Genomic DNA, 1,153,433 nt, shown 5'->3' with positions numbered 1-1,153,433 from the left:
TCTGTTGTCACATGTACATCAAGCTCAAATGGGTGTTCCTGGTCAATCATTTATAGGGCCTCTGCTTGCTGAATAGCCCACTTGGATGCCAGAAATCTTGTCTCAGTTTCATTGTCCCAATACCAAGTAGCCCCGTTTTCTGTCAACTAATACAACAGTTTTGTCATTTGAGCCAAATGGGCAAAATGCCCACCAATACTCCAGGAGGCCCACAAAGGTCTGCAACTGCCTGACTGTGGTGGGCCAGGGATATGATTCTTAAGAATTTGGCAGACAATCCAGGTTCTGGGACCCTGGAATTGTTGACCGCCCAACCACATGTGGTCAAAGATTGTTACCAGAGGGGCGTCACTCCTTCTAACTCTGCAAGAAAATCAGACCTTAACAATATTGTCAACTTAATGGAACAGGTAGACCCCATTTGGACATTTCCAGGTGGCTAAATCTGTGGTAACAAGACCATGACATATGGTGGCACTTGCCTTGTCTCAGATAAGACTTTAGACTGTGAACTTTTGGGTTAATGCTGAAATGAGTTAAGACTTTGTGGCCGGGCATGGTGGCTTGCACCTGTTATCCCAGCACTTTGGGAGGCTGAGGCGGGTGGATCATGTGGTCAAGAGATCGAGAACATCCTGATCAACATGGTGAAACCCCGTCTCTACTAAAAATACAAAAAAAAAAAAAAATCAGCTGGGCATGGTGGCACGTGCCTGTAATCCCAGCTACTCAGGAGGCTGAGACAGGAGAATTGCCTGAACCCAGGAGGCGGAGGTTGCGGTGAGTTGAGATCGCGCCATTGCACTCCAGCCTGGGGGCAACAAGAGCAAAATTCCATCTAAAAAAAAAAAAAGACTTTGTGGGACTGTTGGGAAGACATGATTGGTTTTGAAATGTGAGGACATGAAATTTGGAGGAGCCAGGGGAGCCATGATATGGGTTAGCTGTGTCTCCACCCAAATCTCAACTTGAATTATATCTCCCAAAATTCCCACATGTTGTGGAAGTGACCCAGGGGGAAGAAATGGAATCATGGGGGCCAGCCTTTCCCATGCTATTCTCATAATAGTGAATAAGTCCCATGAGATCTGATGGGTTTATCAGGTGTTTCTGCTTTTGCTTCTTCCTCATGTTCTCTTACTGCTGACATATATATATATATAAGAAGAGCCTTTTGCCTCCTGCCATGATTCTGGGGCCTCATGTGGCCATGTGGAACTGTAAGACCAATTAAATATTTTTCTGTTCCCAGTTTTGGGGATGTCTTTATCAGCAGCATGTAAATGAAATAATACAGAGATCCTCTAGTACACAAATAATCCTTGCATGCTAGCCTGGATTAATTGGTCGTTTTCACACAGACTTCAAATATAGGGAGTATATAAACAGTCATGCATAACTTAATTATGGGGACATGCTCTGAGAAATGTGTCATTAAGAAATTTTGTCATTGTAAGAGTATCGTAAGAGTGTACTTAAATAAACCTTGAGGAAATAACCTACTACATACCTAGGCTACATGGTAGAGCTTATTGCTTCTAGGTTACAACTTGTACAGTGTTGTTGTGCTGAATTCTGTAGACAACTGTAACATAATGGTATTTGTCTATTTAAACATAGAAAAAGTACAGTACAAATGTTATATTATAATCTATAGAGCCACCATATATAGTCGATCATTGACCAAAACGTCATTATGAGGTGCATGGCTGTATACATACTTCTGAAACCATACTAAAGGTTTGCATGAGAGAGTGCTGGAATCCATTCATTATGCCATAAATGGTCCAGGACAGGAGAGAGATATCAGACAAGCCATATATTTGCTGTTTCTTCATCCTAGGCAACCTAATTTTTAAGAAGGTGATTCAAATTGACAGGGATAAAATGACACTACCAAGACTCCATGGTTAGTTATTGTGTGACTTATTTTTCCTAAGTCTTACTAGCCTGTCCATTACAATTATTTAGTGATGTACTATGTAAAAAAAAATCTTTATATTATTTCATATTTTTCTATTCTGGCCTTCTCATCAAGGGCTAGTCCCACACATCCTTAAATTGGAGCTTTTTATTAGTGCTGCCAGTTCTATTAATGCCTTTATTGAAATTACTGCTTTCCCTCTGCAAAGCTGCCAGATGCTCTAGTGTTTTCTCTAACTTTGCTGTGTCAGGACCACAGTGGTTTCTTATCTCTTCCTAGTATTTGTGTACCAAATTACCACCCTCCTGCCCCTGTTCTCTCTACAACAACAAGAACAACAAGAAAAAGCCTGGAATCGCCATCACTAAAAATCTTCCAAAAAACCATCCCCAAATTCTTAGGCAATCAATTATTGTTAATATCACCTGAGTGGTAGAGAGATGTCACAGTAGACCATCCCAAGCCAATTTTGTACTGAAGGATCAGCTGAGACCACCTTGGCTACATTAGCACAGATAAGAAATACAATCATGCCTTCTGTGCCACTGTATCATATATTTAATAAAAAGTCATGTGACTGAGCATGTAACTATGGATGTCAAAAGAATAAATTAGCCAAAAAAGATTTAAACATTTTTTCAAAATGGAAACAAAGTGGCTGGTCAGTATATTGGAATATTGAATTTTCAGTACCCCTACATTTTCAGACTCTCTGTCTCTCTCTCTCTCTTTCTCTCTCTCTCTCTCTCCCCTCTCCCCTCTCATTTTCAGAAACCTTTTTGTTGAGAGAAAACTGATTCTCAGAATTAAATGTCTTCCTGTTTTTTAATATGTTATCAACATCATTATTAAATATTTTGACAACTAGCTTAAAATCATTTTCAAAGAGATATTGACTGTTGTTTGTGCTTTTGTGTTAGCTTGGAGAGATGGCTTAGCATAGAGTTATATAACTGAGTGTCTCTTTACCAATGACAAAGACAAAGCAATAAAAAGTATGTTTATTATGTTTCAAAATTATTTGGCTGATACCTGACTCCTCTAAAGCAACAAGGTTTAGGGTTTGGTTATCCTTGTCTGATCTGTTCAGTCTTGCAAAGCTGAAGGACAATCTGAGTATTCTTTCTCAAAGATCTTTCTCAACATGCTGGGTTATATGGATTTAGCTTTACCTCAATCTGCTTTTTGTCAGTAACTTACAGAATGTAGGAAAACTCTATGATCTTGTTCTGTTGGCCATTTATTTTCCAGAGTCTGAGACTCCTCTCAGCAGGAGAGCAATATAGTTCCAAGATCAAAGATACTTCACTTCAGCTTCCTTTCTTTCTCTCAAGACTGAACCATAAAAAGTATCTACTAAACTCTGTTTTTTCATTTCTTCTCTTTGCAACACCAATTTGCTGCTTTACAATTGCTCATCCAAAGTTTTAAAGTTAGGAGATAATCAAGCCCTAAAATAAAGCATCAAATTTCAAAATCTCAGTAATACTTTGAAAAAAAGAATGGCTTCATGAAAACTGAGTAAAATGGATTTGGAACGAGAATAAAGATAAAAGTTTTTTTAAAGCAATTAACAGAAAAAATATGAAAATAAACTGTTTTACTTAAAAATCAGGTAATATGCGGGATTATTTTTCAAATATACTAAAAATAACTAATTATCTTCAAATATTCAATTGTGTAGCTGCCTGCTAAAATTATAAAGGAACACAATAATATCTGGGAATAGAAGATTGAAAATTATATAGTTAAATAATTTAAACTATATTCTATTAGGTAGAATTTTTCTCTACTATTTGATACTGTCCTTGTCTAGAGAGTTAAATTTTAATCTCAAAATTTATATAAGAGACATTCTCACAGGAAAAAAGAAAGAAGTGGAATTGTTTCTGTTTACTGATGATATGATCTTATATATAGAAAATCCTGGGGACTCCACACACACACACACCAAAAAACCTGCTAGAACTAATGAAGAATCCAGTAAAGTTGTAGACTACAGTATCAACATACAAAAATTAGCAGTGCTTTAACAATTAACAAACTATCTGAAATAGAAATCAAGAAACTATCTTCTTAACAATAGCTACAAAAAATACTTAGAAATAAATTTAACTAAGATAGTGAAAAATATTTTTCCTCAAAACTATAAAACATGGGCCAGGTGCGGTGGCTCACGCCTGTAATCCCAGCACTTTGGGAGGCCGAGGCGGGTGGATCACGAGGTCAAGAGATCGAGACCATCCTGGTCAACATGGTGAAACCCTGTCTCTACTAAAAATACTAAAAATTAGCTGGGCGTGATGGCGCATGCCTGTAATCCCAGGTACTCAGGAGGCTGAGGCAGGAGAATTGCCTGAACCCAGGAGGCGGAGGTTGCGGTGAGCCGAGATCGCGCCATTGCACTCCAGCCTGGGTAACAAGAGCGAAACTCCGTCTCAAAAAAACAAAACAAAACAAAAACAAAAACAAAAAAAACTATAAAACATTTATTAAAGAAATTGAAGAAGACAGAAGTGAAGGAGAAGACATGTCATGCACTTTACTTTCTAATGTAAGCTCATTTTTATAGCCAATTTGATGCTCTGCTCATAAATCTTGCCTTTTTGCCCTCTTCAGGAATCCTACATCCTGAACTACTCCTCTGATTATTTTCACTTAACCAGTTGCTGATCACTCCTCTAGAGGTCTCTCAGTTTGATAGTGAACTTCTGTTTTCATGCTTAAATAGGAAAAAAGAAGTAAATCCATATGATTTAAATAGCTCTGAAGTAAAACCATTCTGTTTTTTTAACAAATGTTGCCTAAAATTAAATAATGTAAAATTGTGTCAAGTTTGCTTCCTGAAACCAATTTCAGTATACTACTAAAAACCTGAGATAATGGGATTTTATCTTTTGGAAAAAAAACTATGCATGTATAACAATGAAGACAATGACACTAGAGTCAAAGCATAAATAAGACTTGTGCCTGGATAATCTTGTTTTCTCCTTGATTTGTACTCACTCGCAACATCTCAGAAGCACAAAAGGTGGTCATTCCAAATAAGAAATATGAAAAGACTGATCATGGAAACAGGATTTGGACTAGTGCAAAGAAATGGAGAAGGATGCTGAAACTGGGATATTGACATAATGAGCATGCTTGTGTGCTTTTTTTTTTTTTTTTGGTCAGAAAGAATGAATTGGAGAACGTAAATATTTTGATCACATTAAGAAAGAAGCTTTGCTTTGCATGTATTTCTCTGCTGGCTCCTTATCCTACAATGGACTGACCCCAAATCAAAAGGTAATCAGATATAATTTGATTTATGCTTCAAATCAAATCAGATACCTGGAAGGAAAAGTACTATTTGAAGACTTGCTTGATTTTTTAAACTAAGCAACATGACTGTGAATGCTTTGTCACTTAGCGAGAAACAAAATACTATTGAAACCCAATATTTGCATATCTTGAGGATAAATACATTCTACTGTAAAAAATACACTCAAGCCAAGATACTGTAAATACACACAAATCGACACAATATTCTCATGGAATCTTCGTAGATTTGAATTTACCTACCCTTCAGATTGTAGAAATATTAGGCTCATTAAATTTAGAAAACCCAAGAACAAACATCTCATGCACTTTACTTTCTAATGTAAGCTCATTTTTATAGCCAATTTGATGCTCTGCTCATAAATCTTGCCTTTTTGCCCTCTTCAGGAATCCTACATCCTGAACTACTCCTCTGATTATTTTCACTTAACCAGTTGCTGCTCACTCCTCTAGATATAGCTAAAAATATTATCTTTCCCCAACCTGTCTATCATATATTCACTTCTGTTTTTTAAGTTATTTTCTGCAGCCTTAATTCTCTGTACTACTTATCAAACACTTATATTTTTAGTGTACAGTATTCAATACAATTATCTCATTGTAAATTTAACTACCCAAAACTCAGCTCAGTGATTCTGATTCTGAAATCTACTGAATGATAAAAATGTTATTTGAAGGGAATAGAAAGTTTTAAATTATTGGAACCACCATGTCAAATTTTAGATGCTTCTTCAATTTCTCAGGATTGAGCAGACTACAAAAAAATAAGATTGCCCTGTTTGCAGAAATGATGTAAAGCAAAAATTTTGTTTCACATTGCTTGTAAAATATGTCCATACTCCTCAGCATGCAACATGGCATTCAAGGACCAGAAAAAAATCCAATGTCTATGGAGCAGGGTAAATAGGGAAAGTCCAGGAAAGAATGAGTCCAAAGAGTCAGCGTAAGACTAGGTTGTGGGGGCTTTGTAGGCTAACTAAAGCATGTTGCAATTTTCTAAATGGGATAAGCCAACATTGGAGCAACTACAAATATAAAGCAAATGTTACTAGAACTGAAAGGGTTGATAATAGTAGAGGACTTCAAAAACCCATTTTAATTAGTAGATACATCGTCCAGAGAGAATATCAACAACGAAACATCAAACTACACTTAAGACTGAATGGACCTAACATTCCATCCAGCAGCTGCAGTATATATATTCTTCTCAATTATTCATGGAACATGCTCCAGGAGAGATGAGATGTTACACCACAAAACAAGTCTTAACAAATTTAATGAGGTTGAAATTTTATCAAGTACCTTCTGACCACAATGGTATCAAACTAGAAATCAATAATAAAAGACACCTTAGAAATTTGACAAACATTTGGAAAATAAACAGTAAACTATTAAACAACCACTGAATCAATAAAGAGATTAAAAGGGGAATTAAAATTATCTTGAGGCAAATGAAAATAGAAACACACCATTCTTAAGGGATAAAGCAAGAGCAGTGCTAAAAGGGAACTTTATAGCAATAAACACTAACATCCAAAAAAAAAGAAAAAAATACTTCCTTTTCAGAAACTGAAAAAAAAAAAACTACTAGGATTGTTAAAATTTCCATGCTACACAAAGTGATCTAAAAATTTAATGTAATTACGATCAAACTGTCAATGATGTTTGTCAAAGAAATATAAAAATACATTCTAAAATTCTTATGGAACCAGAAAGACTTTGAATAACTAAAGTAACCTTGAGCAAAAAGAATAAATACGCATGTGTCACACTACCTGACTTCAAAATATACTACAAAGCTATCATAACCAGAATATCATGTACTGGCATCAAAACTGAAACACAGATCAAGAAAACAAAACGATTAGTCCACAAATTTACAGCCAACTGGTTTTCAGCAGTGGTGCCAAGATTACAAAATGGAGAAAGAAGAGTCTCTTTAATAAATGGAGGTGTAAAAAACCAGGTATCTAGATGTAGACGAATAAAAACAGACCTTATCTCACACCACATACAAAAATCGACTCATGTTAGATTATACAATTAAATGTAAGACCTGAAAGTATAAAACTAGTACAAGAGAAAAATAGGGGAAAAGATCTGTGGCACTGGTCTGGCAATACTCTTTTGGATATGACACCGAATGCACTGGCAACAAATGCAAAACTAGACAAGAGGGACTACATCAAATAGAAAGCTCCTACACAGAAAAATCAATCAGTTGAGTAAAAAGACAACCTATGAAATGGGATAATTTTTGTAAAACCATTAATCTGATAGTTAATATCCAAATTAAGGAACTCTCAGAGAACAGTAGACAAAAAAATGGAAATAAGGCAATTTTCAAAATGAGCAAATGGAATGAATAAAATTAATAAACTCTTCTCCAAAGAAGACATACAAATAAATGGCCACTAGGTGAAGAAAAAAATATGCTCAACATAACTAATTATCAGCAAAATTAAAATTAAACCTGTAAGATCATTACATCACACGTTAGGATGGCTATTATGTTTAAAAAATAACAGAAGATAGTAAGCATAGACAAGGATGTGGAAAAAAGGTAACTCTTCACACTTTTAGTGGAAATGTAGATTAGTACAGCTAATATAGAAAACGGTTTGGAGATTCCTCACCAAATTAAAAATAGAACAATCATGTGAGTCTGTAATCTCACTACTGTATTTAAATCCAAAGGAAATGAATCATTATTTTAAAGACATATCTTCATTACCATGTTTATTGCAGCATTAATCACAGTTGTCAGTATATGAAATCAATATAAGTAGCTATCAGTGGATGAATGGATAAAGAAAATGTGGCATATATGTACAAGGAAATACTATTCTGCTAAAAGAGGAGGAATTTCTCTCATTTGTGATAATATGTGTGAACCTAAAGGATATTATTTGTAGTGAAATATGTCAGGCACATGAAGGCAAATACTGGATAATCTCACGCTTATGTGAAATCTAAAACAGCTGATCCAATATAGGTAGAGAGTAGCTGGGGCTTACTAGAGGCTGAGACAGTTGGGGGAAGGGGCTGGAATGATGTTGGTAAAAGATATAAAATTTCAGTTAATTAGGAACAATAAATTCAAGCAATCTGTTGTACAATATGATGACTATGGTTAATAACAACACATTGTATTCTTGAAAATGCTAAAAGAATGGAGAAAGGGGTGGAGCAAGATGACAGAAGAAAGACTTCACATCCCCCCAGCAAGGACACCAATTTAGCAACTATCTACAAACATAAAGAAAACCTTCATATAGACCAAAAATCAGCTGAGCACTCACAGTGCCTGGTCTTACCTGTATATCTCCAAAAGAGGCATTGAAAAGGTGGAAAATCAGCCTTGAATCACCAGCACCACTCCTCCTCAGCTTCTGGCAGCAGGGCCATTGTTCAGAGACAGTTCCTGTGCACTGGTGAGGGGAAGAGACAAAAATTGTGAGGCATTGAACTTGGTGTTGTCCAGCTATAGAAGAAGGGGAAACTAGACAAAATTCAGCTAACACCTGGCCCAGTAGGAGTATTTAAACCCATCTGCCCAAGACAGACAGGAATTTCTGATCCCAGTCGTCAGAATTTGTGGTCCTACAAGCCCTACCACCTCTGGATAAAGTGCTGTAGGGCCACAATAAACTTAGAGGCAATCTAGGCCACAAAGACTGAAACGAATGATGAGGTCATAGTGATGAACTGGGCCCAGAGTCAGTGGAATGTGGGAGACTGGTGAACTACTGAGACACTAGCTGGCACAGCTAAAGGAATGCTAGCATCAACCCTCCCCTAACCCAAGCTGCACAGCTCACGGCTCCAAAAGGGACCCCTTCCTTTCACTTGAGAAAAGTAGAGAGAAGAGTGAAGAGGACTTTGTCTTGCATCTTGGATACTAGCTCTGCACAGTAGAAGAGAGTACCAGGCAGAGTTGTGCATTCTGCTTTCCAGGACCTAGCTCATGAACACTGCAGACATATGATGAGTCAGCAAAGAATGTGCTGCTTTGAAAAGAAGGATCCAGTTCTGGTAGTATTCATCACCTGCTAACTCAAAAGCCCTTGGGTCCGGAATAACCATCAGCAACACTCAGGCACATCCTCGAGTGCCTTGGGTGAGACTCTGCAACTTGCTGACTTCAGGTAAGACTCAGCACATTCCCATCTGTGGAGGCTATAAGGTGAGAATCCTTCTTCTTAAGAAAAGCAGAGGAAAAAGTAAAGGAGACTTTGTATTCCATCTTAGGTACTAGCTCAGCAACAGAGGGTACAGCACCAAGCAGACCACTGGGGTCTCTGATTCCAGGGACTTGGCCCTTAGATGGAATTTCTAGACCTGTTTTGGGCCAGGAGAAAGCCAACTGCCCTGGAGCATGAGTTCTAGACTAGGCAGCATTTACCACACCTGACTGAAGAGCCCATGGGCCTTAAGGGTCATTGGCAGTAATCTGGCAGTACTCTCACATGCCTGTAGTGGTGGTGGCCATGGAGAGAGGCTCTCTGTCTTCAGAAAGAAGAGAGGGGACTGGGAAGGATTGTATTTTGAGTGTCACCTCAGCTGCAGTACGATAGAACACCAATTAAACTTTTAAGGTTTTGTAACTCTAGTCCCTGGCTCCTGGATGGCACCCCTGGACCTGCCTGTACCTGGGTTAACTTACCACCCAGATCCTCAAATTCTGCAACCTCAAATTCTGACCACAATAATCAGAGAATCCTCTCCAGCTTGGGCAGGTGGGTTTAAGGACACAAGCCTGGCTGGCATTGCCCCCTGCTGAATTTAGAGCCCCAAGGCCTAGAGTGAACGTAGGCAGTAGACAGGGAATGGCTACAGCAGGCCTTGGGCAAGACCCAGTGCTGTGCTAGCTTCAGGTCTGACCCAGCACAGTCCTAGTGGCAGTGGCCATAGAGGGTTTATGTCACTCGACCCCAGGTTTAGGTGGTTAAGAATACATACAAAGAGAAAGAAACTGTTTATTTGGGAGAAAGTAAGGAAGGCAAACAAGAGCCTTTGCCTGGTAAGCCAAAGAATTATTCCAGGTCTTGTCCAAGACTATTAAGGAGGTACCTCTATAAGACTGCAAGAACCACAGCATTAATGAGCTTGGGATGCTTCCTAAAGCAGACACACTAAAGTTCTTTTGAATATTTGGAAAGCCTTTCCTGCAGAGTCAGTGCAATCTCTGTTAAAATAGTGATGATAGTCTTCATAGAAATAGAAAAAAAACCTCCTAAAACTTTTATGGAAACCACAAAGACCCAGAATAGCCAAAGGTATCCTAAGCAAAAAGAAAACAAACAAACAAACAAACAGAAAAAAAAAAAAAAAAAAAAAACTGGATAAATCACATTACCTGACTTCAGCTCAGAGATGTAGTGACCAAAACCAAAACAGAAAAACAGAATGGTACTGGCATAAAAACAGACACATAAACCAATGGGACAGTACAGAAAACCGAGAAACAAATCCACACATCTACAGTGAACTCATTTTTGACAAAGGTGCCACTGGAAAAAAGACAGTCTCTTTAATAAATGGTGTTGGGAAAACTGGAGATCCATATGCAGAAAAATAAACCTAGACCTCTGTCTCCCACCATACACAAAAATCAAATCAAAATAGGAGAACTTAAATCTAAGACCTCAAACTATGAAACTACTATAAGAAAACATTGGAGAGACTCTCCAGGACATTGGGCTGGACAAGCATTTTTTAAGTAATACCCTGCAAACACAGGCACCCAAAGCAAAAGAGGACAAATGAGTCACACAGTTAAAAAGCTTCTGCAGAGCGAAGGATACAGTCCACAAAGTGAAGAGACAACCCACAAGATGGAAGAAACTATTTGCAATCTACCCATCTGACAAGGTATTAAAAACCAGAATATACCAGGAGCTCAAACAACTCTACATGAAATATAATAATAATACAATTAAAAAGTAGGTAAAATATTTGAATAGACATTTCTCAAAAGAAGACATACAAGTGACAATCATGTATATGAAAAGGTGCTCAGCATCATTGCTCTTCAGATAAATGCAAATCAAAACTACAATGAGCTATTTTCTCCCCAAGTTAAAATGGCTTATATCCAACAGCCAGACCCTAACAAATGCTGCCAAGGACGTGAAGAAAAGGGAACCCTTATACACCATTGGTGGAAATGTAAATTAGTATAAACTATAAAGAACAGTTTGGAAGTTCTTCCAAAAACTAAATATAGAGCTATCATATGATCCAGCACACACCACCATGCCCAGCTAATTTTTTTTCCTTTTTTTTTTTTTTAAATACAGATAGGATGGATCTTGCTGTCTTGCCTAGGCTGGCCTTGAAAGCCTGATCCTCAGGTTCTGGAGTAGATACTGTGCCTGGCTATACATACTAAAATTTGTAAGGAAGGAAAGAATGTGTGAAACTCTTGAAGAAATATTGTGTCTAGCTGCAGAGGGCTGGGGCTATTTTGTTGGAGATTTCAGAGTCCCACTCGGAGGCAGAACAATGAGGATATACCTGTGGTTATGCAAATGAGTGATTAACCTCCTCCAGTCTCCATCGCGTAACCTTGAGAAAATCTCTCAACCTCTTTAATATACAATTTCCTTACTGTGAGATAGGTTAGTTCCTAGCTATAGGGTGGTTGTGAAAATACATTGAGACAACACATATAAACTACTTACTACAACACATAACATCTATCAATTATTATGATTATAAATATCTACCCTGCAAAATTGTATTATTTTTAAGGAAAGACGTCCTATTTCAATCATCTTGCTTTACCCTTACCCATGTAGCATAATGCTAGGTATTAGAAATGTTTGTTCAATTGAATTTATATGACTCACTAATATTCGAATTCAATCTGTATATTTTAGAAAATAGAAGTAAATGAGAAATTTAAAAATATACCTTAGCTCCTAGGACACTCATCAGTACTCAACAGCAGGTCAGTAAATGCCTCGTTAGTTGGCTGAAAATACTAAACTTCACCTATGTTTTGGAGTTGCTGCTAAATGAGGATAATGACACAGTACACATGTGCAGAAGTTTGGAGTCTGTAGATGAATGCAGTCCTAGAATTAAATTGTTGCCAAATTTATGCTATATTCTGTTTAATTCAAGATGCATCAGGAATTAGGATTTTTCTGTTTAAGCCCAAAGCTAGCTAATAATTTTAACTCTAGAACAGATATTTTAGCCAAGGCATTTTATATTTTGAGTTCAGAATTGTGTCTTTTATTGTAATATTTTTAATTTGTCAGTGGTTTATAGTAAAGTGTCTCAGAAATAAGTCATTTGAGGCTGCAAATATGACTTGAAAATGGATTAAAACTTTCATTTCCAACTGGATCAATTCCCTTGCTGTTTTTACATTAAACAATCCATAATTGACTTTTGAAATATGAAAATTGATTTTGGCCAATGTCCCATTCACCTATTGCTAAGATCAGACCTCTCTAGGTAATCTAGGTAGGGATGGATCAGAGATGAAAGGGAGTTTATAATTGTCATGGCAGCATATGTCAAACTTACTGATTGCTTGCTGTATGCTATTCTTTACTTCATTGTTTAAACATTTAGCTCTCACAGAAGCCCTAATAATAACTGATACCATTATTAGTCACATTATACAGATGGGACAACTTAAGTAGAGGGAGATTACTTCATCTGTGCAAATATTACAGGTAGTTAGATTGGTATGAGTGGGGCAGGAGAGGGCTCTTCTTCCCCCACTCACTAAGAATGCCAGGTGATGGTTTGACAATTATCACACTGACTCTCTAAAAATAATAATTTGGCAGCCAGTGCCAGGGCGTCAGGGAGAAGACAATCTCCTGATGATCCACAGCTATCAACCTAAAAAGTGTTAATTGAATGCAGATGCCAGGGAGAAGAAACTTCCTGGGAATGTGTGTTAAGAGATGAAATGGCAAAGACAGACCTTCCAGGTGCATTTCCCTGGAGAAGAGAAGAAAGCTTCAGTTGCGTATGCATGCAACTTCCTAAAGACACTCAGTATGCTCACTTCCCATGGGTAAGGAGGGCACTGTGCATGTGGGAAGCCCACACTATGGGAAGAATCATGGGAAAGAGCCAAGCCTACAAAGCCCTAGGACCGAGGTCAAACACTCTCTTTGATCTTCAGGAACCCACTTGGATCTCTTAAGTCAACTTTCTTTCTTGTTCTAAAGCCTTTAAAAATAAACTTCCACTCCTGCCCTGAAACTTTCTTCAGTGTCTTGTTGTCTTTTTCTGCCTTATATCCCTCAGTCTAGTTATTTCTTCTGAGGAGGCCAGAACTGAAGTTGCTGCAGATCCGTGGATGTGCCACCGGTAACTCGGCGTAACTTGGGTACCTTCCACCGGTAACACAGAATCATCCAGAAAATAAGCAGAGAGCCAAGAGTCAAATGCAAGTAGTATAGATTTGTGGTATAATTCAAGTGGCTATATTTAAATCACCACCTGAATGCTTTGACATTATCCACTACCACTTCTTGGATATAGGAATGGCCTCCACCCTCTTCCTAGGTGACAGTCATCTTTCAGTATTTAGCACCTCTGATTTGTTTATTTCAAAAAGGCCATGGACATATCAGAACATGTTTATTTTTATAATGGCTTTACTTTACTTCTGAGGAGACATTTTATACGCTTGGAAAGCATAAGACCACCTCATGCCTACTTAAATTAAAAAGCAATTAATCAGAGCTTAACATCTCTGACAGTGTCTTACATCTTCTAACTGGTTGGTTAATTATTTCTTTCTAGTAGAGTTGTTGAATGATTAAAGCTAAAACCTTGATGGAGTAATTTCTTAAGGGTGGTTGTGATGAAATAGCATTAAATATAAGCAGCATTTTGCTTTATGGAGATGTAATATTTGTCATTATGACATAAGTAATCTGAGAGAAGAAATACCTACATCACAAAAGTCAGCAATTGTTTCAGGGTAACGCAAAACATGATATATCCAAATTCCAGGATTAAATGCTTCCCTATTTTATTAATTTATTTCAAAAATGATTAAAAGAAAACTAAAAATAAAATTTCATTTTAGGGGCCAGTGGAAATAAGGTTGCTGATACAATGGAACGAACACTCAATTAGAAACCCCAAAATGTTCCTCCAAATTCTTGCTTTGCCTGTGATTAGCTAATGCTCTTGGGGCGCTGTCTTTTCTCTTATGAAATAAGACATTTTAGCTAGATGCTCCACTGTTCTTTCAAACACCCATTCTAATATTTCCTTTGTGCTAATACTCAAGGTGCAATAAACATATCTATTGCTCTCTCACTTTCTTCCCATTTTTTTAAAATCTCATATGTCTGTCAATCTTTCAAGAGTAAATGAGAATTTTAGTTTCCAGATGGTTTCCTATAATGGTTTTTGAAGAACGTACATCTGAAAATTAGGACTTTGTATATGGAAGGAAGTGAACCATACAATAGTCTTACCTCCATATGGAACCCATCATTTGTCATAACCATTTAATACTTCATCCATGAACTACTTTAACTTCTATTTTCATAACTTTATTAAATTAAGAGAGTAAATGATTGGCCTATGCCTAAATGTTCTTCTTTTTTAAAACTGGAATTATGATACTTTTGAAATAATCTCTGCTTTGAAACACACTTTATTATAGTGTCATAAACCCATTATTCATTAGCAAACATATTTAAATAAAAAAGATGATTTTAAAGCCTTCAAAAGACATTACCAAAGTTTATGTCCTTGTACAACATTCTTTCAAAACCTTTTTTTCATGGTTTCCTCTGATGATCAATTAGACTAACAGAGAACCATAGCTAAATGCATGAGGCTTATGGTTATTTTGGAAAATTATTCCAAAGTGTTTTCCAAAATGACTGAACTTACCCATCCAGAACAAATTTCTAGTAAAGTGTCAGTGAAACTAAAATAGATATGAAGCTTATTTCTCACTGTTATGGCAGAATGGACAATGTAAGTGGACAATTATTGATTTCCTGTCTTAACTGATTGACATTAATTTTAATAAGCTGAGACCTTTCTCCCTTATTTCATGCTGTTGTTCATGAGTTCAAGACTTTATTCCTGCATTACGTCTAATAGAATGTGTTGTTGACTTTTTCTGAATTCTTTCCATCATCAGAGAAATAAGTTATTATGAAAGCCCAGAAGCTGAACTGTAATTTTATAAAGAAGGTTTTAGTCTGTTAATGTTTGACTTTTTCTTTCATTGCTTTCTAGATAATTAAAATGTTCTTCTTCCAATCCCTAATGTGAACTAAAGAACCTCTGAGAATTTTACCGTAACTAACGTGGATCATTGTTATTTATAAGATTGTATTTACTGGTGCCACGTAACAATAACTGGCAACTGAGCAAATTAACTAGAGGCAAACTAAGTCTGAAAGCTGTACTGGAAGAATGCAGCTTGCATTGTGACACCTGACTTGATAAGAAAATATAGATATATGACAAATGATGCACTTTAAAGCCATACCTCTAACCTCAACATGACAGTTTTTGAAAACATCTTTGGAAGCAAAAATAGGATGGTAAATTGAAACTCCAATACAGATAGCAGCTAATCAGTTAGTTTAATTATTCTGCTTCTCCTCACTACCACTTATGCTCCTTATTTTAAACACTGAACAATGAACCCAAAATTAGCATGAGGGGTCTATTGCAAATGGTAGCATCAACAATTAATATCAATAAGCTTGATATTGAGGAGATAAACCTCTATAATAAAAGAATAAATAATTAGGGACATACTGGGTTTTTTTGTGTGTGCGTGTGCCCTTGTAGGAATCTAGCATTTAAATGAGATGATTACATTTGATAGTATATATCTTTTTTGCTTACTTCTGAAAGGAGAGCATAATAGCTAATGTATTTCTCCACATATGGTTAGCAATGAAGATGTCCATTTTAATTTTATTTTTGCAATGAAACATACTTTGCCAAGTGCTCACACCTGCAAATATGTTTTCTAACTCTTCATTTTCTTCTCTAATTACTCCTTGATTGTAGGGTTAATTCTCCAAGCTGTAGTGAAAAGCAAATCATTGTCATTTTATCACCTCCCTGGGAAATTCATTACACTTGTTTACTGATGTATATGGCTGACTGAATAAAGTGATTCCTAATTAGCATATATGAAATAATCATTGGTCTATCTGGAGTCCTAATTAACATATTAGGAAGAATTTATTCAGTGTCAAAAATAGATATTAGAATAAATTAGCTTATCTTATCTGTGTTGAAACGCAGAGGATACCTTAGATAGAATGTTTATTAAAACAGCGTAATAACAATACAGCAATTAGCTAAGATCATTAGTGTGCATCATTGAGAATATAAATTTTTGCATCTAATCTCCCTTCTACATAACATACCACAGAAATAAAAATCTAACTTGATATCTTAGTAAATGTCAAACTTAATGTTTGAAGAAAGGAAACATTCACTTGTTTTTCCAGTGTTCTTTAATAATTACTATCTTTACTCAGTATTTTCCTGGGCTTGGGAAAAACTCACCTACTGTAAGAATTTTGTAATTGAATGCAACTTTTAGACTGCTTTAGGCATGTTTTATTTCTGGATAGGAATAGTTAAGATTTGAAGCTAAAAACACAGAAGAGTGGAGGGTTTCAAGGGAAAAGCCAGCTAGCTGTCCTTGTCTTAGAGAATTTGAGGTCTGTAGGCTGGCCTTCAGTCTCACTAGCTCAAAGACTGGTTAGCATATTAAGCATATAACTGGTTAGCATATTAAGAAGTGCACTTTTGAATTCTCACAAATCAAGCTTAGGATGAGTGATGTAAAAAGCAGAACCTATCTTATTGATTTACAATGAGAAGTATAACTGTCAAAAGGCTGACTACATTTGCATCAATATGACCAGTTCATTCTCCCACTAAGCAAATCTTCATGGGAAGCCAAATTACGACCTAAATTTGCTTGCTGAGCATGGAAATAGGTCAGTCAGTAGGTTGTCAGTGTGTTGAGTACCACCAGGCCTAATCTCTGATGTCTCAATAAGGCAGTTTACACAGAATAAAGAAGTTGGCCACAGGGACTGGGATAATAAGGATTTGTATGAGGACTCCCCTTCATGCTGGGAGAATAAATACAGACAGCACTGGCATCTCTAGCTCCTCCTTTCTGCAATTCCTGGCTAATGAGCTGCTTCCTAATGAGCACATTCCTCTATAGAGAAGTTTATCCTTTGGGTCAAGCACTTTGAGTTTTCTTTCTGTCTCTTTAAGATGTTTGTGCATATTGTGGATCTTTGGCATTGTACCTTCATTCTATATTTTAATTTTGAGTCAAAATTTTTTACAAGTTCTTGTAGAGGAATCTTACCATTGACCTTTGTCAAATGTCTTCATATACAAATCTAAAAGGAAACATTCTCATGAGAGTCTCATTTGTATAATTGTTTGAACTGAAAAGTCTAAGATACCTTTACCAAGAATCCATAGTCATAGCTCATACTGATGTGTTCTATTAAGAGGATATGACATTGGCCTTCCATACACCCCCACTCTGCCGTTTCTACATTCTTTCTCATGGCTGTTCAGTCACTCTCTTTTATCCCCGTTTCTCCATCCACATTTACCCTCATTCCAGCCCTCACACATACACATCACATCCCTCCCCAGTGGGCATGCAGTCCCTCATCTGCATGTGTATATTTATTTTCAAAAGTGTTTAATATAGAGAAAGAGGCAGACTAGAGATGATCATTGGAAAATATCCCAACACTCTTCCATTAACTTTTATGTGGCTTTGGGATAACTCTACCTTTCTCTTTGCCTCATACCAAATGTTGGGGATTTTTACATGATCTGTATATTTCTTGAGTTTTTATTCCTTAAGTACATGAGAATTTGTTCTTACAAAGCATTAGACTTAGGGTAGAATATATTTCCATTAAATTAATCTGATAATTGCCTCAATAACTCAGTCAGGTGCATACCTTTAAAAATGTGTGTGTACATGTATTTAGTATTAGTACGATGTTAGGCATTGGTTTATGTGTATACATATGGAGATAGAGAGAGAATAGATAATAAATTGTAGACCAATTTTTTTTAAAAAGTAACCATCAAATAGGGGGAGATCTAAGTTAATCAACTTTGGAAATCTGGGTTCAAAACAATAAATACAGTTCTTTAATTGCAGGAAATCTCAGAGCTTGTAATAAGGTAGTATGTTTGTGAGAGAGTTACAGAGTTTTCAAATTTTATTTGATTATGAAAACTTTTTAATAAAAAATCAGTTCTTAGAACTTTATGTTTTATAGAGTATACATTTGCAAATTTAGTTGTAAGAGGCTTATTTTCTAAAGTCCATTATTAATTACCACTTTTAATCCAGTTACAGAGAATTACTCTGTAAATGCTATCAATAGAGACAAATTGTTTTGGTGCTCAGATTATCAGTTGGCTGTTAGTTAATAAAAAAAAAATGATGTGAACAAAAAATGTCATTCAAAGTAAACAAATAACTAAGTAAACAAATTACAGTACATTTACTAAATGGAATACCACTCAGCATTAAGAAGAAATGGAATACTGAAACTTAGAAGAGGGTAAGTGAATCTTCAAAATATTATTCTTTTTTCTTTTTTTTTTTTTTTTGAGACAGAGTTTCACTCTTGTTACCCAGGCTGGAGTGCAATGGCGCGATCTCAGCTCACCGCAATCTCCGCCTCCTGGGTTCAAGCAATTCTCCTGCCTCAGCCTCCCGAGTAGCTGGGACTACAGGCACGCGCCACCACGCCCAGCTAATTTTTTGTATTTTTAGTAGAGACGGGGTTTCACCATGTTGACCAGGATGGTCTCGATCCCTTGACCTCGTGATCTACCCGCCTCGGCCTCCCAAAGTGCTGGGATTACAGGCTTGAGCCACCTTCAAAATATTATTCTAAGAGAAAGAAGCCAGATATAAAATGCTACAATTTAGTTATATAAAATTCAAGGGCTGACAAAATTAGTGTATGGTTATATAACTCATAAGAGTGGTTTCCTCTGGAAGTGAAATGATTGACAAGAAAGAGTCAGGACACTTTTCAGGATGATAAATATATTCTATATCTTGATTAGGGTGATGATAATTCAGAAAATTATATTTGTTAAAGCTCATCAAACACGATTGTTTAAATTCTCTTAAACAATTATGATTTGAGCATTTATGTTATTGTACATATAATAATACTTCAATAAAGAAAGATTTTTTTAAAGAAATGCTGTATAAAGTTTGAGATTATAATACTCTGTTTACAATAGTTTTTGTTAACTGGAGTAGAAAGATACTAATGAGAAAAATAAAGAGATAAATCTACAACTGCATTGCATTCTATAAATACAAGAGGCTGTCATTACTACTTTTCTCATCAGTATCAGGGTCAGGAAGGAATTTATTTTAACCCTGATTCCCAGGAAAACATAGCCTGTTGCAATAGTTATATGCCAATGCTCATATGGGATGTACAATCCTAGGACATCAAAAGTGAAGGAAAAGGGAAATAAGGCAGAGAAGGGTAAGAAGCAATGTATTGTTATACTGGTATTGTATCATGATTTGAGCGAGGGCAAGACACTTAGTTCACATAGTCAGTGCACTGGCTTAGGTTCCTAGGATATTTCCAGACAGGATGAATAGACAGAACTGTAATTGAAGGGAGAAAAAAAAAAATGACTGACTAGTAACTTTCTCCTATCCTCTTATGCACAGCGCTCAAAGTTTACCCCACGAGGAAGCCACATACTTTGTACTTCTGGTTTACATCACTTGACTCATTTGGTAATCACCTTGGAAGCAAGGGCCTATACCTTGTGGTATGGCGCTTCAACTGAATCCAAAGTCTTGTGGAGCATATAGCTGATCAGCTTCAGGTAACAGAACCATGAGAGCCTGGACAGAATTAGCCCTGGTGGCAGGTGAGATGGAGCAAATATGATGATTCAAGACACAGTCTGGATGCTGAGAGAACTGAAAAGCTATCTGATGCTTCCAATAGATGGTCAGGCTAGTATAATAACAACTACTATGTGGATTGCTGTGAAACTTGTTGTTAGAATTAAGGAAGTTAATACATATGAAATTCTTGTAATGGTGCCCAGCTCATAGCAAGTGCTGGATAAAGCTTATATTTTATTATATTCTTAACACTTCACAACATGTTTTTCTAAACATATGTTAGGAAGTGTTAAGAATATAATAAAATGTCAGATTCTCATAACATTCTTTTGAAGCTATGTTTTTGTCATCTTACTTGAAATATTTTGAATATGAAGCTTACAGAAATTAAATGTAGTAGCAACTTAATAGCAAGTCTTTTCATGTGTTCAGGCCATAGAACTGAAGACTAAGCTTTACATGACTTGCCCAGCATCATGCAGCTGTTGAGGAACTATTGCACTACTGGAATACAGAATATGTGCCTCTTGGTCAAGAATCTGCCATATCACACAATGCTGCCCTTTCCCAATTATATGTAAAACTACAAATATTTTAATGATATAAATATTTTATTAATAAATTTAAGTATACTGCTTTCCTTTTTAAACTTCTAAGAAATATGAAAAATAAAGTGTTACAATAGGTCATAAAAATTTCTTTCTAAAGTCCAGAATTTGCTTAGGCCTCTATGGGCATAAGCATAGCAAACATTTCTGGGAACAAAATGGAAACCATCTTATTGGCACATAAATGTTTTAGCGATTCATGAATGTTTTGTCATCTTTATAATTATATTGACCAAGTGGTTCAGACCCTCTCCTCCTGCTCAAGTTCATCTCTGTTCATGCATTAATGACTCTGTCTATGCCCCAAAGAGCAGGTAGTTTACAGGGAGAGAAAGATAAGTGTACAGTTATAAAACAATGTGATAAATGCTAAAATGAGTGTAATTGTGAGTGCTTTGATGCTCAAAAAAGTTTGTTATAAGACATTAGTAATGAATACCCCATTTTATAGTGATAAGAATTTTATTGATTTTAAAGCATCCCTTTATAATATAAATCTGGCTCTGGATAATTTGTAGAGTATATTTTTTCATTGAAAATTGTCTAGTGGTGACAGAGTATTAACTAAAGAAAGTTCCTCCCAGGTAGGGAGAGCAAATAGAATCCATTTCATGGATTCACCTCCTGTAAATAATAATAACCTCATCCCAGGTAGGAAGAATCCATTCCACGGATTTTTAAAGTTTTAATGAATTGATTTTGAAAACGTTTTAAATTTTAAAACTTTTAAAACAATGACTTTACAATGAACTTAATCTCTTTGGAAAATTTAAATTCCAAATACATTATCAGAGCTATTTTCTATTGCTCACGTTTATTTGTTTTCCTCACTTGCCTCTTTTCCAAGGCGGTGTCCATATAAAAGTTACCTCTCCAGAATGTGGTCATAGCCACAAAGGGAGGCATATTTGGGAAAGTTCCTCCCAGGTAGGAAGAACAAGTAGTATTCATTCCATGGATTTTTAAAGTTTAATTGAATTGATTTTTAAATTTTAAAGTTTTAAATGTTTCCATCTACATTGCTAAAGTAGAAGGATTATTCAGAAGGGATGAATCCATGGAGAGAATACTACATGAGTTACCAAAAGGAATCCACAATGTCCAACACTCTAAGTATTGATGAAAGTCGAAATTGAAGTGATAAAACTCCTTGAAAGGAAAGGGAAAAATCTAAGAATAGATAGTCTGCTGCTCCTGACACATGCAGCAAGGCTTAGGAGAAGTAGAGAAGCAAGGGCAGAGGAAAAGGTCTAGAAAAATGTACTCAGGGCCACTCCCTCTTTGGCCATGGTCAACATGCCATGTGCGGTAGCCCCAGGAGTCCTGTGTGCCCTGCCAGCAGGATACAGAGCTGCTGAGACGGCTGCCTGTGGGACTCATCAGAAGACTTGGAGAAGCATGGGTTGGCCACAGAGTAGGGTCCATGGCAGGAATTTTGGCAGTGGTTGTCAACTTCAAAAATGTGGAATTAACCATTCCTTGGCAAATACCAACAGGAATTCTCCAGGGATGAGATTGCACCTCTCCATATTAGGGTAAACCAGAGCATTCCCAAATATGCCTCCCTTTGTGACTATGACCACATTCTCGAGAGGTAACTTTTATATAGACACCACCTTGGAAAAGAGGCAAGTGAGAAAAACAAATAAACCTGAGCAATAGAAAATAGCTCTGACAATGCATTTGGAGTTCAAATTTTCTAAAGAGATTAAGTTCATTGGAAAGTCATTGTTTTAAAAGTAGAAGAAAATGAGAAATTTATTTCCCATACCCACTTTACTCACCTATTCAAAGCTGGGTAAAATCAGATCTAGAATACAAAGAAAATTTCCAAGTTTGTACATCCAATTGATTAATTACACTGGTTTTATGTTCTCAATTATTAAGGTAAATAGCATGTTCATTCATTTGTCTGTGTAATATAAGAACAAAAAAGAAAGGTAACAGGAAAAAATATATAAAACAACTCACTTTTGGAAAAACATAAATTAATAAATTACACTTTTAGATATGCTTTTTCTTATATCACATTTCTTTTTTTTCTTTTTTTTCTTTATTTTTTTATTGCATTTTAGGTTTGGGGGTACATGTGAAGAACATGCAAGATTGTTGCATAGGTACACACATGGCAGTGTGGTTTGCATTTCTTTCACATCTGATTTAGAACACACATTCTAATCATAAGGAAATTTTGAAGAATTTTTGATACTGAAGTGTTACAACTATAGCAGTGGACTTTTTTACAGTAACTAAACAAGGATCATTTCTCTACAAATATTATATCACTGCCTTCTCATTTTCATTGTTTCTGTAGCTGTCACATGAAAATGAGAAGGCAGTAATATAATATATTAAAGGAATGATCAGTCTTACTGTCACCCCTTTGAAAGTTAAGTGTCTGTTTCATGGATACCTTTATAATTCCCTCTTAAATTTGTGTATTTGTTTATTTACTTTTTATTTTAAAAACTCAGTAATATTTTTATAATGTGCTTAGAGTTGGTTTTCTAAGAACTTCCTAAATCTGTGGCTTAATATTCTTAATGATGAATACAGGTTGATTAGTGGGTGCAAATACACAGTTGCAGAAGATAAATGAGACCTCTTATTTAATACATCAATAGATAGTTCAGTAGATCAATAGGGTGACTGTGGTTTACAATAATCTACTGTATACAGCTAGGAGAAAATCATTCAAATGTTTCTAACAAAGAAAAGACAACTATTTAAGGCAAAAGATATGCCAGTTACCATGATTTGGCCTTTAAATATAGTATAAATGGATTAGATTACCCATGCACATAAAAATATGTACATTTATTGTTTCAATAAAAATTCTATTAAAAATAAAAGAATGTTCTTTCTGATGTACTTTATAATCAAACTATGCAGAGTCAAAGACAAAGAATTCTAAAAATAGCAAAAGAAAAGTTTCAAGACACATACAATGGAGTCACTGCTAGAAAAATAGCAGATTAGCCAGGCGCGGTGGCTCAAGCCTGTAATCCCAGCACTTTGGGAGGCCGAGGCGGGTGGATCACGAGGTCAAAAGATCGAGACCATCCTGGACAACATGGTGAAACCCCGTCTCTACTAAAAATACAAAAAATTAGCTGGGCATGGTGGCGCGTGCCTGTAATCCCAGCTACTCAGGAGGCTGAGGCAGGAGAATTGCCTGAACCCGGGAGGCGGAGGTTGCGGTGAGCCAAGATCGCGCCATTGCACTCCAGCCTGGGTAACAAGAGTGAAACTCCGTCTCAAAAAAAAAAAAAAAAAAAAGAAAAGAAAAATAGCAGATTTATTAACAGAAAACTTAAAGTCCAGGAAGGAATGGGATGATACATTCAAAGGGCTGAAAGAAAATAGCTGGCAACCAAGAATGTCATCCTCAGACTAGCTATCCTTCAGAAATGAGAGAGAATAGTCTTTCCCAGGTAAACAAAACTTGATATAATTTATAACCACTGGACTGGTGAAACAGTGTAAATTTCCCAATTAAAACATATAAACTGGTTACATGGATAAAAGAGACCCAATTATATGTTGTCAGGAAAAAAATGCTCATATCACTTGTAAAAACACACATAAACTGGAAGGGAAGAGGTCAGAAAAAAAGTCCATCCATTAAATGGAAAGCAAATATGCAGGAGGTATTATATGAGACAAAGTAGACTTTATGTTAGAAAACATAAAAAGATACGAAGAAGTTCATTACATAGTGGTAAGCTATGTAATAATTGTAGACATATATGCACCCAACATTGAAGTACCCAGATATACTAAGGAAATATTATTAGAGATAAAGAGAGGTATAACTCCTATAAAATAATAGCTGGTGATGCCAACACCCCACTCACAGCATTAAACAGTGTAAATAGACAGAAAATCAAGAAGAAACATGAGACTTAATCTGCAATATACCAAAATGGACCTAACAGATATTTAGAGAACATTTTATCTAACAATTGTGGAATATGCATTATTCTCATCAGTACATGGAGCATTCTCCAGGATATGTTAGTCCACAAAACAAGTCTCAACAAATGTTAAAAAATCAAAAACATGACATATCTTCACAGATTACATTAGAATACAGTTAATAACTGATAACAAGAGGAACTTTCAAAACCATACAAATACATGGAAATTTAAAAACATGCCCCTGAACTAGGAAATGAAAAAATTAGGAAAAAAATAAAATAATTTCTTGAAAAAGTGAACATAAAAATGTAACTTACAAAATTTATGAGGCACAACAAAAGTGGTAATAAGAGGGAATTTTATAGCAATAAATGGCTACACTAATAAAGCAGAGTTATTTTGAATAAACAACCTAAAAGTACAGCTCAAGGAATGCAAAAAGCAAAACACCAAACCCAAATTAGCAGAAAGAAAGATATAATAAAGATTAGAGCAGAAATAAATAAGACAGAAGCAAACAAAAAAGTACAAAGGATCAATGGCATGAAAATTTATTCTTGGAAAATTGACAATTATCAAATTTGACCATTATCTCACAGAAATAAGAAAAAAGAAGGAACACCCAAATGAATAAAATCAGAAATAAAAATGAATATAATTACAACTAACCACAGAAATTCGAAAGATCATTTGACGTTTTTTGAACAACCATACAATATGGAAAACCTAGGGGAATTAGATACATTTCTGAAGATGTATAACATCTAAGATGAAACCAGAAAGAAATAGACAACATGAACAGACAAATAATGAGTCATAAGATTGAATCATTAATAAAATATCTCTGAACAAAGAAAAGTCCAGGACCAATGGCTTCACCACCGAATTCTACTAAACTTTCAAAAAAGACCTAATACAAATTCTTATCAAATTATTCCAAAAAATTTAAGAGTAGGGACTTAACACATTCTGCAAGGCCAATATTACCCTGATATTAAAACCAGATAATAACACAGCAAAAGGAGTAAACTACAGTACAATTTCCTTCACAAACATAGATGCAAAAATCATTAACAAAATTAGCAAACTGAGTCACAAACAACACATCAAAAAATACATCATTATTTCAGGGATACAGGAACGATTTAACAAACACAAGGTAATATGTGTAATACATATCATCAACAGAATGAAGGACAACAACCATGCTGTCATCTCAATAGACATAGAAAAAGGATTTTATAAAATTGAACATCACTTCAGGACAAATACTCTCAACAATTACCTATGGAAGGAACATACCTCTACACAGTAAAGATCGCATAGGACAAACCAACTGCTAACTGTACTCTGAACAGAGAAGAATTAAAAGCCTTTCCTCTAAGAACTGGAACAAGACAAGAATGCCCACTTTCTCAGCTCTTACTCGTCATAGTACTGGAAGTCCTAGCTAGAGCAATTAGGCAAGATAAAGAAATAAGGCCATACAAATAGGAAAAGGCAAGATTATATTTTTTCTCTTTGTAGATGACATGATCTTAGATAAGGAAAAACCTAAAGACTTCACCAAAAGCCTCTTAGAACTGGTGAATAAGTTCAGTAAGACTGCAGTATACAAAATCAATACATAAAACTCAATAGCATTTCTATACAGTAATAATAAACTAACTGAAAAATAAATCAATGAAACAATTCCTCTTACAATTACTACCCCCCAAAATCTCTAGAAATAAATTTACCAAGGAGATTGAAGATCTCTACAATGAAAACTACAAAACACTAATGAAAAAATATTAGAGGCCACAAAATATATAAAAAAAATTGATGCTCCTAGATTGAAAAAATTAATATTGTTAAAATGACCATACTACTCAACCTACATAATCAAAATACCAATTACATTATTCAAAGAAATAGAAAAAAAAAGAATCCTAAACTTCATGATAAACCACAAAAATCCTGAGTAGTTAAAGCAGTACTGGACAAAAAAAAAAAAAAAAAAAAAAAAAAAAAAAGTTATAAGAACCAAAACAACATAGTATTATTATTAAAAAAAGATGGATAAATCAATGGAATGGCACACAGAACCCATAAATAATCCATGTATTTACAGACAACTGATTTTCAGCAAAGACACCAAGAATACACATTGGGGAAAGAACACTCTCTTCGATAATTTGTGCTGGGCAAACAGGATATTCATTTGCAGAAGAGTAAAATTAGATCCCCTTCTCTCATTGTATATGAAATAAACTAAAAATGGATTAAATACTTTAATGTTTGACCTGAAATTATAAAACTGCTAGGAGGAAGCATAGGGAAAATGTTTCAGGAAATTCATCTAGGCAAAGATTTGATGAATAAGACTTAAAAAGCACAAGTGATTATTACAAAAACAGACAAATAGAAATCTATCAAACTACAAAGCTTCTACCCAGAAAATGAAACAATCAACAGAAGGAAGACAACTTGTAGGATGGGAGAAAATATTTCCAAGCTATTCACCTGACAAGGGACTAATATTCAGAATATAAAAGGAACTCAAGCAATTCAGCATAAATAACAAATAATCTGATTAAAAAGTGGACAAAGTCAAAAGAAGCCATACAGGTGACCAAGAAGTACATGAAAAACAATATTGAACATCACAAACCGTAAGAGAAAAGCAAATCAAAATCACAATGGCATATCATCTCATCCTAGTTATGATGGCTATTACAAGAGACAAAAAGTAACAAGTCCTCACTAGGATGCAGACAAAAGGAAATTCTTATACATTGTTGGTGAGAATGTAAATTAATACAGTCTCTATGGAAAACAGTATAGAAATTTCTTAAAAAACATCAACTAGAACTGCATGATCCAGTCATTTCACTACTGGGTAGTTATCCAAAGGAAATCAGTATATTTAAGAGATGCCTGCACTCCATGTTTATTGCAGCACTGTTCACAATAGCCTAGATATACAATCAACTTAAATGTCCATCACCAGCTGAATGAATATAGAAAATGTGTTGTATATACACAATAGAATACTACTGAGCCATAAAAATATGAAACCCTATCAATTCACAGCAACATGAATGAGCCTGGAGGACATTATGTTAAGTGAAATAAGTCAGGCATGGAAAGACAAATACCACCCACTTTCACATATATGTGAAAGCTAAAAAATTGAGTTTATACAAGTAGAGGATAGAATTGTGGTTATTAGAGGCTGTGAGGTAGCGGGGAAGGAAAAATAGGAAGAGATTGATTAATGGACACAAAATTACAGTTAAATAAAAAGAGTACGTTCTAGTGTCATATTACTGAAGAATAAATGTGATTCATAATAATTTATTATGTATTTTCAATAGCTAGAATAAAGGATTTTGAATGTTCACAACAAAAAGAAATGATAAATATTGTGTTGACAGATATTCTAATTACCCTGCTATTATCATTATTCATTGTGTACATGTATAGAAATATCACTGTGTCTCCGACAAACATGTGCAATTATTACATGTCAATGAAAAAGAAAAGAAAAAATGTATACCTATTTTTTGAGGAATTACACTTTCAAGTTCTGAGATAATATTTTTCCATGTACTGTATCTTTTAAAATTTATAATAATCCTGGAAGGTAGTTAGAATCATTATCCCCGCTGTGTAGATAAGAAGGCTAAGTTATCATTAAAATGTTATTTGCCCATGTTCCTTTAAATACCAGGTATCTATTTGAAACCCAAAAAATCAATTCTAATACCCATTATTTTGGCCACATTGTCATGCCTGCTCCCATTCTTCATTACTCTACATTGAGGCAATTTTCAGAAAGAGGAAAAAAGACATGACTCACCTAAGTATTCAGTGCCCAGTTTTTTCCATGAATGGGTTGCTCACAATCAATGTCTGTGGAACCTGCAAAACTTCTCAGTTAAGCAAAAACTTAACTGAGTGGCTGCTGGGCAACTCAAGCCAGCTGCTGGGAAAATGTGCCCTTGTTCACAGAATCAAGTCTCTTTTCTATTCCTGTCAACAGTTTTGGGGATTTCTATATTCTAACTTGATTCTGCATTTAATGTATAATTGCAATACAGGATTGAAAATACTGTTTACAATGTAATTCTAAAGTAGTTTATACTCTTGCATTATTGAAATGGCTTGCTTGAAACAGCTCACTATATCCAGAAAAGCCTTCTTAGCTTAGGAGGACTTCCAAGTCCATTCTTCACAAAATGCAACAACCAGATGAAGTATTTCCTGTTGCTGGGCTGGCTGATTTTTTCTAAACTATATAAATGTATTTCTAAAATAAAAATACATTTATTTTAAAGTTTTCCAATTTAAGGCAATCATTACTTCTTGTTCATTGGCATAATATTGTGGGAGTGCATTCATAATTTTGTTAATAAAAATCATTCTTTGATTGAAGACAATGGTAGAGGTAAAAGTATGTTATAAATTAGAAAGTTTTCCAAATGCAAGTTTTTATTATCATTCTTCAAAGACAACAACACTAGCTGGTACTGTTAAAATAATATTTATGATCTTTGCTGGAATTAATTCCCCAACTTTGAGATACACCTTATGAAAATGAATGACATGACTATTCTGTAGTCTTTCTAGTTTTCTTTCTCCTTAAGATTAATTTCTATGAAAGAACATAGTTTTAGCCTTCAAACTTCATCCAACATTTCTTGGTAACCTAGGGTTTATAGGACATCATGCTAAGCACTCAAAGAAAAAAAAAACCCTGAAAAGTTATAAAACATGATCCCTTCCCTTTAGATCACTAATGTATGTCTGGGAAGATTATTTGATGTATTTGAAAGAAGTAGAAAGAGTTTAGTTCCAGCTCTAGTACTAGTGATATGACTTTCAACATGTTATTTAACCTGAACCTCAGTTTATTAATCAATTAAGTGAGGCCCATCATATTTGTTTTGAAAATTTTTTGAGACTTTTATGAGATAACTTATGTAAAAGCCAGCACAATATCGAACAGAGTAGTGCTTATACATGCTAGGAATGTTTATGAGGGTGAATAAATACACACATACCCAAAATGAAAAGTGAATACCATACATGTTCAATGGCTATGTCAAAATAAAAGCTAATTTCAGGTTTCAGTATTTAAATATATTTAGGCTTAAAAAATATTAACCATAAGCTTTGATATGTTTAACTTGCCAAGAAAACAATAATATTCCTGAATAAAAAATCTGGCTTGGGTGTAAATCAATGCCTCCAACTTTAATTTACTCAATTAACCAGAAATTAATCTGATTGCATACCTGAGAGCTTGAGAAATAAAAATGGAAAAGAGTGGGGCAGATCTTTTGCTATTCACCAAGATGGAAAAATCATAGGAAGAGGTAAAGAATAGCCATAGAAAAGAGATTTGGTTTCAGAGAGCCTCCAACTTGAATTTTGACTCTGATTATTTTTAGCTGTGTGATGAGCAAATAATGAAATTTCTTTTTTCCTTAGTTTTTTCATCTAAAAAGGGTATATTGTATATGAAATGCCTATCATATAACCTGAAAGAGAGTGATTGCCCAAGAAAAAATGAGGTTATTATTCTTTTAGCTATTTTTTAAGGTATGACTTAAATTAGGATTTGGTTTGCATTTTTGACCATGAAGCATCAGTACAAGAAACTGTTGGATCTACTATGTTCAGGAGCTCAGGTCACTGATAGACTGATATAGAAAGCTAGATAAGTTTCTGAAAAGGATGCTGTCATGAAATTACCCACAAAAGTAGCTAGGGGAGATTCCACACTGGAAAGAAGCTGCAGTTAAGTTTCACACTGGGTTTCACGTCACTATAAAAATCACAAGAATTACCCATGGTCACTGTAAAAGGCTAATAATAAGTTCCAAGACTATCCAGCAGTAAAGGGAGCACAGATTTTCTATTGAATAATGCTACCCAGCTTCAGGAAGAGCTAAAGAAAAAGCCCATGTTTACTCTCAGATTCCCCAAGGTAGGCCAGTATGTGGAAGGTTGAAGCTTCTTAATTGAAACAGTAATTTCACAGTGTTATCTGTTCATATTGCGTTGTGCCTTTTTGAGGTAAATTTTGATTGACCTAGAAGATTCTATCCAGAAATATGTTTATTGCATACATATATATGCATACTTACACACAGAAAAATATAAATACATAAAAATTATATATTAAACATTATATATAATAATATATAAATATCTCAGATATTTATAAGATTAGTAATATTATACAGTATTACTGTTATAAATAGTATATTAATAATATAATATTATTCATATCTCAGATATTAAATTACAAACCCAACTATTTAATTTTTAAACTCATGGTAGGCAGAATTCTAAAATGACCCACGATGATAATCTCCTCCCAATGAGTGCGGGTGGGACCTGTGAATATGATTATTTAGCCCTCCCATTATTATTTCACTTTATATGGCAGAAAGATTTTTCAGTTATAGTCAAGTTTCCCAGTCAGTTGAGTTAACTGAAAGGAAGATTATTTAGGTAAGCCTGACATAATCACATGAGCCCTTTGAATCTGAGTCTAGAGTCAAACAGAGAGGATCAGAGACTCAGAGCAGCAGAGACATTCTCTTGCTTGCTTTGAGGGAGTAACTTCCATGTTATGGGGTGGGCCACATGGCAAGGAATGGCAACAGCTTCTAGGAACTAAGAATAACCCCTGACCAGAGGTTAAGAATTCTGCCAAGAACCTAAATAAAATTGGACTGGGACCCTACGCCTCAAACAAAATAGTGACCCTAGCCAGCACCTGATTTCAACCATGCAGGTCCTGAGCAGAGAAGCTGGTAACACTGTGGCAGACTTAATTTGCAGAAAATGTGAGATAATAATTTTGTATTGTTTTGAGCCACCAAGATTTTAATAATATGTTATGCAGCAATAGAAAATTAAAACAAAGCCTAAGACAAAGAACTGCAGGTATCTTGAACTTCATGTTTAAAGACATTAATAGGTTCAAATGTACCACAACTGAGCATTTTTTTTACACAATGTAAGTTTTAAATTAGAACATAATGAATCTCTTGTGCAGTTAATAAGCCAAGGCCTCAAAAATATGCATAAATGTGAAACAAGCTTAGCTGCTTCCCTGAAAAAAGCTAACGTTTTAATGGGTAGGAGAGACATGTTCATGAATTTAACAATACAAGGAGTGAACAATGAAGATAGGGCCCAAAAAGAGCTAAGTATGTGCTAAGGATGTGGAGTTCCATTTTCTCAGCTATTATTTGAAACATCGGCTTTACAGTATAGAAGAGAGGCTTTAAAATTCTAACCTACAGACATCAGGACTATTAGAAGCTCCTCTTCTGGACTTTACTTTGATTTCAGCAGAAACCAGTTATACCACATTTAAATTTAGAAAAAGTACAATTGGGTTCCAAGTTTTGGGATTTTACCCAGTAAATTTAATATTGGTTTGAAATGTGAAAAGTAACTGATTGTTTCCCTCACCTTTGGGATCACACTGACAGCTCAAAGGCAGCAGAATCTGATGCAAGATATAGATAGATAGATAGATAGATAGATAGATAGATAGATAGATAGATAGATAGATACAGATATATAGATATATATATATGTATATGCTATCGAAAAAGCTCTGCCACAAAAAAATAACTAAATGATATAAGGAGTAATATGCAGAGGATGCTGCTCTAATGCCTGAAATTCCTTTTTTAACTCTCCTTATTTGCAGCGAACTCTAATTATGATGCGTAAGAATGACAGGAATTCTTGAAAGAAGGGTAGAAAGTGGCAATAAAAAGCCAATCCTGCATTAACGGAAGCAATGCATATTTAACCTTCTCCCCAACAACATTAATTCCCAAAATTTCAGTAACTTATGGTTAATTACTCTGTAGTTAAATGCTGCTTTTGGCTGAATAGTCCTCCTGATTTCACTTATCAGGGTAAAAATAGAAAGATGCCTAACAACCTGCTTGAGAGTGTGCATTTAATGAGAATAAATTAAATTTTCATGCTAAGAAAGGAAACTAACAACAGTTCATTTGGAAATTCCAATTTCTAAGTAAGCTATGATTTGGAAGAGGCAAATCTTTTTTTTTTTTTTAACCTGTTTGTAAAGACAGGGTCAAGAAGCCACCTCATTAATTAATTAATAATTTTGTAGCTCCATCCCTTTATACATAGAACATCTGCTGAAGACCAACTATGTTTGAGAACATAGATATGGCTAATATATGTTTCCCGTCATAAAGATTTCTCAATTAAGAAGAACATAATTCTGTGCCCAAATTACTTAGGCCCAAAATGACAGGTGCTATTAGAGATTTGTGGCCATAGGAGACTTATACTTGATTCAGGCTGGGAATAGAAATGATGGCTATTTTGTGTAGAAAATGTTAAATAGTGCTTTCTACTATTTAGTAACCTAGAAAACCCAGATACAATTGTTAACATTGAAAGATTATCAAAATATTCTACAAAGATTTCAAATATTTTGGAGTTTATTTATTACAAATTAATGTGCTAAACTGTGCATCTTTCTAGTCTAGTCCTAAAGCAGGACTTCTTGACTAGTCATCCTTTTAATCAAATAGTTTATATAACTTGAAGCAAAAGAATTATTTAAAATCATTCTTCAGTCTCCTTTTGTAACTTTGCTAGGGAAGACATTTTTCAAATTATTATTCAATATGTCTTACCCTGAAATGTATAAAGAAACTCTTTTATTTTAGTGCTACTAATGTGTTTACCAACAGATTAAGAGAGAAACTTCTCACTGTCAGGCACAGAGAAAAATATTACCCTTTTTCCTTGGTTACCCTGAAGCTTAAAAATACACTTTTATTAAAACTCAACTTGTTCTCATTACACCTAGCATAATAACCTCACCATGACATAATTGCTTTTAATGGCACCAGACATCTATTTTGTGTTAATTGCTTCAAATTTTCTGATGTAGCCAGGGCCTAATAACAAAAAATTGTATGTATATTCTCTTTAAATATCTATTATGCATTACCTACCTTTATATATCTATATATTATATAAATATAAAGTCAGCTCTCCACATCCTCATGTTTGGAATTTGTGGTTTCAACCAACCACATATTAATATTTTAAAAATAATAATACAACTATAAAAAATAAATTAATTAATAAATATGGAATAACAACTATTTATACAGCATTTACATTGTACTAAGTATTGTAAGAAATCTGCAGATGAATGTATATGGGAGGATGAATATACATTATATGCAAATACTACATCATTTTATATAACTGAATTGAGCATCCTCAAATTTTGGTATTTACAGGGATCCTGGAACCAGTCCTTCACGTATACTGTGAAACAACTGTATGTATATGTATGCGTTTATATATGTGTGGAATTATAAGTAAAGTTACATGTGAAATTATTTATATGAATTTTAAATTATATAAATACATAAATACATGTGTATGTGCCTGTATGTATATACATATGTGTATATATATGTATATATGTATACATATATATATATATATATACATATATATATATATATATTAATTATTCAAATTAATACAATTTGGCTTAAATACTCTAAAAGGTTTTAAGCCTTATCCCAAGACTGATTTTGCAAAATATTAGAAGTTTTTATCAAATAGTTTTCACTTACATTCTCAAAAATATTCTTGTACCCATGTTTCTACTAATCTGCACAGCAAAGCCAAAGGATTCAAGATTTTCCGCTTAATGGATAGATAAGCTGATACATGGATGGATGGAATGATTGACTAATTGTTTTATTCACTTAGTAATTAATATAACAAATATTGAATGTTTATTTCTACATTTGGAAAAAGTAAAAATAATAGAACCTCTGCCTGGCCGTTAAAGAGCTCCCTATGTGGTGGAACAGGTAGAGGTAGAAAGAGATAAAATGTAATTAACTATGTTAAATGCAAAATGGACAATATGCAATATGAGCATAGAAGAGGAAATGTTAATAGCTATCAATTGATTCACTACTAGATGCCATAATAATAGTTATGATTTGATGTACTTTTACTATTAATCAAGTTTAAATGCTTTACTTGAATTAATCTCTTATAAACTATACAACAATCTATGGAATTAGCTAAATAAATTAAATTTACCTTTTTTATTATTAATATTGTTGACATAAATTTATTTTTAATTTTGTCAATTTTGTTTACTTCATTTAGAATTTTTTGGAAGAACTAATATAATATTTGGTTGTATGGTCTTCTGCCGTGTTTTTCTTTGTCTTTTAAATTCTACTTTTCGTTCATTGTCTTTTTCTTCTATTTATTTCATCTTAATATGCTGTTCTTGTCCCTTTTTGGCTTAAAAGATTAGTGACTTGTTTTCTAATGTCTTAATTTAAGATTATACGCTTTTCTTATAAATATTGCTTTGGTTGCATTCTAAAGTTTTTGTACAAAATGCATTTACTATTTTAATGATCTAAATTTTTTAGAATTTTTATATTTTGGTGACTATGAATTTAGAAGTGTACGTGACATTTTTCTCTTCATTTCTAAACATTTTTTTTCTAATTGATTTTTACTGGAATAGCACTTTTGTCACAGCACTTAGTTCATAATAATATTGACTTTTTTAGTTTGTCTTAAGACTTGCTTTTAGCCCAACTACTAGGCTTTAATACATGATGAATTTTGCAAATGTTCTATGTGCACTTGAAAAGTGTTTGTATAGATGACAATGTTCATGAGAAAGAGCTTTTTTTTATTAACAACCATAAAGTGCCTGACATACACAAGGTTTTTATAATATACATAAGTCTAATAAATTCACTAATTGCTGCATATATAAATTCACTATGATATCTCTAAAAAGAATAAAGTTCATTAATTTTTTTTCCTCCTGTCCTAAAAATATAAACACTAAAGGCTTTACTTTTATTTTCCTGCATTCATTTTATAGTTGCCTAGTACTTCAGTGCAACTTTATTTTTACTTTATATTTTTATTTATGTGTATATTTAACTTTCACTCTTATATTAAAACCCAAGGCTCCAATTTTTGTTTTATGCCTATTTGATTCTCATCAGAAAATTGTACATAAATGTAAATCAATATATAACTGCAGGGTGAGGTTTATTTTGTTTTCACTATATAGTTTGTAGATTTATTTCATGACTATATGTGAATAAATCAAGTTTATAAGCTAAATTTATGGACTTTTATTTTTATCCATTTTTAAATCAACTTTTATTTTTCTTAGAGTAATCCATGCAGATGGTTTAAAAAGTTAAATACACATAAGCTTATAAAAAATATAACTGTTCCTCTCACCCTCCTACTCTCACCTTTGGAAATTCTCCTCCATTTCTTCTCTTGTTTACCTGTAACATGTGAGTGTACACACACACACACACACACACACACACACACATTCATCTTTTAAATATTTAAATGTATTAACACAGTACTATAATATGAAAGGTAAAAATCTTTTACCTTTCTTATACTTTCACTCCTCTTCCTTATCCTTTTTAATATGATTAAACCATAATTATTAATTTAATAATTATTAAATAGATACTGTGTTTAAGTATTATGGCTATAAATATTTTTGCTGATAAACCGATTTCCCTTTTTTAAATGTCATTGATTCAGCATTAATAACATTTAACTTTCTTATACCTCTTGACAAATACCTTTATATTTTCCAATGGTTCAGTAAAACATTTTTAATGCTATATTTTAATGCTATATGGTGTCAAAGTTATTAGAAAAGATAGTTGCTCAGATAAGAAAAAAATTCCTCAATTACTCAATTTGCCTGCTACAAAAGTGACCTTTTCTACCTTTATAATTAAAGGATATATTGGCTGGGGATTTGGATTCTAGATTGAAAAATACTTGTTTATCCAAATTGTTAATATACACCTATATTATCTTTAATTAGATGAATCATTGCATTAAGAATTCAAACATGGGCAAGTGTGGTGGCTCATACCTGTAATCCCAGCACTTTGGGAAGCCAAGGTGAGTGGATCACTTAAGATCAGGGGTCCAAGACCAGCCTGGCCAACATGGTAAAATGCTGTCTCTACCAAAAAATGCAAAAATTAGCCAGGCATGGTGGCACATGCCTGTAATCTCAGCTACTCAGGAGGCTGAGGTGAGAAAATTGCTTGAACCCAAGATACAGAGGTTACAGTGAGTGGAGATCATGTCTTTGCACTCCAGCCTGGGTGACAAAGTGAAACCCTGTCTTAAAAAAAAAAAAAAAAATGAGAAAAAAATAAGAATGTAGACATCATTCTTCTTTTTTGGTGGGGGTGCAGTCCTATGAATCTATAAAACATTCTTCTGCTAATACAAATTTGTATTTTCTTTTATTCTTAATCATCTTTGGTACGTCAATGGAGGTGAAGAGGTTATAGAAACATTTTAGTTAACTAAAATGGAAATAAACCCTGAGATAAACAATAGGGTAGAAAAAATATCACTTTAATTACTGATAAAGTAGAAATAGGAAATCGTGGCTTAGGTGTATGTGTGGCAACAATCAATTTCATAATATTAGACTTAATAATTAAACATATCTACATGCCTGGTCATAGACTGTGCTGGAAAACTGATGCAGCCACACACATCCATACTTGACAACTTTTAACATAGAGGAACAGATCAAAAGACAGAATTCTTGGTGACAGCTAATTCCCACAGAAAAAGGAAAAAGGAAGAGGTGATACCATTGATGCCTGGATACTTCTCCCAATTATACGTTTAGAATTTACTCTCCTTCCCTGAAAAGACCAGTAATGAGAAAGAAGAGAAAAGCCTGAATGTCACATTAAATTTTGGCCTTCAATATGCGTATCAGCTTCCTAGGGCTGCTGCAACAGATTATCACAAAAAGTGGTGGTTTAAAACAAGAGAAGTTTATTTTCTCACAGTTCTGGAGGCCAGAAGTCTGAAGTTGATGTGTTGGTAGGGCTACATTCCCTCTGGCAGGGTTTGAAGATGTCCTCCAAAGTTCATGTCTTAAAAATATGATCCCCAATGTATCAGGATTAAGAAGTCAGACATTTAAGAAATGATTAGGGCAAAGGTTTCTGCTGTCATTAACAGAGTAATATTCTCATCACAGAATGAGGTTATCACAAGAAAGGACAATTTTGTAATCCCCTCCCCCTTCTCCTTGTCTTTTTCTTCCTCTCACTTTCTTAATTTCTCTCTCTCTAGCCATTCTGCCTTCCACCATAGGATGACACAGCAAGAAGGTTCTTACAGGATGCCAGTACCCCAATCTTAGAATTCTCAGCCTCCAGAATCATGATCCAATAAATTTTTGTTCATTATAAGTTTTCCAGTCTTAGGTATTCTAGGTTGGTTGCAGTGGCTCATGTCTGTAATTCCAGCACTTTGGTGAGCCAAGACAGACAGATCGTTTGAGATTAGGAGTTCAAAACCAACCTGGCCAATATGGTGAAATCCCATCTTTAATAAAAATCCAAAAATTAGCTGAGTATGGTGACACATACCTGTAATCCCAGCTACTCAGGAGGCTGAGGCAGGAGAATTGCTTGAACCCAGAAGACAAAGTTGCAATGAACCAAGATCCATTGCACTCCAGCCTGGGTGACAGAGCAAGACTCCATCTAAAAAAAAAAAAAAAGAAGAAAAGCAAAGAAAAACTCCTTTTCTAGGAAGAAATTCAAGCCTGCTGCAAAAATTTTCATAAGTAACAAGGAGCCAAATGTTAATTACCAAGACAAAGGGGAAAAAGTCTCCAAGTCATATCAGAGACCTTTGTGGCAGTCCTTCCCATCACAGACCCAGAGGTGTAGGAGGAAAAAAATTGTTTCATGGGCCAGGGCCAGGGCCACTCTGCTGTGTGCAGCCCAGGGACTTGGTGCCCTTTATCCCAATTGCTCTAGCAATGGCTAAAAGGTACCAAGGTACAGTTCACACTGGGCCTTAAGAAGGTCCAAGCCTCAAGTCTGGGCAGCTTCCACACGATATTGAGCCTGCAGGTGCACAGCAGTCAAGAATCAAGGTTTGGGAACCTCCATGTAGATTTCAAGAGGATATATGGATGCTCAGACAGAAGTTTGCTGCAGAGGTTGGTCCCTCATGAAGAACTTCTGCTAGGACACTGTGGAAGGGAAATGTGGGATTGGATTCCTCACACAGAATCCCCATGGGACACTGCCTAATGGAGCTGTGATAAGAGGGGCACCATCTTCCAAACCCCAGAATAATAGATCCACTAACACTGCCCTGTGTACCTGAAAAAGCCACAGACACTTAACATCAGCAATAAAAGCACCTGGGAGAGAAGCTGTACCCTTCAAAGCCACAGGGCAGAGCTGCCCAGGGCCATGGGAGAACCACCTCTTGCAACAGTGTGCCCTGGATGTGAGACACAGAGTCAAAGGAGATTATTTCAGAATTTTAAAGTTTAATGACTGCTCTTTCAGATTTCTGACTTGCATGAGGCCTGTTGCCCCTTCACTTTGGCCAATTTCTCCCAGTTGGAATGGGTGTATTTACCCAAATGCCTGTATATCCATTGTATCTAGGAAGTAATTAACTTGGTTTTGATTTTATAGGCTCATAGGCAAAAGGGTCTTGCCTTGTCTCAGATGAGACTTTGGACTTGGACTTTTGAGTTAAGGCTAGTGTGAGTTAACACTTTGGGAGACTGTTAAAAGGACATTATTGTGTTTTGAATTATGAGGATATGAGATTTGTGAGGGGTCAGGGGCAGAATAATATGGTTTCGGTGTGTGCTCACCCAAATCTTATCTTGAACTGTTAGCTCCCATAAGCCCCATGTGTTGTGGGAGGGACATGTAGGGGGTAATTGAATTATGGGGGTGGTTACCTCAATGCTGTTCTCATGATATTAAGTGAGTCCTCACAAGAGCTGATTTTTATAAAAGGTGCTTATGTTTTATAGTGGGTATGTTCCCCACTTTGCTCTGCATTTCCCCTTGCTGCTGCCATGTGATGAAGGACATGTTTGTTTCCCCTTTCAACACAATTGTAAATTTCCTAAGGCCTTCCCATCCATGCTGAACTGTGAGTCAATTAAAGCATTTTCCTCGATAAATTACCCAGTTTCCCATATGTCTGACCTGAGTGTACCCTTATCTGCTAGCCTCTTACAGAGTTTCTGCCTAGCCACATCTGCTTACAGCACAGACTCAGATGGCCAGATAGGGTACATCTCAGCAGACACTGCCAGCAGCCCACATCTTACCATCAAAGAACTTTTACAAAGGGGCCTCTGCCAGTGTCAACTACCCACAGCATCCTTTTATTACTTTGCTGGCAGGCACACATGCTGCAGACCCCACCATGCCACTGCCCCACCACCAACCCATCACTGCCAGCAAGAACACACACATGAGGACCCAGCTGTCTTTGGTGCCACAGTTACATGTGAGTGACTGTGGACCTTAATACCACTGGCCCAGTGAAGCAAGTTTTCTGGCACTCCCCATCAGGGTGTTTTTGCCAGTGGACCAGGAATACCTTAGGCCTTCCAGTATAGCAGCTGCTTAACCTTAAAGGGACAGAGAACAAACCTGTGAACCTGGTCCCAGCCACCCAGGGATAGAGTATATAGCCCAGAAGTGCTAAGCTGAGCCTTGACCTCTGAAATCATCCAGAAAATAAGCCAGTCAACTAAATCTAACTTATACCACAGCCAAACACTCAAGAGCATTAAAAAATACAAAAGCAAAAAGTCCTATCCAAAGGATAGCAACTTCAAAGATTAATGGAACAATAACCCACACAGAATAAGAAAGAAACAGCATAAAAACTCTGGCAACTCTAAAAGCCAGAGTGTCTTCTTACCTCCAAATGACAGCACTAGGTACTCAACAATGATTCTTAATCAGGGTGAAATGTCTGAAATGACAGTTATAGAATTCAAATCTTGATGCTAATGAAGATCATTGAGATTCAGAGAAAGTTTAAACCCAATCCAATGAATCTAAGGAATTCTAAGGAATCCATGAAAATGATTCAAGAGCTGAAAGACAAACTAGGTATTTTAAGAAAGAGAATCAAGAAGATTTGATACAGTTGAAAAACTCACTACAAGAAACAATCAGAAGTATTAACAGCAGAACAGACAAAGCTGAGGAAAGAATCTCAGAGCTTGAAGACTCGTTTTTCAAATAAACTCAGAACAGTAATAGATAAAGAATTTTAAAAAATAAACAAAACCTCACAGAAATACAAAATTATGCCAAGAGATCATACCTATGACTTATTGGCATCTGTGAAAGAAAGGGAGAGATAGGAAGCAACTTGGAAAACATGCTTGAGGATATTGTCCACCCAACCTTACTAGAGAGGTTGAGATTCAAATTCAAGAAATGCAGAGAACTCCTGTGAGACACTAGAAAAGACGACAATCCCAAATCATAGCCATCAAGTTTTCTGAGGTTAATGTGAAAACTTATACAAAGGGAACTCCATAAGACTGATTGACAGCAGAGCTTTCAGCAGCCAAACTCTACAAGCCACAAAAGACTGGGAGCATAAAAATAAAGCATTCTTAAATAAAGAAATTCCAAGAATTTTATATGTAGCCAAACTAAGCTTTATAAACAAAGAAGAAATAAAACCAATTTTAGACAAGCCGTTGCTAAAGGAATTTTTTACCACCCCACCTGTTTTACAAGAGGACCATAAGGGAGTGCAAAACATGAAAGTGAAACACAGTTATTGGACTCCACAAAAACACACTTAAATATGTAAATTATTGACACGTTAATGCAACTACATAATTAAGTCTAGATAATAATTGGTAAACAATATAATGACAGGATCAAATCATGTCTGTCTATCTACCTACCTATATTTCTATCTATATATAAATCCATCTATTGAGACAGGGTCTCACTGTCACACAGTCTGGAGTGCAGCAATTTTGGCTCACTGCAACCTCTACCTCCTGGGTTCAAAAGATTCTCATGCTTCAGCCTCATGAGTAGGTAGGATCGTAAACGTGTGTCACCATGCCTGGTTAAATTTTGTATTTTTTGCAAAGGCGGGATTTTGCCATATTGGTCAGGCTGGTCTTGAACTCCTGGCCTGAAGTGATTCACCTACATTGGCTTGTAAAGTACTAGGATTACAGGCATAAGCCATCACTTCCAGCCTCACACAAATCAATATTAATCTTGAATGTAAACAGGATAAATGCCCTCACGTAAAAGGTTCAAAGTGACAAGTTGGATAAAGATGCAAGATCCAGTTGTAGGCTGTCTTTAAGGGACCCATCTCACATGCAGTGATGTGCCATGGGCTCAAAGTAAAGGGATGAAGAAAGAACTATGAAGCAAATAGAAAACAAAAAGAGCAGGGATTGCTATTCTCATTTCAGACAAAACAGACCTTAAAGCAACAATAATCAAAAAAGGACAAAGAAGGGCATTAGAGAATGATAAAGAGTTCAATAAGAAAATCTATATTCACCCATCACTAGAGCAGCCAGATTTATAAATCAAGTTCCTAGAGACTTACAAATAAATTCAGATAATCACACAATAATAGTGAGAGACATCAATATCCCCTAACTGCATTAGACAGATTATTGAGCTAGGAAACTAAAAAGATATTCAAGATCTGAACTTGACACATGGCCAAGTGGACCAAACAGACATCTGTAGAACGCTCCACCCAATAAGAACAGAATATACATTCTTCTTATCTGCATATGGCACATACTTCAATATTAACTACACACTCAACCATAAAACAATTCTGACCAACATCCCTGATGAACATTCATGCAAAAACCCTCAACAAAATACTAGCAAATCAAATTGAGCAAGACATCAAAAAGCTAATTCACCTGACTGATGTAGTTTGGCTATATCCCCACCCAAATCTTATCTTAAATTGTAGCTTCCATAATCCCCACATGTCATGGGAGGGACCCAGTTTGAGGTAATTGATTCATGGGGGTGGGTTTTTCCCATTCTGTTCTCATGATAGTAAGTCTCATGAGATCATATAGTTTTATAAAAGGCAGTTCTCCTGCACACACTCTCTTGCCCCTATGTAAGCAAAGGCCTCAAAGACAGGCCTTTGCTCCTCCTTCACCTTCTACCACAATTGTGAGGCCTCCCCAGCCACATGGAACTGTGAGTCCTTAAACTTCTTTTTCTTTATAAATTATACAGTCTCAGGTATGTCTTTATTAGCAGTGAGAGAACAGACTTAATACAATGATCAAGTAAGCTTTATTCCTGGAATGCATGGTTGGTCTAACATACACAGATCAACAAATATGATTCATGACATAAACACAATTAAAAAGAAAACACATAATCATCTCAACAGATACAGAAAAGTATTTCCATAAAATTCAACATTCTCTCATGTTAAAAACCCTCAAGAAACATGGCATAGGAGAAACATTGCCAAAATACGAGCCATCTGTGAAAAACTCACATCCAACATCATACTGAACAAACAAAACCTGAAAGCATTTCCCTTGAGAATCAGAACAAGACAAGGATAAGGATGCCCACACTCAGCATTCCTATTCAACATTGTTCTGGAAGTCCTAGCCAAAGCAATCAAACAAGAGGAAGAAACAAAAGGCACCCAAATAGAAAGAGTTAGTTAAGCTATCTCTCTTTGCAGATGTGATTCTATACCTAGAAAACACCATAGTCTCTGCCCAAAGGCTCCTAGATCTGATAAACTTCAGCAAATTTCAGGATACTAAACCAATGTACAAAAATTAGTGTTATTTCTACATACCAATAATGTCCAAGCTAAGACTCAAATAAAAAATGCATTACATTCACAATAGCCACACACACACACACACACACACACACACACACACCCCCACCATAGGAATTCAGCTAACTAGGGAGGTAAAAGGTATTGACGACAAGAATTTAAAAACACAGGTGAAAGAAATCACAGATGATACAAACAAATGGAAAAAAATATTCCATATTCTTCTTTAGAAAGAATCAATATTATTAAAATACCCATAATGCCCAAAGCAATTTACAGTTTGAATGGCGGTTCTATCAAACTACCAATATAGTCTTTCACAGCTACAGACACCTATTCTAAAATTCATATGGAACCAAAAAGGAGGTGAATAGCCAAAGCAATCCTAAGCAAAAAGAACAAATCCAGAGGCATCACATGATCTAACATCAAACTAGACTACAAGGCTATGATAACAAAAACCACATGATACTGGTACAAATACATAAAAGTAGACCAATAAAACAGATTAGAGAACCCAAAAATAAAGCTACACATTTACAACCATTTGATCTTCAACAAAGTCAACAATAATAAGTAATGGTGAAAGAACTCTTTGTTCAATAAAGGATGCTGGGATAACTGGCTAGCCATATGCGGAAGATTGAAACTGGACTCTTACCTTTCACCACAGACAAAAATCAACTTACAATGAATTAAAGACTTAAATGTAAGACCTAAAATTACAAAATCCCTGGAAGAAAACCTAGAAAATACCATTCTGAACATAGGTACAGGCAAAGATTACATGATGAAAACTCCAACAGCAATTTCAACAAAAACAAAAATTCCTAATTAAACAAAGGAGCTTCTCCATAGCAAAACAAACTATCGACTGAGTAAACAGACAACCTACAGAATGGGAGAAGATATTCGTGAACTATACATTCAAGAGGTCTAATATCCAAAATCTGTAAGGAAATTAAACAATCAACAAGCAGAAAACAAACAACACCATTACAAAATGCACAAAGGATATGAACAAATGCTTCTCAAAAGAAGACATACACAGTGCTCAGCAAGGATAGAAAAAAGTGCTCAATGTCACTAGTCATTAGAAAAATGCAAATCAAAAGCACAATGAGATACCATCTCACACCAGTCAGAATAACTGTTATTAAAAAGTCAAAAAATAACAGATGCTGGTAAGGTTGCAGAGATAGGGAATGCTGATACACTGCTGGTGGGAACACAAATTAGTTCAGCCATTGTGGAAAGCAGTTTGGAGATTTCTCAAAGAATTTAAAACAGAACTACCAGTTGACCCAACTATTCCATTACTGGATATATACCCAAAGGAATATAAATAATTCTACTTTAAGGACACATGTACTCATATATTCATTGAAGCACTATTCACAATAGAAAAAACATGGAATCAATCTAGATGCCCATCAGTGATGGCCTGGATAAAGAAAATGCAGTGCATATATACCATGGAATACCATGTAGCCATTAAAAAAGAATGAAATAATGTCTTTGCAGCAACATGGATGGAGCTGGAGGCCATTTATTTTAAGCAAATTAGCACAGAAACAGGAAAATGAACACCACATGTTCTCACTTATAAGTGAGAGCTAAACATTGAGTACATAGAGACACAAACAAAAAAAAAAGAGACACTGGAGCGTACTTGAGGGTGGGGCCTAAGACAAGATTGAAGATCAAAAAACTACCTGTCAGGTACTATGTTCACTACTGAGACAACAAAGTAATTTGTACACCAAACTCCAATGACACATAATTCACCCATGTAATAAACCTGCGCAAGTCCCCTCGAACTTAACATAAAAATTGAAAGAGAAACAAATACAAGGAGGTGGTAAGTCATAGTTCCAGAGGAGCACTGGTCAAAATCAGAGGTTATTCATGCAGATGCAAGAACCACAGATTTATCTATCTATCAATGAAACTTATGCCTAAAAGAAGGAGCACAAAGGTTTAATTTGACAATTCTTGTCAACATAAATGGAATATGTTACTGAACTTTCAGTTTCGTACAAGGGTAAAATGAAAGTTGTTTAAGTCAATTTAACACCCAGCGTTCATCTTTTTTGCAAGAATCTTTCCAATAACTTAAAATCTCTCTTGTATCTCTTTAAAAATTCATCTCTTCTCTATGAACCCACTATCCATTTTTCTGTCTGTATGTGATAATAGAGAAATCTGCTTAACATTGTTACCATTATATTTCTATGAACACCAAAAGCAAATACACCTTCAACACTCCCGGTAATACTGGCCAGCCTAATTTTTTCTCATTGAAATAAATTTTTTGAATGCTCTCTTCTCAAACCTTTGCCTTTCCCAAGTTGTTGCCCTCCTCAGATGTACTTACCTGCTTCATGAAGAAAATAAAAGTCATCAGATAAGAGCTCCTTCTATTTCTTGTTATCACAAACTTCAGTTCAGCTACTTCCAAACCCAGTATTTTTTTAGTATCTGCTGTTAAGGCCTATCCTCTTTCTTCCCCTTTCTTCCTTTCTTGGGAGTCTGTCTCCTCTTACATTTTAGGAATATCTTCTGTATCAGTTACCCCTCATTATGGAAAAAATACCATGCGAAATGGGTTGATGTATGTGGGTTGAAGTGTTGACAATTTGGAAATAGCAAACACAGGCAACTTTTGGCTCTCACATGGAACACAGACAAAGAGACTATAAGGAAAGCATGCTTGCTTCTTCACCACTTCAACAGCGAGTTACACACATCACTTTTGTTTATATTTCTTGTCAAAAACATCATGCATGGGGTTGGAATTCCTTAGTAAAATAATTATATTATGGAAAGATAAAGTAAAAAATGTTGGTGGGCAGTTGGCTGGCCATTTCTCCCATGTCTAGTCACTTTCAAAAGACTTTGAAAATCACATTCGATACCCCCTCACCCTTATCTCTCACATCAAATTCTTTGCTATTTCCCTCGGTTTTACCTCTTACACATACACTCATATACTCCCAATCTTGATTTTGGACCTAGGTAATGTGCCTTTCCATGAGCGATATTCCAATAGACTCCTAAACAGTCTAGCCATATTCCCTCTGTGGCCCCAGTCCATTTACCATTTGCAACCAGAGGGATCTTTAAAAAATGCAAGTCTTTACTGTGTTTCTTCTCATTGATCTGACTTTTACAGTCTAACGCTGACTTTCTCAAAACTTTTGTCGGCTATTGGGATAAAACTCAACATGTGTAACATCATCTATAAGAATTTGCATGATCTGCAACTGGACTACTTTTACAGTCTCATCTCTTTCATTCTCTCATCCTGTGTTATAGGTACAATAAACTTTTTTTTCAATTCCTTGGGCTAGTGATGCTGAAAAAGTCTCTACTCCTTTTAATTAATGAACTATTTCCCCGACAGATCACACTTCAAGTTCCCAGAGTTGAGGTCGGGGGGCATCTTCAAAACTTCTGATCATCTAAAACCCTTCAAATTTGTACTTTCATTGTAGCACATAACTTTCCTTCATTTTTTAATATCTTAGTTTTAGGTTAAATGTATCTTGGTTCAATTTTTCTGTTAAGGCTTGTCTCCTCACACTAAACCTAAGCTTCATATGGACAAGAACTGTCATTGTATTTGTTCACCCTTTGTATCATCAACGCCTAGAAAAATGCCAAACATATAGAGAGGTGCTAAAAATCATTGCTGAAAAGTTATAACTAGTCTTAGTTTCAACAAAAATTTCATTTTATGCCACAATTGAGGGTCTAATTTGGTTTATCATTTCTCCATTGACAGTGTAGTTTGAGCACCTAATGTATAAAAAAAAAATGAGCTACTGGTGGCAATACAGGTTTTAAGAATCATGGAAAATATTGTAAACTGGCCTCCATCCCATTCAAATATTTTAATTTTGGAGGAATTTGCCTTTTACTCACAAAAAATTAATTAATTAATTAATTAATTTACTCATTTGAAATGTATTGTAATTGTAAAACATCTTGCAAGGCACTAAATTAAATTTGTCTGTGCATTCCAGATGGAGTATCTCTGGTGATTTAATTTTGCAAAGAGATTCTACCATCACCTTTGTTACACATTTCACAGGGCCTGCCTTAAACCTGTACATTAAATGTTCATTTCATGCTTGCCTCACAGAAGCCTAGATAAACATTTGGAATTGCAATGGTGTAATTATCTTTGATTAGTGACTGAACTAACTAACACCCCTCCATGCCCGCCCTTTATTTTAAACAACAGAAAAAGAAGAAGTAGATGTTGATTACTAGGCACTAATGTAGAGCATTCATGCATAACTATAATTCTACTCATGAATATGCATAGTTAGATGTCATTTGTTATTCTCAACAGTGTGGAATGTACCTCAACCAGTGCTACACTCATTTAGGATTAGAAAGCAGACTGGATAAGGAAAGCTAGTCTGGGGAAAATACTGGGTAAGAGCCAAGCACTCTTGCTTGTGCTTCATATGAAACTGGTCCCTAGGTCTTTCATCACACACATTGGGGCTGGTTATAAGATTCCAACAGAGGAGCTATAGCAATTGTTAGTAGCAGCTTGGAATAATGCTGATGTTTGGATTATAAAGCAGCGACATTTGGAAGCAACACAGTTCAGTGGGAAAGGTTCTGGTTTCAGGTAGCCCTGTGTTTAAATTCTGCTTCTGTTGCTTTCTAGCTGTGTTAACTTAGATAATTACCCTATTTGAGTTTTAACACCTTTAACTACAAAGCAGTAATAACAGTGTCATTTCTTATAATGTTTATCTAACTTAAAATAATAAATATGTGTTTTTAAAATGCTATTAAGTAGACAGGTTGTGTTTTTGAAATAAAATTGGCGTCAATCACATTGATGACATTTTCTCTTTTCAGTCCATCTAGTAAAGTATTTAAAAAATATATAGGTCATTTAAAAACTTCACTTTGCTGAAATTATTTTAGTTATCTCTAAGTCAACTTGCTAAATTTTACCTGTTATCTGAATGGTAATACATTCTGGTCTCTTATCTTCCATGAGAACCAAATTATTCCCTCTTGTTTACAGATTATTCTAAGTACATATTAAGCTCATATCACTCTTCCTATGAAACACTGATCACCCAATTAATTACCTAGTGAAGTACAACACCTTCCGTTGCAACATATGCCATCTTCCCACCCACACCTATAAGAAGTGACAATACAGTACAGAAACAATACAGGACCGTTAAATTTGAATTTTATGTAAGAAATGTATATTTTTACTGTAAGTATATCCCAAATTTTCCATAGGATATACATATACTTATTTGCAATATCTCTCAAGTCCAACCTAACATAAAATGGAACAGTCAGATTTTCTTATGAAATTAGGACATAAAGCCTCATGACACAAGTTTACCTTTGTAACAAACCTTCACTTTTACCCCTGAACTTAAAAGTTAAAACAAACAAACAAAAAACAACTCTAGTTAGGCCACAATGAATGCTGGAACTGGTGGATCACATAGATCAGCCTTTGTTCAATCAGATATAGACAAAGCTGGTCTGCAAACAGAAAGAATGACACAGACTTCAGAGGTTTAGAAATGAGAGACCACATGGCCACAGAGAGATGGTGAGAGTAACTCCAGTTTGTAACCTACTATTCTCTTGATTCCCTTCATTCTGAATACAGACTATACATTTTCTACTATTGCTTTTTATGTAATCCCTCTGTATACAATAATTTTTTTGTTAAGCTAGTGTGAATATAATTTTGGGTCTTGCAAGAATGTTTCTCTCATGAAAGCATCAGTTTTCACTCACCAACTATATTTCACTTCACCATATCCATTACGGTTCTGAAGACCCAGTATCAGAAACTGTTTATAATTGAGCATAAAGATTGCTCACCTGTAGGTTCATTCACTTACCTGTGTATAGCAAATAGAATTAAATTTATGATTGTTCAGAATTAATAAAATCCTATATATTCCAATTTAAATGTTTTTAAATATTTTGGAGTTTGAGAGAAAAAGCAAAAAAAAAAAAAAAGACATTATTTGGGGAGAATTGACATCTGGTTTTCTTTATAAAGCATTTGACTATAGGGTTACGATTTTTCCTGAGTTTTATTATCAGATAAGTGCATTTAAATATCAGTGAGAAACTCATTAGATTTCAGCCAAACTAGCCTTGCAGTTTTTCAGCAAAGTGCTTTTGAGTTCAGTTCAGTTCCTAGATCTTTCCTACTTTGGGTCTTTATAATGGCTGTTCTGCTTTGTGTTGGATCTTTCTAAAAAACAATGATCAAATCTGAAAACTTTAGCTGTTGCTAGTTTAAGCAATAGTTACTGTCCATGCTCTTCTGTATTTTCTTCCCCATATTGCATCATATTTTGCTCTAATTGTTTCCCTATTTCAAGAAATTGAGATTATTTGTACTTATATCAATACAGAGAATATTCATAAGATAGAAAGATCTATTGTGACTTATATTTTTTATTTTGAATACAAATCTAAACATTTGTTAAGTGCAGATAGATTGAGTGGGAATAAGGGATGATGATCATTTACTTTTGAAATGCCAATGATAACCTTATCTTTTATTTTATTTATATATTCACTTTAAACATGTTACTTCGAATACTTTAAATAATTTAAATATATTATTTGCTAGGCATATACTTTTTTGTTAAAAGTTAAAAAGTCACACATAAGAAACTTTCTGTGTTAAAATAGCAGATGGTCTAGCAATGCAAACAAGCAAGTAAATGCATAATTTAGGGTTGGCTAAGAAAGAAATAATGGAAAGTGTAATTCTTCAGCTGCCAATACAAATGAAAAGAGTAAACAGATAAGGAAGGGAATAAGAAAGCATATTCCAAGCAGAGAAAACAGTGGTTTCAAATTCTTGGAAGTATGAGAGAATATTGAAGAGTTTAGAAACTTAAAAGAGGTTGATATATTAAGATGAAAATATTCATTGATTTATTCATTCAACAACATATCTTAGGAGAGAGGGAAGAAGGCCACAGTGGAAGCAGAAGTCCAGATCAAAAGCAGCTTTATATACCATGATAAGAAGTTTGAAATATGTTCTTTAGGGAAAACATTTTTAGTAGGAGAGCTATGATCAGAGTTACATTCAGATAGGATCACTCAGGTAGCGGATGAGAGAGTTATTAAGAAGGAAGAGACTTGTAGGGAATATGTTTCAGTGAAACGGGCAAAGGTAATGTCTGCCTAAAATAAAACAATGATGAGAGTTAGCAGTTGTGTGTATGCTGAAGGGTAGATTTGAGTATTTAGGAAACAGTATGAAGTCTTAGTGATTTATTATTAGCAGCTGAAAAGAGGGAGAATAGAAAAAACGCAGTCTTTCATAACTCCCAAAGTTCTGACTTAGATGACTAGATGGGTGTTGAGGCACCTCACTTTCTCTCTTTCTCTCTCTCTCTCTGCTTCTCACTCTCTGTCTCTCTTTTTATCTCTAATGAAAGAGATCATAACTCTGGGGTACTGTATAAGTACATTTCAGATAATGCATAATCAGTGTATTATCTAAAGAGTATAAAGGACTGGCTATTAACTACGCTCTTATTTTATCCTTTTTGTCCCCTTCTCTCTGTTTTTCTTTATTTCTTATAAATTTTCCAACCTCCCTTACTTCTTTTCTTTTTTCTTTCCCTTCTGTAGACAACATTATCAAGCTGTTTACAGCATCCACTCTTCCAAACAATGACTGATTTGAATAATTTGAGAGAGCGAATATTATCTGTGCCTGTAAACCCCAAGCTGATTCAGTGTGATCTCCTTTCCTTTCGGTTCCACGTAAAGGAGATGACATATGCTTTAGTGAAGTACAGAGAAAAGAGGAGAGAAGAGGAATGTTCACATTCTCAGTTTAATGAGAATGAATCTTTTGCTTCCCCGGCATCTCTGAGGATGGATCCCACCTCACTAATTTAAAGCTGAGACAAGACTATGATAGTAGTAAAAATATCACTGTGCCTTACTGACATGATATTATCCTTTAAAGGAATATGTTCAAAATACTTAAAATCTGCTAATTCTGAAAGAGTAGACCATAGAAACTTGAACTTACTTTTCCCTTCTTTTCTCCTTGTTCAGGGCCCCTAGCTATTGTGGAAAAACTATATCACATTCAAAAGTCTCTTTTAACTATAAAAAGAATACTCCAGAGAATCTACTCTCAAAACATTTCTTCCAGGGGCTTCATGAAATCAAAGGTAACTTTTAGCTCATGAGTGGACAAACAAAACTTTGAAATTCTTATGTCCTTTTCCAATAGGTTGGTTGGGGAAATTTATGATTTTCCTGCCCTTGGGATAATCCTAGGCCTGAAAACATTCTGTATCATAGTGGAGAAGGTAAAGAAAGAAAATAATAGTGAAAGGGATCCACAGGTTGTTAACATCCTTTGTGGGTCATGCCCTCTTGTGCTTTCACTTTTAAAAACATCCTGTCATGAAATCTTCATGCTTACACTGCCATGTAGGTTATACCAGCTCTGGTTTAAAATGGAGTAATCTGAGTGTTTGAGAGTCAAATTTACTCATCGATGGTTAACTCAGCTTGTTAATGACAGGGCCAAAATTCAAAGCTACCTGTGGATGGTTCTCAAATGTGTTGACTGCCCATGTTTCTGTGTTGAACAGCTCCTATCTAAAGAAAACATAATCTCAAGTAAGTGGATCTGTGATACTCACAGCAAATCTCATTTGAAGGAACTACTGAAAATAGGGGGGAAAACATGCAAAAAATCTGTTTTTCTATTTAGCTCATGAGACAATATTTTTGGGGAAGACTTAAGCTGTTAGCAACAGGGCAAAGGCTTGTTGAACAGCAAAAATTACAAACTTCTTTACTTTCTTTTGTCAAAAATGTTTATAACTTTGGTGTTAGAGGATTTAAGAATGTTCTGGAATTACCTAATTCAGACCAGAAGATTTGACTTTCTCTGTGGCCAGCAGCTAAATATTTTTACTCCTATAGAAAGTTAACTACTGTAAAAACCATTGAAAATGAATCAGTCAGTGATGTGCTGGTAAATGTTTAACAATAAACTCTATAGGGGAAATTTTTTTAAAAAAGAGAATCCTGATTTGTAGCACTTACCCATTCCATGGTTAAAATATGGTCACCATGGCTAAGTTCAACCTAACAACATACTATTCATACACATGGAGATGCAAAGGGATGCATTATTTCTATATTACTTCCACATAAATAATCAAAAGAGTATAGCTACTAAGATGTGTAAATACTTAGGAGGTGATAAATTCTGAGTATTTATTAACCTTGTTTTTAATGTAATTTTTATGTTATATAATTTAATTTTTAATAATGGCCATACTTACAAACTTGCTTTCAAAACTTCTGAAAACTTAACAATTGGCTCTCACAAGCTGGCTCAAAATTTCTCCAGCACCCTGCTCTGATGCCTTAATTTTACTCTTGGCTTCTCTGAGTTCATTTCCTCTCAGTTTGTTTGCATCAGTACCACATGTTGACTTGTCTGCTTTGAGTGTATCAAGATTGATTTGGACAGTGTCCCACTCGTTCATTGTCCTGAGTGATAGGTAAGTTTGAAAATTTTCTAATAGGCTAACTATACTAAAGACATTTACATGTTTACATTCAAAAGAATAATTTTTTAATTAAAATTAATAGAAGGCTAGTGATAGAAATTTCAGGGACCATAGCAGCACAGTAGGTAAATATTTCAGACCGATGCCAATTTCTTAGTGACCTGAAAACTACAATGACCACTTGGTTACCAAGGCATACTACAAGTCCTGAATCCAGATATCCTAATGCTATTGTCATATGATAGTCAAGTCATCCAAATTTTTCTTCTGACATAAAACCAGATCTGAATTTATACTAGACCAAACTCAATACTTATGATAATCTTTCTGGGATTTCTTAAAAAGCAGGATTTTAATAGATAGATTATTGCTTTGATTGAACTGATATACCGAAAATGTCATCAAGGCTTTAAACATATAAAAGGCCTAATCTTAGATCTAGAAGGGATGTTGTCAGATTATTGAGGTGAGTTGAGTTGAGATCTGTCTTTGAAAAGGACTGTGCTTCTCTCATTACAGACATAGGAGGATATCTTTCTTTAAAGTTGTCCAGAGGAAGATATTTAACAACTTCTCTTGTTCAAGTTCAGGCAGTTAAGATTTTTAAACTTTAGAAATCTACTACTATTATTATAATTATTATTATTATTATTATACCTTAGTCTGTCCTGCTACATCTTACATTTCATACTCTTCTGTCACTGGCAGAATTGACAACCACCGGACACCATCATCAATGGTCCTAAAGCAAAACCATTTCTTGAAGATTAATTAAGCTGTTCCCTACCCTTCCATTTTCATGTTTAAACAAATTAAATCACTTTAACTTTTCCACAGAAATTTTATTTTCAGTTTTCCCTCTGTGTTAACATTTCAATCTCTTTCCAACTAATTACATGGTAGTGGTGTGGTTTTATCAACCACCTCCACTCATCTACCCGTATTGATTCATTTTGATGGCTGCAGTAGCATTTTACACTTGGGATTTCGTGACTGGTATTTGGCAACCTGCTGCCATGAAAAAATCTAAATCACCCCCTGAAGTGATTTATTACTGCATCTTCTCTTTGCTGACTTTGAAACATGAAAAGGAAACCTGAATTCTTAATGTTAGGATGCATCTGTCAGTAAAACAATAAGACAAAGAAGATTACTGGCAGTAAAGCCCAAAAGAATCTGCAGATTCCCTTACAATAATGGTAGTGATAGTAATATCACCCCAGAAATGTTGTAATCCTATTGTTATTATTAATAATGATGTCATTTAATAAAGCAAGCTCTTAACTGAGCTTAGTCATTTATTAGCAGCATATTTAATAGAACGAGTCCTCTGTTACAGTTCAGATTTGGTTTAATCTTTGTTCTATCTTGATTGATAACTTGAACAACTCAATTCCATAAATGTTATTGAGCAACACATTAGGCAGAACAATATGTGTGTACTACCAATAAAAAAGAAGTATCTCCTGCCTTAGATATATTTGTGATGCAGTAGGGCAACTCAGTTAACCTCATTTCTAAGGTTTGTAAAATGGGACTAAGACTTTAGATTGCATGACCTCCTAAGGTTACTTTAAGCTTTACATTACAAGTATTCAAGTTGCATAATCTTGAATATCACTTATTCAATTTAATTTTATTATTATTTGTTTGCAAAGCATTATAGATATGCATAAGTTTCTTTCACCAGCAATCTCATAACTGATAAGCCTGTGTGAAATTAAAATTTTTTCTAACCCTCAAGATCCTCCTGTCCCTCATTAGCAAAGTCAGAAAAGTAATATCTACTTGTCAGATATGTAAAGACCAGTGGAAATAATTTAGGCAAGCCCTGGCACATAGGAAAAACAAAATGAACAAATAAACAAATAAAACAAAATAAAGCAAGCCAATCTTCTCAGAAGAATGAAATGAGATAATTTATATAAACTACTTAGTAGCGTGTTTGATGCATAGAAAGCTCTCAAATACAGGAGCTAAAGTTAAATTATTATTGTTTTTGTTATTTTAAACCACACACATTATCTCATTTTCATGCATTATATTCACTGAAATTCATGGGGTAGAATTTTAATATATACTAAGTATTAGACTCCTAGAGGGTAAGCTACATTTTCAAGATCATACAAATTATTTCCTAAGTAAGCCTAAAATATAAGACGACAAAGGAAAATATCAGGTTTAGAAAGAATTTGACACTCTAATTATTGAGATGCAAAATCATCTTGCTAATTAACCTCCAGACTCTAGACAACAAGAGTTTCATATGTAGTTGCAGGCATGTGAGAATTATTATCTTCAGTCCTTAAACAAATTCTTGAACAGTAGCATGGACCATGTATTCTGCTGCTGGGGGAGATACAGTTAGCAATAATAAATCTATTTTCTACCTCCATTAAGCCAAAAGTCTGGTGAAGGAGAAATTTATTTGCCAAATAATTACATCCAAATTACAATTGGGCTCCAAGAAAAGGTGTGTTAACAAAAGCAAGGGGGATCTAGCCAGCAGATGAAGGAATTTTCCCATGAGAAGTGATGATTGGGACATCAAATTCAGTAAAATAAATAGGAGCTGTTTTGATGGAGGGAGTTGCAGAGTTGGTTATGGCTAAGCTGAGAGGAGGACATAATAGGAGGGACCATTATGTGTCCTAGCAGAAGGAAAATATGACTAGAGCAAGAAGGCAGAGGGCAAAATGATGCAAAAAGAAACAGAGAATGTAAAGGGCCTGAGGGAATTCAGAATACAAAGTAAAATGCCTCTTGTTAAATACCAGGCTTTGACATAAAAGCAACGAGAAACCACCTCCTATGACCGAATTGTGTATCCTCAGCTCATATACTGAAGCCCTACACCTTACTGTGATTGTATTTATGACCTTTAGGAGGTAGAGATAGATGTGGTCATGAATGTGAGACTCTGATATGGTTTAGATCTGTATTCCCATTAAATCTCACGTTGAGATGTAATCTCCATTTTTGGAGGCAGGGCCAGCCTGGTGGGAGGTGATTGGATCATGGAGGTAGATTTCTCATGAATGGCTTAGCACCATTTCCTTAGTATTTTTCTCATAATTGTGAGTGAGTTCTCATGAGATTTGGTTGTTTAAAAGTATGTAGCACCACCCTCAATGATCTCACTTACTCCTTACTCCTGATCCGGGCATGTAAAGTATCTGCTCCCTTTTCCTTCTGCCATGATTGTAAATTTTTTGAGGCCTCCCCAGAAGCAGAGCATATGCCAGCATAATGCTTCCTCTATGGCCTGCAGAACCATAAACCAATTAAACTTATTTTCTTTATAAATTATCCAGGCTCAGGTATTTATTTATAGTAATATGAGAATAAACTATTTTAATGCAGAAAATTGGTATCAACCAGTGGGGCATTGCTATAAAGATACCTGAAAATGTGGAAGAAGTTTTGGAACGAGGTAATGGACAGAGATTGAAAGCATTTGGACAGTTCAAAAGAAGACAGGACGATGAGGGAAAGTCTGGAACTTCATAGAGACTGGTTGAATGGTTGTGACCAAAATGCTAATAGTATATTGACCGTGAAAGCCAAGCTTACTAGGTCTCAAATGGAAATGAGAAACTTATTGGGAACTGCAGCAAACTTCAGTTTTGTTAACAAAGAACTTGGCTGCATGAGCCCCTGCCATAGGAATCTCTGGTACTTTCAAATGGAAAATAATAATTTAGACTATCTGGTGGAAATTTTTTTCTTTTTTGATATGGCGTCTCACTCTGTCACCAGGCTGGAGAGCAGTGGCATGATCTCAGCTCACTGCAGCCTCTGCCTCCCAGGTTCAAGCAATTCTCCTGCCTGAGTCTCCTGAGTAGCTGGGACTAGAGGTGCATGCCACCATGCTCAGCTAATTTTTCTATTTTTAGTAGAGATGGGATTTCACCATGTTGGCCAGGATGGTCTTGATCTCCAGACCTTGTGAGCCACCCACCTTGGCCTCCCAAAGTCCTGGCATTACAGGTATGAGCCACTGCATGGGATGAAATTTTCTAAACAACAAAGCATTCAAGGATTACCCTGGCTGCTTCTAACAACCAATGCTCATATGCATAAGGAAAGAAATGATCTAAAGTTGGAACTTATATTTAAAGGAGAAGCAGGGCATAAAAGTTTGAAAAATGTGCAGCCCAGCCATGTGGTAAAAAGGAAAAGTCCATTTTCAGGAGAAGAACTCAAGTCAGCTGCTAAGCAATCACTTGCTAGATAAATTTGCATAACTGAAGGGGAGGAAAGTATTGATAGTCAAAAAACTGGGCAAAAAAGCTTGAAGGCATTTAGAGACATTCCTGGTAGCCCCTCCCATCACAGACCCAGCAGCCTAGTGGGGAAGAATGGTTTCTTGGGCTAGGGCCAGGCCCATGGCTTCAATGCCCTGTGCAAACTCAGGATATGGCTCCTTGTATCCCAGATTCTCCAGCTCTAGCCATGGCTCAAATGTTCCCAGGTACAGCTTGGATTGCTGCTCCAGAGGGTGCACGCTGTAAGCTTTGGCAGCTTCTACATGATGTTAAGCTTGTGAGTACACAGAGTATAAAAGGTGAAGCTTGGTAGCCACTGCTTAGATTTCAGAGGATGTATGGAAAAGCCTGGATGCCCAGAAAGAAGCCTACTGCAAGGGCAGAGCCTTCACACAAACCTCTACCAGGTTGTGAGGAGAAATGCAGGTAATATAGTTTGGCTCTGTGTCCCCACCCAAATCTCCTGTTACATTGTAATTACCAATGTTTGGGGAGGGACTTGGTATGAAGTGACTGGATCATGGGGGCAGATTTCTCCTTTACTGTTCTCATAATAATTAGTGAGTTCTCATAAGATCTGATAGTTCAAGCCTCATGGCATTTCCCCCTTCCTCCTTTGCTGTCCATCTCTCTCTCTTCTGCCACCATGTAAACATATGCTATCTTCCCCTTCACACTTCCACCATAATTGTAAGTTTCCTGAGACCTCCCAGCCATGTTTCCTGTATAGCCTTCAGAACTGTGAGTCAATTAATCCTCTTTTCTTCATAAATTACCCAGTCTCAGTTAGTTCTTTACAACAGTGTGAAAGGAGACTAATACAATGGGGTTAGAGTCCCTACACGGAGTCCCCACTGGGGCACTGCCTAGTGGAGCTATGAGAAGAGGCCACCATCCTCTAGACCCCAGAATGGTAAATCCATTGACAACTTGCACCATACACCTGGAAAAGCTGCAGGAACTTAACATCAGTCCATGAGAGTAGCTATGAGGGCTAAACCCTATAAAACCATAGGGGCGGAGCTTCCCAAGGCCTTGGAAGCCCACCTCTTGCATCAGTGTGCCCTGGATGCAGGACATGGAATCAAAAGAGATTATTTTGGAACTTTGTAAGATTTAATGACTGCTCTGATGGGATTCAGGCTTGCATCTTGCATGGGACCTGTAGCCCTTTTCTTTTGGCTAATTTCTCCCTTTTGGAATGGGAATGTTTACCCTATGCACAGAGCCCTATTGTATCCTGTAAGTAATTTTTTTTCAAAAATTTTCAGGCTCATAGGTGAAAAAGACTAGCATTATCTCAGATGATATTTTTTACTTTGGACTTTTAAGTTAATACTGAAATGATTTAAGCTTTGAGGGGATTATTGGGAAAGCAAGATAAAGTTTTGCAATGTGAAAAGGACATGAAATTTGGGAGCGGTCAAGGGTGGAATGATATGGTTTGGATCTGCTTCGCCACCAAATGTCATGTCAAATTATAATCCCCAGTGTTGGAGGTGGGGCCCAGTGGGAGGTGATTGGATGTTGTAAGTGGTTTGTATAAGTGGTTTATCACTATTCCCTTAGTGCTGTTCTCCTAATAGTGAATGAGTTCTCATGAGACCTGGTTATTTAAGAGTGTGTAGCACCTCCTCCTTCACTCCCTTTCCTGCTCCTGCTCCAGCCATGTGAAATGTCTGCTCCCCATTCACCTTTTGCCATAAATGTGAGTGTCTTGAGGCCTCTCCAGATGCCAGATGCCAGCACCGTGCTACCTGTACAGCCTGTGGAATCATAAGCCAATTAAGCCTCTTTTGTTTTTAAATTACCCAGTCTCTGATATTTCTTTATAGCAATGCAGGAGTGAACAAATATTAGACCCTAATGATGAGTTTATATGCTTTATAAGAAAATGAAAAGAGAGAGAAATTGCTCTCCTTCTGTATTGGATGCAGCAAGAAGGTGTCTATCTGCAAACCAGGAAGAAGATTATTACCAACAACTGAACTGATTGGTATCTTGATCTTGGACTTTCCAGCCTGAAGAATTAAGAGAAATAAATGTCTATTGTTTATACCATAAAGTCTATGGTATTTTATTACAGCAGCACAAGCAGTATACTATAAGACCAAAGATTTATATTGCTGTATATAAAAGGGATATGATCAACTTCGTATTTTGCAAGGTTCATATAGGCTAGAAAGGGAAGAACAAGCTGGCATTTTTAACTGTATCGTTCAAGGGAATCACTCCAAATACTATATTTGACCTTGTAAGTGATAGCATTGAAACTTATAAATGAAGACATTACTGGTGTCAATATTATTCTCCCATCATTAGAGCCTCTTATGATCCTAGTAATATAAAGAAAATAAAGATCTTTATATTTTGTTAATTGTTTTATTAACCTGTTGTATGGTAGGATTTTATCAAATTGGCTTCAAGGAAGATTTCAATGCCATAATAGCTTTCCAAATAGTCTTGCAGTTCTCTTTCTCTACTGCCATCACCATCATTCATTCATTCATTCATTCATCTAGCAAATGTATATTGAGAATCTTTTATATGCACAATGTTCTAGGTGATAAGAATTTATTAGTAAATAAGAGATCAAATCTCTTCCTTCAATAAGATTAAATTTTCATGAGAGAAAGGAGGCAATAAACAAAGAAAATAAGGTGAATCTCAAATTATAAATCTGTTAGATTATGGATGGTACTGTGAATAAAAATAGAGGAGTGCCAGAGAGAAAGTATGCCAGAGAAGCTTCACTAAGAAAATGATATTTAAGCAAAGGCCTGATGGAGGATATCATGAGAGAGTATATTTTAGGGAAAAGGAAAAACAATTAGAAAGGCGCCAGGTTGGGAAAATGTCAGAGGAGGCTAGGGTGACTGAAACAGAGTGAGTAAAACTTAGAATATAGAAGATGAGATCAGAGAGGTAATGTAGGATGGGGAACAGATTGTACAGATCTTAGAAACCACCCTTGAAGCTTCACATTTTATACGCAAAGGCATGGAAGATTTTTGAGTAAATGTCTAGCATCAAGATTGGAATTTAATGTCATAACAATTACTCTGGCTGCCAGATAAAGCAAAGAATGGGCTGGGTGCAGTGACTCATGACTGTAATCACAAAACTTTGGGAGGCTAATGTGGAAGAATCACTTGAGCTCAGGAGTTCAAAACCAGAAAGGGCAGCATAGTGAGACCCTGTCTCCACAAAACATAAAAATGTAGCTGAGCATGCTGGTACATGCCTATAGTCTCAGCTGCTTGGGAGGCTGAGAGTGGGTGGATCATTTGATCTCAGGGGAGCAAGACTGCAGTGAGCCATAACTGCACACTGCACTCCAGCTTGGGTGACAGAGTGAGATCCTGTCTCAAAAAAAAAAAAAAATTTGTAAATGAAGCAAAGAATGGAAGAAGGGCAATTACTTAGAAGGTAATTGCTATAACCCAGGTAAGAGAAAATGGTTACCTACATTAGAGTGGGAGCAGTGGAATGAAAAGAATATTAAGATTTGGATAAACTTTGACCATAGAGCGAACAGGACGTGCTGAGATTAAAAATAGAAGTTGAGATTTTAAAAATAAAGATAAATCTAAGGTTTTTGACTTGAGCAACTAAAAAATTGGTGCTTCTATAAAGAAATGGAGAAGAGGTTGGAAGAATGCATGCTACATGGGAAAGCTGAAGTTTGGTTTTGGCCATATTAAGCCTGTGTGATAAAAGTGGTGATTTTGAGTAGACTGATGGGATATTAAACCTGGAGTTCAGAGAAGAAACTCAGGTCAGAAATAAGAATTTGGGGATCCTCAACTTTGTAACTAACTGAGATTAGCAAGGATGTGGGTGCAAACAAAGGAGAGGCTCTAAACCTGAATTCTACATCACTCTGCGTTTCGTAAATTGAGAGATGATAAAGAATAAACAAAGAGTGTGGATGGGTTACCATTGTTTTGGGAGAATAATTAGGGAAATGTTTTGCATTAAATTCAAATGAGGAGTTTTCATCAAACAGCAAAGAGTAACCAACTCTGTTAAAAATGCTTTGTCAAAAAAAAAAAAAAAATGGGGTAGAGCATTGGCTTACCATACCTTGCAGTGAATCATAGAGAAAAGGCTTTAGAAATTTGTTCCTCAGGGAATTTGTTTATTTCTAGTGTTGTGACCCTAGTCATTCCAGAAATCCAGTAACCCTCACAGGAATAATTGTGTCCTAATGCATATGTTTCCAGAGTCCAACAATTAAACTTTAAAAATGCCAGTGGTAGAACAAATGCACTATTTGCCTTTATCTTATCTACACTACTAATTAAAATGGGTTATAACTATTTTTCAACAAGAATATATTCAGACACTCTACTTGAGATAAGGATTCTCCATTATGCATTTTTCTTAACTTAGAGTGAAGAAGATACGATAAAAAAATATTGAGTTTTAAGGGGAAATGTCAGATTTATAATTATATTACCCAGAAAGAGTAGAGAGGCAATGTTAGAAATCTTGTACTACTTAAGCTCAAAATCCAGGAAAGTTACCCTAATTGTGTTTGAAGATTCTTCTTTCAAAATAAACTAAACACAGAGAACTCCAACAAAATGAGTTTTAAAAGATGCTTGCTTTTTTGCTCTCAAGTGAGACGATATCTTCATTACCTAAATGGAAGAGGTCAAGGATCTACTCTATGAGCAGAAGTGCAGAGTTACTGCATTTGCAGTGGAATGCCTTCTCTTTGCTCCTTTAAGAGTTGGTTGCCTTTTAATTGTGGAATTAAGGTGCTTGATCCATATCTCTGACTAGGCCATGTTCTAACTCTAAAATGTTGAGCATTATTTCTTAAACAACATGCACTCTAGTTTCCTTATGAATAAAAGGAGGAAAATATAATATCTATATTATCAGCATTTTATGAGGATCAAATACATGCAAAGCATGTAGAGCAATGCTTGGCCTAAAAAGTGGCTCACTGGAAGAGGACCCCAGAAAAACAAAAATAACCGATGCTTAAGTTTTACACTGGCACTCATGATACCAACCTCTCTTCAGTTGTGGTGCACTGGGCCTGGCTTGGTGCTCACTAGGACAGGGCAGTTACTGGCAATGCTCAGTAAGATACTGCTACTAACTAGAAAAGCTCATTATCAAATGATAGTGTTCAAGGGTAATAACAATCCTAACTTGTATGATAGTCAAAAACTGGGAATCTGAGAAAACAAGGGGCCTCAAAAGGTGAGCAAAAAGCAGTACTAAGCAATAGAACAAGATTTATTTGAAAGACTATGAAGACAGATTGTTTTAATGTGTTGTAAGTCTCAGCTGCAGGATTTTGGTTTACAGGTATCACTGAAGCTCCTAAATGGTGGCTGAAGAAGAGCAAGGCAGGGCTTTAAAATCTCTAAGCATCAAGGCCTTTTCTTCATTTCTCAAATAGTTCTGGGTATACAATATTTAGCTTAAAAGACCCATCTTCCTTTTCTAAGCTACCATTGCTCTATTGGCAACCTGGGTAACTTCAAATAACATAGAAGTGGCTCCGTTTATTTTGTTTATTTGTACCCACATAGTGTTTAGTATAAAATATGCCATGCATGTACCTATGCAACAATTGTGCATGATCTGCATATGTACCCCAGAACCTAAAGCACAATAAATATATTCAAATAAGACCACTGGAAGAAAATCTTGAGAAAGGACTAAGGGCAAACAAAACACAACCATCTGAAATAAGATACTGTTTATGGGTTTCAGGCAAGAAAAACTCAGAAATCCAAAAGGCACAGAGGTATTACCTCCCAAGAATGGTCTAACACAAACATGATAGTGAATACACAGAATACACTGCTGAAGCTGGTAGTAACTAACTCAACTGAGACTAAGTGTACAGTTAAGAAAAACATGGTTCTGCTGAAAGGTAAACTAAATCTTCAGAAGGTAAGTGGAAAATAATCATGTCTTTGGTGTGAATGTGACATTTTTTAATCCACTATTTCAGGAAAAGATATGTATTTTCTTAAAACAATTTAATAATGTTTAAATATTTTTTATTTTTAGGCATTTTTAATTATACATAAATACCTATTTATCTGCATAATAACCTATATATCCTGCTAAAAATTTAAAATAGTATCAGTAAGCTTTCCCAAGCAAATCATTATATAGGTATAATAGGACTATATCTCTACTTCACAGATGGTAAAAAAAATATATATAGTAGTAATAGTTTTATATTAATCTAGAGTCTTTTAACTGGTTTAAATATGTCATACAAATTAACTCATTAAATCTGTACTATGCCTTCAAATAAGGAAGCCAAGATTTTTGTCACTTTTCTGCAGCTGGAGTTAGAAAGAGGTCAAATGCATCATTCAAGGTCATATAATAGAATAAAACAGATTCCAGCTTTGTAGAATCTTTCAATTAAGGTTACAAGAGATGGTGTTACTAATATTTAACAAGATTTATTCTTTTCTTCTTCTTTCCAAATGATTACTTTTGGGGGGAATGATTTATTTTTCTTTATTATTCCAACAATCATGGCATGGCTGTTGCTTCATAGATATTTTCTAAAAGTCCCAGTGTGTGTGTGTGTGTGTGTGTGTGTGTGTGTGTGTGCATGTCTGTGTGTGTGTGTGTGTAAAAGGAGAAGGAGGACGGAGAAACACATTATAAAAATGAAACCAAAAAATATCATCTCTTTGTTATGCATCTGTACTATCTTCATGAAGTTCTCACAAGTTATTTTCAGCAATGAGGAATAAGAACATTAACCCAACTAGATACTTTATCTGCCAAGATAAGAGAACTGGTTTATTGGCATCAATGATAGTGTCCATTGGATAAAACTTTTTAAAGTACTGTATTGTAAACATATAAGGAAATAAATAATTTTAAAATAAGACTAAATACATGAGATTTAATATCTAAAAATATTATAAAACTAGAATAATCAAGAGCATGTAATCAAGTATAGTTATCAGAATATAATTGTGCTCTTAAAATTTTGAAAGGTTAAATTCTGGGCAATCCAGGATAAAAGAGAAAAGTTATTAAGTCACAGCTTCATCAAGTGATACAGGGATATTTAAGATCATCTCAGGCATCATGTATAGTATTAACACATCTTTTTTCCCTTGCTGAATTTTTGGTAGCCGAGATATTTATTCTACTTTCTCACATTTCTACATACAGAGGGTTTAGTTTAAATGTCTCATCCTCCTTTACTAAGTTGCCTTGTTTCTATCAACTTCCTTGAAACACTTCAAAAAATATAGTAGGTGATTTCAGAGCCACACACTGTTTTTTAAAAAATGAGAATCTGATAGCATACATATCCAAGATCATATCAAAGAGATACAATCCATAATAATGTTTCATTGATTTCCCAAATCTCCAATCAATTTTTGCACTTTCTGTGGAAAAGTGGGTAGAGTTTCAGGTTTTGTGTATTCAATCCCCTTGTGTGATCACAATCACATTACCAACACAAAATCTATTATTATGGTAGTGCTGAAAGATACAATATATTAATAAATTACCTTGTGACTGGAGTGGTACAAAGCATTTTCATCAAATATGTGATTTAATCCTTTCTAATAATTTGAATGCATATATTATTGCTACCATTTAACAGCTAAGCAAACGGAAGCTTTGAGAAATTAGGTAACATGTCCAAGTTTATACACTATAATAGCCAACACTTAGACATGACCCATGCTGTTCCTATGTGTCATGCTCTATCCTAAGCACTTCATACATATTAACTGTTTTAATTCTCCCTTATTATATGGAAAGATGAATCTAATGGTATTACAATAATAGAAATAACACATTGATTTTAATAAACTAATAGTAATAGTATTCAGGCTATCTATTCCCAGAGTCCATGTTCAGTTACGAATATTAATCATCATTGAATAGGTCATTGTTGTAATAGGTCATTGTTGTAGATACACTGTGGGTTTTATGCCAAGTTAATTAGAGTTGACACCCAATGGAGTAACAAACTTATAGAAGAGGAGCCCTTGGTTATGCATAATTCAGATTCCAGTGCATATCAAGAAGAACATCCTTTCGGGAATAACTTTGCTTCTGACACAGAGGAATATCAAGGAGTCCAGGCACCAAGCACCACAGAAAAGAGCCTTTATATTCCATGGATCTTATAAGGAATATAACACAAAATTTAAAAACATAACAGGACTCTAGTGCTAGAGTCATTGTGTTTTCATTTCTTCCCCTGGAAAAGAAAGATAATATTGATATCTATCTTACAGGGTTATTGAGTTCTTACAACAGTGCTTGATTCGTAGTAAGCATTATATATAAACATTAGTAATTTTAATTATACTGAACTTGGCCAATCCCCAGGCCACAGATAGGTAGGAGTCTGTGGCCTGTTAGGAACTGGGTTGTACAGCAGGAGGCGAGCAGCAGGCCAGGGAGACTTACCACCTGAGCTCCACATCCTATCAGATTAATGGCAACCTTAGATTCTCATAGGAGTGCGAACCTCTTGTGAACAGTGCATGTACGGAATCTAGGTAGCATGGTCTTTATGAGAATCTAGTGCCTGATGATCTGAGATAGAACACTTTCATCCCAAAACCATTCCCCAAGTTCTTATCCATGGAAAGATTGTTTTCCACAAAACTGGTCCCTGGTGCCAAAAAGGTTGGGAACCACTACTTTAGATTATATCATCATGCCATTAAACATATAATTCTCATCAGCATACAACAGATGGTAGGCACTGTCAATAACTTTATTCTAATTTGAGAATGGATACAACTTAACACATGAATTTCCACAGAATGTATAGTAGCTATCATTACAGAAAGTATGTGGCCTCAACTGTCATCAGTGGGAAAAATCTTTGTGAGGCTTACTATAACTACAGTTAACAGGCATGGTAGAAGGATATAGGAGATACACTACTCCCATACCATATGTTACCATCTCTTCTTTAAATCCCAATATGGCCCAAATCACTAATTTTTCAAATCTCCGCACATGGTTGGTGCCATTTTACTCTATATACTCTGTCTCAAAGGAGTAGTTTCATGGACCTCTTAAAGCTTTCATCATTCTAGTTCAAAGAAATTTCCTCACAAACAGAAACCTTCCCACTGTTTGAAATTTCCGTACTTTTTATTCCTGTTTCTGGCCTAAGAAACATAACTCAAATTTCCAGATTTGAGATGACTGAATCATTAGACTATGAGCCTGGTTAGGTGATTTCCTGTAATCACTCAAATAAGCTCCTGACTCTCATTTCATCTCCTCATGGCCACCACAGCTGGGCTTGGAAGCTGACCCAAGAACTGTAAGAAACAGTCTCTTGTGCTACTACTAGATTTATTAGGTTATCAATGTAAAAACCTCTCTTGTATTGGCAATATGTGTATGTTGCATAGTACATAAGCCTTAATGTCAAAAACAGTTGGATACATAGATGAAAGACAGAATCAATAAGGAATCATAGGACTAGAGTAGATGCAGCATAGAAGCATAGAAGGTTTAGGAAAGAATCAATATGGAATACTTTTCATATCCAAAGTACATCCTCTAGATTCTTTATACAACCTATTCAGTGCTCACAGTAATGCTGTGAAGCCAGGAGTCAAGAGCCTGGTCTGAAGCCAAACTGCTTGGGCTTGAATCATACCACCAATACTTACTAGTGCTGTGACTTTAAGCACATTAACTAACCTTTTCATTTCTTCTCCTGGAAAATAAAGATAATAGTGATATCTACCTCACAGGGTTATTGAGTACTTACAATAGTGCCTGGTTCACAGTAAGCATTATATATAAACATTAGTAATTTTAATTATATTGAACTTAGCCAGTAATCACATAGAAAATTGTGATAACTGCATGTTCTCACTCACAGGCAGGTGTTGAACAATGAGAACGCATGGACACAGGGAGGGAAGCGTCATACACTGGGGTCTGTAGGGGGGAACTAGGGGAGGGACAGTGGGGGTGGGGAATTGGGGAGGGATAACATGGGGGGAAATGCCAAATATATGTGATGGGGAGGAAGGCAGTAAACCACACTGCCATGTGCGTACCTATGCAACAATCTTGCATGTTCCTCACATGTACCCCAAAACCCAAAACACAATAAAATATATATTTAAATAAAAGAAAAAGAAAATGGTGATAAATCCTACCTAATTCCAAAGGACTAAGTCCATAATGATTCAAAAACATTTTCAAATTTAAGAATTTACATTATTTTACCTTATGCTATTCACTGAATGTTTATTCAACAAATATCAATGAGCACCTATTATGTGCTAGGACCTGGAGATATATCAGTTTAAAAAGGGAGACAAATATCCCTGACCTTTTGAAGGTGATATTCTAGCCAGTGTCCTCATAAAGGCAAACAATAATCATAATAAATAAATTAATTACATATTATATTGAACAGTGTGATAATTATAGAAAAGAAAAAAACTAGAACTCTGACTTGTGCTGTGTTCTGTGCTGCACAAGGGTTCAAAGACTTAAGAGGGAACGATGAGGGATAAAGAAAGACACAGACACAGACATAGAGAAAGCTGGGCCAGGTGGTCCGAGAGATGATGATGTCAGTCTCTTCAGCCTGGACCTGCCTCAGTGTACTTTATTTGTTCACAAAGCACATAACAGAGGGAGGGCACAGTTACTTAGAACAGCCTGTGGTTATTATTCTCATACTTTAGCTAAAAACTACCTTGCAGCAATGTCAGTGAAAGCTGGCTATCTCTCCCTAAGCCAGTCTGTTCTACTCTGAGATATACACATCTTCCTATTTTGTCAAAGGCCCATCGATGATAGACTGGACAGGGAAAATGTGGCACATATACAACCATGGAATACTATGCAGCCATCAAAAACGATGAGTCCGTGTCCTTTGTAGGGACATGGATGAACCTGAAAACCATCATTCTTAGCAAACTGACACAAGAACAGAAAATCAAACACCCCATGTTCTCACTCATAGGCGGGTGTTGAACAATGAGAACACATGGACACAGGGAGGGGAGCATCACACACTGGGGTCTGTCAGGGGAAAATAGCGGAGGGACAGCAGCGGGTGGGAAGTTGGGGAGAGATAGCATGGGAAGAAACGCCAGATACATGTGATGGGGAGGAAGGCAGCAAATCACACTGCCATGTGTGTACCTATGCAGCAATCTTGCATGTTCTTCACATGTACTCCAAAACCTAAAATGAAATTTAAAAAAAAAAAAGAAAAGGTGTCTAACATCACAAATCATCAGAGAAATTCAGATCAGTGTGTCAGTGAGATATAACCTCACACCTGTAAACATGGCCACTCCTAGAAAGACAAGCTTTGCTAAAAGAATAGATCTTAAGCGTCCTCACCAAACACACACACACATGTACACACACACACATACACACATACACACAACTATATCAGGTGAGGGTTGTGTTGATTAACTTGATTGTGGCAGACATGTAAATATTTCACAATGTATACTTATGTAAAAATCACTAAATTTTACACCTTGCATATATATAACTTTTGCTAATTATATCTCAATAAAGCTGGCTGGGACAAATACACACACACACGCACACACACACGCACACACACACGCACACACACACATTCAATGCTGAATAAAAGTACTGTGATAAAGATAATTTTTTTCAATGACACTTATTTTTTATTCACACTTCAGCGTGGCAAATAATAAGAGCTCCAATTAATGATGTTATCTAAAATTTGAAGAAGTAAAGATATCTGTCTGCCCGTTACAGTAATTGAGAACTAAATGATTCTGAATTGAGTGCTAGCTTCAGAACTGCTATAGTGTGAGGCCTTCGGAAGTCTTTGAACCTCAGTTCTTTCATCCATAAAGGGAGATAGTAACATCTACAATGAGGGGTTGCTAAGAGAATTAAATGAGATAATTTACGTGAAGTGATTTTCTCAGTGTTCATTAAGTGCTTTCTCACTGGCTACCCTTAAGGATACCTGGTGTAGGATGCTTAAAATGGTGTATTTTAGGATCTATAAATTTAGGGAATTTAGGGTTTATTATTTAAAGTCCAGCGTCTCATGAATGAGGGTATTACTTTCCTTTACACATGAATGAAAAGAAAAGATATATCTACATCGGGACATAGGATTAGTGTCTGAAATCCAGGTTAATGCTCTTGCATAAAGAACATGTTATGACACTTACTCCGTCCCCAAGAGCCTGACACTTAGCAGCATAAACTCAAGGGTAGGAATCCATGAGCTGAGCCCTTCTTATAAGCCATGCATTGGTGTATCCTTTGCACACATATTTGCATTTCTAAATTCAGGCTTTGTTTTAATGTAAAGCCCATTCTATAGGGGACTAGTTTTATCATGGCCACGATTTACAGTAATTTACACCATGTCTGACATTTTCCTTTGGCAAAAGTACAACTTAGATTCTATAGAGAACAACAGAGAAAATGAAGTTTGCTTATACAAAGTCTGAAACATACGCCTTGTGTGCTCACTGTGTGGGGAGATTGGGTACTAATGGTTTTCTTTTAAAAGCCCTCTAATAAAAATATAGTCCTTTACTCACCTAGGCATACAAACCACAGCTAATAAATGGAATTGGATTCATTTGACTACTCTACTCAAGACAGAGGGGAGTGACGGTCTTCAAATAACTCTACATTGTACTCTTCATTATCTAAATTACACACCAGTTAACTCCCAAATGAAACAATATTTGTTGTAAGGTGTTCAGATCCTATTTGCCCACCAAGTTTTTATTTTGGTTTAGATTTTAATTAGATTTCTTAGGAATATCTATTTTACCATAGACATTTTAATCACAGTACTTTTTCCCTCTTCATTTATTTGTAATAGGTCTTCAGTGTTTTCTCACAAGAAATAATTATCATAGAATGGCCACAGATAGTGAACATGCAATGTACCTGACAAATTGCTACTCTGAAAATCCAGCAGGACATCTTCACTATAAGTCATGTGTTAGTTTCCTCAGTGTAAGAGAGATATTTGTACTTTATGTTGTCATGTACAATTAAAGATTATGTATCACAGGAGGGTGGCAGGCTTGGTAAAGAGGCAAAATATTACATTTGTGAAGCAGCCATTATGCTTGTCACTTTATAAATATTTATATAAATATAAATACACTTCAATATTGTGAGGTAAATAGCATGAGCCTAATGTCAAATTAAGAGGTTAAACATTTACAGAGAGCAACAAATTACTTATCCTGAGTTTTGAACTAGTTAGTTCAAAACTAGTTATTTGCTCTGATAAATTCTTCCTGTACTGCACAACTCTACAACTCTGATTTCTGTTTATATTTTTATTTTTTTAGTCAAAATATTGAACTGTGATAGAGTTAACTTTTTTTTAGTCTTTTAAAGATATAAGTTTATCATGTGTTCAGGAGTTAGGTAGACTACACATTATGTAAGTGCACATACGCACATTCTTTTTTTTTAGGGATCCTATGGCAACAGCCTGCCACTCACACAATGGTAAGTCCCATCGTTTGTTTGTTTTAAATTCTCATTAATTGTATATCACACCATTAATAATACACTTTTAAAAATCACTTCTACCTCATGTTTTATTGAGGTAAAATATGCACAATATAAAATTTATTATTTTAACCATTTAGTTTTTAATTCGATACTATGTACATTCATGATATTGTGCAACCATCACCACTGTCTGGTTCCAGAACTTCTTCATTTCCCCAAAAAGAAATCCCACATCCATTAAGTGGTCAGTCCCGATTTTCCTCTCTCCTCAGCTCCTGGAAACCACTAATCTACTTTCTGTTTCTGTGGATTTGCCTACCCTGGATATTTCATAGAAATGAAATCATAAAAAATGTGGCTTTTGTGGCTGGCTTCTTTCACTTGGTATAATGTTTTCAAGAATTATCCATGTTGCACCATGTATTGGTATTTCATTCCTTTTTATAGGTGAAGAGTATTCTATTTGTATTAGTAATCTTTTGATGCTATAAAGAAGTATCTAAGGATGAGTGATTTATAAAGAAAGAATGTTTATTTGGCTAACAGTTCTGTAGGCTGTACAAGCGGCATGGTGCCAGCATCTTTTTGGTGAAGGCCTTCAGAAACTTACACTGATGTTGGAAAGCAAAGTGAGAGCTGGCATAGTACGTGGCAAGAGAGGAGGCAAGAACAGAGGAGGGGTGCCAGATTCCCTCTAAACAATCACCTCTTGCAGAACATAATCATCACCAAGAGGATGATGCTGAGCCATTCATGAGGGACCAGGCCCCATGAACCAGCACCTCCCACCAGGCCACACCCCAACACGAGGGATCATATTTCAACATGCTATTTGGAGGGGAAGCACTTCAAACATGATCATCATTGTATAGATATACCATTTTATTTATTTATTTATTGTTTGATGTGTATTTAAATAGGAAAATATGAAAGCTATACATTAAATTTATGTATTAACTGAAAGATTCATCCACCTCTTCAAAAGGATAAAATATGGAAAAACATAAAAACATGGCTAAAATATAATAGAATTGAAGAATTGGGGTCATTTACTGAAAACATTCTATTTGATCTTTGTCTTTCTGTATGTTATTTTACAGGATTGAATCAGAAACTAACCTTAGTGGCTCCTCTAATAAGTTTTAGGTTTTTGGTTAAACAGTGGCTCCATTAATAAGTTTTTGTATTTGTGTAAAAAAAAAAAACTTTAGGAAAAAATTAGCAAATAAAATGAGATAATTTTCTGCTTGCTTGTTGTCTCTAACAAGATTTTAATAATTATAGGAAAGACAAAGACTTACGTCTTCATTCTAGATATCAGAAAAATGCTGATTTGGTCTGCATTCCTGATATGAATATAATGTATGTAAAATTACATCCTGCTTATACATGAATGCTCATAGCAGCATTCTTCATAATAGCCCAGTCTGTAAACTACCCAAGTATTCATCAACAGGGGAATGGGTAAACAAATTGTGGTATGTCCATACAATATACTACTCAGCAATAAGAACGACCAAGCTCTTGAGACATGCACCAGCATGGATGGATCTCAGAATAATTATGCTGAATAAAAGTAGTCAGATAAGTGCACACTATATAATTCCATTTATATGTAACTTTGGAAAATATAAGGTAATCTATAGTAACTCAAAGTAGATCAATCGTTGTTTGTTAAGGGAGCAGGAGAAACAAAGGGAAGGATAACTTTTGGGAGAGATGACTATTTTCTATTCTGATTGTGGTAATAGTTTCACAGAAATATAAATACATCAAAATTTAAAAATAAATATAATTTATACAGTTCATCATATCTCAATACCTCAATAAAGCTATTTTTAATGCATGCTACTAAATAAATGCATAAATTAATAAGTGTAAGTACCAAATGCATGTCTGCTAATGACTTTCAGGAAGAAAAAAATTAAAATAAGGTATTACTATTAGCAATAAAAGAGGTCAGGATGGCTAGCATTTAGTATTTTTAAAACTAGGCACTAGGGCTCCCTCCTACTGGCTATGCTGAGAGAAATAGCTTCAGTTATACACAATCAAGTAATAGGATAATCCAGTAATGACTAAGATTCTATGTTTTGGCCTACGGATTTTAATCACAAGCTTACCAAAAACGTACACATACTTGGTTCTTCCACAGGGATATAAAAAAATGACAAAACAGATAGGTATACATTAAGATCATAGCAGATTAAAGCTAGCAAGCACACCGAATCTGAAAGTAGTCCTATTGTTATGCTGTTAAACATGTCATATACTTGGCTAAGTCATGTGTGGGTACTAACAACTCAGTTAATGCCAATTCTTTATGAACAGGCTGACCAGGATGAAAATGCATAATCTATTTACATATCTATAGTGACTGCAAAGTGATCAGCAAAACAAATTAACACTAAACATAGGCCTAAAATTTTCTGGTTTTTTCTCTGCTAAGCCATAGAATATTGAATATAATAGTCAAGTATGCAGATAATATAGATAACTAAAAGGTTTCCTTATTACGTGACTTTTGGAAGAACACATTTAAAAGCATGTACTCAAGGTGAAGACGTTCTGTTTAGAATCATATTTAGAATCCTGTATACTTAGAATCATATTCTATTTAGAATCATATTTAGAATCATATGTACTTAGAATTAGTGTTTAGGGACAGAGCCTCAGACAACCAGCTTATGCCATAGTTTATGCCTTCCTACCTTAATTTTCATTTCTTTATCAAACAGAAAAGTGGATCATTAACATTCATAGCAAAGAATATAAGTCTGACCGTTATAAAATAATGTTTGATATCCCATTCATTTGGATATCCTGGCACCCAGTTCCTTCTATGATGTCTGCTTAGACATTAGAACCTCTAGTATGGTAATTTGTTTTTGGTCATTTTCTGTTAATTTATAGGATTACTATGTCCTGTTAGAGCACTATTTCTTCATCTTGAGTATTTTAAAGTCATGCTGCCTTCCATGCCTTCATTCTCCTTCAAGATTATCATTACCTTCACATTCTATGATCTCTCACCTCAGTTTCCTCTGTGCGCTTACACACACACACACACACATATAACTTCATAGTGAATATTCACTTTTTTCTTCAAGTCTTCATGCAAATCCATTGCCTATTGGACAGAAATATGGAAGCGCTGGTGCATAATACCTGTTTATACAACTTTATTTACTGTTCCCCAGGCAATAATACCTCAGGGAATTTCTGCTTAATCACTTCACACCTAAGATTATGTGAATTTTTCAAGGCTGAGCAGAAATATTCGCTACATAGTAGAGGGGTAAGGATGCTGAATGTGCTCATATGCTTCCAGAGAGTAATTTTCTCAGTGCTGAATCCCACTCTTCTAATTGTGTCTCACTGATAGAAAGTGTGCTTCTTCCTATGTGTTCCAAAGGGAATTTTTAAAACCGATGTCAACCAAAAGGCATAATGAATGGAAAAGATTATTTGGGTTTCCAATGCTATTGTCTTTTGATTTTCATTTGCTTTGGTAATTGGAAGGTGGAACAGATGGTGTCAATCTCATTGAATATGCTGTGCCCATTATCATAACCCATTCTGCCAAGCAATTCTTCATGAGCAAAGGATGCATTATAAGGGACTGTTGCTTTCAGAAACTGATGATGAGCTCAGCAGGATGGACAATTGCGTAGTGGGTAGAGTGGGTGGTTTATGGCCCTTACATGCAGCTGTTTTGTAAAATTCATGACACCTGTTGCAATTCACAGAGGAGGAAAATAGAGACATAAAAGTGGGTGGCTGGATTTGACTAGGTTGTTAGCACCAACTCGAGCATGAAAACGTTCTCAGCGGCTTCCTCAATGAGGCTAACCTTTCCCAAAATAATGCCCTATTTCTGGCCCTGCCTGAAGCCCAAGAAGAACAATTCCAAACTATGTATATGCCTCATATTTTGAAAGGACATGAGGAACAAGTTCAACTGTAGGCAGTATCTGTACAAAACATAAATGGAAGTAGTTTTGTTCTGAATAATGAGATCACTTTCAGAATCAGAAACAAGTAGTTGCTGAAACAAGCTCTCATATCTACAGCTTTCTACATCTACTAACTCATTGTAAAAATCCACTGCAATTATTTTAGCAAAGACAATGACTCAGATGAAATTGATAGAATACTGAAAATGCCACAGATAAATAAAAATCAAGGTGCACGTAAATACTATGTCTCTGTACAATTTCCAGTTTGTTGGTAGTCTTATAGAAACTTAATTAAGTACTCAGGTTCTACTCAGTTATGTGGCATTCATTATCAATTTATGGTTTTGATTTTCAAGACAGGCAATCAAGAAGCTATTTATTACCTTCTGGATGTTTTGCACATTAATTGGAATAAGAAAAAAAAAGAGAGAAGTCAAAACAGAACTCTGCTGGTGTGTGTAAAAGAAACAAGATCTTTTAAGAAAATACTATTCAAATGCTAAGAAAACAACAAAATAACAAAATTCTCTCTACTTCCCATGAAATATTTGCTTGAAACTTATTTGTATTGTTTAGATGTTTCCATTAAATGTAAGCTGTGATTCTCAGAATCTTTTTCATCCTGTCTTTTCTTAAGGAAACCATCTTTTTTTTTCCATTACATATCCAAGCTTATAAGAAATTTCTCTTTTTAAATGGAACTGAACGCATACTTAATTTTTATTTATTTTTATTATACAAATAGTGCATGCTTACTAAATAAACATAAGACCACAAAGAAAAAGAAAACACAGACAGGCAGGAATTTATGGAAATCTGTCCATGTTAAATATTTTGTTGTAGCTTTCCAGCTTTAAAATTACAACAGAGATACAACTCTGAATGCTTTATTTTGTAATTAATTGGTAGCACGCACTTTGTAAATGAATTTTTCAAATGGTTGGATATTTTATTGATTACAAAAATTTTTTAAATGTTTATTATACTTTTGAACATTCAAGTTGTTTCTAGATGTTTTGATACTACAAATAAGATTCTGATAGAGAATTTTCTAAGACGGTTTATAGTACAATTATTTAGAAAAAATTTCAAATGTAGACTCTATAATAATAAGCAAGGTTTTATTTTATACTCTATTAGCAGTTTAGGAAAACTGTTATGGGTATTATAAGGTTTTGAAAATGCTCATTAATTTGATAGGCAAAATTAGTATCTCATTTAATTTACATTTCTTTGATTACAATGAGATGGAGTACTTTTTCATTTATTTGTAATGTACTTGTATTTTCTCTTTTATGAATTGTTCTGGCCTTTTGTATATTTATTTATTAGAGATTTTCATTTCCATTCCTTTAATGAGTCTTCTCTACAGTGGAAATGGACTGTCATATTTTATGTATTTTTTATTCCTAACTTATTGTCTTCTTTTTAATTTTGTTTATTATTTTCTGAGAAAAGCTTTTACCTCCATGTACATAAATGTTAGTCTTTTCTTTTGCCACTTATTCCATGGCTATAAAGCTTAGGAAGTCTTTGCTAGTGCCCATATTCAGAAGCTTGATAGTCGTTAAAAAGATCATATGGATTTTTTTCATGTATTTAATGCTTTAATTCATTCAAAATTTATATTTTGTGATAAGCTATGGAAACCAAAATTCATTAATTTTCCCGTAAGTTTTAACCAACTGTTCTATCACAGTTTATTGAATAACTTTTTTATTTGTCACTGACTGGAAATGCTTCCATTAAAAAATATGCAAACATACACACACACACATAAAACATGCACATACACACATGCATTACGAAGGTAATTTGTTTATGTTTCCTCAATGCCGTGAGAATTGTTCCAAAAGATTTATGTTATTGTACCTTCAGGTATTACCAGAGCTGAGACTACTGTCAGAATGCTGTATCCACTTAGCCCTGCTCAATATCACCTAAGTGAATTTTATCAGAGGTCATCACTTCCTTTTAGGCCCTACATGTTAGAACTGCTCACAGTCTAACCCACTTGAGTCAGAATCTTAGTCCCACCCAGGTTATATGTGGTCTCAGCTAGCTCCTATCAATTTTCAGCAATATTTGTCTCCGAAATAGCAGCACACCTTCCAAATGAGTCCCCCAAAACAACATACAGACTCAATGACTTAGAAACACAAATTCCTGCAATTACCCGTCTGACAAGACTTACATCCAAAATCTACAAAGAACTAAAACAAATTTACAAGAAAAAAACAAACAAACCCATTCAAAAGTGGGCAAGAAATATGGACAGACACTTTTCAAAAGAAGACATGTATGAGGCCAACAAACACATGAAAAAATGCTCATCATCACTGGTCACTAGATAAATGCAAATCAAAACCACATTGAGATACTATCTCACACCAGTTAGAATGGCAATCATTAAAAAATCTGGAGACAACAGATGCTGGAGAGGATGTGGAAAAATAGGAACACTTTTACACTGTTGGTGGGAGTGTAAATTAGTTCAACCATTGTGGAAGACAGTGTGACAATTCCTCAAGAACATAGAAATAGAAATTCCATTTGACCCAGCAATCCCATTACTGGGTAAATATCCAAAGGATTATAAATTGTACTACTATAAGGACACATGCACACGAATGTTCATTGCAGCACTGTTTACAATAGCAAAGACTTGGAACCAACCCAAATGCCCATCAATAACAGACTGGACAGGGAAAATGTGGCACATATACACCATAGAATACTATGCAGCCATAAAAAGGATGAGTTTGTGTCCTTCATAGGGAAATGGATGAACCTGGAAACCATCATTCTCAGCAAACTGACACAAAAACAGAAAATCAAACACTACGTGTTCTCACTCATAGGCAGGTGTGGAACAATGAGAACACATGGACACAGGGAGGGGAGCATCACACACTGAGTTCTGTTGGGGGAGAAGTTGGCTAAGGAGTTGGGAAGAGATAAAAAAAAATCCCAAGGCTATTTATTTTCCCCTTCATCCATCAAAATGTGTATCTACTTTTTATTCCCTTCTAGCAAGAGTTTACTTTCTACTTGCCCAATTACCTGCTACTATAACAAACCAAACTGCTTCAAGGCTGACACTGCATATGCTATAAGAGGCTGCTATATTTGGCACGTTATTTTTCAATTGCTGTTTGCACAAATTTCAACAAACTATAGGCTTAGTGACCTAAAACACAATTAATTTATTTTCTCACAATTCTGGAAGACAGACTTCTGAACTGGGTTTCACTAGTCTAAAATCAAGGTGTTAAAAATGGCTGCTTTCCTTTGAGGCTCTAGGAAAAAAAAAATCATTTTCTTTCCTTTCCCAGCTTTGATGACTACTTGGTTCCTTGATTCACATTATCTTGCATCATGTTCAAAGGCAGCTCTATAGCATCTTCAAATCTCTCTCTGATTCTTCTGCCCCTTTCTTTTATTTATAAGGATCCTGTGAATCAATTGGACCTACCTGGATAGCACAAAATACTCTCCCTACCTCAGTATCTTAAATATCCCTTTTTCATGCAAAATATCATATTCTCAGGTTTCAGGGTATATTCATCTGTTCTTACACTGCTATAAAGAAATACCTGAGATTATTTCATTTACAAATAAAAGAGGTTTAATCAGTTCACAGTTCCACAGGTTATGCAGGAAGCATGATGCTGGCCTCTGCTCAGCTTCTGGGGAGGCTTCAGGAAACTTACAATCATGGTAGAAGATGAAAGATGGGCAAGGTACCTTATATGACTGAAGCAAGAGCAAGAAAGTGATGGGAAAGGTGCCACAGACTTTTAAACAACCAGGTCTTATGAGAAACACTCAATATCATGAGGATAGTACTAAAAAAGGGTGATACTAAACCATTCATGAGAAATTTGTCCCCATGATCCAATCACCTCCCACCAGGCTGAAATTGTTTGGCTCTGTGTCCCTACCCAAATCTCATCTTGAATTGTACTCCCATGATTCCCACCTGTTGTGGGAGAGACATGGTGGGAGACAATTTGAATCATGAGGGTGGTTACCCCCATACGGTTCTTGTGGCAGTGAATAAGTCTCATGAGATTTGATGGTTTTATTCACTTTTGCATCTTCTTCATTTTTCTCTTGCTACCACCATGTAAGAAGTGCCTTTCACCTCCTGCCATGATTCTGAGGCCTCTCCAGCCATGTGGAACTGTAAGTCCAATTAAACTTCTTTTTGTTCCCAGTTTTGGGAACAAAATAGTGAAAGTATATATGCTGGGACACTTATTTCAGAATAATAAAAGATAGTCTGGGCAAACAAGATTTAATCTGTGTAAAATATTATAAGAACTATTTCAAAGTATCCAGATGAAGTCTTTCATTCTATGAATGAAGAGATTGAGAACTAGGTTTATTTAAGACCACAGCTGTTAGAATAAGAATCAGGAATCAAATTCTGATTACATGACACATGATAAGAACTCTTTGGGAAAGATTTGAACCTTACATTTTAACAACTTTTCTTCCCTTCTTTCCATTTGAGAGCTATATAATACATACTTCTGATGCAACTTTATTTATCAGCTAAGAATAATCACTTTTATGATGGCCTAATGAGGAATTCCATTCTTTCAATATTGAAAGTTTTTGTCTTATAACTTAATGTCCAATAATAATTAATGGGTGTGCATGTTCAAAGAATGAAATATTCTTTCATTAACGTCTCAAAAGAGACTGTGGGGTGAGTATTATCAACATTTTATTATAAATTTTATTTATGATAATATTTTATCAAGAAATATTTTTAAGAAAAAACAGACTTAAAACAATTAAATAACTTGTTCAGAATTATACTACTAGTAACTAGGGGAGCCAGAATTTGAACACACTGGCTTGTTTGAAGCACTGTCATCTTACTACTTTTGGTCTTATTTTTTAACTTCACATCTTTCCAATGTTTACTTGGGCTTTGGCAATAAGAAAACCACCAACTAAACTTTCTTGATTCTGTGAAAAAGTGGCCACACTTTCCAGCAATTTCCAAGACAGGAACACTCTTCAGATAGAATTTAAGTCATGTGAGAGATGGAGGAAAACAATGACTATCATACTCTTCATTTGAAGATATAATCAGTATCTTCCTACCAGTCTGCGGTCTAGAAAGATACAGTTGGAGAAACCTGGGGCACACTGGCCAGGAAAAGCCTCCATGGAGCAAGAGCCATGTCATCAGCCATCTCCAACAGCTTTACAAACAGGTTCACCTTTGAGAACTAACTGAAGTTTTATCTGGGGTGGTGGGGTGGGAGTACAAAAATCTTTCTAGATTTGCTGATGATAATTTTTAAGGCAGAATTATTGTTAAAGATTTTCAGTGGAATTTAATTATTACTTTTCCTGAACACCTCAATAATACTGCCCCCTAAAAGTCACAAATAGCAATATTACTTCACATTAATTCATTGTATTTCTTTCTGTAATTAACTCTGTTTTTCCCAAATCACTTTTTATGCTCTCTCAATTTGATCTAGAAAAATAACTAAGAATAGTGGTAAAATTTCTGTATTTGTCATAACTTTTCTTCTTAGAGCAGGTACATTCTAAATTATTATGTCTGTATATGTTAGCCTATTTATCATTACAGTCAGGAAAAGACCAAAGAGGAGTGTGATTGCTGCCTTTCAATATTTGAAGGTCTGTCATATGAATAGGAAACATATACCAGTTCTTAAACTGGTAGCAAAGCAGGTGGAAGAATAGGACCTTGAAAGAGGTTAAGCAGTGAGGCTATGCAATGTGGAGGCAGATTTGAGGTCAAGTGAAGAAAGTGCTTTCTTTTTTTTTTTTTTTTTTGAGACGGAGTTTCGCTCTTGTTACCCAGGCTGGAGTGCAATGGCGCGATCTCGGCTCACCGCAACCTCCGCCTCCTGGGTTCAGGCAATTCTCCTGCCTCAGCCTCCTGAGTAGCTGGGATTACAGACACACGCCACCATGCCCAGCTAATTTTTTTTGTATTTTTAGTAGAGACGCGGTTTCACCATGTTGACCAGGATGGTCTCGATCTCTTGACCTCGTAATCCACCCGCCTCAGCCTCCCAAAGTGCTGGGATTACAGGCTTGAGCCACCGCGCCCGGCTAGAAAGTGCTTTCTGATGAGAAACATTAATCTAAAACAAAATGGACTTCTTCATAAGGTAGGCAATAAGCCTTTCTTCATAAGATGTGTGCAGAGGAGGAAAGGTTGCTTTTTGGGAATGATACAGAGGGTATTCCTACCTTGATAAGAGATTAGAACAAATGACATTTAGAGCTCTTTCTGCTCTGGGATTATGAGTCTATGTGATAAAATATTTATAGTAAGAACATATTGGTATCTAAACTGTAACTAGCAAGTACAAAATATGGATGACAATATATAGATGGTAAGTTGCTGAATTAAGTATTTGCTAATTAAGGAATAAATGGACAATTGATAATTTCTTATATGATGCTTTAAATAATATAGGCATAAATGAACAGCTTTGAAAAAAGTGATTTTCATTTTTCCTCCTTTTCTAAGTAATAAAGCAAGGCAATGTGTTGAGAGACTTTTTTGTTTTTATTTTTAAATCCCTTTGTTCCTGGAAGCTCCCTTGGAAACAGCAAAAAGGAAGAAGACAAATCTAACTAGTCACTGAATTTACCATACCAAGTTTCTGTGTTGCTACCAGCCAGTTATTAATACTAAAACAATTTAGAAAAAATTTAGAGTTGGAAACCAGGCCCTCTTTACCGCTCTTCATAACACACAATAAGTTATCTATTGCTGTATAGTAATACACCCCAAAACTTCATGGCTTAAAAAATAGGCTTCTTTAACTCACAGTACAATTTGAATTGGACTTAGTTATTTTATATTAGACTCTCTCACTAAGGTCAGCTGACAATCAGCTAACTTTTTATGAAAATTGGCTGGCTGTCAACTTGTCATGGGAGCAATAGGCCATGTGCTTCTCATTATCCAGCAGGCTAGTCCAAGCTTGTTCACGTGGTGGTGATGGCAGATTTCTAAAGGCAGCAAGAGAACAGAGGTTCCAAAGTACATGCACTTTTAAATCCTCTGCTTCATCACATTTGCTATTATCTCATTGGTTAAAGCAAGTTTTGTGAATCGAATTATGTCCCCTCCCCAAAATTCATATGCTGAACTTCTAATGCCTGAGTACGTCAGAATATGACTTTATTTGGAAGTAAGGTCATTGTAGTATAGTTAATTAAGATGAAATCATACTGGAATAGGGTAGGCCCCAATCCAACATGATTAGTGTCCTAATGGAAAGGGGAAATTTGAAGACATATGTGCATACAGAGAGAATACTATGTTAAGATTATAGTTATGCTTCTATGAATCAAGGAACTACCAGAAGCTGTGAGACACGTCTGGGAGAGATCCTTTCCTAGCCTCTTTAGAGACAGCATGGCCCTGCTGAAACCTTGATCTGAAACTTCTAACCCCCAGAATGGTGAGAGAATAAATTTCTGCTGTTTAACCCACTCAGTTTGTGGTACTCTGTTACAACACTCTTAGAAAACCAATGCAGCAAGTCACATATCAAGCCCGGAGTCAGGATGGAAGTTGACTACCTAACGGCATGGATACATTAAAGCATAAGAAAATTGGGGACCAATTCACAATAAAAAAACACATACACAGAGTAAATAGGTAAGACAATAGAAGACCATCCCTAATATATACAACTAAGTACGTACATTTAAACTGCTAGGTTTTAAAATAATTATCAGTAGTTCCTCTGTGTTGCTATGCCATCAATTTGACAAACAGGTTTATTTGTTCATTATCCTTTTGAATTTTAGAGACCACGTTTTAAAAAATTTGTTTCAGAATTATGTAAATTATTTATACTGTCCCAAGTTTAAATATAGGAAACAAAATATATTCATGGAATTTTAACTTTCCTGGCTGTTCCTACTTGGAGGCAGATTTGAGCTATAGATTGCTAACATGCAATAATTCTTTCTTTCTTTATAAAGAAAGAATTGATAATAGCCCATATCACACTGAATTGTAATTTTTTAATGTGTTTATATATCTTTTCTTGTGAGCTCTTCCATATAAGAAATAGTGTCTTATTTTTCTTTCTGTCCTCAGTAGATAGCTCAAATTTTCATTCATTTCATTATTTTTAAGTTAAGAAAATGTTTATTTAGTCCCAGCAATATGCTAGATCCTGGGGACATGATAATAAAAAAGACAGACAATGCTCTGGTACTTACAGAGCCTAAATTCTCACAGGAAAGGCAGACCTTAAAAAGATAACTATGATAAAATGTGATAAATATTACAGAAGGGAACAAATGTGCTCTAGAAATGCTTATTCAAATTAATATCGCTTTGCTGCCAAAATATTGCTTGGATGATTCTCATTATTTTACTTCTGTAAGGCAATTATTTGACCTAGGACTTGAAATTATGAGTCTGGCTGAATTTGTGTGTGCCAAATATCTTAATTTTTTTCCCTTATTGAACTGACTATAACCAATCACACAATTGTGAGAAGCAGAGCAAATTATACTTTCTGCAGTGTTGCTACACAGGTCAATCATACATAAGCAGCAGAAGGAATGTCAGATTAGATGGCAACAAGGAGCAAGAATAATAACCTAGAAATTAACCAGAAAAGCCTGTACCATTCAACTGATTAAGTTTGTTTATTTCATGTAGGAGGAGCCCAATTCCCTTCAGTGACAGGAGTTAACTGGGAGTGAGAGCTAAGCAAGACTCTTCCATTTTTCATGGACACACATCAGTAACAAGCAATTATTGCATTGGGTTATAGGTGTGCAGCTGATACTGAACATGAAACCAGATGTCTTTATAAGAAACTATGCAACATCCAGAAGAAGATAACATCAATGTCTAATTACCAGCCTTTGCATCCAATCTGCATACCCTAGCAGTGTAATCCAGCATTTCTCAATTCTGGCTGCATACCAGGAATGCTTAAAAGAAAATCATGGCCCACCCTTCAAAGACTCTGATATAGTTGACCTGGGGTAGGGCCAGAGCATCATGTTTTTTAAAAGCTCTCAGTTAGACCCTCCCACATGCAACCAAGGAGAAAGTTCAGTGGCCATTTGAGATCATTTTTAGATAAAAACAATGAGTGGAATCTTATTAATATGCATTTAACCTCTTTGTCATTTGTATTACAATGATAGTAAACCAAAAAAATCCCACTGGGGGTCATTGCTGGAGTCAGGACTCATGAGTAGGAACACAACCTTTATAGCTAACTCATTCCACAACTTTGTGGAAGTTATTCTATCTATAAGCCACTTGATTTTCTTGCCTGTAAAAAGAAGTCTTTGGTCTAGATCAGAGAGACAAAAATAAATGTCTGCACAGAGTACAACAGCAAAATACAAAGATTAAGAGTATGGGCTTCAGAGTCAGATGGTCTGTATTCAAGTGCCTGCTTGCTTTGCTACTTACTACCTATATAAGGTTGGTCAGGCGATTTTGTTCCACCTTAGTTTTCACTTTTATAAAATGGAAATATTTATACTACCTCACAGTGTTGTGAAAGTAAATGAGTTGATATACATGAAGCACTCAGAACAGAGCTTAACTAGTGCTGGTTTCATCATTTGCACAGTAGTATATACAGTTATAAGCACGAGCTATGGATAGCAATTTCTGTTGTGTCCAAGCCACGAAGGTTTATGAGGTTTAATTGTTTTATTCGTTCTTTCAACCTAACATACTATCATATATATATATATATATATATATATATATATATATATATATATTTACATATACACACATACACACACACACACACACTTCTCAGCAGATTGTGATAATTAAACAGTGTAGGTAAAGCACTGAGAACACTGGTAAATCTGGTAAATAGCAAAAATTGCTTAATAACTGAGCTTAATAACTCAATAAATAGTACCTATTATATTATTATTAATTGTAAGGCAAAGCAGGTAAAATTAATATTTTGAATGGCAGGAAGATACACAAACTATCTAAAAAGGAGAGCTAATACTCAGCTTTAATTAATTTTTGCCTTACCAGATCTTACAATCTTTTTCCTGAATAAAAAGACTTTTGCTGAAATACCTGGATTTATAATATTGGCAACTAAATAAAAAATTGTAAACTAGTCTTAAACCAACATGTCTAATGTTAGCAGTTTGCAATGTCTGGTCTAAATTGCTTATGGTACCCTTACAGCTGCAGCAACCCTTGATTACAGTTTTTAAATCTTTTCAAATTGCATTCACAGGGATTCTCAAAGTGTGGTCCCTGGGAAAGCATTACCTAAGAACTTGTTAGAAATGTAAATTCCTGGGCTTCATTCCAGAACTTCTGAATCAGAAACTCTGGGGATGGGGCCCAATAATCTCTTTTTAAACAAGCTCTCCAGAAAATTCGGATACTTACTCAACCACTAAATCACTGGTGTAGAAAGAGCATGGACTTTGAAAGAGATTCAAATGCTGTAACACAGCTACATAACTCAGTCGTTATGTAACCTTGGTCAAGTTGAATAAGATAAACTTGAGATCAGCTTTATAATAAACCAAAAAATCATTAGAAATAATAGATATAAATTGATCCTTTCAATTTGGCCTCTGGTTTCTATTTCCATGAAGAAAAGTCTCAGTATTTCCTCCCCTTATTGCTTACTTTGAGGAGAATAATTCTGTCAAATAACATGTTCAACTGTTGCATTGTAGGAGTCCAATTCAATGCAGTCCACACTACATGGACAGAATCTGTCTAAAAAAATAAACTTTATCCTATGATAAATTAGTAGGGATAGTTAGACATCAAATGTATCCTGGAAAACTGTCAAGACTCCAGAGTAGTTAAGTGCTGGTACTTTGACTTGTCTCATTCCAGACTTTTATTTACAGTGAATTTCCCTCTGCGATTGTTAGGCTTCTTATCTGTGGACTCACACAGCACTTTTCCTCTTTTCTCTTCTTACTTTGGGAAAAAAATCTTGTTTTGTTTTATTTTATTTCAAACTCCAAAGCAGTAAACCAGTGAACTCATTCAGCTAGTAATTTAGACCTTTATATTGTCTCATAAAGAAACATAAAGACAAAGAATAATTCTGAAAGCCTAGACCATATAGATGATACCAGTAAAATGGAAGAAATCACACTCATTTTCCCTTTCAGTCCTGACTTCCCTTAGCCTCCTCCTTTTGGAGGAAGATAAACACAATGAATAGAGGGCAACAAAGGAATTAAGAACACAGATATTTAGGGTTGCAAAAGGCTAGGAGTCGTCTAGTCCTATCATTTCCAAATATAAATATACCACCAGAATGAACTGAAAAGAGGTCTATTTTAAAGAAAATACACAGATCTGAGTAACAGTTAAAAACTACAAAATCATAGACTATTAAATTGGGACTTTAGAATCTGAATTTTGTTCTTGAACTGATACAATGGATTCATATTGGAAATCAACAGTCTAGTTTTTCCTGATTACTTAATGCTTGAACTCCACCAAGCAGTTTTCCAATTGTCATTTTAATAGTCTTAAAGAGAGAGAACCAATTACCAAGATAGTAACATGGTCTAGTGTTTATGAATGTTGGTTCTGAGCCAGACTGCCTCCCGTTCTAAATCCTGGCTTTGCCACTGCAGCTGCATTTGTTTATATTTCATTTTAAAATTTTTTGCCTATCTAATATCCAATCATCTTTTAGCATCCGGTGAAATCTGAAGAGGTAGAATTCAGGGCCTCTTACTACTGTGGAAGTTGATGGAAGGCCAGGTAGTCCTGTGAGCAAGGTCATGTGACCTAAGTGTGGGTAATCAGTCAGATATTCCTGCCTAAGATTGCCAATATAAACAAGATAGGGATGGTTAGATATCTGGCATCCTATGGACTTATGGCGAAATCAGTGGTGATGACTCCAGTAGTGAGTTCTAACCACTGATTCAGTGGCCTGACTTTAGCTGTTTCAGACTGACTTTAGCTATTTCATCTGTTGCCCCATTTTCCAAACTCATTCTCTAGTCTTCTCATGTGTTTTTTGTGTTATCTCATGCCTTTTAATGAACTCCTTTACAGCTTAAGTTGGCTAGAATTAGAATGTATGTCATTTGGGGTAGTAAATAAAAATTGTTATTCACAAAGAGAGGAAAAGGAGGGGGCTTTCTGGTTTAATTCCTTCTGTTATCATTCAGAAAGAATTAATTTTTAATGACTATTCCATTAGCAATTGTCCTCCCATTGGGAATTTGCATATATGAAATTTTAGGAAACTCTGTCTAAAACTCCACCAGGAAAAAGGAGACTCAGTTCAAATGGCTCTCTACCAATCCCTTTCACCATTTTTAGAAAGCTTAGTTCTGTAGGACAAGCCTGTTATTCCCACCAAAGATTCTCTATATTAAACTTATAATGCCTCATACTTTGAAATACAAATTTGAGATTGTATGGCTTTGAGCACTGCAGTAAAACTATGTTATGACGCTGCAGTCTATCAGTAAAAATTATAGCCAGTCCACCTTACTGTAGCAAGCCAGGAAAAGTATAAACTGAAACAGCACAGTGCAGCCTCAATGTACAGAGCTTTCATAAGACACAAATGCACGTAGAGGGCCTGATGATGTGGGTGGAATAAAATGGTGACAATAGAAACATGTCAGGCTTCCTAAAATTAACTCATCTATATTCTAGCACTATACTGTGTATGTGAAGAAGTTTAGTATTTGCTCTCTCAGAGTAAGTTATTTATTGAGGTTGGGCTAAAGAGATAATATTTGTCCCCTAAAGGAATAAAGGTTATCATAAAACCATTTCTCATGCAATCCCTAATTTGTCCCTGGTAGTCAATGAAAACGTACGTAGCTGAGTCTACTGCATTTGAATTAACTCCCTTAGTAAATTCAAGGTCATTGCTTGGGTTATGGGAAATATTTATTTTCTTACTGACAATATGGCACAGAATAAGTTCTTCACTAGACGCTGCTTGAACTCTTCAGCAAAAACCTTCACTTTGACATCAGGACTGGGGTGCTGAATCTCATTAAGATAGTCAAGAATTGTTCTGGCAGTTAGGTAACAGTGAGATTCCAAGCATCATGAGGATGGACCCTGCTGTGCAAACAGCAAGTGAGACCAACTCAGCTCTTCTTAAAAGCCTATGGTAAAATTGAAAGTACAAGAGAAGAGCATTCTAACCTTTCAGAGCCAAAGTTCAAATAGGGTTGGAAGTCAAAGAAAGTCAAAGAAAAAAAGCTCATTATAAAAATCTATATCCCTTGGGTGATGCTTTTGCGTACATTCATCAGCTGCATACAGTATTTAATTAAATGTGTTCTCTCACCTCTAGATATTTTTTATACTAAATTAAAACTGCAATAGGCCAGTAAAAACTGTGGAATTAATTTAGGACTCTTATTCAGGAAACTATGTGTTACGTAAGTTAAGTACTGGTAAGACATTCTAATACATAAAGTCTTTCTTGTCATGTGGTGGAACTCATGGGCAGTTCAGAAATCTTTGGGGCACATGGGGCTTCTAGAGATCACAGTCAAGAATATGACAAAAGGATTCAGCCTTAGCGTAAGGACGAACATGAAGAGAGAGGTACAGCCTCATATAATGATGGAAAGGAGTCAATGGGCCTAACTGTTCCTGCATGTATCCCCCTGGGATAATTTCCCTACCTCGCCTGAGCTACGTAATATGCTTTTGCTATGTATCACCTTAGAAAACTGTAATTCCCAGATGCCTCAGATTATTTTTTTATTTTAAAAATTTTATCTCAACTTCCTCTAATGAAGGTAGGGATTATATATCCAGTACTCTGCTCTTGTATTCCTAGTACTTATCACAATTTCTTGCCCTTCGAAGATGCTCAGAAAACTGCTAAAGAAGGGAAAGGCAAAAAGAGGGAAGGGAAGGGAAAGGGAAGGGGAAGGGGAAGGAAAAGGGGAAGAGGAAAATGGAGAGGGGAGGGGAGGGGAGGGTTCAGAACTCATCTAGGTCTGGAGTCAGCATCAAAAAATCCAGAAATCAGCAGGTTTTAAAGAGGCAAAATGAGTAGGTGCATGTAGCAATACATAGAAAGGCAGCCTACAATATTGTGATTTGGTTCCAGAACATGGTCATTGTCTAACTGTAAAAAAGAATATTTTCAGGCCTATCAAGGACAATGAGAAAGAAATTCAATCTTCAAAAGCAAAATGAGTGAGACAATGCCTGCAAGTGACATAAAGAGTAAGATAGAAGAACAAATCTTTGAATAAGAAAGTGGGTGTGGAATGCAGAATAAGCTAAGGATAAAGAATAATGTTTTTATTCCTAAAATATCTTATTTTTCATATCATTGAAATTAACTCACTCCCTCTTTGTTTATTAAGGGATTCCTTACACATAATCAAATTCATAATTGAGAACTTCTGTTCTTCAAGACATTCTCTTAAGAAAATGATAAAATCAGAGAATGATCAGAGGATTTACTTGAGAATCACTTACTTGATAAAGGCCTGGTATTCAGAATATATTTTTCAAAACTTCTAAAATTAAGAAAAAAATACCTAATTAACAATGGTCAAAATTTACACAGACACTCATTCAAAGATATGTGGATAGCAAATGAGCACATGACAAGAGGTCCATCACCATTGAGTCATCATGGAAATGCAAAACAGAAACACAACAAAATACCATTATACACCTACTAGATTGTCTAAAATTAAAAAGATTGACCATACCATGTATTCACCAGGCTGTGGAACAATTAGAACTCCTATACAATACTGGTAGTAATATGATATCTCACAAAAATTTGAAAACCTATTTGGTAATTTTTTAAAAGGTTAAACAGACACTATCATATGACTTAGGCATTCCACCTTTATGTATTTACCTATAAGAGATAAACATCTACATAAATATCCATAGCAACTTTATCTGAAATCCTCAAATGCTGGAAACAAACCAACTCTAACTGGTGAATGAGTATACAAATCATGATAAATCCATTTACAGGATTATGACTGAGGTATAAAAATAAATTATTGATACACAATACAGACTTCAAAATAATTGTGCTCAGTAGAAAAGTTCAGCAAAAATAATATATAATGCATAATTTCATTTGTATGAAGCTCTAGGAAATGCAAAGGAGTCTGGTGATAGAAAGATCAGTATTTGTCTGAAGACGGAGGAAGGGGCAGGAAGAACCAGAGGGATGGATTAAAAAAGGGCAGGAGGGAATCTGGTGGAGGGAAGGGGGAGCGGGGTGGGATACAGTGATGGATATGTTTGTTATCTTGACTGTATTGATGAGTACACATATATATCTCAGACACCAAATTGGACACGAAATATTTGCAGTTTATTTTATATCAGTTATACCTCAATGAAGGTGTTAGAAAATACAAATAACAGGAAAAATATGTTAAGTAATAAATTTGTGATTTACCACTGCTTTTTATGAATAATAAGGGTTTGATCTGTCGTCCCTTTGATGTTCAAAACAGTTGCATTTGCTCAACCTGCATCAATTGTGTCTATTACTACTATAAGGCTATTGCTATTATAACCTCTTATTGACTGAAATGGCAGGTCTCTACTTATTTTAAAATTTTTACAATACTTCTGATTAATTTGTCTTGATATCCCTGTATAAAAATACTAAAATATCTTTGATCATAATCTTAATTATGATTCTTTACAATGTGTTAAAGAAAAAATCAGATTTATTACTCTAGTAAGTATTAATTGATTCTATGTTGTTAAATATGTTATAATTTACTTGCCTTAATAGAGATATACATTCACTTGTCTACAGTAATTAAGAGTAAAAAGAATAGAAATTAACACTAAAGTGTTAGTCCATTTTGTGCTGCTATAACAGAATATCACAGGCTGTTTAATTTACAAAAAATAGAATTTTTTTCTCACAGTTCTGGAGACTGGAAGTCCAAGATCAAGTTACTAGCATCTTATCAAGATCAAGATGCCTTGATCTTGCTGTGTCCCCACATGGTAGAAGGCAGAGGGTCGAAAGGTGTCAAACTCTGTACTCACACAGTAAAAGAACAGAAAAGAAAGAATACATTTCCTCAAACCCCTTTTATAGCCTAATTAATTTATTCTTAAGCACCTCCTATTAAGCTTAGCCTCCTAACACTGTTGCATTGGAGACTGAGTTTCCAACCTATTAATTTTGGGAACACATTCAAACCGCAGCAGTAAGTAACAGATTCTTAGGCTAATAGCATTTAAACAGTAACGATTTGGGGTCTTTAAATAATATTAGAAGGGTGTTAATAATTTCTGATGAATAGCAAAGTTTTTAGTTACAATATTTTGCAAACTGAAAAATATAATGAGATGAAGTTCCAAAGGCAAGACACTTATATTAACTTAAAGCTGAGCTGTAAAACACAGCAGTACAGCTTTTTAATTCTCTCTCTCATTGTCCTGTTTCTCTAACGAAAGCAGAAGCTTGATTGTGGAGTAGGGTGTTTATTTTTTGCTTACTTCAGCGTGTTAACTTTTTGTTGACTCTTGATCCCATCTACGTGCCTACACTGGTGAGAAAAATGCAAATACTTTTAATCTCATTTCTCCAAGAAAAGAATAAATTATGCTAAAGCAAACATAAAATGCTATGGAACTAGATAATCAGATCAGATACAACCACCAAGAGTGAATTGGAGAGCATGACTTAGATCAATTAAATTTGTAGTGGTGAAGAATATGGAATTAAAGATAACTGCCTGGATTTGAATCTCGATATTAATATGTATTAGCAGTTTAAGTTTTGAGAAGTTACTGAGCCTTCTATGCCTTAATTTTCTCATTTTTAAATGATGTTAACATTTCCTACCTTATAAAATTTTTGTGAAAATTAAGTGACATGACCCTATTATTTTATTTAACACTTGTATGTCTATTATGCACTAAAAGGTGTTTTATGCATTTTATGAATATGAACTTATTTCATCCTCATATGGATTATAAAGCACTTACATAGTTCATGACATAAACTGCTTAATAAATAGCATCTTGTATTTTTTTTTTGATTGCACAGTAATTTCAGAAAATACATAAACTTGTAAAGAAGGGCCAAAAGTTCATACATTCATGAAGTCAAAGAAGTTATTGTGCATATTTAGGCATATTTTCTTCATCTTTTCCTTTATTGTTAAAAGAAATTCCGCTCATACATTTCATAAAATTTTATCATGCACTTGATCACTACTTTTTTTAATATTTTCAGTTAATTTTAATATACTTTTTAAAAGCATTTTTAGGTTTACAGAGTAATTGAGCAGATCACACAGACATTTCCCATGTACTCCTTCTCTCACATAGGCACTACCTCCCATATCAGGGGTTTTCATATGTTACAATCTATGAATCTAAATTGACATGTTATTGACCAAAGTCCATAGTTTACATTAGGATTCACTCTTGGTGTTTTACATTATAGGTATTGTGACAAATATATTTTGACACTGATCCACCATTAGAGTATCATATGGAGTAGTTTCAGTGCCTTAAATTGCTATGTGGTATTTCATGGTATGGATACCAGGGTTTGTTTTTGTTTTCTTACCACTCACCTGTGAAGAACATCTGGATTGTTTTCCTTTTGAGACTATGATGAATAAATCTGCTATGCACAATTGTACAAGTTTTGTGTAAATCCAAAATTACATTTATCTGGATAAATGCCCAGAATCACAATCACTGCATTGTATGGGTTATGTATTTCAATTTTTAAGAAACTGCCAAACTGTTTTTCACAGAGTGGTTGTATCATTTTTACATTTCCATTAGGAATATATGAGTTACCCAGTTTCTCTGCATCCTTACCAGCATTTGGTATCATCACCATTCTAAAAAACTTTTTCATCACTCTGATATGTATGTAGTGATATCTTCTTATGTTTTTAATTTACATTTCTCTAATGGTTAATTAAAATAAATGCATGTGTGTATGTGTGTGAATGTGTGTGTGTGTGTGTGTGTGTGTGTGTGTTTCCATCTATAAATGTAAGTCTATGAAATCTTCAAGTTGCTTGCCTGTTTTTTGTTTGTTTGTTTGTTTTGGTTTTTTGAGAAAGTCTCACTCTGTCACCAGGCTGGAGTGCAGTGGTGTGATCTCAGCTGACTGCAACCTCCACCTCCCGGCTTCAGGTGATTCTCCTGCCTCAGCCTCCTGAGTAGCTGGGACTACAGGCGCCTGCCACCACGCCCATCTATTTTTAAAATTTTTTTAATTTCAGTTTTAATTTTTATTTTTGTATTTTAGTAGAGATGGGGTTTTACCATGTTGGCCAAGACGGTCTCAATCTCCTGACCTCGTGATCTGCCCACCTTGGCCTCCCAAAGGGCTAAGATTACAGGAGTGAACCATCACACCTGGACCTCCTTGCCTGGTTTTTACTCTTTGTTTGCTTTTTTTATAGTTGATTCTTGAGTAGTACATATATTCAAGATTCTGGTTTGCTTTCAACTATGTGATTTAGGAATATTTTCTCCTCAACTATGTAGTTTGTATTTTAAAATTGGGTCTTTCATATAGCAAATTTTTTTAATATTGTGGAGTCAAATTTATCCATTTTTGTCTTTTATGGATTGTAATTTTGGTGTTAAGTCTTAGTAATCTTTGCATAAACTTAATTCCTGACGGTTTTCTTCGCTTTTGTTTCTCTTAACAGTTTTACAGTATGTATAACTTAGGTCAAGTTTGAACATATGGTCTTGATTATTACAGCTATATACTAGTTCTTGAAATCACTTAGGCTGATCTCTTCCACTTTATTCTTTATTTTTTCAAAATTAGCATAGCTATTCTAGTTTACTTAATTTTCATATAAATTTTAAAATAATATTTATAGTCACAATCATCTTTTTGGGATTCCAATAGGATTTGAACTGCATCTGTATACCAGTTTGGGGAGATTTGACATCTTGATTTTTTTAAAGCATGATACTATGTTGAGTCTTTAAATCCATGAACATAGTCTACATCTCAATTTTTTAGAACTCATTTTATTTCTCTCATCAGCATTTAGGAGATTTCAATATCAAATTTCTACATATGTTTTGTCAGTTTTATATCTAGGTATTTCTATTTTTTAGCAATTGTATTTTTAACTTTTTTGTTCACATATTCATTGCCAGTACATAGAAATACAATTGATTTTATCTTGTATCCATTGATCTTGGAGAATTAAATTGGCTCTTAGAGATTCTTTGAGATTTTATATGTCAACAACCTCGTCGTCTGCAAATAAGGACAGTTTATTTCCTCCTTTTTAAAATGAATACCTTTTTTTCCTTCTTTTATTACCTGCTTTCAGTGTTTAGAAGTTTCATCACTTTGCAGAATAATAGTGGCTGGAGTGGACATCCTTGCCTTTTCCAGATGTTAGAGAGAAATCATTCAGTCTTTTGCCATTTATTGCAATTTTAGCTTTACTCATTATCACATTGCAGAATTTCCCTGTTTCTAGTTGTCAGATTTTTTTTTAATCATGAATGTGCATTTTCATCTAATGTTTTTACTGCATTGATTGATATAATCATGCCTATTAATATGGTGGATTACACTGATTGATTTTCAAATGTTACCACACTTGTATCTCTGTAATGCACACTCTTCCATCACAATATATATATATTCTTTTACATGTTGATAAATCCATTGTGCTAATAATTTTATAAATTTTGCATCTATATTTCTGAAGAACATTCTTACATATTTTTCTTTCATTTTGTTTTGTTGCACTGCCTCTGTTTTTGGTATCAGGCTAATAATAGCTCATAAAATAGAACTGGAAGAGTGTGTAGAATTTGTGTTTCCCTTTTTTTTTTTTTTTTTTTTTTTTTTTTTTTTTTTTGAGACATGTTCTCACTCTGTTGCCCAGGCTGGAGTGTAATGGTGTGATTCCCAACTCACATCAGCCTCAACTTCCCAGGCTCAAGCCACCCTCCCACCTCAGCCCCCAAATAGCTGGGACTAAGGGCACACATCACCATGCCTGGCTAATTTTTGTATTTTTTCTAGAAATGGGATTTCACATTATTGTCCAGGCTAGTTGAGAACTCCTGGGCTCAGCTATTTACCTACCCCGGACTTCTAAAGTGCTGGGATTATAGGTGCAAGCCACTGCATCCAGCCTGTTATTTCTTGTTTTAAAGTTTGTAAGTGTAACCATCTGGGCTGGGAGAGTTCTCTCTCTTTTTTTTTAAAAGAAAGAAAGAAAACTGTGTTGATTTCAATTTAGTTATGGCAATTTGTGCTTTTCAAAGTTTTGTCAATTTCATCCAAGTTTTCAAACCTATTTTTTATTCTTTTTTGATTCCTGTTATCCTTTAGATCTCTGCAAGGCCTGTAGTAATATGACCTATTTCAGTCCTGATACTGGTAATTTGTATCTTCTCTCTTTTTCTTTTATCAGTCTTGCTAGAGGTTTGCAAATTTTATTGATATTTTCAGATTAACAGCTTCTCATTTCACTTATTTTCTCTACTTTTTTGTTCTAAATTTCATTGAATTCTGCTCTTATTATTATCATTATTCTTTTTTCTATCTGCCTGCTTTGGGTTTACTTTGTTCTTTATTTCTAGGTTCTATAGGTGGAAGTCCTGATTATTTGTTCGAGACTTTTTTTTTTTCTAATGTAAGCCTTGGTGTTATAAATTTTCTTTGTTTTAGACAAACTTTTCACAAATGTCATTTTGTTTGCTTTTGCCACATAAGATTTCATTATTCTATCACTGATTTCAAGATACCTTGTTTGTGGTTAGTTTTCAGAAGTTTGACTTACTATATCCTGGTATAGGTTTCTTTGGCTTATCTAATTTGGATTTATGTCAGTTTTTTAGTATCTAAGCCTTTTAAAATTGTTTTAATTTAGTTTTTTGTTTCTTAAGTTTCTTTTCTTTGTATGATCATATTTTTAAAAAAGTGTTTTATGCTCAGATTTTTTAAAAATATGTTTTCTGTATACTTGTTGAGACTTTCTGTTTTTTCACCAAGCTTTTCTGTCTGTCTTTTGTTTCTTTTCACTTGCTTCAAACATATTTACAAAGCTTATTAAAATATATTTTATGATGGTATATTTAAAACATTTGTCAGATGATTCTAATACCTTGGTGTCAGCATCTATTGATTCTCTTTTTTAAATTCATATTGATATTTTTCTCGTTCTTTGTATAAGAGATTTTTTTAAAATTAAAACATGGGCATTGGGGTATTACATTATGAGGCTTTGTACATTATTTAAACGTTCTGCTTTAGCTGGTCTCTTTTGCCCTGCCTCACCATAGGAATGAAATGGTGCCACTTTGTTACTGTAAGGTAGGGTTAAAGTACAAGTTCCTTATCTGGCCTTTACGCACACCGAAGGAAGGCTGGAGCTCCTCAGCGCTGCTGGGCAGGGATGAGAGCTCCAGATTACCACTATTGACTCTGCTGATACCACCCTGGCTGTGAGAGGCAGAAGCGCCTCATTACTCCTTCCCAAATCTCATCTTCGGACAAAACCTTGGGAGTGACCTTGTTACTGCCAAGCATTGGTGAAAACTTTGATTTTCCATTATACCCTCTTACACCACCCCAGGGGTGCAGGGAGGGTACAGAAGTCCAGCTCCCCACATTGTCTCCACTAATATTCTAGGAAAAAGGCAGTCTCATTGTTGACCATCATGGTTGAAAGTCTGTTCCCACTGGCCTCCCCTGACACCATGCTAGCAGTAGAAAGAGGTCAGTTCATGATCACTTACCAAAGTTGAAAGTCAATACTCTTCACTCAGCTTTTGATCATTGGGCTGAGCGTAGGGCCATAGATTTTGTTCTTTTAAGGGTATGTATTGCTTTTTCATTATTTCTTAAATATAATGGATAAGAATGGTTGAAAATACAATGATTCGTATGCATTATCTTTATAAAGTAATTCATAGTCCCACCATTCATTGACAACATACACTTCCATCATATCTTTTCTGCCTGTTCCTCTTTGTATACATTTGTTTTCACATATTATTAAGAAACTGATGAGATTTTGATAATATTAAAGCAACATTACAGTGCCCCAAATTTTTTTTATTGCATTTTGTTTTGGGGTACATGTGAAAAACATGCAAGATTGTTGCATAGGTACACACATGGCAGTGTGATTTGCTGCCTTCCTCCCCTTCACCGATATCTGACATCTCTCCCCATGCTATCTCTCCCCACCTCCCCATCCCCTCGTCCCTCTCCCATTTCCCCCCAACAGACCCCAGTGTGTAGTGCTCCCCTCCCTGCGTCCATGTGTTCTCATTGTTCAACACCCGCCTATGAGTGAGAATATGCGGTGTTTGATTTTCTGCTCTTGTGTCAGTTTGCTGAGAATGATGGTTTCCAGGTTCATCCATGTCCTTACAAAGGACGTGAACTCATCATTTTTGATAGCTGCATAATACAGTGCCCCAAATATTTAGAGCAACAGAGAGTCACACAATAAGATAACACCCAGCTAACAAGTGTAATCCGATCACTGTCTGAAACTCTGTACTAACACAATTGAAAACTGACATGTGGTGAGAGAAGTAGGAGAAAAGGAAAAGGAGAAAAGGGGATTTGCTTTTTATACAGAAGGAAGCAAATGCCTTCCCATTGTCAGTACCTTGCATATAACTAGAATGATATTATTCATTCAATATCATGTTCTCTTTATTCACATGCCATTACAGCACATATTTTTACACATCAATAAAACTCTATCACATAATTTTAATAGGTACATTATATTTTAGTGTACATTAATTTTTATATATTCTATTAATATAGTTTGTTATGAGGTGTGTATTCTTTATAATACTATAATAAACATTCCTATAACTATATATTTTCCCCAATTTGGAAATATTTTATGATAATTATTTGGAAGTGGAATTACTGGGTCAAAAAGTAGAAATTTGTTATGATTTTTCATGTTTGTCAAATTATATTTCACAAACAGTACATCATTCTATATTCTCACAAATAGCATCTGACAGCATGTTTTAAGCTATACATTTTTACCAAAAATGAATGTTGTATTTTTTTAAAAAACAAACAGCTAATGTGGTAGGCAAAAGGCACATGTGTCTTACCTATGTGGCATTTATTAAATTATAAACAAGATTGTGATCGTGAGAGAATATGATTGCGCGCGCGCGTGTGTGTGTGTGTGTGTGTGTGTCTGTGTGTGTGTGTTCCTTTTAACTTATTTCTACTTCTTTGAGCTGTTCTTTACATATTCTCGTGTTGTAATTCTTTTGTTTGATATATATGGGATCCTTTTCTATTAAATATTAATCTTAAATTTTGGCAAAGAGCATCTCTTATGATTTGTTTTTCAGTGTGACTCAAAACTTTTAAAGACACTTTCTTATTCATGGACATTTCACTTTTGTGTTTTGTAAGACTGAATTTTTTCTTTTGTAGTTTTTCCATTGTCTGTCTGCATGCAGAATTCTCTATATGGAAAAAAAAATCCTTTTTTATTTTTTTCAAGTGTTTAATGATCTTATTTTTTAATGAAAATGTTGAACTAATAAATTTCAAGTATTTTTTTACTAGTATCATTTTTCCCTTTAAAAGTTATTAAGGCGTCAGAGAGCCTCTGTTTATATGAGTTATACCTTGCCAATATTGTATTAGAAATTTAAAGTGATACATTTTACAATTACATTTTAGCAATATTTTTAAAATAATTTTTTGTTCAACTATTTTAAAGTATTGCTAAATAACAACTTACTATGTTAACATAATTGACATATTTGTAAGGAAAAATAGCTACATTTTTAAAACAAACAATTTTTGAGACAGGTAATATTATTTTACCTTTTTGCAAATCTCTTCAATATCTAGCTTAATAGAAAACAGCTGGATTTTTATACTCTGTTTCTGCATTCCATCTGTCATGATAGCTTATTTTGATCAAAGTCAGTGAAACATATCTGGTTTCACAAATATACGTAGTTAAAAAAGTGTGGATTATTTGTATGACCCTTTCAGAAAATATTGGATATTTTTCTTTGATTCTACAGCAAAATTGGCAAGCCTGTTTCTTTTTTTTTTTTTTTTTTTTTTTTTTCCTTTTTCCAAGATTGAGTCTTGCTCGGTCCCAGGCTGGAGTACAGTGGCTTGATTTCAACTTACTACAACTTCCGCCTCCTGGGTTCAAGCAATTCCCTTGCCTCAGCCTCCTGAGTACCTGGGATTGCAGGCGTGCACCACGATGCTTGGCTAATTTTTGTGCTTTTAGTAAAGCTAGGGTTTCACCATGTTGGCCAGACTGGTCTCAAACTCCTGACCTCGTGATCTGCCTGCCTCTGCCTCCCAAAGTTCTGGGATTACAGGCATGAGCCACCTTGCCCAGCCAGAATCTGAAACCGTAACAATTAACTTTCCATATTGTTATATTAAAATCTATTCGTTTTTCTTGCACTTTGAATGAATTCTTTTTTTTTTTTTTTTTTTTTGGAACATTAAGTATTACTTCTTTGGAAAAATAGTGGTCACTTATCTATACAGATCTTCCAAGTTTTGACACAATTAATTACACAATATTAAAAAATCACATTCACTATATTATCATGGATCTCAGAAAAGTCTTTAGGTGTCTGGGCACTATCAGGTTTAGGGTGGTAAATAACAAGTTTTCCAAAATTCTGATTTTCTCTCTAAAGCTCAAATGTTTTTATTGGCAAAACACATGGCCAGTTGTTTTCCTTGAGGTGAAGGCTCACTTTATTCATTAACCATAATTTGGCTGCCAGTTTTTCTTACAAGTAAAAACGATGTTTTGAGGAAAAAAAGCAGCTAGTTCTACCTCCAACTCACTTATGCAATTTTCTTCAAAATCAGCATTATACTTCCATTTGAGCCAGAACGTTTTCTGCATATTTTCCAGTTTGTCACACAGGACATTAAAAAGTTATTAAAAGGTCAAGATTAAAGAAAATGAATAATGTTTATGGTTTGGTCAGGGACATTCGTAGGTAAAGCTAGTTTTATTTTCCTGATGCCTCATGGCATTAGACACAATGAATACTAAAGGAGCACATCAGCAGTTTAGCCTATTGTTGTTTTTGCACCATCAGTACAAATGTCCTCCTAGCGGAAAATTCTACAACAAACTTTATCATTACATTTTTGTTTCTCTCATGAACTCCTCAAAAGAATTTTAGAGAACTCCTGGGTTCAGATAACCACAATTTGAGAACTGTGGCTTTAAACTATTTGAATTTTTTTTCTTCATGGTGAAATCCCATCTCTACTAAAAATACAAAATTTAGCTGGGTATGGTGGTGTGTGCCTATAGTGCCAGCTACTCAGGAGGCTGAGAAAGGAGAATGGCTTAAACCCAGGAGGCAGAGATTGCAGTGAGCCGAGATCGCACCACTGCGCTCCAGCCTGGCAACAGAGTGAGACCTAGTCTTAAAAAAAAAAAAAAAAAATCTACAAGTATAATGCTGTTGTTTTAGAGAAGTTAAAAAGATAATTTTGTCGCTATTTGTTTCATATCTTACTTCACTTTTTTAAACATCTAACAGTCTTAAGTAAAATTGTTATTCTGTGTGATTTTACTGGGAGACCCTCTAGAATTCCATTATTAACTATGAGATTGATAGTTTAAGAAAAAAAAATACTTTATTTCACTATGGAAGTGTCTTCTGCCTAAAAATAGAGATTTATACTGTTTTTAAAAAGAACAAAATATTTTTCTTGATACACCCTGGTTAAATATTTGCACTTTAAAGGTAAAGAATCCCCCAGATATCCAATTAAAAATTGGTTAATGTTAGACGAATCTTACATTTTTTTCAATACAACATAGTCTGATGATAAAGGAGTTCCACTTATAAAGCTATGCAGGAAAATGTATGTGACTCCATAATTCTATACCTAGTTAAGTGACTGTTTGTTCCATTAGCAGTGTCTTCTGAAAATGCAGCACATATTTTCTAAATATCTTCTTTTTAAATTTTTATATTTTATAAAAATTGAATGATATGTCTATTTCAGTGTAACATTATTTCCTTGAAACTTTAGATAAGATTCTTTGAACTGTACACTCTTTTTATGTTTTGAATTTTTTTCCCATTTATATATAGTTACAAATCTCTGGTTGCCTTATAGTGAACTAGAAGCTGAATTGTTTCTTGTATATAAGTCTGCTAAAATCTTTTACCTGCTGGATTCAGGTCAAAAGGGACAGTTAAGTGATTACTAATGTGGAGAACCAACAACTTCAGGAGCAGAATAGCACGAATAATTTTCAAACACTGGCCCCTACTCGGCTTAGAGTGGCTGTTTGTACCAAAAGCAAAGGCAAGTGCTCCTTCATGCCACTGGCAATATCCCAGTGATAATAAGACAAGAAACTTGATATCTAAGAGATGCATGAGATAAAGCAATACCAAAGTTTACTTTCAACTTGACTCCACACCTCTTTATGTAAGTGATGCCACTGAAGATGTCCCATGGCTGCCTACCGTATACATCTTAGAAACATCTCTACCTTGGGAGAGGAATCATGGACTAGTCTCCAGTAGATTTCTTCGTTGTTTTTATTGATACTACATTTAGCAATTTTTTATGTCTGGAATGAGCTCATCCCTGACTCTGAGCAGATTTGGCATAATATTTCTCCCAAGTGCACATATTATATTTATTAGAAATATGATTGGAAAAGAGGTGGTAGAAAAAAAGTCATATTGTCTACAACTTTGTATTTGACTTTTATACTGAAAATATATCTTTCCTATGTTATTTAAATCTCTTTATACATATCATTTCCATGTATCTTTAAAGTTCCTTTACACATGTAACAATAGATGACTAATATTTCAACTTCTTATTTTAAAATTCACCATAAATTAAACAGAAATAGGAGCTATAGAGGAATGACATTACAGTGATGAGTATGTATAGTAAGTTCTCAAAAAGTGACTGATATTGTTTTGATTTAATTTCTTTGTAATTTTTTTTTTGCTTTGCTTTGTTTACTAGTGACATTGAATTCATCTCTGCAACTGTAGGATCTCCAGGGTTAGAGGCCTTGATTTCCAAGTGAATCTTGGGGCACCTGTGTCCTGTTGAATTATGACCTATGGCTTCTGCCTACACACTGTAGCCCCTTGTCTCTACGGACAAGCAGACAAGAATAGTCACTATCATACATACTATTACACAATGGAGATAAAAGTGAATTTGTGAGGAATGCAGATGGTCCACTTGGTTGCTTCTTTGCCCAGTTTTGATTGTAAATGCATTGGCATGGGAGCCCCAGCCTGAGAAGGGCAAGATGATCAGGGGCTCAGAGCACTTGGGAATATAGCAATAAGTGATCATAGTTAGTAGAGCTAGTAGTTGAGAGTGAGGTGCATTCAGACTAGTTGATGGAAAAGATGAAGGTATCAATTGCAGTCTCAAGACCAAGTGCACTTTCTTGGTTTGATGTACTAACCTTCCTCTTCTTAGTTTCCCCTCACTAACAGAGGCTCATGGGAATCCTGGAAGAGCTAACTCCCAAATACATGCAGAAAAACAGATCGAATAGTACAAAGTGTGAATTGTGGGAGACATGTTGGATGTCACCCAGCTCTCTCTTTGAACAAGGACCTGCTGCCAGCCTCAGGAACTATAGACAGCATACAGTCTTTAGCTTTCAGCTCCTCTTCAGCTTCAGAGTGTGATGCACCCCCAAATCACACCTTTCCTGTAGCAGCCTACATCTAGGAACTGATATTACTATCCACCATGAGTCAACTCTGAAAGGCAGGATTTATTCCAGAACTCCATGCTGGGCTGACTAAGATTTATCTGATCTGCATTGCAGTTTATAACTTCCCCTTTGCTCAATTCTAATTCCATCACTTTCCTTTCACAGTTGTGGATTCCTAGTGAACAACTTGCACCTGATTCCATTTCAATATACACTTCTAGAGAACTCAACCTTCAATAGCTTATGCTGCCAAAGCAAAGAGGTTGTCCATTCGTTTTACCTTTGACTACACTAATAGCTCTGTTTTGTGAGATTTGAGGATATTAAAAAGCAATGTTTCGCACAACTGTCATCTTGCCTCCTAGATTACCTGCCTTTGAATCCTTGCTCTTTCACTTGTTTGGGACCACAGAAAAGTTAATTTCTTTTTCTAACGTAAGTGGACATTTAAAAAAAATATGTAAAACACAAGGCCTTTGGATAAACTAAATGAAATTATGCATCTAAAGCACTTAGCTCAATCCTGGTAACTGGTAAACAATCAATCAAAATTATATTAGCAGTAGTAAGATAGCTGCAGTAGCAGAATGAACTTTCTTAGTTTCTATTACTTAACAAGTGTTTTATTTATTTATTTAGAGAGGGGATCTTGCTCAGTTATCCAGGCTGGAATGACATTCTCATAGCTCACTGCAGCCTCTAACTCCTGGATTTAAGCAATCCTCTCCACCTCCGCCTCCTGATTATCTGGAACTACAGATGTGTGCCAACATGCCTAGCCTAACAAGAGCTTTAGATACACTAACTCATTTGTTTTAGAGAATCTTGTAAGACTTCAGATTTGGTTAATTGTCTATGATTATATGTCTCTCTTATAAAGTGGGAAGAATTTGAAATCATGTCTTTTTGAATCTAAGTTTAAGATTTTCTATTATACCAGGAATTGGAAAATGTTCTGTAAAGGGCCAGATATTAAATGTTTTAAGCTTTGTGTGCCAGAATATCTATCTTGTAAATAAGTACTCTACTAGGATTTTAGAGCAGAAAAGTAGTGATAGACAACACATAAATGAAAGAAGATGGCAGTGCTCCCATTAAACTTTATACCAGCAAGCAACAGGCCATATCTGCTTTATATTCTGATTCTCCTATAGATATTCAGTAGTTACCTAAAAGCTTTCAGAATTTCCATAGAAAGCGAATGTCTCCATAAAAAGAGAGCTTATGATCTCTTCAATAAATAAATACATTTATAAGTCACAATAAAATCATATTTAGTGTTGAATAATGGTGGCTCAGTCTAAATGTTGTAGAAGATTTCTGAAATAAGTGACCCATGTAGAATAGTCATCACTGTTGAGGTAGATTAACTGAGTATCAAAAGTTTGAAATAGAGAGAAAACAAAGTATAAAGCAAGAGTTTATTTCTTGGGGAGAGGGAAAGGAAAAAAAAAGAGTTTATATCTAAGATTCAGAGAGACATTAGATTATTTGTTCTTCAACTTGTTAGCTATATAACATTGGATAAGTTAATCAATCTTTTCAATTACCTCATCCATAAAGTTTGTGTAAATGCATTTAGCTCATAGAGTTATAGTAGGAAAGAAAAAATGTATTTCAGTAACTAGCTCATAACAATTTTATTGAAAAATTCCACACATCTTTGCTGAGTGTGCGTAATATGTCATACATTCTTAGTTGTTGGAGATATAGTAGTCAGCAAGACAGAAAAATTCCTTATGAAGTATATATTCTAGGCCCCAGCAAATGATGATATTTATGATCATCCAATTATTCTACTTTTGCACTGAGATATAAAGCTAATGTTTTTAGCTTTATGTATAAGTGCAAGAGAAGAAGTTTAGGATAAACAAACAATATAGAATCAGATATGGAATTGAGTGTTTTTGTAGGAAGTATAAAAATCTGTTGGAATTAGCAGGTTAAATAGCATTACCAAACATATCCATGTACGCTATACAATATAAAAAAAGTTGTTTAGCACAACCGCCCTAGGAATTTGTTGGAAACATTTGGGAGTTAGCATTGCATTATCAGAGAGATGTTAACATAGAAGTCTTGTTAACATCATATGGCCTGGGGAGTTTGAGCAAAAACTGTCAAGAAATCTCAGAGATTGCTGAGCAGGAGAATGGCATGCTGTGAGTATGCCTGTAGCCTTTGTCTGTGTCACAGTATAAGTGGAAAGACTTCAGGCAGAGTGTCTAATACCTCTTTCCAAGCAGACATGCTATTCTGCCATTAGATATTGTTCAGCATTCAACTGCAAGGCACAGTTCTATTTAATCAACAATAGTAGCCATTCCCAGGGACAAGCTGATTCCTGTTCTTATCCCAATCTTTTAAACTCGACATGGAGGCAATTATTATTCAAATGATTATGCAACTAGTGAATACAATCAGAATTAGTATAGTTCTACATAAACTGAGATTATGAATACAACCAACCCTATTCTTTAATTTGCTTTTAACTTTGGAGGGACAGGGTGCGATGGGAGTTGTAAAAGTTGTAGTAATTAATGAACAAGTTAAGAAGTGCTCCTTCATAATATATTTCCATTAGTTGTTTCATCTTGGACCTGAACATTATCAAGTATTCAGGACTAATTTACTATTTATTCATACATTTATTAGGCAGCTGTTTATTAAGAACTTATTATATGCCAGTTGAGTTGTAGAGACTTGGATAAATCAAGGAACAAAATGGACAAAAATCTCCGCTCTTACTGAATTGACATTTCCTTCCTTTCTCCTTTTCTTTATCTTCTTCCTTTTTTTCCATAATTTTCTTATCTTTTCTATTAAAAAGCAATGCAATTACTAAAATGAATAAAAATAATATAGACATAATTAAATAAGTATCTGAATTTAAAAGTCTGCTTTCATTTAGGATATAGAAGGCTAAAGGAGACCATCACTCCTGTGTCAACCACGAAAGTCTTGCAAGAGAGAATACTTCCAAACTCATTCTAAGAAGCTAGAATTGCCTTTAATATTAAAGCCAGGCAAAAACAGTATAAGAAAAGAAACTACAAGCCAGTGTCCCTGATTAACATCATAAACAAAATATTAGCAAATCAAATACAATAGTACATTAAAAGCATCATACACTATGACCAAGTAAGATTTATCCCTAGGATGCAAGGATGTTTCAACATGCACAGATTAGTCAATGTAATAAACCTTATTAACTGAATGAATTATAAAAATCACACGTTCATTTCAATTAATGCAGGAAAAGCATTTAACAACATCAGCAGTCTTTTATTATAAAAACTCTCAGCAAATTATAGAGGAAATCACCTCCACACAGTGAAGTTCATTTATAAAATACCCACAGCTAGCATCATATTCAGTGATTTAAAGCTGAAAGCTTTTTCTCTCAGATCTGGAACAAGGTAAGAGTGCCCACTCTCGCCTTTCCTAGTCAGGATAGTGCTAGAGCTTATAGCTAAATAAATTAGGCAAGAAAAAAAAAAAAAGAAAGAAAGGCATCCAAATAAGAAAGGAAGAGGTAAAACTATCTTTGGTTGTATATGACATACTTTACAAAAATCAAAAGATTTCACACAAAAAAATGAAAACAAAATCTGTTAGAACTAAGAGCTGAATGCAGTAAAGTCATAGAATATGGAATCCAAATAGAGTATTATTTTATTTGTATATATCAACTATTACCTATCCAAAAAGAAAACAAGAAAACCATTCAATTTGTGATAGCATCAAAAGTCTTTGAGAAGACAGATGTCTATTACAAATTGACTCTGAGGCTATAATTGATATGCTGCAAAGCACACAACTAGAAACGATTGAGGGAAGATTTGAACTTAAGTCTGTTTATCTCAAAAGTTTATGTTCTTCCTGCAGTGTCTCTCAGTTCATGTACGATTGAACTCTTTACCAACACACAATCCTGTGAGAAGAGCCAGAGCATTTAATCCTGGCCTTAAACAATGACATCTCTTTCAGATTTTCATCTGCTGCTTATTTTTGTAACAAAAAAGTTTTTTTAATTAAAGGGAAGAACTGGTTTATGAGTATTGGAGTCATTATTTTATTTCAAAGTTATAAGCCCTACTAACTCAACAGAGCCTAGGTATACTGATCATCCAGTCCAAAATGGGACTCAATTAGGACCTTTTTATTTATCCTCATTCTTAAAGATTAAAATGATTTTATTTCTTCAGTGGAGAAAGTAATGTTCATTTCCTAGACACATAATTGGACTGGCATAGTTCACACTAATGAGCTATTATAATCGAAAATTACTTTCTACACAACTGGTATTTCTGATTTTTTTTTCTTAACTTTAACTCAAATGTTGCAAAGCACACTTTGGTATTTTTTAGTAACTAATAAGACCTTATCGAGAATGAGAACAAAAATCTAATTAATCAGTAAGCTAATATCCTTTAATACTGATGCTTGATATCCCAAGCAGATTTTGTTACTAGAAAATATTTCTATTATTGCATTGATAAAACAGAAATATATGCAAAATATTTACACAGAAATTCATCACATGGGTCATTGTGTAATAATTATGCATTAAAGAGCAACTATTACTTTTACTCAAGAGGGTTTGGTATCAGGTATCTCCATATTAGGTAGAGTACAACGTACAAAAGAAGATGGAGCAAACCACTTCACAGATAATCTATGTATTTTATCTACTTTATGCTGTGAATGATGACTAGAAAGAAAAAAAGAGAAGGACTTCAGTAATAAGACATAATTATTTCATAGCTGTACTACGTATATTCCTTTGCATAAGATGTGCAAAGTCTCCAACTGCGGGTTTCCTCATCTGGTAAATGAGTGGGATAAATTATTCCTACTGTGAAGTTGGAGTAAAAGTGATTGTGCATATACAAGTACTTTCTGGACTATAGAAAAAATATTGTGGAATAGAAGCATGTGCTCCTAAAATTTTCTTCTCTCCAATATCATCAGTTTTTCCTGCTCCACCGGATCTTCAGAGAATGGGAAAGGGAGGGAAAAATGGAAGAAAGGAATGAAGGAACAGAGGAAGAAAGGGAGGGAGGGCTGGAGGGAAGGCCCCATATTGACGTCATATTCCTCATCAGCTAAACTCATCACTGGGTACAACAACCTGGCCTATTTAATATTTTGAACACACTGAAGTATGATCTTCTTCTCAAAATGATTGTTCTTAATATCCCATCTTCCTGGATGTTTTTTCTCACTATAATATTCTGGCTGACGTTTCACCTAATTTAGGTCTCTGCTTAATATTACTTCTGTATAGATACCCACCCCAAAAGTCAAATTTTAAAAAGTACAACCCTATCACTCTTTATGTACATACTCTGCTTTATTTTACCTTCATACTTTTATCACCACCAGATATTGCATTATATATTATTATTTGTTTATTTTCTATTTCCTCCATTAGACACTAAGCTCCACAAGGTATGATATTTTTAAAAATTTTGTTTATTATTCTATCTCTTAGTAGCTCAAATAACACTTGGCACATAGTTGGTACTTAATAAGCATTTATTGTTCATAGATCAAATCAATAGAGTTTAAATTCTGTAAGTTTTTTTTAAATCACATTTTAGTTAATGACCTTGATAAAAATGCTGGATATAGTTCAGTGTCAAATTATTTACTTATCTTTTAAAAACTTGATAATGAACACAATGATTGCAGTTTATTTAAAATGCCATATTACAATAACAATTTGACGCTTGCTATGAGGCTGCGTATAAAAATCACACAGTAGGAAAAATCTTTCTCTTTGATTTTCAAAGGTTTTTTGTCAGCTTTTGCATAGTCAACATTTGACTGTCTAGTTTCCCATCCTTCCCTGATTTCCTTAAATAATTAATTGTTTGCTCCATGCCGAAGTGTTAATGCAGCCTGAGGTTAACATCAGCTCTCTTAGGAAACTACCTCTCTTTGGTAATGTTACCTCTCTTAGGTAACTAGCCAGCTAGCTAGGTAACTACCTCTCTTGAGTAACTAGGTAACTAGTTAGTTACCTAAGAGAGGTAAAATTGCAGCACCTTATTTAATGTCCTCAACTATGCTACAAAGTGGAAACATTTAGAAAACTTTATTTTTTTAATTTTCCACACTACACTGTTGTATATCTAGGAAACTAAAAATAAATCTCCATTCCTAGGTTCTACCACATACCAACTAAATCAGAATGTCTGAGTGTGGTAGCCAAATATTACCATGTTTTAAAATCCCAACTGATTCTAAGGTGCAATCAAAGTTTGGGACCACTGTCTTTACCTAAATGAGTGGTAGGTTCCATTACCAAGAATTTCATTATCTGTGTTTCTATTTTCTCCTAGAAATCCCAACTCTTCAACGTATTTATGTTTTTCAAATAGCAGACTTCTTCTGGAAAGCACAGTGTTCACACAGAATATATCCTGTGTTTCACTTAAATATGATTTTATGAGTGCACTCTAGGCTCTTGACTTCAGGTCTTTGTTCCCATTAACTCCTCTGAATCAAGTCTCCTTCTTCAAACCTCCACCTGTTGTTGGCCATCTTTTAAAGCCTTGTACAAATTATACTTCTATGATGTCTTCTTTCTCTATCAGAATTTATCTTACCACATTTGGTGCTGCTATTAATCTTTCTCTCGCCCCTCATTTATCACAATCTGGTACCCATCACTAATTTGAATAGGTCACCTTCCCTGGGCTGTGATTTAATCATGTTTTAAATTAGGGAGTTGAGAGTTGAAGTTGCAAGACCTAAGCTCTCTTCTGGCTCTAAACTGCTATATGCTCTTATATCCTGCACACTCTCCTAGGAAAAGCAGCTTTTGTCATCACCATGTATCTTGATTTGTCATAGCACACCAATTTTCAGCTGATAATTGCTTTTTGGCTTCTGAGCTGTGAAGAGTAGCAACTCCACATATGTTTTATTTTTATTGAAAAATAACAATAGTAATTGTGATATCTAATGTATGTATATAGACATTCCCACATATACTACATGAAAATTCACATGTATACCATGAGACATACACACTATAGATATGGTTATATAGATATAGACATGTATACACACACACACACACACACACACACACAAACACATACACCATATATTTACCATAGATATACACACCACTTGGAAATTCACAAGTGTGTGAAAGTATATGTATATATATCCTGTATAACACAATACAATCCACAAAGTATTTTTACCTGTGTTTGTGTTTTTCCATTCTACCCATCTCAACAACCTACAACATAGGTAAGTAGGTGAACATTACACTGTCTTCCAGAAAAACAAACTAAGATTCAAAAAAATCAAGTGATTCACCCAAGGCCTCATATTAATATGACAAGGCTTTGCCTAGAATGGATGTCATCTGCTTCCTTGGTTGAGGTTTCTTTCTATTCCATCAGAAATGCCTTAGTATTTATAATACTATTAGAGAGTTAATGAGACATCCCCATGTTGTGGTCTACCAGACTTTATATTTTCTGTGGGTTTTCCTCAGAATTGGGAATGTACAACTCAAGGTTTTAGAGCTCTGCCTATGTGTGACCAGTTGGAAAAAACGAAAGTCATTTGCTTTCTATGACCTCCATTTACTGATGAATAACCAAGCTAGGGGAAAGTGTCCTTCAGTTTTCTCTGACATATCAAGCATATCTGACACTAACTATTTTTCTTTGTGAGGCATGTCATAGCCTTCTGTCTCTGGAATACAAACTCTGCCGTTCCTCCACAGTGTCCCAACTGAGCGCTTTGTTTTCAAGTCAGCAGTAACGGAGATGTTTCCTAAAATGATTCTGGGTAGGTACCGCTAATGTGAGGATATGAAACAGAAGGATATTATCCCTTGAACAATCTATTACTCTACTAATGGCTTGTAACACTTATGAACTGATCTTATATTCATTTTTGTCACTCAGTGAAGGAGGAAACTGAGGCCTCAGAGGTTAAATATATACTTATAAAATCAATAATGGTAGAGTTTGGATGATTTGTCATATTTTCTACAATTCAGTTGAAAAAAGAACAGTGGGCTGGGCACAATGGCTCATGCCTATAATCCCAGCACTTTGAGAAGCCAAGGCTAGCTATATGCAGAAAGCTGAAACTGGATCCCTTCCTTACACCTTATTAAAAAAAATCAACTTAAAGATTTAAACGTAAGACCTAACACCATAAAAACCCTAGAAGAAAACCTAGGCAATACCATTCAGGAGATAGGCATGGGCAAGGACTTCATGACTCAAACACCAAAAGCAATGGCAACAAAAGCCAAAATTGACAAATGAGATCTAATTAAACTAAAGAGCTTCTGAACAGCAAAAGAAACCATCATTAGAGTGAACCAGCAACCAACAGAATGGGAAAAAAATTTTGCAATCTACATATCTGACAAAGGGCTAATATCCATAATCTACAAAGAACTAAAACAGATTTGCAAGAACAAAAATAACTCCATCAAAAAGTTAGTGAAGGATATGAACAGACACTTCTCAAAAGAAGACATTTATGCAGCCAAAAAACATATGAAGAAAAGCTCATCATCACTGGTCATTAGAGAAATGCAAATCAAAACCACATTGAGATACCATCTCACGCCAGTTAGAATGACAATCATTAAAAATCTGGAGACAACAGATGCTGGAGAGGATGTGGAGAAATTAAAATGCTTTTACAGTATTGGTGGGAGTGTAAATTAGTTTACCTATTGTGGAAGACAGTGTAACAATTCCTTAAGGATCTAGAAATAGATATACCATTTGACCCAGAAATTCCATTACTGGGTATATACCCAAAGGATTATAAATCATTCTATTACAAAAATACGTACACACATGTTTATTATGGCGCCGTTCACAATAGCAAAGACTTGGAACCAACCCAAATGCCCATCATGATAGACTGGTTAAAGAAAATGTGGCACATATACACCATGAAATACTATGCAGTCATAAAACAGGATGAGTTCAAGTCCTTTGGAGCGACATGGATAAAGCTGGAAATGATCATTCTCAGCAAACTGACACAAGAACAGAAAACCAAACACTGCATGCTCTCACTCATCAGTGGATGCTGAACAATGAGATCACGTGGACACAGGGAGGGGAATATCACCCAAAAGGGTCTGTTGGCAAGTGGGAGGTTAGGGGAGGGATAGCAGGGGATAGGGGAATAGGGAGAGATAACATTAGGAGAAATACCTAAAGTAGATGACAGGGTGATGGATGCAGCAAACCATCATGGCACATGTGTACCTATGTAACAAAGCTGCACGTTCTGCACATGTACCCCAGAACTTAAAGTATAATAAAAAATAAATTAGTTAAAATAATTTGGCAATATCTAGTCAAGTTAAAGATGTAAATACCCTATGATCCCACAATTCCGCATATGTAACAGATAATATACTAATATATTTTACATAAATATATAAATATAACAAACATCTATCAATATCTCTAAATACATTAATAGGTAAACTCCCACATAGGAATCTATGTAGAATTTTATATATAACAAGATTATTCACAACAAAACTGTAGAGAAATAGGAACAATACAAATGACCATTGACTGGAAATTATAAATAAATTGTGGCATGTTTATATAACAGAATCATATACAATAATGAAAATAAATTATAGCTATAAGTATCAACATGAAAAAATATTACAAATATGCCATAGAGGAAAACATGTAAATCACCAAAAATCCTTATAGTATGACCTCATTTAAACATGATACAAAGACATTTAAAGTAAACAATCCATTGCTTAAACATAAAACTGAGCATACTAATTACTTCTGATGGGAGAGAAAATAGTTTAAAATCTGGGAGGAGCAGACAGGAAGTTTCAAGATAAATGTTTTTGTTTTTGTGGGTTTCTTTTTTTTCTTAAAATATGTGACTGGAACATGAGGTTTTTGTTGTTACTTTCAGAATTTACATATATGTTTTATAAATATTCTTTCATATCTACTCTACATTTAATAAAAATATTTGCAGGTTCCTCATCAAATCTGTAATTATGCACAGTTTCTGTTATCAATAAAACAAAAGAAAGCTAAAAAAAATATATTCAAAAATATCTTTGCAGTGAAGCTTTTTGAGAATCCTGTATGTATTTGCTATGCTAACAAACAAAATGCCATTTGATTATCCACTTGTTTCATATTTATTTGGGCAGCTTGAAACTGTGCCACTCAGCATTATAAACTGCAAGTAAAGGCCTTCTGAGAATGGCAACAAATCAGAAATGCAAAATGCCATCCCTGATTAATTTATGAAAACGAAGTTTTCAGCCTACAAGAACCAGGGGCAAAATGAAACAATAACTCACCAGGGGGCGGTGAGCCCTGAAGTGCGGTGCTTGGCCATGTGTAACTCTTTATCACTCCAGGTCTCAAATCTGAGTGGTATCAATCACGCTGCTTGCTAGGGCACTGACTGAATATAAATTGGCCTTTCTGGGCATCAATAGGCCTCCTTCTGCCAAGTAATTTGATAGTTCTTTTATTTTAACACACTTAGGATGGATTATAGAATGAAAGCACACACTTTGGAGCCATTTAGAAAAATCAATTCAAGCCACACTTAACGACAAAGAAAAATCCTTCTGTTCTTTCTGGTGACATATTACTCAATAGAATAGTCCCATGGAGATGCAAACACTTATACAAGGTAAATTTAGACAGCAATGTAATTGTTAATGCCTGTGTCATGACTTAATATTTGTACACGCTGAATGTCCACATTTACTGTAGCAATGCTGAGAATGCTCAAAATGTTTTTGTAACCCCCCAGAAGTAGGTCTTCAAATATTTGACTAAATTTCTAAGGTTTAGAGGTGAATTTTTCTGGTTTTCAGAAAATGCCAAAAGTCTTTTGAATCCAGAGTTCACAGAATTAAGTGAATTTTCAAGGGCAGGAAGTCCTGATTTGGCATACAAGAGACAGCTTTAGAGAATAATCTGTCTTGCCTCTCTGACTAGATCATAAACTGTCACTGATAACCGTTCCTTGTGACAAGGTAGAAAATCTAGACTTCAGATTCACGTTTCTTTGGGAATCAAGACTCCCACTTACTAGCTCCAAAACAACAAAGTTACTGAACTCCTCTAGATCTCAACTAAATCCCCTGAAATAAGGATAGTCACAACTACTTTAAAAGTTTATTACAACAATTTTTTTTTTTTTTTTTTTTTTTTTTTTTTTTTTTTTTTTTTGAGACAGAGTCTCACTTTGTCGCCAGGCACCAGGCTGGAGTGCAGTGGCACAATCTTGGCTCACTGCAACCTCTGCCTCCCGGGTTCAAGCAATTCTCATGCCTCAGCCTCCCGAGTAGCTGGGATTACAGGCACATGCCACCATGCCCAGCTAATTTTTGTATTTTTAGTAGAGACGGGGTTTCACCATGTTGGCCAGGATGGTCTCGATCTCTTGACTTTGTGATCCGCTTGCCTTGGCCTCCCAAAGTGCTAGGATTACAGGCTTGAGCCACCGCGCCCGGCCTATTACAACAATTTTAAAAGATATATAGTTTCTAGTATTTTCAATAAATGGCAAATAAATGTAAAATCAAAACATTAATAGCAAATCTGATTCTGATGTCTTAAATTTAGGTAATACTGAGCAGCAATTAATTACATGAACTATGGAGTCAGATACACCTAGCTAAATCACAGATTTTCTATTTCCTAGATATATATTTCATATCATTTTCAGAAAACTATTTAATATAAAGATTTATCAACTGAAAAATGGAGAAATGATAGTATTTGGTAATGCACTTTACTGATAATCATATAGATGTTTAGTACTAAAATTGAATGAACTCAGGCAACTTACTTAAATTTGCTGTGGGTTTTCTTACCCTGAATGGTTCGTATGGGTGTTGAGGGCCTAAAACTTAAAAAATTTGGAAGGTATCCTTTAAGAAAATGAATACAGGCAGGGCACAGTGGCTCACGCCTGTAATCCCAGTACTTTGGGCGACCAAGGTGGGCGGATCACGAAGTCAGGAGATGGAGACCATCCTGGCCAACATGGTGAAACCCTGTCTCCATTAAAATACAAAAAAATTAGCTGGGCATGGTGGCGAGCACCTGCAGTCCCAGCTCCTCAGGAGGCTGATGCAGGAGAATGACTTGAACCCAGGAGGTGAAGGTTGCAGGGAGCCGAGATTTTGCAGCTGTACTGCAGTCTGGGCGACAGTGAGAGAGACTGTCTCAAAAATTAAAAAAAAAAAAAAAGAAAGAAAGAAAAATGAATACAGAATTACAACTATGAAAATAGGTCTGTGATTCTGACATGTGAGTTTTATTAATTCTAGATTAAATTTGCCTCTGAAATCTTACAGGGTTGTTGAGGAATCAAATATATGTAAATTATTTTTTTGAAAATCTTTTGCTTTAAAGGAAGAAGTGATGCAATTTATTCTTTTATTCCCCTAGCTTTTATTTGGCATAATTGACAAATAAAAATAGCATATTGTTATAATGTACAAGGTGATACTCTGATATATGTATACATCGTGATTCCCACAATAAACCTATTTAATATATGCAGCATATCACCTCACATAGTCATTTGTTTCTGTGTGAGTGTGTGTGTATGTGAGGGTATATGGTGAGAACGTTTATGATGTAATCTTTTAACAAATTTCAAATAAATGATACATTATTATTAACTAGAGTCACCTTACTGTACAATAAATCTCCTGAATTTATTCTAACTGAAACATAGTATACTTTGACCAAGGCGGCCTCAACCTCCCCTTTTCCCAGGCCCTGGCAACCACTATTTTACTTTCTACTTCTATGAGTTGGACTTTTAAATTCCACATGTATGTAAGATGAGAAAATATTTGTCTTTCTGTGCCTGGCTTATTTCACTTAGCATAATTCCCTCCAGGTTTATCCATTTTGTCACAAATGACAGAATTGACGTAAAACGTTTTGAACAGTGCCTGGCACAGTGATCACTGCATAAGTGTTTGTAATTTTTTTCTATCTCAGTTCCAGAGTTACGTATCCTTCATTTCATTAAAAACCTCATAAATAGTAAAGAAGTAGGTCTGTTTTTTCTTTCTTATTTTATAAATTTCAGATTCTCATGGAGTGTTAAACAGCCGACTTAAGTCCAAGATAGTACAAATTATGGCCATATGCTGAAGACATAAAAAAACAAGTGCACCCTAGGATAGGAAAAGATTCAAGAAGATGCCCAGGAAAGTGCCATTATGAAGCGTCCCCCTTTTCCCGCTGTGGTTATGGTGTTCAGTGGGAAGCCTGGGGAGAGTACTGAGTCTCACTCAGACTAGCCTCGTCTATACTGAACACAAAAAAGTGAGTTCACCTTTTCAGTTTCAAACCTCTCTTCACCCCAACTCATCCACAACCTGGCCCCACTCCCATGGTTAATCAGCATACCTAAGGTGTAGATTTGACCAAATAAAGTTGTCTCACAATATTCTGCTTGTCATTAATTTTGTACTTTCTTCTATTAATTGCATTTTATTTACACAGAGGCAACAAGAAGTGATGATTAATACATAAAGAACACTTTGTTGAATATTTAACAACATTAAAAAAGGGCGCAAACTTCTATGTGAAGGCTTTGTAAAACCCTTAGGTCATGTGTTTTATCATTTTTATCTAACTAAAATAACAGTGCCCCTGTCTTGAGGATAAAAAGAAAAAAAATCCAATTTGCCTCTACTAGCTTTCAACTACAAAATCTATAACTGAACATCTATAATTTTTTAGATGTTCCTCAGATTTACCAAAACATTTTGTCTATCAGAACTGACATTCTTCACCAAATATAACTCTAAAGCACAGGATAGATACTGAACCAATTTTCTGAATGGACTTTGTAAGCATGCTTTCCATAGAAGTTCAGTCCTCATTCTGGAATAACGGGATTGTCCTATCTAATTCAATGCAATTTCTCTCAAATGTGACATTTCTGGCATGGTCATGGTTATTAAATTAGATTATCCAATTAAATCATGATGAAAATGAAGATATATATTTTTAAATTGAACCTTTAAAAATAACCACATTATCATGGAAAGTAAAGGTATTTAATAAAGGCCCAGAGAGTTTTGTAGACATAGCCAATCAAAGTGTGCTTTTGTTTTCTACAGAATTATGATTTTAAAATTCTCTTAAAAATTAATTAGCTGAGAATATGCATTACAAGTCCTAATAGAACATTTTTTTTCTGAATTCTGAGGGATCCATTGAAATAAGTTTTAAGGAATTTCACTTGTTAGCACAAATATATTCAGCTATATTGAGGTTCAAAGATAAGTAAAGATGAATGAAAAGGAATTTTCCCTTAGGTCTATCAAACAATAGAACCATACTACACTACAAACCATATATAAAATTAATAATAGAACTATATTTCCTTCATTAGTTTAATTCAGTTCTACAAAATCAATGCCTATTTGTGAAGTCATACTAAAATACTAAATTTAACTCAAAAATACCGAATGAAAAAAAATGTGAAGGTGGAATAGGGTAATCAGAGTTAAAACACTCTTACATCATTTTATTGCTTAGAAGTATAGAAAAGATATTAATTTTAGGCTGTAAAATTAAGTGTAAGCAAAATTTCAGGGATAACTTCTTAAAACAAAAACTAAGATAAACAGTAGGAAGATAAGAAAGAAAAATAAGGCCGGGCGCGGTGGCTCAAGCCTGTAATCCCAACACTTTGGGAGGCTGAGGTGGGTGGATCACGAGGTCAAGAGATAGGGACCATCCTTGGTCAACATGGTGAAACCCCGTCTCTACTAAAAATACAAAAAATTAGCTGGGCATGGTGGTGTGTGCCTGTAATCACAGCTACTCAGGAGGCTGAGGCAGGAGAATTGCCTGAACCCAGGAGGCGGAGGTTGCGGTGAGCCGAGATGGCGCCATTGCACTCCAGCCTGGGTAACCAACGAAACTCCATCTAAAAAAAAAAAAAAGAAAAGAAAAAGAAAGAAAGAAAAATAAATAAAGTTGCCAGGCATGGTGGCTTACACCTGTGATCTTAGCACTTTAGGAGACTGAGGTGGGCAGACCATGAGATCAGGAATTCGAGACCAGCCTGACCAATATGGTGAAATCCCGTCTCTACTAAAAATACAGAAATAAGCTGGGCATGGTGGCGCATGCCTGTAATCCCAGCTACTCAAGAGGCTGAGGCAGCAAATCACTTGAACCTGGGAGGCGGAGGTTGCAGTGAGCCAAGATCGAGCCACTGCACTCCAGCCTGGGTGAGAGAGCCAAACTCCGTCTCAAAAAAGAAAGGAAAAGAAGGAGAGGAGAGAGGAGGAAAGGGGAGGAGAGGGGAGGAGAGGGGAGGAGAGGGGAGGGGAGGGGAGGAGAGGGGAGGAGAGGGGAGGAGAGGGGAGGAGAGGGGAGGAGAGGGGAGGGGAGGGGAGGGGAGGGGAGGGGAGGGGAGGGGAGGGGAGAGGAGTCCTATTAATATAAGACATAGCAAGAAAAAGAAAAAAAAACACACACACACACACAGAAAAGGCAAGGCAAGAAACAGAGTCAGAATGGTATCTATGAATTTGAGGTCAACACATGGGACCACGAATGAGAAGACTTAATGCAAATCTAATCACAGTCATAGAATTAAAAGACAGAGAAAATCATCCAGATATACATATAATGATAATATATAATTGTTCTAACTTAGTGTAGATTGGTAGAACATTTCATCATGTCAGACAGTTTTACTGGACAGCACTGTGTCTAGTCAGACAAATTCGTTGTACCAAGTATCTGTACCAAGAAGTTTATAAAAAATATTTGTAGCAAAGCCATCAAACATACACCAGAAGCAAACAACCTCAAATATCCATCTACAGAAGGGATATATATTGTGGATGATATAAAAAATATAATAGTAAACAATAGTGAAAATGAAAGATAATCAGCTACAAGTATCAGCATGAGAGACTCCCATGATAATATTGAGTTAAAAAGTACATTGCAAATATATACAGTACGACACAATTTATGTAAAGCTAGAACACATATATGACTAACCAGTAAGTACCTAGTTTAGTGATTTATCAAGGGAATAATAAATACAAAACTCATCATAGCTTCTCATAACTTGAGAAAAGCATGATCAAAAAGGGAAATCAAATCAGTAAAGGACACTCAATGTAAATAGTTTTTTATTTTCTTATTCTGTATTGTGTGCACAGTGTTTATCATTCTTTGTACCTTATGTATACATTATGAATAGTTATGTGTAGAATATATTATTATAAAAATGGTCTTTGTTTTAGCCTTTTTTTTTTAGTGACTATGCCTTGAGTATGTCTTGTTTAACTTTGATGTGAGCTTTTTCAGACAGATGTTATAAATAAAATATTTCAGAGTAATTTTCATGCTTCTAACTTTTTAAAAATCAGAACTAGAGTTAAAACTTACCAAATGATTTTTTAATAATCAATTGGCATGTTTATTGAATGACCTATTTTCATGATTTAGATTCCAAAATAGTAAGTCATATTTGCAATTCAGTGGTTAATTCTACTTTTTTTGGTAAGTTATTCTCTTGATGCACTGTTGGATTTCATACACTCGCATTTTATTTTGAATACTCATAAGTCTCTTTGATCCACGGTTTTCTTTTATGTGCCATCTTTATAATGTTGTGAAATTATTTATACTTGCTTTATGAAGTGTATTGAGTGGCTTTACATCCCTCATATTTTCTGGAAAAAGTAGACTTACATAGCATGGAAATTGGCTATCACTTACAAGTCTGAAAGACTTCAAAATAAAAACATCTTACCCCAAAAGGCTTTTAGCAACAATTCTTTGATAACCTTCAAAATATTGTGCATGAGTAGTCAAAGATTCAGTTTTCAATTTGATCCTATTTTGTTAATTTATATTAATAGATTAATGGGAAAAACATTACATAGTTGGGATTTCTTCAATCATAATGCACAGATTAAATAATTTTATCTCCTTTTGATATGTTTTATTCCACCATCAGCTGATTTATTTTTGTGTATTCTTTTTTCTTTTCCTTTTTTGGATTTGCCAGATGTGTACATATTTGAATATTTTTCTCCAAAGAGCCAAATCTCAAATACGTTTAACAGTTCAGCTATGTTAGTGGTTTGTTCTATAATATATAGCTCTCCTTTTGTCTTTATTTCCTTTTATTGGATGTTGGCAAACTACACCGAGATCATACGGATAATGGACCTGAGTAGACTCGTGTTGAACTAGTATTTGTAAAAGAACCAAGATGAAGAAAAAACCTGAGATAGATAGTTTTATCTGGTCAAGTAAAGCCAGTATCCTGAAATAGGTACCACTTCTAGGGTTGCAGGCAGAATCTGGGGAAACCCAGCAGGAGTTTAAGGCAGCAGCTAGTAAGGTGGGTATCCTAAAGCCCTACCTGCAGGACCAAATTCTGATGTGGTATTATGTGGAGAAATTTAGAGTAGAGAGGCTTCTACCCTCTCTCTTCTTTGGGATTCTGAAGGTAGAGAATTTATTTTTCTTTCTGAATATTTGAAGGCAACTGCTTCAGTATAAATACAAAGTCATTAGACACAGAAAGAAACACTATTAATGCTTTGTATTTGCTCTCATGTGGTAGGAATTTTAATGTATGGCTTCTCAGACTTTAACGTATATACATTCACCTTGGCCTCCTGTTAAAATGCAAGTTCTGACTTAGTTGTTCTAGGTAGGTAGCCTCAATTTCTACATTTCGCACAAGTTCCCACATGAATTGAGTGAATCTAGAAGCATGCTTTTTGAGTTGTAAGGGCAACTTACAGGGCATTATCTTAATGTATTTGGCTGCTATAACAAAACGTCTAAGACTATATAATATATAAATAATATAAATTATTTCTCACAGTTCTGGAGACTGAGAAGTCCAAGATGAAGGCATCAGCAAGTTCAGCATCTGGTAAAGGCTCCGTCTCATTTCCAAAATTGTGCTTTGAAAGCTGTGTCCTCACACGGCAAAGAAGGCGGAAGAGCAAAAAATGGACCTGTCGGCTTCCCTTAGTGCCTTTTATAAGGCACTAATCTCAACCATGCAGGTGAAGCTCTTATGACCTAATCACCTCCGAACAGCCCCATCTTTTAAAACCGATGCATTAGGGATTAAGTTTCATCATGGATTTTTGAAGGGACACAAACACTGAAGTCATAGCACACATAAACGTGATTTCAACATTCCAGTACGCCTCACGAAGGAAGTCAAAGACAGCTGAAGGCCAGGATGGGAGAACCTTCCTTCTTGGGGGCCACAGTGAGAATGAAACAAGCCAAGGCTAAGAGCTACCAGGTGTGCCCTTCAAGTTATAAAACCAAATGAGAGTCACCGGCGAACTTCAAGGGTCTCAATTGCCGGTGAATGCTGAGGAGAGGTGAGTCATCAAGGAGAGGTGGTGGAACATCCAAGTAGTGCTTATCCTAGAATGGATATCTAGGATATCATCTTCTAGCTTCAGAAAAACACAACAGTAATAGAATTTCTCAAGAAACGTCTCAAGATGTCAGAGAGAGTAAGGATGGGGAAGGCCCCTTTTGAGATAAATGTTGTCATTGATAGAGTATTTATGAAAGAGATGACCCTGGAAAATGAGGTAAATTGTAGAGTTAAAGTATTCTCACTGCTACTCAGCAGGCTGTGTGTGTGTGTTTGCAGGTGGGAAGGGCTGATAAGAACAATTAGATCAGCTGCAAAGATTAAGAAATTAGGGCTTTGCCGGGCCCGGTGGCTCAAGCCTGTAATCCCAGCACTTTGGGAGGCCGAGGCGGGTGGATCACGAGGTCAAGAGATCGAGACCATCCTGGTCAACATGGTGAAACCCCGTCTCTACTAAAAATACAAAAAATTAGCTGGGCATGGTGGCACGCACCTGTAATCCCAGCTACTCAGGAGGCTGAGGCAGGAGAATTGCCTGGACCCAGGAGGCGGAGCTTGCGGTGAGCCGAGATGGCGCCATTGCACTCCAGCCTGGGTAACAAGAGTGAAACTCCGTCTCAAAAAAAAAAAAAAAGAAAAGAAAGAAAGAAATTAGGGCGTCATTAAGTATCATGGACGTAGTGCCTGGGACCCAGAGGACATTGCATCTCACAAAAATGTTTACTTTTTTAATAATAAGAAAAATTTAACCTATTAGGTCAAAGGTTCCAATTGCCTTATACTAATAAAGTTATAAAATATAATTTTCAATATGGGTTTATGAAAGAAAGGAATAACAAAGGAAAAAGCACCTAGACCATACAAAAGTCATACTGTGGCCCCCAAAGAAGTTACATTGTCTTTATGTGAATAGGTTGTAGTGTGACAAAAAGTGGGGGGTAATGGAGAAATGGTTCATGTCATTCTCACAATTTACAAAGTATCATTTTACTCCTCCATTTTATAAATCATGTCTTGGAAAGGGTCATACATCCAGTAAGTTGTGAAGCTAAGGTTTGGCTCTGATTCTCTACAACTGAGCTTAAATACAGAAGCACAGAGAGAATCCTCTTGTTCCTAAAGAGGCATGTGTCAGGCCTGGGGTAAGGCAATGGACACTAATTATGTGCATCACTCTGAACATCTGCATACAGCTGCCAGCTGCTCCTGACCCTTGTCAAATGCTCCTAAGTGGGACTTAATTAAGTGGCTTTTGTGGTTCTTCTAGCTGAATCTCTATCCTGAACCTGCCACCAACTCACTCCTGAAAGCTGCATTTTGCCTTTTTGTACTTAAGGTTCTGCTTCCAGTTTGGCGTCCCCAATAAGCCATTTATCTCTATATTATTAGGAAATGTTCATTTGATGAATTCATTATTATTTATCGTACCATAGCAAAGAGTTTCTTTTTAACTTTCTGAAGGAAACAAAATGAAACTTTTAGTCTTTCAAGCTATTTGTTGAAGAAAACTGAAGCTCAGAAGAAACGCTGTGATAATTAATCAAACTCACCTATTCCAAACTCTCTCTCTCTACTTACCCAGCCTTTCCACAACCTTCCCCACCAACACATCCTTACTACCAGCTTCCAAGGTTCCAGAGTAACACAAATTAAGAGACAAAGCTTGAGAGACATTTTACTGGTTCCTTTGCTTCCTTGATAGAAGTAAGGTAAAGTGACAAACTAAACTTGTATTGAAGTTTCACAGGGTTTTTAGTAAGCATTAAAATTACAGTGGATTTCAGTATCAAATATTGACAGCTATATAATCAGCCAACTCAAAACCTAGAAACTTATAACTACGGCCAGATATTTGACTTTTAATTCTGCTTGGCAGCTCTGTTGCAGCCAACGACTGAATCTGGGCTTGCTCATGTGACTGTGGTCAGCTTATGGGATACATAGAAGCTGGCTGGTCCCAAATGTCCCCACTCACACAACTGACAGTTGATTTGCTCTCAGCAGAGATGATGGGTGTAACTGGGTCACATATCACATGACTCTCATCATCTCACCAGCTAGCTCATACTTGTTAACATGGTGACGTGAAGCTCAAAGGGCAGCAAGAGGAAAAGCCTAAGTGCTTGCATCTTATTTGCTAAACCTCCGCTTGCATCCTATTTACTATTGTCCCATTGCACTAAACAAGTCACGTGCCCAAACCAGAGCTGGCATACCTGTGAATTCTGTAAGGTCATGGACATTATCAAGCATTAACAAATTAGAGAATGACATACAACAAAGTATGATATTTTCCAAGCAACCGTGCCATTATTGCTCTTATCAGCATAATAGTAACAATCTCAGGGACATGGGGTAGTGACAACATTGTCAAAAGGATTTGCAGTCTTACAATTTAATTTAGCCAATGAGTCTTCCTCATGGCTCCATATATAAAATCAGAAAAATCTAAAATTCTAGAATAAAAATGGTGGAGATATGTGTTCACACTTTCAATTCACCCATGAATGAAAGTTTCAGAAACTTTCATTGAGTTTATGTTTAAATGCATGTCTGTTTAACAGAAATTTTAAATCAATCGTGCTGAGTATGTGTGAGTGACTAGAGAGTAAACACTCTGTCCAGAATAGTCTTATTGTTGGAAACTCAGTGACATAGGAACAATAGCAGATAAAAGGTTTTCTATGCTGTTCATTGCATATAGGATCAACATACATAGATGTAGTGAGTCCGGAATAAGTATCAATCCATAATCTGACATAAGCAAGAGCTGTAGCCCACGGTTTGTGGTTTCAGAAGGCACTAACTTATTGGCACCCAGCCCTGAATGACTATTTCAGCACTATATCTGGATTGATTATCTTAGATCAGTGGTTCTCAAATTTTTTGGTAACTGGACCCCTTGAAATTCTTTTTTTTTTTTTTTTTTTTTTTTTTTTGAGATGGAGTTTCGCTCTTGTTACCCAGGCTGGAGTGCAATGGTGTGATCTTGGCTCACCGCAACCTCCACCTCCCGGGTTCAGGCAATTCTCCTGCCTCAGCCTCCTGAGTAGCTGGGATTACAGGCACACGCCACCATGCCCAGATAATTTTTTGTATTTTTAGTAGAGATGGGGTTTCACCATGTTGACCGGGATGGTCTCAATCTCTTGACCTCGTGATCCACCCACCTCGGCTTCCCAAAGTGCTGGGATTACAGGCTGAGCCACCACGCCCGGCCCTGAAATTCTTTAAAGTTATTAAAAATCATAAAAATAAATGTTTATTACTATGCCAGAAATAGTTTAAAAGAATACTTTTAAACATATTTATTAATTTATTTTAAAATATAGTAAAGGTTTTTACATGTTAGCATAAACAATACCAAACATTTTTACAAAAATTTATTTTCTAAAATTAAAAAAAAATTAGCAAAAAATAGTGGTATTATTTTACATTTTTGCAAATATTTTTAATGTCTCACTTACAGAACACCTACATTCTCATATCTGCCTCTGTATTCCATCTGCCATGTAATATCTGAAAAATTCCACTGTGCACTTGTAAGAGGATGAAAGTAAAAAAGGCAAGTAACATATGAACATTATTATGAAAATAATATTGGTGTTGCAGACTCCTTGAGAAGGTTTGTAGACCCCTAGGTCCAGGACCACACATTCTACTCTATGGATCTGTGGCATGTTTCCAAGGAACTTTGTAGGAGGCTAATTTCTTTTTTACCAGGAAGTCTGCCTGAGACCACTCTTGGACAACTTAATTCTGAATAGAAGAATGGCAAGTGTATTAGTCTGTTTCTGTTCTCAAGCATCTAAAGAAGACATACCTGAGACTGGGTAATTTATAAAGGAATGGCAGTTTAATTGACTCACAGTTCCATATGGCTGAGAGGCCTCACAATGATAGCAAAAGAAGAGCAAGGAGACATCTTACATGGTGGTAGACAAGAGAGCTTGTGTAGGGAAACTCTCCTTTATGAAACCAGAAGATCTTGTAAGATTTGTTCACTGTCACAAGAGCAGCCTGGGAAAGACCCATCCCCATGATTCAATTACCTCCCACTGGGTCCCTCCAACAACACATGGGAATGATAACTGCTACAATTCAAGACGAGATTTGGGTGGGGATACAGCTGAACCATATCATGCTTCCCCTGGCCCCTCTCAAATCCTATTTTCACACATTTCAAAACCAATTATGCCTTCCAAACAAAACCCAAAAGTCTTAACTCATTTTAGAATTAACTCAAAAGTCCACAGTCCAAAGTTTCATCTGAGACAAGGCAAGTCCTTTCTGCCTATGGGACTGTAAAATCAAAAGCAACTTAGTTATTTTCTACGAACAATGAAGGTACAGACATTGGGCAAATAAACCCTTTACAAATGGGAGAAATTGGTCAAAAGAAAGGGGGTACAAGCCCCATGAAAGTCCAAAATCTAGCAGGGCAGTATAATCTTAAAGCTCCAAAATGATCTCCCTTGGCTGTGTGTATCACATGCAGGGCACACTGATGCAAGAGGTGGGTTCTCATGGTCTTGGGTAGCTTGGCCCCTGTGGTTTTGCAGGGTACAGCCATGCTCCTGGCTGCTTTCATGGGCTGGCATTGAGTTTCTGTAGCTTTTCCAGGTGCATGGTGTTGCTATTTGTGGATCTACCATTCTGGGGTCTGTAGGACAGTTGCGTTTTTCTCAGTCACTAGGCAGTACTTCAGTGGAGACTCTGTGTGGGGGCTTGAACACCACATTTTCCTTCCTCACTGCCCTAGCAGAGATTCTCCATGAGGGATCCACTCCTGCAGCACACCTCTGCCTGAACATCCAGGCATTTTCATACATCCTCTAAAATCTGGGCAGAGGTTTCCTAAACATCAATACTTTACTTCTGTGTTGTACCCACAGGCTCAACACCATTTGTAAGCCACCAAGGCTTGGGGTTTTCACCCTCTGAAGCAAAGGTCTGAGTTCTATGTTGGCCATTCCAGCCACAGCTGGAATGCAGGGAACCAAGTCCCAAGTTGGCACAAAGCAGGTCAGGACCTAGGCCTGACCTAAGAAGCCATTACTTCCTCCTAGGCCTTCTGGCTTGTGATGGGAGGGGATGCCATGAAGACCTCTGATATGCCCTAAAGACATTTTCCTCATTGTCTTGGCAATTAACATTTGGCTCTGAATTACTTAGGCAAATTTATAGAGTGGGCTTGAATTTCTTTTTAGAAAATGAGATTTTTTTCTATCACATTGTCAGACTGCAAGTTTTATGAACTTTATGCTTTGCTTCCCTTCTAAATACAAGTTCCAATTCCAAACCATTTCTTTGTGAATACATAAAACTGAATGCTCTTAACAGTACCCGAGTTATCTCTTGAATGCTTTGCTGCTTAGAAATTTATTTTGCCAGATTCCTTAAATCATCTTTTTCAAGTTCAAATTTCCACAAATCTCTAGGGCAGAGGCAAAATACCACCAGTCTCTTTGCTAAAATGTAGGAAGAGTCACCTTTGCTCCAGTTCCTAACAAGTTCCTCATCTCATCCCCATCTGAGACCACCTCAGCCTGAATTTTATTGTCCATATCACTATTGGCATTTTGGTCAAAGTCATTCAACAAGTCCCTGGGAAGTTCCAAACTTTCCCACATCTTTCTTTCTTCTTCTGAGCTCTCCAAACTGGGCCAATATCTGCCTGTTACCCAGTTCCAAAGTCACTTTTATATTTTCATGTATCTTTACAGCAGCACCCAACTCTACTGGTACCAACTTATTATATTAGTCTGTTCTCATGCTGTTAATAAAGACATACCTGAGACTGGGTAATTTATAAAGGAAAGGTGGTATAATTGACTCACAGTTCCACATGGCTGATAGGCCTTACAAGAATGGTGGAAGGCAAAGGAAGAGCAAGAACACATCTTACACAGAGGCAGGCAAAAGAGCTTATGTAGGAGAACTCCCCTTATAAAACCATCAGATCTCATGGGACTTATTCACTATCATCAGAAGAGCATGGAAAAGATCTGCTCTCATGATTCAATTACCTCCCACCAGGTCCCTCCCCCTAGCACATGAGAACTATGGGAGCTACAATTCAAGATTTGGATGGGGATACAGCCAAACCATATTAGATAACCATTATGCAGATGTATGGTTTCTCAATGTCACCCATTCCAAAATAATACAGGTAGAGATAGAGGTGGGAAGATATGGAATATTCGAAGGGTTTATTTTTAATGTTTCATTAGAAATTCTACATAGTGAATAATTTCTATATAATTGTTAATATTTTTTTAAGCAGTAGTTTGATAAGGATTCCACAGTCATTTAGTGGTATGGCCAAAATTAGAACTTAGATTTCATAATTGACTAAGCACTCATTTATTTGTTTTATTTTTCTTTTCTATAAAGAGACTCAAACCACAACAATCATGTTTAGGAGTTTTCCTGAGCCCAATCTTAATTGTCAAATAAATCTGGAGTAATTGCTACTCACGTCTGCTACTACAGCATGTAATGGAAGGGAAACCTTTGGAGATAGAATGGCATAATTTATTAGAGCCTCTCTACTTCTCAGAGGCTCTGTTTTTTCATATTTAAGATGTAGATAATATTAGTAAATGCTTAGGATTGTTGTGAGGAAAGTACTGAGCAACATGGTCATATTCATTGAACCTGCTTTAAAACATTATTTTCTTCCTAGCCCTAAAAATTTAACACCATCATGGCCGAATATTCTGATTCTGTAGCCAAGTTCATTAGTGCAATTACGTATCTAGAATAAATTCCTGTCCATGACAAAATAGAGGCAAGAACAATAAAGAAGGCAAATTCAAAACAGAAATTATCTGAAGAGTTGAAAGGAATTCAGAGAGAAGTCATCTCTGTTCCTGAGTCCCGTGAGTGAGTTATGCTTTGTTTGCAAAATGAGAATTTCTTACATGTAGCCAGAGGAAGGAAGGGTAGGAAGGGTATATGTTCAGTCTATATGGGAGACAATTACTGTGAATCCCCTGCAAATCAGGCTTCCTAAATCTCTATGAGGTTAGAGGAATGACCTCTGCTTATTTCTTAGTTGTGTCTATGCTTATAGAGCATACATTGTTTACACATTTAATTTATAATCATGTTATGTTACAAATCACTGGACTAGCTGGAAAGTTTACTGGATGCAAGCAGAAGCAAAAGATAGTGCGAGAACATCTATCTTCTGCTAGGCACTGTTTTAGAACAGAAGCTACCCAACGAATTTTATTTAGAATTCTGCAAGGTAGATTTTATTTTTGTCAAATTGCAGGTGTGAAACTCAGAGATATTAATTAATTTGCTCAAGGCCCCAGAGACAGTCTATCTGGATTATATTTTTGTGCTTATCCATCTTACCTCTTTGCTTCTGAGCATGATAGATTCTTACAAATCAGTGAAGGTAGTCATGATGAAAGTAGAAATATAAGTAATCTATTGGCCTTAAGGGATGAAAAAGTGAAGCACTCAAGTTTCAACATATTGAGAAAGAGATTTCTGCTCAATATAAGGAAGAACTTCTTATAGACTAGTCAAAAATAGAATGGAATATTTTGAGAGATAAACATGAACCACTAAATAGTCCACTGGTGACAGGGAAATAAATTAACACCTTTTGATAATGATTCAGAAGGGAATAAATGGAAAACTAATACTTTTTTTAAATAAACCTTCTAATTCAGAGATTTTATTTCTAAAAGAAGCTAATTTTTCCATGAAACATTTTTTTAACTCCTTCCACATATATTATCTTAATGTTCTCTCTTTTTTTCTGAATTATTTGGGTAAAACAGGATTCACCCTTAAGAAATGGAAATTGAGGTGTAGTCCCACACTATTGGGGCTGAGCAATGAAGAAGCGGTATTATTTCTGAGGGACAATTGGTCTTAAAATGTAAAGCAAACCAATAATGGTGAAATCTACAGAGTATTACTATTTGTTTCAAATCAGCTAGACTTACCATTTTTAAAATAGCTGCACTGGCATATAATTCACTTACCATACAATTCATCCACTTAAAGGAAATAATTCATTGCCTTTTAGTATATTCACAGAGTTGTTCATCCATCATCACGATCAATTTTAGAACATTTCATTAGCTCAAGAAGAACCCTGCAGCCATTATCCATCGCCCATGAATTCCTTCATCCCAGCAAACCTAAACGATACATAGTCTACTTTTTCTTTACAGATTTGCCTATTCTGTATATTTCATAGAAATGAAATTGTAAAATAGGCAGTCCTTTGTGATTGGCTTTTTTCACTTAGGCTATTCTCTTTAGTTTATCCATGTTATAGCATGCATAAGTGTTTCTTTCTTATTGCTGAGTAAAATTCCATTGTATGGAATTATATGTTATTTATCGATTCATCAATTGACACAATTAAGTTGTTTTCATAATTTGGTTATTATGAATAATGCTACCATAAACATTTGTTCCCAGGTTTTTGTATGGACATGTACTTCCATTTATCTTGTGTATATTTATATGAGTGGATTCACTGGTCATACAGTAACACTATGCTTAACCACCTGAAGATCACCTAGAATTTTCCAAAGAAGCTGCTTCATTTTATGTTACACCAACCATGTCTGAGGATTTCAGTTTCTTCATATTTTTACCAACACATGTTATTATCTATCTTTTTTATTATGGCTGTGCAGTAAGAGGGAACTAGCATCTCATGGTTTGGATCTGTATTTTCCTGATGAATAATAATGTTGAGCTTTTTTTTTTTTTTTTTTTTTTTTGAGATGGTGTCTCACTCTGTCACCCAGGGTGGAGTGCAGTGGCATAATCTCGGCTTACTGTAACCTCCACCTCCCAGGTTCAAGCAATTCTCCTGCCTCAGCCTCCTAAGTAGCTCGGATTACAAATGCCCACCACCACATCTGTCTAATTTTTGTATTTTTAGTAGAGAAGGAGTTTTGTCATATTGGCCAGGCTGGTCTTAAACTACTGACCTCAAGTAATCCTGTTGAGCAAATTTTTATGCACATATATTCACATACATGTTGGCCACCTGTATATCTTCTTTGGAGAAATATCTATTCAAGTTCTTTGTTCATTTTTAATTGGGTTGTTTGTCTTTTGATTATTAAAGTATAATAGTTCTTTATATATTCTAGATCCAAGTCCCTTATAAAATATATGACAACCAATTTCATCCATTCTGTGAATTGTCTTTTTCCTTTATTAATGGTGTCCTTTAAGGCATAGAAGCTTTTAATTTAACCATGTAAAGTTTATCTAATCCTTCTGTTGCTTGTGCTTTTGGTCATATCTAGAAACCTTTGCTTACTCTAGAGTCACAAAGATTTAAACCAATGATGTTTTCTAAGAGTTGTGTAGTTTTAGATACTAAACTTAGGTGTTTGATTCATTTTGAGTTAATTTTTGTATGTGTTGTGGTATATAGATTTAAGTTCATTCTTTTGCAAATAGGCATTGTCCCAGCATCTTTTATTGAAAAGAATGTTCTTTTATCATTACATTTTCTTGGCACCTTTATTAAAAGTTAATTGAGGTCAGGCATTGTGGGTCATGTGCATAATCTCAGCATTTTGGGAGGCTGAGGCAAGAGGATCACTTGAGCTCAAGCATTTAAGACTAGCCTGGTCAATACAGTGAGACCTTATCTCTACTAATAATTTTTTAAAAAATTATCCAGGTGTCATGATGCAAAACTGTTGTCTCAGCTACTCAGGAGCCTCAGGCAGGATCACTTGAGCTGCGGAGATCAAGGCTGCAGTTAGCTATGATCATGACACTGTACTCTAGCCTTGGCAAAACAGTAAGACCTGTCTTAAAAAAACAAAACCAAAAAAAAGAAAAAGAAAACAAAGAAAAAGAAAAAAGAGGGAAAGAAAGAAGGAAAGAAAGGGAGAGAGAGGAAGGAAGGAATGAAAAGAGGGAAGGAAGGAATGAAGGAAGGAGGGAGGGAGGGAAGAAAGGAAGGAAGGAGGAAAGGAAGGAAAGAAGGGAGGGAGGAAGGGAGCGAAGGAGGAAGGGAGGAAGGAAAAAAGGGGAAGGAAAGGAGGGGGACAACATCAATTGATAGTAAACATTAGAGTTTATTTTTTCGTTCTCAATTCTCTGACCTTAGGCACACTGTCTTGATTACTATAGCTTTGTAGTAAGTTCTGAAAACAAAAAGTGTTATACTACATCTTTGTTTCTTCTCTTTCAAGATTGTTTGGCTATTCTGGCTCCCTTGAATTCCCAACATTAATTTTAGAATTAGCCTGAGGATTCCTGCAAAGAAGTCATCTGGGACTTTGACAGAGAGTAAATTAAATCTTTAGATCAATTTTAAGGAGTATTACTGTCTTAACAAGACTGAGTCTTCTAATCTACGTAAAGAGGGTATCTTTCCATTTCTTTAGATCTTCCTTCATTTCTTTCAATAATGTTCACACTTTTTGTTAATCTAATGTGTAAGTATTTTATTCTTTTTGACACTATTCTAAATGGAATTTCTTTTCTTAATTTCAATTCTGGTCTGCTGCTCTTTGCCAATGTATAAAAGTGGAAATGATTTTGTATATTTATCTTTTATCCTGCAATCTTGCTGAACTCATTTATTAGTTCTAAAACTTTTTTCAGTGAAGTTTAATATTTTTCTATGTATAAGATTTGCCATTTAAAAATACAGATAGTTTTATTAATTTCTTTCTAAGCTTGATGCCATTTATTCCATTTTTTTATCTTTCCTGTCTTGAACCTACAATACAATGTCATAGAAATGGTGAGTAGATATCTTTGCCTTGTTCCTGATCTCCAGGAAAAAAACAGCCTTTTATTATTAAATATGTGTTGGCTCTGGTTTTCTTGTAGATACCTTTTATCAGATTGTGGAATCTTTTTTTCTGTTCCAAGATTAAGTGTTTTTATAATGCTAAATTTTGTCAAATACTTGTTCTGTATCATTTGAGATGATCATGTAGTTTTTGCCCTTTATTCTACCAATGTGGTGTGTTGCATTGATTTATTTTGTGATATTACATCAACATTGCCTTCCTAAGATATTACACACATGACCATGGCATATAATCCTTTTTATATATTGCTAGGTTCAATTTTCTGGCATTTTATTGATGGTTTTTGCATCTATATTCATAAGAGTAGACTTACAATAAACATTTTGACACTGAAGAAAATTATAGATATAAAATTATCATATTAATATCTTTGGCATAGGGTCTAAGCTGATTCAGTTTATATAAATGAAATTCAAGTCACTTCATAAAGCTAATCCTCAAGAATGATTTAGAAGGGACTTTGTCTAAGATAATTATCTAAATTACACTCCAGCTCCACGGCCTGTGTTTTAGGATTCTTTAGAATGAGTAACTACTCTGCAAATATATATGGGATATAGCCATCTGGTGATAACAAAGGGAAAAAAAATAATTAAAAGCACAAACTCTTTGACTAAAACATCTAGATTAGAATTCTGGGGTTTACAATTGATGGTTATCTAACACTGGGAAATTTACTCAGCCTTTAAGTATTCAGTTCCCCCACTTGTAATCTGAGGATAATAATTAAAATCAATTCATGATTTTGTTGAAAAGAATTAATGTTTTAAAAACAGTGCCATATATATTAAGAATATAATAACTGCTAGTGCATATTATGACACAAGCCAAACTACATGGATCACTTATGATCTTTTAATCTCAAATAACCGGGGAACTACATTTGGGAGGCTTGGAAATACATGGAAGAATTATGGAATAGGTATCCAGAAAGGGTCTTCGTAGCCAGGCAAATTCAATTCCATTATAATAAATATGGGGAGCCTGAGGGCTTAAAACAGAAAATAATATGCCCCAAATAACACAAGCTTATCACAGATCTAGGGTAAAAATTCAGTCTTTGTATTTTGGGATGCCCCTATTTACTATCATCTTCATATCTGTGGTCTCTAATTGTGTATCTTAAGCCAAACTATCCTTCCTAATTTTAATATACTCATTCACAAATTAAAAGAAATCATAATTACTTAGGTAGTGCTGTTGGAAATTTCTTAGGGTCTTCTGGCTTGAAAAATATTAGGAAAACACATGCTTTCTTATGAAATACATCTAGACAGGAAGCCTGGTTTTGCTACGTAAGAACCGTATGACATTTTAGCAAGTTATCTAGCTTCTCCAATTCCTGATTTCTTCAGCTATAAATTGGTAAACCCTAACATATATGTGTTCCTCAAAAATTTCTTCAGAGGATTAACACATACTAGCATAAATGTTTAAAACAACCAATATGGAAAAAATGCTTTTTGTTTTGTTACTTTTGCTATTTTTAATATATTCTTAGATTTGATATTTTTAATCTATCCTTATTTTTTGTTTTGTTTTGTTTCACAGTCCTTTTTTAACAATCCCAATCTGTCTTTTAGACACAGCGCTTGCTATCAATCTACCCTCTTAATTTCTCAACTTGCCTTCAGGGTAAGTTTTACTTTTTCTGCTGTCTTCACTCTGGTTAATCTTCCGGTCTCCCAGACATAATTCATACCATGAGATAACCAACTGACTGTGCTTTGACTAAGCACTTTCAGCCTTTTATAGAAAAATGGCAATGTCATGAAGAAAGTAAGACACCAATCATAAAATTAAGCACCTTTATTTTTCCTCAACTATGTATATGAAAAGGAAGATAATAATAACATTGGGTGATTTCTATTCATGTTATTAATAAAGTTGGTTCTTCACAATGCTTTTGCTTCCATGGTAATCTTGTAAAATTAAATTGAATTTTACTCCTTTTCTTCAATCAGTGATCGTACAGATGGTCTATTTTATTCCTATTTTTTTTTCCCCAGGGAGATGGTCTGGTTAGATCTCAGCTGTTTCCTATGTTATTAAAAGAACCTCTACCTTTTTCATGCCTCTCTTTTGCATAACTGCCTTGATCATGATCAAGAGTCAGTCTGTCTAACACTGCTGCAACTGCATTGCATTGAGGGGTGATGTAATTCTCGGGCTTATAGATTTGCTTGCTCAGGGCTTCCTTTTTGAGCTGTGGTAATTGAAGCTGGGGTAGCTGGAAATGAATATATATATGTATATATACACACACACATACATATATATTAAAATTTATTTTTTGATTATATACTAAAATTTATTTTCAAATTATATATATACATATATATAATTTTAAAAGAAAACTCAAGTAAAGGGATCTCTAATTCAGAACCAATGACTGCTCCATTCCTAAGTGAACAGATACAGAAAACTTCAAAGATCAGTTGAAGAAGGTGAAAAAAGAAAAAAAAAAAAAAAAAAAAAACCTTCATTTTGCCAGTTCAGGTTTCCCACAAAGTGACTTCCAGACATAAAGTTGTAGAAAGCAAAGAGAAACATTAATGAGCAGGCCTGAAGCCCACATGCTGCTGATTGGGATAACATGCAGTATCAACTTAATTGCACACATCTGGTTTGCTGCCGGATCCCACAAGCCTTTGCAAATTAAATAAAGATGATGAGTTACTTTAATCATAAATAGCTAAATATGTAAATAATTGAGGAAGGATTCTTGATGGTAATGGAAGTAAAATCACCAGAGAAGCAGGAAAGACTTAGTAATAACCAAGAGTTTTAAGATAATTAAAACTTTATCTGGTGAAATTTAAAATTTGACTGAATACACAATTGATTTCCTTCACTGGGAGATAAAATCCACAAAGAAAGGGCAAGAAATGATCAGTTCAAAAGCAAGCACAAAGATATTTACTCTTTGGGAATATTTTGTTCAAAGCTATATCTGACTGTGAATAAGCATCAGTTCACAGCAGCATCTGTGACCTAGGGGAAGGGGTAAGGGATTTGCCGCTGTCACTGCTCTGGCTGTGTGACCACACACAAGTTCCCTGAACCCCCTGAGACTGAGCTGTCTCATGGTTTACCTGGACACAAATAATTCCTAGCTCAAGTGATTATTTTTAAGACCTGCACAATTTAGACAGCAAGTCTTCAATGAATGTTTGCTTCCTCCCTCTTGTCTCACTAACCTCCTTCAAGACCAATCTTCCCCAGAGAAAATGTTTCTATACAGCAACTTCTTCAGGTCAACACAGCATTCTCTCCTTCATTTATGCCCAAGATACTATAAAGGTTCTCACTGAGTGAGGTCCTGTGCTCAGTACTATTTAAACAAATACAATACAATAAAACATATTATGTGTTTAGAAGCACATGTATTGGAGACAGATATCCTGGCAACAAAATTTCATTTAATTTGCCATTCATTTAGTATTTATAGAGTTGCTGCTATATATCAGTCACTTTTCTAAGCATTAAAGATTGAGCAATGAGCAAATAGCCCAACAATACTGCCTTCAAGGAGTTTACATTCTAATTTGGGGACAGACAAAAAATAAAAAACCTAAGTAAATCATATAATATACAGAAAGTGACAAATGCCAGGGGGAAATATAGGCAGGGGAGGAAAATAAGATGCAGTTTTCAAATACTCAAGGAAGGCCACCTGGAAGTGTTGACACTTAAGGAGAATTAAAGGAGGTGGGGAGACAGGTTATGCTGACCTGAGGAGAAGCTTTCCAGGCAGAGATATAAACCTATGTAAGGACGTTGAGTAGAAATGTGCCTGGAGCATTCTAGGAATAGCAGGAGTTCAGTATGGCTGGAGCAGAACAAACTGGGTTACAGGGGAGAATAATAGGAGAAAACACCTGAGCGAGAACTGGGGGCCAGATTCTCTACGGCCTTAAAGACCATTATTGGGGATTCCGCTGCTACTCTGAGTGACATGGTGACCCACTGAGGAATTTTCAGGATAAAAATGTCTGACTTACGTTTGTAATAGTCTCATTCTAGCTGTTGTGTGGCAGACAGGCTATAAATAAACCAGGATGAAAACAGAGAGACCAGCTAGGAGGCTGTTGCGGGAATTCTTGTGGTCACTTAAAAGCATCAGTACAATGACATTGAAAGGCGTGGTCAGATTCCAGATGGAATTAATGTGGAGAGTGAGAGAATCGAGGAAGTATTTGAATGCTTGGGTCTAAGCAACTTTTAAACATGGGATTGTCATTAATTAAAATTGGAAAGATTGTAGGGAAAATTGGCTCAAAATAAAAAAAAGAGGGTGACTGTGATGTCTTTAGTTTTTAACCTGTTAACTAGTGTTTAAAATATATATAATAATATGTATAGGATACATAAGAATGCAAACAAAAAAAGCAAGATTTTACTGAGTGGTTGTCTTAATGAAAGTCATTCTAAATTAAATTCACTCTTAGATTCCATCAAACACATTCTTTTTCTTTCAGAACCCTACGACCTTATATTTAATTCAAGGTCTTCAGCATAAAGCCATCCTATATCTTCTCTTTTTCTAAACTCCTACACAACTGCCCTTTGCTTTGCACTCCTAGAACATATAATCCAAAAATTGATTTAAATCTTCTCTACTAGTATTTATTTTCTTAGACTCTTCCCTAGTAATTTCTTGTATCCAATATTAACTTGTGACCTACAATTTCTTTAGAGCCAGAGCATGTATTTACATCTTTTCCACCTTTTTGGTGTCCCTTGCAGTCCTCTTGTCAATGGTTTTGTTTTATATCAGGCACGTAGCATATATCACGAAGGGAAAGGGAGTCAAATAGGACACAACTTTCTCCTATTCTCTGGCCTTGCCTCATGCTTCTCTCTCTCAGGTCTTGGCTTAGTGTCATGGCTGCCCCTGTGCCTCAGTAGTGGAGGCTGCACACTGGCCATTCTGTTCAGTCATCCCCAGCCAGTAACTGCAGAATAGCATCTCCAGGGGAGCCATCATGCCATACAACAGGGTATAGGATCTGGATGCCACTTACCATCTGGCTGGAATGTAGGACAAATAACTCCCTGGGAGAAGCATTTTGACCAATGGAAGACAGGAGATAGGAGGAATCCAGAAAGATAAACTCTATCTCTTCCCACCTCTAATGATCTGTTTTGAAGCAGTTTCTCAGCACACCGCTCCAGAAATGATTCCAATTGACCTGGATATATGCACTGGCCAAGAAACCAGCTGATTTTCTGAGAGTACTAAAGTATAATACCTGTCAATGCATGACAGGCTCTGAGGAATTTCACCATTATAAGACTTCTTTAATCTTATATAACCCAGAATTTTCCAAACTTATAGGATTACTGGACTCAAAAAGCATTTACACAACATCTAATACTAACCTGAAACACACATTTTGGAAAACGTTGCATTAAATTATTCTTGAGATTCACAGACTAACCATATGAGAGGAATAGTCTGGAGCTTCCATGACACTCCTGGGTCCTAGACTCCCCTTATTCCTTGCTGCCTGACAGCCACTCTGCAGGAGAGAGGAAGCTGGGCAGGAGAAGCATGGCCTGGCCTCAGCAAAGTTGGTTGTAAGTGTTGAAAATTCTCCACTGAAGCAAAGTGCTGCAAGGCAATAAGGTCTGGGAAAAAGAATGAGATTTTAGACCTGATTTACATGGTCCTGAGAGATTGTTTCTGCAGTTGTGTACATCATGCAGGAAGCAGTTTTGAAATTTCAGGGTAAGAGCAGAAATTCTGACAGTTTACTTCAAGAGTTCTGTAATCCACTCCAGGTGCTACAAACAGGTGGATTAGGATGTGACATAATGAGAGCTTCCCCAAGAAAGGTTTATGGCACCTTTTGCCTTGGTCCTGGTTAACAATCAGGTGTGGATCATTTTTCATGCTGCCACCTACCCCAGTTGACAATTTATAGCTCTTACCCTCCACACAGAAATGTGAACACAGAGGAGTTTCAGCCACAAAGAACATAGGAGACACCACTGCATGCTGGACCATAGATTAGCCTGGTGGCCATCAGTATTTTCCACAAGGGCTATGTCTTGTAGAAAAACCACTGACCTTTAGGGAAGCATTTCTAAATTATTCCATCACAACCACTTTTTCTCACCTTTATGGGATTCTACCACTAAACATTTGGTTGCTGATTGAATGTAAATATGTGCTTTCAGGTACCTCTGTGTGTGTATACAAAATTAAATTTTCTTCTTCGGTTTTCCATCAGGCATATGTTTTAAGCCACCATTGGATTTTAATGATATGTTAAGCTTTGTGACTACACCATGATAAAACTGTGCATAATTCATGGCAATGGACAGAGAGCATCTAATAACAGGTTTCATCATGGAATATTTTCAAATAATTAAATAAATAATGCATTTAATGGAGAAAAGCAGAAACATTCTTAAGGCTCTGCTTACCAGAGGCAAGAAAATAGAAATGCAACTCTGTAGGTACCAGGCTGTACTCCTACCCTCTTAAAATTGTTAGAATGTTAGCAGAAACAGTGGTAATAACAAGTTTTGAGATCTTACTCAATGCCAGGCACCCATGTAAAAGCTTTATGAGTATGTTCATACTTATCTCCTAAAGCACTAATAGCAAACATTTACTTGGTGCTTGTTACTGGAATTTTCCTAGGTACTTTTATATAGGAGAACTCATTAAATTCCCATGAGAGTCCCATGAGAGGCTGTATTTACCCTGATATGACAGATTAGAAAACCGAGCGACTGAAATGTTAATGTCTTAACTTCACACTAGGAAGTTGCAGATCCAGGATTCAAATCCAGGTGGTGTGACCAGAGCCTATATCCTTACCCACTATGCCAAATCACCTCTCTGGTAGCTGACAGTAGCTTCTTATGACATGTAAAATGCCTTGATGTTTGACAATTCAGATAATCTTGTAAGATTGGACAAGCTTGCTATTCTCCCCATTTTAAATAGGAGGAACCCAAGGATCAATGTAGTTAAATAATTAGCCCCAAATTCCTAGACTTTGGTCTTTTTATATGAAATTTTATGAATTCCCTGGCAAGTAATTCTGCCCTTTTTTGAAAATAATCCTTCAAATTCTTAAATTTAAACATAGGATTAGTATTACTATGGACCCCAATATTCTCAAGCTCTTTTCCAGGACCATAGACTTTTGTTTAATGCACAGCCAGGAGAGGTGGTGGTGTCCGAGGTGTTTGAACCAGAGCAACTCCATCTTAAATAGGAGCTAGGTAAAATGAGGCTGACACCTACTGGGCCTGCATTCGCTGATGGTTAAGGCGTTCTAAGTCACAGGATGAGATAGGAGGTCAGCACCCGATACAGATCATAAAGACCTTGCTGATAAAACAGGCTGCAGCTAAAACCCATGAAAACTAGGATTTGGCAACAAGAGTGACCTCTGGTCATCCTCACTACTATACTTTGACCAGCACCATGACGGTTTACAAATGCCATGGCGTTTGTAACAGCAGGAAGTTAACCTATATGGTCTAAAAAGGGGAGGCATGAATAATCCACCCCTAGTTTAGCATACAATCAAGAAACAACCATAAAAATGGGCAACCAGCAGCTCTCGAAGTTGCCTTGTCTATGCACATTCTTTTATTCCTTTACTTTCTTAATAAGCTTACTTTCACTTTACTCTGTGTACTCACCCTGAATTCTTTCTTTCGTGAGATTCAAGAACACTCTCTTGTGGTCTGGATCAAGACCTCTTTCCGGTAACAGTTGGAAACCTGTCCCAAATACAGAGAAAAATCTTAAGGAAAAAGACCATATTAAATATATCCCAGGAAGAAATAGGAAAATTTATCTCTACTCAGCAGTAGGGACTTCAAATGATCATTTAACCAAATGTTGTAATGTGGCAGGGAAAATAAAATGCTGCAGATTTTTAAAAAGGAAGGTCCTTAAGAGCAGAGACGGCCAATGATGACTTTAAATGGGAGACACAGAATGGCATATAATGCTCATCCTGGTGGCAACAAAAGGTAGAAGAGATAAGCATTCTACATGAGAGTTTTTATTTCCCATGCTGGGATTCCAGCCGAGATGTCTTCACCATGTATCCTCTCGGAATTGTAATTGGACCACATTTATAGCCACTTACAGAGCTGCCCCAACTTTTGAGGACCAAGGACTGTGAGGGTGATTTGAACGGTAGTGAGTGAGTGGTCCAATTACAAGACTGAGATGAAACAGACAGCATCGTTTTTCAGCAGGTAGAAGCTCCCAATCTGGATCACAGATCATAACCCTCACAATGGTATAATAATTAGTCTCTTGGTGTTTCACTTAAATGGGCCCTTTCTCTTTGTGTGTTAAGCATGATTTCATATTCTATTATCAGTGTCTGTTTGCATTTGGTGCAGTTGTTTCATTATTAACGTAACGGAGCAATTCAGAATTTCATGATTAATTTTAATGTACATCTTCCTTCTGTAAATAATTGATGAGAAAGATGATCAGAGCAGTACCAAGTCAAGAGCTGATATTTTCCTGTCAACTCTTATCTCCTCAGTTGCACTCATTTTCCAATCCCCTCTGAGAACCTTCATTTGGTTGCAGATGTTTTGTATTCCCCAACTTCTTGTCACTTAGTTCTTTGGTTATAAGGCTACAAATCCTATGATTGCTTCATAAAGAAAAGAAAATACTACTTTCTCCATTTTTCTCCAACTATTTATAGGAAGAAAACCTGAGGCAGCAGAAATAAAGTTGTTTCTCTCCTCCTGGGATGCTGAGACCAGTGACAAATGAGTTAGGAGAGATCTAAGAAAGGAAAAACAACTCACTTGTATATAACACATTACACAGTGCTTTTAAAATTAAAAACTAAGATGCCAGATCTCATATCTCAGTAAATTGTAAAACGTATCTTTCACTTTTCCTCTCTTGGCTGTCCCCCATGCTCTGCTGAATTTATAATCACTGGCACATGTTCTTCTTCTGGGGTGTCTAGTATAGGCTCCAGGCATCGTTGCAAAAAGGAAAAAGGAGACTGTCAGCTGCTCAGTGGCACTTGGCATGACACCCTTCAAGTGCATACTTCTAGGTTTCTGATAGAAGAGTGAAGTAGGTTAGGAGTCGGGAGCCACATTCGTGAGGAGCCAGTGATGGGAATGGCCTAAGAGGCCTATAAAAGGCAACTGCAGTATCCTCGCCCAGGCTTCCTGGTACACATTTGTCTCGCTTGCCATTGGATCTTTCAGTTTGGTCTGGGCCTCCTTGGGGCTCCCTTAGTCCTAATCATGGTGATTAGCCCTTCTTGGCTACCCAACTTTCTTGTCCAAATTACAGTAATGCATGATATAATTGTGATTTATCACATATATACATACAACAAATATATATCTGATATATATCAGACGCATATAACAGGAATATATAAATATGATATATATAACAGATACATATGAGATATATGTACGATATATAACAGCAATACATGTGATATGTGATACATATAATAGGAATATATATATCAGATATATATATATGTATATATAGATATATTATATATACAGGTATTGATTGACTTACGACCTGTGCAACTTACGACCATTCAACTTTACGACCACAATCGCTAGCCACGACTGCTCCGCATCTGGCAGCGCAAACGTTGCCCAGCTGGGCCTACAACAGTGTGGACCAGCTTCCGGCAGCATTACCATCTCCATGTGCACCATTTCAACTGTTATCCCAGACTCGGTACAGCAATTTGTGTTTTGTGTCTTGGATATTTTTCATCAAACCCTCCCAAGATGTCTACCAAGAGGAATTGCCAATAAAATGTTTCGTACATGTTTCTATATTTTGATATGTTTTGCAATTGGGAGAATGTTTCCTATGGTATTTTTTACACCTGTATTTTGTGTTTTTGTATGCACCTGTATTTTGTAATTTTGTATGTTTTGCAAATATTAAACCAGTTGTACTGGTAATGCAGTGTTTTACTTAAACCTGACGAATATAAAAATAAGAAACAAAATGGTGTAGAGATGATACAAATGGCATAAAATGAACAAAGAAAATTATGATATATAACAATAATGAAAGAAAATTATAATAAAATATGACTTAAAGATTTTTATAACATCATTTCACAGTACTGTACATATAGCCTACTCAACTTACGCCCAAATTTGTGTTACAACCAGTCTGCTGGAACCAATCATGGTCTAAGTCGAGCACTAGCTGTATGTATATATATACAATTAATTCTCCCTCGGATCTTCATCTTTGCCTCAGCATTCTTCTAGTCCTATTCATATTATCTGTGAGGAGTCCAGCCTCAGGCCAGAATCTTATGTGTTATCCTTCAGGCCTGATCACAGGTGATCACAAAGACTTTGCCTGGCAGGCCTCATGAGGAGAAGCTGCCCTCCCCACACCAAACTCCATATCACACAGCCAGTGCATTTCAGCTTTTTGGAGGGAGTTTCTCAGGCCCCAGGCCAACCCTGCTAGTGTGAATAGCTACATTTCTAACCCAGGCATCTTCATTTTGAGGTATCCTCATTAGGAGTCTTGGCTACCATGCTTCCAAGGCATCTCCACCAAGATCACCTTGTCAGGAGCTTTGACCTGGACATTTTTCTTTACTCTGACTCAGTCCTGCTCCTAGACCTTTACCCTGTCCTTCACCTGGCCTCCCAAGTCTCCAGAAAAACAGAAGCCTTTTGTTTAGTGCCCTTGGCAGTGAGATGAGTCCCTTCCTGCCCACCCCCCACCACACACAACACTGCATGTCCTCTCTTACTCAGTTCCTTTTCATGAGGAAAAATTGAATGCTGAAGAGTCAGTACGTTTTTCTTTGTCTTTTGCCTTTATTCACGCTAATTAAATAAAGGCTTGTCATGTTCAGTTGGCTCCTTGTCCTGATTGACCACCTTCACACCTTGACAAATTAGCACAGTAAGCAAGATGGTAATGGAACATGTCTTCTTTTTTTTTTTTTTTTAAATTATTTCTTAAGAGATGGGATCTTGCTACGTTGCTCAGGCTAGAGTTCAGTGCTTATTCACAGGTGTGATCATGGTTCACTGCAACCTCAAACTCCAGGGCTCAAGCAATCCTCCCACCTCAGCCTCCTGAGTAGCTGGGACTACAGAAGTGCACCACTATGCCTGGTTTCATGACATTTTGAAAGAGAAAAATGCCACAGTGTTCCACAAAACATTTCACCAATGGGTCTTGGGAGTGCTGGTGGATTCCATGGGCACTATGCCAGCCATGCCAGTGGGTCTTGTGGAGTGCTAGAAAATTGTTTACAGACACTTTTCAGTTCAGAGGGGACCACTGGTCCTTCAGTGAGTCAAATTAGAAATCCAACAAAGGGGCTCTAAAGAAACTAGAAAAGCGGATCCATCATCACTGCTCATGGTACTCAGACAGAGACCAGAGACTGTTACTCTGAGTTGTGCACAGTAATTATTGTTAACTCTAAGTCAGTGCCTGTTGCTAACAATGCTCTGCAGCTCAGAAGGTTGCCTTCAGTGGAAAAAAAAAAAAAAAAAAAAAAAAAAAAAAAAAAAAAAAAAAGATAGCTTTAGAATTGTTTTGCTCAGTGCCCCAGAGACCTTGGAAATATGGTTAGTTCACCTATGGAGATATCTTATTAAATTTAGTGAGAGAGAGTGGCACCTTGTGTGCTATGTTTGTACATATCCCCTCCTCAATAGCAGCCACCATCAAGGCAGCAGAATTTGCGCAGCAGCAGCAGCAGCGTCAGTGGCCACGGCAGCACAATCTCTGTGTTGTTCAGCAACTGGAAGGAATCTTGCTGTGCTCACTCAAGCTCCACGGTACCAAAGAAAGGAGGCTCCCATTAAGGGTTCCAGTGCCTTTCTCCTCAAAGATTGACTGGCAGAGAGAGGGAGAGGGAGAGGAAGATTTGAGAGAGAGAGAGGAGAGAGAGATATATACGTAAAAGAGATAACAGGGCTCTCTCTACCCAAACTCCAATTCCACCATAGTGCTAGCAGTGTTAGTAGTTTGGTGCAGCAAATTTGCACTGTCCAGCCACAGGCTCCTGGGTGCCACCACCTCTTGTGGAAGCTGGGGCTGCAACCAGCCCACCTTAAACTACCTGGGAGCAAACAGCTGTCTGCCTCAAGCCTTCTGTTCCTCCTAGTTCTTCATTCGCCCATTCTAGAAAATTAATGGTCAGATACTGGGTCAAATGTGTGTGAGTTCCAGTGGACAGCCATGCTAGAGTCTGCATGGTGATGGCCTCTGTGATTGACACAAATTCTAGTCATTTTGCTCCACCAAATGAGCCTGGAGGTAAGTCAGAGAGGCTGCCAACCTTTAATTTGACCCCTCATCCTCCACAAATAAGACTGGGGGTTAGGCTGAGGTCCCTCTGTCCCCAGATGGGAAAGCAGATGCCCTATGCCAGGGTCAGAGTTAATTGGGGAGATGGAGGAGAATGCACTTCTTTAGCTTTTGGGATACTGTAATAGCCACATCTCCTGGCACTAGGATGAGAGGAAAAGTGTTCTTGGGCGTTGGATCTGAGGTTACCACCACTGGGAACCTTGCCCAGGTCAATTATGCATGGGTTTCTTTGAGCCCCTTTAAACCTCCATTGTGATCCCCTCTGCTGAATGTATTATTGATTCAGATGTATTGTCTATGTGCGTTCTTGTTTACCTTCACCCCTAAGCCCTGATGGAAATGGCTGCAGTTAGAGCCATCTTTCTCAGGCATGTGGAAAACCATGAACCTACCTGACTCATAGTCTGTGGCTAACAGATTGAAAAAATAATAATAATCCTCTCTGTGGGCATAAGACATCTAGATGAAAATGGGCTCAACTCCTAACAGGCTTATTGTTACATATGTGGATGCTCAACATAAAGGTCCCTATGCTGACTAAGGAGTATATAACCACTGAACAGAGTGTGTGTGTCAACAAAGCTTCAAGACAGAATTGTTTTCCATGGCTGAGCAAGCAGATGTGAAAGCAGTTTCCTCCTACATACACAAGATGGCCCATGGAAATACAGACACTGTCCTAAGCTGGACTTACATGAACAGACTATCACTGTCATCAGAAGATGTCAAAACAGCATGGGGAAGCTATCCTATTTGCCTGGCCAAGGTGAAAAATATTGCCCATGGATAGATCCCTTGAGCCAACAGATATCAATACCCTAATATTCAACTCATGTGAGTGTATGAAGGGGTAGCCCATTCATCTCACTTGGGCCATTTCTAAAGTATCAAGATATAGAGATGAAGGCCCTTCAGTCCTCACCATGAACAATACAAAGCTTTGCCCTGGCAGGCCTCATGGGAGAAAGCTGCCTCCTCACACTAGATTTGGTACACACAGCCAATGCATTGCAGATTTCTGGAGGGAGTTGTGATGAAGGACTCATCTCTCCAAGCCAGCTATGTTCATTTGCACATTCACATTCTAGCCTGGGCACTTGGTTTTGGAGGGCTCCTCATCAGAGGCCTTCGGTGAGTCACTTTTCTCGCTCTGACTCAGTACTTTTTCACTTCTACTCCTTCCCCATCTTCCTTCTACCCCCATTCCAGGTCTATGAAGAGACAAGAGCTTTGTTTGGTGCATCTCAATAGTGAGACCATCTCTGTCCCACAGCGGTCTGTGCTTTACATCATCCAACCCTCTCCCAGTGTTGTTCTTTGGGGAAAAAGTGTTCTGAGGAGCAAGCGTTCTTTTTCTTTTGCCTCTCACCTGCACTGTAGATGTGAGTAAAGGCATGATTGTCACTTTCAGTTTGGCTTGCTCTAATTTACCATCACAATACACCTGATCGCAAAACAATTTGTTCCTGGTTTACAGCCCCTATTAGTCAAGATAAGAATATATTTTATTTGAAGGGATAAATGTAAATAAGTTTTTAAAAGTAAACATAAATTTATTGAGCAACTCTAATGGTCCAGACACTGAAAAATACTGGGAATTAATCAGGGACAAATTAGACATTATCAGAGTGATGTAAGACAAAGAAAGAGTCAATTATAACCAGAGCAAATATAATACCATCTGGCAAGAAAAAATAGAGACTCTGCAATGGGATACAAAAATTGACTTGGGGGATAAAAATGCTTCCAGGATAAAGTAATGTCTGCTTAAATCTGAGAGAAGAGGGAGGCAGGGTGCCATAGAGAGAAGATGGTTAGTTTTCTAGGCAGGAAGAAAAGTGGGTGTGAGAAGTGAGACACAAAAGAGAACATGACTTTTTATAGACTAAAATATTGTGTCTCTATTGACTGTATTTATTATAAAATGTCCTGTAATCCCGATGTATATACCTGGAACATAAAATATAGAAAAGAAATCAATGAAAACAGGAAGAACTGAATATGAAGATATAATTGGGGTCTATATGAGGAAACATTAAACGAAGTTCAAGATTTTAGTGTGACTTTTCAATACATACTGTCACAAAGCCACAGAATCAAAGATACTAAATCTTTTAGAATCTCATTTGATTCTCATAATTTCTTTTTAAGAATGATAGTATAGGAAATTGTGTAACACATCTTATACAGACAGAAAAAAAGAAATCCAAGAAAATGCATGAGCCACATGTCCTACCCATAGTCACACAACTTGGAAATATTAGGGCTGGGAATTCAGTCCAAAACTCCATATTTCAAAGCCAGTTATTATCTACTGATCCACATTAGGTTGAGTTCCCAAAGTCTGATACTAGTCTGGGGAGATCCTCTGATTTCTGGGAGAAAAGGACAAGTTTGCTAGATTTCTTTTATGTCACTAATCCCAAAGGGAACACACAATACTATTATTAAAATTGTGGATTGTCATCTGATGAGGGCACATAAGGCACATGCAAAGTCTCAGTTGCCCCATCTATTTCCAGTGCCACAGTTGGTTACATTTGCTGTAGATTTTTGCAAAATCCCAGGAGTTCTCATTGGTCTATTAGGATGGTAGTCATACCAATTAGACCTCATTACCTTAGTACGGCTTACATTTCTTCCCCAATAGCTGGGTTCTCAGCGTGTGAGTACTTAATCTCCCTGTGTCCACAAGAATAGAGTCAAAATTAATAATGTGTTTTCAAAAAGTCATCAGCTATTTGCAAATTCAGTAAGATCTACTTAGAAGGGAGGCAGAATAGTCAAGGGCAGTAACTTTCAAACTTTTGCCTATGATTTATAGTAAGAAAGTTATCATAAATCCAATTGACACACATAATTATAATTCTAGTAGTAATCATAGCAGTAGCAGAAAAATTGGAAAATAGTAATGACAATAATAATTTATACATAGAAAAACATATGAATACATATGAGCCAGGCACCACATTAAGTGCTTTATATACATTAACTCCTTAAATTTTCTCCATAACTTCATGTGGTTGTTTACTATAATTAACTCTAACTTATAGATAATGAACACGAGGCACAGAGAAGTAAAGTAAGTTACAAAAGCACATGCGGTAGGCAAATGGCAGATCCAGCATGAAAACCCATTTAATCTGGCTCCAAAGTTTGTGTTCTCAGCCTTTATATGATGTTGTTACCCACCCTACCTCCTCTACATACACCAGATTTTATAGAAAACCACTCATACTCTGTAATGCATTTGGTATTATCTACTTCGAAATTTTTAATGCAAGTTGAAATACACTAAATTAGTTTTATAATAAATCAGGTTCCCTGTACAATATATGCAAGTGAATGGTGCTCTCTGGAATTGTGCAGGGCACTGCAGTGACGCTGGCACAAATGAGTTGACACTTGAAGTTTGTAACATTCTCGCCTTATATTTCAGAAGTTCAGCTTCAGAATAGTATATATCTCATGTACACTACCAATTTAACCATGTCATAGTTCTATGACCTTAAGACATTCATTGTTAAGTCACACTTTTAAGAGAATTTATCCTATCCATTTAAGATAATTAAATAAAATAATACGGTTAAAGTATGTAGTAGAAAACCTCCGCTATATTAATTCTTTAAAATGGGAGTGGATTTTTATACTCTTTATTACCTTTATGTGGCATGATCTTGAGTTAATTAATTCCAACATGCAATTCTAAGATTAGACAAGGCTAAAGATAGAAGAGGCTACCTTGGGATCTACTTCAACATGTTTTGAAGCACAGATTGTACAGCTAAATGAGGAGCTATTTTTGGTGAATTCAAGCATTGAGTGAGAGTGGATTTGGACTAGAGATTCTGAAGGTATCAGTAAATCAGTGATTCCTGTGACTGGCCCCAGGTCCACTGGCATCCTCAGCCATTAGTGACACTTGATGCAAATTGTACAGTATTCTGTGTCCTCTTATCTTGCTGAATGTTGGACAGCTCTGCTAGCACAAGAATGAACTGGACCCATCAGGCAATGTTAAGAGATGTGAGCTATTTTTAGACTTGATTATGTGATCCAAGTGCAAGCTCAGCCACTACAGTATTTAGTTAGTGAGACTGAGAAAGTCTTTAGCAAATCTCACATTCAGTTTTCTCCTATGTAATATAAGATATGTCAAAACTCCACCGAGCTTTTGTAGGAATTTACAGGTAGTAATTAATAAGAACAAGGAAACTGAGATAGCAAGAGGTTAATTAGTCTTCCAAGATTAGAGAGTTTGTAAAACAATAGTTCTTTAGAAAATATTTATTGAGGCCGGGCGCGGTGGCTCAAGCCTGTAATCCCAGCACTTTGGGAGGCCGAGGCGGGTGGATCACGAGGTCAAGAGATCAACACCATCCTGGTCAACCTGGTGAAACCCCGTCTCTACTAAAGATACAAAAAATTAGCTGGGCATGGTGGCACGTGCCTGTAATCCCAGCTACTCAGGAGGCTGAGGCAGGAGAATTGCCTGAACCCAGGAGGCGGAGGTTGCAGTGAGCCGAGATCGCGCCATTGCACTCCAGCCTGGGTAACAAGAGCGATACTCCGTCTCAAAAAAAAAAAAAAAAAAATTTATTGAATACCTGGTAGGTATCAGCCACTCTGCCTGCCAAATAGTAGCTAGTTAATAAAGTTTTTTCTCCTCCCCTTTATTGGAACAATCCCCTAAATCGCAGCAGGGGTGTGAGGTTTTTAAGTATCTTATGGTTGAAAGACCATATGCAGTGGAAAATCAGTTGGCATATTTTACAACTTCAGGCGCTGGACTGCATTTATATCAGAATATTTCTGGAGTCTTAATTAGAAAGAAAGTTTTTCATTGGTCATTATTACTCTTAGTTAAAAAAACATAGAGGATTGATCTTCAATATGAATTTTATGTAAAATGATCCTATGGAATTTTTCTATAATAATTGTCAGAATTTTTTTAGGTAGATGGCAAAATTTTATAACTTAAGATCCCACTCAGGTTTATTTTTCCCTTTTATAAAACTGTGTATCTCTAAATAGTGATGCAGTGTGTGAAAATTAAGGCTTTCATAACATTTTGTGAAAAGAAATGTTCATCCCATCTGCATTTTTAATGGCAAAACACTGAAATAATTTATAGGTCTAACAATAAAGGATTAATTAAATAATGGAATGTTTTATTATGCTCCCAGTACATTCAATATAATCACTAAATATTCATTAAATAAACATATAAATATTTAAAGATATAGAAAAGTCGCATTTCATGTCTGAATTTTTTTTTCCTTTTGCGGGGAAGGAGTCTTGCTCTGTCTCCCAGGCTGGAGTGCAGTAGCGTGATCTCGGCTCACTGCAACCTCCACCTTCCAAGTTCAAGAGATTCTCCTGCCTCAGCCTCCTAAGTAACTGGGATCACAGGCACCCACTGCCATGCCTGGCTAAATTTTTGTATTTTTAGTGGAGACAAGGTTTCTCCATTTTGACCAGGCTGGTCTCAAACTCCTGACCTCAAGTGATCCGAATACCTTGGCCTCCCAAAGTTCTGGGATTACAGGCTTGGGCCACCATGCCCAGTCTCATGTCTGAATTTTTGAAGAAAAACAGAATTATCTAAAACTGAAATTTATTTTAATCATATATTGTAAAATTTGTGTATATATACACAGGTGTATATGGGTATAGGTTAAATCTTGAATACATAACCAAGTGAAAATAAGTGGGAAAACATTTTGCAACAAAGAGGGCTTCGAAATGTATTACTCGACATAAACAACCATCCCAAGACAGGTATGTCCTTTAGGGGAAAAAATTAAACTTTCTGGACCCCTGACCCATTAATGTTTTATTAAAATTCAATGTGAAGTATCAGGATCAGCCACAAAAGTTCAGAAGGAAAAGAAGAGACAGGCAGCCACGAGGTACCTAGACAGTCCATGTGAGAAGGAATGTGCAAGATTGTCTTCTCAGAGCCAGACTTCCCCACATAGAATAGAGATAAGATCATTAGTTACCCATGCCACCCAGGTTATTTCTGTCCGGTGTTTCCTGAGGTTTCAGACTCAGCAGTGGTGGGATATGTAATTAAACCCTAGTTTCACTTGGCTGAGGATGGCTCCATCAGGTCATGATCATACTGGACACTATAGCCATGAGAGGAAAAGCTCCAAAGCAGGAAGAGCTTTGACTCACCTTGTTTTATCTCTAACACATAGAAGGGTGTCTTGCACAGGGTAGGTTCTATGCAGAGTAGTCAACATTTGTTAAATAAATGGGTGACGAATAAATGAATTATAAGGCTGATACAAAACAACAATGATGGAGAAATTATCAGGCACTATGTTTCTCAGTGAAATGGAACAGTATTCCCAATAGATGTTAATAAAGTATAGCTAGGAGAGAAATGCCAGGTAGGGTGGAGCAGTGCTAACAAAAAGAAACTCAACTTCATGATTCCATGAATTAGCTGGTTGGGGGGAAGTGAAAAACACTGGATTAAATATATTTCAATACATTTTTTTATTGTAGGAAAATTTGAACACCTAAATTATGCTTTACACAGTGTTTTGAAAACTTATTAAATAAACAAACCCTATTTTAAAGAGCAGCATAAAGAGACACTGATCTACAAAACATAACTGCTTATGTTCATGGAATTTTGTCCTCTAAATTAGTGCTTCCCTTGCATAATTTTGTATGTGAATCTACTAGGAGTTTTGCTAAAAATGCAGATTCTGGTTAAGTAGGTCAGGTGTGAGACCTAAAATTCTCCATGTCTAACAACTCCTTAAGTTATGCAAGTGCTATTATGCTCAAAGAGTCAATTAGTCCTCTGAATAGCCCAAGAGGACAGAAAGAGAATCAAGGATCTCTCCCAATTGGGCCAATGTTGATGCTGTTTACCGAGATGGAAAATTCTAATTGAGATACAGGTATGAAGGGAAAAACAGTTTTACTTTAAGCATATTGAGTTTGAGCCATAGAAGCCCATAGGAGACTTCGTGGTAGTGATTAGATATAGGACTTAGTCCAGTGAGACTAAGAGTAGAGGTATATATTCAAAAGTCAATGGCCTTGAGATTATATTAACCACAGTTCTGGATGATATCATTTATGAATAAAGTGTAGATTAAGAAGGAGTTTGAAAATTAACAGCTTAGGAACTCTGAGTTTTATAGGGTGAGGAGAGGAGAAGGTAGCAGCACTGAAGAATAAGAACAGATATATGAGAATGAAGGAAAACTAAGAGATTTGTTGCAGTGTCTTGAAATCTCAGGGCATGGAAGCATTTCAAGTAAGGTGTGATCTACTGTCTCAAATACTGCTGAAGACAAATGATCATTGGATCTGGCAAGACTGAAGATGCTGCTGATCACATTAGTTATTTATTGCTGCCTACGAAGTATCTTAAAAGCTACCTGTCTAAAACTACAAGCATTTATTATTTTGCACAGTTTCTGAGGGTTAGAAACCTGGGAGAAGTTGAATTGGGTGCCTCTGACTCAGCGTCTGCCATAACATTGCAATTTAGTTATTGACTGGAAATGCAGTCATGTGAAGTTTCTCCAAGGAGAATCTGATATCATGCTCACTTATATGGCCATTGAAGCTTTTGTGCCTTGCTGCCTGAGGACCTGAATCTTTAGCTCCTCACTATATGAGTAGCTTTCGTTAGGTTGTCTGAGTGTTATCACAGTGTGATATCTAGGTTCTTTTAGAATGAGAAAATCCCAGAGATAAAGGAAGAACACACATGCCCAGTATGAAAACTGCAGTCTTTATAGTCCAATCTCAGAAGCAGCACGCCATCAATTTCACCATGTGCTGTTAGTCACACAGAACACCCTTGGTACAATTCAGAAGATAACCTGGGGATAGACCATAGCAGGATGTAAGGATCACGAAGGACCATTGTGCAAGCTGCTGGCCACCACAGTGACTTTCCCAGACCTCTTTGGTGTAATATTGAGTACTAAAACCAAACTAGGTTATGATGAATAGAGAATGAGAAGTGAGGCAGGAGAGACAAATAATATGGATATATTTCTTATGAAGTTCTACAGAAGAGGGGAATGGAATAACAGGACAGTAGCTAGAGGAGGATGTGAAATGAAAGGGGATATGTTTTCTCTTTCTTTAGTGTGCCTAGAGTTATTTATCTTTGAAAAAGTTTTGGAGGTTTGAAATTAGATGAATGAATAGTTGTTTCAGAAAGTACTGGATTTGAACATAAAAGTGGTTTTCCAATGTGAGGGAAATTAGCAGCTTTTCATCCATTAGGTTTTATTATTAATCATTTCGAAAGAAAATTTAGTTTTGTCCGTAGACGATGCTTTTCTATGGAAGAGCTACATCTGTCTGTGCAGACGTATCCTTGCCATGATCATCAAGTTTTGGATGAGAACATTAACCATACCTTTAGTAGTATTAATTGCCATAGCACATGGCTTTTTATTTATCTTGCAATACAACCTTTAACTTATATATCTTACAATGTTTTTCATAAGTAAGTTTTAGACATACTATGGCTCAGTTTCCAAAATGTGGCAGAAAGCACAATTTATGATGTGCTAATAAAATGCTATGTAGGTCATCCATTCTCTTCAATCATCGATGGTAACACATTAAACTCATCTGAAAAGCTTTTTAAAAAAATACTGTTGTGGGATTCACCCATAGAGGTTATGATTTAACTTATCTGGGATCCTGTGTGCTCATAAGTATTTTTTTTTAATACCTCAAATCTTCTAATGTTCATTCAGAGCCACAACTGCTGGCCTAAATTATATATTATCTACCTCTGTTCTGAGAGGAATTCTCACAGTCTCATTCTTTTGCTGCATAATAACACTCAACCTCAATTTCTCTTGGATTAAAGCTATGTGTTTTAATACATTTATAACTAGCATGAGGGCTGATAGCCTACATTAATAAGCACTACCTGAAGTGATCCTTTGAAACTTATCCTGTGTTTAAATAGATGCTGCTTTTGTTTTCTGAAAATACAACTGTTGTGTACTAAGCTTAATACCTGGGTAATGTAACAGTATGTACAACGAAACCCCATGACAATGTTTATCTGTGTAACAAACCTTCACATGTACTTCCAAACCTAAAAGAATTAAAAATAAAGAAAAATTAAAACCCCATGGGAGAAATTATGTCTTCTTTTAATATCAGGTAAAAGTTGCTTTCCTGGCCTCAGTGGTTCCTGTTCCATTTCATCCACTGTGAGCCATGTGAGCCAATAATAATGTTTCTTTTTGACCACTACTTGCAAGAAAACTTCAAGCCAACTTTGCTAGCCAACTAATGCAAGTGAGGAGTTAACTATTACTGTATTAAATTCATTTCTGATCCCACCATAATTTTTTGTCTTCCATTTACTTGTTTCATTTAACATTTCTATTTGAAAGTTCCTCCATCCACTAAGTTGCTTGCATTATTTTACTTACATGAGTCCTTTGGGAACAAGATAGGCTATTGCTTGATTATAATTCAAACACATCAATAAATGAACCAAAGGCATATTAATTTAAATACATGATTTTATTTTGGGCATTATGAGTTAGACTATCTGATTTGAACTTCTTTTCATATGAATAAGATCTAACTGGGGGAGGATCAAAGATGGCCAAATAGGAGCAGATCTAGATTGCGGTTCCCCACGAAAATTCAGAGGGTGAGTGATAACCACATTTCTAAACAAGTTTTTACTGCCCACAGACCAGGAGATTCCCAGGTAGAAAAGCACCACGAGTCTCCAGCATGGCTGTTTCAGCTGGCATAGTGCGCCTCCACACAAAAACTCACACAAATCCGGGTGCCCCTTCAACTGGCAACTGGAACACCTGGGAGACAGAGTTGCCCATTCAACTGAAAAAAAGGGGGGCTGAAACAGAGAGCCAGGTGATCTGGCTCGGCAGGTCCCACCCCCACAAAGACCAGCAATCTGAAACACTCTGGACTGAGAGTTTCACAGCAAGCACAGCTGGACCCAGGACAATCCAGCTCTGTGGGGGAAGAGCGCTGACCATTACCAAGGCAGTCCACCATTACCAAGGCAGTCCGCCATTACTGAGGCAATCCGCCATTACCAAGGCAGTCTGCCATTAGAGAGACAGACTGCCATTACTGAGGCAGATGACCATTACTGAAGCAGTTCTAAGTATACCCCTATAAACAAAACTGCAAGGAAGTTCACACAGCATCTGAGCAGAGCCCACAGCAGCTCAGCAACACCTCTGCTGGCAGACTGTGACTAGGCTACCTCCTCAATGGGCAGGGCATCTCTGAAAAAAGGCAGCAGAATGACAGGAACTTATAAATAGAGCCCTAATTTCCCGGGACAGAGCACCTGGGAATAAAAGGCAGTTATGAGTTCCGCTGCAGCAGACTTAAACATACCTGCCCAGCAGCTCTGAACAGAACAAAGGAGCTCACAGCTCAGCACTTGAACTCCAATAAGGGACAGACTGTCTCCTCAAGCAGCTCCTTGACCCCCATATAACCAAAGAGACACCTCATAAAGGAGAACCAGACTGACATACGGTGGGTATCCTTCTGGGATGAAAATAACAGAAGAAAAAACTGGCAGAAACCCTTACTGTTCTGTAGTTGCTGCAGGTGATCCCCAGGAAAGCAGAGTCTGGAGTGGACCTCCAGCAGTCCTACAGTAGGGAAGCCTGACTGTTAGAAGGAAAACTAAGAAAGAGAAGAAATAACTTCTTCAGCAACAAAAAGGATGACCACTCAGAGACCCCATCTGAAAGTCACCAACTACAAAGAACACAGGTAGATAAATCCACAAAGATGGGAAGAAACCAGTGCACAAAGGATGAAAATACCCAAAACCAGAAACAGGATTCAGAAAGTGGGTAACAACAAACTTCTCTAAGCCAAAAGATCATGTTCTAACCCAATGCAAAGAAACTAAGAACCTTGAAAAAAGGTTTGACAAAATGTGAATGAGAATAAACAGCTTAGAGAGGAATACAAATGAGTTGATGGGGCTGAAAAACACAACATGAGAACTTTGTGAAGCATACCCAAGTTTCAATAGCCGAATCAACCAAGCAGAAGAAAGATATCAGAGATTGAAGATCAACTCAATAAAATAAAATGAGAAGGTAACATTAGAGAAAAAAGAGTATAAAGAAACAAAGCCTCCAAGAAAAATGAGATTATGTGAAAAGATCTAATATACTGTTGATAGGTGTACCTGAATGTGACAGAGAGAATGAATCCAAGCTGGAATACAATCTTCAGGATAGTATCCAGGAGAACTTCCCCAACCTAGCAAGGTCAGCCAACATTCAAGTCCAAGAAAAACAGAGAACACCACAAAGATATTCCTCAAGAAGAGCAACCCCAAGGCACATAATCGTCAGATTCGCCAGGGTTGAACTGAAGAAAAAAATGCTAAGAGCATCCAGAGAGAATGGTTGCCTTACCCACAAAGTGAAGCCCAACAGATTCACAGCAGATCTCTCAGCAGAAACCCTACAGGCCAGAAGATAGTAGGGGCCAATATTCAACATCCTTAAAGAAAATAACTTTGAACCTAGAATTTCATATCCAGCCAACTAAGTTTCATAAGTGAAGGAGAAATAAAATCTTTTATGAACAAGCAATTGCTCAGAGATTTCATCACCACCAGACCTGCTTTACAAGAGCTCCTGAAAGAAGAACTAAACATAGAAAGGAACAACTAGTACCAGCCACTCCAAAAATGTACCAAATGGTAAAAAGCATGGACACAATTAAGAAACTGCATCAACTAATGGGCAAAACAACCAGCCAGCACCAAAATGGCAGGATCAAATTCACACATAACAATATTAACCTTAAATGTAAATAGGCTAAATGCCCCAATCAAAAGACACAGACTGGCAAATTGGATAGAAAGTCAAAACCCATCAGTGTGCTGTATCCAGGAAACCCATCTCACATGCAAGGATACCCATAGGCTCAAAATAAAGGGATGGAGGAAGATCTATGAAGCAAATGGAGAGCAAATAAAAGCAAGAGTTGCAATCCTAGTCTGATAAAATAGACTTTAAACCAACAAAGATCAAAAGAGACAAAAAAGGACATTATATAATGGTAAAAGGATCAATGCAACAAGGAGAGCTAATGATCCTAAATATATATGTACCCAATACAGGAGCACCCATATACATAAAGCAAGTTCTTAACGACCTACAAAAAGACTTAGACTCCCACACTTTAATAGTGAGAAACTTTAACACTCCAGTGTCAATATCAGACAGATCAAAGAGACAGAAAATTAACAAGTATATCTAGGATTTGAACTCAGACCTGGACCAAGCAAAGCTAATAGACATCTATAGAACTCTCCACCCCAAATCCACAGAATGTACATTCTTCTCAGCACCATATCACACCCACTCTAAAATTGAACACATAATTGGAAATAAATCACTCCTCAACAAATGCAAAAGAACAGAAATCAGAAGAAACAGTCTCTCAGACCACAGTGCAATCAAATTAGAACTCAGAATTCAGAAACTAACTCAGAACTGCACAGCTTCATGGAAACTGAACAACTGGCTCTTGAATGTTGACTGGATAAACAATGAAATGAAGACAGAAATAAACATGTTCTTCAAAACCCACGAGAATGAAGATACAACGTACCAGAATCTCTAGGACACATTTAAAGTAGTGTCTAGAGGAAACTTTATAACAATAAATGCCGACGTGAGAAGCAAGAAAAGATCTAAAATTGGCACTGTATCCTCAAAATTGAAAGGGCTAGAGAAGCAAGATCAAAAAAACTCAAAAGCTAGCAGAAGAAAACAAATAACTCAGATCAAAGCAGAACTGAAGGAGACAGAGACACAAAAACCTGCAAAAAAATCAACGAATCCAGAATTTGGTTTTTTGAAAAGATCAACAAAATAGACCACTAGCTAGATTAATAAGAAAGAAAATAGAGAAGAATCAAATAGATGCAATAAAAAGCGATAAAGGGGATATTACCACAGATTCCACAGAAATACAAACTACCATCAGAGATTACTACAAACAACTCTATGCACATAAACCAGTAAACCTGGAAGAAATGCATGAATTCCTGGACACTTGCATCCTCCCAAGCCTAAACCAGGAAGAAGTTGAAACTCTGCATATACTGATAACAATGGCTAAAGTTAAGGCAGCAATTAATAGCTTACTAAACAAAAAAGCCCAGGTCCAAATAGGTTCACAGCCCATGTCTCAATTCTACCAGACATACAAAGAGGAGCTTGTACCATTCCTTCTGAAACTATTCCAAACAATACAAAATGAGGGAATCCTTCCCAAATCATTTTATGAGACCAACATCATCCTGATACCAAAACCCGGCAGAGACTCAACAAGAAAAGAAAACTTCAGGCCAATATCCACAATGAACATAGATGAAAAAATCTTCAATAAAATACTGGCAAACCATTACAACAGCACATCGAAAAGCTTATCCATCAAGATCAATTAGGCTTCATCCTGGGGATGCAAGGCTGGTTCAACATAAGTAAGTCTATAAATGTAATTCACCACATTAACAGAACCAAAAACAAAAACCACATGATTACGTCAATAGATACAGAGAAGGCCCTCAACAAAATTCAACAGCACTTTATGCTAAAAACTCTCAATAAACTAGGTTTTGTCAGAACATATCTCAAAATAATAAAAGCTATTTATGACAAACCCACAGTCAATATCATACTGAATTGGCAAAAACTGGAAGTATTCCCTTTGAAATCTGGCACTAGACAAAGATGCCCTCTTTCACCACTCCTACTCAATATAGTATTGAATGTTCTAGCCAGAGCAATCAGGCAAGAAAAAGAAATACAGGGTATTCAATTAGGAAAGGAGGAAGTCAAATTGTCTCTATTTGCAGATGGTATGATTGTATATTTAGAAGACCCTATCATCTCAGCCCAAAGTCTCCTGAAACTGATAAGCAACTTCAGCGAAGTCTCAGGATACAAAATCAATATGCAGAAATCACAAGCATTCCTATTCACCAATAGCAGACTTAAAGAGAGCCAAATCAAGAATGAACTGCCATTCACAATTGCTACAAAGAGAATAAAATACCTTGTAATACAACTAACAAAGGATGTAAAGGATCTCTTCAAGGAGAACTATAAACCACTGCTCAATGAAACAAGAGAGGACACAAACAGATGAAGAAACATTCCATGCTCATGGTTAGAAAGAATCAATATCATGAAAATGGCCATACTGCCCAAAGTAATTTATAGATTGAATGCTATTCCCATCAAGCTACCAATGACCTTCTTCACAGAACTGGAAAAATATACCTTAAACTTTATATGGGACCAAGAGAGAGCCCAGGTAGCCAAGTCAATCCTAAGCAAAAAGAACAAAGCTGGAGGCATCACACTCTCTGACTTCAAACCATACTACACGGCTATCAAAACTGCATGGTACTGGTACCAAAACAGAGATATAGACCAATGGAACAGAACAGAGGCCTCAGAGGCAATGCCACACACCTACAACCATCTGATCTTTGACAAACCTGACAAAAACAAGCAATGGGGAAGGGATTCCCTGTTTAATAAATGATTTTGGGAAAACTGGCTAGCCATGTGTAGAAAGCAGAAACTGGACCCCTTCCTGACACCTTACACTAAAATTAACTCCAGATGGATTCAAGATTTAAACATAAGGCCTAACATCATAAAATTCCTAGAAGAAAACCTAGTTAAAACCATTCAGGACATAGGCATAGGCAAAGACTTTATGACTAAAACACCAAAACCATTGGCAACAAAAGCCACAATAGACAAATGGGATCTAATTAAACTCCAGAGCTTCTGCACAGCAAAAGAAACAATCAGAGTGAACTGGCAACAAACAGAAAGGGAAAAAATTTTTGCAATCTACCCATCTGACAAAGTACTTATACCCAAAATCTACAAACAACTAAAACAGATTTACACGAAAAAAACAAACAAACCCATTCAAAAGTGGTCAAAGGATATGAACACATTTCAAAAGAAGACGTATATGAGCCCAAAAAACATGAAAAAATGCTCATCATCACTGGTCATTAGAGAAATGCAAATCAAAACCGCACTGAGATACCATCTCACAGCAGTTAGAATGGCGATCATTAAAAAATCTGGAGACAATAGATGCTAGAGAGGATGTGGAGAAATAGGAACACTTTTACTCTGTTGGTGGGAGTGTAAATTAGTTCAACCATTGTGGAAGACAATGTAGAGATTCCTCAAGGACCTAGAAACAGAAATTCCATTTGACCCAGCAATCCCATTACTGGGTATATATCCAAAAGATTATAAATTGTTCTGTTCTCACGACACATGCACACGTATGTTCATTGCAGCACTGTTTACAATAGCAAAGACCTGGGACCAACTCAAATGCCTAGTGATGATAGACTGGATAGGGAAAATGCAGCACATATATACCATGGAATACTATGCAGCCATAAAAAATGATGAGTTCATGTCCTTTTTAGGGACATGAATAAACTTGGAAACTATCATTCTCAGCAAACTGACACAAGAACAGAAAATCTAACACCGCATGTTCTCACTCATAGGTGGGTGTTGAACAATGAGAACACATGGGCACAGGGAGGGAAGCATCTCATACTGAGGTCTGTGGTGGAGGGACTAGCGGAGGGACAGTCGGGGGTAGGGAGTTGGGGAGGGATAACATGGGGAGAAATGCCAGATACAGGTGATGGGGATGGAGGCAGCAAACCACATTGCCATGTATGTACCTATGCAACAATCCTGCATGTTCTTCACATGTACCCCAACCTAAAATGCAATTTTATATATATATATGTATTATTTTCTTGTATATATATACACACACACACACACACACACACACACATATATATATACAAGAAAAGAAATGTGAGAGTCTTATCACAATACTGAAAAATATAACCAGGACAATATATTACCTTTATTATATCAAAGGAATTCTCAGCTGTATTTTGAAATATTTATAATTATATTGTAAATATTATTTTAGTATATATTAAACAGATTAGAGTATACAATATAGTTTGGCCATGTCCCCATCTAAATCTTATCTTGAATTTTTCCCATAATCCCCACATGTCAGGGGAGAGACCCAGTGGGAGGTAATTAAATCATGGGGGCGGTTACCCGCATGCTGTTCTTATGATAGTGAGTTCTTGTGAGAGCTGATGTTTTATAACATCTGATGAGCATTTCCCCTTTTGCTTGGTAGTTCTTGCTACCACCATGTGAAGGACACGTTTGCTTCCCCTTCTGCCGTAATTGTATTTTTTGAGGCCTCCTCAGCCATACTAAACTATCAATCAATTAACCCTATTTGCTTTATAAAGTAAAAACAAAAAAAATCGAACCTTTGACCTCAGAAGGAAACTTAGATGACTTAGGTGTCTCTAAATTTTCAAGTCTCTAGTTGCTTTGAAAGCTCAACTATACCAGCATTGCAGAACAAAGAGAAAACATGTGACTTAAAGATAGTCTACTTCAAAATCTTTTATACCCTTATCTTTCCTCTGTGCCATTCCGCGGATGTTTCTACTTTAGAAAATGTATTTTCTGTCTTCAATAGGATGGAATATTGTAAGCAAGTAATAAGCCTAATAGAGATATAAATCTTTTCTATTTTATGGACACTTAATATATCTGCTGTTTTCTTTTGCTCAGGGGAGTTTTCTCTCAGAAGTGAATTTTTTAATCTGATCCTAATCCAATGTAATCAGACTATCTGGAATGAAGACTGATTTAAATCTGTTTCATATGAATGTTTTGAAATCACTGGTTTATCATCAGGTTTCCAGGCAAAGTAGCCAATATGTCTGGAGAACACTGAGTTGCTTTAAATAATTTACTTATAAAAGATAGCAAGTGTGCATGCACATGTAAGTGGGGAGGGGCTGGTGGAGCAGTTAGGCCAGTATTTTTTATGTTCTGTCCCTATGTTAACACAAATCTCTGAAAAAATCTACACTCTCAATGTAAACAAAATGGCATTGTATTCCCAGAAGTTTTAACATCTGTGTTTATATAACATGTCTCTGAGATACGCCTATTTGAATATTACGAGTCATGGGAAAAGCAAGTCACAATCTTATGTCCTAAAAATCTTCCAGAATTGAGGAATGAATTTCTCAGCCTGAATTCCATTCTGGCTTTTTGGCAGACTAGAAGATTGCCTGGCTGAGCAGTTGAGTTTAGTGAATGAGAAGGGAATCTCTTACCATGTATCATCGTACTAGTACCTGCCAAGAAAGTGGTGTTTTCCTTTTCTAATTACCAACCTTTCCTTGTTTCTCCCTGCTTTTGTTGCTTCCAGCTTTCTCCAGCTGTGCCTGTTGCAGCATTCCAAGTGCTCTCAACCATTGTGATATTTGGTGTGTGATGAACATTTATAAAGGCTGCCAAGTACTTATGGAGAATGCTGAGAGCTTCCAGTGGGTGTCAGAAGCTGCCAGAACTATAAAGCAAGGAGATACTCTAACTTAAAAATCATCCTCTATCTTAACCAGGAGTGGACAAATTTCTTCTATTAATATTAAAAGGGCATCCACAAGTTTATCTGCTTTTTCATATTTGTCCTGATATAAAGAGGAGTAGTTAGTTCTCTGCGTTTTTACCATTTTAATGGCTCATTTCAACTTTGCCTATTCAAATGTCTCATTTTTCCATACATTTTATGTGTTTATTAATTACTTATATTTTAGAATTTACTGATTAAATTGTACAATTCTTTCAGAGTTATAACCAATGCTACTTCTACACATTTTATATGCAATTAACATTCCCAATGAGCACAATTCCATTTCAGAAGAATGGCCAGGGCAAAAATCAGTAGATACATGTTAAGTTGGTAATGATCTTATAAGCATGGCTCATCTTGTAATGACTATATAGTAATTTCCTTTCTCTCTCAAGAAGTATTTTCTTTTGGCAAAAAGTAAAGTTAAAGGACACATGTGGAACTAAGTAGTAGAGTTTTGATTACGTAAACGATGATATACTGTTGTACCCTCCCTTGAATATAACTCATTTGAAATAGAATTAATGTTTGTCTATTTATTTTCTCAGTTATTCTGAGTGATATTCAAGTGTCAAGGTGATGACCAAATTTCCCAGATAGACATAGGATTTTTTTGGTCAGGGAAATAGTTTTTACAAAGGCAGCATTTGAGCTACATCCTGAATAATAGAAAGAAGCAAGTCATACAAAATCTGGGTAAAGAGCATTCCCACTGTATGGAACCTTGAAGACAAAGGCCATTAGATTAGTCAGAATGTTCTTCCGGGAGGTATGGGAGGAAGATTGGAGTCTTGCAAATGAGGAGAGATGGGTAGGTGACATTGGAGAGGGACCAGATGCTATGGAGAAGTAAAGGCCATGGGAATGAGTTTGGATTTTATCCTACTAGCCAAGGAAAGCCAGGAAGTTTCAGTTTTCTCTCCAAAAGACCCAAAACATGAACTCCATTATCTAGAGTCCCATAAAAAGACAGAAATATTAAGTATATCATCACCATTTAGCTCAGGTGCAAATTTGGATAATTGTGATGACACTACATGCCAAGCATCACCAGCACCCCATTTTCCAGCTCTACATTCAAATTCAAAAATACTCCCAAACAAATCTGCAAGTCTAGTCTTGTGTTATCTATTTTTTGGTACCAATTTCTATAGCTGTGAGAGGAGTTAGAAATCATACCAGCAATTTTAATGAAAATAATTTACTACAAAGAATTGTTCACTAGTTATAATGTTAATAGATGGCTAAAAGTGTCAATAGTGAATTTTAAGGCAATAACTACAGAAAGAAGCTATCCTGATTGGACTGGGGAATGAAGGCCAAAGGTGGACTTTTTAAAGCCTGGAAGAGGGGTCACTGGGAGCTGAAACTCTGAACTCTGAGGAGGCTCTATTGCATGGCTGGTGCTGGTAGAAGAGTGATTTCAAGAGGGGCTCTGTGGGTTTGAAACCGTGACCTCTGAGGATGGAGGTCCAGATATCCGGTATGGATGTTTTTGCTAAGGTGATTTCTGTGAGTGTTGGAAATACCATAACCTGGTTTCAATGGTCCTATGAGAAACAACTGCTGCTCTGCGGGTGAAGAAGCATTGATGGGGTGATGACCACAAGAATAGAAAGCAGAAAGAAACCCTGTAGGAAACAAATAGACAGGAGCAAATCTATTCTTTTTCCTTCAGCTTTGCAGTATCTCTCCTGCAGAAATGTGGTTTGCAGGGTCTAAGTTCCACAGTCACAAAGCAGAGTACAGAAGATGCTGAATGACAGACATGTATTAACTGCCCCAGGAGGGCAATGCAGAACAAATCAGTGCAGCAGATGAGAGATGTCCACTGTGGTCCTTCACTGCCGAAGCTAAGAGCCTAGATATCTCACCCTGAATTACTTGACTGCTGTCCTTTTAAGGCTCCCCAAGCCCCAGAGGCTTCAGAGTTATGGATTGACCCACCGCAACAATTCATATCCTTTTTCAAAGGCATTTCTACTTAGGCTGAACTTTCTCTCAGCACTGTGGAAACCAGGTCATCCAGACAAAGAAAGCCTGGGCAACGACTGGTCACAGAGTGGCCCTAACACCAAAGAAGGGTCTTCCCTCCTATCTAACAGCTCCCATTATTTTCCATCATCAGTTTATTAGATTAGAGCTGTTGTACTGACTGTTAATCAGAAAATACTTGATTAATCCTGCGGCAATATTTTTCTGTAATTAACTCAGGCACCTAACACCTGATTCCTCTCTACCTTTGAAGACAATCTCATAATATATGTTTTTATCAGAAGGCCTGGTGACTACTGGGAATTTCAGTTCTGACCAAAGCCAATTTGCATGCTTATAGGTGCATGGATTATGATTAGCAAAACCTGCTCTGTCTTTGGTCGACAGTCAACACCGTCACCCATGGATACAGCTGTAAGAGCCCTAACTGTTCTAAACCTAGATTGGCTTTGTCTTAAGGGGCCTAAAGGATTACGTACAATAGTGTCCTTAAGAAATTCCTCAGTGGTCTCTGTGGCATTATAAAATACAAGCCAATTACTGGTTTACAAAACTAGTCTCTCCATATACAGCTTCCTAAGAGGAAGTAAAGAGAGGAGGCAAACATACATAGGGCCCTTACTCTTTATCGGCATATTAGCTGGTTATTTTATATATGTTTTTTATTTTTAAAGAAATTTAGAAATAGGCAATGTTTTCCAAAAGAAAAGCTTAAGTTACTTTACCCTTAGTTTTACCCAGAAAAGAAATGTGGAGTCAGGAATTCAAATCTGACATATCGAAGAATCTCACAGTTTTGTTTTGTTTACAGCATCATGCTACCTACCCTGAATGGTGTGGTGACCATGGGGGTACAAATTGTTAAGAGATATCACACACAGACCGCAACAACATTTTAAGGAAAAAAGAAAAAAAAAAAAATACCTAGCAGACTGGATAAAAGTCCTTGGCTATGTATGAGATGACTCAGTAGTTTACCTATTTTCTTTTTAAATTTTTTAAACTACAACAAAACTTTCACTAAAAGTGATTTTCCTCTATTAGTTATTTAAAGCTGATAATGTTGCTAAATTCTTAATTTACAGAAGGCACAATTGCATTATGAATGCTGGTGTGAGCTGTGGTTGGAGAAATGCCTGGACCAAAAATATGTGTTACTTGCAATGATGCACTAGCTTCAGTTGATTTTCCATGCTGCTCACAGGTAAAGTCTATATTCAATTTGCAAACCTTCTCTCAGCTCTGCACTGATAAGGAAGCCTGTGATTTAATCTAACAGGATAAGCAAAAGGTCTTCATGCCATAGATTAGAAATACAGCTTCTTTAAAGGATTGGGGAACTTGAAAGATAACCACCCTGAAATCTCCCACTGCACAAGGTGCTGAGGCACAAAGAGCAGGAAGCTTTCAGAGGATTTGCAGAGGAAGCCCACAGCCCAAAACTTTCATCAGAATAGGGGTAGATATAGACAGGGTGGGGGTAGGTGGACACAACAAAAAGCTTACCTTTTCAATGTTTTCAAAAGGAAACCACCAAACGTGAGGTGATACAATGACCACAAAGCTTCGTTTTTGTTTGTAGATTATGTTTTGCACACATTTTTCTTGTGCCTCCTTCAAAATCTCCCTGGATTTTGGAAATTATTACAGTTAGAGACTTAAATGTGGAAAACAGGAACCCAAACTACTTTCAAAGGTCGTTTGGGATAACGGGCAAAGCTCAAGCCCACGGATCAGGAGACACAGCTTCTTGTGTTTTCTAAATATCTTAACTATTTTAAAAATAAAGCCTTCAGATATATGATTTCATTTGATCTTCACAAAAATCCTGAGAAGTAGTCAGAGAGTAGATGATTATCCTCATCTATTGATATAAAAAAATACATGAAATTTGCAGGTTATGCCTAGAGCGGATCCATTCAATGGCAAAACTAAATTGAATCCACAACTTCTGACCCATGCCTTTTTCCTTTTGCTAAGCTTCCTGAAGGTGAAAACAATTTAAATTGTCATCAAAAACATTATTACACTAATAGCTACAAGGTGTTTAGAGCTCGCAGGCAAAGGATTATTCAAAGCACTTTCTATAGGGCCTCATTTAAGCTTCACAACAACTGTATATATAGGATTGCTTAGTTACAAGGAACATACACCACAAGAAAACCGGTTAAAACATGGCAATGCAGAGCTGGAACCAGAAAGCCCTTGAAATAGATAGGCTTATTCTTATCACAGAATAGTGGTAAAAGAAAGAGAGTTTGGGTTGGGCACGGCGGCTCACACCTGCAATCTCAGCGGCCAAGGCAGGCGGATCACGAGATCAGGAATTGAAGGCCAATCTAACCAATCTGGTGAAATTCCTCGCTACTGAAAACACGATTAGCCAGGTGTAGTGGTGCGCACCTGTAATCCCAACTACCCAGGAGACTGAGGCAGGAGAATTGCTTGAACCTGGGAGTTGGAGATTGCAGTGAGCCGAGATCACGCCAGTGCACTCCAGCCTGAGCGAAAAAGCAAGACTCGTCTTGCGGGGAAATAAAAGAAATAGAGTTTGGCATCAGACATTGAGGGTTGTGACAATACATATCATCTCTGTTTGAATATGCTTCATATGTTTCCTATGTGCTGTTAATACACACAATCCAAAAGATACCCACAAGAAATATAAATATGTAGCTGACTATTGGGCAGTGGTGTGCCAAAGGTAGGAATGTGGGATTTGGAGAAAGCAGTTTTCTCTGGAGGAAAGGAATATTTTATCACTGTCTTTGAATTGGTTTAGGATGTCTGACATATTGTGATAATAAAAAGTATTTTTAATCAACTTTATTGTCATTTGTAAATGATCTATAGAGAAAGCATCCTGTTACTGCACTGGGGTGCAACCCTCTCCCATCTCCCTGCTATGGTGTACCACTGCAGTCGGGTGTCCCTCAGCTCCTTCTTCAGACATCCATTTTTGGAATTGGTTTTCCCAGTTATCTCAGCTGTGGTCATGATCACATAATATCAATACATATATTTAATAGAGAGGGACTGTTTCTGGGTCTTCAGGAAAAAAGTTTAACTAAACTAAAAATAATCAGCGTCTCTACCCAGCTTTCTGGTGAGAAAAAGACAATTGTCTCAGATAAGTTAACAACTGCCCATCATCAATCAAAGTACTTAAAACAGAATTCAAGTGCAAAGTCTATTACTATGGCCCAAGCTGTATGGTATTCACTAACTACCTGTTGCTTGTAAGCTTCCTCAATTTCCTTAATCTTTCAGGGTCTTAGGTCTAAGCCCATGTAAGGTAATATTATTATTAATACCAAGTGTCTTATATGTCTCACAAAAATTAGAAAAAATAAAGGAAATATGCCAACATAAGGAATGGAATTTTTAATGGCTCTTGACCCGGAGACTTGTTTCTTTAGTTTGTGCATTCTTAGGTCAATGGCTGGATCAATGGAACTGATGGGATAAGCCGGATGTTACCAGTGCCATGGTCATTTGCTATTTCTACATATATTTGCAAATTAATTTTTCAATGTTCTGTATTTTCTGAGCAGGTACATAACACAAAGAAATACTAGATCTCTTTAATTAAAATGACTTTCCAGAAATGTATTCATAAAGCATTAGAAATCTAGAATAAGTATTTTTAAAGCCAATACATATATACCCCTTTATTTCCAGTACTAGGGTACAGATTGGAAATTCACTAATGCTAAGGAGAAGAAACATATTCACATTCAACTTATTTATAAGTGATTTTTAGAAATTTTAGAACTCATTGAGTTTGAAAATAAGGACTCATTTCTAAGTCATTTCCTTTTACTTACTCCACAGAGCCTGCCTGAATAATAACTAAAAACTACCTTTAGAGAGAGAAAGAGAAAGAGAGCACCACTCCAAAAATCAAAAGAAACAAAAGAATACATGTGACTCTGTGTACTCTAGCACACTGGAGATGATTAAGGTTTAAGAATGGACACCACTGAATTATTCCCAAATTCAAGAGGAATATGTAGATTATTTCTCCATTAAGTATGATATCAGCTGTAGGTTTTTACAATAGGTATTCTTTATCTGATTAAAGTACTTCCCATTTAGTCCAAGCTTCTTCAGAGGTTTTTTTGTTTTTTTGTTTTTGTTTTTGTTTTTTAATCACGAATGGGTAACACCCATGAATTTTATGTTTGAAATTTCTTCTGAGTAGACTGAGATGACAATATACTTTTTTCCATACCTTTTTCTATTAAATATGGTAAACTATGCTATTTAAAAATGTTACACTAATCTTACATTCTGGGAATAAACCACCCTTAGCCATTATGTATAAGTCCTTTTACATATTAGAGAATTTCATATGTAATATTTTGTTTAAGATTTTTTCTACATTTTAACCTATTGAGATAAAGAATTATTGATTTCTAAATTTATTCTTCTTTTCTTATATACATGCTTAAGGCTATAAATATCCCAGCAGTACAGGTTTATAATGAAATGTCATATTTTCATCATTGTTTCTTTCAAAATATTTTGCAACTTTTTGTTATTTTCTTCCATTTTGTTATTTCTTGGGCAATTTAAAACGATTTTTTGTTTTAATTTTAAATTTTTGAGACTTTTTTATCTTTCTCACTAATTTCTAGTTTCATTTCATTGTGATCAGAAAACATACTCTTTCATCCTGAAAATTTCTTAAGGGTTTATTTGTCACAACATTTTAGTCTGCTTTAATAAATATTCACTATAATGATTATTGAAACCCTAAATTTATAATGACAAATTTCAAAAGTGATATATGGCTGCTCTCAGAATATTGTGCTCTTCAATTATGTTATTAAGCAGAAAACCAGTAAAACTGTATAGCACTATAAGATACGATTCTTAATACCAAGAGTCTGAGCTGGTCTCTCAATCTGGGATAATTCTTTGTTGTCAGTATCTGTCCTGTGCTTTTAGAGGCATTCTTGGCCTCTACCTATTAAGGGCCAATAGTATCCCCCCGGTCCTAATGTGTAAAACAAAAATGTTTTCAGATATTGGCAAATACTACCTAAGAAATAAAATCACCTCCGTTTGAGAACCTTGAACTACACAAAGAAACATATTCATTTATAAAACTAGTGTACCTATACAGATATTACAGATATGTATTTATTATGAAATAGCTTTGGTTTCATTGTACAAGTATGGTTGAATACTATTTCTGGCTGAAGACATTTACAATAATATTTGTATCATGGGGCAAAGTAACAAACAAAAGAAACATTAAATGAAAACATTTTTTCATCATAAACAAGCTTTATTTAGAATTCAAAATAAAGTAAAAAGTTTTAGAGGAATAGCCAGTGATCTCCAAATAAAAATGAATGCTGTTAAAAAAGGCCCAGAGAGAGAGAAAAAGGACTTTGTTGAAACCAAACATATTCAGAATAAACCTGAATGTGAAGTGCATTTCTCTATTTCAGATTTGCCTGAGGGATTTGGCCCTCTGTAAGCTAAACATTCATAGTAAGTTTATGAACAAATTAAAAGCCTGTTTGTAGTAGCAAATATTGAGTTGCAAGGAATATAAGCAATCTCTGAACTACTAAGTAATGTCTGTATTACTTTGATAATATGTCTTAAGCCTCCTTCTTGTGGTCCAATGTTAAAAAAGAAAGTATATGATTTATATTCAAATGCTGATTAGCTGATTAGATGATATATAACATTTGAAAATGCTCCAATAGCTATGATACTTCAAACAAATGCAAGAATTTCTTGTGTCATGAGTGGGAACCGTGTGATATGTGCTATTCTATATTCTATGCCAGTTCAGATATCACTATTCAATATGGCACTGATTTCTCACTGAACTTAGATGTATCTTCAGAATATTTTTCCATGGAAGAATTCAGGAAGCCACCACCAATAAATCAGAGTAAGAAAATTTGTCTTTCATAAATACCTGCATAAAGCCTTTGGATACTTCTCTTCACATTTTACCTTTAGTCATTTATCCAGTGGTATTTAAGGGGAATCAAGGAGAAAGGATGGGTATCTCTTTTCCTTTTTCAACAACATGGATTCTGCACGTGAGGACACAAAGTGGCCCTCCAGGTTGGTATGACTGTGTTCAGAAACTCTGTTCTGCACATACAGCTACCACAACTGGCAAGTAAACTATACACTCTCTTGGTGAGCTGCTAAAACATTTCCAAAATCCAAAATAATTTTCCTAGCTATTTCAGTTGTGGATGCCAACCGCGGAGACAAACACCTCTTTATCTTGGCACAAGTGGATTGGGTAGTCCAGATCACACAAAATAATCTAGTTTACAAATAGAATCAACAGCAAAATGTACACAGGCTCAGAGCATCTACCAAAGGAAGAAAGAAAAATGCTGTTGGAGGAGTGACTCAGACACACCTAGTGACACTAGGTAGCTTCTCCTGACGGAACACCTACTGCATGAAAGAAAGGAGTGGGAGGAAAATCATAATTAGAGAAGTGAGACGAAGTGAAAACTGAAGTTTTGCTCCAAAATCAGAACTGTCTTTATTTAAGAACAATTTTAAGTAACATACTTGTATCTTGATACTTCTATTATTTTTTCTATGGATAATTTTCCTGTTTCAAGAAATCCAAGTCCAGAGAAGAGCTTATATTTTGTCACTGAAATGACAAATTGTTAAGAACTCCAGAGTAGTCTTCAATGTTGTGAGGTAGAAAACAATTATGCATTATTCCAAAATAACTGCAGCAGCTAAAAATTGAGGAAGCAATACCCAGATGACGGTGGAAAATAAACGGAGAGAATTGCTAACTTTTTAATGTGGAGTTTTTAGCCTGAGCTCAAGTTGTAAATATCAGCAAATGTTCTACCATGCTTCATAGCGTTCCTCTAGTGCAATTTGTTTAGTGCTTCGAGATATGAGACAGCCATATATTTTACTCTCACTGCTAGTAGCCAATTTGCAAGAAAGCAAGTAATATAAAAATGGCTATTTACTCTGTTCCAAGTGGTACAGTCCATTATCACTCTCCACTGATGTCGTTACAAGGATAGCAAATCAATAATCAGTTCTCATTTTCTAACTCGGTAAACCATCTGCTTCCATTATTGTAAACCATGCTCAGTTTGGATGCAACCTTTACTGCCATGCTAGCAGCTGATTCATTTGACAAGACCACAAGCATCACCACAGGAAAGTTATTCCTTAATTACCTTTCTCAAATATTTAAACGGTTAAGTGCTGGGGAATTTCTCTGCAATGGGAGAAACCAAAATTGCAAGACATTGTAAGTGTATCAACAAAGTGAAAGACTTTGTCTAAATTGTTAAATTACAGAGTCCATCTTGCACAGCTTTTTTTGAATTAAGATTGCTCAAGTAAACATTACCTCTATATAGGAAACCACAATTAGATATTTCATCACAGCCTGTAAAACAGTGTTTTCAGAGCGACCATTGAGATCAACTGCAAAATCCTGAAAACTGAGTTGGAAATTGTGGACACATTGCAGGTTAAAAATTCAATGGCCCCAAGCTCAAGTGTATGCAGTATAACTTTCTTTGTTTTATATGTCAGTTTAATTGCTAATTCCAAGCCTCCATTGCACCTGATATAGAAAATGTCAGGCCGGGAGCGGTGGCTCACGCCTGTAATCCCAGCACTTTGGGAGGCGGAGGCGGGTGGATCACGAGGTCGAGAGATTGAGACCATCCTGGTCAACATGGTGAAACCCTGTCTCTACTAAAAATACAGAAAATTAGCCGGGCATGGTGGCACGTGCCTGTAATCCCAGCTACTCAGGAAGCTGAGGCAGGAGAATTGCCTGAACCCCGGAGGCGGAGGTTGCGGTGAGCCGAGATTGCGCCATTGCACTCCAGACTGGGTAACCAGAGCGAAACTCCGCCTCAAAAAAAAAAAAAAAAAAAAAAAAAAAAAAAAAAAAAAAAAAAAAAAAAGAAAATGTCAAATATTAACTTCCAAGTAGATTCACTAAAATTCTGTTTTCTTACTCAATTTACATTTTAAATTCTGTCACTCTCTCTCCCCACGCCCAATCTTCACCCTTTTCTCCCAGCATTGTATGGTAAGTTCTGGAGAGGCTAACACAAATGTTGAAGGATGATGTTTATTACAGTCTTACCTACTTCTGTTTTATGCTAGCATCTTTTGAAGTTTTTACTTGCCCTCATTTTGTTTCAAGTGTATTCCCTTTAAGCAGGCAATGCACAAAGATGAAGATGCAGAGGCGTAGAATGGGCCAACCTTTGTTATTTCTTTCAATGTCTCCTATTTTATTTCAGGTTCTCTTTCTGGTCTGCAGGGTTCCTCTTTTGGGTAACTTCTGTGCCCACTTCTATGGGCAAGGGAAGAATTGGTTGCTATTTTGTGTTGCTTTGGGACTGCAGGTATATCCAGAACAGAGCAAACATTCACACTGTCTTTATCAGCCCTTGCAGCCATCTCTGCTCTATTGCTTTCACATTAGTGTGACACAAGAGACATTGGAAAAGCTTCTGACTGTCAAGTTCCAGACACGACCAGGGAGGCACAGATATTCTTTTTACTAAGATTCACAAGCTATCTTTGGAATATAGGCAGACCAACTAGCACTTGTCTCTTATCCAATTGTTTTTCTATTTCCAGTTCATGGAATCTATTCCTGCTTAAATATGGAGCAGAAAAAAAAGAACAAAACCTAGATTTGTAAGATCATGCGTCTTTCGTAATATTTTCTGATTTATAACTGGCAGAAGGCTTTTTGTCTTGGAAGTCAAGGAGTTGCAATATTTATTTCTAAACTAACAATATTTAGATACTAGGTGCTCTCCTATCTTGTTGCATGAGGCACTGAGTCCATAGGGAATGTGAGAAAGAGAAAGCTATTTGATAGATTCCTGACTCAGACAGAGTTAAGAAATAATTGCTCAGTTCTCTGTGACATTGCAGAACAATAAATAATCCTGTCTTACAGTGTTTATTATAATCAATCAGAACCAATTTTTTTTTAATTTCAGTTTTGTTCCTTATGATATTGTAATTATTTCAATAGCAAAGCCTTTATTTACTTGGGGGGAGGATGAAATATAATCTTTATTTGAAATAAAAATATTCACTGACATCATAGCATAAAAGTGTATAGTTGAATGATTATAGAATATCTTTAATAACCACTACCAAATCGAGAGTAGAATGATGCAATTATCCTAGAGGCCCTAATGTCCCTCTGGGTTCCCTTCCTGAATACAATCACCTCCCTCAAATTATAAGCATATTGGGGTCAGGCAAGGTGGCTAATTCCCGTAATCTAAGGACTTTGGAAGACTGAGGCAGATGGATCACTTGAGCCCAGAAGTTTAAGACTAGCCTAGGCAACATAGGAAGATCTCATCTCTACAAAAAAATATATATAAAAATCAGCCGGGCATGGTGTCCTCTGCCTGTAGTCTCAGCTACTTGGGAAGCTAATGTAGGAGGATCACCTTAGCCCAGGAAGGTCAAGACTGCAGTGAGCCATTATAGCTTATAAGTGCTATAAAATTATAGGCTATAGCCTGAGACCTATAGCCTGTGCAACAGATTGAGACCCTGTTTATATATATATATATAAAGCATCTATATATGATATATATATAATTTATATATATAATATTTAAATGATATGTATAAATTTAATATATGATATATATTAAATTTGTATTTATGTGTATTGATTTTATATATGTGCATTTATATATGGATATTGATTTTAAAGATAGTTTTATTTCCGTACATACACAGTAACTTTAGTTTTGCATATTTTGAACTTTATGTGGATGGAATAATTTTGTATGTTTCATTTTGAGTCTTCCTTCTTTTGTTCAAATTTATGTTCTTAAGAATAATTATGTTGTGTGCAGCTGCATTCATTCATTTTTGTTTCTTTATGAAAATATAACACATTGTTTTTTATCCACTCTAGTCTTGATGGACCTTCACTGCATTTCTAGCAGTGCTACTATTAATATTCCTATACAGATAATTTGGTCTACATAAACACACATTTCTCTACAATAAACACCTAATAGCAAAATGTCTTGATAATTGAATATATAGATTGTGAACACTGCAAGATAATGCCATATGAATTTTATGAAGTTGTAAAAATCTAGACTCCCAACAGGAGTGTATGATTATTTCCATACCCCAAATATCTCTAGATATTTGTCAGATTTTGAAGTTTTGCCAGTCTGGTGGGGCAAAGTTATCATTTTATGTGGCTTTAATCTGAAAATTTCTGATTACTAATGAGGTTGAGTCCCCTTTTATATGTGTAAACTTTCATCATAGGTGAAACCCCTGTTCAGTGATGTTACTTTCTCTTTTGGGTTTTTTCCTTTTTTTAATGGATTATCAAATGTCTATGAATTTTGAGTACAAGCCCTTTTGCTGATTATACATATTACAAAACATACCCATCTTTTCACATTGTTATCCTGTCTTTCAATGAGAAAAATTTAAATTGAATATGGCTATACGTGTTCATTTCTTTTTCTACGGGTAGTGCTTTTTGTAGCTTGTCTCCTAAGATATTAAGATATCCTTGTATACTCACATTTGCTCTTTGATCTATTTGAAATTTGCTTTTGTGTGTTATGTACGGTAGTGGATCAATTTTGGTTTTTTTTTTTTTTTAGTACAAATTCCAATTTCTTCAACATTGTATGTTGAAAGTTCATCTCTGTACTTGTATGTAATGTCATCTTTGTGAAAATTTGGACGCATTTATAAGTGTGTCAATTTCTGGTCTTGCTATTTTCTTCTGTTGGCTTATTTATCATTATCACATTGTCTTTATTACTATTGCTTTATAATAAATAATGGCATCTGAGAAAGCAAATCTCTCATTTTGTTATTATTTTCATTAGCTTTATTATATTTTTGAGTCATATATTTTATTATTATTTTTTGAATCATAAATACTCAACAAAATTTAGAATTATCTTGCCAATATACTAAAGTATTTGCAGAGTCTGAATGGGGTAATGTAGACTTCTTATACCAATGCGGGCAAAAACAGTGACATTAAAGTATTGTCTCTTTATATCCGTGAACATAATACATCTCTAACTTTGGGTCCGTTTTTTCAGTAAAATTGTATTATTACCCCTGGAAAATTTTCACAACTTTTGTTAGACTTATTACTAGTTAATTCATAAGTTTTCATGGTGCAGTATTAGCATTTGGCTCCTCATTACTTATGCCAATTTCTGCAGCAGTCTTGAATTCCTCCCCAGAAAATGAGTTTTCTTTTCTACTGCACTGTCATGCTGAAAATTTTCTAAACTTTTATACTCTGTCACCTCTTGAATGCTTTGCCACTTAGAAATTTTTTCCACCAAATACCACAAATCATCTCTCTCAAGTTCAAAGTTCCACAAATTTCTAGGTTGGAGCAAAATGTCACCAGCCTCTTCACATAGCAAGAATGACCTTTATTCCAGTTCCCAACAAGCTCCTCATCACCATCTGAGACTACCCCAGTCTGGATTTCATTGTTCATATCACTAGCAGCATTTTGGTTAAAGCCATTCAACAAGTCTCTAGGAAGTTCCAAGCTTTCCCACATCTTCCTGTTTTTTGAGCCCTCCATCTCTCTAGGAATTTCCAAACTTTTCTGCATTTTTCTGTCTTCTTCTGTACCCTCCAAACTGTTCCAATGTCTGCCTGTTACCCAGTTCCAAATTTGCTTCCACATTTTCAGTTATCTTTAACAGCAGGACCCCACTACCTGGTACCAATTTACTGTGTTAGTCTGTTTTCACGCTGCCAGTAAAGACATACCCAAGACTGAGTGACTTATTTTTTTTAAAAAGAGGTTTCATGGATTCATAGTTTTACATGGCTGGGGAGGCCTCAAAATCATGGTGGAAAAAAGCTGGAGGACCAAAGGCATGTCTTACATGGCAGCAGGCAAGAGAAACCTTTTGCAAGAGTATGCCCATTTATAAAGCCATCAGATCTCATGAGACTTATTCACTACCATGAGAACAGTATGGGGAAACCACCCCATGATTCAATTATCTCCACCTTGCCCCACCTTTGACACATGGGGATTATTAAAATTCAAGGTAAGATTAGGGTGGTGAAACAGACAATCCATATCACTTGCTAAATTTAGTAGTTGTCCTTCTAATGTATAAATGTGTGATTATAATTTTTTCTCTATTATCATTACTACCTCTGACAAATCTTAAGGTGCCATTTTTTCTTTAAGTTCAAAATACTTTCTAACAATATTTTAATTGATGTGTCATTTAGAAATATTTCTTAATTTACCAATGCATAGGAGTGTCTTATAAATTAATTTTTATCTCAATTACATAATGTTCAAATAAACTACGTATGCACCTAATCTTTTCAAAATCTGTTGTCACTTGATTTATAGATTAGACTATGGTCTATTTTCATAAATACTTTGTGTGTTCTTCAAAAAAATGTGTATTCTGAGGTTTGGAGGTAGATGTTTTGGGGAATGATGTTTTATGCCCTTCCTGTAGGTCATTGTTTTTCTAACCTAAGTCTTTTGTATTTGCTGCTGCATCTACTTTCAACGTTCTTCCTGCATATATTTGCATGACTGACTACCTCACTTTACTCTAGCCGCTCCTTAAAGATGGTCACCTCAGAAAGTTCATCCCTTACCATCCCATCTGAAGATATGTCTCATCTGTCATCTCCCTTTCTCCTGTGTTATTTTCCTTAATACACTTACAGACATTACATTATATATCTGTTTATTCTGTCCATTTTCCTAACTGAAATGTAACCATCTTGAGGTAAGAACTTGTCCTGTTTACTGTGCTATCCACAGTACCTTGAAGAATATCACATATCACTACAGTGCTCAATAAATATCAGTTAAATTATTAAACCAATTATATATTTGCTGAGTTCCCAAAAGGGAAGCCTTACTCTCCTTATTTTCTTCCAATAAATTCAGCAGTGTCCATGTAGGCCCACTGGTAGGCCTAGAGAATGGATAAGAACAAAATAAGAACTGGAAAATAAGACTCCTGTAGAAACCCGCTTAAAGCAGGTATTCAATAAATAGTTACTGTCTGAATTAAACAACATGAGGGAAAAAAATAAGTGTGAAACAAAAAGGAAAGAAAGGGAGAACAACAAGAGAGATTAACTTGTAAATTGAACAAAGGGTGACTCTGATAGGACATCTCTACTCTTTTTTTTTTTTTTTTTTTTTTTTTTTTTTTTTTTTTTTCAGGCCCGGCTCTGTCATTCAGACTGGAGCACAGTGGTACAATCATATTCACTGTACCCTTGAACTCCTGGGCTCCAGGGATCCTCCCACCTCAGCCTCCTGAGTAGCTAGGACCACAGGCATGTTATTTTTATTTTTACTTTTTATTTTTTGGTGGAGGAAACTGGCTTCTTTCTTTCCACTTACCTGCTACCTCCCAAGAAAGAATAAATTACTTGTATCATGAGCCAATACAGAAAAAGTGCTGGATGCTTGCAGAACTCAGCTCCTTCTTTCCTACTTAAATTTTGACATTAGTCTTCCCATGGAGAATGTGCATATTACCCTGCTCCTCTATGTATTACATTTTACAGTGGCAGGCACTACTTCTGTGGGAGAAGACCTGCTATTGTCCAATGCTAGGTGGATACATCCATTTAATTCTGGGGAGCTATTTTAAGTCCATTGTTGCTGCATGCCCAAGTCTCATTCTCTAGATAGCTCTATCTATAATAATATAACTTTTTAAAAATCTCTAGTTCCTTGATTTTTTGCTACCTCTCTATTGCTTCTAAAATGAGGCAGAGAAGAGATAATGTCCAATTATTACAGATACCTATAGCGTAGTTCCACTAATATAAAATGTTTCTTTTAAGCACTAACATAAAATATTTCTTGTGTCTTTACAATGACAGATACTATGGGTTTTTATAGAAAGAAAGGCTGAGGAAACTAAGGGAGAAAAGAAAGTTCATAAATTCATCCAATTTGCCATGTAAACTTTTTGTCATTCCATTATTCAATTATGTCAAATGTCCTCAAGTTTTCCAGACAGGCAAAAAGAAATGCAGAGATAAAGCAATTGCTCAGCAAATTTTTACTGAAAGGGAAAAGGATGTCATGCTAAGGATGTCAGAAGGATTTACTGGAATGAATTACTGCTAAGGCTGGTGCTCAAAGTTGTCTTCAGAGATAGCCTATATTCTTAGGTGAGTGTGATATCCTTCAGAGAAGTTTATGACCAGCCGCATTGGAGAATACCCTAGTGAACTCAGAACCATTAAAGACAGGCTGATCTATAACAGTTTGGATGAACACAACCAGAATTGAAAGGTCCTGAAAGTAAAATGAGAAAGGACAACATCAGGTCATGCTCCTGGGTAATGCAATGTTAATGAGGAAATTTGATAAGAAGTCTACTTCAAGCAGATTTTTTTTTTGAATTGAGACAATTCATGACAATACCAAAAGTGACAATCGAAAGTGTAAAAGTAGCCAAATACTATTTTTTTTTTTATGCAGGGAGAAGATGGGTTCCCTGTACAGAATCTTATCTTAGACCTTCTGGGGTCTTTTAAATACAGCAGAAATGGTTGAAGTGGTAACAAACCCTTTCTCTAAATATATAAGTAAATTGTCAATTGCCCAATAACAGACACTTGTAACCCTTACTGTGTGCCACATTTTTCTCATTAAATATATGCTTAACTTAAATTTTGCATGGATTGTCTTCTTTTCAAAAAGATAATTCTACAATAAATAATGATGCTCTTGGGGAGTCTAGAAGTTATTGAGGGAAAATACATAAAGACTTTATGGACACAAAGTAACTGGTATTGAAACAGAGATTTAACTTCCAACACTAAGTTCTAACAAAGGTACTATCTTTGTCCATTAGAGCTTCTATAACAAAATACCATAAACTGGGTGGCTCATAAAACTCGGACGTGTATTTCTCACAGATTTAGAATCTGGGAAGTCCAAAATCAGGGCACTGGCCAACTCAGTGTCCAGTGAGGGCCTGGTTCCTGGTTCATGGGTGGCACCTTCTTGCTGTGTTCACATTTGGTGGAAGGGGCAAACAGTTCCCTTGGGCTTATTTTATAAGGACTATAGGACACTATCCAATTTATAAGGGCTCTGCTTTCTTGGCCTAATGACCTCCCCAAAAGCCCCACCTTCTAATCCCATCACCTCGAGGGTTAGAGTTTCAAGATATGAATTTTATGGGTATACAAACATTCAGGCCTTAGCAGGTACCATTTCCCTTTTCTCTTTTTAAGTTACATCAGTGCCACATGTTACTGGCTGTTATCAAAGGGACAGGTGATCCTGTCTCTTTCAAGAGTATGCATATCTATATTCTTTGTTGCCAATCAGATCTCCTAAAATAGATGTTTGAATTTTACAAGTTGTGGGCAATATCTGTAGTTTAATTACAAATCAGTCTAAGAGTAGAAAATGAGATTGCAGATCAATGAGTTAGAGAATGAGCTTTTGGAGCAAACTGGCCTATGAGCTATTTGCAAAACCAGCCTTTGCATTTTACAAGAACCCTTTTTCTTCTGGCTTCTAGGAATGTTGAAATAAACGAAGACAATAGTTGAAAATTGAAAAGTAAAGGGAGGGTAGAAATTACTGTCCCTCTGCCTTGAGCAATTTTCTTGTAAACAGTTGTGCTTTCCCTGTAGCTCGAGCTTCCACCTTGCTTCAGCGATGGCCATGACTCTGGTTTCTGTGCTTTGATAACACTACCTCCTTGTCTTCCCTCTCAAGGCTTCCAGCTGCAAGCTCATATCTGGTTTGGCTCCTTCTATTTAGCATCAGCACTCTTGCAACACATTTGTTACTAATCCCCTGTATTAAATTCCCTCTGCTTGATATGTCTAACATTGTTCCCTTTTTTTTTTTTCCTCACTAGACCAAATGCCAAATATTCAGTGATGAGAATAAAAGACAAAAGTGTAGTTGGGTAACTTAGTGAAACCAAAACAAGTGAACAGAAAAAAAAACCCATAATTTTAAAATTATATTCTAATACAAGCAGAGGAAATGCATGATTAGCTCAGTTGGTGAGCTGGAAGTAACTCACCTAGCAGGGTCAAATCCCAGCCTTGCCTCTTAAGAACTATGCAACCGTAGACAAATTGTCAGTACTTAAACCCTCTCTGCTTCAGTTTCCTCATTAGAAGAATGGTGTTAAAAATAGTAACATTGTCATAAGCTTATGCAACACATTAAGGAAATTATAACTATCATTAAGGAAATTATAAGCAATGCCTAGGTCACAAAAAATTATTAATAAGTGTCATAACCCCCTCTAGTTCTTTAGTGTCTTGGTAATACTTAGAATTTTCCTGACTATTCTTGGGTTATTTAAGCTATATACACACTTAGAAGTTATGTTCTAAAGTAAGGAAGTTCTACTGAACGAATACATGAAGCTATGGATAAGCAAATTAAATAATTATGTTAATAAATAGAACAGTGCATAAAAGAATGAATAAAGGAATGCCTAAAACTTACACATTAAAGGAAAAATAAGTAAATGAATTCCCTGTCCACAGGGACTATCTGAAGAGTCCAATTATTTCTTAAAATTCACTCCTTTTCTTGATCCTCAGAAGGGAGAATGGAAAGATTATATCTACCCCATCTACTCACACGGCTTTTTTTCTTTTTGATATTTAAACTTTGTTCTACTTTTTTTTTCAGTTATTCTACTCCCGTAAATTCACTGACACCATTCTGTTGGAGTCCTTATAGCCTTCAATCCCAAAAGCAGCAAGGGCAGGAGGACAGAAGCCAATGGAGACAAAATGTGTTGTAAGAATTGTAACCAGAAAAGTTCTTGGTCAATGTTTTTTTCTGGAATCACCTGTTCTCTGTGCCACCCCTGCCCCACCCCCAATAATGCCGCTATTTCTCCAAGTATGTTTGACTCATGACTCTAGATGTCCTGGCTCCTTTATTCCAAAGGACCTAACACAAAATTCCAGATTTTCTAAAACCTTTGTGGTAGGTGCTAATGGGTCAGGAGTTGTCGACTCTGAAATATTTTTTTCCTATGTTTAACTTTACACTTGGGTTATCAAAATATTTTCCCTGATCATTATTATACCGTTTCATATTTTGCCATATAGGACCCTTTAAAACATGGCCCCAACTCCCTCATCAAACTATTTCTTACTATTTTCCCCTACTTCTTATTTCACCAGGATATCACTATGAAATTACCTACAGGTGTCATACTTACCTTATTACTCGAAGGAGTGATAACTTTCTTAAGCTTTTCTCATCTCCGGTACACTATTTACCATAGTCTTCCCTTAAATATTACTATTTCAACTTATGCCTCCTGAGGGTTTCTCTAACAACTTTTTCCCTTCAAAGTGTGGGTCAGGTGCTTTTCCTTTTTACTTTCTTAGCATCTTATAGTGACCTCTATCACAAATTTTAACACATTGTTCTAAAATTTATAGTGTATAATCCCTTATACATGCTAAGCTCCTCAAGGACAAGGACCAGTATGATTTCATTCTCATTTTTAACTTATTTTAAGTTCAGGGGTACAATTGCAGGTTTGTTACACAAGTAAACTTGTGTCATGGGGGTTGTAGTAAAGATTATTTCATCACCCAGATATTAAGCTTAGTACCCATTAGTTATTTTTCCTGATCCTCTCCCTCCTCTGAAAGGCCCCTGTGTGTGTTGTTCCCATCTATTTGTCCATGTGTTCTCATCATTTAGTTCCTACTTACAAGTGAGAACATGTGGTATTTGGTATTTGGAATTCTGTTTCCTGACTGACACACAGTGGGTACATAAGAAATACTTTTGTCCTCAAATCAGTTCAACATGTATGCCACATAATTTATCCTCAGAGATTCATTCTACAATTTTTTTCTTATAATCTACATAATTTAAGCAACTGTTTTTGATTTTACCCTACATCCGTTTTGGTATAATTGTTTCTGGAAAGGATAATTGCAGCACCTCATGACTGCTGTTTTAATGCCATGATAGTTCCTTCCTCTCCCTGAACATCAAATTATAATATCTATACTTTACCTAATTGGATTCTTGATGTTTCCATTCCCTGGGAATGGACAGAAGAATCATTTGTCTATTCTTGGCCTAAGACAAAGTAAGTGTTAGTATCTGGGCAAGGGAGGATATGGCTCACCTGTTTCAGTCACTCACAGGGACCTCTTTTAGTAAGTCTTCATTCTGAACACCTGGATTTTGGTTTTTAATACTTCTATGAGATATAGTTCAGTCATGGGCAGTCAGTAAATACTGATTGATTTGTCTTGACTGGGCAACTAAAAAAAGACCACTTGACAACTCACATGGTGGCGACCAGTTGTAGGTTTGGGGAAGCCATGCAAGAAGGGGACATGCGAGCCACTCTCCTCAAAGTCTTCTCTATGGTTTGAAAAGTTCTTTTTGTCTGCCTCTCTCATTTAAAGTGAATCTTACTGTGTATATTTGATGTTTACACCATGATATTATGGGATACATTTAGATAGCAAAATGGTTACTATACTGCAGCGGATTAACAAACCTATCGTCTCACACGGTATTTTGGTGACGAAAGCAGCTAAAATCTACTTACCCAACAAAAATTTTTAAGGTAATACGATTTTTTAATGATACTTCTCATGCTGCACACTAGATCTCTAGATACATTGATCCAGCATATCTGCTACTTTGAATCCTTTGACCTACGTCTCCCCATTTCATGCCCACCCCCCCATAACCACTGTTTTATGCTCTTTCTCTGTATATTCGATCTTCTTTAAAACACATTCCACATATAAGTGAGATTATGCAATATACTTATTTCTGTATCTAGCTTATTTCACTAAACATAATGTCTTCTAGGTCCATTCATGTTGTGGCAAATGGCAAGATCTGCTTTTTTTGAGGCTGAATATTTGATTACTGACAAATAATACCTAAATATAAATTTTCTTTATTAGTCTATCAATGGTCACTTAGGTTGTTTCCATATCTTGGCCATTGTAAAAATGCTGCTGTGGTTATGGGAGTGCAGATGCCTTTACAAAATAATGACTTTTTAAAAAAATATCCTTTGGGTATAAATCCAGAAGTAGGACTGCTGGGTCACTTAGTAGTTCTATTTTTAATTGCTTTAAGCAACTGCATATCATTTTCCATAATGGCTCTACCAGTCTACATTGCTACCAACAATATACTAACGTTCCCTTTTCTCCACTCCCTTACCAACATTTGTTCTCTCTTATCTTGCATGTAATAGTCATTCTAATGGGTGTGAGGTGATATTTCAGAATGGTTTTAATTTGTATTTACCTGATGATTAGTAATATCAATCACCTTTTCATATATCTGTTGGCCATTTTAATGTATTCTTTGAAGAAATGTCTGTTCAGGTCCTCTGCCCATTTTTAAATCAAGTTATTTGACTTTTATTATTTTAATAGTGCCACCAAATATATTTTTTATCCAAAAATTCTCTCCATTTCTTAACTCTGCAGGGGAATAGGGTACTCTGAGTGTGCATTTCAAGGTTAAGTGTTTCTTCTCTTGCAAGTTTTCCAAGGGAAACAATACCCAGGATTTTCAACTGACTAATATTTTGTTTATCAGAGAAAATGACTTCAAATTACCTGAGTTGTATTTACCATTAAATTTCAGTCTTTTGGCCAGTAGGTAATCATTACCTACTTGCATGCAACTACATACCTATAATACACTTCTTTTATTATCATTCCACTTGTCTACACAGCCTGACAGCAGAATTCAAGTGCTAAACAATTATACAATTTACCCAGCTGGTTAGAAATTCTTTATCTTTTTAAAACTACCTGCCCTACCCCAAGTACCCTCATATGTTGAAGTTTCTCATTTATCTCCTTGGAGGGGAAAAAAAAAAGCAAAAGGTGTGTTATTTGTTTGATGGCTCATCGATACAGCTATGATATTAAGCTATTTTGGATTCTGAGGAAGAACATAGCCCAATCCTTTGGCAGCTATTTACGTAGTTGCTTTAGGAAATGAGACAACAGGGAGCAGAGCATCTTCAGGGGTAAAAACCTCAAAAAAGACTCCAAATAATAACCTATTAATTTAGCATCTATAAGGCTTATGTACTTAATAAAATATCTCCTTTTTTAAAAAATTCCATTTTTAAAACTGGGGGTACATGTGCAGGTTTTTGATAAAAGTGTATTGCAGGGTGCTGAGATTTAGGCTTTTACTGATCTGCTAACTCAGATGGTGAACGTAGTGCCCAATGGGCAGCTTTCAGCCCTTCCCTCCCTTTCTTCCTCCCTCCCTGCCTTCTTCCCTTCCTCCCTCTCTCCCTTCATTTGTAATCCCTAGTGTCTATTACTGCCATTTCGTAAAATAGCTCTTAATTTTGAAAAAAACCCTCAAGATATGTAGTTTTTCTCCTTTTTTTAATAAACAAAAATTTTGGCACTCAAGTAGGTTAGTAACTTGTTCACAGTTGACTCAACTAAAAGGTAAGGTAACTGCGATTCAAACCCAGGTCGGTTTGGCTCCAAGACTTGTGCTTTTTCCACTTTATTCTGTGTCCTTCAGATTAAGTTTGTTCTCATTCTTCCATTTGCCACTGTATTCTCCAGTCTCTATGCATGGTACAGGTGGCTTTATTCATATGCTGCACTGTGGCATCAAAATGATATCCTGTGACCTCATCCCATGCTCCAAACTCTCCTATTTCACACCTATTACATTGAAACTGTGCAAAACAGCTAACTCAGCACCAAGTAGTCTAAAGCACAACCAATGTCATTTATTCATTTCTGAGATTGAGGACCCCCAACCTCCTACAAACCTACTGACTGCCCCTGACTATGCTGCTAGATCTCCAGGACTGTTGAGCAAGTCTGTTGTTTCCAGTTGCATTGAAACCACAATCAGTCACTGCTCATATGCTGCTTCACAGAGATCCTTCAAAGTAGCTTATAGAGTCTTTGTCCTAAAAAATAGCAACATGAATCTCTAGCCTTCAGAGTTGCTTTTTTGTTTTGTTTTGTTTTGTTTTGTTTGAAATGTGTGTGTGTTTTTTTAAATCAGTGCAATGCTGTGTATTGTATCATTGTATATGGAAAGAATGTCATTCCTCCAAAGGCCTGTAAATTTGTTTTCTGTACCTTGGTGTTCCTAAACAACATTGTCAAAAAGAAATGCTCAGTAAACTAAGTATTCAATGTTTAGCATAAAGACAAGCTCATAAGTTATTGAAGAAATAAGCATCATCCATAGGCAGTTGGTTTATTTACACCGAAGAAAGTTCGTCGACGAAGAAATGCGCAGGGAAGTTCTCAGGACAGTCTTCACAAATGCAACCATCTTTTGTTTTTGTGCTCCAAAGCTTGAGCTAAATACAGGGGTTTGTTTCACTAGCTTAAAGCCAGTACATACTGTCTGTTCTCACCTTTGCTATTTCATATCACATGGGCTGTTCACAAAGGCCAGTAAGGCCTTTTTTCTTGATCCCAGTTCCATAGAGTCACTCCTAAATTTTGTCTTTTTAATAATATATCATTTTTTCATGCTTTAAATTGTGGACATTTTTAGTAGTTTTGTCCATTGCGGAGTCATAGTGATTTCTCATATTTTCTAAGATTGCTACGTAAAGTGATGAGAAAGATAAATCTCCCCATTGAAAAGTAGAGTGATTGAACCATCTAGATCCAGAGTAGACAGGCAGATGATGAACAAGCTTCTGCCAGGCACTGGACAGCTGGATGCATTTCACAGCTCACAGTGCAACCCTACTCCTGAGAACAAATGAAGAGTCACAGGTCTGTGAGAAAGCAGGAGCAGGATGGTTGCAGACAACTGAATATACTGACCCACCTTATCCAGAATGTGAAAGTGAAAATTAACAACTGTTGAATCGTGAACTAAGAGAACCCTTTTAGACATACATGTGCCAGGCACATGCTATTTCATCAAATGCAACATAGCAAAGTCCTATCGAGAATTACAGTAAAAATGGTGGTCCCCTAAGAACCAGAATGTATCTCAGGTCTCCTGCAACCCTGTCCAGACAATTTATCCTGATATAAAGACCTGCTCTAACCTTTACTCATGCTACCTCATTCACTATGCATACTCTCTTTTTTAACCTAGTTCTGTCTTCTTATTTCCAGGAAAGTCTTTCTGTTTGTAGTCTTTCAAGGAGACCTCAAGTCTTCATCTCTAAATCTTTTCTGGCTATTCCATATAGCTTTAGCTTCAGAATCACAAAGCCTCTGCTCGCAGCTGTATAAGGCAACATTTGTCCATTTCCTTGTCAGTAAAAGGTGGACAATTGTCTCCAACTTTTAGAATTGTTTTAAGTATGAAATGATACAACATTTGTGTAATGTTAAGTACAATTTCTGTCAATTAGTAGAGTAGTTCTATATTAGTTTTCTTCCTTCAACTCTAAGAAGACAGAACCTGGGTAAGTTGTCCATTAAAGATTGATTTAATAATTAATTGAAGTGTAGCTGTTAGCCTACAGTCTGTTTCCTGAATACAAAATGACCACATTTCTTCAAAATGCCCAGAGATAAATTCTTTGCAACTATTTTTGCATGAAATAAAGGGTCACGAGTAAATCTAAATGATAAACTATAGTAACAAATCCAATTGTACTACTAAGAGATGACAACTGATCTGGCATAGTACCATCAGATGCTAGGAAAATTCATTCTTATCTTGGTAGGCGAAGGGAGATATTTGCAACACATGCTCAAACACAATGCTAAAAGAGTATCCATCTCAAGCTTTATTTGGAATACTGTTAAGTATGAGGCCAGCCTGAAATTGACTTTCAAAGGCGATTTAATAATGTTTTATGGGTCTCATTGAAATTCCAAATAAATATTTGATTGACTATTTTTCTGTTGTATAGTCAGAATCGGTTTTTTTTATTTGTTTGTTTGTTTGTTTTTCTTTGTGTGTATGTATTGGGGGTGAGGTTTAAGACAGGGTCTCGTTCTGTCACTCAGGCTGGAGCATGTTGGCACAATCACAGCTCACTGTAACCTCTAATTCTTAGTCCCTAGAGATTTTCCTGTCTTAGTCTTCACAGTAGCTGGAGCACAGGTGTGCATCACCACAACCAGTTAATTTATTTTTTAATTTTTTTATTTCTTTGGTAAAGACAAGTTCTCGCTATGTTGCCCAGGGTGGTCTCTACCTCCTGGAGAAGAGTTCTGATAACAAATCAAGAGATCCACCAGTCTCAGCCTCCCAAAATGCTGGGATGATAGATGTAAGCCACCTTGCCCAGCCAGAATTCTCTTTTAAAAAGAGAAGGGAGTATTTAGTCCAACTTTCTACTCTTAAATTTTGTCAGTGGTAGACTGTGAATGGGCACCAAGTGCTGTTGACAAAAATGCCTTATTTGAAATGAAGTGGTAGTGACCTTATTTACTTCTTAATTTTTTATAATTCCTTCCTTAACTCTATCCAGGGCTTTAACCCTTTGAGACCTTAAATTCAATTTTTTCGAGAAAAAAAAATAGATATTTAGAAGTCTTTGTATTTATGTGTTTTGCACACTTTTAATGGAAGGGCATCTTTTCTATATGAGAATGAGAATTATATCGACATGTACCTAGTCTAGTGTATAAGTGAGGCTTATGTTGTAGAGAAAAGAAGAATTAGAATTCTTTAATACATAATGGCATTAAACAAAGAATTTTTAAGCTTTCTTGATCAATCAATGTATAGTCAGCTAAACGATGCCCCCAGCCCCAAATTTATATCTCCATGTCCTAATCCCCAGAACCTGTGAACATTACCTTATATGGAAAAAGTGGCTTTGCAGATATAGCTAAGTTAAGCGTATTGAAATAAGGAGATAATATTAAATTATTTAGTGGGCCCCAAATCCCATAGCAATTGTCCTTAAAGGAGACATGTAAAGGAGACAATGTGACCACAGTGGCAGAAATTAGAGTTGTGGGGCCACAAACCAAGGATTACCTGGAGCCATCCAAAGCTGAAAGACATAAGGAATCATTTTTGCCTAGAGCCTCTGGAGGGATGACAGCCCTGCTGACAGTTTGATTTCAGACTTCTGGACTCCAGAACTGCGAGAGAATAAATCTCTATTATTTTAAGACACTGGGTGTATGATAATATGTTACAGCAGCCACAGTAAACACAAGCTAGTTTTAATTTTGATGCTCTCCACATTACACAGAGGGTCCCTTTTCACTCTCTTTAATTACAAATTCTTTTAGGTCTGCTGTACCTATATTTATTCTCTGCTTTTTTTTATATGCTGAATAACAAAAAGGAATGATTAGCACTCCTTTCTCAGTTGAACTGTAGCTACCAAGATGCTCTATTATTGTTATGAAGAGGGGATTCTGCATTTTCCTTTCTTTACCTCTGCAGGTGATGCTCCAAGAGCCTGCCAGCAGGTCCCATGCTTTCCATTGACTTTTTCTACCTGGTCTTCCCTGGTCTGCTTTGCTTTGTCTGGTTGTGAATCAGAGTGAGGCTGGAACAGGGGAAATCTTGAGTCCAACTGCCTTGCTCTTTCAACAAGCTGCCATAAAATTTAATCATCATTAGTACATCTATGAGAATTAATCTGTATTTGTTGTCTGGACAATGCACAGTTCTGATAATAAATAAGACATTTCAATCTTAAACCTTTTGAATGAGTACATTCTACAAACACATCATTTGTTTCAGAAATGTAAATATTGATGGTGACTGTTGATGCCTTCTAACAGTAAGGTAGAATGCTTATATTCCACTCACTTAAGAAGCAAGTGTTCTCCTTATGGTAGAAATGAACTAATTACTAGAAATATCCACATTCATACTTTGCTGAAAACACACAACACTGAAAGTTAGGTATCAGTTAAGTGCCATATGATTACAGTTAATAGAAATGGGGGAGGAGTGCAGTTAGGGTAAGGAGCAAAGCAATTGATTTATTGACCTATAAAATTTGGAGTGTCAGCTAACTTTTAGACTTTCCAATGGCCCTCAACCAGGTCTGTGACAAATTAATCCTATGGGTCATATCAGTCCAAAGACATGTTTTGTATGGTCTGAATTTATTCTTTCAAACCTGGATGAGAAACGTAAAACTCATAACATCACACATTAAAATTCAAATTTATGGCTTTTTTTTGGCAAAATTGGAAAGTGTGGGAATACTGAGCCCACATTCTCAACTGATTGATAATCAGTGAATAATCAATCAGCGGAGACCTTTGAGGTATGCACTCTTATTGACATTGCAGTTTTCATAATTTCTTTCATTAGGGACTTCTTTAAATCACATTGTTCCTTATAATTTGAGATATTAAAATCTATTCAAAGCCTCTGTAACTCTGATTTCTATTTTAGTTTCCTACTCATTAAATCAGTCATTTTCAAATGTCATATATGAAATTAGGTAAAATATATATATTTCCTGGGAATGCCTTGTTTACATGGAATCATCTCAGCTATTTACAATATTATTGAAGGTGATTTTATTTTGCATTTAAAAGAAACATTATGATTTCCCACACTTATATTCATTTGGCTCATTACATTATTAAAACAACAGTGCTAAAATATTATAAAAGTATGTAAATTTCCCTCTTAACACTGTGCATTTTTTATCATATGAGATTGACATATCAACTGCCAATTAATCTAGATAAATGTTTGTTTCCATGTTTTTAAGTATTTCTGATATTTGGCTTCTTAGTTCCTAAAATGTTGATTTGCTGACTCAAAAATAAAGCTTTTATTTTTAAAATTTTAATAACTTCATGTATTGAAAGGTTGCTGCAAATTATGTAAATATCATCTTGTTTTCTAGTAACCTAAATCATTTCTACCCAAAAGCTTTGCATTATATGGTGGACACCAACTTGGAGAGTTGATTACTACATTCTAGTGCTGTCGTAGTAGTTGTGGTGGTGGTTACTGTTTCTAGATTAAACAGATTCTCTTCTTCCTCTGTGTTTCATTATCCCAGTTTAAAACCATAGTATAAGATGACATCACAGTATTGAACTGGACAACTGATTATGATTGCAAAGGGCAAGAACTAAGAAATCAAATGAGGGAACTGAAGAGGCAGGAAATAAATATAAAGGTTCTATTTTTGGCAAACATTCCTTGAATTTATTTACAGACATGTCATCTTTTTATTGCTTTATAATAACTCAATTTAGATGTTAATTTTTTTTTTTTTTAAAGATGGGGTTTCACTGTGATGGTCAGGCTGGTCTTGAACTCCTGACCTCAGGTGATCCACCCACCTCAGCCTCCCAAAGTGCTAGGATTACAGGCGTGAGCCACAGCGCCCGGAGAGATGTTAAATTTCTAATGAAAAAGATGATGTGATGTGTTTTTATTCTTATACTCTTCCTAGGTACGTAACAGGAATTCTATAATGTTTACTGAATAGTAGTTAAATATGAATTAACTCAAAGGTAAAAGAATAGGTTGTAAAAATATGTAAGTGCCTGAAAGGGTGGCTAAATAAATGTATAATTGTTCAGTAGGTTCCCATTGATCTCAGAATGAACATGGAACTGGCCATCTCTATGAGAGATGCAACATCTGCTCCAGCCTGTTCTTCAGCCTTGTATCATTTGTCCCTTCACTTACTGGCTTCTGGCTCCACTCATGACCTTCAACACATGGCACTTCTTTCCACCTTGCAGTTCTTATTTCTTTTCCCTGGAAAAATATTCCCATATTACTTAGTATGTATGGCTCTTTCCCATTTACCAGGTCTCAGCTTGCCTATTACCCTCTTAGAGAGCTCTTCCTTGATCACCTCACCCTATATATAGTGAGATTATCTAGCTCCTCCTCAATTGATTACTTCACAATTTTTTTCTTCCTAGTATTAATATAGCCAGTAGTTATACTGCTTACTTAATTATTTTCTAGCTTATTGTCAGTCTTTTAGATATGAGGCTGCAAAACCCTTAAAGAGCAATTTTCTCTTATTCATCTCTGAATTTGCAGAGCCTGCCACTCTACCACTGAATTAGTAAAATAATAAAGGGTGAGTGAATAAATAAAATCACAAAACGGGCTCTACCTATTGCCTCTTGATAGATTTTATTGTATTCTGAGGGGTGTGTGTGTGTGTGTGTGTGTGTGCGCACGCCTGTGTGTTTTCTAATCCTAAAAAAAGAAGTAGTTGCCTTTGGAAACTGTTTTTAGTTTCCTCAGTTATTTTTCTATATTGGGTAAAAGGCTCTTTGCTATTATGGGTTTAGATATGCTCTGTGGTCTTCAAAAATGAATGTTTCATATAACTCATTACTGGAATTTTAATAAAAGTAAAATGACAATCAGAGGGACTAGAACAAAGACAATAACAAATACTACACCTCATCCATGATTGTCTTTTAATGTCATCCATACAGAGTTTTAAAAGCTTACTTGAAATATAGAAACACATTTGGCACAGGGAAAAAGGTATGGGTTAGGTGGTAGTTATAGGTCTATAACTAATTAGCTGTTAACTCTGAGCAAGTCACTTAACCACTCTGAATGTTGGTTTCCTTATTTGTAGAAATGAAGGCGAATAATTAGGTCAATGGCTTTCCAGCTGTGCACTGTTGAAAGTTGTGCACTGCAGTGGAGTGTGAGGTGTTCCCATTCCAAAACCCACATCAATCGGAAAAACTCTGTTTTTAGCCAATTTTCACATTGAAGCACTGAATACAATTTGATTATTAAAATGAGTCTCATGCTCAAGAATATTTGAAATCCACCAGAGTGGGTTTCCAATGTCTCATAACTTTTTGATACTATGAAAAATTATGAATTCAATATTTGAAAGATTTAGTTGAAACCCCACTGTACAGAAGACACTATGCTAAGTATTAGTAGATGAAGACTGTACCCAGTTAGTTTAAAATCTAACCTATAGCCTGTAGCCATGTTTGTAACCATAATTCAAAGAAAATGTATTTTTAAAGTTTATACCCAGTACATAAGCACAGATCTATAAAGGTCAGAGTAGGGAAGTTCTGGGAATGTGTGTACGTGTGTGTGTGTGTGTGTGTGTGTGTGTGTGTGTGTGTGTATTTACATATATATGTTACATATGAATAGATTTATACATAAATGCATTGTAGAATATGTGAATATATATTCATATGTAACAAAGATAACAAATATACAATATTATATGCAACAAATATATACACACAACATATTTGTATGTACCCTGGATGTAATAAATGATGAAAAATTGTGTTCACTAGATATGTGTCTAGTTAATGTGTGGAACTTTCATCTTATATTCTACTGAAACACAATGCTTTTATGCTATTAATGAGATTTGACACATGGGATCATAGTGTGCCAATCCCTGACATATTCAGTCACAAATAATTCTTATTAATTAATTCAAAGGTAAAAAACTGTTTTTCCAACAAAAACTGAAAGGTTTTTTTAAATTGTAAATATTACCAAAAATGATATTAAAATTCTCATCTTCAAGGTTTTATTTATGGAATTAAAACAGAAATGTGTTCTAATTTACCATATTATCAGTCTTTGTAAAGTGTAGTATTTAAACTGCTGCTATCATAATTCAATACATGAAATTGATTTTAAGTCATGAACTTCATCCTCACAAAAAATACTGGGTATCATTTCCATTGGACAAATCCCAATGAATAGTTGTCTAAGCATGTACTTTTAAATTAATAATTTGACTAATATTTGATATTTAAATGTTTTTACCATGACTGGCTTAACAAGTTAGGTATATTTTGACATTGGGGAGCGAACGAGAATCCATGAACCAACTTAATTCAGAGTAATGATGAATTCAAGAGCTGTAGGTATCACAAACCACTAAGATGTGATTTACCTGAAGCTACAACCCAAGCTTGAATTCTCAACTCAGATAAAATGTCATTTGCGCATTTTATTCATTTTGTAAAACTTAATAACTGCCAATTCTTAAAAATATGGTATTGGCTCAAGTGGAAACATTCACTGTTATAAAATAACTTCTGAGTGTACAAATCGATTTTCTTAAAGGTGTCTCCTTCATGTATATGAGAGGCAATGTCGTTTTGTGGAAAAAAGTACTGAACAGGAAATAGCAGACTTGATTACCAATCCCAACACACTGTAAATCAACTAGCTCTAAACATATTAGTTGACTGGAACTCCTTAATTCATACTTCTATAATACAGGGACAATACTCCTGACATGTACTATGATTATAACTTTATTAATAACTGTGAAGCTTTGTAAATGATTAAGTACTACATAAATCTGACAGAGAGGTAATTTTGCTTTCAAAGCCAAGAAAGGCTTCAAACATTGATGCTTTTAAATTATGGGTTAAAATTTTTGTTTAATTTTTTTATTTTTGCAAGAGAGACAAGAGTCCTTTTAAAAATAATTATTCCATTATGTTTTTGGTCCTTCCCTTCTTTGTCATAGTTGGCTTCAGCCTGTTTAAGCTGCATGAGTAGTCATTTAAGAAAGTTCAACACTTTGAAATGTAAGTATAATGCAATTGGACTCTATATACATATTTTCATCAAAACATTTTACAGGGGTCTCAGCACTAAGTATGCGGAGATGGGACAAAAATCACAACAGGCAACTTTATTTTAGAATTTGATCCATAAATCAACAAAATAAACAAATAAAAGGAGCTGAGTCTCTATCATGTTAGTACACAAAATAAACCAAAAAAATACATCAACGTTTACCATGAGATCATTTAAATGTATTTGCAAATGACCTGATAAGGAAAACATGATTTACAACACGGGAAACTTCTTTTAACAACCATTGACTTAAACACACTGCACTGCAGGTCACCTAGACAAGGTTAGCAAGAATGAGCAAAGTGGTGGGTCCAAAAGGCAACCTCCAAACACCTTCCTCAGATGAAACTTTGGTAATTGTCTGTGGTTAAAAAAGCAAAACAAACAAACAAAATAAAACAAATCACCAATTCCTATTCTTAATCACGTTGGATGGTCATTTTGTCCATTCTTCTGCGATGAGTCCATTTTAAACACTTCAATTATTTTGAAGACACTCCAAATCCACAGAACAACAGACTCTTCCATTCTGTACATCAAAGAAATGCACGTTAGCCAGCTGAGACACAGGATATAAATTAATTAGCAGTCTGCAATTTTTAGACTCAAAATAACCTTCTGCATTTTGAGACAAACTTCAAGAAGGCTATAAAAAATGACTAGAAAATACTACTAGGAAAAAATATAGAGAAAGAGTAGAAAGGAAGGAAGGACCAATAGATCCTCCAGGGTACTGCTTGGCGGGATTCTGTTAGCAGTGCAGTTTCATGCACCACCTGCTCTCAGTCCCTGCTTGGGACACCTCCCTGGGATTTCACCTCTTCACATGACCTGTTTGCTGTACTTATTCCAAGTGAGATTTTTTTTCCAAAAATAAATCCCTAAAATATAGCAATTTGTAATTTAAGAAGCTATTTGAAAGTACCCCCAGCAATCTGCAGGGAAGTCCAAGATGGGTTCCAGTAAGGTTTGCATAAAGTCTTTCGTGGTGACTATGAAGGGGATAGTGCATAGTTAGGTACATAAATACTTTCACATTCATTAAAATTTAATTTCATATACTAACGTAAATATGCCTTTATAATTCCACTTAATGATCAAATAAAATAAATAACAGAGGTCTCCATGTCTCCTGGTCATTTAGTTCTCTGAGGCTGATGGTACAGATGGGACCATGAACTTTTTTCTGTATGAGGTCTAATATTACCATTTTTCTACTGGGGCTACATCTTAAGATGATACTTTCCAGGAAAAAGAAAAAAAAATCTACATTTATAACAGCATAAAGAAGCAAGTTGGGAACCTTCCACTGATGCTCGATGCTGAGCCAGGGTTTGATGGGACCAAGTAGACTCCTAGTTTTAACATGTTTAATCATGAGAATCTTAAACAGATGTTTTGACAGAGATTTGAAATTAACTAATGATTATTCCAAATCAGCTACCACTCCAGCTCTTCATGAACTTTTAAGGGAGAGAATGGTCAGTTTTTTAATCTCAATGATATATGAGGATGTCTCATGAAAACTCCTCCAAAAAGAAGGGAAATAATCACTGTTAATCAAATGCTATAGCAAGAGCCACAGGTCCCCAACTTAGGCAATCTGATGATTAAAAAAAGCAAACAACTTGAGAGGCGTTTTTTCCCTAACATTCACAATTTAATAAAAGAACTTGGAAACTTTTCCAGGATGAAAGGAAGTTGACTAGTTTCCTTCCTCCCTCCCTCCCTCCCTCCCTTTCTCCACCTTCCCTCTTTTCCTCCTTCCTGTTCTTCCTTCTTTTTCTTTTTCCTTCCCTTCCCTCTTCTTTCCATTTCTTTTTATTTAACATACAGGTGAAAAGAGCCTAAATCAGCCATAATTCAGCCTAGAATCAACTGTCAAAATTCGGTACGTTAAAGGCAGGAGCATTATTTCCTTTCATGATTATTTTTACAGGGTGCAGCTATGATATATTCAGACACATTAAATTCCTATGAGAAGTAAATGTTTTCCAGTTTCCACCATGTCCTATTCCACCATGCATTCAGAAACATCAGGAGTGGACCTCCTGCAAGAGTTCTCTGGCAATTGTTCAAGGCTTCCATATCCTCAGAACATCCGATTACCTTGCATTTACAGGTAGTGCAGGGAGATCCAGCCATCGTCCACACTGAGCCACTAAGCCTTGAAATGCCGTAGCTGTCCAGGCAAGTTTTTCTGATGTCATAGGCGATGTTATCAGCTAGGCAGGGGTCACTGACACAGCGGGGACAACACTCTCCTTCTAAGATGGCTGTGTACTCACAGCTCAAGTTGGGGCAAGTGAGTGGCCAGCAATCTACCTCTCCTTCCTGCAGAGGAAAAGCCAAAAAAAAAAAAAAAGCCTCATTATTGTTCCTATGTATAATTTTATTCTGAAAGTTACAGAAGGGGAAAGAGAGCATAGTAATTCTTATCACTGTATGTTTCTAGTTGACACCATTATGGATATAGTACACTTCCTCCCTGAAGAACTACTGCGGGTCTCACTTCTTTCAGAATGCCTTTGCTGACCAGCTATACTGCAGTACACAGAAAGAGTTAGGTCAGCTTCTTTGTGTGCCAAGCATGGCCTATAATTATTTTAACTTGATACTTATAATCACATCATAATTATCAATACAATTCTATATTAATTTTTGAGCATTCAGGCTTTGGGCTTGTTCCTTTCTCTCCATCATGTTTAGCACAGTTTTGGTCAATAACAGCTAATAAATAAATGAATTACAAGATACTGGCTAGTATATAAAGAGCAATTTCCACGGACACAGGGAGGGGAACATCACACACAACATCTGAATGTCTTTAGGCAGAGAACATGCCCCTTAGCCACAGGCCTCACAGATCTACCTGTATAGTATTATGAAATATGGGAACTGTTTTGGGGTGGGGGCTAGGGGAGGGACATTAGGAGAAATACCTAATGTAGATGACAGGGTGACGGATGCAGCAAACCACCATGGCACGTGTATACCTATGTAATAAACCTGAACATTCTGCATATGTACCCAAGAACTTAAAGTATAATTTAAAAAAGTGATTTATTTACAGTAAGGTCAAAAACAGAACCTGAAGCACTGTAATAGTTCAACCAAATTTAAAGTTAAGATTGAGTCATGTCAGGAGAACCATTTCAGAATGGTTTTGAATGTCGCATGTGATTAGAGATGGCACGTTGGGGGGCCAGGTTTAGATTCTAGGCCTCTATGATTAAATCTGTCATATTTATACTATATTTTGTTACCTCTTATATTGAAATTTTTAAGGGTTATGGCATAAAAAATGAAAGATTTAGCTCTGTCAGGACTACAAGTACTAGTCAAGGTTCTGAAAGCTTCCTTTCTTGCAGAGATTTTTCCTGATCTTGATTTCTTATTAGTAGTAGCTATAAACTGTCATTTTTTGGGACAAATCTGTACTTTTTACTTTGTATAGTGTTTCAAATATAATCTGAATGTCTTTAGGCAGAGAACATGCCCCTTAGCCACAGGCCTCACAGATCTACCTGTATAGTATTATGAAATATGGGAAACTAGATCCCACAGACAACTGAATGCGTAACCTCTTTCAGAGTAAAGAAAAGGCTCAACACCCTATAAAGGAAGCCAACATACCAGGCACCGACACTGCTGACAGCTATGGGTCCAATTGTCTCCACTTCGATACAGCTTGTGACCATTTTGGTCTAAACATTGACTTGTGACCCTGGTGTCACATTCTGGGCAACAGAAAAGGTCAGCATTTGGATTCTGGCAATCACAAGCTGTCCGTCGGCAGAATATCTTGCCATCCTGTTTAGAAATAAAGTAAAGGAGGTTTCATCATTTAGGACATGATGGACAGCTACACTATGAAAACCAAACTTCTTGTCTTAGTCATCCCCGGCCACCTCTCATTCTGTTCAAAATCGAAGCACGCATGTGTGCCCACACAAACAAATCCTTTCTTTCCCTGACTTTGCCTGCAGAGCAGAAAAAATAAAAATAGAAACATTTCTAAGTTTAACAAAAAGTCAAAATGTTTTTTGAAAATATTTTTCAAAAGGGTTCTTAAAAATCATATTTCTGGCCAACAAGGTGGCTCACGCCTGTAATCCCAACACTTTGAGAGGCTAAGGTAGATGGATCATGAAGTCAGGAGATCAAGACCATTCTAGCTAACATGGTGAAACCCTGTCTCTACTAAAAATACAAAAAATTAGTCAGGCGTGATGGCACATGCCTGTAGTCCCAGCTATTCGGGAGGCTGAGGCAAAAGAATCGCTTGAACCCAGGAGGCAGAGCTGCAATGAGCAGAGATAGTGCCACTGCACTCCAGCCTAGGTGACACAGAGAGACTGTCTCAAAAAAAAAATCATATTTCTAAGTAAGAACTATAAGCAAACTAAGCAGCTAAAAATGCATATATGATCAATAAGTCATTTGAGTGGGAAATCATGCTCCTGTATTTCCATGATACCACTTAACATATTGAAATGCATTCGTCTAATTATACTCCTGTCCCAACTGTGAAAGGAAGTCTGATTATACACTTTATACAGAAGAATTAACTTAGACCCAGTAAGGCTAAGCCACTTATCCAAGATGAGATAAGTAGGTAGTGGTTTTCTAAGCAGCACCACCAATTATTATGGTTTCAAAATATTTTTCTTCTGCAAGATCACCTTAAGGTTGTGTATTACAGGGGGTTATAATCAGGTGCCTCCTTCGACCTTATGGAAGTTTTCCATATTGTAAGCACAGTACAGTTTTTGGAGTATTGGCTCTGAGGACTCATAGTTATAAAAAACTGAAAATCAACAGCACTTAAGCAGTAAGACTAAACATTTTGCAGCATGTCTTTGTTTTAATATGTCTATTGCTTATAGCAATTTATTAAACAATGTTCTTCATTGCTGAAAATGTAAGGTAAGAACTGTCATCACCCTTCATGGTCATAACTAATTTGTTGAATAGTTTTAAAAACCATAGAGTCTCAGGGCTGGACGGTACCTTAAAGAACATATAACCAAATCTCCTGACCTACAGTTGAATCCTCTTTATAGCAACCACATACAAAAGTGTTCAAGTATGTGCTTGAGGCTCTTCAGTCTTGAATTCACCACTATGGAGAGAATTCAGTGTGCATCTCTATACATGTCATAATGTAAAACTCAGACTTCTCATGACTTCTATCTATTGATCTGAATTCATACTTTTGGTAATAATAGAACTCCCAACATTTTCTGTCATATTTCAATTCTTAAGTTTTTAGAAGACAGTTCTTAAGTATTCACTGAGATGTTTCATCTCTAGGTAAACATCTCTAATTTCTTAACCATTCCCCATTGTTATAATCCTTTCACTGTCACAGTTGCCTTATCTTTCAAAAGCTTTATTTAACATAATCAACATAATCATCATCCACCATAAATTGAATACTTACATTCTGTTACTCATTGTGCAGAGACATTTATATATATATGATCACATTTAATCCTGATAATTTGTGGAATATCAATGTATATCATTATTTCTCAAATGAGGTAGCTGAGAGTTAGAGAACTAAATATAATTATTCAGTAATGGTCTTTGAAGAAACAGCGATTGAGTCTCACGGTCACTTTGTATTAAGCACTGTATTTTCTTTAATGCAAGCTTTTTTCAATGAAGTCATGTGCCACACAATGAAATTTTGGTCACTGTCATACTACACATACAAAGGTGGTCCTTTAGAATTTTAATGAAGCTGAAAAATTCCTGTCACCTAGTGACATTGCAGCCGTTATGTAGCACAATATATTATTCATGCATGTGTTTGTAATAATGCCTGTGTAACAAGCCTACTGAGCTGCCAGCTGTATAAAAATATAGCACCTACAGTCATTTATAGTACATACTTCTTGGTAATGACAATAAATGGCTGGGTTACTGGTTTATGTATTTAGTATACTATCCTTTTTAATCATTATTTTAAAATACATTCTTTCTGCTTGTAAAAAAAAAAAAAAAAAAAAAAAAAAGGAGAGATAACTAAAATGGCTGCAGGCAGGTCCTCAGGAGGTATTCCAGAAGAAGGCATTGTTATCATACGAGATGACAGCTCTGTGCATGTTATTGTCCCTGAAGACCTTCCAGTGGGATAAGACATGGAGGAAGATATGCAGGTGAAAAACAGTGATAATCATGATCCTGACCCTGTGGAGACTTAGGTTAAGGTGTGTGTTTTTGTCCTGGTTGAAAAAAAAATTAATAAATTTTTAAAAATTAAAAATTGAAAAAGCTTTTAGAATAAGAGTATGAAAATATTGTACAGCTGTGTAATGTGTTTGTGTTTTAAACTGTTATTAGAAAAGAGTCCAAAAGTTACAAAAATTAAAAAGCTTATGAAGTAAAATAGTTATAATAAGCTAAGGCTAATTTGTTATTGGAGAAAAAACTTCTTTTTCTGAATTGAGTGTAGCCCAAGTATACAATGTTCATAAAGTATACAGAAGTGTACAATAATGTCCTAGGCCTTTACATGCATCCAACATTCACTCGCTGACTCATCTACAGCAACTTCTAGTCCTGTAAGTGCCATTCATGGCAAGTCTTCTATACAGGTGTACCTTTTTTGTGTGTGTCTTTCATATGTATTTGTACTGTACCTTTTCTATGTTTAGCTATACAAATATTTACATATTATTTGTTAATATGTAACATATTATTATAAAATGTTATGAATGCCTACAATATTCAGTATAGTATCATGATATACAGGTCTATAGCCTAGAAGCAATAGACTATATCATATAGCCTAGGTGTGTTGTAAGCTATGCCATCTAGGTTTGTTTAAATACACTCTATGATGTTGACACAATGATGAAAAAGCCGAATGACTTATTTCTTTATCCTTGTCATTAAGTGATGCATTACTGTATTTACTTTCTTTAGTTATGCCATAGTGTTGGCTTATACTGAGCTTAATCAAGATGAAAACCTCCTTAAGCCCTATCCCATCTTGTGCAGTTGTCTGTTTAGGGGCAGCAAGTATATAACTTGATGTTTATCTCTGTTGCATTTCACGTTGTTAGATCCATTTCATCTCTTCTGCCTGTCACAATGTTTTGTAAATGCTATTTCTGTCATCTACCATAGATCACCCGCCTTCACAGCTTAGTGACATCTGAAAACTTGATGGACTTGCCCTCAGGGTCTTTATCTACTTCATCCATAACAACGCTGAATAATCAGACAGGGCTTGCTGAGATGCTTAGTGTCTGCTAAAGTGGAAACCTTAAAAGCTTTATATTCTTTAAGAAGAATGGAAAGGAAGCATGCTGGCTACAATATAATAACAGGTTGAAAATGCATTGTGTGCATTGGCTCTTTTACTATAAAAATAACAAGAAATCGTGGTGTTTCAAAAATATCAAGAGATGAAAGCTTACACACACACATGTACATTTACATGTGTAGGCAAACGTGTGTGTATATAGAGAAAGCAAGAGACTAGATTTCAGCAACTGAATGGAATCAGAGAACTCAGCTAATCAGAGCAAGGAAGTGTTCTGATTCTAGGAATTTCCCAACAATTGGCCTTTGGCTTACAGCTCATATACCATTATTTTAACTCACCAATATATTTTGTTTGTGTCGTCATGGCCCCAAATGACTCCCTGAAGACTTATTTTAACCACCAAAAATTAAGCAGAGTAATGATAGCTACAACATGAAACCATTTGATCAGCTCAGCTTCCAATGGCACACTGTCACTCTTCTCAAGCATAGAAGGATCATACCTCGGGAACCAGCATGGCTGTGTCTGTGGCTGGTATCAAACAAAGGGATAAATTCTTACTGCACAAGAGGCTACGACACCCAATAAGAATGTCAGTTTTCTTCCCACGTGCCGATTAAAAGAATGAGTAAGAATAAATGGATAGCCTCCAGGGTTTGTGCAAAATAAAGCAATTTCACAACTCATCAATTATGTGAAAATGCCAAATAGGCCCCTCTTAGCTTCTCACGTGTTTCAGAACAATGGCTATGTTCACTTTGCCTTTGAATTACAGGTGACTGTGAAGAAAATCATTTTTAATAATGAAAATGTCACAGGTGGCTCCATTAATACAATGAGAATGCCATTATAAAACCTCAGCTCACAGAGCACAACCACACTAGAAACTACATTTGGGAAGAGTATGGAGCCCACTGACAACAAGCATCCTTTTTGACATAGATCTTTGAGGCTGTTCCCAGAGCTTGACCTCTATGCCAACCTGGGTGGTTTGAACATTCCCTACTTATATGTCAAAGATATATTTTCCCAATCTGCCACAAAAGCTGTTTATATGCAATTTTATACTACAAGTTCAATGACAAGCAATTAATAACTATTGTAATACTTAATCGCTTCTGAATTTTAAAAAGTGACATAATTTTTTCCTATCAAATAAATAATACATTGTTTCTTATTATGTCATGGAAAATTATAGATGTTTTTGCTATTAATTACAGATTTTAATATGGAATAGTCAACACACTGATATATTTACTCCAGATTATGTAATATCACTCTTGTTTTTTTCTGCCATAGTGTTTTGTAATTTTCAAATAAAAAAAGTGGACATAGGTCAGATTATTTCTATAAATCAAATAGGTCAGATTATTTCTGTAAATCAAATAGTAATATAAACTTTGGGTTGGAAAACTGATGACCACAGTCCAAACTCAACCTGATGCCTGCTTTTGTAAATGAAGTGTTATTAGAACACAAGCTCCCTTGTTCATTTATATTTTGTCTGTGGATTTTTTCACACTGCAATGGCAGAATTTAGTATTTGGGACAGAATCTTTATGGTCTACAAAACACGTAATATTTACAACATGACCCTTTAAAGAAAAAAACCTGCTGATGCCTGATAAAGAATATGAAATTAGGGCTAGTAATCTGGACATGCCTACTCTAATTTCTCACACACAAATTTATTGGGCTGTGATTTTCAGTCTTTTCATAAAGTATTAATTTTTGCCTTCAGATCACAGCCCACTAATTAGTCCTTCAGTCCTCTCTAACACCTGAGGTATAAACACATTTAGCAATCATTTTATCCAGTTATCCCATTTTAATGAAGAAGAAACCAAGCCCAGAGAGAGAAAATGCCTTTTCCACGTAGAAAACGAATAACAAAACAGAAACTTTTCCCTATCCTGAACTTCCGTAACAGTGATTTTCCACTGTGATGCACCTTTGTATCATGAGGAGGCTGGGAAATAGAAATAATTATTTTAGATACAATGATGTAAGAAGGATTCTTGGGGCCAAAGTTTTCAAAGTAGCAGTCCTCACACTAGCAGCATTACCTTCTCCTGGGAACTACTGAGAAATGCAAATTCTTGTACCCCACCTCAGATCTACTGAACCAGAAAATGCTGGGGGTAGAGCCAGTGATCAAAGTTTCACAAGCCCTGAAGGTGATTCTGGTGCAAAGCTTCAAAATCACTGATGGAGAAACATCACCCAGTCAGATGGGGAAGTAGCAAGGTGTAATGTTCAAGCTCCTGCAAGGAAAAAGCAGGGTTTTGAACACTGCTACAGGAAAAAGAGTAGAGGAAATGAAAACAGATGCCCCTGTTCCTTGACAGGACCCCTGGAGTTTTGAGTGTCAAACAAAACCTGCCAATAAGTTCCTTTTTCCAAGAAAAAGAAACACAACCTTAGAGCCTGCACAGCCAACTCCAGTCATCAAAAACACCATAGACAGAAAAAATATTTATAATGCTTCTAGCTGGGTTCAAAGAGCAAGGCAAAGTATTTTTATGAGTAGTTTGCTGGAATTCAGAAAGTTTACCTCTACCCTGGCCCCAGGAACAGACCATATTCATCCCTGGCTTTATCCTGTGAGTGCTATACTTAGGAAGACACGGCCAGTATCCTGACAGCTTCTTGCAGATCAGGTGATCCCTCCTTGCCAGAAAGAGATACGTGAGTGCTTGAGGTGCCCCTGGCATGGCCATCCTCTTCAGTTTCTGGGAATAGGTTTACATAAACCAGATCCGATGGCTATGATTCCAGGCAATCTCATGGCAAAGGTCTTCTTTTTGCTTTCCCTTTCCACAGTAATTTGTCCCTGATTTTATTATAACATGGAAGTTTACTGGTTATTTATAGTATCTCTTTCCCTACTTACCTCTGTAGTCCCCAGAAAAACTTAAGACCTAACACTGCTCAAGTCTTTAGTATTACTTTGTTTTCAAGATGAATGCTACTCACATTTTTTTTAACTGCATGAAAGCATAAAAACAAAATCTGGCCTTCACATTTTGCTCTCTTCCTTCCAATAGATTATCCAGTTACTACTTAAAATAGTATAGGTATAGGTATAAGTGCAGGTGTACATGTAGGTATAGATGTAGTAGCATACAAACCCAGCTTGCAGACCCTCGTTCTTACTCTTATCAGTGGCACCTGAATCCTGTTCACCCAAGAAAATGGGCATTTATGTATCAAACATGTTACTCAGGAGCTTTTTTTTTTTGCTCAGAGAATAGGGAAGATATTACCACAGACACAAAGTCTCTAGCATCATCACTCATCATCATTTTTCACTTCTGCATTTTCTCCCATTAGATCTTTCTATCTATCTTTCAGGCTTTCATCTTTACTCCTCTGAAACTTTACATCCGCCCAAGTGATTTCTTTCTAGTTAGCTTCTATCTGCTCATGCCGTCCATCACGCTGTCACTCAGACCTTGATTGGGCCCTGCCAATTCCAAATGTCAAATCTCTTATGAACATTTGCTACCCACAGGATGAAGTCTAAATTTCATGGCCTAGCTCTGTCTCTAGCCTTTCTCTGCTGGCTCATCATTGACTATACCCTTCTTATACTCTTTTTGCTCCTAATATTCAAGCTCATCATTCACTTCATATTTCCAACACAATATATATTCTTACACTTCTGCATCTTTGCTCTTACGGTTCCCTCTTGTTTGGGATTTACCTTCCTCTATATCTTTATTTGACTAAATTCCTCATCCTTTAAGGTCCTCTTCAAAGATCGCCCCCTCTCTGAAGGCTTTCCCTATTCCCTTCTGCATCTTCGCAGAATATAACATTCAGTCATCCCTCCGTATCTCTGGGGGATTGGTTTGAGGACCTCTGCACAGATACCAGAATGACAGATGCTCAAGTCCGTTACATAAAATGGCATAGTATTTGCATATAACTGCACAGTATTGCAAATAACCTATGCATATTCTCTCATATACTTTAAAACATCTGTAGATTACTAATAATACCTAATAGGATATAAATAAAATATTTATATCATATTATTTTAAATTTGCATTATCTTTACTTTATAAATATTTTTGATCTGGTTGAATTCATGAATGTAGAACCCACAAGTACAGAGGGCTGATTGTGCTTACCCTTTTGTGTTCCCACAGCAAACTGTTCATAGCTCTACCATATATGACAAGTGGTTACTTGTTTTTGTATCCATTTCCCTCTTCATCTCCATGAGCTATAACATAAGCACAACTACTTATAGTAAAATACTACATTTCCTTGAAACTAATAGGCTGAGGATGTCTCTACTTTCCCATGTAGCACAGGCAGAAAATTAAGATGTCTTCCTAAAGTCCTGTATAAATTTATGATAGAAGAGCCACAGATGGGTATCTATGAAAAGAAGTTGGGCTGTAACCAAGATTTAGGGATCAAGCCAAAAGACACAACCATTATTCATCTGGGTTTCTGTGGTCTAAATAATGCTGGAGGAACATGAGTTTTCATCAGTGCAGCAATCTCTCTGTACCTAATTAACTAGGTGGTCTGAAGGTGCACAAAAACATTGTCACTGCCAAGGAAGTACATAGACTCTAACAAAAGCCCAAATCCATTTATGCTAGCCTAGCTTCACCACTGAACTATATTCATCTGTGGACATGTTTCAAGACCTTTTTTTCAATTACCATGAAACAGTGGCACCTAACCTGGTGTACTGACTCTCATAGCACCAGGTAGCCTTTTGAAATAAATTTGACTCTACTTCTTTCAGCGGTAAGCCTTGACCCTTTGTTGGTTTGTGTAATTCTACTGTTACATAGTTTGATGGTATTTAAATTTGAAATGTCAAGGATATGACTGAAAAGACAGTACTTGATACCCCAACCTCAATTTTATTTCTTAGCTTCCAAGATGATGCCACTATAATTGTCCATTTGGATGTATAAGTAAGTATTGGAGATATTTCTTATCAAATTGAAATAGAGCACTTTCAACTTCAAATAATGGAAACAAAAAAGGACGGCCACAAGCAGTTCATTTTATAAGGGTGACTTGCAGAATCTGATTCAGGATTCTTAATTCGGCTCCTAACCCAGGCTTTCCTTCCCCTTCACAACCTCTGGGAAACTGTGCTATAAATAGGCAATGAATACATTTAGAACACACACACACAAAAGATTTATGTACAGAAATTTGCCTAGTACTTTTTTCAGAAATTGGGGTGGTTTGCAGTGAAGGTGCATCATATTAACAAAATTAGACAACAAGAATTGCTCATCCCTTTGGCAATTTCAGTCTAATTCTCATAAGACTTTGGAAACACTTTAGGATTCAAAACAGAATAAATCGATTTAGGCTGCTTGGATTATTAACACAGTTAATTAAAGAAGCTCTGGGAAATTTTCAATGAATAGTAAGTTCCCTGCTTCATTTTGGCTTAAATAAAACAAAAACTGAAAGAGGAATTTCACTCTCATACTAGTCAAGACTCCACTAATATCCCTTGCCTATTCCAGGGACTGGGGACCAAGAAAGCCCAAAAAGGATGAGGGGATATGTAATGTCCATCCTCAAAAGTTTTAAAACACAATGTTTTCTTGAAATGACCTAGTAAAGAATTCATCCCCATTCTGCTGGCTGAATGGGGAACCTAATTGCTATCCTCTTCTAATAAGAAATTAAGGAAATCTTCTAAACCACAGTGAGATTTTTATTCTCTTAAAAATTTTTGCCCTTTGGCCTGGTGCAGTGGCTCATGCCTGTAATCCTAGCACTATAGTTGCCAAGGTGGGCGGATTGCCTGGGCTCAGGGGTTTGAGACCAGCCTGGCAATACAGTGAAACCCTGTCTCTACTAAAATACAAAAAAAAAAAAAAAAAGTCAGGTGTGATGGTGTGTGCCTGTAGTCCCAGCTACTCTGGAGGCTAAGCCAGGACAATTGCTTGAACCCAAGAGGCAGAGGTTGCAGAGAGCTGAGATCGTGCCACTGTACTCCAGCCTGGGCAACAGAGTAAGACTCTGTATCTAAAAAAGAAAAAAAAAATTGCCCTTTGAGTCAGCACCATGTGGTTAAACATTATACTTAATAACTTCAAAACCACTTGAGGGAATGTCTCACCAGTCATTTACATAGTCCTGCATTGAAAGTTTGACCTCAGTCAAGTTAGATTACCAGTTACCTAATTGGTTTCAAATATACCAATAAATATCATCTGTAGAGTGTTATAAGACATCTGACAAGATGGACAAACTATGAACTTTGAGCCAAGCTATTGGAGTTTAAGTCACAGCTTAGACATTTATATCTTTAATATTCAGGACAAGTTACTTTATCCCATAGAAATTCAGTCTTTCAAAGTAGTGCTGTAAGAAGTAAATATGATGCTGTTTTTTGAATTACAGGGTAGTTTAAACATAGCAGGTGCTCCAATATGGGAAAACAAACCTAAATTGTTGTGTAGGAAACAAGGTTTATGTGAAAGGGGGAAAAAACAGGTGTTAGGAGAAAATGATCGAAGCACTTGTTAACGTGGCCCTCCTAACTAGGTGTCCACAGGTCTGTGGAGGTGCGGAGGATGAAGGCAGATGAAGGCAGGTGGGTGATTTCTTAAGGCTTATTTCAGCTCTGTTTCTTGGGAGCACACTGGGAATTTATCAGGAGACTTAGCTCTCTAAGAGTCTGCACTAAGCAAGTAATTTCTCTTGGTTCCCATGCCCATAAAGCCCAAGATTAAATACTCCTATCCCAACAGACACAGACATACAAGGCAAAAGCTACAGTAGAGCAATAACAGAGAAAAATAAATTGGCAAGATCAATAAAAGAAGAAATAAAGCACAAGGAGATCAAACACTTTAATGGACCCATTTTACAAAGCATAAAGCAAAACCAAATGATGACAGAATTTTATTTTCATAAGCATTAAGCTCACTCCCAAACAACTTAATATAAGGAATAGTCCAGCACTGAGAATAACAAAGAAGCCATCAATTTTTAAGAGGCCTCATACTATCATTATCATTTGCTCAAAATGAAAAGTTCACCTGTCTCAGCACGGGATGCAAGTTTGTTGGCCTTGCTTTTCTGGATGATGTCATAAAATGAGCAAGTTCACGCAGGTGGTGATTTTAGGTAAACAGTAGTTTTAATCAGCAAATTTGTGTAAGTGTGGGATGAGGGCTCATTAAAACTCTCACCCAACCAAACTTAAAGACACTGCAGGCTTTCAGTGGAAGAACTATCATTGGCTTTTCTGCCCTGCTTCCTCTTCCCTGCAGTTTCTTCTAGTCCTCACACCTCACTTTCCACTAAGAACACAATCAATTCAAAGTAGGTTTTCCTGCCCTCCAGCATCATCACTAGCTGTAATGTAGATAAGAACAGGAGAAACCTGTTCAAGAACTAAAGTGAATAGCAAGAGGGAGAGAGGTGGGGAGGCAGAAAAGTGAGGGAGGAAAAGAAGGAACAGTGTCAATTTCTGTTGAACCACATTAGCCTCACCTTGCAGGAGCAGACAGAACACCTGTCTTCTTTCAAGGCCCACACCTGGCCATTGCGCTTCATCCCCCCTTCATGAGGGCAGTCACCAGAGCAGGAGGGCCCAGAGGGGCAGAGGCAGTCAAAGCCCCCTGCCAAGTTGATGCAGGCAGAATCATTCCAGCAGGTGTGAGTTCCTAAGGCACATTCATCGATGTCTGCAATATAGGAAGCACAAAGGCTTAGCCAAGGGAACTTGGAGAATAGCCATCATTTACAGCAACACTAACTTACAACATTGACCATTTACCTTGTGGCAGGTATTGTGCCAAGCTATTCACATGCATTATCTCATTTACACTGCAAGTCAGTTCAGCTCTGTGTGAGAGGATTTGTCCTTATTTCTATTCTGCAAATAATGGAGCTGAGGTTTATAGACTTAAATAGCATGACTATCGTCATACAGCTAGTAAGTGGCTGATCTGAAACTCAAACCTACACGTAGCTGCCCAACTCCAATTACTAAAATATCCAGTTGCAGTCAGGAACTGCTTTTAGGATGTTCTTAAGAATGATTTCATCCAGAGGCCATAAACACTGTTAATTCATTAACAGTATTCATACACCCCAGGGAGATCTGGGTCTTTTAGAAAAGATGTGAATATATTAGCCACTGAGTAGGAACAAGTGGGCCATTTGGGCAACCTTGAGACAATTAGACTGCTCCTAGATCCTACAACCAAGGTTGAAGGAAGTGTGTCTTGAGAGGAGCCTTTTATAATCAAAGCCTTACTATCCAAATGGCCAGCAGAATTTTTGTCCATGCATAAAAATAATATCAGAGCTACATGGATGGATGCTGATGAAATATATTGTCCTGCTCTTTATTGACAGCCAAGAATTGAATAAAAACATAAATCCAGTCAGAATATTCTGACATTTAAAGCTTGAGTGACCTTAACAACATCTCAAACACAAACCTGTCCAAACCTGGTTTAAGTACTTCCCCAAAAGGCAATCAATTACCTTAAAAAATACCTGATTCCACCTTTGAATAACTCTTTTGGAAATGTCTCCCTTAAACTGAGATGAAATATATGACCAAGTAACTTCTACTCATTGGTAGAAGTACTGGTACTTAGTGTCTGAGGCCATTCAAGAAGTGTCTGCTAGTCTACCTGGTTTTGGTCTACCTGTTATGCATAAGTTTCTTTGCACATGGTGCAGTACAAAGCAGATGACATTAAGAAATTCTAATAATATTTCTAGAAGCTACTTCTTCCCAAGATCTACTTTTTGTCTTTGTCTTACCAATTTTAGCCTTAGTTAAGACATTTCATTAATGAACAATGACTTCTCCTTTGAAAATTAAAGATTCCAAATTATGATGCCTATATTCCAAGTGAACTAATATCAAGCCTCACTATATCTGCTCACTGTTACTAGTCATGCCCATGACATTCTCAGCGTATCTGAACATATGATGCTCCTTTCTTATGGCCTCTCTTTCCATTCTCTTATTCTTCTCAACTAAAAGGAGCTTTAAAAGTGGGAGACAGGTGACCAGTGTTTGAAAATAAGCTCTTACTTTTTCATTGAGTGTTTACATATATAGTCATTTTACACAAAACTGTATATTCTTTGACATGTTACTTTGCTTTTCTCACATTTATCTTCTATATACCCTCCCAATCTATGGTCTTGCAATAATTTTAAAACCCAGCATAGCATACAAACTCCATCTAACACTTCAATTGCTATCTTTTGTCCCCTCCCTTTTCATTCAGTTAAACAGAAGGAATATATATTCCAGAGACCTACTGTCAAACATGGTGACTACAGTTAATAACAAGGTATTGTATTCTTGAAAATTGCTGAGAACACTTTTGCCAAAAAGAAATGTGTATAAAGTAACACATGTATTACTTAGCTTGATTATGTAACCATTCCAGAATGTATTCCTATTTCAAAACATCATGTTGTATACCATAAATACATATAAATTTTGCCAACTGATCTTTTTTAAAAAAGCAATAGGAGATCCACAAAGAGGCCATATTGTTTCCAATGAAACAACGGTGGCTTAGAACATGCTTTTTCTTATTAAGGGGGTACTCTCTCTCTCTTTCTCTACTTTTTCTTGGCCGATAGGGAATGAGGCGAGGTATAAATTATTCGATAAGCACTTTTCTTGCTGTGCTAATAGGAGTCTTCAAAATTCAGGTTAAGCATCACCATCTCTTACACGGCAAGACAGTCACTATAGACATTTAGCTTTCTCGGTACCTTAAACACAATTCTATCCTTGCATTCATCTCTCAAGAGTTTATGTTTAGTATATCTACCTCCAGAGAGAGTGAGCTCATTGAAGGCAGACACTAAATTTTATTTCTCTTTCTCTTCCCAGTGCAGATTATAACAGAATGCTATGTAGATGTCCAATGTATTTATTCCATTTAACTTTCTTAGGAAATTCACAGACTGAGACTATGATAATGCCTACTTTGTCAAAACTTGTTCTCTAGAGTGTTCAATAAGTATAAGGCATAACCACAACCCTGCCCCTCCCTTCAGGGAACACATTTTGTTGTTGAGTTCACATCTGTGAAGGCCCTTGGGTCTAATTTAAAGTAGAAAAAATACAGCAAATTGGTAACCACATTGAAGTAGGGGCAATGCCCTGCTCCTTCCCCAGGAAAAGGACATTTGATTTTCTGTCAAATGCTTGAGAACAAGGGCAGAGGAAGCCATTAACAAATGGCTCCAGAAATTGTCTGGAGGTATAATTTCAACCCATCCACAGTGGCTACAAAAGGGCCTGTAATTTATGGCTTTCTCTAAAATAATGTCTAAATTGACAACTAATGCCTAGCTACATTATGCTTTTAAAATATTTGGTTATTTTGCATTTATCACATTGCAAATATATTGGTAGTGATTTTCTCTCATAAATTAAGAAGCCTGTGCATAAACATACCTATTGTGCACAATAAAAACAGGGCACAAAACCAGAATTTGCTTTCACTTCTCCAGAATGAAAAAATTTCACAGTTGAATATAGGACCATATTGCCTACAGAGTTCCATGTAATTGCTTTACTTATGACACAGAAATCTAATTCTGCTTCCATGCAATTTAACAGATTTATGGAAAGCCAGATGTTTGCAATTATGGAAACCAACATTATTCATATTCTTAGTAATACAGACCTGTTTGCTCTGCATAAACCCAACTTAATCTATTATACATATCCCAAGGCATCCAACGGGAAGAAGCACCCTATTTACATATTGCAACTGTTGTTCTCTGCTGAGCAAACACAAAGTTATTCACTCATGAGACTTACCCAAATCATCAGACAGGCCTCCCAATGACAAACAGGCAATGAAAGAAAGATTAGATGATGTATTTGAGTATTTTGTACTCAAATCTATTATCATTAGAATATACTTGTTTTTTCTTATTATAAATAATGGCTGGCTGTGATCTCTTTGTGTTTCTTCTTATAAATTCATTATTTAAAATGCTTCATGCTCCAATGAATTTTTTTTCAATAAAATTCCATGGCTAAGTTTGCATTAGAACTAATTTTCTTGCATTAACATTTTCACAGTTTCTGAAAGCTATTATTATTGTACTCAATTTTGCTCTTAAAAAAAAAAAGTCTAGTTGTGCCAAGTCAATCTGCTTTCTTCTTTGATGTAAAGTTCTTAGGTTAACTTGGGCATGTAAGAAAATGTAATTCAGAAATGTTTATATCAGCAGCAATCAAACCAATGCCAACCTAGCTGCAAACAATTTTCCTACCCTTCAAGACAAATGGCTCTGCAGAAGTTTTAATAGCATAACAACTGTACTAGTACTTGCCTCAGGAGCTAATAGTTCTACAGGTTGATTTCAGAGATCAAAGGAAACATTTTACCAATGGTTTGGTAAAAGGTCAAAGGAGTGAACTTTTTAATTACTCCATATTCCTCTTTCTTGAATAATTTTTACAGTACATCTAGTCTTATTTTCAAACTCAAATTGGTGATGTGTCAGAAAACAAAACTTTACCTAGGGTTTAAACATCCAGCTGTGTGTGTGTTCCTATGTGGAAATCATTACCAGACATGAGTGGCTCAGGAATGAGAAGAGAGCTTGGGGGTTTATTAACGACAGACAAGCTACAGCATAGACACCTCTCTGATAGCTAAGGCAGTATTGCTTTTTACAGTGGCAGAGAGAAAATTATGGGGGGAAATACACACATTACACACTAGCAAAATAAGTAAAATAATCAAGTAGCAAAATTTGAAGTCTGATGTAACCTGCGAAATAAAAGGCTAATGAAATTTTAACCTGCACAAGGAATTTCAAATCCAGAATAAGCAGTGGCAGCCATGTTCTATCACGTGCTGGCCATATCACATTTGGATATTGTATTCCCTTTAGCACACAGACTATGAAGAATGAGGTTGTCACACTTAGAACACATCAGAAGAGATCCATTAGCCTGAAGAGGGGCTCAAACTCATCTCACTTTGGCAAAACACAAGATGTTCAGCCTGAAAAGACAAAGACTAAAGGAAGAGATAAGTAAGCAAGAGCTTCATCTATTTGAGATGCTCCTATGCATCTTTTAGGAATAATTTTCAATATGCCTTTAGTATTACCTCTTCATTCCCTGTTCCAGCCCCAAACCCTCCCTGAGTCAGGAAGCAACCCTTTTCTATGCTGTTCCCTTTTTTGGTGTATAATTTTGTTGCTTTGCAATGAATCTTCTCCTTTCTTTTAATTAAGGAGACTCTTTTGGCAAAGGAAAAATAAAACACTGTTTTGGCTCACTATTTCCTTGATCCAGATTTTATTTCCCAGTATCTACAACCAGCAGCTCTCCCCATTTACACATTTTCATTCTCTCCTGAATGTGTGCAAGCTTCCATGGGACCCTCTTCTCAATGGCTAAATCTTGAAGTTTCTCATAACCACTAATTTGCAAAATCATCACCCTTGCTTAAAAAATGCTTGTAACAAATATTGTTATTGATTATTTCAGCCTAAGAGCTCCTCACTCTTTGATGCTTCTGGAATATAATATTGACATCTTTATCCTATTATCTTTTCATTATTTAGTCACTAGTACTCATCAATCAATAAATGAATTTCCTGCATATTTATTGAGCATCTACTCTACGCCAGATACACTGCTAAGTGCTGGGGAAACAATGGACAAAGAACCCAGATGGGGTTCTGCAAGTATTGACTTCATAATTATCTCTCATTTTAAAAAATTATTTGTGTATCCTAAGGTTCCATGTCTGATCCTTGTTTCTCCTTCTCCTTAGTGGAAGCAGTATAGTATACCAATTAAAAGCTGAAGCTTTGTAATCCAGAAACTGTGGACACCATTTTGCCTGGCACTGAGGGAGTTTCCAAGATAGCTGACTTTCAGCACTAAAACTGAGAAAGTTCCAGCCATACAGAGCCAAATGCGTCAACTCTGTCCCAGGCCCATCCCTGCAATTTATTAGTTGTATGACTCAAAATTTACCTAACATCTCTGAATCTTGGTCCCATCACGTGAAAAATTGTAGATAAAAATATACCTCATACAATAATTTGGGCAAGTACATAATAATATGCTTGTCATGTCATGTAATAATTGCTCAAAAATGATTAGTCACAATTATTGCTGGTCTTGTTCTTGTTTCTGTAATTTTTCTCTCATGGATTTAATGTCATTTAATGAATTGCACTCTCCCATCTCTTCAGGACATATACTCAAACATACTCAAATCTGTACAACCAGTCCTGATCTTTTATGATGCAGCCAGCCCAAAGATTCATCGATTTGCCAAGGATTTTCACATGAATTCTGAATTTTCATACAAATACTCATGGTTCTGATTAGCAGAATGGCTAGTCATACCCAGAAATGTTAACATTAAAAGCTTTCTCTGAGCCTTAATCTGTAAATCTAATGTTAAGTGAAACATGTTGAAAAACACAATTTTCTTATGCTCCATAAACTTGCTTTGGTCAGTAATTACATTTTATTTATATGACATACAAATTTAGATGTTTTACTGTAGATGAAGAAGAGTTTCTTCTAAATTAATCAAGTTGGTTTACTTTCTGCTATGAACAAGTCATGCTTCTTTAACTAGTGATTAAATCTGCTTAAAATCAATACAATTCTGACCAGCAGAGAGAATAAATAAAAAATCTATAAATATTGAAATACTTGCTGTTTAAAGAGAATTTTACTGCACAGAGGCTACAGTACTGATGTCAACAACCGAAAATTTATATGTTTTTATATATCTGCTTATGAGTAGGAGGGTTGTTTGTATTATTGCTGCAGTCTACTAAATGACTAATACCTGGCCATACACATTCTATTGTCATAGCCATTATATTGTTTAATGTCTGTAACAAAATTTCATCCTTTGCAGACAAGAATTACCTTTTTTGTATTTTAATTTTATGCTGCCTGTATCTGCTTTATATTTTCTTGTATGCTTAGCTGTAAGCATTCTATCTCTTCTATCTTCCTTACCCATTGAAATTTGTAAGATTCTGGACTTATCTTTGTGTCTCTTTTACAATGTCTTTCACCTTATAAGAAATGCATAAACATTTGCTAAATTTAAATTTGGTGAGCTGTGGTTGAAAAAGAACCCTTGGATGGCCCAGGGTTCTCTTTGGTAAAATGTATGAGTTACAGAAAATGTCTTCTAAGATCTTGTCTATTTCCAGCTTGGTGTGATGACTTTTCACCTCTGTAAGGCTGAGCTTGAAATTCGAGTGTTAGAATACGAGTGGTGACAGAAGAAGAGCAGAATAGGGGTGAAGGAAAGAACTAGCACTGGGACAACAATGCATTTTTCAGAATTAAACAATTCTCTTGGACATTCTATAATTATTGAAATATTTCTGCTTTCCCTTAATGAGTATTTGTCGTATTTGTAAGCAATTGCCAATGAGAGGAAGCAACATAAGGAAGAAGCATGTTTTTCCTGTCTGCATTGAAGCCTTGGCAATGTTATCCTCAGTGACAAATACACACGGGGAATCCAGCCAAGGTGAAAACCAAAACTAACTCTCTATTTTGACAGATCATTCTCTCAAGCAAGTTGTCAGATGTGGAATTATTTCCTCTCTTTTCTATGCCAAGGAAAGGTCTTAGGCACAGGGAGGTTACAAAGTAATTTCATTCACTACAAGAGACATCCTGAAACTTACACAGAAGTCAAAGGTCTAAAAACATTGTCAATGCAGCAATTTTCAAACCAGGTCTGAATGTAAACAACAGGAGGGTCAGATTACAGGAGCTAAGAATTCCACGTCCTTTCATGCATATTATTTATTGTTTCCTTTCACTGCCCTGCCTAATTATAGTTTCTAATTTCTAAGAGTTAGTCAAGCCTTTTCCAAAAACTATGTCCTAGTACAAGAATTAAGTCATTGATCAAGGACAGTAATTTGAACCACCATTCCAAGAAGGGCAGTATCTGCAGAGAAGACAAACAAGCTAATTAATAAATCTTTATTTAGGCCGGGCGCGGTGGCTCAAGCCTGTAATCCCAGCACTTTGGGAGGCCGAGGTGGGTGGATCACGAGGTCAAGAGATCGAGACCATCCTGGTCAATATGGTGAAACCCAGTCTCTACTAAAAATACAAAAAAGTAGCTGGGCATGGTGGCACATGCCTGTAATATGAGCTACTCAGGAGGCTGAGGCAGGAGAATTGCCTGAACCCAGGAGGCGGAGGTTGTGGTGAGCCGAGATCGCGCCATTGCACTCCAGCCTGGGTAACAAGAGCGAAACTCCGTCTCAAATAAATAAATAAATAAATTAATTAATTAATTAAAATAAAATAAATAAATCTTTATTTGATCTCATGGTGTCTTTTCTTGGAAGATTTTATCCCTTTGAATCTTGATCCTCTCTTCATATTTCTTTTTTTAAATGCTAAAAAAAAAAAAAAAAAAACTAGTTTAGTAAAACAGGTGTGGGCTGCTTCGTATTTTGAAAGGAAGACTCAATGAAAAGATCTTGAGACTGCCAACTATTCAGGAAGAAAGGAAAAAAAAGACATTTAAAACTTATGAAGAACAATTAGCGTATAAACTCCAAGATCTTGTATAGAACACTAAAAAGCTTCTCTTCTTGCTTGTTTTCCAAAAAAAATGTGAAGTTCACAGTGAGGAAAGGGCCCTAAAACCATAACCACACTACAAAGCACCTTTTAGGGGACCATATCAATCTTTTCCTTGTGTATTATCCAACTCTTTCTCTTCAAGTCTCAGCTCTCCAATAAAGCCTCTAAGTCCCCAACCCATGTCCTCCTTTTCTCAGAACTCCCGCCAGGCCTGTTCACAGAATACAAAATTGTCATCCAGCACTTGCGAAATCCTGCTTCACAATCCTTTTTATATCCCCAAAATCTAAAATTGCACCTGACTTCTGAGTTCCTGTGGTCTGAGACATCATATAACCAACTCTTAATTACCACAGTGAGAAGGAGAGAAACCTTCAAAATTGCATTTTAAAAAGTAGAGATTAGCTTGACAATGTGGAAAGAAGACAAAATATCTATGTAAGAGAGAAATATGTTTGTGTTTGTCAAAAACATTATGACTGGAAACATTTACCTCAGGGACAAACCTAGAATGTCACTCAATAATCGACAGTTGTTTTTAGTAGTGCACATTTTTAATGACCATATTTTGAAAAAGTAATAGACAAATAAGCACATATTGGAAGGATAGCCTTAGACCAAAGTTAAGATAGTAGTAGAAAAATTCTGACAGTTATAGAGCAAGCAATGTATGCAATCATTTTTTTGCCTCAGAACTGAAAAAAAGAAAACTTATCTGAAACAGCTCATTATTCAATGATGCTGAGTAAATAAGGTTTTCTAGAAATTCCTAGAATAGGCTATATTCACTCCCAAGTTTTCAATTAGTGTATTTTAGAGTAATAGAAACCAAATCCATAAGACGCCCAGGAGAGAAAAGAGTTCTAAGACCAAATAAATGTAGAGCATTCACAATGTAAAATAAAGGCTTTTTGTCCATTAAATGGAGATCATAAATATTTCTACCTAGTAGAGTTGTTTTGAGGATAAAATGAGTAAAGAAATGTCAAGCTCTTAGAAGAGTACATAGAACATAAAGTAATGAATTAATCTTAGATATTAATATTTACTTTTATTATTATACCTATAAAATACCTAAAGCCTTCCAACCTTCAAGTCAAATTAGCCCTAAGTATTCTGGTATGACTGTTCTTTGATCTTCTCTAATCACTTTCTTCCCTAATCACCTATATATTTTATAGTGTTGACCCCACATTTTAAAGTTAATTACAACCTGTATCAGAAGACTATTGGTTGTTTTATGTATGCTGGGGTTTTTTGTCTTCAGTATGGAATTTTAAATTCTCTATGGTATAAATTCTTTGCACTTTACGTACCAGCTAGCTTAGTGCTAAGACCACTAGAGGGTATTTTTTAAGGATATAATACTTACAGTAACATAATAACATCCCAATACCTTTTTTTTTTTTTTTTTTTTTTTTTCGTAACAGAGTCTTGCTCTGTCCAGGCTGGAGTGCATTGGTGAGATCTCAGCTCACTGCAACCTCCACCTCCTGGTTTCAAGCAATTATTGTGCCTCAGCCTCCCAAGGAGCTGGGATTACAGGCACATGCCACCACACCCAGTTACTTTTTTGATTTTTAGTAGAGACGGGGTTTTGCCATGTTGGCCAGGATGGTCTCAATCTCCTGACCCCATGATACACACACCTCGGCCTCCCAAAGTACTGGGATCATGGGGGTGACCCACTGCACCCAGCCACAGTTTTCTAATTTTTCTCCTTTTCATTATTGCCCACGTGATCTTCACCTGAACTAGAACTGCAATTCCCCTGGCTCCCCATATGCTGAGCATTGCCTCATGTCATGGTCCAACGTTGGATTTTTTTGTTTGGGTTTTTATTTTTCTTTATGACTAGTCATAGTTGTCATTAGGAAGGTATTTAAAAGATTGCAGACTGAAAAGATAACAAACAGGTTGGGAATGGCTTACAGAATAGCCTCTACTGCTAGTTGTTAGGTTCTGTTAGACTAACTCCCAGAAATGCTTAGAAACTCCTAAAAAGTACACATAGAAAACAACTTGTAGACTTGCTCTTTCAGCCCAGCTAGGCTGTGGGTAATGAATAAAACTTGGTTTCACTCCTGAGTCTAGTAACGCACTCTATTCTGCTGTTATTTTGTGAAGTGATTATCATTGAAACTGAGGAAGTGCATCTGCCTTCCCAGAGAAGTCTGTAAAATATATCCAAGTTAGCCCACATGCTAAATGGCTCTAGGCTTAAGTGTGTATGGCTAGACTTGAAAAGGAGCAGGCCAGCTTCCAGAGGGTCCGATGGGATTTATTTTTCACCTAATTTATCATCTGCAACTTGTCCACTGTACAGTCCTTTCTAGGGGACCCAGAAGATCTTTTCTGTTAGATGCTGTAAAATGGTCTTAACCTCTCAATTCTGTGTCCTGATAATATACATTGCATACTGAGGTGGTGTCTGGGTCTTGGTCTCTCTGTCCATCTGAAACTTTTAGTGACATGTGGAAATTTTGTGTCATGTAACTGAGGCCCTCTGAGTCCCAAAATCATGCTTGCATTTACTTCATACTGATTCTAGTTAGGTGCACAAAGCTATTTAAACAGTGTCATGGTTAAGCGGCATCTGCTTAAAGGAAGGCTCTTCGATGATAGAGAATTTGGTACTTGATAAAACTGTGTGTAAAGCTCTTTGGAAATAACAGTTTTGAAGTAATGAGACCACACTACACATTATCAAAGAAAAGTGGCAGGTCATTTAACCAAAAATATCTTATGCGTGGGTGAGTCATATTGCTTAGCATAGGGAGAAAATCCATGAGTGTCCTTGGATTAGTGTCTATGCCTTGTCTCTTAAACTTTCTTAGTTCGAAGTACCCAAGTCCACTAAGGTGCTTTTCCACCCTGACATATCTCTTCCCTGGAATAGAGAAAACAGCACATTTGAGACTTCACGGTTATATATGCAACTTCATTTTAAATTAGAATAATTTATATACTCAGTTTCCCATTTTCTCTGACTGCCAAAATATTCATGAACATCTTTGACAACTATCATTGGTTAATACATTTTCCTTGTTTTCAAATATTTTTATTTTAAATAACTCTTGAACATGTAATCTTTGTATATGATATTCTAATTGCTTTTAAAAGGCAGTGTAAAAATAATAAATAAGTACATTGTAAAAATTTGTTTAAAAATCTGCCTACCATCATTTTCTCTTTCTCTTTATTCCGCCACCCTCTCTTTCCTTTTTCTTCTCTGGATTTACAGCACTAGAAATGCAAATAAGGTAATGACATCAGTGGATATCCCAGTAGTATTATTATAAAGGTTGAGGTGTTTTCAGATTAACTGTCAAAAACACGTCACTTAAGTCATCCTGCCCATGGCTCAGGAGGATGGCCCCAGAACACATCCCTTGAGTCCAGTGAATAAAATAAGTCTCTAGTGCTCATGACACAGAGAATATTGTAAATGTCCACCTGGGTCTCACCTGTTTCTCTCATGTTCCCTTTGCCTTGTCTCTTTGATCTCCAACTGCTCTGCCTTACATCTTCTCCACCTATGAGCCCATCACTGGGCTCCTTCCTTCCAGAAAACAGTACAGTGTGAATATATTAAGAGCAGAAGCTTTGGGATCGAACACACCTGGATTATGGCTTCGGTGTGCCATTTATCAGCTGTGGAATCTGGGACAAGTTCTCTTTATCCTTGGGCTCATATTTTCTTCACTTTTACAATGGGGATAATAAGTAGGCTTTCCTTCTCTGACCACTGTGAAATTAAATTAGAAAATACATGAAATTTCCTGGTTCTGTGTCTAGCACATCATGTAGTTGTTCAGTTAATGAAAATGACTAACATATATTGAGTGCTTAAAATCTAAGTGCTGAATACTTCTTTCCTTTGTTAGCTCATTTAATTGTCACGATAACTCCACAGCAACCTAAGAGGTTGAGGCTTTTGTAAATTGCTGAGAGCAGTGTCTGACACAAAGTAAGCTCTCAGTAAATGTTATCTCTTATTAGTATTACTGTTATTGTTTTCCTGTGACAGGTAAGGGAACTGAGGTAGAGGGAGGTTAAATGTTGACAATTACTATATAATACTTGTCCGGAAATGTGCATATAAAAACACATATTAGAAAATGTTCCATTGTAAGTATTATTTTAATTACTGCACACTAAGAAAACTAAGGTTTTGAAAGGTTAAATATCTTTCCAAATGCTGCTAAGCTAGAAAGTGGCCAAGTTGGGATTGAATCCAGGTTTATGTCCTTAAAACCTGCCTGTCCATTACATCACAGTGTTGCCTGCTAAGCCTTCATAACTCCCCCACTTCAGTGAGGTTTGTCACTGAGAGCATTTTTACAGATAGAGCACCTCCAGGTTCTACCCCTTTTTATCTCCGCTCCTATGAAAAACAGGAACTGAGCAGAAGATGTTGAAGCGACATCATTCTTAGACCATTTCAGTTATTCCTGATACATCCACCAGATAAAACGGAAATTTCTTTCCCAAGGGATTTCAGTGGAACCTGTTTGATTCATATTGCTTTGCATGGTGACCATGGTTTCAGCAGCTACTCTGAGAAGTAAATCCTTACTGTGCCATTTGCAGTGGCCTGAAAGCGGGCTCTAGAGTCTGGGAAACTGCTTCACTCAACTAAGTGCTATAAAGGAGATAATAACGGGAGGCCAACAGGTGCTCAGTCCTATAAGAATAGCTGTATCATATGTCATCTTTGAGTGTGTCTCTAGAAAAACATGGGCTTCATTGTGAATGAAACATTTTATTTGATAACAAAAAAAGCACAACCAGTACAATTTAATTCAACATTAATTTGATAAAATGTATCAAAAAAAGACTTCAATTGTTCTGTAGGTGATAAAGCTGTAATTAAGAACACGAGTCTAATCTGATAAATTCTATAAAAGAATAGCAAATAAATGACTATGAAGACAAGTAACGGGAGAAATGATTATTATTATTATAACTCTATGACTGGTTCTCTGACATTGGTGAGATAGTCCTTCTAATAATTACTTATAGTCTTTTTAAAATGACTTCATGAAGTAAGCCAGTGATATTGGTTTGGATTTGTGCCTCTACCCAAAGCTCATGTCCACTTGTAATCTCCAGTGTTGGAGGAGGGTCCTGGTGGGATGTGATTCAATCATGGGAGTGGACTTCCCCCTTGCTGTTCTCATGATAGTGAGTATGTTCTCATGAGATCTGGTTGTTGAAAAGCACATTGCACCTCCCCCCTTCACTTTCTTCCTCCAGCTCCAGTAGGATGTGCCTGGTTCCCCTTTCCTGAGGCCTCTTAAGCTATGCTTCCTGTACAGCCTGTGGAACCATGACACAATTAAACTTATTTTCTTTATAAATTACTCAATCTCAGGTAGTTCTTTATAGCAGTGTGAGAACAGACTTATATAGCCAGTCATAGAAAGGTAAATATTTAATATTCTCACTCGTGTAAGAGCTAAAAAAGTCGATCTGATGGAGGTAGGGAGAATGATCAATAACAGAGACTGGGAAGGGTGTGCAGGCTGGGGAATGGATGTTAAAGACAGGTTGGCCAATGGGTACAAAATACAGTTAGATAGAAGGAATAAGTTACAATGTTTGATAGCAGAGTAGGGTGACTGTAGTTAACAATAGCATACTATATATTTCAAAATAGCTGGAAGAGACGACTCCCATTGTCCCCAACACATAGAAATGATAAATACACAAGGCGGTAGATACCTCAAATACCCTGACTTGATCATTACACATTCTATGGTTGTAACAAAATATCACATGTACCCTATAAATATCCAAAAATATTATGAATTGATAAAAAAATAACAAATTTTAGGAAAGGATGTCAATCTAGGTCCCACACCAGACCAAGTGAATATAAATCTCCAGGATGTATGATGTCCCATCACAGATATTTTTAAAAAGCTACTGATATGGACAGAAAACAGGGAAACACTGGGTAGAAAAGGGCAGTTCCCTGTCAAAGCCTCCACCATCAAGTTTGGAAACCTATGTCCCTAAATGGGAACAGGCATTTCTGTTTCACACTCAAAAGTTGCCTTTTGGCCCACCACACCTCTATATCCTGTACCCATAGAAACTCCCAACCCCAGGCTGCACAAGCAGATGAGCATACAAAAATACATTCTGTTCTGAGCACAACAGCAGCAGAGAAGAAGAGAAGAGGAGTATCTGAATGTCGAAAGGAGTTTGGCTAGGGATACTCAGAGAGGAGATTAGCTGCTGGACAAACTCCAGGGGAAGATCATCTTCCCACTCCATTCCCTTTTCAGCTCCCTGTCTATTCCACTGAAAGCTACCTCCACCACTCAATAAAATCCCACATTCGCCATCCTTCAAGTCCATGTGTGACCTGACTTTCCTGGACATCAGGCAAGAGCTTGAGATACAGAAAGCTGTTACACTGGCCCTCTGGCCTTGCGAAAAGGCTGAGGGTCCACTGAGGTGTTTAACACTTATGCTGCCTGTGGATGGCAAAGCTAACAGAACATACTGGAACACACACCCACTTGGGCTTCAGGAGTTGCAGGCATCCAGTCCTACACGATACTGTGGGGCCGGACCCCAAAAGTGCTTGCCCCAGCTCCTGTACTTGCCCATCTGTGTACTCCCTTTCCTGTAAGGGGTTTGAGAGCACATGGCAGGCAAACAGACAAGCCACATCTTTGTCACAAGTCCTGCAAAGGGGGTCAAGGAACTCTCCCGTTTCACTACTCTGTTGAATCTACTATTACACAGTTCTGAGAATCCCTGCTTTACAGAGTAAGACTTCATCAGGATTTTAACTAATGGAAATGGGACTATGGGGATAGTCAGGGAAAAGCATACAAACAAAGGAGTAGAGGAAAGAGAATGCAGGATTTAGGAAGAGCAGAATAAGGATTTTAGTAGGCTTGAGTACCCATGCAAAGTATAAGAGGGAACAGAGGAAAATAAAGTTTCATTAGTGAGAGCAATAACATGGAAACTGATTGACATTCCAAAGAATCTGAATCTTATTCTTAAAATATGCAAAGTACAGCTGTTTATACATGCCATTGTTAATTATATATTAGTTCTTCTCATTTCTAAATGACCCAGATAACTATGTCTAGATAAAAGAGCAATTACTCACAACTTCTATATTAAAACTGAGAATCACTGACTACTACCACTACATCAAAATGCAGAGTGCACTGTACCTTATAGTTCAAATAAATCACTGCCATCATCTTCTTCTGCAAATGGCAATTTGCAAATTTTTGTATACTATTTTCTCCTGGCATTATAAAGATATATAAGCTAAAGAGAGACAGACAAAAAGAGGGAGAGAGACAGAGGGAGAAGAGACTACCTCTGATAAGCTCTTCAAGAATAGTGATTCTGTCTGCCTCTGCAATACTAGGACTGGTCATTTCTTCAAACATATGTTACACTTTAAGAGAAAAAGGCAAATCTTAAACATTTTTTCTCACAAAGTAAAAACTCTTACAAGCATGCTGCTCTTTATGATACCAATATTATCGAAGGCTTACAGTAATGGATAAGATCAGTGGTGAAGGTGCTATTATCCTCCTCTGAAAAAAAGTGACATAGCATGGCATGAGACTATTCTTCTAAAAGCCTAAACTGATACATTTTAGATAACATATGTCACTGTCTGAAGAAAAAAACATAGCTGAGTACATGTTGAAAACCACTCTTTTAAAAAACACTGTAAAGTTTATTTTAGATGCTGATATTTCTTTTAAATGTAAGCATTAGTGGTTGATGTTATTTAGAGTTTATTCAGATGTGCTCATTTTCAGTGCCATTAAGCTATGTTATTATGATCCAGAGTATGTCAGGTCATTAATCTCTCAAGAAAAGGCATCTTAACTTGTTCATAACCATATTCCCAGAAGGCCCAAGGCAGTGCTTGTATGATGGTTGCTCTCAATAAACATTTTTCTAAATAAAAGACTCACATGCTTTTGTGATATCTAACATCTTATGTCATGCATCACAATCTACACAACTAGATATATCAAACAAAATAGAAAATAAATCTGACCTGAGACAGCTTTGAACATCCATGCCCTCAGTCATTTGACATATATGCATTACATGCCTTCTCTTTGACTACATTATCTTAAGGGTTGGACATACAGAGGTAAAAAGCAAACACAGTCTCTGCCATCAAACAACTTGTATACTTGTGGCAAGAGAATAGTATACACATGTGTATGTGAAAAATAATGCTAAAAAAGGATATAAATGAGTATTATAAGAAAGTGAGTGGGGAAGGATTATGTCAGAGAAAAGTTAGGGAGGGTCTCCATGAAGAAGTGACATTTATCTGAGAACTAAGTAACATGGCAGCCACACAAGAGAGGTGTTGAGTGCTCCAGATAGGGAATACAATAAAGGCAGAGGCCCTAAAACTAGAATGAGCTTTTTGTCATGTTCAAGGCATGAAAAGATCAAAAAGCCTTAAATATATGGGAAATGAGTCCAAGAAGCAGGCAGGAACAATATCATCTAAAACCATGAAAGCCATATAATGTTAGAAATTTATTTTACATTCATTGGGAAGGCATTAGAAGGCCATAATAAGTATCATTATCTGACTGACTTATTTGTTTGTCTAAGAATTATTCTGAACCAACAGATTACTCTCAACTACCACAGAAACACTAAGTGATGGTCAGATTTCCTTTTGAAGGCTCATTTACAAATATTTTCCCAAAAGTGTGGAAATGAAAGGAAATTTAGACTATCAATTACCCAAATTAAAAATGCCACTAATTCAAACAACTCCAACTCCAAGGAGTCCATTTCACTGAGGTTTTCCTGTGCAAAACAGGGATCAGTTTGTAAATGAAGCAAGAGACTCTCTGAGAATGCAGGAATTTCGCCTCCTCCTTCAGGTATGCTACTCAGCATGTTAGAGAGAAATCAGCACCAGGACAGGTGCCAGGGACATTTATGAGGATGGCAGGGCTCTCCAGATAACTTCAAAACAAGAGGCATAAACTGAAACTGTTCCTAGATGCTCCCTTAACCTAGATCTGATCCTCAACTTGTATCCAAACCAGTTATGTGGCTAGGAATGAGGTTTCGCCTTCCTGAGACTGAGTTTCTTCATTAATCACGATATAATTTCATTTTCACATTTGTTAAACAACCATCACCAAATGGTCTCACTGCAGAGACAGAAGAATAAAAACCATTCGCTGCTCAAAGTCTAGTTAGAGAGCAAATAAATTGTACAAGTGAAGCTACTAAAACATATACCAAGCAAAAAGGTCTAGAGTTAGCAGAAGAAAGGAGTGACAAGTCTTAGGAAGACACCAAAGAATACTTCATGGTAACTTGGTGAAACATAAGTTAATTTAGGAAAATTAAATTCATATGTGAATCATCATGTTTCATTCCGGCCAGAGGGGACAGCATATACCAAGGCAGAAAAGTGTGCAATCCCATGGCAGGTGGAGACAGTTATAAAATTGGTTTAACTACATTAAATACACATAGACACAAAGATAGGAACAAAAGATACTGAGGACTGTCTGAGAAGGGAAGAAAGGGGAAGGGTATGGTTTGAAAGGCTACCTATTGTGTACTATGCTCACTACCTTGGTAACAGGATCATCCATATACCAAGTCTCAGCAATGTGCAGATTAACCATGGAAGAAATCTGCACCTGTATCCCTTGAATTTAAAAGCGGAAAAACATAAAATAATGAACAAACAAAATTGGTTTCACTAGCTGGTCTCTAAGATCCTTTGCGTGCTAAAAATCTAAGAGTTTCCCCTTTTAATGATGTCAAACATAATCTGTAAAAATTAAAATTTTCTTTTAGTTACCATGCTTAATCTCATATGTTAATATTCTATCTTCATTGCTCAACAATAGCCACTTGACCTATTCCTGTTCATATAACATCCATGTACAATGAGCTGCATATGTACAGAAGTACCTGGCAATATGTAAAGGAAAAGAAGCGTGAACAGAGTATGGGGTAGAATGCTGAATACACAGTGACATTTAAAATAAGAGCTGACATTTCTTGAACATTTAACAGATATTAATTCAATTAATTATCACAAGACTCATCTCGATAAGATATAAACATTATTTCTATTTCACAGATGAGATAGCTGAAGTACAGACTAGACAAAAACTTGTCCATGGTAAACGACTTAGAAGCAGCAGAGCTGGAATTTGACTGCCAACATCTGGCCCAAAAGTCTATGCTTTTAGTAACTACACTACGTGCCTCTCAACAATAATGTCAAGATTGTAGGAGATAATTCATGCCACATGGCCATAAGTTCATCTTTGATTTAGATCAGCATCAGTAGAGACGTTGAAAAAACACTGACTATATATCTGCAGCAGGTTTTAGAAAAAACTAATACGCCCTAAGCAGAGAAAACAAATTCTCAAAATCAAATTCCCATTTTCTAATTCAGCAAGCTGAACTTTGGGACCTCAAGGTCAGAATGCTTGTTCCCTAGGTTGGTCCAAATCAGCATTAAGAATTCAGCTGAGTCCACACAACATGACCAAATTCGATTGGCTAAGGTTCTCATACAGTTAGGTTTTTGATCAGTTGTTTGGATTTCATGAAAGTTGTAAGGTCTTAAAGGTGAATAACTCCATTTGCTAATTTCCCATGTTCAGCATTTAACAGAACCACAAGCAGAGACCCATAAAAGAGACTTTGCAAGAGATTATGATAGTAGCAATAGCAACAATAATGTTAATGCAACTATATCATATATGTGCATCAATTCAAATCTTGAAATTTTAAAATAGGTGTTATTCTTATTTAATCCTAATAATATATGTATATTGTTATCCCTATTTTTTATATATACACAGAAGAAGGATTAGAGACTATGGTGACCTTTATAGTTTAAGGGCTAAGATTCAAACTAAACTTTCTTATTCTAAACCTAGTGTCCAATATTTTTAATATTTCTTCCTCTCTACAGTTGCCTCTCAAACTATCAAAAACTTCAGAAGACAGCACAGTTTTCCTTAAAAAGAATTAAGAAGACTAAGGTTTTTCTTAGAAAGAGCAAAGCCATAGCATAAAGACCCAGGTTTTGTTTCTCTGTCACAATTTCGGTATAAAAATTCTAGCACCCCACATTGCATGATCCCTGGCCTGATCCCTGAATTGTAGAGGGAGAAAATTAGAAAACTGCTATGTTTAACTAATGAATGGTCATATGTGAACAGAGGGAGCTGAACAGAGTACCAAAGCAAGCTGCACCTCCTGCAAAGGTCTGAGTGGTTGGAGGGCGTGTCTGAAAGCTGCTTACCAATACAGGACTCCCCGGACAGTGAATAGGTCCCATCGTCATGGAAACCGCTTCTGCACTCACAGTGGTACCACCCTGGCAGGTTAACGCAGCGGGAATGGTTGTGGCACTCAATGATTCCCTCTGTACATTCATCAATATCTGCCTCAGAGAAAAACACAAGCCCACCAGGATATTAATTTCTTTTGACACTAACCTTTCAGGAAATGCCTAAAACATGCTCATGTCAACATATCAATTAAAACTGTTTAGTCACCTAAAACGAAAGTCACCGGTAGAACCAGATCCCACATTTTCCAGAATCCAAATAAATTGAAAGCTTCCATCTTGAATGTTTTCTCTCATATTGAACAATGCATGAGAGCTTATGGTCACAAAAAATTCCTAACTCAAGTTGAGGCTATTTGGCACAGTTTCGCTATTGGGTGTATATGACTCTTTTTTTGGATTAAATGTTTCTAAATTGGCAATTCCAGATTTTACTGTATGTCTTTTGAAGATATTTATGAACAAATAAGTTCAGGAAACTTGGATTAAATATTAGTAAATTGATTTTTTAAATGACAGCCCCAGAGACTTGTCATAATTCTATGTCCCGTAAGACTTTGAGATAAGATTGATAAGATGCAAAGTTTCCCAAATATATTTAGATGGTAACTACCTTTTCTTGGGATACCTTTAATATCTTGCAAAACCAGTGCTGTGGGGAACATAGTTTGGGAACTATTTTTCCAGTTCTTTAAAAACTAATGATTAAATTATGCTAGTCCATCAGAGATCCTCACTCTTCACTCATTCTTAAGAAAAGGAAGTCTCCTAGGCTTTTTTTGTTTATTTGTTTGTTTTTCTCTAGGCTCTGGCTTCATATAATTAGCAAATACCTAGGTCATGTATAGATTTTCTAGCACAAAGGCTTGTCTCTGCACTGAAGGAGGTTGATACCACTGCAGAAAAGAGAGTTGCAATTGTTAAATCAGATTCAGTTCATCCTTACAGAATTTCTCCAAGTAATTATTTCTCAGAATGTAGCCACTGCTGTCTGGGAATCTTCTTTGACTTCTCTTGGAAATATCTGAAATATCCGACTCATGTGAATATAAATTTAATTAAAATTGGAATCTAACCCATAATGAATAAAATGTACTTTGGGATTTCTTTTAACAGGGCCCTGCCGGAAGCATCAGTTCAAGGGCAATCAGCTACCTTTGGTTCTATTATCTTGACAAGTCCTGCATTGTGCACTGGGCTGTTAATTTAGTTTGAAATGGTATACTCTCATCTCAAGGCATTGTGGCCAAGTAAAGAGTTCCTCATACTGTGCAACTCCAGCTCAGACAACTACCACCTTCTTCCTCTGTAGTACGTATTGTTCAGCCCAGAAACTCTTTTCACATATGTTATCCTTTAGGCTTCTAAATGCCCTCAGTCCCTAGGACCTAATATTTGTATAGGACCTTCAGATAGTGCAGTCAGACTGTGGGTGTATTTATTATAAATTCTCAGAAAATAACCATGTAGACTGTTATGCCTCAAATTCTACAGGTCCAGGTTCTCTGGGACATATGTTGGGTCACTAAACATTTTAAAATTTCAAGTAGAGAAATAACTGGAGGCTGTGGTTCCTGGAGGGAAAGGGCTTATCCTAAGTAACAGAATCAGCCCACTGCTTTTTGAATACCAGGCAACAAGAGACACACACATAAGCAGAAGGCTAATTACAGAAATGATTCTCCATGTTAGGCTGAAGGATAACTCTCTGTAACAAAGTAGCAACCAATTCAATCTCTGACATTTATTTCCAAAGCTCTCAGAAAAAGCAGTCATGATCATCAGAGACTCTGTTGCTGATAGGCTGCTGACAATATTTTAGGTAATAACCATGGTTAGTGTTTTGGGAAACCAGGAGATACACAAATAAAAGCATCTCAACCAGAGCAATCATATGCCCTGGTTTGCCTGGAAAAGTCCTAGTTTACTTCTGCTGCTCTTTTACTCTCAAAACCACCCAAGTTTGGAGGATAAATTATGATCAAATGGAGTATACGCCCTCAGCTCTAAATTCAACAGAACATTTTTAGGAAGTACGAGAGTAGTGAATGATGCGCAAATACTTTCTCAATTCATAGATATTTCTGTTCCCAAAATGAAATGATAAGTAGTTTCCGTGATTCACCAGGGCGGAAGTTATCTGTATAGCACAGGAATCTTTCACAAGCAGTGAAGACAATCAGACAATTACACATCTACAACTTCCCCAGAGACACTAGGGAATCCCTGGCTTGCATGGGAAATGTGAAAAGCAGTAGAGAAGCTCATTTTGCCTGAAAGCTGTACTTTTCATAGAAGATTCCAGAAACTCACTGGAAATAACCAGGTCACATCACATGCTGGTACCTAGGCTGCACATTTCTGTTCTCTGTGCAGGTCTATAACTAAAGCCAGAAAATTCATTTTTTATGCAAACATATTGTGCTTGAGAGGGGCTCACGTTTTCACTGTGTTTCTAAAACTGGCTTTCTTCTGTGTAGGTAGTCACAGTAGTATATAAAGCAACCACCACAGACCCAAATACAGAAAATACTTGGAGGCTTTTCAGCAACACTTTGGGGAATTTACAAATTACGAATGATGGTTTCTTCCCAAGCTGGGTTGTGGCTGCCTTTGTCCTCAGAGACAAGGATTTGTTTCTCCCAGTCAGTACTCCCATCAGGGAAACAAACAAGACAGATGCTCTGGGAATGGAGTCTCTCTGAGTTCACTATGGAATCAACTATCATTCAAGGAATTCTGATAAATCACAGTGGGCCTGGCTACACTCACAATGTGTCAAACATCCCAAAGGAAACGAACAAACAAAAAGTCACCTTTCCTCCTATAGAAAGTCCTAAGATCTTTAAATCTCAGTTTAATCCAGCACAGAGCTGAAAATGTGAACAAGGAAGCAAAAGAAGCTGGGGCATTGTTAGGTGAGACCCACAGTATTCATTTTTGTATCCTCAGAGCCAAATGTTGACAACACAATAACTAACATTATTGTCCCGGTCACACAGCTTACAAATGGTGAAATGTAGTTCAAAACTAGCTAGAACCAGTATTTGTCACAATTTTATCATATCTTATTGACAAATCAAGAAAGGATTATTTACACAAAGATAATACATTTATTCAATTCTGTAAATATCTGTTGAGCTAAAAATATGTGAAAGGATTCTTTTTGTGTTGTGGTTAACACAAAAGTAAATGAAACATGACTCCAGAAATCCAGGAGCTCATAATCAAAGGGAGGAGCTGTGTGTGTGTGTGTGTGTGTGTGTGTGTGTGTGTGTGTGTGTATACATACTCATCCTTCAAACAACAACCAATCTCACCAGCTCCTTCCCCTGTAGACCTAGTGACTACACATATCTATTTTACTACTTATCTTGTCTAATCACAGTGACTTCCTTTTTGTGTCTATCACTCAAATGCAAATTTACCAAGAAAATGGACAACATTTTATGCTTTACCTTGCTAGTGATACTTAGAAATGGGAGTAGCAAGCAATTTGAAAGTGCCCAACACAAGTCTATGAGAATAAATGTATGAAAAACTAAATGACTAGTAGATTGAATGAAAGAAAAAATTAACAAAGGCTATAATGGAGATTCAAAATACCCCAAGATTTCCTGGTGCTTACAAATCACAAAACTACAAAGGCAATTCATAAAACTAAATAAAAAGTAAATTTAATATTTGTATGTTATTTTCCCCTAAAAGACATCATGCAGGGTCTATTTAATACTTTGCTCCTACCTCTCATCTTTAGATATTTTAAGTGGGCAAAATAGGTAACAAAAAGAAATAATTGCAATGGTGTTATAAGGAGTAATTTTAATTATGATTACAATGATAATAATTATTACAATTGCTATAATTGTTCCAATGAAAAGACCTACCTAGACCATGAATTTTTCATTTACAATGAGAAACAGATGAATACCCAAGGTTTGTTTATGTGTAATGTATCCTAAGCAATACATTTAATCCTATTTGGGGCATATGGTGAATTGTCTATAGAAAGCAAATTGCAAATAAATCCTTCGATTTTTGTAAAATCCATCTCTAGAGATGGGTGGATCTCTTCCTCCATCTAATCTCTTTTCTACTGAATTTGCAATTTGAAATTTATAAAACCAATAAAGGTTTTCTCAAAGCTTATTTTCAAAGAGGTGCTTTCGCATTTCATACTAACAGTTAAAACTTGCAGTAAAGTAGTGGCTCAAGTTGCGGTTGGACTACACCTTTGCTAACAGTTTTTAGGGTGATAGCGAGTCATGAGAAAATCTTTCGTTGTTTTCATTAATTCAACAAAAGTGTATTGAGCATTCCCCATGTGCCAGTACATTTGTCCCATGTACTAAGCACTGTATTATACCGTCTGAGAGAGAAATAGAAAGATAAGATCTCTGTCCTCCAGATATATAGAGTCTATAGGGCAAATAGAATATAAAAGAAAAATAAACTCTGCTTATAAGTATAGGCTTTAGAGATAAACATGACTTCAAATTCCTGCTCAACGATGGACTAATAATTATTTAGATTTCATAAGTCTTTGTTTTCTTATCTGTAGGTTGAGAATGATAAAATCAAACATCATGTGATTGTTAAAAAAAGACCCTTAAGCACAATCTGAATATTAATTTTAGACTAAATGTTACTTCTATAAAACTGCAGACAGAATAAGTGGATTCTGAAAATATACATATATTCACCTTGCAATCAGGAAACTGGTTAGGACTGAGACATTATTTTCGGATCTTTAAAAATATTCATTTGTATTTTGAGACAAGTGTAACCTTGTTATGCATTCACGAATAGAATCTATAATACATGTCTCATAAAGACTTGGATTCTCTTCCTCACCAAAATAATTCACATAAGTTTAAGGAAGTAGAATCAGCAACATAGATTACCACAAGTATATCAAACACAAACCTGCTTGTTTTCTATTATTTGTTGAATGCCAGAATTGTACTGAACATAACATGTAAAGCCCTGTGGTAGAAACAGGTTAGTGCTTCTATCTTTATTTTCTTGGGCTCTTAGGGATGTGCCTGGAGCATGCTTCCTTTGTAAGCATGTAAGGCCATGTGACTGAGCTCTAACTATAGAGTTAGAAGTGATGTAATTTCAATATGGTTCATAAACATGCCTAATATGATCCTCCAGAATATTTCTACCTACTCACTACAGGCCAGTTTCCAGGAAAACCTTGGTAATCATGTATTGAAAATAGTAAAATTTTTTTTGCCTGGCTCCCTGGAAGGCTATGTAGACCAGGTCCCTTCCACAGACCTAAAACTGTCATGGGCTATTTAGGTGAGTAAGAAATGTATTTCTATTTTATTGAGCCATTACTGTTTGTTTGGAGCTGCTTTTTATTGCTAGCCAGCATTTCCTAATTATCATGAGACCCTTTTCCATATTCAGGAAAAAGACTGTGCTCAGGTTAGAACTCATACTGATGCAATATCTAAAAATAAAAATAGAAACAAATAAGAAAAAAACTGCAGCACTAATAACAGATTATGCAGGCAGCTAAAGAAGTGGGAGAAGTTTCTTGCTGAAAGTCAAGAGACAAGACAACACATAACACCAGACAAAGCTTTGTAGTTAGATATATTTGAGTTTGAATTCTGGTTCTGTTACTTCCTAGCTATATGACTTTGAATAAGTTATTTATCTTTTTTGAGCTTCAATTTCCTTGGCTTTTAAGTGAAAACATCACTGTCTTCATCCATTTTGTGTTGCTATAACAGAATACCTGAGATTGAGTAATCTGTAAAGAAAAGAGGTTTTTTTTTTTGCTCATGATTCTAGTCACTGAAAAGTCCAAGATTAGATGGCTGCATTAGGTGGGGGTCTCAGGCTGCTTCAAGTCATAGTGAAAAAACAGAAGGGGGTGGGTATGTGCAAAGAAATCATATGGCAAGAGAAGAAGCAAGAGAGAAAAAGTGACGAACCAGACCCCATAGAAACTAATCAACTCCTATGAGAGAACTCACCCTCACTGGAGGGCATTACTCTGTGCATGAGGGCTATGCCTCCATGACCCAAACACCTCCTACTCAGCCCCACCTCCCAACACTCTACACTAGAGATAAAAATCAACATGAATTTTGGTGGGGACAAACCACATCTAAATCACAGCAATTACTTATCTCATAATGTTGTTTTAAAGACTGAATGAGATCAATCTAAAACTTACAAATTCAAGCACTCATTAGGCACGTGATAGTTCTTGTTTTGTAACTTATTATCCCCACATGCCAAGACAGTCCAAGTCTCCAGGCTTCAATTCCATACAAGCAAAATGAAAGGACTGTGCATTTATAACCTCTATTAGTACAACAGTTAATATTGAGTATCAATTTGATTGGATTGAAGGAGGCAAAGTATTGTTCTTGGGTGTGTCTGTGAGGGTGTTGCCAAAGATTAACATTTGAGTCAACAGATTGGGAGAGGCAGATCCACCCTCAATCAGGATGGGCACCATCTCATCAGCTGCCAGCATGGCCAGAATAAAAGCAGGCAAAGAAACCTGGAAGGACTAGACTGACTGAATCTTCCAGCCTCCGTCTTTCTCTTGTGCTGGATGCTTCCTGCCCTGGAATATCAGATTTCAAATTCTTTATCTTTTGGACTCCTGGACTTACACTAGTGATTTGCCAGGGACTCTCAGAGTTTCAGCCACAGACTGAAGGCTGTACTATCAACTTCCCTACTTTTGAAAAGGTTTTGGGACTTAGACTGACTTCCTGGCTCATCAGCTTGCAGATAGCCTATTTTAGGACTTTACCTTATGATCATGTGAGTCAATTATCCTGACAAACTCCCATTCATATATTCATCTATCCTATTAGTTCTGTCCATTTAGAGAACTCTGACTAATACGGATTTTGGTTCTGAGAGTGAGGTGCTGCTGTGAAGATGCCCCCCAAATGTGGAAACTACTTTGGAACTGGGTACAGGCAGATGTTGCAACACTTTGGAGGGCTCAAAAGAAGACAGGAAAATGTGGGAAAGTTTGGAACTTCCCATAGACTTGAGTACGCAGAAGACAGGAAAATGTTGGAAAGTTTGAAACTTCCTAGAGGCTTACAGAAGGGCTTTGACCAAAATGCTGATAGTGATACGGACAATAAAGTCCAGGCTGAGGTAGTCTCAGATGCAGATTAGGAACTTTTTGGGAAGTGGATTAAATGAACTGGATTAAAGGTCACTCTTACTATATAAGGAGACTGGCAGCATTTTGCCCCTGCCCTAGAAATCTGTGGAACTTCAAACTTGAGAGAGATGATTTAGGGTATCTTGTGGAAGAAATTTCTAAGTAGCAAAGCATTCAAGAAGAAGCAGAGCATAAAAGTTTGAAAAACTGGCAGCCTGATGGTGCAATGGAAAAGAAAATGCCATTTTCTGAAAAGAAATTCAAGCGGGCGGCAGAAATTTGCATAAGTAATGAGGAGTCAAATGCTAATCACCAAAAGAATGATGAAAATGTTTCTGGGCATGTCAGAGACCTTTCCAGCAGCTCCTTCCATCATAGACCTGGAGGCCTAGCAGGAAAAAGTGGTTTCCTGGGCTGAGTCCAGGGCCTCTCTGCTGTGTGCTTCTCATTCACCTTCCACCATGACTGTGATCCCTCCTCAGCCATGTGGAACTGTGAGTCAATTAAAGCTCTTTACTTTATAATTACCCACTCTCAGGTATGTCTTGATTGGAAGCATGAGAACAAACTAATACAGCTAGTTTTAATATTCTAGAATATGTGATATCTTAGCTTTGGGCTCATAGCTTCTTCTGCTGCTAACAAGCTGAATGACTGTTAAAAGGTTTAAATAACCTCTTTGTACCTTGGGTTCTTCATTAGGCAAATGGCAATTTTAAAAACACAAATTTTGTCTGTCTCACAAACATGCTCCAATAAGGTATAAACAATCTCTGCAAAGTCAATTCATTGCCTTGTAAAGTATCGGGTGACATCATTATTGCTGTTTCTTCTTTGTAAGTCTTTATTAGTGACTAGTTTTTGTGTATTAATAGCAGGTATCTTTTGAAAAAGGTACTGCTATTAATAATGATGTCAATGTTATTGGCCATATAGCTCTCTGACTTTTGTATATTTCTTTCTTTAGTGACTTTATACAAAATAATACAATCCATTTCTTCCTGGATATGGCAATCTAATTTTATCTCTGAAGACCTTCTGTCTTTTCTCTAACAAACTGTGCTCAAATTCTTCCTAAAAGAATCCATCTATTAACATTTAAACTCTCACCTTTATTCTGGAGCTCTGATCTGTACCTCTAAGCTGACCGCTAACACAAATTCAGAAATGCGTTTACTATTGCCTATGGATTTGCAAATCTCAGAGATCTCTTCATTACAAATTTATTCTGCCAAAAGCTTTACATGACATATATGTTTCTATGCACCAAATTCATTTTCCTCTCCAGCACTCCTTCCTCACTCTCATCCCTCATAACCAATGAACAAAACTATTAAAGTTTGACTGCTGTTAACATTGAAGATTTTTAAAAGATGGAACTAGATCATATTCACTCCAAGCCTGAAAATCCTATGATTCTGTGACTTTTTAAAATATCCTGCCCCCGTAGTAATTACAAATGATTCTCATTGTAAAAATCTCACACGAGGCACTCAAAGCATAAATAACTGACCTCACTTTAACTACCAATTTGCCTTTATTTCTCAAAATTCTTTATCACAAAACCTTTGCACTGTCTGGGGTTGCTGCTTTAAGTACCACCTATTCTATACTCAGTTGAATTTGAGGCTTCCCATCCTGCAAATGATTGTTTTAAAATTATAATCCAAGCACAAATCTTAGAATCGAATTTTAGAATATTCTATGATTCTTACTACAGTTTCTCTATCATATAGCAAGAATTTTTGAAGTTCCATCTATTAATAATTTACTATGTGTCAGGCTCTCTGACAAGTGCTTTATATTCACAATTCCATTTGATCTTCAGAATGCCTCTGAGATCATTTTGAATTGCTCTAGTTTTACTGAAGATGGAGGCGTACATGTTTAAATAAGATACCCATGGTACAACATCTGGGAAGTGGCAGAGTGGGGATTTAAACCAAGGTCTGCTTGACTCCCAAATATGTATATTTAATCCTTATACTATATAAACTCTTGTACACTTGGGGGAAAGAGGGAATTTCTGTTTTATCATCCCCTAAAACTAACCACTATTCCAGGCCTTAAAGGCTAAGCTGACTTAACCATTACCAAACAGGTTTCTAGGTGAAAGAGTTGAATAGAGATCTCAGCCAATGCTACCACACAGAAGGAAGAAATTAGAATTTGAAATTAGCCAAGTTAATGGCATAATATAAAACAAATAAACATTCATTTTATTTATTTTCTATTAGGCAGTTAACTTGGCTAATATGACCCATGCAAAAGACAAAAAGTAGATAATAGAAATCAACTGTACTGTTACCTAGGCGATGGATTTAATACACATGACTTTGAAGAAACTATTAAAAAGATGTTTAAAAACATAAAGAAAAAAACATACTGAGTTGAATAATGAACAGATTTCTGCTACCAACCAAGGTAGAGTAACAGGGACTGAATTTGTTGTTTCATCTGAAACAAATAGGAGCAAATGCATACATATGAGTTTTCAAGATACTGGAAATTAGGTAACTAAGAAAGTGATCCCTAAGAAACATAAAACAAACAAGAAAAGTGCTACAAATATCCTAGTTTACAACTTAAGAGAGGTCTAGGCCATGGTAAAAGGAAGGGAAAACCACGAAGAGCCTAGCGAACTATTTGTTTGAAGATACAAAGATGGGAATACAGGAAGACCAAGGCAATCAGAGGTTATAAAGCAGAGTGTTGGAGAGGAGAGAGCTGAACAGAGAAGCAATTTTTGAAGTTCTGAAGAGAATACCAGTCAGATAATCAGCAGAGTGCTAACCAGAACATGAATATGATCAAATTATCCAAAGCTGGAGAAAGACCACCAAAATGTATCAGAGGTAACAGAGTCTGGTGCTTACACAAGAAAATAAATAGTACATGCTTCCACAAGCCAGACTGAGGAATCTCATAAGGCATTGGATAATACTGAATCTACGGTATAAAAAATCAAATTTAAAAAACTGCAAAATAATAGACCCAAACACAACCATATCAATATTTATAATAAATGTATATTTATTAAATATTTAAATAAAGGCAAAGGTTATTAGACTAGAAGAAAAGCAATACCCAATTGTTGCTATACAGAAACAATGCATTTTAGATAAAAAAGAGCAAACAGGTTAAAACAGAAGTATGAGGAAAGATATTTCATGTAGACATGAATGATAAGAAAACTAGAAGAGCTACACTGGTTCCAGAAAAAAAAAAAGACGCTTCAAGATAAAGAAAATGTACAAAGATAAAAAAGACATTTTATAAAAAGAATCAGTTATATCCCAGTCCTAAATGTATAGGTGTAAAAATTTTCTTTGTATAAATTTACGGGGTACAAGTATAATTTTGTTACCTGGCTATACTGCATAGTGGTGAAGTCAGGGCCTCTAGTATCTCCATAATGGGATGTACATGTACTCATTAAGTAATTTCTCATCATCCACCTCCCCTCCCACTCTGACACCTTCAGAGTCTCCACTGTCTATCATTTTACATTATATGTTCATGTGTACACATTATTTAGCTCCCACTTATAAGTGATAACGTGGTACTTGTCTTTCAGTGTCTGAGTTGTTTCACTTAGGTTAATGGCCTCCAGTTTCATCTATGTTGCTGCAAAAGACATTACCTCATTTTTTATGGTGGAATAGTATTCCATTTTATATATCTAACACATTTTCTTTGTCTAATCACCTGTGGATGGACAGTTAGGCTGACTCCCTATCTTCATTACTGATAATAGTGCTTAAATAAAAACATGATTGCAGGTATCTTTTTGATATAATGACTTTTTTCCTTTGGGCACAACAGAGTGAATAGACAACCTGCAGAATGGAAGAAAATATTTCCAAGCCAAGGATCTGACAGGAAACTAATACCCAGAATTTACAAGGAACATAAATAACCCAACAACAAATCAAATAATCTCATTAATAAGTAGGTAAAAAATATCAATATACATTTTTCCAAAGTGCTCATGATTACTTATCAGCAGAGAAATTCAAATTAAAACACAAAATATCATTTTACACCAATCAGAATGGCTATTATTAAAAAGACAAAAATTAACAAATGTTGGCAAGGACACAGAGAAAAGGAAATATATTCTGTTGCTGGGACTGTAAATTAAAACAAACGCTATGAAAAACACTAGAACCAAAAACAGAACTATAATTTAATCCAGCAATTAACACATAGTTTTTAATCTCAAAACTTCAAAACACATGAAACAAAAATAAAAGAACCAAAAAGAAAAAGAATATATATCTAGAGATTTAAACCTCTATTTCAGTAATTGATAGACAAAAAAAAAATTCATCAATATAGAAGATGTGAACAATACTAATTGGCATTTCTTGAACATTATACCCAATCACTGCAGCATAAACTTTCTTTACAAGTGCTCATGGAATGTTGACCAAGGTAGAACAAATCCTAGTTCATAAAACAATCCCCCAAAATTCAAAAGCTTGAAATCTTACAGAGTCTGTTTTCTGGCCCCAATAGAATTAAATACATTTCAAATCAAAATTAGATATTTAGAAAAGGTAAAAATCTTTGGAAAATATACCGGTTCCAAAAGCCAATGAATTAAAGAAGAAACCACAAGAAACATTTTGGACTGAATTATATTATTATATAACAGGTTAAAATCTGTGGGACAGTTAAAGCAGTGCCTAGAAACTAATGTGTAGCTGTAATACTTATATTCAAAAGAGAGAAAAGTATAAAGCCAACATTCTAACTTTAGATCTGTAAGAAATCAGTAAAAGACAAGCACATAGATTTTTACCCTACATCTGGTCCTACCCACAGAGCTAGGGTATGTGAGATAGGATTAGTGCCAACATAAGAGTAACCATAGGACTCTATTGAACTAAAAGGAATATTTCTAAATATGCCGTGAGGCAGTATAGCCAGATGCATTAATTTTTGAATTAGAACCAAATGAGAGACCAAAAAATGTTTCTGCACATGGAAACCAAACAAAGGAGTCAAGGACAAATGTTAGAGGAGTGGTCAGGGAATACAGAACTAAGAGAATGGAAAAAGGTCTGCATGGGGTAACATGCAGGTGCATGGGGTAAGGAGCAGGTGCATGGGGAGGGGCTGGGGCAGAGCACTTGAATGGTAAGCGAGTGTTGATGCACCTTTTGACCGTGGGCCCTCTGTTGTAAGTGACACTTTAACTCTGCTTACTTTTCCTCTCCTCAAACAAACATATTAGTTCACAAAATGTACAAGTCCAGGGGCTCTAGACTCTATGAATCCATGCAACTAAGCAATATTATCAGGGTTTAGGCTCCTTCTGTATCTCCACTCTGCTTGTCATCATCTTACTACCCCCCTATTAAGTCAGAACCTCTTTGTGTAATGGCCTCCAGATGTTCTAGGCAAGCATTATTTTAAATCTGTCAAAGGGAGAGATTCTTACCAATAGTATTGGTACAAATATAGGATTTGAGCCTCATTCATCTTGATTTGGTTATATGCTCAGTCCTGAGGTACTTATTGTGGTCACATCTGGTTACCAGCCCACCCCAAGAGCAAGAGGTAAAATCAGTACTACTTAAGATATCTTAAACTGAGAATCTAGAAGGGCTTGTTCCACAGAAAAATATTAAATGTCCTTACTAGAATAGGGACTGAATTCCAGGGAGACAAAATCAACAGATGTCCCTTAGGCCTCTTTTAATGTTACTCCTATGGCATATTGTGAGATGCTAGTATTGGCTGAAGAAATCATGCCACATTGACAGTGCAAAAAGCTCCTCTGTTTAAAGGGCACCTTCCATGCCTTCCACACCTTCTACATCTCTATTCTCATCTCTATTCTCCTACTAGTGCTAGAGCAAAGTTGTTGTTATTGTTGTTTTTCTCAAAGTGATTGATATTGGCATTTACTGTTGTCAAGAAGGTAAATAAAAATGACGTCAATGACACCTGATGAACTATGCATGAAAGATACCTCTTTGAGGATTCTGGGAACATAGCAGAGTAGTCAGCATCAGGAATCTTTCTCCTGACCTAGACTACAATTGCACTGGCAGAATCTGCCTGATGTAACAATTTTAGGACTCTGGAGTCCAGTTGAGGCTTGCAGTTTCCAGGGGAAGGCATCCAGGTACATTTTGGTCAATTTTAGTCGACAGAGTGGTAGTGGCTACTCATTCCCCATCCTCCATCCTGGGGGTAGGCACCATACATATTTTGTCTTTCTCCTCTATCCTGAGTGATACATCCTCCACCTCCCACCCATTCACTTTCAATTAGAAGAACCTCGACTTGCTTGCATAAAGAGTATTGTTCTCTTAATCTAAAAAAGTAGGTCTATCTCCTAGCCCAAATGGTAAATCACTCTTGGTCTTAGTCAGTGGTTCTCAAATAGTGGTCATCAGACTAGGAGCATTAATATCAACAGGAAGCATACTATAAAGGAAAATTATCTCGTCCCACCCAGCATACTAAATTAGAAATTCTGGCTGCATTTAAATACGCTTGCCAGAATCATCTGAGGACTCTACCTTGAGAACAATGTATCTATAATAATAATAGAATCTTCATCCTTTTGCCCAGTGATTTGTCTACATAAGGGCATGTGACCAAGTTCTTACCAATGAGAAGTAAGGGGAAGTCTGCTGGAGATGGAGTGGCAGTGGAGTTGACTTTCATGGTTAAATGACAGAATTCCTAATATGTTCATTCTTATTAGCTAGCTGACTGGAGGACGTGAGGACTAGACAGGTGCAGCCTTCTTTAGTTTACGAAAAAAATTCCATTTAAATCACAGAAACACCAAACTAGGCCTTTGATGTCATTGAGCTGCTGAACCAACCCTGAAGCTACATATTTCCAGATTTCATGTCATGAGAGACAATTAAAGACTTTATTATAAAGTCACAATTACTTGAGTTTTCTATTACTTCCAGACAAATTAAATTAAACCAATAGAATATTCTTATCTGCATTTTACAGATAAAGGAAACAAGTTGGAAAGATATCAAATAATTTCCGTAAGTCAACATATCCAGTTACATGGTACGGTAAGTTTTGGGCTTACTTTTCTCTGAATACAAAACTTCATGAGGCTACTCTACCTCTCAATAGATCACATTGTCACTGCCACCAAACCACAAGCCTGATGATGGCAGGGAACAAAAGGGACTATGTTTTACTTACTTCCCTTATGCCATTATATCTAACCCTGAGTGGCTTTATGGACCAAAGAATTCTTAATTAAGATGGTAGTGAAGACATTCTGAATGATGCTTTATTTTCCTGTTAAAAGGAGGAACACAAGTTGATTTTTAATTTATTCTTCATGATGTTAAACCTATCTCTTTAAAGACAGGTCCACATTTTTTTACTTTGAGTATTTCACTAGCCTGCATTATTCATAGTAGAAGTATTTATGCAGACATGATCAATAAGATAATTCGCCTCCAAATGAAACAAGGAGGCTTCAGCCCTAATGAGAACTGAAGAATGTAAGTCAATCCTTTAGAAAGCTTCGCCATATTTCTGTCATCATCTGATTACACCCAGAGAAAAATTCTTTCATGTTGTGTAAATGGCAGACAAGTAACCATCATAATAAAAAAGTTATTTTAAGGAAAAAAAAGCCTTTGTCAAATTCACAAAGTTTTATAATTGTGCTTCTGAAAGGGGGAAAATTGGCATCTTTTTTTTTTCTTCAGTGAGTTGGAGAAGAAATTAAGATTACAAAATTCAAGAACTCTTAACAGAAGCACTAGGGTTTACGATTCCCAAAGAGTATTTATGCTGCTTTGTCTGCTTGTGGCTCCACAGCATCCTGGATGCACTTGGCTTGAAAATGTCTTTGCAGGACTCATGTCTTTGCTGCTGACCATGGATCCAGAGCCACGGCTGGTCCCATGAACAAGAATCTACAACTTGAACAGGCTGGAGCCAGTACCAAGTAATAAGTAGAAACAAAGGGGCTGAATCATTTTTCATTGACTAAACTTAACTAAACATCTTGAAAAGCCACTTTAGTATCTAGAGAAGAAAGACTGTGGAGAGGGTAAATTCGACGTGGTGGAGGTCACTCAGAAATGACTAAAAAGATAATGTCATTGCCCATGGCCATTTGCTGTATATCTTTTCTCAGTGCCTGTGGAAAAACTAACTCTTTTCAGTTGTGTGAGTTAGGTAGCCATAGTGATACTGGTTATGACTAAGAATGTCTAAATCCCACATGCTTAGAAATCACTGAATCAAAGAGGCACAGAGGAATGACATGTTTGTACGCTACCATATTCAAGATCATACACCCCAAAGATTACAGATTCCAGGCAGGCAATTTAAATGAGTGATGTAGCCCAGGTGTTGGTAAACTAGAGTGAGTGTATGTTCTGCCCAAGGGGAGCAGCTATCATGTAGTTCCAAAAATGTTACCATGCCTTGCTGGAATCCCAGAAAAGATCATTCCTGTGCTCAGTTGAAGGTTTAGTCACTGTCTGTCTAATTCGTTACAAGGTTGGCTTTATTTATTTGTTCGAAAACATCATTTAGAGCAACATTGACCAGGATACATAAAACATAGTTTTCATTGAACTTGAGTTCTCAGTTGCAAATTCTGAGTCCAAAACCACTCTTTTAGATGTGGAAAAGTTGAAGTACCCACAAGAAAGGTGATATGCCTAAGGTTTCCTAGTTAATGAGACAAATACCTAACAGTATATACCAATGCCAGCCGAGCGCAGTGGCTCACACACGTAATCCCAGCACTTTGGGAGGCCAAGGTGGGTGGATCACCTGAGGTCACGAGTTCTAGACCAGCCTGGCCAACATGGTGAAACTCCATCTCTACTAAAAATAAAAAAAATTAGCCTAGCGTGCTGGCAGGTGCCTGTAATCCCAGTGATGCAGGAGGCTGAGGTAGGAGAATAGCTTGACTCAAGGAGGTAGAGGCTGCAGTGACCTGAGATCGTGCCACTGCACTCCAGCCTGGGCAACAGAACGAGACTTTATAAAAAAAAAAAAAAGAATACCAATTCCAAATTGCTAGACACACTTAAAAGAAGTAACTCTGTGTGTGTGTGTGTGTGTGTGTGTGTGTGTGTGTGTATGTGTGTACTTGACAGACCATGTATAAAACAGTGGTCCCATAAGAGTATAATATATTTTTACTGTACCTTTTTTATATTTAGATATACAAATACTTACCATCATATTACAATTGCCTATAGTATTCAGTACAGTAACATGCTGTATAGGTGTGTGGCTTAGGAGCAATAGGCTGCACCACATAGCCTATGTGTGTAGTGGGCTAGACCATCTAGATTTGTGTAAGTGTACTCTCTGACATTTACACAAGGATGAAATGGCCTAATGATGCATTTCTCAAAATGTATCCCTGTTGTTAAGCAACGGGTAACTACACCTACACACACCAAAGATACACACACACACGTGTGTAGGATATCTATAACCCAACATATGCCCACTCAAATATTTTGCTAGATCCTAAAATTATAAATAAGGAAGAGGATGAACAGTTTTTTCAATGCCTATAAAGTACTCAGGTAGTATGTTTTAGTCACCATGGCAACCCTGATAAGTACAACTTACTTTCTCCATTTATAGAATAGACTACTATGATTATATGTCACCTTCCCAAGGCCACAGAATAGTACATGATGGATGTGGGATTCCAGTTCAGGTCTGTCTAATGCCAAATACTCCGTTCCTCTATAAGCAAAGTTGCCCCTTTCTTCCACCTTTTTCTGTGAGACCATAAGTAACCGCACGTGGCTTCTGCCCTCAGGGATCTCACAGTCAGGTGGGAGTCAGATGTAGAAACAAGCGTGTCTCTGGGGAAAACGCAGTGCCAATAACACTTAGAAGCAACAGCACTGCTGAGAAGACATCCAGAGCTGGCTCTGTATGAAGCTACTCGCTCAGCTAATTAGAGCTTCGTTTGCTCTACCTCCCAAACTTGTAGTGAGCAAAGTTCAGCTGCCAATTTCCTCCTTGACAATGCTCTGGCTTCAAAATCAAAGTCAGATCATGGAATCCTTGAGAGAGTCTTTTTGATGTGAAACACTGTGCCTTGGAGGCTTAGCAATAACAACTATCCCTTAGGGCAGGTGCAGTATGGAACCAGAATGGATGTGCTATCACATACAGTATCCACTGATCCTCACATCCCACACTGGAGGATGGAGAAGAAAGTTAGTGGCAGGTAGCAAGAGGAAGGTTCCCCAGAAAGAAACAGTTAAACATGTTGCAGTGGGATTTGATTCTGGTTCATGATATTTGCTCCCTCTTCATCTGCTGAACTTTCACTCTTCCTATGTCTTTTTTCTTTCAGTAATTGCCAATAAGCTACTCCCATCTGTCCCCTCCTAACCTTTTGCCATAGCTTATGCTGAAGACTGAGATTTTCAGAAAGCAGTAGAAACATAACAGCCAGAGAAGTCCACAGACTGTTTCTACTGAGGCCCACATGAAGGTCGGTACTGTAAAAATGATGCACATGGTTACATATAATTAAAAGTAAGTAATAAAAGGGAATTATTAAGTAATTTGTGTCAACACAAGAGTGCCAAGAAAAAGTAAAGTCATTTTTCAGAGACTTTCACCATTTCTTCATCGCTTTACCCTCAATTTTACCACTTACCTACCCTACCTTCAAGCTATAAGAAACCTCTCTAAGAAGGATTCTGTCACCCATTGCCTCACTGTGACCATTAATATCACCTACCCTGCCCTACTTCTGGCTTCTTATTAAATAATGACATTGGCAAAGGAACAAATACATTGGAAACCAGTCCTCAATAAAATAGGACAGGACCGTACACTGTAGAAAGAATAGTTTTCTCAATCCATAAAGCAGGGCTTTCTTGTCACAAAGAAAACTGTCCAAACCCCTGTGCCAGATCTATTCCCACAGCCTTAGCATAGATGACCCCAACAGTCTGCCCTCTGTCCAGAAACAGCCCACACACATTGTGTGATTTTGTTTGGCACACGGAGAGTTATATTGAATCAGATGCCAACGTTAAGAATCTGGATTCCTGGCATCTCTAAAAACAAGAGAGACTAATCTGGCAACCTTCATGTTGCCACCTGGGTACAACTGGCAGAACGCGAGGAGCAACTGCTGCCTCTAGGTGGCGCATGGACCCTCCGCTACAGAGCAGTCCATCCTTGGCTGACTTTACTCATACTTGACAGATTGATAATTCTGAGTTTGTGACACTTGGCCTCATATCAACAAGGGCGACAAAATCTCTACGTTCTTTGGATGGTACACCCCTAACATTATAATTATTTTTAGCATGGAACTCCAACATCTTCATTTTTATATACCAAATATATACAAAGTTTGGAATTAAACGTTATACAGAAAATTATTTAAATCAACAATTTAAATGGACAATGTTAAATTGTTATTTGTTAATTTTACAAAATTATTTTCTTTAATGTGTCATTTTAACATTTGCAAAATGTTAAATATGTTAGATACTGAACATGTTAGATACTGAACATGTTAGATATGTTAGATACTGAACATCTTGCTTTTAATACGTTAGATACTGAACATCTTGCTTTTAATTGTGTAACATTTTCTGTCCTAACTAAATGATGTTGCCAGGCCAATCATTTGCAATCAAGTCATTTCGAATTAAAGATTAACAAAGTTTTATGTTTTTATTTTGATAAGATAAATACTAATTTAAATAGAAATGTTAATATTTCAATACCAGGATTAATATGCTCAGTCCTGGGCACAATGCCTGGAAGCACAGGCAGGAGTGGGTGTCCCGTCATCACTCTAACATACTCACCAGGGGGGTTCAGGCTCAAAGACACATATGTTGCATCAAACTGAACCAAACTCAAGCTCTGGCTCTGTTTCTTGTTGGCTACGAAATCATGTATTTTATATTTCAGCCTCTGTTTTTTTCATCACTAAAATAAGGAAAATAATCGCTGTATCTTCATGATACTTAAATGAGATAATGCCTGGAAGCTGATTATTGGTTTCAGAGTCCATGCTCAATACTTGGCCACTTTTATTATCTAAAATGTTATTTCTTTCATTCTGTTTTAGCTTACTTAACAACACAGCAATCTGAGTGACTCAGAGTTTCAGGCATGTCTTTGAGAAAACTTGTCCTATTTTGTAGTTCCTCCTTTTCAATCTGTATGTAAATATATATATATATGAAAAAGAAAACTTTCAGTTAATAGAATCATAAATAATAGAGTTATAGTCTGGCAAAATAATTTTTTTCTGATAGCAAACCACCAGTGTGTCTCTCTCACATGCACAGATGTACACACACACACATATACACATTCACTGAGGAATGACTTCTGTGCAAAAGAGCAGTTCCATATTATTTTTAGAAAAAAATAAATACACTTATTACAGGAGAACAGTTTGCATTTGGCTTTTCTTCCCATTACTCAAGTATTATTTCACAAGCATTAATTTTTCCTGTGGTGTTGACTATAATTCACTGAGTAAAATGGTGCTGCAGGGTAGTGAATTACAAATCAGAACCTAATCGAACAGCAGGAATAGACTGATTGGCATTGACAAGTACCTCTTCTGTGCAACTTCAGTGGGGCCGCCTGGAGTCCACACCACAGCTGACTCTGGCTTTACTGCTTAAGAATAAACTTGATGTCCAATCACCCTGACTAGTTGCTTTGATTAGGGAAACAGGTGCCATTAACCCCACTTTTTTACTCCCAAATGGTCAAATGTATTTTTCATTTATAACCCATCAATTATCTGCTGAGCATTAGCTACCTTTGGAGGTAATGGGTTTGGTTAGGAGAAATGTAAACAGGCTTTCTTAGTTTATATCAGTTGCATATTTCTTTTTTCTAGTGATGTAGCTTTATTTTCAGACAATTTGGGATAGCATTTTATAGATCTGTTCTTTACTGCCTATGTGGCTTTTCATTCTTCATCTTTGTCTTCTTCATCTTTAAAATAGAGATAATTCATCTTGCCTTATAGACTTTTTGTGACTATTAAACAAGACTTGTTCTACTACTACTTGTAGTAGGTTAATATACAGGTTATTTTTCTTTTCCCTTCTTACTGGGGGCACAAAGTTGAATTAGACCCTTTCCTGCCTCTGAGTAGTACATTTTCCTTGAAGGAAACAAGCACATATATAATTAAAATATATGAAAATATTATAATATCACTACATATAAGTGTAATAAGTATAAAATCAAACCTACATTGTCATCCTCCCAAATCATAAAATATGCAACAAAATCCTTGGATGACATACTCCCTGATAACATGATTTCATTATAATGTGACTTCTGAGTGTCAGTGAGCGCTCATGCTCTGTCTTGTCCTAATTCTCTGGCAGAGGTGAAGTAAGGTGCTTATCTTTGGGGAAGACAGAAAGAGAAGAGAAGGCAAGGCCAGCATTAAACAGGACGCTGGCCTCCTTCGGAATGAGAATGGGCCCCATGTGCTCAATATTCTCTTAGCTCACTCTTCTGGGATCATTTCAACCAAACAGGCACCAACTCACAAGGGTATTTCTGGAACAGCTGCCATGTTACATACAGCTAAGACAGGAACAAGAAGTGTTCTCCATGTGCCATTGAGGCTTGAGAAACATCGCCACCAGGTGGCACCAAATAGGCAGCCAGAATGGGATGGATCTGGGCCTTGGATCTGACTCAAGTAGGCAGGCTCATTCCAATTATGTCCTCTGCTATGAGGTAAGCTTGCATTTCACACAATACAGTATTTTAGGCTTGTATTATCCAATATATAGGTTCTATTGTGTTTAGATTTTAGTAGGAGCTGTGAACAATATTACAATTCCCTATAAGATCTTCTAGACCGTCCTCATGCTTTTCCTTATCCCACACCACTCCCTCCTGAGCTCACTACAGACCAGACATACTGGTCTTTTCAAATCCATCATCTGTCTTGGAGCCTTTGCATGAGCCTTTTCCTCTGCCTGAGTTGTGTTCTTAATATATAATCCTTTTATTTAGCTCTCAGTTCAAATGCGGTAGTCTCAAAAAATCCTCTTTTGACTGTCATTTTTGAAGTAGCTTTATCTTTTCAACCCCCCAATCCATTTCCCTGCTTCCTTTTCTTCCTAGCATTAACCAGTATTTGAGACGATCCAGTATATATCTTTGTTTATTGTCCTTCTTCCTTCTCTGGACTGTAAACCCAGGAGGCTGGGGACCTTCTCTTTCTCATCCAACATCAAGTCTCTATAACGCTCCAGATTGCTGTTGGTGAGAATGGAAGGCTCAGTGGAGGGGCTTCTCTGGAGCATTATTTGCCCCTTGTTGAGGCAAATAAAGTAAGCCAAAAGTAACTTTCTTGAGGAAAAGTAAAAATAAGAAAGTTACAGGAAATGAGGATGGGTCAGAGGGAGAAAACATGAGATTATTACAGTGAATACATTTGTAGAATATATTGGAGCTAACATCTCAGTAATAATATTGTTAACAACAATACCAACAGAGCACCTAGCACACACTCTGCCAAGCAGTCTTCTAAGTGCTTTACAAGAATTTGCTCACTTAATCCTCTCAACACCTGATGAAATACCTGCCATTATTAGCCTTATTTTACAGATGAGGAGACAGTCTCGGAGAAGTTGGAACCTGACCAAAACCACACGGCTGGAAACTGAAAGAGATGAGATACTAACCTTGATCATCTGCCTCCATTATCTTAACTAGAACTACTACTTCAAATTAAATCATTAAAATGACAAACACACATATAAAAGTTGCTCTTTTTAAAAAGAGAGAGAAAGTATATCCAAGGGGGTCTTAGCTAAAAGAGATAGGTACAAGTGAACACTAAAGAAGAGGATGGGTCACATATTATAGAATAAGATCTACTGTTAAAAAAATTAAAAAATAAAAATAAATAGAAGACCATGCACAGAGTGGTCCAAAGGACATCAGGTATAGAGCAGAGGATGGTGGAGGATAAGGAACTCTTAATAGGGTTCAAAAGCTCAATTTGGGGAAAAAAAAGGACCTCAGCCAAGGTGTATCTTTTCATGCTGCAGGAATTTCATACCACAGTGTAAACATACACTGCCAGGCTGAATCATGACATTTTGGCAGATTTGGGTAGGAACAAATACATTACAATTCCCCCCTCTAACAGCCCCTGTGCCATACACACACATTGTATCTAGGTTCAGCTCTCAACAAATGCTTGTGTTTCAGCCCAACCTGAGAATGCATGAGAATGGAAATACGAGTACCAAGAAAAAAGACTAGATTGAATTTTTCTTGGTGCTTCCACAGAATTCAAGTCGTGAACAGAAATGAAAATCTGCCCAGTTCTGCTTGAAGAAAATGCTCCACAAATTCCATAGAGCATATCTAAATGGCATTGGGATTCTGTGCTCCACTCCAGCATGATTATTTATGGTGTTTGCTGAATGCAGCCACTATTCTCTGCCTCTCTGCACATTCATAAATATGATTTCTAAAAGGCATCCATTATGGATTATGATCTATACTTGGAAACAAGATGTGGCTGGCCAGTCGTGCATTCGCCAATATTACAGAAACATGTAAGCCCTCCTCGCCTACCCTACAGGTATGAAGAGATCTTGCCACTCAACTCAAGTGCCAAAGATGTTAATTAGGCCTTAGCTTCAGATATTTTCGTGAGATTTTCAGTTCATGGGTTATCACCATGTACATGCACCTACGGCCTCTCCTAATAGATAAAACTCGAGGATTAAAAATATAAATGGTAATAATTGGAATCATCAGCAGTTTGGGATTAATTTTAATCATCATGAGGGCAATGATAATACTAGTCTTTATTTATTGCTCGCCTACACATACATTTGTCACTTTTATGAAATGTTTAAGTAATCCAAAAATGTGTAAAGGATAATACAATATAAGCAACAGTATCTGTCACCTAGTTAAATAAATTCTTACTAATACAATCGAAGACTCCTTTTCATGTCTATCTGATGACATCTTCCTAGAATTAGACAGTATTTTGACTATAGTTTTATCATTCCTATATACTTCTTTAAGTGTGAGTCCCTAAATAACAAATAATGTAATTTTGTCTTTTAAAATTATATAAATAGCAAAAAGCTGCACACAGAGCAACAGAAAAAGTGTATAGTTTTTCCTTGGGGCATAAAGTGCCTATAATTTATGCCCCAAGGAAAAACTATACCCTTTTTTCTCTTGCTCCATGTTTTGTTAATAGTTGGTTATTGTCAGAAATTTTAATTTTTGCCACTACAGTGGGTGTGAGATGGTATCCCAATATGGTTTTATTCAAATATTTCCAATTATTAGTAAAATATCTTTCGATATATTTATTGATTTTTCTTGTTTCTGTAATTATGTTTGTAATTTCACCCACTTAATTTTCCTTTTTATGTAGATTTTTAAAATTTATTTGAATGTTTTGTATACTCTCTAATTATGTACCTTCTGTTTTCACTTTTGTTGGAAGGCAGCAGATTTCTTTGAGTAACATAAGGTAACTTGTGCTAATGTTGAATAATTTTCATCATTTTAAATTGTATGTGTTTTTTAAAAGATTTAAGATTAAGTCTTTATTTAATTAAATATAATGCTTGATACAGGTGTTTGGTAGAAGTCGTATATCTGTTACTAAGATTGTTTTTAACATAGTGAGTTGATTTTTAAAAAATCTGTTTCTATTTAAGATGATTCTTCATATTTTTGTTCTTAACATAAGAAATTACATTGATACATTAGCTGCTCTTAAACCATTCTAGGAATTCCTTAGAGAAAAGCAACTTGTTTAAGATATATTTTTTTAAATAATCATTGTAGGTTGTTTTGCTAATATTTCTTCAGATAAGTTTTTTAAATAACAGATATTGAACTGTAATTTTCCTATTGACTTTGATTAGTTTGGTAGCTGTTTATATTAACTATATTAAATGAAATTGAGAAATGTTCCCCCTTTTTATTTTCTGGAAAATTTTATAAAGATCAGTATTATATATCTCCTCAGTGTTTCACTGACCTTGCTCATACCTATCTGTGCTTCAGTTTTGAGTAGCTATGTGTGTGGCCAGGTGAATACTAATTTTCAGCTGCCTGAAAATTTTAATTGTTATGTAACTACACAATTTTCTATTTCTTTTTTACTCATTTTTGATAAATTGTATTTTTCTAGTTATTTGTCTATTTCATTTAAATTTTCAAAATGTAATATAAATTGGCCATTTTATTTAAGAAATGTTTGTTGTCGCTGTACTTCAGTTCTCCTTGTTCTAATAATGAAAATTTGTGTCTTATCTCTTTCTCCTCCATTAGTGCCACCAGGATTCTGTTTTATATTATAAATATTTTCAAAGAAATAACTTTTGCTTTTAGTAACTCTCTGGCATATTTTTTATTTCTCATTTTCTCTACTTTCATTATCATCTTTATTTTTTCTTTTTTTTCCAGTTTATTTTGTTCAGTAGTTCTTTTCCTAACTTCATACATTCTATGCTTTGCTCATTAAATAAAGCCTTTCTTCTATGCTCATAAAATATTTAAGACACCTCAAAAAACCAGGTAAGCTATATTCAACAGATTTTGATTTCTGAAATATCTATTTGAATCCAACAATATCATTTTATAAAGCCCTTGGACATGTTACCATCATTTATTATATTTCTAACTTCCATTCACCATATTTAGAAACCTTAAATGAAGGATTGTGTTCCATGGGGTGACATCTGTAGGAACCTGGTGAGACCTGAGTTGGTAAAAGAATAAGCTTTCATTGCTGCCAAATGTCACAAAAGGTTAAAACCTTAAAGTCACTTAAAGTTATTTTTCATATTTAGGTTCTCCCAGATCACAAAAGCAAGGTAAATCCAAAGATTATTTTCTTAATATGATTTTTATTCAAAAGGAAGATATTCAATGAAGAAGAAAAAACTGTAAAATGCACACAAACAGAGTATGTTCAGGATGTCTCAGGCATTGTGATTTGATTGAAGGAGTTCAGCAGTCTTGAATTGAATCCTGACATTCCTTCTTCCAAAGTGTGATTTTGAGCTAGTTTCTAATACTTGTGCTCTGAGCCTGATTATTTGTGTCTAAAAGTATGGCGAATACATTACATGGATAGAGTGATGATTAAATATACAAGTTTGAACCCACAGAGTTCCTTAAAATATGTATATTCAGTATATGATGTAAATAGTGCTGTCTTTATTTTTCCACTTCTTCCTTTGGCAAGATGCAATGACAGACCAGAAAATTAAAGAACTCCTTGATCTCTTCTAGGAGGAAAGGACTGGAAGGTCTATTGTCTCTCTGGCTATGATCCTAAAACTATGGCATTTATTCAACCAATACTTAGTTAATATCTTCTCCATGCTAAGCGACAGAGGTGAGGGTCTTGTGCTCAGACACATTAGAGTGAGCCTAATATCCCTCTAGGGATTGAGAACTTAGTGGAATTAGGCTGGTAGGGATTTTGAGATAATAATAGTAATAATAACTATTATATATGCTTTGCACATATTATTTTACTTATTCTCCCCATAAACCATATACGTTGTTGTTCCCACGTCCCATTTTCAGAACAGGAAACTGAAGCTCCAAGTCACATAGTGAGAACACATCAAAGCTGAATGAAGGCTGTTTTTTCCAGATTCTACTTTGAGATTCTTAAAAGACAGCTCCAACTACAGAGCACAGAGTCATCATACTGTGCTATTTTCTTAAATGCCTTTGGGACCTATTAGCCCATAAAGTTATAACACATCATTGTAACCATGACTGAGCACCATGCCTTGGGGTAGTGGTAAACCTGTAAATTGTTGGGTAGGTCTGGGATATTATTGCACTGAACAGCAGCTGAACTGTTACTCTGCAGGGCTGGATCACCATTATCAGGTTGCTTTAAGTGACTTGAGAATTTCCAAATAAACTCATAAATTCAGAAAATGGTAGTCAAATTTACAATTCTTTAAAGGATAGTAATACAACCCACATTGGATGCCAGCCTTTTAACAATATCATTATTTTCCGATAGAATACTTAATTTGTAAAAATGCATTTTTAACAAACACATTAGCATAATTTTTTAAATCAGTTTTTAGCCTGTTTCATCACATTAGGATATCCATATTACGAGACTCCGACATGCTGGTGGCTCTGAACTAGCCACATGTTTTTGAGTTTTGGTATATGTACCCAGAAGAAAACTCAGAATTCCAACTTCCATTCAGGCATCAATTATTTAGTGAGAGGCTCCTATAAACAGAAACGGGGCATAGAAGATATATGAAGAAAAAGCATGGGCCTATAACTGAGACTTTGTACAGTCTACTGGAGAAAATACAGACAAATAATTACAACAATATTCCAAATGTTATAGCAGAGAGGATGATTAACGTTGCTTTAGAAGAAAAAGGGAGCTAATATTAAATAAAGATGAGAATTAAGGAAATTCCATAGGAAAGTTATCTCAGTGGAGCCTTGAAAGGCGAGTAGAATTTTATCAGACAAAGCTCAAAGAGGACTGTAGGTATAGGAAATACCATATGCAAAAAACCTTGTTGCAGGATAAAATATGGTGTTCAGGAAATGTTGAAGTATTTGGCGCAGCTGTCGCACAGGGCTTACGGAGGAGTAGGGTGAGGAGAGATGAGTTTATAAAGTATGGTGGGAACTCTTAAGGAAAAAATGTAAGATTTAAGCCCTGCTAGAGTTTAGTCACCATCCAGTAGATAATGGGAAATCATCCAATGTTTTTTTCAGAAGCAGTAGGGCATAATTACATTTCTGTTTTGTAAAGATCACTCTGGAGACATGAGTCCATGTGTTCCTCTATTCCCTGTAGTTTCAATAAATTTATAAATTAGTATCTTGATTATATTTAGGTTAACTCTTATAGGTAAGATTACTGCATAGAAATATAATAGTTTCCTGAGGCACTATCTTGGGAACATTCTGAAGCCTAGTCAGGAATTAACAGAAAATAAATGCCAAATTGGATTCATAATTTATTGTGGTAACAGCCAGGCTTGTATGAGATATATAACAGCAGGGCTTGTGTGAGATATATGCCATTCTTGGCTTCACGTGATAATCACAGCAATGAAGAAGTAACCATACTTTTCCAGTGGATGATTTCAAACAAATATTTCTCTTCATTCAAACTAAGCAATAAGAAAAATGGGAAAAAAAATCTTTGGGGTAGTTACTGTATAGAAAGTTTTGCAATGAGCTTTATACATGACTTCTAGCTAGAATACCCTTAACTCTGAATCCACCATATTGACATAATCACAGCAAGAGATACAGAGTGCAGGAGAAGAGGACTTAGAATGGAAACACTAGAATCCAGTGACAGCCTGGGGAAGCGACAAGAGTGAGAATCTGAGCATGCCTTCAAAATCTCTGCTTTGAGCTAGTGAATAGATGAGTTTAAAATAAATAAATTGAAATCAAATTTAGAGTAGTATACATTCTCCCTAGAAGCCAGAGGAAAAGCAGATTAACAAATGTTAAGTAATCAGGAGCAAGACAGGAATGAAGACATGAAGACATTTTAAAAACCAAGTTTCCAAAGCCCATTATAGGTAAATTGTGGTAAGCATCAAGTTAATTAAGACAAAATTACAAAAGCACCCTGTGAGTTTATTCAATTTTGTACAAAAATTGGACTCAGGTCATAAGAGAAGCTGTGTGAGTAGAGGGGAATAAATAGGTCTTGTGATCAAATACTTAAGTTCCAACTCCTACTCCACTGTTTACTAACCTCTCTGAGCTTCCACAACCACATTTAAGAATATAAAATAATAATCTCTGCAGGGTGCTAATGTGAGGATCAAATGAGATAATGAATGTGAATGCATTTGTAAACCACAAACCTCTTGACAAATATAAGGTATTAACATGATGGTATTGTCACAATAAAAGTTAAATGCACTCAGGGAAAAGCACTCTAGCTTCCAATTATTCTCTCAGAATATTTATTAGACACTTATGTGCCAGTCTGTTGAGGTAAGCCCTGGAGAGCAAACAAGGTCCCTGCACTCACAGACGTCTCTCATGGAGCCAGCATTCTCACCACTAGGGAGAGAAAAAGAAAATCAAAACTTATTCCCTAATTCATGTGGTTTAGCAAGAGAAACATCTCTGCTGAGAATCAGCTCAATAGTTCCTGGATTTAGCACTGGACAAGGGATGCAATAGGTTTATACCAGTGATGTCATAGTAGTTAAGAAAACACTGTGGGTGAAGAAGGTGCAAGGATCAATTACTATATATTTTTTTAAAAAGCCAAGTGTTACAGCTATGAAACAGTTCACAATTTGGGACTAGGCTAGGAAAGCAAAGAATAGTCTATGGAGACTGGGATACACTGAAGCATAGTCTGATGCAGCCATTATTTGCAGGATCTAGCTGACTGAGAATAGACTCTAAATGACTATTTAGACCCAGCCACTCAGCTACTCAATCTGGGAAACAATGTAAATAATTTCCTATTACCTAGAGCTGCCTGAAAGACATAGGACAGGTATTATGCTCTGTACTTGATATATGCTATATCATTGTACTTTAATAGTAACCCCAAGAAAAATTATTATTCCCATGTCAAAGATGAGGAAATTGAGACTCGTATAGATAGGAAATCTTGCCCAAGCCAAACACAAAAGTGAGACAGAGCAAGACTCAAACCCAGAATGCTCGGTTATTTTATTTAATGAAAAACACACTTAGCTTATTGAATTTTGTTCTAGTGCATCTTAACTTTGGTATAGTTACATAACTTATATCTTACAACTGGACTGATTGATATGTATAGATTCAATTTACTCTTTGAACAGATGGTATAACACTGAACTTCTCTTCACACCTATGCCTGCCTCCTTCAATTTCCAACTTACTAATCAAGGGTTACTGTGTATGTTTTGTCTCTGAGAACAAAGTATAGAAAGGAAATTATTATTCTATAAACTCTATGACAGCAGTCATCTTTCCACGGATCTGCTTGAGGATAAAAACCATTCACATTTGCTGCATTTGTTTCATCTCCTTGAGTAGTCACAATGATGTATGTACAACCAGAATGGACCACTGTGATCCATCTACTTGCCACATGAATTCTAAAGCAAAAAACTGTCTGAAAAGCAGATCATATGACAACCACAATAACAACTGTGAAGAACAACATACTAAAAGTCTAACAGATAAATCTCTGACACAACTTTTTTCAATATAAAGTTGAATAAAGTTGCAAAACATTCTAATAAAATCAGAAATACCAAGAGTGCTTAGCTTTCTTAGGGCCATATGTAAATGTTGATCATAGTAAGTTGCCTGAGTCATGCAGAGAATGTTCCAAACAATCAGGAGTGTAATAAATGCAAACACCATTTTTTTAAAATAAATTTTTACTTTCTGCAGCATTTTGTAAAGAAAAGATCGTGAGTTTTGGAGCCAGTAAATCTTACTTTAACTCTGTCACTACCTTGTCATGTGGCCTCTCTATCCTTAGTTTTCTCACCTAAGCCAGGGTGAGGCGCTCAACAGAAGTCCCTCAATCAATACTATGTAGTTACTTCTCCAGGTTAGGAGTCTCCTACCCTATACTACTCATTCATTTCTCCATTCTACATGAACTTTAATCATACAATATTTTACCTCCATTATTTATAATACTATCAAGAGAGTGGCACCTGCAGGAAATGAGTCTACCATACATCGTCAGAGGTCACTAGCATCTGCCTTCTAAGCCTCCGGCAAGTTCTGTTCCTGACAATACAGAGGATTTCAAAGCTATAGTAAGCACTTGCCAAGGACAGAAACAGGAGTACAGATGAGCTTTGACCAGGGCTGGTAATAGAACATATTAAATTTTGAGAACTTGGAAGAAAAGTGCAAAATGCCAGAGGAGGGACAAGGCCAGCAAAAGGAACTATAAAACATAAACAAATACATTGGCTCCAAGGTACTTTTTTTAGAAATAACACTTATTCTAGTTACTCCATTTACCCCATCATAAACAGGTGACTCCTGTGAATAGTGAATGGGGCCATATAGAAGAAAAGCATAACCTACTCCACAACATTATCAGCTCTAGAGTAATAAGCTGTAAAGCTTTCTTTGTCATTCATGACATATTTGTAGTAATTAGAACAGATGGGATAAACCAGTTTAAATCCCAATAATGCGCATATTATTGCCCACAGTTGATCACACATTTCTTTGTCCAGTTCATTGTTGATGACTCAAATAATGAGATCTCCTGCTACTTTGCCTCACTGCATAATATGATAAGACATGCAGATGAGCTGGAATAACAGTTGCCACAATGTTCTTCCCATCAATACCAAAAACAAACATGGCTACTGTGAAATCTTAAACACAGTATCCAAGAGTGTGAGCTACGCTTCAGAAGACAAACACTGTCACATGTGAAACACCTGCCCAGCAATTTACCAGTATGAACACACACATCTTCTATTGCTTTTCAGATTGAATAAGAACAACAATGATAGGGTAAGAGAACGAATTTCTATTACCTGTTAAGAAAAGATCAAATATGTCCATCCCATGGTAAAGTTTTTGAGATATCTTTAGCAGTAATAAAGTTCGCTTAATTAACACGGATGTGTGTGCATACACACATATACATTTAAAGACCTGTAGATTATGCATGTTGGCAAAGTCATGCTTACTTTCAGGAACAATTTACATTAAGACATTATTATGTGACAATATTCATAGACAGTAAATATTATAAAACACACTCTCTACCACCATCAGGATAGTCACTGGCAATGGTAGCCCTTTACAATCCATAAAATACCTAAATACTCTGGATATTAGAATGTGGCATGGGGAAAAAACAATTCTGAAATAAAATTTGAAAACTATGAGTTTGAGTATTATACTTAACATCTGAAAGTCTAATGTTGGACCTCAGTTTCCATTCTCTTACAATGGAGAAAACAATGACTTATTTGCAGAGTAGGAATAGGGTTCAAATGAGATAACATATCTGAAAATGCATTGTAAAACAAACTTTACAATCTCTCAACTAAACCTTCCATCAACACTGAAAAGCACAGCATTATGTCGCTGCTAACAATAAGGATAAATTTTAACAGAGACAACCTGGATAAAACTCCATATTAGGTATAAAGCTCTGGGTACTGGAAACAAAAAGTATACAGATCTCAAAGACAAGCAAATTGAATTGTTGGGAACTGTAAATCTAACTGATTATAAATATTGTGGTGCAATAAAATATTAAAGTCATAGAGGACAAATAATAAATCAGATGTTTCTAAATACAAGCTCACATTTTACATGGAGAGCAAACAGCCTAGAGGTACATAAACATTAGATGCTATATACTGATTTACTACTTAAAGATAATTTAGAAGTAATCTAAGGTTATTTATAAAATTCTTTACAGAAAACATTTTTGGGGCCAAACAGTAAAATCCACTGTGGCATAAATAAGAACTCTCATGACAGATGAAATTTCTAATTCTATGAAGTGTTGAAAGTGTTATGTTTTTACTAAGTAGGTACAGATAAACAAGCTAGTGAAATTATCTGGTGGTGAATTAGATGCTACGAAAGGAAGACAAGATTTTTCTGTCATACTGACATGGTAGTTTAAAAAAAAAACCTGATTCACTTAATATTTTTCAGTTGATCAAAGTAATAAATTGTCATTATAGAAAATTTGGAATAGAGAATTCCAGAAAGATAGAGCCTAAACATATTCTTTTTCCTGCCTCTTTCCACTCCAACCCAAGTATTCCTTCTCTTGAGGAAGGCTGGCTATGGCAACTTCACAGGTCCTAGAAGATGTCAGCAAGCTATGCCAATATCTAAAGCCCAAATTTAAATTGTTGACATATTCTCTCTTATCCTGGGTTTAAAGTGTAATAAGACTGGTGTAAGATAGCCCTGGGCTAAGGATGCCAACACAGTGATTACTGGAAACCTTGGCACTCAAAGACTGTTGGACTCAAAGACTGTTGGACTCAAAGACTGTTAGGAAGAGGCCTTTCCTAAACCTGTGCAAATAGCTTGTACGCATTTGCTCTTCCTCTCCCAGAAAGTCATGAGAACACTGGACGGGATCGATTCCTCCCTCCCTAGGGCTAGAAGAATCCTTATCTTTATAGTAGAGTAGACCAGTACAGACAGTCTTTCTCATGGAAAGGAAACTTACAACTTGCCACAACTCTCAATATCTCTGGCTACAGAGGCAGAGACAGCTGGAGATCCCAGTTGCTGAATTCTAATCCTGTGAACGGCCAAAAAGAAACTTACGAGGAAAAATAAGATGGACAATTTTATGAAACACCAAACAATAAAGTTTTTCAAAAATATAGTAAAATAAAATAATGTGTTATTGATGTATGAATAGTGAATAAACTAATGAAGCAATGTGGAAAATCTGAAATATAGACCTAGGCATATATGTGAGTGTGAAAATAACAGATGTGTTATCAGTGGGGTAAAGATGGACTAGTCAAATAGATTAAACAAATGGCTTCTCTGATAGAACAACAAAAATAGATTCTTATTTCATGCAATATATAGGAGTAAAGTCTATAATGTATTAGGGACTTTAATAACGTATGTAAAATTGTATAAAACTCAGGAAAAGAGGTCAAATAATATCTTAATGATGCCATGTAATAAAATATGTCTGAAATATGAAGCATACCAAAAATTAACCAAAAGAGAAAAAAGAATCATTAGTAGTGTAAGTGTAACAAACATGTAACAGACTAAGATATTTGCACAAATGATAAAAAACAGTGAACTAGTATTCAGTGTCAAATTATAAATTCTGTAATTCTGCAGAAAAAATGTTAATAATACAATGTAAATATGGGCAGAAAATATGCACTGAAAGTAAATAGAATGGTCAATAAATAAATGAAAAGATGTTTAACCTCTTTACTAATCAGGGAAACACAAATAAACAGAAAAGAAGAGGCCAGTCCACATAAGCCAGGTAAAACATCAGCCTACACCAAGCAGTAGTGAAAATATGTAGAAAGAAACTCTTCTACAATGTTATAAATGGTGAAATCTTTTCAGAGAATAATTTTTCGATATCTAATAAAATTGAATATAGTCCTATACCATGATGAAATAATTTCACCTCTTGATATATACACTAAAGAAATTCCTGAAAATACAAGGAAACTTCCATAAGAATATTAATTGAGACATTATTTGTATAAAAAATGGAACCAAATATTGACCACTAGAATGGAAATTACATTAATATTGTCTTCTTGAAATAGTACTATACAGTACTCAAAAAATTATCAGAAATATGTATGTATTGATATATGTATGTATAAGAAACATAACTGAGTGAAAAACCAATTGTAGATAAGTATATTATTTATAAAATTTAAATACAAAGAAAATTATATGTGTGTGTGCATATATATATATATATATATATATATATTATGTTTATGGATGTGTAACAAAATAATTAAAATACAGGTGAAACAGATGCATGTCAATTTTTAGATGGTAATTATCACCAGGGAATGTAGAAGGAATAGAGTCAAGAAAGAATATAAAAGAATTTAAATTTTATTCAGTCTACAATATTTTAATTCTTAGTCAAATGAATGTTTATGCAAATGTAGAGAAATACTGAATATTTACTAAAATAATTATAGTGTAAGGGCATCTGTTATATTTTTCTCTGTACTTTTCTGTCTGGCAGTATTATTTCATTAAACTGTGAAATAAGAAAAGTTGAAAATAAAGGGCCAAAGTGTATCAAGCAATGCAAAGTAACTGACAAAGAAGGAGTAGTAATATTAATATTACACCAGTTGCAATTTAAGAAAAGAGACACAAGATATAATAAAATGAAAATAAAATGTCAAGGCTTGAAACAAATATATCACAGATATAATCTTGGATACAATATAAAGCAAAGCAACTAATTACTCTTATGAATTCAAGTAGAATCTGACATAAATTACTGTTAAAAATGTTATACTCCCGACAGAACTGAATAGATCTAAATGTTTAAGTAGAAAAACAATACAAAAACCCAAGTTTATGTATAATATATATTATTTGACCTATACTTAGAACCTATAAACCAAGTATATATTTTCTCTTTGAGGGGTGTTAAACTGATTCTGCCTTTGCCCACAAATAAAGTGTTAAAATATTTTAAAAACAAATGTTTTATAATTTACATTAACATGCAATTAAATAATAACTAATTTCATATTTAATACTAAGTATTCACTTGAAATTAAGAAAAACTTTCTTAACCAAGTTCTAGATCATTAGAGAATCAAACAAAAATCATGTGCTATCCAGAAAACAGTAAAAAGTTGAAGACCTTATAACAAAAATTGTGGGAAATTACCAGAGGAAGAGATCTGCATTGAAATGAAAAAAATTTGGTCTACTTCCTAATAAGTTAAAAACAATTTGAAATGAAACAAGAAAATTAGGGAGAGAATAAATTTGAAAGCTAATATGTATAAAATAGAACTAAAAAGAAAAGAACAAAAATATATTTAAAATGTATCTATTAAAAAAGAAACTCCTATAAGACTAATTAATAACTGCATAGAAGGAGCAAAAATCTATTAAACAAGAAATAGAAAAAGAAAAGCAGACATTAAAAGATTAAAATAATTATATGGGAATGCAATAATAATGTGTGGTAACTGACTTCTAAACCAAAGGGAAATGTATATTTTTTCAAAAAATACAAATTACTGCAATTGTGCATATGAGACATAAAAATTTTCAGGACACATAATCATAAAAGAGATCAAAAAAGTAAAAAACTAACCTACCATTTTCAATGTCTTCAGGGTCACATGAAGTCACTTATAGCCAAGTCTATCTAAATTTTGAAAAGCAATTAATCTTAATATAATTTATACATTTCTATGATAGAGAAAAATAACTTTCTAAATTCGTTTAAAAGCAGACTCACTTGGTATGTATAATAGACAACAAAATTACAGACTAGCTCATACACGATATTTAAAATTCTAACTAAAATATTAATATAGAATGCAGAAACATCAAGAAAAGAGCCAACCTGTTTTTTTAATGTATAGAGACTCCAATAGACATTTCTCCAAAGAAGATACACAAATGGCCAATATGCATATACAAAGATGTTCAACATAATTAGTCATCAGGAAAATGCAAATCAAAACTATAAAGCAATACCACAGTATACCCAGCAGGACAACTAGAATCAAAGAGTGAGATAATAACAAGTAAAGGTGAGGATGTAGAGAAATTTGAACACTCATCCATTGCTGGTGGGAATGTAAAATTATGCAGCTACTGTGCAAAAACAATTTGGTAGTTCCTCAAAAAGTTAACATAGAATTACCATATGATCCATCAGTCTCACTCTTAAGTATACACACCAAAGAGAATTACAAGTATATATTCAAACAAATACTTGTACGGGAATATTAGTAGTGGCTTTACTCATAATAGTCAAAAGTAGAATAAAATAATATTCTATTTTACAGGTACACCACATTTGTTCAACTGATGACAGGTTAAAGAAGTGTGGTATACCTGTAAAACAGAATATTATTCAGCCATTAAAAAGGAATTAGGTACTGATACATGCTATAACATGAGTAAACCTGAAAAACATTATGTTTAGTGAAAGACGTCAGACACCAAAGGCCACAGATTGTATTGTTTCATTAATATAAAATATTCAAAATAGGCAAATCCATGCTGACAGAAACTAGCTTAGTGTTTGCCTGTGGTTAAGAGAAAGAGATTATGTGGAGTAATTGCTTAAGGAGTATGAAGTTTCGTTGGAGGCTGATGAAATGTTTTAAAATTAGGTATTGGCAATGGTTGCAAAAATATTTGAAAAACTGATTTACTATGCTTTATATGGGTTAATTGTATGATGTTTGAATTATATCTCCATAAAGCTGTTCATAAGAGTTTTAAGCAGAATAATATCAAGAGAAAAACCACACTGTAACCAATTAGGATGTTCAAGTGATGAAAACGATGGCTCCATATCACTAATTTTTTTAAAAAAAGAAATATTGATGTATTATGGGAGAAAAGACAATAGGCACACCTTTTATGATTTTTTTTTTCAACGAAAAGAATGTTTATAAGATTCATCTATGTTGTTTGAACTGTTGATTTGCTTATAATACTATAGATTACATTGCATCAATATTTTACAATTTGTTTATTCTTATTTTCAAATTATTGCAGTTATAACAATTATTATTGATACACGTCATACTCATGTCTCCTGGTTTATATATTTATGAATATCTTTTGAGTATATGTTTAGGAGTAGAATAAGTAGCTAAGTCATGCACATATTCATTTTCTAAAATATATAGTGTAATACAATGTTCATAAAGCTCAAAAAACAATAAAATATATTATAACATATTTGTTTAAATATACATATGTGTTTGTGCTAAGATTACATATTTTAATATGTGAAGGAATAACAAATACAAAATTCTGGAAAGATTTTGCATTCAAGGATAAGAGACAAAAGGGGAAGAAATAAGGGAGTAGCACTAAGATAACTTCAATATTGTATTTATTTTATTTAGAAATTGGATTATTTGTTAATGAGTGTTCATTTTTTATGTCTCCTAATATATGTTTATGCATTACAAGTGCTCTTTTGTAAGAATATGTTAAACACTTTTTAAAACAACAGATGTTTACAAGACAATTCTTCCAAACAAAAATTTTACATAAAATAGAAACATTAGACCACTACTTAACATGCCAAGACATATCTAATAAACAATTATTAAATACGTTTGTATTAATAGTATATGTAAATGGCTTTGGTAACAATCAACATCACACACCCGAAAATACATTGCTTAGATATATAAGCATTGGTTAAGCAAAATGTATGTACAATAATGATTACCGGAATATTGTTTGTGCTGAGAATAACAAAAAAAAAAAGTGAATGCCTATTGATGAAGGAAAGAAGTAAACTGTGGTATATCCACACCATGAAATATCAATGTTTTACTGATATGAAATATTTTACATATTTATAGGATATATGTGAGCATTTGTTACATGCATAGAATGTATAATGATCAAGTTAGAATATTTGTAGTATCTATCATCTATACTATTTGTCATTTCTTTACCTTGGTAACATTTTAAGTCCTCTCTTCATGTTTCTTTTAAATACATAATACATTGTTGCTAACTATAGTCACCCTATCTGCTATCAAATATTGAGATTATTTCTTCTACCTAACTATATGTTTGTATTCACTAATCAAATTTTCTTTATCTACTCCCCATCCCACCCATAGACACTTCACAGCCTCTGTATCTATCATTCTATCTATTTCCAGGAGATCAAATTTTTTAGCTCCTACATATAAGTGAGGATATGTGGTATCTAATTTTCTGTGCCTGCCTTATCTCACTTAACATAATGATCGCCAGTTCTATCCGTGTTTCTTCAAATTACATGATCTAATTCTTTTCCATGGATAAACAGTACTTCATGGTGAATATATGCCACATTTTCTTTATCCATTTGTCTGACAGTGGACACTAGGTTGACTCCTTATCTTTGTTATTGTGAATAGTTATGTGATAAACATGCAAACGTAGGTATCTTTTTGATATACTGGTTTCCTCGCTTTTGGACAAACACGCAATAGTGGGATGTCTGGATCATATGATTGTTCTATTTTTAGTTTTTTGAGGAACCTCTGTACTGTTCCCCATAGTGATTTTACTAATTTACATTCCCATCAGCAGTGTATGAGTTCTCTTTTCTCTGCATCCTCACTATCATCTGTTGCTTTCTATCTTTTTAATAATAGTCATTCTAAATAGGGTAGGATGGCACTTTATTGTGATTTTGATTTTCATTTCAAGATGCTTCGTGATACTATTTTTTCATACATCTCTTGGCCATTTGTATGTCTTCCTTCAAGAAATGTCTATTATGTGCTTAGTAAACTTTTTAATGGGACTATTTGTTATTTTATTGTTGAGTTGTGTGAGTTCCATGACTATTCTGAGTGTTAGTCCCTTGAATAGATAGTTTGCAAATAGTTTCTCCCATTCAATAGATCGTCTCTTTACTCTGTTGACTGCTTCTTTTCCTGTGTAGAAGCGTTTTAGTTTAACAAAGTCCCATTTGCTATGTGCGTTATAGTTGTCTATGCTGTTGAGGTCTTAGCCATAAAATATTTTCTTAGACTGACACTTCAATGTGTTTTCCTTATTTTTTTATAGCACTTTTTATAGTTTCAGGTTGTATGTTTAAGTCTTTAATTGGTCTTGAGTTTATTTTTGTATAAGGGGTGAGACAAGTGTCTAGTTTCATTTTTTGGAAGGGGATATCCAATTCTCCCAGCACCATGTATTGAAGAGGGCATCCTTTCCTAAGTTTATATTCTTGGTGCCTTTATTAAAAATCAGTTGGCTGTAAATGCATGGATTTATTTCTGGGCTTTCTATTCTGTTCCATTGGCCTATGTGTCTGTGTTTACAATACCATGCTGTTTTGGTTACTATAGCCTTGTAATATATTCTGAAGTCAGATAATATGATGCCTCTAGCTTTGTTCTTTTTGCTCAAGATTGCTTTGGCTATTCTGTCTTTTTTCTTTTGTTCCATACAAATTTTAGAATTGCTTTTTTGAATTCTTTGCAAAATGATACTGGTATTTTGATAGGGATTGAATTGAATCTGTAGATTTCTTTGGACAATATGGCCAATGTAATAATATTATGATATTAATTCTTCTAATCCATGAACATGAGATGTCCTTCAATTTGTGTCATCTTGAATTTCTTTCATCAGTGTTTTGTAGTTTTCCTTATAGAAATATTTTACATTGGTAAACTCAGTATATATCTTTTGTAGCTATTGCAAATAAAATTGCTTTCTTGATTTTTTCCTCTGCTAGTATAAAAATGCTACTGATTTTACACATTAATTTTGTCTCTTACAACTTTACTGAATATATCAAATGTAGGAGAATTTTTGTGGCATCTTTAGGTTTTCGTAGATTTTAGTTCTTACCATCAGCAGACAGATAGATCTGAATCCTTCTCTTCCAATAGTTTTTTACTTTTTCTTATGTGATTGCTTTGATAAAGGCTCCCAATACAATGTCAAATGGGATTCATGTAAGTTGGCGTCTTTGTCTTTTTCCAAATCTTAGAAGAAAGATTTTCGACTTTTTCCCACTAAGCATGATGTCAGCTGTGGGTTTGTCATATATGGCCATGATTATTTTCAAGTATATTCCTTCTATTTCTAGTTTGTTGAGAGTGTGTATCACAAAGTGATGTTACATTCTTTTTTTATTAAATACTTTTCCTGTATCTATTGAGATGATCATTTGGCTTTTGTCCTTCATTCTGCTGATGTGATGTATCATATTTATTGATTTGCATATGTTAAATCATTCCTGCAGTCCTGGTGTAAATCCCACTTGGTCATGGCATATTTTGTTTTTCATGTACTGTTAGATTAAACTTGCTAGTATTATTTTGTGGAAGATTTTTACATCTAATTACATCAGGGATATTGGTCTATAGTTTTCTTTTTTGGAAGTATCCTTGTCTGGTTTTGCTATCAGGGTAATGTTGGCCTAAGATAACGAATTAGAATTCTCTTTTCTTCAGTTATTTTTATTTTATTTTATTTTTCCTCGTGAATACTTCCAGGAAGATTGGTGTTAGTTCTCTACATATTTGGCAGACTTCAGTTGTGAATCCACCCAGTCCTGGACTTTTCTTTGTTAGGAGACTTTTTATTACTGATTCAATCTCACTACTCATTATTGTCTGTTCAGGTTTTCTATTTCTTCCTCAATCTTGGTAGGTTGTATGTTTCCAGGAATTTATCCATTTGCTCTGTGTTTTGGGGTTTGCTAGTGTATAACTGTTCATAATAGTCTTTGATAATCTTTTGTATCTCTGTGGTATTACCTGTAATGTCTCCTTTTTCATTTCGTATTTTCTTTGGATTTTTCTCTTCTCTTGGTTAGTCTAATGAGTGGTTTGTCAATTTTGTTTCTTTTTAAAGAACCAGCTATTCATTGATTCTTTATATTTAAGTCTGTATTTCATCTAGTTCTCTGATCTTTATTATTTAAATGATCTAATTTCCTTCTGCTAATTTTGTGCTTGGTTTGTTCTTGTTTTTCTAGTTCCATAATGTGCATCATTAGGTTATTATTTGAAATCTTTGTATTTTTTTGATGTGGACATTTATTGCAGCATAATTTTCTCTTAGCACTGCCTTTGCTGTATCACACAGGTTTGGTATGTTATTTTGCCATTGTCATTTTTTAAAGGCATTTTTTTATTTCCAACTTAATTTCTTCATTGACCCAATGGTTGTTTAGGAATATGTTATTTAATTCCCTTGTATTTGTATAGTTTCCAAAGTTCCTCTTGGTATTGATTTCCAGTTTTCTATTTGTCTGAGAAGACACTTGATATTTCATTTTTTAAAAAATTTGTTGAGAGTTGTTTCGTGACCTAACATATGGTCTATCCTGGAGAATGTTCTGTTCGCTGATGAGACAAATGTATACTCTGTAGTTGTTCAATAAAATGTTCTGCAAATGTCTGTCAGGTCCTCTTGGTCTATAGTCCAATTTAAATCCATGATTTCCTTGTCAACTTTCTATCTAGAGAATTTGTCTAATGTTGAGTGTGGGCTGTAAAAGTCCCCCAGTATTACTGAATTGAAGTCACTTTCTCTCTTTAGATCTAGTAATATTTGCTTTATAAATCTGGGTGTTCCATTGTTAAATATATATATATATATATATATATATATATATATATATATAATTGTTTTGTTCTATTTTTGTATTGATTCTTTATCATTAGATAGCAGTATTGTCTTTTTCACATTGTTTCTGATGTAAAGTCTGTTATGTCTGGCAAGTATAGCTACTCCTCCAGGCTGTTAGCTTCTGTTTGAGTGGAATATCTTTTTCAATCCTTTTATTTTCAGTATTCATGTCTTTACAGGTAAAGTACATTTCTAATAATTAGCATATAGTTGGATTACAGTTTTTTTTAAACCCATTTAGTCAATTTATATCTTTTAAGTGCAGAATTTATTCCATTTAAATTCAAGATTATTAATGATCTGTGAGATTTTCTTTTAAATCGCATTGTTCCTTGTTTTCTGGCTGCTTTGTATGTTCTTTGCTCATTTCTCTTTATCTTATTATTTGTCGTTGTGATTTGGTGATTTTCTGTAGTGGTACCACTTGAGCCCTTTCTGTTTCTCATTTCTGTGTATGGTTTACCTGCAGTATTACAATTTTGTGAGTTTTTATGTTGGTTAATATTGTTTTTTACTTCCAGGTGCAGGGCTCCCTTAATCAATTTTAGTAGGGCTTATCTTGTGGTGATGAATTCTCTAAGCATTTGCTTCTCTGGGAAAGACTTTATCCCTCATTTATGAAGGATAATTTCACTGGATATATTATCCTTCACAGACAGTTTTTTCTTTCAGCACGTTGAATATGTCACCTCATTCTCTCCTGGCTTGTAAGGTTTCTGCTGAGAAATCCCCAGTTAGTCTGATAGTGATTCCTTTACAGGTGATTAGATGCTTTTCTCTTGCTGTTTTAGAATCCTCTTTTTCTTTACCTTTAGACAGTTTGACTATAATGTGCTACAGAGAAGACCTTTATGCATTTTTATCTGTTGGGTGATCTTTGAGCTTCCTGTATCTGGATATCTAAATCTTTTGCCTGAATTGTATAACGTGCTGAGAATAGCAAAAAAAGTTAATGCCTATTAATGAAGGAAAGAACTAAATTGTGGCATATCCACACCATGTAATATCAATGTTTTGAAACTGTGCTGAGAATAACAAAAAAAAAAAAAGTGAATGCCTATTAATGAGGGATCCAGTGTTTACATCTAATGTTTACATCCATTATTTCATTAACAGGTTTTGGAACCTTTTCATCATCTCTTTGTCCATGGAGACGTTGATAATAATTTGCTTTATATTGTCCCAAACATTGCAACATCTTTTATCATTCTTTTTTATGCCTTTTTATTTTTGTCTGACTAGATTATTTCAAAAGATTTGTCTTCAACTATTGAGATTCTTTCCTTTGCTTGATCTGGACTAATATTGAAGTTTTTCAAATGTATTTATATCATTAAATTATTTCTTCAGTTCCAAGATTTCTGCTTCTTTTTAAAAATATCCATCCTGCATGGCGGCTCATGCTTATAATCCCAGCACTTTGGGAGGCCGAGGGGGGTGGATCACCTGAGGTTGGGAGTTCAAGACCAGCCTGACCAACACGGAGAAACCCCATCTCTACAGAAAATACAAAATTAGCCAGGCATGGTGGTGCATGCCTGTAATACTAGCTACTTGGGAGGATGAGGCAGGAGAATTGCTTGAACCTGGGAGGCAGAGGTTGTGATGAGCCAAGATTGCACCATTGCACTCCAGCTTGGGAAACAAGAATGAAACTCCGTTTCAAAAAAAAAACCATGTCTTTGGTAATTTTTAAACTCATATCTGGAATTGTTTTTTACATTTCTCTGTATTATTTTTCAGAATTCTCGTGTCACACTGAGTTTTCTTAAAATCAGTATTTTTGAATTCTTTATGCAAAATTTTACGTATTTCTTTCCAAATGGGATACATTGCTGGAGACATACTGTGTCTCTTTGCAAGTGTCATATTTCCTTGCTTTTCCATGTTTTTGGTTTCCTTATGCTGATATCTGCATACCTGGTATAACAGTCACTTCTATATTTTTGAACTTGCTTTCATAGGGTAGGCTTTTTCCTGAAGATGTATATATGTTGTTGGTGGGGCCTACCGGTCTGATTCCAGATTTGCAGAGTAGTCCAGTCTCTGTATGATTTCCTTGCCTATATTTCCTTGCATTGATGATAACTGCAATTTCCTCAGTGGCTTAGGGTATGGTTATTAGTGGAGGCTGTGAGTGGAGGCTGTGGTGAAGTTTTGCTGGGGCCTCATGTACCATGTGGGCCAGACTTTGGGCCTCAGTGGTGGCAGCAGTCAGCTGAGCATGCCTGTCTTCGAGCTCAAGAGGTATATGCTGGCTCTGGTGTTCACAGGTCCAGGTAGGTTCATTCTTGGGCTTCCAGATAACTTGCTTGGACGCTGGTAGTGTCAGGAATGGTCCAGAAATGTAGGTGGGTTTTCAGGCCCCTGGTCCATGGATATTATGTGAACAATGGGAGCGTAGTGGTGAGGCAACCCACCAGAATGCCAGTGGTTCATGGTGATGTCGGCAGTGGCTGTGATGGACTGGTCAGGGCATCTCCGTTGCCTGCAAGCGGCTTGTATAGGTAGGTACTAGCTGTGGCAGTATCAGCAGGTTGGGTTGGCAGAACCTTAAACCCTGGGTAAAGTGTTCAGGTGCCAACCCTTGTGGACTGGGCTGGGCAATCTCCAGGCCCTGGGATGTCATGCTTAAGTATTGTGGGGGTGGAACCAGGACAGCAGGCTTGTCCTCAGGCCCTCTGGTAGGATGTTCTGGCACTGTCTGTGATAGGCAGGGATGGGTGGTCCGCAGATTATTAGCAGAATGATCAGGTGGGTGCAGCAGTGATTTCCCTGCAGGCTGGCCTTCAGGGAGGGTAGGGCCACTCTCAGTGGGAGCAGCTTAAGCAAGCAACTGTGAAACTTGTGGTTTTCTCCCACCTGGGTCCTGCAGCAGCCCACAGCAGAGACGGTAGTATTCGTCCTTGGAGGGTACGACATTGCCTAGTTTCCCCTCTCCCTTCTTGGCCTGGCAGTGGCAACAGGAGTGTTGAACCCAGGGGAGGACACCGTCCTCTGAGGGCTGTGCACTGGGACTGGCTCAGAATTGGAGGCCTGCCACTGAGGAGGGTGGGGGCCACTCTTAGTGGGAACAGAATAGGCAGACAGCTATGGGGCCTGTGATTTCCTCATATCTTGGTCCCACAACAGCCCGCAGCAGCGGAGAGGTGAGATTTGTCTTCAGAGTATGTGAAAGTGCCTGGCTTCCCCTCCTCCTCCTTGGTAGGGCTGAGCTTTCAGAATGGCATTATGTTGCAGCTGCTCAGCGTTTGGAAATCTGCAGGACTCAGAAAAGGAGTGAACTCCTTTTCTGGAGCTCGGCACAATCACTAGGCAGCTGCCCATATTAGTCTCAAGGCTGTGAGGCTTGAGGAGCTTTTCCATGGCTTGGATTATACATGGTAGGTATACGAAGCCCTGACGTCACTCACTCACCCTTTCCTCTCATCCAGGAGCTTCTCCCAGTTCCCAGCCAATCCTTGCCAAGCAGCCTGCCTTATTTCCCTCTCCTTTGCTTTCATTGTTTCTGGTCACTTCTTTGTTATATTCCAGTGTTCTCTCTTAGAAAATCTATTTGAACTGTGAATATTTACTTGGTTTTTTGGTTCCTCTCCATGGAAGAGGTGTGTACTAGCTTCATGTAAGGAGTCATATTTCTGAAATCATTTAATACCTTCAAAGAAAATGAGTCTGTTGATTTGGAGACTATATCCTATGAAATTGAGATGTTTGTAAGTAAAAGCAGTTGAAAACTGATAATTTCATATGGTTTTAATAACTTTATGTATTCATACATACATGTACATATATAATATAGATATGTATATATAACATATATGGATATATGGATATGTATGCATATCATCTACTATACACAAATATACATAGCCATATATATGGACAAATACATAAACACAAACCTACATATATATTCTTTTTTTTTTTTTGAGACAGAGTTTCGCTCTTTTTACCCAGGCTGAAGTGCAATGGTGTGATCTCGGCTCACTGCAACCTCTACCTCCTGGGATCAAGCAATTCTCCTACCTCAGCCTCCTGAGTAGCTGGGACTACAGGCTGTGCCACCATGCCCAGCTAATTTTTGTATTTTTAGTGGAGAAAGGGTTTCACCACTTGACCAGGATGGTCTCGATCTCTTGACCTAGTGATCCACACACCTTGGCCTCCCAAAGTGCTGGGATTACAGGTATGAGCCACCGCACTCAGCCCATATATATTCTTATGAGGGTGCATTTGTAAATTTACATATTAGGTGGTTACATGGGGAGTTGGTTAAATTATATGAAGATGTGAAAGAATAAATGTAAGGAGAGAGGTTAGTAGAAAAAAAAAATTATTGAATAAAGTTGAGTACCATAAAGCAACATAAATGCCTTTATTGTAAAAGTAAATACTATGTGTCTATGTTTAAAAGAAGGTGACGCATATAAGAATGGTCACCAAAATGATGGTGGTTTCCCGGGGCATATGGAGATGAATTTTACTGCTTTTCTTGGGTGTTTATGTTGCTTAAATTCATTGTGTGAGCATTTTTTTTTTTTTTTAGAAAAAAGCAATAGGGGTAATTCATTATAAAACAAAATAAAAACTATGGAAAGCTTGGAAATTTATACAGAAAATATAGCATGGGAAAAAATTATCCTTATACTCCACTACCCAAGACAACCATTATTAATGCTTGTTAAATAATTACAGTATTTTATATAATGAGGTCACATTTGAGATATAAATATATATATAATTTCATTTTTCTTTTGGATGGTTATAAACACACAATATTTCATTATTTGGGTATCCTATTTTACTTAATTATACCTTATGCTAAATACTTGTTTACTTCTATTTATTTACTCTTTTGACTAATTACTAACAGCACAATGCATATTTTATATAAAAATATGTGTTTATATTTTACACTATTTCTAGGAATCCTCTTTAAATTAAGCTTTTACACTGACTTCAAAGGTGCAAGGATTTTTAAAAGTCTTGATACATACTGCAAAACTGTTTTACTAGCAGTTTTAATAGCTAAACAAATAGGATGATTACTGCAAATAACATCATTCTTGAATCAGACAATGTCAGTATTAAAATCATCGGATTTGGAAGATCTCAACCCATATTTAACCCTCTCTAGCAGCTCATTTAGTTAGCTTGTTGAAGATGTACTCTGCAGGAAGCATATATTGACTGGTACTTCAAACAAGAAAATGTATCCTTTTTGGGAAGTATGTGTACGTCTACAGAACACATTAGTTTTATCTGGAAGCAGTTCTGTCTACCACAGTCATGGTAAGGTGATTCAGTCTCTAGGCAGTTAAACAATTGAAGTGCTTAAGCATTAACAAAATGATAATTTTATCTCATGTTCAGACACTTAAAGAATCTGGCCTTGACTTGTACCATTACTACAGAGCAGCTATACTATAGGTACCTGTTGGAACTGCCCAACATACTTAATGTTGGAAAGGCAGTGCCAGACACTCTTATACTATTAAGATTATAGAGGCCTAATGATAAAACGGCAGAGTAAACCACTATTTATCAAATGAGCCCCATAGATCCACAAAATTAATTTCCAGGTGCTTATATGTTCTATAACAATTATTTTGTTTGCCTTCCATTTTTTTTCTTTTTTTATTGCATTTTAGGTTTTGGGGTACATGTGAAGGACATGCAAGATTGTTGCATAGGCACACACATGGCAGTGTGGTTTGCTGCCTTCCTTCCCCTCACCTGGATCTGCCTTCCATTTTAACGATAATCATTTACAAATACCATGTTCCTTGGATTAAAAAAAGGAAAGGCACTGTTGCAGTTCTTTTTTAAGCTCCCTAGGAAATTCTAATGTATAGCCATGGCTGAAGGCCCCTGAGTTCAACCACTGGAGAGTGAGTAATCTGCCCTCAAAGAGTTCAGTGTCTAGTAAACAGAAGTTACCCAGTTCCCACTGGGAAATTTATCCAACTACCATCACCACTACTGTAATTTTTATTAAGATAGCTAGCATTTGTCATCTATGAGTATATGCCATATACATCAGCTCTAGCAGTAGAATATTATGTCTCTTTTGCAAAGGTAAGAGTGAAATGTAGTGGACATATGTAATTCTGGCTGACCAGCATCCATATTTGGGAAAAATCCTATGATAAGTAGCGGTAGGACATGCTAGCAGCCTGTTGGGAACAGATATACCCTCTCTAGTACTATGGCACCTAGATTGTAAGGCACATGACTTAAGAACTAGTCAGATGTTCCTACCCAGAACTGTTGGGGAATGGCATAAAAGCATGGGGTCTGTTGGAGATTACTCAACACTACAGTGGAGTTCATAGTCCATTAGATCAGTAAGTGTTTAATTGCAGTAAAATTGGTGTGATGCCTTATGCAAATAATTCTTTTACCGTGCCTACTCCGGTTTCTGCTACAGCTTAATTTTTCATCTTTCTGCCAATTTTATAAACTATTCATCTCTATTTGTTAATTCATTTTTGCCTAAATTCATCCTAAGTAGATTTCTATTATTTATCAAAATGAACTCTGACTAGTATAAAAAGAACAGGGAGAGGAATTATAACTATGCTCAAGGTCACCCATCTAGTAAGTGGTAGAATGAATTCAAACCTGGTTCTGATTCCTGTAAGAAGGGCCTGTTTTGCCACCAATCATGAAAACTAAGGCAATACTCCTAAAATTCTTACCTCTACCAGTGGGGCTATTGCATAATCTTTGTGTAAATAAGTTCTTTTTTCAGACACTTGTCACACATTCAATGGGAGTTAGTTCTGTTTTGGGCATTGTGGGTCTAGCCCAGATTACCAGGCAATCTTACAGTCACCAGCACATGTTGTGAAATTGCCTAAAGTCCATGAGGCACAGTAATCTCAACAATGTCTAGCCATCAGCCATCCAGATGCTGTCTCTGACAAGTAAACATGCAGGAGTATTTTCTTCTTGACTCCAGCTTTAACGCCTATTCTCATTAGCAATAGGAATGTTTCATTTACTTGTGCTCTTAGGAAGTATCTAGCAGGTCTTGAGAGAATGATAAGGATGTGTTTCCACTTTAATGCAACCCTTACATTACTCTCTGTTACTAACATCAATCATGCTTGAAGACCATTATTAAGTCATGCTGCAATCTTCACCTGTCCAGATTAAAGAATCTATCTCCTCTAACCCGTTCTCAGAGGAATGACCTCATGGAACTTTCATCATTTCACTGCTCTTTTCTGAGCTCTCCACAGTCATTAAGTTTTGTATGAATAGAAATGATGAATAATTTTATGAGCCCTTTATGAAGCTGTCTTTGTAGTCTTGCCCTAAAAGCTCTTTGAATCAGGACATATTTTACCTGTGGGTCATTCACATTAGGGGAGCATTATTTAATATTTAATACAGTCTGATTCTGAGTTAAACATCTTTATTGAGCATTTATTATGTGCTACATAGTATTCTAGGAAACTCACATGTTCTGTCATTAAATATGTACAATGGCCTTTGGAGAAAGGCATTGTAAAGCCTCCATTTTATTGAGAAATAAACTGAGGTTAAGTGAGTGGTAATTCGGTAATTCGGTTAAGTGACTAGTGATTTGGCCAAGACTATAAACATACAGTCATAAACTAGAAAAGAAGTTGTAAGAAAGAGATAAAAGGCAAAACAATAAAAACTAGTTTAGGGGTATTTCCCCAACCATTCAGAACACCCCACTTGGTTGTTTAGGGACATATTAAGGACAAAATTAAAAGAAAGCATTCTGAGGGGAAAAGGATGCCACAACTTTACAACTGCCTGAAAGGCCCCTTTCCTCATCTCTGTTACAAGTGGGTAGGCACATTTACTAACGAGCAGTTTGTGGTACTGAAATGAGCAGTGGCTTTCCCACTGCACACCCAGAGGAGCTTAAGCCAAACATTCGCTGCAGAAAAATCCAGCTAGTTTTCACTATCCAAAGAGGTCTGAAAGCTATTTTAGCTCAAAGCAGAAATTGCTGCCCAGGATTTTTTTGGTCAGATAAGTGACAATTTAGCATGTCTGTGGCCAACATTGTGAAGCTGAATGAACAGCCTAATAGCTTCACTTCAGGTTGTGTGACAGTAGGTTCTTGTCAGACAGAGAAATTGCCCTTCTTCCCTACCTTCTTTGACCAGATCCTGCTGCCATAATTTTTCACTTGGCTGATTTGCATTTCTACCTGAATAAGAACAGAGAGGCAATTTGTGGGATAATCCACCCTTATCCCCATCCTGATAATAGTGAAAACAAAACTAGCCCTAGGGATTACAAGTTAAAGCTTTGCTGATTCCAAAGCCAATAGTAAAAGCATCAGGAAAACTTTTCATTATACTTCAACAGAGAGTTAATCATTAGACACTTCCTGTTTTCCAAAGTTTCCTATTATATCCTAGTTAAATTTGAAAGACATGAAAATAATAGACAATTTTACAAAAGAAGTTTTCAGATCAATTATATTGTTCAAATATAAATTCTGTTTACTTCTGAGCAAGAGAGAGTTTGATAAGAAGACTACTAATCAGGGAAAGGAAAGTAGAAGAGAGTCACAGAAACCGTATCAGATAAGGAAAAGTTGAATGACCTAGAACTGTTTATCTGGAGGAAAACAGACAAGACTGTGGGCACTGGTGATGGTGTAAAAGTGGAAGGAGAATTTGAAGTTTATCACTTTTAATTTTTAATTTTTGTGGGTACATAGTAGGTTTATGTATGATACATGAGATATTTTGATACAGACATACAATGTATAATAATCGCAAAAGAGCAGATGGGGTAATCCATCCCCCAAACATTTCTCCTTTCTTTACTAACAATCCAAATGTACATTTTTAGTTATTTTTAAATGTACTGTTAATTTCTGTTAACTTTCGTCACCCTTCTGTGCTATCAAATTATAGATCTTATTAATTCTATCTAAATATATATTTGTACTAATTAATCATCCCCACTTCCCTCCCACCCACTATCCTTCCCAGCCCCAGTAACCATCCTTCTACCCTTCATCTCTATGTGTTAATTGTTTTAATCTTTAGCTCCACAAAATAAGTGAGAATATGTGAAGTTTGTCTTTCTGTGCCTGGCTTATTTCACTTAACATAACGACCTCTAGTTTTACCCACATTATTACAAATGACAGGATATCACTTTGCTTTATGGCTGAATGCTATTTCATTGTATACAGGTACCATATTTTCCTTATCCATTCATCTGTTGATAAACACTTAGGCTGCTTCCTAATCTTGGCTTTTGTGAATAGTGCACAATAAACATAGGAGTGCAGATGTCTCTTTGATGGATGTATTTCCTTCCTTTTGAGTATATACCCAGAAGTTGGATTGCTAGATCATATGGTAGTTCAATTTTTAGTTTTCTGACCAACTTGCAAACTGTTCTTCATAGTGGTTGTACTAATTTACATTCCCACTAATGGAGTATGAGGGTTCTCTTTTCTCCACATCCTTGCCAGGAGATGTTATAGCCTGCTTTTGGATAAAAGCCATTTTAACTGACATGAGATGATATCTCATTATAGTTTTGATTTGCATTGTTCTGATAATCAACGTTAAGCATCTTTTAACATGTCTGTTTGCTATTTGTAGGTCTTTTTTTGAGAAATACCTATTCAGATCTTTTGGTCATTTTAAAATCAGATTTTTTTCCTTTAGAGTTGTTTGAGCTCCTTATTTATTCTAGTTATTAATCCTTTGTCAGATGGGTAGTTTGCAAACACTTTCTCCAATTCTGTAGGTTGTCTACTCACTTTGTTGATTGTTTCCTTTGCTGTGTAAAAGTATTAAAAAAAAAAAAAAACTTGATGTGATCCCATTTCTCCAATTTTGCTTTGATTGTCTGCTTGTGGGGTATTACTCAAGAAATTCTTGTCCAGACCAAAGTCCTGGAAAGCTTCCCCAATGTTTTCTTTTAGGAGTTTCATAATTTGAGGTCTTAGATTTAAGCCTTTATTCCATGTTGATTTTGTTTTTGTATATGGCAAGAGACAGGGTTCTAGTTTCATTCTTCTGCATATCTGGTTTACCTGGCACCATCTATTTAAGAGACTGTCCTTTCCTCAAAGTTCTTGGCACCTTTCTTGTAAATGACTTCACTGTAGATGTATGGATTTGTTTCTGGGCTTTCTATTCTGTTCCATTTGTCTTTGTGCCTGCTTTTATGTCAATACAATGGGGTTTTAGCCACTATAGCTCTATATTATAACTTGAATTCAGCTAATGTGATTCCTCCAGTTTTGTTCTTTTTGCACAAAATAGCTTTGGGTATTCCAGGGGTCTTTTCTGGTTCCACACAAATTTTAGGATTGCCTTTTCTATTTCTGAGAAGAATGTTATTGGTATTTTGACAGGGATTGCATTGAATCGGTACATTGCTTTGGAGAGTATGAACATTTAACAATATTGTTTCTTTCAATCCCTGAACTTGAAATATCTTTCTATTTTTTTGCGTGTGTCCTCCTCAATTTATTTCATCAATATTATATAGTTTTTAATATAGAGAACTTTCACTTCTTTGGATAATTAATTCCTAGGTATTTCATCATATTTATAGTTATTGTAAATGGAGTACTTTCTTAATTTCTTTTTCAGATTGTTCACTGCTGGCATATAGAAGTGGTACTGATTTTTGTATATTTATTTTATATTTTGCAAAATAAATATACAAAAAACCCTACTGAATTTGTTTATAAGTTCTAATCACTTTCTGGAAGAATGTTTAGGTTTTTGCAAGTATGAGATCATATCAGCTGCAAAAAGCATAATTTGATTTCTTACTTTCTAATTTGGATCCTTCTTTATCCAGTTTTTTGCAGATTCTTTTTAACTTTTATTTTAGGTTCAGGGATACATCTGCAGGTTTGTTATACTGGTAAACTGTATGTCACAGGGGTTTGCTGTAAAGATTATTTCATCACCCAGATAAAAAGCATAGTATCCTATAAGTAGTTTTTTGATCCTCTCACTCCTCCACGCTCTATCCCAAATAAGCTCTGCTGTCTGCTATTCCCTTCTTAGTGTCTGTGTACTCAGTATTTAGTTCTCACTGCTAAGTGAGAGCATGCTATATTTGGTTTTCTGTTAGTGCATTAGTTTGCTTAGATAATGGCTTCCAGCACCATCCATCTTGCTACACAAGACATGATATTATTCTTTTAACGGCTGTGTAGTTTCCCATGGTATGTATGTACCACATTTTCTTCATCTAGTCTACCACTGATGGGCATCTATGCTGACTCCATGTCTCTGCTATTGTGAAGAGTGCTGAAATGAATATATGCATGCATGTGTCTTCATGACAGTGTGATTTCTATTCCTTTGGATATATATTCAATAATGTGATTGCTGTGTCAAGTAATTCTGCTTTGAGTTCTTTGAGGTTTCACACGACTGCTTTCCACAATGGCTGAACTAATTTACATTTTTACCAGCAGTGTATAAGCACTCTGTTTTTTTCTGCAACCTTACAAGCATTTGCTATTTTCTGACTTTTTAATAATGGCTATTCTAACTGGCGTGAGATGGTATCTCATTGTGATTTTGATTGAAATTTCTCTAATGAAAGCATTTTTCATATGCTTGTGGGACACACACATGTCTTCTTTTAAGATGGATCTGTTCATGTCTTTTGCCCAATTTTTAAAGAGATTAGTTGCTTTTTGTTGGTTTTTTATCAGGAGGAGATGTTGAATTTTATCAAATACTTTTTCAACATCAATTCAAATGATCATATGGTATTTCTTCTTCATTTCACTGACATATTACAGATTAATTTACATATGTTAAACAATCCTTGTACCCCTAGGATAAATCCCACTTAGTCATGATGCATGATTTTTTAATGTGTTATTGAATTCGGTTTGCTAGTATTTTGTTGAGAATTTTTGCATCAATGTTCATCAGGGATATTGGCCTGTAGTTTTCTTCTTTTCGATATGTCCTTTGTCAATCAAAGAAAATGATGAGACAAGTCTCAATCATTTTGGAAATTTGCCAAATTTAAGAACACATCCAGGAGACAGGTCTATCCCTTTCTCCAAAGATGATTTTGAGGGCTCCAGGCTTAAAGAGGAAAGGGAAGTATATTGAGAAGCACACAGTTGTCACATAAACAAAAGAGGCAAAGGAAAAATGTGGGGAATCTGTATTTTCCATAACACAGACAAAATGGGTTTGCTGACTTCTTTTATGTTTTCAAAAAAACAATTTTATGTTTTGTTAATCATTTGTATTTTTTGTTTGAATTTCATCTATTTCTGCTGTGATATTTATTCATTTTTTTTCTACTAATTTGGAGGTTTGGTTTGCTCTTGCTTTTCTAGTTCTTTAACATACATCAGCAGGTTTCATTGTTGTTGCTGTGTGGTGAGGTCATGTTTTCCTGGATAGTCTTGATGCCTGTGGATATTAATTGGTTTTGGGCAGAGTTAGGTATTTATTATTTTCTTCATAGTTTAGGCTCATTTGTACCCATCCTTCCAGATATTTGAAGGGACTTGGTGTTGTGGTATAAGTGTCTGGTAGCTGCACCTGTGTTTTCAATGATAGGGACTCTAAACCCAGAAATGCTATGGCTCTTGCAGATTCATAGAGTTACCACCTTGCTTGCCTTGGATAAGATCTAAAAAATTTTCCTGAATTATAAGGCAGAGACTCTTATTCTCTTCCCTTACTCTGTCCCAAATAGATGGTGTCTCTCTTTCTCTGTGTTAAGCTTCTGGGAGCTGGAATGTGGGCATCAGGACTCTGCTTGGTGTCCTATCCTACTGTGGCTGAGCCAGAATCCACATTACAAGACAACGTCCTCTTTGCTTTTCCCTCTCCTTTTCTCAAACAGAGGGAAAGAGTCTCTACTGGAGCTGAGTTGTAGTGCCTGGGGTTGGGGGAGGGAGGTGCAAGGACTCCCTTGGCCAACCAGCTGGTGTCTCACCACATCACATGCCCTCTAGTCCACTTGCTCTGAGCTTAGCAAAGGATGAGAAGTTGCCCAGGAATTGCAGTCCTTGTAGCCTAGATTGCCTTTAAAGTTTATATAGGACCCCAGAGATCTCTAGCCTGTGGTGGGGAGGCTTGAGAGAACTCAGGTTCTGACTGCTGGGATGGACATTTCCCCTCTGGCTAGAGCTGGACCAAGTGCCCCCTCCATAAGCACCAGCTGTGTTCTGTCTAGTGTTGCCTGCTGCTGTGACAGGGCAGCATTGTATTTCAATGTAAAGTTCCACAGTCACTGTGCTCTCCTTTCCCCAAGTACATGACACATGATGTCATGAATGTATCAGGATTTTAAGGTATCATTTGAATAAATTTCATAAATACTTCAGTAATTGACAAGACAGCTCTTTGTGTGTGTGAGTGGAGATGTCTAAGCTGTGGCTTATAGCTGTTTGGTATGATTTTGGGGAGTAACTTCCATACTGGATAGAAGCCAGGATTCAGTGACCACTTATGGATCTTCAACTTTGAGAATTTATGCTGCTTTGCTTTACTTTCTTAGTAATTCTATCACTCAACTTTTGGTATGCTAACAAACAAATCCAACATGTTCAATGTATTACACCACTGACAACAAAACATCTGTCTTGCACATTATTACATGAAGGCTACAAGTAATCTCACTCTCTGCTCCAGATCCACTATAAATCTGCTCCACATGACCCATTCTCAATCTCATGATGAGAGAGCAGCTCCTTTGTACAATGCACTGCTTCTTGAAGCAGGGAGGAACCAAACTCAAAGCTCCTTTTTGGATGGAACCTACATCTTGTTCACTCACAGGAGATTGGCCACAGTAAGTCACATGGCCAGTCCTGCCAATGACACCTACAGGGGGCACTGTAAGTTATGTGACAAGGTATGTGGCTGTTTAATCCTCCTATAGGAGTGAAAAGGAAAACAAGATTTATGAACATTACAATTTACTATGGAACTGTTTATGCTGGGGACGTGTGGTATATAATTAAGATTTTCTCAGCAGGGTGCAACTTCAGACTTCAATACTTCCAATTAAAATGGCACTGAGATAAAGCTCTGTCATGTCTCCACAATAATTAAAAAAGCATAGATAAATAAAAGTGCATTCATGGAAGTTAGGTTATGACAAATGTTAACATAAGGCAAAGGAAAAATTTAGGGCATTAAGTTAGATTTTGCTTTTAGCTTTTTTTTTTCCTTTTGTTTTTCTCATATGCAGGATATAAGGCTGATGGAAATATCAAAAAGAGCATGGAGACTCACTACAGGGATTTATGTGACACTGAAAGGATCCCTTTCTACTCTGGGTCTCTCTAACATGCCTTCCAGTTTTGATATGCAAGATAAGAGATGTAACAAAAGGTTGTTGAATTACTAGGGAGACAGAGACAGACAGAAAGACAGAGAACCATTGCTAGTATTATTTATACCAGTTAAAGTTAGTATATTTTGTGCATTAATTAATGATTATTATGTGTAGCAGACTCTGCAATTAGTCTACAGAAGATGATGACACAGATTAGGTTTTGTTGAAATGAGAGGTGAGAAAAACAAATACCTACTTACAACAGAGACATTGTGGAAAAATGATATTGCTTATAGAAAACTCTCTATAACACAAGGAAAGCATTTACTGCAGCATGCTCTTCAAAGTAATTTTGGTGCAGTGAATGGGACAGGGATGCAAAACCTCAGTTGCTTCAGTTACTAGACCGGCTATCTTGCATAAATTTCCAACCTCTGTTGACTATAACGTGCTCCTCTGTAAAATGGAGATAAAAATATTTTCCTTTATTTTAATGAATATTTATTAGATGCCTACTATGTGCTGGATATTGTTCTTGGCTCTGGGAATTCAGCAGCAAGCAAGATAAAAGTCCCTGTTCTCTTTATTTTTATCTTATAAAATGAACACAGACAATAAATTAAAAAATTAATATATATGATAATATAAGGTGGCATTAAATGGGATGAAGAAAAATAAATTGGAGGGAGAACAGCCAAAATCAGTGGTGGGAAATCTACATTAAAGCAGGTAATAAAGGACTGGTTCTCTGAGTAAACTCCCTATTAAAAAGGAGTGAGAACCACAGGGCTGTCTGGGGGATGAACTCTCCAATCAAAAAATACAGGAAATCGAAAAACTCTGAGGAAGGAATAAAGGGGTTATTTTCAGTGTAGAAAGTTAACATGAGTAAAATAATTTAAGAAATGAGGATAGTCACAGGACAGAGATGATGAAAAAGAGGAAAGCAAGCAGAGGTCAGATCATACAGAATCTCATAGGCCCAGATTGAGATTACATTTTGGTGTCAGTGAGATGATAAACCAGAAGACAGTTTTGTGTAGGAGAAATATCTTAGAAATAGTGCCTGGTACTTAGGAAATATAAAATTTTCCTTCTCTTATTCCTCTCATGGTAAAGTAGCAAATTATTTTAGATTATCTGAACAGATACTTTGAAGTATGAACCTGTTGGAACCTAAAAACTTGTGGAACTTTTAATGGATATTTTGTTCTTTTTAACATAGGAGGTAGTAGAGTTATGTGATTAGCTGATGTGACTCCAATATTGCAATGTACTACAGGGTGTTCCATGTAAGCCTTATAATTTCCTCCTCTATTATTCAGTCAAAAAAAACTGAATTGATTGCATGAAAATTATATTGCCCACAATAACTAGATCCAGCTTAGATTTTACTGTTCCCCATAACATTTCACTAAGGGAATACCAAGTTATCTATGAGAAAGTTATCTCTCTATTCTGAGGGAATGTTTAAAGTACCCCTTCCTTCCCTCAAACAAAAGCAGGTGCCATGATCATTGAAATTGTATGTGCAGAATTAGTGCCACTTCTTAGAAACCTTGTTAAAAATATGAATAAGTAGTCTTAAATAAATGAAATAATATACCAATATTTTTTATGGGGACAAATCAATAGATTGGCCAGCTGTTCACCTAGATGGTGGTTAAGATCTGTTCAATATAGAACAAGTGAGTTTGATTCAGGAAAACAGATGAAAAAAGAATCTGAGGAGGTTGATTCAAGGATTGCTGGCCTACAGATCCAGAGGCTTGTAGAGGAAATAAAGGAACTGACAGAAACCAAAGATTTATCATCCTTATATGCCTCTGCATCCTTCTACTTGGAATGCTGCCCTCAGCCCTCCAACACTCCTACCTTTTTAAAGGTGCAGTTCAGGGCGCGGTGGCTCAAGCCTGTAATCCCAGCACTTTGGGAGGCCGAGGCGGGTGGATGACGAAGTCAAGAGATCGAGACCATCCTGGTCAACATGGTGAAACCCCGTCTCTACTAAAAATACAAAAAATTAGCTGGGCATGGTGGCACGTGCCTGTAATCCCAGCTACTCAGGAGGCTGAGGCAGGAGAATTGCTTGAACCCAGGAGGCGGAGGTTGCGGTGAGCCGAGACCGCGCCATTGCACTCCAGCCTGGGTAACAAGAGCGAAACTCTGTCTCAAAAAAAAAAAGGTGCAGTTCAAATGCTGCCACAGTCATGAAGCTTCCCTGATTCTCCAGCAGGAGGAATATCTTTTCTGCTCTTCTATAGGCTTATCTGTGCATCTTTTATAGCACTGAGCACTTCCCATCTTGGATTTTGGTCCCAACTTTCCTACATTTTCTCTCCCTTAGTATTATAAAAATCGCCTGAGGCAGAGATTAGGTCTCATTAATCGCCATTCTCCAAATAGAGATTAGTGTCTCCATTCTCTAAATCTGGGCACTTTAAATAATGCTTTACCTATGATAGGCATCTAATAACTGGTAATCACATAGATGGCTTAAATAGAAGGAAAGAAGAGGGAGGGAGGGAAGGAGGGAAGGAAGGGAAGGGAAACAGAAGAGGAGAGCAGGGGATGAATGAGTGAATTATTAGGAACATTTCATATCTGATTGTTTCTACCTAGACACGTGTCAATTCAGCAGATATCAACAGCATAGAATTCCAGGATTGCCCAAGATAAAAATAACAATATAGTTTATTTTTCTAGGAACTGCTCCCTGATTAGTATTTTCATACTAAGATACTTGATTTGATTCAAATATTAGACTAATCCTTCTTTCTCCCTCAGTATAATGAGATAATAAGACATGTAACAAGCAGAAAAAATGTTTTATTTTCCAAGAGGCATCATAGAACATGCTCTCAGTAGTTAACTGCAAATCTGACAGTGGGTAAAGGTCAAGGAGTGATTTATGACTCACTAACAATCGAAAGAATAATGTGCTTAGTGGCATGAGTTAAAATAATGTTGTAGGGCTCCAAACCTTTAAAGTTCAACAACTCAGGTTAAGAGAAAGCAAGCTGTACTTGATAAGCAAACAGCATCTCACATATCTAGAAGTACAATCAAACTAATGATGACCTGAGCTGGAGGCAGAGGAGGGTTTGCTGGTTAGAAAAGAAGAATGACTTGAATTTTTCCAGAGACTGGAGGTATTTGCTGAACAGTAAGCCACATTTGCGTAGAGAAGTTTAAAACAAACAAACAAACAAACAAACAAAAAACAGAAAGTGAATCTTGTGTCTTTCTTCTGGGAGCTTAGACAACTCAAAGGTCATCAGGAAAAAAAAATGCCATTTTTGCTCCATATTGACTCTAATACTGAAGTCTTTCCTGACATTGAATTCAATGGAACTTCATGATCTTCAGAAACAGGCTAATATAATGTTTTAAATCTGTTTCTTTTTTATTTGTTGACCAGAGACAATATGTACTATGAAACAAATATTTTCATTTTTATGTACCAATTGCAGCTTTATGCACTCAATTAGAAGCCTAAATACACTGGCTTTTCAAATGTGTGTGCACCCATGTGTGCATATAAGCATATCTGTATATGCCTGTATGTGTTCAGTGAATTGATGAAAAGCGTGAATGCAGGAGTCAACAGAACTTATTTAGTATCTCACATTGGCTTCTTTGTATCTTTTGACCTTGGGCAAGTCCTAAACTCTCTTATGAAGAAAGCCTTACTTTCTTCATTTCTTTAATGGAAATAGAAGCGGCACTACTTCATCACCGAATGGTTATAATTACTAAATGGGATAAGAAATGTAAAGTGCTCATCACAGTAAACAAACAATGGATGTTATATCATTCACTTTATATTCGAAACTATTTTCAGTTATTTAAAGTCTATCATTTAAATAAAATATCATGCTACTGACATTTATTTATAAATATTTCCAACTCACTAGCTAGAAAAGAAGTTTCTTTAGGATAAATCAGAGAAGAACATATTCCTAAATCATTTCATTAAAGTATATTCTAGTGGTCAAGACAGAAAATGTGGCAAGCCTAATAATTTTACCTTGGGCTCAATTTTATTCCCATCATCCAAGCTACTTTCCCTTAACCTCCTATTTCCATGCCTTTTTTTTTTTAATACAGAGAAAGACTACTGAAAAGAGGACAAAAGAGGAAGTAAAAAACAATATGATCCATGTACGGGGTAGTTTTATGACGATAAGGATTGACAAACCCTAGCAAATGGCAAAGAAGTAAATCTGAAAGAATTTCTCTGAAGGCTTTTGTAGCCGTAAACAGACATTCTGTGGTCCTAAAATGTTTGGGTATAATGCCTTCAAACTGTGATAATAAGGATTGATGGTAATATTTGTAAGTGACTACTATACACAAAATAACTTAGATTAACTGTTTTATATTCATTGTTGTGTTTACCCAACAACCATGGTGACGATATCACTATTTTTACCATTTTACAAATGAGAAAGCTGATGCTCAGAAAATTTAAATCCTTTGTCCAGTGGGCATGGCAGTAAGTGCTAGTGCAGGACCTAGGCTCTAGAGCCAAGTTCCTAACTGCTGCACAGTGCATCCTGTGGATCAGGAACTTTCAGCCAGTATGTCCTGAGGTTCTACTCTGCCAGTTGCTGGCAACATCAAGGTGACTAAGGCATGGCTTCTGTGCTTGAGGTGTTCACAGCTTGATAAAGGAGAGAAACACATGAATGTTAGTGCAATGTGGTAAGCTCTGGTTGCAAATATGCACAGACCACCGAGTGAATGTACGGAAGAGGCACCATCAGTGGCTTGGAGCTATCAGGGAATGTTCTAGAAGGGGTGATGAAGCTAAGTTTGCAAAGAGCAGGGAAACAAGTACATATTAGTCATTTAAAATGATGAAGACAAAAATGACAAAAAACATTTTAAAAATGTATATTGGGAAATATGTTTGCATGGTGAAATAGAAATTTAAGGTAAGAGAAGACAGGAAATGATACTAGATAAGAAGTAAGGACCAGATGATAGAGAACCTAAGATGTTACATTAAGGACCTCAGACTTTGGCCTTTGAGTCTAAGCAAAGGGAACCATTGATGCTTTTAACTATAAAAATGATGATTGCATTTGAATTTTAGATAAATTTTCTGAAGAAAGTTTGAGATCTTAGCATGATTACTTTGTACCAATTTTGCAACCTTAATCAAGTTTCTGCATATATCTTTACCTCAATTCTTTATCTATAAACTAAAAATAAAAGAATATCTATACCTCATAAGGTAGTGAGTGGTAAGAATTAAATGAGTTCATAAAGAAAACTACATATATAAGTACCTGGCATAGAGTAACTATCAATTACTATTGAAGGTTGGAAACCATTAATCAAATTTGATTCTTCATTATACTTTTCAGAGAAAGAATCCAAAGAAGGAATGGTAAGTGTCATCAGCAATAACATTTGTGTTTGGTGTGTCCCAAAGTAATTTAACAAGGGGAAAAAGCTGGCAATCTAGAAGTGCACAAATATAGATTTAATCTCTTTCTAAACATGTAGTGCTATTTATACTTTCACAATGCTTTGGATTCAAGAGACTATCACCCACCACCCTCAACTCCCATAGCACCCCTTGCTTATCTCAAACACAACACCCTTCTAATGTTTCATTTGCCTGTACCTTTTCCTGGACTTTGAGCAATCTGAAATCATATCCCTTATCTTTGCCTCCCTAAGCTTAGCAAACTTTGTGGCATATAGACAGTCTTTAATTTCTATTAATTCAGTGAGTTTAATTAAATGCAAGTGAAGGAGAAGGAAAAGGAAGTTCATTTTGCTAGATTATGTCCAAAACTACAAAGAGTTATGGCAAAGATGAATAAAGAAAGCAGAATTGGGTTAGAAAAAATCTCTCTGACTTCCCCTGAAATTATGGAATTCTAGGGCTGGCAGAGAACCCAAGAGCAATTTTCCACTGAGGCTATAGAACTTTCTGTTTAGATGGGGATGGGTACTTCCACAAGACTTTTTCTTGCAACTGGAGATCAGCGCAGTCATATTCACTTCTAGAGCTCATACAAAATCCACCAAAAAAGCAAAGCAAAACAAACAAACAAAAAACCCTCAAAACTAGAATGGTCTTGTAATTATATGGGATTTGGTTTACTAGTCATCCTACTCTACTAATATGTTGTTAATCCTGAAAAACAAATGCATGTGTTTTGATGTAAAGTAGGCAGGCCCCTGAATTTTTCATATTTTAAAAAGTAATCTGATTGATCTTTACTCCTATCTCTATTAGGATAGAGATCCTTGCTATTCCAGGGATGTGTCTGTTCTTCTTGCTCATGGATGAATTGAATCTCAAAAGAAAACCTACACACCCACGCTCGTACACATTTAATGCTTAGAGTGTCTCCACAACTTTTAAACAATGTATGCAAAAATCCGAAAGAAGCCAGAAACCCTCCATTCCTTGTTCCAGCCTCCTGAATCAAGACCAGTACATTTGTTTTGGTGAGCCACCACGTCCGGCCAACCATTTCTTGATGTATTCATGACAAACACTTAAGACGCCACTGTAGGCCAGGTGTGGTGCCTCACCCCTGTAGTCCCAGTATTTTGGGCGGCCAAAGTAGGTGGATCACGAGGTCAGGAGTTCAAGACCATCCTGGCCAACACAGTGAAACCCCATCTCTACTAGAATCTGGCTTTAAAAAAGAAGCCCAGAATTTCTAACAGGAAAGTATCTCAAGTGTCTAAAGGCAGAGTAGCACTGTTTCAGATCCGGCTTGCCTGCTCCCTGTCGTCTTAGGCAGAGTTCCTCAGGAGAACCTCAGCTCATTTGTAAGTGTGGCCTGTCTACGTGTTCTACAAACCTGCTTTCAGATAAAAAGCAATAAAGAACCTGTCTCTGGGTGAACATATGCCATCTTTATCTTACTTACAAGGCATTAACGGCTCCTGGGTCCTCTACACCCTCCCCCACTTCCCAGGTGTAACTTCTGAGCTAAAGAGGGCTCTCACATTTTATTAGTCTTGATCCTTTTAGGTATGATCATGGGTTCTACCTAACCCACTGGATATTTTTTCACTTTATAGTCACAGAATAACTTGTTACTGAAATGACAAACGAAATCCCCAACTGTAGAAGCAAATTAGAGATTGGGTGAGGCAGCTCATACCTTTTTTAAACAGTAGAGGTATAAATAATTCATATTGTAATTGAAATGCAATAATTTTAAAGTTTAAATTTAAATAATTTAAAGTCTTTTTATTGCTAACTTATTGGCTCAAAATAATACTATTAAAAATGAGAATCATTACATAAAGTTAGGCAAAAAAAATCTCACAAGAAACAAACCTGGTATTAATATAACTAAGGATGTATAATTAAGAATTGAAAATAGCAGTAATTAAAAGCCATAACCAACTTAAAACACTTGTAATGTTTGGGTAACAAAGCATCCTTCCTACAAATTCTAAGAATTTTGTCTGTGTCAGCTAAGTTTTTCAATATGGCCAGATCATTGATGGTAGCAAAATACCGTGTGGAATAATAATCTGAATCTTCAATAAACTTGAAGAGATGTGGTGAATTTTATAACTAAAATGCCATATATTAGTAATCCTTAATTAATATTTTAATACAGGAATTGCAAATGGCCTTTAGACTATGCAACTGAGAATATTTCCATTGTTGGTCATTTTATTCTTAGTCTACTAAGAAGCTCACTGAGGGGCTTCAGATATATTTTGAGAATCTCAGTCCCAAAGCCATATTTTCAAACAAGGTTTACTGGAGGCCTAAAGCTTGCAAGGGGGCTTAGAGAAAAACAGAGTAGGATACAGAAAATTCTTGTTTCTTCTCAGCTTTCCCCAGAGCAACTATGATTTCATCACCTATAAATTCAGGAGTTTCAGGTGATTCTCATTCACCTATTGCAGTGGTTCTCCATCTAATCACAGCCCTTGCTCCTGTTACAAGCATTTTGTAATGCTTTCTTTAGCACCCTGAAATGATATTTTAAAAGAATATAAAGTTCCTGTGTACATAATCTTGAAAAATCATCATAAACTAAACCCTAAATATAAAATATATAAGGAAAAGAATTTATATTAAAATAATGCACACTCAGTATGTAAAGTGGTGAGCATGGCTACCTTAATAAAACGTAATAAAGAAGTTAGATTTGTACCCTTTGTAAGTTTAAATTTAAGTAAATAGGACTACATTAAACTGATATATTGCCAACACTTTTTCTTATAGTTGATATTTTTAAAGATATAAATATGCACATCCATGTCTATATTGTAATGACCAGGAATACAGCTCCTGCAACTGCAGGACTATAAACATATAATTGTATTAGAGCCACAAATAACATAAGTAGCACTGTCAGCAGTGTATAATTTTCCAAGGTAAAACATTATTGACTCACTGAGTTCCCATAAAATTTTGAGATAGGTACTGTTACTACCTCCAATTTACAGCTGAGGAATCTAAGACACAGAGTGGTTGCGTACCTTGTCTTAAGTCATACAGGGCTAGTAATTAGGCAGTTCAAAGCCAAGCTGCCTGACTCCAGAATCCTTGCCTTTAACCCTTTTGTTCTCTCTTGGAAAACAACTCCTGATGAAACTCCTAACAACCACCACCAAAGTCCACTCTTCCCTCAATTATTCCAGTTGTTGCATTTTTGGAAAATACAGTGTATATTAAAACTGTGAAATACTCCATGTCACATGTAAAATAGAATTGGGTTTCAGGCTCAGATTTTTATAAATTTCTTTTTCACTGACATGAATGTCTGGGGAGATAGATCCATCATATGAGATACGGGAGAAGTCTTCAACATCTGGGCATCTGGGACCATCCTTCACATTGCAGTATACCTGACATCCCTGGCCTCTGTCCACTAAATGACAATAGTAACCTTACTAGTCACTGTGACAACCAAAACTACAACCATAGCTTTCCAAAACTTCTCCTAGTGGGAGGTTTCTCCTGCTGTCATTAGCATCCAAACTCTGTTGATTGGAGTCTTAGAGAACATTTTATTCTGTACTCAAATTCGACAAGAGGCAGTCTGTTTTCATCCATTTTATGCACTGAGATTTCAGGCAAGATTTTGTCTGGAAAAATAAAAGCTTTTTGCTATTAAAAAAAATGTTTTAAAACTATTGTTCCAAAGTAGGAGTCATTGCTCATCTCTTTCCACTCAGCACAATGGAAATACCTGTTCGCAGTTCCTACCGTCTGCTCCTACCTTGTTTCTCTCTGGGTGAGTCACCTGTCTTGTGAGAGTAGGAGTGACAGACTGCTGGCTTACCCAGAGAACTCAGTTCCTTGTGCTGCTAGCTCTTTCTATGTCCTGACTGTTACACACTGGGCCTGTATGTCCCTCTAGTTCTGTCTACCCTTATGAATTCAGCTAGTTGGGTGTCATGTCTAGTCCCGGACCTCACTGGTTCTCTGCAATGCTAAAAGACTGCTCTGCCACCAGGGTTTCAGGTAGAGGGCAATGCATTGTGCTGGAAGCAAAACTAAGTCAGCTGTTGCTAATAGAGTCTTAAATGTGGAGTCTGGAGACACAGTTCTCTGCCACTAGTTAGCTATGTGGCCTTCAGCAGATTCCTCCCGCTTTTTAGGTTTCAGTGCCTTCATGTATAAAATGAGAAGACTGGATTTCAAGATCTAAGAGTGCTTTGCATCTCTGGCCCTCTCCATGTCTCGAATCCTCACAGCTGACTGCAGTTAGAAAGGTACTGCATATAGCTCCAAGGCAAGGTCAATTGCACAGCTAGCTGAAGATGAACAAGAAATACTTTTCTGGTGCTATTGCTTAGATTCTTTTTAATGTTCAAGTAAGTTACCAGGGTTATTTTGACCTCTTTAAAGCATAAGCAGGAGATGGCAGCTCAAGGGAATGAATGGAATGGTATGAACAATAGCAGAGATAACAATGCTTTAAGGAAAATGTGTTTTAGAACGGGCTTTTGCCTGAATTTTATTGTGTACTTATCCACTACATCCTCCTTGCTCCTTTTTTCTTCAGAAAATAACTTGTCTGTGACGTTGCCTAAGGAACAATAATTTTTTTAAAAAGGTGAATGAATGAGGCTCTGAGAGAAAGAGGAAAAAACTAGGGCAGAAGGAATTTTATAAAGTGATGATTGATATGTCATGTGTTCTTCTCAGAAAGAAAATGAAAATATTATAGTAAATTCTGGACAGATGCCAGGTGCTATTGTCAGGAGATACATTAGAGAACTTCACAGCAAATTAGGGGCCATTCTCCCAGTGAAGTATTATTAGCAGGTTGCATAGTAGAAACAGCCCAAAGCTGAAAGTGAGAAGCTTCCTATTTGAGTTCTAGCTTACTCTTACTAATTGGGTGACTTTGTGCAAATCACATAATTTATTTTTAGCTGCTGATATTTTGCATCAGAATTCCTTTCCCAATTTAAATATTAGTAAGAGTCTAATACCTGAAATAGATAACAGGAGAGCAATTCTAGGGCCCCTGCTCTTTCCTGCCCACTGATCTCTATGATGGCTCCTATATTACCTCTTGAAGAATCTTAGGGATACTTGAGTACCAACAGATTACATCCTTCCTAGGGTCTCTTTCCAAAGTATTCTTCCATGTACTCACCAAACATTTACTGTGAGCCTCATTGTATCACACTCTACCAGGTATTGGGTATACAAGATAACCATGATATCATACCTGCCTTTCAACGTGTTGTGCAATATTTACCAAATGGCTTTCTAATTATTACCTGTTCTTTCAGCAGTGTGATTCCAGAAAATGACCGTGAAGGCCAGTGAATGGCAATATTTCTAAAATGTCATAATTCTTCATATCAATTATTAAACTGGTGTCTGGTTTATACATTAGTCTCCTGATACTAATGTGATCTCCTCACTAAAAGAGTGTGGTGACTGATAATGAATTTCAGATTTTGCAAGTCTATGAAAAACTTAGATCACAGTGAAACCACTGTAGTAGCTAAAGGAACATAGCCAGCCTAACATGGGACTTGACAAGGCCCCAATGCAGGCAGCCTCAACATCCATATTTAATAACCCTCTTTTATAAAGTGGCCCAGTGGTCCCTAATATTTTGTGGTGAATATTTTCAGATACTGAAAAACTCCTATTTTTCTTCTTGTGAAATTTAGTTCTCATAAAATTTAAGTGATCAAGAAAGAAAATGAAACTCAGTAATGTCATTTTGTGTCCAAAGAAAAGAATGACTATAGACTGGTACTCTCCTGAGCCTCCTCAACTGGCTCTGTGATATTACTCTGAAAAAAAAAATTTTGAGCCATGGAGATATTCATAAAATAGTTGTCTAAAGAAAAAGTAGATTGTACTAAAGAAGCAACATATATTTGGAAACATACTGGGATTTATTAAAAAGGTAGTTTCATTACTTTGTGAAATTTGTTACTAAATGTGGCAGTTTAAAAACATAGCCACAGTTTCTTTGATAATTTTCCAAGAAAGAGGTGGAAATATTTTTTTATCTACTATTGAGTCTGGGCAGGCTGTGGTGGCATTGACCTTTTAAGTATGGTTAGAAGTGAGTATATGTGATTTCCAAAGCTAGGTCATAAAAGCCACACAGCTTCCACCTTGTTCACCAGAACGTTTGAATTTGGAGCCCTGCCCACCAGGTATTAATTCAATACCCTTAGGCCACCATGCTTTGAGGAAACTCAAATCCCATGAAGATGCCATGGATATTTGCTCTGGTCCAGAGTGTCAGCTGAGCCCAGCCCTTAAGACATCCCAGCCCAGTTTCCAGATATGTTAGTAAAAGTCTTCAGAGGATTCTAGCTTCAGCCATTCAAGTCACATCTAGGTTAGAGTCTTCCAACTGGCGTCTTTCCAGCTGAGTCCCCAGACATCACAGAATAGAGACAAGCCACCTCTAATTGGCCTTGTCTGAATTCTTTATCTGAAGAGCTGTGAACATAATTGTAGGGTCACTGTCTTATGCCACTAAGTAGTGAGTGGCTTGTTATGCAGCAATAGATAGCAGAACACCAGATGAGGTCTTAATTAGGTATCCTCTCAGTGACAGATGTAGTTCTTATCCTTTAGCTTAGGAACGCAGAAATCTTATTAGGGGACACTCTATCAAACTACAGAGAGAGGACAGATCAGGCTTGGAAACAAGGAACCTTTGCAAAATTGTCCATGAGCTAGAAATTCAGTCCCTGAAGACTAGCAAGCATAACTTTAGGTTTAAACAAGGAGTCTAGAGCTGGGAAACACGGATTCAATGGTCCCACAATCATGTGCACTATTCTCTCACCCTGACTGAGGAGGCAGCTCTTCGAGCTGCAGGATGAACAAGAATTCAAAGAGAAACCTGTACAAGGCCAGTAAACCAGCCCTGAGAAAGATGGGGTGATAGTTTCAACAGCAGCTTGCCCTTACATCCAAATATCCTCTCTAAATCTTACAATTTCCTCTGTTTAATAAAATGTAAACCCACTGCTTTACCATTATATGGTTCCCATATCCCAGTAGGCGATCCTTCATAACCCTAAAGAAAATGTCACATTATAGAGGGAAAAGAACCCAATCCATTTTAACCATCCTACCTTAAACTCCCAAAGCGATACACCTCACTAAAATAGAACATTGTATTTAAAAGCTGTTTGGGCTCAGCTACAGAGCAAGAACTGCCCATTGGTATCCATCATGAAGCAGTCAGTATATCCCTTGACATAAAAGTATTTTAAAATTTCAAACAACATGTAGCAATGTCTGCTGCCTTCCTAGTTATATTTATTTGATCTAGTATGCTCTTCTTTTATTTAATTCTAATTGTATGAGACTACAGTTTGAATAGAGTTCTATGGGCTGATTTAATGAAAATTTCCCATTTAAACCAAGAGGTCTATCCTATTATTGGTCTTTTAAACTCAGCAGGCTTACCTACACACAAGACCATGACTGACAGAAAAAAGCAAGTCACAGACAGCATCCAGCCTCTAGAAAAATGCTTCAGACTTCTCCCAGTTTATTCTCAGATCACTGCTCTTGCATTTGGCTCTGCTCCTCTGGTTTCCTTACTCTATTCCCTGGCTTCCATACTTGCTCCCGTACCTTTGGAATATGCTACTCCATGGGGCCTGCTTTGTAGTTTCTAGGTCTTCACTTTCCACTTGGTATTCATTGAACCATACTAGCTAATTAAACTCCAGAATAGTTAGTGTTGTGATTACAGAAACTGGCTCTGGAGCCAGACCACCTGTCGTTATCTGTTTTTCCACTGCTTCTTAGCCTTGTGAGCTTAGGCAAGATGCTTAAACTCTCTGTGCCTTCGTTTCCTTAACTTAAAAATGGTCTTGATGAGAGTACTAACCTTCAAAGGTTGTTGTAAGAAATAAGGGAGATTTGGCCGGGCGCGGTGGCTCAAGCCTGTAATCCCAGCACTTTGGGAGGCCGAGGTGGGTGGATCATGAGGTCAAGAGATCGAGACCATCCCGGTCAACATGGTGAAACCCCGCCTCTACTAAAAATACAAAAAATTTAGCTGGGCATGGTGGCCCATGCCTGTAATCCCAGCTACTCAGGAGGCTGAGGCAGGAGAATTGCCTGAACCCAGGAGGTGGAGGCTGCGGTGAGCCGAGATCGTGCCATTGCACTCCAGCCCGGGTAACAAGAGCGAAACTCCGTCTCAAAAAAAAAAAAAAAAAAAAAAAAAAAGAAATAAGGGAGATTTTTTCTAAAGCACTCCAATTTCTCAAGGAATTCATAGTTTTTATAGGGGAGAAAGACCTGGCATAAAGCCTGTTAGGAAATGCCATGTTAAAGTCAATCAAACTGATTTCTTAAATCTCAAGCTATTCAGAACCTTTCTTATAAAATAAGTTGTCCTTGTTCCTTGAGGTAGAAACAAAGTAGAAACTGCTAATAAGTCATGGGTCCAAAATGCAAACCCAAGGCTGTTTTCTCTACCCAGTTCTCATTTACTGACTTCTTGTATCACTAAGTGCTTCTTCTAACAATTTGGAGTGTTTTACCATCTGAAATAATTAGTGAGCTATGAGTTGCTTCTCTGTTTCATAAGTGATTGTTATCAATTATCGAATTATTAACACCCCATCCCATCTGCCTCTAATTTTCCAGCTAAGAATGTTAATTAAAACACAAATCCATCCAAGAATTTGGGGAATTTATTACTGAAGATGTTTACCAATGATTCTAGTAAAATAAATTTATTCAGTAAATAATACAGATATTGATTTCACATTTCACTACATGTCAATAATTCTTCCTATAGAAAATTACATTACCCAATGACAATGTGAGAGAGCTAGGGGTGTTTCCTTTCCCCAGTGATTTAACTAACTCACCTATTTGCCTCAGAACTAATATATATTATCATATTTTTATATACATCTCACGGACATACAAGCTAATGAAGAGTGGGTGTACCACCTCAATGGCCTTACCAAGTTGTTGGAGCAGAAAATAGAAATAGGCTAGTTACAGAACTTGAGACTTTAGGATTCTAGCAACCAGATGTCTACCTCTACACCATAAAAGACTAAGAACTGGAGAAAATAGCTAAATTCATCCCCAGTTTATTCTAAAAATCACTGCTCTTGCATTTAAAAGGAGTACTATTTAAGAGTAGTTCCCCCACCACAAGCTGCTTTATTATATCCAATTCATGTCAGAAAAAAACCTGGCACCATACTCAAGCCAATGATTCTTCTGCAAGTGGCAGCTAATCACCTCCAATCACCAAGGCAGAACTAGCTTCAAGACATCATAAAGCCTTTTCCATGTTTTGTCATTTGACTGCTGAGAAAAGGCTGCAGGCTCTTAACATTGCTAGGCTTCTCAGACTACTTAGGGCTTAGTTGGCTCCATCCCAGGGCACCTTAGGATAGTCATTATGAGCCATACTCTCCTGTCTGTCTCATTCATTGGACTGAACACTAGTTCTTCCAGTTAATAAACATCTACCTGACTTATCCATTGATTTTTTTTTCTGTGCATTTTTCCATCATATTCTTTTGTTCATTTCTCATCTTCTTTATAAATACTTTCCATTATATATTTTGCAACCTATGTTCCAAGGTAAACAGCACCTATCCCATCACATCCTCCACCTCTTCACTGAATCCCTCTATCTCTTGCTCTAGCCATATTAATTATATAGTCTTTTGTCTATGAAGATACATAAGTTGGCATTAAGCATTAACTGTGTATCAGACAATGTTCTAAACATGAGAATATAACCTGCTTCTTCTCCAAGAAAATCCTTCTCCCTATACTCCAATGCCATAAAGTCCATGGCCATTCTCCCTGTGCCCTTTGCAGCTGAAGTCATCCCACTTTACCACCTCTCTTCTACCGCACATTGCGTAATTTAGAGATGTTCTAGATGAAGATCTTCATTTTAATCTACTAAGCAATTTGAAACATGCTCACAGTCTTCCTCTGCTGCTGATTTCTGTCATCATAGGAAATATCTGGTCATTCATTTTTTTCACAGAAGTTTAGACAGTTCATCTTACCATCTAATCGTATAACATCAAAGTCCTCAATCTCCTTGGGGACAAATTGTATCAACTTTCCAATTCAGTCCTTCTCAATATGCCCTGGACCCAGCAAGTACTGCAGTTCCTCCCTCTACTCTTCTTTTATCCTTTACTTCACCTCCCTATAAAGCAAAAACCCAGTGTTCCATATTAAACTTAGATTCATTCAGCTTTATTTATTGCCAACACCTTCAAATTTTTCAAATCCTACTTTTTTTTTCTAGTCTGTAACTTTCAATTAATCTAACCCTTTCTCTCTCTTTTTGTTTTTCTCCTGAACCGTGGCAGGTTAATTCATTTATAGCATATAGTTTTGTGAACTGATGGCCCTACAATAAGTAATCTTATAAGACCCTCAGTACCATTCAATCAACTTTTCATCCTGTTTCTGTTCAGGTCCCCACAATGTTCCCACAGCGACTACCCTATACATTCGAAGTCCCTCCTCAATGCTGCTTCACTCCTCTCAGCAGAAGGCTCAGGACTGGACTGTGAACTGGGTATGAATCTCACATCCATCATTTTCTAGAGTATGTAACTATGAGTATGGTTCTTCTTTGCTGTACCTTGGTTTGCTTATATAAAATAGTGTGATTATTAAAAACATGTAATTAAAAAACTGACATAAAATTATCTCTAAATATGTTATCAATATTGTGAGTTCCTGGTGATAATGATCATGGTGGTGATGATGAAGAATTTGCTCTTCACTTAATAGAAAAAAATATCTTGATTCCTTTCCCCATATCTATAAATATCCTTCTATTTCTTCATTTACTTAGGTATAGATAACACTGCACCTAAAACTAACCCTTGGATCATGGTAGTTATCTAGACCTTTTAAGTCAGGGCTGAGGCATTGCTCAATGTTCTAGTGTTCTTTGACTAATTTCTGTATCTTTTCCTTTAATTTTTATGTTTTAGTTTTCAACATTTAGATTATCCTCTGCATTTGGCTTTTTTGTTTCTCATTTTTCACTCAAAAATATATTAAAAGAACATTTTCTCCAATACTTTGGAAGTCTTTGAAATAGCATTTTCAACGGTTGTGACTACTCTGTGAATACACCATAATTTAATTGTGCCTTCTTTGTTCAGCAGAAAGATTGTTTCCTTTTTTGATTATTATAAATGATTCTGTGATCATTATCCTTGTACATAAATCTTTATCTACATCTCTGATTATATCCACAGGGTGGAATTCTATATGTAGAATTACAGGGTCAAACACTGTATTTTTAAGGCTCTTTATACACATTATCAAATTGCTTTTCAGAAAGATTATACCAATTTATACACCTACCAGCTGTGTATGAGATAGTCTTACCACACTGTCATTAAGAGTATTTCCTGATAAATTTTCAGCTTCTCCCTCTCTACTGGCTCTTACAAGAGAGGCTAAAAATATATTTAAGTGTTATACCTGCTAAAAACAGAAATTTTCTCCCAGTGTCTCTCTTTGGATACCATCTTATCCTTTTTCTCTTCACAGCCAGATTTCCCGGGGAGTGATTAGTCTTCCGCCTTGTTCTCTATACCTGATCTTCCGACTGCCATCTCCATTAGGCCCTTACCTTGCCACTTACCAAAATGTTACCTATGACCTTCTAACTACAAAATCCAGCAGATTTTTCTTGTCATTGGCCATACATTACATTTATGTATGTATCATTGTTCAATATTTCTAGAAATTGTCACTTTCCTTGGCTTCTACAACATATTTTCTTCTTGTTTTCCTCATTCCTCTTTATTTTTTCTTAAGGCTACTTAGTATTTTCTCTTTTTTTCCTTCTCATATTTCTTCTGGATTATTTAATCTGCATTGGTGACTTTGGCAACAACCTTTGGCTGAGAAATCTCAAAACTATATTTTAGTACAACTTCTTCCATAAGCCCTAGCGAATATGTCAAATATCCATTCTCTAAGAGGATATTCTCAGGAATTTAAGGCCTAAAAATCTTGAAATTAAATTGAAGTGTCCATTGGATTACATTCAAATGTCCACTGAATTTCTCTAAGTGAATATTGTCACAAATTGAAGGCCTAAATCTTCTGAAATTAAATTTTCTCCCCACCCACCAAGCCTTCTACTCTAGTATTGACAATTTTGGCAAAGAGAACTGCTATCTCTGCCTGTGTTTAAGAAAGAAATCTAGAAGTAATGCATTTACCTCACTGTTCTTAACCAAGAGTCAATGAAATTTCACACAATAAAGTTTAATTCCCCCGAAATAATTCTTGCCAACTTTTCAGTCCTATCTCTAACAACACTTCTCATCTCCATAACACTCTGAGTTCTCTCCATTTAATTTTCCTTATAGATTACAGAGCATGGAAACCTGACTCATGTCTCTATGATTTTCCATTTTGTTTTCCCATAATATATTATCAACACCACATATCTCATCAGTCCACCCAGCCAAGAACTATTAAAATTTTAGAGTTAGAAACATGGACAATATTCTAATCAAGACTTCCTGTTTGCTTAGGTAGAACTCGACATTCCTTATGCTGTGCTTGAAATTCAATATGTATATATCCCTTCCTATTCAGTTCTAGAACATTTCTTTTAAATTTACTTATTTACATGTTTTCCTAGGTGATATTGCCAATGGAAGTATTGTTTCTGGGTGATTTGTGTGTCTGTGTATGTATTTGCAGAGAGTTATTAAGGAATATAGAATTTACCTCAGCTTTCTGAAATCAACATGTCAAGTTAAAAGATTTGTGTCTTAGAAAAAAAATGACCTCATGTATAAACATTTTTGGGGGGTCTGGTTACACCATCTCACAGAAAACAGTTTTTCCATCCAATATTTCCATTCCATCCAAAAAAGAAAATGCATTTTTGCACTGAACAAAAAAATCAAAATCTGCAACCATTTATAAAATGACTCTTTTAGACTATAGAACACAGACAGTGTAAGACAATGATCCCTAAGAGATGAGAAAAGAGGAAGTACATCATGTAATTTTGCCCAGCATCCTGCTCATATTCTCTGCAATAAGAGCAAACCCAAGCAGGAAATTAGACAGTTCAGATGACAGATCAGTGAAAGACACAGCAAGAGAATATGACCATGATGAAGCAAAGAAAGGGAAAATTGAAGTCTCAAAAACATGAAGAATAATATCAAGCAATATAACACAGATAATTTGAGTCCCAAGCAAAAGAAAAAGAGTAAAAGGGCCAGACATGGCAGTTCATGCCTGTAATCCCAGCACTTTTGGAGGCCGAGGCAGGTAGATCACTTGAGACCAGGAGTCCGAGACCAGCCTAGCCAACACAGAAAAACCTGTGTATAAAAAAAAAAAAAATTAGCCAAGCATGGTGGCACGCACCTGTAGTCCCAGCTACTCCCTCAGGAGGCTGAGGCAGGAGAATTGCTTGACCCTGGAAGGCAGAGGTTGCAGGAGCCGAGATCATGCCACTGCATTCCAGCACGACCAACAGAGTGAGACTCCATCTCAAAGTAAAACAAAATTAAACCAAAAAATAACAACAAAAAGAAAAAGTAAAACAGGGTCAAAAAAAGAACTCATTTGACCAAAAAATACCTAAATTACGGCCGGCATCTTTCCAAAATTGAACAAAACCATAGCATTATATGCCTAGGAAACTCAACAAATTCCAAGAAGAAGAACATAAAGAGAACCCTAACAGAGTACATCATAATCAAAATGAATGAAAGCCAGGGATTAACAAAATAATCTCAAAAAGTTTGCTGGACACAGTGATTCTCACTTATAATTCCAAACTTTGGGAGGCCAAGGTGATAGGAATGCTTCAAGCCCAGGAGTTTAAGACCAGCCTGGGAAACATAGCTAGACTCTTGTCTACACAAAAGAATTTTAAAAATTAACCAAGTGTGGTGACATGCAGCTGTAGTCTCAGCTACTTGGGAGGAGGCTGAGGCAGGAGAATCACTTGAGCCCAGGAGTTCAAGGCTGCAATGAGCCATGATCATGCCAATACACTCCAGCTTAGGTGACAGGTAAGGCCCTGTCTCTCTCTCTCTCTCTCTCTCTCTCTCTCTCTCTCTCTCACACACACACACACACACACACACACACATACAAAAGAAAGAAAGAAAGAAAAAGAAAAAAGTTCCAATTTTAAAAATACAAAATTAGTTCAAATTAAATGAAAATAAAGATACAAAATATAAACATCTGTGGAATATTGTGAAGTCTGAGATTAAAGGGTAATTCATAGTACTGAGTGCTAATATAGAAAAAAATTATTTCAGTCAATGATCTAAGCTTCTGCAAAAAGTTTTAAAAAGAAGAAAAATTTATACTCAAAGTACACTGAAGGAAGTAAATAGTAAAGATAAGAATAGCAGTCAAGAATATAGGAAATGTATAACCAATAGAGAAAAATCAATGATTTCAAAATCTGCTTCTTAGAAAATGTCCATAAAATTAATAACCATCTAGACAAAATTATCAGAAGAAAAGAAAGAACACACGGATTAGAACTACAAATTTTAGACATATGAAATGAATAATCAGGGAATATAATAAAAAACTATATATCAATAAATTAAACAACATTGATCAAATGAACAAACTCCTTGAAATAATATAACTACAAAATTCATTCAGGAAAAAATAGAAAACTTCAACTTCTGGCCAAAAACAAGTAATGGGACATGTTTTACCCACCTAACACAAACAAAACACAGGGCAAAATACACAAAAGGATGCTTTTCAAGATATTAGACATCAGACGGTAAATGACAATGAGTTTGTTAGGTTTTGATGTTTTTCATCTTTCAAATAAAGAAATTTCCTACCTGAGAGATATTGTGAGGCACAAAGGAGATTTTATATGTGAAAATCTCTAAGATAACAACAGGTACCACAATCAATGTTTCTTTCCTCTCTCCTCTTTTTCTTTTCTGATAATAATTAATTTTCATATGCCAAACTAACTTAAAGGCACTAAATTATATGTGATACTGTGAAAGTGTTCCCCAGAATAGTTCAGGTCTAAAACTACTACTGAATTAAAATTAATACAATTTTTTTTATTGTGTTGCCTTATTTCTTAAACACACAAACACACATAGCCATTCCAATTTTAATAATGTACTAGACTCCCAGCCCCATTTTTCCATCTCTTCCTCTCTCCCTCTTGGTCTCCCCCTCATGGTTGTCTCACCATGACCAACCCAAGTTGGATTATTAAGGAACTTTTAAAAATGATTTTATTTCATAGGGAAGAAAAGCAATCTTTAAGACCTCCATTGGTTCCAAACATTTTAGCAATTGTCAGATTAAATTAAAATATGTGTCATTCTCTTTCAGTCTATATTTAATCACATTAATCAGTCTACATTTAATAAATATCATTTAATATAAATTCCTGATTCTCTTTCTCAAGAATCTTTTTCATTTTTTTTCTGGTGACTGAACATAAATGAAATTGTTAAATTCATTATCTGAATGCAGCCTCAGGAAAAAAGCCTCCTTACAATCTGGCCCCAGGTATTTTATAAAACACAATACATTTGGATACTTGTCTCTAGGAAAAACCCAGGTTTTGGAATTGTAAATTTCTAAGATTAAATCCAACACTTAATAGTTTTCTGAATAGCTGAACCAATCCCAACCTCAGGTCTATAATCTGTATACAATACATCAGCCTTGCAATATTATTCAAAAAGATTAAATCGGAAGATTCTAATGGAGTGCTTAACACAATGTGTGGCACAAAACCTCTCCTCTGTCTTTGCCCCTCCATTTCTTCCTAACAATATATGTGCAGTTATTTAATAAAATGTGTGCATTTCAGTAGGAAATATATACTCAATAAAAAATCAGAAAAAAATATTATAATATGAATGTTAAGGGACTGTTCAAAATATTTAATTAGCAATAATAGATGTATAATAGATGCAGAAGTGACTCACATTGTGTGCAGTTCACCCTTCCTTTCTTTATGTTCAGATTTTGCTTTCTTCCAGGTTAAGTCAACATATAGCTTTTCTTCCAAATTCATCATGTACATTGGAAATGAATATGGTGATGTTTCAGGAAGAAATTTGTATGTATAATAACTTTGTGTAACAGTATATTTTCTATTTTTAAAGTGTACTTTCAAAGTTGTTAAAATTTCTGAGACATGTCTCCATCATTTCTAATTCTCATCCAGATTGCAATTAGTATCATCATATGGCATATCAATTATACAACGTTATACCTCAGCAGCATAAATCACAGCCCTAGCTACGGCTATAAATATCAATCTTCAAACTGTGTTCACATTTTCAAAATACACTATAGCAGCCTGATACTAGAAGGCTTTTCTTTTAAATTAAATTTTTTGTTCCTGTTTTACGCTTCTTTAAGACTTTGCAGAAAATTTATTGAAAATCTCCCACGCATATTCCCAGAATGATTACAATGAAATTATAATAAAAAACAGAATGACACAGATGGCTCAGTTCTTTTTAAGTCTTGCTATCAGATTAAAAGAGTTTATTTGGGGGGATGAATTTTATTTTGTAAAAATCAATTAACAATAACAAAATGACAATAAATTTCTAATTTTCTACTAATCTTTCAGAAGTAACCAAAACCTGCATCATTACTAGTCATTTTCATTAGTACCAACTGGTCACCAAGTAGTCAAACTAGAAATTTGTTTTGATAACTTTAATAAGAATGAAATAATATTTAAAAAGAAAAATAAAGAAGGAGGGCTAACTCTATCTTATTCCAAGATTATCAAGCTACTATGATACACTCATGTGGTACTAGTTTAAAGATGAACAAACAGACCAACAGAAAATAATAGATAATTCAGAAACAGATTTACTAATATATGGAAAAGTGATGTCTGACAAGGGTGCAAAGGCAGTTCAGTAGAGAAAGGATGGTCTTTTCAACAAATCTTGATAGAACAACGGATAGCCATATGTAACAGAACAATAAAACATTTTTTATCCATATCTTTCCCCATCTGCAAAAATGAACTCAAAATGAATCACAGACCTAAACATTAAACCGAAAACTGAAATTTCTTTTTTACTTGAAATAGAATCTCTGTCTTCCAGGCTGGAGTGCAGTGGCATAATCTCAGCTCACTGCAACCTCTACCTCCTGGGCTTAAGAGATTCTCCTGATCCGCCCACCTCAGCCCCCCGAAGTGCTGGTATAACAGGCATAAGCCACTGCACTGGGCCCCTAAAACTAAACTTTCTAAGCAAAACATTGGAGAAACTCATAATGATTGTGGATAGTCAAACATTTCTTAGCTACAACACGAAAACACAATCCATAAAAGAATAAAAATAACTTTATCAAAATTAAAACTTCTGCTCTTTAAAGAAACTATTAAAAATGAAAAGGCCAGCCACAAAGATATAAAAAAGTCTGCAGATATTTTCATATGTCAAATATCAGAATTTTATCAAACTCTGTAACAACCTCTCAAAAGTCAATAAAAAGAAAATTCAATTTTTATAACAATGAGAAGAGTAGCATAGAAACTTTACAATATTAGACATATGGATGGCAAATAAGCATATGGAAGAATGTCAAACATTATTCACCATTAGAAAAACATAATTTCAGCCACAAAAAAAAAATGAGAACTTACTAGATATCTCTTAGAACAGCTAAAATTACAAAGACTGACTATACCCCAGGTTGACATTGATAAGGAGGAAATGGAACTCACATAGTGCTGGGGGAATGCAAAATAGTGTAATCAATTTGGGCAACAGTTTGGAAACTCCTTTAAGAGTTAAATACCCACCTGCCATATACATGATCTAGCCATTTCACAACTGTGTATTTACCCAAGACAGGGAATAAAAGCACATGTCAGCGTAAACATTTAGTTATTAATACTCATAGCAGATTTATTAATAATGGACAGAAACTGAAAATAACAATGTCTATTTAGAGGTGAATATTTTAACAAATTGTGATATAGCCATACAATGGAATACTATTTGATATTAACAAGTTATAAGCTATTGATAGAAACAAAACATATACAATCTAAAATAATTATTCTAAATAAAAAATGTCTGACAAAATAGGAGTATACATTGCAAGATTCCATTCATATAAAAATAGAAAATACAAACTAATATATGATGAGAAAAAGTACTGTAGTGAGAAAAAGTAGATCAGTGTTTGTAGTTTGGAGGTGACAGAAGAGTGCGCCAGTAAATAATAAAGATCGATGAGGAAACTTTAGGGTTGCTTGATATTTTCATCATCCTGATTGTGCTAATAGTTTCATGGGTGCATCCTATATAAAAACTTATCAAACTGTAAACCTGAAATGGGTCCAGTTTTTCTATGTCAGTTAGACCTAACTAAAGTGCTAAAAATATTATATACATATACCACATGTGTGTTTTCTTAGGTGAACTTTGTACCTGTATTTGATCTATAGTACACAGCACTTAATAATTAAAAATTTTATTAATGAGAAAACTTTTAAGATATATAATCTTAACAGAGTTAGCAAGTTCAAAATATACAGACTCACTGGGTAGACTAAAATGTGAAGAAAACACAAAGAAAATATGAGGAAGAGTAATCAACAGTAGCATAAAAATTTTTAATATCAGTAAGATGTTAGGAGAGGGTTGGAGTAGGATGGCTGAATAGAAGTCTCCACTGATAGTCCTCCCTACAGGAACACCAGATTTGACAACTACCTACACACAAAAAAGCACTTGCATAAGAATTAAAAAGCAGGTGAGAAATCACAGTTCCTGATTTTAACTTAATACTGCTGAAAAAAGATGTACTGAAAAGGTTAGAAAAGACAGTTTTGAATTTCCAGTGCCACCACTCTTCAATTCCCTGGCAGTGTCTACGTGGTGCAGAGAGAGACTGTGTGTTTGGGAGAAGCAGAGAAAGGCTATTGTGCCAACATTGCACAGAACTCAGATGGCACCCATGGAGAGAGCATTTAGATTAGCCCAGCCAAAGGAGAAATGCTCATTCCAGTGGTCAGAACTGGCAAGCATTGCAACTGCAGGCTACAGTGCTCTGCAGTCCTAAATATACTTGATGTGCTCCCTAGGCCACAAGGACGGAAACTCCTAGGCAAGTCTTCATGTTGTAATGGACTCACAGCCAGAGGACTCTGGGGGGTTTGCAACCTAGTGAGACACAAGCCAGGGTGGCTAAGAAATCCTGGATCTTAGACTTCCCAGCCTCCAGAACTGTGAGCTAAATAAATGTCTTTTCTTTGTAAATTAACCAATATGTAGTATTCTATTATAGCAGCAAAACATGGAATAAAACAGGGAATGTAGAATGAATGCAAAAAAAAAAAAAAAAAAAAAAAAAAAAGCAGAGATAGCAAACATTTCCATTCCACTTACAAGGAATAGTAAAGTTAATTGCATCCAATTTTCATCTCAGGGGATTCATATTCATTGTGTTATGATTCAAATTGCTAATGTCATGATTCATATTCATTGTGTTTACACTTTTGGCCTTGTCCCTCGCTTAGGTAAACTCTCTAAAACAGTGCTATATTATTGTCAAGTAGTGCCTCAGCTCCAATCCCAGTCTTCATTAGAGACTGGCTCTTTCATTCCTGTGTTGACAGCATACTTTTACTATATATCTCTGAAAATGTGAGATTCCTCTGCAGAACCTAGCAAAGTTCCATGCACATAATATGTACTCAGTTAGCATAAGCGAAATAATTTAATATGCTGAATATTTTATTGACTATATCTAAATGCCCCCCAAATTTAGTTGAAATACTTAATACAAGTGAACCACCTTCAATAATTGAATTTATTATTTAATTATGGTTAATTTAGTCTGGCTTCCTTCCTGCTGACCTATCCTTCAGATCCACAAGTGTTTGTTGAGTGTCTCTCTGAAAGAGTTGCAGTGCCAGGTGGTGGAAAATTAACAGTGGTTGAGATGAACAGAGACCATTTAACCATAAGCTGTATTCTCTACTGTTACATACAGAAAAATGAGTATTTGGCCAAGATTTAATACAAGGTTCATTCAGAGAATTCCAGGAGCAGGGTATTGAATCACAATCTTAGGCAATTGAAAAAAGCTTACAGTAGATTAAACTAAACTAACACCTGAGGAATAAATAGGCATTAACTGTAAGGAAGGTGATTAGGTAAATGCTGTAAATTATTTAAAACATCAGCCTACTTTATTTCTCTACTGTAGTAAGTAAACAAAAGTAAATCGTTTCCGATGACTTAGGATCAGAGTAAAGAATGCAAGGGGGGACTTATGTCATAGGAACATATAGGTATTTTTATTTTTAGCTATTTTGATTAAATTATTTATCTGCATTTAAAAATATCTATCTGGGGGATGATAAAGGTAACATATCAATACTTTATGGCTAAATATATGTGTCATGAAGTCAGACTCTCGGTAATCAAATTTTCACTTTATCCAAGAAAGAAACAAGGTCAAAATAAATTTGGTGGAGGATTATCAGTTTAGCCAAGGCATTAGTATAACATCTTAGTGAAGATGTACCACCTACGGATGCCAGACCTTATGAACCCAACAATTTATAACGAAAGATAATTAACATTTATAAAGAAATTAAAGTGTCAAACTCTTAACATATAGATTTTTTCAAGTTTTCATTGCCACCCTGAGAAGCAGGTATCTTTATTGCCATTTAATGTTAGAAAACCATAGCTTCAGAATTTTGATTTAAATCTAGATCTGTCTAATGAAAATGTTCAAGTATCATACAGCCTATAATGCTTATGCCTATAATATTAGCAAAGATTACTGGCCGGGCGTGGTGGCTCACGGCTGTAATCCTAGCACTTTGGGAGGCCGAGGCGGGTGTATCACGAGGTCAGGAGCTCGAGACCAGCCTGACCAACATGGTGAAACCTCGTCTCCACTAAAAATACAAAAATTAGCTGGGCGTGGTGGCACACACCTGTGATTGCAGGTACTCAGGAGGCTGAGGCAGGAGAATTGCCTGAACCTGGGAGACGGAGGTTGCAGTGAGCCAAGATTGTGCTACTGCACTACAGCCTGGACGACAGAGAACTCGTCTCAAAAAAAAAAAGATTATTGTGAAAATATTATACAAATAAGTACAAGCCATGATCCCTGCACAAGAGAACTGTGCAATACAGGTGGGAAGATAAAACCTATCAAAACACAGTTCAGAACATACCGTATCACAGAAAACACACAAACACACACACGAGTCACAGCCCCAAAGTAAAGAACATACGGTTGTTCAGAGTTGTCCTGGAAAAAAAAATATAAATAGAAATAATGTTAAAGATTGACACTTTTTAAAAAGGCAAAATATGAAGAACATCTGAGATAGAAGAAATAAAGACAGCCAAAGTTTGGAATGGAGAATCAAACTGTTCTGGAGAACAGCATCAGTTCTGTGTTGGTGTCAGAAATGCTCCCAGTAGTTGAGATGTGGGAGGTAAGATGAAAGAGATTTAATAATAAAGGAGTTTCGAACATTTGCAAAAACACAGCTGGCTCTGTAGAATTTTGAACTAAGTATAAATAACACCTACAATCATTTTCTTTTCAGATAGTTTACAGATCTTCAATAATATACTCAGGTAAATGTAGTTGTTAGAGGTAAAAGTCCTTAACATAATTCTGGCCTATAAGTAATAAGTAAGAGTTGTAGACTTTTCTCAGGAAGGTTGCACTAATGGCAAAAAGTACTCTCACAAATGGAATTAATATCTTTGTTCTTACCCAGTACCAAGAACTTTTATTCCTCCCCATTTACATTGACTATATGGCACTGGGTTCTGATTGTCACTGCCTCCTTCTTAGCACACAAATTCTTCAGCTTCCAAGACAACTCATCAGTGAATTAATAAATGTTTTCATACCCATTCTTTACCAGAAACTAACAACACTCCTTCAGTAGGTACTAAAGCTTCACTACAATGTTATATTAATGCCTTGGCTAAATTGATAATCCTCTACTAAATTTATTTTGACCTTGTTTCTCTCAAAGTGAAAATTTTATTAGCGAGAGCCTGACTTCATAGAACACAAAATTATCCAGAAAATACTGCTTTGTCACTTTTATCAGCCCATAGATACTTTTAAATGCAGAGAAATAATTTAATTAAAACAACTAAAATAAAAATACCTATAGGTTTCTATGACATACGTTCACCTGTGAGTTCTTTACTCTGATCCTAAGTCATCAAAAAAAAAAAAAAATCCTTACTTTTGTTTACTTACTGCAGTAAAGAAAGAAAGTAGACTGATGTTTAAAATAATTTAGAGCACTGACCCAATCATCTTCTTTACTCAGTTAACGCCTATTCATCCCTCAGGTGTTAGTTTAGGTAAATCTACCAGAATAAGCTTTTTTTCAGTTGCCTAAGATTATGATTCAGAGCCGTGATCCTGGAATTCTATGAATCAACTGTGTATTAACCTTGGCCAAATATTGGTTTGTCTGCATGTAATAGTAGATAATACAGCTTATGGTATTCTCCTTTATTTTAGTCATGTCTTTGCTTTGTAGAATAAAAGCTCCTTAAAGGGAGATAACATTTCTCATTATTTTCTTAATCCCCAAGAATGTCTGGCTTTGTGATCTAAATATTATATTAGTATATAGATAGTGAGGCAGCTAAGCAATGTATATAGTAAAAGTTTGGAAAAAATGGGTAGTATCTGGTGCTAGAAATGGCCATGAATTAGTGTTCTTATGGAAAATTCCAGAATGAAGAAAGATGTAGCAAAATTTGTACTTCCTTAAAGAATGAAATATATGAAAACTATATGCAGATCACACTCAATACCTAAAACCCTAAACTTAAAACACAGCATGAAGCTGGGATGCTTATTATTTGGCTGAATACAGGAAGGCACTGTATTAGTAAGAAATGATCTAAAAACAGGAGCCTAGACTCCAAAGTCAGGAATTAATTTTTGCTTTAATCCATTTAACACTGATCAAATCATCACAGTTTGTCCTATTATCCCTCACCATCTAAACCAGTCCATCTGCTTTTGCTCTTACCATCTGACTCCCATCTGTAGACATTGTACCAGTCAGTGATCTGAGATTAATTTGCTTCTGCATAACCAGAAGATTTAAGTAGCTTGTAAGAGCCAACCCACCCAACTCTTGGCCCTTCATTTTCCTTGTCCTCTGGGTATAGACTAGATTAAAATCTGCCTTGTCCTTGTGGCATATACCTTCCCTGTGTTTTATGACATCCAAGATTGGAATTCTACCTGTATAACTGAAGACTTGAAGTTTGGTCAGCATCTTACCACCTGTGTAAATATTCACTGACTTTCTGTTTCTCTGTTCTAGTATTTCCCTGACTCTCAGGTCTAGTTATTTTTAGTGGAATTGTCTACAGACTAGTATTCTGCTTGTGGATTGTTCCTGTGTTCTCAAACACCCATCTTCATTTTTTAAGCCATACCTCTTTCCATTACCTGGAATTTGGTCTGTGTCCTACTTAAACTCTAAGCTTTACGGGATGAGACTACCTCTGAGTTTTAATTTCACCCATTGTGGCTTGCCTCTCATGAGCCAACTTCACAAGCCTATGATATATTTGGACAAAAAATGCTTTTTGCACTACCCTTGAATTCAGTCATTATTATTGATGTTACCAACCAAAAATTGAGTGAAACAAGTAAAAAGAAGCATGAACCAGTCATAACCTCCTCACATAAATGTATTGAGGCACAGAAAGATACAGAAATCCCAGAACTGTAAAATTCAATGACTGAAAATAAAAATACAATTGACAGCTTCACCAGTAGACTAAAATAAGCCAAAGAAAGGACTTCTGAACTTGAGCCAGGAATTTTAAAATAACCCATCAGACAAAAAATAAATATGTAAATGTAAAGGAATGAAGAAAACCTGCATGACATATGTGATATGATCAATTAAAGAAATATTCAAATTTTGAGAGTTCCTGATGGAGAAGAAATGTGAACAGGCATTAAAAAAACTTAAGTAATGAAATAATAGTTGAAAACTTCCCAAGTCCTGGAAGAGATACAGACATCCAGATACAGAAAGCTCAACAATCCCCAAGTAGGTTCAAAACAAAAAGTTCTCTCTGAGGCACATTTCAGTCAAACTGTAACATTCAAAGAAAGAAAAAGAGCAACTGAAGGGCATCAAGTCACATAGAAAGGAATATCTATAAGACTAACAACATCCTTTTCATCAGAAACCAGGAGAGAATGGGACGATATATTCAAAGTGCTGAAAGAAAAAAAAAACCCTGTCACATAAGAATAGTACACCAGTAAAGTTATGCTTCATAAATGAAAAAGAAACTCTTTTCCAGATGAGCAAAACTGAGGGAATTTATTACCAATAGAGCAGACCTACAAAAATAAAATGTCAAAGGAAAATCTACATCTGGAATTGAAAAGATAATATTTTCCATTATAAAACACACAGAAAGTATAAAACTCAATGAAAGAATAGATATACAAATGGGAAAGAGAAAGGAATCAAACATTGTCAATTTTGATAGCTACCCAAATCAGAAAAATAAACAAGAGATAAAGAAAGCAACCAAAGATACGTAAAACACTTCATAAACCAACCAGTGAAAGGACAGAAGTTACTTTTCACCTATCAATGACAACCTTGCATGCAAATAATTTAAATCTTCCAACTAAAGGAACTAGCACCTCAAGGAACTAGAAAAGCAAGAACAAATCTGACCCAAAATAGGTAGAAGAAAAGAAATAATATCAAAGCAGAAATAAACTAAATAGATACTTAAAAATAAATATCAACAAAACAAAAGTTTGTGTTTTTGAAAAGATAAATTTGGCAAATCATTAGCTAAGCTAAAATAAAGAGAGAGGACCCAAATAAATAAAACCAGAAAAGAAATAACAGACATTACAAATGATACTACCGAAAAACAAATGATCATTAGAGACTATTAGGAACAACTATATGTCTACATATTTGAAAACCTATAGAAAATGGATATATACCTGGACATGTTACTGAATAAAATTAAATAAAGAAGAAATAGACAAGCTGAACTTACCAATAATATGTAATGAGATTGAATCAGTAATAAATGTCTCCAAAAAAAGAAATTTCCTAGCACTGATTGCTTTAATATGAAGTCTATTAAAATAAGAAAATTAATTAACACATTATTCTTATACTATTCTAAAATATTGAAGAGAAAAGAATTCCTCCTAATTCATTCTGTAAAGCCAGCATTACCATTATACCAACATCAGACATGGACACACACACACACAAACTACAGAACAATATTTCTGATGAACACACATGCAAAACACACAACAAATTACTAGCAAATAAAATTCAGGAGCACACCAAAATATAATACACTATGATCAAATGGGATTTATCCCAATAATACAAGAAGAGTTTGCCTTATGCAAATTAACAATGTGATACATCACATTAACAGAATGAAAAACAAAAATCATATAATTATCTCAATTAACACAGAAAAAGTATATGATAAAAGCTAACATCTCTTCATGGTAAAAAATAAAAATCTCAACACAGTAGCTCTTGGAGGAATGTGCACAAACACAATAAAAGCTATATATGACAAATCCACAAGTAGTATTATCCCGGGTGTGGAAATGCTGAAAAACCTTTCCTCTAAGAGCTGGAAGAAGACAGGATGCTCACTTTCACCACTCTTATTCAAGAAGTCCTATCCAAAGAAATCAGCCTAAAGAATCAAATACCATGCATACAAACTACAAAAGCAGAATTCCCTCTTCACTGATGATATAATCTTATATATAGAAAACCCTAAAACCCCACAAAAAGCCCTCTTAGAACTAATCAATAAATTCAGTAAAGTTACAGAGTAGAAAATCAACACACAAATCTCAGTAGCATTTATATACACCAATAATGAACTAGCTAAAAAGGTAATTTAAAGAAATTCATTTAAAATACAAAAATAGACAGCTACAAAAATTAAAATAACTAAGAATAAACATAACTGAGGAGGTAAAAGACTTCTGCAATTAAAACTACAAAATGTTGACGAAAGAAATTGAAGAGGGCACACACACACACACACACACACACACACACACAATGGAAAGACTTGCTATACTCATGAATTAGAAGAGTTAATATTACTAAAATAACCATATTCCACGAAGCAATCTACAAATTCAATGCAATTTCTATCAAAATACCAACAACATCATTTACAAAAGCAGAAAAAAACAATCCTAAAATTTGCATGGGACCAAAAAGACCCTAAATAGTCAAAGCAATGCTTAGCAAAAAGAAAGTTGGAGGCATCACACTACCTGATTTCAAAGCATATTTCAAAGCTATAGTAAACAAAACAATGTTGTATTATACAATAGAAATATAGACCAATGAAATAGAATAAAGAACCCAGAAATAAATCCATGTATTAACAACCACCTAATTTTAGACAAAGACACCAAGAATACATATTGTGTAAAGGACACCCTGTCCAATAAACGCAGCAAGAAAAACTGAATATCCATATCCAGAACAATGAAAATAGACCCCCATATCTCACCATATGCAAAAATCAACTCAAAATAAATTAAAGACTTAAATGTAAAACCTGAAACTATAAAACCTACTAGAAGAATATACAGGGAAATGCTTCAGAACATCGGTCTTGGTAAAGATTTTATGGGTAAGATTTTAGAAGTACAGGCAACAAAAACAAAAATAGGCAAATTGAGACTATATCAATAAAAAAAAATCTCCTGTATAGCAAAGGAACAATCACCAGAGTGAAGACACAACCTGTAGAATCTAAGAAAATATTTGAAAACCACTAACTTGGCAAGAGATTAATATCCAGAATATACGGGGATCACAAATGTCTCAACAGCAAAAACCATATAATCCCATTCAAAAATAGGCGAAGGATCTGAGTAAACAGGTTTCAAAATAATATGAATGGTCAACAGGTATACAAAATCATGCTCAACATGTTTTTGTATAATCATCACCGAAATAGAAACACAAACCATAATAAGGCCTCATTGCACTACATTTAGAATGGCTGTTATCAAAAACACAAAAAATAACATACACTGTTGAGGATTCAGAGAAAAGGGAACTCATAGACACTGTTGGTGTGAATGTAAATTAATACAGTCGTTATTTAAAATGGTATGTAAATTTCTCAAAAAAATTCAAAATAAAACTACCTATGACCCAGCATTCCCAATATTGTGTATTTATCCAAAGGAAATAAAATTATTATAACAAAGAAATACCAACAACCCAATGTTTACTGCAGCACTGTTTACAATAGCCAGCATTATACAATAATCCCACATGCCCTTCAGCAGATGAATGGATAAAGAAAATGTGCTATATATACACAATGGAATACTATTTAGCCATAAAAAAAGAATGAAATCCTGTCATTTGTGGCAATATGGATGAGCCCAGAGAATATTATATGAAGTGAAATAAGTCATGCGTAAAAATATAAGTATCAATTGTTCTCACTCATATATGGGAGTTAAAAAATGAGCTCATAGAAGCAGAGAGTAGAATTGTGGTCATTATAGACTGGGAAGGGGAAGAGGGAGGAAAGGATAGGCAGAGGTTGGTTAATGAATGCAAAGTTAAAGCTAGATGGCAGAAATAACTTCTAGTGTTTTGTACCACTGTAGGTTGAATACATTTAACAATCATTTAGTGTATATTTTCAAAAAGCTGGAAGAGAGAATTTTGAATGTCCACTATGCAAAAGATTAATGTTAGAAATCATGGATATGTTAATTACCCTGATTTGATCATTACTCATTGCATACATGTATCAAAATATATCTCTGCATCACATAAATATGTATAATTATGTGTGAACTAAACAAATATTAAGATACTTCATAAATATACCCCTTCCTAATAAAATTACCATATTCAGAATAGATCTCTATTTCCTTCTAATCTTCCCAGGTCACTTAACACAAGACTCAATCCATGACAATTCATACCCCAAACCTTTCTTATCAAAGTACCTACTATTATCAAAAATTTACAATATCCCTTCTTGCAGGAAGTAATAAACTCAACTTCATTTGACTATAAGTATATCCTGGTATCCTTTAGCTAGTGAGCACTAACATTTGTTAGGATCAAGTTTTGTGAGGTTTAGGGTGGAGAATCAATAAATTGATAGCTTGAAGAAACAATGACAAGTATTTTCACTACAGGTTTCACAAAGAAAAGCCAGTATTATAAGAACTAACATCTTAGTGTGTGATATTCATTTGCTTTATATTTTCATAGCTATCTTTAGGGACATCATAAAAACCTTATCTTCCCTGTCATTAAAACAAACCAAACAATATGCTGAAAAGTCAAAAAATCAATCAGTAAATATATATAATATTTGCTATTTTATTCTCTAGAAAATACAGGAAAAAAAGAAGTCCTTGATGGTCCTTACACTAAAGAAATTTATGGTCCACTTTAGCAGAACTAAAATGACTTTCATTTTAATCTTGAGAGTTTGCTATATGCTATACACATAGTAAGTGCCTCATATAAGATCTTATTCATTCATGCATCTCTACACAGAAGATACAAGATTATCTCAGTGTTGTAGATCAGTAAGTTGAGTTGCAGAGCAGTAAAGAATATAGCCCTGAATCACACATGCAGCTAGTCAAAGATGAGTTCAACATAAAAACTCAAGTAGTTTGAATTCAGAGTCCACATTCATTCCTGCTTAACTTTACAATCCTGTTGAGAAACAGCTAACAGCACAAGGCACAACAGAGGTGAGCATAAAAAAATATGTAGAAGCAGGTTAAGCAAAATGGAAAAAGCAGAAAGGAGAAAGAGCAGAACAATCACAGCCACTCAAGGAATGGGATGAACCACCGGGGCCAACACAAACAGAAACTACTTCCAACTCTGTCAAAACTGCAGCAGATCAGAATGGCAGAATATGGATAATCTTATTTTGTGAAAAATAGACCCCTTACTTTCCAATCTTATCATGGAAAACCTACATAAAATGTCAAAATTTTAACTCCTACCTTAGATACAAGAATTAGATCTGACTTTTGAGCATCTTCTATTTATATAGTCAGTGAATATTTATTGAGCTCATGCTAAGTGCTTGACATTCAAGGTACTTGGGAAATATTAGTGAACAAAACAAATTAACAGATCTACCTTAGTGAAATATACATGCTAGCAGCAAGAGAGAATCAATAAATCAATAAATACAATAATTACAATAACTAATTTTATGATATAAACTTTGGAAAGGAAAAGTGTTAAATAAAGTAAGAAGTTCTTCTTCAAAAATTTAGCTTTTTTAAGTTTACTTGTTCTTTGTTTCCCGCTTTCAAGGTCAGACTTCCTTATTCTCTGTGTCTCCCTGCCCTGGTCTTGGTAAACAACTTTCCTGCCAGTCCTTATCTATAGACCCCACATTCTACATCTGCTAATCACTCTGCAAATTACCCCTCTCACTGCAACGGCTCTTTCTGCCGAAACTCCCCTTTCTGCCAGTGTACCTCACACCCCTGCGCTCTTCAAATTAGCCAATCAGTTTTAGTTTAGGTTGTGCAGTCCAGATTCAGCCATTGAAGACAGGACACAGTAGTAGGGACAAATTGCATTAGGAATAAAAACACCTGCTCTCCTTTCTTCAGGGTGCTCTTGTGGTGATCAGCCCTGGGAGCAGCACCCTTCTGCAGAAGTAAATTTGCCTTGCTGAGACATCTTTCATTCGAGTATTTGTTCTCTTTGCAACGCTGAGCTTTTATTTCCAACAACAAGGATTTTTGAAAAAAAGAAAATAAAGAAAAGGTCTTGAAGATTGGGGTTGTCTGGGATGAGGTAGGGGGACAGGTATTAAATACATAGTCAGTACAGGCCTCTTTGAGAAGGTGAAATGGGAGCATAAATAAAGTGAGGGAAGGGAGAAAGTGAGTAAATCAAACTAACAAATTAAAGATTTGGCATAGAGATTTGGCTAAAGCATCTCAGCTTTCCAATTTACCTAAAAAGGATGCTTATAAGATTTCAAAGTATCCCTGTTATTAATAAGATGCTACAAATTTTACTTACATTATACAAGCACATAGAGTCTTTAGCCAAAATAAATAAAACTTAAAATATATTCAAAATGTCAAAACATAGGATAACCAAAGGGATGAGAAAGTGACCAAAAAGGTAGATTTTAAGTTAGCTTTTAATTAGAAAGGTAAGTCAGGTGTTGTCAGATTAACAGACAGAGTAGCTAGACAAGTGTTACATTTATTTGCCATACCAATAGCTTAATATATTTTGCCTTCCATGTACATGCTCATGGATTCACATTATTTGCCAGTAAACCCAAAGGAAGATTAATATCTGTGGAAACGGGTGAAAGAGGTGAACATATAACATTTATCTAAGATGTTTCCAGTTCTATATAGAAATTGTGTTATTTGATCTTCACCACAACCCTCTAAGACAGAGGCTATTCTTATACCATTTTACATATACAAACCAAAGGATTCAGGTAGATAAGTGCTAGGAGGTTTTAGTGTTTCTGGTTAAGATGCTCTCTGAACTCTTGTGAATCCACATCTCAAAGAGACTAAGGTCGTCAATTTATCTTACAGACAAGGGACTTTCCTGCTCATTGCCTCTTTTAACCAGTAAATATGCAAAGGCTTTGTCGTCAATCCAGCTAGGCAAGGGAGAATGCATCATAATATATTTTTCTCCTCAAAAGTGATTTCCAACTCATCTGGCATTTAAATTTCAAAGCTGATGCAGCTCAGAATGTGTGGGTTTGGAATAGAAAACTTGCTTGAAATATCAAGTCATATTTTTGTCATGCACTGCATTGAAGTTGGGGTGTTTACAGTCAAGACAGGAATGAAGTCCCTTTGCCCTGCATAGCTTCTGGGTCTATAATAGACTATATTCCAAATTCACATATTTGAACAAGTCAAAATTTGACCCCTAATGAGTTTAAAAGCTAAAATTGGAAACTCAGGTTCAAGTCTTTCATTGAAAATCAGTTACAACATTTGAATCACATTTCATTCCTCCAACTTGTCAATCTTACTTTAATATTTAAGCCCATGAGCTTTATATGAGTGTCTTTACAATGTTTTAAAACACTTTTGACTTTTCAGTTTAATTTTAAGTGTTTTAAAATTACTATTTCAGTGAACAAAGCAATCAAACTATTAAACCATTTTTACATGAATAAATTAAAAATATTTCCTGTGAATGTAAATGTGAAACTCACATTAGTTCCTTAAAAAATGCTATGTCATTAGGAGTAATAGGATCAGAGAATCAAAGTGAAAAGGTCTATTATCTCAAGCCTCAAGTGCTGGCTATGAATCATACACTGCAATATGGAAGCTTATAATAAAAGGGACTATCAGCCATTACTACCAACAGACAAAATGCCATTAGCAATGCTAAACAGACCCTGCACACCTGGATGTGATAATCCTTAGATTATCCATAGATTATTACAACCAAGAAAGTCACTTGATGTTGCTGCCTTTCACACTTTTCAGAACTCCTAGATCACCTAACAACACATGTACTTTAATAGCTTTGGGACTATATTTTATCATTTGGGAATTAGACATGTTTAATCCTCTGTCTTCCTTCTTAGGCTCTTTTCTCATAATAATCACCAAGCCTCTCCCAAACAGCAGCAAGTCACCTGTGAAAGTGGTCACAATAGTTCCTGCTAAAAAGCAAACAGATTCTAAGTATAAGCTGTAAAAATGAATACCTTCTTGATGTGTTTATTTTGAGTAAAGCAAGACAATTATTTCAAATTAATTGGAAACATTTTATAAAAAAAAATAAATTGGAGAGTTGCAGGGAAGTGGAAGAAATAACTATCCCTGGAATGTGTATCAGTCAATAACTAAATCCAAACTTTTCACTCAAATAAAAATAAACAATAACTTCATCGACACTATCTCAAATAAATTAATGACTTCAAAGTTATGAATGCCCAGAGAACACTTTCATTTTACAACTTTTCCAGAAAATTATTTGTACAAATGATGATTAATTTTATTTTTCATAGATGACCATGCTCTGCTTATTCTGCTTGAGAACTCTAGGAAAATGGAGACCATCAGATGTTAGCCTTGGTGTGTTCCCCCACCACCTCAGAATAAAATTAATAGCTCTCTAGTAACCCTCCCTTCCTTCCCTCTTAAGTAAGCTGCAACTAGAAAATCTGTCCACAGCCAACTGATTGACATATCCTACCTGTTCTCTGAAAAGCCATATTATTTTAGCTCTAGGACAGTTTTCTTTTTTTTAATGTGCCTTTCATCATAGGTACAAACACACTAGCATGGTCTATTCAGCTTCAGCATCAGCTGCTTGAGAGCACAAATCAAGTTAGATTCACCCATGAAACCACCCATCTCCTCACAGAGCACCTCACACAGAGTACTGTGCAAACTAGGTGTTCAGAGCACTATTGGGAAGTTGCAGTGGCTTTTATATTTCTGCAAGGCAGTAGTTTTTGGGTGTGACTGAAATTCTATTGGGTTAGGCATGGCTGAGATCAGTAGTCAGAGGCTGGCCTATTTTACTTCTTGGGTTTCTTTTACCTATAAAATTAAGCCATTCAACAGGAAAAGAAACCAACAGTTTTTTGGTGTGTATGTGTGTGTGTGTGTGTGCACGTGCGCGTGTGCATGTGTGTGTGTGTGTGTGAATAGGGTCTCACTATGTTGCCCAGGCAGTTCTCAAACTCCTGGGCTCAAGCCATCTTCCCACCTCTGCCTCCATAAGTGTTGGAGGATTACAGGTTTGAGCCACCATGCCCAGCCTCAACATTTTTTAGTACTTATGAAATATATCAGAAAAGGTTGAATATCTTCATATATGTTTGTTACAGTCACTTAGAGTAAAATAGTTCTGAGGTTTTCATGATTGAAGTTTAGAGGGAGATAGCAATATACCAAGTTATCAAAGTTGAAATTCACTGTATAAAATCTGGATTATTGTTCCACAAATATACAACAAATATTTTCCCCTTTACCTGTTAGGAGAGTCTCTGTCCTCAACTGTGTTAGATTTTGTTACATCAACTTGATGGAGATTGAGAATTACATAGTCCAGAATCCCCTTTACTTTTAGGTTTTATATTAAAGTTATACCAAAACAAAAGAAAAAATGAAGTTTTGCAAGATTTGGAAGGTAGAGAAATGCAGAACCCTTATTCTTGGAAGGCAGCTGTGATGAGACATAGCGACAAAAAAATGCAGAGATGCCTAACACCCTGTCCTTACTCTCCCCTGTTTCATGTTGATTTTGTTTTCTACCTACTGGCCCTACTTCCCAACAGCATCTCTAGGCCCACCCACCACCAGGTGCCTGGCTGTGGACTCACTGAAGTGGTAATTACATGGGGGCAACAGCTTTCACGGGAACTCTCCAGAGACTTCGCTTTCATAGCCTCACTCCTGAAGCCTTCTGTGCTTGCCATTTCAGATTCTCCCATAATCTCCAAATTATTGGAGCACCCCATGCCAGTGCTCCAGATGGACTATGCCATAATTCTCTTGGGTCTTCTGACACCCCTTTACCAGGTCTTCATTGGCCAAGCCCCTCCCATACTTTTATAAGATCAATTTCCTACAATAAAACCCTTATTACCATAATATTTATAATAGCTTATTTTTTTTCTGACTACACCCTGACTAATACATACCCTATTGATATTTGGCTTGATTATGTTGTTATACTTATGACTGAGACAACCAATTCAGTGATTCAGCTGTAGAATCAACCTACTTAACACAATAGGAAGGATCTTGCTTAAAAGTGTGCATAATTACACAACATACGTTGAAGCTTTTGAAGGTAATAGAATGTATGTGCCTATGCAGAGATACGTAATTTGTCCTAGTATGTCTCCTCAAGAATATTTCAAATACCCACTTTTCATGAAAATCTTTAAAAGAATCTTCATTCTCAAATTAATCTGTGATTTATAATGGTCATAAAAGTCATAACAATGATTATGCATTCATTCATTTTTCAGCCAGAATTTCATTAATCAACCACTATATATTGTGTGTCAAGTATCGTACCAGGTTCTGTGATAAAATGATGAATGAGGCACAGAACAAACCCCAGCAGATTATGGGCCAACTACATGCTACTGAGCATGTACTGTGAATGTAAAGCTAGGGACTAGTGCAAGAAACAAATCATAAGCAGATATTTACATTAATATGTAAGAAGTCCAGTGAAAAACTTACAGACTAGAATCATTTAAAAAAGGAAGAATAAACTCCACCAGTAAACAAAAGGGTTTTCTCCTCTCCAATCTCATTGTTTCTTTTTGTGTATTTCTAATCCTACATAATAGGAAAACAGAGTATAAAAGTGTCAAATTCTTCTACTTCTGACTTCCACTCCCTAAAAGTCAGCATATTTCACTCTTTTAGCTACATTTTCTTGGCATTTACCTCCACAATATAAACAGCTTTCTTATACTGCTCGTTTCTGGATTTTTCTAATTTTTAACATTTTTTATTATTCTTCTTGTTTAAAAAATGAAGATACTTTTTGAAAAATTCTCTGCTACTACTATCTCCCAACATTATCACAAATTTTGTTAATATTTAGTACTTAAATTATAATGAGTAAGTAAGTGTTGTTTATGGTTGACCCAAGTTGCATATTGTGAGGATATATCCCATCCTTTAAAATTTGCTCTTATGTGGATGCCTACTTAACTGAATTACATTTACTGTCTTCCATAGTTTACATCTCCATTTTGAAGGAGCACATCCTTCAGGAGCTTCCTAAGAAAGAAAGCACGAAGGGACTTCAGTGAATTGGCTTCAATTCACAAAGCACTAGCACTGTCTTTATCGTCATAATTGATGAATGATTGGGTGGTTGCAGAACTGTAAACTTTAAATAACTTCCCTCAAAAATATCGTTATCTTTGTATTAGTTTCCTATTTTTGTAGCAAATTTACTACAAACTTAATACAACACAAATCTATCAGTAGGTGAGAATTCTAAAATAGGTTGACAGACCTGTGATACTTCTTGAGTCTCTACAGGACAATTGGTTTCCTTGCTTTTTCCAGCTTCAAAAGGCTGCCTGCATTCTTGGTTCACTATCCTTTCTAGCAAAGGCATCAATCAGACATTTGCTTATGTGTTCACATTTTCTCTGACTGCAAAGCTCTTGTGTTTCACTTATAATGACCCTGTGATTGCATTAGGTCCATCCTGATAAGTCAGGAAAACCAACTCACCTCAAGGTCCTGAACTAAAAAGTTACTTTTGCTAAGGAAGGTAATATAGTTACAGGTTTGAGGGCATTTTGGGAAGAACATCAGTCTGCAACCATTTCATAACTGATTGATACCTAGCTAGGTATGGAACTGTATTCTCTAATATTCCTCAATATTTTTAACATATTCTATTGTCTTCTAACTTCCAGTACCACAGGTAGGAAGTGTAGGCCATTTAGATCTATATCCTTTATATATACTTGTGTTCCCTTCTCTTTCTGGAAGCATCTAGAATCTTCACTTTTCTTCTAGTGGTTAGAAATTTTACAATGATATTATTTTTTTTAAAAAATCATACCAAGTTATGTGAGCTTTTTACATCTAACAGTTTATGACCTTTATTTATAAGAAATTTTATTCATTAAATCTTTAACAATTTTCTTCTCCTAATGTATACTGCCTTCACCTACTGAAACTTTTATTATTCAGAAGAAATTTTCTTCTAATGTTCTTATTTATCTTCTTTTATTTTCCTTTTGTTTCATTCTTTTTGTTTTGAGGGATCTTTTTTCTTCTTTCCTTGGCAATATCCCCAACTTGTCCTTTAAACCAATCTAATGAGTTTTTATTTTTCAATTTATTAATGTAATAAAAAACACACAACATAAACTATGCTATCTTAGCCATTTTTAAGTTTATAAGTCTGTGATATTTAGTCCATTCATATTGTTTGGTGACAGTCACCATCATCCAATTCCAGAATTCATTTCATTTCACAAAACTAAAACTCTATACATTAAGAATAATTTCCCATTTTCCTCTTCTCCTACCCCTAGCAATTACGATTCTACTTTCTGTCTTTAAGATTGTGACCACTATAAGATAGTTCATGTTAGTGGAATCAACAGTATTTGTCTTCATATGTCTGCCTTATTTCACTTAGTATAATTTCTTCAAGGTTCATCTGTGTTGTAGAATATTGCAGAGTTATCTCCCTTTTTAAGGCTAAATAATAGTCTGTTGATGTATATACCACATTTTGCTTATTCATTCATCTTTCCAGGGATTTGGCATACTTCCACATTTTAGCTACAGTGAATAAGGCTGTTATAAATATAGACTTACAATATCTCTTCAATAATCTGCTTTCAATTCTTTTGAGTATATACTTAGATGTGAAATTCCTGGCTTGTATAGATGGTAATTCTATTTTTAATTTTTTTGAAGAACCACCATAGTGTTTTCCACAAGAGCTATACCATTTTACATTCCCACCAACAGTACATAAGGGTTTCAATTTCTCAATAGCCTCACCAACATTTGTTATTTTCTGTTTTGTTTTTTGTTTACTTTGAAAGTAGCTATCCTAACGGGTAGTGAAGTGGCATCTCACTGTGGATTTAATTTGTACTTTTCTAATGATTAGTGATGTTAAGCATCTTTTCATGTGCTTATTGGCTATTTATATATCTTCTTTGGATAAATATCTACTCAAGTTCTTTGCCAACTTTTGAATTAGGTTTTGTTTTTTGTTTTTTGTTTATTTGTTTTGCTGGTGAGTATAGTAATTATCTGTGCATTCTTAATATGAATCCCTTCTCAGAGATGTAATTGGCAAATATTTTTTTCTCATTCAGTAGGTGGCCTTTGAACTTGGTTGATAATGTCCACTGGTGCACAAAGTTTTTTTAATTTTCATGAAGTCCAATTTGTCTATTTTAAATTTTGCTGCCTTTACGTTTAGTATTATATCCAATAAATAACTGCCATTGAATTGCCTTGGTGCCCTTGCCAAAAATCACTTGACCATATATGTGAGAGCCTATCTCTGGACTCAGTATTCTATTCCATTTGTGTATATGTTCATCTTTATGCTAATAAAATACTGCTTTGATTACTTTAGCTTTGTAGTAAGTTTTAAAATTAAAGCGAGTATGTCCAGAAATTTTGTTCTTCTTTTTCTTTTTCATTATAATTTTTTTAACTGTACTTTAGGTTCTGGGGTACATGTGCAGATCATGCAGGATTGTTGCACAGGTACATATATGGCAAGGTGGTTTGCTGCCTTCATCTCCCCATCACCTATATGTGGTTTTTCTTCCCCATGTTATCCTTCCCCACCCTCCCCAAGCCCCCTGTCCTTCCCCTACCCCCCTACCAAACTGACCGCAGTGTGTGATGCTTCCCTCCCTGTGTCCAAATGTTCTCATTGTTCAACACATGCCTATGAGTGAGAACATGAGGTGTTTGGTTTTCTGTTCTTGTGTCAGTTTGCTGAGAATGATGACTTCCAAATTCATCCATGCCCCTATGAAGAACACGAATGCATCCTTTTTTATGGCTGCATAGTATTCCATGGTGTAAATGTGCCACATTTTCTTTTTTTTTTTGAGACGGAGTTTCGCTCTTGTTACCCAGGCTGGAGTGCAATGGCGCGATCTTGGCTCACCGCATCCTCTGCCTCCTGGGTTCAGGCAATTCTTCTGCCTCAGCCTTCTGAGTAGCTGGGATTACAGGCATGCACCACCATGCCCAGCTGATTTTTTTTTTTTTTTTTGTATTTTTAGTAGAGACGGGGTTTCACCATGTTGACCAGGATGGTCTCGATCTCTCGATCTCGTGATCCACCCGCCTCGGCCTCCCAAAGTGCTGGGATTACAGGCTTGAGCCACCATGCCCGACTCTTTATCCAGTCTATTGTTGATGGACACTTGGGTTAGTTCCAGGTCTTTGATACTGTAAACAGTGCTGCAATGAACATACATGTGCATGTAACTTTATAATAGAACAATTAATTCTTTGGATATATACCCAGTAATGGGATTGCTGGGTCAAATGGTATTTCTCTTTCTAGGTTCTTGATGAATTGCCACACTGTCTTCCACAATGGTTGCACTAATGTGCAGTTCCCCCAACAGTGTAAAAGTGTTCCTATTTCTCCACATCCTCTCCAGCATCTGTTGTCTCCTGATTTTTTAATGATCACCATTCTAACTGTTGTGAGATGGTATCTCAATGTGGTTTTGATTTGCATTTCTCTAATGACAAGTGATGATGAGCATTTTTTCATGTTTGCTGGCCTCATAGATGACTTCTTTTGTAAAGTGTCTGTTCGTATCCTTAGCCCACTTTTCAATAGGTTTGTTCATTTTTTTTCTTGTAAATCTGTTTTCGTTCTTTGTAGATTCTGAATATTAGCCCTTTGTCAGATGGGTAGATTGCAAAATTTTTTTCCCATTCTGTTGGTTGCCGGTTCACTCTAATGATTGTTTCCTTTGCTATAAAGAAGCTCTGAAGTTTAATTAGATCCATTTGTCTATTTTGGCTTTTGTTGCCATTGCTTTTGGTGTTTTAGTCATGAAGTCCTTGCCTATGCCTATGTCCTGAACGGTTTTGCCTAGGTTTTCTTCTAGGGTTTTTATGGTGTTAGGTCTTATGTTTAGATCTTTAATCCATCTGGAGTTAACTGTAGCATCAGATGTCAGGAATGGGTCCAGTTTCTGCTTTCTGCACATTGCTAGCCAATTTTCCCAGTACCATTTATTAAACAGAAAATTCTTTTGCCATTGCTTATTTTTCTCAGGTTTGTCAAAGATCAAATGATTGTAGATGTGTGGTATTGCTTCTGAGGCCTCTGTTCTGTTCCACTGGTCTATGTCTCTGTTTTGGTACCAGTACCATGCTGATTTGATTATTGTGGCCTTGTAGTATAGTTTGAAGTCTGGCAGCATGATGTACTTTTTCAAGATGATTTTTGGCTATTCACAAATTCTATGTAAATTTTAGGATAGAGTTTTCTTTCTGGAACAAAATTTATTGAGATTTTATTGAGTCATTGGACTGCTTTGAATCTGTAGATTTAGATTTTATTGAGTCACTGAGTTTGCTTTGAATCTATAGATTTCTTTGGGTAGTATACTTGTATTCCAGGAATAAATCCTATTTGATCATGTTATATAATCCTTTTAATAGGCTTTTGAATTAATTTTGCTGGTATTTTGTTAAGGATGTTTGCATTAACATTCAGAAGTGGTATTGGTTTGGAGTGGTCTTTTAACAGCTTGGTCTAGCTTTGGTGTCAGAGTACTCCTGGCCTCATAGAACAAGTTAAGAAGTTATTTCTTCTTTTCAATGTTTTGGAAAAGCTGTCATGTTATTTCTCTAAATGTTTGGGAAAATTCATCAGAGAAGCCATCAGGTCCAGGACTTTACTTTGTTGGGAGATTTTTTATTACTGATTCAATCTGATTTGTTAGAGGTTTATTCAGATTTTCTAACTCTTCATGATTTAGTCTTTGCAAGTTTTGTGTTTCTAGAAATTTGTCCATTTCGTCCTCATTACCCAATTAGTTGTCACACAGTACTCATTTTTTGTTTTGTTTTGTTTTGAGTTAGACTCTTGCTCTGTCACCCAGATTGGAGTGCAGTGGTGCAGTCTCAGCTCATTGCAACCTCTGTCTCCTAGGTTCAAGCTATTCTGCCCCAGCTTCCAGAGTATCTGGGATTACAGGTGCCTGCCACCACATCTGGCTAATTTTTGTATTTGTAGTAGACATGGGATTTCACCATGTTGGCCAGGCTGGTCTTGAACTTCTGACCTCAAGGGATTCACCCATTTCAGCCTCCCAAAATGCCAGGATAACAATTGTGAGCCACTGCACCCGGCCTGCTGGCATATAGTACTCTCTTATAAGCCTTTTTATTTCTATTAAATTGGTAGTAATATCCCCACTTCCAATTCTTATTTTAGTAATTCGATTAATCTATCTTTCTCTTGGTCAATTTACCAAATGTTTGTCAATTTTGTTGATCTTCTGAAAAATCAAATTTTGATTTTATTGATTTGTTCTACTGTTTTTCTATTCTTTATTTTATTTTGCTCTAATTTTCATTATTTCCCTCCTTTTGCTACCAAAGAGTAACTAAACCAAAGACTAGCAAAAGGAAGGAAATAATGAAGATTAGAGCAAAAATAAACAAAATAAAGAATAGAAAAACAGTAGAACAAATCAGTGAAATCAAAAGTTAGGTTGTTGGCTTGAGATCTTTCACACTTTTCCATGTAACCATTTACAGCTCTAAATTTTCCCCACAGCTTTCACCATATCCTGTAAGTTTGGGTATGTTACACTTTTGTTTTTATTAGTCTCTAAACATTTTCTAAACTCTCTTGTGACATTCTGACCCAGTGATTATTTTAAAATGTCCTGTTTGTCTTCTACGAATTTGTTATTTTTCCAGTTTTCCTTCTGATATTCATTTCCGACTTCATCTTGTTGTGGGTGGGGAAAAATACATTGTATAGTATTTCTCTCTTTAAATTTTGAGACTTAATTTAGGCATAACCTATGGTCTATCCTGGAGAATGTCTCATTTGCACTTGAAAAAATATGCATATTCTTTTGTTGTTAAGTGTCCTATACATGTCTTTTAAGCCTAGTGTGTTTATTGTGTTATTCAAGTCTATCTCCTTACTTATCTTTATTCTGGTTGTATTATTCTTTACTGTGTTAAGTGGGGTATGAAATCATGATTTTAGAAATACCTATTTCTTCTTATAATTCTGTCAATTTTGTTTTAAATATTTTATTACTAGTATCTGTTTATAATTATTATATCTTCATGTCATATTGAAACTTTTATTAATACGTAATGTCTTTCTTTACCTTTCATAAATTTTTACATTTAAAGTCTATCTTTTATATTGGTATAGCAAATCTTGTTCACTTTTTTTTACTATAAGCATGGAATATCTTTTTCCATATTTCCACTTTTAACCTACTTATATTTTTGGATCTATGAGTCTCTTACAGACAATGCATAAATCACGTTTTGTTTAAAAAACCAATTCTGCCTATCTATCTCTTGATAAAAGGGATCAATCCAGTTACATTCAAAATAATTAGTGCTAAGAAGGGACTTATTTCTTTCATTTTCTTACTTGTTTTCTATGTGACTTTCACTTTTTTGTCCCTGATGTTCTGTATCACTGTGTTTTGTTTTTAGTTAATCTTTTTGTAGTTTAGGGTTTTAATTCTCTTCTCATTTCTTTTTGTGTATAAGCTATAACAATTTTGTGGTTACTATAAGTATTACATTTAACATTCTAAACGTTTAGCAGTCTCATTTAAATTTAAACCAGCTTAACTCCAATAACTAAAAAAATTCTTATTTATAGCTTCATCCTCACTTTTTTCATCTTTTGTGTATCATGTGTTAATAAACATACCAGTAATTGTTCTTCTTGAATTCATTATTCTCTTAAATTGTATAAAATAAAATTGTGTATTATATCGAAAACCAAAGTTATATACTATTACCTTTTAGCTTATAAGTTTTTCTTTTATGTAACTAGTCTCTTAAATCATGAAAAATTAAAAAATGGAGTTACAAATTATTGTTACAATAATACTAGCTTTTATAATGGACCATATATTTATCTTTATTGAGATCTTTTTTTTTTTTTTTCTTTTTTTTTTTTGAGACGGAGTTTCGCTCCTGTTACCCAGCCTGGAGTGCAATGGCGCGATCTCGGCTCACCGCAACCTCCGCCTCCTGGGCTCAGGCAATTCTCCTGCCTCAGCCTCCTGAGTAGCTGGGATTACAGGCATGCACCACCATGCCCAGCTAACTTTTTGTATTTTTAGTAGAGACGGGGTTTCACCATGTTGACCAGGATGGTCTCGATCTCTCGACCTTGTGATCCACCCACCTCGGCCTCCCAAAGTGCTGGGATTACAGGCTTGAGCCACCGCGCCTGGCCGAGATCTTTATTTCTTCATAAAGTTTTGCATTACATTCTAGTATCTTTTTATTTATTCATGTCAGACATCCTTTAAGATTCTCTTGAAGGCAGGTCTAGTGGTATTGAACACTCTTTGTCTCTCTCCTCTCTCTCTCTCTCTTTTTCTTTCTCTCTCTTTCTCTCTCTAACTCTCTCTCACATGTGAACACACAGGTGCACACACTTGTGCACGCACACACAAACACACACACGTACATGTAAATGTAAATTTAATTTCCTTCTCACTTTTGAAGGATGGTTTTTATAGACAGTGAATTCTTGGTTGACAGTTATGTTTTTATTCCTTTTAGCACTTTGAATATAACAGGCCCCTGTACACTGGCCCCCAAAGTTTTGGTGAAAAATCTGCTAATAATCTTATTGAGGATTCCTTGCAGGTGACGAGTCACTTATCTCTTGCTGCCTTCCAGACTGTCTTTGTTTTTGGTTTTGACAGTTTGATTATAATGTATCTCACTCTGAGTATGTCAGGTTATCTTAATTAGAGGTCAATAAGCTTCTTGGATATAGTTTTAAGGATGTCTTTTATCAAAATTGGGGAGTTTTCGGCCATCATTTCTTTATATGATCTCTCTTCTCCTTTCTCTCTCTTGTCTGCTTGTGGGACTCCCACAATGCATAAGTTGGTCCAGGTGATGGTGTCTCACAGGTTCCTTCATCTCTGTTCACTTTTCTTCATTCTTTATTCTTTTTGATCCTCAATACTCAATAATTTCATTTGTAAAATCTGATTTTTTCTGCCTCTTTAAATCTGCTTTTTAATCTTTCTAGTAAACTTTTCATTTCAGTTATTATATTTTGGCTCCAGAATTTCTTTGTTTCTTCTCAATTTTCTATCTAACATTTCTATTTTGATTGTAAATTGTTTTCATGACTTTTCCCACAACTTTCTTTAGTTTTTTGAGCATCTTTAATACAGTTACTTCACAAGTTATTGTCTAGTATGTCTGTTACCCTTTCTTTCTCAAGGATAGTTTCTGTTCATTTTCTTTTCCATTAAATGAACAATACTTTCCTTTTTTAAAAGATGCTGTGTGATTGTTTTTGTTGAAAACTGCACATTTAAATGTAATTCTGTGGCAACTACGGAAATTAAGTTCTCCCCTTTCCCCGGGGGTTGCTAAGTTTTATTTTGTTTATCATTGTTACAGTCTGTTTCAATGCCAAGGATTAGCCTAAGATATAAACTTAAGGTCTTCTTAAGGTTTTTTCCAGGTCTTTTCTGAGTCTTTGCCTTTCCCTGGGTAAGTGTGGTAACTTTCTAGTTTCCCCTTATGTGCAGTTGCTTTTGAATATCACAATCTTTAATATGTGGCTTCCAAAAGGGGAATAAGAGAAAGATGAAGGCAGTGGGAAAACTGGTCCTTTAAATTTCCTGGAAATTGTTTTAGTGGGAGGAGGAGTGCCTTATAATAATGGTGTGTGGTTGAGAGGAAGAGCTTATAATAATGGCTTCCTGCCTTGGTGTCTCTATTTGCACAATCAGAAGCAGCAATAGTAATTTGAACCCAGATTTCTGGTATCTGGAGGACAGGCTCTTTATTGCCCAGCATGGCTCCAGCAAGCTGCATCCAAGATGACCCAGGAACACATGCATGTGCCACAGAGTTGAGGTGAGTAGGGGATAGGCTGCTACCTCCAGATAAGAGCTGAAATTGACTAAAATTAAGCCTGGTTTACTGTTTAAGGCTTTCCCTGGATATTTCAAGCCTTGAAATAGACTCTGGAGTCTCAAAATAGTTACATCAGAAAAATTTGGCCAATCATTGTCTAGGTGAACAAGCTGATTCCTGGTGTTACCTATCCCATACTTTAATCATGCTAATGTATATCATCTTTTTCTAATTTTCAAATCTTTTTCTTATTTTTTGAATGTTTCCTTTTATGACATCCTGTTCTTGTTGCATAAATACAATGTCTTTCCATTTCTGCAAATATTATAGTCTTTCCCTTGCCATTTTCTTCTGTCTACATTGTCTTTGTCAGTTTCTTTTATCCATTTTGATTGCTTTGTCTCTTTTATCTTGTAACCTTTACTGATTATTTTCTTAGAGAATATTCAACATTCTAGTATGTAAGGGAAGGGTCTTGTTATTACGGAGTCATCAGTTTCCTCAGGGAGAAATTTTCCAATCATCCTCTTGAAAAGTGCCAGACTTCCAAGTAAAGGAGAGGAATGGGATACTGTCATTTTGAAGACTGCCTTACACTTACTCTTCCTTATATACTCTCACTCTGCTCTTTCTTGCACCTGGTGCTTCCATGTCTGAAGCCACTCTAATACAATTGTTCATAAGAACATAGACTGGACACGGAAAATGTGGCACATATACACCATGGAATATTACGCAGCCATCAAAAACGATGAGTTCGTGTCCTTTGTAGGGACATGGATGAACCTGGAAGAAATCATTCTCAGCAAACTGACACAGGAGCAGAAAATCAAGCACTGCATGTTCTCACTCATAGGCAGGTGTTGAACAATGAGAACACATGCACACAGGGAGGGGAGCATCACACACTGGGGTCTGTTGGAGGGAAAAAGGGGAGAGACAGCAGAGGGTGGGGAGTTGTGGGGGGAAGGCATAGGGAGAAATGCCAGATATAGGTGAGGGGGAGGAAGGGAGCAAATCACACTGCCACGTGTACACCTGTGCAACAATCCTGCATGTTCTTCACATGTACCCAAAAACCTAAAATGCAATAAAAAAAAAAAGAAAGAAAAAAGAACAAACCTCCAGTCTTCTGATGACAGGCAAGATGTAGCTTCTGTCTGAAAGGGGACCTGAGAGTCTAATTACTCTTCAGACAAATTTTCATCCAATCTTCCTTTTTTCATTCCCATACTTGATCTCATCTTTGGAGGTATTTTATGGTGCCAATTCCCAAGTCTTTCCAAATTACTTTGTCAGTAACTCTTCAGATATTTGACTTTTATTTTTCTGTAATTTACTGTCAATTTCCATTTATTGACGTTTTGCATTTTCAGCCACTATCATCTCCTTTCCTCCTCTTTTCATACTCGTATATTTTCATCATTTTTACAATTCCTTTACCATCATTTATATAATTTTTGTTACTTTTCTGGGGACTTAGAAAGCAAATTTAAGTCTACTTGTTTAATCTACCATGTTTAACTTAAGTCTTCTCTCATTCAATATACTATTAAGTGAGTAGCACGATATTGCAAATATACCTTCATTTGTAGAAGACTATGAGACTTAATGACTTGTTAATAAAGTTGAGATATTATTCCTACATTTTCAATTGCATACGTTTTATTCATTTATTCAACATGCACTTGAAGGAACCAAATGTGCCATATGTTCTTGTATCCACTCAAACATGTACACACACACACACACACACACACACACACACTTTTCTAAGTATTGTATTAATATAGCCAGTGTGATATGAGAACACAGAGGCAGATAAGATGAACTCAGCAAGCAAAAAAAAAAAAAAAAAGTAGGCATGTAACAAATTCTCAGGAAGTGTCCACAAACTAAAAATAATTGGAACAGCATGGCAAATGCATGGCAGTGGCAAAGAGCTTTGTATAAGTATCAGGAATAAATACAGAATATTTTTATCATAATGTGATCTGTACTTGAGGAAAGACAAATTTCTCCTAAACTGTATGTATTAATTTCTCTACTATATTTCAAATTTAAATCCTTGACATTTTCTATGTGTACTTTTACTTGAATGTTGCACCTTTCTCTTCATCAAAGTGACAATTGATGCCTTTTCCCTCAAATGGTTAGGAATTTTGAGTAATATTATAAATAGGTGCATTAAGCTAATAGGTACAGTGAAAACTCCTTCTCCTTGGGACCAGCAATAAGAAATATTCAGAGAAGAGTGTCATGTTCCTCAGAGAATTTCAGTACATGCCTTTGATGTCAATAGTAGCTGTAAAGATCTATGAGAAAAGCTGAATTTATGACTGATTGGACTATTTCTGTGAACCTTGAAAGGCCTTCCTATCTACAGCTTAGCAGTTCATTCTTCCTAATGTATAGGCTAGCATTGTTATTCCAAAATATGATGGTTTCCATAATAACTGTTGGGGAAAGAGTTGATGATATTTTTTCCAATTTAATGTGCCAATTTCAGAACTTTCAAAGGTTTCCTAAAGGATAAAAGATCATTTTTGAATTTTTCATCATAGCTACCCACTTCTCTCACTAATTTTTACTTTTACCAGGACTTGATGCCACTGTTTTATGCTTTGGGGTGAAATGCCAGCTGTCAAGTGTAAGACTTGGTTAAAGGTAGTGGATTAGAGTGCAGTGTAAGTAACCAAAGGGACACAGCCTTCCAATTCTCTTCTTCATTCGTCTAGACTTCCTGAAACAGGGAAATGTGAACAAGTGTCATTAAGAGGTAGGGGGAGTGGGGAGCAGTAGAGACCCTCACTCTCTGTTATTGTGATATACATTAATAATTTTAGGCTAGGCATGCTATAGTAATAAACAACCTCAATATCTCTGTTTTTACAATATAATAGTTTGATTCCCATTTAATTTTATAAGATCATGAACACTGGATGCAGGTACACTCTAATCCTCTTCACTCTGAAATCCAGTCATAAGAAATGGGCTGTATTTTTGACATGCTATTCTCAAGGTACAGACCTGTAAAAAGGAGGTACCTAGACTATGCCAATGGCTTTAAAGCTTCTGATCAGAAGTTACACAAGTTGCTTCCACTAACATTTGATTGGTCAAAGCAAGTCATTAGGCAAGCTTGACATTATCAGGGAGGGAAGTATATTTCTTCTATGGGAAAAAACTTAATAAGGAATGGTTTAGAGATCTGAAAAGACCCATAAAAAAGAGAAGGCAAAAATTTTAACAGCAATTAGCACTGTGCTGATTGTGCTCAATACATGTGTGAAGTTTGATGAATAGAACTCTGTACCCCAAATTCCATTTACACCTACACATTCTATTTTGATTTATTTATTTTGACTCATTCCTCAATTGTTATAGTGACTACATAGGCAAAGTGGTAGATACTACTATAGTGACTACTACTAAGATGAAGTAGTAGTATCTACTGATAAGTAGACCATACAGCCACCAAGATCTGAAATTTTGGCTACCTGGTTTCAAAAGCAATTCTTCCAGAGCTCCCTTGGCTTCTATCCATATAACTTACCTAAGATTTAACATATTCATCTGCATGATAGCTTCATGTCCTCTACCACCCTCCCTAGAAGCAGAAATACTATTTTTCTCAGTACTGTATTTCTAGCACCCCATCCCACGGAGTGTAACATAAACCAGTGTTCAATAAACACCTGTTGAATAAGTGAAAGATAACTGACTAAAGCTGAGAAAAGCATTTCTCATATATATATAAATAATAAAGCCTAGTTCATAGGACTATTTTGAGGATTCATTTAGCCACCATAGGTAAAGAGTTAGCAAAGTGCTTGGGACATGGTGAGCCTCTAAATTAATGGTGACTGAAAAGAAAAAAAGTCCCTAGGTGCAGATACCGTTGAGCTGGGTGGAATTTGAAGAAGATAGACTTGTTTTGTTTGGTTTTATTTTGTGTTTTTCAGCGAAAACCCCATGAGTAAAGGATGTGAGGTGGGATTAGTAGAGAGTGAAGTGGCAGGCACCCTAGAAGTGGGACTCATAGGGAGGCCTCATTCTAGTAAAAAATCAAACAAAAGAGGTAGAATAGGGTCAGATAATAGGGATGAGAAGGAAGTTGCTTTTGACAATCATCTACTGCTGAAGATAACTAATCAAGCTTTTCTAATCTATCAACTAATTTCCTGCATTTTAAATGCTGACCATATCAACTTTATGTGGTAAAATCACTCTGATTCATAACATCTCTATTAGGTACATCATAGCTGATTTACTGGTAAAAAGAAAACCAAACTACAGAGTCATGATTGAGAGACAAACAAGCTATCCTTCTCTAAATCTGAAAACTCCTTAAACAATGAATCTGAATTGAAAAAAAATCAGAAACATTTTTGACACATAAATCAGTAAATGCATCAAAAAATATAAACAACTTTGAATAATGAATACAAACATTCCTAGAAACTTCTGAGTAAACACTACCAAAAAGGTAAGAAATGCAGCAACTCGTTAATGGAAACTAGGATATGGTGTACTGCACTATTAAAATAAAAATGACAATAATTATTACTATAACTGGAAGAAGGTAGAAAGAAAAAGGAGAGGAGAAGCGGTAGACAAATAAGAGCAAGAACAAGAAGAACAAGAAGCAGCAATAAACACTCAGATAACACATAATACATTCTAGGTCCTGTGCTAAGTTCTTTATACATGTTCACACATTTAACCATATATATTATACTGTTTAGGTACATGAAGTTGTAGCCATCCTGTCTTGGTTTGTGTCCCCACTGAACTTACCAGCTGTGTACTTTGGGCAAATTATTTAATTTTTGTACTCCTCCAGTTTTCTCATCCATTAAAAGAAATAAACATATTTGTGAGGATTACATGGATTAGATAAGTCGTCATCATGAAATATGAGACAGGATATAAATTAAATAAAATTCACATTACTCAATTGTTGTCCTGAGTCAACTAAACATTGAAGGAAAATAAAGGACCTAGAATGTATTCCACATGTGTCACAGCAAATGAAGATGGGTCAAGCTGCCCACAAGTTGCTTCTAGTGCCATTCCATTAAAATGACTTGTCACCAGCTCTATCATATAAGACATATTATTCTGAAGACCCAATTGCCATCGTAGGTTTTTTTGCATGTGTTTTAGCAGTGGTGGGAAATCCTGTAAAAATCACCACATTAACATCTTCCAGATTAAAAGTAAAAGGGAAGTATGGAAAATAAAAATCTATTTATCTGTCATCTCAACTTACTTCAAAGAATTATAGCCTCATAGAGAAGGCTAGAATTATATAGAATTTGGAAAAGATATTTGCAACCAAAGGCCAACATGTCCCCCTTTCTCTCTCCTCATCTTCCTTAGTTGATGACTAATTAATGCAGGAGGCACAGGCTCAGGAGCTAAATGTCTTTGAAGGGGAAATAAAAGCCCTTCCAGGCCACCATTTATGAAGCCAGTCTCCACACTAATTATGAGGGAGGCAGCCTCACTCAAGGTTACAGCATTAAATTATCCCATACAAGGTAGTATTTATTTTAGCACATCACCATTCTACCAATATCATTTTAAAAACTCTGCCTTTTCTTAAATTACTCCCAAATCTGAGCAAAGTAGATCAATTACAGTCAAGAAGTGGGTGGAAAAACAGACTACAACCTTTTTTCTCAGTATAAAATCAGCAAGCCCTTGGAAACACTTTACATAGAGTTCTATTTTCTCTGTGAAGAGAGATATTTGCTTCCTGGAGTGTTGTAGCAGCAGGGCCTCCAGGAGACCAAAACAATGCATACCTCAATTGTTGAAAGAGACATCATTTATTTGCAGGTAAACAAACACAGCATTCAACGTTGGTTTATCAAGAAGCTTCCCTCTGTCCTCTCCCAGCTCCTCTTGAAGATGGAGAACTTAATGAATTTTAAGGACTATGGCAATACCAGTCTCTGATGTATGGAACCTAATTAGTGACAACTAAAGTATCACTTGGCATACATCCCTCAGTTTCAAACACCTGGTTCCCACTTCTGTTTTCTAGTACCAGTGCCAGTGAATGGAAAACCTTCAGCCCTTCTCCTAAGCCAATGTGGTGTAAATTCTCTCTTGCAAAGTAAGTGATTAAAAACCCCATCTTGGGTACTCAGTTGTCATCAGTAAAAGAGACACCACAGTGACAGAGTCACTACCCAGGAAAATTTTTGTAAAAATATAAAAGATAGGGGGGAAATGAAAGGAAAGGAATAAGCAAAACAAACAAGCACAAGAAACAAAAATCTATAACCTGGCATCATCACTACATTTTTAATTTAGATGCATTCAAATCAACAAGAAGAGAAAGTTGCCAATCAAACTGCCAAAAATGAGATGGTCTGGTGTTATCAAACTCATACTGAGAAATTCAATCATTTTAAGTCTGGGAAAGAGGCACTCACTCCACCCTGCCTAAATCACTAGTTTTCCTCCAAGGCAACTGTCCTCAAGGCAGTCACAGGCTGTGTACCTCTGGACATGGCTGTCAAGGAAAGGCACAATTACCCAGCTTTCTCTGATGGTCCTGGTCTTCCTTCTGTAAGTTGCTAAGTGTAAGGGCAGGGGAAGGTGAAGGAAATGATGCTCAATTTGTGCTTTCAGACATAAGAGTTTCTCAGGCAAGTTCAGCTTCCTCAGTTAAAGCTCCAACTCACTCTAGTTTCAGACAGTTTAACAATCCTGCAGAAGCGAATAGCATAAACTTGGTATGGTTAACTGAGTAATTCAAGAGGTGCTTTGGGGATTATCTTGGCTCTTTGGTTGTCTTCATTTTCTGCTTATGCTTTTTTTGGGAGGGAGGGGGATTGTATCTTCCTATTTTTTATTGCCTCATTCTAATGTTGAACAAAGTAATGGAGAAAGAAATTGCCCTAGTAAATGTGGTTGTCTATTAAAAGCTTGAGGAGGGAAGGTGGGAAGAGGAGAAACCCTGCATTAAAACAGGTTGAAACTATTCCAGAATTATCTGTGGGTTCCCTTTATCCAAAGTAACTGACATTAGGAGACATGATCATCAAATGCTCAGTTCACATAGCCCGATTCCCATTCCCTAAAATATCCTTTGAAATCCAAAGGATGCAGTGAAAATCATAATCAGAAGAAAACATTATACTTTAGAAGTATAATTATGAATGATCTGAACATTTATTAAAAGAAGAAGAACTTAAGAGAAAGGTTTAGCAAGTATAAAAGCCCTCACATGAATACAAGTAGTACACTGGAGAGTCCACTTGCTATGATCTAGGAATGCCCACAAGTCAATGAAGAGATATTCTATGGCCACTAAAATTCCTTTCTGATTCTCAAAATGTACATAATGTGTATGTGTGTGTATATATATATATATATATATATATATATATATATATGTATCTAAATATTGAGGCTATTATTCACAACTTCCGTTAGCTTTCAAAAATGATGTGTGTTTGAATAAAAAAAGAGTAAAAACAAAACACCCTGCATAGCCTATCACCTTGCTATGAGTACCATCACTTCCATCAGTTCCTTCTTTCTTGACTCACCTTCTCCCTCACTCCTCTTCCATAAAAATATTCAAATTACCTTCATTTCCAAGGACCCCTTTCCATGCCCAGCAGCAGAGAACCTCCCCTATATCTTTCACCTGTATCAAGTTCATTAGACATGTAATTAGCCTTTCTGGATAATAATCACAGCAGCTCAAGTTCCTGAATTCATTTCTCCCTAATCTTTAATTCTAGGTGAGTTTGTGTTATAAGGCTTCAGAAAGACCAGCCTGTCATTAAATGAAGAGCTGTAAAGATTTTACTACCATTGTGAGCAACAAAAATCTTGATCATTCTATTATTTCCTCCATATGACGAATATAAACCAAGAGCATTTTACCTCTGGAAGGAATGATTCAAATTGTGACAGGTCATGGGGTGAAACTAATGTTGAGATGTTGCCATAGCCTCAAAAATATTTTTCCACATCAGAGAAATTGTTGTCTACACAGATGACATGCAGGTAAGATTTGAGGGTAATAGGTGAGCAGGCAGTTGGGCCATCTTGGAACAGGTGTGCAAACAGATGCAAGCTAAAATAGGGACATAACCTGAAGCCAGATGTCAGAAGGTCTAGGTTTCGATTTCAGTATTTTTTTTTTTTTTGAGACGGAGTTTTGCTCTTGTTACCCAGGCTGGAGTGCAATGGCGCGATCTCGGCTCACCGCAACTTTCGCCTCCTGGGTTCAAGCAATTCTCCTGCCTCAGCCTCCTGAGTAGCTGGGATTACAGGCACGCACCGCCATGCCCAGCTAATTTTTGTATTTTTTAGTAGAGACGGGGTTTCACCATGTTGACCAGGACGGTCTCGATCTCTCAACCTCGTGATCCACCCGCCTCGGCCTCCCAAAGTGCTGGGATTACAGGCTTGAGCCACCGTGCCCGGCCTCCCGATTTCAGTATTCTTACTAACCCATGTGAAGCCTTAGGCAAGGCACCCAACCTCTGCAGAAATCAGGTTTTGTAAAAAGAAGATGAGGAAACAGGATTTGATTATAGATTTCTTTAAGCTCATCTTTCAAAGCAGCCACACTTTTTTTTTTCAAATTTATATCCAGAACCATGAAAATGAAACCACTAAGACAGATAAGAGTGTAGGTGCTGAAGCCCACATTTACTATATCTCCTCCCCACCCCCAGTACCTTTGAGTGTCATTTTTCCATAATACAGTTTCAAAGCTAACATAACAGGAGGTCCAGATTGCCCATCCAGATTTGACATCCTGGGTTATGGTTTATCTCACATCCCCATCATCCCTCAGAATTCTGGATGGCTCAGCAAGGCTAAACATCTGTTACATTGTGATATGGATACCGAGAACAGTGGCAGTGAGCCACTGCAAGGGTATTGGGCGCCTTATGAACTGGCAATCAAAGTATTTTGTTGTTGCTGTTTAATAACGTTTCTCATGTGCTTTGCTACTGTATGCATTTTCTAATAGCCACAGTGTCAGAATGCCCAGAATACCACATTCCATCCATGTGGTTGAGACTAGAAAGTGTGCCATAATCAGGGGCCAGAATTACTTTCTAGGATGCCTGCAGGACTGGAGGCTTTCTTCAGTTACCCTGGGATATCTCCAGGGCTAAGGGTTGCAATGTGAGGGTTGCAAGTGAGACTCATGAGAGGTTCTGCAGCTCACAAGCTTTCTCTCCGGCCTCTGCCTTACTGGACGACTACCACGTCACCCTCCCTTCCCCAGGCCAGGAATTATACTTAAGGGTTACATTCCATTATAGGAACTTTAATTGTTGAATGCCTACTAAGTGCCAGGCACTGAACCAAGTGTTTTCAGCCCTATTTGCTTCAATACTCAGAATAGCTTCCTAGAATTGGTCATTTTATAGGTAAAAAAAACTGAAACAGAGAGAAATTGAGTTATGCAAAATTACCCAGTCAATAAATGAGCCAAGATTTGAACCAACGTTTTTCTAATCCCGATATCCATGCTTAGTGCATTAAGACCAGAGTTTGGTGTTGTGCATTTGTGCTTTTTGTTTGGAGCAATAGCTCGGTTTATGCAGGTAGGGCAAGTGAGACTCAGGAGAGGTTCTGTAGCTGGCAAGCTTTCTCTCAGGCCTCTGCCTTACCCAACAGCCACCATGTCACCCTCCCTTCCCCAGGCCAGGAGTTATACTTAAGGCATTAGATTCCATCCACTGAGTTTATACAAGGTTATTCTCATTTTTCTATTTCTGGAATTTTCACAGCCCAAAATTTCAAAGGAGGTAAACTTCTCTGAGACTGATATAATTTTTCTTCCTATACTTCACGTTCCATAAACATACTCCCCTCCAGACAAAAAGTACAAATGCTCAACACCTAACTCTGGTTTTAAAGCACTAAGTATGGACATCAGGATTAGAAAAACATGGGTTCAAATATTGGCCCTGTCATTTATTGACAGGGTGATTTTGCATAACTCAGTTTCTCCAAGTTTCAGTTTCTTTACCTACAAAAAGACCAATCCTAGAAACCTCACCTGAGTATTGAAGCAGATAGCGATGAAAAACACTTGGTTCAGTGCCTGACACTTAGTAGGCATTTATAAATTATAGCTCCTAATATTTAATAACAAAATCATTTATGTCTTATCTATAAATTTACTAAATTCACCCCAAACAAAATCATTATCATGTTTCTAAATTCTAGACTGAGTTAAAAACAGGAAAACATATCTCTAACAGAATTTTTTACAACTATAATTTCAGATAAAATAACTAAAGAAGATAATATCCCATTATTTTTCCACCAATTAACCTGTTTTGAAAATAAAGAGTAATATTTTCCTTGAATTCAAGAATGCCTAAATATTTGATACTTTATTGCAAACCTGCCAACATTGTACTTCAAACTATGTCATCATAAATTTACATCTCCCATGATGGCCTGAGGTTAACAGACCTCACACACAAAAATCTAGGGTGCCACATATACTATTTATTGACAAAGCAAAACAATGAAAAAAGTCGCGAGTAGAAACCTCCGAATCATCGAGCAAGGTCTATCAAACTGCTTTTCAGTAAAAATCTCTGAACCAATGCTGAAAGTCCTAACAAGACACTCTCGGACTTACTCTTACCTTCACTGAACTTCATAGCTGTGCCATGATTTAACCTTCTTCACTCAACTCACCTGAATCATACCTCATTTAATCTTGTCTTTAAAAAAAAAGAGTAATAGCTGTTCATAGTAGATATGTTTGCATTTATTTTTCTCTTTTGAAAAATATTGCATTGGAATATCATTTATCTTGATCACCAGTGATTTTTTTTTTTTTGCAAACTTACATTTTATGCCTGAGCTAAGGGCCTCACTCATCTCACTCTAGATTCAGTGCAACTGCAGACCTCAAATAATGTTGTCACACAAACCCCCGTTAAGCATTTTTACTCGTCCAGCCTTTAACTAGGGTTTATCAGTGTTTATTATTTATTATTGTCATTATTGTTATCGATAAGCACATACAAATATAGAGGTGAGAGCACTTAAGCCATTGCATGAAAACAAACATTCCTCCAGGTTGTAGTTTCTTTTTTTTTATTTTTATTTTTTTAATTTATTTTATTTTATTTATTTTTTATTTTTATTTTTTTATTGCATTTTAGGTTTTGGGGTACATGTGAAGAACATGCAGGATTGTTGCATAGGTACACACATGGCAGTGTGATTTGCTGCCTTCCTTCCCCTCACCTTATCTGTCATTTCTCTCCATGCTATCTCTCCGCATCTACCCACCCCCCATCACTCCCCCATTTCCCCCCAACAGACCCCAGTGTGTAGTGCTCCGCTCCCTGTGCCCATGTGTTCTCATTGTTCAACACTCGCCTATGAGTGAGAACATCTGGTGTTTGATTTTCTGTTCTTGTGTTAGTTTACTGAGAATGATGGTTTCCAGGTTCATCCATGTCCCTACAAAGGACATGAACTCATCGTTTCTTATGGCTGTGTAATATTCCATGGTGTATATGTACCACATTTTCCCTGTCCAGTCTATCGGGCATTTGGGGTGGTTCCAGGTCTTTGCTATTGTAAACAGTGCTTCAATGAACATTCGTGTGCATGTGTCCTTATAATAGAATGATTTATAATCCCTTGGATATATACCCAGTAATGGGATTGCTGGGTCAAATGGGATTTCTATTTTTTGGTCATTGAGGAATTGCCACACTGTCTTCCACAATGGTTGAACTAATTTACACTCCCACCAACAGTGTAAAAGTGTTCCTATTTCTCCAAACCCTCTCCAGCATCTGTTGTCTCCAGATTTTTTAATGATCGCCATTCTAACTGGTGTGAGATGTTATCTCAATGTGGTTTTGATTTGCATTTCTCTAATGACCAGTGATGATGAGCATTTTTTCACATGTTTGTTGGCCTTTTATATGTCTTCTTTTATAAAGTGTCTGTTCATATCCTTCGCCCACTTTCGAATGGGCTTGTTTGTTTTTTTCTTGTAGATCTGTTTTAGTTCTTTGTAAATTCTGGATATCAGCGCCTTGTCAGATGGGTAGACTGCAAAAATTTTTCCCATTCTGTTGGTTGCCGATTCACTCTAATGGCTGTTTCTTTTGCCATGCAGAAGCTGTGGAGTTTGATTAGGTCCCATTTGTCTATTTTGGCTTTTGTTGCCAATGCTTTTGGCATTTTGGTCATGAAGTCCTTGCCTATGCCTATGTCCTGAATGGTTTTGCCTAGATTTTCTTCTAGGGTTTTTATGGTGTTAGGTCTTATGTTTAAGTCTTTAATCCATCTGGAGTTAATTTTAGGAAGGGGTCCAGTTTCTGCTTTCTGCACAGATTCCACAGAAATCCAAATCATCATCAGAGATTATTACAAACAACTCTATGCACATAAACTAGTAAACTTGGAAGAAATGGATAAATTCCTGGACACCTGCATCCTCCCAAGCCTAAACCAGGAAGAAGTCGAAACCCTGAGTAGACCAATAACAAGGTCTGAAGTTGAGGCAGCCATTAAGAGCCTACCACCCAAAAAAAGCCCAGGTCCAGATGGGTTCACAGCCGAATTCTACCAGACATACCAAGAGGAGCTGGTACCATTCCTTCTGAAACTGTTCCAGATAATCCAAAAAGAGGGAATCCTTCCCAAATCATTTTATCAGACAAACATCATCCTGATACCAAAACCTGGCAGAGACTCAACAAGAAAAGAAAACTTCAGGCCAATATCCATGATGAACACAGATGCAAAAATCTTCAATAAAATACTGGCAAGCCGACTGCAACAGGTTGTAGTTTCAACACAGGATTCCAGAGAACTGTACAACAAAGTAAAGCCCACAGGCATGTTTGCAGAGCCTCAATGAAACCACAAAGTGGTGTTTTCTCTCAACCTCTTTCCATATATGGCAAGATTCCAACACTTCCTCTTCCTTGAATGCCTACTCTATGATGGACATTACACTAGAGAACTTTATAAGTATCTCATTTAATTTTCTCAACCTTGTAAATTAGATATTACTTCTTTACTTCCAGATCAAGAAAATGAGGATTAAAAGTTCTATATCTCCCTTGAGCTTATGATACTAATTTGTGTAGGTACTTGTGTAATCTGACCCCCAAATTGGTGTTACTTCTATCACATCTGGTATTTTAAGGGAAACAAACTGGCCAGAATATATTCTCTTCAGAAGATGTCACCATATGCATTATTTGTGCAGCAGGAGAGTGGAGGGATAAATTCTGGGTTCATATTAAGTTAATTTCCTTCACAACTAAATTGCTGTTTATCAGCCACCAGCCATAGTGCCTCATTCCACAGAAACCACACACACTGCATGCTCCAGTGCAGGGTGGGCAGTTCACCAGGCACACTACATCACGGAGACTTCATGGCAAGCAACCTTGTATCACATATTCTCTCCACTGACATAAAGAGACGCAAATCATTTTAGTGATCAAACAGCATGAAGCTTTTAAATAGGTAGAGATTACATATTACATCTTACTGCTGAAAATCTCAATAAAGATACCATAAACAGAAATCCACACGTATAACAAATCACACTTAACTGTGGCTGGTATCTGATTTATGTTAGGTTATAAATTATTGAATTGTGTGAATATGGTGCTGGAATGGAGCCCAGTAAAGGAAATGTAAAAAGGAATCAAAAATATAAAAGATGGGGAAAAGCAAGCCTCCCTCTTCCCTACTCTTTTTTATTCTCCTCTCCTCTCCTCTCCTCTCCTTTCCCTACTCACCTTCCTCCTCAGACAGTTTTAAGCAAAACCTGATGGAACTTGAAATTTACTCAGAATGTATTCCCTCAGTTGGCAATTCACTTTCAAAATAACTAAAGGTTTCTCAGTTTACAGTAGAGTGGAAATGAAATGAATGGCACAGGTAGTGAATACTTGATGCACTGTAGACATTAATCATCTTGTTCTCTCAAACAGGTTTCCTTGTGTCTACATGACAGAACAATGAAAAAGGGAAAATAATTTACATTTCCATTGTGTCAGGAAAAACAATGTCCCAATTAAAAAAGAAAGGGGAAAACACTGCAATGTAGAAAATAGTTAAGAACATTGAAAAGGCAAGATTGTTTTGGTTTTAAAATATACTTCCAAAATATGTGATTATTATGAAAATTACTTTTAACATAAATAAAATCTTAATGGAACAATTTTATATCCTTAATTTAAAAATTCAAAACTCTTTTGAGTATTGTCTATTTTCCTGCCTTGCATTAATTATTTCTTGCATTCTTTCATTTTTTTGTTTTCTCATTGTCATGCATATATGTTTGTGTGTGAGAAAGTGGCAAATCTAGTCTTTCAAATGTCAAGCTATGACCTGTAAGAAGGTGACACACTGCAGCTGGACCAGTGCCTGCTCACCTAAGATAGAATCTGACTAGTTATATTGGGAATAAATGTTATGCCAATGTAATAACCTTATAATCTCGAGATGGAAAATCATGTTAAATACTCATGTTAAACCAGGTATAGTAGTCTGAATTTTAGGTTATTTAACAGAATAATTGCAATTTTTAATTATCCAGCATCTGTATCTCTATAAGTAGAGCTTCTAGGAAAACCATAGCAACAGAACTCAAAGCCCTAAAGCATTTAGCCTCCTTTTCTTTTTAATCTAAAGCACTGCCCTGGCCTAAGAAAATGGAGAGTCAGAAGAAAGAAAGACCTCAGCAGAAACGCTGGAACTCTCTCTGCAGCTGTAATGGAAGAGTTATGCTGAGTCCTAAACCAGGTATTTCGTAGAAAGAGTAGGAGTAGTGTAGAAGCTCCTATCAGATAGAAGCTACTATAGTGAGAATGCCAGTTGAGTTTCATTTTGCATGGTAACTTTGATCAGTTGGGAGTAGCTTCCTCGACTGTCAAGCCAGGAAGCATTCTGGGCAAGTAACTGGAGTGTCAAGAAAGAGAGTTATGATTAACTCACACTGCTCTCCATGAGCACAGTAATCATACACGCCAAGCACTTACCGCCCCTCTATGTGCAACTGACAAGTCTCCATATCACAATAAAAGAAAGAGAAGCTCTGTTAGAAATATAAGAAGCATATTAAAGGGGTTCCAAGGAGAAAGACATGCCATTCAACTGGAATAATCAGGAAATACTTTCTGGAGTATAAGACTATTTGAAGTGGACCATAGAAAGTTGACAGGATCTCAGTTGGAAGAGAAAAGTAAAATTTTTTTAGCTAAAGGACACTGTAAAAACAAAAGTATAGAAGCAGCAATGTTTGAGGACTCTTTGAAGATATAATTAGCAACTTTGCTTCATTGGAGGGCAAGGTAAGCGCATGAGAGGAATGAGAGACAAGGTAAAGAAAAGGTAATTTGGAGAGATACTAGACAATGTATTGATGGCTGGTATAAAAACATATTACTGGTCTTGTTATGCAATAGACAGACACTGAAGAATTCTAAGGAGTAGAGTCAGGTAACTAGAGTTGGGCTACGGAACAATAAATTTGGTAAATAATTCATATAATAAATTTGAAGATGTGTTCACAGGCCATAGGGAGACTTGCCATATGACTAGAAACTAGGGGTATTGAGAGGCTGAGTTAACGTTAGAAAGATAATATTTCTTTTTTTGTTTCTTTGTGCTTTGAGACAGGGTCTCACTCTGGTGCCCAGGCTGGTGTGTAGTAGTGCCAATCAAGGCTTACAGAAGCCTCGATCTCTCAGGCTTAAGTGATTCTTCCACCTCAGCCTCCTGAGTAGCTGGGGCTACAGGCAAGTAACATCATGACCAGTTAACGTTTGTATTTTTGGTAGAGACTGGGTTTCACCATGTTGCCCAGGCTGGCCTTGAGCTCCTGGGTGCAAGTGATCTGCCCACTTTGGCTTTTCAAAGTGCTAGGATTAGAAGGATTACAGGTGTGAGTCACCATGCCCTGCCAGAAAGAAAATATTTGAAGGGAGAATTCAGAGAATTTATTGGATACTAACAACGCGAAATAAATAAGTTAAACTACAGCTTCACCCTAGTTCTCACTCATATGTGGAAGCTAAAATATTGATTTAATGAAAGCAGTTATCAGAGGCTAGGAAGGGTAGAAGGACAAAGAGAGGTTGGTTAATGAGTACAGTTAGATAGAAGATAAACATACAGTTAGATAGAAGGAGTAAGTTCTGGTGTTTCATAGCACAGTAGAGTGACTGTAGTTAACAATAATTTTTTTGTGTATTTCGAAATAACTAGAAGATTTGAAATGTTCTCAACATAAATAAAGGATAAATATTTGAGGTAATAAATACCCTAAACACTCTGATTTGATTATTACATACTGTATGCATGTGTCAAAATATCACATATACCCTATAAATCTTTATTATGTGTCAATAAAAATAAAGAAGAAGAGAGATTTAGCTTTTGAGCCTGAATGATAAAAAGCAGCACTAACAGCAGTAGGAGATACATTAGTAAGATGGCTAAATGTCTGATTCTGAGGTTAGACATAGTTCTAAATTACCTTGGACAAGAAGTTTAATTTCTCTTAACTGCATTATCTCATCTATACAAAGGGTGTAATCCTTCTATCATTTTATATTTTGAGATTGAAAGTTAATTAAGGTAAAGCACTAGGTAGTATCATAACTGGGAGAGAGTAATCATTCAGTAATCTACATCTTCTGCTAATTATTATTATTAGGAAATTCAAGAAAAGCAATGCTTCAATTGGGGATAATTTGGTTTTAAAGAAAATACCACTTAAAAATTCAGGAGACAGTATGATGAATCAAAAACACATAGAGAACTTTCAATAAACCCAATGACTTCCCCTTGAATACTATATAAAATCAAATGACTGAAGAACAGCAAGAATAAAATCATTCAGCCCAGTATTGCTCATCTGCCTAGGAACTAAACAATCATCAAGAAATTTACCCTTTTGATCTCTCTTTCATTGTCTTCTCCCTTTTCCTGTTGAAGAGTAGCTTCCTTTACAAAGCTTTTATTTATGTTTCTCTATAAATTTTGTTTGTCTGGAATCAACTCTGTTCTTATCTGTGTATGGACGTACAAATGGAGGGGCCAATACAACCTTATTGGGGCAGCCTGTGAATTGTGTTTTTAAATCCCTGGAAGTCAGAATTCAGTTTCCCTAACATGTGTCCAGTGTCCATTCTAGCCCAGCAAGTATCATCTCAGGAATCAGGGCTAATGTAGTTAAAAGTTCACCATTCCTGGGTGTTGCAAGGGGCAGGCTTGCAAAGAAAGGGGAGGTGGTGGAAAGGAAAATAATGGTCATTTTTAGCAGAAGGAATTAATTTAGGATGAGGAAAGATGATATGTCCATCTTTCACCAGGTCAAGGGTCTTTCAACACATTGAGAAATCAATTTCAAAGCAGCATGTGGAGCTAGTATTTGGAAAGGATTAGTTCCAAGAATATAGACTGGTGAGTCATCTGCTTAGGAGGTGATAATTGATGCTGCAGAGGAGCTAATGGAAATGCTACAGAAGGAAATAGTATGAGAACAGAACTATTTGTTTTAGCCAGCTTTCTTATGGCCCAGAATCTGATTTCTTGTATTATCTTCACAGGAAACATTTCCATTGACCTCAGTTACCTCAGGGCACAGCCGTTTGTATTCTGTTAGCACAGAACACAGTGACAAATCTGAAATAATAAACACATAACAAAAAATTGGAATCCTGTTTCTTTTGACAACAGGTAAAATAAAACTGCAAAATATATGAACCAAAGCCAAAATACGCTTCTATTCTTTACAAAATTGGTAGAGTCGTGCATTTTAGTCATTGCTGGGATGCTGAACGAGTCATCATAGCAATGCACAGTGTCAAAGCTCAGAGTAAAGCAAGAAGCCAAGAAGCAACAGAACTTAGTGCATCCAAGTGGCTTGTGTGATTGAAAAAGAGCTTGAGGGGCCCAGGTAGTCTGCAAGTAGAATCACCCAGCCGTCAGAAGCCATAAACAAAAGTGCCCTTAGAGATCATAAAGCTAGGAATCTTTGTAGAACTTTAATCCTGAATCTTTCTTCAAACACGAGCTGACTTGCCTTGTCTTGAAAAACAGGGCAGCTATGCTGAAGTGGGAGTGGAGGACCTAGAATAGATAATTTGCCCTTGTATCTCACCCCAAGTGAATAGTAAAGGGACTTCGAAGCAGAATTTGAAAACCACTGAGAGGCTGATCCCCTGGGATCACTGAGAAAAGTCCCCAGGACTGACATTCAGGAGACCCACGTACAGAACCTAACAGTAATGGTGGGCTTCAGATAAAGAGCTTCAATTTGCTGTACAAGTAAAAAAAATTTTAATCCCAGTTCTGGACTATATTAGTCACATGTTGAGTGCCTAAAATTTCTAATCTTCATGATTATTATTTCTAGGTTACATGGGATTATGATGATGATGATTTAATAGCAAAAATTATAATTCTACAGTGCCTGGCATCACAGTAAGCACTTTGGAAAGAGGAAGTTACAATTCCTCTTACTCCTTGAGCAAGTCACCATACCTTTGGGCTTTAGTTTTCTTGTATTTTGAGAAATTAGGACTAGGTGAACCCAAATCGAAATCTAGAAATCTATGAAGCAAAACTGGAGAAGGTAAATCAGAAAATTCAATCTTACTTTAATTGCTCCCTTAGGGGTCACATAGTCTAAAGTTCCTGCTAATGCCTTTGAACTATACTATTCTGCCCCCTAAATTCTATATAAAAGCAACTGACTGAGGAACAGCAAGAATAAAATCACTCAGCCAGTTCATTTTGAGTCTGTGACCTACTGTAGGTCAAGTAAAAGAAAAATATAACTATAGGCAAATGTGGTAGGAAAATTAATGTATTGAGATATTGTTTATAATCTTCCTTATATTTTCCCTCTCACTTCTTCTAAAAGCAGCTGAGCTCCTTCTAAAGTGCAGGCCTGACACACAAAGTTGCTTGACAGTCATAAGCGTTTTGTGAGCCCAAAGTTCAACAATGAGATTGAATTTATGAATCTGTGCGGGTTAGGGGAGAAATGTCCAGTGATTTTGATGGCAGAGTGGAGTTCATCAATGAGATAGATCCTTTCTGCCACATTTTATCAAGGGCTAGAGAAGAATGCAGTCCCTGGATTATGGAAGGCTGTAGCTGCTCATTCTTAACATCCCCAAAAACGACAGCTAGAATTGATGGAGATAGCTAGATGGTGTACTTCAGGAAACAGGACTCAGAAATGGGGCTCCCAGCTTTGTAATGACTCCCACTTTCTGTGTCCAGGTAGAGACTGTTGGTGCTGCATGCCTAACATCCATTCTTCATTTTTCGGATAACATTCCTGACTTTCCACTGGAGACTGTTCTCTCCTTCAGTCCCTGTGATTCATACAGAATTATCTACTACTACTATTTAATCCAATTAGTACAGTGAGAGCCAATTAAAGTTGCTTTTTTTTTTTTTTGAAGTGCTACAGAGGTCTTTTATATTTACTAGGAGAGCCAGGATGTGAAGATGGGTGGCTGGGATGGCAGACAGTCAACACGTCACCACGGGGCAAGAGCTTGCTGTTAATGAAACTAATCCAGATATGAAAGATAGGATCATAACATTATTTGAACAGCCTGATCTAGCTGTGTCCTGAGATTAGACTACTACCCAAGACTTTTCAATAATGTGAAAAACAGTTCCTATTTTTGTTTAACATAGGTTGGGTTGGATTTCTGTCACTTGTAAAGCCTTCAGATTTAAGAGTCCCTGCAGGTTTGGTCTATGAGCCTCACAGCACTGATCCAGGTAGACTATATGACATGCTCAATTGCTTTGTGTCCTATGAAACACCAGATATTAATAAAACTCCAGAAAGAACCCCCTTTCAACATGGCAAAGATTGAATTCCCACCAGTCTATAAAATAAAGGCTCTGCACAGGGTTAAAATCTAAGATAATGAAAATAGAGTATGTGGCTTTTCCTGTACCACATCAATTTTGTGCAATGTAACATCCATCTCAGCAGCAAAGAGTGCCCTCCATAGGAGGTCAGCTACCTTTCACTTGATCATGTTGGTGGCCTTCCTACAACTATTGACAAGAGTCACTGCTCAATTCTTCAGGTATTGACCAATATCAATGAGGTCAGCTACCTCTTAGCCACTCTCACCTTTGCAAGGTTACCCAATTAAAAGAGAGTGGCAATATTCAGCTCTGTTTCAGGGCTACTTTAGCAGCAAATGGGAAGTGTTCAGACACTTCAATAGGTTTCATATGCTCCTAATAGAAGATTAAGATCTTTCTTTCTCTTAGGTTAAGGAACTGTACTTCAAACTACCCTTCACATTATGGGAGAAAAAGCTTATTTACACATATAGAATGACAGAGACTAAAGAACCAAGGACTTGTTCTTGAATGAAACGTAAATTTGTTTAAAAAAAAGAAAGAAAGAAAGAAAGAAAAGGATATAGATTTCCACCAAGCATTAGTTAGAATATTCCACAGTTCTAATTTTCCTTCTTAACTCTGTCTTTCTTCTCTTATGATCATACCTGGCAAGCTGGTGATGAAACGATGATGAATGGTCATCTTATAAAAATATCTGGATGCCCAAGCCATGGCTGACACAGCATAAATTTGTGAAACTGCCTGAAATTTCACCATTCAAAAACCAGCATTTCATGCCAAAATTGTCACCTCTAAATTTCCTCTGTAAAACACAAATATTGTGGGTGGGTCTCTTGCTTAAAATCTTCAATGCTTTCCCATAGATGATAATTTCAGCTTACTTTCGTTCCCAAGTGAGAAGAGGGTGAGAAAAAGGGTGTATTCAAAGTGTAGAAAGGGATCAAAATAGAATCATTCTAGAGTGCAGTTGTCAAACTTCATCTGGATAAAAAATTGTAAAGTGGGTTGACGCCAGGAAAGTTAGGCGCAAAACCAAGAGTTACATGGCTGCTTCTTGACAACGGGAAGGACTGACTAGAAGGCAAGTGAATTATCTAAGTCTGCATCTGTTCTTTGAGACTCCAGATATAAATATTTCATGCTGATATCCACATTTGAAGATCCTTTCTAAGACTTAAGTGACAACTTTTTTTCCTGTTTTTAATAAATTAAATCAAAGGAGAGGGATGGAAACTGTATTTAAAAATATTCTTTGTTCAAGGCGCAGTTCTACACCTACATTGTCGCATTTACTCCTCAGTACAACTTTGTAAACTAGAGGTTATTAACTCATTTCATACTTTAGGCTCAGAAAAACCACGATTTTGCAAATATCATAGCCATTGGCAGGCAGAGACAGGATGCATACCCAGGATGCCTGGCTTGAAACTCACATTCCTCGTGCTTCCTCATGTTACCTACTGCAAAGTCAAATGTGCTTTCATATTCCATGAATGGCTTAAGCCAGAAATGCTAATGAGTTGGACTTACTTTTTCTGACCATTAATTTTCAGTGATGTGCATTTCTACCTGCTAGATACAGTCTAACTGATGCTTGGAGCAGATCTGAAATGATGAACCAAACCTGCCTCATTCTTCTTCTTCTTTTTTTTTGGTAAGTTTGCACTTTTTGGCCAGTGTCACTACAGGAAACACGTTACAACTTAACTAAATTGCTATGTTAGTTAAGATGCAGGACAAATACCAAATGCCCTTCACAGTCCTCACCTGGGCTTTGGTTTGTCCAGTAAGCAATTTTCATTTAAGAATTTGGAGAAAAATGCCATTTCATATTTGTCAAAGTAACAAAGTCTTCCAGACTGCTCCTTTTAATTATTGGTTTCTTACAGGGTGCACTGGACAGAGCTTTATGGTTTCCAGATGACTTATATCACCTAAGATATATATTTTTCTTTCCAAGGAACTCAGGCTGAAGATCTTGTATCATAATTCAATAAAAATTTTATGTTTTCATAGAAAAGACACTTTGTATGTTCTATTAAGATTGCTTTATAGTAAGTGGTATTTCAGCTTTAACAGCCAACATTACAGAAAGGGTTATATAATTTAAAGTAGGAAGAAAGGAATAGAGCCAAAATGGGTGCTTCTCTTTGCCATATTCTTTCTATAGCTCTGTGACATTCAAAGACACACTGTGAAATTTGTCTTTGCTGCCATTACTGGTGTCTGAAATGTGTTATATTCTGTGTAACTGACACAGGTCCAATCAGAGTCTCCCCTCATCCCAGGCTTCTCTCTTCCATTCCCTGTCCTCCTTTGCCTTCTAAGCCTAATGCTGTGCCCTAGCACCCTGGCAATGAGCTATGGACAAGGATCACTAACTATGAAACAGGTGAGCATACAGAGGGAGAAGAGCCAAATTCAGTACAATCATACAGGATGAATCATGCCCAAGGGTGACGTATTTGTGAAACTGAAATTCTCTTTTATTTGTGGCACAGACAAGACATAAGCACATGCTGATTTATCTTTCTAATGTAGTCTTACTTGGCCAGAGTAGAAATAAAAGTTTCTCCAGACTCAAAACATGGCTCAAGACATCGAGAGTATCACAAGTTTATCAACTTTCAAGATTACATTAAACAGGTAGGAGAACTATGAATATACAAGATGGTAGAATTATGACCCTGGCAGCCTGGAGTTGTGGGTCAAATTCAAAAGGGGAAGTTAAATGGGAATAAATGTAGTATTCCTCATTTCCTGAGAAGCTGTCACATAGAGTTTCCTAACTGGTTCTAAATGGAGACCTGGACCAATAGCTGAATTATAAAAAGGCAGATTTCATCAGATAATAAGAAATAAGTGTAAACATTTAATAACTTTGGATACCTCTGTGACAGTTAATTCTTTTCATAGAACGAAACAACAATAACAGACTAGAATAAATTGATAAGAAAACAAGCTTTGAGGGAAGAGTGGGGATAGGGTAGGAAATGAATAAGAGAAGATTTGATAATCATCTTCAATTCTGAGATATTGGGAAGGATTCTGTGACACAAACTACAGTTTTGTGAAGGTTGACTTTCTTGAAGTGTGAAAATTAAGGAAAAAACAGACTGAACTGTAAGTTATTTTAAAGTGGTATACAATCGAAATAGATCACCAATAATGTATATAGAAATAATATTTTATATTTGCATAGACATCCCATCTATAGATTCTAAACTAGTTAATAATGCTACATTAAAGTACCTATGAGAAAAAATTGACTTGCCCAGCATAAGGGTGTCAGCAATGTTATTTTCTTGAGTTAACATCAGCATTCTTATCCACTTCCATTATCAGCATCATCATTATCTTCCATCAGGAGCATCACCGCTATTTTCCATCATCAGTATCACAGCTTCCACAAATGAGAGATGTATTGCACAGTGAAAGACAGTAGAGTGCAGGCTCTGCAGCTAGATTGCTTAAATTTAAACCCTGGACCTGCCATAGTCCACCTCTATAAACTTGGGTTAAATTACTTAGTCTCTCTTTGTTTCAGTTCCCTTATCTGTAAAATGAGGAAATTAGTAATGTATATGCTCAAATCAGCAAATACATGTAAAAGCACTTAAATCTGCATATGGTATATAATGTTCAATACATTTTGGCTATTATTATTTAACTTATATTTTAAAAAATCATTTAGCATTTATTTTTTAACTTGACAGGTGAAGAAGCTAAGAACCAAAGAAGTTATGAAAGTTGCCCAGTGATATACACTAATGTTGCAATAAGAATTCAAAGGTGTGCCTATGTCTGGTCCTAAAACTTATGCATTTCTTGGCTACTTAATTTAAGCAAACTAACGGCAATATCTAAATACAAACTGAAGAGACCCTCAACCAGAAACACAAACTGACAAAATGACTAGATATTAACAATGAAGCCAAACACCCAGTTCATTGCTTCCTCCCTACTCATCAGTCACAAAGTTGTATCTACTTGTAGATACACAACTGACCTGAAATTGACAGGCTTCATATTCTATTACCACCCTTCTAATGCTTTATTTTCCTTGGCCCATCACAGCTAATGTCAAGAGAAGTGTTTGGATATACAATGGGTTACATCTGCTGAAGTTGTCTAACATATTTTTTCTTTCTTTAGAAAAGAAATGGCTGTGATTACCACTAAAAGACAAATCTGAAAATTGTAATGACCATTCTGAATACTGTCACTAACTACTACTGAATAACTGGATTACCTGGAAATTGTTAGTTTCAGTTAGTACTATTAAAATCACTGACTAGCTTTAAGTTCACTTAAAATGTAAGGAACTGGAAGCAAAGAGAAATAGAGAAATGTCCCCATGAGACAGGAATGGAATAGAAATAACCTTTTAAACCAGGAAAATATTAAAATGAAGTAAAAACATGAGTAGGTCTTTAAGCATTATATTAATGAACCCAAAATTCAATTCAGTTCAGAAGCCATTAACTGAGCATCTACAAGACATTGTAAGGGTCAGTTGATCATTGGTAAGAACAGAATCTCTGTTCTAATGAAATCTAATGTTCCTTCTATTTGCCCTCCTCACACTCAAGTATCTCTAAGGCCCTACCTGTGCCCTTGCTTTTTTGCCTGGGTAGAGTCTACTTTGATCCTCTTCCCAATTTCATTCTCTCCAAAACCAATTTACACTGTCTCTTCGATCTTTTTTTCCAACCAAGACAAGAGTGTCTACTCTTATAGCTCCAGAAACTTTCTATAAAGCTGAACTCATGCACATTTATGAATCACTCAACAGAAGAGCTGATGGAGTGAATCACACAAGGTTTTCAGATTGCTAGAACAGGGGGAAAAATATGTCTCATATTTTTTAATGAGTATTTAAAGAGACAGAGAGCCTCAGGGGAGACAGTTTGTAGCCATGTTCAGAGAATGATGCTTGAACTATGGTGCCCATCTACAAAGCCACCCCTGGGCATGCAAATGGAGGACACCGACCTCAGGTGAGTAAGCCAAAAAGTTCTTTATGATCACTATTATAAATCTTTCATAATAAGAAATGGTTTATGATTCATTACCAAAGTTTAAAAATACAGGCTGATTCTTGCTAATTACAAACACATATTTTAAATTTTATAGAAAATATATAAACATACTATTTTTAATATGTAGATTTTAGTTCATTTAGGCTGGTATAACAAAATATCATAGACTAGGTAGCTTATTTCTCACAATTCTGGCGACAGAGAAGTCCAAGAACAAGGTCCAAGTAGATTCGTTATCTGGTGAGAGCTTTGTCTTCTCACTCTAACCTCACATGGTGGAAGGAAAAGAAGTCTCCTTTGGGCCTCTAATATAATGGCAGTTGTCACAATTTCAAAGGTCTTTTTATAAAGGCACTAATCCTACCCCAAAAGTGACCTATTCCCTTCCCAGAGGCCTTATCTTCTAGTACTATCCCTTTGGGGGTGAGAATTGCAACATATATATTTTAGGGAAACATAAACATTCAAATCATATCAATGTATAATTTAAATGATTTAAAATGTGGTTCTAGAGCACACATGTCTATAAACCCTATTTGTATATCTATAAAATATTTAACATAGATGTCTATTTGTGATATCAAATTTATGTGTTTTACATGACTTAAAATAATACAATATATATTTTTCATTGACAAACATTTAGAAGTGCATATACATGAAAATGCTAGGTGGAAGAGAATAGAGTAATATACATGTTTCCTCTTTTAGTATAAAGACTATCAGTAATTTCAGTTTTCTTTTTTTGCTTTTCCATATTTTCCCATTTTTATAATAAAAATATAGTACTTTTAAAATCAATTTTTAAATGACAAAAATCAATGGAACCTGTAAGAAGTACCAAAAAAGTGGTGAATTCATTCATGCCTGATGCCCAGTCTTCATGTTATATATTAATATGCTAATTATTTAAAGAACCATAAATCATTTATGTACTTTACACAGCAATAAAAATCCAATATTTAGTATAGTCTTTAGAGCTATATGATTCCTAGGGTGTCTCATAAAATGCTATAGCCCTGGATTAAATGAGAACTTTAGTGATATATCAAAAACTTACTGAAAACATAGTTAAAAAGAAACTTTTGACACCTTATTTCATGATAGAAAGATGACAATGTCCTCAACTTTGCTACTATTTAATATTTTTATCATATAGACTCCTTATAATCATCAAGGAAAAGATAGAAACTCATCCCTCTACATCTGATGTTAATATAAATAAATACAATCCCTACCTAACTTTCAAACCAAATTAGTAAGCTTTACCAGAGCATTCTCTACAATGTCATGCTGCATTTTTTATGGCACTCTCTCTGTCTGGAATGTCACTTCTCCCGTTGGAGACAGATATGTCTAAATCATCCTTAAGGTTCCATACACATGTCTTTCACTCATGATGATTTTCCTGATCCTTTCTCCATTCCTCAGAAGCAGAAGCAACACTTTTTCTAAAATTATACCAAAGTTCTTTACACCTCTCATACAGATTTTATCTCTTTTAAATAATGTATTAATAATTATTTATGTGTTTCTCTTATCTCCCCTAATGCTCCTAATATGCATTTGTTTTGAATTATTTTTCTATGTGGCAAGTACTCAGAAACCATTTATGTGACAAACAAATACATGTGGGTTCTGCAATTCATAAATGGCCCTGTGGCAAGGTTTTGTATGGCTTTGGTCCTTCCTTTATCAATCTTAAGTCTTGCTGACATAAAACCTGGTCTGCTCTTGTGTCTAGCATTCTGAAACCATTTGTTATTTACTAAATTAATCCATAAATTATTTTATATTTTTTGCCACGAGTTTCCTGAGCATCAACATGTTTTTTTATATGTGAATGAATTAAGAAATCCTACAAATGTGGGTGAATTCAGTTGCTGGCAGTGGAAAATTACCTTAGAAAATACTTGCCTTTCAAGCTCCTCTCCTACAAGATTAGTGCCCTATAGATTTTTTACCTTAAGAGAAGGGTAACATGTAAGTGATGAGCAAGTTCACAGGGTAGGGTTTACTCAATTATTGATGCTTTGATGACAAGGTATTGAGACAAAAATTCATTGATGTGATGAAGAAAGTTTCATTGCCAGGTACCTGCAAGTGAAAACTGCCTCAGTCAGAACTTGCAACCACTTGCTTCTGGAATTGAAGAAGGTATTGACATTTAAAGTCTGCATGAATTTCTCCTTAGATTAGATGTCATCTCAGCGAATGTTGATCTTTTTGTTTGTTTGTTTTTGTGTTTTATTTTCTAATCAATAAATTCTCATACTTGGTTGATTTTTTTGGACTGATGTTGCTTTTTTGTTATTTTTTTCAGGCTCCGTCTTTGAGACCCAATCAAGGAGTTATTTTCAGAAAGGCCAATGTAATTTCCACTGATGTCAAAAAGTTGAATTATGCTCTTAATATTTCATGTTTCTCAAGGTTCTACACTGTGTCATAACCTGTGTTATTTCCTGTATACTAGTAAATGATGGAGAAATTACTATTACTAGAATCATAGAGACGATTCCACTGTATCATGAAGAAATTTCTGTATGATTACCAATGCTATTTTAGTGGGTAAAGCGAGCCCTAGAAACTGAGTCATTTAAGTAGAAGTTAGAAAAAAAATATTTCTTAGGTCTTTTGCCCCAGGGACCAAAACAGGACTTTTTTCCATGTGTTTTATTTGGCCAAATATAGATTTAAAAGTTAGAAGAAACTTGTTACCAGTTCTCTAAAATCATTTCATAATCTGCTTGATCTCTCCCAGAAGGGATACTTGACTTTCCTAAATGTGATTAAGTTTCAGTTCAAACCACCTCACTTTATTACAAACACAGAATTCTTCTTAACTCAGGATCTCATTCGGAGAAGCTTGAGAAATTCTGACTGGTTTCAAAGAGAGGGCAGATAAGGTGAAGCTGAAGCTATCAGTCACCTCAGGCAGCTCTTCTCATTATTAATCTTCTAGAGTTCTCCTTCATACCTTGCTCGCTCTCCGGTACAGCTGACCTTTTTAGTCATTTTCCCATTTCTTAATGGTTTTCTGCACACTTTTCATGGGTAATTTGTCCATGATAGTTGTTAACAAATAAAGCTGTGAAATTTACTTTCATTCACTCTAATCCATTTAAGACCTCTTGTATATACCTCTCCAAAATATCCTCATCAGCTCTAAACAATCACATACTGTCTGTTTCCCACTATATTGGTAGGCTATTAGACTATGCATAAGAAACTAGTGATTCTGGCTCCTTCTGGGTAGGATAACTTGCAACTGGTGGACAAATAGAAAGATTTTCAATGTATATCCTTAACTAAGCTTATAGAGTATCTGAATATTCTATAATGTATAAGTGTTGCCAATACACGCCTCCTTTAATTAAGATAATGTTTTCTGTTGGAAACTATAGACAACAAATTCTCATCACATACATACATGTATAAACAAGGACAATTCTGCTAATAAGAGCCTAATATGAAAATGCTTCTGGGTCCAGTCTGTCTAGGACAAGCCCCTAGAACTCTGAAGAATGGAATACACACACACACACACACACACACACACACGCATGCACAAACACATACGGCTATATACACACATACATATAGGGTTACATATACACACACACATATATGTATACATTTATATGTATATATAATATATAATACACATGAGTTCTGTATATATTACTTATGGTAATATTCTGTGAGAGATACTATAATATAGCTGGGGAAAATAAACATATAAATATTGGAAGCAGGCATCCCTGGGTTTAAATCTTAGTGTTCTGTGCTCATTAGCAGTTAAACTTATGTAATTTTCTTAAATTTCCTAGACTTCAGGTTTTTTTTAAGAGCAAATTGGAGATAAGAACAATGTCTAATCCTATAGGATGAGTGTAAGAATGAAAGGAGTAAACTTATGTAGAGTACTTGAAACCATCCTGGCACAGGAAATATACTCAATATATGACTGACCTCTTGCCTATGTATGCCCTTGCATATACCTGATTTTCATTTCTAACGGTTACCATTATAACTTCATCCATTCTGCTCTACTGCCCCCAGGCCTTGGTAGAATTCCATCTATTGATCATGGTTTCAAAATTTAAGAAGCTCTTCCAATTCCCAGACCTGAGAGGACTTCTCATAGGCAATGGTACTTCTGGAAAGGGTATAAAAGTACCTGCCAATCTTCTCAACCACATCACACATTAACACTAACCACCCATATTAAAAAGTGGAAGTCATCTATTTCATAATCAATCATCTTCCAAAAGTTCCCCCCATACTCTACTGCTCTACCTATCATTTCTCCATCTTAATCTCAGGATCTATTATTTTCATGAGTTTCTAATCTATCTATTCTACTAGAATATTTGCACATCTGAGAGTTGGAGCAATGCTTACCTGTCTTTTTAACACTAGCCAAATGCAGGTCACTAAATCCTTGTTTTATGACTATTAGGCACAGAACAAATACATTGTAAAGTACATTTTATTTAAAAATAACTTTATTCCTGTAGTTACAAAGCTTTGCTCTTATCTAAATAAATTGCTCATCAGCCAGAGTTTTTTTTAGCTTTGTTGTTTTCTATTCAGCATTCTTTGCAGTTTAACTCCTTTTTTCACTGAACACAGTGTATTCAATTGTAATTAGCCTTTCCAAATTTAATTTTGCTCTTCCGTGCCCACAGCTATCAAAGCTTTTGACCCCCTGGTCTTTCTATATTATTTCTCAGTTCTCCCTGGCATTTGTAACTTCCACAAAGGACCATCTGCAGATTTAATTAACTTGTTGAATTCTCCTTCCAGATCATTAATGAAGTTGTTAAATAAGACTGATCTCAGAGCTCATCTCTGTGGTATCTTGATGGTCCTTCAGCCCCAATTATGTGCTACATTTGCCTTTACCATTTCCCATTTCCCCTTATTTACATGCCCTTTTCATGTTTTAAACCATTGAAAGGCTCACGTCCAAATCACTTGAAATTATATTTCACATAAAATTTCATGTGAAATAGCTCGCTTAAAAAAAAAATCTGACTTAACTATCCTTACTAGAATGGCAATTTATAGTCCCAATTTCCCATAACATCCTGCAAATTTAAAAGAATAATTCAAACATCTAACATCTTAAATAATGCTCTATTGGTCTTTGAAATTAGACAGGTACTCTACTTCCAAAGGGGGAATGTCTATCTTTGCAGAAAGTCTCTGTTAATAATTCTTTGTAAAGAATAATTGTCATGCACTATTTATCAAATAAAATTGTATTCATTCTATTAATCTTTTTTCTCTGAAAGTGGATGACATTTTATATCATATGACTATCTTCATGGTCAGTTATATTATTATTGTATATAAATTATGACATTGATCAGAGCTTCCTTTGACTTTTTATCTATAGGAAAGAAACAGTTTTGGAACTGAGGGGGCTAGCTTTTGATGAAAGATACTGGCTGCCAGGTGTGGCTGATCATGCCTGTAATCCCAGCACTTTTGGAGGTCGAGGCAGGTGGATCATGAGGTCAAGATATCTACACCATCCTGGTCAACATGGTGAAATTCCGTCTCTACTAAAAATACAAAAAAATTAGTTGGGAATGATGGCACACACCTGCAGTCCTAGCTACTTGGGAGGCTGGGGCAGGAGAATTGCTTGAACCCAGGACAAGGAGGTTACAGTGAGCTGAGATTGCACCACTGCACTCCAGCTTAGCAACAGAGCAAGACTTCGTGTTAAAAAAAAAAAAAAGAAAAAAAAAAGATACTGGCTAAATTAATCAACCCTACTTTTCCCCTCAAACTCTAATAAGATAAAACTAAATAGGTTCTTTCAAGATGGCCGCCTAAGAACAGCTCAGGACTTCAGCTCCCAGTGAAAGTGCAGAGGGTGAGTGGACGCCGCATTTCCAGATGAACTCTTATTGCCCACAGACCAGGAGATACCCAGGCAGAGGGGTCGCCAGCGTCGCAGTCCCAGCCGGTGCGGCTGTTTTGGCCCCCGCGGGGCTGATTCCGCCCGCGCGGCTGCTGTGACCACTCCCTGTTGCTGCGGTTCTCCGTACAAAAGCCACTGGTCTGGGAGCCCTCTTAGCTGGCGAGCAGAGCCCTGAGACGGCAGAATAGCCCATTCATCTGAAATAGCGAGTCAGGGCAGGAGATTCCTAGGCAAAAAATCCGCCAGGAGCCGGCGCCGCGGTTCGAGCCGACTCCGTGAGTCGCAGCACGGGAGATCCCGGCGCCTTTTCAACAAGCGACCGGAACGCGGGGTCCTTCAACTTAAAAGAAAAGACTCTGAGTCAGGGAGCCAGGTGATCAGGCTCGGTTGGTCCCACCCCTCCACCCCCAACAACAACGAAAACAAAAACAGTAATTGGAAACCCTCTGGGTTGAGCCCTTCAAACCAAGCACAGCTGAACCGGGACGGTCCGGCTCCGTGGGGGAGGGGCTTCCGCCATTACTGAGACTCTCCACCGCTAAGGAGGCAGGCTGCCGTTGCCGAGGCAACCCGCCGTTGCCGAGGCAACCTGCCACAACAGAGAGAGTCCGCCATAACAGAGGCGGGGCCACCATTGCCCAGACAGTTCTAACTACGCCCATATAAAAAGGACTACAGGGAAGAGCTCAGGGCAGCTGGGCGGAGCCCACAGCAGCTCAGCAAAGCCCCTGCGGGCAGGCAGAGGCTAGGCGTGCTGCTAGCTGGGCGGGTCAGACCTGAAAAAAAAAAAATCAAAAAAGGCAGTAGTGCAACGGAAACTCATAAAGCTCCAACTCCCTGGGACAGAGACAGACAACAGGTGGATAAACCCACAAAAATGGGTAGAAACCAGCGTAAAAAGGATGAAAACTCCCGAAACCAGAACACCTCTCCTCCTAAAAGTGATCACAACTCCTCACCAGCAAGGGAACCAGACCGGATGGAGAAGGAGGGTGATGAAATGACAGAATCAGACTTCAGAAGATGGGTAGTAAGAAACTACAATGAGCTAAAAGAACATGTTCTAACCCATCGCAAAGAAAATAGGAACCTTGAAAAAAGATTGGACGAACTGCTGACGAGAATGGACAGCATAGAGAGGAGAATAAGTGAATTGATGGAGCTGAAAAACGCAACACGAGAACTTCGTGAAGCATGCACAAGCTTCAACAGCCGAATTGACCAAGCAGAAGAAAGGATATCAGAGGTCGAAGACCAACTCAATGAAATAAAAAGAGAAGGCAAGAACAGAGAAAAAAGCGCAAAAAGGAATGAACAAAATCTTCAAGAAATGTGGGACTATGTGAAAAGACCTAATCTACGTCTGATAGGTGTACCTGAATGTGATGAAGAGAATGAATCCAAGCTGGAAAATACTATTCAGGATATTATCCAGGAAAACTTCCCCAACCTAGCAAGGCAGACCAATATTCAAATCCAGGAAATACAGAGAACACCACAGAGATATTCCTCAAGAAGAGCAACCCCAAGGCACATAATCGTCAGATTCACCAGGGTTGAAATGAAAGAGAAAATGCTAAGGGCAGCCAGAGAGAAAGGTCGGGTTACCCACAAAGGGAAGCCCATTAGACTCACAGCAGATCTCTCAGCAGAAACCCTACAAGCCAGAAGAGACTGGGGGCCAATATTCAACATCCTTAAAGAAAAGAACTTTCAACCCAGAATCTCCTATCCAGCCAAACTCAGCTTCATAAGTGAAGGAAAAATAAAATCCTTTGTGAACAAGCAAGCACTCAGAGATTTCATCACCACCAAACCTGCTCTACAAGAACTCCTGAAAGAGGCTCTACACATATAAAGGAACAACCAGTACCAGCCACTCCAAAAACACAACAAATGGTAAAAAAGCAGCAACACAATCAAGAATCTGCATCAACTAACCAACAAAACAGCCAGGTAGCATCAAAATGACAGCATCAAATTCACACATAACAATACTATCCCTAAATGTCAATGGACTAAATGCCCCAATCAAAAGACACAGACTGGCAAATTGGATAAAAAGCCAAAACCCATCAGTGTGCTGTATCCAGGAAACCCATCTTACATGCAAGGATACACAAAGGCTCAAAATAAAGGGATGGAGGAAGATCTACCAAGCAAATGGAGAGCAAAAAAAGGCAGGAGTTGCAATTCTCATCTCTGATAAAATAGACTTTAAAGCAACAAAGATCAAAAGAGACAAAGAAGGACATTACATAATGGTAAAAGGATCACTGCAACAAGAAGAGCTAACGATCCTAAATATATATGCACCCAATACAGGAGCACCCAGATACATAAGGCAAGTTCTTAATGACTTACAAAGAGACTTAGACTCCCACACAATAATAGTGGGAGACTTTAACACCCCATTGTCAATATTAGACAGATCAACCAGACAGAAAATCAACAAGGATATCCAGGACCTGAACACAGACCTGGAACGAGCAAACCTAATAGACATTTACAGAACTCTCCACCCCAAATCCACAGAATATACATTCTTCTCAGCACCACATCACACCTACTCTAAAATTGACCACATAATTGGCAATAAATCACTCCTCAGCAAATGCAAAAGAACAGAAATCATAACAAACAGTCTCTCAGACCACAGTGCAATCGAGTTAGAACTCAGAATGCAGAAACTAACTCAGAACCGCACAGCTTCATGGAAACTGAACAACTTGCTCTTGAATGTTGACTGGATAAACAATGAAATGAAGGCAGAAATAAAGATGTTCTTCGAAACCAATGAGAACGAAGACACAACATACCAGAATCTCTGGGACACATTTAAAGCAGTCTCTAGAGGAAAATATATAGCAATGAGTGCCCACATGAGAAGAAAGGAGAGATCTAAAATTGACACCCTATCATCAAAATTGAAAGAGCTAGAGGAGCAAGATCAAAAAAACTCAAAACCTAGCAGAAGACAGGAAATAACTAAGATCAGAGCAGAACTGAAGGAAATAGAGACAAAAAAAACTCTTCAAAAAATCAATAAATCCAGGAGCTGGTTTTTTGAAAAGATCAACAAAATAGACAGACCACTAGCCAGATTAATAAAAAAGAAGAGAGAGAATAACCAAATTGATGCAATAAAAAACGATAAAGGGGATATCACCACAGATTCCACAGAAATCCAAACCATCATCAGAGATTATTACAAACAACTCTATGCACATAAACTAGTAAACCTGGAAGAAATGGATAAATTCCTGGACACCTGCAACCTCCCAAGCCTAAACCTGGAAGAAGCCGAAACCCTGAATAGACCAATAACATGGTCTGAAGTCGAGGCAGCAATAAAGAGCCTACCACCCAAAAAAAGCCCAGGTCCAGATGGGTTCACAGCTGAATTCTACCAGACATACAAGGAGGAGCTGATACCATTCCTTCTGAAACTATTCCAGACAATCCAAAAAGAGGGAATCCTTCCCAAATCATTTTACGAGACAAACATCATCCTGATACCAAAACCCGGCAGAGACTCAACAAGAAAAGAAAATTTCAGGCCAATATCCATGATGAACATAGATGCAAAAATCTTCAATAAAATACTGGCAAACCGATTGCAACAGCATATCAAAAAGCTCATCCACCATGATCAAGTAGGATTCATCCCGGGGATGCAAGGCTGGTTCAACATACGCAAGTCCATAAACGTAATTCACCACATAAACAGAACCAAAGACAAAAACCACATGATTATCTCGATTGATGCAGAGAAGGCTTTTGACAAAATTCAACAACCCTTTATGCTAAAAACCCTCAATAAACTAGGTATTGACGGAACGTATCTCAAAACAATAAAAGCTATTTACGACAAACCAACAGCCAATATCATACTGAATGGGCAAAAACTGGAAGCATTCCCTTTGAAATCTGGCACTAGACAAGGATGCCCTCTCTCACCACTCCTATTCAATATAGTACTGGAAGTTCTAGCCAGAGCAATCAGGCAAGAAAAAGAAATAAAGGGTATCCAAATTGGAAAGGAGGAAATCAAATTGTCTCTATTTGCAGATGACATGATTGTATATCTGGAAGACCCCATCATCTCAGCCCAAAATCTCCTGAAACTGATAAACAACTTCAGCAAGGTCTCAGGATACAAAATCAACGTGCAAAAATCACAAGCATTCCTATACACCAGTAATAGACTTCAAGAAAGCCAAATCAAGAACGAACTGCCATTCACAATTGCTACAAAGAGAATAAAGTACCTAGGAATACAACTAACAAGGAACGTAAAGGACCTCTTCAAGGAAAACTACAAGCCATTGCTCAACGAAATAAGAGAGGATACAAACAGATGGAGAAACATTCCATGTTCATGGTTAGGAAGAATCAACATCGTGAAAATGGCCATACTGCCCAAAGTAATTTACAGATTCAACGCTATTCCCATCAAGCTACCAATGACCTTCTTCACAGAACTGGAAAAAAACACCTTAAACTTCATATGGAACCAAAAGAGAGCCCGCATAGCCAAGTCAATTCTAAGCAAAAAGAACAAAGCGGGAGGCATCACACTACCGGACTTCAAACTATACTACAAGGCTACAGTAATCAAAACAGCATGGTACTGGTACCAAAACAGAGATATAGACCAATGGAACAGAACAGAGGCCTCACAGGAAATACAACATACCCACAACCATCTGATCTTCGACAAACCTGACAAAAACAAGCAATGGGGAAAGGACTCCCTGTTTAATAAATGGTGTTGGGAAAACTGGCTAGCCATGTGCAGAAAGCAGAAACAGGACCCCTTCCTGACACCTTACACCAAAATTAACTCCAGATGGATTAAAGACTTAAACATCAGACCTAATACCATAAAAACCTTAGAAGAAAATCTAGGCAAAACCATTCAGGACATAGGTGTAGGCAAGGACTTCATGACCAAAACGCCAAAAGCAATGGCAACAAAAGCCAAAATAGACAAATGGGACCTAATCAAACTCCACAGCTTCTGCACGGCAAAAGAAACAGTCAGTAGAGTGAATCGGCAACCAACAGAATGGGAAAAAATTTTTGCAGTCTACCCATCTGACAAGGGGCTGATATCCAGAATTTACAAAGAACTAAAGCAGATCTACAAGAAAAAAACAAACAAGCCCATTCAAAAATGGGCAAAGGATATGAACAGATACTTTACAAAAGAAGACATACAGGAGGCCAACAAACATATGAAAAAATGCTCATCATCACTGGTCATCAGAGAAATGCAAATCAAAACCTCATTGAGATACCATCTCACACCAGTTAGAATGGCGATCATTAAAAAATCGGGAAACAACAGATGCTGGAGAGGATGTGGAGAAATAGGAACACTTTTACACTGTTGGTGGGAATGTAAATTAATTCAACCATTGTGGAAGACAGTGTGGCGATTCCTCAAGGACCTAAAAATAGAAATCCCATTTGACCCAGCAATCCCATTACTGGGTATATATCCAAAGGATTATAAATCATTCTACTACAAGGACACGTGCACACGAATGTTCATTGCAGCACTGTTTACAATAGCAAAGACCTGGAACCAACCCAAATGCCCAACGATGATAGACTGGATAGGGAAAATGTGGTACATATACACCATGGAATATTATGCAGCCATCAAAAACGATGAGTTCACGTCCTTTATAGGGACATGGATGAACCTGGAAACCATCATTCTCAGCAAACTGACACAAGAGCAGAAAATCAAACACCGTATATTCTCGCTCATAGGCGGGTGTTGAACAATGAGAACACATGGACACAGGGAGGGGAGCACTACACACAGGGCTCTGTTGGGGGGAAATGGGGGAGGGGTGGGGGGGTGGGGAGGTGGGAAGAGATAGCATGGGGAGAAATGACAGATACAGGTGAGGGGACGGAAGGCAGCAAAGCACACTGCCATGTGTGTACCTATGCAACAATCTTGCATGTTCATCACATGTACCCCAAAACCTAAAATGCAATAAAAAAAAAAAGAGGAAAAAAAAAAAAACAAAAAAAAAACTAAATACTAATTATAAAGGACATAAACCCTCTTGGGTAAATCATATAGGAGAGATGATTAAAGTAATATAATTTTGGAATTTAGAAAAGAGGTGGATAAATGACAATTCACTTGGAAGACAGAAGAAAATGACTCATAGCCTGGCGTAGAGAAAGCCAAGAGGCAACTTGATTTATTGCATAGGACCCAGTAATTGGTAGCATCAACTATCTCTGTAACTATGAGCAATAGTGAAGCTAAAATAGGAAAATTAATTGGAAATTAGATTAAAAAGCAGTTTGATCCCTCAGAGCTGTTTCCTTACCACAGCCAGGCCTTTCTTCTACCCTAGCAAACACCAGAGATTTAGTCTCAGCAGAGGGTACCACAAAAATTGGAACATAGTTCAGAGCAGAAATACCATACAAAAACAGGGGTAATAATTAAACATTTACAAACTGAATTTTACAACCTTTGCCTTATTCTCCTGACCTGACTCTCAGAATGTTAGCAACCAAGTTTAATTGATCCATAAATTTAATTAATTTATAGGAATTAATTTCTAGGAAACATAGACTCTTCCCTACAAGATCTGAATGGTTCAAAAGAATGAACCTAAAATCATTTATATCAGCATCCCACATAGGTAAACTGAGTTTTCAACTTTTTATAAGTTGCACTCTTAAAAGTCTGCAGATAACCAAGGACTACTGAATGTTTCAGAAAAGGTGAAGATGAGGAAAAAATGCATGCACCTGTAGTTCCAGCTCCTCAGGAGGCTGAGGTGGGAAGATCATGTGAGCCCAGCTGTGATGAGCCATAATTATGTTACTGCACTCCAGCCTGGGTGGAGTGAGACCTTGTCTCAAAAACATTCAGAAAGCAATAATGAAACTGGTTAGCTAAACTGAATGAATAACTCAATTAATTTTCAAGGTAATGCTGATGAAATGTCTCCTCTATACCCCACAAAAAGAAAAAAACAAAAAAAGAAGAAAAAAATCTATAAAGTAAGACAGAAGTTATAATAAAATTAGAAAACAAATCCGAAAGGTCTGAAACCCAAATAGTAAGAGTTCCAAAAATAATTAACAGAGAAAATGTAAAGGAGTCATGAAAGACATTTTTTTTTAAAACCCAGAAATGAAACCAGAGATTTTTAAATTGAAAGTTTCTTCAAAGTATCCAGCCCATTGATTTAACAGTAGAGGCTCACAAAGGCACACCATCATCAAATTTCCTGAGGACGAAAACACAGGCCACAGTTTCTCAGAGAGAGAAAGGTGGATTTCATATAAATTAACAAGAATAAGACAATATTATGTCTCTCAAAAGTTATACTGAAAAATGTGACAATAAAGTTAATCCTACAATATCCTGAGAAAAAACATTTTATGTAACCTAGAGTTCTATACCCATCCAAACTATCAACTAAGTAGAAAGAAATAATAAAAACATTTTCAGATGTGCAACATTTGAGCAACTTAGGTCCTATATACTCTTCCCGAAGAAGCTAATTAAAAACCTGTTCTATAAAAATAGGGGTATAATCCCAAAAAGGATAAATACAAAGGATTCAGGAACAGGGGATTCAATAACAAAACAGAGATGACGTTGAAAAAAACTCTGATGGTAACAGTTGTGTTTTATACAGAAAGAGTTTCCAGTATAGAATGAAGTGGGGCAGAATGTTTTGAAGAAAATTATTTGATGGAATTAACATAAAATATCAAATGCATGAAAACCTATTGGGAGAATATTATTATTAGCAGAGAATCTGAGGTTGACTCAACATTGAGTGAATGAAAAACTGAACAAAGAGAAATAACAAAATTAGATAACCACTAAACCCAGAGAAAGCAAACATTTGTGTAATAAAGAAGTTATGATAGCCAACTTTATAGCTCACCTATAAATATTGCTTACATAGACATAATAAACACTGAGTACTGACCTAATATGCAGAAGAAATGGGAAGTGTGTGTGGGGTTGTGTGTGTGTGTGTGTGTGTGTGTGTGTGTGTGTTCACCCACATGCACTGTGGATGCATGGTCAAAAAAAGAATTAACTCCCCACTTTCCATGGCTGGAAGTCAATAGGTAACACCTAAAAGCGGAAAAAAATCTAGAAATAGTCATGTAAATATATTATTATTATAGAGATGGGAAGAAATTGATTGACTCTGGAATAGAATAGGAGCAAGGAGTTATAATTAGCGTTATAGAACTATGTGACTTTTTAAACTTTGCACTTTCAAAAAGAACAGGTAGCACAATCAAAAAAAGCACCAAAGACTTAAATAAGTACTTTACAAAATAATATAACCAAATGGTCAATAAGCACGTATGTTCCACTATATAAGTCATTCAGCAAAGTACAAGTTAAAACTGTAATATAATTACCACACTACCAGTATGCCTAAAATGAAAAAGGCAAGTAACAAGTAAGTATTGACAAAGTTATGATGCAATTGGAATTCCTCATTTATTGCTATTAGGAATATAAATGGGTGTAAGAACTTTAGGAACCTGTTTGGGCAGTGTCTACTAAAATTACACCTAAGAATACCCAGCAATTTTTTCCTAGATATATAGACATATAGAAATACAACACATGGTCACCCAAGGACATATACAAGAATATTTATTGTTAGCAAAATAGCCTAAACTGGAAACAACTCACATGTACAACAATAAAATAGATTCATACATTTTGGGATATACACAAAATAAAATACTATTCCACAATAAAAAATAACAAACAAGGCATGGCATGAATAAATCTTACAAATTTATTGTTGAACAAAAGATCTAGACAAAAGAAGCCTTAAAGTCTGATTCTATTTGTGCAATATTTAAAAACAGGAAAACTGACCTGGAGTGTTGGAAGCCAGGACACTGGTTCCTCTTGGTGTGCTTTTCTATATACATATTATATTTCAAAAAAGTTTGCTAACTTTTTGTGAGTTTTCCAGATCTGCTTTACCCTCTTTCTCTACTCTTAAGAATTATTTCATGGCTTGAGAGCAGCCTTAAGGAAAGGAGAGCAGAATGTGACATTTACTAATCCAAATTTTTACTAAATAATAATTCTGCTAAAGGTTATAAGGATTGAAGAAAGAGAGTGACTTAAATTTAAAAGCACAAATTATTTATCAGTAGTACCTTCAACAATGCAGATATTTAAGAACTTAGAAAACCAGAAACTGTCTATCGTGCCAAAGATGGACATCCCCGTCTCAAACCTAACAAACAGCTGTGTGATTTTGTTTGTTACCTAACTATTTCAAGCCTGACTTTCCACACCTGTAAAAGAGAATAATAAGGGTATAGATCCTATAATCCATTTAAGTACTTACAACAGTGGCTGGCACAGAACCATTTCAAAAATACTAGCTATTGACATATTAATAGATTGAAGAGTAGGATAAGGTCCTCTGCTTAGATACCCAGCAATTGGGGGGGTGGGCTATAATTATAAAAAATATACAAATATATGCATAGTGTTCCTGTCATCAGAATGTACTTACTTTTCTTAAAACTAAGTTTTCCTTGAGAAAAAGAAAGATGACAGTGCTCAACCAGGGAAGAATCTACAGGTATATATGAAACTAAATTTAGATGCCTATTCAGAAATTTCCAAATTGTTGGTACAGCAGATAACTGTGAACATCTCTTCAGAATGTTATTTTCCTCTGGCTTTTAAAATTGTATTTCTCTGAGGATGTGTTATGCCATACCTTAACGTGGAAATTTTTTAGGATCATACATAATTATTAATCCCTGTTGAAGAAGGAGGCATCGTTGAGAGGCTCATATTGCTTTTATTCCACTTCAAGTTCAAAACTTGGAGTAGTGGAACTGAATGATTCATATTAGAATGAACTTAAATCAGTATTTAACCTATATGAATAGATTTCTTTGTGGATAATATGGGAATTACTTGACACTGTTTTGTTGAAATGCCTTAAAAAATGTCTTTGAAAATGTCTGACTATAAAGAGCTATATTAATATTAGCTACAATTGATAAAATTGTTCTTAATAACAGAAGCTCCAGAGAACAGTTTATACCCTATGACTCTTTACTACCTACTAATATATATTACCTAATGTTTATTCATTAGACTTTCTCTAGTTTTTGTAACAATGTTGGGAGATACAGATTGAGAAGTCATATAACTTAATCAAGGCCACAAGGTGAGTGACAGAAAATGCCTACCTCGAAAAGGCATACTGTGACCCCACTGCCCTGAGGTAGAAATGCCCTTTGGCTACAGGTATTACAATGTCATCCTCCTGACACTTTCAATATGAAACTTCCATATTCATGATTTGGACCAAGAAAAATGAACAGCTCTGTAGAAGGAAGGTTGAAGGCAGTATGGCTTATCAGAAAAAAAAAAAAAAAAAAAAAAAAAAGCATGGAATTTTAAACACCAGTCAAGAATTTAAGTTCCAGCTGTCCACCTGTTCTTGCTTTACAAACATAAGCAATCTCTTTAACTTCTTAGCCTCCATCTGTATAATCAGGATGATGATAGTAATATAATCCTCATTATACTGTTATAAGATTTTTTTTAAAGGTAACATAGTGCCTGGAAAAAATCCACTAGACACTATGAAGATCTGCACTAATATAAAATATTACTATTATACCAATGCCTTATAAGAAAGAGTGTATTAACTTAAGAATGATGAAGAAAGTCTCTCAGAACATCAATGCAGTGTAAACAGCATATAGGGTGAGCACAGTGACACACTCAGAATCAGAGTTCAACTGAGGAAAAACACAGAAGACACGAGCTCTTGCAGTTGTCAAAACTTTGATATTCAGTCTTGCTTTTTTGAGAAGAATGGCAAAGAGAAGTTTCTGAAAGCCTGAGCTTTGAGGCACAAAGAGGTGTTCAAATCACAGTTCTGACACGTCCTAGTCCTATAATCTTATGCATATTGTCTTACAGTACTTAATCTCAGTTTACCCAATAAATTAGGAAAATCATTGATTCATTCATTCAATAAATATTTCTTGAGAACAAACTGAGTTTCAGGTACTGTTCTGAGAGCTGGACTGTAGCAGTGAACACTAACAAAAAAAAATCTCTGCATTCAGGATGGGTGATCATCCACTGGGAGGAAGAAACAATACACATGATAGATTCATGATACATTTAGTCTCTTTAATGGTGAAAAGTGCAATAGAAAAATGAACAGCAGGGAAATTAGGTACTATTATCTGGGGCAAGCTTCAGTATTGCAATTTTAATGGAATTGTAGAAAAGACTTTACAAATAAGTAGCATTTAAATAGAGACCTAAAAGCAGGTTAAGAAATGAATCCTGAATATATATGGAGGAAAAACATACCAGAAAGAGAGAATACCAGGCACAAATGCCCTGAGGTATGCCGATATGTTTGAAACATGGCCAGGGGAAGGGGTGTAGAAATACACGGTGAAGTTAGACAAGCAATGTGGGGTGGAGGACGTTGGTCGATGCCTGCCTTCTGGATTATGAAGATCAAATGGCACGCATCAATCCTGTAGCACAAAGTCTAGCTTAAATGAAGGTCTAGCCTAAACATCAAATAAAAGCTAAGCAGTTTAAATGGTTCCTTCACCACTATGACTCTACTTTTCAGAGACTAGGGAAGTATTTCTACTATGAAAGACACTGGGAAAAATATATTTACAAAAATAAGTATAAACATCTCCAAAAGGCTAATGCACAAAATTTGTGGAGAATACACAAATAACTGCAGTATTCCCACACAGCTGGGGACTAAGCATCTGAAAAAATTTTAGGCTTACCCTTCAGTGTTAACATCATTTTACTGAATCAGAGTACCATAATAATTTGCTGACAGTAAACTTAAAAGCAGTTAAAAGTACAGTTTACAGTTCTTTTTTTTTTTGGAATGTTTTTTAAAATATATTTAATTGACACATAGTAACTGTATATGTTTATGGGGTACAGTATGATATTTTGATATACGTATACAATGTGTAATAATTAAATAAGGATAACTGGGATTATCATCACTTCAAACACCTATTATTTCTTTGTGCTGGGAACATTCAAAACCATCTCCTCTAGCTATCTGAAAACATGCAATAAATTGTTAAGTGTAGTCACCCTACAGTGCGATAGAATAGTAGAGTTTATTCTTCTTGTCTAGCTACAATTTTGTATCCATTAACCAAGCTCTACCTGTCTCCTCCACCCCTACCCTTCCCAGCCTCTAGTCACCACTATTCTATTCTCTACTTTGAGATCATCTTTTTAGCTTTTTTTGGAACATTTTTATACACTCTTTACTTATACATCTTCATTTCATAAGGGGAATGTGTATTAAAAATAATATATAGTATATAATAAAAAATAAAATTTATTTATTTATTTCTAGAGATGGTTGCTCTGTTGCCCAGCTGGAGTGCAGTGGTGAGATCATGGCTCACTGAAGTCTTGACCTTGTGGGCTTGTGATCTGTCCAACTCAGACTCCAATACCTAGAACTACAGATGCACGGCACCATGTCCAGCTAATTTTTTTATATTGTACTTTGGGCTCTGGGATACATGTGCACATCCTGTATCCTGCAGGATTGTTGCACAGGTACATACATACCATGGTGGTTTGCTGTCTCCATCCCCCCACCCCCTGTCACCTACATCAGGCATTTCTCCCAGTGTTATCCCTCCCCATCCCCGCACTGTTCCTCCCTTCCCCTCCCCTCCACCCCTACACCTATCCCAGTGAGTGTTGTTCTCTTCTCTGTGCCCAAGTGTTCTGATTGTTCATCACCTGCCTATGGGTGAAAACATGTGGTGTTTGGCTTTCTGTTCTTGTGTCAGTTTGCTGAGAATGAAAGTTTCTAGATTCATCCATCATCATTCCAATCAGATGGTCTGCTCCAAAAGAAACTACTGGGCAATTTAGGAACCAAGAAAATACTGTATCTGGCCATGCTTATTTGATCAGGAATGTGCTATGAAAGGCCAGCAGTTTGTCTATAAAAGGAAGGGGGGACTTGCTTATCTTCCTGAAATGAACCATCCAGTTAATGAATATCAAAGTATTTTTAGAACACGTTAATTCTTCTGTCATTCAGAACATGCTATGCAAATCCCACATGTCCTCATTTATGTTTCCTATAATTTACACCTTAGGATGGGAAGAACGACATTAACAGGAAAGGAATAGAAGAAAAGTAGTATTTTGGTTTGGAGACACTCTGGGTTAATAATTACTATACAGATTTACCAATACTTTGAAGGGTTTTTTGGGGCAGGTTATTAGAAGGGAAAGTTAAATGTTGATTGTGCTACAGGAACCAGTGGTGGGAAGAAATGGAAGAGAAAACAAGTAAATATACAATTACATGCAATACATTTTATGAAGAGTAAATCGAGTTGATATGGAGCTCACTGGAAGGGAATCTAATCTTGAGCAACAAATCTGAAAAATATTTTGGAAGAAGAGCTTATGATCAACATGAGAAAACAGGAAAAGATGGGGACTGGATATTATGGGAAGAAGAAGGCAACTAGAGAAAGAAACGCCAGAGTTACAGCTAGAGTAATGTCATGGACAGAGGAAGACTGTTGCCCTGATAAAATCTCAAAATGTTTAGTGCAGGGGATTATTGATTAAAAGTTAAAATGGAAAAGGTGCTCAGAGCGAGTCATTGATGCTACTGTTAAGAAGGTTGGTGTTTATAATGAAAGCACTGGAAACCATTTACTTTTTTTTCAGCAGGGAAAAATTTTAATTTTATTTATGTTTTACATGGATTGCACTGGCTACAATGCAGGAAGAACATTTTTGTGAGGGAGGAGTAAGACTGGGGATTTGAAGACTTGTGTTCTGAAATCATTTCGGGTAAAAAACAAATAGCAGTGGTTTACACCAGGAGGTAGGAAGGAGAAAAAAGATGCACTGTAGTGACTGACTGAATTGAACGTGAGGAAAAAGGAGACATCAAGGATAACTCTGACAACATACGATCCAAAAATATCAGGAATGCAGGCGTGTGATTGACAACAATATCATTTTCATCCTTCCCAAGACATAACAACAGTATTGTGGCTTTGGATACTAATAAAAAACTTAAAAAGTTTCTTCTTGTCAAATTGTCTACTTTTTCAGTAAATGTTCCACTCAGTTCCTATGTATTAGGTACTACCATGGTCTCTGGAAATACAACAGCAAAGACAGAACCCCTGCCCTCGTGGAGTTAATATTCTGGCTGGGCAGTGAAGCCATACGCAAAGTGCTATTGTGTCAGAGAGTGATAAAGGCTCCAAAGAACAATAACAGGGATGGGGAGAAGGAAATGTATTACATTGGATAGGGATAAGAGCCTGTCTGAGGAGATAATGCTTGTGTGGAAACTATTTTCACAAGAGGAAGCTGACAGTGAAAATATCTGAGGGAAGAACATTCCAAGCAAACAAAACAGTAAGGAAAATATGGGATGAGTTGGCTGAAGGTAAATAAATAAAAACTTCAGAATAAAATAATTTTTAAAAAGTTAGAAGAACATAACTGACATGTTCTAGAAAAATAAAGAAGACAGCTATGGCCAGAAAAAGAAGACACAAAGTGAGGGAGAGCACAGCAAATGGGGAGGACAAAGAAATAACAAGTAGGTGGGCCCAGAGTAAGCAGGGCCTTATAAGCCATTGTAAAAATTTCGACTTTCATGGAGTGAAAATGGGGAGCTATGGAGAATGTGAAGCAGAGGAATGACAAGATATAACTTAGGTTTCAATAACGACCCCTTGGCTACTATGTTAAAAAGAAACTATAGGTGGGCTGGGTGCGGTGGTGGCTCATGCCTGTAATCCAAGCACTTCGGGAGGCCGAGGCAGGTAGATCACAAGGTCAAGACATCGAGACCATCCTGGCCAACATGGTGAAACCCCGTCTCTGCGAAAATACAAAAAATTAGCTGGGCGTGGTGGTGCGCACCTGTAGTCCCAGCTACTCAGGAGGCTGAGGCAGATGAACCTGGGAGATGGAGGTTGCAGTGAGCCAAGATTGCGCCACTGCACTCCAGCCTGGCAACAGAGTGAGGCTCAGTCTCAAAGAAAGAGAGAGAGAGAGAGAGAGAGAGAGAGAGAGAGAGAGAGAGAGACTAGAGAAACTATAGGTGCGTAACAGTGGAAGGGAGATGAGTTAGGAGGTTTTTTGTCATCATCTAGATTAGAGATGATGATGTCATATACAAGGGTGGTAGCAGTAGAGATCATATGAAGTTGAAATTTAAGATATATTTGAAGGTTAAGCCAAAGAATTTGAATATGCAGTGTAAAAGAAAGAAATCAAGGATGATTTCAAGACCTCAGCCCAGAGAATGTTAAAGATTATAGTTTGTCATCAACTATAATGGAAGAAGACTTAGAAGAAGTAATGTGAGTCTATGGCAATACCACACTTAACATGCCTGATCTTGCCTGATCTTGAGAAGCCAAGGGTCAGACCTGGTTGGTACTGGTTAGTTAGTAATACTGGGTGTGGTAGGCTTTTAAAAAAGCAATTTGAGGGGGAAATCAGTACTATTCTGGATTGTCAGAAACACTCAATAACTAATTTTATATTATTTTATATTAATACCATACTTATGATCAATATATAAATCTGTATGTAACAGAGAGAGTGTTGAGAGGATTCCAAACAAAAGCACAGAGATTTAAAAAATTAAGGTGCATTTCAGTGACTTGAATTAGTTTAGAATGGCCTGCAGCTTATATTTATGTTAAGGAGAAGTAGGAGATAAAGCTGGAGAGGTAGGAAGAGGCCCGATCATGGAAGACTTTAAATATCATGCTATGGAATTTGGACTTTATCTTCTAAGCACTGAGGAGGTACTGAAGTATTTTTCTTAATAAGATATTCTTTAATAAAACAATCTTTCAGGATCACCACTCGTGGACTCAACCTATTTAGCTAAAATTGCTGCCGCCTATAGATAACTTCAACGTCTCTGTTAAACTGGAAAATGCTTTAAAACCACATTAGCCCAACAAACCAAAAACTGCTTATCTTTTTAGACACTATCATAATAAATGCATAGATCCTGCTGTTTGATCAATCATCATACTTTGTATCTAAGTGAATACTTTCAGGTAGCTATCTTTTCTAATCATTCAGTGAATCCTTCTAGGAGCAAATGATGCAAATTATAAGAGTTATATTCCTTCCAAGTTAGGCTACTGGCTTCAATTAGCCTTTTTACACATGATTTACAGTGCAGTGCATATTCTTGGCTACAAAGATGTATGGCTAGTTACTAGGGAAAAGTTGTAACTTCTGAGCTCCAGTTGCTCATAGTTTCTCAGAAAGCTAGACTTTCCTCCTATTTATCCTTTGTGTTTAAAGTTACAGTGGTGTTTGTATTTCCCAGGTTATAGGATTAAAAATGAGGGTATGAACCAAACTCTTGACTTTCACAGTTCAGTAGTGTGAGTTTGCTTGGTGAGAAGCCAGATCTGCTTGTCATCTAGTCAAAAATTATTTTCTGCATTACTAAATAGACCAGGTAATCCCTAACAGCTTTTATTTACTTGAGAGTGAAACAATCTATTAAAAAGATTGGCTCCCTTCATTAATGGCAAAGGTACAAAGGACTCTATGGAAAAATGGACTGACAAAGCTATTAGAAATAGACACAAATTTCTATTCTATTCTTGTTAATGACATTTCTTTCCCTATTCCTGATATAATATACTTTAACTTAGGTGTCTTTTCAATAAGGTTTGAGTTGGGCTTATTGAGTCAAGTTATTACAACTTGAGATCTATAAAATGAAAAGACTGGATCATGTGAAGTTTAGGGTCCTTGTCTATACTCATTCATTTATTCATTTATCACATGTTTATTGAATTCAAATGTAATGTAATAAGATTAAAAAATCTGATTTTTCCCATGCCAGAGTTTTGATATAGAATAATGTAATAGTTTTTAAGGACTCCTAAGTTTCAAAGTTGAGTGCTAAACTATGTTCACAACACTTGTCAAAATCAGTTGGGCCTGCATTAACCATTAGTTACCTTCCAGATATTTGGGTAACTTCTCCCATTTTACATGGAAAAGCCAAGGTTGTCCCTAGTCACATGGCTGAGGAGTAGTGGAATCTGAGAAAAGAATCCAGGTTTCCTGATACCAAATTGAGAATTAGAATGTTTGTCTTTCTTCAATTGGGAATCAATGAAGCACTAAGAAAATATTTGTAGAAGAATAAGTGGGGAAGCCTTTTTAATGAGATCTGAACATCTCCTATGTACAAAGTCACCTATGCTATCCATAATACAGTGAAAACTTGGTGTTAAATCTTCAATTTTAAATCCAAGAGATGAGAAGTCAACAATAGCCAAAAAAAAAAATTTAAAATTTAAAAATTAAAAAAAAAAAAACCAAACCCTTCCAGGGACCATACCACTATCCCCTGTGCTGAACTAGCTCACTCTTTCCTCAGAGCAGAACTGTTGCACAAATTAATGTGTGTTAGCTTGATAAGATGTTACTTAAAATATTTGTAGGAACAGAGAGAATATGAGCTGGAAATATGATACAAATAAAATCATTCTACACATAAATGGTGCAGTGAGAGGCTGTAAGAACTGACAGAAGGATGAGAGAGACTTCAGTAGCAAAAGATAAACATAAGACATGGTTTTACTGTTTACCTGCTGAGTATCCTTGGTCAAGCAACCTATTATTTCTGAGTCTCAGTTTTATCCATTGATTAATTAAAGTTATCAGTAGCTATAATATCTAGACACTGACTGTGTTCCAGGCTTTCCGCCAGGTGTTTTAAGTATAATATCTCACTTAATCTCACAATAAAATTATGAGGTCAGTAATATTAACATCTCTTTTCCTTTTTAGTGGCAAATTGAAGCTTAGAAACATTAAGTATATCTGATCCATGTTACAGAGCCTGGTAAATAGTGGCAGCTTAACTGAAACTAAGCTAGTGTGACTTCAGAGATTGTGCTTTTCACACCTTTTTTGTTTACTCTTCTCTTGCCTTCGGCACAAAAATTTTGAAAATAATATATAAAACAATGTACATGATCAAATAAGAGATTATGGCTCATTACTCACAGGAAAACATAATTTATTTTACCTCCTGTATAATTTGCTAGGTTTATCTGCCCTTGGACACAGGCAAAATGATCAAGAGATAGCAGATTAAAATGCAAAGTGTAGGAAATTTGGATTCAGTAATACATGGTTTAGAATCCCAACTCCACTACTGACTGGCTGAATGACACTTATACATGTCCTCATATATGTCCAAAAGAATAAAGGTAGGTCCCTTACAGGAAAGAATAAATGCAAAAGTTTGGGGCTCACAATAAATAGTAGATTAATATAAATTTTACTTCACAGAGGCAGATTTAGCATCAAAACTCGGGCCTCTGATCATCAATACAGTACTCTTTTCAGTATACCAGACTGCATCTTTATTTTCTCATCCAAATTCTTGTTTGTGAAAAAAAGGCATTGATCTCTACAGTTAATCGAAATGACTTTAAAATATGCACTTTGTCTGGACAATAAGAATAAAAATGGAAAAATATCTCCATTTTTCCATATGTCTACAACATGGAAAAATGAAAATCCTCGCAGAATCAAGGACAGGTTGTAATGTAGCTCCAAGTGGCTCTAAGAATTGAGCACCCACCTCATTTTTTATCCAAGGGAACTATGCCAGATCTTTAGCAGAGATGTCATTCGAGAAAGAAGAAAAAAGTTGAGTGGGTAGAACTGAAGAGAAAGAGGGGTACTGAACAAGGCAAGACTTCTCAGCTGCTCTAAACATGATCTCATTCTCTCCATCTTAGCAGGTTTAAGCTCCTCTCATCTTCCAGTTCGATGCCTCTCTTTTGTCATCCTTAATTTCTGAAAATATCCAGGGCAGGAAGTTCTTCAAACCAAATTCACATTTATCTGATTTAAGTGGAATTTTAAAAGAACATTTGCAACCCTCCTTTTACTACTGGATTCAACTAGAAGGGCAAAGCAGAGAAACCTCAAATCCTCATATTTCTCCTTTTCAATGGTCCCACATAAGTCCCACTTACTCCTTTCTGGGCATCATCACAAGAAAAGTACTAACACTGATGATAGAAGTTGCCATTTACTGAACAAGTAGCATGAGAAAACTCAAATTGAGAAAAGTTAAACAATCTCCTGTCTGCTATGGATGTAAAGATTTTGCATTCATTCTCCACCCAGATGCCCTTGCCACAATCCTGTGACAACTAAAGAGGAAACAGAAGAAATATTTTATTCTCTGTTATGGGAAGGGAATAAGTGTTCACCTTCTTAAAGATTCTCAAAATCTCCCCCAGTAATAGGGATGGGTAAAGCAATTACCAATAGATGGATACTGATAGGCATCTCTCAAAATACAGGCAAGATTTAAAATATGAAAGAGCACGGAAATCTTTGTTTCTGGTCTTTCTTTTTACCTGGTAAATTGACATTACACTTCAGGCAAACTATTACCCTCTGTCTACATTTCTGCAAGTCCATGGGGCACAGAACAGATAACAGAATAAATTTTTCTGCAAAAAATTTTCCTTTAGAAAAGGTTAAAAAAAATCCAAGTAACTAAGAAACATTTTGATTTTTATGTTCTCTTTATTTTAAACTTTTAAAATTCATTTGTTATGAAAAACATAATTTAAATGTATTCTTTTAAAATTCAAACATTGAAAATCATATAAGCAAAACAGGAAAATAATAACTACTCAAAATTATATTGTGAATGGACAAAGCTATTCAAACTTCTTTTGCTTTTTACTAATATCCCTAAATATTCTTGATCAGATACTTAACGTATTTCAGTAACAGTTGGATAGCATGAGGGGTTCAAAGCTTATGAGAGTTTACTAAATAATAGTTACAGCAAATGAACCTATTTCTGAACAAATGTGGAGGAAAAAGTCAAGGTCTGCTATTTTTATAATATCAACTTACTTTTTCCAATTATTTTATACTAGACTGTGTTCTAGCCTACAGCTTGGCTAGTCCTATTCAGTTCTCACAGTCTGATTCACAAATCACTGGTTATAGATACCTGATATCTACACAAATGTATTTATACACTCTATAATTCATATAATATATAATGGAGAAATGTGGTAAAATTGGCTGGCTTGTCTTTGCCACTACAAATAACTAGCTTGATTTACAGCCCAGTCCAATATCCTACCACAAAAAAAAAATGATTGAATGACTTTGTAATAAAGAAAGCATTTCAGTGCAAATTCTCCTTAAGATGTACAAGTGTCAGCCAGGCGTACTTTGGGAGGCTGAGGTGGGTGGATCCCATTAGGCCAGGAGTTTAAGACCAGCCTGGCCAATATGGTGAAACCCCACCTCTACTAAAAATACAAAAAGTAGCCAGGTGTGGTGAACATCTGTAATCCAAGCTTCTCGGAAGGCTGAGGCACAAGAATTGCTTGAACCCGGGAGGTGGAGGTGGTAGTGAGCCACTGCACTCCACTCAGGATGACAGAGTGAGACTCTGTCTTAAAAAAAAAAAAAAAAAAAAAAAAAAAAGGACAAGTGTTTGTGTCTATGTCTTGCACTTTAAGAGAAATTGTTTCTTATTACATACATTGAAATTTTTCTTCTAATAAAGAGAATAAGTATACTATCTTCCTTCAGGAGAACACAAGGTTTGTAGTCACATGTTCTTTGGGTGGAGCTGCAGCATTACATTTATTCCACCAATGAGAGCAGGTAGACATAAAGCAGTCCAAGTTTCCACACAAGCCTGGTTCCTACGATTTTAAGGAGATGTGCCTCTCATAGCATATGACGGACATCAGCCAGTCTCTGGCTCTTGAATGGTAATTGAGCATTTTCTCTCATGTCATAAGTCTCCCTATTCAATAAACAGTGCTGAGATAACTGGCTAGCCATATGCTCAAGGATAAAACAGGACTCCTACCATTAACCATATACAAAAATTAACTCAAGATGGATTAAAGAATTAAATATAAGACCTCAAACTGTAGAATCCGGTAAAAAAAAAAAAAACCTAGGAAACATCACTATGGACATCAGCCTTGGGAAACAATTTATGGTCAAGTCTTTAAAAGCAACTTCAACAAAAACAAAAATTGACAAGTGGGACCCAATTTAACTAAAGAGCTTCTACAAAGCAAAATAAACCATTGACAGAGTAAGCAGACAACCTACAGAATGGGAGAAAATCTTCACAAACTATGCATCCAACAAGGGTCTAATATTCAGAACCTATAAGGAACAAAAGCAATTCAACAAGCAAAAAACAACCTCATTAAAACATGGGCAAAAGACATGAACAGACACTTCTCAAAAGATTACATACAAGCAGCCAAAAAACATATAAAACAATGCTCAACATTACTAATCACTGGAGAAATAAAAATCAAAACCATGGTGAAACACTATCTCACACCATTCAGAATGGCAATTATTAAAAAGTCAAAAAATAACAGATGCTGGTGGGGCTGCAAAGAAAAGGGAACACTTATACATTGTTAGTGGTATTGTAAATTAGTTTAGCTACTGTATAAAGCAGTTTGGAGACATCTCAAAGAACTTAAAACAGAACTATCATTTGACCCAGCAATCCCATTACTGAATATATATCCAAAATAAAACTAATCTTTCTACCAAAAAGACACATGCACTTACATGGTCATTGCAGCACTATTCACAATAGACATTCTCAAAGATATAGAATCAATCTAAACAATTATCAATGGTGGAGTGGACAAAGAAAATATGGTGCATATCTACCATGGAATACTAAAGAGTCATAAAAAGAATAAAATCATGTCCTTTGCAGAAACATGGATCAAATTGGAAGCCATTATTCTAAGTGAATTAACACAGGAACAGAAAACCAAGTACCTCATGTTCTCACAAATAAGTGGGAGCAAAATAATAGGTAAATATGGACATCAAGATGGCAACAATAGAAACTGAGAACTACTAGAGTGGGAAGGGAGAGGGGGCAAAGGCTGAAAAACTAACTATTGAGTACTGTTCTCAGTACCTAAGTGACAGGATTACTCATACCTCAAACCTCAGCATCGTGCAATATACACAGGTAAGAAACCTGTTCATGTAACTCCTGAATCTGAAAGCTGAAAAAAGGATTAAGAACACACATTAGGATCCACCTACATTCACATCCATAAACTCCTGACTTCCTCCTTCTCTGTTTGGATGTGCAAATCTGCATGTGCACATGCACACCCATGCACCCATGCACACACACACATACAGAGTCAGTTTCTCATGACCTGGTAGCTGAATCCCAGTTTGTGGCTATCCAACATCAGACAAGTAAGCAATATATCTGTTCCATGATCAAGAGTACAAGATGTAGAGAGTCAAAGACTAAAACCAGAAAATTTCAAGGGAAGTTTGAGACACATGGAAAAGGTTCCAAAATAAGAAGTTTAAAATCAGAGCCAAGGTTTGAGAATAGATAACAGGGTTCATGGTGTGGTGGTTTTAAAATATGCCCACAGATACTCTGACAATCCCTTTTTTCAAGAGGTGGAGCCTAATTCTTCTCCCCTTGAGTGTGGTCTGGAGTGAATCTCCACTAAACTATAGAATATGGCCAACGTCCAGGATGGTCTCCATCTCTTGACTTCGTGATCCACCAGCCTCAGCCTCCCAAAGTGCTGAGATTACAGGCATGAGCCACTGTGCCTGGCCTCATCCTGTGAATTAGAATGCCTTAACCATCTGAGAATGCTGCCCAGTAGGTTTCAGCCTCATTTTACTCAGCTACTATTCAAGATGGAGTTGCTCTGGTTCAAACACCTCTGACATTCTTGCTGAGAGCTGTGAGTTCTCTTGCTGGGATTAGATGATATGAGATGGTGGAGGTCACAGGGATGGAATTGTTTCTCTTCAGATATCTTCCTTAGTTTACTTTCCTTCTTCCCTTTGTGAAAGGAAAATAAATCTTGGACCTCAGACTCACTAATCCAAAGGGAAATGTCAAGCTGGAAACTGGGTCATGAAAACCTGCCTCTTGGTTTTCTTCCTCAATGAGATGACTACAAAGATGGAAAGCTACATACCTCCCTCACATTTTGCCCACCTGAGACAAATACATATTCAATTGCATCCTTTGGCATATTATCTACATTAACTTACATAAACATGCAGATTAACTGAGAAAAAGGGATAAATAATTATTTTCCCCTCCCCCACATGAAAACTGTATACTTATTATCCTGCCCTTTCCTCTTTAAATATTGAAATCCTCAAAATCATCTCCTGAGAAAGGTATAGACCTGTCATCCGAACAAATCTTCTTAACATTGGCAAATTAAACCTCCTAAAATGATTGAAAAAATATGTATATATGGCCAACGTGAACAGCACTTGATTGAGTCGCAAAAAGCATTACAGCTTCCTCCCTGCTTTCACTCTCTCTTTCTCATCACTTGATATGGAGGAATCAAGTGGCCATGTCATAAGTCCTCTCATGCAGCCTATGGAGAGGCCCACAAAATGAGAAACTGAGGCTTCCTGCCAATTGCCACATGAGTGAGCCATGTGAGAAGCAGACTCCCCAACCTTCAGACAGTTACTTGCCCAGTCAACATCTTGACTGCAATCTCATAGAAGTCCCTGAGCTAGAACCACTCAGCTAAGCTGCTCTCAAATTTCAAGCATGGAAACTATACGATAATAAATATTTGTTGTTTTAAGCCACTAAAACAATAGAAATACTGATCTAGACATAGCTCCATATTTCATATTTAATCTATCCTTCTTGTTGCTTGCAAATTTGCAAGTAAAAATACCAAGTAGAAAGCTCAGTCACATTTCTGAGATGATGAATTTCTGTTTTATGGCAGTTAACATATATCTGAATTTAGTGTAGCTCTTTGATTTTACATGTGAAAATTCTCTAGGGGAACTTTGTGTTGTTTCACGCTGTTTTGTGGGTGGCTACATTACATCAGTGTGGCATTCGGTCCTTTTAGTTCTGAGCCAGGTTGAGAAGAGAGCATTTACCAGCAGCCCTTTTCCATCCTAAGACTAGAAAACTACTCTTCTTACTGATTCTGCACTCATCTTTCCCTTTACTCAACTCCATGCTAATTGTAAAACCAAATCAAAGCTAAGCACACAGAGAAGAAAGTCAAAGGGCAGGAAAACTAGGATTATATGTTGTTTGGAAACCAAAGGAGGCAAAATATTTGCTTATCTTAAGTGGGGTTATGAAAAGTTTAAGTTTACTAAAATGTCATCAATAGAAAGTAAATGCAGAGTTGTTCATCTATGTGCTACATACCAAACACAAGTGGGATTTTTAACATCAGACAGCAATTTCCTCTAACAATTATTTCAATGATTTTACTAAGTGTACTTGAATTTTGAAAGGCTGCATATTGCAAGCAATGAATAAAACCAATAACTAGGGGGGATAAAAGAACATGCTTAAGACTAAATATAAGTGGATTCTATATAGCTCAAATGGGACCATTTACTTAGTTCTAAAATTAAAACAAATCGAATGAAAGATTTAGTGTAATCATGCCACATGACATTCACAATTCATTTGCATTTTTCCTTTGGCACTATGAGTCTCAAGGCATCTAGCACAACTATTCAAAGGCGAATAGACTTATTTAATGTTTATTGCTAATGATAAACATGACACAATAACTCAGACAAGATAATGGCACAGATTTTCAGTGTTTAGCCTATAATTTATCTAGATCCCTTGCCTACAACTGACTTGAAAAATATGTACCTTATTCTACGAAAAATCACATATAATTTGAATATTGGCCAATATTAAGTGGAATGATTTTGCTACAGAAGAAGCACAGCATTACATGAAGAAAAACCTTGTTTTATTTTATTGTATTTTTCCCTTTATGATGATTGTGCAATAGATCAAGAATATGCAATTCTCCATGTCAACCTTAATATTTACATAGGGACCCATACTTGCCTATCTCTGTTTTACTTTTTCCCTGGTCTTGATTTTCTCCTTTATATTATTCTGACTTCACATTATGAACCAGACTGTAAGCACTGATGCAATCAACCACTTATTGAGAAGAGAAAAGGACAAAGGACAAATCAACAAGGCATGAGACACCATAATCAATTCTTCTTGGGCTGCCACTGATCACAGGCCCTGGTCTAAGGTAACATTTCCCTCCAGTTATTCGCAATGTAAAAAAATAAGAATATTACAATAGTTTCTATGGTTAAATATCCTGAGGTGCTTGGTGAAAATGCAGATTCATGAAACCACCCCTGATATTCTATCTCACCTAGTTTGAAGAAGTGGTCCAAGAATCTGTATTTTAATTAAAAATCCCTGTACCATCTTTGAAAAACTCACACAAGGTTTGATAATACAGGCTTTGTGGGATACAACTGAATTTTATTCTCAGTTCTAATAATTACATAAATTACTTACACTAGCTAAGCTTTAGTTTGATCACATATAAAATAAGAGTAATAATATCTACCTCCTTTGTTTAATATTAAAATAGTCATTTAGAAATCCTAATAATTATTGCATAATAAATGGCATATTGTATACAATGGAAGATGGCCGAATAGGAACAGATCTGGATTGCAATTCCCAGTGTGAACGCAGAGGGTGAGTGATCATCACATTTCCAAATGAATCTTTACTGTCCACAGACCAGGAATTTACAGATGGAAAAGCCCATGAGTCTCCAGCATGGCTGTTTTAGCTGGCACAGTGGGTCGCTGCACAAAAACTCAAACAAATCTGGTCACCATTTCAACTGGCGACTGGAACGCCTAGGAGACAGAGTCGCCCATTGAACTGAAAAAAAGGGGCTGAAACAGGGAGCCAGGTGACCTGGCTTGGCGGGTCCCATCCCCACAAAGACCAGCAATCTGAAATGCTCTGGATGAAGAGTTTCACAACAAGCACAGCTGGACCTGGGATGGTCCAGCTCTGTGGGGGAAAGGACATCCGCCATTACAAAGGCAGTCCACCACTACCAAGGCAGTCTGCAATTACCAAGGCAGTCCACCATTACCGAGGTAATCTGTCATTACCGAGGCAGTCTGCCATTACCAGGGCAGTCCACCACTATCGAGGTGGTCTGCCATTACCAAGGCAGTCCACCATTACCGAGGTAATCAGTCATTACCGAGGCAGTCTGCCATTACCAGGGCAGTCCACCACTACTGAGGCAGTCCACCACTACCGAGGTGGTCTGCCATTACCAAGGCAGTTCACCATTACTGAGGCAGACTGCCATTACCAAGGCAGTTCTAACTATGCCTCTATAAACAAAACCACAAGGAAGTTCATACAGCAGCTGGGCAGAGCCCACGACAGCTCAGCAATGCCTCTGCTGGCAGACTGTGACTAGGCTACCTCCTTGTTGGGCAGAGTATCTCTGAAAAAAGGCAGAAGCATGTGAGGAACCGATAAATAGCCCCACATTCTCAGGACACAGCATCTGGGAAAAAAAGGCGGTTATGAGTTCCACCACAGCAGACTTAAATGTACCTGCCCAGCAGCTCTGAACAGAACATCGAAGCTCACAGCTCAGCACTTGAGCTCCTATAAGGGTTAGACTGTCTCCTCAAGTGGCTCCCCAACCCCCATATATCCAAAGAGACACCTCATACAGGAGAGCTCAGGATGACATCTGGCAGGTATCCTTCTGGGACAAAAATAGCAGAAGAAGAAACTGGCATCAACCCTTACTGTTCTGCAGCCACCACAGGTGATCCCCAGGCAAGCACGGTCTGGAGTGGGCCTCTGGCAGTCCTACAGCAGAGGGGCCTGACTGTTAGAAGGAAAACTAAAAACCAGAAAGAAATAACTTCATCATCAACAAAAAGGACATCCATTCAGAGACCCCATCTGAAAGTCACCAACTACAAAGACCACAGGTAGATAAATACACAAAGATGGGAAGAAACCAGCCAAAAAGTGTGAAAACATCCAAACCCAGAACTCCTCTCCTCCTTCAAGGGATCACAACTCCTGATCAGCAAGGGAACAAGGCTGGATGGAGAATGAGTCTGATTAATTTACAGAAACAGGCTTCAGAAAGTGGATAATAACCTTCTCTGAGCTAAAAGGATATGTTCTAACCCAATGCAAAGAAAATAAGAACCTTGAAGAAAGGTTTGATGAAACGCTAATGAGAATAAACAGCTTAGAGAAGAATATAAACGACCTGATGGAGCTGAAAAACACAACATGAAAACTTTGTGAAGCATATACAAGTTTCAATAGCTGAATTGACCAAGCAGAAGAATGGATATCAGAGATTGAAGATCGACTCAATGAAATAAAAGGAGAAGGCAAGATTAGAGAAAGAAGAGTGAAAAGAAATGAACAAAGCCTCCAAGAAATACGGGATTATGTGAAAAGACCTAAGCTACATTTGATAGGTGCACCTGAATGTGATGGAGAGAATGAATCCAAGCTGGAAAACACTCTTCAGGATATTATCTAGGAGAACTTCCCCCAACCTAGCAAGGCAGGCCAATATTCAAGTCCAAAAAAATACAGAGACCATCACAAAGGTATTCCTCAAGAAGAGCAAATCCAAGGCAGATGATTATGAGATTCACCAGGGTCGAAATGAAGGAAAAAATGCTAAGGGCAACCAGAGAGAAAGGTTGGGTTACCCACAAAGGGAAGCCCATCAGACTCACAGTGATCTCTCAGCAGAAACCCTACAAGCTAGAAGAGAGTGGGGGCCAATATCCAACATCCTTAAAGAAAAGAACTTTCAATGCAGAATTTCATATCCAGATAAACTAAGCTTCATAAGTGAAGGAGAAATAAAATCCTTTATGAACAAGCAATTGCTGAGAGATTTTGTCACCACCAGGCCTGCGTTACAAGAGCTCCTGAAAGAACTAAACATAGAAAGGACAACTAGTATCAGCCTCTCCAAAAACCTACCAAATGGTAAAGAGCATTGACACAATGAAGAAACTGTATCAACTAATGGACAAAATAACAAGCTAGCATCAACATGGTAGGATCAAATTCACACATAAAAATATTATCCTTAAATGCAAATAGGATAAATGCCCCAATCAAAAGACACAGACTGGCAAACTGGATAAACAGTCAAAACCCATCAGTGTGTTGTATCCAGAAAACCCATCTTATGTGCAAGGATACTCATAGGCTCAAAATAAAGGGATGGAAAAAGATTTACCAAGCAAATGGAAAGAGAGAGAAAAAAAAGCAGGAGTTGCAATCCTAGTCTCTGATAAAATAGACTTTAAACCAACTAAGATCAAAAAAGACTAAGGGCATTACATAATAGTAAAATAATCAATGCAACAAGAAGAGCTAACAATACTGAATATATAGGCACCCAATACAGGAGCACCCAGAAACATAAAGCAAGTTCTTAACAAGCTACAAAGAGACTTGGGCCCACACACAATAATAGTGGGAGACTTTAACACTCCACCGTCAATATTAGACAGATCAATGAGTCAGAAAATTAACAGGGATATTGAGACCTGAACTCAGATCTGGACAAAGCAAACCTAATAGACATCTACAGAACTCTTCACCCCAAATTCACAGAATATACATTCTTCTCAGCACCACATCACACCTACTCTAAAACTGACCACATAATTGGAAGTAAATCACTCCTCAGCAAATGCAAAAGAACTGAAATCATAACAAACAGTCTCTCAGACCACAGTGCAATCAAGTTAGAACTCAGAACTCAGAAACTAACTCACAACCACACAACGTCATGGCAATTGAACAACTGGCTCTTGAATGGTGACTAGATAAACAATGAAATGAAGGCAGAAATAAAGATGTTCTTTGAAATCAATGAGAATGAAGATAGAAGTACCAGCATCTCTGGGACACATTTAAGGCAGTGTCTAGAGGAAAATTTATAGCAATAAATGTCCACATGAGAAGCAAGGAGAGATAAAAATAGATACCCTATCATCAAAATTGAAAGAGCTAGAGAAGCAAGATCAAAAATCTCAAAAGCTAGCAGAAGACAAAAAATAACTAAGATCAGAGCAGAACTGAAGGAGATAGACACACAAAAAACCTGCAAAAAATCAACAAATCCAGGAGGTGGTTTTTTGAAAAGATCAACAAAATAGACTACTAGCCAGATTAATAAAAAAGAAAAGAGAGAATAATCAAACAGATGCAATAAAAAACAATAAAGGGGATATCATCACAGATTCCACAGAAACACAAACTACCATCAGAGATGACTACAAACAACTCTATGCACATAAACCAGTAAACCTGGAAGAAATGGATACATTCCTGGACAGTTGCATCCTCCCAAGCCTAAACCAGGAAGAAGTCAAAACCCTGAATAGACCAATAACAAGGGCTAAAGTTGAGGCAGCATTTAATAGCTTATCAACCAAAAAAAGCTCAGGTCCAGATTGGTTCACAGCCAAATTCTACCAGATATACCAAGAGGAGCTTGTACCATGCCTTCTGAACTATTCCAAACAATCCAAAAAATGGGAATCCTTCCCAAATCATTTTAGGAGACCAAAATCATCCTGATACCAAAACCTGGCAGAGATTCAACAAGAAAAGAAAACTTCAGGCCAATATCCATGATGAACATAGATGGAAAAACCTTCAATAAAATACTGGCAAACCAACTACAACAGCATTTCGAAACGCTTATCCATCATGATCAAGTAGGCTTGGTCCCAGGGATGGAAGGCTGGTTCAACATACACAAGTCTATAAATGTAATTCACAACGTAAGCAGAACCAAAGACAAAAACCACATGATTATCTCAATAGATGCAGAGAAGGCCTTTGACAAAATTCAACAGCCCTTTATGCCAAAAACTCTCAATCAACTAGGTATCAATGGAACATATTTGAAAATAAGAAAAGTTATTTACAACAAACCCAGAGCCAATATCATTCTGAATGGGCAAAAACTGGAAGCATTCCCTTTGAAATCTGGCAGAAGGATGCCCTGTCTCACCATTCCTATTCAATATAGTACTGGACATTCTAACCTGAGAAATCAGGCAAGAAAAAGAAATAAAGTGTATTCAGTTAGCAAAGGAGGAAGTCAAATTGTCTCTATTTGCAGACAACATGACTGTATATTTAGAAGACCAAATCATCTCAGCCCAAAATCTCCTTAAACTGATAAGCAACTTCAGCAGTCTCGGGATATAAAATCAATGTGCAGAAATCACAAGCATTCCTATACACCAAGAACAGACTAATAGAGAGTCAAATCAAAAACAAACTGCCATTCACAATTGCTACAAAGAGAATGAAATACCTAGGAATACAACTAACAAGGAACGTAAAGGACCTCTTCAAGGAGAACTACAAACCACTGCTCAAGGAAATAAGAGAGGACACAAACAGATGGAGAAACATTCCATGCACATGGTTAGGAAGAAGCAATATTGTGAAAATTGCCATACTGCCCAAAGTAATTTATAGGTTCAACGCTAAGCCCATCAAGCTACTTATGACCCTTTTCACAGAACTGGAAAAAAATACCTTAAACTTCACATGGAACCAAAAGAGAGGCCACATAGCCAAGTCAATTCTAAGCAAAAAGAACAAAGCCAGAGGAATCATGCTACCTGACTTCAAACTATACTACAAGGCTACAGTAATCAAAACAGCACAGTATTGGTACATAACAGAGATATAGACCAATGGAACAAAATAGAGGCCTTGGGGGCAATGCCACACATCTACAATGATCTGATCTTTGACAAACCTGACCAAAACAAGCACTAGGGAAAGGATTCCATGTTTAATAAATGGTGTTGGGAAAACTGACTAACCATGTGCAGAAAGCAGAAACTGGACCCCTTCCTAACACCTTGAACTAAAATTAACTCCAGATGGATTAAAGACTTAAACATAAGACCTAACACCATAAAAACCTTAGAAGGAAATCTAGGCAAAACCATTTAGGACATAGGCATAGTCAAGGACTTCATGACTAAAACACCAAAAGCATTGTCAACAAAAGCCACAATAGACAAATGGGATCTAATTAAACTCCAGAGCTTCTGTACAGCAAAAGAAACAATCATTAGAGTGAACTGCTAACCAACAGAAAGGGAAAAAATTTTTTCAATCTACCCATCTGACAAAGGGCTAATATCCAGAATCTACAAAGAACTAAAACAGATTTACAAGGAAAAAACAAACAACCCCATTCAAAAGTGGGCTAAGGACATGAATAGACACTTTTCAAAAGAAGACACCTATGAGGCCAACAGACTTATGAAAAAATGCTTATCATCACTCATCATCACTGGTTATTAGAGAAATACAAATCAAAATCACATTGAGATACCATCTCATGCCAGTTAGAATGGCAATCATTAAAAAATCTGGAGACAACAGATGCTAGAGAGGATGTGGAGAAACAGGAACGCTTTTACAGCATTGGTGGGAGTGTAAATTAGTTCAACTATTGTGGAGGACAGCGTGGCAATTCCTCAAGGGCCTAGAAATCGAAATTCTATTTGACCCAGCAATCCCATTACTGGGTATATACCCAAAGGATTATAAATCTTTGTATCATAAAGACACATGCACATGTATGTTCACTGCAGCACTGTTTACAATAGTAAAGACGTGGAACCAACCCAAATGCCCATCGATGATAGACTGGACAGGGAAAATGTGGCACATATACACCATGGAATACTATGAAGCCATAAAAAAGGATGAGCTCATGTCCTTTGTAAGGACATGGATGAACCTCGAAACCATCATTCTCAGCAAACTGATACAAGAACAGAAAATCAAACACTATCTGTTCTCACTCACAGGCAGGTGTGGAACAATGAGAACACATGGACACAGGGAAGGGAGCATCACACATTATGGTCTGTTAGTGGGGACTAGAGGAAGGACAGTGGCGGGTAGGGAGTTGGGGAGAGATAACATGGGGAGAAATGCCACATATAGGTGATAGGGATGGAGGCAGCAAACCACATTGCCATGTATGTACCTATGCAACAATCCTGCATGTTCTTCACATTTACCTCAGAACCTAAAGTGCAATAAAATAAATATAAATATAAATATAAATATAAATAAATATATATAAAAGAATGATAGAATGAACTTTAGGAACTTGGGGAGAGGAACAGCAAGAAGAGGGTGAAGGATAAAAGACCATAAATTAAGAGCAGTGAATACTGCTCAGGTGACGGGCATACAAAAATCTCACAAATCACCACTAAAGAATTTATTCATGTAACCAAATACCACCTGTACTCCAATCACTTCTAGAAATAAAAATAAACAAACAAAAAATAAATAAAAAAGTAAATGGTGGTATATCATTAGTAATAGATTCTGTGATTATTGACATCGTAACTCTCACTATTCTGTCCCTATTAATTCTGTGTATTCAGATTAGAGAAATACAGCATGTTCTACAGAAAGTGGTAAGAATCTTTTAGTTTTGTTTTTCAATTTTAAAAAACCTACTTAAAATTAAATGTAGTACAGTAAAGACATGTGTCCTAAGTTACCCTTAAATTTCTTTGCTTTTAGCAAGAATTCTTCAGCTCTCTATGGTAATTCTCTTGTGCCACTCAAAAGTGTGCATGGGTCTTTCATATATTTTCTTAAGAAAAGATAATTATTATTTTACATATTATTTGTTGATAATGTCACAAAATATAGAAAGAGTGGTACAAATATCATTCATCGATTTCCTTATTGAATAATTTTAGTTACCTATTGACATGTTTTTTAAAGGACTGGGCTTCCTCTAAATATATAGGCAGTGCAATGTAATAGGTTGGTCAGGGAGAGATATAACAAATGGCCACATTAAAAATGTCACCTAAATTCAGAAGTTCTAAACATGAAGGAAAGGAAACAAGAGCTTTGCTCCTATCCCTGGCACCAGATGAAGACACCCCCCACTTCATCTAATACTAAGAATGATAGATACAATATCCTATTCCCATTTTTCTATGCTATGATACAAAAAGCAGTAAGTGTGACATTCCAGAGTCAGAAAAGACACAAAGCAGTGATTTTACCCTAGCGAAATACATGGAAAAACAAACTGAAATATTCCCTTTTAGGTGTCATAAACCCCTTGCTTGCACTGACACATACATTGGGACTGAACATCAAATTTCACTTGTACACAAATAGGAGGACTTCTCCAATCAATAAGAGAGTTGGAGTTCACCAAATAGTGCCAGATGTAAACACAACATTTATTGCAAATAGAAAGTTGCACATAATGTAATCTTATACTAATTGGCTTATATTATCAGGTCTATGAATGATAATGTTCCTAATAAACCAATAATAGAATAAAATCTCAAGCACACCAATAAACCTGCTGCTGGAGTTATTTAATGTCGTTTTAAGCAAGGAGCATGTGCTGCTAATTTAGATTCCGTTGACACAGCAGATTGTTATAATTCTAATAACTGTGTGTGATGCTACCCAGTAGATGATAAGTGAGGCAGGTCAGTTCATCAGGCTTTATCTCTAATTAGCACTAAAAACGCACACTCCAAACTATAGCAGAGAAAAGACTTGACCTTGCTAAACTAAACACGTTGGAGGGAAGGCAAATGAAGCTCTATTTTCAGAGAGAGGCAGCCTTTTAAGCAATGACAGAAAGGTACCCACTTTCGGAGAGCCACATGCCCCATCACAACATAATGTATCAAGTCAACCCACAGTATTATGCCTCAAGAAAGAGCTGTTATTCTTTCTGACTCAATCTTTCTACCTATCTTTCTCCCTATCCCCCATAAAACAGGCTAGATTACCTTTCTCGCAGTGGCTTCCTGTGAATCCAGATGGACAGACACATTTGTTAGGAGCCACACACGTTCCACCGTATCTGCAGCCCTCTTCACAGAAAGCTGTTGCAAGAGAACAAAGTATTTATCTTAGATAAAAGGCAATACATAAAGTCATGGTAAACAGCATGAGCACTGAAACAATTATTTCTTTGTTGCATCGAGAATACACATCTGTACTACTGATGTATTTAAAAATTCCATACACAAAAAGAAATAAATGTAATAATACCTGTTTCACTGTTTAATATGAAATCAACTGCAATAATGAATGCAAAGTGTTGAGCACAGGGCTGGCATGCTAAATGGTAGATAGTGTTAACTGCTGTCACTCTTACTCTTATTTATTTATTTATTTGAAATCAAGTAGAATAAATTGAGTACCTAGGAAGGGGTAGGGTCAGGATGAAGGTAAAGGCCAATGTTCACTATTTTGTAACCTAATCTTTTTCACTAACCATCTTTTATGAAAATAAAAAACTTCCATGTTTTTTAAAAAAGACTTCTGATAGTTGATATGTTTAATACTTATAATATAAATGTAACTAATCTTTTACTTTTGAATATATATGCTGTTTCCAATATTTTGGTAATAAAAACAACGCCTTGTTCTGATAGCCAAAATGATTAGAAAAACCTAAATTATTCCTGTATGAAAAATTCCTCAGTGTAGAAATGTTGGTCCCAAGGGTCTAGATTATTAAGATGATTTTGGATATGCATTGTAAAGCTATTCTTACTCCTTCCCAGTGCTATCCTGGCAGCCTTCCCAGACCAGGTCAGTTCCCCTTAGTGCATACTTGCATAGCATTAAATAGTTCAATGAACCTCTCCATTGCAATAGTAAACACAATTATAAATTTACATATAATTGATTACCATCTCCTGCTTTATCAGTTGAACTGTAAGACCCATATGAATAAGTAGCATAATTGTTTTTACTCACCACTGTATTGTAGCCGCATCATCTATTCACATAGTACATGCTCAAAACAGATTTGTTAAATGAATTAATCTACATTCTACAGGTTGTTATGATAGTAAAAAAAAAACCTCACTCTAACAATTCTGCAATTCTTTCATCCAGTAAATTTAATATCAATCCTTGCTGGATAATCAATAATTTAGTATACAAAACATGCAAAATTTCACATTAATGAAGATGATTGCAACTGTTAATCCTAAATTTATTTTATTCACAAGAGAGATAGGTGAGCAAATGTTTCAAATTTTAATTGTAGTTTGAAAATGTCACCCTAGAAAAATGTCATGGTTATATTTTGCCATGATCACTCATAATTGATATGAGTTTAACTTCAAAAGCCACATGATGTGTTGAGAAAGTTGAATACTATTCCAAATACATAGAACCCCTCACAATATTGCTGTTTTACACATCATTTAATATACTTTGAATGATTTAACATTTCATAGCATTAGCAATTAATTTCAACTTCCTTTGCCTCTGCCAAAGGACAGTGTGTACCTTGGAATTCAAATATCATTTTTTATTTCTAGCACCTCAGTACACTTTACCTATGTCAAAAAAGATTTACACATTATCTTCCATGGTAAGTGAATCACAAAAACCAAAATATATAAAATATACATGTACAGATGTATGCAAAATTTCTTGTCCCAAAACTTACACCTTGTGGGCTCCAGTGACTGACATTTCAAAAAACAGTGAAGTGTTTTTTCAAGCTAAAAATAACAGTTGGAAAGCTCGTAAGAAAATGTTTTAAGTAGCACCAAAAGAAGGCAGGAGCTTAAAACAGAAGACTCAGCTTGGGTTTCTCCAGTGCACAGCTGAAACAGCACTTCATTTAAATTTTGCAGACCTGGTTAGGAGACTTAATGTTTCATGGTAGATATATGCATTTGATTTACTCAATCCTTAAGTAGAAATAATGATACAGTGGAAGGTTTTATGAGAAGAGCATGAGATGTTTCTTATGTTCTAAGGATGTGCAGATATTAGAATAAACAGTAGTGCAATGATTAAATGAGTTAACATTTATAAAGAACTTAAAATGGTGTTTGGCACATAGTGTTATATAAGAGTTCTGTTAAATAAAATTAACTGATAACAGACTTGCTATGACTGTGAAACACAGACCAGGAACAGTCTAATATCCAGACAATATAAACCCAATATTAGAATAGAATCTAATCATCATCATACAAGGTGTTCAGCTTCACCAAGATGGGCTTAAGGCATCCCTTTTTACTTATGCTTGATTTGCTTTTAACAAGGGTAGTTTTCATTCTTATCATAGAGGTGTCTGACAGTTGTATTGCTCTTATTACAGAAAAAGTAAACTTAAGGCTCTGAAATCAAGTGCCCTAAGGCTGCCTAGGTAGAAAGTAGCAGAGACAATATTCAAGTTAAGATATATTTGCCTTCGAAGTTTTACCACTTCCTTATCTGTTATAGTGTGGGTTAATCTACAATCCAGTGTTCACAAAGGCAGGTTAATTTTATTTTTAAAATCATTCCATAAGGGCTAAGGGAACTGACTAAAATTTAAAAGAAAAAAAATGCCCAAATTGCATGTTGCATTAAAGAATGGGGATGAAGAGCTATTCAAGTTCATGTACCTATTATCTAATTTCCGTATTTGCCCAAAACTAATCACATTGTTCCCAATCTAGGCACACATTATTTTTAATGTGATTTATCTGAAATAACCAATAAAACCATTGCCTAGTTGAACCTTAGACAATATGCCAAAGTAATTTCAACACAAAGCAAATAAAGAAGGGATATGTCATCAAAAACATATACTACTTTGTGGAAATTAAGATTAATTCAAGTTTTCTTTGAATATCTAATAAAATAGTAGAATATACTAATGTATTGTAGTTTGAAGATTGTGCATGGATTATTCATATCTGGATAGGCTCTTCTTGATTGACTATGAACTCAGCATTTCAATGAAAAGGACGCTGATATGCAGAGGCCTGGTAATTGTGCAGCATTATTTAGTTGATGGCAGAAGCAAAACAAGCAGCTGGATTACCCCTACGTCGTCTTTCTAGTTTGTGAGGAGACAGGCTGGCAGAAGTTTTATGGTCCTAATTCTTGCTCTATATTTATTAACTGTATGACCTACAGCATATCATTCCACTCCTCTGTGCCTCAGTTTTGTCAAGAACAAAGCAGCTGAGGATAATAATATGATTTCTGCTGGGGGGAATAAATTAAGTTACCAACATAGACCACCCAGCTCAAGGCACGGAAAATGGAATGTGCTCACGAACTGGGTGTGACTGTTTTTATTTATCACCAGGACTCTGCTTTTCCAGATAATGATACAATTATGAACCAGTTTATGTTCTAGATTCTAAAGATACAGTAGTAAGACAGTAAAGATCCCTGTGCCATGGCTCTTATTCTTTAGTGAGGACTCCTCGTCCCTCCTTCCTTAAATTAGTGCCCTTTGTAATATCATGTGGTTTGCAATGAAACTTAGAATCATAGCTACTTTGGAAAACTCAGAGAAACGCAGTTACCATGTATATGTGACTTAATATGTTGGTCCTTCTTCAACTGCTACCCAGATTATGAAGCATGGCAGAAATAGATGGTGTGTGTGTGTGTGTGTGTGTGTGTGTGTGTGTGTGTGTGTAGTAAGATAAACCTGAATCTGTCATTATAGTACCATTTGTTTGTTATTAACTTACTGCCCGGGAGGAGATGTTAGATTGAATCAATTGCAAAATGGCATGTGTCTAATTCTGAAAGAACCCTTTCCATTGTGCAAGAAAATAAAATCACAAAACTCATATTTGAGAAAGGTTCAATCCACAGAAAGAGTACTTTTTTGTATTAAAATATAAAATATTCTCAGCATGTAAAATAAAATGTGGACATTAGGGGAACAAAATGAGAAGGTGGGTTTGCAGATGCCAGGATTGTGGATGCCCAGTACTATCATCATGTGCTCAATTCAACAAAAGCCGTTTCACACTAATAAAAAGTAATAGCCCTTCGCTTTTTAAACACTTCTCATAATCTTCTTAAAGTTTAATGGCATCTATGTAGTTCCTAGGGACACCTGAAATTCTGAAACAGTAAGTAAACATACAAATTTCAACACCATCTGTTAGAAGGTAAACCTTTTCTTCCTTCCAAGTTTACTTGAGGAAGAATTTTCCTTGAGGCAGCATTTTTCCAAAGCTCATTCCTGACCTCTGCCTGTGAACTTTGCTCATTCTACCCTATGGAGGTGGAGGAATTTATTTTGTTGGTAAATTTGGGAAAGATATATATCAGGATGATGGTGCTTAACTGAGAGAGACAGGAAGATAGGCTGGGAAGCTCTGTGTGATTAGAAGTAGACAGTTGTTGCATTTCTAGCTTTATTTAAGGTAGCATGTTAGTAGGTATGAATTACATTATTTAAATTAACTGTTTATTTAAATAGATAAAAGCTGGCCACTACAGACAATGATTATAAGCTGACAGAAACCAAAGATAATAATTAATTTGACTATGTCCACCTAAAATCCAGAATTGAAAGGAAATCATAAAAATCTGATCACGTTCAGCAAAAGAACATGCCTGCCATTCTGCTTTCTTAAGTGCACACTGCCTTCAGAATTACCAGCTTTCCTTACTTCTTTAATAACACTTTCCTCTCTGGAACTCAGTGGATAAGTCAGCCTTCTTCTGTGTTCATTTTGAGCAAGCCAGCTCTGTTTACAGATTGAAATTCATGATCTCCAACCCAGCTCTGTTAATAACAAAAGTGATATAATCACTTCTACATTTGCTTTTTGGTTTCATTCCTCACCTTGTTCAGAGCATATTTATCAAATGCCCCTCAAACATTTTTGGTTGTCACAAGATAGAGGGAGGAACAATGTGGTCCTATTACTTGGTGGGTCGAAATAACGAATGTTCAAACATCCTACAATGCACAGGACATCCCTGTACAAAAAAGAATTATCTGGCCCAAAATGTCAATAGTGGTGAGGCTGGGAAACTCAGCTGTACCTTTTCACAATGTAAGTTTATTAAGTGTCTTCAGGAGCAAAATTTTATTTTTTTAATCCTGTTTTCCACTCTTTCCCCCTCAACTGCTTCCAAAAAACACTTCAAAATATCAAGAAACAATAAGAGTAAAAATCTGTAACATGGCTAGTGTAATGCAAAAACCAAATATCCAGATGGCTACAATTCTTGCTTTTCATATTATCATTCTGTTCTAAAGTACAGAATATATTATAAAATTTAATATTTACTTCAAAAATCACTTTCGTTACTATATATGTTTGTATCAGCAGTTCCAGTAGCCATTTCCGCTCTCCTTTCAATGGTAATCATAACAACAATACTAATGGTAAATTCTATTTGTTGAAAACTTATTAAAATGCCAAGCACTGCAGTAATGCCTGAAATCATAATTCCATTTCATCCTCACAGTGACACTGTCAATTAATTACATTATACTCACTGTCAGATGAGAAGGCTGGCTTAGATAAGCTGAATAAGTTATTGAAGTTTGCACCACTACACAGTGGCATCCTGGGTTTCGAGACCAGAGTCCCAACCACATCACTAAGCATTCTCCATTTAGGGCTCTGCCACCTACTATGTGCAGATAATGTACGGGGGTGTTGGGAAGTCTACAACTAGTCATGAAAATTGTCACCATCCCCAAGAATCTCATAGTGGAGTAGCAGAGAGAAAGGCATATAAAACCAAGCATAATAAAATGTGATAAATGCTACCGCAGTAGCATGAACACAGTGCTGAAAGAACAAAGAGGAGAAAATGATTAACTATGCCTCATGGACTGATGCAAAGCTGCACAACAGAGCTAGCATTTGAGATGGGCCTGGAAGAATGAATGGGCTTTTGCCAGGTGGGGAAGTTCAGGAAAAGGAATATTCATTTCAGGTCAAAGTTTTGTCCTGAACAAAGGCACTGAATACAAGAAAATGAACAGGTGTTTATAACTCACACCAAATTGAGAGGCTGAATATTTAAAAAGAATGCAGTAACCCATTCAGGGAAGCAAGGACATTTTAGAATCTGTGAACCATCCCCCTCACATTCTCATTTCCCCTCTACCTCTTGGATTTCTTAGTCACCTTAAGGCACAATCATTTACCACATAGATATCTGCATATGGACTTTTGCCCTGTCCATTATTTGAGTTAGTTGGTTTAAGACTATGCACTACACACTGGGGTCCGTTAGGGGGAAATGGAGGAGGGACAGGGGGGTGGGGAGGTGGGAAGAGATAGCATGGGGAGAAATGACAGATACAGGCAAGAGGACGGAAGGCAGAAAACCACACTGCCATGTGTGTACCTATGCAACAATCTTGCATGTTCTTCACATGTACCCCAAAACCTAAAATGCAATAAATAAATAAATAATTAATTAATTAAAAAAAGACTATGCATTGCTAACTTTTCTTACTAAAAGAATATGAAATAAGATTTTGATTAAAGACCTTTATATGCACATATAAATAAAGAGAAACATAAAATGTATTCTTAGAATGTATAATGCATTCTGATATTTTCTACTCTATTATACATCATTTATAAAATGCACCTATGATCCAATGACTTGTTTTTGCAATCCACTAAAGCTGAAGTTTAAAAATCACTTGTTGTATAAATATCCTTTTAGTCCATAGCATTTTGCGATAGGATGGGGAAATGAAGTCTTTTACATGACTCCTGAAATGTTCAAATTGAGATTTTGCTCTTAGGTCTAGAAATATTAATATGATAAGAAAATTTCTACAAGAGCTATTTCCCATGAATGTAGGTATAGTAGAGACAATATGGCCTCCACAGATGAAAATATTTATTATCCAGACCTCTGTAGAAAATCTCTACTACAGCAGATAAATTAGATGAGAGAGGCATAGGTTAGAGAGGAGAGAGAGAATTAGAGGAGAGACAGAGTGTATTCTTCTGCCTTTCATTTTCTCACCAGTGTATATGCTTCTCTAACGAGACTGTGAGATTATTGGGGACTAAGGTCACGTTTTTTGCAACTCTGAATTCCTGTATATCATCTTGAGTATGTTTGATAATAAACCTATATTTGTTATTGAAGTAACTTTATTATATCAGAGAAAATAAAAATTTTGAGAGGATAGTCTTATATTAACTATATAATAATATTTGAGATAAACATTTAATAAAGGCAGATCAATCCAGCTCATAAAAATGATTTTGGGGAAGATGATGGAAAGAAGACAAGGCTAACATATAGCTCCTACATGGATGGACAGAACAGCATGGGGCAAAGGAAGCTCCTAGCTGACATATCAGGAAAACTGAAGGAATCCACCTACCCTTTTAAAGAAGTAAATTCTGTGAAACAACAGGTAAAAAGAGAGAATAATTGAGGAAAACTTCCCTGGTCTTGCTAGAGATCTAGGCATCCAAATATGATAAGCTCAAAGACCACCTGGAAAATTCAACTCAAAAAGACCATCACCTAGGCACACAGTCATCAGGTTATCCAATGTCAAGACAAAGAAAATAACCTTAAGAGCTGTGAGACAAAAGTATCAGATAACATATAAAGGAAAACCTATTAGATTAATAACAGATGTCCCAGCAGAAATCTTACAAACCAAAAGGGATTAGGGTCTCATCTTCAGTTTCCTGAAACTAAAAAAATATAAAATATATTGTCATACAAGGAATTTGTATCTAGCAAAACTAAGTTACATAAACGAAGAAGAGATAAAATGTTTTTAAGACAAACACTGAGATAATTCACCACTACTAAGCCAGCATTACAAGAAATGATGAAAGAAGTTCCAAATCTTGAAACAAAAACTCAAAATATACCAAAAGGAAAACTCCTTAAAGAATAAATTTCATAGGGCTTGTAAGAGAATAACAGAGTGGTGGGGAAAAAACAAGGTATAAAGGTATAAAGGCAACAACTAACATGAATAGAACAGTACCTCACATCTCAAAACTAATGTTGAGTGTAAATGGCGTAAATGCCCCACTTAAAAGATACAGAATGGTAGAATGGATAGAAATCCACCAAACAAGTATCTGCTGTCTTCAAGAGACTGACCTAAATCATAAAGACTTAAGGCAAAGGAGAGGAAAAGGGTATTCTGTGTGCAGTGAACACCAAAAGCGAGCAGGAGTAGCTATTTTTATGTCAGACATAACAGACTTTAAAGCAACAACAATTAAAACACATAAACAAGGACATTATATAATGATGAAAGGATCAAACAAGAAAATATCACAATCCTAAATATATATGCACCTAACACTGGAGCTCCCAAATTTACAAAACAATTACTACTAGATCTAAGAAATAAGGTATATGGCAACATAATAATAGTGGAAAACTTCAATACCCCACTAACAGCACTAGGCAGATTATCAAGAGAGAAAGGTAACAAAGAAACAATGGACTTAAACTATACCCTAGAACAAATGGACTTAACAGGTATTTACAGAACATTCTACCCCGAAACTGTATAATATACATTCTTTTCTTCAACACATGGAACATTCTCGAAGATAGACCATATGATAGGTCACAAAATAAGTCTAAATAAATTTTTTAAATTTGAAATTCTATCAAGCATCCTCTCAGACCACAGTGGAATAAAACTGGAAATCAACTCCAAAGGAACCCCAAAACAATATAAATACATGGAATTCTGCTTTTCAATTATCTTTAGATCAACAATGAAATCAAGATGGAAATTTAAAAAATTTTTTGAGCTTAATGATAACAGTGACACAACTTAACAAAACCTCTGGGATACAGCAAAAGAAATGCTAAGAGTATAGTTCATAGCATTTAATACCGACAACAAAAAGTCTGAACAAACACAAACAGATAATCTAAAGTCACACTTCAAGGAACTAGAGAAACAAGTAAAAAAACAAGTGAAACCCAGCAGCAGAAAAAAAAAAAATAACAAAGATCAGAATGAAATGAAACAAACAAATCAACACAAAAGATAAATAAAATAAAACGTTGGTTCTTTGAAAAGATAAACAAAATTGATAGAACATTAGTGATATTAATCAAGAAAAGATGAGAGAATGTCCAAATAAGCTCAATTAGAAATGAAACAGGAAATATCACAATTGATACCACAGAAATACAAAAGATCATTCAAAGCTACTATGAACACATTATGCACACAAACCAGAAAATCTAGAAGGGATGGATAAATTTCTGAAAATATACACCACCTCAGATTAAATCAGGATGAAACAGAACAAATCAATGACAAGTAACAAAACTGAAACAGTATTTTTAAATTGCCAACAAAAAAAGTCCAGGAACAGATGGATTCACAGCTGACTTCTATCAGACATTCAAAGAAGAATTAGTACCAATCTTACGGAAACTATTCCAAAAGACAGAGAAAAAGGAAATCCTCCCTAAATCATTTTATGAAGCCAGCATCACCCAAATTCCAAAACCAGGAAAGGATATAACAAAAAAAGAAAACTGCAGAACAATATCCCTGATGAACACAGATGCAAAAATCCTCAACAAAATACTTGCTAAGTGAATCCAACAGCATATCAAAAAAGATAATACACCATTATCAAGTAGGTTTCATACCAGGGATGCAGGGATGGTTTAACATGCACAAGTCAATAAATGTGATACATCACATAAACAAAATTAATAGCAAAAAAGTCATACAACCATCTCAATACATGCAAAAAAATTATTTGATAAAAATTAAGTATCCCTCTATGATTAAAACTCTTAGCAAAATTTACATAGAAGGAACATACCTCAAGGTAATAAAAGCAATCTATGACAAACCCATAGCCAACATTATGCTGAAGAGGAAAATGTTGAAAGCATTCCTCTTGAGAACTGGAACAAGACAAGAATGCCCAGTCTTACCATTTCTATTCAACATAGTACTAGAAATCCTAGCCAGAGCAATCAGACAAGAAAAAGAAACAAAGGGCATCCTAATCAGTAAAGAGGAAGTCAAACTGTTGCTGTTTGCCAATTATATACCTAGAAAACCTTAAAAACTCATCCAAAAAGCTCCTACATCTGATAAATGAATTCAGTCAAGTTTCAAGATAAAAAAATCAATGTACATGAAAAGGTAGCACTGGTACACACCAACAATGCCCAAGCTGAGAAACAAATCAAGAACTCAATCCCTTTTATAACACCTGCAAAAAAAAAAACAACAACAACTTAGAAATATACCTATCCAAGGAGGTGAAAGACCTCTACAAGAAAAACTGCAAAACATTGCTGAAAAAAATCATAGATGACACAAACAAATGGAAACACATCCTAGGCTCATGGATGAGTAGAATCAATATTGTGAAAATAACATACTGCCAAAAGTAATCTACAGATTCAATGTGATTCCCATCAAAATGCCATCACCGTTCTTCACAGAGCTAGATAAAGCAATCCTAAAATTCATATAGAACCAAAAAAGATCCTGCATAATCAAAGCAATGCAAATCAAAAAGAAAAAATCTGGAGGCATTACATCACCCAACTTCAAACTATACTACAAAGCTACAGTTATCAAAATAGTATGATACTAGTATATAAAAAGGAATGTAGACCAATGAAACAGAATAGAGAAAGCAGAAATAACACCAAATACGTACAGTCCAGTAATCTTTGACAAAGCAAACAAAAACTTGAAGTGATGAAAGGACAACCTATTCAACAAATGATGCTGGGATAACTGGCAGGCCACATGGAGAAGAATAAAACTGGATCATTGTCTCTCATCTTATACAAAAATCAACTCAAGATGGATAAAAGATTTAAAGCTAAGACTTAAAACCATGAAAATTCTACAAGATAACATCGGTAAAACTCTCCTAGATGTTGGCTTAGGCAAAGAGTTTATTATCAATAACCCACAAGCAAATGCAACATAAACAAAAATAAACAGTAGAGACTTAATTAAACTAAGAAGATTCTGCACAACAAAATAAATAATCAGCAGCGTAATCAGACAACCCAAGACAACCCACAGAATAGGAGAAAATATTCACTAACTATGGACAACAAAGGACTAATATCCAGACTCTTCAAGAAACTCAAATAAGTCAACAAGAAAAAAACAAATAATCCTAACAAAAAGTGGGCTAATGACATTAAGAGACAATTCTCCAAAGAAGAAGACACAAAAATGGCCAACAAATGTATGAAAAAATGCTCAACATCACTAATTATCAGGGAAATGCAAACAAAACCACAATGAGATACCATCTCACTCCTGCAAGAATGGCCATAATTAAAAAGTTAAAAATAATAATAGTAATAATAGATGTTGGTATGGATGTGGTGAAAGGGAACACTTTTACACTGCTGGTGAGACTACAAACTATTAAAACCATTATGGAAAACAGCATGGAGATTCCTTAAAGAACTAAAAGTAGAACTACCATTTGACCCAGGAATCCCACTACAGGGTATCTACCTGGAGGAAAAGAAGTCACTTTATGAAAAAGACACTTGCACACACATGTTTAGAGCAGCAAAATTCACAACTGCAAAAACATGGAACCAGTCTAAATGCCCATCAATCAATGAGTGGATAAAGAAAATGTGGTATATATACACCATGGAATACCACTCAGGGATAAAAAGGAATGAAGTAATGGCATTTGCAGCAACCTACATGGAGTTGGAGACCATTCTAAGTGAAGTCACTCAGGAATGGAAAGCGAAATATTGTATGTTCTCACTTATAAGTGGGAGGCAAGCTATGATGACACAAAGGCCTAAAAATAATACAACGGACTTCAGGGATGCAGGAGGAAATAGGGAGGAGATCAATGGATAAGACTACACATTGGATGCAATGTACACTGCTTAGGTGATGGATGCACCAGAATCTCAGTAATTACCACTAAAGATCCATGTAACCAAAAACCAACTGTTCCCCAAAGACTATTTTAATAAACAAATTAATTAATTTAAAAATATTATCATGCATCTATTATGTGTTACAATATTTTTATATGCTCTAGTAATATATGATCCCTGCTTTCCAGGATCTTTGACTCTAAAACAGTGTTTTCACTGAGGACAATGCCCCACACTTGCAGAAAATATTTAGCAAAGTCTGGTGACAGTCTCAGTTGTCCCAGCCGGATGTCACAACTGCTACCCATGGGTCTACTGTTAAGTAGAAACCAGAGATGTTGCTAAATATCTTACAGGTTAGCAGCATTGGATGGCCCCACAACAAGGAATCATCTAGGGAGCTATCTCAACAGTGTCAAAGTTGAAAAAAAGGCAGACTGTCCTTCATTTGGTCATTCAATAAATACTTATTGTGCACTCTCTCTGTACTAGGGATTACTCTGAGATCCAGGGCTCCAGTAGTTAACAGAACAGATAAAAATATTTCAACTTATGGGTTTATATTCTTATGGAGAAGAGACAGAATAGGTAAAATAAATCAGTGACATAGTATATTAGGTGATGGCAAGTGATATGAGAAAAATAAAGCAGACAGAGTATGAGAAGTGTGTCAGTGAGGAAGACTGCAATTAAGTAGGGTGATATATAAGGGTGATCACCGAAAAAAGATCATTTGAGTAAAGACCTAAAGGGGAAAAGAGCGAGCCATGGAATTATCAAAAAATGTTCCAGGCAAAGTTTACAGCAAGTGCAAAGGCCCCAAGGAATGAAGTGTGCAGATTATGTAGTCCCTCAGAGATCCAAGCAATACTGCCTGTACAAGGTCAAGAACAGATGCCAAGAAAGAAAAAAACTTCTGACCAGAAGGTCAAGAATGGCTCCATAGAACTGATGCTGAGTTTGAAAAAGGTTTTATGAATTTAAAATCTCTGGAATGTAGAAATGAAAGAATCGGTAAAAAGGAAGGGCAATTCAAGAACTTAGGAGTAAGGAATATTGAATCCTAACCTTGTGGTGAATCATGGACACATTTTCCAAACAACTCGAATACCTGAGTACTTCTTCCATACAGCTTTCGGCTTAGAAAAAGCATGATTCTGGAAACAGACCTATCTTCTAGTCCCAGTTTCACTCCTCACTTGCTGACTAATTTTGACAAATTGCTCAATCTCTTTAAGTATCACTTTCCTTATCCGTGTAATCAGGTAAATAAGGGAACCTGCATCATACTGGTAAAACTGAAATTAAATGAGATAGTGCATGTAAAGCACTTGGCATACTGCCCACACATAGTGAGTGCTGAAAAAGGTGAGTAGTTTTTAAATACAGCAGCCCCATTTTCTCTAGGTTAATTCATATAATGCAGTGTTTTCTTCTCAAATATCAAAAAGTCTTTGCAGTCTGCCTCCCACTAACTGGTGTACATCTGTGCAAGAGTTTGAGAGCTTGTTGGGCACTGGAATCAACGGCAAGGAAAATGATGGGAGACTAAGACAAAAATGTATGAAGAGGAATAGAATCAAAGATGATGTTCACATTTTAAAACGCAAAATTCAAGAAATTAATTCAGAACTCCCTAGGACATTAAAGCAACATCACATTATATGTTTGCAGTAAAAACTCTGAAGCAATTCAAAATTTGGCATTCAGCATTTTACAGGAGCACTGGGAAATGGGAGCCTGAAAGGGCTATCTGTGAAAAGCAGTTGAATAGAAAGCCCTGAGTAAGAAGGTCAGAAGGTTCCCTACTGCACTGCCATATCAGAGCAAAGGCTTAGATTACCCCTGGAGGTCACAGTCAAGAGACTTTTAAAGAGAGAAATTCCAGCAAACTCTCCCAGGTAAATGCATTCTGCAACTTTATATAACTGCATAAAATTATATGTTAAATCTTGAAAGAAATATGAATCCAAGCTGCACTGATAGTAGCCAGGTAATTTGGGTGGACCAGAGTTCTCAGGAGAGCTTCTTTGTTTCTCACCTGCATCCTGAAACCTGAACAATTTCTCAGATTTGTAAAGCATTTTGTGCTTTTGTTTAAAAAGCACTTCACAATAATCTTAAAAGGTAATTTGTAATAATATCTGCATTCTGGAGTTGGGAAAGCTGAAAGGAGAAAAGTGAGATGGCTAGCCCAGGAAAAAGTTAATTATGAGGCTGAGATTAAATTCCAAGCTCTGGGATTCTAGTCACATCCAGGATTCAGCAGGACATCAGGTGCCTGAGAAGCAATGCAGTTTCACCCAAGTGAGAAAACTGGCTTGAAGTTTTAAAGAAGTGAAGAGAGAAGGAGAGGAGAGTAGAAAGAAGGAGGGTAGGAAAGAGGAAGGAAGACAAAGAATAAATAAATAAATGAAAAATCATCATATCTTGCACCTTAGACATCATATCCTGCAGCCAATACTGTCCCTGCCCTTAACCCATCCCTTGAAATACTTAACACATGCAGAGACTTGGTCTTACAGACAATGGGCTCCTGGACGTGGGGAGCTTTGCACAAATCTCAGATCTGCCATTTTCTAGCTCTGTGACAGTAGGCTCATCTAGAAACCTCTGTAAGCCTTATCTTCTTTTTGACAAAATGAAATGTTAAAACAGCACCTTCTTTATATAATTGCTGTGAGGAATAATGTAACTGCAGGGCCAGTGTTTACTTCTAGCTGCTTCAATGGTACTAATGATTGTTGACATCGTTGGTTTACTAGATATACACATGTGGGGAAAGCCATCTCTGGAAAAATACACTGATATCAGAAATTAAGGAAAATGAAACCCTAATTTACAGGGTTATCAGTCTGTCGTATGTATTTTGTTGAAAATTTACTATTTTTAATTCCATGTTTGAAGAGCTCAAGAAAGGAAGTAAGCATTAAAATTATTAATTATAATTTTTAGGAAATAAAGAATTCAAAAGAGTTCTTTTTGTTGTAGAACTCAAAAATACATATTCGACCTTTCTTTGGCTGCCTTCAAAGTCAAAACCCAGGGTCCTCTTAAGCGAGCATGTCTGATTAATGGCTGCTTTCATGCCGCACACAGCCACTGGCACTGAAGCCGTCACCACTGCCCGGTCATCTGTCTTTCTACATGTTTAGCTATATCTCATCTACAACATGAGCTGCCCTTGTTCTTGTGCTAATGTTACTTTTGAAAGGTTTAAGCTCAAATCCCTCAAAATGTATTTCTAGCTAATAGGCAGCATGGTGGAAGTAAAAGAGCATAGTCCATGGAAACAGACAAATGTGCATTTAATCACCACCTGTGTGATCTTCAGCAGGTTACCTCCTCTGTGTTTCCTCACTTGTGAAATGGGTACCTCTTCTTCAAGTTGGGATGAAGTTCAAATACAAGGGAAATATGAAAGTTAAGTGCCTTATACCTCAGAGATTTTTACCTTGCTACTGTTCACCAGTATCCAGTTCTATAGCCTTGTCCAACCAGGTACAGTTCCTCAATCATGCTGAGTTTGCTTTTTTATCCATCTGTTTAGCCCACATCATACTGGATATGAAGGGATTAAGCAAGATGCCTTGTCTATAACCTGAGGGTGCTATAAAGAAGTTTTCATGATGTTCATCTTTCTGCCTAACTGGGGAGCCATTCCCAACTCAGACTCTGAGCTGGAAGGGAATCTACTCGTGTAAAGAACTTTAAATGTTTCTCTCATATCCACAGTATGCAGAAAATGCTGAATCTGATTAGTGTACTATAATTAAAACAAAGAAAGGACAGGTACAGAGTACTCAGGTAAGAGGGACAGAAAGAAGTGGCATCTCACAGCTTCACCCAGCATTTGCAGAGTACACAAGAGAGAAGCAAAGCTTCCCAGAGAAATCATTTAATAACATTTGGGCCTTGAGGACTACATTCTTTTCTTCTATAAGAGTAATAAGAATTAAGGACAAAGAAGCTCAGGTAAGAAAACCAGTTTCAATAGAAACTAGCCACTGGGGGATAAGAACATCACTGGACAGGATCCAAAATTGATCAAACCTGTTATCAGAGCCACGCCAATCAAGGACTACCTTCAATCGTTTTGTGTATATTTTTCATGAGAAGAAATGTGGAATTCACATCAGTTCCCACTGCAGGCCTTTGCAATCTGTATTCTTTAATATTGCACTTAAAATTTATTGAGTTTTCCCTAACAAAGCATGGACCCAGAAATTCTCATCAAAGTTTTGAACACTTCCATGACTTTCTCAGTTAAAAAAAAAATTCTAAGTATTGTTCATCCATCCATTCAAAAACTATCAATCAAAATCCTACTATGTACCAAGTACTCTCCTAAACACTTAACATTAACAATGATCAGAGCAGATATTGTCCCTGGTCATATGCAATGTATCCTCTAGAGGAGAATAAATCTAAACTAAATAAATATACAATAATCTAAATTATAGTAATATGGAAAAACCTATACCAGAGTAAAGGAGATAAGAAATATTGGTAGAAGGGTTACTATTTATTTAGGATGGTCAAAGAAGGTCTAATAAATTGACATTTGGGCAGAAACATAAAAGAAGACTGAGAAAAGGCCAGGCAGATACTGTGGTGATGAGCACTCTAGACAGAGAGAATACCTTAGCATAAAGGCTTGATGTGGGCTCATACTGAGTATGTTCAGGAATTACAAAAAGGTCAAGTGAGTCAGAGGCTGAGTTGTAGGAGATGGTAACAGAAAATTCATAAAGTGTCAGTTCTCCTAGGGTCATCAGGATGTTTAAAAACTTTATTTTATTGTTCTGAATACAATTAAGAAACACTGGAAGATTTTGTGCTATGGAGTGACATTATGTTACTTAGGTTTCAATAGGAGCTCTCTCTGACTATTGCATCAAGAAAAATAAAACTTAGAGTGGGACAAGGAATGGTGAAAACAGCTAAACTAGTTAAAAGCTATTACAATAATTCAGGGGAGAAATTTATGGTCCCCTCAACCAGTGTGATGAAAGTGGAGATGTGAGAGAAGTCAACAGTCTATGTTCTATAGAGATTCACGGATCAGGTAGAGCATGTAGTAGAGATCAGATCTTTGTCCAGAGTAAACAAAACTGAGTGAGCTGCATGTCTCTTTCCTTCCTCCTACAGAATTAGAAATTAAAGGAGATTCTTTTTTTTTTCCCACTGGAAATAATATGGACTGCATTTAAACTTAGTTTTTTCTGCCTGGAATTCTTTTTCCCATTAGTAAACTGGGTAATGCAAACTTGACCTCCAAATCTCAGCTGAAATGTCCCCTGAACTGTGAGGCCTTGTAACTCTGAGGAACATCTCCAGTCCCAGACCTCCAGTCTAGCTTAAAGACTTGTATTAGCTTCCCAGAGATGCTATATTCAAATTAACACAGACTTGGTGATGTAAAACAACAACAAAAATTATTCACTCAGTTTGAAATCAAGGTGTTGGCTGGATAGGAATGTATTAGAGGATCTGAAGGAAAATCTGTTCCATGTGCTCCATCCTAGCTTCTAGTGGCTGCTGGCAGTTACTGACTTTCTTTAGCTTGTAGCATTATAACTCCAGTCTCTATGTTCATCTTCATGTAGCTTTCCTCTAGATGCTCTTGTCAAATCGCCCTCTCATTTTCCTTATTACTGATATCATTTATACCAATCCAATTATACCAGTAATTGGATTTAAGACTTGTGCTAAATCCAAGATGCTATCATGTTAAGATCTTTAACTTAACTATACCTGTAAAGTTTCTATTTTCCAATAAGGCCACAATGATAAGTAATGATAAATAAGGGATGATACCATCTTAAGATCTTTAACTTAACTACACATGTAAAGTTCCTATTTCCAAATAATATCACATTAATAAATAATGAGGATTAGGACTTGGGCATATTTTTAGGTCCACTATTGAACCTAGTACAGAGTCTATCCTGTATTCCTCCAGGGAATCCTTGTTGCACTAATATAACATTTATCATACTGTCCTATAATTGTCTTCCCTCTGATCTGTTTAGCCTAATAGATTCTTGAGCTTCCAAAGCATATAGATTGTGTCTTTCATCTCTCTATCTCCAGTTCCAAGCACAATTCCTGCACATAATGCATAATAAATCATTCCTTAGTGAATAAATTAATTACAAATTACAGAGTAAACTTACAAAACCAGCAGAGTTAGCTGAGTCTCACCTGGCAGTCTAAACCTGCCAGAAGTGTCACTCAAATGTTTTCATCTAATATTGGCCTCTTACAATTTTTTTTTTTTTTTGAGATGGAGTTTCGCTCTTGTTACCCAGGCTAGAGTGCAATGGCGCGATCTCGGCTCACCGCAACCTCCGCCTCCTGGGATCAGGCAATTCTCCTGCCTCAGCCTCCTGAGTAGCTGGGATCACAGGCACGTGCCACCATGCCCAGCTAATTTTTTGTATTTTTAGTAGAGATGGGGTTTCACCATGTTGACCAGGATGGTCTCGATCTCTTGACCTCGTGATCCACCCGCCTCGGCCTCCCAGAGTACTGAGATTACAAGCTTGAGCCACCGCGCCCGGCCTCTTACAATTGCTTTGGCTTCTATTTTATTCTTCAACGGAATGGAATATACAGGATGAATGAAATTATAAACATATGCTTTGGGCAATTAAGTTTTCCTTTTGGATTCTTAACCATATGGACAATGATGGTTGTTAAATATTAGTGGTTACTAAATAATTTTTAAACAGACTTAAAGAGAGCCAAATCGAAAACAAACTGCCATTCACAATTGCTACAAAGAGAATGAAATACCTAGGAATACAACTAACAAAGGATGTAAGGACCTCTTCAAGGAGAACTACAAATCACTGCTCAAGGAAATACGAGAAGATACAAACAGATGGAAAAACATTCCATGTTCATGGTTAGGAAGAATCAATATTGTAAAAAAACCACCTTAAACTTCACATGGAACCAAAAGAGAGCCTTTATAGCCAAGTCAATTCTAAGCAAAAAGAACAAAACCGGAGGCATCATGCTACCTGACTTCAAACTATACTACAAGGCTACAGTAATCAAAACAGCATGATACTGACACCAAAACAGTTATATAGACCAATGGAACAGAACAGAGGCCTTGGAGGCAACACCAGACATACACAACCATCTGATCTTTGACAAACCCAACAAAAACAAGCAATGAGAAAAGGATTCCCTGTTTAATAAATGGTGTTGGGATAATAATAAATGGTGTTGGCTAGCAATGTGCAGAAAGCAGAAACTGGATCCCTTCCTAACACCTTAGACTAAAATTAACTCCAGATGGATTAAAGACTTAAACATAAGACCTAACATTATAAAAACCCTAGAGGAAAACCTAGGCAAAATCATTCAGGACAAAGCAAAAGCAAGGACTTCATGACTAAAACACCAAAAGCAATGGCAACAAAAGCCAAAATAGACAAATGGATCTAATTAAACTCCAGAGCTTCTGTACAGCAAAAGAAACAATCATTAGAGTGAACTGGCAACCAACAGAATGGGAAAAAAATTTGCAATTTACCCAACTGACAAAGGGCTAATATCCAGAATCTACAAAGAACTAAAACAGATTTACAAGAAAAAAACAAACAAACCCATTCAAAAGTGGGCTAAGGACATGAACAGGCATTTTTTCAAAAGAAGACATATATGAGGCCAACAAAGTTATGAAATAATGCTCATCATCGCTTATCATCACTGGTCATTAGAGAAATGCAAATCAAAACTACATTGAGATACCATCTCACACCAGTTAGAATGGCAATCATTGAAAAAATCAGGAGACAACAGATGCTGGAGAGGATGTGGAGAAATAGGAACAGTTTTACAGTGTTGGTAGTAAAAGTAAATTAGTTCAACCATTGTGGAAGACAGTGTGAGGCTTCCTCAAGAACCTAGAAATAGAAATTCCATTTGACCCAGCAATCCCATTACTGGGTATATACCCAAAGGATTATAAATTGTTCTATTATAAAGACACATGCACATGTACATTCACTGTGGCACTGTTTGCAATAGCAAAGATTTGCAACCAACCCAAATGTCCATCGATGATAGACTGGACAAGGAAAATGTGGCACATATACACCATGGAATACTATGCAGCCATAAAAACGGATGAGCTCATGTCCTTTGTAGGGACATGAATGAATCAGGAAACCATCATTCTCAGTAAACTGACACAAGAACAGAAAATCAAACACTGCATATTCTCACTCATAGATGGGTGTTGAACAATGAGAACACATGGACACAGGGAGGGGAGCATCACACACTGGGGTCTGTTGGAGGGGACTAGGGGAGGAAGATCAGGGGGTAAAGAGTTGGGGAGAGATAACATGGGGAGAAATGCCAGATATAGGTAACAGAGGGATGGAGACAGCAAACCACATTGCCATGTATGTACCAATGCAACAATCCTGCATGTTCTGCACATGTACCCCAGAACCTAAAGTGCAATAATATATATATATATATATATATATATATATATATATATATATATATATGGAGATGAAGTTTCACTCTTGTTACCCAGGCTGGAGTGCAATGGCACAATCTCGGCTCACTGCAACCTCCGCCTCCTAGGTTCAGGCAATTCTCCTGCCTCAGCCTCCTGAGTAGCTGGGATTACAGGCATGAGCCACCATGCCCAGCTAATTTTTTGTATTTTTAGTAGAGACGGGGTTTCACCATGTTGACCAGGTTGGTCTCGATCTCTCGACCTTGTGATCCACCCGCCTCGGCCTCCCAAAGTGCTGGGATTACAGGCTTGAGCCACCACGCCTGGACTAATAAAATATATATTAAATAAATAAATAACAAAATAATTTTTAAAAAGATCCTGCTCAGTAGTTCAATCATTTCTCTCTTCTTTTATTAGCCAATAATAGCGTTATCAGTTTCCATTTGATGAGTCTCCAAATTGGGATCAGGAACTTCCAACATCCAAAATAATACCGTATCTAGTAGTTATACCCAATAATTATTGGCATTAAGAAAGACTATTAAAGCAGTGAGCATGAGAGAAAATATCTAGGTAATCAAATACAGGGAATCAAAATATCAACCAAAAGTGATTTGATTCTATCTCAAATCAGAAAAAAATGGACTTGATGATCACTGGATATAAACATTTGAAACTTGTAAAGTAGTTGACAGGAAAGAAAGGGAAGGAAGAGAGAGAAAAGTTGATCCACAGCAACAGAAACAATGTCAAAGATTAGAAGCAGGGAGGTGAGAGCTTAAGACATATCTGAACATGAAGATGAGAACAGAAGAGCAAATGGAAAAAGAGTATACAAGTGAATACAGTCTTTCAGACTAGGAGTCTCCTGAGCTCATAGTAGCAGCCTCCCTAGCATGACTGCTGAGATATTCTATCATCTATCCGATTTTTAAAACTTGTTGACTATGTTGGGACAGCAAGTAAAAGGTCTAAGTCTTACTTTTTATTTTTGAGATGGAGTTGTGCTCTTGTTGCTCAGGCTGGAGTGCAATGTGCAGTCTCAGCTCACCACAACCTCTGCCTCCCAGGTTCAAGCGATTCTCCTGCCTCAGACTCCCGAGTAGCTGGTATTACAGGCATGGGCCACCACACCTGGCTAACCTTCGTATTCTTAGTAAAGATGGAGTCTCACCATGTTGGCCAGGCTGGTCTCAAACTCCTGACCTCAGATGATCCGCCTGCGTTGGCCTCCCCAAGTGCTGGGATTACAGGTGTGAGCCACCGTGCCCAGCCAAGTCTTACTTAAGAGCTGCATAGTTAATTGAAATGATTACAATCTAGTAGATTGTGAAACATTTAATAAAAGGACAAATCAATTTATGTTCATTCTATTGGCTTCACAGGGCATTACTGTAGTAAAATACAGCCATAGTGAGGACACATGGACGAATCTAGAATCTCAGACTGATGCTTACTACAGTAGGTCACCAAGCTAAACTATAATGCAGCAATGTACTGCAACCTACACTGTAGCATTTACACAAGCAGCAAAGACATAAAGGTTTCTCTATCAACAAAGACAATATAACATACACATTCCCAAACTGGAATGATCAAAATCAGTCTCCTCCTCTTATTTACTGCTTAAAAAAAGGACACTATTTTACTAAGAAAACAAAGTAAGTTCTGTATTTTTTTTTTCAAAATAAAGATCTTACAGAGTGACAGAAAGCATTGCAGATTTAAAATTAAAACCAATAACTATAACACCATGAAATTTCAAAACGATTTTCTGGGGTTTTCAGGAAAGTGTTTTTTGAATGCAGTACATTCCCTGAGCAGTTTTTCATGCTGATAAAACTAAGGTTGATGCTCCCAATACTTGCCAAATAGACTCAGACAGGTGTTTGTGAATTACATTTCTCTGCAACTGTATAGACCATGCATAAGCTAACTATTGATCATACATGTTAGTGCTTTTCCAGCTTCCACACTGGTGAGTGGTACATTTCATCTCCTAAAGTTGTCTAAGGCATCACATATACACCAGCTGCCTTAAAAGCAAGAATTTTTTTCTCTTGTTATTTTCTCTCTCCATTTACCAAAGAGTTGTAGCTCTTAATAAAGGATCATCCTCTATTACTCTACCCATGCATATGTTCATCAAATGCCCTTCTGTCCTTTCCTCTAGGTTCAGACACATATGATTTCCAGTTATTTCACTCCTCTGCATAAAGACCTGTGAAGACTCTTTGCAATTACTACTCAAAGAAGCCTTGCTTGACATGATATATAAAGCCATTCATAATCTGACCACAGCTCAACTTCCCTAAAGTTTATCTCGATGTTTCTCAATATATCTTACCTAATTTTTTGATAAACAAAATTCTCCACCAGAACATTTCCTAGTATTTCACATGACTCTTTACTCTCTAATTCCTTTCCCATTTATCAGTTCAGCCTTCAAGACTTAGTACTCCTATGGGGATTTTTCCAGGCCCAGATAAAAATAAGTCATTTCTTACTCCATGCTACCACAACCCTTTGCTGGTATCATAGCCCTTTAAAAATGCATTTAGTATGTATTAGATGCCAGGTAATGTATTAAGCATTTTAACGCTGTTTTTTCTTATCTTTTCTTTTAATTCTATCCCAAAATGTGATAAGTAGGTGCTATTTTTATCCAAACATTATAAATCAGGAAATAGATGTTTAAATACCTTATCAAATTTATACAGCTCATGAATGGTAAAGCACCTGACACATTTTATTGAAATTATTGGTTTACATGTACTTTATTTTTTTTCTCAGCTTACAAAAGAGCAAGAGCCCTAAAATCCTCATTTCTGTATCTCCCTTAGAGCTCAGCACAGGGTCCAGTACACATAAGAAAATGAACAGCATGTGTTCGATGACTAAAAGAATGACAAATTCAAAGAACATTCTTTGTTCTAATATGTCCTACCATATTTTTGCATTTCATCCTCGACGCAAAGTCTTCACTATACCGAGGAAGTAGAACTAAGTTTTAGGAAATAACCTGAGCATGCCTCTACCTCCTTGTGTTATCTTAATCATTCTATCTAAGAAGCCATATCTTATATTAAATGGAAAAAAAAACTATTCTGGAAGACATTGTGACCCAAGTTGCACAACAGTAATTCACTATGCCTTGGAGTTTCTAGCCACATCAGGTCACAATACTTCCTGTCCAGCCATATCCTTGTTAGCTCAGCCTTTTCAGGTCCAAAGCTTTATCCTTCATTCTCTTTCCAGCTCCTAAGATTGGCAACCTTCTTTTGAAATCCTTACTTTAGGTAAGACATGAGATTTTTTTCTGGACACAATTTAGTCCATTGATTCCATACACTACCAATGCCAATATAAAACACTCGGTGGTTACTTTCCACTAGCTCCCGGGACTTTGCCTGGAAAAACATGCACTTGACTCAGCTCCAAACTTTCAAAAAAGGTGATCAAATGGTTAGAAATTCTCACTAATAACAGTGTCTCAATGTTTAATATTACGTCTATAATTTGTTAAAAGATGAAAATCTTAAGAAAAATGACACCTCTAGTAAACATCCTCTTATGATTTTATTCTTCAAACAAGCTAAGCTCTTTTCCACCTTAGGGCCTTAACACTGTTATTCCCTTTGCCTAGAACAGTTATCTTCGAGTTGTTCACACAGCTCACAGCATCACTTCATTCTCTTGTCCCGTCAAATGTCATCTCCTCAGAAATGTTTTGCATGACCTGGGATTTCTTAAATAGCACCACTGCCACTCCCTGTGCCTTTACCCTGCTTGGTCTTCCTCCCCACACTTGTCTCTCCATGATGTCCAAGTATCAGCAATGGCAGCAGCAGCCGAAGCGGCATTGTTTTATAGAGCACATAACTTTTGCCAAACATTATGCTAAGCACTTTATATGGATCAGGCATAAAATCTCCAAAACTAGCTTAACAGTTGGTTATTCTTATTGTATGCCATTTTGTAATAAGAGGTTATAGAGGTTCAGTAAGTTACCCCAAGATCGTATACATAGTAGATGGCTTTTGCGTAGAGTTAAAAGGTGAAGTAGCAGTTTTACAAGTAAATGAGAGAGCAAGGCGTTTTAGCACAGTGAACATGCCATAGGCATGATAGTGTATGTTGTAAATATTTTGTGATTTTTTTCTGTTACAGCATCTATGCTTCATTAACAGTAACACATTATTTATCACATATATTATATATTTAATTTGATATAAGTTGATATAGCATATAAATAATATATATTTGATCAAATATGTATTATTTATATTATAGATTATCTCAAATATCATATATTGTTATACTTATACATTATATCACATATTATATCAAATATATTGTTTATTATATGTTATATATGATAAATTATATATAATTTAATATATATTACATTATATCTTTATAATTTATTTCAGGAACCCCTCTTACCTCTTTTCTCCATTTATATGGCTTGGGTACAGTTGGCTGCATGACCCAGTTCCAAGAATGGAAGTATATAACTCAACCAATTCAAAGAGAATTTTTTCTTGATGCTATTGTGGGTTGGGGGTGGTGGGAAGTGCTCTTGATTCCATGGAATTGACTAGCTAATATTCTGGAACTACCGGTAGCCATCTTTTCTTCTACTTGTCAGAACCTGCCTGAGAACAAAATCTAATGCAGAAAAATTCAGACAGAAGGAAAGAGGAGAGAGAAAGAGAGATATTTCCTCATACTAATTTGGAAGTCTTGAGTTCAGCTATGCTTGTATTATCGCTGAGTATTTAGTCTCAGGAACCAAAAAAATCCCAGATGTTCTTAAGCCAGTTTGAGTTAGGTTTGCAACAGTTTTCAGAGAAACACATTTTACTAATATGGCACAAAAGCAGGCTATCATGTATTTGGGAACTTCAACTTATAGTATTTGTGGAATCTAAAGTGCTAAGAAAAAGTTTCAGGACCTGAGGTTGGAGGCAGAAGCACACTGTGAATGCAAGCAGGCAAAAGCTGATGTGAAGGTGCCAGTTGTTTCTATTGCTGGTGGTGCAGATCTCATACAGAAGGCTTTAAGTGGTGTGAAAAATTCAAAGCACACAACAGCCATATTGAAGAAACTGCTCTGGAATGTGAAAAAAATCATTTGGGAAAAGATATCTTCTATCTTTAGGAAGATAATTTATTTTACAGCAATCAGCAAAGTCGTGCTACTGCAGAGGTTATGCAGCATTATTATTGCATGTGATAGTAGACAAGGCACAGTCCAATAGCACGAAACATAATGGCTTGGGATGAAACTAGGACCTGTGTTCAGAAGATCTATTTTCATGTCCCCGCGTCTTCCCCTGAGCATACAACCACTAAGTGTCCGTGGAAAAGTCACTTAACACTCATGAAATGGAGAGAATGGCCCCTGCTCTGTCAACTTCACAGCTTTGGAGAGGTCTAAATGAGATATGGATGTGTAAAGCTTTGAGAAAATATTCATTAACGTTACTGTTGTCAGGAGGTGGGGATAGGGTACACTTTAACCCTCATTTTCTGTGTGACATTGAGCAATTCATTAAACTCTTGAGATTTCATTTTTATTTCCTTTTAAAAAGGGATTGGACTCCATCGTGCTGAGTGTTCCTTCAAACTATAACATTATTTTAGTCATTCTCTAAATCTTCCTTTGCCGAAGAGGTAAACGGCCCAAATTAAGAAAGTGACTAAGTGGAATTTTTACAGAAGGCTAAGCCAAGCTACTTATGGGCTAAATCACAGGTAAGTCCCACAGTCAGCAGCACCTACAGCTACAACATGAATCACAGAAGCAAAAATCCCAGTGTTAACTCTATGCCATAAATGGGTTAAATCTGCATAAACTATTCAGTTTAATGAAAGACTTAGTTTATTTTGCATTCTTTGGAAAAGACTTCAATAAAAATTACTAAAATTAAAGTTCTGGCACTTAAAGGATTAAATTACAAGGAAAATTCGCTTAGTGTTGACACAGTTTTCCCTGGAGAAGCAGAATAATTAAGGTGATCATAAAATAACAGCTATCATTGCAGAGCATTTTCACAGCCAAAAATTGCTTTGAAGTTCACAGAAACACTATGATAAGGCAGGCAGGCATAATCCCCATTGTAAAGATAGAAAAAACGAAGTTTTGGCTATCACTTGATTCACAGCGAAAATACGGTTTACTGGTAGAACAGCCAGAATTTGAAGGTTGAGTCTTTTGACTTCCAATTCTCTTTCCATTAGGTTACATTTCCTCTTTATACCCTCTATCCCAGAGTTACAATTAAATAACACTTCTATTCCTTTTATGTTATGTACATAAGGGACACTGCTGAGTTTTTAAACAGAGAAAAAATTCTTACGAGAGGCCTAGAACAGCTGAATATTATTCAGCTGAGTTCAAATGGGTTTGCTGTCCGGGTTTATACAACCAAATACACATCAAACAATACTATAGCTTCTACACCAAATTTCAAGCCCAATGCCCACATGTATGATTGATAGAACTCAATTAGTACTGCTCTCTGCTGCCTGATTTTTTAGTGACACCAAGTTATCTCAGCATGTTATGGCTGTGCTGAAATCTCTCCACCAGCTCCTGCTACAATTGAGTATTGATTGAAAAATTCTATTACTGTACTTAGTTACACAGCTTTCAATAAACAGGTCACAGACAGCACTGGCTGGTTTCAAGGAGAGCTGTAAGACTTCAGGGCAATAGGATACCTGAGAAAATTGGAAGCCTTAGATGCTCAGGCAGAATGCACAGATTTCTGTGTTAGAACGTGACCTGGTAATGTAGTATGTACTGATTTGCTTCTATTCTTCAAATGGGGCATGTCTGCTGGATAAAAAATTAAAAACGTTCAATAGCAACCTGATTATACTTCAAATAAAAACAAGAATCAGCACCTGGCACATGATGATTTGGAGGGGACAGTACACTCCCAGTTCAATTAACATTGATTGAGCCACTCCTTTAACTCAGGCACTGAGCGAGGTGCTACAGAAACAAAGAAAGACGAGATGATTCCCATCCTGAAGAGCCTCAGATCAGGGGTTGGCAACCTACAACTCACTGGACAAATCCAGCCTGCCATCTACTTTTTTGTAAATAAACTTTTATTGGAACCACAGTCGAGCTCAATAATTTACATACTGTCTTTGGCTGTTTTTGTGTTACAATGGCAGAACTGGGTAATTCTGATGAAGACCATATGGCACACAAAGCTAAAATATCTAATAACTGGTTCTTTACAGAAGAAGCTTGCCCACCCATGACTTAGACTGTTGTGGAAGCAACAAGCACTAATGGATAATTTGAAGGCAATGTACTAAATTCCTGATAATCAGAACATGTGGTAATTAAAAATTTTAAGGCAGGGTAACTAAGCTTTCCTAAGGCTGCCAAGAGGAAGTCATGCATGAGCTGTGTCTAGGAGATTGAGCAGAGTCAGCTAGGTGAAGAAAGATAAGGAAGAGAGAGAGAGGCTGCACAGCAGAGGATCCTGCACAAACAAAATTGCAGACTTGTTGAACAATGAGATCAGGAATCACATGTCTGTGAAAATGCATCTTGTGTAGAAGCAGCTTAACTATATGAGCCTTAAGAAGAAGATAAGGGTTTGGACATGAAGAGTCTTATATATCATGCCTGGGAGTCTGGACTTTATTTGTACAGAATGGCAATTACAGTAAACAAAGGAATAACATAGTCAAAAACATATTTTGAATAGAACTTTCTCAGTGCAACAAGCAGTATCTACTGCAAGAGACAAAACCGAAAGTGGTTAGACTTAGGAGGCAATTGAATAGCCCAAGCAACAGATCATGGGTGCCTAGGCTGTGGTTGTGGTGAACTTTCCATTCAACAATATTAAAAGAAGAACAACAAAAAGGAAGATGTGCCTCCTGGAGGAATTTCCTCATAAATGATGCTAACCAAAAACACAACCAACATTTATCCATCTGATATAAGTAGAGAATGGAAAATCATTGTAAGGAATGTTCAGTGGATACTGAATGCAATTTAAAAAATAAGAAGAGAAAGGTAACCAATAGTTGGGTATCTGTTTGGTGCCAGACACAGTGCTAAGTTCTTCACATGCATGCTTTTCTTTCTTTCCTTCTTCCTTCTTCCTTTCTTCCTGCCTTCCTTTCCTTCCTTCCTTTCTTCTGTTTTTCTTTTCTTTTCTTTCTTCCTCTTTCTTCTCTTTCTTTTCTTTAAATTTCCTTCTTTCTTGTCTTTTCTTTTCTAAGACATTCTCTCTATGTCATCCAGGCTGGAGTACAGCAGCATGATCATGGCTCACTGCAGGCTTGACCACGTGGGCTCAAGCAATTCTCCCTCCTTAGTCTCCCAGGTTGCTGGAACTACGGGTACATGCTACCATGCCTGGCTAATTTGTTTATAATTTGTAAAAATATGGTCTTGCTATGTTGCCCAGGCTGGTTTCGAACTCCTGGCCTCAAGTGACCCCCCGCCAAACCTCCCAAAGTGCTGGAATTACAGGCACGAGCCACCATGTCCAGCTGTATTTAATTCTTTCTACTGCCATAAACAAATAAATAAGTAAATGCTATTGTACCATATTAAAGTGAAAAAAGGGATATCCCTTGAGATTATCTGAAGTGCTTAGTAGGGAGCCTGGGACATGACAGGTACTCAAAAAAGTTTTGGTGTCTTTCCTTACAGGAATGTTTTAAAAAATTATCTTTCCTGGATCTAACCAGGAATGAGAGCTTTCTCATTCAACAGTTATTTTTTATATACTTTCTCCCTTTTTGTAGGCTTTTTGTAAGCACACAGTGAAGACAATGGTAACACAGGAGTTACAGTCCCTGGCACTGCTATAAACAACTCATTTAGGGTAATGAAGCTATATTTTGGAAGCAAAAATTGTTTAGAGCGTTTGAGTCAATCCGTATATTAATAATTTATATATATAAACAAGTTTATGTGAACCACTAACTGGAAATATTTAGAAAATCTAAACAAGAAAAATGAAATCTCAATTGACTTATTCTCTAAAAATAATGTATTATTACATATAAATGTTGTTTTAAAGGAACTCTAAAGGCTCGAAGGCTCTAAATTTCAAGTAAAGTTTGTGTGCTCTTTCTTTGAAACCAGTGGAGATTATACACAAGTTAAGAGAGTGAGTTTTAAGACTTGGTTCCACATTTAATATGCTGTGATGTGCAAATAAGCAGTTAATAAATACCTTTTGATAGATGTAATGGCTTGGTCTGGGGAATAGTTTCAGCTACTGGCCATGTGCTCTTCGCTGGAGAAATTATCCTTTTTTACCCTCTGGTATCAATTCACTCCTGATTAATATAATTCATCACGAATACTCCAGACTCCTACAGTCATAAACACTAATTACTTTGTCTGAATTACCAACATGGGGCTTTGTTTACAAATGCCTGAGTTTCCTTTTTGGAATAAGATTCCCCTTTACCTCACACACTCATCTGTAAGAGTTCAAAAATATGTACAGAATAAGCCAAACATGAACTCTTGCTTTTTGGTGGTACGAGGAAAACACAGAGATAGAATAGAATTCCTCACGGTCAGCAGTTTGTTTAGCAGCTCTGGAAGTTTATAGTGTGACTCTTTCTGAACTCTGTCATAATGTAGATGCCAAACCTGTAACAAGCCTTTACTGATTTCTAGTGGTCTTACAAATTAGATTAGTCTTGCTGAAAATTTGTAATTTTTTCAAGAAAAGTACATATCACATTTCTTTTTATCAGTCAGTCAAACATATTTTTAAAATAGGAATAAAAGCTATATTCGCTTATATTTATGAAAAAACAGAGCTGAGAACAATTTTGAATGCTTACTCATTATAGAGGGGCAGAGAGGAAGTTGTCACAATCCAATGACAGCAAGAATAAGAGAATATGAGAAGGATGGTAGAGAAATAGGTGTGTTGATTTACTAGTGCTGCCATAACAAAGTAACACAAACTTGGTGCTCAACAGCATCAATTTACTGTCTCACAGTTCTAGTGGCTAGAAGTCTAAAGTCAAGGTGTCAGTGAGGTTGGTTTCTTCTGAGGCCTGTTAAGGAGAGCCTTTCTTATGCCTCTCTCCCATCTTCACAATTTTTGGCATTCCATAGCTTGTAGAAATGTTACCCCAATATTTGCCTTCATCTTCACATGTAGTGTGTTCTCTCTCTCTCTCTCTCTCATTCTGTGTGTGAGTGTGTGTGTGTGTCCCATTATAAAGGGTTAGGTTCCCACCCTACCCTACTCCACTATGCCCTCATCTTAACTAATTATTTCTGCAATGACCTTATTTCCAAGTAAGGCCCCATTCTGAGACACCAGGGGTTATGAATTCAACTAATAAAAGTAGGTAAAGCAAAAATACTAACATTATGCATGATAAGCTGGCCAAAGCTCACCAAGAAAATAGCGATGGTTTCTTGGCTAAATAGGATAACTCAGGAAAACCACTGTAGAATCTCTATATCTCTGAACAGTGTCTAAAATAGGGAGAAGAGAGAACGATTCATGGTCGGTCTCCTTATGACTCCTGTATTCTCTTACTCAAACTCTGCCTCATGGAGCATTTACTGCCCTCCAACTCCAGCTGATGTTAGCCAGCCCAGGTAGAGCTTTTGGGGAAGCTGGAGCCTCCATGGGTCTGGTCAGGTTGGACTTGGACATGAAAACTGCTGCAGCTTCTGCGAGAGCCAGCATGATGAAGGTGGCCCTAAAGTCCTGCACTTGAGCCCAAAAAGGTGGTAGAATTAGTAAATCCTTATTGGCAGCTACAATTTTATGATTGTGAGAATGGCAAAAGCCATTGTTCAACAGTTCCAGCCAGGAAACAAAGCAAGACACCAAGGAAAAGAGGGCCCAGATTTCCTGAAGAGGTACTTCAACTAGGTCTGGTAAACATGTATTTTAAAAACCAAAGATCATATTTATCAGTATTGGCACTCATTGATGAAAATAAATGTACTAGTTTGGATAGTTAGCTATAGTGAGTGTATGTGTTTCCTTGGGCTACGATAACTAACTTAATAGCTTAAATAACAGAAATTCATTGTCTCACAGTTCTGTAGGCTGAAGTCTGAAATCAAGTTGTTGTCAGCGATGTGTTCCCTTTGAAGGTGCTAAGGGAAGATGTTTCTTAGCCTCTTTCTAGCTTCTAGTGGTGGCAAGCCATCACTATCCTATGGCTTTTAGTTGTGTAACTCCAATCTCTGCCTTTACCTTCACATGGTTGTCTTGCTGTGTGTATCTGCCTTCACAGGGAGAATTCCTCTTCTTATAATGGATTAGGGTCATCTTCATGATTCCATCTGAACTTAATTACATCTGCAATTACATCCCTCTTCCACATAAGGTCACACTCTTAGGTACCAAGTGTTAGGACTGTGACAATATTTTTGAGGGGACACAATTTAGCCCAGAACAGTGCGGATTTGAAGAATAGGGCTTCAGAACTGGATTTAGCACTGATTAATTATCTGATCTATGGTATGTATTTAAATCTATTTAGACTGGATATGTCATCTTTTTAAAATGAGATTAATGGCTCTTAATTGTTTATAGGTGGACCCTCCTCCATAAAAATGCATAGAACTAAATACACACAAATGTTTCAGGGGCTTCACAGGCCTCCTAAAGCCCATCCTGGATCACTGAGACCAATCTCTGCTCCAGTTGATGAAAGCGTCTTGAAACTTCGTCAAGTTACAGTTTTGTCATTTACTTCCATGTTTTATAAACATTTTGCTCAAGTTTTATGAGCCTTTCCGAATCCTGCTGCAGGGATAGCTCTCTTCAGAAATTGAACAAAAAAAGGAAATGTTTGTTTCCTCCCTGCAAGACACCCATGCCAGTAGTTTCAATGGATGAATGATGTTGACTATTTTATGAGAATTCAGAGTGCCTCTGTTCCTATAAGTCTGGGGTAAAGCCTCATGAAACAACAGTAGTCATCATCTGTACCCACCCTGGAAACTCTAGGAGAAATAACCTTTTCAAGAACTTTTATAGATCTGGGCCTTCCCTAGACCAGATAATCTCACAGATTTTAGGCTCTCCAGAGAATCCTATGTCCATCCAGCAAAGTCTGAGAACCTCTGACAAGATACACATACCCATTTAAAGTGTATAAGACAGGTAACCACATGGATTTTCTCCAAGTTTCTCCATTTGTGATTGTCCTCTTTAAAGCAGAAAGATTACACTTCCTTTACCTCTTTAACATGTGCTCAAAGTGCTCTGATTAGCATTTAACAAACACCGTTGAGTGTAGAACAGTATTGAATCAATTCCAAAAGCGCAACACCTGTCAAAATTGCATGACACCAGCATTTTATTATTACATTGTGTTGTCATTATGTCTGCACATCACCTCTCTCTCACAGGACAGTAAGCAACTTGAAGTTAGGAATAATGTTTGACTCTTATATATTGCTCAACTTAGAAACCACCTGTCACAGAATAACAGGACTGGGACAAGGGTATGGCAAGAAAAGTATCCAGGGCACACAATCTAGGAGGAGGCATCTACTCTTAGGGTCATGCAAGTATTCTACAGGATAGATGTATAATTTATAAAATAGTGGCTAAATGAAAAAGAAATACAAAAAAGATTAATAAAGACCAGCACTGAAAGAACTTATGAGAAGAATGAAAAGTGGGAAGGGAAACAGCAGGGTGGTAGCAGAAAGGAGGGTAGAAATAATTAGTGGGTCAGAGACATCATTCACTAAATAACCATTTATTCATTTTGTTTTGTTTTGTTTTTGAGATGGAGTTTCACTCTTGTCACCCAGGCTGGAGTGCAATGGCATGATCCCAGCTCACTGCAACCTCTGTGTCCCAGGTTCAAGCGATTTTCCTGCCTCAGCCTCCTGAGTAGCTGGGATCACAGGCATGCACCACCATACCCGGCTAACTTTGTATTTTTAGCAGAGATGATGTTTTACCATATTGTCCTGGCTGGTCTTAAACTCCTGATCTCAGGTGATCCACCTGCCTCAGCCTCCCATAGTTGTGGGATTACAGACATGAGCCACCACACCTGGCTACCATTTGTTCTTTTGCATAGTTCTTAGTGTCCCTTGTAGCTTGCCTGGGCCCTGTGTCTAATTCTAGCCAATGGGCTATGAGCAAAAGTGGCAGGGGCCATGTAAGAGCTGCTGTATGCTGCCCATCCTTTTTTTCTGCTGTTGCAATGATCTTGGAAGACATATTTTCCATTTGACATAACTATAAAATGGAAGAACATGACCAAAAGCACATCAGACTTTATGTCAGCAAGAAATACACTTTTATAGTATATGCTACTGAGACTGTGTGATTTACCATTAGAACAACATAGTTTTCCTATCCCGATTAATACAAGGAAATAGCAAATGTGATAGATGGAATTATGTGGAATTTTGTTCTTAAGTTATTTTTCATCATAGAAGAAAAATAAAAAAGAACCTAGTTTATTATGATAGTAAATTATATAGACTGACTAGTACACTCCAGGTCCCTCCATTTCAGTTCCATTTTTAGGAAATACTGCACTCTGTACTCTCAAGCTAAGTATCTTGAAAACTACCATTTCATTAAGAAGAGCCTAAACTAGCAGCCTACTTCTACTTGCATGAAGAACTCTTTCCATTTCAGCAATTTATAGAAAAGTTCTTTCTTACAACATCATCTGTTCAAATGATCATATATTGTTTAACTGAGCATAATATTTGCTGAGATTTCACATGCAAAATTGGTCTCAAATTCAACCCAAGTATCTCTTTATTTAAGTATTATCCTCTCAGCATCTCAATAAGATCTTCAAAGGGAATACCTTTTATTTCTTGTGATTTAACTTGTTGTTCTTGCAATAATTCTTCCATGTAGTAACTTCAGTAATTACAATTTTTAAAGGGCCATCTGAGTACGAGTGAAAAACAGACAGTAAACTAAAAAGATAGAAGAGTTCAAATACAAAGCATTTCATTCTGATTTCTATTTGAGTGTATATGTGTGTGTGTGTGTGTATATGTATATAAATGAGAAGCAGTAAGTATCATCCCAAAAGCAACATGTTAGAAGAAAAAGGCCTGAATTCCAGTGTTGCTTTTACCTGTTCAATTAGCTTTACGATCTTGAGCATATGCACTATTTGGTCCTTTTTTTTTTTTTTGTGGGGGCAGAGAATTTTGAGAAAACCAAGTTGGACTGGAAACCAAAGTGGAAACAACCTAGATTCTGAATAGAACAATCCTGGGTAAAAAACCTAACTTCCCCACTTGCTGACTCTGTCTTGGGCAAGCCACAAATTTCTACAAACCTCTAACATTCACTGTTAACAATGGGTATAAATGTATGCAGAGAGTTGTGAGGTTCAATAAGTTACTATATATAAAAAGGCTTAACACAGTGGCTGGCTGACAGTAAACACTGAATATTTGTGTTTCTATAAACGCTACATAGATGCAGAATGTTGTTCTTATTACTCATGTATATATAAAAAGGTTCTAGTTAATGTCCAAAGGCAAGTCTAAGGTCATAGCCTGAGGAAGTTCATGAAAACAGCACTGAGGCTCTGACATTTCCATAACAGTTTTTGTAATAAACTAAGTTCATATCTAAAGAATGTTGATTTATATATATATTGAATAGTGTGCCTTAATTAATGCTATATAAATGCCCATTGTTGATTTTGCATGAAATTAAGACTAAAACAGATTTGTAGTAAACTATAGTAAGGCCTAATATTTACACAGAACTGAAGCAAACTTTGCTTAACAATGGGAGGCTTTAGAGTCCATGGCCTCTGTCTTTTGGGCTGGACTGAACACACAAAGAGAGATGATTTATAAAACACATTAAGACCATCAGTCAATTGGCCCGTTCATCTGTTCAGATGTATTTGGCATTATATGCAAAACATAATGGCCTAACCAAGTTTTTACTTGGTAACTGAATGTTGTGTACAAATGGATTCGAGTTTTTAGAGGGAAAAAAATGGACCAAAAAACGTCATCAGCTTTACTTGACTGTCTTCAGGCAGACAACTTCCCAGATGCCCTGACAGTGGGGATCCATGTGCTTCTGAAAGATCCCCTAGGAAGGGAATGTTTTAATCTCCATTGGCAGATAACAAATAAATGGCATTGGAAATTTCATACCCAGATGAAAGGTGATGCTTAATCCGAAGTGATTTATAGCTTGAGCCACATGATTATTATTGACAATTCCTTGATTAGATCTTTGGCATTTTCCCCAGTCATAGCTTTTTCCGATGCTAAATAAAATAGTATAAGAAAAAGTCAGGTACTGAGACAGGTAAAGGGAAAGTGAGAAAAATAGAGAGAGAAAGATGGGGGAAATAGTTAAAGTTAAATTGATTGCATAAGGATATTTTGTCCTTTTCTAGTTCTTGATGTAACTGTGAAAATATTTAGAAATATCTATAGGAATGTTTGAATTGCTATCTTCAGGATAGAATTAAAACAGAATGAATAAAATTCAGAACACTTTTAAGTGATTCAGGCATTTTAAATGACATTTTAAAACACTCCCACATTTATATTTTGGACTATCTTTCATACTATGAGTTTTAAAAGGTAATAAATGATCTTTTTTTTCTCAATTGAATTTGATTCCACTTTTGAAGCCTTTTGAAATGGTTTAGTGTGTTCAGAGAGGATACTATGCCTCTAATTCTCTTGAGTGCAAAGAGTATTTTTTAACCTGTGAAACAATGGATGACTGAAACAACATGTTTGCTAATCCTGCTCTTGGACAGCTAAGTATTTTATCTGTTCTTTTCTCTTCCTCTGTCTGCTCCTTCAGTACCTGCTTTCAAGCTCCTTCTCCAGCTGCCTCACCAGATACAGCATATTGGCCTACAATATATTGATGGATTAACCCAGCTCCTAGTAAAGCATCTACACAATTGCAGTTACTCAACAACACAGTCACCAGAACCTTGTATGAAAATTAATAAAATGGTTAAAAATTTTTCTCGGAGACAAATAGGTAGCCAAATTAAGATATCAGAAAAATAAAAATATGTATGGAATACCTATACTCATGCCTATACTGAGTACATATAATCATGCCTACAAAAATATAATAGAAAAACAGAAAGAAAGAGAGAGGGACTTAGAGATAGGTAAAACAGAGAGACAGGGACAGATCTCTTACACAGTACTTTAGGAGAATAGTGACCATAGAAATTTTCTGGTAGGGAGTATTATCTTAGCATACTGTATTATGAATACATCATTGGTCTAAGCAGAGGTCAGCAACTGCAGCCTGTGGCCTGTTTTTGTAATGTCCATGTGACTTAATTCTTTAAATTAAAAAATATTTTTAAAACTTATCAAAAGGACATTTTGGTAAAAAGAACCGTTCCATTTTGCCTGTTGGCTCACAGAGACTAAAATATTACTGCCTTTGTCTTTATCTAAATAGTTTCAGAGTCCTGGCCTCCACTATTTACCACCCATAATATGCACACTTCTCCTTTGTATCATTCATTACACCTATGTTCTTACTATGCTCTAAAGTTTGTCTGTTCTATACACAATCCTTGAAGATAGGAACAAGCTCTATGGTTTTTACATGCCAATGTTCTCAGTACCAAACACAGTGCTTAAGACATAGAAATCACTTCATCATGATTTAATTTAAAAATTAATAAATGAGTGAACTCTAATTCACATGCAGAAATTTTTCTGACCCTTAATTGTGTGTTCCAACCCCAAAATGAACATTAAAGAAGAAGGGACCTGCCCCAAGTCTCACGAGTCAGCAGTGGAGAAAAAGGAATTTCAATTCAGTGATACTGACTCCAATTCCAATAAAATTCCACCACAGACTTCCTCTGAGCAAACAAGAAAAGAGCCAATCTTTTGTGACCTTGTTTAAACACATGTCCATGGAGAATAGATAAGCCAGGGAGAGAAGTTACTTACTGGAACAGGAAAAGTGACACAATCACTACTAGTTCTCCTTTTCCTCCTCATCCCTTTCCCCAAACCAGTGCTTCAATGCTTAGTGAATCTCTTTACTAAGTCCAAGAATTGAATATAGATGACAACCCATGGTAACAGTAAATGGAAGCGATGGATCTATGGAAACTATGCGATGAAACTAAATACACACATATTTATATACATATATACATACACAGGGAAGAAAGTTTGAAAGCTCAAAATCCACACTATGCTACTTAATTTATTACAAAGAAAGCAAAGGCTAGATCATAAGGCTTCATCCTTGCCTACTCATATCACTCAAACAGGATCTCCATCTTTTAATCTTTTTATTTCCATTACTAAAATCACAACAATGATGGTGGTCATAATGATGATATGGCGAGAATGGTTTACCTACATTGCTGATTTCACCTTAACCATAGCCTAGAAAGAAAGAAAGTAAATGATAGAGTCAGAATTCAAAACTGGGTGTTTCTGACTGCAAGCCTGGCCATTGCATCCACTGTTTTCAATTGGAAACGCCCACCTTAGCTGCTGCTTTGCCCTTTAGTCTTTACATCCTAGTTCTTACGTCCTCATTTACATTTTTATTGACTTTAAGCAAATTTTATCTTTTAAAAGGGAGCAGATAGTATTATCTGTCTTAATCTTATATCACCCAAGAATGACCTTAAATCCATGACACAAAATTGATATGCATGAATTCCAAAATAATTAATAATGACATTCAACCACTTTCCTGTGATATGCACTTACTGGTTCACTTATACATCTTTTTCTACAAATTGTTTAAAGGAATTTAGAATAAAAGACACATAGAAACATCATGTAACATATACCAAAAAATAATTTCAGTAGACAGAATATTAAATATAAAAAGTCCCCCCCAAAGAAATCCATGAGAAAAATTCTAGGAAAATGTTTTCTAGTTGGAAGAAATTATATTAAAAAAATAATTTTAGTTACATAAAAATTAAAATATGGAAATCATAAAACAATGTAAAATAATATAAAAGTAAATGGCACAAAGGAAAATATTATTAGCTAATATAACAGACAAAAAATAAAATTTTAAATTTTTAAGGAGCTTGGTCAAATAACTAAGAAAAACACAAAGTTATAAAAATCAAAGACAGGACTTCCACTTCTTCCCATGAAGTTTTAGTTTGTATAAGACTATACCTTCTACCATAAACAATCATAATTACGTAAAATATATAAAGCAACTGTTTTCAGACATCAAACAAGGAGTAGCAAAGGATATGATGACACAGAAGGGATACAAATAAGGTAATCCCTAAGAGTGCCTCAGCTTTGTGTCTGAAGTCACATTCTGGAAAAATGACAAAGAATAAGCAACTCTAAACAGGGCATAGTACCCTTGTTGCAATCAGGTGACAATGATTAGAGTTTGAAGAAGCCAGGTGACTGGAATTAAGAGAGCAGACTACCTAAGAGGAGGAAACTGAACAGATAACATTTTGGAAATCTCCACAGGAGCCCTTACGAACCTTTAAACACAAAGCAGTGCATCCTTAGAATAATACACAGAAAAGCCAGTCAAAGAATAACTAACGGGGTATTGTGACAAGAACTTATGGAAGCTTCACAGGTCTGGGAGACATAAAGTTCTGATCAGTTAGAGTTGATAGTCTTGTGGAATACTTGAGTAATTCAATAGAGACTTCAGAAAGACCACCTTTAGAAACAGTTCTAAAACTAATTGAGCCCAAGGGTAAAGGCTATATTAGACTGACTGGAACCAAACTTAGAAAGAAGCCTCAACAGGCCACAAGGAGACAGAGCTCCAAAGCACTTCCCAAAATCACTGATTTTATTTAGAAAGGAGTATGGGGAAGTTCAAGCTTTAGAGCATTATCAAAAACCAGGAAGATTTCAACAAAAAGCAATTAAGAGAAGGCTAATACCTATATAACAGCAATAAACTAAACCACAAGTCAGTTACTTTATCAGAATGAACTGAGAAAGAGACAGTAATAAAGAGACCCTCTGTGGTCAGAATATACTTCAAGACTGACCCCAAAAAACGTCTGCAAAGAGGTCTGAATTTAATTGGATCAGACGGTAGGGTAACTTATTTCCCATAGCATCATCCAAAACAATAAAGTGACTGACTGAAAATCAGCAAAGACTAATATCTGAGTGTACTACTAGTAGAGGCAGGCAGTTTACCAAAAAGATTGAAGAAGGAAAGAGTCAAGGATAGTCTTGAGAAAACTACTGTCTCCCAGGGCGACCGTGAGCATGTCAAAGAATCAGCTAACTTGGAGACAGATGAATGAAGATTATGCAATCTGAGCAACAGAAAAACAATGAAGAAAAATTTAAAAAGTGTCAGAGATATGAAGATCACCATTGATTGTACCAATATATGCTAAATTGGGTTGCTGGAAGAGAAAAAAAAAAGAGAAAGAAACAAAAATGTATGTGTGTGTGTGTGTGTGTGTGTGTGTGTGTGTGTGTGTGTGTGTGAGACAGCGTTTCACTCTGTCACCAGGTGCCAGGCTGGAGTTCAGTGGCACAATCTCGGCTCACTGCAATTAAAGCTTCCTGGGTTCAAGCGATTCTCTTTCCTCAGCCTCCCGAGAAGCTGGGCCTACAAGTGCATGCTACCACACCCAGCTCATTTTTGTATTTTTAGTAGAGAAGGGGTTTCACCATGTTGGCCAGAATGGTCTCAATCTCTTGACCTCGTGATCCGTCTGCCTGAGCCTCCCAAAGTGCTGGGATTATAGGCGTGAACTACTGTGTCCAGCCAAAAATCATGTTTTAAAAACAATGGTTAATATTTTCCAAATTTTATGGAAAAAATTAATTGACACATCCAAAAACCTCAAAAAAAAAACTCCAAATAAGATAAACACAGATATATACCCAGACACATCATTGTAAAATGCTGAAAGTAAAATACAAAGAGAAAATTGGGAAAACAGCAAAGGAAAAATGACTTACTATATACAAAAGAATCCCAAGAAAATTAGCAACTGACATCTCATCAGAAACAATGGAGGCCAGAATGTAGTGAGATGACATGCATATTCAAAGTGCTAAAAGAATAAAACTAACAAATTTCCTTTTTTTTTTTTTTTTTTTTTTTTTTTTGAGACAGACTCTTGCTCTGTCACCCAGGCTGGAGTGCAGTGGTGCGATCTCGGCTCACTGCAACCTTCGCCTCCCTGGTTCAAGCAATTATCCTGCCTCAGCCTCCTGAATAGATGCGAGTACAGGCAGCTGTCACCACACCTGGCTAATTTTTGTATTTTTGGTAGAGACGAAGTTTCACCATTTTGGACAGGCTAGTCTCGAACTCCTGATCTTGTGATCTGCCTGCCTCAGCCTCCCAAAGTGCTGGAATTATAGGTGTGAGCCACTGTGCCTGGCCCAAATTTCTTATTTCCAAAAAAGCTATCTTTAAAAAATGAAGAAAAAATAAAGCCGTTTTCAGAGAACAAAATTGACAGAATTTGTTGCTAGTAAAGGCACTTGCCTTTTAATAACTATTAAAGGCATTTCTTTAGTTTAAAACCAACTGACCCCAAATGCAATTCTATTCCACATGGTGTGGGGGAGAAGCACCAGTAAAGGTAATCATGTAATTTTAAAAGACAGTATAGATGCTTATTCCTTTTCCTTTTTTCTCTTTACATGTTTAAATTGTAATTGCATAATATGATGTGTATGTAATTGTATTGTTAAGCCTATGACATATGTAAATATTTATACTTGACAACATATGTAAATATCTACTGTGCCAGGAACATAAGGTAGTTATGTGCAAAGCTATATTGAAGTAAGGAGATTACATTAGTTGGTTACTGAGATTCACAGGAAAAAAGGAAAAGAACCGACAGTGGTAAATAAGAAGTTTACTATGACAAAATTTACAGACATATAATTGCTTTCTTTTCTTCTCTCAGCTAGTTTAAAAGACATGAAACCAGAAGTAGAAATAATCATTGTTAATTCATTGTTGGGTTTATAACATATATATGTAACATGTACAGTATAAGAATAGTGGCATAAAAAAGAAAAGGGAATACACGTATGTGAGAATAACATTTCTGTAGGTCACAGGTATTAAGATACGATGAATCTGTTGTAGATTCTCATTAGATACATATGGTAAACCCTAGAGCAATGATTTAAAAAAATAACCCAAGACATCTAGTGAAAAAAAATCATTAGAATAATTAAAATATTACACAAAAAAAGCATTTACCTAATGCCAAGGAAAGGATTATACAGTATACTTTTAAAAATAGAGTTTAAAAAGAAGGATAATTTATACTGTATGTAGAATTCATGCTAAGTGAGATTTTAGCTGCAATTACAAGTATGTAAAATGATGAATATGTTTATTTGCTTAATTATAATCACCTTTTCACATCTATAGTGTTTTAGTTTGTTCTCATACTGCTAATAAAGGCATACCCAAGACTATTTATAGAGGAAAGAAGTTTAATTGGCTCACAGTTCATCATGACTAAGGAGGTCTCAGGAAACTTAACAATCATGGCAGAAGGGGAAACAAGCACATCCTTCTTCACATGGCAGCAGCAAGAAGTACTGAGCAAAAGCAGGGAAAGCCTCTCATAAAACCATCATATCTCTTGAGAACTCACTGTTATGAGAACAGCATGAGGGTAACTGCCCCCGTGATTAGATTACCCTCCACTGGGTCCCTCTTATGACACATGGAGATTATGGAGACTACAAGACGAGATTTGGGTGGGGACACAGACAAATCATGTCATTCTGCCCCAGTCCCTCGCAAATCTTACGTCCTCATGTTTTAAAACATAATCATGAACTTCCCAACAGTTTCCCAAAGTCTTAACTTATTTCTGCATTAACCCAAAAGTCCAAGTCCATAGCCTTATCTGATGCAAGGCAAGTCCTTTCTGCCTATAAGCCTGTAAAATCAAAATAAGATATTTACTTCCTAGATACAGTGGAGGTACAGACATTGAGTAAATATACCCATTACAAATGGAAGAAATTGGCCAAAACAAAGAGGCCGCAGGCCCCAGGCAATTTCAAAATCCAATGAGACAGTCATTAAATCTTAAAGTTTCAAAATGATGTCCCTTAACTACATGTGTCACATCCAGGTCATGCTGATGCAAGAGGTGGGCTCCCACAGCCTTAGGCAGCTCTGCCCCTATGGCTTTGCAGAGTATAGCTCTCCTCCTGGCTGCTTTCATAAGCTGGTATTGAGTGTTGGCAGTTTTTCCAGGGGCATGGTGCAAGCTGTTGGTGGACTTACCACTCTGCGGTCAAAAGAATGGTGGCCCTCTTTTCACAGTTCCACCAGGAACTGCCCCAATGGGGACTCTGTGTGGGGGCTCTAACCCCACATTTCTCTTCCACACAGCCTTAGGAGAGGTTCTCCATGTGGGCTCTGCCCCTGCAGCAGACTTCTGCCCGGACTTCCAGGTGTTTTTATATATCCTCTGAAATCTAGGCAGAGGTTCCCAAATCTCAATTCTTGTCTTCTGTGCACCCAAAGGCTCAACACCACACGTAAGCTGCCAAGGTTTGAAGGTCACACACCCTGAAGCAACAGCCTAAGCTGTATGTTGGCCCCTTTTAACCATGGCTACAGCTGAAATATCTGGAACACAGGGAACCATGTCCCAAGGCTACACAGAGGAGTGGGTTGTAGGTCCAGCCCATGAAACAATTTTTTGCTCCTAGGCCTCCAGGAATGTGATGAGAGAGGCTGCACACATTTTCCCCACTGTCTTGGTAATTAACATTTGGCTCCTCATTACTTATGCAAATGTCTGCAGCCAGCTTGAATTTCTCCCCAGAAAATGGGAATTTTTTTCTAACACATCATCATGCTGCAAATCTTCTAAACCTTTATGCTCTGATTCCTCTTAAATGACTTGGTTGCTTAGAAACTTATTCCACTAGATATCCTAAATCATCTCTCTCGAGTTCAAAGTTCCACAGCTCTCTAGGGCAGCTGCAAAATGCCACCAGTCTCTCTTTACAAAGCAAGAGTGACCTTTACTCCAGTTCCCAACAAGTTCCACATTTCCATCTGAGACCACCTCAGTCTGGACTTCATAGTCCATATCATTATTAGCATTTTGGTGAATGCCATTCAACAAGTCTCTAGAAAGTTCCAAGCTTTCCCATATCTTTCCCTCTTCTTCTGAGACCTCCAAACTGATCCAACCTCTGCCTATTACCCAGTTCCACAGTTGCTTCCATATTTTGGGGTATCTTTACAGCAGCGTCCCACTACACAGTGCCAACTTACTGCACTAGTCGGTTTTCATGCTGCTAGTAAAGACATACTGGATGCTAGGTAATTTATAAAGGAAAGAGGTTTAATTGGCTCACAGGTCAGTGTAACTGGGAGGCCTCAGGAAACTTACAATCATTGTGGAAGGGGAAGCAAACACATCCTTCTTCACACAGCAGGAGCAAGGAGAAGTGCCAAGCAAAAGGAGGAAAAGCCTTTTATAAAACCATCAGATCTCATGAGAACTCATTCACTATCACAAGAACAGCATGAGAGTAACTGCCCCTGTGATAAAATACCCTCCCACTGGGTCACTCCCATGACATGTGGGGATTATGGGAACCACAATTCAAGATGAGATTTGTGTGGGGACACAGCCAAACCATGTCATGTAGATAGCCATAATATTATGTCCTATACTTTAATATACACAATGAAACCAATTTGAAAACAAAAGGACACAAGACATAGAAAGCAAAAAGTAAAATGGCAGGCATAAATCTAATCCAACTATTTACATAATATTAAATGCAAATAGATTAACCATCTAATCATAAGACAGATATTTTCAGTCTGGATTTTTTTTTTCAAAGTCAAAAGACAAAGAATGACATGTTTTAAGTACTAAGAAAAAAAAATGTCTTCAATTCTATAATCAGTGAAAATATCACTAAAAAATGTAGGCAAAAGACTGAAGTTTTCAGACAGTAAAAAGCTGAGGGACATTACCACAAGCAAGTTTGTACCCTATTAAATAAAGTTCTTCAGGTAGAAGGAAAATGATATCAGATAGAAACTTGGTTTAAATTAAAAATAAATAAAGATTGCTAGGGATGGTAAATATGTGACCAAATATAGAAGATACTTTTAACATTTAAAAATTTGACCATTTAAATTTTTTAAATAATATATTTCAGAGTTTATAACACATACAAATTTAAAATATATAACAATGAAGACACAGATATTGGATCAGGGAAACTAAAATTTACTCTTTTAAACATTTTAAACATGAATGAAAAATAATAGTATCTGAAATTCACCGTTGATGAGTTTAAGTTGAATATTGCAAACCATATAGCAACCATTGATAAAAAAAAGACATACAGCTAATAAGCCAATAGCGTAGATAAAGTAGAATAGTAAAAAAATATTCTGTTCATTTAAAAAGAAGGCAAAAAAATGCATAACAAAAAAAAAACAAGTGGAACAAATGAAAAAAAATAGCAAAATAGTAGATTTAAAGCCAAAAGAGACTTAGAGTAAGAGTGTTCATTTCAGCTTTACTCAAAATAGCCAAAACAAAAAAAAAATCTAGGAATAACACAAACATCCAGAGTGGATAAACAAATTGTGTTCTATTCATACAATTAAATACTATTCAGCAATAAAATGAGATAAACTATTGATATACCCAACCACGAGAATAAACCTCAAAAACATCTTGAATGAAAGCAACTTGTCAAAAAAAGAGTTATATATTATGGGGTTCCATTTATATAAAGTTTTCGGATAGGAAAAGCTATTGGGAAAGAAATCAGATCAGGGGTTGCCTATGGCTGAGAATTGATATTGGACAATAATTGACTGAGAAGCAGCACAAGGGAATTTTCTGAGATAATGGTAATAATTTATAGTGATAAGACTATACAATTGAATACATGTTTCATAGCTTGTTTAAAAGTACACTTGTGATTTACACATTTCACTGTATGCTAATTTTATCTTAATTAAATAAGCAAATTAAGTTAACATAAAAAAACGCAAAGGACCAATATAGAAATGGGAAAAAAAATCAATCTTACTAGCAATGAAAAGGTTCACCTTAAAACAATGGAATATTATTTTGTACCTCAAAATAGCCACATAAATTTAGAAGATAAGATATTCAACGATGGAAAAAGAGTGGCAAAACAACAATTCTCATGCCACACTAGTAAGAAACTAAACTGGTGTAGCCTTAGTGGAAATCCTTTGGCCTAATTATTCTGTTTCCAATTATCTATTTAGAGGAAATAAATCAGAGATGTTGACAAAGCTTAATGTAAAAAATTCTCTGAAGCATTATTTATAATCAGATAACATCAGAAACAACCTAAATATTTAATAAATTCTAAGGCAAACAAGTCAGAAAACAGAATTATATATTCATTCTGACAAAACGTAAGAAAATAATCAAACTAGAAGGGAATCAACAATAGTACTTTATCTAAGTGATGGTATTATTGGTGCATTTGTACTTTTTTGTATTTTAAAAATTTCCTCTAAGGTGTTTTATTCCAAGAAAAAAAGGAAACCCCTATATAAGACACACAGAAAGACTAATAAGGAGAAAATTAGAAAATCATTCCTCTTTCTTCTGGGTCTCCCCTATTCTCTCTTCCCTCTTTTGTTGCTTGTGGAATGAAGATAGAACAATCATATTTTGAGTGATCTCTCTTCTCTAGCATCTTGGCCAGGAAGTATCAATCGAATATCTCTATTGAACTGTAAGGTGCTTGAAAGCAGACTTTGTGCTTGCTAAATCCTTATTTGTAAGATTCACATCATACTGCCTGGAACCTAGAGGCACTTACAGAACTTCAATGTTGACTGTACAACATTAATCTATTTCAAGGAAGTTGCCACTAGGGTTTATCAAGGAAGCAGGTATTTGTACCAGCATTACAGAATCTGAAGAAAATGTAGAACACACAGTAGAAGAAAATGTAAAATCTCTTGAGGAAAATCAATAGTACACCTTTTATAAGAATCAAGATAAAATCTACTAACTTTATTTTCAATTTTCATCCATAAATTTTGAAACACTTAATAAGATAATTCTCCATGCATGGCCCAAAGGAATATAAATATAAGGGAAAATAAAATAGAGCCAAAAGCTTTTTTGTCTGCATCCTAGCTCTGCCATTTACTAGCTAAATGAATTGGAAAACATTTTTTTAAACTTTTAAGTCTGGGATACTCATCTTCAAAATGGCGTTATAATGACTGTCTCATATAGCTGCAGTGAGGAAAAAATAAAAATAATGCTAGCAAAGTGTCCAGCACCATGACTGGCACATTCCTAAATTAATGAAATCTTAATCATTCCCTTTAGGAGCCTACTATTTGGCAAAAGACACCAACATTTACATAAGAAATGGCCACCCAAATCAGGAAGTTATATAAGAGCAAGTTGTTTGAGAATTAAAGAAAAGTGAGATTATTTTTAGCTTGGACTTGGGGGTGGAGAGTAAACACCTCATATCATTCAACATATTTTTGCTCAACCCTGATTCTGTCAGGCAATGTTCTGCCTTCTGGGGTACAGTAGGGAGCAGATAGAGTCTTTATCTTCAGTGGAACCTGTATGTTACTGGAAGGTATCAGATAATAAAACACAGATAAAAATAAATAAGAAAAATTCAGATGCTAAAAAGTATTGTAAAATAAAAGAGGGTAATATGACAAAAACAGGAAGCTAGTTAGGTAAAGTGCTTCAGAAAAGGCTTTTTTTGAGGTGACATTTTAGTTAAAAGCTAGATGAAGTGGGCAGCCATCTTGGAGATATGTCAGAGGTAAAATGGAAGGTGTGATAAGAAGCAAATAACCCTGGTTAGAGTGGACAAACCAACAGAGCTAAATCTTTTGCTACATTTATAGGAGTTAAAATTTAGTGGTGCCCATCACTAATGGAAACAGAAGAGAACACCAGAAACTAAGTACTCATGTAGATTTGGCTAAATGACCACTTTTTTCTCCCCTGTCCTTGTCATTAGCTTCCCAAACAACAAAATAGAGGTCCTGTGAGGAAGTCCTTCATGAAGAGAACGATCAGTGAACTTTAAACACACTGTTCTGTCTCACAATGTGATGCAGTCACTGTCTGAGATCCCCTAGTGTTTAGAACTGTTAGCCTCAGTTTAAAAATCTGTTACATTACCACAATAATTTCTCCATCAAGCAAAAGAGAGACGAACCTGATAATAATAAAGCCACTTCACAAGCTGCAAGTACTCTATTTCATTGTTTTGTACATACAAATATGGGTGATGAGTTTTACTCTCCAGTTAAATTCCACGCATTAGAGAATTTTAAAGAGCCCTTTGATGACTGAATGAAGCAGTTTTATTCCAGGCTGAATTGGCCGATCACTTCTTTATACAACAATGGCTTACGCTTCCATCCTAAAGGGGCACTTTGAATTCACTTAAAGGATAGCAGAGGGTCTAATGGTATCATGGAGGCAAAGCAGGAAATTGGGAGAAATTGCTTGCCTAGTAAAAGAGGGAGGAAGGAACATCCCAGAGGGCAATGGGGCATTTGCTCAGTAGTCTGAGGAATAAGTATGTATATTTTTGTTAATCTTCTAAAACAGGCAGGAGGCAGACATGGCTTGACCTTGAGAAACTCTCCCTGGCAGCCTGGTTTCATGGAACCAGGCTCACCTAGTGGATTATGAAATGCATATGAAATCAATTTATTGGATCACAGTCAATACTTCTACAAAAATGAAACATCATAGACTAGACCAGACTAGAATGGAATGCCATAGAGTATTTCAGAGTATATCACATAAATAATAGCATTTTTATACCATTTTCTGATGTGTATATATGTGTGTGGCTTGTGTAATGACTCACAATGTAAAATGTATTTCTTATTATTGGTTATAGTCAAAAAAATTAAAATCTACTCTTGTAGGAGATAGCCCATCTTGAAGAGGACAAATGCGTGTATGTCCTAGGATTGGAGGGCATACAAACTGAACTCACAAACTCAGAATCACAGAGTGTCTGAGTTAGAAGGAACCATAGATACCATTTAGTTTTCTCATCTTACAGATGGGGAAATAAGCTAAAGAAGTGAAATTACGTTCCCAAAATGACAAGGGCCCTAAGACATGAAGCAGGGTCTTTGAACTCATAGTCTAGTGCTCTATTTTACACTGTAAAGTCAGGGGTTAAAACTGGAAAGGGATTGTTCTGATCTGTCCATGCATTTTCCTGTCACTGCAAAACAGGACAGTTGTCTTAGACTCTAGGAGCATAGAATCCATCATTCAATGGGATCATCCTTGCCCACACATCTCCCAGAAAGTGAGCACAGTCTAACTTATTTGGAACTCATCTATTTCTTTCAATCTCTCCTGTCTTTCCAAGAGACTTCTTCAAGATGAGACCCCAGGAATTGGTGTTTACAAACAATAGGTTATAAAAGTTAACGGTTCAGATATTACAGTGACATAAATCTGGATTCAAATCCTGCTGGACTACAAACCCCATGAAGCCAGAGCCATGTCCACTCTGTTGACTGCTGTATTCTCAATACCTTATACCATGTGTGGGACTGTGCAGAAGCTTGATGTACGTTTGTTCAAAGAAAGAATGGAGAGAAAAGGAGTTCTGGTTCTGCCACCTATCAGCCATGTGGCCTGGACAAGTGACTTCACATCTCCAGCTAAGTGACTTCACATCTCCAGCTGCAGCTTGCTTATCATAAAATGAAAATAATGGAATACTCATGGAGTTATTTACAGGATCAAGTGAGAGAGCTAGAATTTAGCACAATTTTCAACACATACCAAATATCAGTGTTTGTTATTATAATAAGCTCTCTATTATTCCATATCAGTTATTTTTGACTTTTAACTCAGTAGAACTCTCATTTTTAGGTAACATTTATATGAGATTAAAAGAAAAAAAACTGTCTGGAGTGCTGCTGGTTGACCCCCCACCCCACCTTTAGCAATGCCCCCACTTTAATCACCTTTGAGGAGTCTCAGGGTTGATCAGAATTCTGCATGAAAATCACTCCCCTGGGCCATGACCTTTCCTTCTTCCTGGCAGGATTACTGCAGAGGGTGAGATGGATTGCTGATGCTGGGTAGGAAATGAAGGCCCACAATGAGCACCTGTCAGCATCTTACAAATCTCCTGGGAGACAGCATCCCATTGCTCATGTACAGCACCAAAGGTGCATTTTCAGAGCCAGGGAATTTCCGAGTTGCAGAAAATATCATGTCTTGTGATGGAAGACAATAGATGAAGAAAGAGTTCTAAAACAAACCCTAGAACCTGTGGAAATTAATGTCAAAGTCATGTGCAAATCTACTAAATTTCCAGAATTTACTGATTGTCCCACATGTAACAGCTTCCTCCAGGCACATATTTGCATATGGAAATGTGCAATGCTTTTTATTCATTCTCGTTTCTTTCTTAATGTTAAATTAACTGGGTCAATAAACTGCAGGAAGTATTACTTGAAATTTGACTTCAATCACTATTAACATAAAACATTTAAGTGTGCATGGAAAGCATATTTCAGGGGGCTCATCCTGGACAGCAGCAAGTAGAATAGAAAATCAGAATTCCCTGTCAGGTAAAGGAAATAAAGCTTTTAGAGTTGCTGTCTAGCCGGCAATGAGACCAAGTGGAACCAAATGTGTGGGCTTCCACTGTTTGGAAGAGTCAGAGATTCTAAGAGCCCTGATGGAATAAACAGCAGTTCCAGCCAACCACTTCAGTACAGTGTCTTCATCTGTCAAACAGGAATCACACCATCCACTTTTCAGGGACCTTGTGAGGACAAGATAATGTATAAGAAAGAACATTGAGTTCCTTGCCAGCACAGCACCATATTCACACCAAATATTTTCAATATTTATTCTGATACTTCATCATTATTTCAGTGAAGCTGTTAGTGCCTCTCTATTATGGTAATGTAAATGCACAATGTTACATTTAAAGTATTTTAATAAAAGATAAAGGATTCCACCTCTTCCCATGATCTCTGGTGCAGATTTCTGAAGAGTTTAGCATTTGACTTCCAAAGGATAAACAGAAATAATAATTATTATAATAAACAATACCAATGACACAGGCTCACATTCAAATAGATCTGCTTTGAACAGGACTTGAGCCACTGTTTTGAGCAACCATGTAACTGTTATCCACAGGAGAAGAAGAAAAAGGGATGAACCATCCCACTGAAGCATGGCAGCAAGGCTCTGGCAGGCATAGAAGTAGCTGCAGTGATCTAGAAAGTATGAAGTCCCAACATCTACTGGATAAACACTTTTGCAGGGATTTTGAGGTATATCCCAAACTCCTATACTCTCCCCCATCAGCCTTCATACTCTCCTATACTCTCTGCTTCTTGTTGAATTTCATACACTGGCACAAATAAAAGGTACAATCATAGCTCTCATGGAGCTTAGAGTCCAAAGCAAGTCATAAGGCTGACAGATTTAACAGTTAAGTGTTTTGATGAGCTGAACCTTCCAAATTACCTGTATCAATTATGTTCAGTAAATATTGCTAAGACCTGGCCAGACACAGTGGCTCATGCCTGAATTCCAGCACTTTGGAAGGCTGAAGTAGGCAGGTCACTTGAGGTCAGGAGTTCGAAACGAGCCTGGTCCACATACTGAAAACTTATCTCTAGTAAAAATAAATAAGTAAATTAGCTGGGCACGATGGTGTACTCCTGTAATCTGGCACTTTGGAAGGCCAAGGCACGTGGATCACTTGAGGCCAGGATTTGAGGTCAGCCTGGCCAAATTGGTGAAAACCTGTCTGTACTAAAAAATAAAAAATAAATTAAAATAAAAATTAGCTGGGTGTGGTGGTGCATGCCTGTAATACCAGATGCTTGGGAAGCATACCAGTTGTTAGAACTCAGAAGATGGACATTGCAGTGAGCCGAGATCATGTCACTGCACTCCAGCCTGGGTGACAGAGTGAGACTTTGTCTCAAAAACATAATATAAAATATATATACATATATGTACACACATGTATAGATATACATGCATATAGATACATATGTATATGCACATGTATATACATATATGTGCCTATATACATATATGTATGTACATATATAGGTATACATGTATGTATATGTGTACATATATGTATATGTGTGTACACACACACACACACACACACATATAGCTGAGACCTCACTCTTAGTAGTCAAATAAGGCTCTACTTAGAAGATTCTAATTTGAGGAATTATATTAGCATGCATATAAGTAATAATGAAGAAACAAGTAAAACAATGTTCTAAGGAAGCCTTATAAAGCAATTCCCTTTCCCAGATGAATACACTGAGGCACAAAGATGCTAGCCATTTACCATGGTTAGTCACACAGCTCCAAAGAGCTAGAGTCAGGATTTTAACTCACCTCATTTGGCTCTAGGGCAAGCACTCAACTATTTTGATTTACTCCTAGCAGAAATAAAGCAAAGTAGGAACATAATGGAAAGAAAAAATGTATTAGAAAAATTAACCCATTACTTATTTCTGCATCTATTTAATAAACATTTATTGAATACCTACTATGTGTTGAAAGTTGGGAATGCTAAGATATATTACAAGCATTCTGCTTTGGAGTTTGCATACTATGAAGAGGATAAATAAGTAATTAAATGATAAACTGATTATATTAAAAAATAGAGGTATTATGAGGGTAAGGTCCTTCCTGAAAGAAGAATTGCTGGAGTGGGGCCTGGAAGGATGGGTAAGATATGTATGGTCTCATAGAGCCATAATGACTCTGTTTCAAAGAAGTTACAGAGGAAGTAACTTTGGAAAGATGGACAAGCCCCTAGAAATGATTTTCTGGGAAGAGGTAAACTCTTCTGTGTTCTTCAAACACATAACTTCTGGAAAGGACTGGCTATGGCCCCATCCTAAATCATTGCTTCCCTGACCTTGAAGGGCAGATGGTGTCTACTGGATTAAGAACATGAATTTCACACTGCCCTGTCTCAGTACACCAATGTCTAGTTTGACTCGATTTATGCTTCCCTTAATTTTACAAGAAATTCTCTCTACAGTACAGGGGAAAGAACATTCTATGCTCTAGAATCCAGTCAAGGTCAGGGAAACAAATTAATATCCTTATAGGCTGTAAGAGGGTATCAAGAACTTTGAAATTTTAAATTGCTCACAATTGACATATATCCCCATAAATCTTCCAGGATTAATAGCTATCTTCTGGAAATTATAGCCTTCATCTGAAAGCACATAGAGCCACCACGTCTTATCACATAAGAAATACATATTTTAGAATTCAAGCGACATACAGGGTTTTTCTTTCAATATACAGATAATTTTTATTTAATTTACATGATTATATAATATTAGAATTCCGAGCAAGTTTATAATCAAATAATCTAATCTTTTGGATTTATAATATATCGAGCAAATGCCCAGAGACCATAAATGCCTTGTCCAGGGTCAGAACTCATTGTTACAGGCACAGAACTCACAAACATCTAGAAAAAGTAAACACTGTGCTCAAATACCAAGGGCTTTACTTTTTGACATCTGGTTTTTCTAATGTTTCCTCTGCCCAAAATGCCTTCTTTCCCATACTACTCACTTTCTATGTCCATATTCATCTATATGCCCTCAAATGCCACAAGGAAGTGTCTGGTCCCTTGAGGAACACGTTAAATATCCGCCTTGGCAGCCAGAAGAGTGCCTTCCACATAGTATGCTTAGTGTCTGAGCGCCACAGAGAGAGACAAAATTCCTAAGGCAGAAATTCTCACCAATCCCTGGTGGCAGTATGAATTACAAAAACCTGAAAAGTAAATGGCATTTTAGCAATATATGCCAAATATTTTAGCAATATATGCCACACTTATTTATGGGTACTATTGCCAAAATGCGATTTATAAAAATAGCAAAATTTAAGCTAATAATCCCACCTTGATGCAAATATCCTAAGGAAAAAATCTAAACCACTGAAACAACAATGAAGCTTTATATGCCAGGATAATCACAGCAGCACTATTTATAAGTGGAAGGAGAAATAAACCCAAGAAACAGTCTTTTACTGCAGTAAGAGAAAGATTAAGTAAATTTTAATTTGTGCAATCAATGGAATAGTATATAGCTACTACAATTATATTTACAAAAAGTTTTGGCAATAGTAATATAGTGACTAAGAGGATAAATTCTGGCTCTAGTCTCAGCTTCTCTACTTACTATGTGATTTTGGCCAAGTTACAATAAACACTATATATGTGTTAAATATTATGATTATTATGATTATCAATTATAATATTTAAACTAACCTAGGACAATAAACGTTTATATTAAATGAGCTATGTTAACCAGAATAAAATGTTATGTAGACAAATGATAATTACATTATGATTATAATCATACCTGTATAATACAGAAATTCATTATATCAAGATAATAATGTATGTGTTCCCACCCCAGCCTTTGTGCTATGACTCGTTTTCATTATAGTCTGGGGGCCTACGCCTTTCCCTGCCTCTTCCCCAGCTCTACCTCCAGGAGGAAGCACTATCCACGAGAGACTCTGAGCATCATTCTCTCTGCTGTCAGTGAGGAGCAGCTGCCAGCATTTTTCCTGATAATGACCCAGCAAAAACGCCACTCGCCAGAATCTTAAAAGTTTTCCATTTGCATCTGACCCATTTTTATGGAGACAATTCTCTATTCAGTAATCCAGGATACTCGTGTCCCCAGGATCAGAGGGGGCACTCTGGACACCACAGAAATATGACTGGAGGTGGGGACACCTGACTATGTTGAGACTAGATGAAGCCAGTTGGAGATTTCTTTCCAACACATGGCATGCCACCCCTGTGACTGGAACCCCACCATAACTGTGACATTAAATGTGAAGAGAAGATCGCAAGGAAATATACCAACATGTAAGCAGTGATACGATGCTTAACTGACTACATTTTAATTTTAATAATGAGAGATAAATCAACTTTTTAAATGGGTAAAAACCAAGCCTATTGTCAAGTGTTTTAAAAAAGTTTTGATGGTGTGATGTCAAATAAAAGTCATAACTTGACAGTTTTTTTCACATTAGAAATTTTCTTTAAAAAGTCCCCTGGGTATTATCAGCTTTAAAAATCAGGAATTTAGCCATGGTAAGGGAAAGGATTCAAGCTGTGGATTACACAAAGGGGAGAGAGAGCTGGCATATTGAGGATATTACATAAGTCGACATGTTTTTGACAAATCGATGTTCACAAACTGTCCCAAATATATTCTGAGAAACACTACACCTTTATAGAAGAAGAAGAAAACCTATGGAAAGAATATAAAGTAATAGATAAAAAGTAATATTTGTAACTAAATCTTAGCTTTTAAAACACTCTGTAGCCAAAAACAAAGCAAACACACACATACACACACACACACACACAACAACAACAACAACAACAACAACAACAACAACATCAACAACAATAACACATTCAAATAAAGTCATTCATTTCACTAACTCACTGGCCAACAGTTTTAAAGCTCTGCAATATGTTTGGATGAAAAATAAATCCAGCTCCAAATATGTTGGGGAAAATGCTGTTGATTATATCCTAGTTTGAAAGTGACTAACTGCAGGAGAAACAATCACAAGCTTCTGAATATTCTCCAAAAATGGGGCAATCATTCCAAGAAGATGTACCAAGACCTTAGCAAATCTCCAAGATTTAAGAATACTTAAAAATAATAACTGAGTTCACTAATGCAGTGACTTGAGAAATTTCAGTGACTGTCATCAGACCTTTGTTAAGCATTGCATTTAGCAGAGTGACAGTGAGAGACAGAGCCTGGTTTGTTTTCCATATCCAATCTTTCACCAAGTTCTGTCCATTCTTTAACCTAAACCCACCTGGAATCTGGTACACTGCTCTCCTTGGCCATTGTCTCTATACTATTCCAATCGACCCTTGTGTCTTAACTGGATCATTGAACTAAGCAAGATCATGTGGCTAGGAGCATAGATTCTCGTTCTATTCTCAGTTCACCACTTAATAGTTGTGTGACACATAGTTTAATAAACTATAAAATGTTTCTCTTATCTATTTCTGGCTTTTCCACCTGTGTCTATTTGCACTATATACAAAAGTCAAGGCAGTTTGTTTACTGGTTAAGAGTCGTCAGCCAGGCGCAGTGGCTCACGCCTCTAATCTCACCACTTGGGAGGCTGAAGCAGATGGATCACCTGAGTTAAGGAGTTCAAGAGCAGTCTGGCAACATGGTGAAACCCTGTCTCTACTAAAAATACAAAAATTAGCCAGGCCTCGTGGCAGATGCCTGTAATCTCAGCCTCTGGGGAGGTTAAGGCAGGGGAATCACTTGAACCCAGGAGGCAGAGGTTGCAGTGAGCTGATATTGCACCACTGCACTCCAGCCTCAGGGACAGAGTGAGACTTTCCACCCCCCCCCCACAAAAAAAAGACTTCTTACTGTATCCACTGTACCCTCTTCCAGTCCATCCATCCATCAGCCAGTAATCTTTCTAAATGTGAATCTAAAATCACCTCACCTTCTTAACCACTTTAATGACTTCCTATTGCTCTTAAGTATAAGGCTAAATTTTATGTATTTTTTATATTTATGAATTTTCTATAATATATAAAAATATATATATAATATATAAAAATACGTTTTATATATATTATATACACAAAGTTCCTGTCCTTTGCCCATTAACATACCATAACTTCTTCTACTTTTTGTACTCCAGGCATGCTGAGTATTCTTTCAGATCCTCAAATATTGGTGCATAAGGAGAGGGACCATGTCTAGGTTTGCTTATCATTTTATGTCCAGCATCCTGCTTAAAATGCTGCTATTGCTAATAACACCTAACATTTGTTAAGCCTTTACCGTGTCTCAGATATTATGGTAAAGTGCCTTATTTATACTATCTCATTAAACTCTCAACACAATTCTATGGCATCAATACTATTAGTATTCACAATTTACAAATAGAGAGCAAGAAGTCTAACAAAATCAAGAAACTTGCTCAACACTGCAGTCATTAAAAACTATGGTGTAAATATTTGTCCCCTCTGAAGCTCATTTTGAAACTCAATCCCCAATGTACCAGTATTTGAAGTGGGGTCTTTAAGAGTGATTGGGCCGTGAATGGATCAACCCATTTTTGTTAGGTCATTCTTGCATTGCTATAAAGAAATACCTGACACTGGGTAATTTATAAGAAAAGGGTTTTAACTGGGTCATGGTCCTGCGGTCTGCATATGAAGCACAGCAGCATCTGCTTCTGGGGAGACCTCAGAAAACTATTAATCATGGTGCAGGCAGAGCAAGAGCGGGCACTTCCCACGGTTAAAGCAGGAGAGCAAGCAGTGGGGGTGGGGCAGGGTGTAGGTGCCACACACTTCTAAACAACTAGATCTTGCAAGAAGTTTTTTGGTTGTTTTTTTTTTAATTGCATTTTAGGTTTTGGGGTACATGTGAAGAACATGCAAGATTGTTGCATAGGCACAGACATAGCAGTATGGTTTGCTGCCTTCCTTCCCCTTACCTGTATCTGTCATTTCTCCCCATGCTATCTCTTCCCAAAACCCCACCCCTCTGTCCCTCCCCCATTTACCTCCAACGGACCCCAGTGTGTAGTGCTCCGCTCTCCGTGTCCGTGTGTTCTCATTGTTCAACACCCACCTATGAGTGAGAACATGCAGTGTTTGATTTTCTGCTCTTATGTCAGTTTGCTGAGAATGATGGTTTCCAGGTTCATCCATGTCCCTACATAGGACATGAACTCATCGTTTTAGAAGACATACAGGAGGCCAACAAACATATGAAAAAATGCTCATCATCACTTGTCATTAGAGAAATGCAAATCAAAACCACATTGAGATACCATCTCACACCAGTCAGAATGGCGATCATTAAAAAATCTGGAGACAACAGATGCTGGAGAGGATGTGGAGAAATAGAAACACTTTTACACTGTTGATGGGAGTGTAAATTAGTTCAACCATTGTGGAAGACAGTGTGACAATTCCTCAAGAACATAGAAATAGAAATTCCATTTGACCCAGCAATCCCATTACTGGGTATATATCCAAAGGATTATAAATCATTCTACTATAAGGACACATGCACACGAATGTTCATTGCAGCACTGTTTACAATAGCAAAGACCTGGAACCAACCCAAATGCCCAACGATGATAGACTGGATAGGGAAAATGTGGTACATATACACCATGGAATATTACGCAAGAAGTTACTCACTGTCATAAGAACAGAACCAAGGAGATAGTTCATGAGAAATCTACTCCTATGATCCGATCATGTCCTACCAGGCCCCACCTCCAATACTAGGGATTACAATTAAACATGAGACTTGGATGGGGATATATCCAAACTTTATCACCATCTGAGGGTTAATAAAGTAATAGATTAATGGGTTGTCACAGGAGTGAGTCTTATAAAAGCCAGTTTGGCTGCTTCTTAAAAGCCTCTTACCATGTGATGCCCTGTACTACCTCGGGTCTCTGAAGTGAGCCCCCACCAGCAAGAAGGCCCTCACCAGATGCAGCCCTTTGACCTTGGACTTCCCGGCCTCTAGAACTATAAGAAGTATATTGGTTTTCTTTATAAATTACCTAATCTCAGGTATCCAGTCATAGAAATCGAAAATAGACTAAGACAGTAGGTGACAGTGGGGATTTAAACCTTGGAAGGCAGACGCTGGAGCCTGTGCCTCAGTCACTCGAACAGGTGTCTAGAAGTGGTTGTTGAATGACTAATTGGATAACTCCCTATTTTCAGAGAGCTAATAACTTGATTCTCAAACATAAAAGATTTCAATCAGTGTATCATCAAAACTGATAATTATCCCATGGCAATAGTCTTTGGATTTGCCTAAAAATAGTCAAAGCCAAAAAAGTTAAAGTTGAGGAAACAAAGTATGTATTACAGGAAATCTAAAGCCATCTTGCTGATAGAAGATTCAACAGATCACACTCACTCTAAGCTCTTCTATCTTTCTCAATGAATTTGATGCTTTTTAGGAGAACAGATCATGCCTCATTCACCTCTATGAATCCTAAATGACAGCTGATATGGGATCTGCCCCACAGTAAGTGCTCAGGTACAGGTAGTCAGATTGCCAGGCTCCATTACTGGGGAAGATTTTAAGAATCTGCATTTTAAAAAGGAGACCAAAGAAACCAGCAAGTTCCTGGGAAGAGACTCACAAATAACCTAAGGGGAAAGAATCAAGTAGGTGCAGGTGTATAAATAAATTCAGGTCCATTCATCATGGAGAAGTAGAGTGGCTATGGGAGAAGACTATTGCATGTTTTTATTTTATTTTGAGATGGGGCCTCGCTCTATTACCCATGCTGGAGTGCAGTGGCACAATTTCAGCTCACTGCAACCTCTTCCTCCCGGGTTCAAGCAATTCCTGCACCTCAGCCTCCCTAGTAGCTGCGATTAAAGGTGCTATAAAGGGCTACTTATGCAGAGAAAAGACATCCCCTGATCTTCACCTCCTCTGAGAGGTGAGTAAGAGGAGATGGCTTCATTAAATGCAGTAATATTTAGGTTTCATAAAACTGCAGTGCCATACTTCATATTTTAATAAAATATAAAATATTTCTCTTACCCATTCCTGGCTATTTCACTTATTCCTATTTTCTTTGCATGCAAAGGTATGTGTGGTTGTGGCAATTTTGTGTACTGGGTAAGAACATGTACTTTTGCATTGCTGAGACTTAACCTACAAACTTAACCTTTGCCACTAAAAGGACAGTTTACTTCAATCCTATAATCTTCTGTGCCTTCGTCTGAGAAAAGGGAATACTTATACCTACCTCAAATATTTGAGACTGAAATGAGGAAATGTAAGATAGTGAACCCTGGCAGGTAATCAGGGTATAATTGATGGCAGCTGGTATTTTCCTCCTTCTCATCAATGTTATTATTGTATTATTTTTCTGGATAATATATTTGGGAAGAAATGTGTTAACTTAAAGTTGGAAAAAGTAATAATTACAAAAATAAATAAAGAAAAAACTATCATACAAAAATAATCCTTTCTAAAAGAACCATCATACACTGGAACAGAGCACTTCTGGTGCTCACCAGTCAAACTAGCTGGATTCATACCCAAGCTATAACTCTCATTAGCAGTGTGGATTAAACAAGTTACTTAAACTATGTACACTGCAGTTAACTGATTTCCTTAGTTCATTCACACTGTTATAGCAAAATACCATAAGCAGGGTAACTTATAAACAATAAAAATTAAATTATCTGGAGGCTGGGAAATCCAAAATCAAGGTGCTGGCAGATTCAGTGTCTGGTAAGGGCCCACTGTTTTGGTTCATTGATGGTGCTTTTTTGATGTGTCCTTTCATGGCGGAAAGACCTAACTAGTTCTCTTTTATAAAGGCACTAATCCCACTGATGAAAAGGCACCATGCTTATAACATAAGCACATCCCAAGGATTCTGCCTTCTAATACTATAATACTTGTGATCAGATTTCAACATACTTATTTTGAGAGGAGGCAGGCACAAGCATTCACACAATAGTACTCATGTATAAAGTAAAATAATAATACCTCTGATTCTGAGGGAATTAAATGAGACAATATGTAAAGTGGCTGGCACAAACAGTAGTTGCTCAATAAATGCTAGCTGATATTTTTGTGGGCATTAGAAGAAATTAATTGACCCCTTTTTATGGAAATGTTTAGCATTATGTATTATAAAGGGTATGTTCAACATGCTTTAGAGACAGTCCCAATGTTTGTATTTAAAGTTAATTGAGGCATTAATAGTCACACTTTATTGTAGAGGTTCTTAAAACAGGATCCCCACTACACAGTGGCATGTTATAAATATTTGTGTAAAAAGAGATAAAAAATACATATTTTATTTTATGCAAGTATAAAAAAATCAATTCCCAAAATGCATATGCCTCCAAAGCCCCAAATATGCATATTTAAACAAGAAGGGGAAAATGGGCAAAATAATGCACTTCTTTTCCCAGGCATGTGAAATACACACTTTAGTAAAAAAGTAATTAAACCTGCCTATCAGTACAGAGTAATGAAATAATTTTCTTAAAGAAATATATTCCACATGAATTTATGCTGTCTTTTTGTTCCAATACAATTTTATAACATTTAGTTTACAAAAATTGACTAAAGAGATATTTAGTATATTGCTTTGCAATGCAACATTTAATTTTATAGCATGGGTAATGCATTTCTTTTTACAAATGTATCAGTTTCCTGATAGCATCAATAAGCTGCTTCAGAGTCATTAAACACTATGAGAAGCCAGTAAAGCTACAGATTTTGTTACTGAAACGCACAGATTAATTTTCAGCTCATAAAACTACTACATGGGTTACTTGCTCAGTGTCTGCTGCCCATATACTGAAGTTTGAAATGAAAGCTCAGTCAATTTGAATGACAGATTATATTCAAATTAAAACCTTTCAATGAATTCTTAACACTCATCAGATACAGATGAATATATCTAACGAGCACTCAGGACTCTGCAGGGTCTAACCCACATTACCTCCTCAGACTTCTCCCCTTCCACTCCAACGTACAAGGTTCCTCCCATCTCTGAACCTGCATAGCATCAATAAGCTGATTCCATTCTATACACAGCTGGTAACAACATTCTCTGCTTGGCCAACATCCTTCCAAATTGCATCCTGTGTTCAATTTTTATAATGCAACATCAACCTCACAGATGCTCAAAAGGAATATCAGCAAATTTTGATAGCTTCTTAGTTCAACCTATGATTATTTCCTCATGATAGCCTTCCTTGATCCAGAAGCTAGGTCAAGTTTATAATCATACACTCAGTTTTACTTTACAGTATGTATCACAACTGTCTTATTATGTGAAATGGTATGTCTTCTGACTAGATTACAAATATCAGAAAAAAGAAACCCTGTTCAATTTTACTTTGTTTTCAATTCAGTGACAACCATGATGCTTGGCACATGGTAGTCACTCAGTGAATATTTGCTGAGTGAAGTGTATATTTCTCCTGGCATAGCACTAAATGTCAAGGTAATACTCTACCAATCAGTTTGTCTGGGTGTTAATTACAGTGATAAGTCAATGTTAGCTCTTTATTAGGATAGATGTAATAGAAAGCACACAAGTTTCGGGGCCAGGTAGATCTGGTTTCAAATCTGAGTTCTGCCAAATACTAGTTTTACACAGGCCTAACAAGTAAATAGTTACTTTGAACCTCATTCTTCTCATCTATTAAATAGCAGTTTTCTCATACAGTTCTTTTGATGTTATGTAATATGTTATATAATATATGTTAAATAATGCATATAACATACTTATCAGAACTCCTTATTCTATTAAGTAGAAATGTCTTCATGTTAAGAGTAATAAGTCATATCTGCTATGCCTATCCTATCTAAAATAAACTACATCATTAAGATCATAAGTCATATGGTTTAGCTGTGTGCTCATCCAAATCTCACCTTGAATTATAACTCCCACAATTCCCATGTCGTGGGAGGAAGCTGGTGGGAAGTGATTGAATTAAAGGGATGGGTCTTTCCTGTGCTGTTCTTGTGATACCTCATGAGTCTCACAAGATCTGATGGTTTTAAAACCAGGACTTTTCCTCCACAAGCTCTCTCTCTCTTCGCCTGCCACCATCCATATAAGAAGTGACTTACTCCTCCTTGCCTTACGCGATGATTGTGAAGTCTCCTCAGCCATGTGGATCTGTAAGGCCATTAAACCTCCTTTCCTTCCCAGTCTCAGATATGTCTTTATCAATGGCATAGAAATGGACTAATACAATAAGCACCATTAGAATACCAATTGGAATGAAGAGCAAGTTTGTTTTTTACAGTGAAAGATTAAAAATAACTTACAATTTCTAATTTCACTCATTCAATTTGGAAGTGCTAAGTTAAACTCTTTAAGGAATATTTGTTTTCCCATCATTTATCATGGAAGTAGAGTTGGAATAAAAAAGAGCAGGAGGGTCAAACATTTTAAAAATCATTCAAATAAATGATAGAAAGTTTATCCATATTCAGAAAATAATTATATATGTATTTAAGCTGGGTTTTAATATAGACTTTAAGAGGCATGCATAGAGTAATAAAACCAACTTTGGAGTTTGACCTGAATCAAATTACTTGTTGTGTGGCCTTAATAACATTAATTTTTCTCTGTTCAGCTGATTTTTCAATAAAATAGGAACAATACCCTTAAAACACAAAATGAATGTAAAATTTAAATAAAATCATATGCTAAATGTCTAAAATGATGTCTGGCTCAAATAAGTGTTTCCTAAAATGGTAACTACTTGGCTTTACCTGAAAGTTAACACCACCAGGAACTTTGTTTCTTTTCAAGGCATTTTAGCGCCTCCTTGCTCCTAGACCCTCTTCCTTTAGATGAAATTCCTATAATATAATAGGAACCCCATGGGATGATCAAAAGGAACATGTTTGACATACTGCACATAAATGGTTCAAGGAAGAAATTAAACCCTTTACTGCGTGTATAATTAGAAATAATGTCAGCGGCTTATGATCCTATCACAAGACAATGTAATAAGAAAATGGTTTCCCATAGCTAGATAAACTTCAAAGTAAAGTTAAAGAATTGATAGTGAATTTGGGAAAGAGGGAGAGAAGATGAAAGTAAAATTTTGGAGGAATGAAATTTAAAAAATGAGATCCTGATCATCCCTTAAAAAAAACTTTCTCTCTAGAACAGACAGTAATCCTGGAAATTAAACCATACTATGATAAAATAAAAAGATACTTATTGATCATTCCTCATAGATTATGCTGCTTTTATCACATTTTCATTCCTGTATACTCCTTAAACATATTTGTGTAAATTGAGAACTGAAAACTAATAATTTGATCAAAAATGGATAAAATATTTGAATAGAATTTTCTCAAAAGAAGACATACAAATGACAAATAGGCATATTAAAAGGTACTCAATATCATTGATTAAAGAAATATAAATCCAAACTACGACTGAGAAAGAAATGCAGGCTTTTACAGGCCAGAGGAGTCCCCTCTTATGACCTATTATCCAGCCTCTTCAGAGGGAGTGTAGAGGTTAAATCTTCTCTTGTTCTTAGCAACTTGCTTCCTTGATGTCTTAGCTTAGAAACCAGATTTTCAAATCTAGTGAGTTTTCTTTAATACGGCTTCTATATTTAGCAACATTATCTTTAAAAACTTTCTAGCATGATACACTATAGCCTCCTTTGCATACATGATCTACTTTAAGCTTCACAACAACCCCACAAGATATTTACTATTACTATCCTTATTGATAAAGACATTAGGATTCAGAGCAGTTGAGTAACTTGCTAAAGGTTACCTAGTAGTAAATGGCAATGGCAGCGTTCCAGCCTACAGTTGTGTGATTCCACATGACCCAGGATTTTTCCTGCATGTACTTAATCATACTTAGCATTTTGTTTCATATGACCTATTCAGGTTAGCTTATATTCATGACAAATAGCCCTGAATCTTTCTGTGATGCAATAAAAACAAAGAATCATACTCAACAATTTTTATGGAATTAATTCTGAATACAAAGTTTACATGTTTTTATTACTTGCTAAGTGAAAATTGACCTTGGGTTCATATTGAACTGTGGCTCAATCTGCTTGCTTAAGATAGAGTTCATATTTGTCTCTCTCTGGAAAGAGTATAAATAAATTTTGCCTGTTAGCTTAGAATAAAGCTAGCGGGATGTGTCACCATATTTTGTCAAGGTAAAGACTGTGGAACCAGTTTGTGTCCTGGGTCCATTTTTAAGGATATGGTTAGACCTCAGCTCTACTAGGCAGAATATCCAGAATACCCTTAACATCCTGGATAGTCAGAACAGAATCTAGAAAGAAACCATGCTTGGCTGAGTTTAAAAATAACACATTTATTGTGAGTCACCGCTCTTTTGAGTGTTATTTTCTTGTGTGTGAGTGTACCTGTAAATATGTGTGTGTGTGTGTGTGTGTGTGTGTGTGTGTGTGTGTGTGTGTGTGTGTTAGGAATAGGTGTAGAATAAAGAAAGAAAAAATTATCCTTTCTTTTTTTTACATAAATTTTTACCTTACCAATACACATGTACAAAAACATACACACACACACACACACACACACACACACACACACACACACACATATATATATCCAGGGCTAGCTGCAAGTGGGTTAAATTATTGGACTATTTCATCTATAGTAAATCAGATATAATCTTATTACAACTGCATGAATACTAGCATCCTTTAAATTTTAATTAGCCAAAAAGCCATCAATGTTGACAGCCATGACACCTGCCAGAAGAAAATGGTGTCCCCTGATGCAGGGTCACCAAGGCTCATTACAGCAGAGCAATAATGCAGGCCAGAGTTAACAGTATCTATTTTTAGAGTCAATATCCAGACAAATAAATAAATTACTTAAATGAACAGAAATCATGGGAAAAGGCACACTGTTGACTCAACACCCTAATTCTTCATGGAAAAAAATATATAATTAAAGAATCAAATTTCAATTTATGGCATAGCGTAAGATTGAAATAATTCAGACCCGTTTTATGCCTACTGACCCGAGCTCCTATTGCATCTTAAATGTTATTACATTCTAGTGTCATGATGGCAAAGTTGGGAGACAGCATCCCTGCTAATGAAAAACTTTCACAGACTCAGGTGGAAGAAAATATTCTTCTCTTTCATGTACATTGTAGTAACCTTGCACTCATAACTTTTGATGGTTTTCTTTTATCTAATCTGGCATGAATCCAACTGCAGAATAGAACCTATGATAAATGAGGGAATGAGCGTTCTCATTTATTAGGTGAAATTGTTGAGAGCTTCATCTGAGTAAGGGGCACTGAAAAGAGAGAACTGAGGCCGTTAATTTTAAAGAGATAATTGCTCTCGGAACACCCAACGAGAAAGAAAATAAAAACATTGGCATACTGCAATTAGTGCACAGGCTCCTAGTGTATGTGGAAAACCAGATGTGTCTTGAACTTTTCATCATCAATATTATACTTCAGAGAGAATCAGAAAGGAGTTGCTTGTGAACTCATGAGCAAGTCGTGAACTAGCTTGTGTAGTTTATTCTTTTATTTTCAGCTCTACGTTCTAGCATGATTTATTGGGAGCACTTTTACTCTACCAGATGTTCCATTTAATTGATCCACTCTTATAGATGAAATGACCCATCATGTCACTAGATTGACCAACTGTTGCAATAAATTGATAAACTGTTTCAGTATATCGACAATTTGGCTTCACTGAGACTTGGCTTTTTGCATATGCAGAATTCTGAGTGTGATATCCAAATGAAAAACACGAAGCTCCAAAAGATAAAAGATCCAAAGGTAAAAGTAGGGGTTTCAGAGAAGAGCTAACAACTCGCTAATAAGCATAATCTTAACCTCAGTAATAGTAATCTATAAAAACACTAACAAGTGCCAATTTTAACTAAACTGGCATGCAGGACAGATGCCAAAATAATTTATATCCTTTGATCCAGTAATTTCATTGTGAGTATGGGCTCTCTGGAGAATAATCCTTAATACAGAGAAAAAACAGTCAACTAAGATATTGATTATAGTGGTAATTATTATTATGAAAATTTGAAATCTTACATGTCCAAAAGTGTGTAAAGCCTTTATAGAGTATAGTTTTGTAACTGTTCAAAACAGAATAATGTGCAGCTTTTTTAAAAGGATTGTGAAATGCCTGTAATAACTGTAATACATACATTGAATTTATACTGTCTAGAACATGTAGCGTACACAGTTTGGTACCTCTATTCGTTCACAACATAGCCTTGTAGCATCAGTCTTTTGCCTTGCTATTTATCACATTCTTTCCGTTTGGAAGCACACTTTTGATAAATACACTGCTGCATTTTATTTGCTAGAATGGCAATTATGATTAATTTGGAAGTATTTATGCTTGTCACCATCAGGCATCAAATGATGCTCTAAGTATCCTTAGAATCTATGTGCTTCTCAAGTCTTTTACAGTGTAACAATCCTCTAAATAGCATATTTTTACTGCTAAATTAAATTTAAAATTCAATTACCATAAATAAGGAATAACACATCTGCATCTGCACATTTTTCTCACTGAGCTCAGAGGACAATATCACTTCTTACTTCTTTGATGGCTCCTGTCATTTCCCAAGAAAGATTGACCATACATTTGAGCAGAAAGTTAAATGATACTTTCAAATACAATTAAGCCTCAAGGGTTGTTTCTCAGAATCAACTATTGCAATCCTAGAATTTTGGTTCACTAACAAGTCCTTGAGATAAAACTAGCTTTATATCACTTAACAAAACCAGGACTCTTTCATGTGAAATTGAAGACCCTTTTAATTGTGCACCCTACCCACAGTCCCATCTTCTTTCATTGTTTCCCCATAGAAATAAAACTCATTCTAATACCAATACACCAATGTCTTCTTTCTTCTTACATCTTATTTTCTATCCTCAAATGTCACTTCCTATCTTCTCCCACCCCCATCTTCCTTTAAAAAGTGTGCAATATATTATTTATTAGGGGCCTCCCATGTGCCTGCAAGTTTTGGTGGCACTGGGATGCAACTTGAAACAAAATACACAAAGATTCTTGCCTTCACTGGTATCTGCATCCTACAGCAGGGGAAATGAAAGAAACAACAGAGAATAATTAAGTAGATAATATAGAATATTAGAAGGTGATATATACTGTTTTAAAAAAAATAGAGCAAGGCAAGACAAAATAAGAGGGCAGATGATTTACAATGTAAGCTGTCAGGAAAATGTAACACTAAATTAGCACAGACACGTAAGACTGTAGAATTCTGTGCTTTAAAGGAGAGAATTAAAAAAAAAACCCAGACAAGACAACCTGATTGGGTACAGGATAACATACCAGTTGGTTGAGACCTATGGACTGGAACTCAGGTCTCCTAAACACCATTCCAATCGTTTCCTTTCCCGCTGCGTCACTTCTGTGCCACACAGTGGTAGAGGAAATAGACTTGGGAGTCAAAGGGACCAGGGTTAAAGCCCTGTCTCTGACTCTTGAGAAAGTAACATTACCTAAGACTTTCTTACCTAGGTCATGAATATGATTACAGTACATGTACTAAGTCATCTTAAGAGATAAAAGGAAACGATACATACAAAGCGTTTAGACATTGTGTGGAATAGTCTAAGTACATGTTTAATGATATGGTGTCTTTTCTTTGGCTTTGTATCTCATTGGAATACATTTGTATTGTAACAATGATCAGCAAGTTTTGCTTAGAAATTAAAATTAAATGAGCATGTGATCTTTCAAAATGGTTTGAATGATGGTGTCTTCTCCCAAACTCATCTTACAAATTAAACCCCACTGCAACAGTATTAAGAAGTGTGACCATTGGAAGGTGATTAATTATTCAGGACTCTTCCCCCATGAATGGGATTAGCACACTTATAAAAGGGTTAAAGTTTAAAGAGAGGGCTCTTTGGCCCTTCTACCCTGTGAATATGCAGTGATTATCCCCTCTAGTGGACTCAGCAGTGAGGCACCCCAGCCTCCTAAACTGTAAGAAACATATTTCTGTTTTCTTACAGTTTCAACCTGAGTGATGGATGCTTAGGTTGATTCCACATCTTTGCTATCATGAATAGTGCTGTGCTAAACATACAAGTGCATGTATTTTCTTGGTATACTGATTTCTTTTCCTTTGGGTAGGTACTCAGGAGTGGGATTGCTGAACAGCATGGTAGTTCTAGTTTTAGATCTTTGAGAAATCCCTACACTGTTTTCTATAGAAGCTGTACTAATTTACATTCCCACCAACAGTGTATAAGAGTTCTATTTTTCTCCACATCCACATGGAGAGGGAATAATACATAAGGCTACAGTCAGACGAAAACCCATTGGGCTTCTTGACATTTTAATAATAGAAATGCTGACTAGGATAAGATAATATTTCATTGTGGTTAAAATTTGCATTTCTCTGATGATTAGTGATGTTGATCATTTTTTTCATATACTTGTTAGCCAATCGTACGTCTTCTTTTGAAAAACATCAGTCTTCTAATAAAAACAATTAGCAATATATCTCAAGGTATATAGTCTATCTACAAACATGTATTCATAAGTTTTAGATAACTATCTGGTAGCAAATATTCTACAAAACACTAAGTACCTTGAAGGAACAGCCCATGTTTTATACTGTTATTTATTTCTCCTTATCTATCTATATATGTATGTATGTGTATAAATAGATGATAGATACAAATATAGACATAGACGTAGATACAGATACATAGAGAGAGAGTGCTAGAGAATGATGGGGTCTTACTCTGTTGCTATGTTGGAGTGCAGCAGCATGATCATGGCTTACTCTATTCTCAAACACCAAGGCTCCAGTGATCCTCCAGCTTTGGCCTCTTGAGTTCCTAGGACCACAGACATGCACTTCCATGCCTGGTGAATTTTTTAAAATTTGTTTGTAGAGATGGGGTCTCACTACACTGCCCAGGCTGATCTCAAACTCCTCACTTCAAGTGATCCCACCTAGGCCTTCCAAAATGCTGGGATCACAGGCATGCATCACTGTGCCCAGCCCCTGTTCTACTTTTTGTTTTCCCCCACAGATCCTAGAGCAGTGTTTCACTCATAGTAAAAACCCAACAAATGGGTAACATATTAATTCATGTTAACAAATGAACATGAATTGATAAATATCTGGTGCCTTGGTCTATCTTTAATTACTCAGAAGAAGGCACTGATAGGCCACAAAAGAGGAAACCATTCCCCTACATTTCTGTCTAAAGGTAGAAGCCAAAAAAAAATACTATACGTATTGATTGGTTCCATACATGAGCCTACCTTTCATGTAGATTATTTTTGAAGTTTAATTTTGTAATTAGCCATATGAATTACTCTGAGGTAATAACATCATCAAATATATTTCATGCTGAGCTTGATTTGCACATTGTAACATGGTTTTCTGAAAGCTTTCTTGTTAGAATCCATCTCCCATTCAGTAAGAAATTCTGTCTAACATAATGGTTGCTTAAGAAGTCACATGGGGGAAAACAGACACCCTAGCCAACTAGCACCAACTAATAGCCATGACAGTGAAGCCATCTGGGAAGTCTCAGGATATGATGGGCTTCTATCTGACTGCAACTTCAAATATAATTCCAGTCAACAACCTATGGAACAGAAGAACCACTCAGCTGAACCCAATCAACTGACAAATCATAAGAAATCATAAATTTTTGTTGTTTTAAGCCACAACACTTTGGGTTGGTTTTATATGTAGCAGTAGGTAACTGAAACAGACAAGAAGATGAGAAAGTGAACAGATCAAAGCCTTAAGAGCCAGGCATGGAACCTATAGTGCTTCTGCCACTAGCCAGTTTTGAGATCGCTCCACCCATTACAGAACCTATTAGTATCTCAATTTCTTCATTGATGGAGCAAATAATGACACCTGCCTTACAGAACTGCTGTGAGGATTAAATAAAATAATGCTACATTTAGTAAATATCCCTCAAATCATTAGCTATCATTGTGAGCATTACAAATAATATGGAGTTAATTTGAAAATGTTATTGGTTCCAACCCGAACTGCATTATACCATTATTTCTCACCTCCCTGCAAACGTCTTCCAGATTCACACAGGAGAAAAGTGTTAGAAGAAGAACAAATGGAAAAGCCTTTATTTTGGACTCTTAGAGCCCACTATAGCCTCCTGACTGCCCTCCTCCTAACCTCTACTCTTATTATTCAATGATGGTCCCTCATCCACGCAGCAGCAAGGGTGATCTGTCTAAAGGCACAAACCACTTCTCATCACTCTCCAGCTTATAAAACTACCCATGCCCTGTCTCAGCTATGTGAATAAAACCCAAAGCCCCTTTTCTGGCCTATGAGTCATCTCACTTGTCTCTGTCTTCCTTTTTCATCCTATTACCCTCCTCCTTCACCTGTATAATATTCTCTCAAGCTAGAAAAGTATTCTCACTTCTTCAAACATCCTGAGCTTATCCCTGACTCACGGCTTTGACTTTGCTATTCCTTCAACATTCACATATCTTCCTAGTACCATCTAGAGATCACCTCATATGCGATCTCAGAGAAGTCTTCTTTAAGCAGTTAATGCAGCCCATGCCCTCAGTCCGCTTACCACCAGTGGTTTTCCTTCACAACAGGTATGTTTAGTTTTGTTTTCCTTTCGTCCTAGTATTTAGAATTTGAAATTACATTCATTATTTGTGTGTTTATATGCTCATTATCTAATTTCCCTTCAGGAAAATGAAAGTCACAAAAGATCAGGGTTTCTGTCCTGTTTATTACTTAAGCTGCTTTGCCTAGAGCAGGGGTTCACAAATTATGGTCTGCAGACTTATTTTGTATGGCATGTGAGCTAACAATGGCTCCTATGTTTGTATAGTTAAAAAACAAATTAGAGTATTACATGTTAGATAAAACTATTCAAAATACAAATTAATGTCCATAAATAAAGTCTTCTTGGAGGACAGTCACTTATTAATCTACATATTATCTATGGCTCCTATTGCTTTGAGAAGTCAGAGTTGAATAGCTGCAATGAAGACCATAAGGTCTAGAGAGCATAAAATGTTTACTATCTGACCCTTTACATATGCAGATTGCCAACTGTGACCTAAAACAATGTCTAATTTATTATAGGTGACCAATCTACCAATTTATATGGGTCCAAAAAATAAACACACACACACACACACACACACACACACACACACACATACACATATATATATAAAACAATGAAATGCTGAAATTTCCCAGGGCCCAGACACAGGTAATATCCAATCAGGGCTCCTTTTTCGCATAGAGGGCCAATTAAGTACAAGTTTCTGGCTGAGTGACTGAAGGTCTTCCAGGTTCTTTACTCCCCTCCAAATGTGCTGTGATTCTGGAAGGAGCAGAATGCCATGGAAGGAGCACAATGCAGCATCTGCATTCTTATCAAGTGTTCTAATTGATCCACACACAGAGAAAAGCTAAATGATCAGGACTGAAAATGCTGGAAAAATTAAACACAGATTTCTTAATAAAGCTGAAAATAGCTTAATAAAGCTGAAAATAGTCTCCTGGCATCCCAAGGCGTGTTTATTTCTGTTTAAATAAATGACTTCCCATAGACTGTTATCAACTCAGTGGGGATCCTGGGAGAGAAGTACTTTGCTCCTCCTGTGCATTTTAAGCTTTTTCCGATGAAATCCAGCCAGAGACTGTAAAAAGCGTCTGCCAATCTGGATAAAAACTATAACTATGGTCAAGTAAGGCTAATACCATCAGTTGCCCACTTTTGGACTGCTCTGAACAGACACAAAACAGCTCATAGGAGAAAGAAGGTAGAGAGTAGATTATTTTTTGGGGGGGAAAGGTGACTTACTGGGAAAAGAAGAAGAAAATATCATGTAGAAGAGTGACAGGGTCATTCTCACTGGAAATGTTGCTGCTGCTGCTGCTATTTATTTACCTGAATCTGAGGAGTATGCAAATGTTTCGGTCATTTCCTGATGGCACTGAATGGTCCAGATGGTATACACCCTGCTGCTATAGCAGAAAAGCGGTAACTGCAGTTACCATAGATCCTGGGCAGAAATTGGCCTACTGGTGGCTCCTCAGAGTTATCAGCAGGAGTGTATTATGCCACCAGCTGTAGGAAGGATAACTAAGGAGGGTATTGGATAAGATTTCAACTGAAACTCTTGTCAGCTCCTTGAAAGAAAGCACATCAATTCTCAGAGCTGCTACTTCCAGAAGGAGCAAGAGATCAAAATGGTATCAGAGAGGGGAGTTCACTCTGGAGCTGAGGACCAAAGAAGGGAAGATGAGATCCATTTCACCACTAAGAAGACATCTGAGAAGAGAAGAAGTAGACAAGAAGTGAACTGAACATAACAAATTGATAAAACATAAGCTCAGAGAAACTGACACTGATAGAAACATGGCAAAGAATAGAAAAGGTTTGCAGAGCTACTGATTGTGCTGAGAACTAGCTTAAGAAAAATAAATCCTGATTGCAAGAATTAGAGCTAACCACAGTGAGATTTCTAATCAGATTAATTAATCAATGTAAAGAACATCATTGAAACAAAACATTTCACAGAAAAATCAAATGTTCACCTTAAATCTTGAAAATCTTTCCATATAGATTAAAAACATAATCAGGGCAGACGTTTTTGGGTAAAATGAGTTCAAGAATAATTATCAGGTACAAAACAAAGGGGAAAAGTAAAAGGTTTACATGTCAAGTAATGGGCATCTGATGACAGCCCTCTCAGCCCTGTTTTGCTCTCCTCTTCTCTCTCTCTTTCTCTACTCCCTCCCTCCATCTCTCCCTCCTCCTAAACTTTTTTCAAGATTCATCAGAGACAGGACTTACTCTGGAGAGGTTACTATGATTTCCCTTCCCCGCCTCTGTCCTCTCAGAGATCCTGCTTATACCTCCATTACAATACTTATTATGTTTCATTATAATTGCCTGATTACTGTTGATTCTCTGAGCCCTGTGGGCTCCTACAGAGAAAGCACATCAACTCTTAGAGGTACAATCTCAGTGCTTGCACAGTTTAAGGCTCAAAGCAAGTATTCAATGGAGGACAAAAATCCACTGAAAAACAAGTAAAGGAGTGAAAGAATGAATAGATGAGGTTACTGAATAAACACAGATCTTGCTGTTGGTAAGAATAAAACTGAGATCAAAATAACTTAATTCTATCACAACCTGAATACCTTGCAAAGGATGAATTCCAAAGACTTTTCTTACCTTGAAGAAAACAGGGCATTTTATCATGAAGTTTTTCAACATCTTTTTCTGAAACTTAATCATAAAGTTGACTTGTACACCTTTCACAGAAACTACATGTTTTATAAATTTAAAAGATCAAAGCTAGATGAAGTACAATAGGTATGTTCTAGTATCAGCCTTTTGAAATTCTTTGTCAATGACCATATAACCTTGAATGTAGCCTATCCTGTCTGAATTCCTTTGCATTTCTTTCCACAATGCTATCGATATGTCCAGAAACCCTGACTTCTTCCTTTGCTATTATAGATTTCTTCACAACAACTTCAAAATCTCCATTGTCCCCTTTTCCCACAGAAGGCTGCAGATAGGAGGCAATGTAAATGCCTACATAGAAATCAATCCCAAATATAATTAAGATGATTATTGTTTAATGACAAGATCTAAAGAATGAAAAAAAATTCTAGGCCAACTTGAATAACTTTAAGGAATGTATTAGATATCTTTATATAATATTTGATTTATGGGTTATTATACATAGCTATATTAAATATATCATTTCATAGATAATATTATATATTAATATATATTTTTACTATAAAAACATTAAACTATTTCATTTAATTTATTCCCATGAGTCTTAATCTAAAGGTTTTCCCCAACCCAGAGTCACTTTTCAAGTTCTCTCAGGTTTTCCAAATTCATCATCATTACATCTGCCTAAGTTGTTTGAGGTTAAGCACTTTTTGAATCTGTATTTGATGCCTTTTCCAGCAAAGCCAAAAGAATCCAACTGCATAGTATTAGGGCTCTTCTTTGCCAATTTGACTAAAAGGTATATATTTATGATTTTTGCAATGTGACCAAAAACCGAACTGTGTTATTAAGTGTTTTGTATGGTTATACATATTTATATTTGTATTTTTTTAAGATTTACTGAAGTATAACCGATAATTTTAAATTCCATATATTTAAAGTATACAACTTGATAAATAGATATACATATATAATGCAGAACTGTCACCACAATCAAGCTAATTAAATAATGACATTCAATGTTTGCAACTGTGAGACTACACTCCCAGGAATAATAACTAATTATTTGTTGAGAGGGATTTTTTGCCTATTTTTAAAATTTATTCTCAAAGTAATTTCAATTCAAATCTCAAACCAGCATAGTTAATGTCATTTTTTTCTCCCCAAAATTGTTTCTTGTGTTCAAAATAATAGAACTGGGAAAATACCTGGTAATATTAGAACATTTATAAGTATTTGAATTTAAGGCATTTCCTTTTTATGAGGGATATAAAGGGAAAAAGTATTAACCTTGTGTTTAGACATATACAATATTTTCTCTCTCTTTTGTGGCAACATTTATTCATTTACATCTATTTTTCATGCACTAAATTTGGCATTAACTGTAGCAAACCAGAGGCTTAAGCTGATCAGAGCCCATATGAAAGTCTTCATCAATAGACACCGTTTTTTTACTCAGGCTGAGTTGGTTTTTAAGTATTTGAAAAGTTGGTAACAAGATATTCCAATTTTTTTAATTGCCTTTGTGAAGTTGAGCCATTTTTTCCACTTCAAATATGTCTCTTTTCTCTCTTTCTTGCATTTCCTGGAGCAATCGCAAATGCAGAATATGTAGCTTCTCGTATCAGCGTAAGCAAAATCATTTTGATGTGAAGAACAATTTACCACACTGAGTTCCAATGTTATGCAAGTTGTCAGGGAAACTCCAAGGACCACGTGCCTCCCTTCAAAAAATGTCTAGCTCTTTCAGCAGCTTCCTGCAGAAATCATGCATATTCCCAACTGAGCCTTTAGTGATGTCACCTTTTTGCAACTGCTGTAATGACCCAGAACTGGCTACATTTCTTAAAACTCCTATTCTTACTTGCAAAATTCAGTATGTCTTTGTGTCTACTCTGTATCATTGTTTCAGTAATTCTTTTGTTTCAATACACATCACTCCTGTTCTAAGTGTTCTCCCATTTTGTCTGTCATTACTCTAAGGAAATAAGTTGACTATTTGATTTACCATTTTTGAACTGTCACCTTCCTTCAATATTTGATGCTTGGTTCTGGTACCAAATAATTTAATTCATCTGTATATTATTCCTTTTTAATTTACAAATGTCTAGTTAATTCAACATTTTGAGAGACAGCTCTAGTAGGATGGTTAGACACTGGTTCCCTGGCTGGGTTTTAATCTTGATTCCCTACTGACTATCTGTAATTGACCTTGAGAAAGTCAGTGAATTTGTCTGTGCTTTAGGTTCTTTGTCAATATAATGGGTGAATGTGAAAATTAAATTTATTAATATTTATAAACCATTTAAAACTGTATCTGACCTACAGTAATTATTTTTAAAAGTCAGAAATGACATTTCCTACAGGTCATATCAGGAGATAGCTGTGGAATAACAGAAAGATAACTTCATCTGAAATCAGAAGACTTGGACTCTCATTCCATCTCAGCTATGTAGTAGTCATGAGATTGAGGCAATCACTTCTTCTTCGGCTATAGCTTCAGCAAAACTGAGCTCTCTTTACATTTCTTAAATTCTGAGTCTATAGAATTTTTTTCATGAGGAAATATTGACCTGTCTCTGAAACCTAGTCCACTTCACATAAATGCATAAAAATTCACAATGTACAAATGCTCATGACCATTTAAATACTTTGGTTCTAGGGCCAAACTCCTTGACTTTTAAAGGTCGCTTCACCTCCTGTTAGTTGTATGACCTCAGGTAAATTTCTTAAGATCTTTGTCCCTCAGTTTTCTCAACCATAAAATCAAGATTACAATAATAATCAACAGATTAGGTTGATATAAAACTAAATTTAATAAATAGACTGTAGAATAACATATGATATAATAAACTCAGTAACTAATAATAGCTATCATCACTATTATCTTCAATCCAATTTAGCATGCAATTAATTACTAGATTGTACCAACCATATGTAAGGCATTATGTTGTGTAATACAAGGTCCAGAATGCTGATTGATTATGTTTCCTACTCTCAAGGTATACATGATTTATTAAGGCTAAACTCAAGTAGATGTCCAATTAATATAAGACAAAATGTGAAATAAAGAAGTTCAAACTTGAGACTAGTTCAACAACTTTTTAAATAGTCCTTGAGACAGTACAAGCACAGAAGAAACTAGATAGAACAAAGGGAACCAACACAGGATACAATATTGAGATACAAGTGGCAGCTAGTGAAGCTGGAGAAGATGTATGAGGGAAAGAGTCAACACTGATAACAGCTGCCATTGATTAAACAATGCCCATGTGGCAGGCACTGTGGTATGAGGTTTCTTCTTTTTCCCATTTTTATAAACTTTATTTTATTCATTTTCCATTATACTTTAAATTCCGGCATAAATGTGCAGGACGCGCTGATTTGTTAAATAGGTATACACGTGCCATGGAGGTTTGCTGCACTCATCAACCCATCATCTACCTCAGGTATTTTTCCTATTGCTATCCCTCCCCTAGTCTCCTACCCACTGACAGGAGTGGTGTGTGAGTGCATGATGTTCCCCTCCCTGTGTCCATGTGCTCTCATTGTTCAAATCACACTTAAGAGTGAGAACGTGCAGTGTTTGGTTTTCTGTTCTTGCATTGGTTTGCTGAGAATGATGGTTTGCAGATTCATCCATGTCCCTGCAAAGGACATAAACTCATCCTTTTTCATGGCTGCATAGTATTCCATGGTGTATATGTGCCACATTTTCTCTATCCAGTCTATTCTTGATGGACATTTGGGTTGGTTCCAAGTCTTTGCTATTGTAAACAGTGCTGCAATAAACATATGGGTGAATGTGTCTTTATAGTAGAATGATTTATAATTCTTTGGGTATGTACCCAGTAATGGGATTGCTGGATCAAATGGTATTTCTGGTTCTAGATCCTTGCAGAATCACCACACTGCTTTCCACAATGGTTGAACTAATTTACACTCCCACAAGCAGTGTAAAAGCATTCCTATTTCTCCACATCCTCTCCAGCATCTGTTGTCTCCTGATTTTTTAATGATAGCCATTCTACTGGCATGAGATGGTATCTCATTATAGTTTTGATTTGCATTTCTCTAATGACCAGTGATGATGAGCTGTTTTTCATGTTTGTTGGCCATATAAATGTTTTCTTTTTAGAAGTATCTATTCATATCCGTCAACCACTTTTTGATGGGGCTGTTTTTTACTTGTAAATTTGTTTAAGTTCCTTGAAGATTCTGGATATTAGCCCTTTGTCAGATGGATAGAATGCAAATATGTTCTCCCATTCCATAGGTGGCCTGTTCACTCTGACAATACTTTCCTTTGCTGTGCAGAAGCTCTTTAGTTTAATTAGATTCCATTTGTTTATTTAGGCTTTTGTTGCCATTGCTTTTGCTGTTTTAGCCATAAACTCTTTGCCCATGCCTGTGTCCTAAATGGTATTGCCTAGGTTTTCTCCTAGGATTTTTATGTTTTAGATTTATGTGTAAGTCTTTAATCTATCTTGAGTTAAGCTTTGTATAAGGTGTAAGGAAGGGATCCAGTTTCAGTTTTCTGCATATGGCCAGCCAGTTTTCCGATATCATTTACTAAACAAGGAATCATTTCCCTATTGCTTGTTTTTGTCAGGTTGGTCAAAGATCAGATGGTTGTAGGTGTGTGGCATTATTTATAAGGTCTCTGTTCTGTTCAATTGGTCTATATATCTGTTTTGGTACAAGTACTACACTGCTTTGGTTACTGTAGATTTGTAGTATAGTTTGAGGTCAGGAAGTGTAATGCCTCCAGCTTTGTTCTTTTTGCTTAGAATTGTCTTGACTATGTGGGCTCTTTTTTGGTTCCGTATAAAATTTAAAGTAGTTTGTGTTCTAGTTCTGTGAAGAAAGTCAATGGTAGCACTGAATCTATAAATTACTTTGGGCAGTATGGCCATTTTTGCAATACTGATTCTTGCAATACATGAGGATGGAATGTTTTTCCATTTGTTTATATCTTCTCTTATTTCCTTAAGCAGTGGTTTGCAGTTCTCCTTGAAGAGGTCCTTCACATTCCTTGTAAGTTGTATTTTATTCTCTTTGTAGCACTTGTGAATGGGAGTTCACTCATGCTTTGGCTGTTTGTCTATTATTGGTGTATAGGAATCTTTGTGATTTTTGCACACTGACTTTGTATCCTGAGACTTTGCTGAAGTCGCTTATCAGCTTAAGAAAATTTTTGGCTGAGATTATGGGGTTTTCTAAATATACAGTCATGTCACCTGCAAACACAGAAAATCTGACTTCCTCTCTTCTTATTTAAATACCTTTTATTTCTTACTCTTGCCTAATTACCCTGACCAGAACTTCCAATATTCACCAAGGGAATTCTGTGGATGTCTATTAGGTGTGCTTGATCTAGAGCTGAGGTCAAGTCCTGAATACGCTTGTTAATTTTCTGTCTCATTGATCTAATATTGACAGTGGGGTGTTAAAGTCTCCCACTATTATTGTATGGAAGTCTAAGTCTCTTTGCAGGTCTCTAAGAACTTGCTTTACGAATCTGGGTGCTCCTGTATTGAGTGTATATATATTCAGGATTGTTAGTTCTTCTTGTTGCATTGATCCCTTTACCATTAGGTAATGCCCTTCTTTGTGTTTTTGTTTTTTTTGTTTTTGTTTTTGTTTTTATCTTTGTTGGTTTAAAGTCTGTTTTATTAGAGACTAGAATTGCAACCCCTGCCTTTTTGGGGGGGCTTTCCATTTGCTTGGTAAATATTCCTCCATCCCTTTATTTTGAGCTTATGTGTGTCTTTGCACATGAGATGGGTCTCCTGAATATAGCACACTGATGGGTCTTGACTCTTTATCCAATTTGCCAGTCCATGTCTATTAATTGGGGCATTTAGCCCATTTATATTTAAGGTTAATATTGTTATGTGTGAATCTAATCCTATCCTTGTCATGCTAGCTGGATATTTTGCCTGTTAGTTGATGCAGTTTCTTCATGTTGATGGTCTTTACAATTTGGTATATTTTTGCAGTGACTAGTATCAGTTTTTCCTTTCCATATTTAGTGCTTCCTTCAGGAGCTCTTGGATAGCAGGCCTGGTGGTAACAAAATCTCTCAGGATTTGCTTGTTTGTAAAGAATTTTAGTTCTCCTTCACTTATGAAGTTTAGTTTGGCTGTACATAAAATTCTGGATTGAAAATTCTTTTCTTTAAGAATGTTGAATATAGATGTCCCCTCTTCTGGCTTGTAGGGTTTCTGCAGAGAGATCTGCTGTTAGTCTGACAGCCTTCCCCTTGTGGGTAACCTGACCTTTTTCTCTGGCTGCCCTTGACATTTTTTCCTTCATTTCAACCTTGGTGAATCTGACAATTATGGGTTGCTTTCGGGTTGCTCTTCTCGAGGAGTATCTTTGTGGTGTCTTCTGTATTTCCTGAATTTGAATGTTTGCCTCTCTTGCTACATTGGGAAAATTCTCCTGAATAATATCCCGAAGAGTGTTTTCCAACATGGTTCCATTCTCCCCATCACTTTCTGGCATACCAATTAAATGTAGGTTTGGTCTTTTCACATAGTCTCATATTTCATGGAGGCTTTGTTCATTCTTCCTTTTCATTCTTTTTCTCTTGTCTTCATGATTTATTTTATTAACTTGATAGACTTTCTTCTGCTTGATTAATTTAGCTGTTTTTATGTGTGCATGCTTCATGAAGTTCTCATGCTGTGTTCTTCAGCTGCATCAGGTCATTTACATTCTTCTCTGAACTGGTTATTCGAGATAACAACTTCTCTAACCTTTTTTCAAGGTTCTTAGCTTCCTTGCATTGGGTTAGAACACGCTCCTTTAGCTCAGAGGAGTCTGTTATTACACATCTTCTCAGCTTACTTCTGTCAATTTGTCAAACTCATGCTCCATCCAGTTTTGTTCCCTTAAGGGCAAGGAGTTGTGATCCTTTGGAGGAGAAGAGGCATTGTGTTTTTTGGAATTTTCAGCCTTTTTTGCATTGGTTTTTCCTCATCTTCATGGATTTATCTACCTTGGTCTTTGATGTTGGTGACCTTGGGAGGGGGTTTCTCTGTGGATGTCCTTTCTGTTGATGTTGATGTTATTCTTTTCTGTTTGTTAGTTTTTCTTTTAACAGGCCACTCTGCTGCAGGTCTTCTGGAGTTTGCTGGAGGTCCACTCCATACCGTTTGCCTGGGTATCACCAGAAGAGGCTGCAGAACAGTAAAGATTGTTGCTTGTTCCTTCCTCTGGAAGCTCTGTCCCAGAGGGGCACCCGCCAGATGTTAGCTGGAGCTTTTTGTTTGCTGTGCCTCTCAACCCCTGCTAGGGGGTGTGGGGGGCAGACACGGGAGTCAGGGACCCACCTGAGGAGGCAATCTGTCCCTTAGCAGAGCTGAAGCACTGTGCTGGGAGATCTGCTGCTCTCTTCAGAGCCGGCAGGCAGAAATGTTTTAAGTCTGCTGAAACTGCATCACAACTGCATCACAACTGCATCTTCCCCCAGGTGCTCTGTCCCAGGGAGATAGGAATTTTATCTATAAGCCCCTGACTGGGGCTGTTGCCTTTCTTTCAGAGATGCCCTGCCCAGAGAAGAGGATTCTAGAGAGGCAGTCTGTCTACAGTAGTTTTGCTGAGCTGCAGTGAGTTCCACCCAGTTCAGACCTCCTGGTGGCTTTGTTTACACTATGAGGTGAAAACTGCCTACTAAAGCCTCAGTAATGACAAATGCCCCTCCCCCACCAAGCTCAAGCATCCCAGGTTAACTTCAGACTGCTGTGCTGGCAGCAAGAACTTCAAGCCAGCGGATCTTAGCTTGCTGGGCTCTGTGGGGGTAGAATCTGTTGAGTTCAACCACTTGGCTCCCTGGCTTCAGCCCCCTTTTCAGGGTAGTGAATGAACAGACCTGGTGTTCCGGGTGCCACTGGAGTATGAAAAAAACTCCTGCAGCTAGCTTGGTGTCTGCCCAAATGGCCACTCAGTTTTGTGCTTGAAATTCAGGGCCCTGATGGTGTAGTCACCTGAGGGAACCTCCTGGTTTGTGGGTTGCAAAGTCCGTGGGAAAAGCATAGTATCTGGGCTGAAATGCACTACAGCTAGTGCTCGACTTACAACCACGATTGGTTCCAACAGACTGGTCGCAACACGATTTGGTCGTAAGTTGAGTAGGCTATATGTACAGTACTGTGAAATGATGTTATAAAAATTTTTAAGTCATATTTTATCATAATTTTCTTTCATTATTGTTATATATCATAATTTTCTTTGTTCATTTTATGCCATTTGTATCATCTCTACACCATTTTGTTTCTTAGTTTTATATTCATCAGGTTTAAGTAAAATACTGTATTACCAGTACAACTGGTTTAATATTTGCAAAACATACAAAATTACAAAATACAGGTGTAAAAAATACCATAGGAAACATTTTCCCAATTGCAAAACATATCAAAATATAGATTGCAATTTCTCAATTTCGTAGATGGGCCCGCTTCATTGCTTTGTTATAACTGTTGATCGCATGGGTGCAGAACCTTTCACAGCTTCACGAATTCTTTCTTTATCTTTCAAAATCGTCGACACAGTCGAGTGTGATAACTTCGTATCACGTGCAATCACATTCACTTTCTTTCCTCCTTCATACTGCTTAATTACCTTCATTTTTGTGTCGAGATCAATGGCCTTTCTTTCCTTCTTGGCAGGCTGAGGCATAGACAAAGACAATTTCCTCTTGGTAGAAATCTTGGGAGGGGTTTAATGAAAAATATCCAAGACACAAAACACAAATTGCTGTACTGAGTCTGCGATAACAGTTGAAATGGTGCACACTGAGATGGTAGTGCTGCCGGAAGCTGGTCCATACTGTCGTACGCCCAGCTGGGCAACGTTTGTGCTGCCAGACGCGGAGCAGTTGTGGCTAGCGATTGTGGTCGTAAAGTCGAATGGTTGTAAGATGCATAAGTCGTAAGTCAATCAATACCTGTATTCCTCACAGGACACTCCCTTACAGCTTCCCTTGGCTAAGGGAGGAAGTTCTCCAACCCGTTGCACTTCCCAGGTGAGGCAACACCCCACCCTGCTTGAGCTTGCCCTCTATAGGCTGCATCCTCTGTCTAACCAGTCCCAGTGAGATGAGCCAGGTACCTCCATTGGAAATGTAACAATCACCTGCCTTCTGCATTGAGCTTTCTGGGAACTGCACACTGGAGCTGTTCTTATTAGGCCATCTTGCCCAAGAGTTTAAAATATATTTTCATGGTGGTAGAGCATGTTTCCAAAAATGGCCATATCAATAGTACTCACCCATGTGCCCCTTTGTAATGTGACCTCGTCATTCTCTCATCAAGAGTCAGAATTTATTACCCTTATTTGTAAATCTTGTCTACCCCATTATTGCCTATTTTGATCAATAGAATATAGTAGAAATAGTATTAAGCAACTTTCATGTCTGAGTCTTAAGAGGTCTACAGCCTTGGTCTTTGCTTCTTAGAATACTCCTTCTTAGAACCCAGGTGCCATGCTGTGAGGAGACCAAAATACCACATAGGACAGCCATGTGGAGCAAAATGGAGGTCCCTGACTGACAATCACTAGTAGCAATTGCCAACCATGTGAATGAGGTGATGTTGCAGTTCTTAGCCAACTTACTGCTGATAAGAAGAACCCCCTGGCTAATCTACATAATCGTGACAAATAATCACTGTATTCTAAGTCACTAAGGTTTGGGGTAGTTTCTTTTACAGCAATAGACAAACAAAACCATCTTAATTTTGACAACAATCCCATGAAGGTGCACATTTACCTTTATAGCACAGGTGAGCAACTAGAGATCAGAGAGGTTAAGCAATTTATCCGAAGTCACATTGCTCCTGTATGGCAGAGACGGGATGAATATCAGTTAGCTATGAAGTCTGAGTGACTGAGCAATTTGTAAGACCACTAACCAAAAAAAATATGTAAAGAGATGAAGTAATTTAGAAAAAAATAAGACAACTTGTTGATGCTATTCTTTATAATACCAGAATTGTAAACAAAGCAGGGTAAACTGATAAAGCCTAAGATGAAATTATCCAACAAATGCAGTACAGACATTTTCTCAGGAAACAGGCAGCCTGCCAACCAACTGTTATACTGCCTTGAGGGCTTTAGTCTTCTTTAGAGAGCAGTAATTTTGTAAAACAGTTCATAGACTGAAGTTAGACAAGAGCATTTTGCAATAGATTAGCTCTTTCAGTTCCCCACTCCTAAGGCATTAGGAATAAGCCCTTCTTTCCTTTTTTCCTTCTTTGCTCCTTCCCTTCCCTTCTCCCCTTCCCTTCCCTTATCCCCTTCCCTTCCTTCTTTTCTTCCTCTATCCCTCCTTCCCTACTCTTCTCTTCTTCCCTTCCCTCCCTCTCTTCCTTCCCTTCCCTTCTCTTCTTCCCTTCCCTCCCTTTTCCCTTCCCTTCCTTTCCCTTCCCTCCCTTTCTTTTCTCTTTCCTTTCCTTCCTTCCTCTTTCCTTCCCTTTCTTTCTTCTCCCTTATTTACACCCCTCCTTCTTTCCTTCTTTAAAATGAGCATGAACTAAGAGCCTGTCCCTAACCTAGGCTCTGACGCTATAGTGATGAATGACTGTCACTCCTATTATGAAGGGATGCATTGTACAGTAAGGTTAATGAGGGATGGTGGAAAGAAGGTATGTAATCACTATCAGAGAGATAAATACTAGATAGGGTATACAGACAGCTGTGGCGGGGGGCACTGAGAGTTACCCCCTCAATCTCAGCAAAAGATGGGAAGAGGAGTAAAAAAGATAAGACTCCCCAGAAAAGGTGATGATTAAGTTGAGTCCTTTGGCATGAGGCAAAATTGATCTACTGAAGAAGAATGGAACCATGACTGTGCACAAAGTCCTGACCGAGAGAGAGAGTAGATGGTCTTTTAACAATAAACCCTGTACTCCTGTTGAAGTGCCACATTGCATTGATACTGGAATGAGGGTGGGGGGACAGAAATGGTGAGCCTGATGAAGGGAAAATGAGGCCAGAACATTAGATGGTTTTCTTGCTATGCCCCACTGCTTTTCTTTTACAGGCAAAATAAAGCCTTTGAATAAAGGTTTTAAGTAAGAAAGGGACATGATCTCTTTGCCTTTCAGAAAGTTCATTCTGGTTGCATTGTGAAAACAGATTGAACAGGACTAAGGTATAGGCAAGACGGAAGTTAGGAGGCTATATTTGCAGTACGGGAAATTGAGAAGTTACCAATAATAAGAAAAGCTAATGAGGAAGAAGGTGTTGGTGAAAAAGAAGAGGAGTTGCCAGATTCAGTTAATAAAAAGGAGATAAAATAAGGGGAGTTGATGAATCAGCAGATATGATTGCTCTTTTTTATGAAAGCTGGACACAAACTAAAAATATATAATGAATTAATAAAATTTACTGAGTTCTATTAAGAATTATCTTCTAGAATGGTATATTCTGTATAATAATGAATATAATAATTTCTAAAATACATTAAGCATTTATAGGCACAATGCTATAAGTTTTATGTCAATTTTCTCAACCTTTCCAATAACACTGTGAGACAGATACAGTTATCACACTTTAAAAATAAAAAAGTGCAGCAATATCACCCCAAACATTCATATTTTGGTTGATTTAACAAACATGAATTCCATGTATTATGTACCAGCCATTATGTTACAGACTACGAAGGACAAGGAAGGAAAATACATAGTTCTTACCCTAGAGATATTCCTATCTACGTGAGAACATCTAACAATAGAAATAAAAACTTCTGCTATGGTGTACTAGGTGTCATCACAGCAGTCTCGTCCAAGGACTGTAATGGGATTCTGAAAATGACCATCTTTAACAGACAGAGAAATTTTAACTCAAGTGTATCATAAACCCCCACTGTTAAATAGAAACCAACAACCGGGCCACTGTCTGCTGTTAAGCTGATTGTGCCATGAATAAAACCTCATCATAAGAAAAGAGTGGTATGAGTGGGTAGTATGGGTTAAAGTTATATCAGTGAGTGTAGTATTGGAAGTGCAGAGGGCCATCTGGCCAAAATCTGACCCTTGCTCCACCTGAAAAAACTATGCCTTTGATGTAGGTCTATCTCAGATGTGGACACCATTTGGGCTAGTGGCAGCCCTGGACAGTGACATGTCTAATGGCTAGTAAAGTGACTATTATGGTCATTTTATACATAGACTTTTTCCTGCTTGCCTTATTCTTCAAGAAGCCTTCCAGATAGGGTTGCAGGTAGTCAGTTTCTTCTCAGACTAAATCCTCTCAAACTAGCTCTCAGTTGTCCAAACCCTAGCCCTGACTTTGTACCCAATTAGCAATGGGTAGATTAAGGTAATATGATTAAGCAGAGCCTGCTGGAAACTGTAGGAAACTTTCTATGGTCTAAATGTCTTTAACTTGTGGCTTATTAACTATGCAGAGATCCAAAGGTAAGAGGAAAAACACACACATTTCCACAATATGGAATTCATTATTTTTCTCTGTCTGACTTCTATCTACAGGCCATTCCTGCTGATAAAACTACTGTAAGTTTTTATAATTATTGTGTTTTAAATCCTACTTAACAATTTCCAAGCAATAATAAAGTTATTTTCATTTGTGTCACCAAACTGTGACCTTAAAAAACACTGTAATTAAAATAGAATAAAACGACAGTAAACATTTAGTTAAGTGCTTGACATATATATATATATATATATATATATACACACACACACATATATATATATATATATATACATACACACACACACACACACACACACACTCTTTTTTTTAAATTTTACTTTAAGTACTGGGGTACATGTTCAGATCTTGCAGGACTTTTACATAGGTATATACATGTCATAGTGGTTTGCTGCTTCCATCCCCCCATCACCTACATTAGGTATTTCTCCTAATGTTATCCTTCTTCCATCTTCCCACCCCCTGCTATACCTCCTCTAACCCCCCACCCCTCAACGGATCCCAGTGTGTGATGTTCCCCTCCCTGTGTCCATATGTTCTCATTGTTCAACACACAGTTATGAATGAAAACATGCAGCGTTTAGTTTTCTGTTCTTGTGTCAGTTTGCGTGAGAATGATGGCTTCCAGATTCATCCATTTCCCTGAAAAGGACATGAACTCATCGTGTTTTTATGGCTGCATAGTATTCCATGGTGTATATGTGCCACATTTTCCCTGTCCAGTCTATCCTTGATGGGCATTTGGGTTGGTTCCAAGTCTTTGCTATTGTAAACAGTGCCACAATGAACATACGTGTGCATATGTCTTTATAATAGAACAATTTATAATCCTTTGGGTATATACCCAGTAATGGGATTGCTGATTCAAATGGTATTTCTATTTCCAGATCCTTGAGGAATCACCACACTGTCTTCCACAATGGTTGAACTAATTGACACTCCCACCAACAGTGTAAAAGTGTTCCCAGTTCTCCACATCCTCTCCAGCATCTGTTGTCTCCCGATTTTTTAATGATTGCCATTCTAACTGGTGCAAGATGGTATCTCAATGTGGTTTTGATTTGCATTTCTCTAATGATGAGCATTTTTTTGTGTTTCTTGGCCTCATATATATCTTCTTTTGAAAAGTGTCTGTTCATATCTTATACACATTTTTTTGATGGGGTTGTTTACTTTTTTCTTGTATATCTGTTTTAGTTATGTATAGATTTTGGATATTAGTCCTTTGTCAGATGGGTAGCTTGCAAAAACTTTTTCCCATTCTTTTGGTTGCCAGTTCACTTTAATGATTGTTTCTTTTGCTGTGCAGAAGCTCTTAAGTTTAATTAGATCCCATTTATCTATTTTAGCTTTTGTTGCCATTGCTTTTGGTGTTTTATTCATGAAGTCCTTGCCTAGGCCTATGTCCTAAATGGTTTTGCCTAGGTTTTCTTCTACGGTTTTTATGCTGTTAGGTGTTATGTTTAAATCTTTAATCCATCTGGAGTTAATTTTAGTGTAAGGTTAAGGAAGGGGTCCAGTTACAGCTTTCTGCACATGGCTAGCCAGTTTTCCTGACACCATTTATTAAGCAGGGAATCCTTTCCCCATTGCTTGTTTTTGTCTGATTTGTCAAAGATCAGATGGTTGTAGATGTGTGGCATTACTTCTGAGGCCTGTATTCTGTTCCATTGGTCTATATTTCTGTTTTGGCACCAGTATCATGCTGTTTTTATTATCATAGCCTTGTAGTATAGTTTGAAGTCAGGTAGTATGATGCCTCCAGCTTTGTTCATTTTGCTTAGGATTGTCTTGGCTATACAGTCTCTCTTTTGGTTCTATATGAAGTTTAAGGTGGTTTTTTCCAGTTCTGTGAAGAAGGTCAATGGTAGTTTGATGGGGATAGCATTGAATCTATAAATTACTTCTGGCAGTATGGCCATTCTCATGATATTGATTCTTCCTAACCAGGAGTGAGGAATGATTTTACATCTGTTTGTGTCCCCTCTTATTTCCGTGAGCAGTGGTTTGTAGTTCTGCTTGAATAGGTCCTTCACATCCTTTGTTAGTTGTATTCCTAGGTATTTTATTCTCTTTTAAGCAATTGTGAATGGGAGTTCACTCATGATTTTGCTCTCTGTTTATCTGTTATTGGTGTATTCGATTAGGAATAGAGGAAGTCAAATTGCCTCTATCTGCAGATGCCATGATTGTATATTTAGAAGACCCCATCATCCAGCCCACAATTTCCTTAAGATGATAAGCAACTATACAAAATCAATGTGCAAAACTCACAAGCATTCCTATACAATCTTTCTTTGAAAGAAATATTGAAAGTAAACTATAAAAGACTGTGAAATACTGAGGAAAGAGTTTACAATTGATGGTCCTTTTTGTTTAGAAAAACGTTGTGGGCCTAGTGCCTGTTAACTGTAGTTTTGACCTCTACGCTCTTGAGCCCAACTGGAAGAATTCAAGAATCCCCTTTCCAGAAGAGCTGCAGTGCCCAAAAATGATGATGTGTGAAAAAGAACACTGGAGAAAATTCCTAATATAAAGGTCATAAATAAGACCACGGGAAAGACAGGCTATCTAGGAAGGGGTGGAAGCATTCTATGCCAGCTCTTCAGCATATTACCTTACTTATTAGAAAAGTTACAAACGTATGTTTTGTAGGCAAACTTTATTGCACTAATTAACTCATTAACAACCTCTAGAGAGAAGCCAGCCTTCTATACAGGCTGGTTTGCTGAATTTTAATGACCTAGATAAAGAGAAAATCAGTGTGCCAAGTTCTGGGAAAGCCCCAGGACTCCACAAACAGCTCTGACTTATTCAGTATATCATATCACAGAGAAGTGAGAATTGTGGATTAAAATAGAGAAGAATGTCCTCGATTCATTTAGGTTTGGCTAATTTAAACAAGCAACACTTATGGTATTTCAATTTAATGGGGGAAAAATCAGTTTTGGTTCACATAGCCCCCCACCCTGCCCTGCTTCTGAATTATATCATAAGCTGGTTTATTCTGGAGTGCAGTAGCTAACCTGGATAGGGTTTTTAAAGCAGAGAGAGTGGATGTAACAAGTAGGACAGAACGGACTTTGGGGGATAGCTTAGCCTCCAAGGCACAGAACAATTAATTGACATTTCAGATGTGGTCTATGACGTTTTGAATCATGTCCAATGTGGTACCCTGGCCTCCAAGTGTGGATACTTTTGTTGTCCCAGGATACCCAAACTGTAGTACAAATGTGGGTAGCATAGGAGTGGCGTTTGAGGCAATGCAGCATGATGCAGCTTGGCAGCAGCATGGCAGTAGGGTTTGCCAGATTCGTATTGACTAAATTATCTGATTGCCTTGAAGCTGTCTCAAATAATGCATACATGTGGCCATAGCTGGCTCCAGGCACAAGGCCTGCCCTACCAATCAACCTTGTGTAGACACTGTTGATAATGTTGCCATAAAGATTGGACATTACTATGACATCAAACTATCGGGGCTGGGATACTAGCTGCACTGTGGCATTGTCCGCAATCATGTATTCTAAGGTGAGCTGAGGATAGTGGGATGCCACCTCCCCACAGCACTGGAGGAAGAGACCATCTCCCAGTTTCATGATGTTGACCTTGTGCACAGCTGTCAATTTTTTGCGTCTCATCTTCTGGGCCAACCGGAAGGCATATTCAGCAATGTACAAATACTTGGCCTTACTCATGACCTTTAGGTTCTCTATCACTTCTTTCACACTGTAATGCTTCAGATTGCTATACTCGCCCTCTGAGTTTTCCTGAACAACTAGGATGTCTACGTCCTTGTGCCAGCTCTCCACGTTTGGCAAACTTTTAAAATGAATGGCATTGGCATAGACATCTAGGGTGGTGCTAGACATGTTGTTGAAAGATTTGTATGATGGTCGCAGGGCATAGTCAGATTCAATGCTACCCTTCAAAGCCACATGGTTTTGATGAACTGCCATGATGGCATCGTGAATTTCAATGTTTTCTTGTAGTAGTTTCACAGTTTGAGGTCTTAGAGTTAAGTCTCATTCATTTCTTTTTATTTTTGTATTGATGAGAGATAGGCATCTTCTAGAGGTAGCATCTTAATGGTCTTATATGAGATCCAGAAGAATTATCTGGAATACCATACAGAGACTCTTTTTCTCTTTCTTTACTTTCTCCCAAATAAATGAAATCTCTCTCCTTCTGTCTGTATCTTGGGGTGGAGGGACATAAGTACCCCTATTGCTACCATCACTGGAACTGTGCTGGGTCAGACCTTAAGCCATCAAAGCACTGGGTTTTGCCCAAGGCCTGCTGTAACCACTACCTGGCTACCACTTAGTTCACTCAGGGCCCTAGGTCTACAATTTGCAGGTGGTGAAGACAGTGATGATTGCATCCTTCCCTTCAGAGCAACAAGTTTCCCCATGCCCTGGTTGGGTACAGAGGTGTCATCCAGGAGCCAGAGACTGCAGCCAAAATCCTTAGAAGTCTACCTGGTATTCTATGGTATTGTAGCTGAACTGACAATCAAGTCACAAGATACAGTCCTTCACACCCTTCCCTCCTATTTCCATAGGCAGAGGAGCCTCGCCCCATAGCCACTATCACCATAAGCCTACAGAGAGTACTGCCAGGCTGCCACTGATGTTCACTTAAGGCCCAAGGGCTCTTCAGTCAGCTGTGGTAAATGTTGCCTGGTCTGAGACTCACCTTTCCAGGCAGTGGGCTCCCTTCTGGCCCAGAGCATGTCTAGGAATGTTGCCCAAAGCCTGAAATTGGGGACACCCACTGGAGGAAGAGACCTACCTGGTATTCTACCCTCCTGTGGCCAAGTTAGTACCTAAGGTGCAAGGCAAAGTCCCCATTACTTTTTCCTCCACTTTTCTCATGCAGAAGTAATCTCTCCACATAGCCGCCGCAGCTGGGAATGTGCTGAGGCTCAACTGAAGTCAGTAAGTCTCAGAGGGTCACCCAAGGCCCACAGTGTGCTACCTGGGTATTGTTGCTGGTTATTCAGGAACCAAGGGCTCTTTAGTCAGCAGATGATGGGTCTTTCCAAAGCTGTGTCCTTATCTTCATGGCAGCAAGTTCCCTGCTGGCTCAGGGCGTGTCTAGAAACAATGTTCAGGAGCTAGGGCATGGCAAGGGGGCCTTACGACTCTTGACTGTGGCTGTGGCTGAGCTGGTATCCAAGATGGAACACAAAGTCCTCCTCACTCTTCCCTCTCCTCTCCTCAAGCAGAAGAAAGGAGTCTCTTTGGGAGTTATGAGCAGTACAGCCTGGGGTTGGGGGAGGGGTGGTGCAAGCACTCCCTTAGGTGGTCTGGTGTCTCAATAGGTTGCATGCTGCCCAGGTCCACTGGCTGAGTCCAGCTCAGGACTAGGACATATCTAGGAGCTGTAGACCTGGTGGCCTAGACTGTTTAGAGCCTAGGCTTTGGAAACTTAAATAATGTTTATTACTAACTTAAATTGTTATTTATTAAAATTAAAATTGTGACTTAATTGTAACTTAAATTGTTACTTAAGTTTATTAAACTTAGATAAACATTATTTAAGGCACCAGAGCATTTTAGCCTGCTTTGGTAAGGCTTACAGTAACTCAAGTTCTGACTGCTGGGGTGGGATAGGTGATTATCCTCTGGCTAGGACTGGTTTAAACAGTCTCTCCATGGGCTGGTGTTAGTGAAATTCAGTCTAGTTTTGTTTTCTACTGTGACAAGGCAGAATTGAGTTCAATAGAATATCTCAGAATCACTGTGCTCTCCCTTCCACAAACGCACAGATTCTCTCCTCATGCCACATGACTCCTGCTGAGTAATGGGGGAAAGGTGGCATCGATGATTCAACACTGTCTTTCCTACCCTCTTCAATACCTCTTTCAATGATATGAAGTTAAAGTCAGGTACTGTGAATGCTCACTTGATTTTTGGTTCTTATGAAAGTGTATTTTTGCACAGATAGTTTTTAAATTGTTGTCTATGTAGGTGGTACGATTGGTAGAGGCTTCTATTCAGCCAACTTGCTCTGCTCTTCTCCATTTGTTATAACCAATGAACCAACAATGATGCATCGGCATCAAAGTCCATAATTTATATTAGGTTTCACTCTTGGTATTATATATTGCATGGGTTTGGACCAATGTATATTGATATACATCCACCATATGGTATTACAGAGTAGTTTCACTGCCTTAAAAATTCTCTGTGAGTACCTTTTATCTCTCCCTTCCCCCTAACCTCTGGAATCCCCTGAAGATTTTACTGTCTTCATAGTTTTGTCTTTCACCATGTCATATAATTGAAATCACATGTGACATTTGCAGATTGGCTTCTGTATTGTGCATTCAAGTTTTCAACTCATTTGGATAAATACCAAGAGGCACAATTACTGTATCACATGGTAAGAATATGCTTAGTTTTGTGAGATCTGCTTTTTTTCAAAGTGACTGTAGAGTTCCTGGTGCTTCACATCCTTCTGAGGATTTGGTGCTGTTAGTGTGTCAGATTTTGGCTATTCCAATATATGTGTATTGTATGTCATTGTTGTTTTAGTTTGTAGTCCCCGAATAACATAAAATGTTGAGCATCTTCTCATTGTTTATTAACTCCCTAGAGAAGTGACTGTTAGGTCTTTGCCCATTTTTTATCAGGTTGTGTATTTACTTATATGTTGATTTTTAAAGCATTCTTTGTATATTTTGGACAACAGTCTTTTATCAGATGTGTCTTTTGCAAAAATTTTCTCCCAGTCTATGCATTGTCTTCTCACTCTTATGACAGTGTCTTTTATAGAACATTTATAATTTTAATGAAATTCAGCTTATCATTTCTTTCATAAACTGTTCCCTTGATTGTATATAGAAAGTAATTGTCATACCATAGGTCACTTAGAATTTCTCCTGTTATTTCATTTTCATTTATATTTATGATCCATTTTGATTTAATTTTTACTAAAGCTTTAAGGTCTGTATCTACATATCAGTTTATTTTGGCATGAGGATGTCATTTTTCTAGCATCATTTGTTGAGACAGTGATTTTCCTCCATTATATCATGCTTGCTCCTCTGTCTAAGATCAGTTGACTATATTACTGTAGATGTGCTGAACTATATCCATTCAAATAAGTTTCAAATGTTGAACAAGTCTTGCCTTACCTGGGATAATATACACCACCTGGTTGTGGTATATTTTTTAAGTAACTGTTGGAGTAAATTTGCTAATATTGTGTTGAGAATTTTTGCATCTATGTTCATGAGAAATACTAGTCTATAGTTTTCTTTTCTTGTGATGTTTTTGTCTGGTTTTAGTATTAGAGTAATGGCCTCAAAAACAATTTGGAAGTATTCCCACTGCTTCTGTATTCTGGAAGAGATTGTGGGGAATTTGTAAAATTTCTTTCATAAATGTTTGGTAGAATTTACCAGTGAACCCATCTGGGCTTAGGGTTCCTGTCTGAAAAGGTTATTAATTATTGGTTCAATTTCTGCAATAGATAAAGGCCCATTCAGATAATCTATTTCTTCTTTTGTGAGTTATGGAAGATTATCTTTCAAGAAATTGGTTCATTTTATATAGGTTATCAAATTTGGGGAATACAAAGTTGTTCGTAATATTCCTGTATTACCTTTCCAATGTCCAGGAGAGTATAGTGATGTCCTCCTATTACTGATATTAGTAATTTGTCTTCCTTCTTTTTAGCTTAGCCTGACTAGAGGTTCATCAATTTTGTTGATCCCTTCAATAAACTAGGTTTTATTGTTGTTGATTTTCTCCATTGACTTGCTGTTTTCAATTTCACTGATTTTGTGCTAATTTTTATTATATCTTTTCTCCTTCTTACTTTGGAACTAATTTTCTCTTTTTTTCTAATTTTCTAAGGTGGAAGCTTAGATTATCACTCTCAGATCCTATGCATTCAATGCTAAGCACTGCTTTCCCTGCAAATTTTCAAAAAATTGTATCTTATTTTTATCTAGTTTAAAATATTTTTAATTTCTTCTGAGATTTCTGTTTTGACTCATAGGTTAATTAAAAGTGTGCTGTTTCATCTCCAACAATTTTGGAGTTCTCCAGCTATCTGTTATTGATTTCTGTTTTAATTCTATTGTGGCCTGAACGCAGACATTGTATGATAATTTCTCTTCTTTGAAATTTGCTAAGGCCTGTTTTATGTCCCAGAATGTGGTTTATTTTAGTGAATGTCCCATGTGAGCTTGAGAAGAATGTGTGTTGTGCTGTCACTGAATGATGTAGTTAATAGATGTTAATTATATCCAGTGGATTGGTCTGGTATTATTGCTATGTCCTTATAGATTTTCTGCCAGCAGAATCTGTTTATTTATGAAAGAGGGGTGTCCAATTGTCAAACTATACTAGTGGATTCATCTAGTTCTCTAGTACTGTCAGTTTTTACTCATGCATTTTGATGTTCTCATGTTAGGTATGTACACAAAAAGGATTGTGTACATCTCTTGGAGAATTAACCCTTTTATAATTAAGTAATGCCCTATTTATCTCTGATAATTCTTCTGGCTTTGAAGCCTGTTATGTCAGAAATTAATATGGCTATTCTGATTTTATTTTGGTTAGTATTAGCATGATATACATTTCTTCTTCCATTTGCTTTTTTACATCTATATATTTTTTAATAAAGTGGTGTGTTTTGTAGACAACACATAGTTCCATCTTACCTTTTGATCCACTCTGATATTCTGTATCTTTTAATTGGTATATTTAGACCACTGATTGTTGATACAGGTGAATTAGTATGTACTATGTTTATTACTGCCTTCTTTTCACTGCCTGTGTCTTTGCTTCTATTTCTGTCTTCCAATCTTTTTCTTCTTTTTTTTTTTGAGGATTTCATTAATAATTTTATGAGATTGGATTTTTCTCTTTTTTCTTAGCATATCAATATACTTCTTTTAAAAAGTGATTGCCATAGATTTTGCAATATGAATTTAGAATTAATCCCAGTTCACCCTCAGATAACACGATACTACTTCATAGAGTGCAAGAACCTTATAATAACAAAATAAACCTAATTTTTCTCTCCTATCACTGTATCATTGTTGTCATTCATTTCACTTTTATGTAAGAATATATAATCAAATACATTGTTGCTATTATTTTGAACAAACCCGTTGTTTGTTAGATCAATCAATTATAAGAGAAATGTTTTAATTTTGCTAATTCTTTCTCTGATGCTCTTTCTTTAATGTATATCCAAGATCTGAACGATATGATTTTCCTTGTCTATGAAGACCTTCCACATTTCTTGTAAAGTGGGTCTACTTGGCACAAAGTCCCTCAACTTTGCTGTCTGAAAATAGCTTTATGTCTCCTCTACTTTTGAAGGATAATTTTGCTGGGTGCAGAATTCTAAGCTGCTTTTGTTTTACTCGACATTTACATATTTCACACCTCTCTCTTCTTGTTTGCATGATTTCTGAGAAATCAATGGTAATTCTCTTTGCTCTTCTAGGTAAGATGTTTTTTCTTCTGAATTTCTTCAAGAAATTTTATCTTTGGTTTTCTGCAGTTTGAATATGATATGCCTCTGTGTGTGTGTATGTGTGTGTGTGTGTGTATATGTGTATGTGTGTGTGTGTGGTATTTGGCATTTATCCTGCTTAGTTTTCTCTGAGCATCCTGGATGTATGGTTTGTTGTCTGATAATTTTAGAAAATTCTCAGTCATTACTGCTTCCCCTATTTCTTTTGTTTCTTTCCTTTTTCTTCTTCTGATATTCCCACTATATGCATTTATCTGTTTTACGTTTGTCCCACAGTTTGTTGGCTTTTTGTTTTGTTTTGTTCTGTTTTGTTTCCCAGTTTTCTTTTTCTTTGCTTTTTCATTTTAGAAGTTTCTATTAACATATCTTCAAGCTCAGAGATGTTTTTGTCCTCAGCCATGTCCAGTTTAGTAATTAGCACAAAAAATGCATTGTGCATGTCTGCTACAGATTTTTTTCTTCTGTAGCATTTCTTTCCAATCCTTTCTTAGAATTTCTAAGTTTCTGATTACATTGCCCATCTGTTCTTACATTCTGTCTACTTTACCTATTAGAATCCTTCTCATATTGACCATCTCTGTTTTAAATTTCAGGTCTACTTCCAATATTCCTGCCACATCTGAATCTGGCTTTTATACTTATGCTGTGTTTTAAAACTATATTTTCTTTTTTAGTATGTCTTGCCATTTTTTCTTGATAACCAGACATGACATGTTGTATTATGTAACTGTAATAAACGAACCCTTAGTAATGCCATAGAAAGTTGTTGAGGAGTTAGCATTCTATATGATTAGGTCTCAGTCTTTTATTGAGACTGTGCCTCTGAACTATGAATTTCTCAAGTGCTTCTCAGTCTCCACCCCTAAAACCTCAGGTGGGATAGGATGGTTAGAGTGGGCTAGAGTTGTGAATTTTTCTTCCCCCATGTGGAAGGCTAGAAAGTGGCTGGAGTTGGGTATTTCCTTTCCCCTGCATTGTGTAGGCTATGATAAAACCCCTATAGTCTAGGCTGTGGTGAATAAAATAGTTTTTCTTAAAGGCAGGTTTTACTAAGAACAGAATGCTCTGGTACATGTCCACATGGTTTCTTCTCTCCTCCTCCTGCCTGAAGCATAAGGGAATTTTTCGCTCTTAGAAGCTGGTCAAGCTCTGGGAGGTAAAGCTCACAAAGTGTGAGGGCCTCCCTGTTGCTATGCCCCCACCCTATGGAGTTTTAAACTCTCAGATTTGTCTACTCTATGCCTAAAGCCATTTATCAGTTATATTTCAGGTTCTCTACCCTGGTCCTGGTTCCCACACAAGTTTTAATCTGGAGTTTTTGCTTCCTTATTTGTTTCTTCCTGTCTGTCTTTCCAGTTTCAGGGGCAGTAGTTTTCCCTGTGACCTAACTTCACTAAATTTCCTAACTAAAAGACAAAGGGTGGCTATAGAGATGAAAAACAAGACCTAACTATATACTATCTATGAGAAACTCACTTCATCTATGATGACACACATTTACTGAAAATGAAGGAATGAAAAAAATTATTTCATGCGAAGTTTTTTAGAAGGAGTTTCGCTCTTGTTACCCAGGCTGGAGTGCAATGGCGCGATCTCGGCTCACCTCAACCTCCGCCTCCTGGGTTCAGGCAATTCTCCTGCCTCAGCCTCCTGAGTAGCTGGGATTACAGGCACGTGCCACCATGCCCAGCTAATTTTTTGTATTTTTAGTAGAGATGGGGTTTCACCATGTTGACCAGGATGGTCTCGATCTCCTGACCTTGTGATCCGCCCACCTTGGCCTCCCAAAGTGCTGGGATTACAGGCGTGAGCCACTGCGCCCGGCCATTTCATGCAAATGAAAACCAAAACAGAACAAGAATAGCTACACTTATATCAGATAAAATAAACTTTAAGTCAAAAACTGTAGGACATTCACATAAAGATGGCCAGTAGGTGGCTTACTACATGACCGCAACCCTGGAGAAGTTATCACGGGTGATATTGATTCAAGAATCATCAACATATGGGTAAGAGTTAAACACAAAAGAGTATATAAAATAGCCTAGAGCAAAGGTTTTCAACTTTTCATCTGCTGTGACAGATAATGAATGACATTCACATGAGACACACTCCCAGGAGCATACTCAGACTGTAATGAAAACCAAACATACACAAACAGAAGTAGTTGGCCAGATAAAGCAAAGAACTCCCAAACTGTTTCTATAGGTCATACTCACAAAAGCATTTTACTACCAAAGATCAGTATAATCACATATTTAATTATCTTAAAATGTCATTTCTTTGAGGGAAAAAAATGCATATATGGCTAATCTAACATAAAAACTATGTTGGACTATATTTTGAAGATCAGATTCAAACCCCAACAGGTAATAAAAGAAAACAAGAGTGTATTACTAATAATTTTTAAATTCTTATTTTATCATTAAAAAATATAGCAAGTAGCATTTATATTTATACATAATGTTAGTATAAGTAACATTACTGCACACACTATTTGAATGATCACTTTGTCTTTGATTTGGAGATTATAAAGACAGCCTCATTCTCATTTCTATACTATGAAGATGTGGATGCATACACAGTTTCTTCATCTCTGTTATTAAAAATGTGCCCATGGATACAATCAAGAAGAGAAACATAACTATAAATCCACAGTTTACAGACTATAATATTTCAAAATTGTTATAACTATTAATGACACATCAATAATAATAGTTCATGGATGTTTTCAGCAAATATAAAACAGACTATGAATTACGAGAAATTCACTTACAGCTAACTCTAATTCCATGTTAGAAATTCACTTACAGCTAACTCTAATACACAAGTAGACACACACTATTGAAATATAAATGAGTGTGACATTTTTAAAATGGTAACTTTGAGGTGAGTCTAATTAAAAATCTAAATTTTTGACAAGTACTTATAACAATTTCTATGAGTGAGTAGTTTTGACACGTTATGACTGAATGTGACCCTGTAAAGTGTCATGCTACTAAGGTCAAGAGGACTAGGGCTAGGAAGAGGACTGCAGAAAAAGCGCAGAAAAATGACGATGACAAAACTGGGGACCATCAATATTTAAACTGTCAAGAGAGGACGACAAGATAATTAGCTAGATGTAGGAAAGCAGAGAGAGAAGGGTGTCATAGAAGCCAAGAGAAGTGCAACATTCAAAGAATAAATAGTCAACAGTGTCAAAATCCTGTTGAGAGGTAAGTAAAGTTAGAAGTGGCAAGGATGGAGTTATTAATAACCTTCATGGACCCATGTAGATTTCTGGTTAAAAGCTTGAGCTGCAGAGCCAAATGTCTGCCATGTACAATCTCTGTAGCCTTCGTAAGGTTCCTGATAGCTTTTGGAGCTTATATCCAAGAGGGAGAGAAAATAGCAGAAAGTAAAAATAGGTAGATAGATGATTAATAGACAGATAGATAAGTAAACATTTTAATGTCAAGGAAAAATTGCTATGAAACAAATATAAAACCTACTGCCTTCACAGAGATTACATTCTAAGCAGAGTTAAAAGAACATATTTAAATGGAATGTGAACTGCCAGTTCATGCTAAATGGTTCCTGAGTGATGCAGGTGGGGTGTGGTAGTGGATAGATGAACTGACTGCATATCTGGACTAGGAGGGTTAGGGAATCATCCAATCTTAAGGAAGTGCTAGCAGCAGATAAGTGCAGAGGAAGGGAGAAGAATTTTGACACAGAGGCAAAAGTAAAAGGTCTGTGGGGTACACTCAGCATTTATGTAGCAAAATATTGGCCAAAAAATAGGGAAAGTAAATTGGGGTCAGAGGGTAGAGGGCCTTGAATGAAAAACTAAGAATTTGTAGAATACTCTGAGGGCAGTAAACAGACATTAAAGAATTTCTGAAATAAAAATACAGGGCTCTGAAACATACCACTTTAAAAAGGAAAATATGAACTTCAGAAAAGAGAGAGAGAGACAGTGAAGTTTTAAGGTTCCAAACTATTTTATATCAAAGATTTGCCTTAATGCAAGCAGAAAATTTAAAACATGCACACAGATACACATACTGTTTAAGAAAGCTCGAGATTTATTGGATGTTGTCCTAGAGAACCAATGATTATAAACATTGTTTTATTTACTTATATATATATATATATATATATATATATATATATACACACATAGATACTTAATTTTTTCCATTTTCTCTATTGCACAATTAATGCAATTTCTCACCTGTCATGCCATCACTATTTAATAACCAGAGAAGAGCTGACAAGTGGCAGAAAACTGTGGAGAGCCAGATTTAAAGGATTCTAGAAATGTCCTTGCTGTTTTCCAAAAGAGAATACACATTATATAACATCAAACCCACTGTAGAAGCTGTTGTTTGAGGAAGTGATACCCCTATTTTTACACTAAGAAGAGCCTCCTGAATATCGTTTTCCTCACGTAAAAGGAAAACATCTCTTGCAAAAAAGAAATATTAAGGAGAGGGTAAATAATTCACATTATTCATGCTTTTATCATTATTATTATTATTATTGGTTTTTGGCTGAAACAGACCTTTATAATCTACTCATGAAAGTGATGTTTAAGCCAAAAAAGTTAGCCTTTCTTGAAAAGATGACAGGTGAAGACTCAAGATTACAGGTAAATTGGAAGCAGCTTATCTTTTATCTTCCTTTCTAACTAAACATTACAGCCACATGAATAACTCTATTAAATACTTTTCTATTGCCTAAGGCCTTCACTATGCCACTCTAAATTCCCTTTCTCCCTATCTAGCGGGATTGTGTCCTTTCAAGAACTATTCATAGTTTTATTATTATTTTTCTTCAACTGCTCTCTATTTTGGAGGCTTTCTTTTTAAACAGGATACAGCAAGAGAATGTCTTTGTGCTGATAATGAATGGATAAATAAGTCAATGAAGTGGTCTCTGTTAAAAGTATCTGTTTTGGTTTACCACACACATGCGCACACGTGTGCACACACACACACACACACACACACACACACACACACATTCCACAATTGTTGCACTAGCTTAGGAAGCCATACACTGAGTTTTCCCAAAAAGTCTCTATTTCAGTTAGCCTCAAATTCATAGTCTTGTATAAAGTATACTCCACATTTGTTAAACCATTGTGACCCAATTCCTATAGCAAGGTTATAACCCATGCAAGGTTAACTAAAAGATCTAGAAATTACTGGGGGCTTTCAGAAGCCAGATATTGTAGCCAAGTAGTTTAGCTCTGGTCAATATTACAAAGTAGATATAACTACACAAATTAGACATATCTGAAAATATTCTCAAAAAGATTCCTTTCAGCCTTCCCATCTCCTGCCAGCCAGTGTTCTCCATTCATTCAAGATACAACATGGCCTCCACTGGACACCATATTCAAAGCTTGTGCAGGAAGACCACTTTTATCTCCATTTGCAAAATGCAACTACAAGACAGATGTTATTCTATTCACTTCATAGATTAGGAAAGTAGATGCCAAAAGGATTAGTAACTGAGTCAGCAGAAAATTAAATCTCAGTCGCTTCCTCCTAAGCTCCTGCTCTTTTCCCTACATCATGCAGCTTTTCTTCTCCTGTGCTTTTATACGTCTCTGTGTGCTACCTTCCCCCTTCCACCCTAATTCCTGAGAAGGGAAGGATGAGACACTGAGACACACACACACACACACACACACACACACACACACACACACACACACCACTGTAGACTTTCAGACATCAAATAAACTGATAGTTATGCAAAACAAAACAAAAAAACTCTATAAACAAGTTTCCAATTTAACATGGTCAGCTAAATGCATATAATTTCATCTGCTCCTTCTTGAAATTTCATTAAAGTTAGATTTAAGGTTTTTTTTCCATTTTTTAAGGATTACATACCTATAAAGGCAGTGAGAATTGTTAAGTAGGACAGAAAAATTTTGAAAACTTAGAAACAGATGAACGAGTCATGACTGCTTTCTCAGATCTGAAAAAGCTGAATTCAAACACTCAGTGAGAAAAGCCAAGAAACTATTTGTTTTTGCACCATTGGATTTAAGAGGCTCAGGAATTAACAATACCAGATACTTCTGACAGTGGCAGCTAAATGTGGGATGAAAGTCTCCCTAAAAATTAGGTACACAGACAAGGTTGGGTGACTCATGCCTGTAATCCCAGCACTTTGGGAGGCCAAGGCCGGTGGATCACAAGGTCAGGAGTTGGCGACTAGCCTGACCAACATGGTGAAACCCTGTCTCTGCTAAAGATTCAAAAAATTAGCTGGACATGGTGGAATGCACCTGTAATCCCAGCTATTCAGGAGGCTGAGGCAGGAAAATTGCTTGAACCCAGGAGACAGAGGTTGTAGTGAGCTGAGATTGCGCCACTGCACTCCAGCCTGGGAAACAGGGTGAGACTCCATCTCAAAAAAAAAAAAAAAAAAAAAAAAGAAACTAGGTACACACCTGGTTCCTCTTGCCATTCTGCCCAGTTAGATGACTGCTCTCCACCAGCTTAGAAAAAGATGGGAGCTTAATTTTCTGCACTATGAAACATCAAGTGCAACTGAATGCAGATTCCATATTGAATACAGGAGAAATCAGTGAAAGTTTATATGGCAATCAGAATGCTAAAGACAGGCTCTTATTGCCTGGGCAGGAGTTTCGAAGAATATTTTATAAGGAAACAAACAAACTAAAAATAAAATACTTAAAGAAACTGACAATCAGGTATTTTCTGAGAGAATGTCTCTCAGGAAATGGTTAACTCTACACTGAATTTAATTGTTAACAATCACATCTCCAGTTGCGCAGAGCTTTCCATTAATGTTTTATTGCAGAGCTCCAAAGCGTGGGTGCAAAGCCAGGTTAAACATATGAGAGAAACTCCTAGAATAAAAGACAAAAGCCACAGCAAATCTGTAGAGAAACCCAAGAAGGAAGATATGAGAAATCCATTTAGAGAACACTCCATTATCACTATCCCTTGATTACTCACCATGATTAATATCCTAAGAGTGAAAGGACACCATGCTCATGAAATAAAAAGAGCATGCTATGAAAAAACACAGGGGGAGAAAAAGCAGTCTTGAAATATGAAAGAGGACAACAGAAATGAAAGAGTAACAGGATAAAGTTAACAAAGTCTCCAGATATTAGAAGAAAATGACAAATACATGTAAAATAAGAAAGAAGACATGTATGAACATTCAAGAATCAGGAAGTCCAGCATCAAAATAACAGGAAAGCTAGAAAGAGAAAGAGAAGACCAAAGAAAAAGGTGTAAGAGTACTGGAGAAGTCACCAAAGACATCATGTCAGAACATTTACAGAATGTAAATATTATGAATATCTAGATTGAAAAAGTACACTCAGTGACCAGCAGGATGAAGAAAATTTATACCAGTATCATTATGACATTTAAAACAGTGAATTTCAAAACAAAAGATAAAAAGTCAGAACAGTCTTGGACTGCTTAAATTCCATACTGGAACCTGGGAGACAATGGAACAATGCTTTCAGAATCCTGAGGGAGAAGCAATGATTTACAAACAGGAATACAGTAGCTTTTCAAATTGCCAGTCAAGAGCGAAGGTAACACTATTTTTAAAATATCCATGTTTTGTTTGCCATGTGCCACACAGTTTTCTAAGCAATTTGTAAGTATTAACCCACTTCGTAAGAGAGTTTTCAGAGCAGAAAATTCTCAAGACCTTATCTTCCCTATAGTCTTTCCTATGTAATTAATGGAGAACCAAGCCAGAGTGGTCAGCTAAAAAGAGTAAGTGGCCAGGCACAGTGGACTCACACCTGTAATCCCAGCACTTTGGAGGGCTGAGGTGGGCAGATCACCTGAGGCCAGGATTTCAAGACCAGCCTGGCCAACATGGTGAAACCCTGTCTCTACTAAAAATACAAAAAAAAAAAAAAAATAGCTGGGCATGGTGGCGTGTGCCTGTAGTCCCAGCTACCCAGGAGGCTGAGGCATGAGAATCGCTTAAATTCAGAAGATGGAGGTTGCAGTGAGCCGAAATCACACCACTGCACTCCAGCCTGGGCGACTAAGTCATACTTCATCTCAAAATAAGTAAATGAATAAATAAATAAATTTTAAAAAGAAGAAGAAAAGTAAGCATGGTACACAGGAACAGGGGCTCTCATCCCACAGAGAGGCAAAGAGGACCCCAGAGTCATGACACAAAGATATTCCCAGGACATGAACTACACAGTAAACCTGGAAATCAACCAAACTGTGGGAGAGATTTATTTCAGAGCATAAAAGAGTTAATGTCTCAGAGAGTATTTATACAACTAGGGAGAGTTTGAGGATTAATTATGATAATAACACAGTAAACTAAATAAGATTAATAAAATCGATGATTCTTAATGACAGGAGGAACAAAGAGTTTTGGAAGAAAGAACAAGTATATTACATGATTAGATTATCAATAGCACATGCTCAGTTGTAATAACATAAACAGAATATTTAATATAATGAGAAGATATGTGGAGATGTGCATCAAAAATGAAAACTTAAAAATTTCACAAAGTAGCAAAGAAATGTGCTATTTAAAGATATGAACAAAAACACCAAGTGAATCTGTTAAAAGCATTGAAGGTGGCTGCCCCTAGGGATAGGAAATGGGGAACTGTTTCCCAGGGATTAATCTTCCTTATAAAGCTTTCTGGAACTGTTTAGTTCTTTAAACTACATGTATATAGAGATTGGATAATAACACCAAATAGTTTTTCAGTGTTCATAAACAGATTTTTCCTTCGAGGCAGTAATGCATAAAGGTTAAAAATAAGCTGATTGCTTGGATTTAATCCTGGCTCTTTCATTAATAGCTATTTGACCTTGGGCAAATTCCTTAATCGCTCTCTGCCTCAGTTTCCTCTTGTGTAAATGCAGGTAATAGTATCTTCCTCACAGAGTTTTGTGAGGCCTAAATACATGCAATTCAAAAAGTGCCCAGCTCAGCGTAAAGTTTATGATCATCATTAGTAGTACAAATATAATATTTAAGGGTATTTTAGGTTCATCAAAATAATAAAAGAAATAAAACTAAAATAACAGGTCACATAGAGGGGAACAACATACTGGAGCCCTTCAAAGGGTGGAAAAGGGAAGGAAGGAAATCAGAAAAAATAATTAATGGGTATTAGGCTTAATACCCCGGTGATGACATAATCTGTACAACAAACCATGACACAAGTTTACCTATGCAACAAACCTGCACTTGTACCCCTGATCTTGAAATAAAAGTGAAAAAAAAAGAAGGCCGTTTTATTTTATTTTGACCCAAATTATCTATATTGGCCCAAAATTCTGATTTTAAAAAGTCAAGGAACCATCAGACTAACATTCTCAGTAGCAATGATTTATTAAGTGACCCTTTGATAACTGAATACAGTTGCTATGATCACTTACTGAATTTCTATTCAATAAGGTATAGAAGGTTCTTTAATATTACCTCCACTTAAAGAATAGTTACAACACTTAGTATTCTAATGTTCTTCCACTTAATAATTTGAGAAATTGATGGAAAGTATTAATGTGTCTTCTAGAGGAAAATGAATTAACTTCCATTTATAATTCTCTCCTTACCAAAAAAAATTATTTAAAAAGCTGTCTTCATATTTTGTGAGCACTGGCTAATTTTTTAATATTTGTAAAGCCAGTATGAGTATAAGTTAAAATTTATTCTTCTTAAGTACGCCAAAAAAAAAAAATAGGCTCCTTAATAACCCTCAAATTATAATGTCATTTTCTCTTTTGTGGATGAGGACTCTCTATCTGCTGAATATTTATTAGCCTGCTGGGTCACCAGCTAGAAAATAGACAATTCTCCAGCAACTTCAAACACTCTTCTTCACTGAACTGCAGTTTGGTATGAGACGTCAAAAGATGAGAATGTACATACCCAAGTGATCAACTGAAGATGAATATTCTACATGGCCTTTATCCCATACTTTCCAAAACTGTATTTAAAACTAAATACATCAGGATGCTCTAAGCTACTAAAGAGCCATGTTCACCAGTCACACTATACTGGACTCTCAGGTTTATACAAAGGGACACCTAATGAAGACGTTCTCTTGATATAAAAGCAGCCTCATGGATAGTAATCTTTCTATATCCTTAGGCAGCCACAATACTGCCTGTCAAATATAATTACAAGCAGAAGAACAGAAACCTATCACTTGTCTATTACCTTGTTAACATGTCCAAAATAAGCCAATATGAAATGAAAATAATGGTGTTATTTGTTGGGAAAAACTTGAGAGACATGGTTTATAGTGTTCACCAAGGTCTGAATGTCAGAAAGAATATTATGTGATAAGACTTACTATTTTAAGATGCAAATATAATGGGCCAGGTTTTCTGTTTTGTTTCCTGCTGTATCCACCATGTCTAGAACTGTATTTGCTATTCAATAAATACCTCCTTACTAAATGAATTTAAAACTATGCTGAGTTGTACTTAAAAGGCAATTTATTAATAAAATATTTGATGATAATTTTGATTGTACATAAATTGCATCTCAAATTTATTGCTCACATACGACCCTACTCTAAAACATATGATTAGGACAACGCTATTTAAATTTGACTTAAATCAAATCTGCTAGACAGGGTGAATTGCTTCAGTGATAAAGACTGGGTTCCCAAAAGCTATGCAAGCTAATTCTTGAAAAAAGTCATTTTAAAAACACAGGAAAAAAGAAAAGAAAAGAAAAGAAAAGATTATAGTGGTCTAGAGAAACTCCTACCTAGTATTTTCCAACTTCTTTTTTTTCTCTATAAAACACCAATGTGAGCATGTCACTTTCATGTTTTATAGGGCTTTAAGTCTAACATACTTAGTAGAGCCTTTAAAGCTTCCTGGCTACCAACCCCATCTATCCATTGCACTCTTGCTGGAACTCTTTTCATCTGCTGTCCAGTCAAATTGCAACTAAGTACCATCACATCATATCCTGTTCCCCAAAAGACTGAAAAATTATATTCCATGACTTTACTCATGTTATAATTCCTCTGCCCCAAAAGTTTACCCCTCATATCCATTTGATAAAGTCCCACTTGTCCTTTGAAATTGCCAAGGAAATAAGGCCACTTCTCTAGAGCCTTCTTTGACTTCCCAATTATAGCAAATCACTCCCATTATGCTTTATAATAATGTCTCCCTTAAAGCACAACAGAATTGTAAAGCTATCAAACATTTCCCCATCACAGATTATAACACCCTCAACGGCAGAGACGATGTCTTATTCATCCCTGAATCTCCAAAATCTTGTATAATATTTGTTATATATTGCCCAATACGTGTTTTTAGGTGTTAACTCAGCTATTTTTGCACTGCCCCCCTCCTGCTTCTACAGGAACAATATAAAACACTCTTTGTCAAAGACAAAATTTACCTTAGGTTTATATTCCTCTTGTCTTAGGGACATTCTATTTTTGCTGGTCTGATGACTGGCCTACATTTGACTCTGTGACTATATTGTTCCTGGTTCTCTATTTCCTAAGCTTGGATCCAATTCTTGCTTCTCTGAACACTTCCATTAGTAATAATTATGGCTACCATTTTCTGAACCTCTATCTCTGCCTTTTCTCATTTAATCTCTAAGTAACTCAAGAGATTATAAAAATTGGTTTATATACTATAAGTACGATGGTTAATTTTATGTGTCAGCTTGACTAGGTCATGAGGTACCCAGATATTTGGTAAAACATTCTGGGTGCTTCTCTGAGAGTGTTTTTGGATGAGAATAACATTTTGAATCAGAAGACTGAGTAAAGCAGATTGTCCTCTATTACCTGGGTGGGACATATCTAATCAGTTAAAGGGCTTAATAGGCAAAACGCTAACCTTCCTCCAAATAAGAAAATTCTCCTGTCTGACTGTGTTCAAACTAGGGCAACATCTCTGCAGATTTTGGACTTGCCAGCCTTCTTAATTCCATGAGCCATTTTCTTATTCTATATGATGTAATAAATACATATATATTTTATATATATTCTATTGGTTCTGTTTCTCTGGAGAATCATGATTAATATTTTACCAAGACAACAATGCTAATCAGCTACAGAATTAGAATTTCAATTGAGGTCTGTTTCCACAGTCCATGCTTCAGCAAACACCATTCATAGGATGCAATCAAGAAACAACTTTTCCACTGGCTCTGACACGGCAAAAAAAAGACTTTTTCTTGTCCTCAAATGAAATTTTGGTCTTTAGCAAGTGTCATAACATTTTTTTCTTACTCTCAGATAACAGCAAGTCCTGTGGACAATTGTCCAGCCCCAGATGATAATCCAGACTCTAAACTTGCTTCAACATCTGATTTTAACTTCACTTTGGGGGTCTCCTGTAATTGGGCACTTACAGTGAGAGAAAGAGTCATGGTCCTTTCTCCCTTCCCACCAATGTGTCTCCCTCTTCCCCAAGTTGCTTTTTATTTCTGACAGGATAAGATTGAGGAAAAGAGACTAGAAGAAAGGGATGCATTTTGCTGGTTGTTACACTTGTCACTGAGGGTAGCATGCTCTGGTGGCTGATGAACAGTTGCAGACGCCGTCATGGATAATCCCCTCCTATCGTTAAACTGGCATGGGCCACTGCAGCCACAACTCCTGGTTCTCTTTCAGTCCATTCATATTCTCACTGCACTATTGCTTCTTTTGGGCAAAATTCTTGACAAACAATGTTATCAAGAATGTCCGTTCCAGCATGTTGGCCGTGGGGAAACACCTATGGCTCCTCTAATGGTTTGTCAGGGTGTTCAGGAGCTCACCTTTACTTCCTCTCCAAAGCAGTTCATGAGTGCGCCTCTCTGACATACTAGGTTGTTTCAAGTGGAGCTCAGATTCCAGTTTATTGTGTCACCAAACTTCATATAACATATATGAGGTTATTCAAGGGATCTGACTGAAGAGCTCCCAGGCCTGATCAAAGGGAAGGTACAAGCCTACTTGCAGATGCAAGTGTGAAGCTCACAGGAAAGATTCCTCTAGATAAATTCTTGAGACGGAGTTTCGCTCTTGTTACCCAGGCTGGGGTGCAATGGCGCGATCTCGGCTCACCGCAACCTCTGCCTCCTGGGTTCAGGCAATTCTCCTGCCTCAGCCTCCTGAGTAGCTGGGATTACAGGCACGCACCACCATGCCTAGCTAATTTTTAGTATTTTTAGTAGAGACGGGGTTTCACCATGTTGACCAGGTTGGTCTTGATCTCTCGACCTCGTGATCCACCCGCCTCGGCCTCCCAAAGTGCTGGGATTACAGGCTTGAGCCACCGCGCCCGGCGATAAATTCTTATCATAAAATCCTAACTACATTCTCTTGGCATTTCCAAATCCTTGAAATAGATGAGGAGCTCAACATCACGAAACTAGCCTTAAAATATCTACTTTAGAATGCCCACTTAGTGGTATAGCATCTCACTTTGAAACTGCATATAAATTGTGCATTAGGGTTATGCTGGAGCATAAAGAGTTCTATTCTAACATCTTCTTATAGTTGATACTGCTGGTCCCTTCCCCACATCTCCTCGGGCTTTACCATTCTGACACACATCTGCCAGACTTCCCACTGCCAGCAACTGCAACTCTGCGACTGAGGGGAACCTGCAGGAACAAGTGCTAGGATATTAATTTTCCTTGGGAGCAGCTATGTAGCAATGACATACCCCTTGAGTGAGATAAACTTGGGTGACAGTTTCCCAAAATTTCCCACCAGCATTGGGTTCCTGTTGTGCACAGCTGTAACTCACTTCACTTAAATGAAATACCCAACACTGGATGTCTTACCTTTCCTGTCTCACTTGCCCACTACCCTGCCCCTACCCATGTTTCCTGTGCTCACCTCCCAAATACAATCTATGAGCTCGAATCATTTTCTCAGTCTTCTTTCGGGAAAGACAGACACTCATGCTCCTAATCATTCTTCTGTATTGCCACTGTCCTTGTCTCCAGAGTTGCACCCAGAGCAAGAGACTTTGAAAGACAGACACTGTGAGAGCAGTCAAACACCTACTGTGATGGCAACAGCCTCCACATCTTAACAAAAGTGAGCATTTTTAGGTCACTGGCAATTTGACAACATGAACACACCTGACCCCAGTAAGTCAGGATGAGATCTGCTACATAATTCCAGGTCAAGAAGCATCAAAGCACAGTGATGACCTTAACCTACTTATGACCTGAGGCCAAAGAAAAATGCCAATGCTAGTAGATCCAAGAGCGGATCTGCCTTCCAGATCTCAATTGTTGCCGCTTGATTTGTTTTCTAACTGGCTTCAGACTCAATTCTGACTGTTAACTACACAGTGCAGAAATGAATCCACTAAATGTAGCATTTATGTGCTCAAGTTGTATCAATCTTTATGTCTAACTTTAGTTCTCAGAGAGGGCAACTATAGATTATATAAAGATTGTTCATTAGAGGTAAAAATTACATATCATGTAGATATAAAATGAAAGAACCTTGGAAAAATAAATGTCACAAACATGAATGGTTGTGTTGGACATCCATTCACTGAGTGCTCTTTGTGGACTAGACAGTGTGCAAGGCAATGAAGATAAGAAAGATATTAGATCTGTCCTGAAAAGAATCACAGCCTGGGACAGGAGACAACTACATAAAGAGACAATGTGATATATATACCAAGCGTTAGAATGAAGGTAAGAATTGCCTGCAATGGGAGGAGAAAGGAAGCAACATGTTGGTGCACTAAAGAAATTTAAAAAGAAACAGTTTCTTCAAAAGTTGAAACCTAGAGAAAATTCCAGGCAGAAATACCAGCAAGTAAAAAAGTATGGAAATAGGGAAAGCAAGAGGTGTTCCCCATTAGAAGTGGATGTGAGAAGACTAAAAAGTGAATCTGGACAGGTAGCCACAAGCTAATGGGACCTGAATGAATTGGGTATGTCGTAAACTTTATTTTTTTCTAGCATATTTCTATAATCAGATATAAAAATAGAAGAAATAGTCTGCAATCAGGAAATATAATAATTAAATTGTGTTAGGAAATGGGAAGGAAGAGGAGACACAGGCTGATTACTGTGGAAGTGTATGACATGTAACTTCTTTAGCAGCACATCTTCATTTTTTGTTTTCTAGCTATACTGAGGTTGTTTCTGTCTCCCCCAGATGTTTGCCTGAATGCAATCTTGTCAAATTGCATTCCAGTTCTTCCTTCAAAGCTAGTGCACGCAAGGTATTTTGCCAAGAAACTTCTGAGTTTAGTGGTTAGCTCTGTAGTAAATGATTCAAGCAGAAAAGCCTATTTCCCTTATAATATATCCTGGAGGGTTCGTAAGGAGAGCTCCTCTGTTTTTCAGCCGCTAAAAGAACAATGCAATTACTTTTCTGGGAAACAAATTTAAAGAACACAGGTTATCAACAATCTTAAGAGAGCTGAGATGTCAGATTCAGAAGTCAGCTTCTGTGGACAGGCAAGATAAATGTTAACCTCAGCCCACCTCAGTGGAGGAAAATGTCACCCAAATAGTTCCTTTAAGACCACTCTACCCACGGTTAAGGATATTCTCACTTGGCTCCATTAAAGGCCTCAGGACAGTACATGGGACACTTAGTCTCTTTGTTCCTAATTTGGAGACTGCATTCTACCCTGTAAATTAGCTCATCCTCACCCAGCATGTCTGTCATTTCAGATCATTGCCATTCCCTCTGCTCCCTTTCACGTGACACAAAGGTGAAAGAATATGCTTCCGGAAGGCAATTCAATGAGTGTTTAAAGGCTGTGGGGCTTGCTTAGCTGCTCTCAAATGTCTCTGAATTCCATGCAATCACACTGTATCCCCTCAGTGGCCATCTCAGCACAGCTGGGCTTTTATAGAAATGTCTGTGAAATGTACTGTGAAAAGAGAGAAAAATGCTACTTAATAGCAAATAGGAAGCTCACCAACTGGATCAGTTCAGTTTGTTGGTCTTTTCTTCAATGTTCACTAGTGTATCTGCCACCCTTAACCAAGGACTTACCAATAAACACAAGCCTGGCTGGAGATTGTTGAAAATGGCTTGTAGATAAACAGGAACTTCCAGGCAGTTCAACAGACCTCAGCTCCCTCAGTCATGTGTATGTTAACTCTCCTGCCCTCCAATTTCAAAGCTCCCTTTTTACCCATCCCCTTTTCTCCATGTAGTCCTTTTTTTCATATAAACTGAGCAAATGTTACCTTAACATTAACCTTTCTCATGATACTTAATTTATGCCTTTGTTTGCTGGGCATTGAATTTTTTAAGCCATCTATTAATTCATTCTGATGGTGTAATTTCCATAATGTAATTTCTTTGGTAGAGAGGAAATGGCTTTTTTCTATCATTATATTTTCTTCAGGTACCATTATGAATGTTCTACTTAGTCCTGCAATTAGTCTTATACTTAACATATGCTGACTTCACAGAAACACATTTTTTATTTTCATTGCCTAATGCTATGAAAAGGAATTCTTGGTGTAGGATCAGTAGCCTGTATTTTTTAGGCAATTTTGATAGTCGAATGACCGGCATATGGAGAAGGAGTAAGCTCCATATACATGCTATGCTCTTCCCTGCAACTGGTCCACATTGTTACTTTACAGGGATTATCTTTCTCTTTTTCACCACATTTCCCTCTGCAAACCTCTGACTCAGTTATCAACTTAAAAATAACTTGTTCAAACCTTCCTAGTCCTTCAAATTTAAACTAAGAGGTTGAGGTTCCTCCTTTCTCCATTAGAATATCTCCATTCTACATTGAAATTGCCTCAATTTGCTTGTTTATGGCCCTCAAATATTATAATCTCTTCAATGGCAGAAGCTGCATTTGTCTCATTTTAAACATCACATCCTTGATTTTAGACATCTGATATATTCTTGGCTATATATTACAGAGTGAATTACAGAATGACCACATGCTCTATCCCAGTTTGTCTAATATGGAACTGGCTGTTTGCCAGTGAAACCATTAATAGCTCACTCTCAAAAGTGTCACTAGATTAATATATATGGTTGCCTTTAGGATCAAGACATTTGAAGAAGAATATATTTTGTATTCAAAGAATCTGCATTTGAATCTTAGCTCTAGTATATCTTTGTTGTATGATCTTAAGCAAGTAATTTTCCCTTTTTAGCCCCAGTTTCATCATCTATAAAACAGGGTTGAAGACAGTATTTACCAACACTGGAAAATAACACAGTGGAAATTACTTTGAGAACAGGCAAATTGCTATGCAGATCATAATTATCACACTGTCACTATAGTTTTAGTATATTTAGTAGTACATGGAGACAGATTAAAAAAATAGCCATGAAACTAACAAAATAGTCTAGAAAGACAGCATGGAATAAAGAAAAGATTTTCAACAATTAAAAATCTTGGGTTCTCAGCCTCATTCTTTCATTTAGCAGTTATAGGTTTGTCCTTTCCCCAGAACATCCTGACCTTTAAATAGGAGAGGTGATCCCCAAAGGTCATTCTAGCTCTAAAATGCCTGGTTGTCTACAAATGAGGTGTTTCACACCATTTCTTGATAATCCTTATCCACAGAGACATTTGATTACTTACAACAATGTACATTTTGTAAATTAACTCAAATGTAAACACTTCTAAGTAAAGTGTAGACTAGGCTACTTCACCTGTTAGCAGTTGTATAGTCCAAGACCAAAAATTACTAAGTTGTAAAGTTATTAATCAGAGGTAGATGCTGAGGGGCCACAGAATGAAAAGCCATCTTTAAGTGATAGAAATCTGCCTTCAAAGAGATTAGACTCTAATATTAAGACTTTTTGTGTCATTCTTACTACCTTCTTACTTATTCTGAGTGTTTTCCTTCTTTTGACATCTCTACTAAAAGACTGAACACATCAATGAAAGCAAAGCCTCAACTCCACATGTTTGACCGGGGTATGAGAAGCTTCCATTTTAATTCCATTGCTGATTTGTTTCCAATTACCAATTTATTACAGCAGGAGTTGATTGCTTTTGACTAAATTTAGTAAGGGACATCAAAATATACCTGGCTCATTTTGAGGTTCAAACTGCTGTCCTAAGAACTATAACATGCCATAATTTTTCAGATGAAAATATCTTGCATTAGTTGTGTCAGATTTGAAAGAAATTCAGTGTACAGTCAAATGGAGCATTGGGTACAACTTAGTCCCAAGTCTCTAATCTGTGCCTCTGGACCCTTGATCTAGATCCAATTTTTATTCCATTCCCGTGGAACAAACCTGACCAAAGGCACAGGTACACCTGCCCCCAAAACCAATGTTAGAGTAACAATGTGTGTGTAAACGTCTGACACAGAGTTGTCCATGGAAACACTACACATATGTCCATTAATTTCTGTGGGTGCTTGTGTGCTCTCAACGAACACAACCCTGTTCTTTCTTCAACATTAATCTTCTTGCCCTTGATTTTCCAGTAGTCTGACGCTCTATCCTTGAAGTTGTTCCAGAGCTTCATCCTAGTGTCTGTAATATAACTTACCCACATATAGACCATCTTAAAGCCAAAATTTGCTTGGTTCACTGAATATTTCCAACTCCAAAGTCTTCTTCATGGTGCTCTATTCCATCACCTTAAACCTCCTCCTATCATTGCCAAAGTTTACCTGGACTATGATCATTGATCATTGATTCCCTTGGGCCCTGGGTTTGCCTACCCAAATGAGCATTCCCTGGTGGTAACTCCAGCTTCCTTACTTCCTGATCATTTGTCCCTAAATATTCCTACCTGGTGTACTACTGCTGCCTTGTCCCATGAAAGTAGTCAGTCCTTGCTATTGATAGGGAGTGGAAGTGGCAAGTTGGGAGAGGGTGTAGCACGTTACTGGAACTAAATAGTTTCTAACTTCATGTGATTATATTTGACTAAGAAGGGTTGGGCTAGTTCATGATGTGTAAGACTACGGATTTATAAGCTTGGAGTTGGCTCTAAGCAGCTTCAATTGTGTATTGTGTATTTGCATGATGTGCTATGCAAATATACCCTGACGATTTTTAAAGAGTCTCCTTTTATTTTGGGGGAACAGAGGATCTGAATGCATTCAGCTTAGAAATTCTGTGACTAATCTCTGGGAACTTCCCTCACATTGTCCATTATATACTGTCATACATGTATTTAGATAACGTAGGCATACTGTTTTTAAAAAAAGTGTGCTTAGCAGGAATTAAACAGCTCTAAGTAATACGCTCTTATAGATGCTTTCATGCTTAAAGTCTCAGTATATCCCAAAAACTCCATTTTTCATATCTGATAATGCTTTTGTATAAATGCCTGATAAATGGCATCTGTATTTGAACTAGACCTCAGATTCCTCATTTAAGCATTCAGAACTGAGGACTCAAAAGGAAAGGAGAATGCCCCAAGAACATAGTGGGGCATTTTGGCTGAGCCAGGACCAAAATCCATATGGTTTACAAACCCAGGAGCTTCCCAACAAGAGTGCAAAGAATAGGGTAAGGCAGGCTGAGCTGCTGATCCCCTCCATCCAGCCTGGCCACCTTTAGCAGTGAGAAGCTTCATCTATTTATTCCTATACCTATCAAATATTATAATGTCTATGTGTATCATAATATAAAAAGGCTTGGGATTCACTTTTTTCTCTTTATTCCCAACATTTATAATCTGCAATGTCAAGAGATAGAGTGTTTTGTTCAAGATAATACAATCTGTGGAAAGATCTGAATTAGAATCACTGGTTTAATCTTACCCAAAGGGTAACTCTTTTGAGTTTGTTGGTGTTCTAATTCCTATCAGCCAGAGACAAAACATGACAACTTCTCCTACCTATCTGGGTGATTAGGCTACAGGCCTTCAAATCCAGCTGGCAGCTGATAAGCAATCAAAACACCATTCTGAACAAGAGGAAAAAGATATCTCAACTCCAACAGCCAGGAGCAAGGAAGAGCGCTGCAGGTCTTGAGGAAGATGTGAATGATGCAAAGTGATGGCTGCAAAGCCCTAATCTGAAAGGCCCCTCAAGGCCCCTCAGTAGAGTGGAGAGGAGAAAAGCACCTAAAAAGCTCACATATGCATTCATACACTAAGTAATTCTTTTAGTGAATAAGGAAAAAAAAAAAACCTCATTCAAGACTATATTTGTTGAAACTGATAATAATATGGTCATGCCTGAAGGAAAAATGCGTATGTTTGTAGTCAAACTTACTAATTATTCTTCCATCTAAAACACTGTCTTCCCTTTGGCTTAATAATAATAACCTTGATCACCTGATTTGTATAATCTCTACACCAAGTATATCTTACCCTCATAAAAATACAACGATTTTCTCATTAGGATATGAAGGATTCTTACTGCTTTTCTTCAAAAAGAAGCTGAGTTACCCTACGAGCAGTTAGTGCTTTGTTTAAAAAATGACAGAAACTGATTAAATGGGGTTAAGCAAAACTAGGAGGTGGTCCTGACTTCAGGCAGGGCTGGGTATAGAGGCACCCCCCAGCAACAGTTTTATCAGGATCTGGTTCAACCTTACCCTTCCATGCAGTGCTGTTTGTTGGCTTTATTCTCAGACAGCCTCTTTCCTGTTATCACATTCTTCCAAATTCCTTCCCACAATAGGAAAATGAGACTGGTTGTCCAATAGTACCAGGATAAAAAACAAAAACAAACCTACTTTGATTGGCTTATGTAACTGGACAAATCCTGAACCACACCTTGTGTCCAGGAAAATGCACTGTTATAATGGTCTAAAGAAAACTTACGAGTTTCGATGCTAAGTCTATACGGACTGAAAGTGGGCAAGGGTGGTTCCCAGAAGGAAATCAAGAAATGTTTAACAGCAGGTTAAAAGAATGCTGGAAAGCAAAAAGTAACACATGTCCTATTCTTCACGTTAGCTGTCAGTGTTTCCTCACCAGCTACTTTCTTCTCAATTCTCTTTAATCCAGTTTCTACACCTATCATTCCCCAGACTCTACCCCAGGAACCAACATTTGAAGGTTGAGACTAAACAGTGGCCACCAACCTCCGATTTCTTGCCGTCACCCAAAATGCAGGCTTTCCCTTTATCCATCTCAATTCAAACTCCCAGTCAGACACTGTACTTCCTCTCTCCTGCCGCTCCTTTTTTGTCTTGTTTCTTCTTCTTTTTTTTTTTTTTGAAATGGGGTCTCACTGTCACTCAGGCTGGAGTGCAGTGGCATGATCTCAGCTCACTGCAGCTTCAACCTCCTGCACTCAAGTGATCCTCCCACCTCAGCCTCCTGAGTAGCTGGGACTACAGGGGTGTGCCACCACACCCAGCTACATTTTTGTATTTTAGTAGAGATGAAGTTTTGCCATGTTGCTCTGGTTGGTCTTGAACTCCTGAGCTCAAGCCACCCAACCACCCTGGCCTCACAAAGGGCTGGTATCACAGGCATGAGCCAATGCACCCAGCTTCCTGCTCCTTTTTGTACCAGAGATTTTGGCTATAACTTTTAAAACTTCCACCAATGGGAATAAAATTTCCCTATACCTCCATCTCTTCAGAGAATGCTTCCTCCACCATCTAGTAGTACGGTCCCGCATCCCATAATGACAATTCAATGATGGATTGCATATACAATGGTAGTCCTGTGGTAGCCTAACTTGTGCTAGCCTAACTGACTCCATCTTTGCTGTAAACTCCATTTTAGCCTCTCCCGTCCTGCCATTTCTCCCTTGGGTGCACAGCTGGGTCATGCTGTACTCAGAGCCTTGTAACCGTTGTAACCACATCCCACTTGGCAAGCACACCTGCTACTGTGAATACCTCTCCTTGGACCCCCCCTCCCATGGTGACTGATTGTATGGAAAGGTCTCCCTGCTGCCCTCCTTGATGAGTGTATGGAAACACTCTTAGTAAGCAGCAACTATGGGAACCTCCTGCCTCCTGGTTACCAGCTTCCTCCTACTAACTTGCTTGTTCTGCTTCGGTAAAACTTTGCTTCAGCTAGACTCTCCCTCCCCTCTCTTCTAAGTTAGGTATAAAAGGAAATCACATCCCCCTCTTTGGGGCCAAGAGATTTTGCATGTGAGCTGACTCTTGGTCACTGACAATAAAGGACTCATGATTTGAACTCACAGTATGGCACCTTCCATTCAACTCGCTCGGTTATAACAATCCCATAAGATTATAATGAAGCTGAAAAATTATAATGAAGCTGAAAATTTCCCATTGGTCATAATATCATAGCTTAGTCCATCACTCACATGTTTGTGGCAATGCCAGTGTAAAGAAAGCTGCTGTGCTGCCAATCATGGAACAGAACAGCACATACAATTATATACAGTACATAATAGTTGATAATGATAAATGACTATGTTACGGGTTTATGTCTTTACCACACTATACTTTTTCATCATTATTGTATAGTCCTACTTATATATATTAAAAAGTTAACCATGAAAATCCCCACACAGGTCCTTCAGGAGATATTCCAGAATAAGGCATTGTAACCATTGGAGATGACAGTTCCATGCATGCTGTTGCCCCTGAAGACCCTCAGATGTGACAAGAGGTGGAAGTGGAAGACAGGGATATTGATGATTCTGACCCTGTGTGACTAACCTAATGTGTGTGTGTCTTCATTTTTAACAAAAAAGATTAAAAAGTTAAAAAAAAACTAAAAATACATAAAAGCTTATAGAATAAGGATATAAAGAAAATATTTTCTATAGCTGTACAGTGTGTTTGTTTCTTAAGCTATATGTTATTGCAAACCAGTCAAAAAGATTTTAAAATATAAAGGTTTACAAAGTAAAAAAGGTACAATTAGCTAAGTTTAATGTATTATTGAACAAAGAAAAATATTTTAATAAATTTAGTGTAGCCTAAGTGTACAGTGTATATGCACAGCCTACCGTAGTGTACAGGAATGTCCTAGGCCTTCCCATTCACTCAACCACTTACTCACTGACTCACCCAGGGCCATTTCCAGTCTGGAAAAGTTCCAATCATGGTAAGTGCCTTATACAGGTGGACCACTCTTTATCTTTTATACTACATTTTTACTGTGTTCAGATATTGATATAATTTGGCTGTGTCCCCACCCATATCTCATTTTGAATTGTAGCTCCCATAATTCCTACATGCTGTGGGAGGGACCCAGTCAGAGATAACTGTATGATGGGAGCCATTCCCCCATACTGTTCTCATGGTGGTGCATAAATCTCACAAGAACTGATGATTTTAGAAAGGGTTTCTTCTCTCTGGCCTGCCACCATGTAAGGTGTACCCTTCGCCTTCTGCCATGATTGTGAGGCCTCCCCAGCCACATGGAACTGTGAGTCCACTAAATCGCTTTTTCTGTATAAATTACCCAGTCTCAGATATATCTTTATCAGCAGCATGAAAACAGACTAATGCAGATATGTTAATATTAACAAATATTACCACTGTGTTATAATTGCCTCAAGTATTTAGTACAGTAACATGCTACATAAACTTGTAGCCCAGAAACAATAGGCCATATCAAGAGTCTAGGTATATAGTAAGCTATGCCATCTAGGTTTGTATAAGTATGCTGTATGATGTACACATAACAGCAAAATCGCCGAAGGGTACCTTTCTCAGAACGTATCTCCATCACTGATATATGACTATAATTCTGAGCATAGACATAGAGATCCTTTATAATTCTTTCCATTCCATGGAAAGCTTTGGCATTCTCCAAGCTTGCTAATGCTGATATCTACACAAATGACACTTTCACTGTTACATAAATCCCTTCTTGACACCTAATCTCCACTATGGCCTAAAGTACATAGTTGATTGCCTCAAATATCCTTTCTTTGCCTCAGTTTGCTCACATATAATATGAAGACAATAATTATTCCTTCTTCATAGAAAACTGGTATGACTTAAATGAGATACATGCTTTAAAGTTCTTAGCACAGTGCCTGACTTACAGGTGCTCAATACATATTAGCTGTTATTATTGTCATATGAGTGGGCTTGCAAGTATATGGCCATACTTTTCTCTACTATATTTATATTATTTCAGCATTCTTTGAGTAAAAAGAAAACACAATCTGTATTAAATATAGAATAATTTGCATATAGTGGACCAGATAATTGCTGTCACTATTCTCATGCCCAAAGACATATTCGAATAGGGACCAGATCTAAAGTGCCTATGCTTTCTACACGATCCTTATTTATTGACTCTTAATTTTCTTTCTTTCTTTTTCTTTCTTTTTTTTTGAGACAGAGTCTCACTCTGCCACCCAGGCTGAAGTGCAGTGGTGCTACATCGGCTCACTGCAACCTCTGCCTCCCAGGTTCAAGCGATTTTCCTGCCTCAGCCTTCCAAGTAGCTGGGATTACAGGTGCACACACCATGCCCAGCTAATTTTTGAATTTTCAGTAGAGATGGGGTTTCTCCACATTGGTCAGCTGGTTTTGAACTCCTAACCTCGTGATCCGCCTGCCTCAGCCTCCCAAAGTGTTGGGATTACAGACGTGAGCCACAACACCTGGCGACTCTTAATTTTCTTAGTAAAGCTTAAAACATTGCCCTTCATAACATAAATACCTAAAGATAAGTCTAAGAGAAAGGAAGTTTCTGAGTTCCTACTGTGTGCCAGTCAAGACAGGTAATATCACTTATCATCACAACTATTTTATTGTATGTTTTCCTCAATAAACATTTATTAAAGAACCCACATGTGTTAAGCTTTAGGGCACAAAGATGCCCGCCTGCCCAGGCCAGTGAGGGAAACAGATTAAGGAAATTAACAAATATAGTGCGATGTGAATAAATGCCAGGACAGAGAGTGATATTCAGGACATAGAGTAGAGGTGAAAACAGATTACCTTCAGAGGTAAATTCAGAGGTAAAACTTGAACCTCATTTTAAACAAGGAAAAGCCAAATAAAAATGAGGGAAAACATAGTTCCTTCGATCTGAGGACACAACAGCTAAGAATTTACTGTGTACAAGCACTGTGCCAAGCACTTTATTTATTCCTCATCTCATTCTAATAACCTGAGGACGCAGGTTCATAGAAGCTTGTGTAACTTCCAAGGTCACAGAAACTGCTAGGCGCTAGAGCCCAGCTTTGAATACAGGCAACTGACTCCAAAGCCCATGCATTTAACCACTGAGCTATTTCACAGCAGGGAAGACTTGGAAAACTATGAGTAGTCTTAGTTTGACTAATGTACAGGTTTTGTGTTGGGGGAAAGGAAATGAGGCTACAGAAGCAGGTGAGAACTAAATTAGGAACGGCCTGTGTATCCCACTAAGAAGTGCTAATTCCATCCTCAACATAATGTGTAAGAAGGATGCATGAGGAAATCTTAAGCATGAAGTCATAAGGTAGATAGATAGATACTTAATGACAACAATTTATATGCCAGGATGTGCCCTAAACATGTACACTCCATTTAATCTTAAATACAATCCATGGAGATAGACACAATTTTTATACCCAGATTGTAAAACTGAGGCACAGAGAGGTTAAGTGACTAGCCCAAGATGGTACATAAGCTAAGTAGAAGAGCCAGGCTTCCAACCAAGCAGTCTAGCTGCAGAAACCGTGACCTTCACCACTCAGTCACCTCATCTGCAAGTAGACCACGGACAGTCTCTCTGGCTCCAGCTATGTGCCTGATGAATTTGAGAGCATCCAGCCTGGAAAAGACAGACGACATGGGAAGACAACATTCTTCAGGCAAGAGAGCCAACTCAGAGAAATGAAGAGACTTTGCCCCAGATCAGACAGCATGTGCCAGAGTTGGGATTTGATTCAAAGAGTGTCAGATTCAAAAGACCTTATATTTATAATGTTTGGGGCTGTGTACTGCTAATTCAATTCCTTTAAAATTATTCCAAATTCTAAATTATCTTGGTCTGCATTAATGAGATTTTATTCTCTGTACATTTCACATTCAAGTATGATCCCACTAAGTACTGTGCTTAAGTGTGTCAGAAAATTATCCACAAATTGCCATGTTTCCCTATGCTCAGGAATGCACGGACTCTTCTCTGTCTAACGGCTATAAGAGCCTGCAAAGCATGTCACTATTTAAAGTTAATAAGCATCATCACGGTGAGCAGATCATTATGAAAATCATTATGTCTGCTCTCTTAGGAATTGCTTTTAATATGATATTGATCTTGAAATGCAACAAAATAAATGCTATAGATTTGTTGTGTTCATTTTTCTTCTACTCCCTTATCTTAGTATAATGTGAGGTTTAATGAATGTTACTCATTTTTATTCAATATCTGACTTTATGGTGAAGTTCCATCCAGAGACAGGAAATGTTACACTGTAAAAGGAATGAGGTATTCTCAATACCTGGTCTATGGATTCCAGCTATCTGTCTGCTTAATAAATGCTACAATATTGTATTCCACCAAAAGCCAGACTTAGGCTGTTCATCATAACAAAAAAATAATGTAAAGTACCATTTTATTTTAAGGGTGCCCTGCTGCTGCTCAGGGATCTCCTTTGTGTGCTTAAGGGTATAAAGAGTGTGCCATATTTTTAAATTAATTTAAGCCTACACTAAAAGTTTGAGAGTGGCTGTTTGAGCTATTAATCACAGGTGGCTGCTGAGCACTTGAAATGTGGCTAGTCTGAACTGAGATATGTCAAACCTGTGTCTGTTATCTAAAGAAAAATTCTAAAAAATTTTAAATCACATATGTGGTTCGCATTATCTTTCAATTGAACAGTGCTATTCCAGAGCCTTTACCTCTTATACTAATTTCGGAGCATTCACATGTTATGTACCTGTGTGCATTTTGCTTTGTTTTGGTAAAAACACAGCAAGTCCCCTTCCAAGAAATTTATTACAATTTTCTTTCCTTCTACAAATACAGTCTTCAAAGATACAACTTAAGTGAAGTTACCAAAATTCAGTTTTCTTATCTGTTAAACAAAGAATTTGCCCTCTAGACCCCAAAGATTGTTTCCTAGATTTAACCAGTCTAGTAGACTGAGTCCAAATCACCTTCTGTCTCATCGAGTTACAACTGCAAAAGCAGTCTATATTTCAGAGGGATATAAAAAATTCCTCATCTTCATATGCACTTATTTAAGCAAAGTATTCATTTTATAGAATTTTAATATTCTACCTACAAAAAGTACACCTTAAATTAGTTCATTATTCCTAATAAAAATCTAAAATTATAGTTAAACTGCTGATATGAATAAATATTTAAATTTTTGCCATATCCTTGCCCAGTATCTTTCAGAATAAACCACATTTAAAAACGGCATCATTCTCAAATGAGTAAGGTGATACAAGAACAGAACTTGAGGGAATCCACATATAATCCCTCTGTTGCATGTTTAAAAAAGAACCAGTTCCCAAGTTGGGGAAAAAATGATCACTAACAACAGGAAGGGAACTGTCATATTGAGTGGGAATCAGTTATGTAAGTAATAGAATTACGAGAGGTCCAGGGCTCAAGTTGAGTGTTATTTTATTATGTCACTAGCAGTTCCACTCAAAAGATATTTAATGAGTGAGTTCCTTGCACTATTTTCAAGTGACCCATAAAGCAGTTTCTCAGTTTTCCTTAAAACTGGCAGGATCAGAGGCTTAGATACAAAGCAACTGTGTTTAATTTGATTGAAGCCAGAGAGAAGTGGTGATGACATGGTTGGAAGGGATGAGTTTGCTCAACTAGAGAATTCTTTAAACTCTAGATATTCTCACTCATTTTTATGCGTAGGCCTACAAGTGATCTTTACAGCGTATCAGCCAGAATCCATTTCAGAAATACATAAAAGGTTTATTTTCCACAAACAATGATGCAGGTAATTTTATTCGTGTAGCATTTTATTTACAACAGCAGTGTAGCAGAGGCTGCTAGAACCTACCAATATCCGTGTCCTCCCCTGCTTCCTGGGCACACAGAGCTCTGCTTTATTGTGGGTGCAGCCATGGACTGAGTTCTGGCCAATTCAAGGCAAGCCAAAAGTGATAGGTGCTACTTTCATGATGGTCCATAAAATCTCTTGTGTTTGACCTTTTATTCTTTTCACATGTGCTGATGGAGTGGTAAGGATTCTGAAAACCAACAGAAGGTCAGAGCCACAAGATAGAAAGTGACTGAATCACTGTGTGACACACAACCACACTCATTATCAGCTGTCAATGAGATGACCAGTGAGGTTTGCAGCTTATCTGTTACAGCAGCTGCCATCATTTCCTTACCTTATACAAGCAGTTTCACATGTGTTAATCATTTTACCCTAAACATTTTCTCACTCAGGAGCTGAGGGTGAGAAAAAATTTGAAAATGCCATTGTATTATTAACAGATAAGGAAATGAGTAACAATAGGTCATTTGACTGGTTAATTCTCACAGGACAAGGTGTAACACTCATGTCCTTAGAAGTAAACATCTAGCTGTCAATGAGACAATTAGGCAAAAACAATAGAAACAGACACTGAATTCAGTGGAGCCAGAAGATGGCTATATTTTAAGGATGAAACCGAGCTGAATGAACTTTATCATGAGGATATCTAACTTTATTGCAGAAAGCAAACAGAGTGGCATGCACAGGACTGAAATGAAAAAAAAAAAAAAACGTAGAATTCTGTTTGGGATAGAAATAAGTAGAAATCTGAAAACAGGCAAGTGAGAAACACACACATTCTACTGGTCAGTTACAGTTAAACATTCCACCAATAATATCTCTGACTGAGGAAAGACTACATATATCACTACCCATAAATTATGCTGACACTTACACATTATTTGTAAACATTTTTCAATTTATCCTTTGTTGCCTTAAAACAGACCTGAGTCAAGAGAAGCCTCTTAAAATATGTGGACCAAGCAGATTCAGTAACAGCACTTGGCCTATGCCTAGGCTACTTTACATAGTATAATGGTCATGAAAAGGTAACAGACCTATTTAAGCTAACCTTGCCTTACAATATGGCACCCAACCAGGTGAAATAGTTCTTTGGCTCTACTTAAATACTCTGCCCATAACCTGAGTTGATATTGACATATCAAGTAGAACTGGCTGCCATTTTATAATAGCAGCAGCTGTTAAATACTGTGAATATTTTGCAAATGACTGCTACCCAAAACAGATCATAATCCAGTAGATAACCTACAGATTGACAATGAAATCTTTCAACAATGTTTCCTAAAGTCTCCTGGTCCATTGAGAATTGTTACTAAGAAAAGGAAAACAATCTTATTCTGATTGCTTGAGAGAAAGTCAATGTTTGGTAACTTGTTCTAAAATAAAATTGAATGATATATTTATATGGCTTTGCTAATCTTATGGGTCATTTCAGATGTGACAATTATGGTTAACAAACATCTATGTAACTCAGCAAAGTGCAGCCTGGAGATGCACTCCAAAGAATCAGCACTTGTCTGTGTCAGATTTCCACTCCCTCTGAGATACAAGCTGATCTGGTTTAACATGTTTCCCTTAAGCCTCTAGGGATGTAGTTACTATCTACTGGGCTGCAAACTTTAAAAGAGTAAGCACCGATTTGGTAAGTGATGGAAAATAAGTGTTAAGTGCATTCAAGAGACTCTGTTTTTGCTCACTAGAAAGGCACTTGAAAGAAAGGAATATTAAAGGCCAGGACGAGACTACATCGAGGTCCACCTTGTTCAGCCAAAAGAACACAATCAGTATATTGTATCTCGTGCCACATAAGTTCCTTTGCCTTGGCCCAATCTTGTTAATGCACTATTGCTGGGTTCAAGACTGCAAATACAGCTTCCGTGTCTACCTGCAGTTGTTTATCAAACTGATAAACATAAATGTCTCTAGATAACTTAGATGAGATCATTAGCTTTATTTTCTAGTTTGAGACACATTTTTCAAAGAAAACATGATCAGAACTTTAAGCATAATAACCTTCTCAGGGCCTAAACACTCTTCCTTGTCTTAGAACTAAACAGGTATTATAAAGTTCCCCCTCTCCCTTCAGGATTATAACTAATACTCCCATATCTAAATTTAGTATCAGTGCTTGCTGGTAAGCATTTTTACGACAGAGATTTTGCAAAACAATTTGAAGTTATTTTAACATTGCTTATACGGCAGTTAATAATCATGTTAACAGTACTACCAGTCAAACAGTATGAAGAGTACATCTAAAATGCGTAGCATTTATGGGGGTGGAATAGTGAGGGTGAGAGAAGGTCCTTATCATTTATCTTCTCCAGACTTCAGGAGGGAATGGTAATGGAATGATTACTTTAAATCTATTTGTTTTACTACCCAAGTAATAGCTTTTGACTTTATGGGGAGGAATGTCTATGTGGCAAGTATGACGAAGATTGGTTCATGTTTGCCAGAGACCCTGATTCCAGAAAGGCACTAGCCATTTCTTTACTTGGACCTCCCACATTCAGGTGTAGGGAAATCTCCATTTCTACATCATCAGTAGAGCAAATATCTCACAGTTCTCTGCATCCCCGGTTCCACCTTCTCCTCCTACAACTGAGAAGTGAGAAGAGGCCAGCCCTGCAGTGGGGTCTGATGGTCCCAGAGAACCAAAAACTGCCTATCTTGGTTCACTTGATTCAAAGAGAACCAAGATAGATGTGGGACTGTGATTCCCACGCTGTCCTGTATCTATCACCTACTGAGTCAAATGTGTAGAAGTGGAGAAAAGAGTAATGATACCTCATACCTCCAAAAAGCAGTGGTAGAGTACTATTCCATTTTTCTGGAACAAAGTGATCCTGATTTTATTTATGATTCAGAGTTAAATGACCTACAAAGAAATTTATTCCATGCTGTTTCAGGCTACATATTAGAATACTGACCTGTGTCTCACAAATGTTTCCCACTGGTCACAACTAGGCCAGGACACATATGAAAAGACAATGTCCTATTCAAGAGAACATGCCACACTTGGGTGGGAAGATGTATATGGCAGTATCTTGGATTATAAAGTTTGAGTTATTCATTTTTATTTTTTCCAATAAATATATATTGAGATGATCCATCTCTGTTGTAGGTATGATGGGAAATATAATAATATATACAACATATATGTCAAAAAGGCAGAGCATTAAATAAGGAGAGCAAATTACTATATGTATAAATATGTGTGTAGCATATACATAATGTTTATGAAGTACTACAGAGCAAGAAACACCATAGGTTCTAAGAGAGAAGTAATGATATCAATAAAGATGGTAAGAAGAAAAATTTCAGTGGATTTGTAATTATGCTAACAATAATATTGACAATGGCTAATGTCTACTGAGCAACTACTTTGTTCCAAACACTAAGCTAAATACTATAAATGTATTATCTCATTTAATTTTTAAAGTCACATAAAGTAGTACCCTTAGAGTTCTCCTTTAAAAATAAAGAAATTGAGGTTTAGATATATAAACTTATATGTTGAAATATGTTCTTTTATAGCCACCTTTCATAGGTGAAGATCACATAGCTAGTAAACAGAAGTACCAGAATTTGAACCCAACGTATCTTCCTCCAAAGTCCATGCCCCTAATGGTTATAAAAGAATTCTCTTTTTATCAGCAGCAACTCTTACAACAACCTCTTCAGTCTTCCATCTTAGTTAATAATTGGGTCTTCTGCTGCCCACCTAGGCAGAGGCTATATTTTTCTTTATAATTCTTTGAATCTCAGAAAAAGAGGTGATACTTTTTGTTTTCCATTTTCATTTCGAGACTAGATCCTCTTTCTCCTGCAAAGCCCCTTTCACCTGTGAAGCTCATTTTGCCCCTTCCCTCTACCTGCCCCTCTCCACTACAACCTCTCATTTAAAGTGTTTCTTCTCTGGTCATCCTTATCAGTGATTTCACCATCAATCCTAACCTCATTCTTCAATATATGACTGCATTTTATATTTTATTGAGAAAACAGAAGTTATCATATTATAACCATCTCATCTTTTCACCATCAATTCCACAGCCTCCAAAATTCTACATCCAGCTCTTTTTAGGGCAATATTCCATGGAGAGATGATCATGGGTTAAACTGAGACAAAGTTATGAACACGATAAGAAATAGCTGTATTTGAGATATTGTGAAGGGAGAGACGATAGACTTGTTGATGGGTTGACAACAAATCTGAGAGAGAGAAATCAAGGAAAATGCTTAGATTGCTTTATCTGAGCAACTTGGTGAATAGTAATCCCATTGTCTAAGATAGGAAAGAAATCGAAATTAGAAGTCTGCTATGTGAAGAAAGAACCAAGGATCCTGTTTGGCTATGCTAGGTCTGAGATACCTGTAATGGATCCAAGTGGACATTTCAAGTAGATGACTGATTATGTGACTCTGGAGAAATCAGGGAAGAGGTTGGGGCTGAAGATATAAATTTAGTAGTCATTAGCATATAGATGGTATTTAAAGCCATTATATTTGGACAGAATTAGCTAGACAAGGAAAAAGAGAAAGGAAATGTTGAGCCAGTACAGCCCTTACTGACTACAAAAAAGAATCCATCAAATAATCAAAGGAGGTACCTGAGATCGGAGGAAACCCAGCAGAATATGAGCATCTCTGAAATAAAATGTTTAGAGTAAGGAAGGATTGATGATTTTAAATGCTTCAGAGAGGTTTAGCTCCATTTAGACTATAGCCTGATCATTAGACTACCTTTGTCTTTTTCCAATTAGCTAACCAGAGCCTAGCATAGTGCCTTGTCCATTGTAAGCACACAATAAATATTTGTTCAATAATTTCTACAATGATTGCCTTGATTTATAAATTAATTCCAGCAAGCCAAAAAATTAATGATATTATAGATGGGCACTCTAAGAAGAGAAAAAAGATTGAATTATAAAACTAAAGAGAATAGGTACCTGTAAGATTCATTCAGTTTTGTGGAAAGGGAGTTCTTGAAAATATATCTAGAACCATGTTTAAGAGTTCTACTGTAAAGAGCCTTCAGTATCTCAGAATGTTGATCATCCCAAAGAGATTTAATCAGAAAATTGAGTGCCTGGGGTACTACTAATACAAAACTAAAGTAACAAGGAGAATTACAGAAAATGTGTGTTGTTCTTTCTACCTTGATAATATTATTTCAGATCCCAGAGTCTCAAGGTATAGGGAGTTGCCCAATTTGAATGTTCCGCAGAATGAGCAGGGTGGGTCAGTCACAGTCCTGCGCCTTGCCCTCCTGGGGACTAATTTCAGAATCCCATGGACAAGAAATATATTAACAGCTGAGGGCTGCATCATAACGCATCTCAGGAAAAGGGATAAAAAGCTATAATAAATATTTGGCCAATATATCAGTAAAAATCAGCCCACAGATATTTTACAGATTGGAAGGATGTGAACCGGCCAATCTACAGTCCCGAAGTCACGCTGTAAAACTTTGTTTACACTGGCTTTTCTTTGTTTACACTTGCCTTCTTAAAAGGCAAACTATAGGCAAAAGTATGTTTCTCCCAAGTGGCTGGCAGGCCTTCTTTCATTTCTTAATGTGGGTTCAGTAACTTGTCACGTCTCCCTTGTTGCCTTGGCTGTCCAGTGTATTCAGTACCACCCAGCTCTAAACCTAGATCATAATATAATTGCGGAATAACTGAATGAGTCTAAAAAGGTCAATAAAGAAGATTTTAAAATAGACATTATGCAAAAAGGAAGCTACACTTAGGCTGCTTATTGCCTCTCAAAATACGCCAAAGGATTTCATTATTTCTGATATGATTATATTCAACGTCTACTGGACATTCAATATTTATAGGCATTAAACATAAAATAGAATAAATTTTGTGTATGCAAAAGACAATGTCCTTGAATTTAAATAGCAGGTCCACTGATGATTTTCCAAAACATTTAAATACATATTACACAAGAATTTACTTCACAATTTTAATTTTCCTTTGATTTTTCAGAATAATGGTGTAGATTCCATAGTAATTAATAAATCAAGCTACAAGAGTACAGTTGATTTACATCAAATCAACTGGCCCATTCTCATTTTGCATCTATGTATTTATTGAGCACCCATTATGCACACGGTTTTATGTGGCAAAGGCTAAAATATAAATAGCTAAATTTAACAAGACATGATATATTGAATACTAGAAGCAAAACTGAGAGGACAAACAATTAATTCTGACTCAGAAGATCAAGGAAAAATGGGACTTGAGCTGGACTGTGAGGGATGAATAGGATTTCAATTGGAATAAGAGGAGGATCGAATTAAGCACTCCATATAATAAATGATCCCAAGGAGAGGGAAAGTGGCCAGGAACTCATTCATTGGTCCTAGTCTTTTGGGAGAATGATTAGTTCAATCTCAGATGTGACTGGCAAGGTAATGGGAAAAGATGATACCATAAGAGATGAGGTTCAAACTATCCATACAGAACCACATGTCACAGGGCCTTGAGTGGCTTGCTAATAAGTTTAGACTTTATTCAAAAGAAAATAGATTAAGAGAAAAAATATGTATTTTTTTTCCATCATTCCATACCCATTTAAGCATGACATTAAGGTTCTGTATACCCTTGACAAACGAATTCTTACCACTATATGTTAAAAATGTGTATCCCTGTGTTAAGAGCACTTTGTGATAACTGATGAAATTTAACTAAGAAGGGATTTTTGTCATCCACATTTACATCAGTCTTGTCTTTAGGCTTATTGAGTCAAATCATCTAAATAGTTCTAAAGAAATTTAAAATTCAAATTCCTTATAGTAATATCACCTGGTTCAATTATTTCAATATGACTCTGAAGAGAAGCTTAAACCTTATCAAAGGTACACCTCCCCCGACGTCAACCTCTATAGGTGGGAAATTTTAACTCGCTCTAATTGCAATGAGCATAGTCCACATATGCTGCAAAGATTCTTCTGACTGATTGAGTCTGACCCTAAGTCATCTCTAATCTACCTGCTTTCTGACTTTATAAATCAATCCTATGTGAGGTACAGTCTCAAATCCTTTCTTAAACTGTTATGAAATTGCTCTATAACCAGAAGAGCCCTCTTAGAAATATGCTCACAATCCTTCCTTGGTTTTCAATATGAATGTGTTTTTTACAAATGGGCCTGGCCCTAACTGAGTCAAACCCTCCCCTAATATCAGACAGTCTTGCCTCTCATCATTCTTTCCAATATTTTGTCTAAATAAAGGCACCTAAGGGCAGAATTTTAAATTGGCACCTTCCCGAATTCTTCCTCATTACATTAATCACATTTCAAAACTATGTCTAGAGTGCTGTTAAGTACTTTTGCCAAAGGCTTGCTATTCCTCTTTCTTCTTCCAACTCCCCAAATTTCATCTTCTCTGCTTCACAGCCCAGTAGTTTATAAAGTTTATTATCCTTGGTGATACCTTACTATGACAACTTACCTTTCCATTCTCCGTCTCTCTCTCCCTTTCTCTCATACTGCCTGTGAGCCTCTGGAAAACATCTTTGTACATGTGAGATGTTTAGTTTATTTGACTTATTTAATTCCGGATTGTGTTTACATCTTTAGTAAGAACTGTCACATTAATCTTTCTGTCTATATCAAACCTCTGGCCTTCTGTTTCTGGCTTTCTGTGTTTTCCTTGTACACAGTTTATCACCAGCTCATCAAACAGAAATTTCCAGGAAGCAGCTTGTCTGCACATGCACTCAATGCAAACATACTCATAATGAATGGCCTCAGAGCACTACAGGATTCTAAAGAGCCTTAGAATAAAAATTTCATCTCTATTCCTGGAGTTTCTATGGTGAACTGAATTTTACTGTAGTGATTTTCTTTGAAAGGCAGTTAATATTAAAGTTGGTTAGACGATTTCTTGAGAGAAGGGAAGATACCTGCCTCAACTTCCTTGTCCTAGACCCAATCATAGTGCACGGGTCAGGTAGTGAGAAGCTCCAAAGTGAGTGGGCCACATGAGTATACCAAGTGGCAAGATGGGCCTGAAGCTCCTATAGGGCCAGCATTCACCCCAAAATATCCCCAAGGCTAAGGGAGCAATATTAAATAGCAAATACAAAACTTCATGACGGAGAAGAGTGAGATCATGGGAAAAATTTAAAGCCTTGTATTTTAATATCTTTAATAATTAGCAAGTTTTTCCTGCTTTTTGAACAAGGAGGCTATGCTTGCATTTTTCTCTGGGTTCTACAAATTACATAGCCAGTTTCCCAGTGGATTTCTATTACTTGCAACCAAAGGAATCCTAACTAGTGCATTTGCTTTTCACATAGCTCTGTATTTTCAGTAATTCTTTATAAGCCTCTTTCACATGCGATAATACCATTTTGTAAATATTCTGTTGGTTTGGAAAAATTTGTTAAAATCTTTCTGCAACACTAAATGGTGAAATCCCTGGGGCCTTGTCTTATTTGTTTTTGCTCTTTTGGTACCCAGACACAGAATTCATATTTACTGTAGATTTTATCAGTAATTAAGACAAGAATGCTCTCAAAGATCACCACAACCTATCCACAGCTAATGACAGATAAGAGAGAAGACTTAGTCTATCGGCTACATGTTGACAACTGCCTAGGTAAAGCTCACTTTCTGTTTTGGCATTAATGCAGGACTGGGAAAGCAGATAAACACTCTGCTGCAGATAAGCCTAACCCTCATGTCAGGTAATGCGAATCTGACTTCAAACTCTTTGCAAGTGTTTTGTCCATTTAAACTCAAATGCCAAAATACCAAGCAAAACAAGTTGTATAGTTTCAGAACGACTTTAGTCTATTTATTAAATATGTGAGTAGTTTCTTAAAAAAAAAAATCTAGATTGTCATTGTGCACTCTCCTTCCTTTCTGTTTTCTCTCTAGTTTCTAGTTAGAATATAATGTGTGTGACAGATTAAATGATGAACAGCCAAGGGAGGAAGAAGAAAGAAAAAGGTGGAGGAAAAAGGAGGAAAGAGAGGGAACAAACTAAAAGCAGTTCCAGTAGTTGAGTTAAATCAGATTCAACTGTGTCTTACTCAAAATTTACTTGTGAAATAGAATAATGGCATCAACTTCTCAAGGTTATGGTGGGAACTAAATGAGATAATATATACAAACACATACATCAAGGTGTCTTGCACATACTTAGTGAGAGTTTTTGTAGCTGAACAAGTATTTTCCATCCAAAAGAAGAAAAGATGCCTTACATAGGCATCAACCACCATGGAAGCCCATCTGAGAAAATTCAAACCAGTTAGTATTGTTTTAGAAACTGCTGCCTTGTGTAATGCTTACTAAAAGGCATGTTAACTGTTTACTTCTACCAATATTTAGTCAAGTCTATGAACAAGACCATGTCTATCTAGAAAAGCTTTGCTATATTTAACACTTAAAAAGATTTAGTTCTGCCAAGAGCAATGGCTCATGCTTATAATCCCAAAACTTTGGGAGGCTGAGGCAAGCAAATCACTTGAGGTCAGGAGTTGGAAACCAGCCTGGCCAACATGGTGAAACCCGTCTTTATTAAAAATACAAAAATTAGCTGGGTGTGGTGGTGCACATCTGCAGTCCCAGCTACTCAGGAGGCTGAGGCAGGACAATCGTGAAGCCGAGAGGTGGAGGTTGCAGTGAGCCGATATCAAGCCACTGCACTCCAGTCCAGATGACAGAGCAGAATTCTGTCTCAAAGAAACAAAAAAGTCTTAGTTCAAGTTGTCTGGTTATTCTTGTCCAATTCCCACTGTAAATGTTTCAGTTACAGATGGCAAAGTTAACTATAAAATGTGCACCCTGAAATTGAGACACAAATTTGGGTACTTCAGGCAGAAAGCCATAAACTGCCATCTTCTTCCTGCTTCCATATTATAACACTAATAATAGTCTTTAGTTTGCATAGCATTTAATGGTTTCAAACACTGAATATATATTCCCTTAGTGGTTCTATGCAGTAATACTGTTGGATAAGCAGGAAAAGTGATACTAACCAAATTTTTTTTTTTTTTGAGATGGAGTCTTGCTCTGTCCCATAGGATGGAGTGCAGCGGCATGATCTCAGCTCATTGCAAACTCCCCCTCCTGGGTTCAAGCGATTCTCCTGCCTCAGCCTCTTGAATAGTTAGGATTACAGCCATGTACCACCAGGCCCAGCTAATTTTTGTATTTTCTTTTAATAGAGATGGGGTTTCACCATGTTGGCCAGGCTGGTCTGGAACTCCTGACCTCAGGTGATCCACCTCCCTCGGCCTCCTAAAGTGCTAGGATTATAGGCATGAACCACCACACCTGGCCCTAACCAAATTTTAATATATAAAAATATAAAAGTTACAATTCACCAGTAATGAAAGCAGGTGTAGAGTATCGGTAGTTAAAGCAGGTGTAAAGAGTACAAGCTCTTTGTCCAATTGTTCAGCTCCACCATATTGCCTTCCCATGCCGCCTTTATGAAACACAAGACTTTTCCTTACTGAGGTCAGCATAATTGATTATGAGAACCACTTTAAGAAAATTATTTTCCCTAACTCATAACTTACAAAGCAAGATATGTTTCCCCTCACAGTCTGTGGATACCAGGCACATTATTTGAACTCATATTTTTTCACAGCTGGACTTACAAAATTCCACGAAGGTGAAACCGTCACTTATCACAACGGCAAGAGAGAACTAGGCAAATACAAATTCACTGGACAAGGGCAATTAATATTATTTTATGAGGTAACATAATTCTGAAAAAAGTACATTAAAATCCCTATGTTGGTTCTCAGATTTATAACACCAGCATGCAGGTACCAGCAGTGGGCTTGATAATCCATGGAATTACATTAACGTTTCTGTTTCCTTGTTTTGCTTTGTAAATATCCTCAGATATAAAAAAGCTGAGCACTAGTTTACTCGCTTCATGGTACTTTAGAAAAAATACACACAAATATTCATGTATAAAAGACCACTGGAAGAAATGAACTAATAAGGAATTCATAGCAATAAGTGAATTTTCTTCTTTCACACACCCATAGGTAATAAGTTTGCACGTTTCCAGTCTTTATGCATTTACGTAAATATGTATATAGATATTTATAAATATTAACTTAGATATTTGATGACACTATATCCTATATTGTTCTGAATTTGATTTTTTCTTTTTTCTCAAAAATATGTCTTGGGTATCTTTCAATGCCATGTGTCTGTGTATGTATGCATCTGTGTGTGTGCATGTGTATAAATACAAACATTTAGAGTTTTAAACCACTGCATTCTACTCTACAAAATGCATATGCCAAAATAAATGTAATCATTCCATGACTGATGGCTATTTTGGTTGTTTCCAGTTTTCAGTGAATATAAACAATGCTGCAAAGAAACACTCTACGTACATTTTCCCCTCTTCACGAGCCTGTGCTTTTTAGAATAAATTTCGAGAGGTAAAATTGATGGAATCAATAGAATATCTACTTTGAATGTTGATAAATTTAGTCAAATCGCTGTTAAAAAATAAGAGTTTTACCAATTTTCACTCACGGTCATGTATTAGGCTTTCTGCTTGCCTCATCTTAACCAACACAGAATAAAATCAATGTTTTTAAATTCCTCCCCAATCCAGTCCATAAATATGGTGACTTAATCATTGTAAAGTATTTTTCACTCATTACTAGCATTTCATCCCTGCAGAGGAATACTGATAATGTGTTTACTTGTATTGGGGCAAGTTACTTAACCTCTCTGTATCTCAATCTTATTGCTTCTAAAATGAGGATGATAATAATACCTACTTCATAGGATGTTTTTCGGTTTCTTGTTCCTGTTGCCTATGTTTTTCATTGTGATTGTGCCTTTCCTCTTTGATAATTTGGTGAGTTAACACATAGTAAACAAGCATCTATTGTGTGCAAGGGACCACTCTAAACACCAGAGACAGCAGGGGGACAAGATCAAGCCTTCACTGTCATGAAGCTTACATCCTAGTGGGGAGGCAGATAACACAGAGACAAGCAAACACATAAATGTGTAATGTTCTGTCAGGTTGTGTTTGTGAAGGAAAAAACCAAGCATGGTACGGGCTAAGAGGCACTAAGTTTGCTGTTTTAGATAGGGTGGTCAAAGAAGGTTTCTGTGATGATGGGATATTTGAGTAGAGACATGAAAGACACAAGCACTGAGGCTGAGACAATAGCAATGCTGAAGGAGTCACAGGGACCCAGTAGGCTGAGGTAAAGGGATTGAGGGTGAGAGGAAAGAGAGGTGTCAGCTGTGAGAAGCCAGGGACCAGATGCTGAATGCCCTCATAACCCAGAAGGAGGAATTTTCATTTTATACTAAATGCTAAGGGAAGCCAGAGCACTGGCTTCTGAATTGATAAACTGCTCTCAGACACTGAGAGAGGCTACAACTGTAACTTTCCTACCCAAGCAGATATCTCAAGTGTGAACAGAAACAGGGACTACTTGCCCTCTGAGGAAAGCTCACAGGAAAGAAAAGCCAGTGTCCATAATTGAAGCTTCCCTCCCAAACTCAGGCCAACAGGCAAAGCTAAACAGAGCCATCAAGTTGTGTAACTGTGACCCTGACCCACACCTACACCTTTTTCTTTCAACTCAAAAGCTAAACCTGAAGCATTTTTCTTTTTCTCTGAGGCACAGCACCCTTGCTAAACCAGGAGCAGCAAACTCCGATACATGAGTGCCGAGAGCCCGGGCAGAATGGGGGCTCACAGCTCTCCCCCTAAGGTGGCAAGCCTACCTTTGCAGATGGTCCCGTTCCCCACGTAGCCCGGTTTGCAGGTGCAGCTGTGTCCCTGGATAGTGTTGGTACAGATGGCATTCTCATCACAGTTGTGCTGGCCACTGCCACATTCATCGTGCTCTGTTTCCAGGGTGAGAAAAAAAAAAGAGAAACACCTTTTCATAGGTTGGAATTACCGGTATTGGGAAACTTAGCTGGAATTCACCAAGTAAGAATGACAGCAACTACCACTTGTTAGTACCTTACCATGTGCCTTGCCTGAAAGTTTCTGTTGAAATCTAAACTCTGAACTAAAGATGTTATTATCCCTATGTTGCAGGTAAAGAAACAGTGTCAGAGAAGTCACACAAGTTACACACATCACAGGATTGCTAAGTGCTGCCCTAAGGCCATTGTTTCTCCCACTTTCTAAAAAGCTTTTCACACAGATCCCAAGGTAATGTTTCTCAACAGGGAGAATTTTGCACTGCCTCACCCTACAAACATATAATATGTCAGAGGGTATTTTTGGTTGCCATGATTCAGAAGAGAAAGTGATACTGAAATCTAGGGAATAAAGGCCAGGATGCTGCAAAGCATTGCACAATGTGCAGGAGAGCTCAAAACAACTAGCCAGCTTACAATGTTCGCAATGCTGAAAAATGTCCACAATGGGAAACATTCCATTCAGGTTAAAAAAGAAAAGAAAGAAAGACAAAGGAGGAAAAATAATAACCTATATGAGAGATTCCATGGCTGTAAACTGCAGAGGAAGGCCAGTGAATATAGCCTAGCAAAGGAGAATTTCCCAACAAAATTTTCAAAGGAGTACCACTGGTCACAGGAAAGGCTGGTGAGCACAGGATTGTGCTGAGAATAGGGAAAGGATTTACTCTGAGGCCTCTGTTTAAAGGCCTTCAGCAGTATAACTCTAATTCTCCACGTAGCCTGCTTTCACAGGGTTGAGAATCTAACCTCTGGGTAGCTTTCTGCCATGCAGTGATATGGTTATATATATTCAAATAGCTGTGGCATTCTTAATCCATAAGACCTAGAGGGAACCCCACCTAACCTGACAAAACAGATGAAAAGATTCCAAGTTAGAAACTAAGGTTTCATGATAATTATAATTTCCTCTCATACTCAGTAAGTTTATACAGTTATTCGAATATTCTATAAACAAACAATATGGCAAAGTTTATGCTCTTTATTCCTTTTAACATCTACTAGTATAACTTCTCACAAATTTTCAGAAGAAAAATGCAGTAGGACTACTCAAATCATAAAAAAGTTGTAAAACAAGAATAGAAATTCCAGCTATAAATCTCAAGGAAATAACACTAATTGGAGCAAAACAAAATATTCAATATAGTTTGGTAAGTGAATTGTTCAACCGATGTACTAATCAGCTGAAATATTGTCCATCTTCATTACCTTTTATTTTAATTTCCTAACAAGGGCCCAGTAATGAGAAAGGTTAAATCCTGCAAAATAGAACTGTTTTAATCATGCACACACAATAAAGGTAGGACACACACATGCATCTGATTCTTGATTTAACACGTGGGATATTTTCCAAATAAAATTTTTCTTCAGGCCTTAAAACCAACCCAAACTATCAGTGAGAAATGTGCACAGGTCACAAAGCAGTGAGAAAAGAAGAAAAGATTTATGAGGACATACTTCTAGCCTGTGCTTATGTCATCTCCAGCACACTCCAGAAATAGTAAGCCCCTGTGCATGTCTCCTCGAATTTACAAACCTATCAAGTACCTAGTATGTGCAGGTGCAATACCAGACAATGTTGGAACCATTAAAAAGTCTAAGAATTCAGACTTATACTCCAAGAGTTTTCAGTCCTCTTCCTTAAATTCATTTAATAAATAATTATTATGGTCTGTATGGGGAATACAAAGATGAGTAGATATAGTCTCTGCTACCCTGAATATTTTAATAGAGGTAACTAATTGGAACACAGAAGAGAAGTGATAAGAGTTACAAGTAGTTGACCTTATATTTTATCATACAAATGGAACATGTTTGAGAATGAAAGGGTGCTCTACTAATAATTATACTGGAATAACAAGCATAGCTCAGAATGATCCAGGCAAACTAGCATGTGTGGTCACGCCAGATAAGAGAAATAAAGATAAACTAGACTGAGTTCATTGGAGGGAAGCAATTCCTTCTAACGCAGAGAAGAGAAAAGTCCTCTTGCAAGAGGTAGTATTTGAAATAATCTTTCACGATTGGTCAAGGTTTCTCAATTAGAGTTGCTCGTGCAGGCTCAAGTTTGGAGAAAGGTATGGTTCTGCGCAGCATTCTAAAAGCCTGATCCATCCTTTACCTACTGTGTCCTATCTTCCAATACTCTTGAAGAAAATCTTTTTTTCTAATGAGGTGGAATCATTGCTGTCCTGCACATATATCAGTTTGTTCCTGCCTCTCTAGTTTTTCATGTTGTTTCCTTGACCCACAATACTCTCTCACAACATAGTTGGTTTATCTGCCTTTGCCTGGCCTTAAACACCACTTCAAACCTATACTCTCACCATGATCATGAAGGCTTACACACTTTTTCTCCAGACCAAGAATTTCATCTATCTTAGAACTTTCATAAAATTTACTATCTTTTCCTTTTTGGAGGCAATGATATCATAATATATTGCGATGTTATTTGCAAGTTTTGTCAATGCCGTTATTGACTTTGAGGAGAGGAATTGTAGCATATTTTCCACAATCTTCACTTTATCTATTAATATGTTACATAATGGTATTGAACCTAGAGAATGACAAGCACTGAAGTCAATATTTAATGTATATTATACCATTTAACTCTCGCAGTAATTAAATGAAATAAGTTTGCTCATTTTACAGTGAAGAAACTTAGACAAAAGTACTTTATGTAACTTTCCTAAGATCATAGAACTGGTAAACAGAGAAGTTCAAATTGTGAATGTAGACACTAGATGAACTCATTACTGAGCAGCTGGAAGTTAATTTGGATGTGGCTGAAGCTAAACCATGACATGTGGAAACGACATCATAATGCCAACAACGAACTGTCTTCCTGTATTCTAGCCCCCAGTTCCTACTGAGATCTATACACTTAATGAGAATACATGACCTATTCCCAAAGAACAAAGACTATAGAACTTCCAGATTTCATTTTCTTTACTTATGCCTAAGTTTTCAAAATGACCAGTATCTTCAAAACAGCGTTTAAGAGAGACAGCCAAAGAAAATACAGTTTTCTTCTAGAAATTTCACATTCCTTTCCAGTTGCTAAGGATGCTGAAAAATACATGACAAGTGCTTGTGAAAGATGGACTGGCCTAGAGGTTAAGAGTATGAAGTCCAAAGTCACCAGCCTAGGTTATAAGATCCTGGTTTGCCAATTACTAGCTATTTGAACTTAAGTAAGTTACCCAGCCTCTCTGTCTAAGACTCCTCATTATAAAATGTGGACAATGATAGAACCTATCACTTGGGATTGTTGTGAGAATTAAATTAATTAATATGGTAGATAACTTATTACAGCATGTTACAGCTAGTAAGTGCTCTACAAGTGTTAGCTATTTGATTATCATTGCTGCTGTTGCTCCTGCTCCTGCTCCTACTCCTACTCCTTCTACTAATTCTACTAATACTGGTGCTACAATTACTTGAGAACAAACTTAATCATAGCATGGTGATTACAACTGAATTGAGACAGATGTTATTAAGATGATTAAATAGAGGTGTCCAGCACTCACCTTCCCAAAAAAGGACCAAAAGCAACAGTAGATAACCACAAATCAAACTGAGTATTTAAGTTAGATTATTGGGATTCAGTAGAAAATTTATGAAGACGCTCTAAGGTACAAAAACATAGAAAGGCCTTAAAGAGAGGAAAGCAAATCATCCAGTACCAATTAGTTTCAAGCCAAGTGGGACTCACATTCTGGGAAAAAAGAAAGTGTGAGATGGCCAGTAACCATATTTCCACCATGGACAGCAGCAATTCTAGCTACAGAAGAGCCTCACAGACCTTAAAGATCCTGATCCCAACATAGGGAGCATTTGGAGTCCAAGGATCACCTGAGTCCAGGAGGTCAAGGCTGCAGTGAACCATGTTCATGCCACTATACTCCAGCTTGGGTAATAGAGAGAGGCCTTGTCTCAAATAATAATAATAATAAATTAATAATATTAGCTAAACACTTCCCAATACTTGTGAGAGATATGAACATCCAGATTTAGAAAACTAAGAGCCCCCAAATAAATTTAACCAAGGCACATTACAGTCAGACTTTCAAAAGGCAAAGATAAAGAGGGAATGCTAAACACAGTGAGAGGAAAACATCAAATCACATATAAGGATATTCCATAAGACTAACAGCAGATTTTGCACCAGAGCCCTGCATACCAGGAAAGAATGGGATGATATATTGAAAGTTCCAAAAGAAAAACAAAATGCCACCCAAGAACCCTATACACAGAAAAACTAGCCTTCACAAATGTGGAGAAACAAAGTCTTTCTCAGAGAAGCAGAAACCGAGGAAATGCTTCACCACTAGACCTCACCTACAAGAAAAATTTAACAATGTCCTACATTGAGAAGTGAATGACAATATATACATTTTTAAAATTACTTTTATACTTTCACGAAAATAATATTTATATGTAACTCACTGGTAGAGCAGATAAACAAATACAAAGGGAATGGGATAACATATTACTATTACAGAAAACCACCAAACTACAAAAATAATAAAAGAAGAAGAAAGGAACAAAGGGTATATAAAACAACCTGAAAACAATTAACAAAATAACAGGAGTAAGTCCTCATCTATCAATATCAACCTCAAATATAAATGGTTTCAATTTCCCAAGTAAAAGATATGGACTGGTTGAATGGATTTTTTAAAAGCCCTAACTATATGAAGGTTATAAGAAACAATATCACCTGTAAAAACACACACCATCTAAAAGTAAAGGGATAGAAAAAGATATTCCACAAAACTAGAAAGCAAAAGTGAGCAGAAGTAACTATGTTTATATCAGATAAAATAGATACTGAGTTAAAAAAGAACAAAGAAAGACAAAGAATGTCATTATATCATAATAAGGGAATCAGTTCAGCAAATATATATAACAATTGTAAATACATATGCATCCATCACTGGAGGACCCAAATTCATAAAGCCAATGTTACTAGATCTGAAGAGAGAAAGAGAGAGAGAAGAGACCCCAATACAATAATGATAGGGGGCTTCAACATTCCATTGCCAGCATTAAATAGATCATTTAGACAGAACATCAAAAAAGAAGGATTGGATTTAAACTAGACTTAAGGCCAAATAGACATAAAAGACATTTGCAAAACAACATATCCAATGACAAAGTATAAATTCTTCTCATCAGCATATGGAACATTCTCCAGGATAAAACATATGTTAGGCCACAGAAGTCTGAACAAATTTCTTTTTTTTTAATCTTTTTTTTAATTGCATTTTAGGTTTTGGGGTACATGTGAAGAACATGCAAGATTGTTGCATAGGTACACACATGGCAGTGTGATTTGCTGCCTTCCTCCCAATCACCTATATCTGGCATTTCTCCCCATGCTATCTCTCCCCAACTCGCCAACCCCCACTGTACCTCCCCTATTTCCCCTCTACAGACCTCAGTGTGTGATGCTCCCCTCCCTGTGTCTATATGTTCTCATGGTTCATCACCTAAAAATTAAAATCATATCAAGTTTCTTCGCAGACCACAATGGAATAAAACTAAAAATCAATACCAAGAGGAACTTTGGAAACCATTAAAAAACATGGAAAATAAACATGTTCCTGAATGACCACTGGGTCAATGAAGAAATTAACATAGTAATCATAAAAATTCTTGAAACAAAGAAAAACAGAAATACAACATATCAAAACCACCAGGGCAAAGTAAAACCAGTAATAAAAGGCAAATTTATAGCAATAAAAGCTGAAATAAAAAGAATTGAAAGATTTCAAATTAGCAATCTGATGATGCACCTCAAGAAATTAGAAAAGCAAGAAACAACCAAACCCAAAATTAGTAGAAGGAAAGAAATAATCCAGATCAGAGTAGAACTAAAGTGAATTGAGACTTAAACAATAAAAAAGATCAAAGAAACAAAAAGCTTGTTTTTTGAAAAGATAAACAAAATCAACAAACCTTTGGCTAAACTAAGGCAAAATAAGAAAAGACCGAGATAAACAAAATCAAGAAGCTGAAAATGAGGGACATTACAACTAATACTACAGAACTATAAAGAATCATTCAACTAGGCCAGATACAGTAGTTTTACGTCTGTAATCCCAGTACTTTGAAAAGCTGAGACATGTAGATTGCTTGAGCCCAGGAGTTAGAGGCCAGCCTGAGCAACATGGCAAAACTCTATCTCTACAAAAACTACAAGAATTAGCCAGGCATGGTGGCTCACACCTGTACTTCCAACTACTTCAGAGGCTGAGGTGAGAGGATCACTTGAGTCCAGGAGATTGAGGCTGCAGTAAGCCATGATCATGCCACTTCACTCCAGCCTGGGCAACAGAGCAAGACCTGTCTCAAAAAACAATCATTAGAAACTAATATGACAGCTATATGTCAACAAATTGGAAAAACTAAAGCAAATTGATAAATTTCTGGACACAGGTAACCTACCAATTTTAAATAGGAAATAGGAAAGAAATAGGAACACTGGACAGATCATAACAAGTCAAGAGACTTAAACAGTAGCAAAAAAAATCTCTCAACAAGGAAAACTCTGGGAATGGATGCCTTCACTGCTGAATTCTACACAAATTTAAAAAACTAATTAACTATCAATTCTTCTAAATTATTACAAAAACTGAAGAGGAGATAATTCTTCCTAACTCATTCTACAAGGCCAGTATTACCCTGATACTATATCAGACAAGAATATAAGAAAGAAAGCAAACAACAGTTTGCAGTAGTTTATTAATCCCTGATAAACACAGATGCAAAAATTCTCAACAAATACTAGCAAACTAAATACGACAGCACAACACAGAGATTACATACCATAATCAAGTAGTATTTACCTCGAGATGCAAGGATGCTTCAACATACAGAGACCAATAAATGTGAGATACATCACATCATTGTCCAATCAACAGATGGTCAAAAATCATATTATCATCTCAACGGATGTAGACAAACCATTTGGTAAAAGTCAACATCCCTTCATGATAAAAACTCTCAGTGAATTACAAATAGAATCAATATACCCAGACACAATAAAGACCATATATGAAAGCCCATAGCTAATCATACTGAATCAGGAGAAACCAAATATTTTTTCTCTAAGAACTAGAAAAAGACAAAGATAACAACTTTTAACACTGCTAGTCAACATGGTACTCAAAACTTTAGCCATAGCAATTAGACAAGGAAAATAAAGGGAATCCACATACGAAATGAGGAAGTCAAATTGTCCCTCCCTGCAGATGATGTAATCTTACATACTGAAAAACCCAAAACCTCCACCAAAAAGAACTAATAAACAAATTCAGTACAGCTGTAGGATACAAAATCAACACATAAAAATTGGTATATTTCTATATACCAGCAAACAAACTATCTGAGAAAAGAAATCAAGAATGCAATTGCACTTATAACAGCTACAAAAAAAAATAACTAGGAATAAATTTAATAATATGAATAAATTTAACCATGGAGGTGAGAGATCTCTATAATGAAGATTACAAAACATTGATAAAAGAAACTGAAGAGGACATGCAAAATGTAAAAGTATTTCATGTTCATGAAGTTAAATAATTAACATTGTTAAACAAACCATACTATTCAAAGTGATCTACAGATTCAATGCAATCCCTATCAACATACCAATGACATTCCTCACAGAAACAGAAAAAATCCTAAAATTTGAAGAACCATAAAATCCAAATACCCAAAAAGTAGAACTGAGCTAAAATGGTAAAGCTAGGACATCACACAACCTGACTTCAAAATATATTACAAAGCTATAGCAACCACGACAGCATGATACTGGCATAAAAACAGACACATAAGCCAATTTAACATATATTTGATATATATGATAAACCCAATGATGAATTCCTGTATTTACAGCTGATATGGTTTGGTTTTGTTTCCCTGCCCAAATCTCATGTCAAATTGTAAACCCCAGTGTTGGAGGCAGAACCTGGTAGGACATGACTAGATCATGGGTACAGATTTCCCCCTAGCTGTTCTCATAACAGTGAGTGAGTTCTCATGATATCTGGTTGTCTAAAACTGTGCAGCACCTCCCCTTTGCTCTCTTCCTTCTGTTCCTGCCATGTAAGCCATGCCTCCTTCTCTTCACCTTCCATCATGACTGTAAGTTTCCTGAGGTCTCCCTAATACTTCTTGTACAGCCTGCAGAACTGAGAGACAATTCAACCTCTTTTCTTTAGAAATTACCAGTCTCATGTAGTTCTTTTAGCAATGTAAAAACAGATGAATAAAACAACCAACTGATTTCTGGCAAAAGTGGCAGCAACATACGTTGGAGAAAGGACAACCTCTTCCTTAAATGCTGCATGCTGGGAAAACTGGATATTCATAATGCAGAAAACTAAAATTAGACCCCTATTTCTCACCGTATATAAAAATCAGCTCAAAGTAAATTAAATACTTAGATGTGAGATGTCAATCAATAAAACTACTAGAAGAAAACACAGGGGAAATGCTTTAGAACATTGATATGGGCAGAGATTTTTGAGCAAGACTTCAAAAGCACAGGCAACAAAAGTAAAAATAGATAAGTGGAATTATATTAAACTAATGCTTCTGCACAGCAAAGGAAACAATCCACAGAAGAAAATGGGACAAAATTTTTTGAAGCTATCATGTGACAAAGGATTAATACCCAGAATATACAAAGAACTCAAATAATTTAACAGCACAAAAGCAAATAACCCCAAATAAAAATTGGCTAATAATCTGAATAGTCACTTTTTTTTGAAGGCAGCAATATGAACAAGCATATTTTTAAATGCTCAACATTAATCCTCAATGAAATGAAAATAAAACATACAGTGAGATATTATCTCACCCCAGTTAAAATGGCTAATATTGAAAAGACAAGCAATAACGGATGCCAGTAAGGATGGAGAGAAAGAGAACTCATACAACGTTGGTGGAATATAAGTTAGTACAGCCCTTTTCAAAAACAGTATGGGTGTTTCTTAAACTAAAAATAGAACCATTGTATGATCCAGCAATCTCACTACTGTGTTTGTCTCAAGGAATAAAAATCTGTATATTGAAGAGATATTTGCACCCCCATATTTACTGCAGCACTATTCACAATATCTAACATATGGAATCAACCTAAGAGTCCATCAACAGAAGAATGGATTCAAAATGTGTCATGTATACACAATGGAAGACTACTCAGTATTAAAAAGAATAAAACCCTGTCATTAGTGGCAACATGGATTCGATTTGAACATTATATTATGTCAAGTAAGTCATGCACAGAAAGATGAATACCACGTATTTTCACTCATTCTTGGGACTTTAAAAATTTGAGCTCACAAAAGTAGAGCATAGACTTGTGGTTATGAGAAGCTAGAAAGATAGTAGAGAGAGGAGGATAGAGAGAGGTTGATTAGGAGATAGAAAATTATAGCTAGATAAAAAGATTAAGTTGTAGTGTTCTGTAGCACTACGGGGTAACTATGGTTAGCAGTAACCTATTGCAAATTTTTAAATACTAGAAAATAGGATTTTGAATGTTCCTAACACAAAGAAATGATAAATATTTGAGGCAATGAATATGCTAATTACTCTGATTTGATCATTACCCATTGTTTTTATATATTTAAATGTCATTCTGTACCCTATAAATATGTGCACTTATAACATGTCAGTTTTTTTTAATTTAAAAATTGAGAAATCTTTCTGTTTCCTTTATAGATAATAGTTTAGGCAGAATGGTTGTGAGCAGATAGGCATTTGAAGAAAATTAAATTACAATGCCTCTTTGCAGGTCCAAAGAAATATTTGCTTAGAATCAATTATAGTCCGTAGGAAATAAGACTATAGATTAGAAAGCTGAAAAATGCACATTTAGGATTGCTGATGTATAACCTAAATTCGGCTATCAGATATTTGGAATATCCAACTTATCAGAACAAAAAAATAATGATGGTCGCAGTAAGCTGTTTCTTCACTAATTGTAATAATAATGATCACAACAATACTTATTATTTTGACTAATATCGAAGCACTACTTTAGTCATTATCACATAGTTCCTTTCTCCTTTCTTCTCCTTTCCTGTCCATGGAAAGTCTCAGGAGGGCTCTAATCAATCCAGCCCTGTAACTGTGACTCTGGCATCAGGAGCCATGATCAATTAACACATTGCTTTTCTTAGTAAACCAATCAGCACCCAAACAGCTTCCTGACAGACATTTCAACTGGGGCTACAAATGCCCCACATTTGGGGGTCTGGCTGATTTGTGGCTTTATTTTGTTCAAAGTAACCTTTTATGCATCTTACAACATTGTAACAATGTGTTGTTACAATGTGGATATGACAAGCAGGCTTTATCTATCAGCAACATTTTAGAGATGAAGAAATTAGGTTTTAGAGCATGTAAGCCACTTTTCCTATAAGCACATAAATATCAATAACAAGTTGTACTTCTGATAATCATATGATCACCTCCTTATTCCATCTCCTACATTCTTTCTAAAACTCCACTTTACTATGTCATCTAAAAGAATTGCTACAATGTTGGCCATAGTGTAGTTAATTTTTTAATTAAAAATTTACAGATTCACAGGAAGTTGCAAAAGAATGATGACTCCTTTGTACCCTTCACCCAGCTTCCCCTAAGGTATTAACTCATTCTCATACTGCTAATAAAGACATACCTGAGACTGCATAATTTATAAAGGAAAGGGATTTTATTGACTCGCAGTTAAACATGACTGGGGAGGCCTCAGGAATCTCACAATCATGGCAAAGGGGATGCAAACATGTCCTTCTTTACATAGTGGTAGCAAGAAGTGCAGCATGAAGGAGGTGAGAATAGCCCCTTAAGAAACCATTAAATATCATGAGAACTCATTCACTATCACAGGAACAGCATGGAGGTAACTGCCATTATGACTAAGTTATCTCCCACTGGGTCCCTCCTACAACACATAGGAATTATGGGAACTACAATTCAAGATAAGATTTGAGCGGAGAAACAGCTAAACCATATCATTCTGCCTCTGACCCCTCCCAAATCTCATGGCTTCTCATTTCAGAATACAATCATGCCTTTCCAATAGTCCCCCAAAGTTTGAACTCATTCCAACATTAATCCCAAACCCAAAGTCCAAGGTCTCATCTGAGACAAGACAAGTCCCTTCTGCCTATGAGCCTGTGAAATCAAAAGCAAGTTATTTACTTCTTAGATACAATGGGGGTACAGGCATTGGGCAAATACACCTATCGAAATGGGAGAAATTGGCCAAAACAAAGGGGCTACAGGTCCCATCCAAGTCCAAAATCCAATAGGGCAGTAATGAAAACCTTTAAATTCCAAAATGATTTCCCTTGACTCCATGTCTCATATCCAGGGCACACTGATGCAAGAGATGGGCTGCCATGGCATTGAGTAGCTCTGGCTCTGTGGCTTTGCAGGGTATAGCCCCCCTCCCAGCTGCTTTTTTTGAATTGGCATTGGGTGTCTGCAACTTTTCCAGGCACACAGTGCAAGCTGTCAGTGGATCTACCATTCTGAGATCTGAAGGATGGTGGCCCACTTCTCACAGCTCTCCTAGGTAGTGCGCCAGGGGAAACTCTGCATGGGGGCTCCAACCCCTCATTTCTCATCTGCAATTCTCTAGTAAAGATTCTCCATCCTGACTCATGGACATCCACGCATTTCCATACATCCTGTGAAATCTAGGTGGAGGTTCCCAAACCTCAATTCTTGACTTCTGTGCACCCGCAGGCTCAACACTACATAGAAACTGTCCAGGCTTGGGGCTTGCAGCCTCAGAAGCACTGGGTCAAGCTGTACCCTTGCCTCTTTTAGCCACAGCTGGAGCATCAGGAACAAAGTCCTGAGGCTGCACACAGCAGGGTGACCCTGGACCTGGCCCAGAAAACCATTTTTCCCTTCTAGGTCTCTGGGTCTGTGATAGCAGGGCCTGCAGTGAAAGTCTCTGACATATCCTGGAGACATTTTCCCCACTGTCTTGGTGACAAACAGTCACCTCCTTACTACTTATGCAAAATTCTGCAATGAGCTTAAATATCTCCCAGAAAATAGGTTTTTCTTTTCTTTTGTCAGGTGGCAAATTTTCCAAACTTCCATGCTCTGCTTTCTTTTGAACGCTTTACCACTTAGAAGTTCCCAGTCATCTCTCTCAAGATCAAAGTTCCACAGATCTCTAGGACAGAGGCAAAATGCTGCCAAGTCTCTTTGCTGAAGCATAACAAGAATCACCTTTACTCCAGTTCCCAAGTTCCTTATTTCCATCTGAGACTGCCTCAACCTGGACTTCATTTTCCGTATCACTATCAGCATTCTGGTCAAAGTCATTCAACACGTCTCTAGGAAGTTCTTTTTTTTTTTTAATTTTAAAAACTTTTATTTTTAATTTTAGATTCAGGGCATACATTGTTCAGGTTTTTTACATGGGTATATTGGGTGATGCTGGTGTTTGGGTTTCTAGTGAACCCATCACCCAGTATTGAACATAGTATCTGATAGGTAGTTTTTCTGTCCTTACCCCACTCTCCCACTCTTCTTTTGGAGTCCCCAGTATCTATTATTTCTGTCTTTATGTCTGCTTATACCCATTCTTTAGCTCCCATTTACAAGTGAGAGCATGTGGTATTTAGTTTTCCATTTCTCTTTTAATTCACATGGGATAATGGCCTCGAGCTGCATCCATGTTGCTTCAAAGGACACGATTTCACTCCTTTTTATAGCTGTGTACTATTCCATGTTGTATATGTGCCACATTTTCTTTATCCAGCCCGTCATTGATCAGACACTTAGGTCGATTTTATGGCTTTCCTATTGTGACTAGTCCTGCAATAAAGTACAGGTGTCTTTTTGTTTTCCATAGGATTGATCTAATTTACATTCATACCAACAATGTATAAGCATTCCCCTTTCTCCATATCTTTGCCAACATCCATTATTTTTTGACTTTTTAGTAATAGCCGTTCTGACTGGTGTGAGACAGCATCTCATGGTGATTGTAATTCGCACTTCTCTGACAATTAGTGATGCTGAGCATATTTTCATGTTTCTTGGCCACTTGTATGTCTTCTTTTGATCGTGTCCTTTGCCCACTTTTTTATAGGAGTCTTTTTTTTTCTTCTTGATTTAATTAAGAAGTTTCTTGTAGATTCTGTATTTTAGTCCTTTGTTGGATGCATAGTTTGCAAGTATTTTTTTTTCCCATTCTGTAGATTGTCTGTTTACTCTGTTAATTGTTGCTTTTGCTGTGCAGAGCTCTGTAATTAAGTCCCGTTGTCAATTTTTGGTTTTGTTGCAATTACTTTTGAGGTCATAGTCATAAATTCTTTTCCTAAGCCAGTGTCCAAAAGAGTTTTTCTTAGGTTTTCTCCTAGAGTTTTTATAGTTTGAGTTCTTACATTTCAGTCTTTAATACATCTTGAGTTAATTTTTGTATCTGGTAAGAGGTAGGTGTCCTGTTTTACTTTTCTGCAAATGGCTAGCTAGTTTTCCCAGCACCATTGATTGAATAGAATATCCTTTCTGCATTGTTTATTTTTGTTCCCACATCTTCCTGTCTTCTGAGCCCTCTAAATTTCTAGAAAGTTCCAAACTTTCCCGTATTTTCCTATGTTCTTCTAAGCCCTCCAAAACGTTCCAATCTCTGTCTGTTACCCAGTTCAAAAGTCACTTCCACATTTTCAGGTATCCTTATAGCAGCATCCCACTCTGTGCTACCAATTTACTGTATTAGTTCATTCTCATGCTGCTAATAAAGACATATCTGAGACTGGGTAATTTATAAAGGTAAGAGGTTTAATTTACTCACAGTTCAGCATGACTGAGAAGGCCTCAGTAAACTTATAATCATGGCAGAAGCAGCAGCAAACATGTCCTTCTTTACATGGTAGCCTCAAGGAGAAGTGAGAGCAAAGAGTGGGGGAACAGCCCCTTACAAAATTATCAGATCTTGTGAGAACTCACTATCATGAGGATATGGAGATAACCACCCTCATGATTCAATTACCTCCCACTGGGTCCCTTCCATGACACATGGGGATTACAGGAATTACAATTCAAGATGAGATATGGGTGGGGACACAGCCAAACCATATTAGCGACATCCTATATACCTATAGTACAATATCAACATCAGAAGATTGACATTAGTATGTTACCGTTAACTAGTCTACAAATATAATTTAGTTTTTACCATTTTTAATCTATATTCATTTATGCATGTATGTATTATATATGTCTAGATCTATGCAATATGATCTCATGTAAAATTCACAAAACCACCATCACAATCACGGTATATATCTGTATTTGCACCCACTTGACACTTCCCCTCACCTACCCCACACTAATACAGTCAACCACTAATCTGTTCTCCATATCTACAGTTTGTCATTTAGAGAATGTACAAGTTTTTTATGAACATACGTTTTTACATTTCTGGGATAAATATCCAAATTGTGATTGCAAGGTCATCTGGTAAGAACCTGTTTAGTTTCCAAGAAAACTGCCAAATGATTTTCTAGAATGGCTGTAATTTTATACTCTCATCAGCAATGTATGAGCAATCGTCTCTCCATATCCTAATTGGCACCTGATGTTGTCACTATTTTTCGATTTAGCTATTCTGATGGATGTATAACAATACTGCATTATGTTTTTAATTTACATTTTTCTAATAGCCAATGGTGTTATCTTTTCACTTGCCATCCGTATCTCTTTAATAAAATTTTGTTTATGTATTTTGCCCATTTTATAACTGGATTTTTACTGTTAAATTTTGAGAATTCTTCACATTTTATACATATACGTTGACAATCTTAAATCGGGAAATAGAAAATCTGAATTGCTCCAAAATTCACAACATTTTGAGTGCTGACATGATGGTCAAAGTATGCTCACTGGAGCATTTCAGATTTCATATGCTTGGATTTAAGATGCTCAACTGGTAAGTATAATGCAAATATTCTAAATTCTGAAAAAGTCTGAAACCTGAAACCTCTCTGGTCCAAGAATTTCAGATAAAAGGTACTCAATCTGTATAAGGCCTATATTGTATATGGGATTTGCCAATATTTTCTCACAGTTTGTATTTTCATCCTATCACAGTCTTTCACAATGCAAAAGGTTTTAATTTTCATGACATTGATCATTTTTTATTTTATATATAGTGCTTTTAATGTAATGTCCGAGAACTCTTTCATAATCTTAGGTTCCAGACATTTTCTCCCAGTTTTTCTAATCATTTTATATGTTTACATTTTACATTTAAGCCCATGATGCATTTGAGTTAATTTTTGATAAGGTGTAAGGTTGAGGTTGAGGTTACTTTTTTTGCCTATGCACATCCAATGACTCCAGTGCCATGTGTTCAAAGGGTACTTTTTTCCATTGAATTCTTTTAATACATTTGTCGAAACCAATTTGTTATATTTGTATTGTCTGTTTCTGGGGTCTCTATTTTGTTCTTCTGATCTTTGCGTCTATTCCCCTGCCAACACAACACTATCTTGATTATAGTATCTATATAGAAAACCTTAATATCAAATAGAGAGATTTTCTTTATTCTTTATTTTCAAAATTATTTTAGTTATTCTAGTTCTTTTGCATTTCCACTTAAATTTTAGATTAAGCTTGTTGGAATTTTGATAGGAATTATGTTAACCTTTATAGTTCAACTTACGGAGAATTGACACGTTTACTACACTGAGTCATCTAATCCAGGGATCCAGTACGCCTCTCTTTATTTAAATAGTATTTTATTTTTTCCTTTAGTGTTCTTTTTTAAATGTTAAAGCATACAGATCCTATAAGTGTTTTGTTAGATTTGTAACTAGGTATTTCATTTTACTTTGGAGAAATTATGTATGATAGCAGGTGCTTAATTCCAGTTTCTATATATCAATTACCAGTAAATAGGAATAAAATTAATTTTCTGTGTCGATCGGATAGCTTGAGACTTTGATGAACTCACTTATTAGCTCTACAACATTTTTACTATTTATTGACATTTTCTACATAGAAAAATTATGTCATCTATAAATAGATACAGCTTGATTTGTTCCTATCCAATCTGCATCCTTATTTCTTTTTGTTGCCTTATTGTCTTGGCTAAAATTTCTAGTGCTATGTTGCCCAAGAGTGGTAAGAGCAGACATAAATGCTTTGTTGCCACTTTTAGGAAGAAAGCATTCAGTCTTTCACCATGAAGTATAATGTTAGCCCTACCTCATATCATCCTGTCAATGCTGGCTGGAGGTAGAGCTCCTGTGCACGAACAACAGATGTGGGGGAAAGCGGAGGGCCAAATAGCCTTGCCTTGCACTGCCTTATCGAGTCTCCATGTTGCTGGGTGGAAGCGGTGGCTCAGCTCCCTCCTAAACCCCAGTGACTTTACTTCAGTAGAGGAATCTCAGCACCAATTACTTCTACTAAGCAGTTTTTCTATTGCCACAGGATTATAGTAGGGTTATGTCAGGGGATATTTAGTTTTAAGAGGAACAACCTAGAAGGAATGAGACTCTCTGTTTTGGCTGGAACCAAAAGTCTCCAGAATATGTATTTAATTTTTCAGAAATTCGTCACTTTTTTCCTTTGCTTCTTTTCTAAACAGCAGAAATAATTTGAATTTTTCATAAGTAACATTTATTATGCACATACTATATGAGCCAGATACTGTTAAGGTGCATTATATCATCCAGATCAATTAAGTATTATTGTCATTCCTATTTTCTAAATGAATGAAAGGGAATAGAGTGGTTGTATGTGGCCTAATGTTATATTAATATGTTGGTAAATTCAAACTAGGTAGTCATTATCAAACTATGTCAGAAGAAGCAGAACCATGACTCACACCTGTAATTCCAACACTTTGGGAGGCTGCGATGGGTGGATCACTTGAGGTCAGGAGTTTGAGACCAGCCTGGCCAACATGGTGCAACCCCAGCTCTACTAAAAATACATCTTTATTAAAAAAGTTAGCCAGGTGTAGTGGCACATGCCTGTAAGCTCAGATACTTAGGAGGCTGAGGCAGGAAAATCGTTTGAACCCAGGAGGCAGAGGTTGTAGTAAGCTAGGATCATGCCGCTGTACCCCACCCTAGGCTACAGAAAGAGACTCCATCTCAAAAAAAAAAAAAAAAGCAAGAAGCAGAAACACACAGTTATTGTTGATTCTTGATACCTCCTTCTCCTTTAATCTCTTATAATCAATCCATCACCATGTGTTGCCAATTTTTCTTCCTATCTCTCAAAGTCATTCCCACGTTTCCATTTCCATTGCCACCCCCTTATCCAAGCTACCAATATCTTTCACTTGGGCTAAACCTTCCCAATGCATCTCTTCACATTCCCCATTGCCCACCTGCAGTTTATTTTTCATACCAAGAGCAATCTTTTAGGAATTTGAGTCTTATCATTTTGCCACCCCTGGCCAAAGCTCTCCAGATACTTCCCATTAGTTTTAAAATGCAGACAAACATTATTAACATTACTCCCAGTCCAGTATGGTTTTGTCTTCACCTACCTGCCCAGCATGATTTTGCTCCATTCCCCCCTTCTCGTCTGCTGATCTGCAAGCACACTGGCTTTGTCTCCTGCCTCAAAAGTTCCTTATTCCCTCTCATCATAAGCATTTTCATACGCTCATCCCTCTTTATTCTATGTAATATGTGCTTATCCTTGAAATTGTGACTATGTCTTCACCTTCTCAGAGAAAGAACTTTTAATTTCCTTGAGTGAGGCAATTTCCCCTGTAACATTCTCATATAATATCCAGTATCTTTCCATCATAGGACTAATTACATTTATAATTTATATTTATTAGTAATTATGAAAGACTGTCTCCTCACTAGAGCACAAATCTCTTAATAGGAACCATATTTTTTATCTCCAGCCCACAGCTGAGCTTCTAAAATTTAGTAAATGCATAATACAAATACCCTTTTTGGAAAGAAAGAAAGGAAATAAAAAAGAAATGATGGAAGGGAGAAAAGGAGGAATGACAGAGATAAAAAGAGAGTATGATTGTCTTTGGCATCAAAAGCTGTAGTAAGGTCAAGAAAAACTAAGATCCCCCAAAAAGGTAACTGAATTGTGTATCCGGAGAGAACTCTAAAGAGAAAGGGCTTAAAAATGAAATACAACCAGATAATGATATCTTGATATATTTATTTATCACACTGACTTTGTAGGTAAAGAAAATAATAATGAGGCTTCAGAAGCTTTCACTAAGCCAGGCCATTTCTTTTGCGAAGAACTGCTGAAGACACACAGGGTGAGACAGAACATTTGCAAATCATACATCTGATAAGGGACTTGAATCTAGAACATATAAAGAACATTTAGAATGTAATAATTAAAATGTAACCCAATTAGAAAGGAGGGAAAGTATTTAAACAGTCATTTCTGCAAAGAAGATATAGAAATGGTTAAAAGGCACATGAAAAGATTCTCAACATTAACAATCAGGGAAATACAAAGCAAAGCCACAATGAGATACCACCTCACACCCACTAGAATGCCTATAATAAAACAGATGGATAACAATAAGTTGGCCAAAATATAGAGAAATTTGAGGAGCCCTTGGATATTGCTAGTGGAAGTCTAAAATATTTGTGTCTCTATGGAAATTAGTTTGGCAGTTCCTTGAACAAACGTAGAGTTACCATATTATCCAGAAATTCCACTTTTAGGTATATATAAAAGAGAAGTGAAAAACATACCTCCATACAAAGACTTGCACACAGATTACTCATAGCAGTATTATTCATAATATCCAAAAGATTAAAACAACCTAAATATTCATGAACTAACCAATGGATGAAGAAAATGTGGCATATCCATACAATTGGATACTAGTCACCAATAAAACAAACAGATGCTGCAACAGGTTTCATGGATGAACCTCAAAATCGTTACGCTGAACAAAAGAAACCAGTCAAAAAAGATATAACTATGTAATCCTTTCTATATAAAATGTCCAGAATAAGCATATGTGTAGAAGCAGAATGTAGATTAGTAGTTATCAAGGGCCAAGCTCAGCAGAATGGGTAATGATTATTAATCAGTATCAGTTTTTTCTTTGAGGTGATAGAAATGTTCTAAAACTATATTATGATGATTGCTGTGAAACTCTGAAAATATACTTAAGATCATCAAATTCTACACTTTAAAAGGATGAAACTTTTACTATGTAAATCATACATTAACAACCTGCTAAAAACTATTAAGGAGAAAGTTCTGAAATAAGTTAACACATTCATTCTCTGTCCGTATCTTAAGAAGGGGATGTAAGGACTCATCAGAAGTTATACTTAGATAAAATATTCTTCCAAGAGTGGGAAGTAGAAATGTTACTTTGATAAGAATCCTAGGTATATGCCATATTTCCTTAATTGAAAAACACCATTTATTTCATAGTAATATAGGGGTAATAAGTAATTATGTATAACATATATCTAGGAAGAAGATAGTTCCTAGGTTCTAAAACGTAAAATCTGAAAATCTCTGCTTTAGGCTAAAAGACATATGTTATTTATAATATAACACAGTTCTTGAGTTCAAACAGCATTTTTCTAAGTCAAAATAAATATAAATATAAACTCCTTATGTGCCAGAGTTGATAACTAAATCTCATTCATTATTGGGCTTCTTTGCACCCAGTAGGATCCCACTACAGTTCTGGGGGTATTTAACAAAAGTTTTGGGGAGGTCTATCTAGCCCAGAAAGTTATTGCAGGTCAGAAGCCCTGCTGATTCCCTGCTATGCTCAGGTGCTGTGATCTTTGCCAAGTGCAGAAACTTTAGAATTGGAGACCTGAGTCTTTGGGTACACAGAAAATTCAATTACCATTGGTGGAACAACCCCACTCTGGCTGTAAACCACTTTAAGAGATAACAGATTCTTAAATATTCTTTCGGGCTCTAACTGCTTTAGCTTAGACCACTTTTACAATCCCAGACATCAACCTCTGTAATCCAACTCCCTCTGCATGATTCAGTCTCTTGGAAAGTGTGTATTAACTCTGCCCCAGTAACAGAGGCTTTGATTTTCCAGGACTGGAAGCTCTTCTCGACTCAAAATACTGAATAAGGTTATGGGAAGAAAGAATGTGTCAGCAGAGGTAGAGAGAGGAAAGTGGGGAGGACAGGTAGAAGGGAAATAGCTTCCTCCTTTCTAGTAACTCTACAGTAACAATAAAATACAAAGTAGTAATTCAATCAAGTGCTTTTCTATTTGGATATATATTATTATATATGATATATGGCATATTATATATAATGCATATCCATCACTTAAGTATAATAATTGTTCATAAAGTCTATAAAAATGTATGTTAAACAATTGGCAGTAATTTACACTAGTGTTGAACAGAAGACAAATGGGAGTTATATACTATCTATCCTACTCATTTTGTACTTTTGAATGTTTTATAACTAACATGTATCTTTTTTACTAAAGAATAGAGGGTTATGTTATGTTTTCTTTTAAGAAGAAAGAAAATAAAGTGGTAGATGTAGGTCAGAGGATACCATGTAACAAATAAGTAAGATGAACAAGTCTAGAGATCTAATATACTACCTGAGGACTATAAGTAACAAAACAGGTCCGGGCGCGGTGGCTCACGCCTGTAATCTCAGCACTTTGGGAGGTCGAGGCAGGTGGATCACGAGGTCAAGAGATCAAGTCCATCCTGGTCAACATGGTGAAACCCCGTCTCTACTAAAAATACAAAAAATTAGCTGGGCATAGTGGCGTGTGTCTGTAATCCCAGCTACTCAGGAGGCTGAGGCAGGAAAATTGCCTGAACCCAGGAGGCGGAGGTTGCGGTGAGCCGAGATCGCGCCATTGCACTCCAGCCTGGGTAACAAGAGCGAAACTCCATCTCAAAAATAAAAATAAAAAATGAAATAAAATAAAATTGTACTGTATTTGAGATTCCTACTAAATAAATAGACTTTAGCTGTTCTTGCCACAAAAACAAAAAAGAATGGGTAAGTATGTGAGATGACGGACATATTAAATGCTTCACTATGGTAAACTTTTTATGATCTATGTATATCCCATAACAGTATGTTGTATAATTTAAATATACATAACAAAATTTACTTTTTTTAAAAAAGAAAGACAATGGATTCCAGATGTATCTACGATTGAATGAAAAAGACAAAGCTTTGGAGACAGATAGACCTGGATACAAGTCCCAGCACTGTCTCTTAGGAGAGGTTTGGCAAACTCTTTGTGCTCCAGTTTGTGTGTGTAAGTAAAATACAGACAATGATACCCTGACTAAAGAGTAAAAGCTTAGCTTGGTTGGCTTAGTCTTTTGTTCCTCAGATCTGAACAGATTCTGATACAGTGGAGGTGGAAACTTAGTACAGTATCTAGTTTCATTATTGACACATAAAGTAGCAGGGACTCCAAAAATGGCAGAGGCTGTCTCACTGACACTATTACCATCATTATCATCAGCAGCATCATCACAGTGTGATGTGGGTCTGTTTCTAATGAAGCCATCCTTAAAACTTCCAGGAATGTTTTATTAGATTCATTACTTTCCTCTATGTACCTTAGGAATATAGAATTCATGGCATCCTGCAAAGAGAAAGAATCTCAGTTCAAATCCAGCTTTATCACCTGCTTGCTTTGTGACCTTAGCAAGTATACTTGATGTCTCTGAGCCTCCAAGTTGTCACCTGAAAATGTGAGCAATAAGATCCATCACACAGGGCTGCTGGGAAGATTAACAAAGAGACTATGCAAAAAAGTGTCTAGTAGCACACCAGGCAAGTAATGTAGATTCAGTGAATATTAGTTTTGCTCCAGAGAGATAATTTAGAAACACATCATTAAACTACAAAACTAATGAAGGGCTTACTGTGATCCAATGTTTTAAGGTTTCTTTTAAAACATCTAGTCCAATAGGAATATCCATAACTAGAATAAAAGAATGAAGTGAAGCTGTTTGTTTTAACTTCGGTTTTATGTAATTGTCACCTAGGCATCCCCACGTGTCCCTTTTTCTGAGGCCCTTTGTCTCTCTACTGTGAAAACACTAGCTTGTGATTCTTTTGGTTTCACAACTACCTAGAGGAGATCTGAAGACAAAGGTCTAAAGATGAAACATGACAAGAAAAATAATGCTGGGTTAATGTTTTTCTTTATAACAGAAATTTGCCTTCTCTTTCAGGGAGTCTCAGTATGAACATGTTGTTCTTTCAATTTCTGAAATAAGATGAGGGACCAAAAAAAGCAAAAGGAACTTGAGAGAAAGACTGGTAAAGGGGAAAAATCTCTTTTCCTCCCCCTTCATCAGTGATTGTGGCTCCCTGTCCAGATACTTTGAAGCTCAGTTAACTATGGGATTCCAAAGAAAAGGTGGTGGGGAGGGGTGGGTGGAATCCAAAAGAAACACAGAACTCAGAAAATGTGATATTCCTACTACCCTGCTTCTCAATGCATCTTTACATTCCTATTGAATTCTTCATTCCCTCCACAATTTATATCCACCAAGAACCTCAAAATGTGACCTCATTTGTAAATAGAGTCTCACCAGATATAATTTGTTAAAACGAGGCCACATGGGGTTAGTATAAGCCCAAAAGCCAATGACTGGTGTCTTTGTAAGAAGAAAAGAAGGGACACTGTGATACACGAGGAGAGCAGACCACGTCAGGGCATAGGCAGAGATTGGATGATGCTACCACAAGTTAAGGCACACCAGGAGCCACCAGAAACTGGAAGAGGCAAGGAAGTATTCTCCCTTAGAGCCTCTGGAGAGACTGTGGCCTGTTGACTCCTTAATTTTTGATTCTGATCTCCAAAATTGTGAGAGAAAAAGATTTTGTTGTTTGAAACCACTGAGCATATGACAATTTGTTAGAGAAGCCCTAGGAAAAATTTCTAACCAAATTTTTTTATTATTTTTCACACCATAAAGTGCCAAGAGGACAGTGAGGGCCCAAGTCCTAATGACCTTTACTGTTTTCTAAAACACAGACCCTAAAAGACAGAGGGAAGGGGCCTGGACATGTATATCCATAATGAAATTGTTTAACTATATTTGATGGGTAAGGGGAAAAATAAGGGTGTTAGAGACAGATATATGGCATTTAAATCAGAGTTCCAATATGAGACAGCTGTAAGGCATCAATACATTTCTCACATGTGAGCCCCCATTTCCCCATCTTTAAAGCAGAGAGACTAGTATCTACTTTGTTGAGGAGTTGTATTAAGAAAAATACAGTTTCGTGTGGCGATTCCTCAAGGATCTAGAAATAGAAATACATTTGACCCAGCAAATCCCATTACTCAGTAATATACCCAAAGAATTATAAATCATTCTATTATAAAGACACATGTACATGTATGTTTATTGTGGCACTGTTCACAAAGCAAAGACTTGGAACCCACCCAAATGCCCATCAATGATAGAATGGATAAAGAAAATGTGGCACATATACACCATGAAATACTATGCAGCCATAAAAAAAGGATGAGTTCATATCCTTTACAGGGACATGGATAAAACTGGAAATCATCATTCTCAGCAAACTGGCACAAGAAGAGAAAATCAAACACTACACATTCTCATTCATAAGTGGGTGTTGAACAATGAGAACACATGGACACAGGGAGGGGAATATCATACTGGGTCATGGGGGATGAGGGGGCTAGGAGAGTAATAGCAGGGGGTGGGAGGATTGGGGAGGTACAACATTAGGAAAAATACCTAATGTAGATGATGGGGTGATGGATGCAGCAAACCACCACCATGGCACATGTATACCTATGTAACAAACCTGCATGGTCTGCACATGTACACCAGAACTTAAAGTATAATAACTAAAAAATAATAAAATTTTAAAAAATAAGAGTTTGCAAGGTTTGCATAGTACCCAATGTATCACAGATGCTTCATAATTTATAGCTTTTTTTTAATTAGCCAGACTCAAACTACGAAAGACAGAAAACTCGAAAAGATATGACAAGCCAACTACCAAAGGGAATACCACCCTAGAAATATAAAACTATGTAATTACTGAGACTGCAAGAGTGTTAAAATAATCTGTTTCTGCTTCCTCAACCATCTGATGAGTTTTCCTAGGAATATGTATTAAAAATAAAGTCTCTGGAGCTTAGAGAGGTACTAGGTTTTCCCAGCCACATGGCCTGGAGGGTACTCTTTCTTGGTTGACTACCCTTAAATTATGGCGTTTTTTACTGTTTGCTGCTAACAAGTCTACCTACAGAGCTGTCTGGGAGCCCAGTGGATTTAAGGTAAGTGTGCTAGGAGGTGTCCGTGATGGATTCCTTCCATAAACGAAGAGAAAGAAGAATAAAAAAGAAGAAGAGGAATAGTAAGAAGAACAAGATAAATATATCATGATAATTGTATGGCCCTCTCTCTGCCCCTGGGTTTGCCTATTTTGTTTCCAGACCAGATGGAAAAAGAACAGATGAAAACTGACCTTAACCATGTACTAGTACTAGAAATGCAATGGCAAAGACAGACACTGACCCTGCCTTCCTACATCCTACAATCTAGAGACAAAAATAGGTCATTCTAATGCCAGATAACAAACGCTAGGAAAAGAGGTTGGCAAGGTACATGGTGCCATAATACTACACAGCAGAGGAACACAATCCAGGTGAAGGTTCAAAGGGACTTTATGTGGGAAGTTGCCCTTAATGAAAGGATTGGACAAGAGTTAGCCAAGCAAAATAAGGCAGGGGATATTGAAAATGAATGCTAATTTCAAAATGCCAAAGCATCACCAGATCTCACACAGTGAGTCATTACACTAAGGCGATACATCTATGAAAATTGCTCCAATGAAACCTGAAATGGAAATGCAGGGCAGAGCAAATAACCCCCTGTTTATACACAAAATATGCACACTATGGGCCAATGTTGCTTTGCAAAGAAAATTAAGCTTCCTGACAGCAGTCTGATGCACCTGTCTTTCTGCCAGTGATTGAGCTACTGCTGTTCACAGGTAGTAACACATACCATTTTCTTCTCTGTGTCTGTGGCAGATTTTCCAAAAATGGATATAATGACATCTCCCACTCCCTATGCTGTCTTTCAATATAACCCTTCCCTCCTCCATCAAGTGGTCAAATATAACTGCCCTCATTTTGAACAGGGACTGGCCTTAGAAATGTGTTTGTAACTGGTAGAATGTGGCTGTGTCACTTCCAAGGCTAGGTGAAAAGTCTGGCAGCTTCTGGAATGCTCAATGTCTAGATGCTTCATCTCCGGACACTGCTTCTCAGAACCTAGACTCCACACTGTAAAACAGCCAAGAACACATGGAGAAGCTCCTGGAAGTGCTATAGCTGATAGCCCCAGCTGAGTCCAGCCTTGGAGGAATATCAAGCCAAGCACCAGACATAGGCAGAAAGAAGCCTTCAGCTGATTCCATTTCCCAGCTTTAAATGTCCCCTCAGCACTTGAAGTTTTCCCAGTTGGGGCCCTGATATCAAAGAGAAACAAGCAATCCCTCTGGGTTCTATCTGAATTACTGACCCATGGAATTTATGAGCACAGTAAAATGGTAGATATTTTACACCACTAAGTTTGAGGTAGTCATTATATAGCAATAGATGCAAATGATACAACAAGGATGATATCCCTGGTTCCAAGGCCAGGGCATAATATGAAACAGAAGCTCAATGAGAGTTTGTGGAACTGGGTTGAAATGAAAATTAAAGCACCTAGAAAGACTCTCTGTTTGTTCCTCTGAGACAGTCTCCCATCTTTAAAGTGAGGTGTATTAAAGGATGCCTCACTATTTATCAGTTGCCTCACACTGCCTTTACCAGCAGTCTTTGGTTATCCCATAACAAAGACACTAAAATAAATCCAAAGAAGGGGCAATTTTGATGTATTCAAAATATATTTTCATCAACATCAACTCAGTAATTGCCCTGGGAACTTCAGTGCATCTGTTGATAGCACTGTCAAAAGCTGTCACCAAATTCTACATCCAGTTCCTCTGGCTGAGGCTAACAGCCTATTAACAGAGGAAGTAGAAAATCATACCAAGAGAACTACAGAGTTTTGTTTTTTTAAGTTTCTAGAGAATTTACAGGAACCCAGAAGCATAGAAGACAAGATTATGTTCTCCTCAGAGAAAGTACAGTGATTACAAATCTGAGCTCTGGACATATAATCCTGAGTTAAAAATCTCCGCTCTGCTACTTAATGACTGTGAACTTACTCATGTTTTTATATGTTATCTCTCACATTGTTTCTCCTTTAGTTAAAAAATAAATAAATAAAGGCTGCATAAGAATTAAATATGACCTGCCAGGTGCTGTTTCTCACGCTTGTAATCCCAGCAATTTGGTAGGCCAAGGTGGGCAGATCACAAGGTCAGGAGTTCAAGACCAGCCTGGCCAATATAGTTTATGGTGAAACTCCATCTCTACTAAAAATACAAAAATTAGCCAGGTATGGTAGCTGGTGCCTGTACTCCCAGCTACTCAGGAGGCTGAGGCAGGAGAATCACTTGAACTCAGGAGGTGCAAGTTGCAGTGAGCCAAGATCGTGTCACTGCACTGCAGCCTGGGCAACAGAGTGAGACTCCATCTCAAAAAATAAAAAATATAAAATAAATGTTAAATAAGACCATGAATATGTGAAGTTATTCAAATATTTGTGATGTACCTCCTAAGTGCCTATGCTATTCTAAGTCCAGAAAACAAAACGGTGAACAAATGAAACAAATCTCCTGCTGTGATAGAGCTCACATTCTAGCAGGAGACACAAACAATAAATAAATACGTAAAGTAACATGTAATATGTAATTAAGGGTAGTGATCACTAACCTGGAAAAATAAAGCAGAGTAAGGGAATGGAGTGTGATAAGTAAGGGAATAGATCTCCTAAAGCAGATAGAGAGGTCTGGGAAAGGTTTCCTGAGGACACATAAATGAAGACTTAGATGAAATGCAGAAATAAACCATACAATTATCCTGGGTGTTCCCAGGACTCTACAGAGCAGGTGTGAAGTAAATATGGGAAGGAAGAAAATGGAGGAATAGGAATATCTCTAAGAAGATTTCTGCAATGTTAATTATAGGTGGTAAATGGGATTTATCTTGAAAGTCAGATCTGATTGTCTGATTGCGATTGCCCCAGAGTACCATATTAGAAAGGACTTGAGACCAAACCCTAGTTCAGTGAGGAGACTGCTTTATGATTATAAGATTTAACACTGGACACCAGAGGTGACCATGACAGCCCATATACCATGTATTGCTTATTCTTGTATGGGAATAAAAGTAATAGCAATAATTTCTTAAGCATGCCTTTTTTTTTTTTTACTGGACATGTGCTGAACATTTACTCTTGCTGGACCTTTCTCACTGACACTTTTACTTTTCAAAACCACTTTGAAAGATAACCATTTTTTTCCCAGTAAAAGATGAAGCTCACAGATGTTAGTTTCCTAAACTAATAAAGAAAAGTCCAAGAATTAAACCCAGCACAACATCTCCCTGATGATCACAATCTAGTCATAACGTGCTATGAACAGGCCTTACCTCTCGATAACAGAACTTGTTAGCTGGTATGCTCATTGCTAGCCTGGACCTCTTTAATCTTCTCACTCCCCAGTGGTTGGTGTATGACCTAGTTCTAGACTTGGTTCTGTGCTGAGCCCCTTGTGCATATGATATAGTTGTATCTGTGGAGTGCATCCTAAACAGTTTACCCCACCTTAGAAAGTTCGTCTAAATCAGTGGTTCTCAAACATTGTTATGGAAGACTTAATAAAATGCAGATTACCAGGCTCTACCCCTAAAAAGTTGCTGATTCAGTTTGTCTTGGTTAGGGTCTGAGGATTTGGATTTCTAATAAGTTCCCAAGTGATGCTGATATTGCTGATATAGGAGGCACATTTTGAGAATCCAGAGTCTGAACTAGCTCCCCAATCTTCTTGGCCGCATGTTAAATCATTCGGGGAATATTTTAAAATGAACCAATGCCCAGCCCTAGACAAACCAGATCAACTAAATCAAAATCTCTATGGTGAGGTCCAGATATATGAACATTAAAAATCTCCTCCAGAAAGAAGTGAAGGTTGAGAACCACTCAGCAAACTGGTCCTCCTTTCTAGCTGTTCCAAAAGATAAAACGAAAAAAATAACCAAGCTCATTCCAGTCAGAAGCCAAGCCTTGATTGATTCATTGCGGATGGGCACAACTTCAGGGTTGCGTTAGAACACAGAGGTGAAGGTGTAGATGTCAGCATAGGTGCTAGAGAGTCTGGAAGCCACAGAGTAGCCTCCAGAAGGAAGAGACAGAGTCCCTAGAAATGCCATCTGCTAAGAGAATCCATGAGTCTGTCCTTTAGAGGTATTTTAACAGTAACCAAATGTCAATACGTGCTCGTTCATTGTCATTTCCTTCATAGCTGGAGAATCTTCCAGTGTGAAGGAAACTAACATTATTACCATCATATGGCTCAACAGGAATAAAATTCAGTAGAACAGAGATGATTCACATCTGTAAGACTCCTCAAAGATGAAACCCATTGCAACCAGTATCTAATCCTCTGAAATCTACAAACATAAGAATTTCAAGTATAAACATTGTAAAATATTTTTTCCATAAAAGAAAAACCCTAGGAATCTAAAAATCAGATACTGACTTCTCCCTTTGCAGTGCCAACAATGAAACCAGCAGATAATCTCTAAAACCTTCTTTTTATCCCTATCACTCAAAAAGAAAAATCAAGAACATCAAATAAAATGACTTATCTGTGAAGTTTTTTGGTGTTCGGTAACTTTGCAGAAGCACAAATCAGAACTTCCTAGCATCTCCTAGTCACAAAGTTTCCTAAGCATTTCTACTTTAAATGAACTTACAGAATGAGTTTTTTCCTCTATAAATACACTTTGTCCTCTTTTTCAAAGCTTCTTTATTGCCTGATGGCTATGTGAAGATGCTGACTGGTTCTAATATGCAAATAAATTTTCAAATGTTTATTGATTTTATTTTTCAAGATGCCTATGACAAAATGCCATATATATATATATATATATATATATATATATATATGTATATATATATATATATATATATATATATATATATGTATATATATATATGCTGTTCTCTCTGCATGGTCTGCATTCAGACACAGTCCTTATCCAGTTCTTAAAAAACTACCCAATTTCCACACATTTGCTGTACAATCTCAGGAGATTCTTGAATGCTTTATTTTTGGTTGACCTAATGAATATTGCAAATTTAAAGTTTTCTTGTGTCAGTTTGCTGAGAATGATGGTTTCCAGGTTCATCCATGTCCCTAGGCGGGTGGGGAGTTGGAGAGAGATGGCATGGGGAGAAATGGCAGATATAGGTGAGGGGGAGGAAGGCAGCAAATCACACTGCCATGTGTGTACCTATGCAACTATCTTGCATGTTCTTCAAATGTACCCCAAAACCTAAAATGCAATAAAAAAAAGAAAAAAGAAATAAAGTTTTCTGTCCCATTCCAACCTCCTTGACAGGAACCCCATTCTTAGGCAAAACAGATCAACTATTTGCAGCATTAAAAATTACCCCATTTACCTACTCAATTCATTTTTTGGATTTTTATATATTAGTAGTCAAATAACCAGATTTCCCCCTTCACCTATCCTACAATATCTCACATTTAAAAGAATAGGAGAAATAACAAAAAGTAAACTGTCAAGGTATGGATCAGTGTCACATTCATTTTAACCATTACATTTTGTAAATGGTTTTCACTTCTCAGTGATAAATAGCTTTAAAACAATCATTAAAAGTCCTACAAAAACCCCAGTCGTTAAAGACTCCACAATGTCCATCTTTCTCTTTCTCTTGACACTGTAAAATGGATGAGCATATTTTGTGATAAGTTTTCCCCAGTGGGGAATTGAAACATCTCAAATGCTTAGTCCTACGTAACCTTGATTGCCTAGACTAATTGTATTCCCAGAAAAAAAGTGGACACACTCCTTCCTTTAGCATTCCATTTAAGTTTCTTCTATACCCTGGTGCAGAATTTAAACAAACCTCTACTTCATAAAATTTCCACAGGAAACATCAATTTGACAAATCTGTCACTACAAAATGTGCCCTTTAACCGTGCCCAAGAGTCAACTGAAAAATAAGATGAAAACAATATATCTATTAATATAACAGTATATATTATCATATGTTTATGAAAATGAAAATAGTGATAAGCAATTATAGTAATAGCCTAATGCTAACTTGTCATTGCATAGACATACACTCACTGACCTCAGTAAAGGAATACTTCAAACAGTGAGACAAATAAGTCTTAATTTTATCTGCCTGAATTTACCTGTTGAAATATATAATCAATCAAAATTAATGATAAATATTTGAAATGTTTAATCATTAGCATACAGAACAAAGAAAACTTTGCCATCCCACTTACTAAAAATTAATAGATCATTTAAAACATTCAAAATGTGTTTTAGAGAAGTTATGATAATTATATCCTGGCCAAACATGTGATTCTTCCACTTTATCTTTAGTTCAATTAAATAAATATTATTGTGCTTACGTTTAGACATTATAAGCAAAGGTTGCAATTAAAAGATAACACACATCCCTGCCGTTTGAAATAAAGAACCATAATTATTATCACATAAGTAGGAAATATAAATGCTATAAAAATAGGATATCTTAAAAGCAAGAACTTACTACTCAGTACAAATCACTGGAATTAATATTATCTATTACTCCAACACTATTTTTTATAATCAACTGATGATTCAAGTGTTGAATTTTTATATCTTTCACATATTATCTAATAAGTCCATTTGGAATGTGTAAGCTAAATTATAACAAGAAGTTACATATATAATACTTTAGTTAAAATGTGAAAGTTAAAACGTAATTTTATTTGCTTTTCACAACAACTTTGAAAGAAAGGCAGGAAGTTACTACTGTCCTCATTTTGTCTGAAACCATAATCCAAGTTTCCCGACTTCTTGTTCAAATATCTCGATGTCTTGTCCAAAGACTGAGTCTTACCAAGAGAAAGTCAAGTGCTCTGCATAAAAATGGACATCTTAAAACAATCTCCATAGGAGGAAAGTGCTGTAACAATAGAATCCTTATTTTACAAAATGAGAAAGCATTAAGACATAAAGATCACTATTTTGGCTTCCTTTGCTGCTGTAACAAATTACCGAAACAGTGCCTTAAAGCAACATGAATTTATTCTCTTCTACTTTTGGAGGTCTGAAGTCCAAAACGGGTTTCACTGGGCTAAAGTCAAGGTACTGACAGTGCTGTTTTCTTTTGAGGGACTTCCAGGGAATTATCTATTTTGTTTTATTTTTAACGTCTCCAGTTTCTAAGGCTTCCTGCATTCCTTGGCTTGTGACCTAATATCTGCCTTTTCAAAGTCAGCAACATTGAGCCATGTCCTTCTCATGCTGCTGTCTGCCTGGTTCTCTGTTTCTTGCTTTCGTCTTGTAAGGACTCCTGTGATTACATTGATCTCACCCAGAAATACAAGATAATGTAACTGTCTCAGGGTCAGCTGATTAGCAAACTTAATTCCATCTGCAACTTTAATTCTCTTTTTCTTTTTAACCTAATATATTAACAGGTTTTAGGGATTTATATATATATATATATGTGGAAAGGAGGCATTATTTTGCCCACCACAGCAACACATAGCTAGAAAATGGTACAGCTAAGACTTGAACATGGCCTTGTCTGACTCCAAAGCCCACTCACATCATCAAACCACCCGATTATATTGCCACCTTGCAATGCCCAATATTACATACAAAGTCTTCCCTGCTTTGGAGGCAGAAAGCACCATCTCAGAACTATATGACCTCTCTCACTGTCTACTTGAATTGGTGAGGCTGAGTAAACTGAGACAACGTAACAGATAAGAGTTAACAACTGGGCTATACTCTCTCCAGCTTCTGGGAATGCTTGAGGAAAATCTGACACCCAGTTGCACTTTTTGCAATATCATGTGAGAAAATATAATCTTTAGAGATAAATGAATGTCTTATTAGGGTTGTCGTATACTGATTACATTTCCAAGGCTGTCCCTGAGCATCTTGTATTTAGTTGTCTGAATATCTGATCACTATGCCTGCAGCGACATTTAGGAATGGGAACTGAGCATACTCCTCCTCCTCCACATGCTAAGAAATTCTCAAGGATTTTAACATAAAGCAGCATAGACACTGCAGCTTCCTTGGGCTGATACAACCCAATCTAGGGTCAGTTCCTATCCCTTGGAACCAAAACAAATACCAGACTATGAGGGGATATCAGTGTCTGGGAGACTAAGGCCTCTATGATGCTCCTGGTTGTGAGTGCAGCAGTATTCCAGTATTCCCGCTTTACATTCTTTTCTTTTCTCTTTTTTTTTTTTTTGAGATGGAGTCTCACTTTGCTGCCCAGGCTGGAGTGCTGTAGCATGATCTTGGCTCATTGCATCCTGAGTTCAAGCAATTCTCCTGCCTCAGCCTCCCAGGTAGTTGGAATTAAAGGTGCCCACCACCGTACCCAGTTAATTTTTGTATTTTTAGTAGAGACAGGGATTCACCATATTGGTCAGGATGGTCTCAAACCCCTGACCTCTGATGATCCACCCACCTCGGGCTCCCAAAGTGCTAGGACTACAGGCATGAGCCACTGTGCCTGGCCTACAGCTTTTCTTAAATCTAAGTAAACTTACTGGGTAAAACTTGTGTCATGTGAATTGAACTGATAAAACAAACTAGAAATCAAGACTTGTCTTGTTTACCCAGTGACTGAATGTCCTTCCACAATCCACAGAAGAGCCATTCTTAGGGCTCCAACGTCAATACTGCTAAATGTGATGAGCAAACATCTGTATTAAACTCAGCAACAAAGTATCTTTTTTCTTTCATTTCAATAGTTACATTCTTTGCAGATCAATAATAAAACCAAAGGACTGAGACCTTCACCAAAGCAAACTTATAAAAACTAAAATATATCTGCATCTCAAGTAATATTTAATTCTTATAGTGCCAGAGCATACCAAGTAAAAAAAATGAAGAATAGACAACTAAAATATTTCAAGGTAACTGGCACCCACTAATCTTAAGAAAGGTGATACAAGTAAATTAGTATAGCCCAACAAACTGAGTAGATATTCTCTCTACACTATATGATAATAATTATACATGTGCATGGCTTATCTAAAGTATAGATAACCTTGAGAGCAGATTGCCTTATCTTTTTGATTTTTATATTTAGTACAGTGCATTGTGAAAGATAGCATACAATGTGTCTTAAATGAGCAAAGATATGTAAATGTAGGAGTCTTAATAGTTGCTAAAGCTACTAGGTAATTAGAAAATAAATAAACCAAGGAATAAACAATTTGAACAATAATGTTCCAAACTTTAGAAGCAATATGACAATATCAAGGCAAATTAAAGATGCACATAACAGAAGGAGACTTATGCCAGTACATTAATTCCAGCATTCTCTGTAATTGTAAAAACTAGTCATCAGGAAAAAGGATAAGTAAATTGTGACCTATCCATACAATGGATTATTGTGCTGTAATTAAAATGAAGAGCTACATATGTGAGCATGGATAAGTCTCAAGGATATTGAGTGATAAACGCAAGTGGCAATTGAATATATATATTATGATATAATTTTATAAAATTAAAAGCATTTCAAACAACACTATACACATTGGATATAAGTATAGGGATAAGCAGTAGTAGCATAAAACATGCAAGAAAATGATAAGTATCAAATGCAAGGAAATGAAGAAGGTATATATGGCAACATGTTAAGATTTGATAGGATTCAATGATGGGTACAGGATTGTCACATTATACTTTAAATTCTTCTATAGTTTGTAACAGTTTGTGAATTTTATTAAAAGGAAACTACTTACAGTGTCACAAAGGTTTATACTGGAAAGAATACCAAAAATATTCAAAATGAACGGTCCTAGTTTACACAGCCAGGCATCTCAGAGCAAGTATATGGAAACTCTGAAATTAAAACCGACTTTATCCAATTTGTAACCCAAGTAAAATATTTAATTCTTATAGCGCCAGGGCATGCCAAGTAAAAAAATGAAGAAACAAGAGACAACTAAAATATTTCAAGGTACCTGGCACCCACTAATCAGGTGACAATTTACTTATCCTTTTTCTGATGTGCCTCTGTTCTTTATCCACTGTGACTCACTATATATTTTGCATTGCTTTATTTTTGGTTTTTAGTTAAATAATTTTTTTATTTAGTTAGAGAGAAAAATTCCAGTATAACAATTCCTTAACTTCTGGATAACAGTCTGTGTTGCCTTAAGGGTTGTAAATTTCAAGTCTGTGAGAACAAGTAAAGAAAGGTGAGAGAAGAAAGCCACAGGGCCAACTGAAAGTCTTTACATGTCCGAGCTGGAAGGAATCATTTCACTGGTATTGCCAACACATAAACTTGCTGTGGCAGCCAAACACATTTGCAGAGTTATGGATAAAGGGCTGGGGTGCAGTTATTCTTAATGGAGATGACGGCCATCTGTCTCACCCCTCAAATGGCAGCCTAAATTCCAACCAGAATCATGAGAACTCTCCCAGCCGAGGCACAGTGACTGAGGATAGAAAGCTTGTTCACCTGCTTTTCCAAGATGATACTGACTGTAGGAAAAGAACAGAAGCAAAAAATGTGTTCATTTACCCTTAGATTTCTCTGTGATTTTTACCTTTCCCCTTGATGATCTTCCCTGAAGGGATGATGCAATCCTTTTTTTAGATTCCAGAACCCAAATCAGTTCTAAAAGTAAGGGGAGAGGAACTAACATGTATTGAGCTCTCTTTTCCAGTTTTCAAGAGGCATTTCCTTATTTCAGTTTCACAGCACCCTTTGAAACAGGTATCACCAATTACCTGCCTATTATAAAGAAAAGAAATCGAAGTTCTAAAAGTCAGATAAGATATCCAAGTTTACATCTACTAATGTGCATGATATCTACCTAAAATCCATGTTTGTTTATTTTTGTTAACTACATGCTGCATCTTTGTCAATTCATGTTCTCTTTCAGGTCCTCAGCTTTTTAATCTGAAAAGTGGGTAGAATAGCCTACCTTGAACATTCTATGATTCTCTGAGTAAAGTGACCCTGTAAGGGCAGACACAGAATATCTATTCACATAGACAACTTGTACAGAAAAGATCAGGAGAGCCTGTGACAAACAATAGAGTGACAACAATAAACAAGAGAGTCAGCGCCCTTGCCCAGAGAAAATGCATGAAATTTAAGAATAGGCAAAATTTGAAAGGGAGGTATTAATTGCTTAATAGACCAGACAATGTCTTCTCTGAGAATGACCAGGTCATTATTAATGAACTTATCATTTTAAGTGTTACGTTGATTTTATGCCTCCTGAGAAAACCTCCCAAATCAAGTCTCATCTCCTTAGCAATTACCTTAGCACCATCTTCCATCCTTTTCTAACCAGCTATTCTAATAACCAAAAGGAAAACGAGTTAATCTACCTAACTTCAAACTTTCAGACATCTTGTCTCTCTTCTGTTCATGTTCTCCTGTCTTCTTTCCATGAAGTCATGTCACTTCTGTCAAAGACCAGCATCTGGCTCATTTTTTTGGTTAAAAAATTTTTTTGGTTAAAACCTGGTTACTCAAGTTTTCCCTTGACTAACCCCAGTAGGGTTCAGTGACTTTTAATTATTTCAGATTTGTCTTGTCTCTTTAGTGCAAATGGACCAAAAAAATGACTTTTAAATTGTATTTCTGTCACGTGCCAAATATTCTGCCAAAGCCTTAGTAAATGCAATCATGTGAATCACACTTAATCCTGTCAAGCCAAATATTATTATTTCTATTTCACCAAAGATAAAATGGAGAGTCACCAATATTAAATGACTTCAAAGTCACACATTTAGAAAACTAGAATTGACAACCAAATCAATCTGGATCTAAATCCAAAATGAATGACTTTCTGTACTCAGAGAACAGATTGAGGATGTGTAGAAATACAGCATTTTTTAAAAATTTTTCCCTTTATCCTACATGGTATCAAACAACCCACTACTTATTCAATTCCCTCTATTTCTAAAATTTTATAACTCCCCAGGGCCAGCCAGGTTTGCATTGCTGGATGTCCACTTCCTCCAGAAAATAACATTAATGCTGACCAAGAATATTGGACATAAGACTAAACATATTAACCTTTCCTTGAAACCACTACACTATGTCAAGGCACAAAAGTGTGCAGCTCTGGTTACCACAGCTAAATAAAGGTTTAACAAGCCTTGGAGAGGGTCCAGAGGTGAGCAATTAAAACATCCGAAGAGATGGAAAGAGTTATCTTAGAATAACAAACTAAAATCAATCAAAACCTCTAAGTTTACCAATATAAACACTGAGAACTAACAGATTCTGAGTCTGAGTTAAAACAGGTAGACATAGAGAGTATGAACATACATATACTCACTGTCACTGACATTTGCTATTTTTTGGCCATCCAGCATCCATTTCCTCTTCTAACAGGCATCAGCGTTCCTTATGGGGAAATGCATATCCTTCGCTAGTGTATATACTGTGGTGGAATCCAGAAATTCCCTCCTACCACAGGATCTCAGTGAACAGGGCCCTCCTTTTAACATGTCCAGTAAAATAATGAAGTCGTCATCTGACCCAAGCTCAGCCATCATGTGACCTAGGCTCAGCCAATCAGACTTTACCTCTTGTTAAATTTTGACTCTTTAGAGACAGAGAAATAAGAGGCCAGAGGATGTGGTGGTTAGGTTTAGCCAGCCAACCATTCTCCCTATGAGATCTTTCCTTCCTTTCTGCATCCTGGCCATTAGAAGCCTCCTTGGTTTCAGTCTCTTTCTACACAAGTTTCAGCATCCTGCCAATAAATTCTATGAGCTCCTGATAGCCTTGCAATAAGTCCCTTTTTTTAAAAAATTGGAGTCATTTTCAGATACCTCTTTCCTAATAAACAAGAAATACAAATTAAAGGCCGGACAAAGTGCTAAAAGTGAATCTCTTTTACTAGAACTTAGGAAGCAAGGTGCAGGTTAAAAACTAAAGGAGAGAGAATGTGTGGATGCCAGACATTGCACTAAGAGCTTTATATCCATTATCACATTTAAGTCACAACAACCCTGTGAGCTGGGAAGCAGGATCTCCATTTTGAAGACTAAAACTTGGCTTAGGAAGGCTTAGGAAGATTAAGTAGCTTGCACATGATAAGTGGTTAAAATATAAAAGATACTGAAATGAAATACAGGTATGTTCCTACTCAAACTATAAAAGAATTCAAAATACAAACAAGTGAGATTTGGGCTGTTTATAACATTAGTAACAGACATTAAGAGAGAAAACATTCTTTTACAATATGTTTGAATTATCCTGTCAGCCCTAAGGATGGATGGATAGGTTAATGGATGGATGGATGGATGAATGGGTGGGAAGATGGACAGGTGAAGAGATGGGTGGACAGACAGACTAAAAGATGACATAAAATTGGTTGATCTCAAGGAAGGGCAATTCTTATGCAATTAGCTCTTAAAGCATCAGTAATAATTGGCGCTAACAACAAAATACAACAAAATACTGTATCTTAAGTTGCCATTTGAAAATGTAACCCATATTTATGTTGCATATCGGTTTTTTTCAATATTATATTTAGAAGAATGAGGAAATACACAAGTTGCTTTGCTACTACTAGATGACTTCAAATTCTATTTCAATAATTAGAACCTAAGGCAAAAATCTACATTTTGTCGAAAACACATGATTTCACTTGAATCAAAACTCACTCATTAACAGAACAGAGGGCATTCATTTTAGTATAGTAAAACATTTAATAAATTAAATAATTTTGTAGGAAAACTAGTATTCTTTTAGAGTATAGTATGTGCTTTTCCTCAGAGACACTAACATATTCTTGAAAAATGAGTTTCTTCTCAACTGACTCATTTGAAACACAATTTAGCATGCCTGGTCAGGCATGGGGGTTCATGGCTATATTCCCAGCACTTTGGATACAGAGGCAGGTGGATCACTTGAGGTCAGAAGTTGGAGACCATTCTGGCCAACGTTACGAAACCCCATCTCTACTAAAAGTACAAAAATTAGCCTGCCATGGTGGGCACCTGCCTGTAACCTCAGCTACTCGGGAGGTTAAGGCAGGAGAATTGCTTGAACCCAGGAGGCAGAGGTTGCAGTGAACTGAGATGGTGCCACTGCACTACAGCCTGGGTGACAAAGCGAGACTCCACCTCAAAAAAAAAAAAAAAAATAGCATGCCAAGGAAATAAGAAAAAAGAAGAGGATATAGAATGGGGTGGGGGGGGATGTGGGATATTGATTATAACCAAACACTTCATTTTACAAAAGACAAAACTGAAGGCCAGTGAAGTTAAGTGACTTCTTCAAGCTCACACAGCAGCTGCTAGCCAACCTGGGGTTCCCACTCATATATTCCTGGTTTAGGAATGGTGCTACTCTCTGTATCACATTGCCCTTCACTACACCTACAAAACACACTACGGGCCAACATGTAAGAAAACAGACAAAATTATTGATTCCACCTATGAGCCCCCCAAATAATCATAGTAACAGAAATGCAGATGTTTTTTCTTCTGTTTCAGACTAGTTAAGCTATTTCCCCTTATCCTCCCTTAATCTCACTTGTGCAGAGATGTAACTCATTTTCTAACCCTGTTAAACTCAACACTACAAACCTGATTCCAGTGACATTGTGAAAACAAAATAATGGCTGTTGGGTCAGCATGGTTCCCATTAGCTGTATTCATTATCCGTTGTCAGGTAACATAGGGGATCAGAATGCTGCCATCTAACTGGGAAACATCCTTGAAACAGGAGTGAAAATCTCAACCTGCTTTTTACAGGCCCCTACAGCTCTGCTGATGGGATGCTGTCAAACAGATCGATGTCTGCATTTCCTTAATTAATGATAATCTCGCCAGGGGAGAGGGAGTGGATATTGTTTTAATCTTTGTAAAACTTTTCTGCAAACACTGGAGCTCTCTTGAGCATTCACAGGGATATAGCAAGCCCTGTACTAAATAATATATTCATTCACAAGCTTTAATTTGTTCAGCTGACCCTATGAATAGATATTCTGAAACCTGTAAAATATTTTTAAAAGAAAATCTATATTCAAATGTTTATAATATCACTTCAGCAACAATCATTTATTATGCACCTACTACGTATCTTGCACTGAAGTGGCCCTTGAAAAAGGTTTAAATCAGGGTTTATTTAAGAGTCCATAATTTATTGGGAGAGACAGATCATGTTCGTAAAAAATGTGCAAGATTATACTATACTGAGGTAATAAAATTCTTCAATAGCACTTTTTTTTCCCATAAATCTTGAACATACTGTTTTATTTGGAAATTTTGTTAAAAGTCAATCCCACCTCTGCTTTGTGGTGCTGGGACTAGAGCTATAAACCCCACATCTTTATTTTGCCAGGAGTTCCCTCTGGGTGCAAGAGGAGAGCTGCAAGGCTTCAGAATGAAGTCAGGACCTCACCCTTCTTGTTGTTCCCCTTTAGCTTCCTCCTGTAAGTATCATCCTCTCAATGATTCTTCAGTGCAACAGCAACAGTTTTCTTTCCAGTAGCAGTACTTGGTTCCTATGTGCAGTTTTTCCAACAATTGAAGAACAATTTTTATGGCACCCTCAGATAACAGTATCAGCTGGCCAGCCTCTCCTCACCCTCCTCTGGTAGCCCCCATCCTATTATACCATTTTTCTAAGCTCAGAGACTCTAGCATCTGGGAAGCCACTTTTCTAAGCTTCTAAATATTAATAATACTAACCTCTTCCTCTTGTTTTCCTAGCCCTAGGCAGCTGTTTCCTGAAAAGGCTATTTCTGTGATACCTGAAAAAGCTACTTCTGTGATAACTTAATGCTCTATTTTTTGTTTTATATGGTTAGTTCTTTAATATGTTGTTAAAATTTATGATATTAAATCCTCTATTTTAAAATAATTTGTGTGATTACTGTCTCCTGACTGAACCCTGACTGATTAGAAAGTTCAATGGAGCTCATTTTCTTTCTTTCTTTCTTTTCCTCCCTCCCTCCCTTCCTCCCTCCCTCCCACTGTCACACTCTGTCACCTAGGCTGGAATGCAGTGGTGCAATCTCAGCTCACTGCAACCTCCGCCTCCCAGGTACAAGTAATTCCTCTGCCTCAGCCTCCCTGAGTAGCTGGAATTACAGGCACCTGACACCACGTCCCGCTAATTTTTGTGTTTTTAGTAGAGACGAGGTTTTGCCATGTTGACCAAGCTGGTCTTGAACTCCTGACCTCAAGTGACTCCTGATCTCAAGGCCTGCCTTGGCCTCCCAAAGTGCTGGGATTACAGGCATGAGCCACTGTGCCTGGCTGGAGCTCATTTTCCTAAAAGCACATGCTCTGGCTGGAGTCTGCTAGGATCTGAATCTAAGCTCCACTATCTGGTAGCTGTGATAAAGTTAAAAGGGAAGTTAGCTCACCTCTCTGTATTCATATATATATATATATGTATATGTATTTTATTGTACTTTAGATTCTGGGGTACATGTGCAGATCATGCAGGATTGCTGTATAGGAATATACACGGCAATGTGGTTTGCTGCCTCCATCCCCCTGTCACCTATATCTGGCATTTCTCCCCAAGTTATCTCTCCCCAACCTCCCTACCCCCACTGTCCCTCCCCTAGTTCCCCCCAACAGACCCCAGTGTGTGATGCTCCCCTCCCTGTGTCCATGTGTTCTCATTGTTCAACACCCGCCTATGAGTAAGAACATGCGGTGTTTGATTTTCTGTTCTTGTGTCAGTTTGCTGAGAATGATGTTTTCCAGATTCATCCATGTCTCTGAATTCTTATCTGTTAAACTGAGATAATAACAGTTTTACTTCATTAGATAGTTGTGAGAATTAAATAAGTCAATATATGTGAAGTCTCAGAATAATGCCATATCTATCGAAGCACTACTAAAAATCTGGCTACTATTCTCACAGAGTGAACCATATATATTCAGACACCAGCATGTCTTCTTTAGTACACTAGTAGAACAAAAAATAATGACAATTAACGTATTGTATTTTCTAGCAATTAAATGAAGATTTAAGATTTCTGCCATTTTTCTGCAGTCCATTTCAGAATGTGGAAGAATTTAACCTGCCATAATCGAGAGAAAAGAAAGAAATGTTAACAAAATTAAGTGTGGACATTTCCCATCTCTAATATCATAAAAATTCAAACTTCTTACTGAGTGTATAGTTCAGAAACAGCAAATAAGAGGTATAAGTTCCCAGCTGTTTCCTTAAATTAGTACATATTGCTAATGTGAAATAGTGACATAAGGAAAAGAGGAGCTTTGCAGTTGAAATTGGGTAACCTCAGCCCTGTCATGTCCCACCTCAGAGACTGTGACAAATTACTAACTCTTTAAAGCCACATAGCCCTTATGAAGTAGGCATTCAATTAACAGCAGCTTTTTTTTTTCTCTTTTTAGTAAATATCCCCAGAGTAAATTCACTTGTCTAGTATCACTTTGTACTATAGGTTAATGCAAAAGTAATACCGTTTTTGTCATTAATAGTGACAAAAATTGCAATTACTTTTGCACCAACCTAAACCTAAATATGTATGCTGCTTTCCCCCCATAGATACAATATAAATGTATTACTCAGCCTCACATGTCAGCCAAATGAAAGCCAGGAAAATCTCAATGATGACTGATAAATTAGGTTTCAAAGGTCTAAAACTAGTTCCAACTCCTACTATATTACCTTACAGAGAGAGACAAAGAGTACTCAGTTCGCCAAGGAAATGTGAATTTTAACAGAGAAGTATGGGCACTTACAGCATCCTCATTTTTTAAAAAAAGTCTTTGACATGGTGCTTACTTTACCTACTATATCAATGGTGAGATGGGGAAAAAAGAAGTAGGATTCAGGATTCACCTAGAAAATGTAGTTTTCTAGGCAAAGAGCATTTTTTGGAAACAGGATATTCAATTATTAAGGAAATCCATGGAGAAAGATTTCTTTAAAGGAGTTGAATATTCAGACAAAAGGTTCACCTGGCTGCTTCTACGTGACCTGACCAAACCAGAGATGCCTTAAACCTTGCCCCAGTAAATGAACAGGGCAACTCACCAGAAACAAGGAGAAGGCAGAGCAGAATTCACAGCTAAGGAGCTTCTATGATAAAATTTAGAAAAAGTACTAGGCCAATGTGTTTTCTGCTCAGCTAAGGGAAGAACAAAAATCTCCCTTCGAATTGAACCCTAAATGGCTTCCAGCTGTAAATAAATAGAAATGGATGATTTATTTCTACATTATTTGCCAACTCATTTCTCTTTCACAGAAAGGAAAATTGTCTACTCTTGATCTTAAAGCATTTTCTGATTGTTTGGAATTCACATCAGAGGCGAAAAGAGAATCTCTATGTAAATTCTCTGATAAAAATCATGAGCAGCAGCATGCCAAACAGAATCAGGCAAAAATTAGTAATTTCACATCAGAACACGTTTCAGTCACATAAAAATTTGTTTTCCAATTAACACCCACTGATGTGCACAAGCAAAAGGAAGCATCTACTATAATCATAGCTTTGAAAGCAACAACAGATTTTGTGTTTCTTCCAGATTATAAGATATAAATTAAAGATTATGAAATACTGGTTAATTTAATTATATAAGAACAGCAAAATGACATTGCCTAATGTATATTTATACTGGGTTGTCTCCTAAATAATTTGTCTGCAAGCTATGGCATGGGTCCAAATCCAGATACCCCACCCTGCCCCCTATGAAATTCAGTCCTCTAGCCAGTTAACTCTTTGTGTAAATGAAGTTTTATTGAATTACAGCTAAACCCATTTGTTTACATACATTCTGTGGCTGCTTTCTTGCTGCAATCCACACTTGAATAGTTGCTATCCAGACAGTATGACCTATAAAGCCTAAAATATTTACTTTCTGGCCCTTTACAGAGGAAAAAAAAAAAGTGTGTTGATTCCTGTCCTAAACTGTTGCAAAAATATTCCCTATATTTTGGTTGCAAAGATAAATAGGGTAAACGATTACTAACTCAAACTATGTGCAAAACGCAGCTCCAGGAAGCAAATAAAAGACTATTCTTTATGTCAAGTTTCAGTACGGTCATACTGTGTCTAGAAATTTGGATGGAGTATATTTTTCTTGCTTTTTAATTTTGTTCTTTGCCGACTGACTTGATTTGGCCAATAGATATTAATAGATGTGACATAAGCAACGACTTAAAATGTGTTTATACATATTTTGGAGCTTGCCTTGCACTTTCCTTTGGCATACTAAAAACATGCCTGTGCTCACCTACTATCAAAAGTTGGATGAGAAATACACTAGCCAACTCACATCATGAAGCAGAGCCACCTCTGCCAACCTGCAAGACCTTGAGAATAAATGAGTCTTTTTAAGCCACTGAGTTTTGAGGTATTTTATTACATATGATTATTGTGGCAATAACTAACCAGCACATCATCAAACCACTCTCTCATTGTATTTCAAAACCTTTCAAATATATTATTTCCTCCACCCCAAATTTCTACTATATCACTTGTCTAAAATATCCTTTTTTCACCATTTTCTATTCAAAATATTTTATGTTTTCAGGATCTAGCTCCAGCCCAACTTTTCCATGGAAAAGCTGTCAGCTATTTATCTACTTCTTTAACTGCTGGTAATACTATGCCCCTTTCCTGTTCCCTGTTCAGTCAGAATACAGATTTTCAGCATTCACAAACTTTAGCCATGCATAACATCAAAGTCATTCTTTCCCATCTCTGAGAACCACACAGGTTACCTTCCAGTGTTTGTCTAATCATAAAATCCTCCATTTTCATTTACTCAAAATTATCCTTTAAGTTGAATCTTTTTTTCCTTTTATTTAACTAAATGCATCTAACAGAAAAATGTTTTTTTTTTTAAAGACAAGTTCTCACTCTTTCCCCAAGGCTAGAGCACAGTCGCGTGGTTTCGGCTCACTGCAACCTTGATCTCTTGGGCTCAGGCAATCCTCTCACCTCAGCCTCCTGAGTAGCTGAGGCTAGAGGCACAAGCCATGCCCAGCTAATTTTTAATATTTTTGTAGAGATGGGGTTTTACTATATTGCTCAAGCTGGTCTTGAACTCCAAGGCTCAGGCAATTCTCCAGCATCAGTTTCCTGAAGTGCTGAGATTACAGATGTGAACAACCCTCCCCACAAAGAATTTTATAACTGAAAAAGAAGTAAGTTTCTCATTAAGACTTTTGTAAAACTACTAATTAAATCCCTAGCAAAGTGTCCTTAAAATAATTCAGCACATTACCTGCACTTTTTGGGGAAGGGAAGAGTGTTCTCGGTGATTGTGCAGTTAATTTCAACGGTTCAACTAGATTACAAATTCCTTGAAGATGAGGATCAAATCTCGTTAAATATTTAGTGATTCGTAGCCTCAGGTGAGGCCAAAAAAATACAGAAACAATGTAGAAAAAGATATGAAATCCTTATTAGAAAAATAGGGCCATAAAATCTAGTAGTACTTCCTTTACTAGATCACTAGTTTTAGGTAATTCATATTAGTGTCTAAGAAAGAAATAATTTGCAAAGTAAAGAACACAATGAACAGAGTGAAAAGACAACTCACAGATTGGGAAAAACATATGTACGAAATAGAACATCAGATATAAGACTAATATCAAAAATATATAAGAAACTCAAACTACTCTATAAAAAGAAAACAAATAACCTGACTTTAAAAATGAGCAAAGCACCTGAATAGAAATGTTTCAAAAAAAAAACATACAAATGGCCAACGGATACATTTTTTAAAGTTCAACATCATCAAGCACCAGAGAAATACAAATTAAAATCACAATGAGACTTTACCTCACACCTGTTAGAATGATTATCAGAAAGATGAAATGTAACAAGTATTGGTGAGGATGTGAGGAAAAGCTAATGCATGCACACTGTTGGTAGGAATGTAAATCAGTACAGCCATTCTAAAAGCACAGTGTGGAGGTCCCTCCAAAAATTACCATGTGATTCAGCAATCTCACTACTGAGCATACACCCAAAGGAACTGAAATCATTATGTCAAAGAAATGACTACACTCACATGTTCATTTGGTCTTATTCACAGTTCATTATTTCCAAGCTATGGAAAAACCAGTGTGCCCATCAACAGATGGCTAGATAAAATGTGGTACAAATACAAAATACTATTCAGCCTTAAACAAGAGATTTTGACATTTGCGACAACATGGATGAAGCTAGAAGACATTATGCTAAGTGAAATAAGTCAGATACCTAATGGCAAATACTGCATGATCTCACATCTACGTGGAATCTAAAAAAGTCCAACTCATAGATGTAGAGAGTAGAATGGTGATTACCAGGAGCTGAAAGGTGGCAGGAGGTAGAGAGAAAAAGGGGAGATATTGGTCAAAATGTGCAAAGTTTCAGTTAGACAAAAAAAATCAGTTCTGCTCATCTATTGTATACCATGGTGACTATAGTTAATAATAATTTATATTTCTAAATTGCCCATAAGAGTAGATTTTAAATGCTCTCACCACAAAGAAAGGATATATATGTGAGATGATAGATATGTTAATTTGCCTGATTTGATCATCCCATAATGTATACCTGTACTGAGACATCATTGTAACCCATAAATATAAATAATTATTATTTCTAAATTAAAAATAAAATTTTAAAAACTAAACAACTTGACTTGACCAAACAACATGTTATCATTCCTTAAATTAGGAGTACATTAACGTTCCTTAACATCAGTTTGGGCTGCAATAACAAATAAAAACTACCGTAGACTGAATGGCATAAATAACAGACATTTATTTCTCACAGCTCTGGAGGTTGGGAAGCCCAAGATACCAGCAGATCTGGTTCCTGGCAAGGGCCTTCTTCCAAGCTTGCTGACAGCAGCCTTCTCTCTGTGTCCTCCCATGGCAGAGAGAGAGAAAGAAAAACAGAGAAAGTGAGAGCAAGAGCGAGAGAGCGAGAGGGCGCCAGCACAGGCACATACAAATCTCTCTTCCTCTTGGAAGGTTACTAATCTCGTTATGAGAGCCCCACCTTTACCTAAACCTAATTATCTTCCAAAGGCCCCACCTCCACATACCACCACTATGTGAGTTAGGGATTCAAACTTAAGAATTTTAGGGAGGACACAGCATTCAGTTCTAACATCCCTCTTCAATGGCTTTGGGTGAGCAAAGGTCAGGTTGAAGGAAAAAGAAGGTAAATACACTGCTATTTTACAAAATAATAGAATACCACTGCATACTTTCTGCAACAGAAATGGCATGGGCTTTAGAGTAGGGAGAATTTCTATTTGCATCCAAAGTCTATGGTTCCTTGTTTGGGTGACCTTGGACCAATGGACCACCTCTATGAATTTGTTTTCTGATCTGCAAAACAAGGATAGCAGTATTGATTTCACAGTGCTAAAATGAGGATTAAGTGAATTAAATAAGAAGCATATATAAAATCATTGTACCGGCAATCATTGTACCAACATTATAGCAAATTGTTGTTGGTACAATGATTTTATATGTGACTTTTGTACCATGGTACAAGTTTAATAAATATTCATGGACTTTCCCCTCCATTTCCTTTTTTTTTCTTTTTCTTTTTTTTTTTTTTTTTTTTGCAAAGCCAACACCTGAACAGATCCTGGGGATCACTAGTCAGAAGTTCTCAGATAGCACTTAGGGACCAGGAGGTTAGGCAGTTTGTAAGGGTCAGTGAAGAATTTGAATGAAGGACATCAAATAAGAAATAGATACCTTACTACTTCCCATGACTGCACCAAAGCTGTTGCATAGTTAGTGATACAGTCATTTTGAAAATACTGACATTTTATATCAAAAACACTAGAAGATCCTTAAAGTGAAAGTTCCTGGGCCTTACTTTTGATCCACTAAGTCTAAATCTCTGGGAAGGAGGATCCAGAATCAATATTTGCAACAAATTATCTGGGTGTCATTATCATGCAACTTGAAGTCTGCACATCACTGACAAAATGACCTGTTAATATGACTTCTCGTGAGATCTACAGTGTTTGCTAAAGCACACTGACTACAGGCAATGTCTCTTGGCTTTGAGATAGAAGCAATGTCAGGACATAAAACGAGTCTCTCTTATTATTGCATCTTCTGTCAATAACCCAGATACTAGGATGCCAACATATTTAGGTAATCAGTGACAAGAAAACTGAATTTTGGTTCTACTGTCACTACTAGTTACCTAAACACCTTTAGGCAAATCATATCTCATTCCTACCTAGGAGCTCATTATGCCTAGATTTACTGTCAGACTTCTAAATCCTGGGTATTCCTTATTCCTCTTGCCAATCCTTGTTGGAATTTCTAAACACATACAGCAGCACCAAAGTTTAAGAAGTTTCATCAAGAACTCATATTATCAGAAATTCACATTTGTATCAACACATAAACTTTGACGACAACATAGAGAAGAGAGGACCCATGCTCACTCTCCATCTACTGGATATGATGCAAATGCAGGCAAAGTGCCTGAGGACACCTGGCTCACCTCCTTCTCTTTTGTAAAGAATCTTCAGGTTTTTCCCTCATTTTTGTGAGATAATTTCCAAATTTTAAGGCCTAAAAATGCTACAGTAATTATTCTAATTCAATAGCAATCACTAATTGATTCAAACCTATCAGTATAGCACTTGGTAGGAAACTATCACACAATAAACCTCAGGTGACCAGATTGGGCTCACAGGCAGCTTTCTGTACTCCCCCCATGACTTAGAAATATAACTGACCTTACATTTCAAGAATCCCATGTGAGGAAGACAAGAGGACTCTGGAGATAAATGTCTCCTCAGTCATTACAATCTCACTACCTTGGGAACAGTTTCACTCTCTTTATCGAAGAGATAAATTTTACTTCACTAAGGTAGAATTCAAAACAAAGTGAGGATCTTGGTATTCTGAGCAGGGCGGCTCAGAAAGTTGATAGAGATAGAAAAATTCATGACATCTCCACATAGCACTTTCGACATACCAGGTATTGAACTGTTTTATGTGCCTTGGCTTAATTAATCCTCACAGCAACCCATGAAGAAGCCAAAGAAATCCAGAATCTACTCTCTATCTAGGTCCAGAGTTTGCAGGAAGGAAATAGTAGAGGATTGTAACAGGGGGAAAGCAGGTCTTTAGCAGCAAAGCCCCTGAACTTGGAGTCAACATGGCAGATAAGGTAAAGACTGTTTGCCATGTAGGAAAACAAAGACATCTAGATTAGATAAGCAAGAAGGTTTGGTCAGCTAAAGATCCTTAATGCCCACATTATAAGCCAAAATTAGACTGCACAAAGCCTGAACTTTTTCATAGAGTATGACAGCACTCATCCCAGACAGGAGGTATTTTAAAATTAGGCTCCACCATTTAAATGTGTTACAGACAAAACATCATTGTTTTAAGAAAAAGTGACAGGCCCATCGTCACGATGATCTGAAGCTTCTTCTATACTGTAGCATCGGAGTTGCTAAATATCATTTAATCATTCTGTTTGTGGAGTCATGAAACAGAAAGATATCTATCTAGTAACCCATTTTTCACCTTAAAGATGAGAAATTCATAGATTTAAACCCAGCACTGTCACATATTATTTCAGTGGATTACTCTTGAATTCTAAATTAGACCAATTAAGGATATTTTCCACCTGATTAAAATTCATCATGAATTTGAATAACAACAGGAAATACTAACAGTGATTAGGTATGCTCCGCCAAAAATCCCTTCTCATATTACTTAGTATCAGGATATAACATATGTGCATTCACAATAAAATCAAGCTCTAACACTGACTCTTGAGTTAGAAAAAAGAGAGAGAGAGAGCAAACATGAAATTGAAGAATAGTTAGAATTGAAAATTCAGCCATGCAGAAAGACCCAGAAACTGAACAAACAAGAAGATGCCATCTATTGGTGTTAATGTGGTTACTGGCTCACAAACCCATTCAGAATGCAGAATTGATGGGAAACAGCTAAGTAAATAGGATATTTGTTTTGGAAATGAAAGAAGGCCAGAGTTACACTGCTACTAATTTTAGGCAGCAATTCAGTAAATTTAAGTCTCATTCAAGATATTATATTTTAGCCTGGAGGAGAATTATGTCTACTGAAGACAGATTGTTTGAGGACATGTTTGTCCTGGCCTGCCCTGTTTGTATGGGAGATGAGCAACATGTGATTTGCGACTACTCATACTTACGGTACAGAAATTTAGAGTCATCTACTTATTGAATGTCAATAAGAATGAACTCGAAGTTATCCTGATAATAAAGCCCCTTTCATTCATTGTATTTCAGTTCTGGAGAGGGAATGACAGAAGTGGAATTAGATTATAGGAATTAATTACACAAAACCTGCTGCTTCTTATCTCTTCTGCAGCCATATTATAGCTAAGCTCAGCATTCCCAGAGAATTCATCCATCATGTGAATTATGACACAAAAATGACTAAGAACAGTGGGTCTAAAGCAGTCTTAAACCAGGATGAATTATCATTGCTTCTTCCTCCTTCCCTCCTTCAAAATTTCCCATACTCCCACATGTCCTTCCATAACTGTAGCAGTTTTTCTTTTTCCCTCCATCCTCACTGCTGTCCCTCACTTCTACTGTTTAAGATAGAGACTATACTTAACCAACTACCTTATCATTTGGGATGAAGAATAGTGGTCTAGATCTTCTGATTACTTCAATTTTATATCAAGGTCAATAGCTCCTTTTTATTTACTATGTACCCCACTCACCACTAAAAGTGGTACTAGGTGCTATGGAGAATGGAGGAAAAAAAAAAACTTTAAATGTTAGAAGATAGAGTTTTTGTAAGCTAACACACATATTTTGTGAGAAATATAGAATGTAGTAAGCAGAGAGTGTTTGGTAAGGTTGCCATACATCCCAGTTTGCCTGGGACAGAATCAGTTACTTGTATATTAGTTATCTTAATAGCAGCATCTGTCACTTTCAGAAGTGACTCAGTTTGGATGAAAAATAATATGACCACTCTACACAGTGGTGAAGGTTATGTCTCTTAGATTAAAATCTTTGCTCCAGTTCCTTTTGGCCAGATAACCCTGGACATGTTCCTAAGCCTTTCAAAGCTTCAGTTTCCTTGTCTATAAAGTAGGGAGAACAATAGTATTTAGTTACTCCACTGGAATTGCTATAAGGATAAAATAAATTAAAAGAGTACCTGGCATATAGTAACAGCCATAAATATTATCACTTAAGACAGAGATGGCCAGGCACGGTGGCTCACACCTGTAATCCCAGGGCTTTGGGAGGCCGAGGCAGGTGGAGGTCAAGAGATCGAGTCCATCCTGGTCAACATGGTGAAATCCCATCTCTACTAAAAATACAAAAAATTAGCTGGGCATGGTGGCGCATGCCTGTAATCCCAGCTACTCAGGAGGCTGAGGCAGTAGAATTGCCTGAACCCAGGAGGCAGAGGTTGCAGTGAGCCAAGATCGCGCCATTGCGCTCCATCCTGGGTAACAGGAGCAAAACTCTGTCTCAAAAAAAAAAAAAAAAAAAAGACAGAGATTATATATCATCTAATCTAAGAAATCTCCTGAAATCTGTCCTCAATCCAAACAAAGACCTCCACACTGGGTCAGGTCTTTTATTGCATTCCTATAGCAACATGTGCACACACAGACAGAGACACACACACAGACACACACCCCTCCCACACACACACCTCTACATATCAAGCAATAATCAAGTCAATTCATACTTATGAAATGTCACCACCGTATGTCAGGCATGATGCCAAGTACTGTCCCCATCTGTTCTTGTGCTTGCATCTTCTTCAAGACAGAGATTGTGTCTTGTCATTTCATTTAGTACCTAGTTTGCTCTCAAATATCTGTTGAAATAAACTGAAGGCAAGAAAGCAGGCTGTCACTGCCTTTCCCTGGAGTAGTGAAGGAAGTCTTCATGAAAAAGGTGGATATTGAAGTGTAAGAGTATTTTGATAGGTAAGGAAAAGAAAAATTATCATTCTCCATGTGGCAAAATATATAAGCTGTCAAATTAGAAAAAAGAATGTGAAGGTTCTTTGTAAATCTGAGAGCACTGTACATTCCTAATTATAAGCAAAGCAGAGAACTGGGCGTTAGATTCATATTGCCAGAAAATCTGCCAAAGAGTTAATAATTTGCCTTTTCCCTCACTGGCCTCACAGTCAAGCTTGAAACTTACCCTCTTTGCCTCCTACGGTCACGTAACTCTTTTAAATGAGGATGCTTGGAGCAGTGTGTGTCTTATACCATAGACCTGTTCTGCACATATATTTCTGCGATGCTGTAGGTAAATCAAATTTTAGCAAACCCAATAAAAATTGAAATGCATAGGGGGAGCTAGCTATTTAGGGATATCCCATAGTGTGACCTATCGTAAAGTGAATTCAATATATTAATAGAGCAGCTCAAACTCTTTAATTCCTACTGTTTCTAAACCTAGGTTTTCAGAGATAACATTCTATAAATCAAAGCAGAGTAGCATCACACACACACACACACACACACACACACACACACACACACACACAGACACACACACACACACACACACACCTGCCAAAGAGTCAAGTCTTATAAGCTCTATGAAAGGCCTACATCAAAAAATACCCATTTTCCTCTACTTCTTTACCTAAAGTATTTAGGTTAAGCGAAACTGCATTTAAAAAGGAATTATACAAGAGTTACATCTGAAAATGTGTGCAAAAGGTCTCAGTCCTGAACATGTAAAGAGAGTATTTGGCATAGTGTGTGGCATACAGTAAATACTCCATAAATGGTCTGATTTGTAACAGTATCATTGTTAAATAGAAAAAAAATGATTAAAAATAGACCAAGGGATTAATCCCCCAGAGAAGGTAATGGTATACACTCAGGACTAGACACATAAACAAAACTATTTTGGGGATAATACCTGAAATAATGGCTATTTTCTCAAAGTCAAGAACAGAGAATAGAGAGTGATTTAAAGTTGGGATCAACTGCATGATCATGGAGAAGAAGCACACTACAAACAGAAATGCAGCCCTGTAAAGTCACATTTCACTATACTTTGGGCCTGGCTGGTTAAATGTGGCTTTAACCCCCCAGATCACAGATTGATTAAGTGTGACTTTAAGCCCCCAGCCCACAGACTGATACAGAAAGCCAGAAATCATAGAGAAAACCACTCTGAGCTAACAAGCTTGAGTTAAACTTAGCAATTTCTTGGTCTCCTGATGTGATGTTGTCCTGTGACATTACTAGCAGTTAGAATCTAATAAGAAAGAGTCGGCCGGGCGCGGTGGCTCAAGCCTGTAATCCCAGCACTTTGGGAGGCCAAGGCGGGTGGATCACGAGGTCAAGAGATCGAGACCATCCTGGTCAACATGGTGAAACCCCGTCTCTACTAAAAATACAAAAAATTAGCTGGGCATGGTGGCACGTGCCTGTAATCCCAGCTACTCAGGAGGCTGAGACAGGAGAATTGCCTGAACCCAGGGGGCGGAGGTTGCGGTGAGCCGAGATCGCGCCATTGCACTCCAGCCTGGGTAACAAGAGTGAAACTCCATCTCAAAAAAAAAAAAAAAAAAGAAAGAAAGAGCCTAGAATTTTTTATTTAGAAGGAGGTGAGAAGACATATAGGCCAGATGAGATGTTAATGACCCTGTGGTGTTCAATAGGTAGATCTAAAAAAAATAGCCTTTGGGGTACAGTTTTAAAACAACCTTCTTGGATGTTCACAGTAGCTGATGGTTGAAAACAAATCCGAAACACAATTGTTTGGGCCTTTGAAAACCTGATAATCCTAAAGTACATTTTATCAGATTCAAAGAAAGTTCAGAAACATGCAAATGTAATTTCAATTGCAAAAGTTGTAAGAACAATACTTTATTTTTATTACAATAAAAATATCTTACCAAAAAAAAGATCAGTGCAAATGCAATAATAACAAAGAATTAAGGGCAACTGATTTAATTTGGTTAAAAATTGGAAGAGGAGACTAAGCGAGAAGCATTCGAAATCCAAATTCATGCCTTACAGCCCCAGAAGAGCACAGTAGTATTGAATGTAATATAGGAAACTCCCACTTTGGACCCTAAGAAATACCTTACAGTAATAAAGTGGGTTTCTTGAGAACAAAGTATAGCAGCATCTGTATCCTAATTCAGAAATGCAAAGGAGTCCAAGCCTCAAAGACTTTAGATTTTAAGGCAAAAGTTGGAATAAGAAAACCAGTTGTCTGAGAGTAGTAAGCAACTTATATAAATATCTGAAAATAGAGAAAATCCATATGGTATTAAAATGCTAATAACATATAGAAACACTCCCAGTTTGTTAAATGAAACAGCAATTTACAAAAGGGTCTATCAAGGTTTTGTTAAAAAAATATAAAGATGTGTTTATTTTGTGTATAAACAAGGATAAAAGTATACGGGATTATGGATAAACTTTGCTTTCTTCTTTGTGTATGTGTGTGTATGTGTGTGTGTGTGTGTGTGTGCATATGCGTGTGTGTGTGTATATATATATATATATTACACAAATTCCACAGTAAACTCATTTTTTGAGATAAGAAAAAAAATCTAAAACAATGGGACTAAAATGGTACTCTTTGTTAGAAGTTCTACAGTAACTGATATCAAAGTTTAATGAAATCATTATGTCAGTATATGAGAAAATGTAGAAAATATGATGTTTCAGAACATTAGGAAAACATTCTAGAGGACAGCCATAAGGTCAAAGCTAGATATGTATGTATTCACTGATGAAAAATAAGCTAACCTAAATCTTTATTAATGGGGTGTACCTGCCTATAGGATGGTCTCTAAAAAGCCCCAAACTTGCTATATTTATCATAGGATCAATAATTTATATGAATATATCTATTTTATAATGATCAGATATACAAATAAAAGAAAACATGTTAGTAAGAAGAAAATGTGTAAGTTAATAGAACATAAATCAGGAAGGATTATAGCAGGCCAAGAAAATGGAGTCAAGTGCCATGAAATGAAGTCATATATGGATAAATGTACATTTTTTCACTTGTTTTACAAAAACAATTGTACATATACTTTACATATAGAGAGAGATATATAATACGGTATATATATAATATAGTGTATATGTACTAGAAAGACATATATGTATGTTTACACGGATGGATGAATAGATGAGATAGACAGACATAGATAGATAGATAGATAGATAGATAGATAGATAGATAGATAGAAGATAATGACATTCAGCAAAGTATTTAAGGAAGCTTACAAACTGGCATATAGTTTTTTAAAAGGCAATATTATATATTAGGTAAATGTGACAGAAGACATGCTTAAATTTTTTGGAGGAAAAATAGGAATATATGGTGGTGTAAACTGTGATATGTTAAGTGGATCAGCCTTCAGTCCCAGTTGGATTTTAAATTATGTCTTTTTAAGATGTGTGTGTGTCTATCTTGTCTCTGCTTGCCACTGTTTCTATTTGTACATCAGCCAAATTCTCTCATCACAGCATTACAAACAAGCAATATAAAAGAAACTTACATGAAAGAAAATATGCAGTCTGAGACCCATACCCTTGTAGTTATGAACCAAGAGAACATGAAATTTTCCCAACATGTTCAACAGATAAGTTTGGGGATTATTCTAATTCACCTGTTTAGATCACAACCCAGTCATGTGTTGAAGGAGTTAGACTGGTCACATGACTATGTCTGTGCCAAAAGATGACCAAGGAATTATGATTTACAATATCATTAGGTACACATGGAGTAAGGAAGGGGTCTGCCTAAAGATACTAAGGGAAAGGATATGGGAAAGAGTGTGTGCAAAATAAAACTCCAGTTAGCACAGTTCATCACAAAATAAAAAATTACAAACCAAATTTTGTATTTTAATGTTGAAAGGAAAATATGGGTAGGAGATTAGTCAAGCCAACATTAACATCAGCAACAGCAATGCATACCATACAGTTTGGCATAGGTATTACGTGTGAACCAAAAAACAGATCTAAGCTTCCTAATAGTCAAATAAAAACAAGAAACATGGTTACCAGATACACAACATTATAAAATAAGAACAAGCTGTTCTTTCTAGTGAGCTCCAGCTTTTCTTTACTTTATACTGAAACATGGGGAAAATTTCTCCCTTAGATCTTTAGAATAAAACAGGAGAGTACTCTCTGTGTAACCCTAAACAACATCCATCCTTAAAAATATACCTACAAACAAATTTCACTTGGTTGTTCCCTATCATATCACTCTGTGTTGGTTATTGGTTTAATCCCAAAACACCATGTGATAAAATTAGTCCTATGAGAGAAAAAAAATTATATAGACATTATAGACATTACTCCAGTTACTTGGCAAGATAAAAAGGTATAAATTAAGAGTATTTGGAATAATGGGTAGACTGAATATCATTCAGGCAATCCCAGGTTTCTGGTTAAAAATATGCAATAGTAACATCAAGCTTTTCTCTCTCCTTAGGGTTCATAGAGCAGATATACTGCATCACCAAAACAGAATTGAGTCATATGCACTGACAAATAACTGAGAAGAAGGTAGCAATAAAGTTCTCTCGTAGGACTCGAGAAGTCTAACCCATGCAAATGCCTAAATAGCCACCTGATCTTCTCACAAAATCTTCAGAAAGACAATTCTGTGCCTGTTTCAACAAAGAGAAAGATAAGGCATTAAAAAGCATGCATAATTTTACAAGTTGATGGCCATGCAGCTTAACAGCAGAACCTGGGACAAAAAAGAAAAAAGGGATGAGCTTTAACTGGCCATAGGTTTAACCTGAATCAGTAGCTCAGAGATTTTAGGAGGATTAAGAGAACTACAATATCTAAAATAGAGCAGGATAGGTCCCACCTAATGAACAATGAATGATACTGTATGCATCACTAAACACAACTGAAAACAGATAAACTGGACCATGTTAATAAATGAGTCAATAGGATGGTGAGGAAAGTCAAAATCTCGTTAGATAAAAAAAAAAAACAGATAAAGAAATTAGGGAAATGGAAAGAAAAGAGGACAGAAGAAGAGAGGACGATGTGATAGCTGAACTCAACAACCTGGAAGAAGAGAGGACGATGTGATAGCTGAACTCAACAACCTGGAAGAAGAGAGGACGATGTGATAGCTGAACTCAACAACCTAGAAGAAGAGAGGACGATGTGATAGCTGAACTCAACAACCTGGAAGAAGAGGGGACGATGTGATAGCTGAACTCAACAACCTGAAAGAATGTTATATACAAACTGGATTCCAGTAGACCTAGCATCAACATATCTGAATTACAGTGAGATGATATTTTTTAACTCAATTAAAAAAAAAAAGGAAGAGTATTCTAATGGTCATAGATATTCAAACGTGGAATGGAATGCCTAGAGGAGATAGCAAATTCCATGTCACCTGGGTTGGTAAGGCAGAAATTGGATGTCTATTTATCAGAGATGACCTTTTAATTTCCTTCCAACACAGTGATTTTTATGGCTTTAGGAGACCATTCACTTAATACTTTACAAATACTTACTAAACACCAATTGTTTTCTAGATATTTTTCTATATACTGAAAATCTAGCATGGAATAAGATTTACATGATCTTCTCCCCCAGCCATTCACAAAGCTTAAAATATAATCAGAAAATAGTAAATAAATATGCAAGAAAACGAGCAAACTATTATAGATTCTGTTGAGTACTATAAAGGAAATAAACAGAACAATGAAAGTAACTAAGGTGGGGAAAAGGGTGCATGGAAGCATAATTGGTCTTCTGTAGGTAAGTGGTCAAAAGAAGAGCACATTAAAAAAGGTGATTTTAAGTTGTGATCTAAAGGGTAAGAAAGAGCTTCCCTTCTGGGAAGGCCAGAAAGTTCTCCAAAAGCTGTGGGAAAGGATTATGGCTGAAGGCAGTCTAATCCTCTTACCTTGAGCTAATAGCAAAGAGTAGATAACAAGGGAATGTAGAGGAGTTTATCTAAATAGCTTGTTTCCTCCTGTTGGCCTAAAATCAACCTTTGATCATTCATGTACAGGACTATTCTCTACTTGGGGAGTCAACAATGTTAATTACCCACAAATGGTGTTTTCTCTAGGCCTTTGTCATGTAATCTGTACCAAAGAAATGCAGTGTCTTGGCTCATCAAGGCTGCTGCTGACTCTGGCAGGGGTCCCCTTGCCATGCTGACAGGCATCCCCTAGCCGTGCTGACAGGCAAATCTGTGTCTGCATACTCCATTCATCCCTCACTCAGCCAGAGTCTGTGGGACAGACCCAGCACTCCAGAAAGGTCAGTGGCAGGAAGAGACACCTGGTATTCTTGAGTGCAACTATAATAGGCATTTGTCAGTTGCCAATCTCATGACTGATCCTCATGATGAGGAGGATTAAGAGAACTGCAGGATCTAAAGTAAGGCTAGGAAAGGTCCCTCTTTCTTAACAGTATCTCAAATTTTGCATCATTGGTATTTGGGAAGAATTGATCCAATCCCCATCACAGTGAGTCTTAACTGGATTAAGCCAACTACAATGTTCCATCCCACTGTGTACAGTCATTGCCAAAAAGCACAGGACCCAAGTCAGGTCTATCTAGGCCAAAAACACAATCCTGGCACTGTTGTTTGAATTATTCTAGGATAAGAGTCTCTTTTGTCTCTTAGGACTTAAAACTGAAAACCATGTGGCTTCTCACAGACATTCTCAGACCACAAGGAAGGTTATGCCTCAGACTGGAGCAACACTATATAATTAAAGCCAATAAAAAAGAAAAAGAATTCTGGTCAAAATAATATTGATTCAGTTGGTCAATCCATTCTGAAAATTAGCCTTATGTCTGGACTTTTCAGTTGCTTAAGTCAATGTATTTCCTCCATTGTTCAAGCAACTTAAGTTGTTTCCTGCTACTCAGTATATACAGAACCCTAATTAATACATAGCGTAGGGTCTTTTAACTTAATCCTATGAACAAAGAAAGCTAGTAACGACTTTTAAGCTTGGGAAGAAGTTATCTCACTGGCATTTTTGTTTTTTAAATTACTCTAAATGTCAATGTCTTTTAAGAACAAAATGCCATCTTTTTACATTGAGTGGCTAACTAGCATTTTATTTTTTTCTTCATCTGTACATTTATTATTTGTTTTAGATTGTCACATACTCTTTTTTCCTTTCATTTTCTTTCATTTGATCAAAAGTTTCAGCCTAAGCTTCTACATGGATTATAGTGCTATTTATAGAAATAAGAAATAATAGAGAAAAGACAGTTTACTTTTGCTTCTAAGTATCTTTTTTATAATTTCTTTTTATTTCTGTGGGTACATTGTAGGTACATATATTTATGGGTTACATGAGATATTCTGACATCAACAAGCAATGCGTATGAATCACAGCAGGGTAAATAGAGTATCCATCACCTCAAGCATTTATTTTTTGTGTTTCAAACAATCCAATTGTGCTCTTTTAGTCATTTTTAAAATGTAAACTTAAATTATTTTTTACTACAATCACTCTGTTGTGTAAGCAAATATAATATCTTATTTATTCTAACTACATTTTTGTGCCCATTAATTAACTATCCTCTGTTCCCATCCCACTCCTCCAACTACCCTTCCCAGCCTCTGTTACCCACCCTTCTACTCTCTATCTTCATGGGTTCAATTGTTTTAATTTTTAGCTTCAACAAATTAGTGAGAACATGTCATGTTTATCTTTCTGTGCCTCATTTATTTCACTTAACATAACGACCTCCAGTTCCATCCATGTTGTTGCAAATAACAAGATCTCTGGCCAGGTGTGATAGCTCATGCCTGTAATCCCAGCAATTTGGGAGGTGAAGGTGGGTAGATCACTTGAAGTCAGGATTTCAAGACCAGCCTGACCAATACAGTGAAACCCTGTCTCTACTTAAAAATACGAAAGTTAATTAGGCATGGTGATAAGCACCCGTAATTCCAGCTACTTGGAAGGCTGAGGCAGTAAGATTGCTTGAACCTGGGAGATGGAGGTTACAACAAGCCAAGATCACACCATTGCACTCCAGCTTGGGCAACAGAGCAAGACTCTACCTCGAAAAAGAAGAAATATCTCATTGTTTTTTATGGCTAAAGAGTACTCCCTTGTGTATTTATTCCATATTTTCTTTATTCATTTGTTGGTTGATAGACACTTAAGTCTCTTCCAAATCTTGGCTCTTGTGAATAGTGCTACAATAAACATGAGAGTGCAGATATCTTTTTAATGTAGTGATTTCTTTTCTCTCGGGTATACACCTAGGAATGGGATTGCAGGGACATATAGTAGCTTCATTTTTAGTTTTTTTGAGAACAGAGATTTGAGGGCGAGTCAAGAGTTCATTTATTAAAAAGATAACTCTGGAAGGCTTCTTTGATATTCAGGCAGAATTGTCAAATTGCCTCTTAGATTTAGAAGACTGGATCCTAAGGGGAAGTTCAAGACTAGATACACAAATTTTGAAGTCATCAGCACGTAGAGTATTTAATGATTTGGGTCTAGGGCATAGATGTTTCTATTATTCATCCAAGGAATGCACATATTCCAGGCCATAGCCCTCAGCAGTTTCTAAGGAAGAACAGAAAATGACAGGACCTACCATAGGCAGTCAGAGTGAAGATTGCCATAGGAGAAGGGTCGGCTTCCTTTGAGAATGGCACCTTGAGGCCATTAGCTGGGAAACACTGTAAAGCTTTCTGAATTCGACCTCTAAAGATTAATAATAATAACTCAACATTATAGTTACACATGTTTTATCTACAAAATGCTGTCAATTAAAATAATTTAATGGTAAATCATTTAAAATAAATAATTCTCTATGAGAAGGAATGTCAGTGAGAAAGTAATTGAATTGAATGGAAAGAAAAAGAAAATAAAGAAGATGCTAGTGAAGAATATTTATTAAAAATGTTATCATCCAGAGAAAAACCAAGCAATAAAATGTAGATAAAATTCCACATCTATAGCCTCCCATGAAGTGGCTTCATAAAGGAAACAGAGTCAAGGACTTTCAAATGAGGCACAAACCAGAGAATTTTCATCTTCCTCCAATCTTCTTGACAAGAACGTAACACAGGAGAAGACTCTTGAGTGCTCTCCAGAAGAATTGTACTTTTGTTGACCTTAATTTGTTTTTAAAAGCCAAAACAACTAATGCATTTTATAACACGATGATTTCTTTGAGAAGAGACAGTGGAGCTCTTTGAATAACAGATTAAAGATGTGGTATCTAGTGTGTATAGCACTAAGAGAAGGAGAAAACAGGACTTAGCTAATAAATGTCACTTTGGCTAATTAGATCAATGGAGGAACAAATACCCTACAGTTATCTAAGCACCTTAAGTGACATTTAAAGTCTGAGATTAGCTTGTCGAGGCAGAGTAGAAATGTTATGTACAGAATTCTAAGACTCACACAGTTGTCCTGGAATTCCATTAACTTCTTCTAATTTAGCCATCTTATCCTTTTAAATTTCATAAGGCAATTAAGCAACTTTGTTTCTCAGGCTTCCTAGAAAGTCAAGAGCGTGCAGAGAAAACAATGAAAAAGCCCATATATGAAAACTATGCATAGTTTATACCTATTTGAAATCAGCTACTGTATTAGTCTGCCAGAACAGCCAAACAAATCACCAGACTTAAACAACAGAACTTATATTCCCACAGTTCTATAGGCTAGATGTTCAAGATCAAGGTACCCACAGGTGGTTTCTGAGGCTTCTCTCCCTGACTTGCACACAGCTGCCTTCTCTCTGTGTTCTTACAGGACCTTCTCTCTATGAGAGTACATTCCTGGTCTATCTTCCTTTTCGCATAAACACATCAGTCTTACTGCATTAGGGCCTCACCCTTATGACCTCTGTTATAGATGGCATCTTTACCCACCACCCTCAAAATTCATATATTGAAGCCTCAACCCCCAATGTGATGGTATTTGGTAGTAGGACCTTTAGGAGATAATTAGGTTTAGATGAGGTCAAGAAGGTGAAACTTTCATGATGAAATAAGTACCCTTATAAGAAGAGAAAGAGATAGCAGAACTTCCTCTCTCTACCATCTGAGGATACAGCAAAAAGGCAAGCCAAGAAGAGGATCCTCATCAGGAAACAAATCTGCTGGAAGCTTCCTCTTGGACTTCCCAACCCCTAGAATTCTGAGAAGTAAATTTGTGTTAAGTCATCCAGCCTATGGTATTTTGTTATGACAGTTAAAGGTGACAAATACAACCTCATTCAACCTTAACCACCTCCCTAAAGGCCGTATCTGCAAATATAGTTACATTGGGGATTAGGGATTCAACCTATGGCTTTGGGGTAACACAATTCCACCCACTATAGCCACCAAAAGAGTAGCTGTCAAACCCACCTTAACTACCACTGATTGACTTCTGACAATCATCATCCTTCATCCAGATTATTCTAAAAGCTTTTAAAACAATCTGTCTCTAGATCATCTTTTTGCCATGCTCCATCCATTCTCAGCAAGATTGCCAAAGCATTGTTTTAAACTAAATTCTGCAGGATGAGATCCTAGCACAGTGGTAAACTCCATTATGACCTGAGTCTTCCTGTCTTTTCATCTTCATTTCCTGCCACTCCCTTTTGACAGCTTATACTCCTCTGATACGAATTTACTTGAAATTGCCCTAACATTCTCCATGTAAACCTATGTTTGAATGAACAGTGTTCCCAAATTTCTCAAGCACCTGGTCTTTGTTCAAAACTTAGGCACCTGCTGGGCACAGTGGCTCATGCCTGTAAGCCCAGCACTTTGGGAGGCAGAGGTGGGTGGATCACCTGAGATTGGGAGTTTGAGATCAGCCTGAGCAACATGGAGAAACCAACTCTCTACTAAAAATACAAAAATTATCTGGGTGTGGCGGTGCATGCCTGTAATCCTAGCTACTAGGGAGGCTGAGGCAGGAGAATCAATTGAACCCAGGAGGCAGAGGTTGCAGTGAGCTGAGATTGTGCCATTGCACTCCAGCCTGGGCAACAAGAGCGAAATTCTGTTTTTTTTTTTTTTTAAAAAAAAAAAAGTAGGCACCAGCATCATTAACTTAGTAAAGTCTCATAGTCTCATAGGTTTAATCCCTCCTTTCTCAGTGCAATCATTTAAAATTATACCAATTTTTATTATTATACTTTCACAGTATTATGTCTCCCTTCCTAGACTATAAACATCTTAAGTATATAGCAGTTGTGATTTAAATCTTTATGCACTTCATGTTTCAATTAAATTGTTGAATTATTTAAAACATACAATTAAACAAAGACTGTATATTTAACAAATTCCTAGTCCTAGTATGTAAACTGTGGCAAATACATAAACAGTCTCTGGCTTTATTTTCTGTAAGAGACATCACCCAGCCCCATCACTGCCAATAATTCTGTAAATAGTATCTAACAGGTTGAAGATCTTGAAGGTCATACTCTACCAATTTCATTTAGCAATGAATTCCAAGCCCTATGCATTAATGGGGTCATAGCTTCATCCTTTTTTCTATGACACAGGAATTATCCAGAATGTTAAAACGTGATCATATCTGAAAAAGGATAAATGAACACACATATTATGCCACTCTAAGACAAACTAACCAGTAAAATCCATTTTGCATGGTTGTATCTTCAAGTATATTACGCTAGTTAACTAATCCAGTAGATTTCCTGACTCTTGTTTCTACCACTTATACCAAAAGGCATCTCACTCTGAGTACTTGCTCCACTTAGCTGCATCCTTTCTCCATCCAAATTACATTACAGTAAAATCAAACAACAACAACAACAGAACAAACAAAAATGTTGACTTAAATGTCAACATAATGATATGTTCCCAGAGAAAAGCTTGGAGAGGGAACTTTTACTGTACTATCCAATATGGCAGCCATTAGCTACATGTGAAATTAGTCACGTGAAATGTGGTTAATTCAAATTTAGATGTGCTACAAGTATAAAATACACAACAGCTTTCAGACTTAGTAAAAAATTATGTAAAATATCTTCATAATTCTATATTAATAAAAGGTTGAAATGGTACTTAGGACATAGCAGATTAAATAAAATGTATTATTAAAATTAATTTTAGCTTGTCTTTAAAAAATTTGGTTAATAAAATTTTAAATTTATACATATATAGCTTTCATTATATTTAAACAGTACTATCTTAAGGAACCTGATGGGACAGAGGAAAGAAAAGATGGTAGCAGTTTTATTTGTTTTATTTTTTTATTTTCTCAGACAGTCTTGCTCTGTTACCCAGGCTGGGATGCCGTGGCACAATCTTGGCTCACTGCAACCTCTACCTCGCAGGCTCAAGCAATTCTTGAGCCTCAGCTTCCTGAGTAGCTGGGATTACAGGTATGTGCCATTACACCTGGCTAAGTTTTGTATTTTTAGTAGAAAGTTGGCCAGGCTAGTCTTGAACTCCTGGCCTCACATGATTTACATGTCTCAGCTTCCCAAAGTGCTCGGATTATAGACATGAGCCACTGTGCCCAACTGATGGCAGCAGTTCTAAATGACAGAAAAATAATGAGCAAAAGAAATGATAGCCCAGATGGAAAGGAAGAGATTCATTGATCACAGAGGGTCAGAAAGCAGAGTAGAATATGCTTTGAGATGAGCTTTTCATGCTATTATTCCTTATACATTTTAGTTTTTCTTAAATATTCCTAAATAAATTTTAAGTTAAAAATGCTACTACTAATAATGAATATGTGTGTGTATGTGTGTGCACATGCACGCAAAGGCTAGTAATTGGTTAAAATAACAGTTAAGGTAGCAAGTCCATAAGAATTCTGCATGTTTAAATTAAATTATTAAACATTAAAATTAAAGTTATTTAAAATCAGAATGTTAAGGCTAAAAAGACCTATGTCTTAAAGAGACTGCAGTTTTACAATCAGGGGGGAAAAAAAAGATGACCTTACCATTTGCAGCTGAGCTAAAACAGAACATGAAATAGGTAACAAATACTGTAGAAATAGTAATGTACAAATTTCCTTTGTTTCCATGAAACACATTATTAGCCTAAGTTATTTTACCCTGAAATAGAATATGCATTGCTCAAAACTTGCTGAAATATTCAAAAATAAATTATTTTTTCTGAAAGCTCCATTTGTTTCCTGTAAACAAAAGGAGATTTCAAATGTTATGATTACACACATGCAGATATAAGCACCAGTTGTAGAATATCAGAAAAATACAAAATGCTAATGGATTCCAGAGTCTAATGTAGCTAGGGAAATCTTGTCTCCTTTTAACTATTATGCAGGAACAAAAGGGCACACAATGAAATTAAAACATACCCCACACTGAACAAGGATTTAAAATAAAAACTCCTTTCCATTCTGAATAATTAACCTAGAGAACACCATGTCAGATGGTATCTTTACAAACAGCAGACATTTCAAACAATACCCAGGCATTTTGACAGGGTCTAAAAAAATATTAGCTAAGAAAAATGTCTTCAAATGATGAATAGAAAACAGTCCCCAGTGGAGGACACCTTGTTGTTTCCCACAAAGTACAACGCTGCTGTTTTTGATACTTTAAATTACCCCCTGAAGCTTTCACTTGTCCTCAATTTTAAAAAGACAGGGAGGCAGACCTATATGCCTTCTTTGTACTCTTTGAGTAGCTAAATGTGCTTATCCTTAATAAAATCCAAATGCAGTTTTCTCTAAAAACAAGAAAAGAAATGTACCTGCTCTTTGAGTTAGATGCAGATCAGCTATTGGGACAAGAGGTGCCTGGGGAAACTGCTAAAACCTTTAGGAATCATGAAGGAACATTCTGGTTGTTAGGTTTCGGACCACATCTGGTCCAGAGAGTTGGTCACAACTACTAGAACAGATGAAGAAGGTCTGAATTCTAAAACAGGACATAGGCAGTGGTTCAGCTAAGAGGGATATGGACCCTATTATAAGCAATGAGAGAACAGATAGTTGGTGGTGTGCTCGTCTTTTGTGCTTTAACCATCCCGCCACTACACATCCTTACTATTTGACATTTATCTCAAGATTAGTTGGAAGTATACCTCCACCTTGCATTATAGATTCCAGAGAACAAATATTTCCTCTCCCTACATGCAGATAGGCTAGAACACGGATGTGTGACTTCAGCACACAAAATCAGATGCCTTCTCCCACGATCTTTGGCTCTTGGGAAGTGGTGTGAAGGCATTGGTCAATCAGACATTACCTATTGCAACAGACATCTATATTTGCAACTTTAGTGACATGATGCTGATTTCCCAGAGTTGGCAACTTCAGATGCACAGGGGCAGGTGCTCAAGTGCAGCAGCAGCAGCAGCAGCATTTATGGACTCCTAATCAGATCATTCCTAAGGCAGCATCTTAGATGCACATTTATTTCCTTGTTGCATACTTCCTAACATCTCTACATCCATATCCTCCAATGCGCCTTTTTTCTGCTTAAATTAATCATGATCAGGCATATGAAGCTAACCCCATTGGAGAACTGAGGAGGATGTGTGATTTAAAGATCCACATAGGCAGCTTCACAGAATTTGGTAAACAGGCTGAGATCCAAGACCTAGGTCCAAGTCTAAGATCTAAGTCCTATGATTGACTGGTTAGAATAAGGCAGAAGCTCAGTTCTAGAGAACACAGAGTAATTGATAAGTTATCCATATGGACACTCAGGCAAAGAAAACAGGACCCAGCCCCAGGAAAGGTGAGACTGAGTTAGAATCTTGGTCTCAAGAATAAGAAAGTCACTAGAACTGAAACATGAGATCAGAAGCAGATCAGCAGCATTATTTTCCTGAGTAGCAGGAAAACAGGCCAATCATTACAAGACCTTAGACAAGTCAAGCAACCTCTCAATTCCTCCATTTCTTCGTCTGTCAAAAAGTTCCTATAATGTCTGAATTCAGGAAAAAAAGAGATCATATTAAAAAAAAAAAACACTAAGCTTCTTGAGAAGAGGAAAAAAATGACAGAAAAGTAATACTCTATAATAAATAAGTGAATATGAATTTAATAAAGGCAGCTGAACAAAAAAAACTGCTTGCCCACTCAGAAACTTTGAATGAAATACAGATATGATATGAAGGCTGAAAAATTATTTTCCAAATACAGACAAATGCTATGGCACAGTAGGATGTGTTCCCAAGTAGGAGACTCTAAGGCTTCACAAGATAAGGCAAAGAGTCGAAGGATAAAAATATGGAATGTAAAAGTGGCAAGATCACATCTAACACATTCAAATGATTATGTATTTATGTAAAGCAAAATTAGAAAACAATAATAGATACTATTCAATACAACAGCAAGATACCATTTTAAGTATGAATTTAATCCTTTCATTTAATCCTCACAACTTGTATTAGGATTCTCTAGAGAGACAAGACTAATAGCATAGATGTATATATGAAAGGGAGTTTACTAAGGAGTAGTGACTCACACAATCACAAAGTGAAGTCCCACAATAGGCTGTCTGCAAGCTGAGGAGCAAGGAAGCCAGCCCGAGTCCCAAAACCTCAAAAGTAGGGAAGCCAACAGTGCAGCCTTCAGTCTCTGGCCGAAGGCCCAAGGGCCCTGGCAAACCACTGGTGTAAGTCCAAGAGTCCAAAAGCTGAAGAACTAGAGTTTGACGATCGAGGGAAGGAAGCATCCAGTGCAGGAGAAAGATGGAGGCCAGAAGACTTATCCAGTCTGGTCCTTCCATGATCCTAGTCCTTCCATGTTCCTCTGCCTGCTTTTATCCTAGACGTGCTGGCAGCTGATTAGATGGTGCCCACCCAGATTGAAGGTTGGTCTGCTTCTCCCAGTCCACTGACTCAAATGCTAATTTCCATTGAAAACACCCTCACAGACACACCCAGGAACGATACTTTTCATCCTTCAATCCAATCAAGTTGACACTTAATATTAACCATCACACAACTCATATAAGCTATATTCAATTTTTACAGCTGTGCTGTGTGGGTAGGACTAGTGTTACACTCATTTTACAGATAAGAAAACTGAGCATAGAGAGGTTAAACTAATTACTGAAGGCAGGACGTTGCACGTATGATCTGCACTCTGGTGGCCTGATTCGGAGTTTATGTTCTACACTACTACGTCATATTGCTTCTCAAAGAAGAAAAATATTATTGAAGAGATGCCAGAAATATGAATTCAAAATTGAACAACCAACATAGGTAATCAATTTAAGATTGCAGTTTTCATTCGAGGCAGAGACAATTTGCTTTGTCATGTCTCAGCAAGAACTGTTATACCAAGAATTACAAAGATAACTGCATGTACTGTGTCAATCATTGAGGTATAATTCTCAAAAATGCATAGAAGTTGATGGTACACATTTTAATGCATTCAACAAATATTGAATACTTGCTTTCATACACAATGCTCATTGTAATATGCTTGTATAATTTTCCATTACAAACAAATATATCTAATACTACATGTTCTATTTATGTGAGGAAGAAAATGAAATACTGTAGAGATAATTAGATTGAGTGAGTCAACAAGGACAAGCATAATATCATTCAAAGGCAAATATTTAAACAGACACTGGGATTTTTCATTTCTTTAATTTGGTGCATATGTATATATATGTACATATATAAATGTATATATATGTATGTGTGTATATATATATTGAGACAGAATTTCACTCTGTTGCCCAGGTTAAAGTGCAGTGACACAATCTCAGCTCACTGCAGCCTCCACCTCCTGGGTTGAACCAATTATCATACCTCAGCCTCCCAAGTAGCTGAGATTACAGATGCCTGCCACCACACTCGGCTATTTTTTTTTTTTTTTTGTATTTTTAGAAGAGGTGGGGTTTCACTATGTTGACCAGGCTGGTCTCGAACTCCTAGCCTCAAGTGATCCACTTGCCTCAGCCTCCCAAAGTTCTGGGAGTACAGGTATAAGCCTCCACACCCCGCCTAATTTGGTATATATTAATAGCTGCTCTAATGATTTTACCCTAAACTCTCAGCATTATACTGAATGATGTCAATGTTCCTATAAATGACCTGCTGACCAAGGTACCTTCAAAGTTTTGACCTCTACAAAAATCACAATTTTTACCTCCTTTCTGCTTCATGTCTTCCTCTCATAATAACCTGCTGGACACTGCCATCACTTTGAAGTAATCCACCTCAGGAATCTTCAATCCAGCACCCTGGTCCCTGACCACAATTTTCTCCCCTTCCCGGTCTCTACTCCCTTACTCAAACTATACCTGCTCTTCAAACTATAGACTCCTCTCTCACTTCCTTTTTCCTTGTTTCTGACTACTTAGCCTAGATGAACTCCACAGTCCATCACTTAAACTCTTGTCTCCCTAACCAAAACACCTCCCTTTGCCCAGCTAAACTCCAGTTCTATTGTAAGCCTTCTCTACTCTGGCAGAGGCCAACTGTGCCCTGCTGGAGCAAGATCATTTTCTGAGGCAGACTGGCTTTGCTTAAAATGTATGCTTTCCAATTCCATCTGGATCTTCAAAACTTCTAATTAATTTTTTAAAAAAATTTACTTCCTTCTGGGATGCTCCATTTTCTATATCTTTAGTCACATGTTCACCCTCTTTAAATCTTCCTCCTCTCTCATTTTCAACAGATGCCCTCAGGTTTCAATGGGACCCACTAATAAGTGGCCAGTAGCATAAATGCCATCAGCATCCTGCCCCCTGTCCCAGCTACAAACTTCCATCTCAATGGGAAACCCATCATCTCCTACTTCATTATGACTCGTAGGGTGAACAAGTCCTGTTTTATTCAAGGCCTGTACTCTTCATGTGCGCTAAGTAATCTATAAGCTATTCAAGTCCTTCCTTGGTCTTCAGCCTCTGCACTGTTAATAAAATCTTGTCTTCACCTAAAAGTATTCTCAAATCTCTCCCTTTTTGATCAATCACAACCTCTCCTCCCTCTCCCCTATTCCATATCCTTCCCTTGCTACCATCTATTCCCTCATTTCCTTCCACCCAAGCATTTTGAAGAATTGATTTACATTCACTATCTTCACTTCCTAATCACTCATTCACCATTTAATATACAGCCCTCTGGCATCTGTCCCCTCCTCTCCCCAGTATTTTCTTGGCAAGGGTCACAATGCACTCCTGAATGTCAAATCATTTTACAACACTGTCACTTGATCTCTCAGTTCTACTCTCCCTCTCTCCCTGAAAACTTCATTTAAAGAAAATCCTTTTTCTGTTGTTTTTTTTATGTCTCTTAACTACTTCTCAGTTTCCCTGGCTACATATTCTTTCTTAAATGCTGATTTACCTAGAGTTCTATTCTCTCTTCTCTTCAAAGGTAAATTCATGTATTTCCAAATTTATAAATGACACTTTTATCTTCACAAGACCCAAATATACATCACTACACTCAGTGCCTAGTGTTTCAGACACATCCCCATTAGGATTTCTAAAATTTGGACCCAATCTGTCTAAACTGAACAAATGACCTCCACCACTCCCATGATCACATTCTCCTTTTCTTAGATACCTCTCGGTTAGTAATACCATCATCCACCCAGGCTCCTGAGTTAGAACCTGAAAATAATTTTCTGATGATTTTCACTGATATGCTCCCAAATCCAACAATCTATAGGAACTGCATCCTCTACCTTAGATAAAATCTACTCTCTCTTTCTTCATTGTCTTTAGACCACTGTCTCTTACCTGAAGTAATGCATTCACCTTTCATGTGAATTTTCTACACCTAACCTCACCCATAAAAACCCCTGACCAACTTGCTTACAACCCAGTCCTACAAGTTGTACACCATGCAATACAAGCTCGCTTATGCCATGGCCTATGTTAATTTTTATTACCTATGCACATCACTTCCTTCTTTCACATTTTATATACTAATAACATAGAACTCTACATATTTTCCAAAATTATTTTTTAAAGGCCCACATCATAAATTCCATCTTCACTGCTTGCAATACTGATCTCGTGATTGCCCGGTTTATCTGCTGTCATCCTACATAATCCAGCTTAATATCTCCGCCTTTCAGGAAGTCTTGCTTTGTTCCTTCTTTCTTTCTACATTAATCTCTCCTTCCTCATTACTACTTAAGAAACTCATAGATTTTTATATTTTTGTCCTTATCACCTTAAAAGAAAATCTATAATTTAACATGTATTCCTCACCCACTGTACTTGTTGCTCTTTAAGGGAAAAAAACTGTGGTTTATTCATCTCTAGATTCTCATAACTTAGCATATATCTGGCAGATAATAATCAATCAATAAATCTTTGATGGATTGAATGGATTTGGATTTCACAGTTCAGATTTGCTTTTCAGAGACAGTTACACAGATAGATTTCCCTTGCCATGTCAAGTCAAAACAAATCATCTTTCAACCCAGATTAAATATCACCATCCTCCAGGATAAGAAAATATTCTCTGAGATGTATGCATTCACTTCTGATCATCAAAAATTTCAGTAGAACTATAAATGAGGGTCTTGAAAATAATCTATCCCACTACCACCATTAAGAGAGGTAGCAATTCATTATAGAAACTTCATGAAAGATCATTTTACCCATAATTGCTCTCAGCTCAAACCTTTCAGCACAAGCCACAGAGCCACATGGCCTATTACTTTGGCAGTGTAAGCCTATTTTCACATCTCTTTTCATCCTGTCCATTAAAAGGGAAGAGACAAAAAAACAAACAAACAAAAAATAAAAAATGAGTTTGATCACACATGAGCTCTTTAATGCTGCCTAGTGTATGGTTCTTAATTTTAGTGGGTTTAAAAAAAAAAAAAAAAAAAAAAACCTTGATAAATTCATGGCTGTCTCCAGCGGTGGGGAATAGGATTTCTCATGAGTAAGAACCTGTTCTCCACTTCTAAAGAGAAATAAATAGCACAGTGTGGTAGAAAGGGCATGACATGGAAGTCAGACAATCCTAGATACACTTCTCATTAGCATATAATCTTTCGCAATTGACATTAACCTCTGAGCTTCAATTTCCCTCACTGGTAAAAAGAGCATAACATCTACTTCACTGGCTTCTCGTAAGTGTGAGAAATAAAGAGATATAATGTATTAAATTGAGAGCCTTTCCTTTCCCTTAGTTCCATTTCCTCTGATGATGAGCTCCACAATGGCAGGCATTCTGTGTCTGCTTTATTCACTCTGCATCCCAAGTGCCTAGTACAGTGTCAGTTACACAGCAAGTGCTCAGTAAATAATTTATTTAATGAAATAAATAAATGATTTTTCTTACAACCCTGTTCTACCCACTCTCTCAAATCTTAGTTTATCCCCAGCCACATTGATGCCATCTCACATGCACACATACACACTCACACATGTATGCACATATACAGCATTAACTCAGAAACAAAGCCCCAAACTGAGCTTCTCATTTCTGAAAACCTATTTGCTGACCTCAGATGGACTTAATGAATGGTCCATCTGGTTAAATCAAAAATGTCTATTTAACACACTAGCAATTTTATGATTTATAAAATACCTGATAAAAACACAATTGCATTTTAAATGCCTAGACTAAAATCCATCTACTCTAAGAAGGTTAAGAGGAACATAAAAAGACCCAACCAGCTACATGCCATCTGCATCGACAGGAAGAAAACAGCTCATGAATTCCAGAAGAATAATTTTAAAAGGTCATTCCAAGGTACTAAGAGGTGATGTAAATGAAAATTACAGAAAACAAATCTGGAATAGAATCAGAAATTTTCTGTGAGAAGGTCAATGTAAACGCAGAAAAACAGGAAAACAGTTGAGACCAAATTTTGGAAATCATTCGGGATATAATTAGATAAAAGCCTCTGGAAACAGAGAGCTCAAAAGAAAAGAATACAAAGATGTATCTTCACCCTAAAATATTTCATTGTCTTGATCATTCACAGAGAAAAAAATCTCTATAATTTCCTATATGCATATTTTTGTTTAATTTAAAAGAAACTCATTTGAGGGAATTCTAAAGACCATCTCTACAATTGTCAATTGCAGAGAAAAGAGCTGAGTATGTTAAGATGAAAATGCTAATAACTTGACATCTAACAGTCTGCTGTATTATCAGGATTCATCAAGGTCAACATTATTATAGGCCTCAGCTTTGCCCTTTCCTTCCTCCAATCCACAATACCCACAAAGCCTTTTTGACAAGAAAACAAATGCAGACCGAATCTTTCAAAGACATATTTGAAATGATGTCTTTTGGCCCAAATTGAAGCTGTCTTTGCTGGTTCAACATTTAGTATGCACCTTATTTTGAGCAATGCAGTTGAAACTCTAATCAATGTCAAGCAAAAACATATCACCTGCCAAAATACCACACTGGGAAAGATTGGCAAACATGAGGGTGGCGAGGAGAGAATTGGGATCAGGAAATAGATTAAAAGTACACACTTTTCATACTCAGTCACACTGATGCTACATTGCTAGACAACAAATGCTTCATACAGATAAAAAGCCATCAGCCCCTCCGCACCCTGCATTCCACTGCTGGAAAACATACCGATTGTGACATGGTACAGCTGGGCATTAGAAGTTGATTTGTTCATGTCCTTCAGGAGTAGCCTAAACACTCAAATATTCCAGGACTATTAAATTAAGTACTTCACCTTCAGGGAGGATTAGCGTCCATACTTACCTCCATATTGTCAGTCAGTGTTACAGTCAAGATTGGAAGTGGCAACAAATCTCTATTTGTTTGGAACAAAGAAGTCAGACAGGCCAAATCGATGGAGGAAGATGTTTCAATAAAGTGATACCTGCAGACATATCTTACTTTGTGTAATACTTCAACGTGGAGTGAATGCTTGGGACTGTTCATTTGACTTTTGCCAAAATATTGCGCATTAGTAATAGTTATTGTAATAGTAACAGTAATTCTAAATCAACTGATACAGAAAGCAGAGGTCAGAAAAGTTAAGCAAATTCATCAAGATTTTATCTCCAACCAATAGCTTTTATTGAGAGCTTACTCTGTGCTACGGTATTTTATATGCATTATCCCACTTGATCTTTAAAGCAAGCACATGAGGCAGAAACACTACTAGCATTCCAAATTTCAGATGTGGAAACTGAGACTCACAGAACAGAAGTAATTTAACCAAGGTCATTACATAGGATAAATGGCTGAAGTAGTCTAGAAGATACACTTCAAATTTACACATATCACTACATGCACCATCAAGACAGAGCATGCACACACAAACACACACATCACTCATATCACACACACTCCATACACACACAAGCACACCTATTTGTAGATTGCTATCAGAAGTCCCTGGGATGCCACCTCCATGCTGCTTTATGAAGAGCAAGTGTTTGTAATTTGGTAAAGGATCCTGGTTCTCAAACTAAAGACATGGAGAAGTGTTGCAGGAAAAATAAACAAACAACAAATGAAACAGCAATATATGTTCCTCTAGACCAGTGAAACACCACCTAGTTACACAGCCAGGCCATACGGTATTCAACCTGGGTGCTTTGGAAAAAATATCTGATATGGTTTGGTTCTGTGTCCCCCCCACCCCCCCAAATCTCATGTCAAATTATGATCTTCATTCTTGGAGGAGGGTTCTTTTAGGAGGTGATTGGATCACAGGAATGGATTTCCCCCTTGCTGATTTTGTGACAGTGAGTGAGTTCTCACAAGATCTGGTTGTTTAAAAGTGTGTAGCACTTCCCCCTTGGCTCTCCTGCTTTCCAGCCGCAGGATGTGAAGAAGGTGCTTGTTTTCCCTTTGCCCTTCTGCCATGATTATAAGTTTCCTGAGGCCTTCTCCACCATGCTTCCCATACAGTCTGTGGAAGTGTGAGTCAATTAAACCTCTTTTCTTTGTAAATTGCCCAGTATTAGGTAGTTCTTTATAGCAGTATAAGAATGAACTAATACCTAAGTCTGTGTCTCACTCCAGACAAATTAAATTGGAATATTTGGGTAAGAGAGTAGTGTGTTATGCCTTAGCATTTAAAAAGTTACCCACTCCAGATGATTCAAATATACAGACAAGGTTGAGAACAATGCCATCTGCTTTCTAGGTATACTTTTATCTCAGTGTCCCACTGCCCAGGCCATGAGTGGCATTAACCAACCAGTGTGGCAAAAGTAACAGCCAGGGCTCACCCACCCCCACTGCCTTCACATACCAGTCCCTCACGCCTTTCTGAAAGCTTTTAGCAATTGGAGAGGATTAATGAGAACTTGGCCAAGGGGCACTCTGCATGGTGGCCTCCCAGCATAGCTAAGGCCATAAAACTGAAGCAAACAAGGAATCTATTACAGTCACCGAGTCAGAGCCTGAAGCCCCTCTGGCCCCCTGCCAGTCTGTGAAGCCCTTTTCTTAGCAGCACTTTGAGTAACACATGGTAGATGCTTGACAACTGTGCAGCCATAGCTAGAAGAAAGCAAGGCAAGACCACAGCTTGACTGTGCAGACCCACCTGTGCTGACCACAGGCTGTCCTCCTGTTAGTTCAAGGAACTCCTGTAACATCTCTGTTGCCTAAGCATCCACCATTAGGCCTCACTATGCTTCAGTGAAACACATTCCCACTGCCACAGGACTTTTGCAATTGTTGTTCCCTCTGCTTGAAATACTCTCCTCCCTGGTCTTTGCATGGCTGGTCCTTTCCAGTTCTCCAGGCATCAACTCAAAAGCTACCTACTTCGAAGAGCCTTCCGTAACCAACTAATCTAATATGGCCCGTCCTTAAGCCTAGTTATTTGTCAGCTTCACTGTTTTGTTTCCGTCATAGTGTTTGTCATTAACTGGTACTTTTTAAATTATCACAGTTATTATTCCTAACTGAAATTGCCATATATGCAGTAAACAAGTAAACCTGTTTACCTGTCTCTTTTTGCTACCTAGAATATAAGCTCCATGAGAACAGAAATTCTGTCATCCCATTTATTTATGTCTATTGGGCCAGTGACCTGATACATAGTAGGTGTTCAGTAAATATTTGACTATGTGAAAAAACAAATGAAGATTGTTTAATATGGTTTGGCTGTGTCCCCACCCAAATCTCACCTTGAATTATAATAATCCCCATGTGTCAAGGATGGGACCAGGTGGAGATAATTGAATCATATGGAGTGAGGGAGGGGTTTTCCCATAATCTTCACATGGTAATGAAAAAGTCTCATGAGATCTGATGGTCTTATAAATGGGAGTTCCCCTTCACAAGCACTCTCTTGCCTGCCACCATGTAGAATGTGACTTTGTTGCTCCTTTGCCTTCTGTTATGATTGTGAAGCCTTCCCAGCCACACGGAATTGTGAGACAATTAAGCATCTTTACTTTGTAAATAACCTAGTCTTGGATCTGTTTTTATTAGCAGCATGAGACCAGATTAATACACTGTTCCTTCAGATTTTAGAAAATCCAATAAAGGACATATAAACATACATGAGACAGTTAGAAGGGATGTATGTAATACTAAGATGGAGTTTAAAATTCTTCAGCAGTCAGGCCACCAACAGAGCAGAGTCAAACTCACATCCAAGGGATGGCAAAGCCTGTGCTTTTAACAATTATGTGGTTATATTTTGTGGTTTCCCTTCATAAATAAAACTAAAGTCACAGGCCAAAACTGCAACAAAAAGCCTATAATTTTCCCTGGTACTCTTTTCTGTATGTTGCAACTGATGTCAAAAAGAGAGAAGGTAGGGGAGAAAAAACTCTAGCAAAACACAATAGATAAACCAAGTATCAATGAGCCTTTAGTTATCTGTATGCAGAATTTATGTTTCAGGACCACAGTGTGGTCTCTAAGGTAATGTAATATAATGAATTATGCTATCACAGGGTCTATCATGCATACAAATTATAAAAAGAAAACCTTTCTGCTACAACTCTGAAACTCAAGGTCTTCTCGTTTGGCAAATTCTCAGTAGAAAGAAAATATCTCAAGTAAAATTCTCTCTGGTCCCCAATCCAATTTACTGGCTCCTTACAGATGAATCAGTGTGGAAGGTGTGCGGCGGCGGCGGCGGCGGGGGGGAAGGGGGGGGGTGTTTCCTCTAATTAACTTTCAGTGGGTGAAAAGTACACTAATTGCCCACAGGGAGAAGTTGAGCCCACACTGTTCATCAGCAACTCAAAGAACTGATTGAAGGAAGGCTCATAAACCCCTGTTAACTGAAATTCACCAAAAGCAGAGGCAGCTTGCCTTCAAAAGTAAAACCATCAGAGTCTGGTTCTTTCCTTCCATGAATCTACCACCTGAAGGAACACATGCTTTTCCTGCTATAACCCTGCTATTCCCATTCTTCTGACTAAAATGACAATCTCATCCAATATCCAACCCCCACCTCCCTGCCCACGGCACCTCTCCTGATCTATTAAAATCTCTGTGAAGCCAGGTGAGGTTGTGCAACTTCTGAGAAGGCTTCTTCATTGATATGCACAACCACAACCAAACATTGAATATTCCTTGGTTTTATAATGGGTTTTGGCATTTAATCAAGAGCTATCTGGAATTTGTTTTTCTGAATGGTTTCTGTGTTCCTATCCCTGTCCCTTCACAATATTTCAAGCTCCTTGAAAACAGAGATGCTGTCAAGCTCTTTCTGTATTTCTCTGTGGCATACACACTTAAGATACTCCTCAAATGATACCAGGAATGCTAACATAGCTGGCCTGCCCCAGGGAGGCCCAAGAGGGATAAATCTCTGTCAGTAGAGGCCTTCACTTGAAGACTACTGCTTGCGTAGCTTAGCTTTCCATTAGAGTACCTCTGCAAATGCCAAATTCATCCAAAGCAACTACTTTTCTAAGAGATCTGAAAAATTGAAGGATTTTTTTTTTCTTTTTTGAGATGGAGTTGCGCTCTTGTTGTCCAGGCTGGAGTGCAATGGCATGATCTCGGCTTACTGCAACCTCTGCCTCCAAGGTTCAAGCGATTCTCCTACTTCAGCCTCCTGAGTAGCTGGGATTACAGGCACGCGCCAACACGCCTGGTTAATTTTGTATTTTTAGTAGAGATAGGGTTTCTCCAAGTTGGTCAGGTTGGTCTCAAACTCCTGACCTCAGGTGATGTGCCCGCCTTGGCCTCCCAAACTGCTGGGATAACAGGCGTGAGCCACCATGCCTGGCCCATATCTTATACAAAGATATTTAGCACTAAACGCAGAGCCACTTATGACAGCGGAGGGTTCTGGTTCAGGAAATCTGGGTCCCAGCTTGCATCTTCGAAGCAGAGCAAAGATAGCTATGCATTTCTCTTATGCTATAACCCCAAAACACAATTTCTTCAGTATATTCCCAGGAGTATTTCATGAAATTCTCCAAGAAAACAAATCTGGGGAATGTGGCACATTACATCTCCCACAGAGAGATTCAAAATATTCCTTATTTAGCAAAGGCTCTGAGAAAACTCTCAGCAAATAAATCTATTTAATTCTGTTCAACTCAGCATTTCCCACATTCATCTAAGCATGAAAACTATTTTTCAGATAACAGCTATTAAAGCCCTCATGGAACTACCATTGCTCTCACTAAAAGAGGTTCTAAGAAAATTTCTTCAGTACCACATTTAGAAGCCTACTGCATCAGAATCTCTTAGTGCCATGATGTGAGATGTGATACTTTTCTTTTCTTTTTTTTTTTTTTTTTTTCTTGAGAAGGAGTCTGGCTCTGTCACCCAGGCTGGAGTGCAGTGGTATGGATCTTGGCCCACTGCAACTTCCACCTGCCAGGTTCAAGTAATTCTCCTGTTTTGGCCACCCGAGTCACTGGGAATACAGCCACACACCACTCTACCTGGATAATTTCTGTGTTTTTAGTAGAGACAGGGTTTCACCATATTGGTCAGGTTGGTCTCAAACTCTTGACCTTGGGTGATTCCTCCCCATCCCCCTTCCTCGGCCTCCCTAAGTGTTGGAATTACAGGCGTGAGCCACTGCTCCCAGCTGAAGTGATAGTTTTCTAGATGAAAAGTGAATTGCATTTTCTTCCCCTATTCTGTTTACTGTTTGGTATGGGAACTGGTGGTTCTCCATTTATTTGTCATCCAGCCACCTCACTCTCATAGCTACACCTACCTTCTCTGTCCTGCACTGTATCCCTAGAGGGCTGGCTTCTAGCTAGAGGGCAGGAGGAGAGAGAGGTAGGGGTAATTCTTCCCAGTTTCTTCCCTCCCAGTTTGATGCCACTCCCTCTGACCACAGCTAGGAAGCTATGAAGGCAGCTATAATGACAGCTTCCACCGGGCCACCTCAGCTCTCTCTGGCCTCTGGCACCATTATTCTTTCCTCTTATCCCTTTAGACCTAAAGACGGCAAAGGTTTATTGATGACATTAGCACTGTTTATCTCATCTTCCTCTTTTATATCCTTAAGCCCACTTATGCCTCTGTAAGCGGACCCCCGTCACTGTTAATTTTGTTTTAACTATTCAGGAATAAAATGTTTTTTTCTTCTCAGATTCTGATTGGTAGAGCAGGGAATGGCACTGATATTAGTACTTTCTGTGCACCAGACACTACACAGAAGATTTTCTAAACATGACATAATTTCATCCTCACAACAGCCTTTGATGATAAATATTATTATCCCCAGTTTACCAATGAGTAGGATGAAACTCAGAGGCATGAAATAGCTTGCCTTCACTTATATTGCCCAAGAGAGGCAGAAGCAGATTCAGTCTGAGGGCACACAGTCCCTCAACCAATACTTGTTGCAAATCTACTTTGTTCTAAGGCCCTGGGCTAAACCCTGAAGACAGAGTGAGGGGGAGACATAAAAGAAGCAGGGAAGAAACAGAAGCAGACTGCTGATGTTGTGAAAGAAAATTCCTTCTCCCTTGAAATTTCATGTTGGAATATAAAAAGTAACACACACGCTACTCCTGGTACTTCTAGCCCACCACCCTGATACTGACTTTGCTTCTGAGGACTAAATTAACAGACGGCAAGTTTCACTGCAAAGGTTAAGCACGGGCCCCCATAGGCCAGCTATCTTTTTCTTGGGTGTGTATTACTCAAACATGTCTAAGACATTTGGCCAAGATCAAGCTTATGTAAATTTTCCATTGTATCTTGTACAATTGGATAATGAAGTGATAGCAGCAGCACCATCAGCCTATGAATCCTAAATATAAAAGTTTATTTTGATATTTCCCGTCTGTATCTGACACCAGACCACATCTTTCTACCTCAATTATTTGAATAAACTCTTTCCTTCTACTACATACCAATTCCATTTTAAATTATTATAATAGTAGCTATTTTTTGCCAAGCCATTGGCAAATGTCAGGCACCTAATCAGTTTACATTGCTAAGAACTAGGGGTCCAGATGTGGCCCGTCTATGTTTATATACGAATTCTACCACTTATAAGTTGGATAAAGTATTTAACCTAAGTCTTAATTTCTTCATTTGTAAAATGGGAATAATAATAATACCTATTCACAGAGTTGTTATGACAATGAAATTAGTTATTCTATACAAAACACTGCCTTCTGTGCTTGGCACACAATAAATAATAATAGTAATAATAATAATAATAGACACATACAGCTATACAGCACTTACTATGTACCTGGCATTGTTCCAAGTACTTTACATTGCTAACTCATTTAATCATCACAACAACCCTATGTGGTAGTATTATCATTATTTTTCTTTCGTTTTGTGACTGAGGAAACTGAGGTGCAAAGAAGTTAAAATGATTTGCCCCAAGGTACATGCCAATGTGTGATGATTTGCATCAGATCTGCCTGATGGCAGAGCCTGAGATAAAGAGAGCTATGAAACAGAATTTTAACACTTCCTTGACATGCGAAACCCTACCTCATCTCTGGGTTTCAGTCTGTCAGCATTTCTCTCCCTGGCTCTCCAATTACAGCATATCCTGCTGCTAAAACTACTGTTCATGCTTGGCATTCTATTCAGACCTGTTATTCAGTAACTCCCTCTCAGCCTCTGAAGAAAGTTTAGTTCTTGAAATGTACATTAGTGTCTTCCACCTGCAGGAACTACTACCTTCATTTCCTATGCTTTTGAGACAGTCACGCTAAAAGCAGAAGACTCTAGTGAAAAAAATATCCACTTGTCTTCACTCCCAGGAACCTTTCGCTGGGGATAAGGCCCTAGTGACAGAATAGAAAGAAAAACTACCACATAAAAGATAGGGTGCTCCTGCTAACAAATAGAACCATTATCTCCTCTCTCTTCCTCCTCCTCTTCTTCTCTCTCTTTTTCTCTCTCTCTCTCTTTCTTGCTCTCACTCTGGCTCTTGACAAATTTAAAAACCTAAAGCCTTATATCCATTGTTTTGTAAGAGCTTATTAATGCAGTTTTAGCCTCCAACACAAAATCAGATGCAGATGTAAGCATGCATGCATATTTCACATAACTCAAATTATTTGACTCAGTCAGAACGCAAGTGTCCTTACATATAAATACTTAAGAAAAACAGTGGTTTACTTCTAATTTCCATTCGGCAGGAGTTTGTCCCAAGGTGTTCCCTTTAACTTCCATAGCATCATCCTGTCAGCCCATCACTTGGCCCACCTGAGGTTTCCTGCAGACAATTACACTGCAGAACACTTGTCTTGCTGCTTGCCTTACACAGTCCCCATTTTCTAAACTCGCACCTTCTCCTCAGAAATCTCTCCAGAATCTAATGTTTCACCATCATTCCTTTACTCACTTGTTTACAAGCATTATTATGAGATGTTGTATGTGTTTTTCTTTCCAAATCAGACTTTATACTTAACCCTTACCTATTTTTCTGGATTTGTTCTTCATTTTAGCTTCCCTTCCTTCACCTCTTGTTACTGGTGGCCCCACAGTCCATCTCCTCCAGCTCCCTATTCTTACATTAGTCTTGATACAGACTTATTTTGCCCAGTTAATAAAGCGTGTCTTTTATCTTTCCAAGTCTCATCTTCTGTTCTATGTTGAAACATTGGTGGGTTTCATCTTGTTGGGACTTTAAAATGGAGAATCTGTCTACAGTGAACTCCTTGGAAAGAAAAATAACTGTCACCATGAGATTTCCTGACTTACTACTGCACAACCACAGAAATCCAATGCCCTGTGTAAGATTTACATAAATTCCAGTGATAAAACTTGAATGGATTCATTCAGCCAATGGATAGTTCTACTGTTTAATGAAGTGATATATTTATGTTTGAAGAAGAGGGCCTTACAGCCCCGCTATGCAAACTTAACAAATTGAACATGGGATATCCTTGTTCCTACAAGTCCTTTGGCCACTCCACCAAGGACTTTCCACTGGCTATTTCACCCCATATAATGCCCAGCTTCACATCATCTCCTTGACTATCCTCTCCGTTCCCCTCTCTTTTCTCCTTTTCCATTACCTACAAACTCCGATTTATTTCTATTACAGAGTACTCTATACCTCGATTCTCTCAATTTCATTCATTTGGCTTATTAAATTATTTTCCCAAGCAAAAGTTCCTAAGAAGGATTCTCCTGCAAGCTATTATGATCATAAAAATTTTCATCCTGCTACACACAGTTTAGCCAAAACTGTTGGTAAATTTCAATGAGTTATAGCAAAAGAATCTTTGTCTCTTGCCTTTAATGCGAACACAAACACAAAAAGGCAACTAGCAAAGGTGTAAAACAGGAGCTTGGCCTGGAGACTCTCGTGCATGCAGTCATTCCTTAAATCCTTGCCCAGATGCACTTCTTCCTACATCCCACTTGGATTGCCCTTTTGGGAATATTTGTTCATTAGCATCTATTTCTACCTGATTTTACTTAACATGGAAGTTGGGACCTAGAAGGAGGAGCTACACTCAGCTCCCCCCTGCTTAGAAACAGTCTTAATTGTGCCATACTGTGCTTCATTTTCACAGGGCCTATGTATCAGTTAGGATTAAGGTCAGCAACAAAAAACAGTCATCCTCTTAGTTATCTCATGATTCAAGATTGCTGTTGGGCTTTGATCCCCATGTCCTTTTGCAGATGAGAAGAAGGAGGCAATGAAGAAAGGATGACAAACAGACTCCAGGATGAACTTTCAGGACCAATTCCCCAAACCACACCACAGAATTAGCCTAACAGGGAAAACTCTGCTTCTGCCACCATCAGGAGCCTGCAGAATCATGAAGCTTCCATTACTTCAGAACCATGCCACTTCTGCCATGATCTGGAAGGTGTCAATCCACAAGGCCTGCCAATAAAGCAAGAAGCTGATACCATGCCTCTGCCATGATTTAAGCCAGCAAAACAGAAACCGCTGTCACAACTTATTTTTTATATATAATTCAGTTCCTTGTCAAAGCCACTAAGAATTTATCTATTTAGCAGACCCTAAATCTTGGGACCCAGAGAGCAAGAAAATTTGAGAAATGTAGATCTAGTGTCCCAGACTCTGTAGAATAGGAAGGCATGCCTGCAGGCATTGGAATCAGTATTGAATGGGCCAGTATACCATAACTACCATCCCAGGATAATGCCACAGATATTCCATTACCACACCAAGGCATGTTTCTTGAGAGGAACAGAAAGGCTCATCCTAACAGAAAATTTCAGATGAATCAGCAGACATCCTCAACTGGTAGAATTTGATAGGGATGGAAGAGAAGGACAGGTCTGAACTTTGGTTTCAAAGCATTTGACCTTTGAGTCATGGCTTTATTCAAGACTAATAGGAGAGAGATACAGAAATAAAAAGGAGAGGCCAGGCGTGGTGGCTTACACATATAATCCCAGCACTTTGGGAGGCCGAGGTGGGTGGATCACCTGAGGTCAGGAGTTCAAGACCAGCCTGGCCAATATGACAAAGCACCATCTCTACTAAAAGTACCAAAATTAGCTGACCTTGGTGGCAGACACCTATAATCTCAGCTACTCAGGGGGCTGAGGCAGGAGAATAGCTTGAACCCGAAAGGCAGAGGTTGCAGTGAGTGGCGATCACACAGTGCACTCCAGCCTGGGTGACAGAGCAAGACTCCACCTCAAACAAATAAACAAATAAATAAATAGGAGAGAGAAGGAGGGCATACATTGGTGATACCACTGTTCTCTGCGTTACTAGGTGCTTGAAGTTTGTTCTGTGATTTAAGCTCCTGCTGCTTTTTAATCACTTCTTTTATTTATTTATTCTTGGATTTATAAGGCTCAAACACTATCATCCATTTATCTTCACAGATTTCTTGCTTAAAATCCACTGAAGCATAATTTATCTCGACCAATATCTAGTAGGGATGGGACTACTAGGGTAGGGAGGAACTGGTTTTTATTATCTGAGGCACAGAGAGGTTAACTGGCTCACTCAAGATCAAACAATGAAACAGAAGGATAAAACGCCAATAAGAAAGGCCAATTCATAGTATGTGATTGCCAGAGAAATATTACAGCTCTAGATGCTTAGAGAAAACCTACAGAGGGAAGGTGGCTTGCTTCAGATTGTGTCCTGAAGGAGCAATTAATTGAATATCAAAAACTAAAAGTTTTCTAGTGAGACTCTTAGTGTTCTATTTCTTTTGCACTTGAGATCTCAAATTTGATTTTCAAGACCAGTTAGCTTAATCAAGCAAGATTTCTCTCTGCAAATACATTATGTGTGCAATGGATGTGCATATGGGTACAAGCTGGAATAAAATTGAGTCTCCAATTTCTCAAAACTATAAAATTGACCATTTTTCATCTGTAAAAACTAAATCTTCCAGAGCACTTCATTTCTTGCTATCCTGGGACATAAGTAAACTACTTTGCAGGGTCTATAAAAATAACCATTCTTGTATTTCCTGCAATGTCAATAACCAAGATCATTCTGACACATAATCTGGAAAAAAAAAATCAACCAGAGTCTGATGATCTGGGTTTAAGTCTCAGTTCTGTCACTTACTTCATAATCTTGGAGCAAGTTAACCACGTGGGCTGGTTTTTCATTCATTAAAATAAGGTTGACAGCTAGATGACCATTAATTTCCTTCCTAACTTTAAAACCTCCAACTGAAGAAAGATTTTCTGTAAAGAGCAACCAATATATTAAAAATCAGAATCTAACCAATTTTAATTCCCATCTTTTTTATAATATGACCTAAACAAAAAATTAATAATTGGATAAATTTTTCCATGTCACACCTTAGAAGATAAAACAAATGCCTTAGCATTAATTTGTTACAGACTTGCACAACTGAGACCAAAGCCTTGTCCAAAGCTAGTGATGGTCAAGATAGACGACCTTCAGAACACTCTTCCAAGGCTTCTGCGTATTGAAGTAACAATAAAAGCAATTTTAAAAGCATTTTAAAATGTTAACATTTCCAAAACAACTATGTATGTGATCTCATTAAACCTTCACATTTGTATTACCATCCAATAGCACACAATTCTAATGTACATAATTAATTTCCCTCAGTAGGTATTAGGCTTTGTGAAACGTGATCTTACTGGTTTTAAAGGGTTTTGTCATTCTCTCCCTGCTATCCATTTGCTTTTCATTTTATAAATATCCTGATTTTCACTAGGGTGCCCACACACACAGCCCAGGTGCTTTGGGAGATTTCAAGCCCAACTCAGGTTCTTGGGATGGAGCATGTAACTAAGCGTCAGCTAATCAGTGTATCTGCCAGTCACAGTGTTTGGTTCAGAAGTGAGTGTACAAGTTGGGGGGAGCTCCTAGAAAAGGAGCTTTCTAGCATTTCCAACAGAGTTTCTCAGAGATCATCCTCTGTTTCCACAGATGTGAAAGATAATGTTGTTGTTGACACTCATCTCAAATCCACAGAGGGATCCCAGGAGGCTTAGCATAAAGCTGAATCATAGTGGAAAAAATGGGAACAAAGGAAAGGTCTCAGGTCCTTGATGACATCCTTCTGTTGCAGTGACAACCCAGTCCCCAAACTGTCTGACCTCCAGACTTACGTGCACATGAGCCAATAAAACTTCCTTATTGTTTAGTTTGAGCTGGATTTTTGATTATTTGCAACTGAATATAACTTTACCATCTACACAGTACCCAGTAAATGGAATATTTACTGGTTACCTACAATGTGAACAAATGTTGATCAAGTACCTACTATGGACCAGGTAGCATTCTAGTGTTTAGGATATGCCATTGAAGAAAAGTGATAAAAATTCATGTCCTCACAGAGCTAACAAATTTTCTAGTGGAAGAGACAGATCATGAATAAGGTAAATGAGTAAAGTATATAATGTGGTGGAGAGTGATAAGTTGTAAGCAGGGAAAACTAACAGAGAAAGGAGAAAGGAACTGACAACAGGAACTGAACATTTGGAAAGATGGCCAGGGAAGCTCCACTGAACTGGAGACCTTTGCAAGAGACCTGAAGGAAGTAAGGGAGCCAGCTATGCTGATGTCAGGGAGAAGTGCACACAGGGAAAAGCAAGTGTCCCTGAGTTAGCATAGATGGCTGAAGACTGAATTGATGGTACTAATTTAGGTTTCACCAGTCATGACAGTACATTTAGAAAACAGCAAAGGCAACTGAGAAAATGGGCAGGAAAACAAAAAGACCATGAGACCACACTGTTACTTTCCAAATAAGGTCCTCTTCCCTACTTTAAGACAGCATTTTAGGTGGCAGACGTAAGATAGACCTGTTCTCTTTCATTCTTCACACGTCGTTTCTGCATTACCTAGAGGTTATTACACACCAATCTTCCACTAGAAGCATGACGCCTCTATACTTTCCACTTGTACTATTCTTACAAAAGTACTCCAATGAGGACACTGCATGACAAACTCCATCTTCACTAGTTAAATTAATTAAAATAGAGTCAGAGATTTTACAGACTATGATGAGCTGTATGCTAGATCCATCGTAATCTAGAGCTTTGGCACAAGAGCAGACACAGAGAAACTTCTTACACTAACACTTTGCAAAGAGGAAAGATCCCTCCATGGGTCATGGTTTCAAACAGAAACTATCATAACTTCCTAATTAAAATTCAGACATACTTGACTTGTTATTTGAACAATCAAGTTATTTGATTAAAATAACATTAGTTTTAAAATTTTAATTTAAAAAAATTTAAAACTAAAAATAATTTTTTAAATTGCTGTCACTGATAAATCACACATATTCACAGTTGATTTCATACTTTGTTGACATCTCAAATCCAGCATGACCCAAGAACCCTTCACATCTTGTTTTAAATATTTTTCCCGCAAGGTACAGGGCAGAGTTTGTTTTCAAGAGAAAAATTCACAACAGGCCGTGCACCCAAAACAATAGTTAGGTCAAAACAAAACTATATTCACTTTCTGTTTTCTCGTTAATGTGTCTCTGGGTAATAGATGGTTTGTCTCAGTTTATGCTCTGGCACAGAAAGCATGATATCTCTATAAATGCACAGACTATTGCTGTGGAAATGAACATGAGGTAATAAATATATCATTACGAGTGTCATCATATCTAGTAGGTGGGTAATGATAGAGCTTCACATTTAGAATCTTTCCAGAGATTTATAAAGCATTAACTTAGTAATCCCTGCAATGCCCTAGGGAGGGAAAGTGGGACTTTATACCAGTTTTGCAGATGGGGAGACTGAGAGACCAATTATGAGATTTCCCCAAGAGCACAGAGAATTAAATGCCATCCATGCAGAGCTCTCGAACCCAGATTTAGCTGCACAATAATGCCATCGGGTTCTCTCCACCCTCAGCAAACACCTTTGTACAACAAAGTGCTGAGAATGTGACAGAGCAATAAAGTGTACACTGTATTTCAAAGGTCCCTCCAGGGAGAAACCTTACATTTCTATTTACATAGAGTAGCACTGGTTTTTGTGGTTTCTGAAAGAGAAACAAATTATGTTACAGAAAATAAACTGAATGAAAAGATTAAGCCAGTGCATTCACAGGCATGGATCTCTCCAAATATATTTAACTTTCACAATAGACTCCCTCTACCTGCTTGGACATTTTAACCCTTCCTTCTAGCCTAAGAAAAATGTTTCCTCCTCTTCTACAAAGCCAGATACTCCACCTGTATGCTGCCTGCCTGAAATGATGTCTCCCTCTTAAGCATCTTTAATCTACTTTACTATCTAGCCTTCAAGTATTATTCATCATAACAGTTGGCCTGAGGAGGACAAAATATCTTTCACTAGACCTTGCTGTCTTCATTAGGTTTTTCTCCAATTCTTTCTAATCGTTAGGCTGCCAAAAACCTCCAAATTCTACCTGCTATCCAACTTTCTATCAAAATGTCTCTTTTTAAATCCTGTTATTAGAGACAGCAATGATTCTGCTCTTTGGAATACTGCCAATGACTCTCTTCTTGCCAAATATAACGGAATTTTCAGTGTCTTCACCCTCCTGAGCCAGTATGATCCTCTAGAAGTACCGCCAACCACCAACTCTTTCTGCCTCTTATTTCCATTTTATAATCTCTTAATTGTATTGGTACTGCTTCTGCCACCTCCAGGTCTCTACATGGGGTTTTCTTCAAGGACGCTGGTCATATAACCTTTTCTCTAAACACTTTTTCATCCTTATTATATCAGAATGATTCACATCTTTATTTCAAATATCTAACTCTTACATGTAATCCAGTTCAGCATTTCCATCCACTTATAAGATGAATTCACTGTGAATTCAAAGGAGGGAAGAGGAAATCTTCACTGCTTTCTTTACTGCATGCCTCCTTCTTCTCTCCTCTGTAAGAGGTGCACATACCAATCAGATTGAGTCACCTTTTTTAACAGTAATTGGTCCACGTTAATACAGGTAGAATGACTGCCTTTAAGGATAGGCCTAGCCAACTCACTTTCTCTTCTTTTCTTTACTGGTAAGACTGGGTATTTTGGTCCAAATCCACACAATTTGATTTGACTGGTGAAGAAAATGTCCACTTAAACTTGTGACTAAATTGCTTATTGTAGACCATATTTTACAATAGTCTTGTACTCTAAAAAAATGGACAACAACCAAAATGATGATGATGATGATGATGATGATGATGATGATGATGATGACAGTAACAATGATAGTCTTTTAAAACTGCTCCAAACCACAGGGGACTGTTCCTACGTTTAACTTCTTTTGTACTTAGAGATAGTAGTACAGTGCAGCAAATTATTTGCAAATTACTCCCTTTGCAATAGATTTGTCTCCCCACTTAAATATTAAGTACCTTATGGACAGAGTCATTTCCTGGACCACCTCTTTGAACTCAACAATACCCAACTAGCTTTACTCTACCTTCAACACTTTTGGAAATATAGGAAATGCTATATAAACACAAAGATTATGGAATAGGGTATAACTACTGATGTCACCAATAGTGACCACCCTATCATTGCTATAGTTGAATAAGCTGTTACTCATAATAGCTTATTCATAACATTTAGAATTATCTCTAAACCCCTTACCATGGTCTGCATGGCTGTACATGAACTGGTCTTCCCTTATTACTCCAACCATATTACCCACCCGCCTCACACCAGGTATCACTGCCTTCTGACTTTTTCTCAAACATACCAAGCTCAGTTCTTCTTTAGGAACATAGCATTTGGTGTTCTCTCTGAGTTAAATGTTCTCACAGAACTTTTCAGGCCTCATAGTATTCACTTGTTCAGATTTTCGCTCAAACGGGCTACTGCCTCACTAGATCTTCCCCTTCAACCCTACGTAAATTAGTCCTCTGGATCACACTAATCATTTCCTAATCCTTTACCCTGTTTTGGTTTTCTTTATAGGACTTATAACAACTGAAATAGTAAGTACTTTTGAATAGCTACTTCCCTGTGCAGAATATAAACTCCACAATGGCAGGGACCAAATCCTGGAAGCTCAGGTGTTAGAATCTAGGAACAGTTTCAGATATGAAAGTGAAACACCAAATTCAGGGCCCAAAAGCCAATAAACATTCTCCAAAGAATATTTTTAATATTCTACTTCAAATCTACATAACCATATTAAAATATATAAAGTAACATGAGAGAGAAAAGTGATCTAATATTTATTGAGCAACTACTATGTTACAGATATTGTTAGATATATGGAATCCAGTTATATGTTTTATTTGCTGATTCTGTATGCTATAATTCCATTAAGTATTTTATATTTTTTAGCTCACGTATCCCTCATATTATGTCATTATAAAGGAAAAGCTATTGTTATCATTTCTGTTTCAAATAAGGAAACAGGTTCAGATGGGTTAAAGTGACTTGCTATAGGCCACATGAGTTGTAGAACTAAGATGCAAATTCAAGTCTCTTTTGGTTTCAAAGCTTGGGCTCAACTGCATCATGAACTGCATCCTCCATTTAGTTGGTAAATCTGGTCATATAAACAAAACACCTCCTGAATCATCTCCCTCAGCTTTCTGGATATCTGTGCTACACCAGACAATTACACACTTCTCTGCCTGAGTTCTTCATGAGTTAACATTCACAGGGCATGTCTGTCTTTCCTAAAAAATACAATCATCATCATACCTAAGAGAATATAAAAATAATTTTCTTTCCTTCCTAAAAGGCAAGGAAGTTACAAATGAATGCTTTTATAAAAGCTACAAATAGATTGATTATATAATCTACATGTTCCCAACAACCAAGGAGCTCTGTGGGTTTAAGAGAAAGCAATAAATATGACAGTGATAAAGGACATAGTGTGTTTTTCTTCACCTTTAATACTGTTATTCTATGTTCAACATTAAGTGAAAAACAACTAATAGAAATTATAATAATAGTAACAGTGACTCTAGCAGGTTTTGTACACACATTATATGCTAAGCATTTGGTCTTTTACATTGATTATTTTATTTAATACTTAAAATCACCCTATGTTGTAAATACATTATGCTCATTATACAAATGAGAGATTAAACTTTAGCAAAGTTAAGTAATTCATACACGTGTATTAATCTAGTAAACACAGTTCTGCTGGCTCCCAAATGCTATACAGTCATATCTCCCATACTCCTTAGGAGTACTGATACAGCCTCCTGGGCCCAAAGGATGGAACAAGCCCAGGGGGCCTGAGCATTACTCAGGCAGAAGGCTCTGCCGGCCACAAAGGTTTCCAGCTGGTGAAGCAACACCCCAAGAATCTGATCCAGCTGGTGAAGCAACACCCCAAGAATCCGATGACAATCCCATATTATTTTCCCCAATGCCTTGTGTACATGCATGAGTGCACATGCACACACACCCATACACAACATACAGGCTAATCCTTGAGGAAAGGCACAACTAGAACCTGATATCACTGTACCATGAGCATCTATGTTGCTGCTTTGGCTCTGTGGGCACCACTTTAAAGAAAGAGCACAGTCAATGCTAGAAGGGTGATATTTGCTAACAAGTATTCAAAAGCATGTATGAAAGAGAGCATGACAAGGACTTCAAAGGGGAGACCAGCTGTCCACCCTGTACCTGTGTCTCCAGTTTTCCCTCATAGAACTCTCCTGACATGCAAAGGAAGGTTCTTTGATCACTTGTGTGACAATTCCAAGTCACAAGCCAATAGTTGTTAATAAAACATCATTATGGCCTGTGTCAGTATGCAAAAGTTGCATGAAATATTCAGCAAAACAAACACCACCAAAGAAAGAGTATGTCAGAATGATGTTCACACTATTCTTGTAAAACATCCATTCAAAAGTTTTAAGTATAAAACTAAAACAGATCCTTAAAAGGAAGTTTCATGAATCAAACAAAATTGCAATGCTCCAAATGATTACAGATGTATATTTAAGCCTCCCCCCAAAACAAAACAAAAAAGGAACAAGTAAGTACATATCATTAGAACAGGCATCGCAGATGAAGAGATGAAATGCCATGAACCTTGGCTTCCAAGACGTTAGCACTTAATGGGACTTCTAAAAGTCCATTTATCATCTAAAAATCTCCTGCTGCAGATAATGACCAAGGCCCAGGGAGTTAAAGTGACTTGCCTAAGGCTATGTAAGTTAGTCTGGATTAAAATAAGTCTAATACCCAATACCAAATTCATTCCTCTCTACCCCATTTCCTTGCCAAACATTCAGCATTCATAGCGAACATGGACCCAAATCATTTTCTTAATAGGTGGATAATATCATTGTTTCTAAACACAAATAATCCAAGCAATTATATCCAGAGTCCAGCTTCTTACTTACTGTTATATTATAGATAATATATGTCAAATTATTATTATCCTCATACTACAGATGATTTTCAGAAGTGAACAAACAGGTAGGTAGCATTGCTAGGTGAGCATGCACATCCTGGTTGCAAGAGGCGAAAGTTCCAATATTAGGCATCCTGACATTCCCACCCCACCACATCAGCATGTGTGTTCCCAGATACTCAGTGTGGTAGTCTAGTCCATATCCATTTAGGTTTTTAAATCAATCACATGATGTCATAAGATAGTCTCAGATAACCTTGCCTTCTGAACAAAGCTGCACAGCCCACTAATGCCCACCAGTCTACTAACTGGTGCTCAGCAGCACAATTAGGGATCATGTCAAGATAACACCATTAAGTCTGTGCATTTCATACCTAATCCTCACTTTCCTTCTAGCTACGAAAACAAAGCCAATGGATTGCAAAGCCCCAAGGAACATATTGCCAACTAACAAATACAAAATACTGACCTTCACACAAGAGCCTGTAGGTGTTTGGAGACCAACTGCAAATGTATTTGTCCTCCAAAGGGTCATGGCTCGAACATTCTTTTCTTATCTGAATTATTTATCAACAGCAGGGAAAATGGAATACCATAGATATAAAAATAAAGAAACAAAGCAAGGCTCTTTCAATCCCCTGGTTGCTTAGAGATATTTCTGTTCCGGACTCTAGAGTTGCCACATTCACCCTGTAGAATTATATGTGGAAGCCTTGTTATCAGAAACGGGACATGGGCACTGAATTTCCTAAATGCTGTATGTGAAATGCCCCTCCCGAAACTCTGTTCCTCTTCTAGAAGGGATATTGTCCAGATAATCACTGGGACCATTAAGGCCTTACTTTCCACTTACAGAAAAAATTTAGTAAGACCTTATTGATCCTGTAGCCAGACTCCTATCATCCTCATCTCTTCTGAAGATAGCCATGACCCAGAATCTGTGAAAGGAGTCTCTAAGGCTATAAAACCCATGAACTTTATTCCACAAGAGAATACTAGAGATATTCACAGGATAGAGAAGGGCTGATTGGAGTTTATTGATTTAACAAGCCTCCTTATCTAATCCTAAGCCATTCAGCAGATGACTATTTGAAATTTTATTCCATAAACTTAAAAAAAAATAAAAAGGTAGATACTTAACATTATCTGAAAAACTCACCTCCGTGGATTCTTTCATATGCCTATGGTAGTAAGGAAATTAGACCTACTGCATGTACATAACTCACTAATGGGAAGAGATCTTTCCCTGGTGGCATTTTTTTCCCAATGTTTTAGTTGAAGTAAAATATACACATTATAACATAATGCTTACCATCTTAACCATCTCTCAGTGCACACTTCAGTGGTAGTAAACACATTTATATTGTTGTACAACGATCTCCACCATCCATCTCTGGAATTCTTCTCATCGTGTAAAACTAAAACTCTATACCCATTAACATTAATTTCTCATGTCCCCAGTGCTCTAGTCTATGGCAAACACCATTCTACATTTTGTCTCTATGAATTTGATTACTCCAGGTAAGTGGAATTATGCAGTATTTATGACTGGCTTATTTTACTTAGTATAACGTTCTCTAGTATCATCCACATTATAGCATGTATCAGAATTTCCTACCTTTTTAAAACTGAATAATATTCCATTATATGTCTGTACCACATTTTGCATATCCATTCATCCATTGATGGATACTTGAGTAATTTCCACGCTTTATTGTGAATAATGCTGCCATGAATATGAGTATGCAAAATCTCTTCCAGACCCTACTTTCAGTTCTTTTGGGTATACACCCAGAAGTAAAATTGCCAGATCACATAATTCCATTTTTTATTTTTCTCTATTTTGAATTTTTTCATGAACCACCAAACTGTTTTCCATGGTGGCTGCACCATTTTTACTTGCTTGCCAACAGTGCACAAGGGATCCAGTTCCTCCACATCCTCATCAATACCAGTTATTTTCTGTTTCATGGCATTTTTTAGTCTCTCATTTAGAGCATTATTAGATTCACCCATATATAACAACACACACACACACACACACACACACACACACACACACTAATGAAACAAATGTAAAAGGTAAAGAAAACAAGATTCGAGGAGAAAAGCTGTAATAATGCACCAAAGAGCATAATCAACAGGAAAAGAGAGCAAGAAGGAAAGTTGAAATAAATCTTGTCCAACTAGAGGTTGAATACATTCACAACTCCAGCTGATTTCAGAGGTAAGCATGACAATATGCTAGTGCTACTTTGTAACTTGTCAGTTTTCTAAATCCTAAAAATAGATAGAGGGCACCACTCTCTGGTATCCCTCCTGGGCTTGGCTCAAAAGCTGTGAGCTGCTCCAACTTGTCCTAAAAATAAACAGTTTGCTTGAGGCCAAGAAAAGCATTACAAGGGTAAATCGTGACTTGATCCCCTGCCCTGCACTGTACACCACTCACCCTGGGTGGCCGTGAGGTGTCAGTCATTCAGTACCACACACTCCTGGCTGGGACAATAACTGTTCCCTCATCCCGTTCTCACACTGATATTAAGGGATAATGTCTGCCTCTTTTGATCAATGCCACAATTTTATTATAACCAATTAAATGGACGATCTGCTTGAGGGACACATAGCTCTCCTAATGAGAAAAAATCCTAAAGTTTTTGATAATTCACAAGTAAGATTTCTCCAGGCACATTTCTTCAACAGTTCATCAAAATTCAGAATCAAATGGCTTTAATTTGAAGATATTTCTGATGCCTTATATGTCTCTAACATCTCAGCTATTTGAAACTCCCGATACTTTAATACTTTCCCTACAGTCAGCTTATCAACCAGAATGGGAAAACAAAGGCCAAAAGGGAAAAGAAACGCTAGTTCATCTAGGGAATACTCTTTATATTTTAAAGGACAAATAATTCAATAAGAAAATATAAATATGGAAACCAAAGCTCATAAATGAGGCAAAGACTCACTTTAGAGCACCACTGTCTAGTTACAATGTGCTTTTCTATAAAATAATTAAGACATCAAGTTATTAAGATTACACAGCTCCTATTTTTTCCTAAAATGTGTCTGAATGAAAAACACCAGAGAAACTAAGATGCTCCCCACTATGAGTACCTAAACCTGCATAGTCCCTGTACTGGGCTGGCTGAGTTTTGTTCTGTGACTCACTCTTTGACCTAACTAAGGAAAAATAATGATCATCACCGTAATAGAGAAAGAAAAAAAAAAACTGCATGCATCTGATAAAACCACATGAAGACAGAGAGGCAACTGGATGTTAATACTTCTCTAACGTAGTAAAAACTATGATGATATATCTATATGAGAGAATATTTTCAACCATAAACAAGTATATTTTTCAAATAACTTTACTAATTTGAGCAATGCTTATGAAATAAGTAAAAAGAAAAAACTGAATATTAACCAGTAGTGAAAGTGTGATTTCCAAAATGTAGACTACAAATGCACTGAAAACTGACATAAGATAAATACTCCCAAATGCGAACGTTAATAGAGGTTGTCATCATCGTCCTCCCTTCCCCTCCCTGTCCCCTTCTCCCCTGCTTCTCCCTCTCCCCTACCCCTCCTTCTTCTTTTAATGGTGTACAGAGGCATGATCACAGCTCACTGAATCTTTAAACTACTGGGTTCAAGCAATCCTCCTCCTCAGCTTCCAGAGTAGCTGGGACTACAGGCCCATGCCATAATGCCTGGCTAATTACACCTGGCTAATTTTTAAAATTTTTCTTTTGTAGAGACAGACTGTTGCTGTGACGACCAGGCTGGCTTTGAACTTCTAGCCTCAATGATTCTTCCACTTACACTTCCCAGAGTGCTGAGATTACAGGTGTAAGCCACCATGCCTGGCCTATTTTCTTCTTATTCTTCTAAATTTCATACTGTTACTGTCATACTAATATACTACTTTTATAACCAGAAAAACTCTTTTTATAATTTTATTGAACATGGTATTTTCCTTACATGTCTCTATGTGTTGCAAATTCCCTCTAAGGACATTTTCTGAGTGCCAAAGACTCCATCCTGGTATCCTACCTAGACCAGGATTCTCTTGAAAACAATTTGTCCTATGACCACTCTTAAGGACTAACTAGAGGCCAGCCAGCAGAGCTGATAAATGCCAAAAGTGTTTGCAGTTTAAGGGGCTTCCCTTCTCATGGAACAAAGTTAATTTTTTATTTTATTTTTTTTTTTTGAGACAGTTTTGCTCTTGTTGCCCAGGCTGGAGTGCAATGGCAGAATCTCAGCTTGAAAGTTAAATTTTTAAAAGAAGCTTATACAGCATATTCCAAAGCTCTGTTCTACAGCAACTCACAAACTAATAACTCCAGGAAGGTGATGTTTTTCTTAAAGGAATGCATTTCTTGCTAGTTATAAACTCTCTTATGAAGTCCTCTTTACACTACACAGTCTCCTTCTTAACTCATGAACCTAAAGCATCTGACTCTACGCTCATAGTCCCAGAGAACCTTAACACTGTCTACATAGCCTGGGCTCCTTAAGGCAAGCAGCTTTCCAAATGTGTCTTAAGGTGCCCTGTTGCCCTTTTAAGTGCTTTAAGAGCTACTTGGTAAGGAGAGGGAGAAGAAGGAAATATGGTGAATAGGTCTCAGGGCTTCAATATTGGGTACTACCTAGTACTCAGTTATTGAGCTGGGCTTTCTTTCATATGAATAAACCTTAAAACCCAAGCTTCCAGGTCTTTGCTATTGTAAACAGTGCTGCGATGAACATTCGTGTGCACATGTCCTTATAGTAGAATGATTTATAATCCTTTGGATATATACCCAGTAATGGGACTGCTGGGTCAAATGGAATTTCTATTTCTAGGTCCTTGAGGAATCGCCACACTGTCTTCCACAATGGTTGAACTAATTTACACTCCCACCAACAGTGTAAAAGTGTTCCTATTTCTCCACATCCTCTCCAGCATCTGTTGTCTCCAGATTTTTAAATGATCGCCATTCTAACTGGTGTGAGATGGTATCTCAATGTAGTTTTGATTTGCATTTCTCTAATGACCAGTGATGATAAGCATTTTTTTCATATGTTTGTTGGTTTCATGTGTGTCTTCTTTTGTAAAGTGTCTGTTCATGTCTTTTGCCCACTTTTGAATGGGCTTGTTTGTTTTTCTCTTGTAAATCTGTTTTAGTTAGTTCTTTGTTGATTCTGGATATCAGCCCTTCGTCAAATGGGTAGATTGCAACATTTTTTCCCATTCTGCTGGTTGCTGATTCACTCTAATGACCGTTTCTTTTGCTGTGCAGTTTGATTAGGAGTTCGATTAGGTCCCATTTGTCTATTTTGGCTTTTGTTGCCAATGCTTTTGGTGTTTTGGTCAGGAAGTCCTTGCCTACGCCTATGTCCTGAATGGTTTTTGCCTACATTTTCCTCTAGGGTTTTTATGGTGATAGATCTTATGTTTAAGTCTTTAATCCAACTGGAGTTACTTTTAGTGTAAGGTGTCAGGAAGGGGTCCAGTTTCTGCTTTCTGCACATGGCTAGCCAGTTTTCCCAACACCATTTATTTAACAGGGAATCCTTTCCCCGTTGCTTGCTTTTGTCAGGTTTATCAAAGATCAGATGGTTGGAGATGTGTGGTGTTGCCTCCGAGGCCTCTGTTCTGTTCCATTGGTCTATATCTCTGTTTTGCTACTAGTACCATGCTGTTTTGATTACCGTAGCCTTGTAGTATAGTTTGAAGTCCGGTAGTGTGATGCCTCCAGCTTTGCTTTTTTTGCTTAGAATTGACTTCGCTATGCGGGCTCTCTTTTGGTTCCATATGAAGTTTAAGGTGGTTTTTTCCAGTTCTGTGAAGAAGGTCATTGGTAGCTTGATGGGATAGTGTTGAATCTGTAAATTACTTTGGGCTGTATGGCCATTTTCATGATATTGATTCTTCCTAACCATGAGCATGGAATGTTTCTCCATCTGTTTGTGTCCCCTCTTATTTCATTGAGCAGTGGTTTGTAGTTCTCCTTGAAGAGGTCCTTTGCATCCTTTGTTAGTTGTATTCCCAGGTATTTTATTCTCTTTGTAGCAATTGTAAATGGCAGTTCGTTCTTGATGTGGCTCTCTTTAAGTCTGTTATTGGTGTACAGGAATGCACCACAGCCATCAAAAACAATGAGTTCGTGTCCTTTGTTGGGACATGGATGAAGCTGGAAATCATCATTCTCAGCAAACTGACACAAGAACAGAAAATCAAACACTGCATGTTCTCATAGGTGGGTGTTGAACAATGAGAACACATGGACACAGGGAGGGGAGCATCATACACTAGGGTCTGTAGGAGGGAAATACGGGAGGGACAGCAGCGGGTGGGGAGTTGGGGAGAGATAGCATGGGAAGAAATGCCAGATATAGGTGATGGGGAGGAAGGCAGCACATCACACTGCCATGTGTGTACCTATGCAACAATTTTTCACTTTCTTCATATGTACCCCAAAACCTAAAATGCAATTAAAAAAAAAAGAAAAAAATACCCAAGCTTCTTTCTTGATGTTATAAACTGAGACACGGAGCACTTAAAGAATCTGCCCAAGACTCCAAATCTTGTAAGAGGCAGCCAGATTCGCTTGGTCACAAGCCCTGAGCTATTCCTTTCTAACAATGTCTATTGTTTGCTGAACATATTGCATCAGCTTATTTATTTGTTTATTTTTATTTCAATAGGTTTTTGGAGACCAGGTGGTGTTTGCTTACAAGAATAAGTTCTTTAGTGGTGATTTCTGCGATTTTGGTCTGAATGCACCCAATCTCATTTGCACTAGCATTTTACTCTGTTGCCCAGGCTGGAGTGCAGTGATACGATCTGGGCTCCCTACAACCTCCGCCTCCCAGGTTCCATCCATTCTCGTGCCTCAGCCTCCTGAGTAGCTGGGATTACAGGCATGCACCACCACACCCTGCTAATTTTGTATTTTTAGTAGAGATGGGGTTTCACCATGTTGGTCTAGCTGGTCCTGAACTCCTGACCTTGTGATCCACCCTCCTTGATCTCCCAAAGTGCTGGGATTACAGGCGTGAGCCACCACACCTGGTCTAAAGCCATTTTCAGAAGTGCTCTGATGGAGGTTATATTTGAGCTTCTGGAGTTACAAGGCCTGCTTTCCTATCTTTGAGCCTCTGGAGTTACAAGGTCTGCTTTCCTTTCTCTGCCTCACCACCTTCTACCTACAGCTGTAGAAAAGTTCCTTAACCTCCTGCGTCTCAACATAAATGCCTCATTTGTAGAGGTAGTAAAACGGCTAACATTTAATTGAGCATTTACTCTGTGCTGAGCTCTCTTCCAAGCACTTTGCAAATATTCTCTCATTCATTCCTTGTAAGATTCTAGGAAGATGTGTCCATTTCCCTGAAGATTATTTGAGTTGGTGCTAAGAATAAATGCCCTATTTGGGGCAGAAATTCAGTCCTGCCTGATTCAGAGCCCTGTGTTCTTTCAGTTTCTACACAGGTAACCTCCAGTTCACATTGTAGATCAATAAAAATGGAGATGGATTTATTTCTCAAGCACCAGGCACCCAATTACTTCTCAATGCACTGCTACCTAACATCAAATTCTAACCCTATCAGACACCCCGTGGAAGGGTAGAAAACATTTCCTCTCTACCAATTAGTAATTAATGTCCTTCCTCCCAATACGGATGCTCTTTCCCATAGCATTTAATGCCTGTACCTCACAATTTAGAACTCAGTTATATGCCTGATAAAATTATTCCACTTAAATGTAAATTTTATGTCTCCCAAAGAGACCATAATCTCCTAGAGGTCAGAAACCATCTTACAAAATCACAGAATTAGAAAAGTAATAGCTTGTAAAATTATCTTTTTTTCTTAAGAAGCCGAACTCTCTTCAAAAGAAACATTATTTAGATTCCAAGTTCTTCTGACTGAAAACCACTCAGCTAATTCAACCTTAATCTTTCGAAGTTCAAGAAAAATGTTGACACGGTAACATTCAGTGAGCTGGTGGTAGGGGAAGGCTGGAATGTATGTTCACTGATTCTCATTCAGTGGTTGCTTTCCTTTGGAAATAGTCTTTTCAGTCTCTTCTCAGTATCTCTCTGTCTTGACCCTGATCCAGAAAAATCTGGACCAAATGCCTTGTTTCTGAAAACCTTCATAAAAAGCTTATGAGAGATAGCATGGTAAGGACCCTACTATCAGATCAGCTGCCAGGAAAAAAACAGCATCTACAAATCTACCTGAATATTTTTATTCCCCCAAAACTCATATTAATATCCTAACCCTTAGGGTGATGATGGTATTAGGAAGTGGGGTCTTGGGGTGATTAGGTTATTAGTGCCCTTATAAAGGAGACCCCAGGGAGAGCTCTCATCCCTTTCATCATGTGAGCACACAGTAAGAAAACATCATCTATGAGGAATAAGCCCTCACCAGACACCTACTCTACAGGCACCTGGATCTTGAAATTCTTAACCTCCAGAACTATGAGAAAGAAATTCCTATTGTTTATAAGCCTGAATTAAGACAGCACCATAATTGCAAGTGGCCTTCAGATGTCATATTGGCCATGCAGATTCTCCAGGAACTGAAGCGAAGACATTGCTTTTAATAGCTTCAGGTCAGAACTAAAAGAACTATAATCTGTATCACAAAACATGAAAGAAACTATCCCTACCAAGCCATAAATATATGTATTTTTAATTTAATAAGGTAACATTTAAGAGACTTTGGGAAAAATGAACCTACATACATATTATTATGAGAAAAGTGCTATTAAAATATTTAAAATATATTTTAATATTTTATTATATATTTAATATTTAATATTTTATTATTTTAATAACACTTTTCTCATAATATGTATATAGGTTCATTGCCTTATATTGCTTTCCACAAAAAATTTAGAAAATTTATAGAGTGCAAAGAAAAAGTATCATGTTTAATCATTCACTCAGAGACACCCACTGTTCCCTGTTTATTTGGTGTGTGAGGATATTTCCCCTCTGTGTTTCTATGTGTCTGTGCTTGCATGTGTGTATGCATATGTATTCATACATAATTTTTTATTATTTGAATTGGAAAATAAAATACATACTTGTTTAAATCATATTATACTATATGATGAGACCTTTCCACAGACAAATAATATTCTTTTAAACATTATTTTAATATGTATTATGTTCTGCTATATGGATATATTGTCATTTATTTAATCAAATTTCCACTATTTCATATTTAGGCTGCTTCCAATTTTTTTCTTACAAATAATAAATAAAATAAATGGCCATAATGAAAGTCTTGTTAAGTAAATAATTGTGACTGATTGTTTCCTCATGATAAGTTACTATAAATAAACATTTCTAGGCCTTTGGATACACACTGTCAAATTAGCCTCAATTTATGTTCCCATCAGTGATGTATGAAAGTACCTATGTCCGGAACCATCTCCAGAAAAGGGTGATTGACATATGCATCTGTCTGTCTATATATTTACACACAGATAGTCACATGCTGAAATTTAGTATAACTGCTATCTAATTTTCATTTTAATTTGCATTTCTTTTTATTAATCTTAAGCTTTAAAAATGTTTTCAAAGCTGTTAATATACTCTTAGAATTGTGGATGTACACACACATGCAAACACACACACGTAGTCACACACATCTTTATTGACAAAGGAACCCAGCTTTTATTTAAAGTAAGTTAGCCAAGCACTATAATAGAAGCTGAGATCTGCCCAAGCCTCAGGGGATAAATCTTGATTCCATTTATCTTTCCAAGATATATTTTATGAATAGATAGGTCAAACTATTTTTGTTAATGAGACACAAAAACAAATCTGTTGTGATGAAGTTTTTAATAAAGTTATTCTTATTTTTAAAAAGGGACTGTACAAAGGGAAATCTCTTTTCCCTTCTGACTTTGGGACATGATTAAGTCAGGATTTGATGCTTGGAGTTATTTCACCATTTTAAGACCCTGAGGGGAGCTAGAAAAAATTCCAAAACCATCATACTGAAAACAACACAGTAAAAAGTTAGAAAGAATCTGTTTTAATGAGGATGTCATGGAGCAGCTGAATTAACTATTTCTGAAAATGCTGTCCCCACAGTCATTGTGTTATGTGAGAATTTATCATGTAAGCCAGTTGAGTCATTTGTTACTATTCTGGGTTTTGTTTTGTTTTTTAATTCTTTCAGCTAAACTCACCCAAACTGATATACATGCACTGTGTCACTTTATCCTTTAACCACTCTGTGAGAATGTACAGTAAATACTGATGAAGAAGCTAAGAATTTAAATGGCTTTCCAAATCACAGAGTAAGTGACACAGTCAAAGCTTGCAACTGGTAGAATTAACACAATAGACTTTAACCATGAGAATTTAGACCTTTCATTTTGTTCAAAGAATAGTTAGTACATATTCTGAATTATCTTAGCAAAAGAAAACAAAATCTTAAAACACTGTACTATACTTCTTAAAAGTATGGAAATAATGATAGACAGACAGAGAGACAGACAGACAGATAAGTATGTACCATGTCTTTAAGATAGAAATAAAGAATATAAGATAAACTCTGGTTGTTAGAGAGAAATATCCACTCATTGTATGACCTGAGTGTGGATGAAGTGGATCTATAAGACCAGCCTCAACAACTTTGTAAGTGCTAAAGCATCCTTAATCAAACTCCTTCTTTATGATAAAGCTTAATTGTGATTCTGAATGCACCAATCTAACAATAGAGTGTACAGAAATGTTAACAAGCCTTTTATGATAAATTTGGGTCAAGGGCAACACAGTATTTAATAGATTTGCTCACAAACACCCTGGGGGCAAGCTCCATCATTGATCCTGGTTGTTCTGCAACAGCCAAAGTGGTTCAGGTTCTTTATAACACATGTAGGAATAAAAAGGAACTCCCACTTAAGCCCAGCAAAAAAGTAAAATGCTGGACATATCTTTCAGACTTATTTTCATCATGAAATTTCAAGGTAAATAACCTTTGATATTCTCCCTAAGATACATTTGCTGGACTTAATAAACCCTAACATTACTACTATTACTAAATGAAATAAATATGTAGTGTTTGGCTTTTCCAATACTACATATGGAAAACTAAAATTGGTCTGGAAAAACAAACTTTCCATGAATTTTTATACTATAATCCCTTTTTAAAGAGGCCTCTTAATTTTTTTCTGTTTTCTTCTTCTACTGATTTCACATTTTTGTATATATGATAGGTAGAGAAGTCCAGTCAAAAAGTGTTTGTATAAGTAATGAAAATTTCTATAATTTCTTCAATTCAATTTGAATGGTTTTAAGCTCCTATTCTTCTGAGATAGTGGGGTCAATGAAATGTCTCAATCATTTTAAGTGTCCCCACTTCTATCAGTCTCTATCATGGCTCTAGAGGACTTTAAATAACCAAGGCATTGGCACAGAATAAGCAGCCTAGTACTCAGCCCATGGAACACAAAGGTCACCATGGATATAATCCATTTGTCTTTAGGGCTCTTTCAGGCACTGTGGCAGCAACGTCATAGTTGAAGATTCAACATCTCCCCAGAAGGTCCCATCTGTAGAGATACCTCACAGTGGTTGTCTATCTAACATCTTACACATCTCAGAGTGCAGCTTTGGAAACAGGACCTTCCTCCAGGAACCATCCAAGTCCCTGCTTCATGACTTCCTGAACTCCTCGTTTCTCACCACTAGTTCAAAGGAATCTTTTTCTCATCTACAAAATACAGTGGGCAATTCATCTCCCTTCTCATTTCCTTCCGATATTCTCTCCATATTCCAAGCCTCTCTGTTCTTCTGATGATCTATGCTAAAGCAGTGGCTCTTGACCTTGACTGGACATTAGAATTACTTCTAAACAAGTCCATCAAAGCTGGGTCCCAACACCAGACCAGCCAAAAATCAAAATCTCTAGGGATAGATCCCAGATTCCAAGTGATTCTACCCTAAGGTGAGAATTGCAAATCTCTGCCCTAAAGGATTAGGACTTTGGAATCCTGCTTTTGGTAGAGTAGCATTCCTCCTTTGAAGGTGTAGAGAAGGAGAGTAACGGAGCCAATTATCTATTTAAATGATGGGGAGAAAAAAGAAATTCGAGCCAAACAAATCAAAACAACAGATACACAGTTATCATCAGATGTTCTAGGTTGGTTTTAAAATTTGCAAAAGTAGTAGTACATTCTTTATTTTGACTTTTCTTGTTCAATATATTAATAGTTTCTGATACCTTTAACAAGCAAAAAGTGGCTTTGCATTCTATAAAGCATTTCATATAGCATATTTTTACTACAGTAAAATAGTCTACAGGCCTGTGGCCTGTTTCATTCTTCTAAATGTATCACCTCTTCTGACAGTGAAAGCCAAGCAACTGTCCCGTAACTTGTCCCTTAATGCTGCCAGACACCCAACAGTAAACAAAGACAAGCATTCTGACACAAGCACATGGTACCAGCCTGAAAGATAATGATAATCGGTGGAAAATTTATCATCTTGCACAATCAGGTTGGAGAACGTTCTGTTTTTAGCTCCATTTCATGTGGCTCCACTCAAGGAGAAAATACCAGCTATATCATATTTGAAAATACTCTCTATTTCATCAATATACTTGATCAAAATCATAATCAAAATTTCATCCAAAATATTCACATAGTTCAGCATAGGAGTAAAGCATACTGCAGAGACCTAGCCTGACATTTCTAACAACTAACTATTACTTTTAAGGCATTTAAACTGTTATCTAACCTCTTTTCATTATAGGGTACTTAATTCAAACCATTAAATTAATAGACTATTATATCTAAGTCTTTAACTAAGTTTGCTCTGACTATTTCAAATATATACTTCCTTTAAGCTTTATTCCATGCCAATATCAAGAAAATAAAAATCCTTTTAGCAAGGTAATAGAGATCACATGGGATATTTGTTATCTCACTTGTTCCTTTTATTTCCTACCTTCATGGGAAGCTTTTGGCATAAAAATGAATGCTTACCCATTACTGTCAAGGATCTGTCTTATCGCTGCCTGCTTTTGTTGTAAATCACAAGTATCCTCCTTTAAAACTGCCTGCGTATCTAATGATAATGTCTTATCAAACAGCAAAAACACGGGGAGTTTAGTTGGGGATAAATGAAAGTCAGAGGCCAATAAATCAAGCGGGTTGACTATTCCAAAAACAAAAAGCATATGGAGGAGAGAAAAACCCCTCCCCTCTGTAACACCTCAATTTCAGAAACCTCAAGTTCCAAAATTCATGAAAGACCAAGAACAACTCAGGAATCTCTTATAAGAGACAAAACTATTTCAATTTACACACAAATTCCAAGGCCGAAAGCTCGTCCAACTGTCAGAGGCCAAATGTTTTGGATTTCACCCTTTCAAAGGCCAAGGAAGACTTTTCTATAAAAAAGTACAGAGCTCCATCTATAACACATAGTCATGTCAGGGAAACTTCAGCCCCCAGGGGGTAACGATTAAGTTATAGCACATTTTTAAGTTCTAGATAATTATTCCCCATGTCAAACTCTTGGAGCTTTATTATCTCACAAAATACAACTTTTTTTTTTTTTTTCAATTTTTAGCAAGAAAAATGTTGGGTAAGAGCTAAAGTTTCCTGTTCTGTTTAATGCATTGCCTTTCTCCTCCATCATGCGTAGCATCCATTGTCTCAACTGTAGTCTTCTGTAAGGACTCATGGCTGTCAGCATAGAATTGGGAAAGACTATTTTGGTTTTCCTTCTTTGAAACTTGTCAAGTAATAATAATTACCACAGGGCTGAACATCCAATACTAATCTAAACTCTACTAAGATTTTGAAGCAGGGTTGATTTGGCAAACAATATTTTTGATAGCAGATGAACATTTGAGTTTTCTCATTTGAAGATACTGCCTAATTAAATGACCATGAACTCCCTTACCACAGACATTATTTTTTAAGAATCTTGGTGGCTATCTTTCCTAGCACTTGTGACAGACAAGTATTATTTCATACATATTTCATACATAAGTGAAATAATTTCGTACATAAGTGAAATAATAATTAATCATCCAATAAATCAATGAATCACTGAAGCTGATATATCTTTTTAACTTTAGGATCCCTATTTTTGGTTGAATAGAATTTTTCAGTGTGGCTACTGACTTCTAAAAAGTGAGCAGCAAAGCTAAATGGTATAAAACAGCAAAAGAAAGAAAAAAAAATATGACCTTGACCTGGTTATAAAACCAACTGAACAGTGTCGGAAGGCACTGATTGATTTGAGACTAGAATGGTCTTTGGAAGTATGGAATGTCAATAATGAAAATGCTATATCAGGATCCCAGGTCAAATAAAGCATACCTTTAGGTCTTTCAATTTCTCCCAGCAAATTGTCATCTGGCAACAAAACATCTGAAAAACATTTTACAGTGGTAAATATCTATCACATACCTCATCTATTACATAGACAAATGACCACTTAGGGAAAGCAGTCTTCTTTGCCAATAAAAAATATCAGAGATTATGGGTGGGGATATAATCTATCTTGGAGAGTACAGAGCACATTTGGTCTAATAGGCTTATTTTCAGGGCGCAAAATAAATGTCAGCATTCCAAAGACTCACACTTACTATGAAAGTGTCTAATGAAGGTCCTTGAACCTGGCCTAGAGGCTCTCCTTTCTCCTCTCGCCCATCCATATTCCCCATTGTAAATTCCTAACATAGCATAGTCATTGCATGCTAGCATGCTTCCGTCAATTCCAGTAGCCGCCATGGCTTTCAGAAAATATTTTAACACTCCATCTTGGCAATCAAGGGCCGTTTCTCAGGTATTTTGCTTGCATTTCTATCATAGCACTTAATACAATGTGCCTGATATTGTAATTAATTTTTGAGACTACCTACCTACCTTATGAACTGGTGTTGAAAAAAGGTTATCTAAATCAACAGTTACTTATGTCAAAAGAAATTATATTTGTTGGCAATCTGTTAGTATCACTCACAACAGTAGGCATGGGTACCATATGCCAAATATTTCTGGTTCTCTACCATTCCAGGCATGAGGTAGGACAGTATTTTGTCATCCCTTTGTGGTTGGACGGAACTAGTGACTAGCTCTAATCAATGAGTTTTAAGTAGACACGATTTGTGTAACTTCCTAGTCTGAACATTTAATGGCTAATGGAGAGCCTCCGGGATCTGTTTTCCCTGTCTTGGTGGCCGGCAATGTTCACCTTAGTGACTGTTCCAACAGCTTGCATCCCAAAGTGATTATGATATGCAGAACACCCCTGTTGATCAGGGATAGACAAATAGCATAAGCAGAATAAAACTTATCTTAAGTCACTTATATTCAGGGTTGTTTGTTACTATAGAACACCCTATCCCTACTGATGAAAGTGCTATGATAAATACTTTCACATATATTAGTTAGTATTCACTAAAACCTGTGGGTATGACAGATGTGAGCGATATTTTATAAAGGAGGTTTTCAAAAGTGAAGAATTTTCCCAAAGTCAAGTAGCTTTATGCATTCTTTCATACAACAAATATTTATTGAGCATGGCTTTGCGCCAGTTAATATTCTAAGTAGTCAAGGTATAGTAGAGAACAAAAGGAAAAAGGCTCCTGCTCTCAGAGTTCACATTCTAGTGGAAACAGACAGATAAAAGAATCATTTATAAATAAAAGAATTCCAGATAATAATATGTATCACTCAAAAAATTAAAATCAGGTGGTATGATAGAAAAAAACAGGGTGGCTATTTGTATTGATCATGGAAAGCCTCTCTGAGGCTTAGGCTAAGAGGTACATGACGAGAGAGCTCAATAAACAAATATCAAGAGAAAAAGACTTCCCAAAAAAAAGGGCAATAGTTCATGCAAAGGTCTTAACAAACAGAAGCAAGCTTGTTACACAGAGAAAAATATAAAGGTCAGTGAGGCTATGTCATAATGGACAAGGAAGGAAATGTTCAAGATGGAAGGGAAAGAAGGAAAATCACATAGGGTTGTACATTGAAATAAGAAATAGGGATTTGATTTTCCATGTAATGAGATACTAGATAAAAGTTTTAAGTAGAGGTGTATGATTTCTCTTTTTTAAAAAAATTGCTCTGTCTGCTACATGAAGAATGGGTTATGGTGGAACAAGACTGGAACAGAAAGTCCCATGTGATGGCCATGGCTGAATCCATTAAGATGTTAATAGGGGATGTAGACAGAAGTTGACAGAGTTAGGACAAGAACAAGAAGACAGATGCATGGATTGAAAGTAGAAGGGTGATCAAGTGTAACCCCTGGGGAGAGAAAGGAGTTCTCTCTAAATTTTTAGCTAGAAAAACTTGGTAGACGGTGCTTTTGCTGGAATGGGAGAAATTGGAGAGAAGGAGGTTTGCAGAAGTGGAAGGAAATCAAGTTCTGTCTTACACATATTAAGTATGAAATTCCTACTAAGCATCTATGTGTACATGTTAAGCTGAATATATAATTCAAAAGTTCAGAAAAAAGTTGGAACTGGTGTGATAAATTTATGAGTTGTTGATATAAAGATACTATTAAAGTTCTAAGATTGATGGAGGCAACTAAAAAGAACCTATAGGTAAACAAGGAAAGGGGACCAGGCAGAAACCAAGGATACTCTAACCTTTCAGATGCCAGCAGTAGAAGAATTGCTGGGACATTAGGCAGAAGTGACCAGTGACAAAAAGGAAAGACTAGGAAATAGGATGGCACAAAAGCCAAGGAAAAAATGTGCTTCAATGAGCAAAATGTGGTCAGCCTTGCTGACTGCTGCTGAGACAAAAAGATTGATTTAGCAAAACAGAGTTCATGGAAGACCTTGATAAATGTAACCTCTGTGGAATGGTGACTATGGATGTCTGCCTGGAGAGAGGTGAAGAAGATGTGTGAACTGAGTAAACATAAGGTGAGGACAATAACCACAGACAGTTTTGTTGTGAGGAAAAGCAGAAAAATAGGGCAGCAGGTTGAAAGAAATCTGGGATCAAAGGAAGGCTTTTTAAAGAAAAAAAAATGTTACCTATTTTATGACCTATGAAAGTCCACAGTCCTAACCAAGATTTCTGAAATATCTGAGAGGAGGCAGAGATGATAGAGATGTGTGTGTGTATTAGTAAATGGATGTTGGTGAGGGCAGCAGAAAGAACTGTAGCAATGGTCACTCAGTAATGGTTATCTCTGTGGTCCCCACACCTTTTATGTACTTGGATCCTTTCTGTCGTCCACTATATTAGCTTACATTCTAACGGTGGAGGGAAGGCGGTTCTTATGGGGTATTCAGGGTGGAAAGACTTTATTGAAGATTTGAGGGTAATGAGGAAGACTCACATAGCATACTGTACACCAAAACAATTTTTAAAAACTCACATAAAATATTCCTTCTCTTAAAAATCAGCCATGCAATCACGTAGTTTTCACCAGCCCATTGTCCTCCATAGCACCCAGACTTCTGCTGTCTGACTGGTTTCTCTCCCCTCATTTCTTCCTCTTTTTTGTTCTATCTTCTGTGTTTCCTCTTAGGCACATACACACACAAATAAAAACTGTGTGTGTGTGTGTGTGTGTGTGTGTGTGTGTGTGTGCGCGCGCGCACATGTGTGTGTGATATATAGATTTTTATTGGAGATCTATTTACTCTTTTCTGTGTAGTGGAAAGATGGGCACTTGGGTGCCCACTTATACCTACACCCTTAACTTTTATCCCAAATAACAAAGTTCCCTTTCTAAAAGTAATTCTGGAGCCAGTTCTTAAGATAATACATTTTCCATCTTGTTCCACATATAAACCACCAGACAGAGCACCTATCCTATTAAAGCATTCAACAAGTGCCAGCTCTTGACATTTTTCCTCAGTGAGGAAACCTGAGCAGAGGCAAGCGTTCTGACAGAATTTCAAACAAGGTCTTCCACACAGACTTAATTAATGTTTATTGAGTTGTAAAAGTGGTGCTCTTGGGCTAGAAGAATATTCAATGGCTTCTTCTAAGGGTTAAAAGAAGTTAAGAGCTGTATTCACTATTAAGAATTAAAGATCTAAACATAAGACCTAACACCATAAAAACCCTAGAAGAAAACCTAAGCAAAACCATTCAGGTTTAGGCAAGGCATAGGCAAGGACTTCATAGCTAAAACACCAAAAGCATTGGCAACAAAAGCCAATATAGACAAATGAGATCTAATTAAACTCCAGAGCTTCTGTACAGCAAAGGAAACAATCATTAGGGTGACCCAGCAACCAACAGAACAGGAAAAAAGTTTTGCAATCTACCCAGCTGACAAAGGGCTAATATCCAGAATCGACAAAGAACTAAAACAGATTTACAAGAAAAAAAACAAACAAACAAACCCATCCAAAAGTGGGCAAAGGATATGAACAGACACTTTACAAAAGACATCAATGAGGCCAACAAACATATGAAAAAATGTTCACCATCACTGGTCATTAGAGAAATGCAAATCAAAACTACATTTGAGATACCATCTCATGCCAGTTAGAATGGCAATCATTTAAAAATCTGGAGACAACAGATGCTGGAGAGGATGTGGAGAAATAGAAACACTTTTATACTGTTGGTGGGAGTGTAAATTAGTTCAACCATTGTGGAAGACAGTGTGGCAATTCCTCAAGGACCTAGAAATAGAAATACCATTTGACCCAGCAATTCCATTACTAGGTATATACCCAGAGAATTATAAATTGTTCTGTTATAAAGACACATGCACACTTATGTTCACTGAGGCACTGTTTACAGTAGCAAAGACCTGGAACCAACCCAAATGTCCATTGATGATAGACTGGACAAGGAAAATGTGGCACATATACACCATGGAATACTATGACACAGCCATAGAAAACGATGAGTTCATGTCCTTCATAGGGACATGGATGCATCTGGAAACCATCATTCTCAGCAAACTGATACAAGAACAGAAAACCAAACACCATATGTTATCACTCATAAGGTGGGTGTTGAACAATTAGAACACATGGACACAGGGAGGGGAGCATCATACACTGCGGTCGGTAGGGGGTAGGGGAGGGACAGCAGGGGTGGCGAGGGTGGGGAGGGATAATGAGGGGAGAAAAACCAGATACAGGTGATGGGGGGGGATGAAGATAGCAAACCACCTTGCCATTTATGTACCTATGCAACAATCCTGCATGATCTGCACATCTACCCCAGAACCTAAATTACAATTTAAAAAAAAAAAAAAAAGAACAGAGTAATAGGCCCTGTAACTTCACAGCTTTTTAGAAAGTGTTTATTAGTCCAAAAAGTTTTGATCCTTTAAAACATTAAAATCCTAGCACACTATATTTATGCAGTCTCTCTCTTCTTTTTCTAGAAATATTAATTTTAATATATAAAAGATAGATAAATGAGATTTGACCTTATATGGTTTTCAGAAACCTGCATCAATCTGAACTCTCCAGCCCTTCACCCAAAGAATGGTAACTTATAAATATACTCACTGGCAAAGAAATTTGGACATATAAACATGTGCCCTTAACTTTTGCAACTTTTTGCACATCTGTAAAGGTCATTCAGGAAAAAAAAGTACATTAAAAAATAGCACTATTATATTCTGAGTAAAAAAATCCAGTTTTTATATGTCAGTGTGACTGGAACAAAGAGAAAGATGCAGGCATCAGGAAGATTTACAACATGATTGAAATCTTAGGTTTAAGGGACCCTTCTATTATAATTTGCAGATTTGGTATTTAAACACATTTCATCTAAGAGAAAGAAGACCTGGAATCTTCTACCATCCTTATCCAATTTACTGTTCATATCTGTATGCACATGATTGAAAATATATTTGGAAAGCCAAACCAAATGCCCCATAAAACTAGCACTACTCCGAGACAGTCAGTGACCACTTTAGTGCTAAGGGTTATAGGAAGAAGAGATGGGACACAGACAATAAGCAAATGTTCATTAAATATAGTTTTGACTGGCTCCCGTATACCTCATCTTTGACCACCAAGTACTCCCTGCCACCTCTTTAAATGTAATCCTTGTCTTTCCCAATGGGAACAAAGTACGTTTTCTTATTTACAAAAACATCTCATCACGACGAAATGAAAATAACTGACACTTTCTATTTTTAGAACTAGTATCTCTAATTCCCTCTGTGTTACTATAGGCAACTGGGACTTCAGTTTCAAATCACACACACTTGTACGCAAGTACACACACACAGGCAGAAATATTGGGAGTGGAAATCAATTATGCAGATAATTTTTTTATTATAGCATTTTTTCTCAAAAGGTGAGGTCAAAAGAATAAAAAGAGATAACTATTTAGGTAAAAATAGTACTTTGTGCACTAGAAATTAAATGTAACAACACAGATATAATGCAGAGAATGGATGAATTAGAAAAACAATACGGCTTCTAAGGCTCACCTGTACAAGAGAAGTCATCCACACGAATGTATCCTGGGATACAGTCACAGCGATATAACCCAGGAAGATTGACACACACAGTATTGGCATGACAGTAATGCATCTTAGCTGCACACTCATCAATATCTGAAGGAACAAAAAAAGACACAAGATCATGATTAGTAAAATAATGGAACGAGAGTGTAATCATATTGAAGATAAATTACTAAAGGTGAATGTCCATTGAAGGCAAAAGTTACATGCATTAAACACAAAAGCTTAAGTAAAAATTCATCTGGGTGCATTAGATCCCATCCTGAGCTGAAAGTGTTTTTAGAACAATGCATGGTGGGACACAACAGGTAAGAACCTAAGAAATATGAAGACTGAATTTACAACTGTTAGTTTCTTCCCAAGGAGAATACTCATTTTAAATGCACAAATTCAAGGAGTTCTGTGTCCACTAAGTTGATACTAATGAATATTTATTAGGTGTCCACAGTACATGGTGTAGCTTTTATCAGAGGAATCAAGGGAATCTAGTCCCTCTGCTTGTACATCTTATTAAGACATATTTCAACCCATCTGCTAAAAAATGATGGTGTAGCCAGTTTCTCCCATGTTGTACTATGAAAATAGCCACTGTGGTCTGATACAAATTAATGTTTCTCATCTTTTGACCTGGGGCTCTTCCCCATGTGATAGAACAATGGACTAATTCAACAAAAAATCTTGTTCTCTTTGGGATGGAGTTCAGAGCATCATCTGCTTTCTCACAAAAGTTCATGATGGGGATTAAAATAACCTACAACCTTAAGCACAGAGTTTAGCCGTTTCTGGAGATTGTTTTCAAAAATAGATTTATGTTCCTTTTACTCAGACTGCTTGTGTGTGATAGTTAGAGAGAGAACATGAGTACATTATGGGAATCCAAGATAGAAAATATGAGCTCTAGTTCCGGTTCTGATGGTTAATAGCCTATGACTTGCATTCAACTACTCTGGGTCCCAGTATAGTCATCATTTTGTCCCAAGAGTCAATTCCGAACCCAGTGTTTTGTATCTGTAAAGACATTATCTAATTTAATCCATATGCAATACCATGACCAACATACAAACACTACTCCCATTTTACAGTCAAGAAAATAGAGGTTTAGAGAATGTAAATATCTGGCACAAGTCATCCTGTTAGAACATGCTAGACCTGGGATTTGAATTTAGAAGTTATTTACTATGATTTACTTCATGAAAGCACCTTGCAAACAGTGATTGGTCAAGTACAGTATTTCTATTACGATAATCATTGAAGCTTTAAGTATTATTACTGTACAGAAACTGAGGTTAAAATGGCTACACTGAGTCACTAGGAAACTCATTAATCTACTTATTTTCAAAGAAAAGTCAGTTGATATATTTCCTAATAAAATACATTGAAATAACATCAGATTCTTTTCAGGGTTAAAGATCTGACAGTCTATAAATAAAAGTTATTGTGAGGTCATTTAGGTCTGAGAAGGAGACCCACAGATAGCAAGACTTTCGTAACTATGAAATAAGAACAGAACACCAGAAATTAGTGAAATAAGTCAGGCAATCAACTTCCTGCAGGCCAATCACCATCTCAGAGGTTGCTTCCTGGGGAACTCAACTTGCACCAAGACTCCTGATGAAGGCAAGGAATTATTACAGTCAGACCACTGGAATGCAAGAGATGGAAAACTAAAAGAAGGAGTCATAGAGTACTGTGGTGATATTAAGATTTTAGAAGTAATTTAGTTATTGTTGCTTATAAGGTCTTTGGCAGAACTATGTGGGGGGAATAGATATAGCAAATGAGAGGTTGGGAACAAGAAGAGAAGGCAGGTATTAGAGAGGGCTGCTTGACATCAGTGTGTTGTTCATAAAATATTACCAGTTTTCCTCTCTCTGAGCACACTGTACAATTACATTTCCCCATTCTTTTCAAATTTATGCATGGTTTAAATTAATCTCATGACTGAGCATGAAATCTGAGTGGAAGCTTATCATTTCTAAGTGGAAAGATGAAGAGCCATCATTCAGCTTACCACATTTTCTTGTTTCTGCCTTGTAACTCACGGAAGCAAAGACATGGAGACTCTTTCAGCCTGGGTCCCCAAGTGAGGAGCAAACCATGAGGGAAGCACCACATACATGTCGCATGAGCTAAAAATATGCCTTTTTTGACTTTAGCCACCGTGCCTTCTCTGACAGGTGCAGAGAATGACTATAAAAGTTATCTCAAAAAAGGGTATCATTAAGCTTCATCTTGAAAGATGAACAAGAATTCATTAGGTAGGGAACAAATGTAGGGAAACTATAGAAGCTAAAGTTTTTGTCAAGTTAGAAAGGGAAAGAATTATTTAGTCGTGTACACTCAAAGAACCTTCGTTAGCCTTCTACTAAGCCCAGAGGTGGAGGAGTGATGAACACAATGTCACATTTTGGTAACAAATTCTACCAAGGATGTAAGACCTTTCAACAAGGGGAATTTCACCTACTCTGAGAAAGTCAGAGAAGGATTTTCTATGGTAGCGATGCTTCTTCTGAGACATGAAACAAGTAAAACAGGCCAAGGGAAGAGAAATAACCTACCAGACAGATAAGAACGACTGAGAAGACTGTTAAAAAAAAGGAGCTTTGCCTATTTGAAATGAAACTAGAAAAATAAGCTTGGGCCAGATCCTGTATGGACATTAGTGTGCTGCTCATAAAATATTACCAGTTTTAGATCCTGCCAGGCATTGTAGGCCATGTGAAGGAGCTCAGACTTTCATCAGGATAGTAACACAATTCAGTTTCTCTGTTTTCAAAATATTACTCTGGCTGTAGTGAAGAGAATTGATTAGAGCAGGGCACGCTGAAGGCTAAATCATGCTGGTATTTTACTCACAGATACAGCCACACTGAACTCCATCTCACTCTGCTGGGATGCTCAGCCATCCTTTAAGATGAGAAACTAGTCAGGACTTGCCTTAGAGGCAATTCAATCTTTGGCCCATGGGCCACAGCTGCCAACCAGCCTGCTGACTGCAATGAATGTTTCCTTGTCACAGACCCTTGTCAATACCTCCCAGAGAAACCTCCTAGCTCATTTCCCTTAGGCCATCACCAAGCTGCTGAGAGGCCTCCACCTCATCTAGATTTGAGGGAGTTACTTGGCTATAACAAGCTTATTTTGAATCAAACCAGCCAAGCTATTTCCTTGTTTCATAAGATTCCAAGGCACTGAATAAAAATATTTTCAAAAACCAGACAAGGGATGGTTAGAAAACCCCAGTGAGAAATATTCATGTGGATTCAATCTAATCCTTGCTCTCTACATGTTATCAAGACCCCATGCCCACACATCCCTGCTGCTCTGCTGATGTGTTTGTGAATAGGTTGTTTTCACTTTATACCATTATTAATTTCAGCTCTTGCATATCTAATAATTTCCTGGTACTAGTCCAGAAAAAGCACTGAAATAAAGATGGAAAGTTGACAAATGTACCAGAAAATTAAACTGTCACAATCTTGCCTTTGTTACTTATTCTTCGTCATGTAACCACCAGATATAAAAGCTACCTTGTGGTAAAAATGGTGGAGACAGGAGAGGGAAAGGGAAGTGGAGTAATCCAGCTGAGCCTCTTGAGACAAGAAGATAAAAGAAAGGAAGGAACTGGCAACTCCTATGGTTTTGGGATGGGGACAGGGGATGGAACACGTTTGCCAAAAGATTGCCTCTCCATCCTCAGGGAAACACACAACCCAGAAGACAGTTTCCATAGGATTTTAGGGTGTTTCAAAAGCAAATCTCATTATATGATTATAAACTGAGTCAAAAAAGAATTAACATCTATACAGAGCTGGGTTATCCTGAGATAACAATCTTCAGAAATAGCAAACAATTGAGATTTTATAAATGAGCCTAGGATATAGGCTGCTTTTTGTTCACAGAAAAAAGGCTCTGAAAGGTATTGAATAATTACAAAACAGAAATCATAACTACCTAATGAAAGAATGAACTGACATTTAAAGAGAGAAATTGAGTTGGACCAAAGCAATGAGAATGCTAACCACAGGCTTGAAATGCAGTCTGACCTCTGCCCAGGTGGCGAAAGTGCTCTGCCTGAAGCAGATAATCTTGAGCAATGGCCATATTCATCCAGAAGCCAGGAGACAAGAAGAGGCTAAGCCTGAGGCTAAATCTCAGAGTGGAAGTTGAACACACACAAATCCAGGCTCATGCTAAAAATCCGAATCAGTCCAGAAAGCTTTGCTAGGAAGAACCACTGTTAACCCAACATTTACCAGAAGGATGAATTATTTTAAAAGCACAGTGTTAGACACAGGCTGATACCAATATTCTGAGATGGTACATACCTTATAAAAGAAAACTAAGAACAGCCCCTAGTTACCAATTGGCAATTGGTAAATACCCAATAAATATCTGCTGTCGTTTTAGGTATCAGACACTATGCTAGGTACTTTATATGGAGCATCTCATCATTCCATTTATCTTAACTACTCGTAGGTAGGTATCTCCATGCCATGAAACTGAGGCTCAGTGGTATCAGGTCACTTCAGTTGCCACAGTACAAAATCAGTAAGCATAGAAACCTGGGTCTGAATCCAAACAATATGATGACAAAGTTGTCATTGTTCTCACTGTGCCAGTTTTAGTGCTGAATTACATTTTGATGCTATGATTATGTTAGCTGTATCTGCTGTTTATGACTATGATTATGTCAGATACATCATGATGTGTTTGGAAACAAATGGATCTCTAAGTTCTATATCCGTGTGCAAGGCCATTCATGACATTTGTTCTGGCATTACATTGTCTGTTAAAATGGCACTTCTGCTCCTTGCATCACTGCTTCCTTGGATCTTTTAAATCAAATCCTTATACTTTCACACTTTAGACTCCAGTGACCCAAGGCCCCGAAACTGGCAGGATTTTGCTCCCAACTGGGAACTCACAGGTTGAAACAGCCTCTACTTATATAGCTTGAGACTATGAAATTAGTATTAAAAAGTAGTTTTAAGTTTTTTATTATTAAGTATTGTTAGAGAAACATCTAAAAACCCCAGTACAGCATATATCATCTTGACTATAATGGGGCTTAAATTGCGATTCATTCATATAAATTGCTTGTCGCTTTTGAAATATTAGAGTTCATTTTCTGGTGGTCTTTTGAGGTAATAAAAATACATGATTTATATCCCTCCCCAGGATGGTGAAATAGTTCGTTTTTTGTTTTAAAAGGTATACTTATGGACTTTAAAATGAAACTTGATGTGGCATAATGATTCCTCACATATCACCAGGCTGCATCTGCATAAGGGTTCAGAACAAACACAGACTGAAATCTGGCATCATCATCATTAAATTAGAGTGCAGGGCCTAGATAGTTAATAGAAGCAGATGCAAAGCATTCTCTTAATAAAATGACATGATCTACTCAGACTTGTTCCATAAAGATTTCCTAGAAAAAGAACTCAGAGAGGGATATACCCAGGAGGGAAAAAGGCATGCCCCACTCCCTATGTACATTTAAAAAGGAAAGAAAATTAATACCTCTTGAGAATACGTTTTTGGCTAAAAACTTTGTGGCTCTCATCTCATTACTCCTAACCATCCCATGGACTGACATCAGATGCTATATGTAGAGTATCTAAAATTTTAACCAAGGTTCTTATGACTCCAAAGGGAATACTTGTTCCATGCTAACTATTGAATCAAGAACACTGGATCCACAGTCAAAAATCAAATTCTATTCTTGCTTTTTCATCTAGCTAACTGGGGTGCCAGGCAAGTAACACTTTTCTTCTCAAGACCTTGGTTTTTCCTATCTATAAATTCAGGGAATTGGACAAGAAATAATTTAGGCACCCATTGATTCTAAAGTTCTTGGCACATTCAAGTATTTTGTCCACATCATAAAAGCCTGCTTCTGGAGCAGCTTCTCTTGGGCCACTTCCTCTCTTTGCAAGAGGAGCTTACAGATGTTCCAGATGCCTTTCCCAAGATACAGGTCTTGGAAAATACTACTTAGATGACCTGAGCCCCCACACTGTTTCTTGATAGCTGTGTCAACTGTGTTGACATCTCCCCTGAAAACTAAGAGCAACTAGAATGAGGAAGCAGGTACCACACAGAAGTACAGCTCTTGGCAAGTTCTTCATGGAATGATAAGATAACTTGCAGAGCAATTTTATCAGACTTGAACCTTCTCACTTTGCAGAGATCCATGAGCTATAAAAACACGGTGGCACTGGCCAATTGGTTGGCATATTAGAACTATCATTACTTTCTCTTTGTGTCATACTGAATTTTTTTTTTTAAACTGGGCCTATGTTTCTCTGATTTGAACTTATAAAACTCCAGTGAGGTTTTAGGGCAGTGAAAATACTCTATATGTTATTATAATGGTGGATTCAGGTTATTACATATTTGTCTAAACCCATAAAATATACAACACCAAGAGTGAATCCTAAATATATATTATGGACTTTGTGTAATTATAATATGTCAATGTAGGTTCACCAATTGTAACAAATGTTCCACTCAGGTGAGATATACTGATAATGGATAACAGCAGGTAGTAAATGGGCAATCTCTGTGCTTTCAGTTTTGCTATCAGCCTAGAACTGCTCTAAAAAATCCTTTTAAAATTAAAAAAATAATAAAAACATTGAGGCAGGCAAGATGCAAATTATTCTTCCCTTTTGCAGATGATAAAATAAAGACCCAGAGAAAATTTCCAACTTGCCCAAAGGAACACAGATAATCATTGCACTGAAAACAGAATCAAGGTCTTCTAATTCTGAAATTAGTATTTTATCCAATGTTCCATGTTTTTTCTATAATTATAGTGTCCTCTCTAAATCAAGGGAAGAAAATCAAATGCCTATAGAACCTAGGAAGAGAAATCAAATACCTACAGAAGTCAGATAAAAAATATATATGCAAACCATGTCCCTTCCACATCTTCTTTCTCATTTTCCTACTCCAAGAACAAAGGAATGGATCTCTCTTATAAGGGAAGAAAACACAGTATAAGGCCAATGGCAATAAAAAGTGACACTTAACCCCAGTGGTAGAAAAACAATAGGAAAAGTATAGACTGCAGAAAACTGGAGCTCTAGCCAAACATTGCCAGGAATGTATGATAAGAAACAATAAGTGCAGCCTGTAAAATTGAGCTGCAGACATTGATAAGCAAGCTGGAAGCTTGCACCAGTACCGGCTTGCACCTGGTACATAGTACTTTCTATGTACCCGGCAGTTTTAAGTGCTTTACATAGATTAACTCATTTAATATTTACACTCTATAAGGTGTATATTAGGACCATCCTCATGTTACAGATGAGGAATTAGAGGATAGAAACATGTAGTAAACTGTCTAAGGTAACATAACTAGGACTAGAATGCCAGGATAGGAGTTCAGGCAGCACAACTTCACAGTCTGTATTGCCTCTCAGGAATTGTGGGCTAGGTCTCTGATCTTCTTAGAGAGGTGAAAATCTTAGTATTATTTTTTAAATACTGGCTTCATCTTTTTCTCCAAACATTTTGAACCAAGCAAAACATAGCTATAAAATTTAACTCATGGAGGTCTGTGCCTTAAAGTATGTTATCACAAGGAGCATTAGTGGGCCAAGAGGGGAGAGAAAGAAAGACACAGAGTAAAGAAAGATGAAAGAAAGAAAGAGAGGGAGGAAGCGAAGGAGGGAGGAAAAAGGGAGGGAGGGAGGAAAGAAGGGAGGGAGGGAGGGAAGAAAGAACCAAGCAAAACACAGCTATCTATCAAATTTAACTTAGGGAGGTCTGTACCCTAATGTATGTTATTACAAGGAGCAATAATGGGCCAAGAGGTCGGGGGAGACAGAGAGAGAGAGACAGAGAGACAGGAGAAAGATGAAAGGAATAGAGAGAGGGAGGAAAGGAGGGAAGGAGGGAGGAAGGGAAGGAGGGAGGGAGGGGGGAGGAAAAATGGGAGGAAGCGAGGAAGGGAATGAGGGAAAGAGGAAGGGAAGGAAGGGAAAGAATAAAGAGAACAGGAGAGAAGGGGAGGAGAGGGGAGGGAAGGGAAGGGGAGGGGATAATGATATAGGAGTTAAGAAGAAATTATTTAGGCAGACAGTGGGGGTAAGAAAGTCCTTGGTAGGATTTTCCTTTTAATGAAAAGCAACCCCAAAATTGATTTCTTTTTTAACAAAGAGCAGCCCATAAAACTGAGCTGCAGACACAGATAAGCAAGCTGGAAGCTTGCACGGCTGAATGCAGGCAGCTGTGCCAACAGGAAAAGGCTACCTGGGACCTAGGCAAGTCCATCACAGCGGGCTCCACCTTCCCCTTTCCTTGTCAACCACCAGCACAGTAGGGAGAAGGCAACAGGCCCCGGCCAAGTACGGACCCATTTGCATAATAAAAGATTAGGGTGGGGTGGTCAGCTTCCTTCATTGCTATGTAAACTTCACACCTGGTGCAACCGATCTTTCGGCCCTATGTAAATCAGATACCATCTTCTCAAGCCTGTCTATAAAACCCTGTGCACTTGGCTGTGGGCAGAAAGTTCCACTCCGGTGCCCCTCTCTCTGTCTCTCTCTCTCTGCAGGTGAGAGGGCTATTTCTCTTTTCTCTTTCCTTTGTCTATTAAACCTCTACACTTAACTTCATTCCACATGCGTCTGTATCCTTGATTTCTTTGGCAGGAGGCAACAAACCTCTGGTATTTACCCCAGACAAGGATGTCGCTTCAGTGAGACAATCTAGGGAGATACCTAAATAACTGCAATGAACTGAATTGTGTCCCCCCAAAAAATTCATATGTTGAAGCCCCACCCCACAACATGTTGGTATTTAAAGGTGGTGCCCTTAGGAGATAATTAGGCTTAGATGAGGTCATGAGGGTAGGGCCTTCATGATGAGATTAATGCCCTTATAAGAACAGCCATATATGCACTCTTTCTGAAGACACAAGGAAAAGGCAAGTCAGAAAGAGAGCATTCACTAGATCCTGACCATGCTGGTGCCCAGACTATCAGCCTCCAGAGCCGTGAGAAAGTATTATGTGTTGTGCAAGCCATCTGGTCTATGGTATTTTGTTATGGCAGCCTAAGCTGACTAATAATGATAACATAACGCTTTATGTTTCTCAGGTGCCTGGTGAAATGAATTTTAACATTATCTTCTAACATGTGTGTCAAACAGAGATGTTGATCACCAGATCAAATATTTTCAGATTAAGAATTCAAATGACCGGGTGCAGTGGCTCAAGCCTGTAATCCCAGCACTTTGGGAGGCCGAGGCGGGTGGATCACGAGGTCGAGAGATCGAGACCACCCTGGTCAACAAGGTGAAACCCCGTCTCTACTAAAAATACAAAAAATTAGCTGGGCATGGTGGCACGTGCCTGTAATCCCAGCTACTCAGGAGGCTGAGGCAGGAGAATTGCCTGAACCCAGGAGGCAGAGGTTGCAGTGAGCCGAGATCGCGCCATTGCACTCCAGCCTGGGTAACAAGAGCAAAACTCCGTCTCAAAAAAAAAAAAAAAAAAAAAAAATTCAAATGACCTTTTGGTCATTCCATGTTTGATAAGGAAGTCTTCTTCAACAAGGTTACATACACCATGAAATACAAATTGGATTGTTGAATTGCTGACATTTTTCAAGTATTTTCCACATGTAGCTATGTTAAATACTTGGGAATTAATGCTAAGTAATTTTTATTTTCCCTTGCTGGACTCAATTTTGGAATCAAACACTGTCATAAAATAACACATCTTTTTGTGCCCCTGGGAATCACAGCATACCAATTTCTAGCTGGTACCGGAAAGGCATCATAAGACAACACCCCATGACTTTCTCCCCAGCCTGGTATTTCTGACTTTTGAGAGAGTCCACAAAACTGATGTTAAATATCTACAGGGAAAGAAACACGCTGAGTGAAGGGTGATTAATTCAGTCTTGGCCTCAGGCTGTGCCTCAGCCTACCTGAATCTGTCAGGGCCTGAACTCTGATAATATCAACAAACCCAGTGAGTGCTTCCAAAAAGGTCCAAAGTTTCCTCATGACTTGTGAGTCCACTGGACTAATCAAAGAGCACCCTAGCATTGTAAAAGCTACAATGGTCTTTTGGCTTCCCTGAAACTGGAAAAGGAAATTCAAAAAATAGTGAACAACTACTGAATGCTACAGGCAATAAAGCTTCCAAATGTCAGTGGGATATGGTATCTGCCTTCACAGAACCTGTGCCAATCCAGCAGAGAGGCAGTCACAAGAACATGAACTTTGTACAAACAATGACATTTCTACAAGAGAAAGAAGAGGCTAAGAGGCTAATTCCATTGAAACAGACTGGGGAAGGAATCACCCAGAAAATAATATTTGTTTTGAATCTTGAAAATGCAAGAAAGAAGCCTTCATAAAATATTGATGGTCTTTCCTTATCTCTTTGATTCCATTAGCTAGCTACTCTTTTGTTTTGCAAAGATAAATTCTGTCAAGAGTAAACAGGATATATGAGAGTGCAATACCACTAGCAAAGGGGTCTATGTCTTCTTTATCTCTGGTTATACCTTTTTATATAATAATAGGTACCATTTATTAATCACTACTTTATGCCAAGCATAGTTTTAAGCACTTTGCATGTATCAATTCATTTCATCTTTACAAGTACCACAGAGGTAAATGTTATTAACATTTTTATCTTATGGAGATACAAGAGGTTAACCAGCAGGAAGGGAACTTCAGCCTCTGGCATCTACTCTATGGTTCCCCTCTACAAGGCAAACTTGGCTTTCCCTTTAAAAGTATTCACATTTCTTGATTAGATAGCAATTTCCTACAGTTACTTGGTCAAATTATTCATTCACCTCTCTCCTCAAGCAGTCAAAATAAAGTGAACAGGCTTTAGGCCTTTAAAAATAAATGATTTGGTGCCAGCAGTTTAGATCTGATTCACTACTGCATCAAATTAACCAGTGATTAAACACCAGACTGAATTACACAAACAAACAAGGGCCTATGGACGTATGAGCAGGTAGTTAATGAACACAACATGGGTTCAATAAAACCATTTTGTCTTCCACCACCTGTACGATGAATGATGACCAGCTGAATGTACTCAGGAAGACGATTTACTTATTCATGTATTTCCCCATGTAGAGAGTCCTTAGATGAAATACACTTCTTGAACTGAAATCAACCTTATTCCCAATTCCAAATTCTTATATATCTGACTAAATCTATGACCTTATTATGAAAACCATAAAGTACTCAAGCTGGTTCTTAAAAATTACTAAGTCCAGACTCCTCCGATGCAATGTGATTGTTGAAACAAAACAAAAATAGACAGGGAGAGAAGAGAAAACAATTTTAAATGCTTAATAATGATTCATACTATAACTGAAAACACAATCCAAAGGTGGAATGAAAAACACCAGCCAAAAAGTGGGAAGTAGAAGAGAATCTGGTGCCCATAGTGTCCAGCGGATTTTAAGTCATTTTTAAAATAAAAGAACTCTGTTAAAAATAATAACAGGTAACATTTGTATAACATTTTGCAAGTGCCAGGTGCTGTCCTATATTATTAACTCATCTAATTCTCACAACAACCCTTTGAAGTAGGTATTGTTTTATAGCATCCCAAGTTTACACATAAGAAAATTGAGACATGGAGAGACTAAGTAACTAGTCTAAAGTCACACAGCAGGTAAAGGGAAGAGCCAGACAAAAATCCAGGCAGACCTGGCTCCTAATGTGGTGCTTTTAACATCTATACCATGCACTCTCAATTAGAGTGGAATTACCTCTAGGGGGTGAAAAACTAGGTCTAGAGGTGGTGGTAATGGTGGTGATATTAAATATTATAAAGGTCTGTGATTCCCCAAAGGGCCACAGCTCATAGACAGATAGTGTATCTGTGGTAATAAAATTTCATAAGACAGTGGTAACGTAAAAATGTTTACAAGACTCCTTAGGAAAGCAATAATTTTTTAACAAAAAGGTTAAGAAACATTGTACTTTGGCCAGGCACGGTGGCTCACACCTGTAATCCCAGCACTTTGGGAGGCTGAGGTGGGTGGCTCACCTGAGGTCAAGAGTTCAAGACCAGCCTGGACAACATGGTGAAACCCCTTCTCTACTTAAAATATAAGAATCAGCTGGTTGTGGTGGCAGGTACCTGTAATTCCAGCTACTGAGGAGGCTGAGGCAGGAGAATCGCTTGAACCAGGGGAGGCAGAGGTTGCAGTGAATGGAGATCATGCCACTGCACTCCAGCCTGGGTAACAAGAGCAAAATTTCATCTCAAAAAAGAAAAAAAAAAAAGAATGAAACATTGTACTTTGCTAAACTGTCTCTATTTGGAATAATACCTAACTTGGAAGAACAATACATAAAATAGAATTAAGCAGAGCTGCTGTAGTATAGCAGAGGCCCAAGCCCTCTGTGTGTGGTTGGGATCAGGAAAAGGTAATGCTGCAACATTGGTGTACAAGTATCTGCTCAAGTCCCTGCTTTCAATTCCTTGGAGAATATGTCTACAAACAGAATTGTTGGTTCATATGTTAATTCCATGTTTAGGCTTTTGAGGAACCACTAAACTGTTTTCTATTGTGGCTCCACCATAAAGGTTTCCAGGGGCCAGGAGATTCCAAGAGCTAGAGGGAGAAAAGAATGGACAATCAATGTTTAATGAGCATGGAGTTTCTGTACGTGGTGATGAAAAAGCCTTGAAAACAGCTATGATTGTTGTGCAACATTGTGAATGTAGTTAGTACCACTGAATTGTACACTTAAAATGGCTACAATGGAGGCTGGGCATGGTGGCTCACACCTGTACTTCCAGCCCTTTGAGAGGCCAAGGCAGGAAGATTGCCTGAGCTCAGGAATTCGAGACCAGCCTGGGCAATATGGCAAAGCCCTGTCTCTATTAAAAATACAAAAAATTAGGTGGGTGTGGTGGTGCATGCCTATAATTTTAGTTATTTAGGAGGCGAGGCACAAGAATTCATTGAACCTGGAAAGTGGGGGTTGCAGTGAGCCAAGATCACACCATTCTACGCTAACCTGGCAACAGAGCAAGACTCTGTCTCAAAAAAAAAACAAACAAAAAAAAGGTTAAAATAGCAAATTTTATGTTCTATATATTATAGCACAATTTGTAAAATATTGTAATGTACTGAAACCCATTGATTTGTACCCCTTAAATGGGTAAATTGCCTAGTATGTGAATTACATCACAGTAAAGCTGTTGAAAAATAAAAAGGGTACCAATCCAAGGCCTGTCATTATTTTCACTCAGAGAAGAAAACAGGCATGCCCCTGAGTAGCTGAATGTCACATAGCTGGAAAGAAAAAAAGTGACAAATAGTTCAAATGCCAACTTTTCTACCTATTAGTGTTACTGTGGGAAGTTTCCCTAAGATTTCTAAACTTGGGCTTCCACATCTGAGGAGCACAGGGTTGTTGTGAAGATCCAGTGAGCTGGTGCACATAACACACCTTGCAGAATATCTTAGGACTCAATACATGTCTCAAGCTACTGCCTCTCAGTTTTTTGGTTCAAATGCAGCTATTCTTGACAGGTTACTGGGCATTGCTAGCCAACCCTGGGGACCTACGGGAAAGCCAGCATCTCCTCAAGTTGGTGTTGCTGCCCATCAGTGCTTCTTACCCTGACTCATCCACTGTCCCTTCACAGATGAGATGAGAGAGGCATTCTCCTCCTCCATGCCCCGCTGCTCCTTGCTGACAACCCCAGGGCTGCTGCCTCCTGCTCAGGCAAACTAACTTTTCCTTTTCCCTGCCTGAGCCCAGTTGCTATTCCTCAGACTATGCCATGGGATGACAGCTGATCTGTGTGTGTGTGTGTGTGTGTGTGTGTGTGTGTGTGTGTGTGTGTGTGTGTTGCTTAATACCTTTTTCAAATAAATTGTAAAAGAAATTAAAACTCTTAAGTTTAAAAAAAAACTCAGAATTTATGCCTTTTCAGTAGAAACCTTCTTTAGAAGTGGCAAAATAAAAGTCTTGAATAAATAAAAGACTGATTGTAAGATGAATTGGTCATTCTACATTAGGTAAAGGAACCAAGTTTTTAGAAAAATAAATTTTAAATAACCAAGATATAATAATAATACAATTTTCTGAAGATTAAAAAATGCTGAGATCACTCTTTTTAGATATATGTTGATGTCTAATTCAGAGACTTGCCTGAGATTTACAAACAAAGGTTAGAATTTTAGAATACACCACACTCACATACACACGAGAGAGAGAGAGAAGAGCAGAGGGTAGCGATACCATCGGGGGATATTTATTATCAAATGCTGATCTAAAATGTTTTACTGGGGGAAAGACCTGGAGGAAAAAAAAAAATGAACCAGAGTTCAATCAATGACAGCTTCCTCTTCCACACACCTGTGACCCTGGAGCAAGTGCTTCAACATGAAGACCTTCAACAAAGTGGTACCATCAGGGCTCTCTAAAAAGTCCCACTGGAAATTTACACTGGTCTTTCCAAATATTGCTTTACTGTTTGGGGTGGGGTAGGACAGAGCCAGGTAGGTGTTTTCACTATGAGTTTCTGAGGTTTAGGATGCTTACCTGAGCCTTCGTCAGGCCCTTAGATGTTCACCTGCTTTTAGGAGCTCAGCTGGCCAGGAGCTATGCTGATCGATGAGGTTATAGACACGGGGCAGACTTGGTCATGCCTCTCATCGTTAACAAGAAGAGACAGAAGTAATAACAAAGGACACTGACATATGGAAAACACTTTGTAGGAAATATGCTTGGAACTGTCACAAGAAGGTGATAAGTAATCCTATCTAGGAAAGGTCATGACACAAGCTATCATAAAAGATGAATAAAGGAGAAGGTAAGAAATGGAAAAGAAAAGAATCCCCGGAAAAAATAATTAACCACAGAAAAGACACAGGGCATGAGGGAGCCCCATCCATGAATGTGACTTCACAGAACTGAAAGTTGGTGTTAGGAACCAGAACTCAGGAGGGGCATGAGTTCCAGGCAGACCTTGAATGTCATGCTTAGGAGTATAGACTTCATCCTAAGGACAATGGGGATATATGCTCTACATGAAAATATAAGCTGATGCAGGTAGTATTTTGTTGGAATTGGGAGAAAGATTTTTTTTAATTGTTTTTCTTTCTTAAAAAACCAAATGAGATATGTGCATTTGACAGCAGTGTTTTTTGATGGCTTAATTCATTGTTGTATGTCTCTGAATGAGTGCATAAACTAACATAAAATTATTTACGTTTTTAAGCTAGGAAATGACATGATAACTCATGCATTTTTAACACACCATTCTGAAAGCAGGATGAAGGGTATATCTGATAGCAGAGCATCAGTGACTATGTTAAGAACGGGACAAGTAGAAGGAACCTAGAACTCTGGCTGCAGTGAGTCGATGGGTGGAGTCAGAGTGTGTGAGAACTCTGGGCTGAAAGATTCTACCTGGAGGTTAGTCTGAGTTTCTAATTTTAGGAGTACAGTAGTTAAGCAATGGCAAGGTCAAGAGCATAAAGAAGGCCAGGGGTGGTAGCTCATGCCTGTAATCCCTGCACTTTGGGAGGCCAAGGCAGGAGGATTACTTGAGCCCAGGAGTTGAAGACCAGCCAGGACAACATGGCAAAATACCATCTCTCAAAAAAAAAAAATACAAAAACTTAGCCAGGTGTAGTGGTGAGTGCCTGTATTCCCAGCTACCCGACAGGCTGAGGTGGGAGGATCGCTTATAGGAGGTCAAGGCTATAGAGAGCCATGATTGTGCCACTGGGTGACAAAGTGAAACCTTGTATCAAAAAAAAAAGACAGAAAAACAAACAAAAGAGCATATGGAAGTGGTACGGAGTGAACATGATTATAGTCCCCAAAACAGAAATCTTCAAGGCTGGACTTTTGCCTAGAATGATGGTACAGTTTATTATGGAGATAAAACCTGAGCAAGTAGGTATCAAATACCTCAACAAATGAGGGGGAATGGCCAGGAGATTTGTCACTGACAGCAACTAGAAGGGATAACAGGTGTTATAAGCAGATGGTTGGGCCTTCAAAAGAGAAAGGGTTTTGTAAGAGAAAGGAAGAAAGTACTCTAGATGCAGCAAAGCTGTCTTTGGAAAAGTTGATGCTGCTTCTGGGAGAAAATACAACCTCCACTCAGAGAGCTGTAGGAGAGCTGGATCCCTAGAGGAATTCAAAAAGCCTGAGAGATAGAGGAACAGTCTGTGAAGAGTTCAATGAGGATGTAGGGGATTTTTTTTTTTTTTTAACAATGCAACAAGGTTTCCAAAGAGCACAATGCAGTGGGTGGGAAAAGAATAGGCAGAGAGAAGAATCAGCTCCTAGGACACACAAAAATAGAACTGGGCATTGGGGACAGAAGATGATAAGTCGTAAAAAGGCCTAGTGATCCTGTAGTGGACAAAGGTAGCCAATATGGTTTGGCTATATCCCCACTCAAATCTCATTTTGAATTCTCCCATGTTGTGGGAGGGACAGGTGGGAGGTAATTGAATCATGGGGGCAAGTCTTTCTCATGCTGTTCTTATGACAGTGAATACGTTTCATGAGATCTGATGGTTTTATAAAGAGGAGTTCACCTACACAAGCTCTCTCGCTTTACCTGCTGCCATCCATGTAAGATGTCACTGGCTGGGCATGGTGGCTCATGCCTGTAATCCCAGCACTTTGGGAGGCAGACGGAGGTGGATTACCTGAGGTCAAGAGTTCAAGACTAGCCTGAACAACATGCTGAAACCCTGTTTCTACTAAAAATACAAAAGTAACTGCATGTCGTGGCGTGCGCCTGTAATCCCAGCTATTTAGGAGGCTGAGGCAGAAGAATCACTTGAACCGTGAGGCAGAGGTTCTAGTGAGCTGAGATTGTGTCATTGAACTCCAGCCTGGGCAACAAGAACAAAACTCCATCTCAAAAAGAAAAAAAACAAAAACAAACAAAAAGACGTAACTTACTCCTCATTGCCTTCTGCCACAATTGTGAGGCTTCTCTAGCCACGTGGAAGTGTAAATCCAATTAAACATCTTTCTTTTGTAAATTGCTCAGTCTCAGGTATGTCTTTATCAGCAGCATGAAAACAAACTAATACAGTAAATTGGTACCAGTAGAGTGGGATGCTGCTGAAAAGGTACTCGAAAATGTGGAAATGACTTTGGAACTGGGTAACAGGCAGAGGCTGGAACAATTTGAAGGGCTCAAAAGAAGACAGGAAAATATGGGAAACTTTGGAACTTCCTAGAGGCTTGTTGAATGGCTTTGACAAAAATCCTGATAATAATATGGACAACAGGGTCCAGACTGAGTTGGTCTCAGATGAAGATGAGGAACTTGTTGGGAACTGGAGCAAAGGTGACTCTTGTTATGTTTTAGCAAAGAGACTGGCAGCATTTTGTCCCTGTCCTAGAGATTTGTGGAACTTTGACAGAGATGATTTAGGGTATCCAGCAGAAGAAATTCCTAAGCAGCAAAGCATTCTAGAAGTGACTTGGGTGCTGCTAAAGGTATTCAGTTTTATAAGAGAAGCAGAACATAAAAGTTTGGAAATTTTGCAGCCTGAAAATGTGATAGAAAGAAAAACCCATTTTCTGAGGAGAAGTTCGAGCCTGCTGCAGAAATCTGCATAAGTAATGAGGAGGCAAATGTTAATCTCCAAGACAATGGGGAAAATGTCTCCAAGTCAGAAGTCTTCACAGCAGCCCCTCCCATCACAGGCCTGAAGACCTGGAAGGCCTAGAAGGAAATGGTTTCATGGGCCAGGCCCAGGGTTCTCGTGATGTGTGCTGCCTAGAGACTTGGTGACCTGCATCCTAGCCTGCTCTAGCCATGGCTGAAAGGAGCCAATGTAGAGTTTGGGCCATGGTTTCAGAGGGTAGAAGCCTCAAGCCTTGGCAGCCTCTATGTGGTGCTGAGCTTGCAAGTGCACACAAGACAGGAACTGGGGTTTGGAAAACCCTGCCTAGATTTTAGAAGATGTATGGAAACACCTGCATGCCCATGCAGGTGTTTGCTGCAGGAGTGGAACCCTCATGGAGAACTTCTGCTAGGGCAGTGCAGAGGGAAATATGGGGTTAGAGCCCCCACACAGAGTACCTACTGGCGTACTGCCTAGTGGGTCTGTGAGAAGAGGGGCCACTCTCCTCCAGACCCCGGAATGGTAGATCCACCAATAGCTTGCACCATGTGCCTGAAAAAGACACTCAGTGCCAGCCTATGAAAGCAGCCTGGAGGGAGGCTGTACCCTGCAAAGCCACAGTGGCAGAGCTGCCCAAGATCATGAGAATGCATCTCTTTCATCACTGTGACCTAGATGTGAGACATGGAATCAAAGGAGACCACGTTGGAATTTTAATATTTGACTGTCTTGCTGAATTTTGGACTTCCACAGGGTCTGTAGCCCCTTTGCTTTGGCCAATTTCTCCCATTTGGAATGGCTATATTTGCCCAATGCCTGTACCTCCATTGAATCTAGGATGTAACTAACCTGCTTTTGATTTTACAGGCTCATAGGTGGAATGAACTTGCCTTGTCTGGGATAAGACTTTGGACTGTGGACTTTTGAATTGATGCTGAAATGAGTTAAGACTTTGGGGGACTTTAGGGAAGGCATGACTGGTTTTGAAACATAAGGACATGAGATTTGAGAGGGTACAGGGGAAGAATGATATGGTTTGGCTGTGTCCCTACCTAAATCTCATCTTGAATACCCACATGTTGTGTAAGGGACCCAGCAGGAGGTGACTGAATTATGGGGGCAAGTGTTTCCCATGCTGTTCTCATGGTAGTGAATAAGTCTCACGAAATTTGATGGTTTTAAAAAGAGGAATTCCACTGCACAAGCTCTCTCTTTTTGCCTGCTGCCATCCATGTAAGATGTGACCTGCTCCTCCTTGCCTTTACCATGAATGTGAGGCTTCCCCAGCCACGTGGAACTGTAAGTCCAATTAAATCTCTTCATTTGTAAATTGCCCTGTCTCTGTATGTCTTTATCGGCAGCATGCAAACAAACTAATACAGCAAGGCTGTGTGGCCACAGGAGGCCCAGGGGATGATCTGAGACAATGTGAAAGGCCTGACAATGTATAGTTCAACTGACATGTACGATCTTTGTTGGGGACCAAACTGAATGCTAGAGAGTTGGCCAAAGAAGAGGTATAACTAGTGGCGACTACATCATGATGATATCTAAAAATAAAATAAAATAAAATAAAATAAATCAATAGGACTGTGTCCAAATGGCAAAAGATGTTATTTGTGGTTATCAGGATAACCCCTACAGTTTATTATCTTAAGTCTCAGTCTGGGGCCCTGGCTTCAGTGCTATGCTTCCCCAAGTTCACACAGGTCCATGGGAGCTGACTCTGCACATGTCTTCCCAAATCCACAGTCAGTGATTTCACACTGGCCTCTGGGTTGAAATATTTACACCAGGGAAATGAATAAACTACAAATCAGGCCTTTCCTCCTCCCACCCCTGAATCAGTGATAAACATTCACTAGCTCTCCACTGCCTGCCTTGCCATGTTCCTGTCACTCACAGGAAATAAGACTTGTGTACCAGACTCCAAGCTGATTCTTCTCTGCTCTGATCCTGCCAGACCACCTAGAAGAGAACTATCTGTTCACCTAGACTCCTGCTTTCATTCGCATCTAGATTCTCCTTTATTTTATATGCTATCATCCTAGACCTATCCCTGGGCCTTCCAGGTCTCAAAACCTTCCACCTACTTCTCACCAAGTTCGCTAGCTCTCAGGTCTCTGCATGATAAATATTAACCATAGATGAGTGGGTTTCGATGTAGATTCAGCTTCTGTACCCTGCTACATAATAACATTAGACACATTCATTTTGTCTGTTTCCTTTTCTACAAATGGTGATTTTTTTGGAAACAACCTCACTGGATTTGAGTAAACTGATTAAGTGTGTAAATTTCCTAGAGCTGTACCTAAAATGCAGACAGGTCTCACTTTTTCTCCTCTCTAGGGCGGCAAATATTATCACCACCATCATTATTATTTTAGGAAACACAGTTTCTTCCTGCACATTTCCTATGTGCCAGACACTGTTCTACACTCTTTACATGTATTAATTCATTTAATTATCACTAGAACCTCATGTGGTAATATCTTTATTCATCCCATTTTACAGATGGAAAAAACTAAGGCACAGAATAGTTAAGTAACTTCCTTATGACTGTATAGCCGAGACCTAGTAGAGCCAGGACTAATGCCAGTCAGCAAGCTACAGAGTGCTGACTCTTAACCACTGAACTATTGTCCCTTTAGTTCCTGTTCCCACTCTCCTTCTACTGCCCATGAATATTTTCAGTCTGCCTAACGTGCCCTTCTAATCCAAGCTGCTATTGACCAAAATTCTAAACTACTTACTGAGTCCTATTAACAGATTTGAACCAAGACAATAAAAGAGCCATCCAGTAGATATTATGTGTTTTAAAAAAATCACATCACCTTGAAATAATCAGTGCCATTTCTCATGCTGTTCCTTCCATTTGGTATGCTCTACTCAACTGTACCTTTAGCAAATATATTCTCATCCTTCAAAACACATCTTGAGATTCACTCCACAAAAAAGCTCTGCCTTCCCATCCTCCATCCTTCCACTAGGCCCCGTATGGTACCTTGTATGCATTCTTGACTTAAGATCTGCCCTAAGAGAAAAATCGCCATCTCCTCTCAGTTTCCGTGTAGTTAAAGTCTGTAAAGTTTAATTATATTGTCATTGTATGTGCATATATCTACCTCAATGGCCTGATTTTTTTTTAAACACGGGATGTCTTACAGTTATTTATCTTTAACCCTCAGCACACATAGAATTTAGTATCAAATATGGGCTGAATAACATTTAAACACAAATGACTAAGGACAAATAATTGGATGACTGGATGGATAACTGGATAAACAATAAACACAGCGATGAATAAGACCTATGGTAAATATGTTATATATTAAAATCAAAATCAAAATTAGAAGCATGGTCAGTTAAGAGTAGACCCTAGAATGATCATTTTCCCTATTTGCCTCGTCTGTTAGTTGGAAATGCATTAAAAATTTAAAAATATTTGCCCTCTAAAATTGAAAAAGAATTTTCACTGATTACCCAATTTTATCCATGTTTCCATGCATTTGCTATCAGCTTTAGAAATAACTTTATTCACTGAGTCCCCTTTCTCATATGACTGAGTTATTTAAACCAGAGTTATATGAAGGCCAGTTTTTAATTAGCCTGAGATTCCTCTAGGCATTCTTTATGATGCTCAAATAATGTTCCGAGGTCTTCAACTAAGCTGTTTAAACAGAGAGGGTAAAATCTACTGGGTAATGTTATACATTTCCCAGGTCCAGAAAAGTTCTTTGGAGAAGGGGATATTTATCAATGAGAAGATATTGAGCCAAAAACGGACCTCCTGATGTTACCTGAGGCAAAATCTATGTCATATAAAGATAGCTACAGTTTATTAAACATCTGTTATGTACCAGGAAATGTGTACTCATCATCTTCAATCTACATGATTCTGCAAGACATTTTTCATTTTAAAGAAAAGGAAGCTGAAGTTTGAAAAGTTAAGTTTCCTAGAATCTTATGATTAGCACATGACAGAGCCAGGGTTGAAATCCAAGTCTATTTTGTTCTGAAGCTCCAGGCTCTTTCAATTACATGATACCCATAAAGAGATTATATTTAGTAATAGGACAGTTGATTAAGAAAAATCATGTATGTCCTTATATCTGGGTAAAGTTCTCATTGGCCTCCCAAGGAGTTGGAGGTTTTTGCCTCACCTCAAATCTCACCTAACGAAAAAATCCCCCATCAGACTCGCTCATAAAGGTATTTCTTGAGATCCACATAAAAGTAAATGAAAAGCAAGCAGGTCAAGAAAGCCAAAGTTTAAGCAGAGCTCTCTGCATTTATGGCATTGTTCTCATCCCTCCTAATTTGTTTTGCTCAATGTAACAGGTCTCTCCATGAGCTCAAGGTCACACAGCTGTAAAGTGACAGAGCTGAGCCCAAATCTCCAACTCCCTGACCCCAAGTTCACTGTTGCTTGTCAGAAATATATTGCCATACCATGAACATAAATGCTCTTTTTAATACTGCCAAAATATCACTGTTAGAACTAGAGAAATAAACACTGAACAAGCAAATAGGGAGAACCCCAATGCCGTTTTCTATTATTTATGATCCACATCATGGCTATACTGTATTTTGCTTACTCTCTTAGAGAGGAGTGTTAACCATAATTTTGTAGCTAACACCCTCACCATCAACAACAAACGATGTCATTGTATACTGGAAAGATGAACTAGCCTTTATAAACCCAGCTAAGACCAATGTTTCTGGACCATTTAACACCTATTCTTTGGCCATTCCTCTTCTTTGTGGACTCTATTTATTTTTTGTATTATTGCACATTTCAAACTACAGGAAGTGGCAAAATGGGAACTAAACTCCAATAAGAGATAAAGATAACTCACAAATACACCATGATCCATGGGAAGCCCTGCTTCTCTCCTCCACTACAGCTAGTGAGAAATCGCCGAGAAACTGCCTGCCATAGCAGACCCCCATTTTCAAATAAGGACCATATGACAGTCTGACCACAAAACAAGCACCTGGTCGGCCTATACTTGTTCCAGGAAATGGTCAACCACAGAAAACCCTCCATCCCTAAGACTGAACAATCCTTCCTTTTTTAAAATATCCCTAAATGGTTAGCTTGCTCCCTAGCCATCAACCAAGGACTAACAATGTTCCTAAAGACCGATCAGAAAGTTTCCTCTGCTTCCTAAAGCCGCACTTTATAGAATGATTGCCAATCACAGACTGCCTCAGCCTTTCCTCTTTTAATTCCATATAACTTGCTCTCCTTTCTGATACCTTTGCAGCCTGCAGAAACAAATAATAGCAGGTGGATTACCTTGCCACGAGTTTATGAATAAACAGCAAGCAGCCTTGGTTAATTTTGTCTTGGTCTTTGTTTCTGACAAAATTTATATAGTTAGTTGTATAAATATGTATCCTATTGAGGGGTTTATCACAATATATATCACCCACCATTTCTGGCTGTAAGAGGAAGCCATTATAAGATGAAGACGTGCACCATAGGTGAGAAGATATTCATCCACAATTATTTTTCCCTTCTAGTCTAATTGATAATTTTATGTAATACTATTTAAATGTTTGGATGAATTTAAAGGGATTAGCACTTTGGTTAGTTTTCATAAAAGCTTTTCACTCACCTTGGAGACTGAAAAATGAGACAAATGAATGTAATTAAACCAATTTTCATTTGGCTACTACATGTTTTACTTTTGTAAGCCATTACACCTGATTCCTCTATTGGCTCAGAATAGACACTAAATTATTTTACTGAAAAATAAGTAATTCTTGCCTTAGCCTTGCTTTACTCTAAGCAATTATGTTAAAATAGCACTTAGTATTTTTTTTCTATGTCCCATCTCCCATTCATAAGGGGCCCTAGTAGGGAGGCTTCACTTCTTTTTTATCTCTAATACTTTTATACTGGCTGTGACCTATCTCTGTGCTGTGATATTGACTAGCCTCTCTTCGAATTCACATAGATGCTATCTTCAAGTGATAAATCGTAGCAGGTTACCCATATAATTGATCTTAAATTCCCCATGACCCCAACAACCTTTAGCTGTGACATTTTGAAGGACTTTGTACCTCTTTGAAAAATTAAATGCTGATGAAAATTCTGATGGAGGAATGTCTCATTCTACCTAAAAAAATGTTTCCTATCTCCCAAGGAGTGTGAACATCACCCTCTGTAACCATTTTGGAGATACACTTAAAAAAAATTAGACGTGAGCTATGAATAGCAGTCTGTGGTAAGAAACTAATACTCTCACTTCGCAGCTAAAAAAAAATTCACTTGACCTATACATGCAGCATAAGATTACATGCAGCATAAGATAGTGTGTGAACTTAAGGAAAAATGACTTGTTGCTATCAATACAAATCTGTTGACTTTGTCTGACTTATGTGCACAGTTTACCCAGGAAGAGCCCAAATGTGGTGATAGAAAGGACATATATGGGTTTTGGAGCCAAAGGCAGGTTTGAGTCTGGACTCACTACATTTGTTGTTTTAAGAAAATAACTTCTCAAAGCTTAAGTTCCTTATGTTCCTTATGTGAAACCCTAACTGTACTTTGCAGAGTAGTTACGATAATGAGAAAAAAATAAAACACTTTGAAACACAGATCCAGCAATACAGAGGCACTCTGTCAACATTAGTTTACTTCTATCAAGAGTATTATTTTTCCCAGACTATTGCAATGTATCTTTTGAAGCACATTCTCTCAGTTATGTCCCTGAGGGTATGGCCAGGTACATAAAATCTAGAACAGTAGCCTTTATTGAAGCTACAAAATTTATTCGGTGATAGACACACACACACACACACATACACATGTCACTGGGACTCACAGAAAACAAGCTGTCATCACAGAAGCCTGATAGACAATTTGCTTTGGGGAATTAAGGATGGCAAACTGTAAAATCTGCACTACCACAGGGATTAGCAATTTTCCTATGAAGGGCCAGATAGTAATAACCTTTGTGGAACACATCTCTGACACAACTGTCCATCTATACCATTGCAGCATAAAAACAGCCATAGGTAATGCATAAGCAAGTAAGTGCGGCTATGTTCCAATAAAAACTGATTTACAAAAATAATCAGCTATATAACTAATATGTACCAAGTTTTTAAAAAACAGTCAGCAGGTCAAGTTTGGTGCATGGGCCATAATTTGCTGACCCCTGATCTAAAGGAAAATGATTTGCCTGGATTCAATATCTCATACTCCCTCCTTCCTGCTGCATTTCAGCTGATTCTGGTGTTTAAAGCACTTTACGTCCCAAACAACTTCCCAGGACATCAGGTTTAGAATATTAATAAATGCTATTAGAACAACACAAAGAAGTTCTTACTGGCCTTAAGAAAACAATTTCTCATTCACATATAATAATATTTGTCAGTATGATAATGAAAAAATAGAAAATAAATATCTCATTCCTTAAATTTTGGCATTCTGCTATAATCTGTAATGCTAGTAAGTATTAAGTTATTTTTTTTTCTTTTCAGATCACACCAGCATTAAATTCCTTAGTCAAAACCTAAGGTGACTCAAACAAAAAAAATTTCTGAAAAAATTCCAGGATATGAACTTAAAATTTCCTCTTCCTATCTTGTTCTGCACTTAGTTTGGTTAAAATTTTTATTCTAATTGTTTTACTCTTGGCAATGAAATAAATGGAGCATTTTCATTCTGCTACCTCCAGTGTCAAAGCTAAGTTTTACATTAAACTTAGTAGTTTAAACCATTCCATTAAGACTCAGTAGTCTACTTGTTATTGATTCTTTTTTCTCTTCTGTTCAAGACTTTTTCTATCTGTGTTTCAAATAAGAAGCTCTTTATCTGAAAGTCATGCTGAGTTTTATCTTGAGTTAGAACTTACTTTAGGGTTAAAGTTGATAAAGGATTAATGAATTATTATGAAAGGAAATGAAAGCTTCTAGGATCAATGATGATGAGGTAAGAAGTTCCCACGTGTAACTGGGAACATCAAGCTTTCATTTTAAGTTAATCCAATGACAGAAACCAATAGGTGACAGTTGTTTGTGGTGGGTGGATTCCAGTCTCAGACTCAGGCCAAATTTTATCTCTTATCTGCTATAATGATGACCTAAAAAGGCATCCAATTCCACATAAAGATAACATTTAGTAAATCAAAATACTACTGCTTTTAGTGTTCTGCAAAAACAAAATCTTATTCTAAATAGTTCATGTACCCAAATAGAAAGTAAAACTCAGTTTAATGTTACTACGTTCAAGGCTTAAAAATCTAGAGGCTGAAAAAAAGATACAGAACACTCTTTCTTTCTAAATCCTTTGCCATTTTTATTTCCTTAGAATATTCACTCCAATTATTGAGAACAAAACAGTTAGATCTGGTCAGGTGTTAGGGTATGACACAGCCCCTACCTACAAGAGATGAAGGCAAGACACCTGTCATAAATGGAATTTACAGAGTATCCTGGTTCATTCAACTTATTTCTTCACCCAGTTGGCATTTCCTAAGTGCCTACTGCATTGTGAAAAATGGAGACTGGAGAGACGAGCCCTTAAGAAGCTCATGGGTATGAGAATATAAACTGCAACAGCTTGATGGTGTTCCTGCTTCGACTCGTTCCTCAACGCTCACTCCTCCCACAGCAGCCTGAGCCAGTTTGTAAAAAACGTAAATCAGGTCATATTCCTCTCTTCCTTAAAACCCTCCTTTGCTTGCCAATTACATTTAGAATACAATCTATTTTTTTCTCCTCTGGTTCTTATATGACCTGTCCTGTCTTTCCTATCACCTTGCCTGTCCCCCATTCTACTCTGACAATGCCAAATTTCTATCTGTTCTTTGAGTGTTTCAATTCCTCCTTGCATTGGGACATTTGTTGTTGCCTTTGAGTAGAAAAATCTTTTTTTTTTAAATATACAAGGTCTTACTCAGGCTGCAGTGCAGTAGTGTGATCATGGTTCACTTTAACATTGAACTTCTGGGCTCAAGTGAACTTCCTACCTCAGCCTTCTGAGTAGCTGAAACTACAAACATAGGACACCACACGTTGCTAATTTTTTAAAAATTTTCTGTCTGGGCACAGTGGCTCACAACTGTAATCCCAGCACATTGGGAGGCCAAGGTGGGTGGATCAAGAGTTCAAGATCAGCCTGGTTAGCATGTCGAAACCCCATCTCTATTAAAGATACAAAAAAAAAAATTAGCCAAGCATAGTGGCATGCGCCTGTAATCCCAGCAACGCTACTCGGGAGGCTGAGGTAGGAGAATCACTTGAACCCAGTAGGCAGAGGTTGCAGTCAGTTGAGATCATGCCATTGCACTCCAGCCTGGGCAACAGCCTAAGACTCCATCTAAAAAAAAAAAAAATTCTGCGGAGGTAGGGCTTCATTAGTTGCTCAGGCTGGTCTCAAACTTGTGACCTCAAGTGATCCTCCCAACTTAGCCTCCCAAAGCACTGGTATTACAGGTGTGAAACACTGTGCCCAGCCTAAAATAACTTTGACCAAAGCTAGTCCCTTTTATGTCTCAACTCAAAAGTCACCTCCCTCTTTTACATCATCCTGAAAGTATGAAGCTCATTTATTGACTTTTTTTGTCATCTATTTCTTCCACTAGCATGTGGGTTCCATGAGACTACAGATCTTTTTCCATAACAGTATGGCTCCTTTGTACCCCACTGCCAATACTCAGAATAATGTACATATTATAGGTACTCAATAAATATTTTGAATAAACATAAACACAGAAATAATGGTTAACATCTATTTAACTTTAGGTGCTAGATACTGTTATAAACATATTGTACGAATTATCACCTTTAACTCCCATACCAAGATAAGTATATCTTCCCCCCATTGTATAACTGAGGAAACTATGAATTATGTGGTCAAGTTCTAGTTCAGGGTCACTCCGCTAATAAATGGCAAAGCTAAAATTCAATACCAGGTAGTCTAACTCTGGAGGATGTGCACTTAACTGTTATCACACAGAAAAAAACAACAACATCATTCTGGATAGTGTATTGTTAACATCTCTGGGTCTATGCACAGCTTTCCACTAAGCTCTCCCAACTACAGTATTGTAAGAGGGAGTAGAAACATAAGACAAAAACGTACTGTGGTTGTGTCATCAAGACAAAGGGAACTAAACACAGTAAGATGATTGTCAATTCCACTGCTAATAAACTACAGACTAACAAATGGCACTCCTCTGGAAATACCTCGGTCCCTCTGGTCTCTTGTTATGCCCCTAGAGTTAGCCTTGCAAACCACCATTCCATTCAGGGCCAGAGAAGTCAGTCCTTGATCGTAATGTGGAGAGTGAGACTCTCATCTCTGACCTACTGAGCCCAGAGCCAACTTCATAAATCAATAAACCAAGTGATCACTGTAAGAGTTAACATCTACTGGACGAAATACCATGTTTAAAATGTATTCATTATCTTATTTTATCCTACCAGCAATCTATGCAATAGGTGCTATTATAATCACTCTATTATTAAAGAAACTGCTGGTTGAATGGTATATTGGTCTATTTTCCAACAATTAAACAGCCAGAAAAACTAGAAAAATAGAGATGATGAATACATAAACTCTCTTTGATGTTAACACTGATGCACATATACCCAGGACCTCAGAGTTTGGGAGAAGCTCAGGACACAGCACCATCATCAGATGCAACTGCAATCATGGACAAACAAGAAAAACAAAGCATCTCCTACTCAAGATATTTCAATGTCATCTGCCTGAAAATCACCATAATAACAATACAAATCTACAGTAACTACAATAAGAATGTTCACTGTAGTGTTCCACCACTTCCTGTGGTTGTGCAAAGTGCAACCTATACCATCGTGATCATGTCCCTGCCATGTCACTTCTATTTTATAAAGCTCCTTGAATATTTTTTAAAAGGAAATTCCAAAATACAATTATAAAAATGGTAATCATGTTTGCCTTACATAAATTAACACTTTTAACATAATAGAGGATTTTCATTTTGTCACTGGCAGGACAATCATAAAAGTATTTAATGTGTTTTAATTTATATTATACTACATGCAGAAGGGACAATAATAGGACTGAAGTTTAAGGTATAATGATAGATGCATAATTTGAATACTGTCAGAATGTCTCTGTAGTTCAGGTATCAGCCCACAGGGAGATATATATAGTCTAAACTAAGATACAACCCAGATCTAGTTTATTTTTTATTTTTCATTTATTTCATTTTTTTTTTTTTTTGAGACAGAGTTTTGCTCTGTCACCCAGGCTGGAGTACCGTGACACAATCTCGGCTCACTGCAACCTCCACCTCCCGGGTTCAAGCGATTCTCCTGCCTCAGCCTCCTGAGTAGCTGGGACTACAGATGTGTGCCACCATGTCCGGCTAATTTTTTTGTATTTTTAGTAGAGATGGTGTTTCACCATGTTAGCCAGAATGGTTTCAATCTCCTGACCTCGTGATCCACCAGCCTCAGCCTTCCAAAGTGCTGGGATTACAAGTGTGAGCCACCACGTCTGGCCTAGTTTATTTTTTAAGCTTCATCGTCTTCCCAGTGCCTGACAAGTCAACGCTAGATGTTTTTTTAGCATTCAAGATCTGGGTGAATGGTCTTTCCACTCTCCCTGTGATAGGTCTTGAATCCTATCACAATTCATATGGTAACTGCCAACAAGAAGTGTTCTGAGGACCAGTGTGCAACCTGTTAACACTAGCACCATAAGGGATACAACCAGCTGTGTGATCTCGAGCAAGTTACTTGTTTCTCCAAGCCTCTTTTTCTTCCATAAGGCTCTTATAAAAGGAAATTTGGCAGTAAAGTTTGGAAAGACTGGTCCTTGACTGGGCAAAACATCCCTATACCCTCTGACCTCAGACTATTTGATGCCTATGAGTAACACACACCCACCAATCTGCTACAGGCTATCTTTTGTCTACCATACTTCTAATCTTTTTCCTCCAGTGCCCCCACAGACAATGCTTTGGATATTCTTTTTAACACCAACAGCCCCATAAAAACACATATGGACTTAATTCTTATGTATGAACTTGCTCCTTTCTACTTCAGCCAAGAGCTGGCCACATGCCCATTCTTGTTGGCTAGGCTGGAAATTCTGCAACCTCTATCTGAATATTCATTCTTCAAGCCCCAGGCTCTAGCTGACCAACATAGTTCAGCCATTGCACTCTGCATTCCCATTAATGCAATTTCCTAAACCACTCTTCTATAAAAGTCATGTGATAAGAAAAATAAAGAATAGTAAATAGTCACAATAATCTAATTTCTATGTAGCACTATGCTGTATGTTTTCACACCTTAAATAAGGATTTTTAAATGCAGATAAGGGTAAGGTGAAACATTTTAGTTTGAAGAAGAAAACAAACAAGACTAAGATACAGAGGAATAAAATAGAGCTCATGTAGAGAAAATTAACTGGTGGGGCTTTTTGAGAATATCATGTACACAAATGGAATAGACAGAGATAAGTCTAAGAAAAAATAGCAAGGGAACCAGATCCTAGAGGCTTTCAAATGCTAGAGTAAGATCTGGCCTTTGTTGAACAGAGAAGACTTCAAAGTTTAAATCATGCAGTTCCTGAATTTGGGCTGCATTCTAGAAAGATGAATTTAACGTATAGAGAGGATGGATTGAAGAGAAAAAACTAAAGGTGCTTGTTTTTATGCAGACCTTCATGGGGAAATTGTCATATGACACAGTCTGTCTCTGCATCTTTGATTACTATGATTAACAGATAAGAGACTAATGGGTATTCTACAGTTGCTGAGAAGAGGATGTAAATATGCTATTTCTACAGAATCACCTTGATGCTTTTCTAAATTAAATCTGTACTTTCAGAGAAAAATATTTTTTGCTCTAGTGCAACCCCATCAATAGCATAATAGTGTGCATAAAATCCTGTTGACCTGCATGGAGCCCTCTAGGAGTTCAGGATGAAGCCCCAATAAGTGTGTCCTAATTCAGCTGCCTAAACCAAGACTCCCTTTGACTCTGAGTGCCAGGAAAACAAATGACCACCATTGTAAAGAATTCAGCTATAATTTTCGAGGTCCCCACAGGCAATACAGGTGAAATATTAAGCTTTAACAGTTCAAGTTGCTGTTAGGAAGAAAGTGGTGCGTTTTTGTGAGAGTATTGCCTGGTGTTTCAGAGTATAGACTCTAAAGCCAATCAGCCTCGGTTTAAATCTCAGTTCCCCCATCTGTATCTGTGTGCCTTGAGTAAATTATTTAAATTCTTTAAGTATTATAGTAGTATCTGTCTCATAAGATCATTTGAAAAATAAATGTGATAACCCATGTAAGTCACTGAATACAACGTTAGTACTCATATGATTTAATTTATATTTTTTACAAAGATCACTCTGGCTGCATTAGATTAGATGAATAGAAAGGAGAGACATAGAGAGCAGAAAGGAGGCTATTTAACTAGTTCACAAAACAGATCACAGTGGTTTGAACATGGGTAAAAGTACTTGGATCTGAGATACATTTTCCAGATAAACTAGACAGGAATTGCTACATGAAGTCAAGAATGACTGTCATGCTTTTAGCATTCGAATTGGAGGGGCAGTGCTATAATAAGCTGAGATGATGAAGCCTGCCAGAGATATATTTACAGTAGAAAGTCAGAATTTGAGTTAAAGACACACTATTTTATGAGCTGAAATAGTAATTGGGCATTTGGATACAAATTCAAACCTCAATGAAAATATATGAGCTGAAAATGTTGATCTGTGATCACCTTTGTTTACAGGGGAAAAAAAAGGAAAACAGAAACCAGGTTTGAAGCCTGGAAAACTTCAATGTTTTTAGATTAGATAGAAGAGGAGCCTGCAAAGATGATTAAGAAAGAGTAACTAGAAAGGTGGCAAGGCAAACAATAGAATGTGTTAACACAAAACAGAGAAGGAGGTGTCTCAAGAAGAGGGCTGGTGACTGACTAAGGTCAAATGCTACTGAGATATCAAATAAGTTGACAGCAGTGATATGTCTCCTGGAGCTTTCAACATATAAATCAGAGAAGAGTGATAATGCTGGAAACAGAATTGGAACAGTTTATGGAGTGGATGTGGATAAAGAATTGAAAACAATCTACAGAGCCAATTCTAAGAAATTGGCTTGAAAGGGCTATGTATGGGAGGAGGGTCTCAAGGGGGACATGGACAAAGAAGGAAATTTTGTAAGATGAAAGATAATAATGAGAGTATGATAATATAAATAATTAGGAAAGAGGTGAAACTGATGACACAAAAGAAGAGATGACAAGCAAAGGTGTGAGGTCCCTCAAAATCTCAGAGTAAGTAGGATATAGAGCATAGGAAATGGCTGGCCTTTGATGAGCTAAGAGCATCTGTTTCAGAAGCAGACAGAAGCAGCTGGATATTGACATGGTGAAACCAGGAGTCAGATAATGAGTTAGTTCCATCCTGGAGTTTTCTGTTTTTCTCAGTGACATATGAAGTAAGGTCATAAACTAAGGGTGCAAGTGACAATAAAAGGAGAATAGGTTGAGAGTTTGAGGACTAAGAGAAAGAAAGCAAGCTTACTAGTGAAACATTAGTTATTGCTAAGTCATGTTTAATTCCTAAGTGAAATTTTGTGATCAAAAATGTAAAATGCAATCAGTCCACCTGATTGCATTCCTCTCTCTGGTAGTGTTCTGCTACCTGTTAACAAATGCAGAGAAGGTGGAAATTGGGTTCATCCAAGGCTGGGATAAGAACAATAAGAAAGAAAAGGGTAAGAGCATTGGACGATATTTTCAAGAAAATGATTATAATGATGGACCACGAAATTTAACCAAAAGCAAAGGAAAGACATGAGAAGATCTAAAAATCATGGGAAAAAAAGTGAAAATGATAGATTAAAGGTTTCAATGAGCTGAAATAACTTTTTGCTATGGGAATAGCTGAGCGAGGAAAATGGAGGCATAGAATTTTCGCTTAAAGAATGAAATGTTTGAAGGTTTCAGAAATGTCATTTTTTATGATGACAAAATCTTGGCCAGGGCCAAAGAAGTAATAAGCATAATAATATTGTTTAACCCATGAGAAAAGGTGGATTTAAGAAAAGTGGTTTAAGAAACTCATAATTAGTTCAACCATTATGAAAGACAGTGTGGTGATTCCTCAAGGATCTAGAAAAAGAAATTCCATATGACCCAGCAATCCCATTACTGGGTGTATACCCAAAGGATTATAAATCGTTCTATTATAAGGACACATGCACATGTATGTTTGTTGCGGCACTGTTTACAATAACAAAGACCTGGAATCAACCCAAATGATCATCAATGATAGACCGGACAAAGAAAATTTGGCACATACACACCATGGAATACTATGCAGCCGTAAAAAAATGACGAGTTCGTGTCCTTTGCAGGGACATGGATGAATCTGGAAACCATCATTCTCAGCAAACTGACGCAAGAACAGAAAACCAAACACTGCATGTTCTCACTCATAGGTGGGCAATGAACAATGAGAACACATGGGCACAGGAAGGGAAACACCACACACTCGAGTAGTTGGCAGGTTGGCAGGGATAGAGGGCCAGCGGAGGGGAGGGACAGCAGCAGGGCGGGGAGGTTAGGGAGGGATAGCACTGGAAGAAATGCCTGATGTCGGCAGTGGGGGCAGGGAGACAGCAAACCACCACTGCATTTGTGTACCCATGCAGCAATCCAGCAAGATGTGCACATGTACCCCAGAGCTTAAAGTACAATAAAAAAAGAGTTCATCAAATAGAGATATCAACATATTGGATAGTCTCACCCAAGTAGATGTTCAAGTAATCAAGAATAATGACAGAAATTGGCATGGAGAGAAATACAGTGAACCAGAAGCTTCATGGATAAAGTAGAATAATATCAGATGCAGGAACAGAAATAGGGTGGTGTAGTCAGATGGTATAGATCTCGACAACAAGAGAGATTTTTATAAGAAAGAAAAAATGGTCTAAAATTGTCACTGAAAATCATAAAGAGGCCAGGTGCACTGGTTCATGCCAGTAATCCCAGCACTTTGGGAGGCCAAGGGTAGGAGAAGTGCTTGAGCCCAGGACTTGCAGATCAACCTGGGCAACATAGTAAGATCCCATTTCAACAAAAAAAATTAAAAAATTGTTTGGGTGTGGTGGCAAGTGCTCATGATCTCAGCTACTAGAGGGGCTAAAGTGAGACGATCACTTGAGCCTGGGAGATTGAGGCTGCTGTGTGCCATGATGGTGACACTACACTCCAGCCTAGGTGACAGAACAAAAGAGAAAAGAAAAGAAATAAAAGGAAACAAAAGAAAAAAATAAAAGAACAGAAAATCATAAAGGACACCTACCCTCATGGACATCAGGTATGTGGTATGTCTGACAGCTAGCTTTGTCTTAAGGCAAAAATAATATTTAAGTGTTCAAACATTAGGAGGTAGAATTGTACAGCATCTAAGAATGTAAACATTAGAATTAGATAAATTAGGCTTTGATTGTGTTACCAAATGCCACTGAGCTTTGGTTTCTCATTTTTAAAATGGTAGCAATAACAACGATACCTATTGTTCTGCCAAAAAAAAAAAAGGAAATCGACAAAGCCCAAAAACAAATAGGGAAAAAAAAAGGCAATTCATATGAGAGGAAAGAAGACATTTTCTTATATACATAAAGTTCATATAAATCAGTAAGAAATAAATTTAAAAGGCTAACAGAAAAAGAGATAGTTAAAAAACACACTTCACAGAAAAAGAAATACAAGAAACTTTCAGACACATGAAAAGATGCTCAAGGCTGGGCATGGTGGCTCACGCCTGTAACCCAGCACATCAAGAGGCAGGAGGATCATTTGAACCCATGAGTTTGAGACCAGCCTGACCAACATGGTGAAACCCTGTCTGTAATCAAAACACAAAAATTAGGCAGCTATGGTGGCACATGCCTGTGATCCCAGCTACTCAAGAGGCTAAGGTGGGAGGATCGTTTGAGCCAGGAGGTGGCAGTTGCCGTAAGCTGAGATCATGCCATTGCACTCCAGCCTGGGGAACAGAGGGAGATCCTGTTTAAAAAAAATGCTCAAAGAAGATCAATTTAAAATAAGGTACCATTTTATCTGTGTGTGTGTGTGTGTGTGTAATACATAACAGATTGGTAAAAGTCACATAATCTTATAGTACTTTGTTGTTGAGGAAGTATACTATCATATGCTGCTATTAAAAATGTAAATTGTACATTCTTTGGAAAGCAAGTTGTGAATATCTATCAAAATTTAAAATGCACATACCTTTGATATATTTAGTAATCCACGTACAAGATTTTCTTTCTACAGATAAACACATGCATGCACCATGTGCACAAAGAGATAGGTACAAGTTTATTCACTGAAATGTTCTTTTTAGAAGTAAATCTGGCAAAAAACTAAAATATTCACCAATAGCGGTCTGTTTAAATAAATCATGCCACAGCCACAAAAAGAATACAATATAGGCATATAAAAATATAGTATGATTCTATATGTTGCTCACAAGATGATATCCAACATACTAAGTGAAAAAGGAGGTATTTAACAATATATAATATACCTCTAATTTATAAATAAAAAGGGTTATATGCATAAACATATATGTACATATTTTCCAAATATGCATGCCAGATCATAGAAGGGCATCCAAGAAATAAGAAAAGTAATTCTTTTCTACAAAGGGCTGCTGGTGGTCTGAGAAAGGCAAGAGGTAGATGTATTAATCCATTTAATTCAATAATCTCTTTTACAAGTTAAATTTTTATGAGGTGCTGCATTGCTTATTGCTTTTATTTTTGAGACAGAGTCTTGCTTTGTCTCCCAGACTGGAGTGCAGTGGCACAATCTTGCCTCACTACAACCTCCACCTCCCAGGTCCAAGCAATTCTCCTGCCTTAGCCTCCCAAGTAGCTGGGACTACAGGCACACACCACCATGCCCAGCTAATTTTTATATTTTTAGTAGAGATGGGGTTTCATCATATTGGTCAGGCTGGTCTTGAACTCCTGACCTCATGATCCGCCACCTTGGTCTCCCAAAGGTCTTGGATTACAAGCGTGAGCCACCGCACCTGGCCTTGTATTGCTTTTCAAAAATAAAACCATTATATATCATTGAAATGAAAAAATAAGACTTAGGTATGTACTCACTTTAACGGTATAGGAATATAATGACAATTCACTGAGGTAATACTTGTAAAGCACTTAGTGCCTAGGACATTTCAAGCCCTTAATCAAAATATTTACTGCCATTATAATTATTACCTTGTTATAATGTAGTAACGAATCAGACATCAGTATGTTCAAAACCAAGGTCATCATTTTCTCTACCAATCATCTATTCCCCTCCTCATCCAGAAATCACTTTGAAAAAGTGCCATCCACTCCACTATCTTAGAAACTTTATTATCTTCTACTCTAAGTGGCATTCATAGCACTTTAGCAACTGCCCCTTTCAATTTTCCTTAACTTTATTTCCAGTAACTTACCTTCTGCTCTAGTCAGTACTATAGACTGTACTTCCTAGAATGACAAAAGTATACAAAGATATCAATTTATTTCAAAATACAGTTTTGGCCATGTAGAAGCCTGGCATATACTATTGTGTTTATTTTCACATATTTTAGTAATTCTGAATAATTCACTACTCATGTTTTATTTTTTCTTTGAACAATTTGTTACTTAGGAGATTTACTTTGTGTGTGTGTGTGTGTGTGTACATATTTAGTTTTATTGTAATAAAGCAACTTGTACACTTTTAACATTTAAAACTGAGTATCATATTTCCTTTCTAGTGAAACAAAAAGAAAATTTTAAAATAAACAGGAACAAAATTACAACAGAGAATGTCAATTCCAAATAAGATCCTACAGGTTCTGCTGATTCTGCCATTGAGTGTTAGGGCTCAAGTCATCATTAGGAGAAAATTTATTTTAAAAATGTCATCTTAAACTGCAAAGATGTCCATCAAATGTCACAATTAAACATGCCAAAGGAGAAGCCATGTTGTCAAAATGCCCACTTAACCCACCTGAGCATCTCAAACCCATCCTTTGCTGACCTTCTATAACTCAATTTTTTTAAGTTTTTTTTTCTTTTTTTGAACAAGAGAAAGTAGACAAATACATGTTGGTAAATGCTAACTGTCCATATTCACATAGAGACACAGTATACTCTCTGAGCCCAATATATAGAGAAAGGAGGAAAAAGCTAGAATTCTATGCACTTCTACACAGGGGCCTATGCCCTCCAGCTTCCAGCAGAGGGAAGGAAGCATGTTTTTTTTTTCCCCCCCACAGAACTTGGTGATGTCGATCCCATACAGGTTTTGTTCAGACAGGAAGGGATAAAAATGAATTTCGAACAGAAAGGGGTAGAGACTCTTTTCCCATTGCATTCTGCTCAAAGTATTTCCCCCAAAATAAGTTGAGAACCATGGGATAGAGAAAAGAGGCCTCAAGAACAGCTGACTGAGCACAAGAGGGAAAAGAAACAAAAAACAAAAAGGACTGCAACTTACTCCCAGGTACTGGAGAAATTTTTTAAAAAGGAAGATTGGAATCCATCAGTGTTCTATTAGTCATCTTCTCCTTCATTGTCCTGTCCTTCCTCCCCTTCATCATCTTCATCTTCACCTTCATCCTCATCCCCTTCTTCATCAATATCTTCTAATTCTTCCTCCTCTTCATCATCATGTTCATCATCCATATCGGGAACCAAGTAGTATTGAAATGGGTTTGGCCAAATATCATATTTGATGATCTCTCCCAACTCATCAGCACCTGCATCAGAATGGTCAGTAAACCAGGTAAAGAAACTCTGGTTCCTCACGCTGCCTCTTCCTGCTGGTTTTATTCTGTGTTTGACTTGAACATTTTGTCAAATCCTTTCCAGATTTCCATTTGATTTCGGTGGACTTTGAAGATGGATCACCACTCTCATTCTGATGAAATTCTTTGGAGAGAACTTTATTTCCAAAGTAAGGATTTTCATCAAAATAAAAATCTATTCTGTAACCTGATTTAATATCTTCAAATTCTGTCACTTCAACTCTGGTCAATGCAGTGCCTCTTCGTCCTCCACCCCAAGCAGTACAGAGCAGTGCAGACACTTGTGGACGGTTGACAAATGTTGTTACCCAAAAACTGGGGATATTAGCAATCAATTCTGACCTCTTCTGAAAAATGGTTTGCAGAGTTTGTTATATCTCTGTTCTGCTTTCAAAATCTCCTCACTGGCTTGTTCATTAAGTCTGGCGATTTCATTTTGTACTTCATCAATGTGTTCAATTGCTCCTTGCTGTTATCTCCCTTCTTCAGCAAGCCTGCAGAGGCCGATGCCTCCTTCCATCCCAGAGCAGGAGGTGGTCTTGGTTTCTTCTTTTGAGGCGGGAGTAGAGACTGGCATTTGGGGGCCATGCTGCTGGGGAAGTCTGAGAACCAGAGCAGGAGTCTCCTTGCTTGTCCAAAAGCAGGCAGAACACTCGAGATTTACTTTACCGTATGTTTCTGAGTAGTTGTGGTTTCATGGTTTGTAGAAACTTTTGACATTCTTTCAGAATTTTACTATGCTAGATGTCAAAAAGTATAGCCTGAATAATTCTTGGTTTAGAAACATGACTAGTGTTTTCTGTTATCATTGTTGGTAATATTCCATGAACATCTGAAAAATAGGAATATTCTCTATAGGGTATAAATTTCGAGATATATGTGGTAATTCAACTTTATGAATTATTTAATCCTTAGGCTTGTATTTATTTTCCATGTTGCTTGTTACAAACTGAGAATGGTGTATTAAAATCTGCCACTGCAATTCTGTTTCTGCCAATCTTCCTTGCTTATCTAAGATATTTGCTTTATGTGTTCTCATGTTTTATTAGTGAACACAGATTCATATCTATAATGTCCGTATGATAAACTTTCTCTTTCATCAATATTAAGTGTCTATTCACAATTCTTTTTATGCTTTTTGCCTTGAATTCTATTTTTATAGATATTAATATTACATTCCCTACATTCTTTCTGTTCAGAATTGCTTTACAGTTTGCCAAATTCCGGGATTTTTTTTTTTTTTTTTTTGAGGCAGAGTTTCACTCTTGTTACCCAAGCTGGAGTGCAATGGCGCAATCTCGGCTCACCGCAACCTCCGCCTCCCAGATTCAGGCAATTCTCCTGCCTCAGCCTCCTGAGTAGCTGGGATTACAGGCACGTGCCACCATGCCCAGCTAATTTTTTGTATTTTTAGTAGAGATGGGGTTTCACCATGTTGACCAGGATGGTCTCGATCTCTTGACCTCGTGATCCACCCACCTTGGCCTCCCAAAGTGCTGGGATTACAGGCTTGAGCCACCGCGCCCGGCCGATTTTTTTTTTAAGTTATCAGTCTTATAACTTAATGTTGATTTTAAAAATACAAATGCATAGTTTTTGCCTTATAAGTGGGAAGCTAAACCATTTATATTTAATTATACCATATAGTTAATATTTTGTTATTTTATATTTGACATTCTATACTTTAGGCTGCCCTGCCATTTAAAAAAAAATCTAAATGTTTTATTAAGAGGACTATGATTAGTTTGCTTGTACCTGATGTGGTGATTTGGAAAACTAATGTATCTTTAATTCTACTAGAATTTACTTTTAAGATTTCCAACACCTTAATCTTATCTTCTTCCCCACGATCTCTCATACATTTTATATATATGAGATAATATACACATATACACATGCACATGCAGTACATATGTATATATGTGTGTATCTCTGTGTATGTTTCTATGTGAAGATATAGACATATAGGTGGTTGTAGAACAATATATCACCTTAGACTTACATGTGAAATATAAAATTTCATATGCATTCATTTGCCTTTGTGGTTGCACCACGAACCCCTATTTCCTATGGGACATTTTTCTCTTTAGATTATATTTTCTTTTTAATATGTTCTGCCTTAGCAGTTAATTTATTTAAAACAATTATTTTAGTCCTCTTCTATGAGCAACTGGCTTTGATATTCTTTTCTGTGTCTTTAACAAAGTTATTATTCTTGGGGTCATTATTTTAAATTACCCTCTAGTATGTGGAGTGCCTTATTCAGTGTGTTTTTTGAACTGCTAAACTTTCTATTATCATCATACAGAAAAAAAAATTTGGCTGAAGTATTCATTGAATCACATAATTTTCTCCACCAAAATGTAGTAGCATTTATCTTTTATCTTTTGATTTCTTTTGCAGAGAAAAGCTCTGGGATGTACCAGATTTTTGTTTCTTTGAGGCTATACTTTTCATTCTTATTTCCTCCTCTATAGAATTTTGTATCCTTGAAAACAATTGTTTACCTTTGCAAAAATCATCAGGATGTACTTAGTTGTAATACTCTATTATTGTTAGCCGAAACCCGTGTTCTACAGATGAATGTATGTTTCAGCTTTATAACCTATCATTATATAATTTACTAATCTATATTATTTTAGTATTCTCATTTGAGAAGCACTGCTATGGCTGTATCTTATCTGCTACCTTCAGACTCATCTTTTTTTGTCTTTCCCTAAGCTTCTAAGACAACTTCTTAATTTTGAATTATCTACCATTAGTTATATTTGTAATGTGTTATTTATTTATATTACAGTACGGGAATTTTAATTCTGCTCTTTTTTTATTTTAATCCAAGATAGAGTCTCAGTCTGTTGCCCAGGCTGGAACATGGTGATGTGATCTCGGCTCACTGCAACCTCTGCCTCTCAGGTTCAAGCGATTCCTGTGTTTCAGCCTCCCAAGTAGCTGGGATTACAGGCACATGCCACCATGCCAGGGTAATTTTTGTATTTTTAGTAGAGACAGGGTTTCACCATGTTGACCAGGCTGGTCTCAAACTCCTGACCTCAAGTGATCCACCTGCCTCAGCCTCCCAAAGTGCTGTGATTACAGGCATGAACCACTGTTCCTGGCCCTAATTCTGCTCTTGAATTTTCAATATTCTTGTAGTGGTTTCTTCCTCTCAGTCAAGATGACTATCATCTCAGATTATTGACTTTTTATGGCTTATTGACTTTTTATAGCATTCTGATATCTTCTTGTGATCATATATCTTTATTTCCTATCATAATGAGATAGCATCTAAATTGCCTTTTGTTTCCTGTAAAGCATCATTTACAAGAGTATGCATTTCCTCTGTGTCTTTAGAATAATACTGTCATGTTACTCAGGTGAATTTTAAAATTATCCCATTTATTTTCCTTTTTATGTATCTTTAAAGGAACAGAGAGCAACTAGTGATTACTGAGTGCTATTATTTGCCCTTTCCATATTTAAAATTGGAAGGTGGATTGACAAATCTCTTAGTTCATTGTGTTGCTATAAAGAAATACCTGAGACTAGGTAATTTATAAAGAAAAGAGGTTTATTTGGCTCATGATTCTGCAAGCTATACAGAAGCATAGGCTGGCATCTGCAACTGGTGAGGACCTCACACCGCTCCCACTCGTAGCAGACAGGGAAGGGAGTCAGTGTGTACAGATATCACACAGTAAGAGAGTAGCAAGCAGAGAGAGAGAAAGACAGGGAGGTGTCAGGCTCTTTCTAACAACCTGCTCTCATGAAAACTAATAAAACAGGAACTCGCCCATTACCAACAGGATAGCGCCAAGACATTCATCTGATTATGCCCCACCTCCAACACTGGGAATCAAATTTCAACATAAGATTTCAGGGCACAAGCACTCAAATTATAGCAACATGAATACACCTTTGCCCAGTCATCAAATACAGCTCTGCTGACCAGTGGTGATAGTGTCTTTTCTAACCTCCACTATCTGGTTCTGTGACTCTAAGAAGGATTTTCATCCTAGGAAACAGAGAGTTTGAAGTCCTTCTTTAACCAATTCAACCTATGAAAAGTCATAATTCCTAACACATGTACTATTTCCAGGTCACTTTCTCCATCAGCCCTGCCTCCACAACTGTGTGCGATATAATCACAGATCTCAAAGATGTCCCAAACCTTGTTTACAGTTACAGTCTCTAGTAGGCAAAAGGGCCAGTGAAGAGCAGCTGAGGGGAAAATCTGACTCCCTCCACCTTAGCATGTGATATCCGTGTTACACAGGGTCAGCCCCATTTCTGGTTGATATGGAATCTCATCCATGCTCAACACTAAGGGGTTGGCTTGAGCCTGCTTCCAATCCTTTTCTATTAGCTGTGCCAATCCCATACAGAGAATAAAAGATCATTTCCACAGCTGTGGTTCTCAATCCAACTCATAAGCATTAGTGTCAATAAAACTTCCCCCAGCCTCTGGAAAACTGTTTAGTCATCCTTAGTTAACAGTTAAAGAGTCCAGTTATGTATGTGTTTATAAAAATTTGCTCAGAATCAATAAAATTCCAAGAGATACATAATTAGAGGTTAGAATAGATTCCAACAATTATTCCAATTGTTCTAGGACCAGGATTATCTCCTGACCATGCTTAGTAACGATACTTCTCAAATCTGTACCCCATGTACCATTATAGAAAAAATAAAAGGAGAATATTGCTGGAAATTTACATTCTTATGAATTCAAGAGTGAAGCGAGTTGAAAACACTGTAGAGCTGAGAGCTTGTCAAAGACTGATCTTAGGCGAGGTATGGTGGCTCATGCGTGTAATCTCAGACATTTGGGAGGTTAAGGTGGGAGGATCACTTGAGCACAGGTGTTTGAGAGAAGCCTGAGCAAACATAATGGAACCCCATCTCTATAAAATAAAAATAAAAAAATAAAAATTTTCCAGGCAGAGGTGGGAGAATCACTTGAGCTCAGGAGATCAAGGCAGTAGTAAGCCATCGTTGTACCACTGCACTCCAGCCTGGGTGACAGACTGAGACCCTGTCTCAAAAAACAAAAAAGCAAAGACTGATCTGAGAATGAGCCACTCATGGTTAACTCAAGCATGAAGCTCCTGCCTCTTGCTGGTGATATGATAGTAAAAACAGGCATGTGTAAACAAAGAGTATTCAGAGTGTAGCAATACATGTACTTGTTATCAATCCACCTTTAAGGAAGATATATGGAGGTATGAGGAAGGATCTGTGCAACAGACAATGGATAGATCACAACAGAGATTGTTTTTAATTGCAGATTTAAAAGGTACTAGGTTCCATTATTCAGGGGTTTCTTGGGTATAGTATACCTATTGCTGCTCCTTCCTACCACATTTGTCATATTGAATTTAATAAATAATCTGAAATTCTAAATATTTTACACCTCAAGACATCTCCCTAATCTCTGTATAAAAATGAGCCCTACATAGGAAAGAGAGAAGTGAGTCCACAGGTGTGACTATCCATCCAGTCGGTCAAAGGAAACTGACATAAGCCTAGACTATTGAATTCGTTCTCTGCCCATGCAAAATTAATTTTTAAAACCTGTTAATTCAACCTCAGAGAATTATCTGAATTTTTCCCTACATCTTAGCCTCACACTTACACATATATGTCATTCTCTGACACTACCGAAAACCAGATCTCTTTGTTTCCCAATGGAAGTATAAGATAGGCTCCTGCCGGCCTTTCTCCAGATGTTCTCAAGCTTGGCTGCATGTCAGATCATCTGGAAAGCTTTTTCCAAAAAGTTGCTGTATGGCTGAACTTTGTGTTAGATAAATTATATATCAATAAGTCTGCTTTAAAAAAAAAACACACACACGTGTAAATTCCACCTAAGACTAATTAAATCAGTATCTCTGGAAGACTGACCCTAGCATTACCATTTTTTTAAAAAATTCACAAATAGGCCAGGCACGGTGGCTCACGACTGTAATCCCAGCACTTTGGGAGGCCGAGGTGGGTAGATCACAAGCTCAGGAGTTCAAGATCAGCCTGCCCAAGATGTTGAAACCCCATCTCTACTAAAAATACAAAAATTAGCTGGGTCCGGTGGCACGTGCCTATAATCTCAGCTACTCAGGAGGCTGAGGCAAGAGAATGGCTTAAACCTGGGAGGTGGAGGTTGCAGTGAGCAGAGACTGCATCATTGCACTCTAGTCTGGGTGACAGAGTGAGACTCCATTTCAAAAAAAAAAAAAAATTCACAAATAATGCTAATGAGCAGTTAGAGATAAGAATCACTACTCTAGTCTCATACATCAGCAGCTTCCAAGCCTGGATTACAATTGCCTGTGCAGAGTTTTGAAATATAGAAACATATATAATTGTATTATATTGTATATAATACAATTTATACAACCTCCTCACACCACAGACCCCAACTTCTGATTCATTAGATCTGAAATACTCAAAAGATTTTAATTAAATTTAACAAATGCCACCTAGATGATTCTGCTGATAATCAGCTGTGTACGACTGCATTATAACAAGCTGTCCACCTAAGAATGTTGCTGGTTCTCAAATGTTAAAGTGCATACAAATGACCCAGGAGTCTTGTTAATATGCAGAATCTGATTCAGTAGGTCTGGGAGGGTCCACAGATTATGTCTTTCTAATAGAATCCCAGTTTATGCTGATGTTACTTGTCCCAGAACCACACCTTGAATTTTAAGAACCTTATTCTCTTAGAAATGTAATTTGACACAAAAATTCATCCTCAACTAATAAGGCTTAAACACTCTGCCTTTCCCAGCCTTCCTCTAGTTCTCCAGTACGTATATAATCCCATTTTTTTAAACTCCTGACTATTTTATCTTCAACACCTGTTGGAAGGAGGTATTTTCCCTATACTCTTTAGCTTAGATCTTTTTTCTTTCCTTTGCCTAAAAGAGGCCTCTCTAAAATTACCTCCACTTTCTTTGTACATTTCTAAACAGGTAATTGAAAAAACTTTATTCATTTTCTACTTACAGCACTCGAATTAATTGGTTAAATCTAGAAACAGAAGTAATGTTTAGAAATATATTACTAAAATGTAAAGTAATGAAACAACTCAGCTACTTTTAATGTTTTCACTTTACTTCCTTCAAATCTCATTGCAAATGCTACTTCCTCCAGGAAGCCTTCCCTGACTGTGCTTGTTCATAACAACATTTGGTTCTGTGAGCTTGTATTACCTTCAGAACCCACCAAGTAGTCTTTGATTACATACAGCTATGATTCCATACATGGGCTTTAAGCATCAAGGTCTTGCCCTATCCATGAAAACTTGCAGATTCAAAGGGCTGACATTTCCTTGGCTCAACACTAAGCCATTACACAAGGTCTCAACTTGAAAATCAACTCATTCATTAGATAAGCTGTACTTGCTGACATACATGTATAACTAACCTTAGATTCCCAAAACTGTCAGAACACAGTGGACCCAAAATTGCTGTATATCTGTATTTTTCCTTCTTCCATTCAGCAAACTGACCCAAGCCATCCTGGAATGTGTACCCTCTGATTTTTACTTTAAAATCTCCAGGCACTGAGACTCTAGATGAATTCTAAGTAATCTACTCAAAGAAGACCCACAATGGTTACTAAATATTATTTAAGAAATGCTAGAGCCGATGAAAGCTTGTCATCTGCCTCCAAGGTGATGATATCAAACAGACCCAACATAATTTCCAGGTTTTAAGAGGCTCTACACCAAGATATCATCTACTAAATTGACAACAAGACACCTACAATGTCAGCAACCGAGAAAAAAAGGAGGGAGGTTGTCTAGGAGGAGAAGGTTCAGGGAGTTTGGTATTATAAATGATGAAGAAAGAAAGAGCAAGCTAGATTAAAAGGTCAGGGACGCACTTCTGGGTGTTGTGTATTCAAGCAGGAAGTAGAACCCATGTTAATGAAATGTGGGCTACAGCTATATTGCTGACTAAAATGTACACATATGGCTAATGGCACATATTCTAAATAATCAACGGAAAAAGAAATGTTTTGCTTCTAAGACAACAAAATTAGGGCATGTTATTCCTTACTGATACTGCCTGAGGCAGCCAAGTCTCATTATAGCTTTGAAGCATACGTTCTTCACTCCTTTTTCAGTTCCTCTTTACTGATTTCTCTGGCGTGAACAGTAGTTTTGTTTCTCCATATAAATCTTTGCCAAGCTTTATATGCTGGGTTTTGTTACAACTTAACCACCTATCTTTAGTCTGTCATTTTTTATTTCTCCCATCCCTATAAAGAATTGTTACTGGGCTATATTCCTCATAGAAAATGCCAAGAACTTGCAGTATGAAGAATGCTCTTATACAATGAACTATTGATGTTTAAAATGAAAATGGAATTCAAGTCAAAGGTCTTGCAGCTGGGGAGAAAAAACAACTTGCTTGAGAATTATAAATAAAACCCAGAGATCACCTTATAAAGGACAATAATAGTAAGAGAACTGTGTTGCATGTAGCTTCAGTATTTCAACTTGGATTGTTCTTTCCTTCAAATAGTAATAGAGTAATTTATAAGCACTCCTCAATTCTATTTCAGGCCATTGCACTTGTGCTTAATAATACCCACACTTATTGCTCTGATTATTGTATGCCATTTGGCTATTAGCAACACAAGCTACCCAAAAGTTCACCTGCCACATTCGAAACTCAAATGGCTTGCACAACAAAGCTTAACAAGTTAATAGACCAGGTCTTGATAAATATATGTTAGCTGCTAGTTTTAAATTTATTATCTTCTTCATTGGTGAAAAGGCAAACTAATCCCCATGATAATGAGAAGACTACAGCTTCCAAATTTTTGCTTCTCATGGACTTCTGCTACCAAATTGGGCAGCTTAATGAAAACCTCCAATCATTTTTGTGAGACAAAGTGAGCCATCAGAGATAAAGAAAACCCTATGCAGACATCAAAAACACCAAGCCAGAAGGAAGGTAAATACATTCACTCAAAGATACTCATTATTTAAGGGAAGGAAAAGAAATGCTTCCTGGATTGACCATCTCATTAAGTCACCCATTCAGCAAAAAGGACTCAAAGAACTTTCCATATTCTTCCCTCTCAGAACCCAGCTTTGATTCCTGATGTCTACATCCATGGACCACCTGCTGCTTCCAGGAGTCACTCAACAGTCTGGAAACATGGCTTGAAAGAGAGGGAGATTGGAAGTCCAGTTATCCTTAAGATTTGGCCTATGAAGTAAGAGACGACCAGAGACTGACTTGTCCAAAGCTACAGTGATGATATGAAAAGGTCATTGGATATTAGGAGGCTGCCTTGGGAAATGTCATTTTAAACTTATCCACTCTTCCTTCCAGCTGAAAAATATTCTTTGTAGTTTTTCAAAATTTATTTCAAAAGATGTAGTAACTTAATGCTAATTATACAATAACTCTCATTATTAGTATTGCCATCCTTACTATTTATTGAGAGGACAATATGTGCTAGGCATGTTGCTAACTGCTTAAGATGCAATATCCATTAATTCACTTAAGTATATTTACTGAGTATATGTTATGGGCACTGGAGTTATTGCAATGTTCAAACCAGAGGTGATCACTTCTCCAAAGATAATATACAATTCTGGCTTATTAATTTATTTATCGTCACAACAAACTCACAAGAGAGGTACCATTATTTATATTTTACAAATGATGAAACTGAGGCCCCAAATTTGCCTAAGATTACACAGCAAATGGGGCAGGATTTAAAACCAAGTCACCCTGCAAAACCACACTCTTAACCTCATAGCTATGCTGCTGTTCTGAGATCTGAGGCAAACCTAGACTATATGAAACAGGAAGGTGAAAAACTAAAGTTAGCCCTTAAAATGTTTGGTGTCAGCTGGGTGCAGTGGCTCAGGTCTATAACCGCAGCACTTTGGGAGGCTGAGGCGGGCAGATCATGGGGTCAGGAGTTCGAGACCAGCCTGACCAACATAGTGAAATCCTGTCTCTACTAAAAATACAAAAAATAGCCGGGTGTGATAGTGCATACCTGTAATCCCAGCTACTCAGGAGGCTGAGGCAGGAGAATTGCTTGAACCCAGGAGGTAAAGGTTGCAGTGATCCAAGATTGTGCCACTGCATTACAGCCTGGGTGACCAAAAAAAATGCTTGTGGTCTTTACAATTGGAGAAATGTTTGTCAGTGTTTAAGTAAACATAACAAGTAGAGCTCCCTGTTGTCAGAATAAAGGAAAGAAAAAATATATTTCCTGATATTTTGAAAATAGAAATGAAATAGAAAATAGAAATGTTATGAAAATAGAATTTTCTTCTATTTTGAAAAAATATATTTTCTGATATTCCATCTGGCAAGAGGGATAATTGACCTGGCTAAGGTCACTCCTACTTAAAGATGGTTTTTAAGACATCTTACCTTCATATCTTGGACAATAATTCTCAGATTTTGTGATATGCTAACTTGAATGTCATGGGGTGCTCCACAACTCATCATGAACTACTGAAACGTTATACTCAAATAATATTGTGCTGAATTGTATATGTTCAGCCCACACCAGACTCTGGAAAAGGCAAGAAATAGCAGGTGCCAAAATTAAGAAAAAACATGGAGGCAAACCTAGAAAATAAGCACATTCTGTGTATTAATGTACTCTTTTGCAAATTAGGAAAAAATGTCGTTCAATTTTAGTAGCAGAATCCTCATGGAGCCCCTGGACCAGCAATAATAGACTCGCTGCTCTTGCATCAGCCCTTTTGTCTGACTTTCTAATTCCTTTTGGCTCTAACTTTAGTCTCTGAGAAGCCAAACTTACAATACCATTTGGAGAGTATAAAAACTTTAAAGTTTATCCACGATCCTCAAACACCAAATCTACCAATTTCAAAACCTTCATTTCTTTATCAGGGCAGTTCAACTTCTGAAATTTTCTATCTCTATTAAATGAGAAAACCTCCAAGGAGAAAATATATGTATAGATATTAGTGTATATCCAGCTGCCTTTGAGTTTTCTTCTCATTTAATTTAGTACAATGCTCCATATTGAAATCACTGTCAGCATATGTTCGGCATCAGACTACTTCAAAAAAACAAAAACAGTGTTGGAGTGACTCAGTAAGTAGGTTAGTTGAGGTGTGAAATGAGCAAACCTGTCATTTCAGGCAGGGAAACTGTTTTGTCTCTCCGATATACCTTAGCTCAAGGTTCCTGAGAGCATCATTATTATCTATGAGTGTCTATCTATTTGAAAGAAGGGAAGAAATGAAAATAAGGATTTATAGGGCACTTACTGTGTGTCGAGCATCGTGCCCACATACTTCAACTATTTTAAAGCTTAAAGAAGCTTAGAACGGTTACATGGCTTTTGCAAACAGGGTCACACAGACAGCAAGTGGTGAAACTGAGAAGGCAGCCTGACCTCCTGCCTGAAAAACTCATATTTTTTAGTGTACACTTCTGGCCCTTAATCAATGATTCCCACCCTACAGTATCACAATCATTTTAGTCAAGAAAGATACTAAAATCCTACAAATAATACTTCAAATAAAGAATCAAGTTATTTTTTAAAGTATGTATGCCACACAAATGCTTTGTATGGAAGAGCAGCTTTAATTAGATAACATCAGGTCAAACAACTTCACAGTAAGGGTGGGACTTACTGAAGTAAATGCATAGATTTTACTTCCCACGTTGCTCCCCTCCTTTCCCCCTCCCTCCAGAGTGCCGCTCCCTCCATTAAATCACACGCCAGCCAGCAGTAATATCTAAAGACTCCATTTGTTGATGTCTTTAAGTGGTGTTGACAACCTATAGAAGCTCTCACTGCACATGGATGATACTGTGTTTAACAGTTTTCCACGCAATAAACCATTCAAAAGAGTTGAAGAACAAACACATCTATTTTCTTTCTTTTTAAAAATTATTTCTAACTTTTAAGTTCAGGGGTACATGTGCAGAATGTGCAGGTCTGTGACATAGGTAAATGTGTGCCATGACAGTCTGCTGCACAGACCATCCCATCACCTAGTATCAAGCCCAGCATCCATTAGCCGCTCTTCCTGTGTCCGAATTCTAAGGCCTTCTGTTCTTGCCAAGAGGACACAGTCATTCACTACTTTCAAATCCAAATTGCAAGAGCCAAATGGAGTGTTTCCACAAGAAAAAATTCTGAATGAAAAGCAGTGTCTGGCTGTGTTCTGTAGGATTTCAGTCCAAACAAATGTGTACATTTATGTATATACATGCGTTTAGAAGCTAATCCAGTCCCTTTGCCACCGCCTTAATTTAGGGACTTCCTAGGCCCCCAAAGCCTCATTTATTTAATAAATATTAAGCACTTTCCAAGGTCCTGAAGATTTCCTTCAGGCAAACTCAAGGTATTCAACAAGTAGTTCTGCTCAATTAATTCAGCCCCAAGTATTTATTCAATGCACCTCTAGCTATCCTGCACAGCTATTGAAGGCACTTGGGTTCCTGAATCTAATCGTCAATAGCAGACAATCTGCATTATCAGTGGACTGGCCTTTTTTCTCAACAGCCACACCCCACTGACTGTGCTCATTTATCTCTGCATACAAATGTGTTTTCAAGTATTATGTGTTTCTGCGTGTATATGTGTGTTGAAGGGCAAAGAAAAGTGAGAAGAGAATAAGAGTCAGACCAACATAGCAAGTTCCTATTCAATGTCTACATTTATTCTAGGCCACTCAGTGGATTCTAATCCTTATAGAATTATCTGTTATTTATCTAATGAAGCAGAAAAAGCAGACTTGACTCAGATGGTCCTACTTTAAATTCTGACTCTATTATTTATTAACTTGATGGTCTTGGGCAAATTAGTTAAGCCTTTTATGTTTATGTCTAAAATGGAGAGAATATTTGTTGTGATGATTAAATGAGGTAATATATGTAAAAGACATAAAACTAAACATATCACATGGTACATACTCCAGAAATGTTAGCCATCATTTATATCAATAGGGCCCTTCTTGCACAAAGACTTTCATTCATTCTGGCACAGAGTCTAGGATACACCCAAAGGCCACCAGATACCAAAATGAATATACCTCCACCTATGAGAAAAATTTACTTAAATCAAGAAAAGTGACAAATCTGTTAAGAATACAGTTCTTTCTTTTTCTTTACTTTTCTTTCTTTTTTTTTTTTTTTTTTTTTTTGAGATGGAGTCTCTCTTTGTTGCCCAGGCTGAAGTACAGGGTGGTCTCAAACTCCTGACCTCAAGTGATCCACCCACCTTGGCCTCCCAAAGTGTTGGGATTATAGGCATGAGCTACCATGCCCTGCCTAGAATAGAGTTCTAAACAAAGTGACAAATCTGTTAAAGAACATAGATTATACTGTTAGAAATATATCTTATTCATGGTATATACTAAGCTAATGCTCTCCAAAGGATTTTGCAATTCACCTGCAATTAGTTTCCAGACTCCTTTGTTAACACATTTTTTTCTCCAAGGAAAGAGAACTTCCTCTCTATAAAATTTCTTCATCAATTTTTCCTTTGGTCAAAAACGTTTCTGAAGATGTTCCTCTGAGCACTGTGAGCTGTCTTTCTCCCAATATACAGAAGGTCTCGGAAGAGCAAGCCTTACTCCAATTAGAGACAGTGTTACATCTCAGACTGAGCAGTGAGATTTTTGAACATTACTTTAAAATGCAAGACTTTAAAAAATATCATTTCTGCAAAATTAGAAGGTTTTAACTCTCCAAGGCAGTCAGAATCTAGGACATCTGACTTAATGTGCTGTCCAGAAATTTCTCCTAATCATTTCCTTTTCTTGTGCTTGTTAGGAACTCTTATGTTTAAAAGTTACAACTTCACCACAAATTCCTCTTTCAGATTTGAAAGCCAACCAACAAAAATGAAACAATAAAAATAATAATAATAAATATATTTTTATGAAGCTAATTCCTTACTGTTGAAGGGAGGAAAGGTAAAAGGAAATAGCATTATATTAAGGAACCATTATGTGTCAGATGGTCTCACTTGTTGTCTCATTCACACCTTAATAAAAGGTAACTCCAAGAGGGTAGGAGCTCTATCTATCTATCTATGTATCTATTTAACTATCTATTTGAGATACAGTCTCGCTTGTCGCTCAAGCTGAAATGCAGCGGCATAATCTTGGCTCACTACAACCTCTGCCTCCTGGGTTCAAGTGTCCCTTCTGCCCCAGCCTCCCAAGTAGCTGGGATTACAAGCATGCACTATCACACCCAGCTAATTTTTGCAGTTTTAGTAGAGACCTTGTTTCACCATGTTACTGATAAGACCGGTTTCTAATTTCTGACCTCAAGTGATGTGCCCTCCTCAGCCTCCTACAGTGCTAGGATTGAAGTCACGAGCCACCACGCTGGGCCAGGAACTCTTTCATTCAGGGTTATTATACTCGGTGCCTAGAACACTTCCTGAAAGATAGGCATTCTAATGAATATACACTGAATGAATGTTAACAGCCTTTATTTTACAGATTAGTGAGCTGAAGAACACAGAGAGAAATAAATTAACTTGCCCAAAGTACCCAGAAAAAGGAAGAACTTGTGGATTGAAAAGTCTAAATCAGCTAGCCCATATTTTTTATTATTTCCTTTTGTACTTTTTATGCTATATTTAAAACAAAACAAAAACAAAGGCCAAAAAATCATCCTGCTACCAACTACACTAATACAGTAAGAGAAAAAAGTAAAATACTTATTATAGGCAACTATCCATGTAAAATGTGAGATGATCATGTGAGGAATGCAATTTCAGTGCTGACTGTTAAGATTTTCTATCACAGCAATGAAAGCAGAGTACTAAGAGAATGGGGAGACACAATGTCTTTGTGAAAAGATTGGCAGCTTGAAGTAAGGTAAAGAGGAAAAAGGTGTCATGATTCATCACTCAAATATCCATCTGAAAAGCCTTTTGTTTCATTACTAGCAAGGACTCCAAAGCAAATGGGCACAAAAGAACAATCAAATTTGATGAACCGAATTCATTTAAAAGCGAAACTAAGAATACCACTCAGGAAGAGGCTACAAATCAGATAAATTGTAATATTCAAAATTACAACTGAATTAGGAACATGTAGGGTAGACACGAGTGACTTCTACAAACGAACAAGTATTTATATATGGTTCTAGCAAGTCCATTCTGAAAAACAAGGGGAAAATATTTTATCTGTAAAAATTCTAGTTTGATTTTTCTTAACTATTTTCTCTTTCTTGTACAGCATATACCATATGAGAACATTCAATCACAAAAGCACTTATTCAACTGAATGTGGAATGGACATTTCTTTGCAGATTCATTGCAAAATCTTTTGCCATTTTACAGTAACTGAAAGAGAATTCAGAGTTAAAAGGAGCAGTGTCCCATTCAAATTATTTACTCCACAGTTAACATCTAGTCCTGTATAATATAACTAGGACTAGACTTCTCTTTTAATTCAATGCATGCAATCCAATGCCAGGTTATCAGGAAAATAAAAAGAGAATCCATTATCAAGGGTGGTAAAAACAAAATCAATGTTTTGTGTCTTTTTTTCAGCCTCTTAATAATTCTATAGACGTCCTCATTGAATCAGGGTGGAAAATACTACCACAGTGACATGAACAGACCATATTATAGCAAATCGAGTCAAGGAGCAAAATCATCCACTCATTCTAGCAAGTTCAAGATCAGCAGTACAAGAAACAGCAGGTGACTTCTGAAAAATAAATATAGAAATTATATAACAAATCCTAGGACATGGTAAACACTTGGATTTCTCTAAAATCTTGCCTTTATGAAGCTAGTGAAAACCAGATCCTTTTAAAGGTCCCTCTCAGATAACACAGCTTTCTAACTGTTCTCCTGGTATCCAGAGTCTTTTAATCCATTAGGCTTATGAGCCTATAAGCTTTTTAGGAGCCTATAAAAACATTAGAGACCTGTATAAAAGAAAGTATGTGCTCAAAAATATAAAAAGAAAACGACATAATCAGACATAATCAATATGTGTTGATTTCTCTACAAAATATGCACCATTATATCATTAAATTCCACATTGTTAAAAATCACAAATTGTAAAACAAATATTTACATCTGAAATCAATGTGTAGGTCAGATTTTCTCACTTATCTTAAGTATACATAATGATTGCTGGAGGAATCAAGGTCTTTTGTGAATTAAATGGGTAGCCCAGGCCAAATAATTTCAAAAGCAAAATTATTAAACTGCTTTAAAAATTTTATAGCAAAATTGCTATTTAATAGGAGATATGGGTGCATTTTAATGTTTAATATGAAATGGGATGGGTCCTCTAACATAAGAGCACTTAACACCTACAAGGAGTTGAAAAGCTACCTCTCTGCTCCCCAATCTCCAGTTTTCCCCAGTTTCCCATCCTTCCTCCATAGACCCTCCAGACTGACTTTTTTTTTTTTTTTTTTTTTTTTTTTTGAGACGGAGTTTCGCTCGTTACCCAGGCTGGAGTGCAATGGCGGGATCTCGGCTCACCGCAACCTCCGCCTCCTGGGTTCAGGCAATTCTCCTGCCTCCGCCTCCTGAGTAGCTGGGATTACAGGCTCGTGCCACCATGCCCAGCTAATTTGTTGTATTTTTAGTAGAGACGGGGTTTCACCATGTTGACCAGGATGGTCTCGATCTCTTGACCTCATGATCCACACACCTCGGCCTCCCAAAGTGCTGGGATTACAGGCGTCAGACTGACTTTTATAACACACTAATATAATCAGGCCACTCAGCTTACACTCTTGAGTGGCTTTTCATCAGTCATAGGATAAAATCTGAACTTCTTACCACAGCCTAGAAGAGACTCAATGCCCAGTCTTACCTTAGACTACTCAATCCCTCACTTCAATTTCAGAGGAAATCCTACTGGCTCTAGCCTCAATACATATCCAGAACCTGACCGATTCTCACCCCCTCCTCTCTTAACACCCTGTTCTGAGCTACTATCACCTCCTACCTAGAAAATGACAAAGTCAGTTTCCCTTCTGTTCTTGTTATAGTCCATTTTTACCACAGTAGCCTGTGTAAATTTATTAAAGAGGAAGTTAGTGTCATTCTCCAAACAGAAGAGTTCACTCAGAAAAAAATCCGAAGTCTACACAACGGTCTACCAGGCCCTACACTGTCTGGCCCCTTGCTGCCTCTATTTCTCTCCTCTCCCACTGTCTTCCCTGGCTCTGGTTGCAATGGTGTTCTAGCTGTGTCCTAACTATGACAGAAACCTATCTGCCTTCAGGCCTTTGCATTGGCTGTTTCCTTGAATAAAACTTTCTTCCCCAAGATGGCTGCAAGGCTAACTCCATCACTTCCTTCAAGTCTTTGCTTCAATGCCACTCTCCTACGAGATCTACACTGACCAGTGTATTGTAAATTACAACCCACACCAACACTGACAATCTCTGTTCTAATTTTTGCTTTCTCCCATAGCACCACCTTCCAACAGTTTCTATCATTGATTTATTTACTACTTAGTTTATCGTTGTCTGTCTCACCTGTTAGAATGCAAGGTTCAACAGGAATGTTTGATATTCATGAATATATTTGAAGTGTCTAAAAAAATGCAGCGCAATAAACATTAGTTAACTGGTGACTGTCTCTTCGCTCTTCTCACACAGCACTTTTCAGTTTGTTGTGTTACAAATAATTTGGTCTTTGTTTCAGGTTCCTGGCATAGAGCTTCTAAAATCCTTGAAATTTCTCAAGTAATAGAAGTGTCTTTGTTATTTATGATCCTCCTATATCACACATGTGTTTGTACTGATGAGATAATTTATGGTGGACCCCTAAACAACTTCAGAGTAGGGGCTGGTCACTAGAAAGAAGAATAATATAATTAGAGGGTTGGGATTTTGAAGTAACTCAATCACCAGGGAGAGAAGGGGGACTACAGATTGAGTTCAATCAACTGGTCATGATTCAATCATGTCTGTGTAATAAACCCCAAGAAAACCTCTGGACACTGAAGCTCTGTGGAGCTTTGTGGTTGGTAAACACCTCAGTGTAACAGGAGGTCCCTGATTCCAGGGGAAGAAGCCATGGAAGCTCTGTGCTAGGGCCTCTCCCAGAACTCACCTTCTGTGTCTCATCATTTAACTGTTTCTGATTTGTATTCTTTATAAGTAAACTATAATCAGCTGGGTGCAGCGTCTCATGCCTGTAATCCTAGCACTCTGGGAGGCTGAGGCAGGGGGATTACCTGAGATCGGGAGTTTGAGACCAGCATGGCCAACATGGTGAAACCCCATCTCTACTAAAAATATACACACACAACACACACAACACACAACATACACACAAATTAGCTGGGCCTGGTGGCACATGCCTTTAATCCTAGCTACTTGGGAGGCTGAGGCATGAGAATAGCTTGAATCAAAGGGTACAGTGAGCTGAGATCCTGCCACTACACCCAGCCTGGGTGACAGAGTGAGACTCTGACTCAAAAAACAAAAACAAAAACAAAAACAAAACTCAAAAAACAAAAAAAGAAAACTATGATCTTAACTGTGGAACTTTCCTGAATTCTGTGATTTGTTCTCATGAATTATCAAGCCCAAGGAAGGCCATGAGGACCCCCAGATTTAGTCAGTTGGTTTGCAATGAGGGCATCCATGCTGTGGAATGTGCCCTTTAGATTACAGGGTCAATGCTAATTCCAGGTGGTTAGTGCCAGAACTGAATTGCAGTATACTAATTGATGTTGGAACATAGTCCCTCAAACACTGAAGGCAAGTGACACAAAGTTCACTCTTTCCACCATTTGGTTTATAACTAGTTCATGAAACAGAAAAGAAACCGTAGCCAAAAGCTTTCTAATTTATAGATGTATTAATAACTGATTGACAACTATGGCTTAGATCTAAGGGAGAATGGAAACTTCTAGTCTTCTCATACTTCTAGATCAGCACTACTCAAAAGAAATGTAAGCCTCAAATCTGAACCACCTATGTAATTTTAACTTTTTCAGTAATTACCAGTAACAAATTCAAAAGGGTAAAGTTAATGTTCATTACCTATTTTATGTAATCAACCATGTCTTAGATATTAGCCTAAGTTGTCATCAATACTAAAAAGTTACTAATGATTTATTTTACTTTTATCACATTAATTTATGAAAATGTATTGTGATTTTACGCTTATAACACATCTCAAATTCGACTAACCACATTTCAAGTGCTATCAATAACCACAGTGGTTAGCAGCCACCACATTGGAAGCTTAAATCTAAACATCTGAAACTACCTTAGGGGAAAAAAAAAAAAAAAAAAAAAAAAAACAGTTAGTTACAGTAGACAATCTGGAGAATGTACCGCCTGAGGCAAGTCCTGCCTAACTTACTCCCTTCAAGGAGAGAGAATAGAAAGACTGAGGCTGAATCAGAGAAGAGTGAAAGTTCAGCAAATTCAAAAAAAACAGAGACCATTCCTGCAGAGATTTAGCTCATCTAAGAAAACATGGCTCAGTAAATGTCTCAGACTCTAACCAGTCAAATTGGAGAGGTGAGTAGGAAAGGAGCATAAATGCTCCAACATCCAGTACTCAGGAGGAGAAGCAAAAATAGACTTGTTTCTCTATCATCCACAGCAAAATTGGAAGTATAAGCAAAGACTATCTCCCTTTCTCTCACTCTAAGACTTTTGCAAATGTTAATGCCAGCTCATGTTTCTTGAGCAATGCACCAAATCAAGTAATGCAAGAAATATATTTTAACCTAATCCTTACAGCAAATCTCTTTTTCAGATTGGTAGAAAAAAGTATAATGAAGTTAAATACCTTGTCCAAGGCTAGCTAGTCAAAAGTGGATCTGGCCCCAAAGTCTAACTTCTTAACTAAAACTCTACAGTGGAACAGCTTTCCCTTTCTTTTTTATCTGGCCAACTCCTGTGTACCCTTCAAAGCTCTAAGGAAATATCCCTTCCTCAGTGAACTCTTCCCTGATCTCCTTGCTAAAGCCATTCATACCGCCACTCTACTCCAGTCAATTCTATTTCATTATTCTGGTTGATTTAGTGTTTTATCAAGACTTGAAATCATTTTTCACATACACTCTTTACTTATGTGTGTGCCTACTGTCTGGCTCCACCAGAATAAGCTCCATGTGAACCCACACTTTATCTGTCTTGTTTACTGTTGTATCCCCAGGATTTAAATCTGTGGTTAATGCATAGTAGGAAGAACTAACACATCTACCAGCAGATTTAGGCTGGTTGTTAAGCTTTGCAATATCCAAGTCCATTTAGGCATTAAAAAGAAAGGGTGAGGTATGTCCACAAACACAAGCGCTTTCAGAAATAATGGAGCTAGTCCTAGACAATTCAAAAATTTTCTTCTTTTGTATTCTACTTCTCCCAACACTCTGGTTCATTATTTGGTACATAATGGAATGCTGAAATCAATAATATAACATTTTACCAGACGTCAGCAAGTATAATGAGAACTAGGTTGAAATGTTATATAGAAACATAAACACACACAAAGACCATCCCCCACAATAATGATGGCATAGCTAAGCCACATATTCAAAGAAAGCAAATGACTGAACTTATTAATAACAGCTAGCGTTTTCAAGTGTTTACAGGCTTTTAACATGTATAGTTCGACGTAACTGTCACAACAATCCTATGAAAGAAATAATATTTCCATAATACAAAAGGAGAAATTGAGACTCATAAAGGTTATGTGATTTGCCCAATGTCCCAAAGATAATAAGCAGCAGAGTCAAGATTCAAGACCAGGCTTTGTGAGTTCAGAGCCACAGCTGTGCCAAATGAGGCTATAGCTATAGATATGGCTTATAGAAATGAATGGTGACAGCATGGTCTTCATCTCAGAAGCAGAGAGTAACACCAAGGTCCCATTTACCTAATTAATGTGCCTAATCCCATGTGGTTCATTAGCATAAAGCTGGCTACTATGGCTAGTGTGCTGGGTCCAGGCAAATGGGCTCATAGAAAATGAGAGCTTTTTAATAAATTTGACGAGTTTCTCGTTACTAGACATTGTTTCAAGACTTCCTCTGTTTTAAATAATAGGTAGATAAATATATGACATATTTATATACAACCATAATCACAGATATCATAAGAGAACTGATTTTTTAAATTTAAGGATATAGCTCCAACCTCAGACTTAGCAACAGCCTACTCTACTTAATTTCAGTGGCAGCAATGGAAGAAGCAGTAGTGAAAGGCAGCCAATTTATTCATCCCCCTGCTCTGTTATTTCTGGGGTCTCACAGGGCATAGAAGGTAGACAAATGTCCTACAGAGTAGGGGAAACCAGTCATATTATGTTAATCACTTTCAGATCCTGGTGTACATCAGAAATTAAAAAGTTCTTAATTTCTCCGACTTGGTAAAATATCAATTTTTCTTTGACTTGGTGAAATAAAATATTACACCAGGGTAATTAAGACTTTCTTACTGGGATGCCCTTTGGTATCATCAGGTCTAAAATCCAAGAGAACAGGCAAGATTCTTCTTGGGGAGTAAGGGTGAAGGGAGCATTTCAGAAAGGCTTTCTTAGAATAGTTTTAGAATGAAATATGAAAAGAACTGGAAAAATCCCAAGGTTCCAGTTTGCAAAGGGAGCAAATGTTCATTGAATATTGACTACGAGTTAGGTACATTTTGTATCTGCAGATTAAAATTTGGGGAAAAAAAACAATCCTTCTTCTGTGCCCTCAGGAAACTTGGAAACTCAAAATGTAGATGGAGAGAGGGAGAGTTAAGAAAATGCAACTGACATAAAGGTGAAACATATATAAACCTTTGTTCTACCATAAAGAAAGGTACCATTTGTGCTGAGCCCTGAAGGATGAGCAGGATTTCACAATTCATCCTGTGCCCGGTATAGCATTAAATGTTGAGAATGCAAAGGCCAGTGGTACTCAAACAGAGAAGATCAGAAAAAAGTGATTGGCCAACAAAGGCGGGGCTGGGTCCATATTTAATGCAATTTTATTTTCCCCTTGCAAAGAAATCATAAATCTCATTCTGGAACTTGACACAAAACCAAAAAGATAACAATAAAAAGATGAAAGAAATAAGGTTCTATAAGTCTGTGGAAAGCCCCATAGCTAATCCCTCTAATACTCAATGCAAGACCAAGTGCCCTCATCAAAATTAGATGGAACATTTCTATAAGATTTTCTAGAGCTCTAAGCCCCTGTTTATACAGATAACATATTCTACATCTCAGTTAATTATTTTTCTCCAAAAAACCCATAGAAAATGCACTTGGCACTGTGCAGAAAGAAAAAGTTCATGTTAGATCTAGAAGATCACCCTTCTTTACCAGTACAGGATAAACACAAATATCACTAACATTAGAGTTTTGCCAATCAAGGGTTTAAGTGTCACTACGCAAGCAGGATAAAATGCTACAAAGTCTCCCACCTTATTTCCATAATAAATCTAAACGCACAGTGTGAAACAAAAAATGACATGAGGTGTGCTTATAATAACAGCAAAGGAAAACAATAATTTAATTTAAACAAGTTAAACCAAACATTTGCTTCACTTAAACCTAGGAATATGTCATTTCATTAAATCATGTTTTCATTTCAGAAGACTGTCAGACTCAAACTATTTTATTATAATTGAAGATGGGGGATATAAAGACAATAAGTTTTTAGACTAAGTAACTCAAAATGTATTCTAATTTTTAAAAATTATAATGAAATATGAATCTGTATGCCTAAACCAGGAAGCAATTTTGTACAGATTTGCTCCATATAACTTCCATGGCCCCATACCCATGCAATTGTCTATCCATCAGTCTATCAGTTATGTATTAAAGGAGTTATGCCTACTGATGAGTATTAAAATCTCCTTAGAGAGAGGACTTAGTCTTGTACACAGTAACACTGATTATATTTCTGGGACCTTCTATGGCCTCGATTTCGAGTTCAAACTCAACCTCCTTTTCTGAAAGATGGCAAACAATTGACATAGCAGGTTTTAATCAACAAACTTTGCATATAGGAGAAAGTATAAGAAAAAAATAAGTTTCTTTAAATCATTTAAGTTTGTTTGGAAATACTTCAAGCATTAATTTTTTTCTGGTATGAAAATAATTTATGGTCATTATAGAAAAATTAAAAAACACAGATAGTCAACATTTTAAGAAGCATCCATAATCCATAGTCAGTTTTTATATTTTGGGGATCTATTTTTAAATATTGGCATAATTTTTAAAAATAGAGATTTCATTAAACACACAACTGCAGCTTGTTTTGTACACAGAATATACGAAACATTCATTTCTCTTTCATTTCATATTTTCTACATTATTATTTTAAATATTACTTTTTATTTGTATGGATATAGACTAATACATTTGACCAGTTTCTTGTTACTAAACATTGTTTCAAGATTTTCTCTATTTTAAATAATAGGTAGATAAATACATTGACATATTTACAAATAATATGTCCTAAAGAAAAATTCCTAAGAGCAATATTGCTGGCTCAGAGGATATGTAACATTTTAAGTTTGATGAAACTAACAAATTTCTCTGCTAAAAAAGTAGTTCCCATCCACTTCCCAAAAGAAAAGTGAGAGGGTGTCGTTTTTCTTGCTGGTGTGATCTTTACCTAATCTTGACTTCCTTGATGGACTGAAAAATGCATTTAATCATTTTAATTTGCATAAATTTGATTACGAGAGAATTTAATAGCTTTCAATGGGCCATTTATATGTCTTATAACATGCTTTTTTATGTGTTTTGTTTTGTCCCATTTTTAAAATTTACATTTGTATTTTTTCTTACTGATTTGGCAAAGTTCTTAACAAGTTTGTTATCTATTTTTTATTTTTGGAGCTCTGAAACTGCAAGACTCATAAACCCCTTTTCTTATCCTTTTTTTTTTCCTAGAAATTCCTTCAAATTTTTTGGTTTTTGCTACCCAAATATTTTTACAATGGAAATCACTGTCATAATATAGGCTGTAACTAGAAGTCAAACATGGTTTTCAATCACATTTCTGCCGCTTATTCCCTGTACAATTTCAGGAAGTAATTCAAGATCCTAGAGCTTCAGTTCCCTTACCTGTGCTAGAAAATCTCTGATATACTTTCAAGTTCTAAAATTCAGTGATTCTATGAATTGGCGAATATGGAAGGTTGTTTCATTTGATGTGCATTTATGTTTACAAGAACATTAATTAATTAATTTTTGTGCAACAATACCTCTTTACCATGGGATTCCGACTCTAAACAGTTTGACTTCTAAAAGTTAGCAAATAAGGTATTATATTGTTTGCCAATATCATAATGCCATGGATACTATGATGTCATATTATTCTTGGAAGGGACTTTCATGAGGGGAGTGCCCAGGAAGCAACGCGGCTCAGCCTTTAGGAGCCAGGGCTATTGAACTGCATCCTTGCTCCAGTCTGGCTCTACCCCTACTTTTTTTGCGACCTGGGCAAATTACTGGACCTACCTGACTTCAGCTTTTCTATCCCCAAAATGAAGGTATCCTCATTAACATGTTGTTAAGGTTAAATGCATTAATCCGTGATGAGTGTCTGGCCCAGAGCCTAGACTGCTGATAGTGCTTAGTAACTATTAGCAGTTGGTAATACATTGACCTAGATATTATAATACTCCACAGCATACAGAGTGGAAGTCAGTATTCCCTTCCAGCCCTCCTTTCCCATCCTCATTATTACCAGAAGTAAAAAATAATCATTTGAATAACCAACAAGTATTTTTAAATGATTTTTACTGAGCTTCGATGGCATATTCAACATAATCCTTAACTGCATGAGGAACAGAAAATGAAAGAAACAGTCCATGCTCCAGTTTTTTCCTTTGAGAGGCATCCCTTACCCACCTCTCCCAGCTTGGCCATGTTTAACCAATCCCTCCTGGGTACTCCCTCCATTCAGTATGAAATCAGTCAAAAAATAAAACCATAGATCAATATCCTTCCTAAATAAGACCAACAATCAGTTAGGAAAGATAACAGAACAAAGAAGCTTTCTATTCATATTAGTGAACCAGATGCTCAAAGACACAGTAATAGATTTATTAAAAAATTATGTAAGGCCTATTTTTAAAAAACTTTAACATTGTATTAAGGGATATAGAAGTTGACTTGCAAAAGAGGGAAAATGTGTTATCACTTTCAAAACTATTTATAAATGTAATGCAATTACAATTAAAATGGATATTTGAAATTTGATACAATTATTAGAAATGTCTAGAAAAATGAATAAAAAAGAATGAAACAATTTTAAAGAAAATAAAGAGAAAAACTGAAATTGAAAATAAGCTGAGCTAAAAATATACATCACCTGATATTAAAAACACAATATAAAGCTACTAAAAGTAAAATGCTGACTTAGGTATACAAATTTTTTCCTATGATAAAAGACATTTTAAATTAGCAATAAAATTAGGATTATTTAATAAGTAGTTCTGGTGCATTTGATCAACTATCTGAATAAATTAATAATAACATTAGGCACCTACTTTATACCATGAGGCAAGGTAACCCATAACCAAACAATAATTGCTTAAAATTAAACCATAAAATAGTGTAGTAATTAAAAAAGTCTACCAGTGAGGACTGACTTTCAAATTATAAAAGCAAGGAAAGAAGCAAGATGATAAAGATTTTAAGGGTTTGATGTAAATCAAAAGTTTCTGACAATTCAGGAATACCATTAAAAAATTGAAAGGCAAATCATACACTGAGAAATAACTGAACATCTTTTAAGTCATAAAAATTAAAAAGACAAAAATGAATATACAAATAGAAAAATGAGCAAGAGACATCAATTTGCAGTTCACAGAAGAAATAAAATGCTTTAATATGCACACAAAAAATGTTGAGTATATTAGCAATAAAAATAATGTAAATTAAAACAAAAATGGGCTGTTACTTGTTTACCTACCAAATTAAAGAAGTCAAAAACTGTATTAGTGAAGACAATCTGATAGGGCTAACAGCACTAATCTTTACTATGGAACATAAATGGTTACACACTTTTTGAGGACAAATTAGGTTTAATAGCTGAGATTTAATAAGAACCTTAAAATGATAAATCCAATTTCTTTATTCATTCCACATACCATAAGAAAAATAATAAGTATACTCACAAAAATATATATACAGGGTCATCACAACACCATGTTTAAACAATGTTAAACATTATAGAATTATAGTACATAAAAGACACAATGCAAGAAATCATTAAAAATTATGGTTTTAATATTTAAGACTGAAGAATATATTATTACTATTTGAAAAAGAATGATGGCAAATAGTAACTACACTGTTATCCTAACTTTATAAAAAGAAAAATCTCCCTTACCCTTACAGAAAAAGGGTAAGAGAGATAGAAAAAAAGAGAAGAAAACACATAGGCAGAAATGGAAGAGTTCAAATTAAAATGTTAACTGTGGTTTATCTCTAGGTAATAAGATTACGGATGGTTTTATTTCATTTTTTTGAGATTTTTCTACAAATCAACTTTTCTGCAATGAAAATGTATTGCTTCTGAAATCCGGGAAAGCAATCATGTTTTGAAAGGTACACAGGAAGAACCTACAAAATAGTGAATAAGGAAAAAAACCTCAAGCTTTTTTGTTGCCATTGTTATTCCTACTGTTTAGATTTCATATAGGCAGAAATTGATTTTGACCAAGAATCTGGTTTATCAGAGAGACACATTTGCTCAAGGAAGGCACCCTGCAGCCTAAGGTAGACCTATTGTAAACATGGACACATATACAAAGAAAAGCAATTTTGCCAATTATGTTTTAGGAAAACCTTTCTCCACCTCCATCTGTTTTTGACTGATGGAGACTGGCAGGATGCTCTTGAAAGTGACAGAAAAGACTGAAAAAAAGGCTGATGGTGGTTTTTTTCCTTCATATGTGGAACTCAGGAAGGTTTTCCTACCACCATCTGCTGCTTCTAAGCAAACACTGAGGATGCAGTACTGAGTGTACCCCTTTGTGTTCCCTGGGGAGGGCTCGTGCCCTGAACTCCTCAAGGCTCTTGGAGAAAGCCCAAAGATGTGAGAATGCACTCAAGTTCAAAATGGGTCATCCTAACACAGACCTGTACAAGTTTTACCTACTGCTCACTTTTGGACGGGAACCCTTCTGCATATGGGCTCCAGACAGCTGGCATTCCGCCTCAGTGGGTGGGTCTAATATCAAACACAGAGTGTCTGCTATCTCCCTTCAAGCTAGCTGGTGTCTTTGCCACAAGCCTCAGTGACCCATACTCTCTCCCCTTATCTACAAACCCCCTATCTGATTCGGTCCTGCCTATCATTCTGACTTCATCTTTTATTTCCACCTCTCACTCCCTCAACTCACCCACAGACACTGGACTCCTTGTTTCTTCAAACAGGCCAAGTTTGCACCTGTCTTGGGGCCTTTGCATCTGTATCCCCTCTGCAGTGGATCTGCTCTACTGCAAGGTTTGATAAGGGGGCTTCTCCTCATTCAGGCCTCAGCTACCTCCTCAGTGGCCAAACTAAATGTACCTGTGACTGTTCAGTTCAGACTCTTCTGTGGTCCCAACTTCAACCAAAGCAAAAGAAAAATGTCTTACAACAATAACAATGTGTAAGGTCTCAGAGAGCCTGCTTACCCTGCTCTCTACTTTACACCCTACTCTCCCCCATCTCACCACACTGCAGCCATAACGGTCCCCCGGTTGTTCATTCCTGCCTTGGAGCATTTGTACTGGCTATTTCTTCAGCCTGAAACACACTTCTCCAGATACCCACATAGCTCACTAATTCTATGCAGGTCTGTTTTTGGCTACCTTCTCAGTGAGGATCACCCTATTAAAAATTGTACCCCTTCCACTACCCGCATTTCCCATATGCCTGACTGCTGTATTTTTCTCCTCCACACTTGTCATCTTCTAATTTACTATACAATGCACTTATCTATTATATTTATTTTCTATTTACTCTTTCTAGGATGTAAGCCCCATAAAAGCAGGGATTTTTCTCAGTTTTTGTCACTGTTATAGCCCCCTCCCTGGCCCCTAGAATAATGCCTGATGCATTATAGGTTTTCAATTTTTGTTGAATAAATGAAAGAATGTGCCAGGAGGACAGAGAAAATATTTATTTTGGCAGCACTGGTGCTAGACATGTGGTGAAGATCACTTCCTTATCCCCCACCATTCCTAGCCCTGGAATCTACAAATGAAAAGTGTCATGTGCCATAGAAGGAAGGCCATAGTTACACGGTGCTAATAAAATCCAACCACTGGATTTCTTTAATTATTTTTTCCCAGATTTTTTCCCATTTATTTTTCTCAATAGGTTTTTGGGGAACAGGTGGTATCTGATTACATGAATAAGTTCTTTAGCGGTAGCTTCCGAGATTTTGGTGTACTTTTCACCCAAGCAGTGTGCACTGTATAGTCTTTTATCCTCAGCCCCCTCCCACTATTTCCCCTGAGTCCCCAAAATCCATTTTGTCATTCTTATTCCTTTACATCCTCATAGCTTAGCTCTCACTTACAAGTAAGAACATACAATTTTTGGCTTTCCATTCCTGAGTTACTTCACTTAGAATAATGATCTCCAATTCCACCCAGGTTGCTGCGAATGCTATTATTTCATTCCTTTTTATTGCTGAGTAGTATTCCATAGTGGGTAGGTGAGTGTGTGTTTGTGTGTGTGTGTGTGTGTGTGTGTGTGTATCACATTTGCTTTATCTACTAGTTGACTGATGAGCATTTGGGATGGTTCCATATTTTTGTAATTGTGAATTGTGCTGCTACAAACATGCATGACAAGTATCCTTTGTGTATAAGGACTTTCTTTCCTCTGGGCAGACAACCTACTGGATTTCAAGTATTGGGTGCAGAGTCCAGGAAGTAAGAAAGGCTTCTTTGTAAGGCTGCTGACCCTGGGATCACTTTCCATTGGCAAGACATCAACCTCAGCAGCTAGGACAACCTTTGGGAGCCAGTAAGGTGGTGAGGAATTATAAGCAGTAGCCGCCTGAACCCCAGATCTATAGAGACACAGTCACTTGGCTATCTAAAACAGATCTTAGAATCACAGACTACCAGAATCAAGTGGAATCTCTGTGTTCCCAGAGTACAACACCCTTATTCTACAGAAAACCAAGTCTTAGAGAGTTTAGATGACTATGAGGTGACCCTGGTATTTCTTCTTCCTAGATAAAGAAGACGACAAACATTAAAGGAGAAAACATTTTAAAAAATCATTTATCTTAGGAAGCGGTTCTTACTGACCCTGACCCAAGCCTTGTAGGCTGATCCAGGACATGGATCTGAATATTTATGTGTCACAGAAGATTTAGAAATAATTTCTCTTGTCTGAGTCAGATAACACTGCATATTTTAATTCTTCCAGTCGTTTCAGAGCCTGTGCTATCTAACATTCAAGTGACACCTTATTAAATCAACTTCCTTCAAAAAAAAGCCAATTTAAAATAGATTGTTTCAAAAATTACATTTATATAATTTATGAGTTTTAAGTAATCTCTATTCAGATTGTCACTTCCAGGAATCTGATTAAAATTATTAGTTTACAGAAGAAAGACTGAAGCTGTTTAAAAAAAAAGAGAGATCTTTGCAGGTTTTCTTTTTTCAGTTTATCAGTGGAGACATACCCCTAATATCACAATGCTAAATAAAACCATACATATTATCTCCTGTGCTAAGAAGGCGTGGGACAAGCCAAGTTAATCATACTGCTGAAAAAGGCAGATAATTATAGTCTCTGAAAGCATTTAAGATGCAGCATTAGCCATCACCAGTGATTGACATCTACATCTGTGTTTGCTTGTGGCATCAGCTGTCAAACTAACATTTGATTAACATATATGTGTTTTTCAATTTAACCTTTAAAGCATTGAATTCAGGCCTTCAATAGGGAGTTGCCATGAATTAATGAGCACTATGGGTCCTCAAAAGTTTAGCTTATATGCAGCAACATAAAATAAAGCTGGCATCTTGGTTGGGAATGGATCTGGGTATTCTGAGAACCAACTAGCTGTGCAGAAGACCTTAAAGAGATGTCTCTAAGACAGTACCCAGAGTTAAAGAGTTTTCCCTCTTCCCCCATGGCTTAGCAGGAAAATACTTTCGCAGTATTATATGTATACCGTGACCTAAAATGCGGCTCACAAAGCTTAAATACAACTCACTTGAGTGTAGAAAGAGGATCTATAAACTAAGAGACAAGAAGAGGGCCTTAGAGATGGATCTGTAATGTTGTTCTAGGCCAGCCACATGGTACAACTCCAGGAGGAGACATTCCCACTGTATTCTCTATGAATGATGTTCCCTGGAGTTATTCAGTGGCTCCCTCCTCTCTACCAGTAAACAACCTTCCCCATTTTCTACTGTTTCCCTTTATCAGGGCATGGACATTTTAACCCATGGAGTCATGTCTAAGGAACCAGAGCAAGCGCTTTGTGCTTTACTGTAAAAAATTTTTGCCATCAGTAAGGTTCTTTGTCTCCCCATTCAGTGACCCATCCTACAAACATTCACTGACAGCTTACATTTGCTAGGCTTTGGAATCAGAAAATAAAATTGAGTCAGAGTTTTACACCAAGATAAAGAAACCATATCTAATGTGCTTATGAACCACCTCAGACACCAAAGAGCATGAGGGTGGACCACCAGGTTTCCCACCGACATAAGGAAAATGTGAAGAGAAGGACTCAGGGCTTTATACGTTGGCTTCCACATACTACAATAGGAAACTCTTAACAAAGAAGCAAGAAGTCTGCCCCATTCTCTGAAGAGATGGTCAGTTGTTGGCAAAAAAATTCCCGTAACAATTCCCTTCCCTATATCCATACCTCTGGGTAGTTTTCTACCACACTAACTGTGAACTTGGACATGTGACTGACTTTGGATAGTAGGATAACAGCTACCATCACAAAAGCAGAGACATAAAAAATGTTTGTGTTTTGGGGATTGTTTTCTCTTGCTGCTCTTGGGAACTATAAAAACATTGCTGAGTGACCAAAACCCAAGCTATTTAACTAGAGGATGACAGATGTGTGGCCATTCATCCCACTGTCCCACTTGATACCAAACCAACTTCCAGTCATTTGAGTGGGGCCTTCCTCTACCATCCAGCCCTACCTGGCTTAAAGAACTTGAGAAATTATATACAGCTAGTGCTCGACTTAAGACCACGGTTGGGACCGTAGATCCATCGTAACATGATTTGGTCCTAAGTTGAGTGGGCTATATGTACAGTTGAAATGGTGCATGCGGAGATGGTAGTACTGCCAGAAGCTGGTCCACACTGTTGTACACCTAGCTGGGCAACGTTTGTGCTGCCAGATGCAGAGCAGTTGTGGCTAGCAATTGTGGTCGTAAAGTCGAATTGTTGTAAGTTGCATAGGTCGTAAGTCGATCAATACCTGTACATTTTGATTATATGGTGGTAAGATTGGGGATGCTTTATTATTCAGCAAAAGTTATTGAGTCAGTGGTGGCTCACGCCTGTAATCCCAGAACTTTGGGAGGCCAAGGTGGGTGGATCACCTGAAGTCAGGAGTTCGAGACCAGCCTGACCAATACGGTGAAACATTGTCTCTACTAAAAATACAAAAATTAGTCAGGAGTAGTGGTGTGCACCTATAGTCCCAGCTACTCAGGAGGCTGAGACAGGGGAATCATTTAAACCTGGGAGGCGGAGGTTGCAGGGAGCTGAGATGGCCACAACACTCCAGCCTGGGTGACAGAGCAAGACTCTTTCTCAAAAAAAGAAAAGAAAAAAGTTACTGAGTCAGTATCTCACTCTCAGGCAGCAGACTCTAAAGATACAACCCATGACAGTGGCCCTGGTTAGCAAAGAAGGTGTTTATGTGCAGTTCTATACATTTAATCAAATGCAATCTAGTGCTCATCTTGCTGGCAATTTGCTCTATGTTCCTTAATGACAGACTTTACAAGTCACTAAAGTTTCTGTCATCATCTAGAAGCCAAATCAACTTAAATTGGCTGAAAGATATGTAATTGCTTTGGGAGAGAGAAAAATTTGAAAATTCTTGCAACAGGGGTGGCTGCTCAGGAGAAGTTTCAAAAACAAAATCAAAAGCATGTTCAAAAGGGTAACAGTAAAACTTCCTGTAATAACCTTAGGGGCTTTGTTGCCTAGCTCCCTTCTAAAGGCCTGAAACAGTCATTCCTTTGGATTCTGTGAGTGAGGGTAACTGACACTTTCAGCTGAGTCTCTTTCTGGGAATTTCTCTCAGTGGAGGAGAGCTGCCTTTGCCAGAATTATGTCTCCTTCACAGGGGGCACATCCAAAGTCTAGTGTCTACTGGGTTGATGTGATCCATTTATTTAAATGCAGGACAACTCAGCTGAGCCATCCCAGCATCAGAGCTTCCCATGGAACTTGCTGAGGCTTTTATGATGACTGCATGGCAGTTCTACTTTTCCCTTTTCCTGCTCTGTTTCTTACATTTTTTTTTAAGGTTTCAATCCAGAGGGCACCCCTCAATACATTCCTGCATACTAGTCTCCAAGTCAGAGTGGGCTTTCTGGGGAAGCACATCTTAGACACTATCAGCAGCAATGAACTCTGTCTTGCTGGCTGGAACAATAAAGGGCAGCAAGTACCAAGGGAAGCCATGGCATAACAGGACAATGCCAACAGAGGAAAGTGAGAGAAGCCAGTGGAGGCATGGACATTCCATGTGCGTGGAAAGACAGGGAGGGAAGTGAGAACCTAAGAATCCTAAGGTAACATTGGTAAAAGTGCTAAACATGCTTATGGCTGTCTCCCTGTGGTTTGCATAGCCCCTGAAGGCAATAATCATCTTTGTTTACAACACAAAAAAGGTCAACCCTAAGTCACAGGTGTCAAAAAATTAAAAGAAACCAAGCAGGTTAAATACCCCTCTCCTGTAAAAGGGAGGATGAGAAGCAAGAGAACATGGTTACATTATCCAAGAGAGGATCATAAAAAGCAAGAAGATATCAATAGAGTGAAGGAAACAAAGACACAGATCATCGTAACTGGGAATACAAATGAAGATCTCACAAAAGACCCAAAGTTATGAAAAATGGTTTCACTTTTTTAAATGAAGATGAAAATTCTGAAGAAACAATTTTCTAAGAAACATGGCCATGGATTAATCCAGAAGTATAAAATGTGAGATCAGAAAGTACACAATAAATGAAAAGACATCCAGCAATTATTTTCAAAAAAAAAAAAAAAAAAAAAAAACTCCAGATCTCTTTTCACCAGAAAGTTGTTTCAAACTTCAAAATTATTGATAGCTCCTATGCTCTATACCATCCTGAGTTAAGCGGGGGGAAACGGGTGTTTCCTAGTAAGTCATAACTGGGTCTACTCTAGGCTGGATAAAAGAGTCAGAAACAGAACACAGAAAGTACTACCCAGCAAGAAATCCCTTAGAGGGCAATTCAGTGTGGAATTGCCATCAGCATAAGGGTGTAAAGGCAAAAGACCTCAGCTCTGGGCTTCCCTGACTTGGAGTATTCAACTTTTACATGGTATGCTGGTCGCTCAGATTTTGGCACACTTCTCTGAAGAAACATAGAGACGCTGGGGAGCAATGTCCATTCACCCGCATCCTCAGCTGCTGTACACCCTTTAAACTGCATGTTAGCTGCTTCACTAGACAAAACAAGTAAGAGCAACCTTAATCTAATTGTGAGTTATTTTTGAACCTAAACTAGCCCTCTGAAGTCTGGCTAACCTTTCCCTAGTCCATTTTACATGTTAGCATAACCTTGGTACTAAAACCTAATACAATAACCCAAAATAATCAGAAAGATTACTCAAAGATAAAAGCCAGTTTTGTTGTAAAATACTAGAAAATAGTATTTAAGACATTTAGCAATTTTACATCTGACATGTTAAATAAATTATATACCACTACTAAGTAGGCATTTGTTCAATAATGCAAAATGGCTGGACATTAGAAAATCTATTAGCATATTACATGACATCAAGAAGTCATTTATTAGTAGCCCTTAGATTCATCTAATAAATGCCTAGAATAAAATAAATGTGGTAAAATTTGATACCAATTATAATAAAACAGAGGGGATATTTCCATTAAATTATAAACAAAAAACAGAGGGGATGCATACTATCATTTTCTCAATCATTACCTACCATCAGAAAGTTCTGGCTGACAAATACATATAGCAACTGAAAAGGAAAGAATACAATTGGTAATTTTTTGCAGAAAGCAGATGGTTTGTTTTGTATTATCTAGACTTCCCAAGAACAACACTTCTCATACTTAAATTCATGGAAGCCTAAAAGTTCATGGGCATATCATCAGGGATCCTCCAGTCTTCAATGGTGATTCTATAGTTATATCTTTATTCCTCTGATAATCTGAAAAACAAATATAAGCTTTTAACAAATCTAGAGTAAACAGGCAGGAACTGGGGCTCATGCCTATAATCCTAACACTTTAAGAGGCCAAGATGGGAGTATCACTTAAACCCCAGAATTCAAGACCAGCCTGGGCAACAGAAGGAAACCCCATCTCCAAAAAAAAAAGTTTAAAAAATTAGGCAGGCATGGTGGTACATGCCTATAGTCCCAGCTGCTTGGGAAGCTGAGGTGGGAAAATCCCTTGAGCCTGGGAAGTGAAAGCTGCAGTGAGCTGTATTCACACTACACCACTGCACTCCAGCTTGGGTGGCAGAGAGAGACTTTCCCCACCCAAAAAAAAAAAAAAAAACTAGAGTAAATAAATGGGCAGCAGGCCAAAAATAATTATAGCTCTGAATGTCACTTGATTGGGACAATTGCTCCTATTACTGTTTTAATCTTTGAGTGTTGATAAGAATAAAGTCAGACATAACATACATTTTGCATTTTCACCAAGTGATGACATAAACAAAGGTCTTTCAGTGATGGGAAAAGAGGAAACCAGGGAGAGAACTGAGTCCTCACAGAGCACATTATAGCAGAGGCATGCTAAACCCAATCTAGGCTGAAACAGTCAGTACACAGCCATACCAAAAGCACTTGTTTGAATTCAGCCAAATAATGCTAGCAAGAACATATATGATAAGCACTGTTAATGGGATGTTGATTAGTTTGGTGGTTTATAATTAAGAGCCACCAGAATAAGAAATATACTGTTAATTATAAGTTTTATATTTTAGAAATATTATTCTAATTATCTTCAAAATTTATTTAAATTATTGTAGGTTGCTCAAAATATTGTTTCTCTTTAAAAATTGGTCTATACCTTACAAAGACTTAAAAACGCTGCTTCAGAAAATCAATTAAAATGCCATTAACACTATCAAAAGAATTCAGTAATAAATACAGATATAAAGTAAATATACAGAAATCAATAGCATCCTTAAATGCATGCAATAAAATGGTGCAAAATATAATGGAAAAAGATAATCACCATATTAGCAGCACAACAAACAATAACCAGAAATAACATTAACAAGAAAAATTCAGAGAGGACATATGTGTGTGTTGGGGGGATTATAAAACTTTACCTGGAGACTCAAGAGTACTTGAATAAATGGAAAGGCATTTATGACAAAACTAAAGAATGTTTAAAATGCAGTTATTCTGAAATTTAATTATATGTTTAATTTCAATTAAAATTCATATAGGATTATTACTGAAATGCAGCTATGTTAGTCTGGAAGAATGCAATGGTGAAAATAGCCAAGAAAATTTAGCAAAGGTAAGAATGAGGAGGTGGTCAGGAACAGAAAAGTCGTAGAATAAAATTAACATAAATTAATTAAGTACATTAAATAGGTATCTTTCTAGCAAAGCTTCTTGGGGCCTTCTATATGCTAATATAAACTATTATGCTAATAAAGATTATGAGGAAGAAGGTAATCGAATATTATGCAGTGTTTACCAAGTGTATTTGAACATGAAACTCTTCTCTATAAAACATTTTATATATATATATATATAAAATTTCTGTATGCCACAGAACAGTTTGAAAAACCCTCAGAATACTATGAAAGAGTCTCCCTGGATTCTCAGCTTCTTGACCTTCTCACCTTCAACACTCTCTTCTCTCAAACCACTGCAGTCATTCACACCTTTATTCATGCCCTCGCCTCATCATCATCAGAAACTGTACTAGTTCTAACAGTCTCACCTCAAACCTTTTACAGTTGAAACTACTATCTCTTAGGCTCTCACTTTCATTGATTAGCCTCTGCCACATTTCTCACTCATAGAGGTATCAATCCATTAATCTACTACTTACTTTATCACTATTCATCTGCCTTCCCTGTCTTTACTTGCCCTGGATAATCTTTCCTTTTAATCATTTCCCTAAGCTCAACTCCCTTGGCCATCTGTTTTCTGATGTACTTGTCCAGGCAAAACTCTAAACATTTTTGAACTCAACTCTCCACTTTTCTGTGCCTTCACACAACCATTGAAGCAAGTTCATACAACCAGGCGAATGGAGTGTCAGATGGACATTACTACACATTCCTTTCAGACCTTCTTCCTCATCTCTGAGATTAGTCAAACCTTCTCCTCCTGTCATCAGAGGCCCACATATGTATATTTCACAGCTCTCATCTGATAATCCCACTTCACAAAGAAACCAAACTGTCTAATATAGAAACACTCTCATCCTCCCACCATCAAATCAGCACTCCTACTTGCATCCATCTTTTACTTCTTGTTAAGAAAAAAGGCACGCCCATTACCCTATCAGTGGGCAATTTCCCCAATTGTCACTAAGATGTTAAGCCACTTGCTCCTGAAAGGTCCCCTCCTTCCTACATCAAATATCTCTTCTCTATTGGATCTTTTTCATCCACATATATACATGCTCTGGTATCACTCATCTTAAAACAACAGGCATACACATAACAACCAAACAACAAAAACAAATTTCCATTTATCCCTGATCTGCCCTTTCTGATCCATTTTTCTGTTACTGCACCTAACTTCTCACATGAATTGCCTAACATGCTTTCTCCACATTCTTACTTTTAACTCACTCTTCCTTTCTGGCAGCCCTCTGCCCCCACCACTCCTATGAAAACTGCTCCAACAAGGTCATCAAGAACCGACTTCTTGATAAATAAAATACACTAGGTATCTTTCTGATCTCCTAATGTATCTCAGCAGCATTTGACAAAATTAATCTCTTCATTTTAAAACCCCTCCCTAGGCTGCTGCTTTCTTGCTAAAGTCACCTTCTATATCACCCTGGATACAACTTAGCCATCCTCTTTGTTGGCTTCTCCATCTGTACCCAAACTCTAAACTTCAAGCATCCTCAGGATTTGGTCTGAGCCCATTATCATTATCTCTGCCAATCTCAAGCATTTTTGTGGTTTCAAATGTCATTTATATCTTGATAACTCTCAGGATATATCTCCAGTACAGGCATCTTTGAACTTAAGACTTACATGTTTAGCCTCCTACCGCTTATCTCCACTTCTGTATTTCACAGATAATCTGAAAAAGAACATGGTCCAAATAGAAATCTTGCATTTTCCCTTCTCAAAGTGACTCCGTCATCTGCAGTTACTAAAGCCAGAAACCCCAGAGTGATCCTTGACTCCTCCCTCTCCTTATCCTACTGTATTGAGTGTAGAAACTAGTACCATGCATTTAACTTTAACAAATATGTCTCAAACTCATTCACTTTCCTTCATCTTCACAGCAACCACCCAATCTCCATCCTTTCTCACTGCAGAAGCCTCTCTGGCATTCCTGATTTCGCTACTGCCTCCTCCAATACATTCAGCAAACAGCAGTCGCTGGATCACGTAAAAACCTAAATCACATGTTACACCTCTGCTTAGAATCCTTTAGTAATAAATCCTTACACTTAGAAAAACTGAAGTTTCCTTAACATAACCCACGGACCTTTCATAATATAGACCCTTACGTGGACATCATGATGGAGGCACACCATGACGCGCCTCCATCTCCCTTTCTAAGCAAAAGCCACACTCCCTAGAACACACCACATTCTTTATTTCTAACCTTAAGGCCTTTACATCTAGCATGTATTAAAATCTGTACCCATTTAATTTCTTTTCTCATTTAATATCCATTTCCCACCCATAATATAACTTTCACAAGTTCAGAGCTTTTCAGTCTCTTTACTGTCATATCCCTTGCAATGATCATAGATGCCTGAGCTTGGTCCTAGTAGTTGTCCAATAAATTCTCTTCAAGTTAGTGAACGAATAGAAGTACCCTTGTTGCTCATATCAGCTCTTTCTCCACAAATGGGACCAGTGAATTTTCTTGCACCCATCTTCAGTTGTTTTGAAAAAAATATTTTTTCATAGCCATGCCCCCTTTCACACCACTATGAGTTATTAACAGCACCATGAGCAATTCTCAATGTGCTTATAACAATTCCAAAAAGATGCTTAAATGCACAGATTTGAAACTGCTGTTCATTCTACGTCCTCAATTTATGAAAAGAGATGTTGATTCACTAAAAATGAAAAAAATCGGCATTTCCAATGAAATGAAGCCTCACAAAGCATATTCTGTATCATGCAGCTACTGCCATGGCAATAAGTCAAATATTGTAAAATTCAGTTTCCAACAGAGCTGAAACACATGGCTTGGAATTTATGTTGGCAACAGCTCCCTGATCTCCCATTTACCTCGTGTCAGATGTTTTCAAATGTCATCACCTGCAAGTCCGCAGGTAAGTTTGGCAAAGGACCGGCTCTTGCCACCAAGAGATGACAAAAAAGCACCTACCGTGAGGAAGCCATTATCTCCAGAGTGTGGTTCCCTTTCAGGCACCTGGTGCTGAGACGACTTCTGGCTTCTCATCTGAGGCCCCAGCTTTTGGCTTAGGTGATGGATTGTTTGTCCTAGCACCATAATTGACTCTTTCAATGGATACTGCTCTACAGAAATACTGTGCTCTGTAATACCTGTGAATATTCATTTTCTTAACCCTTGTCCTGTTGCTTCTCATACCTTATCTTCCCTGTGGGCTGCTTGCTCATGAGCACAGGTGTATGGCCCAATGCCCTGAAAATGGTTCCACAGGTCATTAATAATACACAGATGTTTCCTGGATCTGTGAGTCCCATATAACAATACATTTTGACAATAGTCAGTATTTTCATTTCAGCATATTCTGGATTGTTTTAATGAACCTTTATAACTAAAATATTGCCAGGCAATTTTTATGCCCATTTTTGTTTTTTATTTTTTTATTTACAATACCTTATGCTAAAAGGTTATATTTTAAGTATTCTTAGCAAATGAGAAAAAAAGTAGACTTGATTTGTAAATGGTATGTTCAAGCTAAATGAGAGCAAAATGATATTTACAGCATGCTTCTCAAAAGAAGACTTAGCAATGGTTCAAATATAGCAAGAAGAGAAACATGAATCACCATGCCACATGTGGCAGTGCGCACACCAAACCCAAAGAAACTGTATCCTAGAATCCACGCTTCATGCACATTGCCAGTACTGATTTCACTTTAGCAAAACACCATCCTGGGTAGTGTTACATCCATTAATTAGATTATTAGACTGTAGTTTTGTTTACAGTTACCTAGTAAACTTCCTTTGTAGTTGTGTAAGACCTATAATTATTATCACTATACATCTGATTTCGTTTGTACATATCTAAGGACTATTAGAATAAACATAATTAAATCAAAGTCTATGTTTTCCTGTCTATTTTTACCCTTTAAAAGTTTGTGAATAATGATGAAAACTTGGAACTCAAATCCCACTTCTGCAAACAACTAGAACTATGGTCTCATAGAGCAACTTACACATTCTCTTGGAACTGCATTTTCGCTAGAGTGGTTGTGAGCATTATGAAAGGTGATAAGGTAATATATACTAACCACCCAACCTACAGCTATTGAGAAATAAAATTTAGTTACCTTTCACCTGACTCTCTGCCTTTTTACTATAAAAGAGTAGCCTAAAAATTGAACTCAATATCCAGAGAATGTTCATCCATTAATGCCATGATATATTTATATTAACTATTTTTATTTTTATAACATTTAACTATGTTGTGTTAACTCAAAGCAACTATGGAAGGTAAGTAATGAAGGCATTATTAACCCAATCTTGTTGATGTGGAAAATTAGTTTTAAAGCAGTTGAGAGACTTGCTGAGAGTCATGCAGTGATACATGATTGATGGTGGGCTTGGACTACCCACCAAGCCCTCTCAGACAAGTGCCACTGTCCTCTTCACTGTACTACTTCCAAATTATCATCAAAGGAGTCATTCTCTAAATTCTTTCAACACAATCTTACATTGTAGTTTGCTTATAGGTGCAAGAGGAGTCTTTTTTCACAAATAATGTATGTAAGACATTTATGAAATAGAAGAAAGTTCACAAAGGAAAGCTGGAAAGCCATGGCAGGTGACATTGCTTTTAAAGCAAGAACACTGATTACTGACCTTGACAATCTCATTTTTTCCTCCTCTCTCCCTTAATCATTCCTCGCACAACGGTATCCTTTTAGAATTTTAAGGTCTATTACAATTCATGCTACAAAGAGGATGTGTAATAGCTTTATAAATTATATTAGGTCATCGAATAGTTATTTTTTCCAATGGTCCAAGATAATATGAGTAATAAGAGGTTTAAACTTTTGCCATGAAAATATAGTACAATTTTTACTGAAATTGGACAAAGTGCTTACTCTTGTCTTTTTAATGTAAGATTGGCTATAAGGGCCAAAGAAGTCAAAGACTGGCTAATGATACTGATAGATAAAATCCAGTGTCCAAGCAGACATAAAAAATCTCTATTAAGAGTAAACCAGCGGCTGGGTATGTTGGCTCACACCTGTAATTCCAGCACTTTGGGAGGCTGAGGTGGGTGGATCACTAGGTCAGGGGTCCAAGAGCAGCCTGATCAACTTGGTGAAACCCCGTCTCTATTAAAAAGATAAAAATTAGCCAAGTATGGTGGTACATGCCTGCAATCCCAGCTACTCAGATGGCTGAGACAGGAGAATTCCTTGAACCCGGCAGACAAATGTTGCAGTGAGCCGAGATTGTGCCATTGCACTCCAGCCTGGGCAACAGAGCAAGGTTCTGTCTCAAAAAAAAAAAAAAAAGTAAACAAGCTCCTTTCCTGTGCTCATATAAGGAAAAGTCAAAGCCAGCACTACCAACACATCTATGACTTAAAGAGCACAAGATGACAGAGGCAGGAATAAAATGATAGAGGCAGGAATATAGGCACAGGTATTAATATGAGCGAGATACAAGGCTTTGATGCATGATAATACATTTGCATACATCTACTTAATTAACAATTTCCTCAGAATGTATACAAAGATGAGTAAAAAGATGTTTATCAACTCATACATGTAATAAGAAAAAATGTAAAACAAAGTAAATGTTCAAAGAAGTAGAATATTTATATAATTTATTCTCGTTATGATAGGCTACGGTTCAACCATTCAACTGATATTTACAAATAATTCTAATGAAATACAGTTTTTTGACATAACGCCTAGTATTAAACACACACACACACACACACACACACACACACTATATATATATATATATATATATATATATATATATATATATATAGTGTGTGTGTGTGATAGACATATATAGTGTGTGTGTGATTTCAACCTGTAAAAAAAATTATATGAGGGTACATTTTTAAAAAGCTGGAAAAAATAACAATATTAGTGATAATTTTAGGCTGGTGAGATTAGGAGGAATTATTTTTTTATTTATATTTTATCTGTATTTTCCACCATATTCAAAAAAATCATTTTATTGTTATATCAGTAAAAAAGTTAAATTAGGCTGGGCACGGTGGCTCAAGCCTGTAATCCCAGCACTTTGGGAGGCCGAGGCGGGTGGATCACGAGGTTGAGAGATCGAGACCACCCTGGTCAACATGGTGAAACCCCGTCTCTACTAAAAATACAAAAAACTAGCTGGGCATGGTGGCGCATGCCTGTAATCCCAGCTACTCAGGAGGCTGAGGCAGGAGAATTGCCTGAGCCCAGGAGGCGGAGGTTGCGGTGAGCCGAGATCGCGCCATTGCACTCCAGCCTGGGTAACAAGAGCGAAACTCCGTCTCAAAAAAAAAGTTAAATTATACAATTTCTACAAAACTATTAAGATACATTGCATCCATTGCAACAAAATTGAGCTCCTTCAAAAGAGGACTTTGTAACACCAAAAGCTAAAAAGCAAGTTGTGGGTTAACAGAATAAGGGCATTAGAGATCTGTATGAGCTCCAAAATGACCTCAAACTGCCTGTGGGAATTCCTAGCCTCTAATTTTATGTATTTTAGATAAGGATTTTTCTCTCTGTTAGTTCCTAAATGGGGACTCAATAAAGGCAAATCTGCCCTATCATTGCATCGTTTTGTTTTATACAATGAAAACTGTAACAGTTGGCAATAATAATATTGAAGATGTTTACCGGAAACCTTGGTACACATCTTCCCCAGAATACTGAATTTTGCTCCATCCAGAAAATCACTGAGCAGTGGTAACTTTTTCTTTTAGGGGTCTCATCTAAAACTTTTCTATTGCAGAGTAAAAAGAAAATTCCTGGCAGGGTGAGGGAGCTCACACCTGTAATCCCAGCACTTTAGGAAACCGAAGCAGGTGGATCACCTGAGGTCAGGAGTTTGAGACCAGCCTGGCCAACATGGTAAAACGCCATCTCTACTAAAAATACAAACATCAGCCAGGCATAGTGATGCATGCTTGTAATTCCAGCTACTCATGAGGCTGAAGCAGGAGAATCGCTTGAAACCTGGAGGCAGAGATTGCAGTGAGCTGAGATCGCGCCACCATTCTCCAGCCTGAGCAACAGCAGAGCAAGACTTCCTCTTGGAGAAAAAAAAATTCCCGGAGTCATTCTTATCTAGAACTCTTCCCCTTTCCCTTAAACATAGCTCTTTCAAATTCACCTCTGAGCTTCCATTTATCTCCCACCAGTGTCACTTCAACCCCCTTTTATCCCCTTGATCCCTTTGATTCTTCTTTATTCTCTAACCCAATGTTACTCAAAGCGGTTAGTCTGAGTACTTTTGTTACAGCCCAAAAGATAAGGAGTTCACGTCAGAATGTAAGTCAGCACTCACTACTTCCTTCAAAGAGAAAGTCTTGCTACAAAGAACATAATGCAAACAGACAAATGAACAAAAAAAATCATCTGAAATAGACAGCATGCTTAGTAACATAGTTGATTTACAGTCTAGAGTAAGGTCTTTTTTTTGTCATAAACTAGTAACACACTTTTACAGGCCAGCACTGGTCCACAGACCACACTTTGACTTGAGCTAATCTACCCTCTTCTACTATCTCCAAAATTATATCTCAGTGTGTTCAGATCATGATAAGTGCAATGGAGAAAATAAAAGAGGGCCACAGCACAGAGAGAGAAGTAAGGAGCTAGGATGGGAAGGAAAGATTTCTATTGGCAGTGGCATTTGAGTTGGTAAGAAAAATGTAGTCAAGCAAATATCAGAAAATGAGCCAGCAGTGTTAACCCTTCCCTGTTTATCTCAGACCAAATATAGCTCTACACTTCTCTTTCTAGTATAAGCTGCCCTTGGCCGCCTTCTTTTTTTTTCTTTTTTTTTTTTTTTTTTTTTTTTTTTGAGATGGAGTCTCACTCTGTCACCCAGGCTGGAGTGCAGTGGCACAATCTTGGTTCACTGCAACCTCCACCTCCTGGGTTCAAGCAATTCTCTGACTTAGCCTCCTGAGCAGCTGGGATTATAGGTGTGTGCCACCATGCCCAGATAATTTTTGTATTTTTAATAGAGACGAAATTTCACCATCTTGGCCAAGCTGGTCTTGAACTCCTGATCTCATGATCCACCCACCTCAGCCTCCTAAAGTGCTGGGATTACAGGCATGAGCCATCACATCCGGCTGGCCTTCTTTTCCTGTATCATATAGTTGTTTTTCCTGTGTTAGCATCTAATTTATATATGCAGTTTTAAATGAAGAGGCATAGAAAACATATTGACTAGTTATAACCAACAGACTCATTGAACCAAGATTATCTTTCCAAATATAACTAAAAACAAAGCAACAAAAGCATTTATGATCTGTTCCCTTATTGATTGAATCTCATTATTACCTTCCAGGCCTTTTGTACAGTTGCAATAAGGCAATTTGACCTTCACAACATGGACTCGTGGCTCACATATCAATAATCCTGTGTGCCTTGATGCAGCTGGGAGAATGGATGCTTGCAGTCTGCTTATAAGCCAGGTATGTTAAACCCTAACTATAATACATAAACAGCATTCAGTTGCCAATACAAAGTATCATGTTTCATCTATTTTATTCCTGAATTTAATGGCCCATGAAAGGAACTTATTTACATTCCTGTTCTGTTATTTAACAACCAACAAACACCTCTCTTTATGTCCAGCAAGAAAGTCTTCCAGTATCTGTTCACAATAAAGAAATTAATCAGTCAAAAAGAAATGGGGACACTTCCATTTCCAGCAATAAGGCAGAATACATGTCGTGAAAACTGCCTATTACAAAACAGTAATGTTGGATAAAATACAGTAAACCCTTCTTCAAATGATTCTCTGAGCTCATAAGAATCTAAGGGAAGTTTGCAGGGGTCAAAAAAGGAGGGAGGTACTGAAAAAGAGATGTAAATGGTTGCTGCCCAAATAACTGTTTGGAGCTGTTTACCAATCTCTGTAACCAGGTTTCAATGACTGTTTGGGAAAGCAGAGAAGGATTTAGATTTTCTCAAAATGGAAAATAAAATCCTTAAATAAATCTGGGGCTCTATGCATATGCAATGTAGGCATATAAAAAAAACTATGCATACATTGGGGAACATGTGGACTAAAAATTTATCTCCCCACCAGAAAAGGGAGACAGATGAGGAATGTGTCTTCCTTGTATATATAAAAATATCCGCTAGAATTGTATAATCACAGGCCTATACTGACAGTTTCAAGATCAAATTTATTTGTGTAGTGTGAGATAGTCAATTCCAAAAAAATTAACTAGAGTGGCCCAAGGTTAGTAGTTCCCAAATGTACTTAGAAGAAGTCAAAGCAAAGATCTCTAGACCTGCACTATTCAGTAAAGTGGGTAAATTCACATTTTTAATTAATTAAAATTAAATTAAGTTACAAAATCAGCTTCTCACATTAGCCACAGTTTAAGAGCTCAATAATCACAGATGGCTAGTGGCTACTATTAATGAACCCTGAAGATGTAAAACATTTCCATCCCCGTGAAAATATCTATTAAATAATACAAATAATACTGGTCCTTGCAAACACATCCTTGATCCAGGTTTCACAGGATCCTTATAGTTAATTGCCGCTGAAAAAAAGTTCACAATCCAAAATTACTACTAGATGAATAAGAAAATAAGTCACTATAAGTGACAGTAAGTAGAACATGAGCAGACAGTGAAATAAGATTAATAATAATATTAGAGAAAACTATTATCTAATATATATCATAAAAATAAATGTTTTTCCTGTTTTTAAAAAGTTAAGATCGACTAAAAATACAACAAAGGGAAAAGATCCTATCAAAGGAAATCAAAAAACAATTTTAAACTAACAAAATTTCTGTAACTGCGTGTGTGTGTGTGTGGTGTGTGTGGTGTGTGTGTGTGGTGTGTGGTGTGTGTGTGTGTGTGTGTGTGTGTGTGTGATCATTGAAATTACAAATTCAGCAACTAAAGGAAGAATTCATTAACTGGCAGATAGATCTAAATAAATTACCAAGAGTGTAACAGAGGAAAATGAGAAGTGTGGAAATCAATGTTGAGAGACTTAATGCAAAAGCCTACTCAGAGTTTCAAGGATGAGAAAATAGAGAATATGGAAAAGAGATAATACTTGAAGAATACCATGCTTTTTTGGTTACTGAAGCCCTGTAATATAATCTGCAATCAGTCAGTGTGATGCCTCCAGTTTTGTCCCTTTTGCTTAAAATTGCCTTGGGTATTTGGCTTTTTGGTTCCATATAAATGTTAAGATAGTTCTCTACAGCTCTGTGAAGAATGTAATTGGTAGTTTGATAGGAATAGCACTGATTCTATAAACTACTTTGGGCAGTAGGCCATTTTAATGATATTAATTATATTTATAAGCATGAAATGTTTTTCCATTTGTTTATGTCATCTTTGATTTACTTGAGCAGTGTTTTGTAGTTCTCCTTGTAGAGATCTTTCACCTCCCTGGTTAGCTGTATTCCTAGGTATTTTATTTTTTGTGTGGCAATTGTGAACAAGACTGCATTCCTGATTTGTCTGTCAGCTTGCCTGTTGTTGGTGCATAGTAATGTTAATAATTTTTTTTTCCTTTATTTTGTATCCTGAGACTTTGCTGACGTTGTTTATCAGCTTAAGAAGCTTTCAGACTGAGACTACAGGGTTTTCTACGTATAAGATCATGTAGTGTGCAAACAAGGATAATTTTACTTCCTCCCTTCCTATGCGAATGCTCTTTTTTATCTTTCTCTTGCCTGGTCTGGCCAAGACTATGTTGAATAGAAATGGTGAGAGAGAGCATCCTTTGTCATGTGCCGGTTTTCAAGGGCAATGCTTCCAGCTTTTGTCCATTCAGTATGATGTTGGCAATGCATTTGTCGTAGATGGCTCTTATTATTTTGAATTATGCTTCTTCAACACCTAGTTTATTGAGACTTTTTAACATAAGGAGTGTTGAATTTTATTGAAAATTTTTTCTGCATCTATTGAGATAATTGTATGGTTTTTGTCTTTGGTTCTGTTTATGTGATGAATCACATTTATTGATTTACATATGTTAAGCCAAGCTTGCATCCCAGGGATAAAGCCTACTTAATTGTGGTAAATAAGCTTTCTGATGTGCTGGATTCATTTGCCAGTATTTTGTTTTTGTTTTGTTTTGTTTTCTAGGATTTTTTGCATCAATGTTCATCAAGGATATTGGCCTGAAGTTTTACTTTTTGGTGGGTCTCTGCCAGGTTCTGGTATTAAGATGATGCTGGCCTCATAGAATGAGTTAGAGAAGAGGCCTTACTCCTCAATTTTTGAAATAGTTTCAATGGGAATAATACCAGCTTTTCTTTGTATATCTGGTAGAATTTAACTGTGAATCCGTCTGATCCTTGGCTTTTTTTTTTTTTTTCGGTTGGTAGGCTATTTATTACTGACTCAATTTCAGAGCTCTTTACTGGTCTACTCAGTGATTCTATTTCTTCCTGGTTCAGTATTGGGAGGGTGTATATGTCTAGGAATATAGCCAGTTCTAAATTTTCCAGTTTTTGTGCATAGAGGTGTTCATATATTCTCTGATGGTTGTTTGTATTTCTGTGGAGTCAGTGGTATTATCCCTGTATTGTTTCTGATTATATTTATTTGAATCTTATATCTTTTCTTCTTTATTCATCTAGCTAGCAGTCTATCTAGTTTACTAATTTTTTTCAAAGAATCAGTTTCTGGATTCAATGATCTTTTAAAATGTCTGGGTCTCAATATCTTTCAGTACAGCTCTGATCTTGGTTCTTTCTTGTCTTCTGCTAGCTTTGTGATTTGTTTGCTCTTGGTTCTCTGGTTTTGTTAGTTGTGATGTTAGATTGTTAACTTGAGATCTTTCTAGCTTTTAGATGTGGGCATTTAGTGCCATAAATTTCCTTCTTACCCCTGGCTTAGCTGTGTCCCAGAGATTCTGGTATGTTGTAACCTCATTCTCATTAGTTTCAAAGAACTTCTTAACTTTTGTCTTAATTTCATTATTTACCCAAAAGTTATTCAGGAGCAGGTTATTCAATTTCCATGTTATTGTTTGGTTTTGAGTGAATTTTTTAGTACTGATCCCTAATTTGTACTGTCATCCAAGAGACTTGTTTGTTATGATTTCAGGTATTTTGCAATTAGCTGAGGAGTGTTTTGCTTCCAATTATGTGATAAATTTTAGAGCATGTGTCATGTGGCAATGAGAAGAATATAAATTCTGTTATTTTGGATGGAGAGTTCTGTAGATGTCTATCAGGTTGATTTGACCCAGTGCTGAATTTAGGTCCTGAACAGGTTCATAGACCAATGGAACTGAATAGAGAACCCAGAAATAAGGCTGCACATCTATAACTATCTGATCTTTGACAAACTTGACAAAAACAAGCAAAGGAGAAAGGATCCCCTCTTCAACAAATGGTGCTGGGAAGCCAAGGCAGAAGAATGAAACTAGACCCCTCATTACACCATATATAAAAATTAACTCAAGATAAATTAAAGACTTAAATGTAAAACCCAAATCTATAAAAAACCCTGGAAGGCAATGTAGGCTACACCATTCTGGACACAGAAATGGGCAAAGGTTTCATAATGAAGACACTAAAAGCAACTGCAACAAAAGCAAAAATTGACAAATGGGATCTAGTAAAATTGAAGAGCTCAGCATGATTGATCATTAGAGGAATGCAAATCAAAACCACAATGAAATACCATCTCATGTCAGTCAAAATGGCTATCATTAACAAGTCAAAAGAACAACAGGTGCTGGCGAGGTTATGGAGAAAAAGGAATACTTATACATGTTTAGCAGGAGTTAAATTAGTTTAACCATTGCGGAAGACAGTATGGTGATTCCTCAAAAAAAAAAAAAAAAAAAAAAAAAACAGAAATACCATTTGACCCAGCAATTCTACTACTGGGCATATACCCAAAGGAATATAAATTGTTCTGTTTTAAAGACACATGCACATGTATACTCATTGCAGCATTATTTTCAATAGCAAAAGACACAGAATAAACCTAAATGTCCATCAGTGGTAGACTGAATAAATATAATACATATATATGAAGGATATATATATACTATGGAATACTATGCAGCAATAAAAAAGAAAGAGATCATGTCCTTTGCAAGGAGAGGATGCAGCTGGAGGCCATTATCCTTAGCTAACTCACACACGAATAGAAAATCAAATACCATATGTTTCATTTATAAGTAAAAGCTAAATGTTGCAAACAAATGGACACACTGAAGGTAACAACAGACACTGGAACCTACTTGAAGGTAGAGGATGGGAGGAGGGAGAGGATCAGAAAAAATAACTATTAAATACCAGGCTTAGTACTTGGGCAAAAAAAAACCTCTGTATAACAAACCCCCATGACACATGTTTACCTATGTTATCAAACTTGTGCATGTACTCCTGAACTTAAAATATAAGTTAAATTTTTAAAAAAAATACTTCAGAATAGCTGAAAATTTTCCAGATTCTATGACAATCACCAATCCTCAAATTCAAGAAATTATTACCAAGCAGAATAAATATAAAGTAATCCACACTTGGATAAATCGTTATAAAGCGGCAGATCACCAAAGCAAAAGAGATGATTATCCAGGTAACTAGGGTAAAAAGCATCATCTACAAAGGACTATCTATGTCCACATTAGCAGACTATACACCTAGAGAGCCAAAAGACCATGGAATTATGCCTTTAATCCAGAATTAAATATCAAGATAAATTTTTAAAAATAAAAGTGAAATAGTCATTTTCAAACAAACAAAAACAAATGTGGTTTTTTTTTTAGAACTATTTTTTAGAACTATTAGAACACTAATAGTTCTCACTAAAGAAACTTCTCACAGATGTAACAGTTATACCAGAGGAAAGTAAGCCAAGAAGAAAGACGGAGATTAGGAAAGAATGATGAACAAACGCTACGTGGATAAATCACATCAACATTAACTATGCAATATAATAATATAAATGACAATTGATTTGGGTAGTCACAAAATAGAACTAAAAATCTGAAAAAAAGCAACAAGAAAGACAAAGAGATGTTTGGACTCAAAACATTCTATGTAAAGCCCATCTGGAAGGAAGACAAAAATATATTTAAATTTTGTTAAGGTAAGTCTGGATGTTAAAACTCTAAGGCTAGCAACGCACAATAAAGAAATAAAGGACACAACTTCAAAGCCAGTGAAGTTATACAGACATGCTGAGAATGACAAAGACACTGAGAATGATTTCCTGAGGGGAGTGGGGACAATGCTTTGGAACCGAATACAATGCCACAACTAGATTACTAATTAACACATAAAGAGGTATTTCTTAAAATAGATGGTAGCCACACTGAGTTTCTTCAATTTTATTTATTATTATTATTATTATTATTTATTGGAGATGCAGTCTTACTCTGTTACCCAAGCTGGAATGCAGTAGTGCGACCTCCGCTCACTACAACCTCTGCCTCCCAGCTTCAAGCGATTCTCTCACCTCAGCCTCCCAAGTAGCTGGGACTACAGGCATGCACCATAATGCTCAGCTAATTTTTTGTATTTTTAGGGCTTTCACCATGTTAGCCAGGCTGGTTTTGAACCTCTGACCTCAGGTGATCCACCTGCCTTGGCCTCCCAAAGTGCTGGGATTACAGGCATGAGCCACTGCACCCAGCCCAGTTTTATTTTTTATATCTTTCCATCTGTTTAAAATCATTTACAATACATTAAAACAAAAAGTAATATGCTCCACTTGAAAAAATTTCTGCTATACTAAGAAATATTAAGGCAAACTTTACAAGAGTAAAGCATTTTGAAGTTTACAAAGTGCTATTTTTTTCCACTGCCTCACAACCAGAAAAAGAAAGTAAGACAAGTTGCATATTCCTTCTTTTGCAAATGAGGAAGGGAAAACAGGCCAAGTGGTGAACCACCTTCCTTAAAATCACACAACTAAGAAGTATCAGAATGTATTCTCAATCTGTCTTCTAAACTCTGATACAATTTCTTACAGCACACAATGCTGCTCTCTTGCATCTGTCAACAAATCCAAAGAATAAATTACAGAATCAGCAAGTCTCATAGAAATGGCATTTTACCTGAAAAGAATTTAGAATATTAACATAAGAATTACTCAAAGGGAATAGTCAGGGATTTTAACAAGATTTATGTACAAGGATGTTCACTGAAGCATTATTTATAAGAATGAAAATTGAAAATGATCTAAATATCTAACAGTAGGGAAGTACACAGAATGGTCTTTCTGTGTAGTGCAATGTTACACAGTCATTATAAGTAATTTTCTAAAAGAATATGAAATGGCTGAGCAGTATGACAATAGGATATTAAGAAAGAACATTATATTGAAAGTATAATATTCATTTTATTAAAATATAGATGGTAATGTAAAAATTAAGAAAAGCCATGCACAATGGCATAGACCTACAGGTCTCACCTACTTGGGAGGCTGGGGCAGGAGAACTGCTTAAGCTCAGGAGTTAAAATCCAGCCTGGGCAACATAGCAGGACCCTATTCATAAATAAGAAAAACAAAAAACTTTTTCAAAATTAAGAATGTTGATAGAATACATGCATAGTAAAACCCCAGAAGAAAATATGCCAAGTATCAATAGTAATTGTATCTATGATGGAGGGGTTCAAATTATTGGTGATGTTTGTCTTTATTCTCTAAATGAACACATTGCCACTGTAATCTAAACAAAAGAAAATTAACAGATAAGTTTTAGAACATATTTTTTGCAAAAGCATTGCCACCTTTAAATATCTCCCTCCCCTACAAGGTTAAATAAGTAAAACAATTATTAAAAGAGAATAACATAAGAAAATAAATCAAAGATGAAAATAAAACATCTCTGAAATTGAATTATATGTGGCCGTGGCCTAGTTAGTTCTCATTATCACTGAGTCCTAATCAAATAAGTTAACTGGTCTCCAATATGTAACTGAAAACCAAATACAGGCCTCCAGTTGCCCAAGTTTCTGGTTTAATAACATTAGCTGAATATTAAAAAGGCTGCTCAAGAAGGCACCCCAGCCAAGAAATTTCATCTGTAGCAGTTGTCTGTACCACTAAAAGGTCAAATGGCTCTCAAAAAGTGCAAACCACCCAAACACAGAGATACATCAAATCTTCTCAATATGAGAAGGCTTTAACCTGAACCAGGAAGAATCAGGACCATTCCTGGCAATCTACAGTTCCTAAATCCAACATGCAAGGGCAGTAACAATTTTCTTATACAAGATACCTGTTTCACTAAGTCTTTTCTGCTGACTCCTAAAGAAATATCTAATGTAATTTTAAAGTTCAATTCACAAGCTAACATCCAATACTACAGACTGTCACTTTCTCAAACTTGTACCTATCTATCATCTAATATATCCTGATGAGCTTCCGATCACTTCATTTACTTTTGTACTGGAAATCTCTCAAGTACCCATTCAGCATGTTGCTCTAGAGGTCTTGCTGAGGATGGAGAAATTTTAAGATCTTCAATCTTGTTTTCAGGTATAATGCACCTGCCATCAAAATAAAAGTGGTTAATGGTTTTTCCATTTCTTTCCCATTACAGAAGTAGATGGAGAGAGGATTGAAAGCTGGAAGTTAGTATAGTAGGTGATTCTTGTCTTTATTTAAATCAAATGTTCCTCCATGCCCTTTATTCAACCCTTCTCCTGCTCTCTTCTTCTCTTGCTTCTTCTTAGGAATATGAGCCCAAATCCAAGACTTACGGCAGCAAATTAGTCAAGGAAAGAAATGTTTTGGAAAATCAGATTAATCTAGTTGAAGTCATTGAAATGGAGTTTTCAGAGATAACCCTAGCATGTCAGGCCTTTGCATAGGGATCCAGACCTCAACTATGTTTCCATAGTGCCGTTGGGTGACCACAGCGATGGTGATGGTGGTGGGGGATTGTGAGGGAGAGGAGGAAGATGTTGAGAAAGAAATGATGAGTTGGAAGACTCAGCAAACATAAAGCTATGACACACAGCAAAACAAGTGTGTATACACACACCAAACTGACAAAAGAAAAAAATCAAAGGCAGACAGTACAGACATTGTGAAGTTTAAACTCACTTCATAAATTGAACTTTATGATATGAAATTTAAGTTAAGCTTGTTAAAGTGAACTAAATATGGTTTAAGAAGAACTCCACACTTCTGTATATGAATCCTTGTGCCATTTGTTGAAGACAAACCCCTATCTCTTCCCCAGTTTAATGAATACTATTAAAGTATAACAGAACAAGCACATCCTTGCCATCCAAACAAGATGTTTACAAAGAAGAAGGTTTTGTGATTCACTTAATCCCTGTATTTCCAAACACAAGTGGAAAATCTGCGTAATTCTCTGCTTGGTTTCAGAAACATTAAAGTCAACATTTACAAATCTACAATACAGAGAACTGGAAAGGGGCGTTAACTGGTTCAGGTGACTCCAATTTAACTTATGTTGTAACAAACAGCTTAGGCAGGGAATCTGTTTCTATTAGGTTCCATAAATCACCAGAGAAAAAGAGCAGAGTTAGAGGTTATAAACTTTTCAGGGCAATATACAAATACTATAATAATAACTTGAGAGCTTTTTAAATTAAGAGAAATAGAAACTGTCCAGCTAATTTGCTTTTAAAATAAATCACTAGGGATATACAATTCCTCAATAAACACTGCAAACAGCACAAAATAAACCTTATCTCTTACTCTGGCGAAAGGGAGAAACAAGAAAAGGAAAAGAAATCAAAAAAGAAAGGTAACATAAAGAAGAAAGAGGTAGAGAGAGCGTGGATACAAATCATAGGGAAAAGGGGGAGAGAAGTGCAGCAAAGGAGAATGAAATCAGACTGGGACAGCTGCAGTAGATTCTTAGAGAAAATAATTAAACTGGTTTGGCAGCCCTAGCTTTTTATTTCATCATTGGGCATTACCTGTTATCACCGCCCTTTGAAATGACAATTTAGGTCTTTGGCATGAAGTCATTGATTTAATCCCCCTATTTTGGAAATGTTTTCTTAGGTCTGGATGGGTCAGATTTTCTCTGGCCAAAGTGCAGTAGGCCTGCAGAAGGTAATTATGCTCTCCCACCAAGCTCAGAGTTGGCTTAAAGCAGAGGTTCTCAATCCTGGCTGCATGTTAGAATCACGGGGAGAGAATTAAAATAAAATATTGATATGCTATTTTCTCTGGACTAATTAAATTAAAATATACAAGGAACAGCCACAACAAGGGTATATTACGTATTAGGTGGCACACATTCTTATATCCCTTCAGAAATATAGAATGGCTTCTAGAATGTGGGTACATAAGATTTTTACATGGTTACATTTTGGGTTTTTTTCCTCTATTTTCAGCTTGTTCTTCAATGAACAAAGTTTCTGAGAACCGAGTATGGAGACATATTCTTGCTGCAGAATTAAATACACCTAACTTTTTATAAAATGTGTGCATGAGTTAGACTCCAGAAAAAAAACACACTGCAGCAGCAGCAATTCAGCAATGTGCGGAACACACCTCAGCTTCACTCTCTTCCACTGTCAGGGCCACCCAGCAATACTAATTTTTGTAGCACCTTTTAACTGAATAGTTTTGCTCAACAATGAACTGTTCCAGATAGTTAAGGTTTCAGGGAAACTATACTGCATTTTGCTAAAAATCAAAACAGAACAGGAAAAAAAATCCTTCAAGGAACTGTAAACAGAAAAATTCTTTTTAAAACAGCCCTTCCCAGCTGGTCTTATTTGAAGAATCTCAGAACCTAAGAGGTGATTATTGCTGAGATCTGCCAATTCTGAGAGAGCTGAAGCATAATTTGTACATAAACCCATCAACATCCTTGAGAGTTAGCTGCAGTACAGAAAAACAAGCATGAAGATCAGTGTCAACTATGGCCTGATCTGAACATTCACAAAGAGGATCTTTGGGAATGGACTTCAGGTAATTACGGATTTGTTTATTCTGGCAGCTTGGAATCTTATTTCATTTACCTTTGTTAATAATCACTAGTGTATCACTAGCTGGTAATAAAAAACAGGCAGGAACATAAAAACTACATAGAAAACTAGAACTACAGATGAAACAACTAAGTCGGGCTTTTCCTAAATTGAACACAGGTGAGTCCTTTTGATGATCTAAAAGAAGAGGTGCCCTGTGAGACAGACTGGCATGCTCAGACATGGCAGGTTATTGCCTTGCCAGAACTAGAACAATGTGTTTAGCGCTTTTCATGCAAATTTCATTTAAAACGAAATTTTGTCCTAAACCTTCCTTTATCTATTTACTTAAATGCTGAGTGAGAGAAAAATAAATGCTAGCATTGATTCTAGCCCTTCTCCGGAAGAATGCTTGTTAATCCTTCACAGAATGCAAAGAAATGCCATATCATACCCACAGGAAGGAAAAGCCCAGGAAGGCTAAAACTGCCTACGTTTCTAAGAAGGGCTGGGGTGGAAAATCTGGGCTGGCATACAAAACCCAGTGGAATGTAATTGTTTGGAGCAGGAGTTTTTGAAATGAGGCAGACCTATGTCATACTTAGCTGTGTGACCTTGAACAAAATACTTAATCTCTCAAGCTCAGGTTTCTCATCTATAAAGCATGTTCAATAAGATTACTTAACTCAAAGGATCACGGTGAATATTTTACCATTTAATAATGAATGTAGACTGCTCAGCACAATGCCTCACACAAAGTAAACACACAATTTATTCATTCATTCAACAAACACTGAAAGAGTGCATAGAATGTTCCAGGCAATGTTCTATATAGCAACTGGGACAACCAATGCAAGAGGCAAAAATCCCTGCTTTCATATTACTTGCCATCTACTGTTCATAAATTGGATAGTGTTTTGGACAGTGATGACTGCTGTGGAGACTACATAAGCAGAGAAGGGGAACTGGGAATGGGAATCTTATGCAATTTTAAAAGAGTAGCCAGCAAAGACTGTACTGATTAGGTGAAATGTGAGTAAGAAACTGAAGAGGTGAGGGAATGACCCATGCAGAGTAATTGCAAAGGACAAGATGGAGAAGCTTGTCTGTTGTGTTCGAAGGTCAGCACGGAGACCAGTGTGTCAGGAAGAGGTTAAGAATGGGGAGGATCAGGAGGAGATGGGATCAGGGAAGTAAGGACATAGCTCACTAGATAGGGCTTCCAAGTTTTGCTTCAACACTGAGTGAACTGGGAAGCTGCTGAAAAGGTCTAGGAAAAGGAATGACATAATCTGATTTACAATTTAACAGAATCACATTAGGAGTGGTATGCAGAAGAGATTGGGTAGGAACAGAAGAGTTAAGAGACTGCAATAGGTGAAAGATGATGATGGCTTAAACAAGATGGCTACAATAAAAATGGGAAGATGTGACCAAACAGAGTCTGAATGTATTTTGAAGGGAGTCAACAGGATTTACTAATGAATTGAAATTGCAATGAGAGCAACAGAAATTAAGAATGACTCCAGAGGTTTTAGTCTGAGCAACTGGAATAATTGCCCTTAATTGGTAGGAAAGACTAAAGGAGATGCAGGTTTGGGAAAGGTAAATTGTGGGGAATAACTGGTGCTCATTTTGGGACATGTTAAACTTTACATTTGTTTTCAACATCAAATGGAGATATAAAGCAATCAGCAAAATATTAATCTAGGCTGAACTCAGATGTAAACCTGGGCATCACTTCTGCACAGATGCTATTTAATATTACAGAACAGGATAAGCTCACTGAGGGACTGAGTACAAACAGAAAATTCCATGACGAGGGTCCTGGGACATTTCAATGTTTAGAACTCAGGACAGTGAGGAGAAACCAGCAGAGAGAGAATTAGAGGAAATCCAGGGGACATATACATAATCTAAACTTCCTATACATTAAATCTGTTCACCTGATTATGCAGGTAGCCATGCATCTATTCATCTAGTGTAGCAAAATAGTTAAGAAAATGGGCTCTAGAATGAGATTAACCTGAATTCAAATCCAGATTTCCTTACTTACCAGCTCCGAGAGCCTGGAAAGTTATTTAACCTTGCTGTCTCTGCTTTCCTGACTATGAAATAGGGAGAACAGCACCAATTTTACAGAACTGTGAAAATTAAGTGAAACTCTGCATCCAAGGCATAAGGCTTGGTATACCAAAAGCTCAATAATGAATGGCTATGGTTTCTATAATTATTATTCATCAAGTACTTTTTGAGCACATATAATGGATGCACAAATCACCAAGTCAGGAACAAGGAAGCAAATTCTACCTCAGAAAAATAATAATCTAACCAATAATAAAAAATACATGAAAATTTCAAAAACATTATACAGACCATAATCCCCATGACAAGATCTTTGAGGACACTGACATTTTCTGTATGGTTTATACAGTACCCTTAGCAAGTGTGAGAAGGCACAGAGCTGGCTCACAAGTGTTTCATGAATGAATGAATGAGATTGAGATGAAGAAACACTTTGAGTTTGCAGCAGAGAGATTACTGGGAGTTGAAAAGGACAGAGTATACTTCATTCATGAGACACAAAGAAGAGCTTTAGACTTCTTTTCATTCGATGAACCACAATTTACATAAATAGGAAAGGTGGAAGAATAGTCTGAATTATAAAAAACTATATCATTGGAAATTATTGAATAAATCTCAGGAGCTAACCAGATAGGAGGATCATTTTTTCTTCTGTGTTTTGTTTTAGAGTTTATTTTGTTTCATGCTTTTCACTGGCAGAATGCAAGCCTTTTCATGAGAGATAACACAAATAAAAGCTAAATGTCTTTGAGATCTTACTGTGCCAGGCATTCTTGTAAGCAATTTATATTCGGTTACTCCTCGAAACAATCGTATAAGATAGGTATTATTCCCACTTGATAGATGAGGAAATTTAAACAATACAATTGTAACTAATACTTCTAAGTGCTAGAACTGAAATTTATACCTCTGTGAGACCTTAACTATTACAGTGCTTCCTGTGGGGACCATATGAGTCCAGGAACCAAAATACTGACAGATTTTCAAAGACCCTTTTGGGTAAACAAAGCCATAAGACAGAGAATGTAGTCAAATTAATGATAAAAATGATAGTCAATATCACTCCTCTGGCTTACTTGATTTTAAATAAATCAATGTAGGTCTTTTCTAAGTTGGTTTGGTAGTTCAGATATTTGTGAATGAAGTAAATGAATGAATGAAGCCAGTGTATTCCTAAAACTTCCTTAATTTCTGAATGAGCTGGTGTTTCCACATTCTGGAACATCAAAACTTAACTAGGTCTTCTTTTCTTCTCTATAAAGAATAAGAATTGTTATTACTTTTGAGAAGTAAATAGCTATCTTTTTTGTAACAAGGCTTTTGTAAGAAGGTTTGTTACAAAAAGGGATTTTGGAAGAATGATTTCTAAGAAACATTTGCATCTGTTTTGGTAGAATAGTTTCTATGCAACACTGCATTGCCTTAGAGCAATGCTTAATGATTATTAATATATGTAAAAAATGAAAAAATAAAATATGGTGCATGAAAATCCACTGACTCAAATGAACAAAAAGACATACTCATTTGTTTTCCCCAGAATGAAAGATCAGAACAATGACACCACACCAGCTACCTGTGCACACATAGGTGGGGGCTGGAGTCAGTAGATGTCATACATTGTCTTTATTAGCATGTTCCACACGACATTACTCTCAGGTAATGGTCCACAGGCCAAGCAGGGCTGCACGCTGCCTACATTCTAAGTAGGAAAGCATGTAGGAAGTTGTTTTCTAGGTAGGGAGTATTCCCCCACCAGTCTATTAAATTTGCAGTTTCATAGATTAAAAAAATAAGTTAGCAGCATTGAATAGTTCGATTTGAAAAATAATATGCATATTAGAATATTTAGAAAATACAAGTAAACACACACAAAATAAAATAAAAGCCATATTGCCACTACCCAGTGAGAACCCCTTAGAGTCACATAATTTTTAAATCGAAATACAAGTCATTTGGAGAAATAATAGAGTTGTGGTTGGCTGTACTGTTTCTTTTGGTACTCTTTTCACATTACTATAAAGTCATTTTCTGAGTCTTTGTTTTTTAAGGTACTAAGGCTTAGTTACAATTCTTCATTTTACAATGAGAAAACTAAGGTTCAAAGAAGAAGACAGCTGCTTGGCTCTGGACAGAACTTAACCGCTGATAATTTTAACTCCTGAGCTAAACTTCCAAGGCAATATCCCACTGTTCTATCTCTATGCCTTTGGGTCTTTACGGTGTTTACTTTTCAAATTTCCCATAAATTTGAAATACCCTAGTTAAGCTTTTGGTTAGAAAATTTCAGTGAGTATTCATCCCAGATGCAGGCCCCTCGAGGGAAGCACAGAGCCCTAATGAGTACGTTATCACCCAAGCCCTCAGTGCAGCACCACTCATCATGCTGTCCTCCTTTCCTTTCACAGCCCCCAGGGTCCTGCCCGTTTCCCTTTACGCCTTGAACTCTACCAACATCGCTTTCTTTTGGAGTTAGTAATCACCCTATCAGCAATTGAATGACTGCTTAATATTCCTGGTGCCATACTATACATACATAATCTAACCCTTATGATAGCTTTGTGGGCAGTTGATTATCCTATTTTCTAGAGATAGAAATACAGGAGGCACATTCCCAAGATCACAGGAAAGTAAATGCTGAACTCAGACTTGAAACTAGGATTGTCCAACTCTCAACTCTCTCTTCTCCTGTCTTGATACTAAGAATGATGTACTCTTTCAAGTTCTTGCCATCATGGCTGTTTTTGAAATCCTTTTAGTGTCAAAAGTTTTACTGTAGATCACTATGAGGAAATCGAAAAGAAAAAATTAAAGCAATGATAGAACTTTGGACTTATTCCTGTTTTCAAGGTTTAGCAACCCAATTGTGTGTTAGGACCTTTGGCAAATTACTTGAATTTCTGAGCCTAATTTCCTTTTATAGAATTATGAGGTTTTGAGTATCTTCTCCAAAACTAGAGTACCTATCCATACAATTTATCACTGGAATTAGCATAGTTTTACAGTGAAAGGGGGTTCTAATAATAATTTTGGTGGGACAACAGGTGTGAAACAGGAGTTGCCTGAACAAATCAGTACCTACGGTCCTTTAAAGGTGACATCAAAGAACCTGTCACATGGCCCAGCATACATATTTAGAGTCTCAATATTTTAGATCCCTTTCTTTTCCATATACATGAAGCATCAAATAGCACAGTGGTTTTCAACTAGGAAGAATTTTGCCAACCAGGAGAAATTTTGCTTCCCAGAAAATATTTGGTAATATGTGGAGATATTTTTGGTTGTCACAACTGGGGCAGGGGATGTTACTGGCATCTAGAGGGCAGAGGTCGAAGATGCTGCTAAACATCCTACAATGTACAGGACAAGCCCCTACAATAAGAATTATTCATGCCCAATGGCAACAGTGCCAAGGTAGAGATGTGCTGAAATTGTACTCTTCAATGCCAGAGTAGAAGAGAGGGTAGAGAAAGTCTGCTGCAAAGGACACAGGTTCAGTTTGCTTCCCACAGTTTAATTGAGGGTCAGCCCAAACATGAAGCTAATGAAATCAGCCCCTTTGGAATTCAAGAGAAATGGAACAAGATTTTGGTAGTTTAATTACTGTAAACAGATTTGTAAACTGGCCCATTACCACCCCTAAAGCATCATCTCACATCTCAGAGACAACCTGCTATGTAAGGAAACAAGAGGCCAAGTACCATGTACATAATGCAATCTGCATACATTCAAGAACAGCAGTTGGTGTGTAATTAACACAGGTGCTTCTCTAAAGGTATGAAACTATAATTAGCAATAATAAAGCTTTCATCTGACTTCCCTTCCCTAAGATGTGTTCTGATGATGAAAATAAGTTTAGTGTTTTAAGCCCATACCTAAAATAAAGTAACTATTTGGGGGAACTAAAGTTCTTTTTATCCACAACTCTATGGGCCATAATTAATTGATCATTCACTACACTTTCACACTCCCAGATAAGCATGAAACAGATACTGAAGTTTTAAAGCTCTCTTCAAAATCACACCCCACCCCCATCCCCAGCCCCATCAAGCCAAGCTTCAGTATTCAGTGTTGCATTCAGAGTATGCAGCTTGGTTCAGAAGACTAGCTGTAAGACTGAATATGTAAACACATATTTATCTCAACTCTTAAGGCAAATATAGTTCATTAAAATACAGTTACAAGCAAAACATAATCCCTGTTTCTCTGTGGAAGGAACATTTGGTAGTTTCAAAGTCTAAAAACTCCAGTAAATAAATTTGAACTTTTTTTTTTCCTTGGTGGAAGTTTTAAGTTTCTTTCTGCTTTTATCAGCTGGCTGCTCCTTACCAGGAAGGATTTTTTCCTCACCATGATGAGGGTGAACCAGTTCAAATAGTTCCACAGATCACTGCTATTTGGTACAATACTATGTTCATCTGGTCAAGTGCATGAGCTCTTAAGATTAGCATGGGGAGAAATGACAGATACAGGTGAGGGGAAGGAAGGCAGCAAACCACACTGCCATGTGTGTACCTATGCAACAATCTTGCATGTTCTTCACATGTACCCCCAAACCTAAAATGCAAATAAAAAAAAAATTAGTGGTCGTTTATGGGCTTCCTAAGGTGGTGTCTCTTCTAAGCAGGAAAGGGAATGAAAGGCACCTGTTCAAAGCCCCGCCCACACAAAGATTTATTTTTTGACATAAATCTATGTATCACAAGAGAAAAAGCGATGAGAGGCAAGAAGGAGTGATGTCTTCCAGCTACTGCAGATCCAGGAGAGGAATACAAAGTGATCCCAGTCAGCGAGACAGAGCAGCTTAGATGATGTGCAGAAGCTTCAAAAAATAAAACACCTCGGGTTAGGCTAGGAAGTAGTTTCTATTTTCAACCTGGGAAGCCCTTTTCCTGATCTGCTTTGTTATCTTTCAAAAACTAACCTTCCCAAAAATAAAATTAAAAAAAAAACTGAGTAACTATCTTCTCAGATGGTTTCAAATAGAATTAATCATTCCAATCTGGTGCCACCACAGTAGAGCATATATGGCTCTATTACAGTCATTGGACTATACAGTAACAAATTTACTTACTTGCCTATGAGTTCACTTAGAGCACTTTTGATTTCCCACTGCCCAATGCCGTGTCTGACATAAAGCAAGGCATGAAATAAAGCATTGACCAATTAAATTAAAATGATACGAGATTCACATAATAATGCTGTATTGTTATGCTATAGTTTTGGAGTATAGTCAATTACATAATGGTTAACAGCTACCAAACACTGACTAAGTGCCAAGTACCATTCTAGGTGCTTATTAATTGGCATATATTTTTATTTGTGCATATTAACTGACCTATAACCATGTGAGATGGATACTCATACCTCCATTTTATAGTTTAGTTAGCTAAGGCACAGAGAATTGCCTATGGTCACATGGCTAGTAAATGACTGGTAAGGAATCAAAGTAGACATTCTAGCTGCAAAGTCTAAATTCTTAATTATTAGCAAATATTGATACAAGAGACTTCCAAGGAAACAGATGAACAGAGAAGAATCTAATGCTGGTTGATGTTGTAAGGAAGTGCAGGGTTTATTAGGCTGGAAACCTGGAGCAGATTTCAGGAAGGTCTAGAGCTAAGCTAAGCCATTCAGGGTGCTCATCACCTCCTCAGAATTCTCTGCATCCTAATGCAGGTCATCCTGCTCAGCCCTGGAACTCTGAAACAGGGCTAAATAGGATACATCCGTGTTTCTCAACCACAGCAGTACTGGCATTTGGGATCAGATCATTCTTTGTTGTTTGCAGCTTGTCTTGGGCTTGTAGAATGTTTAGCAGCATTGGTGGCCTCTACCCACTAGATCCCAGGAGCACTCCCTCCTTCTCCTGTGGGTGAAACAGGAGAAAACTATCTTCAGACATTTCCATATGTCCCCTGAGAGGTAAAATTGCCACCAGTTGAGAACCACCAAGATACACATAGCCCCTAATTAGACAAGAATGCCTTGCAAAGTGTAGAATGACTCTACTCTTTTCTACCAATGACACTTCTTGGGCCACATGTACTTGCCCATTCTTCCCCAACTAGATGTCAGCAGGATAGGATGTGGTATTAAAGTTCAGCTGTTTTATTCGCTGCTTAGGATTCAGTGTTCCTATGTAGAGGCTCACTCATTTAGAGGAAAAGAAATACTACTTCTAGGTTTGCCCTAGAATCAGAAAACCCTTAATCAGACTAACACACCCTAGGAGGTAAGAAGAGCTATTATAATCGTTTCCATTTAAGAGAGCATGAACATGAGGCTCAGAAAGGTTAAGTGATTTGTTCAAAATCACAAAGGTAGTTGATGTTAGAACTAGAGCTCAAACCCAGACCCTTTTATCTCAAACTTTATTATAGCTCCCTGCCACCCGCAGGGGAATAGAGCTTTCAAAAGACAAATTAAAGGAAAAAGATAGGCGAAAACTTCCCAACTGCATTCTGATAACTAAATCATCTTGAGTAGAGTGGGAGATGTCCAAACATTAGGAATACTTAAAATGAAGTAGAATACAGGGCTGAATAGGAAGCAGCCTCTGCAGATGAGAAATGCATAAGGATCCTGCCACATCGCATCCATCTCTAACTCACACCATTTTGTAAATAGTAGATCTAAGCATTCCTGCAGTAAACCCACCCGCTAAAAATTTCCAAATGCAGATGAACAGTCACTGAAAATACATGTCTTGTCTTGCACCAGCCTGTGGGGTAATAACAGCACATTACCCACTGGCCTCATGTTGACATTGGCACCCAGGACCTCTTTTGCTAGCAGGAGGTCATGATCTAATGTGCCTACCACACTGAAACAGCCAGTGACAATAGCCAGACTGACAGGCAAAAAAAAAAGCTCTCTCTGAAGAATTAGATATTCTCCTAATCGGGATGATCAGACCCAAACATCTGATACTGCTGTAGCCACAACAGCAGGAAGAGTTTGTTCCCAGTCACCATCAGTCTAACAGATCAGTCTTTGTGCCCACCGGCTAAAATGTTGCCTGTAGTTCTGTGTACTCCAGCACAGCTCTTATAGGATGACAGAATCTATAATACCATAGCCTCTAATCCCCATGGCCAAGTGTACTTCTTTGGAAGTTATAGGGCCTATGCTAAAAGTGTTTGATCATTCATTCATTGAGCATGTATTATTGAAATCTATTCTAATCCTTGTTTCTGGGCTAGAAATACCAAGAGAAATAAGAAAGGATTCTTTTCCCAAATATCTTGCATAATTAAAGAAAATACAAGTATACAAATGTATAATTGAATATGTCAGTCAAGCCTGATAAATAAGGCTGAAATGCACCAGGATCAAAGTGGACTCTCCAATGTAACTAATTCTTTCTAGGATCTCAGAGGGGTGGATGAAAGATAGAAAGATCTACCCAGCAGATGGAATAGCAACAGCAAAGACACAGAAGTATGAAATACTAGAGCAAGTTTTGGGTTCCACTTGAAGTTCAGTAGGGCTACAGCAGAGGCTATGAGTAGATAAGTCATCAATCATGGTGGACTTCATTATTTAATTCCAATATACTGATTTATACTTTCCCTTATAGATAAAGATGATAGAAAGATGGGGAGCTCCTTGTGATAAGGAGAAGAGAGACATGTTCAAGTCTGCATTTAGAAACAGTATTTTTCTAATAAAATAAGGAATTGCTATATCATGCAAGCAAGACTGAAAGTAGAAAAGGCTCCCAATGAGGGTGTATAGAATGAAATGGAGCTCATATTCCAGCAGTGGACACAAAATATATAAAATGTTCAAAGAGATTCAGGTATATTTGTTTTTCAGTTAATTCTCTGAGGCCAGTAGCATTATTCTCTACAGTAAACTGATGAGAACATTATACCTTTCAGGGTGTGGCTAGAAAAACAGAAGCCACTCTATGTATTCCAGGTATAGAAAATAGGTAATGAGAGATAATCATAGCATTGGGAAGAACTAGAAGAGCAAAAGCTGGGAAGCAGCCACCAGCAATCCTAGGCTATAGGTAGCAACGAAGTCACTTATTTTAAGAACTCACCAGCAAGCCTCTAAAAGTTTTAAGAATCTCCAGGAAGCTTCTACCACTGTTTGGAGCTATAGCAGCTAACAAATCATTCTCAAGAATTCCCTGGGAAATGACTGTGACTCACATTTGCCAGGTAACTGGCTACAATAGCTTCTAGAGGATGGTGGATCCTCCCCTCCTGCCCCCCAACATTTGTGCCAGTGCCTGTCACTGCTACCTCTAACATGAAATCATACAGTGAAAAAAGGCTGGGAAAGTGTTCCTGTTTCTCCGCAATATGATGCAGAAGGGATCTTTAGAAGGGAATGGTGGTGATGATGCCAAGTGGATAACATGGAGTACAACATAGAAATTGAGGCACAGGAAATTTGGGTGACTATCCCAAGAACACCTAGGAATTGAGACCAGAGAAATCAAATAATTTTCCCAAGGTAACATAGCTCATAAAATGTAGAGCCAGGATGTTGGACCTATGCAGTCATATTACAATGCTTACCAATTTTACCACTATGTTGATACGGGAAGTTAGAGGTTGTTAAGAATAGGTACAATAATGTACCAAGTAGAGATGTGGTCTGAAGGTGAAAATCATCAATATACAAGTGGAGAATGGAGTCACTGGAGGTTTAACAAGGACATGTGGCAGTGTCCTGCATGTAGCATAGGAGTTTATCTGCTGGCAGGTGCCGAGTGGGAGACGATAGTAGGGAAAGGTAATGACGTAGGAGCACATTGCGTATAAAGGCTCCAAGAGGTGATTGGGCATGATTTGTTACAGGAACTGTGAATTCTTCACTATGGCTAGAGCTAAGGGTACGTGTGGGTAAGAATGGAGGAAGGAGACTAGAAAGGTGGTAGAACTAAATCATGGCAAAGCTTGGGAGTTTGGGGAGTTTACTGGCTGTATAAAGCATGATCAGTTCATATTTATAAAAATCACTCAGCCAAATGCTTCTGAGGCCTAAGAAAAAGTAAGCAGTATGTTCACTTATTTGATTTATCCCAAAGCTTCTCTAATTTATCTTCACCTACTGAAAGGGAGAAAGTGAATGAATTAAGCCAAAGCTGATTTGTCATTTAAAACAAAGCATGTTATTACACTCGCCTTGCCCTGAATGATCCTGTCTGTCCTAACACACAAGAGAAGAAGAAAGGTTAGGTTTCTGATGTATTTGTTATCTCGTATCCATCCGTTAGTGTCCAATAATGTCAATAAGCACCACAATGGCAGTCGCTTCTCACTGCAGGACCTGCAGGCACAGTTACTTTCTGCCAATACCAGACGCACAAAAGGCAAATGCTATGAGACCCTCCAGCTAAGCCCTTGGACATAAAAGCTCTACACATTCCATTCACACAAACCAGGACTAAATGGGCATTTATAAAGCAAAACGGTCACCTAGAAATGGTCACATTGCAAGGATGATTAGCAGGTTTGTGGGAACGGAGAACCTACTGTGTTGACAACAGGATATGCCTGGCTTAAGAGGGGAAATGGCATGTTTTACTTAAATGCAGAGTTAACACTTGTAAAGGAGAACCATTTAGAGGGAAAGCACAGATGGGACTCTGGAATTGATTCTTGGTGGGAGGGAAAGGAGAAAGGACTAGAGGAGAGGGAAAAAAATCTTGAATATGGGCCCTACACTCCATTACAAACTAAAGGTGTTTCAGAAGCTGCTGACCTTTTCACGGTGGCATTGATCCAGCCACAGGGGGAAACAAAGCTGCAAAGAAAATAAAGTCACCTCAGCATAATAGGGTAAAGCAAATTGTGAAAAGAAGAAAGAAGTTGATCTTGAAAGGCAAATACGTTGTCAGGCCAACGCCACCTGGACAGGCATTTTTCACCAAGGTCGCTCTAAGGTAGGAACTACTATGACCACAGGGAAAAGGGTACTGATTTACATGAGCCCACATATCAAGTAATCACAGCAGTTATTTCAACAGCAAGGATGAATCTCTGCTCTTCTTTCTTTTCTGGGCTTTTTATTGACAACTTGGCTTCATTCACACTTGGTTCTCCAGAGGCTTGTTCATTCTTTGTACAGGCATCCCAGTAATATATAAAATATATTAATCAAACACCTGATGTTAAAGCTGCAAGAAAATTGAGCAGTACATTCACAGAATAAGGAAAAAAGGAAGAAGAAAGAAAACTGGTAAACAGAAAGAAGGCTTGGCAAAAGACAGTTACCTTAAGAAAAAGAGAATTGACAAGAAAAAACAGAGATCTGAAAAATATGAAAACAGTTTAAGTCAGTGAACAAGTATTTTTGGTGATAGGTGAAAATCAAGAAAAAGAAAATTATCTGATAAATACAATGGGGAAGTTCAGCTAAGGAAAACAACAGCCAAAATCAAGACTATTTTTCTCAGAAGTTTTAAGAGGCTCATCATAATAAGATAACCACACCAAGGACAGGAAGACTATAACTTTCCATGAATATTAATTTCATCATATATGTTGATTATATGGTTTCAAGTTCATCAAATTAGGTAAATGAACTAATTACTTTCCCAATCCAGTGTTCTTCATTTAATCAATCAACATTATTGGGCAGCTAACATAGCACTGTGTTAGACACCAGGTTTACAGATATACAGAAAACATGGTGTCTGCTCTCCAATAATTCACGGTACCCTCAGATTAGAGCAATTTGCAAGCAAATAATGACAGAAATATAAGTGCTCAAACCAGGAGTTAAGCAGGCATTGAGCTATGGGTTTATCACCACCCCCCACCCCCACCGTGAATATAAAACCTATATTCATTTTGTGACCTTGTTTTAGTTAGGAAAAGTTCAGACTCTCTGAGGGACGCCAGCATTACAGGGCTGAGAAAGTGGTACATTCAACTACATTTCTTCATTCATCTGTCTTAGAAAGGATCGTTCCCAGTTAGTGTTCAAACAGAATTTGCAGTGCGAACAGGGAGAAGAGAGAAAGAAAGGTGAACAAGTTTGGCTCTACCCCAAGAATTTATGTTTTAGAACATAGGGAGACCTGCAGGGCACATGGCTTGATGCAATCTGCCAAGTGGAAGCATCGAGTCATAGTCAAAGGCAGTGAGAATGCAGGCCACCCTTGCTCAGGATCCCAGTTGCCTATTACATCAAATCCAACTGAATCATTGAGTTGACTCAACTGAGTCAAACTTAAAACCCTTGTCAGAAGAGTCAACTGAAACAGCTTCCATTTGCCAAAGCTGGAACAATTAGAGGAACAAAATAGAGCAGTATTATATTATGACCCCCAGTATAAAATAAATATCAGTGAGTCTTCCTCCTCAATACACATAGCCCCAGCCTAATTATGAGACAAAAAAAATCAGACAAATCCAAATTGAGGGATATTCTAAAAAAAAAAATACCTGACCAGTCCTCTTCAATATTGTCAAAGTCATCAAAAACAAAGAAACTGTCTCAGCCAAGGAAAGCCTAAGGCAACATAATGATGAAATATAAGTGGTAGCCTCAATGGGATACTGTAACAGATACAGGACATTAGGCAAAAACTAAGGAAATCTGAATAAAGGTATGGACTTCAGTTAAACACAGTGTATTAACATTGGTTCATTAATTGTAACAACATATTAAGCTAATGTAAAATGATAATAGGAATACTGCAAGCTCTTTACACATCTTTACAATTTTTCTGTGAATCTAAAACTGCTCTTAAAAAGCTCATTTAAAAACAGAGAGAGAAGGAGGGAATACATCCTTGGCAGATAATGTAGGACCCATTTATTCCTCCGTAATCCATTTAGGTAGCTGCCATAATTATCCCCATTTTCAGAGGAGAAAGCCGAGACAAACTGGTTAAGTTTTTCAAGGTCGCATATTTGGTAAAGTCAGGATTCAGATCCAAGCCAACAGACTTCAGAGAGCATGCTTTTAGTCATCACACTGTACTGATACCCTATACCACAGAGAAATGTGCCTTCTAATCTGTATCTGCACTTTGTTCACACTCACCCCATCCATGGACAGGACCCAGACCACTGCTGCCCGGCTCACCTAGTACAGACTCTGATATCTTCTCCTGCCTGGTTACTTTCTTGGATGCCTTATCCACAGCCTAGTGCTGCAGCTATCCATTTTCACCATTTGCCTCAAGATTTGGAGCCAAATCAGCCCCTTTTGACCATCTCCCAACATCTCTGATCTTCCTGGGGCTAATATCCTCAGCACCGTCTCCTGTACCCTGTGGCCAGAGTGAGGGCCTGAGTCAAGTGTCTACTCCAACATGGGGCAAAAGCCAGCAGGTCCCAGGTGGTGGCCAAAGTTCCGCTTATGAGGTCATAAAGAGGGCCATGGTGAAATTGCCTTGGCAAAAATTATAACAGTGATAAAACTGTGACAGTGAAAGAGATCTGACCTAACTGACTCAATCTTACCTTTAACCTCCAAGGTGCCCTTGTTCATTCTTGGGCTTAGGCTTAAGTAACTTTGGGAGAAATTTAATTTATAGTTTAACTTTGAAACAAAGATGGTAACAGCCCTTCTCCAAAACAAACCCTCTCCTTTCCTGGAGACCAGATTCCCTTTGTAAAAATAAACAAACAAACAAAAAATAGCCACAAGATTAGAAATTGTGGTTCAGGAGTCATGCGGCCAGAGGGTAAAAGATTACTAGCTTCCTCAGCTGCTCCCATAATAACATCACTACTATCATGTGCCTAAGATTGGTGTTTGAGGTATTTTTCAGATCTTGCATTCTGATAGATCAGCTGGCATCATTCAGACTGGTAAACTGGCTCATCTAGTCTTGAAGCCCCTACCCAGGAACTGACTCTATGCAAGAGAACAGCTTCAACTACCTATGATTTCACACCAGACCCAACCAATCAGCATTCCCCATCCCCAACCTCCCGCCCACCAGACTACCTTTAAAAACTCTAGTGTCCAAATTTTCAGGGAGGTTAATTTGAATAATAATAAAACTCCAGTCTCCTTTGTAGTCAGCTGTATGTGTGTTAAACTCTTTCTCTGTTGCAATTCTCCTGTCTTGATAAATTGGCATATCTGGGCAGTGGGCAACAGAAACTCATCAGGCAGTTACAATGAGAGAGACCAAGGATTATAGCTTGTCCTAATAGATGCCAGCCAAGACTCCCATGCAGGATGGGGGTGAGCAGGCTTCTGATGACCCTAATTTCAAGACAATGGCCCTAACTGGGGAGAAAGGGAGGTCAGGAAAGAGGAAAACTGTGTGGTCTTGAATGGAAGGCTGGCAGGAAGAACAGCTCTGAATGTTGAACACAGGCAATATCTAAGACGTGCTGTCAAGGTTGGAAGAGAGCAAAGCATATGAAGATGTGCAGGGCCAGGATGCTGTAAGAAACAGCATTCTGGATGGAATAGAGCACTCTCCTCACCTTAGTGTGGCAGCAACTGAAAAGGAGAGTGGCTACAGCAGGGCTCAACTTGGGGGTTGGCCTATTAAATGCATGATGTTATTTAATTAAATGCATAATGTTATTCAACACTCAGTTAGACTCTTAATATGGAAGCCAGAGAAAACATAGGTCTTAACCCAAGAAGTGCTCTCAGCATGGTGCCCAGAAGCCCAGTCTCACTAGCAGAGGTAATGTGGTGCACTAGAAAACTATAAGGCTCTGAAATCAGAGCAAGTTGCTCAACATCTCTGATCTGCATCTCGTCAACATACAGTGAGAGCAAGAACCTTTACTTCAGAAAGTGATTGTGAGGATTAAATTAAGTTGTGGATGTAAAGCTCTTAGCACAGTGGTTGGCACCCAAGAGCGGCACAGAAAATAATTTTCTAGACTTCACATTACAGTGATGAATACAGTGGTAGAAATAACTCTAGAAGTTGACCATGAAAATAAACACTGGTTTTATGACTATTTGTGGAATGCTTATTGAATAGTTTATTGGATGTCCATTATGTGCTAAGCAGAGGAGGCAAGAAACAAAATCAGTGAGAGAGAGCTCACAGGCCTATGGAAAAGGTCGACAACAACCAAATAACTATAGACAAGAGTGTGTTCATTAAGAACCTGAAAGAAGTACTCTGCATGTGCAGTAGGCACAAAGATGGAAACTCAAGATCTCCATTCATGGAAGGACTTGCTGCCCAACTGCAGAGAGTGTCATTAGCAGACATTCTCCAGCTGTCAGTTCTTTCAGGGTGCACTTCAGCTGCAAAGAGATGCCTGATCTGAGGACACAATCTGCACAGGGCAGTCAGCATCTGGCAAGGGGAGCTAGATGGAGGTATAAAGGTCTGGTCATTTTGGTCCAACATAGGAAACTCAGGTACAGTATTTGTTCCTGATCTTTGTCATGACAGAATTATAATTTCTTCCTCTTCTCTCTCTACCTAATCCTACTTCCTCCCCTTTCCTTTCATAGGTGTTGATCCCACATAAATATTTTGCACCCCTAATGCCATCTCGACAGTATCTGCTTCCAGAGAACCCAACTTGTTACAGGAAAAAAAGAGACTGGTCAATAAAAATGGATAGCAAAAAAACTCCTGGGTTGACCAGGAGATCCAAAAAGATTTCATCATAGAGGACATTCTTAGGTTGATTTCTGCATTTGATTAGATTTTAAGGAAGCAAAGATAGGGGAAATAAAATTGCCAGCTGGGAATCAAATGCATAAAATCCACATACAATGCATGAGATTAGCCATCTGGGGAAATAAACCTAGAAAATGTCTGTAAATGTGTGACTGAGGAAACCAGGAACATTGAAACCTCCAATCAAGGTGATTTGGGAGTAATTTCAAGGAATGAGAAGTGCAGCGTGATTGTAATTTACTAAGCAGAAGGAAGCCTAATCAATGACTTTATACTCTGTTTGGAGACAGACTGAACAGAAAGGGGGATGGGCAGAACAAGGTAGAACAGTACTTTTACAAGGTGACACAGGGTAAGGCTGGGACGCTAAGGGCGATTTTCTGAGATTTTTTTTTTTTTTTAATTATCTGTGGCAGGGAAATGGAGTATTTTTGCCTGCCTTAAAAATTCCCTAGTAAAAAATATTCCTAGTCAAGCTTTATGGCACCTCACTTTTCAAAGAGCCCCTCAGCTTTATCCCTGTTTAGCCTGTTTTTAAGGTGTATAGTTCTAGGCACTTTAAATATATTATATTTTATTGTTCACTCTCACTTTCTAGACAGCAAGTATTACCACTTTGATTTTGAGAAAGAAGGAACCCAGGGTCCTAAATTGTAAATGACTTGTCTGCAGTCAGCTGTTAGGTCGAAGAATGAAGATTTTGCACATTAGTCTATTATGCCCTAGGCATTGGGGTTTATAACTGCAAAATCATTCCTTTCAAACCTCACCTGAGGTTTCCAGTTGATCCTACCTCTATTGTATTGGAACTTGGAAAGAGAAAGGGACAGGCAGGCAGGGTCGAGCAAGGGATAGTTAGCAAACTGAATCCTCATTTACTATGAGAGAAAGGCAATAGGTAATAAATAAAATTGTATAAAGGATAGCAATACAAGTACATTATTAGAAGAATGGAATTAAACAGTTTAAGAAGAAACTTCGTTAGGGAAGGAGTAGGAAGAAATGAATAGTAGACCGCTGTTTTCATCATAAGCCATGTAACACATATCATATTAATACATGAATCATATGAATTAAACAATGCTCTACTAAGAGAAAAATGTTTGTGTGGGACAGTCTGAAAGAGATGCAGTCAATCCATTCCTATAACTCCTTTACACCTCCATTCCTGGATTAAGCCAGAATAGCAAACAGCCACATCCCACAGCACAGGGAGAGCATTAGCAAGCTGGCAGGGCCCATAACACTGGGGTGGAGTGGGGGAGGGGTGCTAATGCTTGCTCAAAAACCACGACCCCTTGACTGTGTTTGTGGATTGTTACGATGTACTAACCAGCCTACCAGAACCCACTACTATTAAAGCTTCCTCTGAGCACATGCTCATTAAGGAAGCCTCTCTCATCATTTTTTCCTTCCCTTCAAGGTGAGAATATCCTAGTCTGCCTGAGATAAATGTCTGACCTGCCTGACAGTTACTGTAAATTATTGAATTGACATTCTGAGATATCATATATAATCAAGTTCTACGAGCATGTCAAATGTAAGCCTGTCCCTAAGGGATGGAACTCTTCTCAGCAAACTGGCAAAATCAGATTTCTGAGGCAGCAAGACACAGACCCTGGATAGTCGTGATTTTGAGCAGAGGAAATGCCACGTTGCTCGTGATCTCTGTGTAACCAATTATGCACCCTTCTGCTTGTGATACCCTCTGCCTCACTGTGAGCCACAGATGGGTCCTATGAGAACTCACAGGGTCACACTTGGACTTGGGTTTTATTTTATTGCTCTTCTCATCAACAGTGAGCACCATGAACACAGGCAATGTGTCTTTTCATCTTCATATCCTCAGCACTTTGCATGCCATCTAATAAACAGAAGACCTTCAATTATTGTTAGCTGAAGATGAATAAGTGATACTAATTGTGATGTGAAACAATGTAGGAATAGATCAGTGCCAAGGAGAATGCTCAGTCAGGTGAATTAACGTTCCAGGAAGTATGCTGGAGGCAGCCGTGAGTCAGAGATGAGCAACCTTGGGCCCCATGAAAAGTGGTTGTCATGATTACAACAGTAAATTGAGGCAAAACAGTTTCATACATATCAAATAAACACAGGCCCATGGACATAATTATCTCTCCTACCCCGCCCTTCTGTCCATACTCTACTACTTATTTGTTCTTAATACGCATTTCTCATGTACTTACCCATTCATTCACTGACTCAGCAAACAAGTTTTTCAGCACCTACTATGCACCAGGATCTATGACTGTAAAAATTTTTATAAATTGTGTTTATAAACACTCACACTCTACCAGTCAAATTGCCACAGCTGCACTCTCCCTGATGAACCTGGTTGGATCCTGTTGGAGATTCTACCTTACTTGACAAATTGAATGCCCCAGTTGATGGAAACTTGAAAGCAACAGTATTTTAGAAGCTTCTTTTTCCCCTCCATGTTAAATTCTACTTTCCCTCAACTGTTAAATCACTCTTGTTAAATTACTCACTGATAAATCATTATTGCATGTTAAGGAGTTAGTAGAAGAACGTTATCTCTGCCCCAGACCCCATAGGGAACTCTCTGGACTTCACCTGCACCTCATTCTTGCAAGTTGCTCAACATCTCTGATCTGCATCTCGTCAACATACAGTGAGAGCAAGAACCTTTACTTCAGAAAGTGATTGTGAGGATTAAATTAAGCTGTGGATGTAAAGCTCTTAGCACAGTGGTTGGCAACCAAGAGCGGCACAGAAAATAATTTTCTAGACTTCACATTACAGTGATGAATACAGTGGTAGAAATAACTCTAGAAGTTGACCATGAAAATAAACACTGGTTTTATGACTATCTGTGGAATGTTTACTGAATAGTTTATTGGATGTCCATTATGTGCTAAGCAGAGGAGGCAAGAGGCAAAATCAGAGAAAGTGAGTGAGAGAGTGTGAAGATGAGTATAGGTCCCCTAACAAGCTAACCTTTCCCTATAATGATCACTCCTACCTCACACTTCTGTCCACAGATTTTCTCCTTACTAGTTCTTTACACAGATTTTTCATTTACTTATCCATTCATTCACTGACTCAACAAACATGTTTTTTTAGCACCTACTATGCACCAGGCTATATGATTCTAAAAACTACCATAATATAGCCCCTGTCTCAGTTTGGCTAGGTCCCATATATTAGAAAGAAATCTGAAACATTCAGACATTAAGAAAAAATGTCCTAGTATCCCTTTACTTAGAATCATGTAGACCAATACCTGGATATTTCTGTAAATAAATATTTATTGAATCTTTCTACTACATAATTAGCATCAATTTAGCCTTCATGCTAGAAAAGATTTAAGATGTAGCTTGTATTCAGCTACATTTAATATATAGCTGAAAATATGTTAAATATTTTCAGTGAAGTAGGTTAGACAAATCCACACACATGAAACAACAAAAATTAATGTAAGAAGTTCGAAAATGTGTGATTCAGTCTCTAATTATTTGGGGATTCAGAGCTATAATTATTATAAAAGTTGAGATAAGTGAGTGGGAGCAGTTTAGTTAGAGCTGGTGAGTCCAGCCTCGTTTACCAAGTAGCTACAGGCAAGTTACTTCACTTCTCTAGGTACCCATTTTCCCTAGCATGAATTGAGAAGCCTGAATTCAATGATTTATAAAATTACTTTTAGCTCTGAATTCCTTGTATGTCTCTAGGACAAATCACAGAAAGCCTCAGGTTGAGGCACTAACTTCATCTGGGCCTTTGCAAATAAACAAATGTGGATGTTTCTATTCATATTGACATCTTTAGCTATATATCTCAGGTGTTACAAAAATCATCTTATATAAGTGAGCCATACCTTAATTCAAGGATTTCTTGTTTTTAACTGAGCATCTAAATTCTATTATCATTGCCCTTTAACTTGAGAATTGAAGGATAAGTCAAAATTACTCACTTTTATCATATTTGCATAGCACCTACAATTGCAAGTAAGTGTGAATGTACAGGTGTCCCTCCTACACAAACCCAGCACTAAGACACCAAAAGGATGAAATCTGGCTGTCTTGTTTCTAGCAAAAAAATAAAAAAAGACCTATCTTAGAGTGGGAAGAGAATGCCAGCGAGGAAGGCTAACAGGAGTGTAAAACATGCATGCAAAAAGCTCCAAGCAAGGGCTGCAGCAGTTACTGCAGAGAGCAGCCCCAGCCTAACAGTAAATTTCATCCCAATCATTTCTGCAGTTTCTCACTCCACGCCTGATGTGTGTGTGTGTCCATATGTGTGTGTGTCTACACATACACACACATTGGTTGTGAATACCCCAATGCTACCAATGTTATATGTGATTATGTCTTCTGCAGGGGATATATCACTAAAAACTGACATTTGTAACAAGTTTAAAGGTTCTAGTGATTTCAGAAATGCCTACCCCCAACATTGAAAACAAAATGTATAACAAGGCAACAAGAGGATAAGGGGAAAATGCTAGGTGCAGTTGACTGCTTTCTCTTGTCTCCTTACTTAAGAGACAAAACAGAGGATTACGTCTGAAATAGAATCCTTCCTTAAGAGAACAGGCCTATTCTGGTGACTCTGTTCTAATCACAAGAATAAAGCAGGGTCAGCCTACATTTGCCTCTCATGTTGTTATATATAAATGTATCAATATATTACCAGCTACCCCTTCAACAGGTAGATATCCATACAAAGTTAACTTATATCTTAATTTTATGCTTTGCATTCTAAGGTATTCACCATGTTAGAGGTTGCTAGAGATGATGTTTATTTCACTCCAAGGCCAAGGAATGTTTTTTGGCCCAGCCTGCCCACTTCCCTGAGAAATTGTCAGACAACAGTCTTGTAAAGAATAATGCCAAATGGAAAGTAATGTACCACAGTGGCCAAAACTCCAATGCCAAGCTCTCAGATAAACAGGATGTAGCTGAATGTTTCAACCCTGAAAGGAATTGGAGGTCTTATCCCTCATCAACCAGCTGCAAAAAGAGACCATGTCCCTGAAAACTTGAAAGCACCAAGGAGAAAAGAAAAAAAAAAATGGGATTCAAGAGATTGGCTATGCATGCTGCCATTCTGAGACTTAGAGATTCCAGGCAAAGCATTCGATAAAAACATTTTTTGAGTGCCACCAGGATAATAACATACAGAAGAAATCCTGTCTTAATCTGTTTTCTGTTGCTGTAAGAGCATACTAGAGACTGGGTAATTAATAAGAAAAAGAAATTCATTTCTTACAGTTCTAGGGTCTGCAAAGTCCAAGGTTAAGGGGCTATATCGGGGAGGATGGCAAGTAAAACATGGAATCACACATCGCATGGTGAAAGGGCAGTCAGCTCAGGTGCCTCTTCCTCTTCTTATAGAGCCACTAGTCCCAACATGGGGGTCCTCACCCTAATTCTAATACCTTCCAAATGCTCCATCTCTAAATATCATCAACATCTAAATTTGGGAATTAACCTTTCAACACATAAAATTTGGGAGACACATTCAAACCACAGCAGATCCCATCCTGGAACTTCACTAGATACTAAGTATATACATTTTATCTCATTTAATTTCCCCCTGAAATCTACGAAATTACACAATTAAAGAAAATAAAGCGAGTGGCCCAAGGCCACTAATAACTGACACAGGTGGGATTCAAACCCCAGTTGGTCTAAGTCCAAAGCGTATATTATTGCTACTTTGCTATACTAGTGACAGAAGAGATGTTCTTAATATTATGAAAAGGCATTAACCAAGAATAAGTCTACCGTGGTGGCACCCACCACTTTGGTTTGTATTTTTAAAGAATCCATCACAGTTACGTTTGCCACTGCAAATTAAAGTCATTTGAACTGTGATGATTCAAGCAAGGGTGCACAGACAATATTAAAAATGAAATGCCATTGTGAGTTAATGAGACATCAGAAAGCTTTTAACCTCAGGCTGCAAAACTGTGTTGTTAATGCCAATGCTCATAAACACAGTCTTTATCAAGAAGAGAAGAGATTGGAAATACATGCTACTCATTTATAAAGACAAGGGCCAGGAGGTAGCAAAATGCCAGCAATCAAGCAGCAGCACCCCTGTGCTGTGAGCTGGGCTCTAAATGCCACCAGTCTGATGACCCAACAATGTTACTTCCCAGCAAGAACCCTGCCAGAGTCTAGTCTGAACAGCCACTGGGTGGGAAAGCGGCCTGAGATAAACCCACAGTCACTCCACTGCATTAGCTTCTAGGTCAAAGAGTGTGAAATCTGTGATGTTACCTAATTTGTAAACACAGAAACAAAAAATATAATTACCTACAATGCTCTGGACATAATATTAATTTTAAGTGGCTTAAATGAGAAGTAGAAGTAAACCTCACTTTAAACCATATTGTAGAAAATCATCATATCAATGTTTTTAACTACTCATGTCACTAAATATAATAATGAAATACAAGTTGATAAGAATGACATGCCTAGGTTGCTGGCAAGATGGCTACATAGAAACAGCTTCAGTCTACAGCTCCCAGCGAGATCAACACAGAAGGCAGATGATTTCTGCATTTTCAACTAAGGTACCTGGCTCATCTCACTGGGACTGTTTAGACAGTGGATACAGCCCATGGAGGGTGATCAGAAGCAGGGTGGGGCACTGACTAACCTCAGAAGCACAAGGAGTCAGGGAACTCCCTCCCCTAGCCAAGAGAAGCCATGAGGGACTGTGCCATGAGAGACAGTGCTTTCCAGCCCAGATACTAACCTTTTCCCACAGTCTTGCAATATGCAGACCAGGAGATTCCTTCGGGTGACTATACCACCAGGGCCCTGGGTTTCAAGCACAAAACTAAGCGGCCATTTGGGCACACACTGAGCTAGCTGCCAGAGTTGTTGTTTTTGTTTTTGTTTTTCATACCCCATTGGCGCCTAGAATGCCAGTGAGACAGAACCATTCACTCCGCTGGAAAGGGGGCTGAAGCAAGGAGACAAGTGGTCTAGCTTAGCAGATTCCAGTCTCACGGAGCCCAGCAAGCTGAGATCTACTGGATTGAAATTCTCACTGACAGCACAGCAGTCTGAAGTCAACCTGGGACACTTGAGCTGGGCAAGGGGAGGGACGTCCACCATTACTGAGGCTTGAGTAGGCAGTTTACCCCTAACAGTGCAAACAAAGCTGTCCAGAAGTTCAAACTGGTTGGAGACCACCGCAGCTCAGCAAAGCCACTGTAGCCAGACTGTCTCTCTAGACTGCTCATCTCTGGACAGGGCATCTCTGAAAGAAAGGAAGCAACCCCAGTCAGAGGCTTATAGGTAAAACTCCTATCTCCCTGGGACAGAGCCCCTGGGGGAAGGGGCAGCTGTGGGCACAGCTCCAGCAGACTTAAACATTTCTGCCTGGCTGGCTCTAAAGAAAGCAGCAGATCTCCCAGCACAGTGCTTGAGCTCCTCAAGTGAGTCCCTAATTCCCAAGCCTCCTGACTGGGAGACATCTCCCAGTCAGGGGTTGACAGACACCTCATACAGGAGAGTGCCAGCTGACATCTGCCAGGTGCCCCTCTGGGATGAAGCTTCCAGAGGAAGAAACAGGCAGCAAACTTTGCTGTTCTGCAGCTTCCACTGGTGATATCCTGGCAAACAGGGTCTGGAGTGGACCTCCAGCAAACTCCAGTGGATCTGCAGCAGAGGAAACTGACTGTTAGAAGGAAAACTAACAAACAGAAAGGAATAGCATCAACATCAACAAAAAGGACATCCACACAGAAACCTCATCTGATGGTAACCAACATCAAAGACCAAAGGTAGATAAATCCATGAAGTTGAGGAAAAACCAGAGAAAATTGCTGAAAATTCCAAAAACCACAATGCCTCATCTCCTCAAAAGGATTACAACTCCTCACCAGTAAGGAAACAAAACTGGATGGAGAATGAGTTTGACAAATGGACAGAAATTTGGCTTCAGAAGGTGGGTAATAACAAATTCCTCTGAGCTAAAGAAGCATGTTTTAACCCATGCAAGGAAGCTAAGAACCTTGAGAAAAGATTAGATACATTGCTAACTAAAACAATCGGTTTAGAGAAGAACATAAATGACCTGATGGAGCTGAAAAACACAGAAAAGAACTTTGTGAAGCATAAACAAATATCAATAGCCAAAGTATCAAATGGAAGAAAGGATATCAGAGATTGAAAATCAACTTAATAAAATAAATCATGAAGACAAGATTAGAAAAAAAAGAATAGAAAGGAACCAGCAATGCCTCCAAGAAATATGGGGCTATGTGAAAAGAGAAAACCTATGTTTGACTGGGAGAATGGAACTATGTTGGAAAATACTCTTCAAGATGTTATCCAAAAGAACTTCTCCAACCTAGAAAGACAAGCCAATATTCAAATTCAGGAAATACAGAGACCACCACAGAGATACTCGTTGAGAAGAGCTACCCCAAGACACATAATTGTCAGATTCATCAAGGTTGAAATGAAGGAAAAAAATGTTAAGTGCACCCAGAGAGAAAGGTCAGGTTACCCACAAAAAGAAGTCCTTCAGACTAACAGTAGATCTCTCTGCAAAAACCCTACAAGCCCAAAGAGAATGGAAGCCAATATCCAACATTTTAAAGAAAAGAATTTTCAACCCAGAATTGCATATCCAGTCAAACTAAGCTTCATAAGTGAAGGAGAAATAAAATCCTTTTTAGACAAGCAAATGCTGAGAGATTTTGTCACCACCAGGCCTACCTTACAAGAGCTCCTGAAGGAAGCACTAAATATGGAAAGGAAAAATGGATACTAACCACTGCAAAAACATACCAAATTATAAAGACCATCAACACCATGAAGAAACTGCATCAACAGGCAAAATAACCTGCTAGCATCATAATGACAGGATCAAATTCATACTTAACAGTATGAACCTTAAATGTAAACATGTTAAATGTCCCAATTAAAAGACACAGACTGGCAAATTGGACAGAGTCAAGACCCACTGGTGTGCTGTATTCAGGAGACCCATCTCACATGCAAAGAAACACATAGGCTCAAAATAAAGAGATGGAGGAAGATTTACCAAGTAAATGGAATGCAAAAAAAATCAGGGTTGCAATCCTAGTCTCTGATAAAACAGACTTTAAACCAACAAAGATTGAAAAAGACAAAGAAGGGCATTACATAATGGTAAAGGAATAGCTGCATTAAGAAGAGCTAACTATCCTAAATATATATGCACCCAATACAGGAGCACCTAGATTCATAAAGCAAGTTCTTAAGAGACCTACAAAGAGACTTAGACTCCCACACAATAATAGTGGGAGACTTCAATATCCTACTGTCAGTATTATACAGAACGATGAAACAAAAAATTAACAAGGATATCTAGGACTTCAGCTCAGCTCTGGACCAAGCAGACCTAACAGACATCTACAGAACTCTCCACCCCAAACCAACAGAATATACATTCTTCTCAGCACCACATCACACTTATTCTAAAATTGACCACATCACTGGAAGTAAAACACTCCTCAGCAAATGCAAAAGAATGGAAATCATAACGAACAGTCTCTCAGACCACAGTGCAATCAAATTAGAACTCAGGCCTTTGATAAAATTCTACACCCCTTCATGGTAAAAGCTCTCAATAAGCTAGATATTGATGGAATGTATCTCAAAATAGTAAGAGCTATTTATGACAAACCCACAGCCAATACCATACTGAATGGGCAAAAGCTGGAAGCATTTCCTTTGAAAATCAGCACAAAACAAAGATATCCTCTCTCTCACCCCTCCTATTCAACATAGTTCCAGAAGTGCTAGACAGGACAATCAGGCAAGAGAAAGAAATAAAGGAGGAAGTCAAATTGTCTCTGTTTGCAGATGACGTGATTGTATATTTAGAAGACCCCATTGTCTTAGCCTAAAATCTTAAGTTGATAAGCAACTTCAGCAAAGTTTCAGGATACAAAATCACTGTGCAAAAAATCACAAGCATTCCTATACACCAATAAGAGACAAACAGAGCGCCAAATCATGAGTGAACTCCCATTCACAATTGCTACAAAGAGAGTAAAATATCTAGGAATACAACTTACAAGGGATGTGAAGGACCTCTTCAAGAGAACTGCAAACCACTGCTCAAGGAAATAGGATACAAACAAAAGGAAAAACATTCATGCCATGCTCATGGTTAGGAAGAATCAATATCATAAAAATGGCATACTGCCCAAAGTAGTTCATACATTCAATGCTATCCCCATCAAGCTGCCATTGACTTTCTTCACAGAATTAAAAATAACTACTTTAAATTTCACATGGTATCAAAAAAAACCATGTAGCCAAGACAATCCTAAGCAAAAAGAACAAAGCTGGAGACATCATGCTACCTGACTTCAAACTAGACTACAAGGCTACAATAACCTTGTAATATGGTACTGGTACCAAAAATCAGATATGTAAGCCAATGGAACAAAACAGAGGCCCCAGAAATAATGCCACACATCTACAACCATCTGATCTTTGACAAACCTCACAAAAACAAGCAATGGAGAAAGGATTCCCTATTTAATAAATGGTGTTGGGAAAACTGGCTAGCCATATACAGAAAACTAAAACTGGACCCCTTCCTTACACCTTATACAAAAATTAACTCAAGATAGATTAAAGACTAATAATCTTAAGGCCTGAAACCATAAAAACCCTAGATGAAAACTTACGCAATACTATTTAGGACACAGGCATGGGCAAAGATTTCATGACTAAAACACCAAAAGCAATGGTGACAAAAGCCAAAATTGACAAATGTCATCTAATTAAACTAAAGAGCTTCTGCACAGCAAAAGAAACTATCATCAGAGTGAACAGGCAACCTACACAATGGGAGAACATTTCTGCAATCTGTCCATCTGACAACAGCCTAATATGCAGAATCTACAAAGAACTAAAACAAGTTTACAAGAATAAAAGAAACAATCCCTCAAAAAGTGGGTGAAGGAATGAACAGACACTTCTCAAAAGAAGACATTTATGTGGCCACGAAACATATTAAAAAAAGTTCTCATCACTGGTCATTAGAGAAATGCAAATCAAAACCACAATGAGATACTATCTCATGCCAGTTAGAATGGTAATACTTAAAAAGTCAAGAAATAACAGATGCTGGGGAGGATGTGGAGAAATAGGAATGCTTTTACACTGTTGATGGGAGTGTAAGTTAGTTGAACCATTGTGGAAAACAGTATAGCAATTCCTCAAAGATCTAGAATCATAAATACCATTTGAATGAGCAATTCCATTCTGGGTATATACCCAAAAGATTATAAATCATTCTAGTATAAAGACAAATGTACAGGTATGTTTATTGCAGCACTGTTTACAATAGCAAAGACTTGGAACCAACCAAAATGTCCATCAATGATAGACTGGATAAAGAAAATGTGGCACAAATATAGCATGGAATACTATGCAGCCATAAAAAGGACGAGTTCATGCCCTTTGTAGGGACATGGATGAAGCTGGAAATCATGATTCTCAGCAAACTGACACAGGAACAAAAAACCAAACGCCGCATGTTCTCACTCATAAGTGGGAGTTGAACGACATGAACACACGAACACAAGTAGGGGAACATCACACACCGGGGCTTGTTCGGGGGTGGAAGGCTAGGGGAGGGATTAGCATTAGGAGAAATACATAATGTAGATGATAGGTTGATGGATGCAGCAAACCACCATGGTTTGTGTGTACTTATGTAACAAACCGGCACTTTCCGAACATTTATCTTAGAACTTAGAGTATAACAAAACAAAACATAGCAACAACAACAACAACAACAAAAAAAAAAACCGACAGCCTACAGAGTTATTACTTTGAATATGAGCTCTCCCTTTTCAGGACTATAGCTAAAGCAAATATAAGAAATTAAATTTAGTACATTCTTATTCAAGGACAAACCCTAGATGGTTTCTGAATGGATGCTGTCTTAATTAAATTTCTGATATAAGCTTGTTTTTCTCATTATTTGCTCCCAAAAGACAGGTATTAAAAAATTAACCAGTTGAGGTGTTCCACAAAGGTAGCTATGGTTCCTAGGCTTTGAGGTTTAGCAGACTAGTAACACTTCAAAAAGTTATTTTTAGTAACATGTATCTTACAAATTATAGCCAATGTTCCTTTGGACATTTAAGATTTTTTAATATACTATATGCTGCCACCCTCATTTTATTTTGAAAGGTGACATCTTAGCACACACACACACAGTTGGCCCTTCATCTTAACATTATCCTAGCATTATATATTAATATATCTTAGCATTATTTAAAAAGTCATTTTTATTACTCTTATTTAATCATGGACGTATGAAAATTATCCAACTACTAGCAATCCACATGTGGTTTCTGAAAATCTCCTTGTAAAGACCAAGGCATGTGGTTTGAAGCCAGAATGGATAGGAATCTCAATTTCTCATTAAATAACACTAACTATGGCTTCTCTGATTCCGTGTCTTCCTTTAGAAACAGGGATATAGTAACTCCACCATGGGGTTGATATTCGAATCCTAAGTAAGACAATAAACAAAAATACTTTGTAATTTAAAATATTTGTAAAAATGTTTCTTATAACATATAACATGTAAACTAGACTGACTCTAATATTATATTTTATTAGCCATTTCAATTAATGTGTATTGAACATCTACTACGTGCCAGTACACATAATAAGCATTAGGGATATAAAGATAAATATGGCTACTCCCTGCCACTCAAATTCACAGTGCAGTCAGAGAGAGTCATAGAAATAACTAAAATAACTAAATCTTAGTACCACAAGTACTATAAAAGGCAGTAGGAACACAGATGAATCAACCATCAATTCTGCAGGTTGGATCAAAGGGCATTAGTGGTGCATGGATGAATGTTTCCTAGGCAGAGAAGTTGAGGAAGAGATTCAAAGACAAAGGAAATTGCAAGAAAATCTGTATGAGTCCTCTATTTTTCTCACATTCATCACTCCACAATTATCTAGGAGAATATTCATCTGTATATTATATTTAAATAGTTCTCAACTTTGAGAATTTGAATCTACAAAGTTTAGAGGAACTGAACTTTAATTACAGAAAACGCAAAAGTTAATCTAGCATTAGTGCTCACAGTTTGTTTCTTGGAGTCAGAGACCCTCAGGGAGGAGGACCTTGGATCCAACTTATTTTGCAGCTTACAAAGTGGCAAAATCTCCTTCAGCATCCCTGACATAGGTCCAAAGGTCTCTCTTCCAAAAACAGGAGGACAAAGCAGAGTATAGAGAAGGAGCCGGAGTCCTGGCTCTTTCATTTAGGGGCCCCATGACTATAGGCAAGACATTTTTTTTCTCTTTAAGCTTTGGTTTCTGTACTACAAAACAAAGAGTTTGCACTACATGACCTCTAATATTTCTGCAAGCCTAAACTTTTCAGGTTGTCCAAAGCACAAGATTTATGTGACCTAGCCAAAAAAAAAAAATGGCATTTTAGTAACCATTGCATTATTGATACCCTTTGAGTTTGCTCTTTGCATAGTTTATCTTGATTCAGAGGTAGCTGTTCACCAATTATTTCCCCACTCTGTCAAGAAACCAGAGATCTAATCATTAAGCTAAATGGAAAAAACAACACATTTTTTTTTCCCAGAAAGGAAGTTATATGTTTATAGGCATGATTTGCAGGAAAATCTAAAGACTGAGATTCTTGAAGTTGGAGACTATATGTAAATTAGTTTATTCCCAAATTTATTATAGCACATAGCCTGGAACATAGAAAATGCTCAGCAATTCCTTATTCAATAGAAAATGCTTATTCAGTTAATTATCAATTAGATGAGAAGAGAGGACACATTTAAAAATATAAAAAAGAAATCAATTCCACTAACGGATGAAATGTTTAATATTAATTCTATCAGTAGTTAAAAATTATAATCACATTTTTAAGGATTCAGTGCAAAACCCAAGAAGAAGAAGAATTGGGAGAATTAAGATAAATTGTTAGCATTCATGGATACTCCTAGAATAGCCACCGAAGGTTGTTGAAAAGAATTCACTGCAAGTGAAATTGGCAGGAGACAGAGTGTGACAACTGCAGGTGGAAATAGGATTGGCAGAAGAGCAAGTTTAAGGACACTGTGCCTTACCAAGGTGACTTACTGGAGGAGGAAAATTTTCCACTGGCTTAGAGCCACAATACATGAGGCAATTCTCTCAGTAAAGCGGAACCCAGACAAGAGCATCTCTTTCTGCCATACTTTTTGGATGGAGCAGGAGAGACTTGTTGGATGGAATGTAGAGGCAGGTTTAGTGCAGTTCCATGGAGACTTTTCTGCCTGAGAAAGTCCCTAAGTATATATAACCCTTGCTCTGTAGTATCCTATCTATCTTTTCTTGTTCTGATTAAAGTTTTCTAACAAAACAGAAAGTAGTAATCTGTCCAGACAAGCAGAAAGACTCTCCAGTCTCCCATCCACCTACCCAACCCCAACCCCACTAACAGCATTTCCCTGCTATAGGCATAATATTTATCAAAGTCAGAATAGTCAGAATGCCCAAATATCTGCACAGACTTTCCTTTTGTATATTAATCAATGTAGGTAACTATTATAATATATTCTTGCTCAGCTTTCATATTCTTCTAAAGCCTTTTATGGTCCTGATAGATACATACATTCTCCTCTGAAACGCTAGCTGCAGAGATGCTGAAATGGCTGCAAAATATATAGAGAGGCAGTTTGCCATTCCCAGTACCCATAGAGGTGCACTGCTTGAATCTCCCTTCAAGAAAGACCTTGGTACTCAGTAGTGAAAAATATAGTTAGCCAACAGACTTCATCTACATTAGCCCGGGAATTCACTACAGCAGCATCAGAGCTGAGGTTCTTCGACCAATGACTAAGTATCACAGGGGTACTAAAGCTGGGCCATCTGTGCCCAACATGGGACTCTTAACAGACACTCTTCATTCAAATGGCCCCTTAGCCTGCTGCCCATGGCTGCTTCCATCAGCTCTCACTCTTCAGATTGGCAAGTGTTGAGTCAGGCACCAGTGAATGGTCTTCCCCTAGCTCTAGAAAATGCACAATTTCTCTACAGCATCCTTGAGGCTGTTCTCACTAGGCTTAAGAGAAGAGAGAATAATATACCTCTCCCCTTTCCAATGTGGGAGGAAGTGGGAACAACTTAACTTTGTCCAAATAAATGTTTTCTTTAATCCTCAGTTCCCCTCATACCTTTCCAACCACTTAGTAGAATAAAGTGAGAAGTCAAGAGTTCTTATCACAGAATAACAATAATAATAATAATAATAATAATAATAATAATAATGGGGTAGGAGAAAACTTTGGAAGGTGACTGATACATCTATGGCCTTGATGATGGTACTGTTTTCCTGGGTGTATATCATCCCCAAAATACGAACAGTTTTACATTTCAATCACACTTTTAGAAAAGAGTTCTCTGTCAGCCCTGCTTAAGTGGCCCAGAATTTCTAGTTTGGAATGGGGGAGTGGTGGCCACCTGTTATTCTGTTCTAAGCATGTGGGCTTCCACACATGGGGCAGAAAAAGTTCTATTTAACATCCTGCTGCATAAAGAATATTTGACTTCAGAAATAATGTCTATCAAAAGCATCATCTTCTGCTGTAGCTTGCAGAAAAGCAGTTAATTTGATCTATATAAATCCCAGTCAAGCGTCCTTTATTGAGATGAGTTGGTGGTATTGTACCACTCTCTTACATGGAGTCTCCTCACTTCAGGAAAATCATGAGATTTTGAAAGTTACTTAAAGCTGGCTTTGTCTTTCCTAGGTCTTCCTTTTGCTTTTTTAAAAGTGCATTATGTCATCTCCTAACTGCTAGATTGGGAATCTAATTCCGTCAGAGGATTCTGGCTAAAGATCAACAGCCAACAATAGCTCTGGGAGATTTTAACTCTGGGTTCTGAAAAGATTATTTTAATGACAAAGTTCATAAAAGTTCTTTAAGTAGGTAACACACACACATTTTATAATGATCTTGAATCTCACCACCCTTAGTGACACAGTAAACTGGATTAGATTCTTACTCAAGGTCAAACAATAGCTAAGAATGCCAGCTGAATAGAAAAGTTTCCCAAAGCCATATCTACATCTTACACTGTGATTTAGTCAGTCACTGCCAACACCTTTTGTTCAACTCCATTTATTTACCCTTGAGGGATCTGAAGAACATCATACGTCAGTGCTTTAATTGAAACACCCCCATCCAAAGACACACACACACACACACAACCTTCATATGACCTTTCAACTAATCAAATATAATTAGCAAATGTGCTCTAGAGTATAGATGCCCTTCATAGGACAGGTGGGAGATTAGAGCTAAAACTTTGACACCATAAGGAAGAAAAGAACAACAGAAGATACCTTATTTGACTGAAGCTGAGAGATATTTCCAGTTAAAACAGCTGCAACTCAAATGAAGAAAAGTACATGCCATTTAAAGATGGGACTCAAGAAAGAGTCAAGCAAAGTTGGGACTTTTTTTTTTTTTGCAAGGGTTTAAAGGTTTTATAATGAATCTTCTAGGAAACAAGGTCTGAAAGATGGTATGAGGGGAGAGGCTACTAATTTTGAGGGTGAATTCAATGAATGCTCCTCAGCTTCCCTAAAAGACTCATATTCATGTGTTGGAAATAAAAAATAGCACGTAATCAAAGGAAATTCAAACCGGTCACACATTCTTAGTAGGGAAAGTCTAATGAATCAGTTGACTCTCTTAGGTAGGGCCCTGCCCAATGGGTGGAAGCCCACATTCACAGAACAGAACAACAGGTGGCTATCACTATTTAAAATGTCATACCCCAGATAGAGTCCAGCCAGGGTGCTAACAACTAGCATATAGAACAAAAGCAAAGTTATGGACAGACTGAGGTCAGGATGCAAAGGTAGAATCACATGAAAGCTTAATGGAGTTCCAAATCTTAGATAGGAGCCAACAGTGTGGACGATGTGGCAAAGAAGCAGGTTGCAGTAACTCTTTTATGTACAGAATTCTGCCATGACAGGGTTTCTGAGACCCTAACAGGCCTGGCCCATTAACTCCAGCATTTGACATCCCTCATTGACTTAATGTGTGGATGTGGCAAATAATGTAAAACATCACAAACCGCCATATACACCAAACTTGGGCTCTTTGAGTCTTTTCTGCAAACCTGAACTTAGCCAAACGTGTGATAAAACTCTCATTTATTTTGTCCAAGTTGGATTTGCTGCTTTTCATGTAATGGTACAAGTCACCTTTGTCTGATTCCTATTGAAAACGTATATTTCATTTTAAGAAAAGCTGAGTTTACAGAAAGAAGAGCTCCATAAAAGCAATTTTTACATGAATGTAAGAAGACATCCAATTTTCATCATCCCTGGCATTATATAGATTAAATTTAATCCAATCTCATCTTCTACAGAAGCATACACAGGCAGCAATTCTCAAGCTCACTCATTAAACTGAGGAGTTAATAATGCTGACCAGCAGGAAGATGGAAGACAGCTCAAGTTTTCCTACTGGTCAACATTATTGACCAAGCCAAAGCTGTTAAAATAGCTGCTGCTTTAGCTTAATAGCTCTCAAGACGCATTTTGTGTCGAGGTGCTTACACACCTAGGAGAGACAATAAATTTGGGTAACAACAGAACTGGAGGTACATAGAGATGGTACAGGACTATTTGTGAGGTATTTAATGAAAATTGTCATCATCACCACTGCGGAAAAAAAAAAAAAAAAAGATTGTAAACTGAGAGTACAAAAAAGTATCCTTAGCAAAAGAAACCTAAGAAGCAGTAACAAACAAAATTCAGCAGTGGCTAAAACAAAATTTAAAAAGCTTATTTTATCTAAACTAAATGCAAAATACCCTGCATTCTGAGGGAAAATTAATCTATCAGGAATGTTAGAAGATCAACATTTTTCTCTCTCTCTTTTTTAATGTCTGCATGGCTATTTTATAAATAGCTATTTATTGAAAACAGGGCTATAAGTAAAATAATAAAAATATGCATACATATATGTACAAATAAATATGAGTTTTTAATTTCTTAATATTCTTCTAATTATTTAAATATTTGAAAAATCTCAGAAGACAGAAAATGTTAAAAATTGTAAAAAGATTATAGCAAGAAATACAATGGTTTGCTTTTTGCCTGTGGGCTTGTCCACAGGTACAAATAATTTACTTTTTAATTTTTATGTATTATTTTTGTTTGTTTGTTTAGAGATGGGATATTTGTCTATCACCCAGGCTGAAATGCAATGGTGTGATCATAGCTCACTGTAACCTATAACTCCTGGGCTCAATTGATTCTCCTGTCTCAGCCTCCTGAGCAGCTAAGACTACAGATGCACCACTACACCCAGCTAATTTGTTAATTTATTGTAGAGACAGGGTCTTCCTATGTTACCCACGCTGGTCTTGAACCCCTGGCCTCAAGAGATCCTCCCACCTTGACCTCCCAAAATGCTGGGATTACAGGCATAAGCCACTGTGCCCAATCCCAAATAATTCACTTTAAATAAACTTTCTATTTGGGAATAATTTTAGACAAAGTTGAAAAAATAGTACAGAGAGCTCCTAAATACATCTAACTCAGTTTCCCCTAAAGTTAACATCTTCTACACCATGGTGCATTTGTCAAAACTAAGAAACCAACATTGATTGGCACATTACTATTACCTAAACTCCAGATTGTATTCATATTCCACTGATTTTTTTCACTAATGCCCTTATTCTGTTCCACAGTCCCATCAACAATAACATGCTACACTTAGCATCATTCTCTTTTTCACGCTGACTTGGGGAGACATAATCTGATCTCAGTGCTCTTGATTGGCTGTAATGTACAGAAGAACCACTGAGTCACTGTGTCTTGTCCTTTAGCTTTTTGATGATGCCTACTCTTGTTATGTCTTACCCTTACTACTGACTTGGTAACAGGAAACTTGAAATCTTAAATCCAAAGCACTTACCATCTTTCAGTATTCACTGAATTGGAAACCAAAAAGTATTATTGTACCTATCTGGTTATAGTCATACATTTTATTTATTACTAGACAAATTTTGTGAAATATACCTGGATGTATTTTTCCTCTTAATCCTCTAGTTGTTACGGTGTTGGATTTTCTTCCCTTATAGCTTCTCTCATCTGTAGGATAAATTTTTTTTGCCAAAGCAAAATGGATGGTATGCTCACGGGATAGGGAAAAAGAAGAAATATGTTGTAGGTGAAGTTCCTAAAATATAGAAAGAAGTTGAAGCCATTCAATGGAGGCTATGGAGGTGGGGAGATTCAGAGAAGATGTAAGAACAACAAAGGTGTTAAGGACCTAACACCTCCACTCTTCAGTTTTATGGAGGTGGGTAAATCAGGAAGGGAAAAACCCTAGAGAGGGCAGAGGAGGATTAAACAAAGAATTTGCAACTCAATTTGCTGACTAGAAGTCTAGAAGGAGAGTCTCTAAAGATGCACTTCCATGCCCACAGGAAAAGTCTGCAATTTAATTGAAATGGTGATGTGGCATATCCAGGGTCCCTGAACCCCTGATATGGGAAGAAAGGGATCCAGAGTATCTCAGTAACCATGAGAAGGTTACTGAGTATTCAGCTGATGAGGTCACCAGGGAAGAGCCACAGGGTGAGATATAGATGAATCCAAGGTAGACCACCCAGGCAGGTAAGCAAATGGAAGCTGAAAATAGGTCCTGGAGAATCAGTAGCCCCAGTGACAGCAGAGGTGGGAGCACAGTGGTTAAGACAGAAAGGCTTCCTGGCAGCACTCCTCATGGATGGAAAACCATGCTACACTACAGCAAGAACAGATACTACCACCCAAAGACTGGGTAAGAGGAATTACATCAGACACTCCAGTCCTCTGACAGAACATGTAAGTACTATCTTGAGCATAAGGGAAAGAGGAGGTCTCCAACAGCTGTGAGGAAGCTATAAACTTTGAATAAGCTGAATGCTTAACTTATCTAAATGAGCTGAGTCCATCCAAATAATAGTTTTAAATTAAGTGAGATCCAAGGACCTACAATCACACAGGTCCTCCTTCTTTTATCAAGAACAGGGTGTGGGAATGAGATTAGACTGACGAAAATACATTCTTATACACTAAATGGAATGGTAGTAATTTCAACCCTGATACCTGAAGATTAATACATTAAGTAAAAATAAACCCTTATAGAATGAGCATAAAATGTTTCTCTTCTTTTGTCCTTTAATCCTAATGTTCATTCTTCAGCCCTCATCTTCTTCATAAAACTTCCATCTAATTCAGTGCCCAGTAACCTAACTTTTCTCTGAATTCCTCCTTTACTTAAATTCTGTAGCATTCCAGTGAGCCAGATAAGCTCTGAGGAGGTGATTTACCAAAGATAGAGATCATGTCTTACTCTTTTTTGATGTCCCACACTGCCTAGCATGAAACAGGGCAGCCCATAAATATATGTTGATTGACTCATTGATTGATAAACACTAAGACAAAGAAAGCTGGTTGAAGGGATATAACAAAGGGGAAGAACTGAGTTAAGAATTGGAACCACTCTGCTCTTCTGGGATGTGAAAATGTGAAGCTATTTATGGAAGCTGGGTTTCTTTATTGCTTTCTCTGACTCTTAGTTATTTATAGTTACTAAAATTAATAACTATTAATCACAGGAAAAGGATGAGCAAAGTTAATTCCTCTGGACAATTCATACACACTATACCTAACGCTATCAATTTTCTCTGCAGCAATTATGAGTTAAAAAAAAGTTAAGTCTGTTAGATACCTGCCTCCTTTTGGAGGTTGCAATTTTAAAACAAAATAACATCATATAAATGAGGAGTAAAAAGAGAAAAAAAGTTTCCACTAGGGTATCTCTCCTGTTTCCACTTGAAGACTGCAAGGGGAGGGTGGTGAAAATTTGAAAATGGCTAAAATCCATGGCTAATATAGGCTGTTAAAACAAGATCTGATTGTCTCAAGGTGGAATTTGTTAGAAACAATAATTATTTATGACACTTTATTGCAGCACTCATCAAATCATATGGTTACCTTATTAGAAATTAAAATTCATTTTCATATAAATCTCAGCAGGATATTACACTAAAATAACTAGAGTAACAAATAATTCTAGTTTAGCTCTTCTAAGGCCTGGCACTTGTAATATAAAATGTAAACTAATTCACTTGTAAGTACCATGGCATATTTGGAAAATGTAAGCAATCTATCTACTACAAGCATGAGCATAAATATTATTTATTTACCAATTTGGGGATATATGTAATTTACATTTTCCCTACAAATTTCACTCCTTGGTTTTACAGTTTTCAACTTAAAAAAACCTTTTTATTCATTAGCAATGCATTTATTGTTCTTTCTTGTTTTTAATTGTGGATGTCAAAGTATAGCTTTCAGCTGCCTGAATTTCTGCTCTTTCAATCACAGTAAACAATACATCAGATTGTAAAAATAGGCATGCTCTTGTGAGCCAATAGAAGCACTGATGCACCACAGATACTTCTAACTATTGTGTCTAACACAAGTTTCATCAAATTTCTTTTACTGCAGCACTGACTGGCTCAGAGAATCTTCATGTTTTTTCATGACAATACTCAGTGCTTATTTTCAAAACTGGCCTGCTGAGTTTGTATTATGATTGTTTTTGATAGTGTTCCGTATGTGGAAGAAATGGCTGTATGTGCCCTCAAATCCACCATTCAGATCCTAACTAATAATGGCTTAAAAGCTAATATAAGGCCCCAAACCTGTATATGCTACAAAAATAATCAAAACTAAATTAGATTTCTTAAAAGCTATCTTAATTAACCAGAACATTATTTTGTAAGCTAGACAGGGATTACATGATTACCACAGTTTATCTTTGCATTTCTATTTTTGAAGATATAAAGGAATATTAGAATCACATTTGTTATCAAATACTATTGACGATGCATAAAATGGTGATGTCTGGTTTATACTGATTTTTTTTGGCAATAAGACAATGCAGTCAGCTCTTTGTATCCATGGGTTCCTCATCCATGGATTCAACCAACTGCAGGTCAAAAATATTGGGGAACAAATGGATGTTTGTGTCTGTACTGAATATGTACAGACATTTTTATCATTATTCCCAAAACAAAGCAGTATACCAACTATTTACATAGTATTTACATTGTATTAGGTATTATCAGTAATCTAGAGATGACTTAAAGTACACAGGAGTATGTGTATAAGTTATATGCAAATACTATCCATTTTATGTCAAAAACTTGAACACCCATGAATTTTGGTGTCCTTGTGGGGGTCCTGAAACCAATCCCCCACTGATACTGAAGGATGAATGTACATTTAAGTATATTCATTAAGACTCTGTTTACTGACCAAGCTAATGGACACTAGCCCAAATTAGTCCATGGCCATCATGTCTAATTAAGAAGTGATGGGATGCTTCCAACAAAAGCCTTACCATCAAATTTGCCACAGCCCAGAGTTTCTGTGTATGCATGTAGTCAGTCAACAAACAAGTATTGAGCACCAATGATAAACTAGTTATAGTAGCCCCTGGCCTCGAGGAACCCACTGTGGTGAATGATGTGTCACTCAGCAATCATAACATCATGATTATGTTAGGTGGAATTATGATGAGTAGAAGATATAAAATGAAACTTGGTAGAGGAAATAAGTCTGCCTGGGGGAGTCAAGGAAAACTTCATGGAAATAGCTTCTAAATTGAGTCATGAATATCATGGAAGAGTGTGCCAGGCATACAAAGTAAGGATGGCATTCTAGACAGATGGTAACTTACCTCATTAAAAGAGGAAAGTATGGCACAGCAATGATTGCCAGAATCCTCCAAGTACAAAGCTTCTAGGAGGTGGTCAAAAATTCCATTTTTGCCTAGGGAAGTAGCAGTCATTCCAATCCAATGGCAACAGTACTAGACACTGGTTAGAAGACCAAGTTTATGCTCTAGGCAGTACAAATTACTCTTCACCTGACTTAGACCCATTCAAGGCCAGAGAGGGGGAAAGACTCTCCAAAGGCTACAGACTTACAAGTGACAAAAAACTGTGAACAGAACTAGAACCCACATTCTTAACTGCTCTGGATCTCCTTTCCTAATCTATAAAATGGGCAGGTTTGAAATAATTTCCCACAGGCTAAATTTCCAAAGGCTAAAATTGAAAACAGAACCAACAAAAACAAAAAACACCGAAAAACATTCAATCCTCTGGCATACTGCAAATCTTAGGATCCACTGTCCTGGACAGCAATAAAATATGTAAAGAATTCAATTTGAAGGACTGGCAGAAATTAAAAGCATGGATTAAGCAAGAAATCCAGAAACTCAGTCCTATTTGTTAGGTATGCATTCAGTAACTGAGATCACATTTAAACTGAAACAGTTTCCTGGCCTGGACTCCCCATCTTGAAAGCCCTGTTTACAGAGCTGGCCCAGAAACTGTTCTTACTTACATACTCAGCAACCTGTATCTCTCAATTAATAACCTGGCATGTAAATATCTTTGTCTTCATAAAAATGGTATTGATTTAAATAAAAACATTTTCAACTTTTCTTTCTTTTTTTTTTTTTTTGTATTCTACACAAGCTTTGAAACAACCAAAGAAGGAGTGGGGTTGTTATGCCCTTTCTGTACAATACCTGTCACCTTGGGAATGTGATTCTCCTCAAGTACAACACGTCTGGGAGAATGGAGAATAAGAGATGAGTTTAATTTCCTTCTGCCAAATTAACTTCCTCTGCTGCTGCAAGTAACGTGCATAATGATAAGCCTGGAGAACGGCAAGTCACTGTGGACTAGCAAGTATCATTCCCAGAGCAGGTTCCAGTTCAAAAGCAGACACGCCTCAAGGCAGGCTGCATCAGCACCAGGAGATGCTGACCGAGGCATGTGCCAGTTCATACAAACAAATGACCAATCCTAGGCACGTGCTATGCTGGCCTGGTCAGGCATACCTTCTCCGCTGTTGCTTTATTGTTAAGTAAAGGAAAGAGGAATCAAACCAATCTGCATTTTAATTCTAGCCTAATATCTAGCTGAATTGAGTATGCGACGTGCCTATGTCAGGGCCTCCATTTACTCTTTCTTAAAATGGGAATAAGGTCACCTATCGCACATAGTTGGTACAAAAATTAAATGAGAGCATATTATGAATTTTAGAAGGTAGTCAATAAGGGTTAATTTATGTTGTCTTTCCCTTTTTGAAAATCCACCTTAGAAATCTCAGTGGCAGTTAAGTGGTGGACTTGTACAACTCTGCCCAGTACCTGATCTGCTGGAACAAAGACAGCACATTACAACAAAAACCTTAGTTGTCAGAAATGTTGGTGTCAGAGGCAGGAATAATGAGAAAGGGAAATTCATTGCAGGGCATGTGTTCCCTTAGTAGGCAAGACTTTGCTCCCCTCGTGGTGGCACATGGCTCTAGGCTCTCATCAGCCCATGGTGTCCCCTCAGGCTCTCTCTGAATACTTCCTTAGGATAATCCCCTGTCCTAGGAACCAGAGGCCATCTGAAAAAGCTGGATCTGTTGGGCAAACACCAGAGCTGGTTTTCAAGATCAGGACTGGGTCAGGAGAATAGTGACCTGTGGAATCTAGGAGTGGAAACCACCAGAAGATACTTACAGAGCATGGCTAAGGAAGCACCTGGGGTCAAGAGCCAGAGAAGTCAGAATAACTGGATGTTGAAAACGACTTCTCCCCAGAGCCAGAATTAGCATCAAAGCTGAGGATGAAATGAAACCAAGTACTCAAATCCTAAAGAAAGTTAAAACAATTAGGTGCCAGACACCATCTCCAAGTTTTGCTATCTAAATCACTACAACTCCATCCCCTCGCCTACCTATAGAAGCAAAAATACAGCTCAGGGACAAAGGATAATGCAGTACGAGACACTAGCTCACAAGGAATACTCTGACCACTAAAAAAATCGTTCTAAAAGATTGGAGGTGCCAGCAAGAAGGAGAACCTGAGATGCCAACCCTCAACTGGGTATCTATTTATGCAATGAACCTACTGACTGTGTCTGAGCAGGGGGAGAAGAACATCAGAGAAAAACGGCAGAGTAGAAAAAGAGCTCAACAGAAGAATAATCTCTTGATACTGGCATGTCCTGGTACTGTCATGTCAAAAATGCACGTTTTCTATGGTCAAGTGGACACTGTGAAAGGTAACCAGCCTTGAGCCACTTTGCTAGAGCCACATCCAAAAAAAGTTACCAGTTAGTGAGGAGACTTCAGCAGTAAGAGGCCACAGAAGCATGCTACTAAGAAAAGGAGCTAAAGACAAGGAGTGAATAGATACGAGGCCAGGCCAGAATCAATCTGCCTGTTAGAGACATGGGCAAAGGGATGGTCCTACAGGACCTGCCACAGACCTTACTGACCCATAAAAGTGGCCATATTTGCAGGCCCAAGGCAAGGCAAAACTGAAAAACCAGACTCTACTCCCTCCCCACTGCAAGCCCTCAGGCCAAAGCCTGGATAGTGCTAAAAGGAGGAAAAATAAGAGCTTTAAATTGGGTATGAAATTGAAGTCTCCAACTAGACTGGAATTTTTGTAAATAGAAGTCACTAGAAAGCCATGGACTCTGGCTAGGATGTTAAGGAAATAGCTGAGGGCAGTGATTGAAGAAAAAATAAGGCTGCTTCATGCTTTAACCTCAGCTAATTTCAGACTGTTCAACTGATCAGTTATGCCAAATTCTGCTGTCAAGTACTAAATGAGTTCAAGACCTAAAAAAAAGAAAATCAAAGTCAAGAATATAAGGTAATGGAACAAAAGAGTAACAAGAACATTGGAGAAGGAACCAGACAAGTCAAAGTAGTTTCAATACCCAGGCCTTTTATGTATTGATCACCCGTTTTGTACTGAGAACCTTTCTGAGTGAGTAGACAGGCCTGATTGTCCAGTCCAGAATCGGGAAGATGCTAATACCCAGGAATGGAGCCCATCTGCCTTACCCACAGCAAACAAACTGCTGGGAGGGAAGCTCCTATTCAGAGAACCCCAGGCCTCATTTGTTCCACAGGGGCTGAGGACCAGAGATCAAAAACTCTTCCTCTTCAGAAATCGAGGAAAACGAGGAGAGAGGATCTACATCACAAAGACTTGGATTTATACCCAGCTCTGCCACTTGTTGGCTATATGAATGTAGGCAAGTGGCTTAACCTTGCTGTCTTTCACCAATACCACCAAGGCACACTATTGTTACAGATGGGAAAACTGACGTCAAGAGAGGTTAAGCACTTTGCCAGAATTAGCATCAAAGAGTTAGCTAGTGGAGGACTCAAGTGGAGGACTCAAGTGGAGAACTCATGCATGTCCAACTCTAAATCTGTCTTTGGTACCAAGCTGAGAAAATAAAATAACAAACTTCTCTAAAGTGTCCTGAAAACCCAGTAAGAAGAAAATGTTTTCAAATATTATGAGCAGAAGATTGTACAATTATTATCTACAAGCAGAAGATAATAGAACTTGGGAGATTAAATTCACAGTTATTATTCACCATGATATGTCATTCAATTCTGATTCAGATGATGAACTTCTGCCCAGAAGAAGGGCTCTTAATATATGAAGTGCAGTCCATCCCTATGTGATAAAATGCAGAAAAAGCAAAGGGGAATTTATTAAATTAAGGAAACACTATTTCTTTAAACAACATGAAATTACAACTGCCCAAAAGCATATTGAAGATACCCCAACATATTTATGTTCTGAGTAGAAGTTGTAAGTGCAGCATGACTCAGAACGCTGAGCACAGGGATGGTTTAGTCGTTGTAAACACAGGCAAATCCCAATGTTGTGTCTTCGTTTTCTTTTCTATCAACTAGGAATCATATATCATGGTTTTTGGAACCAAAATGTTATTTCCAAGAAGGTAAGAATTTCATTATAATATTAAAATGTGCTAAGTATTGTTCCAATCTCTTTACATATATTAATTAATTTGTTCTCAGAGCAATGGTATGATGTAAGTACTATTGTTATCCCCATTATACTGATAGAAAAAAAAAAGAGGTATAAAGAATTTGAATTGCTGATATGGTTTGGCTATGCCCCTACCCAAATCTCATCTTGAATTGTAGTTCCCATAATTTCCAGGTGTTCTGGGAGAGACCTGGTGGGAGGTAATTGGATCATGGGAGTGGTCACCTCCATGCTGTTCTCATAATAGTGAGTTCTCACAAAATATAATGGTTTTATAAGGGGTTTTCCCACCAGTTCACTCTGCACTTTTCCTCGCTGCCACCATGTAAAGGATGTGTTTGCTTCCCCTTTACCATGATTGTAAGTTTCCTGAGGCCTCCCAAACCCTGCGGAACTGTGAGTCAATTAAAATCTCTTTCCTTTACAAATTACCCAGTCTCAGGTATTTCTTTATAGCAACGTGAGGACAGCTTAATAAAGTTGTCCAACATCCAGAGCTAGTAACTTGTAGAGAAGGGATTTTAATCTGAGCCATATCTCTCCAGAGCCCATGATGCATAGATTTTGATTTGATAAGAATAAGTACATCCAAGGTCAAGCTAAGGAGGATTTCAAAGGGAGAATAAGAAATAAAATAGGATCGGCCGGGCGCGGTGGCTCAACTGTAATCCCAGCACTTTGGGAGGCCGAGGCGGGTGGATCACGAGGTCAAGAGATCGAGACCATCCCAGTCAACATGGTGAAACCCCGTCTCTACTAAAAATACAAAAAATTAGCTGGGCATGGTGGCATGTGCCTGTAATCCCAGCTACTCAGGAGGCTGAGGCAGGAGAATTGCCTGAACCCAGGAGGTGGAGGCTGCGGTGAGCCGAGATCGCGCCATTGCACTCCAGCCTGGGTAACAAGAGCGAAACTCCGTCTCAAAAAAAAAAAAAAAGAAATAAATAAATAAAATAGGATCAGTCTACAGTAAAATCTACCCAAATTAAAATGGATTTAGCCCTTCTCATTAGAATTAGGCAATGTTTCAACCTTATGGGGTTTCCTTCTTATCTATTAAAGCCATTTTGATTATTGTCTCCCATATGCCAGGGGTGCACTAGGCAAAATTGCATTATATATTCTACAGTTTTCTTCTGAATTAATTCTTTAAAATATTTAATTCTTCAACCCAGTTAAATAATAACACATATTATGATTGTTGGAGTTCATTTACATAGAAAATGCTTTCTTACATATTATGTAAGTGAAGATTATAAAATTTGTTGCGGGGCGAGCTCCCTCGTAAGTACTGCATTCTCTAATTTTCTTAAAGAGTGCTATATTTTCTCACCCTTGTAGTTCAAAGCATGTACAAATGTAAAAAATGTCAATAGTAATTTGTTTTATTGATGTGGGGTTAAGAAAAGTAAGAGAAAGAAGGTTCCCAAATGTCTAGAACAGTGATTCTCAAAGCATGTTCCTGACATAAGAAACAAGGGAAGGACACTGCATCATCTGGGAATGTGTTAGAAATGCCAAATTATCAAGCCCTACCAGAGATCTCATGAATCAGAAATTCTAAGGGTAGGGCTCAAGCCCCTCGATCAAAGTGATTTTGATGGACATGGAAGTTTGTGAACCACTAGCATCTGATAAAACTGATCCTCTAGGGCCTTGTGCAAGTGCTAAAGATTTCAGTTGCCAAGGATGCGCAAGGAGAAGGCTAATAAGACAAGCGTCTCCAAACTGGAGGTGAAGATGACAATGGCCAGCTGAAAAATACAACTTTTCCTAATAATGCCTTTCATTCCACATCTGGAACACGGGCAGATCTGTCATGGGAGAGAACGAGACCTGGGATAGAATTGCGAATGTGAAAGGAGGGTCCTGAGACTCTGAAAAGTCCTGATCTAACATATTCTCTTTTGAGACTTGAAGTGTTGCCCGGTCTGCTCTGCTGAAGGCTCCCTGGCTTATAGAGAAGAGGGCTGGGTGTATCACAAAAGGGAAGGGAAAGGAGTTTGGCAAACTGGAGGCCTGCAGACTCTGCTACAGAGGCATCAAATTAAAGTCGCCTGCAAGTCAGAGAAAAAACACCTTCATATTAAGTATAGCCCATAGCATGCCAACTGGAGGCTTCTAATTCTAACTTCTTCATTGTGAAGATAGAAACTGGTCAATGAAGTGAAGTCCATTAGTAAAGCCTCACAAGACAGTGACAGCAGTGGCCTAGCTCTGAATCCAAAAGCTTCCTCTTCCAGGGAAATGTTATAATTTTTGTGTATGGACAATGAGAATCTTACAAATAACCAATGTTGTTCTTCTGCTCCATAAAAAAAAAATGTGCAGCACAATTTCACTAATTATATAAAGCTTGTGGCCAAGAAATTCAGATATAATTCTCCACCCTAACATTTTTGGACTTTTGGCTAGTTTATCTAAACTAGCATGGGTTTATTCTTCAGATAAAAGAAAAGACCCTACCTCCTTCCCCTGCTTCCCAAAATACAGGAAACTGAAAAATTAGAAATTCAAAAGGGCCTCACATTCTCTGAGAGATGCCCTCAGTTCCTCATCCTGTGGCCTCTCATGGCACCACACCCATCTCTGCACATAGCCCTTGCCACACAGCTGTAGGATTCATTTAGTCAGCTGTCAATTCCCCCAAGTTGAGAGCAGCATAGATTTTCCATAACTGTATGTCATTTCTAAAACCCCCCTAGTTCTACTCACCACTCAGCAAAGTTGAATATAGAAAGCTATTCAAAAATAAAAATGATAGCTATCTTTTTTATTGAGTACTTACTATGGGTTAGGGTTTGTGCAGATAAACTAAGAAAACATATGTAAAGTTCTCTTATCTTTCTAGCTTGTTATTATTTCACTGACTACTGGAATTTTAGTGTTAAATTCATTTCTACTATTTTACTCTACCTGCATATTCTTGTAAATACAGTAAAATAGTAGAAATGAATTCTCTACTATTTGAAGAATAGCAACCACTTGAAATTCTATAAAATGAGGCAAGATATATCTAACAAAAGGTAACTTAACTTGACCTAGTTTAACCATTCTGTAAGTTGACCAGATGAATGACATCCAAAAATTTATTTGACATATTTTTCAGCAAACAGAATTGACCCAATCAACCTGAAACCTTTATGGAATCAGTGTCACTGGGAGGAAACTATTAACTTGGTCAGTCCAATGTGGATTTTTAAAACTCATTGAAACTTGGTTTAAATGCAAGAGGGTCCAAGCAGAAATGCTATTTGGGGACTCTAAGAAGAAATTTAATCATCTAGTCTTAGTGACCAAAGCGAGTTAATGTACCTTCAAAATAAGCAAATTACTCCCTTCTCTCTGCAAATGACCCATCATCATAAATGTTGGCCATTAAGGTGCCATGTGATTCTGCACAGACCACCAAGAGGACACAGGATGGTGATGACTCATCACTAATGAACTGAACAGCATCCAGCAGGAGTCATGCAGATGCCCAGCCAGACTAAAGGAGGAGATGGCTGTAAAGACTAGAAAACAATGTCAAGAAAGAGCTTTCCAAAATTTGTGAAACATAACCTATTCAATTCTAAGTGGGAATTGGAAGGATGGGAGGAAAGAAGAAAGGGAATGAATTATATCTGGCAAGCCTATACTAGGTGGTAAAATCCCTACATTATCTCATTCGAGTTCAACCTAAGCAGAATTACTAACCCTTTTTGCAAATCAGAGAACTGAGGATCCAAACAAATCAAGTAATTGACTCAAAGTCAGGTAGCAATTAAGAAGTAAAGCCAAGATATGAACTCAGATCTGTTTGGCTTCAGAGATCTTCCATTTTCATTAAAAGATTAAAATACTTGTTCCTCACATAATACATATATCAAACACTTTATTAGGTGCTAGGGATACAATGTTCCAGGGAAAATGTCCAGAATCATTGAGAAATCCTACAAACAAATATAAAATTAGTGTTGTAAAGGTACAAAAAAGGACAGATATATGATCGTAGGAGAGTGTATATTGGAAATTACATCAGAACTGGGCAGGGAAATCAACTGAGAAGATGGTAACTAACCTGAGATCTGAAAAAAGGATAGATGATAAGTGAAGCTAGTAAGGAGTAGGGGAGGAATGCTGCAGGAACAGGGACTAGCAGATGTGTGCATGAGGGATGGCTATTATGAATGGAGACAAAGAGGGAGCACAGAGCAAAATGAGCCAGAAGGCAGAAAGACCCTGAAGGTTCCTGTGGCCTGTGAAAAGGATGCATCTTGTTTCTTACAGCAATGAGAAACTGTGTACCAAGGCCAAGAGGAAAAAATGCTCAGTTTTGCATTGTTAAATGATCACTCTGTGTGCAACATCCAAAAACCAACTAAAGAGAACTAGAATGAAGGAAGTTAAGAAGCCACTTCCACAGTGGAGATGAGAGACAAGAAAAACTGGGTCTAAAGGGAATCAAAAAATGTGGAGTTGATGATTTGAAAAGACAGATACTCAGTAGATAAAAACAAGTGAGTCTGGTAATCGACTGGACATTGGAGTGAAAGAGAGAAAAGATTAAAGATGTCTCCTAAATATGTGACTATGTAACAGGAGGGTTGGTGCTGACATTCACAGATAGGAGAAACATTGGAAGAAGAGCACATGTTCAGGGCAGAGATGATACATCTTTAAAACATGAAGTTTAGACAGGTGGTCTGAGCTGGGGGTGTAGTATATAACTGTGTTGGTAATCCACCTATCAGAGCTAAAGCACTGGTATACATAGGTTAAGTACAGGGGATAGGGAGTGAGCAGAGGCCAATGTCTGGGATCAAGCCTTAATGAGCTCTATCATCTAATGTCTGAAGAAAGGAGCATGAGCCAAGAGGTAGTGCAAATTCCAGAGTGACATATCACAATAAAGTGTGTTTTAAGAAGGTGCAAGTGGAGTGTGAATCAAGTAGTTCAGAAAGCTACTGAGAATAGCGATACAGAACTATAAACAGTGAAGATCTGCAGGTTCCCAGAGGCTCAATAACTTGCCCATAGTCATAAAACTTAACAGGAACCAAACCGAGATTGGAACCCAAGTCTTTCTGATCCCAAAGCTTGGTCTCTTTCTACTGTATTATGCTGAAAACAATGAAAATCAGATCTCAAAACAACATAATAAACAGATCTGACCATACTCTAAGTAGAAGAGGTATCTGAAAAATATTTACCAAAACAAAGGTACATTTGTTGGAGGTTTTTCACTTAACAAAGATTCCAAATGATTAACCACAGAAATCCTTTAAGTAGTAAGCTCTGTCCTTTTAAGATTATTTGATTAACAAAAATTCCCTATACAAAAAAACTTTTTAGAAACTGAAAATATATTGGTATAATTCTTAAAATCTTTCAGGGTACTTTTACAACTGCTATTAATATTCTGGCTATAATACAAGGAGAGAGGACTTCACTTCTGGTTCTATATTTACCGATTATATCGCCTTGAGCAAGTCACTTGACCTCCTCTACACAATGAAAGGGCTGGATAGCACTAAAGGCATAATATGAATAACATCCTATATCTCACTACCAGCACAGTGGCATCTCACAGAGAATGAGTATCATTACTCCATTAAACAGGTGAGGCAACTAAGGCCCCTGGGGTTTTGATCACATAGCAAGATAGCAGCAAAGAGGGACTTAAATTGGATGTCCTAAATCTCAGTTCAGTGTTTGCTCCACATAATCATTCTCAATCATATCATTTTGCAGGTCCCTCCCACGCAAAATTGAAAGACATCAGAGTAAAAAATAGCTATTGTTTTTTCCTGCCCAGAAACTGTCCCCTCACTTCTAATACAACACCCTCGGTTTCCTTTGAGCAGGCATCTCCGCCCTGCCCTCAGTCACATGATTTGAGTGAAGGTGAATTCTCACCCTCACTTTCCAGGGATGTTTCAGGACCGGCTACTTAGGATGCTACAGATTCTTGGATACTTCAGTTGTTTGGGGCCAAGCCTTGGACCCCCACAGACTAATCAGTTCTGTGAGACTTGCTAGAATTATTGGGATTACTTAGTTAAGAAGACAAGCTTGAAGATGATGGTAGCAGTTGAACCAATCTGCCTGTGAATAAAACCAACGAGAGAGAGAGAGAGAGAGAGAGAGAGAGAGAGAGAGAAAGCATGAGTGCATGTGAGCGCCCTGGTGATACTGTTTGAACCCTGAATCCAGCTTTGCCTGAAGGCCACCCCTGAACTTTCAGTTGCTTGAAGCCATACATTTATCTGCTTAAGCCACTGCTGAGTTTGATTTTCCACCATTCGCATATCAAAGAATCCTCATCAGCACAATCAGCCTGTTTATACACCAACAAGAGTTCCTTATTTTATTGATTTTTTCCGAGAAATGGTTTCTGGCTGACAACTCTGAATCTACCGCACATCTACACTTTCTTAGCTTATTGATACAAGGGAAATCAGAAGGTGGCAAACAGCAAGAGGCCCAAGGCAAATGTTTCTCGCTTAACTGCACTTGTCAAGGATCTAATGATTTTTGCAAACTACTCACAAAATTGAGGAAACAGCCCTAATAGGGCTGTGCTCTGCTCTGAAGATTAGGAGTGCCTAGTGACTACTGTTAATAATCATAGTTAAAGAAAGAACTTTACTTCACTTCATATCCTACCACTGTCCCGCATGTAATTTATGTTCTAGATACAGTCAACTTTTCAACTGTATTTTGCCATTATATCATGCCCTGCTCAGTCTAGAAACTGTTTTCTGTCATACCCACATGCTTTGATGGGCCCTGAGACACCAACAGACTTATGATTCCCACTAAAATTCTTTAGCCAACTTCTACAAAGTCTTCTAAAAGCACTTTTTAAATGAAAAAAAAATTCAGAATTTGATAAATAAAGGTGTCAAAATACATATGCCTTTCCTTCTGGCATCCTTTTTTCTCCCTATTTGTCTGGCAAAATATTTTAAAATTCAGTTTTAAATGCCTTATATGGTGAATTCTACATACAGCTATCACAGTTTAGCAATGATAACAAACAATCCCAATATTTCAGTAGCTTAAAACAACAAAAGTCAATTTAACTCCTGTTACATGACTATTTCAGGTCAGCAGGTGAGCTAAGATTACTGAAGGCATCAGGAACCAGGGCTGACAAAGCAGTCTTTTTCTCAGATTGCTGGTTGGAAGGAATTTTGGAGGTCTCGCTCACTAATTCAGTGTTCTGGCTTGTAAGAAATACACACTGCTTCTGTTCATGACTCCTTGGCCAGAACTACAAGTCTCATGGCAAACATATTAGTACCTAGAAGGGGGTAGAATAAAAAATATTTGATGAACTGCTTAATAGCCGCACATCAGAACCCCAGGGTCCTGGACTCACTGGGTTACTCAATGGTCAGACTATGGGGTAGGGCATTAGGAAAGCAAGGAGTGAGAAAGAGGGGAGATGGACAGCATTTTAGATAAATAGATATACAATATTTTTAAGTTATTATCTTTAAAAATTCAGAACAATATAGGACTTCTTTAGGCTTCTTTCTACATTTTATTTTCAAAAATGTTGAATTACCTATGGGAGAGATACAAACCTTTCAGTGGCTCAGGTATCTTAAAGATTCAACTCTGACTCTGGGTCTGGGAAAGGTCTTAGGGAAGCAAATCTTTGCAGAATTTATCAGGAAACTGCAGCTTGCCACATTCAAGAACCACAAGGACAAAAGAATAGGTATAATGGGCCAATTTAAATTCCAATCTTAATCCTAATTCTTCTGGAATTTATATCCTCATCTTTAAAAATAAAGATTGTAAAACCTACTGTATAGTGCACTGTGACCATTAAATAAAATTATATATGTAAATGCACCCAACACAACGTCTGCTGTGTAAGAGGGATTCAGGAAACGTTAAACTACTTCCTCCTTTGTAGTCCTAGTACCTAGCACAGTAGCTGAGAACAACAGATGCTCAATAAACTCAGAGAAAAAAGGAAAAGGAAGAAAAATTAACTTTTCAAAATGGTAAAAAACTTTAGTGATTAACCTATGTCTACTTTGAGTCATTGAATATTTAGAAAAATGCATTCTGACCAATGTACCATGTATAATACTAAGTGCTGGAGATGCAACAGTGAATAAGATTTCATCTTTGACCTTAAGAAGATCCCATTCTTCCTTTGTTGTGTGACACTTCAGGGAGAAAAGCCAAAATGATAAATGGGGCACAGAAATAACTTCCAAAACTGTGCTCTGGAGCACACACAACTACAGGCAAGAAGCCTCAACCTGGCCATGCACATCTAACACTGTAAATGCAGAGGCTCAGAAGCAATGCCTACGGTTAGCCTGGTGGTCCCGTAAGTATTCTTAGTCTCCAAGCAGAAATTCAACAATGAACACGGCCTGTCACTCTAAGGCCAAAAAGAAGACTCAAGAATTTAAAGATTTCAACAACAAAGGGGGAATTAAAGAGTTCTGAGATTTTCTCCTCAGATCATCAAAAATTCCAATTAGCCAGAATAAGTCATTCTCTTAGCACATCATTAAACGGTTTGAACATGTTTTCCACTATTTCCAACTTTATGATGCCTGGTTTAAAGCAGGTGTTATTTCAGAGCACAGATTATTTCATTCCTTTGGGAACATCACAAAACATGCTATTTACATGGAAGATAGCATGGGTAGGCCCAGTAGCATGATTTATTCTAACATAAAACATGCACCACACACACACACACACACACACACACACACACACACACACACAAAATACAAACACCTTGACACATCTTCCATTCAGGAAGAGTTTAGTTTATAGTTTTTCAAGGTTTTAGCAGTTCAGGTTTCCTTTTATGGTAACATGGTAACCAAACATGGTTTGTTCTTTCATTTCTAAAAGAAAGCCACAGATTTATTATGTTCAGCTCCTTACTAAATGAACTGAAAGGAGATTTATAAAGCAAATACATGGAAAGATTTACAGTTTCTTTTTCACAGCAGCTAAAAATTATGAAAAAACTCTTTGACCTTTCAAGAGAAGAATTTAGTTCAGTCAACCAAAAACTAAGTGCACCTAAGAGCTTTCCAATTAATCCTTTAATTTAAATCCTTTGTCTTTCTCCAGTAAATATGCTGGGGACCTGTGGAATCTCATCCATTTGTTTTCAAGTGTAACTACCTGTGGCCATTGCAAACAGCATGTCCCATCACACTAAGCAGTAAGCATCAGTAATGTTGATAATAATTAGAAAAGGAAGGAATTGGAAGATTAGAAAAAGAGGGGAACTAGAGCAGAAAGTTACGTCAGAGAAGCTGATTTTCTGGGTAACCTGAAAAGAAGGAAAAGAGGCTAAGGCAGAGCACTCCTGCATCTTGAAGGGAGAAGGAAGGGAATGAGAATCCAAAGGTTGCTAAGGACAGGGCCGGGTCAAGTATTCTGCTAAATTCTATCCTGAAGTTCTCCATAGGGAGAAATTTGGAAGGGGATTGAGGAAGCACACCTGAATCTACGCTGATCTAAAATTGTAAAATAAAAGTTGCCCAAACTGTCATCTATCTAAAGTACACAAATTGTGTTCCCTCAGAACCCATAAAAAGAGTAAATATAAATAGGCAAAATACCCATTTAGACTCTGATATTTGGTCTTCACTGTGTTTTGTTGTTTTGTTTTGTTTTGTTTTGTTTTTCATGAAGGCAAATACAATCTTGGATTAGGATTGAAGGCATGCCATTAACAGCATAAACTTGGGTAAATCATTAATCCTTTCTTTTACAGCCATGGTTTATAGGGATAATAGTAATACCTAGCTGCACAGTGACTAGCATAGAATACACGCTGAGGAAATAGTCACTGTCAACAACAGCAGCAACACCATCATCTTTTCTCAACCACCACTCAGTTAGAACAAGAGAAATGAGATGGTTTTCTATAGAAACAGCTGGATTCAGTACAAAATGATAGAAGTTTAAGTACGTATGAGCCTGAATTTCCTCTTACAAAGATGAGAATTAGGATTGTAGATTCAGTGCTCTAACTCCACTACTTAACTCGCTAGGTGACCTCAGGGTGAGTCTCAATTCCCTCTTACAAAGACGATAACTAGGATTGCAGAATCAAAGCTCTAACTCTACTACTTAACTCACTAGGTGACCTCAAGCAAGTCTCTGAACTTTTCTTAGCCTCAGTTTCCTCACATGTAAAATGAGAATAACAATATTTTATTGGAGTATAATATGAAAAACCATGTCAGGTACTTAGAATATAAATATACAAAATGCACTAATAAATATTAGCAGCAACAATAACTAGGATTTATTTATTCATTTATGCACTAACAATTATTTACCAAGCAGCTGCTATGTGTCAGGCTAGGCTGGATATTAGAAAGTCAACAGTGAATGAAGCAGACAAAAATCTCTGACATCTTGGAGCCTGCTCTCCATGCTAATAAGAGCACCTTGTTCACTTAAGTATTTATTTAATAATTTGAGTATCTTTTAAGAGAGAACAGCATGAAGAGTCCTAAACCTGGATTAAGGTTTAATTTGGCTGAGTTTAAGACCTGGCTCTGAATCTTGGGCATGTCACTTTACCTCTCTGAGGCTTAGTTTCCTCATCTATAAAATACTCTATGAAAAAAAAATTCTATTATAAGAGTTGATAGAATGTTAAGGGAACAATATATATTAAAGCACTTTATAAATTAAAATGCCTTATACCAATACTTGTTATTGTTATGTTTATTCTAGCTATATACATGTTTAATGGCCATGTATTCAGGAACATCATATCCAAACTTTATTCACAGAGGGAAAGCAAAATGATGAACCATTCTCTTAACTTATGATTGAAAAATTAAATAAATTTGTGTATAGGTTGCATAAATTATGGAAAAGAAACAACAGGTTTTTGTAGGAGTTTGCATTAAAGAAAACTTAAACTTTTATAACTAAGTATAGTTACCATTTAAAAAACTCCTGGCATTTGTAATATAAACATATAGATGTGTTTAGGACTCTCCAGATTTCTAAATATTACTATAAAGTTTATAATTTATAAATATTACTATAAAGCTTATAATTATGTAGTAAACACCACTAAGGACCATTTTTGAAAATATGTTCCACAGAATTCCAGTTTTATGGAATGGTAATAAGTTTCATGTGTGGATTACAAGGATTCCATGTACAAGTAAGTTAAACAGATGCTAGGTTAAACACAGTTTCCAGTAAGATTCTCAAAACCATTATATGCAAGTTTGATATCTGGTATGTAAAATGTTCTAAACATATTTGAACAAGGAAACATTTTCCCTCTCAGGAAAAATTGAATAACCTTCAAGAAATTTAAGTAAACACAACTGAAACATTTAAGTTACCCCTCTGAATTTTCAACAAGAGGCATTCAATACTTAGCGACAGTGGAGAACCACAAAGCCCAAAACTAGGTTGGGATATAGATATCAAATGGTCTACTTGTTACTCAGTAGCCAGTTAAATTCTGGTTGTGATTTGGCCAATTATTATATGTCATGTGCACTCGTTGTCTATACTAAAATTTATTCCAAATTATGTTCAAAAGTCAAAGTAAAAAATCCAACCTGAACATTACATGTATATATACACATATATGTACATATATATACACATGTATTGCATATATATGTATATATAATATATTGAACATATATCTATATCCATGAAGAATAAGAAATATCCATTTTGAAGCTATATTCGAACTAATCATACAATAAGCAGTGGATTTCAGTTGTATTCTCAGTGAGGGGCAAGCTGTTACCACTGGATTGGGGAAGAAGAATGGATGATATACATTTAGATATGTTTAAGAACATGAAAAGGAAGCCCCAGTCAGGTGTGACAGTTCACGCTTGTAATCCCAGCACTTTGGGAGGCTGAGGAGGGTAGATCACTTGAGGTCAGGAGTTCGAGACCAGCCTGGCCAACATGGTGAAACCCTGTCTCTCCTAAAAATACAAAAATTAGCAGGGAGCCTGGAATCCTAGCTACTCAGGAGGCTGAGGAAGGAAAATTGCTTGAACCTGGGAGGTGGAGGTTGCAGTGAGCTGAGACAATGCCACTGCATTCCGGCATGGGTAACAGAGCAAGACTCTGTCTGGAAAGAAAAATAAAAAGAAAAGCCCCTGATTTTTATCATCTATGGAAATAATGTTAATGAAGAACAGTGAATAATCATTCACTAAAAATGAGTTGCAATTTGTCAAAGTGGATTTAGAAAAAAAATCCACTTTCTGGAAGTAAATTGAGATATCAGGTATATAATAAGTATTAAAACCACTTATCCTTTTAAAAGTTATGCATTTCAAACTTTAAGCAGATTCCCTTTGACTGCCTATATCCCAGACCAATAGAGATACTGAAGCCTTTGGTGTAAGAGAAATCACCCACTCTTCTATAGATTCCCAGAAGAGCAGCCCAGAAGGTAACTAAAGATTTTTGAGGATCCTGAGAATTGCTATGCATCACAGCTTGTCTGCAGTTGTGAAAGGATGCTGCTTACCATCCCTATCAAAAAATGCTGAGTTGGTGATATCAGAAAGACAAATTCAGAGGAAATATTACTTCTGTGGAAAAAAAAAATGCCAAAGTCTAGAACTGGAGAAAATGGACAACTAACAAAATGTATCTTGGCCAAAAAAAAGCGGGGAAGGGGGACAGCAGGAATCAATTGAAGTCGTTTTTCCTCTGAATCATTCTATAGGGCCATGAATTATTTTTGATGTCAGCAGGCCTGAGATTAAATTCCGACTGTTATATACTGTGTGATGAGCCTTGGTTTATTTATTGACCAATTAGAGACAGGATTGAGCAAGATGGCAAGTATTAAGACCTGATTAGCACAATGCCTGACAAAATGTTAGTTTTCTTTTTCACCCAGAAAAGCTTATTAAAGTCCTGGGAGTGTCCCACATCAAACCACCAACTGTTCCTTTATTCAATGGATACTTACTGAGCACCTGCTCTGTTCCAGGAACTGTCCGTGGTGCTAGGAATAAAACAATCAGCATAACAGGCAACAATCCCAGTCTTCATAAGGCTTACATTCTGGCACTTGTAAGAGAATGCTCATTTCCATTCTTTCCTCCCAAACTTAAACAAGTAAACTTATTCCTTTTCAATCAAATGCAACACATGACTTCACACAATGCTGGAACCATCAACACCTGAACTATAATCTATCTGATAAACCAAGTTTTTTTAGCTGGGTTCAGAAAGTTCCCATTAGAGTTTTGAGGAGCCAGGTGTCAGCACCAAAAGACAAAATTCAGCATGCAGCAGCAGCAGGAAAAGTGATAAAGATCCAGAAATGAATGGGAAAAAGTCCCTGAATCTCTGTAGCAGCTCCTTAGAAACTGTTAGCTAGCACTGGACTTTCTGTAAATCCTTTCAATCCTAAAAGGAGGAATGAAAGTTTCTTATAAAGATGTGCAAGCTGTAACTGGAACACATTTCAAGGTGGCTTTTTCCACCTTGAAATTGGAAAGAAATTAACAAGATTTATCTATGAGATGTCAAATGTCTTTTTGAAATACATAGAGCACCAGAAAAAATACATAGAGCACTGAAGTTTATCCATGGGATCACATCCTCCTACCTTCATCTATTCATTGGTTCATTCAGAAAGTAACTAGCATATTCCAGGTGCTAGACTTGGGATATAAAGATGAATCAGAAACAGCTCTGGCCTTTGAATAGCTCTTAACCTAAAAGATGTTAAAAAAGTAATGAAGATACTGTTTGATAGGCATTCTAACAAGGTTTGAATGAAGTGCTACTACAACCCAGAGGAGGGAGGCTCAAAGTCAACCATTAGAGTTTGATGTGATAAAGATGAAATAGTCAAAGAACTGATCTAACGTCACTCTTCATACAATAGCCAATCTAGTCCTCACACCCAAACAATCAATCTTGTGGGTTTCACCTCCTGCTCACTTTTTCCATATCCACCATTGCATCTTGTCTGGACTGCTGCAGTAGACTAACAACTGATGTCCCTGATTGGCTGCTACCTTCTATCCTCCACTGAAGCCAGAATGATTTTTCATAAATACAAACTGGATCTTACCACCTCTTTTAAAATCTCATCAACACCATCTCATTGCCTACCGAATCCAAATTTCACAAGGCCTACAATGCCTCCCAATTCTTTTTCTCTGTGTGCTCACCACTCTCACCATACTGAGCTCCAAACACACTAAATGTTCTTTTCCTTTTTTGGTACCTCCAGGTTTTCAGTCGCACTGCTCCCAATTCTTACATCAATCTCCTCTCACTCTCTCTCTCTAGTTTCTACTTCAATGTTATCCTGTGGTCTCAGTGTGAATTTCCTATACCACCTCACACTTCCCGGTCAAACATTCAGCATTCATCATAGTCACTGTAGTCCTGATCCTTCAAACTGCATACTCCCTGGCTCTTGCATGATGCCTTTACTGCTAACTCCAAGAATTATTCCTTCCCTTCCTCACTACACACTGACACACATTCAGAACTATAAATTTTAGGACTTACTTATATCTTATTGAGCATTTATTATATTCAAATTTAACTAACATTTAATATGATCCTATTGTGTGCTGGATTCTGTCTTAGATCTTTCCATTCCCTAGTTCTTATAGCAATTATTTTTTATTTTATTTTTACTTTTTATTTTACTTTAAGTTCCAGGACATATGTGAAGGATGTGCAGGTTTGTTACATAGGTATACATGTGCCATGGTGGTTTGCTGCACCTATCAACCCATCATCTAGGTTTTAAACTTCACATATTAGGTATCTGTCCTAATGTTCTTCCTCTCCTTCCCCTCCAACCCCCAACAGTCCCCAGTGTATGTTATTCCCCTCCCTGTGTCCATGTATTCTCATTGTTCAACTCCCACTTATGAGTGAGATCACGTGGTGTTTGATTTTCTGTTCTTGTGTTAGTTTGCTGAGAATGATGTCTCCCAGCTTCATCCATGTCCCTGCAAAGAATATATTCTCATTCTTTTGTATGGCTTCATAGTAGTCCATGGTGCATATGTGCCACATTTTCTTTATGGCAATTCTTTAAAAGGACAACTGAGATAAGTATTAGCACACCCATTTTACAAAGAGAAAATGAAGAGAGATGAAGTTCCCTGCTTAACTTCACAAAACAATGATAAGCCAGGATTTCTAAGCCAGGCACCCCAAATTGAAGTCTAAATTTTCACTAGACCTGTACTATTCTTCTCTAATTGTTTACCCAGGCAAGCTTCATCAGGAAGCTGAGTCACAGTAGGCACTAACATACGAGCTGCAATAACAGGAGTGTAATAAAAACTGAGTGAGTTCAATTCTTCTCATTTGTGTCTAGATATTAGGTTTCTTGGAGATAGTTGAAAGGTATTATTTTTAAACAACCCAAAATGTTTAAAGTGACTACATTTCTATTTCTATTTAAAGCTCTAAAACTTGGACTTGTCCCTGATAAGCAGGGATGTTTTTCCTTCTGTTTTTTTTTTTTCTTCTCTTCCTTCTTTTTGCTACATAAAAATGCTAAGTACTATAAATAACATAATTTATACATAATGTCTTTCAAGGAGATATGCTAAAGTCCTAAAATACTATTAAGTGAGCCAAAAAAAGTCTCAGTGTGATTTTTAAGGTGACAGTATCACTAAAAAATAATGTAAGGCCGTACACACAGCCTTGGCCTCTGGGCACCATCCAGCCCCAAGCAGAGTAAGATAGATACCCTGGAAAATGCTGGGTATCTGAATTATCAGAGGGAAGTCATGACTGAGAATCAGATGCAGCACAATTAAGAGTTTGGGGACAGACACCAAGCAAGGCCATGCAAGTTCAACCTGGTGATCTCGACGATGCTTTATCTCCTTCTTACTCACCATAGTTACGTCTGAAAACTCATCAAGACAACAACTATTTCATTAACAGGATGAGATGAAAATAAGCATAAATAAATGTTCTAATTTGTTTCCATAACCCAGTCGATACAGTTTTGCACGCACTGTGATATCAGCATCCTATGTGTATATATACTGGCCTACAAAAAAAAAATTGAACCTTCTTAGCACATTCACAATGCTTTTTACCACCCAACTAACAACTATATCTTTATTCTTATCTCCTACCAAAATCCTCATGGTCCAGCCATGTCGAATTTCCCACTTTGAGCTTTTGTATTTGTTGATCCCCTTACTGAGAATGGCCTTCCTGCATACTTCCTCTTGCAGAACATCTCATTCTTTTTTTTTTTTTTTTTTTTTTTTTGAGACGGAGTTTCGCTCTTGTTACCCAGGCTGGAGTGCAATGGCGCGATCTCGGCTCACCGCAACCTCCGCCTCCTGGGCTCAGGCAATTCTCCTGCCTCAGCCTCCTGAGTAGCTGAGATTACAGGCACGCACCACCATGCCCAGCTAATTTTTTGTATTTTTAGTAGAGACGGGGTTTCACCTTGTTGACCAGGATGGTCTCGATCTCTTGACCTCGTGATCCACCCGCCTCGGCCTCCCAAAGTGCTGGGATTACAGGCTTGAGCCACCGAGCCCAGCAGAACATCTTATTCTTAAGGACTGAGTTTAAATGTCACTTCCTCTGGGCAGCCTGTGCAGACTCCTATTGGCAGAATGCATTGCTCTCACCACTGCACTCCATAACACTATTTAAATCCTAGGATGGAATGAATCCTATTGTAATTTTCATAGCAGACACGGATTCTGTAATCTTCTTGAGGATACAATCTATGGCTTAATCATCTTTGGATTCCTGGAAGCCAATACAAGACCCAGACACAGTAGATGGCTACTTAATTTTCACTTATAAAAGGAGGTAAGACTCTGGGCCTGACCCTTTCCTTTCTGCCTTTGTTAAGGCTGCAGTGTACAACCTTGCAGACTTTATACTGCACAATTCCAGCAGCTCTGCTCACCTAAACTACTACATAAATGATGCGCCATAGAGCTGTACAACACAGAAGCCCTACTTTTTTTTTTGAGACAGAGTTTCACTCTTGTTGCCCAGGTTGGAGTGCAATGGCACGATTTCAGCTCACCGCAACCTCTGTCTCCTGGGTTCAAGTGATTCTCCTGCCTTGGTCTCTCAAATAGCTGGGATTACAGGCATATGCCACCACGCCCAGCTAATTTTGTATTTTTAGTAGAGACGAGGTTTCTTCATGTTGGTCAGGCTGGTCTTGAACTCCTGACCTCAGGTGATCCACCCACCTTGGCCTCCCAAAGTGCTGCAATTACAGTCATAAGCCACCACACCCAGCCCAATTTTATAAAGCCCACAATGGCTCCAAGCAAACTATGGCTCAATATACATGTTGGTAGATATATTTCTATGTTCAGTGGATGGATGGACGGACGGACAGATAGACAGACAGACATATTAGATATTTATATATACCAGGCGTCCCCAAACTTTTTACACAGGGGGCCAGTTCACTGTCCTTCAGACCGTTGGAGGGCCGCCACATACTGTGCTCCTCTCACTGACCACCAGTGAAAGAGGTGCCCCTTCCTGAAGTGCAGTGGGGGGCCGGATAAATGGCCTCGGGGCCGCATGCAGCCGGGGGGCCGTAGTTTGGGGACGCCTGATATATATCATGAAGATCTAAAGACCTGTGTTCCAGTGTTTTAGAACAAACACTGCCAATGATGAAAATAGTATTTATTGTTGGTATAATGATACAAGACAGTATCATTATAATTATAAATGTTACAGTACAAAGCCATGCTGCTTTAGCCTTTGCAAAATGCTTTCACATTCAGTATCTTATTTAACTTTCAAAACCAATTGGAAAAATAAGGCCTTCATCTTGGCCTTGTTGAAAAGTCCCATCTACATCATAAAAGAAACCAAAGCACAGAAGAATTGGGTGACTCTTCAATGTTACCCAGCTGCTAAATGGTAAAGTCAGGATCAGTCAAGATCTTCTTATCCCTATTTCAATGTTTGTTTTGTTTTTTACTACATTACTCCCCTGGGAGTTGTCAGTGGAAAAAATGGAGGGGGGAAAAATGTTAGAAAGCAGAAATATTTGAGGATAGTTGACCACCAAGACAAATTCCCAGGCAGAGAAAATCTGCTTAGTTCTCTTAGCAGTTCTCTCTTCCATGTTCACATTACTCTAATTTTTACTCACTTTTGCTATACTGTTTGGAATTTAACGGTTTGGAGACTTTCCTAATTAGCAAGCATCCTCTTTAAAGAAGACATTTACCTCTGGTAACTTTAGCTGGATATTAATCATTTACAAATGTGTGTAAGCTTGTTCCATGAATTGCTTTCTTTCTAGCATAAAACTCAGAACTATACCAGGTGGGAAATTGAATTTTGCTTGGAAAGAAAGGAGATAGGTCACCTTGGGACACAAGGAATATTGAGGATAGAACAAATCCAAATGAAGTAATACAGTGGAGGCCACAGGGAAGCCTGGAGATAATGCAATAAGAAAGTGAAAGGCGGATGGTTAAGTAGTTAAATCCTATCTGGTTTCCAAGTGAGAAAGCTTCAACACAATCAACTGAAGCCAGAGCTCATTTATGAGAAAAAGGAAATAAACAAAAAGTTAAAAACTTATAATTAATGAGGAAGTTGTTTTTCATTTAATAACTGGAAAAGCTGACAAGATCAGAAAGCCACTCACCAAAACAGATATTTCCCCCCTCTCCTGGGCACACAGCTAGATGACATTTACCAATCTCTCTTGCAGTGAGATATAGCCAGCCTCTGAGTTCTGTCCAGTGAAATGTGATCAGCCCTGGCCCAAAAAAACCTCCCACTGGTAACCTTCCATTCTTTTCTCCTTCCCTGGTGATGCTGGAGGCACGTACTGCACATGCTAGAACCACAGGAGGAAAGAAGCCTGGGTCCCTGAATCACAGTTTTGAGGGGAGCCACATGTTAACCAGGAACATCCTTTTGAAAATCTATAGAAAATCTATTTTCTATAGGCAGCTGATAAAAACAATTTTTTGAAAAAATCACTATTTTTTTAATCAAAATGAAGGGACAGCTACCTTCTTGTCATGCAGTGAAGGAAAGGCATTCTGTAGCAAATAATGGCAGTGATATTTATAAGGAATAACAGGCAGTGTTTCAGCATTACATGAACTGAGTATTAGCAAAAATGAGCAGAAGCAGTCCCTGACCTACAGACTCTGTATTTTAAAAAGCAGCCCTTGAGCAACGCTAGTAAGAAAAACTTGGCATAAGAAGAAAATAGTGTCAGAGAGAGAAAAGGACTTTCTTCCTTCCTTCCTTTCTTTAAGCATATATGTTTGTGTGTCTATAATTACCATGCACTATTTTAGGGGCTAGAGATAGTGAATAAAATAAAATTGCTGCCCTCGTGCAGTTTGTATTCCAATGGGGTTAAGTCAGAGGGTAAGTCTTTAAACATAAAAACACAAGTAAGAAAACAACACAATTTTTAAAAATAAGTGCTATAAAGAAAATAAATTAAAACAAATTCAAATGGTATAGAGAGTAACTGAGGATAGCAGCATAGCTAATTTAGCCAGCATGGTTAGGAGAGATCTTTCTAAAGATGTGACATTTGAACTACATATTAAACAATGCCTAGAAAGCAGATTTGCAAAGATCTGAGTGAAGGGTCTCCCAGGGTGAGGAAAGAACTACTGCACTATTGGAGGGACACAAAGAATTACAGTGTGATGGAAGAAGAGTGAACACTGAAGAGAGCAAAACAAGATGAATCTGGAGAAGCAAACACGTTCCAGTTCACATAGGGCCTGACACAGGACCAAGTTTGGGTATTATTCTAAGAGGCATGGGAGCTACGAGACACATTTCAACAGGAGAGTAGCATAATCTGCTTACACTTTTTAAAAGCTCACTTTAAAGATGTTTCAAGATGTACTGTGGTGGGCAAGTATGAATGCTACTGCGATCACTAGCGAAAAGATAAAGAAGCTTGGACTAGGGTGGTAGTGGTGAAGACAGCAAGACATGAGTGTATTTGTGATTCAGTCTGGAGGTAAAGCTAACAAAACTTCCTGATGTAGCAAATGTTGGGGATCAAGAAAAGAGTGGAATCAAGGATGATGTCTATGTCTTATGACCTGAGCAACTGGGTGGATATACCCTTACCTGAAATTGGGAGAAAAGCACCTGGTTCTCTGTTTTCAAGACCCTGGAACTCAGGAGATCTTTGTAGTACAATAGTTCAATGACATGATGAGTTAACTGGACTACTATGAACTAAGACTGAAAACCTAATCAACGCCTACAACATTTTTGTCCCAAAGAAATGACTAAAAATTCTACATCTTGCAAATGAATTTTTGAAGCATGAAGCATGGTAAAAATTATTAAAATAAAACAAAACAAAAACAAAACAGTGCTATTTTAACTTCCATCATGACCATTGCCCCAGTTGGTGTGACTGGAGCTCATTCCTAAGGACAGAGTTAGGAATGTACTTCTTCTTTTAACCTAAGTGCAATAAACAGAATTTGAATTTGAACTTTATTTTTCTTTGTGTTATAATTTCAAGAAGAAAATCACATGGGGGTGGTGGCAGGAGGCTGGGGGGTGGTGGCAGGAGGCTGGGAGGTGGTGGTTAAGGTTTCAAATGGGTGGGAGAGCAGGAAGAGATGCTTTTGCTAAGTAGCCTAGGAAATAAAGAAGTAGAGGCAGAGAAAAGCCAAGCCCAGAAACAAGGCTCATCAGCATCTGCTGCTGGGAGGAAGGTGACATGTGGGTTGTCCTGAACAAAGCAAAAGCCTGGAATCTCTATGCCTTGGAAAGGGGAGGTGGGAACTGACAGATAACTGGGTACTGGAAGAGCTCTCCATTAGTGAGGCAGGGTAATGAGAAACAGGGAGAAAAAAAAAAAAAAAGATGCCCAAGGTATTCTTATCTCAAGCATTCTGAAGCCCTAGACATAAATGGGAGCAGGAGCTAAGGATTAAGGTTTTGCTGACAATGACTAATCAGAAGAGGCTTTTGATCCCTGCTACGGTTTGAATGTTGGTCCCCTCCAAAATTCATGTTGAAATTTAGTCACCATTGTAATAATACTAAGAAATGGAACCTTTAAGAGGTGATGAGTCTATGATGGCTCTGCCTTCATATTAAAAGGCCAATTCTGGCCCCCTCTTGCCCACTTCTTGCTCTTCAGCCACCCACCTGTAATGATGAATCAAAAGGGCCCTTTCCAGATGCTGGCATCTTGACTTTGGACTTCTTAGCCTCCAGCACTATGAGAAAACAAATGTCCATTCTTCGTAAATTACCCAGCCTCAGCTGTTCTGTTACAGTGGCATGAATGAACTAAAGCAATGCTTTGCTGTCCAAAGCAGAGCTTTAGAAGACTGAAGCCCACGCTTGGGAATAAACTGGGCTACATAGATCATGATATTCACATATTTTATAAAAGGCAAAATATTCAAATGCAAAAAATGCAAGAAAAAAGTTACCTAAATATTGGATAATTAGAAGTATAATTAAGCAAACTAGCCCATTTCTCCTACACAATCTCTTTATTAAGAATTTGCAGGGTCTTGTTTCTATAGAAGTGCATTCACGCTAGTCTCTGTGTCTAATAAATATCTACCCACCTACCTACTGTGTGTGCTGCTTTCTGTTTGAACTCTGATCTCTCTACCACTTTGCCAGCCTCTTACCATTCTCAGGGTCAGACCCTTCACCACCACCTTCAATCATATGAAAGAAGTTATAAATCACCTTGCTAATTAGTTGCTCTGTTTCAGACATGTCAGTTTTGTTACATGAAATTATTAAATTCATACCAATACAGTTCATTTTTTCCCAAAATATTCCTTGAATACAACTCCACTTGTGTTTTTCCAAGGACAGAATGAGCTTGTCCCTATACATTATTATGCTTGATGCCCCACTGCTAACAATATGCTCCTGGAAGAATTCATGAAACCTAGTCCTTTCATCTAAATGTGTTCTCCCCTGCTACCTGCCAATTATCCCAAAAAGTCTGGTCTCTTTCTCAATGTATTGGTCTCAGTGAGCACACATTCCTGCAATTCCAAGAAAGATCCTCATAAAAATCAATAAGTAAATAATAATAGTAATAATAATAGCTGTGATTTATTCAATATTTAGTGAATACCAGACAATTTGCTAAATTTCTGACATGCATTGTTTCATTATCATCTTAATTGGGAAATCAATTTACCATGTGGAATTTGGCATAACAAAACACTAATTTAGACCACTTCTGGTCTGTAAAAAATCTGTTGCTTGGCAGCAGTGGCAGAGAAAACTCCTGATTACTCAACAATTTGTACTTTGGTAACTCTCAATGCTTGCTCTATTAAAAACTGCTTTCAGTGTGACCACTGAACTTTTGTATCCTTCTGAACCCATAAGAGTTGGATCCATTAATTCAGGCAGACCAATCAGTAGGCTCATGCTGTTATCACAGGTAACATAATGTCCCATCCCAAATCTTACAAATGTCAGTGGTATACAAGATTATTTCTCACTCATGCCACATATCAATCACCTGTCAGTTGTCACATGGTTCCATGTCATCTTCATTCTGGGACCTCAGCTAAAGGAGAAGCCCTGACCTGGAACATTACCAGTTTCTGTTTCAGAGAGAAAAGAGAATGATGTGGAATTCTGCAAAACTCCTTGAGCTTCTACTTTGAAACTACATGTCATGTCCACTCACATTTCATTAGCCAAACCTGATGTAAGCAAAATCAGGAGGGCAGCCAACATTTTGAACAAAAACACAGTACTGGAACAGTATGGGTAGAGGAAGGAGAGGGAGCAGCATAAGTTAGGCAGAAAGCTCTGGAGTAGAATTGAGTATGATCTTTTTACTTCATTTCTCTGAGTCCTAGTGTCTGTACTCATAAAACAGAGTTAATGTGGCCAAAACTGCAACTTTCTCACAGATGTAAAGTTCAAAAAGTGTAACATATATAAAATAAGTCTTAACAATTCAAAACACTCTGCAAGGAAAAGGTATTATCATTTAATGTTAATTGTAGTGCTTTCCACACCTGACAGATGGCATGATGTGTATGTTATTACATTGTTCTTTATTCTTCTAAGTAACTTTATATTACAGGAAGAAAAAGTTTATAAAACTCTATCTAGGTAGACTCCAAATTCAAGAAGTAAAATCATAAGTAGGACCCCTATTGCTATACCTTCCTCAGACACTACTTCTAATGCATCAGAAACTACATAAGACCAACCAGTTGAAAATGTAATTACAAAGGGAAAATGCCTCAGCCGGTAAGATTCCTAAAACACTAAAATCCAACCAGAGCAGTTTTGAACATGGGAGATGCTCCTGCTGGAGTCAGAAGAGGCAAAATGAAACAGCCTCCTGTGAATTGTATCATAGCTGACAAAAGGTCTTATTATCTTCTATTGATTGGCCAGGAGTTCAGCTATCTTCTCCATGGCAGTTTCTACGACAATCTCTACAGAGCGAGAGCCCTTAACACACCACCTCTCTGCTACTACCTTAGGAAGTCAAGAAAATTGAAAGCCTTTGTACTTCCTTTTCCACTGAGAGCCAGAATAGGCTTTTCAAGATGGCCTGGACAATGTGTCCAATATTTTGCTTTAATTTTCAAGCCAGCTTGTGCATTGTGGCTTTTATAATATAGGTCATTTTCATTCCATTTACTCAGAGTAAAAATAACTTGCCTCAAACAGCTCGTAAGTATTTACTTCTTCCTAGGCTTTGGAGAGACAATGAATGCAGCCTCGGAGAGTCTCTAGTCCTAAGAGGGCACTTTGCCACCTGTAAGCTTGTCTATCCGGTCACCTAAAAGGGCAATTCTTAGGAGAAAGCTGGGGAAATGGCCTCCATGACCATTTATCTCATTTAACTCATCTAAATGTAACCATAAAAGAATGGTTGCTAAAACCCTATTTTGTTCAGGTAAAGGGCAAAGCTCATTTGGTTTCAAGGAAGACAAACTTCTCTTCCAGCTCCAGGGAATAAACACAATTAGCCCAAACCAGACATGGCCATCTCATTCTCTTCTCTCAAACATTGGTCTAGAAGTGTGTGTGTGGTAAAGAGAGAAGTGGTATAACCCAGGACTGAAAAATGAGACAAGGGAAGTCTTCTGTATGTGGTTATGGTGGTAATATGGGTACAGTGAGGGAATGACTTTCTAGGAAGGACTTTTTTTTTTGGTTTTGTTTTGTTTTTGAGACAGAGTCTCGCTCCATCGCCAGGCGCCAGACTGGAGTGCAGTGGCTCAATCTTGGCTCACTGCAACCTCCGCCTCCTGGGTTCAAGCAATTCTCCTGCCTCAGCCTCCTGAGTGGCTGGGATTACAGGTGCACGCCACCATGCCCAGCTAATTTTTGTATTTTTAGTAGAGATGGGGTTTTACCATGTTGGCCAGGATGGTCTCGATCTCCTGACCTTGTGATCCGCCCGCCTCGTCCTCCCAAAGTGCTGGGATTACAGGCATGAGCCACCGCGCCCGGCCTAGGAAGGACTATTTTTGAGCATAAAAGGATAGAATATCACACAGACAAGGTTTTTTAAGCCCTATCCCTTCTTCTCTTCCTTCCTTAAGATGTTGCTGTGAGGATACCATGCTTAGAGCTATGGAAGTCATCATGCATTCATAGAAACATAAGCCCAAAGATCAAAGTTCAAATGCTGAAGAAGGCAGAAGGAATGAGATAAAGGCATCTGCTCTAAATGTTGGCATTCACTCTACTGGGTTCTCTGTGCCTTCCAACTGGATGCCCAGTATTTAACCCCTGCTTTAAGCCCTGAGCTCGGTTCTTACATGCTAGGAGGGGTCCAATGTTTAGTCATTTCTCTTTAGGTGCTATCCTTCTCTCCAAGAAATGTCCCCCGGAGCTTATGGAACATATCCATGACAACATGGAAACAACCGAAGCCCAAGCACATTGCCATTACCTAATAGCAACAGCACCACAATGCAAACTGGCCTAGGGCCAGGCTTATACATGGAGCTAAACAGGAGCATGTCCAAGAAAACAGTGATTCAGACGTAAAAACCACTCAACATTATCAAGTAAGGCCTCACAGAGAAAAAGCAGGTTGATCTTGCAGATGGCTCCTCATGGAGCCAATCTTTTGTAATAAAAAATTATATCAATGAGAAAGGAATCAAACCATCCCAAACGGCACTAGAACCAGCAGTTTTCACCCACATTCTTACAGGTCTCAGTAGAGAAGTGGGGCCAGGAATGGGGGCTATGCTGATTTCAATGAACAACTAAAAGGTGTGCCAGTCGTGTAAAGAGGACTCACATGGTTTCTGAGGTTCCTTCTATCATTTTTATAACTGTCCAGAGTCTATCCCTACACATAAAAAAAGGTAAGAATGTAAATATTTTCGACCATGATGTGGCTTACACAATTTTTCCATAGTAAATAGTGAGAATATTCACATTTTTAATTTTTAAAACTACTTTATTTTTCTGATAGAAAATAGCATAAGGTAAGATCTAGATATAATATTAATATGAAGTATTGAAGTTGATACTCCCATCATCCAAAATTATCAAATAACTAAGATGACATTAAAGTGTAGATGAAGAGGTTCACAAGCAAAGGGACAGATTCATTCTCCCAAGTGTCTCCTTAAAACTTTAAATCCATAAAACAAGCCAAAAAAGGATGAAAAAGAAGACAAAACTATTAGTTAGAATGCATTGTTAATAAAAAGTATGGTAGTAACAAAGAAAGTCTTCCAGAAGAAATGAAATAAACAGAAGGTTCCTACAAGTACTGGTCTCTAGTAGTAATAACAGACATCCTCTTGACAACTAGAGGTCTTTAGTCAAAGCCAAAAAGTTAAGGAGAGATTAATAATATATAGTCATTCCTCTGTATGTGCAGGCAATTGGTTCTAGGCCCCTGTGTATACCCAAATCTACACATACTCAAATCCCAAAGTAGGCTATGCAGAACCCACTGTATAGGAAAAGGTGGCCTTCCGTGTAGGCAGGTTTTACATCCCATGAATACTGTATTTTTGACTTGTGTTTGCTTGCTAAAAAGCCATGTATAAGTGGACATGTAAAGTTTAAACCCAAGTTATTCAAGAGTCAACTATAAGACAGTAGAAAAGAAAGAAATTTACCATTACTATTATCAGTTAATATTGTCTTTACCTTTAGAACACCTGACCTATTTGAGAACCAAACCACTTAGAGGAAGTGACCAGGATGTTGCAGCATTCATTGAAGACAACTACCTAAATCATCATGGTGCAATACATTATTAATGAAGACAGCAGGAATAATTGGATTGACAGGAACCGGAACAAACAGGCAAACAGCCCAGCTACCACTTTGCTTATTAAGGCTTTTGCAAACTGATGGAAGGGAGCCATGTGGACCCTGGAATGGATGGCTCAGATATTATGGAACTATACATACAGACCAGGTCAAGCTAACTCCCACCCTTCTGGCATGTAAAAGTAACAAGGATGTGCAATGATCACCACTAGCAGGTTGCAATGCTGAGCCTGAAAAGAAAAGGTCCTCACTTAAGACGGAGGAGTTGTTTTCTCTAGAGCAGAAATGTGGGCCACTGATGCTTGAGGCCACCATCCCACTGTAAGGGCATCAGCCCATGTGCCAAAGTTATGAGTCCTTCCATCACTGTGACTTTAGTAGAGACTGGGAATTGGCAATGCATGAATCAATCATTAAAAACCTGATCTTGTCAGGTCAAGGAGATAGCAGCTTAGTATGAGTTAATGCCGAAGTATCATTTGAAAACAGAATCCACCATGTACATTTAATTAAATACAAAGATGACAATCTCATCAAATAAGAAAACAGAATATGATATGCCTATGATTGATCTAGTGATTGTTATATACACAGCAGCAGAACATGGGATTTGATATGTCCCTATTGCCTTTGTTTCTTTGTTGTGTTCCATAATCACTTTCAAAGGTCTTGCTTTCTTATGCTACTAACCAATGTGGATAAACCAGGAGAACAGAGAACCCTCAGCAATAGATACTGATTTCTTGTAGGACTGTATAAGACCAGAGTCAAGTGATAGTTTTCACTCCTTAACCACATCTGCCAGGAATACGTTTCTCAGTCAACCTCTCACAGGTGACTTCATTAAATAGCTTACTTACCTTCACAGTAGGCAGAGTCTCCCTGGACAGAGATATAACCACTCTTGCACTCACAAGTAGCTTTTGTATTCCAGTTTTTGCACTCTGAGTTTTCACCACATTTAGGCCCTTCTGCACAAAAGTTATGACCTAGAAGAAATAAATAAAACTGTACATAAGAAAAGGAGGAAATAAAATAACTTGCCAAAATGAAGTATGTAACATTTTTTATTATATTTCACTGTGCAGGAAAATATACTTTGACAGTATGCAAGGATAAACTGGATAAGGAAGTAACAGAACAGAAATAGGAAACTTTGAGTTGCCCCAGGCTTCAGAGGCTTTCCCCCACCCATACTCAAATTTGCTAAAGTTGTTTCTACCTGAAGGTTTTTATCCATGCTGATCCTGCATCTTCTTCTCACTACATTCTTACATGACTACTCTTTTTATAATTGTTTCCTTGTAAAATGTATAATACATAGAAAATAGTACATAAAATTAATACATATGAATATATAAAATAAAATGAATACAAGCTAATTATCAAAACTCCTTAATTATAGCTCCGCAATGAATCTCCTTCCAAGCCACTAGAGATAACTATCCACAATTTTGAGTTAATCACTCCCTTGCAGCTTTATAGAGTTTTACTACAGATTTGTTTTTATGCCTAAACAATATACTATTTCGTTTTGCCCATTTTAAACTTCACATAAGGGAAATCATATTGTACATATCTTTTATGGTGTGCTTTTAAAAAAATGTTCTACAGCCATAGGTTTTTGGGGAATAGGTGGTATCTGGTTTACATAAGTAAGTTCTTTAGTGGCGATTTGCGAGATTTTGGTACACTCATCGTGTGAGCAGTATACACTGAACTCAATTTGTAATCTTTTATCCCTCACCTCCTTCACCCCCGTTTCCCCTAAATCTCTAAAGTCCATTATGTCATTCTTATGCCTTTGTATCTTCATAGCTTAACTCCCACTTATGAATGCAAACATATGATGCTCGGTTTTCCATTCCTGAGTTACTTTACTTAGAATAATAGTCTCCAATCTCATCCAGGTTGCTGTGAATGCCATTAATCCCTTCCTTTTTATTGCTGAGTACTATTCCATCATACACACACACACACACACACAGACACACACACACACACACACATTTTTGTATCTACTCACTGATTGATGGGTATTTGGGTTGGTTCCACATTTTCACAATTGTAAATTGTGCTGCTATCAACATGCATGTGCAAATATCTTTTTTTGTATAATGACTTCTCTTCCTCTGGGAAGATACCAAGTAGTAGGATTGCTGAATCAAATTCTACTTTTAGTTCTACTTTTAGTTCTTTCAGGAATCTCCCCACTGTTTTCCACAGTGGTTGTACTAGCTTACATTCCCACCAGCAGTGTAGAAGTGCTCCCTGTTCACCCCATCCACACCAACATCTTTTTATTATTATTATTATTATTATAGTACTGTGTGCTTTTCTCTATTCATCCATGTGAATGCCTTTAGCATAAGTTCATCCATTCAACAAAGGATTACGAATATTATATAAACTTAGTTGATAAAGCAGCAGGAGGATCAGCACCAATTTTGAGACATTCTAGGGAGTAAAATGCCATCAGACTGTGCTTTTAAACACACTGCAAAATGAAAATAATTTGTGTGACTCACTTATTGCAATATTCACTTAATGGCCACAGTCTGGAACTGAACTCAAACTATCTCCAGGGTATGCCTATACTACAAATAAAGCTGCTAAAAACATTCTTAAACATGTTTCCTGGGACGTATTTTTAGCCACATGTTCAACATTTTCTTTACTTAACATTCTTTCTTATTCCCTGCCACTTTTTCCAAGAAATTTTTTTCTTCCTAATAGCCTTTAGAAGTTCCTGTGGTATCTTTTGATAGTGATTGTGCTCAATTTCAATTTGTCTAAATGTGTCTTTAGACTATCTTCATACTTAAAAAATAGTTTTACTCAGTACACAATTATTTTACCTCAACATTTTGAAAATGCCATTCCCTGTTTTCTGGCTACTATTATTGCTGCTGAGTCACTTATTAATCTAATAGTCATTCCTTTATATGTGGCAACCCCTTTCTCTGAGGATGATTTTAAGATTCTTTTTTTAATGTGTGTGTTAGGTTGGGTTGTGTTGTTTTAAGACAGTCTCACTCCATTGCCCAGGTTGGTGTGCAGTGGCACAATCATTGTTCTTTGCAGCCTCAACCTCATGGGCTAAAGCAATCCTCCCACCTTAGCCACTGAGTAGCTGGGACTGCCAGTGTATGCCACCAGGTCCAGCTTATTTTTTTTTCTTTTTTTATTTTTTGTTTTTTTGATAGAGATGAGGTCTCACTATATTGCCCAAGCTAGTCTCAAATTCCTGGGCCCAAGTGATTTCCCTAACCCTCAGCCTTCCAAGTGCTGGGATTAAAGACGTGAGCCACCACACAGTCTAGTTGGGGTATCTTGTCTGTTTTGTATTTTTCAGTTTTAATCTGAGATATTTAAGTATGAATTCATTTGTATTTAGGATTTGGGGGGGATGCTTGAATCTGAACAATGATGAAATCTTTCATCAGTCTGGAAATTCTTGGATAGTCTCTCTTCAAACATTCTCTCTCCATGTTTTTCTATTTTGTGTTTGTGGAATTCCAATTAGATAAATGTTCTTTCTTCCCATTCATGTTATTTAGACTTATTTTCATATCTTCTGTTTCTTTTTATTTATGCTGAATTCTGTATCATTTCCAATGTATCTTTCAGTTTATTAATTCTATCTTGAGTTGTCATACTCTCCTTCAGTCATGCATATCATTTTTAATCTCACTTACTGTATTTTTTTTAGAATCCTGATTCTTTTTTAATCTGCTTAGTCAAATTTAATAGTCTCTTATTCTTTTAATTTTAAATTGCCTTTTAAAAATTCTTTAAACATATTACACATGAATGTTTTAAAATGTTGTATACTGATAGTTCTAATATCTTTAGGCTGTGTGCATCTAATTCTGCCATTTGTTGTTTATGCTGAGTAGCATGCATGATGGCTTATTTTCTTGTGTTTTGGGTGATTCGTTTATTTTTAAGCTCATACTTTTTGGAATTTAATCTGTGGTAATTATTTCAGGTTTTGGTTTTAAAACTGCATTTCTTCAGACAGTTTTTGTGTTTCCTTCTGCCAGGTTTCTGAGGGAACTATCAACCCAAGATTACTTTCAACTACATTTTTGTCTTAGGGCTTAAAGATTGAGCTACACAGGTGGAATAAAATCTAGCACTAAGCTTTTAGGAAAGCAAAATTTTCTCCTCTAGACCTCCATCTAGAGTCAAGTCTGACAAGCAAGTCTCCTTGGGCAGAGTGGATTTTTCCTAGTTCATCCACTGAGGGATTCACCCTTTAAGGTCCTTAATTTATGTTTCTCATACTAGCCCCAGGTTGTCTCCTGTCTGCGTACACAGTGTGCATTAGAAGCTAGATTTTATACCACCAGAGACTAGAAATTACACTCAGAGCAAATGCCAATTCCACTGTACTGACTTATTTCAATGGAATCACCCTCTTTCTATATTCTGGTCTCCAGATTTTTTCCCCTTACTACCATCTCCACCAAATGTTCCAGAAAGTTATTTCTATATTGTACAGTATTTTAGGTGAACTAGAAGAAATAGGTAACATCTACTAAAAAATTTGTCAAGTTCAAATATGATAAAGTATATAAAGATGCTTTATCATCTTTAAATCAGTACTTTTAGTAAACAATAATTATGCTATATCACAAATGGTGATCCCATAGAAAACAATGGATCTAGAAGTCAGAGGTCTAATTTACAATGTAGGGTCTTCAGCTAACAAACAGTCTAAATCACTTTGCTTTTCTAGGTATGTATGTGGGAGATGGATGAAATTAGTAATTTTTAAACTGTGTTCCTCAGAGCCTTAGGCACAGATGAGTTGTTACACAGGGTTCAAGTTCTCTACCTCTGATACAAATAGAATAGTTATGCTTTCATATTTTTGACATACTGATTTTTTTTTTGAGAGGAAGTCTCACTCTGTCACCCAAGCTGGAGTGCAGCAGCATGATCTCCGCTCAATGCAACCTCTGCCTCTCGGGTGCAAGCAATTCTCCTGCCTCAGCCTCCAGAGTAGCTGGGACTACAGGTGCGCACGACCATACCTGGCTAATTTTTGTACTTTTAGTAGAGGTGGGGTTTCACTATGTTGGCCAGGCTGGTCTCAAACTCCTGACCTGGTAATCCACCCACCTTGGCCTCCCAAAGTGCTGGCATTACAAGCGTGAGCCACCATACCCAGCCCATATTGATCACGTTAATGACAGTTTCTGGCTTAAAAATATGAAAATCACTCCACTAAAGTCAAGTTAATTTCTTTCCGTGATAACATTCTAGAACTATTTTTCTTTGAAATAAAATTGTAAACCAGCAATATTTGGAGAATTCTTACTCTGAAAGATAATAGTTATTAAATAATAATATAAATTTCATGTACCTATAATAAGCCTGGCATGCTAGATGTTTTAAGTGGGAATAACAATATATACCTTTTAATATGTTGAGAAAGTTAAATGGGCTAATCCATGTAAAGCACTTGAAAGAGTTCCTTATACCTATTAAAGAGGTCAATAAATGGTGGTCACTAATAATGATGATATTTTTAACAATAATGACTAAAGTTCAAAAGAACTTAATGCTGTTATCCTCAACTACAAGATAAAAAGCAGAAACTCACAAACCTCTAGGTAGTTAAGTGGAGATGCCAGGGTTCTAAATCAGGTCTGGCTAACTCGAAAGCCCATATGCTTCTCACTATGTCATACATCCTCTCAGATAGCAAAACCTAGTGATGAAAAGTGAAAGACATAGCCACTCCTTGGGACATTAGAGAGTAGATGCATAGCCCTAATGAGTTACATCCAGCCTCACTACTTAGGACCTGTTAACTGATGATTGCCTCAGTCAAAAATCAGAGCAAGAGTCTAACTTGCTGGAAATCTGAAGCCTCTGACAGTTGAAAATATTTCTGTAAGAGCTTTAGAGCCTTGTAAGAATCATTAAAACTAGCAGTGCTTGATGTTTTTCCTACCAAAGGGGTACTCTTAGGCATCACATGTCTCCCTACCAAAGGAAGAGCCTGGACTTCACTTTCCATATCTCAAAGGACCAATAATTTGATTAAATGGACAGATTCTCCTTCATTAGGCATCCTTTATCATGCATACTCCTTGTCTGTGTTTCTTTTCTCTTTATTTGAGGAGACTTTAACTGTCCTTTTCTTTCCACATGCATCTGACAGCCTGGAACAAAGCCCCTCAAACACTGCTGATTTTCTAATGCATATGTTTCTATCAAGCATGTGCCATGTCAAATCACAATGCCAGGAGTAGAGTAAATTGTATTTCAAAACCATGAAGGGCCAGTGGAACAAACTGACCTTCATGTCAAATCCACTTTGATTATGCCTAACTATTCTTCTCAAAAAATGTGTTTTTTTTAATTAATGGAGGCCTTTATTTAGGCAATATTCATTCTGTGCCCATTTACCTTTCTGCACAAGTGAGTGAATAGTCATTCATTTGGTATTTATGGGGCCTCTACTCTGTGGGCTGCAGCACCACATAATTATCTGGAGACACTTCAAAGATGTTTAAGTTATTCTCTGCCCACAGGAAAATTGCAATCCCTAAGGGGCAATAAACCACATATGGCCTCAATCAAAGCAATCTTTGTTAAGTCACATGTGAGCAGAAAAAAATGTCATAGTGTTTCAGAGAAGTATAAAACACTTGAAGATAATGAGAAACTATGATAAGTACAAACTTGAGAGGAGCAGGACACAGATCCCAGCAGAAGAAATGGAATGCTAACCAACGAAGAAGAGAGAAGAGAGGAAGGGGAGGGTGCGGGTGAAGAAGACGACGAAGGAGGATAGTAGTAAGTTTAGAGAACTCCAAATAATCTACTACAGGTGTAACAACAGCAACAATTAACATTTATTGAACACATACTATGTGCTAGGCACTTGGCTGAGTATTTTACACACATTGTCCCATTTAATCTCATAACAATTCTGTGAAACTGAATTATTATCCCCATTTTACAGGTGTGGCAACTGAAGCTAGAGGAAAGTAATGCACTTGTGGCAGGTACACAGAGCCATAGTCTAACTGAGACCAAAGTTCTTTATCACTGTCCTCTTGCACTGTCCACCTAAGAACAACAAGTTTCTAAGCATTTTATAGTTCAAGGGTTAAAGAGGATATCCTGTTTGCATGTGTATAACAGACTAAAATTTAGCTTTCTTCTCAACTCAAAATATGTATATTTTTCTGCCAGGTAATTCTAAATTTTCTTAACAACAAAAGCCTAACTTTAATCACTTCAGCTTCTTTAAGTCAGGGTCTATGTCTCATCCATTTTTCTCAACCAAACCCTTCCCACACAGAGACAGCTGTATGAATGCATGGCTTATAGATGAATGGACAAATAGACATGCAGAAGTAGAGGTGGGGAAATTAGCAAGTGAATGAAGAGATCAATAAATCCGTAGGAGCATGCAATGTCCCCTCTTAACCAACTGGAAGGCAAATTTGCCTCAATTGCTAGTCACACATTTTTTTCTCTAAATATTTTAAGGTATAATTTACATAACACAAAATTTGCTTATTATAAATATATTTGATGAATTTTTAGTAAATTTACACAGGTGTGCATCCATCACACTAACTCAGTTTTAGAACACTTACATCACCCTACCAGCATTCTTAAAAGCCCACCTCAGCATCTGAGTTGGCTGCTAAGTCATAAATTCTCAAATAATTCTCTACCTTTCAGAATCCTTCTAAAGGCTTTGTCTTTCTTATATGCCTAAATAGCATGACACTTAAGGCACACATTTTCCTTTTGTGTATATTTGTCTTCCATTGCTATCCATAGACTCTCTCTCTCAAGGCCTCCAGCTAAACTTTGCCACAGTTTTTTCTTCAGCTGGTTATCAACACAGTCTGATGCATGAGACTCCTGAAAGTCACTATATTTCTTAACAATTTCTCTTTTTTCAAATTGGAAACTATGACCAGATTGTAGAGCACATGCACACACACATACACAAAATAAGTAAATAAACTGCCTGACATTGAAGTTTTTTACTTGATTATTTTTAACAAGTGACTCTAGAGTCTTGGAACCTATTGTACAATTAGAAGAATAAGGTCACATCTTTTAACTAGCACTGATCCATATATAGAGAACAGCTTAATTATAAAGCTGTAAAGAGCTTCTATACTGCAAAAGAAACTATCATCAGAGTGGACAGGCCACCTAAAGAATGTGAGAAAATTTTTGCAAGCTACCCATCTAACAAAGGTCTAATATCCAAAATCTACAAGGAACTTAAACAAATTTACAAGAAAAAAAAAACCCATCAGAAAAGTGGGCAAAGGATATGAACAGACATTTCTCAAAAGAAGACATTTGTGTGGCCAACGAACATGAAAAAAAGCTCATCTTTACTGGTCATCAGAGAAATCCAAATCAAAACAACACTGAGATACTGTCTCAAGCCAGTTAGAATGGCAATTATTAAAAAGTCAGGAAACAGCAGACGCTGGAGAGGATGTGGAGAAATAGGAACACTTTTACATTGTTGGTGGAAGACTGTGTGATGATTTCTCAAGGACCTAGAACCAGAAATACCATTTAAAGCAGCAATCCCATTACTGGGTACATACCCAAAGGATTATAAATCACTCTACTATAAAGACACATGCACATGTATGTTTATTGCAGTACTATTCACAATAGCAAAGACTTGAAACAAACCCAAATGTCCATCAATGATAGACTGGATTAAGAAAATGTGGCACATATACACTATGGAATACTATGCAGCCATAAAGAATGAGTTCATGTCCTTTGCAGAGACATGGATGAAGCTGGAAGCCATCATTCTCAGCAAACTAACACAGGAACAGAAAACCAAACACTGCACGCACTCACTCGTAAGTAGGAGTTGAAAAATGGGAACACATGGACACAGGGAGGGGAACATCACATATTGGGACCTGTTGGTGGGTGAGGGACAAGGAGAGGTAAAGCATTAGAACAAATATCTAATGTATGCAGGGTTTAAAACCTAGATGGCAGGTTGATAGGTACAGCAAACCACCATGGCTCATGTGTACCTATGTAACAAACCTGCCCATTCTGCACATGTATCCCAGAACTTAAAAGTAAAATTAAAAATATATGTAAATACAAACACAAAAGCTGCTATTTATCAACTTCTTTCAACAAGCCAGGTATACTGCTCAGCATGTTACACAGAGAGATTTGTCACACAATGACCTCATTAAACCCTCATAACAACCTTAAAGATTTTAATATTATTCCCATTTTACAAATTAGGAAAATGTGGTTGGGACTTTACTTACTGAAGGTGACACAGTCAGTAAGTGACAGAGTCATAATTTGACTCTAAAGTTCCTGTTATGACCACTGTGAAAATAATTATTCTGAGTTTTAAATACTTGGATGCATCAACAACTACTAATGCCTAATCTCTAACAGTGTTTGTGGATCAAAACTCTTCTACAACCTATAAAATTTTTAAAATCGATTCATTTAGGACTACCTGCAGGCTCTGCCATTTAGGACTAGCAGAAAAAAAATCTGGGTCAATGTTTATGCCTGAATATTTCTAGCCTCTGGTTAAGAACATCTACCTTTCTGTAAAAGCAATAATGAGGGCTCACAGTCCCCTCTAAGAGCACAGGAAATGCTGACTGCCTGGTATGTCCCACCTCACATATGTTACGTCATTACAGCCAGCAAGCTGCCAACATCCCATTTGGATGTGATCCTCAAAGGCATCTCACAGCTCACCCATCTAGAATGGAACTCTTGATCTTACCTCCCAAATCCATACTCCCCAGGTACTCCATATCCATTCAGAGCACTTTTATTCACAGAAACCAGAAAACTAGGAGTCATCTTTGCCCTCACTCCTCAAATACCAGCTGTTCCCATGTTCTGTTCATTTTATTTCATAAATATCTCTTGAATCTCTTTCTCTTCCACTGCACAGCAGTAAGAAGACCCATCCTACTTCAAAATATTATCATCTCTCAAATAGAAATCACCTCATTTGCCTTCCTGTTATCCCTCTTGCCTGTCTTAATCCATTTTCTACACAAAGGGATTATTTATAACAAAGATTGGATCATGTCACTCTCCTTAAAAACCTTCCAAGGGCTTTCCATCTCAATTAAGAAAAAAATCAAAATCCCTAACTTGAAACAACAAAGATGGCCCCCTTCACACCCTCTAACCTCATCAGCCTTTCTTTTCATTCCTCTACGGTTCCCATCACTTTTCTGATTCAGGGTCTTTGTACTCTTGTTCCATGAACTCATGCCATTATTACATATCCCTTCTAGAATAACTCCTACTCAGTCTTCAGGTCCCAGTCTAAATGTAATCTATTCATGGGAGTGGGGAAAGGGAACTGGAGAAAATAAAAGTCAAAGGGAACAAAGTTCAAGTCAAACAGGATGAATAAATTCTAGAGATGTATTTACAGCATGGTGACCATAGTTAATAATAATATATTCTATGCTGAAAAATAGCTGTGAGAGTAGATATTAAATGTTCTCACCACAAAAAAAGTATCAGGTGATGGATAAGTTAATTAGATTAATTTAACTATTTAACAATGTATAAAATATTACATTCTAGGCTGTAAATACATATAATTTTTATTTGTCAATTAAAACTTCATAAGGCTGGAAAAGAATTATTATTATTATTACTTTTATTGAGATACCGAGTTTCACTCTGTCACTCAGGCTGGAGTGCAGTGGCCCAATATCAGCTCACTGCAATCTCTGCCACCTGGGTTAAATGATTCTCCTGCCTCAACCTCCTACATAGCTGGGATTACAAGCATGTGTCACCATGCCCAGCTAATTGTTTTTTGTATTTTTAGTACAGACGTGGTTGGCTATGTTGGCCAGGCTGGTCTTGAACTCCTGACCTCAAGTGATCCACCTACCTTGGCCTCCCAAACTTCTGGAATTACAGGCCTGAGCCACCACCATGCCCAGCCTGGAAAATAAATTTTAAGAATACATAGGCTGGGCACGGTGGCTCAAGCCTGTAATCCCAGCACTTTGGGAGGCCGAGGCGGGTGGATCACGAGGTCAAGAGATCGAGACCATCCTGGCCAACATGGTGAAACCCCGTCTCTACCAAAAATACAAAAAAGTAGCTGGGCATGGTGGCACATGCCTGTAATCCGAGCTACTCAGGAGGCTGAGGCAGGAGAATTGCCTGAACCCAGGAGGCGGAGGTTGCGGTGAGCCGAGATCGTGCCATTGCACTCCAGCCTGGGTAACAAGAGCGAAACTCCATCTCAAAAAAAAAAAAAAAAAAAAAAAAAAAAAAATATATATATATATATATGTATATATACACACACACATAATCTATTCAGAGAAGCCTTCCTTGTCCCCCAAGTCTAGTTTAATGCACATTATTGTCTCACATACCACCCTAATCTTCCTGTTCATACAGTTAACACAATGACTAATTATAAGTTTATTTCTTTGTTTAAGTGGTGAATATCTATCTACCTACCAGGCACTCACTTCTACAAGGGAAAGAACCATGAAACTTGTTCACCTTGTGCCTAAGACAATATCCAGCACATTACAGACATTCAATATTTATTGAGTTAATGACTAAATCCTCAAAGTCCTTCAAAATTAGAATTAAAAGAGTGTTTTAAGGATAAATAAACTGAGTCTCAAAGAGGTTAACTACTTTTCTTATGGTTACACAGCTGGTAGGTAATGAATGAAATAGAAATAGAAATTCAAATATGTTTGCCAGTCTCCCTCCACCACCCCACACAACTTCCCAGCATTCCTTGAAATTTATTCATCAAGAGAAATTCAAGAAATGCTGACGCTGACCTGAGGATACCAGCATGTCATCAGCCATTCACACTTTCTAGTTCATGAAATGCCTGGAATCTTTCTAAAAAAACAAACCTTATTTCTTGCTCCAGGAAACATTCCACTCTTATTCATTGCTTGGGGACTCGGAGTCATATGAAAAATAACTTGCCACACAATAGAACACCACCCATGTATGTGATACCAAGGTAAGTAAGGCCCAGTTGGTTTGATTCACCTTAAGTGGTTAAAATGAGCAGATGCTGGGAGAAAGACACATAATTTGCTGAAATGAAGCTTCAGATTTTACTCGGACCACCCATTTAATTTTAGTTTCTAGGAGAGGAGCTCTTCATTCATTAAACAAATATTTATTAAGCAGACAATAGGAATATAGCAAAAAATATCATCAACATCTCCTCATTCATAGTACATTCTAGTAGGGGTAACTGACTTTGAGCACTGGGTTACAAAGGGATATTATGATGGAGAGGGGCAAGGTGCTCCAGGAATGTATGCAGAGAAGGAGCCTAACACAATGTATTAAAGAGGAGATTTGAAGGGTGAGTGAAGTTTGCTGGACAAAGAATACGAGTTCCAAATGCTTATAGCAGCATGTACCCATGATATGTACAAATAAATTAATAAAAATATATATATGTTCGCATCACACTTTCTTCTCCGGTTGGAAGCAGCCTAAAATTTGGATGCCACGGTAGTCCTGTATTGAATTCTGTTGCCATGAATGACCAGTAACACTAGTAAAATGATTTACTTTCTTTAAATTCATTAGCCAAATCTGCATATAATAAGCTCTGACTATTACAATGAGGACTTCCTCCACACTGCTACTCTCCAAATCCCATCTATACTCTTTATAATTATCAAGGAGCCATCAATGGTTTTGTGTCATCTCTCAGCTTTGTAGCCAATGATAGACATACACCTTTATGATTCACTCCTGTGACTTCTTCCGCAAGGAACACAGGTTGGGTCACTACCAGTTCTTCAATCTCCTGCCCCTAAAATATCCTCAGCAGGCCAGTCAGGTTACCTTTGAAATTACATATCTGGGCAATCTAAAACTACACTCCAGAGTCCTCTATTTTAAAATCTGAGAAACTCAGTATCTCTCACATTCACTACTGCTCACCCAACCTTGAAATTCATATAAGGAGCAATGGTATAGTGAAGACGGAATATTCCATGTGCCTCAGAGGTACAGAGACAGGTCCACCCATGGACTGGTTAGGAGGGATAAAAGGTCTTTTACAAGAACGAGATGCCTTTATGTGCTCCACAACCAACATACATAACACAGGAGAAGTCTTGGCCCTTGACAGTGAGAGGATTGTTTAAGCTTCTTTGGACAGAAGGTAATGCCATCAGGGCAGACCTAATAGAGACTGAACTCCCAACTCTCACAGGTCTAGCTTAGATAGCAATTGGGTTTCTTCTGCATTAGTCAACATTTCAGCCAACATTTAAGAGTCCTCCCTTAAGGTCTGAGGCAGCCTAGCCTTAGTGTCAGGTTTTCTCTCTGCGAAAATGTGCCTCCTGGAAGCTTCATAGACCTTGAGTCACTGTAGCACTTTCAGGCCATGAAGTCATGTACTCACTGAGACTGTCCTCTGTTTCCAGACCCAACAGTTGAGCATATAGCCCCGTCTTTCCAGTCCATTTTAGCCCATGGTTGCTGGGATTGTGATCCTATCTCATCTATCAATACGCAGAGGATCTGGTCCATCTGTGAACTGCCACTTCCTCTATTTAGGCATTAGTTTACACTCTCATTAAATGCCTTTTTCTCAGGTCTCTTTTCTTCTCAAATTCCCTGAAATCCTCTCTCTAAAACCATTTCAATTATAAATTCACCCAAAACAATGAGGAAGACTGGTTGGGGAGGAAATCATTTGATGCCAAGACTCTTAGGGAGGGTTTAATTGAAGGGCATAAAATCTTAACAGTACAAATAATCTCAACTAATTTCCGTCCAGGCCAGATGACAAGGCAAGAGAGCCTGAATTAAAATTACAGATAAATGCATTTGGAACAGATGTTGGAAAGAACTTTTTCCCAACACTAGAAGTCATAAACATACAGCAAAACCCTTCAACATCATTGGCAACAGTGAAGATAAAATTAGAGCTGATTATGAGGGGAATAAAACCCTGAGGAGCGTGTCAGGAATTTGGGGATGGGTCTAATGATGGGTCTATTTTCCTGGAGTGGTCCTGAGAATGCATGGTCAATATTGTTGCCTTTTTTTTTTCATCCTTTAAGTGAGAGCACCAGAAATTTCTGAGCAATCTTTTTCTGCTGGGTCTACACTGATGCTTTTATTACTGCTTCCCAGGCAGGAGCCCAGATGTTATTCCTGTGCACACTCCCCTTCTCCACCTAATGGCCTCACACTTCGAGTGGGCAGGCTCCTGCTACAGCCATTACCTCAAGGTAAAGAGGAGGGTAAACGAATTTCATGCTGCCAGCACAAACTGTCCTGAAGTATCAGAGAAAAGCTGCAGTGGTGATTAGGCTGTTCTGGGTGGTGCTGCTGTGTGACTGAGACCTTGAGTCCCGCGAACTGCAAAATGGCCTCTCACTGCCAATATCCATCACCTTGATTCCTTTTGCATGTATCTTCCCTAGCCATTCTATAGTTCTCCGCCCACAGGTATCCCAGCTGCTCCAATAGCCCTGTGGATTAAAGCGCCCACTTAGCTGGTTACCTTCATTTTTCTCCTAAAGGACAAGGGAATTAGTTACAGCATTGGACATGACACAAAATTTGAAGTGACAAAGTATCTGAGCCCTAGCTTGGATACAAGTTTGTTGATATAGTGAACACCAAGAGTCAGTCAGAACCTGTCCTTATTAACTTTAAAGTCCTAGGTTTAATTCCAACAAAGAAAAAAAAAATAAATGTAAAGCTGTAGCCTCTATATTTTATCTTGATTAGTCAATAAAGGGCAGGGTGGGGACAGTAACCATGTAAGAAAATTGGGTAAGACTCAATTTTTTAAAAATTAACTTCATAATCAAGCTAGCAAGATATAACTTGAAGAAATAAGTTATAAGTCAGCAAAATGGATTTTAACCTTATTTCATATGTAAAATATATGAAGCCTATCAGCTAGTGCTGAAAATAATGTCATTCAGTTATAAACATGACAATGACAGAAACATTCTATGCCACAGGAATATATTTTCACCCCTTCCTTGTCTCCTATATTTAAATAATCAATTCATAAAATGTGATCATTAAAATAAATGTTATTTTTTAAAAGACTGGAGAGCCCTATGGATGTTATATAATTAGGAAATTGAGATCAGAAGCAAAATTCACCCCCTGGAAGTGTTCTCAAATTCCCAGTCTAAGCCTCCCCAGGTAAGTCGGGATCATCAGAGTCCTAAAGAAAATAACCTTGGAAAACTTCAAATTCTCCAGGCAGGCATGAAAAAGGTTTTGACTTAGACTTCTGAGGAATGATACTGTCATAGCATAATTTTCCTCAGACTAATGACAGGATGGTCACAGTAGGAGAGAGATGATAAATATGCTAATCGAAAGGCCTTCGGTGCAGGTATTGAAAGGCCACAGCTACTTTGGTTTTTGTAATCAATAACATCAGGGTGGCAGAAGCGATGCAGCTATAGCATACCATAGTGCTCATCCCTAAAATATGCACTTCAGCTCATCTCAGTCCCGCCTCTCTGCTTCCTTGCTGCCAGCCAGTCTATGGACAATCAGTCCACAAAGCAAATGATGCAGGCTTTCCATATGCAGGATACAAATTACTTTACATAGAAATTGAGTGTTTCTCACCTTTTCATTACTTTCTGTTTCAGAGAAGGAGAGAAAGGGAGGAGGCAAAAGAACTCAATAATTTGCTTTAGAAGCCCACTGGGATTTCCAGGTCTTGTCAGAATAGTAATTGTCCAACCCGCCTCTTCCTCTTATGACTCCACTTAGAAATGCAGAGGAAAATGCAAAAATCAAATAGAAGATAAAGAAGAAAAGTGTTTCTCACAAAATTGTGAGAGATGATTATGTTACTTCTAAAGATGCTCTTGATACATAAATTGGAATTAAGAGATACGAAGTAAAATTCATGGGGGGCTTAGTTCAAGATGACAGACCTTTGAACTCATCTGTACTGCTTCTTGTTAATTGTCATTTAAATTGTAGGGTTTCATGAAAAAGAGATATCCCACTATCCAGATGAATATGCCTTTCATTTCCTGATTGCCTGATGGGCAGAGCAGGCCCAAGTATGTGGACAAGTGGGCTGGATGTTCTGGGATTCTCTCTGCTATGGGTCAACAAGAAGAAAGAAGGTCATGACAGTAGATGTTTCTGAAAAGGGCCTCAGTCAACAAGGCTGCCTCCTTTACTTCAGAGTCTGATTCTGAGATGGGAGTAGTATTGAAAACATCCAAATGATTAATTCACCTGCCTCCCTCGAAAAGACCCTCTCCATCATCTCTTTTCTGAAGATATGCTCTAGTACCTGTCAAAATGTAGAATAGTCAAAGAGCATAAAATAACTTTCTCATGCACACACACCTCTGAAGAAAACCATTAGCTTCCAAATAAAAGAGCTGGCTGTTTCCTGGATGAGAAGGAACTAGGTATGAAAAAGAAAGCCCTTGATTTCACAGATCGGCCTGCCTAAAATCAAACCTATGGAATCTCCCTCCTGCCTCCCACTCTTCCCTCAAAGCTGAGTTAGGTTTGGTAAATGCCACTGCTTGCTAGCAATGGGAACCCTGTATGTCTGCTTCTTGTCAATGGGATGTCACATCTCTCAGCATCTTCATTGGTAAAGGACACATTCCAGACAAGTGCTAACAGAAGCAGTGGCACCTGTTCTATTGTAAATCGGGTCAAAGCAATGAAATCCCTCCTGAATTTCTGGGGCCTAATCAATAATTCTGCTCTAATGAAACCATAAATCAGAATGGATTTACATAAACAGAGTCTCACTTGGTACCTCGACAAATAGCAAGTGATGGATTTTGCATTAAATTATAAGACCTACCTAACTATTCTGTTGGTTACCAATAAATGCATCGCTCTGAAAATTCCAATCAATCTTTAGATATTTCTAAAGCATATCAGCTGCATATATACTGATAGCCATGAAAGCAGATAAACCAGGGAAGATATTCTGATGTAATAGTTAGCCTATCACTAATTCTAGGGGCCATTTCTGGCTATCGACATACTAAATTTTCCTAAGAATTTTACCAAAGCTCAGAGCTCTCATGACCAATCACAGAAAGCTTAAGCTGAAAACATGCAATGATGAAATATACAACATTTTCATATACCAGAAGGTGCTAAGGGAGGAGCCAACAATTACAGGCTTCCACCTGTTTTTGTAAATAAAGTTTCATTGCAACATAGTCACACCCATTCATATACTTATGATCTGTGTTGCTTTCTTGCTAACTTTCTTCGGTTAGTTATAACAGAAACCCCTTATTGGCAAAGCCCTTTATAAAGAATTTTTGCCACCCCAATGCTACAGAAAAGATAGAAAAAAAGAAAAATATGAGGTTACTTGAGCTAAACTGCTATGCTGCTGGGACCTCCTTAACTCTGGAAGTTTCAAAGCTCAGATAAAAAGATAACACTTACTGGGTATTTGAGAATGTAAACTATTTAGGGTAGGTATATTTTTAAAATAATACCTATGAGTTTAACTGGATTTTTTTTTTTAAAGATTTTGAACAGCCGGGCGCGGTGGCTCAAGCCTGTAATCCCAGCACTTTGGGAGGCCGAGGCGGGTGGATCACGAGGTCAAGAGATCCAGACCATCCTGGTCAACATGGTGAAACCCTGTCTCTACTAAAAATACAAAAAACTAGCTGGGCGTGGTGGCGCATGCCTGTAATCCCAGCTACTTAGGAGGCTAAGGCAGGAGAATTGCCTGAGCCCAGGAGGCGGAGGTTGCGGTGAGCTGAGATCGCGCCATTGTACTCCAGCCTGGGTAACAAGAGCAAAACTCCGTCTCAAAAAAAAAAAAAAAACCCGAATCTTCTCTTTGGCCGGGCGCGGTGGCTCAAGCCTGTAATCCCAGCACTTTGGGAGGCCGAGGCGGGTGGATCACAAGGTCAAGAGATCGAGAACATCCTGGTCAACATGGTGAAACCCCGTCTCTACTAAAAACACTAAAAATTAGCTGGGCATGGTGGCGTGTGCCTATAATCCCAGCTACTCAGGAGGCTGAGGCAGGAGAATTGCCTGAACCCAGGAGGCGGAGGTTGCGGTGAGCCGAGATCGCGCCATTGCACTCCAGCCTGGGCAACAAGAGCGAAACTCCGTCTCAAAAAAAAAAAAAAAGATTTTGAACAAATCCTAGGTTCTCGTAATTCATCTAATTCTGCTTAGGTAAGAAGCTGCAGAGAGAAAGTGATACTTGAGCTGGATGTTAAGAATAAGAATAAATGTAAGAGGCTATGAAGGGAAAGGGGTAGGGAATATAAAGAGAATTTAGTTAATGGGTACAAAAATACAGTTATATAAAAGGAATTTATTGGATACTACAATAGGTAATTAGAGTTAGCAATAAATTATTGTCTTTTTCAAAATAGAAGAATTGTAATGTTCCCAATACAGAGATTAATTTGAGGTGATGGATATCTCAATTATCCTGATTTGATTACTACACATTGCATACATGTTTCAAAAGATCACATGTATACCCAAAATATGCACAACTATTATATAACAATTGAAAAATAAAAATAGGCTGGGCGGTGGCTCATGCCTATACTCCCAACACCTTGGGAAGCCAAAACAGGAGAACTGCTTGAGGCCAGGAGTTCAAGGCCAGCCTGGGCAACATAGCAAGACCCAGTCTCTAATATAATTTATATATATATATACCTATACATACATACACACACACACACACACACACACACACACACACACATATATATATATAAAATTAGTTGGGTGTGATGATGCATGCCTGTAATCCCAGCTACTTGGGAGGCTCAGGCAGGAGGACTGCTTGAGCCCAGGAGTTCAAGGTTACAGTGCGCTATGATCACACCACTGCACTCAGCCTGAGAGACAGAGCAAGACTCTGTCTCTAAACTAATAATGATAATAAATAAAAATTTAAATAAAGAATAAATTTAGGGATGAAGGAAAATCCAGGAAGATTAAGCAAATCCATTTCTTCCCAATAATTAGCAACCAAGTGTTATTTATCTGATGCATCCTTGTAGATAGTAAAAAAGTTGCACATAAATCTAACCTATCAGTAAGGATTCCCCATACACCATTCTCTACCAGAGTATGGGAACTGGTCCAACAGATGGAGCTGAAGAGAACACTTCCCAATCTCACTCATGAGAAAAATGTAATAATTATGATAATGGTTATTATTATAAGAACTATCATTAGCATTATTATAGGAACTATCATTTATTGAACATTGGTCACATGCTAAGCATAATGGTAGGTGCTTATGCATTATCCCATTTAATCTTCACAGCAGTCTTATCAAGTAGATACTATTATTATCCTCATTTTACAATTGAGGAGACTATGAGAGAGGTAAATAGGATATGCAACTTTTTAAGTAGCAGCACAGAGTTTTGGTCCCATGTTATTATCATCACACTATTCATCAAACCCTCATGCCCCCCAAGGCCACCCCCAGCCTCACCCCAAGTATGGCCCACCACCAAGCTTACTTACCTCTACAGACACTGCAGCACTGATTCTCAGGAAGAATATGATCCTTTTCTGAGCAGTTCAAAGGAGGACACACTTCTGTAATTTTTACTAAAACTCCACTCTGGAAGCCAAATATTAAGGAAAGAAAAAGATGTTCACATTTTTAGTCAATGGTACAAATTTATAATGTTCTTTGTTAGTAGCCTGCAGTGGTAACAATATATAATAATTAATACTCCCAGGGGTTCCACTAAAAGCAATAATGTCACAAATTAAATTAATGGGACCCCTGGAATATAAGGTAAATTTTCCTTTATATATCCTAAAAGCCTAAAGTTCAACAGTTTTGAAGTATCTTCTATGAAGCAGAAGGATTCTAACAGTAATGTACTGATAAAGGTTTAACAATTGACTGTTGAGCAGGTGAGGCCTAATTTATAACATTTCCTAATTTCTGTGATGTAAATAGTGATGGCTGATTTTGAGCTATACATTACATCACTGAAAGCAACGTCAGGAAGTTATGTATAATTCAGCTTAAGTGAGCCAGTTCTGGCCCACCCCTGGATAACAGGCATTGTGAACCCAATGATATAGAACATATCTTCCTTACTATTTATGGGTTCTCAGTTTGGATGGAAAGGGAAATAAAGTCTCATAAACTAGAAACCATAATACATAAAGAACAGTAAGTCTAAAAATTGTGCTTGAATAAAGGTACTATAATGTGTCTTAGAATAATAACTAATTCTGCTCAAGTGGGGAGGAATTATAAAGATGCCACATTTGGGGGAACTTGATTAGTGGAATAAAGGAAGACGACACTTTCCTGGCAAAGAGAACAGAGAAGAGCCAAGGTGTGTAGGCAGAAATGAACTGAAAGAGGATGAGTTAGATGAACATGAGATTTCCCCTAGATATAAATAAAACCACTTACAATAACGTGTAAGATATTCACAAGGTGAATCTTTATGACTCTACTTCATCCAAGGTCTTTTTTGTTGACATCACTAACATCTGTATTTTGTTTGATGTCAATTTTTTTTAATATTTTATTAATTACCATTTTTTTAAAAAATAGTGAAAGTCTTATTTTTATCCAAAACATTTACTTTTTCTCTCCCATTTTTAAGGGGATGCTTAAGTCAACCAAGAAGCAAGAGGAAGAAGAGGTGTCTCATTTAAGGCCAAAAGGCAGTTCCCAACATAGGTGGAAGAATAAGGTGGAGGTGTACAATCAAGAAGGGTGCAGGAGACAGTGAATTTTCCATTTTCAAAAGACTGTCATCCCAGTGGTTCCACAGTTCTCTGGTTTGGCAAGAACTCCCACTACATCAGAAATGGGAACAGTAACAATTGTATATGTCAAATATAAATTTCCAACGGCTCATCTTTTGGACTATTTGCACCATGGCTTCCTATCTTTTCTTCGAATTTTGAGTCCAGATAGTCCAGCCTCTGGCATTCTTTGTCTTTTCTTCACCTTTGATCTTTATTTCCAAGGGAATTCTTACTTTTCTTCTTAGAATTGTCCCTAAGATCTAAGAATTGATTCTGCTACTCACTCTCTGCCCCACTTTGCAACTGCACTTCATTTTTACTCCTCAATCCAGATCATGATGGGTGGCCTCGAACCTCAAAAATTAGCTCCAGTCCTAAGGCAAGTGTCCCTACCTCATGTGCCTTACCTTCCACAACAGGAAATCAAACCAGTTATTACAAATCAATGGAAGTTAGTAACCTTACTATTGGCAGCTAAATGTAGAGGAAAACAGAATGCTGAATTACTTACCAATATTGCCTCTAAGTCTATCCCTTCAATATTAATATATTTATTGATAATCTACTGCCTCCTGGCATAAATAAGAGTGGCTGACACTGTTGAATCCCTTTGTCAGTTCTACGTGCACACCACCAGGTTTCTCAATGCTTTGCTGCAACTGGCTCACCTGTCACCCTTAGAGTGCTGTCCTTGGGCACTGGAGCCATTTTGTCCATGCAGAGAGCCAGAAGGTACACGCAGGTTCTACAATTCCCATGCATATGACCCAAAGTCAATGACTGAATGGTGCAGGATATTCTTTACCTCAAGGAAAGACAATCTCTAGGGTAGAATGTATGCGCCAGGGCCCATAGTAGTGGGATCATGGTATGTCTGAACTTTCTTCTAAAATTGCACCTCTGTTCAGTTTCTTCCCCTTCTTCATCTGGCATCCCCCATATCCTCACTGGTTTCTCCTGGGAGAAACTACCTTAATAAAACACTTGTACTGAAATCCTTAGCTCAGAGTCTCCTTCTGGGAGAACCCAAACTAAGACAGTTAAAATAAATTTCACTCTTGCTGTCAAAAATCAAACTGTTAGAAGAGATTATCTCTAGGTGGTGAGATTCTGGAGTGATTCTCATTTTCTTCCTTATATTTTCCCCTTTATATTCCAAATGTGTAAGTATATATTTGTTTTTATAAAAACAAAATGTTTTAAATGCCACAAAAGACTTTTTAAAAATAATCACAAAAGCTTCTCTTTTTGTTAAAAAAAGGCTTGTTTCACTGATTAAACCAGTCAAGAATTCTAATCAACCTTTAACATATTTAATAAGATCATAATCTCAGATATTTAAATTGAGACAAACCTTTTTACATGAATTTGAAAATAATATGAACTGTGATTACTGTTGCATAAGTGCTGCCAAATCCATTTAGTCCAGCTACATAATTAGGCACAAACATGTTATAACTTTATTTTCAAAACTATCTCTAGTAAGAAGTACCTGATAATTAACATTTTTAAATCCTTCTGATTATGGTATGTTATTTTACCACCCCTGGAGTTCTGTGTTGGTGGAAAAATACAATTCCTTTTTTCTTTCTCATTTAGAGTGGCTGTCTCCATGTAATTGGTCAAATATAAACACTTTCAAGTTCTGTTCTAACCATCGTGCAGTAACCTAAATTTCTAGCAACATACAAAACTCACAACTTCAAGTCAAAAATTCTTGCTAGGATAAAGAAATTTTGCAGAAAAGCAATAATTGGGGAAAATTAGTAAGACTGCTAGGAAAGTTTATTCATGTTGATTTTTTTTTAAATTATGTTAACTCCTGGAAATACTTGGTGAAAATATTTGAAATAAGAGCTTGTTTTTTGTCTAATTGGTGTTGCTGAAGCTTTAAAATGATCCCAGAAAAATGAAAATGGATGGATCTCCAGGCATCCTTTTGTCAACTGACAATCTTCATCTGAATGACAGAATTCAAAAATTATTTTATCAATTATTTCCTCAATCCTCCCAAGGATAATATTTTCATAATATTATTTTAGATGCCTAAGAGAAAGCTTAATTTATTGCATACAACAGACTCCATAGAGCATTAGGGCTGAAATCTTGAGAAAAGCTGCCTGGGAGAAACCAGAGGTCCTTTGATCCTATACCTATAACCCTCACTCTCTGCTGACAATACCCATTAAATATGTCCCAAAGCTCTTCCATACCCTTTTATCCATGCTACCTTTATCAGAGGAAACAATGGGCCATAGCCTGACCAATCTGATATTCTCAGATAGACTGAAAAGTACTCAGTCAATCCTTCTCGATCTACCCTTCTAAAATTCAGAAATTAGAATTATTTCTAAGTCAGTCTAACAATGTCAAGAGTGGCAGTAGAAAGGCTAAGAGAGGAGGCTGTAGGGCAAAACCATGCAGGTTCTGATCCCAGCTGGCTCACTCACTACCTATGTGGCTTTGTTCTTCTGTGCCTTGATTTTCATATTGGAGTATTACCTTCTACCCAGAATTATTATGAGATTTAAGTGAGACAAATATGTTTTAAATGCTTTAAATTGTGCCTAGAAAATAAGTGCTCAAGAAATCCTAAAAATTATTGTCAATAATTCTTTCTTGTATACAAAGCATTTAGTAAATAACTATAGAAAGACAATAAATGGAAAAATTAATAACATTTTGCACAGAATAAAATTATTCACATACACTCACATACACGCACACACACATTCACTACTTGTGCAAGAGAATAATCTGTCTTCCCCAATTTCTTTCTAAATTTAAAATAAAAAAAAAACAGTAAAAGGTGAATCCAACTGTGCAGAGCAGCTGCAATGTGCCGTTAACAGTAGTAAATGCTATCTAAAAAAGCTGGCATTCAAATCCATGCCCTACCACCAGAGTAGGCAAAATTGCCTTTAATCATCCCAGATTTTCCTGAGATCAAAGACAGAAGCAAGGATTTTAGAATCCAACCATTTGCCCTTCCTAGAAGTAAAACAATGTTCAGAGAGCATGGTATCTGTCCTAAATTCAAGAAGGACATGCATGGTCATGTGGAATAATAAAAACAGCTCACATTTATTGAGGATAGTCTTTGTGCTAAGCACTGTACTAAGCTGTCCATGTGTTTTATCTCATTTCATCCACACAACATCCCTGTGTCAGAATGTGCCAGCTATAGATTATTGACCACTCCACCTGCTCCCGTACTCCCAGCCCTGGGAGCTTCCTTGTTGATCAAGAGATCATAAAGCCCTTGCTATCACACCATCCCTGCCCCTGCCACTGAGTGGAGAGCCCCTATACCCAGTATCAACTGATGCAGAGAGACCACCACACCTGCACATCCACCAGACTGCCTGGACTCATGAAATCTCTGGCATTCCTAGCAGCAACCAAGAGGGCAAGAATGGGAATCAAAATAGGGAGGTTCAAGGAAGCTAACCTTCAGGGTACAGTCAGGCCAATGAGAGACAGAATATAGGGAATGCCTTTCCTTCCCAGCCCTCCGTAAAGAACAAGATTCAAGCTCTTCTTTTATTAGTATCTCCTTGAGTGCTTCTACAAGTTTCTAAATGCCTTGTTCTTTTCAATCTTTAAGATACATTCCTGTCTTTTCCCCAGGGATGTGATGAAAAGAAAATGAAATAATGTAGGTAAGAGCACTTGTGAAAATGGTCTTTTCTGAGACACAGTGGTTTCTGTCAGCTTCTTAGGAGATGCCTCACAAAGCCAGCTGTGCTTTTGTTGCGGGGTCCTGGTTTTTCTGATATGCACTGTCTTGTACTTGCTCTCCTGCCGTTCCTTCCATACTTTCATCTGTGCCTCACTTATGCATTCCTAGAACTATACCTTTTCCCCTCCTCTATCCACTCCCATCACCACCAAAGAATAAATACATAAAGCTTCAACACAAATGCCTAGGCCTCTGGTTCTATTATCTAGAAACCAGTATCAGATAGGTAAGAAGTGTTACTATTCTGACAGTGTGTTCCAGCTAATGTTACACAGAAAAGAAATGGGTTAGACAGTTCAGCACAAGGCACTAGGCAAAATGTTCCACATTTCTCCAGGGCTAGTGATTTGCCTGTAATTGTCTTTCATTATGTTGCAGTGGGAATGATGAGGAGAGAAAAAAATATGCAGGAGGAAGTAAGAACCTTCACTTTGGCTTCATAATCTAAAGTGATGTTCTCCAACCCAGCTCTTACTAGAACCCAATAAGGGAGAAGAATACAAGGAACCCTGAACTTCACTAACAATTAGGTAAAATTTCAGGATTTAAACCCAAGCCCACCTGACTGCAGATTTTCACCTTTCAACCACAATGCTATATTGTAAAAGTAATTCATCTTACCCTCCTACTCTCCAGAGGAAAGAAGTAAAGCCACTGGATATAAGTTATGGAGGGTAGATTTTCACCCAATTAAAGGAATTCTCTGATTCCTAATGGTTTCCAGCCATGGAAATCCACTAACCTAGTAGGTTAGTAATTTCCCATTATGATATGTTGGAGATGGGTTTTTTATTTTGTTCTGTTTTGTTTTTGTTTTTGTTTTGTTTTGTTTACTATTTTTTTAGATGGAGTCTCATTCTGTCACCCAGGCTGGAGTGCACTGGCACGATATCAGCTCACTGCAACCTCTGCCTCCCAGGTTCAAGTGATTCTCCTGCCTCAGCTTCCCGAGTAGCTGGGATCACAGGCATTCACCACCCTGCCCAGCTTATTTTTGTATTTTTAGTGGACACAGAGTTTCACCATGTTGCTCAGACTGGTCTTGAACTGCTGACCTCAGGAGATCCACCTGCCTCAGCCTCCCAAAGTGCTGGGATTACAGGCATGAGCCATCAAACCTGGCTGGAGGTGGATATTTTCAAGCAGAAAATTATATCACAAAGTTTTACTACAATAGCTGTCTCCAAAGATGCCTGTCTACCTAATGAATCGTGCCTCCTGGTATTCATGCCTTTGTACTGTCTGTCTCTACAATAAATCTGGCCTAGGCCTGTATAACCCTTAGACTGTAGAAGAAATGATGTTCCAGTTTTGAAGACTAGGTTATAAGAAATATTGGCACTTTCACCTTGGTCTTTAGAGAGTTTATTCTGGGAGAAGCTGGCCACCATGTGAGAAATCCCTGAGACCGCCATGGTATAAAGAAGCCCAAGGGGCTGGGCAACGTGACTCACACCTATAATCCTAGTACTTTGGGAGGCTGAGGCTGGCAGATCACAAGGTCAGGAGTTCAAGACCAGCCTGGCCAAAATGGTAAAACCCCATCTCTGCTAAAAATACAAAAATTAGCTGGGCATGGTAGTGTGTGCTGTAATCCCAGCTACTTAGGAGGCTAAGGCAGGAGAATTGCTTGAACCCAGGAGGCAAAGGTTGCAGTGAGCCAAGATTGTGTCACTGCACTCCAGTTTGAAAGACAGAGCAAGACGCTGTCTCAAAAATAAATTTAAAAGCCCAAGGTACCTATGTCTAGAGGCTGCAGAGAACAAGGCATACTCATACTCATACTCATACACACACACACACACACACACACACACACACACACGGAGAGAGAGAGAGAGCACCAGACAGAGACACACAGAGAGAAATCTCCTTCTACTCATCTTTTTTGGGGTACTAGTCACAAAAGCAAAGAAGCCATCTTTGATAGCCAGCCATGCCAAGCCTTCATAGGATTCTAGCTCCAGCAGCCATCAGATTGCAATTGCATGTGAGAACCCAAGTGAAAATCATTAAGCTGAGCCCATTCAATCCATGCAACCATGAGAAAGAGTCATAAAATGTAAGTTTCAGAGAGTTTGTGTAGATAGCCAAAATCCAATCAAACTCAAGATGCCTAAACCTGACCCCATTTGCTCTCCACTCCCTCCTCACCCACAAAGCATGTTCCTCCTCCTGAATGTCCCTCTTCCAGCATCAGTATCTCATCATTACCTAATAAAGAGAGCACTTAACACATTTTGGCTTCTCCTGATCCAGTCTCCCTTCCCATGAGTACCACAGCGTTTTCTTGGGAAATATTTTCTCTATTGTATGCAGTCTTATTGAGGTGGTAATTCCAGGTAACTGGCTCCTTACACAGAGGAAAGGGGTTGAATTCTTCTCCATCCTGAACAATCACAGCTTGGACATGTGATCCAAACTTTGCTAACCATATGTCCTCTCTCTGGACTTTAAATCTAGTGTAAGTGACTCCAGGACAGTAGAAATGGCTGAAAGTCACAGCAGTAATGTGCTTGCCAGGATCCCCGCTGCTAGACCACTGCTATGGTTTCTGTTTCCTAACTTCTGGGACTCCTTAGTCTCCACCTTGTATCAAGCCTGGTCTGGCCCTTTGGGGATTCTGTGAGTCTCCCAATATAATTTTAATAATATCGTCATTTTTACCTACATTAGCCAGGGGAGGTTTTGGCTTCTTGAAGCCAAAAACAGAAACTAGTATTCCCTGCAACTATACCAGAAACCTGGACATCATCTGGACCGTCCCATCATGTTAGCCTTCCCCAAACCCAATCACTTGAGTCCTTTCAATTCCATTTCTTAAACAGCTCTCAAATCTCTTTTCCCCTACATCTTCACTCTCACTACCTTCGATGAAGACCTTAGGTCATTTCTTACAATTATTTAAATTAATCTGGTCCTCCTCTAGTCACTCCCCACATTGCAATGATAGTGACCTTTGAAAATGCACAGCTGCTCATGACACACACACACACACACACACACACACACACGGGGAGCGAGCGAGAGAGAGAGACAGACAGACAGACAGAGAGGGAGAGAGAGAGTGCAAGCACTTCAGTGAACTATCATTTCCATTAAGATCAAGTCCAAACTAGGTTCATTCTCACCTGCTCTATCTGTCCAGGTTCATCTCTCATCGCTCTCCCACATGTGCACTAGAACTTCACCCAAGTAAAATGATTTGCAGTTTCCTAAGTAAAACCTGTCTCTTTATTGCTCTAGGCATTTGTAAGTGCAATTCCATTTGTGTGGAACATGCTTTCTCCCTCATCTATCTAGGAAGCAATTGCTGGTTAAGTGATCACTCACCCAATCAACTGCATGGCTGGATCCCACACCTTACCCAGGGCTTTGTTCCAAAATTACATGTCAGAGAGGTCTTCTCAGTCCACCCATCCCCACCTCAAACCCCTCTATTCCTTCAGCCTACTTCATACTTTTATAAAATTTGGCATATTATATATTTGTTTAATTTCTTACTGTCTGTCTCACTCACTCAACTGTAAGTTCTACAAAGACAGTGACTTTATTTCATTCACTGTTGTATATCCAGAACCCACTATAATGCTGTCATATAGCATTTGCTTAATGCATATCTGTTGAATGATTATTGAATGAGATCTATAATTTTACATGTCTTATTTCCAGTAATACATGGAAGGGGGGCAGGCAGAAGAAAGAGGCATTTTAACAGTATATCAGCCCTCTGGGAGTAGAATTGGTATTATTGCCACTAGCATTACAGATGGATTCCCCTAGCACCAACTCAAAACCCTTTCCCAGGGCCACCCACCAGCCTCCCTAACTCATAGTAGCTGTTAGTTCTTTCTTCTCTCACATTATTCCCTTAGTAGTTTCTTCCAAGGCTCCCTGATCCACAGCTGACCAAGAGCTAAGCACATAAATGACAGTGGCTGAATCCTCCCCATCCTGTACTCTAGCCCACCACAGAGAGTTCTGCCCCTCAAGGACCTATCCAGGCCAATATGCCCCACTCAAGAACCTTATCTAAAGCCCACATATCAATCTATTCATTTTCCAGAAGTGATAGGGACCATAAAATTAAAACTTACTCGGCATTCCCGACAGGTCTTGGTTAAAATCCGCTGGCCTTCTGCAAGAACTTTTCCTCCATATATACATTTTGCTGTAATAAAACATAAAAATGGGTCAGACAGTCATGCTGTGCAACAAAATGACCTCAGAGGTGCCTTCCAACTCCAACAGATTCCACAGAAACCTAGATTCTCTGCTTCTGAGCAATACAAATCTCTTTGTCTAAAGTGAAAGACATGGAATTGTGTGGAGGATAACCCTTAAATCTCCCTGGCAGGCCTCATCATGATGGTGTTTGCCACGCCTTCACAGCCAGGATATACAATTATTTCAATGTTACAGTTGCCAAAGGAACTAGAGAATGAATTGATGTAGTAAGAAGGCAAAATGAGAAAGAATGGTTGCAGGCACTGTGGAGTACAATTAGCAGTAGCTTTGATTCAGACACTCCAGCTAAAACAAACAACTGGGTGAAAGGGGACTCACATATATTCCATTCCTCAGAACCTCAGCCACAATGGAGAAGGACGCCACTTCCTTTTCTTTGTGATCATGGGAGTGGGAGTGAGAAACACACACGCGAAACAAGTGAGAAATGCAAGGAAAGCCAGCCTGTAAGGTGCTAGATCAATGCACTAGAGAGACTGCCTTTGGAAAGGTGAGCTTAAAAGGCTACCAGGAAGGCCGGGGGGACACTTGTAAAACATCTCAAAGAGAAGCATAAATGGAGCTCCTACCACTCAATTTAGATTCCACTGAAACTCATTTCTTGACTTAACTGGCTGACTTACTTTTTTTTTTTTTTTTTTTTTTTTTTTTTTTTTTTAGGCAGAGTCTCACTTTGTCTCCCAGGCTAGAGTACAGTGGCATGATCTCGGCTCACTACAACCTCCACCTCCCAGGTTCAAGCAATTCTCCTGCCTCAGCCTCCTGAGTAGCTGGAATAACAGGTGCGCACCACCACGCCCAGCTAATTTTTTGTATTTTTAGTAGAAAGAGGATTTCACCATGTTGGCCCCAGGCTGGTCTCGAACTCCTGACCTCGTGATTTGCCTGCCTCAGCCTCCCAAAGTGCTGGGTTTACAGGCATGAGCCACAGCACCTGGCCCAGACTCACTTTTAAGCAAGTACAGCATATGCCAATTTGATACCCCAATATAACACCACCAAATTCTCTAGACACTTTAACAGGAAAAAATAACCAAAGATCTGGTCACTCCCTCTTCTGCCCTGATGAGGATCCTTCTAGCTCCAGCTGTAGGAGGAACAGAAGCGACGATATGCACTTTAAGAGATCTCTCCCACTAATTCGGTGTTGGTTGTATAGAACCACCTCACTTTTCAGAGCCACTATATCTGCATCTGTTTTAAAAAGGGTCTGAGCTGGGCACAGTGGCTCAAGCCTGTAATCCCAGCACTTTGGGAGGTCGAGGTGGGTGGATCACGAGGTCAAGAGATCGAGACCATCCTGGCCAACATGGTGAAACCTCGTCTCTATTAAAAATACAAAACATTAGCTGGGCATGGTGGCACATGCCTGTAATCCCAGCTACTCAGGAGGCTGAGGCAGGAGAACTGCCTGAACCCAGGAGGCAGAGGTTGTGGTGAGCCGAGATCGCACCATTGCACTCCAGCCTGGGTAACAAGAGCGAAACTCCATCTCAAAAAAAAAAAAAGAATTATAAAAAGGGGCTGATTAAATTTGATGGTTTTCTGGTTATAAAATCCTCTAATTCTCAAAGGATGTTCAAGTATTCTTCATTCAAATAACATTTCAGTGCTACTAAAGGGAAGGCAACATGCTAATTGTGATATAACTTTGCAAGAAACAACACTCTTTTCTCATGGAGCTTACAATCAGGGAAATAGACAGCAATTACATAATCACATCAGTGAATGTATAATTACTAAGTGTGGCAAATACTATGTTTGCAGATGAAGAACCTAGACCCCTTTAGATGTTGAAGAACAAGAGCTGAAAGACAAAGAGGGTGACCAGGTAAGATATGAAGCTTTCATTCCTGCCTTCCAGCAAAAGAAAAACAACTTAGTAATCATCTAGTCCATTTTAGCCACAGGAAGAGGAAAGTCCAAGAACATGCTTTACTTATCATCATATGCTGTAGTGATGCTGTGCTATTTGGAGATCTCCTTCCATGAGCAAAGGATACATTCTTACAACTGCTGTGACAGTTGGCGACTAACGGCTCTCCCCTGAGTGGAGATCTAAGACTTGCATAGGGCTGTAGAGAGCCACCTTGCCCAAGGGGAAGTTCCCTTGGTTGACAAAGATGGTACACAGTGAGGACAACTCTGAAAGGACATTCCAGCTCCAAAGTTCCCTGTAGGAATGAGTTAGGCATTTGTTGTAACCACTGCAGCTCAACTTCTCCTTCTGCCCAATTCTTCTTCCTTCACCACCTCACTTCTATGCCAGAATTGATCCTAAGAGCACTTCCTAATAAATTACATGCAAATCTCTATTTCAGAGTTCGCATTCCCTCAGAACCTGACCCGTGGCAACCTCACTCCCCGCCCAAATAGGTTCCACTCTAGTATTCTCCTCTCACTGAATGACCATGGCATGTGTATCCATCCCAGCACCCACACTCCAGTGCCTGGCATCCTTCTAACCTCTCCCTCTTACACAACTCCATGTCCAATCAGTGCCCAAATCCTGGTAATGTTCCCTTCTTAAGTTTCTCAAATCAACCTCTTCCTCTCCATTCCTGCCCCCTGACTCTGTCTTTGTTCAGGCTGCCATCATCCCCCTTCTTCAGGACTACCACAACCTCCTTGCTCTTCCATGTCCTAGTCTCAGTCTTCTCCAGTCCTTCCCCATGTAACAGTCAGACACATATTTTTTAAGTCCAAACATGAGGCCCTGCTTAAAATCAGGGTCCCTAAAGCTCTCAGAATAAAGTCCAAAATCCTAAGTTCAGCAAACAAGGCCATTCGTGAGTCTGCTTATCTCCCAATGTTCATAGCCCACCATTTCCTGTGCTTTCACTCACCCTCCCAAACATTCACACCTCCACATATGTTCTAACCATGCTTTCTCTCTCACTTCTGGGCCTTACATATACTGTTCTCTTCCTCAGAAACACCTGCAGAACTCCCCATCCACCTTCCACTGGCAACCTCCCACTCATGAGCTTCCACTTAGGGCTGACTTTCCTCCAGAACTTGTTCTTACCCTTTAACACTGGTTAATGATTCTCACTTTTTGATTCTATTATACTTGGGACCTAATCCTAACAGAATATATATCACATGCCATCCTAATTTCCCATTTAATTATACACCCCACAGTGCCCCTGCTGCTAACTGCAACCCCCACGTCTAGAATTTTATCCCCAGACCCAAGCTCCATACCTCTGGACTTATTGTGAGTAATAATAAATCATTTTCAAATTAATGCACCTCTAGTAGGTAGCAAAAACCAGTCAAATTTCTTGATCCCCAGGTAAGAGTTATTTCTGGCATTCAATATAACTTCAAAGCAATTGAGAATTAATATAATAGTCTGGATAGGTCCTTTCCTCCCTTCACTAAACACAGATCTATCCCTGATCATCTTTTATGCCTCAATTTTGTAGATAAGTCAGTTGGCCATGACTCATTGGTCCTAATGAGGATCTGGATTTTCCAGTTTACTTGCATGGGGAGACCATACCTCCAAGTCCTGGAATTCCTGTCTAAAAAGTCCCACACTCCCAAATGTGGCTACTGCCAACTTGGCAAGGCAGCTTGCTCCAGAGTGACAGTTCTGCTAAGTGCACTGTTGTCAAATCTACCATCTGCTTCTTGGCCCAGGCTGGGAAGCAAAGAAATAGACATTTTTTCTTCCTTTGTCCCTTGCCACTCCCACAATGGTATTAACACATTTGCTCCCCTGCCTTAAGGTACTTGTCCGAATCCTCTCTTCCCCTTTGACAGGCTCCTCCCAGGACTCCTATCTGGAGAGAAAAACGCCTCATTGTTGACATTCACACCACACATGGAGACACATCTACCCCTCGAATCCACCATTCTGTTATAAAAATTAAATGTCCACTGAGCTTTATGTCCTCACATAGCAGGGTGCTTTGGTGGCTGGTGAATGAGATCAACATGTTACTGCATGCTTCAGCCATTTGCAATCTGGCACTGGTGCAGAATGTATGTCTCTATGAAATTATCTTAGGATGACTTTCAGGATCACCAGTGGAGGTCACAAGAATTTTTCCTGCTTTCTCATACTCATCTCCACTTCTCTGACAACAGCCCTCCTTCCCTGCCACTGCCTTCCTATGCCTGACATCAGTCCTCATTATCCAACCTCTGTATCTACAGCCAAAGGGCTTATTACTTATGTCTGAGAAAATTCAAGCATAAGGTGAGTCAGGCTCTAGTGCCTTTGACTGGGGCATTTGGGACTCCATTCCAACAGCTTACAGTGTGAGTAGAAATGTAAATGGATACCTAAAGCTCTTCATATCAGACTGGCGACACGCAAATTAGAATATTTCACAGTGCCTGACCACAAAATTGAAACCTAGCACCAACATACACTTCTCCATTATATCAGAAACAAATGTACTGAGGGTATGGAGTTATGCAGTTTTATCTTTTTGTACCCACAGACACCTGGCCCTTCAAATTTGACCTTGATTTTTCTAGTGCAATGACTGGACACTTTGGCCATTCGGGTGCACACTGAATAAACAATTGACAGGTACCGCTTGATGTCCCTGTCAGATGTGGATGTAAGGTTTCACTATATTTATTTAGGTATTTGTACCCTGCACACACTCCAGCCATCCCTTGGTACTCAGCAGCTTAGAATGTCAAAATCAGCACACTGTTTTACACTTTAAAGGAGAGTGGCAGATCAGAGAGACTGAACACCCAAGGATCCTTCCTCCCTCAGTGAGCTAATTCACAGCCTTGGCTTCAGATACCACCTCTATAAGCAAGACACCCACATCAAACTAGTTGTCCCTCAGGCATCTCTAACTCAAACATGCCAAACGGAATGTACTGCTCACCAAACTGCTTCCTCCACCTGTCTTATTTCTGTTAATCACACTATGAGTCTCCCGCAGGCTCTTGTTCAAAATCTGGCAACTTCTCCCTCGCAGACGCTCTGTCCCTGATCCATTTGTCTCATGCAAAACAATACCTGTGGAGTATCTCTCATGTGCCAGGTCCTTTGGCTGTCACCCACATCTTTCCCTTCCTCTGCATCTTCCCAGACTGTACCTGCCTGCCAGCCTCAACACCTCCACCTGGAATACGCCCACGTTCCATACTCCCCACCACCTCCAGCTCTCTTGATGCAGTGGCCTTTCTAAAACGCATCATCTTTGATTGTGCCACTACTCTGCATTAAAATCTTTATTAGAGTACCAAAACCAATGTTGGTTTATTTCCATAATTTTGCATGTGCAATTCCCTCTGGCAGGTATGTTCTTACCTGCTTTGTACACCTGGAAAACTCCTATTCATTTGTCAATACCCTGCTCCGCTGTTACCTGTGATGTTTTCCTAACATACATATACACATGTAAATTTCAGATGGAGTTAATCACTCCCTTCTCCATGTAACCTCTGTGTCTTCCATAGTGTTCATGTGAAATAATACTCTTTATTATAATAGAGATCTCTCTGGAGAGCAATGGGTAGAGCCAACAGGTCAAGAGCATCCCACTGGGTTCTGAAGCCAGGCTGCCAGGGCTTTATTTTGGCTCCCCCAAAACTGAGAGACCTTGGACAAGTTACCTCTCCTCTCTATGTTTCACTTCCTCATGTGTAAAATGGGGATAATAGTGGAGCTTACCACTTAGAGTTGTTGGAAGAATTAAATGAATTGATATACATAAAATGGTTAAGCACAGTGCCTGTCATAGAGTGAATGATCCACATGTGTCCACTGTTGCCCCCAGAAACGACAACAGAAGGACCTCAGTAAGGATTACCAAATGTAGCAGAAGGACCTCAGTAAGGATTACCAAATGACTTCATTGGGATACAATCTTCATCATCCATCCCCAACTCATGTTTGCCGCTTTATTTCTACTTCTCACCTACAAAAATCCTGTGTTATCATCAAACACACAATTCCCCTTCCCCTCTTCAACCCTTATTGCTTCACACATACTGTTTTGTGTAGCAGAAATATTTTTTTCTCCATCTTCCTCCTTCCTTCCTTTCTCTGGTAGATCTCAAATCCATCTACCGAAAGAATATAGATTTCAGGATGTTGCTCTCTGGAGAGTGTAATTATGTGGGTCTAGATGAGGCCCTGGAAACTTTCAATTTTAAGAAGTTCACCAGGGGATTTTATTGTGCAACTAGGTATATTAAATATGCCTTGGATAGAGCAGACATCCAACAAATGTTCGAGGAATAAAACTCCCTATTTTCTGTACTGCCATGGATGCTTAGACAAACTTCTTTCCTATTTCCAAACAAATGCCCTCATCTGTAAGTGTTGCAGCTCCCAAGGCCATGAGAAGTCTAACATTCAGTGAGTGAGCAGACAAAATAATCTGATTTTATATATTGTCTCACTGTGCCTTTGTCATATCCTTTCCTTTACCTGATGTCCCTAGAATACTACCCCACCTAAAGTCACAGAGAAGCTTGGGTATTTTACTTTAAATTCACATATAAGAAATTTACTTCAGGTAGCTCTACAAAAAAAAAAATGAAATAAATCAAAATAAGGAATGAAACCAAGGAAAAATATGTTATTTAGGAAACATTAATTTCAATTATATCCCTCACAACATTAAATGTGAATTGATTAAATGATTCAATCCAAACAAAACGATCCAGACTGTCAGACTGGATTAAAAAACAAGATTTGGGCTGGGCACGGTGGCTCATACCTGTAATCCTTCACTTTGGGAGGCTAAGGCAGGCGGAACATGAGGTCAGGAGTTCAAGACCAGACTGGCCAATACGGTGAAACCCCATCTCTACTAAAAATACAAGAATTAGCCGGGCATGGTGGTATGTGCCTGTAGTCCCAGTTACTTGGGAGGCTGAGGCAGAAGAATCACTAGAACCCAGGAGTCAGAAGTTGTTGCAGTGAGCCAAGATCGTGCTACTGCACTCCAGCCTGGCAACAGACTCTGTCTCCAAAAAAAAAAAAAAAAAAAAGATTTGACTACAAGTTGTTCATACAAGATACACTTCATTTTTTCTTTGTCATTTTTTCCATTTTATTATTTTTAACTGATAAAAAGTATGCATATTTACGGTGTATGGCATGATGTTTTGAAATATGTAGGCACTGTGATATGGCTAAGTTCGACCGACTTTCACTGCTGTTCCCACTTTTAGGGTCATAACAGGTGGCATGCTGTTCCTGGCAGAATGACAAACCACTGTGCTTTCAAGGCTACTAACGTTGGTATGTTTCTGTTGGTAAATAAATGACTTAAAAATTATCCATAGTGTACATTTCTGACCAGAAATCTGTGCATAACTAACATATGCATTGCCTCACATACTTACATCTAAAAGGAATAACCAAAGTAAATTCTCCACCATGTTTCTGATGTGAAGATATTGAGAACTTCTAGAAATTCCACTGATTAGTGTTAGAACTCTGCTCTAGCAATCCTCATTCTCTTCTTCTCCACCCCACTGCTTAGCCCACAAAAGTCAACTTTTAGAAGGTTCAAAATATTTAACTTGGCTCCATGTCCCCCAGGAAGCATCCCAGGCCTTCCCCCAGTATCCTCCATATCCCTCTCAGGCCATTCCTCTGTGCTCCAACAGTGCCCGGTACCCATGCCTAATGTTAGTGCACGTACAGTTCCAGACACTGTAAACCATGTCTCTACCTCAAAAGTGAGCTCCTCTAAAGCAGGGAAGGATCCCTCATCATTATTCCAGGCACCAGTACTCAGTAACCACCTAATGCATATGTCTATTAAAAACTAGTAAGAAATGAAAGCCCTCCAGCCCAGAAGTTCTCAACCTTTTAATTACCAGAGGTGCCTTGTATCATTTAAGTTTTTTAGAATAGTGTTTTAATAATTTATTTGTATTCCCACTTTATTAAATAAGCTCTGAACACAGCAAATTACTAATCAGAGCTATGAGAAAATTAGTGCTACCTAAATTGCTGTGAATTCCATGCAAAGAAAAAAACACACAGACGCTGATGTTTTAGTTAGTGTGTGTATCAACATTTTAATGAAATTGAATTCTTTTCTGAAATAATTTTCAAAAACTAAAACTATCAGACAAATTAGCATAAAGACAAATGACTGCCCCACACACGACCAGTGAGAGGACAACTTAACTATATGTATTTAGGGCCTTGAAAATGTTCATCTTTGGCTCAGTAATTCTACCCTGAAGAATTCTATCTTAATTCTATCCTAAGGAAATATAAAATGCAAAAATATACAAAACGTGTTTTCTATATAAAACATGTTATTGAAGAGTAATTTATAATAGGGAAAAGTAGGAAACAATCTAGATATCAGTGATTTGGGACTGGTTAGAAATAAGTTACGCAACAGCCAGACAATGAGAAACAATGAAGCTCATGAAAATGACATTTACGCAGAAAAATTTTTAAAACATAATAATACATTTAAGTGATAATGGTAAGTTAACAGTGGAATATAAAATTGCCTGCACAGTACAACCCCAACTACACACAACGTATAATTTGTTTTGTTTTGTTTAAAAAAGAAGACACATCCACTAAAATTTCAAGAGTGAGTGTTACTAAGTGGAGGTATTATGGGTGAATTTTCTACCTTGATCTTTATCATTCTCTGTGTTTTCAGAATGTTAAGCCAGAAGCAGAGTGCTTTTATAATTTCTTTTTGAATGTCAAAAGGTTAAGATACAAACCCACTGAAAGATTCATTACTCCTATGTCCAAACAACAACTTCCAAGAGATGGTATTCAGAGATATGTGTAGGAACTCTAAATAATAGACTAAAACATCTTATCTCACATTTTTAAATACATTCCTAATAGTTCGTTTTTGTTGTTGTTGTTGTTGTTTTGAGACAGAGTCTCACTCTGTCACCCAGGCCAGAGTGCAGGGGCACAATCTCAGCTCACTGCAACTTCTGCCTCCCAGGTTCAAGTGATTCTTCTGGCTCAACCTCCCAAATAGCTGGAATTACAGGCATCCACCACCACACCTGGCTATTTTTTTTTTTTTTTTTTTTTTAGTAGAGATGGAATTTTTCCATGTGGGCAGGCTGGTCTCAAACTCCTGACCTCAGGTGATCGACCCACCTCGACCTCCCAAAGTGCTGGGATAACAAGCATGAACCACCGCACCTGGCCCCCTAATAGTTTTTCAACTTCTTCCTCTGCTGAAGAATATCAAGAATGAAAACAAATAATCTGTACCTACTAACAACTCTCTCCATCATGGGATCAAACTATAATTCAATATCCAGACAGTTGAGCTGCCTATATTGCCAGACATGACTTCCAAATACTCTTGGAACAGAAATAAGAAACTTCTTCTCTTTAGACCAACTCCAAGTACATCCCTCAGAGCAATAGATGTAGTGTGCCAACCATAAAAAGAAGGAAGATTACAAAGTTTCATTTTGAAAAGTTCAACAATTATTTGGGCTGCTGCGACCCACTTTCACTGCTATTCCCACTTTTAATGTCGTAATAGGTGACATGCTGTTTCTGACAGAATGATAGACCACTATGCTTTGAAGGCTACTGACATTGGTGTTTTTCTTTTGGCAGATAAATGACCTTGAAAATTACCCATAGTATATACATGTACAACCAAAACTCTTTTTTTCTGTAGAAGACCATACAGATTGGTAAAAAGACTGTGGGCTTTGTAATCAACAGAACTAGTTTTCTGTCTCGCCTCTGCCACTAACCAGCTTCGTAATCTTGGTAAGTTAATGTCCCTAAGCCTCCTGTAAAATAGCGATAGCTTTTACAGCTTCCCGTAAAATAGGGGTAATAATAATAATACCCAACTAAATGGCTGCTGTGAGAATTCACTAAGCTAACAGAATTAAAGCATCCAGCACAGTATACAGCACATACCACATGTTCTAAATGACAGCCTCAGTATTTTAACTGAATTTCATCCCGGAGTTCCTAACAAAGGCCACTTAATAACAGGAGAATCCAGCCAAAATACAGAATCTGGCCTTTAACTTGATGATTTAGAATGAGGGGGCTGAAGCCTATGGAGATTTGAAGTTGTGAATTTACAGATCAGCCTCACCCAGTTGTCTGACACTGGACAAGTAACTTAATCCCTGTGAACACAAGTTCCTTCCACATAGAATGAAAGAAGAATAGTAATCACAGTTTATGTGAGGATTAAAAAAACATAGCCCATGTTAAGTAACTGCCATATTGCAAGTGATTAAAATATTGTGGCTCTTCTTATCACGTATTTAATGTTACATCAACTGCCAATGTTTCATTTCATCAATGTCAATCAATTAAGTCCAGAAAAGCAGGGAAAATAAATAAATTTCACAATGCAGATAGTCGACCCTCAGTAAGTACTTACGTCGGCAGACCTTACAGCACTGGCCAGCAATGTGCACTGGGAGGGAGTCTGGGGAGCAAATGAGAGGGGGACACGACATCCTTCGGCATTCCACGGCACCGCTCTGAGGAAGGAAGGACATGGAACATAATCTCAGAAGTGTCCTTTGATAGCTCCTGGGGTGGAGATCATTCAAATCTCATCCCAGAAACCTCATCAGGGAAACAGAAGCATTAATAGAATTCCCAGTCCACTCCAGGACCACAAATAAAGTGTTTTCTCCAGCCCGACTGACCCATACCACCTCAATTACTTTTCTGAAATACATCACTGGTTTCATCCTACCTGCCCATGTGGGCTAAGTAGATTATGCAGAAAACAAAAAGTCTATTTTTATAAGAATATAAATAACACATTTGCAGACCCTGTCAATCATTTCTGAGGCTCTAACAATCTGTTTTGTATTTTCCTGGACAAACAATGGCATTCTCCAGATATTTATCAAATAATTTCAACTGGACAGAGTTTCCATACTAAATTTTGGAGGGAGCTGTTATAATTCTCTGAAACAGATGAAGGGATATACAAATAATGAATATCCTGACAGTCACAGTGAGTTAGGGAGAAAATGATTTGCAATTCTCTGAATCAGGTTATAGATACACTTTGGAAAAGACAATAAAAACACATAGAGAATAATTAAACTCCCTTTTTAAAGTTATTCTGGTTGTGAGTAAGACTAACCATTAGGTTGTCTGAAAATCAAAAGAGTCCCTTCTTTCCACTATATCCCAACCTTCAAACTCCAAACAGTGTATTACTTAACAAAAATATTAAATCAAATTAGAGTGTGTTGGCCAGGAAAAGCAGATTTTAATTTCCAAGTATTCATATAAGACATGACCCTTTTCCAGTGTTGCTTCACAATTGCTCATATAACTAGTGGGTCCTAGGTAAAAAGGTAATAATTCTTAGAGTTAACATTAAAGAACCAGGTCACTCTGTAATTATCAAACCTGTCCCTTTAAAACTATTTTTACTGCATTTATTTACAAAGAGGCTTACTTTGCAAGTGCAGTTCCTGCAATGGTCACCATCTACCCAAGAGTCTTGGTCTCGATAGAGCAGTCCACTCACTTGACAGGTCTTCTCACAATGACAGTTTTCCAATTGACTAAGTCTTGTCTCTGCATAATTTAGCTGCAAACAAGAGTTACTAAATGTAGTTTCTGTAATTCAATTGCATCGTCCTAACAATGCTAACAGCAACAAGAATAAAAAAATCCATGCAAGAAGTGAAAAAAAATGCTCAGAACAGTTCACTGGTTCTTAGCATTATCTGTTTTTTTTTATTTTTTTACACAAGGTGGAATCACTCTAAATTGAAAACATATTGGCTATCATGGTCTAATGAATACCAAATGAGACATTAAACTGTATCTTAGGAACATCATGGGTGTTCATAAATGTGTGTGCTTTCAGTTCGAGCCCACACAAAAGCACTCATAATGAATTTGTTCTCAAGGACTCATTACGATGTTTACAGGAGACCTAATCAGGAACTCCGAGGCACTTACATTTATCTCCCACTATCCTCTCTATGTTCTTCACACACTAACTAGAATGTCATGGTTTACAAATTAGGAAGTCACTGTTTTCTGTCTGATGAAAAATTATGGAGAGCTGGGGCCAGAAAAAAAGAGAAGTTGTAAGAGGATCCCCCAGACAGAATGCCCCAGGAATTCACTTTTGTGCTTAGAAGGTCAGGAGAAGTAACCAAACCCCCAGGTAAGATCAGAATTTTATAAAATAACCTTTTTTTTTTTTATTTTTCTAGGCTACCCAGTATTGTCAATAATCACAGAGTCTTAGACTTCCCACTGGAAAGGGATTATAAAGCTTGAATATCCTCGCAAGAAACTTCAAGTGATTAGCCTTTGCACATCTTCAGTGGAGGAACATTTATTATCTTCCAAGGAAGGCCATTTTTTCCAGTTAGCTCTCAATGTTTGAAACATTTTTTATGGTTTTGGCTGTTCAATCTTTTTTTCTTTTTCCTGCCATAGCTAGCTTTTCATCATAACCCATCCCGACAAACCTAATCCTCACCATTTGACGTTATCCTGTCCTCCTGACCACACCTGGCACCACCAGATTCCCTTAACCACTCCTCATGATATCATTCCAAGCCTCTCTTTTGGTTGCTTTTCATACAGCCTACTCCAGTTTACCTCCAAAAACATGGTGCAAAAACCCCTAAATATAGCACTTTGATATGATCTGTCTACTGTCACATCCATGTAACAGAGTGACTCACCCAACAGTGATATTTCTCTCCCCTTCCTTTTCCTTTCATAGAGACCACCAGGATTAAAAATCAAATATCAGCCGGGCACAGTGGCTCACACCTGTAATCCCAGCACTTTGGGAGGCCGAAGCAGGCAGATCATGAGGTCAAGAGATTGAGATCATCCTGGCCAACATGGTAAAACCTCATCTCTACTAAAAAATACAAAAATTAGCTAGACATAGTGGTCCATGCCTGTAGTCCTAGCTACTTAGGAGGCTGAGGCAGGAGAATTGCTTGAACCCAGGAGGCAGAGGGTGCAGTGAGCCAAAATTGTGCCACTGCACCCCAGCCTGGCGCCTGGCAACAGAGTGAGACTCTCTCAAAAAAAAAACAAAAAACAAAAAAACAAAACAAAAAAAATACCAAATATCATTTCCCAGAAAATTATCTGACTTTCTCTTTTCCTTCTCAGTCATGCTTATACTTTCATGTCTTGAGTACTTTCCCCATACAGGAAATCAATTGAACCTTTGATCTAACTAGGATTATTTTGAGCCACTACTTTAGATATAATAGATGAACCTTAGGAATGACTTCCGACCGTCTTTCCACATTAACTATGGTTCCATTTCATACACATTCTCTGAATTACTCATACCAGAACTACTCTCTGGAAATGAAATCCACATGTAATTCTAACCTTTGCTTTTGTCATGTATTCCATCCTCTTCTTCCAAGCTTTTGGGATTTCTCAAGAAAATTTGCCCCTATCTGCCTTTTGTGGGTAATAGCAAAGAACAGATAAAACAACAAAAAGAATCCTAGACCAACCACCATGCACCATGAGCAGCCCCTAAAGAACTAAGAGTTGACTCTGCCTGAAATATCAGCTTCCTATCACATTTTCTAATATGCATGATCTTCTAGAAATTTATGTTTCATTTAAAACTCTAGCCTACGCCAGGCATGGTGGCTCACGCCTATAATCCCAGCACTTTGGGAGGCTAAGACGGGCACATCATCCAAGGTCAGGAGTTGGAGACCAGCCAGGCCAATATGGCAAAACCCTACCTGTACTAAAAATACAAAAAAGAAAAAAAAAAAAAGCCAGGTGTGGTGGCATGTGTCTGTAATCCCAGGTACTCTAAAGGCTGAGACATGAGAATTCTTGAACCCAGGAGGTGGAGGTTGCAGTAAGCCAAGATTGTGCCATTGCACTCCAGCCTGGGTAACAGAGCTATAGTCCATCTCAATTAATTAATTAATTAATTAATTAAACAAAACTCTAGCCTAATCATAGAGTTTATAGAATCTATGATAAGCTATTTGGGAATGCTTTAGGAAATAGAAAAAAAATACACTTTTGAGTTTGGTGATAGTCTTGGATACTGAGGGATGATGGCATATGATTTGGACACTTGCAGATACCAAAATCTGAAAATATTCAAGTCCTTTATATAAAATAGTGTACCTTGCTCATAACATACTCACATTCTCCTATATAGTTTAATTTATCCCTACATAACTTATAATACCTAATACAATGTCTAGACATCAATTCATTCACATGGATTCAACGCAGTACTCGGTACATGGAAAGCTCAAGTTTTACTTTCTGTAACATTTCGGAATTTTTTTCTGAAGATTGCTGGTCCACGGCTGGTTGAATCTAAAATGTAAAACCTCAACAAAAAGAAAGTGGTAACTTATCACTTATCTTTACTTCATTTCTAAGCCCCAGTAGTTCCTAGATAAGGTAGTAACAGATTTATGACCTTGGCTTGAACCACAGAGTTGAACCAGATCTGCATTCCTCCTAAAAGGGTCTCAGAACTGTGTACCTTCATGAGATGACCCATACCTGCCTTACTCTGAAAATCTGGAACAATTCTGGTGTCTCTGTCATTCCAAGAAGGGAACTTCTTAAAGAGTAAATGACCCAAAAGGCAATTCTATATCTATCTGAGCTTTCTTAAAATCCAGGAGCTTGCCTAAGGGTAACAGTGGCAATTTCTAGCACTGTCCCACGAAGCTGAGCTATGCTCACCTACAAAACTCAACTCCAAGGAAAATGTCAGTATTAATATAATGAAAGCTATTCTCAAGACTGATTTTGTTTTCCTTCTGAATGTCTCTTATTTTTAATATTTTTAGCCTTTTATGACAACATTGAAAAGCCCTATTCTCTCTAATAATAAGAGCACATCAAATAGACACAAAGGCAAAGGGATGTTAAGGCAAAAAGCTAATTTTTAAAGATACTTAATGTACCCTCTTGCCTTCCCTTCTGCGCCTGCTAAATCCTAAAACAGCAATAAAGGAGACAACTCTGAATCAAAAAATGAAATACATTTTCTGTCACTGGTATCAGCATGCTGAATTTATACACATTTATTTTCAAAAGCTATTTCTATACTACCTGCCACTTCTCTAAGAATGTCTGCAGATTCAAAATAGATACGGTATCAAATCTACATCTCTATTCTGTTTTCCTTTTGTTTATGCATTTATCTAAGCAACCATGAACCAATTCATTTATTCCTAACTCTACACAATGAAAAATAGACAGCTGAAGCCTTTTTCATCATTGGAGGTCAATGAACAGATCTAAGTACATTAGTTATGTGGTGAATTGCTTCTTTTCTTTGAAATACCATTTATTTGGCATTTCCTATACTAAAGGGAAAAGGAAACTTCCATTGTTAAACATTTAAGCTTAATTGAAAAATCATTATTGAATTCCTCAAACAATGAAAGTCTCAGAAGTAAAGACGTTACAAGCTTAAGTGCCACTCCAAATGTGGCTTGATTTGCATACATAGATTTGTGAAAGATTTAAACAGAAGTAACCAAGAAAGTTCCAGTCTTCAGTATATTATTTTTCTGAGCTTGAAGTCAGAATGGGATTACAGTGCAGGTGGGATCTGATAGCAGGACACAGCCTGATCCTATCACAATGTACCCAGCAGGTAGGTAGTTCCCACAACATCTGAACTACCTGAGAGAACCTTCAGAGTAACACAGGGGAATGGCTGACACTTGTAGATCACTAAGGGAGATGTCAGAGAACAAAAAAAAAAGGGATATTACTTGAGTTGGCAGCTCCATTTCTTCTGTGCCTTAAAAAAAATACAGTTTTGCCAAAATGCCAGAATTCCTCAAGAGAGCTCTTAACTAGCCTGACCTCTGTCACCTGAATATGAGTGCAGGCTGCTCTCATGATCTGTCCTGCATCAAGTAAGGGCACCATCATTTGCCAGCATCCTTAACCCTAAAAGGGGAAAAGGAACAATAAGCTCTCCTACACAGACCCCTGGGCTGATCTGGTATCTACATCTGTTTGGTTTGATCTTACCTTGGCTACCAATTTTTATCCAGCTTATACACCGAGCTTCCTCTCTGGAAGGACTCTAGGGCTTCCACCTTGACCCAAGAGGAAGGACTTCCTGCTGTTTTCCAGAACTCCTAGACTAGGGTCTTGCCAGCAATGCACAGGCTCTGCCAGATTTTCTGTTTCAAGTCACTGGGGAAGATGTGCATTTTCTTAGGGACCATTTTCTCTAAGGAACCATCATCCTACCATGGTTGTCTATATTTTCTAGGTTTAAGAGTATAAATAGCAGCAGCCACCACCTATTGAATGGCATTTCTGTGGCATGCAGCAAAACTCATTTGCCTGGGCTCACAGAATCTTTACAAGAGCAGGAATAATTGTCATCATTTTACATATGGGAAAGCAGATGCTGAACCTTATTCAAGGCAACAAACATCCAAGAAAATGATAAAATAGAGACTCAGAATCATATCAGCCTGACTTCGAAGCCCATTCTCTATATCTACTATGACCTACATGACTGTATACTCATCTTAATCAGAACTGCTGGACAACTCAAATCAAACCTCCAAAGCTTAGCTCCAACCCCATTAACTAAATTCTGCCACAACAGGCCTATTTAACTAAAGATAAAGACTCGGCCCAGATAAATTTAGTGTCATAGCATTCTCTTTGCATCTGGGAACCACATTCAAGTTTGCCTAACACCTCTGGTCTCCGTCTCCTTCCATCTGCCAAAAGGGTGAGTTACACTTCTGCCTCCACCAGTGGCAGACCACATAACCTGAACCAACTAAACTGCTGTATTTGATATATAAATTAAAACTTTTGAAAATTATCACAGAGCTAATATAAAAGGAAGAGAGTCACAGAGGCCAAAACAAAGTGACTGCAGGGACTCCAGGAAATAAGTGAGCACCCAAGACAACAACATCCTGAAGATTTCTAATGAAATGCAGAGCCCTTGAACTTCCACCCTGATGGCTACACAGAATATAGCAGGGCAGAGTTGGGGAACAGTATCTTCCCAAGATGAGTATCTTAAAGGAAACTCTTCTATAAAGGTTTGGCACTAACATCTGATACCCTCAGTCTTAGATTGAATGAAAAGAAGGAGGCTTGTACATGGCACAGAAAGCAAGCTTTCATGTTCAGACCTTGGCACCAGCTAGAAGGAAAAAAAAAAAAAAAAACTTCCTTGAAAATCCTTGAAGAATCCTTTCCTGAGACTTCACCTGGCCTATCCTCGGTATCGCAGTCTGACTCTGAGCAATCTGTCTGGTCTGAAAATACTTACATAGATAATGTCAAATAATTTTTACATATTTCCAAGGAAAACAAGCAGCTCATAGCCAGAAGGGTGCATTAAAAGACCTTGTTCTTAAAAATAATAAAAAAAAATACAATAAAAAAGAGACCTTGCTCTTGCCATAACCTTCCTTTTTGAAAAGTTATTATAAGTTCTATGTTCACACATTTCATTCTCAACAGCTGAAAACTTTAGATCAGCTCAATAAAATGATCAAACATTCATTTCTCTCTTCCTCTCTTTTTATTTGCTCATTCTTGGTAGTATCTTCATCCTCCTGCCAGTGGATGGAGAGGGTTATAAAGAGTAATTAATATTACTCCCTATTTATATCTTCTATCTCTCTCCCTAATCCTCTCTTGTCAAACCATAAACTTTCTCAGTCATTATTCAACTTTCAGTATCTAACTACCTGAGTTCAGGTCCCAGCTCTGCCATCTACTCTCTTAGGAAAAGTTATCAGACCTTCCTGGACCTCAATCATCTCATCTGTAAAGGAGACTAATAAATAAAGCAATCTCAAAGGATTGTGGTAAAGGTTAAAGTGACAGTGGATATAAAAGCTTAAGCATTACTATAACTAATACATAGTAAATGCTTGTATTACTGACTTTTCAGATTCTTTTAGATCAACAGTTGACAAACTGTTGATCTAAAGGTCAGTGGGTCAAATCTGGCCCACTACTTATGTATGTCCTCTAACCTAAGAATGGTTTTTACAGTTTTCAATAGTTATAATTTAAATGATTATACTTAAATGAACTAAGTCTATGCATAATATCCTTGATTCTGCCTCTTGGCTTGCAAGTCCCAAAATTTACTAGCTGGTCCCTTATGGAAAAAGTTTGCCAACACTTATTCTAGAGGATCATAGATTTCAAATTACACAGCAAAAATGGAAGTACTCAGCTTTCAAATTTTAATTCTATACACGGTTTGGAAGGAATAGACTTACAAATCTGCCAAAGTGCCAGAAGGAGGTTTAGAAGGTGGATTATACCATTTTCTGCTTGCAATTGCCCACAATTAAATATCTTCTGCCTCACAAATGCCCATTTTACATAATAATGTTTTGAGAATAGAGCTCAAAGTGGCTCCTAGATGATGTGTGGCTAAAGAGAAAAATGACGTTCTCTACAATAAGAAAAGAATGAGAGCAAACGATGTCCTCAAAGCTGGAAAATGAAGAACCACAATCACCTGAGACTCAGTGGCACGTTTCTTGTTCCAAAAATTTGGTAGCATGCTAAAATATAATTAACAGTATTGAGATCTAGCTGCTCCAGACAATATGAAATAAAAGCCTCTGTATGACACAATCTGGGAAAGCAAATAATCACCTGTGTTTCACAATCGCACTGTACTCTGAAGTGAAAAGCTAATGCTTCAGATCTGAAGCTCAGTCTCAATCTTTTTCTTATAGAAGCTTTCCATGTCTCCCTTCCAGGCAAAAGGGGGCTTGACTTGGCCAAATACCCAATTTGAAATAGAAACATTGTCTTCAGCAGCACAATCTATGGACCAAAATATAGCCTTATCTCCCAAACACTTACCAACCCACCAATTTTTTTGCACATGCCATGGTTGATGGTAGGGAGCAATCTTAGCTGCAGGTACAATAGGATTAATGTATCATTTTCACTGTTATTAAAATTCTTCCTTTTGCAGGATATAATGTCTCTTAGGCCCAACCTAATTCTTTCTTTGCCCTAGGCCGGAACTCATGTCCATGACTGATTAGTATCATAACAACAGCATTAGCCACATTTTCTATTTTTTCAGTGTCTTTTTCAACAAGGCTCAGGGCTTTCTATTATGAATATACACTTCATGAATATATATATTAAAGACCTTAGTTATTTACACATTTGGTTCTGCCACTCAATATGAACATATCTAGGGTAGAAAGCATATCTTGCTCACCATTGCCTCTTTGTGCCTAACACAGTGCATAGCAAACAGCAGGTCCTCGAAAGATGCTTGTTAAGTGGATGATGGAATGGAGAGGAGGAAAAGGTGCAGAGTTATAAAACCAAAGGTGTTGAAAGGCAAATTTGCCTCCTTTGCTATTTAATTCAGGACCAACCTTGAAATGAATTATACATTAAAAATGTAATATAATGCCTTCCTTCGACAGTAATCTGTTCCTAACAACAGCTATTTTGCCCCTTCTGATTATTTGCAATTATTCTTACAACCGAAATGCATTAGCCTTTAAGAGCACTGGCTCTGACCATAGATCATCTTACAGTGTTACTACTTTAATAGCCACTGGGCAAATTCCTTTTCCACTCCTGTGGAATCTACAGTGATACATATTGCCTCTCGCTTCCAAACATTTTTCAAGTAAACATTATGATACAGCTTAATAGCACCAAAGACAGGAATGGTTATGTTTACTATTGGTAGTCCTATTTTGAGTAAGAATAAACCATTTTTGTAGTAACATATAGCAGATGCCAAGGCTAAAAATGTTTCCATTATAACATATCACTCCAAATTCCAGATAGGACAGAAAAAGAAATGAAACATCACAAGTGAAATTTAGATACCTACTTTTGCAGTCATCTTGGCCAAAAGCTCTTGTAAATCCATTATTCCTTGCACCAGGCTTAAGAAATCACTGCAGGTTGGGCAAGCTCAATAAAAAAAATATAAAATATATATTTATATTGTGCTAATATGAGAAATAAAATTTTAAAACAGTAGATATGTGACTATGTAGAAGAGTTTTGGGGGGCTTTTTGGTTAATATTGCTTCAAAATTTGAGTGAAATCATAGAAGATTTCAGGTCTGAATCTTTTCCTAGCTTAATAAACAAAAAGAAAGGAACAGGAAAAATGCACTGTTAACTTAAAAAAAAAAGGCAACATGACATTTTAAAGTTAAAATTAAACTCTCATTTCTATAGAAAGGCAACTGAAAAACTGTGAAGTATCGTAGAAGAAGAAAAAGTAAACTTTCATGCAGGTTAAGGATTTTAAAGAATAGGTTTTTAAAAATATATATTATATTAAACATATCTTTCTATATCCACCTGTAGAACATGCTAATGTAACCCTCTTCTTTTCAAATTTTAATTCAATAAATGATATAGGTTGGCTGCATCACCACTCAAATCTCATCTTGAATTGTAGCTCCCATAATTCCTACATGTGGGAGAGACCCAATGGGAAATAACTGAATCATGAGGGTGGTTACTCCCATACTATTCTCATGTTAGTGAATAAGTCTCACAAGATCTGATAGTTTTATAAGGGGTTTCTCCTTTCACTCGGCTCTCATTCTCTTTGCCTGCCGCCATGTAAGATGTGACTTTGCTCCTGTTTTGCCTTCCACTGTGATTGTGAGGCCTCCCCAGCAATGTGGAACTGTGAGTTGATGAAACCTCTTTCTTTCACAAATTACCCAGTCTCAGGTAAGTCTTTATCAGCAGTATGAAAACTGACTAAGACAATAAATGATATATATTTTTTAAAGACACGGAATTATATAATATAGATAATAAGTTCTCTTTCACTATCCCCAGCATCTCAGAAGTCAACACTGTAAACAATTTGTGTCTGTCTTTCCAGATGTGTTTCTCTGATATGATCAACAAGTTATATAACATATCAAAATGCATTAAGTTGCTACTTACTGCGATTTAGATTTGGACACTGTGTTATATATCCATTTGGCATAAAGATGATCTTCCCGTCTTGGATGATCCCCTTGATAATAGAAGAGACAGATGGCAATCAAGATTACAGTCACCAGCTATGGTCCCTATGCAATCACATATTATTGGCAGGTCAGATTATTTTTCAACAAAATTGATTCATTCAAAGGTTGAGTTGCCCTTAGTACATACTGAACTACTCCAAAGCCTCCTGCTTTAGGAATCTTGAATTGTACATTTATTTGGAGAAAGCTACAAGTAGTTACCACTGGTTAATGCCAATTATAGATTGTAGTACCAAAGATACATCAGTAAAAAGTACTGATTCAATAAAAATTCTCTTTAATGCCCTAATCATCCTGGAACATTTAATGCTGCTGATTTACAGGATTTTTAAAGTGGAAAGAAATATAATAGAAATATATTAGGCTAAAATTTTTCTACTGATTCATTTAGCCAAAGAAATAAAATTAGATATTGGGAAAATTCCATAACAATCTTTGTTCCTCAACTAATTGAGTAACATAAGTCTTTCTTGATGAACCTTAAGACAAGAGTAAAAGGTTGTCTTTTAATTCTGTAATTCTGTCTGGAAGAATAGCTCAAATTTAAGAAAGTCATCAGGGCTGTCATCTCTCAATGAAAATATTGACTTGGCTTTTGAATTTTTCAAGTTGAATTTCAAGATTGTGTTGTTAGAGTTTTTTTCTGATTTGATGGCAGAGATATTACAGAACAGATGGAAGATGTGCAAGCTAGTTCAGAATATTGAACTTAATTTATAAATAAAATATAGGCTTAAGATAGTGCTGCAAGTATTTCAGAGGGAGTAACATTTAACATTTATGTGCTCATCTTCTAAACAGCAGAAGGCAAACGGCAAATGCTGTTTTTGGCTTATTATTTCAAGAAAAAATATTAATTGGAAATTAATAGAAATACCAGGATCACAGCACCTCTTCCACAGAATTATGTATGTTTATTAAACTCTTTCTCTTCAAGGATGATGCAGTGTTTGTGATTACGAGAAAAGACAGTTTCACCATGGGGAAGAAGTTTCTGCCACTACTCCTCAATATTAATTCATAATCTCTTGCAGAGGAATACCAGGGAGCAATTAATGGAGCACAATCTAAATGAATTAGCTTCTCTCTCAGATGAAGTTACTCAGTCTTTGAAAACAAATTAACTCCTTTGAGAGGTTAGTTTGAAAACAAATTAACTCCTTTGAGAGGTTAGCATACCTTCAAGCACATGTAGCAATTTGAGACAAGCATGAATTAGAGGTCAGGGAACCTGGGTTCAAGTTCTGGATCTGTCTCTAGCTAACTGTGTAGACTTAGCAATAAGTTAGCCACCCTCTATGAGCCCCAGTTGCTTCATTTGGAAAGGAAGTGCTAGATAAAAAAAGCTAAAGTTCCACCCAGCATTCATGTTCTAGATCAATGAAACAGGCCTCCAAACTGAAATTGTCACATTTTAGATATCTACGCTAGTTTTCAAATAATTTTTAAAAAAGAATCTGAACAGACAAAACTATGGATTTCTATCTTATGGATTTCCTGGAACATGAAAAACTTCAGCACTAAAATAGACGCTCCTAGGCAAACCAGGACAGCTGGTTACCCTAGGTGATATGGAATTAGTGGAAGCATAAGTACCAGAAAAAGGGTGGATCCATACCTATTCATCAGAAGACCCTGGATTATTTTTATCATCTATGGAAAGGGTACTCAGAAACCTGGAGCATATGTGTCATAGTGTTAAATACCTTTCTAAAAACAAATTGAAAATTCATTTTAAAATGATACCTTATCCCACTTAATCCTATAGAAAGAAAATACAGCACACAGCAGTTTTCCTTTTCCTTTTCAAGTGACTTTACTAATTTTAGTGGCATCATGAATTGTAATTCGCCTGCCCTCACACCTTTCCTCTATCTGTATCTCTCCTTACTTCTCCATCTTTCCACTTTTAATCTCTGATACCTGTGTGTGTATGCTACATAGATCATTAGGTGAAGGTCAATAATGTTGACTTGAACAAAAAACAGAATAAAAGCTGACAGCTTCCCAATGCTCATTAACACAAAAACCCAAAGCATTTGGTATTTTTTATGAAGAAAGGTCATAGAGGTGAGCCCACATACTGGCATGAAAATTTGTTCTTGCCAAATGAATCAAGATGAGAATGTTAATTTATTTGGATGGTTGTAAGTCAATGCTGGATTAAAAGAAAGATGGTGATACACTACAGATACCACTTACAATTCTAAAGACGTCTGAGTGCATGTGTGTGTATGCATGTGACTACACACATTTAAGTATATCCCAGCACCTTCCCCAGAATAAGAACCAGAAGGTCTGGCATTAAAATGCTATATGGACAATTTACTGCCAGGACATTTGCTGATAAAAGAAGCATGTGCTAAGCATGTAGTTTTCTTCAGAAAACTACAAAAAATATTTTATAATGTATAAAACCATAAAGGAACTCAATCAGCTTTATTCCTCTCACACACACACACACACAAAAAAAAACATCTGTGAGGATTTCCACAGATGAAAATGTGCCTTCAAGCACTACAACTTCTCCCAAAGGAGATAAGGTATAAAAGGTAAAATTTTTATTATTTTCTCCTCATTTAACTCTAAATGTATCTACATTTTACTGAAAAACACAACTCTGGCTGGCCCTCTATTAGCTGACCTCATTTGATCTCATTTTTTCCAGACATATGCTTTATTTCATATTATTCATCTTGGCAGTGTTTCTTAAACTTCATGTTCCTAGAGAATCACCTTCAGTATCTGCTTAACATTCAGATTCTTGTGTCAACCCAAAGGATACTGTTTCAGAAGGGTTGAAGTGGGCCCAGAAATCTTCAACAAAAAAACCTCTTCCAGATGATTCTGATGAATGGTAAAAGGACCCTTTCTGCTCTATTCTAATTATTTGCTCCTTTTGGAACAAGAGGATTTACTCACTAAAAGTTCACAATGGTTAAAATTATTGCATCCAACTCACATATAAATAGAGTAAAATCTCACTGATTTGGAACTGAATAAAAACCAACAGAATTACTAGATTATATTATAAACACCATGAAGGCAAAAACAATACATTTTTATCCTAGTATCCCCTGGAGTTCCTATTGTAGATTTCACATAGTAAACACAATAAATATTTTAAAGCATCAAATTGTTGAAAATTATGAATTATACAATATTGAACCACATAATATTGAATACAGTTAGAATCTATGAAGACCATGTAGGGCATTAGATTTTTTTTTTTGGCATTAGTTTTTAATTTAAGGTACATATCAGAATTTTGGAAGAGATTAAAAGAACAATCATAGCTATTTGAAAAGTTTCTGAAGTCATTCTGATACTTTCTATAATAACTACTTATCTAGGACCAGATCACCTGACATTTGACCTATGAGAAATTTAAGGCTTTGATACTCTAAGTAGCTTTTCTAAAGGATACCTTAATCTTAGGCTATATATTACAGGGCTACTAACTCTTGCAAACCAAAAATAAAGTTCTGAGGCCCACAACCATCTGAATGAGCCCTTCCTCTTGGCCAAGGGCATTCCAGAGTTCATCTGGAAATCTAGTTCAGGCTGTGATGGAAGAGGGGATTGGACAGGCTTCATTCTACCCCTCCAGCATTAACATCAACACAGACCTTAAGTCTAACAGGAAACATTTACAATGTATTCTCTCTAAAGCCTGCTACTTAGAGGCTTTATCTTCATGATAAAACCTCCTTCTGCACAACACCTTATCAGAACCCAGACATTCCTTATTACTGATAACTCTTTCAACCAATAGCCAAACAGAAAAATTTTAAATCTGCCTACAACCTAGAAGCCCCCACCCTTCTAGTTGTTCCACTCTTCCAGATCAAACCAATGTAAATCTTACATGTATTGATGAAAGTATTCTGTCTCCCTAAGATGTATAAAAGCAAAGTATACCCTCACCAGTGACCTTGGGCACATGTCCTCAGGATCTCCTGAGGTTGTATCATGGGTGCATCCTTAACCTTGGCCAAAAAAAAAAAAAAAAAACACTTCCTCAATTGATTGAGACTTGTTCATAGTTAGCTAGAGACAGATCCAGACACTTTTTGATTTACACTCTAAAACCAGTCACTACAATATGCTGTAGGTAAAAATATATCATTTAAGGGAGCCCCTTAAAATGAACTAACAATACGTTGCTACAAAAAGGTCCTGTTAGCAAAATGAGGTTTTGTCTTAATTGCCTTAATAGATACTAATCAAACATGCAAAACTAATTATTTAAGTATTTGCATTAGATGCTAATAATTTGCTTAAACAGTTTTCCAGTGATAGAAAGCAGAGGTCTTTTTAGGTAGCCTAATATCCGCCCCCCAATCTTATTTACACTATTAATTTGCTAAACAATCCATTTTCTTATTGTTAGTGTAATGATAAATCCCAGATCTGAGAACCTAAATAAATCCCTAAGATGCAGAGCCCAAAATTAATACGTTTTTTACTATTAGTACTGATGGAGGACAGAAAAATGGATTTTTTTTTCTTTTGTTTAATCCACCTTTTGCCACCCTATGCCTTCTGCAGTAAGCTCCCCATGCACTGAAAAATAAATTTGCACCTGGTACACTGTATATTATGGATTTTTTAATGTTTAGGAATCTAATGCCCATTATTTCCATTGTTCCTAGAACATTTCTCATTTTGCATTAAGAAATATAGAAAGATGCAATTAAAAAAATTAGAAATTTATCCAATTAGGTCCCTCTTGTGTATGAAATAACTAAGATTAGGCAAGCACTTCTAAACATGCAGAGCTTTTTGATACAAATGAAAGCAGCTTTACCACCAAACAAATGCTAATTCTTTTTTAATGCTCTTATTTCCCTGCAGATCTCTGTTTACATTGAAGAAAATGGCTCTATTTTTTTGTATGCTAAAATACTGAAACAAATTGCTTTGAAAAAGTAAAAAGGGGTGGGAGCGTTTCCTGCAGGGCATGTAAATATATGGATGAAGATGTGTTCTGTTTATAAACTGGCAGGGACTCAAGCTTTGGCAACAGGCTAACAAAAAGTAAGACCTGGGAAACTCACAGGGAGGGTTTTCAAAATGCAACCAATCATGTACTTCTGCCCTGAAGACGTTAATAAAATATTCCGGCATGCAAAACAGCCAAGAAAGACACTTGTCGACTTTCATTATGATCAATAAAAACTGTCAGCTCATTAGCATATCATTAGCTGTCCTGCTGTTTCCAAAGTCTTAATGCACAGAAATATTAATCTTCAAATGTGTGAGATTACCCCAGTTCTGTGACTTTGACTTTCTGCATAAAAGGAAAAACAAGAATTAAAGATGGGAAGAATCCAATATATCTTCTTTTTCAATGTGCCTATAAACATATGTTAACCATCTGCGGAATTATGGGAAGCAGCTGAGGTACAAAAAACAGCTGTGGAATTTTTAAAAAGTTGTAATCAATTTCACTTCCCAGTGACAGCTCAGCTGTTAAAGGAGACAGTGATGTCCAGGTAAGGGAGAGGTTTCAGATTCAAGTTCACCAGACAGAGGCAGACAGAAACAGAAAGAGGAGAGCCTTAGCTTCTGTGAAAGGCTTTGGAATGAGAAGTTTCCCTAAGGCCTCAATGATTTAGAAACTGTCAGAACACTCAACCCCTGAAGCATCCTATAACTTATTTTCATTCACCTGGGCTCATTTTTTTTTTTTCACCCTCTGAAATTGTAACAGCATAATCAGCTTAGAATGCATCAAAGGGAATGAGTGAGTAGTCAACCATCTTGATAATGAAAATCTATGACAATCAGAAGATTCAGATAAGCCTATCACTACTGGCCAGCTTTTCTCAAATGGATGCTGTTTTAAGTGAAGAAATCCCCAGCTTGTATTTTGTGTCTCAGACAGGAATTACCTAATGCTAGAGGATTATGTACCAGGCACCAGGCAAGTGATTCCGTCCTCTGCTATTTAATCAGCACTACTTTTCTTTGCACTATCCACAAGGATCCACTGGGGTCCAGAAATTACGTTTGACAAGTGAGGAGCTTTTGCTTTTACTTTGCCTATAAAGCAACATAATAATATTTAAAATAGAGAATAATGTTATTTTAACCTGAAAACACATCATAGACATTTTCTGTTCTGGAGCATTTCAGCAAATGTGGTTGTTGAATCCATGAGGCAGCTTCTACAGGATAAATATTAAAAGCCTGCAGCTATGCTGACGCTCACCTGAGAAGTGGCTGCCTCTTTTTCAGGGAGATTTTTGTAGTGCTGAATTGATCAAGAGGTAATGTCTGTAATGAAACACTGACATATTTCTCCAACTCCAGCCATTTCATCTCATAAAAGGATGGCCAGAAGCACTGCCTGGCATCCAGAATTCTAAGGAGAAGATGACTTTTGAAAGCTGCCCCATGGAAAGCATCTTTGTAAAGAGCCATTCAAGGAGGCCACTCCTACTAGGGAGCAAGAAGAACCGCCTTGCTCTCAAGGAAGATGGGCTGTGTGAAACTGCCATCCCCTTTTGATGTTTCCACTGGGATCACCTATTTGAAGCTGGAAACACAGAAAAAGACAAATTCTGTCTCCTGGTGGTACTTGATATAGTTAAATATCATGTCTCCTTAATCAACACAGTGGTAACTGTGGAAACACAGGGTAAGCCCTTAATAAGTATTTGTTAAATGAATGAGCAAAGACTTTGAAATCGTAAAGACCCAGGTCTAAATCCCATTTCCATTACTCATGGGCTTTATGAGGTCGGCAACTTCCTTAATCTCCTTGAGTCCAATTGCCTGACCTATACAATGGGGATAAAAATCATTAACTCTTTCTGATGGGTAAATTGAAAAAAATTTTTCCGATTCTATTGGTTGCCAGTTCACTCTAATGATTGTTTCTTTCACTGTACAAAAGCTCTGGAGTTTAATTAGGTCCCATTTGTCTATTCTGGCTTTTGTTGCCAATGCTTTTGGTGTTTTAGTCATGAAGTCCTTGCCTATACCTATGTCCTGAATGGTTTTGCCTAGGTTTTCTTCCAGGGTTTTTATAGTGTTAGGTCTTATGTTCAAGTCTTTAATCCATCTGGAGTTAATTTTAGGGTAAGGTGTCAGGAAGGGGTCCAGTTTCTGCTTTCTGGGCATGGCTAGCCAGTTTTCCCAACACCATTTATTAAATAGGGAATCCTTTCCCCATTGCTTGTTTACCAGACAAATGGCTAATATTCAGAATCTACAAAGAACTAAAACAGATTTACAAGAAAAAAACAAGCCCATTCAAAAGTGGGTGAAGGATATGAACAGACACTTTTCAAAAGAAAACATTTATGAGGCCAATAACATATGAAAAATGCTCATCATCACTGGTCATTAGAGAAATGCAAATCAAAACTACATTGAGATACCATCTCACATCAGTTAGAACGGTGATCATTAAAAAACCCAGAGACAACAGATGCTGGAGAGGATGTGGAGAAATAGGAACACTTTTACACTGTTGGTGGGAGTGTAAATTAGTTCAACCATTGTGGAAGACAGTGTGGCAATTCCTCAAAGACTTAGAAATAGAAATTCTATTTGACCCAGCAATCTCATTACTGGTTATACATCCAAAGGACTATAAATCACTCTATTATAAAGACACATGCACACATATGTTCACTGCGGCACTGTTTACAATAGCAAAGACCTGGAATCAACCAAAATGCCCATCGATGATAGACTGGACAAGGAAAATGTGGCACACATACACCATGGAATACTATGCAGGCATAAAAAACGACGAGTTTGTGTTCTTTGTAGGGACATGGATGAATCTGGAAACCATCATTCTCTGCAAACTGACACAAGAACAGAAAATCAAACACCACATGTTCTCACTCATAGGTGGGTGTTGAACAGTGAGAACACATGGACACAGGGAGGGGAGCATCACACACTGGCATCTGCTGGCGGGGAATAGGGGAGGGACAGCAGAGGGTAGGGAGGTTGGGGAGGGATAACATGGGGAGAAATGCCAGATATAGGTGAATGGGGGGATGGAGACAGCAAACCACATTGCCATGTAGGTACCTATGTAATAATCCTCCATGTTCTACACATGCACCCCAGAACCTAAAGTGATTTTATATATATATACATATATATATACACACACACACATATATATATACATATATATATAATCACTAATTCAGTAGGATTTCTCTGACAGTGAAATGTAATTAACTGAGATGATATATGTAGAGCCAAAGTGTGTAACATAGGAAGCACTCAATAACTGCTGGTGCTGTCCTCTACATTCCCATGACCCACCTCTGCAGTAAAATGATTGTCCAAGTCTCTGAATACTCTTTGTGTTATCTGTCTGTACCAGCTATCTGAGCTCTTAAGCACAAGCTTCCTTATATCTACAGAGAATAATATACTCATTAAGCTGGAACAGATAACAGGAATAACTGTTCTCTCTCTCTTAATCATATTCTCCCAACTAAACAGAAATTCCCAAAAGACAGGAAGAGTACCTTCATTTCTACAGTATAGTGTTAAACATACAGGGAGCATTAAATGCCTTGAAATGCATTTTTATGGGCTTAAATACAAAAAAGGGATGTGGATATGTGTTGTAAATGTACTATGTGCAAGTTGCTTCTAATACATGTTATTATATCATCTGCATTACCTTCAAGAAAGACATCTCTGGAACTTTACAAATAAGATTCACAACTTGTACATTCATTCATTTTAAGAGTATATTGTCTGCCAGTTATCTAAGCACTTGCTGAATGAAATAGAGATAGTTCTCACCCTGGTGAAGCTTACCATCTGGAAAGAAAGACCAATAATGAACAAATAAACACCCACATAAACTATGCTCAGGGCGTACTACATAATTTGCAGAGTCTCTTGTTCAAAATTTACTAAACAATTGAAGAGGGCAACAGCAGGGCATTAAACTAATCACAGGACCTTTCTAAGCACGGCCCCCATGGGACTGCGCAGGTTGATGGCCCGTGAAGTCAGCCCTATCTATACTTTCAAACTGTGGTGAGTGTGAGGAAGGAAATGGAGATGGTTCCGTTGGAAAGTATATGATAGAATGACTGCAAATTGATTCCCTGTCTGTACCCATATACCTTGAACAGCTTTGTACACCCTCACATCAAGAGGAGGAGTCTGTTTCCCTACCCCTTAATTCTAGGGCTGGTCTTGTGACTTGCTTTGACCAGTAATGCACTGTGGAAGTGACAGTGTGTCAGTTTCCAGCCTAGACCTCAAGAGCCTTGTGAGCATCCACTCTACCTTGAAACATTGCCAAGCACCATGGAAACAAGCCCAGGCTGACCGATTAGATAATGAAAGACACATGGTCCAGTACCAACATTGCCCCAGACAGGAGTCAATCACCATGTCACCAAGACTATCCCAGATAAGTCAGCCCTTAGCCAATTCCACCGGCCAGCTACAGGAATATGAGTAAATGCAGAGGGAATCAACTAAGCCTGATCGTTAACAACACAATTTTTTCAGATCTGTGAGCTTATTGACATAAGCCCCTGAGTTTTGGGGATTTGTTGTGAGGCAATAGCTAACCGATACATGCAGTAATGGTGAAGGACCTGCAAAGAGAGGGTAGTCCAGGAAAGCATCCACCACATGTACTCTAGAACTTAAAATAAAAATTATAATTAATTTAAAAAGAAGACAGCATTTCAAACAACTGAATAAAAACTGTCAGGTAAAAAGGCTCTGTTATGTTCAAGCAACTATAAAAAGGGTAGTGTGGCTAAGGCACGGTAGGCAGAAGAGAAAATGGCATTAACAGAAAGTTGCAGAGGACAGCAATAACCAGATCTTACACTGATTTGACATGCAATAGGGAGTCACTGAAAGGATTTAAGCAACAGAGTAACTTCATTGGCTTCAAAAAGCAAAATAACACAAGTTCAAAGCTATAATAAAGAGGTAAGTTCAGGATTCAAACTCAGATCTCTATCCCTTGGAACCAAGATTCTTCTTCAAGAGTTCTTGCTATGCTTCTGTCTAAAGCATGTCCCAGAACCAGCAGCATCACCTTCACTTGGCAGCTTGTCAGAAATGAAAAGATTAGGATCCCAATCTATGTCTACTGAATCAGACTTTGGAAACAGGACCAAGTTACTTGGTTTTTGTTTTTTTCTTTTTCTTCTTTAAAATTTTCCATTAGAAACATTTTAAGTGCACAATTCAGTGGCATTAAATACATTCACAGTGTTATACAATGATCACCACTATTAATCAAACTTTTCTATTGCCTCAAAGAAAAATCTGTAACCATTAAGCAGTAACTCCCATGACCACGCCCCATCCCCCGTTAACTGATAATCTACTTTCTATCTCAATAAATTTGTCTATTCTTGGTATTTCATTTATGTGGAATTATAGAATAGTTGTGCTTTTGTGCCTAGCTCCTTCATATAGCATATGTTTTTAGGGATCATCCACATTGTAATACAAATCAAAACTTCATTATTTTCTTATGGATGAACAATATCACACTGGATACATATTCCAAGTTTTCTTTATCCATTCATACATAGATGGACATTTGGCTTCATTCCATCTTTTTGATATTCTGAATAATACTGCAGTGAACACTGACACGTTTGAGTCCCTCTTTTCAATTCTCTTGTCTATAAACCAAGGAGAGAAATTGCTGGATTACAGGATATTTCTGTGTTTAAACTTTTGAGGAACCAACAAACTGTTTTCCACAGCAGCTGCATGATTTTTTTTAATTAAAATGTTTATTTATTTTTATTTTAATTTTTTAAACTTTACATTAAGTTCCTGGATACATGTACAGAACATGCAGGTTTGTTACATAGGCATACATGTGCCATGGTGATTTGATGCACCTATTGACCTATCCTCTAAATTCCCTCCCCTTGCTCCCCACCCCCCAACATGCCCCAGTGTGATATTCCCCTCTCTGTGTCCATATGTTCTCATTCCTGAACTCCCAGGAGTAAAACTATGTGTTGTTTGATTTTCTGTTCCTGCATTAATTTGCAAAGGATGATGGTTTCCAGCTTTATCCATGTCTCTGCAAAGGAAATGAACTCATTCCTTTTTATGGCTGCAGAGTACTCCATGGTATATATATACCATATTTTCTTAATGTAGTCTATCATCAATGGGAATTTGGGTTGGTTCCACATCTTTGCTATTGTGAATAGCACTGCAGAAAACATATGTGCACATGTATCCTTTTAGTAGAATGACTTCTATTCCTTTGAGTATATACCCAATAATGGGATTGCTAGGCCAAATGGCATTTCTGGTTATAGATCCTTTAGGAACCTCCATACTGTCTTCCACAATGGTTGAACTAATTTAAATTCCCACCAACAGTGTAAAAGTGTTCCTATCTCTCCACAGCCTCATCAGGATCTATTGTTTTCTTGCCTTTTAATAATCACCATTCTGACTGGTGTGAGATGTTCTCTCATTGTAGTGATCAGTGATGTTGAGCTTTTTTTCATACATTTGTTGGCTGTGTAAATGTCTCCTTTTGAGAAGTGTCTGTTCAACTCCTTTGCCACTTTTTGATAAGGCTGGTTTTTTCTTGTAAATATGTTTAAGTCCCTTGTAAATTCTGGATATTAGACCTTGGTTAGATGGGTAGATTGCAAAACTTTCCTCCCATTCTGTAGGTTGCCTGTTCACTCTAATGATTGTTTCTTTTGCTATGCAGACACTCTTTACTTTAATTAGATCCCATTTGTCAATTTTGGCTTTTGTTGCCATTGCTTTTGGTGTTTTCATCAAGCTGCATGATTTTATATTCCCACCAGCAATATACAAGAGTTCCAAATTTTCCACAACCTCACCAACACTTATTTTCCCTTTATTTTCTAATAGGATGGAAATTTTATTTAAAAACTATAACCATTGGGGTATGAAGTAATACATCATTGGAGGTTTAATCTGAATTTTCCTAAAGACTAAAGATGTTGAGTATCTTTTCATGTGCTTATTGGCCATTTGTATGTCTCCTTTGGAGAAATGTGTATTCAGATAATTTGTTCAATTTTCAATTGTATTGTTTGTCATTTTGTTGAGTTACAAGAGTACTTCATATAATCTAGACATTAAATTTTTACCAGATATACAATTTGAAAATATTTTCTTCCATTTTTTTGGTTTTGTTTTTTCATCTTTAATAATATCTTTTGATGAAAAATTATTTTTTAAAATTTTGAAATCCAATTTATTTTTTTCTTTTCTTGGTCACGCTTTTTGTGACCAACAGAATCTACTGTGAAATGCAAGGCCATGGACATTTACCTCTACCTTTATTCTAGATTTAATGGTTGTAGCTTGCATTTACATGACCCTCAACAGTGTAAAAGTATTCCTATTTCTACTAGCATTCTATGTTTAAAATGTTAGTTGATTTTGAGATCATTTTTACATATGATGTGAAGTAGGGGGTTCAACTGCTATACATAGAATCATGGCATCTGTGAGTAGAAATGGTTTTACTTCTTTTCCAGTTTGAATGCATTTATTTATTTTTCTTGTCCATTTGCACTGGCTAGCAATTCTAGTACAGTGTTAAATAACAGTGGTGATAATCTTTGCCTTGTTCCTGATCTTAAGAGGAAAACTTTGAGTCTTTCACTATTGAGTATAATGCTAGCTCTGAGTTTTTTCATTAATGCCTTTTAACATGTTAAGAAATTTCCCTCCTGTTGCTGGTTTTCTGAGTGTTTTTATCATGAGAAGATACTGGATTTTGTCAAATGCACTTTCTGCATCAATTGAGATGATCTTGTGGTTTTCTTTCCATCATTCTATTAATGTGGCATATAATATTGATTCATTTCCTTATGTTAAACCACTCTTGCATCCTGAGATAAATTCCACTTGGGCATAGTGTATAATCCTTTTAATACACTGTTAGATTCAATTAATTTGTATTTTGCTGAAAAATGTTGCATCTATATTCTTTAGAGATACTGGTCTGTAATTTTCTTTTCTTATGATGTCCTTATCTGGCTTTGGTAACATAGTAATTCTGACCTCATAAAATGAGTTAGGAAATGTTTCTCCATTTCAATTTCTTGGAAGAGTTTGGAAGGACTGATATTCATTCTTCTTCAAATGTTTGTTGCAATTCACCAGTGAAGCCATCTGGTCCCAGACTTTACTATGTTGGGAGATTTTTTTACTAATTCAAACACTTTACTTATTATAAGTCTCTTCAGATTTTCTAATTCTTCATGATCCAGTCTTGGTAGATTATGTGTTTCTAGGAATTTGTCCACTTCACCTAGGTTATCTAATTTGTTTTCATACAATTATTCATGGTCTTCTATTTTAATCCTTTTAATTTCTGTAAGGTTAGAAGTAATGACTGTACTTTAAATATGACAATTCATTGACTTCTGGTCTTTATGGTTTCTGATAATAAACTGGATACTAATCTTATGAAGAAGTCCTTGTATTCGACACAGTTCGCTAAATTTCTTGGATGTTTAGATTCATATATTTCATCAAATGTGAAAAGTTTTAACCATTACTGTTTCAAATTTTCTTTCCAGTCGTTTCTCTTTATCTTCTCCATCTGAGACACCCAGGTGCATACATTGGTCTATTTGATAATGTCCTATAGCAGATAGACCCCTTAGGCCTTGTTCATTTTTCTTTATTCATTTTTCTTTTTGCTCCACAGGCTTGTTAATTTCAATATTATCTTTAAGTTCCATTACTCCTTCTTCAGCCTGCTCAAATCTTTTCTTGTATCCCTCTACTAAGTGTTTTATTCCAGTTGTACTTCTCAGCTGCAGAATATCTGTTTGGTTCCTTTTTATAATTTGTATCTCTTCATTGATATTATCATTCTGTTCACACATCATTTTCCTGATTTATTTCTTTACACATTTTTCATTTAGCTCTTTAAGCACATTAAAGACAGTTTAGTCTGTACAGTAAGTTCAATATCTGTGTTTCCTCAGGAATGGTTTCTGTTCATTTATTTTGTTCCTTTGAACAATAATACTTTCCTCTTTGTTTGCCTTGTGGCTTTATTTGAACACACTAAACATTTAGATATTATAATGTGTTAACACTGGAAGGCAGATCTGCCCCTTTACTGGGGTTTTCTGAGTTTTGTTATTGTTTATTTTTTATTGTTGAATGCTATAGCAGCCCCTTTCTTTAGTGGCTTACCAAACTATTTTTGCAGAGACTGTATTTCTTGTCACATGTAGGAACTGAAATCTCTGTTCCTAATCTTATGTGATAAAGTATTTGGGGCCAGGCATGGTAGCCCACACCTGTAATCCCAATACTCTGAGAAGCTAGGGAAAGAGAACTGCTTGAGGCTAGGAGTTTGAGACCTGCCTGGGCAACATAGTAAGACCCTATCTCTATGAAAAAAAATTAAAATTAGCCAAGCATGGTCACATGTGCCTACAGTCCTAGCGACTTAGGAGGCTAAAATGGGAAGATTACATGAGCTCAGGAGGTCAAGGCTGCAGTAAGCCATGATCATATCATTGCCCTCCAGCCTCAGTAACAGAGTGAGACCCTGTCACTAAGAAGAAAAAGTGAAGGAAAAAAAAATATTTAGAGAGATTTCCTTGAATGTCAGCAGCCAAAAACAAAAGAGAGAGAGAAAGAGACTCTTCCAGGCTTTGCAGATGATCTCGGTGCTGGGACCCTCCTTCAACACTTAGCTAGGCTTGCACTGATCCTAGGTATCAGGCCAAGATGAAAGCTTTGGGTGTTCTCAAGTCTTTTCTGACCTTGTCTCTTGCCCTAGACAGGCATGTGGCTTTCTAGATTCCTTGAACATACAGGTGATTTTGAAAGTCCTAATTGTCAAACAAAACTCTCTTTCCAGCTTTTTCTCTTTGCTTTAGGTGATCTACTATATGTCTCCACCATAATCTTTTGCCCCAGGCAGCCACATGTGTTTGTTAGCTTTGAAATGTTTTTTAAATTAATATATAATAATTGTACATATGTATCAGGTACATTTGATATTTGGTACATGTATACAATATATAATGATCAAGTCAGGATAATTGGAGTATCTGTCACCTCAAACATTAATTATTTATTCGTGTTGGAAACATGTCAAATTTTCTCTTGTAGCTATTTTGAAATATACAATAAATCAATGCCTGCCACATTTCTAGCATGGAAGAGTTCTGAGTTAGGTGAGACAGAAACAAGTAGCTTACATCAGTTCTTCACGTAGTCCCAGGCAGTTAGAATAGACATACAAAACAATTTTGAATAAGGTCTGCTCTGCTCACTCCTCAACCAGAGACTGTTGTCCTACACTAGGAACATGGGCTGAAATCTTTCAAGACTGCCACTGGGTTATAAATGGTGTGGTGCAAAAGGCAAGCAAACATGCCTCACAGCTTTCCTACGCCTTTAATGTTGCCTTTTTCTTGATTCAGCATTCACTCAGTTGCTATAAACCTTTTACCATTTTTCCAAGTTCCAACAAAGTTGGTTCTGACAAATTCTGCTTGTTTTTCAGTGTTTTCTGATAAAGAAACAGCAGCTTGAGGCTTTCTACTCTACCATTTTGTTGACAGCCAGCTACTTGTGTTTTAAAAAGCCTTCCAGGATATTTGTATGAACTCTGAAGTTGGAGAACCACTAATCTAAAAAGTCACTAATTGGAAGCTAATTACTTACCATAGGTTGTACCTGCAGGCTCTTTATACAACTAAGGCAAAACTCTAATCTAGACCATCAACACATATTTCCAATACGTCAGTGCAATCAAATTTGAGCCTTCAAACTGAATAAATCGAAATCAATAAGAAGGTTGTGAAAAAGTGTGTCAGTTCCTAGATTCTACTGTTCAGATTCTCAATGAGGAGGTCTACGTGTACACAATAATTTGATTTTTAAAGTCATTCAATGTGATTTTAATGTCTTTTCAGATTTGAGAACCAGTCATTGCCTTTCATTACAGACCCAGGGCCCACAAGAAAAGTAGAGCTTCACCAGGAAGTAACTAGCTACAGAACAAGAAACAGCATTGCACTGAATGTGAGTTCAGTTTTAAACTGAGAAACTTGAATTTCTATTCATTCTTGGAAACATGGCAAAATAACATACATAAACATATATATACATATACACATATATACATATATTCACATATATATGTGGATTATCACCCTGAAAAAGTATGCCATTTTTAAAATTTTGAACATTAATGATGTACAAAAGGGTTGAAAGCAAAATATAGCAAACACTTGAGAAATAAAATCTCCTCAATATAGTTGAAGTCTTCTGGGTTCACAACCCTAATAAAATTCCCATTTCCTCCTCTCAGAAGTAAACTATTCTGAATTTAGTGTTTATCATTCCTATGCATGTGTCTTTATATATATAAATATATATATGGATGTATCAGTAAGTGGTATGTTGAATTATTTTGCATTTTGAAATGTATAAATGATTTAATACTGTAATTTTCTCCTGCTTCTAGCTTTTTCATTTAACATTACTTTAGCAATGTATCAATTTTTGTTCAACTTCACTGATTTTTATGGGATTCTTTGCATGACTCTACTACAATGTATTTAAACATTCTCCTGTTGATGGACAATTGTTTTCCACGTTTCTGAAATTAAAAACAAAAAACAAAACAACAACAACAACAAAAATCCTGTGATGATCCTTATCCATGTATATCTGGCGATACGACCAGGAGTTTCAGTGGTTTTACCAAAGAGTTGGGCTCCTATGTCAAAATGTATGCACATTATAAGAACTCCCAAATTTCCCTCCTTATTTGTTCTAGTGAAGGCCATTCTAGTATAGCCAGGCCCCAGAAAACCCAGCAGCTGATTAAAGATGCATAAGTGAACCCATTGAGAATAAAATGCAGCAAAGTAAGCCCAATTCAAATTGTTAACCCACAAAACTGTGAGCTAAATAAAGGCTGTTGTTTCAAGCCATTAAGCTTTGTTTTGATTTGCTGCATATCAAAAGCTAACTGGTACAACAGACTTTAAATCATAAACTCAATTACTTTAATGAAGCTAAGACTACCAAAGTTGTTTATTTCAAGTCCATTCTGGTAATTCAAGTAGCTTTAGAAAATTGTCCATTTTTCTCTAATTTTCCATTTTATTGGCATAAAGTTTTAATAAAAGGTTACTACTATTTTAATTTTTGCAGCATTTATTTTTATATGCTTATTTCTACTATATTTATGCTTTCTCTCATTTTCTTCTTGCTCAAACTTTCCAATGTATTTTCAAAGGACCAAATTTTGGCTTTCTTGATCTTGCCTATTGTACCCTAGTCATTATTTTATGAATTTATGTTTTACATGCTTACTCTTTCATTCCTTTTACTTTCCTTTTATCAATTTTGGTGTTCTTTTTCTAACTTCCCTATTTGAATGTTTAATTCATTAAATATCTACCTTTTCTAACACAGGCGTTTAAAGATAAATACTGCTAAGAATTGCTTTAGCTGCATGTCATAAACTGTGATATTTATTATCTGAGTTAGTTATTAATTTATACTATTATTTCCCCCCGGATTGATTAGTTACTTTAAATAATATTTATATTTCCAAACATATAAAAGTGAGAGGTTAGTTATCTTTTCACTATTTATTTCTAATGTAATTGCATTGTAATCACGGAATCATTTTCTGAAATTTGTGGAGACTTCCTTTTTATAGCCCTTTATGTGGTCAATTTTCACAAAGATTCCATGTGCTAGATGTGTTCATTGTTGGTAGTGTGTGTGTGTGTGGCCATTAGATACATTTGTTAAGTATGTTGTTTAAATCCATACGCTTAGTAACTTTTTTGCTTGCTTGATCTGTAAGTTACTGAGAGAAGCATGTCAAACATCACTCAGTATGATGGCGAATTTATCCATTTTCCCCTCTAATTATCTACTATGCATATATGTGTATATGTTTAGTAAACATTTTTATTAAAGAATAACATATATACAGATAGTTACCCAAATCACAAAAGTACATATTGAAGAATTAACTTGAAGTAAACACTTCGTGCAACTGCCACCTAGATCTAGAAATAAAACTAGAAAAGTCTAAGTCTAAGTATAAGATTTCCCTAATTTTATTTCTAGAGCTAGGTGGCAATTACAGTATCTTAGCTGTCCTCATGTCCCTTTCCAGTAGTTACCCTTCCCTAGCACAAAAACCAATAGAGTCACTATAGAAAACAGGATAAAGATTTCTCAAAAAAATTAAATAAATTAAATTAGAATTACCATTCAATTTAGCTATCCCACTACTGAATATCTACCCAAAGGAAAAGAAAATCAATATATCAAGATTACCTGCACTCACATGTTTAATGCAACACTATTCACAATAGCAAAGATATGGAATCACCCTAAGTGTTCATCAATGAATGAATGAAGAAAATGTGGTATATACAAATGGTCAACAAACATATGAAAAAATGCTCAAGATCACTAATTTTCAGGGAAATGCAAATTAAATCCACAATGACATACCACCTTACTCCTGTAAGAATGGTCATAATTTAAAAATCAAAAAATAATAGATGTTGGCATGGATGTGGTGAAAAGGGAACACTTTCACACTGCTGGTGGGAATGTAAATTATTACAACCACTATGGAAAACAGTATGGAGATTCCTTAAAGAACTAAAAGTGGAAATACCATTTGATCCAGCAATCCCACTTCTGGGTATCTAACCCAGAAGAAAAGAAGTCATTATATGAAAAAGACACTTGCACACACGTTTATAGCAGCACAATTCACAATTGCAAAGATATGGAACCAGCCTAAATGTCCATCAACCAACGAGTGGATACAGAAATTGTGGCATACACATATACACACACACACACCATGGACTACTGCTCAGCCATAAAAGGAAATAAAATAATGGCATTCACAGCAACCTGAATGGAATTGGAGACCATTATTCTAAATGAAGTAACTCAGGAATGGAAAAACCAAATTTTCCATGTTCTCACTTATAAGCAGGAGCTAAGCTATGAGGACACAAAGGCATAAGAATGATAGAATGGATTCTGGGGACTTAGGGGAAATGGTGAGAGAGGGTGAGGGATAAAAGACTACACATTGGCACTGTGTACGCTGCTCAGGTGACGGGTGCACCAAAAAATCTCAGAAATCACCATTAAAGAACTTACCTATGTAACAAAAAAAAACCTGTTCCCCAAAACTACTGAAGTTTTAATGTAAAAAATAAATACCAAATCATAGAATTTAAAAAAATAAAAGAATATGTGGCCTATACACACAATGAAATACTATTTGGCCACCAAAAATAAAAAATGAAATGTCATTTGCAGCAGCATGGATGGAACAGGAGGTCATTATCTTAAAGGAAATAACCCTGGTATAAAAAAGACAAGTATCACATATTCTCACCTATATGTGGGAGCTAAAAAGTTTGAATACACAGAGAGTGGAAAGATAAGAGAGTGGAAAGACAGGTGACAGAGACTGGGAAGGGTGAGCGAGGTGCATGGAGAAGGATAAAGAGAAGCTGGCAAAAGGGTACAAACACATTTATAAGTCCTTATTTTTTTTGCTGTTTCACTGTAAGCAATATACAACAGGCATTGGGTTTTATGAATTCAATATAATACTCTTATTTTTCACTCTAAGTATAAATCACTTAATTTAATAACAGTTATAAAATTGAATTATATCTGGTATCTTATATTAAATATTTCTCTTCTTACCTTATTCTGGGTTGATGGAGCTTTAAAAAAATCCCCTTTTCTCTTATACTTAAATTTCAGAGTTTGGGAGTTAAACATAATTTCTATTATTTTGGTGTTGCTTTAAATTCTAACATGCAGACTTAAAGTCTAAAGTAAATCAGCTTCTCTATTCTTTTTCTGACAAATACAAGGCCTTAGAATACTATTGGATCACCTCTACTATCATTTTATTGCTGTCAATATTTTCTTAATTTTTATTTTTATTTATGTTTTTCTTTCAGAAAAAAAAAAAAAAAAAAAAAACAGGATAGATGTGCAGAATGTGCAGGTTTGTTACACAGGTATATGTGTGCCCTGGTGGTTTGCTGCACCTAATGACCCATCCTCTAAGTTCACTCCCCTCACTCCCACTGCACAACAGGCCTTGGTGTGTATTGTTCCCCTCTCTGTGTCCTTGTGTTGTTAATGTTCAACTCTCACTTACGAGTGAGAACATGCAGTATTTGGTTTTCTGTTCCTGTGTTAGTTTGCAGAGAATGATGGCTTCCAGCTTCACCCATGTCCCTGGAAAGGATGAGACCTCATTCCTTTTTATGGCTGCATAGTATGCCATTGTATACATGCACCATATTTTCTTTATTCAGTCTTTGATGGGCATTTGGGTTGGTTCCACCTGTTTGTATTGTGAACAGTGCTGCAATAAACATACATGTGCATGTGTCTGTATGATTTATATTCCTTTGTATATATAACCAGTAATGGATTGCTGGGTCGAGTGGATTCCTGGTTATAGATCCTTGAGAAATCACCACACTGTCTTCCACAATGGTTGAACTAATTTGCATTCCCACCAGCAGTGTAAAAGCATTCCTATTTCTCCACAGCCTTGCACAAGAGCTATAGTTTCTTGCCTTTCTAATAATCACCTTTCTGACTGGCATGAGATGGTATCTCACTGTGGTTTGGTTTGAATTTCTCTGATGATCAGTCTGGTACATTGTCTCTTTGTTCTTGATTTCTGCCTTAATTTTATTATTTACTCAGGAGTCATTCAGGAGCATGTTGTTCAATTTTCATGAAATTGTGTGGTTTTGAGTGAGTTTCTTAATCCTGAGTTCTAATTTGATTACACCATGGTCTGAGAGGCTGTTTGTTATAATTTCTGTTCTTTTGCATTTGCTGAGGAGTATTTTACTTTCAATTATGTGGTCAATTTTAGATCAAGTGCCATACGGCACTGAGAATAATGTGTATTCTGTTGATTTGGAGTGGAGAGTTCGGTAGATGTTATTAGGTTCACTTGGTTCAGAGCTGAGTTCAAGTCCTGTATATCCTTGTTAATTTCCTGTCTCATTGATCTAATATTGACAGTGGAGTGTTACAGTCTCCCACTGTTATGATGTGAAAGTCTAAGTCTCTTTGTAGGTCTCTAAGAACTTCTATGAATCTGGGTGCTCCTGTATTGGGTAAAACACATTTAGAATAATTAGCTCTTCTTGTTGAATTGTTCTCTTTATCATTATGTAATTCTCTTCTTTGTCTTTTTTGATTTTTGTTGGTGTAAAGACTGTTTTGTCAGAGACTAGGACTGCAACTCCTGTTTTTTTGTTTTATTTTTTTTGTTTTTGGCCTTCATTGCTTGGTAAATTTTCCTCCATCCATTTATTTTGAGCTGGGTGTCTTTGCACATCAGATGGATCTCCTGAATACAGCACACCAATGGGTCTTGACTTCTTATCCAATTTGCCATTCTGTGTCTTTTAATTGGGGCATTTAGCCCATTTACATTGAAGGTTAGTATTGTTATGTGTGAATGTGATCCGGTCAGCATGATGCTTTTGGGTTATTTTGTACACTACTTGATATAGTTTCTTCATAGTGTCATTGGTCTTTATATTTTGGTGTGTTTTTGCGGTAGCTGGTACCAGTTTTTCCTATCCACATTTAGTGCTTCTTTCAGCAGCTCTTGCAGGGCAGGCCAGGTGGTAATGAAATCCTTCAGCATTTGCTGATCTGGAAAGGATTTTATTTCTCCTTCTGTTATGAAGCTTAGTTTGGCTAGATATGAAATTCTGGGTTGAAATTTCTTTTATTTAAGAATTTTGAATATTGGTCCCCAATCTCTTCTGGCTTATAGTTTCTGCTGAGAAGTCCACTGTTAGGCTGATGAGCTTCCCTTTGTAGGTGATGTGGCCTTTTCCTCTGGCTTCCCTTAACAGTATTTCCTTTATTTCAACCTTGAAGAATCTGATGACTATGTGTTTTGGGGTTGAAATTCTCGTGAAGTATCTTAATGGTGTTCTCTGCATTTCCTGAATTTGCATGTTGGCCTGTCTGGCTAGGTTGGGGAATTTCTCCTGGATAATATCCTGAAGTGTGTTTTCCAGCTCATTTCCATTCTCCTTCTGGTATTCCAGTCAATCACAGGTTCAGTCTTTTTGTGATGTTCCCTATTTCTTGGAAACTCTGTTCATTCCTTTTCATTCTTTTTGCCTTTATTCTTGTGAATCTGATGACTATGTGTTTTGAGGTTGATATTCTCATGAAGTATCTTAATGGTGTTCTCTGCATTTCCTGAATTTGCAAGTTGGCCTGTCTGGCTAGGTTGGGGAATTTCTCCTGGATAATATCCTGAAGTGTGTTTTGCAGCTCATTTCCATTCTCCTTCTGGTATTCCAGTCAATCACAGGTTCAGTCTTTTTGTGATGTTCCCTATTTCTTGGAAACTTTGTTCATTCCTTTTCATTCTTTTTGCCTTTATTCTTGTCTTCATGTCTTATTTCAGTAAGGTGGTCTGCAAACTCTGATATTCTGTCTTCCACTTGGGAGATCCAGCTTTTGATACTTGTGTATGCTTCATGAAGTTCTCATGCTATGTTTTCCAGCTCCATCAGGTCATTTATGTTCCTCTCTAAGCTGGTTATTTCAGGTAGCAATTCCTCTAACCTTTTATCAAGGTTCTTAGCTTCTTTGCATTGGGTTAGAATGGGCTCCTTTAGCTCAGCATAGTTTTTTATTGCCTATCTTCTGAAACCTACTTCTGTCAATTCATCCATGTGATTCCCCCATCCAGTTCTGTGCCCTTGATGGAAAGACACTGCAATCATTTGGAAGAGAAAAGGCACTTTGGCCTTTTGGGTTCTCTGCATTTTTTTGTTGATTCTTTCTTGTCTTCATGAGTTTGTCTAGTTTAAGTTTTTGAAGCTGCTGACTCTTGGATGGGGATTTTGTGGGGCCTTTTGCTATTGTTGATGCTGTTGTTGTCACTTTCTGCCTGTTTGTTTTTCTTTCAATAGTCAGGTCTCTCTTCTATAGGGCTGCTGCAGTTTGCTGGGGGTTCACTTTAGGCCTTATTCATTTGATTCACTCCCACGCCTGGAGATGTCACTCAAGGAGGCTGGAGAACAGCAAAGATGGGTGCCTACTGCTTCTGGGACCTCTGACCTCTAGGGACACCAACCTGTTGTCAGAATAGCCCTTGTATAGGGTGTCTGTCAACCCCTATTGGAGGGTCTCACCCAGTTGGATGGCATGGGGAGCAGGACCTGTTTAATGAAGCACTTTGTCCATTGTTGGAGGGGGTGTGCTTCACTGGGGGGAAATCCACTTGTCTGGGCTGCCCAGATTCCTCAGAACTACCAAGAGAAGAAGCTAAGTCTGCTGGTCCACAGAGACTGTGGCTACCTCTCACCCTAAAAGCTCAGGCCCAGGGAGATCCAAATTCTGTCCCTGAGCCTCTGGCTAGAGTTATTGGAGATCTGCCTCCCTTGGCTGTGAGGAGGGGTTTCCCCTTTCCCATGTGCTCTCAGGTGGGCTGCCATAACACAGTTCTTCCTTCTCTCCATGAGTCATGCCAGCCTTCTAGTCAATTTTTTTAAAATTAAGCATTACTATAATTTTAATCAAACAATGATAATGATAATCATTCAGAATAATAATCACCGAGATTTGTGCATACTGTCAACATGCATTTGCTCACCAATTCTTCTTGCACTGTATGTCTTCCTTCTAGGAAGTTTTTAAATGAAGATCTATTGGTCATCAACTAAGAGTTTTACTTCTCTACACATGTCTTTATGTCACACTCATTCCCAAATGACAATTAAGCTAGGTATATGCTACTACCTTTGAGAGTTATTTTTCTCTCAAAACTCGTAAAACACTTTTTCTACTGTTTTCTGCCTCCTGCTTTGACTGTTTAAAAGCCAGCTGTTCAATTTGTTATCCTTTGGTAGAAAATTTGTCTTTTATCACCGGCTATTTTTAAGATCTTCTCTGTGTCTTTGGAGTTCTGCTAATCTGTCAATATATCTAAGTGTGGCTATTTATCTTGGTTTGTATAATAGGTTACTGATGTAGTCAAAAAAATTCTCTCCTTGCATCCATATCCTGGCAATGTGATGTCATGGAGAAGCCCTTGAAGAGATGGAGTCTATTTATTTACACTTTGACTCTGGATTTGGCCATATGACTTACATTAGCAAATGTGATGAAGCAAACAGAACCTTGAAAAACATTAGTACTTTAGGGATTACACTCTTCCTATACTTGAAATCCTAGGGCTTAAATGTAAACAAGTTGAGCTAATCGACTGGAGATGAGAGACTATGTGGAGAACTGAGGAGTGAGAGTCAACAGCCAGCCAACCCCCAGAGAATTGAAGAGACTCTCAAATCATCCTGCCATCTGCCAGCATGCTAATTAACCACAGACACAGGACATGGCATAGCAAGTATCAGCCAGGTAAAAGCAGAAAAAAAAATTGGTTTTTGGACAAAATAAAACGGCTGTTCTGATACCTCTATGTTTTCTAAGCAACTTCTTAGATCGCAATCAGCAACATATATTTTTATTGCATTGTTCTTCCAGTAATGAGAATTAATGTCTCTTGTCAAGGTAGAAAATTCTTACCCATTAAACTTCTAAGAGTGCTCATAATCTTTATTTCTGTTATTATGTGGAATTTTCAAATACATATATAGATAATATACATTCTTTGTCTTCCTTAATTTTTAAATATATGTATATTATATATACACAGATACACATACATATACACACAAATTAAACAGATATGTAAACTTTTATTCAGATACATGTATCCTTTCTGTATTTTAACCTCTTTCCTATTTTCTTCTTTATCTCTGAAGCACTACTATTAGTTTTATTACTTTAACAATATTTTCCATTTCACACTCTTAATACCTGTGTCTAATCTACTATTTAGCAGGTTCACTGAGGTTTTCTTTCTTCTTTTTTAAACTCAACAACTATATCTCACATTTTTGGAAGTGCTTTTAGTTCAACTATCTGGGCACATTTATTATCTCTAGTCATCATACATTCTTTATTATTTTGATTCTTCAAACATTTTAAACAGAAGTATTTTTTAAAACTCTTTATCTGTTAATTTCATTTTCTGTATTCCTGTGAGGGCCAATTGAGCACTTTTTTGTTTCTTTCCATTGTCACTCATGATGCCTTGAGAACTCCTATTTTATGGACTTAATCTGTGGGCATCCTTTGAGGTCTATATCAAAAGTTACTTTCTCCAAAGATAATTTGTATTTTCTTCATCAGGACCCCCAAGGTACCCAATCCAGGGCCATTTTAAGATACTTTATTGAGCTTCATGGGTAAAGTGATCTGGGTTTCAAGCCTGCAACCCTCCAAAGGCTGTGGTTTACAAGTTTTCTGTAAAGTATTAGTTTTTCTTATCTGGAGATGAAAGGTAGACAGGATAGATTTGCTGGATTGCTTTCTTCTGCTAGATAATGGACTGGCTTTACTTTTAAAACTTCCATTCCAACTCTCAGTCATACATGGGATCTAAGTCATTTCTCCCACCCCACACAGACGGTTGAAATTTAAGGCTCTAACTGAAATTTTCATAGATTGCTGGTGAGAATGTAAAAATGGCACAGCTACTTTGAAAAAATGGTTTAGCAGTTGCTTGTGAATTTAAACATATACTTAACATACAACCCAATAATCCCACACCTACACACTTACCTAAGTGAAATCAAAACCTCCGTTCATACAAAAACTTGCATGCAAGTGTTTATAGTGGTTCTATTCACAATAGTCCCAAACTGGAAATAACCCAGATATCCATCAACTGAAGGATGGGTAAACAAACTATGATATATTCATAGAACAGAACTGGAATACTACTCAGCAACAGAAAACAATGAACCACTGATACACAAAACAGCTTGGTGCATTTCAACATACAAACTGATGTAGATACACACAAACATAAACGACTCCATTTATATAACATTCTGGTAAAGGCAAAACTACAGGGTCAGAAAACATGCCAGTGGTTGCTAAAGGCTTCGGGTGAGGAGAAGGGTTGAATATAAAGGGGAATAGAAATTTTTGTAGATAAATAAATGGTTCTTTATCTCAATTATAATGATGATTATAATTCTTGTAGATTTTTCAAAAGTTGTGACACTGTACATTAAATGGAATAAATTTCCCTGTATGTAAATTACACCTTAGTTTTTTTAAAAAATAAAAAGAAAGAAATCTAAGGCTCTAAGTTCCTGCTATTGACAGACACCCCTCTGGCTTTCTCCCCTCTCCTTATATTTGGTATCAAAGGAATTCCTTTTGTATAAGTACAATCCTGAATTTTAAGATTTTTGTGGTATTTTATCGAGCAGTATAGGCATTTTGAAGCAGAAGGATTTTTAGAATAACTAGTCTGCCATATTGCCAGAAGCAAAAGTGTGTCATTTTTTTAAAGAATAAGACTGTCTTTAAATTTCATACTATTTTTAAGTTTCAATTCATTTTATCACTGTATCCTCAAGTTTCTGTGAAGTACAATAATGCAGTAAAAAAAAATCTGGATGTAGGGGGTACACATGCAGTTTTATTACATGGGTATATTGTGTGATGCTGAGGTTTGAGGATAGTGAGTGTGGTACCCAACAGACAGTTTTTCAGCCCATGGCTCCCTCCCTCCCACCTCTAATAATTCACAGTGTCTATTGTTCCCATCTTTGAGTCCATGTGTATTCAATACTTAGCCCCCACTTAAAAGTGAGAACACGCAGTATTTGGTTTTCTGTTCCCAGTAACGCAATTAAACCAAAGCTCAAGGAAGCAGAGATTGATTTTCATATCTAGACATCTACTCTAAACTGAATTAACACATAAACTGAGAAGAGAAACCAGTTTGAAGATTATCCTAAATCCTCCAGAATTCGGAGGTCAACATTCTGAAGATATTTTACATTCTGGATCATCCGTACCTGGCAGCAGAGTGAACTGGACAACCTTGGGCAAGTCACTTAACTCTCTGCCTGGTTTCAAAGCAGCTACTTCATAAAGTATTATGACAAGTAAACAAGTTTAATCATGTCAAACACATAGAAAAGCATGTGTCACACAGTAAGTGTTCAATAAACATTAGTAGTTATTATGCCATGCCCTTCCCACTAATTATTAACACATCTCCAACACACAAAATCGAGCATTGCCTATATATAGACTTCAATAAAAAGAAAGTTAGTGCTTACTTTGAATAAGCCATGTTTTTGGTTGCGCTGGCCAAGCCACAAATTGATTCCTGGGGGAAGGTTGGTCTCTGGAGGGTCTATCACACGCTCATAAATCCTGTAAAGGTAAAGAACACTGTTACTAACAGGCTCAAAGCAGAACCAAAAGGTACATATGCTGTTTGAAGTATACATGCCATTAGCTGCTATATGAAGAGAAGCCAATATGTGGCCCATTTTAAATGACAGGTAAACAAATGTAGAGATCTGCTTCCTGATGATACTTGAACACATCATCTGAGCCCCTCCTGCTTTTATCTCCCTTTTGGCAGAGGCGGGAGGAAGAAGGTGACATTTTTTGAGCATCCATGCTGAGCAAAAAACTGCCCACAAACTCTGTGGGGAAAGTGGTATGATTCACATGTTACAGGTAAGAAAGCTGAGATTTAGGGATCATAAATGAGTCAACCAAGTGAAGACAACAGCAAGTAGTAGAGTTGGGATAAGAACCCTTATGTGCCTGCCTCCAAAAGCTACTGTATTTTCCTTCACACCCTGCTATTCTCTGGCTTTGGTTTCTTTAGCTACTATTCATTTCTGCAGTAACCTGAGAGAACCATTTAAACAAGTAGATTGCAGCAGCCTAGATGATCATGTTTTTAGTCTACACAACTAAGCAGCTGAATTTGTCCGACCAAAAAATATTTACTGAGCATTTCTTAGGCTCCAGCTCAGCACCAAGCAACAGAAAATAGAGTAACAAACCAGATACACAAGGTCCTACTCTCATGGAGGAGAAGTAGGATAAAAATTCTGTATATGAAGAAGATCCTCATCTGATCCCTACAGGCACATAACTAATACAGAAGAGGTCAGAGCCCCATCATCTTTGAAGGTTCTAACACAGCCTACAATTAATGTATCAGTTATTCCACCCTACCAAGGTCCAGTTCGTGAATCACAAATCTTTTTATTTTTGCCCTCTTTAGAAATAGTCCCTGCCACCACCAGCTGATTACAAGCTTCCACCTCACCCCTGGCAAGTACCTCTCAGCACCAGATGCTTAGAAGATTCTGGGTGGGGTGAGATATAGTGATCTGTAAATGAGAGCTATGTCCATTTCTTGGTTTCCTCAGTTCTCAGCGAACTGCTGCAGAATCATTCCTAGGTGTGTCCAGAGGTATGGACGGCTCATCATTCCTCCCTGCTGTGATGGAGCTGACTGCCTCCTGCCAGAGGGTGATATACTCCTCTGGTGGTTCTCACAAGGGAAGTGCAGAAGAACTGAAAGACTGTCCACTTGTGTCAAGGAAAGTAAGTGATTGTGGGGCTGCTGCAGTTGGGAGTTGTCAGGCTGCAACCTTCTATCTTCACTGCACAGTCCATTACTCTATTCCCCACTGGTAACCCGCTGTTTCCTAACAATACGTGCAAGGTTTTCATCTGGCAATGCTCCAGGCACATCAGGTCTTTCTCTACTAATTATCTTTCCATTATAAGTGAAGGCTCAAGACAAAATCAAGGAAAAATAAGTTTTCCTTAAAAAAAGACAGAATGTGTTTTCTTCACAGGAATCTAACCTTTTTTGTATCTTAGAATGAATGATTTTAGATGAAACCATTTATCAAAACTGCCTTAACACAGGAGCCTGTTATACACTTCCTTTAAATTTTCTTTTCCTGGTATTAGTGGAAAAACTAGAAACAAGGCAAATTTACAGCATAAGAGATATGCATAAGTTATAGATCAGCTTGAAAGAATGTACTGCAGTCATTAAGTGTGATGAATATGCAAGTTATGAAACAAGATAAAGCATATACAAAATAATTTCCACTGGAAAATAGGGAATGCAAAATTATTTAAGCACTATAGTGATAATGATGCACAAATGATGTTCAATGTTGGTAAATACCAGAAGAGGCCAGAGAGAAATGGAAATCACTGTATGTAGGTGACAAGGCAGAAGCATTATTTCCACAAGGTTATTTTACTAATAAATTGAAAATGTCAAACCATTTAGCTTAACCTCAATTTTAAAAATTTTGCCTCTGTCAGTTTGACAAGCTTTCAATTCAAAAGTTTCTTTTAGATGTTCAATATGCTAGAAGATGAGCTCCAATGAGCAGAGTAGGCCCTTAATCAATGTTTATTAAATGCATGAATGAATGAAGAAACAATCAAAGACATCAACTTCCTATCCTACTTTATCTTTCAAAGCATAATAGCTCTGTGTGCCTTAGGAATAGTTAAAGAAGCAAACATCTGAGGCCCACCACCATTAGCTTAAGCAGGGTGACCCAGGGCACATGTGTCAAAGTGGTGTTCTCATTTCCCATGTCATGCGGCCCCCGCAAAGATGCCATCCTGATGCCAAGGAAGGTCTGCCGGATGCTGCCTCCCTGGCAGACCTGCCAATCTGTTCAAAGAGGCAGTCTGCATTAGGGAATTCTGTGCAGCAGGTGGAATCAACAAACTGGCTAAAGATGTATCAACATGAAGAGAGTTTAAAAACAAAGTATTTTTTAAAATGAAACATTACTGAGAAGGGAAGGGAGGAAATATAATCAAAAAGAAACATCAGACAAACCTCAATTGAAAGATGGTCCACACACACACAAAAAAAAAAACTGCTGGTGGTCTTTAAAATGTCAATGTCATAAAAAATAAAGAAAGGCTGAACAACAGATAGAGATTAAAAGAGATTTTAAAAAGACATAAAAGCTATATGCGAGATGTGATCCTGAATTAGATGCTAGGGCAGAGGGGAAATATCCCATAAAGGACATTATTAGGAAAACTGAGGAAAATTTGAATAAGATCTGTAAGTTATGTAATAGTATTTTCTTGATACTCAATTTCCTGATTTTGTTAACTGGGCAATATATGCTTGTTCTTAGGAAATGGGCACTGGAGGATCATGATGTTGTAACTTAACTCTCAAAGAGTTCAAAATAATAATACTGTGTGTATATACAAGTACACACATCTATGAATACATACTTTCTCTTCCTTCCCAAGTAATGACGATAGTTCCTTGTATCACTCTTGTAACGTCTCTGCAAGCCTAAAGTTATGTTAACATCAACAGTGTTAAAAATAGAGAAAAAACCAACAAAGTCCATAATGTATGTAAACTAAAAATTCACACATGCAAAACAGTATTATCTATTAGCTAAGGATACTCATAGAATTTTCCTATCACAGGCCTGGTGGGAATGATGAGGCAAGAAAAAAGTGAATGAATGAAACAAGAAAGGTGCATGGCACAGACTAATGCTGGTAAGATAACACAAACTAAGAAACAGAATTATTACATTCCTACATGTACCCCTATGGAAGAGGAGCTATACATGCCAGGTAAGTAAAACCAGAATCTTAGCACAAAGGCTGCTGGTCCTGAGGTCCAGTTTGGGTGGACTGGATCATGTAAAAAGGCAGGTAGGGCACAGTGATCTGCCACTTAAATCTAGTGTCACCAAGTCAACTAAAATGAAAAGTCAAAGCTAATATAGTGAATTCCTTGCTCTCCAGTACGGTAAGGAAACAGAACTTTCTGCTATATAGGGTATTCTGGTTAATGAGGTTTCCTTCACATCAGCAAATATCTGATTGCCTACAATGTGTACGACACTATACTGTACTGTGCTGTGCTGTGCTGGCTATAGGGATACACAAAGGCATATTTACAATGTCCAAGTTCGTGTCCTTAGATCTAATGCCTGAGACAGACAACATGCATGGACACACCTTTTTTTTTTTTTGAGACAGAGTCTCACTCCATCACCAGACACCAGGCTGGAGTGCAGTGGTGCAACCTTGGCTCACTGCAACCTCCGCCTCCTGGGTTCAAGCAATTCTTTTGCCTCAGCCTCCCGAGTAGCTGGGACTACAGGCGTGTGCCACCACACCCAGCTAATTTTTTTGTATTTTTAGTAGAGACAGGGTTTCACCATGTTGGCCAGGATGGTCTCAATCTCTTGACCTCGTGATCCACCCACCTCGGCCTCCCAAAGTGCTGGGACCTCATAATTTAATGCATTAAATTCAATGTTATCTGGAAGCAGAAAGGGGAAGAAAAAAAAAGAATTATGCCCGCCACAGTCAGAGGAAACTTTCCAAAGGAGACACTATACTGAGTTTTGAATGAAGAATAAAGTGGAGCTCAAGGTGGGGCGCGGTGGCTCAAGCCTGTAATCCCAGAACTTTGGGAGGCCGAGGCAGGTGGATCACGAGGTCGGGAGATCGAGACCATCTTGGTCAACATGGTGAAACCCCGTCTCTACTAAAAATACAAAAAACTAGCTGGGTGTGGTGGCGCGTGCCTGTAATCCCAGCTACTCAGGAGGCTGAGGCAGGAGAATTGCCTGAACCCAGGAGGCGAAGGTTGAAGTGAGCCGAGATCGCGCCATTGCACTCCAGCCTGGGTAACAAGAGCGAAACTCCGTCTCAAAAATAAATAAATAAATAAATAAAGTGGAGCTGAAAGAGCAGACGTACCACTCAGCACTTCTACAAGACTTACTGTGTTCCAACATTGTGTATTGAGTGCTTTCAATATATTAATTTACTAAATCCTCAAAACAACACCCTCAGGTGGGTGTTCTCGGCTTAGCAAGATCAAATAACTTGTCCATGGTTAAGCAGTTGTGAGTGACACAGCTGTGATGTGAAACCAGATCCTACAGTCTTACTATTGGCCACCTCACTCTACTGCCTCTCTAGACAAGCAATGAAGGGCAGTTCCAGTCACAAAAGCCCCATTTGAGCTACTATTTATTGAAGAGTTAAAAACAGGAAAACGAAAACAGTAAATGATATGGGAGAATTTTTAAATCAACTCTGAACAGAAGAGGACATGATCAATATATCCTGGGTGTCCTCCTGTCACAGACTGGTTTTTTATTTTCTAATAGAAAAACATGAAAACCTAACTCACTCAAATAAAGCAAAATTCTTAACTTGACTTACTTATCAGAAGGAAGAGGGGAAACAAGTTCATGTGTCAAAGCAAGAAGACAAGACCAGTTAGCCCTCCTGGAACCCACATTGTTTTTCTCCTAGATCCACAGCTATACTACACTTTCCAGCCACCTCCTTGAAGTTTGGCTTGAGTGTGGCTATGGACTGGGAGTGGAAATACTGTGCCCCACTCCTAAGCCTGCTCCTCCACCTCACTAAAAAATAATTTTAAAACTCCCTCAGGTATCTTTCATGCTGTCTTTCTCCCTTTATCTCTTTTCTCTTTCTCCCTTTCAGCTACCTAGAGAAGACTCTGAGGGCTAAAGGGTAGACAGAGCTACAAGACAGAGAATCTTGAATCCCTAAATGATGACATCAAAGGCCACCTGTCAGCTAGAAACACTCAACTGGACTCTATTTAAATGGGAAATAAAAGCCCACTATGTTAAGCCACTGAGATGGAGAGGATATTCTGAAGTTGTGGCTAGTATCATTTACTGTAAAAAGTATACCAAACTGAAAACTAAAAAGGTAACTGTTGTCTTTTTCATTCCCACAAAGCCAAGAGGTATCTTAGACAGTGTGGTATAGCAAAGATAACACAAATTTGGGATTAAATAGGTTTAAGTTCATAAGTTCATATTCCAGTTCTACATTCTACTAAATGTATTACTTTAATTAAGTAATTTAATTTCTCTATACTTCAATTTCTTCATTTAAAAAATAAGGATATTACTATTGACTGTATGGATTATCATAAGGATTAAATAAAATGCATTACATGCCCTTGGCACTAAGTCGGTGGTGACATTGTGTAAGACGCATGGGTACCTAAGAATGTAGCCACACAGGTCACATGACCCAGTCCAGCCTACTTGCTGTAGCTCTCACCAAACGGACCCACTGAGATGGGATTCTCAATATCTGAGATGCTTGCTTACGCTTTGGAGTACAGTTAAAAGAAATGACGCCACTGTCACAGGGAATTTAAGGGCTTAATATTTCAACGTTAAAATGTAAGAACTCACTGTCTGTTTTGCCACATATTTTCACAATTTTGAAAATTTAAGTTTCTTTTTTCCCTTTATAAATTTTAAAGCTAGAATAAGCTAATATGTAACAGAAAAATAAAAGCATTCATTTCCATTGCTGTTTAATCTGATAAGATGGAGAAAACTGATGATCTATTTAACTAAACTTTGCATTAAAACAGAATTTTTGGATAAAGTATACTTTCTATGAATCCTAAAATTGCAGTATTTTTATTATTGTAGCTTTAAAGTATAATTTTTTTCAGCTTTCTTAAACTCTTTTTAGCCATAAATAGTAAACTTTTCTATGTAAATTATTCAAAATTCTAAGCAAAGATCTTATTTCTTTTTTTTTTTTTTTTTTTTTTTAATGAGACGGCGTTTCGCTCTTGTTACCCAGGCTGGAGTGCAATGGCGCGGCCTCGGCTCACCGCAACCTCCGCCTCCTGGGTTCAGGCAATTCTCCTGCCTCAGCCTCCTGAGTAGCTGGGATTACAGGCACGCGCCACCACGCCCAGCTAATTTTTTGTATTTTTAGTAGAGACGGGGTTTCACCATGTTGACCAAGATGGTCTCCATCTCTCGACCTCGTGATCCACACGCCTCGGCCTCCCAAAGTGCTGGTATTACAGGCTTGAGCCACCGCGCCCGGCTATTTCTTTTATATTCTTCCAAAAATTTAATTCTTTGACATTAATAAAAGTTTTATTTTTGTGGAAAGTTTATCATGAACTCACACAAGACTGGAGATAGGCTCAGGGAACAGGAAGAGATGGAAGAAACATTTTATAATTTATTAGATTGTGTGCTTAAACACACTATCACCAAACCCAAAACACACACATGCGCGCGCGCACACACACAAACACACACACACACATCTGAGCATCAATTACCTTTTCTGAGTAAAATACAGCAGCACACACTATTCTTAACACTTTCACCCCATCCAGTAGTAAGCATTTTCCTAGTCAATTTGGGACATTTAATTGGATTTAGTCAACTTGTGAAAAATGTTTCTGGGAAAATGAAAACGGCAATAAGCAGAGGCCCTCATTTTAAGTTCTCATCTCAGACTACCCTTACATTATACATTCTTTCTTTATATACTATTTTTAAGTATTCTAACCACCCTACATGTTGATTATTTATTTCCTGATTTCTAAGAACCTCTTCATTTGAACGATCCATTCAGACACATTCTCCAGCTCTTCCACATGTGACATGGTACCTCCCATGACCCACAGAGTTCTCCAAGACTCTGGTCATAGCTGGGCTTGCCTTCCTAGACCGCTTGGCCAAGGAAGGAGGAAATGGCTTTCCTGGCACCCCTGGGCCCATCATATCCATCCTTAAGTTGTGTGGGTACTTCATGACTGCTACTACTGCCACTTATCTTCTGAGTCTGGAGGAAATGGTACACTCACCGTAGCATTCCTGTACCTGCTCAGATGTCTCCTGCGCTAGACACCCTCCCTAACCACCCTTTATAAAATGACTCCCAACCATCTGGTCAGTCTCCACCCCTTCACTTGTTTTACCCAGCACACTGTAAAATAAGGAGCCTTGTCTGTCTTTTTCAAGTTGACATTTCTAGTGTCTGGAAGAGAACCTAGCCAAATTCATATACTAAATGAATAAATGAACAAAAGTTCCCTGACTGTATTCAGAATAAGAGAACTACAGTCAGAGAGCTACAAAAGTCCTACTATGGCAAAACTTTCTGAGGAGCGATTTGCAAAAATTAATAATCCAGACTGAGAAAAAAAGTCAAATGTGACACTTTACATTATGCTGATAATCATGAGCTCCATGAAGTCAATGAAGATGAATGAGATGTAATAACCCTTTTCAAGTGCCCTCCTCCAACATCCCTACCTTGTAAGATTTAAATAAGAAGCACAACAGATAAACCCCTTTCACCATTTCTCACCCAGAAAAGAGATAGAGATAGCAAATTTGAATCTATCAAGCAGACAACTAACATGAAAACCAGAGAGATATATTTGAGAAAGAACAGGAAAAACAGTCAGCAACTTGAAAATTAATTAGATCAAGTGGAATCTTTTTTGAAAAGCACATGATTACTGCTTAATATGATTGCATTGTAATCAGCCTAGATGTATTGCATTCCTATAGGCTATCTGATGCAAACAATGCATTTACTCCCCAACCATCAAAAATTTACCCTTTATTTGGACTGAAGAACACCCACTTCCCATTAGACATATGTCTGACACTTTGTAGTCACTTGAGCCATTAAACAAGGTGCTGCCTATTAAGTTGTATTGAGAGAATTACAGGAATTCTGCATGCCATTAGTATCTATCAATAATTTAAAGTGTAATATCTCATTTCTAATATAATACCATGCAAAATGAAACATCTAGTCAAAAATAAAACCTGCTTGAGAGGAATGAACAAGGCAAAGAGTAACCGCCACACTCCTTGTCCAAGTCAGTCATTGAATCAAGGGCTCACATTAGGGATTTTCTTTCCAAGGTGCAATCTCTCTTTTTTTTTTTTTTTTTTTTTTGTGCAATAGCACGATCTCGGCTCACCGGTCTCCTGATCTCAGGCAATTATCCTGCCTCAGCCTCCTAAGTAGCTGGGATTACAGGCATGTGCCACCACGCCCAGCTAGTTTTATTGTATTTTTAGTAGAGACAGGGTTTCACCATGTTGATCAGGATGGTCTCGATCTTTCGACCTCGTGATCCAATGAGAAAATCAAATTCTTCACAGAATATCGACTAGTCTTTTAAGTAGATGGGACATTTGTTAGGGAGGGGATTTTAAACCAAAGTTATGAATTAACAGATAAAGCCCTCAGAGCTAAACACAAGGCAGTGTGGTGGTTCAACAACACTACTTATGAAGAAATATTGGATTTTCATTTATCTGAATAAAGGAAGGTTTTTGAAGGGACTCCACAGTACCTTTCCTAATTATATAAAAGAATAAATTTCCAATGTAAATCATGTGAATTGACATGTATTATGCCACTATTCAATAAGACAATATGAAGCCCAAATGAGAGTAAATGAAGAGGTTTATCTTGAGCTTTGCCAAGAATTGAAGAGAAACTCTCATGCTCTTCCTGAAGAGAAAAGTTGCAATGACCTTCCTTAGCTAGAGTTTCATCCTCACTGCCTTTTAGCTGGCACTAGTAACTATCAAAGTGCTCCTTGGATAAATATTCCTATACAGAACATATATTCATTCCCATCCAATTTTCCCTCCCCAATATGGTAACAAGTGACCTTGCATGTGAAGCTAAGCCACTCTTTTGGCCTTATGCTAATAAGACATAACAGACTACTTCCCCTCTTAGTCTCATAAGACAAATGTGAGCATTATAATTTTCTTGAGCTCCACTAAGCAAAAGTCATGTCGTCATCAGCATTATTTTTGGCACCAGCAAATACTGAGCATTCGGTCCACAGGTGATTATACTCTTCAGAGAAGGTCCTCAAAGCTTACTCACTGTTGCAGGGTGTTTTGCCAGTTGTGTACACGGATTAGCTATCTGTTGAATTTCCATATCAGGCTGCCTGGATGTAGTTAATTATCTGCTCACATGAAATTGAAACACACAGCACACAGGGCTGAAACCAGAAGAACATGAAAGGAATGGCCCAAAGAGGAACTCTGTATCTCCTCCTGCCAATCTGTTGAAATCCAGATGACACTCAGAAAATGACAAGATTTAAAAAATGCACCTCAGGCATTATATCAAAAAACACAGACTGTAATGGGGAGAGGAACTAAGGGGATGAATACAGTATGCCCTCAACACATAAGGACTGAATTCCAAGCTAAATCCACACAGCATGGAAGAAGCAAGGCTCAGCAGGTTCCTCAGCAGTTGTCTGTAAATATAAATGCAAACAAAAAAGAGGAGGCACAAAGTTGAAATCTGCAAGGAGATGCGTTTGCTGTGTTAAATGAGAAGGCAGAAGTGTTAAAATGAGATCAGCAAACACTATAGGAGGGACTTTGCCAGAGCAGGTATGCTCCAAAGAGAGGAAAGAGCTCTTCTCAGAGAAGATCAAGCCTGCGTGTGACCTGCTTCATCCTCTTAGGAAACCCTTTCAGGTTCATGCTTTTTCTTGCCTAGCAACTGAATTTTACTGTTTTCTTTTTCTTTGCTTATCTGGATCTTTAATGATAACAGTGCTTTCTCTTCTTAACCTTATTTCATGTCCCTAATATCGCTCTTTGACTATTTCTTACCAACCCTTCTCTCTGCTTAAAATTCATGATCCAGATATCATTCTGAGATGATTCTGATTATGCATCAGTATGAAATAACCAGCCCATATTATTCTAATTAGTATTTGTATCTGGGATTTGACAAAATAATAGGAAGTATGCATCACTGTTTGTTTTTAATTTTTGTGAGTACATAGTAGCTGTATATATTTATGGGGTATATGAGATGTTTTGATATAGGCATGCAAAGAGACAGGGTCTCAAACTCGTGGGTTCAAGCAATCCACCCACCTCAGCCTCCCAAGCAGCTGGGACTATAGGTGCAAGTTACTATACTTGGCTAGAATATAGGCTTCTTAAGCATGCTGGAAAATTTGAAGCTGGTGTGATGGTTTCAGTCATGACAGATTTAGCATAACACCATCAGGATTAAAAGAGATGTTAATAGGCAGGAATTAGGGCCAAATCAAATATGATGAAATTTCACATGGAAAAATCAAAGGGTCCAAACTTAGGGTAAATATTCTGCTTAAAGACAGAATGTGAGATCTAAGGGTGAATGGAAATACATATTTTTTTAAAAACAGCCTTTTTGGTCAACAGTGAGCTAGGGTCAGCTGACAAAAAGGATACTGCCATGTTAACGTGTACCATGAGAAGAAAGTAATTATCTCATTTTATTCTGAGTCAAGCTGCCCAAAGATAATCACAGTTACTTCTAGGAACTTCTCAGGTAATAAAGAGACACCCTTCAGAAGGAGTCAGAAAAGACTGTGAGGGCCTTGTGAGCCAAATCATATCAAGTGATGAATAGTTGAAGAAACAGAGATGTTCTGTCCGAAGAAGTAAAGATTAGGGAGGCTATAAAAAGGTCTTCAAATATTTGGAGGACCATCATGTAGAAAAGGAATGGAACCTGCTCTGTGTAGCGCCAAGAGGGAAAATTGATACCAACAGGTGGAAGCTATAAGGAGGTACTCTGAGCTCAAGACAGAAAAGAATTTCTAGTAGTCTAAGCTATAGTATGCAGAGGGAAGGGGCAGCCATGGAAGGTAGCAAACTTCTAGTCTCAGAAGGGTGTTTCAGCAGATGATGGACAATTAGCCTCAAACTCAGAGAGATGGAGAGGCACTGCCTCAAAATTTATAACTGCCACCTTTGAGTGAGCATCTCCTATAGGCCGAAAGTTTACAGACTTCATAATCCTTGCAATAACCCTAAAGACAAACACTGCTATACTCAATCGACAGATGTTCATACAGATTAAATGACTTGCCTAATACTATTCAGTAAATGGTGAATTCCAAATGCAAATCCAGGTGTAAACGTATGCCATGCCACAGTGGCTTAAAACTCTCAATTAATTCTGCTATTAAAAAGTCTAATACTTAGAACAGGTGCAATGGCTCATGCCTGTAATCCCAGCACTTTAAGAGGCCAAGGAGGGAGGATGGCTTGAGCCCAGGAGTTCAAAACCAGCCTGGGTAACATAGCAAGACCCTCATCTCTACAAAAAAAAAAAAAAAAAAAAAAAAAAAAAAAAAAAAAAGTTAGCTGGCCATGGTGGTGTGTACCTGTAGTCCAAGCTACTTGGGAGGCTGAAGTAGGAGGATCTCAAGCCTGGGAGGTCGAGGCTGCAGTGAGCTGTGATTGCATCACTGCACTCCAGTCTGGGCAACAGAGTGAGACCCTGTCTCAAAAAAAAAGAGTCAAATATTCAGCCAATGGATTACACAAACAGCATCAGACAGGGAAAGATCACTACACTAGAGCCAGAAAATTTCTGTTTGTGTCTTACCTTTACTTTCATGTGTTGTGACCTGGGGCAAGTTACTAAACCTCTCTGGGTCCTTGATTTCTTCATCTATAAACGTTTAATAACAACATCTACCACATAGGATTTTCCATAAGCACAAAACAGATCATCTACTCTATAAAAGTACTTCATAAAGTCTAAAATGCTTTTCACAAATGGAACATTATTAATGTTTTTAGGTGAGATCAATGTCTTTATCTTTACACAATAATCTAAAAGATATTTTAGTTTGAAATATATTCAGACAAAATACTAAAAACCTCATTGAAGTAATTTGGCTAAACTGGTTAGAACACAGTACTTAGTGTTAGCGTCACAATTTCTATAAAAGAGGAAAGGCCACAATCTGATAGGAAAGAGAGGGGAGAATTAACCTCTGAAATCACACCCCAGATGGTGCCTCTGAAATCACACCCCAGATGGTGCTACTGAGGGTACATCAAGGCCATAGTCATCGGTCCCATCATTTTCAGGGATTCAGAGCAAAATGTGTTGCTCCCAGTGTTCAATTATACCCTAGGCTAGTTGCCTCCAAAATATTTGCTGATGTTCACAAGTGGATGACAATGTAGTACAAACTCATATTATTATTCACCTAGATGAAGATTTAGGTGTCAGGTTCCAGTGCTAATAAATCAAAAGCCTGCTGCTAACATAAAACAGACATTGGTAACCATGACTCTCAGGGTTGAAAAGGACATTGAAGGTCTTCTGATCCAACATCTATCTGCTACTTATTACGTTAATATACAAGAATCCAAAAGCCGTTTGTCATTCAGTGAGCATGTGTGATATCCTCATGTAACAATTTAAAGCTTCCCAGAGCAAATGAATGTCTCTCCAAAGGCCTGATGATTGGTGATTCCCAAACAACCCATATGAAATATATCAGGATCTGGCAGTTATGGTAAGGAACATGGGAAATATCTTGCTCCCTCTCCATGACATCTTTGTAAAGCATAGACTACACATGGGCACACACACCTCGAACACTGGCTTATCCACATTCAAGCAGGGATTACTATTCTTGGCTTTCTTACTTTTTCAGGATATTTTAAAACCACCAAAGTTTCCTTGGCAATTCCCAAACTTTACTAGGCAGTAGGATAGCCTCATAAGCTGTTCAAAAATACCAATTTATAGGACCCTCACAAAATTAGACTTACAGGTGCCAGCCTGGCCCCATATGGCTCATGCCTGTAATCCTAGCACTTTCGGAAGCCAAGGTGGGCAGGCAGATCACTTGAGCCCAGGAATTCCAGACCAGCCTGAGCAACACACCATTGCTACAAAAAAATATAAAACACCATTTCTACAAAAAAACATAAAAATTAGCTAGGCACAGTGGCATGTACCTGTGGTCCCAGCTACCCAGGAGACTGAGGTAGAAGCAGGAGAATCACCTGAGCCCAGGGAGGTTGAGGCTGCAGTGAGCCCAGATTGCACCACTGCACTCCAGCCTGTGCAACAGAGTAAAACCATGTCTCAAAAAAAAAAAAAAAAATCTGATAGAGGCCTCATTTGGCATTATCTGCCTTCGAGCAGCAGAGAGCAGAGTCAGGCTTAACTGGTTGCCCCAGCCACAGAGTGTAGCTCCACTACAGCCAAGCAAGCCTATGATGGAAGCAGTTGGGCATTTTCTTACAACATCTCCAAGGCAAAGTGAGAAGCACAGGAAGAGGATTCTCCTCTGCAGTACCATTTCTAGAAGTTTTTCTGCATTAATAAAAAAACAAATGAGAAAGCAGTACAAAGGAAAGAAAAATTTCTTTAGCGTCCCACCACTTTGCAAAGCGTTATAAAAAAATGAAAGAGTTCTCCTGACTATGCTGATTAATAATAGGTAAATGGATGATGGATGAATAGACAAATTAGATCGATTAGACACACAGATAGATACGTAGATAACATATAGGCAGGCACTTGTAAATTTATTCTGACAATAATATTATCTCCCTGTCCTCCTAGAGCCTGCATTATAGGGCAGATGAACAGCAACAAACAAATAAATAACTTTATAATCAAATTTTAATTAATGGTAAATGCTATGAAGAAATAAAATTAAGGTGAACTGAATATTCTCCATGTGTCCCAGCCAGATACACTCTCCAACCTTCTTTGCCTGGCTGTGGGCCACAGGAGACTGATCTGTATCAACAAGTTCCTCTCCTTTTGGATCCACTTGGTTTCAGTCAAAGGGAAGAACTAGCAGAAGGGCAGGAAGGGATTGAGGTTGAGTACTAATTAATTGATATGTTAAGGGAATAATAGCACAGTATTAGCTAAATAATGGTAGCTACTCCTATGACAAACAAAAACAAAAAAGTGAAGAAGGTCCCTAACTACCAAGCAAATTGTTTCCTCTTTCTTTCAGCTGCTGTTTACAATCTTCCCAATATAAGTGTGCCAATGCAAACTTGATTGTCTTTTAATAATGTTTACAGAGAAGAAAACTTGTGTGCCTTGACTTCTGCTTTGTAGCAAGTACACTGATTTATTCATTTAGTTTGGGGCTCTTTCTTTTACAAAATAATCAACAGCTTCTTGAAAGAAATTTTTATTTTTTCAGGCTATCAGTCCTGTCAGACTTTAGAAGTTCACAATCATGGAAGAAGAGCAAAGCAATTCAGATAAAACTTCCTGTTCTGAAGGAAGACTTTTGTTATTAAATGTGAGGCATTCAACAGTAACTGCCAGCTGTTTGATCAAAAAGTTATTGTTCATCGTAGAGAAAAAAATTGGAGTTTGGAAAACAATGGGCTACAAGCTTGGAAAGTGCCTGATGACGTTCCAAATCCTTTTCAAACTCCAACTCATCATTTAAACTATAATGGCCCATTTCTGGTAAGGCATTTCATGGATGACAATAAGAAAATCCCTGAGACAAATGAGATCTCCTATCATCACTTTAATTATCCCATATCTTGGTGGCCCCTTCATGTTCAGGTTACAGGATATAAATTAAAGATAGTTTCCAGAGATGTTTTAAATAGCCTATTATTAAGGACACACATGTGACTCCTTTAATTTCAAAGACCAAATGAATGATAAAATAAAAATTAAAAAGATGAGAGAATTAGAAGAAGGAAAAAAACTGCATAGTAGTAACAGAAAGTTTTAAAGACAGCTAATGAGAAAAGAATAAACCCAACAGTTAGAGGCCTCTATCCTAAATTCAGGACTTAAACACTAAATTTGGGATGTAGCCTTAGACAAATCATTTCCTCTTCCTGGATTATTCCCTTACCTCTTATATAAAGAAAATGATGCCTATCCTACTTACTTATGTTGAGACTCAATGAGGCAATCAACAGTAATTGTTTTGAAAATGTCACCAATACAAATGTAAGGTGGCATAAGTGAAGCGATATTGAGTCACTTGAATGCTTGGTGATTTTCCACATCCTTCCGTTGATACAGCTATATCCCTTTCCTGATGTTCATTCCATCAAGATAATCCGGAAATCTTTTAATAACCTCACCTGCTTTGCTCAAGGCATTCAAGTTGATTTCTGTTACTTACAACCAGAGCATCCTAACTAACACAAAAGTATGCAGGAAGATATGCTGTAAGTCAAGCAATTCTAAATTCAAATGAAGCACTATGATGAGTCTTGGCATGACCACTCACCAGCACATACAAAGATAATAATTTTGCTCTTCTCACAATACCTGGTACCTACCTTACTTACACCCTATGATGTAATCAGCATTTATTTTATAAGATTTGTGAGCAACTGAAAAGCAGAAACCAGCTCTTATTTGCCTTGGCATCACCAGTACCTAAAGCAGTTCCTGGTACAAAGTAGATGCCCAGAATTAGTGGTTTTCATTTCACTTATTTTTGTACTTATACATTGAAATTGTATCCATCTGATCCATTCCCATACACAGCCATCTCCCTACAACGTATAATGACGATCAAATGGCTGAACTGGCTCAGTTCTCTCTGCCTCTTAGATAGATTAATTGTCCATCAGCACTTTCAACACTAGGTTGATGGAGAGGTTGAAATGCAAATTTTCATTTGAAAGAGAATGTTTCGAATAGTTGAAGAATTACTCAAGTAAATGTCATACTACATTTCCGTGCATAAATGAAAATTTGTACGCACATTCCCCTGGTCTCTTTAACCCCCCCTCATCCCTTTATACAGATCTCATAAACAATGCTCTCTCTCAGTAACATGTAACTGACTGGGTATTACTAGGTACTTAATACACTCAGGAAACACCACTTCAGTAAATGGATAAATGAATGAACTACTTGATGAAATCTAAGGCCTTACGATCCTCTCTGCTTCACTTTATAGAGACTGAATTATTGAATTATTTGCAATTCCCAGAAGTTTCATATATTATTTTGCTTCCATCTGCTGGAGCATTGGTTCCAGACACCTTCCTAGCACTTCATTGGCTATATGATACACTGACAGTTAACTCAGCTGTCAAACTGGGAAATGTTTCCCACTCTCTCTTTCCTTGAGTTTTCTTGAAAAGGCTACTTTTCCCTTGTTTTGTACATTGCTGTCAAAATGTCTGATGTCAACCTGAATTTTTTTCCTTTGCGAGGTCCTTTTGCCTTAAGATCATGAAATTTCTTCTTTCAATATAAAAATTAATACTTTTACTAGGATATATCTCAGAATTTATTTTATAGATCAATGTTCCCAGATTTATAATGGATCTGTTCAATACATACATTTGGGTTTTCTTTTATTTTCTTGCATTGCAATTGTTAATAGCTTTACTGAAATATAATTCTTTCATTTACTCATTCATATAATTCACATACAATTCATCCATTTAAGCTATATATTTCAGTGTTTTTGACATATAACATAAATATTTTAAATTGTGATAAAATGTTTATAACAAAAAATTACCATTTAACCATTTTTAACTGTATAATTCAGTGACATTAATTATATTCACAATGTTGTGCAACTATAACCACTACCTATTTCCCTAATTTTTTATCATTGCAAACAGAAGCTCTGTAACCATTAAGCAACAACTCTCTATTCACCCTCTCCCTAGCCCTTGATAACCTCTAATCTACTTTCTGTCTCTATGAATATTGCTATTCTAGAGATTTCATATAAGTGAAATCATGTAATATTTGTTCTTTTGTGTCTGGCTTATTTCAGTTAGCATAATGTTTTCAAGGCTCATGTTGTAATATGTATCAGACCTTCATTCTTTTTTATAGTTAGATAACATTCCATTGTATGTACATATCCCCATTTTGTTCATTCATCCATGGATAGACACTTGGTAGGTGCAATAATATAACTACCTCATATGGTTCTTGATTCTACTTTTTGTTATTATAAATAATGCTGCAATGAATATGGGCATGCAAGTATCTGTTCAAGCCTATGCTTTCCATTTCTTTTGGGACATACCAGAGAATGGAAGTGCTGGGTCATATGATAATTTATGTTTAGCTTTCCAAGGAACTACCAAACTGTTTTTCATAGCAGCTGTACCATTTTACATTCCCACTGGCAATACACAAGGGATCTAATTTTTCCACATCATTATCAACAATTGTTATCTTCCTCTTTTTAAAAAAAATTATAGACCTCCTAGTGGGTATGAAGTGGTATCTCACTGTAATATTGGTTACCATTTTCTTAATGACTAAGGATGTTAAACATCTTTCCATTTACTCACTGTCCACTTGAATATAGTTTTTGGAGAAATATCTATGCAAGTCCTTCGCCCATTTTTGAATTGGGTTGTTATTGAGTTGTGTGAGTTCTTTACATATTCTAGATATTAATCTCTTATCAGATATACAATTTGCAAATATTTTCTCCCACTTTGTGGGACATCTTTTTGCTCTCATCACTAATGTCCTTTGATGCAAAAAATATTTAATTTTGATGAAGTCTAATTTTTTTTATTGCCTGTGATTTTGGTGTTATATCTAAGAAATTATTACCAAATTCAATGTCATGAAAACTTTTATGTTTTAAGAGTTTTATAGTTTTGGCACTTACATTGATCCATTTTAATTCCTGCACATGGTGTAACGTAAAGCTGCAGTTTCATCCATTTGCAAATGGATATCCAGTTTCCCACCATTATTTGTTGAAAAGACTGCCTTTTCCCCATTGAACAACACTGACATCCTTCCTTTGAAGGTTGTTTCAGGGTACTCTATTCTGTTCTGTTGGTCTACATGTCTATCCTTATGCCAATATCACAGTAATTGCTATAGCTGTGTAGTACATTTTGAAATTGGCAAGTGTGAGTCTTTCAAATTTATTCCTCTTTTTCAAGATTGTTTTGACTATCTTGCATTAAAATTTTAAATATTAGCTCGGTTATATCATTTTGTGTTTTCAGGGACTTCAATTAATGTATATTGGATAATCTTTATCTATCTTCTTTGTTGACTATCTTCTTTCTGATTCTTTTTACTTCTTTGTTTTCATTATCCTAGTTATTTTAAATGTCCTCTATAATTCTTTCAGTTGAACATATTCTCCTTTGGGGATTTTATAATTTTTTTCATTCCTAAAATTATTTTGTCTTGTTAAAAAATTATTTTCTGTATTCAATCAATTCACATTTTACATATTACTATTTTATAAACTCTCTTCTGAGTTTCTTAAATTTTGATTAAGAATGGGTTTTCTTATCTCTACAGGTTTGTGAAATGATGTTTTATTCAGACTGATAATATTTCATCACAGTTGTTTACTATTTTGGGTTTATTTTTTAAAGAATTTATATCGCTGAAATATTTTCTCATTTTATTTTTATAATAGTTTTGTATACATTTTTCTGCTCTTTTATGTTCATTTCATTAAGTTTCATTTTCAGGTGCATTAAAGTTTATGGTATTGTCTGCCTCCAGTTATGCTGAAAATGTAGGTATGTATACTTGTATTTGTTATCCTTGTTGATCTATAAGTGTTTTGGAAATAATGTGGAGTGATTCAGATGTAGGCAAATGGCATTTTCATAGAACAATCTGGACATGAGGGAAACTTCACCTTATCATCCTTCATGATAATCCAAGCTAGGTTAACAGCAGCACTTCTGTTTTCTTATAGTATTCCTACCACACTATGGGTAGCATCTACTACACTGATACAGAAATAATTTATTTACCTACATCCTGGACTCCTTAAAAACTTGGCACTAGTCACAGTAGCAAAGACATGGAGTCAACTCAAATGCCCATCAATGATAGATTGGATAAAGAAAACGTGATGCATATACACCATGGAATACTATGCAGCCATAAAAAGGAATGAGAACATGTCCTTTGCAGGAACATGTATGCAGATGGAAGCTGTTTCTTCAGCAAACTAATGCAGAAACAAAACACCAAAGACCACATATTCTCACTTATAAGTGCTAATTTTCCAGAGGAAAGCATCTAGAAACAATGCCAAGGATGGCAGACTCAAAGGACACACAGGGTGTCCCTCCTAGATGTCACTTCTGAGCTACTGACTCATCCTAGGCACAGCTTTATCTAAACTTCTTAAGTAAACATTATATATCCTTACAGTTTCAGACACTGTTATTTGCAACCAGGAGTGTCCTATTTGATCTAAATGCACTGTCACATTTAATTCTCACAATCACTTGAGGGAGGCACTTTATTCCCATCTTACAATCGAGACTTAGAAATGTTAAGTAACTCGCCAAGGGAACTACATCTAGTGGCAGAGGCAGATGTGAAATTCAGTTCTGCCTGACTCCAAAACTCATGCTCTTAACTACTGTCTCTCATTGTGCTCACCTGATGTCTGACCCTGGCCAGCGCGAGCTCCACACAAAATACGATTTAGCATTATGCCCCTGCTCAGAGCACCTGACCCTCATCACATACCCAATTCAATCTTGTTACTACCATCTCGGTGCAGGCTAATTGCCATGGTCTCACCTAGCTATGCAGCTGAGATAGGACATGCTGATCCAAGGACAGGGACTCTTGGCTTCCTGCCCTGTTTCTACAGTCACTGCTGTGTGTGACAGGCAAGAGAGATGTATTACATAGCCCAAAGCAGGAGGCTAGAAGCTTGCAGGTGAGCACTGCTCCACACACCACCAAAGGACAAAGCAGCCCCTAGGCTACCCTGCAAGAAACAAAGCAGCCCTTATTCCTCCTGAACATGTTCCTGCTGCAGAGCAACAGTGGATCAGGCTGATATTCTATTAAATGAAAATGCAAGTTGAAGAATAATATATATGCTATCTCATTATTGGGGGAAAATACATGTTTGTGTATGCAAAGAAAATCTGGAGAATAGAAATAAAACTGTTAATAATAACCACTTCTGTGCAATAAAATTAAGGGCAGGGCAATGAGTATTGCATAGCTTTGACTACTTTGCACCTTACATGATTTTTAAAAATTAAAGAAAAACGCATTCATTGATCTTCACACTAAGACTACACCAATATAGTCTGGGACTCATGAAACCCTGCCCAAAAAGCTTAAGTCTAATAAGCTTGAATGAGGCCTTTATTGTGAGCTTCAAATTTTATGAAACAGACCCAGAGAATTTAAATATAAGATATGTTCTGTGCAGGCAAAACACAAGTACCCAACTGTGTTCATTCTCCAGCAGGGGACACACATCCCTTCACCCCACCGGTGATCAGTTTATGTTCATAGCCTAGCTGTAAATTACCTTCTCCTCACTCCTTCACACTTGCCAGAGCTCCTGCTGACATAGGCCACATGTAAATTCAACTTGAGAGCAAAGCACGGTTCACCTTGTGCTGTGAATCAGACCAGGAAATCACCAAAAGCCATATATAAATTAATTGCCTTCCTGAAAAAAAGAACAATACTCAAAAGTTCAAAGCAAAAAATGCTAGGATTGTTTCACCTTTCCTTGTGCCTGCTGTTCATAAAGCACATTGAAAAGTACAGCACACATCCATGTGCAGGTTCTAATTTGAACCTCACAATAATCCCGTACACATGGGCTGGGTAGAAATGATGCCTACACAGATGAGGAAACTGAGGGGAAGAAATAAGAATTCAATAATGAAGCCATTGAGAATGCTAGGATCAGTGACCACAAGCTAGGAATCCAGACCCCTAGAGCAGCTTTGCCATTCATTCATTCATTCATTTGAAAATATTTACTGATTATCTATTAGGTGGCAGCTCTATGTTCAGCACTGGTAAAAAAAAAAAAATGCTGAGCTCATAGAGTGCTTACAGCCCATAGAAAAGTCAGACATCAATCAAATGATCAAAAATTACTGTGTTGAAGAACAAACACTATTTTACGGTAAAAGTGTAAAACACAAGAAGCCCCTTTTTTTAGCCTGAAAATTAAGGATGTGTAGGAGTGAACCTGACCTCCTAGAAACAGCATGCACAGAGAGGTTCTGTGGCTTAAGTGAATATGACACCTCTAAAGAACTAAAAGAACTTAAAATCAGAAAAAGGCAAACACTGATCCAAGAAGAAACTACAGAAGAAAACATGGCTGAGACTATACACAATTTTTTAAGCTCTATTAAGGATTGTGACCTTTATCCTAAAGCTTATCAGAAGGTATTAAACAAGCTTAATTGTGTGTTGGAGTGGGTAGGGAATATGATGATCAGGTTTGCAGTGTTAAGTCATTATATAAAATTGCCATCCATGAATATTACTCAGAATTCAATGTGTTCGCCTACCTCCTGTGCTCTCTTATTAGTTCCTGCAGGCTCTAGTACATATCTAATTAGGTGCCAATAAAAGAAGCAATAACATCAAATGCCCTCCTAAATGGGGGTCTCCTATTGCCCAACCCTTGATTTCACCACCAGTAGTTTTTAATGAGACCTTCAATTGCAAAGTCCTCTTAAAGAACAGAGAGAACCCGTCACCTTGAAGTAGCGAATATCAGAATTTATACTGGAGCAGTGTAAAACCACATATGTAACACTGGAGACTAGTGTAACGTCTATTCCACATTTGAAGAGATAGCCAAATGGCTCATTTGCAGTCAGTCATGATGTAAGATTATGTCCTTGGCCATTACACATCAGCACCAAGACACACACAAGGAATACAAATCTTACAAGAACAATGAGCCATATCTCTGCAGTATTGAAGTCATGAACCTATCAATACTTCAAATTCCAGGAAGGAGGGAGTCTTTGAACCTAAAAACGGTACACATAAGCCTTCTAGCATCTAAAGACCAACTGGTCAGCTATACTTGGAACTTATAACAAGGTGAATTTTGGCCCAACAGGGAAGTGGCCTTGTGAGGCAGCCAGCAACCCCAGTCTCAGAAAGTGATACATAAAACTTAGGCTGTGTGTTTTTAATCAGTTTATAAGTTGGGTGCCTTGTATTTCTTCCATGATAAGTTAGAAGTATTCTCTCACCACACAAAGAGGAGGCAGAGAATAAATAATCCAAGCCTAGGGTGCTAGCCCAAAGAAAGCTATTGTGGCTTTCTCTTTCACTCTCTCAAGTGGCTATGGATGGAGCAGGGGGTCGAGGAAGTGGTAAAGAGTAAGCTCCCTGAAAAAAAGAATAAAGAAGGAGCCCTAGATGCTGGCTCTAGTCTGCCACTGACTTATGCTGTACCCCTGAACAAGTTACTTCTTTTCTTAGTGTCATGCAAAATATTAGGCTCCAGCTCATGCAAAATATTAGGCTCCAGCTCATGCTAAGGTTTGAGGGGAGTGGGTGGATGGGTGGCAAATGGTTGAAAGAACACGGGGGTGGGGTGGGGAGGGAGCGCCATAGGCAGGTGCAATATGGTTTTATTCATCAGCTCTCTCATCAGCAGCTCTCTCACACTATTTGCCTTGATCTCAGCTGCCTGCTCCAGCTCTGTGACTTCTACCATTCCCTCACTTGCAGCTGCATTCCCTGGCCTGCAAGGCTGGCTCTCCCTTACAGGGTCAACAGCTTCCCTCTCTCCGTCTGGGTGCATGGCCATATGTACAGCTTCAGCAGGGCAGTTATACCTCTTACAAACAATAGTGGCTCTGAGCCAGGTGATCAGCCTTCCCATGTTATGGCTACATAGCTGTGATTATAATAACAAGTACACCTATGCTCCAAACTCACTGAGTCACTCTGGCACAGATGTCTGCCTTGGCCTATTCTTGGCCAAAGCACATCCATGTACCTTGCATTCTACCCCTCAGGCTGAGGGAAACATAGGCTTTGGATACACAGGTAATACACATAAGCTTTGGGTACATAGGTTCCATATACATACTCAAGCTTTATATATAAGTTTTGGGAACATAGGTTTGATATACAGGCTTGGCGTACAGGTCTTACATTTCACCCTCTAGGCTGAAGTTTTCCTAGTGGAGACCGGTGCACATAGGGCAGCACCCTGAACCTAAAGGTCACAGCAACAATACAGGGAGTAACAACCGATTGCTAGTATCCCCACTATACTACTTATAATTATTAAGGCCCAGCATAGGGTAGGGCCCAGAGACGCCCACCACCTCTGTAGGGAATCATCATCAGTAAGGCGCTCAATTGCCTTAATCCCCCATGGCGCCCCTTCAAAGCTGCCACGTTACATCTCAACCACTGTCCATGGAACCCCGAGTCTCTAGTGATGTCCAGTTCTTCACAGAAGCTGGATGTACATGCCAGGGCAAGCTGTCCGCAGCTGCTGTTGGAAGGGTGGTGCAGATTCAGCAGTTGGAGACATTGGTCACCCAGTGTAGGTGTGGGCTTAGTCCACAATGCTGTTGGAGCATGTCAACCAACAGTCGAAATGACGAAGGAGACACAGGTACTAACAGGGGTAAATCATGTTCCTCAGGCAAAATACAGGCTAATATTTCACCTCTGGATAACAAGGCAGCTGCCAAGGGTTTCTGCCCTAAGCAATGGTACCACACCCTATCAGTTTCCCATGGCTCTTTTGGATCCTATACCTGTGTCAAAGTCACGGGGGAGCTTATAATAGGCCACATAGACAGTACATATATTCCCCAGAGGAGGATCCCTTCCCTAGCCGTTCCCCTATGAATGGTTAATTATGGAGGCCATACATTAAATACTCAAGGAGTGACGTGTAAGTCATACTGCAGGCTCTCCCCACCCCCAGGGGGCTACAATAGCCAAGCATCTGCAAAGCGGGGCTTGGAGAGTTTATGGCTAACACTAGGTTTTCTGTTCCCTCTGCCTTCAGGGGTGTTGGGGCACCCCACAATGGATTATCATTTGTCCTCATACCTGGTTGAAGAAAGTCATCCTTTCTCTCATAGATCCAGCCAATGGCCTGGCCCTACATGGGTTGGTGACTAACTAGCTAATTCTGTAACTTTTAGGTAATTAAGCAAAAATGATAAGCCTCAATAAACTGCCAGCGATCAGTGCAGATTACCATAGGTGTTACTTCCTTGGTGATCATCATCCATATTGCCCTGAGTTCAGCGCATTAGCTATTTTGCCCACACTTGGTATCAAACTCTACAGTGTCAGTACTAGGCTGGACTGCAACAGCAGTCCAGGCAGCAGCAGTACTCTGGCTAGACCTATCTGTATACTATAACCCCATCAGAAATAGTGGGGTACTCTTCCTTAAACAGCAATGGCTCAGGGTCTAGGGGTGCCTCAGGCACCATGGCCTTATCTTGCATTAGGACTACAGGCTCCAAGGCCTCTTGTAACTCCACTGCTAAGGAACTTGTATTTAGATACTCTGCTACTTTAAGTAGGCACCCCACTTTGCTAAAGTGGATATCTGTGCTGACCCAGTCTGGGGGGTTGTTATCCACGAACGCACCCATCCTGCCACTGGGTAAGTTGTCCGCACAACTGTGGCCCGTCCTATTATGCTCTTATGAGACTGAAGGGCAGCATATGCAGTTACTAACTGCTTCTTTATCAAGGAATACTGGATCTCAGCTCCCTTCCACAGTTGGGACCAAACACCTACTGGTGTATTCAGATACTCAATGCACTGCTATATGCCCTAACTGAAACTATCTGTGGTCACCTGCATATCAAGTTTAAATGGACACCCCTGGCTAACTACCCATAGGACTGATGCCTGCTGAATTGCCTGCTTGGCTGCCAGAAAGACTCTCTCAACTGCAGCAACTCAATCCCAAGCAAAAGGAGCACTGTCACTCCTAAACACTTCTAAACCAGGGTGGCATCCTGCAGGGCCTGAGCATGTACTTCCTGAAGTGCAGTCAGAAACACCCACCCAATTCTACTGATGAAGATGTGTCCCTTCTCGGTGCTATGAGCTTCCAGTTGCCTTGTGCTTTCTCCACACTCACAGGAGATCCATCCACTGCCTCCCATATTTCCACTGGGGCTCATCCAAGTAGCACTGCTGCCACTGGGTACCACAGCCCATGCTAAGGTCACAGAGCCAAGGGGGAAGCCTCAAGGCCGAAGATGCACTCACCTTCTCCTGCCAGCTATGCCAAATGTCATGCCAAATATTAGGTTCCAGCCCAAGCTGAGGTTTGAGGAGAATGAGTGGATGGGTGGAGAATGGCTGAAACAACACTCAGGGGGCTGTAGGCAGGTGAAATACAGTTTTATTCAGCAACTCTCATCTGCACCTCTCTCACACTGTTTGCCTTTATCTTGGTTGCCCGCTCTGGTGTTGCAGCTCCAGCCATGCCCATGCTTACAGCTGCATTCCCTGGCCTGCAAGACCGGCTCTCCCTTACAGCGTCAACAGCTTCACTCTCCCTCTCTGGGTGCAGCCATATGTACAGTGTCAGCAGGGCAGTTATACCTTTTGCAAACAACAGTGGATCCAAGCCTGGTGATGAGCTTTCCCACTTTACGGCTGTGATTATATAGCAAGCAGAGTTACGCACCTGCACTTCAAATTCACTGAGTCACTCTGGCCCAGATGTCTGTCTCAGCCCATTCCTGGCCAAAGTACATCCATGTACCTTACACTTAGCATCTAAAAAATCCCCATCTATAAAATGCAATCACATCCATCTTACAGATCTATAAAGAAGATCAAGTGAATGTATTAATCATCTCTAGAGAAATATAAGATACTAACCTCAAATCACTAACAATTAAGCAAAAATTGTACATTTCCCTCAGCATGGCACTATGCCTCTGAGGCTAAAATGTCAAAGAATGCAACCAACTTGAATCAGGATTTCCCCAGCCCATTTCTTGCTTATATTGCAAACGAAAGACAGCATCAGACCTGGAAAGCAGATATTAGCAAAAGTGCATTGAAGGATTAGCCAACTGCTTTGCTGAGGATATGCCAGGACTAATCACAGCCTGGGGCTGTTTACCTTTAATGAAAATAAAATTCCATTCTGGGTAATACAGGCATTCTAAGTATCCCAAAGATGTCAGATGATGGCCAAAACTTGTAACCTGTAAGTTCAAATGCATGGAATTTGCTGTCAGAAAAGTGATACCCTCAGACTAATAAACTCAAATGAGTAGGGATGAGACATGGCATTCCTGATGAAGAGTTAGAGATACCATCACACAGACCCTTTAAACAGAAGAGAAATTATTTCCTCTCTGATTGCCAATGAAAATCCTCAGGTGTGGATCCAGGCACATTAACTGGTTGTCTCTGCAACTCTAAAACCCTTTCTGGGATAAACACTCACAAGAAGCTGAAAAGGATGATCTGGGAGAGAAAAGTCAACTGGATTTGAGGTAAGGGCAGGAAAAAGAGTGCACAGAAACCTTTTCCAACCAAGCCTCTTCATCCTCAAACCCTAACCCCAATATACCACCTAAAAGAAGAATAGCTGAACAGATGCAGTTATAAATCTGTTTTCTTGTATCCAACAGCTCTGGCTGATATTATTTATAACATTAGTTTAATTAAAGTTTCCAAGGAGATAGATGAATCTCGTTACAATAGTATAGAAAATCAGTTCTTTTCAACAACAACATCAGCACCCTGATCTACCTGGAAAACTCATGCACTGTTTGGGATTCTTTTTTTTTTTTTTCTTCAATTAAAAAGTCCTCATAGCTCATGCATTTTTTATTCTCCAATGCTCCTTTCCAACAAGTGAAGCATAAAAGAAACAGAGAAAACCAATATATGAATGTGTACATTTTTTTCTAACAGAGTTTCACCAGGCGTATTGTTCTGGTTTATTTTCTCTCCTTGCTTTTCTTTTTAAAATTAACCACGCATATCCATCAAAAACACAGAGCAAAATTACAACAATAAAGATGCAAGCATCAATATTTTTCCTATCAGAAAATATGTATTTCTTTTGCAGCCTATTTTCCCCATCCAATCATATATATAGACCCAGGTCCATGTAATACAATGACAACATGAGATGTGACTGAAGGCAGGTAGATGAAATCACTATGAGTTGGAAATGAAGTCTTATTTTCCTCCCTATTCTAGCATATCTCAGGCCTCATGTATGCAACAAAATGCTTTCTTTTTAATCTACTCGTGGCCTCAGGTAGCCAACAAACCACCAGGTAAAAGAATGTCTATTGTGTTTTTTTCCAGTCTTTTCCATTTGCAAACTTGAAAGCCCAGGAGTGCAAGTTGATGAAGAAAAATGCAGGTCACTCACTCATCTTCCACTTCAATTAATCCTTTCACCTCCTATCTCTCTCTTCCATTGAGGCTATCATTAACCAAAGGCATATTTAAGCCCACCAGAAAAAAAAAAAAGAAAAAGTTGAAGGTTCTTAAAAATTAGAAATAGGTCTGCTACTGATGTTAATAGAACACAGGGCAAGGTTAAACTTAGAATCCACCTAATGAGGTTGAAATGAATAAGCCACAGGGTACACACCATGGGTAGAAATGTGAGGGATTATAACTTTACATTAGTTCTCTTTCCTGTTATTTAAATCTCTTTGACTTAGCAGTATCAAAGGTTTTTTGTTTTTTTTAACTTCAGCATTCAGAGGATGTATGTCTTTCACAGCACAGCTTCTATCATCTGCTTGCTACTGTGCATTGCCCTCTGTCTTGTAGGTTATCAAGCTACCAAGGCCTCCATGGCCAGAAAAGCCTGCATCCCACACAAGTTGTCCACTGTCACACATCTGAGGCAGAGAACTCAGGAGGAAAAATAGAGCACAAGGTGTAGAGAAGAAAAGGCCAGCATCCTTTAGGGTCCAAAAGTACATATTCAGTATTTACTCCAGCAAGTGATCAAAAAAAGAAAAAGAGAGAGTGAGCATCCAGGAGAAGTAGGTTTTGTTCTTTGCTCATCCACAACATGCTGCACTGCCAACTCACATTTAAATTCAGATTGCAAATCTCTGCAGGTCCACTACAGAAGTGGCACATTGAAGGGGACAAGTCGAGTGAGTTGCTCTCCCTGGTGCTGAAGGGGGGCGATGCAAGCCCTGAAATAAGCGTTGTGATGAGCTAGAATCAAAAGGAGATATGCCCAGAAGGCTAGAGTTGGAAGAAGACTTAAAAGTCATCTAGTCCTAGCCCCACATTGTATACTTAGGAAGCTGAAGCCCAGAGACAGTAAAGGACTTGCCCAGGGTAGTATCAATTTCTTTCAGTTCGTTTTCCATCAAGAACAGTTTCATGCTAAAAGGCCAGCCTTTCAAAGTAGAGAAGCAAATAGTATATATTTTGCTCACCCATGTGGGCCTCAGGACATCAAGAAAATTATAGCAAATGAGTTTCCTTATTTGTAAAGTTAAAACTTTACATCCTTTCGTAAAAGCCATGATAATTTTGCCTCATGAGTGGTGGGGTATAAATTTCTGAACAACTCCTCACAGAAATATAAAGGGAAAGAGAGCATGGCACTTCCTCAAAGCCCTGCCATGATCAACAAAAAATCTTACACAGAAGGGGGTGTTTCATTTCCCACTTCACCTCAGTTACAAATTTTTTAAGTGATTCTACTGGTGTAAAAAACATGCAATACTGTGCTGCACTACAGGCCAGAGAACTAAAAGACAAACTACTGGAGAACCTTGCTTAGGATGGAAATTAGAATAACCTCAGAAACCTCACATTGTTCAATGAATCTACATTACACATTATGTCCTGAATCCATGGGACATAACCCACTATTTTTACAGAGGGAGCAATGTGACTATATGTTACTCATTTTCAGTATAACACATTAAAATCTTCTCTATATGATGGTACATGTCTGTTGTACTTAATGATGTTATATGTTCATATAGAAGCTTAACATTTTCAGAGGATTTTGCATATACCCTCTAGCTAAATTCTGACCACAACCCTATGGTAGAAGAATTAATATTACTCCCATTTTACAGATGCAAGCACAGTTTCTGACATATGAATGAGTGAATGAATTAATGAGAATATTAGACATAGATTTCTTGCTTTCACACTCTGGCCATTACATAAAAATTACATATTATAAATTGCAAAACCAAGACTAGGATACAAAATGTGTTTCCATCTAGGTTAAACCACGGAGTTCAAATGCCTCAAATATAAAACATGGAAGACAAAACTTTCCTTTTCCTCCCCTCTCCCACACTTCCTTCTCTGTCTCTCCCTACAGGCCTTCCCTCCCCGACTAGCCAAGCTCAATACTACTCGCCCATACATGCTTTTCTCTCACCACACAAGGTTTGGCAATTGTGATGCCTGTGAGATAAACCTTGTTCTAGCCTGACTCATGTGACTGGTAGAGAATCGGATCACATAATGGCAAAACTATAAAGCTGCAGAGATTGTCATGTATTTTCACCTAGACTGGTAGGAAATTGAGAGGTTACTCCAAGTCCCCAAGGAGCTTCCCCTACTGTGATCTCCCGGTCCTGATTGCCTCTACCAGGAATCCAGCAATACATCACACGCTGACTGCTTTACGACATCTCGTGTCCTCTTGCCTTGTACTGTTACTTAAATTTACACACGAGTATGTCCTATCTTCCTAGCTTGGTTGCCATCTCTTCCTACATAGAGGATCTGAAGATGCTTTGTTAGTTTTACATGAGGCATACTCTAGCTTCCAATTTTATTTTAATTAAATTTTGATAATAAGTTGCACTCTTGTATTTCTGTTTATGAATTGACGAGTATATCAGTTGGAAAACCAGGAGATTGAGAGTCTCAGTCTGGCTCTCTTGAAAGCTGAGACCTTTGATAGTCATCTCTTAATTTCCCTCTGCAGACTACAGCAGAAATGCTTGTATAAAACCGATGTCATACATTATACTTGTGACTTAACTAACTCAAAAAATATGAGGTTTAATAATATGACATTGGTAAGTAGTTGTGGAGCTCTCTGGAAGGAAGATGTCATATCAACATGTTTCATTATGAAGAGTCTACACGTATAAACAGATGCTTACATCCTGAAATTACTCCGAAATTTTAGATGGAAACCTTGAATTACTGGCTCATTTAGTGATTTGTGGCTAGTTTTGGATTCTGCATGCTTTTCAAGATCAGTTGTATGCAAAAATCAGATGTGCTCTCTGGGTAATAAATAGCATGTGTTAAAAGTAAAAGCCAAATATGTTTAGTCTAGTCTAGACTATAATCACTTGTTAACTCCCTGTCAAGGTGACAATCAGGCTGCAGATGTGTGTGTATGTGCCATACACAGTTGAACAAGTCAGAGCAAATAAGATGAGAGTTCAGAGCTAAGTTGAAATGTGGTAGACTGCACTTAAGAGCTGACTTTTTCCAGCAGTGAAGCATGAGGAAGTTAACACATGCTAGGGACGCCTGTATATTACAAAAAGGGCTGGCCAAAGGCTGAGTGAATTAAAAGCCATGCATTCCTGAGCTGCTGAAGAGCTCAGTTCCACTGTCACTTCAAGACCAAGATGCTGGGATTCACTGTTTCCAGTTCTTTCCACTGCTCAGCTGCCATTGTGAGTTATCAAATCAGCTGCTTACAGGGCTCCTATCTGCATCCAGGCTTCTTCTGATTCTGATATCCAGGGACTAGGCCCAATCACTGTGAGAGGCCCTGGTGGTTTCAGAATGAATTTTAAATGACTAAATGAAAAAGCCATAAACCTCCTGACGGCAAGGACTCTTATTTCCTCATATCCTGCAAAGCCTCACAGAGATAGTGATGGGCTAAGTGAAAATTAAAAGTTACAAATAAAGAGGAGGAAATTAAATTCATTTTGTTGTGAATTAAAAAGGTTACTTATGAACTGAATCCCATATGTTGGTGGATTCTGTCCTTTGAGTAATGGAGACAGGCTGTAAAGTGAACTGAGAAGGGAGAGGGTGAATCTAAGGAAGGTTTGTTCAGATTTCATTCTAGGCTTTGTTGACAACACTGAATATAAAAGGCAGCCAGAGAAAAACCCAAGGCAATGGAGATAAGCAGTCTGCCCACCCAACTGAATGGTTCCTTTTATGTTTCTAGCTTGAGGTAATCTGCTACCAACACATCAGGGGCTTCTGACTAGGCCCAGCTAAACAGCTGAAGCGAGGAGAAAAGTGCCTCAGTAGCAAGCAGAAAGTGTCAAGCTACCAACTAAAATAGCAGTTTCTTTTCTCATGACAATTTGTGCAATTAGGTCTGAAAAAGCTCTGTCTCTCAATTCTGACCTAAAATAATAATGTGCGAAATCTTGCCACATTAATATTTCTCAGAGCAATGAAATTATCTGGGAAATCTTCTCTTCCTGACTTTAGATGTTTTCACGATCCCTGAACCTTCCGTGGTATCTCTCCCTTGGGAAGACTCCCTGGTGTGGTTGTGGCCTTGTCTTTGGCAGTATATGTCACGAGCACACTATAGAGGTGACCTGGAGGGTGGGTAAGACTAAGGTTTGGAAGGTAGATTCCAACTCAGAGTTTTGGTTATATGCTTATTATATTATGTGATTGACAGCTAGTTATTTATCTTGAGCCTATTTCCAAATCTGAAAAATGGGCCTAGTAAAACTGTCCCCATATGGTTATCCTAAGGAATACTATTCCTAGCACATTACCTGGCCTACAGGAGAGACTAAATCAATGTAGATCCCTTGTCCAGCACCAATGTAAAGGGTTCCCTCAATTACACTCCTCATCTCTCCAAGCATCTCCCAGGATTAGCAATATAAGACATGTGAGAGGGAAATACTAGAAAGAAACAAACTGCTTGCATTGAATCTTGGCCTTCCCTCATGTTCCAAATATGGTGTCAATGGTCCCCACTGTTGGGCTAAATAGCCTACTAGTAGCTAGATGCAGACACTTAGGTTAAGACTTGGGTTCAAATCCTAGTGCTGCCATTTATCAGTAGCAGGATCGCAGACAAATATATAACCTCTGTTTCTTCATCTTAAAAAGAGGAAGAACTAATAGAATGAATGTGGAATAAGTTAATCTATGTAAAGTACACAGCACTGTGCCTAGCACAGTTAACACTCAAATGTTATCTAACACCATCTCCTTTCATGCTCTAATCAGCAGGACACTACTGGGTGAGCGTTTGAGAAAAACTCTAAGGGTGACAGGGATTAAAAAAAATAAGAATCACAAGGTAGTTTCAAATGCATAGCTGAAATTCACTTCCTGTGAGGGTGGCTGAGATTAAAAGTGGTAGAACCAGCATCTTGATATATGGGACAAAGCTTCTGCTACTGTAAAGTTGGCAAGTTGCAGCTGAGAAGAAACTTGTGAAGAAGGTAAGGTTTGTTTTGCGCATTAGACGCTACCTTCTCCTTAATCCTTTTCTCCTCTTTACCATGCTTCAGGTAACTGCTTTTCCAAGACTTTATTTATTTTTGTAGCCCAGCCTCTCCATCAAATTCCTTCTCTTCTTTCTAAGCCAGTGGTATTGAAATGCCAGTCCATGCACCAAGACTAGACTGCCTGCATGGAACCTACATGGAGCGCTTGTTAAAAATACTGCCTCCCAGGGTTACCCTCTCAGAAAATCTGATCCAGTAGGTCAGAGGCAGAGCCTGGTTATCCATTTTTTTAATATGTTCCCCAGGTAATTCTTATGTATAGTCAGATTTGGGAACCATGTTTCTAGACTTTTCCTACATGAAAATCAAAATTTACTTTTCTTATGACCCAGTCTTTTGGGACCATTTTTTCTCCTGACCCACCTGAAAAATGTATTTGTGTTTGGAGTCTATGAATCATTACCTAGCAGCAACTTCATAAGTTTTCCCTCCAAGATCTTACGTAAGGGATATGTTATCCCATAAGCCAAAGTACAAAAAAATATTAAGAAAACAGAAGGAATATTTAGAATACCCTCAGTCAATTCTTTATAAATGGGAATGACTCTAAAGAATACTATGAACTACAGATCTCCCAACCTCTTCTCATTCTCCTGGTAGGGAGGTCATGGTTGCCATGAAGGACTGACAGCATATGAAAGTTTGAAGGCAGGGTCAAAGAGGTGTCATTGATATGCAAAGTAAATAACAACAACCACCACAAATGTGGACTAAGCACTAAAGGCCAAGCACCACCTAAGAATTTCTCTAGAGAGAAGAATGTCAGGAAACAGGGTAAAACTTTTGGAAGGAAGAAACAAAACACTGCATAGCAAGGAAACAGCAGTATCTCCAGGACTATTAAATTGGAAATTACTAAACCAGGGTTCTGTGGCCTCTTTCTGTCCTGTGGCTTAGGAGGACAAGCAGTGCTCTTCCTCTGCAATCCTATTTGGACAGCATGTGGGTGGTAGGTCACGGTGGGTCATAGGAGTGTTACCTGACAGGCCACTTTAATTCTAGGGAACTGAAGGGGCCAATCAGCTCTTGAAAGTGAAAATGGATATAGCAGCTAAGCATTGGCTTTATCCAGGCTGCCCAGTCCCAGTCTGCAGGGTACAAAGGAGCTAGTGATTTCTATGGAAACTCTGTCCAGACATACTTATTATATCTGGTTGAAACCACAATTCTTCAGAAGTGTAAAAAGCACCTGAAATAGCTCACATCAAAATGGACCAAGACTCACCTCAAGATGGCAAACCTTCCCCTGAGCCTGACACAAGTTTCCTGCCCTTTCAAATCTTCTAAAAGAGACTGCAGAGCCAGAGTAACAAGCACATTTAAACATCTCGTCACGATAAATGTGCTGTAAAGCTGACTGACCTTGGAATATCTCTCCTCTTGGTGGTTTTTAGAAGGGAGGCTATCCCCAATATGCCTGTTCTTTATTCTGGGCTCAAGGGAGAAAGCCTTGTGAGGCTGAAAAGTCATTTCAACTTGGATGGCATCATTAATGAGAATCCATAATACATGGGCACTACTCAGAATGCAAAAAAAAAAAAAAAAAAGTCTCTGTAATTGGACTAAGGTCACTTTTCATAAGGATTTTCAGTGGGTTCCGGAGAGATCAAAACTTTTCCCTTGAACACCATTATCCAGCTGTCCAGCCATAAATAATCCAATAGAAACCAATGATCTTTCTCGTTCTTCCATTTTCATTAAGTGGCTCCAGTGAGAGCCATAGGAGACATTTCCATCCCACCCAACCCTAAACCTCCTGTGAAACCCCCCAGACCTCACAAATAGTCCCACCATCCCCTGACAAGCTGGAAGGCTCATTCCTCTGAAGAAAATAGATGGCATCAATTCCAAAAGGCTCAAAGAACAGCCTCTTTAAGAAGCCTCCATTTGGAAAAGATATTTAAGCAAAGGTACGCTTGATGGAGTGAAATAGAACCAGCTGCTTCAGTAGCACAGGCTTCTCAGATTCATTCTGAGGTAGCTGAGCTTATTCGCTTCCAAGTGGAACGAACTCAACAATATATCACCATTAACTGTGATCACAGCTCCATGGAATTCCAGCCAGTGCCTGGAGCACACTGAGGTGCACTTACTATTCCCCAATCTGCAATCAACCTTTTGTACATTTGCTCCTAATCACGGGATACATTTTCATCTTAATGAACTGTTTTCTTATCATATTACAGTTGGTCATTTCAGCATGTCTAATGTCCCATTTGGTAGGTTAAATTACAATTAGAGTCCCTTGGTGTTTGTTTCCTGGCAAGTCTTGAAGGAATTTGATATTTTTTCCCCTTTCCATTGCTTGATTTCAAGGGCAGAATTAGCAATGATCAAAGACAAAGAAATACCTGTTACAGTCGACATGGAGCAGGAGATGAGAGGCGCTAACTGACAGGGCAACCTTGTGCCATCGTCCATCTGCCAACCGGTACGGAAGTGCTTCTGTCCTTGGCTTCCCATTGTGCATATAGTGATACCGAATCTCATCCCTCAGGCCGCTGCTCTCTAGTTCAAAATAGCTGTATGCAAAGGAACAAACATTTGTTTCACTTTAGTTCTGTATATCACAGCCATCATCAATCCCTCAAGCCCTTACTACCAGGTCTCTTACAATCTAAAGTTAGCTAAACATGACACAAAGAGCTAAGACCTGAAATCAATTCACTGTATGGAACCCAATGCATCTATTGTTTGAGAGCCCTCATGGTGACATTCTGAGCCTCTGAAATAGAGATCAATTGATCCACTGTGAGGTAACAAGCCACAGCTAATTAGCAACACTCAGTGCAGTGTTTCTTAAATACTTAAAACTACAAATCAGAACCCTCTTTCCACCGTCTAAAAAAGGCCATTCATGTGGAATGGATCTATTGATAGTTATTTTTAGATCTATTATCTTTACTTTTTCAAGAATTAAAGGGAAATAGAAGTCATGTTGGACATTAGGAACATCAGGGATTGAAATATATTGTCAGAATGAAAAGATTAGTGCATTTTTTCTTCTCCCTAAACAAAAATATATAATTGAATAACAATTCCTAGATAATGAGTAGAGGAGAAAAGGTTGAAGCTAGTCACGTAAGAATCAGTATTTCGAATTATCAGAGAATAAAATATGCAATTTTTTTTCTTTTCCAAAATTATTATACTGTTTTTCAAACCCATAAGAAATTCTTAGCTTTACCACCGTGGTCTGCACTTCAGTCAAAAAATGCAACAAGCAACTTTGGGACACTCCTCAGGCACACAACAGGGCTGGTACTTTCACGGGTGCCAGAACTATTTTGTTTCCGATGCCTCTCTTCTGAAATGTGTCATTGTCATCAACATTGGGCCTGATCTCTCTGCCAGGGCTTGCACTAGGTATTTCACATGTACTAATTTATCATGCAAAAAACCTATAAGACTGGTATTATCATCCTTTTTAGAAAACTTTAAAACTGAGGTTAAGGATTAAACATACCCAAGCCAGATTTAAACTTCAAACTAAATTTGACAGTGTGCTCACTTTCTGCCAGTTCGTTGCCCGTACCAGAGGCATGATGACAAAGTCATGAGGACAGCCTCGCCAGGCACTGCTAGTCCCCATGGATAACTCCAACAACTCATTCATGTAGGCAGCTCCAGAGCTACTTGCCTAGACAGGTAACTAGGCTTAATCCCTAGATTTGGAAGAACTTGCTGCTTCTATTCTAATCCACTGAGCTGGCTAACCCCACTAGCCAAACTGTATTTACTCTAAAAGACAAAAATGCATCTTCCATGAGAACTAAAATGAATATATCATGAAATTCAGCCTCTATTGTGCCTGAATCCCAAAACTCATGCCAAAGAACAAATACACATTTCTTGCTCATTTTTCACAAGAGATCTTTCCAAAGTAAACAGTGAAGGGCAAGCACAGTCAAGACCAGCTTCTGACCTACCTCATTTGCACCAGTACAAAGCAGCATGCCCAAGGTCATAAACTAAAAGAGGCTATTTTTACCATAGTGGCCAGCTTCAGAGCCCAGGTTCATACTTATTAGTAATAATTTATGTAATTCATACTTTATAAGACTACACAGAAGGAAATGCTTTAAACAAAGAAGGCATTAATTTTAAAGGAATTTTCCAATTTTTTCTAAGTAGTTAGAACATTAAAGAATCAGAAAACTTAGAGGTCAAGAAGACATTACAGACTATTGGCCATTCATTAATTCATTCAACATGTCTTTACTGAACACATAATGGAAAGCTAAAAAGGGGTTTAAAATATATATCCCACTTCTGAAGGTGCCTTGTGACTAGCAAAGAAGGAAGTAAAATATGTCCTTCCCCCGCAAAAAAGGTCGAAAGTGGCCTAAAAGGAACAAATGAGGAGCCAATAAAAGTCATTTAATAAATGATTTCCATGTGCCAGGAATATGGCAAGTGCTTTCATAGATATCATCTTTTTAATATCTTTAAGGTAGATATCATTGTCCCTATTTTATAGATGATCAAAGATATTAAGTATCTTGCCCAAGACTATTCAGCACGTGTATAGAAACAGAGCATGAACTTATATTTGAGATCTTACCAGGATTCACACATCAGGAGAAGTCTCTCAACTACTTTATTTGGACCAATAAGCAACTACTGGGGGAAGGAACGTAAACTTGAAAGGGCTTCAATCAATGACAATTAGAAATACTCATAGAAGTCACCTGATGGAATCGTTAAACAGGGAGGCAAATACATTTAACCAGATTTCATCATTATTCTTGGGGTTGTGGCCTCATTGAGCAAGTGTTCAATGTATTATAAACAGGCCTCTAAAGATCACTTTATAAAGCACTGGAGTCAGTGGTTACCTGGGGGTAATCACAAATATATAGCTATGAGAAAAGAAGTCTGTCCTAATGTCAGGCAAATGATACTTGCATCTTAGACTAAAGTTTCTGGCCACATTCTGCACATATTCAAAAAGTGCTGCATCTCAAGCAACTTGGATGAAAATCAAGATGATATATTTTTGAAAAAACATGTCAGATAACTGCTAAAGCGGCCTTAGGGATAATAAAAACACTGGATGGCTAAGCGACATCTGGATAAAATTCTTTCATGAGGGCTGGGAGGAAAATAAGGCAGTATTTCCAGGCTGCAATGCTCTACAAATAAAGACGAGTCAACTCTGAGCAGAAAGTCATTTGGCCTGATGGGATTTGGCTGTAGCCTGGAGGCAAAGACTCATGTTCTGTAGTAGAACCTTGTGACTCAGTGTGGCCTACAGACCACCAATAGCCGCATCACCTGTGGAAATTCAGATTATGGGGATAACCCCAAAGTCTACTACAGCAGAATCTGCATTTCAATAAAACTCTCAGATGATTCATGTTCATTAACATCTATGTTTAGAAGCACTATAGTAGTACGCCAGGTGTTGCCTTACTTCCTGGCCAGGTGGTCATGAAGAGGGGAGCAGACGTTTGATGCTACAAGCAAGTGAATAGGAACCACGTGGTGCTGGCAGGTAGAAGGAGGACCCTGGAAGTGATCATAGGCGGTATCTAGTGAGCAGTCTACCCCTCACTAGTCCTCACTCTTCAGGACTCAGGTGTACTGGGGTCTTCTCAAGAGTCTGCAGGGAAGGCAGCTGTATAAATGATAAAACTATAAGCCAGAGTTTGTAAGTCAAAGATTTTGTAAGCTCTTAGCCTTGGACTTCAACCAAGTGTGTTGTTCCAACAAACTGCCTTTGCTCCCAGGAAAGTCTGCCTCTCCTGCAAATATTTGAAAACAGCAATGATAGTCCCTCTTCTTTCTTTCTTTTTCAGGCCAAGCATCCCTGGCTCCTTTCTTTATACTCCCATCCCCATCTAAACTATGAGCCCCTCCTGGGCATGGATTCTGCCTTCTTCCTCTTTCCAGCCTTCCCCATGTTGGTCACCATGCTCTACGCATTGTCAACTAAATCAATTTTCCACTTAAATACAGCATGCAAGAATAAAGGCACTTGTACAGATGTGGTCTAATGGAAAGTACAGTGCCGCTATCACCTGCTTTTCTCTGGGCTGTGCACAACTATGCTTACACTGACTTTCCCATAAACTAATATCCCAAGACCCTTCACACAAAATGTTATGAAGGCAAATCTTTTCCAACCTGTATTTACTTAGCCAAAAAAAAAAAAAAAAAAAAAAATTTTTTTTTTTTTTTGAGACAGAGTTTTGCTCTGTCACCAGGCGCCAGGCTGGAGTGCAGTGGTGCAATCTCAGCTCACTGCAATCTCTGCCTCCCAGGTTCAAGTAATTCTCCTGCCTCAGCCTCCCAAGTAGCTGAGACTACAGGCGCACACCAGACTTAGCCAAATTTTTAAAGCCCAGGCCTTTGCTTAAGTGCAAGGTGGACCCCACCCAGAATCAACATGCATAATCCCCAAAGGTCCACCCTTGAGTATTAGGTACAATCAGTATTACCATGAACTGAAGTCAAATTTCTTAAGACTATCTGAATTCCTTAGTATATCTAGAAATAAATTCAGGAACAATAATTCTAAAAACATAGGTAAAGATCAATAGTTACTTTTATTAAAATTTTAATCATTTTCTCCAAAACTGATACCAAGGGTATCCTATTTTGAGATTATATATATATATAAAATATCGTGAAAACAGTAAAAGTTAATTTTAGATGGTATCCAGCACTAATTCACAAGTAAAGATAAAAATTTCTTAGAAAATGTATCTTTTCCAGTTATTCTACAAGGATGTATGCCAGCTATTTCAATAAATATATCACACTCCAAAGAGCTCCAGTTAGTGCAGTACCTGCCTACATTCCAACAGTGATTTTTCTATGGCCCTGAATAAACCATTGCTTCCTAGGAGTCTGGGTGGGGAGGTCAAAGCAAAATAGATTTGGGAAATAAGATGACACTCTTTCCCAGTGTGTACCCCTAGAGAACTCTCCAGATAGAGAGAAACCCAGGCAGGCGTCCAGCTACTTTCTATAAAAGGAACAAGCCACCACATAGAGAGAGAGTACCTGGGTGGATCATTTCCACAAATCCTGAAAAATCCTAAAGATAATTTTAAAAAAATAAGTTTCCCAGCATAGGGCCTACGATTTTGTAGGACCACAATAAAGGGTAACTTGGCTGAATGTGGTGGTTCACGCGTGTAATCCCAGTACTTTGGGAAGCTGAAGTGAGTGGATCACCTAAGGTCAGGCGTTTGAGACCAGCCTGGCCAACATGACAAAACCCTGTCTCTATTAAAAATACAAAAAAAATAGACAGACATGGTGGCCCATGCCTGTAGTCCCAGCTACTCAGGAGGCTGAGGCAAGAGAATCACTTGAATACAGGAGGTGGAGATTGCAGTGAGGCAAGATCACACCAGTGCACTCCAGCCTGGGCAACAAGAGTAAAGGTCCATCTCAAAAAAAAAAAAAAAAAGTAACTTCATTTTTATGGGCAATAATAATAACAATGATAACAAAAACAATATAGCTAACATTATGTATATAATAATAGCTAATAATTATTGAGTACTAATCATTACTAGGAGAACTGCCTTTACATCTGTATATTTCATGTCAAAATAATTCCTACAACACGCCTGTAAGATCTTTTACTTGTTTTAACAAATATTTCTATAGTACTGACTATGGGCCAGGCACTAGTCTGCAAATATTTATTCATGCAATCCTCATAACAACCTTAAAAATACCCAGCTATTATCCCTATTTTATAAAAAAAGAAACAAAGGTACAAAAATACTAAATAACTTGCTCAAGTTTGTACAGGTAGATAAGAACAGATCCAGGATCTAAACAAAAGCAGTCTAGTTCCAGGCTTCATGCTTTATGCAGCAACTCAAGTTCATATTTTTAATCACTACCTCATTTTACAGATACGAAATTCAAGTTGTGAAGCTTAGACCCCTATAAGAGGCAGGGCCATGACTTGAACCTGAGTCTGGCAGACAGACACCAAGTGGGTGTACTCAGTGGCAACATTCCATTACTTACTACTGTGTCAGGTGTTTTAAATATATTATCTGCAATTCTGCCAATAATCTTAAATGTGACTTATTATCATAAGTGAGAAAACTGAGATTCAAAATGATAAAATGCCTTGCCTGCAGCCATATTCAAATCCAGGTTTGCTTAATTCCACCACACTGTATTCCTCACTGGGTAGAGTGGCATGATCACATCAAGGTCAGAGGATAAAACAGCTCAAGTGCTCAGGCAGCCTTCGTCCCTGGTTCTCATGGTGCCCCATGCTGCCAAGTCATACTATTGCAGACCCAGGTGCCAGCCCTCATTCTTTATGCTAATCTCATCACTCTGGAAAGAAATGCTACAGTTGTTCATGCTGAAACTTTTTTTTTTTTTTTTAAGATGGAGTTTCACTCCGATGCCCAGGTTGGAGTGCAGTGCCATCATCTTGGCTCATTGCAACCTCTGCCTCCCACATTCAAGCCATTCTTCTGGCTCAGCCTCCTGAGTAGCTGGGATTAAAGACACCCAGCACCATGCCCTGTTAATTTTTGTATTTTCAGTAGAGACAGGGTTTTGCCATGTTGACCTGGCTTTTCTTGAACTCCTGACCTCAACTGATCCACCCACCTCAGCCTCCCAAAGTGCTGGGATTACAGGCATGAGCCACTGCACCTGGCCCATGCTGAAGTTCTTGCCTTTTTCCTGGTCCTATGTCTACTGCTTAGTTAATAAAGAGATGAAGCCAACAACACAAGGTAGGTATACCACGCCCACCTTAGGTCAGGGGTTTCAATAACTATATCCCCTGAAAAAGAGGCAGTAGCACCATTTTTAAGTAAATAGTAGTGGGACTACTGAGGCTTGAGTTGCAACCTTAAATCTACCATAGATAAACCATGTAATTTTTGGCATATCATGTGTCTGCCCCTCTGTCCCTCATTTTTTTTAATGTGTCTTAAATAAAGTAATTATATCTGATCCACAGAGACCTAGAATTCCTCAAAAGGCCCTTAGAGTCCATGGCAGAGGGAAAAGACAAGGCCTATAACCTTTTTTAACCAGAGTAACTTCACTGTCATCTATTACATAAATTGGAGTTTCCCTTAAGATTTCATTCTTCTGGCTCAATAGTTTTAAGCTATTAATAATAGTTTTAAAATATTAAACTAAATAATTTTTAAAGTCCAGCTCAGGTCTAAATTCCTATAATTCTTATGCTAATGGTTGGTCAATTAGTTTCATTCAATCCTTGATACTCTGTCAACATTCAGGCTCCAAACTCCTTATCAGCCTGGAGGAGAGGGGAAGGAGAGGTGAATGCAGCAGATGTGCACCCCACCCCTGGGCACTGGGCACATGGAAAAAAAAAAAAAAAAAAAAAACATGAGAGTAAGTTCTGTGTATTATGTCCAGGCCAAAACAGTTAACAGAGGATGTGCCTTATCCATGCTAGTTGCAGAGGTCCAATGAAGAATTCTGAGGCCTTGTTGGGTGATGGCACCATATGGTGGAAAAGTCTAGGTCTATAAATGACTTCATGAAGCAGAGATACCTTTCCTCACACAGATTAACATTGAACTGGAATGTAAACAAAAATAAACTTTTCCTGATAATAACTAAGGAGATTTAGAGATTACTAGTCTACCTTGACTCCGTAAAGGGAGGTACAGAAACCTGAAACTGAAGAAAGGCAAAAAGGAAAAAGCTGAAAAGTAACAATGGGCACAAGTTATTGCTAGTCTGTTCAGTACAAAGAAATGGCAGTAGGCATGAACACAGTCATCTCCTGTCCTGTGTATCACAGATAAACTGAATTACACGGCTTAATATTCTACTGAGCAAATTGTATTTTCCAAAGATAGCCACAACATCTCCCATCTTGCATACTCATCTGCAATGTGAACTTCATATTCCATCCCTTGAGAAGTAGGAACTGTCTCCTCCCCTTGAACCTGGATGGACTTGTAAGTACTTTGAAGGCAAAAGTAATGCTTGATGACTCCCATAAATCTATAAATGCAGTTTCTATCTTGTTTACCAGAAAACATTCATGCATTAAGCCCTGAGTCACCTTTTAAGAAGTCCAACTATCCTAAGGCCACCTTACTGTGAGGAAGTCCATACCGTATTGGGGAGGCAGCATGTAGGTGATGTAGGTGTTCTAGTTGAAAACCCCAAGTGGGATCCCAGCCAACAGCCATTATAAACATCAGCTTTGTGAGTGAAAACACCTCGAGTTAGCCTGCCCAGTTGTCCACTCTTCCCACTGAAGCCACAAAAGTGGTAGAACACCTTTTGTGGTGACAATAAGAGAATAAGCCATCTCTTCTGAGTTCTGCCCAAATTCCCGATCCAAGGAACCTGTGAGCATAAGTTTTGGGGTAGTTTTTTTATACATCAATAGAAACTGGAACACTCCAACTTCAGGTATACAGATTTTTATTATACCTTTAAAAATTAAAACTATAACAAGTATGTTTTTACTAAATTCCTGGGTTATTGGCCAGATGACCAAATCTCAAAATGCTGATTTTCTGCTTATAAATAGCACCACAGATATATAACTATGCATTTCTTTTAACTTATAAAAATGGAATACTACCAAAAATATAATTTAATATAAACCATTATATCTTTTAAAATACATGGATTTCAGAGGCCACCTAAAAAAATAAATACCTAGGATTACTCTGATACCTTTCTCATTAATCTATTATTTTCTTGTATCAAACCCAAACATTTTGGTCTAAAGCTTCTTGCTTACACAAATGGAAGTGGCCCCCTTGGTGGTTCTTTCATGAATCAGATATCTTTGGGTTCCAGGTCCATGTGCCCTTTAAGGCTACAGAGCTATTTGACTAAGCTAAAGGAAAGTCCTGATTCTGCTAGACAAAATTCTGGTACTCTCAACTTCTGTATACTTTATTCAGAACAATATGGAAAAAGAACGTATACCAGAAAAAAATATATAAAGGGGCTTCAGAACTCAGACATGTTGTGACCAATCCCTCCCCTATGCCATTCAATCCATGTGTGAACCATTTCTGTAAGCCTTCTTTTCTTCACCTAGTAGAAAATAAACATCTACTTCACAGACTTGAGAATAAAATGACATACGTTTGTAAACTGCCTTACAAAATGCCTAGTATCCAGTATAGATTATGATTTCCCTTCTTTATCTCTTTCTATATACATGGAAATAAACAGCCTCACAAAGGTGTGGTGCTGCTGAAAGCATACAAATTCTGCCTTTTTTCAGAAAGAAGTGTTTTTCTGCCTTCCCCTTTCTCTTATTTAGACTAGACCTGGTGATTTGACTTATAGTTGTAAGGTCACATATTAGTTCCACACTCAATCCTCTTAGCAAACATATAGCAAGGGATTAATCATGACAGCAATTACAAAGTGCTTTTCTTATTGAAAATAAAACACTCACTGTTAAATGAAATGTAAAACTCAGGCTCTTTATGCCCATTCAAAACTGTTTTATTACAGCCTTTTAAAATCTATATGGTATTAGCCATGCTGTATTTTAATAAAGCAAAAGCTGGCTTCTAACATCCCCCAGAGAGCCAGGAAAAAGACATGAAACTTCAGGAAAGTTAAGATAAAAAAAAATTAATGACAGAATATATTTAAAATAAAAACACCCAATCAGCTAATTTACCAGGACAAGGGAAGGCGAATCATTTGGTTTTGATTGCTAAGGCCTGCAAATAAAGTCAAATAAAAATATGTATTAAGCAACCAAGCCAAAGGCACTAAGCTTAGAATCACACAACTGCATCTTAAGACTAAGGAATATCTTTGGATATCCAGGAACTCAAAATTAAGATGTTTATTAATATCAAGATTTAGAAAACAGGTACTAAATATATCATGGTGGTTGTAGTTGTAGTGGCAATGGTAATCGTACTAATGACCAAATATATGTAGCACTTGCTGTTTTTCTGAGATGGAGTCTTGCTCTGTTGCCCAGGCTGGAGTACAGTGGTGCGATCTCAGCTAACTGCAACCTCCGCCTCCCAGATTCAAGTGATTCTCCTGCCTCAGCCTCCTTACTGTCTGGGACTACAAGTGCCCACCACCATACCCAGCTAATTTTTGTATTTTTAGTAGAGACAGAGTTTCACCATGTTGGTCAGACTGGTCTCAAACTCCTGACCTTATAATCCACCCACTTCGGCCTACTAAAGGGCTGGGATTACAGGCATGAGCCACCACATCAAGCCATATGTAGCACTTTCTATACTTCTTTGTCAATGTTATCTAAAATGCTTAAAGAAGAAATATTATCGGTCCCAAACAAGAAATATAGTCTTCAGGTTTCTAAATTTGTTTATTTCTATTGTTCAAAAATAAACTGATATATCTATAAAGGTACTCAGTGAAAAATTTCCCTCCATCCTGTACCCAGTCTTCCCAGTATCCAACAACCCTCATAGGCAACTAGTGTTTGTGTCCCATGTAGTCTTACAAAGTTTTTCATGATAAACTCTTTTAGAATAGTTTTATATTTGTAGAAAATTACAAAAGTAGAGTTTCCATATATCCCACACCAATTTGCCTTATTAATGAACCAATATTAATATATTATTATTAGCTAAGTCTATATTTTATTCAGATTTTCTTAGTTTTTAACCTAATATCTTTTTTCATATTCTTATCTAGGGTACTTCAGTAGATTGGTTTGTCATATCTCCTGGAGCTCCTTATAGCTGTTCAGACTTTCCTTGGTTTTTTTTATGACCTTGATAGTTTTGAAAAGTACTGCCAGGTATTTGGTAAAATTTCTGCCATTTGGGATTTATCTAATTTTCCTCATAATTATACTAGGGTTGTGACTTTTGGGGAGGAATACCATAGAAGTAATGTGCAATTCTCATAGCATCAAATCAAGAATGCATTCTACTACATGACATCACTATTGATGTTACTGTCACGGTTAATCTCCCTGACTAAGTGTTTGTCAGTTTTTTCCGTTATAAAAATACTCTTTCCCCTCCCAGTTTTATACTGTCCTCTTTGGAAGGAAGACATTCTATGTAACTCACACTTAAGGAGTGAGGAGTTATGTTCCACCTCCTTTTGGGTGGAATATTGATATAAATTATTCAGAATTTTACTGCATGGAAGATTTATCTATTCTCATTTATTTACTGAAACATTTATTATATCAGTGTAGATTCATAGGCTATCATTTTTTTGTTTTGGGGTATAATCCAACACTGTTTATTTTGTTGCTCAAATTGTTCCAGTTTTAGCTGCTGGACATTTTCACTTGGCTTCTTTGACTTACTCCCATCATTGTGTTTCTTGTTTTGTTTTATTTTGAGAATTTCCTTTTTCTAGTACTACATGATGCTCAAGGCTCATCTGTATATTTCCTGATCCAATCCTAAAATCAGCCATTTATCCAAGGAAACCTTGTTCCTTTGGAGAATGGTATCAGAAATCAAGATTTGGCCACTATGTGTGCTCATTGCCACTAAGGTATTGTTGCTTCTGGGCTCTCTCAGCCAACAGAGCAAAGAAATATATGTGTGTGTACAACAATCAGTATATATTCACATATCTATAAATATTTCTATATGTATTTATACCTAAACTAAGCTAAACATGAATTCATACTGATGTCTTAAACTCTAATCCATTATCACGTATATAATTCTATTCTCTGTCCCATGCTTATCTGTAATCTCCCATGATCTATCATCCATTTACTTAACTATTCACTTTCTGTATACATGTATAGTGGCTTTAATATTATTAACCAATACCCTCAGGTAAACAACTTTATCAACTCAAGTGAAGTATAAGTTCCTTCGGCCTTTAGTGCTACATACTCCATTCATTTCCAAAGTTCCTGAAGTCAGCTCCTATTTCCCCAATCCCAGTTGTTGAGGTTGTTTCACACATTTGTAATACAGTTAGATAACTGTTACATTCTGAATTCCATTGTGGGATCTCCTAACTCCCTAAATGATTATTTAAAATATGCACACATTAAGGTTTATTCTCTGTGCTGTAAGGTTCTGTGGCTTTTGACATATGCATAGTGTCACGTGTCCACCATTACAGAATTACACCCAGTAGTTCCACTGCCTAAAAAATTCCTCTGTTCTTCACCAGTTTAACTCTCCCCCCGACTCCCAAAGCCCTGGAAATCATTAATCTGTTTCTCATCTTTTTTTTTTCTTTTTTTTTTTCCTCTTTTCAGAATGTCATGTAAATGGAATGATATAGTATTCAGCCTTTTCAGATTGGGTTATTTCACTTAGTAATATGCATTAAAGATTCATCCAAGTAAGACCAACCTTAAAAAAAAAAAAAGATTCACCCATGTCTTTGCGTGGCTTAATTATGTATTTCTTTCTTTATAGCTGAGTGATACTCCATTGTATAGATGTACCACAGTTTATTTACCCATTTCCTTATTGAAGGACTTGGTTGCTTCCTGCTTATATGCAGGATTTTTTGTGAAAATAAGTTTTCAAATCAATTGAGTAAACACCTAGAAGTTCAATTGCTGGATTTTGTGATTAGACTATATTTAGCTTTGTAAGAAACTGCAAAACTGTCTTCCAGTGTGGCCATACTACATTACACTCAGACCAGTAATAAACAAGAATTCCTGTTGCTATTCATTCTCAACAGCAATTGGTATTGTTGGGGTTTTTTTTTTATTTTAGCCATTCTAATTGGTGTGCAATGGTATCTCATTGTTTTAATTAGTATTTCTCTAATGAAAAATAATATTAAGTATTTTAATATGCTTATTTCCTATTTATATATCTTCTTTGGTAAGATGTCTATTCAGATCTTTTGCCCATTTAAAAAAACTGGGTTGTTTCTTTACCTATTATTGAGTTTCAAGTGTTCTTTTTATATATGTTGAATATAAATCTTTCCTCAGATATGTGTTTTTCAAATATTTCTTCCAATTTATGACTTTTTAAAATTCTCTTAATCTTTCTGGTAGAACAGAAAGCTTTAGCTTTAATAAAAATCTAACTTAACAACTTTTTCTTTCATGGATCACTCTTCCTGTTGTACCTAATAGCGCATCACTGAACCCAAGGTTATGTAGATTTTCTCCTGTGTTTTCTTCTAGGAGTTTTATAGTTTTGCATTTTACATTAAAGTATACAATCCAATTTTGAGTTAATTTTTTAAAAGATGTAGGGTTTGTGTCCAGTTAATTTTTTTTAAGACAAATGTCCAATTGTGCAAGCATCATTTGTTAGGAAGACTACTTTTTCCAAAGGTTTCTTATACTATGAAAGCAAGTATAAATACGCTATTTTGTCCCATCTCTTTGACACAAATTATAGCATAGTATTCTCACTGTTCTATACTTTTTCCAATTAATATAATATGAAAGCTTTTTTATATACAGAGCATTTCATTTTTACTGTTTTCAATTTGATACATATCCTCCTGCTCAAAATTAAAATCACTCACTTCTCTACAGCACAAATCCAAATTACAACTAGGTAAAGGCCCATTTTCTCAAAGCTAAGCCAGGCTTACATGCTGTGAAACCAAGATTGAAAATCATATATGCAAGGAAGGCACTAAGTGTTAAGTAATAAGCACTAGGTAGTACAAAAACCTTTGAGACATATGCCTCTCAACAGAGAATTTACATGTCACTCGATAAAATAAAATAGAAATTTATGGAAAAATAGACAATACAAGCTGGACCTTTAAATCAAGGAGAGGAAATTCACTCTTGAATGGTGACATAAGAACGTTTCAAAAAGAAGCTAGATGTAGAAGAATGATCTATACTGGAGTGAGATGGGTAAGAGAAGTGCTTGATGAGTGGGGAAAATGTAAAAACATAGAGGAAGAAATGTGTCTCAGATGCTCAGGCAACAACGAAAGAAGAGGTATGAACAGCACTGAAGATGTATACAAAGAGATCAGAGGAGTTGTGAAGCAACAGAAAGGTAAGTTGAGGCTAGATTCATAGAACCAACTACTGACATTTAGTCCTTTCCTACAGCCTAGCAGTTCTCAAACCATTTTATGTCAGGACTCATAGATGATGTTCAAACACTCCCACAGGTCACCAGTCACGCAAAATTTCTGTTTTCTTACCTCTAACTCCAGTCCTTTCTCCACCTCTCAGAAAGCACATCGTATCAGTGGCTCTATGTACCCTGACTCCACTCTAATACGTTAGAGTGCTTTTTGACATAAATGAATCACAAATTCATATCTCCAGTCTAGACCTGTCTTCTGAACTCTATACTTTTGTAACCAACTATTTACTCAACATCTCTCCCTGGATACCCCAAACTCAATACTCCCAAGACATAACTCCTAATTCTTTCCCCAAAACCTGGGCCTCATCCATTATATCCTACATCAGAACAGAAGCTAAAAACCTACGCATTGTCTTTGACACCTTTCTCTCCCCAGCACCTGATGGGCACACCATCAGCAAGTTCTATGGCATCTGTTCCTAAGTATCTACCATATTCAGCCATTCCAAAACTCCTTCACAGCTATCACCTTTATCTTATCCAACTTTTCTACTCATTCAGCTCTCACTTTAAATGTCACCTTCCCAGGAAGTCCATTGACATGCACTCCCCACCACCATCTAGGGTTTTTTTCATAAGACTATGCTCCTTTCCTTCACAGGTATCTCTGTTTCTATGTACATATTTTTCTCATTATCTCATTAATATCTGTCTCCCACTAGATTATAAGTGAACACATGGACTATATCTGTTTTTGCTCACCATGGTATCTTCAAAGCCTAGCATAACATTTAGCATATTGTAGTAACTTAATAGTTTTGGATAAATGAATAAATATAGTAATAAGTATCTAGCGTTTAGTAACAGTAACAAAATACAGTTGGCACACCTTAGTGTTGACTGTAATACAACAAAGAATTGTGACATTGCAGTTGAGAATCACTCTTTCACTCTTTTTTTTTCTTTTTTTTTGAGACAAAGTTTTGCTCTTGTTGCCCAGGCTGGAATGCAATGGCATGGCTCACCACAACCTCCATCTCCCAGATTCTAGCAATTATCCTGCCTCAGCATCCCAAGTAGCTAGGATTACAGGGATGTACCACCATGCCCAGCTACTTTTGTATTTTTAATAGAGATGGGGTTTCTCCATGTTGGTCAGGCTGATCTCAAACTCCTGACCTCAGGTGATCTGCTCACCTTGGCCTCCCAAAGTGCTGGCATTACAGGCGTGAGCCACCATGCTGGTTGAGAATCACTCTTACAGAAAATAAGTTACTCATCAAGGAGGTAATTCAGCAAAAGCACCATTTAAATAATAATAATAATAATAATAATAATAATAATAATAATTGCTAACATTTATCAAGTCTTACCACATACCACCTCAGTAATTACTTTATATACAATATTGCAGTAAATTCTTGGAACAACCCTCTAGAGGAGGTACTATTATCATCTTCATTTAACTAGTGAAGAAAGCAAGTTAGATAGAAGTTAAATGATGAGCAAAGACACAAAACACAAAACTAGGACAAGGATGCCTAAGCCAGACCTTGGAAGACTGAACTATGAGAATCAACACAGACCAAACTGTCCCATAACTGAAATATCCACTACCCATAAGAGTGACTGGGAAGGCTGACACCATAAGCAGAGAGCATTCAGCTGGCTACGAGGCCATCCACCCTGAGATGGAAACAAACTACCCTTCCCAGAACCAGCGTGGAACCCCGCTCTGTCCCTGGAGCTGATGGCTCCATGGAATTGGAGGATGAGAGTGCATGCCTTAGGAAACATGTTCTAGTGGCTGCTTCTGTTAGGAAGATGGGAGCTCTCAATAGAGTGAGATAAATTTTATGGTAAAGTACTTATCATAACTGGCTTGCTGTAAGAACTCAATGTCAGTTATTATTATTGTCATGATTATTTAAATGATAATTTTACTGAATTGCCTCCTTGATAAGAAACTTTTATTTTCTACAGTGATTCTCAACTTCAATGTCAAGGCAGTTTGATGTATCCTAATCATCTGTGAGATGTGCCATATGTAATTTATTACTGCTAATAAAAGCCAGAGGTTCATTAATATACTCATTCATTTATTCCAAAAATATTATGTCTCTACAATTCACTTGGTGCTTGGCTAGCTTCTAAAGACATAATGATGAGCAAAACCAGATATAATCCATGTGTTCACAGAGCTTACAATCCAGTGGGAGACAGTTGCTAACAAAATAATCACACTAATAAATGTAAAATTGGAAATGGATAAGTACTGTGAAAGCACAGAACATGGCTCTATGACAAAGCCTGGATCAGTTTAAGTCACACTGGGATAAAGCCACCCAGCATGAAAAGCACTGGCTAAATGTGAGCATTGTGAAGAGTCTCATAAAGGTTTAGGGTCACTAAGAAGAACAGTGCTTAGGAACGAGCTTAGAAGATAGAACCCAGATGGGCCTAAGTGGTAACAGTCATTCATAGTGAGACACTGAAATAGGCAAGGGTAACAGTCGTTCATAGGGAGACACTGAAACAGGTGAGGGCTATGTCTGGCCTCTCAGGGAGCCATTAGTAAGACCAGTGTAGCAAGCTCCCACCCAACCCACTTGCTATTTCAGGAGCTTCCTCCACAGCCAGTATCACTGCTGGTGGAAACAGTGACTAAACATTCCCACCCCCTACCCTGAATTCCCTGTTCCCTCCTCAGGAGAGGACACCTGGATCAGGTGAGTTCATCTATAAAATCTATTTGCCTAGAGCTAATACATGTAGGTGAACATTTGCCTAAAGCAGTTTTATCTGAAACCAAATTTGATGAAAACCAATTTACGTTCCTATCACATGTGAATTATATATTTCACAAACATGAATTTTTATGTTAGTAGTACTATTAGGGGAAATTGTCATTAAGTAAACTGGCCATTAGGTAAATTGATTTTAGAATAATTTATTCTGGGCAAACTTGAAACACCTAAGCCCAATCTGCAGCCGTTCAAAAAGGTAGGCGGGATGGCTCTGTGTCATAGGGCTTTCTCTCACTGTCAATAAAACCCTAGATAGCTAATATACCCAGGGTCACCCTCCTACCTTCCAAAGCAACTAGTGGACTTCAAAATTAATCAATTTATCCTATGCTAGCATAATTCCTCTTACGTTCTCCAACTCTACAATGCCCACTAGGGCTGAAAGAGCTTCCTGGCCACCATCATCATGAAGCTGCTTTTATCAATTTTTTAATAAGCTCAGTTCATGCAGGTATCTAGGAGGCCGCACCACTCTAAACACTTTAAAAGTGTTCTTCAAACTTGAGGGTGCACATGAGTCAACTTGTCAAAATGCAGGTTCTGATTCATAAGGCCCACTGGGGTCTGAAATATGGCATTTCTAATAAGCCCCAGGTGACGCTCTTGCTGCTGGTCTGCAGGCCACACTATGAGCAGCAAGGTCTTACGAGATGAGTACAATTGTTAAGATGTGCAGGTTGAACTGGAGATGAAACTTACTGGATATTAGAAGGTATTCTTCTCTGATCTTGGATATAAAAATGCAAGAAGATATCAGAAACTTACTCATATATTCATGGAGTTTGAAACTGTGATGAAAACTTTATCTGTGACCAGAGAGTTTGCCAAGCAATGGCTCAAAAGTCAAGTTCCCTAAAAAGGTGATTTCTACAATTGGATATGATTTGTCCCCACCAAAACTCATGTTGAAATTTGATCCCCAGTGTGGTGGTATTGGGGAGTGGGGTCTATTGGAAAGTGTTTGGATCATATGAGTGGATCTCTCATAAATGAATTGGTGCTATCCACACGGTAATGAGTTCTTGCTATCCTGAGAATGGATAATTTCTCACAGGAACAGTGATGGATTGTGAAAGAGTAAATGTTTTCCATACAAGGAATTTTACAAATCACATAAAATATATCCCTACCTACGCTGGAAATGCATTCTTAAGAAAAGAGTTCCCCCCTTTTTATTACACCAAGAGTCTACAAAAGCTATTTCAGGAGTTGAGCCATGGTGGCTCATGCCTGTAATCCCAGCACTTTGGATGGCTAAGACAGGCAGGTCACCTGAGGTCAGGGGGTCAACACCAGCCTGGCCAACATGGTGAAACCCTGTCTCTACTAAAAATATAAAAAATTAGCCAGGCCTGTTGGCACACACCTGTAATCCCAGCTGCTCGGGAGGCTGAGGCATGAGAATTGTTTGAACCCAGGAGGCAGAAGATGGAAGAGACAGCAAAAATAAGATCAGGGATTACTAAGGTGGTGTTCTCCATCCCTTCTTCTTCTACAAACAGACCAACAGGAACACACCTTCTCACTTCAGTGATTCAAATGCAGTTTCTCAGTTGAGGCCTGGAAAAAAGCCTTTACAAATTACTACTTTCTTTAATTACAAAATGAAAAACAAAAACTTCACAGTGAAGAATCCCAGCTGGCTCCACCTTAGCCAAGCAATCAAGGTTAACTAACATCACCAATAGTAAGACATATCAGTATCAGGAATCCTTTGACATAATGCAGAGAGAAAAGACAACATCATTTTTTTTGGTATTCTTGCCAGAAAAAATAATAATATTACTTAATCATGAGAAAATGTCAGAAACTCAAACTAAGAGTCATTCTACAAAATAACTGGCCACACTCTTCAAAAGTGTCAAAGTCATGAAAAACAGGAAAGTCTGATAAATTGTAACGTTTTTGAGATTAAGAAGAAACAGCAACTAAATGAAATGTGGGGTCATCAACAAGATCCTGAAACAGAAAAAAACCCTATATTCATTTTAAAAAGCTGGTAAAATTAAAACAAGGTGTGGAATTTGATTAATAGTCCTGCAGCAATGTTAATTTCCTGATTTTCATAACTGTATCATGGTTATGTAAGATGTTAATAATAGAGGAAACTGGGTGAGAGATACACAAGACTTGCTGTATCATTTTTGCAACTTCCTTTTAAGTCTAAAATTAATTTCAAAGAAAAAGTTTTTTAAAAAATCACTGTCTTCTCTCCAAAGATGCCAATCCCAGGAAACCAAACCAGTGATTGACATCCCAATGGGAAAACTTATTTTATCTTTTGTACTTGCAAAAAAGGAAAGACTGGATCCTTTGGACATTCTCTTTTGAATCCTATTTATTTTTCCAATCAAATATCCCCTCATCTTCCTCAGGAATTGGGTTATTCTTATAATAAATCAAGAGAAGTCATCCACTCACCCAGGTAAAATTATGAAATCCACCTTCTACTTGTCACAGTTGCAGAAAACTGAAACCTTAAGAACAGATAGAAAGTGAGATACTAAAACTGACTGAAAGAAACTTTTTTTTTAATTTAAAAAAAGCATTTTTTTTAATTAAAAAAATTAAAACAGCATTAAAAATATTCTGCTGTCCTACATGAGATTGGGTGGACATGTGAGAGAGGGAAGGCCAGAAGCCAGGCTGAAGTAAGAATATAGATTATAAATTACTGAGTAAGAGGTACCCCAGACAGTTCCACAAAGCCCTACCCTGCAGCAATCCCAAACATGGGATTTGAGCATGCACAAGGTACCTAGGTCAATTTTTAGAAAAGTACTAGGAAAATGGCTCCTCATACCAGTCATTAAAGTAATGACAAACTTGAGAGTCTTTTCAATTATTAACTCTCTTCTGAGTTTCTAGTGTCTGCAAGTTACATGTGCAGACTAAATTTCAAATATGGCTGATTTTAACAGATATTCTAAGAATAGACCATGCAAGATAAACAAGATAACAAGCTATTCAGAATATTTTAAATCATGCCCTTTGAACTTAGAACAGAAAGTGTGGGATCTAAGTATTGACAATTATTGAGTGCCTACTATGTCCCAGACATTGCCTTAAATCCTTAAAATATGCCCATTGGGCAGATACAATTATACCTAGCTTACAGATGAAGAAGCTGAAGTTCAAAGATATAATGTTATCTAAGAAAACACAACCAGTAAGTAGTAGATCCAAGATAGAAATCCAAGTTTATATAACAGTAAAGATGCCCTTTCTGCTCCATGACGCTATGTCTAGGATGTTGTAGAGAAAACAAAGTTTCTAGCACCAATAAATAGATACTGAGACTGTTGTGAATAGGTAGCACAGAGGCAGGAGCAGTTAGCAATCTCCCTTTGGGATTAAGATATTTTTAAAGTATGGTGCCCATCACAACAGACAGAAGTCATTTAAACAGTTTCGCATGACCTTATCATGCTCCCCACAGAGAAGCTTGTGTTTTTAAAAATAAGGAAGATGGTACACATTAACTCAGCATGAAAGAGAATCAAAACCAATTTACTTAGCTTCTCAGCACAGAGCTAGGACTTATTTCCCAGCCTTTCTTGCTAATAATACTAGGTATGTTCATATGCTTGAGTTCCAGACAATGGAATGTAAGCCGAAGGAATTGATACCCATGTACTGCTTCCAAGGCTGACCCTAAACCTCTTACATGTAATCCTTCTCTTTCTGAGTGCTGGAATGAAGACAACCCTCAGAAACACCTGGAAAATCACATGTTGAAGATGGCAGAATGGCAAAGTGGACAGAGTCAGGGCCTCTGACTCTCTGCTAGAAGAAGAATTTCCCAGGACAGATAGCCAGAAATAACTGCATTGCTCTTTTATGTAATCAACATATAAATATGGTACATCCCTAGCTAAAACTGTCAATGAGGAATAGTCCCCAATTATAAGCCTCAAAAATCCCTCCAATCCATACAGAAAGAAAGACTCACTTTCTTTTGCTTCATTTGATAACACAGTAGTAAGTACTGACAGTATCTACGAAGCTCTGGCACAAGAATAAAAACATGATTTTATTTTGACACCGGTCACCCAGGCTCTTCCAATCATAGTCTGGGGGGGTCCATGGAATTGGAAATTAGATATTAATGCTCATGACTTGGCAGGCACTATTAGAATCCCCATCTTACACATGAAAACATTTAGACTCAGATAAACTAAGCCATGGTTCTTTCTGCACTTCCATTGCAAAATCAGGGCTGTGTCTTGGCAATTGCAGCATAAATCTCTCAAAGTTATTATAGTTAAACTAACTGCCAGTAAGCAATAGAGCCAGATCTGAAACTCAGATCTTCTGGGCAAATGTGTTATTGCATATGGAAAACATTTAACATACAAAAGTATACCTTCAGCAAATGTTACTTCCCGTCCGTTCAACTCAGCTAAATATAATCTCTCTACTGACACTCCTCCATGGGGAGTGGGATACTCTGTCCCACTCCTACGTGCAAAGGTCTGATATGGTTTCCACCCAAATCTCACCTTGAATTGTAATTCCCACATGTTGTAGGAGGGACCCAGTGGGAGACAACTGAATCATGGAGAAAGTTTCCCCCAGACTGTTCTAGTGATAGTAAGTCTCACAAGATCTGATGGTTTTATCAGGGGTTTCCACTTTTGCATCTTCTTCATTCTCTCTTTGCCTGCTGCCATTCATGTAAGACGTGACTTGCTCCTCCTTGCCTTCTACCATGATTGTGAGGCTTCCCCAGCCACGTGGAACTGTAAGTCCAATTAAACCTCTTCCTTTTGTAAATTGCTCAGTCTCACGTGTGCTTAAAATGGACTAATACACAGACCTTGTATTTTCCTCTGTTTAGTGTACTATTTTCCTTCGCCGTTCATTTATGACCCTTGTCACTGGCAAAACTGTTTTCTCCAGCTTTCCAGGACAAGCTCTTAGGTGTACCACGAGGGAGCATACCCCCCACTGCAAACTGGACCTGCTTTAATCCTCTTAACTCACACTGTATAAATCATACATTGAGTATAATTACTACAAGACCAAGGTCTTTAAGCAAAGCTGAGCATATAAGACTTCCAATGATTTTACCACCTCCAATTTTCCAGCTTCATCTCTAACCTTTACCTTCCCAACCCGCAATGGTAACCACTGTTCCCAGTGACTGGAATATTCTTCTACTCCTGATACCTGGCAAATCATACCCACCCTTCAAGACTCACCTCCAGCACCCACAAGAAGGACTGTAAGAACTACCTAACTACCCCTGACACTGGTGAACTGTCAAAATCTGCCAAAAATCAAGCTCCACAATTCTCATTTTAAACAGATGAATCTGTTAAAATTCTCTGAGGAGTTTCACCCATCCACATCTGCAGGCCCTGGACATACCTACCCCAAAAATGACTGCTGCTCTAGCAAAAGGTTTCCTGTTTCAGGAAAAAAAAAAGAAAAGAAAAGAAAGTTTGTTGCATTCATTCAACCAAAATATACTACATTTATGCCATATCATGCCCTGCCAGGGAATGAAGGTATAAAATGTAATCACCTGGTTGCTAATGGCTTCCATCTGCTATACCATCTATTTGATTTCTGTGAGGAGTTCATGTCTATTACCCACGTGTTCTCTGAGTCCTGACTATGCCAGTTTACCAAGCCTTTCCCTTGAGCTTACCTCTTCAACTTCTACATGTCTCCCACAGTCTTTCTGCCTGGTTTCCAACCTATTATTTTGTTTATGAATCATTCTCATATATGCTCCCTGACGCTCAGTCTACTCTTCACTGTCAGTTATCATCTGCTCCTGTCCACTCCTAGACTGACTTGGAGACACTCAGAGACCCAGTATGAACCTAATTAAACACAGTGACCTGATTAAGCACCTTAATATCCTTGGTAGAAGTCTCTTAGAAGAAAAGAGAAAAATGGAAAAGAACTGGACGTATTACTACTGCCTACCCAGCGGGAGCTAGAGAGAGGCCCTCAGCTAATCTCTTTGAGGGTATTAAATAAGAGCTTTCTGATGGCTCATCTTCATTTGCTAAGCAGGTGTTCCCTAGTAACATACAAATGAACAAGAGAGCAGCCCTGGTATTCAGATTAAGCAATATGTGAATCACTACAGAACCCAGGCTGAGCTTGTTGGTACGTTAAGTTATGGCTGCCCTTTTTAAAAATTTAATTAAAGTGTTTGAACATTATCTCACTTTAAAGATCTAGCTGCTGAGGCACAATTAAAATTCCAAAGTGTCAGAGTGAGAAAAAGCCCCAAGTGGAGATCTAACTTCATCCTGAGTTTTAAACATACGAAAACAGTTGGACATTTTACAATCATAACAAATCCTTTTGGAGATGGACATTATTACCCTACAATCAATTCAAGATGTTTTGCAATCCCTCTGCCTGCATGTGAAACCCTTGTGTACTTCATATAAGGAGCTGGTTATGAGCTGATAATACTCACTGCAGAAGAATGAATACATCCACACCTTCCCCAACCTCATCATAATCGTACTTAAGCTCAATCAGGCACTTGACACATCTTAGTGTAGTGTGGGAGTCGGAGAGCAAGTTGCTCAGTGGTAAACTCTCCCAGAAATGAGGCTGGCTAGTAATTTGTATTTAGAGACAGGTGGAGGAAGCAGAAGGGTGGAAGAGGGAAAGGAGTAATGCATCATGCCTTTGTCTTTGATGTCATGCCCAGAATCCTTCACTCCCTCCACCTACCTCTGCAACACACAACTTCTCCACCTGGCAAACTCTGACTTATGCTTCAAATCCTAGTTTAAATGCTATCTCCTCTATAAAGCCTCCCTTGACTTTTCCTGGGTTAATGGCTTCCTTCTCTTCCTTCTTCTCAACAGGGTAAATATTGATGAGGCATCTACGAGATGCCATGCATTGTTCAAAGTGCTTGGGATATGGCAGTGAACAAACCAAATAAAGTTTCTGCACTTGAATTGTTTAACAAAAAAAGAGAATGAAACAATAAATATATATTGTATTCAGTGACAAGTTCATAAAACATAATTCAGGGTAATGGAGATAGAGCATGGCAGGGGCAGAGAGGGGGCTATGCTAGAGAGAGCTACCAAGGAAGGCTTCTCTAACAAGGTGTGAATCTGTGAAAGGAGATCTGAATAAGTAATCAGCAAGTCTGATGAGGAAAATGGTATTCTAGTCTTTGCTAGAGAAAAAAGGTACAAAGAGCTTGGGGCAGGGGCTGACAGAAGCTGGACATGCCTGTGAACAACAGGGAGTCCATTGTGGCTGAGCTGAGTGACAATGAAGTAGGGGCAGGAGATGAGGTCAGAAGGGCAGGCAGGAGCCAGATCCCATAGAAACACAGCCTTGGCAAGGCCTTCGGATTTTGTTAAGAATTAGTGGAGAAGCAATTTAAGAGTGCTAACCAAAGGAGTGACATGATATTACTCATTTCTTCTATAATACATATTATGGTGGGCTGTAACTGTTGAGTGATCTGTCTCTCACAAGGGTGCATCTCAATCTCCCCAGCTCCTAGAACAGCACCTAGTTTACAACAGGCATTTAATAACATTTTAGAAAAGAAAAGAGCAGAAGGAATAAAATACCCTAAACTGACCACAAGCATACAAAGCATACAGGACTGTCTGCCTTCCACTAATATTTGTCAGGGAAGGATTAGCCTCATAAATTCTATATATACCTGTGGTTAACTTACATCAGGCTTTCAAAACATCACTGTTCTCCAAGCACAAGAATAAGCAACTATTTTTGTCTCTCAGAAACAACAAAGCATTAAGAATTGATACTGAAAAAGTTGCTCAAAATTCCTATAACCAGAAATTTGGGGCCCTCAAATTAGCCTTCAAAACTGACACAGGTTCCAAATTCCACTGCCACTACAGTCTAGATTGAGAACCTTATCTCACTCTCCTGTAAGACCTACTACAGATCCTCCTGAGATTTGCCTGAAAGGAGCCAAGGAATCAAGTGAATCATTTATTTGTTCCCTAGGCATTATACAACTATAGTTAATAACTCTTAATGTGACCAGAGTCCTCTGAAAGATGAAAAATGAAACTATTTTGAACCCTGGAGTTGCTATGCTTAGCATATTTCAGATCCTTTGCAAAAAGATCTCTACAAATTCTCATGGCTTTCTTTCAGTTTAAGGTGTCTGAATTGCAATCAGATAACCCACTCATTTCTGGGGTCTACACTGGCTTAAAGAAGGGGAGCTTATCAATAAGCCTGAACGTTGTATTTTTCATTTACTGGGCAGCTCAGAAGTTATTTATCTTACCCTCATCTGAAACTTTTAGACATTTTTAAAACCTTCATGTAACAATTTAGAAACAGACATTGTAGTTGTCCAGTGCCTCTTTCTGCCTCTGAATCTTGACAAGTAGAGAGCTCCCAGGCACTGCCCTCAGTGTACCACAGGCCCAATTGGACAGCTTTGCAGCATTTAAACAATAGCCTTTATCAGGAGATGTCTTATTGCTGACCTCAGAAAGACAAAGTACAGGTACCAATCATGAATGAAACACTGTAATTGGGTTAAACCCCACCAAGCCTTGCTTCTCACTGCCTGTTCTCTGACAACCTCACCTATTCCTCTATGTTCAGGTGTCCAAGACTCTGCTGCTTTGTCAAGACTGAAAGTCCAGCATGGCCTTGAATCAGTGCTATACATGCAGCATTTTTCAGTGTTTTCAGCATGGTAGGTCAACTAAATAGCACTAAAAATAACTCCAAAGCACTGCATGGTAAAAGTAAATTTGGGAAGTGCTGGGAAAGTAAGTTTAAAGAGCCAATAAAATATACTGGTTAAGAAAATGTGCTGCGGAGCCAGATACCTGGGTTTGACTCTGAGGTCCATCACTTTACTAGCTGGGTGACTCTTGGCAAAGCAACCAACAATCTGTGCTTCAGTTTCCTCATCTGTGAAGTAGGGGTAATAATACCTTATTGCTTTGTACAGATAAATGCTACCATGCATTTGAAGTACCTTGCACAGGGCCTAGTACTTTATTACATGATTTGAAGAGCTCTCAATATGCTAATATTTATTGTGATTTTCCAAGAAAGAGATTCATGCTTCCCAAATGTATTTAACCTTATAAGTCTTCTTTTCTAAGGGTGGCTTACATGCTCAGTGGCCCTTGGGACCTATTTGGGGAATAGGTAGACAATGATATGTGCCCTGAGTCAGGCTAGAATTACATCAATCTCAACATATCCAACTCAGCAAAATGGTAATTACTACCACAAAGTAATACTAAAGGTAAGAGATGAAAAATGCTATTTAAACATAACTCACCAGTTAAAATTATTAAATGCCTTTCCAATCTGATTTTAAATTCTTCAAATTTGATTTTGCATTGTGGCTCTGCCATTTTCTATCTGTATGACTTTGGACAAATTACTCAACATCTCTGAACAGCAGTATCCCAAGTCCAAAGATTAAAAAAATAGCAAGGGTTGCTTCTCTGACAAGGGATAAAACAGACTTTAAACCAACAACATTTTAAAAGGACAAAGAAAGGCATTAACATATGCAGAAGAGTTCAATTCAACAAGAAGACTGACTTATCATAAATAGATATGCACCCAAAAATGGAGCACCCAGATTCATAAAACAAGTGATTTTAGATCTACAAAAAGACTTAGAAAGCCACACATAATAATTAGGGACTTCAGCACCCCACTGATAGTGTTAGATCACTGAAAAAGAAAACTAACAAAGAAATTCTAGACTTAAATTCAATACGTACCAACTGAAACTAATAAATGTCTACAGAATAATCCATCCATCAAACACAGAATACACATTTTTCTCACCTGCACATGGGACATTCTCTAAGATCAACCACATGCTTTTCCATGAAGCAAGTCAAAGCAACGATACTCTCAGACCACAGTGGAATAAAAATAGAAATCAATACCAAGAAGATCTCTAAAAATCACACAACTACATGGAAATTAAACAACTAGTTCCTGGCCAGCTGTCATGGCTCATACCTGTAATCCCAGAACTTTGAGAAGCCAAGCCAGGTGAATCACAAGGTCAGGAGATCAAGACCATCCTGACTAACATAGTGAAACCCTGTCTCTACTAAAAATACAAAAATTCGCTTGGCTTGGTGTTGCATGCCTGTAATCCCAGCTACTCAGGAGACTGAGGCAGGAGAATTGCTTGAACCAGGGAGTTGGAGGCTGCAGTGAGCCGGAATCGCACCACTGCACTCCAGCCTGGTGACAGAGTGAGACTCCATCTTAAAACAAAACAAACAAATAAACAAAAATCAACCAGTTCCTAAATGACTTTTGAATAAACAATGAAAGTAAGGCAGAAATTTTTTAAAAAATTATTTAAAACAGGGACACAACATATCAAAATATCTGGGAGGCAGCAAAAGCAGTACAAAGAGGAAACACCTACATCAAGAAGTTAGAAAGATCTCAAATCAACAATCTAACATAACAGTTAGAGGAAGTAGAAAAGCAACAACAAACTAAGCAGCAACTAGAGGAACAATGAAAAGCAACAACAAAGTCAGCAGAAGAAAATAAGTAACTAAAATCAGGAGAGAACTGATGGAAATTGAGATCCAGAAATCCATACAAAGAATCAACAAAACCAAAGATAAAGATTGGGTTTTTTTTTTTTTTTTTTTTTTTTTGAAAGGATGAAGACGATCGATAGAAACAAACAAAAAGAGAAGATCCAAATAAGCACAATCCAAAATCACAAGGGTGACATTACAACTGATATCAAAGAAATACAAAAGATCCTCAGAGACAATTATGAACACCTTTATGCACACACACTCAAAAATCTAGAGGAAACAGATAAATTCCTGGGCACATACAACTTCCCAAGATTGAATTAGGAAGAAATTGAAATCCTGAACATACCAACACCAAGATCTGGAATTCAGTCAGTTAAAAAAATTACCAACCAAAAAAAAAAAACAAAAAAAAAACACCTGGAGCAGACAAACTCACTGCCAAATTCTACCGAAGATACAAAGAAGATTTGGTACCAATCCTACTGAAACTATTCCAAAAAATAAATTAGGAAGGACTCCTCTCTAACTCATTCTAAGAAGCCAACAGCACCCTGATACCAACATCTGGCAAAGACAAAACAAAAAATGAAAACTATAGGCCAATATCACTAATGAACACAGATGCAAAAATCCTCAACAAAAAAACTAGCAAACTGAAACTAGCACATCAAAAACTTGATTCTTCATGATCAAATGAGCTTGAATCTTGGAATGCAAGGTTGTTTCAATGTATGCAACTCAACATATGTGATTTAACACATAAACAAAACTAAAAACAAAAACCATATGATCATCTCAATAGATGTAGAAAAGCTTTTGGTAAACTCCAATATCCCTTCACGATAAAAACCTTTAACAAGGTAGATATCAAAAAAACTAGACATCAAAGTAGTAAGAGCCACCTATGACAAACCAACAGCCAACAACATTCTGATGAGGTAAACACTGGAGGTATTCCCTTTAAGAACTGGAACAAGACAAGAATGCCCATGCTCACCATTCCTATATAACATAAGACTGGAAGTTCTAGCCAGAGCAATATAGCAACAGAAATAAATAAAAGGCATTCAAATACGAAAAGAAGGATTTAATTCTCTTTGTTGACAATATGATTCCATATCTAGAAAACCCTTAAGACTCCACTAAAAGACTCCTGTAACTGATACATGACTTGAGTAATCTTTCAGGATATAAAATCAATGTACAAAAACCAGCAGCATTTCTATATACCAATAATGTTCAAACTGAGGGTCAAATCAAGAACTAAATCTCATTTACAATAGCCACAAAAAAATAAAATACCTAGGAATAAATCTAACCAAGGTGAAAGATCTCTATAGGAACAACTATAAAACACTGTTAAAAGAAATCATAGATGACACAAACAAACAGGAAAAAAACATTCCATGCTCATAAATTGAAAGAAACAACATTGTTTAAGTGGGCACATTGCCCAAAGCAATCTATAGAGTCAATGCTATTCTTAACAAATTATCAATGTCATTTTTCACAGAATTGGAAAAATTACTAAAATTCATATGGGATCAAAAAGAGCCCAAATAGTCAACACAATACTACGCAAAAAGAACAAAGCTGAAGGCATCATATTACCTGACTTCAAACCAAAATCAGGAGAAAACTGATGGATATTGAGATCCAGAAATTCAGACAAAGGATCAACATATAAAGGTATAAGCTCTAAGACTATAGTAACAAAAATAGCAAGGTACTGGTATAAAAACAGACATATAAACCAATGAAACAGAATGAAGACCCTGAAAATAAAACTACACACCTACAATCATCTGATCTTTGATAAAGCTAATAAAACTAAGCAAAGGGGAAAGGGCTCCCCATTCAATAAATGCTGCCAGGATAGCTGACTGGCCATATGCTGCAGAATGACACAGGACCCCTACCTTTTACCATATATAAAAATTAACTTAAGATAAAGGACATAAGTGTAGGACCTCAAATTATAAAAATCCTAGAAGAAAAACTAGGAAATATCATTCTGGACATCGACTTTGGCAAAGAATTTATGGCTAAGACCTCAAAAGCAATTGTAGCAAAAACAAAAATTAAGAAGTAGTACCTAATTAAACTAAAGAGCATCTGCATAGCAAGAGAAATTATCAACAGAGTAAAAAGACAACCTACAGTAAAACAACCTGCAGTGATTCTGAGAATCACTACGGAATGGAAGAAAATATTTGCAAAATATGCATCTGACAATGATCTAATAACTAGAATCTACAAGGGACTTAAATCAACAAGCCAAAAACAAATAACCCATTTTAAAAAATGGGAAAAGGACATGTACAGATACTTCTTAAAAGAAGACATTCAAGTGGCCAAAAGACATAAGAAAAAATGCTCCACATCACTAATCATTAGAGAAATGCAAACCACAGCCGGGCACGGTGGCTCATGCCTATAATACTAACACTATGGGAGGCCAAGATGGGTGGATCACCTGAAGTCAGGAGTTCAAGAACAGCCTGAACAACATGGTGAAAGAAACCCTGTCTCTACTAAAAATACAAAAATTAGCTGGGCATGGTGTTGGGCACCTGTACAGCTACTCGGGAGGCTGAGTCAGAAGAAGCATTTGAACCAAGGCAGCAGAGATTGTAGTGAGCCAAGATCATGCCACTGTACTCCAGCTTGGGCGACAGAGAGAGACTCTGTCTTAAAAAAAAAAGAGAGAAAGAGAGAGAGAGAAATGCAAACCAAAACCACAATGGGCTACCATCTCACACTAGTCAGAATGGACACTGTTAAAAAGTCAAAAAAATAACAGATGCTGGCAAGGTTGTGGAGAAAAAAAATTACATTTATACACTGCTGGTAAGAACACAAAGAATATAAATTAGTTCAGCCACTATGCAAGGCAGTTTGGCGATTTCTCAAAGAACTTAGAACTACCATTTGACTCAGCAATCCCTTTACTGGGTATATATCCAAACAAAAATAATTCTTTCTAACAAAAAGATATGTTTATTACAGCACTAGTCACAACAGCATGTTCATTACAGTTCACATGTTCATTGCAGCACTAGTCATACAGCAAAGACATGGAATCAATATAGGTGCCCACCAATAATGGACTGGATAAAGAAAATGTGGTACGTATATACCATGGAATACTATGCATCCATAATAAAGAATTAAATCATACCCTTTATAGTAACATGGATGTAGCTAGAGGACATTATCCTAAGTGAATTAAAACAAGAACAGAAAACCAAATACAGCACGTGCTCACTTATAAATGGGAGCCAAACACTGGGTACATATGGACACAAGATGAGAAGTATAGACAGTGGGGACTGTTTAGAGGGTGGAGGCAAGGGCTGAAAAACTTCCTGTTGGGTACTGTGCTTAGCACCTGGGTGATAGGATCAACTGTACTCCAAACCTCAGTATCACACAATATACCACTGTAGCACACCTGCATACATATACCATGAACCAAAAATGAAAGTTGAAATTAAAAAAAAAAAACCTATCATATCTTGATTGTGATAAAGACAAATGATATAATGAATTTAAAATAGTTAATATATCCTAAGAATCAATCAAATTTGCTTCCCTTTTCATCATGTCTCAAGAGAAGTGCAAATTCAGCCTGAAAGCTGATACCATTTAAGGTATCAGACCAACAGCTCCAGTTTTTAGCTCAAGATTCATCTGTGAACAATACTAGAGTCAGAAAGCGTAAAATGAATTCATTTTCTCTTTTTAACAAATACATAACCATGTTTTGAAAGCTGGAAATAGCTATGGAGAATTCCCACCTCTTGTTGGTTTTAATCAAGATAAACTCAATACACTGAATATAAAATACTCAGAAGAGATAAATTATTCCATATTCCCAAAGCTGAGAGCCGAGTACCCAAAGTCAAATCAGGGAAGAACTAAAAGAAACAAATGAGCCAGCAATGGTTTTTTACCACATCCTCTTCAAACTCATAATGTATATCTACTAACTATTTCTACAGAGCCAATTCTACTAAACCTACAATGACTATACAGACTTTCAAGGAAAGTTATTCTAGGATAATTTATGGTCCTATTTCCCAGTTAGTCAACAGCACATTCCAAAAATTCCATGATTTCAGAGACTAAATTCAACCTTCTGGACTAAGAATTACCTCTAAAGTCAGCCTAAAATTATTTGTCAGAGTACATGTTCCCTAGAAAACATGGCCACCCATGGCCATAGGAAAAGTGAAATGTCCTTGGAGTAACTTGTGGAAAATATAATAAAACTTCAAAAATAAGCTCTATTTTGAAGGTATGAAACATGGAATCAATTTAGCTTTCAGCTAGTTCCATCTCTTTGCTCTGCTATTTCCTTCATCCTTTCTCAATCTGAAGAGTACCTAATCTAAACCATGATTTCTGAACTGACCTCCTCCTTTAACTACAAATGCCAGCATGCTAAATGAATGTTTCGCACAACCACCTCTCTCTAAAAATAACCATCTTAGCATGTTGCTTTACTGTATAAAGAAAAATTAATATCAATTCCTGTCAAAATATTCAAAAAAAACTGAATGAGAGGGAATTCTTCCAAACTCATTCTATGAGACCAGCATTACACTGACAAAGCCAGATAAGAATACACCTACAAAATAACGAAAACAAAAATGATAACATAAACTACAGACCCATCATATCCCTTATGAACATAGATGCAAAAATTCTCAACAAAATACTAGCCAAGTGATGGCAACAGTATATCAAAAACGATCCTTTATCATTATCAAGTGGGATTCATCCTAGGGATGCAAGGATGGTTCACCATATGCAACTCAATAAGCATAATACAGCACATGAACAGAATGAAGGAAAAAAACATATGATCGTATCAACAGATGCAGAAAAAAAGTGTTTTATAACATTTAACATTCCTTTATGTTGAAAATTCTCAACAAATTAGGTATAAAAGGTACATAACTCAATATAATAAAGGTCACATATTAACAAACCCACAGCTAATATCATACAGAATGAGGAAAAGCAGAAAGCTTTCCCTCTATAATCCAGAACAAGATAATTTGGAACAATCTGTCACCACTTTTGTTGAATATATTACTGGAAATCCTAGCCTAAATAATAAAATAAAGAAATAAAGAGCATCCAAACTAAAATGGAGAAAATTAAATTGTCCCTGTTTGCAAATAACATAATTTTATATATTATATAAAACCACAGAGACATCACCAAACTATAAGAATAAACAAATTCAATAACGTCTCAGACTATAAATCAAGAGGCAAAATCAGTAACATTTTCATATGCCAATAATGAATTATTTGAAAAAGAAATCAAGAAAGCAATCCAATTTACAATAACTACAAAAATAATTACCAGAGAAAAAATTTGACCAAGGAGGTGAAAGATCTCTACAATGACAACAATAAAACACTGATGACAAAAATTGAAGAAGACACAAAAAATGAAAAGATGGTCAAATTTCATGGATTGGAAGAATTAATCTTGTTTAAATGTACATACTGCTGAAAGTAATCTACAGATTCCATGCAATCCCTATCAAAATACTAAGGACATTCTTCACAGACATAGAAAAAATCCTCAAATTAGAATGGAACCAGAAAACATCTCAAATAGCCAAAACAATCTTGAGCAAAAAGAAAGCTAGAGGCATCACACTACCTCACTTCAAAACATACTACAAAGCTATGATAACCAAAGCAACATGATACTGGCATTAAAAACAGACATATGCAACAATGGAATAGGATTTGAAACAAAGGTGTCAAGTAAACACAATGAAGACAGGACAGTCTCTTCAATAAATGGTGCTGGAAAAACTAGTTACCAAAATGCAAAATAATAAAATCAGACCCTTACTTCTTACCATATACAAAAATTAACTTGAAATGGGCTAAAGTCGTAAGACCCAAAACTATGAAAGTACTAAAAGAAAACATATGAGAAAGCTCCATGATAGTGGTCAAGGCAAGGCTTTTTTGGATAAAAGCTCAAAAGCATAATCAATAAAAGCAAATATGGACAAATAGGATTGTATCAAACTAAAGGCTTCTGCACATCAAAGGAAACAATCAACAGAGCAAACAGACAACCTACAAAAATGAAAGAATATATTTGTAAATTATACATCTGATAAGGGGTTAATATAAAAGATATACAAGAAACTCAAAAAACTCAATTAAAAAAAAAAAAAGAAACAGTTACTTCTACACTGCTGATGGGAATGTAAACCAGTAAAGCTGCTGTGGAGAAAAGTATGGAGATTCCTTAAAGAACTAAGAGTAGAACTACCATTTGATCCAGCAATCCCACTACTGGGTATCTACACAGAGGAAAAGAAGTCATTTTACAAAAAAGAAACTTACACATGCATGTTTATAGCTGCACAATTAGCAATTGCAAAAATATGGAACCAACCCAAATGCCCATCAATCAACGAGTGAATAAAGAAACTGTGGTATATATACTACAGAATACTACTCAGCCAAAAAAACAAATGAAGTAACAGAATTTGCAGTGATCTGGATGAGACTAGAGACTTTTATTCTAAGTGAAGTAACTCAGGAATGGAAAACCAAACACTGTGTGTTCTCACTGATATGTGGGAGCTAAGCTATGAGGATGCAAAGGCATAAGAATGATACAATGGACTTTGGGGACTTGGGGAAGAGCAAGAGGGGGGTGAGGGATAAATGACTGCAAATAGGGTGCAGTGTATACTGCTCATGTGATGGGTGCTCCAAAATCTCACAAATCACCACCAAAGAACTTACTCATGTAACCAAAAATCACCTGTACCCCAATAACTTATGGAAAAATGAAAATAAAGTAAATAAAAAATGTTTTAAAGCCCAGTTAACAAACAGGCAAAAGACATGAGGAGACACTTCTCAAAAGAAGACATACAAATGGCTAACAGATAGATGAAAAAAAAAAAAAAAGCATGACATCACTAATCACCAGGGAAATACAAATTAAAACTACAATGAGATACAATGAATACTAGCAAAAAATTAAAAGATAGAAAGTGCTGGCAAGGATGTGGAGAAAAAGAAATCCTCACACACTGCTGATGGGAACGTAAATTAGTACAGCCATTACAGAACACAGTATGGAGGTTCCTCAAAAAACTAAAAATAGAACTGTCATATGACCCAGCAATCCCACTACTGAGTACATATACAAAAGAAATGAAATCGGTATGTCAAAGAGCTATCTCCACTCCCATGTAATTGCAGCATTATTCACAATAGCTAAGATACGGAATCAATGTAAACATCTATCAATGAATGAATCCATTTAAAATATGTGGTATATATTCATACACAATGGAATACTATTCAACCACAAAAAAGAATAAAATCCTGTCATTTGTGGCAATTTAGATGAACCTGAAAGACATTAAGTGAAATAAGCCCAGTAGAGAGACAAATACAGCATGATCTCACTTATATGTGAAATCTAAAAAGCTTCACATAAAAGTAGAGAGTAGAATAGTGGTTACCAGAGGATGGGCAGGGGAGGAAGCAAGGAGGGAGGGAAAGAGATTGGTCAACTTTTACAAAGCTACAATTAGATAGGAAGAACAAGTTCTGGTGTTCTATCGTACAGTTGGATAACTAAAGTTAACAATAATGTATTGTATATTTCAAAATAGCTAGAAGAGGATTTTGAATGTTCTCATCACAAATAAATTATAAATGTTTAAGATAATTGATATGCTACTTACCCTGATTTGAAAACATAATGTATACATATATCAAAACATCATTGTACCCCACAAATATGTACAATTATGTGCCAGCCACACTTTTTTAAAAGAATTTTAAATAATATTTGTTGATTCAGTTAGAATAACAATAACAAAATTACTTAAAAACACTTTCACCAACATCCAAATCCTTACTCATTGGTAAAAATCTTCAAGTGCCCATCCAATCTTGTTTCAAATTGTTCAGGGGGAGGTGAAGCAAGATGGCTGAATATAAGCCTACACCAATTGTCTTCCCTGCAGTAACACCAAATTTAACAACTATCTATACACACATTAAAAAAGCATTTTTATAAGTACCAAAAATCAGGTGAGCAATCACAGTACCTAGTTTTAACTTCGTATCACTGAAAGAGGCACTGAATAAGGTAGGAAAGAGTCTTGAATTACTGACCCCATCCCTCCCCCAGCCCCTAGCAGCAGCCACATAGCAAAAAGAATCTGTGTACTCAGGAGAGAGACAGTACCACTATTGTGGGACTTTGCTTTGGAACTCAGTGCTGCCAATGGGCAGAACTCAGCTCAATGCCCACAGTGGGGCATTTAGTTAAGTTCTAGCTAGAAGGGAATTCCCAATTCCAGTGGTTAGATTCTGAGTTTCAGCAAGGCTTGCCAGCATGGGCTAAAGTCTCTGGGTTCCTAAGTAAACATGAAAGGCAGTCTAGGCCACAGGGACTGCAACTTGTAGGCAAGTCTTCATACTGTGCTGTACTGAGAGCCAGCTAACTTGAGGGCCATGAGACCTAGTTAGACAGCAGTCGGGGTGGACAAGGGAGTGTTTGCACCAGCCCTCCCACAACCCCAGGCAGCGCAGCTCACAGCTTCAGGAAAGACTGCTTCCTTCTGCTTCAGGAGAGGAAATAGAAGAGTAAAGAGGACTTTGCCTTACAACTTGGATGTCAGGTCAGTCACAGCAGAGCAGGGGACCAGGAAGAGTCCTGAGGCCCCTATTCCAGGCCCTAGCTTCCAGATGACATTTCTAGATATACCTTGGGCCAGAGGGGAACCTGCTGACTTGAAATAAAGGACCCAGTCCAGGCAGTATTTATCACCTGCTAACTAAAGAACCCATGGACCCTGGGTGAGCCTTGGATGAGACTCTGAGACATGCAGGCTTCAGGCATAACCCGGCATTCACAGCTATGATGAGAGACTCCTGCTTGAGATAAGTAGAGGGAAGAGCAAAGAGGATTTTCTCTTACAGCTTAGGTACCAGCTTAGCCACAGTGGGATAGAGCACCAAGCAGGCTATTGGGGTCCCCAATTCCAGGCTGTGGCTCTTAGATGGTGTTTCTGGAACTATCCTGGGCCAAAGAGAAGCCCATTGCCCTGAAGGATGAGTCCTAGGTGAGGCAGCATTCACAACAAGCTGAAATGAAGAGCCCCTGGGCCTTAAGGGAACATTGGTGATAGCCCAGCACTATTCCCCACGGGCCTGTGGTGGTGGTGGTGGACACAGGGAAAGATTCCTGCACCTGGGAAAAGGGGAAGGAAAACTGGAAAGATTCTTTGTCTTACATTAGGGGTGCCAGCTCAGTATAGGTAGATAATAAACGAGGTAGATTTCTAAGGTTTCTGACTCCAGGCCCTGGCTCCCAGATGGAATCTCCGAACCAACCAGGGCTCGGAGAAACTTGTTGCATAGAAGGGAGAACACAGATCTGGCTGGCTGCACCACCTTCTGATTGCAGAGCCCTAGGGCCCTCAGCAAACATAGGCAGTAGACAGGTAATGGTTATAGTGGGCCTTGGGCAAGACCCAGTGCTGTGCTGACTTCAGGCTGACCCAACACAGTCCCAGTGGTGGTGGCCATGAGTGTGCTTGTGTCCCCCCTCCCCCAGCTCCAGACCACTCAGAACAGAGTGAGAGACTTCATTTTTGGGGGAAGAAAATAAGGGAAGAGAACAAGAGTCTCAGCCTGTCGATCCAGAGAATTCTCCGGATCTTATCCAAAACCAGCAAGATGATACCTCTCTGAGTCTGCAAGAACTAAAGCATTACTGGGTTTAGGGTGCCTCCTAATGCAAATTCAGCTACAGTGAACAAAAACTTAGATCACAACACCCAAGTCCCTTCAAATACCTAGAAAGCCTTTACAAAAGGATAGTTACAATCAAGCCCAGACTATGAAGACTACAATGAATACCTTCAGTGTCTGGGAACTGATGAAATAATCACAAGCATCAGGACCATCCAGGAAAATAAGACCCCACCAAAAAAACCTAAATAATATACCAAGGACCAGCCCCAGAGAAATAGAGATATCTGACCTTGTGGAGAGAGATTTCAAAACAGTTGTTTTAAGGAAACTCAAAGAAATTGAAGATAATGCAGAAACGAAATTCAGAATCCTATCAGATTAATTTAACAAAGATTGAAATAAGAATCAAAGAGAAATTCTGGAGTTGAAAAATGCAATTAACATACTGAAGGATGCATCAGAGTCTTTTAATATCAGAATTGATCAAACAGAAGAAAGAATTAGTGAACATGAAGACACAGTATATGAAAATACAGAGCTAGAGGAGACAAAAATAAATAAAACAGTCTGAAGCACATCTACAAGGTCTAGAAAATGCTTCAAAATGGCAAATCTAAGAGTTATTGTCCTTAAAGGGGAGATAAAGAAAAAGGAAGGGTGAGAAAGTTTACTCAAAGGGACAATAACAAGGAGCTTCCCAAATCTAGAGGAAGTTATCAATATTCAAGTAGAAGAAAGTTACAGAGCACCAAGCAAATTTAACTGAAAGAAGACAACTTCAAGGCATTTAGTAATCAAATTCCCAAAGGTCAAGGATAAAGAAAGGATCCTAAAGGCAACAAACAAAACAACATACAATGGAGCTCCAACACATCTGGCAGCATTCTTTCTGGTGGAAACCTTACAGGCCAGCAAACAGAAGTACGACATATTTAAAGTGCTGAAGGTAAAAAATATTTTATTCTAGAATAGTGTATCTGGTGCGTATGCATGCATGCACATGCACGTGCACGCACGCGCGCACACACACACACACACACAACTGCTTCATGTATTAAGCAATAAGTAATCACTGAAGGTACAAAACTCACTGGTAATAGTAAGTATAAGCACACAAAAAAGCAGAATATTATAATACTGTAATTATGGTGAGTAAATTACTTATAATTTAACTAGAAAGACAAAAAGATTAACCAATCAAAACTAAGTATAATAACTTTTCAAAAGAGACAGTAGGATAATATACAAATAGAAACAAAAAGATTAAAAATGAGAGGATAAAGTTAAAGTGCAGTTGTTATTACTTTTCTTTTTGCTTGTTTATGTAATCAGTGTTAAGTAAGTTTAAAATTATGGGTTAGAAGATACTTGTAAATCTAAAAACACACAGCAGATACACAAAAAAATTAAAAGCAAGAAATTAAAACATACCACCAGGGACCTTCACTAAAAGGAAGACAGGGGAAAAAAAAGAAAGATGAAAGAGAATAGCATAAAACAACTAGAAAATAAATAATAAAATGGCAGGAGTACATACTTGTTTATCATTAATATAGAATGTGAACGGACTAAACTCTCTAATCAAAAGACACAGAGTGCCTGGCTGAGATGTAAAACAAAACAAACACAGACAAAAACCATTGCCCTGAAGGATGAGTTACCTACAAGAAAAAAATATTTTACCTACAAGAAACACAATTCTGTTTTTCTGTAGAAACACAATCTGTTACCTACAAGAAACACAATTCACCTTTAAAGACACACATAGACTGAAAATAAAGGAATAGAAAAAGATATTTCATGCCAATGGAAATGAAAAAAGAGCAGAAGTAGCTATAGTTATATCAGATAAAATACATTTTAAGACAAAAACTATAAAAAAATGAACTTTATTATATAAAGATAAAAATTCAGCAAGAAAATATAACAACTGTAAATATATATGCACCTAACACTGGAACACTCAGATATGTAAAGCAAATATTATTAGAGCTGAAAACAAAGGCAGACCTCAATACAGTAATAGCTGAAAACTTTAACACCCTACTTTCGCATTAGACAAATCATTTAGATAGAAAACCAACAAAGAAACATCAAACTTAATCTGTACTATAGGCCAAATAGATCTAATAGATTTTTACAGAACATTTCATCCAAAGGCTGCAGAATACATACGCTTCTCCTTGACACATGGATCATTCTCAAAGATATACTATATAATAGGCAACAAAAAACAAATCTTAAAACATTTTTTAAAAAGCTGAAATAATATCAACTATCTTCTCTTACCACAATAGAAAAAAACTAGAAATCAATAACAAGAGGAATTTTGGAAACTACAATCACATGGAAATTAAACAATATGCTCCTAAATGACTAGTGGACCAATCAAAAGATTGAGAATAAAATTTTCTATAATCCCAGCACTTTGGGAGGCCAAAGAGGATGGATCACCTGAGGTCAGAAATTTGAGACCACCCTGGCCCACATGGCAAAACCCCATGTCTACTAAAAATACAAAAGTTAGCTGGGCATGGTGGTGTGTGCCTGTAATACCAGCTACTCAAGAGGCTGAGGCAGGAGGATCACTTGAACCCAGGAGGCAGAGGTTGCAAAGAGCTGAGATCACGCCACTGCACTCCAGCCTGGGTGAAAGAGGGAGCAAGCCATATTTTAAGTCTCTTTAGTTTTCTTCTCTGAATAAAGAAATGAGTTTAAGAATTTCACTTTTCTCCTAATTTTACATTCATTAAAAAGAAAACCACACAGCAGCAATTAACACATGACCTTATGATGATGGGAAGACAACTGAGAGAGCTAGCGACTGTGGCAATCTGAAAACTACATACCTATTTTTGATAAGGTGGAAAGCTGGATTTGTAGACAAAATCACTCAGTTTTCAAATGTTGGAAACTAACTTTTTTTTTTAAATGTGGAAGGATACTGTGGGAGCTATCACAACCAAGTAAAGCCCTTATACAAGCCAACTATGATCTCAGTTTCAACATTTAGTCACTGCTTATTAACAAATCCAGACAAGAAGCCTTTCACTCTCAACATCATCAGCCCCATCTCTTTGCAGTTCCTACCCTGCAGGCTGCATTTTTCTGCCACAGGCACCTCCTCATAGTTTCTCACTCGCACACACCACCTACTTTCCCCAACTTTGTGCTGCACCTATCTTCTTAGAGATGAGGCCCTCCATCTCTCAAGAGAGGCTACTATTGGCTAGATAGCCTAAAAAAACAGGAGAAAATATTCACAAATTCTGCATCTAACAAGGGTCTAATATCCAGAATCTACAAGGATCTTAAATACATCAACAAGAAAAAAACAAATAATCCAATTAAAAAACGGACAAAGGGTCAGGCATGGTGGTTCACACCTATAATCTCAGCAGTTTGGGAGGCCAAGGTAGGCAGATCACAAGGTGAGGAGTTCAAGACCAGCCTGACTAACACAGTGAAACTCTATCTTTACTAAAAATATAAAAATTAGCAAGGAGTAGAGGTGGGCACCTGTAGTCCCAGCTAGTCTGGAGGCTGAAGCAGGAGAGTCACTTGAACCCAGGACGCAGAGGTTACAGTGAGCCGAGATCGTGCCACTGCACTCCATCCTGGGCAACAGAGCAAGACTCCATCTCCAAAAAAAATGACAAAGGACATGTACAGACAATTCCCAAAAGAAGGCATACAAACAGCTAACAAACAAAAAACTCAACATCAGTAATCATCAGAGAAGTCAAACCACAATGAGATACCATCTCATACCACTCAGAATGCCTATTATTTTTAAATAATAGGAAGGATGGATGCTGCTGAGACTGTGGAGAAAAGGACATGTTTATATACTGTTTGCAGGAATGTTATTAGTTTAATTGGAAAGGATTCTGGAGATTTTTCAAAGAACTTAAAACGGAAGTACCATTTGACCCAGTAATCCCACTACTACCCAAAGAAAAAGAATTTATTCTATCAAAAAGATGCATATACTAGTATGTTCATCACAATGCCATTCACAGTAGCAAAAACATGGAATCAATCTAGGTGCCCATCAGTGGTGGACTGGATAAAGAAAATGTTGTATGTATCCACCATGGGATACTACACAGCCATAGAAAAGATCAAAATCATGTCCTTTGTAGCACCGTGAATACAGCTGGGGGCCATGATCTTAAATGAACTAATACAAGAACAGAAAACCAAACATTGCATGTTCTTATGGTGGGAACTAAACATTGAATACACATAGACATAAAGGTGTAAGCAATAGACATAGGGAACTACTAGGAGGAGGAGAGAGAGAGGGCGACATGGGCTAAAAAACTACCTATTGACTAGTATGCTGACCACCTGGGTGATGAGACCACCCGTATCCCAAAGTTATCCAGATCTCCATATCCATCAGCATCATGCAGTATACCAATGTAACAGTTATTCACATGTACCCTCTGAATCTAAAAATAACAGTAATAATACATACATACATACATACATACATACATCCTAGTTCTGGCTATCTCCAGATGAACTGATAATGCTTTAAAAGGTGAACTGCCAATTCACTCCTACCGAAGTATTATTATTATATGTAATCAAGTCAAGAAGGGGGAAAAGGAGACATAAAATGTCCTTTAGAAAAAAACAGATTGTGTGTATTTGCTCTAAAAAATGTAATTTAATAAATTTTTTTATAAACGTAATTTTTATAAATTTATGTTTATAAAAAATTGTGTGCATTTGTTCTAAAAAGTGTAATTTTAAATATAAAATGTAGTTTTATATATTATGAAATGATTTAGATTTCCAAAAACACTTTTCATGGATGGGTAGACTTCCTCTGCACATAGCTTGCACTTAATAAGTGATTGTTGTTCTGAAATAATATGGCCTTGTATAAATACCACACTTTGTCATCTTGCACTCTCTCTCACACTGTGAAATCATCAAGAAAGCTATTGCTGTCAGCATTTCCTCATCTAAAACCACTCCCTTTCATCACCCTCAGCTTACCAAGTTTTAAATGCACTAGCTCTTAGTCTGTTCCCTAAACATACCAAACTGGCTCCTTCCAAGAGCCTTTGTACTTACTGTCTCAGTTACCTGGGACACTCATCTTTCTGATTTTTTTCATAGCTGTCTCTTCTTTAGATTCAGCGCAAATATCCCATCTTCATAAAGCCCTCTCCAGCTTCTCTTCTCTACTGACCTATCTCTCATCCCTCTGTTTTATTTTCTTCCATCACATTTATCATTAGCTTTAATTTTGTCCATATTTATCATGACTCGCCCCACTAGAATGCAAGCTCACTGAGGACAGCTCCCTTACATACCTTAACCACTGAAGAATCCACCAATGTTCCTAGCCCACATATAAGAAACCAAAACAGATTAGTATCTAACGAATAATGAATGAACTAAAATTCGACAGAGAAGTACACAGGTCCAGGGAGGATCTGTCTGGCCTCATGGGTATTCACTGGCAAAGCAGAGCCTTGAGCCCAGGTCTTCTGACTCCTGGTCCAGCATCACTGTCATTGCACCACCCTCATCAATTTTCTGACAGCCTGAGGTGCCTTTCACCCAGAAATCAGCAAGTCAGGGGTTAAATCTATCCTTCATCAGCAACAAGATTCTGTCCACCTTTCTCATCACAGAACCAAATGAATGAATGCACGTTACCCAGAAATGCAAGTGTTTCACAAGTAATTCCAAAGGATGTCAAAGGAGACAGTTTTTTCAAATTCTCTAGGAGAATTCGATTGAACTTAAATGGTTTTATGCACAAATATTAATGAAATTGTGACTTTTATAATAAAAAAGTAAAGGTTAATGGCTACATTCGCTGTTTTCTCATTTCTCAAACACTAGGCAATCCAAAATCTAATATGCACATATAAAAGCATGAGCAATTTGCCCAAAGCATTATATTCTATTGCTATGATACTACTTATCGTCAATTAAGGTCAAAAGTCATCTGAATAGCTTCATTTCTTCTGACAAAGATTTAAGTTTTACTTAATTAGTGTATTCCTGAAAACATCCTCATTTTCTTGACATCGGATCCTTGCAATCATTTTCATCTGTCTGAAAATTAGTACCTCCCTATGCACACCACAGCCTAACTGTCCATCCTCAAGTATAAATCCTTTAAACTTTCCCTTGAAGCTGTGTCTACACTCTGCTAGGCATAAAGATAAAAATGCTGGAATCTCAGAATCCAGATGTCTTTTCTCCCAGCATTTGGCAACATCTCTAGATGACCCATATGGAGGTAGGGTGCCCTGCTCCCTGTATTCCTCCTATCAGAGCACTAGCAATACTTGGGAGTATTTCTTTGACTGTCTCTACTTCTGTACGCATCACAGTTGTAATCCAGCATCTATGACCACAAAGTATTTGATAGGTTTACACTGATAGTTCCTGAATGGTATTGAAAAGAGAGCTGACAGTCTACTCATAGTCCTAACTCTAAAGTCTGTCTGATTATTCATTTGAAGTGTGGAGACTTGCTTGCATACTTCAAAAGCAGTATGGATAGACTTTTCAGAAAAGACTCCAATTTGCTCCTTTCCTTCCCAAATGGAAATAATTTAACAATTGAAAACATCTACTTTTTAATAATGTAAGCCTATGTCGTATCTCATTGAGGAAAGAATTACCTAAGGAGAAAGTTTTTTCGTGGGTTGGCTTCAACAAACCACCTAACATACTTCTGGAATTTTCTTCCCTTTCCTCCTACCCTCCATTCTGATATTCTCCAACCAATTTTATAAAAGTGCAAAATAATTTAAATATCAGCTTAAGTCATCTATAATTAAGAAGGTAAATCTGCTTTTTTAGAAATTACAGAACACATTCCATTTGGACAATTCATTGTTTTAGATTATCTATAACAATCTCTTTATGTGAAAAGCTAATTACTATTTCAAATGGTGGAAGTTCCCCACACCTACCTTCTTCCGTTATGAAGAATTTTAGGAGGAATTAGGAAATATCTACAGAAGCCATGAGGACAGGAAGAAAAATGACATTTACTAAGAGCCTTGTTACATGAGACATATGAGGAACTGCTCTTGTTTAATCCTCCCAATAACTCTGTGACGTGGTAATAAGTTGATACCTTCACTTTACCTAGGAGGACACTGAAGCTGAGGTAAATTAAAGATAACTGCAAAAGCTCAAACATCTAACAACTGATAGATCCAGGAAATGAACCCAAGTCTATCTGGCATCACAGTAGAAAGTTATTTCCACCATGAGAGCTCAGAAAACTGAAGAATATCTTTTGAAATACAAAATTTTTGTTTAAAAAAATAAAAAAGAAGAATATGTCTTCTTAGGAAGCCAAAAATGTCTTCATCTCCTCAGAGAAGGATTCCATGGAAACTTTTTTTCTTAGAGCCCTAGCTTTTAGCTTCCCATCTAATTATGCTTCAACTTAATTTTATCTATAATTTAGAAATAAAATCAAAAAAACAGAAGATTTATCATTATATCTTACAGAGTTGCATATACTGGCAGAACGTTCAATTAGATTTAATCTGCATTAATTAAGCTTTCCATTTTAACAAAGCTCTATATTAACACATTTGAATCTGAAAAAATAAACATTAAATCTGCAATGTCATTAAGATAGTTCAGCAAGACAGATTCATCTTTCTCTGCTAATGCACTGTATTGCTACTGTAAAAAATTTTTATCACATTAAAAATATTTATTGAAATTAGTAACAGAGTACCCATTCCGTTACATAAAAGACCCTATTTCAATTACTATCTTCAGGTACATTTTTAATACTGTTTATATTTTAGTTTTGTTTCATTTTATCTACCCACTTAAGATATCCATGGGAGGAGGCTGAGGCAGGAGAATTGCCTGAACCCAGGAGGCGGAGGTTGCAGTGAGCCAAGATCGCGCCATTGCACTCCAGCCTGGGTGACAAGAGTGAAACTCAGTCTCAAAAAAAAAAAAAAAAAAAGATATCCATGGGAACTCAATTGGCTCAGTTACCTAGGGAGTTTCTAGATACTGCTTTGCCAAGGAGTTCACTCCTTGTTTAAAGAAACACAGTCTCCCAAGAGTTCCACCTCTGGATACTGGGTTCCCACCAGGTGAGAGAGATGTCTGCCTTTGGCCAGAAGGGAAATCAGCAACTGAATGAAGTCTTCTGCCATTAATTCAATAATGGCCATGTCTGAGAGTAGCTGGAAGCCTAGCAGAAATTGGAAACAGTGATTTCCAAAACATTAAATGAAGTTTCTCTGGTTGACAGCTTTGGAAAAGGCAGAGTCATGATTACTTCCTGTGGTGCTCATGATGCCTAGAGAAGGTGTTCAGGTCCAAAATGCTGTTCCCCCATTGTGATTCATCAGCGAAGGTGACTTTTGACTACAAATTGAACATTACCAGAAGGTTTGGGTGACAGTCATTATTTTCCTTTAATTATTGAACTGGGGGTGTTGGGTGGGATGGCTATTTTCTCATCTAGCCACTCCTCAGCACCCTGTCTCCCCTCAGCATCAAATTTCCATCTCAACATCATCATTATCAGCATCATCAGCAGCAGCATCAGTATGTCTTTTCTGAGTTTCTTTTCTATGCCAAGCACTAAGCTAGGTATTTTACAAATCCTAATCCTCAGAAAAATCATCAAGTATTATCAATTCAGTCTCCAGATACCAAAACCTTTGCCCTCTTCACTATCCTGGACAGCCTGCCAGGTGTGGCACACCCAGGGCAATACCTGTGTCTGGTACAATGTATTCCATGTGAACCTTTGAAACTAGCCATGAAAATTCTGAGCAGCTCTAATTGGAGATGAAGAAGACAAATCCTTTTTTATTTAATACCTATTTATTGAGTATATACTATGTGCTTGAGATTATTACTTGGAGAAACTCCCATGTGAGGCATTCTGTTACTTATGTTACTTCCATGTACTTGGGCACAGACTAAATTGGAAACATCCCAATCAATCAAGAAAGAGATTGCCTAGTGTTTCCAATATCCATGCTCTTTCATCCTTGGCACAATGGTAGGCTGAATTTACCAGTAATAGTCAATGAACAGGATACAGAAAACACATGACATTTTCAGCCTGACCCTTAAACTTATCCAAGGACACTATGAAGAAATAATAATTACGATACCTACAATGCTTACATAATTACAATAGGAGCCATTAACCTACCTCTCTTAGAGTGCTATGGATTGAGCAATTGATCAGTTAATCAATACACACAGAAGTTAAATAACACAACTCAGAGGTGCTATATATAAAGGCATATGTCTGTATAGATATATACACATACATTTTCAAAAGCTACTCATTATTTTAAAATGTACCCCCTTAATCAAAAATGTTGAGCATATAAAAGATCACCAGGAAAAAAATTCCTCAAACTCAAAAATCTAAAAATCTGACAGCACATATTTTATGCCGCCAATTAACAATAAAACCAGAAATTACCCATTAAACATTTTTAATTTAATCACTTTGGAATATTTAAAGCCTCCTTTAACCAGGGTCAAAGAGGAAGTCAAACTGAAATTAAGAACTATAGAAAAGTACAGAAAATAAAAGCAATATATAGCAATATCAATGGGCTGTATTCAAAGTGATATTCACAAGAAAAAAAAAACCCTCAGTGATTTTACCAGTAAACTGAAAATACTGAAGACGAATGAACTAAATATTCAAGAAGCTAGTAAAAATACCAACAAGATGATCCAAAATAAGGTAAGAAGTAGAAATCAATGAATTTGAAATGAAAAACAGTCGACTTGATCAATAAAACTAAGAATAGTTTCATTTAAAAGACCAACAAATTACATAATCCCATGATGAGCCTGGCCAAGAAAAGAAGAACAAAACACATATCACATATTAGAAATCAAAAGAGATAAAAATTACAAGTATAAAAATTTTAAGTAAAAGGGAATATAATGTCCAACTATTTGCCAAAAAAAATGCCAATCTCAATGAAATACATGATTTCCTTAAAAATATAAATTGATCCCAAGAAGAGCTTAAAAGTCATTAGATAAAACCATACCATAAAAGAAGTAGAAAATGAACAGTTCAATAATTAAAAATTTTCCAGTTTCCCCAAAACCAAATTATCAGCCTAAATATTTTTTGTACTTTTCAGCCCAGATATTTTCTATACAAAATACTTCACACTTTTCTAATTATTTTTACAAATAGTTATTTACATATAATTACAGTTGCATCTATTTTCAGGCTTATTCTATCAGAAACACTTGTAGAAAAGATACAATGTGTATTTTTTAACAAGTCCTGAACATAAAAAAATTCAAAAAGCCTAGAATTAACTCAAAGACACAGAATTTTCTGTGTATTCAAAGACACAGAAAAATCTATGGCATCTCACTTATTAATAAATTAAAATATTTAAATGTTTAATAAGTTTAAAGTATTTTAAACAATGCCCATAATTCTTCAGTGCTTAAACTAATGTAGTTACTTCCGCTGCTTTTACTAATATTGCTAACTGAAGTATTAGTTAATGTAAGTTTATTCAAGGATTTCAGAAATAGCTCAACATTGTGGATTCTATTAATGTAATTACTTATGTTAACACATAAAAGAAGACAGACACAAAAGTATCTCACAATGCACACTGAAAAGATATTTAATAACATATAACCACTATTCTTTTTAAATCTTTCAGTAAAATAGGAATAAAATTAGATTTCCTTTACATGATAACTAGGTAGATAAAAACAGAAATAGAGACAGATATTATAAAACACTACTAGACAGTTTATTAAACAGAGGACCTTATTAAAATTGAAAAGAAAAAAGGATTATCTGTTGCCCTCTTACTGACTTTAATGAAGACCTTTAATTTGTTCATCTATGATTTATCACTATTACGGAGATTCTAGCTCCTATCATAAAACAAGAAACAGAAATAGCTAATATAAATATTGAAATTTGAGAAAGGAAAAATTTTCAATATTTTCAAATTACAAAATTTTATGTACCAAACAAGTCAAAGGGGAACATCTATAAAACATTAATGTTTTATAGATGGTATACAATCAGCAAATGTTAGCTAAAAAAAGCTATTCAATATAGCTTAAAAATAGGCTAAAATTCAAAAGAAAGATATCAAAACCATATTAAAACATCAAAAGAAAGAAAGCTGCAGACCAATATCTCACTTATGGATATAGATACAAAAGTCCATAAAATAGAAAAAGGATTGCAGAACATAACCAAGTGAAATTTATCCCAGGAACGCAAGTTTGGTATAACCTCTGAAAATCAGTTCATGTAATATACTGTATCAATAGAATGAAAGACAAAAACTACATTATTATCTCAGTAGATATAGAAATGACATGTGAAGAAATTCAGCACCCTTTATAATAGAAACGCTAACCAAACTAGAAACAGAAAGGAACTTCTTCAATATGACAAAGAACACCTACAAATAGGGAAGAAAAAAAAAAATCTCCAAACTGGTTAAGAGTATCTATGAAAATCCACAGCTAACATACCTCAAGGTGAAAACTGAAAGCTTTCCGTTTAAAACAGGAACAATACAAGGATAACTGATCACCTCTTTTATTCAGCATTGTACTGGAAGTTCCATTCAGGGCAATTTGGTATAAAAATGAAGTAAAAGGCAACCAGGTAGGACAGGAAGAAATAAAACTACCTCTATTTGAAGATGACATAATCTTATATGGAAGAATTCTAAGGAATTCACTAGAAACTATTAGAACTAATCAATAAGCTTGCCAAGGTTGCAGGATACAAAGTAATAGGCAAAAATTGATTTCCTTTCTATATGGTAGCAATGAGCAGCCAAAAATTGAAATTAGGAAAAGTATTCCATGTATGATAGCATTAAAAAAAGAATATACAAACCATAGTGCTTCCATTATTCATGTCAAAAAAAAAAGAATACACCTAGGAATAAATTAACAAAAGCCATGAAAAACTTAGACTCTAATAACTAAAAAAAGTTGAAAGAAATGAAAGATGATCTGAGAAAGTAGAAAGACACCCCACGTTCATGAAGCAAATTATTTGACATTGTTTTGATGGCAATACTTGCTGAGACTGACAACCTACAGATTCAATGCAATCTCTATCAAAATCTCAACTGACTTATTTGTGGAAACTTATAAGCTGATCCTAAAATTCATATGAAAATTCAAGGGAACTAGAACAACCAAAACAATCTTGAAAAGAAGAGCAAACTTCTAAGATTCATATTTCTCAATTTCTAAACTTACTATAAAACTGCAATAAACAAACAGCACTGCCTACGCATAAACATATAGATCAATGAAATAAAAGTAATGATGGCAGCCGCAGGCTGTCTGGAGCAGCCTCTGCCATCACACCAGCTGCAGCAGCGAGGCATGGCCAAGGCTGCAGGCTCTGTGAAGCCACCGGGAGTGAGAGAAAAAGCAGGAACCCTGCCCCTTCCAAGTTGGGGTAGAAGTTTCCTGGGCACAGCTGCAGCTGCCCACTTGCAGCTACAGACTCACATCCCCTGCTCCTTAGAGCAGGAATGAGTGGTGTCTACGTCATGGCTGCATATCTAGACCTTCCACTCCACACAGCAGGCAGGAGTCCGGCCCTCCAGGACACAGCTGCAGCTGCCCAAACTGTGGCTGCAGACCTGGCCTCCTGTTTCACAAAGTAGGAGGAGCCTCAACCCTTCCCCTCACAGATGCAGCTGCCCTAACAGCAGCTGTGGACCCAGGCATCCCTGCACTCTTAGAGGTTTAAGAAGGCCCTCACCCCGCACTTGCAGGCTCAGAAATGCCTGCTCCCACTGCCTGGATTCTCTCTGCTATCAGCACCTGCTCCAATTTTGAAGCAAAGTCGAGGCCAAGCCCCCGCATTGTCACAGCCTGGCTGGGTGTACACATGCTCAGGGCAGTGCTAAAACACCAGCACCTCTGCCACCTTAGCCCTCTCTGGAGTTTGGGCACCAATGAGCATAGCAGGGAAGCTGAGTGGAACTGAAGTCAGCTCGGCAATGGCCTGAATGTATCCTTTTACACCTGCAGCCTGGGCACCACGAATGACAGCAGGAGGCAGGCAGGTTCCTGGGTGGAAATGGGTGGGTCCCCGGTGAGTCTTCACCTTCAGGCCAGGGAGGGCCTGAAGGCTGCCAATCCCACAGCCCAGAGTGGGAACTTGTGGTGCCTTTTCCAGGCCTATCCATGGCCACCCATGGGTCAACTGGTATGCTCTTCCTCCCCTCTGAGGCCCATATAAGCCCCAGGCTTAGCCAGAGCTGATCAGACATCGGAAGGATCAGCTGCAGAGAGGAACTACCCAGTCCAGGGCCTCCTCTCTGCTGAGAGCTGCAGAGATGACAGGAGGACGTCTGCAGAGAGGAGCTTCCCACTCCAGGGTCTCCTGTCTATTAGAAGCTGAACACTTTTTCGGACACCCTGGCTGAGGAAAGGAGCTACCCACTGTGGAAGACTGAGCTGTTCTATTGCTCAATAAAGCTTCTCCTCATCTTGCTCACTTTCCACTTGTCTATGTACCTCATTCTTCCTGGTTGCAGGACAAGAAATTGGGACACATTGAATGAGGCTAAAAAAGGTGTAACACAAACAGAGCTGAAACATACTCCTTGCTTGCCACATTGTGGACAAAGAGGAGAGAAGAGAAGAGCTGCAGTCCTTTGGGGAGCTCAGACCTGGACTGCCTGAGCCAAGGCTGTAACTCCCTGTTTGGGGCCTTGCAGTTCCTGGTGTCTCCAAACTTCCAGGTGCCACCATGTTCTCTGGTGCTGGTGGAAGCTGCTTGTGGTGCCCCTGGTCCAGCCACATCCTCACAGAGAGGCAGTAACCCTGCTGGTGCCTGGAGCTACCCGCCTTGTGACAGCAGCCAGCATATCTGACTGTGCAGTGGCCAGACTCCACACTCACCCACACACCCCTCGCTGCTCCACGCCTGACTCCCATCTCCCTTGGAGGCTTATCACCTAGGCCAGTACCATGAGCTGAGTGAAGGCTGCAAGGCTGAGTGAGTGGAACGATAGGAAAACTCTGGCAAAGGTGCCACCGGCCACAAATTTCTGGCCAGAAAAGTGACACCCCAAAGATCCCGTAACAGTAAGATACCAGAAATAAATCTTCGAATTGATGGTCAACTGGTCTTCAACAGGGTGCCAAGACAATTCACTGGAGGAAAAGCAGTCTTCAACAAACGGTGAAGAAACAATTGGATATTCATATGCAAAAGAATAAAGTTGGACCCCTACCTCACATGATATATAAAAATTAACTCAAAATTTATCTAAGAAATAAATGTGAGAGCTAAACCTATAAAATTTTTAGACGATAACTCAAAATATATCTAAGAGATAAATGTAAGAGCTAAACCTATAAAACTTTTAGAAGAAAATGTCGGAATAAATCTTCGTGAGTTTGAATTATGCAAAAATATGACATCAGAAGCAAAAAAAATAAACTGGACATCATCAAATTTTAAAGCTTTGTGCTTAAAGGAAACACCTCACAGAATGGGGGAAAAACTGTAAATCATACATCTGAAAAGAGACTGCATCTAAAATATGCAGAATTACTATCAATCAATTATAGAAGGACAAAGAATCTAATTAAAAGTAGACAAATTATCTGAATGTACATTTCTCCAAAGAAAATATATAGTCAATAAGCTTATGAAGATACTCAACATCATTTGCCATCAAGCAAATGTAACTCAAAACCAAAATGAGGTAGCACTTCATACCCATTAGAATATCTATCATCAAAAAGAAATATAATAACTAGTGTTGACAAGGATGTGCAAAAATTGAAACCCTGAAACACTGCTGCTTAGAATATAAAACAGTGTAGTTACTTTAGAAAAGTCTGGCAGTTCCTCAAACACTTAAACAGAGTTTCCATCTGATCCAGCAATTCCACTCCTAGTCATATACCCAAGGGAATAAAAACGTCCACAAAATAGCTTGTACATGAATGTTCATAGCAGCATTATTCATAAAGCCAAGAGTGGAAACGATTCAAATGTCCACCAACTGATTAATAATATCTATGATGTATTATATACAAACAATGCAACATTATTCTGCAATAAAAAGAAGTGAACTACTGATACAAGCTACAATATGAATGAACCTTGGAAGCATTATTCTAAATTAGAGAAACCAGTCAAAAAGGAACACACAGTGTGATTTCACCTATATGAAATAACCAAACTAGGCAAATCTACAGAGACAGAAAATAGATTAGTAGTTGCCTAAGGCAAGGGAGCTTACGGGGAAATGGTGGGTGACAGCCAAAAGATAAGGAATTTCTTTTGGGTTTCTCAAATTGATTGTGGTGATGGATGCACAATTCTGTGATTACACTAAAAGCTACTGAATTATAAATATAAAAAATTATCTAGGAATCTAATCATGCCCATTATATCCCAAGTATTTCAAATACTTATTTCATTTATCTTCATCATTAGTAATACAGAATCACATAAGGGAGAAACACAAAAGGAACCCGCATGTCTAACTTTGAAGCCAACAATCACAACTACACACCTGGATCTTCTGCTATTGAATAAAGAAAAGCCCCAAACCCTTGGTCAACTTATACACCTGGTCAAATGTCTATGTCAAATTTCTACAAGGCAGTTTGCTCCTCTAGATACTGTTATCCTGGTAAATAATAAAAGGAAACTGAAAATCATGAAAGATTCTCACTTATTGCAGATGTGAACATTAGGCGGGGGGAGGAGCATTATGATAATTAGCCTAATTTCTAAATATATACCATTATATATTTCTATTTTCTTGCATTCCAGGTCTCCTTAACCAGATCTTCTATGCTTGAGTAGAAACCAGGTTTTCTGTATTACCCATAGCCAATGCATTACTAATCCACAGTCTTTCATACCTTACCTTGATCAGATTACACAAACACAGAACGGGGCACCATAAAGTCCAGAGGGAGAGGGGCTCTAATATCTACCTCTTCATATTTGTTTTGTTTAGCAGTCAAGAGCTGAGGTTTTTCACACTTGTCTTTCATGGTGCCTGCTTGGCCCTGTTCTAAGTGTACCTTCCTTCCTTTCATTTCTACTCTAAAGCTTCATTTTCACTGCTGCTTCCAAATTTGTCTAGGTCTCTCCTTCTGCTTTATGCTCCTCAGATAAATTTTTCTTCTGAGGATGCAAGAATCAAGGGTGCTGTAGACCCATATGGATTTGCCGCCAGTAACGTATTTTGGTGGCATGTGACTCAGATACCCTCCACTGTCAGCATATTTTGGTGCTGTGTGACTCAGATAAGTTCCCTAGTGGTAAAAGGCTGCTATACCTCGCCTTCTTGGGCTAAAAAGGCATTCAACCAATGTGCACAGTTTTCTTCTTTCTTCTCTTTTTTTTTTATTTTTATTTTATTTATTTATTTATTTATTTAGATGGAGTTTCCCTCTTGTTGCCTAGGCTGGAGTGTAATGGTGTAACCTTGGCTCACTGCAACCTCAGCCTCCTGAGTTCAAGGGATACTCTTCCTCAGCCTCCCAAGTAGCTGGGACTACAGGCACACACCACCACACCTGGTTAATTTTCGTATTTTTAGTGAAGACGGAGTTTCAACACATTGGTCAGGCTGGTCTCAAACTCCTGACCTCAGGTGATCAGCCCTTCTTGGCCTCCCAAAGTGCTGGGATTACAGGCATGAGCCACCACACCCAGTCTCTTCTCCCTTTCTCAAAAAAAAAAGAAAGAAAGAAAGAAAGAAAGAAAGAAAGAAAGAAAGAAAGAAAGAAAAAAGAAGTAGTTTTTCTATTACAATTAAAAATGATCAAATGACTCTCCATTCAATCATCCTTGGTTTCTATTAGAAACCTACTAGGGATATAAAAGGAAGCAGCCTCAGATGGCAACACAGAAGTTTTTTTAAAACCTTTCCTATTAAAAAAAAAAAAATCCAAAAGAGAAACCCAGCAAATAAGTTTCAAAACACACTTAGAGAAGGAGAATAAATGTCCGTGCATTAAGGAATGGCTACCCACCATGCACACCATGCACTATCCTTTTTCATTCTTACAGCAACCCGGGAAAATAGATTATGATGCACATTTTATAGGCAAGGAAATTGAGGTTCCAAGACATTGTAGAGCTGATGTCACAAAGCTAGAACTGGAACTCCAGCCTCCATCAGTCTGACTCTGAAGATCTACCTCCTACTTTGGGCATTTGTATAATCCTCATGCCAAAGAGACACTCACACCCAACCCCACAAAACCAATGGGGCAAGGTAGGGTTGTGAAGCTGAGACTTGCCTTGACATGCAACGCTTGGAAAATGATAACCTATACCTTCTCCAGCATACAGGACACCTTTGAACAAACACATATCTCTCACAGACATGTACATCACCTTCTTTTCTCTGGGCTGAACCAGAACAGCCAGACTGTAATGCTGACAACATCTCCACAAAATGATCAGGGTCCATCCCCACACTTTGAGGCTGAGAGCAAACAACCATTAAAGACAGAACTGTTGATCCTTATAACTGCCAAAAGTCTGCATACCAAGAGCCTCTGCTCAAGCCAAACTCGTCTGTTTGCTGCCCCCACTCCCAAAATTGCATTTCTCTACATTTCTTCACTTCTGTGACTGTGCACATTGTTCCTTCTTCCCTTACCTGCTGGAATTCTGCCTGTGCTTCAAGAGCATTCTCTGTGTGGTCTTCCTTAACCACTAACCTAATGCACTTAATTCAGTGAACTTAACACCTTAGGTAATTTTGAAATCAGCTTCATACTTCCTTGTAACACCAATCTACTATTTCTTTATTATTGGCTCTTTTTTATTCTTTAGCTTTTTGTGTGGTCATGCCTTGTTTCCTGTACTGCCAAACTCCACCATATGTCCTTAGAAGATTTTGTTGCTTTGATTTCTCCACAAAACCTTGCATGGCACCTAGAAAACCGTAGGTGCTTCATGAATATTTTCACTGGATTAATATCGAGGAAGCCAGTTTTAAAAATTAAATTGTTTAGGTTACCTAATGATTATTAATTTGAATTCAATGATAGAGTGAACTCAAACTTCAAACCCATTGCCTAGGGACTTTAGTCCAAGTTTTTAACATGACATTGAAGCTTTGCAATGATCTGGCTTCTACCTACCTCTATAATATCACCCCTCACTGCCCACCCCAAACTCTCATCCCTTCCCCATACACACTTTTATGTTCTAACCACATACTCATCCATGTGTTGCTTCTTAAAATCATAGCAACCTCTTTCTGAAATATTATTCTTCCATCCCTTACTCCTTAGCATTCAGCATGTAAAATATTCACTCATGTTTTTTTTTCTTATACAACTATCATCTTTTCCAAAGCCTTTCTTGGCTAGTACAACCCTTAATAGAATGACTACTCTTATTTCCTGATTACAACTTTCTAGCATTGCATCTAGAATACTTTATGATATGTATTTGTCCGTCTTTCCTACTAGCTTATGTGATCTTTACAATGAAAATCCTACACTATTCAACTTAATATTCCCAGTGTCAAGTATAATTCCCACATAAACACACCGTAAATGTTTATTGAAGGTCATTAAACATAACCAATTAACTTGCTCGATGACTAAATATGATAGAATGTGATATTATTCAAGGTCTACCAGAAGATAGTTGAGAAAGATACTCATGATTGGTCCTTGGAGAGCAAACAAAAAAGCCACTTTGCCCAAAGTAAATTCTTAAGGCAAAGTAAATTCACAAATGTGTTCAACGAAACAAGGCCTCAGTTAGGTGAATGTTTTCATGGGGCTACAAACTCTAAATTCGAAGACATTTTGTATAACCCATTAACTCTAAGAAGATTTCCAAAAGCAGAAAGAGCTTTCTTACCTGTGCTCCAGTTCTCTAATGGACAGTATCACTCCTGAAGTGGATGGCTTCTGCTGTACAGTGGCCAAAAAGGTGAATTCACTCTTGTTCCGGAACAGCTGAATTAATTTCTCACTCACATGAGGAGCTGCATGGATCTCTCTTTCTATATCTAAGAATCAAGAGGAAGAGCAGGAAAAATAGGAGAGAAGGAAAGGAGATGAGGAAAGAAAAGGATAGAGAAGTAGTACAGGAGAAAGAGGAGAGAGGAGATGAGAAGGAAGAGGAGAAAAGATCCATGGTTAAAAATGTCATGTCCAAAAAACCCAGATTGCATTTTTCATTTTTCTCTCCTGTCAATAGTTTTCATTTTCAGGCACCTTTGACCACTCCCTACAGCTGCATTCATTCAATGCAAATCCCAGAAATGCTATCTCTGTCACTGCACCCACTTGTCACTTTGACAAGTTCACAATTGGCCTAACAGTGATTTTCTGACAGGAATTTTGACGGGACACTGAGCAATTCAGTTTTCTGCAAACAGGTTAGGTTGCTGTAAATAAAGTAAGAGGCAGTCAGATAAATGGGGTTCTAAACTCAGAGAATCTTTGGATAATAAGACCCAAATGCCACTCAGCATCCTACAATTTCATTTTTTCCAGGGACTCAGCTTCCTTCTCCCCACAATGTATATGGGAAACCTGTCCTTGCCTTGTAACTAGCAGATATTCACTAGCACTAATAATGCCAGACAACTCTGCCTTTGCTTAAAGAATAAATACAAGGCATGCTCATGATCCACACGTGTGCCTGGAATTTCTCCATAAACATGCAATGGATGACTTTCCTCATGAAATATTTATTGAAATCAAGGCCGATTTAGCAGGCCTAGAGGTGTGTGATTCCAGATAATCCTGCTCCTGGACAAGAATGTTTCTTTCTCCAACATCGGCATAATGAGAGACATCCATCACTTCATGCCCAGACTCACCCTTGTCATGATAAACTGGGTGTTATCTCATTATTTTACACTACATTTTCTGGCATCAGAAAAGGGCACTAAGGAAGCAAAGTTAGAGAAGATTATTCAGAGGATGATAAATGAACATTAAAAGTGTGTTTGGTGGCCTCTCACATCCTGACCACCTCCTCTGAGTGTATGATAACTACTTGGTTATTTCTCCAGGACTGCAAGGGAAATCCTTGAAAAACACAGAACTTCAAAGGCTGCACTGCCCAAGCAACTTCACAGACCGGCATATGGACCTTGGAGAATCTCATCCTCAACAATGGCTTCTAAATAAGGTATCTTTTTTTTTTTTTTTTGAGACGGAGTTTCGCTCTTGTTACCCAGGCTGGAGTGCAATGGCGCGATCTCGGCTCACCGCAACCTCCGCCTCCTGGGTTCAGGCAATTCTCCTGCCTCAGCCTCCTGAGTAGCTGGGATTACAGGCACACGCCACCATGCCCAGCTAATTTTTAGTATTTTGTTTTAGTAGAGACGGGGTTTCACCATGTTGACCAGGATGGTCTCAATCTCTTGACCTCGTGATCCACCCGCCTCGGCCTCCCAAAGTGCTGGGATTACAGGCTTGAGCCACCGCGCCCGGCCTAAATAAGGTATCTTTAGATTACTGACCTTGGTACTTAATCTTCTCAACTGTAAAATGGGGGAGCAGACTAGATCTCTTAGAGCCTTCCCACCTTAGCCTTCTATAATTTTTTGAATTGCTGCTTCAATTTTATAACACAGAAAAGAACAGCATAGTCTTATCCACCTGTAAATATCTAGGCTATGAATGGCAGAAAGCAATGTTTTTTCTCTACCATGGAGACATCCAACCCAGGCAGACCAGTCTACCAGTATAAAACCTACCTGCACAATAGTAGCAAGGCCTTCACTACTTAATTGTTAAGTGGCACGCTGTCAGCTTTTGTCAAGTGTTGACGTAATAGATAGCCACTTGAAAAATGCTTCCATACCTTCTACAAAATCCCAGCCAAAGATAATCCAGATGACATTTAAAATCTACTAAATGTGGGAGCAAATCACTCTGTAAACTAGAGAGTATTAGAAAATGTTTGTTAATATTATTTTTATTATGATTACTTCTTTTGTGGGGGGGGGGGTGGTCCTTACTCTGTCACCAGGTTGAAGTGCAGTGGCATGATCTCAGTTCACTGCGCCTCTGCCTCCCAGGCTCAAGCGATCTCTCATTTCAGCCTCCTGAGAAGTTGGAACCAAAGGTGTCTGCTACCATTTCCAGCTATTTTATTTTTATTTTTGGTAGAGACAGAGTATCCCCATGTTGCCCAGGCTGGTCTTGAACTCCTAAGCTCAGGAGATCCATCCACCTTGGCCTTCCAAAGTGCTGGGATTACAAGTGTGAGCCACCCACCCTATTATCATTACTTCTAAGCAAAGATCATCTTAAACTCACCTAGAATATAATGCCAGAAAGAAAAAAAATCAACTCTTAACATTACGTTTACTTTTTACTTTTTCCTTCTTTACTCATCAATTAGGAATCAACTGATTGGTAGTGGCTGCCTAAAGAGTTCATTTCAGGATTCTAAAGCTTGAACCCAAAGGAAAGAGGAACATAATTGATCAGCAGTGCATGCTGGAGGAAATGGATATGAGTATCATATCAGGTATGGGTATCCTAATCTCTAACTCAATTCTCCCTAAGTGGTATCATCCAGCCCCATGGCCAACAGTGTCCAACTTTATAACTGCAGCCTTAACCTCTCCCTTAAGCAGTAAATTCAAATGTTCACCTTCCTACTTACGATTAACATCTCTATGTGAATATCTAATAAGCATTCTAAATTGCAATGTGCCCACAGTAAAGCTTGTTCTCTTCCCTCCACTCTTGGTTTTCTTACAGAGGTCTCAGTCTTAGTAAATGGCAACACCCCGTTCCTCAAGTCAAAAAACCAGAAATTGTCCTTGATTTTTCCCTTTTTTGCACTCTCCATATTCAATCTAAAAACAAGTCAGGTGGGCTCCCATGTTTGGAATTTGTTCCCCTCTTCCCAACGTCACTCTTAAAACTCTTGTCCAAGCCACGATCATTGCTCCCTACAATGCTTCCAATGGTTTCCTAATGAGTTTTCCTGCTTCCATATTGCCTTCTTTTCCCCATGCTTCACACAGCAGTTAATGTGCTCTGTTTAAAGTGCAAGTCCAAGTTATTTTAGCTTTCTACTTAAAATCCTCCAATGGCTTTGCAATGCTCATAGGATAAAATCCAGTCCCTACAGCATGCCTGCAAAATTGCACACAAACTGATTCTTGCCTACCTCTCTCACCCCATTCACACTCTTCTCCTTGGTCACTAGAGGAACACACCAGGCCCATTCCTGCCTCAGATCTTCATGCTTGTCCCTCTGCTCATCTGCTCATAGTGCTCTTCTCTCTCCTTTTCATGTGCCTGACTCCTTCTCCTTCAGCTTTCACTGTAAATGCAATCTTCTGGCCACTCCAAGGCAAGCTCTGCATTAATGTCACTCTAATGCTCCAGTCTGGGTATTTTCTCCATTCGACTTGTCATAATATATGTATTGCAATCCATTTATTATTTGTTGATATCATTTATCACAGTCTTGTTTCAAGTTTGTTACCTCATATTATTTCCTTTCTTTTTCCACTAGACTGTAAGTTCCATTGAGGGCAGGCATACTAATTTATCTATTGTTTTATCCACAGTTCTCAGTGCCTGGCACAAAACAGGCATCCAATAAAGATTTATTGAATTAATGTATTTTCCATTTATTTTTCTCATTTATATTAATGCTTCAAGTAACTACATATGTTATGGTCAGAAAATAATATATCTTTTGGAAAAAACAGAAGATAATGGGTCCTTCTCAAATGCTCATGGCCATGAAAATTTATTTCAATGATTTTTGGTGCTAAATAAGCCTCACTTCTTTGTAGGACACCCCCTATTTAATAATCTGATCTAGTACTACCATATTTCTCACTCAACCATCCAAGAAAATGGAACATTTCTTATGCTGGCTTTTCTTATTTGTTTTTATAAATGATTGGCACACTGAAGTAAAGTGACTCCATTAGCACTAACTAGACTGAAATGTAAGGAACATCTGTTTTGATACATTGAGGCTTTATGTGCACTCTCATCTTCAGAGAAGCCCTTTAAAGTAAACTTTGACCATACTTTAAATGTTTAAAAAATACAACGAAGTAGTTCTATTTCTACAGTATGTAGGCTGAAACACTGGACAGGTTTCATAGGACTGAGATCACTCTGAGTTTTGCAGATAACTACCTGTGTCACTTTAGATAAAATACCTTACCTCTCTGAACCTCACACTCTACATCTGAAAATTAAGACTACTGAATTCCATGATCCCAAATTCTTTCCTAGTCTTGACATTTCATTTCAGTTAATCACCTGATTCTGCTCATATGTGCATAGCAAAAGAGAGTACTGAGGGCAAATTCCATCTATTAAAAAAACCTAGATTCTACAATTTTTCTCCTCTGCTGATTTTCCAAATTAACATAAAACATAAAGTTGTCAACTGCTAAAAATAGTGATATGTCACCTACTTTGCAGCAGCCTGCTTTTTTCCTGGAGTTAAAAGAGCAACCAATGAAACCCAATTAATGGGGAACTATAGTGAATATTGTACTTCCATATTCAACCACCATCATATGTGTTTGCTGTATTACTTAAGAATATGCCATTCCACTAGAGAGAACAAGAAAAACAAATGGGACAGATAAAGCCCAAAAGAAGTGTTAAATATAGAGAGCAAGTTAAAAACCTGTGAAATGTGCTAAACACAGATCAAATAAGTGGAACATAAGTGTGTTGAATACCAATAAAAAGGATTGAATAAGAGTATTACTTACAAATAGAATGGGATGGAAGGACCAAGTCATAATGTGCAAATCATGTCACCTGCAGAATGATAGTCATGTCGCCCCTAAACCAACACCCATCATTGACATCCATTTCATATCCATTCTGGCCTCACATGTACTCTCCTTGGGAAACGCTAATAAAACCCATCACTGCTTACCAAATTAAATGGCGAATTACACCTGTAGCCAGGATTACTTGCTCCTGAGTATTTCCAACAGAGGAAGCACGTGGGCTCCAGAAACCTCCCATTTGCTGAACCCCCTCCCTTTTTGTTAACTTCGGCTCTAGTCCTCATAATCACACCATCATCAAAGAAGCTGATGCAGCAGAGAGAGAAAAAAAAAAACAACAGACCATATGAGCAATGAATAACACGGGAACTGGGTGGGCTGGTGCTTCCTGCTGCTCACACCCAATCCTACATGTGTTAACTTACTCCATCTCTTTCCCCTGCCTCCTCCTAGATATTTTAAACATGATTCAAGTATTTGAATTTAGTCTGTCTATGAGGTTTTCCATTTTGTGACCTCTGGGGGTGTGGAGGCTACCATTGTATAAAGGTAGTTTCCCACCAACAACTACTTAAAGTAAATATTTCACATTTTTTAAAAAGGGGGAAAATGGCTTTCCAGATACTCAGAGGTTTAGCATGATGTAGTTAAGAAGTGCTAACTCAGCAGCAAGGGTTAAGTGCTTTTTCTTTCCCAGGATAAAACGGCTCTACCTAGTCTTTTTTTTTATTGCATTTTAGGTTTGGGGGTACATGTGAAGGACATGCAAGATTGTTGCATAGGTACACACATGGCAGTGTGGTTTGCTGACTTCCTTCCCCTCACCTGTATCTGTCATTTCTCCCCATGCTATCGCTTCCCACCTCCCCACCTCCCCGTCCCTCCCCCATTTCCCTCCAACAGACCCCAGTGTGTAGTGCTCCCCTCCCTGTGTCCATGTCTTCTCATTGTTCAACACCGGCCTATGAGTGAGAACATGCGGTGTTTGATTTTCTGCTCTTGTGTCACTTTGCTGAGAATGATGGTTTCCAGGTTCATCCATGTCCCTACAAAGGACGCAAACTCATCCTAGTCATTTTTAAAGAAAGACTAAAAATGCTAATGTGATGAGTAAACATCAGCAAAAAAAAAAAAGTGCTGGGTGAAGGGAGGAGACTGGAGAAGGAAAGAAATTAAATGATTGTATTCACACACTCTTCTCTGCCATAAATAGAAGCAACTTCATTTTCCTCTTCCCTGGCATATAGAGTGAGGATGGTAGTGAATTTCATTTCAAGGGGAAGCATATACCTTTCTTCCCCTGTCCCAGGCACTATGGTTGGCACTGGGGGAATGAAAGTAAAGATAGTTTTTGCCCTGGAGGATAGACACATAAGCAAGACAGTTTTCTTATGACAATAATTACAGAATAGGGCAGTGCACAAAGAAACAGAGGCCTGTGGAGATCAGGGATGACATCATGGAGGATGTATCACTGAACCTGACTCTAAAAACATGCATAATCATTTACCAGGCAGGAGAGAGGGAGAAGAGGGCATTCATTACAGTAGCATTGCATGGCTGTGAACACTCACGTGTTTTTACATTATCCTGGCATTTTTCTTTTTCTGCAAGTGTATCTCTTACTAAAAGTTCAGCAGAGAAAGCATCTACTTAATCTAATATTGGAGCAAATTCTCAGGCCCCTGATTGGCCAAGGGGTACCACATTAGCACAAAGCAGACCAACAGGCAAAATCCCCACCAATGCACAGTTAAGAATCAGCAAACTGAGGTACGAAAAGCACACCAAGGAAGTCTCCCTCAGCCTTGACTGGTAGAGCATGCAGGCAACATTTCAATAATTACACTGAGAACCTCAAAATATGGCAAACTCCTGATATAGACAGGCCACATCCTTCTAGCCTGAGTGCCACGTAAGCTCATGGTAAGAAGGGCACCAAAAGGTAAAGCAACATTTCTTAATTTGAAATGACAGTTGGCTTTTCATTTCTGAATGTAGAGGAAATTTGTTGATTCAGAATTGTCAACCATCTGTGAGGCAATTTCTGGTTTTGGAGGATGGGAGGCACGTGTCCCACTATTTGGTCTTGTGACCCTACTTTGAGGATGTCAGATGTTATTGATCCAAGTAGCTTTCAAAAAACCAGAACTCACAAGCAGAACGTAGTGAGAAAACTAGAAGTCTCCCAGTTAACGTGTAAGGGATTTTCATCTCCAATAACAAGTTCACGATAACAGTCCATTAAACCTCCATTTGTTCCAGAAGCTAGAATGAGAAAAAACCAATGTGTATGTCTTATTACGGTGTGGAGGACGGGACTAACACTCTGCACATGTCATCTCACTTACAATAACTTTAGGAGAAGACATCATTATTATTCCTACTTTATGGATGACAAAACTAAAGCTTACAGAATTTAAACAGTGTTCTAAAGGGCACTGGGCTAGGAAGGCTTGATGCTGAGATGTCAATGCAGCAAGCTGGTTCCATGAGCTACACTTTTAACTGGGCTACACCTGCTATTCACCAATATGTGTGATCTCAATACTTGATATAAATCAAGGGTAAATCACCATAATACTCCCAGTGCCTGGCACCTTTGTGTTCACTCAGGAAATATTTATTGAAGAAATGAACAATCTATTTGTACATTCCTTATGAGTTAAATTACCAACATGTCTCCATTTTACAGGTGAAGGAACAAAAGAGTGGTGAAAAAGACTTTTATAATACAACTAAGACTGTACTATGTAGTGAAGAAGCTATACAACCACCGAGGATGGCTAAGTAAATTAGGATATATACACCCAATGGAAAATTATATATGATAATATAATGATATGAAACGTACTGAAATAACATAGGAGATGTCCAGCCAATACTGTCAAACAGGTATACAATAGTACATACAGCATCATATCAAGTATATAGTAACATAAAATTTTGTGATGCATAGCAAATAGATAGGCATGGCCTTCAATTTTGTCAGCAATTGGGAGCTAACATGGGCGAAATTTTTATTCTTTCTACATGTCTGAATTTTCCAAATCTTCTCTGACAGTTATTATTAAAAACAACAACAACGTTTATGCTAAAATATATGAACTTATCATAGAAATGGGAGAAACAAGAAGGGCATCCTACAAAAGAAGAAAATAAGCACCAATCACCTTGCTTTCATCCCCACAATTGTGTATCCTGAAATCGGTGAGGACAACAGAGGGTTTTTTCTTTTTTGTTTTTTGGTTATTTTTGGCAATAACTGACCAGCAGTCCACCTTGACTAACATTTTATTTTTTTCAATATTTCATTTTTTATTAACAAATAATTTCACATATGACATTTTAATAAACACTGTCAAGAGTCTGAGAACCCCAAGGGCATACTCATCACACAGTGCAAAAAGGTTGCTGGGTGCAAGAACATTGTTTCCATCAAAGGAAGTTCTCAATGTTCTTATAAAGACATGAGGGAAGTCATTGACCCTGCTTTCTGCTAACCACCCATCCATTCATTTATTCATTTGTTCATTCATTCTTAAGTTTAAAAACCTTTACTGAGCACTCCTCTGAACCAGGCTGTGGACCCAAAACTAAGACTCACCTTCTATCCATGAGGAGCTAAAAGCTAGTAATAAAGACACAAACAAAAGTTAATGGATCCTGCTCAGCTTTTCAGTTCAGAGATATTAGAAAGGTAGAGCCAGGCACTGTAGCATATGGCTGTAATCTCAGCTACTCAGGAAGCTGAGATGGAGGATAGCTTGAGCCCAGGAGTTCAAGTCTATCCCAGGGAACACAGTGAGAAAGACCCCATCTCTAAGGAAAAAAAGAAAGAAAAATAAAAGGAAGAAAGAGAGAAAGAGGAAGGAAGGAAAAAAGGAAGGGAAATAAAGAAAGCAGAGAGAGGAGAGAAGAGAGAACAAAGAAAGAAAGCGGAAGAGGAAGGGAGCAAAAAAGGAAGGGAGGGAAAGAAAAAAGGAAGGGAGGGGAGGGGAGGGGAGGGGAGGGGAGGGAAGGGGAGGGAAGGGGAGGGAAGGAAAGAAGGAAGGAAGAAAGGAAGTAAGTAAGGAAGGAAGGAGGGAGGGAGGGAGGGAGGGAAGGAGAGAGGGGAGGGGAGGAAGGGAGGAAGAAGTGAGGGAGGGAAGGAGGAGGGGAGGGGAGGGAAGAGGAGGAAAAAAGAGAGAGAAGAGAAGAAAGAGAGAGAAAAGAAAAAGGTCATGCTTAGGAGGCATCATAGGTCTGAAACTACCTGGAGCAGGACCAGAGAGTGAGTGCCTCATCGGGGACTTAATCTTCCAGGTAAGAGGGAATGTAGGGTAGTAGTTAAGGTCTCAGGCTCCAAAGCAAAGCCTCACTGTTTGGTTAAGATTCCAGTTTCAAGCCGAGCACGGTGGCTCATGCCTGTAATCCCAGCATTTTGGGAGGCTGAGGTGGCAGATCACTTGAGAGCAGGAGTTTGAGACCAGCCTGGCAAGAATGGCGGAACCCCATCTCTACTAAAAATACAAAAATCAGCCAGGCATGGTGGCATGTGCCTGTAATCCCAGCTACTTGGGAGACTGAGGCAGGAGAACCCAAGAGGCAGAGGTTGCAGTGAGCTGAGATTGTGTAACTGAACTCCAGCCTGGGCAACAGAGAGCCAGACTCTGTCTCGGAAAAAAAAAAAAAAAAAAAAAAAAAAAAAAAAATCCAGGAGGAATCCAAAGATGGCCGATTAGGAGCAGCTCCCAGTGAAAGTACAGAGGGTGAGTGGATGCTGCATTTCCAGACGGATTTTTATTGTCCACAGACGAGGAGATTCCCAGGTGGAGGAGACCCATGGGTTGCCAGTACAGCTGGTTTGGCTGGCACAACTGTTTTGCCAGTGCCCCAGCACAGCGGTTGTCCATACAAAATACATGAGTCTGGGCACCATTTTAGCTGGCAATTGGAGCTCCAGGAAGGCAGAGTGGCCCATTCATCTGATTAAAAAGGGGACTGAAACAGGGAGCCAGGCCAGGAGAGTCCTGGGCAAAAAAGCACCACAAATCTCAGCGCCGCTGTTTCAGCTGGCGCAGTGGGTCCCACAGGTAAAATCACACAGATTCCAGCACCTTTTCAACAGGTGACTGGAACACTTGGGAGAGAGTCAACCATTCAATTAAAATTAAAAAGGCTCTGAGGCAGGGAGCCAGGTGATCAGGCTTGGCTGGTCCCACCCCCACAAAAAAAGAGCAATCGGAAATGCTCTGGATTGTGAACCTGGGAAGGTCCGGCTCTGTGGGGGAGGGGCGTCTGCCATTACCGAGGCAGGCCACCACTATGGAGGTAGTTTGCCATTGCAGATGCAGCCCACCATTACCAAGGCAGCCCGCCATTACAGAGAGAGCTTGCCATTACAGAGGTGGGCCGCCATTGCCAAGGCAGGTCTAACCACACCCATATAAACAGGACTGCAGGGAAGTTTACACAGCAGCCGGGCGGAGCCCACAGCAGTTCAGCAAAGCTTCTGCAGGCAGACAGTGACTAGGCTGCCTCCTTGCTGGGCAGGGCAGCCCTGAAAAAAGGCAGCAGCACAACAGAAACTCATAAATAAAGCCCTAACTCCCTGGGACAGAGCACCTGGGGGAAAAAAAGGTGAGGTGGTTTATGAGTTCTGGTGCAGCAGACTTAAACATACCTGCCCAGCAGCTCTGAATGAACAACAGAGTTCATATCTCAGCACTTGAGCTCCTATAAAGGACAGACTGTCTCCTCAAGCAGCTCCCTGACCCCATATATCTGAAGAGTCACTTCATAAATAAGAGCTCAGACAGACATTTGGAGAGTATCCTTCTGGGAAAAAGATAGCAGAAGAAGAAACTGGCAGCAACCCTTACTGTTCTGCAGCCACTGCAGGTTATCCCCAGGCAAGCAGGGCCTGGAGTCGACCTCAGTAGTCCTACATCAGAGAGGCCAGACTGTTAGAAGGAAAACTAAGAAACAGAAAGAAATAACTTCATCATCAACAAACTGGACATCCACTCAGAGATCCAATCTGAAAGTCAACAACAACAAAGACGACAGGTGGATAAACCCACAAAGATGGGAAGAAACCAGCACAAAAAGGATGAAAACATCTGAAACCAGAATGCCTCTCCTCCTACAAGGGATCACAGCTCCTCACCAGCAAGGCAACAAGGCTGGATGGAGAATGAGTGTGATGAATTGACAGAATCAGGCTCCAGAAGGTGGGTAAGAAGAAACTTCTTTGAGCTAAAAGAACATGTTCTAACCCAATGCAAAGAAATTAAGAACCTTGAAAAAAAGATAGGACAAAATGCTAATGAGACTAAACAACATAGAGAGGAAGATAAGTGAATTAATGGAGCTGAAAAACACAACACAGGAACTTCATGAAGCATACACAAGTTTCAACAGCTGAACTGACCAAGCAGAAGAAAGGATATCAGAGGTCAAAGACCAACTCAATGAAATAAAACGAGAAGGCAAGATTAGAGAAAAAAGGATAAAAAGGAATGAACAAAGTCTCCAAGAAATACGGGACTATGTGAAAAGACCTAATCTACATTTGATAGGTGTACCTGAATGTGATGAAGAGAATGAATCCAAGCTGGAAAATACTCTTCAGGTTATTAACCAGGAAAACTTCCCCAACCTAGCAAGGCAGGGCAATATTCAAGTCCAAGAAATACAGTGAACACCATAAAGATATTCCTCACGAAGAGCAACCCCAAGGCACATAATCGTCAGATTCACCAGGGTTGAAATGAAGGAGAAAATGCTAAGGACAGCCAGAGAGAAAGGCTGGGTTACCCATAAAGGGAAGCCCATCAGACTCACAGCAGATCTCTCAGCAGGAACCCTACAAGCCAGAAGAGAGTAGGGGCCAATGTTCAACATCCTTAAAGAAAAGAACTTTCAACCCAGAATTTCATATCCAGCCAAACTAAGCTTCATAAGTGAAGGAAAAATAAAATCCTTTGTGAACAAGCAAGCACTCAGAGATTTCATCACCACCAGGCCTGCTTTACAAGAGCTCCTGAAAGAGGCACTAAACATGAAAGGAACAACCAGTGCCAGCCACTCCAAAAACATACCAAATGGTAAAGAGCATCAACACAATGAAGAAACTGCATCAATTAATGGGCAAAACACCCAGCTAGCATCAAAATGGCAGGATCAAATTCACACATAACAATATTAACCCTAAATGTAAATGGGCTAAATGCCCCAATCAAAAGACACAGACTGGCAAATTGAATAAAAACCAAAACCCATCAGTGTGCTGTATCTAGGAAACCCATCTCACATGCAAGGACATACAAAGGCTCAAATTAAAGGGATGGAGGAAGATTTACCAAACAAATGGAGAGCAAAAAAAGGAGGAGTTGCAATTCTCTTCTCTGATAAAATAGACCTTAAACCAACAAAGAAAGATAAGAAGAGACAATGAAGGACATTACATAATGGTAAAAGGATCAATGCAACAAAAAGAGCTAACGATCCTAAATATGTATACACCCAATATAAGAGCACCCAGATACATAAAGCAAGTTCTTAATGACTTACAAAGAGACTTAGACTCCCACACAATAATAGTGGGAGACTTTAACACCCCATTGTCAATATTAGACAGATCATCCAGACAGAAAATCAACAAGGATATCCAGGACTTGAACTCAGACCTGGGCCAAGCAAACCTAATAGACATTTACAGAACTCTCCACGCCAAATCCATAGAATATACATTCTTCTCAGCACCACATCGCACCTACTCTAAAACTGACCACATAATTTGAAGTAAATCACTCCTCAGCAAATGCAAAAGAAAGAAAATCATAACAAATAGTCTCTCAGACAACAGTGCAATCAAGTTAGAACTCAGAATTCAAAAACTAACTCAGAACTGCACAGCTTCATGGAAACTGAACAACTTGCTCTTGAATGTTGACTAGATAAACAATGAAATGAAGGCAGAAATAAAGATGTTCTTCGAAACCAACGAGAACGAAGACACAACATACCAGAATCTCTGGGACACATTTAAAGCAGTTTCTAGAGGAAAATATATAGCAATAAATGCCCAAATGAGAAGCAAGGAGAGATCAAAAATCGACACCCTATCATCAAAATTGAAAGAGCTAGGGGAGCAAGATCAAAAAAACTCAAAACCTAGCAGAAGACAAGAAATAACTAAGATCAGAGCAGAACTGAAGGAGACAGAGACACAAAAACCCTTCAAAAAAATCAATAAACCCAGAGCGGGTTTTTCGAAAAGATCATCAAAATAGACAGACCATTAGCCAGATTAATAAAAAAGAAAAGAGAGAATAATCAAATAGATGCAATAAAAAGCAATAAAGGGGGTATCACCACAGATTCCACAGAAATACAGGTATTATTACAAACAACTCTATGCACATAAACTAGTAAACCTGGAAGAAATGGATGAATTCCTGGACACTTGCATCCTCCCAAGCCTAAACCAGGAAGAAGTCGAAATCCTGAATAGACCAATAACAAGGTCTGAAGTTGAGGCAACAATTAAGAGCCTACCACCCAAAAAAAGCCCATGTCCAGATGGGTTCACAGCCGAATTCTACCAGACATACAAAGAGGAGCTGGTACCATTCCTTCTGAAACTATTCCAAACAATCCAAAAAGACAGAATCCTTCCCAAATCATTTTATAAGACCAATATCATCCTGATACCAAAACCTGGCAGAGACTCAGCAAGAAAAGAAAACTTCAGGCCAATATCCATGATGAACATAGATGCAAAAAATCTTCAATAAAATACTGGCAAACCAATTGCAACAGCACATCAAAAAACTTATCCACCGTGATCAAGTGGGATTCATCCCAGGGATGCAAGGCTGGTTCAATATATGCAAGTCTATAAACATAATTCACCACATAAACAAAACCAAAGGAAAAAAAACACATGATTATCTCAATTGATACAGAGAAGGCCTTTGACAAAATTCAACAGCCCTTAATGCTAAAAGCCCTCAATAAACTAGGTATTGACAGAATGTATCTCAAAATAATAAAAGCTATTTATGACAAACCAACAGCCAATATCATACTGAATGGGCAAAAACTAGAAGCATTCCGTTTTATATCTGGCACTCGACAAGGATGCCCTCTCTCACCACTCCTATTCAATATAGTACTGGAAGTTCTAGCCAGAGCAATCAGGCAAGAAAAAGATATAAAGGGTATTCAAATAGGAAAGGAGAAAGCTGAATTATCTCCATTTGCAGACGACATGATTGTATATCTAGAAGACCCCATCGTCTCAGCCCAAAATCTCCTGAAACTGATAAGCAACTTCAGCAAAGTCTCAGGATACAAAATCAATCTGCAAAAATCACAGCATTCCTATACACCAATAACAGACGTAAAGAGAGCCAAATCAAGAACGAACTTCCATTCGTAATTGCTCAAAGAGAATAAAATACGTGGGAATACAACTAACAAGGAAAGTAAAGGACCTCTTCAAGGAGAACTACAAACCACTGCTCAACGAAATAAGAGAGGACACAAATAGATGGAGAAACATTCCATGTTCATGGTTAGGAAGAATCAATATTGTGAAAACGGCCATACTGCCCAAAGTAATTTACAGATTCAAGCTATCCCCATCAAGCTACCAATGACCTTCTTCACAGAATTGGAAAAAAAAACCACCTTAAACTTCATATGGAACCAAAAGAGAGCCCACATAGCCAAGTCAATTCTAAGCAAGAAGACCATCACACTACCAGACTTCAAACTATACTACAAGGCTACAGTAATCAAAACAGCATGGTACTGGTACCAAAACAGAGATATGGACCAATGGAACAGAACAGAGGCCTCGGGGCAACACAACACATCTACAACCATCCGATCTTTGACAAACCTGACAAAAATACAAGCAATGGGAAAAGGGTTCCCTGTTTAATAAATGGTGTTGGGAAAACTGGCTAGCCATGCCCAGAAAGCAGAAACTGGACCCCTTCCTGACACCTTACACTAAAATTAACTCCAGATGGATTAAAGACTTAAACATAAGACCTAACACCATAAAAACCCTAGAAGAAAATCTAGGCAAAACCATTCAGAACATAGGCACAGGCAAGGACTTCATGACCAAAACACCAAAAGCATTGGCAACAAAAGCCAAAATAGACAAATGGGACCTAATCAAACTCCATAGCTTCTGCACAGCAAAAGAAACAGTCATTAGAGTGAATTGGCAACCAACAGAATGGGAAAAAATTTTTGCAGTCTACCCATCTGACAAAGGGCTGATATCCAGAATCTACAAAGAACTAAAACAGATTTACAAGAAAAAACAAACAAGCCCATTCAAAAGTGGGCAAAGGATATGAACAGACACTTTACAGAAGAAGACATACATAAGGCCAACAAACATATCAAAAAATGCTCATCACTGGTCATTAGAGAAATGCAGATCAAAACCACATTGAGATACCATCTCACATCAGTTAGAATGGTGATCATTAAAAAATCTGGAGACAACAAGATGCTGGAGAGGATGTGGAGAAATAGGAACACTTTTACCCTGTTGGTGGGAGTGTAAATTAGTTCAACCATTGTGGAAGACAGTGTGGTGCTTCCTCAAGGACCTAGACATAGAAGTTCCATTTGACCCAGCAATCCCATTACTGGGTATATACTCAAAGGATTATAAATCATTCTACTATAAGGACACATGCACATGAATGTTCATTGCAACACAGTTTACAATAGCAAAGACCTGGAACCAACCCAAATGCCCATCGATGATAGACTGGACAGGGAAAATGTGGCACATATACACCATGGAATATTATGCAGCCATCAAAAACGATTAGTTTGTGTCCTTTGTAGGGACATGGGTGAACCTGGAAACCATCATTCTCAGCAAACCGACACAAGAACAGAAAATCAAACACCACATGTTCTCACTCATAGGCAGGTGCTGAACAATAAGAACAGGGACACAGGGAGGGAAGCATCACACACTGGGGTCTGTTGGGGGAAAATAGGGGAGGGACAGCCTAGGGTGGGGAGTTGGGGAGAGATAGCATGGGGAGAAATGACAGATATAGGTGATGGGGAGGAAGGCAGCAAATCACACTGCCATGTGTGTACCTATGCAACAATCTTTCATGTTCTTCACATGTACCCCAAAACCTAAAATGCAATTTAAAAAAAAATCCTATTTCACCTCTTATCAGATGTATGACCTTGGTTAAGTTAATGTCTCTGTTCCTCAGCTTACTCATCTTTACAAATGAGAATAAAACCACATCTATCCTGTGGGGATAGTATAAAAATTAAATCAATTAGTACATGTTAAAACTCTCAAAATTCTCTGCCACATAAGAAGCACATGACAATTGTGAGCTTATTTGGAAGACAGCCAGGATAGGCCCTGGGTTCTATAGGATGGATGAGGTGCCAAGCTATGGCAGCAGCCCCCATGCCACAAGACCCTTGGTGCTGCAGCTGGGGCTGAAGTAAAGGTCACACTGATGGTTGGTTATGGCTATAGCCCAGCAGGAGAACATCGGGGAGGTGAGTAGGGTTTGCCAGCCATGGTTGGAGGCATGGTTAGTGGTCTGTTCTAACTCTCTTCTGTTAAAACAAAAATTGAAAATTGAGCAGAGCCTATGGGACTTCCAGCCACTCCAATCTAAGTCCAGCTGGCCAATTCCCAAACAGTTCTGAATTTTTTATTTTTGCTAGATGTCAAGCTAAGGACTTTATGTATGCTAATTTAATCTTCATAGCAGCCTAGTGGTATCAGCATTACTGTCGCCATTTTGCAGATGAGATACAAAAAGTTAAAACATGTTCCACTAAGCAGTCTAGCTGGAATTAAAACCCAGATCTGTCTAAAGCCACCCGTAAGGCACCACTGCCCCTCAGCACCATCTATTGCCTCAGACAAACCAGTGTTTGAAGCCCAGCTCTGCCTAGTACCTGCTGTAAGACCTTAGACAGCTGTTTCCTTCCTTCATCCTTGAGTTGCCTCATCTGTAACACTCACCTTCCGGGGGAGGGTGGGAGGGGCAGGAGGGAGGAAGCAAGGGGGGAGGGGAGGGGGGGAGGGAGGGGCCTAATAGTTAGGGGAGGGAAGGAGGGAAGAAGGAAGGGAAGGAAGGGAAGGGAAGGGGAGGGGATGAAAGGGGAGGGGAGGAGGGGAGGAAGGAAGGAGGGGAGGAGAGGGGAGATAAGAAGAAGGGGAGGGGAGAGAAGGGGAGAGGAGAGGAGGGAGGAAAGCATCCAGTATTTAGGTAGTATGCTCCTTATGACATTTCCAAGATTCTTTAAAAACGCTCAGAAATCTAGACACTGGGCTTTAACATTTTCTAAGCATATTCATAAACATGGTAACATTTCAAATTCCTAAAACCAATTAAGTGAACATTAAAAGCTTCACTTTAAAGACAAAGAATCTGTGGTTTATAGAAAATAAGTGCCTTATCCAAGATCTCATCTCTAGCAAGTAGCAGAGATGTGTCTCTGACTCCAATTTTGTAGCTTATTTTGTATATTGCTATATGGCAGGCGTCCCAAGACTACGGCCCCGCGGGCCGCATGTGGCCCCCTGAGGCCATTTATCCGGCCCCTCGCCGCACTTCAGGAAGGGGCACGTCTTTCATTGGTGGTCAGTGAGAGGAGCACAGTATGTAGCGGCCCTCCAACGGTCTGAGGGACAGTGAACTGGCCCCCTGTGTAAAAAGTTTGGGGATGCCTGCTATATGGTTTCCTTAATCCCCAAACACGATCAAAACATTACACAACTCTACTCCAGTGCCCTGCCTCCCCTCCATAAAGAGACACTCCTGCTCCAAGAGCCTAAACTACTCTGTATATTAAGGGTGTCATCTCTAGCCTGCTTAAAAAAAAAAAAAGTTTGGAGCTGTAGGCTGATCTCATTGTAATTCATTCCCTTTTGTGCACGGTCCTAACTCTCAGGCATGAAAGAGACATTTTTAAATGCTGTCTTGGCCCTGACCTTGCCACATCTACTCAGATTCAATAGTAAACAGTAGGGCATCATGTTCAACTGCCAAGCTCTCTAATTTATGATTATTCATTATAAATCATTTTTACATGTTGCTTCAAACGCTGTTTTTCAAGAATAAAAATCTGCCTGCATTGAAATACACAGTGATTTTAATATGCAAACCTCCTACAGAGATGATGTCTCATTTTAATTATTGTTTCAGTTTAATGGGTTTTCATTAAATTAGAGGATGGAGCAATTACTAGGGTGAACAGCTAATGTTTCAAAGGTAAGCTCCTGTGGCTCCATGGGCAAAAAAACAGTTGTGGCATACAGAAGCAGAAAGCCACACTCTTCTGAATAAGCTTGTATTCAGCCTGACAGAAAACAGCACCAGATAGTTTTTTCCCCAGCTTCTGTACAAAACAGAGTTGGCATCCCATCTCTGTGATATGCAAACAGCTCTAAGAGTCTCTTTAGAACTTAGAGGTATCTTGGGGTATCTTAATCATATGACTTTTCTATCAGGAATCTAGGCTCCCCTGTCATCAGACTAGAAAGTGCTCTTAAAAGTCCACAGTCTGCAAACCGATATGTCAAACCACAGGAAAATACTACTGATGAAATTGTCTTCTCTCAGACACACAAGTAATTTAGTTGGTTTAGTGGATTAATGTCTGACTTGCCACCCTTGGGAAATTGGTCCAACTTCAGCATAGGATGCAATGACCAAAATCATATTAATTAGCAAACTGTCAGAGGCTCAATGAGAAATTACTTTGGTGGCCTCAGCAATATTTCACCCCAGAAACTACAGATTTGACACTCAGGGACCAACAGGGCAGCATTACCTCAGATGGAGGCAAAGGAATGAATGAGAAGTAGGAAAGGAGTGGAGAGTGAGAGGTAAAGTTGGCTTTATTGGGGTCCCAGAGGTCAGTGGTGAGAGACATGACTAAATACTGGAGGAGGGGGACCCACTGCATTGCAGAAGCCTGCACCTGGGGAGATGGAGGGGGCTTAGTAAGCTTCAAATATGTAATTTCTTTCTCTCCAATTTAGCCAAAAGAGAGAGCAGGGGGAACCTAAAGGGGTCTTTCCAGAAACAACCAGTCTATTAGGATTAGTGCAGGTCTGGCTACTATGTATGCCAAATAAATAGTACAGAAGCCTCTCTCACCTTGCTATGGGAAGGAGGAGAAAAAAATCTTTTCCACCGCAGACAGGAGTCATGAAGCAACATCAGTCCCAGGCAAACCAGGGAACTAAGTGATGAATAGGTACGGTCATACTCACCACCATCCCACCCTCCCAGCTGGTATTTCGACAGGAATAATAATTTGGAACTCCTCAATATAATGCTTTCTTTTCAGCTCCTTTATTTCCACTGTCCTAAAAAGCACATCATCAGCTCTTAGATCACAAGCATTAATCTAATTACATGCCTTGTTAGATAATTAGTTCCAGAGTCACTGCTGGGGAGGTCTCCCTCACTATTTATCTATCTGTGTTGGCCACAGGGTGTTTGTGCATTCAAGTTCTGGGGAAACTGTGCAATTATCAGCCTTCAACCTCGTGCTCAGGAGGGACAGTTAGGCTTTCTGGACAGGAAACAGGTCACCTGAAACTCCAAGCTTTGAACAGAAGCCCCAAGAAATGTGTGCATCTGTCCAGAAAGGAGGCTATGGATGTGGTGGGTTTTTTTTCCTTGGCAGACCTGCTGTTTTTCTTTGAAAATGGACCTCCTCTTTAGAGATGTTATTCTAAGTGTATTAAACATTCATGTCCCCCCCTTAAAATGAATCACTGGAAATGCCGCTTGTTCCTTGAGCTCAGAGGCTGTTACTATCTGGCTGCAGGATCTTTCTCAACCAATTCTCCACCTCCTCCCTTCCAAATGAGAGCCATAACTGAAGGCTAAAATTACAATCCTCATTTACTGAAGTTTTAAAAGAAATGAAAATGTCAATTTGGGGGAAAATTGGTCTTTGATCATTGTTGCAAATAATTTGGCTCTTGCATGTCCTAGGGTAACAACGTTGAATCTGTTTCAATAAATTATTCCTTCAATGTATTAAATAGAGCCTTTGTGATAATTCATTTCAAAGGATGCCTAGTAGGCTCCCAAGCAGTCTTTTCTACTTGCATATGATCTACTTAAACAACAGATATTCTTTACAGCTCCCTGAACTACCCACACCAAGAGTGTTGGTAAGTTCATCCCTGTGCAATGAGATCTCAGAGTGCAAGACATGGGAAGGGTCTGAAGCACAGCCAGGCACAAGTGAGGGACTCCATGGAGATGCCATCTCAACTCTTCTCCCTCCCAGAGTTTCAGCCACCTCCATGCCTATCCAAGCCCTGCCCATCTCCCAAGGCCCAACTCAATTCTTCTAACTCCATGAAACTCTAGCACCCCAGCTGAGGGTGACTTTTCCTTCTCAAATCCAAAATTCAATCACTCACTCATTCAAAGATGTATTTGTGGAATATTTTCTCTGTGCCATACTCTGTACTCTGGTGATTAAGATAGGCTCAGTCTGGAGAGAAACATCTGGCCAGTATTTTTAGCTGCACTGACCAATACCATCCACTCTCACAAATCTTATTCTCTACGCTGTGCCAAAGTCAATGGCTAAATGATGGCCTGACCACTAAGTGAACCCTTGGTAAATTCTCAGGTATCCTCCCAAATAGTCATGCTCACCCTCCTTTTGAAGCACTCTGCCGTTTTGACACTGCATTCTTCTTGTTGTCCTCCTACCTCTCAGGCTGTCTACAGGCTCCTTCACTGTGCACGCCTCTGCCTGCTGTCTTATTTGTCAGCGTCCCTCAAAGAACATCCATCTATCAGCAAGCCCTGAGCTCCATTACAACTGTGACCCCCCAATCCTCTTGACTGGAATATTGCACCAGCCGCCCACTGTCAGCCTGCTTCCACTTGTCTCTCCTCCCCTGCCCTCCTTTCGCTCTCCTCATTTCCCTTTTTCTCTTCCTCTTCATCATTTTCTCTCTCTATCCCACATAGTAATCAGAAAATCAGGGAGATCCTTTTCAAACTTAAATCACCATACCTCAGTCCCTTACTTAAAGTCCTCAAAGAGCAGCCTTATTAGTTTCTTATGGCCATTGTAACAAATTACTGCAAACTTAGAGGCTTAAGGCAACACAATTTTATCATATTACAGTTCTGTAGGTCAGAAGTCTGAAATAGGTTTCACAGGACAAAAACCAAGATGGAAGCAGGACCACATTCCCTCCAGAAGCTCTAGGGGAGACTGTTTCCTTGCCTTTTTCAGCTTTCCTTGGCTGATGTCTTCTTCCTTCATCTTCAACACAAGCAGCATTAGAATCTTCCCATCACTTTTCTATCTGATCCTCATGCCTCTCTCTTATCAGAACACTTATGATTATACAGGCCCCACCTGGAATCCAGGATCATCTTCTAGCCTCAAGACCCTTAACTTAATCACAGCTGCTAAGTCCCTTTTACCATTTGAAATAATATAGTCACAGGTTATGGAGATTAGAACGTGGCCATCATTGGGGAGAAGGGCAGCATTATCCAGCTCTCTACTTTGCCCATTATGATTTGAATAGAAACCTAACTCCTACCCATGGCCTGAAAGGCCCTGGCTATGCTCTCTGGCCTCCTTTGATACCTCCACCCCCATGAGCCATCCTTGTGCTCTTTAAGCTTGCTTGACCCAAGGAGCCTTTAGGCTACCTGTTTCAAGAATGAAGGCTCTGGATCACAACAGCCTGGATTCACCTCTCAGCTTTGCCACTTACTGGACCTATAACTTTGGCCTATTTTCCTTTCTGCACCTCTGTTTTCCTTTCTGTGGCTCATAATGCCTATCTCCTTTGTGCAACTGTTAAAAGGATTAAATGAGCTCATGAATTTAAAGAATTTAGAATAGTACCTAGCATATGAAGTGTTCATCACTAATAATGTGAGTGATAACGAATGATAATATTATGTTCATACGGCTGGCTCCTTCATTAAGGCATCAGCTCAAATGACAACTCTGCAGGAAAGCCTTTCCCAGTATAAAGTCGATTTTCCCCCTAAGTCTGTCTCTCACTTTCTCTATCCAGTATAGCTCTTACATTTCCTTCATAGTATATATTACAATCTAAAGTTACTCATTTATTAGTATACTTATTTATTGTAATTGGCCACTGGCCATCTTTGCTAGAATATAGGCTTCGTGTGGACAGCGACTGTCTTTTCTCTGCTGCATCCCTAACACTCAGAACAGTGCCTGTCACATGGATTGTAATAAATATTTGTTGAGTGCATGAAAGAATGCATGAATGAATGAATAAATGAATGAATGAAGATGCTCTATTGCTGCTTCTCTCTTCACTGTACCTAGGCCAACAGTCCCTCAAGGACAGGGTATCTGTCATATTCTTACATAATCAGGACCCAGGACAGTGGCTGACACACAGCAGCATAATAGACTTTCCTGATTGATCAATATGTCAATAGCAGCAGGGCACAGTGGCTCACACCTGTAATCCCAGCAATCTGGGAGGCCAAGGCAGGCAGATCACTTGAGACCAGGAGTTCAAGACCAATCTGGCCAACACAGTGAAAACCCATCTCTACTAAAAATACAAAAAAATTAGCTGGGTGTGGTGGCACACACCTGTAATCCCAGCTACTTGGGACACTAGGGCAGGAGAACTGCTTGAAACCAGGAGGTGGAGGTAGAGGCAGCAGTAAGCCAAGATGGTGCCACTGCACTCCAGCCTGTGCAACATAATAAGGCTCTGTCTCGGAGAAAAAAAAAAAAAAAAACACTAAATAAATATGTATTGAGATTCACTTGAGGTGGCTGGCAAAACATTAGAGAAATATTAGGAAAACTTATAGATTAGTCTCATACATGTCAATAGGAAACAGGATTTAAAGCCTCCTTTAGAGATATGGGCTCAAAATATTAAATGATTCGTCTCCATTCAGTCAAAGATTGAGAGAGAAGGGATGCCGAAGTCACATGTTGAAAAAAGAGAGATTCAAACCAGGAGCCCAGAAAGTTGCTCTCCCAACCTTGCCCTGTCTCCAGTACACACTAGAGGGTTTAGATAGTTCTTTAATCATGGCGAGATCTTCTGTTTAAATGAAACATCAAATAGGATGCTGTGGCTAAATTATACATAAAATATGTGGCTAAAAGCCAGTTGGTGGGGAAAACCTTGCCACATCTTGAATACCAACCACCCTGTGTCTCTTCTTTCCAATAAAACATGCAGTTCATGCCTGGTCAGGTGAGGATCTTCCCTTGCAGGCACTGTCTGGTTGCACTCCCTGCTTTCACGTTCCCTGCAGTTCAGAGTAGAAACGACCTGACTTCACATAACAGTTGCTCCTCTCACTGCCATAAAATGCTGCATTATTACTGCAATCCATCCCAGTGTTTGGGCTTTAACAGGGAGCACAGGGAAGGGTCATCCTCGACCTCAATCCTCAAGTATGGGGATGTCTACCTATACCTTCTTCACTCCCTTGGATGGCTTACTGAAGCTTCCCTGTCCTTACAGCCCTTGGTACATACCTGTGTCACACCTGATTATGTATGCCACTGCCTTGCTCAAAACCCTCCAATGACTCCAACTGCCTGTAAGACAAAATCCAATCCTCCTAAAATATGGCGTTATTATTCAATGGACATAGCATTTTAGTTTTGCAAAATAAAAAAGTTCTAGAGAGCTGTTATACACCATGAATATACTTAACACTGCCGGAAATGCACACTCGGAAATAGTTTCAGTAGTCAATTTTATGTTGTGTTTTTTAAATCCACAATTAAAAATACAAACTTAATTTAATAAAAATTAAATCCCCTTAAGGTGACCAACAAAACTCTACACAATGGAATCCTGTAGACCCCACCAGCCCCAACTCCTGCCTCTTCCCTCCTTCTTGGCCCTTCTTTAGGTACCACTAACTAACACACAAGCTCCTTCCTACCTTAGGGCCTCTGGTTAGGCCATTCATTTGCCTGAAACACACTTCAGCCCACTCCATACCTGTTTACCTCCCATTCGTCTCTCATGCTTCAGCTGAAACATCATTTCTCCATCTAAAGTAGGTCTCCTGGTCTACATTAATTACCATACCACAGCTTTTCCTTCTTTCAGTTCATCCTAGTATGAGGCTGCATGGAAGCTTGCCACTGTGCTCTGATGCCTGGTGCCACACATAACACAAAGAGCAGGTACTGAAGGATACTGGAGAAATGGATGGATGGATGGATGGATAATCGATTGTAAATTTCCCTTGATAATCCATTCTGAATCTGTATGAACCTAGAAAGTTAAGCCTTTCTGAAGCTATCTGTACATTCTCCCTGAACCCACCATGCCAGTACAATACCTACATTATACAGTAGCATTAGAATTTCTCCTATATCTGCCTAATTTTATTTTTTTTTAACAGAGACAGGGTCTTGCTCTGTCACCCAAGCTAGAATGCAGTAGCATGTTCATAACTCACTGCAGCATTGAATTCCTGGGCTCAAGCAATCCTCCTACCTTGGCCTTTCAAGTAGCTGAGACTACAGTCATCTGTCACCCTACCTGGCTATTTTTTAAATTTTTTGTAGAGATATCTTGCTATGCTGCTTAGTCTGGTGTTGAACTCCTGGCCTCAAGTGATCCTCCTGCCTTGGCTTGTCAAAGTGCTGGGATTACAGGTGTGAGTCACCATGCCCACCCCTCATTCCAATTTAAACAGAAGCCCCCAGTTCTCATTCCTTGATTAGAGATTTTGGTCAACAACATCAACAAATACCTGACTCTCATCTCTACCTTCCTTCCCCTCAGCCTTTGTGAAAATAGACTCAACATCTCACCTTTTCCTTCTTCCAGTTCCCTCCAACTGAGCAGTTCTCAGCACTCACTATGCATTAGAATCAACTGGGAAACTGTTTTAAAATGTGATTTCTAGTCAGCACCCTGAGAGACTAAAAAAAAAAAAAAAGTCTGGGGTATAGCCCAGGTGTCAATAGTTTATTTGTTTCATATAAACATGACATGGGCAGTCACAGCTCAGAACTGGTGTCCCAGCTCCAGGTCTTGGTGTCTTGGTGAATGTCTTGGCTCCAGGTGAAAAGCAGCATACTGACCACCCTCAGGCCAGATCCAGCCTCAGCATGTTGGTGTAGCTCCCAGTGCTACCACCCAACATATATTTCATCAAGTCTGAAGTGCCATACAGTATAAAATGCACCATCATTTTACATACCCTAAGAAGGAAACAAAAAGCTGTTGATTATAAAAGACACCATAATTGTAACATGTATATAATTTATTACATAATTATACCAATTGCCTGTAAGATAAAATCCAATCTTATCCTAAAATATAGCTATTATTTAACGGATATAGCATTTCAGTTTGTAAAATAAAAAAGTTCTGGAGCGCTGTTATGTGAATAAGTGCATGTGTCTTAAAATCAATGAAATATAGTATGAAAATTGAAATATTTCATATAAAAATTCAAACCTCTATTAAAAAATTAGATGACCTGGCAACACAGGGCCCATATTCCCGCAGGCAGCAGTGCAGGGAATGCTGACTTGAAGAAACGCAGCTCAGGGCATGTTGTTGCCAGTTGGCTGCACTCCCTCGACAGTGCACATCACTCAGCTGTTACCTGGCTGGCCCCCTATGCACCTGGGATTGAAGCCCTTCCCCAGCACATCTCTAAACTATGCTAATCCTGCACACAATCACCCAGGCCCCACACAAACCTCCTCCATTCCTGCCCTTCCGGGTTCTTTCCAGTTCTTCTAGGTTCTGAAGGCTCATCCTGGTGCTTCTCAGCTGGCATGCCAGGGCCTGGGTTACAGGTGTCACTGGAGTAAGAGTCCCTCAGCCCTCAGGGTGGCTCAGCAGAGTGCTTTGGCATAAAAACAGTCCCTTCTCTTTCCTTCCACGTAATATACAAATACAACCATTTCCCTTTATGTACCATGATATGAAAAAAGTCACAGAATGCTGCTCAGTGTTGAAGTCGAATTGGGCATCAGATCTGGGATGCACCATCAGTCCTGCCACTTAGTTCTGGGTGTTATTTAATACCCCAACACTAATATTGGGGTGGTCATTTAACCCCACTGACTTTTGGTGTCTCCTTCATAAAATGACCAAGGACAGTAATTCTTCTATCCCAGAATCCACATGACAAATATTAATACATGTGAGTGATCATGCACATGACCAGTTTTGAAAATGTTGCTCTCACTTTCCTCCGTGCCTGAGTGCCAGGGTAGAACAACTCCATATGCAGGCGGGTATGTGCAGTGGCTACAGTGGGAGGGCTTGCTCTCACCAGACTTCTCAAGTAGCTTACAACCCAGCAGTTCAAATGGGTGGATAGACCACAGCATGACAAAGATAAACCCTGAGTAAATGAATACCTCACGCTGAATTCCCAGGGAGAAGAGAGGTCATAGGCATATGGATGGTGCGGGTGATAGGTGTCTCCAGATAAGTTAGTCAACAAATAAGGAGCCACTAAGCCCTACATCCACAAAGAAAGCCATAGAACAACAGTTGGCCTTTTTTTGTCTTTCCAGTAGGGTTGACATATCTTTTTTTAAAGTGTTTTGGCTTACTTTTTCAGATTCATGATGTAAAGCAACAGGACGAGTATCTTTCTTCAACCCCATGCTGCTGTCCCACAACATCTGTAGGTGCAGGTGTCATTTTAAGTTTTTCCTGCCACTATTCCCTCAAGTCTCCCATACCAGGCATACCAAATGATCCAGACCCCATGTTCTATAAAAAAGACAAAAACTCAAAAAACAGAAAAGCAATATTTTGATCAATCACTGAACAATAATGTGAGCATGATAAATGCAAAGATGCCTGTCAACGTTTCTATTTATGTGTAATGACTGCTGTAGCCCTCTCCTTCATTACGCTCTTATACACCATATGCATGGAGTCTGTCACTGTGGATTTGGGTCTAACTGAGACTCCAACCAGCATAAATACATGCCACACACCCAGGCATTCCTTGCAACTTTTTCAAATGAATTACTGGGGAGATTTAAAAATTCTTCAAAAATGTCACAATAATAACTATTTTATCTTTTTTATGCCTTAATTATGATTTGAAGCTTTGCTTTTCTTATTTCATCCAGGCACACCACAACTCATGAATAAAATATGACAAGTTTGATAGCAGCCATTGGAGAGGGTTCATCCGTAACCGCAGACGTGCTCAGTGTACAAAGAGCTTTTGTATTCCAACAGCCTTTGTTCCTGGGACAGGCTTTTATCTAAAAGAAGGACCACGTGTGTTCTCTCGTCTCTCCTGTCCCCCTCCCAACACCCAACAATTCCTGCCTTCAGCATAACACCTGAACACTGTTTACTTTGTCTTTTAATGAGCACATTTCCAAACAATTAGGGAACAAATCAAAAACCAAAGGGCACTCTGCTCCTTATGAACCTGGCTTGAAACAACACATCAAACAATTGACTCTAAGAGACACGGTTAGACCACAGACTAATCTGCAAAGTAGGCAACTTTTACATCAGAAAAATCACTCACGTGATGGTGCCCACCTGGCAAGATATTTAAAGCACCCACAAGGTTCTCTTCCGAGAAGTTTCCCTTTCTTAGCAAAAGGCTGCCAAGTCCCTTCAAAGTTCAGGCTCTGGTATGTCTTTCAAAGAAATAAATGTGAAAAGCAAAGGGAAGTAATGCATGGCTCTGCAAAACCATTAGCATTTATCAAATGGCCCCGGGGATGTCAGACTTCGAGTTTTGAAGTTTTATTTTTTAAAGCAAACCTATAAGCATCTTGTTCTATCATACATACAAAACCAGCCAGCTTCCAAGATTCCTTCCAAATACGTTTTTTCCCAGAGTTTGTTTCAAAATATGTAAAAGCAAGAAGACATTTTAAAGTCATTCCTTGCCTAAAACTTGAATGACTTTAACTGAGAGTCAAGATTTAGATCTCCTGGACTAAGCAATTTGCCAGACTTCCAAAGTTGTGAGTTTGTTTGTGGAGCTTTACAAGCAAATCTAAGATTAGGCGAAGACTACAAAATATTTCTGACACTCCTCAAGAAAATGAACCCTAATATTCTCAGAAAAAGCAGAATGCAAAAAGCTTGAAGCATATGTTGTTGTTTTCTTATGTTTACTGTGCAGATGTACAGTGGTAACTATTTTTTAAAACTGCAACACCACATTTTTTTTCTCTTCACCCAGGTACTGCAGGTGCTCCAAGACACCAGGTAGCCTTGAACTGTGACTGCTTCTATCCGCTAGAACAAGCCTTAAGCCCAAGTGAATGGCTATTATATTGGGGCTGTAGTTCCTGGGGGGTGAATTTAGTCACACTGTAACCTAATGTCATGTTACATTAAACTGCACCTTACCACTGACACACTTCATGACACCAGGCAACCCAACAGTGGTTATAAGCAGATGCAAAATAAAATTCTTCCTCCTCCAGCACCTCACACCCTCACACACTCTGTTATGCCAGATGTGCCTGCAGTTTGGACAGCAAGATGAGTCTGAATCTTTGGCAAATAAATAAGGCAGCAGCTTGAACACTTGTGAAAAACAGCTAATTTTTATACCTGCAGAACAGCATATAATAGCGGCTTTTGGCACTCTGAGGAGCTGCACATTTAGAGATGTTGGGCTGAGTTGTCCTTCCACCAGACCCAATTTTCCAAAGGGGCGAATGAGACCTGGGAATTTGGCAGTGGCATTTAAATCTTTAACAGACACTGTCAAGTGGGATTAGGCACCATAATTCAGGTTTAGTGGTAAAAACAAAGCAAAAAGTTAAAAAGATTTCCAAACTAGCTGTATGTATGCCTATACCAATCTTGCTCGAAATCCTAAGAAATGTTGTTTTTAACTCAAATGCGAAATCTCAAGGTCTTGCCTGATAGATCTGGGAGCTGACGTCCAACCCTGTGAGCCCTAATCAGTCATTCCCTCCCTGTCTTCCACTGGCCAGACATTACCTTCCACACTCCAGGTGCCCTCTTCCATCTATGCCCTTGAGGACAGCAAAACTACAACACTACTCATTAGATTCACTTCTCCCAGCAAAAGTCTAGGGACTCATGGTCTAGAACATAAAACTGTTAGTAATCTGCATTTATGCCAGTAGCAGTATGTACCCAAATGTCTCTAGGGCTCTCCTTTCACAGCTCTAAAGGTGGCTGATCAATGGCATCCTAGACACAGATTGAGTAGCAGAGAACTGGGCCAGCCACACTAGTTAAGTCAACCAAAAGGGTGAGTTAAACACACATGAGAGTAACATCATGGCTACATACACTCCAGCCGAAATCTTTCACTGATGGTACAAAAATGTTGGCATTTCTCCAATCAAGTGTCAATCTCCTCTTTCCATTTGTCCAAGAGGGCATGGTAGCCAGCTGAGTTGAGGCCCAGATGCTGTATCTGTAAGCAACCTACCTCCCCACCCCACACCAAATGGCCACTATATGTTCTGAGACCTTTGTTTGGCACCCGGGGAAAGGAAAGGGAGTGTTTCTCTTTTTTCATTATGATGGTAGCCTGTAGGGAGAGAATGATGTATCTCTCTTTCCTAGGCCCTTGTGCAGGGTTTAAGCCACTATGTCTGAAGGTCTAAGAACATACAGGAGACAGGATAGTTCCTTAAGAGATTCAGTGAATTCTGGACAAAACAGGGATAGAGTCCAGAAAACAAAGTGCGGCATAATTGGAATAAGAGTCCTTCTTCTGGACCCAGGAACACTCTGCTCCCCTAGAGGGCTGAATTCTGGTCAAAGCTGGAAGGACATCTCTGTCTCCAACTGTATCTCTAAAGACCTGCATCTCTGGGGGCCAATCAGGTACAGCACCCTGGACAGAGGTGATAATTTAGAAGGAATTCTATCAGCCCTGGCAATTGTAAAACTCCTTCAGCAGCTTCTTGAACTGGCCAGAGTTGAGAAAAGAAAAGAACCTGCCCAATGGTGGATGAAGCTGTCAGACTGAGTAGTGAAGTGCCCTAGAAGAAACCCCAGAAAGACTTAGATTCCTGAGATGATATACTAAACAATAGGTTCTGCTTGGACAGAATGAGCAAGAATAGATGTTTTACGGCTATTAGCAATAGTGTAGTTCCATTGGTATTCACAGGTTTGGGAATCCTGATGACGCCAGGTCTTACAACAAGCCATTAGCAGCATTAAGTAGAAGTGCACAGCTCTCAAGGCATTTCAATATGATCTTCTTCCACATGGACCATGAAGCCTTTGAATATCTGAGACTCCAGGTCAGCTCTATAGGGGAGTGCTGAGCCAATGCTCCATGGAAAAGTTAATTACAAGAAGCAAATACTAAAACACCTCCAAATTTTAAATGTGAATTTCATAAATAAAGGCAGGTTAATGTAAGAGTTGAGTTAAAGGCAATGGAGATACACTTAGATAAAAGCAAGAGGAAAGTAGAGGAAGACAGAGTTTGTCAGGCAGATATGCATTTGGTACTTAGCTACACTACTTACCGGCTGCATAATTTTTCTGACCCTCAAGTTCCACATCTGTAAAATGGGGCAAAATTCTCTACCTCACAGATTTTTGTATGTGGTAATATGGTAGGCTCAATGAAGATCAATCCCTTCCTTCCCATCCTTCCCTTCATTCTCCCAACCTTAGGTACTTACACTGATTTTTTAAGTAACTATAACTTAGAAAATAGAACAAAATGTTACAGATTCTTAGTAATAGAAGAGACCCTAATACAGTAATCCTCAACTGGGTTTTGCCTCCAGGGGACATTTGGCAATGTCTTGAGACATTTATCATTCTCAACACTTAGGGGTACTACTGTAATCTAGTAAGTAGAGGTCAAGGATACTGCTAAATATCCTACAATGCACAGGATAGCTCCCCACAGCAAAGAATTATCTAGCTGCAAATGTCAAGTGCCAACTTTAAGAAACCTGGCCTGAGAGGACACCTAACCAATTTCCCACTACTTCGAGAATTCTCTCTATAATATCTCTGAGAGATTGTTTTCCTAGCTTTGGCTTGAACACCTCCAGGCACAGGCACTCACTACCCCTCATATGCCCTCTATTGTCAATTGGTTCTAACTCAAAATGCCTCTCCTTAGATTAAACCAAAATCAAGACCTTTAAGCTGTTTTTCCTACTTTTGTCCTCTTCTTCACAGAATACATCTAAAACAACCTGAGTTCATCGAGCAGTAGATGCATTATAGATTCTCACATATGCAAGTCCCTCGAGAAGAATCAAATAGAAATAGAATTCCTACCCTCACGAAGCTTACACTCTAACAGACATAAGAGTAAGAGAAAAAGAAACTGCAAAATAAGGCAGAACAAATGTATATCAAATAGAATTTTTAAAAATATGCTGCATCCTCCAAGAGAAAAAAAAAAAAAAACATTTAATTCTAACTGAGGTCATCCAGGATGGATCAAGAAAAAATGTGATACATATGAAGAAATTATCATATGAAGAAAGTCTCCCTTTAAGGATTGAAATGGAGACAAAGATATCTTTGAATGACAAGATGCTGAAAGCAAAGACTGCCATCATAAAAGTGAAGCATGCACTGAGAGTCACTAGGATAGGAACATCTTAGAATCAGGAGTGTGATGTAGTGGGAGATGAGACAAGAGGTTTGGAGTCAGATTCATGGAGGGTCTCAAATGTCATGCTAAGGAGCATGGATTTATTAGGCCACAGGCCATATTCTGACTCAGGCAACACCATGATGGGTCTCGTAGGAGGGCAATGCCTGTCACAGCTTAGAGCAGGTGTCCCCAAACTTTTTACACAGGGGGCCAGTTCACTGTCCCTCAGACTGTTGGAGGGCCGCCACTTACTGTGCTCCTCTCACTGATCACCAATGAAAGAGGTACCCCTTCCTGAAGTGCAGCAGGGGGCCGGATAAATGGCCTCAGGGGGCCGCATGCAGCCCGTGGGCCATAGTTTGGGGATGCCTGGCTTAGAGTATGAACTGGAGAAGAGGGAGATTAGTGATAGTATAAGGGGATATCAGGGTGAAAGGACGTTTTGAATTTTAGGAGGGAGAGACATGGGCATGTGATAGGGACAGAATTCTATCATCCAAAAATTCATATACTGAAGCCCTCAATGTGATGGTATTTGGAGATGAGGTCTTTGAAGGTAATTAGGTTAGATAAGGCCCTCATGATGGAAAGAGTACGCTTACAAGAAGAGATCAGAGAGCTTGGCCCTGCTCTCTCTGCCATGTGAAGATACAGCAAGGAGAAGGCCATCTGCAAACCAGGGCAAAGGCCCTCACCAGAAGCTGACCAGGCTGGAATCCTGATCTTGGACTTCCCAGCCTCCAGAACTGTTAAATTTCTGTTGTTTAAGCTATCAAGTTCTATTATTTGTTATGACAGCCTGAGCTAAGACAGCATGTTTAGAGGAAATAGAAGAAACATACCAAAATTGCAAAAAAGGAGAACATGGCTCTCAAATCAGGTTTTGGAGGCAACAGATTCCACCAGCTAAGGTAAAATAGGTTTAGAAAGGAAGAAGATCACATGGGTTTCAGAGGCTGAGCCTAAAAGATGAGAAGAGAGCTGATGACAGAGTGGAATTCCAGAGGAAAAAAGAGTTTAGGAAGCTCATTTCACATAACCTAAATTTTTAGTGAGATAAAATAGATTATGGAGTGAGTATTAGAGGAAGATTATGGAGTTAGCCAAATAAGAAAAACAGGTTTGGAACAGCTTCTCTGGTATACATAGGGTCAGAAAGCACTTGGGATATATAAGCACAAAAGGAGATCATAAGAGTCCAGCTGGGCTGGGTGTGGTGGCTCACACCTGTAATCCCAGCACTTTGGGAGGCCAAGACAGGCAGATCATCTGAGGTCAGGAGCTCCAGACCATCCTGGTCAACATGGCAAAACCATGTCTCTACTAAAAATACAAAAATTAGTTGGGTGAGGTAGCATGCACCTATATTCCCAGCTACTTGGGAGGCTGAGGGAGGAGAATTGCTTGAACCTGGGAGGAGGAGGTTGCTGTGAGCCAAGATTGTGCCACTGCACTCCAGCCTGCTGACAGAGTGAAACTCCATCTCAAAAAAAAAAAAAAAGAAAGAAAGAAAAAGAAAAAGAGTTGAGCTGAAGCTGGCTAATAGAAATTTGAAAGGCTGTAAGCAGCCGAGTCTCACCATTCCTACTGAGCATGGATAGAGGGATTTACCCAAGGTGGGGGATTATATAGCAAAGCTGCCAGGAGAAGTCTCTCTATACTCAGTGATGGGGCAGGAAGATATAACTGAGTGAATTGTTTGGGATGATGAAAAATTTTGGAAATAGTGGTAATGATTGTACAACATTATGAATGTAATTAATGTCACTTAACTGCATGCTTATAAATGCTTAAAATTGCAAATTTCAAGTTCTATATACATAATCATGTTTATTGTGATACTATTTTACATAATTTTAAAATTATGCAAAAAAAAAAACCTAAGTGAAAAGAAAAATTAAGCCAGAGAAGAGAGAAAGGGGAAGAAAGAAACAAAGGAAAAAGTTATAGAGAAAAAATGTTGGGAGAGAAAGAAGAAGAAAGAGAAGGAAGGATGGATGTAAAGCTGGGATATCCTTCTCTAGTATCTGGTTCCACCACCACCACCATTAGAGTCTGTTCTCTTCTAGTCTGAACAGTCTTACTTCGTCCAATATACTAGTGATACGGTGTTCATACATCTCACCCTGGTCCATGCAATTCCTCTGGGCTTTATCAGTTTGTGAATTTTCCTCATAAATGCATTGCCCAGAACTAAATACAAGCTCCACTATGGAGTCTAGTGCAATGGTTCTTAACTAGAGGTATTTCCCCCCCTCTCTCAGGGATATTTGGCAGTATCTGAAGAGGTTTTGGTTGCCACATCTATAGGAATCTACCAGCAGAGAGTAGGTGGAGACCCGGGATGCTGCTAATGCACAAAGCACAAGAAGACCCTATCAAAAGAGAATCATCTGATCTAAAACATCAATAACTTTGCTCTAGTGTGCCTATTATCTCCTATGATCTGGACATTATGTCCATTTTAAGGTGGCCTAAGATAGATGACATAGGCTCTTCTGGATCATATTGAACTTGACTCAATTAAAAAATGCAGGTCTGGCCAGGTGTGGTGGCTCATGCCTGTAATTTCTGCACTTTGGGAGGCCAAGGCGGGTGGATCACCTAAGATCAGGAGTTCAAGACCAGCCTGGCCAACATGGTGAAACCCCATCTCTACCGAAAATACAAAAATTAGCCTGACATGGTGGCTCATGCCTGTAATCCCAGCTACTCAGGAGGCTGAAGGACAAGAATTGCTTGAACCCAGGAGGCAGAGGTTGGAGTGAGCTGAGATCGCACTCCAGCCTGAGTGACAGAGCCAGACTCTGTCTAAAAATTGAAACGATTTACAAATTAAAAAAAAAAAAAAACGCAGCTTTTTTTTTTTACATGACATGCTCTCAAGTCAGGCTTGTTGTTGTACAGCTGAGGTGCTGGACCCCTTGGAAGAACTTTATATTAACCCCTATGAAATTCTATCATGTCAGTTTTGGTTTCTGGTTACAGCCCACGGAGATAATGAAATGAGAGGCTTGGTTCTAACATTCAGTGAAGGAGCGATTTCTCCCAGTTCTTCATCACTTCCAGCAGCAGGACCCAAACAGTAGACTACAAACGGGTTCCAGGCTGCTGGTGGCTGACAGCATTCTCTCAGCTAGCTTTCTGCCTGCTTCAATCAAAATAAGCAGGGTTTTTACCTGAGCACCCAGGTAAGAGCAGCCCTCCAAGTAACAGCGCCCCCCCACATCATACTTCCTACACATCTCACTGCAAGACACCACAGCTTCTTCCCTGACCTGTGGGGGAAAGGCGGGAGCAGAAATGGCTGAGGTGAGTCAGTCCAGAGATGTATGTGTATGTGGCTTGGGGTTGGGGGAGTTGCTCCTCAATCACTCTCTGTATAATGCAAAATATTTGAATTGAATAAAACAGCATTAGGAGTGTGGTTATTCTATTTTTGCCAGCAAAGCTATATGAAGCTAAACCTTCCACTAAGTCTAAACAACAATCAAATCCATAGGCTAACATTAAGGCTCCAGTCTATGATGCACTGTCAAATACAAATCTCCAAAATGACAAATCTTCAGAGAGAAAACTACAGAAATTAGATTCATTGTAATTTTGAAAATTGAATTTTGATGTTACAATTGTTTGTGTTATATCCATTACATTATTTTATTTTAATGTCAGTATAAGGCAGCCAATTTTCCTTTATTTGAACTCACCATCTTTTGACATCATATCCTTCCTTTTTTGATATTAAAATATCTTACCTTAGTAAAATGTTAGTGAAATAAATAGATTACAGTTAATATATGTATATCCTTCTTTGGCAAAAATATAAAGTTGGAGACCTGCATCATTTCCTAAATAATTTTTTCTACAACATTACCAGACTGTGAAACCCAAAATTCTAGGAGCAGTTGACTTAAATATTTGACAAATACACCCTTGATGTTTTCATGCAAGTCGCTGATGTGAAATGTCAGCCCAGAAACTATTATATAGAAAATCACATAACATGGCCCTGGGGCTCACCCTTCAGGTCAACATCAATTCATGAATCAACACTTTTAGGATATGTTTGTTCAGTAAACTATAAATCTGCCTAACTATATTATCAACTTGCTCACATTTAACCTTTTCACCCAAAGAATATTCTGAGAGACTATGTTAAAGGCCCTACTGAAATCAAAGTCAACTTGTCAGTGAGATAGCAATAGATAACCTGGTCCAGAACCTGAGGTACCTGAATTTATTTTTCCTGCTTATCATGTACTCCCTCTTTTTTGGTAACTACTCAATGATTTTCCTTTGGAGAACCACCACTCACCCACTTCCAGCCTATATGATGGAGGTGTTGACTCCACACTGCAACTCCATGGGTAGGCATAGGACCTAGGTCTGGTCAATCAGCACTGTCCATCCTCTCGATCACATATGTGGCCTAAGGATGTGTATATCCCCCATGACAAACCAATGAGACACAGTTCCAGAAGTTTTGTTCTGCTTATTGATTAAAAAAAAAATCTGTGGCATCTTCCAACTGGGATTCCTGAGAAAATATGATATAAGCCTGGGATCCTAGGGATCACATTGCTCCTATGGGGACAGCCTGCCTAAATATAGCCAGCCCAAAACAGAGTGGAGCAAAGAGATGGACAGAAAGTGAGATTAAGCCATGTTGACATCATTGGAGTACCTTATTTCAGGAGGACACAGGTTACATCTAACACTAACTTTGTTACAAAAGTTAATTAAATTTCTCCCTTTTACTTAAGCCATTTTGAATTGGCTATTGATCTTTTGCAAGTAAAAAGGTTTGGCTGGTACATAAGATTCATTTTAAAATGTAAGTTCTGTCATCTCATTTATCACTCCAATATTTATTGGGCACCTTCACAGTTCCAGCCACTGTGCTAAACTCAGGATATAACAGAGAATAGACTTGGCCCTGGTTTTTAAAGAGGTGGTGGTCTAATGGAGACTGGCATCTAAAGATACAAATTACAAGAAAATGTGTAGTTAGAGCTAGAATCAAATGTGATTAACGTAGGGGCACAAAGACCAAACTGAACTATTTCTACCTTTCAGAGTTCAAGAAGTCATGAGGAAAAAGTGACGTATGAGTATATTCTTGAATTAGCTCCAGCAGAGTCAATCATTTTAAATGCTCCCATCTGTTTAATTCTTTCCAATTCAGAATTTTACCAAGAAGAGATATTAAGATCACTAGGCTCTACTATGTTATGCTTTGTGGAATACAAAATTTCTCCACTAAAAATAATAAGGACATATAGTAAAGGAGCCATAAGTACCCCCCTCACTCTCCTTGATATTTCTAAGATTATAGGATAGAAGCTGGAATGACCACAACTAAATTTGTTCTATTTCTTTGGATGAGATTTATCTAGGCTCAGGATTAGGACTTGTTTAAAGCACATTGAGGATCTCTTCCTGTTATAACCAAGTTAGGGCTAATTTTTTTTTTCTTCTGTTTGCTTTATACTGTATTGTATTGAGATCACTCTTCTGGAAGGAAAAATTGAATCAAATGAGAAAAAGTGTGTGTGTGTCATCTGCTAATGTTACAGGTTCTATTTCAAGCATGGTGCCCATTTTTTCCTTTTTCTTCTACTTCACCCAGACATAGTTAATGATAAGATCTTAAAATCATGGTAATTTCTGGTACATGGGCCATATCTGAAATTTTCTGCTTCAAGAACAATAATTTGAGTGAAAAGTAATTGTGTGGTCTTACCAGTTATAACTGTAACCAAGAAATTTTTCAAAGAAAAGTCTGTTTTTCTTTGCCATCTTTACAAAAGATGTGTATAAATTTTTGCCCTCTTACAGCTCCTGCTGTTGAAATGACTACTCCCAAAGCCAACTAAAACTAGAGTTGGTGCCAAGTTTTCTCAATAGATGCAAAACGGGCACTTAACAAAAATGCACCATTCTTAAAGATTTTATTTTATAAATTTCTCAGTGAACTAGGAATACATGACAACTCATTTTGATACAGAGCATCTACAAAAAATCTACAGGTAACATCAGACTTAAAGATGAAATACTGACTGCTTTCAACGAAAATTGGAACAAAAATATTCAGCATCATTTCTATTCAGCATTGTACTGTAGGTACTAATCACTGCAATAAGGCAAGAAAAGAAATAAAAGATAAAAGATGAGAAAAAGACTGTAATTGTTTAAAGATGACAAGATTGTAAATAAAGAAAACCTTATAGAATCTGCCATGTTTAAAAACAAACTATCAAAATTGGTGGATTCAGTGGATTTAGCAAAATCTCAAGATGAATGGCCAATATATAAAAGTTAATTGCACTTCTATGAAATGTAATAAGCAATAAAAATGAAAGTTAAGTGTAATACTATTTAAATTAGCATTAAAAATCTAATATTAAAACATAAATCTAGCAAAAACCTGGGCATAGTGATTAATGCCTGTAATCCCAATGACTCAGAAGGCTGAGGCAGGAGAATTGCTTGAAGTCAGGAACTGAAAACCAGCCTGAGCAATGTAGCAAGACCTCATCTCTTAAAAAAAAAAAAAAATTTAACTTAGCCAGGCATGGCAGCATGTGTCTGCAGTCCCAGCTACTAAGGAGGCTGAGGTGGGAGAATCTTTTGAGCCCAGGAGTTCCAGGCTGTAGTTTGTCATGTCATACCACCACACTCCAGCTGGGGCAATAGAGTAAGACCTCAACCCCAAAAGAAAAAGAATAAATCCAACAAAAAAATGTGCAACACCTCTATATGAAAAACTCCAAAACAGCCTGGGCGTGGTGGCTCACTCCTGCAATCTCAGCACTTTGGGAGGCCAAGGCAGGCAGATCACCTGAGGTCAAGAGTTTGAGACCAGCCTGACCAACTTGGAGAAACTCCATCTTTACTAAAAATACAAAACCAGCCCGGTGTGGTAGTGCATTCCTATAACCCCAGCTACTCGGGAGGCTGAGGCAGAAGAATAGCTTGAAGCCAGGACGTGGAGCTGAGATGGCACCATTGCACTCCAGCCTGGACAACAAGAGTGAAATGCTGAGAGATATTAAAGAAACCTAAATTAATGGAGTGATAAACAATGTTAATGGATTGAGTCACAGAAAACTATTTTATGTGGCTGGAGTACAGGGAGCAGAGAGGTGAGTGGTAAGACACTGTTGGACATGTAGACAGGAACCATACAGCACAGACCACCTAAGAACTGTGATTCTATCCCAGGGACAACAGCAACTCAGTGAGGGAATATTGGGTTTCCTAACTCCACTGCAGATGGAACAGGTGGACAAAAACTTTGGCTATAGAATGAAGGTTTTGCATCTGAACTAATATGTTGGAGGACTAATCCTTAGTAAAGGCTCAACCCTCTTCAGCTATGGCAAGGGTAAAGAAAGTAATTGGAGCTTTGCATTCTAACCTATCAGAAAGCCCCTAAAAGTACAAATTTCCCCACCTCCCCAGCAAGCTTTTACTTCATGCAGTGATGCCAACAGATAGAACAGATGAGAACACATAGCTTGAGGACATTCAGTTCCCAACTATAGCTCAAGCAAGGGAAACCACACACAGATGCCATGCTCCAGAAGGCCTACAACTCACAAACTCAGGTTTCTCTTCTGACACCCAGATCGACTTGTATCCCCATATTTTCCCATGACCTCAAGGACTGCCCTCTACATAAATGCCTTATGCTATGATGTGAACCTTTGTCACCTCCAAAATGCATGTTGAAATTTAATTTTAGACATGGACATATCGAGGGGTAGGGCCTTTAAGAAGTGACTGGGTGATAAAAGTTCGGCCTTCATGAATAGATTAATCCACTTGTGAGTAGATAAAGAAAATTACACACACACACACCACACTCTCTCTCTCTCCACTTGTGAGTAAATTACACACACACACACACACACACACACACACACACACCATGGAATACTATTTAGTCATAAAAATAACAAAATAATGTCTTGTGCAGCAACTTGAATGGAGCTGGAGGCCACTGTTCCAAGTAAAGTAACTCAGGAACAGAAAATCCACTTGATTAATCCACTTATGGATTAATCTAGTCATGGTTTAATACATTAATAAACTATTCTGGGAGTAGGACTGGTATCCTAATATGAGGAAGCGAAACCTCAGCCAGCACACTCAGCGCCCTCACCATGTGACGCCCCTGTGCCACCACCTCGAGACTCCGCAGAGGATCCCCACCAGCAAGAAGACCCTCACTAGATGCAGCCTTCAACCTTGGACTTCTCAGCCTCCATAAATGAAGAAATAAATTATTTTTCTTTGTAAATTACCCAGTTTCAGATATTCTGTTATAATCAACAGAAAATGAACTAAGACATCTGAATTCCATCTCAGTTCCTTCTCTCTCTTTTGAATGAAAGGATGCCAAACTGAATAGCTCTTCCTTTCATTACACCTAGATGACCTAGTATCTTGCTGATGAAATCATGTTTAGATACATATTTCAAAAGATTCAGCACATTCTGTTTCTACTAATAAAACGTATCATATATTTCCAAACATGCTTAACTATACACTGATACATCTTTATACACAACGTATCATATAAAATATTCCCAAACATGCATAACAATACACTGATACATCTTTATACACAGAACCTCGAAGCAGAGACATTGGCCACACAGACTACTTAACATTTTCTCACTATTTAAACACATTCAATTGCCTTCCTGGTCAGCACAACCCACCACTCTTGAGGCAATACTCAATTGTTCCACAGAATTATTACATGTACCAGGTGTTCTATAAGAAGGAACTCAGGCATGTAATTGTGAACAAGACACATCTGTGAGCCAAAGGGGAACAGAACAATAATCAGCTAACTGAAGAGTCACCACTGAAAACCTCTCCTTTCGAGAGCAAAGAAAATGAAAGGGTTTTATCAGCCTGGAATAGTGTGTGCAAGGTGTTAACTTCAGCCATGGGGACAGCACAAAGGTCTTTTCAAAGTTCTTTCTAGCCTTCAGAATAATGGTGTAGAACCAGGAACAAACCACTTGGGAAGCTGTGTATTGTACGCATCCTAGATTTCCACTTACCAAAACCAATACAGAGAAATAAACAATGTAAAAATTGGTGAGTGTATCAAGAAAACAGTCCAAAAATGATCTAGAGAATATATCTTGTAATTAAGATTTCACCTTCAATGTCCTTTATCTGAAAATCACACTTGGCCAAAACAACAGGATGAGAAAAGCGCAGTGTTCAATTTCATGTGTGTGTGTGTGTGTGTGTGTCTGTGTGTGTGTGTGTAATCTGCCACAATCAATTCCACTTTAAATAATCATAACCACTGTCTATTAAGTGCCTCTACATGCCATATACTTCACTTCTTTTCTACATATGTGAAGGGAGGACAATATTAAATATCTCCATCTTACAGATTAGAAGTCTGAGGTTAGAGTGGTTACTTGCCTAAGATTACTGACCTAGGAAGAAGGATTTGAACCCAAATCTGTCTGACTCCAAATCACTTCTTTCCACTAGTCCATGTCACCTTAGAGTTCTTGAAAAGCTTGGAGACCTTTGTGTAATGATTCCAAAGAACTTCCTTCTATGAACTATAGTAAGGAGTAAGGTCACAGGTCCAACAGACCCTGTGCTTCTCCCTCTGCCAACTGTCAAAAGATACTTCCTACCTGCAACTATAGCCCAGATGACTACAGAAGTCTTCTCTCACCAAAAGACATTGATTCTAGTGGGAGTCTGCCACTGACTGGCTCCTCAATATCTCAATTTCCTTCCTTTTAAATAGGATAATTTCTCTCCTTGCTCACCTCACCGTCTTTTCATTAGTTAAATAATTAGAGTTATCAGACTTTAGACAGGTAAGAAATTCTTTTTCCTTGCAAAGATATTTTCACTTTACATGGAGGTCCAGCATGGAGAAGCAGAAGGAACACTAAGCTCAGAGTCAGAGGACAAGAATAAAATTTCATAGTCCAGCCATTACTTCCTATGTGTTCTTGGACAAGTCATTTCCCTGCTTTGAGCCTCAATGTCCTCATCTACAAGATTATGGTATTGCACCAGGTCAGTAACCCTTAAAGTGTGGCCCACACCCAGTGGTAGACCATAAGGGTTGTCTTGATGGGTCTAAACTGGATGGAAAAACAAAGCTCCTTTCATTAATTGCATGAGTAAATGGCATCCCATTTCAAGGTGTAATTTTGTATATAGCCAAAGATTACTTACTAGTAACCTACTAAGTGGGTTACTGTAATTTGTTAACAGTCAACTAAAATTATGTGCTTTTAATCTATTCAGGACTCAAATGCTTGGCAACATTCAAAGCTCCTACTGTGTATGAACATGTGCAGATGGCTGAAAAGCCTGCAATTTTGAAGAACACCTAATATCATTACTATCTTCATTGAACATGGCTTTCAATTGTTGTTATGACTGCTTATAAAATGATGTTAATAAGCTCCATAATTATCCATTTAGATTGTAATGGGTCATTTGGTTAACTCTACCACGTGTGGTACTACATACTTGGATCAATGCGTGAGGCCTATAATTTTCAATAGTTGGGCTTTAAGGCATATAAAAATTAGATGGCTGGCCAAACAACAAATATTTCCTGATCACCTATTATGTGACAAGTTCTGTTCTAAGCACTGGAACACTGTGAACAATGTACTGTCCTTCACAATTGTACATTCTAGTGGAAGATTAAAGACAATAAACACATGAACAAAACAAGTAAATGATGTTATATCTGGTTTCAAAAACAGTGTGATGGAAAAGATAAAATAGGGTAATGTGGTATAGAGAAGGCTTCTTTAGCCAAGGCAAAGGTCCTCAAAGATGTCTCTGAGGAGGTAACACAAAAGTTATAAACTAAGTAATGGGTGGTAGAGGTGTGAAGATCTGGGTAACTGTATTCCTGGCAGATGGAACAGTAAGGAAAAGAGCATCTGAGGCCAGAACAAGTCTGGTCTGGACAGTCATTCAGCAAATACATTCCCTCCCTATTCCCACCGTGGACAGAATATATTACCATGGCCCCTGATGTTGTATTTGACCACATGAATTTGCTTTGGCCAATGGAGCATAAATAGATGTGATATATGCAAGGGCTTAAAATGTGCCTGTGCAATAGGCTTGCCGTCTTGGGCTACTGCCTTGCAAAGAAAAGAGTATGCCCTGCAAAGGTGCTGTCCCATCATCCTGGGCTCCAGAAGGACCATCCATGGAGCAGATTTAAGCTTAAACTACCGTAAATTAGATTGTGACTATGGACATAATGAAAAGTGATCTAATTCAAGATATAATTTTGGAGGTAGAGGAGATGGTACTAATCAATAGACTAGATGAGGAACATAAAGATAAGAGTGTTCAAGAATGACCCCTAAATCTTGTGCCTGAGTAACTGAGTATATGATGGAGCTGTTTAATAAGATAGAGAAGGCTTGGGATCGGGGCAAGATGTCCAGAGTAGGGAGGTGGGGAGAGTAGATCGTTTTGGCATACTATGAGACACTAACTTGGCAGTTAGATATTTAACTCTGCCTTTCAGGGAAGTGGTGTGAGTTAGAAATATAAATGTGTCATCAGTGTACAGATGATATTTGAAGCCATGTGACTAGAGAACACCTGAAGAGGTAGAGAAGACGAGACAGAACTCAGCAAAATATTTGAAGATATAAAAGCTGAAGACAAGCCAGCAAAGGTCATAGGGAAATAAAGGTCTGTGGCATAAGAGGAAAGCAGACAAGAGCTGAAGCAGGAAACCTAGCAAAGATTCACAGCTCAAATTTGATTCATTCCTAGCTTTAGGTGATGGCTAAAGAAGATGTAGAGCTAATTGCAAAAGAAAATAAAGAAAAGACAAGGAAAAGCAAACAGTAATCTCATTGTTACAACTGATGTCTAGAAAGTAGGGTTGGGTTTGGCAGATAAGCCATTAGTCTTGATGAGCCTTGTTCCCTGCACAAACAGGTTTTAGTCAGAAAGGTTTCAGAGTCACTGGATTTTTTTTTTTTTTTGAGAGAGTCTCACTCTGTCTCACTGCAGTCACCACCTCCAGGGTACAAGGATTCTCCCACCTCAGCCTCCTGAGTAGCTGTAATTACAGGTGTGCGCCTTTACACCCGGCTAATTTTTAGATTTTTAGTGGAGACAGGGTTTCACCATGTTGGCCAGGCTGATCTCGAACTCCTGACCTTAAGCGATCCACCTGCCTTGGCCTCCCAAAGTGCTGGGATTACAGATGCAAGCCACCATCCCTGGCCAGTCACCGGATTTAATAATTTATACAAGCCCTTTGAGCCTTCTAGAGTCTTTGAATATAGATTGGTTAGAAGCTACATTAGCTCAGTGTAGATTACCTGATGTATATAGCTATTGAAAATGTGCACACAGAGACATTCTAGGTGAAAAGAATAGAACACAAAGAGCTCTTCCCTATTCCACCTGCCACAGCTCTTCCATCTCCAAAAAGCATTGCTGTGGATGAGGGATATCAAGGGGCAAATGGTGGTGATATGGTTTGGCTGTGTCCTCAAATCTGATTTTGAATTGTAGCTCCTGTAATTCCCACATGTCATGGGAGGGACCCAGTAAGAGGTAAATGAATCATGGGGGTCTTTCCCATGCTGTTCTTCTGGTAGTGAATAAGTCTCATGAGATCTGATGGTTCTACAAAGAGGAGTTCCCCTGCACACGTTCTCTTGCCTGCTATCATATAAGACATGACTTTGCCTCTCATTCACCTTCTGCCATGATTGTGAGGCCTCCCAGTCATGTGGAACTGTGAGTCCATTAAACCTCTTTCCTTTATAAATTACCTAGTCTCGGATATTTGTTTATTAGCAGTGTGAGAACAAAGTAATACCGATGGAGTTTTTAATGTGCCATAAGGGGAAGTTATGAGTAGACCCACGGGATCCAAGATCCCCGAGTCTGGAGGAAAGGCATTATAGTTTTTGCTCTTGTTTGGAAGGATTTAAGTCATTTTCCTCTTGGTTTCCCCCTACTACCTCTTTGAACTCTCCTCCTTACCCATAACCGTTAAGGTAAGACATAGCCCAGCACCTTCTCCAGCTTGGGAGAATGTGTCTGCCACAGCTCTTCATTCCCAACAGACCCAAGCAAGAGCCTGGCTGATGCCTAGGTGTAAACAACAATACCCTCCTGAAAAAAGGAGTCCTTCCTATTGCAAAGTCCACCTCAATACAGGAATACACCAGAACATGGGAGAAAAGCTTCAGCTAATAATATCAATGTTCCTTTGCTGGTTTCTCATTCTCTAGCCCTTTTTTGCTCAAAATATGGTCCACAGACTTGCAGCATCAGTTCTTCTGGTAACTTGTTAGAAATGCAGAATGCCTGATCTACTGAATTAGAATCCATGTGTTATCAAGATCCCCAGAAGGTTCATATACACATTAAAGTTTAAGAAGCATGACTATGTCATATATTTCCCTTGGGACTTTGCAGGAAGGGGTGGCTGATTGAGCACAAAATTATGTATTCATCAGTTCCCCTGACAAATACCCCATCTCATCTCTGTGGAAACACGGTACCAGAATTCTGAAAATTGAGAGACGTTTATACAGACTTGGAGTATTCCATTGTAGAATTAACCTTGGTGGGTTTGAGTGACTCATCTACATTTTCTCTGAAGAACCCACTACCACTAGCAATCCCTCTGTAAGGAAGGAAGCTCTAATCTCTCAAAAGTTCTTAGGAATATTCACAGAGATTAAAAGAAACACCATGATGTTCTTGGTGGCTTGACAGGAAGATTGTAAAATGTCTCTGCCCTTTTTATCCTAATCAGGGATATTAAATAAGTCCTGATTATGCTTGTAGACTTCAGAGACCTGGAGGTCAGTTTAATCACAATGAAAAAATGGCATCATCTGTGAGAAGTTAGAAAGGAATAGAAGCCCTTCTGCCAGGTGACACAATGTGACACTTTCTTAAGTTGAGATAGGAGAAAAGACAAATGGCAATAGCATAAGCCCAGGGTCTAGAAGGCAAAGCTAAAAGGTCTATATTTGGAATACGGATTAGGAATCAGATGTGCATCAAGGCAGAGGAAAAAACACCATGAGGGGCAAGAAGGCATCAGGAATTAACATGTGCACAGAAAGCTAGACTTTACAATGAGAACATCAGAAACCCAGGGAGGATTAGAGTCAGCTTAAAAATTAGTTTTGTTTTTGAAGTTAAAACAGAAAGAGGGGGGGAAAGAAAGAAGTAAAGGAGAGAGGGAAAAATTCGGAAAATGTGTCAGTTCAGAGAAGGAACTAAGAACCAGGTTGAAGCTCTTTGGAAAAAAAAAAAAAAAGCTAAATCTGCAGAAAGCAGGAAGGCAACATCAGAGGGAACAGAAAATAAAACATTAGAGCTGGGCATGGTGGTGCACAGCTGTAGTACCAGCTACTCAGCACGCTGAGGCAGGAGGATTACTTGAGCCTGTAATCAGGGCAGGGCGCAGGGGCTCAGCTTCCTCCCTGCAGTAGCCAAAGGTGTAACCAGGGCCAGGGGATGGGAGCAGGGCTGCGAGGGCATCCCAAAGACACTCCCAGTTCTCCAATCCGATGTTTTCCCTGATATGCCCAGGTTCTTGATCTCTCTTGCCCCCAAAATGGAGGAAGGGGCCCTGGAGGCAAGGTGAGCTTACCATTTGAATAAATATCATGGACTCAAAGAGTTTGGCAGAGAGCAATTTATTAGGCAGAGAGAGACAGAGAGACAGAGACAGACAGAGACAGAGAGACAGAGAGACAGAGAGACAGAGAGAGAGAGAGAGAGAGAGAGAGAGACGCGCGAAAGAGCGAGAGCGCTCCCCACCTGCCGCTGACCTGGGAGGGGAATCCAGACGGGATTTCTGTATAGGCAAGGGGCAGTGGGGTTTTTAACCCTGAAGTTATTCCCGCCCTATTTATGTTCTCATCTAATGAGAGGAGTTCTTTCAAACTTCCATTGGAGTGATTGATCTTTGACTTTGATACTGGATTGGCTACAGAGCCCCCTCCTCCCAGAGCTTTAGGCCGGCTTTCTAACCAAAGGAGCACACCTGGATTTTCAAGGAGCACATCTGGATTTTCCACCTAGTGGGAGGGGAAAGGTCAAAGAACTCTAGGTTCCCAGATGGGGGTGCAGATGGAGGCATGGCGCTGGGAAGCTCCTGCCTTTGAAACCACGCCCCTTGTGGATACAGGAAGAGAAGTATATTGTTCCTTAACACAGTCCCTCAAGGGGACTGTGAATTCAGGAGCTTGAATCCAGCCTAGGCAACATAGCAAGATCCTGTCTCTGCAATAAAATAAAATAAAATATTAGAAAAAGTAGATTTAAATTTCTTTTTTGCAAGCAAGGAGGTACTAGAAAGAGAATATTCTTGACATCACTAATATTCCTGCCATCATCATGACAACATTAAGAAAAGTTATTTAAGGCTGAAGAAATCAAATGCTTCAACTTGGGACCCCAGCATCAGCAAGAATCTGTTAAGGAGATTCCCCACTGAGGACCAAGGAGGGAAGGATTCCTAGATCTAAGGGACTCCAGAGCCAGGGGCAACCATGGAAGTTGCTGTGCCCTCAATGGTACTGCAAAGCTGAAAAAACTTCAGGATTCTTCAGGTTTGGAAAATGGCCCGATGGAGAAGAGCAAGAGCCTGGGACTAGGGAAATACAAGGCCAATTACAGAGCCCCTGTCCTAAACATGGGGTTGCTCTGCTCCCAGAGATGGCAGAGACTGTGCTGTCTGTCTTCATACAGGAAGACCTTCTCCTTTCCTAGTTTGGGGAGTAGCAGTAAAGTGCAGGGTAAGATCAAGAGTGTGGACTAGGAAGCCAGGTAGTCAGGACCAGTCTGCCACTTCCAAGCAAGTGACCCTGGACAAGTTAACAAATTCTTGAAAAGTGAGGACAGTAATAGTGTACATCTCAGGGGGCTGTTATAAGGATTGAGTGGGCTAGAAAAGTGCCCAGCCTGTGGTCTGCACTCAGTAAGTATTGGCTATTCTTCCCTCACTGAAATGTAGATTCCACCAGGACAGGGATTGATTATTTGTTATTGCTATAACTTTGGCACTAGAATAGTATGTGGCAAATGGTAGTGGCTCAATAAATATTTGAGTGAATAAATAGTTCCCTCTCTGAATCTTCCTCCTAGTATAACAATGGAGGGTAAAGTATCTTGGTTACTGTCTCTGTTTTGTTGTCTCTGAGTGAATCTTTTAAAAGCCGTGCCTCCACACCACTTGGGTTTTCTGGTCATTTCACGACTTTCTGTCTCAAGAGACAGTATTCATTTATGTTGAGCATTTGGCTTCCAAGATGCAACCTGACAACGTTGTGTGTATCCTGGCCATCTGCAAATACAGCACAAAGAACATAGTAACATTGACGGTTCATCAGTTCACTTTTACCAAGGTCTCTGTTCTCTGCAGGCCTCACTGGACAATGTCAACAGGTCCTGGAAGGTTCTGCCAAACCACCATGATTTTAGCAGAGTCTACTGATCGATGTTGGCCATGTTCCTTGCTCCTGGTCAGGCAGTGGGTCCAATAGAGCTTTCTACAACGACAGCTGTGCTATCCAACACAGTAGCCAATATAGCGTGATTACTGAGCACTTGAAATGTGGCTAGTGCAACTGAGGACCTGAATTTCTAACTTTATTTTAATCAATTTAAATTTAAATAGCCACATGTATTTTGTGGCAATTATATAGTACAGCTCAGCTGTAAGGTGCTAAAAGAGCCCTACTTGTATCTCTGCTCCCAGTTCTAATACCTCAATGACTTGCTTGCTCCTCCAAAGGAAACACACTTTTGAGGAATACATTAAGCCAAGTCTGACTCCACTTCCTGGGGTTAAAGACCAAGTACACTGCTACCCCTAAGGAACAAAGAAATAGGTACCATCTTTCAAATCTGGCTTCTTGTCCTCTAGGCGGCAAAGTTCTCCCCCAGGCATTACCTCGATTGGTGATTCACAATACCATGGGAAAAAGGTATTTCCCCCCTCCCACTTTACATGTGGGGACATGATCCAAGGTCATGAAGCTAGTCCTCCCTAAGCTGGGACTTGAATCCAGGTCCAAGTTCAAAGCCCAGGCCATTATTCATTTTCATTGGAAAAGAATGAAGAAAAGAAAGAAAAAGTCTTTCTGAAAACATCAAATTTTCTAACATGAATATAAACAGCAAAGTGACCCACATTTTGATCCACAGCAGCTCAAACCAGTCTCTCCCAGGATCCTGTGTCTAAAACTGGAGTGCTCCTGCTTAAAACCATCAGTGATTCCCCATCATCTGCACTCCCTGTGCCCCAGAAAACCAGGAAACCCAGTGACCTGACAGCACCTCCGTGCCTGTTCCATACATCCGCTCAGCACTGAGCATTTCTGTGCGCCACACTCTCCGTAAAGTACTGCTTCTCTGCTCAGAACGCCTCCTGCCTGCTCTCAACCTGATGAAAATTCCCCCACCCACCAGGGCCTGGAGCATCCTCTTCTGAGACGCTTCCTGGAAAACACACATGCACAGGTGTGCACACACGCATACCCTCTAACTCTCAGCAGAATATTTGCTGTGATCTTACAATCTTCTATACTACATTTTCTCACACTGTGTCATAGATGATTCTGGGTGTTTTTCACTACTTCATTTATTTAACAAATACTATGCCAATTACTGGGATATAGTAGTGAACACTACAACTTAAACGAACTTAAACTCAGGGCCCTTATTTCTAGTATGGAAGAACACATATAAACATAAACTATAATTCCTGATGGTTCCAACTCTGAGCATTGCACAGTGCCTAGGTAATAGTGGCTCTCAGTAAATACTTGATTTTTCCCCACTTAACATTTTTGTACTTGGAATATTTATCATACAATCTTGTAGAATATTCCTTGGAAATAATAATGTTAATAGTAGAGACTGTAACCACTACTATTACCATTATAGAATAATATTACTAATAATAATGCTAGTGGTAGAAGAGACGTATAATAATAATAATGCTAACTATGGCTGACACTTAAGCATTATGTTTCAATCACTGGCTAACCTCTCTGCAGGCACTGTATTCCTTAATCCTGACTGCAATACTATGAGGTACACCCTACTATTATCTACCTGTTTTACACATGTAAACTGAGGCACAAGACATTATTAAAGAATCAGCCCAGAGTCACATTCTTTTCAAGCATTATCATGTATTCGTGGATTACTTTTACAGCAAGTTATTTTTATCAATTATAATAATTGTTGCTTTTTTATAATTAAATTGTTCCATGCTGACCAATGGGAGCCCCTTCAGTTTGCCTTGAGGCAACTGAATCATGGGGGCAGTTACCCCCATGCTGGTGTTCCCATGATAGTGATTAAGTTCTCATGAGATCTGATGCTTTTATAAGGGGCTTTTCTCCCTTTGCTTGGCACTTCCCCTTCCTGCCATTGTGCAAAGAAGGACATGATTGCTTCTGCCCTGATTGTAAGTTTCCTGAGGCCTCCCCAGCCGCACAAAATTGTGAGTCAATTAAACCTCTTTTCTTTATAAATTACTCAGTCTTGGGTAGTTCTTTGTAGTATCATGAGAACAGACTAATACAATCCTCAACTTTCCAAAGCCATTGAACAATTTTTAGTCCTTGTCTCCCTCAACCCTCAGTGGTGACCCAACTGCTCACCACTTTTAAACTCTTAGCATCCATTGCAAAACACTTTCTGAGTTTTCCTTTGAAGTTCCAAGTTGGTTCTCCTTAGTAACCTTTGCTGGCTCTTTCTTTTCTTCCTGATACTAATTGCTAGAGATCCTGGGATCAGTCTGGACCTCCTCTCTATCTCACTCCCCAATACTCAATCTGAGTTAACACCAGAATTGGTTGGAGGAATTATTAAAACTCATCTAGACCCCACCCCCAGAGTTTCTAACTCAGTAACTCCAAGAGAAGCCTGAGAAATTGGATTTCTAACAAATCCCCAGGGGCCACTGCTGCTGTTGTTGCTCCAAGAACCACATTTTGAGAGACACTACCCTAAATCACCTCATCGTCACCTTGGCCTCAAACATCACTCTCGTGCTGATGAACTCCAGAAATATACCTTCAGCCCAGCCTCTCCTCTCAACCCTGGATTTGTTTTACCTAATGCCTTCCTGACATGTCCTTGTGGCCCTCTGGTGAATTTCTCAAATCTAACATGACCTTAGATGACTGAACGACACCAGCACCTCCCCTACTCTTTCCAATGGCAATACCACAAAGGCAGCCATGATTCGACAGGATCCCTCATACTCCATATCCAATCCATCGCAAATCCTGTTGTCTCTGCCTACAAGATATATATATATATATATATATGTACATATATCTATGTATATGTATCTCTCCCAATATACATATATATTGGGAGGTATATATATATATTGAGAGATATATAGATAGACAGATCTATATATCCCAGATGTGTGTATATCTCCCAAATCTGAATGTTTCTCACCATATCCTTCATGATGATCCTCATCAGAGCCATCACCTCACCTGGATTCCTGTACCTCTCCTCTTATCCGGTCTCTATAGTTACATTTTTCATCTTCTACACAAAAGCAGCCATATTTCAAAAATACTAATCATAGATGACTGCCCTGCTCAAAATTCTCCAACTGCTTCCTACCCGTGGAAAATAAAGTCTAAACTTCTCTCCCTACCCTCCAAGGCCCAGTATGATCAGTCTCCTGCTTACCTCTGACATTAACTCCTGCTACTCCCTCTTCTCACCCTCTCTACTGTAGTCACCATGATCTTCTACATTTTCCTCAAACTCACCAAGCTTGGATCCTTCATACTCACTGTTCCATCTACCCAGGATGTCCTTCCCTTAGGGTAGGAGATGGCTTCTTCCATCACCTCAGGCAGGTTTCTGCTCTAATATTAACTACTTCTTGAGGACTTTTCTAGGCATTTTGTCTAAAAACATCCCTATCACCTATACTCTGTTGCCTTCCTTTATTTTACTTCACAGTACTTGCCACTAACAGAGTCTTATTATATCTTTATTTGTCTGCTGGTTAACTGACTGTGTCTATACTAGAATGAAAGTCCATGAGGGTAAAGACGGTCCCTTTTCTTGTTATAGTCCCATCACCTAGAACAATAACGAGTAAAGAATAAACACTCAAAATTTTGTTGATTGAATAAAAAAAATGAACGAATGGCCTTTGTCTCTATTCAAAATTATCTTGTAGTTTACTTGTTTGTGTGTTTGTTTTCTCTCTCTCCTGATTTTGTACAAGCTTTATAAGGGAATGTGTTCTCTCGCTCATTGCTGCAGACTCAACAACTGCACAGTGGTAGGCACTCAACAATTGCAAAAGGAAAAAATAAACTTCTATATAAGGACCACCCATTAGAATCGCCCACTGGATCTGGGGCCTTTTTATTTCTTCTTGTCTCCCATCCTCTCCTCTGATTCTGCTCCCTATCTGCATCTGTTCCTGCTCCTCCCAGCCTAAGCTCCTAATCTAGGAGGCATGATCCAGCTTGAGCTCAGATTATGCTCTGAATTTGCAGTTGTCCTGGAGAACTTCCCAAGCACTTACAGGTTAATTTCTACTACTGATGAACTGCCTTGATCTACATTAATTTGAAGTCACTTCCAGGAGGCAAATACATTAGGCCAAGTGCCTAAGGAGACTGTTAAATTGTAACTGAATGTTAGAAGGTGCAACAGAGCACAGATGTAGGACAGAGCCAATTACTCTCAAAACCTATGGAAGGAAGGTAGAAGAGAGACGGTAGGGAAGAAGAGGAGGAAGGGGAGCTAACACACTTGGATAGCAGCCTTTTATCAGGCCCTTTTATTTACATTATTTCATTTAGATGCAACTATCCCTATTTTACAGTTGAAGAAACTGAGACTTAGAAAGGTTAAATGACCTGTTTAAGTTTACCAGGCTGGAAAACAATAAAGTCAGGGTTTGAATCCACTAAAATATAAGTTCTATAAGTGTAGAGGCTGGCCTTTGTGTTCCCCACTGTATCCCCAGAACCTAGAATGGTACCTGGCATTTCAATAAATGACTTACTGAAAGAATTAATGACAGAATTCAGGTCTAAATGATATGAAAGCCCATGCCTTCCCCCGATAATAAGCTCCAAAGCCTGGTACTTAAAACTGTACAGCTAAGCTCCAATCTAACTTTACAGGATTTTTCTCTCTGTCTTGTCACATGAACTCATTACTCATGTCAAACTGGCATCTACACTGTCTCTTGACAGTATATCCCCTGCTGCTTCATATGCCTTCCCCATCTCTCAGCCTTTCCCAGCCCTACTCATTTTTTAACTCTTTCTGCAAATCCTCCCGGATCCTGCCAGCCCCAAGGGATCGCCGAATCCTCAGACTTCCAATAGCACTCACCACCTAAGAGTCATTCAGGAACACCATTAATGCTCATTATCTTGACACATATATCTATATTTCCTCCCCAGCTAGACTCTGATCATAGTTACCTTATCAGGAAAACAACAGTAGACACGAAACTATTACTGCAGAACAAAACGACAAAATCCATGCAGTAAAAGAGGCAACTGAGGCCATGAAAAGCTGAAGTGAGGATTAAAGGTGGAGCTTAACACTGGAGGAACTCAAATATTTTCTCCCATTTATTCAGATCCAGAAGCATAAGAACAAAGAGAGAATGGACAGGAAGAGACGGCAAAGTTCTATCTAGGTCTCAGGTTGTATCAAGTGGGCCCAGTGTAAATCAGATCACCGATTCCTCCAGGATACCTCCTCCTTCCACTGAGGGAAAAGACTCAAAAAATGATGACTAGTGAGAAAAAAAAGACTCCAAAAGGCAGCACGAAAACCCTGAACAAGCCCAGGAGAAAGCTAGGCAAGTCCTAGAAAGGATGGGTTCCAGAGGACTCCATTAGAGAAGTCTCACTGTGAAATGTCTCTCTAAAAAAGTTATTTTAGAGAACACACCAGCAATTTTGCATGAGGGGAAGCCCTTTAGTCAGAAAGTCTGCTTGGACAGCTGAAAACAAAGCCAACGTGTGTACACACACATATGCACATCCTGACCACATGCATCTGCGCATACCTGCGCCCACTACAAAGGACGACAGCTGCCATTTACTCAACACTTGCTAATCCCGGACATATGCTTAGCATTGTTTATACATGGTTTTTATTTTCATCTTTATAGTAACACTGTGAGGTGGTTATTATTATTCTTACTTGACAGATGAGAAAACAGATGTGCAGAAAAGTAAGTTACCTAACCTACCCAGCTTGTAAATGATAAGTCTGGAGTTCAAACCTAGGTCTTAATTACTATCCACACATAATCCCAACAGCCCCATACTTGGGCACATCCCCACACTCACGCCCATGCAATCACATGGGTATCTGCAGTCACACTCACAGAGCCATAGGCATGCACTCACACACACAATTCCCTACCTTTTATGCACATACTCACAGTGACGCCCTCTCTAATCTAACTTACCTAACCTAGCTCCAGTTCTTTATTGCTAGAAGCAAAGGCTTCTACTCTCTCCCCTTCTTTCACTCAGCCACAGGCATCAGCCAAGTAAACCCAACATAATAATTTCCCATGTGGTCTTAATTTGTACAACAGAACCTCAGCAGGTAATTTCCAAAGCGCTTTAAGCCCATTAAAGCCTTGTAGCTTGTCAAGATGTCAAGACATTCACAGAGTATCTGAAACTCTGGGTGCCTCATGTAAGTGCAGACATCCTCAGGTGTCTGCAAAACTGTGTTTCTCAAGGTGAACAGCAATGTTAAGCAGTGTAGGTGTCAAATGCCCCTTCCAGGGCTGCAGCTGAAATTATCATAGAATCCCCACTCACACATACCACTTAACTCTCCAATGGCTTCTGGACATCAGAATAAAGTGCACTTAGAACCAAAGAAAAGAACAGTAATCAAAAAAAAACCTTCAGAGAGCTATGTATCCTTTCCCTAATCTTAGACAAAACTACTCAAGACAGATCCAAATCTGACTGCTTTGAAAACATAATCCCTCCATCAGTAGCCACTTTGAAGTCAGGAAGTTCTTCTTCCTTGGGTATAAACTACACACCTCACCCAGCCTCTGTGAAGTCAGGGGAAACTAACTGCCATCATCTTCATCTTACACATTCAGGTATCCACTAAGAAACATGCCACCCTCAGTATGCTGCTCCCAAGGTTAAATGATCCCAAGCCTTGCTGGCTTTCATCCTGAAGCAGAGACTTCTGTTCAAAGCATCAGTTGCAATCACACGCCATTTGTGGGTGCAAATCAAAGCTGGGGGAATGGACCAACCACTGCTTGCCTCAGTTTCCTCTACTACGGTACGAGTGCACCATAGCAAGATGAGCCAAGCCCAAGGTTTGGTGCCAAAGAGGTCTAGGTTCAGTACCGATTCTGCCACTTAACCTCTCTGGGTGTTGGCTTTCTCATGTGAAAAAGAAGATCGCTATGAGAATGAAATACAATGGACTTCTTAAATTTGTGACAGACTGCACACATCTTTGGTAACATCATGCAAAAATAGACCCTTTCCCCAGTAAAATGCATACACACACAAAATTTACATGCAATTTCAGGCAGTTCACAGGCTCACTGATGCTTCTTCATGGACTGTTAAGATCTCTAAGATACAACAGCTCTTAGAATACTGTTGGCTGTTAACTTAATGGTATAGTATTAATAATCTTTTATATATTTGCTTATCTTCCAAATACACTTTCATTTCCCAAAGGACAGGACTCAAACTTGGATCTGCCTCTAATTCACAGTTCCTACGTGGTGCCTTGCAGTTAGTGAGCCATCAGTCCTCTTTAATGATTTATTTCAATGGGAAAGCTGTGTCTAAAGTCCTATATGATTAAGCAAAGCCAAGTGTCCTCCTTGGAAATCCATCTTCTCTCTACATTTCAAAGCTATAGCCAATCCACTGGAACTCGTCAGAGATGGAACAGCAGCTTTCCCTTTCCCTTGGCCCAGACAAACTCAGTCATTCCATCTATCAGGCATCCCGAGTGCATCCAATTTCCTCCCCACTGGCTCAGCACCACGGACAGCTTCCCTTCCCAATTACCACAGCAGAAGACGGCAAAAAGTCAGGCAAAAAAAGTGACTCACAGTTATTCTCTCCTTAGTGCTCCATTACTGTGTGGGAAATATCTGCCCACCACTAGATATAAGGGAGGTCTTTAAGGCATGGAGATGGGTGGGTGGAAGAATGGATGGACAGATTAAAGGATGGATGCATGAAGATCAGTTAGAACTAAACTAGCAATCTATCAACATATTCAAACCAATAAATGTAATTCACCACATAAACAGAATATATTTATTTATTCATTTTTATACTTTCCACAAAATCCAACATCCATTAATGATAAAAAAAAAAAACCCTCAAGAAACTAGGCATCAAAAGGACACGCCTCAAAATAATAAGAGCCATCTATAGCAAACCCATAGGCAACATCAAACTGAATGGGCAAAAACTGGAAGCATTCCCCTTGAGACCTGTCACAAGATAGTGATGCTCACTCTCACCACTCCTAGTCAACATAGTACTGGAAATACTAGCCAGAGCAATCAGACAAGAGAAGAAAAATAAGAGGCACCCAAATAGGCCAAAAAAGAAGTTAACCTATCTCTTTGCTAACAATATGATTCTGTATCTAGGAAACCCTAAGGACACTGCCAAAGTATATGAGAGCTGATAAACTATTTCTGCAAGGTTTCATGACCCAAAATCAATGTTAAAAAAATATCAGTAGCATTTATATATACCAATAATGTTCAAGCTGAGAGCCAACTTAAGAATATAATCCCATTTACAATAGCCATAAAAAAATAAAATACCTAGGAATAAAGCTAGACAATGAGGGGAAAGATTTCTACAAGGAGAACAGTAAACCAGTTAAAAGAAATCAGAGATGACACAAAGATTTGAAAAAGCATTCCATACTTTTGAATTAGAAGAATCAACATCATTAACATGGCCATACTGCCCAGAGCAATCTACAGATTCAGCACTATTCATATCAAATAACCAACGTCATTTTTCACAGAATTAGTAAAAACTATGATAAAATTCAAATGGAACCAAAAAAAGAGCCCTATAGTCAAAGCAATCCTAAGCAAAAGGAACAAAGCCAGAAACATCGCATTACCTCACTTCAAACCATAAGACTACAGTAACCAAAACAGTATGACACTGGTACAAAAACGGACACACAGACCGAAAGTACAGAATAGAGAACCCAGAAATAAAGCCAGAAACCTACAGCCATCTAATCATTAACAAAGTTGAAAAAAATAATCAATGAAGAAAGGATTTCCTATTCAATAAATGATGCTGGGATAGCTGGTTAGCCATATGCAGAATGAAATCAGACACCTACCTTTCACCATTTACAAAAATTAACTCAATAGATTAAAGATTTAAATGTAAGACCTCAAACTACCAGAATTGGAGAAGAAAACCTAGGAAACACCACTTTTGACATCAGCCTTGAAAAAGAATTTATGGCTAAGTCCTAAAATACAATTACAACAAAAACAAAAATTGACTAGTAAAACCTAATTAAACTAAAGACCTTTCGCACAACAAAAGAAACTATCAACGGAGTAAACAATGTATAGAATAGGAGACAATATTCACAACCTATGCATCCAACAAATGGCTAAGATCCAGAATCTATAAGGAACTTAAAACAGTTGAACAGGTGAGGCTGGGTACAGTGACTGTAATCCCCATTTTGGGAGGCCAAGGCAGGTGAATCACAAGGTCAGGTGATCAAGACCATCCTCGTTAACATGGTGAAACCCTGTCTCTACTAAAAATACAAAAAATTAGCCAGGAGTGGTGGTACATGCCTCTAGTCCCAGCTACCCAGGAGTCTCCTACCCTGAGGCAGGAGAACTGCTTGAACCCGGGAGGCGGAGGTTGCAGTGAGCCGAGATCATGCCACTGCACTCCAGCCCGGCTGACAGAGCAAGACTATCTCAGAAAAAAAAAAAAAAAAAAAAAAAAAGTTGAACAACCAAAAAACAAATAACCCCATTAAAAAATGCACAAAAGACATGAACAAACACTTCTCGAAAGGAGACATACTAGCGGCCAAAAAGCATATGAAAAAATGCTCGGGATGACTAATTATTAAAGAAATGCAGGCTGAGTGCAGTGGCTCACACCTGTAATCCCAATACTTTGGGAGACCAAAGCAGGTGTATCACGAGGTCACAAGATCAAGGCCAATATGGTGAAACCCCATCTCTACTAAAAATACAAAAAAAAAAAATTAGCTGGGTATGGTGGCCCATGCCTATAATCCCAGCTACTTGGGAGGCTGGGACAGGAGAATTGCTTGAACCCAGGACGCAGATACTGCAGTTAGCTGATTGTGCCACTGCATTTCAGCTTGGTTACAGAGCAAGACTCCATCTCAAAAAAGAAAGAAAAGAAATTCAAATCAAAACCACAACTAAATATCATCTCACGCCAGTCAGAATGACTTATTAAACAGCCAAAAAAACAACAGATGCTAGTGAGGCTGTGGAGAAAAACAGAACACTTATACACTGTTTGTGGGAATGTAAATTAGTACAACCACTATGGAAAGCAGTTTGGATATTTCTCAAAGAACTTAAAACAAAACTGCCATTTCACTGAGCAATCCCATTGCTGGGTATATATCCATCCCCCCCAAAAAAATTGTTTTACCAAAAGACACATGTACTCGCATGTTCATCACAGTGCTATTCACAATAGCAAAGACATGAACTCAACCTAGGTGCCCATCAATGGTGAATTAGATAAGGAAAGTGTGATATAAATGCACCGTGGAATATTACGCAGTCATAAAAAAGACTGAAATCATGTCCTCTGCAACCACATGGATGCAGCTGGAGGCCAGTATCCTACATGTATTAACATAGGAACAGAAAACAAAATACTGCATGCTCTCATTTATAAGTGGGAGCTAAACACTGGGAAACATGGACATAAAAATGGCAACAATAGACACTGAGGACTGCTAGAGTGGGAAAGGAGGAAAAAAGGGCTGGAAAACTAACTTTTGGGTACTATGCTCACTACTTGGGTGATGGGATCATTCATATTCCAAACCTCAGCATTGCACAATATACCCAGCTAACAAACCTGCACATGTACTGCCTCAATCTAAAATAAAAGTTGAAAAAATAAATAAAAATAAAAACTACCAACCTAGAGATCAGAAAATGTCAAAATGTTCTCTTAGCAAGACCTGGATTCTAATTTTTGTTCTGCAATTAACAAACTGTATAACTTTAAATAAATCTTTTTCCAAATTAGCACCCATTTCCTCACATACAAAGTGAGAAGATGGGGCTTAAAAGGTAAGTACATTTATATAGAACCCCAGATTCATGCATTTTCTTTGCTTTCAAGCCAGAGAGGGCCCTCTCATTAGCTTACATGATTCCCATGGTGATACACCAGATTGCTGCTGCCACCATATCACCACAGACTTGCAGCCTGCCATAGAGACTGTATCCAGATACTCTTGTTGCTCATATGCATGCTCTGACAGTTCCTCACCTACCTTCATGGCACCTACCTTCATGCCAGCTCTGGGGCTTCCCTGATGCCACTGACACAGGAAATATCTCAGAACTCATATGGTATCCAGGCACATGCAACCCAGAAGTCTGGGGAAGTGGATGCTTCATGTAGGGAACTTGGACTAATAGTAGTTGGGAGTCAACAGATGAATTTTTTTCCCTTCCTCCCTTATTGCATGAACTGTTATAGAGATGCAGTGATTATATATGGTGTCTTTAATAACATCCTGATAAAATTTGGCTCTGTGTCCCCACCCAAATCTCATCTTGAATTATAATCCCCACATGTCGAGGGAGGTGACTGGATCATGCATGCTGTTCTCATTATAGTGAGTGAATTCTTAGGAGAGTTGATGGTTTTAAAGTATGGCACTTCCTCATTCTCTCTCTCCTGCCACCAAGTAAGACATGCCTTGCTTCCCCTTTGCCTTCTGCCATGATTGTAAGTTTCCTGAGTCTTCCCCAGCCATTTGGATCTTTGAGTCAATTAAACCTCCTTTCTTTATAAATTACCCAGTCTCAAGTAGTATCTTTACGACAGTGTGAGAATGGACTAATACAAATAATTGGTACTGGCAGAGTTGGGTACAGCTATAAAGAGAAACTTAAAATATGGAAGCAACTTTGGAACTGGGTAATGGGAAGAGGTTGGAACAGTTTAGAGGGCTCAGATGAAGAAAACAAGATGTGAGAAAGTTTGGAACTTCCTAGAGACTTGTTGAATGGTTTTGATCAAAATGCTGACAGTGATATGGACAATGAAGTTCAGGCCGAGGTAGTCTCAGATGGAGATGAGGAACTTGTTGTGAACTGGAGTAAAGGTCACTCATGCTATGCTTTAGTAAAGAGGCTGGTGGCATTTTCTTCTGCCCTAGGAATCTATGGAACTTTGAGCTTGAGAGAGGTAATTTAAGGTATATGGTGGCAGAAATTTCTAAGCAGCAAAGCATTTAAGAGGTGACCTGGCTTATTCTGAAAACATTCAGTTATATATATTCACAAAGAGATGATCTGAAACTGAAACTTATGTTTAAAAGGGAAGCAGAGCATGTAAGTTTGGAAAATTTGCAGGCTGACCATGTGGTAGAAAAGTAAAAACCAGTTTCTGGGGAGAAATTCAAGCTGACTGAAGAAATTTGCATAAGTAACAAGAAGCTGAATGCTAATTGCCAAGACAATGGGGAAAACGTCTCCATGGCATTTCAGAAATCTTCAAGGCAACCCCTCCCATCACAGGCCTAAGGCCTAGGACGGAAAAATGGTTTCGTGGATCAGGCCCAGGGCCCAGCTGCTCTGTGCAGCCTCAGGACATGGCACCTTGCCTTCCAGCTGCTCTAGCTCCAGCAGTGGCTAAAAGGGACCAAGGTCCAGCTTCGGCTGTGGCTTCAGAGGGTGCAAGCCAAGCCTTGGCAGTTTCCATGTGGTGTTGGGCATGTGGGTGTGCAGAATCCAAGAGTTAAGGTTTGGGAACCTCCGCCTAGATTTCAGAGGATGTATGGAAACTCCTAGATGTCCAGGTGGAATTCTACTACAGAGGCAGAGCCCTTGTGGAGAACCTCTGCTAGGGCAATGTGGAAGGAAAATGAGGAGTTGGAGCCCCACACAGAGTTCCCACTGGGGCACTGCCTTGCGGAGCTATGAGAAGAGGGCCACCATTCTCTAGACCCCAGAATGGTAGATCCAGCAACAGCTTGCACTGTGTGCTCAGAAAAGCCACAGACACTCAATGCCAATCTGTGAAAACAGCCCTGGGGTGCAGCTACCCAAGGCCTTAGGAACCTACCTCTTGCATCAGCATACTCTGAATGTGAGACATGAAGTCAAGGAGCTTTAGGATTTAATGAGTGCCCTTTAGGATTGTGGACTTGGTTGGGACCTGTGGCCCCTGTGTTCTAGCCAATTTCTCCCATTTGTAATAGGAACATTTACCCAACTCCTGTACCCTCATTGTATCTTTGAAGTAACTAATTTGTTTTTTATTTTACAGGCCCATAGGTAGAAGGGACTTGCCTTATCTCAGATGAGACTTCGGACTTAAACTTTTGAGTTAATGCTGGACTGAGTTAAGACTTTGCAGAACTGCTGGGAAGACATGATTGATTTTGAAATATGAAAAGGACATGAGATTTGGGAGGGGTCGGGGGCAAATGATATCATTTGGTTCTATGTTCCCACTCAAATCTCATCTTGAATTATAATCCCCACATGTCAGGAAAGGTGATTGGATTATGGGGGAAGTTTACCCCAAGCATGCTATTCTTGTGATGATGAGTGAGTTCTCACGAGAGTTGATAGTTTGAAAGTGTGGCCTCTCTCTCCCTCTCTCTCTCTCTCTCTCTCTCACTCCACTGTTGTCATGTAAGATGTGCCTTGCTTCCCCTTCACCTTCCACCATAATTGTTAAGTTTCCTGAGGCTACCCCAGACATGGAAAACTGTGAGTCAATTAAATCTCCTTTCTTTATAAATTGCCCAGTCTCAGGTAGTATCTTTATAGCAAAGTGAGAACAAACTGATACAGAGACTGAGGCTTGCTCAGTAATGAACTCTCTTGTATTTCTTCTCACTCACCAGGCAACTGTGGCTTGCTCAGTAATAACTCTTGTATTTGTTCTCCCTCCATCTCTCCTTCATTTCTCTGACTCTGGCTTCTTATACTTGCACTTCTTAACAAAGGGTTAGTGCAGAAAATGATTGTCTCCTACTTACCATGTTCTCACTGTGAGTCTGGCACTGTGCTAAAAGCTATATATGTATTGCCTCAGCTAACTACAGCAAGAATAATTACCATTTACTGAGGATTTACCACAAGCATTGGTTTAAATGTTTTAAATCACTAAATCCTGTAATAACCCTACAAAGTATGTACTAGTATTATCTCAATGTGACAGATGAGAAAACAAGTATATATAACTAACTTGCCCAATGTTCTACAACTACTACATAAAGAGATATTACTCAAAATATTATTGTGAGGTGGATGGTATCACTATTCCCTTTGAGAGGTGAGAAATGGAGACTCAGGACTGGGTGGCTCATGCCTGTAATCCCTGTACTTTGGAAGGCCAAGGCAGGTGGATCACTTGAGGTCAGGAGTGCAAGACCGGCCAAGCTAACACGGCAAAATCACGTCTCTATTAAAAATACAAAAATTAGCTGGGTGTGGTGGCACACACAGCTACTTGGGAGGCTGAGGTGGGAGGATTGCATGAACCCGGGAGATAGAGGGTGTAGTGAGTCGAGATCACGCCACTGCACTGCAGCCTGGGTGACAGAGCAAGACTCTGTCTCAAACAAAAACAGAAACAAATGGAGACTCAGAAAGGTCAAGTAACATAACAAAGTGTACACAGCTACTAAGTGACAGAGCTGCAATTTGAAGTCCTGGAATACAAAGCCTGCACCAACTACCTCCCCTTCCCCATTGCCAGGAACTCTTCAAGCCCTGAAATGTTTGCTTGTTAAGCATCTGATAAAGGATGGGTGCTTCTGGTGTTAACTACATTTAGATCTCTGCACCAAAGCCAAAGTCCTTCTCTTTACCCTTTGCCCTGGTCTTCCCACTCACCTAGTGTCAAGTTGTTAAACTCTGTCTACTATCTCCCTGAACTTTTCTAAAAATACTAAAATAGCATATTGTGCTAGACTGTGACTAACAGTGCTCACTAACATTTGCTGCCCTTCCCTAGGGGAGAATTGTACCTTCCATTTCCTTCAACTTAAGCCTTGGCCATAAGACTTACTTTAGCCAATGAAATTTGAGCAGAATTAACACATACCATTTCTGAGAAGTAGCTTTAAATGCCAGTGGATGCTTCACGTTTCTTATTTTCCCACAATTTGCCACAGCAACGGGAAAAGTGACTAACTAGTTCTTCCATGAAATTCTGTTAGTTTTGTGGTGCTCAAAATTAATTATGAGTATGGTTCCTGGTACATACAATGGCTGACTGGAATTAACTAGATGATAAAAATGACCAAGTTTCACTCTTATTTCACAGCCAAAGAGCCACACGATCTTAGACTAAAAGATTCTATGATTGTTTAGGAAATAAAATAATCCTCATGCTTCCAACCTCTATGGGTAAAGAGTGAATTGACAGAGTTTTCCAAGACTATAACGAAAAGGGAAGGACCCCAAAAAAGTGAAACCATGAGCCATAAAAAACAATGAACTAGAGATCTGTTTCCAGGGAGCTAAAGAACATGTTGAATTTCTAAGGTAAGGATCCTTGTAATATCTGTTCCATTAAATCCCAGAATTTTTCTAGAAGTAACTATTGTGCATCCTCCATTCTTCCTTTTTCCAAAACTGTGTGTGTGTGTGTGTGTGTGTGTGTGTGTGTGTGTGTGTGTAAAATAGTATATTTAAATATTTTGTCCATGTTCTAACACTGAATATTTAACATAAGAAGCATGGATACCTGAAGCAAGAGAATAAAATAAATACCTAAGAAAGATGTATCACAAGATCCTGAGCTATGATCTTACTGCCATGATTAGATGGAACATTTGTTTGGCCTCCCTATAGAAAGGCCAGAAGAGAGTATATTTTGTCAATTAAAAAGAAACTGAACCAAATATTTGTGATGAGAAGAGAGGACTACAGTTAACTTCATTATCATTCACAAATATTTGCTGCCTTTTCCCAGGGGAGGCCACTTCCTTCCTTGGCCATGGAACTTGCTTTTAGCAAAAGGGATATACTTCTAGAAGAAGCATTCAAGGCTAGCTCCTGCTTCTTCACGCTCTCTTTTCCTTCTGTCAAAACACTAGCAATGTTTTACATAAAGGGTGCCCTGTCCACTTGCTCCAGCAGTTCCAGATGTCCCATAATGAACATATAGAGACAAATCAGCCCTTGGCACTAGCTACGGTGCAATCCAGCCTATATTGATTGATACAACCATAAATTCCCTCCTCTTTGAAAGATCCAAGGCAATATTCTTTCCTCTTCATAAACATTTGGCTCCTCATCCTACTGGGACTGAGTTCTACAATCTTAAGTTCCAGAATCCAGAATAACCAAGATTATAGATATAAAAAACACTATACACAGAAATCCAGTTTGAAGACTAGCATTACATTTTGCCAGGAGCTCAGAGCTTACCTTGAAGAAATGCTTTAGGTTTGATACTTGAAACAGGAAGCCGCTTGAGAGCAAAGGTCATGACTGTCTTCTTCAAAGCTATATCCCAGTACCCAGTACTGTGCCTAGCACATAGCTGATGCTCAGTAAAAGAAAAAATACTTAATCTATTAAATAAACAAAAGAATAATGAATGAAAAAATCCTGACCCCAAACAGGCCATCCTACCTGCTTGTTGGTTTCTCCCATATACTATACATGCCATTTCATCTTTTAAAATTCTATACTGTTTTCCTAGAATAGCACTGTCCAATACAGCAGTCACTAGCCGCATGTGGCTATTTAAATCTAAATTTAAAATAATTTAAATTACATAAAATTTAAAATCCAGTTTCTCAGTTGCTCTAGTCACATTTTAAGTACTCAAAAGCCATATTGTGGCTATAGGATTGGGTAGTGTAGTTATAGATCGTTTCCATTATCACAAAAAGTTCTATTAGATAATGCTGCTCTGGAATAACCAACTTCATTTTTAAAAGCAGAAAGTGACCTTAGTTACTTAATTCAACCGTCTCTTTTTATAGATAGTAATGAAATTTAATGGTAACGAACATAAGGATATAAATGTGGGCTCAAAAAACTAGCTTCATGAGCTCAAGAAGGGAGAAGTCAGAGATTAGCAGGAACAAGTGAAAAACAAACAAACCTCTTTGGGGTTTTGGCCCACAATAAGTTTACTACAAATTAATATTGTGACAGGAGCTACACTAACACAAACATATGAACTCGTGCTGAGTGTCACACATTGTGCTGGGTACTGATTTATAATGGAAAACGAAACAAGTAGAGCTTATGGAATTATTTATTATTTACTGGGTTATCATTATTATTTACTGAAAATTAAAGGAGACCCCAAAAAATATGTAATTTCAATTTATGGAACGAACTCTGAAGGACTAACCAGGAAGCAGTAACTGATAACAAAATGGGGGACCCTCAAAGGTAAGACAGTCCTTCAGAAAGTAACATTTAAGTTAAAAAGAGAGGATGAATAAAAGCCAGATACAGAAAAACAAACAAGGTGCCTAAGTTCAAATCCCAGCTACGACTCTTACTAGCTGTGTAATCTTGGGTGAGGTCTTTAACTTCTTGACTTCATTTTTCCCATTTGCAAATAAAGCCTCTATTTACAAGGAACAGAAACTGTTTTGTAAAATTCCTTGTGTAATTTTACAATATTACAAGGAACTGTGTAAAGACAAAGAGGTCTTCCAGGCAAAAGTCAAACAGAAATGGTAGCATGAGTCAGGGAAAACCCTGGAGTATGTAAGAAACCAAAATGTGGCCAACATGACTAAAGTGATTTAGGTGAGACAAACATAAGACCATTGCATTAAATTAAAGTTAGTCTTCCTTCAAGTTACTTCTAACAGAGTTATCCAAAAATACTATCTGCTGCCTCATAATGTAGTGTATCTCCATCATTGGGATGACCAGGCATAGGATTGGACTAATGAGTTGTTGGACAATTAAGGATTCCCTAAAGAGTTCTCTCTATGGTGAGATATATGTCTTAAGAATTTAAAAACCATGAACAAGGAGGCATGCATGAAGATGCATATTGCAGTATTGTTTGTCAAAAATCTGTACCAAGCCAAGTTACCATCAATAGCAAATGGATGAATACGTTGTCATATTATGCAGTAGTTCAAACTAATGAACTAGATATAAATGTATTTGAAAGAATAACAGAGAACAAAACAACTTTCAGAAGAATCTATATTGTATTATGCCATTTAGATAATTTTGTAAACTGCACAAGGCAACAGTTAACACTCACTGAATGTTAATATTATATTAACTAATATAATAGTTAATATTATATTAACTAATTATATTATATTATATAATTAATATTATATTAACACTCACCCAATATTAATATTATATTAACTAATTTGCTTAGTCCACAGAATGATACTATAAAACAGATACTCTATTTACAAATGGTAAAAATGAAGTGAAGAAGTTAAAGAACTTGCCCCAGATTATACAGCTAGTAAGAGTCATAGCTAGGACTTGAACTTAGGCAGTCTGTCCCCAAAGGCTGCACATTTTGCCACTAGACATAAGCCCTCTTTACTATCTATCTTGTATATGGACTCATATAAATGTGGTAATATGTAGGTATGCACACACACGTGCATACGTACATACACATGGATTGAATGCTATCACTCACTTTAGTAGTGACCTCTAGCAAGGCTGATACAGGAAAAGAACCAGGAGGGGAACTTCCATTTATTTTGCAATTATTTTTTGTTAAAGTTCAAGGCAAATATGACAAAGTGTTAACGTGTTGATTCTGAGAGACAGCTACAGGGTTGTTGCTAATAGCATCCTTTATGCCTGTGAGTATTTTAATTTTGTTTTGTGAAATAGTTCCTTGTCAAGCTATAAAACCTTTTGACTAAGAGCTAAGGCCAGGAAAAGTTAAGTGATATACCCAGGGGTCAATAGTGAAAAAGCCAAGGCTAGAACTGGGGTCCCCCGGCATGTGGCCCCATGCCTGCTCTGCTACCCCATGCTGCCAGGCAGTTTGTGTGCCTTATTTTTTTAACAGACTGTAAGCATGAGAATGGAGCCAGTCTCACTTATCACTACATGTGCTTTACTTCATGCATTGGCTGCATTCATGGAAAGCTGTATTTAAGTAAAATATTTGCATATCAAATCATATTTTTTCCACTGACTTAAATTCTAATTTTAGAGATGTGTTCCCACAGAAAAAAATTTAGCCCCAATATGTAAAGATAAATCCCAATTAGAATCAGAGCATTCATGAAAGACAGTGTATTCAGTACAGATCTAATTCTCCCACAATGCTTTCTCAAGAAAGCCCATGTCAAATGTCCATAAAGACTACACTGAAATAGCCACCTATCAAATTGTGGTGCCATGGTTAATTCAGATGTTCCTGCACATTCTCTTTAAGCAGCCAAAAAGACTACCAGATATTCATCTCTAGGTATTCAGCAGGCTCCTCCAAGCAAAAGAATCATCAAAATTCCATTAAATGGAATTCACCAACTGACAAGACAGCCATCTGTCCTGCTTAATTTAAAATACCTGTCAAAAGACATACTGGCAGATGTCCTTTAGTGTCTCTTAAGAGAAGCTGTCTCTCTATCAGTTTGCAATTATTTATTCCTTTTCACTTTCATGAAGTAGGGGAAACAGTCACAAGGAGGAGTGAATCTAAGCCACAGTCTCCTCAGGCATAGTTTCCTAAATTCAAATCCTATGTCTGCCATAACAGCTAATCTGTGATCACAAATGAGTTACTAGAACCTTCTGCATCTCAATTTCCTCATCTGGATAAAGAATACAAAAATAGTTCATGTATGGGAAGGCTGACAGAAAAATTAAATTGTAAATTTTAGGTATTTAAAATGATCCTTTAAAAAAATCCAGTTCATAAAGGAGACAGAGACACACACACACACAAAAAAAAAAAAAAACCTTCAAAAAAATCAATGAATCCAGGAGCTGGTTTTTGGAAAAGATCGGCAAAATAGATCATTAGCCAGGCTAACAAAGAAGAAAAGAGAGAAGAATCAAATAGATGCCATAAAAAATGATAAAGGGGATATCACCACCAATTCCACAGAAATACAAACTACCATCAAAGAATACCATAAACACATCTATGCAAATAAACCAGGAAATCTAGAAGAAACGGGTGAATTCCTGGACACAAACACTTTCCCAAGACTAAGGGAAAAAGTCAAATCCTTGAATAGACCAGTAATAAGGTCTGAAATTGAAGCAGCAATTAATAGCCTACCAACCAATAAAAGTACAGGACCAGATGGTTTCACAGCTAAATTCTACCAGAGGAACAAAGAGCAGCTGGTACAATTCCTTCTGAAACTATTCCAAACAATAGAAAAAGAAGGAATCCTCCCTAACTCATTTTATGAGACCAACATCATCCTGATACCAAAATCTGGCATACACACAACTAAAAAAGAAAATTTCAGGCCAATATCCATGATGAACATCGATATGAAAATCCTCAATAAAATACTGGCAAACCGAATCCAACAGCACATCAAGAAGCTTATCCATCATGATCAAGTCGGCTTCATCCCTGGGATGCAAGGCTGGTTCAACATACACAAATCTATAGACGTAATTCATCACATAAACAGAACCAAAGACAAAAACCATGATTATCTCAATAGATGCTGAATAGGCCTTCAACAAAATTCAACAGCCTATTATGCTAAAAACTCTAAATAAACTAGCTATAGATGTAATGTATCTCAAAATAATAACAGCTATTTATGACAAACCCACAGCCAGTATCATATTGAATGGGCAAAAGCTGGAAGCATTCTCTTTGAAAACGGGCACTAGACAAGGATCCCTACTCTCATCGCTCCTACGCAACATAGTATTGGAAGTTCTGGCCAGGGCAACCAGGCAAGAAAAAGAAATAAATGGTATTCAATTAGGAAAACAGGAAGTCAAATTGTCTCTATTTGCAGATGACATGATTATATATTTAGAAGACACCATCATCTCAGCCCAAAATCTCCTTAAGCTGATAAGCAACTTCAGCAAAGTCTCAGGATACAAAATCAATGTGCAAAAATCACAAACATTCCTGTACACCAATAACAGACAAACAGAGAGCCAAACAGAAAGCCAAATCACGAGTGAACTCCCCTTCACAATTGCTACAACGAGAATAAAATATCTAGGAATACAACTAACAAGGGATGTGAAGGACCTCTTCAAGGAGAACTACAAACCACTACTCAAGGAAATGAGAGGACACAAACAGATGGAAAAACATTCCATGCTGATAGTTAGCAAGAATCAGTATCACGAAAATGGCCACAGTGCCCAAAGTAATTTAAAGATTCAATTCTATCCCCATCAAGTTACCATTGGCTTTCTTCACAGAATTGGAGAAAAACACCTTGAATTTCATTTGGAATCAAAACAAGCCTGCATAGCAAAGAAAATCCTAAGGGGGAAAAAAAAATGCTGGAAGCATTATGCTACCTAACTTCAAACTATACGGCAAGGCTACAGTAATCAAAACAGCATGGTACTGGTACCAAAACAGACATATAGACCAATGGAACAGAAAAGAGGCCTCAGAAGTAACACCACACATCTACAACCATCTGATCTTTAACAAACCTGACAAAAACAAGCAATGGAGAAAGGATTCCCTATTTAATACATGGTGTTGGGAAAACTGGCTAGCCATTTGTAGAAAGCTGAAAATGGACCCCTTCCCTACACCTTATACAAAATTAACTCAAGATGGATTAAAGATGTAAACTTAAGTTCTAACACCATAAAAACCCTAGAAGAAAACCTAGGCAATACCATTCAGGATATAGGCATGCACAAGGACTTCATAACTAAAACACCAAAAGCAATGGCAACAAAAGCCAAATTGGCAAATGGGATCTAATTAAAACAAAGACCTTCTGCACAGCAAAAAACACTATAATTAGAGTAAACCAGCAACCAACAGAATGGAAAAAAAAAATCTGTAATCTACCCAACTGACAAAGTGCTAATTTCCAGAACCTACAAGGAACTTAAACAAATTTACAAGAAAAAAAATTAAAACATCAAAAAGTGGACAAAGGATATGAACTTCTCAAAAGAAGACATTTATGCAGCCAACAAACATCTTTTTAAAAGTTTATCATCACTGGTCATTAGAGAAATGCAAATCAAAACCACCTTGAGATACCACCTCATGCCACTTAGAATGGCAATCATTAAAAAATTAGGAGACAACAGATGCTGGAGAGGATGTGGAGAAATAGGAATGCTTTTACATGGTTGGTGAGAGTGTAAATTAGTTCAATCATTGTGGAAGACAGTGTGGTAATTCCTCAAGGATCTAGAACTAGAAATACCATTTGACCCAGCAATCCCACTGAAGGGTATATACCCAAAGAACAATAAATCATTCTGTTATAAAGACATATGCACACGTATGTTTATTGCAGCACTATTCAGAATAGCAAAGACTTGGAACCAACCCAAATGCCCATCAATGATAGACTGGATAAAGACAATGTGGCACATGTATACCATGGAATACTATGCAGCCATAAAAAGGATGAATTCATGTTCTTTGCAGGGACATAAATAAAGCTGGAAATCATCATTTTTGGCACACTGACACAGAATAGAAAACCAAACACCACATGTTCTCACTCATAAGTGGGTGGTGAACAATGAGAACACATGGACACAGGGAGGGAAACATCACACACTGGGGCCTGTCGAGCTAAGGGAGGGCTAGAGGAGGGATAGCAGAGAGTAGGAAGAGAGCAGAGGGATAACATTGGGAGAAATACCTAACAAAAATGATGGGGTGATGGATGCAGCAAACCACCACGGCACTTGCATACCTATGTAACAAACCTGCATGTTCTACACAGGTACCCCAGAACTTAAAGAATGATGATAATAATAAAGAAAATAAAGATCAGAGTAGATCTAAAAGAAATTGAAACAAAAAATACAAAAAATAAATGAAAAAAGCTGATTCTTTGACAAGACAAACAAAACTGATAAACCATTAGTAAGATTAACCAAAAAAAGAGAGAAGATACAAATAAGCTCAATTAGAAATGAAACAGAAGATATTACAACTGATATCACAGATATATGAACACCTTTACTCACACAAACTAGAAAATCTAGAGATGGATAAAATCTAACCCTCCTAGATTAAATCAGGAAGAAATAGAAGCTCTGAAGAGGCCAATAACAAGTAGTAAGATTGAAGCAATAATTTTTAAAATTGCCAACAAAAAACACTCAAGGACCAGATGTATTCACAGCTAAATTATTTCAAATATTCAAAGAAGAATTGACATTAATCTTTCAAAACTACTCTGAAAGAGGGCATTCTTCCTAAATCATTCTATGAAGCCAGTATCACTCTAATACCAAAACCGGGAAAGGACATAACAAAAAAGAAAACTACAGACCAATATCCCTGATGAACACAGATGCAAAAATCCTCAACAAAATACTAGCTAACTGAATCCAACAGCATATAAAAAGATATTACACCATGGTCAAGCAGGTTTCTTTTTTTTTTTTTTTTTTTAAGAAAAAAAGACTTCCAGTGAAAACTCGTCACAGTAAACATCTCCCTATAGTGTGTTTGATTTTCATGGATACGATATTTTTTCATAAGATTTACAGTTTTTAAAAAAAGAAAAAAAGAAAAAAGAAAGAAAGAAAGAAAAGAATAATAATTAAAAATGAAGGTGAGGAAGGAAGAGGAAGAGGAAGAGGGAGAGAGAACAGGAGTCTTGTTTTATTGCCCAGGGCAGAATGCAGTCTAAAAATGGGTATTGAAAACCTCTTTTATGCTTAATAATGGAAACAGGAAAAATAATAAAAAATACAAAATAAATGAGGGAAGAAAATAACAAACAAGCAGCCAACCAATACTTCATTTAAACCTGTGAGTAGGTGTGACGTGGTACTGATAAGAGTGTATATTTTGTGTATTTAAAGTGGAGAGTTCTATAAATGTTTATTAAGTTTACTTCTTCCGGATCTGAGTTCAAGTCCTGGATATCCTTGTTAATTTTCTGTCTTGTTGATCTGTCTAATATTAATGTTGAAGTCTCCCATTATTATTGTGTGAGAGTCTAAGTCTCTTTATAAGTCATTAAGAGCTTGTCTTATGTATCTGGGTACTCCTATATTAGGTGCATCTATATTTATGATCATGGAGTCCTGTTGTTACTTTGATCCTTTTACCATTATGTAATGTCCTTCTTTCTTTTAGTCTTTGTTACTATTAAAGTCTATTTTGTCAGAGATGAAAGTTACAACTCCTTGTTTGTTTGTTTGCTGGTTTGTTTTCTCTCCATTTGATGGGTGAGTCTTCCTCCAACCTTTTGTTTAGAATCTTTGTGTGTTCTTGCTTATCAGATGGATCTGGACGCAGCATGCCAATGGGTTTTGACTTTTTATTCAACTTGCGTGTCTCTGTCTTTGATTGGGGCATTTAATCCATTTAAATTTAGGATTAATATTGACATTCGTGAGCTTAATATTGTCATTTAATGCTAGCTGGCTATTTTGCCCATCAGTTGATATATATTCTTCATTATAAAGATACTCTTTATCTTTTGGTAAGTTTTTGGGATGACTGATACTGGTTGTTCCTTTCTGTGTGTGGTGCTTCTTTCAGAAGCTCTTATAAAGCAGGCCTGGTGGTAATGAAATCTCTGAGTGCTCGCTTGTTCATGAAAAATTTTATTTTTCCTTCATTTATGAAACTTAGTTTGGCTGGATATGAGATTCTAGGTTGAAAATTCTTTTCTTTGAGGATATTGAATATTAATCCCCACTCTCTTCTAGCTTGTAGGGTCTCTGCTGAGAGATCTGCGGTGAGTCTGATAGGTTTCCCTTTATGGGTAACCTGACCTTTCTCTCTAGCTGCCCTTAGAATTTTCTCCTTTATTTCAACCCTGGTGAATGTAACGATTATGTGTCTTAGGGTTGCTCTTCTTGAGGAATATCTTTGTGGTATTCTCTGTATTGCTTGGAGTTGAGTATTGTTTTGCCTTACTAGATTAGGAAAGTTTTCCTAAATAATATCTTGAAAAATATTTTCCAGCTTGGATTCATTCTCTTCATGACATTCAGGTACACCTATCAAACATAAATTAGGTCTTTTCACATAGTCCCATATTTCCCATACACTTTGCTCCCCTGAGATCTGGAATAAGATAAGGATGCTCACTTTCACCACTTCTATGCAACATAGTACTGGAAGTCCTAGCCAGAGCAATAAGACAAGAGAAAGAAATAAGGGGCATCCAAATCTGTAAAGAAAAAGACAAACTGTTGCTGTTCATTAATTATATGATCGTCTATCTGGAGAACCCTAAATACTCATCTAGAAAACTGCTACATCTAATAAATGAATTCAGTAAAGTTTCAGGAAACAAAATGAATGTACATAAATCAGTAGCACTGACATATACCAACAATGACCAAGCCAACAATCAAATCAAGAACTCAATCTCTTTTATTCAAAAAACAATAAAATATTTAGGAATATACCTAACCAAGGACATGAAAGATCTATATGAGGAAAACTATAAAATACTATTGAAAGAAATCACTGATGACAAAAACAAGTGGAAACACATCCCACACTCATGGGTAGAATCAATATTGTGAAAATGACCATAATGCCAAAAGCTATCTACAGATTCAATGTAATCCTAACAAAATACCATCGTAATTCCTCACAGAACTAGAAAAAAAAAATCCTAAAATTCATATGAAGCCAAGAAAGACTCTATGCAGCCAAAGCAAGACTAAAACAAAAAGAACAAATTTGGAGGCATCACATTATGCAACTTCAAACTGTATTACAAAGCTATGGTTTACAAAACAGCAGGTTTTTTACATAGACCAGTAGAACAGAATAGAGAACCCAGCATACAGACCAATGAAACAGAATAGAGAACCCAAAAATTAAAGCCAATACTTACAGCCAACTAATCTTCAACAAACAAAAACATCAAGTGAAGAAAGGACACCCTATTAAACAAATGGTGCTGGGATAACTGGCAAGCCACATGTCAAAGAATGAAACTGGATCCTCATCTGTCACCTTATACAAAAATCAACTCAAGATGGATCAGACTTTAAGACTGTGAATCATAAAAATTCTACAAAATAGCATCAGAAAAACTCTTCTAGACAAGGGGTTCTCAACCCCCTGTCAGGAACCTGGTCACACAGCAGCAGGTGAGCAGTGGAGAAGCAAGCATTACCACCTACCTGAGTTCTGTCTCCTATCAGATCAGCAACAGCATTAGATTCTCATAGGAGCACCAATCCTATTGTGAACTGCGCATGTAAGGAATCTTGGTTTCATGCTCCTTATGAGAATCTAATGCCTGATGATCTGAGGTGAAACAGTTTCATTCCAAAACCATCCCCTGCCCTCACCCCAGTCCGTGAAAATGTTGTCTTCCATGCAACTGGTCCTTGGTGGCAAAAAGGTTGGGGACCACTGTTCTAGACATTTGCTTAGGCAAAAACTTCATGACCAAGAACCCGAAAGCAAATGCAACAAAAAGTAAATACATGGGACCTAATTAAACTAAAAAACTTCTGTGCAGCAAAAAATAAATAAATAACCAGCAGAGTAGACAACCCACAGAGTGGAAGAAAATCTTCACAAACTATGCATCTGACAAAGAACTAATATCCAGACTCTACAAGGAACTCAAATAAATCAACAAGAAAAAAGCAAGCAAAGGACATGAATAGACAATTCTCAAAAGATACACAAATGACCAACAAACGTATGTTAAAAAATGTTCAACATCACTAATTATCAGGGAAATGCAAAATAAAACCACAATGAGATACCACCTTACTCCTGCAAGAATGGCCATAATTTAAAAATTAAAAAGTAATAGATGTTGGCATGGATGTGATGAAAAAGGAACACTTTTACACTGCTGGTGGGAATGTAAACTAGTACAACCACTATGAAAAACAGTGTGGAGATTCCTTAAAAAACTAAAGTAGAACTACCATTTGATCCAGCAATTCCTCTACTGGTTATCTACCCAGAGGAAAATAAGTCCTTATACAAAAAAGAAACCTGCACATGCATGTTTATAGCAGCACAATTAGCAATTGCAAAAATATGGAACCAGCCTAAATGCCCACCAATGAGTGAATAAAGAAAATGTGATCTATATATACATGGTGTATGTGTGTGTATATATATATATATATGTATATATATATATATATACATACAAGTATGTGTGTGAATGCCATTATTTCATTCCTGTTTATGTCTGAGTAGTATTCCATGGTGTGTGTATGTGACATAAACAGGAATGAAATAATGGCATTCACAGCAACGTAGAGTGGATGGAGATGAAGATTGTTCTCTTTTTTTTTTTTTTTTTTTTTTTTTTTGAGATGGAGTCTCACTCTGTTGCTTAGGCTGGAGTATGTTGGCGTCATCTCCGCTCACTGCAACCTCTGCCTCCTGAGTTGAAGCAATTCTCCTGCCTCAGCCTCCTGAGTAGCTGAGATTATAGGTGCGTGCCATCATGCCTGGTTAATTTTTGTAGAGACGGGGTTTCACCATGTTGGCCAGACTGGTCTGAAACTCCTGACGTCAGGTGATCCACTGTCCTTGCCCTCCCAAAGTACTGGGATTATAGGCATAAGCCACCACGCCCAGCCTAGAGACTGTTATTCTAAGTGAAGTAACTCAGGAATGGAAAACTAAATATTGTATAACTTATAAGTGGGAGCTGCACTATGAGAATGCAAAGGAAAATAATAATGTAATGGACTTTGGGGACTTGCAAGGAAGGGTAGAAATGAGGTGAGGGATAAAAGACTACCCACTGGGTGCAGTATACACTGCCCAGGTCACAGGTGCATCAAAATCTCAGAAATCACCACTAAATAATTTATCCATGTAACCAAAACCACCTGTTCTCCAAAAACTATTGAAAGAAATTTTAATATAAAATAAATGTCTTTTTCTCACACAATGAATTTAAGTTATCTAAATTAATCCTTAAAAATCTTCTAACTTGAGCATTATCATTATTATTCAATATCTGAAGGCAACAAATTTCAAGAGATAAAGCAATTTGCCCCAAGTTAATTTGCTCGTATGAAATTGGCCCATATATCTTAATAGTTTCTAAAAGAATTCTTATGATTTTGCATTCTCCATTGTATCTCTCCATCTCTGCTTTCCTTAATATACTATTTGATGGCAGAAGGAGCATGAATGAGAGAATAGATTTTAGTGCAGATGGTAGAAGTGTACAGATCTGGAGAATAAACACGGAGTTTATTTGCTCTAACAAAGCCATTTAATGATTTTCCAGAATAAGCCAGTGCAGGTGTCAATTTGCCCCAGAGAGGGATTTCAAAACTCACTCCACTCTCACAGCTAGCTTGAGCTTTTCATTTGGCAAGAGCAAAAATACCTGTATTTGGGAGACACTGATATGTGAATTGAATCACTCTACTAATTGATTAAATGCAAAGTTATACTAAATCACTCCACTCAAAGTGAGGTTGACTAGTAAACGCTCCCAGATGTAATTAATGACTAGTTTCATCCAATCAACAGAAAAAACAATTCAGACTTGGGCAACAGTGGGTGGCAGGAAATTTGGAAGACTGGCATTAAACAAACCCTTTGGGTAATTCCATCTTACTCATTTTCTGAGCATTAAGAGCTATATAGCTGAAGCCTCAAGCACTGTTTTGTGAAAATGATTGCACATGGGCATTGCTCCTATGAAAAAGAAATCACACATTTAATTCCTGTACATCTTCTAAGGTCTGTTGAGGTACCACCTTCCCCAAGGACCCTTTCCCAGGTTATCCAGTAAGAAGTTTCTTTCTTTAATGTTCTTAGAACTTTATCCACATTTGACTATAAGCCAGTTCTCTTTCATTCTGAATTATGGTACCAGAGGTCACATTTGCCATTTTCAGCTGTAACTTAGTTGAGGCTGAGATCTTTACCTTGTTCATCAAGGTCTTCCAAAACAGGTAGCTCAAAGCCTAGGATGCAAATAGGCACTGAATTCCTCAATCTTCCCTTGGAAGCAGCTACATTAGCCTTTGTTCTATCTTGTCACATAAAACAATCTACTTGAAAGATACTATCTATTCTTCCTTTAGAAACTCTTTTGAAGCAGAACTCCTGAAAGACAGCACTTCCTTGGCAGGAAAAAAAAAAAGCAACATATTAAAGAATTTGCACTCATGCATATTCTAATTCACTTTTACAAATGAACCATCAATGACACATCCTCCCAACTACTTAACACTAAGACACTGTCAGTCAAGGAGAAGTATAGTTTCAAACTCTCAGATCTTCCTCCAAGTACCACTCAAAGCAAAGCAGAGGTATTCCAAAATGATTTTTGAAAATCTAATGCTGGTATTTAAGATGGTTTTCAGCTTAAAGATCTTTGCCAGGCTGACTCATAGCCACTCATTCTTTTCCCCACACCATCTCTAATTTGTTGCTAAATTTGGTCTAGAGTTGCCCCCTGCAAGTTTGGGCTAGGGGTTTTTCTATACATAGTGAACTGAAACCTATCTGGATGTGTAAACAGACTGTAATGTGCTCCTATACCAATCACTGAGTTTTAGCCAACCAAAGGCAGCCAACTGTTTAAACAGTGTTTAAATAAAGCAAATGCCAAGCTGTAAACAATTCAGCTATTTCCATACCTCACTTTGGTTTTATGTACATCACTTTATTTTTTCTGTCCGTAAATCCTCTCCAACCACGTGACAGTACTAGACTTATTCTGGTTGTTTGGAGTGGGGGTGGTGGGTGGCTGTTCACTTCACAAATTATTCTTTGCTTACTTAAACCTTGTTAAATGTAATTTTTCTAAAGTTACAGTGACAGTGTTAGATTATAAGAAATAAATGCTGAAATGTGGACCAAAAAATTTTGAATAGTATTTTTATTACTTCATAATCAGGCACAAACAAAACATCAGTCCACTCCTTATTACTTATAATAGGTTAAAAAATGAAAAACATTACCAAAGGCTTTCCGTCTTCTAGATAGACATCATTTATTACAACCCATTTGACACAGTTTAAAATAAATACGGCAATAATTTTAAATATACCCCTCTGCAGCAAAAGCAGTGTTAAGAGGAAGGCTTATAGCACTAAAGGCCTACCTCTAAAAGTTAGAATGATCTCACATCAATGATCTAACATCACACCAAGGAGAACCAGAAAAACAAGAAAAAACTAACCTCAAAGCTAGCAGAAGAAAATAAATAACTAAAATAAGGGAACAACTGAAAGAAATAGAGACTCAACGTCCACCCAAAGAATCCATGAAACCAAAAGTTGGGTATTTGAAAGGATAAACAAGATCAATAATGTACTAGCTAGATAAATAAAGAAAAAAGAGAGAATATCCAAATAAGCACAATCAGAAACAACAAAGGTGACATTTCAACCAATCCCACAGAAATGCAAAAGTTCCTCACAGACTACTATAAACATCTCTATGTACACAAACCAGAAAATCTATCTAGAAATGGGTAAGTTCCTGGAAACACTCACAATTGAACCAAGAAGGAATTGAACCTCTGAGCAAACCAATATCAAGTTCCAAGATTGAATAAGTAATTTAAAAAAAAAAAAAAACAACAACAACAACAAAAATACTATCTACCAAAAAAAAAGTCAGATGGATTCACAGCCAAATTCTACTAGATGTAAAGAAAAGCCGGCATCAATTCCACTGAAACTATTCCAAAAAATAAAGGAGAAAGGACCCCTTCCTAATTCATTCTATGAAGCCAACATCACCCTGTTATCAAAAACAAAGGCACAATGAAAAACTAAAACTATAGGCCAATATCCCTAATGAACATAAATATAAAATTCTTCAATAAAATACTAGCAAACAGAATCCAGTAGCACATCAAAAAGTTAATTCATCATGATCAAGTAGGCTTTATTCCTGGGATGCAATCAACATATACAAATCAATAAATGTGATTAACTACATAAAGAGAACTAAAACATAAATCATATGATCATCTAAACAGGAACAGAAAAAGCTTTTGATAAAATCCAACATCCTTTTATGATAAAAACCCTCAATAAACTAGGCATCCAAGGAACATACCTCAAAATAATAAAAGCCATCTATGCAAACCCACAGCCACCATCATACTGGACAGGCAAAAGCTCTGGGAGCATTCCCCTTGAGAACTGGAACAGATAAAGATGTCTACTTTCACCACTCCTATTCAACACAGTACTGGAAGTGCTAGCCAGAACAATCAGGCAAGAGAAATAAATTAAAGGCATCCAAATAGAAGAAAAATTCAAACTATCCCTTTACACTGTTGATATGATTCTATAGCTAGAAAACCCTAAAGTCTATGCCAAAAGGTTCCTGGAACTGATCAACGACTTCAGTAAACTTTCAGGGTAGATAATTAATGTACGAAAATCAGTAACATTTTTATATAACAACAACATTCAAGCTGAGAGCCAAATCAAGAACACAGTCCCATTTATAACATACACAGAAAAATAAAATAAAATACCTAGAAATACATCTAACAAAGGTGAAATCTCTCTACAAAGAGCACTATAAAACACTGCTAAATTATAGATAACACAAACAAATGAAAAAACAGTCCATGCTCATGGATTAGAAGAATCACTATCATTAAAAATGACCATACAATCCAAAGCAATCTTTGGATTCAACACAATTCCTCTAAAACTACCAATGTCATTTTTCACAGAATTAAAAAAAAAAAAAAAAAAAAAACCTACACTAAAATGTGTATGAATCCAAAGAAGAGCTGACATAACCAAAGCAATCTTAAGGAGAAGAACAAAGCCAGAAACATTATATTACCCCACTTCAAACTATACTATAAAGCTACAGCAACCTACAGTAAACAGCATGTTACTAGTACAAAAGTAAGCACATAGACCAATAGAACAGAATAGAGAATCCAGAAGTAAAACCACACACCTACAACCATCTTATCTTTATTAAGCAGACAAAGATAAGCGATGGGGAAAGGATTCTATTCAATAAATGGTGCTGGGATAACCGACCAGTCATATACAGAAGAATGAAAATAGACTCCTGTCTTTCACCATATACAAAAATTAACTCAAGATGGGTTAAAGATTTAAATGTAAAACTTCAAACTATAAAAATGCTAGAGGAAAACCTAGAATATACCATTCTGGATATCAGCCTTGACAAAGAATTTATGGCTAATACCTCAAAAGCAATCACAACAAAAATAAAAATTAACAAGTAGGACCTAATCAAACTAAAGAGCTTCGGCATAGCAAAAAATACTATCAACAGGGTAAACAGATAACATACACAATGAGAGAAAATATTTGCAAACTATGCATCCAACAAAGGTCTAAGATCCAGAATCTATAAGGAACTTAAATAACTGAACAAGCAAAAACCAAATAACCTTATAAAAGTGAACAAAGGACATGAACACACACTTTTCAAAAGAAGAAAGAAGACATACAAGTGGCCAATAACCACATGAAAAAATGCTCCATATCACTAATCATTAGAGAAATACAAATCCAAACCACAAAGAGATACTATCTCATACCTGTCAGAATGGCTATTACTAAAGAGTCAAAATACAACAGATGTTCAAAAGAGTCAAAATACAACAGATGTTCATGAGGCTGCATCTGTTGTAGAAAAGGAAACACTTATACATTTGATGGGAGTGTAAATTAGTGCAGCCACTGTGAAAAGCAGTTTGGAAATTTCTCAAAGAACTGAAAACAGAACTACCGTTTGACTCAGCAATCCCATCACTGAGTATATAATATATATGTGTGTATATATATCCAAAAGCAAATAAATCATTCTAACAAAAAACACATGCACTCATATGTTTGTGGCAGCACTATTCACAATAGCGAAGACGTGGAATCTACCTAGGTGCCCAACAATAGTGGACTGGATAAAGAAAATGTGACGTGTGTGTGTGTGTGTGTGTGTGTGTGTGTGTGTGTATTATATATATATAATATAAATATTTAATATATATTATATATTATATATAATATATATTATATAAATATTTAATATATATTATATATATATTTACACACACACACACACACACACCATGGAATATCACACAGCCATAAAAAGAGAATGAAATCATGTTCTTTGCAGCAACATGGATGCAGCTGGAGGCCATTATCCTAAGCAAATTAATGCAGAAACAGAAAATCAAATACTACATGTTCTCACTTATAAGTGGGAGTTAAACACTGGGTAAACATAAACATAAAGATGGCAGCTACAGACACTGGGGACTGCTAGAAGGGGAAGAGATTGATGGGTAAGGGTTGAAAAACCACTAGGTACTATGCTCACTAGATCAATTACACACCAAACATCATCAACACACAGTATACCCAAGGAACAAATCTGCACATGTACCCTCTGAATCTAAAATAAAAGTTGAAATTATTTTTAAAAGCAAAGACAAAACCAAAATTTTTAATTTAAAAAATAAAAAAGCTATCTCTCATAATGGCCTCTATAATGAATTCTACTACAAAAACTATGGTTACACAACAGACTTCTATAAATTCTCTTACTAAAAGTATACTAAACAAAATAATGTATTTTAATATGCCTACTAAACAGAAAAAAAATCTATACAATTAGTGACAATTCTTGTTACACATTAAAACATACATTGAGCATTATAAGGATTCAATTATAAGGGATTAATAAAACAGACTACTTAGTTAAAACAAATAGACTACCTAACTCATTCTTTGACCTATTTTGTTAGACTAGGCCAGGCACAGTGGCTCATGCCTGTAATCCCAGCACTTTGGGAGGCCAAGGTGGGCAGATCAGTTGAGGTCAGGAGTTTAAAACCAGCCTGGCCAACATGATGAAACCCCGTCTCTACTAAAAATACAACAAATTAGCTGGGTGTCATGGTGGGTACCTTTAATCCCAGCTACACAGGAGGCTGAGGTGGGAGAATTGTTTGAACCTGGGAGGCAGAGGTTGCAATGAGCAGAGATTGTGTCACTGCACTCCATCCTGGTTGACAGAGCAAGACTCTGTCTCAAAAACAAAACAAAACAAAACAAAAATTAGTTTAGTTCATAAAGACCCTAACTAAAAAACATACTCCATATTCTTAACATTATCTTCCTAATATTCATAATAATAGTCTCCCTGGCACACTACATTCTCTCAAAAATTTTAAATGTTTACACATAGCCATTCATAAAATGTCAAAATAGTCTCTCTTCTACTGAAACTACAAAATCTCAAAAAAACAAAAATGGATAGTCATAAAGACACCATAACCTATAAATAACATACTGAGACCAAAAACTCAAAATAATAACTATAAATAGCACTAAAGCCCTAAGTTTTGGTCACACTTGCCTAAATTAACACCTGACCATTATTACACATTGTATGCCGGCATCAAAATATTTCAATACCATATGTGTATACATACACATAATGTACTCATAAAACCTAAATAATAAGAAAAAAACTTACTAAAAGTTTAAACAAAATTATGGGAGAGGCCTTCTCTTAGATGAAACTCACATAGTAGTCTGCAAAAGACCAGATCAGATCAAACCAAAATGAAGTCACTCAAACTAAACATAGCATAATAAAAACTAAAACTTCAAAAAAAAAAAAAAAAGATATATACCAAAACAGACCAGGTGTTTTTTTCTCTCCTGAAAACAGGAGATTCCAACATAAACAGGACTCCTCTACTTCAACCTCTACAAAACAAACAAACAAAAACTGAAGCCTCTATACTCACATGTTCTACTATTTCCCAGTGATATTTGAGACCAACTAAACATACTTAAGACAATGACAGAGTCACTTCAATGCCTAAAGTTTTGGTCACTTCTCAATTTTGAGGGGACTAAAAGGGGAAAATTGTTAAATTAAGTTTAGCCTAAAGCTCCCTCCGTGTAAATTCCACCTGAAAGTTTCTGTATACATAGTGAACTGTATAGAGTTCTCAACAGAGTCTCACTCTGTTGCCCAGGCTGAAGTGCAGTGGCATGGTCTCGGCTCACTGCAACTTCCACCTCCTGGGTTCAACCAATTCTCCTGCCACAGCCTCCTGAGTAGCTGGGACTACAGGCGCCTGCCACCACGCCCAGCTAAATTTTTGTATTTTTAGTAGAGATGGAGTTTCACCACCCAGGATAGTCGTCTTATATTGATCACCGAGTTTCAGCCACAGTGGCCAAATGTTCAAACAAGGCAAATGCCAAGCTATAAGAATTTCAGCTGTTTCTGTATCACACTTCCTTCCATTTTTTTGTACATCGCTTTCCTTTTTCCGTCCATAAATCCTCTTCAACCATGCGGCAGTGACAATCTCTCTGAACCTATTCTGGTTCCGGGGGATGCCTGATTCATGAATCATTCTTTGCTCAATTAAATACTGTTAAATTTAATTTGTCTAAAGTTTTTCTTTTAACACCCTAAAAAATTTATTTCAAGAAAAAAAAATCTTACTTTTTCAATTCTTTGCGCTTTACAAGGACAGCAGTAACAAAGATAACTCAAAAGCTGGCTAGCCCCAAAATAAATCCTACCAGGCTTTGGAGTTGGTACTGTAGAAATGTTTCCAGTTAAGTGAGTTTTCTATTTAAATTTACCAATATTATTAATAGGCTAGCATTGAAATGAAGGTTTTTATTCTCTGAACACACGATTCACAGCTGGACATTAGATGGTGAAATATTAGGAGAAATAAAAATAAAGAAAGAAAGAACAATGAATTGGTTTTTTAACTCTTTGCACTTTTGAAAGTGCTTTCCCATATGTGATCATTGAGTTCTTTTCAGTCTCTTTATTTATCCCATTTCCAGACAGGGAAACTGAGGCTTAAAGACATTAAGAGATGTATCCACTGGCACCCTTAAATACTGCCTCAATATACTTCCATTTACTCACTGATAAAAGGAGGCAATAATAGTACCTATTTTATATGATTGTAGTGAGAATGAAATAAAACAAAAAATGCTAATTTTAATCTTCTGCCCTTCCTCAATCTTCTGCTTTTTCCACAGCCTAATCTACCTCTGGGTTAAAATATGACATCAAAAACACATAAGGCAGATGATACACATGAGGGGAAAAAAGCCAAAGCTATACCCTGTTACTTTAAAATGTACAAACTCAAGTTTAATGAGCGCTCACCACTAAGTACTGTTCGAGCACTTTATATGTATTAATTATTTCATCCTCACTACAACCATATATAGTAGGTACTATTATTACCCCCACTTTATAATAAGTAAATGGAAGTACTTTGAGATAGCTTAAATAGCTTGATAGTTGCTATCAGGCATTAACCTTAACAGGCAGGATTTTTGAAGCCTGCCTACAGTAACAGAGGTGTAGTGAAACAGTAAAATTTCTGAGCATCTCCAGATCTGTACTGTCCAATATGGTAACCCCTAGACACATAAAGCAATTGAACACATGAAATATGGCTAGTGTGGCTGAGGAAATGAATTTTCAATTTTTAAGTAATTTTAATTAATTTTAATTTAGATTTACAGTGAATATTTGATGAAACTACAGTTTTTAAGATACTAGCCATCAGTCAATGAAGGGCAGTGATTCTTCAGAGATGGGATACAAAAGAGATGAGCCCCTGTAATTACCATAGCTTACTGCTCTGAGGGAGTTTCCAGGCTGTAGCACAGGAAGGCAGAACTCAGGCAATCTCCTTGAGTTGGAGGGAAAGCTGAGAGTCAGGTCTCCCAATGGAGTTTGCACTGCTGAATTTCACAACTGTCTGGGACCAATGACTCCTTTCTTCTTTCCATTTCCTCCCTTTGGAACAGAAATATCTATAACCAGTATCCTATGCCTGTCCCACCATTGTATTTTGGAAGCAGATAACCTGTTTTCTAGTTTCACAGGACCACAATAGAGAGAATTCTTTTCCAAAAAAATGGATTAGACCCACTGTCTCACCCATATTTTATTTAGATTACTTAGATAATGAGATGTAGAATTTTTCAGCTAAGATTAGGGGAGATTTCAATCTTTGAGTTGTTGCTATCATGGATTAAGACTTTTTGAGATACTGGGATGGGGTGAATGTATTTTGCACGTGGGACAGACACGAATCTTTGGGATCTAGAGGGCAGACTTCTTGGTAGACAAAATAGTGGCTCCCCAAAAATGTCCAGGTGCTAATTGACAGAATCTATGAATATGTCACCTTAAATGACAGAAGGGATTTGCAGATGTGATTAAGTTACTGGTCTTGAGATGAGAGGGATTATCCTGATTTTTCTAGGTGAGCCCAATACAATCACAGGAGATATAAGAGAAAGACCTTTTCAGTTAAAGTTCCATAAAGATGTTACTCTTCCCACCAAAGCAGCTGAAAATTTCTCAGTTATTGTAGCTTGGCAGACATCCCAGAGACAGTTGCCAAAACAGAGAATACACAGATTAGAGAGTAGAGTACCTACCCAGGGGACCTATACTTGTGGAATGAATGAATAGTAGTAACTAAAGCAAGCAGTTAAACTTTTTATAAGGTACAGAGTACAGAAGAAATTTTAATTCCATTCAAAATGTTTATTAATCACCTACTATGTTTCATGCACAATAGTTGGCCCTGAGGATCTAGGAGTATCTAGTTCAGCAGGACTCCTGCCCTCTTGAAGCTTACAGACCAGGGAGGTTTTCATAGCAACTTTGTTGACAAAGTGTCAGGAGCCTGGTTCAGATCAAGAAAGGTATGGACTCTCAACAGTGACTGAGCAGATCTTGCACAATGCAAAAAGAAAGTGATTCAGTCTAGTCTTTTAACCATACCCAGCTTATATACTTCACCAATTCATTAGTAAGGAGTAAGCGAAAATTAGTATGTCCACAGTCTTGCTATATATCATTACATAATGTCTGTAGATTTCCTATATATCATTAACAAGTCTTAAGTTATCTGCACAGTAAATATGTAAATCTCATTCCATAATGTTGGTTGAGTCATGCTAAAATAATCTTTTTGTTATCATCATAAAAGGCTGTGTTAAAAATAACCTGCCAGATATTTTCATAGAGATATAGCCAGGCTACCGTACTACGGTATCTGATCAGTTCATTTCCCTGTTTAAAACTTTACAAAGACCCCACTTCTTTGAGAGCAAAGTACAAAGCCATTGCCTGACCTTGTACTTAAAACAGGTAACTTAAAACGAATTACAAAAATATTTTGATAGGCATCCCATCTACTGAAATGGACACCAGCCATAAATCATCAGTACACCCAAACCCACACATTGCAGAATATCAGCTCTTCCAACAGTGTCCCATGTAACCTAGCCCCATCTACCCCTCCAGATATTCACCACCCTTCAGCCATGTGAAAGTCTTTTTGTTGGTTTTTGTCTTACCTTTATACATGCCATTTCCTCTGCTCAGAATGCTCTGAGACACCCCACCCCTTCCTCTACCAGGCTTTCTATCCATTTAAGTATCTGTTGACATATCACTTTGCTACAATTTAAATATTTGTGTCCCTCCAAAATTCATATTAAAACTTAATCCCGAGTGCATTAGTATTAAGAGGTAGGGACTTTAGGCAGTGATTAAATCATGAGGTCTTTGCCCTCATAAATGGATTAGTGTCTTTAGAAAGGAAACCAGCTAGTTCTTCTGCCTTTCTATCCCTTCCACCATATGGGGACACAGCATTCCACAGGACACAGTAACAAGGCATCATCTTGGAGGCAGATACAACCAGCCCCGACTAGGTACCAAATTTGCTGATGCCTTGTTCTTGGACTTCACAGGCTCCAAAATTGCGAGAAGCACCATGCTTCTAAGAACCACATCATATTCTCTCTATAAATGCTTGCTGAATGATTTAATGATTTGTAGTCAAGCTTATAATGGGCAGAACTGAGCAAGCTCTACCCCAAAGAGAATGCAGCCATAAGTTTTCCTCCATCCTTATGGCCTATCCCCTAGATGAAAGATGTAAATAAAGGTATAGGTATAAGTACAGGCAAAGATATAGATAACAGCTAGAGAAATATCCTGTCACAATAATATGGCTTTCAAGTATTTTATAAATTCATTCCACTTTAAATCCTCACCAAAATCATCAAGTAAATATTTCATTGACAAACCAAATATTTCACCACCATGACCTCTAATGCCTCCCTCCTACCCTCAGAACAATACCCCCTGCATATCTAAACATTCAGGATAGCAACATAAAAGAAACAGCAAAGGCAATGTCCAGAAAAGCACACATCAGATGAGCACTTCCCCAGACAGACCCTCCTCCCCAGCCTCTGCCACCATGCAAGAAAGGAGGTGCCTTTACCTTGAAATAAAAATGCTTTGCTGGCATTGTGCATTCCAGACACCTGAGCAACTCCAAGGGTGGTGTTCACAAGGTCAAGCTCGGTGACGATATCCATCTGAAGGTCAGGGTCCATCCCAAAGCCCACCACTGGAAAGGAACAAAGAGTTGTTTGGGCTTAAAATGCAGACTGCTAGTAGCATTATGGAGCAGAGGTTACAGGGTCAGGGAGTGGCAGGGAATACAAGGAAGCCAGTGATGAGTGCTTGGAGTCTTTGTCTATGGAGAGAAAAGAAAAGCAAATCTTTGCTCTCTTACCCCGCTAATACCATAGTTTCTTTGTTCCTTCCCCCAACCCCACTCCCCATTACAGATTGATAATCTCTTATCCAAAACCCCTGGGGTTAAATATAGTTCAGAATTCAGACGGTGCCATATGTTAGAAAGGTAATATGGCCTATAGACTATATTCTAGGTAACATTTTTAGCAAAATCTAATTCATCACCTATAATCAAATACAGTATTCCTGAAGCAAAAAACATACTTCTCTAATTGGCATAAATAAAGATTATAAATAGGCTGATACCAGTTTAGATCAAGTCTTGCCATGAAATGAGTTCAATTCAGGATAGGTTTTGCTGTCAGGTAAGTTATAAAGAAACTGGGTTTCCAGGCTTTACAGAAGTGGTGACTGTGGATACAAGATTCTGGTCCTGATCCACCTGCCTCAGAGGCAGCTGCAGTAGCAAAATCTGACACCACCACCACCAGTAAACACCTCCACAAAGTGTTCCCTAATTAATCAGGCATGACCGCCTATGCTAAAGAGGAAGAAAATGGAAAGGAACCCTGTCGCTGCTGAAGAAGGGTGGCAGAGGGACTGGCCAGGAAGGAGAAGCCCTAGAATAATGGATATATATTTCCATCTAAGAGGATTCCTAGATGCCTCTCACCCAGGGGGTGCTCTGAGGAATGATTCATTCATGATTGCAAAGTGATTTCCAACTATAAGTATTAATAAGGCTAGTGAGCACTCTGAGGGACTGTGTTTAAGCCATTCATAAAGGCTGTGTCTATCTACACTTATCATCTCAATAGTGCAATTCTGACTGTGCTGTTGGAAATGTTCTAATCAGCGACAGCTGTCAACTCTCATCTAATGGTCATGCTGTCACTGAGGCAAGATTTGGAGAGCTTGCACCTACTGCGTGAATGTTCACTGGGACATCGTAAGCTATCACAACCTTGCCTGTCCTCCCACCTTAACCCTAGTCCTACAGCCTTGAAGAAGGAAATCTACACTTTCCTTACTCTTTTCCTGTTAGAAAACAGGACCTGGTAGGCTTCTGTCAACAGACAGTTGGTCAGGAAGGCCTCTTTGGAACTGAAACCTGTTATTACCAAGGCAGATAAAGTGTATGTAGCTGCCTTCTCAGTTTCTATCAGGCTTCCCTTTGTCCCCTGAACTGAAGATTTAAGTTTTCCTCTTCCAAATGTAGCCAGTTGTGAAACCAGTTTACCCAAAGACGTCTTCCTTCCATTCACTCTGCATTCATTCAAAATTTTTTCAACAGGTATTACTGAGTGCTTATACAGAGCACACACATTGCTAGGCACTGGCGATGTGCTCATGGAGCATCCCTGCAGGTTAGGTGGGGTAGGACAAGAAATAAACAAATGAATAAGATAATCTGAAATGGCAATGAATGCCATGAAGAAAATAAAATAGAGTAATGGGATAGAAAGCAACTTGGATGGGGCCCTACTTTAGAAAGGAGAGTTGAAAAAGGTTCTTTTGAGCGGAAACTTGAATGACTAGAAAAGGCAAGATGGGAGGAAGCTTTCTACTGTAGAGAAGGATACATGCAAACGGGGAACAAACTGGGAATGTCCCAAGGACAGAAAAAAGGCCAGCATGGCTGAAACTAAATGGGCCAGGGGTAGAGAAGCAGAAAATGAGGCCAACCAGGCATGGTGGCTCACACCTGTAATCTTAACACTTTGGGAGGCTGAGGCAGAACTGTTTGAACTCAGGAGTTTGAGACCAGCCTGGGGAACATAAGGAGACCATGTCTCTACAAAAAATAAAAATCAAAAAATTAGCCGGACATGGTGGCATATACCTATGGTCCCAGCTACTTAGGAGGATCACTTGCACCCACGAAGTAGATGCTGCAGCACCACTGCTCTCCAGCCTGGTGCCAGAATAAAACTCTGTGGAAAAGAAAGGGAAGGGAAGGGAAGGAAAGGGAAGGGGAAGGGGAAGGGGAAGGGGCCAAAGAGAAACAGAGAGAAGGGCCAGATCATGTAAGAACTGTTACCCACAACAAGGAGCTTGGATATTGTTCTGAGATATAATTGGAGGGTTTTGAGGTTTATGTTTAAAGGCGGAAATTAAATTTCAGAGGACCTCTAAGTTGGTGTTTCTCTGGCCAGGAATTTGGAAAGTGGTCCGGCGAATGTGCCCTTCACCAGATGCAAAAAGAAGGAAGCACCCCTGTTGCCCAAGTGCCTTTCACAGGCCTGGACAGATGGCAGAGAGGCTCTGAACTCAGGACCTGATTAATTATCTAATGAGTTGGTGCACAATCAATACTTTGTGTGCAATGACCTCAGAGTAATATGCACATCTGGGGATAGCATGAGATGACGGATGACATGCAAGCTAAGGAAACTTTCTAAAAAGAGAGTGGTTGACTGAATTATTGGCCTCAAATCTTTACCCCTCTCATATCCACAGCCTTTGTTGTATGTCTTTGCAGTTCCTTCCACTAGAATGGGAGTAAACCTGCCCATCTCTTGACTTTGAGGCCAGCCATGTAACTTGTTTCGGCCATTGGGATGTTACTGGCAATGCAAGAAGAGGCTTGAATATGCTTGTTTGCTGGGGTTGGTTTTCTTCTACTTCCACATCATGATGAGAAGAACATGGCCCTGATGGCCCACTGGTCCAAGGAGACCTAGACATGTGGAGGTGGCAGCCTACCTGAGTTTGAAACCAAGTCCAGCCAAATGCAGCCTAGATGAGCCAGCATCAAACACAACTTACAGATATGTAAACCAAAATCACATATTACAAACTCAGTGCTTCAAGCCACTGAGTTTTGGATTGTCTGTTACACGGAATTATTACGGCGATATTGACTGATACAGGGACTATAAGACCTTCTATGATAGCATCCTTAAGATGTTCAAATCTCCCAGACCAAGGGCCCTGCAATTAACTGGACAAACCTAAAAAGCATCCAAATAAACTCTGTAGAACTATCTGAACACCCTAATGGTGTCCTTGAATCCTCATCCCCCAAATGGGAACATAATTCCCTCAATCCAGAAAGTATTGTGGAAACAACACTAAACTGAGAGCCAGTTTCAGTACAGTCTCTTCCCTCTACTAACTCTGTGCCCTTAAATATATCATTCATATAACAGAGCCTCAGTTTCCTCATCCATAAAATAGGAATGTTAATACCTGCCTCCCTGAAGCAATTGCTGAAGCAGAGACTTCAGAACTCCAGTACTCCATATCGGCGCTAACACAGGTGTCTTCATACTTGGTGCTATAGAAAATTCCATGGTTTGGGTTACCATGTGTAAAAAGATACTGGTACCTCTTACAACAGACTCATGAGGTCTCAGGGGAAACTATATTCATACTTCAACAGCTCAATCTGGCACATAGGTGGTACCCAGCTGGGGGCTATTTAATTTGTCTTTAATAAGACCAGTTCTCCAGACCACTCCAGCTCCCTGGTCCTCAACTCTACCGGAATCATACAAAAGATACAGATGGCCCCCTTTCCTCCTAACCCTCTCCACGCCCAACTGACCTAGAAGGGCCTCTCACCCTAGGTTTGCTTGTAAAATCCATTTATGAAACCTATATTCACTCCCCAGCTCCCCGCCCACAATTCAGAAGTGAAGGAGCTTCTCTGGCTTTAAGTGTATTGCTTTTATTATGAAAACAGCTCATAAAAACAATACAACAAAAAAGAAATCAATTAGGCTTCTGGATACAGTTTTCTTATCTCTCTTTAATTGGTCCCCACCAGGATGAAAATGTCTCCTGCCCATAGCAGGATGTGTAAAGGATAGCACTTTGCACACTGCCTAGGGAATCAGAAAGCCTATTAATAAGGCAGTATTTACATGGGCTCTCCTCAACCTTATGTAGTGTGAGTGTTGTTGGTCTCATTAAAAAAAAACATTAATGTTTCTGCTTCTTGTCCAAGCATGGAGCTCCTGCCCTTTCCTAGGAAACTCTATTGAAGTTTTCTACTTTGGACATAATGGCTCTACAAATGGCTGAAATTGGGAATTACAATTAAGCAAGAGAAAAAGCTCCTGGAGAAGAAATATTTTTAAAATCTGGAAGGCAGCATGTCAGTGTCACAGAGGCACTTGAGGCCTGACTCTGAGATTCAGAACCTCCACTCTTAACAAAGATACCTGTTGCTGCTGCTAATGGCCGCTCCTCACCCCCACCCAGGGAATGCTCAGGCCCACAGCCCACTCAGTTCACCTTTGGGGTCCCAGACATAGGCTTCCAGGCAAATCCTCCTGGGTCTAGCTGACTTTAAATTTCCTCCCACTCCTTGTCCATGGTGGATGCTGTCTGTTTTCCTCTGGACCATGCAGACTAAAACAATGCTAGAATGATGCTCCAAGAGCTCATTTAACCACGGGATTTTACAACCACTTGACCAGATTTGGATCCCTGGGGACCTACAAAGGTCCTTAATACCCCAAAAGCAATTTTCTTGAAGAATATGCTCTACGCCTGTTCCAAGCTGGCCAATATTTTACATGATCCTTGGAGGCTGGGGGCTCATGTTCACAGCTCCATTATTCAATTCATAATTAATGATCCACCAGAGAGTTCCTTCAAAAAGAAAATCTCTTGGCTGGGTGCACTGGCTCACACCTGTAATCTCACACTTTGGGAGGCCAAGACGGACAGATCATCTGAGTTCAGGAGTTTGAGACCAGCCTGACCAACATGGAGAAACCCCATCTCCTCTAAAAATACAAAATTAGCTGGGCATTGCGGTTCATGCCTGAAATCCCACCTACTCGGGAGGCTGAGGCAGGAGAATCGCTTGAACCCAGGAGGCGGAGGTTGCAGTGAGCCGAGATTGTGCCACTGCACTCCAGCCTGGGGAACAGGAGCCAAACTCCTCAAAAAAAAAAAAAAAGAAAAGAAAAGAAAGAAAGAAACTAAATCTCTCCTTTCCAGCAGGTGGCAGCAAAAAAAACATTCACTTGGTCAGCAGGGGCTTTGTACTCCCTTTACTCTCTACCCTGGTGACCAGAACAAACCAGAAAACAATGGGGGAATAATTACTGAATTTTCAATTATTCACACTGCCAAAGCATTGGAGAAAACTCATAGAGAGAGTGTGTTATTACTTCGGTTATTGTAGCCTTTTAAATTTTCATTACTGGTGATGTACCTGAAAAATCTCTGAATTATTTCTCAACCAGAAATAAAAACTGGAGAACATCACCTCCCGTCTTGACTCCGCTTTGCACTCTTAAAACAAGTTATCTGAACGAGGCAGATTTAAGCAACTCCTTATGACCCCTATCATTAGATCTTTTCATATGCAACTGTTTCTGCAAGGCAGTCTTGCTTTAATTAAAATGTGCCTGATATTATCTACTCAGTTCCATTAAAAGGCGGTGATACCTGAGCAGCGCACTAAGTGAACCACATGTTTATTTCATCTAGGACTGTTAACAGCCTAGACAACAATTGTCCCTCTTGACAAACTTTACATGCAGCTGTGTGGATCCTGATAAACTAATCACAAGTTAGCCTTTGTTACCTAAGAAGAGGGTGGATGGATGAGATGGAAATGGTGACACCTGGACAAAATCAAAGGGGCTGCCCCTAGAAAGCTACTGCTTATACCGTCTCCAGTTACAAGATATTTTAAGTGTACAAATTGAGAGGTAATCCCCACACCCCCCGTCTCTCTGATTCTTCTGATAATGTGTGTAGAAGAAATATGTGGCCTCTAGTGTTCAAGTAGTGCCAAGTGGCATTGAAAACCCAAGCTCCCTAGGCAACAGCCACAACCAATGTGCCAGATCTTTCCATGCTTCCCTGCCTTTGCTCAACCTGCTCCCTCTTCCTAGAATGCCTTCCCACTTTATCCACCTGGAAAACTCCCTACAAAGCCTTGAAGGCACAACTCTCAAATCCATGACCACCACTCCTCCCCAGAATTAATTCAAACTGTCCCTCCTCCATATTTCCTTAATACAAACTTATACTCCTACCTCTCCATTACCCCTCATCCATCTGTAAAATTAAAATGCCCGCCAGTTTCTACCTAGATTCCCAGCTACGCTGTAAGTTCCTAGAAGTCAAAGACTAAGTCATTTCCTCTTTGCCTAAGAAATCCTGGCACCCAGCAAGACACTGTTTGTTGAATGAATAAAAACATGAATGAATTTTCCCCTACAACCAAATTTTTACAAGATTTAAAGGGGACTGGTAGTGAAAAGAGGGGAAATATCTTGTTCTTAAAGATCCCCTCCACAAGCAATGAACCGTGAAAAATGTTCCATTCCGTGATAAGGGTACTTTAGCGACTTTTTAAAGGAGTCACGAGAACAAAGAATTTAGGCATATTCCTAAATGCACTTAGGGATGTGAACTGACTAACGGGTTGCCCCCTCCCTATCTAGTTTCGCCCTGCCTGCGGTTCCTCTTTAAGATGTCCACGAGCACCAGACCCCCGTACTCAGGGCCGGTAGCCCACGCTCTGCACTAACTAGCCTTGCCTGTCCTGATCTTCCTGGGATTCGCGCAATCCTTCAGCATGTTCTGGTTTTAAAAGATTAACCCGTCCTGATGGGCCTGAACTCAAGAAGCAACTATTCTAAGCTAGACTGAGCCTTGGCGTCTCCGCAGCCTGTGAAGCTCAGATAGAGGTAAGGAACGAAATGGGAGGTTTCTTTTGTCCCTGGAGAAATCCATATTCAACGTTCTTAAGCAGACGGAAGCCGCTGCCTGCTCAGTCCTGGGGAAGTGGGAAGGGCCCTTTCAGCTCCTAGGACGCTATGTCTTCCAGCGGGCTAACTGCCAAAGAGGGGCGCTTGGGCGCCAGCGGAGGGAACTTTTGGGCCAACCAAGGGCAGACGCCCCTCCTCAGCCCTCTCCGCTCTTTGGCCTAGAGAGAAAGCCACGCCTCGAGAGAAGGAAATAGGGGTGGCAAAGGGGGGAGAATAAAGAGAGAATGACCACACAGATTCTAGGGTGCGAAGTCGGCAGCGCGTACGGAGGATGGCCGGGTAGGACTGCAAACAGCCGACACTCCCCCCAAATGACAGGCCCTATTTTTGCTAATTTCCTACTACATCGCACCCCACCTCACCTCACCCCACCCCAGTCTCCCCGCGTCTACTACTAGCTCTTCGAAGAAAGCGGCTGGAAGCCTGTCTCCGAACCCCAGGAGACTTCTGGGCAACGGAGCTGGTGGAAGCAGAAGGAGGAAGACGCGCTGAGAGTCCTCACAACTGCGTCTCCGGAGGCAGAACCAAGTGGGGACTTCAGATAATCACGCCTCATCCTTGTTCCCCCTCCCCACCCCAACCCTGCGATTATAGCAAGAGAAAACTGGTTTGAGCTTGAGAGAATTTCCCCAGATTGTCTCCACTGCTCCATTTCCCCCAAATAACTGTTCTCCCAGCTCCTGCGAGCCAGGAGGATCGGAGAAGAATACTCCTGGAGTTCTCGGGGGTAGTCAGGAAGGGACAGGCGGAGGTCGCCGGATCCCAGGGTTCTCCCGCAGCTCTCTCCCCTCGCCGCGTCGCGCCCTCCCGGCCCGGGCCGCGCCCGCCAGCCGGAAGCGCTCCCTCTGCGGGCGCGACTCCCGCAGCTACCCCTTCCCAGCCTGGCCGGGGGCGGCGAGAGCAGTTTCCACAGCGCCTTTCAAGTTTGGGGACCTGGGGTTCGCAGGCCCGCCCTGCTGCGGGTTTCGACTCCCTGGGACCGGAAAGCTGGTTACTAGCTGCAAGAGGGTGCGCCCGCTCGGCCGCGCCCCTCACTCCAGCGTCCCCGAGGCCGCGTCCCCCGAGAAGGGGCACTCAGCGGGGACACCTTCAAGCCCGTGAGTCCCGCTTCTCACCCTGTCACTCCGAGCAGGGCAAAGAGACCCCAGGAAGGTGTCCACGCTACTGCCGTTCCCCAGACCAGCGCAGAGCTCGGCTCCAGGTCTCCCCACGCCGCTGTGCGCTCCGGGAGAAGCGGCGGGGCTCCCCCTTTTCCCGGATCCCTCTCACCGCCCCAGTACTGCTTACCTGTCCGGGCCGTGCACACACAGAACCACACAACTAAAATCACATCCATCGGCATCGCTCCCGAGGATCCCCGCCTAGCAGGGCGCACCGAAGCTAGGTGGAAACAAACGAGCCTGGATCCTGAGGCGCGCCGGGCTCGGAGCCGCCAAACTTGCTAGCGGGCGGCGGGGGAGGTGGCTACGCAGCGCCGGGTGCTGCGCTCCGGGACGCGCCCGCGAAGGCAGCCCGGCCGCCCCGCCCCCAGCCCGCCCCCCAACCGCGGGCGGCGGCCGCGAGGGGCTTGGAGCCCGGCCCCCGCTGCGGCTGTGTTCGCCTGAGAGCCGGGGCGGGAGCGCGGGCTTGGGTACTCTGGCTGCTTGCGCTCCGCACTGGGGGCCGGTTCAGTTCGCCTCCTTCGCCCGCGGAACTGCGAGGATTTGGACTGCAGGCGCGGCAGCCGCTACCAACCGTGGCACCGAAGTCGGAGTCCCGGGACCTGCGGCCGAAAGGAGGGAGCGCGAGGCGCACGGCGCCCCCCACGGCTTCACGCGCTCCGGCCCCGCCGAGCCGCCGTCGCCGCGGTTGCGGTCTCCGCTTCCGCACCGCGGTGGGGGCTGCCGAAGTTGTCACAGTTCATCCCCGCAGAGTGTAAAAGCCGCCGAGCCCTTGCGGGTGGGTAATTTTCCTCAGGGGAACCCAGACGGAGGCGGCGCCACCGAGCGCGCACGGCCCCCCTCGGAAAACAATTACTCGGGATTCGCTCTGTCGGCTGGGTGGGGAGGGACCTGAGGGGGATGATGGCTGAATTCCCGCTCACCACCTGTACCTTCTGTCTCCGCTCTCCTGGTGAACCCCTATGACTAAGTACCCTATTTGGGGGTGCAGGAAGAGGGTGCTGAAGTGGGGGTGCAGAAAAGGGGTTCTTTAGGCAGAGCGAGCTGTGGTTGGGGTTTGGGAAGCCTATTTGCAAACCTCATTCTGCAGGGCAGATGCTGCCACATAGGGGTAATTCCTAACCATCTTTTTATTTTTTCTTGCTTGATTTTCTTAATGGTATTATCAAAAGCCCACTCATCTTTCATAGTCACATTTTGGTCTCATTTGCAATTTCTCCGGGACCTCCACCTTCTTTTCCCTCCCCCACCACCACACCATTCTCTGGAGAGAAAAGCTGGGCTTTGTTTCTACTTGTGGGCAGGAAGAGAATGCGTCCTCTCCCCTCTAAGCGACCGTTTCAGGGCCTGACCTTCCCTATGAGGATCCCCCAGGTTTGAGACTTCTGTCCCACTTCCTATTTGTCCCAGTAACATCTAGGAATGTTATTTTTAACTGGATATGTAAAGTCATTAAATCTGAAATGACAGCCTCTGATTTATGCCAAACATAATTTAAAGCCCCACATAATTTAAAGTTACCCAGCTTGCTCAGTCTTCCCAGTCTCTCTGAACGCCTGCCTGCCCCACCTCACCACCACTATCCCTTTGGTATTCACAACAGGGATCGCAGAGGAGTCCGAGGAAACCTCAGAAAAGCCCTCCCTCATTTCCTGGAGACCGATTCCAACGTTTCAGAATCCTCTTCACTAATAAAAATGTGCCTTTCTCACTTCTTGCACCCACTTTCACTTCGTATATCCTTAACCCCTACACAACTTTGACCCCAGTACTCCAGGGAAGTTCACAAAATTAGCAACGCAGCTTATAAAGAGAGAAGGTTTCGCTAACATGCTCTTGTGGTCTCTGCCCTATTTTTCTGGATATTTCTGTGTGCAAGCCACTGTCCCACTTGGCTCTTTATGTTGTGGTCCTTTGGCAGATGAAAAAGTGAACAAGCAGGTAAATTCCAACTCAAGAAGTCTGCCGTGCAATCCAGAAGCTGAGCTGAATGATTAAGAGGTAAACTTATGTCAGCTGACTCCAACTCAGATTCAACTAAGGCCCGAAGGAAATCTGTTTGCTTGACTCTTTATTTTCGTTAATGGAGTCCACATGTTTTTTCTTCCACCTGGAGCGTGTTGCATTTAAAGCTAACATTAAAATGACACATCTTGAAGAAAATAGGATTTCCCAAGACTTTTTGGCTTTTGTGGACAAGGACACCATATTTCATGTTGTAAGGAGCCATTTCCTGTCTCTCCTTTGCATTCTTTAAGTACACCTTAGCAGGAACAGCCTTTAGTGCTTTGGACTGTTGTTTCCAAGGCCCTTTTATTGATTTCAGAAAGCCCAGAATCCTTAAAAGTACAGTGACCCCAGCAAGGGGAAAAGGTGGTATGGGTAAGATCTTTAGAGCTCTCTATCTTTAAAGTCTTTGTGTAATTAATTAGCTGGTCCTTTGGGATAGGACTTTTAGCTTGTTCCATTAAAAAATAAGGCAAGACATATATTCTGTCATAGCTTTGCAGCATAACATCCATTAACAGTAACAAGAGTTCATCTCAACAAGGTCATGAAGCTTTCCTAGATAGCTAAGCACTGCAATCTCCTCCTATAAGTACAATCCTTAAGTGAGGGATTTTGAGTGTGTAGGCCTGTTAATCTAAGGTTACCTTCATAGAATGGGCCCACCAAGTTTCTGTAGTGACAATGAAGGTACACACAGCTATGTATATACTTGATGGTGGGATGTTACAGTGAGACCTGTGCTCAGTGGAAGCCCCATTGAAACATCTTACCTGATACCAAATTCCACGTCCTCCCTCTCCTTCAGTATGGCCTCTTCTTCCTGACCTCTAAGTATTGGAGAGCCCCAGGACTCACTCCTCAGCCCTTCCCTTCCAGCCACACTCCTTCCTCCCTCCCTGTTAAGCTCATCCCACCTCATGGATTTAAATAATATCTATACATGGATGACTCTCAAATATGCATCTCTATCCCCAGCCTCTATTTTGAACCCCAGGCTTACATATCTACCTGCCTATTAGACATCTTGACTATAATATGGTCACATCATCAAAACTAAAAACATTTGTACTTCAAAGGACACCATCAATGAAGTAAAAAGACAATGCGTGAAATGAAAAAGTATTTTTGTAAGACATCTGATTGGAACTTGTATCTACTAAAAAACTATTACAGCTAAATAATACAAGACAATAAAAGGCCCAGTAAATGGGCAAAGGATCTGAATAGATATTACCCCAAGGTATATATACAAGTGGCCAATAAACACGAGAAAATGTTCAACATCATTAGCCATCTGGAAAATGTAAAACTACAGTGAGATACCACTTCACACCCACTAGGATGGCTAGAATAAAATAGATAATAAATGTTGGTGAGGATATGGAGAAATTGGAACTCTCACATACTGCTAGTTAGACTGTAAAATGTCCTTTAAAGAGTTAAACGTAGAGTTGCTGTATGATACAGCAATTCTATCCCTAGATATTCACAGAAGGTAAATGAAAACATATGTCTATACACTAATTTGTACATAAATGTTTAGAGCATTATTCAAAATAGCCAAAAAGTAGAAACCAAATGTCCATTGACAAATAAGTGGATAAATAAAATGTGGTATGCCTATATAATGGAACATTATTTAGCAATAAAAAGAAATGAAGCATTCACATACTACAACATTGACAAACCTTGAAAATATCATGCTAAATGAAAGAAGTCTGTCACAAAGGACCATATATTATACAATTTCATTTCTATGAAAAGTTAGGAATAGGCAAATCTGTAGAGACAAAACATCTGATTAGTGGTTGTTTAGGGCTTGGGGTTAGGGAGGGAGTATTGGGGGTAATGGCTAAAAATGCAGGGGCTATTTTTGGGGTAATGTAAAGGCTCTAAATTTGATTGTGGTGATGGATGTAAAACTCTCACAGATATTCACAATGTAGTAAAAACCATTGAATTGTATACTTTAAATGGGTGGATTGTATGGCATGTGAATTATATCACAAAGCTTTTTAAAAAAATATTTTAATGATCCTGACAAATTGCTATATGGCCAAATGAGGACTTTTGAAATTTCCCTTCTCTTAAATTTCTCACTGCTGACTTCCAAGGACATGACATGAGCCTTCACCAGGTGCTCCAACTAAATAACTCAGGGTCATCCTTGACTTGCCCTGTGCCCCCACACACAAAGCATCAAGCCCTGTCAGTATACGTTAAAGAAATAATCCCAAATCAAATTTCCCTTCTCACCAGGTCTCCTTCTCCCACCTTCCTCCAACCCATCGTTATCTCTTCCATAAGCTACAGCTGTAGTCTCAGTGCTGCTCTCTGCCTCTGTTCTTTGCCTGTGTGATTCAGTCACCCCTGCCTTCAGTAGTCATAGTCTGTGTTGTGTAATATGTATCAGATCACACTTTCTTGCTTAAAATTCCTCTTGGAGTTTTCCATCATATTTTAGAAAAATCCAAATATCTTATATCATCCCTGCTTCTCTTCACAGGTCCTTCTCTCCCCTTTCTGCCCCTCACTCACTCCAGGTGGGCTTTTTTGTTCCGTAAACATTCCAAGTTCATACCATTCTCATGGTCTATGCACTTGCTGTCCCCTCTATCTGGAAGGTTAACTTTGAACATGACTCAAATCTAGTCTCACATGTCAGCCCTTTGAGGAGACCTTGCCTAAAAAATCTGCTTCTCACTTTACTCCCAACATTCTCTGCCTTCTTACCATGCTTTATTTTTTAGAGTGCTCATTATTTTCTAAAATAATATGATTTATATGTTTTAGATATTTTTAGAATGCTTGTATGCTTGTGTGAAATATGATTTATGTTATCATATTGTCTAAAATAACGTGATTTATATACTTACTCGTTCTCTGTCTCCTCCAATATAATGCAAGCTTCTTAAGAATAGGAATTTTGTCTTTCTTGTTCACCAATGTATTTTTCCACCTAGAAGAGTGCCTGGCACATTTTAGGAGCTCATTAAATGTCACTGAATGAATGAATCAATGGATGTTCTGCCAGGAAGCAGCATGGACAATGAACACTTCTCCTTGGCTTTCACCATGGCACCAGTCAGAAGACCTTGTCTCTCTGTCCCCCGTAGTTTCTCCGTTGATGACTCTATGTGGGGCAGCAGATCCCATAGAGGAAGAGTAGGAAGGACTCCTTTTGAAATGTGCAAACTAAAAGCAGTTCCAAGCACGAGAAACCATCTATTGTATTTATTGCCTTACAAATTCCTCTCCTGAAGCCACTCTTCTTTGTCCACACAGTCTATCTTCACAACTACCTTCACATTGTGGACACTTAACAAGTTTCCTTGTAAAACAAGAGAAAATGAGAAAGTAGCCCTGGTATAGACTGGGTTGTATACCTTCCCTCTGACCCCCAAAAATCAGTTGAAGTCATAACCCCTGGTACCTGTGAATGTGAGCTTATTTGGAAATTGGGTTTTCGCAGATGTAATAAGTTAAGATGAGGTCATTAGTATAGGCCCTAATTGCAGTATGACTGATAAAAGAAGAGAAAAATACCATGGGAAGACATAGACACAGGGAGAATGCCATGTGACCATGGATGAAGAGATTAAAGTGTTATATCTGTGCTATGGTTTGATTATTTGTCCCCTCCAAAAATCATGTTGAAATTTAACCCCCAAGTGGCCACATTGAAAGAAACTCTAAGAGGTGATCAGATGAGGGCAGAAATTTATAGATTAATGGGCTAATGGATTAATGGATTATCATGGGAGGGGAACTGGTGGCTTTATAAGAAGAGGAAGAAAGACCTGATTGAACACGTTAGCATGCTCTGGCCCCTCACCATGACGTCCTATGCTACTCTATTCTACAGTGTCCTCACTAGCAAGAAGGTTCTCACTAGATGCAGACCCTTGACCTGGGACCTTTCAATCTCCATTACGGTAAGAAATCGAATTTTTTTCTTTAAAAATTACCCAGTTTCTGGTATTCTGTTAAAAGTAACAGAAAATGAAGACAAGCTGCAAGCCATAGGGTATCTTCTAGAGGCCGGAAGAGGTGAGGAAGGATTATGCCCTAAAGACTTGAGAGAGAGCACAGTCCTGTCGACCCTTGATTTCAGATTTCTAATCTCCAGAACTGTGAGAAATTACATTTCTCTTGTCTTACGTCTTTCAGTTGTAGTGCTTTGTTCTGGCAGCCATAGGAAACTAACACAAGTGCCAGTTTGCTGGCAGAGTTGAGGAATGCGCAAAAGCACCCAAGTTTCCTTCACAAACCTAACAGTTCCAGTGCTCTCTGCAACTGTGCAAGCCTGACTTGGGTGGATATTTTCATTTCCCGAAATGCACGTGCATTTATAAAAAGAGGCTGAATGAATGTATTTATTTATGAACCTCTGTTTCTATGTGGATATATAAACTCTGTATGAAAACTTTGTTCTCTAATTACCACAGTCTGCTTCAATGACATCCAAATTAGAGGGATCTATATTTTGCTAAATTAACTAGTGTCCTTTTGTCTCATAGCTTCAAACACATTTTAGAACAAAGCTGGGTATAGATCTGTAGGAGAATAGGTAGAAAAACATACAGACATATGGATAAAGACATCTCATAATTCTTTGGATGAAACCATTCTAATCCATAAATATCAATAATTTGGATGAGTTTCAAGTTTCTGATGACAAGAACCAAGGTGTGCACATATCTAGGTTTTATTAAATGTTAAATAATCACATGTCCATTCCAACAGACCATTAAAAATTGGGCACACTATCTTCAAAGAGGCCTCATCCTCACCCTGGCCAGAATAGTATTGGCTACATTTCTTAAGTGTAACTGTGAGTGGTTACTGCTCGAAGTACTGTCCAAGGATTGACTCATTTATTCCTAAAAAACAACCAAATTAGGTAGGTAGCATTATTATACCCATCTTAGGAATGTGGAAGGTGAGCCATTGACCAAGTAAGTGGCTGAGACCCAAGTCCAGGCTGTATGAACTTTACTGTTTCTCCTGGGATGAAGCCTGTGAAGTCAGTTTCATAACAGCCCAATTCCCTGCCTGAGTTCTGAACCAGTTGAGAAACAAGATAACAGTTAGCAGGAGGCTAAAGCATCACTTTTATTAATGTGGAGACAGTACTGGAAGAGCGTAGCCTATGTGGAAGCCAAAACAGACTGGCTAACTGCCCTGCCTCCAGGCTAGACCTTGCCACAGCCATCTGCTGTCACTGATCTGGATGAAAAGAGAAAGCTAAAGAGATCTCATTGAGAAATGAGGACCAATGGCTGTGGCTGGCACCTTCCTCCACAAGGGATGGCAGAATAGGGAGTGGGATAAAAGGCCAAGAGTGTTCATTTTATTTCCTATATCAATAAAGATTCTATCTGGCTTCATATAACAGGGAAACTCCCAAACAATAGTAACTTAAATAACTTAGGTGTTTGATACTCTCTTCAGTAAAAGAATTCTAGAGTTGAAGAGTCTACCATCCCTAGAATGTAGTCCTTGTCCTCATGGTTCATTATAGCTACTGGTACTCCAGCCATTATACCCACATTCCAGACAGCAAAATTTGGAAAAGAATGAAGAGAAGAGCATGCCTAGGAGTCCCATGTATTATTTCTATATATATTTGGGCAGAACCTAGTCAAAGGGCCACTCCATATGTATCTGTTAGCTGTTGCTGCATAACAAACAACTACAAAATTTCAGTGTCATACAACACTAAACACTTATCTGCAGGTTGGCTAGGGTTCAGTTCATCCATGCTGGTCTCAGACAGACAGTCCTGCTTCAGGTTACGTGGTTGGGCTGATTCCATTTCTCACTGCAGGTCTGTGTTTCATTTGAGTGACTGTCCCATGTGCCTTTCATGTTCTTTGGGTTGATGGGCTAGCCAGATCTGTTCTTCATGGCCCAAAGAGACACCAAAGAGCAGATACAAATAGGTGAGGCCTCTTAAGGTCTAGACTCAAAACTGGCACACTGCCATGTCTGTTCACATGCAATTAGCCAAAGCACAGATGAATTACCAAGCCCCAAATCAAGGGCGAGACATATAGTCCACCCACGATGAGGACATAACAAGAGTGTGTGGTTCACGGGTGGTAGGGGCAGAGAGGTGTAAATAAGTGAAGCCAGGTCAATCTGCCATACTTGGCTGCAAGGGAACCAGGAAATGTCATGCTTTGGCTGGGTGGCAACAAGCCTGGGTAAAGTCAGAGGTATTACTAAAAAAGGGAAAAACAGAAATTCAAAGGCAGTTACCAGTTTCTCCCCCACACTCCCTCACGTTGTACCAACTTCATAAAATATCAGTACTGGCCTAGTGCAAGTTCCCTGTCATTTTTGTCCTCACCTCAAGCCTGTGTATAGAAATAAGAAGCACTCACAAGAAGGCAAACAAAAAAGGAGGTTCACAGTGAGACTGTCATGGGCCTGTGCTTAACAGCAATCTCCACTTTTGAGTAGGTGAGACAGAGGGATTTTTTTTAAATATGGTTTATCTCAAAGCCCTAAGCTCAGAAAGATCAAATTCATACAACCTTAGCAGGTAAGACCCAAACCTCTCTCTGTGCACCTCTCCTGAACACCAGCAGTGAGTGCCACGTGATGGAGATGACCGGAAGCCTGGAGGCCAATAGTGCAAGTGAATATGTTGCATAATCACAGAATGCCTCTGCCTCTGGTTCCTGATTGAAATGAGAAGGCAAGAGAAATCAAGTTATGGAATAAAAATACCTGGGCTATCCTGAGTCCCCTGAGCCCATGTCCAAGACCCCCACATTCCCCAGCATTTCCCGTGGACTCCCAGACTTTGCCATGATCCAGCGACTCACATGACAAATACTGGGAGAAGAGTCACCAGGCTGGCGCTCCGGTCTCACTGCTGTAACTGTTCCTATTGGTTGCTGTCATCTCCAAGCCGATTGCTCAAATTTTTAAACATAAAGTTTAATGGTGCCAGTCATAGAAGTCAGAAAGGAGATGCTCTTCCAAAAGATCCTGAAATGTGTGGCCTAGTATCCTGAAATTCACTCCAGAAATTTCAGGATTTTAGAAAGCTGATTTCTTACCTACTCCAGTCCATCCTCAACACTGCAACTGGGTTAATTTTCCAGACATACAGATCTGACTCTAACAGTAAATATCCAACACTTAGGTGGGGTGTTACTGATTTTTTCTTTTCTTTTTTTTTTTTTTAAATCAACTCCCAAGTGCTTGGAAGGATGTTACTGTTTATAAAACAATTTTAGCTACAATTTTAACTTAATTCTCATAGCAGCTATGTGAGATGGGTATAATTATTCCAATTTTACAAATAAGAGTATTGAGATTGCATTATTAAGGTAAAAAGCTGGCACTTGAACACAGGGCAATGCTCTGTCTCTGGACAATGGCTGCCTCTGCTAGAAGATCTCTCTCCACTATTCAGTAAACTTTGATGACTCCCTGTGGCCTGTCAGGTAATTGTCTGAACTCTTTATGTTGGCATGGAAGGTAGTTGACTAACTATCAGCATATACTACACTTTCCAAACTTGTCCACCATTCACTCTTGCCTCTTATTCCCATGCTGTCATTCACTTGTATTCATTCATCTGGAAACTCTAATACCCTCCTGATGGTCAAAATTCTCCACCATGTACCAATGCCCTATTTCATGAAGTGCTGCCCAACCTCTTAACGAGAGAAATTTCTTCCTCTTCTCCTCCTCAGCATGTTCTTGTCCTAAAGCCTTTTGTGGCACTTGGTACTCTCTACGGTGTTATGGCAATGTGCATCTGTGTCTTAAATCCCTACTTGTTGTAAGTAACCTGGAGGAGGAGACCTAGTCTTACATTTTCCTTGCACATTTTAACACTGAGCTCTGTTCCTTGTGTAGAACTAATATTCAATACTTGCTTATTCAATTTTTTTAAATGTATTTATTAAGTAGTTCCTATGTGCCACAAACTCTCAGGTACTACACACATAAATAAGACATTGAGTATAGTGTGAAGATAAAGAAGTGAATAATAACGAAAATGTGATTCTCTTTCAATGTTGATCCATACTATATTTCAGCCATTGTTTTATCTTAATCCTACAAGTATCTGTGGGCAGAAGTGTCCTGGAAAAGAATGAGGATGAGTTAAATCATCTGCAATATCAAAACAATCATAAGGTGGCTCACGCCTGTAATCCCAGCACTTTAGGAGGCCAAGGTAGGAGGATTGCTTCAGGCCAGGCATTTGAGACCAGTCTGGGCAATATACTGAGACCCCCATCTCTACAAAAAATAAAAAATTAACTCTTAAGTTTCCCCTATTCTTCCTTATCCCCACTTAAGGAAAAAAATATTTAGAAAGGTTATAAAAACATAACAGCATTTCTATTTGAAATTCCATTGTACTTGGGATCTGCTTTGAAATACCCTAGGCAAACAGAGTTTCAGGGTGGGGAGAGGGATCATGAAATAAACTTGGACATGAGTTGGTAATTGTTGAAAGTGTGTGATGTGGACATGGGAGTTTTTCTGTTCTCTCCAATTTTATGTGTACCTGAAATTTTTCAAGATAAAAAGTTAAAAGCATAAACACACATACACACACACGCACATAATGATCAAAAGAATCTCAGGAAGGAGATAGAAGATGATGAATCAGCACCAACCTCTGCAGAGTGCACTTCTTGCCCTTTCAGGAGCACCGTTGCTGGGAAGATAAGACATTACACTGAGTTTCATGTTCACCGCGCTTGTACCTGACAAAGTACAGTTTTAAGGCCAGTCCTGAATGTATTATATAGAGCTCTTATTACCATAGACTTTTCCCAGCCTGGAGCTTGACTGCAGGCTGCACACCTGTGCTCTTGGCATCTGGATTTCAGCATCAGCTTGTAAGGGCATTTCTTTCCCAGTGAGGCTAGCCTAGATCATCTCTGCAGCCTTCCAACACTGAAGCTGAAGATGGAGGCAGAGCATGAGTATGTTGTGCTCATTTGAGGATAACACAGTCAAGCCTCTGGGCTGACCTGATTAGACAGCAGAGAACATGACACCAGACCCTAGGGCCCCGTCTCTGAATAGGGAACATGAGTTCTCCACCCACTCAGAAGGCAAGAAATGACATTTATTTGTTTTTTAGAAATAGATTTTCCTGGCCGGGCACGGTGGCTCAAGCCTGTAATCCGAGCACTTTGGGAGGCCGAGGCGGGTGGATCACGAGGTCAAGAGATCGAGACCATCCTGGTCAACATGGTGAAACCCCATCTCTACTAAAAATACAAAAAATTAGCTGGGCATGGTGGCGCATGCCTGTAATCCCAGTTACTCAGGAGGCTGAGGCAGGAGAATTGCCTGAACCCAGGAGGCGGAGGTTGCAGTGAGCCGAGATCGCGCCATTGCACTCCAGCCTGGGTAACAAGAGCAAAACTCCATCTCAAAAAAAAAAAAAAGAAAAAAAAAAAAGAAATAGATTTTCCTTCTAGTATAATTTGAGTTCCTTAAGATTTGGACTCTTTTATTCCGTTTTGTCTAGGGCCTACCACAATGCAGGAACTACATAAAATGTTTCCTAATTTGATATATAGTTGAAGACTGACAAAATGATCATTAAAACGTACATAATGTTTTAACTTGTCCAGTCTCTCTGTTCAGATCTCAGATCTACTCAGATCTCTCTCTCTTTTTCTTCTTTTTCTTTCTCCTACTCCATTCTCTCTCTCCCCACCATGAGAGTGATTAATAATTCAGCAAACAATTGTGTATTCTGATGGTTAAAAATATAATAATTGATATTTGTTTCTGCAGCAGCACAATATCTCGTTTTCCCAGGAGGGCAGTTTTCCATGGCTGTTCCAGCTTTTGCACAACAAAATAGATCAATCTTGGGGATACCTAAAGGCTGTTTATTAGGAAAGAAGGATGATGGGTAATGGCTTTGAACAGACACAATACTATAATCATTATGTTTTAAACACTGACATTTATTTAGGGTTTTGTGAACTCATACATTATTAGGATAAATTCTAATTTATATCAGTATATAATAGGCAAATATATAATACAATAAATTGCATTTTTTACATAAATACAAAATTTGAGGTAGGGCCTCAAGAATAATGACTTCTTAAATGAATAATGTGCAGTATATAATATGTACTCTATAAGATATATATGATGCATCATTTGCAACATAATATATTTTCTTCATGTATAGTTAATGAAAAAATATAAGGACCTGATTAGGGAACATATATTTATTCATGGGCAACAATACCCACAAAAGATGCCTGCATTTAGGACATTAGCCAAGTACACAATGTAAGAATTAACCTATACCTTTACTGCTCCATAATAAAGTGCAAAAAAAGGCAAAGGAGAGACAAAACAGTTTTTAGTCAATTAGTAAAAATCATCCTAACAATAAAATACACCTATAAGGCAAATGGTTACCTGAAGATGTATTTAATCCACAGCAGGCAAGTCAACCCACTGCCTGCTTTTCGGAGGTGATGAATACCCAATCTGAAAACACTTTGTTTGGCTGTGGGCTGCTCAGAGGTGACCTGACCAAAGACCACATTTCAAAACTACTTGGCCTTTCTGGACAATTGAAGCAAAATCCGGGAAAGATGGGACGCTTCCCTTTCACAAATCCTAAGGCCATTTTGTGGGGAAATGAGTATCAATGCTGAATCACCCACACATCTGCTCCCAGCCTGGAAGTTTTCTGCATGACACCCAGTGTGAAAAAGAAGGAAATGCTCATCCATTGGCTTTGGCCTTTTGGTCCTGCAAAACACTCTGCCACACAGCACGTCCTCTCTCAAGTCATCTGCCTCCAAGAAGCATGTCACAACTCAAATCGAGGTGCAACAACAGCAGTGTGATCTTGCCATCTCACGTTATATTGAACAACAGTTACTGTGCTAGCCTCTGAGAAGAGGACAATGACCTACAACCAAGGAACAAAGAGAAAAGAAAATCTTATTTTTAGGCATGGGAAAACCATGCTGACAGCAAAGGTGGACAGGAAGCTCTGAGAGACGTGAAGATAAGAAAACAAGAATGTAATTGAAGGAAAACTCAACTCCAGTGTAACATTAGCATAAAGACAACCCAAGTCCTATCTATTTAAAGGTCATCGTGTTAAACTCTTTAAAGTGCTGCTCACTGAAATATAAGTTGATTACATTTCTTACATATTAAAAACACACTGGAAATTTCAAAGACATTGAGGCCATCAAGATTTTGCATTGACCACAGACCTCATGCAATAATATATAAATACAAAGGAAAAAGAAACAATAAAACAGAACTAGACACATTTGTACCTGACAAACACAGTCCTAAAGATAATAAAAGTTACTAATATGCAAGACAAACATTTGCATAAGAAGTCACAATATCAATTGTTAAGAAATATACATTTTTTTCTCTTCTAAGGATATGACAGGGTTACTGTTTTTCACATATGGCTTTTTTTCTCTGAATGAGTTTCTGGCATTTGTTGATGTTATGAAATAATCTCACAAGTAGAAAATGCTCCACCATTCTACACAGTGAAACAATGGAAGTCTTTCCTCAGCTACTTGGTTTTTTTCCCCAGTCTGAAGGGAAATTTTCAGGTGGCAGTTTCTAACAATGTTACTCATTTTATTTTTATTCATTTTCTTCTTCCAATTGACTGTACATTTTAATAGCATGGAAACAATCCATTAGAAAAGCTAAATTTACAAGGTAACCATTTCCAGGTAAGTTTGAAACCTTTCACCTCAGAATGTCCCTTTAAAACAAAGGGAAAATTTGAAAACCATAGTGAAAGGTGGGGAGTGGGGAAGCTGCTAAGGGAGCAGCTACTGTGTCTTACCTGGACAAATCATAATTAACACAAATGTAAATGCCCCCAAATACAAAACACACAGCTAGCAACAAGGTCTCCATTCTGACAATTAAGTCAACTTTCAGTTTGTAGAAAACAAACCTCGCAGCGTCTGTGGGAACCACCCCCCCAACCCACCTTCTTTTAATCACAAAGGCAATAATTAGCAGAAATTGGGTCGTCATCCAGCATCAGACTGGAGTTTTAGCCAAGAGGCAAGAGGAAAGCCAAAAACCATTCATCCTGACACAAACATACCAGTCCCACGAGAGAATGCTAATTGATTTAAGCTCTTTTTCTCAACCTTCACATTGGAAAGCCTGCAGATAATTTCCAGGCCTAAGTTATTCCTCTCGGCTCCTCTGACTTTACCAGTTATCAGTTGGAGGGGATAATTTTGGGTACCATTATGCAACATCTGCTACAGTAGTTGAGGGCATCTCATCAATATGGCTTTCTTGGAGAAACCTGTGTTCATGGCAGACAGATGAGGCCACACCTCAGCTTCCTAATGCTAAGTTTAGGGGAAGCTCAGGGTTTAGTCTCTGTGATAGACTCGAGCAAGTTTAAGCTTTGGGAGGCAAGTGGGGGGAAAGGAGGAGAAGGAGAAGTGAGAACAAATACACACTGCAGACAAAAGACATGAAAACCTAAAGTTCAAAACCCATCTCTGTTTCCGGTTCTAAAACCTTTCACAAGCTACTCTTAAAACTGGAAGTTTATACTGATGTTGACATATGGCAATGATACTTGCCCTGGAAAAAGGGAGAGCTCAGTAAAATGAGTTGAGACTTTTTTTAACGAATGAAATCTTTTTTAAAGAAAATGTTACAATAAAGTCTGCTGTTGGGTTTCACTGCTGTTAAACAGGATGAAAATGTCACAACAATATACAAAATTTGAACGGAAAGCTTTGCCTGAGACCCTGTACTATGAAGACAAATGAAGGAAATGATTGAAATGATCTCCCCTAAAGGAAACAATTTTAGGTTTAGATATTATTATTACTGTAAGGGAAAATAAAATCCCCAGACTACACTATGCTAAACTCACCATTTCTATAGAATTCATAAGATATCTATAAGGACGGAAAACACCACAAGTACATACTACATGAACATGTGTCACATTTTAAAAATTTCATATATGCATGTTCAGGATACGAGAAGATAATAAAGGTTACACTTCGCCAATTTCTGCAGACATATGATCTGCTCTCATTAGAGTGCAGTTAAAATGAGTACTGTGAATAGGGAACTCTTAAAATTGAATCAGCTAAATGTAGTCTTAAAAGCTATAGTCTTAATTGGCTCACTTGCTACTTACCTAAGCTGTATTTATCAGAAAGTTCTATAAATACCATGTCCTAAAATGTACTACCAGTGCAGTGAATATTGTGGTTGCTTTCCACTCTCCAGTTCTTTGATTTCTCTAGGACCACAACTGGCATTACTGTGAATGAAAAAGTTAAGAGTAAAAATTGAAACGTTATCTGTCTTTTAAGAGCTTGTGTCCTATATATATAATATATAGACAAAACCAGGATAAGTCTTGTTTTCCCAGAGGTCAAAAGACAAGGTATCTACAGCTTGTAGAAAGACATTTAGAAGAGAAACACAGGATCATGACATTGAACCGTAGTTTTAAACATCATGTAGAAACTAGCATGGAGCTCTACTATGGACGTACAAAATGAGGCACACCTTCTGTGATGGCTTCTTGGGCAGAGGTGGAAGAAATAACCAAAAGAACTCACAAACGTAGTTATTTAAAGCAAAAACAAAACAGTTGAGGGAAGAGAACTGACAGTTCAATCAAAGTCACAATGTGCAGACTGTAGTGTCTGAGTTAGGGTTTACTGGGGATGGCTGATCCCAATGAAGGAAACAGATCCCCAGTGGTGACTGGAAATATAAACTTAATCACCTCAGTGGGGTCCAAATTGAATGGTCTTGTCTTACATCCAAAACATTTTCCGATCACAGCTGACTCTGAAAATAAAGCCTGTCTTGAACTTTTTGTGTCTGAACAAGATCACATTGCTCAGTTTCATTCAAGTCCAAATTAAGTCTTGTAATTCTGCCATTCTATATATGCCTTACTGGCACCCCCCCATGACATCACTCAGTGGATGCGTCTCTGTTGACCGAACCACGCATACCTACCAGCGCTCACCTAACTGATCCTCCCCTGCAGGATAAAACGTGTGCCCAGGGGACCAACCTGACCAGAAACAGTCACTGTGGGCACAGGCAAACAGCGCTTCAGGTGGTCTGTCTAGCTCTTTGCTACAGCATGCAACACTAGGCCTACTTTTCTACATAATCACTCTCATGCATGGATGTGAACCAAGATGTAGGGGAAAAGATGAGGAAAGGTGGGAGGAAAGTTATTGAAAACGTTGAAAGGAGGCAGAGAGGAAAAACAGGATCAAGTCTGGACCATCCCACACCACTGGACTAGCACTGGCTACCCAGCTCCAAATCCTTCACTGGCAGTTTGAGTCCCAGGGAAGAGGTTCCCAAGGGGTCGATCATGTTCTTGTAACGCTCCCCGCGGTGTTGAGCTAAGAATGGGCCCCAATCTGGCTGTGGCGAGCACACCAACTTCAGTCTCTGCAAAGAAGCCAAAGACAGACATGGTCACAGAAGTAATGCACCTTCCTCCCTTGGGGATAACCCACCCATCCCCAAACTGCTTATGACCACTCTGGCCAGAGTCCTTCCATGACCCAAGAGGCCCTCTACCAAGAGAGGCAGTTAGGAAGATCAGCCTTCATTAATTAGGCCAAAGACGTTAAGGAGGACACTTAGTTTGGGTCACTTGAAATTATTTACATCACCCTACAAGCAATATTGCAATTGCTCTGTGTTTGCCTTGCACAAGAGTAATAGAGGATAAAGGGCCCAGATTTTAATGATGCATTTTTCCCCTCCAAATGAAGAGAATCCACAGGCTTCTCTCTTCACTGCCAAACATAGCCTGCAAAAGACATGTGCTCGATTACTTTTGCTCTGTAGTCTCAACAGTGGGTTGCTACATCAAAATAATTGGATTTTGTTTAGCATATTTCTCAGGATATAAATGACCGGGAGGAAAAAAAATCCAACCCCAAAGATGCATCACCAAGAGTGAGCAAAGATTTTAATTATCTGTTGACAAAATACACGCTTCTGACTTGGTTTAGCAGTGTGGGTTCTTGCAGGCAAGCTAAAAATAATGGGAATGTCTCTAATCCTTCAGCTGAAAGTCTATGGAAAACATAACTTGACTGGAACGTTTTCTAGAAAAAGGAAAGAAAACATTTATAACTACATAAGAGGGAACAATTATATGTTTATTACCTTTTACAGTGAAGCTGGTTTTTATAGCTGTTAGTTTAATCTCTCCTTAATCATCAGTTTGTAACCTTTGTGTCCCGAATCCACCATAATAAATTTATATAGCCAAATCATCAGTTTAGAGAATTTTAGCCAAAGACAAAAGTAGTAGAGGCTAAACCAGGTTCTATTTAGAGGGAAAGAGATTTCTGGGTCAGTTGGTGGGGAGGCTTAGGTGGGGCAGGAGTAAACCATCCCTGGAGGCCCATGGGGCCAGTCATTTACCTCAAGGAAATAACAATTTCCTGAGGTTGGGAACTGGAATACAATTGCAGTAAGAAGACTCCTATACCTCCTTTGGCTAATTCTGTCTCCACTGTTAGTCTAATGAAAACAAAACTACCCCACCCAGCAGACTTTTGTGTTGTGCATCTACCACACGCCTGATTTCCATCCTCTGTCTCCCCTCTGGAGCCTCATTGGGATACTCCAGAGGCCTGGTCCTTTTTCATTCCTTTTTCAACCCAGCCAACCAAGAGCAAAGCCCAAACTGTTCTCTACCTTTTATCACCTCAGTCTAATCCAATGCCTCACTAACTGGGGGGCTTGTTAAACCATAGATGCCAGGGTTCCACTTCCCCAACACTCTGCTGGTTCAGTAGGAGTCTTCTGCCTGGAGTCTGATCATGTGCATTTCCAACACGTTCTCCGGTAAGGAGGATGCTGCTGGTCACTGCAGCAAACCCTAAGTAGCCCTGATACAGTCCAAAATGCCAGATTCCTGGATCCTCAAGACCGAGGCAGGGCTGAGCGATTCCTAGCACATGTTAGCAAGTGATTCCTCATAAATAACAAAAACCTGATGGCACTTCACTAGTGGCACAAGTGGCAGTCCCCTTCTCATTCACTCTGGAGTGACAGTGGGGATTCTTTTCCTTAGAGATGGAAAATGGATCTGGCAAGGGATCAATTGACAAAGAAAGACAAGTCTCATCTCATACAAGCCATGTCCTGAAATTCTCACTATATGCTATGGGAATAGAGACATTTTAATACACTGAGACCCTCAGCAATCCCTAACAGAGGCACAACAGGAGCGGGTAGTGATTTTAAGTTTAATGGTAATGCATGTTTGGGAGGAAGGAGGCTTAGACAGAGGAGCATCAGGGAAGGAGGAATCTGATGTGTGGTTAAAAACAAAGCACTGAGATTTAAATTGGATAAGGGGAGAGGAGGAGGAAACTCCAGGGAAGAGGAGACCTTCAGATCATTTATAAGCTGTCACCATACTGAGGACTAGCATAATAACAGTTCTGCTTGCAGATTGGCTGAGCCCCTCCATTAGATGAATCATCCATAATAAAAATAAGTTTAATAGAAACGGTAGCAGCTGTAATCACTTCATCACCAAGTCTCCCTCTTGAATAAGTTTACCAAATCTTTTGTTTTTTTTAACATGCAGAGCTTTCAGGGGCTTTCCCTTGGGAAGAATTGGGAGGGAAAGAGGTAGATAGAATTACCTCAATAAATCTTCCAGGAGCCAGATGCATTTTTATCACAAACATAATTGGGATCCAGATGACGGAACAGGCGAGCATTAGCCATCCAAGCACCATGGACCAGTTAGGATAGCGGTAAGAGCCATAGGTCATGGGCTCCCACTGGTAAAAGCTGAAGCAAAGGATAAACTGGAAAGGAAAAGTGACACACATGTTAGGGTGGTGGCGTGAATTATTCATGCATTCAACACTACTAAACTCCTGTTACGAGTTTGATGCTTTCGTTTCTATTATTTTATACCCACGAAAGAGTAGTAGTATTAATCCATCTTTCAAATAAAGAGACTAAATTTCAAAGAGATGGAAATGACACACACTGAGCTACTGACCCTGCATTTGCCAAACAATGGGAGCAGAGCAATGTGTGTGCATGTATATACCTACAGACAGGAAGAGAAGACAAGTTTAAAGGATATATACCAAGGTGACAAATGGACAGAGGCGGGGGGCTCTGTCACCCAGGCTGGAGTGCAGTGGTATGATCTCAGCTCATGGTAACCTCCGCCTCCCAGGTTCAAGTTATTCTCCTGCCTCAGCCTCCTTAGTAGCTGGGATTACAGACATGCGCAATCATGCCCAGCTAATTTTTGTATTTTTAGTAAAGACGAGGTTTCACCATGTTGGCCAGGCTAGTCTCAAACTCCTGACCTCAGGTGATCCGCTTCCCTCAGCCTACCAAAGTGCTGAGATTACAGGTGTGAGTCACTGCACCCTGCTGGTATTTTCTATAATGGGTAATAATCAAGCTTTTGTTATAAGAAAGAAACCCAGGCTAGGTGCAGTGGCTCACGCCATAAATCCTAGCACTTTGGGAGGCCAAGGCAGGTGGATAACTTGAGGTCAGGAGTTCAAGACCAGCCTGGCCAACATGGTGAAACTTCAACTCTACTGAAAATATAAAAATTAGACAGATGCGGTGGTGCATGCCTGTCATACCAGCTACTGGGGAAGCTGAAACAGGAGAATCGCTTGAACCTGGAAGCTGCAGTGAGCTGAGATTATGCCACTGCATCCCAGCCTTGTTGATAGGGAGAGACTCCATCAAAAGAGGAAAAGAAAGGAGAGGAGAGGGGAGACCCATTAGGTTTATGTATTTTTATTTTTAAAAAATTTTATCTGTTTTGCTTTCTTCTGGAATGAGAAATGGCCCACATCCAGGAACTGCCACTAACGTTGGCTGAGTGAGATCCAGAGTGGTCCCCAGGCAGTGACTGAGCTGGAAGCTTGGACCCATAATAAGCTGTGGGACAAAGAGAAGGGATGCACCGCTCCCCTTAAATGACTCAAGGAGAACAGGCATCATCACCACATGGTGAGCTGTGAGCCCAGAGACCAGCAAGCTGATCTTGGCCCAACCGCTAATTAGCTGAGGGACCTTTATGTCTCAGACTTCCCTGCTATAAAATGGATATATCTCACTCTGTGTATACAATACAGGGGTTTTCTGGAAATGATAATTTGGTATTTACTCATGAGTCCCCCCTCGATTTTAAGAGGGGTCATGATGTGTTTTCTGCCCATTAACTCCTATCACTGCACACTTGGGTTAGCAACAGCCATGAAAACTGAAAACTTGACCAGTGCAGCTAAAGAGAAATAAAGGAATACATGTGCTGAAAATAAAGGCATCTAGGTCAGGCATGGTGGCTCATGCCTGTAATCCCAGCACTTTGGGAAACCAAGGTGGGTGGATCACAAGGTCAGGAATTCAAGACTAACCTGGCCAAGATGGTGAAACTGCATCTCTACTAAAAATACAAAAAATTAGCCAGACATGGTGGTGCAGGCCTGTAATCCCAGCTACTTGGTAGACTGAGGCAGGAGAATAGCTTGAACCCAGGAGGCAGAGGTTGCAGTGAACCGAGATTGTGCCACTGCACTCCAGCCTGGGCAAGAGAGTGAGACTCTCTCAAAAACAAGAAAAAAGAAGAAAGAAAGAAAGAAGAAAGAGAAAGAAAGAAAAGAGAGAGAGAAGGAAGGAAGGAAGGAGAAAGAAAGAAAGAGAGAGAGTGAAAGAAAGAGAAAGAAAAGGAAAAGGAAATAGAGACATCTTTAAAAAAAAAAAAAAAATGGAGCCAAGGTTCTACCTTCTCTACTCAAGCACTTGGGGAGAAATTTCCCTGAAAATTGTATGGCTCCTGGTATTCACCCTGCCCATAGCAACATCATCCTAGAATAATTTACCCATATAAATCCTTTCCTCTTCTCCCCACCCTTCTCTTCCTAACTTAAACCACAAAATAACTGCCCAAGTGATTGGAAGGAATTTTGCCAGGAAATGTATTACATGAAAGTGTTTTAGAAAAGTGTGAAGTGCTAGATGAATGTAAGGTGTCTGTATTATTGCTGCAAAGCCCAAGCAGCTGGGATAAGTGATTATTTTGATACAACAATAATTCAATATATTGATTCAAAGCAACATAAGCCCGAAGACAACTGATGAAAAAAAGTCTCCTATGGAAAGAGATGTCTACTCTAGGCCCCTTTTTAAACAGTTGTCCCTAGAGTTATAAGCTTTATTAACCAGTCTATTGGAAGTCTGGCCTAATGTAATTATGGGAAGCTTCTCCATTTCATTTACTGTATAAATAGCAATACATCTGCTTATGTGCATATGTAACTCAGTAACATGATATGACTATGTATACAATAATTGCATGGAGAATATTTATAGCTCTATAAATCCATAAAGGCGTATATAAAAATGGTCAATTTCATTTCAGGGTCTCCAAAGTAATTTAAACCCATAATCTTAGTCTATTCCTGCACAACACAAAAATCCATTTTATAAAAGGGCAAATAGCAAAAAGTAAGTGTTGGGCTAAGTCCTCTGACACTCATTTCCAGTTGCACAAATATCACATCAAACTTATCTGTGCAAATGTGTCCTTTGCCATAAATTTCCCTCTGCCAGGTTAACTTTGATGAAATCCTGTCCTTGGCTGGGACTAGCCATGAGAGATAATGATTTAGCCACTGAATAAGGTACTTTTCTTTTAGCAAGGCGGGGATGGCAGTCAAAGAAAGTGCTGGAGGGAGACTAATCAGCGGACAATGATGATGGAGTTGACCCCTTCAAATTTTTCCTAGTTCCCAGCCAACACAGAGGGGAATCTAGTTCAGGATATTTTCTGGGACCTCTCCACAGCTTTCTAGCATAAGATTTGTATTAGAAACCAAGTAAAGCACAATATAGGTGAAGAACTTTCTCAAAAAACAGAGCGAGCTCCTAAGATTCCTCTTCTCTGACATTCTGCTCACAAAAATGATTAGGACTATTTGAATCCAAACTGGCCAAACTCTAATCAAAGATGAAAGTACTAGCTTTTTAAAAATAACATGTAGGTATTGGCTTGAAGCTTAGACAGCCCCGGATTCAATGCTTGGCTTCGTCACCTCCAAATCTAGTGGCCTTGGGCAAGTTCCTTGACCTCTCCAAGGCTCAGTGCACGCATCTGTAAAATGAGAGAGGAATCACCCAGCAGAGAGAGTGGTCGTAAGCTCCAGAAACAATGATGATAAAGTGCCCGCCTCATATAGACCACAGCAAATAGCAGTGCTGATTATTACTATGTGAAATGTTTCTCCAGAGTGTAATAAAATCCCCCGAAGCATAGTATCTTTGGGGCAGGAAGAAAAGGAAGAGAGAATCTAGAACAGGTTCTAACTTAATTTTAGCCAAGCATGAGTCATGAGTGGTAGGATCTGGAGAAGACGGCAAAGCATAGTATAGCTGGGACACCAGAGGCCTGAGAGTCTGTGTGCTCACCCCACCGATTCGGTAAATCTGAGTTCTTCACATACATCCCAGTCCTGAATTCAAGAGACCGAAAGCCTACCCTTTTCAACCCTTTTCAGCTCTCATGCCCCAAATCTGGTGGGACTTTTCAGACAAATTGCAGACTCTCAAATATGGGTACAGATGTCAGCCTCAGTATGATGTTTGTGCCGACACAGAGGGAGATCCATGCTGAACAATTTTTCTATTTACATTTCTAGCTTTTCAGAAAGAAATTGAGATGTTCTGATTAAAACACATGAAGGAAAGGGAGAGAGGGAGGGAAGGAAAGAAGAAATAAAGAGAAAATACATTCCCTTTGCAGTTTTATTTTCATCCTGTCTTATTTTCCTTTAGCGAAACTGGTACCATGAGTAATAAATGAAGGTCTTAATCTGGTTTGTAGTGCCACCTCCTGGATTCATTGGGAATTACAGCCAACATCCTCCAGCATTCTCAAAACTACGCGTGCACAAGCCAGACAGGAGGAATTGCTGTGTCTGCAGTGCGAAGTGGGGCAAAGCTGGCAGCTTCTAGCACAATAAAAAAGGTGACAAAACGAGTGTAAGTCCCTATGCAGATTTTCTGATACGAGAAAGGCTCTTATCTTTAAGAAGGTCAATGTCAGATGATCCCAAAATGTCATCACACTTGAAGATGACGAGGTAGTTCTCAAAAGCGATAAAAATTAGCATAAAAGTTTAATGCTGTATTACTTGTAGAGAAGCTGTGTTGAACAGCGATTAAGAGCATGGATTCTAGAGCCAGACCATTTGGCTGTTGCTAATTGTTAGATGTACAATGCAAGGCAAGTCACATCAACTCTGGGCTTCAGTTTCGTCATCTATAAAGTGGAGATAATTATAATGCCAACCTTGAAGAGCTGCTGTGAGGGAGAGATGAGGCTATACATAGGAAGGACTGTGAACAAAGCTTACAGCGTGGTTAGCACGTGAAAACGTAGCTGTGATTGTAATCTACTATTAGTATGTAAAGCAGACTGATACAATGGGAAATGTGCCATGAGGGTACTCCAGAAACCTGCGCATGAGTCCCAGCTCTGCACCTGACCTGCTAGGCACCTTTAGACAAGTCTTTTCAATTCTCCAAACTTCAGTTTTCTCATTTGAAAGACAAGACCACCACCCATCCCACCAGCTTCCAGGTTCACACACAGGCACGCACAGTTCAAATGTAAAACACCACATACATATGCAAGGTGCTATCTGCACAAGACAACATACAAAATCCTTACAGTTAAGATGGTTGGGGTTACAAATGCCCAGCAGACTTTCCAAAAAATGTTGGGCTGGAATCCAATCATCATCTCTATATCTTCACAGAATCGTTGCAAGCCTGCAAATAAACGAAGCAGAGAATAGGTATAAGGCACGGTAGCAGGAGGGTGAGGTGGGGGCAGGGCAGGCACTAGAGCCCCTCACTCAAGCACCATTGGCTAGGGCTGGCCCCAGCCCGGTATCAACATGACCCCGATTATGCAGGGAACCATCAGACAAATGACTCACTGCCGAGAAGATTAAGGCAAACTGAACACTTAAGTAGATACTAAATATGCTCTGTAGTGAGGTTCAAAAATGTCAGCCCACGGTGACATCTAAAAAGCTCAGTTCCAGCCTGGCCCCGGCTCTCGGCACTGCCACAACCTGACATCTCACATGTGCAGCTGTTTTCTGAGATGCTTAGTGGCAACTCTGGCAACACCAGTGAAGACTGTGGTCGATAAGCAGACTACATTCCGAAAGCCTTGGAATTCAGAGAGAGAATCGCTGCACACTGGCTTTTATCTCCCACCCTCCCAAGGACACTCTTCCAATGAGTCGTTTATCTTTACACTGTGCAAGATGATGATAGCATGCAAAAACCAACATAAATTCCAAGTGTCCATCGCCCACTCTGTTGGAACGCAAAGGACTGCTGTCCTCTTGGTCATTAATCAACTTCACTAAAGTAAAAACAGAGGAGATAGTTACATTCACAGCCCTGTACAACCAGCATCCCTGCGCCTTCTTGGTTTAGGAAGGTTTTAAAATCACTCCTCTAAGGAAAAAGCTGTTGAGAAATATTTTAGAACTGGGCAGTTTCTTGCATTTTTTTTCATGACCTTGTCGGAAGTGTGGCCTTCCCAGAACTGTGGGACTGAGATGTTGAAGGGTCCTGTACAGTGTCCAAGTGTAAGCTCCTTCATAGTCAGCGGCTCTGACTTCAATATGGCCTCAGCTTAAAAACTCATCATTCCTTCATCCTCCATCATCTTTGTGAAAAGTGGGTATCTGCAGGTCAACAGGGACTTACCAACAACTCCTCCCATCAAGAAAACTCCTTGCATATTCTCAGGCCTTCTTTCTAGACCGTGGTCCCTTGCTCCTCCTCTCCTCAGGCTTTCCCAGCCTCCTTAGTTTTCTGGGTCTTTTGCCTTGAGTTCCACAAGAGCAGGTGAATTCAGTCTCTGGGTGCTCCTCTTCCTGCCTTCACTGGCCACCTCTCCCCCTTCTGGCATCACCTCCCTGTCTACCACCTGTACCAGGTGCCCTCATCTGATCAGTGTTCCCCCACCACACCCACCTTAGTCCCCACTGATCCTTCCTGGTCCTGTATTTTCAATGCCTGCTTTCTACTACTTGGAAGTGGGGAAAGATGGATGTGATGGGAGAAGACAATCTCTTGCTGGGCTAGAAAGCAGAGACTGGAGTTTTCCTTCTGCAGAATGGAATAGTTCCATTCAGACACTTAAAAAATGGCCCTACTGGGCCAGGCATGATGGCTCTAGCCTGTAATCCCAGCACTTTGGGAGGCCGAAGTGGGTGGATCACCTGAGGTCAGGAGTTTGAGACCAACCTGGTCAACCTGGTAAAACCCCCAACTCTACTAAAAATACAAAAAATGGGGATGGCGGACATCTGTAATCCCAGCTATTCGGGAGCTTGAGGCAGGAGAATCGCTTGAATCTGGGAGGTGGAGGTTGCAGTAAGTTGAGATCATGCCACTGTACTACAGCCTGGGCAACAAGAGCAAAACTCTGGAAGAAGGAAGGCAGGCAGGAAGGGAGGAAGGGAGGGAGGGGGAAAGAGAGAGAGAAAGAGAGAGAGAAGAAAAAAATGGCCCTGCTGATGTTCTATATTTTGATCTGGGTGCTGAAAAGTCACTGAGCTGTACACTCAAGACACATGCTCTTGTAGAGAAAAGGGAACCCTAGTATGCTGTTGGTAGGAATGTAAATTAGCACAGCCATTATGGAAAACATTATGGCAGTTCCTCTGAAAACTAAAACTAGTAATACCGTATGATCCAACAATCCAACTAGTGGGTGTATATCCAAGGGATTTGACAGCAGTATGTCTAAAAGATATCTGCACTCCCATGTTTATTGCACCATCAATGGAATCAGCCTAAGTGTGCATCCACTGATGAATGGATGAAGAAAATATGGAATATATACACAATGATGTACCATTCAGCCTTTGTAAAGAGAGGAAATTATGTCAGGAGTGATAACATGGGTGAACCTCGAGGACATTATGCTAAGTAAAATAAGCCAGGCACAGAAAGACAAAGACTGCATGTTCTCACTTATGTGTGGAATCAAAAAAAATAAAATAAAATAACAAAAGGAACACATAGAAGACAGCAGAACTGTAGTTACCAGAGACTGGGGAAAACAGGGAGATGTTAGTCAAGGATACAGCATTTCAGCTAGACAGGAGGAATAAATGATAAGTATTTGAGGTGATAGATATGTCGATTAGCGTGATTCAGTCATTCCACAGTGTATAACACATAGTATATAATACTTTGTACCTTGTAAATATATACAATTATAATGTGTCAGCATCTAATAAAAAATCATAAATAAATGAAAAATGTATCATGTATGTATGTTATACTTCAGTCTTAAAATTAACCCGAAAACTCCACTCCAGACACCACTATCAAAATAATGGATCCTGAGACCCTTCACGGCCTTCTGCTCCGGACATTTGCTTTTACTTCCCAGCAAGCTCAGACTGAGAACGTCAGCCACCCCTCTTGACAGTGAGTTTCCAGGCCTCCTGACAATAGCCATCATGGAGGGTCACCAAGCCTCAGGGCTGCTGTCCAGGAACCTGTGCTGGGAACAGTATGAGGACTCACCCAAGGCAACTTTTCCCAGCTCAGTCTAAAATGCCTTAGGTTGCAGCTGAGCTTCCTGTTCTACTTTAAGGCAAGTCTGACAGCAGTAAGTCACACACATGGCACAGTGGAAAGAGCACTGGACTGGGAGTTAAGGTCCAAGAGTTGATACCCAGTTCAGTACTGACTCACTGTGTGGCCCTAGGTGAGACAGTCTCCCCAGATTTTGTCTACTGGGGGGACTGGGCCGAACGAACTCTTAGGGCTTTTCCGGAGAGGTCAACCCATAACACCAGGACACTCCAGGTTGCTTTCTTGGGTCTACAGTCAAGAACTACATGTTTTGAGCAGCTGACCCGATCATCTTTGGATTTGTTAGTCTCCTTTCGTGTTTATTACACACCTTCAAATGAGTAGCTTCTGAACACTAGGCCCTCTGAGTATAAGTGAGGGGAGAGAATAAAATAAACAGAACTCAAAGCTGAGGCCCTCAAAAACATCTATAAAGCACCAACAGCAGGCCCAGTTCTTTTTCTTAAAAACGAGATTCTGAAAACTTCTGTTATTAGCATCAATCCTGTTTCCATGTTGTTCCCATTCATGAAACCATCCCCAAGAGCTGGTGGTGTGTGGCCTGAATGGGGCACTGATATGATAGGCTCAAGGTTAGACCCAAGGGCTACACATAAACAGCCTCCTATGAGGAGGGGATCACGGCAAAAGTGCTCAAGCTCCCCGAGGGGGGTAAAGAGCTGGACCCCAAGCTGTAGGAAGGGATGGATCATGGGTGCTCAGTTTTCGGTTTTCAGCAGGAGACAGCTTAATGCAGAGGAGCAGTCCTGGGACCAAGAGTGAAAAGGCTTGGGTTCCAGGGCCAGTTTGGACCCCGGAAAGTCATTCACCACCCACCCTCCGTCCGGGGCTTCACAGGAGGACTCTGGACACATGGCCTCTGCCCTGGAATAGCTCCAGATCTTAGGATTGCTCCGCCTGTCCTGCCCACTTGTGGGCTGGCCCTCTAGATGCTAGGAACCATGGGGTAACCCTCCTGCTCTGTGCCCATTCCTGAGTCAAGCTCTCCAGTTTCTCCAGCCTCTGCTTCACTCCCAGCACCCAGGCCCTGGCCCACCTCCAAGTCCCCACCTGAGTCCTTCTCTGAGTCAACAGCTATTTTCATCTTAGGCCTCTGCTTACATGGCTTCCTCTGCCTGCTTTCTCCTTTCCCCTAATCCAGATCCGTCTTGCCTTCAAGGCCTACACCATGAGAAAGGAATTGTTCGTGGAACCTCGTGCATGGGCAAGAGGGACTTGCCTGCTGCATTACCTTGAGCCTGGAGGGGTAAAAGACTAAGTAGTCGGGCCTCAAAAAGGCTCTGATCAGCTGCTTCTCAAAAATGAGTTTGAATTCGCAGAAAAACAGCAGGGGGTACAAAAAGGTGGTGAACTCGTGGCCATTATATTAGACTCAAACAGATAGGGGGCTCCGAAACTGGTCCATGACAAACTCCACATGACCAAAAGGTCCTGAACTGAGAAGTCAGGGACTTGCTTAACCAGCCAATCACTCAGCCCCACGCACCTCTGTGGCTTTTGCCTCTCTAAACCACACCATGCCCTTGGTATGGATACAGTTCATGGGGCTGCTCTCCCTCCTGGGTGGCCCGGTGTCGCTCCTGTCTCAGCACAGAGTTCTGTGTGCTCAGAGAGGAACCACACCTGGTTTAGTGCTCTCCTGCCACCGTCTTGAAATTCATAATATTTTTTTTTAACAAAGGACTCTATTTTCATTTAGTACTATGTGCCACAAATTATGTCTCCAGTCTTGTGTATACTTTTGGACAAGTAAATCCCCAAGTTATTCTTTTGGAGTTAATGTGAAGGTCCGCAGCTTAACACTCCCTGAGTCCCAGTGTTTATTTCTGTTATATTATTTTATCTCCGAGATGCAACCTCCAAGGTTTTTCTGACTACTGTGACCCTCCATTATCTCTGGGCAGCAAAAGGGCTCACAGCCAGGGATGCACAGTGTGTCTTAAGTGTGCGTGCTCTTCCTTGAGAGCTAGTTGGCAAGTTCCTTGAATATAGGAAATTATCCCTTCCTCTCCACATTCTTAAGAGCCCATATGACGTACTCACACACAGTTACCTGTCTGAGTTATTAATGAGCTAAAGCCTCTCATTCCTATCGTGTACTGAGTCCCAGCAAATGGAGCTAGGGAACGCTACACTCTGAAATTGGTGGTGTATACAGTGATATGTCAGATAAAAACATAAGGGAAAATGGAGCTCAGGGAGGGGGCTCATAGAGACATAAATTAAGCTTGAATTTGTAGAGTTTGGGGGGACATTTTATTTGTTTTTGTCCTGTTTTGTTTTTGTTCTGTTTGTTTTGTTTCGTACTTCAAAAAATCTTGCTGAGTTCAGCCAGCAGGATGGGCAAGAACTGAAGACAGAGAGTCCATCAAGCAAAAGCCATTGTCTGCTGTGAATCTAACATTTCTCACAAGAATGTGGATTAAAAAAAAAAGTGCTTTTTAAAGGGGGATGTGGGTGTGTAAAAGAAAAAAAAAAAAGAATGTGGAGAGAGGCCATCTGGGAGGTGGGATGTGAAACAAGGAACTGGCTGACGTGGAAAACAGATCAAGACCACTCCACACTGAGGCTGGGGAAATACACATGGAGAGCCAGGCAGTTAGCACAGGCAGGAGACCTTGGTAGTAGCTGTTCAAACACATTGTTCCTCCAGCCAGAAGGACCCTGCTTTAGCTCCAGGAAAATGAAAATATTTTTTCAAATGTCTCTATTTAGGTAAAAGTCTGCTAAAGGAACCAGTTGTACACAAAACTCGGAGTTATTCTTTTAAACCTGGATACCTCAAAGCCAGCTATTGGCGACTGAGACATGTTGACTTAAGAAATTCAAACAACTGGTTCAATCTAATAAATAAAACTTGAAAATTATACCTACCATATTTCAAATGTTTGAATGATATCCTCTAGAATCTAGAGATTATTAGAAACAAGAAGAAAACACAAATCTCTTCAATTCACTGGCTTATTTTTTTTTAATTCTGGCTAGGAAGGTAGTCCACCAGATGAGGCAGGTTCATTTTAACCCTTCACAGGTTTATGTTCTACTATTTTAAATGAACCCTGCACTGGTTTGGGGCCTCATCATCTCAATAAAGAACACACTGTCTTCTGGGATACAAATTACAGATTTGTGCAGACTTATTTTTTTTACCTCAAACAGTCATGTTAGCTTATTTCAACTTTTCTTCCTGAACTCCTAGAATCCATCCAGATTCAAATCAGAGGCACACACCCACACCTGACACTGCAGAAGTCAGGTTCAACCTGAGTCCAGCACAGAGTCAACCTGATTCTGGAGGCAAGCCCAACACCAGCCCTCTTACTTAGAAACCAGGGGACTCCTTGGGTGGTCCCAAGGAAAATTAACATAGCCCAGGGACTAAAGCACTCATGATTTATTTTTCCCTTCAGAACTAAGAAACCTATGACTAGATTTGTACGGGGATAGAGGAAAAGCTATTTATTTAATTCCTAAAAACAGAAATAATAAGAGGTTTCTATTTCAATGATGTTTTAAGCCATACTGCACAGCCCTGTTTTATAGGGAAGAACTGTGCAAACGTGCCCTTTGTGGTAATCAACAATTAGGGTATAGGTGACAGAAGCTGTAAATGAGACAGTTATTTGCAGTTGGGCCAGTGTTGCAAATAAAGCGCTTTCCTGACTTTGCCAAGAGATACCTGGTGACCTGAACTTACATGTGGACCCATGAGGGACTGAGTTGCCAAAGAAGGACCTTGGAGGTTTCTTCTTGCCTCTCCCGGCAAGACCTTTGGTTTCTGGGCACAAAGTTAAGATTCACTGTGGTGGATTTCACTGGGTTTCTACCACTCTCTGCTCAGGTAGAAATCCTTTGAAGCCTCACCCTAACTTCGACAGCAGGTCTTCAATTACAGCATCGCTGCGGCAGCCAGGCTGTCTTAGCAGCCAAAAGTGCTGGCAGCTGGCTCTCTGATCTCATCAGGACAGCTGGCATGCCTGCCCAGTTCTCTTGCCAGGAACTGAACTCTCCCTGCAGTGGGGATGTGATCTTTAATCTGAGACAAATTCCCCTTCCACCAATGCCCAAAATCCATTGCAAGTATCATCCTGTTTCTGGAGTAGCAGGAGGTTTACACAGGAGGTTTCCTTTTTCCATCTTGATTCCCGCCCCACCCCCTTTATTTTAATGGGTTTTCAAGAAAAGCAAGAAGTTGTCAAACACCTGTTGGATAGAGGCTAACAATTACTTTAAAAATAAGATGCTCGTAACAGGGACATCTGGAGGTTAAGGTGAGCTTTGCTGGGCCTCCAGTTTAAAGAGGAGAGCTCTATAATAGAACAATTTCTAATCCTTTGGGTATATACCCAGCAGTGGGATTGCTGACATGCACATATATGTTTATTGTGGCACTGTTTACAATAGCAAAAACTTGGAACCAACCCAAATGCCCATCAAGGATAGACTGGATAAAGAAAATGTGGTACGTATACAACATGGAATACAATGCAGCCATAAAAAAGGATAAGTTCATGTCCTTTGCAGGGACGTGGATGAATCTGGAAACCACCATTCTCAGCAAACTGACACAAGAACAGAAAACCAAGCACCACATGTTCTCACTCATAAGTGGGTGTTGAACAATAAGAACACATGGACATAGGGAGGGCAACATCACACACTGGGATCTGTTGGGGGGGCTAGGGGAGGGATAACAGGGTGGGAAGATTTGGAGAGGGATAACATTAGGAGAAATATCTAATGTAGGTGACAGGGGGATGGAGGCAGCAAACCACTAAGGCATGTGTATACCTATGTAATAATCCTACAAGATCTGCACATGTACCCCAGAAGTTAAAGTATAATAATGAAAAAAAAAAAAAGAGCAGAGCTCTGCAGACTCCTCTTCCTTTGGGCTCCAGATGGTACATTTGTCCCTCAAGTATATCCTGCATTCCAAGTAATATCTCGCATTTCCTTTTAGCTTAGAATATGTTGCTCTCTCTTTTGGGATCTGAAGTACAGTTAGATAGTCTGAACTGGAAATGTTCGCCTTCCTGACATTTGCTATGATGGCCTTTATATTAGTGAGGCCTAGGGACAGTTCTGAGCAGGCTACCAAGCAGAAAGAAGTGAGTAGGGCCTTGAATCAAATAGGACTTTCTTGAACTGACTGACAGTACATACAAGGGACCAGGAGACACTCTTGAAACCCCAAAGACGAACACCTCCACACAAAGGGCAAAGATGGCATCTGATAGCTCACCATTCCTGTTCTTGATAATGACCCCACCAATATGGTATACCAGTTGCTGTTGTGATGGGAAGGCTAAACTGTAAGACAACTGGAAGTTTATTTCTGGAAAAATCTGAGATTAAGATATTGCATCACAGTCTCCTATGATGCTAATAAAGTTTCCTAAGGATCTGTGAGCTGAGTGGTCTCTGTTCTCACTACATTACCCAGGGACCAGCTACAAACTTACCCCTCAATTCAAGCTGCTTGGGCACTGAAGACCAGGAAATAATTTCACACCTGCAAAGTAGTCTCCTCCTCCCTGATCTGCCATTGTTCACAGGCATTAACTGTTCCCATGCCAGACCATACCCAAAGGGGTGTCTGAGTCTTAGGAATTTCTGATACAAAGATTTCTGAGTTTCACCATCAGCCAGCTCTTTTTTCTCTATTACATTTGGATCACAGTGGTCTTGAAGCACGTTTGGAAACAAAGGAGCTCTCTTGGGTTTCCTAAATAGTTGCATTGTCTTATTAAGTATGGAAAATCTGCTTGCCATGCATGACTGCCTTACCAACACTCAAGCTCCACCTCAGCAACAGGCACAGTGATTTCCTTACCATACACATAAGAGATCCCCACGAGCTCAAAAATGGCAATGATGACAAGGGCATAGGAGGCAGCATAGGTGTCCACAAGCTGAAACATGTAAATTCCACCCTAACAGGAGAGAGAAACAACCAATATCAAATGCGTCCTGGAGCTGGGCTGTCTCTTCGCACATTTAACAGCCAATTCACTCAATCCTGAGAAGAGTCAGGTGCAAACAGGAATCCATCTCCCCTCCTCTGAGTCGCAGTAACCTACACCTGGTCCAGCATGTAAGCTGGAGGCCTTGCTGTGTCAGCAAAGCAGTTCCTCAACAGGCTCTGAGCTGATCAACATAGCAAGCACCAAAAAAGGCGATTTAACATCATATTCTTGGAAGACAAAGGTTAACGTCTGAAGAAGTGTATGTGTGTAAAGAGCCAGATTGCTTTAGTTTTGCTTTAAGCAATTGATCATTTCCACCTAAGTATCTGCATTTGATTGACCCTCCAATGACCTTTAAGAGTCTCTGGGCGTTTCTCACACATCCCCATGTAGCTACCTCACTCTTTAAGTCTCCCTGCAACAAATGAGGCTTAGAGACCCTCACATTCCCATCTGCTATTTACAGAAGAAGAAATTAAAGCCCAGAGTAGTTAAATTGCTCAAGGCCACAGGGACAACAAAAGCAATATATATCCTGAGTGAGCTAACACAATTTACCAACACACTCAGGACTAGAAGAAACTGGAGTGGCTGTTGACTCATACATGACAGTAATCATCAGAAAATATCTGGTTAGTAAATATAGATTTTCATGTATTCTGTTTTCTTGCTCCTAATTTTTTATTTACTTTTTTAGAGGCGGGGTCCCATGATGTTGCCCAGGCAGGAGTATAGTGGCTATTCACAGATGCAATCAGAGCACGCTGCAACCTTGAACTCCTGGCCTCAAGCAATCCTTCTGCCTCAGCCTCCCGAGTAGCTGGGGCTAGAGACATGCGCCACTGCACTCAGCCATGTATTCTATTTTCTTAAAGTAGGACACACCTGTCTTGTTGGCTCAATAAGGCTACATCTCAATTATGAAGCTACTAGAAACATCACTGGTAGCCAAGATGACATATTTCCCTCTGCAGTCAGAATCCCTAATGAACTGGTGCCATCTACATGGAAATGGCAGTGATTTGCCTTTGCTTAAAAGGTCTAAGAGCTAAGGCCTGCCACCCACCTGCCCCCACCCCAAGCTGGTGCCCAGGAGGCAGCTTACCTGAGTGATCATTGGAAAACCCATGATGAAGAAACAAATACAGCAGCCCAGAGTGAACACTGGCTTGTGTGTGCGCAGGTACTTAGGGAACTCATCTGAGATGGAGGTCACTATGGTCTCGATGGTGGCAAACTAGAACCGTGTCGGGAAATGAACATCTGAGTCAAACTGTATCACCCAGAAGGTACCACAAAGCCCTCCGCGTGTCCCATCCAGGAAAGTCGTATTTGTGTTAGGTTTGGTTTTTAGGTCAGCATTCCCTCAATGGGTCTAAAAGGCCTCCTTGGGGTCCGACCCACAAGGGCAGCCAAGAGAACCCAAGCAGGATGAGAGCTTTAAAAACTGCGCTTCCAGCCCCCAGAGACTCGCATTCATATTCACCCATTAGGACATTTTAAGTTTCACTTTGTATTCATGAGATGTAAATTCCTCTCCTCCAGTTTACCTCGCATTTGCTCTTCTACTTAAGGAAAAACCCTCTTTGCACCCAAGGACTAAACTCTGAGCATCTGTCAACAGGATCTGTAATTGTCTCCCGAAAGCAATGTCCCTAAAATTGACTTCATATTATTCTTTATCCAGCCCTACAGAATTTGCTTTAGCAAAATGACGTGAAGGCAGGAAGTACACAGGCTAAAAGTTGCCACGTAGAGCAAAGAGGGAAGGAAGGAGAGAGGATGACTCCCTTGCACCGTTACATGAACACCCAAAATACAAGGTGATCCTGAGCCCTACAAAGGCACTTCAGCATCTCTAGATCTCTTGGGAGAAGCATTCAGACACCCCTAAGCCAACCCCTCTCACAAAGGGTGAACCCAGGAACGAGGAGAAGGGGAGTCATCAAAAGGAGCCCGGGATAGAAGCTGATGGGAAAGGGGCTCACCATAGTGTCAAGTCCAAGAGTGAGGAGCATCAGGAAGAAGATGATGGCCCAGAATGGAGAGAGAGGCAGCCTGGTTAAGGCTTCCGGGTAAACCACAAATGCAATGCCTGGCCCTGGAAGAAACAGACAGGTGATTGCAGGCAGGCCCTACCCAAGGCCCCTCTTCCCAGAGCCCAGAGGGCCATCTCTCCGCTGAGATCCTCGTTTATTACTTCTTACGTGCCGCTTCCACTGCTGGTTATTTTTTACTCATCTCTATCCATTTCCTCAATTGGACCATAGGCTCCTTGAATGGAAAGACCAAGGGAATTAGGTCAACAGCCAGGAAAACTCACAGGAGAGGCCTAAAAATAATGTCTAAGCAGAGACTCAGAGGTAACTCTAGTGGACTCCACGGCTAGGCTGTGTCCCATGTACATAAAATGACAAACTCTGCCTTTGTGTTGGATGAATTAAGGGGAATATAATTCATTACCCTTTAGAGCAGCACTACTCAACCAGCAGTGATTTTGCACCCCAGGGGATATTTGACAATGTCTGCAGACATTTTTTATTCTCACAGCTGAGTTAGTGGTGGGACAATTGCTGGCATCTGGTGGGTGGAGGCAAGGGATACTGCCAAGCATCTTACAATGCACAAGACAGCTTCTTGCCAGCAAAGAATTATCCTGCCTCAAATGTCAATAGTGATGAGGTTTGAGAATTGCTGCTCTAAAAGTTGAAACATGACCAGAATGACATTATTTCTTACTTTAATTATTTTTTTTTAAGTTCCGGGGTACATGTGCAGGTTTGTTACATAGGTAAACGTATGCCATGGTGGTTTGCTGCACCTAGCAACTCATCAGCTAGGTGTTAAGACTGGCATGCATTAGTATTTTTTTTCTTTAACTACCTTTCCTCCTGTTTAGTCCTCCAGGAGAAAACATTCACATAAAATACGAATCTAGCACTTTGGGGATCTTGCCCTATTGGTATAAATGGGGCTACATCAGTAGTTAGCTGTAGCAGGGGCCGGGGCATGAAACATCATGTAAGAGGGTTTAGTCTCTAAGGGTCCAAATCCAGATTTCATGACTTGCCATCTGTACAACCCTAGACAAGTTATTTAATTTCTGTAAACCTCAATTTTGTCCATCTGTACAATGGGGCTAAAAATAGTACTTCACAAGGTGGTTACAATGACCAAATTAGAAAACTCAGGTAAAATACTGAGCCCAGTACCTCCCACATCATCCACATTGGCTGTTCTGATTCAGGTTTTCACTAGAACGCCTCACGTGGTTTTGGTGGGGGATGTCTGAGCGGCAGTTTTCTCTGCTATCATAAAGCCCTGCCAGCCATTCTACCTGCCTCATGGCCTCACTGGGAAGATTACTGTAACCAAGGGTGGCTAAAGACACAGCAGTTGTGAATTTCCCTGTAAGCAGAAAACTGATTGATAATGGGCAGAGACAAGTGAACGTGGGCAGCAGGATAATCCACAGCCAGCACACGTCTGCAACCAGAAATCGCAGCACCTAGAATTTTTATAACTCAAGCACAACAGCACTTTTTTAAACTGGAATTTATCAGGTTATTAGTTCCTAATGTTGCCTAAGGCCTTGGGGTATTTAAAATATAAAGCCTCAAATGCCTGAGATACCCCTGCTTTATGCATTTATTGAACAGACCGTAGAGCCAGTCTCTGAAGGCTCCCTATGTGAACATAAAAGAAACGTCTGTATTAAACTAAAGTTCAAAATAGGTCTCAAATGCAGAACAACAAGGAAGTCAGTTTAATGCACTTGCAACAGTCAGGCCGATAAAGCTGACAGAAAGATCTTGAATGGCCACTACCAGAGATCTCAGCTGCTTACTTTAACAGGATTCTACCCTTTGGGCTTTACTGCTTTTTTAGAGGAAGGAAATGATTTCAAAATATTCAGCCTGGTTCCATTTCAGCTGCCTCCTAAAGTCCCCTGGTGAAGGCGTTATTTGCAAGCTAAATTACAGCAGATTCCACTTACCCAAGGCAGATGGGCAATGAAGTCATCTAGGGAATAACATCATTAGATGTTTAAAAGAGTATATGGGCCAAGCACAGTAGCTCATGCCTGTAATCTCAGCACGTTGGTAGGCCGAGGCGGGCAGATCAGGAGGTCAGGAGTTCAAAACCAGCCTGGCCAACATGGTGACACCCCATGTCTAGTGAAAGTACAAAAATTAGCCAGGCATGATGGTGCACACCTGTAATCCCAACTACTCAGGAGGCTGAGGCAGGAGAATCCCTTGACCCTGAAAGAAGAGGGTGCAGTGAGCCAAAATTGTGCCACTGTACTCCAGCCTGGGCAACAGAGCAAGACTCCGTCTTAAAAAAAAAAAAAAAAAAAAGGCCAGTCTGATGGAGGCCAAGCTCTCCCACTGGGAGGCAGTAGAGCCCAGTGGCTAGAGTACAGGCTGTATTCCCCATGGATTAAAAAACTGGTGGTGGCTGGGCGCAGTGGCTCAAGCCTGTAATCCCTGTACTTTGGGAGGCCGAGGCAGGTGGACCACAAGGTCTGGAGTTCAAGACCAGCGTGACCAACATGGTAAATCCCTGTCTCTACTAAAAATGCAAAAATTAGCCAGGTATGGTGGCAGGTGCCTGTAGTCCCAGTTACTCGGGAGGCTGAGATGGAAGAATCGCTTGCACCTGGTAGGCGAAGGTTGTAGTGAGCTGAGATCACACCACTGCACTCCAGCCTGGGCGACAGAGCAAGACTCCGTCTACAAAAATTAAAGAATTGGCTGTGCCTTTTACTAGGTGAGGACTTAGGGGAGTCACTTGTTCTCTCTAGACAAACTTTAGTTTTCTTATCCACACAGTGGAAATAATAATAGTACCTACCTTTATAGAGCTTCTGTGAGAATTAAATGTGTCAACACAAGTAAAAAGCTTAGAACAATGCCTGGACATACTAGGAACTCAGAAAACAGAGACCGTTATTAATCTTCTTGTGAGACGGAACCAAAGGGGCTCTGCGTTTCAGTAACTTGAGCAGAGTCCCCAGAGATTCTACCATGAGAGCCTCCTTTATCCTAGAGTGCAACTAAAGACACAGCAAGGGGCTCTGGTCAGTGCAATACGTCAAGGCTCATTGCACAGCTCGGTAGCCACTCTGCTGTGATAACTATTACAAATTGAACGAGTACTCTGAGGATATGCCACCTGGACTTCTGTACCTTTGGGCAGATGGATTGGGATACAGGTGGTAGACAGATGGCTGGCTGCATGGAAGTGGGGCGTCCATGCTGTTTGTGAATGCTTATTTTGATCAGCAAGGTATCTGAACTATTATGGGGCAAGGGAACCAAGGTAGTACTTCTAGTGCTCTGGTTAGCTGAGAGTCACCTACACCTGGGAACGTAAATAAATATGCACATTTGTGCTTATCTACACTGGTCTAACTCAACCTTTCTGTTGTTGGATAAATATCTTTGGATTCAGGATAGATTCTGAACATGAGTCACCACTCTATGGGTAGCAATGCATATGGCAGGGCATGGCTCTGAAAGGCTAACTTCCCTGGAAGCTTTCCCATAGAAGATCATGCCCCCTTCCCTATGCCTATCACAAAAGCAAAAGACAATTTGGTCTCTTCCCCAATCCCATCCTCAGCCCCTCAAAATTTTGATAAGGCCAAGATGTAGGATGATAATTTTGGTAGAAATGCCTCTTTCAGAAGGGAGTGGTAAACTAAATCAAATAGTGTTAGGTCACTAAGGAGACCCTCTATTTGATTAAAGACCAAATCTTAGTTACTGATGTTGGGTCAGCAAAAATGTCCTGAATGTTTATATGCCAGTGTTGTCCAGCAAGGAGGAAGTGGGGCTCAGGTTTAACGCAGGCCTGACCCCAAATCTCTGTCCTGTATTCTACAGAGCCTCCATTATATCAGGCCAAGTAAGACAAGCCTATAAAGCAAATATAAAAATACATGCAGGCTCGGATGAGCAGGAAAGCTTCCCCAGTGAGTCTCGGAGGTCTCATGGGCCCTCTCCTGTGGGAGATGAGGCCCACTGTCCCTATGCAAGAAACAAGTATTAACACAACAGGTTAGAACCTGTTAGAAGTGCCCTTATCATTGTTAAAATCGAAGGAAATTTAAAAACCCTGGAAAGGAGAAATTTCAGAGAAAATCATGGACAATTGTTGGCTGCATTTTACGTACCAGATAAACAAAATTCTATTTGCACTTTTGCTATATCTCCCCACAAATCCCTTTCCTGGAACAGAAAAGAGTTCAGAATCATTTACTAACCTGGCCTATATCTTAGGATTCACTATATCTAGCAGCTTGGCCACCGGTTCCAAAAGAACTCAGTAATGTCACAAAATAGTAAAACATCTAAGATCTACTAGAAAATGGGACAGAACTTATCTGCTCCAGCCACTCTGCTGGGAGAAAATGAGGTTACAGGACAGCTGGAAGTGACTCGGGTACTTTTAAGGACAAAACCTTCTTACCCTCTCATTTTCCCTCCCTCCCTACCGGGGTATCTGAGAATTCTCTACCAGGGAGAGCCATTGCTTATCTCCTGGGGCCCCTCTAATTTAGTGCACTGCTGCAGAACCAAACACCCCTCAGGGTTTCACACTCTCTCCAGGGAGAGATAATTGCACCCCTGGAACATGCTGGCTCTTTAACTCTTTGAGGTCCCTGGTGCACCATCAGCATGAACTGGAGCAGTGAATTATCCTTGGGGAGCAAGAAGAGATCTTAGCATTCAAAAAGGTGACATTGCTATTGCTTAGTTCTCTCACCACATCTAGGTCATTATCTGAGAATTGCAGTCAACTCCTTAAAGGAAGATAACTGCTGAGACAAGCCTCTCACAGATACACCTCTGGGTTGTCCAGGGCCACGGTCATGCCCCACAGCACCAGGCACAGGACCAACACACAAGGCATCCCATAAGTGTGTGATTAGAGAATGAGATCATAATGGTAAACAACAGACACAATGAAAGCCCTTGATCACTGAAACCTACTAAATATATAAATCCTTTGTGGAACCAGGCTAGGTAAAAGTGAAGAGTTAAACAAAAATCTTGAACGCTCTCTCTGCAAAATGCAGTCCTAATAATATGGATTAAATGAGATAAAAATGAAAGCTCTTTATAAACTTGAAAGCACCATACAAATGTCAGCCAGTAATAAAAAGATAGTTTGGGTAGAGAGTAAACATTCCTCCCACATGCGTCTCCACCCACCGAGCACAATCCAACCTTTCTACCCACTGGGAAAAAAATTGCAGGTCTGCATTGCTAAGTAAGCAGAAGGCCCTGAAAGCACATTTGACCTAACAATCTGAAAAGTGCTTTGTAAGGAAAATGCTCCTCTGAAGTCAGTTCTCTCATTAAGCCTTGGTTTTGACAGGTCCCTCTGCAAGGAAAGTCATCCTACAGCAGCCTCTGCCCACATCAGCTCCTGAGGCAATGGTTTGCTTAATAAATTCTCTACTCGTATCTAACAGGCAAAACCCTTACTTCTATAGGTTGGAGCTAAATTAAGAGGGGCAAGGGAAGAAGAAGGAGATGAGAGGAGAGGGAAAGAGGGCTTTAAAAGCATTCCCTCTAGTTAGAGACCAGCCAGTTCTGACTCTGCAGTGAGCTTCCTGCTTGAGCCTGTCTTGGTGCCTCTGTAAAGAGGGACCGGGGCTCCTCCACCCTCTATCCTGTTCCAGAAGGCCAACTTCCCAGCATAGTATAAATTAGGAGCCTGTGACATGAGCCTGGGACCTGCCCTGCAACAGCAGGGTAACAACTGTCGTGTACCTTGGTCTGCCACATTCTCAATGTTGACTTTGCGTTCATTGGCCATGAAGCCGATAACGGAGAAGATGACGAAGCCGGCAAAGATGCTTGTGGCACTGTTGGTGCAGGTTACAATTAGAGTGTCCCTGGAAGGAAGAGACCAGAGGTGTCCATTAGGTGTGCTTGATGAGTGGGAAGGGACAAGGGGAAGAACACACAAATGTGTGTCCACATGTTTGTCTGCACACGTGTAGGCATATACATGCATGTTCACATCCTGACCACAGACTTCCTTGGGCTCATTTAAAAAGCACCAAAAGGCCGGGCGCGGTGGCTCACGCCTGTAATCCCAGCACTTTGGGAGGCCGAGGCGGGTAGATTACAAGGTCAAGAGATCGAGACCATCCTGGTCAACATGGTGAAACCCCGTCTCTACTAAAAAATACAAAAAATTAGCTGGGCATGGTGGCGCGTGCCTGTAATCCCAGCTGCTCGGGAGGCTGAGGCAGGAGAATTGCCTGAACCCAGGAGGCGGAGGTTGCGGTGAGCCGAGATTGCGCCATTGCACTCCAGCCTGGGTAACAAGAGTGAAACTCCACCTCAAAAAAAAAGCACCAAAAGGCTCAAAAGATCTTCCCTACTAGCCCTGATCCAGGACCTCTGGGCCAAAGCTCTGACTCCACCTTCTATATAACTGTGTCTCAACTTATCCACTATGATCTGAATTCCCCCACCCCAAATTCATTAAATGAAACTTAATCCACAATTTGATGGCATTAAGAGGTGGGGGCTTTAGAAAGTGATTAAGTCATGAGGGCAGAGCTAATTCATGGGATTAGTGCCTTTATAAAAGAGGCTGAAGGGAGTGTGTCTGCCTCTTCTACCTTATGAGGACACAGCAACAAGGTGCCATCTTTGAAACAGAGAGCAGCCCTCCAGACAGTCTTCCAGCACCTTGAACTTGGAGTTCCCCCAGCCCTCAGAACTGTGAGCAATAAATGTCTGTTGTTTATAACCAAAAGTTGGTTAAAGATACAAAAGTATAGCTAGATAGAAGAAATAAATTCTAGTGTTCTATAACACTATAGGATGCCTATATTAATAATCATTCTGGCCTGGTGTGGTGGCTCATGCCTTAATCCCAGCACTTTGGGAATCCGAGATAGGTGGATCACCTGAGGTCAGGAGTTCAAGACCAGCCTGACCAACATGGTGAAATCCTATCTCTACTAAATTTAAAAAAAAAAAAAAAGAAAGAAAGAAAAAGAAAAAAGGGATCTGGTGGCACATGCCTGTAATCCCAGCTACTCGGGAGGCTGAGGCAGGAGAATTACTTGCTGGTAGGCAGAGGTTGCAGTGAGCCAAGATTGTGCCATTGCACTCCACCATGGGCAACAAAAGCAAAAATCTGTGTCAAAAAACAAAAAAATCATCCTATAGCACTAAAGATGACTATATTAACAATTTATTATATGTTTTCAAACAGCTAGAAGAATGAATTTTCAGTGCTCCCAACACAAAGAAATGGTGAGTGTTTGAAGTGGTAGATATGCTAATTACCCTGATTTGCTCATTACACATTGCATACATGTACCAAACTATCACACTGTACTCCATAAATATGCATAATTACTATGCATCATTTAAAAATAATAAAAGCAAAAAATGTATAAAGAAAGAAAAACAAATTACTCAGTCTACGGCATTTTGTTAGAGCAATCTGAACAAACTAAGACATTATCCCAGGGATGGGGTGAATCTGTCCATCAGAGATGGACAGAAGAGAAATTGAGGAGATGGGGCCTTGGTCAGCTCCAGGACAGGAACTATATGTGAGGGAAGAGAAGGCAGTGGGAAAGCAAGCTATCCCTAAAATGTGAGGGTAGCCTGGGGTTGGGACACACAGGGTTAAGAAGGCCAAAGGGGCAGAGAAGGGAAGAGAGCCCAGTGTCCCTGCCTTCCTGCTTCATGGCAGAGTCCTCTGCTGGTAAGATGGCCAGGGTTTCCCAGCCTACCTTCAGTCATCCTGGACTCAAATATGAGGTCACAGCTAGATGGAGCTACAGGACTACACTGAAATCCTGGTTCTCCTACCTTTTAGTGGCATGACCTTGAGCAACTCATTTCCTTTTCACTCAGATTTGAAATGGCAGCAATGTGTCTATCTCTGTCATAGGCTGTTGTAAGGACAGAATGAGATGATGCCTGTCCTATGCACAGACTAACACAGAGCAAGAGTGCAGCAAATGATCCCCCTCATCTGACCCCTTGGTTTACTGATGAGGAAACTGAGGGCCAGGGGAAGTTATTGGACTAATTAATAGTGTGGGCCAGAATTTGAATCTAGAATTTTCTAACTCTCAGCCTGGGTTATTTCTGCTATATCATACAGCCTCATTTCTAATAAAGAAGATAGTAATGCTTCACCCTTTAATGGTGTTCAGACTAATTTGGGTCAACAGTTAATGAGCAATTGTGACCAAAGAAGTTCAAATACCACAGTCTGTCACTCAAGGCTATTATGAACTGAAGTGTGTCTTCCTACCACTCCTCCACCCTTACCAAATTCACATTTTGTCATCCTAATCCCTAGTATCTCTGAATGTGACTGTATTTGGAGATAGGGTGTTTAAGGAGATAATTAAGTTAAATGAAGTTATTAGAGTGGTCCCTGATCCAATGTGACATTTGTGACTGGTGTCTTTATAAGAAGAGGAGAGTGGCCAGACGTGGTGGCTCTCTCCTGTAATCCCAGCCCTTTGGGAGGCCAAGGTGGGTAGATCACAAGGTCAGTAGTTTGAGACCAGCTTGGTCCACATGGTGAAACCCCGTCTCTACTAAAAATATAAAAATTAGCTGGGCATGGTGGTGGGTGCCTGTAATCCCAGCTACTCAGGAGGCTGAGGCAGGAGAATCGTTCGAACCCAGGAGGTGGAGGTTACAGTGAGCCGAGATCGCACCATTGCACTCCAGCCTGGGTGACAGGGCAAGACTCCATCTCAAAAAAAAAAAAAAAAAAAAAAAAAAAAGAGGAGATTAGGACACGGCACCACACAGAGGGAAGACCATGTGAGGGCACCGTCCATTGTATCCACAGACTACGTAATTCACAAATGACTATCACAGAACACAGCTGACTACACAGTGACCTCCAGAGAAACTTGCTTCCATCCAATACATAGCCACTGAGCCCCCACTGTGTGTCAGTCAGGTGTGTAAATTAGGGCCCAGGCTTTCAGGAGTTAGTGGCTAGGCCTTAGTAGATGGTTTCTCTTAGGGCAGAGGCAAATCTCTAGCTCTCCCTACAAAATGTGACGATGTGGCCTCAGGTGTCTAATAACTCCGTCCATTGTTCTGTCCTGCTCACAAGCTGCACCCAGATCTTGTAGTCCCTCTACATACCTGTAGCAGTTGTTGTGGAATTTGTTGTAAGAAGAAAGAGTGATCAGGCCTCCCCATGCAGCAGATAAAGAGAAGAAAATCTGAGTGGCAGCATCTTTCCACACCTGGGAGGAAAAAGGGAAGGAGATTCAAGACCCATGAAGGAGACTGGCCCCGGGCGAGGGGAGCCTCACACACCCAGTGCCATATCATGTTTCCAGAGGAAATATCAGGGACAAGATGACTCCTGACATGGACATCAATGAGAACATAACTTACTTGTGCTGGAAACCAAATGCGCAGTAAATTACCCAAGAGATTTCAACTTCCTCTATCAAAGATGAACTCAATAAACTACACTACATATCATGCTCATGTTTTCTCTCCTGTAAAGCTAAACGGGAGGGAGAGTCCTTCCTTTCGGTCAATACACTCTCAGAGAATAATAATTTACAACAGCAAAATATATTAACGGATGCAAAATAAGAACCATTGTTAACTGACATTTCTACAGTTTACAACTGCTAGTAAATTTCTGAAACTCTGTAGCCTCAATCTTAGTAAAGCAAACCCTGTGCCGCTGCAGACTTTATAGTGTCACCTGCCATTAAGATGAGACTTTCCCTTATGTGCAAACAAACTCAATCCTAGCTATGTATTCTTAGCATACTCGAGAAAAGCAGTTTTCTTTAAGGTGAGAAAATTCAGTTCCCCTTCAACAATCACCCCCTCATTTGCAGTTTTTGAATTGGAAATTTTAGAGTTAGATGTGTCTATACAGAATATGCAAAGAGAGAGTTCAAGCTGTGCTAGCCCCGTATGGGTGTTCAAAATGTATTCAGACATGTCTGAACCTTTAAAGGGTTCCAGTAAAAATATTTTTTAAATAGCATTGCTTGTGGTTTATATTAAGTGCTTTATTTTTCCACCAGCAAAACTATACTTCCAACACTCTATTTTTAGTAACAGAAAGTGGTGTGAGGTGGCCCAGAGCTATTAAGGGAATTTCATTCTTCATTTTCAGCACCTACTGCAACCTCAGATGTAGGACAATTATTCCAGGAATCTCAAAACCCTCAGTTGTCCACTTCTTATTAAATATTACCTGAGCGCATGGTGTACCAAGATCCTCAGGTGCTCGTGAAAGCACACACTGGGATTCCCTGGGAAAGCGGGGGGAAGTCTAACCCTTTCTGCCCAAGCCTCCCAGAGGGCCATTCCCCCCAGGGCCAGTTATAAGTAAAATTAGAAGCCCACCGTGGCATCTGTGAGTTTCTCCCACTTTGGTGTGATGAAGTACCAGATCCCAGCTCCAGCTCCAGGCAGGGTGACTCCTCGGATGAGAAGGATCACAAGCACGACATACGGGAACGTGGCTGTGAAGTACACCACCTAGAAAAGCCGTGGGCAGAGGGGCTGGGAGGAGCAGTGCAGCAGAGCGCACAGTGCGGGAGGAGCGTCGCTCGGGGAAGGAGTGGGGCTGCCACCCAGAACAAGCGCTAAGCGCGTGACAGGGAGCACATCAGGGTAGTTCTCCCCAAACTCAGCCAGGGCTGGGGAAGCAGGGAAGGCACTGGAACCAAAGGCGAGTCAGAGAGAGCTAGAAACAAAGCATCTTAGGGGAGACCCAAGGCTGAAGGGTGAGTCAACTTACAGCCAAAAGGCTGCAGGGAGATGTCACCCAGCCCAGCTGATGAGTACACAACTTTTTAGGGAACCACAGAGGGCAGGAGGGAGGCTCCATGCCTTCTTCCTGCCCAACTCCTACCCCACCTCCTGGTACAGCACCAAAATTCCATCGTTAGAGATAAATCCTGTTAGCTTAAGCTTTCCAACCCTGTTTATACACATACCTAAGTGAGGCAATCCCATAAGGTGAAAAGAGCATGATCTTAGAGTTAGACATATTTAGGTTCCAATGAAATCATACCTCTGGCACTGAGTAGCTGTGTGACCTTAGACAATGTATTAAGCTCTCTGAATCTTAGTTTCTATACCTGTAAATCAGGGATAATGGCACCTTTTTACAGATAGTTGCAAGGATTCAATGAGCTAATGCATGGATAGGACCTAGCATGGTGCCTGATTTATAACAGCGGGTCATTAAATGCTATTAGGTTCAACAAATATTTATTGAGGGCCTCCTATGAGCTGGGCACTGTGCCTGGCACCAGCTGCACAAAGACGAAGGGACTTCTAACGTAGAATACCCAAAAACAATGTCTGAATAATGGGCTAGGCAGTTACACACAGGGCAAGATAGACATTCAGGGAAGGGCACTGTGCCCAACCTGGGAGTTTTCTAAAAGGTTCGTGAACCCGTGCTGGACAAGTGCAACGCAGAGGAGGAGAGGCAAGGTGGGGAGGTGAAGGAAGCACATGGGCAAGGCAGGCGTTGAGGCAAAGCCCTACTCACTCACTATCAGCACAGTATAAAGTTGAGGCTAAGAGTGGGGGTGGGGGGGCTAGAGACATTGGAGGAGACCATGTCATGGGAGACCTTGAATGCCAACCAAAGGTACTCCTGGATGCTGGAAGAGAGGGAGGCACCAGCATCAAGAAACATTTGGGAGGTAACATTAGCAGAACTTGGGGGTTCGTTGAATGGGGTGGATGGGAGGACTTTTCTTTCCATACCTGTCCATCAAACCTCAAGGTGAAAGTGGGCCCTGGGACCAGCATTTGGCAGAAGGGGGAGGAGCAGAGGGTGAGACCTCAGGATATACAGTCTCATGAACCTGGGTCCAAATCCTGACTCCAGCATTTAGAACTGGGTCACCTTGGAAAGCGACTTAACCTCTCTGAGTCTCTGACCCTCAGCGTCCACACCTGCAAAGTGGCAACAACAGTAGATTCTTCATGGGGCTATTGGAAGAGTACAGTGTTGCTTACAATCCACACACAGTGGAACAGGCCCAGGGCGCTGGAAACACTAGTACCATTTCACAGTCTGGCCTAGGACCCACCAGTCCTCAACTTAAAGCACTGACAACCCTCAGCTCACAGGTAGGCTACATTCCAAAAAGTACATTAAAAGACACTTGAGAGGGTGAGGTTAAGCCCCCCTCCAGGCCCATTCTGGGCTCTCTGATCCATGGGGTGACAGCTGTTGGTTCGGCACCACCTCAATTTCCACCTGCAGTCCTCCCTCCAAGGGCAACTGGAATACCTGCCCTCATGAGAGGGACACAGTACTCTTGCCAAATGCTGCCTGCCAGGTACCTGACAGGGAACTACAGCATGGTGGTGAGTGGGATTTCAGGGGATGAGATGGATTCAAGAACTCTCAGGGGGAGATGAACTGGAAAGTTTAGAGTTGAGATTAAGAAATAATTCTTGGGAGCCAGGCACAATGGCCCACACCTGTAGTCCAGCACTTTGGGAGCTGAGACAGGCAGATCACTTGAGGTTAGGAGATTGAGACCAGCCTGGCCAACATAGTGAAATCCCATCTCTACAAAAACATAAAAATTAGCCAGGCATGGTGGCACACTCTTGCAGTCCCAGCTATTCAGGAGGCTGAGGCAGGTGAATCACTTGAACCTGGAGGCGGAGGCTGCAATGAGCAGATATCATGCCACTGCACTCCAGCCTGGGCAACAGAGGGAGATTCCATTTCAAATATATATATATATATCTTGGGGTCACTCCACTTGTTCAAATGAATATACATATTTATATATGTATTTAGAGCACCTAATATGTGCCAGGCACTGATAAGTGCTCAGGACCTATCAGTAAACAAAGCAAAGACTCCTGTCCTGAATAGATTCCGTTCTAGCTGGGAAGATTATCTAGTCAACCAACGATAATCATGATAAGTATTATTTGTGGTATATTAGAAGGTGATGTGTGGATTGAAAAAATGAAAAATTAGAGCTGGGTAGCAGGGTCAAGGTGTGGGGAGGATGGGAAGGCTTCAGAAAGAAATGTTTAAGGAAGAAAGTCAGGGTGAGCCAACTGGATGTCTGGGAGAACATTCCAGAGAGAGGAAGCAGCTGGATCCATGGCCCTAAGAAGGAAGTGTGCCTGGCTCCTAGGAACAGCAAAGAGGCCAGTGTGGCAAGAGAGGGGCCACAGGTGGGAGGGGAGATCGGCAAGGTGGGAGTGGGGAGGACAGACTAGGTGGAGCCTTTACTCTGTGGGCAACAGGGGCTATGGCAGGGACTCAGGCAGGGGGTAACAGGATCTAACCTTTGGACAGCATCTTCCAGTTGCTATGTAAGCAAGAATACTGCAGGGATAACAGTAAGGAGGCCACAGCAGCCACCAGGCAAGGGACAAGGAATGGAGATGGCTCCAGCCAGGGTATGGTCAATGGAGCTGACGAGAAACAGATTCCAGATATATTTTCAAGAAGAGCCACCAGACTTACTGGGGAGTGCAAGAGAAGGTCAAGGACGACTCCCAAGTGTTTTGGCCTCTGCAACTGAAAGGGTGGCGTTGCCATGAACTGCAATGGGAAAGTCACTTCTGTCTCTAAACCCAGTTACTCAAGCCCAAACTCCCTCTTCCTGGCTGCAGGTTCAGAGCTGCCAGGGATGGGCTGCACTCCTGACACCAATACCCCTGACCAGGATGCCTTTTCTCTGCCCCACAGAACAGCAGTCTCTCCTCCCTCCTTGTCTCAAAGAACTTACAGTGTTAGAGATGGAAGGGAGGGGCAGCTGTCAGCTCCTCTCTATTTCTGCCAAACCTGCTTCTCTCCTTCCCTCCCCTTGAAGCCCCTCCACGTGGGATGTTAGGAAACCCAAGGGCATCTGACACCTCAGGGCTGGCCTCACAGCTGTCAGGTGGGGCTGGGAAGAGGAGAGGCTACAAGGGCAGGCCCTAACTAGCCTGACTTTCCCGCCCCCAAAACAGCACAGGGATGGGATGGGGGACAACTAAGGAGTATCCTTTCTATCCCCCGACCACCTGGGGTTGCTGGAAAGTGAGGATGGAAGGAAGAGGTGAGGGAGAAGACATGACCCAGACAGCAGTGGCCTACAGGAGGAAATCTCCAAGGCTGGCATTAGTTTAAGAGACAACTGTTCCCACTTTACTGTTGGAGACTGTTTAGACACCATCATTCCCGAGTTCTCTCTGTAGATCAGGTATATTTGTCCCATTTTGCAGAGAGGTTAACTGAGATTCATTCAGGTTAAGTATCTCACATGGGATTAAATATCTCATTCAAGGTCTTGAGACAAAATTTAAGCCCAAAGCTTCCTCACTCCAAAGCCACTCATTCCGTGAATGCCATTCTATGGGCCACACGATCAGAAATGTGTATGGCAGGGCCAGGACTGGAGTGAGGCAAGTGAGACAGGAGACACCTAGGGTGCAATATTTACGGAGGCACTCACTGTCAGGCACCGGCCCCGCACTTCGGGAACCAGAGAGCGAGCGCCTCTCAATTTTGCACTCTAGGCACTTGCTCGCCTCACACAGGTGATGCATTCGTTTTTCAGATGGTGATCATGGTGAACTGAGAGGGCCAGCAGTTTGGTTTATAAATCCTGGGAATGCCTCAAATATGAGTCAGGTGTGCGCAGAGGCTTTCTGCACAGCTAGTTCCCCTGTGTCAGAGGAGATTGAGAATGCACCTGTTTCTGCATTGTATTGTCAGAGGAATTAAACGTGAACAGTAATGCATTACACTTGCCAGGAGCGACACTGACTGGCCCATCTGAGCCTTGTGGCTTGACACTTCTAGGCATCCTCCTCTCAATGGAAACCCTGAACAGGTGGTAAGGGTCCACCGGCCTGTAGGAGCTAATTAGGTTAGCTTTGCTTTGTTGCCACAACTCTCAGGCAGAGGCCCCTGTGAGGGCAGGTGGGCTGCATTTGACCTTCAGGCTGCCTGCTGATCACCCCTGCCTCTGGAATTCCAGCTGCTGGAAAACAGACTCCAACAGTGAAACAGGAAGATCTGTCTCAAAGGAAGCAATCTGTCAGTCCCATCTCCTAAAGCCCTAAACAAGAGGAACTGGGCTTATCTGGTTGCAGGAGGAGGACATCTCTTTTGCATAAAAATGACAGTGTTCATGGGATTTCAATCACAAAGGAGTTCATCATAAAGCAGCTTCAGCTGTGCATCCACCTTGGCTCGAAAATAATGTTCCATGATTAATATCTGCACAGCTCAGACAAGTCAGGATAGTAAATTGTGATTCATTATTTCTGGTGGTATTCTTCATTTAAAATAAAAATTGATCACTGATCTCTGGTTGGAAACTTTTCCTAATGAAGCAGAGAGATAAGTTGGCAGATCTAAAAGAAAAACATACCTGCTCAAAACTTCCTGTTCCAGAAAGCCTATAAAATCTAGCACCAAGAATTAAATTCTAAATCAGTGGAAAGAACTGGCTGCATGCCATTCCAAAAGAGCACAGACTAATAAGATAAAAAGAATCCCAAAGAATATTCTATCTCTTGATTTTATAAATGAAAACAATGAAACCATAATATATCCTTTGACTTTCCCAAAGTCACACAGCAAGACAGCAGAGACTGGGTAGAAATGCAGATTCTGATTTACTGTACGGGGATTTTTTCCCCGCTATATCCAAATGATGATTCCACAATTCTTCATTTACTATCTATTCTTAATAACCCCTTCTTGGGAGAGAACGCCTTGTATTAGAAAAAGTCTAGGCTGGCCGGGCATGGTAGCACACACCTGTAATCCCAGCACCTTGGGAGCCTGAGACAGGTGAATCCCTTGAGTTCAGGAGTTCAAGACCAGCCTGGCCAACATAGTGAAACTCCATCTCTACTAAAAATACAAAAAAAATTAGCTGACTGTGGTGGGGGGCACCTGTAATCCCAGCTACTCAGGAGGCTGAGGCAGGACAATTACTTGAACCCAGGAAACAAAAGTTGCAATGAGCCAAGATGATGCCACTGCACTCCAGCCTGGGTGACAACTAAAAAAAAAAAAAAAAAGTCTAGCCTTCAAAGCCAGATAGACCTGAGTTCAAATCCCACTACTGCCACTTAAAAGCTCTGTGACTTCAGGTAATTTACTCTACCTTGACAAACCTCAGTCTCTCTCTACAAAATGGAAATCAATGTACTTCTAATGCATGTGAAGCAGTCAGCACAGTGCCTGGCCCACCATGTTCAACAAAGCTCTCTTTCTCTTCTCATCTCCCCAACAAAGCCACCACTCTGGAGATGTCAAAGTGGCACAATACCCAGTCAATACAGCAGTCATTCAGAATAATAAAAATGAAAGGAGATCATATTAATAACTGACCATACACCAGGTATTAACATGCATATCTCACTTAATCCTTACAGCAATCCTAAGTATTATCCACTATTATTCTCAATTTACAGATAGGGAATGGGTTTTAAAGGTTAAATAGCTTGTCCAGAGTCACACAACTAGAAAGTGATAGAGCCAGGATTTAAACTAAGATTAGTCTGACTCTGGAGCCACAAGCCATCCTTCCGCACATCATTAAAAAGGTGCTGTTCTCACCCTCCTCACCCATCCTCTCCCTGCAGTTTCACCTTCCAGCCTACACTACCAGACACCTATGTGGCCACTTACATCAAGGTTGAGGTCACCATGTCTCCATTTCTAGCCATAAGTGACAATCTTGCCCATGGGATTTTGATTGAGCAGATACTTGGCTAGTCTCTCTGAGCAATTGCGTGCTGGGCCCTTTGGAGATGATGAAATTCCCACCCAAGCTCAGCTCCAACCCACAGAAGGCAAGAAGTCCAGGAAACCTCAGGCCATGCTGGGCATTGTTACAAAGGGTCAAGTTACCATTTCCCATCTCCCTGTAACCTTAGAAAAACAATCAATCCAGGCCAGGTGTGGTGACTCACGCCTGTAATCCCAGCACTTTGGGAGGCCAAGGCAGATGGATCACAAAGTCAGGAGTTCAAGACCAGCCTGGCCAACATGGTGAAACCCCATCTCTACTAAAAATACAAAAAGTAGCTGGGTGTGGTGGCGTGCACCTATAGTCCAGCTACTCAGTAGGCTGAAGCAGAAGAATTACTTGAACCTGGAGGCAGAGATTGCAGTGAACCAAGATCACACCACTGTACTACAGCCTGGGTGACACAGCAAGACACCATCTCAAAAAAGAAAGAAGGAAGGAAGGAAAGAAAGGAAGAAAGGGAGAAAGAAAGGAAGGAAGGGAGAGAGAAAGAGAAAGAAGAAAGAAAGAAAAAGAGGAAGAAAGAAAGTAAAAGAGAAAGAAAGAAAGAGAAAGAAAGAAAGAAAAGAAAGAAAGAAAGACAATCACTCCAGTATCATGGTACTTACTCAGAGCCAGCAGCTTCCTCAGGGGTCACTGAATCTCAGCTCTCATTTTACAAAAGGGGAAACTGAGGTCCAGAGTAAAAGTGTTCTCAAACCCCCAGCCCACACAGCAAATGTTCAGACAGAATAATCTTAGAACTAGAGGGTCTTAGACATCACTCAGTCCAACTGCCCTCACCACAGAAATGAGGAAATTGAGGACTTCTAAAAAATAGCTAGGAAAATGTGCTTTTCATTTATTGACCAAAAAAAACCAAAAAACAAAAAACGCTAAGAGGAAATCAGAAGCTCAGCCATGTTTCACGGCCCAAGTAGAGATATTCCTACATAGCAAATGCCATGAGAAGTCCTCAGAACAAGGGGGCAGGTCACCTCACTCCTGAGTTGGTTTTCTCTAGCTGGCCTGATTCTCCCCACATTCTGTGATTTAAGGCATACCACCTGCCTTGGGTAACCCCGACAAACCTGCCAGAATCCACCACCCAAGTCATTTTAGAACTAGATGACATGGAAAGCACTACTAAGAGCTGTAATCAAAAAATGTCCGTGTCCCCAGGGAGAAAACAGTTTTGTCTATGTGGCTAATAGGTGCCAAGATTGGATGCCTAATGGGGGATGCAAAGCATGCCTGGAGGTGAAAGATGGCACTGACTATCCTCCCCATGAGACCTGATCCTTCGGAAGCTGGTTGATTGTAACATAATCACAGAAATCGTTGGCCTGGATAATGAGACCAAATCTCAACTCCACAACCTATGGTCCCATTACATCCTCATTCCTTGGGCCTTAAAGACATTTTTGTTTCATCCTAAAACATGCAAATACTTCCTGGGGCAATTAAATGTTATTGCATGTTATCAGAATAACTGGTTAACTCTTCAGTAGGTTTTTCTTTTCTTTCTTTTTTTTTTTTTTTTTTTGCGGTGGGGAGGCAGGGTCTCACTCTGTTACCCAGAATGGAGTGCAGTGGCGCCATCCTTGGCTCACCACAATCTCCACCTCCTGGGTTCAAGTGATTCTCCTGCCTCAGCCTCCCAAGTAGCTGGGATTATAGGTGTCTGCCACCATGCCCGGTTAATTTTTGTATTTTTCCTAGAGATGGATTTAATCCATCTACAAAATTTCATCATGTTGGCCAGGATGATCTTGAACTACTGACCTTAAATGATCCACCCACCTTGGTCTCCCAAAGTGCTGAGATTAGAGGCATGAGCCACCAGGCCTGGCCTTCAGTAGGTTTTTCTAAGGCTGCGAGGAGATGAAGAAATGTTACCGTGGCCCTACAGCAATGCCCATTGTGGCCTAAAGTTCCCTGAACTCCTCTCTTTTCTGTGGCTTGGAACTGAGCTTGGGTGGGAGTTTCATCATCTCCAAAGGGCCCAGCCAAGCGATTACTAAGCGAAACATAACAAGTAATTGCTCAGCCAGAATTCCGTGGGCAGGACCATCTTCCTTTAGTTCTGGGGGCACGTCAGGTAGAAGAGCGTCAAGCTTAGGGTTGAAAGAAAGGCAAGGAAGGCCACGAACATAGTGGCAGGAGTGAGGAGAGGGAATCCACTACGTAGTCTAGATCTTCGGCTAGCTTCTTGGCAGAAGCAATAACTGACCTGGCAGCCAGACCAAGAGGCAAAAAGCCAGCAGCACAAATTCTAGAGTTTAGGGAAAGTGACTGAATAATATCAGGGAGGTTCCTTCTGCTGAATGCGTGGCAGCCCCTGAGAGGAAAGGAAGGAAATCCCTAATCAGAGTATCCCTGCCATCCCTCGGGAGCTCTGTGTATCTGTGTCTCATTTAGCCCTTAAAACAGCCCTGCGAGAAAGGTGTTATTATCCCCTTGTTGCAGATGGGAGTGAATTCACCTGCCCACAGCCTCTCAGCTGCTCCAGGGCAGAGTCAGAATTAGCACCCACAACTCCTGACTCTCTTCCCGGTGCTCCTCCTGCTCCCCAAAGCAACCACCCCTGGGCATCCCACAGCTTTCTCTTATTTAGATAAATCCAAGTGCTTACTTTTCCTGAAGTCTTGATTCCTTTAGCCAAGGATGCATACACAATGACCCAAGCCAGGAAGAGGCAGAAAGCTAGTGGCCACCTAATCTCGCCAGGATATTCAATCCCTGCAGAAATCTTCAGTACAAAGTACCTGAGAATTGGAGGGAGGGAGAGGGGAAGTGATATAAAGAAGGAGAGAGGGAGGGGACAGGAAGCAGGCTTTAAGCCTCCAATAGAGCCAGGAGCCTTGCACAAAACCCCAGCATCCTCCACCCGCCCCACCATCAGGGACCTAATCACATCAGGCTGTGGGGGATTTGCTGGTCTGGGCTCTTGCCCATAGCCATCTGTAGAGACTCCAGCTAAATTTACCCTGCTCCTGATTATGTGCGGGAGGGGGGAGGGGTGTGGAGTGGGGTGGAGGGGGGCGCTGCACATGGCCCTGATGGACAAGGCTGTCAGCTTCATTGTCACTGGTGCATCCTCATGAGAAGTGCAACAGAAACTCTGAACTGTCAAGGGTGATTTCTGTGTGTTTTCTGTATTACTCTACTCTTTTATGAGACTTTATTCTAATAGTATGTGTGTGATTTTAAATTTTAAAAATTAGTACATAGTGGAAACTGCATATGCTGACTGACTAAAAATGTGGCCCTGCATTGTAGTTCAAGTTGTGTTGGGCATGTCCTGAGGGTGAGGTTGGCTTAACTATAAAGGCAGGGCTGCCTAGACCTTCCTCAAGCAACCCATTCTGAGACAGCTAAGCAGCTGCCAACAGAAGAGGCCATTGGTCAGCTGTAGCTGCTATTGGCAACTTGTGTAGAGGATGAAGACATCATGGCCTGCCTGGCCAAATGGCTAGCAGGGCAGCCTCACCCCTGAGCACAGGAGGCAGCTTGGGGGACAATGCCTGATAACAGATTCAGACAGTTCCTTCTACTCCACCACCACCTAGCCATACATCCTCTGTGAAGCTGCTGTGTTTGCAGGTTGGCATTTTTCTGTGACCTGAAGGAAAGGCAAGCCAGGAATCAGGCACTGCAGGACTGTATGGCCCAGAACGTGCTGGCCTGCTGAGGGACATGCAGGCAGCAGCCCCACTCCTGGTCCAGCCGGCTAGCTCAAGAGACTGTTTGGCAGCACATAGCCGTGCTTTTCATAACAGTGATGGCCAGCTCTGTGCAGACAGAGCCTCTTTCAGGCCCAAACCCTGGCACAACCTGGACTCAGGGAGACCAAGGCCGGAAATAAACTTGTTTCTAAGGCACAACCCTGAGGACCACAAGGAAAAGCACCTTCCCCATGTCCCATTACCAAATAGTCAACAATTTCACAACTTAGCCATCTCAACTGCTCCATGCTTCAATTACAGGACCTCAAACAAGTCCCAAGAAACTACTGATGACATTTCTTCTTTGAAATTAAGACTGGCCCCGGAGAATTAGTAAAGACCACCAAAAGCAGGTTTGCAAATCATTTTCTAGTACACCTGACTGCATGGATTAGGTGTAAGGGAAAACGATTTGCAAACCTGCTTTGGTAATCTTTCAGATTTCATCATCAGACTCAGGTGCTCGGTGCTCAGGGAGAATTAAAGACCCCCTAATACCCACTTGGTAGTTACGGTCAAAGGGGACTGTTTAATCAATTAGGTAACTCTCCCTTCTGTTCTGCAGGGAACAACCATGGTCACTCTGAGTCTACAGGAAAGAAAACCAGGAATAGTCATTAATGACAATTGGGGAAAAAGTGGGGGTGTCAGTGACCATTTCTTATCATCTAAGTGAAAGCCACAAACTAGGGGGCTCAATTATGCATTTTATTTGACCCCCATGTTCTATTTAAATTATTTTGCTGCCATTTAAAATGGGAGAGATCATACAAAAATCTAGATTTTATTTCCATCTTGTATTGTAAAATAGAAGCTCTGGCAGCACTGGCCCATGTTTTCACAAGGCAGTGATCAGAGGAGCTGGTCACCAGGGCCCTCCCTTACATGTGACAGGCAACCTCTTTGGTTTGCTGCAGTCCCCACCACTCCCTATCATCTCACTTATTTTCACTTTACTCAGTTATATTCCTGCCATGCCCCTCAGTATATTTGAACTACAACCCCTGAATTAAAGTTTAGCTAGAGAACACTCTTTATGTACCCTATGATGAACTCTGTCTACATTTATCTCTCTTAAGAAATAATTTCATGAACTTCACTAAATCTTCCAATGGTAGCTGAAGATCTTCAAGTATCCCTGAACCTCAATCCTCAATGTCTAGCCATACTGATATAAAACATAAAACGAACACAAAGCTGTGAAAAAAAGGAAAAAAATGAGTTTGTTCTTATTTAAACTAAAACTTTAAACATGACTTGTTTTCTTACTTTTTGCCCCCTCCCCTGAAGCCAAGCGCAGATGGAAAAAATAATAATCTCGTTAACTGACAGCCCACTTAGATCACATTGGATCAAGGTTTTAAAATGGCCTTTTCATCAGCATCATGAATTACAGCTGCACTGATTCTGCCCCTTCTGCCATCATTCATTCAGCTTCCAGGCTCACAAGACACAACAATCTGCTCTTGGAATCCAGACCAGAGAAAAACACCTTCCTCTCTGATCTCATCCCTTAGGCCACCCACACCTCTGGAGTGCAAATTGAATATTTATTAATTCACTGGACTTCTCTTAGAAGGAAAAAAAAAAAAGAAAGAAAGAAAGAAAAGGAAAGTCATCTTACTTGAAATACTCTTCACTTCCACTGACAAATGTCTTATTGGCCTGGCTTGTGAAATTAACCATTGTCAAGTTGGGATAGGCAGTCATGCAGAACGTCGAGTTCTTGATCTGTATTTTGGGATGGTCACTTATAACACAGGAATCTGTTTAGGAGAGGACAGAATAGAAATACAGTGAAATCTGCACAGAAAATAAAGATGTGTCTCTCTGCAGCAGCTGAAAAACAAATACCAAAAGCATTTGCCAAATATTGGAGAGTAACTTCAGGAAAGTATTAAGTGAGCAAAGCCAGATATATTAATAAAAGAGCCACAGAATTATGTTTTCTCCATCAGAGCTGCCATTCCCCACAACTGCACCTGCTACTGATGACAAAGCCATTTACAAACCACTCTCTATGTGGTGGGCAAGCACTTTTCGTGCATTATCTCTTTAAATTCTCACAACAGCCTGTGCAGGAGGTACTGTAATCTTCCATTTTCAAAATAAGGAAACACGCTTAAAGAGGTTAGGTAACTCTACTGAAGCTACACAGCTTAGGAGGAAGAGAATCAGGATTCAAACCCAGATCCTTGTGACTCCACAGAAAATAAATAAATTGCCGAAACAAATTTAATTAGAAAATAAACCTTCTGAAGGGTACTGCTACAGAAGGCTTACTAAGAAGTTCACCTTAGACCTGCTGCCTGGCACCACATTCAGTAAGTACTGAGGATACACGTGCTGCGTACTTTCCACTCTCACGTGGGTAAGCAGAGACGGCAACCACGTCATCTACCAGGGAGCCTGCAACAAGACCTAACAGTGTGGTACTCAACTGGGGACATTTTTAATGATCAAACTTTGGGAACCTGGTGCTTACTGATATCTAATAAGTAGAGGCCAGGAATGCTAACACTAAATAGCCTACAATGCACAGAACAGCCCCCCACAATAAACAAGTGTTCAGTCCTTTAGCCAGGGGTGACGGCACACAGCTGTAGTCCTAAATGCTTGGGATGCTGAGGCAGGAGGATTGCTTGAGCCCAGAAATGCAAGGCTGCAGTGAGACATGACCATGCCACTTCATTCCAGCCTGCATGATGGCGCAAGACCCTATCTCTTAAAAAAAAAAAAAATTATTTAGTCCAAAACATCAGTAACACCAAGGTTGAAAAGGCCTGACCTAGGCTGGGATGGAGAAAGGAACTTAACCATGTGAGTCTTAGTATGTCAGGCTCTGTGTTGAACACCTTAATGATCATTTTCTCATGAAATCCTCATAAAACCCAGAAGGTATATATTATTATTGTCATTTTAAATAGGAAGAAACCGAAGTCTTTCTGACCATTTTACAATGCCAGGCTGATGCCACAAATGAGGAAGGCACAAAACCGACAGATAAACTGACAAATACCTTAAGTAAAGAATCCGCCAGGACTAATCCCAAAGGACATTTTTGTAAAGGAGCAAATAGTAACAATAACAACAAAACCTTACACTTACAGGGCAGTTACCGCCTTTAAGGCAGAGTTTTAAGTACTATACATCCATTGACTAATGTAAGCCTCACACCACCCCTATGAGAAGATACTGTCATTATCTCTATGATACAGATAAGGAAACTGGGGCATAGAGGCATGCAGTGGCTAGCCAAGGCCATACATCAACCCACGATGCAAACAAGCTCTCCCTTTGGAGTCAATGACTTAGGCACTCCAGTGTGAACAGGGAGCAGGGATTAGAAACTCAAACACCCACAGAAGCCAGGCTGATGCCACAAATGAGGAAGGCACAAAACTGGAAACTAATAGAGAGTGGTGGGGACTGTGGCCAACCGGAGCACTCGACAGCCAGTTGGGGCCAAGCTTTTCCAGATGTTGCGGCAAAAGATGCAGAAAATCTGTAAACTTACACTTTCCATTTAAAAATCTTGAAAATGAGTTAAAATTGTCTTGAAATACCACAAAAAGTGGCTGGGCAGGGTGGCTCACACCTATAATCCCACCTATAATTCTCTTTGGGAAGCCAAGGCAGGAGGACCACAGGAGTTCAAGACCAACCTAGACAACATAAAGAGACCCCTGTCTGTACAAAACATTTTTTTAAATTAGCCAGGTGCAGTACTGTACATCTATAGGCCTAACTACTCAGGAGAATGAGGGAGGAGAATTGCTTAAGTACAAGAGTTCAAGGTTGCAGTGAACTGTGATCGCACCATGCACTCCAGCATGGGCAAAAGAATGAGACCCTGTCTCTAAAATAAATAAATAAATAAATAAATTTTAAGAAGTATATGCAGTCTAGATCTGATGCATAGGACTCCCAATTTATGCTCTCTGTGAAAGAGCAAGGTGGGCAAGAATATGGGTTCAGGAGTTCTACTACTCCTGAGAGCTTGAATGAGTTCCGTTTGTCCAAGCCTCCATTTTCTGGTCATAGTTGTTCAGGGTTGCAGTAAGGACTAAATGAAGAGAGATCACAAATGGAAAATCTTCATATGATGCCTGGCGCACAGCTGGCACTCAATAAATTTTAGCCATAACTCAATCATCATTGTTAGAGCTTTTTATAGCTGGTATTACTCTGAAGAGAGTGTCTCTAGTCTTCAACATAATATCCCGCAAGCCCACTTGCCTGCCATAAATGGCCTACTGCCTCCCATACACACTGGAGAATTTCTTAGAATTTGGATAAAAGTGGAAACAATCATAAAAATCCCTTCCCTTGCCGGGCGCGGTGGCTCAAGCCTGTAATCCCAGCACTTTGGGAGGCCGAGGCGGGTGGATCACGAGGTCAAGAGATCAAGACCATCCTGGTCAACATGGTGAAACCCAGTCTCTACTAAAAATACAAAACATTAGCTGGGCATGGTGGCGCGTGCCTGTAATCCCAGCTACTCAGGAGGCTGAGGCAGGAGAATTGCCTGAACCCAGGAGGCGGAGGTTGCGGTGAGCCGAGATCGCGCCATTGCACTCCAGCCTGGGTAACGAGCGAAACTCCGTCTCAAAAAAAAAAAAAAAAAAAAAAAAAAAAAATCCCTTCCCTTTCAGTACATCTTTAGATCAAGGTTTCTCAGCAGCTGTACTAATGGCATTTGGGGTCAGATAAAGTACGCCCATTGCTGCAATACGCCCATTGCCCATTGGGCACAGTGAGTCAGTACACCACCAAGATACTCCATTCCAGCAGAGAAAGAAGTTTAATCGTAAGAGTCCCTGAACAAAGAGATAGGAGGAAACCTCAACTCCATCTCCCTAAAGAGTTCGGGGCTAGGGTTTTGGAGTGGGTTGAAGAGTGCAGGGTGAAGTCACGGGACAGGGAGACGAAGAAATGTATTCTCACACTGATTCAGTTCCTCTGTGGGAGGAACTGAATTATTTTTTAAGACAGTCTCACTGTGTCACCCAAGCTGGAGTGCAGTGGCATGATCTTTGCTCACTGCAACCTCTACCTCCAGGGTTCAAGCGATTCTCATGTCTCAGCCTCCAGAGTAGCTGGCATTACAGACGTGTGCTAACACTCCCAGCTAATTTTTGTATTTTTAGTAGAGATGGGGTTTTGCCATGTCACCCAGGCTGGTCTCGAACTCCTGGCCTCAAGTGATCCTTCCCCTTGGCTTTCCAAAGTGCTGGGATTACAGGCATGAGCCACTATTTAAAGTTGGTAGGGGTCTTTAAACTGGTTGGCATCAGCTGTTCTGCTGAATTCAGGATTGGCTTAAGCAAATTTTAAACAAAAGCCTTATGATTCTAGCATCAGAAATCTCATCTATAGGAACAATGGGGATGCAAATGTATGTAGTGTTACTCAACTTTTGGTTTCAAGGAAGTGAGTCAAAGCGCAGCCTGATTGATAATTATAACAATACTTCTGTCTAGAATTCTTGTTAACCCTGCAAAAACAGCTTCAATAATTCCTGGCTGTGGGGGCCACCCTATGCATTGCAGGATATTTAGCAGAGTACCTGGCCTCCGTCTACTAAATGCCAGGAGCGTCTGCACTCCCCATCCAGCTGCATCAACCAAAAATGTCTCTGAACTTTGCCAAATGTCCCCTGCACAATCTCCCTGATTGGGAATCTCCACTGCAGGGCCTCAAAATATCTTTCTATTCAAAGCATCTTCTATAATCAAATAACAGAGTTTGAGGAGGATTCCCACCTAATCATTACGAAATCTTTACCAAGAAAGCTTTTGTTTCCCCCAGCAGTGACCTGAATGAAGACAAAGAACCCTCCAGGCCGGGCTCGGTGGCTCAGGTCTGTCATCCCAGCACTTTGGGAGGGTGAGGTGGGCAGATCACAAGGTCAGGAGTTCAAGACCAGACTGGCCAACATGGTGAAACCCTGTCTCTACTAAAAAATACAAAAATTAGCTGGCCATGGCAGCTTGTGCCTGTAATCTCAGCTACTTGGGAGGCTGAGGTAGGAGAATTGCTTGAACCCAGGAGGCGGAGGTTGTAGTGAGCCGAGATCGCGACACTGCACTTCAGCCTGGGCTACAGAGTGAGATTCCATCTCAAAAACAACAACAACAGCAAAAGACCCTCCATATCTCTGTTCCGTAAATAAGCACGTAAGTTATTTCTCGCCCTCCTGCCAAACGCTACGTCCACCCAAAACGGAAGAGATCACTATCACGAGGGGAAACACCAAATCTCTTGCTTCCGAAGTTGCAATTGTGAAGCACGCAGGCAGCCTCCCTAGGGGAGCGTCTCTGGATGTCTGTAGAGCTCTGCCGCTGCAGCAGCACAAGGTCACCGCTCCTGCGACAATGCAGCAGGGCTCCCAGGCTCCCCACTCGCTCGCTCCGCAGCCTCAAGCCTCAAGCCTCCTGCAATATCCGCTCCTACCACCGGGCGGCAGGAGCATGCTTCCCAGCGCCTGGCGCCTTCAGGTCCACCGGCGAAGGAATGATGGGCCCCTCATCAGAGAGCTCTGCGGCCCAGCAACCCCGAACAAAGAACAGCGATAATGATCGTGCTAAATTGGAAGCTGTGGAATGGGATTCTCTTTACTCGGGCAATTATTAATAAATGAAAGACCGGGGAGAAAAGGAATCATTTAATTAAAGTTCTAATGAAAATGAAGCCATTCCAGAAATAGAAATGGTATTTATGTTGTTCCTATTTTATGTGACCCAGCTCGCTCCTATTTTCACATAAAGCCGCTGGTCTCACTTGGCAGGGCACAGATTAGTCATTCTCCATTACAGATACTTGGAGAGTTGAGTCAGCCTAAAGACGGCAGCCCCTCTTACCTGCATAAGAGAAAGATGTGACAAACGCAGCCTCTCCCCACCCACAGATCCAGGGCTTTCCTCTGGGGCTGGAGTGGGGATGGGTGCCTGGTATCTCCTTGGAATGTGTCCCTAGCGGCACTGAGAGCAGCTCCACGCTGCACATGAAGGTCACAATAGCTGGCCACTCAGTCCCTGTCTTCTGGCATGAGTCCTTTTGCCCAGCAGTCACAGGTTATGAGTAGTTATGGGGTTGTGAGACTGAAAGGCAATTGGTGGGAAATACTGAGGAAAGAATTTGTCGTCTCTTAAGAAAATCTTGTTCAATGTGACCATCTGAGAAACAGCCTGGGAACATCTGTTGTCTAGACTCCTGATATGTCCAGTAGAGCAGTGGGGCTATTCAAATCAGGCCATCACCACCTTTTCTAAGTCACCCCAGAATTCCAAAGGACCAATGCCCCTGCAAGGGATAGCCTGGTCCCAGGAAGAGAACATGCTTATGTGCTGATAACACAGAGAATGACACATGGAGGGGCTGCACAAAGAAAGAGTGGGGACTGACCTTGTTTTGTGTGTGTGTGGGTGGGTTTTTTTTCCTCCACCAAAAAAAATTAAAGCACTGGTTAACAATGAGATAAGACTTGCTCAGCCTGGTCATATACTTGCAGGAAACAATCAGAGTGAAAAATGTGCATTGTCTCCTTGTGCTCAGAGCTTGCACAGTTTTAATGGTTTGTACCAGTTGACTAGGAGCTGAACTGTGTAGTCTTTGCTCTGCCTTTCATATCTCCCAGGTGACAGTGAGCCACACTAGAAGCCAGGGGCTGGGGCTTCTGTGCCTCTTGGGCCTCCACCCATGTTCCTGGTCCAGTAAACATGCTCAGCCTGCTTTAAACACACACACAAACACACACACACACAGAGAGAGAGAGAGAGAGAGAGAGAGAGAGAGAGAGACTGTAAAATAAACACATGTTCACATGTTCAGGAAAGAATGGCATCTCTCTGGGTCTGAAAGAGGGAAGAATTCATCTTTTTACCCTTACCATACTCAAAGTGTTCAATAATGTCCCAGTTTCATCATGAAAAAAGCTGGTTTTGGTGGGCAACACTAAGAGCCCATCATACAGAGATCACAGGAAGTGGCCTCGGCACAGACCTAGCAGAGGAGAAGGAACAGAGCTACTGGGGACAGGAGAAACTGCTTGTTTCTAGGTCCCCTTTAAAGTGACCAGAGCTTCCAAAGTGACTGATACTGGCACCTTCTATTTGTAGAGTTGTAGACTTCTGCAGCTGTATCACACGCTTCGTTTCTTTTCTCCTTACAGCAATACCATAGGTAGGTAGGGGGAGAACATTTTTATTTCTATTTTGCAGAGAAGGAAAACAGATCCAGGGAGAAGTTACTTGACCCAGACACACATATAGTCAGTGGCAGAGATGTAGACCAGAAAGACTTTCTGACATAGCTGCCCTACTTCTCTTTACATTCACTCTCTTGCTCTGGACCCAAGAAGCTGACACTTACCCCCAAGGCCTCAAGTCCAAATCTATTTCACATCTGAAACCTCTTCCAGGAACACCTCCTGGCTCCCCAGTAGCTTGCCCTCTTCTAGACACTACATTTTTATCAGAGTGGTCTAGGGGTCCACTCTCATGTCTATTTACCTCAAGCACTGAGCAGTATCTTGTGAAGTCTGGCCCCAGGATCGCTCTCCTGGACTCTAGGAATTAGACCATCACTTTTCAAATTGCACCCTGCAGACAAGTCACCTGGGAACCTAGTTAAAATGCAAATCTCATTCAGGAAGGCTAGGTCCGGGCTTCTAACCACCTTCCAGGTAAGGCTACTTGTCTAAGAACACTATGAAACAAAATAAGATTCTACAAGGACTTGTTAAAATGCAAATTTTCTAAGCCCGACAAAATCTTTAAATCACACTAGCTTGTGAGCCTGAAACCTGCATTTTCAACAAAGATTCCAGCTATTCATGAGCAAACAAAAATTTGATTACCCTTTCCTCTGGGCCATGAGCTCCTTAAATGTTAGAATTAAGTATATTTGATGGATTGATTTAATCTCTGTGCTCCCAGTACCTAATATAGGGCCTAGCATGCATAATATGTGCTCAATTATTTTGTTGAATAAATAGATAGTTCAGAATAGACACACCTAGAGCAGATATTTCCAAACTTACCTAATAAAAGTTTGGTTTTATCTTTGCATTCTGGTGTATTCCAAGGGTTGTTGCAGGAGCCCCAGGGTAGTACAGACACAAAGGAGGCAAACAGGTAGAAAAGTGTGTAGCAAATAATCACATTGTAGTATATGGCTATGAGGACAGAGATGATCAGCATCGCGATGCCACAGCCTGCAGAAGCAAAAGTTCCATCTCAGATGCTTTGGAATTCTTCGAGTTGGGCACAGGATGGGACCTAGGCCTACGATCTCTTGCACAGAATGGATGCACTAATAGCAGGGTGAGCGGGCTGTCAGGGGTAAGGAGGCATTGTGCCAGGAACTCAACAATGCCAGAGGTGATCTCGGGCCATTATTCAGGACCCAATGAAGGATGGAAAGAGTTAGTTCTACTAACCACAAAGGTAGGACTCCCTCCCCGGGCTACATGGTGCCAAAGGGGAGAGGGTAAAGAAGGGCCTGAGGAGGCTGGGAGGCAGGCTGGACTCACCTTGTAGAGCTGGGATAGCCTTCCAGACAGAGACTGGCCCTTGGCTGGCAAACTGGCCCAGCGACACCTCCAAGAAGAAGATGGGTAATCCAGCCAGTGCCAGCATCATCAGGTAAGGGATGAGGAAAGCACCTTGGAAAGAGAGGTGGGAAGTGAGAGACCTGAGAGGCAAAAGCAGGCTGCTGGCCCTCCTTAACCCTCCGGGGTGGGGCTCAGCTCCATTCTTGAAGAAGCCCTTCAATGTCCTGTCTCAGCAACAGTCACCCACAAATACTGAAGAGCCCGCCTCCAAAAAGTATAAGGGTACCCAAATACACTCCTTATTTCTACTCCACTAGCAGATGGCTAGGGATTATGTGCTGATGGGTTTTATTATTTTCTTTTTTTTTTTTAATTATAGCATTTCAATTTCCCAAAATTAAGCATTCCCAGAGCTCAACCAGTTCATGCCTTTTATTCACTACTGGATTCAGACTGGTAAAATCTTATCAGAGCCTCAGCCCTCCCAGGACCTAAAATCTTCTAAGCTAAACTCCAGGAGCCCTTTTTTTTTTATCCTAAGTTACCTACGCACCTTCTGTCAACCAGGGTTGGGCCTGCTCTGCCAGACAGTCACTGGGGGATACCCATCCTTCTTCCTAAACCCATCCTCATCCCCATCACACACTTCTCAACACCCCTCTCCATGTGAGAAGTTCCTTCCATCCTTCAAGGTCAACTCAAATGCTTCCTCCTCCAGGAAGTCTCCCTTCTGTGTCTTCCCGCAGTACCTGGCTCCAGGCACCGATCACTTTATAATTTTTATGTGAGAGTCTTATTCAGCCTGTGAGCCCCTAATGTCGTTTGCGCTTCATCTCTTTATTCCTCAAAATGCCCAATCTAGAGCAATAGTACCTGGCAGGCCTCCACAGACTCGCTGAAGCTTCTCTAGGGTTCTTTCCCTTCAACGTTCTTTGAAGTTGTTTGGGAGGGACTTGGGGAACGGTCATGATTTTTGAAAAGGTTTTGACCAGAAAGTGCTGTTGCAGGGGCCAGCGTCAAGGTGGGCACTGGAGATGCGCGAGCGCAGAAGAGCAGCCTCAGCAGAGGGAATACTGATCTTTCTTGCGTCTACTCTTTATGCTGCCGCCCCTCCCCACTTCCTGCTGGGTAGAGGGGCCTTGAAGGCCCAGGACCAGCCAAGGGCTGCCGCGCAGAAAAAACATGGTCCTGATTTAGCCTCTCAAGACCGGGATTGTGCAGTCCCCCTCTGCTCCTGAAAAGGAGCGGCGAGCCCTCCACCCCGCGCTGAGGGCCGCAGTGCGGGGCAGGCTGCCTCTCCTCCCAGCGCCTGGCTGGCCCGCAGCACTGAGAATCGCTCCGCCGCTCTCCGCAGATCCGGACACCGGCACTGGCGCGGGCCAGTCTTCTTTTGCTGGAACTCCCTCCCCATCCTCTACCCTGAGTGCTCACCCCGCTTCTAGGCACTGGAAGCCTTTAGTAGCCTCCCAGTCTGAGGGCGCCCTGCAGAAAACCAAACTGAAACCTATCTGGGTACCTCTATTCGTGTGGCCGGTACCTCGTGTGTTTTCAGGGCACCCCCGATGGCAAATGCTCTGCGGTCCTCATAAGTACCTGTCAAAGTGTCCTAATTTGGAGCTGGAGAGGAGGGGAGTGGTGACCTAAGTAAGATGTGCGCTTTAACCGTCGGGTGGTGCAGCACCTGTGCGTTCCGCTGCACCCAATTCCGCCTGAAGCGGACCCAAGAGACAAAAGCAAAACAAAAACCCTTAAACTGCCCGACCTATGGGGTGAAGGAGTGCATTGCTGTCCCTTGGGTCCAGTTGAGAAGATGTGGGAGGGGGCTCTAGGTTCAAATTCCCATTGCCAGAGGGCGACTTGTCACTCAGCCAGGGTAGGGAAGAGAGCGGCCGGCCCCGCGGTGCCTACTCATCAGGAGGGCCAAAGGGATCGTGAATGTGCGGGTCCCTCCTCCGTGGGTACAGAAGAGGTACAAGGGAGCACAGTGGCCCAGCATCCGATGCAAGCCGAACTGGTGTCCTCCCCATCTCTTTTGAAGGCAAGCACCTTCCACCCGTTTAGGGCAGATGAAAGAAACCCGTCTTCACTGAACGATTTTACTAAAACCAAAATATGTTCTGCTTCAAGAAGCAGAACAAGAAGGCGAGGGTGGCGGGCACTTCTGAGAGGTTTTTGACAGCACAGCGCCCGGCCGGCCCTTCCCCCTCACCTCCTGGCTCGCCTAAGGAGTCCCCTAGGAAGGCAGGATATGATCCTGAACCGGGGCTCCAGGACTGGACAGCTGCGGGCTCCCACGGCGCTGCGTGCCCAGGGTGCCGCCGCTCTCTGAACACGACGGTCAGCGCCCGTGCTTACTCGTCTCAGGACCCAGGCCCCAAAACTGGGTCCGTGGGGGGTTTGGGGCCTGCTCCTCTCTCTAGATAAGAGACTCCCGGATCTATTGCTGAACGATTACGGTCGCTCCCGCCCTCTTTTTATGAACTCTTGCCTACGAGGTAAAGGGCTGAAGCCTGAGGAGGCTGCTCTGAGCCTCCCCGCTCGGCCGCCCTGCCTCAGCGCTCCTGTCCCATCCAACCCTCAGGTGCCCGCCCCGCCCCGCCGCAGGCGGAAAGAGCGGAAAAGCCGTACCTCCCCCGTTCTGGAAGGCCAGGTAGGGAAACCTCCAGACATTGCCCAGCCCCACTGCGTACCCCACCATGGACAGGATGAAGTCCAGTTTGCTGGACCAGTTCCCTCGGGCCTTATTCTCATCCCCTTGCTCGTCCTCCTGGGGGCGGAAAAGCACATTGTCGATAACAGCCCCAGTAGGTCCACAAGCAGGTCCACCACCCCTCCCCCGGGCTAAGGGTCCTTCCCAGCAAGCAGGCCCCCACTTTTCAACTGAGGATGCATCGGCAAGCAGGACCCCAAATCTAAAGAAAGGATGCATCTACAAGCAGGAACCTCACCCCTCAACCCTGCACTGAGAGTCAATCAGCAAGCAGCCCCCCAATCCTGATCTGAAGATCCATCTTAAACAGACCCAAAACCCCTCTTTCCCAGATCATACAGTCAGGGCACACCAGCAAGCAGCTCTTCCCAACCTTGAACCTGTAAGGTGATGGCAAGCAGGTCCCTCCATCCCCGACCCCTTACCAAGAATTTATTTGGCAAGCAGGCTCACAACATCATGCCTGGAGTTCCCAGCAAGCAGCTTCCTAATTAACCCTCTCCCACAAAAAAGCCTTCACCACACCCCTTCCTCAGCCCTTTCTTTCTTTAGAGTGTGTGCCAAGACCAGAAAGAGAGCTGCAATGCCGAAGCCAGCCGGAGCCCCTGCCTTACTTTCTTGACCAAACCGGAACCTGCCTGGTCAACTAACTTAAGAAAGCATCCTTCAAGACTAATGAAAGGGAGATGGGCAGGAGGGAGATCTGAGGGTAAAACAAGTGGGAAAACAAACAAACAAAAAAGATTGGTATGGGAAGAGATAAGCCATCTAAAATCTTGGGTTCTGGTCTAAACTTTACTACTAATCAGCTGGATAACCCCAGGCAAGCCACTTGCTCTCTCTGAACCTCTGTGTCTCATCTGTAAAAGAGGCTTGGAATAACTGTCCCCTGAAGCACTGGCCAGCTCCAGCAGTCTATGAATCTTTGAGGCTCATTTCCTCAAGCTCACACTAAGATGCTTTCTTGGGGCAGTGCCCGGTCCTAGAATGCCTCACTACAAAGCAGGAAAAATCAGGGGAGACCACCTCAAATAAACTCTGAAAATGTTCAGGACACCTAGACACTGCACAAAGCTTTCCAGGGACTCAGGCCACTGCACACAGTTTCTACCTCCTCAGTCACCCTTCACCTCCTATTGTAGTAACTTGCTAGGCCTCATACTTTTCTACAGGCTGTGAAGGACACAGCAGCATCTGTCAGAAGTCTCGAGGAGGGAGAAAGGTCCAGGGTGAGTATCAGAAAGGCACAATCAGAAAGATGGGAAGGGCTGAAAATAAGTACTTTCAGAAACCGAATATCTTTAACAGCCACCCTCTAGTCCTCCCACACACAGACCACCTCCACTTCTAACCTCACCCTTCAATCCTTCCAGGATTGCAAAGGGTGGGAGTTCCAGCTCCTGCCGCAGTGCGGAGGTTAAGCAAGACAAGTGAAATAAATATTCTTCTCCACCTGGGGTCACACTGTGGGATGCATACTGTCTGAGGTAGATAATACACAGAGACAAACACTCCAGATGTGGACCCCAAAAGGAAAGACAAGTGAAAAAGTCGATGTTTATTTCTCCAGATGTGGACCCCAAAAGGAAAGGCAGGTGGGAAAGTCAATGACACCACAAGCTCCTGCTGTGTGGGCCTGTGGATAAGTGTGAATGTGTGTGCGTGTGTGTGTGTGTGTGTGTGTAAACACTAGAGTGACTAAGGATAGAAGGGCTGGATAAACCCTAAACTTTACACTGGCACAAATTCTGATCTGGGCCCCCACTGCTGTATATATGCATAGCCCCTGAGGCCAGGGAAGGAGAGGAGATGGCAGAAAGGCAGGCAGTGAGAAGGGAAGAGCAGAAGTGCATGAAAAAGGAAAGAAGAAGAGAACAGAGAAGGAAGGAGAGAAATTAGAGGGAAATGAAAGAAAACAAAAGCCTATATGAGATAGGAAGCCACCAGCAAAACTTGCCTTTATTCATAAACCCAGGGATTGGGATTTGCCCTGTGGGTTTTTCACGCCTCTAATTAAGTGATAAAGGATCTTGGTGGGGCCTGAAACTTATACAATTGAGGGAAGTTACTTTAGGGAAAAAAATAGAAACTTAAGGCAAAATCAGACACCAGGTTTTGGAAGGGCCCCAGCAAAGGACAGGCCCTGAAGCTTAAGGTTCAGTAGCCTCAGGTAAACCCACCTCTCATCAAATGAGTTCTCACAAAATAAGCATAAGCGGCAGTGTAAAGGCTGCATAACTTAAACTATATCCTGCTGCCCTTCCACCCCCAGTCACCACCACAGGGCTTTGTTCTGAAATTTCTCCCTCTTTTTGTTTAATTAAGAAATTATTTTTGAAAAGAAAAGACAATCATTGGCAGGAGGGGGAGTCTGTCTGCATAAAAGGGTGGAATCTAACATCTCAACTGCTTCTTGGATCTGGACCTGGGTTCCCAATACCACCAAGGCTGGGAAGGGGCAGGTCGTGGCCCCTCTGGCAGGGTCACTGCAGCCCTCTCGCCCTGAACTGCAGACCCCAGCGCAGTGCGAGCTTCCGAAGCCCCAAAGCCGCCTCCCGCATCCATCACCTGGCACTGCCGGTTTCCCCATCAGCACACGTGCACCCGCCACTGCCTGGCTGGCCTCGGTCGCGCGGCTGGAGAGCAGAACACCGTGCAGGCCGAATGCAACCTGCTTACCTGGGTGGCAACGGTGGCCACGCTGCCCGGGAGCACGGACGTGATTCCATCCGTGCCCAACACCACGGTGCTCTGGCTCATGTTCACCCAGCCCACGGCCGGGGTATTGTTCCTCTCCAGGGTGCCCTTGCCCACACTCACGTTCGCATCCCCCTCCGGGCCTCGCAGAGCCGGGATCTTACAGTGCAGCGCGTTGCCGGGCCCGGAGCTCCCAGGAGAGGGTACGGCTTGCGCGCCCTCCGCCTCTCTCAAGTCCCGCAGAGCTGCCGAGGCCGCCTGCGCCCGCGGACTACTGAGTTTGCAAGACCCCACTCCTGGCCGCTCAGCCTCGCATGCTCGCGGGTCCGCTGACTGGAAAGTTTGGGCGCCGGTGGAAGCGGACCTGGGCACACGTGGCGGCGGGGCGGCAGCCGCAGGAAGCTCTTGCTCCGGGCTCGTCCTGGGCGCACGTGGGCCATCCAGGTGGCCCTGCGCCGCCGCCTCCAGACTGTTGGCTGGCTGTTTATTCATTTCCTTGGGAGCACTGCAATCCTGCAAACACAATGTCAAGTTCGTGCAAAACAAAGTCACAACAGCTTTTAAAATACCTGTATCTACACATGGAGGCGTTCGCAACTCAGGTCCAGACACAATCTCTGGGGAAGCAAATTGAAATCTGAGGGTTTTTTCCCCCAAGAAAAACTGCAATCAGTATTTCTCAATTTGCCCGTTTCGTCAATAACCAGATGACAAAAAGAAGCTAATACTCCCTCCCTGGTGGAGGATGAACTAAGAAAAGAGGCAGAAATGTAATTTTGTAGGGGTAAAGGAGGGGTGATGGAAATAGCCCCAGAGTCATGAGCTCCCCTCCTTCTTTGGATTTCACATCACAGCTGTGGGTGCCCGCATCCCCATCACCATTGTAGAAAGATTCTTTAATTTTCCGCCCCATTTCCTTTGTCACTCAACAATGCACATTGCCTTTTTCCCCCATAGACAAGCTGTGGCCACAAAGCTGATGCCCTGGCACCTTCGAGCACTTCAGGCCAAATTGGTTGTGTGAGTCCCAGCGCTCCATACCCCACCTCCTCCCGCCAGGTAGCAAAGACAAGGTTAAGAATCACGATCAAAATAACCACAAAAAACCTCCTATAACGATAATAAACTAAATTCAAGACACAGAGTAGCAACTAGGCTTGTTATCTTACACAACTTGTATTCACTTCCAGATTCCCAGACATGTAAAAAAAAAAATGCAAAGTTTTTTTGTTCGTTTGTTTTTGTTTGTTTGTTTTTTGGCGTAACTATTCACAGGAGTCTAATATCCTTCACAACCCTACCCTTGCTTGAGTACCAAAACTCAGGACTAATTTTTCTTTGCTTTTTCCCAGTTTACTTTCAAATGAAAAGAACTGCCAGCGGTGGTGCTTCTATCTACTTTCTTCCCTTGTGTTATCTTTCAGGGCTTCCTAAACATTAGCACCAATAATTACTATTACACTGTAAGAATAATCCTATTATCTTCACTTCCACTGCACGCCTCTCGTCTAACCCCCTTTCACAAACACGCAAAATAGAACTCCTCAATTTGCACAAATCTAAGTTTCTCGGCTTCAGCCAGCATTTGTCTCAATAGCCTCTAGGACCCAGAATAACTCGCCTCTGTACCGGCATCTGGCTTTTCAGCACCGAGGACAGTGCCCGGGATCGCGTCTTTACAAGCCACAACCAACCTCTCAGCTGTACAGCCCAGGAAACCTCTTTGCGACCTCAGGTGAGGCTCACAAGTACAAATACCTACGGCTGCGAGAATTGTTCTCGTCGCCCCCTTTCTCCCCACCCAATGCACAGACATCTCCAAAAAAAAAAATACCCAAAACGAATCTGCTCTCCCTATCCTCTCAGCCCCCTTTCCTCTTGAAAGAACAAAAGCAAACACTCACCATGTCTGACACAGGCAACAGATTGAACCGGTGGAGGGTGAAACCCGCTATTGACAAGACTGGGCTTGGCTCCCGCAGGAGAGGCGCTTTCTATATCTCCTTGGGAAAGGCCGGGTTTGCGTCAGTGCAAAGCAAGGTGCCCTTGGTTTGACATTTTCCTGATAATACAAGTTTGATAAATCATTACCCCCTTGGATTCAAGTTTTAAAGGGACAACAGCCTAGAGTATGCTGACCAGTTGTCACTCCATCAGGAGGGGGCTGCGTGTTTGGCGTGACTCATGTGGGTCTGATTACTAAACCGAAACCGGCAGGAGGGGAAGACAGAAGTTTGCCTCCTCCTAATTAAGGGAAACATGGGAGGGACACGTCCCACTGCACCCAAGGCAAGGCGCAGCCGCCAACAGAGTGGATCGGGCTGTAGAGGTGGGGGAAGGGGCTAAATCACTGTCTTCTTTTTCCCTTCAACTAGATTCCATTGCTGTCCTCCCCAGTCTTCAGGGATTCCGAAAAATATTACTCCGAAGGAGACTGAGGGTCTGGGCACAGCCCCACAGCTCTGTGATGGCTGAAGCGGGCATGGGTCCTGCATTTATTATAAGTGTGGACCTACCTTACATGTATGTGAACTTCAGATTGTCACATCCCTACCCTTCCAGACAGTCTTGGAGGGATCCTGGTTTTCTGTTTGTTTGTTTGTTTTTGTTGTTGTTGTTGTTTTGTTTTGCTTAAACATTGGGATCTAGTATTTCCGTTCCTATTTTAAATAACTCTGTTAACACAATCAAGAGAAAATTCTGAGTATAACTGACCATTCTCGTTGCATTTTTAAAGCTCCTCTGAAAACGTTTTAGAGAAATAAAAATAAATCTATGCCCTACACAGACCTAGTTCTTAGGTCACTTTCAAAGTCAAGGGAAACCCATTATTTCTTTGTAGTCCTTTCAATAAAATCCCACCAGAGCCAGGCCTGATTTGGCAGCATGGGACCTTAGAGACCCTCCAAATAAGGATGTCCAGCAATAGGGGCATGCGGGGAGGGCAGAGCTGGCAATCTGGAAAGCCGTGCGAGGATGGTCAACCTTACTGTGGCGGCGATGTGATTAGGGGTGGACGTGGCGATTTAAAAAAAAGGACTTTTTGGTTGATACAATGCAATAGCTATAATAAGAGGAGAAAACGCCTTTACAAAGAAGGCGTAGTTTGGAGACTAGAAGGGGATTGTCAGCAAAATGCTTCCCTTCTCTCCTTCCTTGCCGGTCTAGCTCGGGAACATTGGCCTCGGGGATGGGAAGCTACAGACAGCACATTGTCACTTCCCTATGGCCAGCAGCCCAGCCCACTGCCTCGGGGTCCGCGCCGTCGCAAGCGGCTGGGCTGTCCCCACGCGGCTGGAGAACAATGCCGCAGCGGCGGCGGCCGCAGGCGGAGGCTGCAATGGCAGATTGCAGCGGGCGCCTGAGGGGCACCCTCCTACCCTCCTCGAGAGCTGGAGAGTGCATGGATGCCTCCGCTGGCTGGCTCTTGCGCCTAGCCCCTCTAAAGGGCAGCTGGCCGGGGACACAAGGTCTGCATTGTTTTTGGTGGGAGCAGGAGGAGGAGATTTTTTTTGAGACTCCTTGAGGGTTTCAGGTCGCTTTTTATTGCAGTTTTGAGCTAACGTCTATTGAGATCTCACGACTGAACCATTGTGCAAGAGCTATCCATGAATTATCCGGGGTAGCTTTGGCAATGGCCTTTGAGAAACGATACCAATTGCAAAGCTGAGGAAATTGGGATTCAGAAAGTAGCTTTTGAACCCTGGAGATGATCCCAGCCACTTCCCGGGGTCAGTCGCGCTCTCCCCGTGGCCGGCTCATAGGGCGAGGTCGGGAATGAGGGTTAAGAGGGTAGGGTGGGCTGTGGTGAACTCTGGCTGGAGGAGGGTCGTCTGAGTGGGTGTGGCTGAGAATTCCGGAGGGGTGACTCCTCCCGCTCCGGCTGGTGCTGATAAGAAACCCCCCAGGCTCTTGGCATTTCGGGGGAGGCCGGGGGACCTACAGGAGCTTCTGTCCCCAGTTTCCGGGAGGGCGCAAGACGGATGCGAGAACTTTGGGAGGCAGCCCTGGCAGGCAGGCTCAGGCTTCAGAAAGCGACTGGCCCGCGCGGTACCACTAGGCGCGCACAAAGGTCCGTGCAGGCCTTCCTCTGCCGTTCCCCGGCCAACTTCCACGAAGCACAGTCACGACTTCGGAAGGTTCTGGCCAGTTTCCCAATTTGCATTTGAGCAGCCCCCACAAAGGGCCAGTTGCGAATGGAGGGTCCACCTGCACCCGATTGTCCCAGGGCGCACAGACCTGGCTGGCCCGGGAGGGAGGGAGGGTAGGAGGGGGAGAACCGAGCAGAGGCGGCGGAATCCATCCTGCCAGTCTTCTCACCTCCCCCAGCTGCGGCTCTGGGCCTGAATGACGCCCAGCGCCGCCACTCGGCCCCCAGGCCTGACTTTTCGCCCGCTGGCCCTCCCCAGCCCAGTGAGCACTTGGGTTCTTGCGTGGGGCCCGCCGCGCGTCAGACTCTGCAGAGGCGGTGACGCGCAGGAAAGGCTGTGGGGTTTGGCGGAGGCGCGGTTCGGGCTTCCCGCCTCCCCCCACTTTCAGCCGCAAGATTCTAGAAGGGAGGGGCTGCGTGGAGAATGGAGGGAGGGTCTGGAGCGGAGTGGCCTGGAGGGGCAGCTATGAGGCCAACGCGGGGGCGGGCACTACCCCGGCTTGAAGGTTGGGGTTTGGAGGCGGAAGAGAGCGTGCGGAGGCGGGAAGCCAGGCCCTGGGGCAGCAGATCGTGCGTATTGGGTATGTGTCAGCGCCTACCAAGCGCAGAGGATGGAACCGCAGTATTTACAAAAAAGAAGAAGAAGAAGACGACGACACGAGGCGCACGTCCTCCCAGCGAGGGCCTCCGCCCCCGCCCTCCGCTGACGCCTGTTTGGAGTGATAATCCGGCCCAGCGCGCCGCAGCCAAGCAGGCCGTAAATCCGCATCCATCACCGCGCAGCCGTTTGGTCTGAATTAGCCAGTCACTACGGCCTTAATTACTTTGTCAAAGATGAAAAATAGTAATTGATTTTGTCCTCGATCACTTTGTTCCTTCCCCTCCTTCTTGCAGATAAGCAAATAAATCGCTATTTCTGAAAACTCGTGCCCACTCGGTTGTATAGAGGTAGCCTACTGAAAAACAGGCCATCGGTGGCCGTCCTGACGCCGGTGTTACTGCCAAGACACGAAAAGGGAGCTGCAACCCAGGCAGGAGAGGGCCGGGAGGGCGGCCTAGCACATTCAAGTCGCTGCCCTCCTTCCACTAAGGAAGGAGAGGAGGGAAAGTTACCGGTGTTTTAAGGGCGTTTGCTCTGGCTTTAGCTGGGCAATGTGGCACCAGCCTCCTCTGGTCCTCAGGGCGGCAGGCGAAGAAGAGCTACCAGCGCGACTTACAGAAAGGCGAAGACTTGCGTCCAGGGTTAGCGGGCAGAGCCTAGCTTTGAGCCCCGGTCTGTGTTGACTCCTCTCCATCCACTGCATGAAGGATAGAGTATATGAGAGCCTGTGTCTGTGTTTACATGATTTTAACCTAAGAGCCGTTAACACCTAAAACGTCCATAGATGATGGATGGATGTGAGGGCTTGGTGTGGGTTTCAGGTGGCGTGGCCGATAGGCAAGAAGCCACGCCGTATTTTTGTCCCACTTGTCTACTATTGCCCAGCTCCACTGCAGTGTTGTTCTGTGCTAAGAACGTGGGCTCAGCAGACAGACTGCACCACCTCCTAGCTCTGTGACCTTGGGAAAAATTCCCCATTAGTAAAATGAGCATAGTAAGAACTAACCTACATCAGCCAGGCACGGTGGCTCACGCCTGTAACCCCAGCACTTTGGGAGGCCGAGGCGGGCGGATCACGGGGTCAGGAGATCGAGACCATCCTGGCTAACACAGTGAAACCCTGTCTCTAATTAAAATACAAAAAATTAGCCAGGTGTGGTGGCGTGCACCTGTAGTCCCATATGCTTGGGAGGCTGAGGCAGGAGAATCGCTTGAACCCCGGAGGTGGAGGTTGCAGTGAGCCGAGATCACCCACTGCACTCCAGCCTGGGCAGCAGAGTGAGAGTCTGGCTCAAAAAAAAAAAAAAAAAAAAAAAAAAAGAATTAACTTATCTCAAGGGTGATGTGAGGATTAAATGAAAGAATGCATGCAGAGTGCCTAGATTGAGGTTGGCTGGCTACCTGGCATACTTTCAATAAGCTGTTGTTATTCATATTATTCAGTCTAGAGGAATCATATGTTGGAAGCCCCTCATAATTAGCAAGTAAGACAAATCTCTTTTCCTGGGCCAGAAGGTTTAACATGGGTAGACTTAACATAGAATAGAAAACCTTACAAAATATGTAATGATTGTGCAACATTTCTCCCTCCTCTTTGGTCATCCAATTATCAAGTATTTACCTTTACTAAATGAAAATTAGTAGCATCCCAGAAAGTGTTCAAATACAGAAGCTGCTATGAGTGTGTCTTGAGGCACCTTTTGTTTATATCAAGGTAAATTTAAATATAAAGAAAGGGCAGAAGCTTGGAGCTTCCTAATCGGTCTCACTGTTCAGTTCTCATCTGAACCCAGGGTGTCAGGGAAGCACAAGTTAATCAAAGCAGGCGTCTCTTATTATCGCATTTCAGAAGGGTTCATACTTGGAAATCAGTGGTTCAGCTAAATAATCAGTCTGTGTGCAAAATGTAGGTTTAAAATTCCGAGACTCAGACAGGCAGGATGCTTGTTCCTGAGTCAGCAGTGATGATGATTCTCACTTCACTGCAGCAAAACACAGGGCAGTGGGTGCTAGCGCAGAAGCAGAGAAGTACATGACACGATGAAAAGGATGTTCAAGGTCATCTATAGTCCCATATGCCTGCTTTACCAGTGAGAAAACAGAGGTCCAATTCAGGGAGGAAAAGTGAGTACTCAAGGTCACTTGGCACACTAAAACAAAGGCTAGCGGCATCTCTTTAAAAAAGAAAGAAAGAAAAAAGAACTATATTATCCTTTGATCCAGCAATCTCATTCTTAGGAATCTATCGCAGAAAAATAAAAAAACACAGTATGAGTGTTTACTATAGCATAGTTGATACAGCGAAAACCTGTGGAAAAAAGAAATAGCCACATTAGATCATCAGTGGATCTGCAGTGTGGAGTGATTTACAGCTGTTGAAAAGAATAAATTAGAACCATACAGAGATTGGAAAGATTTTCTTGATGTATTGAGAAAACCCAGCTACATTAAAGTGTGTATAATACAACCTCATTTTTGTACAACAGTAACTAAAGCCCCATGTCTGTCTGTCGTCTCTCTCTCTCTCTCTCTCTCTCTCTTTCTGTGTGTGTGTGTGTGTGTGTGTGTGTGTGTGTGTGTGTGTTCCAGTAAAACGTGGAAACACACGTAAGTTAGTAACGAAGATTCCTAGTAGACAATGTGGGCATTGATGTGAGCTGAGGAGACAGGGAAGAGCCAAGCAGGAAAGGTAGGGAGAGGAGGGTGAGAAAGATTTTGCCTAAACAAAAATACTTCTATTAGTCATACTTATAAATTTATGTAAAATATGTATTAAAAATTGTAAGAAAATAATTCAGTACTGGATTCTATTGCTTTAATTAATAAGAATATTCACCAAGAAGGCTACTTTCATTAGGAAGTATTACCCCTACACCTATTTTATTGTCTTTCTCTGAAGAGTAGAGCTCGGAGAAATGAATTCAGTTAATTAAGGATCCCAGCTACCAATATTTGGCTAATCCTCCTTCCTCGGGTCCTCGTGTTTCTAGCTCTTAGCTCTGCTGGGGTGGAACCAGGGCATAATTAAGACCTTCAGAGGACAGAGTCTTGGAAAATATGATGCTGCTCTGCTACCCCCAGCCTTATCCTTACAATGTACACTCAACTATAAAATAATTTACATTAAAATTACACCAAACTGAAAATTCCTGATTTCTAGTTTTTCCATAATAACATTAATGTCTTTTGAGTAAGCATGATACATTCACCTCTTTTCCTCTGCCGCCTTTCCTTATCATCCTTTTGATAGTTGTGCTTTGCTCATTGCATATGTTTGATGGAGCTACTTAGTAATCTCCTTCCAGGTATGAATCTTCTGTGTTTATCCATCTGCTGAAAGTTCCCAAACCCAAAAATAAGAGATAATAGTCTTGTAAGAGAGATCAGGTCTCAAATATGTTTATTATTGGAAGTAGGAGACTTCTAATACAAGAGAATTGATATTGTGGCTGCAATGTTGGTAAATGAGATTCTCTTTTTTAAACGTTTTCCTGGTCTTCTCTTTCTGTCCTAGTTGATGGGGCAGTGGAGGGTGGGGAATTAAGTTCAATGTCAGGCAAACCTAGTAGGAATTCCCACAAGTAGAGTGAAACGGATGTTGGAAATCTTCACTGTGTAGGCAGTTTATGTAGTTAACCAAGGCTGTTGCGTGGAATGTGAAGAAGGTTCAGAAAGGTATGATGGTGAGGATGCTATTCCACGAAGTGGAACTTGGAAAATTCAAGACACTTCACACCCGTAGAGAACTGCCAGACAGCACTGACAAGATTTAGGACCTTGTAACTTTGTCACTGTGCAGCACCCTTGTAAATTGGGTCTAGGGGATTATGGACATTGGCACCCCATTTGTGACTGTTGGTTCTAGCAATCTGTGGCATCCAGATTTCTAAGACCATTTCAAACAATGGCCTGGAGGAGTCCAGCTATATCTACCGGTTTTGACAGACAATCCAAGTTAATCATTATGGTAGTTGTCCCTTGGAATGTCACCGTTAGAGCTTGGGAATGATCCGTAAATCTTTCAGAATAATCTGTTAGGATCTGCATTCTATTTCAGGGTGTTTCTCTTTCAGTCTAAACATCTTCCTAGCTGAAGGGTAACATTATATCGTGAAAATAGGGCTCTAGGCTGGTCCAAAGGTAGTGAGTTGTCTCAAGTGATTGTTCACAGTCAGTTACAGATCGATCTCCTTGTTCTACTCTTCCCCCTTCTCACTACTGCACTTGACTAGTCTTTTAAGAAAAAACAAAAATAGGGCTCTAGTAGTAGACATTAGACATGAGTTCGAACCACGTTCAGCCATTTGTTAGCTATGTGTTCTTGGGCAGCTACTAGCCAACTTGTAGCTACTACCAGTTACTTATCTTCAAACCTCACTTTCCTTTTCAATAAAATGGCATTCCTTTGATTGATTAAATAAGATAAAGTGTATAAAAGCTTCTAGCATGGTGTCTGGCAAGAGCTCCTTCTACCTTGAGATACCAGATTTGAAAGTTACTCTGAGTCTGACACTCTGCCCTTAGAGATGACTCCTTTCTACACATCTTAGTATTCCTGGATTTGTTGACGAAATCTTTATGTATTTAAAGCCCTTCTTCTTCTTCTCCTTCTCTTTCTTCTTGTTTTGAAATAATAGGCCATTCTAAGGACTTTATTCTGCCCATCTTTCTTGATGGGAAATGAGCTTTGCCTGTTTCTTTTTCTTTGTTTAGTGTGGGTTCTTTTTTCTACCTCTTTACACTGCACCTCCCTTAAAATGCCAAGGCCATCATAACTCTGCCTTTGCCACTGCAGTACCCTCTGCCTGAAATGCTCTTCCTTCCAGAATAAATTTCTGTCTATACATGAGACTTTGCACAACATGTGTCTCCTCTCAGAGGTTTTTTTTTTGTGTGTTTTGTTTTTTGTTTTTATGAGCAAAGTTAATGTCTCCATTCTCTGAGCTTCCCTAGCACCTAGTGCATTGTAATTATTTATTTCCATGGGTGTCTTTTCTACTAGAGTTGCTAATAGCCACATGTGGCTACTGTCATTTAAAATAGTTAAAATAAAATTAAAAGTAAAATTGCATTTTTCACTCATACTAACTACATTTTTAGTGCCCAACAGCTACTTATATTAGGCAGTACAAAGAACATTTCTGTTATTGCAGAAAATTCTACTGGACAACACTGTTCTAAACTGTGAATGCTTCAAAGGCAGAGAGGTATGAGATTTTAAAGCCTCTTTTCAACTTGTACTGATATGCAGTAGTATTTTTGAATGAGCGACTTAAACCATCATAGAATAGCCTCTTAGTTTCTTATATGCCATCTTACTGTCTTTACTAAACCATATTTTTATAGTTTATTAATTTTCACTTGTATTATTTTTCTGATTATGAAGATAATATGAGTTTAATATGAAAAAGTTGGGAAAGCTCCCCACCAAAAAACGTAAAAGTACATATTCCTATCCACCCTAAAATGTATCCTATTAACATGTTGGTGTAGCGCTTCCTACATTTTCATATGTATGGATACATAGTTACTGTTTTTACAAAATCATGATTGTGCTATTCAGATTGTTTCATAATCTTTTTTCACTTATTGGTATAGCTCCACTTCATTGTCATAAAATTTACATCATCGTTTTTCATCACTGCATAGATTTTCGTAATATGAATATACTATAATTTAAGTAGTAAAAAATTACTATGCATTTGAACTGTTTCTAATTTTTATTTTATTTTTATTTTATTTTATTTTGAGACAGGCTCTTGCTCTGTTGTCCAGGCAGGTGTGCAGTGGCACATTCATGGCACACTACAGCCTCCAATTCCTGGGCTCAAGTGATCCTCCTTCTTTGGCCTCCCAAAGTGCTAGGATTACAGACATGAGCCAATGTACCCAGCAATTTCTAATTTTTAAAATAAATAGTACTATATTCTCTATCTTTCCATCTATATACATCTTTGTTCAGGTCTCTAATTTTGATTCTTAATGTAGGTTGCTATCTCTGGAATTACTCCCTAAAGGAATTGCACATTTTTCAGAATTGGATTCATCTTATCTAGACCAGTTTTTTTGATGACTGCTTTCAAAACACAGACATAGAGCTGTATATGAAGATGTAGCCAAGCTCTGAGCACAGAGTGACAGTTCTCTGTGCTTTGTTTTCATTCCTTTTCCTAATGATGCTCAGCAATCTGTGAATATTTCTGGCTATTAAAAAAAAAAAGCCATGGGAACAAAGACTGCAGTATGTTTCCATAAAGACTAAATAAGTTTTATCTTTAGCATAAATAAATTTTTCATGGAAATAATATTACTTGGTAAATACAAGTATTTGTAATTGTCAATTTGCACAATATCCAAATTTTACAACTATTAGGACCAAGTAAATAAGCTCATCTGTTTACACAGGATTTGATTAAACAATTGCAAGAAATAAAACAAACGTTAAAATGTGCAGGATTTGTGAATGCTTCTTCTGCAGTGGAAATGCCTGATTCAGGGCTATCTCTGGTTTCTGCAGATTATGTGGATGATGACATGTTTTTCCAAGTCATTAACTTGGGCACAGCTTTGGGGCCAAATGAGAAGCTATATCCAAACCATTTAAGAGTCTGGGTGACTAGTGGGACTGACAAAGGAAAGACCCTCTGTCATTGCCCATGGTAGGAGCATTTGGGGAGTGCGATTGCCTGTGACGATGCATGGTTCAATGATTCCATTGTTTCATGAAGGCCTGGTTTCACTGATACTAAGGGGAAAAGGTGGGCTGCGCCTGCATGGGCGATTAAGGTGACGCTGTCAAAGGCGTTTAGAGTGATTTTTTTCCCTTAGAACTCTATTCTGTCACTTTGGGGCATTACAAGGTCTTTTGTATTACATTATAGAAAAAAACTAAGCAAAAAGAAGAAAATAAATCACTTCATCAGGACTCTTTTTCGATTGCAAGGAATAGAAACTCAACTCAAAACTAGCCGATGCTTAGGTGTCAAGTAACAAACAGGTCAAGGTAAAAACGGAGCTGACTTCAGGGAGGCTGGATCCAGCCTGCCCACAGCAACGGGATCCTCTCTTGGAGTCTTGGCCTCTGTGGCTTCATTTGTTATGTGTTTTCAGACTCTCGTACGTATCATGTGACTCAAAGTTCTGGGTTCCCATGCTCATAGATTATAATCCAAGGGGAAATAGTATATCTACTTCAGTTTGGGAGGTTTTGAGAAAGGAGGCTGAGATGGGGGCTTTGATGCAGGTAGATTATTTGGGAGTCCCAGTGAGGGAGTTAGGAAAATGAGAAGAGTCCCTAAAGAGTGCATTAATGAGTAAGTTACCTCTGTGGACAATTGGATTCAGACTCACTGGGGTCCCTCTGAGGTACTATGTGGAACACATGTCAAAGTTTTCCCTCCAGGGGACGGGGAAGCTAGAAAGTGATTTGTCCACAGACTCCCATCCTTTATTGGGTGAGGACTGCTCCTGAGAGTATTAAATCCTCAGCACTTGTGGGCATTCTACAGTTGGGTTGAGCAAGTTGCTAAAGCACTGGAAAAAGGTGTCAGGTAAGGCTGGGCGCGGGGGCTCACTCCTGTAATCACAGCACTTTGGGAGGCCAAGGCGGGTGGATCATGAGGTCAAGAGATTGAGACCATTCTGGTCAACATGGTGAAACCCCGTCTCTACTAAAAATACAAAAATTAGCTGGGCATGGTGGCACACGCCTGTAGTCCCAGCTACTCGGGAGGCTGAGGCAGGAGAATTGCTTGAACCCGGGAGGCGGAGGTTGCGGTGAGCCGAGATAGTGCCATTGCACTCCAGCCTGGGTAACAAGAGCGAAACTCCGTCTCAAAAAAAAGGAAAAAAGAAAAAGAAAAAGGTGTCAGGTAGAAAATCAGAGACATGGTTGCTTGAGGTGGGGAGCTGTCAGCATGCTAGAAATTGTCCAACAAAACTGCAGGTGAACTTTCAGATGGGCCAAAGTAATATGGGCTGGGACATCAATAGCAGCCGCTATGCTCACCTTTAGCTTCTTCTCCATTCCTTAGGCCAGTCGCTCTGTACCTTGATCAGTCCAAGGTTGGTCATGCGTCTGCCTTTCAGACATGGTGCACAGGCAGCTTGCTGTGAATGGAAGCTTCATCAAAATCACCTGGAGAAGAGGAAGCAGTTTTCCAAGCACAGAGTGGGGTAGCAAATTAGTTCTCAGAGTAAGTGCAAGAGGGATGATGGACAGACTAAATAATAAGTAGTAATGCAATAAACATGATACTCACTTCCAAACTTTAATCCTGTTTTAAGGTTTAAACTACTGAATGTTTTAGTAAATATCTTTCTGGATTATGTTTATTTATGCATTTTTTCCTTATAAACTGGGATAATACTAGAATTCATGTTTTATACCTGCATTTTTTACTTAATAGTATTTAGTAAACAATTATAACTATCCTGTAAGTACAGTTGAACTTTGAGCAACCTAGGTTTGAATTATGCGAGCCCACTTATACATGGGTTTTCTTCAATAAAAAACACAGTGTTACTTTTCAATAAAGTTACTCCGAGTGTGTCTGTCTCTGGCCTCTCCTTCTGCCTCCTTTACTTCTTCTGCCTCTGCTACTCCGGAGACAGCCAAATCAATTCCTCTTCTTCCTCCTCCTTCCCCTCAGCCTACTCAATGTGA

At 38.0% G+C, this 1,153,433-nt stretch overlaps 3 protein-coding genes and 1 pseudogene across 5 annotated transcripts; all 4 read right to left on the bottom strand.

Moving 5' to 3' along the window:
• Positions 1-189,931: 189,931 nt before the first annotated feature.
• Positions 189,932-1,070,601, bottom strand: NELL1 (neural EGFL like 1). 3 transcript variants are annotated; one of them, XM_074401240.1, is made up of 21 exons: positions 1,069,944-1,070,601; positions 1,065,110-1,065,193; positions 1,061,654-1,061,782; positions 974,366-974,516; positions 918,724-918,894; positions 883,753-883,849; positions 856,410-856,482; positions 855,325-855,407; positions 846,901-847,035; positions 845,857-845,959; positions 835,345-835,418; positions 826,246-826,345; positions 807,549-807,677; positions 644,608-644,733; positions 532,743-532,865; positions 396,945-397,040; positions 227,553-227,693; positions 208,111-208,304; positions 196,968-197,144; positions 195,441-195,665; positions 189,932-193,860 (listed from the first exon to the last, which is right to left on the bottom strand). In XM_074401240.1, exons 1-21 carry the CDS (start codon positions 1,069,996-1,069,998, stop codon positions 193,810-193,812), a joined length of 2,517 nt encoding a protein of 838 aa, XP_074257341.1. In that variant the 5' UTR covers positions 1,069,999-1,070,601; the 3' UTR covers positions 189,932-193,809. The 3 variants fall into 3 exon arrangements, with proteins under 3 accessions (XP_074257341.1, XP_003919967.1, XP_003919968.1); XM_003919918.4 differs by lacking the exon at positions 1,065,110-1,065,193 and having other exon boundaries at positions 1,069,944-1,070,600; XM_003919919.4 differs by lacking the exons at positions 227,553-227,693; positions 1,065,110-1,065,193 and having other exon boundaries at positions 1,069,944-1,070,600.
• On the bottom strand, positions 680,530-683,375 carry LOC141584752 (protein SET pseudogene; annotated as a pseudogene).
• Positions 1,070,602-1,081,953: 11,352 nt separating the features above from the next.
• Positions 1,081,954-1,088,691, bottom strand: LOC141584869 (sodium- and chloride-dependent glycine transporter 2-like). Its single transcript, XM_074401238.1, has 2 exons — positions 1,088,530-1,088,691; positions 1,081,954-1,086,304 (listed from the first exon to the last, which is right to left on the bottom strand). Exons 1-2 carry the CDS (start codon positions 1,088,659-1,088,661, stop codon positions 1,086,149-1,086,151), a joined length of 288 nt encoding a protein of 95 aa, XP_074257339.1. The 5' UTR covers positions 1,088,662-1,088,691; the 3' UTR covers positions 1,081,954-1,086,148.
• Positions 1,088,692-1,102,320: 13,629 nt separating this feature from the next.
• Positions 1,102,321-1,140,514, bottom strand: LOC101029603 (sodium- and chloride-dependent glycine transporter 2). The gene is made up of 12 exons (XM_003919917.4): positions 1,140,000-1,140,514; positions 1,137,239-1,137,377; positions 1,134,590-1,134,721; positions 1,134,098-1,134,271; positions 1,126,679-1,126,820; positions 1,123,962-1,124,094; positions 1,114,941-1,115,075; positions 1,113,705-1,113,808; positions 1,110,324-1,110,448; positions 1,104,525-1,104,637; positions 1,103,642-1,103,773; positions 1,102,321-1,102,503 (listed from the first exon to the last, which is right to left on the bottom strand). Exons 1-12 carry the CDS (start codon positions 1,140,507-1,140,509, stop codon positions 1,102,354-1,102,356), a joined length of 1,989 nt encoding a protein of 662 aa, XP_003919966.4. The 5' UTR covers positions 1,140,510-1,140,514; the 3' UTR covers positions 1,102,321-1,102,353.
• Positions 1,140,515-1,153,433: the final 12,919 nt, after the last annotated feature.

This window comes from Saimiri boliviensis, chromosome 6 (genome assembly GCF_048565385.1).
Source record: "Saimiri boliviensis isolate mSaiBol1 chromosome 6, mSaiBol1.pri, whole genome shotgun sequence".
Lineage (NCBI taxonomy): Eukaryota > Metazoa > Chordata > Mammalia > Primates > Cebidae > Saimiri > Saimiri boliviensis.
This window is presented reverse-complemented; position numbering and strand designations above follow the sequence as displayed.

Coding starts and splice junctions, on each gene's coding strand:
- NELL1 (XM_074401240.1), bottom strand. CDS start 1,069,998: ATGCCGATGGATGTGATTTTAGTTGTGTGGTTCTGTGTGTGCACGGCC. Junction 855,408..856,409: donor GTGTCCAAATCTAAATCGCA/GTAAGTAGCAAC, acceptor TTTTTTATTGAG/CTTGCCCAACCTGCAGTGAT. Junction 845,960..846,900: donor GCAGGAACTGCACTTGCAAA/GTAAGCCTCTTT, acceptor TTCCTTCCTCAG/AGCGGTGCCGTGGAATGCCG.
- LOC141584869 (XM_074401238.1), bottom strand. CDS start 1,088,661: ATGACCTATGGCTCTTACCGCTATCCTAACTGGTCCATGGTGCTTGGA. Junction 1,086,305..1,088,529: donor CTCCTGGAAGATTTATTGAG/GTAATTCTATCT, acceptor GCTTCTTTGCAG/AGACTGAAGTTGGTGTGCTC.
- LOC101029603 (XM_003919917.4), bottom strand. CDS start 1,140,509: ATGAATAAACAGCCAGCCAACAGTCTGGAGGCGGCGGCGCAGGGCCAC. Junction 1,137,378..1,139,999: donor TGGCCACCGTTGCCACCCAG/GTAAGCAGGTTG, acceptor TTCCGCCCCCAG/GAGGACGAGCAAGGGGATGA. Junction 1,126,821..1,134,097: donor TAAAACCAAACTTTTATTAG/GTAAGTTTGGAA, acceptor TCTCCTAAACAG/ATTCCTGTGTTATAAGTGAC.